The 1,098,632-nt window shown below is 45.6% G+C and overlaps 68 protein-coding genes, 4 long non-coding RNA genes and 1 pseudogene across 137 annotated transcripts; 33 read left to right on the top strand and 40 right to left on the bottom strand.

Annotated features, from left to right (window-relative positions):
- The first annotated feature begins 23,658 nt into the window (after window positions 1-23,658).
- Window positions 23,659-29,457, top strand: LOC121589784. 2 transcript variants are annotated; one of them, XM_041908924.1, is made up of 2 exons: window positions 23,659-25,349; window positions 28,762-29,457. In XM_041908924.1, the coding sequence occupies exons 1-2, from the start codon at window positions 23,697-23,699 to the stop codon at window positions 28,822-28,824; spliced, it is 1,716 nt and encodes a 571-aa protein (XP_041764858.1). In that variant the 5' UTR covers window positions 23,659-23,696; the 3' UTR covers window positions 28,825-29,457. The 2 variants fall into 2 exon arrangements, with proteins under 2 accessions (XP_041764858.1, XP_041764859.1); XM_041908925.1 differs by lacking the exon at window positions 28,762-29,457 and adding an exon at window positions 27,824-27,875.
- LOC121589785 lies at window positions 27,714-28,203 on the bottom strand. Its single transcript, XR_006004344.1, has 3 exons — window positions 28,113-28,203; window positions 27,871-27,979; window positions 27,714-27,801 (listed from the first exon to the last, which is right to left on the bottom strand). It is a non-coding gene; the product is annotated as an uncharacterized LOC121589785 (long non-coding RNA).
- Window positions 29,458-50,067: 20,610 nt separating the features above from the next.
- Window positions 50,068-50,686, bottom strand: LOC121590655. The gene is made up of 3 exons (XM_041910502.1): window positions 50,479-50,686; window positions 50,227-50,373; window positions 50,068-50,160 (listed from the first exon to the last, which is right to left on the bottom strand). Exons 1-3 carry the CDS (start codon window positions 50,506-50,508, stop codon window positions 50,068-50,070), a joined length of 270 nt encoding a protein of 89 aa, XP_041766436.1. The 5' UTR covers window positions 50,509-50,686.
- A 12,567-nt stretch (window positions 50,687-63,253) lies between these two features.
- On the bottom strand, window positions 63,254-67,906 carry LOC121589922. 11 transcript variants are annotated; one of them, XM_041909183.1, is made up of 5 exons: window positions 67,584-67,906; window positions 65,994-66,265; window positions 64,615-65,046; window positions 64,139-64,504; window positions 63,254-64,028 (listed from the first exon to the last, which is right to left on the bottom strand). In XM_041909183.1, exons 2-5 carry the CDS (start codon window positions 66,079-66,081, stop codon window positions 63,925-63,927), a joined length of 990 nt encoding a protein of 329 aa, XP_041765117.1. In that variant the 5' UTR covers window positions 66,082-66,265; window positions 67,584-67,906; the 3' UTR covers window positions 63,254-63,924. The 11 variants fall into 11 exon arrangements, with proteins under 11 accessions (XP_041765117.1, XP_041765114.1, XP_041765118.1 ...); XM_041909180.1 differs by having other exon boundaries at window positions 65,994-66,255; XM_041909184.1 differs by having other exon boundaries at window positions 65,994-66,241.
- A 13,650-nt stretch (window positions 67,907-81,556) lies between these two features.
- Window positions 81,557-82,911, top strand: LOC121588380 (GILT-like protein 2). 2 transcript variants are annotated; one of them, XM_041906240.1, is made up of 5 exons: window positions 81,557-81,651; window positions 81,862-82,165; window positions 82,234-82,398; window positions 82,505-82,651; window positions 82,718-82,911. In XM_041906240.1, the coding sequence occupies exons 2-5, from the start codon at window positions 81,887-81,889 to the stop codon at window positions 82,808-82,810; spliced, it is 684 nt and encodes a 227-aa protein (XP_041762174.1). In that variant the 5' UTR covers window positions 81,557-81,651; window positions 81,862-81,886; the 3' UTR covers window positions 82,811-82,911. The 2 variants fall into 2 exon arrangements, with proteins under 2 accessions (XP_041762174.1, XP_041762173.1); XM_041906239.1 differs by having other exon boundaries at window positions 81,650-81,741.
- Window positions 82,912-172,671: 89,760 nt separating this feature from the next.
- LOC121590660 (mitochondrial-processing peptidase subunit beta-like) lies at window positions 172,672-174,345 on the bottom strand. Its single transcript, XM_041910517.1, has one exon. It carries the CDS (start codon window positions 174,172-174,174, stop codon window positions 172,750-172,752), a length of 1,425 nt encoding a protein of 474 aa, XP_041766451.1. The 5' UTR covers window positions 174,175-174,345; the 3' UTR covers window positions 172,672-172,749.
- A 4,405-nt stretch (window positions 174,346-178,750) lies between these two features.
- Window positions 178,751-182,535, top strand: LOC121590196. 9 transcript variants are annotated; one of them, XM_041909653.1, is made up of 5 exons: window positions 178,751-178,843; window positions 179,979-180,147; window positions 180,685-181,116; window positions 181,249-181,614; window positions 181,747-182,535. In XM_041909653.1, the coding sequence occupies exons 2-5, from the start codon at window positions 180,063-180,065 to the stop codon at window positions 181,842-181,844; spliced, it is 981 nt and encodes a 326-aa protein (XP_041765587.1). In that variant the 5' UTR covers window positions 178,751-178,843; window positions 179,979-180,062; the 3' UTR covers window positions 181,845-182,535. The 9 variants fall into 9 exon arrangements, with proteins under 9 accessions (XP_041765587.1, XP_041765586.1, XP_041765582.1 ...); XM_041909652.1 differs by having other exon boundaries at window positions 178,754-178,843; window positions 179,976-180,147; XM_041909648.1 differs by having other exon boundaries at window positions 178,760-178,897.
- Window positions 182,536-252,197: 69,662 nt separating this feature from the next.
- LOC121588412 (golgin subfamily A member 1) lies at window positions 252,198-258,011 on the top strand. Its single transcript, XM_041906292.1, has 7 exons — window positions 252,198-254,223; window positions 254,315-254,413; window positions 255,201-255,364; window positions 255,577-255,726; window positions 255,833-255,923; window positions 255,998-256,336; window positions 256,419-258,011. Exons 1-7 carry the CDS (start codon window positions 253,288-253,290, stop codon window positions 256,563-256,565), a joined length of 1,926 nt encoding a protein of 641 aa, XP_041762226.1. The 5' UTR covers window positions 252,198-253,287; the 3' UTR covers window positions 256,566-258,011.
- LOC121588413 (pancreatic triacylglycerol lipase-like) lies at window positions 257,826-259,086 on the bottom strand. The gene is made up of 2 exons (XM_041906293.1): window positions 258,966-259,086; window positions 257,826-258,895 (listed from the first exon to the last, which is right to left on the bottom strand). Exons 1-2 carry the CDS (start codon window positions 259,015-259,017, stop codon window positions 257,925-257,927), a joined length of 1,023 nt encoding a protein of 340 aa, XP_041762227.1. The 5' UTR covers window positions 259,018-259,086; the 3' UTR covers window positions 257,826-257,924.
- Window positions 259,087-259,688: 602 nt separating this feature from the next.
- LOC121588916 (long-chain fatty acid transport protein 4) lies at window positions 259,689-274,017 on the bottom strand. Of its 3 annotated transcripts, none has more exons than XM_041907366.1 (8): window positions 273,650-274,017; window positions 273,107-273,553; window positions 265,013-265,389; window positions 263,169-263,319; window positions 262,413-262,885; window positions 262,140-262,341; window positions 260,891-261,083; window positions 259,689-260,824 (listed from the first exon to the last, which is right to left on the bottom strand). In XM_041907366.1, the coding sequence occupies exons 2-8, from the start codon at window positions 273,128-273,130 to the stop codon at window positions 260,070-260,072; spliced, it is 2,175 nt and encodes a 724-aa protein (XP_041763300.1). In that variant the 5' UTR covers window positions 273,131-273,553; window positions 273,650-274,017; the 3' UTR covers window positions 259,689-260,069. The 3 variants fall into 3 exon arrangements, with proteins under 3 accessions (XP_041763300.1, XP_041763299.1, XP_041763301.1); XM_041907365.1 differs by having other exon boundaries at window positions 273,656-274,017; XM_041907367.1 differs by having other exon boundaries at window positions 265,013-265,386; window positions 273,656-274,017.
- Window positions 274,018-278,168: 4,151 nt separating this feature from the next.
- On the top strand, window positions 278,169-293,758 carry LOC121591071 (ceramide synthase 6). The gene is made up of 5 exons (XM_041911437.1): window positions 278,169-278,959; window positions 284,001-284,121; window positions 290,329-290,772; window positions 290,859-291,119; window positions 291,200-293,758. Exons 1-5 carry the CDS (start codon window positions 278,775-278,777, stop codon window positions 291,368-291,370), a joined length of 1,182 nt encoding a protein of 393 aa, XP_041767371.1. The 5' UTR covers window positions 278,169-278,774; the 3' UTR covers window positions 291,371-293,758.
- A 1,023-nt stretch (window positions 293,759-294,781) lies between these two features.
- LOC121591070 (autophagy-related protein 9A) lies at window positions 294,782-300,256 on the bottom strand. The gene is made up of 12 exons (XM_041911436.1): window positions 300,112-300,256; window positions 299,862-300,039; window positions 299,571-299,781; window positions 299,383-299,507; window positions 299,183-299,310; window positions 298,911-299,095; window positions 298,655-298,833; window positions 298,455-298,586; window positions 297,392-297,545; window positions 296,209-297,314; window positions 296,026-296,128; window positions 294,782-295,949 (listed from the first exon to the last, which is right to left on the bottom strand). The coding sequence occupies exons 1-12, from the start codon at window positions 300,254-300,256 to the stop codon at window positions 295,635-295,637; spliced, it is 2,961 nt and encodes a 986-aa protein (XP_041767370.1). The 3' UTR covers window positions 294,782-295,634.
- A 1,966-nt stretch (window positions 300,257-302,222) lies between these two features.
- On the top strand, window positions 302,223-303,629 carry LOC121591072 (eukaryotic translation initiation factor 3 subunit F). Its single transcript, XM_041911438.1, has 3 exons — window positions 302,223-302,419; window positions 302,519-302,665; window positions 302,744-303,629. Exons 1-3 carry the CDS (start codon window positions 302,296-302,298, stop codon window positions 303,334-303,336), a joined length of 864 nt encoding a protein of 287 aa, XP_041767372.1. The 5' UTR covers window positions 302,223-302,295; the 3' UTR covers window positions 303,337-303,629.
- Window positions 303,630-313,808: 10,179 nt separating this feature from the next.
- On the top strand, window positions 313,809-314,830 carry LOC121588969 (keratin-associated protein 19-2-like). The gene is made up of 2 exons (XM_041907456.1): window positions 313,809-313,913; window positions 314,010-314,830. Exons 1-2 carry the CDS (start codon window positions 313,902-313,904, stop codon window positions 314,313-314,315), a joined length of 318 nt encoding a protein of 105 aa, XP_041763390.1. The 5' UTR covers window positions 313,809-313,901; the 3' UTR covers window positions 314,316-314,830.
- A 2,224-nt stretch (window positions 314,831-317,054) lies between these two features.
- Window positions 317,055-318,780, bottom strand: LOC121588694 (adhesive plaque matrix protein-like). The gene is made up of 2 exons (XM_041906937.1): window positions 317,444-318,780; window positions 317,055-317,374 (listed from the first exon to the last, which is right to left on the bottom strand). The coding sequence occupies exons 1-2, from the start codon at window positions 318,483-318,485 to the stop codon at window positions 317,235-317,237; spliced, it is 1,182 nt and encodes a 393-aa protein (XP_041762871.1). The 5' UTR covers window positions 318,486-318,780; the 3' UTR covers window positions 317,055-317,234.
- A 9,003-nt stretch (window positions 318,781-327,783) lies between these two features.
- On the bottom strand, window positions 327,784-330,406 carry LOC121589967 (mitochondrial 2-oxodicarboxylate carrier). Of its 3 annotated transcripts, XM_041909263.1 has the most exons (8): window positions 330,191-330,405; window positions 330,042-330,099; window positions 329,720-329,953; window positions 329,450-329,632; window positions 329,282-329,379; window positions 329,034-329,208; window positions 328,437-328,541; window positions 327,784-328,358 (listed from the first exon to the last, which is right to left on the bottom strand). In XM_041909263.1, the coding sequence occupies exons 3-8, from the start codon at window positions 329,879-329,881 to the stop codon at window positions 328,161-328,163; spliced, it is 921 nt and encodes a 306-aa protein (XP_041765197.1). In that variant the 5' UTR covers window positions 329,882-329,953; window positions 330,042-330,099; window positions 330,191-330,405; the 3' UTR covers window positions 327,784-328,160. The 3 variants fall into 3 exon arrangements, with proteins under 3 accessions (XP_041765197.1, XP_041765198.1, XP_041765196.1); XM_041909264.1 differs by lacking the exon at window positions 330,042-330,099 and having other exon boundaries at window positions 329,720-329,881; window positions 330,191-330,406; XM_041909262.1 differs by lacking the exon at window positions 330,042-330,099 and having other exon boundaries at window positions 327,785-328,358.
- Window positions 330,407-331,891: 1,485 nt separating this feature from the next.
- Window positions 331,892-332,394, top strand: LOC121588305 (ribonuclease P protein subunit p14-like). Its single transcript, XM_041906065.1, has 2 exons — window positions 331,892-332,000; window positions 332,088-332,394. Exons 1-2 carry the CDS (start codon window positions 331,969-331,971, stop codon window positions 332,392-332,394), a joined length of 339 nt encoding a protein of 112 aa, XP_041761999.1. The 5' UTR covers window positions 331,892-331,968.
- Window positions 332,395-332,397: 3 nt separating this feature from the next.
- LOC121588304 (mitochondrial intermembrane space import and assembly protein 40-B) lies at window positions 332,398-332,988 on the top strand. Its single transcript, XM_041906064.1, has 2 exons — window positions 332,398-332,615; window positions 332,699-332,988. Exons 1-2 carry the CDS (start codon window positions 332,398-332,400, stop codon window positions 332,931-332,933), a joined length of 453 nt encoding a protein of 150 aa, XP_041761998.1. The 3' UTR covers window positions 332,934-332,988.
- A 250-nt stretch (window positions 332,989-333,238) lies between these two features.
- LOC121588302 (protein similar-like) lies at window positions 333,239-455,128 on the top strand. 2 transcript variants are annotated; one of them, XM_041906061.1, is made up of 12 exons: window positions 333,239-334,850; window positions 345,292-345,479; window positions 345,856-346,088; window positions 346,184-346,575; window positions 346,662-346,768; window positions 374,636-374,777; window positions 424,353-425,161; window positions 434,087-434,775; window positions 438,512-439,373; window positions 442,308-442,783; window positions 452,715-452,817; window positions 452,899-455,128. In XM_041906061.1, exons 1-12 carry the CDS (start codon window positions 334,780-334,782, stop codon window positions 453,510-453,512), a joined length of 4,686 nt encoding a protein of 1,561 aa, XP_041761995.1. In that variant the 5' UTR covers window positions 333,239-334,779; the 3' UTR covers window positions 453,513-455,128. The 2 variants fall into 2 exon arrangements, with proteins under 2 accessions (XP_041761995.1, XP_041761994.1); XM_041906060.1 differs by lacking the exon at window positions 333,239-334,850 and adding an exon at window positions 340,484-341,537.
- Window positions 414,985-424,346, top strand: LOC121588306. Its single transcript, XR_006004173.1, has 3 exons — window positions 414,985-415,070; window positions 415,269-415,551; window positions 424,142-424,346. It is a non-coding gene; the product is annotated as an uncharacterized LOC121588306 (long non-coding RNA).
- Window positions 455,129-455,227: 99 nt separating the features above from the next.
- LOC121588303 (DNA repair protein RAD51 homolog A) lies at window positions 455,228-456,889 on the bottom strand. Its single transcript, XM_041906062.1, has 2 exons — window positions 456,391-456,889; window positions 455,228-456,313 (listed from the first exon to the last, which is right to left on the bottom strand). Exons 1-2 carry the CDS (start codon window positions 456,475-456,477, stop codon window positions 455,381-455,383), a joined length of 1,020 nt encoding a protein of 339 aa, XP_041761996.1. The 5' UTR covers window positions 456,478-456,889; the 3' UTR covers window positions 455,228-455,380.
- Window positions 456,890-457,104: 215 nt separating this feature from the next.
- Window positions 457,105-461,135, top strand: LOC121588822 (NAD-dependent protein deacetylase Sirt2-like). The gene is made up of 4 exons (XM_041907217.1): window positions 457,105-457,931; window positions 458,012-458,368; window positions 458,459-458,838; window positions 458,912-461,135. Exons 1-4 carry the CDS (start codon window positions 457,373-457,375, stop codon window positions 459,461-459,463), a joined length of 1,848 nt encoding a protein of 615 aa, XP_041763151.1. The 5' UTR covers window positions 457,105-457,372; the 3' UTR covers window positions 459,464-461,135.
- A 938-nt stretch (window positions 461,136-462,073) lies between these two features.
- LOC121590589 (bifunctional glutamate/proline--tRNA ligase) lies at window positions 462,074-468,780 on the bottom strand. Its single transcript, XM_041910394.1, has 5 exons — window positions 468,602-468,780; window positions 466,539-468,481; window positions 466,228-466,446; window positions 463,627-465,543; window positions 462,074-463,535 (listed from the first exon to the last, which is right to left on the bottom strand). Exons 1-5 carry the CDS (start codon window positions 468,642-468,644, stop codon window positions 462,441-462,443), a joined length of 5,217 nt encoding a protein of 1,738 aa, XP_041766328.1. The 5' UTR covers window positions 468,645-468,780; the 3' UTR covers window positions 462,074-462,440.
- A 118-nt stretch (window positions 468,781-468,898) lies between these two features.
- Window positions 468,899-479,399, bottom strand: LOC121590590 (structural maintenance of chromosomes protein 1A). Its single transcript, XM_041910395.1, has 3 exons — window positions 479,076-479,399; window positions 477,344-479,000; window positions 468,899-471,091 (listed from the first exon to the last, which is right to left on the bottom strand). The coding sequence occupies exons 1-3, from the start codon at window positions 479,200-479,202 to the stop codon at window positions 469,138-469,140; spliced, it is 3,738 nt and encodes a 1,245-aa protein (XP_041766329.1). The 5' UTR covers window positions 479,203-479,399; the 3' UTR covers window positions 468,899-469,137.
- On the top strand, window positions 471,281-477,286 carry LOC121590591 (mitogen-activated protein kinase kinase kinase 7). Its single transcript, XM_041910396.1, has 8 exons — window positions 471,281-471,763; window positions 471,867-472,163; window positions 472,247-472,747; window positions 472,850-473,050; window positions 473,125-473,167; window positions 476,296-476,720; window positions 476,831-476,941; window positions 477,027-477,286. Exons 1-8 carry the CDS (start codon window positions 471,680-471,682, stop codon window positions 477,201-477,203), a joined length of 1,839 nt encoding a protein of 612 aa, XP_041766330.1. The 5' UTR covers window positions 471,281-471,679; the 3' UTR covers window positions 477,204-477,286.
- Window positions 479,400-479,519: 120 nt separating the features above from the next.
- Window positions 479,520-481,113, top strand: LOC121590756 (eukaryotic translation initiation factor 4E type 2). Its single transcript, XM_041910694.1, has 4 exons — window positions 479,520-479,699; window positions 479,945-480,101; window positions 480,190-480,312; window positions 480,400-481,113. Exons 1-4 carry the CDS (start codon window positions 479,683-479,685, stop codon window positions 480,727-480,729), a joined length of 627 nt encoding a protein of 208 aa, XP_041766628.1. The 5' UTR covers window positions 479,520-479,682; the 3' UTR covers window positions 480,730-481,113.
- Window positions 481,114-482,788: 1,675 nt separating this feature from the next.
- LOC121590755 lies at window positions 482,789-512,256 on the bottom strand. Of its 2 annotated transcripts, none has more exons than XM_041910692.1 (10): window positions 512,134-512,256; window positions 506,729-508,118; window positions 492,281-493,009; window positions 492,018-492,192; window positions 490,847-491,916; window positions 490,015-490,739; window positions 489,722-489,918; window positions 489,435-489,562; window positions 488,292-489,343; window positions 482,789-488,209 (listed from the first exon to the last, which is right to left on the bottom strand). In XM_041910692.1, the coding sequence occupies exons 2-10, from the start codon at window positions 506,808-506,810 to the stop codon at window positions 487,277-487,279; spliced, it is 5,091 nt and encodes a 1,696-aa protein (XP_041766626.1). In that variant the 5' UTR covers window positions 506,811-508,118; window positions 512,134-512,256; the 3' UTR covers window positions 482,789-487,276. The 2 variants fall into 2 exon arrangements, with proteins under 2 accessions (XP_041766626.1, XP_041766627.1); XM_041910693.1 differs by lacking the exon at window positions 512,134-512,256 and adding an exon at window positions 509,960-510,184.
- Window positions 512,257-512,781: 525 nt separating this feature from the next.
- On the bottom strand, window positions 512,782-517,500 carry LOC121600180 (peptidyl-prolyl cis-trans isomerase G). Of its 2 annotated transcripts, none has more exons than XM_041928546.1 (9): window positions 517,398-517,500; window positions 516,967-517,246; window positions 516,772-516,877; window positions 516,594-516,681; window positions 515,668-515,697; window positions 515,427-515,566; window positions 515,200-515,335; window positions 514,848-515,121; window positions 512,782-514,720 (listed from the first exon to the last, which is right to left on the bottom strand). In XM_041928546.1, exons 2-9 carry the CDS (start codon window positions 517,189-517,191, stop codon window positions 513,014-513,016), a joined length of 2,706 nt encoding a protein of 901 aa, XP_041784480.1. In that variant the 5' UTR covers window positions 517,192-517,246; window positions 517,398-517,500; the 3' UTR covers window positions 512,782-513,013. The 2 variants fall into 2 exon arrangements, with proteins under 2 accessions (XP_041784480.1, XP_041784491.1); XM_041928557.1 differs by having other exon boundaries at window positions 516,967-517,275; window positions 517,398-517,489.
- An 817-nt stretch (window positions 517,501-518,317) lies between these two features.
- LOC121600179 (BTB/POZ domain-containing protein 7) lies at window positions 518,318-527,891 on the bottom strand. The gene is made up of 3 exons (XM_041928530.1): window positions 525,884-527,891; window positions 522,114-525,375; window positions 518,318-522,038 (listed from the first exon to the last, which is right to left on the bottom strand). Exons 2-3 carry the CDS (start codon window positions 525,336-525,338, stop codon window positions 521,571-521,573), a joined length of 3,693 nt encoding a protein of 1,230 aa, XP_041784464.1. The 5' UTR covers window positions 525,339-525,375; window positions 525,884-527,891; the 3' UTR covers window positions 518,318-521,570.
- Window positions 527,892-528,156: 265 nt separating this feature from the next.
- Window positions 528,157-530,127, bottom strand: LOC121588997 (TGF-beta-activated kinase 1 and MAP3K7-binding protein 1-like). Its single transcript, XM_041907501.1, has 4 exons — window positions 529,864-530,127; window positions 529,722-529,793; window positions 528,581-529,654; window positions 528,157-528,496 (listed from the first exon to the last, which is right to left on the bottom strand). Exons 1-4 carry the CDS (start codon window positions 529,962-529,964, stop codon window positions 528,367-528,369), a joined length of 1,377 nt encoding a protein of 458 aa, XP_041763435.1. The 5' UTR covers window positions 529,965-530,127; the 3' UTR covers window positions 528,157-528,366.
- Window positions 530,128-530,324: 197 nt separating this feature from the next.
- On the bottom strand, window positions 530,325-533,429 carry LOC121588996 (cell division cycle 5-like protein). Its single transcript, XM_041907500.1, has 2 exons — window positions 533,238-533,429; window positions 530,325-533,133 (listed from the first exon to the last, which is right to left on the bottom strand). Exons 1-2 carry the CDS (start codon window positions 533,280-533,282, stop codon window positions 530,380-530,382), a joined length of 2,799 nt encoding a protein of 932 aa, XP_041763434.1. The 5' UTR covers window positions 533,283-533,429; the 3' UTR covers window positions 530,325-530,379.
- Window positions 533,430-534,082: 653 nt separating this feature from the next.
- Window positions 534,083-567,739, bottom strand: LOC121589161 (leishmanolysin-like peptidase). Its single transcript, XM_041907839.1, has 7 exons — window positions 566,459-567,739; window positions 537,563-537,694; window positions 537,294-537,488; window positions 536,834-537,219; window positions 536,318-536,731; window positions 535,945-536,237; window positions 534,083-535,868 (listed from the first exon to the last, which is right to left on the bottom strand). The coding sequence occupies exons 1-7, from the start codon at window positions 566,711-566,713 to the stop codon at window positions 535,393-535,395; spliced, it is 2,151 nt and encodes a 716-aa protein (XP_041763773.1). The 5' UTR covers window positions 566,714-567,739; the 3' UTR covers window positions 534,083-535,392.
- LOC121589162 lies at window positions 554,651-560,548 on the bottom strand. Its single transcript, XR_006004268.1, has 3 exons — window positions 560,217-560,548; window positions 555,718-558,484; window positions 554,651-555,652 (listed from the first exon to the last, which is right to left on the bottom strand). It is a non-coding gene; the product is annotated as an uncharacterized LOC121589162 (long non-coding RNA).
- A 295-nt stretch (window positions 567,740-568,034) lies between the features above and the next one.
- Window positions 568,035-569,319, top strand: LOC121589072 (splicing factor U2af 38 kDa subunit). Its single transcript, XM_041907678.1, has 2 exons — window positions 568,035-568,217; window positions 568,407-569,319. The coding sequence occupies exons 1-2, from the start codon at window positions 568,174-568,176 to the stop codon at window positions 569,107-569,109; spliced, it is 747 nt and encodes a 248-aa protein (XP_041763612.1). The 5' UTR covers window positions 568,035-568,173; the 3' UTR covers window positions 569,110-569,319.
- On the bottom strand, window positions 569,294-572,784 carry LOC121589071 (presenilin homolog). 2 transcript variants are annotated; one of them, XM_041907675.1, is made up of 8 exons: window positions 572,346-572,784; window positions 571,938-572,203; window positions 571,436-571,866; window positions 571,257-571,355; window positions 570,964-571,191; window positions 570,572-570,763; window positions 570,388-570,500; window positions 569,294-570,310 (listed from the first exon to the last, which is right to left on the bottom strand). In XM_041907675.1, exons 1-8 carry the CDS (start codon window positions 572,484-572,486, stop codon window positions 570,155-570,157), a joined length of 1,626 nt encoding a protein of 541 aa, XP_041763609.1. In that variant the 5' UTR covers window positions 572,487-572,784; the 3' UTR covers window positions 569,294-570,154. The 2 variants fall into 2 exon arrangements, with proteins under 2 accessions (XP_041763609.1, XP_041763610.1); XM_041907676.1 differs by having other exon boundaries at window positions 571,015-571,191.
- Window positions 572,785-573,113: 329 nt separating this feature from the next.
- LOC121588964 (transcription initiation factor IIA subunit 1) lies at window positions 573,114-579,145 on the bottom strand. 4 transcript variants are annotated; one of them, XM_041907448.1, is made up of 8 exons: window positions 579,044-579,145; window positions 577,431-578,128; window positions 576,115-576,300; window positions 575,958-575,975; window positions 575,287-575,851; window positions 574,771-575,139; window positions 574,428-574,681; window positions 573,114-574,341 (listed from the first exon to the last, which is right to left on the bottom strand). In XM_041907448.1, exons 2-8 carry the CDS (start codon window positions 577,452-577,454, stop codon window positions 574,234-574,236), a joined length of 1,524 nt encoding a protein of 507 aa, XP_041763382.1. In that variant the 5' UTR covers window positions 577,455-578,128; window positions 579,044-579,145; the 3' UTR covers window positions 573,114-574,233. The 4 variants fall into 4 exon arrangements, with proteins under 4 accessions (XP_041763382.1, XP_041763383.1, XP_041763384.1 ...); XM_041907449.1 differs by having other exon boundaries at window positions 577,431-578,125; window positions 579,044-579,139; XM_041907450.1 differs by lacking the exon at window positions 579,044-579,145 and adding an exon at window positions 578,236-578,968.
- A 1,056-nt stretch (window positions 579,146-580,201) lies between these two features.
- On the top strand, window positions 580,202-583,884 carry LOC121603487 (squamous cell carcinoma antigen recognized by T-cells 3). The gene is made up of 6 exons (XM_041932275.1): window positions 580,202-580,370; window positions 580,442-580,638; window positions 580,722-581,063; window positions 581,136-581,971; window positions 582,076-583,273; window positions 583,356-583,884. Exons 1-6 carry the CDS (start codon window positions 580,323-580,325, stop codon window positions 583,474-583,476), a joined length of 2,742 nt encoding a protein of 913 aa, XP_041788209.1. The 5' UTR covers window positions 580,202-580,322; the 3' UTR covers window positions 583,477-583,884.
- Window positions 583,734-585,496, bottom strand: LOC121603490 (something about silencing protein 10). Its single transcript, XM_041932280.1, has one exon. The coding sequence runs from the start codon at window positions 585,378-585,380 to the stop codon at window positions 583,911-583,913; it is 1,470 nt and encodes a 489-aa protein (XP_041788214.1). The 5' UTR covers window positions 585,381-585,496; the 3' UTR covers window positions 583,734-583,910.
- Window positions 585,497-585,717: 221 nt separating this feature from the next.
- Window positions 585,718-590,736, top strand: LOC121603486 (RRP12-like protein). The gene is made up of 8 exons (XM_041932274.1): window positions 585,718-586,255; window positions 586,339-588,594; window positions 588,667-588,826; window positions 588,886-589,158; window positions 589,265-589,545; window positions 589,616-589,770; window positions 589,854-590,397; window positions 590,483-590,736. Exons 1-8 carry the CDS (start codon window positions 585,849-585,851, stop codon window positions 590,592-590,594), a joined length of 4,188 nt encoding a protein of 1,395 aa, XP_041788208.1. The 5' UTR covers window positions 585,718-585,848; the 3' UTR covers window positions 590,595-590,736.
- On the bottom strand, window positions 590,679-593,033 carry LOC121603491 (transport and Golgi organization protein 2). Of its 2 annotated transcripts, none has more exons than XM_041932281.1 (3): window positions 592,600-593,033; window positions 591,113-592,309; window positions 590,679-591,044 (listed from the first exon to the last, which is right to left on the bottom strand). In XM_041932281.1, the coding sequence occupies exons 2-3, from the start codon at window positions 591,757-591,759 to the stop codon at window positions 590,822-590,824; spliced, it is 870 nt and encodes a 289-aa protein (XP_041788215.1). In that variant the 5' UTR covers window positions 591,760-592,309; window positions 592,600-593,033; the 3' UTR covers window positions 590,679-590,821. The 2 variants fall into 2 exon arrangements, with proteins under 2 accessions (XP_041788215.1, XP_041788216.1); XM_041932282.1 differs by lacking the exon at window positions 592,600-593,033 and adding an exon at window positions 592,484-592,542.
- Window positions 593,034-615,896: 22,863 nt separating this feature from the next.
- Window positions 615,897-631,336, top strand: LOC121603489. The gene is made up of 4 exons (XM_041932279.1): window positions 615,897-617,097; window positions 629,028-629,679; window positions 629,821-630,184; window positions 630,273-631,336. The coding sequence occupies exons 1-4, from the start codon at window positions 616,769-616,771 to the stop codon at window positions 630,458-630,460; spliced, it is 1,533 nt and encodes a 510-aa protein (XP_041788213.1). The 5' UTR covers window positions 615,897-616,768; the 3' UTR covers window positions 630,461-631,336.
- A 2,605-nt stretch (window positions 631,337-633,941) lies between these two features.
- On the top strand, window positions 633,942-697,780 carry LOC121603485 (putative GPI-anchored protein pfl2). 8 transcript variants are annotated; one of them, XM_041932272.1, is made up of 10 exons: window positions 633,942-634,265; window positions 644,581-644,641; window positions 670,356-671,596; window positions 693,704-694,544; window positions 694,733-694,889; window positions 694,987-695,200; window positions 696,164-696,264; window positions 696,355-696,718; window positions 696,788-697,434; window positions 697,530-697,780. In XM_041932272.1, the coding sequence occupies exons 3-10, from the start codon at window positions 670,843-670,845 to the stop codon at window positions 697,665-697,667; spliced, it is 3,216 nt and encodes a 1,071-aa protein (XP_041788206.1). In that variant the 5' UTR covers window positions 633,942-634,265; window positions 644,581-644,641; window positions 670,356-670,842; the 3' UTR covers window positions 697,668-697,780. The 8 variants fall into 8 exon arrangements, with proteins under 8 accessions (XP_041788206.1, XP_041788204.1, XP_041788202.1 ...); XM_041932270.1 differs by lacking the exons at window positions 633,942-634,265; window positions 644,581-644,641 and adding an exon at window positions 650,076-650,744 and having other exon boundaries at window positions 670,359-671,596; XM_041932268.1 differs by lacking the exons at window positions 633,942-634,265; window positions 644,581-644,641 and adding an exon at window positions 650,076-650,744.
- Window positions 697,781-698,907: 1,127 nt separating this feature from the next.
- LOC121603488 (serine/threonine-protein kinase pelle) lies at window positions 698,908-704,273 on the bottom strand. 2 transcript variants are annotated; one of them, XM_041932277.1, is made up of 5 exons: window positions 703,876-704,273; window positions 703,112-703,805; window positions 702,919-703,042; window positions 702,331-702,842; window positions 698,908-699,107 (listed from the first exon to the last, which is right to left on the bottom strand). In XM_041932277.1, exons 1-4 carry the CDS (start codon window positions 704,098-704,100, stop codon window positions 702,341-702,343), a joined length of 1,545 nt encoding a protein of 514 aa, XP_041788211.1. In that variant the 5' UTR covers window positions 704,101-704,273; the 3' UTR covers window positions 698,908-699,107; window positions 702,331-702,340. The 2 variants fall into 2 exon arrangements, with proteins under 2 accessions (XP_041788211.1, XP_041788210.1); XM_041932276.1 differs by lacking the exon at window positions 698,908-699,107 and having other exon boundaries at window positions 702,120-702,842.
- Window positions 704,274-704,510: 237 nt separating this feature from the next.
- LOC121591011 (Bloom syndrome protein homolog) lies at window positions 704,511-709,441 on the top strand. The gene is made up of 4 exons (XM_041911301.1): window positions 704,511-704,791; window positions 704,869-704,971; window positions 705,041-707,975; window positions 708,052-709,441. The coding sequence occupies exons 1-4, from the start codon at window positions 704,682-704,684 to the stop codon at window positions 709,356-709,358; spliced, it is 4,455 nt and encodes a 1,484-aa protein (XP_041767235.1). The 5' UTR covers window positions 704,511-704,681; the 3' UTR covers window positions 709,359-709,441.
- Window positions 709,442-709,489: 48 nt separating this feature from the next.
- Window positions 709,490-711,373, bottom strand: LOC121591015 (thiamin pyrophosphokinase 1). Of its 3 annotated transcripts, XM_041911307.1 has the most exons (4): window positions 711,074-711,373; window positions 710,736-710,883; window positions 710,489-710,652; window positions 709,490-710,344 (listed from the first exon to the last, which is right to left on the bottom strand). In XM_041911307.1, exons 1-4 carry the CDS (start codon window positions 711,101-711,103, stop codon window positions 709,841-709,843), a joined length of 846 nt encoding a protein of 281 aa, XP_041767241.1. In that variant the 5' UTR covers window positions 711,104-711,373; the 3' UTR covers window positions 709,490-709,840. The 3 variants fall into 3 exon arrangements, with proteins under 3 accessions (XP_041767241.1, XP_041767240.1, XP_041767242.1); XM_041911306.1 differs by lacking the exon at window positions 711,074-711,373 and having other exon boundaries at window positions 710,736-711,064; XM_041911308.1 differs by lacking the exon at window positions 711,074-711,373 and having other exon boundaries at window positions 709,490-710,314; window positions 710,736-711,062.
- A 157-nt stretch (window positions 711,374-711,530) lies between these two features.
- Window positions 711,531-713,772, bottom strand: LOC121591013 (asparagine--tRNA ligase, cytoplasmic). Its single transcript, XM_041911303.1, has 3 exons — window positions 713,646-713,772; window positions 712,561-713,428; window positions 711,531-712,478 (listed from the first exon to the last, which is right to left on the bottom strand). The coding sequence occupies exons 1-3, from the start codon at window positions 713,662-713,664 to the stop codon at window positions 711,704-711,706; spliced, it is 1,662 nt and encodes a 553-aa protein (XP_041767237.1). The 5' UTR covers window positions 713,665-713,772; the 3' UTR covers window positions 711,531-711,703.
- Window positions 713,773-714,070: 298 nt separating this feature from the next.
- On the top strand, window positions 714,071-719,887 carry LOC121591012 (importin-11). The gene is made up of 12 exons (XM_041911302.1): window positions 714,071-714,341; window positions 714,476-714,790; window positions 714,875-715,776; window positions 715,842-716,017; window positions 716,092-716,280; window positions 717,348-717,559; window positions 717,641-717,911; window positions 717,988-718,201; window positions 718,273-718,510; window positions 718,605-718,934; window positions 719,027-719,201; window positions 719,279-719,887. The coding sequence occupies exons 2-12, from the start codon at window positions 714,561-714,563 to the stop codon at window positions 719,420-719,422; spliced, it is 3,081 nt and encodes a 1,026-aa protein (XP_041767236.1). The 5' UTR covers window positions 714,071-714,341; window positions 714,476-714,560; the 3' UTR covers window positions 719,423-719,887.
- Window positions 719,888-720,550: 663 nt separating this feature from the next.
- On the top strand, window positions 720,551-749,122 carry LOC121591014 (acetylcholine receptor subunit beta-like 2). Its single transcript, XM_041911305.1, has 9 exons — window positions 720,551-720,882; window positions 721,010-721,521; window positions 721,597-721,729; window positions 721,813-721,940; window positions 722,160-722,335; window positions 725,469-725,621; window positions 729,640-729,719; window positions 730,205-730,314; window positions 748,470-749,122. Exons 1-9 carry the CDS (start codon window positions 720,798-720,800, stop codon window positions 748,683-748,685), a joined length of 1,593 nt encoding a protein of 530 aa, XP_041767239.1. The 5' UTR covers window positions 720,551-720,797; the 3' UTR covers window positions 748,686-749,122.
- Window positions 749,123-775,343: 26,221 nt separating this feature from the next.
- Window positions 775,344-817,616, bottom strand: LOC121587661 (acetylcholine receptor subunit alpha-like 2). The gene is made up of 9 exons (XM_041904647.1): window positions 816,376-817,616; window positions 814,153-814,197; window positions 812,506-812,615; window positions 802,875-803,055; window positions 783,234-783,393; window positions 782,339-782,742; window positions 780,262-780,443; window positions 779,212-779,413; window positions 775,344-777,504 (listed from the first exon to the last, which is right to left on the bottom strand). The coding sequence occupies exons 1-9, from the start codon at window positions 816,598-816,600 to the stop codon at window positions 777,304-777,306; spliced, it is 1,710 nt and encodes a 569-aa protein (XP_041760581.1). The 5' UTR covers window positions 816,601-817,616; the 3' UTR covers window positions 775,344-777,303.
- LOC121587660 (cocaine esterase) lies at window positions 791,912-794,262 on the top strand. The gene is made up of 3 exons (XM_041904645.1): window positions 791,912-793,091; window positions 793,158-793,785; window positions 793,874-794,262. Exons 1-3 carry the CDS (start codon window positions 791,966-791,968, stop codon window positions 794,022-794,024), a joined length of 1,905 nt encoding a protein of 634 aa, XP_041760579.1. The 5' UTR covers window positions 791,912-791,965; the 3' UTR covers window positions 794,025-794,262.
- A 5,119-nt stretch (window positions 817,617-822,735) lies between the features above and the next one.
- Window positions 822,736-826,210, bottom strand: LOC121587662. Its single transcript, XM_041904648.1, has 2 exons — window positions 825,792-826,210; window positions 822,736-822,847 (listed from the first exon to the last, which is right to left on the bottom strand). The coding sequence occupies exons 1-2, from the start codon at window positions 826,101-826,103 to the stop codon at window positions 822,824-822,826; spliced, it is 336 nt and encodes a 111-aa protein (XP_041760582.1). The 5' UTR covers window positions 826,104-826,210; the 3' UTR covers window positions 822,736-822,823.
- Window positions 826,211-853,162: 26,952 nt separating this feature from the next.
- Window positions 853,163-854,649, bottom strand: LOC121590646. Its single transcript, XM_041910484.1, has 2 exons — window positions 854,162-854,649; window positions 853,163-853,772 (listed from the first exon to the last, which is right to left on the bottom strand). Exons 1-2 carry the CDS (start codon window positions 854,647-854,649, stop codon window positions 853,604-853,606), a joined length of 657 nt encoding a protein of 218 aa, XP_041766418.1. The 3' UTR covers window positions 853,163-853,603.
- Window positions 854,650-872,008: 17,359 nt separating this feature from the next.
- Window positions 872,009-934,305, top strand: LOC121590746 (acetylcholine receptor subunit alpha-like 1). 3 transcript variants are annotated; one of them, XM_041910678.1, is made up of 10 exons: window positions 872,009-872,848; window positions 884,638-886,253; window positions 916,647-916,853; window positions 921,306-921,350; window positions 927,749-927,858; window positions 928,394-928,574; window positions 928,675-929,135; window positions 929,219-929,442; window positions 929,548-929,807; window positions 930,331-934,305. In XM_041910678.1, the coding sequence occupies exons 3-10, from the start codon at window positions 916,665-916,667 to the stop codon at window positions 930,532-930,534; spliced, it is 1,674 nt and encodes a 557-aa protein (XP_041766612.1). In that variant the 5' UTR covers window positions 872,009-872,848; window positions 884,638-886,253; window positions 916,647-916,664; the 3' UTR covers window positions 930,535-934,305. The 3 variants fall into 3 exon arrangements, with proteins under 3 accessions (XP_041766612.1, XP_041766613.1, XP_041766614.1); XM_041910679.1 differs by lacking the exon at window positions 872,009-872,848 and adding an exon at window positions 873,274-873,482; XM_041910680.1 differs by lacking the exon at window positions 872,009-872,848 and adding an exon at window positions 873,786-874,348.
- On the bottom strand, window positions 921,302-922,706 carry LOC121590747. The gene is made up of 3 exons (XM_041910681.1): window positions 922,028-922,706; window positions 921,813-921,923; window positions 921,302-921,722 (listed from the first exon to the last, which is right to left on the bottom strand). The coding sequence occupies exons 1-3, from the start codon at window positions 922,615-922,617 to the stop codon at window positions 921,584-921,586; spliced, it is 840 nt and encodes a 279-aa protein (XP_041766615.1). The 5' UTR covers window positions 922,618-922,706; the 3' UTR covers window positions 921,302-921,583.
- Window positions 934,306-948,750: 14,445 nt separating the features above from the next.
- Window positions 948,751-959,664, top strand: LOC121590636. Its single transcript, XM_041910472.1, has 8 exons — window positions 948,751-949,395; window positions 949,481-949,944; window positions 954,776-954,791; window positions 956,240-956,507; window positions 957,124-957,544; window positions 958,454-958,636; window positions 958,728-958,841; window positions 958,929-959,664. The coding sequence occupies exons 1-8, from the start codon at window positions 949,174-949,176 to the stop codon at window positions 959,062-959,064; spliced, it is 1,824 nt and encodes a 607-aa protein (XP_041766406.1). The 5' UTR covers window positions 948,751-949,173; the 3' UTR covers window positions 959,065-959,664.
- Window positions 959,665-961,575: 1,911 nt separating this feature from the next.
- LOC121590635 lies at window positions 961,576-962,478 on the bottom strand. Its single transcript, XM_041910471.1, has 4 exons — window positions 962,389-962,478; window positions 962,132-962,283; window positions 961,935-962,042; window positions 961,576-961,786 (listed from the first exon to the last, which is right to left on the bottom strand). The coding sequence occupies exons 1-4, from the start codon at window positions 962,476-962,478 to the stop codon at window positions 961,576-961,578; spliced, it is 561 nt and encodes a 186-aa protein (XP_041766405.1).
- Window positions 962,479-963,518: 1,040 nt separating this feature from the next.
- LOC121589382 lies at window positions 963,519-964,665 on the bottom strand. Its single transcript, XM_041908270.1, has 2 exons — window positions 963,797-964,665; window positions 963,519-963,709 (listed from the first exon to the last, which is right to left on the bottom strand). The coding sequence occupies exons 1-2, from the start codon at window positions 964,393-964,395 to the stop codon at window positions 963,568-963,570; spliced, it is 741 nt and encodes a 246-aa protein (XP_041764204.1). The 5' UTR covers window positions 964,396-964,665; the 3' UTR covers window positions 963,519-963,567.
- Window positions 964,666-964,674: 9 nt separating this feature from the next.
- Window positions 964,675-965,621, bottom strand: LOC121590631. Its single transcript, XM_041910459.1, has 3 exons — window positions 965,469-965,621; window positions 964,939-965,303; window positions 964,675-964,851 (listed from the first exon to the last, which is right to left on the bottom strand). The coding sequence occupies exons 1-3, from the start codon at window positions 965,619-965,621 to the stop codon at window positions 964,683-964,685; spliced, it is 687 nt and encodes a 228-aa protein (XP_041766393.1). The 3' UTR covers window positions 964,675-964,682.
- On the top strand, window positions 965,138-967,414 carry LOC121589385 (cytochrome c oxidase assembly protein COX16 homolog, mitochondrial). 2 transcript variants are annotated; one of them, XM_041908275.1, is made up of 3 exons: window positions 965,138-965,715; window positions 966,946-967,052; window positions 967,128-967,414. In XM_041908275.1, the coding sequence occupies exons 1-3, from the start codon at window positions 965,698-965,700 to the stop codon at window positions 967,330-967,332; spliced, it is 330 nt and encodes a 109-aa protein (XP_041764209.1). In that variant the 5' UTR covers window positions 965,138-965,697; the 3' UTR covers window positions 967,333-967,414. The 2 variants fall into 2 exon arrangements, with proteins under 2 accessions (XP_041764209.1, XP_041764208.1); XM_041908274.1 differs by lacking the exon at window positions 965,138-965,715 and adding an exon at window positions 966,658-966,882.
- Window positions 967,415-967,425: 11 nt separating this feature from the next.
- LOC121589376 (Hermansky-Pudlak syndrome 5 protein homolog) lies at window positions 967,426-971,269 on the bottom strand. The gene is made up of 4 exons (XM_041908248.1): window positions 970,670-971,269; window positions 970,181-970,570; window positions 969,966-970,112; window positions 967,426-969,879 (listed from the first exon to the last, which is right to left on the bottom strand). Exons 1-4 carry the CDS (start codon window positions 970,760-970,762, stop codon window positions 967,825-967,827), a joined length of 2,685 nt encoding a protein of 894 aa, XP_041764182.1. The 5' UTR covers window positions 970,763-971,269; the 3' UTR covers window positions 967,426-967,824.
- A 291-nt stretch (window positions 971,270-971,560) lies between these two features.
- LOC121589373 (E3 SUMO-protein ligase RanBP2) lies at window positions 971,561-982,156 on the top strand. The gene is made up of 7 exons (XM_041908243.1): window positions 971,561-972,000; window positions 972,479-973,672; window positions 973,751-978,856; window positions 978,937-979,079; window positions 979,153-980,054; window positions 980,133-981,161; window positions 981,268-982,156. The coding sequence occupies exons 1-7, from the start codon at window positions 971,932-971,934 to the stop codon at window positions 981,573-981,575; spliced, it is 8,751 nt and encodes a 2,916-aa protein (XP_041764177.1). The 5' UTR covers window positions 971,561-971,931; the 3' UTR covers window positions 981,576-982,156.
- A 406-nt stretch (window positions 982,157-982,562) lies between these two features.
- Window positions 982,563-992,182, top strand: LOC121589374. The gene is made up of 8 exons (XM_041908244.1): window positions 982,563-982,847; window positions 983,237-983,377; window positions 983,915-985,744; window positions 985,825-986,049; window positions 986,497-986,671; window positions 986,770-989,429; window positions 989,513-990,556; window positions 990,858-992,182. The coding sequence occupies exons 3-8, from the start codon at window positions 984,014-984,016 to the stop codon at window positions 991,203-991,205; spliced, it is 6,183 nt and encodes a 2,060-aa protein (XP_041764178.1). The 5' UTR covers window positions 982,563-982,847; window positions 983,237-983,377; window positions 983,915-984,013; the 3' UTR covers window positions 991,206-992,182.
- A 207-nt stretch (window positions 992,183-992,389) lies between these two features.
- Window positions 992,390-994,449, bottom strand: LOC121589380 (thiamine transporter 1-like). Its single transcript, XM_041908259.1, has 2 exons — window positions 994,038-994,449; window positions 992,390-993,949 (listed from the first exon to the last, which is right to left on the bottom strand). Exons 1-2 carry the CDS (start codon window positions 994,293-994,295, stop codon window positions 992,660-992,662), a joined length of 1,548 nt encoding a protein of 515 aa, XP_041764193.1. The 5' UTR covers window positions 994,296-994,449; the 3' UTR covers window positions 992,390-992,659.
- LOC121589381 (methionine-R-sulfoxide reductase B1) lies at window positions 994,132-1,008,678 on the top strand. 9 transcript variants are annotated; one of them, XM_041908261.1, is made up of 4 exons: window positions 1,000,710-1,000,859; window positions 1,001,106-1,001,417; window positions 1,005,075-1,005,374; window positions 1,007,938-1,008,678. In XM_041908261.1, exons 2-4 carry the CDS (start codon window positions 1,001,168-1,001,170, stop codon window positions 1,008,126-1,008,128), a joined length of 741 nt encoding a protein of 246 aa, XP_041764195.1. In that variant the 5' UTR covers window positions 1,000,710-1,000,859; window positions 1,001,106-1,001,167; the 3' UTR covers window positions 1,008,129-1,008,678. The 9 variants fall into 9 exon arrangements, with proteins under 9 accessions (XP_041764203.1, XP_041764195.1, XP_041764201.1 ...); XM_041908264.1 differs by lacking the exons at window positions 1,000,710-1,000,859; window positions 1,001,106-1,001,417 and adding exons at window positions 1,003,761-1,003,861; window positions 1,003,966-1,004,167; XM_041908269.1 differs by lacking the exons at window positions 1,000,710-1,000,859; window positions 1,001,106-1,001,417 and adding an exon at window positions 994,132-994,221.
- LOC121589377 lies at window positions 996,430-1,000,618 on the bottom strand. Of its 3 annotated transcripts, none has more exons than XM_041908250.1 (4): window positions 999,828-1,000,618; window positions 999,410-999,757; window positions 998,002-999,127; window positions 996,430-997,924 (listed from the first exon to the last, which is right to left on the bottom strand). In XM_041908250.1, the coding sequence occupies exons 1-4, from the start codon at window positions 1,000,323-1,000,325 to the stop codon at window positions 997,869-997,871; spliced, it is 2,028 nt and encodes a 675-aa protein (XP_041764184.1). In that variant the 5' UTR covers window positions 1,000,326-1,000,618; the 3' UTR covers window positions 996,430-997,868. The 3 variants fall into 3 exon arrangements, with proteins under 3 accessions (XP_041764184.1, XP_041764185.1, XP_041764183.1); XM_041908251.1 differs by having other exon boundaries at window positions 999,488-999,757; XM_041908249.1 differs by having other exon boundaries at window positions 998,002-999,757.
- Window positions 1,008,679-1,009,074: 396 nt separating the features above from the next.
- On the top strand, window positions 1,009,075-1,032,065 carry LOC121589375 (structural maintenance of chromosomes protein 6). Of its 2 annotated transcripts, none has more exons than XM_041908247.1 (8): window positions 1,009,075-1,009,306; window positions 1,009,380-1,010,473; window positions 1,010,547-1,012,022; window positions 1,012,093-1,012,294; window positions 1,012,377-1,012,738; window positions 1,012,850-1,013,490; window positions 1,030,223-1,030,270; window positions 1,030,576-1,032,065. In XM_041908247.1, exons 1-6 carry the CDS (start codon window positions 1,009,208-1,009,210, stop codon window positions 1,012,872-1,012,874), a joined length of 3,258 nt encoding a protein of 1,085 aa, XP_041764181.1. In that variant the 5' UTR covers window positions 1,009,075-1,009,207; the 3' UTR covers window positions 1,012,875-1,013,490; window positions 1,030,223-1,030,270; window positions 1,030,576-1,032,065. The 2 variants fall into 2 exon arrangements, with proteins under 2 accessions (XP_041764181.1, XP_041764180.1); XM_041908246.1 differs by having other exon boundaries at window positions 1,030,570-1,032,065.
- Window positions 1,014,240-1,072,461, bottom strand: LOC121589379 (serine/threonine-protein kinase PAK 3). Of its 6 annotated transcripts, XM_041908256.1 has the most exons (10): window positions 1,064,255-1,064,295; window positions 1,064,136-1,064,157; window positions 1,062,929-1,063,958; window positions 1,062,530-1,062,684; window positions 1,031,445-1,031,616; window positions 1,022,407-1,022,675; window positions 1,020,178-1,020,445; window positions 1,018,742-1,019,544; window positions 1,018,444-1,018,662; window positions 1,014,240-1,018,337 (listed from the first exon to the last, which is right to left on the bottom strand). In XM_041908256.1, the coding sequence occupies exons 3-10, from the start codon at window positions 1,063,092-1,063,094 to the stop codon at window positions 1,018,254-1,018,256; spliced, it is 2,136 nt and encodes a 711-aa protein (XP_041764190.1). In that variant the 5' UTR covers window positions 1,063,095-1,063,958; window positions 1,064,136-1,064,157; window positions 1,064,255-1,064,295; the 3' UTR covers window positions 1,014,240-1,018,253. The 6 variants fall into 6 exon arrangements, with proteins under 6 accessions (XP_041764190.1, XP_041764186.1, XP_041764191.1 ...); XM_041908252.1 differs by lacking the exons at window positions 1,064,136-1,064,157; window positions 1,064,255-1,064,295 and adding an exon at window positions 1,072,078-1,072,461; XM_041908257.1 differs by lacking the exons at window positions 1,064,136-1,064,157; window positions 1,064,255-1,064,295 and adding an exon at window positions 1,072,078-1,072,461 and having other exon boundaries at window positions 1,022,407-1,022,663.
- Window positions 1,072,462-1,073,026: 565 nt separating this feature from the next.
- Window positions 1,073,027-1,075,859, top strand: LOC121589378 (annotated as a pseudogene).
- Window positions 1,075,860-1,077,988: 2,129 nt separating this feature from the next.
- On the bottom strand, window positions 1,077,989-1,080,007 carry LOC121589383 (GILT-like protein 1). The gene is made up of 5 exons (XM_041908271.1): window positions 1,079,651-1,080,007; window positions 1,079,431-1,079,562; window positions 1,078,507-1,078,668; window positions 1,078,302-1,078,442; window positions 1,077,989-1,078,220 (listed from the first exon to the last, which is right to left on the bottom strand). Exons 1-5 carry the CDS (start codon window positions 1,079,708-1,079,710, stop codon window positions 1,078,131-1,078,133), a joined length of 585 nt encoding a protein of 194 aa, XP_041764205.1. The 5' UTR covers window positions 1,079,711-1,080,007; the 3' UTR covers window positions 1,077,989-1,078,130.
- A 312-nt stretch (window positions 1,080,008-1,080,319) lies between these two features.
- LOC121589384 lies at window positions 1,080,320-1,081,521 on the bottom strand. Its single transcript, XM_041908273.1, has 3 exons — window positions 1,081,416-1,081,521; window positions 1,081,037-1,081,347; window positions 1,080,320-1,080,976 (listed from the first exon to the last, which is right to left on the bottom strand). Exons 1-3 carry the CDS (start codon window positions 1,081,474-1,081,476, stop codon window positions 1,080,785-1,080,787), a joined length of 564 nt encoding a protein of 187 aa, XP_041764207.1. The 5' UTR covers window positions 1,081,477-1,081,521; the 3' UTR covers window positions 1,080,320-1,080,784.
- Window positions 1,081,522-1,082,240: 719 nt separating this feature from the next.
- On the top strand, window positions 1,082,241-1,084,955 carry LOC121588775 (ras-related GTP-binding protein A). The gene is made up of 3 exons (XM_041907099.1): window positions 1,082,241-1,082,450; window positions 1,082,562-1,082,661; window positions 1,082,736-1,084,955. The coding sequence occupies exons 1-3, from the start codon at window positions 1,082,439-1,082,441 to the stop codon at window positions 1,083,803-1,083,805; spliced, it is 1,182 nt and encodes a 393-aa protein (XP_041763033.1). The 5' UTR covers window positions 1,082,241-1,082,438; the 3' UTR covers window positions 1,083,806-1,084,955.
- Window positions 1,084,382-1,085,650, bottom strand: LOC121588777. The gene is made up of 2 exons (XR_006004213.1): window positions 1,085,497-1,085,650; window positions 1,084,382-1,085,413 (listed from the first exon to the last, which is right to left on the bottom strand). It is a non-coding gene; the product is annotated as an uncharacterized LOC121588777 (long non-coding RNA).
- Window positions 1,085,282-1,087,881, top strand: LOC121588776 (beta carbonic anhydrase 1). 5 transcript variants are annotated; one of them, XM_041907101.1, is made up of 4 exons: window positions 1,085,282-1,085,348; window positions 1,086,293-1,086,625; window positions 1,086,712-1,086,984; window positions 1,087,054-1,087,730. In XM_041907101.1, the coding sequence occupies exons 2-4, from the start codon at window positions 1,086,533-1,086,535 to the stop codon at window positions 1,087,453-1,087,455; spliced, it is 768 nt and encodes a 255-aa protein (XP_041763035.1). In that variant the 5' UTR covers window positions 1,085,282-1,085,348; window positions 1,086,293-1,086,532; the 3' UTR covers window positions 1,087,456-1,087,730. The 5 variants fall into 5 exon arrangements, with proteins under 5 accessions (XP_041763035.1, XP_041763036.1, XP_041763038.1 ...); XM_041907102.1 differs by having other exon boundaries at window positions 1,085,291-1,085,374; XM_041907104.1 differs by having other exon boundaries at window positions 1,085,323-1,085,410.
- Window positions 1,087,882-1,098,632: the final 10,751 nt, after the last annotated feature.

Genomic DNA, 1,098,632 nt, shown 5'->3' with positions numbered 1-1,098,632 from the left:
TTTGGATGTGGCTAAAGTTTACCTAAACCATTGGGATTGTATTCATTTTGGTAAGCCCGTTAAAATTGGTTACGTCTAAAATGAAGAAAGTTCTAAAATCTAGTCCACCCACTTACCAACTGGTACGGGTGGTCAGGAGAAGCAGAGGGTTTCAGTCCAGGTCAGGTATCTATTGTACGGTACTCGTAGCAATCTTACCCATGTCCAAGACTTTAAGTTACCTGATTTTGCTCTTTCATTCCACCTTCCGCGGGACAAAGCACTTTCAAGTACGCACTGATCCACATTACAAATCTTGCTTAGTGTTACAAATTTTGTTTAGGATTTCAAGCCGTGCTCTGGGGCCAATCCCATGGGTGATGGAACTCGGGGTTGAGTTGATACGGATTACAATTGTTTGCACTGCTTTGCTCGACCCGGGTTGCGTGAGACAGCAAGCAAGTAAACGGCAAATTAAATAAACTCCCTATGGTCAAGCGCTGGACGTACGGTAGGTCCATTCCTTTGGACACTGGTGAATACTTGAGGATGTGTAAGATTATGTACAGGCTAATTAAATACAATCACAAAGTTAATTATTAATGAGTTTATGGATTAAGGCTTGTTTAATGTTGTTTTTTTGTGCTCTATTGCTGAGAGTGAGCTACTAAAGACTGATAAGTTTGACATTGAATGTATTTTAGATTTTTCAATTTATTCTCAGCTATGAAATGATTTCTTAAATTATGCAAAATGAAGCAAACGATAAAGCCCTTTTGATAAGCAATACAAATATGGTACGATTTATCAAGTCAAGCTGGTAAGCTACCCGCGGGCATTACGCTTGAATGCAACAGCTTAATGTACAATGCATTTAGTGGCACTATCGACAAATGACACAGCACTGTCACAATGCTTTGTGAAACTTAATTGAACTGGTGCACAGGTTGGACCGTCCTTTAATTAAAAGCATTTTCTCATTTCCGGTCATAAGCTGGTTCACCGGAGCTGGCGGGTGGTGGGAACATTTAGTTCCTGGAACCAAATGAACGTTGAACGAGAGCTGACAAAGCTAGTTACAACAAATAGAAAGCGGACTATGGAGAAAAAGAAAAAAGTTGAAAGTCTCTTTTTCTTGGTTGCTCATCTCCGGCTCATCCCCGTTGGCAGTAGATGGCCGGATGGCCAATGCGGTGGTTTAATGCACTTGTGGCAAGAAAAAATATAATGTTTGCAAGGAAATTGCCAAGGCTTTTCATCAGATATTCGTTTGAGAAAGAGCTTTGTTAAGAAAGGGTCATTCTGCTAGCATCTATCCAAACATTCAACATACGGGTAAGGGACAAAATGCATGTGAAGGAAAATTTAGTCAACTCAAATGTTTATAGGAAAAAAGTTGTTTAGTTTTTTGCAAAAATTTTCTTGACCATTCAAAAAGAATAAACATTTGGCAATGGTCTTATAAAACTTATTCTTATGATTTATGTGATATAACTGTGATTTGTAAACCATGGTTTCGAAAGTGCAAGTCATACAATCATAGATCACCTCCAAACTTGGTGCTTATTTATATTTTTGATTAATATTTCATGAAAACGTGCTTTGTGTGTATAAAATACGTATACGGGCAAATTTTACAGTGCATTCCATCGACACAAAACAACCATAATTCTTTTGACTGCGATTGCTTCATAGGTTGAATGTGATTGTGTGTTTGTGAAATGAAACTGCACAGTTTGCTCCAAGAGAAACATCTTCATGAAAATATTGCCTGCATTGTATCTATATTATTGACGCTGCTATAAAAGCTGCTTTATCAATCCACATAAATCTCCATGTGGTGTTCGTTGTTTTGTGAGTCAAATATAGATTGAATTGTCAGGGAGCAGTACGTTTTGTGTTGAACATACTGTTGGGTGCAGTTTAATGGTATTTTTGAGATTTTTTCAATGAGATGTGTCGAGTGTACTACGGCAAATGAAACTTCAAATTCAGTTGATGTGTAAGTGTCTTTAGGTTTAGTGCATGATATTTTTAATTTTAAAGTGACATTTATAGAAGGCATCAGAAGCGAGAGTCAGTGCAAACAATTCAAACACGTAAACTTGGAAAGTTATTTTAAATAAAAGTGGTTTTAAGGTAAATTAAGGTATAAGTAATTAAGGTAAATTAAGGTATAATAATAGCCGGTCTCATGGTACAGTCGTCAACTCGTACGACTTAGCAACATGCCCGTCATGGGTTCAAGCCCCAAATAGACCGTGCCGCCATACGTAGGACTGACTATCCTGCTATGGGGGGAAATCAATAAGTCACTGAAAGCCAACCCCACAAATGTGTTGGCAGGCCTTGACCGGCATCGGTTGTTGAGCCAAAGAAGAAGAAGGTATAACACGAGACAAATTAATCAACAATAGCTCTATCCTGCTCTGTGATTCACCGCTCTCAAGAAATCAACCTCTTGAAATTAAATTGTATTTTTGGCCTAGTACAGTGTACTCGATGGCAGGATAAAGTTTTACTTACACAAACGCACGACTGGTTTCATTTCAGGCTAGCATTTTATCTATTACGGCAAGAGAAATTTCACGCTTTCACAAGCAGAAGCGTAGTCTTGAGAAATGCTGCGACTTTTCAACTATCACTCAACCATAGTTAAAAGAGTTTTTCCGGTGATTTGCAAAGCTAAGTAGATGAAAATCATCCCACTTCCTACTCCGCTTTTATCAAAAACGTAAAAAAACTTCAAAGAAAATGCGTAAAAATGGATTCTCCCTTAAAAAAAAGCACATCGTGCAGACAGTTTTCCTCGACAGTTCCCTCATTTTTAAACATTTCTCGCATTTTCCATGCTGTACTTTTTTTTATTATTATTTTCCAATGATGTGTGGTACCTGATGCTTATTTTCGACTGTTTTTTGTTATGAGTTTTACCGCCTGCCATCGCTTACGTGAGTATCAGAGCGTCGACCCTCATAAACATGAAAAACTAAAACGAAAAATTTGTGACCAAGCGGAAGTGGATAAAAGTTTATTGCAAAATAAAAATAGACAAACCGACGCAAGGAGCAGTCACGACCTTGGTACATTTCAGTTACGGAACTTTGAGCAGCGATATACCGTTGCTCAGGTTGCCGTTGGCTGTACCAGAACGCACGCTACCAGGATGTAGTCTGCGGGATGAAGGGAGCGTCGTCGGGATGCCTTGAGTGACGGACGTACGAAACGGTAAAGTGAAGAAAGCGTATGGGTAACAAAAAGAACACTGGATGCCTTTTTCCCTTGCAATAATGATTGACACTGTTCTTTTTTTTTTGTTTGGTTTCGGGGCACAGAACTCTGCTGGCGTTCTGCTGGTCGGCTGGTGAGTTCCATTTCCGGTTTAGATTAATATGGATGGATAACCGTTTCGAGATGAGATCAAGATTACTGGCTACATGGCACGCAAGTGAAATTGTGTGTTCCTTTATTATGATAAACAGGCATTGCCGGCCAGATACGAACCATAGTCCAATTTCGGTCCATGATCTGGTTACGCATTTGCTACTGCGGTCTATGGGGCTAAGTAAATATGCATTCATGCTCGATAGATACGAAGTTCCATGTCCCACAAAGATACGCTACGTAAGGTTTTTATTTTGCGGGCAGATGAATCACACGCACCATGCAGGAAAAACCACGACGTCGATCAAATGGTAGAAGAAAAGAGAAATATTTTTATATATTTTTGTTTTCAACCAACTATATGGTGTATTTTCAGTTTTGACAGCGTTTTGGCTATCATCGCTATTTTCTTGGTATAACTCTTAGTTTATGAATATTAGGTCAGAAAGTTTAACCTTGGATCCACTGCATCCGTCCATTGCTGGAATGTGTGTGGATAACTATCTCCCATGGTGCACACTAAACTTCCATCATTTAGCAAACACTCTCATACTGACAAAGAGTGGAAAAGCTTAAAAAGTTATTACTTTAATTAAACTTGCCTGCAAACTCATGCCCTTGCATCCACTTGTATTAAATGTACTCAACCGGCAATACAAAGGGTAATGGTCATTTTTTCTCAGATACCTGGCAATAACAAACCAGCTGTATAGTTATCTGCTTTGTTCTCTGTTAGCATATCACTGGTCACTGGTATTTGCTTAGAGTGTTTCTATGCCAACAAGATTCATCCTCCCTAGGAGAAAACGAACAAAAGAACGGAAAACAATTTAAAAATCAGTAAAGTTTCTGTAAAATTGAAACAATCACAACCATACATTGAAAACAACTGATAATTGTTTTGAGTGAATTGAAAACGTTGATTGCTGTATTGGTAGAATGCAATTTGAAATAAGTACGAGTTGATTTAAGTAACAAAAGATCAAGGTTTTCTACTTTTTTTTTCAAACGTAAAGCTTAAGATAGTTTAACTTTCATTTGCATTTTATTAAAAATTACAATAATATATAATCGTTATAGCGATGTAAGAGAAATACATTTAAATAAATTTAGCTGAATCATCTCCATTCCATTGTTTATGTTGCAAGTAAAGAATATACCATTAAAGTTCAGTAATTTGATGCTGCTCGTCCATCCCAAATCAACAAAGGAGCATTCCCTTGGGCGTTATAAGTAGCAAAAAAGTTTGTCGTTAGCTTTCATCACAATTGTATGTCAGCAGCACATTGTTATTGAGGTTGGCTGTACCGACGTAATTTGCATGGAGAATGAGTTTTTATGTTTAGGGATATGAACCGTTTGGCGGAGCTTGAGGTTAATGTTAAAGTAAACAAAAGCGATGATTGGTTGGTGAAAATTTAAATTTGACACAAATATAACTGAACAATCGCGTATGTTTCGGATGATTTTGCGTGGGCTGAATATTTACCGCTGTGTGTTGAATTTCCAAAGTGCAAGAGAAAGTGTATTCATTATGTTGCCCTATTTATAATTTTTCTATGATTGCCACTCACGCGAGTGGCAACTCACCCGCTACTCATCATTTCCTACCGTGCTCATTCTCACTTGACGAAACTCACTTTCGTCAAGTTATCATTTGACATCCAAGCGAAGCGTCAACAATAACATTCCACCGAAATTGAAATTAGATATTTGTGAGTGTTTACTCAGACTAACAGAGAAAAGTACATTGAACATGTGCATTTGTACAATAAATATCGACATAAAATTAACCTTGCTCTTGTTTTTTTCTATCTTAATTACAGGTTCCCAACGATGACTTACCAGTGATGCAAACCGATCCAACCAATCGTTACCATGATCACTCTCATCATCATCTTCATTACGAGCAGTAGTAATTAACAGATCGTTTGGTACTGTATGATGCGTGTGTCATAATGGACACAATTTACAGGTCCAGCCCAATCCCCTACTTCAGCTGTGTCAAACTCATTTCATCAGAGGGCCGCAAGTACAGATTTTCAGAGATTTGTGGGCCGCAAAGTTGAGCATGAAAATGCTCCTCAATATTTTTGTAAAATACTGATTAAAATCAGTATTGTAAAACAACTTGACTTTTCGTACGTCTCGCTTCAAATCTGGAATCGTTTTTTATTTGAAAAAAAGATCAATATACTTTTAAAGTCACATGCAATTTCATTTATCCTTTTTATTAAAATATGGTATTTTTCATAGTCGCGTTCTCACACGGCAGTTCTGTTATAACATATCGCTCAATCCCACTTTTTTACTGAGGTAGGGGAAGTCTAGCAGCCTTTTGCAAATATTTTTCAAGCAATCTGAGCTATCCATCGCTGGATGAATAACAAACATATTTGCCTGCAATTTTTGACAGATCAAGAGCATTGTAATAAAACGTGTTTAAATATTATTTTTCGCTAATTTCCAAGTTCCTAATGTTCTGGTGGTATATTCATTTTTTATAACAAGAACCAGTATTTCACTATTTTTTTATTTTGAATACGATAATTTTATCTGACGAAGATCCGTGGTGTGTAATCCCATAAAGAACGGGTAATTTTTTTTTGACAACTTGAAAGGAGATGATTTCGCGAATCCTTTAGGCTTAAGCGTAATCATATCATTTTGGTTTTGATTTTTGGGGAAGTTGGAAAGAAATTCCAACTTGGCTACAATAATTTTTATTAACATTTATGGTGGCATGATTATGAAAAAAACAGAAAAGGCTACAATCGAACATTCAAAGATCAAAGATGAAACATGCTAAGGTTGGAGCCGTGCAAATCCGTTCGGAGAAATTCGGCAGTCGGAGGCATTGAGATAGTCAAATTCGGTGGGACCTACCGGATCCATTTCTCACTGCAGACTAGCTGCTCCGTGGGACAACCGACAACGGTTCCGAATGGCTCTAAACGGCTCTATAGGCTTCGGACGGCACCGAACGGAACTGTGGTTTGATTTGGCCGGATTCGGAGTCGGAATAGCTAAGATCGGAAATGGTTTTGAGTCGTGGATGCGATTCCGACAATCCATCAATAGCTGGTTTGAAGTTTACTAGTGTGTGTATCAAGTTATTTTCTTTACTTTTTCGTTTGTAGACAGTTGATGCAAATCTATTTTTCCATACAGAATGTGCAATCGAGTGTGCACAAAATTATGCCAATATTCAGAAATCAATCGAAACATAATACCACTGAGTTTGCATTCGATTCAATGTTTCTTAAGGGTCTTGATTGTTCTGTACGATTGTGTGGAATATGTTTATGAGATGTCATGGGTACATTCATGTTAGTTTCGAAAAATATACCAACAAAAGGACTATTCTTCTGTGGAAATTTTAAAACACTTCGACAAATAGTAATAACAGATTTATGGTTTGCAGTGCTTTTAGCAATTCTCAAAATATTCTCGCAGGCCGCATCAAAACCAAAGCGGGTCGCATGCGGCCCGCGGGCCGCCAGTTCGACATACCTGCCCTACTTTATTAAATTTCATCTATTTTGTATGAGGTTGCACTTGATCGTTGCTATATTCTACTTTATAAGTTTGCAACTAATTTTTTAAGCGAAACTTTATCTTCTGCCAGCAATGATCGTATCAACAGCGTGTAAATGACAGGGTTCCGTTCGACTGTGGCAGACTAGCACAACGATTTACATTAGCTCGAACGCAGTGTATGATTAGAGATAAAACAAATCAGCCACTTTATTCGAGATGTTTCCTATTGTTTTTAACCGTTAAGCAACGAACTGAACATATTCAGTCCTGATACAGGATCCATTGGGGTGGGCGAACGATGGAGCTAAATCGAGCTAGGGCTGTTGTGAATGGTGTTATCCATTTATAAGCGCCACTAATGAGTAGTAATTACGATTCATTCGACTAACAAGCAGAAACCAAGTTCTATGTGTAAATAATTGCAACTCATGCTTGACAAACAATACTGAATGGTAGTGGTTGGTACGTGTACAAGGGAACAAAACCAAAACATAATATGAAAAAAAAAACACGGACTTGTTTCTCGCCGTACACTACATGATGTGACGTGGTGTTAGGAAAACAATTCGCGTCTGGCACGCTGGGTGACACACCTGTGCTGCTTACACCATGTTTTGCTCGTGATGACTGCCAAAAAATCGATTCGGATTTGTTTCGGGTCACCATTTGAGTTAGGTACGTGACATCGCGTTGTTCCTTGATAAACTGCCTCGCACAGCCTCGCTGCATGGATGGAAAATTGTGTCGAAACCAACACCAGCTAAAAAGGGTATCAGATTGTATGCTTATGCTCTCTGCATTCCGCATTTGTGCAAAGTTCAAGCTGGAATTTGTCAGGTTCGACTTTTGGGACTCTGCTCCACTGATACACGCATTTTTCTGCTCGCTAAGCAAAGGCTGTCACAAAGCTATTTTCATTAACATCGCCATCGTCATCATGATCATCATCATCATCCGCACACTGTTCGCCATTTGGTTTTGCTGTGCGAGGAATTTTGGGAACTTCGGCGACAGTTTGCTATAAAAGTTCCTTCTCACCATCCGCGCGCTCATAATGGTAACAGACGCATGAAAAGAAAGCCACGGTGGGTTGTGCAGCTTGCTTGCTTCGGTGGAACCCGAACGTCATAAATCACTTCTCACTGTACTCAAAAATGCCCATATCAACACAACAGCATGTGCGTCCCGAAAATGGAAAATTATACCGAAAGCAGCTAGCAAAACGAGGACCCGGACTTATTTCTATACTTGTAAAAGCGTGAACTTTCCCATCCATCAGCAAAACAAACAGCAGCTGTAAATATGTATCCTTCGATGAACAAAAACTGATTAACACAGATGTGGAGTGTGGAATGCCTCATTTACGTAGCAGGACGCAAAAAAATCCAAACAACCTGACGTTTTGTCGTTTGTTTTGCCATCCTCTGGCTAGCTGCTGCATGGTACTTCCTTTTATAGCAAAGTCTAATCAGCAAACCATTTCAATGAACTCCTTTTCACAGAACACCACTCTTTAAGCCTCCGATTGAAAGCAAAAGCCACACTGATATCAACGGGGTAGATTCATCAGTGCTGTAGTTGGTAAGCGTCCGGTAAAATTACTAATAAGTGTTTTGTTATGCTTTTCAAATGGAAACAAAGCAGAAAATAACCTGATGCGGCAAACGAGTGTGTACAAAAATGTCTACAGTTTACAGTACGTAAATTACACTGCTGTACACGAAGCTACTGCTTACAGCGTTCGAGGTAAAAAGCAGCGCGTGCGTGTGGACGGAGTGATAAAACTTCAATCAATTTGTCCTTATTGGAAGAGTACAAAATTGAGAACTCTTTCGAAAATATGTACGAACGAAAATTGTAATTTAGTCATGTGTCGTATAATATAGTGTCTCAAAATATAAAAAGGGTAAGGTTGCTGCAAATGAACGTACAAGAAAGGGCTTGATAAAATTGACCATGATTATTGAAGCTATTTTTACGCACTGGTAGTACGAGAAACAGAAGAAAAAAAAAACTATTTCCCAAAAGCTGTTCCCACTTCGAACGGCACAATAATTGTAATGATGATGCAGGACGAGCAGAGTCGAGGATTACGGGCGAATGTGTGTACACAGGCACTCTCCGGTAGCTGGTAGCAGTAGCATGCACGCTGGTTTGATATGAGTCAGTAAAGCAAAACTTTATCAATTTAACGACAGGTTAGCATGTAACATAGCTGGCAGCTGTTGGGTTTTGCGGTTGAAGCGCTTCAAGGACTATCATACAGGTGGTGAACAGCAAGCGAGGAAACTAAACATCACTTACACTCCACTTTTATCCAACGAAATACAGCGCCAGTGAACGTGTGAGTATGTGATGTAGAAATTGAACGAGAAATACAAAAAAATAAAATCGTTCAGAGGAAACCAAAACAAACGAAACGATGGAAACGAACGTCAAAATGCAATCAAAACTTATCACAGAGCGTAAAAAGTAAAATTATTTGTGTTTTGTTTCAGGTTTTTTGAAATTTTATTTTTAGTTTACATAAGTCCTCGAAAATATGCACGCATCATCACAACAACAAAACGAACGTGTTCCTTGTGGTTTGTGTTTCAAAAGTGAACAATAAAAACTTTTTAAATCAGAATACTTCAGATGGCAACGCAAAATCAAGTAAAAATTTAATTTTTATACCGCTATGTCAGTGTTGCTTGCCCTGTCGCAGGGACTCTATTTAAGTTTGAATCCAATTAATTATCGAAACGAAATTTTCCGAACCAAAACGTTGACCCAACAACAGCGTGCAATCATTGAATGAAACGATTTGCGCGTACAGTAAGGAAAAAATGTACTTTTTTAGATCTAACGAAATAACAGTTTAACCAAACTATTAACAAATGCAACCGTACAGGGTCTTAACAACTGTACAACCGATTCGATAAAGAAACAAATTCTTTTCTTAGCCAAGTCAAATTAACTAACGCGATCAAAGGGATCGCTCGTCGAATAAAGTACGATAAACAATTTTTAAAGTCTATCAAACAGTTGATACAATAAAACTTTGCATCACGGTTGGTTGTTTTGTTGCAGTTTTATTTCTCTATGCAATTTCTGGGAACAAGGTAAAGTATTGAAGGAAAAAAGAAGATAAATGTTATCAAAAAATATTAACTAAAATGCAAATTATACTTGCAAGTGTTAACAGATTGATTTGATACTTTTATTATTTTTTTAATTAGTATTTTGTCATCATTAATATAACCTGAACCCTCAGCCATATCAATACATTATTTTTCGCGGTAGGTTTCATTGTAATTATTGCCAGCGAATGGCCTGTTCGCTAACGCTCTCAATCAGTGCGAATGTTACGTGTAATATTCAGTTCGTGTATGGTTCGCCACTGCAACTATCATCTTACACAACCTAGTGTTACGTGGATGCCCATAGCATTTGATTGATTTCGAGCTACTTTAACACTAGACAAGCTTTTGATCTGGTACAGTAAACTTTTCCTCACTAGATACAGTTTATTTCGCGCTTGCATATCACAAGTTTTATCCATAATTCAACACCAACCACCAGGCGTCTCCATCCCGCACATCTCAAGGTAAACGTTTTGCGCCAGCGTTGCTATCGTGGTACATCTCATAGCAATCCAACGGGAATGTGTTGGTGAAGTTGAAAGAGTGTAATTCTCACGATCACATACTTCGCCACTAGCAGCGGGCCGCCTACCCTTCACCTGTCCCAGATAAACTGCCAGCCGTATAAGATTATTTCTGAGCATAACCGCACTCCTCCCACCATGCACAGAGTGGTGAATGTTTCAGTGCGCCTCGTTACATCAACTGACTACGGGGGCAAACTTTTACCAAGATCAATTTCCTTCTTTATTTCAGCATCCGGACGCAAAAGTCAAACCAAAGTTGCATACGAAAACGGATCAAATATATGAAACGAGAACTGTGGGCGCGTCGTTTTGCACATCGGTCTAGCACCTTCCGGAGGAGTGTTTTGGTTTGCTGCGTTTAGTCGAGATTCCTTCGCCAACAGTTTGAGTAGTGCCAGAAGATTGTTGTCCTAGGCTGGGTCAAAGTGTTGGGATAAATCGTCAGCCTCAGCAGAGAAAAAGTTGTTCATGCCTTTGGTCTATTTTGGGTGTTAATCTGAGCGTGTACACGCACGATATCAGAGTATGACTGTGTTGTGCCGTGTGTGGATGCTTTATCGGTGAGAAAATTACTGTGATAAATTCAATATCAAGATACTATACTGGGTACTCCCTATTGTTCTGTTCAAATGTTGTGCTTCCCGTTAATCAAATGTTGGGATGGCGAGATAAATTTGTTTGTCATTTTATGCGTCATGAAGTCACTTAAGAGATGTTTTACTGTCCATCAAAAGAAAACAATGGTGATCACATGAATAGCTACAATGATTTCGTTCCAAGCATTCAATCAGGAACTCATCATTAGTAATCATAAATAAACAGCAATCAATCAGTGATTTCAATGCTGCAAACAAACACAATAAACTTCAAAACACTCATCTCACGCCAAACTAACTGAAAAACTCAAAGCTTTGTGGAGTGATCTGTACCGGTGTACCAATGTACAAAAATCGCAGGATGCTCCACTGCCTTGCCGAATGGAGACGATGTAGATCGTAATAAGATGTAATCATTCGAGCTCATATCTTGCAGTGTTGTGTAGAAATAATTGTGTGCGTACTGGTTCGTATGTGTGTGCGGGTGGATCTCCATCAACATGGTTCCGTCGTTTGGAGGTGATTTATGAACTTTACCACCTCGTGCTATGGGGTGCATGATTTATCACCTCAAACCAGTCACCAGGAGCTTTTTCTTCTTCCTCTCGTAGCTAAAGCTAAGCTACAAGCAGTCTAAGACAAACTACCAACCATGGGAAAGAAAGATTGAGAGTTTGCTCATGTTTATGTATATTTGGTATCCTTCCTTACCGTTTTGCAAGCCAAGTCAGGTCAGACCAGTGATCTAGGGAAGCATTCTTTCCGTGCAAAATTTTTGTCAGCCGTCATGAGTGAGAAAAGGTTCATGAATTCCACCCAATATCGCGTTCTGTGGTAACTTGCCCAAACACATTACAAAGTGACACAGGGACAATAAAGTTATAGCCGTCGACGGATGAAATAACTTTTGAAGTGGTTGACGATGACAACAGTTTGATGAAATGTAACATTCGTTTGGTTCGCCATGGAAATAAAATGCATTAAAAATATGCTAAAAAATGGTGGTGTGTCTACGGAAGCAGCTAATAACAGGTTGAAATTTGCAGATAACCAATTGTTAGATCTCAAACGACTATTTTTCAGCATAAAGTTTCATTTCCTAGAAGAATGGAAAATTAAAACCCTTTTTTTCATTTCATAGTTCACCTTGTTTGCTTTTGATTGATATAGACGGTATTGAACGTTGTGAAAAATTACATTTCAATTCATAAAATGCATATTACCAGTGCTGGCAAAATGGGCCATAAATTCCAATTTAGAACTTTTTTCGTAGAATGATGCATGAAACCATAAAATGCTGTAGGTACAAAATTCCGATGCAGTGCTCAATATTTATAACGCAAGTAAATTTTGAAGGTAGACCAAAGGTAGGTAGAACGATTATAGGGCTGAAAACTCTGACTCTTGTGTTTACTACTACTACAAGCCTGTAACCATCTGTTACATCGAGCGGATTTGAAATTTACTGTACAACACTTGCCATTGTAGTGGAAGGAATGAAACTGAAATATGCTGCTGTTGATGTGGCCAGACGTGTTCTAACGCTGAAAGCAACAATCGGAGCTGCTGCAGTTAGCAAATGGATTTGACTTAACAGTTAAAGCACCTTCTGCACAACGGGCTACAACTGTGGGCTGAACTGTGAATCGTTAAGAAATTCTGGCTTTAAACAAGTTGTCTTCCTTAAGCAAAACAGAAGCAATTGCTCGTTGCTCACATTTGATTAAATGTAGATAAGCGCTCGCTGTTACTTTTACTGTTCAGCAAATTGTTCAACGTTGTACATTTATTCGCTAAAATTTCATGCGGCACCGGCTTTTTCCCTTCAAATTGTATCGTTTTTCCTGAATTGTTTGCTGCTGAATTAAGGGATCTCTTTTTCCACGAAAGCAAGCAATGCGAAAAAGTTTCTTCGTTTGCACGTGGGTCAAAATCGCATACATTCAGAACTAGGCTGACTATTGTTCCATCTGCAAACACAATCGCCCTACACGATGAGGAACAGCAATGTTGTGCAAGGTTCACAATTGTTCAAACTTTTGCGTACAAACTTACGGAGCATATTTGATGAACGAGGGAAGAATAAGTTTAACGTTCTTTCTTTCTCCATAGAATGACATAAATGACAGACGTGCAGGCGCAAACACACTCAACCAAGGAGGTGATGGCTTTCGGAACTGAATGGATGATAACGCCCGGACCCGGACTGCCCATGATGTGCGAGAAGAAAAGAAAGGGAGTGGTGCTGAGGATGCGTACAAGTGGATAATTCCATTAGGTTTCGCTTTGAATGCCTTCACCACTCTGGTTGCTTACTTCCGCGGTTTGCGACTACCACAGTTGCTCCCCGTGTACCTTGGAGAGTTCCGCCGAGCACAGTTCTGGCGGGAAAACTGATTAAGACTCAATGGGCAGAAGCAATCTGTTGACACAATCACGCCAACGAGGACGATCGTTGACAGAACAATACAACAACAATTAATTTGTTTAATTAGCAGCAAACTCTCGGCTTCTGCGCTGATACCCATGCTGCCTGCCAGACCTATAGCCACTACAGCCACCATCACCGTCGAAGGGGGAGAACTTATTTACCTATCAAACATTGGGACATCGTCTGACATTAGGACACATTCGCTGGAGCTGGCACACGGAACTATAATTGGTGTTAAAGTGTGTTTGGTGCGATGTTTGCTGAGGGAAAAGGATACTGGGTTGAAAATGAAAAAAAAATATTATAAAATTATATCTTAAAATATATATACAGCTTTCATAAACAATTAGAATAAGAGGTAGAACATACACAAGATGAAAAAAATCGTGACGTGTAAACACGTGACGAGCTCACGCTTTTCACCATTGCACAATATTGTGCGTCTGAAAAAAAGTCTTACCTAATTAATCGCACATACATCGTGAAAATTGATAAGCACATGTCCAAAGAAATAGTCAGCAGCTCGGGTGTGCCACAAGGAAGCAATATTGGCCCGCTTCTCTTCATATTGTTTATCAACGATGTTACCCTGGCTTTACCTCCCGACTGTATCAGTCTGTTTGCCGACGACGCAAAATTTTTTGCGCCTATTCACAACACAGGTGATTGTACATTCCTGCAAGACTGCATCGAAATTTTCTGTTCGTGGTGCAAGCGTAATGGACTGACTATCTGCATCGAGAAATGCTACTGTGTGTCTTTTAGTCGATGCAGGAGCCCAGTGACTGGGACCTACTTCATGGACGGCACTGCAGTTAATCGACAGAATCATGCCAAAGACCTGGGCGTTCTGCTTGACTCTAGTTTGAACTTTAAACAGCATATCGATGACGTTGTAGCCAGAGGAAATCAATTACTTGGCGTGGTTATCCGGACAACTAATGAATTCAGCAACCCCATGTGCATCAAAGCTGTCTACAACTGTATCGTTCGTTCGGTTCTGGAATATTCGTGCGTAGTCTGGAGCCCAACTACCGCTTCTTCAATTGCTCGACTTGAGGCGATTCAACGTAAGCTCACGAGATACGCCTACTTCCCTGGCAGGATCGCAATAATCTTCCTCCGTATGCTGCGCGGTGCCGTCTTCTAGGCCTTGAACCTCTTTCGGTTAGAAGACGCAATGCACAGTGCTCTTTCATCGCTGGATTGCTAAATGGCTCTATCGACTCATCGCCTTTGTTGCATCGAGTCGATATCTATGCACCATCCCGAACACTTAGGTCTAGAGAAACTCTACGGCTCGCTCAACCCCGTTCCAGTGCTGGTCGGTTTTACCCTACGTTCCGCATGTCGGCTGTCTTCAACACTGTCTCGGATTGCTTCGACTTCGACATCTCAACTCAGTGCTTCAAGGAACGTCTCCGGCTTTTGCCGTGGCCGCAGTGAATTGCGATGCAAATCTTGTTTTTGCTATGTATTTTTTCTTTTTTCAATTGAACTGTTACATCTTAATTAGGCCATACGGCCCGTTGAAGATTAAATAAATAATAATAATAATAATAATAATAATAAAAAACGGGAATCAAACTTTTTCACTTCGAAGGGGTTCATGTGGTAGAGAACAAAAAACAACCATACTTCGTCTTAAACTTTTCGTCTGAGTTTTTCCAGTTTATGTTCTGTTCTGACGCCACTGCCCATGTTGCGTTTGCCGAATCTTCACCCATTGACATCACACACCACCATAACTTTCGCACTTTTGCTATCACAAAAATCCAGCACGTAATCCGACCGTATCGTTCTTGGCCGTACTTGAAGCCTCCTTTTCGAGTGATGTGGGAGAAGCTTACGGTACCAAACTGCTTCCCAACAGGCAATGCTCCGAGAGGGAATGATACATCGCGTTGTAGGGTTTGTCTTCAGCGTCGACCTCACCTTCCTTTGTTTGTAACACTGCTTTGTGATTATTCCCTTCCTGAAACGAGTTTTGCCCGTACAGCTTTCCCCGGAGCGATTTCAAATATTAGATCGCTTACTTACTGAAGCGTCCAAGTCCACACTGGATATTCCACGTAGTATCCAAAAGTCAGCAAACGAATGACTCCAAGAGTTTTGCAGCTGGAACAGAAAAGCAGATGTACTTTAAGCTCTTCTGGACAATAAAGCAGATGACACCCCCTGACTTTGTCATAGTTTTGTACGGCCTTTAGTTGCTTCGGCAGATCAGTAAAGTTCTTATCATCCGGAGACCATCTCCGCTTCTTGGCGCGATCAATCACTGGCTTTACGGTTACGGACTGTTTGCTGCCAACAGTGCCGGCACATTGGAAACAGATTGGAAAAATCAAATAATCATAACGCCACAGACAACCAGCTGGTTGAGGACGCTTCCTGTCGTTTAATCTCAATTTAGTTGGCTTTGGGTTGATGTTGATGTCACTTTTCGATGGAGTTTGAAAGACCAAAATCGAGAGATTTCTGAGCAGTTATTATGCGTGAAAGGTAAATATCATGTAATATTTGCGCTACAGATAGTCTTTTATATTTTATTTTATCAGCATATCATACGGAATTCTAGTTCCCTGTGAAGGATGAAAGCCAGTCCATAAAACTGTTACATGATTGTAGTGCTTCATTTTTACGACTACCGTCCGTGTGCCAGCTGCAGGAAGAAAAAAGGGTCACCTAATGATATCGATTTCACCGTGCCCCTTGATCGCAGACGGCCGGAAAGCGTCCCTTGACCCTGGGATTTTTGCCTAGCTGCCCAAATGCGATCCCAATCGTGCGAAGCCACCACCGAGTGGTCCGGACAGTCTGGGGCTATGGATCAGGGACTTTGCACTGTCCTGCCCGTGTACCCTTATCACTCAAATTAACACATCGAATCAGCGTTCTACTGTGCGTTGCTGCTGTTGCTGCTAGCAGTCGCACTAAAGCAGAAGCTTTGATTTGATGGCAACACTCGCCGGCGAAGATTCAAAGAACGTGGAAGCCGAGAGCACCGTGCATATCAATTTCCAATCAAATAGTTAAACCCATCGATTGGATCGTAGATGAAACCTCCGCAATCGTCGGCCCATACCATTTCTCTCCGACTTCGGCTCTATAGTGGACGTGCCTGACGCGCTTGACGCGATGGATGGACGCACACAAGCACACATAGACAACACTTTCGATCGAAAGATACAAAAATGAAGCGAGCGTATTTCCCTTTTCAAACGACCGTACACATTTCCTTTCCGTCAGTTGGTAGGAAAACCCCGAAAGCAGTGTCCATGTGTGTGTGTATGTGTGTGTATGGTTCAGGACGGGGGATGTTCCGTTGGATGTACCGATTGCTGCTCGATTCTCATTGCTGGTGGTGTGTGAAAACTGAATTTAGTAAAAGTTGAGTGTGGTGGTTGGAAAACGTTTTCCACGAAATTGAGGATCCACATCAGATATAATGGTTGGCTGGAAGGTGTGTGAGTGTATGAGAGAGTGTGTCGAGGTGGGCTCACCGCAAAAAGGGGAAGGAGTTGTCTATATCATGTGTATGTTGATGTGCTGGCGGAACGAGCTTTGACACAGTTCATTGTATGAAATGATACAGAGGCCTTTATTTTTGACTGTTATTTTTTACAGTAGCTAAAACACTTTTAGACCAGGGTGTTGTGATTCGTCTGTTACTTGGGCAATGATAGCGTTTTGAAGTCTTGATATGGTATATACAATAAAAAAGGAGACGATAGGGGGATATTTCTCCTTGATGGCTTTGTTAAGAACCTCACAATAAAAAATATAAAATTCATCATTCAATCGTATACTTTGTTTAGTCTGCTACTAGTTTCTTCAATAATTCATGATATCTTCAATAAATATGTCAAAACCTCTACAAAATACCAATAGATATTCTCAAAATAGCATTGAATGGAAACTCCATTTGCAACCGAAATAAAATATACTTTAAATCACGGTGAACCTTACTTAGCAGGTTAACGCGCCGTAAAGAACAAGAAAACGTAGAAACTTTCTCCAATTTACGGCAAAACGCCTTCATGCTCGCACGTGAGGCGTTAGAGCTAACACCTGCAAGATTCCCCAAACAAGATTCTGCATCAGCGATTCAGCGCCACACCACAAAACACGCCGCCGTCTTATTTCGATTACTATCGTTATGATAAGCAAAACGAACCCCTTCTCGGGCCGAATAGAGTTCGAGAAAAGTGTTGTGAGGGAAGGCGATACCCGGTAACCGTAAGACACCGTAACAACACAGCACACACTCATACAAACACACTGATATAGACACACAATTCAGTTATAATCTGGTAGAATTTGAACTTAAAATAGCCAAGTCTTGCTTGTGGACACATGGAGCCAACGAACGAAACGGAAAGCAGGGGAACTTGTACGACGCCAAAAAGCAAAACATTTCTTACGATTCACAAGCACAACACACAACAGTACGTGGGTTTAAGTACGTACAAACAGCATAATAATCGTTTCATTTTACTGTTACTCTGTTTGGTTTGCGTTCAAAAAGCGTAGATTTTGATTGCGATGGTGGTAGAACACTAGTCGTCGTAAAAACTCGGCGGATGGAACCACATCGCTAGTTGGAAAAGATTCAAGATTTTCTAATCGCCTTGATAACTAATACATTTACTTATAAGTGAAGATTTCCTTATAATCGACTAGACAACTTAGTAGCATGCCCGGAACCGGTACTCAGAGAGTAGCGAAGGGTATATTCAATGGTTCGTGTATCGTTTATTGGATCAGTTTGTGCAATGTAAAATGCAAAAAGCCATAAACATCAGCTCTTGGAACATGAACGTTTCTAATATAGCTTATCTTAGTACTATATGTTGTGAGTGAAAATCTTATCAAACAAAGAAAAAACTTGAAGACATTAGTTTGAAATTGTATTTCAACTAGATATTTGTTTTAAACACCCGTTTTCTGAAGCTAACAATAATTTAATACCAAAATGCTCTCTCTCTCTGTCCGCCTGTTCTATGAGCGCAAATTCAATCAATGATACAAAGTAATGCAATAAAGAAAGTGTCCACTGTCGCCATGAAAACACGCCAGGTAGAGTGATACCAAAGCTGTCCGTCCGGCTAAAACCCGTCCACCCGTCTAAAACGCTAAAACGAAACACGCGAGCCGATGAAATGCGGGTACCACAGCCGGAAGTTTGCTGTGCATTGGCACCTCGAAAAAGGAACTAAAAGTGATGTTGGTTGGCACCACCATAGTTTTCATAAAATGTTACACATTTAATATTGCTCGAGCATGAGGCAAGCCAAGCATTGGATGGTTAAATTTACGACCGACGACCGGTCCTGCATGGCCATTGACACAGTTGATGGGGAGAGCAAGGATCAAATTGGCGATAGTGGACAATAAAATTTACTGTCCCGAACTGTACCGAACAAAATGCACTTTCAACGCTATTTGGATGACGCCATACACCGTATACAACCATCATCTGTCGGTTGTGGAACGAAGTACAGCGGTACTCAGCGGTTGACTGTTTGGCCGCAATGTAGACCATACCAGCGGTTGCTTATCAAATTTGTGGTTCGTAAGTAATTTTCGAAATGAGTACGCGTTGCATTGGTTAAACTAAGCAGATGTTCACATCTATAAAGGAAAACTTATTTTTGAGAAAATAGCTTTATTATCTTTTGTATTTTTTACTTAAAAGTTTGAAAATAAGCCTCGAATCACTTTCATATTGTTTGCTTCAGTGGTCGAAAACGTATGGATACTTTCCCAATGTCACTAATTACCATAGCTTTATGACAAACATTCACTGCACTGCTCAAACGCAATAACGCAACGTAACAACGATACAATCCGAACAGGCCATAAAGAGGGGTCAAAAAATGCAATTAATCCAAGCACACTGATTCGTTCGTAAAGACACACACACATTTAGCAAATGAGTGTAATAAAGTCTCTCGGTTCAATCGTAAGCAATGATTGAATAAAAGTTTCATTTTCCGAACACCAATTTACTTCCAGTGCGGATGATTGGTAAACAAATGGTCTTGCATGGAAAGGATTTAAACGAACTGGGATTTGTGGTGGCTGATAAATTATGTAAAGCGATGCGAAGAATCAGCTGCAAAGAATTCGGTTTTTATTTAACCTTTGCCTTTGTACAACCGGCTTTTTGGCTTACTTTTTTTGTATTGAGTCCCCTTTAATCACGGCATATAGGGTGTTTGCTGTACACTGCGTTACCATATGCGTATTCCCGTGGATCTCTTAGCGATACGTTTCAAAATGAAGTATTTTAAAATATGTTTTATGATATTAAAAAGTAAAATTCTTGAGAATTTCATTCAATTCATAAGAGAACTTATAACCCCATGGAATTTTCTGTAGCAGTATTTATTGTTTGTAAAAACAAATAAAATTAAGCTAACAATGACCAAGGTGCTGAAATTAATTATTTTCAATTCGGTTTCATGACCTTTACGGTGTAGCGACCTCGGTCGCTGATTATGTGTAGAAGCGCCCTAAGGTGGCGCTCTGGCACCAATCGAACACGACATCGAACAAGTAAAATGTATGAGATTTAACATGTTCGATTTGATAACCGGTTGGTTAAGGATTAGATTAATGGTTAAAAAACGTAATAAAGGGTTTTGCAGTGGATATGCCGGCCTATACAGGCTTTGAAGACTTAATGCAGTACCTCACAACCGGAAAGTTAGTCCTTGCTACGAGGGAAAGTGCCATACGAAACTTTATTGCATGAGGAATATAATACTACAGATCTTCCCCTATTTAATATAAAATATGGTATATAATTTAAAACAGTAACATAAATATAAAATCTTTTATATCACTATATCTTTTGAAAAGCGTCAATATTACCCCCATTGCCATACAATGGAAAAACTTTCTGAACTGAGCTAATAAAAGCTTCTAGCATGTCCTCTACTTGCATCCAACAAAGCTACGATTTACTTTAAGTTTTTTGTCCCTTGTCTTTTGCGCATGCCTGAACGTAACGCATTTTCCAGCAATATGGATAACGGTTTTCCAAAGTAATACGTATCTGTTCTACGAATTGCATACAATAACTTGTTCGTGAAAAAGTTTAAATATGAGTGAAAATTCCAACTGTAGAAAGCATAATAACTTGCAATCGAAAACATGTTCGTGCTTTCAGGGGACAGAAATCAAAGAATTTTGTTTTCGAATTTTTAAAAGAAATTTTTAAAATTTGTATTCATTTGAAGGGCACTAATACGAGCAGAACTTTGCGTTGTCTTTTTTTAGTTTGATAATAATTATCAATTTATTTATTTATTTATTTATTGTTCAGTTCATTTACATCAACCTCTACTAAATTTAAGGTGCAGAGAAAATTTTAATTTTTTTTGACGATTATTTTGAATGGAAAAACGTGCCAGCTAAAAAGCACAAATTCAATAGTTGGCAGGGAATCCAATTTCATTAAATGAATTTAGAATATACTCAATACGAGAAGATGAACGTACATAGCTTTACCTAACAAATTTGTATTTTCGGTTTGATTTTAAATGATTTTTGCATAGTATAAACGAATTACGGTTTAAAAAACATAATAGTAGTAGTAGAGATATTTATTGTGGGTAGAAAGAAAAAAATGCATACATAATCGATGGTTCTTTAACATTGGGTACGCAATGTGCTCTTCTCAATAATCGGGAATTTTTAAAGCATAGCTGAGTTGAATACATGTTGTTTGCTGATTTTCAATCTGAGTATCTGAGAAAAGTGCAAAAAAACCTAAGCAATTTTAGACTTAACCTAAAAACAAATATATCTAACCTATTTCTTAACCTACATTTGCTAAACCTAATCCTTAACTAGATAGAGAAGAGGAGAGCTTAATAAATGTTATAAAATTATTAACTCATATTTTATGCTTAGATACGTTGTTCAACTAGTTGATTGATTAAAAAAAATAGTAATTTGTCTACTTTTTCTAATTGTTTTTCTATGTGGGTTTTAAATGTCATGCGTTTTTCTAAGTATACTCCAATGTATTTAACTTGATCTTTCCATGTAATGTTTTCTTCCATAAAGCTAACTTCATTACTAAGTAATTTGCGTAAACTAGTGTTTCTTGTGAAGAAGATTACCTCAGATTTATTTGCGTTTGTTTTAAGCTTCCATCTATTACAGTACTTGGCGTATGCTTTCAATGTGCCATTTAAGGCTTTGATTATCGAGCTCGGACTTCTGGCCGTAGCCGCGATTGCTAGGTCGTCTGCATATAGATAATTTGTACAGTTGTTTGTAGTATATGAACTGAGCTTTTTCGATTGCTGAGAAAGGACTGAATTATTTTTATAATATACGTAGGAAAATTATGTTGAATTAATTTATATAACAGGCCATGACGCCAAATAGAATCGAAAGCTTTTCAGTGTGTAACAAAACTAGACCTTTAAAAAACACAATGAATAGTCAATTAATGTGTGACAAACTATGAGGAACACATCAACTCATATCGATCATATTTATCAATCTATTATTAACCTAAAATGATGAATATATAATGGGTAACTCTCAAAAAAAAACATATTATTTAAAAAATTAGCACAGGCAGCATTAAAAAAAACCTAATAAGATAAATCGAGACAGTACCTTTTTTCCAACCCATTTGATTCCATTCCCGGCCACTGCTGGCAAACGGGCTATCACAATGACAATTACGTTATTTTCTTTTCGTTAAGTATGAAATCTGGAAGGAAATGTAAGGATTCTTTTACAGTGAAAGAAGTGCAAAAAAAAAAAGAATTCGAACAAAGGAACACCTTCAACACCGAACGAGGTGCTAGCGGGAAATTGGTTCACCTCAAAAGAGTAAGAGATTCGTTCAAAATAATCACTACCCCCCGTCAGGCGGCCAGGTGGAACCTGTACGAACGGTTTAGCGATAGTACACGGAAAATGGTAGCATAAAGCACTCGAACAATGTAAAATAGAGGAAGAGTAACGCCAGCGGAAACGAATTCGAGAAAAAGAGTTCGTCCGTTCTCTGGTTGCGGTGGTGTGCAATTGCACCACCACCAGTTTTAAACCGCACTGCGCGTCATGTGCCACTCTGCGGAGAGACAGTATTACAAGTGTCTTTAGTGTCTGCGTGCTGCTGCCGGAATCATACTCGAGCGAATCCTTTCGCCAGCAGTGCCACTGCACTACAATGTGGGCATTCTTCGCCAGCTGTAGAAAGAATGCACTCATAAAGAATGTTCGTGGAAAAAGTGGAAAGGCAACACAATGGAGCTCGGATAGAGTTTATGTACGAGTGTGTGTGTGTGTTAATGTGAGAGAAAGAGAGAGAGAGAGAGAGAGAAAGAAAGAGAAATGCAATGGTATGAAACGCGCTGGGGATAAGCTGGTCGAGAAAAGTTGCTCGTTCGTCATTTGAAACGATTGAAATTTTGCGATGAGATTTTTCCCGTTCCCGTTTTCAATTGGCGAGAATTGTGGTGTCGCTTTTGCTTGGAAAAGAAACCAAAAACAAGCAAAAACTTTCCGTTTAAACTTTCTTCTACACGGCTTGAAAGGGGATGCGAAAAAAGTGCATCCTCCCAGGGCATAGCCGTAGAAGCAGCAGTGGAAACTGTGACAATACCTGTTGTTTACCAACAGCGGTTCTAGTTTGACAGATGCGTTGTGGTGAAGTGAGAGAGAGGGACAGGTAGCACAGGCGAAACAAACACGGGCGAAATAGAGAGAGTAGGAATGGTTCATCCCGAAGGAGCTTCGCGTGCAACGGATGAACCTGCGCAAATTAAGTGGAATGACCGCAATCGGTTTTGCGTGAAGTTTTAAAACGGGCACGAAGACGAAAATCGACCTCTTTCTACCATCGCGCCAAGAGAAGAAAGTTCAGTGAATTTTTAATACAGTTTAATGAAATTAAGTGAATTAAGAAAACTGATGTTTCAACTTTAAATTCGCGAAAGAAAGAGCTTTGTTGCTGGACGCAACAATTTAAAAATTCACTACTTACGTTTCACGAGTCCTGGTAAGACGCGAACCCGCAGCGCCTTAGCGAAACCGCAATATCAGTGACGTGAAGCAAGAAGGAAACCTCACGGCTTGGAAAATGGAGGATAAGCAGTGTGGTGTGTGCAATGGTGCAAGTACGGAAAATGCAGTGGAGTGCGATCGATGCGAAGGAATGTTTCATCTTGCGTGCGTGAACGAAGATGAAACCGTGTACAGTAGGGATTGGACATGCCATCTGTGCACTCCTGAAACACCGCCCCCCGCTTCATCTACCCTTCATCGTGCGACGCCCGTAGTAGCGACCCAACCAGCCCCGGTAGCAGTGGATACGAACATAGTGAATCTGGAACCATCCACCAGAGCAAGATCGACGGAAGTGATCACGCCCGTATCGAATCCTCCGAATGATCCATCAAAAGCAAGACCCACTCAAACTGCTGATTGTCCATTGGACAATCTTAGCAGAACCTTCCAACGTTTCTTGGAAGAAGCACGCGAGCCACGCAGGCAAGAGCCTGACGTGATACAACGGCTCGAATCCGTGCTAAACACCTTTGTTCAACGGATGAATCAAGAACAAAATCCGCAAGGATCACGCCGGGACAATCTAGGATCTACGGCGTTTTGTTCGAGTGATACAACCTTGAACATTAATCAGAGTCAGATACTAGCTAGACATTCCGTCAACGCCCAGCTACCGACGTTCGCCGGTAACCCAGAGGAGTGGTCCGTGTTCGAAAACGCGTTTTATGAGACGACGGAACTATGTGGTTTCTCTGACGGAGAAAATATTATAAGGCTGCAACAAGCATTAAAAGGAGAAGCGTTTAAAACAGTCCAGGGGAGACTCAGGAAAGCAGCTAACCTCAAAGAAGTCATGCAAGAGCTCAAATCATCGTTCGGACGTCCAGAAGTAGTTGTGAAAACGTTGTTGAGCCAGATTCGACGACAGGTACCCCCGAGAGCAGAAAAGTTGGAGACGCTTGTGCAGTTCGCCGTATCCGTGGACGAAATGTGTGCTGCTGTGAGAAACAACGGGGTCGAGGAGCGTTATGATGGACCCGTGTTGGATGAGCTCGTTGGTCGTCTCCCTCCGATGATTAAGCTGATGTGGGGCATACACAGTCTTACGTTGTCAAAGGTCAACCTGGCTGCATTCGGAAAGTGGATGCAAACCATTAAGCATGCAGCCCAAGCGGTAACGAGCCCTGCAAATCTTATCGAACCACGATGCAGTAAGTATTTGCACATGCATACTACTAATCCCTCCTCGCAGAACTCCACAGAAGCCGTTTGTGCATGCGATAACGGCTGCGCTCGCTTATACGAATGTGACGGATACTGGCAGAAAAGCGTAGCAGATCGCTGGGACATCATTAAGCGGAACTACTTGTGTAAATGTTGTTTGAAAAAACATCGTGCGCCCTGTAAAGAGACGAGAGTATGCGGCAAAGACGGATGTACTGTAAAACACCACCCGTCACTACACAATTCGGCAGGTAAGGGAAGACACGAAGCAAATTTCTCTCACTCTACAGCCACCGACGAGAACATACTATTGCGATACGTGCCAGTTGAGCTGCAGGCTGTAGGAAAGACGATCAGAACAGTTGCTTTTCTCGACGAAGGAGCGTCAGTATCGCTAATCGAACATTCGCTAGTTGACGAGCTGGAACTTGAAGGGACAAACCGACCTCTTTGTTTGAAATGGACTGGAGGACAACATCGCACTGAACGAGATTCAAAACAGGTGAGCGTAAATATAGTAGGAATATCCAGTGGTGCTCAGACCTTTGAAGCCTCTAATGTACGAACGGTGAAAAGTCTTGGGTTGCCCTCGCAACGCGTTAAAATGGATCGTTTACGAACAAAATATCAGCATTTAGCATCCATTCCATTAGCACCATATGCTTCTGTACCTCCACGCATTCTCATAGGAATGAATAATTATCATCTCACTGTTCCATTAAAGACGATAGAAGGAAAAACAAATGAACCCGTCGCAACAAAGACGAGGCTAGGATGGGTAGTTTCGGGTTGCGATTCGTCGTCAACTTCTAACAACAGCAACATTTTGGCATTTCATCGAGCACATATTTGTGATTGTGCAGAAATAGAAACCAAAATTGATCAAGCTCTAAAAGGTAGTTTTGCGCTCGAAGAACCCACATGTAAAGGCGGCATAAACACTCTTTCAAATGATGAGGAACGGGCGAGTGTATTGCTGCGTAAACACACCTCACTACAAGGTGAGAGGTATGTCACTGGATTGTTGTGGCGCTATGATGACGTAAAACTGCCAAACAATCGAGCAATGGCTCTCAAACGCTTGGAATGTTTAGAACGCCGCATGGCAAAAGATGAGCACCTTCGAGAAATGATGGACCGAGTGCTGAAAGACCATGTTGAAAAGGGATATATTAGAAAATTATCAAATGAAGAGCATAAGTTTAAGCATCCTAGAAAGTGGTATCTACCAATCTTTCCTGTATTTAACCCCAATAAACCAAATAAGGTTAGAGTAGTATGGGATGCAGCTGCAACAGTGAATGGAATTTCGCTTAATTCCATGTTATTGACTGGGCCAGACCTTCTTTCACCACTGCCGACTGTACTAAGTCGGTTTAGAGAATATCGTGTTGCTATTGCCGCTGACATTCAAGAAATGTACCATCAGGTTATGATTAAAGAAGAGGATCTGATTAGCCAAAGATTCCTATGGCGAACGGACCGGTCGCAAGTTGAGCCCGATGAATATGTGATGCTGAGGATGACCTTTGGGTCAGCCTGTTCACCAACTTCCGCCCAATTTGTAAAGAATGTAAACGCGGACCGTTTCGCGGCCCGCTATCCTCTAGCCGTCGAATGTATTAAGCGTCATCACTACGTCGACGATATGCTTGCCAGTATAGAGAGTGTGACCGAGGCCACGAAGCTAGCACAAGATGTGAAATTTATTCACTCACAAGGAGGATTCAAGCTTCACAATTGGATGTCGAATTATGGCCAAGTATTAGATGGCGTTGGTAGTAGCAACAGCCGGGAGAAGGATATGAACCTCGATCCAACAGCTTGTACCCAGAAGGTCTTGGGAATGTGGTGGAACGCAAACGAAGATACGTTCCAATTCAAAGTGCCGTTAAAGGATGTAGATGTTCTACAAGGGATCGTGATACCAACCAAACGGCAAGTACTGAGCACGCTTATGACAATCTACGATCCGTTAGGCTTGATAGCAGGCTTTTTACTGTTCCTCAAAGTCTTATTGCAAGAAGTTTGGCGTTCTGGAATTGGGTGGGACGATCAAATACCCAGTTCTCTGCAAGACAAATGGAAGGAGTGGTTAACTTGCATACCCCATCTGCAATCTATCAAGATTCCGCGATGTTACCGCACGTCCATCAGCTTAGAGAACTGCACGACACAGCTTCATATTTTTGTAGACGCCGGGAGAGACGGTTTCGCAGCCGTGGCGTACTTCCGATTCGAATCCGAAGATCAACGGGAAGTTGTGTTGATCGGCGCAAAAACTCGAGTAGCTCCGTTAAAATATACATCGATTCCCCGATTAGAGCTGCAAGCTGCAGTATTGGGAGTTAGACTGATGACAGGTATTCATCAATCACACCGGATAAAGATCCATAGACGCTTCTTGTGGACCGATTCAAAAGACGTTTTGTGTTGGCTCAACTCGGATCATCGAAATTATAGCGTCTACGTAGCTCATCGAGTAGGCGAAATATTAGAAAACTCGTCAGTAAAGGAATGGCAGTGGGTGCCGACTAAAAACAACGTAGCCGACGAAGGTACAAAATGGTCCAACCTTAACCGACACTGCACGACCGGAATGTGGTTTAAAGGACCAGCGTTCCTACAGCAACCGGAAAACGAGTGGCAAGTGCAAAGCTTCAGACCTTCAACTACTGAGGAAGAGTTACGCCAGACGGTTTCATATCATCGTGAATTATCCCCAGTAATTATCTTTGACAGATTTTCTGATTGGAAACGCCTGCATCGAGCCATCGCCTACATGTGGAGGTACATCAATAATTCTCGTCTGCCAAAAATGTCTCGATATTTTGGACCCCTTTCGCATCTCGAGCTACAACAAGCTGAGCAATCGATCATCAAGGAAGCGCAACGATTAGAGTTTCCAGAAGAATATCAGCTACTTCTGCATGACAAATCAGGTACAAAGGGATCTAAAATGATTAACAAGAAAAGTTCTCTTTATAGACGTAGTGCATACATGGACGACGACGGTATCTTACGAGTACGAGGAAGAATCGATGCTTGTCGTTACGCAAGCCATGACATGAAGAGGCCAATTATTCTTCCCAAAAAATCCTGGCTCACCGATCTGATTGTAACGGAGTACCACTGGAAATATAAACATCAAAATCATCAAACCGTAATGAATGAAGTGCAGCAAAAGTTCGATATTCCTGGCCTACGAAGCGCGTGCCACAGAGTGCGAAACAATTGCTTTAGATGTAGCCTTCGTAAAGCTTACCCTAAACCTCCAGTGATGAATGAGTTGCCGTTAGCTCGAGTGTCGCCGTACGCCAGACCGTTCTCCTACACAGGGATAGATTACTTCGGACCTTTTTTGGTCGCTGTTGGACGGAGACAGGAAAAGCGCTGGGGTGTGCTGTTCACGTGTCTAACAATACGGGCCATACACATAGAGGTGGCTCACAGCTTGAACACCAGCGCTTGCATCATCGCTATTCGCAATTTTATCGCACGTAGAGGGACTCCGATTGAAATCAGAACTGATCGTGGGACTAATTTCGTTGGCGCTGATCGTGAGTTGAAAGATGCGGCGAAGCAGATAAACACCGAGGAGCTGATAGATGAAATGTACCTCCCCGATACGACGTGGATATTCAACCCCCCCGGAGCACCACATTTCGGTGGTGCATGGGAGAGATTAATCCAATCAGTTAAACGCACCCTCTCCGGCATGCAATTTACCAAAACACCGACAGATACCGTTTTCGCCAATTGGTTAATTGAAGTAGAAAACATTATCAACTCTCGCCCACTAACACATGTATCGGTTGATAGTGAGGAAGAAGCCGTGTTAACGCCAAACCATTTTCTCTTGGGTTCATCTTCTGGAATAAAACCATTAACATCTCTTGATGATTCTTCCGCAGCCCTCAGGAACAACTGGAAGATGTCACAACTGTACGCAGATCAATTTTGGAAAAAATGGTTAGCTTCTTATCTGCCTACGCTCACCCGTCGCAGCAAATGGTTTGAGACCCAGCCGCCATTGCAATTAGGAGACCTCGTGCTGATTGTCGATGACGCCCTACCAAGAGGATGCTGGCCTAAGGGAAGAATCGTACAGCTCGTACCTTCGAAGGACGGAACAACTCGGCGTGTGCACGTACAGCTTGCGAACAAAAAGATTATAGAGAGACCGGTAGTAAAAATCGCTGTAATAAACGTAGAACCGCACGAAAGAGTTTAACGCAGTCAAACACCGGGGCCAGTGTTGTTTACCAACAGCGGTTCTAGTTTGACAGATGCGTTGTGGTGAAGTGAGAGAGAGGGACAGGTAGCACAGGCGAAACAAACACGGGCGAAATAGAGAGAGTAGGAATGGTTCATCCCGAAGGAGCTTCGCGTGCAACGGATGAACCTGCGCAAATTAAGTGGAATGACCGCAATCGGTTTTGCGTGAAGTTTTAAAACGGGCACGAAGACGAAAATCGACCTCTTTCTACCATCGCGCCAAGAGAAGAAAGTTCAGTGAATTTTTAATACAGTTTAATGAAATTAAGTGAATTAAGAAAACTGATGTTTCAACTTTAAATTCGCGAAAGAAAGAGCTTTGTTGCTGGACGCAACAATACCATTTGGGAGAAAGTTTTTGTTGGCAGATCGTTTGCTGGCTGTAATGCGTGTATTTTACCGTAAGGGTAGAACGAAAAAAAGAGATAGAGATAGAGAGAAAGAAAGAGAAGGAGAGAGCGATGGGGATACTTGAGAGACACAACGAGACAAGATAAGGAATAGTTGAATCTCGAAATAACGCAAAGCAAATGAAGATGTGCGGTACGAGACGCGACGAAAACGGCATTTTTGTGGAAATAATTTCAATCTTGAATCATCCTAGACACCTGCTCGCTTGTTGGGCTGCTTAGCTGGCACGTTACGCTTCACGAGGCCCATTAAAGTGTTCGCCTTTCTTGTGTGCCACAATTGTAATTTGGTTTTGAGAAGCACCACTCGGCCGTTGCATCGTTTGAAAAGGGATTTTTTCGCAAACCACATCAGCACGGCAGTCGAGCCCTCTCATTGGCCGTTAAATCTCTGAAGATCCTGTTTTGAATGGGCACAGAAATTGTTTGTAAGAGCCACATTTTCTCTGCTTCTTGTTCAAGAAAGCTACCTTCAACTTGGATCAAGAATGCACCGACTGTTTCGGTCGAGAGCTAAGGGTTAGGGCGGCAAAATTCTGCCTTCAATCGTGAAGGATGAAGTGAGCTATTGCAAGGGAGATATTGCACGGACGAGTAATGCGATGGTATTTATGCTCACTTTCCGCCCACTCGTGCACTTGCTGAGCTGGCCTCTGGGAATGAGCTGGCAGAACACACAATAAGCCCACTTGAAATCGGGCATGAAAACGTCAAGTGTTGCTTTGCAAACGTCAGCGGCGCCGAGTCAGCAACGCTGCGCGAGTGGGTCCTTGGCAAGTGTCGAGTTTAAGAGTGCTAATTAAAAGATGACGTTCATAAAAATACACCAAAAGAACATAAAAAGCTCACTCCCACTGCAACAAATAGGGTAAGGGAGGGAAGCACTGTAATGTGCCTTCGGGGCCTCAGCTCGGCAGCGGCCTTTGATGGGATTTGAGGAGATACTTTTCGGTCCTGCAGATGGAGCAATGATTACGTTTGCGCGGGTTTTACGTGTTTATCCTTCGGGCGATTGGTGTTTATGGTAATGTGTGCACTGCATTGAAAATTCATGCCGCTCGCTTCATTATCGAATAAACTGGCAGCGACCGCGAAATGGTACGCGAAACGCGGACTGGGACGTTTGTTTGGTCACTGTACACACAACACAAAAAAACTGTTCAAACTTTTTGAAGTTTAGCTTACCATGGTGTGATACAGAATGTGTGTGTGTGTGTGTGTGTGTGTGTGTGTGTGTGTGTATGTGTGTGCTCTAATGGCATGAATATGGTATTCGTGGCAAACGTGTCGCACGGTGGTGGGAAAAAACTACTTTAAAGTTGTGCAAAGCGAGCCAGGAAGCACGAAATAAAATATAAAAACAAATAAGCAAACAAACCACCCCACCACCCTCATCTCTCATCTCCGCCCCACGAAGCATAACATCGTGTCATCGGTAATCGTAAAAAGATGTTTTATGTGCGAACATTAACGTCACTGAGCGGCCAACAGAGCGTACAGGAACGCCGGGAGCGGTCATCCGCGCAAGGGTGGTTCGCTGATGATAACGCAAACAGAACAAATGCGATCTTTCCCCCTCCTCGCCGCCCTGCGTAGCTCACCTTTCATGGAGCGGTAAAAATATACAGCTCTCTCCTTCTCTCTTTCTCCGTTTCCACTGGGAGAACAAAACGACCGAAATACTGCGAAACCTATTGACCTTAAACGAAATGGCTAATGTTGTTGGGGAAGGAAACAAAGCATCAACACGGCCACCACTGTCACTGCGAAAGGAAGGAAGCGCAAGAAAAACAAACACACACACACACACACACACACACACACACACACACACACACACACACACACACACACACACACACACACACACACACACACACACACACACACACAAACAGAACATTGAGTAACCACGGCACGACCGCGGTGACGTTTTTTATTTGCATTTTGTTTATCGTTTTAACTCCATCCGGTCGGAATTGTGCTGCGTATGCTTTATGGCTGAAGAGATTTGTATTTATTTTGGGCGCTTTTACGACGCGCAGCAGCAGCCCAGCCTCTCCCATCTAAAGCTAACAGCACTTGGGCACACTTTCCACCAAACAATTGGCCAAACACACCAAAAAACACACACACACACACACACTCACACAAACACATAACAGCGAGCCCCGCTGAGCTGCAACATATCTCGGGCTCAGCCAACCGGCTTTAGTAAAGCGAAAATGAACAGAAAAACAGCTTAAAATAATTGGCCAAAAGAATTCACCTTTTTATGCAAAGCTTCTGTGTCGGAGCAGTCTACAGAAGACGGAGGGGCTGCACTGATTGAAGGAAGGCCAAACGGATCCTTCTTCACTCGCAGTCTCTCTGAGGTATCATAAAAAAATCAGTTCCATCCTCATTTTCACGTTTCGGCTGCTGGAGAAGCATTTCATTCTGCCACTTTGCTGCCACATTTTCGCAATACCCAACCGCTCATGCCTTCCTTATGGTTGAGCGTACAGACGACGTACCGCAAGAGAAGTGTAAAAAACCCAACACCCACTGCTGTTCGTTTTTGGTTGGACGGAGATGCAGCAGCATTCGGTGAAAATGATGAAGAATAAAAGAAACCAACAAAAAAAACGCACCCCAATGCCACCCAAGTGGTGAACGCTGTGGACGTTAATTTAAATTCACGTCAGATTCAATTTTTTCGAGCCGTTTCCTTCTTTTATGGTTAAAAATGGTTGCTCGTGCCGGATCGATAGGAAAGAGTATGGGTAGATGTTTCTCACAGGCTGCTTTTTTTTATTCTACTGTGTTTCACTAGAACATTTCTAAGTTTGCCGCCACCAAGCGGAGATTGGTTTAAAGGAGGAGGCGAAGGCGCCAACTTATAATTTATTTCATTTTCGTGAGCCCACTCTTCACGAATGCATTGGTTGTCGAAGGTCTGTACGTTCCAGATGGAGATTGAAAGGCTGGATTTGAAGACACACCAATTTTATAAGTCACACGCGCTTTTTTTTAAAATTAAACACTCCGTACGAACGATCGATGCAGCTAACTCGGCTGATGTAGATCGTGTGTGTCAACCATATGAGCAATATTAATGTCACCATCCCCACGACACCACCACTTAAATGGCAACACGCACCTTCTCACACCGCATTGCGTTTCAAAAGCCATTAAGCGTTTGAATTTTCAACAAATTTCACACCATCTCAGTAATCATCTCAGAAAACATTTTCAATTCAAGACTCAGCATTTCGTATTTTCGTCATCGAACATGAAATTTCACTCAACCGGGACCCGTCTATAGAACATTATCGGTAGCATGAAAATGAAGCCATTTTGGGGCAGGATAAAGAGCACAATAAAGTGAGAGTAAAAAAAAACGATTGCGATAAACGCAGACCGAATGGCAGCAGATGAGACGAACCGTGGTGTTTCTCCGTCATGATGCAATCAAACTGTGGCAAGAAGAGATTCAATGAGATTTGAGACTGGAAAAATTTGCAGAATTAATTTTGAATCGCTTTCGTTTAAACTTTTCACTTAGTGCGGTGAGAAACCCCGTTTATGGATTGCCAAAGCCGGTTGATGAAATGGGAATCATTCCTCAATTTGCATTTGCCCAATGTTATCAAGATTGACGGCTTTAAAGTGAAGGTGACATTGATTGTGTTTACCATTTTATGCTATTGGTATTTTTGTTTGCAGTTTAGCTCCTTAGTTTGTCACATTTTTTAAGACGAATTTATAATGTTTTTTTTTATAAAACTCTAAATGGAATGGATTTAACTACGTTCTCTATATTATGTTTTGTGTTTTACCTTTTGTTACGAATAACTGTACTAGATAAGAGAGAGAAAAGAGGGTTTCGTTGGCTTGCGATCGTACATTCTATTTCTGATCCTCAGAGACGATGCCGCTTCTGCAATACGCGCTCTCTTTCTCTTTCTTCCCGATGCAATACGTTCTGCTGAGTGTTGCTGACAGAACAATAACAGAGAAAGAGAGTGAGAAAGCCGTGGATCGAAAGCTATCCAGCAGCTAGCAGCTTATCCACGCTGCACCCAAAGTGTTGAATTTGTTAAATGATTGATAAATGCTATGTAAAGGAATAGGCGTCTCCATTGATCTTTTTTAAATAATTTAAATAATAAAATATGTTGGCAAAATTGAAAGAGTTAGCCAGTGGTATATTGATTTGATAAAAAAGCTTCTAAAATATCAGACTGGTTTCGAATCTGATTTAACAAATCTTCCTATAGCAATGATCTTTGTAATCGATATACCAAAAACATATTTCTTTAGCTGGTAGCGTAATTGGAAGGATACCGTGTTTTTTTTTTATGTTCAGCCTCTAGTAAAAATCAAGAGCTTTCTACGGAAACTTATAACAACTCGTTGGTTCAGTGAACGCGGCCATCGATGCTACGCTAACAAGCTTGAAGGACAACGTCCGGTTCAGTGATTGTACTGTTGAATAGGGAATATGAATAGAATATAAATCAACTGTGCACATCTAACGTGACCAGAACACTTATTATCGAGTCGTTGTAAAGCCGCCTGGAGGGTTTTCCTGTCAACTTCGTGTATGTATTTGTACTTTTACATAGAAGTTGAAGCGTTACGTACAGTAAAACGTTTCAATTCCAATGCTGCAGACTGTTTAGAGAAAACAGTAACAAGCAAGCGGAAGAATTTATCTTTCAAGTTTTTACGGAATCGAATGCATGTCACACCGTTTTGTCTCTCAACGGACATCCGGAACTAGTTTTGCCAAAGTTTTTTCTCAGTTCTGATGGTATGTTCACACACCAGATAGTTGGTAAAAAAATGTACTATCTTTCCGTGCCCCACTGGGATGGTTTTAGTTTTCACTTTGCGTGTGACAAGATGACCACCCGGTACGGTCGGTCAGATGTTTGTCGGGTCTTTCCGTTTGCTGCATATCGCATCTGATCAAACCCGGCAAAGAGCAACGGTACAAGATGGGGCAAAGCAACGGCACACGTAGTGGCAGCGCGCACTGCAACGCTGCAACCGATGGGAAACTGTTTGCACAGAAACGTGCTAGAGTCAGGTGTAAACAAATATTGATTCTTGCGCTCGAGTTGTCGGTGGGCAAAAACAGCACACCGTTACGAATCCAATACCTTTTGGAGAGCAAGATTGCAAAACCTTTCACTGGAAAAGGAGAATAAATTTGAGAAGCACAGTAAATTGTTCACGAAAAATGGGTTTATTACATTTGATATGATATTTTAAAAGTGTGTACTATCTAAAAAAAACTATGAATTAATCACAATTTATTGAGCCTTGTGTGCTCGCAACATACATTACACTGCATGCACGCTCTTTACCCTTCCCCAACAATAGCAACGCCCATGAAACAAACATTGCACGCACTCGGTTAAAATTGGCAAAGTTTCTTATCTTTGATTAGAGCATGCTCAAAGCGATACGTACGGGATGAGTAGGGAAAGCGCCAAGGAATGTGGAGGTACTAATTTTGCGATGACTGTTATGGGCCAAACTCACAACTTCCGTGGATGAAACTTTCACGCTTGGCAAAACTTTGCCCTTGTCTTTGTGAGTGCACCCATTGTGACCGACGCCTTGCCACTTACCGTGGCTCACACCAACCGCCGCCATTGCCGCCGCCGTAGGGCTGCGTTTAATTTCACTGCGTTGCAAAACGCGCGGTAATTGTGGCGCGAGTGAGGCGCAAACTTTGCTCTATTTATCATGGGATTTGCTCGTTTGCATACGTTTCGGAATGGTGGAGCAGGGCATAGTTTTAAACAGTCTGTCCGCTACCAGCCCATTCCGTGCTGCGTGTCGTTTGCGGAGTGTGGCAGATATCAGCACCCCTCCCTCCCTCACCACCAATAATCTCCTTGAACACACATACACACACTCACTTGCACAGGACAGGCAGCGTTTGCTCGTGCAGGCAGCTTTGTTGTCTGTTTTCGTGCACATGTTTACCATCGTTTTCAGCAAGCGGGAGAAAATCAATCCTTTGCACACCGTACACGAGGTGGGTAAAGATTCGCTCAGGTTGCTCCTACACTACTTCGTCGAGTGCAGTGCAGCTGGCCAGTTCTGGGAACTTGATTTCCGAGAAACGTACTGCTAGGTATGTGTGTGTGTGCTTAGATGGATATTCACTGCATAATAAGAGTCAAATAACGAGTAATGTTATCACGGAGGAAGGTGCAGCTTCCGGCTGCTGAATCTCGTTTCGTACTGCAGTTGTCGACCGCTGTCGAGAAGCACGTTTGCAAACGGTTTCGGGAAAAGCGTGCAGAGTTCGACTGAAATGTAAATCGGTTAATTATAGTGCTCCCGGCTCAGCTAGCTGACTGCTCACATGCGATTCCGTGCCACCAACTGTTTACCGGTGGTGAACTATGAGCAGAATGGGGATAGATGGTCGTACGGGATGGTTTTGGTTACCATTTTGTTTACAGCCATGCACAATGGATTCCACTGTGAGGTGTAGTTGAAAGGAAATGGCGCCATCAAAAGTGATTGATCGACCATCATAAGGGACGTAAAAACGGTGTGGTAGAGCTGTACTTCAAGCAATACAACCACGTCTTATCTACCAGCCTCTCTAATGTGCTGCATCGCTTTCGAAAAAACATGCTGCATGCTGCATAAAATACTTGGAACAGAACTGTGTTATAAATGATTGGTCTGTAACAAAGGATAATCTTTGGTTAGCTTGGAGTCAATGAAAATGGTTAAGTTTGCATAGTTTAAATTTATCAGTTCATCAGTTCATGCAAAAGTGTCGAGTGGGAGAAAATGCTAAAGAAAACGTTTTAAAATTGTTTTAAGGCGCTTGTAAGTTTGCTTACTATTTTGATGATACTAATTTTAAGCTGTGAGTCTGCATCAGTACCAGCTTATCAAGCATAAAAGCATCCTTGATTTGGCGAAAATAGCGGTTGATGCTTGAAGACTTCAACTCATACTTGGTAGAAAACTCTTAACGGATAGCTCTACATCCAGTGGACATCATGGTAAGATAGATGGAAAGCATTGCACCAAACAACTGGAAACATTGCCTTTTCCACGTCCTAATGTCGTTTTCTAGAATTTAGCCATGGTGGCTGCAACTGTTGAAGGTCTAGAAGGATTTCCCAAAGTAAGCGTTTTCGTCGACAGTTGATAGAGAGCCTGCCAGTGTCGGCCGATTTGAAGCGGTTTCATGTTAAATATATGAACAGATTTTTGGCTGGAGCTGGCAGACGCCAATATGCCGAATATGTTCTTTGGTCTGGCATTTCAAAGCTTATGACGAGCGATGCACAACTATGTGGTGCACTTTATATAGACATCAGCCTACTAAGCTTTTGATGAAAATTATTTAGAATTGATAACAAAAAAAGCTTAAATAAGCTTTATAATTTTTATCACTTCATGGCAGCTAAATGGCAAATGTCAATACTGAAATCTGAGCGATTTCATTACTTCGATATTGCATGTGGGCACATTTTCAAGTAAATAGGAAAAAGCATAAAGTATTTCACCATATCAAAGCTTTTCGACGACCACAAACTGGTACAAACAGGTGCTCCAATCAACCGTTGAAATTTGGGTTTTCTGAGTGCCGGTCGGCGCAGAAGTGATTTCAATTCTCATAAAACTAAAGCACCACTTTACATTCGTAATTGCTTTTGGCCTGTGTACCGCAATGTGTTTGTAACTCGAACATCAGCAATTGAAAACGGAGAAAACGCATTGAAATAATCACAGCGACAAGTAGAACCAGTGCCATGCCTTCTTCAAACGTGTTTGCTTTTTCGTCGCTTTGCGTTTGAGTCATTGGCGTTGGCTTTTACGGCTCACCACTTAGGCGACATTGCAAGTGAATGGCGTTAGAATTGTCGATAAGCAGAGTGTATTGCTGTTTTCATTTTTAATATTCAGTATAAGTACTTTTCTTTGTTTAATTTGAAGGGCAATATTGTAAAAAGGGTATTATTATTAGAACGCTGTCAAGATCGTTTCCATCATCAGTTCTTTCATTGCACTTTGGTTGAATTGGGAATAGGTTTACCCGAAGAATTATATTTATTCATCCTTATCCTTAGAAGATATGATTGCTTGATGATGCTTAAAGCACTGTTTAAAATCGAGACCATCCAAACAAGTGTTTAGTCACGCATAATGTTAAAGCTTCCTCGTAGATGAGTTATAATTATTATAATAAGAATGTTCTGTGCGCAAACAGAAGCGTAGACATACTTTTCTTTCATCACGAAGCGATTCGCTCGCAGACTCTTGATTCAACGGCCGTGGAATAGGGTGCGTGCAACCCTAAGAAGAGACAACGTTGTGCGGTAAAATAATGATACCGATGTTTGCACTGCTCATCCAGGCAGGTTAAACTCTCTGTTGGGAAGAATGTAACGAAAAATCTGCTCTAATTCCAAGGGCGCACACAACAATCAGAAAACAATGATAAATGTGAGGCACGCAAGGTATGCGTAATAACATTATATACTTCATTATTTTTAATGATTTTTCCGTGAAGCGGTGGATTATTTTCATTACTATCGTGCACGCGCTACAGAGTATTGTACACAGGGCTGCTGTAAGGTAGATGAAAACGAAACGTGAAAGATAAGAAAAAACGACACACGAAAGCAGACAAGCATAAATTAGCTCTGCTTTTCATCAATCACCGAGCATGTTTCATTTTGTTATCAAATAAATACCTTTCAACAAGCAATGAGCAAGGAAAAGGTTTGTTTTTCTTTATGAGAAAATCGATCGAAAGTGTGTTGAAACAGTAAGAAAATAGGGTGCGCGAATCGAATAGAAGTTTCTTTACACCTCCAAATTTTAATATTTACTCAGGTATAATATGTTTACATTTTTTTATAACATGAAATACAAAAGATAATTATATAAAGCTGCCCAGTGTCATTTGTTCCATTCGCAATCTACGAAACGCCAAAGCCAGTGACAAGGCGCCACAGTCCTCTTAACTGCAATTTGAAAAAAATAACAACGTTCAAACTGTCACAAGCCATCGAACAGCCGTTCCATTAGCAATTGGGGGATTTAAACAAATTGTCGAGCCAAACACTTTCCACCAATTCCACGCTACCACTCTACTGGCTTCTTCTTGCCTGCATTGTCACAAGAATTTCGTCGTGGTGAATGGCAGCTTTGCATTAAAAACGACTACACTTCCCTTTAGTTTCACTTTCGCTCTTCCGCGTTTGAATTTTCGGCGTTTCTCCATCTCCGCTTCATCCCAAGATACCCCGGTATCCAAAATGGTGCACTGAGGGCAGATCCTGTTAATAATGCAACGGCCAACCAACTGATATCCGGTGCGGTGAAAAGTGTCCATTGCCGGGCGGTACTGTAACCGTTCTTTGAAAGTTCACTCCTTTTATGGGGAGTTTGGTGTATGTGTGTTTTTTTTTTTTTTTTTTGTTGATTCGTGCTTGTGTTTTAGTGCCATAGCGAACCCCGAAGAGTATGTGTGAAATGGTGACGGTAACGGGAGAGGAAACCGTACGGAAAATGGCACGTTTCGTTGCTCTAAAAAGCATAAAAGTGGAGCGACATTCCTTCTGAAATATTCAAACCAGGGGTAAAGCAGCAGAATGTGAGGAAAAATTTATATCACTTTATGTGAAAAATAGCTTCTCAACCATCGGAGGGGTGTTGAATCGGTGGACAATGCTATGGGCTCCAATATAAATAAGCCATCGTGGCTGCACACACACGACGCAGATGTGTATTTTTTTTCTTTTTTTAGTTTGAAAACCTAGAAACATGAGATGGAATGAAAGTGCAATATTTATACATCCCTTCCGGAAGATAATTTAAGCCAAGGTTGTTGAGTAAGAGAACACGATGGTACAGGTTATGTCGGAATGTTTTAAAAACTGTCACAAATTGTCGAACGTCGAATATTGACTACGAAATGCAAGATACACTGTCAGGAAGTGCAGAGAAAACTGACTGATTCACTCACGACGAAATACTGAGAGCTGCTAGAGCACGAAGCGACTACCGCACGACTGGAAGCCGGCTTTAAGAGCGACGGTGAAAAACATAGTGAAAAGGTGAGTTCATTGCATCTCACTAGCGCGAGAGTACCATTGTTGGTGCTCACTGTTTGCCTTTCTTGCGGACTCTTTGGTATATTTGCTATTCTACTGTAGTGTTATTGCGTGACACACTGAAGCAGAAAACAAATGAAAGAAACGGATTGTGGATAGCCGGGCTTGTGTTTAAGAGTTCATTGTTCCTTCCCCCTTGAATTGACTCAACGGCACACGCACACACACTCAGGCTCTACCACTAACGCTGTAAAAAGTAATCGTCGCTTCCAAAGTCAAAATGTCAAATTTGTGATTTAAGCTCCACTTCGCGCGAAGAGCAAATAAATTAATGAATTCATAATCCCTGACAAAATTCACTCAGCGACAAACTGCTACGAAGCTGGTTAGCAGTCGCAAGCTTCAGACGAGGATTTGAAGCACGATAAGCGCCGGATTAAATTTAAGATGATGTAAATCGCTACGACGAGCACATAAAGCAAAGCTCCTTCACCCGACTTGCCCCCGCCCGATCCCGGTATCGATTGTTCCGTCCGCATCGTTCCCATATAAATTGAAAATGGCAAATCACCAGCGCCGGCACCGGTGTGCTGTGCTTAATTTTATCAGCTTAATATCAGCCAAATTAGCTCCCAAGCGTGGTTCGTGAAATCGGTAAAACCGATAGCGCGATGATGAGACGATGAAGTGTTTCCGTCTTTAGGGAAGGATTCGGGAAGGTGTTTTTGACATTATGACTCGAATGCTTTAAGCTTGAGATTCTGCGAGCCGGCTTCATTGGACGTTCGTTCGGCTCCGTGTTGGCCAACGCTAACGAAAGGGTTCCACCGGGGTGAAAAGAATCGAGGGTCATAATTCTTTCGCCCCGGATTGTGCTCCCGGACTGTTAACGAATAGCTTGTTCTTCCATTTTTATGTTCGCACCGTTGGTCCACCTGCCGCACACAGGCAACCGTCGTTTGGCGCTGGCGTGAATAAATTATAATTTTGTTTGCACTAGGGCATTCGCGCATTCGCAACAAATCGGTGCTCGGTGGGGAGCTGCCGACGAAAGCAGCCTGTCACTTTGCTGATAGTGGTGTATCTGTATTTGTCTTTTTTTTTACTACGTTCTTTTGCGCTTTTCTGTCTACGTAGTTGTGCCACGGCTGAGGACGACATCGATGGAATGGGTTAGCCGTTTTTGAACAAACAAACCAAATCCAGAAAGTGCGATTGTTATCCATGTTTTCATTATTTTTGCATTGTTTTGTTTTTTCTTTGATTGATTGTTATCATCATTGATTGTGATTTAAAGTGGTTTCTTGAATCGTTTCTGCCCATGGTTGCCACGAAGAGAGAACTATGCAAAGTGATTAAATTTCAGAGTTGGTTTATTCTTTGGCATTTCTCCATCATTTTTTATTCTTTTAATTACTAAAACTAAAAGCTTTTACGATTCTACAATAGTTTATTTTAACTGTGATGTAGTAACTGTGATATCTCAGTGGATATTCCTAACGCAATGAACTGAACACGGTAAATTCCTGTACGCACAACTTTTATTGGTTGCGACTTAACACTTTCGAGTTTTTCATCAGACTGCTGTCAGTCGTTGAGTTGAAATTTAACAGTAATAGAAATATTTGTAAAATGTCAATTTTACAGTTAAAAATCAATATCTACCCAAAGATTCTAATTTAAAAATCGACTGCATGTTTATAATTAGTAGTTGCGGTAGGAATGTGTTGATTGATATAACTCCATACTGCTTTTCCAAAAATATAAATAAATATTTAATATAAATTGTTATTTTACCTACTTTTTAACCAACTTGATCGTTTAACCAAGCGATCGTTAATAGAACTTTGTTCATACTGCTTCAAATAGTGTTGAAAATGGCGCACGATTGCAGATAATTTCAAATTTTCACATTTAAATAAACCTTAAATGAGTATGAAGCTTTTACTATGTAGGAGCAAGTAGAATGTTATTGACTTGCTAGAACTTTTCGACAGCAACAATTTATTTTTTCAAATGTCTTTACTTCCTTAAGCAAACATTAAAGATGACCACGCCTTCGGCTCTGCACGTTTCGCATTCGCACGAAAGCAAAAGCACCGAGGTTTTATTACTCCAGATAATAATTTTATCTATGGTTTTGTTGCTTTCCTATCTAACTGGTCTAGCCACGTATTCGTGCTATCCGCATCAGCAATCACACAAATGGCTGCGAGACAATCGCCATAATCTGAAATGATCTGTACAAAAGCAAAAGAAGCAAACAAAAAACAAGCACTGTCCGAACCGGACACGAGTTCTAAAAGTGGTGTACGCTTTCAGGCTGCCCGAGCGAAATGACCAATTTTCACGACACACACACACACATACACATACCAATATCCGTGGGGAAATCTTAGACGGGCACGGAATGGAAATTGGACAGTTAGTGGTCGATCGATAATCGAACACCGAGTGCCGGTCACGGGACACGGGTCCTTCAGCATAGTTCATTGAAAACGATGATGCCGGTTGATTTTTATTGAACTTTATCGGTCGAATAACAATAAATTTGATTTATCCATCCCGAGGCATGGGAGGCCGTAAGCGGAAGCGAGCGCGCGCGCGGATTCGAGCAGAGCGAATGCCTTTCCGACACTGGCGAATGGCACTGTCTTAAGGCCATTGTCCGTTGGACTGGTTGGAACAATGGCGGATAGCGAACGATAAAATATGTCGAGTGGTGTCATATTTCATCGTAAATAATTTGCTTCAAAATGTTGCGTATCGAAGCGTATTTCTGTTTGAGTGCAGGAGTTACAAAAATAGGATTAATGATGTTTAACAAAAGAAAATCAATGTTACAGCGTAACATCGAGCGGTCATCGTCCAATGCCGGACACTGATGCAGGCAGGGGAAAGGTGATTGAGGTTATATTGAGGGATCCTATTTCGCTTCAAATCGAGCCTTGAATATTTAATTTAGCAGCTGGATAAGTTGTCCCTTATCGCAAAATGGAAAGCAAATGGCGATCCTTTTGAGAGGGTAGTTCACAATAAGAAACAAATTCCATGATAATTAAAAACTAAAATGTTTCTTTTTATGAGGACATGCGAACGAAATCAACACTTGCCTCGATATCTTATATCAGAAAACAATTAAAATTAACTTTCATTCAGCAAGCATCCATACCCAGGCAGTGAAAGCAGGATAAAGATAAAAAACAAAACCAAACATAAAACATAAAACATGGCCCAAAAATGAACACCAAATCGAATGTAGCATTTCGGTTGCAAAATTGCCATTTTGTTCGCTGTTCATTTTTTTAAACTTACATCAAAGCGCTAGGTAGGCGAGTTACATGGTAGATTGCATTAGAAGCACGATCGCTGCAGCTCTATTCGCAATGTTCTCGATAGAAGAGGTAGACACACAAAAAATATCAACCGTTTGCCACCGTCTATTGCCAAACTGGACCAGTTTATCGCATCCGTTTGATCATCGATAATTTTTATGCCAGTTTTTACGGCTTAGCGAACCCGCGTTGCAACTGCAAATGTGTGTATGTGTACGGGTGTGCCACGTTGCAGCACCAGCTCGTCCGCATTCGCTTGTGTGGTTCGTGTGCTGCTAGCATTTCATATGAGTATAGCTGTTTTTTTTTTTTTTTTAGTTATTTTGATGAGAACTCAAAACCTTGAAATATGGCCCCCCTGTATGGGCCTATGTGTATGTGTTTTTTGTGTGCTTTTGTTTCATGCATTGCGCACCAGTCCTCACGCGATCGCTCGCACAAGTGAATCGACGCAAGCTGAATTATTTTTTCCTTTCATCCGATTGTGCACAATAGAAAACACCGAATCCCTTTTATTTTAGTAACGAAGGTTTTAGAATCCAATTCACAGTCCGGTACATTCGTTAACTGATTCATTGGAAGGCCGCTACAGCCGACCAGCGCCCCATAGTCCGGATAGTCATGGCAGCTTCCGCAAGAAGATACATAGCTGAGCATCATTGGTTCCCATCAGCATACAGCAAGGAAAGAGGGGAAGGGAGAGAGAGAAAAAAAAATCTTACCCAAAACTACACTGGAGTTTTGTTTCACACTAGCCCTTTTGCGAAGCGCTCCTGTACATGGATGCTTTTGGAAAATCGATCTTTTGACGAATACCTGAAATAGGATGCCAGAGCACTGGCCACCACTGAATGGGCAACATAACGAGCTTAGAACCGGTTTGGCAGGAAAGCACACGGAGCAAACCCGCCAGCCGATGCGAACAAACCAATGCTGATCAACTGAAACAAAACGAGAACCCAAAAAGGGGAACGTTAACGAATCAATTTTCCGAATGAATCCTGTGCATGGGATGGACGGGCTTGGCGCTATTTAGGATACGTCGGAGGGGTGTGCTTTCCCGTTTTATTCAGCGAGTATTTGAAAGGGTTTAGCAGGAAGCTGGTTCATAACACAAGTGAGAACAAGAAAGAGTAGAAAACATCCAAAGCCGACTATTAATCGTAACAAACAAAGCCTTCAGTGCCAGAGCCGCTGAAACAAATTGAAAGATGTGCAGACATATATTACTAATCGTGTGTTTGTAACTATCAAACATTGCAACAACAACAAAACACAGTTTGAAGGTAGTGAGAATACTCAAGTTCTGTTTTTGTCATATTTTTTACCTTTAAATCTGAGTACATATTTAAAAAAAAAGCCAACACATTATTTGCGCATAATCATTCCGTACGTAACCGTTGTTTTATGGTTCGTCATAATAATTTTTACACCAAGATAAGGTACACCTGTGGGTTGCTTCAGCAACCTCTGTTTTCTCTGCATGCCATAAACTTAAGCTCCTAATTGTTCCATCGCACTGTAACCCACCGGCTTCGATCGGCTCGAGGTCAGTCGACACAAAATTGCGCTAAAATAGTTAAGAATAAAAAAACAAGGCCTTGTTTTATACACTCTGTGGCGAAGGAAAGTGATGGTTGCCTCCTCATCCCCCTCCATAAAAGCATAAAACAGATTAGCTGCACCAGCAGCACGCGAGTGTCGTAAAGCGGGCTGCAGGCAGAAAAGGGCGGGCGAAGTAAACGGGGAAGGACCCTTTAATGTATCACACGGTGGGGGCAGTAACCCAGTGTGCGGTGCCCAACATTAGTAAAGTCACGCAGGATCCGGCCGTGCCCAACATCAACGAGCGAACGAACGAAGAGGTCATAAAACTATTGCATGACGATGGTGTTGGCGATCGAGCACTCGCACTCGCAACTCGTGCTTGGCGCAACCAAGCATGAGTTTTACTTCGTTTATTTTTATTCCGTATGCCTTTGGCTGTATGAGACCTACCGGGGTCGCCGGGAAAGCCCTAAGTCAATCGGCTGGCAAGTAATCTGCGAAACGAGGGTAATGGCGAGGGCAAAATGCTTAGCGGGACCTAGCCGCCAAGAAGTCACCTAGTTTGGGGGGGGGGGGGCTGAACAGGCGTTCCGAGGGAGGCTTTGTTGTGGTGTGGTACGAATCCGCTTCGCTATCTTCGCCGCTGCAGGTTGCCTTGCGTGCGAAACACACCTTGGCCAATCGTCTGAGTAGCCAGGGTGGGTACTCTGTGGTACCAGAGCGTTCTTTAAGCGTCGGTAAACGCCCTTCTCCTCTCGCTAAAGGTTGCTGGCAGTGCGAACAAGCGAGTGAACTTTGGTGTTGGGCCCTGAGTGTTGATTCTGTTTTTTTTTGTTGTTGTAAAACTAGTTTGCTCGTACGGTTACACCGCAGACCAGGCCTTTGCTGTGCTGTTTGGTTTTATACGGATGGCTATTTACGAGTGCATGGGACCCATAATGTTTGCGTGTGGGTTTGTGCATGCGTTCGTGAATGTGTGATTCTTCCAACCTGGCAGTTGTGGTTAGGCGCACGGAGCGGTACCATACACCTTTGGCAGTGCGGGCTGTAAAATTTATGGTTTTATTATTGCGATTTGTATAATATGAAGATATAAGGTGTTTTATAACAAATTTACGCTTAGCTTTATTTGCACCCAAGCACTTGCCTGCTGGAAGCGGGAGTGCCAGAAAAGAAAAAAAAACAACGGAAGAAACGAGCATACGAGCATAAGAAAGAAGACCGAGAAACAAATTAACCTAAAACCAGGGTAGAAGGCATACACAATCTAGATGGTGTTGGTGGTTAGTGGTTTTAGCAAAGGAAGGCAACAAAAAACCAACGTATAGGAAAGAAACCATAAATGGGTGTAGCATTAGCTTCATTTTGGTTGCAAATATGCAGGCAATTATTGTTATGCCACCGACTACGCCAGGGCCATAGAGCAACATGGTATGGAAGCAATGCAGTTCTAGGAATTAATTTTATAAACATTTGGGGGGTCTCTTCCATAGCTATGATTCTTCTATGCTGCTAGTGTTATTAATATAAATACAATTATATTTTACATATTAATAAGTTTACAAAATATATTTGAAAGCTCCAACCGTTGAATGAACGAATTTCTAATAAAGATTATTTTTACTCCTACTATTCAGCATCGAAATGCCAAAAGCCAAAAGTTTACACTTACCTTAGTTAGCGAGCGTTGGAAGTAAAATTAATTTCCCATCCCTTCAAACACAGCAACAACAATCAAAAAAAGCAGCAACAAAAAAAAACAAGAACGAAGCCCAGATTACGAGAGCAATTTTTGCAAGGTGTATTTTACGTTCATTAAAAATGTACCACGTCCTTTACCAACATTATTTCTGGTGCTCTCAGCGAAGATTACCGCTTTTCTTTTAGTTTGATAGGATTTTTCTTGTTTGAGAAGGTACACTAGCCGCTCGTTTCGCCCGACCCGTTTCGCCGGTGTAAGAAGGGTCAGATCAATATTTGAACAATTTAGCCACGGGTTGAGTAAAGACAAAAATTCGCAAATGCTAACCTGTGCAAACCTTTACCCCTGTACTCTGCCAGAGCGTACTGTTTGCACAGCAAGGAAAAGCGTTCGCAACCATCTTACCGTAGTTTCTAATCACATTTTAGGGAAATGGATTCTGCAGTGGCCATAGTCACCTTCGTAGCACTCGTAGCGGATGATGGTTGTATTATTTAGCTTTTTGATTTGTTCGTGGGAATGTGAATTTGGGTGTAAAAGTGTTTAAAGGAGAAGTATATTTAAAACGTTTAGCGTACGTATTGGTGTAGGTGAATATTACAGATCAGTTTACTCTTCACATATTATTGTATAAATGAATGAAAACATGCAAGTAAAACCAAGAACCGGTACGCGTCAAACGATCATCCGCAGCTTGAATGTTTTTTACCTGTTTGCTTCATTTTCTTCGCAATTTGTTCACCTTCTGTGTGGTACCACGGGCCCGTAACTCAACCAACAAGCGATACTAATTGGAAAGTGTCATGTTTTTTGCCGGATGTTGCCACGGCAATGCTTTTTTCCATCGGTATTCAATCCATCGAGTTCGAGCTCTGTTGGTGATGCAGGGAATTTAAGCTCTATTCACGGCTGTTTGTGCATTCTTTACTGTCTGTTAATTTATTTATTTATTTTTTGTTGCTTTGTTGCCGTTTTGAAGCACCCCATGGGAATTATCCTCGCTACCCTTAACAAGCAATCCGTTGCCAGTGAAGAGCATTATGGTTGGCTTTTGTAAAGCCGGGCCTTAATGTCTCTCCCACCTGGACGCAACCTGGGATCGGGTTGCGCTGTAAGATACTCACTTTAAAATTAATTAATGTCGCGTCCATTTAACAAGCTATTCTTGACAGCAACGGCAAAACGAGTTTGAAAAAGACACTGCCAGTAAGCTTCGATGATGTTAATGCGAGTGAGTGGAGGGTCGGGCGAGCTTCCTTTCATTATTTAATTTAATTTCGATAAATGAGCATCTCCATTGCTGTTATTGGAAACGATTTTTGCTCCATAATACATTCACGCCGAGCTGTGGAACTGACAGTTTCGTTGAGATGAGGTAATTGGGAATGGTAAAAATGGATTGCACTTTTTTTTAGTTTTGGTAAAACTGGCAGTGAAATAAAATATTTAAAAATATTTCCCTATTGTAAAAATATGTTATGGGAAATGTATTCGATACATTATCAAATTCTACAGTTTATTTAAACGTTTCCAAACCCCCAACAATGAATTATTTACTCTTTGAAAGATTAAATACAATCTACTCTTTGAGTAACGAAGTCAGACCGTACCATGGAAACCCATACCTACATTTCATATGAACATGCGAGAAACACACTCCGGTTCAGGAAAAGTTTGGCTCCAACATTTATTATCACAGCGTTTCGCGGTATCCTAGCACCTGTAATCCGTTTGCGTTACACAGCTTCACTCATCACATGCAACTAGCATGCAGTAATTCCATCATAATGAGCTTGTGGCTACCTGGCAGCCGATGAGAAAGATCTTTTGAGTATGAATATTCATCGCTAATTGCAAGCTTGCTGATTGAATTATGTTTTGTGCGATGAAACTAAAGCAAGTGCCTATGCATGAAAACATAATTATTTTCAAAAGAGGAATTTCATAATTAAACAATAGATATTTTCCCATTTTTTTTAATTTTTTACACGTTGGTTGGTTGTTTGGCTTATAGAGGCTTTATGCAGACGATAGAACCAATTTTGCTGGTGTATTACTGGTAAATTTAATTACAATAATTAAGTGATTGGTAAATAAAATGAGGCACGTGGAACACATTAAACATATTAAACATATTAAACCTCTCCTATTCTTATAACTGTCTTAATCGTTGAGCTTAAACATAAAATTGAGCACTCTTCTTATTAGATTGCTTCTCATAATATAATTATTTTTTAGCACACTCATTGCAAGAAGTTACAATCCGAAAGGTATAATTATCATTTATTACAGTGAAAAATTGAATTTCCATTTGATTGGATGTTGGGATGCTGGGTTGGTTTGACACTTTTCCGATTGACTCACATAACTGACTCGTCAGTCTCCCGTGTTTCACCGAAAGTTATACTAAAGCAATGATAGTACCTATTTAAGTAAATAAATTGAGTGTCCTATGTTTCAGAAACTTTGCCCATTGAACTATGACTAGAAAGCAGAGCAGTTCAAATCGTTGCCGTCTCGTATCAAGTCTATTTTGAAATCAATCAACATTTTTGTATTTTCAGTACACCTTATATCGTTAATGATTAAGAAATTATTTTGTAACTGAGCAACTTTTCAAGGTAGTCAACGCTAAGAGCTAAGTTTGTAAGTGGTTCATGTGAATCCATAATCATTTCGAGGTTTGATTCCAAACAGACGAAAGAGCTCCTTCAGAACAAACGTCATGAGTACTTGATTTTTGTATCAATCAGAACCATTTCGATGCAGTATCGAGTCACAGTATTTAGTCAAATCGTAGGCCGAAAACAATGTTTATATTAAAAAGCATTCTTTGTATAGCTTTCATAGCCAAAACCGTGACTTTTAACTGCAACGTGTCTGAAACGCTGAAAGATCCTAAGGAAGATATTGAAATTTTAGGTACACTTAGCAGCATTGAGGGTAGTAAACTCCAGCCCGAGTTCAAGCTGTTTGACAACATCCCGTCACGTTGTGTGCAAGCAGCAATCAGGTATAAAAACCCCGTTATGCTAATAAAATTCTTCTGCAACCACACCGTATCGGACGCGGGTCTGGAGAAGAAAATAGTCGCCTGGAACGCGTCGTATGTGAGACTCAAGATATACAATAACGCTGTAGAAGGTGTCTTCCAGTTAGACGCGTGCAGTACGATTGACAATACGAGTGCCTCGATTATTATACGTTACAATACTCTGACGTTAGTAGAACCCGACCCATTAGTGAAGTCATACGGAGTTAAATGTGTTTGTAATTTTAATTTGTATCTGGATGTTTATTTTTCATCTAAAACGTCATTATCATCGATAAATGACAGATTCGCAAACACATCAAGATATTTGGTTATAATAGGAGTTTTGGTTATTGTTATGGCGGTACTGATGCTGTATGTAGGATTCTTAAAACTTAAATCATTGTAATCAAAATCCAAATAAATTTTACCAAGGAAAAGCTAATATTTAAAATTAAAAACAACATTTTCATCATATCCATTACAGTAAGTGTATGTTAAGAAGAGCATGAATAAATAAAGCTTCTAATTGTTAAATAAATAATTATTAAAAACTAACGCTCACATGAAACAACAAATAAATTATTTAGGCTGGCATTGAAGGTGCGAAAAACTAAGTTTTTTCTGTATTTTCTTACTCTTTTCACACAATTACATTGTTATCGCAATAAATCCCTTTTCCACAAACAGCACCTAAGCTGACAGCCAATTGCAAACCTTACAACAAATTCCAACACAATTATTAACCAGAGACAATTTTGAAGAAACCTTACATTTTGCCTTACTTCATTTTTTCCAAGAAGAAATTCCACATAAGGTCAACTACAGTTTAATTACAAACTTTTTTTCATAACGTTCCCTAAACTTCCTGTCAAGATGTTGAAACCACTCGTCTTGCTCGTAATAGTTATAGGGCTGCAAAAGTGAAACGAACCATCATCACACACTTCATTTGGACATGCTTAGTTTTCCAAGTCTTACCTCATCAGCAACAATCGTTGGTACGAAGGGAAGTGGCCGATGAACGTTATCTGTTTCGTTGCCAAACTCTTTGAACAACTTAGCTCCCTGTTGCCCTTGGCTGCAATTAACGACGGAGGTTTGGAACGACTCATGTCCTTCCATGTACTTTTTGTAGAAACATTATGGGGAAAAAGCAAAAACACATGTTCAGTACCAACTTTTTGCCATTTTGAATGCACCACCGAAAGAATTTCATGCAACGACTGTTACCTGTTCGAAGCTAGTGCGGAAGTTTTTCATGAGACACGCCACCACCGAGAATGCCTTTTTGGGTGGCAGTTTTTTGAGAATGCAGCCGTGCAAAATGTTCAGCTGACATTCCCGAGGTCCATGCTGGCAATGATATTTGGGTTCTTCGTTGGGATGCTCCTCGATCTGCAACGGTGGGTGGAATGACACAGGTTATATTTTGTACGCACGCTCCGGTATGTGTCGATAAATAGTCATAATCTTTGACGTTTCTAGTAGCAGTTATTTTAACAACAGCGAGTAGTTTGCTATCGATAACATTGTGAATAGCGCTTCGATTAAGATTTGAACTCATTTTGACGTACATTGAAACAGGTTTCTAAAAGGTAATCCTAATTTGCGTTAAAATCTATGTCTTAATAAAAAAACAGCTTCGAAATAAAGCTTTTGTTTTTTTATAATTGTTTTATTGTTTTTTTTTTTTTGTTCAGGAACCACGAATGACAACGGCATGCCAGTGCAAACAAGCTATCGTATCTTTTTAAGTAACACGCCGGATAGGCAATCCTTGCTTAAGGTGACGGTCCATGAGAGGCTTGATCCCAGGACGAGCATGTTTTTAAGTCCTCCGAGTTGATGATGATTGTACCGATGAAAAAAAGAACCAGGTTCAAAGTAACTTCTGGTATGGGTTCGAAATCAATTCCAGGGCCTTTTTGGAGCAGTTCCACTGCCGGTATAGGTCAAGATAAATCCCATGCCCGGTATGAGATCTGGGTCAATTCCGCGACCGGTGTAGTGTTAGAATCTGTTACAGGACCGGTAAAGGGTTAATATCAGTTCCAGGGCCAGTGTTGATTAATGACTACTTCTAATACATGTATGAATTGGAATCCGTGCTAATACCAAAATGAGCTCTTTAAAATTCCAGGATTATCATGGGTTCTGCATCAGTTATCAAAGCAGTTAAATATCCCGAATTTATCTTGTGTAACCCATAAAACCGGGGCCAACTAGTTAACATAGGAACAAACAAAGCCAAAACTCAATCATTCTTCTAAGGAAACAGCCAGTCCAAGGCAAATCAATCATAAGAGTACTTGGAATATTATGCATACTTGGTTTCAATTGTTTTGAATTCTAAGCATTTCGCTTTCAATTTTGGCCGAACATGTAGCAGAATAATTAAATTGACAAATCCATATAAAATGGTCAAATCCTTCAAATCCACAATAATGGATATTCAGCAATGTTTTGTTTCATGCATCAACTAGAGCATTTGCCAAATAAATTTTTCTAAACTTTCAAAACTTTGGGCCGGTCTGGTGGTACAGTCATCAACTCGTACTACTTAATAACAAACTTGTCATGAGTTCAAGGCCCGAATGGACCGCGCTTACAAACGTAGAACAGACTATCCTGCAATGTGTAATCAGTAAGTCGCTGAAAACAAAGCCCTCTAGTGGTACAGGCTGGCCTTGACGAACAACAGTTGTTGTGACAAAGCAAGTGAAGAAGAAGAAGAGTTAAACAATGATTCACAACACGTCAACTAAAAACTCTCACAGGCAACGCTTTTACCGCTTATCAACAGTACCTCGGGTGACAGTCTCCGTTATTATCTACAGTGTTCGGCGAAATCCAAATTTACCATCCTCCATTTATTAAATCACTAACTCATCCTTTCAACACATGCAACCCTCTCGCTGTATCCGCTAATGTTCGCAACATGTCTACCCGTAACAGAACAGCATTCTCAAAATAATATCCGCGGGAATGCAATCTACTGGGACCATGCTTTGGTGGACATTATTACCATGGTGGGTCATCGCCACAATGACCAACAGGGTACTATCCTTTGTATCATTCCCGAAACTCTGGCCATCCATGGTTCGATAGATGCACTAATGTGGGATGGCTGTACGTTGCTGTTGCATGTTCGAGGACTATTTTCGTACATTTTCATCCCCATCGATCATATCGATTCAGTCGCGTTGCAATAGCATCCGTATTTACTGTATTTAACGGTCCATTGAGTTGTTCATTTGGGGTCATTACAATATTCTATCAAATCGCGCCCAGGCGTTTATCGAAAGGAAGCAATGCATCCGTACGGGCTTGTGCTAATGGACTCTCGTGTTAACTGAAATGCGGAGGTCGCTAGGGACTGGACGATGCGAGTTTCAAACATTCGGAAGTCCGGATCGAATATCGCTCTCGCATAATTGATATGTGCATTTTGGGCTGACATTAAGCCTGTTGTTTGCAAAATACCACAGATGCAGCGATGCAACGTGCGTTTGGGAGGGTCGACACATACGGAGATGGACTTATTTTTACAAAGACTCAAAATGACAATTGATGAAAACTGTGGAAAGGAAACATACAAACACAGTATAATTTGCTTTCGTTTTGTTCAGAACACAAATACTAAATTTCATCCCGCCATTCTTCTCAAGTCTTTTCAATAGTTGAATCTACGCAATAATGCATTCTTTTACATCCACTGTATTGAGCGACCGACATCAAACAGCAAAGCTCTCACGCCAGCAAGGTCTTCTCTTTGTTACTATGCAGGGTCACTCTTGACTGACATTTCCATTCCCAGTAAGGGGAAATATGGTTCTCCATCCCAATACCGATGCGCTTGCCGAACAAGAGCCGAATGGCCCCGGAGATTGCGCGAGTTCCTCGTGTATGTACGCTATCCGGGTAACTGAGTCATTCATATTTCATTCGTCAGTTTTGTGTAACTCTCGGTCGAGAAAGGACCTATGTCTACTTGTGCTTAACTCTCGTGACTCCTCCGGTGTATCGTCCTACATCGGCATGTTGATCATGATTGCCGACCTCCCCATGTGTGTTTCGTGACTTCAACAGGAATGCTCATTGTCGGACGTAAAGTATTGTCGGACGTAAAGTAAAGTAAAGTAGGCCCTGTTTATGACAAATGACCGCATAGTGATGTAAGTGTGTTGACGATGCTAACGCTCCAGAAGTAACGCAGTCTCCTCAGTAAATCATTATGTTACACACGCTGGGTTAAAGTGAAAAGGATTGTGCTGCTGAAAATGAATAAGCTTTCGTAAAGTACAAAAGTGAGTGAGTCTCAGAATAACAAACAGCGTCCATTGGACATACTTTCTCAACACATATCAGCCAAATTGTGATCAATTCGTGTGTTAGGTGTGTTTTGCTCGTTTAAACGGATGCGGAAATGATGAAACAGCTTAGCTCATGCCCCAAAGCACGCAAAGTAAAAAGTTCTTCCCGGAACACCATACCAGGACGCTCAACGGAACAATTCCACCGGCTTTGTGTGCATTGGTGCTGTTGTGATTCTAATTAGCCAACACTCACATTCCTGGTCTGGTGTGGCAAAAGGTCATCAGTGCACTTTCAATTGATTATGCAGAAGGAAGTCTAGCAGCCTGCTTGTTGCCATTGGTTCAAGGACTTTCCGTCGCACGAGTGCTTCAGCAATTCAGCAAGAAAGGAAACAGTTTTCCGTCGCTCGAGCTTGCTCGTTTCCGTGTTCCAAGGATTATTGAGGATTGAGGAACAATAATTAAAATCAAACGAAACGTATGTGCTGGGCGCTACGTGAGCATGGAACCTGGTTACCACGATGACAGCCAAGGACGTCAATGACACGAGCTGCTCGGCTCCATGCGTTCACAGCCGGCATCGTCTAACGTAGGTCGAACGATGAGTACCACTCCTCCGTTGTCAGGCAACTGGCAAAAGGCCGGAACGCATCAGAGCTCATAAAAGAGGCGCTGTGTGATAGTCATTCTTCCTCGAAATGATAATCTATTTGACACAGTTCCTCGGTGGCTGTGGTAAACGGGCTCGTATACATGCGTATGCAAAACACAGGCAGACTTAGCGGGTCGACAAGACAGCGATGAGATTGGTTCTACTGTCATTCATGTGTGAATTGAGCTCGTGAATATTACTGACGTAGATGGTTTGGTAACGATGGTTTTGTGCTAAAGTTGAAGATAATTTGCGAGCCAGATGTGTTACAGTTTAAAATCTATTGTTAATTCAATACCAAGCAACTATCATTTAATGTTATACAATTACGATTAACATTTACCCATAGGAAATTAAAATTCCATTATGTGAAATATTAATCAGGAACATTTAATATTGTATATTAAATGAAGATTGCTTGATGATTTCCAGTTTGGCTTTTTGTTTGTTTGGCTTTTGAACTCCATAATTTAAAAAAAACCTTTTTTGCTTGAAATCTTAATTTTAACTTTTCACTAATTTACAAAAAACCGTTTTATAAAATAAAATGCAATCATGAACATGCTTGAAACACTCAAACAGTTGTAAGATACAAATTTAGATCTTTAAATTTGTGTGTGTTTTTTTTTTTAAATTTTGTAGACGTTTTCTATCACTAAAATACACGTCTTATCAAACATAAATGATGGCGAACCGAACTGATAGAAGATGGGAAAACGGAAACAATCATATTGGTATCGAACAGTCGGATCGGTATGCTTGTTGGAATCCTCTCGATTTCAGGTAATGTCATTTTTGGCCCCATTTCTTTCTTTTTTCCCATTTTTCCCACTTTTTTTCTAATCCTTATCCGAGTTTATTGGCTCGTCTGTTCGTTCTGCTCCATAGCAAATACGCATCGTTTTACTTCGGTCCATTGGGATCGGTCGACACTGAAGGGTGCTTAGAACGAACGATTTTGCGAAGCAGCATTTCCGTTCACTTTAGCCATTTGAACTTTTTTTATATCTTCTGCTCAAAACTGTCACTATTCAAGAGTGTTCCCCAAAGACGAACGACTGAACAATTTCCCCTTAGAAAAGTTGATCTGATCCCTTTTCAACGTCATCCCTTTCAGGCTCAGTTTGTCGTGTACGATACTTTTCACCTTAATTGGGCGTTTGGTGTCCGATGCTCGATAGCAGGTCAAGCAGATGGTTGCCTTATTTTTTCATCTTGTTCGTTTTTTTTGTTGCAAATGATGAGTTTCATGTGACACCATTGATCCAAAAATAACAAATAAAAAAAAACTCATGCAACTTGACCTTTTGTCGCTCACTGCTGTTTTTTGGTAATGCTCTTATTTTTCCGTAGGCCGTTTTCGAAGAGCTAGTGGTGACCCTGTGTGGACCCGTATGACGTAGCTAGCTAATTTCCGGCTGTCAAAACCAACGGTCCTCGGATGCTGCTTTTCAGCTCAGGGCATGTAGCAATTAGTTAGCGTAAAACAAAGCATCAATGGTCTGGTTTGTACTGCCACAGCCGCCAAATGCACGCTACCTTTGAAGGAAAGTTTATCCCAACTTTGGTGCAAATCGTGCTGTGATTATGAATCGTTGTTGACACATTTTAAATTGAAATTTAAAACAGTACTAACAGCATAACTGATGGCCGCTTATGGCTAAATTCAAAGAAAATCTTATTTCGATCACACAAAATATCAAACATAACTTTTTATTTTCATGCATAAAAATCTCACATTTTCCAAAAACCAATCGTTTATAGGACATCGCGATGTATAATTGTTATGTTCGTTTGCTATTGTATATTGTGAACACAACTTTACGCGGGAGGGCTTTGTGATCCATCGATTAATAAACACTCAGCTTAACTAAACAAGAAGATGAAAATGAGTACAAAACTATCGAAAAACAATTCAATCAAAACTTAGCAGCATGTGGAAAAGGAAGCTATATTTCCCAAAAATACTGTGATATATATTTACTTTAACAGCTTATATTTAACATGAAGGATGAATAAACTGATGCAACGTACGTTTCCTAAATAAATGCATTCTAAGCAAATCTTAACACGAATCATCGGTTCAAAACAGATATCACAACCTTTGCTTTTTTCTCCTTTCTGTTTGTTTACTGTACCACGCTAATAGACTGTATTAAATTTATACCCTGGGAGTAGTGGCGCCGTTCTCATAATCGATCGTCCAGCAAACAAGCGAAACCCCCAAAACATCATCCTTCTTATTTTTTTTCTATTACGTTCCATTCATGGTCGAACGGTAGCATACTTTGTTCTTTGATCTCGACCACATCTATTCTTTTGCTGCTATCCTCTTGTTGGATGAAGTGCTTTCGGCCGTCTCCTACCTTCTGCTGCTCGATGCACAAAGTTTACAAACGATCTCTTCCACACACAAACACACCTACAAACGTGTTTGATTTGAGCGAACCGTGAAAGTCGATACTCGAGAGCAAACAGTAGCTTTCACCTTTTCAGCCGCCACACTTCAGCCGTCGATTAACTTCCAATCAAAGTTTAAGCACTTGCCTGCAAGTGCCGGAAATTTTCCCGTGCCCACGCCTTGCCTTGCAAGATCAAGAATAAAGATGCAGCGTGGGAAAATTGAAACCACAACTCTGCCTCGCAAAAGTTTGCATGTGGAACGGGAAAGTTTTGCTGCGGTGGAAAGTTGAGTTTGTTTTTTTTTTTTTTGGCAAAGTTTGTTTGCGTTTGGGAGTTTATAGGAATTGAAAAGCTTAAAAACCAAACAACCCGGTGACTGCTAACGAATCTTACACCAATTGATTAAATGATTTGTGCGAAAGGAATGCTAAAAAAACGACACATTTCACCAATCGGAATGGTATTGGTAACTCAATAAAGTGTGTACATTCCGTTGCATTTGCCACACAGTCAATTCCCATTGCACCGTGCGTTCAATTGAGCGTACCTTACCCCCCCCCCCCCCCCAGCGTCACTAAGGCACAGCAGCAAATGACGCTCAATTGCTTCTATTTAATTAAACATTTTTATCGCTCACTGTACGCCACTGAACTCGACGCACTACAAATCCTGCCAGCATTAATCAATTGAATGTTGAAAAGACAAGCTTTACTGTGTGGGGTTGTATTGAAATGGATTAGTACAGCGAGTCCACTGTTCCGCCAGTGCATATTGGGTGAAAGCACTCGACAAAAGCGGAACACAGAGCGCGATACGCCGATAGGCCAAGTAGCCATGAAACAGAGCCACGGGCACAGGGGCAACGAATGTTACGCTTGCCATTGACCATGTTTGCACATCCCTCCCAATGGGATCAGCTCTCTGCCTGTGTATGTATGAATACATGTGTGTGTGGGTGTGTGTGGGTGTGTGTGTGTGTGTGTGTGTGGTGTGTGTGTGTGTGTGTGTGTGTGTGTGGGTGGGGTGTGTGTGTGTGTGTGTGTGTGTGTGTGTGTGTGTGGGTGTGTGTGTGTGTGTGGTGTGTGTGTGTGTGTGTGTGTGTGTGTGTGTGTGTGTGTGTGTGGTGTGTGTGGTGGTGTGTGTGTGTGTGTGTGTGTGTGTGTGTGTGTGTGTGTGTGTGTGTGTGTGTGTGTGTGTGTGTGTGTGTGTGTGTGTGTGTGTGTGTGTGTGTGTGTGTGTGTGTGTGTGTGTGTGTGTGTGTGTGTGTGTGTGTGTGTGTGTTCGTATGAAACGAGTGTGTTGCAGCGAAAGCACCAATTTGGAGTGCAGTGTGCACGAATATGCAACCATAAGTGGATTTGAATGAGTTTCTGCACTGGTGTAAAGCCCCATTATATGCTTCGAAACAAAGTGTTCTTAATGGTATGGGTGTTAAAATGTGCATTGGTGCGTGCACATCCTGTAGCCTTTTTTTGGTTTGGTACTTTTCTTTTTTGTCGTTCGTTAAAATGCACCGTGCAATGGAAGTAGGAGCTGTGTTTGCATATGTGTGAGTGTGTGTATGGGGGGTGTTTGTGTGCGGGCGTTAAAGCATTACGATGAACAGTTTCATGTGCTTTGCGGCAGGGGTGAAGTGCAGGAACAGATCTGATAATGTCGTTTTAATTTTATCAGGTGATAATTATCTTTGTCACGTCTCAAACGGCGCTTTCAATGTTTTATTTCAATAAATCGCTCGAAATGATGTTATGCATGCTAGGTGGATCCATTTGCTTTGCATGTTGTATGCTGTATTCAATGGGGTTGTTTTTAATTCAAACCATTCATTGTTCAGACACCTTTATTTGTTGGGGAAAGCCATTATCCCGGATTGGTTAACAGCTGGGAGCTAAAGTACTAGGGTGGTAATGAAGAAATGAGATGTTCTAAACTTCTCAACTATTATTCGCGTACTACCGTCACCCAGCTGAACATCACCTAAAATATAAAAGCGTTTACCTTTAACTATGAAATAATATTAAATTCAAAATTTAAAGCATTATTTTCCACCCGTTAGTAAAATGGTATACATCCGTGTAGCGAGCAAGTTAAACTCTCTCATCCACTGCCTCGCGCTCATTATTTGTTTTGTATTGCACTCAACCATTCCAAGCAATTTTCTTGGCTTTCTTGCGTAAAATTCGTAGTTGGAAGCGCTTCCTTGAGCAACCATTCTCTCGGTAGATTTACAATTCAAATCTAGCAGATTCCGCATGGTGGCTCCAGGGCACATGAGTACAGCTATTTTTCCACCGTAAACATCGAAAGCACAAGAAAACGAGCCTTTGTTCGACATTTGCTTTTTAAATCATCCTATTGAATCTTTCCTGCAGCATTTCCATTACTTTCATGCTAGCAGCAACGCACAGCCACGTGAATGCTAGCAAATACTGCGATGGGTATTTCGTTTGGTTTGCGCCCTTTTGATGTTTTGCTTTGTCTCAGTTTCAGTGGGATCTAGATGATTTATTGTAGAACTGTTTGTAAAATAGAACAATTGATCAATTTACGCAAAATTTTTAAAGGTACAAGTCACATCATTTTAACTCCCGGAATAATTGTGAAAAAACGACCCTCTCAGCCTTTAAAACTAAACAAACCAAAGAAACCATCATTTCTAAAACCAACTATAGGAGCAATCATTTTCTCATATAAAGTTACGTCCATGGTGCTGCCACGGCCAGTGCAGTTTTGGGCAGTGCCAAAGAACCCCAGTGGAAGAAACTGAAATGGAACAAAGCAAACTCAAGAGCGATAAAGATTCACCCCAAGTACCGCAGCGGCCAAAAAGTTCGGAAAGGGTTTCCAAAATCCACTCGCCAAGAGCGCAAGACGCCAAGGGCACAAAGTGGTCACGGAGTAGAGTGTCTGGAGTGAAGAAACCATCGTAATATGTGCCCGGCTTGGAGCTTTCGCCTGTCAGACAGGAAGCAGGGAAAAGGATGGCTGAACTATGCCGAGAACATCTTCATATCGTGGGGGTTGCACTTCTTGCCACCACACCCTGAGGCTTTATCGGGATCAAGGTTTGGTGTTTGAGTGTTTGGGTGTGCGAGTGGGTAGGTAGGTTGTAAGTTGTGAGATTTCGAAACGTGAGCGTCTGTGTACGATGGAGCGGGACGGGTCGAATGGCTAAGCTGGGCGAGAGTGTAGAGAGCAGTTGAGAGCAACAAAAAAAAAGAAGGCGAAAGTTTCATCTAGAGGGATAAGTAGTTTGCACATGGCAAGCATTCGCAGTAAAGGTTTATCTTTATGGGTTGTAAGTTGAAATGCGGAGATAACTCGCTGAATGGCATTGTTGAGGGTTTTGAAAGCGTAGGTTAATCGGGTGGTGTTTTGAAGAAATCGTTTGTGCAATTGTACAGTCGTGATTGCATTATGCCATACTTCTTATCGAGCAAAGTGCTGTACTTGGACAACCATGCAAGTGCTTACAGAGCTAGTTTATGATTAATCATTGGAGATCAATCTCGTTATGTTTAAGTTTCAGATGCATTAGGCATTCTAGATATACAATTCAACCATGCACTGCATTGCTTTTTCACTTCGGAAAAGTTTAAACCGATTCATATATTGCTGGTACATTCACTGCCTAACATTATATTAGTTAAATATGTCACCACATCTGGTGCCATAAAGGATAAGGGCAGGAACAGAGGTTGTAAATTCTTCTGTTTTGAACGGATTGAAAAAGTTCCATCGAACAGACATTCCCTTTAGGCAGTGAGTCAGCGACACACGACATGCATACATCAGCGAAATAGAATCAATGTTTGAAAAGAAGAAATTCCTTTCCGCTGCATTTCTGCTGATTCAGTTCAAGTCAATTCTAGCGCTGTAGCCACCCTGTACCGCCGTAGCCCGCAGTATGTGCTGGTGGGTTACCTTTTTTTTAGCGTGCAACACGTACAACATACGCGAACGAATGCGCTCAACGGTACTTGCACGCTGCAGGTTGCACTTTTGTGAACAAGGTGTGCACAAAGCATCAATTTATGGGACAATTTTTCCCCGTTTTTGAAGCGAAACCTCTCAAGAGACAAAACAGAGACTTTACTACCCGTACACACACTCACACAAACAAAACAAAACAAAAAAACAGGTAAAGCGTAGCGACATCACGTACCTCACCACAGCACCTTAATCTGTGTTGTCACATAATTCTTATTCTTCGGGAGCATAGTTTAGCCCAGCGGCTCGAGGGATGTCATGAAACGGGAGCAAAAGGACCGTTTGTTTGGTAAAGCCAAGCAAGAAAGATGAAAAAACTTCAATCGTTTGCTCCAGCTAGGTGCAGATGGCAGTGAACTGTTGGCTGGGAGAAAACTATTTAAAAAGTATAATGGTGAATTGAAGGAAAAGCGATTGGAAATGTTTTCGCTTTCCTCCGTTGGAGTGGTTGAAATGCTAAGGTACACTTATTTTTCTTTTGAATTCGTCCGATGTTTGTTTGGTGGATACGGATACGGGAAAATATGATTGTCAAAGGCAAAAAACCTCATCCAATTGGGGATGTGCTTTCGCTTCTGTTCTATAATCTTATTGAAAGAAAAATAGTATTATTGGACGAATACAAATATACACAAATGATTTCTATGAATGGTTTTTTACAAGCTATAGTTAAATCTTTTTATTACGGATTTAATGAAAGCTCCAATAACGATCAATAAATCAAAAAGATTGTATTGTGTTTGACCATGTTTCGAGCCAGTTTTAACAACGAATCTCGAACATAATAAGATCATTGAAGTAACTTAAAAAAATAGAGAGTTTTAGTTTAATAATAATTGTTATTAACTTCAATCACTCACATTTCCTTCTGAATTGCAAATTCTAAAATTCCTTTCCAAAAAAATGTAAAAAAGGCATAGGGAGACACACAGGCCCGCCAGGCGAAACTAAACGACACAAAACGCATGATGACGACCGATAACCGACTGAGAGGCAGTGGAAGTGGACTCAATGGAGGAGAACTTTTCTCTTCTGTTCATTACGTGTTGCTGTATTGCGATCCGAGGGACGACTTACGCTCAAGACGAATTACCTAGTTATAAAAATCTACTTCACTCCAATTTTTACATAAATCATGCAATAAAAGTAAAAATTAAACAGTACTTAGCATGGCAATCAGCATTAAATCCATAAAATAATTAAGCCCTTTGCTTATTGGAGACTAAAATCCGACGTATCCGAAAACGCTGAATGGAACAAGTTTTTCAAATATGTTTGTAAAACATGACATACAAATGGCATACACGGGTGCAAATGCTTTAGGTAAGTAATTAAATGCATATATACCACTGACAGATCAACAAATCCAAAACTACAATGAGCTAAATGATTCAAACGTGAATGATTGTCACGTATTCTATCACATATTATTAAATTGTAGGTATGCCGTTTGAAGTTTTAAGCTACTATCACATATTATTAAATTAAAGTATCACTATCACATATTATTAAATTTTAGGTGTGCCGTTTGAAGTTCCAAGCTATAATTTACTTCATAAAACAAATCTTATTGCACTTATTTTCCTCGCAATTCGGCTAAATATTGTTAAACTATATCACTTTGTGTCCCGTGTGGAACAAATTTACTGGTTGCACAGCGAATTGTAAGCCATATGATATATTTCTTTCACCGAGTACCACGTAATTGTAGAAATTCGTAGAAAGCAGCTGGTAGTAGTAAATGGGTTGAATGAACTTATAAAAAAAAATCAGGTCTTTTTAAACATGCCTGTACATTCTAAACCTTTACTTGCAAGACATTCCGCTGAATCACTTTATCCATAATTTATGTTTGATAGTGGTGAAATAAACCACCGTTCACTGTCTAGCTCAATATTTGATGATCCACTAGCGGGTGTTGCCGCAAGTGAGCGATTCTGGTGTATCAAATATCCACCGCAATGTCAAAGGTCGCACTATATCAGTGCGGAGATTCATCATGCTGTTATTCGAGCCGCTACGTACTTACCGGGAATATCCACCCCTCCCCCCACCCCCCGCTCACCCCTGAAGCATAAATCTTTCACCGCAGAAGCGTACACGGATTGAAGTGGATGCCATAAGATTATCGTGAGGTCGGCGGGCGAGGTATGATTCGGTTGGAACAAAACATAATGCGATAACGAGGTTTTTGCTTCATGCCAACGTGAACCAGAGAATGCCAACGAGAAACGCTTAACAATGGTCGCACAGCAGCTCAGCGTACAAGTAAATCGGTGAAGAATGTGAACGCTAAACAAAGGAAATTGCGTTGATCTGCAGGCGTTGTGTTCAGGGGAATAACATAACGTAAGAATACATTTACTATGGGGGCATGTGTGCGGGTATGGGGAAGCACCGCCGAACTGGAACATTTAGCAAGGAACATTTAGTACGAAAAATTATGGACGGTTTAAAGCAGTGATGCTCATCACAAACTGAATGTTGCGAATATTGTTCATGATGCATCTGATCTAGAGGCATTTTAATTGAAATAAACAGCAATTATAATAGTTTACGTAAAACACATGTTACTTCTAACGATAGAAATGATGATAATTGTGATATTCCAAAAATATTAAACTTTGACATACGAACTCAGCTCCAATGTACACAACTTTATCGTTCATAAACATGATTTTTTTTTTTTTACTTTCACCCGGCACCTTACTTCATGGAACACAAAGTCGTCTGATAATTTTTGTTTCTCGGTATGATTTGGGCTGTGTGCTGCACAGCCAATTCCTATAATAACTCTATTCATTCTACGTACCTTCCTATTTGAACATTACGTAGATAATTGTTCCGCTTACGGCTGCCACATACTAGGGGTATCCACATTGTCTGCGATCAATATCCTAGTACGTTTTTGGGAAATTGATATTTCGATCTTGCTTCGTTTTCGAGCCAAGCCTAGATTGCTTTTTCTTTGTTCGTTTAAATCTGTTTCACATCTATGTTTAACTGCTTAAGAAAGTCTATATACACAATCGTTTCGATGTAGATTGCAACACGCACAGCATAATCTTTAGCTACGTTACTCTTTAGAACGATCTGTCAATAAACCGTGCGCGCTAAGTTTTGTTCAAATTTCATTTCGATAAGCTCTTTAAGAAAGATTCCTTCAATTTTGCAGAATGCTGCCAACCGTACGGTAACAGGATGTATCGTGGGGTTTTTGTTTTGTTTCTGCTGTTACGCGAAATAATGCTTATTATTATGATTTATATAATATACACGATGATTTTGATTAATTGTTTTTGCAGCCTAGTTCACTCACGCTACCTCTGCTCTTGTATAAAACATGTGTCGTAAATAAAGTATCAAACTTACAAGCAGAACCCAAGGATGTAGGAGTTGCAGGCTGCCAACACTTTTTACTACGAAAGAGAGAATAGAAACAGTGTTTTGCGATGGAGTGTTTGGTATAAAAAATATTATTAAGCTTTAAAAATCCAAGTAATTTATGCGAAAGCGAATTGTGACATACCTAAAAGCATTGCAACACGATTGTCGATGGGCGGCTGCTCCCACTGGACGATACTTTCCTGGCCACCTCGCCACAAGATGGGTGAAAGGCTGGCCACGCACTTTATCCGTATCGTGCCATCGATGTAGTGCCGATGGTTGACGACCATACTCAGCCCCAGGAAGGTTGTGATCAGCCCATGCTGATTTTGTACCGAGGGATAGTGAATGATGTTGTTCGGGTCCGTTACGAGCAGATCGTTCAGGTACCATTGAAGCGTGGAGGCCGGATATGAGCGGCCCGAGGTGCAGTTCAGCTCCATCGTTTCACCAATATGGTAGCTTTTACGCTCACTATCACTGATATGGGGACCATCCCTTGGAACAACTGAGGTAAACAAAAGCAAACGACACGGTGAAACAAATTCAGTATTATTTTTATGTAGAGAAAGTGGGTGTGTGAAGATGATGCAAGGTGTTCACCCCACAATCACTTACATATCACATCCATCCGACCTTCACCCTGCACCGAGTCGAAGCTGGGCGCCTCGGCCGAGATCTCGCATCGATAGACGCCGGACGATTTGAGTGTTAACCCTCGCAGCAACACCTTCGTACCGTCCGAGTGGTTCGGATCGACCCGGATGCCCTCGATTTTGTAGCTCTTGATCGGCTGGGAAGCCGACGGGACGTACCGGTAAAACTCCTCGTTGTCCTTGTACCATTTGATCGAGTAGAGCTTTTCCTCCTCCTCGTACCGTTCGCCGAGGTAGTCGTTCTGATATCCATGGTGCCGACGGTTGCCGCTCTCCAGAGCACTGTGTCCCTTTCGCTGACCGTTCAGCTCATAGTGACATTCGAGCAGGGCCGATTCGCCTCGGAATTTATATGGAGGTATTCGTACGGTTTTCAGCTTAAGACCAAGTGACACTGCAAGAACAGAAGGAAACAGGTGTTTTTTATCAAGTTGATGGGGAAAAATTTAATAAAATAATGATATCTATGTTTATTGTAATAACAAATAAGTATCAATCAATCAACCATTAAGTTATCAACGTATTAAATTGAAAAATTGAAAAGTTTTGAATTAAATGGTTTGAAAATTTACAAAATAAACTAATGGTTTGTACGATTCTCGTACCGTTGCAACTCAATCCTGTCTTAAAAAATGAATTATTTGAGGGATGTAGAGAAAATGTCAATTCGAAAAACTGTTTGCTTCATAGTTACTACGACCAGAGTCCAACGTCCGGACCAACCTATTCAAAATAAAGGTCAAGAAGGTGTAATTTTAGGTGAAGTATAAGATGCCACTAGATCTTGCCGTTTCGCTAAAGATTTGTTTCACAAATTAATTATATCAATCCAAATCAAAGTTCTACGAATAAATATCAAAACTTCATAAAGTAAACTAATACCTTACAGCGAATTTTTGATATCCGAAAGGCAAAATAACGACATAAGAGATGAAAGAAACTTTATAAAATATTGGAATTTCATCTGCAAGGAAAGCAAAGACACCAAACGCCCAATTAAGGTGAAAAGCATCGTACACGACAAGCTGAGCCAGAATGGGATGACGTTGAAAAGGGATCAGATTAACTTTTTAAGGGAAAAGCGTTCAGTCGTTCGTCTTTGGGGAACACTTTTGAATAGTGACAGTTTTGAGCAGAAGATATAAAAAAGTTCAAATGGCTAAAGTGAACGGAAATGCTGCTTCGCAAAATCGTTCGTTCTAAGCACCCTTCAGTGTCGACCGATCCCAATGGACCGGAGTAAAACGATGCGTATTTGCTATGGAGCAGAACGAACAGACGAGCCAATAAACTGGGCGAAAAAAATAGAGAAGTGAGAAAAAAAACTACAAATCACATTACCTGAAATCGAGAGGATTCCAAGGAGCACACTGATCCAACTGTTCGATACCAGCAGCATTATATCCGTTTCCTGTTTCAAATCGAACATCAATTTGGTTCGATTGCCTTTTGCTATCCAGCTAGTTGCATTGCTTAAACCACTATAGCATTTGAATGTTTCACGCCTTTGAACACCGTTTCACAATTAACCGATCTGGTTGGTTTACACTCTGGATTTATTTTATGTTCCAACATATGATGAACGCACCCTGTTAAATGTACACTATAAAAAACTTAACATTCAATATATCTTAAACACTGCACATGTCTAACATATTTGACGAAGCAATTTTCTACTATGATGATTTATTATCAAATAATTAATGTTAATCACTTTTCCACTTTAAGTAAAAACTTAATTATTTAATTAAATAAAGTACGTAAGAAATAGTTGTGTTAAAATACCAAATAAAGCTTCAAAATATTAGACAAACTGAAACACAAAACTTGACGGACATGCTCTGGTATCTAAGTTTTCTACAGGAAACCTAAATTTTATTCCACAAAGCTCATTGCTTACTTCCTGTTTCAGAGCGTATAGTGACAAGTAATTTGCACTGGAGAGAACATTAAAACCAATTGTTTCAGTTTCACAAGCCACTGGATTTTGGGAGATACATCACTTGTCACTATTTTCATGACAATTAACCGTCACACATGCAGAACAAATGCTTTGAACTCACGTACATATTCCATTACCAGTGTTATAAATATAAACGAGAACAACTATGGACTCTAACCGGCACGCTCAGACTGGCCTTGTTTTGTATACGCATGCATACGAGCCCGTTTACCACAGCCACCGAGGAACTGTGTCAAATAGATTATCATTTCGAGGAAGAATGACTATCACACAGCGCCTCTTTTATGAGCTCTGATGCGTTCCGGCCTTTTGCCAGTTGCCTGACAACGGAGGAGTGGTACTCATCGTTCGACCTACGTTAGACGATGCCGGCTGTGAACGCATGGAGCTGAGCAGCTCGTGTCATTGACGTCCTTGGCTGTCATCGTGGTAACCAGGTTCCAAGCTCACGTAGCGCCCAGCACATACGTTTCGTTTGATTTTAATTATTGTTCCTCAATCCTCAATAATCCTTGGAACACGGAAACGAGCAAGCTCGAGCGACGGAAAACTGTTTCCTTTCTTGCTGAATTGCTGAAGCACTCGTGAGACGGAAAGTCCTTGAACCAATGGCAACAAGCAGGCTGCTAGACTTCCTTCTGCATAATCAATTGAAAGTGCACTGATGACCTTTTGCCACACCAGACCATGAATGTGAGTGTTGGCTAATTAGAATCACAACAGCACCAATGCACACAAAGCCGGTGGAATTGTTCCGTTGAGCGTCCTGGTATGGTGTTCCGGGAAGAACTTTTCACTTTGCGTGCTTTGGGGCATGAGCTAAGCTGTTTCATCATTTCCGCATCCGTTTGAACGAGCAAAACACACCTAACACACGAATTGATCACAATTTGGCTGATATGTGTTATGTGAGATATGTGAGAAAGTATGTCCAATGGACGCTGTTTGTTATTCTAAGACTCACTCACTTTTGTACTTTACGAAAGCTTATTCATTTTCAGCAGCACAATCCTTTTCACTTTAACCCAGCGTGTGTAACATAATGATTTACTGAGGAGACTGCGTTACTTCTGGAGCGTTAGCATCGTCAACACACTTACATCACTATGCGGTCATTTGTCATAAACAGGGCCTACTTTACGTCCGACAATGAGCATTCCTGTTGAAGTCACGAAACACGCATGGGGAGGTCGGCAATCATGATCAACATGCCGATGTAGGACGATATACCGGAGGAGTCACGAGAGTTAAGCACAAGCAGACACAAGTCCTTTCTCGACCGAGAGTTACACAAAACTGACGAATGAAATATGAATGACTCAGTTACCCGGATAGCGTACATACACGAGGAACTCACGCAATCTCCGGGTCCAATCGGCTCTTGTTCGGCAAGCGCATCGGTATTGGAATGGAGAACCATATTTCCCCTTACTGGGAATGGAAATATCAGTCGAGAGTGACCATTCATAGTAACAAAGAGAAGACCTTGCTGGCGTGAGAGCTTTGCTGTTTGATGTCGGTCGCTCAATGCAGTGGATGTAAAAGAATGCATTATTGCGTAGATTCAACTTTCGAAAAGACTTGAGAAGAATGGTGAGAAGAAATTTAGTATTTGTGTACTGAACAAAACGAAAGCAAACTATACTGTGTTTGTATGTTTCCTTTCCACAGTTTTCATCAATTGTCATTTTGAGTCTTTGTTAAAGTAAGTCCATCTCTGTATGTGTCGACCCTCCCAAACGCACGTTGCATCGTTGCATCTGTGGTATTTTGCAAACAACAGGCTTGATGTCAGCCCACAATGCACATATCAATTATGCGAGAGCGATATTCGATCCGGACTTCCGAATGTTTGAAACTCGCATCGTCCAGTCCCTAGCGGCCTCCACATTTCAGTTAACACGAGAGTCCATTAACACAAGCCCGTACGGATGCATTGCTTCCTTTCGATAAACGCCTGGGCGCGATTTGATAGAATATTGTAATGACCCCAAATGAACAACTCAATGGACCGTTAAATACAGTAAATACGGATGCTATTGCAACGCGACTGAATCGATATGATCGATGGGAATGAAAATGTACGAAAATAGTCCTCGAACAGGCAACAGCAACGTACAGCCATCCCACATTAGTGCATCTATCGAACCATGGATGGCCAGAGTTTTGGGAATGATACAAAGGATAGTACCCTTTTGGTCATTGTGGCGTTGACCCACCATGGTAATAATGTCCACCAAAGCATGGTCCCAGTAGATTGCATTCCCGCGGATATTATTTTGAGAATGCTGTTCTGTTACGGGTAGACATGTTGCGAACATTAGTGGATACAGCGAGAGGGTTGCATGTGTTGAAAGGATGAGTTAGTGATTTAATAAATGGAGGATTGTAAATGTGGATTTCGCCGAACGCTGTAGATAATAACGGAGACTGTCATCCCATACTTGATAAGCGGGAAAATAATACTTGGGGAGACATTGAATATTTTGCCAAACTCTTGTTTCAAACTTTTGTTGGAATTTAAAGATGCGGAAGAAAATATGCTGCAGTGTAGGTATTCCATTAAACAAAGAACAAAGAAACCACGTTTTAATGAGTATTATCAATCGCTTACTTACCTGCTTACACGTGATGCAGACTTAAATGCTCCCAGTAGCTTTGATTTTTATCAAAACAACACAACAGCTGAAAATACGTGTTGTGAAGTTTTTGAAATGCTTATACATATTTTAGAATGGTTGATTTTTATTGAATTATAGCATCGAAATTCAACTATTTGAAATAAATTTATAGTATGTTAATGACCGAAGAGAATGACATCAACACTGAAAGTTTTTTTTTCAAGCATAATGACCTGCGAATACGATCTTCACCGTTCGGGGAGTTTTGGGGTTTCTTTCTTTACAGTTCTGCGAGCAAACTGATGATACTTCGAACAGAACAAACAGTGTAAACAAAAATAGAAACTTGCAAAAGACGGTGCCAATAGTAGCTACAAGTATAATTTACTCTTCATCAAGTTACTCCAATACTATTCCTTCATTTTAGAAAACACGTTTACACTTGATGGAATACACCTTGCTTAGCTACCATGGCCTATAAAGTGAAATTATGCTCTTTTGGTAAGACGGAGAGACCAACTTCCTTCTGCTAACGTCATGTTGACTGTGAAGTAGGAGCAGGATGATAAATGGTTCTTTTGCACGAATTCTTGGATTGATGTGTGACATACACCAGGCAATGTTCTTGCCAAGCAAATTTAAAAAAAAAGCATGATAGTGAATTTGAGCATGTTGGCAACTCAATGATAGAATCTGTGTGAAATATGATTGGATATAACGTTCTCCGATCTCGTTCCATCAAGATTACGTTGTAAAAATTAAGCTGCGTTTCTATCAAATAATCTTCCAGCGGCATACGTTTAATGAGAACGTGTAAAAATTATAATCAATCAATGCAATCTATATTTAATTGTAATTTTGAAGGAAATTAGAACGAATTAAATTCTGCTACCCGAATAATGAATGGTTATTGGCATTATTTAAAGGCTAAATATAGTTTAGGTATTAAAAATGTATCTTGGACTACTTTTTACAATTTCCCCCTAATTTATCGTTTAGACATTACAACACGTGCAGCGAGTGTTATGGTATGCATCGTATGAGTGAATTCAATTCACCTATACTTGCACTTGTACCGCATACTCTATTGATTGGCGTGTTTATTTTCATTAACTCAATCAATCAAAATTTCAATACGTGTCATTAGCTTTCCTGTGTGCATCAAAAACAAAAATCTTACCTACAGTAGTAACACAAACCGTAGCTACCAATTTACAGACACTTTATGCCTATCTATCAATTGCTACATGTTCATTTAAAAAAAAAACTTGAATCGATAAATCACAAATCTTGAAATACCTACAAATGTGAAACTCGTAATTGGGTGAAATGATGAAATCCAGCATCGAAAAAACGGGCATCGAAAAAACACTCTTTAACAGCGGAGAATCTCTTTCTGCAAGCACTGATTGCTGTCCGCCCGGTTGCATTAAATATTCCTGCCCGATTCAATTCTTAAGGGTCATTTATAAAGGACAAAAGTGGTTCAGCGATCCTACCGCAATTAACGGAAACCATTGCCTTCTTCTTTTGTTGTTAGCGAAGGGTTCGGGGCAGGTGACAGCAGGCAAACTTCCCCCGGATTATCGACGATAACGGCAGAGTCCTACTACGCCGCACCCGCACGCTGTTGAAATCCTAATTTGACTATCCGACTGGTTTAGTTTCGTAACCGAAGCTTTCCGTTCGAAAAGCAGCAATATCCGTATAACGACCCTCGTCAAATTAACACGCAAATTAAATTTCCTACAGTTACTTTACCAGTCCTTCGTCGAAGCTTCCCAAAACAGTTTTGGCAAAATATCAACCTAGCAAATTTATCGCCGGCGCACTGGTTACACTCAACTGGGCGATCGTTTGCTTGTCGGTGTGTTAGTTCTCTGTCCGGTCGTGGTAAGGTGTTACCGACTGGATTTCAAACAAATGCTCTACCCGGTCATCACCCTGGCATCGTCTCGATCCGTCAATTAGCGGGGCACACTAACGAAAGCAACCCCAAATCCCCACTCATTGATCCTTTGAGTAAAAGTTCCTCGTTTCTTTAATGGTTTAGGAAGGTGCCACCTCCATACTGATATTTGGATACGAAATCTAATAAAATCAGGAGTGTTGTCCAGTCCAGTTTATTTGAACATGATTTCATTGAAATCTTTTGTGTGCAAATACTGCACACATTTCCTACAATTCGATAGACTATTTAGTTTGAAAAAGATGTTTAAGAAATATTGCTGAATATTCTATATAAAAGACAAAAAGACCTATATGAAAATTTTAAATGAGAGTATCAAACGAAAGCAGTTTAGAAACGAGAAAAAGTCTAGGAGAAAAGTAAATCTACATTACCAACAGTTTTTTATACATTTTACAACCTTAAATTTTGAGGAACACATCGAAACAACAAAAATACAAGCTCGTCTCCCACAATCGAGTGTTCGAGTGATACCAAGACGTTGCATGTTGCTAAGTCTAGCGTTTGGTGCCTATTCCACTGATATCGGCCTAGCTTTAGTTTGGTTCGGCAAATAAAAATGCCTACTTAATTGCCATTACGGAAGTGTTAGCAAGCAAGGCGTAAGCTATCTGCAATGGCTTACCTGTTTTAGCTCAACCGTGAAAGGTTATCCTTTATTGTAGTGAACCGAGGGCAAGACACAATACCTATCATCTAACCTTTATTGGTAGAGCGAACGAAAATGCCAGTAAGTGTCACCAAATCAGAAGTGCAATGGCATGGAAAAAAGGTTGAAATTGCGCCTAGCATTGTAGGCTCGTAAGTATAACACACCGTTCTTTCAAACCATTCCCTATTTCTTATTTTATTTTTTAATTTTCCAAGGTAGTGCTTATCGAATCAAGTTAAAAAAAAATAGTTATCTAATCACAAAATAAAATGACAAATGAAACAAAAGGATAATTTACGAAAAATTATCAAGAGTTATAAAGAAAGCAAATGAACTCTCTATTAGGCCTACGTAACGTTTATTATAGCGATTTTGTGTGTCTATTATTGCTGCTTTCACCCAAAACTCTTATATCAACCCTTAAAAACTCGGAATGAAAGACTCTGTGTCAAAAGTAAGAAAACTATGCGACAGAAAAAACAGACGCCAAAACGACTCAACACAAGCAAAACAAAGAAAGCCAACAGAAAATAACAATGGTAAGTGTTTATCTTCTGTGTCATAACATTAGCAAAGGCTTAGTCTTCTCATCATTTGCACATTTTCACGCCCCCAAGTGGTACTTCTTACAAAGCTACAATGGGAGAACTTTTTCTTACCTTTAGTCGTAACTTTCGCCTTACATCATTCAAGATGCATGATGTGGCGTAAGGTTGATAAAACTTCGGTACTTTGCCACTACGGGCCTAATTTGTGGTTTGAAGGAAGCGTACAGTTGTACAAATTGTGTAAAGCTTACAGCTTTATACAGCAAAACTTCTCCACTACAAAGGCGTCTAGAATAAAACATATTTGACTTCCGCTAGTTTCAGTGAGAAAGTCTAATTTGATATATTTATATAATCAGCCGTATAGATGACATGAACAGGTACAGTTGGGAAAGATACGCTGCATGCGATGCAGATATGGATATTCAGTGTGGCATAAAAATTGGTCAAAGGTTTCCAGTAACACAAAAGGTGCGATTCACAATGAAGAATATTGTACAAATTCTTTAAAAAAAAGTGTAAGAAATATGACTTTTTTAAATGTACCACACAGGCTTTTGGGATTTCAATAGCAAAGCTTGTGATCAAAGTTTTCTTTCTTACTAAGAAACTTGATAGTCTAAAAAGGAATGAAATGAATGTAAATGAGCATAAAAACCACGGCACACGAGACAGAGAAGAGTATCAAATTAATGATATTGTTCCTAGTGTGGGGAGCTACGGCACCTCGGCCAGGTTAAGCATTTCATGTAAGACCAGCATAAAGCGGCCACAAGCTAGCACCGTCTTTCCAAGGGACTAATAGCTACCAGGTCCGACCATCGTACGATATCCATTACTCGAGAAAAAGTACATTCACCGTGATGAAGTATGAGCGGTAAAGCTTCGTTACGCGTACAGAAACAAAAGAGGGAAAAGTTGTGAGAACAGAGAATTAACTACCGCATTGTTTTTGCTAAGAAGTACTTTGAGTAGCTAGACTATATTTCTCTACGAAACTTATATCCAAGTTTGCTTGTTATACATTGTTTGTATGAATGTTTGTGGTGTGCAATGGAAAAAAGCTATAACACAATACGATAATATAAAGAGGATGATATGCAACGAGCTGTTGCTGCCATCAGTATAAAATGGAACAATTCAAGGGGATAGAAATCATACCATAGGGCTAAGCAAATGAGTTTTGTATAAGCAAGCATTACCATCCATTTCCTAAGAATTTCTCAGACCTGATAATTAGTTAATTGTTTATATTGCTCGAGCCTGTTTTGTTACTAACTAAAAGAGTTCAAATTCAATTAAAGTGTAGTGATATTACAGCAAAATTATATTTTTTTTTGGATACGTAACTATTGCTTGGAACATTTTACAAAATATAAATAATCAACAACTAAATAACTAACATTGTGTTTGATTTATAACGTATTGCACATTTTCAGAACTCATCAATAGGAATAATTGAATATGGTACAAAACGTGAAAATTAAACGTTATGTGTACAGCGAAACATGGCATCCTCAACAAGCGATTCAGTGAAAGGGGCCGAGTACATGACACTTTTCAATTAGTTGTGCTTGTATTTCATGTTTGCACAAAACACTTCACCGGGTGTTGGCTGGCTGTGTACTGCATTCTGTAATGTTCTCGGTCGTTTGCCTTGCTCACAGTAGTGCACGGAGTATTCAGAAAAACTAATAACAATTAAACAAACAGTGCGCGAAACAACCGAACAACGGTCTAACTTGATTCGATTTTGTAGCGATGAAGGCCATAGCATCACGTACGGTTTAAAGGTGTTGCACACCCAGGTCAGTAGTGTGGATTCACATTAAAGTTGTAAATAGGAAAATTGTGGTTTGTGCTGCATGATACAGCCACGATTGGTCTTTGAAATCATTTCACTTTCAATGCTTTGTCAATGCAGTTTAAATAATGTTCACCGAAAATCAACCTTTGAGCATTGCAATAAACCAAATAATTGTTGTGGTCGTTCATCAAACGAATATTTAGTATATGTTTTGTATTCAACAAAAGCAAAAGAATAGCCTATGTCTTCGAAAAAGTAACATAGGGCTGAGCAAAAACTAAGTAGCGTTGAGCCCATTAAGAAGTCATTTATGGCGAAAACTCTGCTGGCTGAAGAGTGTAAATTTGTTATTCATACAGGGTGTGGAAAGTGTGTATGCTAATCGTCAAATGGCGTGTTGAGGGAATATTTTCAGCTCCACGCTCCTCGGGAATCATTTCGTCAAAATTGCGTTTCTTTAGGGGAATGCTACAAAGCGGTTTGTACAGCCGGTACACAGCTCTGATTATAGGTAACCTTTCGTGTTCGTCCGATTGTTGACTTTCGCTTCCAGTAGATTATATTTTTATAACGCTTTGCTGAGATATAAATATCGCTATGGAGAGTTCCAGTGCAGCCGCAATATTAGTTTAATGAATTCCTATTAAGTTTTGCATACACACCGATAGATGCTTGCTTGAACGATTGATGGACACTTTATGAAAGAAGTAGCCGCGTTAGAGAGGAAGATGCTCACAAGGACTTTGGCCCCGCATGAGTGGAAGAACCATGGAGGGACCGATATAACGACGAGACACGCTGTATGAGCGTGAAGCAGGCGGTCTAACACAATTCTTCTATCCTGGCAAGAAAGTTAATATGTTTTATGTTGTCTGTACTATTGCTATGTAGCCGTAGCTCAACTTCATATCATCATTGAATACTGTTACGTTAGTGATGTTTCATAAACATATGTTAAATCTGTGTTTATATGTTTTTTACACCAATACGGCTGGTCTGGTGGTCAGTGTTGCGAACGGTGATAGTCGTCGACATAAAATTTTACAAAATGATACTGTTTAAAGCATCGCATTCTAGATCCAAGCATTCATTCGACAATCACGGAAAAAAATATCATTTGACACGATGATATTTTTCTGCTACAATCATTTGACTTTTTGATTTTGCCGTACCTCAAGTGAACTAGATCTTCATCGAAAATGGGTCCTTTTTCGTGTTTTCGCGTGAATTTCTATACTCCTGTAAGAGAACACCATTTTCCGGGTTGACTGAGTGAAAATATCAAGTGGTCTAATGGCTAAGTATCGATAAAGGCACGACTAAGCAGTTCTGGCGTCTCATGAAAAATGTCAAATGACATTCATTCTACAGTTTTTGCAATCATGTCATCGAAAAACCATTGATTGTTATTGCACAAATGATTGTCGCTTTTGGAAAGTCGTGTCATGGTAACCATGAATATCATGATCAAAAATGATTTTGACACCCGCTTACTGCGAATATCATAAAAAAATGTCGACAATTAACAACACTGCTGGTGGTACAGTCTTTAACCCTTACGACCTAACAACATGCCCGTCATGGGTTCAAGCCCCGCATGGAAAGTAATTAAGTTCAAGTAAGCCATTGAAAACCAAACCCACTAGTGCTACAGGCAGGCCATGACCGACATCGGTTATTGTGACAAAACAAGAAGAAGAAGAATAATATGGCGATAAGAAACGAAAACGGGTGGTGAAAGATGAGCTTGCACATGCTTTATCTAAACGTTTCATCCTACGCTACAAATCGCTTCAAATCTCCCACTGTCAGTCGTTAAGCGCGCAACCTCAACCGCACCAGTTCCAATGAACGACGTTTCGTTAAGTCTTTCGATTGCAATGACGATTTTGGTGCACGTGCTGTTATAATGTAACTTCCATTCCAGTAGGGTAGCATTTTCTGTAGAGTTCAAACTGAACGATGTTCATCACCACGAAACAAAATCAAACGATCATGATAATTCATCAAGAATGTTATCGTCGAATCAACAATGGAGATGCATGCTTTCTCCCTGCAACGAAATGCGATTGCTGCTCGTGTTTTGTCTATCTCTTTTGATATAAATGATTAATTTGCATTGAGTCTCTATAAATAGAGGTTTTAGGTCAAAAGGTATGGATAATAACAAATGATTTTGCGATGTGTTTCCACGTTGAATACTTAAATTGAATAATATTAATACTGCCAGTTTGTAAACTATTCCACGAGTTTTGGGTCAAACAAAACGTTCCCTTGCTCTACATTCTTACTAGTTTGCAGCACGGCAATATTCAAACTATTCTATTTCCAAGAAACCAGCTTTTGCAACTCATGCGACCAGCAGCACACACAGTTCATAAACACACTACTATCTTCATCTCGTTAAGACCTCAAAACGCCTCGGGTATGTAGAAAAGTTTTACCCAACGATAGGAAGATGTTCTCGAAATAGTTCAGTTTCCTTTTCGTTTTCCTTTGCGGAAGGCTAAGAAGCAGCTGGGCGCATACTTATCAGACTTTCCACAATCTGCACTGGTGATTGTGACCGCTTTGTCCGTTTTGGTCCCCTTCTAAACTTTTGGCTGCTATGGTATGTGAACAATCTTTATTGCGTTTAAAATTTGATAAAATTGCTTTCGAGGTTTTTGTTTTATAACTCGCAGAATAAAAAAACTATAGCCGAACTTTATGACAGCAATAAGCAATGAGAAAGAGAATAAGGATATAAATCAATAATAGATTTAACTATTCCGATTCAATTCAGATTCAGATAGTTTGTTTGTCATGCTGCATCCTGATTTATAAAAGAATTGAATAGAATTGAAGCGTAATAAAAATCAAAGAAAATCAAACCTGCTTGGTAAAAGCAGTTTTCTGTAATATTATTCCTTTGTGCCTCTATCATTGGTGCTAGAGGTAAAGATACATACAGGAAAAAACATTCAACAGAATGATTTCAAAACACTTATTTCGGTCGTGACTGTAAGGATCGTTTGCATTACGACATCGTCTGTACTCATTTTGCGTGAGTCAGAGACAGGAAATGTGCATATTTGAATTGTTAAATTTGCGAGTTATTGATTTCTTTATAAACCCGATAAAAGTTAGGAATGAGTTCGTACAGGGAAAACAAGAATAACGATAGAGTCGCTCTCAATACAATGCAGAAAGAATGTCAATCAGAAAACCAAGCTATGTTCTTCATTCTCATTGTTTGTGAAGGCCAGAGTATATTGTCCGCACTGGCTTGTGTAATTTCGATTTTCACTAGCGCATCTGGCGAAGATTGGTGGATGCTGTTTTGGACAACGAGGGAATGGTCGCGTCAGATCTATAATTTAAGTAATTGTTGTACCATTTTTCATGCGAAAATGGCTGAAATACTTGCACAACCTATTTAAAATTGTTCGGCCAGCCGCCCCCAGATGCGCTAGTGAAAATCGAAATTACACCAGCGAGTACGGACAATGTGCCCCGGCCTTTATGTTTTAAAATTATATCACATCACCAATAACAACTGTTACAATAGATAACAACTAAACCAAGAAAACAATACCTCCAATTTTTATGATATTTATACTTCCGGTTAACTTAATTCAAATGACATTTTAATAGTGAACTCCAATAACCTTCTCCACATAATTTCGAACCAACATGGCGGTAGAAGAAAAAAGCTTACCCTTGTCACACATCGATCGTTCATATGAAATGAACGTTTTAATTTCCTTGCAAACAAATTCACTTTGTTGCTCTGTTACGCTTCCGAGCCGAATTCCATTCAGTTCCACTTATGCACGCTGCATTCCAGTTTGATGTTTTCGTTGCACCACACTCATTCGCCCACAAAGGTCGATCTCAGGTGGGATGGGCAAACATGGTCAATGGAAAGCTTAAAAAAAAAACACACACACACACACACACACACACACACACACACACACACACACACCACTGTCTGTTTCCGTGTACACTTTGACTACTGTCGCAACGAAGGCATAGTTTTCTGTTTTCATTGAATGTTTTTGCCTCACATCCACTTGCGGAAGTGTAACTGTACTAATCCATTTCAGTGCAAACTACACGGTAAGGCTTGTCTTTTCAGCATCAAATTGATTAATGCTGGCTTTTCAGCCGACTGCAATGACGTGCAGCGAGCAATAAAAAAGTTTAAATAAAACAGAAAATTGAGTTCGATGGAATCTATTTGCATCGAACTCGATTTTCTATGATCTTTCGACGTACGTGGTTGAAGGACGTTTGATTTACCTCAAGCTTAAATGCACGTTTGGTTTTATGCGTGTTAAATGGGATGGAATTGACGTACCGATGACTGAATGAATTTGGATGCAAAGCAATTGTTTTTTTCAAAATATATAATAAGAAATAGAATATATAAGCATAACCATTTTCCATTTCTTTCTTTCTTAGTTGTGTTTAATGTAAAAGCATGTTAAATGTCTATACCGTATTTTTATTGAGCACATGTAACACTCTTCTGACAAAGCAAAACGAAAAGCAACTGAAGAGTGTTCTTTTCTCTAGGAAACAATAAGGAAAATATCGAAAGGAAAACAAAAGGTAGAACTAGAAATTATTAATGCATAATTTTCTCACTGTTTAACTTCAATTGGTGTAGAACAAATTACGCGGACAAAGAAAAAGAATATGCGGGAAAGAGAATTGCCGCCAGCATCACACCGAGATCAAACAACATTTCATATTTCACCTTGCAGCAGACTACCGACAGCTGAATCATGATACAATTTAGGCATCGCCCATGTTTGATCATCCACCATAATTGAAAGCATCCTTCTAGCTGCAACATTTAGTGCTAGGGCCAACCATCCGACAAATGCGACTATATAAACTCGTTAGCTCTCCGCGCCGACAGCATCATCGTCGTCCAGAATAGCTCATCCTCGGCAATGATTTAGTCTCTGGGCTAGGCGGCATTGAAATAATTACGCTTCGCAAATTAGTTTGATGCGAATGCTAATTAGAACAATAAACAATTACAATCCAATTATAATCAAAATCAAACCAACTTAATTCAACGATGAACGTTGATAATGTTGCGACGCATACCCAGCACCGGCCTGGTGCGGGATTTGGAAGCAAATCTTGAAGAAACAAAATTGGTGGCTTTAAGATTAACACATCCAAACACGAATAGACATAAACAAATTATAAAGTGATTGTTTACAGGCCGCAAGCGGTCTCAGAAATGTAGACCTTGCTCAAGTGAAAGCATTCTCAGTAGAAGGATTGGGTAGCTTTTTTTTAGAGCGGGGTTAGATTCCTTTTCAACGCGGCCGCTTAGTTAACGTAGTGTTTAATCCGCTTCTATGGACTTTTAGTTTTTGCTCCCAAACAATACTGTTTTATACATTACTCTTCCGGACAGAGTAGCAGCTACCCTGAATATGAACCCCAACAGCCAGCTAGTAATGAAACAAAATGGGATGCAAAAACATTGGACGCGCCCAATTTATTATCCTGCAGTAGCCAACTAGGTCGCAAGATAGCAATAAATTTAAATTTCACACTTTTATCACCTACCCAACAGTGACCGCAGCTCTTTGCAGACATCACTTTCGGTGGATGCTGCCATTGGCTTGGTCCAATAGATATAATGTTGTGGAGATATTTGTTGCGCGTACTTTGTCGATACCAACGTGCTTCAACTCTCGCTCATCTCTCAACAAAGAAACCGTTCGGTAGTGGCTTACGATAAACGCACATCAGAATGGCTTATCTTTGGTAGGCTTGCATTACCTAGCTTCACGTATCGTTTTCGTCTGCATATTGCAAAAACTCACATGCTTTCATCCTCACTTTGTGCCACGGAAAAACAAAGCGCTGCCATGTAAATATGTTATGCCAAAGAGACAATGTGCGGGCAAATGATGAATAGATAACGAGGAGAAAAGATACGATGGTATACGTTCATCAATAGACAGGAATTGGTTCTGTTCTTTCAATGCAAGCAGCACTTGCTGGGTGTTGGCCCCAGCACGACCGAACCGTCCAGCAGCACGGGCAGTGCGGAAAGTTTTCATATAACGAGTTTCAACTTACCCTACGAGCAGAGCGCGCGCCTGGGTCTTGACTGTGACGCATATGTGTGAAAAATAGCTTCCAGGCATTGTTATCTAGATTTTACGACACAGCTTCCTTGCCCGTGCTGGGCATGCACATGGGTGAATCACACGGTCGGTTTATTTATTACAAATATTAGTTTTCATCTCGTTTGTAACGAAAATAACTTCCTAACTATCCAACTTTGTCATGCCACATCCTCGGATCCTTGGTCGCTGGTGTTAAGGGGCCCTTTGGCGAAATGATACTGACCGGATGGTGGACCCGGACAGTCAGGATGCACATGTTAGAAATTTTGTCCAAAAGAGGTAATTGACTGTGCTTTATACAACTTTGCGGAAGCGTTGATCATGTGCACTTCGGAAGCATGGAAAGTTGTTACCCTAGCCAGCAGATGAAAAATGAGAATGAAAGTTGCAGGTGTATATGGCTGGTTGAGGTTGGCAGGAGGATGAGGGAAACATTGTAGTAACAGAGGTGCAATAAGTATGCTCATTAATCATGTTATTACATGTTTTGCTTTTATTCTATGGAAACATAACCTTTATGATCCAATAGGTAAAATGTATACGGTTCCATGCAGCCCTGAACTGTCTCACAAATAAAGCAAAAAAAAATTGAAAAAAAACGCAGTTCAAAATCGAAAGTCAAATTACTGGTACAACTTACCGTCTTAATTCTATCAAAATAACCAAAATTACATTTCGTAAAACTCGAGTGAAAATTTCTATTGTTAGTACTTTTCCTCAATAAAGAAGATTGACTTGTCGAGTCACGAGCCCATGCTTTACTTATTCTACATCTATTGTAACAATTCTTTACGAGACCTTATCAAACCTCTCCGAGAGTCGTTAGACAACATGAATACATGATAACGGTAACAGTTCAAAAGGTCAGCTCTGATGTTTCCTGCAACAATCATCTGTTTCAGTTATTACCACAGACACTCAAGAGCTGACGACACCTCAACCATTACAGAGATAATGAAATCGTAGCTTATTGACCACCACTGTAGGCGTTGGTTGCAGTAAAAGGGGCTAAAATCTTTACAATAAATATTAAACGTAAACTATGACGTGTTATGAAAATACTTCAAACGATACACAAATGATGCAATTTGCGTTTTATGATTACGTACCTTACACTTTGTTTACTTTTTTGACCCTGATGGAAATCGAAATGCTCAAGGTGCAAGACAATCGCATCCAATTACGCATTCCATACCAAGTGCTTCGGTGATTCATTAGCTTGGGACTGGTTGGTTCATCAGCAGAGTGATTGGGTTGTGGTTTCATTTGTTGTTATTCTTGCTTCTAGAGGTAACGTCAAATGTATTCGTGGCTTTCAGAATAGTTATTCTCTGATGTTGAAAAACAGATTTAAAATAATAAGAGTGTTTAAATGAAAATGTAAAGTTTTCTTTAGCTGTTGTGTTCATAGTTTGAAATGAAATCATAAGCAATTGTTTCGATATGTGTTTGCCACAACGAGAATAAGATTTAAAAATTACTTGCTTTATCTAATTTCAGAACATCTTTTTCCACGATAAGCAAAATGAGGCCATATACAGCCAATTCCCTCATGGAGCTTCTATTCATGACGGTATTGATTGGCTATCTTTTGCTGCTGTGCTCTGTTAGAGCAGCCGCTACGAATAATGTCAATGTTCAGAGCTCAAACCCTCTTAACAAGACTGATCAACTGCCAGTCACCATCTACTACGAGACTCTGTGCAGTGATAGCATGGTTTTTATAACTCATCAGCTCTATCCTTCCTGGTTGCGTCATCAAAAAGAAATGAAGCTTCGGCTGGTGCCCTTTGGAAAGGCATGGGTATTTATCGACACATACCGGAGCGTGCGTACAAAATATAACCTGTGTCATTCCACCCACCGTTGCAGATCGAGGAGCATCCCAACGAAGAACCCAAATATCATTGCCAGCATGGACCTCGGGAATGTCAGCTGAACATTTTGCACGGCTGCATTCTCAAAAAACTGCCACCCAAAAAGGCATTCTCGGTGGTGGCGTGTCTCATGAAAAACTTCCGCACTAGCTTCGAACAGGTAACAGTCGTTGCATGAAATTCTTTCGGTGGTGCATTCAAAATTGGCAAAAAGTTGGTACTGAACATGTGTTTTTGCTTTTTCCCCATAATGTTTCTACAAAAAGTGCATGGAAGGACATGAGTCGTTCCAAACCTCCGTCGTTAATTGCAGCCAAGGGCAACAGGGAGCTAAGTTGTTCAAAGAGTTTGCCAACGAAACAGATAACGTTCATCGGCCACTTCCCTTCGTACCAACGATTGTTGCTGATGAGGTAAGACTTGGAAAACTAAGCACGTCCAAATGAAGTGTGTGATGATGGTTCGTTTCACTTTTGCAGCCCTATAACTATTACGAGCAAGACGACTGGTTGCAACATTTTGACAGGAAGTTTATCGAACGTTATGAGGCAAAGTTTGGTGTTAAGCTATGATGTGCGTCATTATGTGAAACATGAATAAGGTTTCAATTTTTGTAGGATTGACGAGCAGGGGTCAAACAAATATGCGTAATAAAATTTTATCAAGAATCATTCATATTTATTGAGCTTTTCTTTACATTTCAAAATACCTCTTTTTTGTTGATGTAACCTGCGTGGGATTAATTTTTATTTCACAACTGTAAACGAATCGATCTATGCTAAGTTTAATTTGATTTTTATATAACCTGCATAAATTACCAGAATCATTACAATAACTGCAACAATTGCTAACATCCAATAGTATCTAGTATTGCTTACTTTCCCATATTGCTTCCTTGCAAACAATTTTCTATCTGCATAGTAAATCTTCAGGAACATTTCAACATTACACGCACATTTCAAACCATAGTATGATATCAATGGGTTAGAATTATGCCCAACATTTTTTTCTGAATTGTAACGGATAGCTAACGACCCATTTGCATCGTTTTCCGTATTGCAAGCATCGAAAAGAAATAGGCCATGTTGGGTTCGATCATTTAGCTTAAACGTGGGTCTTATTATCGTCGCATTCCATATGAACCATACACTTTGCGGTCTCTCATTACTTTGTTTGCAGATGAATTCCATTGACATTACAGGTTTGCAATACTTCACTGCAGCTTTATAACAATGTGCTCCAATGGTTTCGATTTTCTGAAACTCTATCTGTAGTCTACTCAATGTAAGGTAGCTAAGAGTTCCTGTTATTTCAAAATCCTCTTGTGGTATTTTCAAAACATCAGACACGTTGCAATCACTAGTCACTGTTACGATCAGGACCATCATGTATAGAATTCTAACCGAAAGAAACATTACACTCGCAATTTCTGAACAAAGGTATTTGCCTAACCTCTCAAATGTTTCTGATGTCAAGAAAAGCCCCGACCCTCAAAGTATTGAGGTAAATCGTGAGTTGATGACATTGGGCGTAAATTAAAGCATACATACTTTTGATGAGGTAGCCCCACGTGCCAATTAACGGTATGGTTTTTAATGTTTATATGGGACGAATCAATACGAATCAATTAATGTATAATCATGGATAAAAGTTTATCTTTCATGGTCAACGATTTTATAAAAAAAAACTTAAAGAACGAAACAACACACTGAAGAAACGAACGCTGTTACTATCACCACTATCAAACATACGATTGGGAGTGTAGAGCTACGCAGATTGCTAGTTGTTTCTGCTGGTTCATTTTCTCTCTTTGAAACACTCACGGCATAATTCAAAAATGCTATAATTTCAATATGGCTGGTACAATTGCACACACTGTCGTAGGTCGCTTGGGTCAGGTTGCTATATTGGGCTATCAACAGTTGCTCATACGCATTAACAGCAATTCCTCCCATCCTGTGCCGGGAAGGATCACAGATTAAAACCTCCAGCACTTCGTCGAACAGGACGTATTTTACAGATTTATTAGCTACATCCAACTGAATGGCAGTAGAGCTTTTCTTCTGATGTTCGTTGAGTGTATTGCAAACGATTGTAACGTTAAGTCGACCGTTTTCATACGAAACGAACGTTTGCATACACAGTCCGTAGTTGTGTTCGATGTCATTCGTAGCACTTAAACCGAAATCTTTTAACTCTATGTATGTTAGCAAACCTTGAAAGCTTACGTCGTTGCCGGGTATGATATTGTTACCCCAATACGTTGGACATTGGGAATTATTTAACATGAATCCTACCGATATAGCTACCGTAGATAGAAACACGTATTGTGGCCCTTGTCCAACACTCCAAAGCATTATTGCGTATATCAGTTACTATGATTTCTCAAACGATTCACTACGTTAATAAACTCGAAGCGCTTCCGGGAAGACACAGTGCCCGGAATCGGATGAGCATTGCGATATGATTAATGTTTCTTTTCGTTACTTTCGATTGCCTAATAGTATAGTAATAATTACTTCCTAACAAGCTGAGTACAACGGAAGTGTTTTTCCTTTATTACAATGTGGAGGTAGTTAGTATCTTTAGCGCATTTCTTGTTATTGTGGAATTTTTCGAGTGCGTTTTTCCAATGGATGTAAGAATCAGTTTAACACCAAAAGAAGAAGATGGATGGCTTTCGTTCAGTTCACTTTATTTTTCTCCAATTCGCACGTCCTTCACCTTCGACATTTCGCGTTCAACTGACCTCCCGACCCAGCAGCGCGCGCCGCTTAAATTCCCTCCTTCGCTCACTCAGCGCTCGCCACGATATCGCTATCTCTTTTCCCTACTTCACACGGCCTTTCCTCGACCGATCCTTTCGCCCCGAAGGATCCCCACCGCATTAAAACCGATAGGGTTTCATATGTGACGAAGCCGTCGACGTCACTTTTGGCCCTTCGCCATTGATCTTTTCCACGTCATAGCGATCATGAGGGCGAACACTGGTTACTTTATATGGCCCAAGGTACTCAGCCGCGTACTTCCTTCCAGGCCCGAACTGCGTCCGCTTAATCACCACCAGGTCGCCTTCGCGATAAGTTGTAGCCGACCGCGCTCGTAAGTCGTACGATCTCCGTTGTTCTTCTTGGGCTTTCTCGATAGAAACCCTGGCACCAGCTCGCGTCTGCTCTCGTTGATCGTGATGTTGAGCCACTCGAATTTCTTCCATCAGCTCACCTAGTCGTAAATCTCCTTCGTGTCTCATCGGTACCCCAAACATCGCTTCAAAAGGGGTAACACCGATGCTTTGATGTGGGCTAGAATTAATCCACCGCTGAATATTGGCAACGTGCTTATACCACTTCGCGGGATCGTTTACACTCATCTTTCGCAACATAGCAATAATCACTTGATTTACCCTCTCTACCTGCCCGTTCCCGCGCGGAACACCTGTTGTAACTTCCACACGCTCGATATCCTGATCCTCACAATACCGCTTAAAATCGTTTGACGTAAACGCAGCCCCTTTATCGCTTATAATACGCCTTGGATTACCAAATGCCTCGCTCTGTGTCGTTAATCGCTGAATTACTTCAAATGAATTCGTCGTTTTAGTAGGATATATCCAAGTGTACTTACTAAACGCATCAACTACCACAAACAAATATTTATACCTTTTCTCTGTAATGTCCATTGGACCCAAATGGTCTACGTGATACGTGTCTAACGGAACGTCACCTTTCGCGATTGGGTATAATAAACCGTCAACTTTTCCCCTTTTACGCTCTGCGAGGATACATTTCACACAACACTCAATCGTTTGTTTTATTTTCTCACTCGCGTTTGGAATGTAAAACTCCTGTTCGATAATACCCTCTATCTTACGAACTCCTAAATGACCCTTTTCGTGTATCCTACGTATCAAATCGCTTTGCATTTCCGATGGTACCACAATCACTTCCCTACCTTTCACTACTTTCATCAGCAGCCCATCACACACGACAAAATCTTCAAAAGGTTGTGTTTTCAACAATTCAATAATTGCCTTCGCACGCTCGTCACTTTGTTGCATTTTTCTGATCGCTTCTATCATAGGATCGCTTTTCACAATCATCACCGGTGCCCTGCTCAACGCATCCACATGCTTCATCGATGAACCTGGCTTATGCACCACTTCATATTCATACTCCTCGAGCATCAAAGCCCATCTTGCGATTCTAGCCGACAGTTCTTTCGATTTTAAAGTATGCCCAAACGCTGCACAATCTGTAACGATCTTAAACTTGATGCCTAAGAGATACACACGAAACTTCTCAACAGCGCGAACCACCGCTAGCACTTCCAAATGATACGCACTATAATTCTTCTCCGCGTTTGATGTTTGTTGACTCATGAAGGCAACAGGATGAAACTTGTCGTCGTCGCTCTTCTGCATAAGCGCAGCACCATAGCCGTACTTCGACGCGTCCGTATGAAGCTCGGTTTCGGCACTTTCGTCGTAGATTTGTAACACCGGATCGGTCACCAAACACCGTTTCAACTCATCAAAACTCGAACGCTGCTCTTCACCAAACACAAACTCAACACCTTTCTGAAGCAAACTTGTCAAAGGCTTCGAAATTGTCGCGTAACCAGCAATAAATTTTCGGAAGTAACTCGTAAGTCCCAAAAATCTTTGCAGCTGCTTCACATTTTTCGGTTCCGGAAAAAGCTGAACCGATCGCAACTTACTCGGCGCTATGCGATAACACCCGCCGCGAATCACATACCCGAGATACTCCACTTCGTCCTTTAAAAATTGCGATTTTTTCCAATTGAACTGCACACCGTTCTCACTCGCGACATTTAACAATTCCTTCAACGTTTGAAAATTACTTTCCTCATCTAATGAAGGAATTATTAAATCATCCACATACACCAACACACGCTCACTCTTGATGAATTCCCGAAACACATCCGCTACAAACCGGCTGAAACTCGCTGGACTATTGACCAACCCGAAAGGCGTTCTAAGAAACTCGTACTGGCCTGTGTGGGTAACAAAGCCTGTGTACCGCTGGCTCGACTTTTCCACAGGAACATGAAAAAACGAATTTTTCAAGTCAAGTGTGGTAAAAACTCTGGCTGACTTCAAGCGATCGATTTGATCTTCTATGTTCCTCATGGGAAAACAATCCTTAACCATTTTTCGATTAAGTTCGCGATAATCAACACAAACGCGTAAGGAACCGTCCTTTTTTCTCGCTAACGTTACCGGACTCGCAAAATCACTCTCACTTTCTCGAATTATTCCCGCGGCTAACCACTCGTCGATTGTTTTCTCCAGCACCGCCTTTTCACCCGGAGCAAAACGCCTTGGCGACGAACGCACAGGCGTCTCGTCATGCAAAATAATTTTCGTCTCAACACGACTATTCACGTTTCCCGCAGGTTTGTACCCCGAAATAACCGCCTTTACTCTTTCCGAAAATCGAGGAGAAACATCCAAATTGTCTTCATTGTCACACACAATAGAAAACATTTCGTCCGTTGAACCATATGGCCTGACTTTGACGCCCGCCGTTGTCATCGTAACTTCAAAATAGTTCAAGGAATCTCTGCCCAATACTGCATCGTAAGGCATGCTTTCATTTGGCACCACAAAAAATCGCACATCACTACAAACGTTATCATCCACCGTAACGTCCACCGTGAACATGCCGATCGCCTTTGTTCTCATGCCACCAAAGCCCTGGAACCACATCGAAGTATCGATCAGCGGTGATCCCTCGATTCTTTTGTAACAACCTATTGTCACCAAGTTTTGGTTGCTTCCACTGTCAAACAATGCCTTGACCGATGTTTTGTTCAACACGACATCAACCATTCCCACCGATTCTTCCGTCACGTTGATTTTCGCAGGAACGACGCTTTTGTTCCGCGCACACTCGCTCGCCTTATGACCGTATTCACGACACGAGAAACATTTCGGACCACCCTGTGTCTGCGCGCACGCGCGAGCTTGATGTCCTTTGTTTCCGCAATTGTAGCATCGCTGCTCCGCCCGTTTGTCGACGCGGCTACTGGATGACAAAACTCGTTTGTTTTCTTCTTTATCGGTCGTTTTCTTCTTTCGAGCCATGCGGATTTTTTCAAAGTTGAGCAACTTTTCTTTTAACACTCGAATTGTTTGCGCCTCGTACAGCAATGATTTGAAAAAATCATCGTCGGTCACACCGTTTACGATGTACTCACATAAGCTTGGTTCGTCCAAATCGATTTGGGCAGCAATTCGTTGCATTTCGTAAACGTACTCTCGCATCGTCTCGGCCGTTTCCTTCTTCCGATTCGTGAGAATCCGATGCACATCACTCGACCTCACAAATGGAGCAAATTCCGCGATCAGCTCTTTTTTCAATCTCGCATAAGTTTGCACATTACGCAAAGACGACACGAACTTTCTTGCGATTCCCGTCATCTTTTTACGTAACATGATTAGCTTTTGTTCGTCATTCCATCCTGCTGACTTTGAAACGGAATCGAGGTGTGCCAGCCAAATACGCACATCGTGCCCATCCTCTGCTCCAAACGTCTCAATGCTATCTTCCACATCTCGAAATGCGTAAACGCGTTGCGGTCGTTTAGGCGTCGAGATTCGCACAGCAGTTTGAAAAGGGTCTTCTTCCGTTTCATCGTCATCCTCGGCAACAAAGCTATCACCTTGTTCTTCTTCCGGAAGATCCAGATCCACTTCTTCCTCGGAATCATCATCGCAGCTCGCGTATGGTTGGTTACCCGCGTAGTTTTCGACGTTGTCTAATGCGTTAGCTGGTTCTGCTCTGTGTCCGCTCCCGGACGGACCGGCGTTGTCCCTTGACGCAACCGTCGTTCGGAACTTAACAATTCGATTCGCGATTTCCACTTTTCCTCCAGTAGTTTCTAGGCCAAGCCTCTCACACTCGCGCATCAACCCAATCTTCGTGAAATCTTCACAAAGCTCCTTGACCGTTGCCATTCTATCTCTCTCTCTCTCTCGGTACTTTCTCTCACAAAGTCGACACACACTACCACACAATTCGCGACTTCCCGCACTCACGCACAAAATGTCACACTAGTTGACTCGTAAAATTCACACAGAATTTTCACACGCAGAATGCTGTAAAGCCTCGCTTTTTTTCTTCACTCGGTGTGCTTCGCAAAGCCTCGCTATCACTCACGGATTCTCACTGGTTGCTAAAAATAAAGCCTCACTAATTGCTTCACCAGCCTCACTGATTCGCACGGATTGCTACGAAAGCCTCACTGATCCGCACACGTTGCTATATAAGCCTCACGGTTCTTCTCTTTCACAAAACGTCTCACTATTTGCCTTGATAAAAAAGCCGCACAGTTTTTTGCTATTTAATCACAAAATAGCCTCACGAAACTTCACACTATATCGCACAGATTGCTTTCATCGCAAAAGCCTCACTCGTTTGGGAAAAAAGATTCCCGGACGAGCCCCCATGTAAGAATCAGTTTAACACCAAAAGAAGAAGATGGATGGCTTTCGTTCAGTTCACTTTATTTTTCTCCAATTCGCACGTCCTTCACCTTCGACATTTCGCGTTCAACTGACCTCCCGACCCAGCAGCGCGCGCCGCTTAAATTCCCTCCTTCGCTCACTCAGCGCTCGCCACGATATCGCTATCTCTTTTCCCTACTTCACATGGATGTAATAAAAAAATCACGGAATGTTCGATCAGTCTTCAGCAATTTTACTCGGAACAACTCTGAGCAAGAATTATTAATATTTTTTGCTACTTCATTCAGCCATCCATTTATACTGTCTATTTTGTTTCGAAAACAATTAAAAAATGCATAACAATCTGTTCCATTCTGTCCCTGTGACATATTTTGGTTTTGTTTATTTGTTCTGCAACTCTTTTCAACAACGTGGAGCACAAAATCGGGACTAGATAGCATAGCGAACAGAGAAAAGTATCGAATTTATCTGTAATCGATGTTTGCGAGTCACATATGAATATTTAACTGATATAACTACTCTCGTGTGTGTTTGCTGCACATGGAGATAATCAATATTTATTGCTTCTTCCGGCTTCATTGCAATAAACTGAAGTTTATAGGTATAATAGAAATAAACTTTGCCTACTCCCACCACTAGTTAAAGGACAAGTTTGACGCAGGTAAACCGGCAAATGTCAACGTGTAGGCAATGCATGTGGTCTAACAGTGGTCTGTGTTGGTTCTATAACCAGTCCTTCGCGAAATGCAAAATACGTCAAGCAAAAGTATAATTCATGTTACTGATGGAAAATAATGTTAACGCCCACCACAGTCCCTGCTGGATCGCATGTGCCTTTTAAGATTATTTTGTTTAGCCGCAATCAATCACAATTAATTTTCAACGGGGTCAAGAATTTATTTCGGTCGAGATTGTCGTTTTTTTTATGCTTGAAAAGTATTGCGTGAAATATATCACTCACCATCAACCTATAGTTCTGGGGATTTTTATCATAGAATTTAAAAATGTTTTACTAAATATGCTACTATGTATATGTATTTTACTACTTAGATTATTATTATTGATCAACTGCACTTTTGAGTATCATCTTGCCTTAACTTGGCTAAAGATTTCCCTGGGGATGCAAAATACATTGGATTTTGGGTTATGCAATAATATTTAAGACGTTTTGTTATGTTATGTGCCTTTTGGTCTGGTTCGGCTAGTTTTAAACCCCAACAAACATGCTTTTTTGGTTTTCATTGATTGTTTACCAACCGCAATAAAAGGACAAAACCTAAGCAATGTAATTATTTCGCGTAGTAAAAACAACACCCTTGTGACGCATAAATGGATACAATGATTGAAATGTATATAGCACGTCGACACGTATATGTATATAGCACGTCGAGGATGCCAAAAGTGCTGTTACCACGGAGTGTTACAAATAAAACCGATACCATTTCAACGTGCTCTCGAGTGTGTATTGAAAGAAATCATAGTGAAATACATATGCCATACTCAAATACAATAATTATCTTCTTCTTCTTTTTTGGCCCAACAACCGTTCTTGGTTAAGGCCTGTCTGTACCACTACTGGGCCTGGCTTTCAGTAAACTTATTGATTACTCATAGCATTATATTCAGTCTTACATATGGGAGGCACGATCCATTTGGGTCTTGAACCTACAACGGGCATGTTTTTAAGTCGTGCGAGTTGACGACAGTACCATGAGTTCTACCCTTATGGACCTACAATAGTTAACAGTCTCTCTAATATGGTAAAAATGAAATATAAATGATGAATATAAATGAAGCATAAATAAATGTAAATCAAAAATATTTCATAAACATCTAACTATGCATAGGATCACTGAAGCAATTTGTATGATAATAGTACAGCAAGGAAAATATAGTTATTCAACAGCTCTACTTATCCTATCATTCATAGCTTTTCTTCCTGATCAATAACGATCCAACATTATCCTACCGCATAAATGCTATAAGGTGTACCCCGAGTGTGGGTAAGAACATTTTTACTTATTCATACAATAGCTCGGTACTGCTTCTGGTACAGCGGGATGGGCAGCTATTGTTTTAGATAAAGTGACATGAATTTTCGTTACATTCCGTAGCTCTTGGCTTCAATGGGTTAAATATTTCAGAAGGAATTTCGCTCCATTTTCGTGCGTTCTAGAGCCAAGGACACAGTTCTGTTTCCTTCTTCTTTTTTTTACTCCCTCTGACCTAAAACATCGCGTTAAACAAACGTTCAACAAACGTTAAAGCGACAAAAAAAAACAAAGATACTTGCACTCGTTCCCATGGACTCGTTCCCATGGTAGAAAAGGATATTTTTCACAGCACTACTCGTAGTCGTTGCATTATTAAGCATCTTTTTTTTTTGCTTCAATGCAGCATTTCGATTCTGGAGTTGGCAGTAGCAGCACGGATTAGATAGGAACCGCTGAAACCTCAAACGAGATAAAAGGTGAACCTGTGTGATTAAGCACTGCCTTCATACGATTTCGCTGCTAATCATCCAGAAACAAAAGCGTTAGTAGAGAGCGCATCGGTTTTTGGTTTTGCTAATAAAATGATTATTCTCGTTCGTATACCAAAAGCTATGGCGATTATGTTACAAACGTTATACGAATCTCACTTTTATTCTTGTTTTTTTTAATGAGATCAAACGTACATATCCTACAAGCTAATAAAACAATATCAAATGTCAGTACATGGAACATATCAAATTGTTTCCCGAATAAAATTAGGGATAAATGAGTGACATCAAAGGATAGCCATTGTTTGCGACATTCTTGAGCGTAAAGAGATAACAATGCCAAACACAGACAAATGTAGATTGAATTATTCGTAAACACAACAATCAAATACAATTAAAAAAACAAAACAAAAACATTCTTAATGCAGCTCTGCAAAAATAAGTGATACACTAAAGTACTTAAAATCACGATAATAAGAATTTATTTTCTCTAGCAAAAATATAGTATACCTCTAAATCTCATCCTGTTCCTGTATATTTGTAATCATACTTTAAAACCAAACCCGTAAACCGCAGCGTAATACTTGATAACAAATAAACATGTCGGGATCGTACGACTAAAACTACAACGACGTCACAAATCTCATCGCAGGCTGATGAAAATTGAAGCTCAACAAAGCAACAACAATTCTGCATTTTCTGCTCTAAAAGCGCTGAGTATGAGCTATTCTCTTCACAGTCGCCATCGGTTGCTATCGGAGCTTTGGAGACGATGCGCTAGCAAAAAAAATGCATCCTGATTTTTATATACTGTTTCGCGTCTACTGCAAACCGCCAGATGTACGTTCTATACTAGATATAAACCAATAAGCTATTACCAGAATGCCAATAGCTGGTTCGTTCGATGGTACGGTAGTGTGCCAAAGGAACGATTGTACATAACTTTTCACTACACCAAATGAAGATATATACGAGGACATTGAATCTTCCACTTTCCTGCAGTTCATTCAGCCGCTTTTGTGGAGCGGTGTAAGATTTTATTGTTGAATTATTACACTGCTTGCCATCATAGCACTATCAGTATATGGTATTATTTGATTTTCTCTGCACTTTTTTACTAACAAAAACAGCAATGAGTTCAGGACTATGCTTTTTCAATACTTATAACTATTGTAATAGGTTAAACAGATTATCATTTTCAAATTATAAATAAATTTTTTTTAAAAGTTTATTATAAGCACCAATTATAACCAAACCACATTCCTACAGTTTGAAAACGGTAGCTCCTCTGACTTATTGAAAACCGTTACAAGAGAATCATTAGAAGAGAAACATTGATTAAATAAAAATTAAAAACCCCGACGCCACTGCAATGACGAAAGATACCCCGTAAAGAAAACGAAATGACAAATGAAAAATAACGAAAAGTAGCGAAAGCAGTAAACTGAAGTTTGTTTGCCCTGATTTTGCTAGTCTACTATAAAACTTAAAAAATATAATAATCTAAGAGTTTTTTGTTCAATAGAATTCTTTATATCTATTTTGGTATACGTTGTTGAAGCTATTCTTATTTAATTTTTTTTTTGTCATTGTACATCATTGGGTCATTAGATATTTTAAGAGTAAACTGTATCTTTTGCATTTCCGAGTATCTTTTCCAACACTCAACTATTGATGATCATTTTAAATCAAACATTAGCTTAGCTGATGCTTAGATGCTTTAGCATATTCAACCAATCTAATCCCATGAATAAATCACTGCTTTTGTCACTGCTACTATCCTTTATAACCTTTTTTTTTTGTCTGTAAAAAGGTTCCTTTCGTGGCTTTCATCTTAGCGATTTTATGTGGAGCGATTGAAGCCAGTGGTGTGAATGTGTTGGGATGAAATTCTTCTGCTTTGAGCATTTGATTTAATAAAACCCGTTACATCCATCAATCATCGAATTTAAATAAACAGTTGTTCGATTGTATGAACACAAATCACCATTTATGAATGGGACATATACTTCAAAATGTCTAAATTTCATTTTTAATATCTATTGTTATTCTTTGAATAAATGTTTGGCTCGAAAATTAGTTTCTGGAACTATTCCAACAACATCCAACATTTAAATAGTTTACAATTAGCTACGAATCTACCGCAACAGTCGAAGTCAAAAGTAAATAGCACTATTTGCGATAGCAATGAGGGCGATCCCGTAGTACAGTCGTCAACTTGCACGGCTTAACAACAAGCTAATTATGACATAAAGACCCGTATGGGGACCGATCCTCACATACACAGAACTGTTATAATAAATGGTTGAGCCAATAAGGTAAAGATAGTCAAGCTCATTAGTGGCTAAGCTATGCCTAGACTGACAACGGTTGTCGTATAATAATTGGAGCGGTGGTCATTAAATTCAAACCGTAGAATCATTGACTTGAAGGCTTATAGCAGTCTTAGACGCTTTAAATTATATTATGACATTCCAATGATTGCCAAATGCTAATTATCAAAAACCTGCGTAGCGATACGAGACAAACGGTAAAATTACAAGCAATAACCTCACTCTCGTCCTTCCCCTGTAAAATCGAGACCAGATAAAGGCTTATTTGTAACTCTTACATGAACTATGTGAACCACAAAAAATATTCTTCTCTTTTGTTACATTTTCACAAGAACGAATTATGTATCACCAAACCCTAAACATATGTTTAACTTTAAAAGAACCATTTATTTGATAGAGATTATAATTTACTAATTTTAAAATTATAAAATTCTATAAAACGATCTGCTATACATCTTTACTTATCTTTGTCATCTTTGCTTAGTTTAAGTTAAAGTACTAAAAAGATATCACCGCATCCTCGACGTCTAATTGTTCAAATTTCACTGTACGTATGTTGCACTGTATGTTTGTTAAATATAATGAACAATATTAGGATGTTTGCGTTGGGAATATGCTTACTTACCTTGTACATATAACCAAAAGACCTTCATTAGTGTATATTTTATTTGAGCAAAAAGAACCTGTAATATAATGTAATAACATTAAACGAAAAACGTTACAGCACTGGGGATTCATCATGTCTGGTACATGTTTATTACGATAAAACAAGATCGTATGTATTGTCGTCTTGAATATAATGAACGTGGGCGTTAGCAGAATGCGTACACCGCAGATTAATTAATGTTAATCATCAAGCAAAAATCTATGCTATGCGTGACAAAAGAGCAGTTGGTAAATCATGATTATGTGTCGTGTCTGCCGTCTAGCTATTTATAACGCAAAGGCGCCTTTTTCTACACGCATCACTTGAAATCCGGCACCATCGACAAACCGTAGAATTTATAGAAGTAAAATAAAAGTTATTTCCGCAACATAAACAAAGTCTGATGGTATTTGCGATGCAGATAAGAAGCAAACAGGAAAAAGCCATGAAACACACCTACATAGTTGTAGTCTAGACAAACAAAGAAACTGCACGCATTGGGAAGAATTTTCGTGCAGCTTTGGAACTCTCCTTCTGAGAGGGCTATATCAAGTTTTTCAAAGAGTGACTTTTTATACATATATTTTTAGGAAAAATCGAGTTTTGAACATTCATTTTTATGGAAGTATCATATAATTTTTCAACCAATGAATAAATCACCCATTAAAGTAATATTGTCACAAAGACACTTCCATCCTTCTCAAAGCTGTATAAAAGTAAAAGCTAAAAAAACAATCATACTCTTTATGAACTTTTTTTAAGCATTTGGCCTCAGCACCATATTTCGATCGGGAAAAATCGATAGGCGCTCTTGTAAAACTGACAGTATACATATTTCTCTCATACCCCTACATGAAGTCGATTCCCATCGAGTTAAGAATTTAGTTCAGAAAAACAATTTTTTTGTTGGTTTATACATGATTTTTTATCACCAAAAATACTGAAAAAACCGAAATATTTACCAACTTGATTTTGCATAACGTTTTTCAAAAACATCAACCTTGAATTTAAGGTATTTTTTTAATATTAAATAATTTCCGCAGCTCAATGCAACGCGAATGTTTCCCCATACAAAGCGGAACGATCGAATTTTTGTAGCATAGTTCATTTTGCTTGTGAGTGTCATACTAGTATACTAGTTTTCAAAAATACCAGTAAAACGAACACCTTGGCGGGGAAATGAGCGTTAACTGTCACCAACATTACAGCCGGATCGATGGATTTTTTTCGATCGAAACGTGGTGCTTAGGCAGATTGTTTTGCAATCGAAATATCAGTACCACCAAGACAAAATTAAAAACATAAAAACTACTTTAAGCATACTTTCTACGGCTTAAAAAATTCTTCAGCCAAATGGAAGCTATAACACGTCATGTTTTACGTTCCAATTTCAAGGATGCCACAAATCCCACCAATGACTGATGATGAAAACTGCTTCCACGGATACTCTACCCACACTATCCTGGCTTTTCGAACAAGACTAAGCACGAGATACTCTCTCGTAGTTTCAACAGCTGTAGCCACAGTGACCTTTCTTCAAAGCCCAGCAAATGGTGCTATTACACGGAAAGAAGCATGCATCGTAGAACCCAAAATGCCTCAAATCCGTTCTACAGCCTGAACGAAAAGTACGAGTTGCAAGTTGGGCGGGCTTTCAGCGCACGTTGCCCGGTTAAAGGCATGAGCAGGTTGCCACGAGCACCAACAGCTCCCACAATGACACGGCTACTGCATCAGAGCTAAAAACCGTATAAACCTTCACGGAGGCAGACGAGCGTGGTGACTTTGTTACAGCAACTCTCTTTCTGGTTTAATATTGAACTCCTGCTCTACCGCCTCCGTGAACATCCCACTGGTTCACAGTATAGCTTTATCATCACTGCAATTTTTCACATTTTTTGCTTTTCATGTTTCTCTTCAAACAAGCCAGACGCAGGATATTATTCCGTGCAGTAGGATGTGGAATAGCCTAAAGCGTTCGTTACAAGAAGAGCCCTTGATGGCCGGGTGTCCGGACGGAATGAGCGCATTCAATCAAATATTCTCACTGTGCTGCTCGTAAATTGTCACCGGTAGTGTCAGCTTCCTTTTCAGGTGGAGAGAGGTTTCATTATGATGTTTTGGTAAATTATGTTTAGGTGGAAGAAGCAGGCAAAAAAGAGGGTACAAAATATACGATATGAATGATATTTTCTACTGAAGTAAAGGAATTTGATCTCTAGTTTGATCTTTCCAGTTAAACAACAAAATAAAATCCTGTTACAAGAACGAATGTGAACATACATGACATTCAAGACTGTCATAAATCCTGAGAACATAATCGAGAGTAGCCTCGTTCACAAAGCCGAAATGTTCTCTCGCACAGCCAATCAATCATTCCAGTCAACACTCATCGATTTGAAGTACCCATCATATTACCAATCACTGAGTCTTACTGCCAGTAAACAAAACACGCACTCGTACTCGTCCAATGAACGAACAATGCACCATTGCAGTCGTTCCGGGCAGTTAACTCTTGAAAATCGGAATGCACTGAACGTAGACAGCCTGTAGCCAGGAACAGCAATATGATTAAACAAAACAAGTCAAGCACCCATCGATATCATGCTGTGTGAATGAGTTTATTAAGTTAGAATGCCGGAGGTCAAGAAACGGCAATACCGTTAGCATGATTCCTTGCTGAAGCATCGTACTTCAGTACTGCAGTGTTGAAAATTAGATTATGGAATTGTAAATAGCAGGTGAAGAAACATTTGAATCGGGTTCGTTTTCCTTCTTCTGTTCCATTTAGCCAAATATATCGAGGTGAACATGTATGACTATGAAGTTAAACGACAGGCAATACTAATAAAATAGCATACTAATAAAAGTTTCAGAATAGTATAAATTATCTCGAAACTTTGGAAAGAATGCGAACAAGTTTGCGCCGATCATGAATGGAACGAAGTTTGTCTTCAAACAAACACTTCGCAAATACAGCCCTTGTAAGCCATGGTGTTATTTTACTTTATGCATAGTGAGGAAACGGATTATGAAATACTTAAAAAGATGACAATTGTAATTTGAATCGAATTTTGACAACTTCATTTTTAAGAACTGTCAGCTTTATCTACAAATCAATAAAGTTCATCTAAACACACTTCTCACTTCACAATTGATGCAGTTCCAAAAAACACAAAGAAAAAAATCAATATTTGTTAGCTGGTTATGTTTTCCCTCTTCAACCTCTTCTTCAAGTCAAACTTTCTCAGCGGAAGCCACCTGTGTAGAAACTTCTTTGACATCTTACAGCGTTGTACCGTCTCCCGGTTACCGTCAACGGTTAACTAGTATCAGGTGTGTGGTGTGCGGATAACGGAAAGCCGACAAACCATTTGACCATCCGGTGGTCATCCTGTCATCCACACGAGTCGGAAGGTGAAATTATCCCTAGCCAGCGGAAGGATGCTTCTTTTCTTCCGATGAGCTTCCAGCCCATGAGCCCAGGAGCTGCTCTCTGCATGGCATTGCGGCTACGGACGATGTTGAGGAGAAAACTTTCAAAAACATTTCCGGTTGATTTGGGGGGATGACTTGATACGGTTTGCTTGCTGGCTTGGTCGGGTAGCATTTGTAAATATACTTTTACATCCGACACGTAGATTGTATTATTACAGGGTTTCCCACGATTTATTGGTCGGTTCCCATCAATTTTTGGTGGGTTCCCATATTTTTTTGGTGCGTTCCCACGATTTTTGGCCGTTTCCCAGAATTTTTTGGTCCGATTGTATTGATATCAAATCGGAAAATACCAATAAATTATAGGAACGAACCAAAAATCTATGAGATACGACCAAAAAATCGTGGGAACGCACCAAAAAATCATGGAAACTGACCAATAAATCGTGGGAAACCCTGTAAAGAATTGAAAAAAGAAATCTTCTTGTTGAAAAGCGCAGAGAATGGCTCCAACAGTCCGATGCACCGTTCATGTCGTTTTGTCAATTTATTTATTTTTTGTATTCCTAACCGTTGAGCATAACGCACTGGATTTTGAACATCTTCACAATCGCTGTCCTTCCTTTTTATTCAGCCATTGCGCCAAACGATGCAACGATTACTTATGAATTTTTATTGAAATCTTTGTACCGGTACCGGAACCGTACAGCAGGCAACATATTTTCAAGTTACATAATACCACGAACGTGTTGAAAAAAAGAATGGGATCTTTACGTATCCTTTCCGATGCCAAAGGTTGACAATGGTCAGTGTTGTCCAGATAGTCCTAGTAGTAGTAGATAGTAGATAGTAGAAAGCCCTGAGGAGTCGTTACCAGAAAAGAATGAACATCATGTCATTGTACCAAGGAGTTGAAGCAAAGATCATCGCAACGTAACATTTTTCATGATATCCTCGTTGCGCTAGGAATAAAGAATTTAAGCAGGACACCATTGAGATAGGTTGCCCAGCTCTTTTGAGAGTTTCGAGTGTTTCGGTTGATTATCAAGCAAATTGAGAAATATTTGTCAATTGCAGTTATAAAATATCTCTTTTCCGAATCTTATCGGTACGGTTGCTCCTGGCTGCATTGAATGTTATCAAAAGAGCTGTAATGATGGAACCCATAGAGAGTGCTATTAATGGTTATGATTTCGGGAATTTTGTTTAAAAAAGTAGATGCACAAATCTGTCTGAGTATGTTGTTTCACTGTTATTAAAAAAAATGTTATTAAATGTTTTGTTTCAAAAAGATATCAATGGAAGTTTGAATTGGCTAAAAAAATGTTGTTTTTTTAAAGCTTTTTGTGATTTTAACTTATGTAATTCCGCTTATAAAAATACAAATTTCAACATAGTTTTTACATCGCACGTATATTCAACGATAATGTATTTGTGGGATTTATTAAAAAAAAACTTACAAAAGATATACCATTTAGAGCCACTAATGGCAAAGTTCATTGCTGGCCTAAATTATACACAGTTTTAGATTTGCGTTCCATACAAGTTATCAAACAAGCAAAGTAATGTAAACCATAATATTACAAAAGATTCCTTTTACCAAAGACAACCAACGAATATTTAGTTCCTTTCATTCTCTCGGTGTAGTTTATGCACTTCTGACGCTTGTTCTCGCTTGTTTCTTTTGACACATAAAAGGAATTTTCATTCTCTTCTTAAGGTGTGATCCATCTTAAAAAACGTCCAAAAGTCAGCCGCCATCAGACTTTTTAATGTTGCCGTTTATCAGAGGATGACACAAGATGCTTAGCGGGCGATAAATAAGCAATTAATACGGGCTGAATGTTATCGCGCCATCAGCAATTAAGTGTTTGTGGTGGTTCGGGGCAGTACCGTACGAGCGTTTTCTCTGAGAATAATGTGTGCTCCATTGGATACCTACCGGCTTAAGAAAGCTACCGAAAGCAAGAATAGCTCACTTTAGGGCATCTTGCCAGTTTAAACTCGCTTGCGATACTTCATACAGGGAATGGAAGAAGCAAAGGATTAACTGGGTGAGGTAGAAGCTGGATGGATGATGTGTGTTGCGCAGTGTTCGGGATGTGAAGTGAAATGAAAGGATAAAAAGCGGACACAAAAGCGACTACAAAAATGTGGCTATATTGGAATATGACTATATTATATTAGAAAATGGCATGCGAAGAGTAGCGATGGAGGAGGTAATCAGGGTATTAAAATCAATATGCTGACATAATCATACAATTTCTTGGAACACCATGGCAGAGCTTGAGGCCAGCAACCGACGGTTTGCGACTCTTGTAAAACTTGTTACTTTATATTCCTTCCAGAACTTTAATGCAAATCAAGCTTTACACAAATAAGAAACCAGCTCGCCGATCATCCCATGAACCAGTTACTACTTCATGGTCAAATCAAGCAATGTTTAAGTTTCTACCAAGCGCACAAATAATCTCAGCTACAGTGGTACTGCTATGATACGGGCATGCATGAATAACTTTGAATACCCGCAATGGTTGATACAATAATCCAAAGTTTGCCCCAAGCATAATAGCTCCACTGGACAGTCCTCAAAGTCTTTTGCAAACGACATAAGTCGTACGTTCAGAAGAGCAATTTATGCAAAGTAATATCAAATCGCATGGAATAAAGTATTAAATAAAAGAGATTGTGCAGTTCGTAAATCTGTTGCAGCCCTCTGTATGCCCCAGCATATATCCATTTCCTTGATGACGTTGATGTATGGTAGAATAAATGCATACCAATCCACTCACTGGCTATTCGCTGCCCCATTACATCCTCCCGTCTTTCTCAGTTCATCTTTGCGTGCATCTTTTACAATTGAGCCTTGAATGGAGAGACTTGCAAAGACGATGTTACCCTCATCCATTCACGTGTAACAACTATTTCTATGCAACGGATCTATTCAGCAGCTTAAGTTCACTGCATTGCTGTTGCTACCGTGGTCACTTATGTGGGCAGTTTGTGAAGCAATAATCTTGGCAACGGTCTGACCGACGAGCGATGAAACTGAATAGAAATCTACGATATGTCTGCGAGAAGCTACATGTTCAAGAATGACAGGTTAGAGAAATCCTTTCCGTTGCAGTTTTTTTGTATCAACCTTTTCTTGCTGTGGACAATCTTTATGTATGGAACAAATGGACCAGTATGGTTGACAATACGGGTTTTATCTTTGCACATATAAAAATTGGACAGATATTTTTTGCACTTTCAATCGTGTGGAGGGATGTTCATAGACGGAAAAACAATTGAAAAGCTGGTCCTATGAATATATCCATCAACTGACCAATTTATGTCAATCATACGATGGCAGATCGAAGACACGTCAAGACATGATTGCAATCCTCCCAGGACTTTATTTATCTGCATCATCAACGGTATATCAAAAATAGTCTGCACGATGTCAAACTAAATTTACTTGGAAATGTCAAAGTATTTCTTTAGCTGCGTTCTAAACCCTTTGCAAATCCTAGGTATCATTCCGGAACAGTCTTCTCTCGCCGAGCTAATGTGAACCTGTCACCGAGCACATGTTTTAAGTGGTAGTGCTCGGTGAATGTGTTAAATTGCTGTTAGTTTTGCCGACAAAAGGTGACCAAAAATTATGTCGCTTGCTTGCTTACTTGGTTGGTTGTGGCTGTCTAACGTCTCCTACACAGATACTCCATACAAACACACACAAAAACCCCGAACGAATGAACAAACTGCACTCATAAATTATCACCACAATGTCACGGGGAATGGTTGAATTTCGCCATACTCCTTACACTACCAACTGGGCGAACTAATTTTTCCTCTTTTACGGGTGAAGTGAAACCAAAAACTAAAGCGTGTGACGCTTGCTTGGTGGCAAGAAAGAAGTGACAGGGCGCGGGCATTGGGTGAGGCAAGTTTTCCCTTAGTTTAAATTAGTTTATTAACTTTCACTATCCACTCTGCCGCTGAGCCTGGTGCCGGTGTCTGCCATACGCGGAACGGAACACTGGCGAAGATGCTCCAATGTGCGATCCAAAGTGTGTTGCTGCGGCTGGCTGTGTTGGGTAAAGTTTTGCGATTTTTCACCACGCTGCTTTTTTTGTGTCCCAAACCATCCTCTCTGCAGAGTGGCGGCCAACAGGAAACTTATTCCCTGGTTTGGTTGCAGTATAACAACAACAATAACACAGGCAAGCATAAAAAACCACCGAGAGAACCACCACCTTAACAACGAAACAGGCCACCCGGAACTGTGAGAAATAAAAACATAAATGCACTCGCCGAACACTGCGGGCGATGTCATGCCGTAGTGCAGCCGACCCAACATCCCCCAAGCACAGTTTGGATCACACGCATTGCTTCAGAATCCGATCCGTAGTCGATCGCGGTACAAGTTTTGATTTCCATTAGCTTGTTATGATTCCCGGACACCCCGGCACGTACCACGGGAGGCTGTCGTGCGTAATAAGCATTAACAGAATTTCTAATTGAAAAACTTTCCCCAAGCACCGTGAGCGCTCGATGTTGTTCGTTGCCGTATATTTCGAGCGTCGGTTGAGATAATGAGGTTCCGTTTTGGTTGTTGGTGTAGTGTGTTTGGAATGCTTCAATGATGAACCGAGATTCGACCAGTGCAATTAGTAAATTTGCTAGCGTAATCGGGCTGAGGCTGAAATGATCTGAACGAATTGGTAATTATTGACGGATTATAATTTGAATAAAGGTTACAAAACGTGGATTAAGCTAGCAAACAAAATACTTTAAACATAATTCAATAAACAACGTAAGAACGATATCAATTTTAACATTGAAGTAAAGCTTAAATCACGCTCCTGTTAATTTAGCGGGTTGTTTTTAAATAAAAATCATAACCTGAGGATAGATTGTTCAATTACACAATGTGAAGCAAGACTTGCATCTGTGCAGATAATACTCATCACAGCGAAAAGCCTACGATGAATACTAAATGCGAACAAATCTGGGCATGCAAATGTGGTGTAGTTGCACAAACAACTAAAAAAAATCCTAAGGAATTTCAAAAGCGTGGAATATTGTTCAATCACGTGCACCAACCGTTTGGTGAGATTTCATTTCAGACAAACCACAGCACTGCTGGGCCGAGTGTGGTTAATGCTAGAAATGAGTGTGCTCTAACCGCGACCCGGATAGAACGAATGGCAACGGCAACGGCTCAATTAAGATAAGCTATTTGTCTTTGAGATAGACACATGCAAATGCTATCCCTGCCTGCATGGGTACCGGCCCCTTTCTCGCTATCTCGTATGGGAAAGGTGTCAAGACACTCGTACATGTTCCGTTCTCCCTTCCCCACGCTTAACATGCAAATGACCTTAGCAAATATGCCCAACATAAAGAGAAAGGTGGCACCATGGGTGTACAGGTTGAAGAATCTACCAGTCCCAAAAAAATCACACCACTGAGATATGTTTCGCGTCGTGTAGGTTTTCACCGAGTGGTCGAAAAATTCAAACCCAAGAAAATGACTAGCACCAATAATGGACGACCAATTTACATAAGCTTAAGGTGACCTCGTTTATGCCACGGTAGGAGGACTTTACCCGCGCTGCGCTAACGATTCGTACAGCACGATGAATTCGTATGCCCGCATGATACTGGGCTGTTCTGGTGGTTCACCATCACGATTAAAAATAAGTCGAAATGTAATGCGCGCCTTGCGGGAAGGAAAAAGAAAAAAAGTATGCATTGACTAGAACCTGGCCTGGGCTGAAATATCGGATCGTTAATAGAGCTACGTTAGGGAACCAGGTCTCCTTTTCCGGCATGTTGAAAACAATGAAAGGGCAAAACCGGCAGGACAGACTAGGACTTAGACTTCTGTGAAACCGGAAAAGCATACCGCATACTCACGATTCATTCGCTTCCGCCAGAACTTACAAACTTTTTCCACCGAATTTCCGTTGGATTCCATCCTACATTTGTTGGCGGTGCGATGTTAACACCTGGAGTGACTGTAGGTGTTCGCTCGCGTAATGATACCTTTCGCCTTAAAGTTTAAGCTTCAGGATGTGGTGAGGACAAATCGTTACAAGGCGTCGAGACGCGGTTCCCCAAGTCGGGTTGGAATTATTTCTTTGCAGTAAAGCACACCTAAAGTCCTTAATTTGCTGCACGACCACCACACTTAGTGTACGTATTAAAGAGCGTTTCCAGGGCGGTTGGGACGCCCTAGCTAGCATTCGTTTGCTGTATGGCATGGCAACATCGTTTGAAAAAAATGCAAGCATCTAAAGATACAAATCAAACCACCGAGGATAAAAGCGAATATTAAACGAACCTTGGGCCATCTCGCCGCAGGAGCCACCGGGCTGTGTTTGTTGCGAGGGAAAAAGGTTCCAGGTAATTTGAATAATGAAACGTTTCATTACCACTGGTTTCTAATTCATGGTTCGGCTTTGATACGGTAGATAAGAAGGGTCACGTCGACTTTTAGGCCTCCCTTCTATGGGAAGCTTATTATTTTCATCGACCATTGTTTTATGCTGCACCAATACGATAAGAACATTGATAGGAGATCTGTAACCTGGCTTTCAGTGACGAGCCAACCTTCAACTAACGTTTACACTATAAACAGAACAATTGTCTTTGTCACAAAAGGTAAAATCTTTCACCCTAAAACTAAACCTACGCACGAAGCAATGCCTGACGGAATAATAAGTTTCTCTTTCGTTCTTTTGAGATAATCTCAACTTGTTACACTTAATTAGACTGATCGGTGTTAATTAGTGCTAAACAAATCACTGTTCTCCACTTTTTTTCCTCGCTGGACATGGTCCTTCCAGACATGCTGAGGATGATATCGACTAGATCGGATAAATCGAGCCACTCATCCGGTTGGTTACTCACCCAGCACCCATCCCAGCTGGTCTTCCATGTGACCGACAGTTCACTTCCTTTGCATGGAAGCACGTGCCAACTTTGGCGTATCTTTGTTTATCTACTTTCGTGCACAATTCGGATCGAGCCATGTGCCTCTGTGGTACTACACTCGTGTTGGAGTGAAATTGCGGAATGACAATCATAGGCAAAGTTTCTTCCGTCCTGCAATCGTGACTGTTGCTAATTTCATTTCATTTGGAAACAGGGAAGGAGAAGACTTTGGACGTGATTTTTGCTTTCACAGCTTGTTTCACACACGTTTTAACAAAGTTCTATTGAGGTAGCTGCTCAGTAGTTGGTATCTTTTGCTATATTGCTAGCTTAAAGAGAGACTGTTAAGTATATTAAGTATTACTCAAACATATGTCATATGGAGGAACTTTCCAACTGAATACAAAAAAACTTGCTTAATTGTAAAGTAATATAATTTACTCATTACAACCAAGTAAAGATATTCTCCCAAAAACAGTGGCGTAAGTTTTGGATCTACACCATTCCATATCTCCTGACAACACCTAAACCAAGGTGTGAGAGATTGTTTGTAGTGTTGGACGATCGGTCAGGTCCTTGTTCTATGCTGAGAACCACTTATGTGACAACATCTAGAAGGGTGACGATTTACTGGAGAGGGCTCTGAGCCACTATTTTACTCGGTCCAATCGAAAGCGATCAGACAATAAGGCGTCGACAATAATTAGATAGGCAGAATAGACCACGACCAGGGAGGGCGATTTGCCCGATTGAGCCTCTTTTCGGTAAGTGGTTATCGTTCCACCTTGCCAATTAGTGGGGCAGTCATTGAATATGTATCTTCAAGCTTGTTGCGATAACAAGCAAGGAGCTCAAATGTGTGGTCAGTGCCATGATTCCTGTTATAGTTATGTTGACTAAATGTTTTTATTATTTATGGTTTTGTTTATTAACTAACAACACCAAGAAAGAAATATTTCTTTGAAATTCATTTTGAACGCAATAGCATTCCTCATTGCCATCACATTCAGTAAATGCACGACATTTCAATGAAACGAAATCCTCAAATACACAAAAAATAAGTATTCGTCCGCTAAGCCCTTGCATTTGCGGACAACGTAATGATGAAGGCATAATCTAAATAATAAAAGAGATGAAGATAATTCCAATATTCACTTCACTGAGTGGCTCATTACAAGCATCCTTAGAAGAGCAAAAGAGAGGAGCTGGTAATTGAAAACAGTATAAACGATTGCACACACAAAAAAATTACACAAAGTCACAAACCACACAAATTTTCAATTCGCAATCATCGTTTAAATGAAGATTGATAAGCTCAAAATGCGATCGATTGTTGGCTTTGTTGATAATGCGAGTCAATTTATATTCCTATTCGTTTTCATTTGCTCCTACGCTTCGCTTGCAGCGAGTGAACCGAGCTGAGCAACAAAAGAACGTGTTAGCAATGTCGAAAATGTGAAGAAAAAATTGGCTTCATCATTACAATGCCAGTCATACCATTCGCACAAGTGCAAGAAACGATGGTTGGTTGTAAATTTGAGCTCTTGATTAAAGGAAGTTCACGTCTTTCGATATTCAAATCATTTTCTTATCCTATGACGAATGGTAACAATCAATTGAACTAGAAAGGAAATGTGCGGTAATCGTTGATTCCCTTGCAAATCGTTTGATCCATTAGAAGGTTGTAATTTACAGCGAGAAGAATTCCGTGTTACAATCCGAATATTTGTATGAATGTTATTGAATGCTATTAACAGCAAACTGATCAATCTTATCGCATACCGGCTTATCAAATATTGTAAACTATATTAAAAAATAAAGTTTATTTAACTGTACTATACCAGCCATTAACAATTTAATGAACAATATAAAATAATCCAATGCAGACTATCCGATTAGTTTGACTCACATCATTAGTTGGAGTGTTATGATTTTATCTTTTGCAGTGATTATTCTCTGGTGGCATACTTTTGATAATTTTTTTTTCGGACTATGCGAAAGAACCACCTAAAATGCTCATTTATCCTGCTTCCAAATATAAAACATTCAGCCAAGCTTATTGTTCAAAGTGCTCGAATAATGTCGTTTGTTTCGACGTTTTCTAATTTAGTTTTGTATCGTTACTAACATATTAACATATAACTGGAATATTTCTACGAAAAACCACATAAGTCTACAACGATGCATTGAATACCAGCGAAATGTTCGCATGTTTTCGGCCTGTGTCATCGGTTGAACACTTTCACGAGGATGGTTCATCATCATAGTTCGTTCGTTTCATGTTGTTGGTCGGTTACGGTCGCTTCATCATTAGTGTGCCCCAAAGAAGACATTTTCCAGCACCGGATGCATGTCGTTTTCATGAAATTGCATCGTCGGGTGGAGTTCACTCGCAGTACAGACGTTCCACAGTATAGCGTAGCGGCGGCTGGCGATGTAAGGTTGACATCCACAAAGTGTTTGAAAAATGTAAAACGAGAATGTCAGGAAGTGACCAAATCGGCTTTTGGAGTTGAACGTGTGCACCAGAATTCACTTTTTGGAAGTTTCTGAATGGAAGCTGCCTGAAATGATAGGGTGCACTACGGGTAATAAATGCCTCGTCGGCAAACGAAGGCCTAATAAGTGGCATTATCATATGAACTAAGCTTCTGAAAGGATCAGGGTCGTTTGGATTTAGCACCGACAAGTGACACCGACGTAATATGCGTACGATGCCCTTGAATTGTGATAGCACACAGGAATAGTGTCAAATAGATTAGATGGAATGAAAAGCATTGCATTGAAGAAGTTTGTTTCGGATAAATGAATAATTTACTCACTGATTAGCACACTTTCAAAAGTTATGGACATACAGGGAACAAAACTGTTTCATTAGATTTAGCTAAACTCAGTACCGATTTTTACATTTTTCAGAAATGTTCAAAGTAGTAATTCATTTTTCTACTAAAACTGCTCAACTTCCGTGGCCATCAATATTTAGTGCAATAACGAATGACATATTTATACCCAAACCAAGACTTCCTCCAAAACACAAATAGATGGAGGCAACAAAGCGAAAGTGAATAAATGATTTGATTGCAACACACCAGGGATTTGTACAATCATCAAACGCTTTTGCTACAGATTACGCTCAGCTCTCTCACGGATTTTGTACGATTTCGGAAGAGATCAGAAGGTCAGACAAAATATTACCTGCATGGGGTCAGACGCAGCCCAGCTGCGTATCGCTCTCCTTCACCTGCCGCCACCAACAAAACCAAGAAGGATTTCCCCACGGAGGGCGGCGCGCCGATTCCGGTGTTGCTTACTTCCTCTTGAGCCTCTTAGCGTAGCCAATAGGGCTTCTTACCTCAGCAGAACGCGTGCGAGCGAGCCACCAGCGTGAAGGGAGCCTACTAAACGATCTGGCCACGACCGTGAGGTTAAAGATTGAGGTGCTCAAGCTTACGCTGGCTCGCTTCGAGTCATTGCCGATTGTTCTCGTCTTCCCTTTTGGTGTGCTTCTCCGGGAAAATTGTATTCGAAGCTGTCTAAATTTGCTCAACGTCTTGGTTGAGTAATTGGATTGTGTGGCGTGAGGCAAACACTGGTCTCTCTGCACTTGAAATCACGTTCCACCGTGCCAATGCTGAGGTGTTTCCTTTTGCATTGCACAGCACGGTAGGGATTGTATTTACAGTACAATATCCCGTTGGCGATTATTCTTCATTTTCCGCCGCACATTGTGCTCGATTGCGTGTTGGCCGCTTCAGGAAGCACTTATTGTGAGTGATGTGTATTCTGCTCCATCAACTACCACTACAGCAGCTTCAAGAGGATTGAAACGTTCGACTTATCTTTAACTAAGACAAATACACGGTGAGGTTGTTAAAAGTTTGAAGATGAAGGCTTACGCTAGCTGCCTGCCTTTAAGGTTCGAAGAAACAAACAGCAGTTGCAAGCGAAAGTTTGTTTGCAAAATACTTTCACTGTATCGTACTCTTTGATGAATGGCTGTTGGTGGCGGATATGGGAACGTATGATCAATCATTACTAGAGCAAATTGATACCAGTAAATAAAAAATTTGTTGCACGAACGTATCGTTATTCCCAACAATGCAAAGCTTGCAGATTTAATGGTTGTTTCAAGCACCTTTTCAAAACAAGTCGGTGGTGCAATGGTAATATTTTCAACTACATTAGTTTCCTTTTTTGCATAGCAGAGAAAACAAATAGAAAAATGGGATACTAATACCAAACCATAGCTATGACAGCTCTAACAGGAGAAACGACATCGGAATTAAAGCATTAACTCAAAAAACTTCTCTAAATTCCTAAATAAGATAACACTTTACCAGTTAATAAAAAACTATAGTTTATCCTCTTATTTGGCGCCAACTGCAAGAAACTAAATGCTTTCGACCATTTAAACAATTCTCTGTCATTGTTCATTGATTTCCCAACTCCACGGCTTCACTTATTTATGCTTGTGTGCACTCAAAACCGTCACAAAGATGGCGGGTAATGCCATTAGCACATTTTAACCTCGTTCAAGTTCAGTACGGTTACGTTCAGTTTGCAAATTTGAGCCAGCCAAGTAACGAGAGATATTTAAATACATTCGCCACGTTAGCTTTGTTCGGTTTTAAGCGTCTTTATGTTCGAAGATATTGCCCTTGATTGCTTCGTATAGATTGCGCTTTACCATTTGCATTGAGCCTGCTTACGATACACTGCACAGTTACGAATGTGTATCATCTTTACAAAAATAGTCCCTACCTACGCCCCAAAACCATACAACCCACTCGCAAGACAATGGTTTATAGCTGTTCATGTAATTTATTCAATTCACTCCTCCGGCAATGCAGGTATCGTAATAAACCGGACGACATCTAAAGGAAATATTATTGGACAGGGAATTGAAGCCGGGACGACTGAACTGAAATTGGCACACAAGTGTCTCAGCCGGTGCGATGACGCTCCTGCACACAATAAAATGCACCTTCCCTGCCGAATCGGAACGCCGAACCGGAAAATGCGTTCGTTACGCGACGGAAATCGCACACACATCGCTGCTAGCTTTCGTCTGAATAAATTGCATCGTAACGCATTCATGCCAATGGGCTGCTCGGAAACGCAGACACTCTCTGGCATTCTGGCACATGTTTTGTCTTACCGCACTCGACGTGTGATTGTGAAGTGGGGCTCGCTGCAAATGGACAGCGAGCAGCGAGGCTGAAAGCGAACGAATATTGCCTCTGGCAACAGTAAGCAGGTGGTACAGTCGGTGCAACGCTAATGCATCGGTCCACCTGCGAGTCGAATCGGTGGAACTGTGGGATTTTCCTTTCACTACCGAGGGGTCGCTCAAGATGCGTTCTTCCGCTGCCGGGCGCTACAGGATTACAAATTCAAAATGGCACTTATATTGGCCTCAGCTCACCGCATGGTTGTGTGCGCCGCAGGTAACGAAACTGCATCGGTCTGTGCTGGTGTGCCTGGCGTTTCTGAATGTATACTGTTAATAGTCTAGCTGTTGCGATTTGCCATTAGGTGTCGTGGTAACTGGGCTATAGAAGGCCAGTCGTACGAGAATGGATCGCAATTGGACCTGATAGAACTAAAGTATTAAGTAATAGGTGTAAATATTCATGGAAGTCAACATAACTTGCTTTGAATCAGGTTTAAGAGACAAACTGGCTCTTATCCATGATCAATCTTTAGAATAACTTTGGTGCATTACATACAGATAATCATTTTTGTTTTTTTTTTTTGTTAGTTTGTGTGTGTATTGTCTGCAAATCGACAAATGGCCGAATTCATAAATATTGTTAATCAACACACAAATTTGAGGTGCATTTAGCACATCATCGAACAGATTGGTCGATCTCAACAAAATAAACATTATCGCCATAATGGGACCGGTCCACAATTCTCCTTCCATTTCCGTAAACAAATAAGAAGAAAGAGTAAATAAAAAGGAATCAAGTCAAGCGCAAAAGCCACAATCAAGCCCCTCCCAGCGCATCCCGCCACTCTTTAAAATAAATGTGATTTAAAAACTTTTCGCGTTAGGAATGACACTTTTTTCCATCTCATCCACCTCGTTAAATTCGTCCAAGTTTCTTTACGTTCCGTTTGCCTGCCCTGCTCGGGGAAACATCAAAACTGTCATCCGCTGTTCGTTTACTTCGTTTCCTATTCGCTGCTCTGCATCTGCGTCTCAGTGACAGGATTTTCAATGGCTTTGGGCTGTTTTATTGAATTGTATCGTGAAACTTTGGCCCAAAGTATCCAAAGTGCTACAGGGCTGTAAAAGATTTGAAACTCACTGACAGTAGGAAGCGGACTTTTATCTAAAGCAAAAATAAAACATATTTCGTTGTCGTTCTTTCGTTCGAAATGTCGTCAATGAAGGTGCGAAAATTTGTCATTATTGTATATATGAGTTTTCGGATTAATGCATTTGGATTTTGAACGTTTCTTCTAGCCAGTTTTTGTCATATTGTGGAAATACAAATCATTTCTGATTCGAAACGTGTTTTTAAACATTTGACTTTTTTTCAAATAATTTCTCACAATTTCCACAGAATCCACCACAGCAATAGATAGTTTGGTTATGAGCATACATATATTACAATCAGCATGATTGAATGCAATGCTCCAACACTCACTTTTACCGGACCATCATGGTTTATTTGACCGTTTGCCGAATTGTTGCCCAATGGGCACTAAATTGTGCCAAAGTGCTATCGGGGTTCACCTGTGGAGTAAATTTATTTGCCTGCGATTTGCCCGCAACATGCGCGATTGGGCATCGAATTCCATTAGCTTCATATTTTTTCTGCCATCGGTAAATTATGCCATAACTGTCACAGAAAGACAAATGGCAAGACGGAAAAAAGTGTCAGAAAAAGTTACTTTAATGATGAATGGGGGTACCAAACAGCACGTGGAGAAGAAATGATAATTTCGCTATAAATCGCTCTTAATAATACTCGCAACAGTATCGAACGGGAGACATTGCTCATACCAAGATTTTTTACCGAAGTATGCTACGCCTGATGAACTGGGACGGTAATTACATAATGAATCACAATTTTCATAAATCTCTGCCAATGGTCGGTATAAGAAAGAGTATTTTAAAAATAAAAATTGATTGTAGTGTTTTTGTAGTTACATCTTATCCATATTACCAACATAGAGTTTTGTGAAAAATCCTTTACAAACGTCCTTATACAAACGCATTACACACTTCAAAGTATTGTTGATTATAGTCGAGAAGATAGTTCCTGCTTTATATTGGATGAAGCAATTCCAAAATGCTAGACTCTTTGTCAGAAACAACATAGTAAAACAACACTTTTCTTTGCTAAAACTACACAATTGTTATGCTCTGGCAAAGGAAGCAGCCTCCGTTTAGCTTACAATCCGGTTATGTTTATGATTTTATTGGAAAATAACAGTTTCATGCTTTTATTTTATTTCATTTTATTTTCTTTTATGCTATGTTATTTTGTTCAGGTAAGGTGTGCAATTACAACGCACTAAACTACTTCAAAAGTACGAACAGGCCAAACATAGCAGTATTATGATGGTCAAGATGGTGGCACCGATCACCACTCTGTAAAATTTTGTAAATGATGTACCGTTGATTGATGTATTGTTGCGTATGGGTAGGAAATCTAAAAACTGAATAACCACATTCAGTTCCTGGCTGCAAGTGCAATCCTCCTCGAAGGTCATCTTTGGGGTAGCCGAAAGAAGCTTAATAGATTCGGCCGCCACATTCACAACCAACTTACCCTCGATTTGCTTCTCAGCGTTGCATAAAAACAGCTCATACCCGTAAATAACGCCCTCTAATTTGTGCAGGATAAGTTCAACTTGAAATGTGGATGTATTAAAAACAACACGATCCTTGCGGGATGACAGCGTGGTACAATGAATAACTATATCCAATACACCCTCTTTGTAATGTGTATCGGTGCGAATGCAGCGACCGTATCGGTGGTTGATCCATTGAAATGCTGTCGGATGCAATAAATCCATTTGCACCAAGCTAAGATTTAGTCCGTAAAAGTCCAACGCTGGTGGCTCCGAATTGCTTGTCGGAATACAGTAGCCGTAAATAATCGATGGACACAAACAAAGCACGCATAACGCTACTATTTGCTTCATATTTTTTACGATATAGTTTTTTTTAAGGTTTATAAATCACAGCCCAAACCGTGTATCCCTAATGTTGATGTTCACCTGATTCATTGACTTCACCTGATTTACAAATGAATGAAATGCATATCATGGTAGGCATATTAATTTATAAGGTTTCCCCTTTATGTTAATAGTTAATCCCTTCGACAGAAAAAAAGTTTTAATGGACCGATTATATGTTTCCTCACCATGCATCATAAGTATTGCATCAACAGAATCAATTTATTGCATTTACTTCGGAGAAAAATCAATTAGCAGGAATAACAAAAAGTTTAGAAAACATTTTCGATGACAAATTTCTACCAAACAGCTGATATCTAGAAAACAAAACGTTCATTCAACAGTATATATGACTCTATAAAATGTGCTCTGATGAAGCCAGTTATTATTCATTCTTCCTATAGGTTTTAGTTTAATTACTATCATTTAGTAAGACGTAGTTAGTTTGGTTATACAGCTATAGATTAAATGTATTAAATGCGGCTTGGTTTTATCCTGCTGCTCGTCTCAAGCATAAGTCTGTTTTGTAAAGCTATTGGTTTTTTTATAGGTTTCTTACTATTGTCTTTGTGTGCCGAATGTGATATGATTATGTTTTCACTGCACACATTTTCAGCGAACAATTCATCTCCAGGTTATATAAACGACTGACTTTAACGTAGCAATTATCAAGAAAGTAAGCGCACAAAACGAAGTGAAACCAGCATGTTGTAAAGTAGAACCAGCGCTCTTAAAGGCCTACATAAGATGACATTTTGAAAATCTTAGATGATAAGTATGCCACCATCACTTTTGGCTTTATTCCGTTTTATCTGCAAGCCTTAAACTAACCATAATAAAGGAAAGAAAAGATAATAATACAAACGGAGCAATGCAAAAAGCAAAAACAAAACGAAGCAAAACAAAGAAAACCCTTTTTAATGATATAGATTTTATTTGAATTACCTATGTAAAATTTCGAAAAATTTTACACATTTACATAGTTTATTTCATTACGCATTTTTTTATAGCACAGAATGCAACCAACAGGCCAAGTATAAGTAAACTGATGCCAGTAAGGACGTGAACTACAGTGAAATCATTATTGTCAGTAGTGACACTCACTTGTGTAGCATTTGGGGCAGGCAAATAATCAAGTAATTTAATGATCAAACTCATCTGTTTATTGCAAACACAGTCCTCTTCAAATTCCATTTGTATTTCAGAGGAATAATAATTTAATGCTTTTTTCGACATGTTTACTGCTATTGCACCACTCTTTTGAGTTGCCGGACTACAAATGAATAGAGTATAACCAACCACCACTTTGTTAAACTCATGCAAATCAATTGCGACATTAAATGAAGATGTATTCCATACAACACTGTCAAGCACTTGTCGTCGCCCAGGTCCACTGCAAAAAATTGTTACATTTAGTATACCTGCGCTGTACTTCGTGTCCGTTCGTATGCATTGCCCATATTTGCGGTTGATCCAGCGGAACGCTGTGCGATTCAAATCGTTCATTGCAAACAAATCCAGTTTTGCTTCTGTTATATCAATTGATGGTTCCTCCTGTCTAGGTCCTCTTACGCAATAGCTGTACGCCAGTATTGGAAAAACGTAAAACCAAACCACAATCTTTACAGGAACCATCGTGCAAGCGAGTCTACGGTATTGCTTCAAATGAATAAATAATTTATGCCAATCAGGGACAGTAACGCTGAAATGTTCATTGTATTGTGACAGCACTTTCATTGCGCTTGAGCAGAAAACTTTTGTTATGATCTAAGTTTTCTCAACCACTTTCAACAACAATGTGAACTTATGCATGAAACTCAGAAGGATTTGAATCCTTTGACATTGTGGTTAATGTCACAAGCTAAAAGTTACTTTATTACTGATTAAGAAAAAAACAAGGTTTCTTCTCTTGCTAGACAAGAGCTTCTTTTATTACGTGCCTTTTTCTGTATGCCTGGAGTAAACTATAAATACAAGATTCATGTACAAGATTCATACCAAATAAATGTATTACATCTGGTTATAATTGATACGCAGTTCAAGCCATTGTGCCAAATACACAACCACATACATTCGACTAATGATGGTGTTAACCCAATACTAATATAGGTCCAATACTATACAATACCAGACCCCCTATAGAAATAAATCCAAATTCTAAGATGAGAAAAAAACAACATCAAAACGCAATCCTTTCGAAACTATAAAATCTATGATGAACCGCATTTGTAAACATTATATACACAGCCATTTTGCAAACATTTACATTTGCATGTGATGTGCATGTGAGATGTCATTCTTCTTCTTAGTTCCGTGGTGTATTTGCTTTCCCCGAAAATCGTAACTTCCCTTACGGCCACTAAGGTCAGTTATGTGCGTTGTAAAAATCGCAAAAAGTATAGCATCATAAAAACGAACATCATCCAGAGCATTGCGTAGCTTTTTTGTAGTATTTATAGGTCATAAAATATATGAAACGCTTGTTTTTTAATGAACTGCTCCGATTGTAGCCGACAGCATGGACCACATGGTTGGATATTTAAAAAAGCTTCATAAACATGAATAAATCTCTGAAACGTTGCGTGTTGGTAAATATAAAAATTGGATTTTGCTTTTTTTGTTCTCATGTTAAAGTTATACAAATTTCCTTTTTTTTCATAACATAAGCCAGCTTTTATTTTTTTGACAATTTTTAAGTGCTATTCAGAGAATAATACTTCTTCAGAATTACTTACTTTTAATACTTACTCGGCATTACTTTACTGTTTAATTTACTTATGTTACAATACAACCGAATTATTATTACTCCATTTCAAGACCGGATGGACCAGGTGGGAATCGAACCAATGCCAGATTTATTTGATTCGGGACGGATGCACTATCTAACATTAATAAACATGAACAGACAGTACCTCATTGCAATTTTATATTAAAAATACTTCACCCATAAATATACTGGTTCAAGAAAAAAACATATTTGTACTCTTTTGATTTATTGTGCTATAATTCTCACGTTGCCAGTATCAGAAATCAACTACCTAGTGCTTGTGGCTTCTTCTAATAATACGTTCAAGAGTTTTTGATTGATTGCCCGAAACACGTCATCAACTCAAAACAAAGAAAAAAAACAAACATGTTCATACTTCTCCTTGGCCGTTCAAAAGCTCATGTGGTAAATTATGAGCCATTTGGTGCCGAGTTATACAATAAAGGTAACGCAAATCATCAACGATATCTTCTTCTTCTTTGGCTCAACAACTGATGCCGGTCAAGGCCTGCCAACCCACTTGTGGGGGGTTGGCTTTCAGTGACTTATTGATTTCCCCCCATAGTAGGATAGTCGGTCCTACGTATGGCGGCACGGTCTATTTGGGGCTTGAACCCATGACGGGCATGTTGTTAAGTCGTACGAGTTGACGACTGTACCATGAGACCGGCTTCATCAACGATATAGCCTTGTTAAATTCAACGGTTTGTCACATTCAACGAGCACGAAATGAAAACGATTCTTCGCGTGCCTCTTGCCAGCTCAGGAGCTGAGATGAATGTAAAGAAGTAAGGGTTTAAATGAGGCGTTGTTTCAATTATTCCAAAATCTAAAATCTAAGATGCTTAGTGATTGTTAGTTTAAACCATGCAATATCGTTTATTTAGCTCAGTTGGTTAATATTGGCAAACGTTCCGTTTGTTTTTTTAAGTATCTCCCCGAGAAATTTACTTTAATTATCACAAACAGTCGATCCTTTGTTTGCGCCTCATTTATTTTTCCCGAAGAACAGTAATCTATCGACAATATTTTTATTTTTTTAAAACATTTATTGCTAATACGACAGCCACACACCACAGCTACACGTAGCCAAAAAGCATGCATCCATCTTAGTGAAAGTTAATGAACGCTTGTTGTTACACAATTTGAGAAATATTGGTTCAGTTTGTATTAACTTTAGCTGATCGAGATTTAAAATATTCCAGTACCAAATATTTGCAAAAATGAAGAGCGGTTTGCATTCTGTGTTTGTAGTTTGGATTTTGGCGCGAATGTTGACTAGACCAGTAAACGACTAGGAATTACAAATAGTACAAACTCTTATATTCTGATTATTGTACCGGATGTTTTCTTTCTCACTAATACAACATTACACACCAATCCTTGTTCTCCACATACAATTCCAACAAATATGAGCGTTTTGCATAATTCAACCGTCAATATGTTTGTTCAGACACCGAGCAAACGATGAAGTTATCACCGAGTGACCTTATCCGATACCGACTAATGATGTTTACCACTATGTGGAATTACCGTTCGTTAATGATGTGAGCTGAATTCAACATCTGTTCTACCTACTCCGTTATTACGGCTTACTTTTACGCACCTTTACGTTACGTTACGATACGCAACGAGCTATTAGACAGATAGCACCTGGATGGGGTAGTTTTCACGCACCTATTCTCGTTTTCGATGTGCTTAATAAATCACTGGTCAGTTTGTTTGCGTTCGGCTTGTTGATCCAGCGGTCATAAGGAGACTATTATTAAGGCTTCACTTTTCAGACACAAAACTATCAATCTCACTGACGTCTATTTCAGCAGGTGACCATCAACGCAACAGTCTAGCACAGACATGTCAAACATACGTCCCGCGAGGCGCTTGCAGCCTGCGAAAACATTGAGTGCAGCAAACAACTTTCGCAGTTACTTAAATGCACCAGACATTGATTATAGGTTATATTACATGAGAATTATTTCGCTTTTAGTTTTTTTTTTTTGCAAATTTGGTTATTTCAGAACTAACTAACAAGAAGAGATTTTCATTAAATCATAGTGGTTGTTCAAACGAATAGTGCAATAACTACCTGGGGCCTCGTTGGTTAGTTTTCCGCAAAGATGGTCTACACATACATTTGTTTTAATAATTGTTGTTATGAGGGGATATCACGAACCGGTTTGAAGAAGCTTGTTTTTTATAGTTTTTTTCTCTTCATAACTAAAGACTTGTCACAAAGACATTTTTTGTTAAGATTATGAAAATCAGTGTTCGACGTCACTGGTAACGGGGAAGTTTCTCCGTCGTTATTACAAGAATAAATGGAAAGCGCTGATAATACTAGTAATTCGTTATCATCAGCTGTTATTGTTCACATACTGCTGCTGAATCCAATGTACTGTCTCACAAGCGTTTATTTCATATGATGAATACCTTTAAAATGTGGGTGTACACCACATGAATTAGCTGCTTTTAAAGCAATGTATAATGTCTCAATATAAAATTCGTCCAGTGCATAACGTGTCATACCCGCGATTCATCTCTCTCTCTATCTCTATGTCAAGTGGAAAAGGTAGTATCACAGTAGTATTGCTTATATTAATTCATCAACCGTCTCTTCAAACAAACCCATGTTCTATATTCCAGGGTGCGGTATAAGTCACAAAATTTCATTAAAACACTCCTCTCTGCCCGTGCGCTAAGTGCTAAATGCTAGCTTTTCGATGAAGTGTATGAGCGAGTGTACAAATTGAACAAAACGCCACTTCTTCATGATTCCGATTACCCATTTCGACGTCACTCTCATTTGGCAGCATGTGAAAATCGTCGTGATTGATTGTGATTTTGACACGCACTCTCATTATATTTCTCCGTACCATCAAAACCGCGCTTGGCAGTCTCAACAAGAAAGTAGCTCGATGATTAACATAATAATGATTGAATGAGGACAGAGAACATTCAATCCGACCATATTTCACGCCGTGCCGCCTTGTGAATAAATCCTACCAGTCGTTTATTCGATCGAAGGGTTACGAATGGATAAAAGGGGTTTCCATGACAGCTGACGAGCGAAAGAGCGTTCCTGTTGCTTTGCATATGTGACGCGTCAAATTATGAAATCGTGCGAACGGGTCATAAATCATGCAAATACCAAAAGCAGACATATCTCATATCGGTGATATCGCCCTTCGCACGCATTTTTTGTGTTTTTTTTTTCAATCGAGCTATGGCTATTGCATCTATATACAAGCATTGTAAATTAACTGTAAAGTAAAATAAACAATGAAGAAAATTTATTTGCAAATGATTGCAAATGAACCAGCAATGTTTTTAATCTACAAACCCCGAAATGACGCCAAACAAAACGAATTTCTCTCAATTCTCAATCTATGTTTGTTGCTTGTGTCTTTATTTTTGTTCTACCCATGTTTTCCATCTCAGACAAGGGGAATCTCTTTGAGTTCCATGGTCTCTCAGAGATTAGTACGAACTGGAGAACGGTGAACTGCAAGTTTCAATTCTAAGGCAACTGTACACGATTTGTATCCGAAAGATACCCGAAAGAAAGCGAACCCTTAAGCAATATTCGTGCCGCTTAGTATAAGATTGAGACGTAACTCATTCATACTTTATTCACGTCAGTTTACTTCGACTCGCTGAACTGCAAAGACTTTACATTTTTGGTCCATACTTTCTCACACAACCGAAACATCGTAACCTGAAACGTTACACTGCTTACCATAAACAAACCATGTATCGTGACATTGTATTGGTTGGGGAAGGCCTTGAAACTAGCGCCCTACGTGACATAAATTACGTTCTGTTTATGACAAATGACGGTATGGTGATGTAATTCTGCTACCTGCTCTTTCCACCACTGCGGCAGTGAAAGAGTTTTCATTGTAAATTAATGTTATGGCATAAACAAATACGGACCAATAAATTAGTGGTGCCCACTGCAGTTATGAAACATCGTTCACTGTTTTTCAGCAGACGAATAGTTGAGGATATAGAAGGATATTTTTGCCAGCATTCACCATGTTCTGAGAATGCTTTAGTATGCTAAATGTAGTGACCGCTTTGTGACAAGTGTGCAGACTAAACGACAAACGAAATTCCTAAGCGAATTGATTCCCCACAGTCTGTTGCAAGTTCGTGTGAGTAATGGTGATCATGTCGAAGTTTTTGCAAGCATGAAATATGAATCATTCTTGCCACGACGGTTCCCTGCACCCTTCTCAAGAACTGTTTTTTTTTGCAAGCAATACTTCTGTCATGACTCCAATTAGCTAACGCTTAAAACCCTCAAACCATGTTTATTTCTAAAAATCAACACTACATTCAAAAACAATGCCGTTGAGCGAATAGAGTAGGGAAAGGTACATTTGCAGGAGCTTTCTGAACTTGTGTGTGTCAACATGTTGAGTGCCAACAAACAAATATTTCATAAATATGAGAATTGAAAGGTGCCTGGAGTTTTGAAGATATAATTATTCAAACGTATTGTACACTGGAAAAATAGCTCCAATAGAATTTCTAGGTTAAATTCACGCAAATGTTCATATTCAAACTTCAAGAATTACATATCATATTAAAGTAGCATCAAAAAGTAAATTTCTAACAAGTATTGTAATAATATGGCAAACAACTCATGTTCAAACATCATCACACAAAAGCCACTTGTTTCACGCGAGTTATATTTGAAAGACTCAATTTCTTGCATATTAAATTTGAAATCCTTTACCGTCTTTTTTTAAAGATTGTTCAAATCGCAACCATGCTTAAAGTATCCATTCCTTCATTCAAATCTCGCTTTAACGTTACATCCGGAAACGGAACGAGAAAAATTATTTCATCATTTTAATCATCAGCCACATGAGCACGGCCATTACGCTTTTCGAAGTGCCATTTTCAGACGCACGCTTCACCGCGGTCCTTCCATGGGTCTCCCTCCGGAAGAATTTAGCGTCGAGTGGTGTGGTAAAGTTTCCCGTGCGACACCGTCTGACATTAAACTTTTCCGCACAGGAAAAACTCCGTATGCTGAGGTTCCCCGAGCCTACCGCTGTTCCCTGGCCGCTTGCATCCCACGGCTCGCTGCTAAAACTATACCTACCTCTGCACGTTTCATGCAAAATACGGCATTGTCGTACTCCCAATAGATTTCACGGTTCTCGCGAGAGCACACGTACACTTATGCTTTATGTAATGGAAAACTGTTAGAGACGCTTACGATATTAGCCTACCTTTGCCACCGCGCCCAAGGGTATCGGATGATTGAAAGAGAAGGATTCAGATGTCGTAAAAGTTTATCCGTTTCCTGCACTTGAAATGATATCACCTCACTGCAGTCTGCCACACTCATGAAGTTTGGCGCGAGTGTATAAAAAGTCACAACTTTCACATCTGCGCTCGAGAACGCAGCAATCGTGATTCCCATGGTAGCTCTCTTTTTTTTTTTTTGCTGCTGTCACAAATAGTAAGCAGGTTTAAAGGTGGAGCATATGCAGATAACTTCATTACAACATTCTCACGTTTACGCAGTACGCAAATGATGCTGAGGCTGTGAGTGTGTGAATGAAGCAAAAATTGATTGATCAAAACTGTTTTTTTTTCTTTCGGTAATTATTAATAATTATTCTTCTATCTTCCAAACACTTTTATTCTAATCGTTTATAATTACAATCTTGTGTACATACTGTTGCGAATAGAAAACGCTTTAACGAGTAAGATATTTCAAGAGCGCATCATAAATATTTTATTTTATTCTTTCTCGCCAAGCAAACAAATGATTCGTGCACAATAATCAAGAAAGCACAGGCATTCGAATTTTTACCATCCCGGCAAAATGTATACACATGGGACTTTGACATCGTTTGTTTGACTTTCTTTCACGGTGCACGCTTATCTTTACAATGAAACTTCTAAGACACCACGATTCATGAGCACGTGAGACTCCCACCTTATTCTACCATCACCCAAAACTCTTTTCTTATAAATTCCCGCGTATGTCTTGCTTTCGGGCTACGTTATTTCATATAAAACTTCAACTCCACCCTTTTTCTTTTGCCACACTTGCCCTCCCTTCTGTGTGTTTCTTTTCAACGTGAGCTAAAGCCAGTACCTGGAAAGAATAAGAATTATGTGACAACAGATTAAGGTACGGCACTTCAAATGCACCGACACAGATTCCGCTGTGTTTAAAACGGAAAGGCTGCAGATCTATACTCTCCGTTATTTTGAATGGCGGAGGAGAAGAGAAAAGAAGAAAAAACCAGGATGCTGTTCACCCATAGACGTTTTAGTCACCTTTTCCCTAGAAATATGCATCTGGCACGTGCATCTGACGTGCAGCCTGATGCCGCCGCAAACTCCAGCCAAAAGTGTCGCACTAAGCATCGGGGAGATTTATTTTGCAAAAGTTCCAGCTCACTGCTGTGCTGTCAGATTGTCGCGTCCACTCAGACAGGTTTGGCCTGGATACTGAGTAAGCAGAACGAATTTCTTGTTCGCAAATATCAATTTCATTCTGCTGATGCAGTTCCTTGAGGTCGTGCATGCCTTAAGTGTGCTGCCATGTGCCATTTTTGCCCATACTTATGCATGCTGTCCGTGAAGGGATGATTCAATTGCTTACCTATTTGTGTGATTGCTTGCGTTTTTATCGGTTTGATGTTTGAATTGAATTTTGAGATGATACTTATGTCACTGATTAATTCACATTTTAATACGAAGAATGACAACATCATCAATTCCATTATTGATCTATACAAATTATGTAGCATGATACAAATTATGTATTTGAATGTTTTATGCCTGAGTCAACATGCGATGCTCGTAAGGGAGTAACGAGAATTCCAACCACAGATCAATCGAGTGTGAAGTGTCTAGATTCAAAGCGTTGTTATAAGAGTGCGGGACCACATGCCTCAATTACATGTAATAAGATCTCTTTTCACTTCACCTGGCAGCATACTACAAAGAATAAACGAACATACGTATAGCCGTATGTATATGTAAAGGAAACAAATAGACGATAAATGGTAAATTGAGAACAAGTTGGTTGACCATCGACGAGATGTATGATATTACAAAGTACAATAGAAAGCAGATTTAAAGCTGAAGGTAGCCGAGAGATTTAAAGTGTTACCGACGTGTTTTGTGTATGAGAAATTTCGCTGAAATAAAATCTACTTTTGCATTATACAACAGGAATTATTTGGATTCCAGAACAAATATTTTAAGCAAAGTTGTTTAATCGTTACAGTGTGAAGGTCGTATATAATGCACATAATATCGTAGCAATATCCAAAAGCTGTCGTTCCCTTTTGATTGTTCGTATGCTAATACCCCATTCCTTATTGGCCTAATTGACTATGGATTTGTTAACAGCTCATTAACCTCTTTTTATTCATTGTTGTTTATACATTGTTTGCAATGGATCGATCTATTACCGTGCGATTAAATATATAGATTCAATTTGGCGCTGTGTAATTTAATCAAAATAACCATATTCATCGTAAAACTGTTTTTTATGCGAGGAGCTCTCATTAAATATCATCACTTTTTGTTGATTTTGGCTTTACTTTCGGATGCACAACGGAAAAATTGTGCAAAAGAACTGAATATGTTTTTTACGCTTGACCAATTCTATTCAACTTCAATAAAGTTTTAGACCATTTACGCAACTCAATCAACGGTAGTCTTCGCAGAACAAAGCTATTAAATAACATATATTTAAGAACATATTTCTGTACGCCAATAGCGTAAAAATCAAGTTGATAACTCAATTTAACGTGACACACACCTGAACGCTTTAGATTCTTTCAGTACTGACAAACTTATTCATCTATGTTTCTAGTGCAATATGTATCATTGAATCGCACCGAGACCTAAGCCCTGATTTCTGTTACATATCAAAAACTCATTACAATCCTTTCTCCATTACGATATATCCGAGCGAACTCTCCACATTCAGGACTCATCAACGCACAAAGGGAAGCAATTAGTCTAAAATAAACAGTAATCATTGCGAATGCATACGTACTCCTGGTGTACAACTCATACGAGCAACAAGATTTGAAAATACGAACCGGAAAGTGTACGCATGCATCGCAGTTGAGGAGCGTTCCTTGGGCATGGAAAAGGCCACAGCACTACACTATTCACCTTGTTGAGTAGCGTTGGCACCCCTACCTACGGCTAACGATTCAGGGAATCGCTATGAGCAGCGAGCAATGTGCAAACATTGCAAAATGACACGTGAATGCGTAAGTGCATATTCTACAAAAGTGGAAAATCTTACAAAAGACCATCATCCGCGCTACCATCGTCACGCATTGCCGTTGTTTCATTCGCAGTGCGATCAAGCAAATTGATACCATCACACACCCTATTGACACGCACAAACTCAAACCCATCATCATCATTTTGCAGTTCCTGAGAAAACTGATGTTTGTCTATTCTATATTCTCTTTTAACAAGAGCAGTTTTGGAGAATAATTGACACTCAAGCAGTCTTTGTTAGCTATCCTTTCTCGACACATTATGGCGTAAAGTATCAGGATGACATGACACCTACAGTTTACAACCTTTTGGAATAAATGTAAAACCACTAGAAAGTAATATGGCATGTTTTGTTACAGCCCATCGATTCCTGTAAACGATGTTATGTTCTCCTAAGTGGACACATACCAATTAAGTGGTATACATTTCACTGATTATAACATTAACTGAGCTGCATTTATTTAAGCTGTCTCTTTGACCGCCGTCTCACTATCTGTAGTGTCTGACCACTATCAGCGGTCGCAGCACTCGTATTCACGGTTTCACAAATGGCTTCCGAAATTTCTATTTTGTGCCCGGGTATACCCGACACGTTCTACCGTACAGTGACTTTCCCAATCATCGTACCATTTATTATACCTATCCCTCGATGTAGACTAGTTTTATGCACTAAATCTGATAAAAGCTTAAATTCATTTGGCAGAACCGTTGTATGGGCTTTGATAGCGAACGCGTGCAGCTATTCAGGAGATCACGACATCACGATATTAGCATTATGCCAGATTAAGCGATACTTAGGTTTATGCTAATGATAATTATTTCGCTAACACTCGTGAACATCAAGTAGAGTATCTCATTTTGTGATGAGAGCGTATGTCCGACATGGAACAAACTACTTGCATGTGTCCTGTTATTATACACCTTACATCATGTTTGAATGTTTGTAACACAAAATGTGAATAAGTTTTGATTTTCAAAGACTTAATAAATGACGAAAATATTGTAGGTATTATTTTCATTAATAAACCTATTGAAGCTAGTCAATCATTTCTTCCATACTGCATGATGCTGTTTCCAAAGGCCTGTGCAGTCTTTGTGGCTTACTTCATCAACAATCGACGTAAATTCTTCCTTCCGTTTTGTGCCGACCAGCATGGATCAATGCAGTCCCGGCATGCTCGAACGATTTCTTTCATGAAGATTGTTTCGCTAGAAAACTATTCTCCAGGCTTAACAAAGTAGAAAGATTTTGCATTCGGACCATTGACCAGCCTCTCGAAACTGAAACGTAGGACCCAATGCATTTCAGTTCGTTGCATTCCTCTTCAGAACTATTGCAGCCCGGGTGGTAGTGCTGACGTTTGATGAAGGCAAATGAAAGAAAATAAATTATTTGCATTTTGGTTTCCGCACTGTCCTACAAATGATTGCGGTTGCATAATTGATGCAGCACATCGGTACCAGATGCAGATGCAGCTTCTGTGGCGAGTACTACTCTGGACAACTTTATCTCGATCATTTGTTATGCTAATAGGTTGCTAAGTACTGGCATAGTTAGAAAACGATAAAACCAACCACGGCGAGCTTATGCAAGAATATAGACTTTTGCCGTAAAAGCAAAAAAAAAAATCCTGGATCCTTTTATCTGCAATCCTTCATTGTACAATGCTGCATAACAGCATTTTGATACAAGAATGCTTTGATGTTACTACTGCAGTCCAATTCAGGGGTGTACTTGGCAGAAACATTGAATATCTTTTGTTTCTGTGTACTCATCATAGAAGATTTTTGGGAAAATGACTGCTTCAGAAGTAGCCAAAAAGAACATTGATTAAAATTCGGAGCATATAAATACTCCAATAAAGTGCACTTTATCTAAACGAAACATGAAAACATTCAAAACTAACCTTGAAACAAAGCAATTTGATTTTTTTTCAATGTTTTTGAATACTGCGTTTGTTTTCAACTCCACGCAATCGCTCCCGAGCAAAACTCGACTGCAAAAGAAACAATATTCACTATTTTTAACATAACAACTACACCTCTCGAATGGTACATGCAGAGTTGTTACCAAGCTGGCACATTAAGCCTTAGGCATTAAAATGTAATGCACTCATAATAAAATACAAACCCATATCAAAGAGCAATTTACGGTTAGCAACCGTCACCAGTAACTATAAAAAGGTACTGTCTGTAACGTTATGAACGAGCGTCCCGACATAATAGGCAACTTTCGTCAACATTTGCTACTGGCTTTGTACGATGATTGAGCACCAGGCACCAGGATTTCTATCTCTTACACTCAACTAGAAGATCATAACGTAGCGAACGCCGGGCGAAGCTTACTGATTAAAATTTTCCTGTCAGTTTGTCTACCACTTTGTCGCGTACCGCACTGACATCCAGCTGCACCGGGCGAAATGGAGGAAGCACTGTGTCCATTATGGACACGAAAGCTACTGTTGTCACCGTACTGCACATGCACTTTTTGAGGGCAGACAAAGTTCATAACTCATTCGGATTACAGAACAAACAAACAACAATTAGATTCGTCTACAGGAAAACTAAAACCCGGCATACACGGGGGGCAAGTGGTGACATCTCAGTTCCGAGCAACATCTGTTTTGCGGGTAGATAACAATTAATTTTCAACCACGTGGCAATTATTTCCCTTTCGCTTTACACTTCACACAAGGGAAAGGGGATTATCAACTTCCAGACTTACTTCGGTAGTGAATGAAAGCAAGACATTGGTTTGACTCAGGGCTAGCTAGACGAGGGACAGTATTACTAAAGTTCATACCAGCACCAGGAATTATTACTTGCAATTACTAACCATGTTTAGCATGTTGATTCATGACTGTAGAAGTATTGTTTACAGTAAATCTTGCAGATACGTTTGCTGTAAGCATGCACCACTTACACGACAATACATATGGGATAATTTGTGGTTCAATCAACTAATAGACGCTACGTACCCTACCTCTAGGACAATCTAACACGTGGATATTAAACCATCAGGAGTTCATTTGACATAAAGAATGTAATGGGATTCTGTTCATTGTAACGAAATTTAACCACATTTGTGTTACAACGACTACACCTTCATTTTCGATCGATTCGATAACACATAAAGATAACCGCTACAAGTTGGTCTTAACAGCGATGATTTGGTTAGTTGCTAGTTAGTTGTTTCACTCAAAGAATGTTGCTTGTCTAATTAACTATTAAATTAAAAACGAAACTTTACGCTAATAATGATATAAAAAAAAACAAAATCAAAGCTAAGTCATAAAATACCCACTAGCATAGCTGCTAAAAAAAAACAGCACCGCAACTGAAAACAAACAAAAAACCAGGGCACAAACAGTAACTTTAGTGATACATTTGACTAAAGTACGGGCCATATTTCGAGCACTGTCAGAAATGCAGGTGCACTTGAAACTATCCTCGACAGACGCTCGTGGAGCTTGTGGAAAATATGAAGCCGTTAAATTTATGGCCCATCAGATAAGAAACTTTTATCGCCAGGGAACAATATATTTAAATTTTACGCTTTTATTATCCTGTGATGATGTCTTGCTATCTGCTCGCTTCTACCGCACCGCTATAACACATTGTTTGCATCGGTGATGTTTGTGGTATAATGTAGATGGTTGTCATTTCCTGTAGCATCCACCATTGGCCCTAGCGGGTTTGTACTATTTGAACGCGATTTCAATTTCACAGGCTTGTGTCCTACGAAGCAGTAATACTTCGATACATTGTATTAAAGTGCAAGTTCTATAATAAATAACGTGAATGCGTATTTATTTCATCTATCCCTAGTATTGATTTTGCCACTTTAATATAGTTGGAAAAAATGATAAAGCATTCATTTGTTAAAGTCAAACTCGCCGAACGGAATTGAAATCTCTGCTTCCTTTTTGTAAATTCACAGCCCACAAAGTTTAGCAATGGGTAGTGTAATTCGCCATCCCCAAAGTGATAGTAGAGAGCCGGCTTCCATATGTGTGAAAAATAACCCAAGGGCATTTGCAGTCCTGCTCGACGGCGTCCGTCGCAGTTATCCAACCGAACGATGTTGGCCACTGGGCATCCACACGGTTCGCTTATTTATTACAAATATTAGTTTTCATCTCGTTTGCGTTTAAACTAACTTCCCTAACTATCCAACTTTGTCATACGGCATCCCGGACGGTTCGGCCTTAATGCACCCGAAAGGGGTTGCTTTCCTGTAGCAACTGATGCTGGCTGGGAAGCTGGGTAGAGGTTGTTAATGTTGAAATGTGGAAATTCTGTCGGAACGAGGTAATTGACTATACTTTATCAAAGCTTCCCCCAGGATGGCTGCATGCACTGGCCGGGCCCGACAAAGCGATTTCCTTGAATACAAGATGAAAAATGACACACGGGTCAGATGGGATATGAGTAGCACGGTGCCAACAACGCCGGGGAAACAAATTTTCATAACCAAGCTGAGGCACCATCACCCCATTGCATGAAGCGAATAGGTACAGGTAAACCAACTATACCGGATCATATGGTAGATCATGTGTTAGAGCTGAGCGAAAATCAGCTGTTCTTTAACGCGATTAACACTTCCACTTGCTTCCGACACGTTTTGTGGAAGGCAAACCGAATACAAACCGTAATATAAAACCTTTTGCCACTTATTTCACTGCATTCTTAAAACCATCCATACATAATTCATCATCTCTCGATAGCCCGCAGAGTCAGGATATGTAAATTTGTGCTTACACTTTAAGCGAAACTACCTAGCAGAAGTTGCGCCCAGGTCGTGTCAGTAATTGCTACCAATTATTTCCCCAACACGTCGCCCAACAGTTGGAAAGGTGATCAAATGAGTGAATTTCCGGCAAACCCTATTCGTGACTAGAAGAAGAAGTACAAACACACACACACACACAAGCTCCTACACGGTAGCAGACGGGTGCGATAAAATTAATCTTAATATCTTGCTTTTTAATGGTGCCAGGTTTCAAAAGTAAAGAAATTTATCAAAAAACTATCCTAACCGTTTGCGGGCCCATCAAAGGCACGGCTCGCACGAAACGGAACGGGGATAGTCACGATGAATCGCAGTGCGCGGGTAAGGACGCAGGAAATTTATGCACAAAACAAAGTGTAATTAACTTGTCAGGTTGCATGAAGTTTAAATGCTACACCGCCTATCAGAGGCATCGATTCTGCCCTCTTTGGTGGTGCTGTAAATTTGCCAGTCCAGTCCCAGTGGCCGGACAGCCGCTCGTCGCAGTTGTAGCTTTAGTAATTCAAGCACCAGGGGAATAAGTAACTGAATCCGGCATATTCCGTGCAGTGCTCCTATGTGCCATACACACATTAACCTAAAAGCTTGCTCCGTAATGATTGCATAAGGGCATGCAATTATTGTTTACATGAATGGGAAATTTGCTTACCCTAACGGTGTTTTCTCACTACTGTAACACAACACGATCATAGTTGTTTTGAAAATAATTCTTGCTAATGCTGGCTGATAATTTCAATGGCCATGCTGCATTTTGCAGGGCAGCATTATGGAAATGTAGAATAAAAGATTGAGCGACTGCTTATGAAGTTTTGGTGCATATTTTCAGAATACAAAAGCTATGTTTAATGAAAAAATCTGCGAATATTAGTGTAATAATTAATTATTTTGAATTATTACCATGAAACCCAATTCTATCACAGACTGAGCATATCCATACAGCGAGTGTATTGGAGAATTTTAAGAGTTATACGAGCGGGACGTTTTTTTTTTTTTTTTATTCAAGAGAGACGGCTTTTCCGTATTGCTTAATGGAGTTGTTGTTTAGGTAGGTAAATAAAATATAAGATTAAATAAGTAACCAGAGAGCGATCAATCTTAAACGCCTCATTAAAAATCCTTTGATCCTAGCTGTCTGTTTATTATGTGGAATTAAACTAAATTAGGTGATTATCTCTAGGATTTTAAAATAAGATTAATAAGAAATTATTTAACAAACAATAGCATTTAAAATAAATATGATACTTTGATATCATATTACATTCCACCAACTGCTGAACATGAATTCAGAAGCATATTTATTGCACAAACATTTCACATATTCTTCACATGCTTTTTCTACAGCTGTTTTCCACTTTGCTTCCGAACGTTCAGTCCAGTACGCTGCAATGTGTCAGCCGGCGTTATACTTTACCTTCACACAACACTGTCCACACGCATTGCATCAACAGCAATCTCCTGTTTGCTTCGTCTACAGAACGCAATTTGGCCGGTGTTTCGAACGAAATTTGCTCGATCGATGATTGACGTGTTGATGCAGCAGCTGGTCAGATCCATCCATCAACTCACCAATTCATGTCAAACACCATCCACCACTAAAAGGACACTCTATCAGCGGAAAAGTGCAGACACTTTAACACTCCAAACTGCGTGCACACGCGCGTACGTCTATTAACCACTGTAAACAGCAAGTGACATGCAGGGTGACAAATGAGGGGTGATAGTGTGTACAATTTTCGGAAAATCTGTTCATCGTGTGGTATGGTCGTTTGGAAAATCATGGTTGAACTAAACGTTTATAATGTAATGTATCATTTTTTTAATAGGATGTACGCTACATACTAAGTTTTTCAAAAAAAAAAATTAAAAAAAAACAAAGACACTTACTAATGAAATAAATACAAAATACGATAGGTAGATATTCACATTAACAAGCTTTCATGTACTTAATATTCGCGTTACTTTTTGCGTACCTTTGCACCACCTACCAAGGCATTCGGCTACCAGAGTATGCGTCAAGCTTTCGATTAATTACTGTAATTAGCAATCACATCGATCATTTGCTCCCTGACTCGTGTGGGTGAAGAATTTGCCCCATAAATCTTACCGCCTCTCTTATCACACGCATAAGAATCTTATTACGGGGCGTATCCCACACGGCGGTAGCGCCGAGTAATTGTCAAAAAAAAGGTTCAGGTACGATGGGACAGGGATCAGATTCCTGCATTTACGTGCGATTGTACAACTTACGCGAGCCCAACATTTCATATCTAGTGAAATTAAGGTTTGGTTCGGAGGGTTATATCTTTATTTAGATTGCGTGCCTAACAAATGACTGCTTTACACGGGAGTTGATTTATTCGACCATCCAGGGTCATGTTTATCGCGATACTCATACAATCATAAATCGTTACTACAATGTTTCACCTTTTTCTCGTGTGCTACAATGCTAATGTGCTTCGTTCTAAGAGTAAACAAAATGCTAAACCATTCATTTCAACTCTTTGCACACTAAGTAGAGAAAGAGAAACGAGTGAAAAACATCCGTTATGATGAAAGGATGGCATTAATACGTAAAGTAACTTAAGATGGTTCTAACGCTTACATCTAAGGTTTTCCCAACTTTAAACGGTGCGTGCGTAATTGCGAGTCGCTTCGTTGGGAGTAGCTACCTTCGGAGAAATGCTAAATAAGAGGGGATACGATTTTTCCCCTGAATAGCAGTACCGGCTACCAGTCTAGAACCAAAAGCACGTGTACAAATATAAATGCTTCAAGATAGTACACCAGCTGTAACATCATACGGTTCACAATACGGCCAACAAATGTGTCCTTCTTTCCCAACTGACGAGACAGCTGTAGACGGGAAAGTTTACTTTTTCTTTCCATTGCAGTAAGCCGTAAAGGTAAACAGTCAACGGAAGCGTATCGATGTCGAACAAGTTTCTCAACCGAATAGTTCCGGATCACTGGCTAAGCATACATCGATGTCTAATGCTGGGGAGAAAGTTGTATGAAGGCTGTTTAATCAAACACAGTTGAGAGAAAGTAAAGAAATGGGATAGCGATAGAGAGCGAGAAGGAAAAGGCAAGAATGAAATAGAAAGGCAGAGAGCAAGAAAGCGTTAGAGGGTAGTATATCACAAAAGTTTGTTTAAAGCCGAGCTTCTTCTAGCAAAAATTTCTGCACTAAGGTTAATCGGTGTTCATGAACGATCACAGCTAAAACGAGACAGCTTTAAAAGTATTTTATCAGCTTCAGTTATTGTACGGCTGCGAAGCTAAATGTTTTACATTTTCTTGCCATCAACGAATCAAACTCCACACAGCATCTCTCCTAAACAATTATTCCACTCTCTGCTATGTAAGCTAACAGATGTAGCAACGGTCCTGTTCATAAATATTTCGCCCCAAAACCTAATTAAGCATTTGTGCGGTAAGCACACATCCATTACCCTAACCATGATACATTTTACACCCGACATACGAATTTGTGTTCCTTTCGAAACCCATCACGTAAACAGTTTAACAAACCCACCTGCACAAAAGATGTGCAGGCCACCGATTACAGACAAAACCAGCAACATCATTCGTCGCCATTCGGGTGTATACCATCGTAGCCACCGGGATGCGGCCCACCGGCACCGGTGGAGGAAACAAACACACGTGTAGAGGGCTAGTGCTGTTTTGTGTTAATGTTGATTGGAAAATGCAACTGCACTCGCTACATTTCCTTCGGTACAACGTTTTGCGGGAACATGTCGGTGGAAGCGGCCCCGGCATGCGTACAGGAAAAGGGAACCACAGAGTCAAAACCCGTTTATCTAAATTGGACATATTTCACAGTCCCCCGGGGTCTGGGAGCATCCGGTCGAAAAAAGGAAAGATATAAGCTTGTCCCAAAAACAATATACTTATTTATATCGGGGCTGTTGTTTTTGCAGGGGTGGTTTGCAAGCTATCAAATGTGCATTGAAACGGAAATCTCTCCGAACAAAACCACATGTTTGTGGCGCTTGACAAACATACTGCTACACAATGCCAATTAAACATTGGGTCGGCTTCCCTTTTTGAGGCCTTCAAAATGGCAGTACAAACACAACTGGACGAAAACTGTACCTCTAGCGGTATTATGAATACATGACAAATTCTGCTAAAAGAAACATCTGTTTTTTTTTCAGGATAAGCGTTTTAACGCAGACATCACTTCATTATTGTTAAGCAGATATTCGATGTCGAGTAAACATCTTAAAAGATTAGCACGAAACTTCCTGTACGTTGTTTGCAGCACAGAGCCCGTTTGAACTTCGCTTGCTGTTTGACACACTTGCCCGAATCCCGGACGCGGTTTCTATTTGTACATACGAATCTCATCACAGCTTTGCCTTTCCATTTCTTTGCCGTTTCGCGATGTTAGTTAGACACACAACCCAGGTAGCAGTCCGGACGGTCTCGCTTTGCCACTGATATGTCTCGAATTGAAATCCTTCTTTGATCAAAGGTAACGAAAAATGCTGATTTTGGTTTTGCACCAAACCAAACGCCGACCGAGCATCAGCAGCGACGGTAGCATCATCACCACATGGAGCGGGGCGGGGGAGGGGGGGGTGGAGGTGGCGTCGGTGGGACGGGCTTCCAGTGTTACCTATGTTCACCAGCGACGAGGGCATCGGCAGAATCACTTTGCAGTTTCATACCCTTGATTCCCCAGGAGGTGCACGGGCAGCATTAGGCGGTGAAAGCTGTAATGGAAACCTGGTAGGCAAACAGTTTCTTTCATTTTGCCATCCACGCCCTTGGTGGCACCGTGCCTATCCAAAAGGATCGTTTCACTCGTTCGCGCTGTCAAGCGAGCGCAGATTTGTAATGCAAGCGGAACATTGGCAAAACTGCTCCACTTGTGCTTCCGTAAGACCATTTTCCCCGTACCCAATCCGCTTTGAATTTGTTCAACCGTGAAGCGAGCATGTTATTCGTTTGAAATCACCTTAAAAGGAAGCTCAAGATGCTTTCATGGCATTTTATTTTTCCCTTCCATTTACGTAACACATGCACGCAGTTGAGATCGTGTAGGGGCGGGCAGTTGAAAGGTGGGAGGAAAAAGAGTTAAACGATCAGTTGACAATCAGGTTTACCATGGAATTGGTTTTAACCACAATTAAGTTAAAGCAATCTTCACTTTTGTAAAGCAAAAATACAAGTCAGGTACTTTGTGTATGTTGTGCAATGTTACAAATTAGCCAGCAAAAACAAAACAATACCAGTCACACGCGATATCAATTAATTGCTGGAATAAGTGGAAAGATGAATGGAACGATTGATCTTAAAATAACTTAAACTACTCATCAATTAACCCCATTATTGATCAACATCTGATCAATTGAATCAATGATAATGGATTATGCTCACCTGCCTGATTCTGTTTCTTCTGTTTCATTTTACCGATTCTTGCGCTTGCAGTTATTTCGCAAAATACACCTTTTTGATCATTGCAACAACGATAATTAAAAAGAACACTTGTGCATGTAGTGGGAAAGTGGCACCATCGATTAAGCGATTAAATTTAATAAATTAAAAAGGAAAGAAAAAAATCATTCCACTCGCTTTTGCAACAGGCATATCTTAAAAAAAAAACTGTCGATTAATAACACTGAACAAATATCGACAATACAGCAGAACAGACACCAAAAACAAAACAAAAAAGCTCGAGCCAGATGAAATAATTTGCTAATTGGTGTGTTTGGTGTGCACGATGAAGCCTACCGACAATGCTGACACCATAAACATCGATGGTGGCAATAAGTGAACGGTGTTAATGATTATTGATATTTTGATTTCTCGCACACCGTGCATGCCATGATCGCGTTTTAATTGGCAAATGATTGCGGGTGGCAATTTAGGCACGCGAACCATTTTAGAGCTTGTACCATGCGCGATAAACTGCAAACATTCCCTGTACTATACACCTTGCCTCCCTTTCGCTACGGAATAACCTCTCTGGCGTGGAAGTGGAAACACTTTTATTTGTGCACCAATATCCATTATCATACGCTTATCGGGTTAGATTGTCCACATCATTAAACTAATTAATTTTATACACACAACGCTGCCTGCAAGAGTAGTACCAGCCCCTTGCGCGCACAGTACCCATATAAAGAATGAGGCGATAGAACTGGTTAGTTTTATTTTATTTGGTAAGTATTATTTATATGTCCCAAATGAGCCAATAAAATAGAACATGAATTGATACCTCAACACAACATGGTTCACAAGATTTTTGATATTTAAGTCATATTGGAAATACTTTATTATGTAATTAATTCACTTAAAATACTAGAACGCTGTGGTGAAATTAGACATTATCATTAAATATTTTACCATTAACATAATTCATTGATAGAATTGGTATTCAAAAAACATTTCAGTGAACTAAAAACCTTAATGAAAGATAACAGAAAGTACGAAAGCATATAGCAATGCGAATGCTGAAGATTGGTTGATTCTATTGTACACGTTTCTTCGTATTTTTTAAAATATAATTTCAAAGGCATAGTTTCAACACATAACAAGGCCCCATCAGCAGGAGCAGCAGCATCTACAATCACTCATGCAGCTAAAACTGATATAGATTATGTCGATATTGGAAATGGGTAAAGCCATCCAATAGGATAATCCTTTTAATTGCATTCGGTCGGCAGAAAAAGAAAATTGCCGATTCAGTTTCTCGCCATGAAAGCTATGTTCAATCACGTGATGCTGAGAGTTTGATTTATTATTACCAGTGCAAATTCATGGTATTCTGCAGTACTCAGTAATGATAGTGTTAAACGGCTTGTGATAAAGTTTGTTTTCTCCTGCAAATCAGATTGAAGCCTTGGATATATATTTTTCTATCACCTTTCTTTATCTATTATCATACTGTCTATCTGTCTGACTATCCAAAAATTCTATAAACCATACATTTATTCTTTGGCAACAGCACCGTTCTGTCTGTTTGATTGTTTTTACTTTAGGGAACAAAGAAAATATATTGAAGTATGCCATCGATACAATCGCAAACAGAGTTGAAACAATGTTGTAAACTAATACCCACGACACATAATGCCAATATCGTTGCCATACATAAAAATTATCTGAGAAAAGTTCTGTTATCGAACAATCATTTTCAGCTTTAAAAGTTTACAGAATAGAGCCTACTGCTTCCCTTTTGTAGCGAACATTCGAGAAGTAAAGTAAAGACCGAGCGATAGTGCACGTAAAATGATAGCACAAAACACGTCAAGAACCAAAAGGAAGCATACGAGAGTAAATCAGACTACAATAAACGCAAGGCTAGTACTACAATGCATCACATCATTTGCCTCTCGCTCTTTATCTTTCTCTCTGAATTTTGTAGCAGAAACCCCATTACAAGTGTTTTCACACGATACCCTTGAAATCCACCCATATGAATGAACACTTCAGCCAGTACTCAGCAAGCAAAATGGGAATGTACTTTCGAACGTAACCACGCCAAAAGAATGATAAAATACCCTGGAGGAGTTTTTCTGCAACGAGAGATGACAGAATTGGAAAAAACACAAACCATTACAAAACGAGGCAAAAGTAGGCAAATCAAATTCTAAGGAGAAGGTGTAGGTGTGGTTCACATTTACCGAGAATCAATTCGAAATGTCTGCATCATGTTTTCATGGGGCTATTTTTAAGACTGAAGTAAACTAAAATAATGAGAATAAAACTTACAGAATAGACATTTTGAAAAGTAATAATTTAACAAATATTAATTGGTACTTTAACAAAAAATTATATTATTCTTAAAGACAAAAAAACTATTCAACAATGTTACTACCACATAATAATAGAGGACAGTACAAACACAAATATAGGGCGTTCGGGATAATTTTGACAGTTACATTTTTGTTTATAACTCGTGATCGAGTTGGCATATGAAAACAAGCAATACGTCATTCGACAGCTAAAAGTGTACGGAACAAGCAGCGAAAACTTCCTCTTTCTCTTCTTTGGCTCAACAACCGTTGTCGGTCAAGGCCTGCCTGCACCACTTGTGGGTTTGGCTTTCAGTGACTAATTGATTTCCCCTCATAGCAGGATAGTCAGTCCTACGTATGGCGGCACGGTCCATTTGGGGATTGAACCCATGACGGGCATGTTGTTAAGTCGCACGAGTTGACAACTGTACTACGAGACCGGCAAGCAGCGAAAACACCCCGTGATAAAAAAATGCCAAAAAGAGTACATTGTGGAAGCGGATCACATGCATCATGATGATCCGCGCCGGACGCGACAACCGCGACATCATGCAGTGCTTGCAGTGTTCGCTGAACACGGTGAAGGCGATCCGGAGTGAGCTTCGAGAAAACAGCGACGACAACGAAGCGGTGGCAGCACGAAAATAAAATTCCCCGATGATTAATTTTGCCAATTTTTTTTTTCTCCGTAGGTCTGTAGGGACTGTCAAAATTATCCCGAACGCCCTGTATATCGGTTGCATGCCAAGAAATAGACACATAATGAATACCTTCAGTTCTTTATTTTGTAGTCCTATTTTCGTATGTTTGCTTACCCCTTCCAATAGCGATTCTTTGCAATGAGCTTCGCTGCAACTTGATAGTTGGAAAGCACAACCTTGGATTGTACTTATTTCATTTGCGAATAAGCAACGCAGCTCGAACGTGCTTAAGTTCTCGATCTTTCATCCTGCAATAACTTCGATGTGCCTTTTGCTAGTCTGCAGCGGAATTTGTAAGGTGCATCTTGTCGCTTTTCTCGTGATATACCACGAACCTGATTTGAGTGCACCGAGCACTTCAAAACAGCCGGTAAAGGAGTTATAAAACCTCTACTTCAATCCTTCAACGATGAAGGGCTACAGTAATACAGGGAAACACTGTACGGTTGTCGAGTGGTGTGCCTGATATTTATGCTTCAATTTGCTAGTTTGGTGGTCGAGAGACTTCTGAAGTAAGAGGAGCAGCGTAAAATGAGCAGAAAGGTGCTACACCCCAACTCTTGGTAAAAATAAAATCATGACGGGAGACGTTGGAAATGAGAAAAAAAAGAAGTGACGAAAAAGGAACCATAGTATGAAATGCTTCTTGGTGAGGGTTTAGCTCCACTTCAAGAATGCTAATTTTAGAATGGTACGTTGGTGACGGAACAGTGCCACAGAAGAGTGATAATTGCGGTCACTTAAAGCAGTGCAAGAAATGTAGCTATCGTGGACTCAATTTCGCATACTTTTTTATGTATGAAGTGAGTAGTGTTTACCATTTTATTCTTCTCGTCAAAGTTTTGAATAACAAATTGTAGTAAAAAAGCCAAACTGGTTCATTTCTTCAAACGTGATGAACTTTTTTATGTTTTTCACTTTATAATTGAAAAATTTAACTGCACTCTATCTTCTTCTACAATTATAAACTATAACTTTAAAAAATTCCGCAAACATAAAAAGACTGAAAATCCAAACTGATCACAGACAGCGAACGAGCGTTGTGCTGGCGATAAAGCTAACCCTTTTAACAACCCATTCCTTTGCTCCACCCTTGTAAGGCGATCAACACGATTATGTAAAATCAATATGTAAACCAAAATGTACCACTCACTCTCTTCAAAGTAAGATTTCATTTGAAAAGCACAGACAACAACTACAAAACAAAAAAGGGGTATCTTGTCCCTGGTGTGACAGTCGTAATGTTTTAACGTGTGTCTTACTTGCTGATTTATGTTATCATACCTTTTTTGTTACCTCTTGTCGATGTTTGTACGATTAAGCAAACTATACTACGGACCTACAGTATCAGATACAGGTTGTAGAATCAGTTTTCTAAACGTAACGTCCCTAATCATCACTATTAATAGCACTCCCTACGGGTTTCACCGTAACTGTTCCCACGATAGCGATCGATGCAGCCAGTCGCATTCATAGCATTCGGATTCGGAAAAGGAACCTTTTCTAGCTACGATGACAAATGCTTGGTAATCAACCGAAACGCTCGAAATGCTCAAATGCTCTGAACGCCATTTTCTCGGAGCATCGAGGAGAGCATGAAAAATGTTATGTTGCGATGATCTTTACACCCACTCTTATCTACATTGATCTTCTATCATTCTTGTTCGTTGACGACTCCACAGGGATTTGTAACCTTCCGCACAACACTGACCATTGACAACCTTTGGTATCGGAAAGGATACGTAAAGATTAAACTCGTTTTCCGCCACGACTCATCGATTGTATTGCACAACACATATTTCGCCAGCTGTACGGTTCCGTCCGTTAGCTGCCCATTGAATTCTGACTGGTATCGGAACAAAGTTATCAATGAAAATTCATAAGTAATCGTTGCATCGTTTTTGGCATGACAGTGTCCGACTCAGTGATTGTGAAGCTGCTCAAAGTCCAGCGCATTTTGCTCGACGGTTAGGAATACAAAAAATAAATAAATTGACAAAACGACATGAACGGTGCATCGGACTGTTGGAGCCATTCTCTGCGCTTTTCAACAAGAAGATTTCTTTTTTCAATTCTTTAATAATACAATCTACGTGTCGGATGTAAAAGTATAATTATAAATGCTACCCGACCATGCCAGCAAGCAAATCGTATCAAGTCATCCCCCCAAATCAACCGGAAATGTTTTTGAAAGTTTTCTCCTCAACATCGTCCGTAGCCGCAATGCCATGCAGAGAGCAGATCCTGGGCTCATGGGCTGGAAGCTCATCGGAAGAAAAGAAGCATCCTTCCGCTGGCTAGGGATAATTTCACCTTCCGACTCGTGTGGATGACAGGATGACCACCGGATGGTCAAATGGTTTGTCGGCTTTCCGTTATCCGCACACCACACACCTGATACTAGTTAACCGTTGCGGGAGACGGTACAACGCTGTAAGATGTCAAAGAAGTTTCTACACAGGTGGCTTCCGCTGAGAAAGTTTGACTTGAAGAAGAGGTTGAAGAGGGAAAACATAACCAGCTAGCAAATATTGATTTTTTTTTGGAACTGCATCTATTGTGAAGTGAGAAGTGTGTTTAGATGAATTTTATTGATTTGCAGATAAAGCTGACAGTTCTTAAAAATGAAGTTGTCAAAATTCGATTCAAATTACAATTGTCATCTTTTTAAGTATTTCATAATCCGTTTCCTCACCATGCATAAAGTAAAATAACACCATGGCTTACAAGGGCTGTATTTGCGAAGTGTTTGTTTGAAGACAAACTTTGTTCCATTCATGATCGGCGCAAACTTGTTCGCATTCTTTCCAAAGTTTCGAGATAATTTATACTATTCTGAAACTTTTATTAGTATGCTATTTTATTAGTATTGCCTGTCGTTTAACTTCATAGTCATACATGTTCACCTCGATATATTTCTCTAAATGGAACAGAAGAAGGAAAACGAACCCGATTCAAATGTTTCTTCACCTGCTATTTACAATTCCATAATCTAATTTTCAACACTGCAGTACTGAAGTACGATGCTTCAGCAAGGAATCATGCTAACGGTATTGCCGTTTCTTGACCTCCGGCATTCTAACTGAATAAACTCATTCACACAGCATGATATCGATGGGTGCTTGACTGTTTTGTACCAATATCGGTTAATCATATTGCTGTTCAGTGTTCAGTGCATTCCGATGTTCAAGAGTTAACTGCCCGGAACGACTGCAATGGTGCATTGTTCGTTCATTGGACGAGTACGAGTGCGTGTTTTGTTTACTGGTAGTAAGGCTCAGTGATGGGTAATATGATGGGTACTTCAAATCGATGAGTGTTGACTGGAATGATTGATTGGCTGTGCGAGAGAACATTTCGGCTTTGTGAACGAGGTTACTCTCGATTATGTTCTCAGGATTTATGACAGTCTTGAATGCCATGTATGTTCACGTTCGTTCTTGTAACAGGATTTAATTTGTTGTTCAACTGGAATGATCAAACTAGAAAGCAAATTCCTTTACTTCAGTAGAAAATATCATTCGTATCGCATATTTTGCACCCTTTTTTGCTTCTTCCACCTAAACATAATTTACCAAAACATCATAATGAAACCTCTCTCCACCTGAAAAGGAAGCTGACACTACCGGTGACAATTTACGAGCAGCACAGTGAGAATATTTGATTGAATGCGCTCATTCCGTCCGGACACCCGGCCATCAAGGGCTCTTCTTGTAACGAACGCTTTGGGCTATTCCACATCCTACTGCACGGAATAATATCCTGCGTCTGGCTTGTTTGAAGAGAAACATGAAAAGCAAAAAATGTGAAAAATTGCAGTGATGATAAAGCTATACTGTGAACCAGTGGGATATTCACGGAGGCGGTAGAGCAGGAGTTCAATATTAAACCAGAAAGAGAGTTGCTGTAACAAAGTCACCACGCTCGTCTGCCTCCGTGAAGGTTTATACGGTTTTTAGCTCTGATGCAGTAGCCGTGTCATTGTGGGAGCTGTTGGTGCTCGTGGCAACCTGCTCATGCCTTTAACCGGGTAACGTGCGCTGAAAGTCCGCCCAACTCGTACTTTTCGTTCAGCCTGTAGAACGGATATGAGGCATTTTGGGTTCTACGATGCATGCTACTTTTCCTGTAATGGCACCATTTACTCAGCATTGGAAAAAGGTCACTGTGGCTACAGCTGTTGAAACTACGAGAGAGTTTCTCGTGCTTAGTCTTCTTTGAAAGCCACGATAGACCGGGTAGAGTATCCGTGGATGCAGTTTTCATCATCAGTCATTGGTGGGATTTGTGGTATCAAAAACGAGTGTAGATAATACTTAAGTATACGCTGTTTGCTTCCGTTGACTCCAACTGCTTGTTTTTTTTATACCAAAGTAAGTAAATCATTTACTGCCACATGTCACACTGGCAGTAATACAAATTATAATTTAGCGGAATACTAAGACTTTCAAAAAGGTCTCTTGTTTTATCTTGTCAGCTCTTTCATCACAAGCTTCTACGATCCTGGCTATATTTGATAAATGACATGGAAATACAGATCTATTAACCAAAACACGATTCACTGCCCTTGAAGCTCTATCGTCCAAGTGACATCGCAAGCAGTTATCGCTTTAATTAATTTTAACAGCTTAGCATTGAACAAAATAGCTATGTGCCGATTAATGGGAAAGATTTACCTGCTTAAACTGGAGGTGTATTTTGACATTATAACTGAAAGATATCCAAACGCAAAGCCTTGAATCCTTCCCGTTAACTAGTCACGGGCTTATAGCAAAAGTAGGACGAACGAAACGAAACGTGCAAACTGAAGTGAAAAGAATCGAGGGTTATAATTCTTCCTCCTACCCTGGGATTGTGCAAAACCGTTAACGAATACCTTGCACTCAAATGTTCGTGTTTATCGTTGTTTCTTGTGCCGTGATGTTTTATCATGGCGATGTTTCAACGTACACCTGCACAACAATCGTTCGGTGTCGGTGAATAAATTATAAATTTGTTTGCACTTGGGATTCGCGCTTTCACAAATCGGTGTTAGGACGCCGTCGAGAAGTCGTGCTGTCGCTTGGTTGATAGCGACGTTTTTCTTAACACTCTTTTTTGTATATCTCCACTGCCAGCAACTGCAGTAGAATAGAGATCAGATGAGGTTAACAGTAAAAAAAGGGTAGATCCTATTCACTCTACCTAATTGTTAATTACTAACCATGCATTTCGGTCCCAGGAACGAATGACTCTTAAAAGCAGTATTTGACAGTCGAACCCATTTATGTGACATTCGGGCAAGTTACGAGAACGAAGCACTTTAACCATACAGATTCATTGCTACTTTTTCGCAAACAAATAGTGGTACACTTACTTGCTCTACATGACATGTCTCGCAAAACTATTTTATGGTTTTATTCTAAGATACACTCATAAAAAAGTACTCAACAATATCTGCTAATTGCTCTTGACCAATCCCCAAGCAAATAAGACAAAGCACTTGCTCAGGGTAACAGAAACAATTTGCCCAACACTTCGCTCCGTGGCGTACATGTCCAAGATTTTACCGACACCCTATCGTATAGCCGAAACGAAAGGGAAAAATAATCGATCGATAATCGAATCTGAACTCCGCTGGCCTCCGTATGCATGGTTCATTGAAAGCGATGATCGTGGTTCTGTTTTTATTGAACTTTATCGGGTGAATAACAATAAAATTTGATTTACTTTCCTCGGTGTCATTTAGTAGCGAGAGACCAGTTGGCATTGGAATTGTAATACACTTTCCAATAGCTGAACCTGTGTCTTAAAGGCTGTACTGTTTGCATACACCCACACACAGATCAAGTCGCACTTGGAACCATGTGGAATGCTTCACTACATAAAGGCAAGCAATGTGTCATCGTAAGTAATTTGCTTCCCATTTATTGCTCTGCACGCTGAGTCGGCATTTTGGACAGAAAGTGCAAGCATAAAATTGATAAACGATCTTAATCGGAAAGAGCAACAACGTTTACACTATCGCTGCGTACCAGCCGTTTGATTACCGTAAGGTAAATCAACCGTTGGGTTTATACTGTATTTTGTACGGTTGTTGCATAGAATTGTGTATTTTTGCCCTTTTTAAGCAGTGTAAAACGGAAAGAGCCATTTCAATAGTTGCATATTTTTATTTTTACTAAAGACATGCATGCATAAAAATAAGATAAACTAAACTGTTGCTAAAACCATGTAGCCAACGTAAACACCCAAACAGTAACACAAAAAAAAATATCATTCTCTGTGTGTACATCTAATTGTGATTGATTGTGGAAGCGAAGCATTCTGGCCAGCGTGTAACGAAACCAATCACACAGGTTAGAATCAAATTACCGCCCAGCACACATGCATCAATCAACCTGTTTGCTTACGACATGCTACGAACAATGGCATTAGCCAAGCGTGCATGCAACAAATCGCTACCATGGCGAACGAAAGCGAAACCTCCAGCAGGTTGACATTTGCGGAGCGATTGTGGGCTCCAGAAATTTGTTCCCAAATCGAGTCGGCGTCTAACGTTGCTCACTAACTCACCGATTGTGTCTATCCCGCATAAACTTCTGTGCAGAGTAATAAAGATGGTAGAAGCAATAAATATTGATTATAGGGCGACCGTATACCAATTTGCCTGGAACCGGTACACGGAAATGCTTGCACACATCATGGCACCCCATAGAGCTGCTTTTGCTAAAAAGCGGAAGGTTTATATTTTTTGTGCAAAGTGTTTTTTGTTTTTCTGCACAATGTCCACAAATGCACCAAATAGATAGGAAGTGCAGTGCAATTTGAAGAAACCACGATGCGTGATACTTTGGCTAGGTCGAAAATGGTACCTGTGTTTGTCCTTTTATAAGGGTACTTTTGCAAGGTTCAAGGCGCATGCTATTGTTATTCCTGACTACCATAAAGCTTCACGTACTTCGTGAATGTTTGAATGCAAACTAATATGGCAATAAAGTGACTAGGGCTGCAGAACAAAGAATATGATAAAACAATTCAACTCATGAACAGTGTGAATCACGCTAGATGCAAAGGTAAAGTAGCCTTATTTGAAGTCACGCGCGCTTGTAAACGCATAACAAAAAAACGTCTTCTGCTACCAAACACAAGTGTTATATTAGACCTCAAGACCCTCACAGTAGCACCAAGCTCACGCCGAATATCTGGCGTACTCAACTGCAAAGTCATAAAACGATTCCCTGGCGATGGTGTAGGCAATCTAACGTTCAACCTTTTTTTCTAATATTGCTTGCCGTAGCTCCAAAGCCAACCACAACCTCGAATCCTGGGAAGCAATCATCACCTTGAAGCCAAGTAGATAGAAAACGTCAGGTAACAGCGCTACTCAATACAGCTATCAAGAGGACACATATTTTTGGAAAATTTGCGAACATTTGCCGCGCAAGTTGTTCTGTTCCCCCCTTCCTCCCATGGAAATTGGTCTAATCCATACGTTCTTGCGTGCGAAGTACACCTTGGCTGAATGGTGAGTGCTATTCGAAAGGCCTAGATGCCCTTGAACACCTTCCCACTCCTTTTTGCCTCAACCACGGCCTGAACATTTTCGTGAGTGGTGAACTGTTCACAGTAAACCAGTTTCTGGGCGGCAACAGTAAGGCATCTGCTGTTTTTGGTTTCCTATGTGTTATGGTTGTATGGTCGAGATTGCGGACAGGCTTATGTGGTTGGGAATACGTGGTAAAAAAAAAACTTAAAAAAAACTGTACGTAATATTCTCTTGTAGTGCAGTGCGGGCCGTACAGATTGTGGTTTTATTATTGCGATCGGTATAGAGATACAAGGTGCTTTAAAACAAATTGACACTTTTGGTTTGTTTGTACCACCACTGCGATTATAACACGGCTCGGGACGAAGCATCAGAAAAGGGTGTGGACAAATTGTGAAACCGTGAATAATACGGCAACCAACCATCTCTCTGAGCATCTGTATATCGATCAGTATACTTTTGATATGGCTAGCTTTTACCATTATTATGTTCGAAAAACACACATATTGCAATTTTCCCTTTCTTTACTTTTTTAAAGAGATTCACAGAAGTTAATGTAGAACACAATCATTACGAAATGATCAAACCTACTGTTTTTCATTTTGATAAATTCCAATTTTCGTAATTTAAAACAAAAAATGCTCCTTTTCCATGCACCGAAATAATCCGCTGTGTTACATTCGAAGAATCAACAAACATGGTCGAAGTTAAACCTTCACACACCGTTAATTGAATAATGTCCCGGTACTGTTCAGGATGCTTTCATTCTGTATCGCGTAAAAAACATAATCTATCGCGCGTATTTTGTGTGTGGTCCTTTGGAAAATGTAAGCCCAACGCTGTGCATTTTGACCATTCTTATTTCCACATTTGCAATTCGTCATCCGTACATCGCCTTCATTATCATCAGCATACACCATACACTCTGGGGCAGTGTAATGAACGTGTTCGAATGATTTTCTCTTCACCAAACAGTGATACACTTTAAAATTAATTAACATCACATTCGTTTAACCAACCTTTGGTGCAGGTTGCACAATTGAGACCGATCAAAATGACAGCAAAACTTAAGCCATTCAAGGTGAAAAATAGACATTACAGCACAGTGTGTAGGTTGATAGCAGCCAATTCGATCAGAAAATACAGGCTTCGACGAATTAAATGAGCCAATGAACGCAAAAATAGCGTTGCCAGGAGTTACAACCAATTATTAAACATGAATACATCTTATTGGGTACAAACTATTCAACATATTTCCATAAAATAGACTAAAATCAGTAAAAGCATGACCTCATCATCTCTTCTTCTTCTTTGGCTCAACAACCGATGTCGGTTAAGGCCTGCCTGTACCCACTTGTGGGCTTGACTTTCAGTGACTAATTGATTCCCCCCATAGTAGGATAGTCAGTCCTACGTATGGCGGCGCGGTCTATTTGGGGATTGAACCCATGACGGGCATGTTGTTAAGTCGTACGAGTTGACGACTGTACTACGAGACCGGCTCCTCATCATCAGCACACATTAATTCAACACAACTTTGACATTGATGATAGTTCAACTAAAGTTAAACTAACACAACTAGTCAAGCGTCTGATAGAGGAGGCCTTTCCGTTTTACAGGGTTTTCCAGGAGTTCTCATAGCTGTGGGACACTTTATTGACTGCTTCTTACGTGAAATGAACTTAATGTAAGGTGAATTGGACTCTATAGCACCCTTGTTGGACAAATCCAATAGGAATTTCCAATAAGAGCTGTCCAAAAAAGGTGCCATAGAGTCCAATTTCCATCATATGAAGTTCATTTCGCATAAGAAAGAGTCAAGGAAGTGTCCCACAACTATGAGAACCCCTGGAAAACCCTGTAAGCTCGTAGGCTGAAATTTCAGCCTGTCAGCTTTTTGCATTGTATATCAGTTTTCGAGCAGCTATCTTAGTGTGTATAATATACAGGTGGGCTTATCCCAAGGTGTATGAATTTAAAAGACTGATTTTTATCGCTTCTGTTTCTGAATGAAGATTTTAAGAGTGTTTTGTGTATTCGTCATGCCTTCTGAAAGCTTGTTTGAACAAAAGTTTTCACCCATCCTGTCAAACAGTGATATTCAAATTTGGTTATAAAACATGCTATGAGACCACCTGGACTACATGCACTTTGATTCTGGATTCCATCACCAGATCTCTTTAATGCACCTTGGGATAAATGTAAACAAACCCGTGTTTTCGAGCAGGTACTCGAATCTAATTCTAGCTTTCTGGCTAGAATAATCTAGACTGAAAATTGCAGGCTAGTTTTTTGTGTGGTTTTGTATGGAGTGTTTACATGATTTCAGCCTCCAACTGTCAAACTCCATACAAAAAACTAACTAGAATCGTGAAGGCCCCCAGAGATAGGAAAACGAATGACTAGATAAATTGATAGACGGCATCTCCAAACAGTAACGTGAACATGTGACAGACATGGGTCGCTGTTATGTCTGTAGCATATGTGGTGAATTGAACTGAAACAATAGCTCAAATGTCACACTTCCATCAAGCGCTCTCAGAATTAGATAGTAAAAATTTCAAATTGAACAGCTGTTGATGAGAGATAGAAGCATAATTATGCATGAAATAAGATCATAGACCAAATATTAGACTTTCACACTATTTTCGCACCATTTTCTCACGTACTGGTAAAGTGTATTGATTTGAAGCGTCTCAACTTTATTTTAATTTACCTTAATAACGTATTACGGAAACAACCACCGAATATCGACAGGCAAAATCACTCTCAATCGTGCGAATCATCCATCGGCGTTTGATTGAGAATAATTGATGGCAAACAAAATAATTAACGGGTGATGAATTATTCACAACCATAGTCAACAACATTCTGGTTCCGGGCATCGATTGTTGACGTGAACGCGAATGGAAGTACAATTACAACCAAACGTGCACAGCCACAAGCCTTACCCTCAGCTACTTGCTTTAAGGTAAGCAACTTTAAATGCTCACAATGTTTTACGCTTAGAGTTACGCATTTCTGCATTACATTTACACTGAATCCATAAGAGAGGAACAAGGAAACAGGATTTTTAAAAGTTTAAACTCATCATATCTTATGCAGAACAGGCGAGAAAGAGAAAATATTCATTGACTGGAAATGCAGCCTATCAAGAGCATATCTGTATCTTGGTTTCCTTACAACGCAACGGTTGAGGCACGTATAGGCATTGAACCATAAATAAATCTTAATAGCCTATTAAATCTTCGAATTTGGCAATGAAAACGAATATTTATTGCTAACTTTTGGAATTATACAACGCACGTGATTGAGTATGCTACGCTTTACCTGCCAGCCTTGGAAATGACCCTGTATTTGTTTATTCATATTGAAACTACCGAATTTCATAACGAATGTAATTACCTGAATAATACAACGAACCAGTTACAAACTAAGCATCGTCCGTTGTGCTATATCAATAGTACATAAAAACAAAATGCGTGTATGACTTTTGAATATAAATACTTAAGCATGGTATTATACCAGTTGTTCCAATAGTACTTTCATACAATAGCAAACTGTTTGTATATTGTAAAGAAGAATGGTATTATCATTTAATGGTGTTGGAATCAAAATAAGTAACAGCTGTCAAAAACATTTCAAAAGTATTAATACTGTGCCCATTGGAAAGCGACTCAGAAAACCCTGTAACAACGCTTATATTAAGAAATGTATAGTTCACAATTTTCTCTATACGTTCTAGAAGTGTGTTTGTGTCACGCATGTAAGCGCACTTTGAAACACGCATTTATTTTTTTTCTCCTTTGAGCACGCCTCTACACACGCCGGTCTGTTATGCAACAATCCACATTCCGACTTTCTTTCCAGCATTAGATATAGATGTATGCTTAGCCAGTGATCCGGAACTATTCGGTTGAGAAACATGTTCGACATCGATACGCTTCCCTTGACTGTTTACCTTTACGGCTTGTTGCGAAGGAAAAAATGAAAACTTTCCCCTTCTACAGCTGGTTCGCGGATCGCGCTAGGATGTGTGGCAAAGAAGTACACTTTTGACGACCGTATTGTGAAGTACATGGGTGATACAGATGCTGTGCCATCTTGAAGCATTTATATTTGTACACGTGCTTTTGATTCCAAACGGTAGCTGCCTACCCTTTTCGGTTGGTTCGTTCTCTTGTTTTCGAAAAAAAAATACTGTGCCAACCGAAGCGAATCACTCACGCACGAATCTTCGCAGGCACACGAATAAGATTTTTTCATCGTAGTGAAGTTGAATGCTATGAGTCTCAAATGCTGATTTTCAAGAACTTGCTTCTAAAAAGTTGAGGATATGTAGAACATCCAACTGCTACATTGTCGCAGTAATACCGCAATGCATGAATACAGCATATATTGCAAACTGATCGCTTAATGACTGTGAAAGTTTTGTTATCAACACAACATCAGCTTCATTGTCCTGGGCTGAAGTGCCATGGCGAAGAAAATTAAAAGACACTCAATTTATTACACTCTAGATAGGGAACTTTTATCAACCAGGTGCAGTAGCAGGGCATGTCTCGTGTATCTAGTCACCGACGGTGTCCTCGTGAATGTGCTGCTCACGGTGCGGCCACCGTCGCCATTACATTCATGGGTTTGAATATTTTCGAACTTTGTTATCGTGTTCCCACTGCGGATTGCGTTGCTGCATTGAAAGCTATTTTACTGCAATGCAGCGTCGTCAGGATTTGAGCTCCATTCAGAAACTATACAGCATCAAATGCACGATTTCAGCTTAAAATCAACGTGCTAGTAAGTAAGACTTAGCCGGTCTCGTAGTACAGTCGTCAACTCGTACGACTTAACAACATGCCCGTCATGGGTTCAATCCCCAAATAGACCGCGCCGCCATACGTAGGACTTACTATCCTGCTATGGGGGGGAATCAATTAGTCACTGAAAGCCAAGCCCACAAGTGGGGTACAGGCAGGCCTTGACCGACATCGGTTGTTGAGCCAAAGAAGAAGAAGAAGTAAATAAGACTTTCCCTAGACGGTGAAACATATTGTGATCCAAACGTGCAACTAGGTTGTAAATTTGGTTTAGCTCTAATGTCTTGTGGCTCCAATGTGGTAATTTGGTTTTCTCTAGTTTGTGGCTCACTTTCAGTCCACACATTTCAAGATGCAAAAAAATCCTATCAATCAATGCAAATGCTATTCAACCAACCCAAGTTAACCTTTACACGTTAACCGACACCGCTCAACCCACAGTATGTTGCGGTTATGTTGTGGTTTCAAATCGCTCCCAAGCAAACTTAGCCCAAAAAAGCGTTAAAAGCAACCCACGGCGCAGCAGAGCGTTTGTTCTATGTGGTTCCAGTAAGGCGTCAGCCACCGATTTCCCGGCGGGTTCCACATCATTTGGCCGATACTGACCAACACACACACACACACACACACACACACACACACACACACCACACACACACACACACACACACACACACACACACACACACACACACACACAGAGCTTTTGTTCGTTGTGCAATGGACCCAAACTTGTGAAAACCGTGAACTCAGCACTTGAATAGGTTCCCTCGAGCGAGATTCCATTAAATTAATCCTTTTACATCCCAAACAATCCATTCGTGATTCGTCTTAGCTTCAAAAGTCGCAAACAACCCAGTAACCTAAGAACAAGGCATCACAGCGGCGCCTTTGAGCATGAAATGCGTGAAAGGGATCAGCGCCTAAACACAATATCGCCTTGTACACGGGGTATGCTCTTGTATAGGAACGCACAAAACCTTTCAAGCTCACTTTGAACCCTTCCATTAATTGAAATCGATCTTTACCTTCGGTGCATTAAGCTAACCAACCCACCCCAACCGGACGTTCAATAGATTCGTAATGTTTTGTATTGTTCTCGATATTTTTTTTTCTTAAATCTTGGCTCGATATCATGAAACAAGCAGCACATTAAATCATTTAAACCACTTAGCAAGATTAATGGAATCTTGCACGATGGTTTCGGTACCCTACTGAATATTTCATTCATTGTTGGTCCGGAATCGAACAAAATGTCTGCCTTCAATTATCTTTCGGATGATGTTGCCGGGTTTAACAGGGGTATTAATTAAAAGAGCCCTTCCTGTGTACAATACTTCGAAGCAACAACATATGCATTCCGGTTTGTGTTCAATTACTGCACATGAGAAAGGACCTATTTCTTTACGTAGAGGTCAGAACACTTAATCACAACACGAATGTGCTAATTGGCTGAATCTTTTGGTTATTTTTAAACATTTTAAAAAGTAGATACATCTTTTCATAGTGTTCATGAATGTTTGTGCCCCTCCATTCCAACACCTCGTTGTAAAACCAACAGGATACAATCACTCGCTGTGTAATAATATTATTCAGTTTTCAATGTTTGAGATATGATTTCACATTTCTACATAACATCAACTTGAACAATCTAAATTAAAAGCTTATAATCAAAAGATAATTTTAAAAGATCTCAAAAAATAAATCCTTCTAGTATAAAGACGAACGACAACCACACTCACGAAAGAATAAACCGTATAAAATGAAGAGTAGCTTCAACAATTTAATATCTACTGTCTAGCGCATCATCATTTCCCAGTGCTACTACAGTGCCAGCATCTCATTCAACTTTTGGTCAACAATACTTTGCAGGTTGCCGGCGTGTTTTCGCTTGTTTGAGAGTTTAATTACTTTTCACTGCTGCTGCTGCTGAGACGCTTCCTTTAACGGCAACGGAACGCAACTAAAAGTTAGAAAACAAAACAACATCCGCTTGCCATGGCGAGTTGCTTGCTATATACAAACCCCGTTCCGGTTGTTGATAGCTCTAGTCGTTGAAATATTATAATTACACAAAATAACATCTATAAACATTCACTGATTTCAAGAGGAACGAATCGATAACATTCCCTTCATCAATAAGCAGTTAATACTAGCAATGCGCCAGTATGGAGCCAATCATAGTTGCTTGGATTTGATAGGTCATTGAAGTATCAAATAGGTGTCATGGATTAACGCATATAACTTTTTTTTTTTCTAGATTAAGATAAGGTTTCACGATTTTTTTATTTTTTTCTTAAAAGCCTTCTTCTAGAACCTGAAAGTATTGAAAAAATACACATTCAAACTCCCACAAACCACTCAACCCAGAATCCTACCCCAAAACAAAGACGCTTTGATCTTTAGCCCACCTTGACGGCTCTGCTTTTTTGCTGGCTAAAATGGGCCACCGTGTGCGTTTCAATCTGTCCAGCACTGCAGGCTGATTGCAAACCTCAAAGGGCGTATAAGAAACGTATTAGTGTTGGTCAACAAATTCGCCCGGTCGATCCCAGGAAAGCCAAACACTGTTCGCTCGCACCTCACCCGCCAGTCGACGACGTTGATCCACTTAAGCCGTCGATTAACTTCCAATCAAAGTTTAAGCACTTTGCAAGCACCGGAAACTTTTGTTGGCCACGTTCCGTTTTGGCAAGTTTGTGGAAAAGCAGCAACGTGGGAAAATTGAAACCACAACTACTAGCTGGCGGGGATTATGTGAGAAGAACTAAGCGGTTCAATCGACCGTCCGCCGTAGTGAGGGCGAGAGAAGAAAAAGTTATTGAGCAACATTGAGGGAAGGGGGTTCAGGAGAAAGAGGAGAGAGGGCGCGGGGGAAAAAATACGCAAAGGAAACTTTACCAACCGACCACCGGTTGATGCAAGTAGAAAGAGAAAAAAATGCGACTGTATGTTCTAAAAATTCAGATGTTGCGTTAATGCTAGATTAGCTTTAAGATCATGAACTATTTTTAAGTAGTTCAATGATTATGGGGCTAAAAAGGCAAAAGAAGCCATCTATCCAAAGTATTTTTTTAAAACAAATTATCACAGAAACGTAAACCATGTTCCTACACGTTTCAGAAACTGTACTTTATTCCATATATTGAAGAACCCATATGAAATGTGCCAAAATCTACAGACATTAATGATTACCTACCCATCACTCAACGCGCATCACGACATTGTTTAAGAAACTTTACTTTATGTCATCAAGTACTTGCCATTTCAATCAACCACGCAAGATTCACCACAAATCTAAAAAAGTAATAGCACAAATTGATTGGAAAATAAAAACCGCAGTTAAAATCCGGACAAAAAAGCAAACCAGTAGAAAAATTGCAGTCCGATTTATTTATTTTCCTTCATTTCTGCATCGGAGAGTTACCCTCCAGCTAGTTGTTAGTTCACCTCAAGCTATTGGTTTTGTTTCCACGCTTCGCACTCTCCTTGATGATGCACGTTAACGATGCGATGTTCCACCAATCATTCGTTGAATTTGGAATTTTGATAAGCACATTCCTCATTTCCATGCTAGTGCACGGTGGTGGTTCGGATGTGTAGAGCGGAATTTAAAATCTTGTTTCGTGCTTTCTTTTTGTGCAATTATTTTCATTGCATTCTTGTCGTGGTGTCGCTTTGGTGGAGCTACACAGCTAGCGCAGAGTTACAGATCACTGCTGTGTGAGGGCATAGAAAGGAAATCTGCGAAACCACAGCAAGAACGGAAATTGAACACATTCCAGGGCGTTGTAAAGGTAATACCGACAGAGGGAATCATCATCATGTTGCTTTGTTCAGCGTGTGATCAATGGAATTTGTATGCAACAACTAATTTCACGGCGCAGCTCGATTAATGAGTTTAGTGTTTCTGCTTATGCAATTCTATTCATATTATCATGCTTTAAGTGTATCATCTATCATGAAAAATATTCTCTCTGGCACTTGGTCACAAATGTCTTTGCTAAAGTAGAAAACATTAGTTATTCATAAGTCGGTTCAAAGCGTTTTTAAGGTATTTTGGGAACGATTTAACGTTTGTAGACTACACCGGTCATAATTTTATAATGTCTATGCCGTATGTTTTATTCTCAATCAAACTCGATTAGATCTTAGAGCTAAATAACTTCATTACTGAACTTCCGATGGTTCATTAGAATTTCGATCATCCTAAATTCATTGTCCGTGTAGAACGGATTGTCAGCGTGTCCTTCCTGGGCTATATATTTTGCATCATCAGATTAACTTAATTCCCCTGCTGCGATTATTCGTTTAATACGATAGCAAACGGAGCCAACCACAATGGGCACACATACACACACACACGCACACGAATGACGTTGGTTAGTTTTATGAGCAAAGTTTTTAATTGAATGTCACGATACCGACTCGAGGAATAGAGTTAATTTGATCCTATTTGGGAGAAAGCTGGCCTGGGATAATTGAGTAGCGAGATGCGTTTACCATTCACCTGAGAGACGCAGCGAAATGAGCAATCTACTTCGAGGAAAAGGTTCTCATATTGCGTTGGCATTTACACCATCCCATCATGACGCACAGGCCCAAAAACTACTGTTTTCAAAACGCTTTTCAGTAAACGCTACGGTTTTAAAAGTGTAGCCCCATCAACAATTTTAATTAAGCCGAGCCAGCTCATACCGTTTTCTGACCGTGAATACCTTTTTCAAACGAATTCCGTTAATCAACAAAATGCCAAATTTTGCTAGCTAAAGAACAAAAAAATTCCCAAAAAACAGATCATCATTTTGTCTTTGTTTGCAGCCTCACCGAGGCATTTCAAGTGATATGTATTAACTATCGGACAGCTTCTACGAGACTTTAAGAATAAACTTGTTTTTACAAAAACCCATCCTGATGGGTGAGTGTCCCACCACTTGCACGTACTTGCACCAAGTGAAAACGGTCGTCAGATGCACGTGCCACACAAATGCATATTCCTGCGAAAAGTGCCCAAAAGCATATCCATCGATTTGAGCAACTTTTTTTCAATTGGATTCCCGTTGCTGTCCATTTCCTTCAACAACAGAAATGTTGAAGCGAACACCTAATCTGTTGCCACATAATTCTTATCCTTCGTGCGACCTGCCCGTAGCTGTGTGGTCATTGCAGAAAAAGAAGAAAAGGACAAGTTTCAATTCGGCAGTCAACCAAAAAAACCTTTCGAACAAATACCACCATTCTTGCTGCGGACCTGGTTGTGGGAAAAATGTGAACAGAAGAAAATGAGGAAAACGAACACAAACGATGGGGCGAGATGGGCCTTTGCGCTCCATTCTCCATTCTCTGGCCTCACGAAATGCACAGAACGAACGGAAAGGTCTGAACGAGAAAAGAATACCAAACGAACCGTTTCCGCTTAAAGCCCAAAGCCAGCCCCAGCATGAGTATCTGTGTTTTGCTTGTCTGGCATTTTCTGATTTCTTGATTGCTTCGCTTTCTTCCCTTTTCGCCAAGATGTTCGTCCCCTTTTGTTTGTACGGCTAGCGCGAGTGCGGAAAATATGATTGTTTGGGAAGATTTCTTATGCAGTTAAGAATATCCGTCCCGCTTTCTTCCTTTCTCAGTCGCAATGGGGTGTGCTTTTGGGCTAGAAAGGAAACTTACTCGATACCGTCATTGGTATACTATTGAAACAAACCAGTTTTGCTATGCGATTAACTTTCCCATCATAAAGGTAAAATATATAGAACCGTATGAGTGCGGCTTCAAGCAGCAGAAGGGAATTAATTTCAGAAGATCGATTTTACTGACAGTATTTATGGATATGACGATGTTTGTTTTAAGATCGAAAAATCGGGAATTATGTTGACTTTACAAAATTTGAAACATTACATTTGTAGAAGCAACGCTGCAACCAAGAATCTAGCAAGAGCTTGAAATAAATAAATTTCATAACTTATATTGTACTTTTGAACAACTGGATTGTTTTATTTCTTGTTGCAATAACAATCCTCTGTCATAATGCTTCCTCTTTTCTGAACCGGGTTGTGCGCAATACTGTTCAATACTGGATTATTGAGCATAGCTCAAAAGAGCTCTGAATTTACTTATTATCAATCTACTGAAAATAATAACAAATCCGTTTGATGTATCTCTACTTTGACCATTGCGTTGCTAACAAATTGGAGCAACAATCATCACTCTTTTATGGAAAATTAAACAGCATTACAAGTCGTTAAAGCAATCATCTCGCATCCATTTGGCCACAACCCGACCCATCATCCACCATGCCTGCACGCTTGCTAATGAACGCCTAAAATTGGCAGAAATTGAAGCCTACTTTATGGGTTGCTCGATTCACGAACCATCGAGGCGCACTAAACAATTGGGAAAACATCGCAGAAAATAATCGAAAGTGTTTTTGGCTCCCGTACACATTACCGTCCCTCCTTCTCCCGCTTCTGTGCCCATCATGTACCGATGTTTCAATATACCATACCGAAACTGGGGCTCCTAAAAAGTGGGCCAGGGTAAATGAAAAGCAATTAAACACCTAACGATCCATAAACAATTCAGCGCGCTGCCGGTGGTGGGTCTGTTTGTTTTTTGGGGAATCACGGGAGGTGCCGAAGGAGACCTGCTGCAAAGTTGTTGCTGAAACATTCCAAAACGCACCATCATCATTGACGGAACGAGAGAGAGAGAGAGAGAGAGAAAGAGAGAGAAAGAGAGCTTGGTGTAAGAAAACTTTAGCACAAGTGGTGTCGTTTAACGATGCTCTATTCAATTAAGAATCTGCCAACGATGCTGCTTATGGGGCACGGGAAGAGATAGCAAGGGGACCAGAAAGAGACAAAATCGATCTGAACCAAAGCGACGAGCGGGTTGTTTAGTATCGTTTCCTACGGTACAGTTTGTGGTATGTTGAAAATCCCATTTTACATTTCAAAACACTCCTCCTACTTTCAACTCGGTAAGGATTGAACTTCGGCTTTCTCGTTTCGTTCTCTTGCTCTGCACCGTATCCGAAACGTTTTACATGTTTAATTAGTTTTCAATTACATTGATGTGTCCTCGCTCTATCTGTAACCAGTTACATACAATATCGTATTAATGTTTAACAATTTACAGGCAACAACACAACCGGATATGTTGGTAGGACAATTAATTCACCGGCAACGGTGATAACTTTTCGTGACTTTATCAGGCACATTTCATCATGTTGCAACAATATAATCATTTTTGGATTCAAGTTATAACCTCAATATTTCGCAAAAAGATATATACAGACAAGGAATCATTTCCACAGCAAACTATCAAATATAATTTTGTTGAAATTCCTGGCATAATTTGCCATCATTAAAGTAATGGCGCAATCCCACCGGTACAGAACACGGTGAAGATGCTATCGTCGGCTCATGCTATCGTCGGAAACAAGGAGAGCAGTCCTTGTGGATGTTATTAATTAACTCTTTTGGGTATTTGATTGCAAGGGTACCATGAAGTGCAATGACATCAGTTCAAGTGCAGGGAGACAAACAAACTGATGCGCCGTCTGACTTCTCTCGTGTTCATTCTCTCATCGCCTTTGCTGATACTATAGTGTACTAACCAGTAGAACAGTGGAGATTTCTGGTAAGGGTAAGATAACACGATAATCATCGCTAACAGTTTCCTGTTGCATGGCACGTTGGTGGTACGCGAGAGCTTGCCAGAGAGATATTAGTGGGTGAAACACCATTGCACTATGGCTCTCTGCAACGGAATAACTCAACGTACTCAGTGCCATAGACAATCAGAAATTATTAATATAGCAACACACAAACGATGGGGTTGTTTTTCTCAACAAAAACATTCATGAACTTATTTTCAACGTACGAACAAAATAATCGCTTTGCCACAATAAAACGGGGCAACTGCTAACCCACTGTTGCTAAGAAACTAAACCTTCAACGACACCAGGCATCACATATCTCCGCCTAAATCTTACAAAAACCTCCCACGCAACAGAAGAACAAGCATTCGGGCTCAAGCTCATACAGGCCCGAAAACTCACAAAGGCTCACAATTATAGCACACCAAGGTACGACGAATCCTTCCTCAACTACCAGCAAAAGCGTACTGACGTAGAAGATGCGACTCATTCACACCGTACCACTGTGTAGGTAACACCAAGACATGAACGCGTTCAGCTCGGCTTTACATCGGGTTTGTTTAGCTGGATATCCTTGCAGCATTTTTCCTTTGCACGGGAAATGGAACACTCTGCAGTTGAGATACTGCGTGAGTTACTGCAGGAGAAGTTCCCATCGCAAAGTGAGAACGTTTTTACGCGTTTTCTCTCAATGATGCTCCGACGAAGTTGGAGAAGAGGTCTATTGCAATAGTACAATTAAGTGATAATGCATTTATGAATGTTGGTTCCTTGTAACCTCTACACAAAGCGTTAAAGGTGTTTTACAACGGAATCGCATACACATGTGAGTAGCATCACATCAGAAAGCTATTCTTTCACAATTTAATCGATTTATTCGTTCCTTTCATTCCATCTTTTAAGTATATTAAACCTTTGTGTTTTAATGGAATACAAGACCGGACGCAAGTTATTGCTATACAGTTCATTACAAGGAAGCATAGAAACCCCACAACCCAATTTAAAGTGAAAATGATGAATGTGCATTAAACAACCACTCTTAGAGCTTGATGTCGGTGTCTAGTGTTCTGAGAAGACATTGCATTTTCTACTGGGAATAACGATACAAACCTGTCACCGCCTCTTATTGATGAAGTTTCGGTCAAACAATGACCTCCGGTGGGGAAATGAGACTTATAAAATCCCCTGCGGACCGAACTAACCATGGTATTTAATAGAACAAATGCATTCCCTCGACGTGCTGAATCGTTTACAGCGTTTCCAAAAGCGACCGGTATGAACATTTCAACCACACGTGGTTGTGTCAGCTTGGGCATCATCGATAGTTATCACATCCTGCAGCTAAATACATTTCTACGGCTCCGGTACACCTGGGATAGTGATGTCTCGTGATCAAGTAGCATTTTAAAGGAGTAATTAAATTTATGTTCAGCTAATTTCAGTTCATTACAGTATAGATTAGTTTCAATCATAAAGTTTGTTAAAGCTTTTATTTTTAATAAATAAGAAACAAACATTTCGAGAAGTAAACTCCATCATTTAATCAAACTCAATATTCTACACGTGTAGCTCACGTGTAGCATACATGAAACTACGTTGAACTGCTAATCGCTAACAATTCTCAGCATTATAATCTACTTTTCTTTCGAAACTCCGTGTGTGCGCTTTGATAATTCGATTGTAAATCCCCAACCCTATTCAATTAGTTTGTCTATTGTGAAATGCGAAAATTGTACCGCTTGGGATATTCGCCAACCATCGATTTCAGCATCACCCCGTGCGCATCGTTCGTTACTACATCGTGTCGGCGGTGAGTGATTTATTTTTCTCCCGAGAAAAGCCTATTAGTTCAGTGAAGCACATATCTTTCGCAGCACTTCGAATGGAAGTGACATTTGCTAACGCAGCTCACGCAACAATCTCCGATATCATTGATTCTGTGCTGAAAGGCATGATAACTGTCACGGATTGTCAATGTACGAAATTGCTTGTGCGAAAGAACACAGCGCCGATGTTAGATGTTTGCAGTAGCAGTTAGGTATACATTTTTGAAAACTGTCTCCTGACTAACTGCCGATAAACTGGCTAAATTCGTTACCAATTGTGGATTGTGTGTTGAATTAGCGATACATTCGTGCTGAGGCTCACCAATTTGAAGTAAGCGAAATAGTTTTGTAAGAATAATAATTCTAATAGGTGTTTCAAAAAGATTTTTTCCCTCAAAAGTCCAAATTGTTCCACTTACAAAAAGTGCCCCAGTTCAAACTACTACTGGCTGCATTCACTAATTCTGTGCAATATGTGGATGTTTTTTAATAACGTTCTCGTAGTTCAGCGCCCGGTTGGCCAACAGCCAACAACACATGCAATAATAAATTCATTTTCTTGGCGACAGATGCTGTTGTAGTGACAGCAAACCACCTGCGGTTTGTTAAGAAGCTGCATACATTGGCCCGGGCGCGCATCTACAACGGTAGGTTAGTTCTAACAGGTTACCCAAACCACCAAGGCTTTCCAAACCGTCCCGTACCACAGTGTACAGCGCTTTTTGCTGGCTCGTCCCGTTGGCATTATCCCAGGAGTGTTCCCGGTGACATCTTGGGTATTTAATAACCCCACAATAAGGATCATAAAATCCGTAGTCGTAGCAAAGAGGTATGCATATAATTCATGCAACCTCCCGCTTCTTACATATTGTATTATTGCAGTTGTACGCGTAACCCTTGATCATTACTCATGTTGCCGAAGCGCTCGCCTTTGGCATGCAATGAAACTTAAACGATCGCTTGGAAGAAAGTTTAGGTTTTAATTAATTTTCCTCATGAGATATTGTACCGTTACCATGGAAGATTGCTGTACAGGTGCTTACCGTTGAAGATTTTGTACAATTTATATCTATACAGTAACGGAATAATACGTATTTTTTAACTAGTATACGGAATTATTTGCGTTTGGTGCAAAACATTGCAAAACTTTTGTTAGCAAATATTAACAAGAACAAATCTATTGTTAAATGAATCTTAATGTGCTCTTGGCCAAAATCAACAGTTTCTAAACCTTTCGATAACCCCTCTAACACATCTTTTCGTGTCAAATCTCTATTGCAAATCATAGGTACACGAGGCACAGATGCAAAGTCATCGAATATCTATTTAGCAGTTCTACACACACACCCACATAAATACACACTTTTGACATTTTCTTACAATCACGATTGTCCATCAGCACCACCACCTGAAGGATTTCATTATTCCGAAATGACGATCCTCTTTCAATACCACCGCACGACCGCCAGCACACCTTTTGTCTGCCGGTTGACCGTGATGAATGGAATGATTAATGGTACGTTCACACGCCTGCAGGGAGAATTTATGTGTCACACAAACTAAACAACATCAATGTTCTTTCGTACCTCATCAAACATGGAAAAATCTCCACTGTCCCACTCCCCCTCCACCAAACCGGGTCGAAGGGCATTTATAGCGCGGGACAACGAAAGCGCTGCGTGAAATATGGTTCGGATTTAATGTGCTCTGCCCTCATTCAATCATTATCATGTTAATCATCGAGCTACTTTTCCATTCGATTGCCGGCCAGCTTTGCGCCAAGGCGAAAAAGGAAGAATAATGAGAGCGTGTCAAAATCACAATCAATCACACCGATTTTCACATGCAACCCCCCCCCCCCCCCCCCCCCCCCCCCCCCGCACATATGCTGTGCGAAGTGGCCGGGAATGGGTCGGTGTACATAGACGTCAAAATAGGCAATCGGAAACATGAAGAGGCGCCTTTTGGATCAATTTGTACATGGCACTCCGTGTCGGGGAAAAAGTGGCTAAAGCTTAGCGCACACTCACAGTGTATGAGAAGAAGTCTTTTAATGAAATTATGCTTTACGTACCACACCCTCGTGCTGGAGGCGCTACCAGAGCGTTGATTAAGATATATCAGCAATATCCTTTTGCTGTATCTTACACCACCACGCTCTGCAATCACTGCGGCAGCAATGGGAACTAATGGCTTATTGTATCTTTGCTCCCCATCTGCACAAACCCTTCCGGTCGCCATCAATTCTCCATTATAAAGCATGTTTTTTTTTTTCTAACTTCAAGCTGATAATTATTGGCTATTCTTAATTCTATTCGTACCAGCAACTGGTAAAAGGGCTTTAACAGTACCATACTGCTGGTTGTTCACACGAATTAATAAGTAATATTGTTTTGACCACTTTCAAACCAGGGTTTAGCAACACAGTTCATTACATATGAAATTTTTCATAAACGAGTACAATTCACTATTGGACAAGAAATACAAAATAAGTAAGACTCTTTGTAATAGAATCAGTAGCGATTTAATTTGTTCTACCTTGATCGCTTCAAATCCATCATCCTAAAAAGTTTGACTGCCCCTGGACTGCATTACACTGGCACTTGAACCGGTACATGATAGAACGACGCAAAGGACACAAAATGAAATAATGAGAAAGCAAAATCAAAGCAATACCAGAGGTAGAGAAAAACGACCTTACCTCAGAGCAATATCCTTGACCACGATGACTAGGAGGATGGTTCTGCTCTTCCCCACACAAAGGATTTGTTTTCGGTTGGGGACAAATTGCTCGGGTTAAGAGCGTTCATTACGTACGTTCGCTCGACCCGGACACTGTGGACGGTAATTATATAATTGGATAACATATTACTGTTCCATTTCGAGCGAGCGCGTTGTGCATTTGATTTAATTAACCTAACACAAAGTGTACCACGTGTGTGTGCTCTTAGAAAATGGCACAAATTGAATTAATTCAATGCATTACTCACCATTACTGATTGACACGCATTTCTGCTGCGAGGAGGGGCAACTGGTCCAGCTTTAAAGAACCTGATTGTACGCACAGTTGCTCGTATAGTTTCAGTAAAAAGGAATAAAAACAATAAAGCCATTGTAAAGATTACTCCTAGCATGCAAATGGTGCTAAGTCAAACATTATACAAGCTATTTATCCTTTTCTTTAAGAAAACACTAACCAAGTTCATATCTTTTCAGTCATCTGAACTATCTTTTTTCCCGCCGTTTTACTTTTTCAATCCGGATCGGACCTATGCACAGAAAACGTATGTACACAGATTTCTCACAACGCCCAAAAGATACCAGGTGCCAAGACTTTTCTCACCCAAATCTTACCAACGACCGCCGTCCAAAACCCCGCGGGGCAGGGCCAAAAGTTTGCTTTGACGAGTCAAAACAGATGTAGCAAGGGCGGCCAGGCACCGGGCGGAATGTAAATAGCATAAGCTGTGTGTAATCATTTTTGATGGCATCATTTATACTGTTTATCGATCCTGACGGGTGTTGATCATTGCGGTCGAGCAGCGGGGAAAGCGAGAAAACGAAAGCAAAATATGGATAATCGAGTAAAGTGATTCATCCCCGCAGGGTGGGATGATGCGAGCTTCTTCGGGTGTTTGGAAGAAATAGATTTAGTGAATGTGATAGGCATCATCCAGCGTGCGCGCCCTTTCTGACAGTGGCTGGGCGCGGCATCAAAATTTGGGCATCGGTATCAGCTGGTGATGGTGGTGGTGTTGGGGGTGGAATATTGAAATAAAATTGGATTCGTTACGATATCGATTCAACACAAAAGCGCTCGATTCGGTAGAATTGATGCAGCATGACGGTAGCAGGACGTAGGGGAAGACTTTGTTAAAGGACTGAAGTTTGGGGCTCACTGTAAGTATATTATAGCGTTCGGAGCATGCATATGAAGCAGTTTAAATGTGATAATCAAATCTGTTGTGAGTACGTAGTCATCTGCTCGTCACCATTTTATTACAAGTGTTTCGAAAAAGAGCCATTTTTAAATAGTAAATGTAGCACACTGGAAAACGTTTCTTTCAACCATCCACGTGTATGTTCATTTATTTAGCTGCTACATTTTACTGTGTGTGTTTATTGGAGAAAGAGTTGCAAATGTATATTTACTCTCCCCATACCAACAATATGCTGAAGAAACTTAAACCGCAACACTGATCTTAGGTGCAGTGTTTGGCATGGTTTTATCCCACACCGACAACTGCTTTTTCTGCATAGATTAGCGTTATTTTGCAATTTTGTCTTGCACAAAAACTCCGAAACACTCCACCCTGGTGTTTATTTACACACGTTCAGTCGCTATTACGTTTCAACAAGTAGCATTTCCGCTCCACTGCTGACGGAGAAAATGCATGCAAACCAAATTCAGGTACTGGCGCCACCTCCTAGAAAGTTCACGCTCTCGCCGGCCACATTGTCAGTAACTACCTTCTTGCTTGGATCTTACCCTTTTTTTGCCGAGTGAATAACGCGCCCCTTGCACCTTGAGAAATCTGCCAATGTCGAACCATGTGAACAAACAGTGTCTTTCGGAATCGGTTTCAACGTCGCTAGAGTGAATGAACCGTTCGTTAGACCAAGAATCGCCCGTGGGATGGGTAGTGCCGTTAAACCAACAAGCGGGGTTGACGGGTAACATTTCAATACAGCACCATCCCACGCACCTTCGTTTAACAGCGCGCAGAAGAAGATGATCCTTCCCCGAAAATTTGCTTTTCATTCCCATCGCGCACAACGAAAAAGGGTATGAAGGCAAACAGTCTAAGGACCCGGGTACGGATGTAGAACATACCGTTCAAAACAGACAGAGTTCCGGAACGCTGATAGGACAATGTAAGAAGGGATCTCTGCATGAAGTCGGACCCAATGTGGCGTGAAATTGTTACAGATAACATAAAGAGTTTTTTTTTTCTCTCTTGTCTACCCTTTCGGAGGTTATGTTATGGCCATTGGCTGTATGTGAATGTACTACTATCGCTATTTGCTTCGATTGAAACGATTAATGCCAAAAACGTATGTGAGAGGTTCTGGAAGCAGAAATCGATCGTACACCAATACCGGTGACAAATGATACAAAGTTTTTGCCGTTTGCCAGTGAACAGTGAAATAATATCGAAATTTTACATATTAAAAACATATTTCGCTAACCATGACAGGTTACATTGTCAAGACAAGGATGAGAAAGAAGGTAGAATAAAGGAAAACATACTGAGAATTTAAATAACGCTACGATCATTCGACCGAAAAAGTCTTTTTCAATTGTCCTACAATTTTCCATTTATTGTACTGATACGTTTTAGATGAATATCTAAAATACTTAGTATGGTTACAGTGCATTTCAAACATGTGAATTGTATTAGTGAACCTTACGATTTAACGTTGCCCTTACTTAGTCACACCCATATGTCTTATGAACATTTTAGTCTACCCACATACTCACGCTGTTAGCTTAGCTTTGTTGACTACCACCAGAAGACTTTCACAATTGCATTGTGGGCAATATTCGTATTATGTAAGCGTCACAACTACACGCCTTTTACCTGGACATCTTCCTTTTCTATTTGGCGTAACGTCGTCCTTCGTGGACATGCCCGGCTATACAGGCTTTCGAGACTTAATGCATTACTACGTAGCCGGATAGTCAATCATTGCTACGGGGGGGGGACGGTCCATTCTGGGCTTGAACCCATGACGGGCCTGTTATTGAGTCGTTCGAGTTGACGACTGTACCACGGGACCGCCCCTGAACCTGGACATGCAAAATGTATTCTGACGTCATTTCTTTCGCTTGTTCTGGTTGCAAAACGTATTCAAAAAACTCTTTTAGAAACAGCTTTTGTCTTACATCTTTTTTAATATTTGTCAACGTTGTTGAGAAATATGCACTACAACCGCTTTACCAAACGCTGAAAGATGTTTTTTGATGAGTCTGCTTCGATCATGCTCAAATTGTGCTCCAAAATGTAGTTGTTTTTCCTCAAAGAAGATCATAGATCTATTACCTAGCTAGTAAAAATACTGTCGTGATTAGTTGACCGAAAGTGCTTCTGAAGACAAACACATACCAAACAAAAACAATCAAACGTCTTATACAGTGTATCAGACGCATAAACTATATGTATATACTACCCCTGCAGCATTATCAGTCATAAAAAAATAAATAGCCCAAACCTGGCAGTAAAGCACCCGGCCCGTGGGATATGAAAGCCACATAATTTTGTTATGATCTACCTCCGTTTTCTAGGGTTCATGAAACGCAATTTTCACGACAAGCCTCCCGCAGCGCATGGTGCTGAAAATAATCCTTAATCACGCCATTCAACGATTAGCATACACACATTCGCCACACACACTTTCAATGAATAATAAAATCGTTCCATTCCATACGCTGGCAGCCGCCCAGATTAATTCATACGCGCGCGAAGGGAATGGTGGTCGGTCACCTGGGAGTCTACCGGGCTACCGTTTGGTACACATTTCAAATACTTTGTAGTTTTTTCTTCCTTTCTTTACTGTTGCTACCTTTTCAAACCTCAGATTTCTCTTGCAAGAGGTCATCCGCATAACTCAAGGGCATTCCGGGGACCTCCCAGGACGTTTGCTGATTTCATTACAGAAACATGTTTTTCAATGGAAACGTGAAAGAGTAGAACTGCCCTTTGGCGAATGGTGCGATCTGCACCCCAGGAGACCGGTTGCCTGCTACAAAAGCAGGTCCGGGCAGTAGCGAGAACTGTTATTTATGAATTTCCCGAGAGGAGCCTTGGGGCGTAACGAGCTGTTGTTGTTGTTGTTGTGTGTGTGTGTGTGTGTGTGTGTGTGTGTTTTTTTGTTCCTCTACGAGTGAATCATTGAAGAAATAATTTTCCCCCTTTTCGTTGCAGAGCGCTACTTATTTACATCCGCTCGGTCCAACCTGCCGAGCGAGTGAGTAACAATAGCTCCGGCGGTAAGTAATAGAAAATTATTCTTCCCTCACACCCACCTCACGAACGGAGTGGCCTTCGACAGACTTCCATCCGTGGGCCCAAATGCGTCAACGACAAAATCGACACGTACGCGCCCCAACGGTTTGAAAGTAGTGAAGCCTACCTTCCTGGGACGCTTGGTTTCAACGATGGAATCTCAGGAAAATGAGTCTTCACCCCGGAAAATACTAGAGGACTCTTGCTACTTGCGACCGAAGTCGAACGGTACACGGGCGCAAGTTCACTTCCATAAAAGATGCGTACGTGCGAGTTTTGCGAAAAGGCTAAAAATGCCTCATTTGTACGCTGATGGAGGTACGGACTTGATTATCCCACTTTATCGTGATTGCATAAATCAGCGCAAAACGGTTAATAACTCATGGGCTGTACGTAAGTGCCCGTGTATGCTAGTAACGATCCCTCTGCCACCAGATAGGTAATAGGATGCTACAATATTCGTCTCTTTCGACCTTCGAGAACATCCAGTTAATTGAAGAGTTTCCCACAATTGAACTGAACGAAGCCGATCGTTCATACAAAACCGCTGCAGTAAGGAGAAGTAATAAATTAGCACTACATAATGGAGTAGAAATTCAAGCCTCCCTCGTTGTGACGGTTTATGAGCGATCACATGAAGCAACGATTCGATAGGTAAATTCCGCATTGTCAGGAAAGTTAAAAATATAGGAACGTTTATCACAGGTGAAGCCACATTTAAAGTAAATCAGTCTGTTCTTTAAGGCAGTCACAAGATTTTTTACGTCAATAACTAGGAGAATATCCATGTGGTCTATTTTGAGCCTAACCCACTACAACCTTCTCTGCATTGGAACTTGTATTCCCTACTGAAACTTTCATACGTTTTTTTCTGGAAGAATCTTTTCGGTCGAAAACTATTTGTATGCTCCAACAATGTATACACGCCTAAGTTGGCCGCACTAGATAACGACAAATGACCAGTAAAACAAAGTTTAATGGCTTTTATAAACCAGAGAAAATACCAAACTTTGTCCTTTCGGCGATGGAAAGAGGTACGTCTCAATAAGAAACAAGCCACAGTAGGAATTCTAACATTCTGAACTTTCTTCCAACCACACACAGTCCACCAGAATGAATGTGGTACTGCTTAGTCCGTGTACTCGTTATAGTCACGTAGATAGTGACAACTTGGTTAGATTTAACGGCTGCTGTCCAGTGAATTTCTTCTACTTTGTATGTACCGTACCAATGCACTGATTTACGAATAAACGTTGTGTTATCTGTTTAATCGCTTAATTTTGCACAAAGTCAACGTTTTTGAGGAGTTTTTTTGTTGGTGCGTGTATCTTTCCAACGAAACAAACCTAGTGCAATCATCTTCATTTAAAAGAGTAAGAAAAAAAGAATGGCATGAAAATATCCGACAAAAATATGTGCTTTTCCGTAGCAATCCTATTCTATCTCCACTAAACACTCAACTGCAATCGGACCTTTTATGCTTGACCGCACACGCCTTCCCAACCATTAAGCCACACGGACAGGAATGCCCCTGCAGGACGGCGGTAAGCAGGATAAGTGCTACATTTATAACGAAAATGATGATCCGAAGTTTTGGATGCCTCTTATATCACTGTGCTGCAATGCTTTGATCCAAATCTTGAGCTTACTGTCCTTCACACACAGGAAAGGTAAAACAGATTTGCGCAAGGGTCACTTGTGAGTTTTATTATCAATCAATGTGAGATATCTCTACTCTCAAAATCTCTTTGACTACCAACCAAGATGGGTCTTGGGATAGAAGATTATGTATTGATAAAGGACCTTTTTCGGACGAGTGTAAGAGCTACTATAATTCTTCCATTAAGGATGGTTGTGATTTAAAACAGCTTTAAATTTGGTGATTTGTTTAAAGTGTGGTAACAACCGGAAAAGTACACTTAGTATCATTAAAGCCAGCCTGAATATAGTTTGTGACCAAATTGAATAAAAAATACAATTCTTTGTGAATGACACATCGAGGATTCTCAATTTTGTTCTATCTTATCGCAAAACGCCACATTGTCTCGCGACACTATACAATTAAGCGGTTGCACTTCCTCTTACACTCGTTCACAAGCCCGTTCGTCCCGAAAACAATGCCTTAGCTCTATCGCGCCAGCATTAAAGCTACAGGTATTGTGCGTCGAATCAGATCATTTGTTACCTTAATCTTCGCTAAGTGATTGAATGAATCGTTCCGTCCTTCAGGCAGGATTTGATTCACTTAAAGCGTGAGCGTAGCAAAAGATTTATTGCCATCGGAGTGTCGAACCTAATTGGACTTATCGCCCTCTCGCATTTCTCGTATCTCTTAGGTCAGCTTTCTGTCCCTTCACTGCCCCGGTGGTACGCGTGTACAAGAGTAAGCGGATCAGTGTGCTACATTGAACATCGGCCCAACCTGAAACACGTTCGATGACTAATGATGGCTAGGATTAGGCAAGTGTACTGTGATATAAGTCGACATTACCGTTTGGCCCATGGGCAATGGACCAACTGGCGGTGGAGCTTAATAGAGCGAATCGCTTACTTCCAAGAAGGAACAGTCCCAATAGCAAAGTTCAAGTATACAAGGAATATTTTTTTATTTTTTTGCAAAAATGCAACGATGTTTATAGTGTGAGAGTGATGAAGAAATTGTTTCTATCTCTTGGGAGACTATAAAAAGTTCTTAAAACAATTTTGTTCACATTTAGACTAGCATGTTTATAGTGATTTTATAGCACTCTTACTAACTCTTACATTTACCTGATTTATAATGCTATTATATGTGATTATTCTCCCTTATATCATTTATCCCGTACATCGCTTAGGTCCATCTCGTGAAATCTGACTGAAAAAGTTGGATTCTTCCCATATAGTATAGTGCATATCAATCACTATCACTTTGAGTCAAGCGACATCAAATAAAAGTATAACATTTAACACATACACACTCAATCAATCGGTTCAATCGGTGAACAACCTACATTCTTATTATTTTGCAAAGTATACTTTAAAACATACTAGACAAGAATCGATGTCATGAATATTAGATGCAAATGATAAATAGATACTGAAAACTTTCCTGTAATGGTACGAAAGGCAACATAGCGGAAGTGAATAAATGATTTGATTGCATCACACCAGGGATTTGTACAATCATCAAACGCTTTTGCTACAGATTACGCTCAACGTTCTCACAGACTTTGAACGATTTCGGGAGTGATCAGAAAGCCAGACAAAATATTACCTGGACGAGGTCAGGCTAGTTCCAGCTGTGTATCGCTTTGCACCACCCACCACCATACACGGAGGAAGGATTTCCCCAGGGACAACGGTGTTTTGATTCCGGTGTTGCTTACTTCCTCTTGAGCCTCTTAGCGTAGCCAATAGGGCTTCTTACCGCAGGTGAACGCGTGGGAATGAGCCAACTCCTCAGCGGGAGCCTACTAAACGATCTGGCCACGACCGTGAGGTTAAAGATTGACGTGCTCAAGTCGGTCCACCTCGAGACGTTTGCTGTCGTCTTCCTTTTGTTGTTGAGTTTCTTTGAGAGAAAACTGTACCCGCTGCTGTCCAAGTATGTTGAACATCCTGAGATTAGTTATTGGATTGTATCGTTGGAAGTAAATAATGTTGTTTCTGTTGCAGTGAATAATTCAATGATGTATTCGTTACTACATTTACTTTAATTTCCCTTAGAAGATTATCTTTTATTTTCAAGGGACTATTCAACGCAGCAATATGGTTTGAAACGTCTTTTTAGGCACTTTAGTGTAAGTTTTGTTCACACTGTAACTACTTCAATGCAATCTAAATTAATAAAACTGTTCATACAGATCTATCAAATATCGTACGCTGTACAAAACTCAACAAGAACTACAAAAACATGTAATTATTATGAACAGCCTAGTGCAAAAGCAACACAAAAAACGTATAAACAAACTGCATGGAAAAAAAATTACACCAATTTAAAGCCTTGCACATTAACAAAACGGAAAGGGAAAGCAAATACTAAGCGGATCAATATTAATACTGGAAAATTACGAGAAAGCGCACCATTTGAGCAAAATAATACGTTTCACTTTCAATGCTGACAAATGGAAGAACACCGATACTTCCCATTTGGTTTCGGGACGGTACGTGTACACGCACGCTTCAATGATTTCCCGACAGTAAGGCTTCGGAACCCGTTAAAGTCACCAGCGTGACAGAAACGGTGGGTAATTCTATTAGCACATGTTAACCTCGTTGCCATTCGTACACGCTCGCTACTCGAACCAGCAAAGTGCGAGATACTTAAAACCAATACGCTTCGCTAGCATATTACCTTTAAATCTTCTTAATGTACTTAGACAACATCTTTCGCATAAGCGGTAGGCGTTTGGTTTGAGCTAGATAATTCCCAAAATTACCGAACCCTTCAAAAGGGATAATTTGTCGAAATCTTTAGCACAGCCTTTCAATTCGCCAATCAATGCCAAAACGGTTGACATTTCGCATACAGTTTTGTTTTTTTTTTTATAAGGCCACAGGCTGATACAAGAAAACATCATCAAACTCCATTGATTCTCATTTCTTACATTCTTACTTACGCTGTTTTGATGTGTTGTTCTATGGCCGCCAGCCGATTATTCGAAAAATGGGCCTGCAAACACCAAAGTCTCCTGCAGCTAAATGTGCCCTCGCTTCCCTAAATCGTGACCACCGTTGACTTCGCAAGATTTGTTATATTGATCCAAAACGGTGAGCGGAAAGTTTGTGCAAAGCAAACAAAACTAACCGTCTAGCATTTCTGTATCGCTACAGCGGACAGCTTTACACAGCCCCTTTTCCCAATGGGTATTTGCACTGTTGTTTGATGTTGGGATGAAAGTTGCCCCGAAAAGGTAACATTTCGTACGTGTTATCCTGTGGGTACAAAATAAATATTTGCCGGAAGAAACCGTTTTCATGGCCAGTTTAAATAGGGAATATTTTCACAACATCTAAAACTCAATTTCTTACCGAGCAAAAAGGGGTCGAGTTGGTCAGACTGTTAGGTGATTTGTTTATGCTTATTTGTTAGAAATAAATACGTAAGGTATGAAGTATCTTGTTGGCCTCTGCAAATTCAGCTAACTTAATCCGTTTCTTCTTTAGTAAGTCGAAAGATGTTATTTTAAAACACTTGTTAATATATCTTTTTGTGTTTTTTGTTCATATATCTTCTATTAATGTACTTAAAGGTCAAATCGGATTATATTGTTGTTAATCCACTTCTTGCAGAGCAAGCGTTTTGCTAGACGCATTAACAACCGCTACGGACAAAATTCACAACCGTCCAAATAGTAATCAATTAAACGTGAGGTGATCATATTTTTTTAATAACCTTAGCGTCCAATTAACTTTCTTTTACACCAAAGAAATGTGTTTGGATGTAATATGTACAATAGCTATATGATATGCTATATGTCAAGCCGCTCCCATGGTACAGTCGTCAACTCGAACGACTCAATAACACGCCCGTAATGGGTTCAAGCCCGGAATGGACCACCCCCCGCAGTAGGGACTGACTATTTGGCTCAATACCACGTAGTCAAATAGTCCTCCATAAAGTCTTGAAAGCCCTGTATAGGTCGGCATGTCCGCGTAGGACGTTTACGCCAAATAGAAGAAGAAGCTATATGATACAATCAAAGAAACAATACTCACTCACCGCTCATTATTCTCCGGGAATACTTTTTTCATGAAACGTTTCGTTCTTATAAACCTCAAAATCAATCCTCATTCATCACGACGAATGGTAGTTATTCTTTTATTACAGTTTTCAATTTGGAAGTCTAGCATGCTTCAGCCTAATTTCTCGCCACCGTTTTACAGCCGCGTCCAGTGGATGGACGAGCGGATGCGCATGTAATCGGGCAAATTCTCCACCGGACCAACGGCGGCGACGGCTGGGCAACGGTCAAAAATATACTTCATTGCCACCTCGCGCACTTTGGCGGCAGTAACGCTATCGATCCGCTGTTCCACCTCGTGCACCGGGATACGGCGGTTGTAGCAAAGCATCTGACGCCCAATATCTTCGCAGATCGGTGTAGTTCCATCCAAGTGCAGCAGCATGTTCGTCTTCAGCAAGTTCTTTGCCCGCTCGATCTCTCCCTCCGTAACAATTGTGCACAGACGCATCCATTCGTTCTGCACATTGAACAGCATGTCTTCGCAGGTGAGTGGATCGCACACGAAATATATTCCCCACAGGCCAGTGTCTCGGTAGCAAACGTTCAACGACTGGAAGCTGTGACACAACCCATCCACAGCCGAAGCAACAGCCAGCTTGGATGCTTGGTTCACGCTACCACTCTGCGCACGATCCCAAGCCCCGATGAAGGAGGTGGCCACCATCAGCGGCACATGGTCCACGTCGGTCCAGCCGCAACCCTCGACGGCGATTGCGACATGGGCTAGCGGTAACGAATCATCCCGCACACGCACTTCTGATCCGGTAAAACGACACGCATCCAGCGCATCCGTCTTTGCATCCACGATGGAGTTCATCTGGCCGAAGTTTTGCTTCGCCAGCTGTACCAACTCTTTATGGTTTACACCTCCTGCTGCAGCCAACACAATACGCGGTGCTTTGTACTGCGTGTCGATGTAGTGCTTCAACTCCGTCTTACCGATCGACTGGATGTTCTTGGACGGTCCAAGGATGGACTTACCGAGCGCAGTGCCCTGGAACGCGGTTGCATGCAGATGGTCAAACACAACCTCCTTCAGGTTGCTCTCGATCTCTTGCATCTCCCGCAGGATGGCGTCCCGTTCGCGCACAATCTCTTTCTCGCCAAGCGTCGGATTCTGCACTATGTCCGACAAAATCTCAACCGCTTTTGCGACATCCTTCGACAGGCATTTGGCATAGAACACGGTTTGCTCGCGGGATGTGTACGCATTTAGGTGGGCGCCCAAATGTTCCACCTCCAGCTCAAGATTGGTCTGGGAGCGCTTTGCCGTGCCCTTGAACGCCATGTGTTCTAGAAAGTGGGCCACACCATTGTTGCTGCTGTTCTCGCAACGTGAACCGGCATTGATCCACACACCAACTGTCGCTGTCTCCGCTCCGGAATCTTCACTTGCAACACGCAATCCATTGTCCAGTTGCGTCACTTGCGTCGAAGGCAGATTTGCCAGAACGGTTCGAAACTTGGCCGCATCCGTTACCTTGGTGCGTCCGAGCATACGCTGCTGGGTAGGGCTGCACACGCGTACTCTATTCGCCAGCTTTAGCAAGGAGAACATTTTTATATTATCACTGCACAGGTACACTTAACTGAGTGAAATTAACAGCAAGTAATGCAACGAAATGTACACCGATTCACCGAACGAATGTGCTTCGTGTTGCAACAAACGCAACCTTTTCGCTGTGCAAAGTTGACAGCAGGATGACAGGTGGCTCACAGAGTGCTACAATCGTTCTACATTTGTAAGGTTCCCACATGAATTCAAAAACGCCTTGCCTCTGAGTACAGGTGTACCCCTGACTGTTTTTGGGACTGAAAAAATCTCCCAAAACATGGTGTAAGTCTAAATAGTCGTAAGTCGAATATCTGTGAATATTAAGTTTAAAAACGAAATTGAAGAATCGGAATATATAATCGTGTATTTTATTTAAAATATTGTAAGATAATAAATCATAATTTTCCTCCAAAAGCCGTTTACACGATATAGATACAGTCAACTCTCTCTTATTTGAGAGGCGATGGGACTGTCGAACAAGAGGGGTTTTCAAATTACAGAGTTTGAAAGAGAATGAAAGGTCCATGCAAACAAGAAAGAGACAGAACATTTAGTATGCAGCCATAACTGTTGCTATAGGAAACTGCGATAGGAATCAATTTGAGCATATGTCTTTCAATAACCATGGCAACAACATACACAAATAAGAGGGAAACAGATTTCAGAGGTTTTCCAAATTAGAGGCACAAAATGTACTGAAAATGAAGGGACTGTGGAAAATGTACAAATAAGAGAGGTTTTTCAAATTGGAGAGGTGTCAAATAAGAGAGGGTTCACTGTACTCAAGAACCGGGTGTTGTGGAATCTGTGGAAATGGTTGTAATTGTAATGGTTATTAGCACAGAGATTCAAAATAATATATCATTTTCGTCTCAATGATAACTTTAAACTGTCAAAATCAAAATCGTCATATCAGCGAATCGTCGTAACTCTAGGGGGTCGTAACTCAGGAAAAGCCTGTAAGATTTATTAAGCTGTTGTGTCATATTCAAAAAAATATATTAAATGTGTTGGCAAATGTGTTAAATGTATTCGGAAATTTGAATGATACGCTGCGATATTTAGCGATATGAAAAACCTGGCAACTACGATCATAATTTTGTCAGCAGATTTGCTTCGCCACGGCTGTTCACAAGGGGTGTAAATGTGACTATTGAAAAACATGTTTCTGTAATGAATAATCAGCAAGCGTCTTGGGAGGTACGGAAATGCCCTTGAGCCAGGCGGGTAACCTCTTGGAAGAAAAATCTGAAGTCTATAAAGGAAGCATGAGAAGAAAAAAAAAACAAAACAATGTTTTCGGAACGTGTACCGTGCGGTAGACCGTTGGCCTCCCAGGTGAACACCATTCCCTTCGGAGTTTGTGAATCAATCTGAACGCTCAAAGCGTACAAGGGAGTAATGCGAGTTTATTATATATGAAGGGTATGGAAAGTGTGTATGCTAATCGTGGAGTGGCGTGATAAGGGATTATTTTCAGCACCACGAGCGAAAGGAAGGTTTTGACCGAAGCTATTGGTCTAAATTTTTTTTTATAATATAAAATTGTACGTAACGCCACCGGTTTAAGCCAGTGTATAAAGTATACTATTCCAAGTCTCAATGTTTGGCTGGTGTTCCTTAGAATATTACCTTACTAGCGTACTAGCTTTAAAACAGCCACGACTTAGTGCTCTGTCACAAACATCGTGACAAAAGATGAAAGAATGCGAATAGCGCCGGATTACAGCTGAGCAACGAACCACAACCGACACTTTAATGTTCAAGAGGGTTTCGTGTCCCAACACAAAATCAACCGCCACACACATAACAATGAATAGACGGATCTTGTTACAGTAGATGCGCACGGAGTTTTTTCCCATCTGAACCACATCGCCATTGATTGAAATCGACCTTGTGCTACGAAATACTAAACCAACCATAAACCTTTTCACTCGAAGTTTTTATCGACCAAGCATGTCAGTTTTTGTTACAGTTCATCGGAATGCTTACCCTTGCTGGTTGGTCGGTAAAGCCCCGAACCATCGGAAACATGCTCGATCATTTACACCACTTAACGAGATTAATGAATCTTTGGGTCAAAATGGACCCATTGTGAACAGTTTTCTAATTTCTTGGAGCTCTCAACCGCCTGCCTGCCATTGGTGCAAAATGCTACGAATGGAATGCACTAACTTTTCTACTTTTTACCACACCAGTCTCCAAAACTGAAGCTCTTTCCGTTGTTCATTTTCGAAATTAAGAATCCGGACCGCTTTCCGGCCGGAAGCAAAACGTTCCGTGACTGGTGGTCTTCAAAAGCGTCACATTTGCCATGAACCGCTGACCTTAGGGAAACGCATTCGCACGCACATCTTTATTCGGTCAATAAATTCAACGTGTTTGGGTTACTGCGCTACCTTTGCCGAGCGTCGAATTCGGTTCCGCTACACCGTTACGGTTAAGGTGTGGTAAAACATTCGTTGACTCGAATAATTATTGGTCACTGTGAAGAGTGGACAACCAACGGATCTGGTTTAAGTACCGAAATATCGTGATGTGCAAGCATAAAGCTTCGAGTCTGGACATGCGTAGCATGACGTTGAACGAACAATTTTCTGCTATAGAAGTTGCACAGCGCCCAGAGAGGATAGGAAATGAAGAGCATCATGCCTCAACGGCGAGCTTTGAACCTCAAATCATGCTACACAATTAAACATAGAAAAAATACCATACTAATTTGTAAATGTTAGCTATATTCATCCATAAGAGCTGTAGTAGCTGTAGGCAAAAAGATCTGCGTGATCATACCAGCCTATTCAGGCTTCTTGAACTAATTAGAACTACCAAAATCGGATATTCCTCTTTCGTTATAGGAAAAAGATTTGGATGGTAATGTAGCCAAATCGGTCTTGTAGAACCGGCTCAGTTAGCGTACCAATTCTTTTAGCACTTACAGCACTGTAAGTAGTGCATGCTAGATGATTTTATTTAGTTCAGTATCATACGAATTCTCTGTGTTCCTCAGACTGAAATGGCGTTTGAATTAATTATCCAAGTATCATTTAACCCTTTCACGTCTAAGGGAAATATTTTTCTCATCTACAAGCAATCATTACAGATCATTAAGTTATTACTGCAACGAGCTTTTTGGAACGAAACGTTTAAATTAAACGTATGTCAAATGCAGAAAATGTTTATCTGAACGTATAAACAAAAAATAACTGTCAAACTTTAATGCGCTAAAACTAAATCATTCGTACGCTGACTGGAAGTATTTTAAGAAAGCCTATAAGACTTGGGGCAGGTCTGGTGAAACAGTCGTCAACTCGTACGACGTAACAACATGCCCGTCATGGGTTCAAGTCCCGAATAGACCGTGCCCCCATACGTAGGACTGACTATCCTGCTATGGTAACAATAAGTCACTGAAAACCAAGCTCACTTCACTAGTGGGTACAGGCAGGCCTTTAACCGACAGCGGTTGTTGCGCCAAAAAATAAATAAATAAATAAATTAATTAAAAAAATAAGACTTGAGGAAATACAATAACTGCGTTTTTTGACGTATTTTATGTTATATAGTAAATATAATTTTAAATAACTATAAAGTAAAGTTGAGAATATTAGTGCAATCACTAGAAAATCGTAATTTACCTTAAGGGATACCTGTCATTTATGTTATTTCGTGGCCCATAGGGAAAAATATTTTCTATCAAATCATAAAAAACTTACACCGCCTGCAATATTTTTTAGGTGATATATTCTCATTTTGTACTCCCATTAGCTAAAATATTGTGCCATTTTTTATTTGGGATAGCTTATGGTCCTGAAAGGGTTAAGCGTAAAAAAGGAGCGTTGTATTAGAGTTATGTATCATAATAATATAAAAAAGGATGAATTCAATAGATTTGTGTGTCAGTAAATGTATGTTGATTTATAGTTTGAGGAATTCAACTAGTTTCTAGTGTATCTAGAAGTAAAACATTATCAAGAGTATTTACTTCCATTATTAGCTCACAATTAAATCGTGTATGACCCTTCGAAGTTATTCTAGATAGTCTACACATGTCAATTAAAATAAATCAATGAAATTATACCTAGAAAAGCTTAAAAAGTTCCTAAAGCTTAATAAATATTTCACTAATGCAATAACCGTATCACATTTATTATAAATTTCCTAATTAATTTACTTTTCTATTGATGATTCCTAGTATTAACGTGTTGTATGATAATTGTTTATAGATTACAGATTATTTTACATATGTGCTTGTTCATGTTATTTACATTCCCTTACACAACTAAAATTATCTACCTCTTTCGTTATTTGTGATATTTTTTTTTTTCGAATGCATTCCATGCAGTTCCATTCAATGAGTACCACATTTCTCCATAGTACTCACTTGGCCGACTCTCATCTAGTGCATTTCACTCACATTTCCAATCACGCTCGCCGTGCCGAAGAAAAGCACGAACCCCAGTGTCTCATCGGAAGCGAGAAAATGCCGAGCAGCTGTCGACTGCAATCGATAGGGAACCGAACCGTCAGCGATATTCACACGAGTAACCCATGGCTAACAGCAGACGTGAACCGTACGCAACATTCATATTTCATTCGACAGTTTCGTGTGAGTCGCGTCCGGGTAAAGACTACATTATTTTATTCAGCTCCAGATGTGCCGTTGACCTAGCTCGTAAAGTGTTTTGTTGACTGTTTTGTTACGTTTGTTGTGTTGTGTGTTGGAAAGGTATAGCAAATAAGCATCCAACAGTGACGATGAAAGTATTGTACGATGGGGCAAACAAACAATTGAAGCAATTGTGTATTTTCTGTGGAAACGTGATTTTAATTTTAAAAACAAACATTTTTGTACCCTTATTCCGAAACATTTACCATTTACCTACTATTGTTAAAGTGACAATGCATGGGGAAATAGCAAATGCTTTATGGTAATTGTATATACGTCATAGCTATTATCGCGACATCGAGGTGCGCGCAACTTCAACCCGTCTAGGGCATCTGGCGCATCAAAAGCTATACTGATGCTCAAGGATGGTTGTAGTGGTGCTTTAAGCTATACTCAAGTGTCAAACTGACTCTAGTGCATCGTCGATATAAGTGTACAGTTGGTCAACAAAACAGCACTTCAACGTATATTGCCATCATGGCAAAGTAATGATTTGGTCGTTGAACGACCAGGCGGCTCCACCGAACTCTGTCCCAATAGTTCTCATCTAAAGTGTGACCATAAGAGAATCTCTCTGATATATTTGAAAAGTGTTTGCAGACGATAAATAAAATACAAAATTTTCTTGGTTTGCTGATTGATTTTCCCCATTTTTGTTTATTTATCTATTTTTTGCTGCCGACAAAGTGAACGTTTATAACAAAAGCACTGGTTGAGTGTTTTGAACCAGTTTTGTAAAATATTTGAAAATATATCAGTGATTTGTTAATTTAAAAAATGAGAGCTTATTAAATGTCACGCTGCTGGATAGTCAATCCATAGTACGATCCATACGGGGCTTGAACCCACGAGTGATTTGAAACTATTCAACCTATTTTAAGCAATTTTTATGTTTCTAATTTTTTGTTATGATTCTGTTTGTAATGCTTTTGTTCTAATTCTTAACTAAGTGAAAGTATAATTTAACATATGTTGGTCATTACGGCTTACTTGTTCTTAATTATACATACTTGCATATTGTTCAAATTATGAGTCAAATCTGTCTTTAGATGCATGATTAATAGAGTAGTCACCATTACATAAAGGGTTCTTTTACTTGTGTAATCGTAATAAGATTTGTTTTTCTGCCGGTATTCAGTAGTTATATAAAGTGAATATAAAAGTAAATGAAAAGTGAGTGACGTCCAGCAAGCCGGATAGTATGAACCAACACACCTGCTAGCGAATGTTTGAAACGACACAACAAACGGATACGATGGTGCTACTGAACAGTTGGATTGCAGTGCTTGTGACATGTCTTCTAATTACAGGTAAAAAGGTGCAACCAAACGACTCCCTACCATTTGTATGGGTTTCTTTTACCTCAAGTCTCAACCGGTAACACTAAACACAGTGCTCGACCGTACGTTTGTATGCACTGACTGTACTGGTGTTTCTGTCTTCATCAGTTTAATAATTTATGAATCTGTAACTGTGTAAATGTGTCGCCTATCCAACTGGACTGGACTTGGCATTTCTTTGGCTTCCAGCTCAGCTATTCAGCTGTGTTGCTATTCAGTAGATGGTACAAACAAGAGAAAGTAGAACACGAAGCAACTAAACAACCGATTCAGTAGATTCTCATAAAACAAGCTCATAAAGTAAGAATAATGGTAGAATATGCATGCGCTATAACGAAACCATCACTTTCTTGAACTCCTTATTCCCAAGTGTAAGTTTTATTATTTAGCCATTTACGTCCGATTTAGGAAATAACATATGTATTCCAATCAAAAATATATTTGTTTTACTTATTCTACATAAACATATTGCTTACCCCCTATGGTTTCCATTTGCTTGCTTTACAGAAATCATTGGCCTAAAGCTCAAAACCGTACGAATACCTCCATATAAATTCCGAGGCGAATTGGCCCTCCTCGAATGTCACTATGAGCTGAACGGCCAGCGAAAGGGACACAGTTCTCTCGAAAGCGGCAACCGCCGACACCATGGATATCAGAACGACTACCTCGGCGAACGGTACGAGGAGGAGGAAAAGCTCTACTCGATCAAATGGTACAAGGACAACGAGGAGTTTTACCGGTACGTCCCGTCGGCTTCCCAGCCGATCAAGAGCTACAAAATCGAGGGCATCCGGGTCGATCCGAACCACTCGGACGGTACGAAGGTGTTGCTGCGAGGGTTAACACTCAAATCGTCCGGCGTCTATCGATGCGAGATCTCGGCCGAGGCGCCCAGCTTCGACTCGGTACAGGGTGAAGGTCGGATGGATGTGATATGTGAGTAACGCCCATACAATTGCCTGTGCATCTTCCATACACGCATGTTTTACTCAAAATGGATTTCTATTCATGTTTTTTTTTTTTTTTGCTTTCGTTTTGTCGTTTTCAACCTCCTACGCTGCGTTACAGTTGTGCCCAAGGATGGTCCCCACATAAGCGACGGTGGACGACAAAGCTTTCAAAACGGTGAAACGATGGAGCTGAACTGTACGTCCGGCCGATCCTATCCCGCCACCACCCTGCAATGGTATCTGAACGATCTGCTCGTAACGGACCCGAACAACATCATCCAGTATCCGGAGGTACAAAATCAGCATGGGCTGATCACAACCTTCCTGGGGCTGAGTATGGTCGTCAACCATCGGCACTACATCGATGGCACGATACGGATAAAGTGCGTAGCCAACCTGTCGCCCGTCTTGTGGCGGGGTGGCCAGGAAAGTATCGTCCAGTGGGAGCAGCCGCCCATCGACAATCGTGTTGCCATGCTTTTAGGTGAGTACTTACTTATCATGTTATTAAAATCGCGTATTCCGTTGGCAGCTTCATGCCACGCAACGTTCTTTGATTTAACCAAACATTTTTATAACAAAAATCCAATTTACATCTTTTTCTCTCCCTTTTCAGTCAAAAGCAGTGGCAATACCAGAAACCGAATCTTTATAGTGCCCTTTCTAAGTCTTGTAATTTATGCCATTTTCCCAATGCATGCGTGCGTGTGTTGATGGTAGTCTATTATCGAAGTAAAATTAAAACACACACTCCCCCATCGAATTAGTAATATAATTTTAGTTTCAATAAAAAAACATGTGCAATAAGCTTCTTTCATTAGGAAGTTGTTACTTTTACGACATCTTAGTGTTGTTCCATTTTTATGTTCCTTAACGCATTTCATTGGTATCGATTGGCATTTGAATGGTTTTTTTAGTAGTTTTAAATTGACTTTAAGAAACAAATCCCCTTTTTATGTAAAATGAAAATACTATAAGATCTAGTTCAAGTATTATGCAAGCAATTAAAACAATCGTACAGTAGCAAACTCCCTTTGTAAATATCAATAACAAAAACCATTCATACACATTTGTTTTGAGAAGCACCGTGAAACGGTACATATTATAAAGAAACAGAATTTAAAACAAATCAAAGCTGTACAGTACACCGTTTACGTTAGTAATCGATCAGTAAGACACATTTTCAACCGTACCAGTTAAATAGACTAAAGCGAGATGGCGATGTTGTACATGAAAGTAGTAATCAAAATTCGTAGTAAAACTATAATGATGCAGCCCGTAATGATGGCGAGAAACAATTACTTACATTCTCAACAGAGGTTGGAAGAGAAATTGTGAAGCAAACATTCTGCTTAGATTTGATTTTGTAAATAAAGTTGTCCAACACGATGATACATCTTTACCAGAGCATTTTGGCTGAAACTGCTTTCTTTGTTTTAATTGTATGCCTTAGCGCTTTAATGAAAGAAAAGATGATAAAAATGGCGCTTTACAGGATTATTGAACATATTTTTCCGTCATATGTGCGCCGTTTATCGTGGTGTAGAAATATTCAAATTCAAATGTTTTTGTTACAAGGCTACAACAAGCCGAGTTGAATCGAAAATCTTAATCATTGACAAAACTTAAATTTGTAAATTATTTCATCGTCTAAAAACAGTAACTATCGGGATGTTTCGCTTTGCAGCCGTGAAATATTGAGAAAATTCTCCAACGTACGCATCGTTGATAGATGGCCTCCTAATGTTCCTAGAGCTTTCGCAAGTACTTGGGCGCTTGTTCAACTTTTACTTATAACTAAATACTAATATAGCGCAACATTTTTGTGGGATTAATTGCACTTTGTTTGTTTACTTAACCAACATTGCCTCAAAACAACAGCTCCGGCGTTGGCTCGCATAATCGTTCGGTAGCCCAAATGTCATCATTTCGGTTGCCAATAAATGTCATCTGTCCCATAAATCTTGCCAGTTGATCGATGCATGCGTCGGCTGCAGTGATGCGGATGTCAATGAATCTCACCATCGATTAAACAAGTTATATGGTGTCGACAAGCGTTTGGTTCCGGCGTGTCCTTGACTTTTCATGCGGTTGACGAACCCACGCAGTGTAACACCATGTATGCTGCCGTACAAACCAGGGCAAGGGCTCTTGTAACGAGTTTTGCTAACATGTGACTCTCTAGTGTTGGGGAATTTTTCACGCCACTTCTTGTGAAGCCAACAACAACAACAAAACAGCACACCAGAATGGGATAAATGACAAGTATAAATTAGTTCATTATAATCGCCCAACTCCATTCTCCGTCCTCGAGCAATGTCTCTTTCTCCTTCTTTCTATATATCTCTCTCTCTCTCGTACATTGAATCATCAGCATATCTCATTGCACATAGCTCTTTTGGTGCTGAAGCCAGCTACTCGCCAAGGCAAACGTAGTGCGGGTGGTGGTTGGTACAAAACTCGCATTTGTAACTAATTTACCGAAACCATCAACGTGAGCCGTCCTTTTGGCACCTGCACTGCTAGCCGACGTACGGTTTCGGCGTACGAACCTCTCCGTCGCTGCCACTGCTGATTGAACTGTATGCCGGGCCAAGGCAAATCCCTGGGCTGTGCTTTCGGCCAGATTGGACCGTAGATAAAAGAGTCTAGGCAGGCATCGGTGGAACTAGCTCAGCGCCCGAAGCACACAACCACACGCGATGTCGTGATTTATTGGCGCTGTTGAAGGTTGAAAAAAATCGAACCCACTTTCATGTTGGTAAAAAATTCATGCACCAAACCATGCCAGTGTTACTAGCTTAGCGCCAAACGAACTAACTAGCGAAACAAATTATATGTACACCTTACGGCAAGCTAACCCCGGAAGGGCTTCGAATTGCGTCTAGGGTAAGTTATCATTTATCAACTCACCTTACTCGCCTTTGCAACTTACACGCGAGCACGGTGGTAAGATTTAAAGAAACAAAAGCCAATGAATTGAAGGGGATGAAGCACAAAGGGAATATATAAATGAGTAACTTCTAAGTACTGAGAAATGAATCTTTCTTACATCAAAAACATGCGCAAATAAATACATCAACATTAAAGCAATATTATTTCCGACTCTTTTCTCCAGTTATCCTGCATTTTCTTCGTTCGTCTAAATTTGTAACGTGAAAGCAAATGAGTAATCGTAAAACCAAACCTACCGTGGTATTGATATTTTTCCGAACGTTTTAATTTGCAGTCATGCCTATTGGTTTTAACGAAACCAATCACTCGCTACATTAACAATTCAAATAGCCACATTCCTACCGGTGCCGCAGCCTTTGCGGTATCATTATGCGTACAAACGTCTCATCATACACCCAACAAAGCAAGCACGTGCTGAGCCGTCGGAAAAGCACGCTGTATGTTTTATAGACATTTAAATTGGTTGATTTAATGCGCTTTTGAGCATTGCTGTTGGTATCAACAACTTTCCACCGTGGAAAATAATTACCTTTTCAAATGTTTCTTTTTACACATGCATCTTTCTCAACATTACCTCAACTCTCATTTCTTGTAGCTAAAACCCTTGTCAATAAAACCCAGTAACAATCTCATCTTTAGAACTTACTGTTTTTACAATCTTGCTCGCTCTGCAATTCTCAAACGTCTCAATGAGCACGTATACGATTTGCTGCAAAACTGAACTGAACCAAAACGAACATCGTCACTGCCCAACAGCTATCAGTCGGTAAAGTTCACCACCATCTGAGCGAACTTACAAAAACCGTTGGCAGCAGCTAGCCAGCTGAGATGATCCCACCATAGATGCTGCCGAGTCATGTATTTTGATATTTCAACAAGTTTTTGGGATAGATTCCCAGGACTTTCCCCGAGCTCTTATCGAGGTCGTCTAACCTCTTCCGAAGTTCATGAATATTACGCATTTATGAGAGGTTTTTGTAGGTCAAGCGGAATCGGCGAAACTTCTTGCATCAGCGCCAGTTCGGAACCGGCGTAACGGCGTTGTAAAAAGGGAAAGTTGGGGTTTTCTTACCGGCCGATAAGTTGTTAGCACACATCGAACGTTCGAACGCCGTAACGGGTTATCTTTATGGATTGTGTGCCCTACCCTTAGTGTAGTGAGGGAAGGAGATGGATAACATTTTCCTCAAAACTTTGGTCCCATAAGAAAAGTACACGCATTTTGTGCCCATTCTCACAAGTTTGTAAGATAAACAGCCCAAACTACTGTCTACGTGGTAGAGTGATGCGTGGTCAACTAAGAGTTGTACGTTTCAATGAGTTTACAATTGGGTTTTCGGAATGGGGTTCTTCTGATATACGAACCGTAGATATTAAAGCTACAGCTCCCACATTCGCCCATAAAGATTTACTACTATAACTTCGAACGAGTAGATGGGTTTCAAAGGCAAAATAGAGGCTAGTTTGCAACATTTTTCCAACCATGATTTCGATCGATTTTAATACACTGGCTGCCGGTTCAGAGGCGAAAGAAACAGAGATGTGTTGTTATTTGGGCATGGATTTGTCAGATTTTCTCACCTTTCACGGTTTGAAATATTCACCACACTTTATTCAACCCTATCATTTTCGGGAGTGCGTTTGTTTGTTTTTAGGTGGCTGGATTTTTGATGCCCACCCGAAACTCCACATTCCGTGGCGCACACTGGCAACACACTGAAGCGTGATCCTACGCCACACAGGCCCCGATGCAACCCGTTCAAGCCAAAACTAATATTGCCATAAAGGATTAATAAAACCGTTGCGCGCAATCATTTGCTTACCGTTCAGGCTCAGGCGTCATACGCCACGCAGCACAGTGACTGTGCAAATGGAGGGTGTATGCGTGTGTGTGTGTGCGTTATAAATTTGCGTCCGCTTTTTCCGAGAAGCGTTATTAGTCTTTTCCGGATCACCGACCAGAGCGTCGAATGTTATGAAATTTTCATTGTATAGGCAAGAAGCACTGACGCACCACCGACCGGCTGGGTACATATTACCTAGCGAATCGTCCAAAGAGATGATTGTTGAAAACTTATGAGCATTGAGATGATGCTCTTCATCCGCGTTGGTGCCGCGTAAGCGAGAAATCATAACACCAACAGTATTGTGCGTTCGGAAGCTTAGTTCAATATTTTCACGCCGGACTGTCGTTTCCCACTGTCAGCAGCGGACGGGTTGAGAGTGGTTTAGCGTGAGAAATAAAAAAAATGGTTTAAAAATAAATATTGATGCAACGGTTTTTGGGCGAGCTCTTTCAGTTTTCGATGCTTTGCTAATATTTGCGCAACACACCTCTGTCACGGCGAAGTACGATGGATTGAAGCATTTCTTTTATTTTTGTGTGCTATATTTTATACAAATTTTGACCGATGATGAAGCACTGTTGTTCGTAATTTAACAGAAAAGGATTAAAATATTGGTCGACAAATGTCTACTTATGGTTTGCGAACTTTTCAAAATTAGCCTTATTACTACTCCAATAAAGTCACGAAAATGGTAATGTATCTACAACACTCCCAGCATGCACAATCGAAAACATCAGTGTTCACTTAGAATTATCTGGCCATGCTTAAACGCTCCACGGAATGGACATGATATCATTCTTTTAAAACATGTTTAAAAAAAATAAACACACGATTTGAAAGAAACTCTTAGCAACACGATTAGCAAACAATTTCATTGCCTTCAACTTGAAAATTGAATTAAAACATCTTCAACAACAAGTAGACAAGTAAAGCGATGCGACAAGCAAATTGATCCCATCTTGCCCGTAATGCGTACCGCGGGGTCAAGTATTTACAGCCACTCGATACACCCGAAAAGCTATTAAATTCAACAAAAACTCATTACCGAACTTCAGCTACAAACCGATTACAGCTACAAACGTTGCAGCTTGTTTGCGTTTGTATCTTTCTTCGTCGTCCTTCAAGCGAAAATGATAAGAAACAGTTAAAGAGTACACGTGTTCCTTAAAGTTAACGCATTAAAAACCTCATCTTACCATTGAAAACTATTTTTAACAGTCTGATTAAAAGATAGCTCTATGTCTTTTGCTTAAAAAATACGGCCAGTGCTACCGGTCAAGTCCTGCCTCTACCACTATTGGGCTTGGGCTTATAGTGACTTATTGATTTAACCATAGCAGGTTAGTCAGCCCTACGTATGAGAGGCTCGGTCCGTTCGAGGCTTGAACCCATGACGGGTATGTAGTTAAATCGTACGAGTTGATGACAATGTCACCATACCGGCTTAAACATACTTTATAATAAATCTACACAAATCGTTTAAAAGATATTAATTTATAAAAAAATATCGCAACAATAAGTTATACTGTTAACTATGATATACTAATGAATACGTCTACGAGAATTAACAACTGTGCTGGTGAAGCTCTATTGGTAATAATTTATATCATCAAATTAATAATAAAAAAATAATCAGTAAAATAACATATTTGTAATGAGTCTTTTTTCTGGTTCATAGAGTGTATTTTGATCCATATATTTACCCATTTATCGCGAAAATGAACAAACTCTAAACTCATCCAGTATGTTCTTCCTTGCCGGTTCACTTTGTGAGCAACGTGACGGTCATTCGTTGCCGTTTGTAATATGTATTCAACTTGATGGTACTGTACAGCATTTGCTTGTTCATAAAGCATTCCTGCTAACTGTTCCAGACACAGGCTAAATTTCGTTTAGCATCATTTTTCTATCTTTTTCGTTCGCTTTCCCGTTCATAAACTTTTCTAGCACACGAGCGAACCGTGTTTGAAATTTTGGTTTTCGTGCTGCCGTGTTCTATGAGCTTCCATCTTTCACATAAAACCGCTTGGGACAACGAAAAGCGTAAAACAGAAGGGTATAGGAAAAAAAAACCACGATACTGTGAGAGGAAACACTGTGCTTCCAACGCTGCTACTGCTGAGACCACTAGCCATGGTGACGGGTTTCCCCTTCTCTAATCTGCTCAGTGCAACCAGGCCACCAACTGCTAATATCTCTTGCGGTTGATACATGTCACACTTTCTATTGAACACACCATTTTCGTGCTTTCGGGGTAAAGTCGTGGCGCGTAACTTTTTTGCCATTTGCCCTCATCGCTGATTCAAGGCACCTTTGTTTCGTTCAGCTCACCTGCATGCACGGTAAATGGTCGTACATGTACCAGCTTCTTTTCTGTCCCATTTCAAGCGCGTAAGCGTTGATAGGGTGGTGGATGTGGGCTAGTAAATGCTAAAAGATCAATGTTTCTGATCGCCAAACATACCGTGTAGATGTCAAAGTGACATCACACTTGAAAGGTTATAAGTTAACGTGAACTTATTACATGGATCACATCAAGAGAAATTTTAGTTTAGTGATTAGCTTCAGGATAAATACATTAAGCATTTAATAAAGCTTTTTGATGTAATCAACAAACACTTAAAAAAGGGCAAAATAAACCTCTCTACACCACAACGTGCGGGTTATTCGTTCTAATGGAACCCCATAATTAAGCTTGAAAAATATTTCAGTATTTACTTTATAAAGTTCACCAGTAGGGTAAGACTAAGTACCCGGCTATCGATTTCCGCAGTTAATTTTCACTTCACTTTACCGATGATATCCTAATTTCACTTTTTGATCTGTTTTGTGCCGCAACCCAAACTTTTCACTTCAAAGCAGAGGCAAAAAATGGACCAGAGTGAACGCATTCTCTTATAAGAACCCTCGTCAAATTAGCACGCAAATTTAATTTTGCTCACGTTGCTGCACTCTCTGTTCTGTAGTATTGCTGGTGGTATCATTTGAAAAGCTTGCAGAGCCGGGCAAAATGTGTTAGTTCATATTTTCCCTGAAATGGTTGCATATTGTTAAATATTGTAAAAGGTTATCACACTGTTTACCACATCAATTTTGATGAAGAACCGTCGTTTATTAGATCAGGCTAATTATACCACTTTGAAAAAAAAAAATATTAGCAAACGCAAAGTGGCTCAACACTTATCTCGTACTATAATACGATTATGCAATTTTCGAGATGACTACTGAAAGTAAACTTTTACTCCGCCGTGCAGCACTACTTTACACAGCATAATTTTCGATGGCAGCATCAACAACCCTCCCGGGTAGGTGCATTACAGAGAAAATCAATAACTCAGCCATAAAATGTGCGATGCTACCGTCTATCTAGCAGGCGAGTTGCTAGTGACGCTCGCGCATTGCGCCATTGTTTTGTTCTTTGCCATTTGGTTTAAGCTTGGTCGGCGTATCGATTGGTACCGATGGGAAAAGTTAATGGTGCACATAAGCACCGTACCCGCTTTCGGTGAATTTTCTATCACAGTCCGATCCACATCCCAATCCGGCCCGCTGAATGGGCCGGGTGTAGCCGTACGGCTATTTCAGCGCTGTGTAATAAACCCCACCACTTCCGGCTGCATCCGCCGATTGCCTATTGTGGTCAGCATTGAAAAAGTCCGAAGTGCACTTTTGGAAAGCCTACACAGTTACACAATGACAGGCCTTGGCTCCAATGGGAAAACGATAACAACATGCTACTGTTAGCTTCTTCGAGCTTTTATTACAGTGGTCGTTAGATTCGGTTAAGTTTTGCTACATTTGCTGGTTCGTCGTTGCAAATTTGGTATGTATTGTAATTTATGAGATCATTTGGCTTTTTTATTTCCATGGTTATTTTAGGCATTTAGGCACATCTAAAGAAACCCTTATTCAGATCCACAATAAATCTGATTTGTATTTTTAATAAAAAACTAACAAAGATACATAGTTTGTCAACCACTGATTTAGGAGTGCAGCACTCCCGAGTCGTACTGCATGATATTTCCCGATCTATGCCGAGAATGCCCTTGTTCGATTAGCTTCATTCCAGTAGTCAATTGAAATACGTAACTAATTAGCGCTAGGATGGCTTTTGTGCGCTTTTTAGGTTCACGAACACTACGCTTGGAAGGGTAAATATATCTTATTTAGCAACATATGGTATTCGCTGTTTGGAACATAGGAACATAGATAGAACAGGAATACATGGTTTACTCACTAAAAATAAAATTTTATTTGTTTTTAGTCTTTAGCAGTTTTTAAGCTGCCCTTTATTACAGAGACTGAATTACATTTTGATCGTATTTTTAAATTAAACTCAATTTTATGCAATTTTGAGTATGACGAAGGTTTGTCTTTTCTTACCTCAATAAGAACAGCTTTATTAAGTGAAATAAAACCAAAAGAAAAGAAACAAAGTTACTCAAATGCTCTCGAGACTACCACTAAAGTTATTTCATAATAGAAATATTACAAATGTTTATTTTTCTTAACCATTTGCTTATCTTTACGTTCCACGTATTTTATGCCCGTAGTTAAATAAATGTCGAGCCCTCTTTTCTATAATATCTCACATCTTGTACGTTGGTCTTATTCATCCAATCGAACGAACGCCACGCTTGAAGAATGATGCCATTTTTATACCATCAATGATTTGATTCTCATCCTGCCCGGTTGGTGCCATTTTCCTATGCTGCAGACATGTGCAGGGTTTTTTGTAATGAATTCTATAAAATTGTGCGGAATATGTTTTGTGCTTCAAACAATAATAAAATACACACGTAATATGATTCAATGTATTGAAATGAATTAAAATTGAATCATCAGCAAAGAAATACAAGGAAAATGTACTTCTTGTACAAAGAAATAGATACACAAGCACAAACGCACCCATAACTACTAGGCCATGTACATTCTCATCAACTTGCGCATTACATCCTTTTTTGTGATGTGTAAATTTAAAAAAAAACTTAAATATATCCTTCTACAAAAAAGCTGCATCCCGTTCACTAAAAACGCCGAACATGTTCATAAAAATGTAATAAATATATCACTCCACAATTATATAATACACCTTCAGTAAAAACGGGCACCAAATGAGGTCACGCAACGACTGCTAACCCTAACGGCTAGAGGGTCATAAAGTTACTGCATGACGATAATGACGATGACGCACCGGTACCGCATACGTTTGCCAAAAGGAACCAACCCACCTCTATGCTCTATTCAATTGAGCCACCAGACCACGGCGGGACCAGACATTTTTAGCTAATTGCTTAAAGCCAAATGGGAAAAGCACGGTAGGTGAAGCACGATACAATTACCGGCCAGGTGCTACAGATTTGAAATAATCCTGAGTGCCGTGTTCTTACAGCTGTAGACGGGGAGCGAAACAAGGGCTGCGAAAAACTATTCAATTCATGAACCAAAGCGCTTTTCAGTCAGAAAGAGTTTTGGCGTGTATGCCACACCTTGGCCAGCTGTTAACCCCGTAACTCCACCGCACGTTCTGGTTTGCTTTGTTTCACTTTCTGTTCTGGCAGCAGCTGTGAAGTGGAAATAAATTACTAGAACGATACGTAATTGGTTCTTGAACGACGGTTGCAAGCTTATAAATGTCCCGATAAACAACTCATCGCTATCAGTGAAAGGCACAATGCAGTGCCTGCGCTCAAAATAAAGCCTACAGCCGTTTTCTCTTTGCTATTGTTGGCACAAGATATTTGCCGATATGCAAACAAATCCAATACAAATCATTGCACACGTAAACACAGCTCACTGGTTCAGGTTTTGATTCTCACATTCGCACGATAAATAGCAATTATGGTGGCGCATTTCACCTCCCAACCGTCCTGCCGCCCAATGACGGGGGTGGGGGGGGGGATGGATGGTACAGTACAACTGCCGCACATGGAACTCGGCAAACTCCGGAACACTTGCAGTCTGGCAGAACTTTTGCCTATGCTAACATGAGCGTGTTAAAACGAAGCGTCCCTTGTGGTAAGATGAGCTTTCAGCAAACTACTACTGCCTGCTACACCACTCGACAAACTTCCCAAAAATTAACCCATGAAATATTGCCCAATGCTGTTCTTCCCTAGCCCCCTAACTCTACTGCCCTCCACTGCCACTCGCCATTCCATGCGTTTGAAAGTATTCTAGTCGAAAGGTACAGCCCCAGTCGTTGTGCCCTTGAGGGATTGCATGTACGCCACGAGCGTACTTCTAGCACGCTGACCGGTCGCGTTCTTGTTCCGGGCTGTTTCAGTTTACGAGCCACGGGAAGAGTTTCGAGTTGAAGCCACTACTACCATTTCGCCGACACACACACACACACACACACACACACACACACACACACACACACACACACACACACACACACACACACACACACACACACACACACACACACACACACACACACACACACACACACACACACACACACACACACACACACACACCACACACACACACACACACACACCACACACACACACACACACACACACACACACACACACACACACCACACACACACACACACACACACACACACCACACACACACACACACACACACACACACACACACACACACACACACACACACACACACACACACACACACACACACACACACACACACACACACACACATACACACATGTACACATGTGCACCTACATCCACATACGATTTCCGGTCCGTGAAAATTGAAAACTTTTCCACTTCGTTACACTTCCACCACCGCCAGCACCTGCCCCACCCTCCTCTCCGTCGCCTGGTGGAAAGGGTTCAGTTTTGATTCACCGTTGTTTTTTTTTTTTTCTATACAGGACTTGAATCGACTGACTTTCCGGGCAAACAATGCGAAGGGACGAATGCAATCCGCTCAAAAAGGGTCTCTTGTGTGTGGTTTTGGGGCAAAACTCTGGGAATGGTGTGCTTCATCGTACATTCTCCATTCTGCGAATTTATTTGTCCGTGTTGCTTTTTGGCTCTTTGTTCACGGGCGAGGGTTTGAGATGTTTGCATTGTGGCATCAGTCAAAGATCACGGTAGAAGTATGGGAGGTCGCTGGATTTTGAATGTCCTACATGGTGTAAACGCGGCACGGGCAGGACCTCTTGCCACACGATGCCATCCGGTGTGCCAGCTGTTAAAATTACAAAATTTCCTAACGTTTCCTACTAGCGTTGGTAGTACGTTTGGTTGCAGTTAAAGTTTAAATCATCGAGACAGGAAATTAAGCCTGGCAGCCGGTGGCGTCGGTTGACGATTGTTTGAAAAACTGGGCAGAAATAAAACGTGCAATAAATAGGAGCAATGGAACCAAACTGTTGCATTGCTACGCCACAGTAGCAGTGGGGGGGGGGGGAAGGTTTTCTATGCGACTGTTTTATATCCATACCACTTTTTTGTAACTCAATTCCTCCGATCCAGCACGCCCAGTATCGCTTTCGCAATAGGATTTCACCCTGCAACGGCTACATAATTTAGCCCCGAACAGAGATATTGCTCCCTACATCTTCGTGCCCGGCAAATGCAATTCCGTGGATTGGTCTTATCATTCCAAAACCCCGTTTCGCTGCCGCAACCCGTACCTTTCGCCGCAAGTGCGAACAAACACTTTCAAGACAAATGACTTCACTGTGTGTACTGTACGCTTGCGCTACCCCCTGACCCTGCAGACTCAGCTGCTAAGTGAAGAAAACCATCCCTATCCCTGGCGTGCGGCCCTGTTTGCTGTGCCATCCAAACCTGTGCGCACTAATGTATGGGCTAGGGCAAATCTGTTTTGCTCCTGGAGCCACTTGAAGCCGCCACGCAACGACGACCGCTGCCGTTATTTTATGTGCAGCGACGATGGTGGTTACGATGTGACAAAAAGGACAACCGCGAATAACACACCTTCACACCGCGGCAGACAGTGGCAACAGCTTGCTGCATTTCTATTTTTCTTCTTTTCTTTCCTTGTTTTTTTTTTTGCTTCTTTGTTTATCTGTGTGGCCGACGGTGCAAATGAGTTTAGCAGGATTATGGTAGTAATTTATGTTGCCCGCATTTGCTTTCAACCAAATTGGGCAATACGTTATGCAATACGCTTCTGCATCGATATCTATCGCAGCGCGCTGTGTGCTCACTACGCCAACGTGTATGGTTGCCAACACTTTGTCGAATGAACCGATTCGTGCATTTTTCGACATCCGTTGTTCCGAACGGGCCTTTTGTTCGCTTACCAACACTTGTGTTACAACACTAATAACAGCAACGTGTAAAAGTTTTCAAACTGGTTTGTCCTGCTTTGTAATAATAACTCCCCAACAACTACCAAAAATCCTCAATCATGCACCATTCGTGAGTCGATTCACTGTCACTACGCATCCCAAACTGTTATATGCTCCTCATTGTCGGTATTGTGTGGTTGATGGCTGTTGGGCCGTCCGCTGTGCACCCTAACTGTGCACCGTACACCAAGAAAGCACCTCCCGTATTCGAGTTAAACAGTACCAAAGTAAGTGCCGTGGAGTTGAACGATTTGTATCCGAGGTTGTTTTATCGGATCGATCCCCGGCACGGTTGCTGCATTCGGTCGGACACCCGATACATCAACAGTACGCTCAACGTTACGATCTTCTGCCAAGCTGCGGCTCACAGAACCGTCGAGAGCGTTCACTGGGATGCAGCTGATTACAATATCGCATTTCAGCTGCAAACAAAAGATAAAGTGATTGTCGGTTATGATTTGTCTATCTGCAGCCGGGAAGGGAATCGAACCGGGATGCTGGTGGTGAACGCAGCGGAAGAGTTTGTGCAGCATTTCGTTGGCGATTCAATCGTGACATTCCGTAGCGATTGCAACTGTTCGTATGCGATAAGCATGCTGATACATTTTTTCAATGATTGTGCCGTAGAAGATTGTGCTCGACAAGTTCGCTCTCTGAAGAAGGGAACGTATAAAAGGGTGATAGAAATTGTGATTGTGTGCGTAATTGTATTTCTTTGTTTATTGTTTGCGTTTCTCAAAACGCGTTACTTATGAAGTTGAAATAAAACAATTAATTGTCATTGAAGGATTCGTATTTTTCCCTGTATCATATTTTCTGAAAAACAATGCGTTTATCATAGAATCTCAAAAAATAGAAGAAGCCTTAGCTACATTGACTCAATTTTAAGATTTTAAGCGTTTTGTTAAGCTCGATCAACAACAACAACAAAAAGTTCCTTAATTACTTAACGTTTCGGAATAATCCAAACGTCTAAAATAATCCACTTCAAACCGTTCCATTATAATTGCAATTACACCGAATGTTTCAACCACGCCCGTTGGTGCTTCTATAAAACGTAATTGTTTATTCAAGGTGTAAAAGGTTATCCTTTCAATGGCTAAAGCTCACTATACCCTCATGTTCTTTTTACAGGCTTTTTTTTTGTTTCTTTCTTGTCTCAACCGTCCCAAAACTCTCCCGAGCGCCCATTGTTCCTAAGAGGGAACGCTTTCAAATATCACCGAAAGCAGGAACGCAATGGTGTGGAAAAAAGGTACCCATCGGGTACGAAAATTTAGTGTCGTAAATATTTTAAACATTTTCCACGACCACTGGCAAAGGAACAAAAAGGCAAGAGAGCAAGAAGGAGAGAAGAAAAACACAGCAAGAAAAAGCAAACCACCCCACGGTCGCAAGCATTTCAAAAAGATTGCTTCGAATAACGCTCGGTAGAGTTTCGGGCGACACCGCTTAGTTAGTGCATAGGATCGCCGCATGGCCACATTGAACAGGGGCGGATCAGTACGAAGAGCGTCGGCAGTGAGTGAGTGAGTGAGTGAGTGAGTGAGTGCACAAAGCAAAGGAACGAAAATGAGGTAGATTTTTCACGTTCAATTTGCCTTCGGGCGATAATTTCTGTTTCATGATTCAAAATGCAAATCAGAAAGGCGATAAAAATGGTAGCGATAAGTAAAATGGGTGATTGCATAATCATAGAAAACGAAGCAAAGAAAGCAAAGACTCGCGCGGCAGCATTTGCATTCGGGGCTTAAAGCGAACCGCACTGGCACCGGTATTTTACTTTCGAATTTCACACTTTCTTTTTAGGTGGCGCATTAGCAACAAATCTGTTGGTGAAAATTTGGGCAGTTTCAGCGGCTTATTGGCTTTTAATAACACACTATTGAAGCAATTTCGAGCGTAATATCGGTAGAAAAGGTTAGAACGATTTTTATTTTTTCTTCACATTTCTTTCGCGAGTAGTTCAAGCTTATCCTTCACCAGCAATGAGTTAACGCTCACCACAAGAAGCAATGGATCATTTATAGCAACAAAAACACAACATTGCGAGTAGCTGAAACGAAGTGTCCACCAACATACATTTTCTTTGACCTTTGTGGAGTTTGCATTTCCCACACTTTCCCCCCGATTTACCGCCCACATTAATGTTTACGATTTGCTACTAGAAACGTTCAAATCTATGAATAATATGTTCCATTATGATCCATACTGTAAGAATGACAATGGGGTGTGTTTTTTTATTCTTTCTTTCTTCCTTGTATCGTTGAGTGAGTGTCTCAACGAGCCATTGAAAGCGTTTGAAAGTAATATTTTTTTTTACTCTCCCAATTAGTTTTTATACAATCATAACTAGATCCGTTTTGGACTATTTCTACATTAGGGGAAGGTAGGTAAAGATGGATACGATAAGGAAAATGGTAAAAATCTAGGAATGTATAAGTGCAACGACCATGAAAATGTGCATAAATTATCTTACACTCATTTTTTGTCAGAAAATGTGTTGAAACTTTTAACTTTCCATTGATTTTAATTTTTTTTTTTCATAAATGAAAAACATTTTTTTTTTTCGTGCAGTTTTGAAATTTTCGAGTAAGACGGACACATAGTATGGGCAGGTTGGACACCATTAAGGGTAAGATAGACACCTATAATAAAACGTTGGAAATTGGAAGGGTTTATAGTATTTTTGCATATCCTATTGCTTTACACATCCTGGTACGTACATAAACCAATTCTAGGCCAATTGCAACGACGGCACATTCAGTCATGAATTTAGGAATTGTAAGCGGCGCTTGTAATAAATCGTAGAAGGCAGCATCTAAAGCATTATTTAAATATCGCACACTAACAGCTGACGTTGCTCCAGCTTCCAGAACAACAGACTTGAACTTCCTTTTAGGAAATTACTCCGCGAAAAGTCCGCGACACCAGTATTTTTTTAGGGACTTGTTAATGGTTAAAGCCATTTTCGATTCAACAATTAATATTTGTAATCCTATAGAATTTCTCATCTATTTCTAAACGATTTCGTATCAATGCCTCATCTTTTTATTGCTTAAAGTTTTCCAAGTCGTGACAAAACATTGGATTTCGTTAAGCGCCTCATCAGCGTCGAGCGATTAATAGCATAACGAATGGCTTCTATTTTGACCGGTGTTTCATTTCAATACTTTCTCTAGTTACTGATTGGTTTTTAGCTTCGGAATATCCTTATTTAAGGTATTTGAAGAAATCTATCCATCGCCAATTGATATAAGAACTAAAATAAATCAATAAATTCAGTTTTAATCTTTCCCTAGAACAAAGTGTCCGTATTTCCCGCTTTGGTGTCAGGATCTTTACACCACCAGAAAACAAGATTTTGTGTTGCTTTCATCCTCGTTCTTTCGCCAGTTTTTTCATTAATGATCACGATAACTCATTCATGAAATAAAAATTCGAGGAATATAAATAATACAAGTTGTAGACCTCAACATCCGCAGTATTCAAATTACACGAATGAGTGCACACGAATGAGAATTTATTTTGTTTGTGGATTTAACCAATTATGCATATATGTTAGGTTTAATTTTTGCTAGGACATGCCGCTGTACAAACGTACCGTAGTAAAATGTACCACAGGCAAAGTAGAAAGAAACCGAGGGAAACAAGAGTGAGAAATTGGTGCATGAAATTGGTTCCCTCGCATTAGTACTTACTTATCCGGCACTACAACCGCTTTGCGGTCTTGGCCTGCCTCAGGAGTGTCCGAAACCGCTCACGGTCTCGCGCCTTCGTCTGCCAGTCCGTTATCCCGGCCTTAATGGCGGACGCCTCCACGCCATCTTGCCACCTCAATTTGGGCCTACCACGCCTCCTCTGTCCTTGTGGACGGCCTAAAAAGACTTTACGGGCTGGGTCGTCCGTTTCCATGCGTATAACATGGCCAGCCCACCGGAGCCTGGCGAGCTTTATACGCTGTACGACAGTGAGGTCGCCGTACATCTCGTATAGCTCGTCATTATAGCGGCTCCTCCATTGTCCTTCCACACATACGGGGCCAAGTATCCTTCTGAGCATCTTCCTCTCGAACGCGGCTAAGAGGGTTTCGTCAGATTTGGACAGTGTCCATGTCTCAGAGGCGTATGTGAGTACTGGTACTATATAGGTACTATATAGTCCCAGCTTCGTCCGTCGCGACAGGTTCTTTGAGGTAAACTGCTTTTTCAGGCTGTAGAATGACCGGTTGGCAGCCAGCATCCTTGCGCGCAACTCAGCTTCCATGCTGTTGTCGTTGCTGACCTTTGACCCAAGATAGGTGAATTGTGGGACGACTTCAAAAGTGCGTTCACCTATCTGTACGTCACACCTACGTAGATTCGGATTATTTATTGGTAGGTCCGCTGATGTTGCCACCATCAGTTTGGTCTTTGCCTCGTTTATCTGCAATCCGAGGCTCTCTGCCGCCTGCTCAATCCCTTGGTAGGCTTCTGCTACATAGGAGAGCCGCAGACCAATGATGTCTATATCATCAGCGTATGCCAGGATCTGGGTTGACTTATAGAAGATGGTTCCCGTAGTCTCCACCCTCGAGTCGCGGATGGCCCTCTCTAGCGCCAAGTTGAATAGGAGACAGGCAAGCCCGTCCCCCTGGCGCAGACCTTTGGTGGTAGCAAAAGGTCCTGAGAGTTTTCCATCCACCCTCACCTGGCATGTGACGTTGGTCATAGTCATTCTAACTAGCCTTATCAGTTTGGCCGGGATTCCAAATGAGCTCATAGCGTCGTACAGTTTTACCCTGGCTATGCTATCGTATGCGGCTTTGAAGTCTATGAAGAGATGGTATGTGTCGTTTTTGTATTCAGCCATCTTCTCCAAGATCTGCCGCATGGTGAAGATCTGATCAGTGGTTGATTTTCCGTTTCGGAATCCTCTTTGATAGTTTCCTACTATCTCTTCGACGTGCGGGACAAGGCGATCCTGAAGGATCAGGGAGAATATTTTATAGGCGGTATTCAACACCGTAATACCCCTGTAGTTGTTGCAGTCCAACCTGTCTCCCTTCTTGTATACGGGGTAGATGATGCCGAGATTCCAATCACAAGGCATCGATTCGCTATCCCACACCTCAGTAACAATTTGATGAATCTCGTTTTCTAGTCGTGCACCTCCATTCTTGACCAGTTCAGCTGCAATTCCGTCGGTTCCGGGTGCCTTGTTATTTTTCAGCCGACGGATAGCCTTTCGTGTTTAGTAATAGCCCCTCGCATTAGTAAAAGAATGAAAAAAAAAACTTAAAAAGACTTCATTAAATCATTATTTTCTACTCTATCATGCTAACTTTCAAGCCCTCGCTCCTTGCAAAGCCTCCAGTTAAGTAAAATCTATAACTAATATACTCCGCAACTAATCTACACTGCCAACACTTGTTTTAAAATTCTGCCCAAAGTACATGTGCTAGTCCAGTGGCTTGATAAATTGTCCCGAAACCACAGAACCGCTGGTGTAGGGCTAATTGGAGCCTTCGAGGAAGTACACCGAACATCGGAAGCAAGACATGCAAGAGAGCAATTGAATTCGAATACTGTACGTACGTACAGCTGCCTGCTACCCTCAACATCCGGGTCTGGGGTACCAAATCTTTGGCCCATTTTCACACCCACCAGAGGCGCTTTACATAAATCTGTAATGGAGAAACTTTCCCTCTGTTTTTGAGCGCAAACTTTTCACCACAATTCATTCTATATTCATGATGTGGCAACAACTGTCTCCTGCTTCACAGTGTCGTTCTATGGATAATGGGGTGTACTTTAGCTACGAGAGACGCATTACAATTAAACATCTACAGGGTTGAAGAGAAGTGAAACGTTGGTTCTTAAATTTCACAATCGACGAAGAAAAAACAAACCACAATAACTATGCTCACTTTTCCTCACCAAAGAGTCGTTGGGGAAACTTTCTGTTAAATCTTTTCCCAATCAGTTACACCCGTAGTGCTGCTGTAACACAACCTTACAGGTAGTCGAAACATATATTTCTCCATCGTTGGTAGTTTGCAATGCACCGTTACCAGTACGCACTGAGAAACGGCAAAGCAACCGTACCGGTTCGGAACACCCGCCTACCACCGGCACAGTAAGGGATTGTCTGGCAGAACAGTAATCAAAAGTACGGAAAAGAATGTCCGTACAAGCACGAAACACAACACAAACACTCTACCACCACCACCACCAGGCACAAGAATACCAAATTAATGATGTTATTCGTGATGTTGCTGCTGCTGCTACTGCTGTTTGGTGCTTTTTTTTTGCTTTTTGAACCAAGCCCAGCCCAGTCCGGCTCACCTGCAGCAGTGAAGGGCGAACAGCAATGTTTAACTTTTCCCATAGGTAAGACGTGAAAGCGCCGGCCACGCTCACGTTTCTTACAAACGTACGCCGGTAAGTTTTGCTCGGGTTTCGAAAGTACTAATAGCACACTCGTCTCTGCCCATTGCACGATATCCATTACTCGGGGAAAGTACATCCATCGCCGATGAAGTATGGTTTGCGCGAGCGAGCTTTATTAAGCGGGGCTAGCTGGTCGGCCGACCGGCGGGGCGGGGAGCGAAGTAGCGAAATGGAAAATTAACTACCGCATTGTTTTCTCCGAGCGACGCTACGCTGAGGCTTCAGTGACCAAGACAATGTTTCTTGGGGAGAAAGTTTTTTTTCCGCTCCCGGTTTCATTTTACCGCTGATTTAGAAACGCTGCAACGACGGTCGCCTTTTTTTTCGACGTTTTTGCTGCTGCCGTTTTACCGGTTGGTAAACGTTGGTAGCGATCTCACAGTTACAGATGAAAGCCGCAAAGTTCTACCAGGTTCCTTCTTTACTACTCGTTTGGATGCGAAGGTACAGAGCATGATTACTTTGGCTCAGCGTGAAATGTTATCTTTCTCTGTGCAAATTATGTTCAGAAAATTTACTCCCTTTTAAGATAATAATTTCTGATTTGCTAATAGGTTGCTCTCTTCATTTTATGGAGCTATTGCTATTATAGTACCCACGTACCCTTTCCCGGTCAAGTAAAAAAACCCTACAGATCACTATTCAATTCCACTGTGCATGTACGTACCGGCAGTCTTTTGTCTTGTTCATTCAAAAAAGCTGACGCGGTACCAGCACACCGGCCGGTCGATCGAGCTTGCTCACAGTGCAATTAACATGGACGAGCAACCGTCAGTTGCATGTTTCACAAAATGCATTCGGCGAAGAAGCGCCAATGGCACCCACACTCCACTATCCCAGCATGTCAACAAGACCCGGGGTGTATCGGGGTATTGTTATGGTGATAACTCTCACAACTGTCCGGGCCGGAAATGGAATCGACCCGTTTGCTCAGTTGAGCCGCCAACCCGAACCGGCACTACTTCAAAATAGATGCACCGATTCTGGCCTTCCGGTGCGAATCCATTTTTATCGTTCTGGCATACGTCACAGCCGATGCTGCTGCTGCTGCTGCTGCTGGTGGTGGTGATGGTGGTAGTGGTGGTAGTGGTGGTCAAATTTATGGAACTAAAGATAAATAGCTGTCCTGGTCTGGGCATATCAGACGCATACGCAAACATTCGGTAACCCTGGTCCGGAGACAGGCGCCCATTTCGAGGCAGCTTTGCAACACACGGTGACTTTTGTATCAATATCTCCCGCAGGAATGGTCGTTTGTTAGTCACATCCATTCCCGACGACACTTTCACTAACCGACATATTATCGTGCTTCGAAGCACGATATCTTTACCACTGCCGCGTTTGCAAAAGAATAGTATTGCATCTGCATCACTAAATACTATTTCTAGACACATACCTTCTATATTCCAGTTTTCGCTCTCTTTCTCGTCCTCTCTCTCTCTCTCTCTCTCTCTCTCTCTCTCTCTTTTCTCTCTCTCTCTCTCTCTCTCTCTTTCTTTCTTTCCTATAAAACTCCCTTTAGTCATCCTTTACACGTATAGTATTCATTACATACATGATCATGTGCTGTTCGCAGGATCATTTAAATTTTCTAATAAACGCACTGTCAGGAATATGTGGACGTACGTCGCGCACACCAAAGCGAACGAAAACGTCGCTGACAGTAAACAACCCCTAAAGCTAACCCCGCCGTTCCCGCGCGACGTTGACGGTGGCGCTTGGTTCTGTCACAGCCAGAAAACGTGCGGCTTTTTCGCTCGATGATAACAACATTTTGACTGCTTGTCCACATTTGCATTACAGCCAGCCGCCGGTAGGAGGAGTGTATCGTTCGGCCCGTCGTCCGTTCGGTGTGCCATGGTCCAATCGGACGAAAACCCCGTAACCAGAAATGGTCGGAGCACGGAGCAAAACGTACCAAACAAAACCCTGAATGGTTTGTACATGTCATGAGTTCTGCTCATTATTATGTGCGGAATGCCCCCACCCCTCCGCTTCGCCTTTCACCAGCACCATATCACCTCGGTTCGGTAATTAACGGTGGTGCTAGGTGGCGCTGTACTGGTTTGCTTGTACTGTCCATGTCCTTACCGTTGTAGTGGAGTGTTTTTCGTCAGTTATAAATACAAAAACAACAAGCAGATAAATGGTGTTAAACTTAACTACATCTCACCAAGACTGGTGCATACAGTGGACGGTTCATTATTGTAATTGTCTGTAAGCAGTTTAAACCGGGTTAGGCGTCTACTCTAAGCGATTCTACATTTGTCTGAATTCTTCCTCTGCAAGAACTTGCGTTATAATTGGTCCAGGCCAATTTGAACGAATAAAACTAAGCAACCCATTCACTGTGTTTGTTCAAACATCCCTTTGCATGCGGAGGCACAGAACAACAAAATCATAACAACAGACATGACAGCAAAGCTTTTGCAAAGCCCCCGCCACCGCCTCTATGACATGCAAACAAGTAACAATGGAAATGAGAAACAAACAATTGCTCCTATTGTAAGAAAGCATAACGACGCATTCCTAGCACTCTTAGTGAGAACAAAAGCTGAGCTCGCTGTACGGCGCGGGCCGTCCGTCACACGAGTATCACTTCTTTTTCACTCAAGCTGTGTATTGTTGATTAGTTATTTCATTTCAATTTCAACACTCCTTTGTAAGATAGAGCAATGCAGGCAAATATTTGACTTTGATCTATTGCGCTTTCAACGTTAAATTTGAGTCCCATAGCTTCCACGTGCAATCAATCCAAATATTGAGTGTACCTTAGTCAAGCAGGCAAGTTTCTATAAAACATCGTATAAAGCACAACTAACATGCCCCCCCCCCCCTGCTATGCCCATTCCTGCTGTGCCCTTAATTATTCCAAGTGCTTTCGCTCGCTAGTTTCTTTTTGATGTTTTTTTTTTTTTGTTGCTTTTTTTGTTTTTACTTTCGCTTCTTTCAGAAAGCAACGCTTTCCTTTTGTGATGATTGTTGTTTAATAACCACGTGATTTCCAGGAACACAAGACGCCGATGCAAAATAATTAAACGACGCCCATTCCGCGTAGAACCCACCTGAAATAATAAAACAACCACCACTTGAACCAAACGAACAAGATGTAAATCGCACGGACACCTTCGGTAAGCACGCAAACCTGCAACAGCGGTTGCAAAGCCGTCCGGATCGCTCTCACCCGCGTGCCCACTGCCGCAAGAGCTTGGAAAAACAATTTCGTTTAGCTAGCGGTCACACTGTGGACGTGCAGAAGGAGGAAAGGAGAGTGGCACTGGCGCAGGGATAAGCGGTGGAGAAATTTTAATATTCATTTCAATCATTTCTGCCTTCTACTTGATTTGATGACAACTTTTTGCCATGCTAACAATAACCATTCATTGGTCGGTGGGAATCGTTGCGAGTGAAATTATGGGTAGGCAGTGTACGCCTCCTCGACACCCAAAAAGGGAAGGTAGCCTTGGGCGGAGGCACGGCGGAGGTGAAGTGGTTCAGCATTATGAATTACGAACAAATCGTTCCAGAACCGGGGGCATGAATAATTCAACGAGAAAAGTTAGAGTAAGGGTCAGCCGATGATGTACAACTGCTGAAGGAAATGGTATCGCCGCTGTGTTGCCAACATTCCAATGCGGTGTCTGTCGCGTACACTGATTTATTTATCGTCTTTTTATTTTAATCAGACCAAGATGCATTCGTTTATTTATTTGACTTTTTTTTTGCTTGATAAAGTATTTGAAAACTATTCAGGGAAGTCGGGGAAAATGAAGCGAAATGATCAATACTGTTTTATGATCATTTTTGTTCCACTATCGTGCTGCATTCGAGAAACAGACAAATTAAAGCAATTTGATATTGCATTTTCAAGTAACACTGTGCAATGCTATCAGGTAAATTGATTATCATTTGCATTCCCGTCTCTCCCGAGCTCGATAATTCATGCTCCTTATCGCGGAGAAGCACGTGGATAGCGGACGAGGAAAATATGGCATTTTACTCATTAAAATCGCAGCAAAAAGGTCATCAGTCGAGATCGGGCCATCTCTTAAATTGATTGGCTCATTAGTCATTAATATCTAATTACCAATCGGTCCCAGCAGATGGGCAAGCATTCGCCCGCAGCTGGACGGGGTGGCAATTTATCTCGTTGTGCAAACCTTATACCTTATTCCGTCTAATAACCATTGACGAATATAATTCCGTTTCTTTTATTACGGAAAAGCATTCACCCAGTGGTTTGACACACTGCTCTGGGCATAGCAAAATTTTGATCACATTTCTATATATTTATTTTTATTTATTTCGACAATTTAAAGGTCTGGTGCTGCATGGACTATGACCCTTGCCACTTAACTGCTATAAGTTTAAACTAATCTTGCCCATTTACCGAGTGCATAGCATTCTAATATCCTAGTTTTAAAGCTCCGCGTAGTCAAATGTAAGTCAAATGATTCGCAATGAGAATTGAACTGTCTACACATTGTCAATAGAGGGTTGTTATATAAGGCTAAAGTTCTTCTATACTCATTTTGCAGAAATGTACGTTGTCGATGAGTTCTGGCAGGTGCGTAAATGGGGATAGTTTTTAGCAACTCATTGTTGTACATGTTTCCATGTTGCCTCATCTGGCGCTAGATGGTTTAGGTTATTGCTCATCAATTGCTTTGCCTAAATGCATAGCCCCCCTTTGTCCCTAAAGGCTTACGTTACTCGTACCGAACACACTCTCCTGTCCTGTCAATAAACTCTGCAGAGAATATATCACTTCGCAACTAATCTGACACTACGGCGGATATTTGAGCAACCTTTCAGGGTTCAGATTTCTATTGCCTCCTGTTCCATCACCATCAGCCTCCCCGCTCCATCACCATAATAATTGATCAGGTTCCGGCCGATACGATTTCCCTCCGGTGCTGACCCCGGTCGATTGATAGTCGAAAAGATGACATTTGATGGAAGCATCCAGCCTGATTTCATTCGTCGTCAACTACGCTGCTAACGTTTATTGATTACGAACAGACAGCAACGCTTGACCTTCCCATCATATTTCACCACTAATGGAAGTATCGTCGCTGAGGCCGTACCGTACACCGCAGCGCTCGACGAGAAGTGTATTAGATGACAAAAGATTCATAAAGGTTAAATAGAATCGCTCACTTAGGCGCACCGATTTCTGCAGACCGTGCCGGACCTTTGATTGACAGGCGGTAGAGGTCAGCTGGGAATAGTGTATTGATAAAATTTTGAAAGGAATGTAATATCATTGTCACTGTGATTGGACGGTTTCCAATATCCACTGCAGTGTGAGGCAAGCTAGTCGACATGTTTTCATTAGCTGCTTTCGTGCTGTAGTAAACACAGTGCAATATAATTTTGCAATATTAGCCACAAATCATTTTATATTTTTTACTTGAACAGAACAGAATACTTAACATGAACAGAAAACTACATGCCTCTACGTATCTATCGACGTGAACCTTTCGATCCAACAATCATTAACCCGCTTCATAAATATTCCCAAGAGAGCTGTTAACGTACCCATTTTACCTCAGAATGAACGATGTCGCTTCTTTGCAACGCTCACAATCGAACGTTTCAGAAGCAACAGTAGTCACCGGGACACACACTTTCAATTCAGCGTCTAGCTTCAGTTTCAAACCAACGATGAACGCCACTACCTTTCTCTGCATTGCGCTCTTACCAACAATTGCGCACTGTTTTTTAAACTGCTATCTTCCTGGCGATAACATATCTCGCGGCGTCGAGTTCGAGGTGCGGAATCGAAACATTCAGTACTTCTACATGCACCAGCTCGATCCGGAACGGTTTGCCTGGTTTAATCACAGCCATGGCCGGTGCTTGCAAGCGACAGCGGCACTGCACCGCTCCCGCTTCATTTTAAACATTGGATGCCTGGCGCCGCCCTTCACTGTGGCCGAAAATGTTAGTGAAATCGAATGGCTCGTGAGCACCTACAACTTCGTGTGCCGGCTGGGAAAGGGTAGTGCGATGCTGCACGAAGGATTGGAGCTTTACATCGGGGAAAAGAAATCGAACAAAATTGGACTGCTGGCTATAAACGAGGAGCCCACCTTCACCGACGTGCGTTCGGACGATCCTGCTCGGGTGCGGTATGATCACGATTGTTCCTGTCACTATCGGATCGTGCTAGCGATAGGTTACAATCATACACGTCCGAAGGCTGGCAAAGCAGATCAACGCAGTGACTTTTCGTACGGAATCGTCACTGCTGTTGTAGTCTTGATGTTGTTTTTACTAGCCTGTGTAATCGGTTTGATTCTGTACTGTATGTTATAGTGATAGCTTTCTATATTTATCCTTTCTGGGTTTAAACAATAAAAGCCATTCCTTTCATACATAAACCAACTCGTCTCTCTATTACACCAATCGAGAGTACAGATAATAGAATACCCTTCTGCATAAATTGAAGATTACTTTAAGGATCTAGCATGTGATTTATCAACCAATCAATGTTTTTGACCGGCCACATTTGTGAATGTATAAGGTATGAAACCCATAGCTATGTTCAGCTTTAAACCTTTCATAACACAACCAACCGAAAGATTTCAAAACGTTTACTAAAGCACGAAAACTCAAGAAAGCATAAACTATATTCACACCACTACCAAGAACGAAACCCACCGATTTGTCCACCGTTCTGGACTACAAAAAGCATACCGGATCGCTCTTTCTTTTCTCCTATTTCAAATAACACGACATTTTGTTCTATTCTCCCCCTGCTGCACACCAACTCTCTCCCATCTCTCTCTCGCTCTTCCTCTCTCTCTCTCTCTCTCTCTCTCTCTCGCAAACCAAACCATCATCAGTCATCCGCAATGTTGCCAGGTGTGCCAGTGCTTGCCGTACCGTAATGATCCGCTTACTCGGGTGCTGAGGATAAACTTAAGAAAAGCGAACAAGCGATAGCTTCAATTAGATCCCCGACACACAGGCGCCAATAAATCTCTTCTCTGCTCCAGTGCAGCCACCAAACGTGGATCACAAATTCTGTCCGTATGAATGAACGATTCATTCAATCACTTATCGAAGATTAAGGCGACAAATTATTTGATCGATTGCGCAATCCCGCAAGGTGCTTCTAGCAGTAGCAGTGACTTTCTTAAATTGATTTTTATTGGTGTTATGGTACGTATATAACCAAAGCTTCAAGTTGATACGCTTCATTGAAGCGTCTTGCGCTCGGTACAGAGGATGTTTTGTTAGTGAACAATTATTTTGTAAACTACAGCACAAACAGAACAGTGAAATGCGACGAAACCACTATTACTACCCACTACGAAGTTTCAGCACTAGAAGACATACATGCTTTTACCAGCATTCAGAGGCGCCTTTCAGCAAATCCAAACGTATCTAATGCACTAGAACTTTCGTGTGTCGCAGCAACGAACAATGCAACCCTATTTCTAATCCTCGAAACTCGATCTACCATCGTTGTTTGATCTTGCCTTCTATACACGAATCGCATCGTACTCTACTAAAACGACGATTTAACTCAAATTTAGCAAACGAAATTCACTTTACTACGAGTGCAATTACATTTACCGTGACGTTTTCGATGGTTTGCTGAATGATTCAGTTCCGTTTCGGAAGAACTTCTACAGAAGCGCAATGATGTACGGATACAGGACTTTGAGTGTGCGGTGAAAAGCTTCTGGACAAGTTTCGGGAGAAGTAAAGGTCGTAAACGTTTTCCGAACCACCGGTGCGTTTAACAAACAAGCAGTGATTTATTATTTGTACGTGCTCAATCTGGCTGCGCTAGAGTTGAGACAGCGCTGCTTTCGGGGAGGTGTGTAAGTTTTTCCATCTTTTAGTGGTTCCCAGCAAACCGGCAAGGCTGTTGCCGCATCAATCGGTGCTTTGTAATGTGCTGACGATAGCAGATAGTTTGCTGGTTTCAAAACGACAGCGAAGGAAGCATTAGTTATGTTTTCCACAAAGCGTATATATCATTTGATTGATGCATTGTGAGTTAATAAAAGCTACATTGGGTCGGTAAAAATATAGGAAATGGCATTCTTTAAGCTTTTGTTTGCAAAATACTTCTTTTCATAGTAATAATTTGAAATACTGTAAACTGTAGACGGAAGATTCGTTATACGATGGAAAAGCCAATTACATCATTCCCCGTTGAATCACGCAAAGGAGCATTATTATCCTCGGCCATGAGATAATCGGACGTAGCTAACAAGCTAAATCAAAATTCTGCCCCAAGATATCGATCGACCATAAACACGCACGTTACCAAAACATCCGGTGTCCGGCCTGTAGCGATGGTTGAAGTTTGTCAAAATGTATTTATTGTTGGAAAGAAAAGTGTGCACCCAACACTTACCAACAACAATGCAGCCCTGCACTGGTTGCAGCACAAATCGGCTTTCCTTAATCCGACCGATCCGGACGCATCGTTTTGCATGTACCTTGCATCGACGTGCTTTACCTTCAGTCTCGACGCTTACGAAACACTATGGAAGCAGGGGTAAGAAACGCTTCCAGTTTGTACTATCAATTGCGTGCATCCATCTACCCTGTAGAATGTACGTGCGCGAGGATGGAGAGCCCAAGGAAACTAGTCCAAGTCACGTGGCTCCGGTTGTTGTAGTGGTAGCGTATACCCCCGCCCAGGTATGGATGGGTGTGCCCGTTCCCGTGGCATGCAAATTTTCCAAGTGAGCAAAGCAACCTGATTAGATGGCACGGATAACGTCATAACATTAAAACTTCACGCAAGCTGACAAGTTAATTACCCTTTGCTTCGTTCATAAATTTTATGTCTTCGTACACAGGTAGCTTCGGCTGATGGCCGGAACCGGAGATGGTTTTTTTTTCATCATTTTCGAAACCCTTATTCCTACAGCCCCTTCAAACCCTGAGGTAGAGCTTAGTTAATCTTGTACAAACTATCATAGGCAATGTGCTGTACGCCTTACTTTCATGATTCATACATGTGTACTTTTCCGGAAATTTGTTCTCACTCCGGCTTGGCTGATGCTCTGCAAGAACTTTCAATCGTTTTCGTTTAATTCCATTACAGAGGCAACTACAAATGAAGTTCGTTGAAACTTTGCCCATTCATTGAAACAAAATATTTCAACCTACCAAGGTTTTCTAGGGCTGCAGTGTTTGATGCCCATTTGCCCTGTAAGTTTGTAGATAGCAATAGCTCCAAAGCGATGTTCATAATTAGTATTTTTTTAAGTGTAAAATATAACAAGAAACATTACCAAAAACTATATTCCGCTTAGGGAGTCGGTAGCGTCTGAGTATCCTTCCGGCTCCTCGCTCACTAAAGACCATGTAATGTTGCTGCAATGCAGTGTATTGGGCCAACCGGATGTTGCGGTAACTAACGGAAGCAATCAATTTCTGTATCGAGCCCGGTATCGCGTTACAATGTGCCGACCAACCGGCCAGGAAGACAATGAATTTTTGCATGTTAATATATTGCTCAGTTTACAGATAAAAGTCTACACCAAAGAGCACGCTATATTCATACAAGGTTGACCTTATGTTGACCACGCATTCAAACCAGAATTTTTTGTTGGTGCATTTTCAAGAAAGGTGTATTATTTTTATTAAAAAATATGAAACAATATGTTCGGACTGCAGGCCAATCAGAAAAAAACCCTTCCATCAATACGATTACGATTCGATAATGCATACATATCCCCGGCGACCCATTTCCAGCACAATCCAGCAAGCTACTACATACTCATTCTGTGGAAACTGATATTTGAATCGTTCTCCCGACTCGATATTGTGCTGATCATTACTTTGCCGTTTTATCTCAAATTACCAAGTGATATTTCCCCCTTGAAACTATACCAACGTACACAGCGCATACGGAAGGATCTGCAGTGCGTTTCTTCGCTGTAAAGGTGCAATACTTAACGAGCCATACGATACGTACCATCGATAATGGTGAAATATTATTTACATTTATTATTACAACCAAATGGGAAAACTAGGCCTTCCTACTGGTGGCTGGGGAATCGTAAGCATCATAGAAAATTGCTCATCATTTCTTACGGCGATCAGGTTTTGTTTCCAACGAATGCTCGACATGAACAACATCTCTGACCGGTCCCAATGGTAATGGGTATCATATTCTTGCCACAACTAACACGTTCAGACTGTTTTGATTCTTGTGTTGCTCTTTGTATAGCAGGAATTGTGGTCAACCAAGATACAATAGCTGAAATATTGCTGTCCAAGTTTCTAAGAATACTTCGTGATCGGTATCTCAGACCATCTGATATATTTTCAATGCACCCAACATGAAATTCTGACAAATGGACAACGTTTATAACAAACTCATTAAAAATCAATTCCAATTCAATAGCAGTGAACGTCGTTCTATTATTTAATGGCAATATTAAGTTAACCTTTCTGCAGTGATTTTTCAATTTCATTCTCAATAGTAACTGATGCCATAGTTTGCAGGAAGAAATAGGATGTTAATGTCCTGTGTTTTTATAAATATGTCAACATAATCCTAATTTATACAAATTTGGTTTCTTATAACATTCCTTGCCATAATCTATGGAATAACATAACGTTCTGCTGAGCTATCTGAGATATGATCAACTAATTATCCTGCATAATTCTTTAAATTATTAGAAAGCCTACTACCAGTTAACGAGATTAAGTATTAATAAAGTTTCCGCTGTCAATGATAGCAAAAAATATTTCAGATAACCAATGAATGACATAATTGTATATTTATGACTGGAAAACTGATCTCACTGTTTAAATTTTATAATCGGTTATATAACAAAGTAAAATAATTTAATTTCAGTTCACCGCTTTATACTAAAGATTTAGTACAATGCATTATGATTCCTTCAAGAATTCTAAAAAATGGGGTTAGCTTATTTAACATCCCTTCGCAGCTGAAACAATATTCACCCCGAAATTGGACACCTGAAACACGATATTGAATTCGATATCAATTACTTGTCGTTTGTCTGAAGCCTTATATGTGCGCTTCCTTGTAGCTGAGCCGTAAATCCTACGTAATGTGTGAATAAACAAACGGTGTAATCGACGATCAGTGGGGATTTGTGGAATTTATGTTGAATGAAGTTCCCCTATTTGTCAGAGCGCTACTGTAAAGCCTTAAGGGTGAGGGCTTAGGAAAGCTTAAACGATCAAGGCAAAATGGTACTCGCTTGATTCGTAGCATAAGTTTAGAAAAATAGCTTAACATTTCAAAATCATTCAATGCTTAAACGCAGAGGACGTATCGTTCAACTAAGCAGGTTGCTTTTTAACAACCCTTTCTGTATTATTTAGAACATTGTTTATCATAAAGAAAAGTATAAGATCAGTACCATTGGAGTAATTTATCTGAAGTTTTGATACCTACACCACGTTTGAGAAACATTTTAGAAATAAAACAAAATCCTTTCACCCAATGGTTCATTACACTTTCCGATACGATTGACTGCGTTTCATATCACAACCCTCGCAACAATTTGTTTCATCCCAGTATCGACACAATCACGAACAAAGGTTCGCATCGGTTCAACACCGAGGATACGCATCTATTGTCGAATGATTCAAACACGTGATGAACAAAGAAGAGATCTGTTACTTTGAAGTATCTTGATGACAAGGCACGCAATCTTTCACCGTTGCGATATAGAGTACGTGCCTATCGCGAAACTACAAGGCACGTAAACGATAGCAGCAGAGAAAGTCAATAAAACGCAATCATGTGCTAAATCGATGATATACTACAACACCTACCTTTAGCGCACTTTCCATTTGGGTTATGCTGGAGTGTGTGAAAGCCACCGAATCGCAACCCCCTACGACCATCTACATATACGAAGCAATCGAAGATTTGCAATCGAGTAAGTAGATTGTTGATGTGTTTAGCGCTACTTTATACAATGTCTCTTAAATCAATGTCTATCAATGTATTATTATACATATAGCAACACGTATTAACAAACAAACTCCGTACATGTTTTCCGTGCATTTTTCACATTTGCACTCATCCCTGCAAACCAAGTTTAACAATGCAACGATCACCTATTACCAAAAACACACGCAAATGGCATCTATTCATAGCTATATCCACAACCCCGTAGGCAAAACACATTCACCACTACCATTTCAATGCCCACCTCACATTGGGCGTAAACAAACTTTACACGATCTGTTGTGGTCACCCTTGATCGGAATCTAGCTTTGGCACTGCTCGCAAACCGATGCCCACTAATGCCCCTCGGTATTGCGCTAGTTGCAACTGCACGGACGCGTAAACATCATTAGGTGTTCAGCTCTCGGGAGCCGCTTTGCTGATGGCATAATCTCTGCGGTTGACCACCGCATTGACTTGCTGTCATTTGACGTGATGTGCCCGTGTGGGATGTGCTCGGAATATTACCTGCCGGTTTAACGGCCAACCAAATACCGGACGGCAATTTTCCAATGCGATAAATAAAACGGGATTTCCAACCCACTTCGGTCGCCCATTTGTGGGTGTGGGTGCGATAAACAGGTTATTTTGAAACGTATTGTAATGCTAGGTTACGTTTAATCTACGTAAATTGAAGCAAATTTAAGAAAGGTGCCAGTTTTATGTGGATTTTGGAAAAAAAATTACAACAAAACGGATTATGTTTACAACAGTTACATTGCATCATTTTACTTTTCTTTCTCGACTACGTAAGCGCACGAGTAGATATCCGAACGAAAAAGATCAATGGTATTTTACGACTCTACCGTACGTATGTTTCCAGATGCTAATGGACTATTCATTATATACTTGCCTCTAGTAAGCCTCCTGGCAAGCATATCTAATGGTACCACCATATCGCAGAAGCTTTGTTATTTCTCCGGCAATTGGCTGTTGCTACCAGCTAAAAAAAAGTCAACAAAAAAGGCACGTTTAAAAATTGTATCATTAAAAAGTATTACATTGAAATGTAAAATGTATGAAGTCTGAAAAACATACGATACACTTGTATCAATTTAGAGCAGGTATGTCAAACTGGCGGCCCGCGGGCCGCATGCGGCCCACGTAGATAATAAATGCGGCCCGCGAGAATATTTTGAAAAGTGCTGTAAGCAGTGCAAACCCAAAATCTGTTCTTACTATTTGCGTCGTATAAAATTTCCGTATTTTAAAAAAATTATTCATAAACAACGGGTTCTTGTTATAAGAAATGAATATACCACCAGAACATTTGGGACTTGGAAATTAGCAAAAACTAATGTTTAAACACGATTTATTACAATTTTTCTCTTAAACTGTCAAAAAATTGCAGGCACATATTATTTGTTATGCATCCAGCGATGGATAGCTCAGAACAGGCAGCTAGATTTCCCCTACCTCAGTGAAAAAGTAGGGTTGAGCGATATTTTCTAACAGAACTGCCGTGTGAGAACGCGACAAATGAAAAATATCCTATTTCAATAATAAGGATAAAAGAAATAGCATGTGACTTTAAAAGTATATTAAACATTTTTTTTAAGAGCACAATGAAAACTAACATCACACATTTTTAAATAAGGAACGATTCCAGATTTGAAGCAAGGAGTACAAAAAGTCAATTTGTTTCTTCTTCATCTTCTTCATTAGCACAATAACCGTTGTCGGTCAAGGCCTGCCTGTACCCACTAGTGAAGTGAGCTTGGCTTTCAGTGACTTATTGTTACTATAGCAGGATAGCCAGTCCTACGTATGGGAGCACGGTCTATTCGGGGCTTGAACCCATGACGGGCATGTTGTTAAGTCGTGCAAGTTGACGACTGTACCACCAGATCGGCCCAAAATTCAATTTGTTTAACAATGAAATATGTGTAGATGTCTCATGTCATTATTAAATGTGTAACTGCAGTTGTCATCACGATCTTTATGATGCTTATAAGATTTTTCTTTATATACTATAATTAAAATTAGAAAAAATATAAGAAAGATTCAACATAGGTTTGAGACACGCGCGCGTACAAGTGGATATTCGGGATCTATTTGGGGTAATTAACAGTTTGCACACGGTCTGGGAGGTCACAACAGGATTCACTCATTGATGATTGTAAGTGGCAAATTCCACATACAATAAATTAGGTTCAACTGCTTCGGAAGGTAGTGCCCTAGAGCCAATCATTGGCACTAGTGGAACTGGCAATATGCATGTCGCAGTTGTGTCCTGATAAGTGGTGCGCCAGATCCATTTAATGGTTGTTGGCGGGCTACGTAAAGGATGCTAGGCAATACCATTGTATTCGATGAAGTATGACCCGTTTTTTCTTGATGAAACTATGTTGGTCATCTTGGGTGTGTGTATGACTCGGACAGTTCCTCTGAGAGTTTTCCGATGCCACCACTTGCTCGTACAAAATATTTTAATATACCTATCAGAGTAATATTATCGTAAAGATACTTCCGTCCTTCTCAAACCTATGTTGGGGAAAGAGGCGTCATAATGAACAATAATAATTTTACAGTATTTTATTTAAATATTGAGGTATATTTTTTATTCTCAACTTTGCGGCCCGCGAATCACTGAAAATCTGTACTTGCGGCCCTCTGATGAAATGTGTTTGACACAGCTGATTTAGAGCATTATTTGACAATGCGTAGTGTACATAGATTCATCTCTAGCTGTACGACACATTAATCATAGTTTCGTTAAACTTACAATTGTCTAAACAAGTTACAAAAATTTACATCGCTCACCTCTCAAAATATAAAATTCAAAATCCCTATCCCATGATAAATCCTCAGAACTTTATCCTGCACTCAACTAGAACCAGTATCTTACATAAGCCAAGTGTAACATCGGATTATCCTCGGATTCCTCGTAGCACAGCTCAAGCGCCCAGCCATACTCATTCATCCTCATACCCTTAAATATTCGCTTCGTTTAGCAAAGCAATGCGTAACTAAGCAACTGGTCGACACAGAAAGTGGGAAAGCAAATGGGAGGACTGGGAAAGAAAAAAAAAGCTTTACAAATCGACCAAGGGATCAAATGCTACGCGCCATGAAGCGGAACTTCTTGTCTTAACAGTCTATGAAATAAAGCTCCAAAAGGTTAAGCAGGGAAGTCTAGCTGCACAAACACTGTACTATGTAGTCGCGTAAAGTAATCTCTCCTTGAAGGATCCCGCTTCGTTAGCAGAACAACGTAATCTGCCTGCTGCATTGTAATGGGATCAAACGACAATAACAATCTTAATCAAATCAATGTTTGCTTGAAGGAAAAATTTGGCCTTTACTATGCAATGCTCGTATTCGAGCAAAACATTAATCCAAAATAATCACCCATAAAAGAAAAAATAAACAAATAAAACTAGCACATGCTTACTATTTGAAATCTATAGTCTGTTGAATTAATTTTATGAACAAACTACTTTACTATTTCGCTCGTACGTGTACTGCACCTTCAAAGGCAGCTTCTGTTAAATATTACCCTTAAAATGGTGAACAACGAAATGGCAAGAATACCCTATCTACCACAGCACAACACAAACACATTCTTTGTGTGCACTAGCGCAGCGTCCAAAGGTAAGGAAGTTCAACCTGTACGCCAAAATTGTTACTTATCTTTTTTTTGCCTTTGCAACGGCGAACCCGATTTTGCTTATTCTAGTGGCTTCCTATTTAATTTCTCTAATTAGTGCCTGCCGGCACTGTTACTGCACCGACCGTGTGTATGCAGTTATCGGCTCCGTACACATTTGCTTCTCATTGTGCTCGTTGTAGGGTTTGCTCGCCACCCCTGCCATGTGTTGGCCAATTGTTTCGAGCTACAGACATGGTTCTTTCGCGTGGCCTGATAAAATGTTCTAGTTGCTTTAAAATGAAACGAAAATGCCGTAAATGCAGAACGGTCCTACCAACGGGCCATATTAATTTTATGCCGGATTTTGCTCTTTCTGTAAGCACTTCATAAGAGCGAATTTTCGTATGCAGGCGCGAAGTAAACCTAGGAACACAGTTTTTAATTAAATTTCCCAACAACAAACGTCGCCTGCTGCACCGTGTGCTTCGCGAATGTGGCGTGAAGATGTTATTTTCAGCACAAAAAATCTTTTTTTTTTCACTCCTTTTATCAAATTCATTCAATGAAGCTCAAATGTAAACTTTAAGAATGGTTATAGAAAGGAGTATTATTAATTTTATCCAACACTTACTAGCAAAGCACAGTATGTGTTTATTGAAGCATGTTGTAAGCAATAAATGAGCCAATAAATATTACTAGCATTTTGAACGAGAGCAAAAATGTGTCAGCCGAAAAAAACCCCTTTGTTGTTTAATAGATTTTACCTACCTAAAATAACATGCCCAGGTATAGGTACATCTTCTCTTTACTCCGAAATGTGAAGGCCCTTCTGGCAAAACAAAAAACGTTACAGGAAATGATATGAAAAAACCTGCATAAAAAACGAACGTTTTAAAGGCAACAAATAACACCTTTTAATTAACGGAGCACCTGCATGGTGTTAGCTTAAAATTGGCATGTTAAAGTAGCTTGCTGTTGGTCGATTGCTCTTTCGTTAAATGCCGAACTAGTTGGGCCAAGTATATGATAACAATGTAGTATATTTCAACAATATGCCAGGAAACCATGCATGAACAACACTAGATCCAACAAAAAAAGCATTGGAAAAATTGTACCTAACGTTGTTGCATCCAAGTTATCGAGTCGAGTCGCTTCTCTTCGGAGGTTGCTTACAGACTGAGTTTATTCTACCAAAAATATCCATTACATATGTGTTTCACGCATACTTCTAATTAGATCTAACACTATCAACGCAATACTACTTAACGCTATATCTAATAACCTATACAAATACTAATAAGATATTTACAACGTGGTAACTGCCCCATCCTTCTAGTGTTGATTCTCCTGAATCAACTTTAGAGCCAAAAAAAAATCGGTATATAGTTATTTGGAGATGATTAAGTTTTTGACATTTGTTTTGTGTATTTTAAAGTTATTTTCATTTTGAACAGTGACACGTTTGTCATCTTGCACGAAATTCCTCTTAAATATGGGCTTTTCTTTCCCCTTGAAGACTTTATCTTTTACAAAGATTTCTTGCCCTACTTCTAACTGCGGAGGTACTTGCCTTAGTTTATTATGAGTTTTTTGTTGCTTGCTTTGAGCTTGTTTCAATTGTACAATTACCTCATCATAAATCCTATTTCTAACTTCGTCAATTTCTTCAACGGATGCTGGATTTTGAGAAATACCTAAAAGGATTTCTTTTGGAGTTTTCTTAGTTACACTATGTATAGTGTCGTTGTATTTTCCTACTACTATCGCCATACGCCTTTTAGTTGAGTAGTTAGGTTGCAGACGTTTTTGTATGCGATACATTTCGGTAATCGTAGAATGGAAGCGTTCTACTTGACCATTAACCTCAGATTTATTGCTTGGTGTGATGTAAGCTGTTATATTAAGGTCTAGCATTATCCCTCGAATTTCTGCTGATAGAAAAGATTTCTCGTTATCCGTTACTACAATAGATGGAATTATATATGATGTAATTGTTTGTTCGAAAGCTTTTCTAATATGAATCGTTTGTTTTGATTTAATGGGGATCATTCTTCCAAATTTCGAAAATTTATCAACACTTGAAAGAAAGCTTTCCCCGTCTATCTGGTATATGTCCAAGTGCAAAATCTCAAAAGGATGGTTTGGTATAGGTGTTTCCTGCAATTGTACTTTCAATGGTCGCCTATCATATTTGCATGTATTGCACGCATCGCAAACTTTAATGAAATTTCTAATTTTTTGTGTCATTTTGGGAAAATAAAATTTCCTCAAAATTTTACGTTTGTTTTCCTCTATGCCTCGATGGGCCCTTTCGTGTTCAACTTGTATAATGTTTTCTTGTTCTTCTGTGTTCGTAATATCCTTCAAAATATTTTGCGTGAAACGTATCTTATACATTCTTGTGCTTGAATATTCTTTGAAGATATTTTGAAATTTTCCTAGGATTTCTTCTGAACAATTCAAACCGGTTAATTTATTAGGAATGAAGTATTTCTTAATAATATCCGTAAGAGACTGTTCTGTAAAATTGTGCATTCTAATTATTACTTTTTTGAACCCGGGAAAAGGATAGGAAACTAGAATATCCTCATTAGCATCCTTCTCTAACACTATTTGAAGCTTGAAAGCGTTAAGAGGAGCTTCTGTACATTCAATCATGTCTGAGCTGTCTTCTTCAGCAGAATGCTGAGTTGACGTTAGGCTAAATATCTGAACGCGACTGAGCGCGTCGGCAACCACGTTATTTTTACCAGGTGTATACACCATTTCGTAGTCGTGTTCCTCTAAGTAAGATTTCCAGCGCTTTAGTTTGGTATTGACGTTTTTTGACGATAGTGAAAATGTTAGAGGCTGATGGTCTGTTATGATTTTAAACTTTTGACCGTAGATGTAGTTTCGAAAAACTTTCAGCGACCAATAAATTGCTAACATCTCTTTTTCAGTCGCTGAAAAATTTTCTTCTCTTTTGTTAAGCGTTCGCGAGGCAAAATGTATTGGTTTATCCTTCCCCACTTCACCTTGACTGAGCACGGCGCCTATGGCGTAGTTAGAGGCATCAGTTGTTATCAGAAAGGGTTTGTCGAAGTCTGGGTACGTAAGAATATCGTTTCCCGATATTACCTGTTTCATACTTTCGAAACATTTTAACTCTTCTGATGTAAGTTCGATTGGTGAAGAATCAGAATTATTTTTTCCTCGTAAATGGTTAGACAAGGGTTTAGTTAGATCAGCATACCCTTTGATAAACCGTCGATAGTAGCCGACCATGCCTAAAAAACTTCTTAATTCCTTTGTGTTAGTTGGTTTTGGCCAGTTTTTTATGGTCAATATCTTAGCTTGGTTAGGTCTTATTCCATCCAACGTAATTATATAACCGAGATATTCCACACTTTGACAAAGAAATTTCGATTTTTGTAGCTGAACTTTAAGATTCGCTTCTTCCAAAGTGGACAAAATTACTTTTAAGTTGTGGATATGTTCGGTTAAATTGCGTCCAAAAAACCACAAGATCGTCTATGTAGACATAGCAAATTTTTCCTATGTGTTCACGAAACACATCGTCTATTGCACGTTGGAAAATGGCTGGCGCATTTTTCAAGCCAAATGGCATTCGTAAAAACTCATACTTTCCGCTATTAACAGAGAATGCTGTTTTTTCTATGTCGAGATCATTGACCTTAATTTGATGGAAACTAGAAGCAAGGTCGAGTGTAGTGAAATATTTATTCCCACCTAACTGGTCAAGAATATTTTGTATGTCTGGGATAGGGTATTTTTCAGAGATGGTTTTCTGATTAAGACGCCTATAATCGATCACTAATCGTAACTTTTTCTCTCCGTCAGAACATTCACTGTTTCCCTTTTTTTGAACGACCCAAAGTGGCGAGTTCCAGGCGGATCGTGAAGGACGAATAATACCGTCCGCTAACATCTTTGAAATTTGCTGTTCCACTTCGTTTTTATAAGCGACGGGGTAGGGATAGCTTTTTTGGTACACCGGTGCATCATCTGTGGTTCTTATTCGACATTCGACATTAGTGGTACACGTCAGCTTTGAGTCTGTATCGTGAAAAGCATGACTGTGTTGGTTAAGAACTGTAACGAGAGATTCTCGCTCTTCTCTTGTTAGGTGTGCGATGTGTGTGTTAGATTCTACGTCAAGTATCTGATCGATTGTCACACTACTATACTCACGGCACATTTTTTTCGGATAATAGAAATGCAGTGGTATTTTATACTTGCTATTGTCCGGCTTTGTGAGTTCGATCTCTCGGGCACGTGTAATTAAATTGATATTGTGTGCAAATACTATTTCAGTCCCAATTATGCCATCAAAAAAGTCGTGAAAGTTGTACACCACAAATTTATATTTTGTTTCTAGCACTGGAGAGAAAATATCAAGAAAAACTACTTGCGAAGCACTTCCTATCCCGGCAACACTTTTAAACTGTTTTGTTTCACTTCTAACTGTTTCACTCCCTATCACATTTGCCCACTTCTCCGAAATAATGTTTATATTTGCACCACTATCGACTAGGAGTTTAATAAAACCATGTTCTGTAGGCACTTTAATAAACGGCAACACTAACCCAGTGTTTTTTACCTTGACAGGCTGTTGGTATTGGAGCCTGTCCCAAAAAAAGTTGGGCTACACTGAGCTGCCGTGCTATCATTCTCTTGGTGAGCGTAAGCTTGAGCCGGCCGGTTTTGATAATGCAAATGTGTACGCATGGTACGATCTACTTCCATCGGCTCTTGACGCGTGTGCGTTTCGCTCGGTATTGGTGCGTGCGGTTTTTGTTTCGGAGGGAACTTTTGTGTTGGTAGGAAACCTTGTGCCGATGTACCTTTTCGTAATTTTTCGAGCTCTACACAAAGTTCATATGCCTTATTCAAGCTGTCTGGCGCAGCTGTTTTAACTAATATTCCTAAGTCACTATTTAATCCCCTTATAAAACTATCTACGGCTTTATCTTTAAAATAATCTAAAAACGCATGGTTAGGAGAATTATACTTAACATTATTTTGAATGTGGTTTGTAATAAATGTAAGAAGTTCGTTCACTCTACCGAAGTATAATTCGATATTTTCATAGTTCTTACGCTTAATTGTAGTAAGTTCGTAATCTAAACTCATCAAATCACGACGATCACTGAACTTCTTCACCAACACTTCTTTGATTGCTGACCAATCAAATCCTACATTACTGGCATGTAAAGCGTCCGATGCCGCACCAATTATTTTTCTACGCACTGTACGTTCTATTATTCCAAATTGCGTCGGGCAATTTGCAAATGCGGAATAGTAGTTGTATATTCCGTCGACATCCTCAACCCAGGTGTTGAGATGTTTCGGGTTACCGTCAAATTCCGGCAACATTTTAAGGATGTCAGGGACCTGTCCCATTTGTATGAAGAATTTCATTTCTTCTTGGCGTTGTTCCATTTTTTTTTCTAACTAGATTCTAACTAGGTAGACGTAGATTACAAAAAAAATGATCGAACGGTCTTTCACGATGAATAAATTAGTGCACCTATTCGCGCTACAACACCGCAAATCACCAGTTGGAAGGCAATAGCTCTAAGGCTGGGTGTCGTATTCTCTGGTTGAACAAAGACAGCTATAGGTAGCTTCACTCCAGTACTAGGAGCTTATACGTTTACTAATTTTTTTCTTTTAATTCGGGCGCCAGTTATCGAGTCGAGTCGCTTCTCTTCGGAGGTTGCTTACAGACTGAGTTTATTCTACCAAAAATATCCATTACATATGTGTTTCACGCATACTTCTAATTAGATCTAACACTATCAACGCAATACTACTTAACGCTATATCTAATAACCTATACAAATACTAATAAGATATTTACAACGTGGTAACTTCCATATTTACTCGTATTTTTTTATCATCGAGAAGTTCTACAGAACAAGCATGATATTACGTTTATTATCCGCTTAAGTGAACCTAACAGCTATCCGTAGTTTAATATATCAGATAAACTTTTCATTTTAATGCATTTTTTTACCCCAGGGCAAAAATGAAATAAAACTACAAGTGTATTTATTCACAAATTATCGTGACTTCACAGCTTGATTCTAGTTATGAACATGAGAACCATTTTTTTAATTGGCTCTTTCGATACTATCATCCGGGCTGCATCCATGCGACAATTATTTTACGCCAAATTTAATATCACCATTCAAATCTCCATTCAAAACAGAAAAACATCTATTGTAACATGTAACATGTAAAATCGTTTTAATTTCTTTCCTTTTTTTGTTTGAAATGGGTTTTACTACTTTTAATGCATTTAAAAAACCGAATCAAACAGTTTTTATAAATTTATGTAATAGAGGAAAAATTAGTATAGAAAATATTGAGGCTAGATTCTCTTTCGTTATTATTTTTTCTTATACTGTAAGTCCTTAATGTGACCAGGGTTTTTATTTCAAAAACTTTTCCCTGCAGAAGAACTCCACTCTAATGCGATGGCTGAAACATGATCCTATCATGACGTGTCAACTGTTAAATTTATCCAGTATATTTTGTAAAAGGCACAAAAGGTCTAATATAAATCAAAGCTCCATTATATTGTAATTAAAAATAGTAAACAATGAAAATAAATATAATACAAATATGTAAAAAAATTTCGCTTAAACATAATTGAATATGCCCACCACTAAAAACATAATCTAAATGGCTTTAGATCTACTTGAACCTGAAACAATTACTGAAAAAAATATTGCAGAATATTCAAATCTTAAACAACAGTACAGTGCGGTAATCTTTCATTCATTTAATCGACACTTAATGGGCATTAAATTAGATACCAATCATTTTAATTTTGCTAATGGACAACTGCAGCACGGCCTATGCTAGTCCGCACTATTTGTGCTGCATCGGAAGTAATGAATTTTTGCTCCACCTCCTGGCCTGGTTTGGACGCTTATAGATGGCTTAATTTGATAAACTTTGCTTTTAAAAAGGAAGAAAAAACCTATCTAAAATAGATATTTTCCCATCGAAAAACGACCTTCCCCTCACGAAGCGAAGCGGTTCCATCCTGAGGCTTAAGTTTTGTGTCTAGTACCTTTTTTTTTGTTTTCCTGCTAGCAACTCTCGGTAAGATCCATCCATCTCCCTGGGCCCAGAATATTGAATCGAGTGACAACGCATTGCAACTAACTTTCGAAACCCCCAGTCAGTGCAACCCCCAAAAATGCACCCCATCTCATTCCAGTCGGACCAGTTTGCCGACAATTTTGTCTGCTCCAATCCATCTGCCAGGTACTGGGGTACTGGAAAACTTTTCCAACCGGCTGCACCATCACCCCCGAATCATTCCAACTTAGTGGCTGTGCTGTGATAGCAGTGCTTCAAAATCTCAAACCATCCACGCAGCAGTGGACCGAGACAGTGTGCAGAAAAGGCAAGCAAGAAGAAATTTTAGTTTCACATTAACATTTTGTCATTAAAAATTCCGTTTAGTGTAATAACTTTTCTTTTCCGTGAGCGCTCGCCTTTTCCATCAAAACTTTGCAATTTTCCGCCAGCTGAACCGCTGCGCACCGTCGCCTGTCGCGAGAGCCTGTTATTTCAGCCATCGAGTCGGCCCATTCAACCTCGCCCAGTTTCTTCCGGCCTGGCAACGCACGCGCGCACGCATACCCCACCCGGTGGATGCAATAACGATCGTCATTTGTTCGGGTACTATGCAAAACCGCAACCGTGGTCTTATGATAGAATGAAAACTTTAATCGTCATGTCACGCTTCATCAGACCGCTGCGGCTCGTTTAATGAATTGGTTTGAAGAATGACTGATAATTTGTTAAAAAGGGGCTCACTCAATGGGGGAGAACACATCCACTAACACACACACACACGCCAACTCGCATCTTTCCGCTGTTTAATCAACATAATTTCTCTCGCGAGAAGACCCCAAACGACCCGTTGCAGAAAAGTTTTCTGCCACGCAAACTAGCTAACTGTATGCCGATGGAGAAGGCGGGTCGAAGAAAAAGTGCATCAACATCCGCGTGCGTCATCTTTTCAAAGACCGCAAGTCTTTTGTGTGGAAAAGTTACCCTAACAGCTGCCGAGGGACCGTGATGTCACGAAAAGCGAGAACTTTCTTGGCACGTATACATAATAAAACGAGTGTAGCAGGTAGTTTGAGCCAGCTTGTAGAATAAATACTGTGATTTTTTTCCCTTACCTTATGACTTTTAATTTTGTTTAAAAAATTGTTTCATTAACTTATTTACTTCCAAAGTTTTAAGCTCAAGCAAGTGCTTCAACCAATCGAATGATCAGTCGTTCAGTTACCACAAGTATTTAAAGACGAAGAGTGTTGCTGACATTCATGCACAGTTCGTTACTGATTTGCTGCCTTCTCGCTTACTACTCATTAGGAATATATCGATTTAATTGGCGAACCTAGTCATGCTCATCGTATACTGCATCCACATCTGTTCCATTGCGCCACGAACTAATGCCGGATGATACAAACAACGTGCGGTAGCATAGGATATGGAAACGCGTGAGCGTGAGTTGTTTTTCCAATCGCTGACAACATGCTTGACCGTATCGCTTGCTTTGTAACTGTTCAACCATCATGGACGGACTCCAGAGCGCTCGTTACGAGGTTGAAAAGGGTTTAGAGATTACATTACGTAACCTAACAAAGCGACCGCACTAATTGTCCCCAGTCTGGAACGTCCGCATTACGCATTGTTTTAATATTATTATTATTATTATTTTGATTACATTTTTCCTACTATGTCATCGATTTCAATCACTTTCCCTTGTTAAGCATTTACCTTTATTATGATGCAGTTTTTAAAGCAATATGTTGCATCTTCTCCAGGTACAAGTATATCTACATAGTGTAAGCTTCCAATAGTCTCATCGTTTTAAAAACATGGGTTAAAAGTAAGAAGTTGCCACACACAGCAACAAGACGAACATCCCACCGAACGCTACTCCCATCGCGATCCATGATTGTTTTTCCTTCCACGCTTTCAGCTCCATCTGCTTCTGCCCTGGCGGGGCAGCCGTGTACTGAAAACTAAGCTGGATACGGAAATGGCAGGCACAGTGTTTCGCGAACCCTAGCTGAGTAGTACGGATGAGATCGGCTTGCACCACCGAACCGGGCTCCCTGTTCACGGAGATCCATCCCTGGGCGAACGAATTTTTCTCACACACGTACAGTTCAAACGCTTTGGTTCCGTCCGGTGCATGGGTTAAGTTATGCGTTATGTACGCGTTGGAGGAGTAAATTTTGCTAGTGAATGACTTTACGATGCGCCCGTTCAGACACTCGATGGTTACGTTCAGTTCCCGTTCGTTGTAGGCGACGTTCGTTTGCAGGCAGCGTCCAAGTGAATAGTCAAACTCGGGAACATTCAGCTTAGCAAGGGTGTTTACCCGAAAGAAGGTGAGCGTTCCGTTGCTTAGTTCAAACTTTTCGTGCGGTGTACTTTGCACCGACCGATTTGGGCAGCGCAAGCATTCGAAAGCCCGAAACAGGGCGCACAGTGCGAGCAAAGCAAACGTTGCTCGAAGAGCCATCGCTCAATCGTTACTGAAAGGGGGGCAGTTAGTGCAGCACCCCAGCTTCGATCACCGTATGACAAGGGTTACACGTTTGCAACACAATCGAAAACACTTCTCAGTGCTACTTCATTTACTAACTTTTTCTTTTCCCCTCAATGTACCTTCCGTAAGTATTATCGTGCTGGTGAAGGAGGAATAAAGAGCAGGAGAAGGGCGGAGCTATCAGAGAGCAAGAATACATTTGCTTCTGAACTTGCAATTATTATTTTCCCATTTCAAGTTTGGTCCTCTGTTTTCCAACAGCTCGAAAAGGCTGGTACACTTTACGAATCAAACGTAGTTATTACGAGTTCGGCGTAACAAAGGCAATAGCTAACAGTGTGACACAATTTCATTTACTTACATCACCCACCACGTCCATGACAGACAGCACCATCACCATCATCATCATCGCCACGACCATTATGTTGTTTCGACTGAAGAAAAGATCCTAATTTTGGCAGCTCTTTGAAACCCGTTGCAGACACATGCCTTTCGCTGCTGCAGTGCACAATAGAGCGTTGCAAACAAAAAAAAAATACCGTAGAAATACACCCTGTAGCATATGATACGATGCGAAGCAGGGCTGAATCTAGGAAGACAGTAAACTTTTCCGGTACATTCTAGAGCGTCACAAAGTGTGAGCTGCCGGTGTCTCGCGAGAAAGCAAGCACGGAGACACATGAACTCATCAACGCCCGATTCTTTAGCGGCGTTGGCGTGTTTCTTTTTGTTCGCTCCTCTTATCGCGATATTACACAATATCGAGGGGAAAAAGGTAAACAGCAAACATCATACACGTAATGATAAAGAAGCTCAGGGGAACGTTACACTTCATCATTCTTCACTCAACACTTTATTTATCTATCTTATTGTTTCGCACTCCTCCCATGCGTTACTTTTTATTAAGTTTTACACATCAAACCCATGGTTCCTTTCCAAATTTTCGAGAACTGCTTGAGCTTGTTGGGATTTTGTTTTTTGCTAAACTTTTCGCTGACACTTTCTTTCAACAGTTTTCTCCTTATGAAGGTAGTTTTTTCACACCGTCTGCTTTGAATTCTTACTTCCCACAGCTAAATGGCCTGCATGTGGTTAAGAACACTGCTTTTGTGACAGCTTCCGCTTTTTAGCCGCTTTTGCACAGTGACAAGTACCGCTAAGGTATGGTACATCAGAAAAGAAAGAGAAAACTCGCGAACCAAACGAGTATGGAGTAATTAAAGTACCCACTCATGGCTGGCATGATAAGATAAACATCACGAGTCATTTTCTTTTTTTTCTGTCTTTTTTTTTGCTGTCTTTGTGTTTGTGTGTCCACTTCACACTCATACATGAACGCTAAAAGATTGCCCATTTTCCGCCCATTTATGTTTGGCTCGTCCAAACAAAGCTTTTCCGTTGGCGTTTGCTCTTTCCTTGTTGCGCCACACTTGCATGACGTTGCAGCCGCGTTGATGCACTCTGCGCTTCAGAACAAAGGCAAAAAAACCGGTGCGCTCACTGCCCCGTTACCGAACCGGGCAGAAAAATGAAGCAAATTTTTAAGAGTTTCTCCAGCAGCGCCGCCCTTCAAACCAATCCTGCCGCCACACATCTTACGAGTTGAGCACAGGAGCGTGAAGTGGAGCGGAAATTTTTCAATTTCCACCAGCGGAAATCATACGTATAGTCGTCGCATGAGAACGCAAAACTTTAGCGGAACGGGCAAAAAACATTAGTTTTTGCTGGCAAGTTCACTACGTTTCCGCCAGCATCCCAGTGCGCGGTGGATGCCCACTATCTTCACTACTACTTACCGGGTACCTTTTGAGGCATTAAATTTTCCGAGCATGATCTCCCAGCCGAGGGTTGCGCCGTTCTGCTTCCGCCTCGGTGGGGAACCCTGCCAGTGAGGTACGCTTTTCTCCTATTTCTCATTGGCCTGAGAAGGAAAGAACCGATTCGTCTGAAATGAATGGTGCGAGTGGTTTCGCTAACGCACCATAGTGTTCCGGTTGCTCATCTACACTGTCATGCGAGACAAATCTTTCCGGACGGTTGGTGTAAGAGCATTTGGTGGTACGAGCGAGCGCTACACCGTGTAATGGTTGCCACTGCCGCCGCCGTGCCGCCGGTGTTTATGGAGACGAATGAAAAAGGCACAAGTGCGTGACTGTTTTAATTTGTAATGATGTGTGACTTGTAGCAACTTGTCTATCGAGCCGCGGCAACCGCGTACGCGAACCGGCTGCACAGTTGGCGTGGGAAACTGTTTACGCTTGAGTGGAAGCGTTTTCGCACAAACTGAAGGACACGTGTGCAAGACTCGAATGCTGGAGAAATATTCAGGGAAGTACGTTTGAAAATTACTAATTCAGTTTCGCTGCCAGTCGTATTTGAAGAAGTTTCAGATGGTTGCAAGAGAGAACAAGCTTTGCTACAATGTTACATATGCTCTGTTGAATCATTATAACAAATTACAATGTCTCGTTTGGCTCAAAAACCAATTCAAACAATAAACGAAAGAAGCGAAAGCTTGATGGTTGTTCTTTCTAGCATTTTATCGTAATGTAAATACATAAACAATGAAAATAACGGTAATATGCTGCATTGTACATATCAATTTATACATCTGATAGTAGACGTAGTAGAATCCAAAAGGCAAACATCTAGTTAACATATCAAACAATAACACCCATTTATCTGAAATGAATAATTCAAGATCAACCATGAATAACAGAAGGATTACATATTCTTAATGTTCTTTTTTTCTAAATGAGATGCTAACTAATCTGTCCTTCATTCTAGACTTAGTTGATGTATATCCCTTTCGGGGTTTAAGATGTGATGCAACGTATTCACCATGCTGCTCGATGGCGAAACATCAAAGCACAAAATGAAATTAGAAAATTCTTGATAAAGAAAGCCCATTTTATCGGTTGCTCTTTTTTGAACGACAGGCTTCATTACCACAATGGATTCATTGATTTTCGTGTTCTTTTGATCTTCTGTATTTGTATTTGTATATTTATTGATTTGTTCAGAAGGAAGCTTAAGAATGCAGTCATCAAACCCGCTATCAGTTGTAATACGTATCTTGACTATTATTTAAAAAAATATATCTTCTTCTTCTTCTTCTTTGGCTCAACAACCGATGCCGGTCAAGGCCTGCCAACACACTTGTGGGGTTGGCTTTCAGTGACTTATTGATTTCCCCCCATAGCAGGATAGTCAGTCCTACATATGGCGGCACGGTCTATTTGGGGCTTGAACCCATGACGGGCATGTTGTTAAGTCGTACGAGTTGACGACTGTACCATGAGACCGGCTAAAAAAAATATATAATAGTATAATAATAGTTTAAGAAACACAGTATATCTCTCAATAATGCAAATACATCAGCACTACTACTATTTTAAAGCTGTTTTTCAATCACTTGATACTGTTAAACCTCGTTTAATATTAACACATTTGGAGTGTTTTTTTTACCAAACAATACCATTTCAACGATACACCGGTTCTCAATCAAGCTCAACTGCAACTGAATAATGTATAACAAGAAACAAAGATATAAATACTGCTTCCACACGAGATGAAAATCAAGATTGACAGACTGATAATTCAATCCCACTTCCGTCGATTTGTTCCCAACTCAACCCACTCCAATCCAATGACTTTTCCCCCGGCACATTCACAGACCGAACGGATTCACGAAAACTCGTTCGAATCGCTTGCGTTCCCCGCGTTCTGATGTTCGGTGAATGTGGCTGTGATAAAAGATAAAAATCTATACGACCAAAACAAAAGAAGGCCATGCAGCACACAGCAGCACATTCACTCGATTCACCAGGGTTGGGCCGTCACGCATTAGCAATCTTCAAAATCATCACGCTTCGAAACTAATGATGTCTGTAATTGTTTCGTGAGCTGGTTGAATAATCCACCGAACTCGGGTCCCCGTTGTTTGTTGTCTGCTCAGGGATAAAATAATGGGATTTTCCTCTTGGGGAAAATAAATCACTCATCCTAGATTATGGTACCGCACGTCAGATCGGGGATGGGCCCTTTCGGGGGAATTAAACCTATGTGTGTGGGATTGATATATTCGAAGCTGACGCATGCTTGGGGAATTACTTTTCATTTCGCTAACTGGCTAATGAAATAAAGCCTGGTTTGCTGATGGGAAAATCCTGCAAATAGCGAAGTATACCAACTGATCGGGCACAACGCACCTACTCTCATCTCACGAACGATTCTGTTCGCTTTACTGTTGATGCCCTATTACGTTCATTAATAGGTGACAGTTTAAGTGTTGATGCCTGCACAAACAAAAAAGTCACTTTTTCTGATCTGATTTCCACAACACTCTTCATAATGCTTTCCACTGGTAACATATGAGTTGGACACATATCAGCATATCACCAAACGCACACCATTCAACAATCACATCGTTAGTTGTGTTTGATTTACTATGCTTGACATAAAAATACGTCGACTTTGCTAACGATACCGGGGCAACACACATCCAAGATGCCGCTTTTACTGCTATCCATATAGCATCCCTAGTCCGCCAGACCGTTTCATGTGCATCGTATTTCTGTTGGACCTTGACAGAGATTTATGAAAATTATGATCTATCGTATAATTACCGACCCCCCCTTTCGGCGTACCTCGTACAACCAAGGGGGGTAAAATCCAAGACATATGCTGCGCTTTTTTCCGCAACAAATACAAACAGCGCCCCTAACGTTCGATACTGCTGCGAGTATTATTAAGAGCGATTTATAGCGAAATTATCATTTCTTCTCCACGTGCTGTTTGGTACCCCCATTCATCATTAAAGTCAGCCATAAGGTTTTTTTTGTTGTTGCTGGAATGGTGTGACCCTTACCGTGCTTACACTGTTTTCCGTCTTGCCATTTGTCTTTCTGCGACAGTTATGGCATAATTTACCGATGGCAGAAAAAATATGAAGCTAATGGAATTCGATGCCCAATCGCGCATGTTGTGGGCAAATCGTAGGCAAATAAACTTACTCCACAGGTGAACCCCGATAGCACTTTGGCAAAATTTAGTGCCCATTGAGCAACAATTCGGAAAACGGTCAAATAAAGCATGATGGTCCGGTAAAAGTGAGTGCTGGAGCATTGCATTCAATCATGTTAATTATAATATATGTAGGCTCATAACCAAACTATCTACTGTTGTGGTAGATTCTGTGGAATTTGTGAGAAATTATTTGAAAAAAGTAAAAGGTTTAAAAATACGTATCCAATCAGAAACAATTGCTATTTCCACAATATGACTGAAAATGGCTAGAAGAAACATGCATTAATCCGAAAACTCATACATACAACAATGATAAACTTTCGCACCTTCATTGACGACATTTCGAACGAAAGAACGACAACGAAATATGTTTTATTTTTGCTTTAGATAAAAGTCCGCTTCCTACTGTCAGTGAGTTTCAAATCTTTTACAGCCCTGTAGCACTTTGGATACTTTGGGCCAAAGTTTCACGATACAATTCAATAAAACAGCCCAAAGCCATTGAAAATCCTGTCACTGAGACGCAGATGCAGAGCAGCGAATAGGAAACGAAGTAAACGAACAGCGGATGACAGTTTTGATGTTTCCCCGAGCAGGGCAGGCAAACGGAACGTAAAGAAACTTTGACGAATTTAACGAGGTGGATGAGATGGAAAAAAGTGTCATTCCTAACGCGAAAAGTTTTTAAATCACATTTATTTTAAAGAGTGGCGGGATGCGCTGGGAGGGGCTTGATTGTGGCTTTTGCGCTTGACTTGATTCCTTTTTATTTACTCTTTCTTCTTATTTGTTTACGGAAATGGAAGGAGAATTGTGGACCGGTCCCATTATGGCGATAATGTTTATTTTGTTGAGATCGACCAATCTGTTCGATGATGTGCTAAATGCACCTCAAATTTGTGTGTTGATTAACAATATTTATGAATTCGGCCATTTGTCGATTTGCAGACAATACACACACAAACTAACAAAAAAAAAACAAAAATGATTATCTGTATGTAATGCACCAAAGTTATTCTAAAGATTGATCATGGATAAGAGCCAGTTTGTCTCTTAAACCTGATTCAAAGCAAGTTATGTTGACTTCCATGAATATTTACACCTATTACTTAATACTTTAGTTCTATCAGGTCCAATTGCGATCCATTCTCGTACGACTGGCCTTCTATAGCCCAGTTACCACGACACCTAATGGCAAATCGCAACAGCTAGACTATTAACAGTATACATTCAGAAACGCCAGGCACACCAGCACAGACCGATGCAGTTTCGTTACCTGCGGCGCACACAACCATGCGGTGAGCTGAGGCCAATATAAGTGCCATTTTGAATTTGTAATCCTGTAGCGCCCGGCAGCGGAAGAACGCATCTTGAGCGACCCCTCGGTAGTGAAAGGAAAATCCCACAGTTCCACCGATCCGACTCGCAGGTGGACCGATGCATTAGCGTTGCACCGACTGTACCACCTGCTTACTGTTGCCAGAGGCAATATTCGTTCGCTTTCAGCCTCGCTGCTCGCTGTCCATTTGCAGCGAGCCCCACTTCACAATCACACGTCGAGTGCGGTAAGACAAAACATGTGCCAGAATGCCAGAGAGTGTCTGCGTTTCCGAGCAGCCCATTGGCATGAATGCGTTACGATGCAATTTATTCAGACGAAAGCTAGCAGCGATGTGTGTGCGATTTCCGTCGCGTAACGAACGCATTTTCCGGTTCGGCGTTCCGATCCGGCAGGGAAGGTGCATTTTATTGTGTGCAGGAGCGTCATCGCACCGGCTGAGACACTTGTGTGCCAATTTCAGTTCAGTCGTCCCGGCTTCAATTCCCTGTCCAATAATATTTCCTTTAGATGTCGTCCGGTTTATTACGATACCTGCATTGCCGGAGGAGTGAATTGAATAAATTACATGAACAGCTATAAACCATTGTCTTGTGAGTGGGTTGTATGGTTTTGGGGCGTAGGTAGGGACTATTTTTGTAAAGATGATACACATTCGTAACTGTGCAGTGTATCGTAAGCAGGCTCAATGCAAATGGTAAAGCGCAATCTATACGAAGCAATCAAGGGCAATATCTTCGAACATAAAGACGCTTAAAACCGAACAAAGCTAACGTGGCGAATGTATTTAAATATCTCTCGTTACTTGGCTGGCTCAAATTTGCAAACTGAACGTAACCGTACTGAACTTGAACGAGGTTAAAATGTGTTAATGGCATTACCCGCCATCTTTGTGACGGTTTTGAGTGCACACAAGCATAAATAAGTGAAGCCGTAGAGTTGGGAAATCAATGAACAATGACAGAGAATTGTTTAAATGGTCGAAAGCATTTAGTTTCTTGCAGTTGGCGCCAAATAAGAGGATAAACTATACTTTTTTATTAACTGGTAAAGTGTTATCTTATTTAGAAATTTAGAAGAGTTTCGAAGTTTATTGAGTTAATGCTTTAATTCCGATGTCGTTTCTCCTGTTAGAGCTGTCTTAGCTATGGTTTGGAATTAGTATCCCATTTTTCTATTTGTTTTCTCTGCTATGCAAAAAAGGAAACTAATGTAGTTGAAAATATTACCATTGCACCACCGACTTGTTTTGAAAAGGTGCTTGAAACAACTATTAAATCCGCAAGCTTTGCATTGTTGGGAATAATGATACGTTCGTGCAACAAATTTTCATTTACTGGTATCAATTTGCTCTAGTAATGATTGATCATACGTTCCCATATCCGCAATCATCAGCCATTCATCAAAGAGTACGATGCAGCGGAAGTATTTTGCAAACAAACTTTCGCCTGCAACTGCTGTTTGTTTCTTCGAACCTTAAAGGCAGGCAGCTAGCGTAAGCCTTCATCTTCAAACTTTTAACAACCTCTCTCACATTCGCACCTAAGCATGGTATGGATCGTGTATTTGTCTTAGTTAAAGATAAGTCGAACGTTTCAATCCTCTTGAAGCTGCTGTAGTGGTAGTTGATGGAGCAGAATACACATCACTCACAATAAGTGCTTCCTGAAGCGGCCAACACGCAATCGAGCACAATGTGCGGCGGAAAATGAAGAATAATCGCCAACGGGATATTGTACTGTAAATACAATCCCTACCGTGCTGTGCAATGCAAAAGGAAACACCTCAGCATTGGCACGGTGGAACGTGATTTCAAGTGCAGAGAGACCAGTGTTTGCCTCACGCCACACAATCCAATTACTCAACCAAGACGTTGAGCAAATTTAGACAGCTTCGAATACAATTTTCCCGGAGAAGCACACCAAAAGGGAAGACGAGAACAAACGGCAATGACTCGAAGCGAGCCAGCGTAAGCTTGAGCACCTCAATCTTTAACCTCACGGTCGTGGCCAGATCGTTTAGTAGGCTCCCTTCACGCTGGTGGCTCGCTCGCACGCGTTCTGCTGAGGTAAGAAGCCCTATTGGCTACGCTAAGAGGCTCAAGAGGAAGTAAGCAACACCGGAATCGGCGCGCCGCCCTCCGTGGGGAAATCCTTCTTGGTTTTGTTGGTGGCGGCAGGTGAAGGAGAGCGATACGCAGCTGGGCTGCGTCTGACCCCATGCAGGTAATATTTTGTCTGACCTTCTGATCCCTTCCGAAATCGTACAAAATCCGTTAGGGAGCTGAGCGTAATCTGTAGCAAAAGCGTTTGATGATTGTACAAATCCCTGGTGTGTTGCAATCAAATCATTTATTCACTTTCGCTTTGTTGCCTCCATGCATCTATTTGTGTTTTGGAGGAAGTCTTGGTTTGGATATAAATATGTCATTCGTTATTGCTCTGAATATTGATGGCCTCGGAAGTTAACCTTTTTTCAGTTGAAAAATGAAATACTACTTTGAAAATGTCTGAAAAATGTAAAAATCGGTACTGAGTTTAGCTAAATCTAATGAAACAGTTTTGTTCCCTGTATGTCCATAACTATTGAAAGTGTGCTAATCAGTGAATAAATTATTCATTTATCCGAAACAAACTTCTTCAATGCAATGCTTTTCATTCCATCTAATCTATTTGACACTATTCCTGTGTGCTATCACAATTCAAGGACATCGTACGCATATGACATCGGTGTCACTTGTCGGTGCTAAACCCAAACGACCCTGATCCTGTCAGAAGCTTATTTTATATGATAACGCCACTTATTAGGCCTTCGTTTGCCGACGAGGTATTTATTACCCGTAGTGCACCCTATCATTTCAGGCAGCTTCCATTCAGAAACTTCCAAAAAGTGAATTCTGGTGCACACGTTCAACTCCAAAAGCCGATTTGGTCACTTCCTGACATTCTCGTTTTACATTTTTCAAACACTTTGTGGATGTCAACCTTACATCGCCAGCCGCCGCTTCGCTTTACTGTGGAACGTCTGTACTGCGAGTGAACTCCACCCGACGATGCAATTTCATGAAAACGACATGCATCCGGTGCTGGAAAATGTCTTCTTTGGGGCACACTAATGATGAAGCGACCGTAACCGACCAACAACATGAAACGAACGAACTATGATGATGAACCATCCTTGTGAAAGTGTTCGACCGATGACACAGGCCGAAAACATGCGAACATTTCGCTGGTATAACTTTGTTAATGCATCGTTGTGCAGATTTATGTGGTTTTTCGTAGAAATATTGCAGTTATATGTTAATATAACTATAACTATATAACTTACTTGTCACTAAGTAACGATACAAAACTAAATTAGAAAACGTCGAAACAAACGACATTATTCGAGCTGAATATTTTGTATTTAGAAGCAGCATTAATGAGCATTTTAGGTGGTTCTTCAGAATTATGCATGTCAAAAGTATGCCACCAGAGAATAATAACTGCAAAAGATTCAATCATAACACCCCAGCTAATGATGTGCGTCAAACTAATCGGATTATTCTGCGTTGGATTATTTTACATTGTTCATTAAATTGTTAATGGCTGGTATAGTACACAAACTTTATTTTAACATATTTTACAGTTTTTGATAAGTCGGAATGCGATAAAATTGATCAGTTTGCTGTTAACAGTACTCAATAACATTCATAAAAAATATTCGGATCTTGCACGCATTTCTTCTCGCTGTAAATTACAACTTTCTAATGGATCAAACGATTTGCAAGGGAATCAACGATTACCGCACATTCCCTTTCTAGTTCAATTGATTGTTACCATTCGTCATAGGATAAGAAAATGATTTGAATATCGAAAGACATGAACTTCCTTTAATCAAGAGCTCAAATTTACAACCAACCATCGTTTCTTGCACTTGTGCGAATGGTATGACTGGCATTGTAATGATGAAGCCAATTTTTTCTTCACATTTTCGACATTGCTTCTTCTGTTGCTCAGCTTGGTTCACTCGCTGCAAGCGAAGCGTAGGAGCCAATGAAAACGAATAGGAATATAAATTGACTCGCATTATCAACAAAGCCAACAATCGATCGCATTTTGAGCTTATCAATCTTCATTTAAACGATGATTGCGAATTGAAAATTTGTGTGGTTTGTGACTTTGTGTAATTTTTTTGTGTGTGCAATCGTTTATACTGTTTTCAATTACCAGCTCCTCTCTTTTGCTCTTCTAAGGATGCTTGTAATGAGCCACTCAGTGAAGTGAATATTGGAATTATCTTCATCTCTTTTATTATTTAGATTATGTCTTCATCATTACGTTGTCCGCAAATGCAAGGGCTTAGCGGACGAATACTTATTTTTTGTGTATTTGAGGATTTCGTTTCATTGAAATGTCGTGCATTTACTGAATGTGATGGCAATGAGGAATGCTATTGCGTTCAAAATGAATTTCAAAGAAATATTTCTTTCTTGGTGTTGTTAGTTAATAAACAAAACCATAAATAATAATAACATTTAGTCAACATAACTATAACAGGAATCATGGCACTGACCACACATTTGAGCTCCTTGCTTGTTATCGCAACAAGCTTGAAGATACATATTCAATGACTGCCCCACTAATTGGCAAGGTAGAACGATAACCACTTACCGAAAAGAGGCTCAATCGGGCAAATCGCCCGCCCTGGTCGTGGTCTATTCTGCCTATCTAATTCACACGACGCCTTATTGTCTGATCGCTTTCGATTGGACCGAGTAAAATAGTGGCTCAGAGCCCTCTCCAGTAAATCGTCACCCTTCTAGATGTTGTCACATAAGTGGTTCTCAGCATAGAACAAGGACCTGACCGATCGTCCAACACTACAAACAATCTCTCACACCTTGGTTTAGGTGTTGTCAGGAGATATGGAATGGTGTAGATCCAAATCTTACGCCACTGTTTTTGGGAGAATATCTTTACTTGGTTGTAATGAGTAAATTATATTACTTTACAATTAAGCAAGTTTTTTTGTATTCAGTTGGAAAGTTCCTCCATATGACATATGTTTGAGTAATACTTAATATACTTAACAGTCTCTCTTTAAGCTAGCAATATAGCAAAAGATACCAACTACTGAGCAGCTACCTCAAGTAGAACTTCGTTAAAACGTGTGTGAAACAAGCTGTGAAAGCAAAAATCACGTCCAAAGTCTTCTCCTTCCCTGTTTCCAAATGAAATGAAATTAGCAACAGTCACGATTGCAGGACGGAAGAAACTTTGCCTATGATTGTCATTCCGCAATTTCACTCCAACACGAGTGTAGTACCACAGAGGCACATGGCTCGATCCGAATTGTGCACGAAAGTAGATAAACAAAGATACGCCAAAGTTGGCACGTGCTTCCATGCAAAGGAAGTGAACTGTCGGTCACATGGAAGACCAGCTGGGATGGGTGCTGGGTGAGTAACCAACCGGATGAGTGGCTCGATTTATCCGATCTAGTCGATATCATCCTCAGCATGTCTGGAAGGACCATGTCCAGCGAGGAAAAAAAGTGGAGAACAGTGATTTGTTTAGCACTAATTAACACCGATCAGTCTAATTAAGTGTAACAAGTTGAGATTATCTCAAAAGAACGAAAGAGAAACTTATTATTCCGTCAGGCATTGCTTCGTGCGTAGGTTTAGTTTTAGGGTGAAAGATTTTACCTTTTGTGACAAAGACAATTGTTCTGTTTATAGTGTAAACGTTAGTTGAAGGTTGGCTCGTCACTGAAAGCCAGGTTACAGATCTCCTATCAATGTTCTTATCGTATTGGTGCAGCATAAAACAATGGTCGATGAAAATAATAAGCTTCCCATAGAAGGGAGGCCTAAAAGTCGACGTGGCCCTTCTTATCTACCGTATCAAAGCCGAACCATGAATTAGAAACCAGTGGTAATGAAACGTTTCATTATTCAAATTACCTGGAACCTTTTTCCCTCGCAACAAACACAGCCTGGTGGCTCCTGCGGCGAGATGGCCCAAGGTTCGTTTAATATTCGCTTTTATCCTCGGCGGTTTGATTTGTATCTTTAGATGCTTGCATTTTTTTCAAACGATGTTGCCATGCCATACAGCAAACGAATGCTAGCTAGGGCGACCCAACGCTCTGGAAACGTACACTAAGTATGGTGGTCGTGCTGCAAATTAAGGACTTTAGGTGTGCTTTACTGCAAAGAAATAATTCCTACCCGACTTGGGGAACCGCGACACGACGCTTGGTAACGATTTGTCCTCAACACATCCTGAAGCTTAAACTTTAAGACGATAGGTATCATTATGCGAGCGAACACCTAAAGTCACTCCAGGTGTTAACATCGCACCGCCAACAAATGTAGGATGGAATCCAACGGAAATTCGGTGGAAAAAGTTTGTAAGTTCTGGCGGAAGCGAAAGAATTGTGAGTATGCGGTATGCTTTTCCGGTTTCACAGAAGTCTAAGTCCTAGTCTGTCCTGCCGGTTTTGCCCTTTCATTGTTCTCAACATGCCGGAAAAGGAGAACTGGTTCCCTAACGTACCTCTATTAACGATCCGATATTTCAGCCCAGGCCAGGTTCTAGTCAATGCAGACTTTTTATCTTTTTCCTTCCCGCAAGGCGCGCATTACATTTCGACTTATTTTTAATCGTGATAGTGAACCACCAGAACAGCCCAGTATCATGCGGGCATACGAATTCATCGTGCTGTACGAATCGTTAGCGCAGCGCGGGTAAGGTCCTCCTACCGTGGCATAAACGAGGTCACCTTAAGCTTATGTAAATTGGTCGTCCATTATTGGTGCTAGTCATTTTCATGGGTTTGAATTTTTCGACCATACGGTGAAAACCTACACGACGCGAAACATATCTCAGTGGTGTAATTTTTTTGGGACTGGTAGATTCTTCAACCTGTACACCCATGGTGCCACCTTTCTCTTTATGTTGGGCATATTTGATAAGGTCATTTGCATGTTAAGCGTGGGGTAGGGAGAACGGAACATGTACGAGTGTCTTGACACCTTTCCCATACGAGATAGCGAGAAAGGGGCCGGTACCCATGCAGGCAGGGATAGCATTTGCATGTGTCTATCTCAAAGACAAATAGCTTATCTTAATTGAGCCGTTGCCGTTGCCATTCGTTCTATCCGGGTCGCGGTTAGAGCACACTCATTTCTAGCATTAACCACACTCGGACCAGCAGTGCTGTGGTTTGTCTGAAATGAAATCTCACCAAACGGTTGGTGCACGTGATTGAACAAAATTCCACACTTTTGACATTCCTTGGGATTTTTCTTTGTTGTTTGTGCAACTACACCACATTTGCATGCCCAGATTTGTTAGCATTTAGTATTCATCGTAGGCTTTTCACTGTGATGAGTATTATCTGCACAGATGCAAGTCTTGCTTCACATCGTGTAGTTGAACAATCTATCCTCAGGCTAGGATTCTTATTTAAAAATAACCCGCTAAAGTGACAAGAGCGTGATTTGAGCTTTACTTCAATGTTAAAATTGACATCATTCTAACATTATTTATTGAATTATGTTTAAAGCATTTTGTTTGCTAGCTTAATCCACGTTTTGTAACCTTTATTCAAATTATAATCCGTCAATAATTACCAATCGTTCAGTTCAATTCAGTCTCGGCCCGATTAAGCTAGCAAATTTACTAATTGCACTGGTCGAATCTCGGTTCATCATTGAAGCATTCCAAACACACTACACCAACAACCAAAACGGAACCTCATTATCTCAACCGACGCTCGAAATACACGGCAACGAACAACATCGAGCGCTCACGGTGCTTGGGGAAAGTTTTTCAATTAGAAATTCTGTTAATGCTTATTAAGCACGACAGCCTCCCGTGGTACGTGCCGGGGTGTCCGGGAATCATAACAAGCTAATGGAAATCAAAACTTGTACCGCGATCGACTACGGATCGGATTCTGAAACAAAGCGTGTGATCCATACTGTGCTTGGGGGATGTTGGGTCGGCTGCACTACGGCATGACATCGCCCGCAGTGTTCGGCGAGTGCATTTATGTTTTTATTTCTCACAGTTCCGGGTGGCCTGTTTCGTTGTTAAGGTGGCGGTTCTCTCGGTGGTTTTTTATGCTTGCCTGTGTTATTGTTGTTGTTGTTATACTGCAACCAAACCAGGGAATAAGTTTCCTGTTGGCTGCCACTCTGCAGAGAGGATGGTTTGGGACCCAAAAAAAGCAGCGTGGTGAAAAATCGCGAAACTTTACCCAACACAGCCAGCCGCAGCAACACACTTTGGATCGCACATTGGAGCATCTTCGCCAGTGTTCCGTTCCGCGTATGGCAGACACCGGCACCAGGCTCAGCGGCAGAGTGGATAGTGAAAGTTAATAAACTAATTTAAACTAAGGGAAAACTTGCCTCACCCAATGCCTGCGCCCTGTCACTTCTTTCTTACCACCAAGCAAGCGTCACACGCTTTAGTTTTTGGTTTCACTTCACCCGTAAAAGAGGAAGAATTAGTTCGCCCAGTTGGTAGTGTAAGGAGTATGACGAAATTCAACCATTCCCCGTGACATTGTGGTGATAATTTATGAGTGCAGTTTGTTCATTCGTTCGGGGTTTTGTGTGTGTTTGTATGGAGTATCTGTGTAGGAGACGTTAGACAGCCACAACCAACCAAGTAAGCAAGCAAGCGACATAATTTTTGGTCACCTTTTGTCGGCAAAACTAACAGCAATTTAACACATTCACCGAGCACTACCACTTAAAACATGTGCTCGGTGACAGGTTCACATTAGCTCGGCGAGAGAAGACTGTTCCGGAATGATACCTAGGATTTGCAAAGGGTTTAGAACGCAGCTAAAGAAATACTTTGACATTTCCAAGTAAATTTAGTTTGACATCGTGCAGACTATTTTTGATATACCGTTGATGATGCAGATAAATAAAGTCCTGGGAGGATTGCAATCATGTCTTGACGTGTCTTCGATCTGCCATCGTATGATTGACATAAATTGGTCAGTTGATGGATATATTCATAGGACCAGCTTTTCAATTGTTTTTCCGTCTATGAACATCCCTCCACACGATTGAAAGTGCAAAAAAATATCTGTCTATTCTTTATCTGTGCACAGATAAAACCCGTATTGTCAACCATACTGGTCGATTTGTTCCATACACAACGAAATGTCCACAGCAAGAAAATGTTGATACAAAAAAACTGCAACGGAAAGGATTTCTCTAACCTGTCATTCTTGAACATGTAACTTCTGGCAGACATATCGTAGATTTCTATTCAGTTTCATCGCTCGTCGGTCAGACCGTTGCCAAGATTATTGCTTCACAAACTGCCCACATAAGTGACCACGGTAGCAACAGCAATGCAGTGAACTTAAGCTGCTGAATAGATCCGTTGCATAGAAATAGTTGTTACACGTGAATGGATGAGGGTAACATCGTCTTTGCAAGTCTTTCCATTCAAGGCTCAATTGTAAAAGATGCACGCAAAGATGAACTGAGAAAGGCGGGAGGATGTAGCGAATGAGAAGCGAATGAGCGGTGAGTGGATTGGTATGCATTTATTCTACCATACATCAACGTCATCAAGGAAATGGATATATGCTGGGGCATACAGAGGGCTGCAACAGATTTACGAACTGCACAATCTCTTTTATTTAATACTTTATTCCATGCGATTTGATATTACTTTGCATAAATTGCTCTTCTGAATGTACGACTTATGTCGTTTGTAAAAGACTTTGAGGACTGTCCAGTGGAGCTCTTATGCTTGGGGTAAACTTTGGATTATTGTATCAACCATTGCGGGTATTCAAAGTTATTCATGCATGCCTGTATCATAGCAGTACCACTGTAGCTGAGATTATTTGTGCGCTTGGTAGAAACTTAAACATTGCTTGATTTGACCATGAAGCAGTAACTGGTTCATGGGATGATCGGCGAGCTAGTTTCTTATTCTATAAAGCTTAATTTGCATTAAAGTTCTGGAAGAAATACAAAGAAACAAGTTTTACAAGAGTCACAAACCGTCGGTTGCTGGCCTCAAGCTCTGCCATGGTGTTCCAAGAAATTGTATGATTATGTCAGCATATTGCTTTCAATACCCTGATTACCTCCTCCATTACTACCCTTTGCATGACATTTTCTAATATAATATAGTCACATTCTAATATAGCCACATTTTTGTAGTCGCTTTTGTGTCCGCTTTTCATCCTTTCATTTCACTTCACATCCCGAACACTGCGCAACACACATCATCCATCCAGCTTCTACCTCACCCAGTTAATCCTTTGCTTCTACCATTCCTTGTATGAAGTATCGCAAGCGAGTTTAAACTGGCAAGATGCCCTAAAGTGAGCTATTCTTGCTTTCGGTAGCTTTCTTAAGCCGGTAGGTATCCAATGGAGCACACATTATTCTCAGAGAAAACGCTCGTACGGTACTGCCCCGAACCACCACAAACACTTAATTGCTGATGGCGCGATAACATTCAGCCCGTATTAATTGCTTATTTATCGCCCGCTAAGCATCTCGTGTCATCCTCTGATAAACGGCAACATTAAAAACTCTGATGGCGGCTGACTTGCGGGCACAACCGAGCGCGTCGGATCACACCTCGCGAAGCAAAAGAAAACAATTTCCAGCTTAGACTTTTCCACACAAGTTGGGCCCAAACGCAAACAAGAGCTTTTCAGAAAACGGCTCGCTTTACACGCAGCACATTCATGGAGAGGCTTTCCATTTTCTTTTTCTGCGAAGACAGTTTAAATCAAACAGAGGCTTTTCTTTACTTTTGGTTTTGAGCGCAATGGTTTTTTAGTGTAGCTCATACGTCGTCACATAGATTTTGTCAATTGCTAGTATTAGGATTTAAAAAAAGGCATTACTCTTTTTTACCTGCAAGCTAATGAATATGAAATATACTAACACGCTGGTTTCTGGGGATTTTGAAATATAAAACATCGTTCTTGCGCTCTTTGTCTAACGCTGCATCAATTGTGTTCGAATTAAATGTATTCAATGTATTTTACAGCCCACGGTATACAAACAACCCCCAATAGCGGCCAATGGCATTAACAAACCTAAACTTGATGCAATGCAATGAAACAATCCACAGCTCCACGCATAAAAGCGCCCCCAGAAAATGTAATGTTCCTTTAATGATGGTTCAATTCTTCCCATATTTAGCTATAAAACATGTTCCAACGTTCTTCTCCCAGCACCCGCGCACGCCGGGCCCGGTGGAATTTGGGTATGATGCGTAAGCCTAGAGCCTCAAGCACAAAATATAAAACATCCGGCCCCGTAAGGCATTCAGTTTCACTTTTGTTTGCCTTTCGGTTGCGGGCAGCGTCAGCGCCAGGCACAGCATCATCAACCGACCACAGACAGGCAAATGTGACGTTTGCCCAACCGTACCCCGATGGTGTTCGTACGTACGGCTCGTGTGCACGTAAAAACCACCGACCTTCCGCCTTTCTGCGCCACCCGGCAGGCACCATGATTGCTCTCGGGTAAACCCCCCCCCCCCCCCTACGCCTTCTACTCACCAACGACCACGGGTATGTCACATTTGCAAATACCATGTCCCAGACACTTTTCGGTAGCGTATTTTTGTGTGTTTTTTTCCCAGCTCCCTTTACATTTTACCTCTCCTCCCGCCGCCCGCGAAGGGGAGGCTCAACATAATTCAATCAAAAACCAAGCCCATAAAACACCAAAAACTCGCAATTAATTGACACCGCAACATCTGTGCCGGTTGGAAATCAAATTACGGTATAAATCAAATAAACGGTTGAATTAAACCCTGGCACCATGCGGATACGGATACACCTGTGTGTGTTTGTGTGTGCGTGTGTGTCCTCGCTGCCATGCCAGACAGAGGTGGACAGATTTCCCCGGCTCTCGCCGAAAGTATTTGCGGAGAAGCAGCAGCAGCGGCAGGGATGGAGTGTTGTCCGGGTTGATCTGAATTGTCTGCATTAAAATCATGCCGCAAGTATCATATTCCACCATTTCGCGATTGTTCGTGGAAAGCTCAAGGGCCACGCGTGCCAGCAAGCAGCAGTTACTACAGCAAGCTGCCCCAGCAGCGAAGGCAATCAAGCAAACAGGCGTTAATTTACATGGCCACTGTGTGCTGAAATGTTTGTGCGATTGTAACGGGAGCGAACCGCAAACAATATGCGCTAATAGCATCGAACGCTGCTTGACGAGTGGCGATGGATTTTTTCTACGATGCCCCCTACCGACACGGCCCCGGTATCTCTGCTACAAACGAGTGTCAATTATCTTCGAAAGAGTTGTACGGTAAGATACTTAATTAAATAAATCATAACGAGCCCGGAGGAGCCCGCGCCTCCCCTAAAATCGTCCCAACCCGCAACTCCGCGTTCGCAGAGTGAAACGTGAGTGATCCTGGTGACCGCAAATCGGCACAAGGTGGCGCTAGCATGCTAATGAACGCCAACTGCCATTTGCACGTTCCACTGTTCCTTCCAACGTTCACGGCGGGCGGCGGGAAAGGCGGGCAAAACTTTCACCACAACAATGTCACGAAATCCGCTTGCGGTACAAGCCATTCCCATTTCTCGACGACTCGAGCATACACTCACTTACTGCAGCAGCGTGCTTTATTGACATACATCGTTCACATTTCCGCTTGTCTGGAAGCCGCCGGGACGCTGCACCATTACCCCTATCCCATCCCTAGACGCTGCCGTTTACTTACAGCGACCGCAAAGAACACATGCAACCGTTCCGTCCCCCGGACCAGAACGGGACCAGAGGTGCCGGAGCAGGGCAGTGAAAACAGTGCTCCATTATCCGGATGATGCATTCAAAATGTAGCTTAAACGCCATTTTGTCAATTTATTATTCATACCGATACCGTTCGTGCTGAAATATACGTATTCATATGCATGTAACGGATGGTGAACGGTGTGCCGCCCGTCGGTCGGATGCCGGAAGCTGCGTTCTCTTCCTCCCGTGTCAGAGGCACGTTTTCTCGTTCGTGTCTGTACCGAGATCGGCAGAGGGGGGGGGGGGGAGCTAGTAGGGAGAGAGTGATGGTGGCTGCTTGGGTATTATGTTCACCGTGTTGCAGAACGACACTGCTACTGCCAATATTATTCTGACATGGTTGTGGATAACATATCCAACCGGCGGGGCGTGTGGTGACGAGGGCACCGATGGTGGAAGGATTTGCGATCGAGACTTCTCGTCGGGTTTGCGTGTGTGTGTGTGCAGATTCGGAAATAGATAGATCGATTTTCTTCACCCTCACCCGATGATACAGAAGCGCCATTTGGGGGCGAGGGAGTAAATCGGAGAAGTAAAATTAAATGATGCTATGCCGTGTTACAGCGGAGATGTGAGATGTTATTTTGTTTTAATTGAGTCACTCGCTCGCTGGTAACTGCTGCACGAGGTATCTGCTTCGAGCGGTAAGGTCCATCAATCATTTTAACACATTGATTAGTACATTTCTTTGGACAGATGATTAAATTTGCCCATTGCATGCAGGGAGATCGGTGTGACCGGCGTCAGGGTGTTTGCAACTAAACGCTCAGCAGCAGTACACATTGTTCCTGCATTGAAGCTACATCGAGCTTGCGTCATAAAACATGAGCCTGGAAAAGGTTTTTGATTGACAGCTGTTTTCATTATCAACACAAAACGTAGAATGTTTGTTATTTTGCTGTGTATTTAGGGTTTAATTAAATGGGCAATGTATTCAAACACTTTTAAATTATTCATTTCGTCTGATTCTTTTTTTTTAACAATTTATTTTGACTATTGAATTTATTAAATTAAGTCATCTGGCATCAACGAGCCAGCATAATACAGGGTTTCCTACGATTGATTGGTCGGTTCCCATCAATTTTTGGTGGGTTCCCATATTTTTTTATGCGTTCCTACGATTTTTTGGTCATTTCCCAGAATGTGTTGGTACTCTGGTTGGCGGTTGGTGTTGGTAGAATGGTTGGAAATACCAATAAATTATGGGAACGAACCAAAAATCTATGGGATACGACCAAAAAATCGTGGTAACGCACCAACAAATCATGGGAACTGACCAACAAATCGTGCGAAACCCTGTAATACATAAAACTAGTTCCTAATCTATCAGACACTAGTTTATGCTGGTAAAAAGGTGCTGCGCAAAATAATATTCATTTCTTCTATGTTTGTATTAAAATCTATCCTACTGCCGAAAGTGTTATACGATTTAAATATGCTGGAAAGTGGGTTGCTAGAGCCTATCACTGCGGAAGAGAGGACAGCAACTAATCACGGACTGGGTCTAAATGATCTAGAAGAAGCAATGAAAATTATAGAGGGGAGCAGAGAGGGTACATCAATGCAACAACATAATAACATATAAAGACAATGGCGAGCTTTACGTTTTTGTTTTAAAGATTCTAAACCAAACAATAAATGGCTAGATTTAGTAACGAAATTATAAACACTTCATCATATGCGGAAAAAGTTGTACACCAGTGTTTGCATTTTTTTTTATTTTATGTGTTTTAATTTTTTTTAAATATATTTTTGTTTTAATATAGACACTTTATAGAACATTCCCGTCTGTTTTTATTGAAATATTGTTGCAGCACGGTTAAATCAGATCAAAGCGTTCTAAATACAAACTAAATGCATTGAAGGATCTTCTTCTTTTGGCTCAACAACCGTTGTCGGTCAAGGTCTGTCTGTAGCACTTGTCCGGTTGGCTATCAATTACTTTTTGGATTAAACCCCATAGCAGGATAGTCAGTCCTAAGTATGGCGGCACGGTCTATTTGGGGCATGAACCCATGACAGGCATGTTGTTAAGTCGTACGAGTTGACGACTGTTCCACGAGACCGGCTTGAAGGATACGTAGCAATATTTTATAGAAACTCTGTATATAGCGAAACCAAATGATTTGAAAGACAGTAATAGTTTTTCGCGTAACGAGCAATATCGTTTCTGTTCCTGATATATTTTTCGGTGCCGGTGTGAAATAAATATCGGTTAACATTGAGCATTGTCAGGAGGAAAAGTGCCAAATGCAAAAGTGTATGGACGAGTGTTTCTTGCGCGCTTTTCTGGAACTACTTGTTCATGAAAACGAGAGTGTCCCCTGGAAATTGCTGGAGAATTTTCGTATAACTACAGATGTGGTGTGCAAGTGGTGTAGATTTGATGGCAATAATTTTTTTGAAATCTTTAATAACCTTATTTTTGAATTGTGCTGAACATATTTTTCGTAAAAAGAATTGAGCAAATTATGCGAGGTTTTACTGTACTAATATTTTTGCAAAAGTACATTTTAAAATATTTTTTATAAAAAGCTACTCATTTAATTTTTATTAAAAATGAAAAAAAAGATTAAAATGAAGCTGTACAAATTTCCAAATAAATCGTAGCATTGTCCCGGTAAAATAAATTGAGCAGAAAAACAATTAGAAAGAAAAAAACTGAAAGTACATACCAAATATTTTAACAAAATAGCATAAGCTCTGACCTTCCTTAACAAAACCAAATCATACGTGCGTAGTAAAAAAACACAAATTCACACAAAACATCAACCTCAAAGGGCCGGAAAAACGCATCCTTTTTTTTTTTTTTTTGCTAATGGCGACTTTCAAAAAGGCACACAGCCCACTCAAACGCGACGGCTAAATGATGAAGCAATCATAATGTGTTTTATCAAAATCTCCTCATTTGCCAGGGCGATGAATTCATCAGAAAGCTGGCAACGGCCAACAACAACAACATCGATAACAAAAAACCACCCAGATGATCCTTTCAGTGAGAACCACTTCATCTGCCCATTAAGGTCTTCCCATCAACATCCGCATCAACAGCACGGCAAGCCACACGGGCTAAGCACGAAAAACTTGCACGAAAAACAAAAACCTTAACCCGACCCGGGTCCGCACTGGACTGCTGCTGCTGCTGCTGCTGCTGCTCCTGCCAAAGTCCAAAGAAAAGGAAAGCGATGCGAAGGACGAACAAACACGGCCACACACACACACACACACACACACACACACAAGCCACACGCGCAAACAAACAGAAAACCCCGTAGCAGCAGCAGCAGCACCTTAAATCTTCGCCAAACTTCACCAAGTCTACTCGCACCGCCGACCGCAAATGTGAAGCGATTCGAAACGGAAACTGCAACTAACCGAAGGCAAAACTTCAAACCCAAAAAACTTCCCACCGGGGTAACAACAACAACAACAACAAGCGAAATGGTACGCCCGCCAGCTTCCGGGACGTGTTCTTTTGAGCAGCCCCTCCCCCGAGATACGTAGTGCCTCGTCTCCTCGACGGCACACTGCACATGGGAGTAAATTTAAGAATTGTTTGAAATCCCCCCCCCCTCCCCCCGCCAAAATGAGTAATCGTTTTTGTGCTCTTCGTTGGCTGGGATGGTTGCAACAAGAACAGCAAAATGGTAAGGAAAAAACAAGCCCAAAACAAGGGCGCACCCTCGCTTCCCACCAGCCAGAGGGCCAGAGGGGGTTCAAATAATGAAGCAATCAGCGAACGCAAAACCGTCCTCTCCCCCCTTCCGTTGGGCGATGGTCATGGCAAATGCATCGATAGAAAGGTTTGCGAAACCAAAAGGGAGGGAGCAGTGGGAATAAAAGCAACAAAAAACATGGCTTACCAAATGGGAAAAGATCTCCAAATGAACTTTTTTTTCTTTTTCGAGACAGCACCACTACAGCACACACACACACACACAAAAGAAAGTGAAAAGAACCTTCCAGTCTCTCTAAACAAAGCGAGGCGTGAAAAAGCTGACTAAAAGCCGAGTAATTAGCGGTTTTTCGGGCCGGAATAATAGACACAATATTTACACGCCTCAAGTGCCGTCTTCGGTCCGGTTCCGGTCGTAGCAGTGCCAATGTTGGTTCGCCTTTATTGTTTCCCATCCTTGCTCCTTTGCACTCACCTAGACTGTGGTGGTTGGAGCAGTTGGGACTGATCCTTGACAACTTGATGACAACGGTTTCGGATTTGACCATGCCATCGTGCGCATCGTTTCCTTAGCGACGCCTCTGTGCGCTTAAGTAGCGCGGTCCTCTCCATGGGCTACTTAGAGTGGTGCTTCAGTAGTTGCGGCGCTTTTGTCCCGTGCCGCGCCTTCTCTCTCTCTCTCTCTCTCTCTCTCTCTCTCTCTCTCTCTCTCTCTCTCTCTCTCTCTCTCTCTCTCTCTCTTCGCGTTGTCGGTTGTGTTTATGTTAAATTTAATTACGTATTTATTAACTTGTTCGGCGTTGGCGTTCGTTGTTGCGTGGTGAGAGTGTATCCTTACTGGGTGGTACGGGCCAGCATGACAACCGACGGGCTACCAGTCAGTAAACAAACTCGTGTACGAAAGCGTCTTCCCACGGTCCACTTTTCCCACAGCGATTAGAATTGCAAAGTGATTGTTTTTATTCGATTCCCCATCGGCAGTCATTGCACGCACCTGCGCTTACTCTTCCAGCTTCCCTGCAGGATGAACACGCTTGCCTTGCGTCGGTCTTGCGCGCAAGCTTGCGGTGTTATACGTACCAGTACCGTCTGGCTACAAACTCGTAACATTGGTGTTTTTTTTTTTTTGTTTTGTTTTTTTGTTCCCCTCCCACCGTTGGTGTCCTGACTTTAGCGCTGCAAGTGATCAACAGCCGCAAGCGAAAACTTCCACCCCGCCACTGGTGCCGCCGCACGGAACCGTTTATCGCGCATCGGACGATTGGAAAACGGTTTGGGAATTGAAATTGGGCAACAGTGACGCGCTTCTCTTTTTTCTGCCTTACCTCACCCCCCCCCAATGCAAGCACGAAACCAGCGCCAAGCAGCATAATAATCCTTCGCAGCAGTTGGGACGCGGAGCTTTATAAAAAATGTAAATAAATACACACAGCCGGCGTTTATGTCTCGTTTTGGATAACAGACCATGGCCACGGCGGGGCGGGTATCGGGCGGCTGCTGGAGGTGGTTTATTGAAAGCGCATAATTGACTCAATGGGATTCTGTACATTTTTTTTCTCTATAGGGCCTCCACATGGATTCCGTGAACGCAGAAGGGGTAATCGGTTATTATGGAAGCTTTTTGGGTTTAATGCGTACAGGACGTCTGGGAAGCGAATGCTTTTAAAATGTACATCCGGTTGCCTGCTTCTTCTGATGGTTTGTGGGTTGTAAGTTCGCCTACCGAAAATAAATGCTAGCAATCGATTCAATATGCACTTCATGGTATGGTTCAATAATTTATTCATAACAAAATATCTCAGTGTAAAAATATCAAATAAAAAAGGTAAAAATATTCCTTTGCTTGGTTCCTTTCTACTTGCAGTGTGATATTAACATCGCACTCAAAATCTTGATGCTACATCTTGATGGGAAGCTACGACCTATACACCATGGGATAGTAAGATGATTAATCTGATCTTCTTGCTGGCGCATCCATCGATTCCTGCTTTGTATTTTCTGATGTAGTTGCAGTACAGCAGAACATCTGGGGCGGATTAACCACGGCCTAACATGTGCGCATGAATTTGACGGTAGTCAAGTTGATAGACATTTTTTGTGTAGCTATCTAGTGTCTAGTAATGCTTTCAAACTTCAGGTTTGGTCAAGAACCTCTGTTAAACTTATAGTTTTTCAAACTTTTAGTTTTTATCAATACAAATTCTACTATTTATTAATCGATTGGTTTCAAGTGAACTGTTAATATAGCTATTAAATTTGATAATTTTTATACATATGACTTATTTATCATTTCCCTTGGAAATCGATTAAACGGCAACCGTTCGGTCCCGAGCTGCCCGGATAATCGACGTTCTATGTAAGATGTAAGAAACATTACAGGTTTTCCCACGATTTATTGGTTGGCTCCCATAAATTTTTGGTTGATTCCCATTTTTTTTGTGCGTTCCGACGATTTTTTGGCCGTTTCTTCAAATTTTTTGGTTCAATTGTATTGATATCCAATCGGACGATACCAATAAATTATGGGAACGAACTAAAAATCTATGGGATACGATGAATAAATCGTGAAACGAGCCCAACAAATTATGAGAACTGACTAAAAAATCGTGAGAAACCCTGTATTTCTCATATCGTGTCTTTGGTGTTATACAGAGAGTTACAACTCTGGAAGGAAGAGATAGAGGAACAGAAAAATCGTGGTGCAAGGAGATGTGGTCTTCGAAAGCCTATCATGTTGTTTTTATGTATGTATTTTGTAAAGCTATAGGTTTTTTTTACAATTTTCAATTTATATTAATCCCTTCACAGTTTTACACAAACGCAGAATTAAGAAGACTTGCTGGAATATATGATTTAACTTGCACGTTATTAATCTTCTTCCTCTTCTTTTGGCACTACAACCGCTGCCGGTCAAGGCCTGCCTGTACCCACTAGCAGTGGCGGATCTAACGGTAGGCGGACTAGGCGGTCGCCTGGGGCCCCGCCGATTTTGGGGCCTCGTAGATAGCCGTTCTAAAGTATGCCGTATGGACAGAGTACTAGCGATAAGGGTCCCCGGAAGGATGGACGTTGGGGCCCCGATGCAGGCAATCTTTTCAATCCCCCCCCCCCCCCCCCCACCGTTAGCAAGTTTACTGTTCAATCTCCCAACAGCCAGCCAACGTTCGGGCCTCGCGACAGACGTACGCTGAGCAATTTGCACATCCTTGCAGATTTGCAAACCATTTTAAGCCTTCTTTAACTGAAATTTCCGTTTGGAATTTCAAATCGAGCTAGTCCGTGAAACCTTTCATGAAGTATTTCACGTTTGAATATTTTCTCCGACAACCCCGTAATATTCCGACAATGAAGAAGTTTTCAACACTTGACGTTTTGGAGATTGGGCTAGCACGGCAGCTACCAAACAAAAACTATAACCATTGTTTCATTCTTTAAAGGCCAAATTCCTCATGTATTCAGCCGTTTGTAGAGTGGCCGCATTAAAGATCTAGCTCACAATAAAGTCGTGTATTTTGCAGTCCTAATTTTGTCATCGTTACTGTCACCGCTGCTGTGTCAAGAAAGCAAGCAATGATCTAACCTCTCCTTACTGTACCGCCGATTTCCAAATATTATGGAAAATGTAGTGTTTTTGTCCTTTTTGCGACGGTCACAAGTTCGGCACTCGGGCACGGGCTGGTGGGGGTTGCATTTTCGGTGGGTGGCGTGTTGGCCAGAAGTTCAATTGTGAAGTGTGAACCCCGTTTCGTGACCATTGCACAACCACAGCAAGAACGAGGGGCCATCGCCTCCAGAACGTACGCGTTTTGTGATAACACAGTCTAGTCCAGAAGAGAGGAAAAAATAGAAGTCTGCATCCCGTGTACCACCACCCCTCACCACTGAACCACTACTGAAAATTGCTGTTTCACCAAGCCGCGAAAGAAATAAAGCGAAACGGCGACAAATGGATTCCAGTTTCCCACCACCGTTGTGCCATTAGTTTGCGAAAACCCGTGGAAAACGTTGCGACTGATAAGAAAGAACCCGTACAGGCTGGCAGCAGTAGTGTTGTTGTACGTGGTGGAGCGAATATCGGACCAGCGAAGCGCGGCAACCCTTCCCACCCTTCCCAGGCGCGCAAGGCACACCACAGGTGCATAGTGCCGAACGGGTAGAAGAAACAACCTTCAGCTCAAAGCGAAGGTGCCGATTAAAATAGTAACAACATTCATACAGGGCCTGTTTGTGCCTCACACCCCCGACGGGTGGAGAAAAAGGGTCGGTGCGGGCTTATCACCAGCCCTCCCCCGGCACACCCCATTTACAATCGGGTCGATTGTATACGGTGAAGCGTAAAGCAAAACTTTAAATTATTCCCATTCGCTGGCCTGTGTCGCCGACTGTACACCACAAGAGCCAGCCAGCAGTCACCCAGCGCGACAATGCAGTGCCAGTGAAACGACGAACACGATCGCGTATAGTGTCGTAACATCCCACCTTACCCCGCGTAGCTGTGTGTAAACCGCCATCGCTGGAAGCCGCCTGATAGGCAGACCAAGGCAAGGCAAGACAAGGCAAGTGTAAAGAGGCAAGCGCGCAACGTCCGTCGCGGTCACACCATGTTTGCCTCGCTCAAGAACAAAATCCGCGAAGAAACTGGCAACGATGTGGCGCCGCTGTCCGTGTCGCGCACGAGACGCAGCCGGCCCGAATCGCTCACCAGCGCCAGCTCGATCGACGAGCTGAGCGTGCTCGAGCAGAAGGAGGCCGAGCTGAACGCAACCCGGCTGGAGCTGCAGGAGCTTACCGGTCACCTGAGTAGCTTCCGGGAGCAGGCCCGCCTGCTCGAGGAGGAAGCTGGCCGCCTGAAGCAGTCCAACAGTGCGCTGGAGGAGAAGCTGCAGGCGACCCAGCTGCAGCGGGAGCTGCAGCGCGAAGAGCAGGACAAGATACAGAACTGCCAGCAGCAGGAAATATCGAAGCTCAAGAGCATGCTGCTGTTCCGCGAGCAGGAAGCGATCGATCGGATAGCGCACCAGAAGAACGCCGAACAGCAGGCGGAAAGCCTGCGGCAGGAGGTGAACCGGCTGCGGGAGCTGGAACCGATGCTGGAAAACGCCCAGGACGAGCTGGAAAGCTTGCGCCACTCGTCGCAGTGCGAGCGGAACAGCCTGACGTCGAAGCTGGCCGCGATGGAGGAGGCCAACCGGCATCTGAAAAGCCGCGTCCAGGTGCTGGAGGATACGCGCGTCTCGCTCGGCCCGAGCAGCGGCGGCAGCGCGGACGAGAAGGTGCAGTGCTTGCTGCAGGAGCGCGACCTGCTCGAGCAGCGGCTCGAGGCGGCCCATCTGCACCTGTCCGACATCAAGACGAGCTGGAGCATCCAGAACATGACGCTCGAGACGCAGGTAAGCCGGCTGTCGCGCCAGGTCGCGGAAGAAACCACCGAGAAGCGGAACGCGCTCAAGGCGAAGGACGAGCTGACCGAGAAGCTGAAGCAGCTGGAGTTCGAGTTCGAGAAGCTGCGCTCGGAAATAACGCAACGCGACAATAAGGTACGCGCGTTGGCAGGGCACACGGCCTTTGGTTGCTTGATGTGTCTGATGTATCATCTCATCGTCTTACATTTGCCTCCTGTCCTTCCAGATCAAACTGATGAACGAAGAGATCGATGAGCTGCATTCCGCCCTCCGGGAGGCACGTGAGCAGCACGAAGAAGAGGTCACGTTCATGAGCAGCAAAGTAGTAAGTAGCTCGAGCGTGGGCGCAAAGTCGCAACCAGCCACTTCCGCCAAACGCGCATCCTTCAGATGAGTGGGAGGTCACTCTCCGGGAAAGTGTACCCTTGAGTTAGGCCCTCGGGTACCACGCGCCCCCTGAGATATCCCATTCCATTGCTTCGGTTGCGCGTTTCGGTTTTAGTAGCTTATCAGTCAAGTGGGGCAATGTTAGAATGCGCGATAAGCACCGAGCTAAACCGTGACCAAACGAAAAGCACCAAAAACAACTGAACCGAATTTGTATCGGAGGTTGCAGCGCACCTCCGTCGGCACACACGTCGGGTGCTCTACTTCATTCCCATAACTTATAGCGATTAAAGTTCCTTAGGATTCGATCCTCCTCCCCCACACCCTGCGCTACACGGGATAGCGTTCGCCTTATTTTAAACACTCCTTAACAATAAAGTACAATGTGACGCCAGCGTATGTTTTTGTTATGATTTATTTATTGGTTCACGCTTCTTCAAACCCGCACACGTTTTGCAGCATTAGAAGTGTGCTCTTGACAGCGAACGCTTTTCTCTTATCGCTGTGTGCTTATCGTGTGTGTGCGTGTGTGTGTGTGTGCGTGTGCTTGAATATCGAACCCATTTCTCAACCTCAGCTCGGGGATAACAGCATGACGTACCTTAAAATGCACCGTAAAGCTTTGGTATCAAATTTATGCCATGAAAGGTGCTTCAACTTATCGATCTAAAACATTTTCGTACTTAATTCATTCGTTTCCCTATTTTCTCCCCTCCTCCTAATAGGAACAACTACAAAGCGAATGCTCCGACCTGCGTACGAACCTGGCCGACTCGGAGCAGCGACTGTTGGAGTGCTTGGAGAGTGCGGACCGCTCCACCGGTGCTTATCAGGGCCAGGTGGCCGAGCTCGAGAACACCGTGCGCGAGTTAAACCGTCAACTGGCCGGGTGAGCAAACCATTTTGGGCAGTTTTTGACACAATTATTATCATTTTGTCATACCTTCTTATCATTACGAAGTTTATGAGCATAGTCGGTCCCTTTTTGTTTGCCTATTCAAAATGAGCGTTGGCTTCCCGGCGTGTATTCGTTGATGACTTTCCCTCAGTTTGCGTGTTATTGAAGGTGTGCCTAAAATGATAAATCATTTCTCTTCGCAGCGAAACGCAGGAAAAACTGGCAGTGCTGATGAAGAATGCGGAAATGTCGCAGCAGGAAGAAATTTTACGCCAAGAGCTGCGCCACGAAAAAGATGAATCGATCGAGCTGCATGACCGCGCGATGATGCTACAGCACGAACTGGACAAGCGGTAAATATCGCTTCCGGGCACTGACCCGCGAGCAAATGTTGTTCCTCCATCATCATCATCATCAATAACATTATTTTTATGCCCACTGCCGGCACCTCTCCCGCAGCCTAAACACCGTCAATGAGCTTAGAAAGCAGGTCGATGAACTCATGACTACGAATCTCAATCTGAATGCCGATCTTGTGGACAAGAACAAGGTTCGTACACGTGCACATCGATTAAATTCGCATGCGCGGCTTGCTCACAACCATGTCTTGCTTACTGCTTTCAGATCATCAAAACACTGAACCAGCGGCTGGTAGACATGAAAAAAACGCTGCAGGAAGAGCTGAAGGGTCAGCAGAACGGTAACAACAACAACAATAATAATAATAATAATAATAATGCAATAGTGAGCTACATTGCTGGCAGCCAGTCGGCAACGGCACCACCGGCCCACGATCGATCGCTGGAACGATCGAAAAGCTTCGAGGGCAAGGCGCTGGCGAAGGAGAACGGAACGCTGAAGCAAAACGGTACCAACGGTGGTGGCAGCGGCCCGGTAGTGATGGATGAAGTGAACTTCCGCTATCTTAAGCATGTGATAATCAAATTTCTTACTAGTCGAGAGGTTAGTAAAGCGCAGTATCCGTCGCGAGAGGATGCAAACTTGGTCGCCCAGTCTTCGTTAACGTGCTTTCCGTCCTCCGTAGGTTGAAGCGAGACACTTGATAAAAGCCGTTTCGACGCTGCTGCAGCTCAGCTACGAGGAGGAGAAGCTGCTGCAGGACACACTGAACTGGAAGATGAGCTGGTTCGGCGGCAGCCGGCCGGGACAGGTTACGCTACCCACCAGCTAAAGCTCTGCCGCCCGCTACCCCGTGCGCAGGTGCACGTGCGGCAATACGTTCACGCAGATGCTTCACGCAATGCAGCCTCCATGCAGCATATCTCCTATATACAATTTGCACTTACTTATCGGAATCTTCCAAGCGACAATTCAGCAGCAGCATCGGAAACTCAACCAACCAACCAAAGCGTAATCTCTAGAAAGCGTGTGTGTGTGTGTGTCTGTGAGGAGTGTATTAGGACGGGATAGTGCAAAGCGACGATACATAATCAAAGGGCTAAGGCAATTTATGCGCCAGACATTAAGTGAACGATTTCCTATGAGTTTAAAGTGAATGCACAACAAACGATGCTTAATCCTCGTACAGAAAACGATCTCCACACATTTGATTCGATGGATGGGGCAGCTGTGCGGCTGTATTTCCATCATTAATATTACGTACATTTGTTGAATGCATTTTTATTGCATTAATTATGCCAGCAAACATTCCTGTGGTTGAAACAACACCGCGTACGAGCGAGTGAACGCTTGTTGAAAGATTATACATAGATTCCTTATATGTTTACAGGGTTTACCAGGGGTTCTCATAGTTGTCGGACACTTCCTTGACTCTTTCCAATTGGAAGTGAACTTAATGTGCTAGAAATTGGACTCTGGCACGCTTTTTGGCCAGGCTGCTTGGAAATTAAAAGATTTGTCCAACAATGGTGCTGTAGAGTCCAATTCGCATAACAATAAGGAAATTTCCTATTGGAAAGAGTCAATAAAGTGTCCCACAACTATGAGAACTCCTGGAAAACCTTTATATATGCCCCTAGTATGTGATTTGCTTCCTTTTTTACCCCAATAAGTATTTACAATGCCATAGTATTATAAAGCGGCAGCAGCTTTCTCGTGTGATTTTATGAGTGATTTTTATTATTTTTGTTGGCCAGTTTTTTGTTTGCCTATATACATATATATTAGCTTTTATATATATTTTTATACATTATTATATACAGCTTGTTTTATTACCCGGAAGCGAGGTGCAGACAAGTTGCACACGAAGGTATTCGCTAGTCCTGGCACCATGCAGCGATTGTTGAACGATAGAAAATGTGCAAAAAATTTGCGCTAAAGGAGAAAGGGGATACGTTTGTCCGTGGTCTATCGAAAGGAGCGTTTTGATTGAGGAAGGCTTCATACAGGTTCATTGTTCATGTGTGTCTCCCACACAGCCATTATTCATGTTTATACGAATTCCAGTAAACCAATAAAAGCGCTAGGTAAATTAAAGCAAATCTCCCGCCCAATATGGGCAGCTTGTAACGTGTATTTATCAGCAAAGCCGTGTAGTTAGCGTCCTTTCGCATTCACCATCCCCACCACTTTATCCCCGTGCAAACGGTGACGCAGCGTTCGTCTGCAGATAGTAAACGCCCTGCACACCGCGCCCAAAGTTGGACGGCTGGCCGCCCATGTTAGCGTCCGGTCCGGACGAGGTACAGCTGCCCGACAGTATCTGTCCATGGTCGGCGCAGCGCATCGCACGGAACGGCGTGCCGGCGCGAACCGATTCGGCGTAGAACGTTGGCGCACGATCGTGAGCACAGCTGCCCCCGATGTCCGTACCGCAGCCCGGCTGCGTGCGGCCACCGTTCGGGTAGAAGTTGGCCTGGCCGAGCGGCGTATTGATACCGTTCAGGCCGGCATTCGTCATGATGGTTTCCACGTACCGGCCATCCGCCGGCGACACGGCATCGGCCTGTCCGAACGCAAACAGCGGCCCGGCCGGATCCAGCGCAATGATCGTGTTGATGCGCCCGTTCTGTGCCTTGCCGGCGTTAGCGGCCGCGTGCGCACCCAGACTGTAGCCGATGATGTAGATGTTGTCCGGGTTGGCGCCGGCAGTCGCGATCAGCTGATCGATCAGCAGCGAGACGGTGTTGCCCACCGGTCCGACCAAGCTGCGGGACGCGATGTAGTTCGGATTGATCGCACCCACGCCCCAGTCGACGGTGATCACGTTAAAGTCGCCCCGCTGGAAGAACGCATCCCGGATCAGCGGGTTCATGAAGTGCGATCCGTCGTTGTTCCAGCCGTGAATGGTGAAGCGCGTCGGGTGGGCCGGATTGAAGTTCGAGCCGGTAATGGAGGCGGCATTGTTGAGCTGCAGAATCTGCGGTTGCGTCGGATTGGCCCGCGTGAACAGACGGAAAATCATGTCCTGCTGGGGCACGAACCGTGGTGCGGCGGTGCCGGCGTCCGTTTCCGGCAGATCGTATGGGTTGGTGTTGACGAGATGCAGCCTACCGTTGCCATCTGGAACCAGGTGCCAGTTGCGATCGTCAATGGCAGTGGCTGGACGTGGGTGAGTTAAAGTTTACGTCATTCAATGTCAATGGAACATTGTTAAGCCTATCAAGCTTACCACTGGCAATCAGTCCCACCACAAGTAGGGAAACTACGGCGCACAGCTGCATGGTACGGTCGGCTGAAACTCGGGACTCGGTCAAGATGCGAACTGAAAATCACACCACGGCCCAAATGACCTTCCTCTTTTATAGACCAAAAAACGACCGCACAACACACCCCCAAAAGTTCTGGGTTTATCCAGATGATTAAATTATCGCACCCTGCTTATCACGAGCCACCCCACCAACTTTATCCCGGCTAGATGGCAAGTGTATCTGAATGATCAGTTAATCACATCACGTTGATGGTTAAGGTAAAAGTCCAATAGTAGCGTCACGCCGTCGCTAGATTAACCAGTTCACTGGCAAATTCAAACCTATCATGCCGCACGTCAATGCCGCTTGCCGGGGGGGGGGGGGGGAATGGTACGGACAGCGTACAGCGTGCTCTGAGCACGTGGACCAGTATCTGTGGCACGATAGGGGTGCTGGAACGCAATGGGTTGAACCATGAACGGATCAGATGTTGCACGTTAATCTTGCAAGCTCAACAGCCCGCGGCGTTCCATTTGAACGGAAACGCTAACAGTTGTTTTATTATTATCCGCCTGAATGTATGCAATTTACGCATCGCAAACTGTGCTAAATCTGTACTAAAACGGTTGCAAACTTGGTTTTTTAAGGGTAAGTAAATTAGCAGTGTTAATTAAAACTCATGCTAGTAAATTATCAAAGAATTCTTTTCCCATTAGGTACTGTATTTATTATCATCGTCATTGTGTTTCGTACAACGTTTACAACTATGTTTTGTCTTGGAACCTCACGCTCACGCGACGCACAGTCAGCCTACGGAAACGGTTTACAGCTAAATCCTTTTAAAATATGTTCTGCATGTATTCTCAGTCACCACGTTAAGAAATAGATCTATCAGAAATAGTATCTGCTGCCCTGTTCAATTGACTCCTTCTCCTTCTTTCCACCCTCCACTTCTGTAGCCATTGTTTGTTAACTTGTAGAAGAGCACAAAGCCCCGAAGTGAGTGCCACAGTGCATAAATTCTTAGCATCAGCAGTAAAAGTAAACAGCCTTCAACGTACAAAATAGTAACAGCAACAACCACTCTACAGCCGCACCTCGCCCCGCACGATCTGCTCGTAGATGGCGGGCGTCAGCAGCTCGTACTGGCCCTTGGGCGTCAGGTAGTAGACCGAGTCCTCGATACCGCTCGGATCGAACCCTTCCAGCTGCAGGTCGAGCTTTTTCAGCTTGAACGTACCGGTCATGTCGACCTTCGACAGCAGCCGCACGAACTGGGGTCGAGCGTACGACGGTAGCGTGTCCTTGAGCGTGCGGGCCAGCTGCTCCAGGTCGACCTGCCGCTCCGGATCGAGGATGGCGGCCATGCCGGCACGGCCCTCCAGGTTCGGTACCTCCACGCCGTACACTACCGTGTCCCGGTAGCCGCACGCATTGCTCACCTCCGCCTCCACCTCGCTCGTCGACACGTTCTCGCCCTTCCAGCGGTACGTGTCGCCGGTCCGATCCTTGAAGAACAGGCTGCCCCGCTCGTCGGCGACGAGCAGATCGCCCGAAAGGAAGGCCGCATCGCCCTTGCGGAAGATGTCGCGCACGATCTTCTTCTCCGTCGCGCCCTTGTCGACGTACCCGAGGAACGCCCGGGACGGATTGTTCGGAATGATCTTGCCGATGAACAGGCCGGGCTCGTTCGGTTTGCACAGCTGGCAGAGACCGTCCTTGCCGCGCAGCGGCTCACTGTACCCGGTGGCCGGGTCGGCCCGGATGATCGAGATCGGATAGACGACGGGTATGATGCGCGACACGAACCCGATCGCACCAACCGTGTTGTCGATGTTCACTGAAGAGAGGGAAGGGCAAACAATACGGTTAAGTTGAGGCAGAAAGAGCAGATGCAGCCACTTACCGATGTTGGCGTTGCCCTCCGTGGCACCATAAAACTCTGCCACCCGCGGAATGTTGAACCGCTCGACGAACTGGGGCCAAATCTGGGGACGCAGCCCGTTGCCGAAAATCAACCGTACCTTGTGCGCTTTGTCGACGGGCGAGACCGGCGTGGCCAGGATGTAGCGACACATTTCACCGATGTATTGGGCAATCTGAAAAAATCGAACGGTGGCAATTAGTACAAACAGTAGTGATGGACAAAGGGGGCATAAATCTGGAGTCGACTCCGATGCGACTCTGACAATTTTGGAACCGGCTCTGGAAAGTATGTTCGCCTAGCATTATCCGGAATCGTTCGGAATCACCCGGAGTCGTCCGTAATCGCCCGGAGTTGGACGAAAGACAAAGACAAGAAATCCCCGATCACAATCACATTGACTCCGGTCGATTCCGGATGACTCTGAACGACTCCCGACAACATCGAACGACTCCGGGAAACTCCGGACGACTCCAGACGACTCCGGACGTCTCCGTACGACTCCAGCCGACTCCGGATGCCTGCGGACAACTCCGACTCCGGCTGATTCCGGATGTCTCCGGCCTACTCCGGCCGACTCTGACTCCGGGAGACTCGGGACGACTTCGGACGACTCCGGATGACTCCAAACGACTCCGGATGACTCCAGACGACTTTCCACTCCAGGAGACTCATAGCGACTTCAGACGACTCCAGATGTCTCCAGACGACTCCGGCCGACTCCGACTCTGAGCGAAACTTCTTCTTCTTCTTTGGCAAAAGAACCGTTGGCCCCCTATACCCAGGCTGCCTAAAAGGCCTGCCTATACCCACTAGTGAGCTTGGCTTTCAGTGACTTATTGATTACCCATTGCAGGATAGACAGTCCTACGCAGGGGGAATTCTTCTTCTTCTTCTTTGGCTCAACAACCGATGCCGGTCAAGGCCTGCCAACACACTTGTGGGGTTGGCTTTCAGTGACTTATTGATTTCCCCCCAATAGCAGGATAGTCAGTCCTACGTATGGCGGCACGGTCTATTTGGGGCTTGAACCCATGACGGGCATGTTGTTATGTCGTACGAGTTGACGACTTTACCATGAGGCCGGCTTACGCAGGGGGAATTAGTGGTTCCTATTTTACCAGAGTCGGAATCGGACTAACATTAGTTGGAGTCGAATCGGAGTGCGCTCGAGAGAGCACATTACTAGTACAGACGCATGAAAATGTAATGGCGTTCAACTTGAACTTACCGTGCAGTTGTACTTCTGGCAGTCGGCAAAGAACTGCGACGCGGAAAACTTCTTCCTCGTGACCACCGTTGCGCCGAACAGCAGGGCCTGCCCGATGCTCATCATACCACCGGCGGTGTGGTACAGCGGCAACGGGGTGTAGAACGTATCGTCCGCACGGAATCCAGCCACAAGGGAGATTGCAGCCGCAATAAAAATGTACCTGCAAATGGAATCGATGTGTGTGAGCAGTGGTACATTCGCCTGTATGTGCCACCCGCCCGCCAAACCAACCTGGAGTGCGTGATGACGGCCGCCTTCGGTAGCCCGGTCGTGCCGGACGTGTAGATGTAGATCAGCTTATCGTGATGGTTCGGCTTCTTCACCCCGTTCACCGGCAGCTCCTTCGACGCGGACTGCATCAGTGTGGTGAGGTCTTTCGCGTTCGCGAGCACCGGCTGCTGGGCGGCCTCATTCACCTGATATAGTGCTACCGCCGACGGCAGCGTGTCGGCAATTTCGGCCACCGCATCGGCCAACGCTTCGCCATAGATCAGTGCGTTACAGTTCGCCACCGTGACGCTGTGCATGAGCGCGTTCTTGCGCAGATTGTGGTTAATCAGTGGCACGATCACGCCCAGCTTCGACAGGCCCAGCCAGGTGGCGACAAACTCGGGCCGGTTCTCCTGCAGCAGTCCGACCACGTCGCCATGCTTGTAGCCGTGCGAGTGGAACACGTTCGCCAGACGGTTGGAATAGTCGTTCACCTACGGTGCGAGGGTCGCAGAGAGGGCACAATTAATACAATAAATATATACACACACACACACATACACAGCAAAAAAAAAAACCCGGGGAGGGAAGGGTCAACAATTGCTTCAGTAGCCGCTAAGTCGCTTATTTGGCAGTTTTTTTAAGTGTGAGTTGATGGGAGGCAACTACACAACAAAAAAACACTCAATATGCGCAGTTTGACGTCAGCGATCGCGACTGCTTAAGAAGCAATTATCCACCCCACACGCCCTGGCGGGCTCGGCTCGGCTCACGTACCTCACGGAACGTCCAGGTGCGTCCTTCGAAGATGAGGCATGCCTTTTCCGGCTGCTTCGACACAAACTCCGCAAAGATGTCGCCGATCGTGGCATTGTTCTTCGCGTGCTTCCGCACCAACCCGAGCAGCTTGATGTACCGCGTCAGAGCTCTGGCAGAGATTGGAAGAGGGGAGGAAGATGACAGGGTGTTAGCTAAGCAAAGAAACAAACCGTTTTTTACCACAATCCGTGTTGATAAGATAATCATACAAACAAACCCGTGCTTTTGCGGGTTGTGTACAGAGCACCACTTCAAACGTTTGTCTGGACCTTGACCAACAAGGCGAAGAGGAATGTGAGTGATCGAGTGCAAAACAAGAAAAAGACCTCCTCATTTAGAAGGTGTACTGTTCGGTGGCAAAAATCATAAAAAAAACCCCGATTTATGACTAATCCCCCACATGGAGCTCTTATCGGTATGATGCGATAAAGACGACGCCCTGTGCGATAAAGATGCGTTTAATTTCTAACCCATGACGTTGCACGTTCCGAAGGGGAGGGACTAAATGCTAGTAGCACTAACACCTTGTTTGGTATGTGAACAGTTGCAACTAATGTGGCGTGCGGCACACTTCAACTCCATCCAGCATCTCCAGCACATTCTACGTCACATTTAATTTCCCCCTGTGTTGTAATGATCATGCCGGCGTTCGCCCTAACCATTGCCTACCATCATAAACGATCATCTCCCGAGCGTCTTACACAGCTGAAAGCCGCAAATATTTGCTGAAACTTTGCGTTGCGTGTACGTATTTTCTCTTCCGTTGATTCCGACCGACAGCGTGCCCGGAGTGGCGCGACACGCTCCGATAACACCGTGTGATGCACTCAATGTTCCTCTACATCCCTTACATAACATTTCCACCGTTTGCAAGGCTGTGTTTCTTACAGACGTACAGGTTTCTAGATCGTAAGAAAACATCCCATCAAACCGGTTTTGGACCGGCCAGCGGCTGCACCGATTCACCCATTCAGCCCTCGTGTGTACCTCGTGGTGCCTCCCGCCGGAGATCTTGATCGCGCAGATACACACTGGCTCTGTACCAGGGGTACATAACGGCGTAGCGCAGTTCATAGACGGCCCCCTCCCAAAGCTTCATTCCACACACACACACACACACCGCACACGCTTTCTCAAAAGCAAGGGACGACCTTCGAAGCGGGGCGGACGCATTTCAACACCACGCGGCGGCGGTGGTGGGGCGTTTGGTTTGGCGCACGATCGTTGACGTTGCGTTAATGGAGCGCAGAGGGAAAAGCTCGCTTTGGCGGTCGTAAACGGTGGATGAAGCGTTTGTCCTTCTCTACGCTTTGCTGGCGCAACAAAGCACACTGTCCAAGATGCTTTGTTGTTGTGGAGAGGTAGTACGATTTAGTTCCACCCTACTATTCGATACCAGCTTTCGCAGCTTCGAGATCGTTCGATACACAGTTCGGTGGAATTCATTAGTGAAGATGCAATGCCCTACACTCACGCAGATCACTGGATCATAGTTGGTTCCATTTTTGGTCGCATGCACGCTCAAGTGATTTCGAACACGTCACGTCACCAGGCGCGTTCGTGGCATGCTTCTGCACAGTTCACCTAGCGTACCAGATTGGAAGGAACTTTTTCGGGACCACCAACAAACTGTCTGCAAATTACGTCTGCACCTTCCGCAAAGGGCCATAACCTTTGGCGTGTGTGTGTGTGTTCGTTGGTGATCGGCTTCTCGCTCGTCACCTACCCTCGACTGCTGCACATTATTACCATTGCAAATCGCTTTGCGTTTGTTTGGTCGCCTGCCTTTCGCACACACTCACTTGATATCGCGGGGCGCCGTCACGAACGCGATGTACCACCATCGCCACCAGCCGCTGGCGATGAACACCGCGGCCAAGGTGATCAGCAGCGCCGGCAATCCAAACTCCCAACCCATGTAGACCCAGATGAGTACAACGGCCGCGATCGAGGCACCGACGCTGGTAAACTGAAGCACGTACAGTAGCACTAGTCTGAACCGGTCGCCGCTTGCGCTCCTACTGCCGGGCTGGTCGTCGCCGCTCGGTTCCGACGCGAACGGCTCGAGTGCCGACGGTGGCCGTAACCGCGAGCCCGCGACCTGCTGCTGCTGCTGCTGTTGCTGTCTTGCGTGCTCATGCTCCGGCTGCCCCTTCTCCACGTCCACTATCGAGGGCTGCTTCGGGTGTTACGACGGGGTTGTGTTACGTTCCGGAGAGCGATCGCGAGAACCGGCGAGCGAAGGTGAGATAAGAAAGAGAGAGAGAGAGAGCAAAAATAAAGAAATCGATTGAGACGATGATGATAAGCGGCGATGGTGGTGAGAGGGATCAACATGCTTAACTTAAGTTGAGCGTTGTTGGAGAGTAAAGTGTGTTCGCGTGTGTACGTTAGAGCACGAAGCAGCTTAAGCCTCGTAACTGTTCAGTGTAGTGATGGGAGCACGGAATCGGATCTACCCGGTTCCGGTTCCGTGTTCGGAGTCAATTCTGGATCCGATTCCGATTCTGAAATCGATTCCTATTCTCGGGCCGATCCTGATTGCGGAGCTGTTTCCGATTACAATCCCGGAGCCGATTCCGGAGTAAATACCGGAGCCGTCTCCGATTCATGAATCAGCTCCGGAATCAGAATTGGCTCTGGAATCAGAGTCAGTTCTACAATTGAAATAGGAAATTTTAGAAACGACAACAGCCCCGGAGTCTCCATGAGAATGGATCGTTTAGAAGTAAATTTTGATTATTTGCGACCATCAATACAATCGTAGCTGCATAGAACCTAGACGCCTATTCTCGTGGAGATACCGAAATCGAATTTGATTCCAGAGACGATTCTGATTGCCGAACTGTGTCTGATTGCGGAACCGATTCTGGAAAATGATTCCGGAGCTACTATCCAGAATCGATTCCACAACAAGTCGGAATCGATTCAAACCAAAACTGCATTGTTCCCATCACTAGCTCAGTGCTTCTCAACCTCCGTTTTTCTCCTGATCAAAGCTTTTGCACACCCCGACATCCCCTAAACCTTTCCGCGAGAGCTTTTCTCTCTTCCTTTTTTGTTTTGGTTAGCTGAGCTTACGAGCGAGCTTTTGATCTCTCTCTCTTTCTGCTCTTGCTCTCCTAAGCTGGTTGAGTTGGAATCACTGATTGAGATCGCCCACAGGGCCCTCCTACCTTGACCATGAAAAAGGAGGAAAATTCCCACTGCTTTGATTTACATACTGAATGCGATCGACCAGTTTGGGATGATACGTTGGAGAGCATGGTTTTGGGTCGTTTTTTTTTTCTTTTTAAAGTTGAATTATAGCAACGCCTTACGTAAAATGGTAAAGCTGGCGAGCTAACATAATGAGGGTAACGCATTTGAAATTCTATTATGTAAAGCGTTGGAACAAATTTGATGCAGCGCTGAAACCAAAACTGGCACGAATTTGTATAAGGCTAGCAAAGAAAAATAAAATCTAATAAAACAATCATTAATACGGAGCATTGCCGCAAAGACAACATTGTCAGCCACACATCCTAACGACTGCCGACTAAATTATTCACCATACCATATTGCGTCAGTGCTGCGACAGATTATGTGCGTGATTGTGAGCCATGCAGAAAGGGGGATGTAAACTCTGGCTTTTCCCTCTATCGTTTACCTTCCTGTACGATCCGAGGCGCCGCCCGGTACGTGCACGGGCAAAGTTTTTCACCGACCGTATCGTGCGTCAGGAAACGTACTTGCTTTTCACGTTCAGCTGATGCGTGAAGAAAAGAAAGTTGCGGAAAATCATTCTACCGGCTGTGGTGCACCCAGATCACCCGGACGCTGCCTGAGAGCTAATGCGCCTCTATACGCGAACCACAGCAATGCGCTCGACGATCTCGACGGGGTACGGGAGGGGATCACTGTTTGATTACTTCCTTTTCTTCGCGGTGTATTTTTGTGCAGCTCCCTCTAATCGCGGCGTATCTGCGCATCCGACAATGCAATTTGTTCACTTTCCGTTTCAATTGCCAGCTAATGCACCGCAACGATCATCAGTGGGCACCCTTGCGGACCCCACTTGGGTCGGGCGCAAAGCTTGACGATTTAAATGAAACTTTCCAACCACAAGTTCCTCAAACAAATCACACACAATCACAAAACCGAACAGCTTGGTTGGTGGATCCTGCGTTTTCACTTTTGCTGTATGGGTTGGTTGGAGTGTTATTTGTTGCCCGAAAGGTATCGCACTTAAGCTGTAAGGATAACATTTGCGCCCAGTTCACTTTTTAAGCTCTCCAGCTTCCCTGACTGACCTCGAGTGAACTCGAAGCCACTGTGTGGATACAATAAAAAGTAACAAAATCGCCCGTCCCTTGCAGACAGCCGTCAACCGAGCTGGGCATTTGTTTTGATGCGCAGAACCGCTCCAACGGTGTCCTCCTTTTGCGCATCCAGGGTTGCGTTCGCAGGCCGCCAAACGGCCCATTAGCGTGCAGAGCGACAGCCACAGTGATTTAAATGGAACGTTTTAGCGTGCCTCACATAACACGGCACGCCACACTGTTCCTCACCTTAAACGTATTTCGAGAGCGCGTGTGTGTGGGTGAGGTTAGAACACTTTTTGGTTTGGTGCTCTCTTTGAAGGGCGAGTGAATTCTTCTGCTTGGCTGCAAGGGTGCGTTCTTGCGAACGTTTTGCGCAACGGTGTTAACGCAAAGGTAACGCACGTGCCGCGTAGCGGTGCAATGGAAATTGCGAACGTTCTGTTAGAGAAGAAAAAAAACGGAAGGAAGCTTTTGGGCCGTGCCCTTAGCCGTCAATCAGCCGTTTTGCTTTTCACGCAATGGTGTTCACGCCGGCCAGAGCTAGGTGCGGTGCATTTGAGACCCTGCACAACTGCACGCCGGGAAAACGCTGCGAGTCTTCATTGGGTTCATGGACAAAAATGGATTCGTTATTTTTAATTTGGCTAATTGTTGCTGTTTTTTTAAAATAATTTTCAAGTTTGAAGATCCTGAAAATGTCTTTTTAGGATTAGCCACCGATTAAAATTGATAGTTATGCAAGGTTCTAAATGGGATTGTTTACGTCACCCAACAAACACTGGCCGACCAACGGTTTTATGTTTTCGTTTACGAAATAATTGATTGCGAAACCATTTGATTATCTTTTTGTATTTATTTTTGAGCGTTCCTTTACATATAAATCTGTTTTAGAAGCACTTTAATAAATCCATGTTCACTAAAACTTTATTTGATAAAAACACCAATGATTTTTTAATTTTTAATTAAAAATTTAAACAAGTTTATGAGATGAATCAATACTTTACCCCCCTTTCCACATTACATTGGGTCTCTTTTAAGTTTTTTTAAATCGGCAAAAAAAAAAACAAACTCAATCGTTCATGAGATCACCTGATGGAGTTTGTGACGAATTAACGTTTGTTTACATTTTTCCAGACTGAAATGATCACGGCATTCGAACGGCAGGTCGAACGGAAAGTGATATGGAAAATTGAATGGATGTAGTTATTTTGAATACTTATTAAATATTTTGAATAGTTATTTTCTTCTTTCTTTCCGCGTTCGAGAGTAAGGCTGCGCTCTGGCACCAAAAGAACACGACATCCGACTCGAACAAACCCATATAATCATATGGACTGTGGACTGTCAGACACAAACAAACAAACAAGACAAACATGTCAAATCCCATACATTTTTCATGTTCGATGTCGTGTTCGATTGGTGCTAGAGCGCCGGGTAAGATGTTCATAAGGACACTTGGCCCCGTATGTGTGGAAGGACAATGGAGGAGCCGCTATAATGACGAGCTATACGAGATGTACGGCGAGCTCAGTGTCGTACAGCGTATCAAGCTCGTCAGGCTCCGGTGGGCTGTAGTGATGGGTAAATACAATTTTTTTCCGGAGTCGGATTGATCCGAATAATGTATCCGAATCAGGCGAATAATGTAACTAGAAAATCAGAGACTTTTCGTTTCGTGTGTGGTTTTTTAAGGAGTATTGACGTGATTTCAGCCACCAACTGTCAAACTCCATATAATAAAAATCCATCTGGCTAGTATCGTAAAATTCCCCATAATGCCATGTGCTTTTTCCCTCCCTGCATACAATGTCTTCCAGTCTTTAAAAATCAAAATCAGTCCTATTGTTGCTTTCTCCAGCTTTCCCAAAATAATAAATTAATGAAAATTGCAATTTTAACGAATTATAACAATCTAAACACACACACACACACACACACACAAAAGCATACACCTGTGCCACCATAGAAAACACTTTCAGTGCCATTGTTTCTAACACTTTCCCCTTTCCAGGCACGCCCTTGCCGTTAACGCCGTAGATTTGAAACGAAAGGTGTACGCCTTTTGCTGCAGGCCACCCCAGCCCAGCATAGCCACTTTCATGACCTTAACGTGGCGGGCAACCCCCCTCCCCCATTTTCGGAGATGCTTTCTGCATAGTTCTGCGGCGATGGCTCAACATCATTTCAACGTCATTTTCTTAGCAGCGTTTTCGAGCTGCCGCGACCCAAAAGCCCAACCGGCGGTGCGGTGCAGTCCAGGTGCAGGTGTGCTCTCGGCAAGAGGCGAGAAAGATCACATCGCGATTGAAAGGCCTGAAAGTAACGTGCTTTGCAAACAATGCTTGAGCTTTGTAGCCTTCGGGGTGAGATTTCCTCACCCCGGCGGCCGGTTGCCACCTTTGCAACCTTCAACGTTGCCCACGTTAATTTGCCTGCAGTGGAGTGGTGGAGCTGCTTGTCACAATATGAGAAGAAGAAAAAAAACACCTTCTCCAACACGCCAGCGAACAGTTCAACGATCTTTCCATCCCCCCTCTCCATCGGGTGTACCAGATTTTCTCCATCGGTCGGTAATTTTCTTTCACGGACACGTTGCTACATTGATGCTGAATCGTGTTCGTTTTTGCGAGCCTCATCTTAATGATGCTAGCGTCTCTACACAAGGGGTTGACGTGCCTGCCGCCATTGTATCCCACGGCCACCCATTTGCATTCTCCACAAAGACCTCCCCTTTCCCTTTACACAATGCACAGTGCATTGAGGGGGGGGGGGATACTTCACTGCCACTTTGCCTTAAGCTGCAATGAGCGGATATTGGCAGTGAGAGAAAAAAAGACGGAGCATTTTATGATTTCTGTTTAAATACTAATGATATTCAACGAAACTATTGGGGAAGGGACCTGGAAGCTGGATGGGTGGCAGCACTGGGATGAAGCAAATATTGGTTTGCCGTTGCTATTAGCGTTCAATTGTCACCGCAGCGGAAAACACTCGCCGTTCCTTAAAACACTGCGCGCATCAAAAGCTCCGCAGCGCATGGATGCCCACAGCAACGCCCTTTCAATATTTGAGCGGAATAAATTCCTGATGGGCCGATCGCACGGGCGGCGGCTGTACCGGACGATAGCGAACCCCGTCCCAGTGCCCAGGGGCTGGACATGCCAATGTCTATTTGGTTTGGCAAAACAGTAGCACGGTAGGTGTTAATGGGATTTGTTTGATAATTTGTCGGTTTGCTTTTGGTTTTCTTTTCTTTTCCAATCAAAAATGGTATGCACTGAGCGTCGAAATATGGACGGCCTAGACGATCGAGTGTCCAAGCTCAATTGCCACATTCGTACCCTTGCTGAGGGGAGTGGGAGGATTTTGGGCCACAATTCCTTTCCGAAAGGACACATTAGCATTTTGATCGGTTTCTTCACAGTTCACTGCACTAAAGTCTCAACCCGAAGACGCAAACTACGATCACCCGGGCTACGAATACGGCTCACCAAATCGGTTCGTTCGAAGACAAAGAGCATGTAAGATGCCAGTAAACTGGTTCAACATCGACGACTGATACAGCTGCAACCGCCACTGCATGCTCTTTGGCCTTTTGGTTTATGGTTGCTCGCTTTATCGTCCCGATCTGCAGACCAAACCGTCCCTACGCACAATAACATGGCAGGTCTTCTTCGTAGCATCGTTGTTTGAAGAAGCGATTGAACTTTAGGGAGATGTAAAGTATGCACGTAAACAGTACGGAATTCTGAAGCCACTGCCGCACCACTGTAAGGCCACAATGGCACGTCCTTCAAGATCGCTTCTAAAAAGTCCCACCATCGATTGGAGGCAGCCAGTTTGACAGCTCGTAATGCCTCCAATTCGCATTAACCACACGCATCACCTAGAGGTACTGAAGGTCACCCCTCCCGGTCACAGCACCTGGACCTTAAACAACAACAACAGGTTTGGGTTTTTTTTTTTTTTTGGTTCGTTTGCTGAGTAAAAGTAAATGGTCCAATGATGGGCTTCGGGCTGTGTATGTGTCTGAGTCTTTTTAGTGGTCTTTTATGCTCGGTTGTCTCTGCCAGCAGGGAGGGTAGTATTTTTCTTGATTTTAGACCCACACACCGCAGGCTCATATGTTGGATGTTGAAGCGTACATGAGATGAAGGTTTTTATGTACCATGGTTTTTTTTTACCATCTACCTCAACCACAATACCATCAGAATTAACCAACCACACAGCCGTTAATGGAATGCCTTTTGTCGTGTTTTTGAGGTTGCCTGACAGTAGACTTCAAGCCGGCAGCAGCCTATGCCTATGCCATCCATAGCGGCGACCTTTAGTGACGCACAGTAACTCCTTTTTGAGGTGTCACAGTCGGTTGAACAGTTTTGTGTATATTGTTATATCCTCTATTTGCCTTTTTCATTCCATTTCTTCCGGCTATAGTAACTGTTCTGTTTGGTCAGCCGTATCGTTGGAAATTAAATAAGCAACCGGCCCCAACATTAACACTCACCAACATCAGGTAGTGGGAATATTAAATCCTGTGAACCAGCTAGCCGGAATGGATTTATGAGTGGAACATCCATTTTTACGATGAGTCAAAAACACATCGCCTACATGCGCCCGGTTTCGTGCAAACATTTCTTGCCCCAAGGGCAAGGTTGCGAAAAACCCATGTCGATGGAATTTGGCACGCGTTTTGCAGCCGTTTTGCACCCCTGTCTGCGACTCCGCGACTGTGTGCCGGCACAACAGATCTACCAAAATCATGATCTCGTTTGTTGTGCAATCGGTGGTCCTCTGTCGCAAACGATCGATCGATTGAACATTGTAACATGAAGCTCTCGGCCCACAGTGTTGAGCGTATGAGAGCAGAAACGTTTGTAATTTGTTGTCTGTTTGTTGTAACGGACGGTTTGGAGCTGCCAGTCATTATAATGCGATTAAAATGGTTACCCAAAATCGACAGTCATCGTTTGTGTGTTTGTGATTCGTATCATTTGGTAAAGTTCAAACTTGACTAAGCAGCTTGTTTTTTCGTTTGTGGCGTGACTAAACGATCTTTTCATCCCCTCCAGCAGAGTTGCTTTGCAACTGCAGCAAAACCAGCGCAAACAATGCAATTAAACCCTAACCCCCCCGTGTGCAATCCTCGAATCATTCGATCACTTGTTTTACGCAACAATACGCAACTGTAACCGTTTAATTACGTACATTTTGGTTAAAGGAAGTGATTTCTAGTACAAGTATTTAAGTGATCTTTTGCTTCTATATACTCGTCACTAGCAGTGCACACAGCCGATCGTCCGATCGGTTTGAAAGCTGCCGTCTAGGTAACGCACCTCAACACGACTGTCCCCAAATGGTCCCCTCCAAAAAGGTGTGACCTCATTCACAAAACAGACTTGTCCTGACCGAGTTCGGCACCCGGGCACACCCGTCGCTTTCTTCAAGCGCCCCAACACCGCAACTTCCCACTGATACTGTCTAGCGAAAGTAGTGAGTGTTTGCATACCAAGTACTACTTGCATAAGTGCGGTGCCTACACCTTTCGGTGCCGGCATTTCCCAACCCCGCGGTTAGCTGTATCGAACTTACCTTCCTCTCGTCATTGTTATTCATCGTGAATATTGATAATTAATCCATACAAAAGGCAATCGACCGGCGTTCGCTAACGCTTCACTTCCCACCGATGGACGGGCTTATAGGGATCGTAATGCCGTTGGAATACGGCGCGAATCGATACACGTAGAGTTCCTGGCGGGAACTACAGTTTGCTGCGAGCGTTTCGTGCACGGGGTGTCACAATCCGGGAGCTTTTTGTATGCGTTTTTTTTGCTTCTCTCTCGCTCTCTTTGCACAACTTTTAAGCTTTTATCATTCAATCAAATCCGGCACACCTTTGGAGGGGAACGTTTAGGAATCACTTTCATGAAGCACTTGCTTTAATAGCACACGACCCCGGTGAGGCTGGGTGTAACTGAATCACACGACACGCTTACAATAAATCCGGTGTGGCAAACGATTGTTGCCCGATCGAGCATCCTGTTGATGAAATATGCATTAGAAGCTAGCGTTTGATCCGAAGGGGATCTACTACTAGCGCACATAGACACACTTGTGAAACACTTTTTAACTCACACTCACATTTAGCTTGTATGCTTTAGATTTGAGCACTAAAAATACACCGGCTCACTTGCAGTAAGCTTGCAAAACCCTGTTTGATGAACCCGCGAAGCTTTCTTCCTAAAGACCAGCACCACTTTGCACTGGAACGTTAACTTCTAGAATGATCGCGGGAACGCTGGGGACACAAACCCTAAAATAAAACACGCTCACAGACACACACGCTCACACATAACAAAACACGAAAACTGGAAATTCTTCCCGCTTTGCTGCAATCCCGCGTACGCGTCGCCAAACGAATTAGCGCAGCACGGTTTGTAGCGCGCACAACACAGCAGCCCAGTGCGCGCCCGGTTCAACGGTTCAGCACGAAATGCGCCAGCGTGCTGTGGCGGAACGCGCAAGAAGCACGCGCGCGTGCTAGGGCAACCGCTGCGGTCGACCACCATCCACGGAAACGCCACACGTCTCCCACACACTCTCACCTGCTGATCCGTCGCCTGGTTGGACGGGTGGTTTTTCGGGGGTGCTTCTTCGGTTCGGGGGTGACTTTTCTCGCACGTTACCGCGGTAAGCAAATCGACAAAGTTAATGGATGAAATTATTGTTTTAAAAAAAATATTACGCGTACACAAGGCGGGATTGACATTGAGCTTCGAAGCAGAAGATGGAATTACTTTAAATTTAAACCGATTAATACAAACGAACTCCAGACTAAGGACAACGGGTTAAAGCTGGTGCTGCTTGTGGTGATGGCTCTAGTTTTTGCTTTTATCTGAATTTTAAGTTGCAGGCCCCAACAATATCAAACCGGCGAATAATGATAAAGAAGGAACACAGCACAACACAAACCCCTTTGCTAAGGCTACCGGTTGTGGACACGGTTGCTTTATCGGCTAGTGCGTATCTGCGATGTATAAATCCGGTTTTAAAAATATGGTGAAATAATTTTTGCACTATCCTTGAGCCTTTTGTTTCGATGCTTTGAGCCACATGCTGATAGTGGTAGTGTTCCGCCTGGTTTAGGCTGATTATTTTAAACATAAATAAGAAATATTAACATGTTCCATGTAGCAGCGATTTTGCGTTTGCGTTTCCGAGTGAAGTTATATTGATTTGTTTTTGGGGTTTTTTACTATACTATGTTTGAAACGCATTTGCTTCAGAAAGTGTTTTATATTGCATTTTATAATAAATTATTTTCGTGTAAATCGTAAAATGTTACGATCGACGCCGCATGTGAAACGGATTTGCACTAACCAAAAACACGCCATCGATCGACAATTCGTTCAAGGCTGACTGCGATCGGTGAAAGTGATTGAATTGGTTTGTCTAATGTTTTGGCATTCGAGCTACTCCATTCAATGATCGAAAAGGGACACGTGCCACGCTTCAAATATCTTCAAACCAAACTCCAAACTTTTTTGGTTTTGTTTTTGCTACACCAATTATAAACACATTTCAAGTGCCCTCCATTATCGACAGGTTAAGCACGTCGACGTCAACCGATTGTTACTCCCCCGACTTAAGCCGCCCCCTGTGGGGGGCTGGGGATTCTAGTTATCGGGCGACCGAATCATGAAAAGATTATGTCATATCTTTGGCGTACAATATAAATCGATCCGGGAGCGATACGAAACAGGCTAAAAAGCCGTTTTGTATTTGCTCGTATGAACTTTTAACTTTACACCCATTTAAATGGTCCGTTTTTTTTTGTTTTTTTTTTTTGTTTTTTGTTCAGACATGCAGTTTGACACAACATTGATTGTTAATCCAGCAGGTTTGGCAGTACGGTACACGGACACGATAAGCATTGATTTACAATGGAACAATAAACCGATGGTAAGGGTAAATAACCTCTTTTTTATACGGCGAGATGTGCGTGATTGTACGATTTGCTGCGGAAAACAAGCTAAACCTCACGGAGAGGCAGGAGTAATGAAGATTTGCAATTGCATTTGGAAGATCGACCAAATCGACGCAGCGTTTATGCGCCTACTAAGGTGCAGAAAACATTTGTTTCATAGCAATCCTGGGTGGACCATTACGCAAACGACGCAATGTCGACCACGTGCACATGCGCTCCGGCGAGCAGTTGTACGAAAGCGAACGTGTAAATTACACTCACAGGTCAACCTCTGACACCTGCTGTGACACTCGTTAGATCATCTGTATTTTTATTGGCTGATATGGCTGGAAACGCGTTTCAACGACGAGCTGCTATTGACGCTGCACTGCGAGGAATGTGAGCCATTGCGAAGCTCAAACAAAGCGCAGTTAGGTTTAAAACACTCATTTCAATACAAGGCTCCCATCCGAATGGCTGGCTGGTACAATATCGTACACGAATCTCACATCTCACTCTTGTGGCCATGGGCCAAACAACACCATCCAACAGCGCTGTGTGGCTTTCGGCCGGTCACACATGGCCCACGGTCTAGTATCATCCAATCGGCACGACACGTGTGAAGCGGTGCTGTAAAAGCACACACAACATCATGGGCACGTGCCCGGAAAAACAACGCCCGTGCAATGTATTGCAAACGAATAGTGCCAAAAAAAAAAGACAACAGCTTTTACCAGCTTGAGGGAAAATAAAAATATCGTTTTTACGCATGAATGGAGCTGTAGAGCGTATGATGCGGCGAGGAAATAGCTTGCGTCTTTGTAGTGGTGTTGGTGCGTTATCTCTCGTGTTTGGTGTGGATGTTTCACGCACGCTTGTGACAGTTGGATGTGTGGTGTGAATTTAGGCAGGAGGCGAATTTCAATGATCACCGTCAATATTGGACGAGCTATACAAACACAATTGTATGTAAATGATGCCATATGGAGCAGATCAGTGCTTCTTTGCTGCATAAGCTTAAGTGTAATGTAAAAAAAATAGTAGAATAGCAATTTGTGCCGTAACAGGTAACGGACCATTGAGTGTGATTTTATGAACCTAATTTGTGAAGCTATTTTTAGATCGTGAGTGTAAAAACACCACATCAAGTTTCCTACAAAGACATGACAACAGCTACCTTTTTCATGTTAAAATAATACAATTTTACTTCCACCTTAAATGTTTATTTTCTACTCTGAACACGTATTTCGTTGCGTACGAAACTTTATGCAGTTAAGAGTGAATGTTTGAAATTTGGAACTTTTTTAAAATAAACATTGAATGATTATTTAACTACTCTTAAGTAGTTAATGGCGTTGCTTTCATCATTTCAATCTTAAGACGCAACTTATCTTTCGTCCACATACTATGCTTCGCCGAAAAACTTCTGCCAACTGGAACAGTAATGCCATATTCTACGATGTTAATGAAATCACAGCGAGTCGTTTTTCTTTTGATCCCAGTGGATTTTTGTCAGTGGATTTTGGGACCATGAGTTTTACATTTGCGTCTGTGACCCAGAATTTTGCAACCAAGGCTTTGGCTACCAATTCGACAATTCGATTTGGCCACCAAGGATTTAGTGACCAAGAATTTGACGACCAAGATTTTTTGAACAGGATTTTTGCGGCTCTAGACATGCATCACTTCATTGGGAAAGCGTACTTAAGTACAAAGGAAAGGAGAAAGCTCACAAAGCGAAGAGAGCTACACTTTGTAGCTATTCCACCACCAGATGATTCAACCATTTTTTTTTTTTGTTGCTATTTTTAAAAATCATTAGTCGATTATCATCTGCTAAACGAAGTTTTTTTAGATTCCTTTAAGGCCGCTTGTGCCCCGTTTAGACGTTAAGCGGTCGTTTAGTGGATTTGTGACACTTAGGATGGGAATAGTGCAAAAGCCGTCCGTATGGATAAAAAAAACTTGAATAAACGGCGTCCCACTGTAGTTTAGTAACAGATATTTTAAATGTTCATTAAAATGAATAAAATATTTCAAGATTCGTTTACTGGAACAAATTCAAAGTTACTAAGATTTATTTGCTTAAATGTATTTAGTTAATACTGTTTATTTCATCATAACTAGATGTGCAGTCTTTCCCCGGTACACGTGACACTCGAGTTACGTTAATTCAAGCTACGTGAATTCGTATTTATGACAGTTCAAATGTCAAACTAGTACAATTTTCTCAATAAATTTTGAAATGGAAATTAATTTTTAATTTTTTAAACCAGCAAAAAGAAATAAATAACCGAATTTTTCAAACGAATCGCATAAAATAAGTTATAAATTACATAAATAAATTAAATGCAATAAAAAATCATTGTAATTAAAGTCAATTTTGGCTGAAAAACGTGATATTCGACTTACGCGAAAATCAGAATTACGCAAATGCCTCCCGAACGCATTATTCGCGTAACTCGGGGAAAGACTGTATGTGCTGTTCTAAAACGTGTTGGCAATTTTTTTTTTCAATAACCGTTGATAATATTTCAAACTGCACTGAAAACTTTCAACCGATCCCAAATGTTATATGGGAATCCGAGCCAGCATGTGGAACCGCCCCACTGTGCTAGCGATTTGACAGCTAACAGCTCGGACCTGCTACCTGGGAACTGTCTAACTTCAAACGTGTAGCAGCTGCTTAATAAACATTGTTTTTTCGTCAGCCGACGAAGGTGGTACGATTGACACTTGTGCCTATTGATTTTGCTTTCTGCAGAATTAATTTTTAGAGAGTTTCCTCTACACCCGTGTGTGTCCTCCAATTGCTAGTGCTAGAGTGTTTCCTTTACTTCCAAATTCCATCGACCCTGTGCAACCAGCCGTGTTGCAGTGTGTTACCACCGCGCTAGTGGCGTACGTTCCGAGCAGAAGGCGTGTAACACGGCATGAATCAGTAGTGTGAATGATGAAACGATGAGCCTGTAAATAGTGGTGTGACTCCCGGTAGTGTTAATCTTCCTGCTGCCGTACCTATTACTAGCTCCGTTTCTAGTCTCGAATGGTGGTATAGCATAGTGCGTGTGTGTCTATGTGTGTGTGTAGCGCATAGTAGCCGTACCGTAGCCGTGCATAGCAGTAGCGCACCCGCTGCCGGGTGTGTATTGAAAAGAAAGGCGTATACCACAGTGTGCACAGAGTGACGAAAAAGTTGGTGTCCCGCAGCACACATCGACCGTTTTTGTCTCTTTCCGCGGGTGCGCTTTCAACCCCGGACGCCGCAGTTACCATACCAGCAGCAGCACCAGCATGGAGATTGTGCGTGCCGTATCGGACACGTTCTGGTCGACGCGAGTGTGGCTGCCGCCGAACATCACCTGGGAAGACATACGGCCGGGTGTGCGAGAGGACGTGAACCATGCCGACTACCGGCACCTGATCTACCCGATACCGCTGGCCGCGGTCATTATCGTGCTGCGCTGGATTATTGAACGGTAGGTGGCGGTGCGGTGTACAGGGAGTGGATGAAAGAGCAAAAAATTAAAACCGCTCACGAAGGACGGTGGAAGCAGGCCCGTGCGAGAGGGGAGCGGTTTTGGTGGCGATCGCGCGCACCCCGTACACATAACCTCAATCGCGCATGAAAACCGTTTCTCTGTCTGTCCCGTTATGCATGTGTGTATGTGAGTGCGTGCATGGGCGAGTGTGCGAGTGTGCGAGTGTGTGTGGAAATATGGTGCGTTCAGTCAGCCTGCTGCGATGCCTCCTCGCTGTAGAAGCGCGAATTTCGGATCGATGTTTACACGCGGCGGTAGTGTTGCGGTCGATGGAGGGAGGAAGCTATATCGTATCATTCCTGCTACGCGGTTACGCCCTTATAATTTCCGAAAATGGGAGAAATCAAAGAAAGAGGGGGGTTGCGAGGCAAACCCCACGCGCGTTGCTCTTTCTCTCTCGTCGCGTCATTCCCCCGTTCCCGTTGGGAGCAGCGCACTGCGAAGAATGGTCCATAATGCACCAAAGACGTGCGGCGGGACTGCAGTGTGTCAGAATGCATATGCTTGAGAAGAGGGAGAGTGTATGCGAACGCTGCACCCGGAATTGCAACACACTCTATCGATTACCCCCGAGAAGAGAATCTACACATGAAGCAGGATGACGTTGAAATGCAAACACAAACATAAACCTTTCACACACTTCTAAATTTACGCATGAAATGAAGTAACAGAAGAAAAAAAACGCGTCCACTCACCAGAAGAAGGGGGTTTGAGAAGGGGTTGGTTCCGTTTAATTTTGTTTTTTTTCCCCACTTCATTCGTTTCGAAACCGTTGTGCTTTCTCCGGGCCTCATTTCTACATTTCGCTCGCTCACAGTGTGCCTGTGTGTGTGTGTTCCCTCTCTCTCTCTCTCTCGGCTGCTTTGAAGTGCATGGTTTATGTTTATGCCGGTTCGCCCTGCCTGACAATGCACCAAGCAGCAGCAGCAGCATGCTTGGATCGATCGTACCGGCGTGACGATAGGGCGGGCGGCATAAGGGATGCATGAATCGGTCGACTGTTAAAATCTTTCTGAGCTGGAAAGATCAATTGGTTGACCTCATTGATAATGGTATTCTCAGATAATACGATTATTTAATGGTGAACTTTGAACCATTAGGGACAAACTCATTCGGACCTATATGAGGACCAGTAAGAAGGGCACAATGTCTTTTTCTTAACAATGCTCTTAATTTTATTTATTTTTATTATTTATTGTAGATTGTACTCGAAATGACGCGTCGACAATGTGGGCTGGCACACTCACCCACACACACAAACTAACTAATGAACAATTCGGAGCAAACATATGCCGAGCATGGAAACACGAAATTCGAACAGGAAAACAAAAAAAAACGCGCTTAAACCATGATCCATCACCACATGCGATGCGATAAGAATCGTTGACTTCGACCTCCAACGGTTCATTATCACCACCACCACCACCACCAGCACCACTACCACCTCCTTTGCAAATCCGATCTTCAGTGGGTTTCCAACCCAACACCCCTTGTTCGTTCCACCCACTAGACATCCGACGAGACAACATCGAGCGGTTTTCGCGTGTCTTTACCACCACCAATACCATTTACTAGCGTCATCTCATGCATAATACACTTGGTTTCGCGCGCGTCCGCTTCTATCGCCGGCCGAGGTCTTAGTATGTACCTGATAATGGGTAATCTAATCATTCAAAAGTCGTGCCAAACGCTTGCAAAACGCTTCCCAACAAGTGTATGATCGTACAGCAGCAGCAGCAGGCGACCGGGCGACCGCATGTCGTCAGACGGCGGCCGTACAGAACGTGTATGAAGTTTATTGTTGATGGTAGAAACGTTACGCAATATGTGGATGATGGTGGGAGGAGTAGGAGGAGGTTGGCTGGTGCACGGTTACGCGTGTCATCGTCATTCAGTCATAAACTGAACCTTGATTGGCCGGAGGGATGGGGAGAGGAAAAATACGTGCAGAAGGAAAAAGGGGAAGCAAAACGGTATCAGTGTTGATCGCACGATTAAACACCGTCTGCTGATCGATGGTCGTTGTACGAATTGTTGGAAATGTATGTATTTGTTACTTTAATTCAGCATGTTTATAAACAGGCCACTCCTGAATAGTCATAATCGGTGTCTCAGTGAGTCACTCGATTCACACGAGGTTATCATTCGTCATCAATAACGCTAGGTTTACTCCCCCCCCCCCCCCACCTCCCATTGGGTCACGATGAGTAAGGTTCGTTGTTGAAGCGCGCCCCACAAATGTGCTTCGTCACAAATGCAACCCAGTTCCAAGTATGTGGGGTTTTGTCTAGTGACGTCATAGATGGTTAGGGTTAATGGCCAAAATCTACTACTAGTCGGAATGATTTTGTAGTACATTTGTATTTGGGGAAATGCTTAATATCAATCACGTTTTCAATTCAATTCAATTCAGTCATTCAATCTATAACAATGCTTATCACCATGAGTAGTCAGCCTCTCCAAAATTGCCCCTTTTATCGGCTTTGGTTATCGTTCGATCGATCTTATCTTGCAGCTTTAAGGAGAGACGTAGAACACAATAGTGTTACAGCGACAATCCATTTTTGCTACGGTACTTCAATCCATTAGTCACCCGCCACCGAAGGCCCAAAGGTTTTTGGTAGCGTTTGAAAATTTACACAAACTGTTTGCTGCTTGTTGTTTGTGTGTACACGTTGTATACTCATTTAAAAAGTACACATTGCCCGGACGTACACAAACTTGCTCTGTTTCTGCGTTTTGCGGTGAATATATTTATTCGCTTGCTTTCAAATAGCAGCTTCTTTGCTGTTTCGTATTATCAATTATGCAAAGCAGTTTTTTGTATAAAACGATACAAAAACGAAAACAATCTTTACATTTTTTTTAGATGTTATACTATGTTTAAGTAAAATCGTTCGTCCGTCATCTTAAAATATCTCAATTAATACGATTCACAGCTATTGCGCCTCTTTTGGTGCTCAAATATTACTTATTTCACAGACTACGACGGGGACAATACCAGCTTATAGCTATAGTGTCCTTCGCGGGCCCGCCACATTATCTTTTAGCGCATATTTCAACGAGACTCGCATCTTATCAGCCAGGCGATAAAAGCGCTTATGAACACCGAAGAACAATTTGTACAGAAGCATCTGTATGTGGGTGTGTGTACCCGGCTCTGTTATACAGGAGGTATTGTTAATTCCATTCCAACCATACTTGCGCACATCGTTTTCGGTTGCATCATGTGTAATGCACGCTCAGCATTATCGTGCATTATTCTACGCTTTAGTGGCCTATAGCCGGTCTGGTGGTACAGTCGTCAACTCGTACGACCTAACAACATGCCCGTCATGGGTTCAAGTCCCGAATAGACCGTGCCCCCATACGTAGGACTGACTATCCTGCTATGGTAACAATAAGTCACTGAAAGCCAAGCTCACTTCACTAGTGGGTACAGGCAGGCCTTGACCGACAGCGGTTGTTGTGCCAAAGAAGAAGAAGTGGCCTATAGCGAAGGAAGAAGAGTGTTCCAAGACACAAACACCAACCCCCCGTACGAATGGCGCTTTCTTATCGCTTTTCCACCATCACTCAAGCTTACTGATCATAAAATGGTACACTTTTCGGGTAAAAAGTAACAATATTGTGTTCCCATTAGGTTTTACGTTTCTTTACGATCCAAATCGCCCACCCGAAAGATAAGCGCGAGGGCAGGGAAGGTGTGTAGGTGGTATGTCGAGGAAAGGTTTAGCAAGGAAAAAAAGGGGGCCAACGTCAACACATCGTTTGGTGAGTCGCGCGTCTGTTCGGCACAGTCTGGAAGGGTGTTTTTGACGCATTCGCAAAGCAAAGGCTCGACCTCCAGCGGCACAGATGTGATCCGCTTTTGCCTCTCTTTCTTTTGTAGGCTGTGCACGCGTTTGCAAACATTGCACTCAGAATTATCATGCGATAGGAATGTTGTGGATGGATACGTAAACCGACTGGCGCGTACGCTTTTTAGGCTCGGGGTTGTCGTTACCAGGCCACGGCGCACCACCTGTAGGATGGCGTTGTCTTTTTTAATCACCAAAAAACCTCAGCTATGACGATCTGTTTAGCTCTCCCTTTCTCTCTCTCTCTCTCTCTCTCTCTCTCTCTCTCTCTCTCGTTTCGGGGAAGTTTATTGGTGGTAAGGAGGTTGTTCTTGTTTCGCACTCAATGCGTTTCATACAAACTGAGTGTGATACGTTATCGGGCGTAATAAAACCGTTTGGATGGGGAGGGTTTTTTTTGAGAAACTTCTTCCCGTACGTGATTGTTGTGACTGAATCATACCGTATCAGCACGAGGAGCCGAATGCGTTGGCCCTACCATTATTCCCCACATGGAGACACCCGAGCAAGTTGTATCAATATCAATCAAATGGTCTTAACCTTTATGCCAAAGTACGTACTCCCCATGCTTTATGCCGGTTTGACCATAAGGGTAGCATATTATTGTCCCTCTTACATGTACAACGGCGTTCATAGTTTTGGCAGAGTACTGCCTATTTAGACATAATACAGGGTTTTCAGGAGTTCTCATAGCTGTGGGACACTTTATTAACTCTTTCATACGTGAAATGGACTTAATGTAATGTGAATTGGACTCTATAGCACCCTCGTTGGACAAATCTAATAGGAGATGCCAGGAAACCTGTCCCAAAAGGCGTGCCATAGAGTCCAATTTCCAACACATTCCAACTTCCAATAGGAAAGAGTCGAGGAAGTGTTGGACAAAAATGAGAACCCCTGATAAACCCTGTAATCAAAAATTAGGTAATGTTTCTAACCCCGAAACCCCGATAAGGGCCTAAAACTATGATGCATCTTGTATGAAGCAAATGATTTGGATTCAATCGTTACAACCAACTAATTCACGATTTTATACCAACATGTATGAGAAATGTTTAAATAAAATATATTCACACATCCCTAAGCTAAATCGTTTCCTATGTGTTGTATCTTTGTAGATATTGGATTGCACCGGTCGGTAAGGCGCTCGGTATCAAGAGCACAGGACCAAAGCCACCGAAACCAAACAAAGTACTGGAGGCGGCATACAATGTCAACGCCCGGCTAAGCCACAAAACGGTAAGGATCATTGAGGGTCTCTCGATTGCAGCTGTGTGTGTGTGTGTAAAGATGGCCATGTAGCAGCAGCGGATGGCCCACAATGTTGCGACGGCAATGTATAGGTTACACCCTTGATGTTTGCACACATTTCGTAAAGCGGAAAGCATTTCTCAAGCGTAATGAATATTCATTGTTCCATACCCATGCCCATACCCAATGCCATGTGTGCTTTTGCCAAGCACAGGAGTGTGTGGTGACCACAACACTCTGCCCTAACATCGAACAACAACGCTTTTTTTGGCAAAATGACGGCGACCTACGGCGTTTATACGCGCGGGGCACATGAATTAAGCATAACTACACCGCGCAATGTGCCAAACCCCAAAACGAAACAGAACGGTTAAGGTTAAGAAAAGCCAAACGGACATGTTCTGAACTGAAAACAACCATGATGGTGGTGGTGGTGGTGTGTGTATGTGTTCGATTACATTTCACTTCAAGGTTTGTGTGTGTGTGTGTGTGTCGGGTTTGACTCATGCTCGCGCCTCGTGTGCCTTCCGAGTGCCGAATCGAATGAATCAATTTCTGTAGCACATTGTTCGACCGGAAGTGATAAGCTGCTTCATTGCACCGTTCCATCGCTTCTGCTATCTGCTCATTTCCGGCGCTGTTGTAGAATCGCGCTTGAACCGGCTTGTAAACAGTATTTACAGGCAGGCAGTGAGCGGGAGATAGAGAGAGAGGGAGATTAAAGATTTTGAGCAAGAAATTGCTCCGGATGTCCGGATGTGTCCCATAAACACAAAAGAGTTTAGGAGAGGTGAAGAGGGAGGGAAAAGAACACCACGAAGTGTCGACGATTCGGTATTCAGCTCCCATCCACACCTCCCCCTATACTGATGGTGCCACCCACGTGGCTAGTGTTGGATTGTTGATTGATAAAGAGTCTGGTGGTGGTGGGTGGTACCTTGATGGCGGTGCGATAAACGGAACTGAAGCGACTGGACGTTGTTGGGGGTTTTAGTTTCCTAACGATCGATTAAAACCCTTTGAACATACAAAAAGAGAAGTAAATGCAACAGTAATTACACTTCGTCACGAAAGGGGGGATGCAAAACACAAACACAAACCCATTTTCAGTGTTGAGCGCGAGGTCATAATGCAACTTGCTAGCACAATCTGTACCGTTTGCTACAAAAAATGCAGTCGCACAACAGAAACACGGGCTTGGAAAAGGTGCTTTATTTCGTTGTGATTTTAATGTTACCCCGTTGTAGTAGTTAGTTTCCCCTGTACAATAGCGTTAATGTGTCGTCGCATGGATAACAGTACGCTGCAGAGTCCCCCCCCCCCCCCAGCTACGGACCAGCCAGCACTGTAGATCGATAAGAGGTAGTCCAGTTAATCACGCAAAAAGCCTGTTCAGAACTTGGCTCGGTGTTTTCGGTCACACCGTCTGTGGTGCCAGTCAGTCCCCCGCTTATCGTTGGATCGAAACGACAGCGCGTATCCTAATGACGCCAGCGGTGTCCTTTTCTTTGTTGGCACGAAACATGGTGCGAATGGACACGGCAACAGTAGATTTAATGCTAGCTTCTTTTCGGCAAAACGCGATTTTAGGAAAACGTACACCGAAATATGTTTTACTTTTTTTTATTACAATTACAAACGGTTTGCCACACGAAAGCGGACCACAACTCTCTCGATGTGGTTTTTGGGTGTTGGGAAGCCTTAGAACATCGCTACTGGCGTCGTTTCGGCTTGTCCCGAAACCTTAACACTGCTCCGTGTATAGGGTCTTATTGATCAACTAGCTGCAACCACATGATACACCAAATTTCCTCGCTTGTGTTGCGCTCACCAATCCGAAGGTATTCGCCCTTTTTTGTTTCTAAAGTGTTGCGTGCAATTTGAAATAGTTAGCCCATTTCGGCATGCTCTGTAGACACAAGAAAAAGAATACGAATTACGGCTAGAGTAGTATTATACTTGGCGTATCCTCTGCAATTGATGTAAATGTATGCACACCAATCGTGGCTAGTGTGGAGGATGAATAATTGATTGCAATTGCAAGTGTTCTAAATTGGAAGTTCTTAACAACCAAGCTAAACATAATCTTGGTGTTGGTGTGCGCATATGAATATGAATAAAGCAGCTTGTAGATTGGATTCCTTTGGTCCTATTTCGCGGAAGGGGAGTGTAAAGTAAATCAAAAAAAGCAAGAGGCAAAACTCATTGTGAACGCACATTTTTTTGTTTTCAAAATAGCTGCCCCATCAGCTGCTTGTTGGCATAAACATTTGGAATAAAAATCCTACATGGTGCGAGACACGGGGGAAACTGCACTTGCGACGAAACAATTCTTCTGTTCTGCATACAGCAGCGTATAAGGTTGTGTGGAAGTATAGACTAAAGGAAACAACACAAAGGGGGGAACCTGTCGTCTCCAAATCAAACAGAACCCCTTTCCACTGTTGTCCGCTGCGCCATGTCCAGCCACCAACCTCCACTGCACAGCACTGCCATTCCGGGAGCAACTTATTGGCCACCGTCGTCATAACGATATCACTGACGCTTACGACGCTAAACGACGGCGGCGGAAGACGTGGAATTTACGTCGATAGAATATTTAATCTGTGGTCTCTGTATGTCTGGCTCCGCTCCCTTATGCCTCTCGGTCTCATGATGGAACGAAACACACAATCTCGCGACCGAGTGAATGTGCCAATAGATGGAAAAGAGAAGGTGTTTGGAGGTGTGTGTCTGTGTGTTGTTTCTCTGTGGTTTATAGCGCGGATAGTGGTCTCGTATCACCCTTCCCGCACACTTTAAACTTCGTGTAGAATAGGTGACACGGATTGTTTGTGGAAGCGCACAGTACCGCCCCGATATATCCTCCGCGCACATTAAAGCTGCCGTACGAACGGGCAAGTTCCAGTATCACTATCTTGCCCGGATATATCTTTCTCTCGTTTGTTTTTATTTTTATTGCGACAATGAAATTAACGAGTGCTCTCGAACACTTCTCCTCGTCACAACTCACACTCTCTACCACACCACCACTGTGGCAGTGGAGAACAACATCTCGTGTAAATTGCGCGAAAACTGCACCGGAGGTTGTCGTCGTGATCGCGCGATCTACTACGCTCATGATGGCATGATGGGGTTTTTTTTGTTTATTGTATGCTAGAACACACGAAGTGATTACGGCCCCTAGAGGATTATGTAAGCAGACGGACGGGGTCTTACTGGCACGCGCTCCCTGCTTGTTTGGGTGAAACGATACTCGTTTGAGGGTAGGGATGGGTAAAGTGGGCAAAAATACGGAGACGACTCCGATCCGATTCCGAAAGTTTCGGGACCGACTCTGGAAGGTAGATCCGTCTACCATTATCCGGAGTCGTTCGGAATCGCCCATTGTCGTCCGGAGTCGGAATCATCCGGAGTCTTCCGAAGTCATCTGGCATCGTCCGGAGTCGTCAGCAGTCGTGCAGAGGCATTCGTAGTCGTCCAGAATCATCTGGAGCCATCTAGAATTGTTCGTGGTCTTCCGGAGTCGTCCTGAGTCATCTGGAATCATCCGGAATAATCTGGTATCGCATGTAGTCTTCCGGAGTGTCTTTCCGGAAAAACCATGAAATTAAATGCTTCCGGTCGACTCCGACTCTGACATTTGCACGTCTTCGATTCCAGCCGACTCCGGACGACTCCGGACAATTATGAATGACCCTAACTCAGGGTGGAACTAGTGGACTTTGATTTTCCGGAGTCAGAATCGGACTAACAATTGCCAAAGTCGAATCTGAGTCGTGGGTGCGCTCCAGAAAGCACACCACTAGTTTGATGGTGTTGCTGTATCATGTCGCATTCAATGAGGCTCGATCAGAAATGATGCACTGACGGAATTCTATGTTGATTCGTATGGGTTATAAGCTAAAGAGTTACAAATATTTCTCTTTCGTAGATATCCCAGAGCGACAAAGAACTAACATTGAAAACAAAATATCTACCACAACTCTCATGGACGCGAATTGTGAATGAACCGAGATAAATCCAGAATAATACATATTTGATGATATTTTTTTTATCTCCTACATACAAGAGACCTTGCTACGCGCTCCAAGAACAACAGTCGTGAAATGGTCCAATAGCGCTTGCTAATGAAATTATCATGCCTGCCCATGGAAAGGGCCAGTTCCCGACAGTATTACTACTTTCACTTGATTTCTCCTCAGCCAACAATCGCCAACCGTCAGAGGGCACCAGAAGGGTTAGTAGGACCGTCGCACACGTCAGTATCTCATCAATAAATACTGCTAATGACGGTTAAATTTAGGGCTCGACCATCCAAATGACCTCAGTTGGTGGACAGGTTATTTTTTGGTTTCCTCTCCCAAACGCTTGCTAGGGTCTTTTGTGGGAATTTTGTTTTCTATTTGACGTAGCAAAAATTGTATTGATTTTTTTTTTGTTTTTGGTCCGTTGGATGGTATGGTGAATGTGTGCTTTCACCTGCCTGGAAGTTTTATCACAAAAAAACATTCCAAACTGAACCACACTCCAACGTGCGCAAAATACAGCGGCAAACGGTTGAAATTAATGAAAATCTTTATTACCCATTCTCCCCCAGCCACCACCGCCGCTTTCACGTTGAAACTGTCCTCAACAAATTGCTTTGGCACTGCTGCTACCTGCTGCTGCCCCAAGGCATAGGCAATACCCTAAAGTAGTCTCTTGCTCGAAATACGAAGCACGCGCTGCTACCAGCAAAGAAAATTTGGAATACTTTCTTTCGCAACCGTTTTGCTGCAGCGTGCGAGTGAAGCCGGTATAATTCGAAGCGCCAAAAATACTCCCATCAATAAAGCATTTCATAACGCTCTCAACCAAAACTACAAACAAAGCGAAACAAATGCTGGGCAGCAAAAGAGCAACACCTCCCCTCCCTGCCCGATATTTATGCACGAGTGGCGATAATGTTCACATTCTACATATCATCAGCTCTTGTTGACCTCTGCACACGCTCCTGTAAGCGCGCATCGGATTCTAGTTGATGAGAGGGAGGGAGGGAGGGATGTGCTTGTGTTGTCTGCGTGCGTATCTGTTTTTGTAGACGTGATCGTAAACACGGAATTCAGTCCAGCAAAACCTAGCAGAGCGGGAAGGTGCGATGGCGGAATGTGCTACATTTCTGGAGCATGACGCGATTCTTGTCCACCGTCCACCGGTAGTGGAACAGACCCCTCTGGTGCTGGTGGCACCGAGTAGAACGAAACAATTAACAGAGTGTTAGAAAGTCGCGCATGAGGGAATGATAAACAGATCAGGGAGAGAAAAAGAGAAAAAGATATGTATGTTGATTAATGTCTTGATTTGCAAAACAATTCTCAAGCGTTCGTGTGAAAGGATCGCATTTGTATTTAGTGGGTCTAGTGGTTTTGCCCAGTCTATCCATTGCACCATTCCAAATTTGAAAATTATATAAAAGGATGGTTGTTGTTGTGTTCACTTTATACACCAAATTAAAGGTGAAAAAGAGAAAAAGATATGTATGTTGATTAATGTCTTGATTTGCAAAACAATTCTCAAGCTTTCGTGTGAAAGGATCGCATTTGTATTTATTGGGTCTAGTGATTTTGCCCAGTTTATCCATTGCACCATTCCAAATTTGAAATTTATATAAAAGGATGGTTGTTATTGTGTTCACTTTATACACCAAATTGTCGTTTGTATACGTGGATTTGCTTCCCCTTGTTAATCATGCTGCTGATGATCGAATGATCACAACCCGGTTAGGCAGTGGGCAGCACACCTGGCGGGCGGGCCATACACTACCAACGTTTCCCTTTAGCTTTCACTGTTTATGGTTTCCTTACGCAGCACCAAACGGCTGCTGCTTCCTCCTACTGTTTATTATTCCAGCAACGGAATCCCTTGCCAGTAAATCGAAATGCCAACACAAAATTCCAACTACCACGCCGGGCGGCGGTACTGTTTTGGGGTTTTTGTTGTTGTTGACTTCCGATTGGTTTTGTCCTCTCCGACCCTTTTTTGTCGTTGTTGCAGCAGCAGCGATGGATAAAACGTCTCCAATAGGAGGACAAACTCTCGCTTTTGCATACGCTGTGTACGGCTTCGTTGTGATTTCAAAAGCTCGAAGGTTCAATAGCTTCTCACGTTTGATTTGGGTTTTCTTTTCTTCTTTTTCTTTTTCGCCCCACCCAGACCATGCGATTGATGAAGCAGGTGGATTTGAGCGAGCGACAGATCGAGTACTGGTGGAGACGCCGCCGGGCACAGGACAAACCGACGACGCTGGTCAAGTTTTGCGAAACGTCGTGGCGATGCATCTACTACACGTACAGCTTCATCTTCGGCAGCATCGTGATGTGGGACAAGCCGTGGCTGTGGGACATCAAGCAGTGCTGGTACGGCTACCCGCACCAATCGGTCACGAACGACATCTGGTGGTACTACATGATCTCGATGGCGTTCTACTGGTCGCTGACCGCGTCCCAGTTCTACGACGTCAAGCGGAAAGATTTCTGGCAGATGTTCGCCCACCACATGATCACGATCCTGCTCATGGCGCTCAGCTGGGTGTGCAATCTGCACAGGGTCGGCTCGCTCGTGCTGCTGGTGCACGATTGTGCCGACATCTTCCTGGAGGTACTGGGGTTTCCCCCGTGAAGGCCCGCTGTATATTGTGGTTCATTTTTAATAACCTTTTTTTTCTCGCCCGTTTGTTTTCACAGTCCGCTAAGCTGACGAAGTACGCACAGTATCAGAAGGTGTGCGACACCATCTTTGCCATCTTCACCGTCGTGTGGATCGTGACGCGGTTGATGCTGTACCCGCGCATCATCTACAGCTCGTCGGTGGAGGCGCCCCAGATACTGCCCATGTTCCCGGCGTACTACATCTTCAACACGCTGCTAATACTGCTGCTCGTGCTGCACATATGCTGGACGTATTTGATCGTGCAGATTGCAGTCAAGGCGATCAAATCGGGACAGGTTGGTTGGCCATCTCTTCAGTCCACGTCTTCCATCGGTTAACAGTAACATTAATATCTATCTCCTAACCTTTTTCTCAGATGGAGGGCGATGTGCGGTCCAGCTCGAGCGAGGAAATCTCCGACAGCTCGGAAAACTCGCGCCCGGTGCTAACGAACGGTGGTACGCCGAAGAAGCAGCCGAGCAAGAACGGAACGACGGCGACGGTGGCGGCAAACAGCGTCAGTGCTTCCCCGAAGAAGAAACAATAAAACAACAAACCCGTGTGTAGATGACGCAACGACGACCGACCTTTGGTCTGGTCTGACCTATAGAAGCGCATGCATCACGGCAGGTACCAGCAGGCGATAAGGGGGGCACGCGTATATCATCACGTAGCTGCGAATGCGTCCCACGCGTAACGCATTACCTAAACACACACAAACACACGAAAAAAGAACAAAACGCATTACACACTGTTACTATTGGGTGTTGTATCTGCTGAGAGTAAAAGAAAAACAAAGCGCATCATGTTACACTACCGCTGCATTATATAATAAGAGCCAATCGTGGCCGTGTCTGTTGCACGTGCTGCGAAGAACTAGAACCCAGGAGAACTAGCTGCATACGATGCAGCAAAGGTGCAACGCTATATCTAAATCCCCAGTTTCTCTTACCCGTTTAGTTAAATAGTGCAGGAAACGGACGATTTATGATAGATTTAACCAGAAAAGTGTAGGGAAGGCTTCGTGAAGGATCCGATCGATGAACGGATGTATCAGCTCTGCACCAGGGGTATACATTGTTTTCTTTATTTCCTTTTTCTTCCTTCCTCTAGGGTACATTTAAACGAGATAGGATTATGGAGAAGCAGCTCCTTCCCCTATTTTGCTGTAAGAAGGAATCGTGCTGCAGGATTATTTGTGAACAAAGAAAAGCATTAGAAAAAGAAAGCAAAACGGTGGAAGTGTAGCGGCAGAAGCTAGAGATAAGTATTTATTAGCTAAGTAAATCGTTAGTAGAAGCGGCGAGAGGCAGCTCGCACTGCAAAATGGGTGGAAAACCAGTGGTTGAATTTGCAACAAAAGCAACAAATATCGTGTGTGTTGATCGTGTTTGATCGTGTTTAGCTGTGGGGAAGCGAATGATAGGGAGTAAAAAGTACACAAAGTAGTACATACATAAAAACACAGCAAATCATCCAACACAACCAAATGTTGTTAAGGCTGGCGCGCAAGCGTTTGTGTTGCAACAAACGAGCCCTAACAAAAAGAAGAAAAAAAAACGGGACAAAAACAGTAATAAATATAGTTTGAAAGTGACAATGAAAAGCAAAAAAACGAAGGGTTGTGGAGTAAAAAAATGGTTCCAAAACGGTCATTGCAGATTGCAGATCGCGTTGCTTACGGCATTTTTGCTCTGTCCTAAATTGTGGCCACCATTGGGGCGGGTTGCGTGGAAACACTTGGCCTGGCCTGGACATGGCGAACACACACACACATTCCGCATTAGCAGCTGCCCTATTTAGCCTTCTCTCTCGTGTGTTGCATTTTGGTTTGCTGGGTAAGGGTTTTTTTTGTTATAAAAGATAAAACGTGGCATTAATGACGAAGCGCAGTCGACATGTTGAAAGATTTAGCTAGACATTGCGTGGATCGTGTAAGCGAGCGTGTACCAAATACTCGACGATTTAAATGGTGCTCTGGTATGATGATGATGTGCTTGCTTTTGTGGCATCTTTGTTTTGTACTAAAAGATATAGTCCGTCAGCTGTGCGTCCCGTTTCTATCCTCAATAACCAGCAAATATGCTGGGGCTTCTGCTCTTGAACGCGTTGATGATCAGTCATCAGTTAATGGTATGTTGTCTCGTTGAGGGTGCTGGGCGCCCTATAGTGCGCCGATCCTGCGCTGTTTTCATTCACTCTACCAAAGTTTATGTTTACTGTACTCTGGAATATGATGATCGTTAGAATGGAAATGCTAACTTAAGCGCGGGCGGATAGAAATCGAGAAAAGGGCATCGTTGTATCGTGTTTGATCGATCGTTCGCATAGTGTGTGAGTGTGTGTGTGTGTATGTGAAAAGATAGTGCCCCCTCAAAAAAAAAACAATATAAATATCCTTGATAAGACTGCATAGCAGAATAGAGGAAGAACTCCTGTGCAAAGAGGAAAAGGCACCGCGACGCGATGTTGGTTGCAGTGGTAGGTGATAGGTGTGCATGAGGCAAATGGGAATGAAACAGACGAACAACGCGGAAAAAGAGCTAGCTATATGTAGGTAAAAATAGTAAAAAGTGTTTTACAAATTACAAGATTCACGATGAAGTCGATGAAAGTCTTCGTCATTTTTGAAATCTTCGCTTGAGTGTCCTTACTGAAAAACAAACCCCTATAACGAACAACGTTTTATCCTGTTATTTTTTCTTCCTCTTTATCATATACCAGCAAACTGCATTCGTACTCCAAATGGGGGAAATGTTCAGTCCCCCACACTCCATTACCATCACCTTTTCGATCGGGGTTTTCTTCGCTAACTACTGCTGCTGCTCGAGAGCATGTAATCGAAGCAACCCGCGCTCTCCATACCAGCTAGTTTTAGATAAATGTTCATCATTAACGCATTATTAACAACAAAAACAAACGTGTATATGCTTAAGAAAACAGTCCTCTTCTGTAAACGTGTCGCTAGAAAAGGGATAGGACACGACGTGTGGTAGACGAGAAGGGGTAGAAAGAGAAGCCGTTTACCGTTTTGTGTGTGAGAGGAAGGTGGAAAAGAATGCAAATGGTGTTAGAAGAATTCACATCACGTCGCCAGAAAATCAGTAAATCAGTTAAAAAAAAAATAAAAAAAAAAACAGTTTCCCGGGAACAAGTAATTGAGCTGTAGGTGTGTGTGCGTGTGCTTCTCTATTTTACAAGAAATCACTGTAAGTAAAAACACTCCCTGCATGCATGCTGTTGTAGAACACAGGGTAGTTCATCTCTATTAGTGATAGGTAATCCGAGGCGGAGTCATGGATCAACTCGGACTCCGGATCATAACCGGATTCGGCTTCGCATCAATTCCGAACTGATGGATCGTATCCGGATTCGATTCCGGATCAGTCCGGATCAATCCTGATCCTGAACGAGTCCGGTAGTGTCCAAGCGACAAATACACTCACTTTGGTCCAAGCGAGTATTTTAGGTTGACGTTTCAATTACTAATTCCCAAAATGATTGTAAATTATCGTTCAAAAAATGGGTTCGTTCATTTTCAAGTAAGGCATCGAATATGTGCGATACAGTATTACAGATTAAAAACAATCTTTTTCTTTGTACTTCCCATTATATTCAATCAAAATTAAAATAGTCTTACTGTTTTTGCACCGCCAACTTAATCTACTCGCCCGTACTCGACCAGACTCGTTCAAACGCTTCCAGGCCCATCCGGATTGATCCAGACAGTTCCAGACAGGATGACTCCGGAGTCTTTCCAGTGTACGCACGCCATCCTTGATCGCAAAGTTCTTGGCCGCAAAATTCTTGGTAGCAAAATTCTTGGTCGCAAAGTTCTTGGTCGCAAAATCGTACCGATTCCGGAAAAATGGTATCTACCCATCACTAATCTCTATTCTATGGTTAATTTTCTTTCCATGCATGGGGACACACACAGACTCACAGAACACGATACATATTGAAAACGTATTAAGTTTATTTGATGCTTTTAACAAACTTATCGCGGTATCGTCGCCATTCACAGAGTTTCACTTTGCGTCGCGTGAGTTATAGAGTTATGCTTAAAGATCAAAAGATGAAATCACACAACATCGCATTAAAAACAGCTTTTCACACGAAGCTTTTCGAATGTCGCTTTACTCGATGGAGCTTTCCCCTTTCTTATATGCTGCCTTTCTTATTATATCACGCGCAACTCGATCCATTTGGCTATCATTTTACACACACACACAGCGGGGCAGTGGGGATGATGATGATGGTACGTTAAAAGTGGCCTTCATCTTTCAGAGAAGCCTTTACCAACGGCAGCGTGGTAGTAGTACAAGCAATACTCAATCATGCGTTTTTTGTTTAATTTTGCTTTCTCCCGGTTTACCTACCGTTGATCCCAGATTTAGCATTCTTTAGTAGTAGTAGTTGCCTTGAAAAAAAAATGGTTTACGAACCGTCTTGGAGTAACACCTTATTTACAATAGCACGCCCAACGTTGGCATCAAACTATTCACTTTGAATAGTACTCTCTTCGTTGTGTTTCGATCGTTACGTTTTGACGCACACGACGATTGGTAGTAGTATTTGCTAGCTCAGTATGCCTTTATCACTTTTCCAGTTCCACAGTAAACTCTGGCCTAACACACGATTGGAGACGACAACAGTACAGGCAAATCACATTCATTCCTTTCCATTCCACCGGTACTAACACACACACTCGCACTCGCACCTTAAGTTCAACCTTTAACCCCTACTGCTACTACCCTTGCTCCTGGCTAAGCATCATTTGCCGCGCTCCGTTAGACCCACTCCGCCCGGTGCTATGACTTTTTGCTACCGAGCAGCGGCGTTCGTTCGGCGGCAGCCGAACCTCCCATCGAACGGCTGCTGCTGCCGGCTTCCAGCGAACCGGAAGGGCCCGCGGTGGCTTCACCGCCACCACCACCGATAATACCCGGCGCAATCGTACGCAACGGATGGCTGACTAGCGAGGGTTGAGCAACTGTACCGAACGGGCGAATCCCTCCCGGTCCCATAAACCGGGACGCGAACGTGGTGGTGGGACGCTGGGCCGAACCGCTCGGTGGTGGTGGTGAGCCCATATCTAGCCTCAAGCTACCACCGTGACGTCGCAACTAAAACAAAGCGAAAGGAAGCAACAGTGTGAGTGGTTTTGTGGATCCGTTATTGCATTCAATCCAAGCTGCTTACATGATTGTGATGCAACTCGTGCAGGTACAGCGTACTAAGACACATGTCGGCCGTCGTAAATTCGTACGGTGCCGGTACATTCGTGGGCAGCTCGCCATAGAGACTGTACGGGGAGAGAGGGAAGCATTGGAGAGCGTTAATTCTAACAGAAGCGTCTTCTAAGCAGGGCAAATGAATGCTCACCTCGAAAGTAATCCCGTGCGCGATCCTCCGGCCGGTCCCTCCCGTCGGGACATTCCGCCACGCGTACTATACACCATCCCGTCGGTGGCGTACGTAGCAGCGTAGCGGCTGCCCTCCTCCAGCTCTGGATCCACTCCCATCGCCGCAGGAGCCGTCTGATCGATGCCGGGCTGCAGCACTTCCGGCATCAGCGCGGGCGGTGCACCCGCAGTTTCATCGTCATTCTCATGAATGTCCGCCAGGAAGGTGCTGCGTGCCGGCATGTTCGGCGCTACCGTGCTCGCGTCGGTTAGGTTTTGCTGCAGCATACGCTCAAAATCGTACGATTGTGGCCCGAAATGGTACTGGTGGGAGGATTGCACACCTGCACCACCGTGTTGAGGCGCGGGCTGCTGCTGCACGGTCGATGGCATCATGCCCGCCGGCCCGTAGCCGGGCGTCATCGGTGGTACGGGCGAACCGAACCCACCGGCACCGAGATGCATCGACAGGCCCAGATGCTGCGAGTTGGAAAGGTTGTGTGTTTGCAGGATCGGCTGTATGATGGACGAGTACTCCGCGCCCATGCTTTCCACCGACAGCAGGCTCTGGCCCATCGCGGTCGGGTTGTGCAGGCCGAGCATCATGCCCCGCTGCCGGTTCAGATCGTGCAGCGCGTGCCGCTTGATGCCCTGCACGAACTGTTTCGCTTCCGGCGGCATCTGCCAGGTGGGATTGGTAAGGGTGAAGTGGACGAGCGACAGTTCGGTTTTGCCGTGCTCGCCCTGATTGTACTGTGCCGCCGCAGCACCGGCACCAGCACCGGCAGGGCGCACTGTTGGTCCCGCTGGTGGTGGTGGTACCCGGGCACCACCACCGTCGTCGGGCGATATGAGCGGCGTTTCGCTCTCACTGTCCTTATCGTCCGCCACGACCGGTATCTGCCAGTCCGGGTTGCCGTGCTTGCGGACGTCCATCTGGGCGAAGGAACACACGTCCCCGACACCGACCACGTCCACGGTGAAGTTGCGGAAGAAGTCGACCAACTGTTGCGATTTCGGGCGCAGATCGTACAGCAGCACAAACGGTGCAACGAGCGGGCTGAACAGTTCATTCAAAATGTACATCTGTGGAAGCAGAAAGGAGGTGTTACATTTGATCATACAGCGTAGAAAAGGATACTAGGCAAGTTTATAAAACGCACAATTTTCAGCTGAAAGAACAGTTCAAACTGATCACGCACGACCGAACTGTGGGCATGGCCACGCCAGACTGAGGGTAGATAGTGCACATGGGCTAACACGTTTCGCAGCAGCTGCTCCGGACACCACACCATATTCTCGTCCGGTATAAGTGATCTGCAATGGTCAAGGGAAACGGCACATTAAAACTAGTGATGGGAAAAATGAGGATTTCGTCGGAATCGATTCTGGGTAGCTCCGAAGTTTTCTGGAATTGATTCCGGAATCGACTTCGGAATTGGTTCTGGAATCGGTTCCGGAGTAGAAATCGGCTTGGGTGCGGAATCGGCTATGGAATTTGTTCCGAAATCGGCTCCGGAATCGGTTTCGGAATTGGTTCCGGAATCGGCTTCGGAATTGGTTCCGGAATCGGCTTCGGAATTGGTTCCGGAATCGGCTTCGGAATTGGTTCCGGAATCGGCTTCGGAATTGGTTCCTGAATCAGTTCCAGAATCGACATCGGCTCCGTCATCGGAATTGGCTCTGAAATAAGAATCGGCTTCGACACGGAGTAGGTTTCGGCATCTCCATAAGAGTAGGCGTTTGGGTTCAATGACCCTAAGTATTGATAGCGGTAAAGAATCAAAAGTTACTTATAAACGATTCATTCTCATGGAGATTCCTGGACTGATTTTGCTTCTGAAACTTCTTATTTCAATGATGATCCTCGTGATGAACTGATCCTCGTTCCGTTGCTAATTCCATTTCTGAAGTCTATGCTATGCGTTACCGGAGCAAATTGCAGTTCCCTGGTCGATTCTGATTCCGGAGCCGATCCCGGAATCGGTTCCGAAATCGGCTCAGTAACCAACTCCGGAATCGGAATCGATTCCAGCGATAGAATTCATTACAGCATAGGAATCGTCTCCAGCATCAGAATCGGCTCCGAAATTGATTCCGAACACGAAATCGGCTCCGGAATTGATTCCGAACACGTAATCGGAATCGACTAGGTCCGATTCCGAGCTCCCACCACTAATTTAAAACAACCTTCTAATCTCCCTTTTGCTGACAAACCATCCGTACCTCGCAATAACGCTGATCATGCCCAGAATCGTGAAGAGCGTGAGCACATGCTGCACCTGAAACACGTCCTCGTCGTAGATAGCCAGCAGCAGGATAAGGGACGCGACACCTCCAGCATCGAAGGCGATGTTTCTGTAGCGAAGAAAGGCAAACCATTATCATCCGCAAATCGTGACAGTGCACGACATCGTGACCCTTACCTTGCTATTACGGTAAGCAGTGGTGAAGAGAACGAGTTCATGTATTTTACCGCCGGTCGGTAAGCGCGGGTCAGTCGCGCGTCCAGCTCGTGGTCGAGTTCGTTAAAATGGCGCAGGTACAGTTTGCCATACTGTGACCAGCAGCGTACACCCAGCGTGCCGGGCTCTTTTTTGATCAACTAAGGGTAGAGCGTACAAGAGGCATTAGTTAGTAGCGTTCATTGCAAAGCCGATAAACACACACACACACACTCACATCGGCATAGTTGAAGAAGAAGTACATTAGCTGACAGATGAAGATGAACGGCGAGAGTATAAAGTTGGCTATGGCGACCCACAAAATTTGCTTCGACAGTTTTGCCGCCAGCTCGTTCCGCATGCTGGGCCGCTTGTACTCCTCCCGCAGGTGCCAGCTGTTCTCGAACGGTGACCATGGTCCCCCTGCGTCAGAAAAGGGGAGGGGGGCAGAAGTTAGCGCGTGGAAACCAACAACCAAGCCAAAGTGAACCGGGTAAGAGATACACTTACAGAACAGTATTAGTCCTATGTTGTAGCGGAGCGCTTGACTCATTAGCACTACGTTTCCTAGCAATGGCAGCTTGGTGGTGGCAGGTAGCAGCGATTTGTTCATCATTGCTACCATATAGTTTTTAAATCTGCAATGCAAAGCAAAGGAAAATGGAATGATCGTACACGGAACTGACTCGATAAGCACAACAAAACAGCACCTTAATATTCTATGATAAATATCTAGCTCAGTCAGTTGCTCCTTGTTGATGCTCATCTGAATCTCGGACTGCACTTCTCGGATGCACTTTTGTACCTCGTGCCACGTTAGATTGTCTAGATCGGCCTGTCAGAAGGAATGGAAAGCACTGATAAACACTGCACCTAACCTACCGGTCCCTCTACTTACATCCTCGATCTTGAGCGCCGTGTTGTAGAACATTTTAATGTCCCAAAATTGGAAAAATTGATAGAAGAATTTAAACAACCGAAACGTCCAAAACAAACCGGCCAGCACTAGCGCCATCCACTGGAAGGCGCCGAGGTTGGCGGCACACTCCGACACACCGATCATGGCATCGCCGAGCGAAACCTTCGACTCTTGGTCGATGATTTTGTCACTGCAAAGGTAGAAAAGAAAGCCGTGTTGTAGAGTTTGCCCCAAATGACTCAGTGTAGGTAGCGGTGCAAGCGATCTTACCGAAACAGGATCGCATAGTCGATGCAGTTGAACATGTACGTGATCAGCACCACGACAAACACGAACTGGAACAGCTCGAACAGCTTCTGCAGCATCATCACGTAAAACCCATGCTTCTGGTGGTAGATGTAGACGCGGGTGAAAAACGAATCCAAATCCTCTATATGGTTCCATCGTGCTGAAAGACGGAAGAAAAGCAGGACATGAGTTTGCGGTTGGTGGTCGATGGCCATGATCTTTCCGCTTCTACCTTTACTGGTCTCCGGCACGACGTGTATCACCTGCGGTGTGTCCTCTTCCTCGATCGTTGGCGAGCGTTTGTCGGCGAACGGGTTGGTGTCCTGGTTGGTCAGTGTGTCGTACGTTTTTGCGTCAAACTGCCGGCTCGTCGTCATCGTTGTGCCACCACTGCCGCTGCTGTCGTTTCGGATGTGGGAACAGTTCGGATTCTAATTCGAGTGTCGTTCCTTTCTGCCTTTCCCTGCTGCGATTTGCGGTTTTGCTGCGCGTGGTAGTATATTGCTCTTCGGTGTCAGATTGCGTTTGGCCCGACATTCACGGCACGGTGGGGTAGCGCTATGATGCACACGGGGTTGTTTTACATTGAAAACAAACTAACAAAGTACAGCACACTACGCTCCCTGCCCTTCATCTAGTAGCGCGGGCAGAATGGCGTCGCATCGGGCAGCATCTGCGCCAAGTGGATGGAAGCGCGTGAGAGCGTGTAAGGAGGGAGAGAAAAAAGAGAAGATAAGATTTTGTTAATGCAAGCACAAATTTTGTTTACATTTGTTCACGCTTGAATAAATGTGGAACATCGTGTCTGGGATGGAGGTAACAAGTTTTTTTTTGTTTTCAAACGGAAACTCGCACGTGTTTGCACGGTGCGATTAGAAGGCTTGGCTAGGTGATGGGTGTTGAGACGCAGATTTGCATTGTCCAAAGATGACTAGACTCGCCCCTTTTATGCGTCACTGCTCTGTATGTGCTTCTGCAGTTTTGTTAAAGTAGGCGCAGAATAGAACCACTGCTTCAACATGCTCGCCCACAGAATAATTACACTAAATTCCGTAACGTGCAACATTCGATTCCATAATTCGATTGTTTTTGTTTTGCATTCAAACAAAACACCACAGGTGTGACACACTATTTTTGTGCTGCTGGTCATAAACGCACAAGGACACAGCAAGGGGACAACCACACGCGCGCACGTTCAATGTTGTTATGCTGATGATGATGATGATGATGATGGTGATGGGGATGATCGCACCACCACCTGTCTCTCTGCCAGCTGATTTTCATTCGCCTGCTTTGTGTCTGGCCTTTTGCAACGCGTTTTAACACACTTTCGCACAAACAACCCGACGGGGCTTCCGCCATCCGCGGAACCAAGTGCGTTGGAAAGCATGCCGTTCGCTAGCGCAAATAGTTTACATTGTCTGCATTACATTTATTTCTATACAGTTGAACGACCTTCGAAGGAAATTCACCTGCGAGCGAAGGAAAAGCATCGTGCATCGCAATACCTAGCGCTGGGCAAAATCGGGGTTTTCTTGTGCGTATGGCGTAGTTACACTATTTCTACATCGCACACACTCGCACCCCTCTACCTTGCAAACATTCTTCTTTTCGATCGAACTTCCACTATCTTCACATTCTCGTAACAAAGAAACACAACAACGGAGGGGGCGCGATGTCTGGATTTTTTTTTTGCTGGTGCTCACAACTCGTAACAGTCGATCAAAGGTTTGATTTTGTATAGGTTTTTGCACGGGCACAACTTCTTGCTGTTTACGTACCAATGGAACAGCATTGGGACGACAATTTCGTCCAATCCACCAAGGGCGGTTTTGCGGGAATCGGGCTATTTACAATGTCTTTGCGGACCGTCCTTGTGCCCGACGGTATGCTGCGAGCACTTATCGAAATCAAACAACATCGCTTTTGCGACTCGCAGTAATTCTCACCGTTTTTTTCTTCTTCTTTTCTTTTCTTGACCGATTTCACCCTTCCACCTGTTTTTGCATGCGTCTTTTGTCTACCTTTTCACCGAATCATGACAGCTGTGTTTGTTGTTGTTTCATTCGCTGACAGCTGATGGCCTCCCCGGTGTGGGTATTTTTATTTCGAAATCAATACTTTGCTCATTTATTAGTACAGTGTATTGGCTTTTATTTATGCTAAAAATATACAGTTTCAATTTAAATTAATAATTCGATTTAACAATGCGTACCAATTGCACCACAAATGGAGATTTCGATTTGTTTACCTTTCCTCGTGTTCGAAAATGGATTTGAGGTTCGAACGTGCTGTCAATGTTCGGCTATTCGGTATTTCTGGTCACTCTGCGAACGGGTTCGGCCCGATCCGTTTACATTGACGCGAGTTCACTTCTACGGATGCCACCGTGCGATTTTTGCTGTCCAATCTAAACATGTCGACGATTAATTTGCCACTAAATTTAACCGTGCGCGTGCATCCGGTGGTGCTGTTCCAGATTGTGGACGCCTACGAACGACGTAATGCCGACTCGGAACGTGTTATCGGGACGCTGCTGGGTAAGGAAAGGGCCCAAAAGCCCGTACAGCGGTGACACCGTCTGTGGTGCACCGCAAGCAACATAACCACAATCTTTGACACCCTCCTTCCCACCATAGGTTCCGTCGACAAGGGTGTTGTGGAGGTGACCAACTGCTTCTGCTTGCCCCACAAGGAACACACCGACCAGGTGGAGGCGGAACTGGGCTACGCGTCCGATCTGTACGAGCTGAACCAGCGCGTCAATGCGTCGGAAAACATTGTCGGTAGGTATCCACTGGTGGTAAGCTGTTCTTCCCTGGAGCTGCCGTGCGTGACGTGTTTTCCTTCTCCTTTTCTCGCAGGCTGGTGGGCAACGGGCCAGGAGGTTACGAACCACAGCTCCGTCATTCACGAATACTATGCCCGTGAGTGCACGAACCCGGTCCATCTGACGCTGGACACCTCGCTGACCGGTGCCCGCATGGGTATCAAGGCGTACGTGTGCGTGTCGCTGGGCGTCCCCGGTGGCAAGAGCGGCTGCATGTTCACGCCGATCAACGTGGAGGTGACGAGCTACGAGCCGGAAATCGTCGGTCTGCAGCTGTGCATGAAGACGATCGGCGTGCAGTCGAACCCGAGCCGCCCGCGCACCGTTTCGCCGATGCTCGACCTGGCACAGGTGACCGATGCCTCGGACAAGCTGCTGGCCCTGCTGTCCGACGTGCTCGCCTACGTGGAGGATGTGCTGAGCGAGAAGCAGCAACCGGAGAACACCGTCGGACGGGCGCTGCTCGATCTGATCCACTCGGTGCCGAACATGACGGGAGACCAATTTGCGCAAATGTTCAACTCGAACGTCAAGGACTTGTTAATGGTGGTCACGTTGTCGCAGCTAATTAAAACTCAACTGCAATTGAATGAAAAGCTAACGTCACTCACATCGTTCCTCAACTGAGAAGGGGTGCAGCGCAATTGTTAAACCGCAGCTTAGCTGGCCAACGGCCGGCTAAGAAAGGAGCAGAGGAGGCATAGAGGAGATTGCTTGTGCAGGAGAGGAAGAAGAAGGGTTTGGGTCTGTGTCAGGTGTCCGAAAAACAGTGAACGATAACGATAAATTATTCCAGACTTGAAAATCGTCGTACGGTATTAATAAACGACAGCATTATCGTGCTGGGGAATGAACACAGAAAAAAAACAACTTGGAACGAAGATCAACTTTGCCAAAAGAAGACAATTATGATTCAATTGTACTTACCTAGAGAATAATGAAAAAAATCGTGAATAATTTTTTGTCCATATTCTGTGGTAAGTCCATTCCAAACAAACTACTGTATATTATTTTTCGTCAATTTCTTCGCCATCAACGAAAAGAAAAACGAAATTTTCTTATTTTCCGCAAGAGATGATAAAAAAATATTCCCGCCCTAAATGGATATGGATATGAATTTATGAATGACAACCACATGTCAGCCATGCGTACGATCAACCTCAATGCAAATATTAAGTAATGCATTACACCTGCCCTACCTGCAACGGTCTATCACTGCCCAGCGATCTTGAAACGGACAATTTTGGTAATTCGCAGTATGTATTCGCTCTCCCGCCGCTAGCCCAAAAATAAACACCGTTTCCGAAGCGAAACACGTGTTGCGAAGTTGATGGAAGAAGGGTTTGGCCGCCATCCATCAATCAATAGTTCCGCTGCATTGCATTGCGTTGTGTGGTACGCATGCATAAAACAAAAACTGCATTGAGTGTTGCACACGTTTCACACTCCAGGCGGATGACCTATTTCTGTTGTCCATCAGCTGCTTGTGACGAATTATTAAAGCGCCCTTTTACGGTTTGGTTCGCACATTTTGCAATTTCTTGATCGGTACGATTGGTACACGTTAGATGTATTCTAATAAATCAAATACTAACGTTTAATTTGCCACCCCCCCTCCCCCATCCCCCTCCTAATAGAGCCCTTTAAGATCGCATCAAACTGTGAGCATGATCGCGCTCATCGGATAACAAAAAGGTACAGTTATTAATCCGTGAGCTAATGAAAAACGGCAACTTCAACGCGCGCTTGATTGATCTGTGATCGGGTTGGGTGTATTGCAAATCGCACACCCACCGCAACAGCCATACTGGCCGCTGAGGCGTGTGAGTTCGTTCTTCCACAGGTTCCAAGCTCCCTCGGCGGGAGACGTTCCGGAACCGAGAGCCCTGCGAAGGTCGAAGGTCGAAACATTGGGAAAGGAAAATGATACACCTAAGCCGGGGGAGAGGACATATTTATCATTTGCTAACACAGCTGGACAGGCTGGACGCATCAGTGCTGCTTACGAATTAATAGCCGGTTTCGGATCGCGACCCGAACTCCGTTATTATCCACTCTCGATTTCATCGATTGTGCAAATACGATGAAACGAAGCGACCGGCCGCGTGCCGATGACATCAGCCGATGCAACCGATGCAACCAATGGTGACGGTTGCCACGGCGGCTGCATTCCGACCGTTTCCGCAGTTCGCTCAGGTACGGCATCCGGCTGCCGTCAACCGACTCTCACCGCACCACTAATCAGCGACGGCTGTTCGGTTCTGATGGCCAAATGGTTCGCATTTCATTGCGTAGAACGATGCGCAAGACGCTGAATTGCGTCGGGAGATTATGTCATTTGGTGCAATTGGATCTTTTCGGACCGTTCTTGGCCATTGAAATGCCAACTGCCCCTGCCATGAGCGAAAAGTGAGCTGGTGCGTAAAGAGATACCCTCCTCACCTTTTTGCTGCCGTGATCGTAACAAAAAAAGGGTTAGTTTTTACCTTCTAGATCAGATGTTCAGAGCTGAGGAGCCCTTTAAGGGGAATGGAAAGATTAAGAGGTACGATTATGTGATCACCTTTTTATCAGTGGCCACAATAAATCAACATGAAAATAACGTTAAATGACATCTTAACAAATCAAACGACTGGAATGCCCTACCCGCTCTCCCAGCTCGCCACATTATCGGGTGTGTTTAAACTAGTCTCGCCGGCTGAGACTTTCAGGTTATTTGCCAAACGGACGGGGTTCACCCGTCGAGCCCGCTTGGTTCGAGTTTGGTCAATGGTGGAGTTCGTTGACTTGATTTACTCGTTGCCGTGCCGAAAGGGGGTTGTTGTTTTATCAACAACAAGCCATAATTGAAAGTGTGCATTGCATTGAATGCATCAACCGGCACGAGTCGTCGTCTGCAGTGCATCGCGATGTGTGGTGCAGTTCAATAGGCCGCATTTAACCGTGTCAACAAGCTGGAGCTTATTATTTGAATTGTTCTTTAATTGTTATTTAATAATTATTATTATTATAATCAAACAAGTTTTACCAATAGCTAGCAAATGTTCAATATTTTAGAATATGTATGATCGTTGCAGTGAAATACCCTCTAGCGAAATTGCGGCACTAATTTAAACCCTCAACGTTTTACAATTAACTTTGCAACCGGATTGGACTTATGATAAATAGCAGGAAGGGCTTCCAGTAAGGTAAAAGCCAACGAAATGGTAAAGCTAGATGAGTTAATTAATGCCACCCGGTTGTCCTTACGCCGGTGTCACATTTGTTGTGAGCGATCACGCTGTCGTAGTGCGGCTGTAAATGACAGTTAGCATTTAAAAACTGTACCCTGCAGACTTGGGATCACTTAATTATGGATTTACTGCAGCCTCCTCTGCTTGATTTGATGGATGGTTGGTATTTTAGATGTATTTACACCACCGCAAAGAAGCTCCTTACTTATTCGCCCACAGATTATCCCAAGCTGTACCTTTATTAACCGCTCTGGATTCAATTAGCAAAGCTCGCACATCGCTGAACCGGCCGATCTTTGCTAACAAGGGTCATCAAAGGGTTGATTCCATGCCGAAACATTGCGCAGACAGCCAGCCAGCCAGCCAGCCATCGCTTTGAACCTTCCGGGCAACGTTGGCTTGCATGGCAAACCGATGGCGGTCGGTCGGTCGGTCGGCTGCACCGCTGGCAATTACACCTCCAGTACGATCGGTTGCGCTATAAATAATTGTCGTGATTAAAATGTGATTCCGTGGCGGGTTCGGGTACAACACATTTTGGGCAAAAACGTGCACCACGTTAACGCCCGCCCGCTGCCCGTGTAAATGCCGGTCCGGTGTGCTTCCCTTCGAGCGGTAGTCGATCAACCGGGGAGCGCGAACGCGCGCGCGCTCAGACACAGTTTACAATTCGGGGAGGGGTAGGGTTGCTGTTCATCCCAGAGCGTTCCAGAGAGGGAGAGAAGTAGAAATCGATAAAAAATAGGTAGTGTAAACAATCCGAAAACTAAAAATTCGCGCCACGGCCGGCATGTTTGGGGCCATCGCGCAGTGGCAGAGCGATCGTGACCGCACGGCAACACACTCGTCCGCGCAGGCGACGAACCCATTGAACCGTTGGAGGGTGCCTATTATGAGCCATACTGCCATCAGCTGGCATTAGAACAGAGCCGGAACGCCGCCGGGCCTTCAATTACCGGGTGCGATGGAGGGTTTGCAAAGGGTTGTTGCTTTTTTGTTTTCTTTTTTAGTCCAACTGCACTTTGAATTGGAAATAAAGATACAAAAGGTGTTACGAATACGTATTGCCTTATCCACGATGCTCTAGTATTGATTGTGTTTTGTACAAAAAAACCGATGCACACAACACTTGCCGCTAGACAAGATCGCGCAAGACAAGACGAAACGAACGAAGCTTTCAAATGGAACGAGACAAAGCAATAGCAGTTGGTCCGTTTGTTCTAACACAGATCGTTTCCTTCACCTTTTGTACTAAACAGCCCTCCAAAGTGCTGCATTTTGCTGCACCACCGGGAAGGGCCCAACCGTGGTGTGATTCATGGAAGTGGTCAACACTTCCACGGGGTTTGATTAAAAATTATCACCCCATTGCTGTTGCTAAACTATAATCGCTTGTTTGTTTGATTAATCACCTTCTTGGACCGCAAGGGATCTGCGGCACGGATCAATTCAGGGCCATTCCAATGGGCCTTGCTGCAAACACCGGGCGCGTGTTGTGGGCTACTTGTGGGTCTTAACCGCAATGTCCGCGGTATGATTTGTTGTGATCGACGTCCGGTTCGGGGCAAATCAATCGATGGAATGAGTGTTTTTTCCCCCGCTCATCAGCATTAACTTGCTGTACACTTGGGAAGGCCCCATTGGCACGATAAGCTTCTCATAACTAAAACAAAATAACTATTATTATGCTTTCAACGGTCCCCTATCGGTATTGCGATCTGTTTTTCTTCTTCACTTTTTTGTTCCTTCGCTCGCTTACTCGTGATCTTAAACACCCACACCCCCCCCCCCCCCGCCATGTGCAAACGATTCAGGTCGGAGATCTTAAATGTCCATAAAATGGCACGAGGTGTTGGAAAATTAACCTCAAACGGTTATTACATTTTTCCTGCACTAGTGCGGACCTCACCCTGCTCGATAATCGTTGCAATTCAATCTAAAGAAACTGTATGAAAGGGCGGCGAGCCACACCAGCATTTGAGCGGAGGGACACTTTGCTGCCAGAAGATGATTAATCATTGGTCCACACTCCCTGGCGAGCGATGGCAATTGATCGCTCTCTAAATATCAATCGCAATCGCTTGGGTAATTAAGTTGGCAATTTTTGACACGCTGATAAATTGCATTCCATGCCCGGTGGAACAGCTGTTTGGGCTGATTAGTGATGGGAGAAGTTGGCAATGTTTCGAAGTCGTCTGGGATCTGATTCCGAACGATTTGGCACCGACCCCGGATGGTTTCAAGTTTCGACCAGCATTATACGGAGCCGTTTGGAGTGGTCCAAATTCGTATGAAGTAGCAATCGGAGTCGACCGGAATCGGAATCATCTAGAGTCGTCAGGAGCATTAAGGAATCATCCAGAGCATTGCTGTCGTCGCTGGCCTATTCTTACAAACAAAGGCCTGTTTACGAAGTGCACGCGTAAAGCAAAAGATGAAATAATAATAAAAATACCGACTGCGGGCTACTCCGACACCAGTTTGATTCCGATTCTGGCTGACTTCAGTCCACTGCGACTCCTGGCGACTTCTACTTTGAATGAATCGTACTTCAGACTCTTTCGACTCGGGACGACACCGACTCCGGACGACTCCAACTCCGGGTGAATCTAGCGATTTCTGTTTTAGCAGAAGTTGGAATCGGACTGCCAATAACCCGAGTCACTCCAGCGAGCACAACACTACTTCGGCTGCAACGACGTCTAGTGTTAACCGTAGGCAAATGTCTTCCGTATCGAATGCAATCGTAGTGCGATGATTGCGGATCTACCTTGACCCGGCAGTGGTTCTCATTCCCCGCGGGAGCAATCTTGGTTTTGCTTCAATTTTATTTAGAACAGCAGTCTCCTCGCAAAAGTGTTGCTGCAGTAACTGGTGAACCACTCAAAGCAGCAGCAGCACTCAAAGATCCGCGTTTCGCTCTTGGGCGACATGTCTGGAACGACTACCAAATGGCTACCAGCCCCTCGGTTCATTAGTGTGTTTATCTCGATCACCAAGATCCGGGCCCGTAAGGCGACAGCGATAGGCCACCGGCAGAACGGTGGACCGTTTGTCTCTTGAAATGTCCCCCCTTCCCCCATTATTGTGCCCTCGGGTACACGGTTGAAACAATCGTGCACGTTGTGTGTACGGGGCACTAATGGAGTAAGCTCAACGCACACCGATTGGTTTCACACCTCAGGGGTCGCGGTGCACGGTTCTGTTCTTGTGTCGAGTGTGCAACATTGAACATTTCCCACCACATATATTTGACCATGAAAGGAAGGGTTTTTGTGTTTGCACAGTCGATTGTTCCTATTGCGTTTTGCGTTCCTATTGCCTCTTATCACAGCAATGCCCGTTTTGGCGATTCGCGGGACAGTGACTACGGAAGGTAAGCAGCAAGTTAGCAGATTCTGGAGATGATTGCGCCCCGGTACATTACATGCATAAACAGCGGCCACCCCCAGCGGGGACGGCAAGCCGAATAATTACAGCACCCGTTTTGCCAGCAGCAGTAAACTGGACATCGTTAGACACACACACACACACGCATACATATGATAGTTAGTATCCATTGTTGAACAGGATGGCTAGAGGGTGATTAGTTCCCCCAAGGCGGTGGAATATGGCGACAGCGGAAAGGGTACCCGAACGCTTGTCAGCTGACCCCTCTGGGCGACCGATAGCCGTAAGCGTTGGTAAGGTTGGTAAAGTGTCACCCCACGGTGGTCTTTGGCCGCCGTTACAAGGACAAATGTGCATTGTTTGAAGTGGCGGCGTTTCGCCTGCGCAAAGATTACACACCGCCAAAGTTGCTTGCGTTTGATGAGGCTCGTCACATTTGCATGCTTTTGATACGGGGTGAGGGTTAACGGTGTGCGCGACTGTCGCTAGCAGCACACTGAAGTGGACGATTAGTAATCCAGACGTTTCATTAGACGATCATCATTCATAATCCAGGGGGAAAATGTCTGTGAAATTGTCATTTAACGGTAGAGATTGAGGACGTTAGTTAGATGACAGGATCATAGTGTTTTAAGCATCTGTATGATATGATGATCATCTCCATTAGAAATGGAGCTGCCTTACATTGTTAGCATTGGGGCAGTGATGTGAATCTAATGCTCTATTGAATTATTTGATTCATTTCTGAATTTTAAAACCAATATCTATCCTGGTGTGTCGTTCGGAATATTGATTTAAAGACACCAAACAACCAATAGGACCCCTCGATCGATTGCGTTCATTCAACGCCACAACTCTACACACCGTGCACTGTTTAGTTCCGCATTTTTACCAACTTCGGTCCGCAGCCCAACTACCCGCCAATCCATCCGCGAGCACCGTTGGCGTGTAGAAAGCAAACTAATAAAGCATAACCGCTACCGAACCGTACGCACGCGGCTACACCGTTTCCCTACCAAACTAGGATACACGTGATCGGCATGCCGGCCGGCAGACGCACGCATCGGCAGAGGTCCCACATTGAAATCGAAATCGAAAAGCACTCAAAAACAACCCACTAAGCTCAGTTTACCACTTACTGTGTACGTGTCGCCGGGTTGTCGCTGGGATGTCTGCCGCTGGTCATAACTCATGCCCGCGATCGATGGTGTACTTTTCGTTGTTTTGTATTCTATATAGCACACCTCACACATGTGCGCCCTTCTCCAAGATCTTGTTTCTTTTGAGGAGTCCCCCTTTCGTTGACCGGTGTTGGTGCCAAGTGTACGCCACACGCACACGCATGTTCAACCTGTCGCGCTCCGGATTGCATCACATTGTCCGTCTCTTTGGCCTGGCCGGTGTGGCCGTTCCCTGCCCATTATTTTGTAATGCTCCACCCAACATTCTCCTTGCTTTCGGGACCGTTGCTGCTTCGACCCGATGGAGACATCGGCGCGTGTGTCGGTGACAAGTGCGCTGCACGGTACGGTCAATGGTGCGTTTTGCTTTCATTTCACCCAAACCACGCCAATCATCGCCTGGCAGTAGAATGTGTTGCTTTCGCCCCGTCGCTAACAGTGGCCGACGAATGGTTTGCGGCCTCCGTTTCGAACACCATCGTTGGTCACCTGGGCGAGACATTTTAGTGCGTTAGATCATCCACCAGCCATAGCCAGCCAGCCGGTTCGCTATGATGTGTGAAAGATAGTAGTAGTGGCCGTGTCTACGAAGGGTGCTGCAGACAGGTAGCGCCACTAGACTGGTGCACTGGTAGGTTTTGCCAGGAAATGTGCCACTTCTTGGGCCCCCCGGTAGTTGCTGCAGTTGCGGTTCGTTTTCTCACGGCCTCATGCTTCCCGCGCAGCACATTGGCGGTTATTTATTAGTTTGTTGATATTTTTTATTCACGCGTGCGTGTGTATGTGGGCACGGTCGTATGGAAGTTGCATCAACCGTGAGGCATGAGAGTTACGTTCTGTCGTGATCTGTTCTTTCGACTGTCCAATAAATAGATATTTTACACAGCGTTTCTTATTGATCTGTAGCACCTACGATACGACAGGTTCTAGTGGATGTTGCAGCTAGAATGTTTATATTTAAATGCGAATTTAACAGCGAAGGACTCAAATCATACTAATAACGCGTGCATGAAGTCTTGGTTAACATTAAAAATAATGGAATTGTTTATGCGACCACAAGAAGAATCGCTAGTAAGATGGCAAGACGAACAAATGATCTTAAAATGCATTATTTTTAATTAAATTTGTAACGATTACTTGCATTCCAAACATCGACCGAGTAAGTCGACGTACGCAAAGCGTATCTGAAGCCTCGTACACAAATCGTTAAAGAATCGTACAAACTTACTCAAAGAAGAATACACACTACTATCAGGGCTTGAAATAAATTCATGCGGAGTTATGTGTCGTCAATAATTTATTTCACTTTATTGGTTACTTTATCTTTAGGCATTTTTTCCACCACTGTATGTAATATAAAAATGTGTTTTTGCATGGAGTCTGCTCTGCTTCACTATTGAAAAAATGAAGAAACGTTCCGGAGGGTTCTATTTGACACACTTCAAATATATTAGCAAGTAATTTTCCATCGCTTAAAAGCAAGAAAAATTGCCCGAATAGTGAAAAATTGGGACTCACATGAGAGTTGATCAACAAGCGACGAACCCCGTATGTTCAATTTTGAGGGTTCGTCGCTTGTTCCTACTCCTACTGCATCCTTTTAAAAAAGCTATCAAACACTGAAAATTATCCACTTTGCTAGGTAGCATAAACATTGATCCTTCGGGTGATTGTCTGTGTCTGATCAATGGAACATGATATGGCTGAACAGCACGTCTCCAATAACGATTATTATGTATTACCAAATTGTCACAATCAAGCTTTCATTTACGCTAAAAAAAACCGCACGACATAAAATGAGAACAATGTTTGTTTTGCTGGGAGAATCTTCATGCTTATAAACAGTTTAGTCCATGCTGAATAAAAGCCACCAGTTGCAATCCAACTGCAAACGTAATTATAATGATCATACCGTAATGATCACGTGTATCAAAAACGTTAGCAAAAACACACACACTTTGCATAAATCTTTAGCACAGAGGTGCATTGAAAAAAACACTAATTTATCTATTCAATACACCAGCCCACGGTTCTCTTCTGAAGCTCGCTGCAACTACATACCGGCCCGTTTAAGCTTCATCATGTACGAATGGCCATACCCGAACCTACCATGATCATCACGTAATCAGCAAACAATTAATTAAATTCAAATGACTCTTATTTACCATTTCGTCTGTTAATGTGTTTTCTTGTACGCGATGGTCTGCTTTTTCCCTTCCCCACGTTTTCTATTTCCCATCCGCTCAAAGAAGCCGCTCAATGGCCGCAAACGAGCAAATGATGGGTGGAATTTATTTTAAATGAATTTTCACACCAAAGCTGGGATGGGAAACGGCGGTAGGGCTTGTCCGTACAAGGCAATAAATTTACCATTGACCACCCACGGATTCGCACAAATCGTTGATACTAGCGTGCGATTTAGTGGCTTTTTGTCTCTTGTTTTATTGCGTGTGATTAAACCGGCAATAATTCTGCCCCCCCAGTGCCGCCGCTGTTGTGATCGATGGCCCAAAAGGTGCGATTCAGTGCGTCTGAAAAGCGTGCCATATTTTCACACCCCTGTACCATTTTTCGAACCCATTTTAGGGGGAGGTGTGTAACGCATGTAACGAGCAGTGAATGACAGAATAGAAGAGAGGAGGAAAAACAAAAACTACGCTTCTGCAGTTTCGACGCTGCCCTGCTAGCAGGCGGATTAGGAAACAATTGTACTTTTGGAGTACGGCTTTCCGCCAAAAGTACACCCGTGCTACCCGTGACCCGGCCACAAACGCTATTCTTCATCACCGGCTGCAGCAGCCAGAATGGCCAGAATGAGCTGAACACTAACCCTCCGCGTCGTGCTGTGACTCAACGAGTGAATGACGTACGAATGCTGCTTAGACGCGCCCGGAAGGGTGCCTGATGAACGGCGGGGTTAGAGCGTCAGAGCAAAAGCGCACCTGTGGAAGGGGCACACACCGAACGAGACGGACGAGCTGCAGTTGCACACCCCGCGATGCACTACGGGCCGGGTGGTTCGTGTGCGTTTCAACTACAAACCCTCCCCCCGTTCGACCCCGTTCGGGGAAAATTCGCACGATTTGCACGACTGAGCCAGAAAGGGAGAGCGCCACACACAAAGGGTTGCACTGCCGCCCCGTGTCTGATACGAAGTCTGACTGATGCTGCTTTGCTTGCGTCCACCGGGAATAGGAGGGGGGGGGGAGGACGCTCGTGCGAAATGCTCTTTCACACAGGCGGGACGGGAAATTCTGGGGACCAGCCAGTTTCGTATAAAAGTACTGGCAATTTCCAACAACGGCATCAATTCACCACTTGCAATCTCAGAGTGCAAACGTGTTCTAACCAACCCAAAACCAACCAACCCAACCCAACCAAATCAACCATGAAGTCCTTCGTAAGTAGAGCTTAGGGTTTAGGACAATAATTCGGCCAAGAGTAGCTCCTGTTCTAAAGCATCTCACTCTTTTCCCACCGCTTCCCATTCGCCCAGATTGCTCTGTTCGTCGTCCTGGCCATCGCCGCCGTCTACGGTGCCGAGTCGGAGTCGAAGGTGACGGAGAAGCGTGGCATCTACAGCGGTCTCGGCTACGGCTACAACGGTTACCCCGGTCTGGCCGGCCACGGCTACTACGGCGGTGTCGGCGCTCTCGGATACGGCCACGGACTGGGCTACGGATCGCAGCTGGGCTACTACGGATCGTACCCGGGATACGGATACGGTTCGCACGCCGGTTACCTGGGCGGCTACTCCGGCTACTCGGGCTACCCGTACGGTCTGGGCTACGGACTCCACTAAGCGTCCTTTACGTACTCCCCTCATCGATCCACCCGTTCGTGCGCCGTGGTGCAGTGAAGTTTCCTCAAAACGTGTGTAGTGAGTGACTGTGTGCGTGTGTGTGTGTGGGTGTGTCGTGAGAATAATTCGATCGGTCAGTGCGATCGCGACTTGCGCCATGTTCCTCAAGCTGCTCTGCAATGCCGCCGAAGATGCACGTCACTGTGTCCTGTACCGGAGGGGGTGCACCGAACGGTAGGCGCTCGATCGAGGATTCGATGTTCCACCAGGAGAGTACACTTCCACCCGTTCCAGGGAGCCAACCCTCGGATGGGTGAAGTTTTCGGTTCCAACACTAAATTCTTCTCTCGACCAACTTCCATGGACGAATGCTGTGAATACTTTCGAAAGTATACGACTACTTTACTATACTTGAATTTTTGCCTACTACTGTGTTATTACGACTACTCTTTCTTTTTTTTTTACTTTAGTCTGTAGCATTTGTACAGTACAATAAAGAAGAAAAAAACTTTTACGTAAAACATTTGCGTTATTTACTAAAATAGTGCCATCAGGAAAGAACTCGACCGGGGCAGTGTGAAACGAAGAGTTCAAGAAGTTCTATTCAAAAGCTTTTCATCTAATTATGCGAACACGTCTTTCGCGGTTAACAAATGAAAGCGATAAAATAATATCACATGCACATTAGAAATGACTTACACAAAGCTCAAGTTTCATTACATACGCTGGTAAGGAATGTGAAGAACACTTATTCTTTTCAGCGATTTGAATTAGAGTAGAGTAACTGCTAAATGGAATTGAATCTTCAACTTACTCTTTAAAGATTCATATAAAAATAATGCACTATAAACATTATTCGCGATCCAACTCACTCACTCTCAGTCACTACAAGTGAATTATTCTTTTCGGATTCAACTCATCCGCTCCTTGTGCCAACTTATCATAGAATGAAAAACGATCCGATTTATTAAAAAAAAACTGTTGCTTGTATGAATAAACAACATTCTTGTTTGCTCAATCATTCAATAGCGGCTTGAAGTTCTTTTAATTAGAAATATTACAAGTTGAAATTAATCCTAAAACAATCCCCGATGCCTACAACTTTCCAAAGCTGGTCACCACTTATACTTTTATTTGAATTACGTTCCAGGATCACATTATGATGCAGCTACCCGTACCAACATGAGAAACATCCTTAGCTAAAAATAGTCTGTGATGTTTCGGATTTCAATATATCATCGCCAAATTGTTAAAAGAACATTTTCTATTTGGTTTCAACTTGAATCGTTGAATCGTATTTTCTATTAAAATACATGGCCAATTTATGCATCTTGGGGTAAGTTTGTACCAGTTTTAACCCTACAGCGTCTACAAAGCATCGATTCGATAAGTCTTCTGGGATACCTTTGTTTGAATTAGACTATTTTAACGTGTAAAGTACACCATCCAATCAATGTTGTGATGCTTTTTCTCATCTGTATTTCATGATAAGAAAGTTCAAGGCTTTTAGTCGTTGTTGTTCAGCTGTAGGTTGTTATTGTTCAGCTAGTACTCCAGTTACTAGCACCACTAGCTGATCCATTCATGCTTTACAATTGACTGGCTATCCGAAAACAAGGAAATAAAGCATTCGTCTAATTAATGCCACAATAGCGAGACTTGCCGCTTTCATTACGCGCCTTATCGTTTCCCGAATTGAATTCATTGAATCGCTAATCGGTAGAACCGAAGGCATGAATGAGCATACAAATGCTAGGGAATTTAGTAACTGAAAAAAAAAACATCACTATAGCCGATTTTACAAACAGATACAGAAAATTAATTAATGGGTAAATAATGTTGCCCCATTGATTTGCTCTTACAAAGTGCTCGTTAACTTCAAATACTATAGCCAGGTGGTAAACACGCTGTTCTCGTGGTAAACAGGGCATACCTTTTTGGAGAAGCAAGTAATCGAGGCTGATACTAATACTAATACTAATACACAACCCTCAAACGGTCGCACGTGTAACACTGTAACGGCCTGTAACGCTCTCTTACAGCAAACCGCCTGAAACGTATGCAATCATCATTACACACCACCAAAGCGGTGGACTGTTGCATACGTTGGATGAATGGAACGGAATTTGAAAGAAAACAGAAACTCCGTGTTTTTGTAAAACCACAAATACTAACAATATGTTTGCAAATGTAAATGAGCATTGCTTGCGCGACCGCCTGCACCTTGCATCCCAATGTAGGAACGAACGTGCCGCGGACAAACCAAAAAGCCACCGAGGGAAGCGTTATTAAATTAATATGCAATCGATGATACATCCAAATAAAGGGGAAGAAATTATGCATTGTACCACTCGCATATGGAACCGGGAATTAACTTTCCCATTTCCGTCCACACTAAAACGCTTGCTGTTAGAAAATTATTTAATTTGTTCCGTTCGAAAAATTCGACAAAGTTAAGCACGATTCCCCCTCGGGCGGAGGTGAAATGGAGGGTTTGCTTGTGGGACCTTGGGTTGGGACCATCGTGTGCTCGGTTAGTTCCGTGTATATCCGCTCGCACGTGCTCCACCTTGAACGTGGGCTGCTACTACTGCTCGTGATTGATTTTTGAACAGGGAATCGTGTTCGAAAGTGCTATCCGCTGGAATGTGATGCAGGTTCGTCGCCTAAAGCGGCCCGGTTGAAGTCTTTCGTATGTGATATGCCGTACGCAGCATTGTTGGGCAATGGGTATGGGGAGAAAATAATTTATTCGCTTTAAATTAGTTCAAATAGCTCACGAACAAAAAAAAAACAAAATAACAAACAAAAGTACACACAAACACACAGCTACACTAAGCTACACATACAAGAAACTGCTGGCATATTGACTAATGGAGCGCAGCGACTGCCATTGAGGCACTGCCTTTGACCCCGGGCTTACTTTTTCTTCTTCTGGTAACCGTTGTGGGTGATGTCGACATCGTAGCTCGATGGTCCGGTGTACCGGCCATTGTTGGAGGCAACATCGTACGGCTGCCCGTTGAACGGACCATTACCCTCCTGATGGTGCAGCGATCCTGCGACGGTAGAAAGCGATCAATTAGACACTGTTTACGGCGGGAGCATTTTATGCGAACTAAACCTACCTTGCTCGTACTCCAGCAACGCCTGGTGGTGTGCTTGCTGCTGCTGCTGCTGCTGCTGCTGATGGTGATCACCGTGCAGCGTCGGTGCCGGTGTGCTGCTGATGTAGATTTGGCCCTGCGATGTGGCGTACGACGGAAGGTACGCGTTGGACGGTGGGGCCGGCGTTGGCTGATTCACCACCACCGGGCGCCAGGGTTGCTGCGGCGCCTGCGTGACCTGCGTCGTGCCCGTGGTCAGTGTCGTAGCGATGGAAGGTGTCACGCCGGTCGCACTACCGGTGGCCACCGGGATGCCGACGAACTGTGGCTGCGGTACACTCGAGACGGGGCTGTACACTCCGGCCGGCAGTAGACCGGCACCGTTCGGACCGACGGTCGAGAACGCGGTGTAGAATGGTTTCTGCACGACGACGGGGACCTTGGCCGGTTCGGCCGGTTGCACCGGGACCGCAACCGGGATCAGCGGTTTCTGCGGGTAGGTGGCGAAGTACGTCTGCTGGGTGCTGCCGGTGGCCGCCGGAGCACCCACCGGAACGAACGCTTGCGGATAGGCGGCCGGCACGGCGGGCAGTGCGGACGGGTAGGCTGGCAGGGCGGGAGCGTACGGTGTGAAGCCGGCGGCGGCAGCGAATGGAGGCGCAAACCCACCGGCGGCAGCAAAGGTCGGCTTGACCGGCGCCACCCCAAAGCTGGCCGGATACAGACCCGCAGCCCCGTAGAGGGTCGGATAGCGCGGGAAGTTGCGCTGGTAGGACGCGACGCTGGCACCGCCCGGGAAGAGCGCATAGCCGGGCGGTAGCACCGACCCACCGAGCGATGCCGCACCCTTGTGCAGACCCGGGAACCGGGCGTACGGGCTGGGATGGTAGCCCTTGTGGAACGACGGTGCAGCACCGTGCAGCGGGATGGCCGCGTGCCCGGCCAGGGCGAACCCGTGCAGCCCGTGGTAGATGCCACGCTTTTTCTTCTTCTGCAGGGCGGACGTTGGGTCCAGCGCGACCAGGGCCACCAGCAGTAGCGCCAACAGCAGTCTTCGGCTCATTGTGGACACAGCTCGTTTGTACACGCTTCAGACACAGACACAAACCGGGAAGGTCAAACCACCAGGCAGAGGGTCCAACGGTTACAACACCCCCGGTACTAGCCGGTTCAATCACAAGCACACACACACACACCCACACACGCACAGAGACGAGCACACACCACGCCCAAACTGAAGTCACCGGATGACCTACACGAAGGTCCGCTTGACAATGAGTCGTCCCTGGTCCCGGTGGGTCATATTTATAATGCGGAACTCCATTTCGCTCGCCCCCGGACAGGTGCGCCAAACAACCTCCCCGCCGTACTGCTGCTGTGCTGTGCGCATCGAGTTTTCGGCGCTTATGGGTAAAATGAAAAGAAAAGTGACCGTTCCACCGTCGCCCCCGGATAGCATGGTGCCGGGCGTTGGCCATCGCACCACACCCGTCCCTTTGCGCGCGCGCGCAGTGGCGCTTGTCGTGCATGCCAAGTGTTTTCGACCGAACCCAAAGGAGGGTGGGTTCGGTCAGCGGGAAATGTTTCATTTTCACTGTACGGTGGCCGATCGTTTAGCCGGCGGTACGTGCGCGGGATGCAAAAAATCATGTACAAAAAGATGGGGTGGGGAGGAGGAGGGAATGGGAAGGCACACACATTCCAACGCGGTGGGGACGAGCGGTGTCTGATCGATTCGGCTACATTCCCGTGCCCGATAGCATAATCGGTGATCGCACAAAGATTAGCCGAGGCTTTGCACTGACCGCCCGCCAGCACCCGTGAATGGATGTGCCGACCGATGTATGTATGTGTGTGTGTGTGTGTGTGGGGGGGGGGGAGGATGACCGTTTGCACCGTTGCACCGTTGCACGGGTGCATTCGCGCACTGGCACCTTGTACGGGATGCGGTAACCCAAAGGTGGCGTTACCACCATGTTCTGCTGCCATTTGTGTTTGCTTCCCAAAACATTGTGCCGTAGTGTGTCTCGTTCCGGCATCCGGCGGGCCAGCGGACAAGTGCGATTTCTTTTTTCGGCGCATCAGCTGTGCAAGCTGTGACACACGATCAGCAGCGGCGGCCTGTGCACGTGTTTGCTCGCCATTTGCTGGGAAGGAGTTCAGTTTGGCTGCTTTCTTATTGTGTGCCGTACTGGTGCTGGCCGAAACCCGCTGCTGAAGGTGGTGACCGAATGGTAGGAAGTGATTTATATTTAAATTGATTCACCATGCGCTTCGCGGATTACCGTTGGGATGTGATTGCTGTTTGCTGTTTGTAGTCTATACGGCCAATGTTGCCCAGTTTATGTTTATATCACATTTATTATCGCAATTGCACACTGTGGCACTGGCGGCAGTTGCGCAAGCAAGTCGATCTGGCATTCGATTCGCAAACGAGCAGGCGGCAGGACTCGGGGGTTGGCATCCTGGCACTAAATAAATGCAGGTCATAAAAGTTGGCTTTATTTATTGCTTTATGGTAAAACTATTTTGGCGAGGTTTTTATTTGGTCGGTGCTTCTTCGAACATGATGCAAACTGTGATGGTTGGTCATAAATGGTGCAGAGGACAACAACTTTAATCAATTTGTATTTTAACATTACAAACTATTTTTATTTTCCTCGCAAACGGAGAAGCCTTAAATGGTTTTATTCACCTTCAAATACGATAAACTTTAAAATTTTAAATTGTTCGATGAAATTGGAGAAAAGAGGGCTACTTGTTAGAGCCTGTTTCGATCAGCGATCAACAAAAATTAGATCGCTCGTTTATATGATGTATTGATCGTCACCAACCGGGGAATGCACAGTGGTCTGCCGAATAAACACGCCGGTTTCTACACGAGCCAGAAGAAATCGATTCTCATCCGGAAGTAGTAACCTCTAAGAAAAGAGAACTACCCGTGGTTGGTGAGTGCTCTAGAAGCGGTCCATCTCGATCGCCAAACCATCCGGAAGCAACTCAGAAGTATGTAGCGGAATGTGGGGCAAGAAGCATTGTCATGTTACACCTCACTTCTTTTACTTCTTCTTCTTCTATTTGGCATAAACGTCCTACGCGGACATGCTGGCCTGTACAGACTTTCGAGAGTTTATGCTTACGAGAGGACGGTCCTTTCTAGGCTTGAACCCACTATGGGCAACTATGGGTTATTAATCCGTTCGAGTTGAGTTGACGAGACTCATAACAAAAACCTTTTTATCAAAAGCCAATATCAATATCATATCCATGTTGCACCTACAACTTTCAGTGGAAATAAGTGCAAACATAACCGTTTTTCAAGCGTCTTGAAAAAGGTTGTGAAAAACGTGAGTTTTTTTAGGACATAGGACAAGACGGCCACATGTATAAGAAAAAAATCTTGTATAATTAGAAATTTTGAAGTGCATGGCACTAGTGTATGTGTTCCTCCATGCTTTGAGTAAACTTTGTACCCGTTTTGGCCACGAGCTGTACCGCAATATGCACTCCAACCAGTGCGGTTAGCGTTTGTGGGACGGAATCCGCTCATAATAGGGCACCATAAACGCTGCACTCAACAGCAATGAAATATAGCGGCATACTTGCCACAAATAATGGTGAGCCACCTCTTGCCCCAAAAGTTTTTTTTTGTAAATTGGATTTTTCAGTGACTAAATTTAACTCTTTCTCATCTTTACGGTGATCCATTTTGCTACACAACATATCAATGAGAATAGTCGACTTTTCCTATATGAACTTCGGCACAGTACATCTAATCAGTGGGACGGAACGCTCTGTATACTCATTTGATCATTCCCAATAAAGTTTTACTGACGAAAACTGCTTGGTGGCACTCGTATACAGTATGTATAAGACTCTTACCCAAAATTCCGCTATTTGCACATGTAATGAAAATTGTGAAGTTTTTTAATAAAAGATTTGTGTGATACTGGTGTAGCTTGACAGCTGCTTATGTAAATAAACAATGTTAGATAACAGATTTTAGAGCACTCCTTTTTGTGGTACTTACACGTTTAAGCAGCCTTTATAGGTGCACAAGAAGAAAGAAGATCGTGACAAAGGTACATCAAGTTTAATTATGTATAATAATGAAAAAGAAACAGTTTCAATTAATTTAACGTTTATTTTACTGCCTTTTGATGTTCAATTGTAGCTTGCAACAATGAAATATATTCTATTGTTGCAATTGAGTCATCCCGACGACAAGTTTACTGGCCTTTGTAAAGAAAAGATCACATTGGAATTCGAGCTATCTTCTTCCATTTGGCGTAACGTCCTTCGTGGACATGCCCCGGTCTATACAGGCTTTGGAGACTTAATTCATTTCAACTCAGCCGGATAATAGTCAATCCTTTGCTACGGGGGGACGGTTCATTCTCGTTTTCGAGTCGTTCGAGTTGACGACTGTACCACGGGACCGCCCCGTTAGTTCGAGCTATGTTAACATCAAAACAGAACAAGCCTGTATTTATCATTTTTTCTCAATCAATTCGTATGCAACTTCAAAATTTGTTTTACAAATTTCTTAATTTCCATCATTTCTTTATTTTTACTGATTTGATCGAGCTGCAACGCTACTGTTTGGAGCAAAATTGTTCTTTAAAATTAAAGCAACGTACGATTGCAGTCATCATTTTCACAATTATTTTCCTACCAGAAGCTTAAAAATGCAATAGACGATAAAGAGCCATGCTTCGCAACAGCACGTCAATCAGTGTTTAACTATTTTAAAAAGACCTTGTAGGCGGACAGCGCACAAGAACGACAACAAAAACCACCCAGTAAAACAAACCCCTTTCTCGTACGTGGGCCCATTCCCAACTGCAACAGTTTCCCGGTTTCCGAGGCCTAGGAATCCTTGAAACCCGCTCAGAACAAACCCCTACCGACCCCCGCCGACCCCCCTTCACACAAATTTAAATCATGCAAAGCAGTTAAGAATGTAGCCCAATCGAAAAAAATGAAATGAAAAACCCACCCCTGCGCTTGCCATAAATCCCTATCACCTTCCTATCACCTTCCATTGCCAAATAGTCGAATTCAGTTCCCCACGGAATCGAAGAGGAAAAAGAAAACCGATCGCTCCAAAAGTGCGCAAAATCGTTGTGCTTTCACTTTCGCTGCCCCTCCGCCAAACCAAACGGACGGATCTACCTCACGTTGTCACCGTGACACTGTGACTCATGTGCACCCCGACGGGGTTGGAACCGATTGGCTACCTCTCTGCTCTGCTTGAGGGACACATGGGGCCGGTGCATTCAGGGTCACCGTACTGGCGTAGTCCTTGCTTTGGTGATCGGAAAAAGAGAACTGTTCGCCGCGACAGAACGGTTCTGTTAATTTTGGAGGGATTTTTTTTTTTGCTTCCACTACGCTTCGCGAAAGTAAGTTACCTGTGTCCAGTCTTTACGCTGGTACGGAACAACACCGCTTTAATAATTAAACGAAATTGATCGTTTTCGGTCCCTGCTGCTGCTGCTGCTGGAGGGATGAAAAAGGTGGGAAAAAACACTCAACCAGGGACGATCGTGCGCGGTGTTTTGATTTGATCTCGAACGTTTAACGCGCCGAAATTAGTTCTACAATACGGTGCCGGTCGATGTCGAGTGGGGTGGGGTTGGGGATTTGCCTAGACCGGGGAAAAGTAGCCATGGCAGCAGCCTCCCCACCGTACACACTGTAGTACCGGGCGGCTGGTGGTTGACCATGAATTTGCGTGAAAGAAGAGAAAAAAAACCGGATCAGTTGTGGCGCGTGTGTGAGTTGGCGTGGTGACGGGGCGGGATCGTGCTGTGGGTGATCCGGCGTGCAATGCACTTGCACCGATCCATCACACACATCACACCGCCCCACCCCATGCGGCGTGTCCAGTTTTTATGCTGTCGCTTTGACCCACAGTTTGGGGTGTTACTGTTCGATGCGGGGCAGGTGGGAAAGTTACTTAGGTTTGTTTATGACGCGTTGCTCAATGAATTGATGGTATTTGTGTACTTTTTTTTCAAATTATTTTTGTAAACATCATGGTCAATTCTCAAGCTAAATTTAAAATGCTGTAAATGATTTCATTCCATAGATAATCTTTCCGAGCATCCGAGAAAACAAAAAAGTAAATCACTAAATATTAGCCCCAAAACCTTGAGTAACGTATCTTGAGTAATTGATCCCATTACATTACTAGTAGTGGAATCGAACAACTGAGATAGCCCGAAAGCTACTTCAAAAAGTATACTACATTGTACATTGTGCGTACATTGCATCCGAAGGAATCTTTCGATTCGCCCTCTATGGGGGCCTGATCTCATAATCGCAATATGCTCAATAGTTAAGCCAAATCTGCACCACATGTGCAAATGCGGTACAAAGTGTGTATCTACACACTCACACACACACCAACACACACACACACATACAACAACCTCCATTTGGCTGCACTGCGTTGAAGGTGACGGTAGGACTAAGGATCTATTCAATACTGGCACAACGCCCCACATTCACTTTTTTGTTCATTCACTGCTCTCTTAAGTCACGATTGTTTGGTCGGCTAAATATTAGCAATTAAACACAAACAAACAAAAAAAACATGCCCACATAATCGTTCTAACGGTGGTAGAAGCTTCTAAACGAGTTTACAAAGCTCATTTAAACGAGTTGTCTAGCCAACTCATTAAATTCTGCACGTTTAAAGCCATTCTGTTCGGGCAAAGGGGTTTCTGTTTCCCAAGTGAATGGTCCATTTTAGATGCAATGACTTGGAATTTTCGCGTTCAACTAGAACCACTTTATAGGAAAAGAATATTTAAAAAAAACACACAAACACACTTCAAAAGTCAGTTTAAAGAAATGGTGTAATTAATATTCTCCAAACATCACACCCAGATGGCTGTTTGACATCTTATCTTAATGCTTTAACCTGTGACGCTGTGTCTTAGTGACTTAAGCTTTGCTTATACCTACTTCTGGTGAACTTGTGTGTTTGGAATTACTCCATACTCGGAGCTTTATGTAATAGGGTGTTAAAAAGCACCAACAAAAAAGCCATCCCTCAAAGCTAGGTTTATGTGTTTGGTGACCTATAATTGCTTGCTCGGGTGATAATATTATTCGCTAGTGCGTCAAACAAATGAAAGCACGCGTCCCAGTTTTATTTTTTATGAACAACATATAAATGCATTTTTTCCGTATGCAGCAGGAAAGGATTATTATTATTATTATTATTATTATTATTATTATTATTTTTATTATTTTTATTATTTTTATTATTTTTATTATTTTTATTATTACTATTATTATTATTATTATTACTATTATTATTATAATTATTATAATGATTATAATTATTATAAGTATTATTGTTATTATTATTATTATTATTATTATTATTATTATTATTATTATTATTATTATTATTATTATTATTATTATTATTATTATTATTATTAAAATGCGATCAATTTTGGTATTTTCGTTAGAAAACTGGTATGAAAATTGAAATACAAATGTGAAAGCAATAATGAAATAGCATAAAACAACATGTTATTATTGTTATTCCATGTATTACTTCGGAAATCATAAAAAAGCACTGCAAATATGTTAAAATACAACAACCGGAACGATATACTACTTCCTACAAAAGTCCATTTGACCTAGATTGCTTGTAAATGTTGCTAAAAAAAAGACATACATCATTGCCAAATACAAATATCTCTGATCACACCTGCACCAAAAAAGTTTGGTTCTATGCAAACTCATCCAACTAGTAAATCGTTACAAAATCGATACATTGCTACATGAGCGTTACAACATTCTACGGATTACGGTTCGAACGAGCGCGGGCAGCTCGTATTGGAATAAAACACGTTTTAAAACCAGAGCGAAAACCCTCCTCCAATCCTGCAGAGGAAGCATTTCTGCATGTGCTCGCAGTACACACACACACACACACGCATCCAACGCGCATGTCACCGGTCGCCCTCTGCCATGTAGAACTTGTCGTCTCCCCCCTGAACGGGAGCAACTTTCGACTTTGCGGTCCTACGCCCAAACGCCCCAAACTGCGCCCGTTCTTGAGCAGCAGCACCACCACCAGCAGTAGCAGCAGCAGCAACATGAAAGAATAATGTCTCACTGCTCTGCACGGCGGTGGCCAGTTAAAGGGAGATGGAAAATTATCTTTTTTTTTTACCTTCTAGACAAGTAATCGTGTGTAAATTTGTATGAAATTGGGGTTCAGTACGGGCGTACGGGTAGACCACCACCGGACCAGCCAAACCCTTTCCGCCCTTACCGCGGGTCAGCAGCCACTGTCTGGCGTACCTTATGCTGCGCGAGACGTCCTCTAAGCGTACGGAGCGACAGAGACACACTTCACCGGGCACAGGCTTAATGATACATTACGGGTGCTGGACCGGTGGTTTTACTTTCCGTCGAAAGCGGTGCACACAACAGCAACGACAACTACAAACAAAAAAAAACCCAGCCAGTAATAAAAATAATCCAAAACTCGCACACGCGACTCGACCGACCGAAGCGAGAAGGGGCCGCCTTTTGACGATCGTGCCGCTAGTGGCAGCATCAAATTTCCGACGACTCCGGGGTGGGGAGCGCAGAACGATGCAGCAGGGTGGGCAAAAGGTGGGCCAGTGAAATGATTTCGGATGAACAACGGCTCTCGACCGCGAGAAACCATTCTAATAAGCTAGGGGCGCTGGAAGTAGTTTAATCAGTCGACTTGTGACCGTGCTCCGGATCGGACGGACGTGATCCGCGTGAAATTGGTGTGTGTGTGTGTTTGTGTGTGTGCTGTTTTGCTAGAATTGATGGGCTACGGAAACAATCCATAAAAGTGTTCCACCATGAAGTGTGCCGTGTATCTGTGCCTTTTGGCAACGTTTGCCCTCGCGATCCCCAGTGCGGTGTGTGATCGTGCCGAAGAGCAGGACCTGACATTGCGCCGAAACCGCAGAACGGTGCAGTTCCTGGTTAATCATTTTGTACACTTTTTCGGCCTCAGTAGCGGTGGTGGTGGTTCGAAAAAGGTTGAACCGAAGCAGGATAATGTGTTTGCACTGCCACTGACCAGCATACTGAAGGCGTCGGCCGGGAAGCTTTCCGGCGTGAGTGCACCCAAGCACAAGCAACCGTCGTCGGCGGAACGTGAGCCAACGCTCCAGCACGATCTGCCCCAGTGGATCGATCGTCCGCACAAGCAGGCCAATCCTTACAGTGAAGCGTTCGAGGCCGATTCCCTGGAACCGACGCGCGTATCGTTGCTTAGTACGACGCGCGAGCCAGAGGAAACCACTACGACCAGCACGACTACGGAAGCGCCAGTAACGACCACCCAGGAGCCGGCACCGCTTGAACCGACCGATCCGGTCGAGCCGGAAGCAGCGCCGGAAAACCCAACCACGGTCGAGCCGGAAGAGCCAGCTACCAGCGCACCGGTGACTGTGGAGGATGCACCGGCCCAGGAGGGCAGTACCGAAGCATCCGGCGCTATCGTTCCGGAAGACGTGAACAGCCTGTCCGATGCGAGCCTCAGCGCACGGAACGATGTGCGGGAGGAGAGCTTCCAACCGACGCCGATCCCGCTGGTAAGCTACCAGCATTACGTGCAACCGGCAATCTGGCCCGCAGCAGCCGGCTTCCAGCAGTCAGCCTTCCCGATGCAGCAATACTTTGGCAACAATGTGTTCATCCCACCGCAAACCGCGTACCCGCTGGCAGCGCAAGCGTTCCAGGTACAAACGCTCCCAGTCCACCACGGTCAGGGTTACCCACTGGCCACTCAGCCCGCGTACGATAACAGGCTGTACTATCCGACGGCCGGTGCCGACTCGCAGCCGAAATCACAGAGCCGGGTGAAGCTGCACGACAACCACTACGATCTTGTTACGTACCACGACGATACGGAAACGGCCGCCTCCAACTATCAGCACCAGTCGTTTGGCAACTATCGGACGCAGCGGTACTGAATTTCGGGAGCGGAGCGAAAGCTGTCTTCGCTTCTCTTTTAGCGCTAGGTGATCGTTAGGGAATGATCGGGAGGTATTTAACATTCGAAGATATCACATCATCACATCACATTTGTAAATAGAACTCATCAATTGCGGAGCAGCGCTTATGTGTGTAGAAAGAAATTAGAACCACACTAGGTGTCCCTCCCCCTCCCGACAGTGGATCAGAAAGTTGTAGACGAATGGTTAAGTGTGATGGTTAAGTGCAGAACTGTACAAATTGTTTAATAAATGTATAAACCCAATCGTTAGTACATTACTTTACCTCGCTTCTCAATATTTTTCATGAATTTTTCGCGTTTTTTTTGTGTAAAATGTTTACCAATACAATGGTTTATTGTAAACAACTACGAAATTTGAGCCCCAGCTACATGCATTTTCAAAAATAATACTCTTCAAATGCCCGTTTTAGGGATGAAAAAATGACTTCAAAACTATTTTAAATATATTTTTCCCATCAAACCACCCGTTACCGAGCAAAACCGGTAATTTACAAATGCATCTGTATTTTTTGTATAAATGCGACTTACCATCTTGATCGCACCACCATGCCGAGTGTGCTTCAAAAACGGAAAGAAAAAAACACATATAAAAAATGGGAAGCACCGCTTCAATTATCTAATGGAATGTTGTTGTTGTTTTTTTACGAATGTTCCGTCCCATTTGATCTGGCTCTCTCCTACTGTCTGTGCGTTGCGCAACTACTGCTTAAAGTAGTCGTCCAGAAAGGCGTACACATAGTCGTAAACTACCAGCATGATTGCACCGCCCGGCCCGAGCCGCATCACCTTCGGGGTGAGGCCTTTGTACAGTGCCCCAAACCCTTCCTCGCGCGCCACGATCACCATCGACCCGAACGTGGTACGGTACTTCACCTGTCCAGGAGTTGGTTGAGGTCCCTGGCGGAAAGAAAAGTGCACATAAAACTAATTTTTAGTGCACTGGCATGCGTACACACACACGGCTGTCCTACTGACCTGGATGCGGGATTTGGCTACGTCGAAGGGAATATTCACGATCGAACCCAGAGTTCCACTCACGAAACCGATGCCAACTTTACGCAGGAATTCTTGCACAGGATCCTGCAGGACACATTTTGCACAACGTGTAATAATGGTGTGACGTTATAGCGGGTTGTTTGTGAATTAAAGTCTAATAATAACTAGCTATGAAATGAAACGATTTGAATGTTGCAGGAATGGACTGAGGCAGCTAGAAACACACATGCACCACAATTTGATCATTACATAAAGCTAATGGAACGCAGCAAAAGCAACGGGGAGACATCGCGAATCATTCAAGCGAACCGCACATAACATCTTGTTAGGGCTAAGCATAACAACAATCACACCACATTGACATTAAAATACCATGGTTACCCACTTACCAGTTCTCCCTAACCATACCCTAAGGGCAGCTGGAGGGTGTATGTATGTATGTTTGTTAGAGAGCGGACGAAACATGAAACAGATGATGAGAATGTAGCAAATGTGTACGCATTCGATAGACAATGATGATGCAAACGGTGTGCAACAAAGGGATGCACCGCGCACTACCGCGACGATCATCTGTACCTTATACTCCGGAACGATCCCTTTCACGCTGTGGTAAAAGCCAAAGTAGATCATGTTGAACACGCCGTTGCGACCGATGGTGGCGGTTAAACCGCGGTTCAATCCGTTCAGCCCGAAGCCGGACTCGTTGATGATTTGCTTCGTAACGGCCCACGTGCTGGGGACCTGTCCCATCCTAAAGGAGCACGAAAAATAGAGTGAATAGTATTGCTCAATAATTGAGAATGATAGGTTATATCAATACCTACTTATTCTTGTTTGCCTGCAGGGTAACCTTCACCATCTCGAATGGATTGACCAGAATAGCTTCCGTTACGCCCGCTCCCAGGCCAGCCAACGAAAATGTCTTTCAAAGCAGAGAGAATAGCGTAAAGCGGCAAGGCTAGCAGGAAAGGTAACACATCCGCTATGCTTACCAGTGGCGTTGGTTTGTCCGATCCGAACAGAAAGAAACGTTTGTACTGCTCGAAGGTTAAAAATTTGACCGCACGCTTGGGGGTTTCCACCAACACCGGCGGCAGGATGCCTTTGTACAGTGAAAACACTCCCTCCGATCGGGCCATTTTGCGGATGCAATCAAACACCCCGTTGTAGTAGGTCTGGAATGAGAGTGGGTCGTGGGATCGGTTCAATGAAATATCCGTAGCTTCCAGTGGATTCAGCTGCTTGGGGGTAATATATATTACCGTGGATTTGGCGGCACCGGCAGAAGGGCTAGCTTGCAGCTGCAGCCTTGTTTTGACCAAATCCAGCGGGTGCATTATGCACACCTCTACGAAACCGGCCGATCCACCAGCGCCGACCTGCATCGCCGCTTGCCGTAGGAATTCTTTCAGATCCGAAGGCATCTTGATGATTGTTACTAAATTAGCTCAGTTCTTCTTCACTTGACAAAGTAGGATAATGTAGTAGAGTAATACCTGAAAATAGCAGAAAGATTGTTCATGTAAGTGAAGTGAAATGCATGTTTAATAACAACTTCAAATGGAACCATTGGACCGATATTACCCGCTGGATGTCTACAGAACAACAGGTATCGGTGGGACGCTTATCAGACACAGATGGTCTGAAAATAGGACACACATGCACCGTTCGTGATAACGCTTTGCAATAAATCTTTCAAGCAGGCACGCCCGTGAGTATGGAACATGATTTACCTTAAACCGCTCCTTCGTTCGTTTCACATTGGATGCACCGGGGCCAAAATATAATTGACCTACGCTTAAGGTCACGCCGTATTGGAACCAACAGCAACGTATTCTGGCTCCAAATTAACGAATGGTTCTGGCAATTGCTTGAAGGTCCGAGGGGAAGATGCGTGCTATTGCTATGAGGAAGACGGGACAGAATGAAGAAGTTGTTTACATTTGATTCGGTCTTTGTGTACAGCGGCACGCCTTGAATCAGCTGTTTGTGGTGCAGGTAGCTTGCAACAAATTAACGATTTATTTTTTCTTTAAGCTGTGTGTCAGAGTTGAAAACCTTTCTACATAAAGAAATCAAAATTTAAAAACATGCTTGTAAGTATAGGGCTTACGTTGTAACTCAATCTAGTAAAACAGCATAATGAACATTTCAAATGTGTTCCTTTGCCTCTGTAAAAATGTAAACGTCATTCCAGTGACAGCACGTCAATGCTTTCGAAATGAGCGAACCCGGTTGCTATTTCACAACCAGCTGTCACAACCAGTGTGGCCAGATTATTTTGGCGATTTTCGGTAGGCGCACTGTTGAGAACGCAACCATTTAAATTTTATCAATTATTTAAATGATTATCCCGCTAGCAAAGAGAATGAAAAAGTGTACGACTTTCAGGCGAGGGGCATGAAGAAGCAGGGGGAGACGGTTGGAAATACGCGGAATTACGCAGAGGCGCGAGCGTGTTTTGGTTTCTACACAGTTTTTGCACTCACACAGTTACACATGTGTGAATGTGTGCGTTCACTTTCAGCCTGAGCGCTCAGTTTGGTTTTCTCGCAGCGGCATACTGGTATCGGTGTCTCGCTCGCACTAGTGCAGCGTGTTTTGGGAGAAACGGGAAGGAAGGGGAATGAGGAAAATACAATGAAACAGCGCGAGCGAGCGTTCTTTTCAGTGAGAGTGTCTCGTGTATTTTAAAGGCATGCAAGAGAGCGCCGGTCTGGTGGTACAGTGTCAATTCGAACGACTTAATAACATGCCCATCATGGGCTCAAGCCCCGAATAGACCGACCCCCCATAGGTAGGACTGACTATCCTGCTATGGTAGCAATAAGTCACTGAAAGCCAAGCCCTCTTCACTAGTGGGTACAGGCAGGCCTTGACCGGCAGCGGCTGTTGTGCCAAAAAGAAGAAGAAGGAACAAGAGAGCGCATTCTCTCTGTTGTAACGCTCCATCCGCCATTTTTAATAATCAGCCCAAAACAACGGACTTCGGATCCGATCTTGGGCCGGACCCCCACCGTGTGTTTCTACCTACCCCTCGCCTGGAAATCTCATTCTCTTTGTCTGTCGGGTAAGCTTTAACCGCCGACAGCGAAATGCAAATTCAAATTTAAATGATTTTCTTTGACGAGCAATTCTCGGAATCCATGCAACTGATATTTTCTACTTATTATGAACATTAAATTTTAACTGATAAAACTAAAAAGTGCCAGGCAAACAAACGTGCATCAGCGCGATAAGAAAACAAATGAGGTTAGCAATCCTTGAAACAGCATCCCAAGCACCACAGATTAAGCTTAAACGACTGAAAAATCAAATATCTGTGATTTTCGGTAGGATAAATGGAAAATCGGTAGTTTTAGGGCGGTCATCTGTGAATCGGTAGGCATATAAAAAATCGGTAGGAATACAGATAAATCGGTATTTCTGGTCACTCTGGTCACAACATACAAAACATGCTTTCATAACAAAAAAACGCATTATTTTCTCGCCGCTCAAGCATGGTTCTACTATGAGTGACTACTTTTATCTAGATGTGGAAATGTAAGTACCGAATATTTTCCCTATTTCCCCCCCGCATTCTTGGCACTTGGTACAAATGTCCACCCCTTTCACTTGTGTCACTTGTAGAAAACTCGCTGAAGAGCCGAACCAATTGTCCGCACTATACCTGAAGGGCAGCATAGAGCGATCGCTGACGAAAGTGTTCGGCGAAATTGGTGGCCAAACTGAGGTGGATCTGCTGAAATTTGACGCACAGCGAAAGCGTATTATCCTGCGCGTGCCAAAAGAATTCTACGTGAAGCTCCGCGCTGCCATAACGCTGATCGGAGAGTTCCAAGGAGTGCCCTGCAACTTTCAGGTTAAGAAGGCATCGCCCCTGCTGCTCTCGTTGGTGGAAACGCACGTAGACTTTGCCGGCCAAACCGTTGTTTGAATCATGTCGCTGTGCAAAAGCTACGGCAAAGATAAGGTAATCTTTGCCACCGCCGAGGACCATGCCACGCCGAGCAAGGTGGAGCTACCGGAATCGGAACCGCGACCGGGACTGATACTGGAAAATGGAGACATCAACTGGAACTGTCCATGCCTCGGTGGCATGGCGATCGGTCCGTGCGGTAACGAGTTCCGGGAAGCATTCTCTTGCTTCCACTACAGGTATGTCACTCATGGGCTTTATCGAACCATCCGAGCCTGGAGAGCTGTGTTACATAAACCAATCATGCTCTTCATTCTTCCAGCCAAGCACAACCGAAGGGTTCGGATTGCTACGAAGCGTTCAGCACAATGAACGAATGCATGCGGAACTATCCTGGCGTGTACAAACAAAACCTCAACGAGGACGAGGATGAGGAGAGTGGTGCCGGTGTGGCGAGCATGATAGCCGACGAAGGCGAGGAGGAGGATGATGTCGATGCGCCTCCTCCGGCAAAGGCGGAAAGCGAATCAAAAACCGTAGCCACAAAAGCGAACTAAGTTGTATAAGCGAGCAAACAATAATATACGCCAGAGAGTAGTGTTACAGCTGTGAGCAATTTTGGTTCCATTTATTGTAAAAGAAAAAAAAAGATAATCGATGAACATACAAAGATTTCATCATACTTTGTAAACTTAACGTGCACCGTCAAAAGATTACCTAAGTCCACATAGAATCAGCCTCATAAAAAAAAAGATAAAATTAAAGAAGTTTTATTTAAAAAAAAAACACACGAAACTGAAATTGCCAAAAACATTTTCATTCGTCGTCCGATGGTGGAAAATTTGGACCGCTTTCGTTAAATTGCGAATGGTTTTGACGTTTTCGTCAAACGTCGCCCCAGTTTGACGTTTGTTTCGTCAAAGATGGATGTTTTTGTGATTCTGTGCGTGAAAGCGATTGTGATTGGATGGAAGTGATATTGGATGCGCTACGCGAAAGCAAAACGTAGAAAAAAAGTCAGTTAATGTGTGCATTATTGAACGCGTGCTGAGTGCAAATCCTACCAGTGCAGTGATCCCGAAACGTGCAGCAAACGGCAGCGCATGTGTGCTGCTTTGGCGCTATTCGTTTGGCCGCGATATTCAAGGTTTTTTTTTGTCCCTCCGTGCTTGCCTACTGCCCTCTCCACATCAATAACAAGCGTAACCTTCTGGTAGCAGCAGCAGCAGCAGCAGCGATAGCGAAGAGTGTGTGTGCGCGCGCCAGATTCTGGGTTAACAGCGATATTTCCGTCGGTCAAGCAAGCGGGAGCTCGGGTTAGCACCTTCTGGAAGGTGTGTGTGTAATTTCCCCTTTCCCTTCCGCGGATCGGTCCGATGAGGTGTGCGTGCGGAGACAAAGTGCATATGCAAGAAGCTATCACTAGTATTACGCACCATACATCTCGCTCGTAGCATCATCATCATCGCGCGTAGTAGTCAATGGCAGCAGCAGCAGCAGCATAACTAGCAGTAGAAAAAAAAAGCACACACTCACATCCGGAACCCCCCCATCAACCGATGTTGTTGCTGGGCGCCCGTCCGTTCGTTGAAGTAGGTGCAAGCGGAGCAGTAGTGCGTTCGAGGTGCGGACAAGCATTGGCACAAGCCAGACAGAACGATTTATTTTGGATTTCTGGCCATCGAACGAGAGGCAGCTGATTGTGGCTGTGTGACGTCGTGACTCGTGCAAAGAATAAATATCGAAAGAAGAAGAAAAAAACAACAAACGGTATACCGAAAACGCGTATTGCATGTTTCGAAGTGTTGGTGAGTGTATTATATGTGTGTGTGTGTGTGTGTCTGTATGTGAATGACCATCGTGTGCGTGCGTGTGTTTATTTTGGTGTTTGGACGGTGGCAAGCAAAACGGTGCGTGATTTCGTAACACGGCAAGCACGGCCCGACCGCCCCAATACAACCCACAACTGTGAGATAGTGAGTGAGTTCAGTGCATTTTGTATGTGTGCGTGCGGCGTGCATTGTGAAACTAAACTAATACCGTGAGTGCGAGTGAAAGCGCATCGTACACACAAGCAAAGCGAAACATCACTATCAAAAGTGCGTGTGTTCCGTTGCGAGTGGGAAACCCTGTATGTGTCGATGCTTATTGTGTGCATGCCCTTGTGTGTGTGTATGTGTGAGCGTGAAAGTATTGTGTCTCAATTAGCATAATTGTAAAACATTAGTGGAAAAATCCGTGTCGTGTCTGTGTTTGCGCGGTTCAACTTGCTGTTTTGAAACCAAAATCCCTTTACCCGAGGGGCCCTTTTTGACAAGCGACGACGAAGCAAATTAATAACTCTTCTGCCGGGTGCAAGGAACAGTAACAACAATTCCCGCGAAGGAACTGCCGTGCCCAAGGATGACGAAAACCGTAACGAAACCGGCGGACACGACGGGCAAGGCCGGGAAGCCCGTCAAAGAGAAGCGAAGGTAAGACAAACCCCCGTTGTATCGCAAACTGGAAAAACTGGCCAAAAGGGTCGGCGAAGGTGTCAAGGGACCCCCGAACGAGGTATGTTGTTCGGTGTGTGGAACGCGGTGGAATCATATCGTGAAAGCTACGCCGCAGATTTACGCTGTAACCTTTGTAGCGATTGATTTTTCTTTTCTTGTTGTGCTGCCCGTTTTGTGGTCGTGAATTCGAGTGTATTGTTTTTTAAAGACTCTTTAAGCGTTCGAAATGTTGACTTCCATTTTCTAAATCTCAAAGCCATCCGATGTTCGTGTGGTCTCAGGTGAAGATGCATCTTCCTGCCATTGGAATGCTCATTCGGAGCATAGGAACCCTTGAGGGAGGAATCTGCACCACAGAACGGCGAAGCATCGTAACCATGGTATCTTGTATGTTGAAGATATTTGTAGTCCAACGCAAAGAGAAGAATCTGAAGACTCCTAGTCGCGTAGGGCCTTCAGATGAACGCGTGGTTGCGTGGGATGCGTATGTTGCAATCGTGTTAAAACGAATGTTCCGCTCGTCGTATCTTGACGCTAATGAGTTCAACTCAAGGGTAGTAAATTTTGTTGTTATGTTTGTGGATTTCATTCGTAAACAAATATTGTGTAAATGGCTTTGAAATATTAAAAAAAAGTATGTCTATTTGATTCATTTTGCTGCACCGCGGTGAAGGTGGCGCGCAAAAATAAGGAAACGGACTGGTACTTAGCCATAATTACTACACAACAAACTCGACGTGATCTATGTATGTGTGCGTGTGTGTGTGTGTGTGTGTAGCGCACAAATGACGTACTGAACGTTCCCTGTTCTGGATAGGGTCGTACGAAGGAGAACTAATTGCATATGCCCTGATTATTTTAAGCGCACAACCGCCAATCGTTAGACGGAAGCGTGTTGTGGGTGTTTGCTTGAACGGATGTGTTGGTGCATTCTGAGGTGCTTTGTTTTAAGTTCTCGTAGTGGAAGAACAACAAATCAACACGTAAAAACACATTTCAAGGTCATGTAAAGTTGGTGCTGTAAATAGACATTTTAATTTATTTCATTTAGTGAACGAAAATAGTCCATTCTCCTTTAAGGGTTTCTGCATTTTTGATTACGCCATGTGGAGTCTTTAAAACAATCAATATGTTACATAACAAAGACCGGCAAACAAAAAAATGTTCCGCAATCCTGCCTATAAATGTTCTTTTACGCAGTCGAATGTTCCTGATGTTGCTGCCGAAGATTGCCCCAGTTTTCCCACGCTTTAAGGACAGGCCGGACGACATACTGCTGGGGTGTGGAATGTACCGCAACGCAGGGCGTTCACTTTTTGTTTTGACGTTCACTTTCGATATGAAGACGCCTTCCGCCGAAAAGGGCTCGTCCATGTGTGTACATCGAGCTGTGCGTGCGCAGGCGTTCCACCTTCGCCGGGAGTGCTTGATGCTATCGCTCTTCGGGCTAGAGCCATCATTCAGAACGTGTCTAGCGCCGAAGACCCAACAGTTCGTGTCCAACGTCTTCGGGCGATAACGTCAGGATACGCGGCAGTCGGTTTGTTTTGTGGAGCATGTTCGTACACCTTCCAAATTCTGTTGGTTCGACGAGCCTGAATTGTGCATGTGTGCGTGGGGGTGAATGCCGTTCAACTAGCAACGACCGACAAACGACATTTCAAAGCTGTTGAACCTGTTGAACCGGTGTGATTAGCCGTGGGCATTCCTTTCCGTGCGCCATCATCATCATCATCGTTCGCTTGGACACATTAGCAGACGCTTGTCTCGTTGTGTGTAGTGTGTCGATTATTTTTCGTTTTCAATCTCCACAGTACGACACACTCAAAAGTGTGAGAAGGGATCATATCACTCGAGTAAGGTTCAAATCGAGCATGGGTCAGATTTTGGGAGCTGTTACTATCAGCTAGGAGCTGTTAGTTTAGCAAAATCTTTACCATTGCTAACGTTTGCAATGAAAAACTCGACAAAAATTGTCTATTTTTCATGCGACTAACGAAATGTTTATTGCACATTCAATAATAATAACCCATGAGTAAGCAGCCAAAATTTGAATGCTCTAGCAGTCAAACTCTAACCATGATGGTCAAAAAAGTGAAGCAACTTCGTTCAGAAGCGTGCGCAACATGACATCAAGAGGGAGGCGGATGAGTTCATCCCGGCAGCTACAACATCTTGACATTATTAGATAACAATTGGATCATCGAAAGAAAGCCCAGTTCTGAGTGGCCAACGACGCTGAGCGACAAGAAGCTCCGCAGGAAGCTGAATGGGAAGACCAACGGAAAAGCCGCTTCAGCACTGCGTACGCTTGGCCGGGAGGACGATGCATCTGAACAAACAGTGAAAAAGTACCTGGAAAACATGAAAATACATGCAAAACATGCTAATACGCATGTTGTCGTTCGCTATGGCAAAAATTCCGGATAACTGACGGAAGGCGGCAGCTCGCAAGGGCGTAGATTTATTACCTTTTAATTACCTTTTTTCAAAGATGTTTATGGAAAGCGGAATTTTTGAATTTTGACAAGTTTTTGAATTGACAAGTTTTTTTTTCCTCTAACCCTTCTGAAAAAGTATTTTTTTCAATTCAAACGTTATTGTGCGCCTTTAAAAAACGCTTCAAGTGATATGTTAAAAATCTCACGATGAAAAACAAATCCAACCACTGAATAATTCTAAATAATACACATTTCTTAGATGGATTTCCTCGGCAGCTCTAAATAATCATCATTGCAAAGAAGAACATAGAAGATTTTACATAGATCTCGTTTGAAAGAAAAGAACCATTGTTGCTGATAAGAGTTCTTTTAACATTCAATCAAACATTGCATGCTTTTTGCACTCGCTGACGACCAATAACCTTTATTGATTAAAAAATATTGTTCGTTGCTGCGTCACTAGTGGTAATGAGGTCTAACATACCTCCCCCCAAATTTGCTCACCGAAAGGTCTTTGATTGTTTGTATATGGGGGTCAATCAATGCAGTTTAAGTGATAGGACAGAAGTTCTTCTTACTTGTGCAATCGAAGCTTTTATGAGCGTAATGATAAGAATTCTACACATATTTATATTGAGAGTATAATCATTCCTTTGTTTTAATTTAACTTCATTCGTTTGTTTCTTGCTTGAAGCGCCAGATCAATGTTTAAACTAATGTTTGATTAGGAAACCTGAAATACAAATCGTTTTTACTGTAATAAATCACATTGGTTAAGAGCTGTGCGTCATCACCGGAAGCTCGATTGAAAGCTTTCATTCCCCGTTTGGACAAAGCAGTTGTTAAGGATTCTGTGTTCGTAATACACGTACGTGCGTCGATTACTATTACAACCTTCGCCATGACGCCTTTTGCATGAGAATAATTTCATAAACAGATATCATTCTTTCTGCATTTTAGTACACGACTTTACGCACGTCTCCGAATGCACGTAAATACCCACCTTCACGAAGGGCGGGAAAATCCAACACCGATCATGTGAAGAATCAATATCTGTATCATTGTATTATTTAATTATTTGATTTTTTATGTTTCAAATGTTTGCTGACGCCGTATCGCTTTATTTTTTATGTGTGTTTACAATTTTTAACAAAAACACGAAGCAAACAGATCGCACTGCGGAAAGGAATTTCAGTGAAAGGAGCGCACGGTTCCGTTCTGCTTTACTGACCTTCGACACCGTGGCCATTTGAATTGATTTGTTGGGTCGGCTTTTGTACATCATGCACATCCTATACGTGTATGCAAATTATGCGAATCGTACGCAAGACAGAGACAGCAGCGAGTAGTATTACTGTTCCCGTGTGCGTTGCTCGCAGCTGAATGATTGTTTTTCGTCAAGCACACAAGCGTGCCGAGAGCAATTTAATGTTTTGCAGCTGGAGCTGGAGAGGAGAGATAAAGCGGCTCCGGTTGTCCAAGATGCGTTCGTCCGCCGGTTCGAGATTGATGTGTCGGTGGTGGGCGAATCAACGTTTCTGCAAACCTGCCACAGCACCCTCTCCGTGCTATTAATTTTAATTGAGACAATTTACTACTCACAGTGGTAAAAAATAGAAGGTTAAACCAATACAGCGCTACAGAACAGGCGGGCAAATATTGGTTGCTCTTTGAGAAGCGTGACAGTATGTAGGGATGTCGTGTGCTTGGTCTGCAAATGTGTTTACGCTGTGTATTTCAATTTTATTGTGATGTGATTTTTAATTTGTTTATTGAATGCAGAATAGTCAATCGATATCTGTTTTTTAAATATAATGTAAAACACACATTTGTCTGTTGTAAATTTGTTGTAAAACACACATAATGTAAAACAGACATTGGGGACAGATTGGCAATAGAGCGAAAAGATGCCACTGATCTTAATAATGAGACAATAAATACAATTTGCGTGGCGCCATCAGGTACACACAATATTTCTCAACAAAATACTTCCGAATGCAGTTCGCACTCAGACAATATAATCGACAACATCTTACACATCTTGAGATCATAGTACATAGATTCATGGGGAAGTTTAATTTGACGTTAGCTCGCTAATTCTTAATATGATTTCAACTGCTAAATCAACTGCTGCAAAAGATCGGAAACGGTATTTTAGATGATCACTGATGATCATTAGACTAGCATTACTTATTACACTGAAAACATTAATTAGAAATCTGTTACAATAAACAAGTTGAATATTGCATATCAAATAGACGGAACATCTTTTAATCACTATGTAAAAACAATAGTAAGGATGTCGCTTTGCCATGAAAATGATCAATGTGTTTAGCTAACATTTTTTTTATCAAATCAAATTTATTCTACTTTCATGCCAAAAAAGCTAAAAAAGTATAGTCCTACAAAAGCTTATTATTTGTAGTGATATTCATTTCTCAGGCAATGTATGTCCAGTTGTCTTATTTTGACCACTGTGTTACCAAGTGTGCACTAGCCCAAGGCAATAGGATACAAAATTTATCTTTACCACACATGCTTATCAGCTCATACTATCTCGTTTGCCTGTAAGCGGTTGTAAACCATCCATAGACAGCAGCGCACCAGTAGAAGCTACACCTTCTTCAGTAGTCACCGAGCATCAGGGTTTGCAAGAGCGTTCTAAAACTTTGACTTCCCAACTTACGGCCGACTCATACTTTGCTAATCGTTACTCAGGGCTCCCCTCGCCCTCCCCTGTATCCGTCACCTACTGGTCAGCTTCTATCATCTTTCCCACCCTTTAGGCGTGTTATCAGACGTGCGGCTCCAAACTTTCGCAACGACCTACGAATACCTCCTCCTACATGACTGTTCCTTCACGCGCACCTCTGTGGAGAGTAATGTTTAGCGACGAACCTGGTGGTAGTAGTAGTAGTAGTAGTATTAGCAAGTACTTTGCAGTCGATCCACTGGCGAGTTCGTTGACTGTTGATTGCTGGATCCCGCGCTCGGGGATCTCGTCGGTAGGTCGCCGTTTCGATAACGAATATCCCGAAGACGACAGCGGCTAGGGCTTGGGCTTGGGCCATCCAGTATAATCGTCTACGGTTCCGCTCTTTTTTATCGGGAATCTTTCGTTAACGTGCGCAAGATAATATAACATTATAAATTAGTAGCATTGCCAATCGGATTACGATTAGACAGTCGTCGGAGCTCGGTCTCGTCGGTCGGAAGTGGTAACATTTTGGCAGTCGGTTTTCAAACTGCCGAGGTGGAGTTAAGTTTATGTGTCCAGTTACTTGCCGCTGCACGTGTTCTAGTGAAGTTGACACCGGAATGTTTCTAGACATCTTTTAGAGTGTTTCTGTGTGTGAGAGGGTCCTTTGGAATAAATACGTTTACGGGTGAATTGTGAATAGGATAGATTTCGACTCGTGCCAAGAGTATTAGTTGGAAATTCCTGAAGTGGTTAGACGATGCATACGAACTGGTATCAGCACGAGGGAGCAGTTGGTGGAATGGGCAATGTTTATGACGGTGGTGGGAGTGGTGGTGGTCTAAGTGGCGGATACTATGGATGTGAAAATGTATCATTCTACGGTCCCCCAGCAATGGGGACTGTCGAATATCCGGATAAATCTAAACCCAGATTTGACGGTACATTCAACTACGCTGGTGGAACGGCAGTTGCTAAAAAAGATTTCAACGCATACACTGGAAATGTAGTGACAGGTAGCAATGCATGTCCTTACATGTCCTACCCAAACGCTAACCAAGGTGTAGGACCTCATCAACAACACCAGCCGCCACCGATGGGCCCGTTATATAACCAATCCCAAATGATGGCGCCAACGGCAATGGGTAGCAACAACGATTACCAACACCAGCAGCAGCAGCAACAGCAGCAGCAGCAGCAGCAACCGCAGGTTCCTTCCAACAACCACCATCTTGTCGGTGGTGCTTATCAGCCCTTTTGTCAGGCGCTTCCACCGCCACCCGCCCGTCAGCCATCCTCGTACGGTGTCGAATTGGGCGAATCGCCCGAGCTAGTGTCACCACCTCAAAATATGATGTCTGCTGGCGGCAGCAGCAGCACTCCGTCATTTCTTGAGCAACCGTACGTGGCGGCTAATTACCCACCGTGCCAGGGTCCGCCGCCATGGAACTATGCCTACTGCTATGGTTACTATGGGCAGGAACCGTGTCCTTACGTCAACATGGTCGATATGGAAGATTTCATGTAAGTAGCTTCCTCGTTCCACACCAACCAATCGGAAGCGCGTGTTGAGTGATGTCGGAGTAATTATCAAGATCGTCGATAGGGTCCTCTCCAAATGCTTGGAATGGTTGGTTCGAAATCGATTCACTGCCATCTGTTATACACTGTCATTGGTATGTGTTATACACACTGGCCGGCCGATAAGTAAACCATTCGGGTATGGTTGGAGCTTGTCCGTAGTATATGGTTATGCCAATCTCTGTCTGCCAAGGCCCCTTCCAATTGGTTGATTTCTCGGGCCGTTGGTATATAAGCGATTAATCTGGTTTTACGCGCTAAGCAATTTGCGGTGGTTTTACTCAAGCACCAATCGAGTGTATGATTGCATTGAAAGGTTTGCTGTTTGCTCAAGTCTCGTATAAGTGCACAGAATCTTTTTCAGGTTAAACACACGGCTGAATTGTCGTGTTCATCCTTGTTCAATCTAGCTAGAGCTAGTTGGACAGTTGTCTCTCGACGATTTTCTGCGACAAGTCTGCAGTAAAAGAGAACTCAAACTGTTCCCTCAGCATTCCGGTACATTCTACGTAAACATGAAATATGGCATAAGTGAGGAAATCATTTAAATCATTTTACTGTACACTTGGTAGTCCTTCCGTAGGCTTTCTTAGCCCGCTCCCTTAGCCTGCGGTCGTTGTTGTATAGTTACAGGCAGTAAAGCACAACATCACCACGCTGTCGAACGATGATAGCGGTGTTTGACCGGTGGCTGGTCGCGAGAGGGACTTTGGTAGCGACTAGTGAAGTGTAAAGCAATATTACTCATCCACCGCTACTCTCGCATCACTTTATGGCCACGACCAGACGTATGGAGACGACGTTGTTTTGAGCTTTCGGTGCGAACCATTAAGCGTTCGCCGTCCCACCGAGACAAGGGTGCGCAAAGTTAACGCCACTATCTCTCACCCCAGCGCAACTGTTTGCACTTGCGCGTGCTGATGTGAATAGACCGCTGTAATGATTTTGTGACACGACAGTGAGATGGAATCATTGCTGTGCTTGCTTGAGCGCAAAAGATCCATCTGATCCTGTACTGGAGGCATTATGCGAAGTAGCGTGGCTTGAGCAAATAGAACCTCATTTCCAGTTTGTTCTGTTGGGCGAATGCTGTAACAACACACTCGGCAACATGTTTGCACTAGATGAGTGCAATAGTATACTACCCAACAGAGCATATTCAGCAAACAAGCTCTCTTTATGTTACGACCGACGCGATTAGAGCTGGGTGCAAGTGCACTCGTGTTGAGGGAAACAGTCGATGCACTATTCAAATGAAGAACCGCTGATGTCGACGATGTGTACCAACATGCATGTTTGGGAATGCCCCAGGGAGCAAAGAGTCATCTATCCACTGTCACATGGTCAGTTACGTCAGTAGGAGGGATTCAGTGTTCGTTTCCAATTTTCCACTCTTTGCAGTTGCGTTCCACTCGAGAACGGCTACCCGTTTCCATTTGTACGAGAAAAATAAAAGAAATGCTCAAAGACTAAAATAAAACCATGACTACGACTCTACACCACCGCAGTGGCACTGTCGGAAAAACACGACCGTTTCATTAATTATTTTATGAACCTCTAGCACAGAAGTTGTATGGCATGATTAACTTAAAATGAAACGATTTTGTGTAAAGAAGTTTGTTGGGTTGGAAGTTAGTGTAAACTATTCAATCTGTTGATGAGCTCGTATCACACTGTTGGGACATGCCAGTGGCCGTATTGAACGCTCCGTTTTAATGGCAAACCAAGCTTGATTCGTTTGGCAAGCTAGATTTACAGCTTCTGACTTTCATTGGTGAAGTGACGTCGTCTATAGATACTATATAACAATATAGCAGTTCACTTTTATTGAACAAAAGAAGGAGCATACTTAATCTCGTGGACAATTATGAGTTATATAACGGTCGTTGCTCTTGATATTTTTTACATGGTCTAACAGTACATATTGTACATTTGGTCAGTGGGTGAATTTGGTCCAATAAACAATACCATAGAGAAGAATAGGCTCTATTCCTCTCTAATTCACTTTTAAACAAAGGAAGCGCAAAAGAAGGGGTTCTTATATATACTATTGCTCGGCCAGAATCAGCCAGTCCTTTGTGCGAATTTCACAATAATCCATTCGTTTATTGCACATCACATGATGCAACAAACAGCCCTGACAAAATATATTTGGGGGGATCTCTTAGATGTATCTTCGTTTGTTTTAAGATAGCCTCCAAGGTTGTACTTTGTGGCGTGAATGTAGGGTGTTCAATTATTGCTTTTCCCTTAAACCCCAACCTAACAACTAGACTGCACATGAGGGGAATGAGTGCAAAAGTAGCTTCTACACTATGTGTGTGTGTTTTTTTTTTAGAAATTGTTTTAGCCTTTCCGTGGGTTGTCAATAAAAAGTTTGATTTTTATTTATTTACGACAGATTATTGACCATCATCATCATCAGCCTCATCCACAATAAACTGTATCTATATGATTCAGCTTAATCTCTACGTGCTATTACGCGTGTCTGATAATTACCGATTAAGCTTAGGCACGCATTTCAGCGGTCAGCGGAAGGAATTTGTAGGGTAATGACATTTGATGGAATTGTTACTGTGATGCAGTTCTTGGAACATATTTTTGATATCTTTCTTTTTCCACTAAAATCTTGGTCGGTTTTACTGTTGCTGAACATTAAATGCCTATCTGTTGTTTGCCTGCAGTACACGTCAGTGTTGTGCCTTTATGACCCTACATATTCACTTCTTGATTTTTAAATAATTACTTTATTTCATTATCTGTTAAAAAAAACATGCAAACATGTTGTACTATGTTGGGAAATATTTGAACCAGGATTATCATGATTATTTATATTTTATTGTACTTATTGTATTGTATTCTACGATCATCAATATTTGCAACAAAAATATGCCAAACTTGTATTAAGTGTCGCATGTTTCCAGCAAAGTCTCTCACACGTTTCGATTGATCTGTCTATCTGGCATTTGTCGTAAAGCCAACCGCTTTGATAAGGGAACGTGATTCGTTCCGTATAGGGCAATAGCGTGTCCAGCCCAAAGCGGTAAGCGAATTATCAAACCGTGGAGGGTGTAGCGTATGGTGTGTTGTCCGTCCATATCACGAAACATATCGTCGCATCGACTTGGTCAAAAAATCTTCTATTGCAATGCCGCATTTCAGGTAGAGCCTTTCGGCCGAAAGGTGATTAGGATTATCTAAAACAGATTGTTTTTTCACTGTTTTATTGACTTCTTTACTCTATTCGTTGCACATGCTGTGCACGCCGACACTGTCGCTGTGTATCAGGTGCAATACATTAAACCGGCTTAACGGAACCAGATTTCGCTACTGAATTCGTAAATTCATCATACCATACCTTACATGCCTACCAGAGGGACAATATCAATGGTATGGCAGTTAGATGTCAATTTTTAGATTGTTTTTGGCAGCTGTTAGTGTTTGATTATGATTGATCTAGAGAGGGTAAGATTAAGAGTCTTTCAAGATAACGACGCATGTTGAATGGAAGCTTATTTAATTTATATGAATTAATGGCTATTTTATTATTATGGATAAATATTTTTTTTACTATTTATGGATACTAATTTGTCCTATTAAATATTTTACCTAAATATGTTGTTTTTGTAACGAGTTATAGTTCCATTATCCTATCCATCATAATCTAACTAATGCGTTATCTTTTTCATCGTTTCAGGAACAATGAAAAGCGCAAGGAAAAGTCGCGTGATGCGGCACGTTGCCGGCGTTCGCGCGAGACCGAAATCTTCCAAGATCTGGCCAGTCTGCTCCCGATGCGTCCGGAAGAGGTGGAACATTTGGACAAGGCATCCGTTATGCGTCTATCGATCGCATTCTTGAAGGCTCGCAATATGCTGGAACTCTGTAAGTATGATAGCTTATGTAATTTTATCCACTTAACATTCGTATTCAAAGCTACCTACAACATATAAAAATATTTTTTCCGAGATCACGAAGAATTGAGCTCATGTTCAAATTTTAACAATCAAACTTTGGTAGAATTATTCACCACAACACGATGTGGTGAAATAACCGAACACGGGAAAGTTCAGCAAGCTTTGCGATAGCTTCATGTATATTGCCACTAGGTGGCGCTCATGGAACGTGTTATGGTGTGTGTCTCCGCTAATCTTTCGCGGTCTACAGCAGCAACTGCTATCCGATATTTTCAGTTCGACATTATTGGTTTGTTGTCTTAAAAGAAATGCAATCACATGGTCGGTATCCTTTTTCGTTACAGTTCCAGACTTCCAGTCGAAGGAGCAAATTACCATCAAGGAAGATAACGATGTTTCAATGGATTCTATGGAGGAGTTTCAGTACAACGAAGCTAAGCTGAGCTTGAAATCGCTCGGTCTGGATCCGGAAACCATTGCCCTGCAAACCCTCGACGGATTTTTGATCATTCTTTCCGCGGACGGTGACGTGACGTACGTTTCGGAAAATGTCAACGAATATCTTGGCATTTCGCAGGTAAGCAAGCCAGCGTCGGAGCACTTTAATCGAAAGCGAACAGCAACGTAAATGAATAATTGTGGGGCTTCATACTTCATTAACCTATGCTGTAGATCGATATCATGGGTCAACCAATCTGGGACTACAGCCATCAGTGTGACCATGATGAGCTGCGGGAGGCCCTGAACGGTCGCCACCATTCACCGTCGGAGCTGCTGAACGGTGTGGCGAACAGCGACTGCCGGCCGATGGAAAATCGTGATTTCTTCCTGCGGCTGAAGTGCACGCTGACAAGCCGCGGTCGCAGTGTCAATATCAAAAGCGCCTCGTACAAGGTGCTTCACGTAACCGGGCACATTGCGTGCAAAGATAAGGAGGGCCAGCGCCAGCTGGTCGCTATCGCTCGTCCGCTTCCGCATCCGGCCAATATCGAGGTGCCGCTCGGTTCGAGCACCTTCCTCACGCAACATACGCTGAGCATGAAGTTCAGCTACGTCGATGATATGTGAGTGTCCAATAGACAGCGACGCGTGCGATAATTATGTTTATTGACGATGCGACACCTATTCTCTCTCTCTCCCTCGCTTGCAGCATGCTCTCACTGTTGGGTTATCAACCGTCGGATTTGCTGGGGAAATCGTTGTACGACTGTCACCATGGAACTGACGCGGAGCATTTGATGTCTACGTTCAAGCATGGTAAGTATACTATAGTGTTTTGAATGTTTTTTCTTCACTTTTACATGAACATACTGTGTAAGCATATCTTTATTATTACTACTTTGTGTTTCGAAGTTAAGTTAACACGATTTGGTAGCATGAGTTCTTGTTTATAACATTGGAAGTTCGCCCACTTTCGTAATCATTCTGTTTGGTTTTGAAGTTACAATAAACTATTTCAGCCATGTGGACAGGTTGATTGTTGTTGCGTGTTGGCCATTTACGTCCAGACAATCAACATTCTGTAGCGTTCTTAGCTTCCGTGTATAAAACTTCCACCAGTGCGTGGCGTCATTAATGTGACAGTATGGGTTATTGCATATTCTTTCTGGATCCTGTGTTACATTACTGATTGAAGAATTTTTCTTTCGTTTGCCCTACCATGGCGGCTTTATGGTAAGAAAAGTTCAGATGAATGTTTGCTCGTCACGAAGCAATTCAGCGAGTCCCACAAAGAGTAACTCTCGTTCACATGGCGGAAGCGTCCTTAATGACTTAATAGATTTCGTGGGATATTAGCGAAGCTAGGGCTATGACGGAAAAACCCGGAAGAGAGCTATAAAACTTAAATGCCACTAGTGGTCCTGTTCAGTAGCATAGCATGGCAAGGACACTTTATCGTCAATGGTTCCTGCCCTGCCTGTTGTAATGTGCCTCTCGATGGTGGAAGCAAAGGGAAATAATGTGCTTCAAATGAACCACAACAGCCACCGCACAAGTGTTGCAAAGTAAGTACAAATAATGCCCAACCCAGGCCAGCTGGGTTTCGTATTGAACTACTTTCCCCGACCTAGAACAAACTGATTGCTGATTGTTTGACGATGCACGATGGAAAAGCTTCCCGTCTTTATTCGATCCAGGGACCCAATCAGTGGCATCAGACATTTCTTCTGATGCGTGACGTCCTTTCTTTCTGCCTCGGTTAGGGTTCGTGCGGTGAATCAGCATCCAGCCAGCCAGAGGCAAAGAATGGCAGTAATTCCGTTTCTAGCTACATTTTCCGCGGCGTACTTTCCGGGTGTATAATTTAATCGTTACGTTAGGCTGGGTTCATAAAATGGCACGAACTAAACGGAACGAATGTTTGCGACAGTTGAATCAACGTTTGATGTAGATCGATGGTTGTACTTGTGTTTTATCCCAAATCGAACACATCCACCGGAGCTGACAGTTGCCGGAAATGGGCTACGCAAGAGTATTTCATAATTTGCGGGCATCGCAAATTGCATATAATTTTTAACGAAATTAATTCAGCTCATAAAATGTAACGCCACACACAGAAGCACATCGTCGATTCGGCGGTGTTATAGCGCTTATGCACGCACACGTCGTACCATGTGTAGCTTGAGGCTTTTCGGCAAGATGGGATTTTTATTTCCCACCTCGAGCTACAATCGCAGTAAAATGTGCAGGGTAGTCTAGGAAGTGGATGCGTAAAATATTGTACGCTTTGTGAATCTTGAAACAGCGCACTTTCGCACCGCATGTGCACTGTAGGGCGTACGCTCTACAGTAATTGAGGTGCTAAGAAAATCGGCATTTAAATTTTGGTATCTGATGGTGGTTTATGCCTGTTATTCAGTTTTAATGGGTTTTTCTCTCTAATATTAAGAGAAACCTACTGACGTTTATAAAGCGTCGTTATACAGTAACGCAAGTTTATGAAGTGTGAACTGTTATGTATAAATAATGTGGTTGTTCAATGTACTCGTTGTTGGTGCGTTAAACCTATTGAAGACTGATGAAGAATCTACCATGTTTTGTGTAGCGAAATTGCTTACCGTCGTCCATTAGTTTCTTTCGCAATCAAACACATTTTTATAGTATAATGTCGAAACCTTCATGCCATCCGTATCAGTTGGATACAGGGGAGTGGTGGTGCATTAGATGCGTGAAATGTGACGCTTGCTTTACCGGCGGTGTATTCTAGGGAAACCCCGTTCTGTCCATCACATGTTTCATCTGGGCTTTACTCTTTTTAAACCCACTGAACCAAGCAGTCGGACAGATGTTCGACATTTGATTTTTAAAGCAGCTACTTATACATCCTCCCCTGTTTATCTAAAACCGGTTTGCGATGCATTGGTTTTCAACTATTTCGGTATAGTTGCGGGCGAGGACGACGACGCGTGGATGCATTAGTGGATTGTTTTCACTTCAATCTTGAGTCTTCTTTAACCACCCGTCTTTCCATCCGCTCGGCAAATGTTCGGCTTCAAAAAATCGCCCTTCAGTTATTGACAGCAAGCACGCATTTTGTTTTGCGTCGTTTCGTCGTAGCTCGCGAACGAATATCGCCAAAAGGTATTGGAGTGGAGATGGAAAGAGAATGCAACGATCATGGTTTGAATACAGGGTTATGTTTTTTTAAATATTCATTCCATTTGTTTCATTCACCATGCTGCCGATGGAATGTGTGTAACCTAGTTTCAACGAAATTACTCACCTAAGAGAGAAGAATTGCCGATCGACGGGTAGAGAGTCAGTCAAAGATTTACCTTTTAAACGCACACTTAACCCCACAACATGAGGGTGAGTCCCTGGGTACGAGGGACGTGAGTATGCGGCATCAAGGCAGAGTCGATGGTGGCTGTGTCGTGACAGACGCGAAATGTCGTGGCGGCGGCGTTTGCTGCAACGGCGTAGGTACGAATAGCCGCAAGCCATCGCGTTCCTTCAAAATCACCATCTAGCTGGTGTTATCGTTCGATTTGTTCGATCGAGGTGTATGTGTGTATGTGCGCTAGTGCTATTTGTGGCGCAGCTGCAAATGGGCACAGGTGAAACGTTTCAAAGCCACGGGTAGTCTTGCCTTTCACGTCCCCTTTCTGCCCCTACGCTGACTGAAAGCTAGCTCAACAGTAAAGCATAAATATGGGAATTCCCAAACGCCAGCCCGTCGAAAGGGTAACACAAGAGCACGTGCCAATAGGTTGAGTGATGATGGCATCAACAATGTGGAGCGACAAGACAAGGACTCCCTTTATGGTTATTTTTGTGTTGTGACATTTGCATTTGAGCTTATAAAACTAGAAAAAAACAGCATCATGCTTATAAAAGATTCTGCTTTGTAGAAGACTGTTATTAGTAGTTTGATTCATGCATAGTTTGACGCCAAGCTCCAGAAAATTGTATCAATCTGCATCATGCTTCAACATAACAAACCTTGGCACAATATGCGCGCAACCTGCGCGCTTGTACTGTAGTGCAGCGCGCGCTCCCTGTGCCAACCCCGTCCGTGTGTGCAGTGTTTCGATATCACGTAATTGCAGTTTAAACAACGTTTAATTAATGAGTATCCGCTGTACTAGGTCTTTTGCCACTTGTACCCTCCGCCTCCCTTCGCATGCGACCCTTCCTTTCCCTCTCTTCCCATTCTCCCAGGGCCGGTCGTTCAAGGGATAATTTTTATGTTTTTAAATTAAAAATGTTTAGCCATTAACGCGCGCTCGCTCGGCCGTGTGCGGCGGCGGTGGCGGGGGCGGCTAATGTTAAGCGCTAGAGCGGGTGGCAGTGCGTTGGCCGGGCGGAAAGCAGCAACCGTAATCGTAATCGACGTTGTTGTCTAAATTTATTAAACATACCGTCGCGAAAATCAGATTAACCGCTCTATCTCGTGCGTATGATCCATTAACGCCCCGGCGGTACTTGACACGAAACAACACTACACATCGGTGTCGAAAGGGGGTGGGAGGGGGGGGGGGATGAAGTTTACTGAGGCCCGGTGGATGTTGATGCAGCTCGATCGATCGGATCGGATCCTCGGCCGATCAATTCGATCGAGATATAATAATGGGTAAGGTCGATGGCGTATTCGTTGCGTCGTACCGAGCCGGTCGCTGCCGAACCCCGGCGGACCGTGAGAAATGCATTGCGCCCGGCGTACACACTGTTCCTACGCGCCCGCATTCTATCTGCCTTCAGATCTGGCGGCCGATAGTGGCGGCCACAGTGAATGTGAGGCAGCCGGGAGGGGCGGGAGGGAGGGTGGTACGCATAATGGGTGCATTCGCTTAACCTCAGTTAAGCTGGATAACCTCCTCCGCCGTCTGCACTGCGCTAATGCGTACGACATCACTCCGCAGACGAGCTTGTTTTAATTACTCGCCTCAACTTTCTACCACACCACTTCCCGCACCCTACCACCCATCCCAGTCATTACGCGTCGCGTCGTGTGTGTCGCTCCTATGCAAGGCGCAAGTGTCGCGGTGCGTTGGTGCGTGCCTCTCGCACCAGGCTAAATTGTCATCGGCCGAGGCGAGTTAGCTTAATTTATGCACCATTTACTCTGATTTACAAATTAAAAACGCTACCCGAACGGGTGGAAATGTGTTTCTCTTTTTCGAAAGGCTCCACCTCCAGCCCGCACAACACCACTCGCCTTCCTCCGGGAGCCGCACATCTGGGCCGCGTCCGGGCGCTTTCCACAGTCGCCTCAGGGTCTGCGATGGCAAAGCGCACGGTATCGCGCAAGTTTGATTAAAGTAAATTTATCAACACATTCAAAAAGTGTGCTACTCATGTGTCTGTGTGTAGTGGAGCTGGTAGTGGGCCCGGTCAGCCGGTCCGGGGCTCCGCGGCAACACATATTATCGGCCATAAATCATCGTGCCGAATGAATTAATTTACCTTCGCCCGCGTGTATCTTGTTCTGTTTTCGTGTCCTTTTTTGTCTTTTTTGTTGCCATCTACTCGCACTACCCTACCCCCTGCCTCGATGCGCAGGGGTCAGACTCAACGCGGGCGTAATATATTCGCAAGATCGCTTTCGCTCTCGTATGCGACCGCGTGCACTTACGCATCCACTGGCGCGGCTACGCGCAGCATATGCGAATGGACGAAATTGCACCGCGCGGTATTGCCTTTAAACCGGATCGCACGGGACTCTCGGGGCTCGCAAACACGCTTTACGACCGTGAAGCCTTGCCGGTCATGCATGCGGTCGTGAACAAACGATTGCTATAACCGGCGCGATTGGGATCGCTGCGGCAGGTCGACTACTAGACTGTGCCACCAAATATAACCCTTCTCCAGCACGGCCTCCCTGGTGGCCGGCGGCGGCGGGAGACTGTTGTTTTCAATAAACAATTTCAGATAAAAATCTCGAGTGTATCTCACCCATTTGCGTGGCGCTGCGTGGTGTGCGGATTCGTTCCATTCAAGCTTTGCGCTGCGTTTTCGTGCGATTTGATATTTGACCGCCATTTTACAGGACAGACAGCAAGTGGGGGAGAAGTTAATCAAATTCGCTCGGGGGACAAGTGTGTCTCGCGATCGCTGGTGGTAGCCGGTGCAAGTAGAGCAACATGCAAAATGGGCGCGTTATACGCATATACGAAAGGGAAGGTGTGGGGGGTTTTGCGAAACAAAAAATTGGTGTCAATCGAATCGTGTGCCTGCTGCGTTCGGAGGTTTACCGCGGGTGCAACACGCACTGTAAAAAGTGTATTAAAATAAAATAAAGAAAAACGTACGAAACACATGAGATAAATGGAGCAAATCCCCCTACGCTCCCGGTGCTGCTGCACGTCGTAAATATTGTTGTTAAATGATTTTTGCGATTTTTGCAAGACGTTTTGTTTTTTCCTTGCTTGCTTGGTATGTTGAAAACACTTGAGCCGACTGTTCTATTTTCAAGCACACACTGCGTACGATAATTGACTCTGCTGGCCCCGTTTGGTCCTGTGATAAATTAATCCCTACTGTCCAGCACACTTCATGTTCACTCTCTGCGGCAGGACAAAATTGATTAGAGGGCATTGAGGAAACACAGTGGATGTTACGGTAAACATAACGATTTAGAAATACCTAAAACACTGATATACTGATGTTCAAGATTCCATTGTTGCTTTTACTGACGCAGGACTGATCAAACAACTAAGGCAAAAGAAAAACCATTGCTGAAAAAGTGTGTCAATCAAGTGAATTATACAAAAGAGAGAAATGCTTAACCTCTGTCATTTTGCAACAGATAAACATAAAGCGCATACAATATTACGCAAACAATCGCGGCGCAAAACGAAAAAGTTCACACACAATGCATTTGGTGCATGCCTGCTCAAAATATATTTGCTCCCTGGGGTCGTTCGTTCGTAGGTTGTTGTTTTTCTCTTTGTCGGCAAAGCAAACGGCACACAAACGACAACTGCAATCTCTGCCGATGCTTTGGTCGCAGCCAAAATTTCACAAATTAAAGATAATTTCTCTGTCAACTTTGTTTTTTTTTTTTTTGTGTGTGCACCATCTCACAACCCAAAGCGAGACACGCTGGCTGATATAATTTATGGGCCAGTCTGTTTTTGTTTTTTTTTTGTTTTCGCACCGTCCAGGATTTGTGTCAGCGAATCCCTGAATCTTTAACGCTCGTATGCATTGCTTTTTTCAAAACAAATTCGCACGATAGCATTTTGCCTGGTTGTGCGTATTATTTTGTTTATTTTATTCAAATGTGTTTCGTTTATCGAACGGCAAAGTAGCACCACATTTTAAGTACGCTTTTGGATCGTTTATCATTAGAGAGGCAAAAAATATGCTGTTCCCTTTCAAGCGAGAGGTCAATAATGTAGTAATGATCAAATGGAAAATCAAACGTGATTTTCCACTCAATTTAAACGCTTGATAACGTTTGCGAAGGACCATTATCGAGCGATATTTTTGATCTTTCATTGAAATTGTTTAGGGTATCCCTTTTTTTCTTCTTCAACTTCGTCTTTTGCTTGGTTTGCTACATATCATTTGGAGCAGCGCTGGTTCGTTTGAATGTTTCCGTTTCATTGGTAAAAAGGTTTAGGTGAAATTGTTTGTTTGTTCGTTTCCTTTTTATGGCGGTTGTAGATGCATTCGTTTTTTTTTTTTTGTTGAAAAATGGATTGCGATACAAGCATAAAACACACATAAAGACAAAGGGTATGCTACCGTATGGTACAATGATACATTTGCTTGTTTATAAATGATTTAGTGTGTGTCTCTTGTGTGTAGTTCTGTTAAACAATATTATACGTTAATTTACTTTATAGCTCCCACGACCACCGGGGGGTAAAGCATTGATGCAATTAAATTAATGAAACAGCAAATCTGTATCGTTATGAACACAATGCAAATAAATTGTGATACGCCCCACAACACCGATAATGACAATAACGAGCTGAATGTCAACCTTAACGTTTGCACGACTGCTCCCATTCTGTCTCTGTTTGGAAGTCGTAAAAACGTAACGTGCTTTTGCTGCGTACGCTAGCGACCATTGGCCGTTGGCGCGCCGCAACATTAGCACGCACACTTTCAAGTGCCTTTTTTGTGTGGTGTTGATGCATATCCGCGCAATTTGCTGCACCACTGCATCCTCCATTGAACGAGCCGTACTACAACAGCGTCGCTGCACTCGTGGTAGGGGTGGCGTATGTGGTTGCATTACGATTCGTGAGCGTTCGAGCTGACGGAGTGTCCCCTCCGTCCGGGCTGAGCGAAAGAAGTCGCGTGACTGAAGTCCACTGAGGGGAACTGGGGCCGCCATGGACCACATGTGCAGGTCAATGACATTTGCAGCCTTAACTCAATTTTGAGCGTGCAGTACCGACGCATATTAACACCGTTGCACGTTTAGCACTTTTGTAGGTGTGCGCGAATGGAAAGGAAACAGCATATTACTAACACCATTTCTTGGACATTCCTCGCGTTGTTCTGGTTCTAAACATCTGGTACTTTCGGAGTTGGATGCAGCATATAATTGTTCGTTTCTTTAGGCATCATTTTTTTCTTTTTAAAGCCATACGACAATTTACATTTCAACTGAGATATCGAAGGTCAGTGCTGTTTGGTTACAAAGATACGTAATCAGCTGCCTTCTCCCTCTTTCTCACTCACTTTTCCTTTCTCCGCCAAAAACTTTGCACCATTCACCGAAGGAGTCGAATCGATACTACTAGAATCGCTCCAAGTCGAGTGAAGTTCGTGTTGTTTTCGACGAGAAAAAGTTACCCATCATTTAGCAAAATGATGGCTTACCTCAGGGGGAAAGTATTGTACGGAGTTCGGTCCACCTCCGGACCACGTAGTAGCATCAGCTGCGAATATAAAACAAACCAATGTTGGACACTTTTATGTTGACCCTTGGCATCGTGCTAAGGGCGAGATTTTCGCCGTCCACCATCGAACCATTGGCTTTATGTTGGATGTAAAAGCAAGTTATATTAGCATTGAACGGCATGTATAAAACGAGTTGGGTGTCCTGTAATAGCGTTCGAAAAAATCAGCTCCAAAATAGTAAACGTTATAGTTAGCCATAAGCTGCTAGCGAAGCTCATCAATTGTTTGTGTTCTGCTACACTACCTGAAATTGTTTAGCAGTTGGAAGGAATTTTAAGTCCCTAAAGTTTGCATGCTAGCTGGATACGTGACAAATAACTATTTCGATTGGTCTTTGATATTTCTGGGAATCTCTACCTTGCAGGTTTCATTATTCTTTCCGTTCGAGCTGCACAGACCAATAAGTCATTGTAACCCAGCAAATGCCATTACACCAAAGTCGAAGTTAAACCGTACGCTAACGTGCGATACAGTTCGACTGCAATACATCCCGTGCTCGGTGTATGTAAAATAAACATAATTTCATTGCGCTGCAACCGAAGGCAACACTATTTCCCTGACCATAATCATCTCTTTCATCATCCAAGGTGACACACGGAATGGGAAAAAGGAACAACGTTCCTTCCTCAAAACACACTCTTACTAGAGGGGCGATAAAATGGATGTGTCGTGTTCGTGTTAAGGAACTTCGATTCCTCAAAGGTAATGCACCGCAGCAGCGGTATGCGATGATTCTATCGTTTTCAAGGACGAACAAGTGATCCCTTGGTTTCCAGGCGTTGCTTCAATGGTTTTTTTTTCTTGTTTGCTCGGTTGCATTTTCTCTACCCAAAGAGGAGGTAGCTTGCAGCTACGTACAAGCTTTCATTCGCCCCTTGCAGTACTGTTAATAACGAATAACGGGTGCGGAGACGGAGGTACACAAAGTTTGTCCATAGTTGGCGGTTTGTCGTGTCAAACGGTACCATCTCGCATATATTTACCATTCCATCTTGGGGCGGGCATCAATAAGAAGTATGCTGTCGGTGCCGGTGGAGGTTTTCGGACGCTTTATTTGTTTACATTTGTGAGTGGTGTTTTCTTTTTTTTTTTTTTGCAACGTTTACATTTGTTCGGAGTTGGTTGTGCTTATTTTTTCCATTGTGCTTTTCAACCTCTGGTTTTCTGCAGCATGGGTGTCCGTCGACGCTGCTCTTCGACTGCAGCGTTGACGCCGGAATCTACGTGCATGGACATGTTTCCTTTGGGCTATTTTCCCTACCATTTCATTACACTTTACTTTTCTCTTTTTTACACATCCCTTCAATGTACTTTCTGTTAGCTTAGATTGATAGTGGCGTCATGGAGTGCAGGATGGAGCGCAAGTTTTTGACTGTTGAATTTTCACATCTGCGCTAGAAAGGATTTTTTTTTTTTTGGGCCAGCGACTTGCCTATTGTACTGTGCTGTTGAAAAGGCAAACATAGTTGTGGTTGATTTGTATAACCATGATCGTGATAAAACCATTGGGTAATGCAAATAACGTGTCGAACTGAATGTGTAAGTGAAAACGTTGGGTAACTGCAATATTCGGTTTAAATTTAAATAACAAAATATCAGCAAAGTGATGTAAACTTGTACAATCATTTCTTTTATTTTTTTTTTTTTTTTTTTATTCAGGAGTAACGGTCCAAAAAGGCCGTATTGCTTAAGAGTAGAAAATACAAATGTAATTCATGGCGCTACAATCCATATTGGCAGGGAGACATTTCCTTCTCTGAGCCATGGAAGGGCACCTTATCCCGGGTGTACTCGGACGGTTTGGTTTTAATCAATCCAGTCCATGATTTTGCGGTCCTATAAGCGTGGCGAAGGTCTACATCATTCGGGTTTCGAGGTTGTCTATTCGAGTTCAGTGTTCCAAATGGCATTGCGGGGGTCTGTATCGTGTGGATTCCAGGCATTTCGTCGGATCCATCCATCAGAAGCGGTCCGAGTATATTCCCATTTAGTGGCTCAAATGACATCGCGAGGGTCTGTATCGTTGTAGTCCTTTCCTTCAGTGGTCCGAGTGACATGGCGGGGGTCTGTATCGTTCCAGTTATCTAGTAAATCCTTGCAAGAACATCGTTCGAGCAAGGATCTTCTGTCTGCCGTCAATGCCGATTACTCAGCCATACACATTGCACTCATTCATTCTTACATTCATGCATACATTCATCCATCACAAACATACAAGCGATGTACAACATGTAACACATAGACAAACAAGAGGAAATAACATAGGATGCAAGATTGCTGTTGCCAACAATGTTGGTTGGTTCACAGACATTTTGCTTAAGGAAAGTCACACAGTTAAGCCGTTCTCTCTACAGAAATCAAATATGGCCTTCAGGAATTCCCAGTCCGATGCCGCTAATATATCCCGAATCGGAATATCAGTACATTTTCCCAGTCTTTCGACCGCGTCCAGCAAGGCAGGTCGAGCAGACTCGTATTCCACGCAGGACCACAAAAGATGATCCATGTCGTGGAATCCAAGCCCGCAGCCACATACCTTGGAGTCGACCAGTCCTATACGCTGGAGATGTGCACCCAATGCGAAATGATTAGACCTAAGTCTAGACATCATTCGAATGAACGCACGATCTCCAGGGGTGTTATGGAACCAAGGCTTCAAGCTTACACGAGGAGTGATTGTATACAGAAACCTTCCGAGTTCATCCGAGTCCCACAGATTTTGCCAACGTGCCATGCAAAACGCCTGTGGGGCCTGCAAGAACTCATGAGGAAGGATAGGCCTATCAAAGAAAGACCCTTCTGCAGCTCCCCTTTTGGCCAAATGGTCTGCCTGTTCATTTCCTGGTATACCACAATGAGCAGGTAACCATACTAACGATATGCGAAACGACTTTTCAAACAGTGAGCTTAAAACCTTTACAATTTCTTTCACAAAATGGTCTGGGCTCTTAACAGCCTTTACGGATTTTAATGCTTCAATAGCGCTTAAGCTGTCTGAAAAAATTACATATTGATCCGCTGGGCATGCACTTATCAATAATAAGGCATAAAAGATTGCGGCGAGCTCCGCTACATATACTGAGCATGGTTGGCGTAATTTAAAGAATGCTTCGGAGCACGTGTTGTATACACCAAATCCAATGCCCTGCTCTGATGAGGATCCGTCAGTATAAAAATGGTTACTGTTAGCATGGCCATGTTTCTCCACAAATTTGCTGGGAATTGTCATCCGGCGAAGGTTATCGGGGATACCTTTAATTTCCTCCTTCAATGAGGTATCTACACTTAAAATGGAACTGCAGGACTCTGGTAAGCTGGCACTAGTTATACTTTGAGAAGTACTAGGGTGCACCTGTAAGGAAACAAAATCATGATAGACCTTCATGATTTTGCATTTAGAACCTATCTCTTGCAGTGTTTCAAAGTTCTCGATTATCAAGGGATTTGATACTGTAGAGCGGACGAAAAGGCGAAGCGATAGTAGCTCAAAACGTAGCTTTAGCGGCATCACTCCGGACATCACTTCGAGTGACATGTTATGAGTCGACTTCATGCTACCTAGCGCGATTCTAAGACAGCGATACTGAATCCTCTCAAGTCGGATTAAATGCGACTTGGCTGCCCAGTGGAAGCATATGCAACCATACTCCAAGACGGACAGTATCGTAGTCTTATATAGGTTAAGGACGTCTTTGGGGTGTGCACCCCACCAGAGTCCGGTAATCGTTCTGAGAAAATTGATTCTTCTTGTACACTTCTGTACCAGATAGTCAATATGTGTCCTCCATACATTTTTGCTATCAAACCAAACCCCTAGGTATCGAAAAGATTTGGCAATGGATATCTTTTTACCATATAAAAAGATATCGACCTTTGGGTCAACCAAATTCAAGCGTCTATTACTCTCAGTGTTGTAAAAGAAAGAGAATATCAGCATTTCCGTTTTCTCTGGAGAAAACTCGATACCTAGGTTTGTAGCCCACACTTCTAAATTGTTGAGTGTGGTTTGCAAAGGACTTTGAAGGTCGGCGATGTTGTTGCTGGCGACTGATACAACACCGTCGTCCGCCAATTGCCTAAGGCTACAGCCAGGTGCAAGGCAAGTATCTATATCGTTGACATAAAAATTGTACAACAAGGGGCTCAAACAGGACCCTTGTGGTAGTCCATAAAAGCTGACTCTCCGAATTTTCATGAAGCCATTGTCGAAATTCATTGCCTTTTCCGAAAGGAGGTTGAATAAGACGTTATTCAGTCCTGGGGTTAAGCCCGCAGATTCTAACTTTTGACACAGAACATTGACTGATACTGAGTCAAAAGCCCCCTTGATGTCAAGAAATGCAGATGCCATCATTTCTTTACGAGAATGAGCCATCTCGATTTCGGACACAAGCAGCGCCAAGCAATCGTTGGTACCCTTGCCTTTGCGAAAGCCAAATTGGGTACTTGACAAGAGGCCTTTGGATTCAAGCCAATTGTCCAGTCTAAAAAGAATCATTTTCTCAAATAATTTTCGCAGACAAGATAACATTGCTATCGGTCGATAAGAATTATAGTCTGATGCCGGTTTGCCAGGTTTCAAAAGGGTGACTACTTTCACTTCCCTCCACTCCAACGGGACGGTGTTAAGCTCCAACATAATGTTGAATAATCTCAACAGCCGTTTCTTCGCCAGATCTGGCAGATTATGGAGCAATTTGTTCCGAATCTGATCCAGTCCTGGAGACGAATTGTTGCTGGAGTACAGAGCAAGCGATAGCTCAACCATTGAGAACGGTGAATCCATTTGCGGATCACTCCCATGAGCACTCTGTTGATATGGTGGTGCTTGAGCGAAATCAGGGCAGACTTTTTGTGCAAATGGCTCTAGCCATGCCCCAGAAACCCTTTCGCTCTCGTTTGTTGCTTTGCTGTTGCGCATCCTTTTCGCCATGCTCTGAAGCTCCGTTAGCGAAGTGGAAGGCTTGAGGTTTTTGACATACCTCGGCCAGTATGACCTTTTTTTTGCTTTAAGCAAGTTTTTGCACCTACGCTCCAGGCCTCTATAATGAATGTATAGATCCATGGAACCGGTGTCTCTATACCTGGCAAAAGCCTTCCGCTTCGCTGAGAATGCCGCTTTACAATCCGCGTCCCACCAAGGAGTGGGTGGTCTTTTAAAAATCCTTGCCTGGGGGGGCGGCCTCGTTTGGGCACCGAGGGCGCACTCGTTTATCGCCATAACGAGATTTGCATACTCCTCATTTACGGAGAAACTGGGTTCTACGCGGATTAGCAAAGCGGTCATTTGGTCGCCGTATTTCGTCCAGTCGATGTTCCTCGTTAAGTCACAATTAGCGGGGACTTGATCGACTGTGCGACTCCTCTTGATAATCGAGATCTTTATTGGCAGATGGTCGCTACCAAGCGGGTCTTGGATTACCTTCCACATAGAATCCAGCCCTAAAGATGACGAACAAAGAGAAAGGTCTATTGCGCTGGGTCGTGCCATAGGTGAGGGCACCCTAGTTGCTTCACCAGAGTTTAGAATTGTCAAACTGTGTGTGTCGCAAATATCCCTAATGATTGGTGCACGATTATCGTCATGCGTGCAACCCCAATCTGATCCATGGGCGTTAAAGTCGCCCAGGATGAAAAATGGTTTTGGTAGTACCGTTACTACTGTCTCAAGATCCTTGTTGATCTTCTTTGGATCCAGATTGGCTCCCGGTGGGATATAAATTGAGGCAATAGAAACGTCAAGATCTCCTAGCTTTGCCTGGATTGCGACGTATTCGATTACCTCGGGTGTGGGGAGGGGTATTCTGCTGAAGCTGTGACTGCTACGAATACCAATTAACACTCCCCCACCACGCCTATCGCTAGTTGGATCATGTCGATCTTGACGAATAATATTATATCCCGGGAAGGTAATATTTTTATCGGGTGAGAGCCAAGTTTCACTTAGGGCAAATGCGTTACAATTGTGTTGCCCTATAAGTACTTTAAAAGAGTCAATTTTACCTAAAAAACTTCTGCAGTTCCACTGTAGTATAGTGGTCATTGGAGGCATTAATCATCCAAACGGACCATCATACTAAGACAAGGCCATTTTGATAACCACTGCTTGACCATTCCTCTTAGGAAAGGAAATGCCAGGGGAATCAATCCGGTAAGTGGTTCCGGGAGGTGGAGGGAGTCAAGGAGAGAGTGTAAAATCTCTGTCAGGCTTGGGAGGGATGGCCTGGAGAAAGATCTGGGTTCGCTAGGGAACGCCAGATTGCTGGGATTGGAAGGGTTACGGGAACGTGGATGGGTGCGAGCGTCACGGGGGGGTTTGGAGCCCTGGGTTTGGCGTGGGGTCGCGTTGTCGTGACGTCGAGGTGCCTTTTTGGGTGAAGCTTTAACAATTTTTTTTATCGTCTTTTTGTTTGGTACCCGTGTTGTATACAATCTTTTAACTCCATTTAATGGTGCCAGATTGGGCAACGGTTCATTACCCTCCAATAGGGAAAGGTTATCGAACGGATTCACATTTGAGGTGGACTTCAAAACATCGGCGTACGATCCTCTTGTATTCTGCAAGACGGCCCGTTTGTGTTCCGATTGTTTTTTTCGGTAAACAGAACACAACGACATTTCGTGCCATTCCTGCTTGCAGTGAATGCATTTCTGGGTTTCGGCCTTGCATTCGGATGTTGAATGCGATCCCTTGCATTTGCCACACTTCACGGAGTTTGTGCAGTAAGGCTCTGAATGTCCAATCTGGCTACATTTTGTGCAGCATGCTATTTTTTGCACAAATGGTCGACGGATGGGCACTCTGAGCCCTTCAATGTACAGCGTGTTTGGCAGGACTGTACCCTCGAAGGTGATCCGGAGTGAGGAAGTCTCACGGAACACCTTCTTTCCATCGACCGCACTTGAAGCGTAAAGTTTTTTAACTTCAAGGACCTTTACCCGAGGGGAGGATTGGTGTAGAAAAGCCCCTTGTCCGTACTTTAGGATGTCCTCTAAGGGGTAATCTAAGTCATCAATGACACCGACGACTTCCACCAATCCACCGGGAATATATACCCGGTAATCCTCCGTATAGGACGGATCGGCCGCAATAGCATTGGCTTGCATCCGGTCTTTTGCGGTGACCCGCAGCTTGTTTGGACGCGGGCGAATAATGTCTAAGACACCTGGGTATTTTTTATAAACTGATGCCGTAATTGCTCTTACATCGAGCTGTTTATTTTTCGGCATGAAAAATACATCATGTATCCCGTTATAAGATGCGGGATACGCTCGGAATCTGGGATTCCCTTTCAACGATTGACCCATGAATTGATCACGGGACGTTGAAGGTAAGGGCTCGTTACTAGCCTTTTTTTTCGCATTCTGTCCTGGATCAGAACTTTTTCGCTTCACTGTAGTAAAGCCCTCCTCCGATTCATCCATCGGCTCCGCCTCCATGAGAGAGTCGGAGCGAGAGAAAAAAAAACCCAACTGTGTGACGAGAAAGGATAGGTAAACAAGAGAGGATCACTTACCACAAGTAGACACACGAGAGCGAGAGTACACGACGAACGAGCGCTACGCACCTGTCCGACGAATGCGCTCTACACTCACAAACCTACACTACAGTACACACGCTGCGCGTATACACGCGCTGCACACAACTCTACGCACTACACACTGTACGCACTATACACTAAGCACAGATCGCTTTCCGATCGTTCTCGCACGTATTCCTTTGCAGTGCGTATGGTCGAGGTCAGTGGCTTGTTGTCCGGCAAATAATCCATCCACTTGGAGCGCGTATCGATCACGTCTGATTCGCTTCGTGGTTGGGGACAGAATGATTTCTTTTATTTATTATTTATTAAAATTAACGCTTTTGCCCAATTTTTTTTAATTTGCTTTTAAATCGTTGAACGTAGGCGTCAATATGCTTGTAGGATTTATATTAGTTACTGCAACAAACATGTCGTGAGTAGCATGCAAAACAATCATTAGATGAAATTTATTTAGGGAAACGATCTCCGACACGTACTCTACACGTGACTGAAGGCATTCTCCGTCGAATGCTACATGTTCATACGTGGGCGGAAATTATGCTTCTGCATCTGTAGCTTCTTGGGGTTACAGTGATAAAATCTTCGCCCAGCTGAAGCTTATTTTGAACGTTCCCATCAGCTGCTGCAGCAAAAAAAAAATGAAAATTCGTTTTTCATGTATATTTTCACCGACATCTCCACAATGCACCTTGAATGAACTATGCACCCGCAACATAATAGTGGCAGTCACCTGCACTAAACATGGGGGATAGCAAATGATACCGAGAACAGGTTTCTCCACACCTGCTTTGTAAAAAGCCATCTTCATGTGTATTGTGTCACAGGCACACCATCCACTGTGTCAACTGTTTTTGTGGCGACGAAAACCATCCAATTTTTGCCACCCCCTAGGACCTATGGAAAGGAAAATAGTTGGGGTAATTCATTCTACACTACCTCCAACCACCTCCACTGGTTCGGTGGGGACCGAAAAAATATCATTTTCTGCATTTCATTTCGGTATGTTGGTCGTGGCAAATAGTTTGTTTATAAAAGCGCAATCGAACCATCATGCCGTGCACCGTTGTCCTGCACTGCGCTCAGTCCCCCGAGCTGTCGACTGCTTGGGCGGTACGGTGTTCTGAGCAGTGAAACTGTGGCAACCAGGACTACCCCAATGCGGTTCGGCTGAGGCACCGCAGCGATGGCCGTGAGCTGGATTGCGGCAAGCTCTACACCCCGGCGTAGGACGTTGCTCTGTTGGAGGTAATTTTTCGAGCATCTGCCCCAGCGTATCATCTAGATCGGTGAAAGCAGCAGCAGGACAGCTCAAAGTTAAATGCATTAGAAGAAAATCAACCCAAAAACAAAACCATGGCCTTACGTAAACGGAGCAAAGGATCGGGCAGGAATGGATGTTGAACCTGCACTACAGCGTCAGGCCCCTCCCAGCAACAAAACAACGTGAGAGATTTGAAGCCCCGTGTGAGCACGTGATGACGGAATGTATTTGAGAGGTGGTGCTGCGTGGAGCGCGGAGCGTAGCTTTAACTTCGGCAAATGGCCTTGGCTTTCGGTAAGATTGTATCATTTGTACAGTTCAGAGCTTTGCAGGCATGCAGGCATGATTTGTTTATACTCACAAAACCACACCACACCACACCACTACTACTACTACTGCCAGGGAAACGAAGTAGCGCACGGCGCAAGATGGTCATGATTGGGGTACATATTTTTAGACGGCCAAAGAAATGTATGCAAAACAGGCAAATGCACAGCAAGCGTGCGACGACGGTGGCAAATTTTTCATATTGTATGACGGTTTGCCTGTTATGTGACACTTTCTGGTTTGTTAAAATATAAATAACGCCCATTACCACCAGCTGATACGGTGACGAGATGAAGATGAAGCGAGAGAATACGCTAATGAAGTGTTGAAAAAAAAAGCATCAAACCTACGCAAGGTGAACAAACCTTTCTTTTATTTTACTGTTTTATTGATATTCATGACTGAGGAGACTTTTAGATGGCAAAATAGTTTGTAAAACAAATCTTAGTTTTGTTTGCAAAATTCTTCACCATCTCTGCAGTTATATATGGAAGTTTGAAATGATATCTACAAATTCCGGTGGTGTTGGTTGGAGATATGCGTTACAAAGTTTGGCAGCAAAGAATCTGAGCAAGAATCGAAACCGTTCTTGGTTCAGTGCACAATGCAATGTAAGTTACGACAACACGGGGTGCCTGCACAAAAGTCAAGACGAATTAAAAGCAAAAGCAGATAGCAAAACCAAAAAAAAAGGTAAAACAACCGAAAAGCCAAAGAGCCAACAGTCGCTCAACGGCAGCCCCGTTGAGCAGCACAAGTTGAGCGCAAGATCGTGCGCGCGTGTCGAGAGCAAAATTAAATCAATTGAATCGAAATGTTAATTTACTCCAATGAAGCTTCGCGCTTCGGTCCATTACTCGTCCCCCCGTCGTGGTGTGGGGGGTTGGTGCTCCCAGGAGAGGGTGAGACTACCCGTTCGTTTCAATCGTTCCGATTTTTAAACATTTTATTTTCTTCGACTTGTGTTCGAGGACGATTCTCTGCACAAAAAAAAACGCGAGAAAAGAACCACTCTATCTTCCTTTTCTGAGCAGCAATACTATACGCGACGTGGATGCCGCGGTTTCTGTTCCTTTGCATCGTTTCGAGTGCATTCTTGGAGTTCTGTAATGCATCGACTGAAGTGGTGTACCGTTTTCGTCTCGGGCAATGTTTTTCGTTGGCTCCGTTTTGGTTCGATCTGAAGCTGCTGCTGCTGATGCTGGCATTAGTTTTCGGTCGTTTAAGATGAAACGGGAGCTAAACGATCTGGCACGAAATGGTAACTAAATTGGCAGTCATAAACGGAGTACGCGTGGTGGTGGAGCAAGTGACAGTGCGCTTGCAGAATCGCAACTACCTTCTTGGAGCTTGAATTTCGTTTGTGTCCGTGTGTCAATGTATTTCCAACACTGGCTGTTACGGCTGAGGAAGAAACAGCGTTACGTAGGGAATAAAATTATTTTAATGCAATGTAAAATTGGGTAGTGTTCTTGTATGGTAATAATACGAACTTCCAACTACTGCAGAAGAGACTCATACAAAGCATTCGATAAATGAAGATCATATAGATCAACTTTTTTTTATATTAACAGACAAACATTATGATCTTGCTATTATTTCTTTACATCCAAAAAATACAATCATGCTAGAGAGAAACAAAATCGTTTGTATTATCCTTCAGCTAGTCATCCATAAAAAGCGTTTATTGCATATTCGTTTGACGACACTCCAAGGTAACACAAAGATCCATATCCCCTAGACAGCAGTCTTTGTTTCTCTTCTGTCAATTATCCTCAATCAATCAATTCATGGCTGTTACAAGTCGGTCATCCTTCTCCGATCGGTGGCAATGTGACGGTAACTGCGCAGGCTACATCCGTGTCTTCATGCATCTTTTAATGGTGTTACTTAATACCATCCAGCTGACACGGTTCATTATTATCAAATGTAATGGTACAGAACAATGTCCAGAGTATGCGTTCGCTAAACCTGCCACAAATGGTGAGCGAAAGCGATGACCCAGAATTGCAGGCCCATTAGTTTTGCCTCCAGCCTAACCTCTCGGTTGTCTTCGGTGGGATGTCTTCTCATTTCTGCAATCGGTGCGCCCCATCCTGATCCCCACAGGGAAGGGCAGAGTGCAGCTTCGATTAGCTGGCACGATTCATCTTCATTTGTATTGTCAAATTTTTCTTCATCGCTTCCTTTCCCCCACTAGCGCGCATTCCATTTTTTGCAATCAGTTTTCTCGGCCTCGGGCTCTCCACGCCATGCCAGTGACGTGAGCGCGCGTTTCGTAAACGGCAAGGTGAAAAATGACTACTCCCCAGAGTGGGCAACAGCTTCGTGACAGCTTTGCTTATTGAAGAATGAACGCGAAGAATAAGTGTGCGATGGGGAAGGAGAGCCGAAACATCCGGCGACCCGGACCAACATAAGTCCCGGCTAATCCGGTATTGGCACTTTGGGCTACAGTGTGCAACCACTCTCGGGCTTACCGTTCCGCACTGCCGCGTTTCGCTTCGATGCAACGGGAAGAGCTAATTTTTGTAACGAATAAACTACGGGACGTCCACCGATGATCCAGATTCCCATCCCTCCCGACAGCGACACCCGCCTCGACTTTTGTTTGCTCGCCTGTTTGCAGTGAAAGCAAGCGAGCGCGTCACCAAACGAGGCTAATATAATTTAGCGATAATATTGAATTATGGCAAAATTACATCAACCAAGTGAGAACCAAGTGGCTGAGGTACTCAAGCCCAACGACCAGCAGTCACAGTACCGTTTTCATGCCCGTCGTATCGTTCGCAATGCAGCGGCGCTTGAATTTGCCATAGCAGTGGACGTGAAAATGGAAAACGCTATTCAGTGGCCTTTGGTCTTTCGGAAACGGCATCATAAAAACAGCTCAAAATAAAACAGATGGCAAACATCTTCGGGCCAGGTGTTGTCGGCGCGGTGCGACAGACACCAACGCCGTGGTTTTTGCTCAAACGTGATAAGAAGCTGAACGCAAACTGCATCCGTTGCAGCTCGTATTGCTCCGCTCCCTCGACCGGACTGCAGGGCCCTTCAGCCACAGCAAGCGTTAACTGTTGTCCGCACGTCGTCGTCCGCACTGCCAGGGACACTATGAGGTTGTAAACGTGAGAGTGCGCTGACACCACTGCTTCTTTATGCAGTTTGCATGATTTTCCGCCCGAAAAGGCGATAAAAATTTAATCACATTTATTTGTGCTGTTGCCGCTGCTGCTGCTGCTGCTTTGTCACGCTGCTTGTACTCATATCATGGGTGTTGGAGGGTCCTTCCCGGGCTATCTGTGCTCGTGCTAGCCCGTTCCGTGTGAGTGTGTGTAGGAGGGTGTGGGTGTGTTTATAGATCATGTAATAAGCGGTGCGGGCTAATGATGGAATAGGAAGTGGCGGAAAAGCAGCGGTCCTGTGATTGTAGATTGTAATATTTATGTGTTTTATTGAAAGCGCTACTCCCGGTGGTGCCTCTTTTATGCGTTCGTTGACCGTCGCTTTTATTGTCCTGCTGCTAAGCGTCACACGCTCCTCGGCACTCTTCATTTATCGTAAGCAGTGCTGTTGGTATGGGTATCCATGACATTAGCGAGCAGTAGTTAGAATTTCACTTCATCATCGATTAATATTTTCTTCAAACTTTCGTTCATTTTTGTTTGTGCCGACGAGCTTTTTTTTTTTAATTTTTAAACTCATTTTTAGAGACGTGTAGCTGGCGGTACGCCCAGTGTCATCATTCTTTGTCCTTTCTTGGGGCTTTGTTTTTATCTGCACAGGACTCAACGGTACGTCCATCATTTGCATCAGTGACGTTTTAAAAGTCGTAAAAAAGTATCATTTCCCTGGACCGATGCTTACCTCCACGGGGCTACACTGGCTTCCTTCGCTCTCGCCGTTGGTTGGTCGCCTTCGTGGATCCAAATTTCCCTGTTTCTTTGTTCATGCAAAGTGACGCTTTGAAAACCTGTTTTTTTTTTGTTTTTCACCATCAGTGGAAACTCTTTTTGGGAAGTACACTATTCCAAGAACGTGTTCTTTGGCTTCCATCCGAGTGGCCGCCGGGCTCTTCTGGTACCGCTTGACATTCTCATCTTGCCGCGGTGTACCGTTGACTGCGGTCGTAAAGAATGCAATCATAAATGCACCCGAGCAGTGCAACCGACCGTCAAGTGAGCATTTAATTTCTTCGGGATTAAGTGAATGAAACGGAAACAGATACTGGACGAAAAATGGGACGGAGGAGGAGGAGGAGTGGGACAGCACCAACTCCCGATGCAACAGTGCGCTGCTGGTGGATGCGAATGTGTCGTCAAAACACGTCTGTTCGTCGCTACCGTATTTTCCCCGTGCACGACCAAAACCATCGCGCCGTGTATGACATTTGAGTTAATCAACTTGGGAGTTCTCATTTCCACCCACTATCCTTACCCAGGAACCTGTACAAAAGGGGTGGAAGGGTATGAAAACAGGGCGTTAGTTTAAAATTTTTCACTCAACTTGTTACGGCAAAAAACCCCGCTCGCTTGGAAAAGCAGCTAACTGTTCGTGTTGTGCCCTGCTCGGTACGATTCAAGGGAATACTTCTCCCCGTACCCCACGGGCTGTGCCAAATTATAGTACGGTGGAAGACTTTGTGACTATGCTGTGGGGGAAAAATATCGCAAAAACATGAGAAGCGCATCCCCAGCGTTTGCGGAGTGGGAATGAAGTAAAATCCACAGAAATATCAACAGCTGCACCGACAGTAACAAATTCATTGCACCGAAAAAAATAACAGAGAGAAAGATAACACGATTCACACATACACAAACACACACACACAAACACACACACAACCGTGCACATGATCTACGTTGGTAGAGAAACCGTGTTGTGTGTGTGTGTGTGCTGTCAGGTATTCGCTTTATGCGGTTTTCTTTATCCTTCGGTGTTGACTCGGTGTCAAGATTTCAGTTTTAAAATTTAACGTCCTTCGTTTGCCATTCGGTTCGTAAAATCCCTCGAACGTGCTGCCGTCCACCGGCACCGTCCCGAAGGCCAAAAGGACTGTGAGTGAAGCGTAAACGTGGGGAACGGTAGGCAAAAGGAAGAGGTACGGCGATAGGTTTGGCGGTTGGCTTTTATGTTTTTAGCGTTATTACATCAACATACAGTTTGACTCGGGTTTTTTTTTGCTGTTGTTTGGTTCTCGTCGGATGCATTTCGGAAGAGCTGCTTAGCATAATATCGTTCGCCAAAGTCAGGCGGGTTCGTTTCTGATTCGGCAATGATATTGGATGGGGAGGCAGTGTGGAAAGGGAGGGAGGATGGGTTCTAGCAGATAACATAAAATGCTCCATCAACGGAAGCGGAAAAACGAACGATGTAAATGGTAGAACCCGACGATGAACCGTGTGCGGAACGCTGGGTCGTGGGTTTTGGGCAGAAGTTAGCATGGATAAATAAATTGATAATAATAATTTAGTTACACACGAAGCGAAAACAGTGGCACCATCGACCCCTTTCCTTACACCCTGCCACCGACCGGCTCCCGGAGAAGACAAGAGGGAGAACGAGCTCATGTTTCAATATTTTATTATTTTAATCACGGAGCATTTATTACGAATGCAACCCCTCACGTCAGGATGGGCGAGAGGTCGCTCGCTAACGGCAGTGCATCATTCCGGTTCCTTTTCATCAGTTTGATGTATGCACACCGGGATGCTGCTTCACCTTGGCGCTTTTCCTCCCCTCGGCCTTCCTCCAGCATATGATCGCACTGAAGATAAGATGAGTGTGTGCTCTACGGTGAGGAAGCTTGCCTTTGTCTCTGAGTGGTACCAGTTTACTCCAAAATAGAAGCACCGTTTGGAAGCAAAGCTTTTTGTTTTTTAGTTTCCTCTTCTTTCGAATGCTCCCATCTGATGTGGTGCATACTGATGTTGCTGACTTGTACCTAACTGGAAACCCAGGGTTCAACTGAGCCGGGGAATTATTGGGACTTTCGTTACAGTATCATCACACAGCAACAGCACGAGTTGATGAATCGCTCGGTGAAGCGAAATAATTTATCATCGTCTCATAAATTTAATTGAATTTTCGATGCGTCCTCCGCATGTGCTGTCTGCACCCGAGGGATGGGCAATATTGTTTGTTGACTGGTACCAACTGCACCTTGGTAGGTTTGGTGACATCGAGGACTACAGGAATATGTATGTAGCCACTTGGATACTGTTTGTGTGTGTGTGTGTGTTTTAGAAAAGATGTTGCTCCATTCTTCCTGCGGAGAAGCATTCATAATATCTGAACGATAAGTAGTTCGACGGTCCCCCTGCCAGTGAAAGGATGATTACACTACCCTAATACTAAGCTACCTTCAACCCAATCGTTATTATTGGTTTGTGGCGAGGCTTTTGAACCGAAGCTTAATGCTCTTCAAGCGCAGCAAGAATTGCATGACGAAACGATTATTCCATACCGCAATTTGACGTCACTTTTAACAAATTACACCGAAAAGACGACAGCTCACGGGCTTTTGGAATTGCAAGGGGATGCGACAACAAACACTTCAATCATCGTGCTGCTGCTACTTTTGAAGCATGCATTATTGCTGGATGGTGAGGTTTGGTGAAAGCTGCTCGAGCGGATTTGCTAAACCCGGGTGCTAGATTTGGTGGTTTTTCACTCCCTCCCCCGTTGCTATTGCAGCACTGCTAAGACTTGCTTCTCCGAAAAGTCCGAACCAGAATGTGATGGATGAAGAACGCGTCCACTGCACAGCATATCATCGCAAAAGCACAATCAAGTGCATCATTAGCGAGGGATTAAGGGTTCAAGTGCGGCTTAAGCGTTATGGTACCTTGCAAAAGGATTAGTTTGTACTGTGTGATAAATTATGGGCAGGGATGGGAGTTTTTTGCTGGTGTTCTGCTGCCAGTGATAGCTGTTTGTCGTATGCACTTGTTTGCATTTAATATTAACATTGTTGTTGTCTTATTTTGAGTTTTTGATACTTCTCGTTTGTTTATGCGACGATTCAATATAAGAAAGTTTAAAATTTATTACCCGCAGTTTAACTAAAAAGTTTGCAAATAGTAGCTTTAGCTATGCAATTCTTGCACATTGCAATACAGAAAGTGCAGATCGGAAGAAAAAGCTCACCGCTCAAAAGCAGCACACAACCTCAAACTAACATTCTCCGGGGAAATTATCATTCGCTTTCGGATAACAAATTGCCGTGTTGTAAAAAGGTAAAAAACAACATTTTTTTTCTTCACGGTAGTAATAAAGTGAAATAAAATGAGCAATGTGGCATAGCTGTATGAGTTTGTCGGTTGTGTGCATATATGTAGGTGTGTGTGTGTGTGTGTTTTAAAGAAAATTTACACGCAACTTGAAAACTTATCAGATTGAAAGGTTTACTGCACTCAAGTGGTAGCAGCGCACTGGTTTTGGGCAACGGTTTTTGCGGTTGGGGAGTTGGCAGTTGGCAAACTAATACACACACAAAATTTGGCAATTGGTCAGGACAAACTTTGTTTTACCAGCGCTTCGCAAATGGCAGTGATGGCCGAGCGTGATCTCTTCCTCTGCACATCTCCCTGTTGTGCCTTTCAATTTAGCGTGCACGCCATTCCCCCCCAACCGTGTCCTGAATTTCGAATCATGAAAAACAACGCCCAAAGAGTTTGGTTATGTTCTTCGGCAACGGCTGGAAGAAGTACACAAAGATGCGACGAACGCGCGTTTTTTGTTTGTTTCTCATTGTAACGCTCCTCGGCAGGGCGAGGTCAGGGATGGAATGTATATAGTTTCGTTTGTCTCCCGATGCCATAAAAGTAATCTTCACAATTTACGACATTCCATAAATCCACCCTGCTAGGGAGGAAGGGCATCGTAGTTGGTCTTTCCTCCTTCTCCAGGCCCCGCCGTTCCGTGGCAAAGCAGCAATCGGATCAGCGGAATGGAGAGCGGTGATGGAATGGCCAATGTGCTTTGCTGTGTGGATAGCAGCAATGAAACAATGTTTACATGATTATAATGCGCTTGGCGTTGTGTGTCCCTGGTCCCTGCTGCTGCTAGCGCAGTTTGTTTGCCGGTGGGGCATGGATCGAGTGGATTTAAGGTGGATAATTTCGTGAAGATGGTTGATGGCATATTCTTTATGTTGCGGTAGGATAAAATTATTTGTAAAATGCAAACAAAAACCCCCTTCCAGCCGTACCAAACAAAATCGTGCGGTGACATACAAAGTAGCGACGCTGGGGCGTTCGTACAGGGGTTTTTCCTAATGCTTTTGGAGTAATGCGTCCACTGTGGCTAATGTTCAAACCACACTATCGTGGGTACCTTTTCGCTGTGAAAGAAGCGAAACAAACCAAAAAACAAAAGACCATCAAGCAGGTTCATCTACGGTGCATTAAGAATGCAAGACTGTAACTGGATGCGGGGGAACGAGCTTTTTTGAAAATTCAATTATGCTCAAACCCCTAATAAATCTTTCATGGACTTAATAAGCTGATTTAGTGAGCAGCAAAGGATTGGGTTTGGACTTGCGTTTATTTTGTTGCACAATCTCTTTGTTCTGTGGATGTTGTTTACGAGCTTCGTTGGGACATGGGTACATGCCTGAAGCAAAAATCATCATCTGTCTACTCAACCCACAGCCGTTTACTTCGCAGCGAATCAAAAGTTAATGCAAATAAAACGGATGTAATTAAAAACAAACCATAGTAAGTGCTTAAGGTAAAGCACTTCATTGAACGCACTGTCCTTACAGGAAATGGCAAAAACACTGAGAGAGGGAACAGGGGAAACTGATGGAGGTGCCTGGTGGTTCACGACCGTAACAAAGCACTAATGCACTCCTACATAAACCGACCTACCTTACGATTGTGTGCATCGATTTTTATAGAGCACCGATAAAATTCACAATTAATGGCAACCATTACTTCGCCTCGCTCAGTACACCTGGCGCCTCTCCCTCCGGTGTAAATTTGTATGCTCCCTTACGTATCTGTCCCCGGCGAGATTGTACTACGTGCAGCAGCGGGATGGGACGTTCCCTGGTGCAGTGTTGCTGTGGCATAGGTAAATGTCCTGCTACGTTCACCGGCCCCGTTTACCCATGGCGTAATAATATTCTCCCTAGCGTTGTTTATGCGAACCGCCCAGTTACTTTAAGAAAACAGCTTTGTTTTGTTTCAATCCTTCGGTCCGAAAGTTCCTCCCTTTCGGCCACTGCTCCGGAAGCTTTGATTTTATTATCCTCCACCACAATAACTGCTCTGGCCAGCCCCCGCCTAGCTGTCCTGAGCTGCCAAGGGGCGGGTGATGAGAATTTATGCAATGCTCTTAAAAGCTCAATCGATTCGGAAAATTACTCGTTTGCTGCTGCTGTCCATTAGCATTCGCAACGAAAAAGCTTAACGTTCTGTAGGGGGTTTGGAATAGTTAAGCTATGCTTTTTTAAGGCACTCATTGTGTAACATAAAGGTTATGTAGATGTACTTGCTTGCTCAGTAAGTAGCTACCATAATTATTGATTTTTATGATCAAATACCAATATCGTTGGGATCTACGGCAAAAAAAAACAAATACAAGCGCATTTCGAGATGCCAATGGATGATTCCTTACGGTTTTGACAAACAAAATGTCAATGGCCTCAAAATAATTCGATTCAATTGTAATGTGGCTTGAGGGTTTTAATACTCAAGTTGGTTTTGCTTTTTTTTTTTTTACCCCAAAGTTTTTGATTCCGTGTTAATTACATTGCTACTGCTGCGGTTACCGGCAGCCACACAAAGAGCTCCGAACCGGGGAGAGAATTCATTTTATATCGCTTCTGGCGTTAAATTAAAATCACCCAAACCTTCCAATCCGTCGAACATTGCACGCGAACCGAGGCAAGGAATACTTTGTGCTGCTGCTGATGCATCCTGAAGTGTTCTAATCCAAAGCATAAACTGAGCGGAAACCGTCCGCTTGCGTTTTGGTTGTGTTGGCCAAACCGGGTGAAAAACATGTAGGTAACAACGAAAAGCAGCGGCAAATTAACTAAATGAAAAAGTTTTTCTTTGATTTTCATTTTTATTTCGGGTTTTTTTTTGTGTAGAACTCCACTTGTGCCACCCATTGCAGAAGTAGTTGAGATGTGTATACATTTGGAAATGAGAAAAATCCCTCCCGACCCGTTGGTATCGTTTCGTTTTGGTCCGCGATTCAAGTTCTATCTCGAATATAGAGGGAACAAACGGAAATTGGTAAACGAATGAAAAGTTTTCATCTTTGTATTTAGCACCTCCCCAGAAGCCATTGTTTGCGCTTACTTTTTCTGGATTTGGCTTGTGCTTGCGATGCACCACAAAGGAAATGGTGCTTGTGATTGCATCGGTCTTTTGTGTTTGATTGGATCGAACATCGGTTAATCAAAGGGATTCTTGTGATGGGGTGGTAGCGCTTACTGCGCTATCACAATAGGGCTGTGCAAACGGGTGGGAAGACTTCATAGCAATTTTGAGGAACAAGAACGATTTTTACTTAATTTGTACATCTAAAATAATATTTTACAATAACTGCATAAATACAGCAATCACAAAGCATAAATCATCTAATTCATCCGTCTTTTATCCTAATTTTCAGTCATCAGCAAGGGACAGAGCGAAACATCCCGCTACCGTTTCCTGGCAAAAACTGGTGGCTATGCGTGGGTCGTGACCCAAGCCACCGTCATATATGACAAGCAGAAACCGCACAGTGTTGTGTGCGTGAACTACGCCCTAAGGTAGGTATTGTTTTACTTTCTTTTTAAGACAGCTGCATCGAATGAATATTGAAGAACGTGCCAAATTCGCTATCGCTCTTCAACAAAAATAGATTATATTTTCATGCGTTTTTTTTCGTCAACATACGAGCAACGCAAATCATTTTTCAAACACAATAACTTTTGTTGTGAATTTCTATAAGGACAAACAAGACATACATGAATTTGAAACTAGAATTGGAAGATTCATCATAGTGTTCTGTCAATAAATCTGTCAATACTATTATTGTTTAAATTTATTAGTACAAAGTGTGCAATAAGTGTGCTTCGACAATTGGTGCATTAGAGCTCTTTTACCGCGTATTGTCAATTGGAAGTTTCAATGACCGCCGTAAGCCGCTAGCTACAGATATAAGCAATACGTATCCATGTGTTACCATTCTAAAGCAGTATTTGAAATCATTGAAGCGTTGTAACAGCTTCTTTACTGTTCCCCTTACTGGTTGATGAAAAAAATCCCCATTGTCACATAATCCCCCTGCCTTTCTTAAACATCTTGTTCGTTGTGACATCCCGCTGCTAACAATATTAGCCTCTCCTCCCTCGAATAGGCGAACGAACGAAATTTCAATTATGTTTGTGCATTCACCGACAATCATCGGTAAGCCAGGCGTCCGATGCCACACAGTGTCACTGCGGAGTGCAGCGAATGTTGCATTTCAATCCACCTTCACTATAGCCACATCAGCCATTGTCCATGCGTTACGCCAACCATTTTGCTTTACCTTTTTTCCCCTACCCCGAGCTATATGCTCTTTGTAAGGAAGCACAAACGCGGCATTTGGCACCATTGTGCTTTCAAAATGTCGGTTGTACAATCTCGTGCGGTGGCAACGTTGGTGGCAGAAGACAAAGAATCACACTCTTCTTAACCGAGCGAGCATAATTTCTGCCAGTAAGCTTGCGGTACTTCGCCGAACTGATTTGACTTGTCCCCGCTCCGTGCGCTGCTCGGGAAAAGTGATTGTGGGATGGTTTTTTGTACATTTTTTTTTCTTCTCCGTTTCGTTATCTGACCCGAAATTTACACGGAACGAAGAGATCGGTTGCCTTCGGATTTAAAAGGTACCGCTTGTGTTCGGGCAACCGTCAACAATAACAACAACAACAACAACAACAACAAGAGCGGAGTTTGCGGATATTCTCAGCCAGGATGTGCTCGAATGGCTCAAAACGAGACGGAACAAAGCTGATGATGCCCTTTCGTAAAATAGCTCTTTGTTCGCAATCTGACCCTAACACCCGGCACGGGCGGCCCGTATGCAGCAAAGGTTAGCATGGACTGCTGCAGCATTTTATGTTTCATTTCTCTCGTCTCGTACAATTCGAATGCCGGGGTCTGATCAACTCGTTACCTTCTTATCAGTGGCACGTTACTAGCTGCTAAGTCTTACATTAAAGCTCAACAGTTCAAGCGTTCAAGCAGAGCGCGCGCGAACTGCACTGCAAATGGTTCGCCATGCGCTGCACTGTTTATATTTATTGCAAATCCCTACCGGTACTACACCTCGACAGGGCGGTTCTAAGCTGGCTAGCTCAGCAAGAATGATCGCCGTGGCTGATAATTCTTGTCCGTGATTTATCAGTCCCAGCGCTCCCATTGAAAATGCATCCCTTACAATATACGTCGTTTATCTTCGGTGTGCTTTGTTATATTTTCAAGACTCGTAAAGAGTTAATATAGTGTGGTCTTTATTATGTGGTCTACGATCTTGCGTTGAAAATGTACAACTCATTTCATCTCATAGAACGATACGTGGTATATCTTCAGAGCTTATGGTTGAACAATATTGAAATAGTTCTTGCTATGCACCTTGTCGAAGGACACTCAGCTGTCACATAATTATCGTAATTTATAGCTCATTTTCCTTTGCAGCCCAGATAAAGGTAGGTAGTCGCTTCATTTGGTTTACTATGCATATTTTTCTTGTTTTCGTCATGATTGTTATTTCGTACAACACACGCGGCAATTAAACTGTCGTAAACTCAGTCTTGACTAAGTCCGATTTGTCCGAAAACGAATGCGTGCGTGAACACGTGGTGTGGTGTAACATGCGACCGTTTTCTCTTACCTGTAGATGGGATCATTTTTTTTAGATCGCAGTCTGCGAAACGCTTTCGATGCAGTTGTCGTTATAAATCATTCCCTGTGGTAGAAATTTGTTTAAAAAAAATACTTTATTCACGAAAATACGGCTGTAGGAAAAATCATGCTCAAAACATTCCCATCTTTTAACGTATACGAGTATACGAGAGGGAATCATATGATGTGAATCTTTTTTTCTTCTTTCTCCTGTTCCTGGGTCTCATTTTTACGTTAAGCTATAGCGTTAACGTTGCCTTATGGAAAGGCAGAAATATTGTTTTTTGTTTGTGTCTTTTTACCATTCGTTGGTAGATTATCGTTTATTATGCCATGTCAAATCAACATTCGTTTTGCCTGTGTGTATGTGTGTTTTTTTGTTAAACGAAAAACATGTTTAACTCGGCACTTGCTGTGTCGTTGGATTTTGTGTGTAGGAAAATGTTCAATCACATAACACTTTCAAATAAAACTAAGCTTGTTAAATAAATTATTATTTAAATAATTTAATGGAATATAATTGGAATTAATGTAGCACATTAAACTAGAAGAATAATTACAATTGGCACTCTGTTGATACAATCAGACATATTGTTAGACCAATACACTGCCAGTAAATGTATTGTGAATGTAAATCGATTGCAATTTAATTAGTCTTGCTGTGTGTGATCATATTATCAGTTCGTCGGCTATATGTCCTTTTATTACGATTGGCTACTTAGGAAATGTTAAAGGAAGAATGAAAGAAAACGTCATTTAAATTTAGTAGTAAATTGTTGTTTGTTTTAGTTAAAGAAATCACGAGACACGATGATGTGGGATGAATTTTTGGCGACAGCAAAAAAAAACACCACCCCTAAAAAACACTCCACCAGATGGTTGCGCGTGTACAAAAAAAAGATCATAAACACCACGCGCACTCAATTGGAATTCGTCTCAAAGTTTAGACAGCAATTTGTGCGCGTCAGGTTCAAATAAAATTGTTTTTCGTTCGTTGAGAGTGTGCAGATTTTGGTCTGGCGCTGAAATTTCCTTTTTTTATATAGCTCTGATTTTGTTCTTTTTCCCCAAGCTTCGTCGCCACACGCTTTGGTAGAGTTTCTATTTTGATGGTGATATCATATCGGATGATGTTGCTTTGTTGTTGTTTTTTTTTTTCGAGTTTTCAACAGGCACGTGTAAGTAATTCTTTTTATTGTTGTTGAACCCGCGTCCTTTAATCATTGATGGTTTTCTTAACCGCTCGTGGGCCTGTGTGAACACACATAACACACAAACCAATGTGCTTCTTTTGTCACCACTGTTCACTACAAACGGTTGGCCACATGGCACCATTGCAATCAATTAACCCGAATCAAGCAAATGCTACAGAGTAAACATACTCAACTGACCGAACATAAAACAGTGTACGCGAGCGAGGCCGGTGGGGTGCGACCTGGGGTAGAGCGGTGATACCAGAATGGTTGATTGTGTAGCTCTTGTGTCCCTAAGATACCATGCTTCGGTTGTGATCATACTCAACACTAATACACTGCAGTAGCAGCGGATCGTGATGATGGTTGCCATGGCGCTGACGTGCCAAATTTAACACGATCATGATTTAACGGTGCTCTCGGAAAATATGGCGTAGCAGTCCTGCACGCAAACTCCCCAACTGGCGAGCCCCTTTACAGATGGTAATGATTGGTGTTTAAATTTGGCATAACTGTGGTGCGATTGTCACCGACAAAAAGATACTGTTTTAAGATGGAAACATTCAGTGTTGTTTCAGTGAAAGTGAAAACAGCTAGAAATCAGGTAAAATTATACTGTCTTCAACCCCCATCAGCCCCTTGGAGAGGTATGCCTATTTGACTGATGTTATGTTCTACCGAATTTGCTTAAGCTGTCAGGAATAGCCAGATAATTTATTGCTCAGCTGCAGAGGATCGTTGTACCCATGGCGACCGGCTGCTAGAGATGAACGTGTACTTATTATATCGCTTGCCGTCGCTTTGTCCTATTCCTTCAGTTTGTCGTAACACGATCGGACGACTCGCCTTGTTATATATTTAAAGCGTTTCCCATATTATGAAAGCAAAACCAGTGCCTACATTTATGGATGGGCGCCATTGAAACTACTGTTCCCGCCAATGAAACACCCTGCGGTACCCCAAAGTCACGTGTAAATGAACTAAGCACGAACAAACCGGATTGCGTTGGATTGCTCTTGATTTGAACGAGAGAGAGAGGAAAAATAAAACAAAAAACAAAAATAGGGTTCTTGAATGAAAATAGGTTTGCCAACGGTGGAACGGGACCGTTACTATTTTTGATATCGGCGTGTGAATGGAGATTGTGTTGTAGGACAAATACATCTAACTAACACGTGGCTATCGATCTCGATGGATGGTATCAAAGAGCAGTGTTAAATATTTCTTTATTTTACATTTGATTCTTTGTACGTATTAAAACGCATTTTATCTTAAAAAGTCATATTCATCAAAAGCCGGATATTTATTTTTTTAAATACCCATATTTGAAGATTTTATTACAAAATTATATACTGTCATGTTTGTAAATATGTTTGTAAAGCACTTTGTAAATATCCTTTCAAATAATTATTCAAAACGATACCCAAGGCAATGTTAATCCGTTTTGTATCGGATTATCTTAATAAACACTCGTAGCTGGCGTCTTGAAATAATAATGTATGCCACAATTTGTTCGATTATTGTAATGCGACATCGAACGGAGTCTCGATATGTGTGAATCGAAAATCATAGACACGTGATACCCGCTCCTACATATTGGATACCGTCCCGTATTGATCTGCAAATGATAAAACGAAAAGGCCACTATTCATAATATATTCCTGATACGTGTTTAGATGTCCATTAGGGACAGCCGGCTTCTATATTTAATAGCAAAAGGAGAGCCTCATCCCCATGTCAGTTACGTCTGCGGCAGATTCCCGGAAATGAAACCGGAAGGAAGCGCTGTAGGTTCGAATGTCGCCCATCCTAACCGTGTTACATAATCAATAGCGGACAAAAAGCTATGCCAAATATTCTCCCTGCGAAGCAAGAGTGACAGAACTGTCAAAAACATATGAAATGTTGACAAAAAAAACTACTACATCGGGAAATGAATGTGTGAATCTATCGTGATGATGTGTGATCCTACTTTTTTGTATAAGATATTTGATGTTTCGCTTGTTCTATACATTGAAAAGTGCATGTATATATGCAAAAAAAAATGTTACCAAAAAATATTACATCGCAGTCCATGCGTTTGGAGGTAGTCATTAAAAGCACTAATTTAGCTTAATTTGAGTTAATTGAAATGGCATTTTAGATTACTGTTCAGAAGACGTAAATTTGGGCGCAACATGCTCTGCTCCTTTTCAGCTACAGAATTTCAATTAGTCCGACCAGCTAACCATACACTCATTAACATTCCGGCACTCAGCAATGGTACGATGGCGTGGGTGATGAGTAAATAGCTTTCCCAACCACCCAAGAATAGTGGTGTACATTAGGGCAGAAGGTATGCAAATATGTAGTGTTGGCATTCCTACTAGCGATAGCGATGTTCTCTATCATTTTCGAGCCCTAAATTTTGGTTACTGTCCATCATGTAATGAAGGGGTTGAGGTGGCATACGCTGTTTCACTGTATAGCTTCTCCGCTAAATATGTCCAACACAGTTTCGGTAAAAGAATGTTAACGGCAGTGGCCGAAAGGAGAAGGTGAAGATGTCCCTTTTTTTTGGAGGAGGAACAAAAAATACATTACGTTTGCCATCGTCGGTAAGGCTCGATATCATCGTTAATAAATAATGACTGTAGTAGAGGAGGCTACTGAACCATCACCACGGCTCATCACAAACACGCAAACGTGCGTGCAGAATTGATCACAAACGAATGTCTTATTGTGGCACCCTTTGCGTGTTGCACTTTTTGGTTTATAGCTAAAGTAAGAAAAAGTCATTGGCCACCTTTTGTCTTTTTCTTTTTTGATTGTATTGTTTTTTTCTTCTTTAGTAAAATTGAAACACGTTTTGTAGCCATCTACAGGCTCGTCATGATAATACGATGTGTGCATAACCCTATCCAATCAAGAAAAGCTTCGTGTATCCTGTTGTCAGCTGGTGGCATTTAAATGCTTTTTTACTGTTCGTTATGAAAAAAACACAGTGGAATACTACAATACAATGGAAAACGTAAAATACTCTCCCAAACAAAACACGTGTGGAATTTTATTTGCGACACAACAAAAATGCAATGCTGGAATTGATCCAAAATGCCACTGGTATAATTTTTTGCTCTGTTGTCAACGACTCGAACAAACAAAATCCCAATGGAGCCGTGTTTCACTTTCGTCGTTCTTGACCTTCCTGAATGTTGAGCACAATTCGGTTGCCCAGTCCCCGGATGGACAGTGATGGAAGTAACGAATCCAAAAATTTAATCAACACCAGCTGAGCCACTTGAACCTGACCCGGTCTCAATTGTGGCCTATAAAATACTTACCACAATCAATCGAGCGCTTCCAAGTTGTGGCCAGCAAAAAGAACGGTTTAAGCGACAGAAAGGGGTGGTTGATGCGTCTGTTGCAAGGTTGAAATTAAAATAGTGGCTGTTGTAAGAGCTGCCGTAACAAAAATAGATTGAGTAATAGATTGCACTGACAGTGAATCGAATCGTGTATCATACATGGGTTAAGCACATGCCTAGGGCACTACATGTGTCGGTAATCAAATAATCACAAAATTAAACAATATAAAATTCACATATGTGCATGAGAGTAATGTTATTGAAACTAAAAAAAAAACATACATAAGTATTGATGTTGAAGACATAAAGACATAACATATTTTTAGCGATGTCGCATCCTATTTGTACCCTTCAAATTGAAATGAACTGGCTAGAGGTAATTAATTTTGCTGAAGAGTCGTTTCATAATTTATAACACATGATTCGTTAATGCTGAAACTGATACTGAGATGCTGTGATCTACGCTGTAACACGTTTTCTTACAAAACCGTATTAGAAAGGGCTACAAAGTCTAGTAGTGTCTTCCTCAATTTTGAACGAACAAATTGTCATCATTTTAATCATTTTTTTACTGAGTGAAATAACGATAAGTGTCGTGTTGTGTCGCTTTATATTTGTTATGCGTTTTTCTTACTCATAGTGTTTCAAATGTTTAGTTATTGAAAAGCAATGTAGTATTATCAGCTCCATGCTGTGTGGTGGATGTTTGTTTGTTTTTGTTACTTCAATGCATCCCGCTCGGACGTCAATAGAAAGAGGAGGCATAGGGTACATTATGATTTGAACTGGTTTTAAGCAACGTGAGCAATGCTGTGAGCGATTCAACCGGTTGTGGTTGTTGCTTAACCTATATGATGGTCTATCACAATACTATCTCATACCATCTGGTCGATCCTCTTAGCTGTTTAACTGATTGTTTAGCTTGATTGATCGCCAGTGAAGATAGATGTTGATATTGTTTTGCATTGTATTGACAGTCATGTGAAAATCTGTCCGTAAAACTATACATAAAAGTTTAACATTTGCACCCGTCGTATGATCTCGTTCAACACGTGACAGAAACAAGTTGTTTAACAATATTCGCGCGGTAGAAGTTATCAATTTTAATAGTTTATTTATGAACTCTGGAAAAAAAATTATATTTCATTTATAGTGAGGTCTTATATTCGTATTATTGACGTATGCAAACAACATGACTAAACTGTTCTTTGTTCTGTGTCTTAAGATTACATTTAACTTTAACATGAACATTTACATTACTCTCCAGAATGCAAAAAAAAATAGAGAAAAAACAAAGAACAGTGTATCTCAGTTGACTTTGCATTATTATATCATTGCAATGATTTTTCATCATTCGCAAATATGTAAATAAAGTTGTATGCCATCAGTAATATTGAGTAGCCTCAAAAGAAACGTCTCCCATTTTTCAGTTGAGACATAGGGATCGGATTTTAAAGAGCTTTTAACGCACAACGCAATGTGATGTTTTGCCAGTTCAGCACATTTTCTAAAGTGAACATCTCAAGATCCATTCTTCTTGGAAATTGAGACATTTTGAATCCTGCCGGTTGTGCTCGAGACGCTTGTAGCTTCTCATCTGCCAGCATCATGAGACAGCATGAACGGCGGTGTGGTATTTGATGCAATTCATCCGTATCAAATTAACTGCTAGGGGTGGTTCGAAGAAGAGCAGAGAGAGGTGGATTTGATTAGAGCAAGATTGAAGAGTGTGGTGCGGTACACGGATTAAGGTAGGGCGGACATTTTCATCATTCACCCATAAAATCGCTAAGCACGGAAACGGAAACCGGAATACCATACCACTGTATGAAAGGAAATGAAGCAGTAACTAAGCAACTGAGTACTAATACTGCTGATCGTTTGCTGGAGATGAAGCTATTGGGGATTAAAAAAATCACATCCAATAAGCATATGGAAATAAATATATAACATCTTTAACATTTATTATAAAATGTTCATGCAGTTTTTTTTTGTCATTCTAACTTGTGGGAATAAAGATCTGTTGCTTGCTTGTAATATATATCTTTCACTTCGTGTCACCTCGGTCTTACATACTCTCCGATCGCTAGAGACAGCAATCCAATTTGTTTCATTTTATACGGCAGCGTAATCTGCAATTAGCTTCTGTGCCATCCCTATTTTTCGTTGGAAAAGTACCAACCATTCGCTTTTCCTTCTCGGGGGATAGGAACATAAAGAATAGCCTACACTAAAATCAGCAATGTGACACTGTGGGGGTTTTTTTTTTTTGCTGCACGTTAAACATTAAACAAAGCCACCAATTTAACGCAAAATCATTTGCAACGAAGGTACGGCAGTGAAGGCAAGAACCCATCCCTGCTATGGCTTAATTAAATTCACTTGCAGGTCCCGAGGGCGCGGAACATGAACTGAGCGAAGGGAAGAGATGAAGAATTGCGTAATCTCTTCGATCCTATAAGTTAGGCTCCTTTCCCTTTCCTGGATCGAGCATTTGCTAATCCAAGAGCTAATCTGAGAGGAAGGGATCTTTTTTTATATTTTGCTGTTGAATGTCAGTCATAAAGCATGCTAAAGTCTAACCGCTGGCTAGCGACAAAATGGGCAAAAATGCTGGTCTGTTGTGCCAGGCTAGATTGATGGTGTAGCACGTGGCGAAAAAAGCAATTTTATTATTACCCAAAATCAACGCCATCCGCTGCCAGCAAATTGTATGATTCGAAATTTTCAATCAATATGGGATGGACCTACCAACGATATCGTTACAATCCTAAATAGATTCAGTTTGCATTATTATTAAACTTGTTAATGGTTACCTAGAGTAGAGCACTGTCAATATTAAAAGGCCTTGACCTTGTTTGGTGTAGTATCTTAGTTTACGTGAAAAACCATATCAAAATCAACATGAAACATTTCACTATTTCTAAAATTGAAAGCAAATGAAAACGTATCCCAAGTTCCAGTAGCCCAGTATCGGTGGAAGCGGTAAAAGAAAAACCCATCGTGAAGCAGGTCGCTCTTACTTTCTTATCCAATTTCGTAACGATTTTCAAACCTGCCTTACCTTACTCCGCCAGAAGCTACCTCTCTTCCTTCTTGGATCATTATCTAGTTGCGATTTCGAAGCTTTCTACACTGCAAATCGTGCCCCTTACCTTACACCCTCAAGTTTGCTGATAAAGCTTGAAAGAGATTGACAGAATTGAAGGAGGGACGACAGTCGGTTTGAGGGGCAGATCCTAATGGAGGGATACTGGGAGCGTTTCTGAATGGTGGCAAATTACAAATCAAATTAACATAACTTTTACAACAGCTGCAGCGGCAAGCAGGAACTACCTACCTTCCGGGCGACTTGCCCCTGGTTCATGCATGCGAGCGTGTATCGGGCCGAAACTTTGCCTTCGCTGGAAGCACTCAACGACGCTTTTCATGCCCGGTGCTTTGTAATTTTGGCGGAAATCCGGATGTGGTGCGTGGCAACCACCATAACACCATAGCCGGTAGGAATGTGTTCGTAACAACGGAATGTTAATCGTGTTCCTTCCTTTCCCTCTGCTGTGTTGATTTTTTTAAGCTGTGTACAACGCAGCTCAACACTGAACCGGGAACACATGATTCTAGGTGAATTTAACACAGCAGCTGCTTTGGTATGAGTGTGTGTGGTTGTGTGTGTGGTAAAGTTTTTCGTTTTCATTTCCTCTGAGAAGCAGTAAAAAAGTAGGGAAGTACAATTACTGTTCGAGGGATATGTACTTATCGGCAACTTTTGGTCGTTGTTTCGGTCTTTTATCGGCGAAAGCAGCCACCAGTATACGTATTATACCGTGTGTAGTACGCTGGCCCAAGCTCTAATAAACATAGTTTCCGGACGCTGGGTGTATTTGGTGGTGTTCGAAGTTACAACATATTTACGTCCCTCACACGGAAGCGCCTCGAAAACGCTTCCGTTTTAAGTAAGCTGATTTTTATGAAACTCTCTGGTGATTGATCCAAGATAAAAAAAAGGGATTTTATGTGTTATTTTCTGTTGCAAGTAAAGCAACGCTTTAATGAACCATCTATCTACTATCCTAAGTCATCAGTTTTTAACTGCTCTCTATCAGTAGTCAGTTTCTTTCTGCGCGCATGCGGTCGTAGCATTGATATACAAAACAATTACTAAAATTGCTTCACACACAAACCACTTTAAAATATATACTGTACACTTCAGATGAATCCCGGAATCCCGTACTAGAAAATCTACAATATGGTCATCTTCCGGAAAAAAAATGATCACAATCGTTGGTCACAATTGGATTGGATTTTCGGTTTACTTTTTATCGACCATACCATTAGCCGTACCGACCCAAAACGATGGTTGTAATTTTATTTGGCTGAAAGGGTTCTTATGACCGACGCAATCTTTTTTACAAGTTTTTTTTTTTGAACCTTTACGTAGCTCCACATGATCCTACCTTTTTTGTGGCGAACCGGTTACAACGTAGACTGTTGCCCATGCTTTGATCCCTGCTCAGAGCTTGGTATAACCAAACTTCATTGATTGTGATTCATTGCATGTACCTTCACCATCGTCGTCATTTGCAATGACACATTGAATTGCATTGTAGTGCTGCCGCCATCCGTTCGGAAGTCCTTCTGAGAAGGTGCAATCATGTTTTTAATGAGCAATCATGTTTTTACAATTGTCGAAGGATCAAAATAAAATCAACACAAATTGATTGCATGGCCGTGTGCTAAAGCAATCAGCAAAATCGAGGAGCAGCGACACGCGGAATTTATAGGAACTTGAAAGTAACGGATAACTGATCTTGAACATGCTCATTTGTTAATGTTAGTGAAACCTTACCTGCAAACAATGGCTATCACCGTAGATTTAAAGATAAGACCATTGGGCGCACGGTATATTTGTTTCTTGTGCTAGAATCGTCCCGTAAACACTTCCGGTGCGATCCGGCATCTGTCAACGAGTCCCATAAATTGTGCGCCCTAAGTAGCTTTGCTCACGCAACGAAAGAGCAGCGCTGCTGAAATGAGCTTTTTGCCTTTTCTGTTCCCTCCCTCCAGAAGTCACACTTTATTAGAGCGAATATTTTACTCAACGAGCCTCTTTTGCACGGCAGGATTACGTTTTTAGTGCCTCCTTTCATCAAGGAATGCATTGTTGAAAGCGGAAGCCACACACTGTGCCGCCGCGGGGGGATCCTTGGGACTCTCTTGTAAAGCAAGGGAAACCCAGAAACAGTTCGGGACTGTTCGAACTTATCAACCGTCCCTGATCGGCCCACGTTTTCTCCGTTTTTCTTCAGTGTTAGCGAAGCTAAAAAAAACCTTACCCCGCCATTATTTACCCACAAAATTGAGCAAGAATTTCTAATTTGTGTAGAACCCTCCAGGTTCGTTGTGGTACGCCTAAGTAAAAAATGGGGAAATCGAGCAAGTAAGCAGCAGTACGGTGTAGCAAAGTGGAAAAAGATGCGCGAAGGCAGGCTCTGCCGTACTTCACTGGTGGACCAGTGGTGATGGGAATGAAAATATGCGAGCATCCCTTACTGCCTGCGCCTCGATACCCCTCCTCCACTCTCCTAGAAAAGGGATCATTATCAGCTTCTAGGTTAAATTGTCGACCTTTAATCACATTAGAATTGCTTGCCTTTTCTAGGTCGACTGAGCTGCTTCTAATTTTGCTCCAAAATGAAATCCCCTTTTTTGGTGTAGTAGCGATTGCAAACCAAAGCCGAAGCGGGAAATCTCACAGATCGTCGGTTTAATCGTCTCACATAGTGCCAGCGTAAGGTTTCTTCGTTGCGTTCGTTGCTTCGTTGTGTGTGAGCGCGTCTGGAAGCACGTTTTTTATTTGAATCTGCACAGGGCTTTTTTGCCAAACGTTGAAGTGTAAGCCATGGCCTTACTGGAACGTTATTGGAAGGATTGAGAGGTAAGTTTTAGATACGGAAGTACGCTCGTTTGCCGGTCCCGGTTTGGAAAATCCGCACGAAAAGCTACGATACATATCAAGCGCAGCATTTCATTCGAGGGAGTTTATTGCTTCAATAAAAAATTAGATTACGGTACCAATTCCCCCGGAGTCTGATCGCGACATCGGCTACGGCGCGTCGAGGGACGCACACAAGGCAAGCGTGAAGTTAAGCGATGAAAGCGTGTTTTTTTTGTCTTTCTTTTTCGCGCTTCTCCGCGATACAGCAAAAGCACAAATATAAAATAAGTGTGCAATCTTGGCAGCGAATGAGCTCCTAACACTGTGAAAATGTAAAGAAAAATAGAAACCAGCTGGCATAAAATGCCGAATGAACTGTTATGGTCCCATCAAACGAGCTGCCACACTGTTGGCCGCACCAGCAAACTAAAAAGAGAATAATTGACCAGCACGAAACCGTATTCGGGTCTTTTGTTAAAAATCAAACGGAAGTATTTCCGGCGCTCGTAGAAGCTTCCGACTAGAACGGAAAGCGAGAGGAAGACTTGTCTTGTGCACGGGAAATCGTTGTCGTCGTCACGATCCTAGAATTCCAGTTTTGTTTTCCTTCGTTCGTTTTGTTGGACCACGGGTGAAAAGCTGTGTGTGCACGCGATATCGTCTGCTCGGCATCTTTTGTTGTGTTGAAGAGCCTCATAAAAGCCCTGCTTTGTAGAAATATTACCATCTTCCTGTCACAAATACCACCATCCACCAATAAACGTCTGGTTGGCTCTGTAAAACTGAACGCTCCCTGTACGCGGTGCCTTGTGATGAATTCTCTTTGTGTAGCAATCAACCTGTGTGTTTGTGAGCGTTTCTGTTAAGCTTTTCTATCTACCCATCCCTCAACTCTGGCTATGTGTGTGAGTGTGGCCTATGGGCACAGGAAAAAAAGCGAAAGTTTGTCATTGCACCAATACAGCTTTAGCTGTTCCACACTACACAGATGAAACTCGGCCACAAGGCTGTTTAAAAGCGAAAACAACAACGCAAATGAAAGTAAAAACCGACGCACGCGCTGCGATACCAAAAACTGCTATGTGTTTGTGTGCGTCACTGTTGACTGGGCGAATCGTGAGTGGCATTGGTAAAGCTTCTAGCCAAATACGTGCTTTGGTATTAGTAGAACCGTGCCGCGAAAGTAGTTGAATTTAAATTAACATTGCATCTAAGGGTTTTTTTCTGTCAAATAATGTATTAGTCCATCGGGGACTAACATTATCAACCTTCGTTGTACTTTACCAACTATTGAGTTTTATTTGTGCTTATGTTCATAGAAAAAATCACATAAATATTTTTATTTTTACATCCTACATATTTACTACGACTGCAAAACTAAATGGAAATTATGGAGGCGCATGGTGCTTTATAAAAATGTACGATTAAAACACGCGTTCCTCGATGGGAGAGAGAGCAACCGACGACAACAAAAGACTGTTGTAAATTATTGATTACCACTCAGCTGATTTTTGGCGATCTGTGGTAGTATATGTGAGTTCATACATTTCACAAACACATACGCACACCGAGTTGAACATTTGTTATGATGAGTCCTTCGGTCGGTTTTTGGAGTGGGCAACGGGAAATTATGCTCAAATCCGGCAAAGCAAAATAAACACAAGCTTTAACCAACAAACATACTCATGTCGGAGACGGAATGAGCACGGCATACGGGAATGAGGGCAATGGGTGGAGCCGCTGTCTGGTTTAGGTAACGTCGAAGAAATTGTACACTCCCTTTACTGATCCGGCTTCCTGTCGGTTCGTTGCAGTCTGTGAGCATTCCGTGTTTGGAAGTGAGTGTTGGTGGTGGGCGGCTGGGCAAGTGACAAAACGTAAGGAAGAAGAGTGGCGTTTTTGGGTTGGGTTTAGGTTTTCACAGTATAGCTGGCTGGTCGGAACGCACAGTATCGGCAGTCGTCTCGCAGCGATAGATAAGCTACAGGAGTTTGTAGCATTGTGTGTTTCATTGCTCTTGTCGTTTAATCGTGTTCCAAGTAGAATAAACAATAGCCCCTTAAAGTATTAGAGTTGGAGCATACTTTCAGGAACAAAATAATGTACCACAGTTGTAAAGAACTCTTTTTGATATGGAATGGCTAAGGCTGGTATGTTTTCTTAAATTTATCGATTTACAGGCGTTCCCGAAACGTCCCAAAGTGTGTGCACATGGACAAAAACGGTGTTTATGGTAGTGTTTAGTGAATCGGTGTTACATAACAAAACATGGAATCAGACATTCGTATATAGTAGTCTGAATCAAAAGCTACAAACCAGTGCTTCCACTTTACAATAAGAAAAGGGTTTGTAATGAACGTACCGTAGCCGGCATGTCGATTCGTTAGTGATGCAAAATAGACAATGGATGTTTTGTGTGCAATGCTCACTCAGTAGAGCCAAATATCGGAGGATAATTAATACCGGTCGATTGGTAATACATTTTGTATTTGTGAGGTAACGAATAATGTGTAAATAAAATTAGGATCGAACATTGTATAACTTAGAAACAATTACTTGTTTTGTGGAAGTTTGAAAAGAAAAAAGGTTAAAATGCGAAATGCTTTCAGATGATTTAATATAATTTTACACGATTTACGATTATTTTCTACCTTTATTGATTTTATGCAAGAGAACCCATCAGTTCAATTTATCCTACGTAAGCACAGACTGATACCATCCCAAAAGCTCGCATAAACATACTTCGCATAGTTGGGCCTTCACAACGCACGTCTCGCTTGAAATTGGAAAACATTGTAATCCTCTTAAATGTATTCCACTGGCGCAACTTTCTATTGTATCCAGCCTACGGTAGGAAAAATACGGCTACCCTCGGTGAATTAAAACACTTCATTAGCTAGCTTGTGCACGTACACCGACCTCCTCATACGTCAGGCACGGAACGAAGATAAATGTTTTATGTTTGCGAAGTTTACCAGTGGAATGTTGGGAACTTTTGTGTTGCGCAGGCTCTTATGTATACAGTTTTTGGGCAGTTTGAAGTGCATGAAACTGCTGCAAACACTAATACAAACGTTTTGTATTGGTCTGAGTACCTGTTAGAATTGAGACGTAGCTGAAAATAATTCTTTTACAATTTTACAATTACCACAATACCGTTTACAACTAGTACTAAATAAAGTGTTATGCGTTGAGTTATTTAGTACGTTTCATCTTTTGACAAGATAATACTCATCGTTGTTTATCATGCACATTGCTTTTATTATATGTTTAATTTACGCTACAGCATTTCAACAATCGTGTTCTATAATTAGCAGCTACTAAGCACGGCCCAGTTTTCTCAATGAGCCGCGAAAACAATTGTCTTAATTGGTAAATGTTATTGGGCCACTTAAGAAGTGCCTTTTCACCGGATACGTTTTGCCTGAAGTGCTGATACTAAACCAAGCACTGTCAGGGAAGCTGTATGAAATGTCTTTCCTTTTACTGCCTATTTCACTTTCTTGGGCATTTTTTTGCGCAATTAACTCAGGTAAACTTAGAAAAACGAAAAGGACATTCATTGCTTTTTTAGTAAAACCTACCCTCATTCCTTTCGCAGAGCTCACTTCTTTCCTACCATCACGTCATTTTAGTCTTATGGACTTTCATCCTAAATCTGGTTTCGGCAATTATGGCGTTTTTTTTTCTCTGCCAGTTATTTCCGTTAAGGCGTGAGGGCTAAAATAAATTAATTACAAAACTTTGACTTTCCTTCAAATCTGCCAATAAAGGTCAATAATGAGTTTAATGAGGGAAGACGGCTGACGTTCCCAAGGGCAGGAAGTAGGCAAAGAGATGTCGCCACAGAGAGAAAACTTCCTCATCGCGCAACGATCAGGTGGTTAGATAAGCCCGATATTGATTAACCCTGCTGGTGGGGTAGCAGGTACGGACCCCTTGCTTAATGCCATACCTCTCATAATAAAACATTCTCGTTATATACCATCCGCTGATTATCGTTGCTTTCTGTTTTGTCCCAAGTGATGCCAGCCAGAATCGCTTGACTTTCTTTCGCACATAGACGAAGCATTTCACCGAAGCACATTTTTACAGAAAATTTAACTTTTAATTGGACATTATTTATAGGCCGACGGGATTTTCAGCAGGCGTGCAGCGTTTTCCTTTCGCTCGATGAAACTTTTCGTTCTCTTGGCCTCGGCTATGCGGTGTGGAACGTTGAGACCGAGTGAGAATCGGTATGGAATTTCACCCATTTCGGTTAACGATTCGCTTGTCTCATTGGAGCAATTCGGCTGAATTTCATTCAACCAGCGCGAGTACTTGCTGCGTTCGTGAAGTAGTTATTTTCAAAGCAGACGATAGAAACTGGTAGTCGTGGTGTGGGATGAAACCGCGACACAAAAGCTTAAAGTGGCTTTAATTAAATTTTCAATTACGAAAATTATCTCCTCTGTTCGAAGCACGCTGTCCCCTTGAGGTACCAGGCGGCCTCCATTTGTGCTTCATTTTGAACAAGAATTTTTAATGGAATTAAGCATAACTGTGTGGAAATTTATATCAAATTTAACATTTTTGTTTAAAAAATGGAAAACAAACTGGGGGGAAATATTTCAAAATGCTTTGGTGAGAAATATGTATTGCATTGCAAGTGCCATGTTTCATAAAAACCTTTAATGATTCCTTGCGCACTATTTGCAACACACACACACACATTGGAACATAACCTGTCGAATAATGTACCAGAAATGAAAAAAGTGAGGCAAATTGAAACTACTTGAAAATTCTTCCCCGCTAGCGAATGGCAATTGAAAGCGAAAGTTGCACGCTTCCGTCACTACCACTAACGACATCGCGGAAACAAAAACTACAAATCTAGGTAGAAGCAGCAGACAAACAGAACTGTAGGGTGCGCAAAACATCATAAACTAAACCGTTGAAGTGCGGTGCCGTATGCATTCCTCGCTTCTAGTGCCAACAGCAAATGCTTTGCGGCCACAGGACACACACAGGGATTTTAAATGTACGCTCAAGCACCACCATCACCAACGGGCTGAACAAATGCGGGAGTCTCTTAGTGTGTGAAAAGGAGCGCTGATCAAAATGTCTACACGCGCGAGAAGCGTCTGAGCATGCGGCCTTGCGGAGACCTTGAACTACGGTTCCAAGGCAACATGCGTTCATTCCCAACCGCTCACCAATACCACTGCAAAAGCTTCGGTGTTGCTGTAGAAGTCACGTCAATGAGAGCGAGCCCATATAGAAGCTAAGCAGGAGCACCAAACCACGCTATGGCTGGGAGGAAGTACGAATGATAGGCTCTTCCGGGCGAGCTGCTAGTACCGGCTCCCCATTCGCTGAAGGTGTCGTGTGGACAAAAGTAGGAAAATGTGCAACTCACGCTAGCACGACGCTTACGCTTAAGCTTGCTCTGGGAAACTTTCCGTTTCATTCTGAACAGCAAACCCCTGGCGGTGAGAAATTGTGTGAGCATGGGAGAGAATTTTCTCCTTGCGCGAAAGACACACTGGCACACTACCACACTGAAGCTGCCCGATTTGTTTCCGACCGTCTCAACAATGTAGCTTCCTACCGCTGCTGCTTCCACATAACACAACATCTTTTACGCTCCTACACACACACAGACACAGTCGCGCAATATAAAAAGCATTTGGTTGTGTTATTTTGAGACAAAGAACTTTCTAGCGCCGGATGTTGGCTGGGACCGTAATGGGCCAGTTAGAGCTTTATGTACCAGAGTTGAAGCCGTTAGTTGAAAGCTACCGCCGAGAAACTGGAAAAAAGAAGATAAACACACAAAACACAGTATGGCAAACAGTTTTCGAGCTGACTTCCTCCGAGGCTCTAAGGAGTGCTCTTAAGGCTTTTCTTTATGGCATTCTTGGGTTAGCCCCCCAGGAGGGTGACAATTGTGTCGTCGGCAAAGACAGTTTTGGGCTCTTCCCTTCAAGATAGAAACAACTGAGCGTGTGTTTTGCACGATCAAAAGTTTGTTCGTAGCGGCTGGTCTTTGCTAGGGCATTCAAGATACTTTGCAAAACAAAAAAAAAGATGGTGCTCACCGACCCACTTGTACTGATCATTATTTCTTTGCGAACGGAACTAGCTTGCTTGATTTCTATACACGCTTTCGTTCGTTGTTTCATTGTACACAACCAGTCTATAAGTTTTTTTAGTTGTTTCTTGCCCTTTCGACTGAAGAGAGAGAGACAGCGCAAAATTGTGCGTTTGCTGACACTGGCGATGCCTCCCGCTGAGTTAACTCAAGTAGTAATATCTTGATACTCAATCCGAAGCCGTATTTACCACGCAGAGGGAAAAGTTTTGTGCTTGGATAATCGTAATTTATTGCTCACCGCGGAAGTTCGCTGCGCTCCTCGGCAAGGGTATACGTGATGCGCCTTAAATGACGCCTGTTTATTGTACATCAATCGGTCACCTAGGCCCGTTGGAACATTATTTTCCAATTTGCCGTGAACAGAACGAAGAAATAAAACATAGACCGTTGCTATTAGCATCACTAAGATACCCAGAACTTTCGTCCATGAATGTGTGCCAAAATGATGTTTGTATCTTTTCCGAACTGGATTTTTGGCTATCTTCTACGTATGGCTGAGCTTCCTTTCGGAATCATGTATGATGAGAAAAAAAAGTTGTCCATCCCAAACTTTGCGGCCTCTGCCGTTGCTCTGCTGCTACATAAAACTCTTTTCAGGCTATCCGGTTGAGCTTATCTTTCCCTTTCTACCGCCTTCAAGACGGGCTTTGCTCGATGTTATTATGGTGCACGCTTTCGGGGTGTTCGGCGCGGGCGTATATGGGAGTTGCACAAGTTTTATCTCGATGAGATTCTATCAGCTAACAAGCTTCGTTTTTGTTTTGCCAATAATAGTTAAATATCGGCGTGTACTATTACGGCTCGGTTTGGTTGGATAACTCGTCCACAAATCTAATTACGGGCTTGCTCTATCTGGACGGTTCCTCGGTGGTTTGTGTATGTGCAAGCCAGCTCTTTTGTTTCGTCACCGTCTCTAATCGGTACAAAAGAAAAAGAACCACACAACAACTCTGAGAGTTAAAGCAGGACGCAGCTAGCTTACTGTGTACCCCAAAACCCCGCTATGGAAAGGTAGCGTTTATTTTTGCGTAAAATCCGCTGTCCTCATCCTCTAGCCAACAAAAAAAAAAAAAAAAAAAAAAAAAAAAAAAAAAAAAAAAAAAAAAAAAAAAAAAAAAACGGTCACAAACCCAAAGCCAGACGCTATCGATTAGGTTGGGACTGAACCCAAACAATGAAACCTACGTAATTGGTGACCCTTTGGTCGAATGTGTATGTGTGCTGTTGAAGCACGAGGCACCGGGCAGGCTTCTCGCCAGCATGCGTTTACATTGCTTCCGGACTGCTGCCGGTCCTTCAAAATTCCCTTCATGCAAAACCACGGCACCAATACCCTTAACAGTCGGGACACAAAGACTCTTTGTTGGCTGTTGATGAGGTGGGCTGGATTTGACGTTGGCTTTTCTCGACCGTCGGTTCGTAGCAGGTTCGGAAAGGAAATCAAAACATCCGACCTGTCACGCAAACGGTGAGATGCTTCGATGCTAAGCGGCTAACTTCCCGTACGCTGGTACGGTGGAATGGTAAGGTATATGGAGACGAAATTAAACTCACATCAACATGGAGCCCGATTAGTGCACTTAATTGTTATGTGGAGCTTTGTTTAGCCTACCCCGTGCACCTCCGTTTGCAGGTCACTTGCGTATCGTACGCCAGTCGGTACCGTCTCATTAATTGCTTCTTCGATCTCTTGAAGCTCCGGGGCAATTTCATCCAGCATTAAGCTAGGGACGATTGTTAATTCGATGTTATTTAGTTATTTGGACGAGCCAGCTGATTGTTTACCAACTTCCTTTGTGAGCGCGTTCGACGGTCCCTAAGGTCGAGCGTACCTGTCGTACGGGAAAATTGCTTTCTTGAGACTTCAATAAACATAACACTAAGTGTGGATACTGATTTCGTGTGTCAGGAGAATAAAATGTAATTCACAGAGATGTAAATGAATCGTGCGTATACCGTGAGACTAGTGTTCAGAAATATGTTACAGTAAAAGTAATCTTATGCGATTGGGAAGTTTCCAAAATAAATTCTGCAAACAATCATCACACAATCGAGCAAAGTTTTGAACCAAGCAAAGCCATCGTTCAAAGTGTGTGGTGGATGTGCCGTTTTCTTGGAAAAACACTTACATCGATTCCCATCTCTGGGGTACTAGAATGGAGAGAGCATCCTTTTTGATTCAGTTCCCATTGGTTGTTTGTTTATTTATCTGCTGTCTATCTGACGTTTCTCCGAAGCTGTCACCTGTCAGATTGATAAATGTAGTGAAGTGTGAAATGAATTCACGTGCCTTTTTTTCACGGCATTTTTTTCTCATCGTGCTGAGGAGGAAGAATTCTACGCCTGGTGATGTGTGATTTTGAATATTAACCAGCAGATCGGCACGCTATTCTGGAACTCAGTCACGTTTTATTGTGAACACAAACGTTGTTCTACCAATCGAAGAATCAACACCATTGGGGTGCAATCTATCTTATTTGTTCGATAGTTTGATTAACTTTTTCATATAATATTTAAATATTTTTATGTTGCAAATTATTATCAAAATCGGTGTTCATACAAAATATATATTGCAAATACTTTTTCATCTACCTTCCTCAAATATGCTACTAAAAAAACAACTTACTCTCCTCATCTCTTTGTCCTCGTGTGATGGGGAAACAAGGAAAAGATGTGCGCTCGAAAAATTGGAACGACGTTTGATGATTTGCGCATGATAGGGCACAATCTACCTGTTTTGTGCTTCCGTTTGTGTGCGTCCCCACAGGAAAGTGAAAGCTAACGGATACAATAAAAGCAATCTAGCTTCTGCAAAATAGAAGACCTAAACCATTCCCTGTGTGCTTCACTCTGTACCTAAGCGAGAAAAAATAACGACTTTCCATATGACATCCTTGGCGTATAAAAGCAGGGGAGAAAGTGAAAGTAAACGAAAAGAATTTATTTTCATTTCTTACAGGCTGCCAATTTGTTCGATCGGGTGCTCTGCTTTCATACTGCCATAATAGCGACCGAGCCGTAGGGTATAGAACCGAAAATGGGTGAAATACTCACCTCAAACTCTACAAAGCTCAGAGCAATGCTGCGCTCCTGTTATGCATTTGTGCTTCTTTCCTGCTTCTTAAAGTATCTCTAGATTAAATTGGAATCTTGCGGCATAACAAACCTGCCCACACTGTTTGCACACCAACCTGGAATGCCATGCTAGTGTGGTTAAAGTTATCTCGAATGGAGGTAACATGCAATCAATAAATAAAAAGTAAGATGTACAACTGGAGGACATCTTCCCTCGCACCAAACCTTAACGATAGTGCGCGCTAAAGGAAAATTTTTGAAATTCCTGAATTACATTTTATCGGTTTATTCTTTCGCCTTCGGGAGGAAGGGTGGTTCCACCAGAATGACTTTTTCGGGCAAACTTTATCCTTCGTCAATCGGCTCAGCAGCGAGAAAAGAAGATCCAGAAAAGACCATCAGGTAGCAGCTGATTCTATAGCGAAAGCAAACGGAGCTCACCGTAATAAGTTATGCAGGAAATGTTCCACCCCATTGCTGATCCGGTGGAATGTGTTACTGGTATGGGCTTTTCTTTCTTGAATGATTTGCGACGCTAGCGAAACCATTCAGCTTGGTCGATGTACCGTTCAAATAGGACACAATTTAAGTTGGAATTTCATCGATGGTTTCCATTATTTAACCACTTTTTCAAACATTTTTTTTAGAAACTTGCCTCATGGGTATGCTTCAACATAAATCGCACCAATGATTGATCGAACATTGAAATACTCCTGCTATTGGAGTACCTCCTTAATATCCTATCTTCTAAATCAAACCATCATATCGAATGAAACACGCATGTCACACACAGAACCGAGATTCCTATATCTTTGCGTGATTGTTTTCGTTTATTTTTCTCGCTTCCGTTCAGCAATCTTACAAAAAAAGCTTCTCACACGACAGCTGTCAATTACCAGCAGTCCCATCTCAGTTAGCGTGCTTTTTCAATTTTTTGTCCCGGACACCTTCGAGTTTCAAAGCTTGCAGAAATTGTAAGTGACATCTTTTGTTGCCGTGAGATTTTATACGGTTTCAAATTGTGAGCTCTGAACAACACGAAAAAGTACGATACTACTGGAAAAAAGGTTAGCTTTAAAGGCTGTCTTCCTGGAGAGAACAACGTTGGGGCATCTTTTAACATGTTGTAAAACTTTTGCTTAACATGGTCTGCATTACATATAGAAGTTATGACACGAGGTTGTTTAAATTTCAAAGACAATCGGAACGATTTTGTATCCTCATGGGAATAACTCTTGCTCCCCGATATTAATCTATTTTTGCCAACTCCTACAACCTCCTCGGACAATACCAAAGTTTATCATGCTTTACGTTTGACGCAACGAATCATTCCCTAGCCGTTCGGTTTCCTTTTTTGTGTCACCTAGTCGAGAATCCTCCAATGTATTGTTATGTTCACCCTGCGTTGTTACGGCATGTCTCTGATACCTATGCGGATAGTGTATGCGTTTGTCAGTTTTGCCATTTCTATCTACCCCAATCAGATATCCATTTCAATTGGATACAATTCAATTCACATCCTTGAGTATCGAGGGTCGTGCAGGATAGTAAAAAGGAGCATATGGAAAAACGCTGAATACGTCATGGCAGAGTTTGGTGTAACTTTTCCTTGAATAGCATTCCCGCTGTGGTGGGTCTCAGTTTTGACATGAGCATTATCTCAAATGTTGATTGACGGTTATAGTTATATACATTAGTTAAAAGTTGGATTTTGGAAACGATCGAAAATTATCAACATTCTGCAACTATTTAGGTCTGGTGTCTTAGCTTTGAATATTATTTCATTGGTTATTGGCGTCTCACTAAAAACGTATTAAAAATCATCATAAGAAGTAATAGCTGTTCGCTGGTAGCATTATTTCTACTGCTCAAACCATTACATTTCGAGTGCAATTTGATGATGGACCTCCCTGGAAAGCAGCAGACCGTTTGTCGTCGTTCCATTTTCACTCCATGCTTCTGGATATCCTCCGGAACCTCTGCCACCCCACACCGGTTTAAGATTCGTTCCACTGATCGGTTTCTTATCCATCAGGCTTTTATGCGGTCGTGAAAATATCAATAAAAACGACATTACTTTAATTGTTTCTGGTACAGATTTGTGAATATTCTTCCCATCCCGTAGCCCGTATCTCGATCTGATTATGCGCCACCCATAGATTGGAAAATTTTGGCAGCCATAAATAATCCGATTCCGCCCGGTACGCCTCTCGTACGAAGTGGAAATCTTAACGAACGTGTACTTCCGGAGCTAAGGGAAGCAAATTTGTCGCTCCACACATTATTCTTAAGTATCAGTCGGCAGCGTCAGGTTGGCTTGCTTCCATGAAACAACAAGCTTCACGTGTGCGCGTATGTGGCCTGGCCGTCGGCATTTATAAAGATGTTAACGAACGTACCCGCGTGCGCGTTATGAATTCCGAACCCATAACAGCCTCGCAGGTCGATTCGAACCCGTGTGCATATAAAATTGGCAAAGAAAATAGCAATAAACGATATCTTTCCATCGTCTATTGCTATGGTAAGCACACACACGCACACCACCCGACTGATAAGTGGTGCGTTCGAAAGGATGAAGATGTATGGCGGTTAGATGTCGCGTTGCGCATGACTAACGGCAGATGGCGCTCCTCCGGCTGTACGGTGAATAGGTCCTGAGCATTTGAGTTACTTCTCTGTATATTTACGCATGAATATTTCCTACCAACGACTGGGCACACAAAAAAGAGGCAAACACCGTCATGGTATGGGCACGAAGAACACTGTGTGCCAGACGAGCAATCACACGTGGCATTTCAACGGTACCGGCAGGTAGCAAACGATCTTTATCAAAAAACCATGAATGTAATTTTCCAAAAGGGTATTTCACAAATCTCTTCCACACCCGTCCTGCATGCCGTGGCTTTACCCGAAACCTTTGCGATAAGCAGATACGGATCGGTAGTTTTCGATTTGTTGTTGCTTTTTGAATTATGGTTTTATGGGCCTGATGTTAGTAGCCTTCATCTTGCATAGCATAGGTAAATTCCCATGTGTTTAAAACTAAGCATTAGAAATGGGTTTAAATTATGATCGGTATGATTTTTGCTGCATAAATTAATAAATATATTCTGCAGTGAATCTGATGCTTGCGAAAGCTCACTAAAGATATTTAAATACAACAATTTCTAAGTAATATGCATATACCATAGCATAGCTTAACTTGCCCTAAGTTATGCAAAAAATGTACCATTTGACTCATACAGCTCATGCCTCATCATGACAAGACACGTACCCGTAGGCTTGCCTTTGACGTACTTTCCATGGTATCACGACTATGCTTGACCTGCAAAGATTAGTTTGCACAGCGGTACAACCGTTTGTTTGTTTGTTTTTCAACTGTAAACACTGAAACCAAACAGGTTCTTCTCTTTCGCGATTTCTCAAGATTCAAAGCTTAGAGCTCGTTATAACTTCTTTAATATACTCTACTCAAAATAATTCTGGGAGCAATATACTTTTTTATATTATCTTGGCAACGGTTGTACGTAAGCGTGACATAAACTAATCAGAGGCAACAGTTTTGATTTTGAAGTGAAATTATGATAACATTAACATTTGAGAAACCGACAGCTAATCAACTATTTCGGTTTTCTTCAAACCCTTTCACCGAACAATTTTAATTCCCTCAACCACTTGTTCATCAACAATTTGCAGCGGGAGTGTTATTATCAGTGGCACCAGATGAAAAGCTGGCGCCCACAGCAGGCGCAACATGCCTCTGCATTGGTTTCGTCTATAGAAGCCTCTGCCGCCTGCCCATCGGTGTTTTTCTGTCTGTTTTTGTTGTTGCGCCGTTGATTTGTTTCCTTTTCCCCTCACTGGTGGTGATAATAGGGGCCCACTATCAACATCCGTCATGGGATGATAATGTTTACGTTTAGCTAACTAATCCACTTCACTCCACTATGGGCTACTTGGCAAGGTTGAACTGGCACGAGGCCTACCGATAGAGAGTGTATGCTAGCTGCCATGCTGGCGATGTGCCATCTTATCTTTCACACCGTCGCTTCGATCCTCAATTCTTCCGACGCTCTCGCGTACGATAAGTGGGGTTTGTTTGCTAACGCGCGGGAATTATGGTATTGGTTTTTGTATCCTAATTATATTATCTTTGTGAGGGAGAGGTCGATTATCAATCGCACTCAAGCATGGTTTGAATCTGTTGCTAAGAAACGTAATCGGTTGCCAATTGACGGATTAGTGGGTTTGATTTTGTGTCGTTTTCGTTGCTTAATACAATACTCAATCATTGTAAGCTATCTTCAATTAAAGCATTTGTTTGAGCTGTGCTTTTGTTTGGGGGTTTTTAAGTATAACTATAAAAATATGTTAAAACAGCACAAAACCAACTGCAGCATTCCGTTTTATTCAAACCCGTAGAAAGTGGGACACCTCCTTGTCTACTCTGTGCGTACCCAATTCCAGATGCCATTAATTTACAACTTTCGCTTGCATGCGTCGTTCCGAGGTGTAAATGGACCACGGAAAAAGGAGGAAAGAAAAGACGTTACATCCAACCGTAGCACATTAAAAGCTAAAACATATCTTCCTTTCGGTGCCCATGCTTCCCATAACCGTAATGGTTCTGCGAGCTCCAGATTCGCTTTTCTTTACATACATAATGCGAGCATTTTTATCGCCTTGTTTTTCACTGATACGCTATGTGCTAGCTTGACTGTTTCCGTGTGCAGGAGTTGCCGTTGGAAAATGGTTCGTGTATGTACTGGAACCGTATTCGTTAAAAGCTTATTGCGACGCGTGCTGCTGCTCAAGGTGCTGGAAATTCGCATGGAACATTGTCAGGGAGGCACACCAGTTTATTTTGCGCTGCCGCCTGTTTGTTGGTGTATGATTTGTCGCTTGTTTTTCGTGGGTTAAAATAGCTAACGAAGAAAAATCGTGCCCATCAATCCAGATAGGATAATAACGAACGATCTTTCTGGCGCGTTGAAGATATAGCTAAAGGTTATATCAATTCCGCTGTCAAACTGAAAAGGTGTGTGTCGGAGATTAGTATAGGTGTTTACTTGAGTTATTGGATGTTACATTATCACTATATGTTTGATCGAGCGTAGCAAGTTTAAGCAAACATCGAAATGTAACTTTTCTACGAATCTCAATTTGAAACAAACCTTTTTTTGAAACTGCTCTGTTCATTGCTCTGTGAATGTCGTATGCGTAAATAATATAAAAGTGGGCGATATATCTATACAGCTGTTCATCTGTATACGTAATATTACATTTCAACTGCGATGTTGTTATTCTTCTCTGAACGTACTTGTGAATGCGTTCGTCGGATGCACTCAAACAATTACGCTGTTGCATTCGGTTTAGCTTCGGCAGTTGCAGTACCACCGCTGTCGGCTTCTGCCGACACAGTAGTGTGGCATGGTAGTGGTGCATTCACAAATGTAGATTCAATTTCAGGCCCACACTGCAAATGCATAGAATGAATGCAGCGTGTGTGTGTGTGTGTGTGTGTGTGCGTACTAAAGCATTAACTGCAAGTGCAACACGTGACTCGTGTTTGCGCGTAAAGGAAGGGAGGTAGATAGGCGAGTAGTGAAAACAAACCCACAACCTCGTGACCGGTACATACTGGATAGTGGCGGTACGGGAACGACTAGCGTTCGGGCAGAGGTAGTAGCAGGAATTGACAGGGCAGTGGGGGGAGGGCGGGAAGCACAACGTTTCGCCGGTGCGGTTGTATCAAGAATGAGGAACGGTTCCGGCGAACGACTGAACACCTCCCTGGGAGGCCGCAAGACTCACGAGTACGGTGAATGGAATATTTTTGTAATAGATTATTTTTCATTACGTAACGCCAAGCGTGTACGTGCTGCTGGTCGGTCGGTTGTGCTCCAATCGGTGTTGGAGTATGAACTGTATTAGAAGGGTTGCTTTAATTTGGGATCGAGAAGACGTCATTCAAGGATAGCTCTGACCACGACTAATAGCAACACGTGTTGTTTTTGTTTTCTAGCTTCTTCAGATTTCTTCGGCTTTAAATTTAACTAAAAAAAGGTAGTAACATTTTAGCAGAAAGTCGTTTGATGTGAAAGTCATTCCATAGCGTACAGTTTTCTATGCTCGTGGTGTGAAGCAGCCAGTAAGTAGGGACAATAGGACTGTATGGTGTGTCATGAAAAAGATCAAATAACTATTACACACTCCGCTCACACCCCCTTAGCCCTCAATGTATAGACATGCTTTACAATGCGTGTATAAAGTACGTCAATATGTGTGTCGTTTTTTTTGTGTACGTGTGATAGATATAACGTATTACATTTTCTTTGTTTCTCTCCCAAAACTGTTCCACTTGACCTTTCCTGCCGTATTGGACGGCCTGTTGTTTTTTGAGCTTGGCCACATTGACAAACCCCAGTCCAAGAGCGAAAGTGATACATCAAATTCCTCCACTGTCCAACACCTGGGAACACGCTGGGTGGGATTATTTCCTCCTACCGCGCGGACCATTCTATCGTGTCTTTATTCCACCGCTGATTAAAAGACCGAGACCGTAGCGGGGGATCTCATTTCAGTGCGAGTGTCAGATATCACTTTCATCGTAGCCTGCAGGAATTGAAATTGTACGCTGTTTTGATGTGTTTGAGGCTTTTAAATCTACAAAAGCGAAAAGCGAACACAATACAAGTCTGTTGATGTGTTGAATGACCTTTTCGGTCTTTAAAACTTTGGTAACGAAACAATTACGACATCTGTAATGTAGCTTTAATGGTCATGTAATTAATGAATCCTATTAAACCTTCACCGGCCGTCACGTGTTGGTTTGACCTAACACGTGTTATAATGAAGCTAGTATGAAATGATAAGGATCTTTTTTTATTTTTTGTTTGTTATTGTTTACAAAAAGCAGCTCGGCGTCTATTGCTATTCAACAAATATGTTCCCCTTAGTTGGATATTTATGTTCAACTCATTTTCTTTCTATGCAAACTTTTCGCGCTAATACTTCATAATAATGGCTATGACTGCGAATTTTCATAGCAAATCACTATCTTGCTTTAGATTGTACCATGTAATTAGATAAGCCAGTGTACAGGCTGCATCTATTTTACTTCCTTCATAATATTTATTCTTTGAAAGGGCACCGTTTTAATGAAGTCATCAAGATGAAAGGCGCTTTTTGTATCCTGTGGCTGTAACCTCTGAAAATAAACTATGCTTCAGTAACACGCGATTGCTAACGTCCCCTGTGCTAATAGTACAGTATGAATTATAAATTAAAAGGGTGCTCCCACAATTCTACACTTGAATACACAGAAGCTGCAGCTTTCACCAAATGGTACCAAATGTATGCGCTTTCTATGCTCAAATAGCTTTATTGGCACAATCTGCTTCATCATGCCGTGAAGTTATGTGCATGTGGTCTCACAGTGCAATGTGTGCCTGCTGTTTGCGAGAAGGATACCTTTGTGCATAGTTAATATCGGAGAACAGCAAGGTGACGGCAAGGTCACCCTTCCATCAAATGCATCGCGCACACCATCACTTGACGCTGTTGACCCGGGAAAGCTGGTTTTTGATGCATCGAATTTTATACTCCCTCTGCTACCGTATGCAGCAAATAAAAACGAATTTTCCTTGTCATAGATGTCGTGCTGCCCTTGGGGAAAATGGTGTTGCAGTTTGGAGCAAGCTTTTTTTCCGTGGGTAACGATGACTTGTCAAACCTCTAAACTGAATGCTACTGAATGTAGTAATGTAGTAACCTTTCCGTCAATGTCGCAAAACATATGATCAAGGAAAGTAGACAAAATGACCTCGCAAAAGTGTTTTTGTTATGGGAAAATTGTCACCTACACCGACAATGCGTCATGTAAGGACTTTCAAGTGGAAAATTTTAATTACTGACCGCTTGTCACAGGTGTGCTTGCTGCAACAGAAAGCTCGAATCGGACTGAAGATGAATCCTTCTTTACCGCCAAGCTGTTGCACTGGTCCTGACCGAACACAATGGCATTGCCTGAAGCATGCTAGCCAACGTAGTATAGATAATTGTACATGTTCTATTCACTTAATCACATCCAGACCTTGCTGTAGCTAATAATCCTCCGTGTTTTAGCTTAACCGTTTTGTACCGTGCGATACCGTATAAGAACGTTGAAAAGAAAAATAAAACAAGTCGTGCCTTACAAGCACTCTAAAGGACAACTGTCGTCAGCGTGGGGAGAGTTCAGTTTCCTCTCGACAAAACAGCTCGCAGGCAGTGCATGGGTGCAACGGGCGACAGAACCACAGAGCAAAACGATCGCTGCCATCATCGTTGTGCTTATTATCATCCGTCGAATCCTACACATTATCCAAAAGACAGCTCCACCGGAGCATACACAGCGAAACGGAAAGGATAAACAATACAAAAATAATACTGGAGATAGGGTGTAGAAAAAAAACGAAAAAACAAAAAAAAACAATAACACCACCGAGATCGGATGAACGAGGGATAATTCCTTTGTGTCACCTTTGTGACAGGGCAGGGATGAAGATTTAGTGATGTGTAGTTCAATTACCCAATCCGTTCTAAAACGGTAAAGGATGCAACGGATCGGTTGCTGCACATCCTTTTTCCTTTCGTAAAGTATAGCTCGAAACCAACAACTCCAAACAAGCGGACCGCTGACGCCCAAGGACATGCCAGATAAGGTGAATTTTGGGGTACCCCGTCTGCCGTTTCCATCGTGTTACAGACCGATCGGGGAGGGTTTGCAACTGTTTTCGAGTGAATGCTTCCTTCTGCTGTCCGCCCGAGCCATTGCACCGGGGCTTTGTTTTATTTTTGCTTTCACATCAACTTTCCAACCCTGGAGCCGTGGAACACAAGGGGGCAAAAGGAAGAACGGGCAGGGAACATTCGCCAACAACCCATCCGTCAAGGATAACAAGCCAAACTCGTTCGATTCAATTGAATAATAAAATCTTGCGCTTCGATCAAAATCATGCTGTGCTGCTGCCACTCGAGGCGTTCTGCGTTCTTGCGCTTACAGTTTGATTGTTTTTTAGTCCATTTTCGTCGAAAACGGGAATCAGATAGCATGCGATCGAACAACATTATGCTGACGTTAATAAATGTAAATGTTATTATGGCCCGAACAGTTGCACGAAACGCTCGCGGGCAGAACGGGCAAAGGGAACTGCAGCACTACTAGGATCGAAGGGAAGCGCAACGAATGGGTTAACGGTTTTTACCCAGCCGCATACACTACCATTGTATTGCATTTCCAATACCCAGCCCTGCCCTTACAAAGCACCCACTATGGAAAGTACAACTATAACCATTGGGTGCAGTCGAGCGGGCTCGGGTGAAAGAATTTTAGCCACGGCTGCAGCGAGAGAATGATGCCAAAAGTCTTGATTAGCATTGAGATTGATTTTAAATTGGTTAGTTGCTTACATGGCCCCTTGCGAGCGTTCCCACTGATTTTATGGTTGATGTTTTTTTTTCTATCCCCTCCAATCAGACCGGGCGAATCCTATCAGTCTCTTTCTCCCTGGGGGTTGTGCTTGTTGTGCAGGTGGTAGTGGTCGCTGGAAAATGAAACATTTTATTTGTTCGTGGTTTTATGCTCGCTCTTAAAATAACATGTTTTATTCAATGCGGGGCGCTTTCATCTTGCAGTAATTATCCGCCACCATCTGGCATCTAGCTGGAACCGTGCTCTGTCAGCCATTGCAAACAAAAAATGTAAAACTAAAATACCCTCAAAAGAGATGGTACAGAAACTCGGGTTTAGATGTTCCATTACGGATTACCAGAGCAGAAGCAATGCTTTTAAACTGCGTCCTGGTTCTTTGTTTGCGAACATGTTCGGAATACCAACATAACGCTACAGTAAACAGTAATATGTTGCTTGTTGTTACGTGTAGTGATTATTATATTAGTTTATAAAAATGGTTTACTTTTTAATACTAAACCGACGGTATTCACTCTATTGAAAGATGCATAATTAAACATCAATGGCATCGCTTTTATCCTAGCAAACGCTAATCCCTGGATGAACGAACCGTTTGAAATACGTCCTTGCCGTGTTCGCTTTGTTCCGAGTACTTCAGCTTCCTTTACAGTGCACTTGAGAGAATGCGCCTGGTCTTTGTGTGTGTGTGTTCGGTAAAATGGTACCTGGTGACGCGGTTAAATGGCATCATTAATTTGATAATTAATTTCACATAGAAGACTAATTACTAGTCATGAGCTTTCATTGCCTCTTCCCAGGAAAAACTGGACACAAAACTACATGCAGTTACAAATAATTAACTTTCTGAAAAACGCTTGTCATTTTCACCTGCCTTTCATTCTTCCCCGCTGCTTGGTGTTGTCCCTGCTTGTAGTACGCAAATTTGCATCGTTATGTTCGTGTTGAGAATTGTTAATGAAGCAAGCAAAGAGTTCCATTGTCATCATTCTTCGCCGAGCATTGTTGCCAATTAAAAGATAAGGGAATTGCTGTGTTACTATTTGATACATGTTTTTTTATGGAAGGGTTTTTTTTCCTGTTGACTGATTTTCTAAATTCTTGCGGACATTCACTTCTCGTTTGAATTTGGCAAACCTCAGTTAGATCACTTATCTCTCCCGTGGAAGCTTTTACGCTCAACGTTTGAAATGGTGAGTTGCTGCGAAAGGTTTGGATTAATAATGAATTATTTATTCGCATAATTGAAATGTAGCGAAAAAGCTTTGCGGGTTGCGAAATGTAAATAAAAAGAAAAGAGATGTACTATCCGATGGGTTTTCCGGAACCGCACTTCTCCCTTCCCCACACATCTACGCCCTCGCCCAAGTCTACACGAACGAGTGAGAGACGTCTGAGGTAGGAACCAATCCTAACATTAAACCCTAGCTGAATTGTGCCCGATTTGTATTAAATCCGGCAGAGCATACACGATTCACACAACTTCACCGTTCGTGCCGTGCAGAATTTTTTCCCTTTCTCGATACATGAATGCTTTTGATATTCTGGCGTTGTGTTTTTTTCCTATCTTTTCTCCTCTTCTCTTATTTGCTCTTTCTTTTGCTCTTGTATCCATTTGACGCGAGGACGTCGTTCCCTTATGGTTCGTAAACAGCGGCGACCGCCGTTTGCAGCACCCGCCCTTCTGATAAATCCGCACTAATGGCAATCTAATTAATGGGTTTTATTTATATTAACCCTTTCCAACGGGGTTGGTGCTTTCATAAATAATATTTTAGCAAATTAGTTTTTCCACCCGCGCGGGACTATCAAGATCCGATGAGTGGGGGAGCGAGGGCGATTGTGGCCGGGCAGCAGCTTCTGCTCTTACCCGAAGGAAAAGGTGGCAAATCAAGTTTGTGCTGCTTTTGGCTAAAGTCACCCTTGCCCGGCTAAAGCTCCCCTGCCAGTCTCGAGAACGCAACACACAAGTCACAACCGCAAGGAATCATCGAGTTATGCACAACCGAGCCACCGTCAACCGCATTCCACCTGACACGTCGGTTTTCCGATGGACCCCGTTCCCTGCCGCTTGCCGTGAAGCTTGTGGGAACCAATCGGTTCTGTTGGCTAGCTTGTTCGCCGGTCGTCTTCCTACCCACTGCCAGCACAGGCAGGGCGAAAACTTTTCCGAATGCATTCTTGACAGCACGGTTGATTAAATCGTTGTCGAAGAACACAAAGTGAAGCGCAGGAAGCGCACACTGCTGGAGGATTTTAAGTTATTACGTACGGATAGCGTGACGGCAGCTCATCCCGGGAGATGGCAACCTTCATCATCATCGTAATCGGCGAGTGTATCGAAACATGAAGGCTGCCCAAACTGTTTCGATAGTTGGGCAGTTGAAGTTTTCGATTCGTCAGAATGACTGGTTGGTCGTAGAAAAGTTAAACGAACGTTACACATCCTGTGTTAAACAGCGATAGCTAACTTTTCCCGCACGAACCTCGTGGCATTCATCAAATATTGGCACCTTCTGGTGGTATTGGTGGTGGTGGAACAAAGTTGCCAATACACCTGGTCCGTCCCGAACGCTTCGCTGTGCCATTGTACTTGCAGTAACGACTTGCGGCACACCTGCTGAGAATAACTATGCTGATCTTCTACTGGAATAACTCTGCACTCCGCTGTAGTCCTTTCCCACCCTCCAGTATTCGTTTGCAAAAGTCACCCGAAACCGAAAGCAGTAGTCGTTAAAATCGGAGTAGTTTCACACGTTCCTTCATTGAAATGGTGCCAAAACTCGCTCGCCCGTTCACAGTGCCCGTTGAGTGTCAGTAAGCTTTAGGAGTCCCTTTCGCTTGCCGGCACTTGCACGACAGTACCTGCTGCACGTGATGTAGATCTTGTCAATGCTGCTGAGGTGAACAGAAGGCAGAATAGAATACCGTTTGGCATAGGTCAAGATGTAGGACGAGCGTGTGACCCGTCGATTGGCCCCGAACAGAGTGCACCATCTGTGAACGAAATCATCGAAAGTAGTCTCCAAGTTTCAGCCATCCACCGGGCCAAAAGAGACACATATCCACACACACACACACACCCCCCACCCTACCTAGAGCATTCGTAACGATCGCCAATCGCTGGCTTATGGTTTGGAGCGGCTTGAGCGTGTATGTTTTTTTTAATGTTCGATACCAGTTTGGAATGGGCCACTTGGAATCGGGCGAGTAACAGTTCCAACTTTCAAATCTACCATTGAACAAGAGAGGTGCGTTTGCACTGCCACTTCACAACCCTGCCTCACATATTATGCGGTATGGCTAATTGATTTCGGCATGGGCATTATTTAGTTTTGCTGATTATTTTGTTGTGTAGCAGCAGCCCCAACGTAAGGCGAGTAGAAACCCCGAAAAAAAACTCCTTTGAAGGTGGGGAATGTAGGAATTTCCATGTATGCTCGAAACTACGTCACACACAAGTAGCGGATAAAAGATTGCCGATCATTTCATGTGCTACGTCTCTTTTCATGTTTGTTCGCATATTTCGTTAACGGTTTTGGCATTATGTCTGCGTGGCCCGGCCGGTGCCGCACTCTTTCCTCTTTGGTTTTTGGATTTTATTTTTAAGTAACCGGTTTTTATTGGGATGGGTTGGGGTGTTACGGGACAACGGCACTGTAATTTGAAATCATACGATGGTGGGTTGTTGACAGAAGCGGCAAAGTTACTGTAAACAGTTTATTTTTTATTTCTTTGTATTTTATTAACAATCGCGCAGCTGAACATACCAGTATGTTGTGAGATTGTGTATATAAAGTGTTTCCTTTATTTATGTTTTTTTATGTATTTAATTACTAATCAAATGTGTGTTGCATAGAAATGGATATTTCTCGATTGCACAGATATTCTTAAAAGGGCTGCATTTGTTATTTAGTGTTTTTAGTGCCAATAGCGAAGGAATTCGTTTGCTTTATGTATCCAATTGTGATTCATTTCACCGTACCGTGCTATACAGTAACGTAACTAAGGGAAATACTTCCCAAGGAGTGAGTGAGAAATATTCATCTCCTGCGATTACAATCAGTTCACTGATCGTTTCCTGCAGCGATAAAGTAAAGCACATGCCCAAACATGCACAAATGCCCACCATTAATATGTCAGATGTATACAATTTATAGCATCGTTCACTGGTGTTTAGGGGGAGGCATCCAGGTAGGGCTTAAAGGAAGCAAATAATGATGCACTACAAAGAGTTACCGTACAAATTCTTTCATTACTGTGTTTTGCCATCGCAATTCGAAACAGTTCCCTGTAGTGGAATAAAAAATAATGACACTTGGTCGATGTGCTATTAGCACCCTAGTAATATGTAGTAATATGTAGTGGCTATATCTTTTTTTTCATTTCCATGCTCTCGACTGTGCCTGTTGTTTTACCATACAAAAACAGGGGCAGAACCAGTTAAATATTCCTGCGTCCAGAAATGGAATGAAAAGAAATAATACTGCGAGAAAGGCATAGAATTGATTTCCAATTCAATATTCCTTCAGGTTTCGACCACTCCGCTACGTTGTCGAGAGGATACAATTTCCTTTATTATTATTTTTTCCTCCTCTTTCGTTCTACCCACTTTCACTGGTAGCATGGAACGTGCTGGTGCTTTTGCCATGAATTTGGGTCTTCAAACCATCGCTCGAACCACACCACTGTACATTCTTCCTTTTGTGCATTATGTTGCTACTGTTTACACCTTTAGGCCACCACAACACATTCCATTCGCTGTTGGCTTCAGTAGAAGAAATTGCTTTGTTTTTTAGAACATTCCTGCTTTACGTTGGTTGGCGTTTATGGGCGAAGTATCGATGTTTTCGGTATCGGTAATTTGACATTGGAATTATGCAAGAACGAAAGTGGCGCCTTCCATCGATGGGTGGACTAGTTGTGTGCGCCCGAAGAACCATCAAAGTAATGGTAGTAGCTTTCTCCACTGAAATGAATGCCCCACCCTGTGCGCGACATTTCACGTGCACGTGGAAGGTGTGAAATAATAAAAGATTATTTCGTTGTTATTCACGATTACAGAGTGCTGTAAGGCGGACTATAAATTGTGATCAACATACATGTCAAACATGTGTTATGTACATAACATATTATTTTCTCTCGTTTCTACTTTGAAGCATTTTTGTAGCATTGTTACGCATCTTGCAATTCTTGAATATTGTATTTACTGAACAATTTTACATAAATTCGGTAGAAAGTGCTGTTCTAAATTTAGTGCTAGCTGCCCAAAAGCATATACTATTGGTGAAGGTCATCTTCTGCGGTGCCGCTTTATGGGACGAATGGGGGTTTGAAAACGTAGTAATGGATAACTACTTATCGTACAATTTATGATCTCCCGTAAATCAAAGCAAGCAGAAGCCCCGATGTTTATTTTTTCACGGGCAATATCTTGAGTACTGCCTCCTAGAGTTTGCCGTTGGCTATTTTGTTATGGCCTTTTATCTTACTCTCGTAGTAGGTAGTACAAGTCGTGCTCGAAGATGGGTCAATTTTATGTTGCTTTGTTCCCCATCCCTAGTGGTCGCATACCACAGTTCAGCATTAGCACGTGTGGTCCCAACGATCGTGAGCGTCAAGACCCGTTGTTTATAGTATTTTTTCATGTTGTATAAATAGATAGCATCTTTAAAAGATACAAGTGATACTAAAGTAGTTTGCTTCGGGTGATTTCAACAAATGTCAGTTCTTACTAAACTGGTACAGTTAGTACCCTTAAATAAAAGCCCCTTCCGTTTAGAACATAATCTAAAACCAGCAAACGACAGTTACTAATAATAGATTAGATGTGCCACGAACAAACGATTGCTTCACTCATCAACACTTCTGCCACGCAATATCGTTTATCCATCGGTGCTCCCCACACGCCTGGTGTCGCTTACTATAGGGGTTCGCTTGAGGTCCCCGAAAAGACAACTCCAACCAACTGTTGGTGAGAGGGGATGCAAACAGTACCCCCAGTCATCAATCTCAATTTTTGCGCTTTCATGCGAGTCGTCACGTATGGCGGTTTCACTCCATCCAACCGTGTGCCGGGTAGTGGTTGAGTGTGTTTCATGGTTGGTAAGGGCTGTACAATGCCTTCACCATTACCTACACATGCATATTGTATGTGTGGCGTGCAAAAAAAAAGGTACGTAAAAAACGCACGTATCTCGTTTCCATGTTTTTTTGGCAAAAGTATCGTTTTTTTTTTTGACAACTGTTGCAACTGATTTGGTTCCGCTTTTGTACAAACTCTCGAATCACGTTCGATATTGTGAATCCCAGTGCGCCGGTATCGTCAGCTTTTTGTCTGCTCTTTGCGTCAGTGTGGTGAAATACACGAACAGTTTATCCGGCAACTACTATTCTGTGATGCCACTGCTGCAACAGTACGAACAGTTTGCCTGAGCTACGCGGTCGGTAGATGATTATTTCATCATTTTTCATCGGGCTTACGTGTGTATCCCCTCCGAACCAACCTTCCTTTTATCTAGCATTAATCACCCTCTGCTAGTGTTGCGATGGTTTGACGACGTGTCGACGGTTCAAATCTGGCATTGACAACCTTTCCATTAGAAAGCCTCCCGTGGGCGATTTCATTGACCTAGGTCTTTTCTTCTGTGAAAGTCTCGGTTCGGGAAGGTATATCCAGTAGTCCAAACAATCTTTGGTACCATATTCACAAGTTTAGGGATACATAAATGGGGCCAGAAACTTTCATCATACATCAAATTCAAAGGTAAACTATTCATAATATTGTTAAATATAAACTGTGTAAAAATACGCTATCGAAATTGCGTCATAAAAACACATTGCTTCTTTCCGTTGCATCATGTTCCCTGTTCTACTGTAATGGCCCACTTATCCCGATGGTTCTGCTTTTTTTGTTACGTCATAAAACGAAGAATAACGTATAGCTGCAGCGAGGTAAAGTCTCAATCAATCCCAAACGCTGTGCAAACTGTCACATGATGCAAGTACACAAAGGCAAAGGATTCAGGACAGAGGCAGCATTTGCTCACGCTCTCACGCTTTTGCGCCTTCAACGGTTCGGGACGGTTGGCTAAAGTTGCGAGCAAGAAGCTCCAGAACATCCCATCAAGGGTCCCAAGGGAAGCTAGAAAAAAGGAGTATCCCGCATACGCAGCCCAAGTCCCGCAACCCGAAAACCAAGTTTCACTAGCTCCAAAGTGAGAGTGAATCTGGCTGGATCCACACCCGGGAAGAAACTTTGCGGCGAACGTTTCTCCACTGAGTTTCTTGCAGGTTTGCGCCTGCCTCTCTGAGCGGCGGCTGCAAACACTGTGTGTGCTAGAAAGTGAAACCGGGTCGATTTTTCTATGCAGTGTAAACTTTTCCTCGTTGTTCCCGGTTTGGTTGCAGTGAAACAAAAAAGCGATCATTATATCGCTGGGAAGTCTGTCAATTTGTAGCTCTCGGGGTTGGGATCTTTTCACGCTATGTTTGCCTATTTCTGAGAGCAGTATCAGTCGGGATGTGCTAGATTAAACCACCGAGCCGAAAAAGAGACTTTGTGTAGCGGGATAGGGACCAGCGTTCCCCAGTCAACATTGTTGCAGACGTAAGAAACCGACGGGCAGGAGAGATATTTAAAAGAGCGAAACACTGAATCGAGTATTCCAAGGGTTGTACGAAACGCAAGGCATGCGAGAGACTGTCCTATAAGTACATAAAGAACCAACTGATTACAACAACAAAAAACCGTTTCAGGCAACTTATCAAACAAAAAGATTTTTTTGTTTATGACCTGATCATCCGAAGAGTTTTGCGTTACATTTATGTAGTTGGCATCAGAGAGTGTTTTTGCTGCTATCTTCCATTTCGAACACAATTGGAAAGACGATAGCCATAGATAGAAAGGGAACGAAACCTGATCTAGAGAATAATGACGAAATGGAGGGCCCGATTGACGAATGTGTGTAAGCCCGTGCAAACTCTCCTCCCATAAACACGCACCACGAAGGTACGGTGGTGCGTCCGAAGAGAAATAATGACGACATAACTGCCATCCGGTGTGCAATAGCATAACCAATACCAGCAACCAGCTCCGAACCGGCCAGCTTGATGACGACACCGAGAGTCGTCGTGTAGCTTGAGCCGGTTGTGTTGTTGCTGATGGTGGGGATGGGGTTCCGCTTACCAGCCTACTCCCCGTGCGCAGGAAGAGCACCCAAACTGCACGCGGCAGACGGGTCCTAGACGGGAGGATATCAATAAAACACACACGCAAAAAGCCAGCAGTCAGGGACGGCGCAGAGGCTGCGGCAACCAAAGAAGGAGAGCCCCGAGATATTTGGAGCAATCTTCGGGTGTCGCACGACACAGAGCGGGCACAGCTTCACGAGCAAGCGCAAACGTTGCACACACCACCGTGTGTACCGCGGTTTGCTACAAAACATGCTTCCTCGGATTGCATTTGTTTTGGAGCTCGCTCTCGTAAACGCACGGGCTCGCAGCGAAGAGTGATGCTGCACCCTTGTCCACGCCACGTCTAACGTCCCTTCGTTCCCAGCGTGGCCGCTATCATCGCGCCGCTCAGGCGACAACGCAAACATATCGCAGCAGGGCTTTGCTAGGCTGGTGTGCGTGCTGCTGCTGCTGTGTGTATCGCTCTCGGCACACGATTGTCCACTGCCGCGCGCGCCCTTCCTGCGCTCGCGCCCACTCGTTGGAGGCAACGCAACGTTACAACAACATACAGCTCTCGCTCGCTCGCGCTGCTGAGCTGGTGTGTGCGCGCTGGTCGGGACAGCATACACACGAACCTTGCCGTCGCGGCTATGTTGGTGGAGCGAATCTATCGGATCCGGTCGACACTCGGGCTCAGTCAAAATCGCGCCGCAGTCAGAGCAAGTCGTGGGGCTCTACCGTTCTTTACACTGTTTTCCGGGCCAATCCGGACTTTCTTCGATTTCGGTTTTACGTGCGTGCGTGCGTGCGTTACGTACGTAATTCCACATCGCGCGTGAGTGTCTGTGTATGTCTGTGCCTATTCGTGCGTTGCTCTTTCATTTTAACGCGTTCTTTTCCGTCTTGCAACCTTACAAAATCTCACTCACTTTCCCGGCAAATTAACGGCGGGTTCCCTACCCACCCACCCCACGCCGCCCGGTGATGTGCAATCTGTCGCGGCTGCTACGCTCCGAATTTCGCGATTGAGCAGCGGCGCAACGAGCTTTTGACAGTGGTGCAGTTGCCTACGTTCCGGCTTTTCGTTGTCGCGAATAATTTCGTATGGCATACGTGAATTGCAAAAACGACAACCTTCGTTACCGCCGCCGCAGCTCGACAGCAGCATATCTAGCGAAACGCGAGAAGAAGCATCAGTAAACGTGAAACATGATGGCTTCGGAACAGTCCTTCCGTCCGTCGTCGTCGTCGTCGTCTTCATCGCCCCTTTAGAGGAAAGTCCACGGTGGTTACCGGAGGTTCTTCTTTGCTCGATGGTGCGTTTCGTTTATGAATCTTGCTTCGCCAATACTTTTCCCGTCCCGGGTTATTCATGCTGGTGTGTGATTTTTTTTTCGGACCCTAAAAATGGCGCTATCTCACCGTTTTCACATTCTTTCTCTCCCTCTTCGGTCTGTGTAAATCAATTTTTATGTAGCTGTGTGTGTGTGTCCCCTACACCGTCCATGCCCTGTGGAGGTTTATGCACCGCGAAAGCCGCTCCCATTATTATCTTCATTACGGCCTGTGTTTGCCCCGTCTGTTAGCTCTTCCGTTCGTTTAATGGGAATGGGGTACGGTGCAAAACGAACAGCAACAAAAAAAACAACTCCGATGCAATGTGGCGATGACAGATCTACCGATTGTTTTCATCCTCGTCATCATTGCTTTCGGCAAATCTGTCAGTGTTTCGGTACCGGTTTTTGGCGTGCATATGTGTGTGCAGACGAATTGAACATGCAAACGATCGCTGGTTTACGGGGTGGAAAGATAAACATGGGTGAAAATGTTTAGTTCACTTTGTACATTGTGCGAGTGTGCGATGGTTGGAACCATTTTCAACCAGTGTTTTATTGCAACTAAGAACGATAGAAGGAGAAGAAGAAAAAGCGTAATTCGCTTCAGTGTTGAATATCCCGCTACTACTATCCACCCCAAAACGTGCAGCCTTATGTGACAGGTTTGAACGGATCGGTTTGACGTATGCTGCAGCCAAAGCCAAAGATGCAGCCGGGCAAAACACATTAATTAATCTGCTACGACATGCATCTCACGCGCGCGCCCGTTTCGTGCATTATGTAATGGCGTGGAAGATGAAAAACTAAGAACAAAAGCAGCAACTTGCGGTGGCCGAACCGCGCTTATGCAAGTGCGCAGCGTGCAGTGTACTATCGCTTCTTTGTGTTATCTCCGTTGAAAAATGAAGCAAACATTTTGTTTTTAACAGGGTCGCAAATGTGTTCAGAATCGTTAACACACACACGCGCGATCAAAAAAACTCTTATTTGATCGATAATAAGCGATCTCAAGTCGATAAAAACGTGTCAAAGGCGTGTGATAGACTTTTGTTATAACAGTGAATGGTGAGAACGATCAATTGCAAATATAAACGATATATGCAAGCAAAAAAACACTGTTTGCACATTTGCTTCACCCCTACTTGACAGGGGGAAGGAAAATGGGGGTAAACATAACCGAGCACACTTCTGGGTGAGTGTGTGATGAGGTGCTGTTGTGGGTGGGACCGTTATGATGGTGAGGTGATAATGAACAGGGCAGGTGATAATCGCTAACCAACACTTGATTGGTACTTGAGTCAACGAAAATGTGTATAATATGATATTGATGAGAGAGAAGAACAAAAAATAAGCAATAACCGACCAGTGGTTCAAGTAGTCAGCTCAATGTTTTGGTGTAGCTGGTCGCAATTCAATACGGAAACAGGAAAACAATTTTACAAAACACCAGCGTAGCGATTGTGATCGATCACGTGTAGAAGAGTGAACGTGCACTGAACACCAGCGTGTGTAGTAGAAGAAGAATGTTAGAAACCATTTACGTAATCCATTAGCCGCCCACCCATCATCATCTGTTACGTGTGGGTTGCTGCACCTTTGTGTTTGGTTCAATTTTATACAAGCTAAAGATTGGAAGAACTAAGAATCTGGAACCACGATGGACAAGGGTGTACCTTTCGTAGCGAGTGAACTAGAACTAGTAGAAAGAGGAACAAAAAATGGAACTGGTCACAGTCGAAAAGAAACTCACCACCACCAACGAGCGAGAGATGCACGCCGCTGCTGCTGCCGTTGAAGAAGGTGGATGCAGTTTGCATCTAGCGTTTGCAACACCCGAAATAGATTACGTCCATCGACAAAAAAAGCACACACACACATGCTAACGGCGCGTTTCTGATCGGTTCTGTCGGTTGTGCCTGTCTCATGTTACGTCTAGGACGGTTGTGTGATACGGTGTGTATGTAAGGGGTTTTTTTTTCTCTGTGCAATGTAATCACAAGCCATGAGGAACCGGATTCCTTCGAGCCTCCCCGTATTGAACGACATGAGCCAGCCCGATCAAACACCATTGCCGGATTTGATTCGTGTGTACCAGTGATTATGCGGTTTGTTTGGCGGCCTGCTTGCAAATCCCTGTTCCAAATGCGCTCTACACACCGTCTAATTAGTGACGACGTTGTTGGGGTTTCCAATTTAGTTCCAATTTTTCTCTTCGCTGCTTCGCCGCTTCTGTTGCCCTTCTCGCGCGCGCAATTCACGATGAAGCGAATGCCTATTTTTGGTCTGTTGCTGCTGGCAAATGCTGCTGCATTGCTGCACCAGGGTTGCACACCTAAAAGTCCTTTGGTGCGCATTAGATCTTTAAACGCGTTAGAGTTAATAAAGTAAAAGTGACCGTTGACCATAAAGCTTGCTTGATTTGTGCTGTGTATCTGTGTGTGTGTATGTGTATTAACGAACGGGTGTAACGAAGCGAGAGTATGCTGTATGCTTTCTTTGCGGAGTGTTAGTGCTGCTTTTTTGCTAGCGCCGCTCTATTGATTAGATGGCGTTTCATAGACCTGGTGGTGCTGTGGTGCGATGGTTTGATTGTAGGCCCACAAATAGCACCAACAACACGCTCGCTATCAATATCTCTATTGCGAACGCGATTCGAAAAGCGGGACGACCCAAACCGGGGCAGAAAAAAAAAAACAATTTCCAGAACAACGTTTCCAACTTCTTCCCAAGATCAAGACGCGTGCAAAGTTGTTTGTGGCAAGAGAATAGAGAGAGAAAGGAGGAATGAGGGAAAGTGAGCTTCTGGCGACGACGATTGGCCCGTCATCCCGTAGCGTGATTTTAATTCAATCATTGCGAGTTACGTCGTTCTCGGGTCGTTTGTTAATTTCGTCTTGCCAGCGAGAGCCAGCCCGTTGCTGGCATTTGGGGTCTTGGTAACCCGTGTGCGTGTCGGTGTGGGTTTCCGTTTCAGTAACGATGTAATGTGGACTATAGACGCACGATACATGCCGGGTTGCTGCGGGTAGAAAACACACACACACACACACAAACAATTGGGACATCGTTGGCTTTTCGGGGATGATAACAGATTGAAGTTTTTCGTAAAAGCTGATAAGTTTTGGAAGCAAATGTAGTTCTGTTTTCTCCCACGACCATTGGCAATGGGTATGCGAGCAGCATTTTCTCGTTCCCGCTTGCGTTCGGTTTTAATCAACGCACCAAACGCGCGCGCGCTGTAATCAACCGTAAGAAAATTTACTGCCTTACAGATTAAGTTTATCGCTGCCCAAAACCTTTGCCTAATCAACCAGAGGAGCCCCGGCACCTGCGTTCGTCGCTACCCCGTGGCCGTATGCACCCTAGGACGATTTCGGGAGCGCTTTCGGCTATTTCCATGCCCTCCAGTACTCGCGAACGGATGTACCTGCCAGCGGATACGAATATTGAAAAGCGAGAAACGTCACCTACAGATGGCGGACGCTTTGCTTTGAACAGCACTTCAAATTCTCATCAGACACGTGCCAACAACTGTCACGGGTCGCTATTATGGTTTTCCATAAATCAAACGCCCAAACCGCCGCCGCTCTATCGAATCGTGGAACAATATTATTCTGCAAACGCTTTCCCAGAACCGTAGCCAATGTTGTGCTGACGCCCATAGTCATCGTGCGGCAACCGATCGGAAGCCACAGACAATTTTCCGGCTGAACTTTCCGCAGCCCCGCAAGAGATTGATGGGCTTAAAACGGGCGGACGCAAAATCTGCGCGTGTGGTGCACGAGTCCTGCTGGCCAAAATGGTTCGATCGTGGAATTGTTTTCACCATCGTAAATTATTCACTTTCGTTTTGCAGAACAGAGTGAAATAAAAAAAAAAACGAAATTACTTTCAATGTGCTGCTCTACTTCTCGGTGGCCTGAAAAAATATTGACATATCCGGTTTGGAACGCATTAAGATTGTTTGATGTGTGCGTGCGTTCTTTTTCCTTTCTTTTTTGCTTGCTTTTAACATTCCGCTGCACATTTCTTGAACCTGCGCTGCTGCGTTCAATTGTTTCTGTACTGCTCCCGAGGTTCGGCATGCCGGCATGTTGTCGTTCGAATCGCTTCCATTGCCTTCCTCGTGCACGGCAACAATTCGTCCACTTGTACACCAACCCGCATTATTGGTGCCCGCTTGTTGTTGTCGCCTGTCCGGGGTGCGACCTGCGTTTCGCCAGCCAATACGGCAAGCCTACACACAAATCTGGCGAATGATGAACCGTAGCGAACGGGCCGAGGAGAAGTAAATTGAGCAGAATCAATGGGTGGTGTGTCGGTGTGGGAAGAATAAACCGAGAACCGAGGGAAGAATAAAGATTGCTACAACGTTGATAACTTTGCTGACCCTTCGTCTGTGGGGCCACGCACCGGGGATGGTGCAGAAGGTGATCTGACCCCGTCCGCATGCAAGGCCTGTACAAAACTTTCCTTAGCACCGGGGATGGAGTGAAAGATTACGGCAAGCGTCCACTTCTTGTACCTACATGCTGCTCTCCTCCGAACGTTTTGTTGTGAGTTGACTGATCATCGACATCTTTGCTTAGATTGGTCGTTGAAAACACGGTGCGTTTAAGGTCCTGGGTGGTAGGCAGCAAACGTTGAAAGACGATAATGCCACTTAACGAAGGATAGACTTAAAAATCAACGTTTCTATTTTCACGGTAATAAAGTAATAAACAAATCTTTTAAGTAACAGCATGTCGTTAATTGATAACTTTTAGATAAAGTTCAACAGCATTTGAAATCTGCTTGCTCCGTATGTGTGCACTATCGATGGGTCGTTAACGCAGAACATACTAAATTTAGCGACAAATGGGACTCGTGCAATGGGGTGATGCCTTATCACATGAAGGAACCTACCGCCGCGATGTTGTCATTTGTTTGTTTCCGTTGCACACTGTCGTGTGCATTTCTGAGCTTTTTTACACACAAACACACAGATGACCGTTCAGTTTTGCTATCTTATAAGACTGTGAAGTATGGGGTGGAGATATCTCCTGCCCCCCGATGCTACCCTCCATCCCTCACCACAATATTCGCTCTCAACCGCCGTAGTCTCATTGACGGCATTGCGTTTGAAATTTCTTTTGTTGTTGATGTTGGTTTTCTTCTTCCATCGCTCATGTGCGGTGCACCCCTTACCTGATACCTCCGGCAAGACCAAGCACAGTGGCGAATTCACGTTAAGAGAATGATCGCGCAAACAGAGCGTCGTCTATTTATTCTAACGATTGCTCTCCACTTTATTGTATGTGTGTGTTTGTGTGTGCGCCGAGCCATCGCTTCGTTCCGCATCTTCCCCTTTTTTACGCAATCAATGGACACATGGGGCACGAGTGAGAAGTGGGTACTTTATTTTAGCTTCCAGCGAGGCAATTTTCAGCTCTCATCTCCTCGTGTCGACGAGGTCCGTGGGCGCGTCCAGTGCGCGACAACGTCATCCGTATGTTCGGAAGCACGGTTTGAAGCAGGTTCTTCCATGGTGGAGGTACACGAAGCTGGGTTGAATGGCGACGGAATTGCAAGAGCTTGCTGGTGTGTGATTCAATGCGCCCTCGCTGCAATTCGCTACGTGTGGCACGTGCTCGGAAGAGATTCCAGTATCGGATGATAGCTAGAACAATTACTACTTGTTTGATGACCGTACACTGCGCAGATCAGCGGACAAAATATGTTGCGATGTTAGCTTTTGGCGCAAATAAACAGGCAAATCCTTTTTGAACAGGAGTTTCATCAAATATGTTGTTCATAAAATGTTTGAATTTATGGTACATGTACCAACTACCGGCCACGCTATAAGTGAAAAAAAGGAAAGCTTTTACCCTTTGCGCTTACATCACCTAAACCATGTGTTTGTCGATGTTTTGTTTCTCCTTCTGCAGCGGGGTGTTTTTTTCCTGCAAAATGCACCCATCGGGGCTGCTGCACGCAACCGATCGCTTGTGCATTGTACCGATCGTTTTAAAATTAGAAAAGCTTATCCACCTTCTGCATTCACGCGCGCGCGTGCTCCTTCCCCAGGGCTACCGAGTCGTGGGTCAAGCGAAGAAAGAAACGCCGCTTGACCAATGCAAAGGTTTGCGCTTGCAAGGGCCAGCAAGCGCGACACAACACCCGCCCAACCAAAAAATCGTCTGCGACATTGAACTGCATGCGGACTGCAATGGCTGTAATTTCGCTGCTAAAGGTAAAGTGCGATCGCCATCGACACGCGAGGGTCCGTTCTGCATCCATGAGAGAGGGAGAGAGAGAGTTAAAAGGGTGCCAATGACGCGATACACACCATACACTACGTCTTACAAAGTGATTGGTGGGAGCCAAGAAAATCCTTAAACCAAGGCCAAATAGTGCACCTACCATGACTTCCGTCTTTAGACAGTAGAGTTTTTTTACTACTACTACTCCTACTACTACTACTACCAATACTAACACTATTGCTTAGCTAAAACGCGTCAAGCCACACTTGTTTTTGAGTGAGACTAGTGAACAAACGTCAGAATGACGTACGTGTTGCAAATGTACGAACTTCGTGTTGTAAATATTATCTGATCAGATTTTGTTTACAAATAATCAATTCGTCAGACTTATCAGTATCATCAAGCTGCGCCGCACGAAAGAGACCACCTTATGCACTATCGAGGGACTGACCGGTTGTTACAGGAGCTACAAATTTCTCTGACACTGCAAAATCTATTCACGAATCTTGCACGATCGGTGGTAAGAATGGAGAGCCTTTGCTTTATCGTTTCATCTACCCTGGTGAATGATTTGCAATTTGTGAAACATATTCCGTAGCCTTATGACCTCTAAATAATCGGTAATCATGCACTGGAGGTAAGCATACGGTTAACACCAACAGACCGTATGCCTTTTAACGTCACTTGAGCGGCACATTTGTTTTTTACTACATTTTACAGAACACATGGGACAAAAACTACATTTATTGTTCGTCATGTCATTCGGTTATGGTTAGATTAATTTGCTATTGGGCTTTTTTTGCTGTTGGTATTATGAAGTAAAGTGAATAGCAACAAAAAAGGCACTTGAGAGCTGGGCGATGGGTACACACTCTAGTCCTTCTCTCTGCATCGATCAGTAAAATGTTGAAGAGCTACAAAAAACGTCCAACACGAAAAACACGCACAAACATTTTTATAAATAGCTCTGCCCAATGAAAGAACGATCACGAGGAGGAAATGCATACGTGAAATTACGAGAGAGAGAGAGAAGGCAAAAAAAGAAGGTGCCCTGGTGAAGACGTATATTTTAAAATGCCAGTGAAACAAACTGGTTGCAGACGATGGGGGAAAAACCACCCTGATACAGATGGCATCGATGTGATGCTAATAAGCGTAGCAAAATACAGCATCCACCAAGAGAAGAAATGTAGCAAACTATATATTATCGATATGATCATCAGTCAATAATTTCAATCGATAGTAGCAGCACATTTAGTTTGGGGTCAATGTTTGGTCAAAAGTGTTGTTTACTACAATTTATCCGTATTATGGTACGATTGTTGGCGATCACACAAACCGGTTCGGCTGGCATAAAACAAAATGAAATCAAGTAACAACAACCATACGCGTACATACACACAAAGCACCAACCCGCGCACTATTCTCCCAGGGACCCACTGACCTGTTCCGAAAGCCAGTAGCCAGTTGTTGCCGTTGTTATGCCTGTTGCTGTTCCCGTGGTAGCGTGGCCGAAAGGCGAATTTTCCACTTCACATCGACAGTGTTTCCTTTCCTTCGCCAATGCCCAGTTCGTTCCCTTATTCCGCCCAGAAACACCCCATTCATCCTATAGGTCCACGACGGACACACGCTGTTGGAGCGTGCGTTGCCGATCTTTTTGCCGTTTTCCTTTTCTTGCTTTGCTATTTTGATGTTTTCAAAATTTTGCATTCTCACCACCGGCCGCGATCATCTTTGCGCGTACCCATCATCCCGCTCCTACCCCGGGCGCGTGGCGTTACGAGAAAATATTCACGGTGAAGGACACCGATGGCAATGGCCGCTACTACTGCTGCTATCATTGTGCCGTTTGGTGGTTGTTTGGAACCGAAAGGCGCGTCCCGTAACCGTTTGCGTTGCTTTGGGCGAGAAAGGCCCGTGCGCTCCGGGGCAAGGGGAGAAAGGTGACGTTTTCATTTTTCGACACGTTTTTCTGTGTGTAGTTCGGCTGCGTCTCCGCGCTGTACACAAACGGTCGTATCATCTAGAGATTTCTGCGGGTGCTATATTCGTCTCATTTTGCAAAATCCGCGCGTATGCGGTTTGCTGGTTTCAGCGCTCAGCTGACCAAGGTTTACGGCCAACAGAGAAACGATAGTCCGGTGTTGTGTACGTGATTTGCAATACAGATTTGTTGTTTGTTTGTCTTGCGAGGTAAAGGGAGGGAGAACGTGTATAGGAATTATCCTGTCCATGGACGTTTTATTTAAAATATTTCTTTCACACATTTTGAGCTGCGCTTTCTAGTGTTATATATTTCCTGCCGTTACTTTTCGTGAATATAGTATCAAACTGTTTAACTCCACTCGCGAGATTTGATGTTGTAAATCTCGTGTTATAGAATTCCAAACAAATACAAAAAGTGAAAGAACGAAAATGTGAGATAGCGAAAAACGGGGCGAAAGGACATTTTCCGGTGGAAAAAAGACTCTTCCACCGATCTGTCAACGATCATCGCTAAATAATTATCGTATCGTCAACCTGTCAATTTTACAGTGGTGTGGAAAACAAAGATGAAATTTTGTCGTGCGCACAACTGGAAGCACGCCAGCAACTATTGTCCCAAGAACCAGACAAGTGTGCCGAAAGCAATAGTAATCATAGTGTCGTGTGTAGCAGCAGCAGCAACAGCAACGATCAGTTACTGTCAGTAGAACCAGCAGTGAAGACCGGTGTGCCAATCGCTGCTGCCGTCGCCCAGCGCGCTGGACTAGTGGAGGAAGTGAAGGCAGAAGAAACAATCGCAATCCCGCCGCGTTCAAATCTCGCGGAGCCAACCGTTGTTCCGTGCGTTAAGCTCGTCGCCAACATCGGTGCTGATCAGAACAGCGGCAACGACGAGCTCCTCGCAAGTGTTGGTGACAAGGTGTTGTTGTGCGTGAAGAACGATACTCCGACGGTAGTGTCCGGCGAGCAATCGGTGCCGCTGCACAGTCGCGCCCTGCGCGAGCTGAACACCGTACCAGCTACGGTGCCGCCGAAACCGGCAGCATCAACGGCCAGCCGTCCCGTGTCGGTTACCGCTTCCATCTTTACCAGCCTCCCGCCGGGAACCGGTGCTTCCGGGACCGCCGACAAGGCACGTGCGGTTAACAAACCAACCGGCTGGGGTGCACCACAGTCCGTTACAGCGAAGCTGTTCGTAACGCTTCCTCCACCACCGGTTGGTGCTGGTATTGGCGGGACTACTGCTGGACCCAGTGGCAGCAAGCCACAGCACGCCACGGAAAAAATCTTCGCCCCCAGGACGGAAGATATGAATAAGGGATTCTTGATGTTCTCCGAGGAAGAGCCTGGATTGACCAGTAAGTATTACAGCGCCGTGTGTTATTTCATCCGCTTTCAGCTGGAAACATTTCCGCCCATCGATGCTCTCTCTGTCTCTCTGTTACGATGGCGGATCATTTTTCCGGCAATAAATTTTCAGCACGAATTGGTTACCACGCACCACCCTTCTAAAGCTTCCTTCCTATCCCTTAAGTCTCTCACACCAGTTTTTCCCCAAAACGACGGCTCAGCTTTAGCGAAATGCCCCCCGACTTACTTTGCAAGGCACTACAAATTCACCATCACCAGCGCTTTCCAGGAACGAACGTCTTCCGTATTCCCGCTGTGACAGTGAAGCGGTTTTTCGGAAGGATTTCCCTTCAAGTTTTCCCATCGCTCTTCGCTCGGCTCTTTTTCCGCCTTACTTTAAGCGCCAAGTCCGTCTACGATTATGGGTTCCCCTTTTTCCCTTTGCTCCGTTGCCTACGCCCTACTGCCAAAACACTAAGCGAACAGCCAAAGTCTTGAAGTTACGGCTCCCGGGAGGAGGCCGCTCCTGTTTCCATTTAATGAGCTAAAACGATGATGGGCAGGCGTCGTTCGTTCGCAGGGGCTACTGCGCGTAGCAAAAGCCTCCGGTGCCGCTACTGCTCGGTGCGATTTTTCTTATCACTTTCTCTACCACCGCCGCTTGATGGGGCGGCGTGTAGCTGTGGAGTGTTAAAGTGCACCCCGACACAGGAGGGCCACACCAGCTCGACGAAAACTGGGTACCACGTGATGAAAGCATAACTGCGTTTTACCCAGGACGTCGTCCTTCCTATAGCGCGATGGTACATTTTAGCTAGGCTGGCACAAAACAACACCATCCATCCTGCCGTTAGGTTGCGGGAGAGCGAAAAAGTGAACGTGAACGTTGTCAGCGACTTGACTACGAATTGGCTACTGTGTAGGACTGAAGTTAATCCTTCGCTGCGGTAGTAGTGTTATATGCGTGGCTAGTAGTTCGTCCTCGTCCGGGAGTGTGTGTGTGTGTGTGGTTTCGTTTTCGCTCTGGTGTGGTATATGTTCACACTGCAGGGCATGTGACCACGGCAATTGTGCATGGATGAAGCGAAGAGTAAAAGCGAAACGAAGAGTTAAAGAGAGCATGAGAGGGAGCAAATATCAGCTATCAGCTAGAGTATTGCTTACCACGCTCAGCTCATCGAAAGTTCGCACACACCCAACGTTCCTTCGGTTGGTTTGGTTAGATCCGCTGTACACACCACTCCCCCACTGACCTAGATTGCCCGGTGTCGGAAAATTTATCCCAATCCCAGCCGGGGGTTAGCAGCAGCAGCAGCAGCAGCAATGCGATGTTACAGTAGACGCTATCCAATTTCCTAACCCATTTATTACGGGCAGCGTTGCTTGATATTGGAACGGCTGATGTGTTCAACACACTCTGCAGCTGGACACACTACACTAGCCTAAGGGGCCTAGTAAAACGACGTACTCAGGCGGGCTGCAGAGCAATACAATTGGGACCTTTTCTTTGATTGCTCCTATTGTTCACATCCTATCCCCAAACTCCAGTGTCCCTGAAAGTACACTTTGGTGTGGACAGTTGGATTCGGTTCTCTTACTCTCACTGCAAGAAATGTAATAGGCTTTCAATCAATTCTTGCAGATATCTAACACACATACACACTCCTTACCACGTGTATTTGAATCTCATAAAATTGAACGGGTATCCTTTTACCCGTTTTTCTCTTCCTTCAGTCTTTATTGTACATCATGTTGGTCTCTTCCCATACTGCCACCTAATCTTTATAATCCTACTATCATTACTTTTGAAGAACGCATCAGTAAACGATGCGACACTGTTATCAAACAACCCCTTTTCGCTGGGGGTTTAAAGAAGCCATTTCCGTGCTTTTTAGCCCTACAAAACATGGCACCGAAAGTGGAAAAAGAAAACCCTACTTTGAAATGGTTTTGCCCCCTGTTCAAGCTGACCCGCTCGCCCGTGCCCCGTTATCGAGCGATCTTAAAACTTCATCTCATTTCTCGAGCTTATCGTGCTCGAGTGAATATTCGGCCCCGTTTATTGAGCCTGCGAACGACCCTTATCTTCCGGCACCTACCTCTAACACCCGTTGATGCAGCTCGTCTGTAATATTTTACATCATTAGAATAAGGCAGACACTCGGTCGATGGGCACATACCGAGACAGTGGAACTACGAGGGGAGCCATATAGTGATGTCTCGAGTGAGTTGAGCATTTTTCCCTGTGATAAATTTGTCGACCCGCGCTTCCTGATCCACCGGGTGCTCCGCACGACCAGCCGCCTTCCGAGGACTTTATCCGAACCTTCCGAGACAGAGAGCCCAGAGATGGCAAATAAAAAGGATTGAAAGTAGTAGTGTTTGTGCAGCTCTTCAGCCCCCTAAACGCTTACGATTTTTCTGGCGCTTCCCCGCCGCCGAAGGGTACGGGCAAAACTTAGAGAATGACTAATGAATGAACCCTCGAGTGGTGGGACATGCATCATCCTTCATCCGTCCGTAATTTATCCTCGCGCAACCCGTCAAGGGTTCTTCAAAAACCGTTGATCACATGGTTAACTTTTCCTTACTTCCTTTCTTTTTTTTTGTCCAGAATCTTTACTCACATTGTCCCATGTCCCGTAGGCTGCGAAATTAACGGCAAAGAAAGGGAAAGAGCGAGAGTGCGAGAGCTGTGTCACAACATTCCGGGCGCCCTAAATTTAGAATTTATTTGTCGTTTACATTTACATGAAAATGAACCTCAATCGGTATTTGGTGCTTCTTCTTCTTCTTCTTCTTCTTCTTTTTTCATTACTCTTGGAAAGTATTCTGACCCAAAAGCATATCCAGCATTCCTGCATCCCGCAACCCCAACTAGCCGGCAGTGTGTCCGCGGTAGCATTCAATTTCACGTGTTTTCCTTCCCGTCGCACCGCTGTCGAAAAAAAGGACAAATAAATATTCCACTCTCTACTCGATCCTCCGGCTGGAGAGGTCCTTCATTGCGGTGCGGAATAGAGAGAGTGGTCGCAACAACAGAAAAAAAAGAAGCACTCTGCACAAACCTCCAAAACATAGTCCCACATAAATATTCTACCCCCGAAACGATTTACGGCGCGTGGTTCAGATTCAATATCAAAAGCAGCACACGGCTCTGGTTCTGCCCCGTGCAAAGATCTCGCCCAAACCCTGGCTCGATGGGTAAAGTGTGTGTGTGTGCTTTATGCAGGATTCTACCCCAGCATCGCCAGCCACGGTTTTATTTTTCCTACGTACCCCTCATTTTCATATCACACCATTATTTTTTATATCTTCCTCCATTATACGCTTTTCCCCAGCGCACCAATTTGCTACGGTAGTGCCGCTGCGTGTGGCTTTTTTCCCGCGTACCTTCACGTACTCTTGGTGCGTTGTGCCTATGTACTGAGAAGTTGAGCTTTTCCGATGGGCTCCGAACGCTTCGGTGTTGATCCTACCACGACCGCAGCAGAGTATTGTATTGACATTGATGGGGACAAGAGGGTGCAAAAGTGCTTCATAGCTTATTCTCAGCTTCCACGTTAGCCCCCTTGTGCGAGGGGTGCGAGCAACGTGCGCAAGTAAAGCCTTTTTTACCTTTTTGTGAAGCAAATTAAGGTAAAGTGTGCTGAAAAACTTCATGGCACGTCCCCTACTGTCGTCTGCACTTCCCCCAAAAAGTAAGCCCTGCTGGCGCGCAAGCTTGGGTGAATGGTCGTGTAGATGATGATGAGTCTTATTAGCACACACTGCACGGCGATAAACAATGGCTAAGGAAGGTCCAATTTTACGCACCATGCTTCCCGCACTCACTCGGATTGTCCAATCAGTGGTGGTGCAAGCCGTGTGGGGCCCGAAACTGTTACAGTTCGCACGCAACCGTACTGCTGGCCGGGGTCCCCCTTTGACATAGGCGCACACATCACCTCACCTCAGGGTGTCAAACAAATCGCTCGGCCCAAAACACGCCCGCTTGTTGTGACATAACAAATTCGATTTGCGATGTTTGCCTTCTTCTGACAACTTTCCACGGGCCGTTGTCAAAAGGCCGCCCTATTCCACCCACCATACCACGGCGGACAGCTATCCATCAGAGAGAGAGAAGAGGAGGGGATGGAGCTGCCCGCAAGTGTTTCGGCTACTTCGTTAGGCCGCGCAAACCCCCGGAGGAGATTGCGGACTACACACACACACACACATACACATAGACATATTCATTGGCTGTGTGTAGCGGTGCTTCCGTTACGGTTACGTTTCCGAGCCGAGGCGGAAATAGTAGCGCGGCGGCGTGCCAAGGGAAACAAGGACGCACAATCCCGGAACATCTCGTGGCACGTGACACGTGAGGGTAGCGACCCCCCCTTGGGTCCCCGGACACCCTTAAACACCGAAATAATCATGTAATTTGAATATTCAAATCAAAATTCAACCCCCAGTGCCGGTGCAAAAGTGCGTCCGGCACGAAACCCGCTTAAATTGCTCCCGCACACCCCCAACCGAGCGTCCTGGGCCATTGACGACGGGTGAAGCAATTCTTGAAAGCTTCATTTTTATTCACAACCTCTCCCGTGTGATATGACCCAGCCTACTCTGGTTGGCTGGGTGGGTAGTGCGTGTGTGATTTGGAAGAGGATAGTGGACGACTTCACGTTACTGTGTACTGCTACCGGTCGGGCTGCTACTAGCGCACGTGTTTACCGTGCTTCTCCTCCTGTGGTTTGACGATTTTTGGGGGCGCTTTTTGTTCTTCATGTCTCGCTCACTTAGCGGTCGGTCGTGTTATCTCGAACGATCATCAGCTGTGTGGCGGTGATGGTGGCGCTTTTCGTGTTCATGATCACGCAGCAACATTCTGACATTTCGTGCCAGCTATGGCGCATGGCGTTTTTGGGCGAAGCACGTAGGTAAAGCATCTAACCAAATCACCAACCAAAACACATTGCCCAGTGCATGAGAGCAATCAATCCAGAGCAGAGCGTTGCTTGTGCTTTGCCGTTTGTTTTGCTCTACGCGATGGTTCCGAAATAGCGAAATAACTAGTCCATAAAAAAAACCAACCAACACCCATTTCAGTCATTTTTGTTTTGTTTCTGAAATCCTGAAAACGTGAGTGATGGAGGAAAAAGTTCAGTAAGCGTTCGAAATTGTTCGCCCTAGCCGATGTGTCGACTGTGCGAAGGTTCATGCTGGCAAATTCACAATGCTCACTCTGCATCGTAAACGTCTCATGCAAAGCAGACCGGTTCCCCGAAAGATCGTTCCTCAGTTGCCCTAAAGCTGCTTAAAGCTCCACGATGTTCAGATGTTTAGTGGTTTTGTAATGCAAATCTACCCCAACAGCTTCCTTTATACGCATAATTTCGCCTCCCAGAACCGCCCAGCGATAATGCTATTAAGGGAAAGCTTCCTCTTCCGTCGAATCTGCAGGGGTAAAGTACTCTTGAACGTTAACTGCTGCAACATTTGGTAGCATGGCAAGGGCTTTACTTTAATGAAATTTTATATTATTTAATATTATATACACCACTAATCCACGGTTCATAATCTTGTAAGTGCTATGGTGTCCTGGTAAGGTCGGACGCGAGGTACAAACTTTGACCCACAAAAATGTTATTCCTTTCGTGGATTCTACCAAACTTTAATACTATTCCGCCCCGAACTTCTAAATATCCACATTAATAAATGTCTTTTACTCAAACATGATCTGAAAGCCCCTTGTTTTTCCATTGCATTTCCGCAATGAGTTTTTTTTTTCTATTATCATTGTTGTTACGCCTGGTAACAATGTATTTATTTGAATTGCGTTTTAGACCTTCTTAGAACTGGCGCTCGCGTATTATAAATTTTCGCCGCACAGTTTAAAAATTAGTCTGTTTTCTCTCGTAGATAATTCGCAACTAACTGTCTCAATGGCACCTATTCTTCAACAGCTGATCAGTCTTGACCCCGTTTGACCCTGTTTTGTGACCGCTGCCGAACTTGTTTCTAATTGGCCCTATTTTTGGATCAGCTAGTTGTCTCGCCTAAAGGGTTATCTTTTCATCCTTTTCTGGTTTCCTAGCGCCATCTGGTGTTATTTGCTACATCTATTCGAGCTGTCTTTGACAGCTCGTTGTTTTGACTTTGTTTGGTGCATCTAATAAGCACGAGGATGATATCGTGCCAACACTCCACCCCGTAAATCCTTATAAAGGAAGGATTTGCTTAAAATCAGTACGATACATCCTACATCCTACTGTGAATATTAGCCTTAATAACTCGCGATAGTCTTCATTTATATCCGGCCAGCTCGCTATCATGATCATGTCATAGGAACTGTCTTGCGTGTATAGCCTACGTCCGCGCTGCAAGTGTTTTTTGTGCTTTATGAATTGCACACGGATACGACTTCGCCTACGTTTCCACACGATCAATCCTTCAATCAACTTTCTCTTATCTCCATACGGTGTTAGTTTTTTCCGTTTTCCTCTCCCGATTGTCTGTTGGATGCGAAACCACAGATACGCCCGGCCTGTACACCTGTCTCGCAACGCGCATGGTGTAGACATAACCCTACTTCTGTTTATGTCGGTGAGTGTATGTGTGTGTTCACTAACTTGCGCATTTTTTTCTTTTAGCTTCGTTGTGCACAGGAATTGTACGCTATTGGTGAAGCTCCATATAAGCTTCCTACGGAATGTGGCCACAGCAGAGTTGCCGGAACTGTAGACCGACCATTTCGACCGGCTTCTATCGGTTGCCGGAATACTGGATCTGCCTATCTCGGGTGGTGCTGCCAGATCGGTGCGTAGTGTTCCGGTCATCAACTTCGACTCCCCTTTCAGGAACGGCGGAATCGACAGTCCCTGAAAGTGAGCAAAAGTTTTTGTTAATGAGGCGAAGAAAAGTCCTTCAGGTGGCAAACTTAGCTTTATGTTGCTACGAGTGTTGGCAAACTCGCATTGCCTGTTGTCGCTTCCCGCCGCCCTCGCCGATCTAGTTTCCCTCATGCTCGAACCATCTCTCGTCACGCCAACCATCCAGCTCATCTCTGGTGGTACTGGCTTACCGGCTACACCAGCACGTTGTGCCAGTTCAGATGGCACCAGCGTTGTCGCTGGCCTTTCGTCCAGGGTGCGTTGTGTGTCGATGCCTTGGTGTCCTCGATGATTTGTGATAGACACCATGCGGAATGGTACCCTCAGTACCGTGGATCTCAACGCATACATCGTCAACGGTTCTGCTCCTCCAGATTGGACCGTCTCACCAGGGAGCGCGTTGTCCCGCGATTCGCAGTCTAGCTGCGCGTGTGCTTTGGCTACAGAACAGTTTTGTAGTTGGAAGGCCGGCTGCGCCGACGCATGTTGTCTGGTACAAACTATCGGTTCCACGGTTGCTAATGCCTCAGGATTTGCTGGTACCGTTCCGATGCACACTTTCTCATCAGCTTCACTAACGTTCACTGCTATCTTACAATGGTGTTGATGTTGCTGATGCTGATGATGCTGCTGCTGCTGCTGCTGCTGCGGCTGTTGCGGCTGCTGCGGCTGTTGCTGCGGCTGCTGCGGCTGTTGCTGCGGCTGCTGCTGCTGCTGCTGCTGCTGCTGCTGCTGCTTCGGCTGTTGCTGCGGCTGCTGCTGCAGCTGTTGTTGCGGCTGCTGCTGCAGCTGTTGTTGCGGCTGCTGCTGCAGCTGCTGCCGCTGTGTGATCCGTGAATGGTTCACAGATCGATTCGCTCGTCTCTCTTTTTCGAGCTGAAGCTGGATCTTTGTCTGTTTAAGATTCAGACTGGCCATTTTGATATCGAACTCTTTTAGAGCTAACTCCTTTTCTAATCGCTGCACTTCGATCAGTCGTGCCAGTGCCGCTTGCATTGTCGCCTTTTTTGATACGTTTGTGGTATGGGGCATTTTTGCAGCTGGGATCGATGTGGGTACCTGTTCCCCCGTGGATAGCTTCTTATACGCCGAGGCGTCGCCCTCGCTATATGCTGCTCTTTTGGCTATTTTTTCGCCGTCGCAGCTTTCAGCCGGCTTCCTCGTCTTCGCGATGGCTTCCATTGGGGTTACTAGACACCTCTTCTCCTTCGCTTCGCACTTTACCCTCTTCTTCACACACAAATCGCACCTCCTTGTATGGGATTCATCTCTCGCGGTGATGCCGACACACACGTATTTGTACCACTCATAGCATTTATTGCACGGCACCATATTTACGGTATTATGTCGCTCGCAGCCATCACGATTAATCCCGGTACTCATCGCGACGCACACTGGTACGGATTTTAATTTCGAAGAAAATATCTAAACGAATGTTGAATGTCGCACTAATTTTTAAATGTTGTTACGCCTGGTAACAATGTATTTATTTGAATTGCGTTTTAGACCTTCTTAGAACTGGCGCTCGCGTATTATAAATTTTCGCCGCACAGTTTAAAAATTAGTCTGTTTTCTCTCGTAGATAATTCGCAACTAACTGTCTCAATGGCACCTATTCTTCAACAGCTGATCAGTCTTGACCCCGTTTGACCCTGTTTTGTGACCGCTGCCGAACTTGTTTCTAATTGGCCCTATTTTTGGATCAGCTAGTTGTCTCGCCTAAAGGGTTATCTTTTCATCCTTTTCTGGTTTCCTAGCGCCATCTGGTGTTATTTGCTACATCTATTCGAGCTGTCTTTGACAGCTCGTTGTTTTGACTTTGTTTGGTGCATCTAATAAGCACGAGGATGATATCGTGCCAACAATCATGCTATTCTCTTCCTTCACCACCCTACTACCAAGCTTCCTCCTTCAAATTGGGTAATCAATTCGTGCTGATAAATGGAACATCCATTTTCGCCAGCAGTCAAACAAGTCGCTGCTTCAGCATGTATAACCCACATCTAATGTATTTCATCTTCCTTTTTCTTTCCCTCTCTCTCTTCCCCCGCTTAGTGCTTAAAGATGAACCGGATGATCTAACGCATCTGGCACCGACGGCGGGTGACGCATGCATTCCGTTGGAAGAATCTGGCACCTTCTTCAATGAGATGTTCGAGGACTTCATCATACCGGACAGCTACACGCTGCTACAGGACGAGCTGTGTTCGCTCGACTCGCAAGACACGCGACTAGACGCGTCCTCGATCGTGGTCCATCCGGTGTCCACCAGCGACAGCCTCACCAGCAGCCTCAGCGTGGTCTCTGTCGCCACCTTACCGCTCGGTACCGCCGTCTCCGGAACCGTGGACGGAGCGGCATCCCTGGTCAGCAACGCCGGCACGATTGCGGGCATTAACGGTAGCCAAACCCAGCAGCACAACTACGCGCCAAGCTCGAGTGCGTCCGCCGCGTCCCCGTCGTCGTCGTCGTCGTCCATATCCGTGTCCTCGTCGCCCGTGCCATCGTCACCGAGCAGATCCCACATTTCGTCCAATCCAAACTCGCCCTCCGGTACGTCGGGACTCGGTTCGTCCGCTTCCAGCACCGTTTCGACCGTGGACGGCCGTCGGCATTCGATGACGACCATCGGCAGCAGCAATCATCAGCACAACGCCACCAGCAACGATCCCTTCATCAATTATCGGGACGAGGTGAACGAAGTTAGTCCCTCGCCGCATTTACTGTCGCCCGGCATATCGAAGGTAAGTGTCGTGAGGGAATTTGGCGCATGGCAGCTAACCTTCCACCCCACGTAGCACGTTGACGACCGGACCCAGTTGAAGAATCGATACCAGGTTGCCCTAATCAGGAGTGATTAGTGTGAGGGGGTGGGAAAGAGGGGCGGCATAGTCGTAATCTAGCCTTTTACCCCTCCCCGAATAGGTCAAAATCTGAAGTTCACGCCTTAGGCTTGAACGCTCTGCTCAGATAGGTTAGATCGGGACAAGTACGCACAACTGTCCACTATCAGACCCAGTGCCTTTTCGACCGTGCGCCGTACAGTTGTAGTACGAGCATTACTACCAAGATCACACCATAGCGTGGCCGAAGCGTGTTGTGCGGTATGGCTATGGTTTGTTCTACGTAGTGTTTTTTGTTTGTCGGTTTTTTTTTGCTCGCATGATGCTTTCCCGTTTCCGCTATCGCTCGAACGTCCCAGTCACCTACGGTTGAAACCCCCGCTCGGGAGGGGAGAAAAGGAATCAACATTCGCTAACACAAACAAATACAAACAAATAAAGACTCTCTCACACACACAAACATACACACTCCTGCATTCATGGCATGAGGTGCAATTGCGAGATAAGGCATTTTACCCACTCACACGATGTCAATTAGCTTATCTGCCGACAGTTTTTGTTGATTTCTTCCACTGCCCTTACCCCATGCTATGTGTATGTCGTTAATGGTTACTCTAGCCCAGCTGTAAATGATCGATGGCATGCGCCCATTACGGAACCGCCGGACTTAGCCGGGGGGCTGACCTGATCGTACTTCGTGCATGCATCGTAGCATTCGTAGTGATGAATCTACTTTGAAGCATTCGCTTGCATGTAAAATTGGTCAGGGACGGCATCCCAAGCGAATGCAGCTTCCTGCTTCCATGTTACCAGCAGCAGGAACTGACGAGCTTCCCCCTGTTGCCAACTAGTTGTACCCCCGAATTGAAGCATGATTATCTGCAGCTGATTATTTTTCACTGTCAAGAACAAACACGATCCACCATCCATCCGGGGTCTCGTGTGGTCACTGTACGATAGCAGCACAGGCCGCGGGGGGACGCTGCGCTTATCGGCGATGTATAAGGTATAATTCCCGGCCGTTTTTTTAGGCCCGGGAGAGATGCCGCCGGTTTCACGCGTTGCACTGCTGATGATGATGGCTTGCCGCCTTATCGTCGAAACATACTGCCCGATGACACACTTCATCGCATGATTACTGTTCCCCGAGCGCACCCTGCCTATTCGCGCGAACCAGATACAGTTGACCACGCTCGTACAAGGTGTCAGCAGTGGGGCATTAAAAATAGCATGGCTCTATAGATAGTGTACGAAAGATGGGTACACTTTATCGCCTCCACTGCTTACTTCGATCGTAATCCAATTGCTGGTGGAAGGACTCTATCATGCTACAAGAGAGTTTGAGAGTTCTAGCTTTCAAATCTGTTGAGGACGTGGATAACTCGGAACAGCTTGTGGACTGCACGGGAGTTTTATAATTCCATCTGAAGTGGAAAACAATTCTGCTAGTCGGGCACAAGCTTCCTACTTGCAGTACTGCAATAAGAGGACAGTTGCGTGAGCAGCTGATTCCCTTATCCCCGCTATCGTGTGGCTGTGGTCCTAACAACGGCTCCATAATGCTGGCACTTGGAAGCTCCTTATTTACTTGTATGAAGTGGAGTAAAATATGCGACATTGACCAAAATGGAGCGTACAGTATCGATCCAAATGCTTTCTCAAGGCGCGTTTTAAGTACAATGCTTGGCCTCTGCGATGTTCAAACGTTAAGCTTCACTACTTGCCATCGCTCGGATCATTCTAGATTATCTGACCAAACAAAACAAAAAAACACACACACACTCTAGTCGGTGACAAGTCGCAAACACCGGAGGCATTAGTGCTGGCGGTGGTACATTCAATTAGATATAATTAATACATCTCGTGGTCACATCGGTGACGCTGTACGTCGTGGCAGCAGTACGTTTCGAGGGTAAAAACAATTAGCGCTGTTGCGTTTGGTTGTACTATTTGCTTTAGTTTTTTTTTTCTTCCCTGCTCCCCTCGCCCTTAACTTATTGACGTTTCAAGTTCGCTCTTATTGGCTGTACCTGCGGTAGCACCCGCAGGGATACCCGTGCACTAACTGCCACCATGTCGAGTGGATGCTTTTCCCCACCAGTCAGTGCGTGCCACATGCTGCAGATTGTTGGGGCCTTATGTCTCTAATTGTTTTTATCGTAGCGCACCACCTACCAGACCGAGTTCTCGCATGATAGATGGTTCGCTCATTTAGCACGAAATTGTGAAACGGGCTTACCTAAGGGCGGTTGCTATATTTGTTAGGGAGTGGCCAAACTTATCGACCTGGTAAAAATAGCCAGAACGTTTTTTGTCCCTATATTTACGAACCCCATCTTTCGCTGACGCTGAAATTCGCTTACTTCCTTTCGATCCCATAATGACAGTCTCGTTAGAATCTCTGTCCCAATTTCCACACCGTAACTCATTTAAATTGCTAATAGCTAGCATAAAAGCTGTGGGAGGGGGCCAAAACAAAGATGCGCTACCATGAAGGCGGGGGGAGGTGGTCTTCCAACCGACCCGCTTTTCCACCACTGCATTTATAATATGTTGGCTAGCCATTTTCCCCGACCGGCGTACCTATGTCACTCGGTCAAATTACCTGCGAATATCACAAAGAACATCGTTCCACACGTTATTGGGTATACCTTGAGGGACTTTCAAACCACCGTTACGAGCAAAAGGAACACACACACAACAGAACACGAAATCCACCACCTGGCGTGTCGAAAGCACACGTGACGAATATTCGCAATTTGTCAGATTGTCGTGCTCCTGTTCACACCATCCCGCCCAACGCAGTCTATAACCTTTGCTCTAGTGATCCGGTGCTCTCGTCAAGCTGCCAGGCGAAAGCTCTGCCCAAAATACGACTGTCGATACGACGATAGGAAGAAAATCAGTACGAAATGAGGGTGAGGCGGGGACAAACTTTGCCCGGGTTTGCTACGGGTGAAACAAAAAAGGGGGAAAGGCAAAAAAAGGAATGCTGCTAGCGAACTTGCCGAGGGTTCGAGGGCCAAATGGGGCAAAGGATGCTATGTTACGAGTGCCAAAATCCTCTTAAAAAAGGGTTACTCACGAGACAGTGCTGCAGTGGGTAGTGGATGAGAGCGAAAGTTGGCTGCCATATCGTTAAAATTCAGCACACATCGGAGGACGTGGGAGTATTCGGTGGGCATACCCGTTGTCGCCTGCGTCTTTTTCTTTTCTTTGTGTACCAGTGTAAGAAACCAACCGAAGAACAAAACCAACTGTGTGGACGAAAATGAAAGCACGAATGGCACGTGAGTTGCTTCGTCTATGACTTTTATTTTTCCTCAGAATTTTTTCTCCAATTCGTGGCCTTGCAAGTCGGTGGTTCCGTCGTATCCTTTACGTTGTCCCCACTACACACATACACAGTCACACACACAGAAACTGAATTTTGGAAAGCGTTTGATTTTAGGGTTGTTCTTGCCTTTTGCTTTGTTTTATTAAGTTTACGATCTTTGATTTCCTGCTATTGGCATCAGTCAAACACTAGTTCGCCTTAGGGTTGCGGTCTGTTGTCAGCCGGAGTGAACCGAATGGAATTTACTAGCCAATACATATTTATATTTATTTTACTTTCTTTTTTTTTCCTCACACGCAGAGTCCCGAAAGCAGCAGCCTGCCGTCGCTGTGCAGTCCGAACGGTTCGCTGCCGGAAGATGAACTTGCATTTATGAGCCTTAACATGGACGAGCTCGACCTTTCGATGCGGGCACCGTACATCTCCATGAGCGAAGTGGACGATCTGCCACTGCTCACCTCGGACGACCTGCTGTGGGGTGTGCCGGCGGCCGCGATCGAGGGTAACGCGACCGGCACATCGATCAGTGCGTTCGGTCTTTCCGGGAAGTTCTTCATCAAGGACGAGTTCACCGCAATCGGATCGGCCGCGAACGGGACCGAAACCGGCAGCTCATCTTTGGCGGACCCTTCAGCCGCTTCATTGCCGCACACAGTACAACACTCCCTGCCGGTGGACAAAGAGCACAGTCTGCTGCTCAGCGCGGTAGTCGACACGATGGCTGCGAATGGTGCCGCCAGCGTGGCCAGCAGCAGCTCCGGTTCGAACGACCTGTCCGCCACAAACAATAGCAATAATGACAGCAAATCAACTGCACCATCGGCCGCATCGTCCGCTGCGTCGATCGACTCTAGCCTGGCGGCACTGCTGTGCGGGGGTAATGTCATCAGCATACAGTCGGACACGTCCAACCTATCGCAACCGCAATCGATCGGCAATCAGCTACTGATATCGCACACCAATGCCGGAAGCCAGCAGGAACAGCGCCACAACAACCAGCCGCAGCCACAGCAATCGCCCCTCCAGCAGCAGCAACAGCAGCAATCATCGCTGAACGGTTCACAGCAACGGCAGCAGGAGGCAGGTCCGAAGCGCATCAAGCTTTCGGAACACAACCTCCTGCCCCACTCCATGGTTGTGCTGCCGGCGAACGTAAAGCTATGTAAGTCGTGCTAGTCCGTTCGCGGCGGATAATCCGACGAGAAGGATTGGCACAGCAATGTTTAAGCGTGCACACATTCTGTACTTGTTAGTCAGCTTTCAATGCATTAAGACCGTTGTCGCAAATGTTTTCGTCGAATTCGTTCCAAACAACATTACACACTCGAACCGGATAAACCCCAAACCGCTGCATGGTGTGGTTCCGCACGATTGCTAGAAACGTGCACAGGCGCTTGCCTTCTAATTAGCAATCGCTGCATCTTGCTGATCGTTTCCAGAACAGTTTGCCACCACACCACCGTGTTAATTGAGAGACAACGCAGCAATGTGTGTCAAGTGAGCTAAATGAAGCAGCACGTTGGAAGAAAAGGGTACAATTAGGCGGGGCACGTTATAGCAACCCCGAAGCAAACAGTCGTGTGATCATTTGTTGTGCTCATTTGTGCTCGAGATTATAATGTACAATCCGTATTGAACAATGATTGGCACGCTTGTCTCCCTCTCTAGTCACAAGCATCCTCTCATCTTACACTTAATGCTAGCGCAAAATATGACTTTAACTCGGGCCACCGCTGCTGTCTCACGGTCGTGGCCGACGGTCGTCGTGTTTGTATTGGTACCAGTTAATGAAGAAATTGTATCTCTTCATTAGTATAATTAACCACAGGCCGTCGTCGTCGTCTTCGTCGTTGTGTCCCGCCCGATACATCACGCGATATGCCATCAACTTTTAGCGACCACGTGTTCACAAGCTATTAAAAAAGCATATCGCGGTCTATTGTGCGAGCAGTCCTGTAGCGGTACAAAAGTGGCTTGTGTGCCTCTGGAACGCCAGTGCGAACCATGCGCGCAACGTAATATTGAACGCAATTGCTGAGTGCTGGTGTTCCTTCCCTCACTTCCCATTGGTTTGGGTTTGTGGTCTCGGAAGGGGCATCCCATCAATTCATGCCGCTGATTTACAGATGCCGCAGCCGCATCGTACAACTGATGCGAACTACACGAGCGCGCGCGCGATTAAAGTAAACGTGGGAGGCTAAAAATAGTGCCCAAATAATGATGGAGCATCAACATCACGAGCACAAGAGATCAGTCAAGCGCGGTTGCCTTCCGTGCCGTGGTTCGTTTTCGTCTAGCGTAACTCAAGACACACGTATAGCGCATCCACCGGTACCGGGGGGGGGGTATCCGCACACCCACGACACCGGCTAGCTTCCCGCGTGATCGAACCCCCGGCTTCCCGTTCCCCCGGTGGTTCGGAAATACTTTTCAAGAGCTGCTGCTTAGTGCATGAGAGCCGGTATCATCGGTATCTGCCGTACCGATGTTTGTTTTGGTGGACGCGGTTTAACCGGTTCAGCTTAATTTCTTTCTTTTGTGAGCGGGTAATGTGTGGTTCGGTGGATTGGAAGGAATTTGTTAGAGAATGAAGCGAACACTCTTTCTCTTACATGATCTTTTATGTGTGCGGTGGATTCATTCTTTAGACGTCGTGAAGTGTAGATGTCTGTGACCGGACAAGTATGGAATACACTTATGTAAATCTGTATTCCCTCACAGTCAACAACAAAAAAAAACTTGGATAGCACGTTGATAGAGCCAGCTATGATAGGAAATGGACAGGTATAGTGTATTACACAACAAAACAAAACCCTAGACGTGTGCAACAACACACCAGACGATGACAATGACGACGACGACGACAGGACGTAACACAGGTACATCTCATCTGCCTGCGCTATCCCTGAGAGATATTTCCGAAATGCACGAGTTGCAACGTGAGATTCTGTTCTTTCCCGTCCTTTCCCGGAGGTACGGCACCGCAGCTGCAGCTACCTCCCAGAACCTGCTGTGCTGAAGAGCTGCTTGAAAAGCGAAAGTGAAAACACCGAACACACCGAAGACAAAAGGTTTTGGTAGTGGTGACGATGGTGGTGCTATGGTAGAATGTAGCGTGTGTGTCGGTGGCGTGACACTCTCTCAAGCCTCCTCCGTTCGGGCCGGAAGATCGTAATCGGGGTGAGCCGGGGTAGCCATCAAAGCCGCTTGAAAGGCGGTACGAAAATAAAACGTGAAATTCTTTTTATATCACCATAATGCTCCCTTCTCTTCTAACACACCAACTCGCACGAGCGGCACCACCAGCGGCACCAGAACGGATCGGCTGTGTGTGTGTGTGTCGGTACGGTTGTGCGAACAGATAAGGCTTTGCGAGCGGATGGCGACAGGTCTCTACCAAGACTGCTTGCTCGAAGCTGAAATCGATCGCAAAAAAATGCCAACAAAAACAGGGAAAGAGACGCTGATACTACGTGCCTGTCTTGTATCCACCCTCCCGGTGGGGGGACGTTTCTGCAGTGATTCCGCTTACCACGATCCATACGTCAGGCAGCAAGGAAAAGCTGATTGGAATCCCTCGGCGCGTTCATGCTTGCCTTCTTTTTGGGGGTGTTTTCGCTTATTCCTAACGCCAACGTGTAGCATTCATACCGGTCGAAGTGAAGCCGAAAGAATGAAGTAAGGGGGGAAAAAACAATCGGGAATGGCAATAAAAAGTTCATCAACACTGTTATTTTTAAAAGGCGTTTCCCACCGCGAACGCGTGGCGATGCATTCGTTACGGTTGGTCACATGCAGTGCAATGCGCGGCAAGGATAGAAATTTATATGTGCTTAAGTGACATGGTTTTTTTTTGTTTGGGTTCCTTCACTAATGTAAAATGGTTGACGTCAGAAAACATGAACAGAATTAAATGCATTGAAAATTATTACCCCACGACGAGCGGGTGGATCGAGGAAGCAATTACAAACAGTACAGAATGTCGCGCGCAAAAGTGCTATGCGGAGGCTAGCAATTACTTTAAATGAATTGTATTTATTATTATTTTTTAAAATTTGAATCTCTTTAACTAAATTATCACTCACCTCTTTTTTAGGCGATACTTGGAAGTTCGACGATCTGCTACAGCTTAACGGCGGCAGTATCAGTATCAATACAAAACCCGGCACACAGCAGCAGCAGCAGCAGCAAGCGATCGTGCCGCAGACAAACATTATTGCATCGTTCGTCACGACCGCCGTCAAAAAGCCCTCCCCGGCCGGTGTCAACGGTAACAATAAGCGCACCCTTGCCGGTGTTAGCGAATCTGCCGACGACACGGCCGCCGGCAACAATTGCAAGCGTCTCAAATCGTCCAGCGGCGCCGGTCCAGCTCCGTCGGCACCGCAGCTACTGCAGCAGCTAATGGCACCGTCGCCGGTACCGCAGAAGCTCAAGTCCAAGTCGCGGTCCGCACAGGACGGTGGGGCCGGTGGCCGCTGGCCGAATGGGCACGCGGGCGGCAACGCGGGGCTGCTGCAGGAACAGTCGGGCAACTCGGTCCTGATGAATCTGCTTGTCAGTGGGTGCGATGTAAGTGCGGGCTACAGTTGCTTTCCCCGTCCCAGCAAAGCGGCCAAAGCATAGAAAAGAGCAGAGCGTGCGGCAGGGCACTTGCGGGCATGACAGTAGACAGGAGGCAGGCGAAAATGTCTAGCAAGCGTCGGATAAGGTTCCAGCGGGGGACTGTGGCGTTCGGCGCCATTTCGTTTCGTGCAAAAGTCGAACCCCGCGGAAGTGTATAGGGTAGTAGTCGGCATAGCTTGTAGACACAGGACAATGGAAGCGGTGTAAATGCGTAAACGAGAGGAATTAGGAGGACGCCTAAAACTCTAGATTACATGCTTAGGGTGTCGAGTAGCGAAGTGGAAAGAAAAAGAACCCAATTACTGTGATAGTTGATATAATTTATAGTTTAAAGATAACTGAACTGAATCTAGCGACCGGATTAAGGGCGGACGTATTGTTGGGCAGGAATGACAAGGCGGTTTTGTCGTGAAAAAACTCGTCATTATTTTTTTCGGTTAAGTGAAACGCAAATGCATCCAGGGAATTGTGTGCATGCGCATGCGAGAAAAATGAAGAGAGAGAGATAGAGCGGAAATAAAACAAAAAAGGGTAGAAGAGGAAAATCCGCTCGAGGCAAAGGCAGCAGCGTGCACTTAGGCGCGGCTTTCCCCTTTTCAGCGATGCATAGTGAGATGCGTTTCGGGCATCATCGGACAAGCGTTACCACCATGCTGCTTCACTTTCCGTTTGTGTACGAATTGTCTTTTGCTTGTGTTTTGGGTTTCGCTTGTATCTTTCCAGCGCACAGTCCCAGCTGCGCACGTGGGGAGAGATATGCGTTGCACCAAATGGTAGGAAAGCAACAGCAAACCTTGCAATATGCAGCATATGCAAACGCGCAAAGTGTTTTGTTTTTGTTAGTTGTTAAATAAACACTTGTTTTACTTTGTATTGTTTTCTGGTTGTTCTTTCAAAATGTATGTTTTTTTTGTCACTAGTGTAAGTAAGTTTACTAGTTTCGTTTCCGTTTCCGTTGTTTTGTTTGTATTTGTTTGAATTATTATTTATACGAACCGTACCGAACGATGTGTTTTAAGCCGGTTAGTTACTGAATTACATAGATTTGCAACAGTCTGATCTTTATTAGAAACGCGACCGACAGAGAGGAGGGTACGAGCGAAGGGGCAAAAGAACGAATTTGTACACGTACGCGGTTTTGTTTGTTTTCAATGTCTTGCTTGAAACTTTGATAAATGTACAAACAAATCCTCAAACAAGAGGTTGGCAAAGAAAACAGCACCCTACATCAGCTATCAGATGGAAAATAAGGGGACACAGTTCAGCCGTTTGTTACAAAAATTACTCGTGAGCTCCAAAGGTACAAAACAAATTACAAAAGTTGTAACAACTAAAAAGTGTAACGCAGAAGAAGAAGAAGAAAAACCCCCCAGAACAGCGGTTAGCATACGGGAGAACGATGCGTTGCAATACGCGAAATCGTTTCTGCTCGTCGTTTTGCTTGCGTTTGTTATGTACAAAGGAACATGGTGGAAGCTTTAATTGAAGGGTGTGATTTTTTGGGGGTGGTGCGCGTATACAGTATATTTAATGTAAGCGAAAACAAAACAAAACCAAACTTGATACTCTTTATTTTAGTACCTTTGGCGAAAGCTGATAGGTTAGAAATTGCTTGCATTCTTCTTGCAAAAGACAACCTTCTTCTCCCCCCTCCCCCCCCCCCCCCTTTTTCTGCCTTATGAAGGCCGATTGTACACAGAACTTTGTGAAAGTAAAAAAGCTCCAGTTTAACTTCTTTGTTTATCAAATGTTCTTCTCATTTTCTTTGCTGTGATGCAATTTTGCTCTTGCATGATGCTCTATGTAAAATTGAAACGCGAATCGTGTTTTTTCCAAAAGCGATACAAACTGTTCTTCAACACCAACACTTTCATGCATTGGTTAGTGAGGACAACTCTACCCGATAATAGAGCCGTTAAACGCTTCATGTGTTCGTCATACATGCCCAATTCTGGCGTCGTTCTAGATCGCTGCAATAACATACAGCCACCAGACCAGTAACGAACAGCTGCTGCTGCTGCTGCTGCTACTAACCTATATTTCGTTCAACTTATCGACCTTTCGTGGTTGGTTAAGCTTTACCAACACTTTACTAGGAGTGTGTAAAATGAACCACTAATAGTAGACGTAAATGTGCAAAAGCAGCATCAAAAATCTTGCAACACCCATATAGAAGAACCGTTAGATATACACTAATAATAAAACAATGGGTTAAAATGTAAAAAATAATTACAGTGAATCAAACTAACTAGCAGTAATCCTCGTTACGGAAATCGCATTAAACTACTTAGTATGGGTATGATTAAATATCTTTGTACAATAAAAACCAATAAAAGAAACTTCATCTTCTTCCCACCCGTCCTCTGCGGGGCGGCGGGAGTCGATGATAGTCCAGCAAAGTTATAGTTATTGAGCTCTACAATCCGTTAGAGGCAGTTTATACAATATTAAGAAAACACAAAACAAAAAGTAACAATACAAAACACAAACATTTGAAACCTATTACCTCGAAAAACGAAAACGACACACACAGCAATGAACAAAAGTAAGGAACAAACCGATATACCTCTGATGCATACACATACTGGAAAAAAACCCTTCACATACATACACGTTTTGGCAATCGAATCCTGTAACTCGCATACAACGCATAGTAGTGAAGTATTTAACCGTATGTTATAAATGCACGTGGACGGAATACATTCTTCGGTTGCAGAACCGCGGGAAGACTGTTGGCATGGATAACAAACCAGTTGAAGGGCGGGGAAAAGTGAAGATCATCTACCAGGCGTCTCCACCGGCTGACCGGCTAGGAGCAAGTTAAAAACACTTACTTCAATTGTTTGCTGTTTTTGTTTACACAATGGCACGCAATTTATCAAGCGCATAGTGTTGGTCCGCTGGTACTGCGCACAGCACACAGCATGCCATGACGGATCACACAATTGCCGTATGCTAACGCGGTGGTGAGGCTGTGCTCACTAAAATTAGTGAATATTCCATTCATATCGCAAGACTCGCATTTCAATATCACCACAACCCATGCACTGCATTCGCTGCTACGTTTTCATTCGCTTATTATGTTCTTGCTTCTACTTCCCAACTGAGGGGTGTGTCTGTTGTGTCAGCCCTGCAAGAGGCGAACTGCGCGAACTGCAACTGCCACTGCACAGTGAATGGTGGCTTCGTAGTGAACCCCCGAGTGTTGGGAATGGCGTATTTTTAGCGTGCAAACCCCGTTACGCCTCTTCCCCGTGTTATATAATTAGCAGAGCGTACTTCGCGTCCTGCTGCAGTGGTGCAAAGTGCAGCATGCATCATGCATCCGTAACTGATGCGACCTTTACGGGGAGGTTGTTGTTTGTGTGTGCTTGCGGCAGCAGTTGCAGCAGCATCTCGCCACGGTGCATACCATTTCGGCACGCTTCGTAATGGTTCGCTAAACTGCGTCGCTAAATCTTGTTTTGTCAGCTTGCCCGCACTATACCAACTGGTGGGCGCGGAATGGCGTAGTTGGTGTAATGGTTCTTCATCGTTTTCGTCTTTTTGTTTTTGCCTTTCTGGTAGCTCGTTTACAAGATGTGATGGGTGTGAAGAATGGCTTGCTGAGAATGTCTTAGGAAGAGAGAAAGCCAATAGGAGAATATTTAATGCACTGCCAAAACCGTTAGCGAAAACAATAACAAACCAGAGCAATCTCCCGAACAACTGGAACAACACAAACAAACAAACAAACAAACAAACGTTACAATAAGCTTTAAAAACTAATTCTGAAAAGGAAATGACTTAATTATACTATAGAAGATGTAACGCGGAACACTTACACCGTAATCGAAATTAATCAAAACTATCTATAAGTGGTAAAAAGAGCGAGAGAGAGAGAGAAAAAGAGTAAGAGATACCACAAAATCAACATCCTTGAATACATAAAGAAACATAAGAATACACAACTGATTTGAAAAATAAAGAATGAAAAATATACATGTACTGATCGAAACCGGCCTCTCCGAAACAATAAGCAAAAATAAATATGAATAAATAAATACATAAAAAACAAGCAGTTTAAACACATACACGCATTAAACATTATAATGGAGCTTGTTTCGTAGAATCATGTAGACTAAACAACAACAACAAACCAACAACATGTCCATCTTTGTGTAGGACGTACACTTGCACTTTCTTCAAACCATTATTAGTAACCCCATTGGCTAGGATCACTCAACTAGAGGCGTACGTTGTAATAATGGTAATGAATGCATGATGTCACTTCTTAAGCGTTTAGAACGAGTGACGTGACGTCGTGACGTTTAGGGCAACAGTACACTATTATCAGTGATATATTTAAGCGGAATATTAACCTACGATCGTGTAACTGGCGATCATAACTATTAAGGTATCACACTCCGTAGAATTCGTGGACCGACCTCCTCTGACAAAACAAGGCGCAAAAGGAAAAAAATGAACCTCACGCAACAAGGCGATGCAAATGGAAAAGTTCAAACTTTGTGCAAACAAAACCATTACATATATACACATTAAATGCATGCATGCACCAGTAGTGTGTGAGAGCGAGATGATAATATGAATAAGATGTAAAAAAACTCTCTTCACCCAGGGGTGGACACGCCGGGACACGGACCTTTTTTTTTGCAGTGCTCGTTCTATTCTGACTGATGTGTGTGGATGCAATTGCGGTAGTTTGCGATAACTCAGATCCCCCTTTGGAACACGAAACCAATCGCAGCGGTACAAATCGGTTGGGAGAGAGAGGCGCTAGGGAAATGAGAAACGGTAAAACGTTGAGAGCAAGCTAAAGTGAATAGTTGTGGTGTTGATTGTTGGCAATTATGGTTAGGATAGCATATGATATGAGCAGGAAGAGAGCAGATATATAAATATAGATATAGCAAAATGGTGGTATTGTTAAGTGCAAACAGTGGCAAAATGGAAACGAAACATGGTTATGCGAGAACGGGACACCGATATATACACATACATATACAAGGGAGACAGAAAAGAAAGCACACCAAAATGCTGCAGTGTTGTTTGTTTAAGTGTTGTTTACATATAAAGTGGCTAACGAAGGGGAAGATGAGGATGGGAAACGGAAGGGTAAAGTGAGTAGGAGGTCTGGGGGGGGGGGGTTCGGAAACATAAAATCCGACTATATATAACACCACGAAAAAAAGAGGGGCGAAAACGAAGCGGAATGGAAGACGGTGGCAAAAACTACCAAGAACGGTGGGTGCAGAAGCATGCACGGCATATGGCAATGCATGCCAACATTAGTCAAATTATAGCATTAAAAAAGCGGCAAGGAAAAGGAAAATAATAACGGACGCACAATTTTCCTAGTTATTGTTTTTCCAACTACTCTCCTACCTTCACAAACACACCGGTAGCCCATATACCCGCATCTCTTATCTAAATTGATAATTAAATGCTGTCAGCAATAATACCTCACTCCTCAGTACAAATCAATTCAGTTGTTGGGTAAGAATGCCATTTTAAACAATACAAAAACAACAGTAGTACAATTAGTTGATGAAGTTAGTTTGGCTATTTAAGAAAGCAACGTGTTGTTTACTGTCCGTTGGAACATTTGTCATTTGTTTTTTACAGAAACACGCAGACAGTTATTATCAAGAGTAATATTTAAAAAAAAACTGAATTTAACACAAAATAAATATATACCTCTAAATCAACTTCACGTTAAGTGATTGTTTTATCCTTCACATCACAAAACACAGTATATTTAAAACAGAAAACAAAAATGCAAGGAAAAAGACGTAAATTTTACACTTTGGTGCAAACAGCAAAAGAAACCCAAAATCAAAACAGAACTGATTAGGCAAGTCAAGGCAAAATGAAGGCGTTTGTATAGAATCGCAAAACGGTTGTTTTATTGTTGTATATATTGTATGTATGTATGTATATGTGGTACAGGAACGAAATGTATTGTTAAAGTCTGGATTTTTTCGGAACATTTGAACGCGTTTGTTGGTGCAGAGTGCGAGCGGCCGCGAGAGGTTCTAAGAATTCTCTTTTATTTTCTTTGGAACGTCCCGGTACAGTGCGGTTTTGAGGCAAGAGAATGGGTAGCGAAAGATGTTGGTGAAAGGTGCAACAATAGGCACACACACACATTGCCTATTGCAGTGCGTAGTCATTTTTGGCTGCCCGAGGGGTTAGTGAATCGTTTTGATCACGTTTTGAAAACTACCAAAATACACACTCATTTTACCACTCTCGTTCCACGAGCTGGCACATCTTTCGGCCGTTGATATAATGGCTTCTAAGGGGACGGGTAAATATCGTTAAAACCAATCGCTTAGCGAAACAATAAAACCGTATAGAAACAACCACCGAAAACAGTGTGCGAAAGGGAAGAACAGAACAGAGAGCAGGAGAGAAGTGACCGTTTGTAAGGCCCCGGAATGCAATTAATGGTGCAACGAATGGTTCGCTAGGCGTGAATAAATCAAGCTTTCCGTCCCTCTGGTTAGGATTTTCACCGTTTTACTTCGCACATTCAACAACAGAACAGAATGTGCATCATTTGTAAGTCATTCATGTTCGTTCTGATCCTTACACTATGCTGTTTACGTCCCACTATTCTCTTGGTATTAGTTTTGGGGTTTTGTTACTTTTTTGTTTGCCTAAAAGCAATACAGTTAAGGTTCGAACAATCGTATGTAACTCTCTAAGGTATTATAAACTACATAGTTGAACAGTTTATTCTTCACCGTAGCCTAAACCCGTATTGAACGTAACTCCCAGCATGAATGTATATGGTATGTAACTTTTCGGATGCCAGTGTTGTGTAAGATACCTAAAATACTCTAGCATTGTAGAGGACACAGTTGTTGTAAGAGCCTGCAACGGTCCACGTGTTGTGCGCGCGATATCGATCCATCTCAGCAATTTAAATGTCACCACAATTGGTACGCTAAAATCAAATTACAAGAGTTGTAGCATGACAAAAGTTACTACATTTACGAAGTAAAATAAAAGTAAACACATTCACTTACACCATACACACACCTACGCACACAGCCACACACACACACGTACTCATCATCATCGATCGGAACTGAGCGACGTAAGCCACTTTCTTACTCGCAAAGCAAAGCCAACAGGTTGGCGCGAAATGATAATATATAATATATATATACATCCGTGGCGGCATGTGACACACCCGTATCGAGCAGCAGCTCATGCAAATTATTCTCCCCTCCCCAAAAGACTTAAGAGAAGAAAAAACTAATCATATATTAGTCGTGTAAGAATTGCAAAATTAAAAAAAATGCATTTGGTGAACATTTTACCCCAAGCGAACGAAGCAAAAAAAAAAGTGAAGAGAAACAAAATAAACGAACACTAAAACATTGCAATGTAAACGTAAGCAACCAACCGACGAGCAGAAAAAAAAAAACACAAAACAACAAATAAACTATGCAATAAACGGATCTAACATTAAGAAAATCTGAAAGGAAGAAAAAAAGTAATACAATGTGGACAGAAAACAAACGAAGATAATGCAACACAGGAGCAACACAATGGAAAACCGACACAAAAAAAGCAATCGAATAGCATACAAAAAAGGGTACCACTACCACAGAGGAGGGATTCATCACAAACGAAACGGGGGTTCGGTGTGAGTGCAGTGTAGTATAACGTACGAATTCATAATATCCGCTATTTTGAAGCATAATACATAAATCCACTTACGCTACTCAATCGAGAACTTATCCTGTTAGAGGTTTTGCGAGAACAAAAAAAAATCCGGACAGAAAACGCTAGATAAGCTCAGCTGATATGTGCATGTGTCAGTACGAAGGGGGGGGTGGGTGTGTCAGGGAAAGGGGTATTTAGGGATAGAGCGAGCATAAAGGATACATGTAAACAAGTGTGTAGGACTAAACTCTGTACTGGCGGCGCTCTGTGGGGGCTGTGGAAGCGACGGGACTGAATGAAAGAAAATCCGTTAAATAAACGAACCGAAGCAAAGTGATCCAAAATGGTGTCCAATATCTGGTGTTGTTCTTTCTCTTCCGATCAAATTTGAGCATGTTTTTTTGTATTTTTTTTTAATACTTTGTTGTTGTATAAATTTTCAACCTCCTGTAGCAGCAGCAGCAGCAGCACACATCCAGTAATACTGTGTCCTAATCCGTCAATTGAGATGCATTAGGCAAATCGTTGACCCTAAAGCGATGTGTCCTTTGATAGGCATTTCACTGAGTGAGAAAGAAAGAGAACGAGAGCACGGGGGGAAGCGTGGAGAAAAATGTAGGTCATGTAACCAGACACGCTAAAACGAGCCTCCGACGTGAATGGGGTCAACGGCAACACAATCCATCATGCCTACCACATTAATCCATCTCCGTTTGGTGATGCCTTTGTGCTCCATCAGCCACTGCAGGACAAAGTGTCCTGCAGTGTTACGCCACATCTAAGCTAAGCAAACATACGCAATGGAGCGTTTCAACTGTTGACGTTTCAATGTTTTGTGTTTTTTTTCCTCCTCGTGATCAATATTTGCCAGTGGCAAGCGGGACATGCGAGAAGGATGGAGAAAAGACAACTGATGACGTCGTACGCTGACGTCACGCTGACGGATCGCGCATCCTTTTTTTTTTCTTTTTGTTCTTTCCTCTCCGGAATGATGGAACAACAAACAAACACAGTGGCAAAAGTAAGCCATGAAGTGCTTCAGCGGAATGGAGCGAAATTTGCGAGAGAAAATGAGCGTTCGGTTTTCCATCTCTCAAACAGTTGTTCTCTCAGTTTTCCCGTTCACTTGCTTCGGCGCCTTTTCCCTTTCACATAGAGAAGAACACGTGTAAACAGTTGAGCGTAGTGAAAGTTAGCATGTCCGTGCTCTCTTTTTGTTCCACTGACCTATGTACATATGCGTTATGTAAGATACGGCGGCGATGTTATCGGTAATGCTTCTTCGGCCGTCGGGTGGACTACAGTACAAAAAAACTACCGTTTCATGCCATCTCGAAAGGATGTTGAACTTTGCCACGTGCAGGCCGTTAGGCTGCTTTATTGCGCCTGCCTCTTTTTACCTTTGTTGTGCCCTGCGTTGGGCAATGTGTGGGGTATGAGTTCCGGATGTGAACCGCTTTTTATTGTCTGCCAATGTGGAGCCTTGGGAAAAAAACTCAGATAGATTGCCTTGTTGGCGACTATTATTTTAAAAAAGAGATATTTTAAAAAAGATATTTTTTGTAACCCCAGTGTCACGTCGGTTTGTCGGTGGTAGTCCTGCCCTACTTTAGCCACAGATATGGTTGGCCGTCTGGTGATTGGGGCCTGGGTGACTGATCGGTATTCGCAAAATAGGATTACCAGTGCTAGTGTATGGGAAGGTCTCCGTTTCAATCCCGTAATTCAAACTATTTTGCGGCATGGCGTATTACCATACCAGTTGGCGAATGGCCTCGACCCAGATCGGAATAGTTTCCATACAGTTTCAAAATCGCGCAAGCAAAAATTTCTTATATTGCATCATATAATCATACCAACTTTACAATAATTTAAAAGTTGTCATTAGCTGCAATTTTTCAAAGCAAATCTCCAAAGGCTCAGGCAAAATAATACGGGAAAATCTCACACAAACGTTTCGAATGTAATATTTCCTAAAAGTCAGAAGATATTTAAAACTTCACAATTGACAAACAGAACTACCCTTGCTAGGACTAACATTGGATATGCTGTGCTGCGTACTTTAATGATTTTACAAAAAATGCTCAAATTCGAAAAGGAAGTAGAAAGAAACCCCCTACAATTGGATCATCTTGACTCACGCGTTCCCCTCTTCGTGCACAAACTTACCTTTTGCTTGTTTGTTTTCATTTCCCAGAAAACCATTCCCCTGACACCACCGGAAATACTGATTGAGAACACGGGCATCGTAGAGCTATCGTCCGATGGCAACACCACCCGTCCTGACATGCTGTTCAATCGTAAGTATCTTCATTAAAAAAAGCATAATGCGTAAATCGCAGTTACTCACACTACAACCACTCCCTTCATTCCCCCTCCAGTTGGCGATGAGGACGATAATGGGGTGCTGTTCAGCTCGACCAACCCACTGATCGGTGGGCAAGCGCCACTAAACGATGCACTCGCACGTCCACTCACAATTCAGACGGAGCAGCAGCACGGCACGGCTTCCGGTGCTGAGCGTGGCTGTACCCCGGCCCAAGGAACGATCGGTGGTACACCCGGAAAGCTGTTTGGTGGTAGTGGCGCTTCAGCAACACCCAACAGCCAATTTTCGATGCTCGTTTCGCCCAGCCTACTGACACCGACCGATCTGGAGATTTGGCGCGCCATCCAGCAGGGTCAGCTCGATCCGAAGAAGATTCCCTCCGGGTACGGGAGTGCCTGTACGGCCGTCGGGGCAGCAGGACACATCCCGAAGTCACTGTCCAGCACACCGACCGCACAGCTGCTGTCGGCCGCCGACCTGCTCGGGGGCGATTGTGCCGGCGCTAATCTGCTCGCCGAACTGGAAAACGAGCTAGTAGGCGGTGGCGCTGCTGGAGGACTGTCAGATGTCGGCGCGGGATCGAACAACGGTCGCAACGCAGCCTTTCGCACGATTGCTGCCACCGAGGAGGAGGGAGCGTTGCTGCAGCAGGGCATGCTGATTTGATTGATGGAGACACTTTAAACCCCTTTGTTTTACGTATTTCGTTGTTCACTCTTCACAGTTTGGCATTTCTTTCGTGGGGTTTTCTTGTTTTGCATTCTGAGTTTTTATTCCGTTTACCATTAGCCTGATAAGCCATTTCAATCTTTTCGAACGGGTAATTTTTTTTTCTCTTTTTTTACTATTATTTCCATGCAACCGGTAATCGTAGAGAAAAGCACCGAGCAGAGCAGAGCAGTGCAAGAGAGTGGTACAATCTCGAAAATGCATTCTTTCTCCGCAGAGAAGCGATCGTAGGTTTCAGAAATTAAGAAGTTTGCACAGTTTTCAGTAATATAGTAACCTTTTAGTATGGAATGTGTTGAAAAACTCTTGAAAACAAAAGATAAAAAATAGAACAAAACAAACAAACAAAACAAATCTACCTTTAAAAAAAGGTAAAAAAAACAGCAAACTTAATCAAGTTCAGCAAGGTTTCATAGAAGAAGAAGAAAAAACAGAGTTGAAAAAAGAGCTTATCAAATGAAATGAGAACAATAGATACCAATACAAGGTGCAACAACTGCTGACAGATCGGTTAGATATTCTTCAACAAAAACTATAACAATTGTGTGTGTGTCTTTTTTTGTTTGTATGTAAAAGTGTTACATTGAACAAATTAGTTCACTTTAAGATACTTTCACATATTTTATATCAACATTTCGTTCCCTTTCCGATTGTCATGCAACTTTCTCTTTGTTAAATAAAGTCATTAAAAACACACACACAGAAACAAGTAAATGCCAGAAACAGTACAATACAAATCGAGCACTTGTAAACTTGAAACAAAGCCACAACTAGCAAGTAAGAAGACTACGTAACAGATAAACTGTGCAGTTTTATAATATCGCCTAAACTATTCCACAAAACAAACAATGGCAAATACAAATGACATGCAGTTAAAACTTTCAGCCGACAGACAACACACTGTTGTAGCGAAAACAGAAATGTGGAAAAAGGACAGTGAACAAAGAGTACAACTTTATATCGGTGTAGTAATCAGTAACTAATCAGCACCACAAGTATGTGTGTATGTAGTGTGTGTAGTGTTCCGAAGTAAAGAGCATAAGTCTCCAATCAATCCAATACAGTATCAAATTTAACCCCAAAAAAGGGGAATTCAAAATTTTACCAATTTAACTATTTCTAGACAGTAATTTTGCACCTTTTTTTGGTTTGGTATACTTACGTTTCGACTTTCCACTAATATTTTATGCACAAAACTGTATGCAACAATTATTATGCACTACACACACCACTGCAACCTGCAGCTCGTGTGGTTAAGCTAATTATGTGTAGATGTGTATGTAGATTCATAAGATGGTGGTAGAAAATTATATTTTTCGCTTTATAGATGTTTTACGTTATATATTTTTCTCTTCTTCTAATTTCTACGCGGCAATTTCTGCACGAAATGTTTGATTTGATGGAATATTTCTTTGAACATGCCGCTTTGTGGCGGATTAAAGAACGATTGAAATTACCTCTTCACACCGCAACGACCGCGTTTAAATGAAACTTTTTTTTGTAGCCCTCGTATGTGTAAACATTACTATTTAGGAATAAAGATGAACATGTTACACATGGGTATTTTTCTTTACCAAGAACCAAGTCAAGATATCACATTAGGGAGTTTCTTTCCTACTAGCTAACCGAATCGAATATGAAAACAAGAGCCATTGGTAAAAAATAGTGTCATTATGTATTACAATTATCGAAGTGTAACAAGTAATTGGATGTGCTTTCCTATCTAAAAATATCCCACTCCTTTTGCTGCGCTCTCCCGAATCGCCCTTTTGCTCCACACCGGCAAAGACGATCAGTGCGGTCGCTCACTCCTTCACATCCCCTATTCCGTCTGGATTGATCGCGAACGTGGCTTCGCCCTCCGCCAGACACGGTGAGTCGTAGATTTTACAGATTCTCGATTCGCCCCGACCCTTCCGCATGTACAGCCGGGTGGTAGACGCGTGCGCTATGATGTTTCCACCGATCGGTTTCTTCGGATCCGGATTAAACATGGCCGCACCGTCCACCTGCGCCACGACCTGGTTCGTGATCAGTACCGCCACCCCGAACTCGTCCGCCAGTCGCAGCAGCATGCGCAGAAACTTGGCCAAATGCGTTTGCCGAGCCGCCAGCTCGCCCCGGCCACTGTAATCGGTCCGGTACAGGCTGGTGGCACTGTCCACAATGATGAGCGCGTAGCGCGATTCCGCCATCATAGCCGACGCTACCATCAGCAGATGCATCTGGTGGTCGGTGTTGTACGCTCTCGCGTACGCCACATTGTCCAGCACGTCCGCACCGACCAGCTTGTAGCGCTCGGCCGTAGCAAGCAGCCGCTCCGGTCGAAACGTGCCCTCCGTATCGATGTACAAACATTTGCCCTCGCCACCGTTCTGACTGACCGGCAGCTGGCAGGTTACGGCGAGCGTGTGGCACAGCTGCGTCTTGCCGGTACGAAACTCGCCGAATATTTCCGTAATGCTGCCAGTTTCGATACCACCGCCGAGCAGTTTGTCCAGCTCTTTCGACCCGGTAGTGAGCTGAATGATTTCCGACCGCTTCTGATGATACTCGGTGGCCGTTGTAAAGCCCATCGGGACGTGTTTCGTCGCTTCCTGGAGAATTTTATCCGCCTTCGCCTCCGAGATGCCTTTGATTGCGAGCAGCTGCTTTTTCGGTGCATACGCTACCGCTTCGACCGTGTGAAAGCCGGCTTCGGCAAGCTTTTTAATGTCCCCGTTTGTGATGCCATTGCCCTACGGAGCAAGAAAAAGATGGTTCATATATACGCACGGTACCGCCAGTCAATAGGGGGCCGCTCGTTTACACATACCTCCAGCTTGCCGATCAGCAGTGGACCATAGTCTTCCTCCTCCTCCACCGTCGAAGCCGACTGTAGGGACTTTTCCATCTGAGCCATGGTTTTAGTTAAATATTCGAAGACGCTGGTGCTGTGATGTTGTGGTTACTTTTTAAATGATGTTCAGCACTTTTGTTTTGGTCCCGCAACAACAATGTTCCGGTGATTTGGCGCACTTTATTACGTCGGCGCGTTGACACTTGCTAATCTTGTGCGAACAGGCACACAGTCCACAGGTACACGAAATTTCCGAAATTGTAACACTTCTTAGAAATCTTGCGATTGATTGCGCTTTATTCGTACTGCGCTTTGTTAGATGGAAACATTTTCAAACACCAGCCAAATTGCTCAAATCGAAAGTGTACATGTTTTTACGAGAATCAAGCTCCTTTGACAGCCAGCAGCGACAAGCGAAGCCGACTGGAAATGTAAACAAAAGCGGGTTTTTTATAATTTCCCTATTTCTTAAATATTTCCGTCGAAAGCGATGAAATCGTTTTAAGAAATATTCCCTAGCCAATTTCTAAGAAACCACACAAAAAAAACCAACTGAAAAGTATGGAAATTGGTTCGCATTATTTTCATTTTGTCATCCACGATACCATTCGAAGCGCGCTTGTCGCGCAATAAGCGCCACGCTACGCCGATGGCAACACTGCCGCAACCTGTCACCACAGAAAAGAACGACGAAGAAAGACGAAAATATTCGCTTGTGGTTGGTTGACGTTTGCGTTTGGGTTCGCTTGCCTGGTGCCCATCGAAAAAGTGTTTGCATTCCCTCCGTCGTACACTTTCTTTGTCGCTGGCTGCGAAAACAGTGCTAGGTGCATTGGCATCCGCCACCGGGAAGCTCCCCGCCGCCGTGTCCGCGTTCGAGCAGTTGCATACCACCGTCCGAACGCTCTCCGAGGGTGTGCGCCGATTCGCTGTCGGGGGCCGACGACGCACAGTTGGTATGTCCCAGGAGGAGCACCCAGCAATCGCTGCGGCTCCATCCCTTCCGCACCTTGCACCGATGCTGCAGTGCATTGGCGCGGGGGGCGGTGAGACGGATGGCGATCCAACGGCAACACTGGCCGCGGCAGCAGCGGCAGCATCGACCGCGTCCGCTATCGCAGGTGTATCCGTTGCGCTGACGGAGCCTGCGTCGGATCCCACCATCACGCCGCTCGGTCCATCGCCGCCAGCCTCGATCGTGAACGGTGCCGTAGGGCCCGAAGTAGCCGCCGCTGCCGCCGTCGGCGCGTTGCCAGACTTCCAGCACTACGACGAAAGCGAGGACGATGCGGAGGATCCGTACCATTCAGAATCGATCAGCATCGAGCGAATACGACAGTATCTGTCCGACAAGCTCGGTTTCCATACAGGGGACGGGTTCGAGAATGAGAACGGTTCGGGTGGCGCTGCACGACGGCGAGTGCTAGAAACGGTTGACATTGACGGTGTGCTAAAGCACTGGAAAAGTGGAGGCTTCAAGAAGATCGTCACCATGGTCGGTGCCGGTATATCCACCTGTGAGTCCGTCCTGTAGCTTCCAAACATCGTCGCAACAAGCAATCCCATTTGACTGTGTTTTCTTTGCTTCGTTTTACAGCCGCTGGCATTCCAGACTTTCGCTCGCCCAATACCGGACTGTACAACAATTTGATGAAGTACAACCTGCCGTACCCGCAGGCCATCTTTGAGCTGGAGTATCTGCACCAGAACCCGAAACCGTTCTTCACGCTCGCCAAGGAGCTCTACCCGGGCACGTTCAAACCGACACCGTCGCACTACTTCGTCCGGCTGCTCGAGCAGAAGGGTTTGCTGGTGCGCCATTACACGCAGAACATTGACACGCTGGAACGTATCGCTGGCATTCCGGAGGATAAGATAGTGGAGGCGCACGGCACATTCTACACCAACCACTGTCTGGAGTGCAAGATCGCGTACAGCTTGGAGTTTGTAAAAGGTAAGGACCGCCAGCTAATAATACATAATTAAACCGCGAACTCTTTTTTCATCTCATCGCATCGTTCCTTTGCTCCCTCACTGTATAAAGAGAAAATTTTCGCCGACGAAGTCCCGACCTGCCCGTGCGGTGGCGTGATCAAACCGGACATCGTGTTCTTTGGCGAGGGTCTGCCGGAGCGGTTTCACATGCTGCCCCACCAGGACTTTGCCGAGTGCGATCTGCTGATCATCATGGGCACGTCGCTAACGGTGCAACCGTTCGCCTCCCTGGTCGAGTACGTCAACGACGATTGTGTCCGGTTGCTGATCAACCGGGATAAGGTCGGGTGCAACAGTTTCGGCTTCCTGCGCTCGATGGTTTTCGGCGAGGGGCTGTGTTTCGATCTGCCCGGCAATCGGCGTGACGTCGCCTGGACGGGTAACTGTGACGATGGGTGCTTCTTCTTAGCCGACCAGCTCGGATGGGGTGTAAGTAGGCCAACCGTCGGTGAACGACGCGTAACGCCTTGTGCTAACATTCTTTGCTTCCTTGTTTTCCCAGGATGAGTTGCGAAAGTTGGTCGAAACGGAGCACGCAAAGATAAAACCGATTCGACCAATTCCCACGAACGCAATAGTAGTGTCGGACGGTACGGTCGTTGATATGGAACCGACCACGGACATTCACCATACCGACGATCACTGTCTGGTGGACGATGCGGAATGTTTGCTGCCGGAGGACGAACACTTTAACGATGTTGCCGATGGTCTTTCAGGGCAGGCCGGTGGTGTGGTGGTGTGTGCCGGCGCCGGTGTTGATGACAGCGAGGGAAGCGTCCAAGCAATGGCCACCGATCCACACCACGACCACGATGAACCAGCCGTACTAGAGCCACATCATCCAAACCATCCCCATCATCATCATCATCATACTACGGAACCGAATAGCCATCATCATCATCATCATGCACAGCTGCACCATCATCATGCCCATCATCAGCATCATCCCGAGCAGCAGCAGCAGCAGCACGAAAAGATGGAGGAGCATCATGACGATGAGGAGGTGGTGGTCGAGCAGCACCCGAAGACGACGACGATGGAAGATAAAACTTAACTCCAAAAGCTACTCCAACGGGGTAAGAAGAGGGGTCAGTCGCTGCAACAGTTGCATGCACGATACACAAACCACACCCCCACACCCACACGTTAACAAAGAAAAGCTGCGATGCGAAGAGAAAAACGCTTCCACAATTTACCACAAAACGAAACACGAGTCGGAGCAGAAAACAGATAAGTAAACATCAATCCCTTTCTTACAACTTTATTCCATTTTTCCGCGATACGCTTTTGAGAAGTCAAGTCCCCCCCCCCTCCAACACGTTTACCTGGACCTTGGCTACAAACACTAGAAATTTGCTCCCTTTTTAAAGAACAGCACCACATACCACATGCTAATTTCAGTTTTTAACAAAAGCCGAAATTAAGGATTAAGACACACATACACACAAAAACAGGAAAAACAAAACAACAATCCGACAACTGTCCATAAAACACGATCGCGATTGAAATGAATATACTTAGGATTAAATCAAAGAATTAGGGGAGTCAAACGGGATAAGAGAGAAAAACAGAGAGAGAGAGAGAGAGAAAGAGAGAGAGAGAGAGAGAGAGAGAGAGAGAGAGAGAGAGATATTTAAGGATTCTTTAGCAAAGATTAAGCGTGTTTCGTGTGTCTCTGCATACTTGGGGGCTTACCGAAAAGGTTATATTTTTACACACGCACTCCAATTCGATTCTATTTCGGTTCTATAATATTGTTTTTTTTTGCATTACGGATGTACAACGCCTTCGTAATGTTTGGGTTTTTCCGTTCTATGTGTACTGAAAAGTTCAAATTGCCTTGCATTGGTAGCGATCGTTCTATTGAAAAAATACGATTTTTGCGGGCCACCACCTTTCCACAGCCCTACGTATCAGGGGGCGGCTTGTCCCCCTTTCTAGATTTGATCCCATGACGGGCTTGCTGCAGAATCGCGTACGTACAGCTCGACGACTGTACCCAACTGAATCGATGACCAACTTTTAAACAGTTTAAGTTTATTACAAAAAAAAACAATATATTATCCTATAGCGTACCACTGGTCATAAAATCCTAACCCTCCCTCCCTCCCTCCCTTGTTGTCTGAACGGAAGACGCCGCAACAACGATCAGCAAGCTTGTCCTTCGCATTATCCTTCCGACAGTTCTTGTGACATTTTAAAAATCAACTCAATCGACGATAAGTACGGAATTCGATTTTGACGATGAAAGGGTAATATATTTTTCCAACTTTTTGCGTAAAGAACGAAAACACTCTTTATGATGGAAATAATAGGGTAGAGGTTGGGTGAGAGTCGGTGTGATTATCGCAGAAAAACAGGGCTGATCGGATGGGAAGCGATGGGATAGTTTTTACACGAATGTAATGATAATTCAAAATTTACATAACTTCTGCTAGAACGCGTGCGCCTTTAAGCTTTTGGGTTGCGGTGGACAACAAAACTCAACGGAGGGGGTAGGCACGTGGACGTGACGGTAAAAATGCGAGAAACCAATTACACCGAAACACACACATAGACAGACAAACAAGCAAACACGTGATCGGACGAAATGGATATAAATATTTAAATAGAAGAAAGAAAGCATAGCGGTATATTATTATTTCTTTATGCAGCAAACAAGCAGTCCAATTTACGACGCAACTATTTGTAATAAACCTGGGGCTAATACGAATTCTACGACAAAACTGTACTGTGCACTGAGTTGTTGATTTTGCCGCATTACATATGATGACGAACGCGAACGCGGAGCTGAGCTACCTGACCGGACGACGATATTCTTTCTCTAATACACGGTTTTTATGTGAAATGGTATCTTCTTCTTCTTTGGCTCAACAACCGATGCCGGTCAAGGCCTGCCAACACACTTGTGGGGTTGGCTTTCAGTGACTTATTGATTTCCCCCCATAGCAGGATAGTCAGTCCTACATATGGCGGCTCGGTCTATTTGGGGCTTGAACCCATGACGGGCATGTTGTTAAGTCGTACGAGTTGACGACTGTACCATGAGACCGGCTATGGTATACTGGTGGAATGGTATACTGATTCCAATTTTGATTCTGACCGGGAAATGGAATAGTGATTTGAATGATCATTTGCGATCATTGCAACATCGAATCAAAATCTTGCTTTTGAAGCTAAATCGTTAAATCCAAGAAACCCTGCCCGCGGCGATTTCCAATCGGACACCGGTTTTCCATGTTTGGCAACAGAAGAGCATCCTACGCAGGTGCAAGCTCCTATCAGCTGATCCACATCTCTGATCTCTTTCTCGATGATGCTGTATTGTGTTGTTATTAGAACGGAGAAAGCGGTAAGCTGGTAGCGTTTTGATTGGTCGCAGCATTCCTGAAAGACAGTGGAGGGAGTGAGAGAAAGGATACGCACTCTCTTCGTCATCTTTCCTCTCGTATGATAAGAGCATGTGATAAGCGCCTAGTAAGAGAGAGAGTAAGCTATAGATCCTCTCACACTAGTGGTGAGAGTGTGGATCGATAGAGCTACCTCCTGATTTGTATGATCTCCTGTTACGATGCTTGGTATTTTGGTCCGCGCTAGTAGCGTTTCGATTGGTCGCAGCATCCCTCAAAGACAGTGGAGGGAGTGAGAGAAAGGATACGCACTCTTTGAATTTTAGTCCGCGATGGGAGCGTGGTGGAAGCAACTTGTCCGAAAGCTTTATTCAATATTCACATAGATAAATTCATCATTTTCCGTTTGGGTTAGTGCGGGAGACGCAGTAAAATGCAACTTTCTCGTACCAAATTAAAACAAATCCGTAAGCAAATTAGTTTCATTCAATTGTAGGAAAATCGGTATTACATCTTTACTGCTCTTAAATGACGACAAACGACGAACGATTCCCTACCCAATGGTTAGTCCATTTCACATTAAATAGCTTCGAATTAATTCTGCTCGTGCTCGACGACGACGACCGACCAAGGAGTAGGCAGGCGGCGCGACACGCCAAAACAAACCAAACAAACAAAAAGTTAGTAACTTCTTCCAAACAACGTGTAAAACTTGGCCACCCGGCCACAAGCCGGATGTACGCACTTGTCGGCCGCCGGATCAATCTTGGCCGGCTGCTCGAACGGAATGCAGAGCGATTTGGCACCCATCGCCGGGGCGCCCGCTTCCGCCTCCGCGTCGTCGCGCGCACTCTCCGCCTTGATCCGGTCCTCGCACGCAATCTCACCGCAGAACGGCGCCATGATGATGTTTTTCGCCTCGAGGAACTGCAAAAACTCGCCCCACTGCTTGGTGACCTTCGTGTGCGCGTGCAGATCACGGTCCGCCCGCTCGTACATGCTGGCGTGAATCGTTTCGAGCAGCTGGCCCAGCTCGGCCGTCGCCTGGCCGCGCTTGATCGTCTGCTTCGCGCCATTGTCACGGCGCACCGCCACGAACTGATCATTCTGCAGATCCTTGAAGCCGAGCTCGACGCGCACCGGCACACCCTTCAGCTCCCAGTGGTTGTACTTCCAGCCGGGCGAGTAGTTGTCCCGGTAGTCCCCTTCGCACCGGATGCCGGTCGCGGCAATCGTACGTTCCAGCTCGCGGCAGCTGTCGTACAGCCGGCGCCGCTCCTCGTCGGTCGTGGTGGCCGTAATGCCGCACGGCACGATCACCACCTGGATGCAGGCGACGCGCGGCGGCAGCACCAGCCCCTGGTTGTCCGCGTGCACCATTATCATGACGCCGATCGTGCGCGTCGTGATGCCCCACGAGTTCTGGAACACGTACTCCTTCTCCTTCGTTTCCGGATGCTCGTACACGATGTCGAACATGCGGGAAAAGTTCTGCCCGAGATGGTGGCTGGTGGCGCCCTGGATCGCCCGCCCGGACGCGGAGATGTACGCCTCGACCGTGGTCGTGTAGTCGCCGCCGGCAAACTTTTCCTTCTCCGTTTTGCGCCCCTTCACCACCGGGATCGCCAGCAGATCGGTGTACACCTTCGCGTACAGGTCCAGTATGGTCAGCACCTCCTCGTCCGCTTCCTGCTTCGACGCGAACGCGGTGTGGCCCTCCTGCCAGAGGAACTCGCGGGTGCGCAGGAACGGCTGTGGATGCTTAAACTCCCAGCGCTGTTGCAAGGAAAAGAGAGACATATTAAAAACAATTCACATTAACAATGGCCAACACAATGGCAACGGGAGTACTGTATCGCCCACTCACCACAACATTGTTCCACTGGTTGAGACGGATCGGCAGGTCGCGGTACGACTGGATCCACTTGGCGTACGCCGGATACATGACCGTCTCGGACGTCGGCCGGACGGCAATCGGTTCCGCCAGCTCGGAGTCGCCACTCTTCGTCACCCAGGCCACCTCCGGCGCAAAGTCAGCGATGTGCGTCTTTTCGCGCTCGAGCGCGGCCCGCGACACAAAGATCGGGAAGTAGCACTCCTTCACGCCGAGCTTGGTAATTTCCGCATCGAACCAGTTCCGGATCGCCTTCCAGATGGCGAACGACCAGTGGCGCAGTATGTAGCACCCGGACACGTCGTAGTACTCGATCATTTCACCCTTAGTAATGACCTGCGAGTACCAGTCGGGCAGGTTGTCCTCCTTGGTGGCTTCCAGCCCGAGGCGCGTCTGCTTCTTCGGCCCTCCCGTCCCATCGTCCTTGGCCGGTTTCGGTTCCTGTTTGGTGGGCTTTGGGTCCGATTTCGGCTTTGCGTTTTCCTTCTTCGGTTTCGTTTGCTGCCGTCCACCGGCCGCCGCACCACCGGGCGGGGCGTAATCCGTACCGGTGAGCTTCTTGTAGTCTGCCTTCAAATCGAGCAGAATCTTAACGGCCGCATCAACGTCGGCCTTTGGCGCACCGCCACTCTTCAGCGTGCGCACCGTATCGCCCTGCTTGGCGATCTTCTCCGCCAGCTCGGTTCCGCTCGCCGGACACATGTTCTCCTTCTCTGCCGCAGCCGGTGCAGTGGTGGTAGTTGTGGTGGTGGTCGAAGCAACCGTTGCACCCGGCTTCCAGTCCTTGCCCGTCAGCGTCTTATAGCTTGCCTTAAGCTTCAGCAGCTCGGCGACGGCCGAATCGATGGACGCTTTGTCCGCCTTGCTGCCCTTCAGCGTTCGCACCTTGTCGCCCTGGGCGGTGATTTGGGCCAGCAGATCAGCCTCCCCACCGGCAGGGGGTGCCGCCGGTTCCTTTTCCTTCACCACCGCTGGTGGTACGCAGCCCGGTTTCCACTCCTGGCCACCGGTCGCTTGTTTGTACTGGGCTTTCAGGTCGAGCAGCACTTTGACCTGCGCATCCACTTCTGCCTTCGGTGCCTTCTTACCCTTCAGCTCGCGCACCAAATCGCCCTGCGCAATGATCTTGGTGTTGATCGCTTCTGCCGAAGTAGCAGCAGTGGTGGTGTTGGATGGCTTCAATGCTCCGGCGGTTTGTGCGGCCGCTACTGTAGGTGGTACTACTCCCGGCTTCCAGTCACTTCCCGTAGCTGCCTTGTACTGTGCCTTCAGCTCGAGCAGCGTCTTTACCGCTGCGTCCACTTCGGGCTTGGCAGCCTTTTTCGCCTTCAAATCGCGCACCAAATTGCCCTGCTCAACGATCTTTGCATTGATCGCGTCGGCACCACCACTGGCTGCCGTTGTTGGTTGGGGGGCGGCAGCGGCGGCGGTGGTTGCTGCTGGACTGGCGACGACTGCTCCCGGCTTCCAGTCACTTCCCGTAGCCGCCTTGTACTGTGCTTTCAGCTCGAGCAGTGTCTTTACCGCTGCGTCTACCTCAGGCTTGGCCGCCTTTTTCGCCTTCAAATCGCGCACCAAATTGCCCTGCTCAACGATCTTGCCGTTGAGCGAATCGGCATCGGACGAGCCCGCTGCATGCGCTGCTGAAGCAACCACTACCGCTGCACCTGGCTTCCAGTCACTGCCCGTTTGTGCTTTGTATTGTGCTTTTAGCTCGAGCAGTACTTTCACCGCCGCGTCAACATTCGCCTTCGGTGCTTTGTCCGCTTTAAGCTTCCGTACCTGTTCGCCCTGCTGGGTGATGGATTCGTTCAGGTGGGCTGCGTCCGAAGCAGTTCCACTGCTGCCGCTCGATGGTTTAACCGCTGCCTGTTGTTTCGACTTCTTGCTCTGCACAAAGAATAGCGAGTAAAATAGAAGGAAAAAACGATTACTCTCTCTTCCTCTCGCTCTCGTCGCTTCACAAACGCGCAAGCTCCACTTGGACAAATTTTGTTCCACCGTGGCAAATATGCCTCCCCCAAAATACAAAACACCCTTACAACAGCCTCAAGTTCTATTACACGAAAGTATGGTTTGCTGATAAGATATTGAATCACGATCCGCGCCACGCGAGCCAACTCTTCACTGCACACAACGTGTCACACACCGAAGCACCAGTTTCCCTGCTCACGTCAAGCGAAAGTAACGCAACGCAATCGAAGCAAGCGAGCATAAACTCCCCATTCCTCTCCCCATTTGCTCTTTCTGCCAACATCAACCCCCTCTCCTCCCTGCCACCCGACTCCTTCCACCTTTCACTCTACCCTCCACGTGGTTATTATCGGCGCGTTTGCTTTGATCGTACGTTCGCATCGCTGCTGCAGTACCGATGTACCCACCAGCACAACTACATGTTTAAAGCATCAACGTACACATTGGAAAGGAGCTGTGGCAATGTTGTAGCAAACAGCATCCAGTGGAGCCAAACTTTGAAGAATTTCTGCCCATTTTTTAAATAATTTCCTACGTCCAACGAAAGCAAATAAACAAGTGCATATTGAAGAAAGGAAACAAAAACACCATTCAACTCACCTCTCCCGCCGTTTCCTTCTTGGGGACGTTTGCCGTCGGTACGGCAGCAACATGACCGTCCGGAATGGCGAACAGTACGATCGGCGTCTCGGCACCGCTAAACTCACTGGCCGGCTGGTATGCTTGATCGACCTTGAAGAATCCACGCCGCTGCAGCTGAATAATGTCGCCCTTTTTCAACCGCTTCAGCTCCGGATCGCCCAACATCGGCACCTCGGTCTGTAACGATGATACGGTAGCAACGGTAACATAGGTTAGTAAGCGGTCCATTTATCCGATCCGTCGTTTGATCTCGTTTCCCCTACGCGTACCCTCGTTTGGTGGCCGATGTAGCTCTTGAAGTCTTCGTCCTTGCCGAGCACCGGTTTGCTGATGATGTGCTCAAAGTACACGCAGTACGTCGGCGTGTACTGGTCCGCCGGCAGCTCGCACAGCCACGTAAGCTTGAGCGTCTTCTTGTAGTCCTTGTTGTCCAGGTTCGGCGTGGCGTCGACCGAAACCGGCACCCCGTCGGCGCCCCGGTTCACCTTTCGGATCAGCAGATTGCCCCAGTTTATGAACGTGGCGTTCTCGCCCTCCTTCAGCTCCTTCGCGTCCGCCAGATCGATCAGCACGCGCGGCCCATAGTGGACCGTCTTGGTGCCGATGTCCGCATTCTTCGGATGGACGGCGGCCTGCATCGTGCCCGGCTGCACGCCGGCCACGTTGACCGGCACGCGCGCCTCGCTCTCGAGCGCCGTATAGCGGGGAGCGATCGGGTCGATCACCTTCTTGTTGAACGCCCAGATCTTGTCCCACTCCATGAAGACGACCGATTTGCTCGACCCCTGCGCAATGATGAACTCGCGCAAGCCCTCCACCGTCATGCCGCGGCGCAGGATGCCGCGCACGGTCGGGAAGCGGGGATCGTCCCACCCGTCCACCAGGCCCTCGGCCACGAACCACGTCAGCTTGCGCTTCGACAGCACCGTGTTGGTCATGTTCAGCCGGCTGTACTCCCAGATGTACGGGCGCCGCAAGCCGAGCGCCTCGATGAACCAGTAGAACTGCTCGTCCCGATCGTGGTACTCCATCGTGCGCAGGGTGTGCGTCACGTTCTCGATCGCGTCCACGATCGGGCAGGCGAAGTCGTACGTCGGGTAGACTTTGTACTGCGTACCGGTGCGCGGATGCGGCTCGTTCTTGCACCGGTAGATGGTCGGATCGCGCATGCACCCGTTCGGCGAGGCCATATCGATCTTGGCCCGCACGCAACACTTCTGGCCCGCCGCGGAACCCTTCACCATTTCGGCCCACATCGCCAGATTGCGTTCCGGCGTGTTGCTGCGATTTTTCGACTCCACCCGCTCCTCGCGCTCCTTCTTCATCTGCTCCGGTTCCGTGTCGTCGACGTACGCCTTGCCTTCCTTCAGCAGCCGCACGCAGTAGTCTAGCATCAGGTCGAAGTACTGGGAGGTGTGCGTGAACAGATCCGGCTTGATTTGCAGCATCTCCAGATCCTCCAGTATCACCTGCTCGAAGTGTACGTTCTCCTTTGCCGGGTTGGTATCGTCGAAGCGCATGATCAGCTTGCCCTGAAACGCCTGCTGGTAGTACTGGTTGAGCAGGGCCGCCTTCGCGTGCCCGATGTGCAGGTAGCCGGACGCTTCCGGGGGAAACCGTACCACCACCTTGCCCATCTCTGCCCCGGGCAGGTCGACGAATTTGCCCTGCTCGCGCTTGCCACTGCCACCGTCCGCTACGCTCTTGTCCGGGCTCGGTTCCTTCGCCTTTCCGGAGCGGGCTGACGCAACGGCCGACCGTAGCTCGTCCGCATGCTTGCCCAGCGCTTCCTTCGTGCAGGGCTGCGCGAGCATGAGATTGTACCAGCGCTGCACGTGCTGCGGAATGCCGATCTTCTTCAGCTGCTCGTACCGCAGGTACAGCTCGTTAAACACGGCAAGATCGGCGATGGTAAGATGGTTCGCCACGAGATACGTCAGCGGGCCGAGACATTTGTTCAGGTACTTCAGCTCGTCCGACGGGTCCTTCTCCATCGACAGCGTGTACGTCAGCCAGTGGTCGATCTGCGTGCGCTCGATTGGCGTCTCGCCGTACAGCCGGAGCCCCGGCGCAACCCTGGCCAGCGCCCGCAGCACATCGTTGTTGGTGATGCAGGCGAGCGTCCGGGTGGCGTACGATATGGACGTTTCGTTGCCCCAGCGCACTTCGATCGGGTACGCCGGGCGCAACAGCTCCGCCGCGATGAGTCCACCTGAATGGAAAATTTCATCAGCCTTTTTCGTTTGTACATAACTATTTTTACCACTTGCTGCAGAGCAGACGGGACACGGCCGAGTGTGGGGAAGCGGTCACTATACCGGGTACCACTTACCTACCGCCGCGTTCGATTTGGAACAAACGAACGTTGATACCATCTTCGGGTGAGGGCGTCAAATGAGAAGCTTCACCAAATAAGGTTTATCTTGTTTTTCCTTCCAAACTCTGCGAGCAGACCAATTTCACACCGATGCAAACAGCCGGCGCTTGAAACGTGTTTGATTCAGGGGAATTCTTTCTTTTTTTCTACCCACAATTGACGTTTCTCGCAGGGGCCTGCGTTTAAAGTTCGCGGTTGAGTTCTGTTACGTATTTTCCATGTTGCGCGTGCTCGCAGCCGTTACGAAATTCGTACGATATTTCAGCTTTTATTAGTTCCTTTGTTCTACAGTTCATTACTACAATCATTAACCGTTACAATACAATTCAATCATTAAACATAGTTTACAGTACGCGAGCGTCTAGTAGTAAAAGATTTCTGGTGAAAAAAGAAAAAATAACTACAGCTCCGGCCACAAGCCATAAGCATATGGTGATGATGATGATGATGATGGGAGGAGAGGATAAATATCTGGAATTACGCGCTCACTTCTACTCATCCTGCCGATAGTCGCCATACTTTTCCAAATCAAAGATCAGTGTTTGCGACACCAGACACTCGGCCGGATACGGACAGATGCCGATCAGCACGTCCGCGTGGCAGTAGAATTCTTCCTTCAACGAAATCACGATCGTTTGCAGGTTGGTCGTCTTCTCCCGAATGTACGATGCCACCTTGCCGATGTTCGTGTTGTCCAGGGCCGCATCGATCTCGTCCAGCACGAAGAACGGTGCCGGCTGGAAGCTGTGTATGGCAAACAGCAGGGCAAGGGCGGCGATCGTCTTCTCTCCACCGCTGAGATTGCTCATCGGCTGGAACCGCTTGCCGGGTGCCACGCAGTTGTAGTTAATACCGTCCAGGTACGGTTCCTCCGGATTGTCCGGGCCCAGGTACGCTTGGGCCGCTTCGTTCCGCGACAGCTGCTTGTAGATCGCGTCGATCGCGTCGGAGATGTGGTTGCAGCAGTTCGTGAACAGTGTGCAACGCTCGTTCTTCACCTTCTCGAAGGCTGCCTTCGCCTTCTTCGCCTTTTTGCGTGCCGCCTCAAACTCTTCGTTCGTCGACTGGATCTTCTCGGTGACGCGGTCCAGCTTCTGCATCGCCTTCATGTTCGGCGTCTGTATCTTCTCCAGCGTGTCCAGCTTGGACTGCAGCTCCTTCGCCAGCGAGTCGCCGCTCTTCTTGATCTGGTCCGGATCGGACAGGTTCTTCAGATGGTGCTCGAGCTTGCTGTAGTCGATCTCGATGCGGCTTTCCCGCTCGTACGCCGACCCACCATCGGCCGCATATTCCCCCCCACCCTGCCCACCGGCACCCTGCCCGCCGCCCTGTCCCTGCTGCTGCTGGCCGATGTCGTCCATCGAACCCTGCAGCAGCGGAATCTCGATCGATTCCATCTTCGCCTGCATCAGTATGGTTTGTCGCTTGCTTTTCATCGACTCGATTCTGCTCTCGATGTTCGCTATGCTCTGGTGGATGGCGGCCAGCTCCTTTGCCAGTGCCTGCACCTCCCGCCTAGCCTTCGCCATCTCCTCCTCCATCTGATCGACGAGCGTCTTGTGGGCGGCCTTCTCCTGCTTCATCAGCTCGATCTTTTCCTTGTCCTTCTCGATCTCCTGCCGCTGGCGGGCTTCGGCCTGCTTGAACGTTTCCAACGAATCTTCATCATCCTGCACGGCACGCTCCCAGCGCTGCACGTTTTTAGACGTGTCCTTCGACCGCTCAAACTCCAGATTATTGTTGATCCGGTCGATCTGCTGCTCAAACTCGGCCCGCTTTTTCGCCCGCTCCTGCTGCAGCACCAGCTCACGCTCCTCGAACTGGCGGATGTTAGCGACGCCGATGCGGGCACAAAACTCGGCATACACGTCGTCCTCCACGTTGTTCATGCTTTCCTTGATGTCCTGTATCTTCATGTCGCGCTGCTGCATTCGTCGCTCGATTTCGCTTATCTTCGGCCCAATCTGATCGAGCTCGCGGGTGAAATCCTCCAGCTGCCGATCGTACTCGTTGATGTTTTTCTTCGACGTCTCCAGATCGTTCATGCTGTACTTGAGCCGATTTTCCAGCCCCCGGATCTGGCTCTCCACCGTCGTCAGTTCGCCCTGGCGGCGGGTCTTCTTCATCACCTCCTTCAGCTCCTCGGTAATCTTTTCCTTCTGCAGCTTCAGCTGTGCCATGTGCTTCTCGTCCCAGCGCTTTGCCTTCCGGGCGAGATCGTGGCTACCGCCCGAGATGATGCCCGACTTTTGGTAGAACGTCCCGTCCAGTGCCAACGCATCGTACCGGCTGCGGTCGATTTCGTACGCCACCTTCATCGCATCGTCGGGCGTTTCGCAAACCAACGCATTGTTGGTGGCAAACAGCACGGCCGGTTCGATTTCCGGTGGGCTGAATTTCAACACATCGTAAATGAGCTTCACATTGCGCGGTTCCTCAATGTTCCTGTGGTGGGTGAGTGGAAGGTGTAGACAAAAAAATCCATTAATAGTAAGCAGAATACCATTTTTCTAAAAAAAAAATCATTCAAATTCAAACAACCATCAACGCAATGCAACACGCAAGCTGCGGCGCTTATGCACCAACGTACGCAAGACCATTTGAAATCATTCTCTTCTGTCTCTTTCTCGCTTGCTCGTGCTCGCTCGCTCTATCTCGATTGACGTTCCGCGCTGTCATATTGACAGTTTTCGCTCGGTGATGACAAAATGAAAAATATTTAGCATAGCCAAAGCGTAACTACACCAAAAAACCAGCGTACAACGTTAAATGAGCGCGATAAAACAATCGCACGGCCATTAAATCGTACCGTAACGTGTGATTCTATCTGCCCCCCGTCGTGTTTAATGTGCGCTTAGCCGTGGTACTGGTACGGTTTCGACGTTGTTTTTCTCAACGCTCAGCTGGCCGCTCGTCGGCCATCCTCGCCCACCGATACCATCCTAGTGGGCACGACGCACAGGATTTGCTGGATTTGTGCAAAGGGAATAACAAAATCCGCTTCAAGCGCACTAAAAAGCTCCCTGCTCCACCATGTCCAGAGAACATAGCAGAATGAACAGCGTTTTGCCGCCGTTCGTCACGACGATCGATATCAACGAAATCGAACAGATTGCCGTACGTGAGAGGCCAGCAGACCACAACAACAACATTGGCGCGGCTGCAGTGCTTGCCACCTAGGTTTAATGCATTTCCTCCTCCTCCTTTCCTTGTTTTGTAGACCGTCGGCAAAGGTTCCTACGGCACAGTGATAAAAGCAAAATGGAGAAACAAATACGTCGCCGTGAAGTACATGGAGGTGCTGACCGAGCAGGCATTTACGGCGGAGGTGAGCCATCTTTCCCGTGTGGCACATCCGAACATAATCGAGCTGTACGGTGCCTGTACGGAGAAACCCAACTTCTGTCTCGTGATGGAGTACGCGGACGGTGGTTCCCTGCACAAGGTCCTGCACAGCAGACCCCGGCCCGTCTATACGGCGGCACATGCGATGAGTTGGGCGAGACAGTGCGCCGAGGTAAGTACGCATCATCCACACAAACACGCACAAACACACAGAATGTCTATGCCCAAACACCGACTGACCGGAATTGATTGCAGGGCGTCGCATATCTGCACGACATGACTCCCCGGCCCATGATTCACCGTGATCTGAAACCACCGAACCTGCTGCTAGTGAACAACGGAACCGTGCTGAAGATATGCGACTTTGGCACGGTCACCGACAAGTCGACGCTGATGACGAACAACAAGGGCAGTGCGGCCTGGATGGCGCCGGAAGTGTTTGAGGGTTCGTCCTACACGGAAAAGTGTGACGTGTTCAGCTGGGGCATCATCCTGTGGGAGGTGATAGCGCGGGAGCAGCCGTTCAAGCACATCGACACCTCGTACGCGATCATGTGGCGCGTGCATCAGGGCAGCCGGCCGCCCCTGATCGACCACTGCCCGAAGCCGATCGAGCAGCTGATGGTCCGCTGCTGGGACAAGGATCCGATCAGCCGACCGTCGATGAAGGAGGTGGTGAACGTCATGAACGCGCTGTGCAAGCTGTTTCCCGGCGAAAATGAACCCATCGGTAACGAATTCCTGCCCGAGGATGAGGTACTAGTACTACGCATAAACGATATGCGTTGCAATTTTGTTTGTCCTTCTTTCGAGAGTACAGTTTCTAACATGCCTGCGCATTAATGTGGCTTTTTCCAGGACGACTCGTACGGGATGGCGTACCCGATCGAAAGCAATGTGTCCGAAGCCATGGACAATGGAATCGACACAAACAGCAGCCATGGCACGATCACGAATAAAAACACGGTGCAGCGGTTACTGGACATGCCTAGGGATAGTCCGCTACGAAATGTGCCATCGAATGTTCTACTGCAGCCGCTTCACGTTGATGTTAATCCGGTAAATAGAGTTGCATTTTTTTTTAATTTTTTTATGGCGGGTGAATTTTAATGTCCCCTTCTTCCTCGTTGCAGTTTGACCAACCAATGGAACTGGAAAGCGGTGCACTATACCCAGGTATGTGAAAGCTAACAAATTCAAAGCGCCCAGGTTGCTATGACGAGCAATAAGAAGTTTCAACTAACACACACAAAAAGAAAAGAAATGTTTGGTAAACAACACTACACATTTGCAAGGTACTTCCATCAACAATGGGAATCAGTTCGAAGCTGTGCTGAAGCTGCATAGCAAACCACAAAGCAGTGACGTAAACACATATCTTTTTCTCTCTTTAGTATGTGTTTACATACACACGCAACAGGAAAGAATAACTTTACCGTTTTGCGTCTAAAGCGCACCCTCGCTCACCGGTGCGTGAGCGGTGCTCTTATACTACTTTTTCTCCGCTGTTCACTCAGCGCAAGACGTGCACGTGCTGCCACCACTTGCTACCACAAAAGACCCCGCAAAAATAATGCTGCCTATGCGCAGCCAGCTTTGCGCATTGGTCGTTGCCCTTAGGAAAAGGTAGCGCGTGATATTTTATAAGGGGTATGCCAACAATATGCGTTCTGACCCCGTGTGTGTGTGTGTGTCTTGTTTGATGATTGTATATTAGCTAGGCACACATTTTCATTCGGCGTGACTCACGCACGGTGAATTCCACACCCCATCTCTGCGGAGCTTGCGGCGGCTGCCGCACAAATGTGCGCCAAGGAAGAAAAAAAGAAGGAAAACGACGATATGTGGCCACCGGGGCCTGCCGATGGGGCAAGGGCAAACCCAGGGGCAGTTGAAAAACAAAACGCGCCAGAAACTGACGAGCGGGAAAAAAGGTGAAGAGAGAGAGAGAGAGAGAGAGAGAGAGAGAGAGAGAGAGAGAGAGAGAGAGAGAGAGAGAGAGAGAGAGAGGATGGGGAGTGTGGTGTATGTGTGTAATACAAGCTGCGGAAAAATTACTCATACCTATTTTTAGCTGGATGTAATTTATTTTTTGTTTTCAACTATATGAAGAAAAGAGCGTCGTAACACCATCGCGCCGGCATGTGCATGCTCTCTTCGCTAGTCTGCCGTGTTCGGCCGACGTTGCGTTTGAAAAAGGGAGCGCGCGCGAAGGGTTTGGGATCGGGACGCGGACGCGGACCAGCTGCAAACCATCCCGAGATTGATGCGCAAAGATCGCGCTCTCCGTACAGAAGTGTTGAGTTGGCAGCGAATAATGAGGGATTTTCCGATTTGCTGATATTTATATTTTCCCTCCGGCTGGTTCGGCTGTGTTTTACGCGTGAAGGAAGGGCGGGTCGAGGGAAATAGTGTTCCATATTGGTACACTACTTTGCAAACGGTCCGCAGAGTTCGCACCCATACACATCTAATGAGGCGCGAGTGACCAACCGATAGAAAAGTCATTTAGCCCGGTCACTGCCATTTTCCCGAGTGGCCGCCACTACCAAAATATGAGTAAGTTTTGGTGCACGTCAGGCGGGTGGTTACACTACTACAGTTAACTGCCAGCTGCTTTCCTTCCTGGGGTTGGTCTGCACACCTACTCCCACCCAGCATAATCCCTTCGGCGGCATTAATGGTGGTGCCCCCACCCCTGCCGCATGGTGTTTCGAGACTTGGTGGTCGCTTTCCAACGATTCATTTCCTTGTTGAAGGAAGTTCCGTGTGAGATACTACTCATGCGCTCAAAATTTCCACGAAATGACGAGGCCCGTTCAAACAACCGCTCTCCTTCTCTCTCGCTCTCCCAGTGTTTTTTTCCCTTTCATTCTCTCTCTCTCTATCTCTCCCTTTTTCATTTAGCTCGGGAAAACGTGGGAGCAGACAAGCACGAGATTTTCCCACAGTGTGTCACTAGCTTTGCTTGATCATGTTCCACACCGTGCCCGTTACTTGCTTAAGCTGCGCGCGTATTATTCTTTCAGTTCGAAACAGTGCAAGAAACGACCAAAAATTGAACCGATCGAAAGGGCTCGAAAGAATATCGACCATTTGAGTGTGTGTGTTTGTGTTTGTGTGTGCGTGTGTTTGATTGTGTGTATCTGTAGGAACGCACACCTCTGTTCGTAATTGGAAGCAAATATTCCTTTTGGAACAGTGACATTATAAGCATAGCCCACTACGACTGTGTCATTTTAGAGGGAGAGGGATCCTATCACTCTTTTGCGAAACTGTGCTGAAGCACATTGGCTAAGTTGGTTCAACGATCTAGGAGTTTCGAATTAAAATCCGATCAGCGGTGAACGAAAGGAGGGAGTGTGGCGGGTAGGGGCCGAAGAACGGGGGCTTCAAAACGAACGCAACGACAAATGTTGCTCTGAACAACCACCCAAGGGCAGAGAAGCTGTATTCGTCACGATTAATCATCATCCATCTGACACCGAGACAGAGAAGCGCTGTTCCGAACCTCGCTCGCTCTGTTAACACATCACGCCGTTGTTTATTATTTCTCTGTAATGTACTGCGCAACGGAAAAAAGGATTTTGTGCTGAGATTTTGGTCCGGCGGCACACAGCTTTGGGGCTGTAAGTGAACGGGGGAAAAAACATAACGAGCAGAATGAGCGCGCACCCCCGTCAACACGCCACTACGCTCGTACGCTGATGGTACGCGGCAAGGATAGGCAGGCAGTGAGAGTGAACGAGCGAGCCAAGCGGCCACGGGGAGAGCAAGTGCCAGCAAACGATAATAATTTAAATATACATACATAAAAGCGTATCAAAACAGTAGCATCGGGAGTGCTGCTTAGGTGTAACATAGTTAGGTGCTTTGGTGCGTTCTGCTCATACAAACACCGTCGTGCTGTGGTGAAAGTGGAACGTATGTTTGGTTCATATAAGTTAGGAACAAAGTAACCAGGATCAAGGATGTGCGACAGCGTTACTTCCACGGTCATTTCGTCTTCTAGCGCTACTACCAACACGCTTCAAAGCTGTTGGATTGTATACAGTACGTATCTAAAGCACCACTAAGGATGAAGTGATGGTGATGGAGGGCAGGAGAGGTCGGGGAGTTTTATTTCCGAGCCATGTGTTCATGCTTCACAAGGACGCAACCATCGGGTTTGAAGGGGGGTTAATACGTAAATAATAGCGAAACATAACGTAACGTCAACGATGCGTCCATGTCAGACTCTGTTGTCACACACTTTCTCTCTCTCTCTCTCTCTCTCTCTCTCCCTTTTCCAACCTTTCCCACAGCCAACAGCCAAGGGACGGAAGGACTAACCGTCACAAAATGTACCAACGCCCCCATGGATAGCGTTAGCAGTATAAACAGTTCGATCACATTCAACAGTACAACCGGTCCAGGCATCGCGGCACATCACGATCCGGCCAGGCCCACGATGCCGCCAAATGTCCCACGGCCCCTTGCCGATGGAGGGGAGTGCATTAAGGCGGAGCAGCAGCAGCAGGAGGAGGAGGAGGAGGATGAGGAAGAGAACCGAGAAGGCATTGTTGTTGGCGGTGGACGGAGCAGCTCGAAACAGAACGAAGCCGCCCTGGGAGACACACTGTACAGTATTTTAGATCCAAACCTAAGACCCCTAACGCCCGTACCGAACAATCCGCTCTCGGAGCAGATACACAACGAGCATAAGCTGTTGGTGCAAAAGTATTTTGAGGTAATTCGATCGGTCGGTTGATTGCTCCCTCCCACGAGTGTCCGTCGTGTCGTGTATGTCAACGTGCGGCTACTAATGCAAGAACCCTTTGTCCACTTTTTCTTTTACAGTTTGAAACGCAAATAGTCACCAGCATGGCGCAAAGGGAAATGCTTCAAAACAATATGCTACCGGAGGAGTTGCAGCTCAAGAAGGCCTACATTAAGCGGCTAGAGGAGCGGGTAAGGAACGGGCTGGCTCCCTCACATTCAAGGATCAGTGTGGCACTGGTATTATTATGTTTGCTTTCTTCATCTTCACCCGCAGGAAGCATTGCTGAAGTTTAAAGCGAACCTGCAGAAACAGCTGAACGATAAGAATCGGCAGCAGCAGGCGAGACAGCAGCAGCAACATCCACCACCACTGCACCGGCAGGAATCGGACTCGGAATGGGTAATAATACAGCCAGCGGACTCCAGACCAAAGACAGACAATCACAACTGATTTCACAGACTACTAGACCTTAAGCATTTTAGGCTAGAGACAATAAACTTTGTGTGAAAAAAAGAAGCAAAGAAACGTGTGTTCCAGGGGGTACGCGTGTGTGTGGTGTGTTGCCGCATCGTAAAAGTAAACGAACTTACCTGAGCCGTTCCTTGAGCGGTTTCTTCTGTAGATAGTCAAGCGGCAGGAACGTTTCCACGTCCAGCATTTTCTCCTTCAGTATCTGAATGCAGCGGCGGGCCGTCTTTTCCGTGTCCACGATGATGGCCTCCATGTACTTGCCGAGCACCTTCGTTACCGCGACGTTGTAGCGCTTGTGCGTCGGCTGACACATGTTGATCATGCGGTCGTACACGCCCGGCACCTCCAGTTTGAACAGCTCGACCACCTCCTGCTTCTTCTTCCGGCGTGCGTCCTCGTGCTTGTCGATCTTGGCGTCGCCGAGCTGCTCGCGCACATTGTCCAGCTCGGACTGCAGCTCGTGGATGCGCTCCTTGGACGTGCCCACGTCCTGGCTCAGCTCCGCCTTGATGCGCTTCTGCTCCTCCAGCCCCAGCCGGCTGGTTTTGATATGGTCGATCAACTTTTCCTGCCGCTTCAGCGCTTCGTTCTTCTCCGACTCGATCTTCTTATAGTTCTCCTCGATCTGGGCCTTTTTGTTAATCTCGCTGTCCAGCCGATCCTGGTCGGACTTTTGCTCGCGGTTCACCGAATCAAGATGGATCAGATACTTGCTGGACGTCGCGTCGGCCTTCTGCTTCAGCCGGTCGTACTCCTGCACCAGATCGCGCTCCAGGTGCACGTTGCTGCCGCGCTTCTTCGATTCACCCGCGACCTCGTTTTCGAACGCCGCCCGCTTCACCTCCACCTCCTGCAGCTCGTCCACCAGCTTCTTGATGTCGGCCTGGTGCGCTTCGTCCGCCCGGCGGGCCTGCTCGAGCGTTTTCAGCGCACCGTCCAGCTTCTTCTGCGTGTGCGCCACCTTTTCCTTCGCCTTAATGAACATCGGGTGCCGTTTGCTCATCTCCGCCTCGACTTCGCGAATTTCCTGCTCCTTCTTCGCCATTTCGCGCGTCATCTTGCCCACCTCCTTCTTCTTCTCCTTCAGCACCTCGTCCGCCTCCTCCTTGCGCTTCTCGATGATGTTCAGCTCCTGCTGCTTGCTGATTTGGTCCTCCTTCAGGCGCTTCGCTTCCTTCTCGTTGTGGTACAGCTTGAACAGCTGGAAGTGTACCTGCTTCTCGCTGCACTCCTGCTTCAGGCTCGCGTACCGGTCGGCTTCCTGCTTTTCCAGCCGGGCCTCCTTCCGCTCCGCCGCAATGCCACGCTTTTTCTGGTACGTGAATTGCGTTTCCTCTTCGGCCATCTGCATCTCGTGCTTGAGCCGGTTGTAGTCTTCCTTCAGCAGACCCGACCCGCTGATCTCCTCGAACAGGGCCGTCCGTTCTTTCGCATTTTTTATCGCAATCGTTTCCACCGCCCCTTGGAAGACGAGGAAATTTTTCGCCTTCACATTGATGCCGATTTTCTCCAGCTCGGCCAGATAGTGCTGGGGCGACACGACGGACCCGTTGATGCGATACTCGGACGACGCGTTGATGACGGAGCGCTGGAACGTTTTCTCCACCTCACCCTCCGCCTCGGTCTTGATGATGAATCGTGCCATCACGGACGCCCGGTTCGAGATGGGTCGCCCGATCGAGGCGCCGTTGATGAGCTCGGTCAGCTTCCGCACGCGGAGGCTGCTGGTTTTCTCACCCATCACAAAGCTGATGGCATCCATGAAGTTGGACTTTCCTGCAAACGAAGTGCGGTACGGTGTGTTTATTGTGTGGAGTTCGTCTTTTTTTTTTCGCTCTCCTTTGCACTCACCAGATCCATTGGGGCCGATTACGGCGGAAAATCGCTTCAGCGGTCCAATCGTAGTGCGACCCCGGTAGGACTTGAAGTTTTCCACCTCGATACACTGCAGAAATGCAGACATTTTACCGCCACTCATCGTGCTCCTTCGTTCGAGTGTTTTACCACACGTCGCTGGGCATGCACGGATAATTCTTTTCACACATAAATCGGCTGGCGAGTGGAACAAAATCCGCCCCAAACTTTGCGCTCCTCCCGCACAGAGCCAAACGTAGCCAAAGTTGTTTGCGTCAATATGGCGCCCCAAATTCTGTACCAAACTGCGCGACTGCTACGACTGACAGTTACTGCTCGAATAATGCCAAAACAACGGCTGCTCGAATTCCGCGCGGTTCGCCGTTTTTTTTGACATTTGTGCCACCCGATTGCCGGATTTGCCACCCCCGAACGTCAGCGCGGAACGTCACAAAAACACCTCGCATACTGTAGAGGCAGCAAAGCAAAAGCAAGCAAGGCAAAAGCGCAAAGCGAAACATTGCAGCAAACATTCTGTGATAACGTGAATAATTATACAAAAACCAGTTGCACCACTCTGTTACATACACCGGCGTCTTTAAATATGTCCAACAAATACGAGTAAGTGTGGTGCAGTGCGCTCGGAGCCGGCCAGCTCACTCCGCACACGAGCCGCGAGGAGAACCGTGCTATCGTGGTGTAACAACAACACACGGTCCCCGCTTTCCCCGCAATGCGCTGTCTGGGGCTAGATCTTTCCGCCGGAAATCCCTAAACCGGAAGAAGTCCGACCGCTAACAGCCACCTTCCTCTCTCTCTCTCTCTCTCTCTCTCTCTCTCTCGCTCTGTTTCCACTTTCTCCACAGAATCAAACCATACGCCAGCGACAGCGACGATAGCGGGGACGAGGATGCGGATATCGATGTGGATAAGTTAGAACCGCTAGAAGCGGGACCCGGAGAGCATAAGCTACAGTACACCTACTGTTTATGGTTCGGCAAAAAGGGTTCACACAGAGCAGCGGTTTGTTAAACAGCTCCCAGGCGCAACGGAATGCAAATATAGCTCGTACTAACGTTTGGGCCTTGGTTGGCCGTGTTTGCTTTTACAGGAGTACGACAAATCCCTACACTTCGTCGGTCGGTGTGCCAGCGTAGAGCAGTGGTGGTCCCTGTACTGCCATCTAATAAAACCTACCAGCCTGAAACCTTACCGAAGGTTACATTTGTTTAAGGTAGGTAGTGCAAAGCCATCAACGGTTCCGGTATGGTTGGTGATAAATTAATACTTCCGTTTGTTTGTTTTTTCTTCCATACTTTAGAGTGGCATTAAACCCATGTGGGAAGATCCGAGCAATTCGAAAGGCGGCAAGTGGGTCATTCGCCTGAAGAAATCAAAGATCGACCGGGCCTGGGAGAACGTGTGCATGGCGATGCTGGGGGAACAGTTTCTGGTAGGGTCGGAAATTTGTGGCGTCGTCCTGTGCACCCAGTACCCCGAGGACGTCCTGTCCGTGTGGAACCGAACCGCCACCGATACGGTCAGCACCAATCGCATCCGGGACACGCTGCGGCGCATACTGAACCTACCTCAATCGCAGCACATCGAGTACAAACCGCACGGCGACAGTCTGAAGTTTGTGCCTGCCTGAATCTGCCCTTTTGGAGAAGAGGCAATCCCCCTCGATCCAGCCCCCCCCCCTCCCACACTTCCACAAGTCTGATCGCGTACTGGACTTTTTGTTGCTGCAGCATCCGGGGTGGGCTCCGCGCGATTGTTTGGGCGGGGTTTTATTGCGTTTTGTTTGTGTTTTCGTCAGTGGTCGAAAAGAAAAACGAAACGAAACGATCCAACTAACAACACGCACCACCATACACCACCACCACACTAAGCAGCATTCATTTTTCCTACAATAATAAACGTTCGTATATTGAAGATTCTATACAAACCACAACAAACACCACACAATAAGAGGAAGATGGTGCATTCGCTTTTTTTTCTCTCTCTCTCTCTCTCTAGCAATAATGCCAAATGATGACGAAATTGGATGAAATGCGTAATATTACTGATTACTTTATCCTCTAGGACACTTTGCAACCGCCACTTGGACCCACCGACACCGTGTTATGGACGGCCCAAACGGACTTTACGGGGGGGGGGGGGGGGGGGGGGGAGTCGTCCAGTTCCAGGTGTATAGCATGGCAACGGCGCCTAAACCCCCCGAGTCCTGGGGGGAGTCCTGATGCGCTGCACGGCAGTGAGATCACCACACACACAGCCGGTAAAGCTCGTCTATATTCATTCTATTTAATTGTTTGTTTCATTTTAATATTTAAAAAATAGATAAAAATAATCACTTCATTTTGGTTGCAAGACTCTTGCGACATGTAGTAAAATACTGACGAGGAATAAAAGTATGAAAGAATGAATTTCTATCTTTTCTTCAAATACTCAACCCAATTTCATTCAATTTCTATTTAACAGAAAAAGTACAATATTCTCAACCTTTCCACCTTTTCCAAATTATAACTACACACACATACACTCCCCGATTTACTTGGTACTAATGTCTAATTTTTATTCCTTCGAGATTTGTTTGAATTCTCAATTCACATGTTTTTTGCCTTTGTGTTTTTATAATAATAATAATAATAATAAATCGTTAATAAATTTAAAACTTAAAAGTAAGCTTACGAACAAAATGCTTGATTTTGTCATTGATGTGAGGTAGATAACAAGTATTATTATTAGTATTACATTATTACCGCTTCGCTTTGCCGCCTGGTGCCTGGTGCGCACAGAGAGTACACCGAGAGGAGTAGTACAACATCATCATTAGACACACACGCACGCACGCACGCACGCTTGTGGGCTCTTTTGGGTCCCCTTTCGAAGCTGCCTTTCCCAGATAGCGTATACGTACCACACACAAAGCACAAACCGGTGCCGGTCGGGTCGGGTCGGGTACAGCAGCGCAAAACGCATGTGCATGTATATATTATATATCATGATATAGCAATACATAACGTAGTATAAATTTGCAAACGAGATTTTCCAAAAAAAAAATGTTAAAAATCATCTAAATTTTCCTCTGAGCGAACATTCTTGCGGTTTAGCGCAATGCCCCCCACCCCCATCCGCCCACCGTCTCTCCTCGTGTACTACTTCCCTTCTCTTTGTGATTGTGATTCTCCATTTTACCTTGATGTATACATTTTCATGTGTGTTACTTGATAGGGGGAAACAACGGAACAACCGTTTTCTTTTTCATATTAAATTATAATAAAATAAAAATACCATTTCAAAAACAAAAAGAAAGAAACAATAAAATATGGAATGTTGTGTTTGGTTGGCTTGACGGCAGGACGTGGTGGTGGGGAAGGAAGGTTTCTGGTTTGTATATAGGAATAAACTCGGGATCTCTGATACTATTCACAATATTCGCATATTTTTAAGATCAAGAACCGTTCATACCTTTTCCTTGTCTTGTTTGTTTTGTTTGTTTGTTTGTTTTGTTTGTTTTGTTAAAGAATTCCTGTAAATGTAGCGCCTCCGTCGCTTTGCCTCTCTCTTTCTCTCTGTCTGTTTCTGTTCTCTTGTATGTACTTTTCTCTCTATTTCTCTGCCGCTTCTCCTTTCTTTAATACGTTTGTTTCACAATCCTTTGTATACTCTCTGGTTCAGGTATTAATAGTATTTCATTTTTGTTTTCTCTCTCTCTCTCTCTCTCTCTCTCTCTCTCTTTCTCTCCTTTCTATTTAACGTCTCTTTTATCCCATCTTGCATGTTGTGTGTGCGCGTCAATCGTTCTTTACCCTTCTTTAACAGCGTGTTTCGTTTTCTTGTTTTCTTGTTTGTTTGTTAACACATAATTTTGAATGTTAGATATGTTCTCTGTTTAACTTCATTTGTGGGGAGGATGGGGTTGTATTAGCGGGGTAAAACGAGGGCTAGTGCTTTTGTCGATTATCGGCTTTTCTTGGCGGAAAACCCGTTGGAAAGAACGTGGGACAAAAGCAGACCCCACACCACGCGGTTGAGAATAAATAACTGTGTATTATTGTGTGTTTGTGTGTCTGTGTATATATGTATGTGACTTTGTTTGTTTGTTCGGTTTTTGGTACATGTTGTTGGTATGCTCCCATGACATGCATCTGCTAGAAGCAGACACAATCCTTCTATTGCTTTTAGGTTTGTTTGTTTTTTTTTTGTTTTGTTTTTGTTTGCTGTTTCCTCCAACGACACGAGGGGTACCACCCATTTAGGACGCGTTAATAAATAAATAATAATAGATTAACACAATACTATTTCACGCACGGTAGAGCTTGTAGCTTGTGTGTGTACACACGCGCACAATAATCCACGGATAGAGGAGGTGCTAAACGGATATAAACGGATAATACAGAAAAATACAACGTAAAAAATGGTAACTTTGCAGCGGATTGTGGAAAGTGTGCAGCCAATTTGCCGATGGAATTATGTACGTATGTGGTAAGGGTTTTTGTTTGCTCCTTCCTCTTCTTCTTCTTCTTCTTTTTCTTACGTCTGTGGCGTACACCTATTGAGGATGCATTTCTTAATGGAAATAAAATGTTGCCTTCTTACATTTCTTACATCTGCCCTACTTACTTCTATCTCTGTCTCTCTCTCTTTCGTTTGCGCTACTTTCATCAACACACGGGAATAGGATTGACGCAGTTCGAATTTTAGCAGCGTACAATGTATACAGTAAGCAGTTAAGCCATGCCTTTGCAAAACGCAATCTTCTTATCCAATAGGGAAGAGCGAAATAAATTAGATTGGAATTTGAATTTTAAAAGATGTTTTCTTGTTGGAAATTGAACAAACCGAAAGCACTGGTGTAAGTCCTCGGCCGTGTTAGAATTGATGACGAATTTGCATCACTATCCACAAAAGCACACCTTCTTAGTTTGTCTCGCTCTCACTCTCTGTCTCTCCCTTGAAAAGGTTCTCATTCACTCATTGTTTGTGTTTTGAACACACTTCAATCAAAAAAATGCAACAAAACACACTTCTCTCGTACTGGAACATTAAACACTCCAGTACAAGATGCATCCTGATTCATTCCATTTTCTCCAGCAACTGCTCTTTGCGTTGTTTGCCTTTATCTGATCGTTTAGGGGTTGTTTTTCTGTTCTATTGTGCAATTGTTGTGTAAATTAGTAAGCTCCGGGTAAGCCCTAAATGTGGAAGTTTGGATAAAAGCGTTGATAAAACTCACAATTTAATTAGCAATATAGAATGCAAGACCAAACCAATATTAATAATGTACTTTAAAGAGAGAGCTAACTGAAACATACAGTGAATGTTTGGAAAGTCCCTGGTGCAGTGTGTTCTACTGTACGATTACCGCATATTGTATTATCTCTTATTATGCACTCAAGGCACACCACCGTCCAAAAGTTGTCGTTAATGCCAAACACGCCCGGGAGATTTGTTTTCCTTTTCTTCTTCTGCAGAAAGCGATTTTGTGTTCTTTTTTCCAGCATGATTCAAACAAATCAATAAGAACGAAGGAAGTATGCCGAACTTTACGAATTTGAATTTGGTCGTCATACGTTGATCCTAGGCTTTTCTGATGGGTTTTTTTCTGTTTGTTTGTTACACAACAAGATGCACCACAATACCTTATTACATGCAGCACATGGGGTAGCACAGATCATTGCAGATCTGTAATTTGTTTTGGGTGTGTGTGTGTGTGTTTGTGCTTCTTCTGTGCTTTACACACTAGCACTAGCACTGTTCTTACAACTGTATTAATCATCTCATTACTCCTCTTCGCTCTTCTTCTGCTTGTAGGGCTATAGTTTAATATAGAATTTTTTACGTTCACATTATTATGCATCGCTAAGGTTATGATGTACTTACTTACTACTATTTATAAGTCAGGTACCCAGATTATTCTTATTTCATTATATCGTCGGTCAATTTTACTGTTTTTTGTTGTTGTTTTGTTTTCTTCTTTTCTACTCCGTTTTGTGTTCTGCATTGGCATACGTTTTGTTTTCGTTTTCTATCCACACCCCAAATGATGGAGAAGTATGTGGTTCACTATTTGTGTATTTGCTATTTGTTTTGTGTGTGTGTGTGTGTTTGTGATTTTTTAAAAACTATTACAAGACTGATTCTACTCTGTTCTATACCATATTATTTTCATTTCCTTTCTTCATCATACACTTGCAATTAAAATTTGGAAGAACATTTAAACCAAATCATTGGGAGCCAAAAAGGAAATGGAGCAGTGTAACCGCACACGTATCAGAACCATTAGGTTTTGTTGGACACTGTAACTTGTACGCTATATATATATAGCATAAATAAATATGATAAAGAGGGGGGACAGGCGCGTCATATAAACATTTCGCGTAAAATATATGCTTTGCTCACCCAAGGCCCGTTTTCGTTTTTTTGTTCAATACCGCCCAGCGTAAAAAATAGGTGTTTTTGCGAAGATGAAGAAGTACATTAGTGAATAGCAGCAGAAACATGGGGAAGAGCGCGTTCGGGGGCGAACAAGATGTGAATCTATATATGAAGCTAAATATCTGCCTGTAGATTAGCGCACATGTATATATATATATACATATATTTCCATACCGCTAGGGTGTGTAGTATTTTGCTCTTTGGTGGGACGATGAGATTATTACACAAGATTATAAAATTAGACCATTAAAATTAGTCCGGCGCTTCCCGATTACATCGTTTCGGCTGCCGCTCCCGTTCGAGGAGTTCGAATGCAGTTGCAACTAGTTACCGTTCTTCATTGAAGAATACAACTAGCCCAACCGGCGCGGCTGCTTTCCTGTCAATCTACGCGCATCGAATGGCTGCTGTAGTAGTGCTATTTGGCAACAAAGTAAAACTTTCAGTTTGCTGTGAGTATATATATTCTACACTTCCCGCATTTCCCATTCCTTTATGTACTTCTTCACTTCGTGCTTCGTATGGAAATTTTAGATCAATGGAATTGGCGCTGGTGGTGGTGGTGTGTGTGTAGAAGAATATGTATTACCGGCATTGCTGTACACAGTACATTAACGCAAGAGAGCATGCGTCAAATGGCTTAAGATGAGCCAAACGTATGATAGTCATGGAGAAATATAGATTAAAAAAAGCACAAAAATGCGAGTTTTCATAAATAAACAATACTGTAGATCACACTGGTGGTGGAAGCGGATTACTTCGAGTTCACTTTCCACTAGATATTTACCCTTCTGGCTTGTAGTAAAAGTGTAATAGCAAACAGTTTAAATATGCTGTGTCTAGGAGTGTCTGTCAGTGTTTAACGTAAATAGGGAGGGAAAGAGTACGTCTACGAGTGGGGAACACTGTAACTTGTAAAACGTAATGTAACAACAAAATGTACACCCGCGTACCCAGAGCATAGTGGTCCGTGTTCTTCTACTGCACCTTTCTGTTTGTATGTGGTGTGCTTAAATGCAAATCGTTTCGTTCATAGGAAACATATAGATAATCATATACACGCGCGGCGTGGCGGGAACTGTTAACCTTTGCAAAAAAAAAAGAAACAAACTAAAAACACAATCGACCACAACGACGCGCAGCGGGGCATTTTTGAGTTGGGTGAGCTTAAGGAAACTATGTATAAAAGATAGCGGTAGCGCTTAAGGCAGAACAAACAAAAAAAAACACATTCAAGATATATAGAAGACTCGTTATAACATCAAATTAAAAATATCACTTAAAGTAGTAATCGAAAATTACGATCAAGCCTCTGCTTCGTTCTACCTGTTACCTACTTCCTACTAAACTACCTTTCCAGCGGCATGCTGATACTAATAAGATGACGAACGATACCACCCCGCGGTACCGTACACAATCCTTTCCCCATCTTTCAACTGACAATGCAACGCGCTCGCTGGTGGGGTTATCGCGTTATCATGCCAACAATCAATTGTTGTCGTTGCTGTGCTGAAGCGCAGCAGCATATCGTATCGTGCACCGTGTGATGGTGCACCGTCGTTTTAGGAGGGGATGTGTCTGTACGGGGGAAAAGCAGTGTCATCACTGCTCTCTCAAAAACTATAACATAAAACGAATGTACCTGAGAGGCGGCGGAAGAAACTGCTTCCACCACAAGAAGCGGCCATTTTGTCGGCCCCTTCATTACGGATACTATGCACCCGGTTTGCTGGCGTTGCTGCGTACTGTTCAACCTAGCCGTTTGGACCGATGATGGGTCGTCGAAAATTCCAGCTGGAGGTGTGATTTTGCTGGTGGAGGGGTTTTGTACTGAGGCTGCTTGAATTCAGTAGCGATGATGAATTATCCAGCTCATCATCATCGTCATCATCGTCATCGCCGGCGTGGTCGTCGGCGTTGTTGTCGTCGTCGTCGTGGCCCCGTTCCTCACCTTGATTACGCTTCAGGTTGTAGGTTTGTGGTTTGTTTTTCGCCAAAGCCAATTCCACTCCGTTGCTCGACACGAACGCATTAGCATGGCGATAGTTCTGATTGACTTCATCGTGAGTTTTCGACTGCTGTCGTCGAGTGATACACTCGTGAAGCTTGTTCTCCTGCTCGCTTAAGGTAGGGAGCACCGCAGTGGGCTGATCTGTTGGCATCGGTCCCATCAACGGACTCGTTGTATGTTCAGGCACCTCCCGGCATTCCTGCGCGAGCAGTAGCTGCCGGCTATGGTCTCTTTCGTCTTCCCTTTCATCATCACAGTTCGTTGCATAGTCGTAATCATAAATTTCTACTGGGTGTTGGGGTGTTGTGGTTGTTGTTGGTGGTGGTGGTGGTGCGAGTGCTGCTGGTATATCTAACTGCTGTTGCTTCGCTTCTTCTACAATAATGGTGCTTGTGTTACTATCTAAGGTTGTCTCTAATAATCTACGTTGGCTACTATCGAATTCTACTGGAGAGCGCTGTTTCAGCACGCCTTGTGAGGAGGCCGGCGATAATGACGACGGTGTGGATGTACACGAGGACGACGGCGACGACGACAACGGTAGGACAGCACAGGGCAGTTTGGACGAGAATGAAAGTGTTGGCGACGATTTGCGTTCACTTGTACGGCGGGTGAGCGTTGCTGAGCTGCTCCCGTTGTTTGAGGTTGTTGCAACAGGCCCATTCGTTGCTAAACACTGCAAAAGAGGAGAGGAAGAGATAGAGTGAAATAAAACTAACAGCTGCGGCATTATGCTAGTGACAAACAGCAAACACTACCTCCTGATTAACCGGCAAGCAACTGTCTCTACTCGTAGCAGCCGCGTCGTTTGCACCGGAAGAACCTTTATCAGTTCCGTCGTAATGACCACCCACTTTTGTCGATGATCGCTGAGGTATATTGGAAACAGGAGGAGCAAATCTTTCATTGCCACAGCTGCTACTGCTGCTGCTGCTGCTCCCTACACAGTCTAGCCGTTCCTTACCCAACAGCTCTTTGTAGGAAGTAATAACTGTACACGGGCCCGCTTTACTGGCAGCCCTAGAAACTGTTCCGCTCAGAGGTACGTTTGCCGACGGTGCGTGATACGATTTCCGTGGCTGAGGCCGATTCCGCGTTATCAGTGCCGCTACGGGGACCGGATTCGTTTCCGGAATGGTTTGACCGTACGTGTTAATCGCGAGCCCGTTGGCCATTACTGTTCCGTTTGCACGCGCTGGATAGTTGTTGCTGGAGCGGATGAGTGTTTGCATCTCATGCATGTCGTTATTACACCCCGTTATCATACCCATCATCTGCATCGCGGACGCATCGATCGCAAGATGATGCCGAACATCGCTGCCAGCGGTTGTTACCGGCGCTCGGTTATTAAGTGGAGCGCCAGCGCTGCTATTCGCTTTTTTGCACGCTTTCCGTCGCAACAGCAGGTAGCAAAATATGGCCATTACCACGAACAATATCAACACGATCGCTATTAAGTAGAGCTGGAAGAGCCAACGGTCGTTGTATCCGGTCGGGTTACCAGCACCGTTCCCATCGCCGCCACTTACAATGCCCTCGTAATTTTTCAAATTTAGATAAATCGGTATACCAAGCCCAAAAGTGCTTAGTGCGCGGAGCGATATATTGATACGCTCGTCGGACGTTACGTTGGGAAAGGTGAAGCTGATCGCATCGGCCGAAAGATTCGCCGAATGCTGCACACTATCCTCCGTTATCCATTCCACTAGATAGCCCTGCAGTACACCGTTACGGTTTTCGGGCGGACCCCAAGTTATGCTTATTGTGCCGCCCTTGCGATGAAGCTCATGATTCGTAACGGGCCCGGGAACTGCATGAAACGAAAAAAATACAACAAAAAAAGCATACATTAGTGGTTCAATGACTCATTAGCCAGAAAAATCGCTTAGCCACAGCTTTACCATCGTGCTTTGTTTGAAAGTCCAGAATATCGCTAAGTGCTTCGGTCGATTCGCAGGGCTTCAAAAAAGCTTTATACATAGTAACTGGAACTAAATCCTTCACATTGTGATACGACGCATCCTTTGGACTGCAAGTGAAAAAAAAATAAATTAAAATCGTGTATTAGTTGTTCCGTTTCCTACATAGCTTGTGTTCGCTCGTGTGTCTTGCGTATACACATATGCACTACTTTTGATTAAGTGCAGACGGTATCGCGTCGGTACGACCGACATTCATACGGACTCACATCTTCTGACAGTCGAACCGGTTGGATCCTCCGCGCATCGTCACATCGTAGTTGACGTTTTTGTAACACAGCTGCAGGCACCGATTTATCGCTTTGGTGGCAACGAAACGGCTCCAGGTAAACTGCACACTTCGGGAATCGATGTGACTCGCCTGAAATCTATTGACGGCATCGGTCCGTGGAGCATCGGTATCAATCTAAGATGGGTGAGTTTGTTCAGGACACGTGAGATTGAAATCTACGGGGTCCGTTTTGGGTTTGCACCACTAGACATAGGCTTAGTAACTACTTACCACTTTCCACTCGACGTACCGCAAGTCTTGTACCGCTGGTTCACCATCTGCAGACAACGAACCCAACACACGCACCATCACGCTACGGATGTTTGGCAGCAGAATGCCCGTCACATTGCCTGCCACCTTTACCTGCGTCACCGTAATCTGTTGGTGCGTTTTCCGAGCTTGAGCGTCGTCACCGAGGCTTACTTGGCCGGCGGTCGAAAGTTTCGCTGCTGCCACGGCCGCCTGTATGCTGGACACGTTCGAGGATCGAATGTGGTCCGCATTCACTGGAATCGGTACGTCCACATCCATTGCGCCACTAGTGGCCAGTGAGTCGAAAATTTGCTTCCGATCCTTCGACAGATCGAACGCGTGCCGATTGCGTCTACCCTCTCGGTGACTCTGGCGCCGGCGGCGGCGTCGTCTTTGATGGGAAAGATTATCCGCACCCTTGTTACCGTCACTTACCCCCTCTGTTGCGTCATTCTCATTCCATAGCCAATCTTGCAATTCCTTGGTTTCTGCCTCAATCTTCCCAAGCAGTGGTTCTACCTCGTCGTGCGACATGTAATCATCTAGCGGGTCGACCGTACCGATGATTTGATTCGTAAAGGTGGTCAAATTACTGTTCCCACCATGCCGAAGCTGTATGGTGAAAGCGGTCGGCTGTATTCCATCGTGCTTGGGCCACCAGATGAAAATCCCGTTGTTAGGAAAGAAGGTCGACAGAATTGGGTCTGGAATGGAATGTAATAAAAGCAAAAGAAATATGCGTGTTTTTTTTAATCATCATCACTCATCTTAGCTCATACACTAGCAATGCATTACAACAGAATACACTTACATCCTTGCGATGCGCACCGAATTCCACGAGACAATCTGGACGGGATCACTTTCTGCATGCCGGGTGCACCGTTGCCGCGCATATTCTCCGTCCCGGAGATGTCACTCACCGAGCAGGCGCGCAAAAACACGGTATAGTTCCGGAACGGTTCCACCATCTTGCCGCTGATCCGCAGGCTTCCATTGGCCGCCAGGTGCGTCGGAGGCGAGCTGTACCACCGGAACGGATCATCGCTGGCCAGATAGTACATTACATACTCGATATTTGCGCTCACGTGCGGTGGCACGGTAAACGTTAAGTACAGGCTGGTCGTATCCACCGGGTAGCACCTGATGCCATCGAGCCGCTTTGCCTTGTGCCGATACTTCTGACGGTCGCGGATCGTCAGGTAGGACGAGACGGAAACTTCGCCCGCCTCGTTCCGCGCCATACACTGGTACAGCCCTTCGTCCTCCGGATCGAGAGTGTTGATTTGCAGCATCGGATAGTTGTGGTGCACGATATAGTTGCTGGTAAGTTCGCGCCCATTCTTGTACCAGATGGCGGCCGGCATCGGATTCCCCGTGACGGTACAGTTGAACGCCATCGACGCCACTACCGACGAGGTGTACGAGGCAATTTTGCTGACAATAGCCGGTGCAACCAGCACGGTCACGTTGAACGCTTGCCGATCGGTGCCGTCCGGCGTTCGGCAGGTGAACGTACCCTCGTGACGCTCGACCGAAACGTTCACGAACGCAACTTGGTGGGTGAAGTTTTCCAGCCGTATGGGGATTTGGCTTTGCCGGGGCGTGAACAGCCACTGCGGTTTGCACGAGTAGCAGGCGCAATGTAGCCGAAGCGTATCGCCAGCACGCACCGACAGGCGCACCGGCTGAAGGGGTGGCAGAAGACGTTTCCTTCTCTCCACCGTAAGGCTACTTGGGGGTGCACTAATCACGGCAAGATTGAAGCTGGTGCTGCGCACGTTTTTGGCGACGTAATTATTGGTGGCGTTGCAGCGATACCGTCCACTGTCCATCAGTTGCACGTCCGTGATGAGCAGACTGCCATTTTGCAGTAAAAAAAATCTACAAAAGCAAGAATGAAGACGGGTAGCACAAAATTAGTAAGAAAATGGTTGCCAACTGCACACTGTGGATCGAATCAAACAAACATTTGCAAAGCTTACCTGCTGTCTCTTGCGTTGCCAAAATTTGAATGCAGCAGCAGCACAGTTTTGTTCATCGACCAGGTTATATTAGCTGCTGGATAGCTTTGAAACGGGCAGGGAAGGACGGTTGGTTCGTTCGCACGCACGACGATCGTGTTGTTGGGGAAATTTATCTGATTGTCCCGTTCAAGATCTGTGAAGAAGAAGCACGAAGAAGAAGAAGCCCCAATCGTAAATGATGCATCTTTAGGCCGTCGTATGTGTGTTTGCGCCAAACTTACACGCAATCGAAACGGTACTTTCGGTGGACAGGATCGAACCCTGGTACCGCTGCTGATGGCTCACAAGCGTGGCCATGCACCGGTAAACGCCCGCCACAATGTTTCCGTTCTGCCGGTTGTACAGGATGCGCAGCGTACCGTTCTCGAACAGCCGGAATCCTTTATGCGTCTGGCGCTGGTTCTGGTTCTGAAATGAGGTGGTAAGAAACTCCAGCCCATTGCGATACCACACGTACTCAAAGATGCTGCCCGGCGACCCGTAATATTCGCCCCCTCGCCGCTGCGTGTGCACATATCGCTTTCGCCGCCGCCGTCGACGCTCCTCCTCCTCCTCCGTGTCGTCGTAGTCTTTGTATTGGCGCGAAAAATGCTGACCGTTCTGCTGCGCCTGCTGCTGCTGCTGCAACTGCTGGCGGTGGTCGCCATTGGTCAGATCGTTGTTCGTCACCAGCGAGGAGGTGTGGGGCAGAAAGTCATCCTCCATCTCGTCAGTGTCCTCGTCGTAACCCTCCTCATCTTCCTCCTCCTCCTCGTCCTCCTCATTGTGCTCGTCCAGATACTCGTCGCCGTAGCTGCTGTTCGGTATGTCGTCGGACGTGTCCGGCCCGAGCTCCGCCTGGCATGGCAGATAGACGGGCGCACTGCGGCTGCCCGTCACGATGACGTGCGACGGCGGTGCGGCTATTAGCCGCAGCCGCTCCGGACCTTCTTCGTTGACAAATGCGAGCACTGGGGAAAAACGAACGCAAAAAAAACGCAAATGTAACAAGGCTGGTGCAAACAATTGAAAAAACCCTTTATTACATAAAAAAGCGAAATATATTTTGCCAACTTTAAAAGAACAGCTAATATGCAGTATTGAGTAGTGTTTACACTTTTTAACCTGTTTGCTACTGCACCCGCCTACTACGATCGCGATGTAAAAATTTAATTGTCAAAAATTTAAAAAAAAAACAAGACCTTTGAATTTGCAGTTGGGTGTCGCGGATAGACGTCAAGATCGCTTCGAAACCTGACTAACAATCAACATTACACATCCACAACTCCAAAAGTGCAGCATTATGCATTTATACTTTTGTTTTCCCAATTCCAGAAGTGCACTCAAAACGACGGCTGCCGAACGGCTGCCATCTGGCTTGCGTGGCATGCGTGTTTGGCTGTTGCACTTGTTGTTGTTATTAGTGCACACATGCACACGCGCTGCCTGCACTGGCGAGCATGTGCAAGTGTATGTAAGATTCATCCTGACCCACCGCAATCTTTGATCGGTTGTGTGTGTAGCTGCACACAAAGTGATGCTGCATAAATACCGCAAGTGAGCGAGCGCGCGCGAGAGAGTCACCGTGCACGTGGTGACGCTGTTTCCTCCCCCCCCCCTCCCCTTGTTCTTCTTGCCGCACCACAAGGCGTGTCGTCGCACGCTGCCAGTCGCGCATATACAGGGCCTGTTTTGTGCGCGATCATCGGCCGTTTGCGAAGTGGGGCGCGCACTGAAACGCAGATGCATTCGCTGTGCACCACACAATTTAGCCACATGTGGAGCGCGCGAGCGAGCCGTGCACGCGCGCGCTCGTGCTCCTATGCACATCAACAGGCTCTGTTTAGCTCTATCTCTCTTTCTCTCACATACACACACTCCGTCTCTCGTGCTCTCTAATAAAATTGCACCAGAAACTGGTCGACGATTGATGCGCTACCGCTTTGGTTAAAATCAATCACTTGCCGAAGAAAATCAGAAAGTTGCAATTGAAAAGGGTGAATGTGCATTTAATCAATAGTATATATATTTTCTGTATTTCAGCAACGCGTGCGCAAACCGTTTAGATTGAGTAATGTTATACATACAGATGCACGTAGGATTTAGTTTCTGCGTTTCTCCCTGGGGCTGTGTCGTTTACATATAACGTGTTTTAACTAAGCTCATCAAAACAATCGCTTTTTGTTACCCCCTGTAGAATGGTTTACAAACGGCGCACAAGCGCATGTAATCATGTATGGAAACCAGCGCGGTAACATCAACCGCGCGCTCACACACCGGACGGGCGGCGGATGATCGATGTTCGATCGTATGCTGGAAGTAAATCAACTGCAGCAGCGCACCGTACCCACCGAACCGGACAGCATAACAAACAAGCGACCGTGTTTATGCTCTGGTACAACATTGTGCGCCCTCAACCTAACATTGCTACACTGCGGGAAATGTGCGGGAAATTGTCTTAATTAAAGGCGAACAGTGACTCGCAGGAATTTCCATCCGCCGCCTATCCGTGCCAAAGCTCGGCTTGCAACTTGTTTTCCAACGCAGCACCACTATCATATTTCAGCAATGTTTGAAATAAGTATGCGTTTTTTTTTTACTTCTGCTTTTTAAATTTCCATCATCCGTGTCTAATGAAAGTATCCTTTATACCGGCGTGCTCACAAAACACTGCGTTCCTTGTTCGGCGGGGGGTTCAACAAAATTGAACGCAAATAAATGGACCCGAGAAAGCTATTTATGACACGTAAACATTATGATTTATTTATTTACTTTATACGCACAACTGTACCGCCCTTTTACGCTGCGGCGTTTGGCTGATCTATTTGGCTGATTGATTGATTTGCGCAAATTGAGCGGTACCGCGCAGGCCGACCGTTGATGGCAGCTGTCACAACACAACAAGGAAAGCCACAACAGTAATAAACATACAACACAATTAGTACATACTGGGGGGGCATGATCGGTTGGAGAGCATCTCTCACAAAAGAATGGTTTAAAAGAATGCCGCGCACAAATCTATCCGCGATCTAATAATTTCAAAACCCCTAATTTTAATTTTCACTGTAAAACAAAAGGAAAACTATCGTTCAGGCAACAATCAAACAGGAAGGGCAACATATCAAATAAATTACCGTTCTGTGGCAAGAATGTTTTTTTTTTTTTCGTGGGGGATGATCGTGATAAGAATTCAGATGAAAACGAAAACACTTCCCCCTGTGGTGGCTTGACTTGGCAAACGGGCGGTGCGGTGGGACCATCCATAAGTAATGAGATGTACATGAGGGCAAGTGAGATCCAGACAATCTGCCTTTACAACTAGCCCCGTGTCAAGGACAACCGATTTTGGGCAATTTGAATGCATCAGGTACAGGCCTAAACGAGAAACGAGAGACACTTCTCCCTCCGAGGTTTCGGGGACCATTAAAACATGGCGCGAAACACTTACGTTTTAGGCAAGCCTTGCTAGACCTAACAAACGAAAATCTTTTTGCTTGCGTGTGTGTGTGAGTGTGTGTGTGTGTGTTTGCTAGGCCAGGTTCTGTTCCACTGTCACTGCAAATCATCGCAGTGTTATGAATTATGGAACAGCTGTACTATGTGTCGCCGCCAGCAGAATAGTGTTTCTGTGTCTTAGTTTTTGTCTTGAGCAGACAATCCAATGAAGAAAAGAAAAATCCACAGTAATGTACCCCAGCTCGTTCGCTAACGATCGTCCAAATATATGCAAAACCACCGCACCGGGACCGTTTCGTGCCATGCTGCCATGCCGATCGCAGATGGCGATCTACGCATCGTTGATGTTTTAATGGGCAGGATGGGTGCGATGTTGCAGCATTAATTAATTAACCCGCGGACACACACACACACACACTCACATTTTGAAAAATGCTTTTTCTGATAAAGAATTACATATGTTTGTATCATTAGCGGGTTATCAATCGGAGCATTTGTTTTTTGTGTATGCGCTTCGCGCTAGCCTAAGTTCGTTGCAACAACGTTTCGCCAACAGTGCTTTGCTTCTTGCTAATCAACGGATAGAGCGAGAGACGCGAGACACAATGCTCGCACACTTAATGACCTTTCTTAGATTCTCTACGGCAACGGCCAAAGACGAAAAGCAAACACAAAAATCCACTTCATCACCACCACCACCATCATCATCATTATCTCGCCGGGACCACAAAACTAGAATGCTCCATTATCGGTGAATGTGTTTGCAGCTGCAGGGGGAATTCATTTAAAAACGCGAATTGGAAAACTAGTTTATTTCTCATGATTTGCAGTGGCCTGCTGCTGTTACGATGTTAAGCTTTGTTGTCTGCCCGCGACTTCGACTACGTTCAAAGCTAATATTTAAGTAGAGGAACGAAAGATGAGAAGAAGATAAAGCTATCCAGTCCCTCCCACAGCAGAGCAATTCCTTCTCGCATCTATCCGGTTGAAAATCGGGCTCCTTACGATACGATCGCTGGTACAGTCTAATGTCTCTGCTAATAGATAGACGCTCGGGCTCTCCGTTTGTCCTCCCCCCTTCAGGGAAGCCTCCTAGTGCTAGTGCTAGCTCCATATCACCACCCCCCCTACCCGCGCCTTATGTACTATTGCGTTAGCTGCGAACAATTCTGATCATTTCTCCTTCATTTCACCTCCAGAAGCAAAGCTTCGACACCGCCGCTTATTCATTCGCATTTTTGACGATTCGCCAGCATATGGGACTGTTTTATCCGTTTGTTGGTGGCTTTCAAGCTTAGAGGCACAAGCGATGGCAGCAGCAGCAGCAGCAGCTAGAAAACAAAACACAACAACAAGACTACGCACATTCCAATGGATGATGGGTTAGGTATTGCTAGGTTTCGCATGATCCTGCAGCTCCAAACGGACGCTTACAACGAAGCACCGTGAGCGAGAGAAAGAAATACGCAAGAGAATGTTTGTGTGTGTGTCGCGACTGGCATCATCACCGTGGAGGGTGAGGGAGTTGAAGGGAGGCGTGCTGGCCACACGAAGAGAATGGTGGAACAAGAAACCCCGTGCAAGAAAAACAGGATTGCGCCATTGCTACGCTGTGGCCGGGAAAAAAAGAGGAAAGCAACAAAGCAGAAGCGAGAGAAAACGAGCAAAACGGGATCGATCGCACGAAAGAAGTCGCACGCACACGGTAAGAAAAAACCGCAAAGCTCTTGCGCGCGCGCGAGGCTTTACGCATAATTTATTTGTTCCCCTTGCTATTTGCTTCCTTTTTTCTTCTTTCCCGTGCGTTCAGGGCTGGGAGCACTGAAGCTTTATCATTAGCACCAACAACAACAACAACAACCACAGCACTGCGCTTACATACTTTGTGTGCCGCACTCTCTACAGCCCCATTGGACTGGGCAAGTGTCTCCTTTGGCTCTTGGTTCGTTCGTTCGTCAAGCACACACATACACACATTGCGTATCCCCCCCCCCCATTCCCCCCCCGCTGTACCCTCTGTTCCATCCAGGAAGAAATCGAGACTTCATTCATTCGCACAACACACGGGGCAGACGCGGATACGCGCACCAACAGGGCAGGGGCCAGAGTTTCAGGGGAGAAGGGAGGACGACGCACTTAAGCACTCGCAGCAACATCCATTCCACGCATTCCACCAGCAGCCTTCGATCGAGGATCGAGCGGGAATGGTGGAGTGAGAAGTGTGCCGTGCGTTCCCGTCCACCCGGCGGGTGGGAAGGATTAGAAAAGGAATGATAGACTTCAACGCTCCTATACGCAACGAACGCGCTCCCAGAAGCGTTCAAATGCAAACGCTTTTACGCTTACGCACAGCTCTTTCCAGCTTCGCTTTTTTGGAATGGAGCAGGACAGCATGGAATCTACCAAATAGGGGGGGGGGACAAAAGTTTGGCGGCACAAATTGGGCGGCATTTCATAATTAATGTAATGGGTTTTCGAAACGGTAAAACTGGACTGCTGCCCAAAGGTTTGTGAAACTAAGGTGGATAAGGCGGGGGATTTATGCGTAAATCATATAAACGCCGGGTGTGTGTGTGCAGAGGGGAGGGTGTGCGAAAATAGTGGAGTGTCTCTACAGACACACACACACACACACACACACAAATAAGAGAAGCTAGCAACCCGAAATGGGCTCTATACGAATGGTTAGCCAAACGCAACAGCAGCAGCAGCAACGCCAGAAGGTACGGGAGGCAGGGCGGTCCGACGCGTCCGGTGTGGGAAAAGTGCGTGCGAATGGAAGGTGGCTTCCAAAATAATAATAAAAAAAAGCTGCCCGACTTCAAACTACCCCATTCCGAACGCACCTTCATCCGTGAGATTTCGGGCGGAAAGGGTTTATTGAACCCGACTGACCACGATCGCGGGTGCGTTTTGGGGTCGGGCACAATCAGTTGCGGATTTTTGTTTTTTTTTTTTGCTTCCACTCCGAAATTCGATTCTCTTGTGTCCAGTCGGCAGGAATTGGCTGGCTGGCTGGCTGGGATTTAAGAAGAAGTAGACGAAAGCCCGCCGAATACCGCCCAATAGCAACTCAATCCAAACGGACATAGCAGCTATACGCACATCCGCCGCTGGGGGTTTTGCTATCCCCGCGTAGTACGATCGAACACGATCGAACCGATATACGCGCGCACATTCTTTCCCTCCCTACCATTCAAGCAATTAACTTTGCTTTGCTTTGTTGGATCTTTGTTTTCTTTTCTTCGCCCCGTTTTCGCTCATCATGCGTAAGGGACACACACAACGCACAACACAGACCCGCGAAAACGACCGATGGGAGGGAAAGGGTGTAATGCCAAAAATGTTAAGAGGGCGAAGCGGCTAACCGAACCGCGGAGGAACTGCGTGTGACTGTCCTGTTACGCTGTCTGTGTATGTGTGTGTGTGTGACGTAAAGCAAATTGGTTGCCATTTTTCGTTGTGGGGTGGAAAATCCACACCGGGACTGTTCCGTTAAGCCAAAAAAAAAGAAAGAAAGAAAGGAAAAAGACTCCACCAAACCACAGCGCGGATGGAGAAAACACCACGATATAAAAAGCTTAATTTTCTCGTCCAATTTTGTACGCACAATCGTGGTGGCGCGGAAGGAGAGCAGCACGGTGGCGGAGAGGCCGGCGCACGGCGGTGAGTGGTTTACGCACAATTCTGCAGCAAATGTATTTGAATTTTCAATTCGCTGCTTAATATGGGAACGGTAGCGTCACCAGTTTTCGGGGTGGCAGAGTGTCCGCTTGAGCGCAAAGCGATTGCCAAGCGCACCACCACCACCACCACGTGTCGAACAAATGGGACAGTAGTGCCGGGAGTGGATGTTAATACGCTTCGTAAGCAGGAAATCGGCCACTACGAGCGAGCAAACGTTACCTTCTCGAGCGCGCAAACGTATAGAAGTGATGTAACGAACAACGAGAACAACTGCAAAAAAAAACACACAAAAAACGCAAGATTCTTTTTTACGCACTTTCCTACGCACTTCCTTCGCATGATGAAACGCATATTCTATCGAGTGGAAGCAGATGTGCAGCGTGTGTCTGGGGTGAAAGAAAGAACAAAAAAAAAACTAGCAGCTCGGTCACACCAAAATTCGCTTGCGTAAATTACTTCCGCAGACCATACACGACCGAAGGCAGCGCCACTTTTACCGAAACACACATGGTAGAAATTGTAGGAAAAGAGTGGTAAAGTGCTAACGAAATAGCAATAATATTTACCACTTCCTGTATTTTGCCCTGGACTGTTCGGTGGTTGCTAGCACTGGACAACTTTAACAGGAGAGATTTATGTGTATTCTGGTGAGAACAACCAGTAGATCAATGTGTTTGTAGAAAAAAATTACATAAAACGGACATTAAGGCGGCTTTTGTGATAGCGTTAGATTGGACCTCCGCCCGTCTATAGATTTATCGATGCTTCTTCCGGCGCATCCCAGGGCAGCAACCAAGGGCCTCTGTTGTTCCTGCTCCACTGCTCCTGCTAAAATCTATCGTAAAATCCGTGAGGACCTTCTTCATCGACTACAAGCCACCCTCTGACTGAGTTTGTCACGCACTAAGCGTCTGCATCGATAAATGCGCGATAATCTCGTTCAGCCGCTCAAGAACTCCATCGATGTTTAATCATACCACTTGGCGGTCAGAATCTCGAAAGAGTGTACTGTGTCTTGGATCCGGAGTAAGATCCTCCTAGATGCTTAACTCTTCTTCGAGGAACCCGATTCCGATTCCGTGTTCCGAATCAATTCCGAAGCCTATTCCGATGCAGGAATCGATACCGATTCCTGAGTTGATCCAGTAGCCGATTCCGGAGCCTATTCCAGAGCCGATTGCGGAGCCGATTGCGAAGCCGATTCCGACGAGGAATGCGCTAGTATTGTTTGGTGGCCCGCATCTACTATGGGCACTTGCGCGGCTAGAGTCCATATTACTGATGTGCTCTGTGGAGCGCACCCACGACTCTGATCCGACTCCGGCTATAGTTAGTCCTATTCCGACTCCGGTAAAAGTCGGACTCGTCCGGAGTCGAAGTCGTCCTGAGTTGGAGTCGTCCGGAGTCGTCCGGAGTCGTCCGGAGTCGACCGGAGTCTGAGTTATTCGCAGCAGTCCAGAGGCGATCGGAGGCAACAGGAGCCGTCCGATGTAATATGCTTGTGATCGAGCATTTCATTTCGTTGTGTTTTTTGTCTTTCACTTCACGCATGCGCTATGTTTCGACGGTCAACTCTGGTCGACTCCGAACGACTCCGGGTGATTCCGGACGATTCCGAACGACTCCGAACGACTCCGGGTGATTCCGGACGATTCCGAACGACTCCGAACGACTCCGGATAATGCTGGGCGGACCTACCTTCTAGAGTCAATTCCGAAATTATCATAGTCGGATCGGAATCAACTCCGGATTTTTGCCAACTTTACCTATCACTAGTCCATATCCAACGGAAGGCAACGCGCTTCGCCCTTCGTGATTGGCCACACCGTCTCGACCACAGGACTAGGTGTTTGCTGCTTGGGATCCCGCCTGCTCGCCGAACGTGTCTTGAGCCAGGTTGGCCTTTATCACCGGAATCTTAAACAGAACCATCGACTGTCCAGACCTGCTTTCGTGGATTCGCCTCTGCGTTCCTGTCAGAATACTCCGTCACCGGCCAATACTGTCGCAGTCCTCTGAAACCCGGACTATCTTTGACTTTCGCAAGCCCCTTCTTTGTATGTGCCGTTTACTAAATTCAGTTGACGATCTCTACGAGCCTGGAATAACGATAGCAGAGCTGACTTCACACGTTTAAGTGTTCGAAATGCGTCCAAAATCATAACAACATAGAGCCAGATCAAGGAGCTCGAATCTGGAATCTGCTCTAGCATTGCTGGAGCAAGATTGGTATACTTGATTGCTCCTTAGGTTGTACTAATTCACACAAAACAATCAGTAGAAAATACAGCAAGAGAATGAACACAAACATTTACAATTTACTTCCCACCATTAGGAGGGTGATAAATAGATAGTGCAAAATATTATTTAATAAAACAATTCAAGCGTGGATCATCACACAAAAGCGGCGTGCACAGATCGATTCCCCCTTAATCCGAAAACATCCCATGGTGGCAAAGAACTCGTCACACACACGCACACACACACTCGTATCGACAAACATTCCAAAAGTGGGAATAGCTCTACGGACAACTTTCCATCCATCCCGGGGTAACAACAACAACAACAACAGCCAATAATAATCCTGCCCTGGTCGAACAAACTGGTCCAGATGGGTGGTAGGTATGTGTACATGCGCGGCAAAATCCCGTCCCGTGCCCGATTATGTCCCCACATTTTCGCCCTACAGGAACACCATCTATTCCACACGTTTTTGTCGCTTGCTTCGCTAGTTGCTCCGTAGCAGCCGCGTGCCAAAACGAGCTGGAGTTTTTCCCTCCGAACCCATACACCTATACACGGGGCAAAATAAACCCACGAACCTCACACAGAGAATCCTGTACCTCTAAAACTTTCCCAGTAACACGCATCGTGGAAGACGACGACGACGACGACAACGAGAACCATCAGACGGGGAACAGTTGCTAGAAAATCTGCGTCAAAATCTACTGCCACCGTCACAAGGTTGGTGGTATTTGTGTTCTATATCATCCTTGAACAACGGACCACACTGCCTACTGCTGTAGGGTCTATACAAGTGGGGCTAGCCGAACATGTTAGTGGAAAGCATTAGAATCCTACGTTTGGTACCATGGCCACGATCCACATCCAAGCATTCTACTATTCGACGCTCAACAAGTAATAGTGATTCGAAGTGATTTGGGCGAACTTCTACTTCTAGAGTTACAGCAGGCATTACAGCATACAATTCTTCGTCAATTACTTTTGGGCCAGCGAAGTATGGAAGCGAAGCTGAGAAGCTCATAAATAGAAAGCATCCACGCGCGGTCGCACTGTGTACAACACACCCCGTGTGTCGCCATAGACAGCAGGCGCGCTCTCGAAGCGACAAAAAGGAAAGAAATTGAAGAGAGAGAAGAAAAAAAAAACAAGACTGCCCGTTCCATGCCAGCCATACCCTTGAAACTGGTTCAATGGCAGGCCAAAACATCAACCAAAAAAGGTCCGCGCGCACATGTGTGCTTTCGGATTGCGCAAAACTTCCTAAACAGCCCGAAACTCCACGGCGTTCGCGCACACAGCTTGATCTCGAGGCTGCAGAAATGGGGGCTTTTCTACCTGCGATCTCGGTTCGGTTGTCTTTTTTGTTTGTTTGTGTGTGTGTGTGTGTGTGTGTGTGTGTGTGTGGTGTGTGTGTGTGTGTGTGTGTGTGTGTGTGTGTGTGTGTGTGTGTGTGTGTGTGTGTGTGTGTGTATGTGTGTGTTTTCCCCCTTCTCTCTAGGCAATCCTCCACCAGGAAGAAGCCTTACCAGAAGCCGCACGAAGACAAATTTGGCGCGCACAAATATCATCATGCTGGGCTGCAGAGGGCCATCCAGAGGGGCTGCTCTCTGCCCCAGAAAAGGGGCCTCCGCGTGAGACGGTCGCGCAGAAGCCGCTGAATCTCGCGTCTACCGGCTCCCGCACCGCCACTACAATCAAAGCAACCAGGAAGAGGAGGAGGAGGAGGAGGAGGAGGAGGAGAAGGAGGGGAGATGGGCTGGGGGGTTAAGGATAGGTTGGCGAATAAAACTACCAAACAAAACTAGCAATAATACACACACATACACAGCAGACAGCAAAAAATCCATGGCCTAGGATGTTGCAATCAACCAAAAGAAGGAATAAGAGCGAGTAAAAAGGCAACAACCAAAGTAAGAGCGAGAGCGAGAAAGATAGATAGAAAAAGAGAGTAAATGTGTGAGTGTGTCTGTGTTTGTGTGATAAAGTACGAATAGAAGCAACATATTTGAGAAGAATGCCACCAGGAACAAATGCCCGTTTAACCCCTTTTTTGTCTAATTTTCGACAACCAGTTCCTTCATTTCACCACCACACCACCACCACCACCACCGGTCTCTATCACCCTCTTTTCTTCCTGCTGTTTGTCTTGGTTGTTTGTTCTTTTGTTGTTATTCTCCCATAATCTGGCCCGAAGCATGGCACGAAATGTTGATGCTGTCCTGTTTCTTCCTTCCTGCCCAGAGTTGCGACTATTCGGGGCGTTCTTGCAGCAGGACCCGGTAACGGTGCCCAGATCTTAGGAATCGTTAGCGTCTCTCTTCATTGCGCGCGGAACCAGCGGAAACCACCATTCGAACCGATCCTTGATTAAACCCAAATTTCGGCAGTATTGTAATTTCGTTATGTGCGCTTTTTTTTTTCTTTTCTTCGCAATTGTTCATTGAAACACCCCTCGCGTGCAAACAAAAAGAAAAAAAAAAGGTTTAGGATATGTGTCTGACAGCTTAGTTTAATGTTGAAGGTTCATGCGTACTTCGTTCGTACAAAATAGGCTCCAGATTTCCGTATCCAAACATGAAGGAATAAGGAGGTTTTTGCCCGTTTATACTTCCGTTCAGTATTCTAGCCATATTAGCGAAACAGGCATTACACAGTAAGTGAAAGGCAACTAATCTTACACGATCTTGCCGCCCTGTACAGGACGACGGTCACTACGAGACTTGAACTCACGACGAGCATCGTGTTGGCGTCGGGTGAGTTGATGGGACTGTACCATGGGACTGAAGTGCTGAAGAATGAAACATCCTATCATCTAGATGCTTCCCCCGATGAAGGCGACAAATTCAGAGGAAAAAGCTTTAAAAAGCACTCTTAAATAACGTTTAAACATCCTGTATCAACCTCCTCCGATGTTCGTTCAGCGCTAATCGTTAATATACATTCCACCATATAATGTTTTCTAGCCGTCCTGGCTACGACAACACCAACTCAACGTGATGCTCGAATACCCGAGAAAGTACACCCCATACCCCAGTGTGTGTGTGTTGGTGCAGTGCATTCGATGAGATGCGTTAGATGGAACTAGTTTGTTGTTTTTTTTTTTTGTTTAAGTCTTCTTGGGAATGTTGCTCCATACCCGGTGCGTAGGCTAATATGCGTGGTCCAACAGCACGGTACAAGCCGGTGTGTGGGCGCACCCGTCATGTTACCGCACGCGGCACGACGGGCGGCAGGGGATAAGCGTGTACATGCTTGCCTGGCGCTCTCCAGTGCGTGAGTGACGCGCAAGTGGGCGGCAGCAACAGCCGGTTTTCCTCCAAAATAACGGATAACTTACGATGATGTGACGGGGTAATAACCACCCCCCCCCCTTCACCTGTCTCCCTTTCGCCCGGGAAGCTGTGCACGAGACGTCGACTTAAAATCACCATTTAGATTAATGCACTTTTTACCACCCGCACCCCGGCATCGAACGACGAGGCCCGCTGCCCGGAGTGAGTGGGTGAAATCGATGGATAGTGGGAAGCAGCCCCATGGGTGGCCATTTCGATTTCAACAGTTCCACTGCTCCTGCAGCAACCAATATATAGCAGTAGTGACTGAGTGTGAGGTGAAAAATTGTATAGATCAGTAGAAACAAAATAGACACAAAGTGTAAGGTCCTACATGTTTGATGTTTGGTTTGCTTTAACTACTTGGCACGCGAGCAAATTTTAACATGCCGCATAAAACATGTCCATGAGAATGTGGAAGGATACAAGGCAAATTACATCTGCCAACCACCATGGATATATAATATCAGATCGATATACTGTGTCTTAAGGGCACATAAACATATACAAGCAAAATTGTAAAACAATCAAAACAGCAAGATTATAGCAATTAATCAGATAAAATGACGACATGAAGAACAGGGGAGAAAGTCCTCACAAATCCTCACATTTTCCGAGACCAACTGAGAGCTTAAAACGAACGTTTGAAGGAACTGAAAAAGTTTCTTTAACAAACAAATATGGCAACAATTGTGCTTAAATTACGACAAAACACTAATCCCACTCTAAATGTCATAAACACGAGCACACTTGTTTCTAGTAAATCTTTCCCCAGCATGCCTGGGCTGCTGGGATTCTAGTACCATTCTTTTGGTAAACAAACATTAGTTTCTTTTCGTTTACAAATACCACCGCCACCCCATTCCCTTCTAGTAATGCCGGCTCTCCCGCTCTCTCGCTCTCTCTAGGAATAGAATGATGTCTCAATGAACGCACGCGCATACAAACAAATGCAGGGGTTGCTCTCGCGCTTTCTCGCGCGTCTTTCTCTCTTACTCTCTGTTTCTTCTCTCGGGCGAATTGATTATGCGTAAGTGCACCAACACATTTACAAACTTGCCTCTTGGCCAGCCATCGAGAACGGTGAGTGCATTCCCTCATGCAAATTGCCCAAAGCTGAGAAAACATATCCACATCGAAAGAGAGAGAGAGAGAGAGAGAGAGAGAGAGAGAGAGAAAACACCCACATCTGAACGTATCGTTTAGTATGAGTGACACATACAAGGCATTTCATTTCAACACCCAAACGGGTATCCGTATCGCATGCCGGATTGTGATTTTTTTTTTCATAAATATGAGCAACAATTCAATTCGATGTTGTCGGAAAGAATTAAAATAATCCAATCGATGATGCACGCCTAACCATCGCGCAAAAACGATACATTTCTCTACTCTCTACTCTTTCTCTCTCTCTCATGGCTGACCATGTTGATGATGATGGCACGCCATTTTGATTGTTTTGACATAATTGTGCGTCGGAACAGAAGAGAAGAGTCGGAAGAGACGACACAGTCAGCAGCAGCAGCTCACACCCACATAAAGTCTTCCCGACCCGAGACTTCGGTGCGTGTGCGAGAGAATGGGGTTCGGGTTTACAACACACAGAAGGAGCAGCTCTACTGGCCAAACAAACTTCCGCGCTTGCTTTTCGGTGCCCTAGTACTGTGTGGATATGAGTGGATAGGTCCAGTAAGCATCGATACACACAGCTACAGTGAGATGGCAGTGAGTGGGGGTTTCCGCTGCCCCGGACCCATGGCAACGTAGCTAGAATTGCGTGAGCTGCTTTGTTGGGCCCGATGGTGCAAGAGAAGCACAATGAACAACGCCTCAGCTGTGGTGAATAGTTAATAAAATTCCCTTAAAATGATACTGCAAAACAAATTTCAATAATTGAAAGATATGTTAGTTGTGAATTACAACATGAAACAACAAACAGAAAAACCCACACAAACATACACCCACACTTACCTGACGAATCGGAAACGAATCCATTCAGCAACAGCAATCCTATTGTAAACAGAATACTAAGTCGAAATGAGAGCAGCGCCATAAAAAATCCTTCACCATTTGTGTGGTATTTAATTTTTGCAAAGGCAGCTCGGATGCCGACTGCTGCTGTAACTGTTGCGGTTTCGCTTGCAACTGCTGATACTGCTGCTGCTGCTGTTGCTGCTGATGCTGCTGTTCTTGCTGTCGATGCACCACCACAACACAATACAGGGGTTGCTACCCATTGGGGGCAGGAACGCTTCCTTTGTTTTTATTACTTTTGCTTCACAAGAATAACACTATAAACCGAGAGAACTTTTCTATCCACGGCACCACACACAACAAAAAACACTGTGTAAGTGTGTGTGTGTGTGTGTGAGTCGTTTATTGATTGATGCGCCAGCTGTTGTTGTTGTTGCTGCTGTCGAGCTGTTTGTTGTTGTTTTGTTCTTTTCTGTTTGCACCCTCCTGCCTTTCTTGCCGCTCTTCTTCTTGTTATTTGCGTTTCACTGCAGTTGTTTGCAAGCCAAAAAGGCAGCGGATCCGGACCTACGACGATCGTATCTGACGGTTCGCATGTTTTCCGGTCAATCGCCCTCACTATCGCTTCCACCACCGCCGCCCCCACTACCGCCACTGCTACTACCACTACCACTGCCACCACCACTACTACTACCACTACTACTGCAACAGCCAGCACCACCGGGCAGCGACGAAGCCGTCCAACAATGGGCCGAATGCATCACACACTGCCGGCGCCGGGACGAGGGCGTTGATGCACACACGACGTTGGTGATGGTGGTGGCGGTCGCCGTGTGCATCACCACATCACACTACGCCAGCCACTACACGGTGGGCAAAGCACACTTCGCCGCGCTATCTGTATGTGTTGGTGATTATTCGCGAGGCCTTCTCCTCGTGCACACTGCCGCGGCGCGGAACCACCTACGCATGCATAACTGGTTTTGCGTGCAAACAATGGGGCGGCCGCCCGTGTCAATACGCAACCGAAACCTTCCGCCACCCGAACGCGCGCGCACACACACACACACACACACCAGACGGGCGTGGGAGGACTGCGGACGGAGCGGCAAAGGGGGGTGGTGGTTTTATGATTCACGCCTAATAAATATTTCAAATCGATGCTTTTTAATCTTTCACAGCGGCACGATACAACACTGCACAGTACGAACACGCCGGTCACACAACTACCACCGGTAGCCAATTTGCTGACAATACGTGGACCGATATCACTAAAAACATTGCTTTTCTATTGCAGTTTTTTCACTGTCGGTTCTTTTAACTGAACCGGAATGCTGCTAAACATCATTATACATCATTAACATTCTTGTTTATATTACTATGTACGCTGTGTAAAATGAAAAAAAAAAAAACACACACACACATGTTGATTAATATTGTTTCTAAACGAAAACTTAAATATTTTTATCGTTAACAATACGTATTTAAAACGTGAAACAAAACAACACTGCAAATTACGCACACAAATCAGCGCTGTGGCACTTAAATATTGCAGAGTGTGAGCCTAGAACGACACACATGCCAAACGTATGAAATGATTACGTTAGGAGACAAAATACGCACACTGGTGTGCGCTGCTGTACGCGTATCGACAATTGAGAACGGCTGGTGGAAGCGCACCAACAACGACCCCGCGTATATATACACACACACACACACACACGCACAGACGCACACGCACCATATTCTAGCAATTTACTTTTCGCCACCATTTACGCATCCCGTTCCTTTTCACAGCTCTCCCCTCCTCATGCGCTCCACTTGCGCCGGATTTGCGTTTCGCGCGGACTGTTTTGTGTTGTGCCCTCACCGGCGAGGTGTCCTTCTCCTTTCTTCAGCGATTGGTACGAAACGGTTCTCCAGCGCCTGCTGCGCTTCACACACTGCCACCAGAAGGGGGCAACAAACAAAGTGGCCTTGTTTTGGGTGACAGTTTTTGACTGTCAATTGATGTTGGGTTTCCTTTTGCAACGCACCATCGTACCACACGCAGTTTGAGTTTCTTGCTGCCATGTGTGTGTGTGTGTGTGTTTGCGTGTGTTAGGTGCGAGTGTGTGTGTGTGTGTGTGTGTGAGAGAGAGTTTGTGTGGGCATTTAGAATCCTAAATTAATAGAAAAATGTGCATGCCAATCGTCGAACATATTGGACTAGAACCAATCGCACAAATGCTCGCCTCTGCCGCGATGAGACAGAACGGAAGGAAGTGCTTTGCTTGCACTGTTCACTTTTCATTAAACTGGCTCTTCTTTTCGTTGGTTTACTTCCAATTGCAATTACGAAACTGAGCCCGTATGGACTCGGTGTGTTTTCATCACCGGTTCATCCGTTCTCGTTCTCCTTATTTGCTCCTCCACAGGACCCACCTCACCTCTTTCCATACACGCACACCTGTATTTGTGTGATTGAGTGTGTATGTGTGTGTGTGTGCTTGGATCTACGTGCGTGTGATTCCGCAGAGCTACCCAAAAGTGGAAATGGAGAATGGCGCATTTGAATGTATGTATCTGGCGTTTGTTAAGAGAGCGATTGTTGTGTTATGGTCTATGCCCGCGTTTCTAGTACTTGTGCCGATGCTAACCACTCTCTCCTCACGTCACGCAATCACTTGAGTGCACACACACACACACACTAGAGCATTTTCTTTCCCTTCGGTGACCACCCCGCACTCGTGCACGGACAGTTCTAGCAGCACGGTTCCGCCAATTTAAATCGCACTACCGTACACGCGCGCGCGAAGCATACAGAGTGAAGAAACTGGCCACAGATAGTTACGCGAGTGTGGGGCAGCGCACAGACAAGAGGCGTAGTTGTTTTTTCGTTCAGATACATTTAACTAGCCCTAGCTTTATGGCTTCATTTCTTTTCTTTTTTTTCAAGCACAACTTATACACCTTTTCTAGCCATGAATGAAATGCCACTCCACAAAACCACACACACACACACACACAAACACACAAACACACATACACTTTACAAACGCTCGTCCTGCACACTGGAGGTTCATACACACAGATGAATTGCTTTACTCCAGGCACAGCCTTCATCGCATGTCGTCGGTGTTGCATGGGTGCCCTCTCTTCTGGTTGCTTTGACTAGCGAGATTCTTGAACACACGGCCGCTGCTGCCATTCTTTTTTTTCCACCCCGGTCAGCAGCGCATACTGCACCTTCTACTCCTGGTCGCGCCGCTGGGTAGTAGCACAACAGCGCACAAACACGAAGCGCGAGAGCACAAAACAACACGGGGCGGCCCCGGTACGGATGTGAGGCACACAACGCACACACGGAATGCGAGACCAGAATACACTAAAGCACACCTCGGCACAAGGGATGATGCGTAACGTGTGTGTAGAGCCGCGCGTACCGAAAAACAAGAGCGCGCGCGGAGCTGAACGAGAACGAAGAAACAGAGAGCGAGAGATATAGACACAGAGAGAGAGAGAGAGAGAGAGAGAGAGAGAGAGAGGGAGAGAGAGCGAGTAAAAGAGAGGGAGACAACAGCAACGAAAGTGAGCGAGCGAACGGACGCGAGAGCATCGATCGAGAGAAAGAGTAAACAAGCGTTTGATGCGAGCGGGGACAACATCGGAGGCGCGGTTGTTGGCAATAGACAAAAAAAAAGAAACAAGTGAAAACCACAAATTGAAGAAGAACTAAAACTTATAGGTACTGGATGATAAAACAAAACAACAAGGACATGGGGCACAGGTACTTCCTAAACGATATCACCTTTCAGCGCATGATACGCATAATTCGATTCGATCCGAAATCCCTTTTGCGCTGTTTGGTTTATCCAATCTAAAACACACAACGCACATACACACACACACACACACACACACACACACACACACACACACACACACACACACACACACACACACACACACACACACACACACACACACACACACTTGCATCGCTATACAAATACGCACGTAGTCACGCCAAAGGGCGTCCGGTGTGTACGATACGATTAAATAACACACTCGTGCAAAGCCGGATAGACGGTTTGCACCGGGACCGACAGGGTTGACGGACGGTATTCGGACTCGGAATGGCATTCTCACAATAATGCAGGTGAAATGTGGCGAAGCATGCAACGGCAAAGGGTCAAACACACAAACGCGCCCGATCGCGTGGGGGTTTGGGCAGTATGTAATGCCAAAATCGGGTTTCGCACAACCGCGCTCTCGCTCCTGACCGGGAAACCGGGGTAACCGGGGTAACGCTTGGTAACGCTACCTCACGCACAGAGACACGATCGCCCGCGACGAAAGCAGGCGACGGGTGTGTTATTAGCAACTCTGCTCTGGATTCGAGCACCGCGGTAGTGGTGCCCCTTTCTTCTCCACCTTTTGCGCTTCTCCTCCTGCGCCTGGTGCAATTGCGGTTCGCAGTTGGTTCGTTCGGTGTGGGAAAACCACCTTGCACGCATTATTTTTGTCACCGTACGCTCTCATTCCGGGCTTGTGTGTAACGCGAGTCTTCACCGAGCGGGGGAAAGATGTGCAAGGTACGCGCAACGAAAAGGGAAAACAAGGAAAGAAGGAATAGAACAACAACAACACCAACAAAACAGCAAACCAAACAAAAATGACACTTGGATTGTGTTTTTTTTTCTTTTTGTGTCTTCTTGCCTTCTTTCCTTTTCACCTCACAGCCGCCGTACGTTACCTTTCGGTCGATAACAAATTCGCGCACTGTTTTGCAAAGTGAGCAGAGCGAAGTGAGCGATGGAATAGGACAAATAAAAACCGGGGAGAGGCCGTGGCCTACGCGCGGGTATGGAAATGAGCACGATACACTGACCTTTTGGGGTGGTTTGCAAAATTCGCTTTGCCCCCTCTCCTCCCTCCTCCCCTTCTTACTCCTTCAAGGCGCCGCACGCCGGCCTTTTCCACCCGGAATCGCACCCATCCCAAATGGACGACATTTTCATACCTTCTCGGTGCACACACACACACACACGCGCGCGCGCACGCACACAACGCACTGGTGCGGGGTAATTATTTGGATGTTACACAAAACCCTTTTCGTTCAGCACACGCTATTATCCCACCAGCAAAACACACGTGAAACGGTGGCAGAAAGGGAACAGGATGCCTCCCCCTACCCTCCCCCCCTCATCACGGTACGGGGGATACTAGGTGTCGGTACGTTCGGAAAAAGGGCCGTTTTCCGGGAACGGAACAACACCTTTGCAAAAACACAGCACACGCAATGCAGCTTTGTACAGGAGGGCGCTTGCTTCGGCCCTTCTCCTGCCGTAAGGACGAACGGACGAACGGCAGCACAATGGCACACACGATATGGGCACGATATGTTTTGCCACACTTACACTGGAAACTCGGCGAGACCCACATTCGCCAACGCTGGCAGAGCGTCCCTTTTCGCAACGAGCAAAGTGCCGAAATTGTATCGCGCAGAAAAACAGAGCCGACCGGAATGATGATGATGGAACGCGTACCGTTTTTTTGCTTATTGCGTCTCACCCAAGCGTAGCACAGCTGGTCGGCGCTATGGTCATCGCCGACGAAATTCCGATGACATTTCGTGAGACGAATAGCAGCCATTTTTACGCAAGATGGTAGCAAAATTAATCCCTACCCTTGCATTACAATATTAACACTATCTGTGCATCGATGTTAAAGCAGTAGGTGGAAAAAGGCGTTGCGACAAGGGTTTGTTTGCATTGTTGTTTTTCTTTCTTTTTCTTTTTTCTTCCGCGAGTGCTTCCTTTTTTGTATCGATTTTTTGACAGGATGCTTACAGTGATGCACACACCAATCCGTACGCGTGCGGGATTGCTTGTTTTGATGCTGATAATACATTTTCCAACTTCCTTGCGAATTTTCGCACGCTCGTCCGTTGCGGCGCATTGCAGAAAGTAATTTTAGTAATTTAATTCTATTAGCAGAGGCGCACACTACACCCCGTGCGGTATAGCTTGTTTGTGAAAATGAAAAGGCAACTCCAAGTGCTTCTATTTCTATTTTGCGCAATTCGATTTATTTGTCAATGATTAGATAGTTCAAGAAGATGCAAATAATGCTAGAGAAATGCCTACATTTCATTACTTTGAACGAAATAGCGATGATATATCATTTGGGGAAAATTCATTTGTTGCACACGAAGAAAATTGGTCGGCGCCTCTGAGCGAAGCCCACTTTGCTGCGGAAGAAACGGTTTCCGCCACACCCATGTATGCCCGTCCATGCCTAAGAAGAGCTGCTGCTAGACGAATGGCGACGAGCTTTGCGCTTCTTGTCCTTGCGCTTCTTGCGCGATTTCTCCTTCCGGGAGGTGCTGTCCGACGAGGACGACGACGACGAGCTGCTGGACGAGCTGCGCCGCTTGCTGCTGGGTTTGGACTTTTTCTTCTGGCCCGCGCTGCCCCCCGACCCGGAGGCGACGTTCGTCACCACCGTTTGCAGGATGCGTTGGGCCGCTTCCTGTGCGTTCAGCTTCTGAATCGTTTCCTTCTTCAGCTGCTTCAGCTGCGCCAGATCCATCACGGCGTCGAGCGTACGGGCGTCCTGTTCTTCCTTCTGCTTTCGCGCCTCCTGCTGCTGCTGCTGCTTCTGCTGCTGCTGTTGTTGTTTTTCGCGCGCCTTCCGCTGCTGCTCCTCGATCTCCTTCTCCATGTGGCTCTTCAGCAGCAGCAGCGTTTCGGCACGCTTCAGCATCTTTTCCTTTTGCAGCCGTGCCTTCTCCTCTTCCGACAGTGGCTCCTTCTTGATCGTTACGGTGGGCATCTTGGCCGCTTCCACGGCGGCCACCACGATGGCGGTTGCGACCGAGCCCGGACTCTTGTCGCGGAACTTGTCCAGCTCCTTTCCGTTGGCCGGTTTGGCCGCACGCACGTGCGGCTTTACGTCGACCGCCGGCCGGGAAGCCGAGCGGCGTTTGGCAGGCGAGCCGGACCGATCGCGCCGGGAGCGCTCCACGGAACTGCCCGAACCGGTGCTATCTCTGCGCCGACGTCTGCTCTGCTCCGGCGACCGGGAGCGCGACCGGCTTTCCGACCGATCACGGCGCGAGCGCCGCGGAGGCCCATCGTCGTGGCTGCGGGATCGGCGAGATCGATAATCACCACGCTCATAGCGATCACCACCGGGCACACCGAACCGGCCGCGTGGTCGCGAGTAGTACGATCCTCCAAAGTTATTACCACCACCGCCGTACCGCCGGTTCGGTGGCTGCTGATAGTTGTACCGATTGAAAGGAGGGCCACCACCGCCCCCGAAACCACCGTACGGTGGTCTGCCACGATTTCCTCCTGCACCTCCTACTCCTCCGCCGCGATAGTAGGCGGGTGGCGAACGACCGCGATAATCGTCACCCCGGCCCCGGTAGCGATCGCGCGACCGGCTCCGCGACCGATCGCGCCTACGATCGTCGTTTGGCTTGCGGCGATCGTCCGGCTTGCTCGGCTGGTCTGCCGACTTCTTTTTCGGCTCCACGCCGAGCGCCTTGGCCAGCGTGTCACTCTTCTTGTGCGTCGGTTCCTCCGGCTCGCTGTCCGACCCTTCCGCCGGGTTGTGCTCGTAGTCCAGCGCGTTCATGTCGATCGAACCGTTGGATTTGGCACGGCCCGGACGCTCCTGCTCTTTGGCCGAAGCAGCGTCCGCGGTCGGACGATTCGCGCCTGCCGGTTCGGGCGACTCACTCGCCGACTTTTCACGCGTCGCCGACTGCTCCTGATTGAGCTCGAAGAACGACTTCTTCGACACTCCTTTGGCGAGGTCTTCGTGGCGCTTCTTACGCTCCGCTTCCCGGCGCTTGATCTCGGTTTCGCGCTGCCGTTTCTCCTCTTCCAGCTTCTCCAAATCCGTCATCTTGATAGTACGTTTCTGAGCCGCGCGCCAATGAATCGGTGTCTGGCTGCGGGATCGGCTGCGCGAGCGTGACGGTGTACGGTAGCGCTGGAACGATAATGTGCACATGGAGCAAACAAAAGAAAGCGAATATTAACCTCCTTAACCTCCCTCAACCTTCCCACACCCCTCCTTCCCATTCTCCAATAACACGCGACAAAGCAAAAAAACCTACAAAGTGTCCGCGACCCTTGATGGTACGCCCGCTGCGGGACAATGGCACGCGCTTCTTCGACCAACCGAAGCCTTTCTGTTCCCTTGGCCGATTGTCGCGCCTGCGACCGTCGTCCTCCTCGCCATCGCCGGCCGGCTTGGCAGTGTTGCTATCGCTCCGCATCAGATACTTGTTGGACACTTCCGGTATCTCATCCGGATCGATTTTGGTCACCGTTGCCATCGGGTGCATCTCATCTTCCACCTCGCCTTCTTCGATCGATGCATTGACATCGCTGCCGGGAGGGAGAAGCAGGATAGAAAGAAGTGAAACAAGCTGCAAGAATGATTTGCCAGAAACAAGCAAAACTTACGCCGAACGCTTTCCGCGTGGGGACGTGTCCTTTCCCCGTTTCTTCTTTTTGTCCTTTTTGCGCTTCCTGCTGGTATCGCTGGAATCATCGTCACTAGATGCGACCACTTGCTTCTTGCTTTTCTTTTCCTTTTTCGCTGCACAATTTAGATCAAAAATGAAAACAAAACAAAGGAACCAAGGGGTCGTTGAAATCGGGCACAAAACCCCCACATCGCTGCGTCTTACCTTTCACTTGCCGCACAAGCTCACCACAGTTGGAAACCATTGCATCTTGCAGTGGGCGAGAGTTGCGATCGACCGGTAGCTGTTCGAGCTGTCGCACTAAATCCTGACCGGACACAACATGACCGAATACAACGTGCACACTGCGAAACATAAACAAAAAAACGGAAAGAGGGCAAAGAGGGCAAAGTGTTAGGACAGCTGCTACATTCAGTACCCGGCAAATAGTTCGATTCACACTTACTTATCAAGATGAGGGGCAGGTTGCGTTGTACTACAATAGAGAAAGAGAAAACACAGAAAGAACAATTGATTGGCAAATGGATTGCTTGATTGCTTGGGCATGGATCGGAGCAGATCATTCGCAAACACCGTCAGATGGCGTAGATTGGACGCGAGGGGGTTGCGGAGTATCGATTGGCCTCCGACCCGCACGCACACCTCTTCCGGACGTCTCATCCTGAGTGCTGTCCTTCTTCGAGCGCACAACACACACACACACGCACGACATGACACGACGAAGTTGCATGCCTACCGGGATGGTGTTCTGGATGCAGTGGTTACACATCTTCGCACGATGGACCACGCACCACCAACCGGCGAGCCGAATCTGCCGCTGATGAATGTCGCGTAAACTTTGCTGCTTTGCGGAACTCTCTGTAAACTCAGGAAGAGAAAGGGGGAAGAGACGCACGATGGTCGCGTGCTGCAACGGGATATTGTGCTGCCGGTACCGGTTTTGTGCTTGGAGGGGATGATGGCACAGCCTACAAACTCAACTTTGTACTAGTCCGCATTTCTCGTACAGTGTGTGTCGGTGCGCGTGTTTAGGCGGCACCTAGGCGTTACTAATCAGGGCAGTTGCGGCTGTTCTGCCGTGAACCGTTGGCACGGTAACAGCGTGTGCCCACTAAAAGGGTGGCGAATATATGGGAGGTGGAACAAAAGCAACAAGAAGTTGGAGATGAGTGTGCTATCCACTATCTAATTACACATGCGCTGAAAGAGAAACTCATCAATGACAGTTTGTTTTAAATCAAGAGAAAGAGAGATTAGCGTTTTCTGAGCGTTCCTTGTTTGTCCCCCCCTCAGGTGTATGGACGCTTCCCTGTGTGTTTGAGGTAATTACAAAAGGTGATTTCTATAGCACCGCTGCCGCACACTACTTACATGAAGAATTGGGAACCGTTCGTGTTTTTTCCACGATTGGCCATAGAGAGCAAAAACGCTCGGTCGTGTTTCAGGGTGAATTCTTCGTCTGCAAAACAACAGATAGAGTGAGGGGATTTAGTTCACGAAAGAAATTCAAACTGTCTCAGCCAGCTTCTCTCCCCTTCCTTACACCTACCATCAAAAGTTCCACCGTAAATCGACTCGCCGCCCGTTCCGTTGCCGTTGGAAAAGTCCCCGGACTGGATCATAAAATCTTTTACCACGCGATGGAAAATGATGCCCTACATAACACAGAACAAAACATTAAGGCACGCCAGTTCAGGGAAAAGCCAGTCTAGCCCTTTGCGGCTAGGCTTTCGGAACCACCTACCTTGTAGTGGAGCGGTTTGCCCGTCTTCTGCCCAATGCCCTTCTCACCCGTACACAGTGCGCGGAAGTTTTCGCACGTTTTCGGAGCGACCGCAGGGAACAGCTCGAACACGATACGGCCCGCCGGTAGGCCACCGAGACTAACGTCGAAGAAACATCGGATTTTCTCCTGCTGCGGTGGCGGTGGTTCCGCCGCAGCACCGCCGGCATCGGAATCGATCGTCATTTTTATCCCCTCTCTCTCTCTTTACTCCTTCCTCTACCACACTACTGTTCAATGCCTGGAATGGAGCAAAGCACAACAATGGCGCTTATCAAATGGCGAACGGTAGTGATTAACGCGCACTTTTCCCAACAAAACCACAATGCCTGGGTGGTTGTTAAACTCATACAACGTTTGCATACACAGTGGTAGATAGGAAAATGGCTTACCTCCACAAAATACCTATTTGTCGTAGCACTTTTGCCGACGCACACGAACCCGTGAACAACAATAACAATAATGAACGATTTGACAGCAGCAGCAGCAACGCTTCAACGGGGGAAACGCTTCGCGTTGGAACGCTAGCGCAAATGTCAGTTTAAATTTTGTCTCGGCACATGGACGGAAAGGCATAATTTCCGTTAGATGGAAACTAATCAGCAGATATGTTATTAGAGCGATCGATTTATTTTTATCACTTTTCAAGTGCATTCCTTTCTGAGCATCCGCTTATGGGGGAACACATTGTGATGAAATGGTTAAATCACCCATCAATGTTCCAGTATTCCCGGACTATGGCGCCGTATCCCTGCCATCTTCGTCAACTTCCGATCTCGGACAAGTGTTGCTTCCTCTGATCCAGCCAACAAAAACTCGTTATGCTTCTCTGATTTTTGTGCCGAATTTCTTTCGTTCGTTTCAAAACAAACTCGTAGATTTAACCATTTTTGGCACAGTAACTCACTACAGTGTGATACGAAAAACTCCCCCAAATCATTGAAAAAAAAAACGAACAAAAAACAAAACAACGACACCATTATATTAATCACCATTCAACGGGTCCAAGTAATTTTTAAAATAGTATTTTATTTTACGTTTCATCGTTTACTTTTACTTTTTGTGTTTTGTTGTGTCGTGCTTTCCACGGGTTCGCCTGCGCGCCTTACTGTAACCTTTTACATACCACTTCTACGGCCTTCTTTTTATCAGATTGTTTCGATAACTTAGCATTACTCCCGACAGGAGCGACAGACGTACGGGGTTGCGAACGTATGTCGCGCATTGCAATTCTCCAACGACGACGACACACACCAAACCATATATCTTTCGTTTTTGTTCCATTCATACACAGACACACACACACGTTTACTTCGTAATTCATTTGAATAGTAATAATTATTGTTTATATAAGCTACATACTTTCCGGTCCATTATCGGCTCGCGTTCTAGGATTACCGAAAATCCTTCTTCTGCCGCCCCTGTTTTTCGCAATCTTCCAGATACGTACGAAAGGGATAGAAAGGGTGTGTGTGTGTGTGTGTGTGTGTTTATCTGTGTGTATTGGAGGATAGGAGACGGGGAAGTGGTTCTGCGGATTAGACACATGCGGATCATCTCGATTGGATTTATCTAAATTTTGTTGTAATTTGTGAGACACATCATGACATAGCTGTCTGCAACCAGAAGTTGACCATTTGTACGAATTCACAGTTGGTCCTTTCAATCGTTCGCTACTCCTCCGCGGGACATCAACATCCCCGCGCCAGATTAATGTATTACTGCTTTGTACCAACTCTTTCACTCGCTCTCTCTCTCTCTCTCTCTCTCTCTCTCTCTCTCTCTCTCTCTCTCTCTCTCTCTCTCTCTCTCTCTTGAGGATCGCACACTATTGCTTACAGCGATCTAATCGAATAACACTGTTTTTAGTAGCGGATGGTTTGTTTGCTTCGTGGTGGTATCCGGAAAATGTGTAGCTTTTTCCACTCTTTCTCCTTAGCATCATGGTACAACACTATTATATCGTTTTGTTTTTGTTCTCTTCGTGTTTGTTACCGCTCACAACTCGTCCCAACATCTATGGTTATTGTTGCATTTCGGCTGTGTGTTGCACCTTTCAACCTTTCATTATACTTTTTCTCCATCTTATTATACAAGATGACGTGTGAGTTGGCAGCATTCATTGAACGTTTTATATGTTTCATTTTGTTTTTTCGCTTACGCTTTGTTTACTGTTGTTACCTACAACCCTTCGTGCTTAATTTCATTTTCTTCCTCCATTCTGTAGCTCTCTGATTTATGCTAGTTTGCTCTCTCGCTCTCTTGAGACTGACTATTGTTATAGAGGGGGAGATATTTGTTGTAGTAAACGGTAAATTTCACTTGCTTCGCGAGACTGCTGTGTTCAAAAGTTTGAATGTGTATAGTGTATTATATTTACATTATGGGGAAGATTGCAGAGTAAATCTTGACACCGCACACTGCACACACTGTTGCAGAATTATACAAATTCACCTTTCGCTTCGAATGGCGGAAAATGGAAACCGAAACATTCATTCATTCATTTTACTCGCTCCCCGAAAGGTACATCTAATATATTTTGCTTGGTTGGGTTTTGATGTTTTAGACGTCCCTTATATTATGCCGTGTGTGTGTATGTGTGTGTGTTTTTTTACAGAATTTGTTCTCATTGTATTTTCGTTTGTTTGTTTGTAAGGAACATAAACAATTGCTTCTTGAAATGATCTTCCACACCATCAAATCAATCATAATAAAGCGAATACAAAATAATATCAATAATACATAAAATAGCCAAACAAACCACAAAGTGCCTGGAAAATGGTGCTGCTCTTGGGTTAATTTCGACAAAAACCTTTTACTGAAATGACAACTTTACCGTACTGAGAGGATAATGAGCGATGTATGTAAAATAAACCAACGTTTTCTCCGCTCGCTGTATTGCTTATTTCGATGAAACGATCTAAATTAAAATTAATAAAAAATATCTCTTAATTTAACTAACATTTGAAAAATAAATAATCGTTTATAAACTATACGTACGTTGCAAAGGACAATAGTCGAAACGTTTGAAAAGATTCATTAGATGCATACTAATAAAATTTCAAAAAAAAAAAGGAAAAAAACAGAGGCACTGCCACACTCTTCAATGCGCGCTGAAGCAATTATGTATAACTAAGCGGGCGAATATTAATAGTAAACGTAGTCATCATCTTTAACATAACTACATCGATCACATCTTTGCCGGGTGGTGCCGGATCATATTATCGCTCTGTCCCATTCTGCCCCAACAAGAGGCCGACAAGTGCGCACTTACTATACCCAACTACTACGGTTTTAATATTCGCCGAACTTGAACTAAACTTTTCGTAACACAGAACCACTGAAACAACTGCTGAAATGTGCTGAAAACCACACTGAGTTACACAGTACCGATCCGTAAGATCGATGCAAATACGAATGTATGCTATTGCCATGCTATTGGAAGCTTGTTTATCGATCATCAAAAAAAAAAAAAAAAACAAAAAAAAAACGCACGACATTAGGTAACTGATTGGCTGCTGACCGGTCGGCTTTGTTCTCCGCTCGAGAAGGACTGAATCACGAGCTCCACCACCACCACCATAACTACAATTACTTTACTCGCTCTGTACAAAACATAACCGATGCAGCGAACGATTGCATTTGTTGTTTGTTGTGTTGGAAAGAGTATTTTGTACCAGGCCGGAGCAATAATCTCGGAGCAGCTCTACAACGGAATCCACGCATCGCGGCATCGTCGTTATCGTTTGATTCTGCATCATTATGCAATCTGTTCCGGATTGAAGGATGCACCGAATGTTATACCACCGTTAGAGGTAAGTGTGGATAAGAACTATGGGGGAGCGGTTAATATTATTATGTTCAATGTAATCATTAGTATAAAGTCGTATTCTTATTCTCACGCCGCTCGCAATTCCAACCAAATGGCGTGTGGTTGAATTTAAAACGCGACTGCATCCGGGGCTTTCTCCTTGCACCTCGGCAATCTGGCAACACCCTACACTGCTTGTACAACTTTTGTCACCCACCGCTACACACCATCGTTCTTATTTGTTGGCGGGTCTTGCCGGTCACTGCACAAAGGGAGAAATCTTCTTCAGCGCTTTATGTTCCTGTAGCTAAGGTAAGGGAGGGCGCGTAGTTCAATTTCAAAGATATCTTCCATAGTATTATTCGCTTTAACTAATGCAATTTGTTCCAATAATATCGTACTGTGCCGCAATCTATTATTACACTATTCTAATTCGCTCGTTTGTCATTCAGACCTGTTTGGCTTTACCAGCTGGTATGCCACCACATCACCCTTTTTCAAACCATTCTGCTTCATCTGCTGTTCACTCACCGTTGCACCAGTTGCTTTGCTGCCGCTCCATTCCGCAGACTACAACTACATTATTGTACGTGTGTAGTATTTTTCCTTTCGTTTAGTACGTTTTCTTTTTGTTCTTCTGTTATGTGCTTTTCTATGGTTGAGTGTATGCGTGAGTGGTTTCGTGTTTTGCTTTTTTTTTTTAGAAAGGCATCACGAAGAGGCAACTTCGATCGGGGAAAACTTGTAGCCTTTTCTATAAGAATCGCGGTGGTCCGGAGTGATATGAACTATGCGGCAGGCTCGGGCTGGCACGGTGCAACGTATACGGCGAGGAAGACCGCTGAGCCAGCGATGGCTGCTGCGATGGCTGTGGCTGCTGCTGTTGCTGCTGATGCACTGCGGCACCACCAACCGCATTCAAGAGCTGCTGCGAACCGTGGTGCTGTTGATGTGATTGCTGGTGCTGCTGCTGGTGCTGCTGACCGCTGTGTGAAAGGGATGCTTGCGAGCCGTGCAGCTGGGAGGAAGCCGCTGAATGGCCGCCCAGAAGCATCGATGACGACGAGGACGACGAGGAGGCGGAGGGTTGCAGGGTCGCATGGTGTACCTGCTGTTGGGACTGTGACGTCGCCTGCTGAGACGTAGATGGATGCATCGGATTCAACAGGTTTCGGGTCATGTAGTGATGGAATGTCGTTGTTGCTGGTGTCATGCGATGATGCTGTTGTGGAAGTAAGCAAGAATAGAAACGAGCATTTAAGTATTTACCCATCCTAACCAATCATCTTTAACTTACCGATATATTGTGATGTAGCCCACCGATAGCTGCGGCACCAATCATGTGACTCGGCCCGTCGCCTAAATCTAGATGCAAACTTTCCGGCACATCCGAACCGTTGCCCACACCGCCACCGCCCGCTGCAGATGAACCAGCACCACCAGCACCGCCGCCGCCGCCGCCGCCACCACCACCCAGGTGTAGCTGTCCGAGTGAGGCCGTGGCCATCGCAACATCGGGCATCACGTCCGAAAGATGGCCATCGGAGCATGCGCCCATTTCGCTCAGATCCAAACCACCGCCGCCGATACCACCGGGGGGACCAACGGCACCGCCACCGGCCGGAGCGGACAGACGATATGCCACAATGTCTCCGCCGGGGATTACCGAAGGTAGCTCCTGTCGACGGTGCGTTCCACCGATCAACGCGAGCGGATTGGTCAGCGACGCGTGGAGTCCGGCCGGTCCGGAACCGTTGCCACTGCTACCACCCGACCCATGCAGACCATGTGCCAGCAGCGAGTGCGTCGCCATCGATGGGCGCTGCGAATGGTGAGCTGAGGGTTGCTGCTGGGAGGGATATTGCTGCTGCTGCTGCTGCTGCTGCTGTGGAGGCTGCTGAGGCTGCTGACGGGGGAATGTCATGTTGCGGCCGAAGCAGTGCACGGCGGCCTGTGCCTCCACGTCACTGCCCGGCATTGCCGGGGAAGGGGGCGGCGTCGACTCGTCGTCCAGCGACTGCTGGCTGGCGTGCAGATCGTGCCGATGGTGCGAATGGTGATGAGCGTGATGCGCATGGTGGTGACTATCGTGATCATAATCGGACGGTCCCTTGCTGTTCGCTCCGCTCGCGTCCCCATCGTGGCAGTAGCAGTTGGCGCTCTCGAGCAGTTCCGCCACCTCGTCCGGGAAGTTAAACTCCCGCACCACCCGCAACCGTATCTGGCGGGTGATCTCCGAGCGGCTCGAGAGGGGCAGCGCCAGTGCCCGCTGGCAGCCCGGTGACTGGCGCAGCTTCTGGTCGCGCTTCTGCATCGATTCCATCGTTTGTGCGTCCGGTGCGGGGATCGGTGCGGTCGTCGCTGCCACCACGTCCACGCCGGCGGCCGAGCCGCCGCCGAGCGTCGTGCCAGCGTTGCTGTTGAGCCGCGAAACCATGTACAGCGTGTCCGGAATGTCGGGCATGTGGTGGCGCGACCGTCTCATCCGCAGCAGCTCTATCTGCTGCGACGCGATGTGGTCTTCCAGCAACACCTTCACCTCCTCGTAGTACGGCATGAAGAGCCGCGGGCGCACAAACAGCCCGTGATTCTTGCCGCCCCGTATCCACGCATTGATGCGCAAGCTTTCCCGCTCGTCGCCGATCATGTGCGAGGGCGGTGTGCTCACCAGCCCGCGCCGGATCGCCTGATTGAGGATTTCGTTGTTCGGCGGCAGCACGTGATCCATGCGCACGTGCGGCAGCAGCTCGGACAGTATCTCGCGCAGCTCCACGTCGCTAAGGTCGCGCTTCTTAATGCCCTTGCGCGTGACCGAGTGGGCCGTGTGGCTGAGCAGATTCGGCTCCCGGTCCTCCATCCGGCGGATCAGCTCCTGCTCGCCCCACTTCAGCACCGCCTGCAGCACCTCCAGCTCGGACGCCTGCAGGAAGTTGTTCTGCAGCGCCTCGATCAGCTGCGACTTGTCCAGCTGGAACAGCACCGGCGAACCGACGATGGCCGAAAACTCCTCGCGCAAATAGTGGCACGCCTGCCGGTACACCCAGGCCGACCCGTGCGGCTGGCTGCCCCAGCGCAGCACCGTCGCGAGCGTGTCGAGCGACAACCATTCCAGGATCAAATCCTCACAGCCCTGCGCCAAGATGTCCAGCTCCAGGAACCGGCCAATCTGGTACAGCTCCATCGCTTCCTCGAGCGGCGACGGCCGGGCACGGCCGGTGTGCGTGAGCGCCTGCACCTCGCCGAGGCTGCCGGCGCCGCTGCCGCACCCGTTGCCCCGCAGTATCAGCGACAGGTCGACCGTGTCGAGATAGATCGCGTGCAGCAGGACGCGCGCGTACCGCTTCGGAATGACGCCCTCGTCCAGCACGATGCGGGTGGTGGCGTGCAGCGATCGGTCCGTCCCGTGCAGCTGGTGCTCCTCGGAGATGTTGCGCGTCCGGCGCTGGATCATGCTCTTGAAGAACGGCGAACGGGCGCTCAGGATCGCCTTGTGGCACGGCAGCTCCAGCTTCGGCCGGAAGCCGTACTCCGAGCTGCCCGAGTCGGGCCGATGGTAGTCGCCCCCCTCGGACGTGAACACGATGGCCGCGTCCGCGTAGTCGCCCGTCTCCAGCAGATACCGCAGGTCGTTCTCGAGCGGATTGGGCGTGCCAAAGTCTTCCCCTAACCTACGCAACAGGCTTACATCTATGGTCGGATCGTGTGTACACAGGTCGCCGGTGTAGAGGTAGCGCAGCAGCGACGAAAACATGGCCACATCCACCGGCGAGGAGCGCAGCTCGAGGCAGATGCGCGCCCCGTACCCGGGGCAGCCGGCGAGCAGATCGCGAAAGTAGGAGCAGCGCGCCGACAGGATCGCCCGGTGCACCGGGAAGACCGTGCCGCGGAACACCAGGTCGCAGTCGGTGCAGTGCTTGAAATCGTACAGGCTGGCCAGATCCTGCTTGAACGTGGTGGCCGGCGGGCGGGCCAGCTCCGCCTGCACCGAGAGGTCCTTCAGGGCCGCGAGCGACTCGTACTCCTCGAGCAGCGCGGACAGCTCCATCGGGCTCCAGCTCGAGACGAACTCGCGCAGCACCCGCCCATGATCACAGGCTTTCGACGAGCGGCGCCGCCGAATCAGCTTCTTCTTGAGCGTCGCGAACCCGGTCACCTTCTTGCGCCGCTCGCGCACCGCCCCGGGACCACCGGCCGCACCGATGCCACCGGACGGGCCCGACCCACCGACACCGCACATCGGTCCGTAACCGCCGCTGCCGCCGCCACTAGCGGACGTTAGGGGCGTCGTGGTGAGCCCCGCCGTCGAGGTAATGCCCGACACACCCAGCATGCCACCGCCAACACTGCCACCGGCCGCTCCTCCACCTCCTCCCCCTCCTCCGCCGCCGCCACTAGAGCCGGGACAGTCCGTTGACGCTGTTGCTCCCATCTCCGTCGTAATGCATGGATCGCTGCCACTCTTACTCTCGCACCAGTATGACAGTCCACAGGGTATCAGGCATCCCCATAGGCCAGGATTCATTGTCCAGCAACGACGTCGTCGGCGCGCGGGGGCAGTTCTGCAAAAGGGAAGGAAAATACAAATAGGAAGAGGAAAAAAAACAGACACACACCGTTAGTTCAATGTGTCGCCATATGTGTACATGCATGCGACCGCGAGGGCGATCCCTTAGTTTTGGGTTTCGCTTCGGAATGCTAATCTAATTAAGGCACCCAACAACGCATACGCTGGCGTGAAGCTGATCCTTACAGCGTATCATAACAATGAAGCAAACGCATATTACCCATCAAACGAGGGCTCTACCCTCGGTGGAAGGTTAACGCAAGGCAATCGATATTCATCAACAACAACATATCATTCACCCACCACACAAACACACATACACTCCGCCATTTGATCGATCAAAGAGCCAAACCTAGTATACATTGACGTTTGCTTTATGCGACCAAAATGCGGCGGTGGAGCAGAGTGAGTGCTTTGTTGCAATCGACCACCATTGCCATTACAACAAGGGAAGGCTCTGCTGGAAATTCTCTGTGCGTACTTTATGCTAACCGTTTGCTCACCTGAATGCAATTGTGCGGACATTTTTACACCAATGCAAAGAGATGCTTCCGTTCGTTCGCTGTACGTCTCCGCGCGGCTAGGCTAACAAAAACACCTTCTCGGTCGGCAATTATCGCTTATCTTCGGTAGCTTAATTTATTCGTGCCAATCTCGAATCCACTCGAGCGATGCGCTTACACTGCCTCTTACTACTTCGGTGCGTCCGGGAGGGAGATGGCCATCTGGGGATTATGATTTACTGTTTTTCACACACAAAAATTCTCCATCCCAGAACGAACCTATTACTCAACACATCGTTACGTGCCCGAGGTCGAACGGGTAGTATCATCATCTCCTGAGACGCGCCCGTGTGTGTGTGTGTTTGTGTGTTTGTTAGCAAGGGAATGATGGGTTCAATCGGTGCCGCAAACCAAACACCACGGCTCATATAATTCTTTCCACATTGGAAGTGGGGGCGCACGGGGGGAAACACACTTTGGCACAGCCGCGCACTATCCTTTTTGCCGCGATTCACACGCGAAACAACACCACACGGCACGACGCACCAGAGCACAACCACACACGCGCAAATTTTGCTCGCCCACTTTGATGATAATTTTGTGCAAGCAGCTATTCACGAACAGAGGCTCACACAGATACAAACGGCACCCACATATACACCGACACACACAAGCACACAACGTACGGTTGTTGGCAGCTTTCTTGAAGGGGGTAGTATGGCCCTTCTTTTCTTTACGACTATCGTTATTTATTATTTGTTACGGACGATATAACCAAACTGCTGCTGCTGCTTCTTCTTCGCCTTTGCCCGGGGTTGGTTGTGGCTAAACAAAAGGAATCCTAACGCACTTCTTTCTCCTTTCTCCTCCTCTCGGCACGGACGAACACCACCGAACTAATGCAGGGCCAACTTGTGTTTAGTATCAGCGGTAAGCCATGTTTACATTCTCACTCTGTTTGACTAGCAACCCGATTTGTCGTGTCGATGGATGATTTTCGATCGGAAGGGAAACACCTTCCCCCTTTCCACATACACACTCACACACCTTCTTTCGAGCGTTTCTGCTTCGAAAGAAAGTTTTTTCTCCGTCACTTTCACACCTACGCTGATTCGCGCTTCACGGCAACCCTTCTTATTTCTTTATCCGCCGCACTCTTCGCCCAGTTTCCCCAGGCGAGCACCGTTCACGGGGCCTGCCGTTGCCGCACGCTAATGCAGCCAAGGGGACACCATTCGGACGTATTTCATCCTTTTCCCTTTTTCCTTCAAAACACAAACACGCGCGCGCACGCACGCACGCACGCACGCACGCACGCACAGCGCTTCTTCCTTCAGCTCCTACGCACGCACTCTCACTCTGTCACTCGCTCGCTCTCGCTCCTTCTAGCATCCACCACCTGAACGCTCCAGGCACACTTGTGTATGCACCAAGCCCAGAAAATGGACGAAGCGCACCCTTGCTTTCCCTTGGCCCCTTCCGGCCCTTCGCACCGATCGAAGGGGGTTTGTTTTATGCACCACCGACTGCGCTGGGGGAGCTGGGAGCCCTTTGCCCGCACACATCCACACGCCAACGCCCCTATTTTTCGCTGCACGGTTCGGTCAACCCAGCGGAAAAACACTTTTCACCGCACACGCTCGTCCGTCTCTCGGTGACCCCAACACAAAAAAGGAGAAGGAAAAAAAACACACACACACACACACACACGAACGGGTTGCGTTTTGGGGCTATGGCGAATCCACTCGCTCCCTTTTTTCCCCCTTCACCAATTGTTGCGACGGTTTCCTCTACGCGTAATGCAAACGTGTTGGGCCACACACACTCTAACAACGGCACCAAGCTTTGCCCTAACACCGTTCACCGTACCATCGTCTGTATTTTCCAATATTTTCCACCTCGCTGCGAGTGGGCTGAAAAGATGGAAAACAGGAAAAACTCCAGTCGACGACGACGACGACGACGACGACGTTCTGTAATTTTCGAGTTTTTTGACACCATCCCAAGATGGCTGTGGATGGCAGGTAAGTGCTTTGACAGCGCAGCCGTGACAGATGGAGACGGTGGTACATTTGAGTTTAGATTACAAAAGTATATGAGATGCATTTGATTTTTGAATTTATAATTATTGATTGCAATTTTGATGACTTTTGACCAAATCGATCGTGCAAAAGGCTAAACATGTTCTTTTATTAGGGATACGCATGGAATGCAGAATCATCGGTTCTTTGCTTTATGAAATATCACATAAACTCTAGGCCCCAAATAACGTACATTTTATTTAAAATCGTTTTCGTACACATCTGAAGATGTGCAATAAAAATGTAATTTATTAAAATGAAGGCATCTTTTCCCCGGTTTATTATGTTGCATGCGCATAAACATTCAATCAATAACATAAGCGTCAATCGTGCAATCGAATTAACTGCAACTATGGTACATAAAAATAAAATAATCAACATACAGCCACACTGCCTGCCACGCTAGTCGAACTCAATGTTCGATGGTAACGCACCGCGTTTGCGAGCCTCCTCTACGCGTTGGTAAAAATCGCTAAAATCCACGTGCGACCGAATTCTCCGGTTGGGATCATAATGATTGCCAGGTTGCGTGCTGCAGGCGAGAAGAAAGAAAGACAATCGAATTTATATTACTCATCACACTAATCAGTCCTCGGTTGATGCATCTTGCACTTACATATTTGAACTGGTCACCGATACGTTGGTATGGATGGTCGAATAGTTTCCCTCCGTCGGCGTCGCATCCGAGCTGGTCGAGCTGAACGATGTGGTGGAGTTAAGGCTTCGATTACCGCCGCTTTTCCGGTTCACAAACGCTTTCGGTAGTGCATAGTTAAAGTTGCGTATCAGTAGCGTCACATCGTCCCGGCTGTTGAACGTAACGGAGCGATGCTCTTCGACCAGCTGCATGTAGGTGTCGTGATGTGCCTGCACTATACGATGCACAACCGATTGGGCAACTCCGCCGAGCGTCGATTGGTTTTGAAACTCCTCCGAAATCATGCGCACCAGCTCCCGGTTGCCGGTGGATGCATCGCCCGGGAAAATCTCATGCAATGCTCGACAAAGCCCGCTCGACATTAGCACGAGAAACCGGCAGGCCGGTGTAATCTGTATTCCACCGACTATCTCCGGTTCGAAAATCACTGGCTCTGCGGTTGCACTCGACAGGAAGTTGCAATCTTTGTAGCCCGCCTTGCCGAGATAGTTGCCAATGCAGCGCGTACTATACAGCGGAACCCCCTCGAAGTTTTGTGCCATCAGACCGAGCCGGAAAAGACGGGCGGCTTCCTCCGCGTTCAGCAGATTGTGGTCAACGCTGAGCTGTGTTACCGTGAGCGTATCGTGCTCGTCGGTTTTGCACAGCAGCGCCCGACAGTTGCCTATGTTGCCCAGGTACAGATGGGACCGATGGATTAGCCCCAGCACCGCGCTACTCCCCACCGAGAGGGCGTTGTTAAGGGAGTCGAGCTTTTGCAGCACATTTTCGAATTGCTGCGATATTTCGTACTGATTCATGCCGTCCGCCGAGAGGTGCAGCTGAATGGCGGTCTTCGTGGCTACGTGCGGATTGATCGAATCGAAGTAACCCTTCTCCACCGACATGAACGATTGGCGTATCAGCTCTTTGACTGCCTCGTCCGTGTTGCAAACGTTTAGCTGGCCGAGCAGCAACTCTGCCGCCATTTCTTGCAGCGCATTTTCGGCTACCGTCACACCATTGTGTCCAGATAGGATGGCGTACAGCGAGCTAAAACAATTGGAAAGAGAGCGTAAAACGGGTGCGCCTCGTGAAATGATGATAGAAAATAGCTTACGTGTTGTTGTCTGATATGCACAGGCATTTCTTATCACGCGATTCGTATCCTTCACAGCGGCGCCCATCGTCTCTGTAAAACAATACCGAAATATGATGTTTAGTGACCAGCGGTAGGAGTATTCCATTCGACACACGCGTACTTGTAAATTTGGTTTATCGCTTCACCGACACCCGTTTGGTTGCACACTTTCAGATCATCCGTCCAGGACTTTGTTCGGTTGTTGTTTTGCATCGACTCCATAATTATGACTTTGCTGGTGAGTGGCGAGTCAGAAACGGTTGTTGGTCACGGTTTAGCATCAAATAAAATGCAAAACATATACTTTTTAGAACACAAAGTGCACCAAACGAAGAAAAGACAACTGAGAGTAGCCCACAGGAGGCTGTTTGTTTACTTTTGCTTGCGGAGAAACAACACTTCTGAAACTGTCAAAACAGCTGTTCCTCCAGTGTTGCCAAACCGGTAGCAATTGATTTGAAATTGTAAAACATGCGTGAAATTGTAAACAAAATAAATTTTTTTTTCCATTCTTCTGTTTTGTTGGTTGTGGTAGAACATTTACGCTATCATTTATTACATCGATTGAAGAGATAGTAAAGATACAAGATGAGTGTCTTTATTAGACTGTCCGTAAACAGTAGTAGTCGATACATCCTTATTCATTAGAAGCATCCTCCTCGTCGTCGTCTTGTTCCATCGGTTCATCCTGCTGCTGCTCCTGATTCTCTTGACCTTCGGAAGTATTTTCTTCACTTTCACCACTATCCTGCCCTGGTACAGATTCCTCCGGGCTCTCGCTCTGCCGTTCCTGCGCCTCAGGATTTCCTTCGTCTTCATTCTCTGGCGGTTCATCTTCAGCTGCATTTGACTCGGACGATTCCTCCTGCACGTTGCTTTCCTCCGGTCCGTTTGTGGGATTATCTACCACCGGTTCCTCTTTCTCCTCCACCACCCGATGCTCCAGCCGACCGTTTACAACCGGTTCCCGTTCCTTACCACCCTCCTCATGCTCCTGCACACCATTAACACGTGCTTCTTCCAGCAGATGGTTCAGTTCCTCCAGCTCCTCGGTCAGCTGTGCGTAACGGTTTTGCAGAGTTTTCTCGCGCTCCGTCTGCCGCATCACATCTTCCGTCAGCGACTCCAAACGCTTCGGTATGGCCAGATCTTCCTGTGCCGCCAAAAACTTGAACGTCGACAGCGCCAGCGAGTTTTGCTCGATCTGCTCGTTCGTGTCCTGGAACTGTTTGACCAACGCTTGCGCCCGTGCCTGATACCCGGCGGTGAGAATCTTCAGCTTCTTCTCTATCTTGCCGCACCGTTTTGCTTCCTTGGCCATGTGCTTTCGGTTGATTTCGAGCCGCTTCTCGGCCGATTCGATGCGGTCCTTCTTGCTGGCTAAGTTGGCACGAGTGTAGCGATTTTGGCTGGGCAGATACAGCACCTGCGAGAGGCATTCCTGCCACACCTGGGTGTAGCTCTCCAGCGACAAGTCTCCGTGGGCCATACCGTGCTTCACGACACCCATTTCCGCGGCCAGCATTTTGCGTGCCTCGTCCAATTCCACCTCGTCGATCGTTTCGTACGGATGCTGCTCCAGATACGACTGGTACTGGCTCAGCATGGGGCGCTTCATTGACGCGGGTTGCGATTGTTGGATCGGATTGCGCAACGCGTCGTAGTTGAGCATCTTTACCATTTCCTGCTTAACCAGCTCTTCCGCCTTCTGCAGATCGGTTAGCCCGTGCATTTCGTTCGACGGGCGCAGCACGGTCGTATTGATTTCAAGCGGGCGGGGCAAGTCGCGCTGTATGACCTGGGAGCGCAGAGAAAGCTCCTTTGCCTCTTGGGCAAGCTTGTTGCGCTTGCGCTTCTCGTCCACGTCCGCCTGATCCGGCACCATCTGCTCCACATCCATCGAACCGTCGTCGGCCGCTTCGTCCGCTTCGTTATCGGGCACCACGATCTCGTAATCGTTTCTCGGCGCTGGAAGAGAAGCAAGTCCCTCCTTGAGCGACGATTTCAGCTGCTTCTGGTACGATTTATAAGCGGCCGGCGTCTCGGCCACACTCATCCCGTCCTCCGTGTTGATGTTTAGCTTATCGCGCAGGAAGTTTGGCGTTGCCCCGGGTGCGTGGGGCTGTGTGCCTGAGCCGACGGGAACCATCGCCCCGGAAGCCGGTGTCAAAAAGCCTCCCGGCGTAGCACTTCCGTCCGGTCCGCGGACGGAGCGGAACGGAGTCGCCAGCACGGTATTGGGAGTGGCCACTGTCTGGCTTTGGGGCAACACGCCCGAAAAATCCGACTGGTGGAGCGGTGTATTGACTCCGCCCTTGAGAGGCGTCTCCACGTGTGTGAGTGCCATCATGTTTTGAGCCTCCTGCAGAATTCGATCCGTCACCGGGGCGGGGGTCCGAGGGGTGGCAGCCACCTGTGGTGTGATGCTATAGTCCGCCAGCAGCGCATCCGTCGTTTCGACGCCACTTTCCGAAGCGACCTCCTTGGCAATCTCGCTGGCCCGGCCAAGCTTCACGACCTGCTGCAATTCTTGGTCCGAAATTTGCGGCTCCGGAAGGACCAGCTTCGAACGTTTCTTGGCCGGTTCCTGGTTCTTCAGCAACGCCGTCGGAATATCGTTCTCCTTTCTATGCTTCAACTTTTCCTTATCCTTCTTCCGCTCGCGCGCCTCCTTCTCGGTGCGCAGCTCCCCGTCGAGCGTTTGCTGCCGCAAGCTGGAAAAGTCGGCCGCTATCGGCACCACAAACTCGTCGGTAGTATCGTAAAACCCGGGTGCCGGTGTCTTTTCGAACGGTACCTCCGAGTTGTAATCGATGCCCTTCAGTTTGCGCTTCCGGTTGCCCAGCCCAATGCCGGCAGCGCGCAGCTCGCGACGTTTTTGCAGTGCCGCAAGACGGCGAGCTTCTTCCAGCTGCTTCTCGCGCGCCTTACGCTTCGCCTTCTTGCCCTGCGTGTTGGCTAGACGGGCGCGTGCCTCCGACAGCATCTCCAGCTCATCCTCGTCCATGTCTTTGGGATCCGGCCGTGCGGGTTTCGTCTCGGGATTTGGATCAATCTCGCCCGGCTTCAGCTTGCGCGGATCATCCATCCCATCCTCGCCTTCCTCTTTGCGCTGCGCCTGATCCAGTAGGTATTCGTACCGCTCCAAACATTGCGCAGCCGTACGACCGATGATCGGTGCAATTGTGCGCCACTGTGTCGGCATCAGCTTGGCCAGATGGAGCAGTTTTTCGTCCTCCTCGCGGGACCATTCCGTCTTCTTAATGCTAGGATCCAGCCACTCGTACCAACGTGCCTTGCACTGTTTCGCCGACTTGCGATGCAGCAGCGACGCAATACGGGACCATTGGTTTTTGCCATACTTCATGACGGCGGCTTTGAGGATTTCATCCTGCGAAAAGAGAGGTCGTTTTGATATTTATATAAAAAGAAAAATTAATCATGCCGGTCGCGCAGACCAACCCGCTACCGGTCATCTCTCCCAGCATTGCTTACCTCGGTGTTCCGCCAAACACCACCCTTGATCATAATACGCGGCATTTTGAAGGTAGTGCTGTTGAGCCGATTCGATCGTTAATGGGTTGCAAATGGAATCGATCCGATAAAACAAGCACTGGCCGCACAACGCTGTGCGTATTTAAGCGAAACTTTGGCCCGCGATATCACAAACTCTAGCCTTTTTCGCGTCGAACAATCAAGCTAATGAAATGTCACAACAGTTGCACACGAGCAAAAAAAAATGTTTATAGCTTGGGATCCGCGGGTTGAGGCATAGTGACGTATATCTTCTCATTAGGCTAGCAGCGATTACGCACAAATAGGTTTGAATTATCAGTTATGAATAGTGAATCACCGAAACCACCGATTAATAGTATTAATTTTCAATCCGAAGAGATGGTTTAGTTTAGTTCCAAATTAAAATTGTTTTGATCTCTAAAGGACTTTTGCTTTCAAGCACAACATCTGTTGCCGGACAAGAAGGTCTTGAAGGGCTGTACCACACACTAGTGTGCTTGGCTTTCAGTGACTTATTGATTACTCTAGCAGGGTAGTTAAGTCTTACGTATGAGGGCACTGTCCATTCGAGGTTTGAACCCATGACGGGTATATTGTTAAGTCGTACGTGTTTACGACTGTACCACGAGACCGGCATCTAAACAACACATTAGGTGAAATGTGACGAACGCATATGTATGTTTGAAAAAAATGTCGTTTAACTTTTTGGAGCTGTGCTTTAACCGTTTTACAGTTAATACAAACCTCCTTTATTTGCTCTTCGCAAAAAATAATTCAAGAGTCATCAAATATTTGTCATCGTGATTTATACTAAATAACTTATGTTTTTTAGAGCCATGCTTAGTCATACACTTTATTGCCTATTTAGTGTAATTCTTAAATAAAAACGAAATTCCTAATGTTTGTGTAAAACAAATATGGACAGCGGGGTAGTTAGCAATCGCTAGGCTATTACAAAACGTGATAACATGGAGTGGCAGGAGACATTTGATAGAAAAGGGAAAAAGAGAGGTCGGAAAGATGAGAACAATAATAGCTCACCATGAAAACAGCAGATGAAGATGCAAGTTTTTGAGAGAATTTGCAAGTACGAGAGAAAAACAAATTTCGCCAAAATAATAAAGTTTATAACCGAACCATAATTCGTATCGCGCGTTAAAGCGCACCACGACTAGCGCTGGAAAACGTAATCATACAACTAAAATATCAACAAAACATAATGAAACAGGAAGGTAGGAAATCTTCAAATCATGTTCGCGTACGCGCACATCTCCAGGATGCGCACATCTGCAGCGCAAAGGGATATGATGCGTAGTGAACCGACAATCACTATATAAAAAATATGATTTTAAAACAAACGATTTTGATTTACGTACGAGAACGTATGACTTTGGCAGTATTGCGATTCTTTTTTTAATCTTTGTGCCTTTTTGCTGTAGGATTGTGTTGCAGTTGGAATGGCCGTCGTTGCAGAAACTGTTACAGAGCAGGAGCACATCCTCCGCTATCGACTATCTTACCGTATGGCAGAAAGGGGATGTTACGTTCTGCAAAATATTCCGCACAACACGTTCTCTCTCGACGAATTTTGAAAAAAAAGCGAAAGACTAATACTGCCCCCGTATTGTTGCCCCCTAGTGGCAAAAACAAATAAAACGCGGTAATAAAATCCAATTAAATAAAGTATCACTTTACACGATGGAATGTTGCAGCCATGCGGGTTGAGATAAGAAACGGTGCTTCTTCAAGAAAGGACATACTGTGTCCAGCGTACTGTTAACTTCAGGCAGTTATATACAAACCATACCTTTAATACTAGCTATCAATTGCAGGGTGATTCACGTTGGTGATGTAATGTCTGTTTATCTAATTTTGCACTTGAACACACACACACACAGTCACTCTCAATTGGTGCTGCGAATTCAACATCTTACCATCACCATGCATTAGCGCGGGGATCGTACCGTATCCGATGTTATGACTGTTTGCACCGGAAAGATGCTGTGAGATGCCGCGGACTGATATTATATCACATATACATGAAATGGTTGATAAAACGGTACGTGGCTACGTAACACACTCGTCCTCGCAATGCACGGCATTGCAGAACAAATCGAGCAAGGGCAGCCGTGGATTAGCTGTATATCCGGGGCACGCTCGTGCTGGCGGCCGCAGCCAGCGATAAAAGTATCAAACTCGACAGTAACGCCCGCGAGTGGTGCGTTTGTGCGCCGCTACACTTTAGCTCGTCCCGGGGGTAGAAGCTGTCCGGTGGAGCATCTTCGCTCACCTTGCAACGCTCCCCGCGCCGTTCGAACTCGGCGTTGCAGATCTCTTTGCACGAGGGACAAACGACGGCACCGCGATGCAGCCACCCTTCGGCCATCAGCTGCACCTTCAGCTTCTGGCCGGCAAAGTAACACTCGAACGATTTGTTCGCAATCAGAATGTGCAGCCGGCCTTGCTGGCAACGGTACTGATAGCATCCCGAGCCCCAGTGCTGCCATTCGCGCGTTTGCCTGCACGACCGTTCCTCCCACATGTTTTCGCTGTGGTCGAAACACTTCGACGTGGCGCCGTACGATTCGAGGGCAAAGTTTTTCTCCGGCTCTGCAAGAAACACGCAAAGGGTGAGAGGGTTAAGCAACGTCACTGCGCAGGTCGATCAGCGCGCGGTGCAACTTACTAGGGTTATTATCTTCAAACTGGCACTGTGATCCACGGACGACCACGTTTTTGCTGCGCCAGGTAAACTCTTGTATGTACGGGCAGTGATCGGCAAGGGAAACGGATCCACCGTAGTACCCTTCCTCGCCAACAGGAACGTGCGCTAGCGAGTCAAAATTTTGGTATTGCGCTGGCAGTGGCGTAGTGTGGCGCACCAGATTGCACAACGCCACGGAACTTCGATCATCGGTGCATTCCGTCTGCAGCGGATCACGTTTCACCTTTGCGCAGAACGGATGTATCGAGCGTCCTCTGTAGAATACAAATTTGGGAATCAATTGTTTGCCACATCAACCAATACGATGAGCCTTTTTGGGCCACTTGCACTGTACCTTAGGGTGTTGGAGGTGATCCAATCCTTGCAGCTGCGCATCGCAAAATTGCAGCCCAATCCCCGTCCCCACGTCAGCGGTGATGCCATGCTGTAGTTGGCCTTGTACCATCCCGAATCCTCCATCAGCGCCAGCGTGATGCGCGAAAAGGCCGAACTCTGGGTGTGCGAACCGGTCATTGCTTCGTTTTCCAGCACCCGTTTTTCCCAGTGCGTCAGCGCGGTACCTTCGCCACCCTGGTCCTCTAGCTCGGCACCCTCCAGCTTCTGGCAGGCGAAATGATCGCGAACCTCCCGCACCACACGCGGCGTCACGAACATATCGATCGTACGATTGATCGTACCGTCACGCACGGCCCAGTCAGTGCGGACCACCTTTCGGATGGTGTCATCACTCCACTGGTGAATTTGAAACCTAAGTGAAACCAGAGAGCAACAATTAGTACCTCATCCGATCGTGACAAATGCAGCATTTTTTCCGTCGCAAACACAGCCACTCCGTGCGCAGACAACGTACTTCTCATTCAGATACGGCTTTCCGGTGTCCGGTTTGCGGGGCGTTCGCGGTGTTCCATCATCGTTGCGAAAGAACGCGTACAGGCTAACGGAAAAGCCAAGCGCGTGCAGTATCTCGTGCTTCACCGTAGACAGTAGCGTCTGCAGCTCTTGCGGTTTGGTGCTAATACTATCCGGACAGAGGTTGGCATGGCCCGCTATCGGGCGATCGAGCGCTGCCTCCTGCTGGCAGTGGGCCGCATACGCCACCGTAAGCCCTTTATGGCACCGTTCCGATTGAAGCGCTGAGACGTAAAACACAAAGTCCGCGTTCGATATGCCCGGACCGGCCGTTGTGTTTGCATCTTCGTGACAATCCTGCCCGGTAGAGTTGCACACGCGACATACCTGAAAAAGGGGCGAAGAAGAGAAATATCGAGATGAGACACTACTTCGGTTTACAGGTTACAATACCAACTTACATCGAGATGATCCGGTGGAACCTGCACTTCGCCACAGAGCGTCACTTGCTTGCAGGAATCGATGCAATAGGTCATAGAGTTCTTCACAAACACCTGACTGCTTTCACACTTCCGGTTCAATCTTATGGTTTCCTTTGTCTGGCGCACCATTAGGGCTTGCTCCCAAAAGCGAACCGCTTCCGGTAGGATTGTGTTCTAGAATTTCGTAGACAAAAAAGTGTTAGATTTCACAATTATAAACGAGACAATGTTGGCATTGAGATAATTACGTTTATAAGTGAGAATTTGTCGGTATCTAAGCGGTAGACGGATTCATCGTACACGATCAGTATTCGAAGTGGCTGATCGATGCTCCGCTTGCGGATCACATGCAGCGGTTCGAGCTGGACTCCATGCACAACCTAAAAGAAAAAGGGAAAAATGGAATTTTTACCATTAGTTGTTTTCGTCATTCTGTAGCAAAAGTGCAGATAAGTTCCTTGAAAATATTTTATTATTTGCCCCTTTTATTCGACCATCGATCCTCATCCTTAGATATAAAACACGATCTATCAAAAGTTTCTCGACAACAATCGCCAATGCCAGAGCAAGAAAAATAAGATGAAAACTTTTGCTATACTTTAGATTGTCTTCAACACTCCAAGGTGTCCAACGCACGGGGCTATCTAAAATTAAAATCGATCCGGTTATTAAAGCGAGTTTTTGTTTCATTGCTCTCACCGCTTGACAAATGACAAAAACTAAAACCGTCCTATTTTTTTGAAAGTCGCCCACAGTGGCGTGCAGAACTAGGTGAAAATGAAACCGGTACCTTTTTTTTTTATCTCGCTGTACGGTAAACTGATCTCAAACACGATCGTTTCAAATACTAACACAAAGCGAAGGGAAACGATCGGTCATTTTACAGAGCTCATTCTATTTCTTTTGATGTGTAGTAGATTTGATACGGATATCTGTTAAAGCTAAGCTATTAAAAAGAAGCAGCATATGGGCAGAAACATAATGGAGCAAATATAGGTACAAACGAATGCCCTTTGACGCTGCGAAATGAGCTAAGCCAGATGCACCAGCTGACTGCCAAGCGAGCATACGACGCTCTCCTCCGCTTGGTACTCGCGATCATGTAGGCCTTACTCGCCGCCCCTTCGATCGTACAAATTCAATCAGCTGCTACAAATTGCTAATGCCTTTCTAGCAAGGCAAGCCCACCGGAACCCCTCAGTGCATACCTATGGAGGGGTGAGAAAGAATCATGCTCGTTACGAGTTATTCTTGGGAAATTACTAATTTACGCCAAACCGGTTTATTTTAATGTGGCATTTTTTTTTCGCGAACCAACTGTTAACATACAACCAAGGAACATTTCGGTAAGCATGCCCCGGCTGTGGCAGTAATTTTCACCAGATTAAAGAACCATTAAGGTCCAGCGCGCCGTTCTTTACTTCTTAGCAGCGTTGAAGCAATCGCGCGTCACAAACGATCGCTCCCAGGCCGTGCTCCGCGTACGACGATCGCTACAGCTTTCTCGCCGGCTCTTTCTCTCCCAAAAGCGAAAGGATTGGGGGTGAAATATTAGCAAAAACCACTCCCTTTGCGGCGAGGCAATTTCGGCCATGCGGTGGCCGAATACGAATTACGTCATGTACGGCTGAAGGACAATCTTGTGCCTTGCAAGCTCGCAAGCTCCCCCCGGCCGGTGCTGTGGTGGTACCGGTTTTTCGAACGATCGAAACACGCAACGGTAATGAAGCTAATGAACGTTTCGCAAATCATATGTTTTCCAGTGGGAATAAAAGGTGTAAAGAACGGAACGGGAGAAAAAAAAAATAGTTGCAAATGCACTGCCTTTAGTACGCAGCCAGCAGCATACATTAAAACCGATTATCGATCGTTTGAGGTTCATGTTTTTTGCTGGTTTTTGCTCCTTACTTTTCTAGGCTTTCTTCAGTTAAAATCGGCTCATGGGAAAAGGAAGAAGGATTGTGGACCATTTTTAACTGTCCTGTTTTAAAATGTAACCTCCGCCCAAGCCCACAAAATCGATCGTTCGTCCCATCCATCAACTTCAGGCTATTATTCATTAACTCATTTCTTGTGCTGGGTGTACTCTGATTGGTTCAACTGTAGATATGTAATCATTTAAACGATTTCCCCGTCACCAGCTAAGACTAGCTACAGTTCGAACGGTACAGAGGTGGGGGGATAGTGGAAAGAAACGGTCTTTTCTACTTTGTTTCAAATGATATGTAAGCTTGCTGGAAAATAAATTGGAAACAACGGAAAGAAAATGCACGCGAAACGCGATTATTCAGCGCGTTACGAAACTCGCCCGATAGCGAAAGTGCAACGGCCCCTTCGGTGTCGGTCAGCATCATCCCTCTCGCCTGTACCGCCGAGTGGTATTCCGGCTGGGGTTGATCGAGATGTGACGGCATTGATTATGAAGCCATCGGGCCAAGTCTTGTAAGAAAAGGCCTTCGTACGCCAAAAATTGAGATGGATCTTTCATTGCGGACCATACACGACCGTGTTGTTGGATATCGAGCAATAGAGAGGTGATAATTGCTATTATCGCACCGTCCGAGCAAGTGAAGAAGAAAGTGATAAGAGATCTGCTCTGCTCTTCGTGCACTTCAGCCAGTCCACTGGGAGGCAGTGAAATTGTTTACGCAACACACGATCAAATGCCAAAAAAGGAAAGAAAGAAGACGAAAAAAACTCGCTTCACTCAATTTGTTCAACATCCATCTTTGGCATAATTTGTGTTTCACTTCCTGATAAAGATGAACTTTTGCCAACCGGGGAGCATCGCGCTATTAGTGGGCAGAGCATTTGAATGCACATATCATTATCGCGTGCTAAAGCCGTCCGAACTTGACCGTTCGGTTGTCTGCCATGGTGACATCCGCGTCGCTCAAGCAGGAAGGTGGCTTGCTTTTTCATCGTGATGATCGTTGATCGTTACGGTTAACTACTCGCGTTTGTGCGGTGGGCCGGACCGGTGGGCTGTTTCAGGGCCACGATCATGGTACCTTTTTTTTGCAATCGAGCGAGCAAGTTTGATGATAGGGTTTCCCAAAATCAACATCGTGCCCGTTCAAGGTTTGGCCGCCTTTAAGTGTGGCATTGCTACGCACATCCCTTCCGAAACGATCGTGCGGGGCGCGTTAATTATGATCGGTTTCTGACCATACCATGGTGTTGCGATTTGTTTGTTAGGGAAGGGCACTTTTAGTAACAATTGCGTGGTTGTGAGTATAATGAAGTAGTTACCATTGTTGTACGAAATAATATATAGTATTTTGTTAACTCTGCAGATATCGAAATAGGTTTGCAAACCGCTTATAAAACATGATCTTGCTTTCTCCACCAAACATCACAATACTAGTATTGAAGTAATCAAGTTTCAACACGAAATCAATCATCGTTTCCGCACCGGGCTTGCACCACGCTGGCGCCTGAAATCGATACCAAAAATTAGTCACCCGGTGACGCGGATTGCACCGTGGCAAAACGAGCTTTGCGACACGTTTTGCTGCAGGGCGGAATTAAAGCGATGTCTTGCGCTGAGCCAGCCACGACCTATAGCCAGCGGGGTGGCGAAGGTTGCTAGTCTAGCACAGATCATCCTGTTGCCCGTTGCCCGATTTCGTATTTTCACCAACGGCAAACGATGCCGGAGCGGGCGCGATTTGCATCTGTCCTGCAGCACACTATCTGGCGATCCTGCCCCGACTGCCTTGCAACGATGGCCTCCTACTGCCTCCCGGTTCAGGGCCGTTGGCAGTGGCCAGTGAATCGAACCGGTCCTGGTGAACACATCGCCAAACCGCCAACGTGGTGAGATCGAACGGTTGGTTTTGCTGATGCAGAGATGGAGAGTTGAGGATATGCGAAATGGCACTCACAACAACAACAAAAACAAAAAAGGCCCCCGGCACCGCTCACACAGAGAGCTGGCCGATTTTTCCAACAATGCTCGACAGTGTTGGACTATCCCATCGCGTATATAATGTTTCCTTTTTTCTAGTCCAGCTTTTGCACTACTACTCCGTGAAGGACCCGGACCGGTCGCGATCGTTGGGAGGTTTTGGGGTCGAGATTGATCTAGTTGGATCAATCGCTAGCTTTCAATCGTTTCTTTTCATATAAGAGGCCTCACGATGAAGGGAAAGAAGATAGTTAAATTGATTTAGAAACGATTAATTTCACAGTCTCAATCGCTTGTAGTGATCAATGTGCATAGAAACAACGATCTTCATTGTAGCTAGTAGTGCGTTGCGCATTTCTATCATGTCTTATGTTTATTAGTTGAAATCTTATAAATCTTTCTATTAAGCTCGATTCATAAAGCCATAAATACGATTTAGATAAGCATTCGCATGGCCAACAAGTCAAATAAATAAAACATTGTAATCCAAATTTTTTGTTAAAAATTTGTTACTTTTACATTGTCCACTTTTTTTCCTAAAATTGTAGGTACATCTCCTATGCTGTATTGACAAAAACACGGCTGTTAGGTCACTATCTAACGATAAATTATTAACCTAATCGTAATAGGAGTAGTGCTAGTCAGCCAGATCATGGATGATCGCTCAGAACAGACTGTTAAGTCAAAAAGCAATGTCTACGATATACTACAGGTAGTGTACAACCTCCCATTTAAGTGTTTTTAGTACATTTTTACAGGTGCCGGAGCAGCAGCTACTCCCAAGTGAATAAACGGCGTTCGTCGTGTCTCTCGACTTAATATGGGACCAAATTACTCTACCATTCGGATCACTTCCATTGCTTATAATCGATAGGAAATCACTCGGTGGGGATACTCAAAGTGATCTTCATCGAGCATCGCTGCTTAGTTGTCCTTTCTCCAACTTTTTGTGACGCTCTGGATCGATACTCGCCAACGGAAGCAAAATTACCACACCCAAACTCTACAAACCACTTCCGACCAGTAGCTTTAGTAAAGAATATTGCATCATATGGCTCATAAAAAAAAAACAGTAACAGAATGGCAAACCATTTACAAGACACCGCTGAGTCGTACACTGGAAATAAAAACGAAAACTCGCTTTACCTAACCCTGACACAAACTGGCAGCTCATTGCTTATGGAATAATCGTTTACGACTATTAAACAAACTAGAAAGTGTGCAAAGCACGGCGCACCAGCCAGATCGTGAATGGCACCCAATCGAACAGCAAACATACATCACTTCCTGGCAAACACACGGAGAGAGAAAGATGGCAGGTTTCGCATCGCGACACAATTACGCGTTCGTACGCCAATAAATGGCTTGCTACAGCCACACATCACCACTATTTACAGCAAGTTGTGCAGCAACTCTTTCCCTCAACCGTGCCATAAAACGTTTAGCGAGTGCTCTAACGTGAAGTCTGTCAACTCTGCACCTGCAAAAAGATCCATCTTAATGGCGCTACTGGCCGCAAACACATACACACACATCAAATGATGCTCGTTGGAATCAGAACAATGAGGAAGTAGGCACAACGCCTCTTTAAAGCAAGCGCCAACAAGCCATGCTGTGAAAGGTGCGCATATCCCGCAACAACCAAACGACAACAAAAAGCCCAACACCAGCGCAAACAACATGGTTCTTCTTCGACACGGCCAAAAGGCCACGTGACAACCGAAGATGTTTAATGATGTAAGCAAACAGCGCCGAGGGAGGTTGTTATTTTGTCTTCCCCCGTATTACAGACCGCGACAGATTGGTCGCGCAAGCTACCATCCAACACCAGCCAGCGCCGGAGCTGCTACACACTCGAACAGCGATAAGCGACGGTCCATGCTGCTGCTGCGGATGGCTGGGAAGCTCGCCACGGCACAGGTGGAACAGCAGGCCAAAAGGTTACTGGAGAGGTTCCCTGGGCCTGGGAACTGGGAAACCGGAGCGGAATGGGAAACACACAACGCCGCGCAATGCAAATGGCGCATGGGATGCATGGGCAAAAGCGAAAAAAGTGCCATTGGCCAAATGGGCAGGCGGCAGCCAGCGCGCAAGTCCCCCTTGGGTGATTGCGAGCAATGCAAACACAATTTTGCTGCCGCCAGGCTTTGGCTTTTTTTGTGTTCCTGCTACTTCGCGCTACTACCTCGCCCCCACGCGCTGCCGAGACAACAATTATGCCCTTTGGAAATCAAGATACTTCCTCGATCTGGGCCTGTTTCAGGTTTCGGGTAGGACTGGGCTATGCAAGCGCAGCTCTCGAAGTTGTGGCACCGCACCACACCATGTGAAACTGTCACGGCTGTCATTGTTGCTTGCACCGGACTGGCCTGGCTGGCTGGTTGTGGCTTTACCACGAAGGGGAGGTCGTTCCATCGACGGCCCTCGGGGGCACCATTGTGACCGACATTCGATTATGTCACGGTGCCGCTGTCTGTCTGTTCACAGCCATCAGCAGAGCTAGTCGTCATCGTCTTCGGCAACGGTACACTTTAGCGGAACTGCAGGAACTGCTGGAAACTGGAGGGGGGCACGACCGGAGCACATTTTTGTCATTTATTTTCGTCCCAAAAATTAGCCGGTAACTCTTGTTTTGTGCAGCCGCTTCCGCGTCATACCAGGTGAAGTGGCGGGACCGGTAGACACACCGATCATCGGGGAGGGAGGGATGAGCCTGGCCGCAGCGAGGTACCGCCGTTCGCAATGATGAACGGCCAAAGATAAGTCAATATTTTGTTTGTCCGCGTGAAAGTGAAACAGAAGGAACATGGCGAAGCCGTGGGGGGTGGTGCTGGTGCGCTGTTGACGAATTGACTTTTGCTGTAATAATATGTACACGTAAAATTAACGACATTTCCACCGCTGAACGTAACGGAAATGGAGCACGTGGTACAAAACAAGCCACACACCTGCTTTTAGCTGGAGGAAACAAATTGGAAACCGTAGAAGAAAGGGTCATTTCATGTTGTCTGAAAGTGTGTTGAATACTTGATGATAAGTATTATTTATGGTTAAGTATGCACAAAGGTTCCAAAACACTCAATGGACGTGTTTGAATTATATTTAATAAACAAATTTGGAAATTCAGGCAAATTGCTTCTTAGATTTTTAGAGGAATAAATTGGACAAAAATACAATGATTAACATAACTTAAAACTATAAATCATTAAACAACCCAGACAATTTTGTTTAAGTTCCACCTTAGCACAGCACCGTTGCTATTGACTAAATGGTCTTATAAGTAGATGTACCGACTTCTACAAAGCCGAACGATTTCGATTCCAATACAGAACACCGGTGTCCCCTCTCCTTCAACAAAGAATCATATGTCTCGTTTAAATAAGACAGTCTTTGGTAAAGTATTTTGGACCTCTATTGAGAAATACATGACCGACGAGCAATAAAAAGTTATTTAAAATGTCACTTGATTGACGCTTGCGACTACTTAGAGGTACTAATTGCGTTCAACTGCAAATCTATCACGCTGTGAAGCTTTTTTTAAAACACTGATAAGCTTTTACGACACCCTCTGTATGGCAACATCAAACAGCACGATTTGATATGAATCATTTACCTATGCAGCAGTTGGATTAAAAGCAAACTGTTTACTTCTCCGTGTATATCCTGATAAAAACAAATAAATTATCGCAAAGCCAAACTTTACGCCTCTTGGAGTGATATCCTTTCCACTAATAACATACCGCGCCGGATAAACATAAACGTGGTGTGTGTGTTTTTTTCCCTCCTCCTTGCTTGACAAAAGTCCGTGCCCGGACCACGCCGATAACGATTGCTTTCCCAAGTGCAAAACCTAATAGAACCCGTTTTATTTTTCATCGCTGCTGGGCTCGGTAAACTACTCCGCGAATAGTGGTAGCGCTTTCTTGCTAGCGCGACACCACCGCTATCGCTTTTTACCGGTAACTGCTTTTATCTTCCCTTGTCACAGGGCCGAGAACTGTGCGTACCCGTGAAAGCTGATAAAAGTGAAAATAATGTAGGTGATGATGACGATAGCTCAGCAGCGGCAGGAGCTGAGAAGTGACAGCGAAAGTGAATTATCGTGTCATGATGTTGTTATGCAGCGTCTAATGGGTGTGGGTAGTAGTAGCAGTAGGCCGTGCATTTTCCAGAACAGCAACTGTCAGAATGCGATTGTTTATTTCGAGCGAATGATATGTTTTTAAGCACACTCCATTTTAGATTGATTTCCTTGAAGAGTCTATCATTCACTCATAGAAATGGGGGTTTTAAAATAAATTTAGCTGCATTCGCAAATACTGCTCGGAGTGTCCATATCATTTGGTTTGAAGTGTTTGCTATGTTCCATTTCAGCCTAATAACCTTGATTTTGACCATTCCATTAGTTTGGCGTTTGAGCAGCCATAATCACCATAATCCTCCCGATAGGCGCAAACCATGTGCGCTTTGACCATGATTTTAAAACAGGATCGGCTGGACATGCTGCAGCCGTTAGTGGCGGGCTTTGGGGCTTTCGCTTTTGACGCAAGCCATTGAATCCGCGGGCTTTTGGATAAGGGCAAACACCCCTGTCATCCGTTTTTGGTTGGGTGTTGGGTTTCGAACGAACCACCGCATAACGGCTTTGCGCTTTGATTGCTGTGCATATGTTTGCTTTCTACTTATGCTTTTTTATGCTATCCTGCATCGAACGTTCGGGAAGTGCAAGATAAAAATAAATAATTACCGCAAAACGCCAACCAAGTACATGCATGAAGCAGCAGGAAACATTTATAGACCGCACCATCAGTAATCAAGCGGATTGTGTTTTGCTGTTGGTGGTGCAATCCACAAGACCGATCACGGGCCGCGCCGTGCGAGCGCGGACACATGCGGGACAGGGTTTGCCTTCTGCTGCGCAGGGTAAACAACGATTACTACTAATCCTCGTGTGGGTTGTTGGCTGTCCGGGTGATACAAGCGGTCGTGTAATAAGACCAAGCCAACAGAGTGGAATTACCCTTTGCCAGCGTGGCACTCCGACGCAGCAGTTGTGCGAATGGTGGCGGGCCAGATTTATTAACTCTCCTCCGCACGGCACAACACAAAGGGGAAATCGCCCGCTTGCGCACACGTTGCAATGCGCGCCTTAAGACCGAGCTGCAGTTTTTCCTGCATTTGTGGCCGTGTATGCGCAAACCAAGAAGCACAACGCTAAGGGGTAAGATGATAACGCCAAACCGCCACCGACACCGCAGGCGCATTGGGACAGCAGCCGTGGTTGAAAAATGAGGAAGAAAAACAAAACACACACACACACACATACACACTCGCGAACACATTCAAGCGCAGATTCAATGGAATCGGATCAGCTGCCAATGCTGCCAAAATGCTGCAACAACCCAGGAAACCAGCGATAGATAGCGATGGAATGTTGAAATCGTTGCTCGTGTTGGTTTTTGGTCTTAATTTTGGAATTATTAATTCAACCGGAATGAGATTAGCGGGCTTGCGGTTTTCGCCTCCCCCTCCTCCCCTCTTCCCCTTCTCACCCACCCATCTACCGTTTCCGACTGAGGTGTGGGCGCGCGGATCGTCGTGCACAGGAAAGTTGCTCCGCTCCGGATGGGTGGCTTTTGGGTGCTCGCCGAACCTGAGCGTCAAACGCTGGCAAGAGGCAAGAAGAGAGGTTCGTGTTTCTTTTTGTCGTTTTTCTCTGGATGGCATCCTCAGAAACTATCCTTCGGTGTGGTGGTAGGAAGTAGTGGTGGATATTTGCATGCATCTCGTTGGATGAAAGTGTCATTTTTTGCGATCTTCTGCAGTGGATACGATTGAGGTTGGAAATTATTTTAATGTATTTTTTTTTGTAAAAGAACCAAATAGCTTAACGTATATTAGGAGTAATACTTCCAGTTTCAAAGGGAAAGTAGAAAAGCCCTCGGAAAAAAATATGCTCAAATAAGTGAAACGCTTTTGGGTGAATGATTTTAAATTTTATTGGAAATGATCTCCCCGTTTAAATGCAACTAAAACTATCAGTGACCTACACTACAGTTCTTCAAGTGTGATTCAATGATCACGCAACTAAATGTGGTATTTGACTTGTACTCTCAGATCTGTAATCTGACACAGATATGATATCTCTTATATGAAACATTTGAATGAAAAAACCAATTCTATTCAACGAGCATAACAAATAGCAATTTGCTACTATTTTCCCATGTCTAAGTGACCTCGCACACTTTTGATTAAATTTCTTATGCTGAACCTAAACGTCTGCCATACTGCATTAATTTCCCTTGCATTCGAAAACTGAAGCCGAAACAAACCGGTAGATCCGCTAACATATCTCCCTGCTCTCCACAACATACAGATCTTTGTTTAGCTTTTGGTTTGTTATGACTGCCCACCATTTAGCCAACCCTCCGCCACCCTCCGCGGAGAGAAAGCTCGCACCGATTTTGATTGATTTTCTTTAACCCACCCAACTGATGTGGTTATTATTAGTGTGAGATATACATTGAAAAGCGGCACATGAGCGAGTGCTCTCACATTGCGCAAGCTACGCATCAATCGGCTGGTGGGTACGTACAGCGGCGGCCTACGTCACCCCAAAAACGTTTATCGACGCCCGAAAATGTGTTCATCATCATCAACGACTCACAACCACTTCTCGCATTGTGTTATGTTACAGCAACAACAATCACCACAGCACTTGCCCCCCCCCCCCCATCTAACGTATTGCACCGTCACACACAGCAACATTGTAAATAGAAACCCGCCTCCATAAACGATTCCGCCGTCCGCGGTGTGATTTACATCTTTCGTGTGTGTGCTTTGGATAATTGCATCTTTATCATCAAGCAGGCACGTTTGTTGTTGGCAGCGCTGTTTTCCGGTGTGCACTACTTCGTTTTGCTTTTTGGCTTCGTTTTGTTAGCATTTGTTTGCCTTGTTCACCGGCAACTTCCGGCCCTTGGCTCAGGGCTTGCCCCTTTTTGTACATGCCCAGCCGTGAACGACCGGTACCTTCCTTCTCACCACAGCTTGGACCAGAAGGAATGGGTGGAACTGGCAAACGGGCACGGCATTGCATCGTCAGGTTGCACGATAAATTTAAGCCCTACAATTAAGTCCGGCGGCACATGTTACACGGTAAAAAACGAAGTTCAGCAGCGAAGCCCTGCAACAGATGCACCAGTGCAAAAGCGCACGGAGGAGAGAGTACGTTGGGGGGAATTTTGTGTTACTATGAAGTCCTACTAAGACAAATTATGAGGGAAACAACATCACTTCGAGCATCATTTTTCTTTGCCTACAATTAATAGTGTTGTTAATTCTCATACATTCTTCATTACTTGTGACTCAAACTTCAACTTCCACTTCACAAAATCACAAATAACGTATTTCTCCTGCCGTGCCGTGTGTCACGTGTTTGCCTCAAAACAATATTTACCACCCGCTACACAGCGCACAGTTCGCCGTGGAAACGTATCCAAGTAGGCAAGATTGTGTAGCATTTGTGTATTTGTGTTTGTGTGTGTGTGTCTGTTGACCGTTTTGGCAGCTTCACAACAACTGTGTAAATAACCCTTCTCCAACCATCACCATCTTTCCCATGCACAACGGAGCGAAAGTAATTTTGCGGACAGTTTTGGGACAGGTTTTCTGGGTTGCGTGGGTCATCAGACATCCACACCGTAGCGTTGTGGATCGTTGCTAATTTCTCACACAAATCCATCCGCGTCCATGCAGATAGCGGCATCATGGAAATGATGGTGATGATGAACACACTGGCACGATTTCAGACTCATCATCGCATGAATAATATTTGCCTACATGACTTGTTTAAACCAATGGGTTAGTTTTAAACCATCGTAGCACAATTTGACGCTATGATTTTTGACACAAGCTTTAAAATCAACCAACACAACCAGCACAAATCACGTGCACGGGGAGCTTTTGGGCCACAATTTTCTTGATGTTTGGTTGCACAATTTTCGGTTGACCGCTTACGCAACCGTTGGCCAAGTACCATCTCACCGTAGGAAGTGTTCCCACCCTCACCGCCACCCACCGTACCGTACATGAAAAGCGTTCCCACAGTAACGCCATAACCGACCTCAGCCGGGGCCCGGCCGCCCGCTGACGAGATGATGATGCACTGCCATTTTGGTGCCAAAATTGAATCCCAACCGATCGCAAGCTCCACAAGGTCCATGCACTAGCACCATCTACCTCTCCCCCGTACACGGCCTCGTAAGGCATATCCGGAGGCTGGATTGACACCGGCGCACCAAAGAGAGAGAGAGAGAGAGACCGATCGATCGACCATCTCATTCACAATTGCTCCTTACTTCACCCGAAGATGGGGGATAATGTTCGATTCTAAACATTCATAATCTGACCGAACCGATCCAATCAGTAGGCCATGCGGGGTCCATCATTATGCCGTCGTCGTCATCGTTACCACCGTAGTCGTTGGCGGTTGTGAAAAGGCTTCATTCACGATGCTGAATCGCATGCCACGCGCTTTGGTTGTGCAATTGCTGCGCACTGCGCGGTGTGTGGAAAACGGAGTCGGGACGAAATGGATCGAATCAAATCAAACAATCTAATTTTGGCAAGCCAAAACCTTCGTCTAGATGCAGTGCTTTTTGGTGAAGTGCAGCCGCATGAGAGAAAGGGAAGGCTCAAGATTGAGAAGCTTTAGGTGAAGTCATGCTGGTGAGGTGCTGATCCGGTGGTGGATGCAGTGAAAATTGCTCGCCAGCATTGAATAGCGAGCTGTTTGTAATATGATGCGAGATGCTAATAGATATAATGAACAAAAGGTTTTTGAGAAAATTAAACATTAAAAATAAGCTCATTAGTTTAATAAACACGGATATAAGGAATAATTATGATGATTGCTTTCAGTTAATTATAGCGATCATGGTCATGTATATGGCAAAGTCTTATGGACAGTTTTAGAATGGTTTTTGAAAGTTAATTCCTTCTCCAATAGATTCTATGTATGGAACACTATTAGTGTACAAAAAATACAACTGAAGGGTCCAAGGTCCAGGAACTGATTAGCATACACAGTTTCTTTCAATTCATTTATCCAAACCATACAGTATTTCTCTCAATACCGTTCTTACTAATCATCATGCAAGATAGGTCCTGTCAGTTATTTGCATCTTTGAAACTCTCCTTCCCCTTCTTCGATGCTCCGTCCGTGGAAGCAAACAAAGATCGTGACATTGTCAGACAGTCAGTCAGTCAGTCGGAAGACATAAACCTCCTCGTCGACCATATTATTATTTATGTTTTCACCCCGTCATGCACGTTTGACACACTTTGAGGACATGGACATGCGGACATGGACGCGCGGGGTCGTTAGGATCGACTTCTAACCATTGCGGTGCGATCGTCTGAAGTGCTTTCCCATCACTTCGCTTCTTGAGTGCTGCACCTTGACGAAGTTGTGCATTTGCACCCTTCACGTGTGTGCTTTACTCCTTTTTCTGTCCCACATGCATTCACACGCTGCGTTAAAGCGTTGAGAAACTTCTGCGTTTCTTCGGCTCTCGATCGGTTCTTGAACCCTTGACGGGCACGCCATCGTCCTGCTCCACGAGTAATGAGCCTCCTCCATCGCACGCAGTTAATCACCGTCCGCCGCATCACTCATCGGGCCACTTACGATTACGATAATAGAGAGACTGCGCCACAGCGAGAAGTGTGATGCGCGTGGTTGTGCGCGACCGAGCTGCACCCGAGTGAAAGGTGGCGGATTTTAGCAACAAATGGTCGCATCAAACCTCCAACGGCCGCGGAGAAAACCGCACACTTTCCATCTTCGACAGTGTGCAACGGCTGTGGACCGTGCGGACAAAGCAAAAACACCAACTCTACTCATTTGAATGGCCACATTTTGCATCGAGTGCTGTGCGAACCCATCAGGCCTCCGTCATACCAATCCACCAAACGAGGAGCCGTCGCTGGCCGATGCATCCGACCCATCAGTAATGAGCAGCGTGCAATATCTCTCGCCACACCGCTAATGAAGACATTGGCGCACGTTCGTTCGCAGGCTTTTGTGCTGGTGTGTTACGCTGCCAATGGGGAGGGGGGGGGGGCTTGTTCGCGCGCTTTGCATACCGATCGATTAACAGTCTCGGGGAGTAATGGGTTTCCGCTGCAGGCGTCCACTCCACACAACCCCTTACTGCCACTATTCTGTTGAAGGATGGTGCTTTCCATAGGACCGTTCGCGATTTGTGTAATGTTTAACCAAGAAGGGAAAACAGTTTTTTCCGCCTTAATTTACCTAGGAAGCAAGTTTAAGTTCTGTTTACCATAAAGTCGAATAAAGCCATTATTCGATTTTTGATAAAACGTTCCATTGCAGCAACAAAATATGAATCCTATCGTAAAGATGTTACCGTTACCGATTGAAATGCAAATGTCTTGTTTGATTACATTTTGGTGATGGGAAAAATGAAGTTTTCTGGAATCGATCTCGGGTAGTATATTCTGAATCAGTTCCCGGAAAAGGAATTGGTTCTGGAATCAGAATCGGTTTCGGAATCGGAATCGGCTCCGGAATCGAAATCGGCTTCGGAATTGGTTCTGGAATCAACTCCGTAATTGGTCCCGGAATCAACTCTGGAATTGGTTCCGAAATCGGCTTCGGAATTGGTTCCGTAACTGGTTCCGGAATCGGCTCCGGATTCGACTTCGGAACTGGATCCGAATCAGAATCGAAATCGGAGTCAGTTTTGGCATCTCCAAAAGATTAGGCGTTTGGGTCCAATGATGCTAAGTATTGAGAGTCGCAATTAATCCAAATTTACTTGGAAACGATCGATTCTCATGGAGATTCCCGGATTAATTTCGCTTCTGAAACAACTTACTTCAATACAAGTGCTGATTCCCATTCCGGAGCTAATTCCAATTCTGATTCCATTTCCAGAGCAAATTACGATTATAATTCCATTTCCGGAGCAAATTGCGATTCCCAGGTCGATTCAGATTCTAATTCCGGAATCGATTTAGGATTCGGAATCATCCCCAGAGTTGGCTCCCCAACACGGAATCGGAATCAGGTAGGTCCAATTCCGAGCTTTTTTTTTATTATTAGCTTTTTATCTGTTCCACATTTCAGCAAACAAGGCTATAAAATGGAAACGGCTTAGGAAGCTCATTGTGCGAACAGTTAAATGCCCAAAGAATGGGACCAACAAAAAAACGAATACAAATTAAAATTATTCAATATTAATATCCCGTAAAATGTGCTTGATGAGATGTAAATTAAGCAACCTTGATGTGTAGACAAAAAATACCGATTAAACTACATCAATTCTGAGTTTATCAAAAAAAAAAACGTTCACAGCAGGGAAGAAAGGCCCATAGCTTTACACTGGGATTGAATCAATACGGGAAACATAATTGGAAAACATAGCAAAAGAAAGACACACATTTTCTTACTACAAAAGAGAACCAAACCCACATACCTCACGACATGATTTCGAACCTTCTCTTCGAACTCCCGAATCAATCTAATTTGTACACAAAAAAGGCGATGAAATTCCTCCCCAAAAAAGCACTTTTCTCCCTTTTTTCCCCAAACCGGAGGGCTGTGTTAAAGTTGGTCAAAGTTGCATAATATCGCAGGGTTCCCGCATGTGTCTCCCGCACCAAGCCTCCCTTTTCTGCATCACCGAAGTAAAACCGGAATTTTCTGACAGCTTTGGGCCAGCTCGTGAACGACCTGGAAAGTTTCCCAGGCGAGGTAACCCTTGTGGCCCTGCCCGTAACAAGCGACTCACTTCCCTTTTTCCCCTTTTTCGGGGGCCGTTGATCGTTCCCACAAATAAACACCTCCAACCATCGCATCGCAACGCACTTCGATTGAGGGGAAAGGTTCTCCTCACAGCTAAAACGGTATTACATCAAGGTTAGCCCCACGGTGTGGCTGTGTGTGGCTTTTCGCCCGGGAACTCTAATCAAACTCTGTCCCCAAAACGCTGAGACGCTGAACGCACGCTCGTTTGGGGCAGCGCTATTAAATAACCGAACATTTCACTTTCATCGAAGATGATGTATGTGTAGTGTGCAGGGGGGGAGGGCTACAACATCATCGGCCAGCCAGGGTGGGTTGCGTGAGTTTGTGGGACGTACGTGGTGATGAAGATTGTTTGTACTATACATTGTACTGCAGCGCAGCATCGCATTATTATCGAGTGGGGTTTTAAAAGAAGCATAATGTGTGCCCCGAGTGTCACAACTGCCACAGTCGGGTCGCCGGTCATGCATGACCGCGCGACTCATGGCGTGATGCTTGCTATCGGTCTTATCGAGCTCCCGGGCCGCGTGTGCGATGTTGCGACCAGTCTGGTTAGTATGCTAATCGAAACACCGTCCACACAATGCCACACCCGGCAGGAATGTTGAGTGCATGGCTAATGTTGAGACGCCGGCTGGCAGGGGTATCGCCTGCACGCACGATGACAACATATTGCGCTAACACAGCTAAATCAATCGATTACCACCGGCACCGGGTACCGCCGGGGTACTTTCGATCGGGTGGATGATGATTTATTTCAATTGCACAATTTCTAACCGCTCCATCAGTAATGTCCCAACCGCCTGACAGAAGAAAAAAGGACAAACTGGTTACACTTCTTCGGCTGCTACCTCGGATGACTGGCTCAGAAAAGCGACTCGGGAAGCGATTTGATCCGGTTTCAAGTGACATTTGGGAACTCCAGCGCTTTCCGCCTCTCTAAACGAAGGTAGGCGTTTTTTGTTCGATTACGAAGAATTAATCGATGCAACTAGTTTACGTTAAAGTTTACTGGCTAACATTTCATCGCCGTGTTAAGGGCAGGATGCAGATGGCCAATATACACAAAAAAAATGTCTCGCTAAAAGGTCATCCAGCAAGGGAGCATGCGTTCGTCGTCTGTTGCTAATCTCCTAGCGTTCGTGCCATTGACGAAGCTTTCGTTGTAGTTTGACCTTGCACCTGGAGTTTAATTGGTGCGGATTGTCATCTTCATGTAGGGTCCACAGACACACACACACATACAGGCATCAAGGTTTCACTTTCACCGGACGCACCCGGATGGACGGCATGAATGATTCACCTGGCGCACGCGCTAGTAGTTCGTAGACCTCCCCTATATGTGGACATGGCTGTGGCCGGTAATCGATTGTATCATCGGCAAAGGCTCATCGGGTCGTCGGGTTTTCTCCGATGCTTCCCGGCCATCCAACCGGACGGTTAAACGGGCTTCTTGTTGGTCGCAATAATGAATAGTGTGTTTAAGATAATTACAGTACTTGCGAGGACGGTTCAGTGATGGATATAAACTTTCTGCGCCAAACACCACAGCAACACATACTCGTATGAGATCACTGGATCGGTGCTCTTGCATGAAGCACATGCCGCACTTTATTATTAATTCATTTAAAAAAGGTCTTTGCAAACTCTTGCTTAACTTAAATAGCAGTACACCCGGTGCAGGTGAATGGTTGGTTGGAGTTAATCCGCTTCTGATCGAAAGCATCCCAGCGATTCTCTGAAGAAATCGACCATAAACACCCCCGTGAAGGTCCGCTAATGGGTCGCGCGGACAATTCATCTTTACGCAACGGTTAACTACCAGCGAAGCGAAGTGGGAGCCACTCTCCTACATGCATGTGAACCCACAGTCTCACATGTGAAGAAGCCGTTACGTTTCTCAGCCTCCATCAATGCAGCGGGTAGGTCGCGGTAGCTTCTCACGGCGTTCTTCGCTGCAAACTGTTGCAAACTGGCGCACTTTAGCACGCATCATCGTCACTTGCTGAAACTGAATCGAATGGGTAATCTAAGAGCACTGTTTAGTGCCTTTCCACCGGCAGCTCCATCGTTTGGTGCACGGTTCGTAACACAAGCGTACGCCATTTGCGAAACCGAAATTCCGAGCGAACGGTAAAGGAACGGACGATATGGAAGATGTGATATGACGGTCGCTGCAGAGGTCGTTACCGTGGCAGGGCAACGAGAAAATAATAGATATCTACGTCTCTACAAACGGGAGAAGGTGCAGTTATGAGCGATGAGGAGATGATAATGCCCACATGCATCCAACCGTAGCCGTAGGTATTTAGCTAAAATGTATGCACTATCTGAAGCAATCTTGACAGGCTACCGCTGGGCGTGTGAAGTGCGCCGGGGGTTTGGTAGACCCATCACCGCCGAACGCGAATGTACTGCATAATTGATCCGAGCTCCATTGATAGAAGAAACACTTTGAAGACGTGCTTATTTTTCCTAATGTCTCAGTTGAAGGAGTCGCACCAGTTCGGTTCGGGTGATGGTGTGATGCAAATTGAGTTTTTGCGCAGCGTCGCTGGAACCTTATCGGTACGGGCGCGTGGAATAATTGACCTGTTGTTGAGTAAGATCGAGATGTTTAGCAAATCTCATTATTCCGAGTCATTTTGTTCACATACTTTTGGTCTTCTGTGCTGAAGCTCTACAGACCTAAGATCCTAAATGGTATCCTCGTTTGTCAGTAATGATTGCTAGCAAAAAGGGCGCATTTTGAGTGAGTGTGTGGGCTTAATCGAAGGTTACCGCTGGAACGAACCAAAAAAAAAAAACGAGAACAGCAACCTCGAAACACAACCCTGAAATTTCTCTTCCAAACCGTCACACCGTAGGGTGCCCCCCATCGTGTTTTGTGCAGTAGAAGGCGAGTCTCGTTAAACCTTTTCACCGGTGGCACACATCGAAAGCCTAAGCGCATAATTAACCTTCCGTTCCACTGTGTTTGGGAAAAAAAACTTCACTGTCCGCTACCACCAACAATTTACGAAAAAAATCCCTCAAATCGAATCTAACCGCCAACTCTGGACAGGTATCCCCTCTCTCTATCTCTCTTTCTATCTTTGCACACATTCAGTTCGTCGTACGGAAAGTGAACGAAATTGAAAGTGTGATGTTGTTGTTGTTTTTTTCTTCTCCTGCCCCTAAGCTTTTGTCCATCTGACATTGAAACACATTTTGCCCGACGTGACGTGCCGTAATACGTGTTTAATGCTGCTAATGAGCTGTGAACACTAAGCACCGTTTTTTTAGATGGGAGGGGTAAAAAGAACAGGAGAAGGGAGAGGCATATGTATGAGTCAAGCGCTGCCAGAAGCAATTAGCATACATCTGCGAAACTGCGCGTATGCATCATTGTTGTCGCTTAATAGTACTCAAACGGTTGCAAAACACCAACGCAATTGCCAAAGGAATGTAGAACATTCTTGGTAACGCGAAACGCAACATAACGCAAAGTGGACACACTCGCACACATTCTATTGTTACTAAATTTGGTAAGCATTTTAATGTGACATGTGCTCACAGTAAAGTGAACCATTTTATGCAACAACAAAAGGAAACGAAACACTTTACAAAATACCACCACCACCTTGCCCCCAGGGTACACACGAGGTGTCAAACCGTGACGCGGATGAACATAATCGGTACGGTAAGCAGCGTACATTTATCAACTGATTCAATCGAGCCGTGCAAATTTGACCGACGCAATCATCGATCGGGTTTGCATACGCTGATCACGGTTCGGGCCTGGTGTTTACGTTCCATTGGTCACAAATCGGCTGCCGGCATACACCGTCAGTTCAGTTTTGGGGAGGGCGCGGCGGAACGGTTTTTGGCGCGCACGTTTTGCTTTGCGTAATGTTCAATTTAAACAAGCGCGTACCGTTTGCGTTTCCCCGGCGGTACCTCGCGCATATCATCCGCAAACGTATGTGTAGTAATTTCTGTGCAACTATCTGGCTCACTGTTGTTTTAAAGTAGCGCTTTTGTTGTTTTCATTGCATTTGGTTTCGCTTCGAAGGGAGGGTTCGCGTCGAGTGTGGCCACCACGCTTTATTACACCGGATGCAGGCAAGCAGGAATGAGGTGGGTAAATGCTTTGAAAGCACGTGTTCGCTCAAACGGCTTGATGGACGGCGCCGTGTTTCGGTTGCAGTGTGCGAAACAAATTTAATGCCGAGTTGGGAATCACGTGCGGCCGACCAGCATGGATCGTTAGGCACGGCGAGCAGTGGACGGTGTCGTCTGGGTCGGCAGGAGCAGTTTGACAGCGTTCGATCCTCTCGACCCATTCGCACCGTGGCACAGAGAATTGGGCACATGGAATATGGCCGCTCATTTGGGTTAAGTGGATACAAAAAAAAAAAATGGCGAAACAAACAAAACGGGTGGGTGTGGGTATCGATTGGTATAGTGAAAGGTACGTTCTGCATCGAAATTTGCCATTGTGATGAGCATTGCAAACACACGATGCTTCTTCGGTAGTGCTGAACGGTAAAAGGCAAACATTAAAAACCATTTATAACATTCCACTGCAATGTTAAAATCATCCATAATGAACACATCATCGTAACTCGTTTGCTTCGCGATTGCACAATACGTTAATTTGTGGGCATCCTCAGCAAGAAGTGGGTGCTTCTGGAAACAAACTTTCTCTACTGCGACGACCGCGACGCCACCACACAAACCATTCGACCCGTTCCGATGAAAGTGAAATCATTCATTACAGAGGACGCTAGACACATGGCCGCAGTGAGTCATGGCCTGATTTTGCTCTCAGCACGTGAATAAATATAGCAATATAAGATTATGCATGCGACGTTGGCGCTTTCATCCCGTCTAGCACGTCGTAGGCACCACATTCGACGCTATTCTAATGGGGGGGCTTCCAGGGTGCACAATCATGTGTGCAAGATAGATGATATAATTAATCACACTCTGGTCAGACGAGCACACTGACAGTGTACATAAAAGGATTGATTATGCTCCCGATGCCCGATGACGCAGGCGTGTCGTTGAGGCAAGTTGTCACGACACGTACACTTTGGCTGTGCCGGCAGTACAGCGGTTCGTGGTGGTTGGTTGCAAAAAAGGGCCATGCCAAGAGGGAACCTGCCAAGCGTTGGCGATGCACGAAACCGAGATTAAGGCTGGAGAGGATTACCAGCAGTACGCTTCGCACAGTGTGGTGGTGAACATAAACGACGTAAGCGACGCAAAACGGTTACTTCCTCGAGCGCTATAGTGCTAGTGGTTCCCATGCATCGGTGCTGAATCATGACTGTTTGATGGCTTTGTGGCGTTGTTGGCTGGCACTCCCTCGACAGAATTCTTTCGCGACGATGTTCAACAGGTTCTTTGTGCCCCCTCTTTAGGGCTAGTATCAATTACCTGCAAGTAAACGGGAGAAAAGAGACAAGTATTAGCAAACATATCACATACAGGACTCGTAATACGTAATAAAACTAGAGCCCCTATCTCTTACATCTACGCAAATCAGATTCCTTTCTCATCAAGTCCGGGTCTATGTTTTTTTCCTCTTCTTAAAACCCACGTACAATATTATGGAACGACTTTGTTCCCGTTGATTCTTTTTTTTTCACACTAGATTAGCATCAATTAAATAGCGACTCCATTCCAATGCCCACCGAACACTTCCTTGGCACGTTAGTGCTTGATCCTGTTTAGCACAGTGAAGCCGATCGTACCAAACGCGCGTTGTCGGCAGGCAGCAGGCGGCAAAACACATTCGCTTCATTCGATGCCACACCTGTCCCCGGACGGCTGGCCGGTTGCGCACTTTGCGCGAAACCATCGATCAGAGTCCATCCATCTATCCCTTCGTTCAAATGGAACGGTACGACGTCGGAGAGTTGTAGCCGTTAGGCGTCACAGTTTCTCGAAGTTCCTCGTTCGCGCTGATCTGATTCTTAGCACCCAACCAAACCAGACGGCAGTGGTGACCTTCGCGGCAGCGTTCGCCGTTACAATCCATTCGCCACACGCTGGAGAAGCTGGTTGCTGAAGCCGCTAGCCCTGCGCTCTAGCTGAAAGTTGAACAGCACCCGTTCAGACTGGCTAACGGTTGCGGCAAGGGAGGGGGCGACCCATGTAGTAACTTGGGCTACTTCGGAAGCGTTCGCATGGCATGGAGCTTAAATAATCTTACTCTTACAGCGAGATTCACACCGCACAGGTTGTGTGCTTACGCTTTAGCAGCAATCTGTTAGCTTCCGAAACGCATAAACAGCGGTTCTGACCTGTTGGGTCTGCACGCAACGTGCGTGGAGCTAGAATTAGTGGATCCACCTTCAATTCTGACCAACCAGCAGCGAGCCTTGGGTTCCGTCTATTGGTGCTTTGTGGGCTGCCAGCACTTAGTCGGCCAGTCTTAGCATCGACCCCCTATACTCATAGCGGGTTGATGCTAATGTCAAGTGCAACCCCTTTTTTCGCTCAAGGTTAAGCCGTTCGCAAACGATGAGGTATGGTTTTAACGGAGCTTAACAACACACTGTTGCTGTTCACACAGTGCCAGAGAGCGTAACCCTTTCGAACCGTTTTCGGACCCACTTGGCGTGCGCTCTCGATTGCGCGTTCTTCAATCGAGTTCTGTATGCAAATAATAATTGGCGTTGATTAGCCATTCGGTTGGAGGAGAAGGAGGGTTTCGTGAGGTTACGGTCAAGATGTTTAGATTGTACGAGTATCGGAAGAGAGACAGTTTGTCGCAGGTGCCGATGTTTCTTAGTTCTGTTAATGCGGTGCGCAATGGTATGGCTTACCATGATTAAAATTATACACGCGTTCGAATGTTCTTTTTTCGAGCCTTCAGTCTTTGGGAAGTTGCATTGGCACACGCATTTTAAACCAAATGTCATGCTGACCGTACGTCCGAAGATGTGCCTGAAACACTTCAGAAGCGAAGGGAACACACATCATCGGATACTTCCGAAAAAGTCATGGCAAACTGCGTGTTTGCATTTCGATACGATGATGCATGCCGATGGCCGACCGATTGGTATAATGTACTAGTGTCCGTTGCTTCCATTTCAGGTATCGCCTTACACAGCCCGTACATCTAAGCGTCGGTCGAAAAGCCTCGAAAAGGTTAATTACGTACCTCCGCCGCACTTTTTAACTGCGATCGTAAACACACGACTCCGTCGTATGCGCGGTACGCTCTATCCATTACACCGTCACAGGACTGTAACGGAAGAGAGTTACAGCCGTCCAGCAGCCGATGTGGTTTCTATTTAGCGGTGCCAACTTCTCCAACGAACCGGTAAAGACACACAAACACACACACACTAGATTCCAGCGGAACAATCCGCTGTGCAATAGCAGTAGATCGCCATATCGCTGCACCGAGACGAAGCGAGAAAGCGACCGCAGCAGCCAACTGCCACGGCGAATACGCGGCCTGCTTGAGATGCATCGCCTACTTTTCCTCGACAGCGGGCGCCGACTGCAGAAGACGATGGCAGCAAAGCCTTTCGGACCGTACCGCGATCTGCAACGATCGGATGGGCGATGGTGCGCGCACATTAATGAAGGTCTTTCACTTTTGCGCGCGCGCGCACACATCTTCTTGCGCGTTTGTGCGTTTGCCTGGGGAAGGGGGGGATTTATGAACATGCGGTTTCGGTTGGGAGTCGACCACACTCTGCACAAGTAGGCAGGCTACATTACGGTCACCTGAGGATGCGAGGATCTTCGGCCGAAATGGGCGATTTTTCTCCATTAGCGTTCGATTATTGAGCTTGAGTGGTTGACACCCTGACACCCGGGGAGCTTCAAAACCTTGAAACACACAGCCGGCAAACGAGTCGAGTGGCCTGGTACGGAGATGCTCTCCTGCTCATGCACAAGTTGTTACGGTAGGTCAGTGACATTGCCACACCACGCAAGCCAATAAACCGATTTAATCTAAAGGGGCCAGTTCTCGTAAGCCACAACTTTCCACCGTGGGTCGATGCGGGAATTATGCTACTTTTTTATTATTACACTCACCCGGACCCGGTGGCCCACCCAAACCCCGAGTGTGTGTCACCCAGTGGTTGGTTGTCGGTTTTTTCCCCATCTTGTGGTGGCACACCCAGCCAATGCACGGATGGCGTTCGTTAACCTTTTGCCAAACCAATTCCTCAAAAACCGCACACAAACCAATGTTGGCCTTTGCGACCGCGAAGTAGTAATCGGACGCGGTGTGCTGGAGCAGTTTGTGGAGCAGCCAGTCCGTATTTTCCATGTTTTCCGCTCGCGTTTTGGAGCAGCATAGACTCCGGGGCCCGCGTGTCTATGGTAAACTCTGCTAAGGTGTGCGGCTTCAGGTGAGAGAGAGACGGTATCGAATTCGATCGCCCGCCCCAACTGTCGTTCCGTGCGCGCGGGGGGCTTTAATCCGCCGCCTGGATTACATTTCATCTGGAGCGTAAACAAAACAAAATCGCTCTCAAGATTGTTGTTGCCAAAACGTTTCGATTTAACATTGGGTGCGCGCGAGCGGTTCACTCGATCGGAATGGCCGCGCTTCCAGGCAGATCGCGTAGCGAACCATTTAGGTGTGGTACCGCCATTCTTGGCACGAGCATTATAAAGTAATAGATCGTATTCAGAGCGAAAAGAAGAATGTTTGCAGCGAACAGGGCCTGGGACCAACTGGAAGAGATCTTAGGATGGTAAAGCTTGATAAAAAAAAGGTGTTGGAAGCATCATATCACATGAAATTCGGAACGTAGAGCCTAAATGTTGCTAAAAGGCTCTATGCCCCAAACGTAAATGTCGTAGAAAATGGTAACCAACAATTACCGTCAACTTTCATTCCCGATCTGTAGTCCAACGGCCTATTCTGGGCGGACCAGCACGTGCCACAGGCCACCAAGCATAATGGTAGGTAGCGCACTGTCATCGCAGCACAATATTTAGCAAATTTATTGCCAAACCCTGCACACCGCGCTGTACGGTTCCAGCAGCCCAGGCGCCCACCACAGGCTCCAAGACATTTGAGGCAATTGTACCGAAAGTACAGCGGAACGCGAACAATTGATACCACTAGCGATCGCGTTTCGGACCTACTTTATGCTCGTTACACCCTTTGCTTTTATACCGATAGCACTCGGAGCGATGAATCAGCGAGCCGACGACCTCGTCGATTTCTCGTACCCAATATTTTAAAGCTTCTTGCCGCGCGTTCGATCCTCGCGATCGTGATCGTACGTCACGAGCCGGCGCAGGAGATCACGGTGGCTGGCGGTCGCACTACTACACGCGGCAAAAAATAGAGAAGGTTCTAATGGTGCCCAGCACAATTGCCAGGCAAAATTGTCTACCGACCTTTGACACTTCAACTTCAAACAGTGTAGGAACGGTTACGATTTTGCTGCTAGCACAATGCACGTTACGTTCCTCTCCCCTCTAGTATGGAATGGAATTGTCATCATTGGGCCCGAACCTCTCGCACGTTGTCAAACGGGATGAAGTGATGAAGTGCATGTGATGCGATGATGCGTTCGTTGTTGGCATTGTGACTGGCAGAAAAAAATGTTATTACTTCCCTCCGCGAGTGATTGTTTATCGCGCTACGCGCTACGGATGTACTGCCGCCGCGTGTATGGGCAATTGCCACAAAATAAAAAGGAAGTACATAAGGTAATGACTGGAAAACAATGGGCTGGTTTTTGTGCCATGCCGATCTAACAAGCGATCTTTCGTCACAGTGAGAAAAAAGGAAGGCATCAAGAACGTTGCTGCTGTGCACCGTCAAAGCAGTGTGGGGCCCTTTAAACTGCAACAATTCACGGAGATGTGTTGTAAATGTTGAGCAATTTTTTTATGGAATTGTCTTTCGCCAAAACCCCGGTGCCAATAGCATAATGGACGCACGTTTGACTAATCTTACAGGTAAGAAAGGTTTGCTTAATTGTTTAAGGGTGTTTTGGTTTACAAGAACCAAAAAACGCACCACATTGGTGCTTTTACAGAGTGATTGTACCGTTGAAAACGTGACCGTGAACGTTAAATAGTGAGCCCCTCAATGACCTCTCCACATTGTCCCATTTCCGTGTCCCACGATTCGGGGCTGGGAAATTGAAACAAAAAAGGTTCTTTAGGGTTCCGTGCAAGCGTGAGAATCTTTCCCTCATCGCCAACGAGGAGGTGGAGCTGTGGGAACTTGTGGGCGGTGTACCATATAAGGTGAAAGGGGGAGAGGCGGTTTGCCTGCAACATTTGGAGGGTTTTCATTTGCGTTGGTCGACCTCCTCCCTTCCATCACCTATAACTAGGTGCTATTCTAGCGACAAATGGACATTTCTTGTAGTGCGGAGCGGCACTGCTCTCGGTGGTAGTAAATATTGATGTAGGGGAACGTGGAGTAAAATGGGAAGGAAGGGCAAAATGGTCATCTGCATTATTGGCAAATTAACAGGTGACATGTAATGATTAAAAAAAACACGAAATACAATGTTTAAAGCTCACCATGAACGTTTCATAACCCATTATTTATAACAAAATTAATAAATTATCAAATGCCCTTTTTGCTCAAAACGATCTAGTTTTGATCGTGTTAAGAATTTATTAAATAATCAGAGAAAAAAAGAATATCCAGGCACATAATATTTATCTATAATTTACGTGCAAAATGTAAACATTTTAAATTTATGTAATTTATAGAGTTAAATTTGTAAAATGTTTCACTATGGGGCAAAATGGTAGTTCCAGCTTAGGGCAAAAAGGTCGGTATGTTTTGACAGGAGCAAAATGGTGAAGCAGTGGTGTAAGCAAAAATCGCTAAAATATATACAAGGAAAATTACTGACAACACGTGAATTATCGAAGTATTCCAGCATTTTACTAAATTATTTAACAAAACACCGTAATACTAAACTCAAATCTCTATACTCACAATTCTACCTAATATGCAACAGCTTAAACCTTTGTTTTGATGTGTTTTGACAGTTGGTGTACTACCGCGCACAACATATTTTCACGACTTTTAATGTTAATTTTTAAATTTCATTTTATTCATTTACATTGGTTATTATTGCGTCATCAATTGTCATCAAAACATCGCTGAAAAGTGATTCATTCAATGGGATATAGAGCAAAATCGTTAACCGTGCCATTTTGCCCCGCGTTCCCCGGATATTTCAACTGCCAGCGGTTGCGAAACGCGTGTCGCGATGAACTACGCGCAGCTCGTCGTCGTTGCCTCAAACCCATCCCTAAACTAGGGAACGCAAAAGTTGAACCCTAAAAGAGTTCCTACGTGTTGAGGCATGCTAGGCACCTTCGTTCAGAATTTTAAGTACTCCTAGAACCGGTACACAGACACTGCACAGCAAGTACAATTCTACCGCTCATAACGACTGAAACAAACAATCTGAAGGAAAGGGGAAGGATGGGGAAGGATTCATCCATCATTTACCATGCCATGATGGTGTCGTCGAGATGTCGACCGGTAAAGGTAGATATGCGAAAATTAGTAACAATTTATCTCTTTGCCGACTTTCGGCGTGGGTGGACAGTGTCGAGGGGTGTTGAAGCGTACCACGCCTGTTAGACACTTCTTGCCGACGCAGCATTCGAGAAGCATTTGCGCTCGAACAGAACGATCCGTTGACATGAGAGGGGTTCAACGATCGGATTATCATTAGCATCGAATTGAGACGATCAATCATTGCCACTCACTCCTTTTTAGTGGATTTGTGTACGGTTATTATTGCGATTATTTGAACACTTTTGGTTTAAAACAACTTGATGCTCCAAAAGCAATATCAAGTTTATGTAAAAAGTCATCAAAGGTTTTAATGCTTTAAATGCTTTAAAAAAGATTGATAAAAAATGTACCTTTTTTCTTAATTTTTTGTAGACTAAATAACAATAATACCTAATGCAGCCCGTACAGCAACGCATAATAGAAAAAGGAATAATCAACTGCTTTCAGCCCATTATCTAATGCTGATATCAACCTGTTTCGGCACCCATCATCGAACGAAATTTGATTGGAATTGATCAATTTTCAATCGTTTTTCTACAAAAGCTCAGCATTAAAAAAAAAACCCTAGCTCACAATATCCCCCTAATTGGTGTGAAAATTTGATTGACCAGTAGATGAGCGCACGGTACATTACACCGGCGATAAACAATTTCCACACCGGTCGATGGCGTTAACTTTGTAAACCCGACGCCAAAAGCATGTAGAAAAGCCCAACCGAGGGCTAGGCTAAATCAATGCAACGAAATAGCTGTGTGCAACGCTGCTGATCGTGTGTTTGTGTCTGTTGTTGTTGTTGATGATGATGGTGATGGTTGATCGTGAAAATTTACCTACACACCAATTCCGATCGACCGATGATCGACACCATCCTCTTGCTGCCGATTCCTCAGCTCCCAATGCCCAGGGCAAGTCAGGCATGGGCAGACAGCATTGCATTTCGGGGCGACATTTAGCGGGTATGTTGCGAAGCCCGAAAGGCTCAACGAACTCCCCTTCCCCTTTCGGCATTTGTCTAGTCCAAGCACGCAATGGGTGGTGGTGATGGTTGGTAAGAAAATGTTACCAGCCAACCAACCTTAGCAACCAGTAGCCGTCCCCCGCCTGCCCCGAATTGATTGAACCGTTCCGAACCGATTCGAGCAGGCCAAGGTGTTTACACTTTCGGAGAATGTGTGCATTATTACTGTGCTGGGTGTTGAAAGCATACAATCGTACAGTACAGAAAACGCATATTTAATCAACATTTTTTTCATTACAAATTTTCGTCAGCACTCGGCAACGTGTACTCGGGCGAACTGTAGACAGGCTCGATTTTTTATGCACTTTTATTGCCATGGCATGACACACACTGGTCCGCTGCTCTGTCTGCATAATGATGATGATGGTTTTGTTAAGTGATCAAAGTGTGCACGTACTTTTTGGTAGTTCGGTGACGCACTCAGGCACCGAGGTACATTATTACATTATTGATTTCTGTTGCAACAAAGCAACTGGCTCGGCTGATGAAACTGTTGGGAAGGAAACCTACTAAACTATGGTGATTTATTGGAATTTCTTCACTCTTTTATTCTTAGCACGGACTTGCATACTACTATTTTACTATTACTAGCATACTATTTTTATTATATGAACTAATATCTACCCGCTTTTTGATATTGGTGGATATACGTATCCTTCCTTAAATAATTATATTGACATCATGAGTAAAACAATACGAAACATCCGACAATCAAATGTTCGATAGCAAAGCTTAACAAAAGCGTAAATGCAAAACGATCGCAGTGGAAAAGATCGTTTGCCTATCAATTCGGTTCAATAAAGTCGTTTCTTACAATACCAAACTGGAGACCAATTGGCAAACGTACCTCATGCGCCTTCGGATGCTGATGCTTGCAGTGACCGTCGTGCACGGAGCTGGCCACCGCGAGCGTGCTGCCAACCGCCAACCACAGCAGGCCGACCGTCGCAACCGTCGCTGCGCACCGTTCGAGCCACGAGCAGGCGGGTCGTCCGTGCACCCAGCTGCCGCCGGTTTTCCGCCGCCAATGCTCACGTTTATTGATTTCACTACATTGCCGCATTTCCATTTCCTCGTGCACCGCTGCCGAAGCCGGTGACATTTGTGATGTTGTGGAAAAGGCTTTGCGCGAAACAGGATTACGCTCCCAGTAGGTTGCCTCCGTTTTACATCGAACAGCACAACACGCAAGCAAAATATATCAAAGGAGGCGAAACACTCTTCAGCTCAGCAACACACACTTGGGACACTTGTACAAAATTGGCCCACTTTTGTTGTTGTTTGCACCTTCCGTGAGGGTGAGATTAACCAGCACCGAACACCTAATGAAAGGGAAATTTATGTTGCGCCCCTTTCCCGTGCGCCTTCTTTTTTCACGATTCCGTTCGACCCAATTTTAGCAAAACTCTCACTTTCGAAGCACCACTAGCACAACAAGAACGACGCACCAGGATACTTATACACTAACACTACGGCAAGCACCCGCGCGGTTCACCACATTCGCGTACACTGGTCGGCAGGACCTGATGAACCCCTTGTTGGAAACGGCAGGAGTGAGGAAACACAGGGCACGGACACAACCCGCCCCGCCCACTGCACCCGGATCGAAGGAAGAGGTAAAGGTTCGACTATTTTCGATTCGCACTCCCGGGTACGTGCGCTCCTACCACCGTACGGCTCTATTGCATAAAACGAACTGAAAGTGGTTCGCAGCGAATGGACAACTTGTATTCCACGCTAGGCCACGGAGAAGGGACCGTCGCTACCACCAACCAGACCGGTACTGCTGCTGCTGCTGCTGCTGCTGTGAGCTGTTTGCCTGTACAAGCTGCATCCGATTGTGCTGTTGATGCAGCGGCACCGAACCAGCGCTGTGTGGTGGTGGATGCTGTCGGTTCGGTCTTCCCCCCCTCCATTGGCAACGTTTATGTTGAGCCCAGGTGCCGGTTCCACCACTCAGGACGACGATGCAGGGCCATTGCCGCGGCCGATCATACGCGATCGATCGATATGAGAATTCGCGAACCGTACACTAACGTACACGCACGGCTCGCCCCACTCAGCGAAACTGTGGGTTTCTCTTTGTTTTTCTCTCTTGTTGCGAACCAGTGGAAATGGGCAAACAGCAAGAAAAACATTACCCTGACAGCTGGCTTGAAGTTGGTACGCGAATCCGATAAACCATGGTTCATTTGATGGGAAATAAAATTCGCTTTTTTAATAACCATAATTTGATTTAGAAAATAAATTGCGCTACGAAATTGCATTTTTATAAACAAATTATCATTTATCAAAAACTTTAAATCGAACTGAAATTGGCTGCACTCGCAGAACTGCTCGACTGAGAGTTCGAGTTTCTGGAAAACTGGTCGAATGTTCTCTGGACCAATTTGACAGCGCTCACTGGCTCACTGTCACTTTCGCCATCTTTCAATGTTCCCCCGAGAGAGAGGAAAAAAACAGCTTGTGTGCGTCTTCCTCGCTGCGTTTGTTTGAGGCGCTTTCGGACAACTTTTTTAGCATATTAAGCATTTAACACAACCCAAAAGGTGACGGAAAACGATGGCAGAATACCTGGCCTCGATTTTCGGTACCGAGAAAGACAAGTAAGTGCGGTAGTTTTCACGGTTTCCACTCCCAAACATACCCGGCCACAACGCTTGCCGTCGTCGTCGCCGTGTTTGTTGTTCCTTGTGGCAGGAATGCCGCCATCGGAGCTGAAGGCCGGCGGACGAGCGTGTGTTTCGCGCGTTCAGTTACAGACACGCTTATTCAATTCGTTGTTTTTTTTGCAGGGTCAACTGTTCATTTTACTTTAAAATTGGTGCCTGCCGCCATGGAGATCGCTGCTCCCGCATCCACAACAAGCCGACCTTCTCGCAAACCTGCCTGCTGCAGAACCTTTACGTGAACCCCCAGAATTCGGCCAAATCGGCCGACGGTAGTCACCTGGTGGCGAACGTGTCGGACGAGGAGATGCAGGAGCACTACGACAACTTTTTCGAGGACGTGTTCGTCGAGTGCGAAGACAAGTACGGTGAAATCGAGGAGATGAACGTGTGCGACAACCTGGGCGACCATCTGGTGGGCAACGTGTACATCAAGTTTCGCCGCGAAGAAGACGCGGAGCGGGCGGCCAAGGATCTGAACAACCGTTGGTTCGGCGGCAGACCGGTGTACTCGGAGCTTTCACCGGTGACAGACTTCCGCGAGGCGTGCTGTCGGCAGTACGAGATGGGCGAATGTACGCGGTCCGGGTTCTGCAACTTCATGCACCTGAAGCCGATCTCGCGCGAGCTGCGCCGCTATCTGTACTCGAGACGCCGGGGACGTTCCCGATCTCGGTCGCGATCACCACGTCGCGGTGGTGGTGGTGGCGGTGGGGGCGGCGGAGGCGGCATCGGAGGTGGTCGTGATCGTTCCCGCGACCGCCGTCGATCGCGCAGTAGGGATAGGAAAAACGATCGCAACGATAACGGGCGTAAGGGGCGATACTGAACACCGACTGCATGATTCGGTCGTAGACTTTTTCCCCTTTCATAAACTTGACACAATTATTGCGCCATTTAGTTTAATCGCGAATGATTGCAACCCTCTTTCCGACAACTTGTCCAGATACAAATAATGCTACACGAAATGTAATTAATGATCATGAAGAGAAATACATATACATGCGACAAAATGAATCGCTAATATGCCTGCATTTTATTCTTCTTCTTTTATTCCCAGTCAGTAGTTATTGATGTCGGGTTTGTATATTATGTAAAGAAAAGAAATAGCATAACGATTATACTCCGCTCTAAAATGGTACAAATTTTATGTATGCAGTCATGTGTCTCCCTAGTTCCCGGGTGATTACACTCTTCAAAATATGTCTCCTCCTTTACGCATCAAAACAGGGGCCCACGGGAAGTTCAAATGCCTCCGAGAGGACGGGAGAGAGAAACATCAATACACCAATTATGGAGCATTCAAGAAATGCAACGCATTCCCCTAATCGCCAGGATGAAGTGTAAAATGTCTTAGGACAGGGGGGGATACATCCACACACACATTCATACATACACACATCCAAGAAAGGATACATTCATCTATGGATCGAACACGTACGGATGTGACGCACCAAATACAAAATGCACGTGTAATGTGTGTAAAATGGTAAGCAACGCTTAAGTCTGATCAGCACGACCATTTCCAAATTCAAGCATAATGTGGACCGAGTGTGTGTGTGTGTGTTTAGCGTACATGTTACTTTTGCATCCCGGTTTTAACTAAGCCAATACGCGTTACGTGTTTGTTAGTGGCGGTACGTTCACCTACACTTTCTCACTATCCAACTGCCGCTCGCTGTCTCTCGGGTTGTTTTTTTTTGATTACACGATATTAAAATATTACGATATAAATAAACGAGCTAGATATGCTAGAAAACACCGCTCGGCGTGGATTTGAGCACGTTTGTTTTGTTGCGCCTAATCCCTAATCCAATCATTGAACCCGGCAAAAACCGGACCTACAACTTCCTATCCCCGTGTTGCTGCTTTAACTAAATAAACACCTGCTCCAGCGTAAGCGCTTCCGTGAACGGTTTTACAATAACGCTCGTGACAAAGCAAAAGATCAGCCCGAAAAAGATGGAAATCGGCAGTGCCGGCAATGCTTTGCGAAAGATGGCCAACAGCAGCAGCGTCAGGCAGAGACCCTTTTTGGCGGGAAAGACAAGAAGCATGATTTGAGTTATTAGCAGCTCGTCTGCGGTGGACGGACGCCAATACATACCACCAGTATTGCCACAAAGCACGCTATCGTGGTGTTCCAGTCGCCGTAGCTCGATGCCTTGCCAACCAGCACGGAGTAGAAAATGAAGTCACCTAGCCCAAGCTTAATGCCTCCTGCAATGTGTCAGTCAGTTTGAAAAGGGATCAATAATACATTGATTCATTGTTTTTTGTTTCATTCTTACTTTCTTCCGCCTGGTCATACAGAGCACCACCGAGCTGCGGATCCTGTCCTGCGCGGGTTGCCTCTGCCGTGACCGTACGGTACTCGGGCCGGGACGGATTGTTGGCAATGTTGGCCTGCACCTCAATTTGCCGCCTCGTTACTCTTTGGTTAGCCGTTGCCGCCCAATCCTGCGTAAAGCCGGCCGTCTGATCTGCAATACCAATGGAATCGCGTTACGTTAGTAGGAGCATTTCAAAGCTACTTGGATGAGAATATTGAGGGGGAAAGGAGACCGTTGATACCCAAGAGAAGTACTGTGTTTGTTAGTGTTTTAGTCAGCACGGAGGAAATTTAGCGATTATGTAGATGCACAGATATAATAGGCAGGCAAAAATCGTAAAAAACATATACCCCTGGGCAAATCATGCGTTCTATCATTGGGAATGGCAACCAGCCGCATACCTTCTACGGTTGCTCCGGGTTGCGTTGGGCCGTGGTTATTAACTGCACCGTACCCACCAGCCTGTCGGCTGCCTCCGCCAGCGCTACCCGGCCCAGTGCCGATGGTCCGCTCGCCAGACAACGGTGCCGCACGATCCGGATCCGTGTGTGTGCCGAGGTAGGAATACATGATGGTTGCTGCAAAGGGGTAAAAAGCACATTAATACACACGCTGCTTAAACGTTCCTTGTGGTGCATTTTACATGAATAGATTAGAGCTGGAAATATTTGCTCGTTACGCTCCTGCGCCGTTTCGACCAAAATTCGCAAAGGCCCCTTAGGGGTAAGTACGGCAATTAGATCTATAAAAAAATAAATAAACGAAAATAAATATCAAAGAAATATCAGCAAATCCAACATTAGTGAGTACTACACAGCTTACCCCAAATTGATATCACAGCTAGTACAGCCCACGTTGTCCATTCTGGAAGATACTTGATAAACACCAGTGCCATCAGTGCGGCCACAAAGATCAGATAGCCTTGCTGTAGCCGGAGCGGACCCTGCCAGTGGATTGAGATCATGCCCACCACACCAAAGTTCCAAACAAGCAGCCCGGCCGTAAACCAATCCATCGGGACGTTGTACGCTCGCAAAATTTCAAACAAATAAAGGCCACTGAACAGAAACAGCAGCAGCAGGGAGGACAGGATCAGCCAACCGTGGATGACCTTGTAGCAGCGGTGCTTGTACAGGACGATGAGCAGTATGGTCATGATGACGATCACCGTCATCAGGATCAGCGAGTTTGCGAGAGCATTCCATATCTTTGTGCCCGTGTCGTCCGTTAGTTCGTGGAACGGTGTGTAGACGCTGAAACGGGAAATGAAAAGCACCATAAATTACCCCAAACTGTTGGCAGCAAGACAACCTCGCCTACTTACAGGTACACATCCTTGATGGTATAAAAGTTAATCGAGCTAATTGTGGCCACCACGACCATCATGCAAAGGGTCACTGGAACGAACAGCTTTATCACATGTTGCGCACCATATTTGAGTCCTTCCTCCTCGTTCAATGCCTGCTCCTGTTCCTGCTGCTGCTGTTGCCGCTGCCGGGAGCTGTTGCCAGAAGGGGAGCCTCTCGATGGACCCGCTCGTCCACGGCTGCTTGTATCACGTATTGTCACTTGCGGGATGGAATCGGTTGTCTAGATACACGCGATACGGAATAGATAATCGATCAAAAAAATATGCAAATTAGTACAATCCCCCTTTTTCTCCGGACGATGACTCACGCCACTGGCCGTACAGTGTAAACAATGCTCTGTGGGCCCTCTCGGCGACACTCACCCCATAGGACGGATGTGGAGAGCTGCTAGCGTCGGCGGGCATCTTTTGCCAGCGTTTCCGCGAGCCGCGCCCATCGGACGCATCCTGTGCCGTTGCTGCCGTTGGTTGATGATGATGATCGATGTTGATATGGCCGTCCATTACAGTGGCGGTGGAAGAAAGTGTCCGGATGTTTGTTATGGAGTACCCGCCAGCTTGCTCACATCAGAGAGAGAGTGTGTGTGTGTGTATAATAAAACAGCCTGGTATGGGCGCTGTATTGTGCTGCTACTTCACCCGCCGGCTGAATGCTTTGCTTCTTAAGAAATGGACAGTTGGGGTCATCTAAGATTTTAAAGGAGTATCCACGGCAAAGACACTATTTTTGCGACACACTCAAATCTGAAACAGTCCGTGATTTTTACAATCTGTCCATTATGTGCCTGCAAAGAGCAGGTTGTACCTTTTCTGGCACCGTTTGACAGCTGACAGTTCCGGGAGCGGTGGGAAAAGTTAAATATGACACATGTGGGCAGAGACAGCCGTTTCAAAACACATTTCGCATTTTAATTTTTAATTTGTACAAAGCCTCAGAAACTGCACTAACGGACTGATATGTTAAAGGGTGAACTTTTGTCTAATTTCGGATGAACAAGATTAAATCGTCATGCTATAGATCTCTCCGCGAGAAGATTGTATTTGAAGGTATTTTTGTAATTTTTATTATGCACTACGTACACAAGAGAAAAAAAACTTGTCCTCTTACTTTATTACAATAAAAACAAGCAATTCCACCACAATCTACACTTATATTTTTACACATTAGTGCTAGCGAAAAATTCTAACGTTATGTTATGACGAAATTGCACCAAGTGCTGCACAGAAGAAAAGAACGCAAGTCGGATAGGATGCAACTCTACGAAGGATGTGCAAATTGGTAGAGATGAAAATAAAGCACAATCTCACGCTAACACCGAGGATTGTGTCCTGTTGCGCGAGTTGTTAAAACAATAAGTCGAATGTATGAACATGACAACTGCCCTGAATCATTCTTTGATGGTGTAAAAATAGCTCACATTCTTAGTATATTATGATGCACTTACTAATCGACATTTACTGAAACATACGGGAATCGTTTACAAACTTGTGTACCTTTTTGAGTTATCTTGTTAATTGATTCGTTTCCATTTTGCCGATCTATCAAGCTTTCACTTCTCCCTTGCATGGGGGATAGATTAAGTTTACTGAACATAAACCCGCGGCCAAAGCGCACCCCGAGATGGTTCCTATTTCCGATAAGTCAAACTCTATTTCCTCGTTGTTTAGTAAAAACAAAAATCGATCGACTTCGTGGTGATCTTTACCACACATACAAATGGCATTCCTGCTGTTTGATCCATTCGTTGGTTGGTACAAGGGCGAAGGGGAGTTGCGTGAGTGAGACTTGCGATGGCCATTTAAGCCGAAATTCCCACACTCACCCCATTTGGTTTATTAGCGTAGACGTGATGGATATCCGTATCACGACGTATGGGTTCGTATCGGTTTGCCGAAAACGTATTACAATCATGCCAACATCTCACACAAAGCTGCTTCATTTAGTGGTTCTGCTACCAGCTTCCTTGCATTGATGCATTTCTACTCGACCACCGCAGCACACAGCTCTCTCGCAGTAATTTATCTAAAATCGTTGATCTACCCTACAGTTCAGTGCAGCTTGCAGATGTTCTACCGTTTGCAATGGCAATAATGTACCTTCCACTAGGCTTTTTATCTCTCTCGCTCTACTATAAACTCTGAAACGCCCCGTACGTCGCACTAAGAATGACACCGTAACACACATCCCCGCTGCTAGGCACTCAAATTCGCCGTTTTCCGCCGATTGGTTGATTTGTGGTTGCTGGTGCGCTTACCATTCAGCGTCGCCGTTCGATTTTTGAAACACATAATCCTTGCCACCTATATGCATGATACCGTCCTTAAGATAGAACTTCCACTTGTTACGAGATCGCGTGATCTGGAAACGAAATCATCGAAGGGAGACAAACACGTTTAATGGCTAACATAAAAACAATATCAAATAAATGTCCTTTTCTCACATACCTTATCATACTGGCACACGACAACATTGTCCGTATCGAACAAATCAGATGCGTCTTCATCTGTAACGTCGTCTTCGCTATTGAGCGGTTCCTCTTCTGCGCCACCTTCGGCCTCCAGGTCGTCCTCCTCCTCCTTGTCCAAATCTTCGTCGTCATCGTCGACAATGTTGTCGTCGCTGATATCGCTTCCCTCTTCGTCGGACGTATCTACGGCACCGTCAAGCTGAAGACTACTGCAGATGTGGAAGGTAAGAGCTGCACGAACAGAAACAAACGCAAAAAAAAAAACAATTTTCAACGGTAAGCACATATTCTCCTATTCATGCACCTTGTTGCTCAGTTACCTTGCTCTTGATCGCTGAGAACAGGGACAGCTTTAGCTTGAGCAGCTCTAAATGGGTGACGACGTCGAGCATTTCTTGCAGCCGCAGATGCTTTGGACCGAACTCCGCGTCTGCTGCTGCTGCTGCTACTACTGCAAGCAATTGGTTCGTTACTTTCCTTTGCAGAGGCGGACCAGCAATTGGATCGTTGACCAGCTAAAAGCCCGCTTAGCAGTTGCCGATCGAGCCGACACCGTTCCAGGGGTTCGTTTGGCGACAGTTCCACAAGTTTGTAGCTGATGGGTGAAACCTCTACTTCTGGTGCTTCGCCTACCATGAAACCGTCATCGTCACAAGCTCCATCGAGCTGTTTCTGGATTGGTACGGCATCTACAAATACAGGAAAAGAACAATATAGGTGTGTGGAACATCTTTTGGCAATCGTTTGTTTAGGGCAATGTTACAGGATCCATTAAAATAGCATCACTAATTACGATTCTATCACAAAGAAAAACACTCAGGCTGATGAGAACTTACTTATATTCAGATTCTGCAAGTACGCATTCACATGCTGTTGCAGTACGGTCGACGCGATGTGTGGCGGTAGTGGCATTATGGAGGAAATGATCGGACTGGTAAGCACCTGCTGTAGCTGATTTTCCTGCAAAGCGGACGCCGGGACTTGGATCGTCAGGACGCGCGGCTGGCTGTTGGCGACGTTCGGTTGCGCCGGTAGCGTTATCTGGATGGCAACCAGCTTGTTCGGATCGAGAGCCGCCACGACAGCAGCCGGGGCCGAATTCTGTTGTTGCTGTTGGGTTGCTGCTGCTGCTGCTGCTGCTGCTGGTGCTGGTGCAGCTGCCGTTGATGTAGTATTCGCTGCCGTGGTCGTAGTAGTGGTACCACCAGCTGTAGTGGCGTTCTGATTCGGTACCGCTGGCTGTGCACTTCCGGCCGGGACCAACGCAGGTACGTTTGCATTTTTCTGTCCTGGTTCGGTTTTTGTGATAATGTTTGCTTTTCCATTTTCCTGCTGATTGTTTGACGTCGCTGCGGCAGAAGCCGCGGCTGAGGCAGCCTTTGATTTCTTCGTTCCATTGCTCTGTAAAGTGTTTTGGGACAAAGAGGAAAGCATGAGTCCATATTGCTAACTATTAACACAATATTCTAATCCTGCAGAGTGAATGATTAGGTTTGGGTTTTCCTACCTTTGCGTGTGAGGCTGACTGTGTTATCCGTGTGTCATTGTTATGGGCGATGGTAAGTTAAAAAGGATCGATTAAACGTAAGAAAAAAACACATGTTATTTACATATTCGAGCACAATAAACTACTCTCGTTGGGAAAACTTAACCACAAACCTTACCTTAGCATTTCCCCCAGCCTGCTGATCTTGGGATTCTGGGGTGGATTCGATAGCTTTGCAAGCCAAAAGCTTCGACGTCCACACTTGCTTCATTTCTTGCAGTACCTGTTCGTCCACACCTTCATCGAGAAACGCATCCCGGACACCGGCGATGACATCGTCGATGACCGTGGTGTAGACCTTTAGCTGTGGGAAAATACAGAAATACAAAGTAAAACGTTTAGAAAACTGATTTTCAAACACACTTTAATTTAACGGAATTTATGAAAAATCTGTGAACTATTCGGCTGTGGATAATTACTACGCGTTAATGCACAAACAAGATTGTTCCAAAGCGATTGAACACAAGAGCTTGTAGATTAAATCATATTGCTCTCCTAAAAGTATTTAATTACTTGCACAAGCACATCGGGGAAGTCCACCATTCCATCTAATTTCGTTATTAATGATCTTGTCCAATAGTTGCTCGCCGTAAATGAATAGCGTTGAAACAAAGTATTAACTGATAAATGAGATAAACAGTTTCCCCCTCCTACTTCCTCAACCCTCGCACCGTAGAAATCACACAGTAGTACCACATGCAGTAGCACCATACCACATTGTGCTGTTATTTTCGTATTTACTGCATTGCAACAGACGCATCAAGGCTTAAATGTCATATTTTATATATTTTGAAATACCTTGCCGATCAAGGTTCTCAATATAAGGGACAGAATAAACGATACACCAGTTTGTTGTTGGAATTTGTTCTAATTTTGCTTACCGTCATATATCAAACCTTCGCATTTTAGTTTTTTGCCGTTATCTTAAAATTTAAATTGCATTCCAAACCATGATAACACTGTTATTGATGATGTTACCATATGGGTTAAAATTAGTACATCACACGCAGCGGCACGTCGAAAAGCTCTCTCAACGCTCGTGTTGCTATTGACAACCTGTTGTGAAAACTCCTCCCTGCGCTCTCATCATCATCATCATCATCATCTTTTTTTTCTCGGGCCGTTCTTTTGCGGCAGAGCATATGGAACGACCCCCCCCCCCCCACCCCTTTGTTACGGCCATCATTTGTTATCAGCTTATCAATAATATTGTATCTAATTGCAAACTATTGAGCGAATCCAAACTTTTTATCGAATTACACGCTCTTATCGGTGAACCATTACACTTTAGCATTCAAAGACTAGCCTTACAATGATTGAAGGACGGTGATTCAAGAAAATTATCACAGCGAGATGTTCATCAGAATTAGAATCGGGAATCGGCAATCAGGAACAACTTGTTGCATTTATTGTTAAACATTTGTTTTCACTTACCACCGAGGTTTGGCTGAGCGACATGGTGAAGCTTGTCCTTTGATCAACTTCCTCTCAACAGGAATCCTTGCTTCCACCAACAATCACACTTAAAACACACTTTCAGGTTTAAAAGAATCGTATGAAGATATGCGTCATGAGATTCACCCTTCCGATAGGGCGGAAGCCTCGATGCCGAGTGTACTTTGAGCAGAACGGGATATTGTTGCGGACAAACACACACACACACTTAGACACTCACAGTTAGCAAACACGCGAAACGGAACAAACCGCACACCGCAGAGAGAGAGAGAGATGGGTGGGTGATGTAGGAAAATGCTGCCTGATGTTTTTGCTGTAGCTGCCGCCGAACCGTGATAACGCTTCAAGGGTGGCGCGTGAAAAACACGGCCCTTGTGCTCATATATAGGGATTTGGGTGATGTGCTGTACACTTTCTGGCAGCGCTTCGCAATACTTTAGAGCCCAGTACGATCTCTCTCTCTCTCTCTCTCTCTCTCTCTCTCTCTCGTTTTGCACAAGAATGGCACGGGAGCGAAACACCGGATGGCCGAAGACGTACGAAAAGGTAGTCGGCTTTGGCGTGTGCTTTGACTGCCGCCCGAAACACTCACTGGCGGCCGTACTTGGCACTGGTCATTTCACACACTGTTTTGTCTGTTTTCTGCTGCTTCGTCTTCTTCGGCTGAATCGGCCCTGCTAGAAACAAAACAAGCACAAACAAGCACGAGATGGGTTAAAAGGATTATGTTTACATCAGCGTATGCGGGTGAGCAGCGATAAGTGCACAAATGCAATAAAACTACCGATGGATCTTAGTTCAGGCGACACGAGCCCCCCATCTACCCAGCCGCCCCACCAAGTAAGGATCGAGTAAGTGTCGATGCCGGAATTCGCGAACAAACGACACTGCGCTTTTGCAATGCAGCAGGAGAGCAATACTGTATACTTGTACAACTGTCACTCGAACGTCGGAATGTCAGCGGCAGCAGTTTCGTTCTTGGGACCGGGGAGGGGGGGGGGGAATTAGGAGAAACCCGCGAAGGGAAATGGGAACACTGATGCAGCACGGTGATGACACGGCACCAATACGCCGCGCACTATGTCCGTGAAATGGAAGCAGCGTAGGGTGAACGATCACGCGACCGGACGGTACATTTGCACTGCGTTGTTCTTGGGGTGGTATATTTTTTTCCTTCTACGTAGACATAGCTCCCGGCAGTAGGCTACAAGTGCTTCTTCTTCTCTATCACCGTTCTGCTTCGTTGGCTTGAAGCGAGTTTCTGCCGTTCCAGGAAAGAGCAGGCTTGAGATAGTGCTGAATAGAGCGAATCGCAAGCATGCGGAAGACAATGCCGGGATCTGACCGGATATCCGCTGTTCATAGGAGCACAATGTGCGGTCAGATGCGATCAGAGTTTCAGATTTCCTTCCGTAGGGTTCCGTGATGCCGTCCCTACGGGCGACTGTATTGTGAGGTTTGAGCGTTTCTAGCAACTCCTACAGCCACTGGCCCAAGAGAATGGCTACATTTCACGGAAGAGCTTCATTTACACAATTCTATGCGAAAATACATAATCTTTCCCACACAATGCACAATATTTTTTGCCGGACCTTGTAAAATTTCTGCTTCAGACAAAACACACGACCGCACGCACTTTTTCGGTGAACAAGAAATGGTGCGAAAGTTCGTTTATCCGTGATGTCTACTTCAGGCAGTGTGGCCAGATTTGGTATGGCGGTTTTCGGTAGGAGCGTCAAAATTTTATCTATAGTTTTCGGTAGGAGTTTCAATTGCTATCGGCTTGTCAACCTTTGAGCGCCGCGCCGTATGTTTTCGAAGTGTTAAACGGAGGGGGGCAGGTGTGCTAATCTGCACGAATAAATACATCCTTTTTTACTTAAAATGCATCAGATTTGATTCATAGCGTTCACACGAATGAGGTCTGTCTGAAGTATCGATCTGAAAATTGTCAGATTTTTTATTTATTCAGCCATATAACAAAATCGCCCGTCTCGCATTATCTTTCAAATCCTATATAAAATTTTACTAGCACGTCCAATTTTATCACATGAAGTATAGACACGGGCCTTAGGGCGGTGGCAACGCTTTTTCGCATGCGATTTTATCGGACGGCCTGTCAAATTTTTATATGGGATTTGACAGATAACGTCGGACAACGAAATCGCACGTCCGACGTTATCTGTCAAATCCGATATAAATCTTGTCTGATAAAATCGCATCCGATCAGCGTTGCCACCGCCCTTTGTTGTCAGTGTTAAACTTCTGATTCTGATCGCTAATGGTTTCATTATTTCATATGAAGTTTATGGTTTGATGTCTTTTCGGTCAGTATCATGAGAAAATCCTATAACCGTAATTTCGGTAGGATAAAAATAATCGATAGTTTTTGGGTGGTAATCTGTGAATTGGTAAGCATATCAAATATCGGTAGGAATACAGAAATATTGATATTTCTGGTCACTCTGTTGGCTCACGGATGTTCCGATATGCTTCTTTTTCAGCATTGCTCAAGCACTAACTACACGGAGCAAGGCCGATGTTTCACGATTTCTTAATTGAGTCGCCTTTTTATAAAGTTGATGTTGTTGAAAATGGATGAATAATTTTTTTTCGTGACATTTCATGCAGACAATGAATAAATCGTTCACATAGATCTTTCATTGGCGAAGTTGCGTTACCTCTAACTATACGTTTACACGCTGCTTTTGAACGTTCTCAGCGGGCGCTTTGCGTAAAAAAAAAACAAACGTCAAAATGTTGTTGTGGCCCAGTTTGTAAGGTTATTAAACGAAACAAAACGGAGGAGCGGAGTTAGTAGAGTATTGTGCGTTTATTTTGTGTAAAAATAGCAACCACCCATTCCCAACCATGTCGGACGCTGAGATGAAGGATCCCAAAGACGAGATAATTGAAATCGTACGTATATGCTCGCGTTTTTCGCGTCTCATTGCACTGACCCGGTGTATTGTGTTTGCCTGTTCCTTCAGGACGCGCTGGATGAAAGTGCCGACACGGAAGATGAATCGTCCGACGGTACCAACACGGAGGACGAAGATACGGAGGATGACGATAACGATGAGTCGATTGAATCGAAACACATAAAGGAGTACATCGAGATTCTTACCAAAATAGCTGGTGACAAGTACAACTACGATAACTACGCTGAGCTGCTGGAAGTTGCGCAGTACGTATTAAATTGTGATTATATCGGTGGCAGTAGCGGCTACTGCAAGGGGTGGAATGTATTTTTTCTTCTTCAAATTTTAGCCAAATGAATGACCTGGATAAGATTCGCCAAAGTGCTGAAATATTTGCCGCAATGTACCCACTGTCGCCCGAGATTTGGCTGCGGTGGCTGAAAATTGAATCTTCCCTCGCGACGACCGACGAAGAGGTGGAGAAGGTGGAAAAACTTTTCCAACGCGCGCTGAGCGATTACTACTCGGCCGAGGTAGCGCTAGAGTTTGCCGCGCTGGCAATGAAAACGAACAGCAAAACAATTGCGGAGCGAATTTGGAAAACACTCATCCCGACCTACGGTTTGCACACGATGAAGGGACGTTCCATCTTTGAAGCGTACCGAGAGGATACATTGACAAAAGATGGAGAGTGAGTTACGCGAAGGAGGGGGATTTTTTTTTTGTTGGAAAATCAACGTTTTTAAACAATTTATATTTTTAGCTCTCCCGCCAGCTTCAATCGATTGGCACGAATCTATGAGCAGGAGTTGAAGATACCGCTCCGCAACATGGAGGACTCGTACATCGAGTATAAGCTACTGTGCGAGAAGTACAAAGATGTGCTGACCGATCTGGACGTGGAAAAATTTGAACGACGGTACAAACAGGCCAAGGAAGCGCTGCAACGCATGCTTCCCCACGAAACAGCGCTCGCCGCGCTGGAAGCGCACTGCCACCAGGAGAGGGCGGATCTGTACCGAAAGTATATCGCCGATTGCCAAACGCTGCTCGACGACGACGAGGTGCAAATACTGTACGAGCGTATGGTCACCGAATGTTGTCTGGATGGGGCAGTCTGGCACGAGTATGTGCGCTATCTGCACCGTTGCCCGCCGGACGCGGAGGATAATTCGGCCTCGCCGGTGTTTCGCCAAACCGAACTCGACCTGGTCAACAGAGCGCTGCGCAACTGTACGTGGAGCGCCGAGCTGTACGTGGAAAAGATGCGCATCGTTGAGCGGCAGGCGACGCCAACCTCCAAGATGACCATCCTGAAGATCATGGAGGATGTAGCGTCCGCTGGGCTGCAGACACCGGAAGCGTCGGTGAAGGTGTGGCTCGAGTACTTGACGTACTTACGGCGCGTGACTGACTTTGCCAGCGAAAAGGAGCGCGACATATTGCGGGCCAACTTTGATCTTGCCTGGAACCAGCTGGGCCGAACGTGGGGCGTGTTGGCCGATCCACAGTGCAAGATTTTGCAATACTGGGGCCGGCTTGAGTACGAAGCGCTGGGCGAACCGAACAAAGGACGCGACCTGTGGTACAGTGTGATGGGTAAGTAATAGCGATTCGAAAGCTTTTCCGGTTCAATTGCATGCTGGCTGGTGTAATTCGGCTTATGAAACAGCATGACAATTACTGCTACCTTTCTCTTACAGCCAGCTCCGATAATTCGTCCCGTGTCGGGCTGTGGATTGAGTTTATCGAAATGGAAGCAAAACGAGGCCCCGAAGCAGCGCGTAAACTGTACCGCAAGTCCATTACCACCGCGGGGCTGGATGATCCCGAAACGCTGGCTGCCGCTTGGCTGCGATTCGAGCGTTGCAACGGTACGCTGGAGCAGCTGATAAGTTGTCAGGAGCTGTGCAATGCTACGATCGAGAAGTACTACAAGACCATTTCCAAAAATGGTCCGTCAAATCGTGCAACGAAGGGCAAGCGTTCAGAAGCGATCGGAACAACCGCACACAAGGATTCGGACGCATCAGCCGCGAAAAGACAGGCCTCTTCCATGGACGGAACCGGCGGTTCACCACCGGGGAAGAAAAAAATGAAACGAACCAACGATAATCTGTCCGATACGGTGGGAGAACGGCACGAAGAGTTTAAAACACCGGCCATTCCACCCCTCCATAACAGCTCCAAAACTCATGACCTCAGCAAACAGGAGCCATCGAAACCGCAAATCGTAATCGACATTGATAGCGAAAGCGACGCGAAACCTGGCGGCGACCAAAGCCGACAGGTGTTCGTCAGCAATCTTAGCTTTGAGGTAACGGAAACAGATATCCGCGAGATTTTCCCCGACCTAGCGATCGAATCGATAGAACTGGTCGCCTCGAGTTCGGGCAAAAGTCGTGGCTTCGGCTATATGCAGCTGGCCAGCGCAGAAGAAGTCCCGAAAGCGCTCAGCTTCGACCGACGTCCACTGAACGGTCGGCCGGTATTCATTTCGAATGTAGCACGCGACAAGACAACTCGTCCACATCAGTTCAAGTACTCGTCGTCGTTCGAACCGAACAAACTGTTCATCAAAGGGCTACCGTTCAATTTGGGACAAGAGGAACTGCGGCGGTTGTTTGAGCCGTTCGGATCGATCAAGGACATACGCATCGTGTGCTTCCGGAGTGGCAAATCGAAGGGCCTAGCGTACCTGGAGTACGAAAAGGAATCGTCCGCCAAAAATGCTGTCCTGAAGATGGATCAGCACGTGATTGATGGTTTCACGATCACTGTCGCCATCTCGTCACCGCCGCCCAAGAAGAATCCAACCGCAACGGAACCAACCCTATCTGTGGGGGATAGTGGCGGCTCGAGCTCTAGCTTGGGCTCCGGGAAGAAGCTGCTGGGCAAATGGTAAGATTGAATAGTTCAATTGTGTAAAGGGTGGTGACGTTTGCACGATTTAAACGAGTTCTTTGCTTCATTCTCTTTCCAGGGACGTAAAGCAGAAACTATCGCCAATGATTCCAACCGCCGTCTTGAAGAGAAGCGCAGCAGCAGCCTCGGAAGAGAAGCCAAAATCGAATGACGATTTTCGTAAATTATTGCTTAAGTAACTAGCTCATGTGTAGGATAGTGCTGGCTAACACAATTCGTGTTTCCAAAATTATTCACTATAATTTGGCTGTATTGCCATCTTCGATGGAAAGCAACGCCTGTTTGCTTTCATATTCACTAGTAAGAAAATTCGTACACGTTTTCCTTATCTGTTTCAAGTACTTATACTCTCTTCCCAAGTACATTTTCTCATATTTAACGTTCCATTCTTTCAAACAACAACTCTCATAGATACAAATCCACATGGACCAGTTACTTTTCCCGCTTTTTTTGTAATGAAACATTTTAATTACTTTTCCTTAAATGTAACACGTGCGCCGTCACGCACACCAGACGTACCAAGTGTTTGGAAATAAATCTGCTTGTGAACAACAGCCCCTTGCCCATCCACGGGTCATGGATCAGAAGACTGCTGTGCTGTGTCACGGGGAACTCACTTAAGCTTAATTCCTCTCTTAACGTACGGTTTGATGCTACTCTCGCCCGAGTACCGTTTGCTTTCGGTGCGAACGGTTCGCACGGCGCCCTTTCGTCGAATGATTGCCTTGCGGTACTTCAGCTTATTCTTCACGCGAATGTTACGCTGATCCTTACGCTTGCGTACCGATAGACCCTTGTTCTTTGCCATCTGGTAGGTGATTTTGCGCTTCCCATCAACGTCAAACTCTTCCTCGTCCTCCATCTGTTCCTCCGCCTCCTCGACGTCCTGCTCCTCCTCAACGTGGTCCAATTTCCTACGCTTCGCCGAATATTCTTCAGCATCGCTTCCTTCCTCCTCTCCGGCATCTTCCAGGTCGTCTTCCGTTCCTGAATCCATTCGCTCCAACTCGTCAAGCACTCGCAAGCGGTGTGCCTTCTTGGATTTCAACGCTCCACCGTCCAACTCATCATCGAATGTAATTTCTAGTCCTTCCGCGTGTGCTTCCAACAGTGCTTCAACCTGTGCCTTTGCCGTTTGTTCGTACTTCTGCTCCATCTCCTGTACTAACCGCTTCAGCTGTAGCAATCGCTTCACAAGCGGATGTTTGCGAATATCCACCCTTTGCGATTTCAGCAGTACGTAGAAGCTAATATTGCTACAGTAAAGCATGTGCAGCTCGTACCGCTTTACCAACAGCTGGCCGAGTGGGTGCGACAGCTTGTTGTGCTTTTTCAGCAGCTCCAAAACGGGTTCCAGCACGTCGGCACACTCGCTCAGCTTGGCCACACCTTCCTTGACCAGTCCATCGAACTCTGGCGATTCTTTGCGAAACAGCTCCAACCGCTGGCTTTCGCTCAGATCCGACAAATCTCCCTTGATAACTATTACTTCTTCGCTGCTAAATGGAGCGCGTTTCTTTACCGACTTCTCCGTCAGTACGTCCACATCCTTTGCTGCTGCTGCTGCTGCCGCCTCCTTCGCATCATCATCGGACAGTAAATCGTCCAGCGCAAAATCCTCATCGGTCATGCCCTTGATGAGCCGCTTCTGCATTTCCATCGCTTCCTCCTCCTCCATCCGTGCCATCTCTTCCTCCTGGGCGGTAAGCGTATCGTAGTCCCGGTCTTTGTAACCGGTGCCATAGTACGCGCCGGCCTTCTTACCCCACGCATACCGATCGGGAAGATCGTCCTCCTCGCCTTTGTCGTCGATATCGCTGTCGTGTTCAAATTTACGAATTTCATCAAAATCCGGCTCCTCGTCTTCTTCGTCCTCGTACTCAGCGTTGTCGTAGTCATCCTCGTCGTCGTCGAACCCCAGAACGGCTTGATGCTGCACGTCGTCGTCCTCATCGTACTCGCTGCGGCGGTTACGCTGTCGTACGTTGTTTAGCAACTCCTTCTCCCCTTCACTGTACTCATCTTCGGAAGCAGTTGGCTCGTAATCACTGCCCACATCGCCAAACTTTATTTTGTCGGGCATTTTTGCGTTTTAAGCACTAGTACACGTTTTGCTATGGGAACCACAACGGGAGGCACAGCTACGCGGGTCATGCACGTGTGCTTTGTTGTGGAATTTTGACAGCAATTGTTTGTTTTGATTTGCTGGGAAGCCAATGCCTCACCAAAAGAAGGGGCAAATGTTTATTTTTTTTAATTGTTACTCATTTAGAGGACAATTACACAAAAATCAAAATCTAAAGAGTAAATACTCGCATTGAACAAAAAAATTATCTGCGAATAAAAAAAACCGATAAAATGAATACCGTACAAAACTGCTTCAAAACACCCTAACCTCAAAAACGTCTACTGTCAGCGAAGCTCTCTTGACAGCAGGTTTGTTTTCATTCGGTCCGTCGAAAACTCGTGCACGTGCGTTGCTCCGTTCAGTGCGCTTTTTACTGCAATAAACACAGTTTCTCCTATCGTTCGTACGCTGTAATTAACGAAAATGAGTAAATTTCGTTCGAAACTAAAGCGAAAGACCGGGTCGAAGCGATGGCAGAAGGGAGGCGCTTCATCCTCCAATCCGCAGGAAAGCAAACATCGCGCCAAGGCAAAGGGCCGGTTCTTTCAGTCCAACCTGAGCCTTGCTCCGGCGGCCGGCGAACAGTCGGACCGGAAAAGCAAGCTAACGCTCGAGGCGGTACTGAAGCATGAGGCCATCCAGTCGTACGGTAGTGGTGGCGCGGGCAAAACCAAGACTCCGACGGTGAACGATATTGCGGCCAGTATGAAATCGTTCAGCATGAAAGATGGCGACGATGAGATGATGTCCGATTCGCAGCCGGGAACGTTCAAGACCTTCCAAACGTTTGCCTCCAACTGGAGTGCCTGCTCGAACATGAGCTTCAAGAAGTAAGCAGTAAAGACGAAGATAATGTTTTTTTTTTTTTTTTTTTACAAAATATATGCTATAATGAGAACCTTTTCTTTTTCAGGCTGTTAACCAATTTCCGTGCTGATTCGCAGCTACAGAAAGATATGCTCGCGATACTGGCCGCTCTCACCGAGGTCATCAAGGAGCAGTCGGGCAGCCAAAGCAGCACCGAGTACTTTCTCGCACTGATGGAAACGATCGAGGCGGCAAAGGAGGAAAACGACATCAATGCGGCCGTCTCGCTGCTGGCGATGGGCATCAAGTCCGTGCCGGAGGGTGTGCTGCGGCGCAAGTTTTCCGACACAGCCCAAACGCTGCTGGCGCTGCTGGAACGCTACACCGAAACGGAAAACCACACGATGACGCGCAACCTGATCGGCTGTATTTCGGTGCTGCTGCGGGCGCAAGCGTACGATCAGTGGAAGATGTCATCGACGCTCAAGTTTTTCGACGCAATACTTGCGTTCACCACGCACACCAAGCCGAAGCTGCGCAAAGCAGCCCAGCACGCCGTGGTGGCCGTGATTCATGGCAGCTGCTTTATGCTACCACCGAAGCAGCAGGACACCGCCACCGCCGACCAGGAGGAGCAGCCGAAAAAGGTAGCACCGGTGGTAAAACACCATCCTGCTGGGGGGCGTGTGGCTCGGTTCTGCATCGCCCAGTTTAAGCCGGAAAACCTTGGCAACAACCAAACGGTCATACTGCACATGCTGGGGCTGCTGCACAATGCGCTGCCCGTGTTCAACAAGGACGACATTAAGCTGGTGTCGGAAAATTTGCTCTCCATCATGACCGCCACCAACGTGCTGATACGAACGAACTGCTTCCAAACCTTCCATTCGCTGTTCACGTCCAAGACGGAAAACCTTACACCCGTGCTGGCCGGCAAACTGCTGTCCGCTCTGTACGACTACCGTCCGGAGCGGTCCGATTCGCGACAGATCATCGCCTGGCTGACGGTGCTGAAGGAGGGCCACCTGTTCCTGGCCAAGTACGATCTGGTGCTGTGCAGCACGGCGCTGCCAAAGTTCGTGCAAGTGTGCACGCAAGACTTCTGGTCCTCGGAAAAGCTGGACGTGGTGTCGGCCGCGTCCAATGCGCTCAAGGACATACTGTACGAGTGTGTGCAACCGTGCTGTGCCGACGAGGTCGAGGTCGAAAAACATCGTGCCTCGCTGGAGAAGTCACTGAAGTACATCATCGACGTCCTCTGCACGGCACCGTTCGGACATGCCTCGAAGCAAGTGCTCATCATTTTGGCCATAGCGTTCGATACTACCGGGCGCTACTTCGGCGAGACGCTTGCACCCGCGCTGACGACACTCGGCGCGAGGTATGATCCACAGTCCTCCAACCGCATCCAGATCGAGCATGCCGTCCTGCAAGCCGTCGGTTCGATGGACACTCAGCTGGTGCTGAAGTGCATACCGCTTGCCGGTTCGGACGGCAAGATCGATCTGGACCGCACGTGGATGCTGCCGCTGCTGCGCGAAGGTCTGCAGCACTCCAGCTTCGAGCTGTTCAACAGCGTCATACTGAAGCTGGCCTACCAGTGCTACATGCTGTGGCAAAAGTTCAAGGAAACGGACAACAAACATCAATCCCACATCTTCGAGCTGCTGTGCTGCCAGCTGTGGGGCCTGTTTCCCGGCTTCTGCCGCAAACCGAAGGACGTGTCCAACTTCCGTCTCATTGCGAAAACGCTCGGCATGGTGCTGAACGAAAACCCCGACCTGCGGGCACCAATACTGGACGGTTTGAAGGAGCTGATAACGCACCTGGAAACACCGTCCGAGCGGGAGGAGATTGGCCGGTTTGCGAAAAACTTCCTGCCACGGTTGTTCAACATCTACACCACGAAACCGAACGGCAGCTACGAGAACGAGGTCCGGCAGGCCGCGTTCGAAACGATACAGGCGTACATCTCGATCACGCCCAATCCCGTACTGGACGAGATGTTTAACGTGGCACTGCAGCAGCTGCAGGAGAAAGCGCCGGGCACGTTCATCTACGACACGCTGTTCGATATCGTAGAGCAGCTCGCCCTGTACCAGACGAAGGAGAAGCTGGAGGAGATTTACAAAAAGTACATCTCGGTGATCCTGAAGCAGGACCGGAAGCAGGACACGGTCGCGAAGAGGGATGCAAACCTGCGCCGGCAGATGAAGAAAGCGTTTAAACTGTTGCGCGAAATTTTGTCCTCGGAGAACGAGGGCTGCGTGGCGTTTGTGGCCGACAAGATGGGCAATATCGAGAAGCTGCTGCTCGGCACGATGCACCAGACGTACGACGGCATTCAGGCACCGCGTTTGGCGTAAGTAGTAACGGTTAAGGAATTTCCGCTTTCCATTGAAACATTACTCAAACTCATAATTTGCTTTACCAGATGTTTGAAAATAATGCTAGACAAGCAGCCGACGGTACTGCTGAATGGAAAATTGGTGACACGAACACTATCGGAAGTGGTTGCCACGTATCATTTGGAGGCAGTCAAGAAGGAACAGATTGCGGTACAATTGCTGGAACAGATTGGCGAAATGTTTGATGTAAGTAGGGACAGTAATGTGTGGTACATATTTGCTTATCTTCATATCGACCGTTGCAGAACCAGGAGCAGATTAATGAGTTCATCGATCTCCTCATTGCCGGGTTCGTGGGTGACAGCCAACTGATCACCAACACGATCTGTGTGCTGCGTGCGGTGCTGGAAAAGTTTACCGGTTCGCTGTCGATCGATTCGCTCAAGTTCATGCTGGACCAGGTGCTCACCTTCCTCATCGGCAAAACACGCATGGAGGTTGACGCTGCGTTGCACTTTTTGCACTCGTACACCAAAATTCTTCCCGTTCCGCTCGTGACCAACTATCTGTCTCTGATCGTAAGTATTGCTCTGTCGTCGTCGTGAGCCCTCAGGCAATGTGTAAATTCTAAACTCCTTTTCTCAATTCCCAATTCTTTCGTCTACCTTTTTTTTGCTGCGAAAGGTCAAATCGCTCTCGATGATGGTGCCCGATACCAAGCGCCACAGTCGGTTGATATTGGGTTACATCTGGAAGAAGCTGTGCAAGCGGTTTGGTGCGCAGGAAGTCATACAGCTCGTACCGGGCAATGATGAGGAGACGCACAAGCGGTTGAAGAAAATAAGGAAAGATTTGTCGCGTGCAAAGCGCAACAAACAGGACCGCGACGGCAAGGATGGCGAAGAGAAGGACGAGGAGGATGATGAGGATGACTTTACGAGCGAACTGCAGAAGAAGAGCTTAACGTAAGTAGCGGATGGGGTAAGAAGGGACCGGGACAAGCTATTGCAATAATTGCCCTTATTCCCTCAACAGCATCGATGATATCCTCGCGGATTCTGACTCAGATTCGGGCGTAGAAGATGAAAGAAAGAATCGCTCCAAGAAGAAGGGGTTGGATACGTACATCAAGGAATCGGAAGATAACATCGTGGATTTAGCAGATCTGGATGCGATTGGAAAAATTACAAGTATGTATACGTGTGTGTGTGTGTGCATAACCGAAAGAGTGTTGTGTGTCAGATCGTAACCTTTTTTTTTTAAATGGTTGCAGCCAACGAACCAATGGAAGAGAAAGATCAGTCCCGTCCGGGTACCAGCAAGCAGCACAAAGATGCCAACCGTGGCTTTAAGACGGCTTCCGACGGTCGGCTCATCATCGAAGACATTGAAGATTATTCGGATTCGGACGAAGATCCGGACGAAGCGCTTGGGTACGCGGACAAGACCAAAAAGCGTATCTACGACGAGGACGACAGTGACGACAGCCAGGCCGAACAGGAGGAATACCGACCGAACGAGGACGAAGATGAGGAAGGTCCTTCGTCCCGGAAGCGCAAAGCAATCGATGCACTTAGCGCTCGTTCCGGTATGTCCGGAACGTCTAGCCGGTACGTGGCCGGCGGTAAGGGTATTCATCGTCCAACGGCTGCATCGGTAAAGTCGGGCTACAGTAGCAAGTCGAACCGCACTGCTAAATCGAACGTATCGACCGGTGCCGAATATCGGACGAAGAAAGCGTCCGGAGATATGCTGCGCAAGGGCAAACACGAACCGTACGCGTATGTTCCACTCAGCCGCAATTCTCTCAATCGAAGGTAAGTAGTTTTTTTGTTGTTGTTGTTTAATTCACAAATTCAACATTTTCATTAACTATCGCAAACTGCTCCTTTTTACAAACAGGAAACGGTCGAAAAATGCAGGACAGTTTAAGAGCATTGTGAAAGGCGCTCGAAAGGGTGCAGCTGCCGGGTCGAAGAAACGCCTGCTCAAGGCTGGCACGAAGCGAAAATAACTCAAAGCAGCGATGGCGCGGCGAGGCGCACGCAGTGTTCGGAGGAGATTTGTGATGCGACAAAAGCAAATGGAAACATTCATAACATTGTGACTTCCCTCTTTCGTCAGAAGTTGTTTATAAATTGAATATAGAAGGCTAACCTATTTGTCTATATCAAAGTCAGATGATATTATCCTACCTAGTTGGGTATTAGCATGCATGGTATGGTATGGTTCGATCCTACGTTACACTAATTCCCGCTCAATGCGCGTCGTTATCCATTCGCCCGTGTGTGGATCGGTGCCGCTCAAAGTTTGCTCGATAAACTCCATGTGATTGTTATGATCGATCAGGATCACGGTGTGCGTTCGGCTGCCATAGCTACCGTTGGGCATGCGCACATTAACACTCGAAAGAAATTCCGCATGCTGTCCAGCGCGCCGTGTCAATTCTGGGTCCGGAAAGTGTCTAGAAGAAGCAATTGTAGGATTAATCGAAAATTATAACAACAATTGTACGCCCGTCAGCCCACTTACCGGACATCGCTCTTTAACAGTTCCATCAGCTCATGCACCAACGCATCCTTGTCCGCAAACGGCACGTTGCATCTCGCCACGATCTCGTCGAACCGTTCCCTTCCGCGGCAAACCTTCTGCAGCGGTTTCTCCAGCGTGCTGTTGCCAAATCCAAGCGCCTGCCCGGTCTTGCACGTGTCAATACTGTGCGGTGCATTGCTCGTGTGCAACACGGTACCGCCGGGCTGGTTCCGACCCTCCGAACGATCCGAGCCCTTCGCGTCCAGCTGGATCGACACGAAATTGAACGCTCCAAAGTTGTCCTGCGCCAGCAACTGCTCGCTGTACGCGCGGCTGGCCAGCTCGCCCTTCAGAAAGTTAGCCACGATCGGTCCCCGGCCATTGGTAACGTTGGCCTTATTTTCGCCAGTAACGTTTAGCAGCGCACCGAGCTTAATCTGCCCCGCGGGATGGTTACCGATCGCGAGCCAAGTACCACCCTCGCGACCTGGCTCCATATCACGGCCTCCTATGATGCGGGCGTTTTCTTCCCACGGTGCGGCCAGCTTGGCCGGTCGGGCATAGAACTCGTCCCGATTCGATGCCAGCACCAACCGGTACCGCCCTGCGACGGAACCGTCGTCCACGTACACAAACAGTATACACATGACGCACGATTAAAACGTATTATACCACTCTTTCTTCGAATCACTCCCCTTCATACAACTGCACAATCGAAACACCGACTGTAACCGTGCCGTACTGCTTGTTCACTTTCGATTCGGCACTCTTGCAGGCACCCTGGCGATCCTCTACCCTGCCTACTTTGTTTGCAATTAAAAGCGAAACCTGCTCTCCCCGCTCGAATGTTTTTGTGTGTTCGCGTTTGGTTGTTTTTCTTTTTTTTTGTTCTGCCTTGCTGTCGAACCTTCGTGTGTTCGTATGGCCACTGCTTTGTGACTGCTGCTGGATGCACACTGATGCACACGCACCAACAAACGCGTCGCTCTGGCCGTTTCGGTGCAATGATAATCCAATCAATACTGATAGCGTTCCACGACTGATGACCTTCCTTGCGTGGCCTTCTTCCACCGACGATATTGTCTCGATACCGTGATCGTGTTTTCTCTTTACGCGGTGGTGGTGTGTCAAAGGTCACCTCCGGTGGTCCGGATCCATCCACCGCTTGCCGACTTCGGTTACACCTTATCAAGGTTGCTGTGGAAGAAAAAGAAGGAGAGGGGGAGAAACAAAAAAACGACGAGATAAGTAACCGGAATGACGTGTTGTATCAGACTGCTTTGTTGAGTGATTTTGTTTGATTGGTAAGGGAGTGTGTGAACGATATAGTTGGTGTGTGCGTGTTTGGCAGTGAATGCATCGATGACGTACTTTTGGGATGGGCCAATTGGCCTGCCTCCTGCGGAGTGGCCGCTACTACGCTCGATAGCGACACAAGCGGAACATCGATTGGATGAGGTGAGAAAAAAATTACTGATAAGCGTTACCTTGCTAAAGGGGACCAGCCAGCCAGCGTGATCAAGAACAGCGACCAAAAACCCCCTCCGTTCGAATAGGATGATGGGCAGATGATTTTCGGCCTGCGCTCCTCTGCGCTTGTCCGACTTGGCTGCTGCTAGCTGCTGTTTCGACTGTCGCTGTGCACACTGACTGGTAAGTGCGCTCGTAGTTTGTGGAGCAAAATTTCGCTGCTACCCTCCGAGGGGCTGCTGGGTGTGTGAGTGTGTGTGGTAAAGCGCGATAGTAAGGTAAATTTACAACCGCCGGATCCGCTCACGCGCGCTGTTCACCTGCGAAGACCGATGCCGACGCTAAGCGGTAGTAGCCTACTTCGGTGAGCTTGGTAAACACATTCGAAAGCTAGAGTCGCGGCCGCCGCCGGGTACAGTGTTGAACGAAAGTTATGCGACGGTTGGTGCGCGAGCAGATAAACAATAATATTTTTGCTGCTGGCTTTCGTTTCATGTGCAAGCGTGGCGCACGTTCGGAAGTATTTCAACGTTTTCAACTATGATAATACTATTTTTTTTAAATATATTTACTATTTCTAATTAAACACTGCTTTCCGGCTCAGTTTTCAATGTGAACAGCATTATTCAAAACTTTCATGATGATTTTCAACAGCTGTCGTCAGCTGGGCTGTTGGAAACAGTTCGTGCGATTGTTGAATAATGCCGTTCACATTAGAAACTGACCCGGAACACAGTGTAAGCTCCATTTTAATTGTACGATAGTATTATTTTAGTATAAACACGATTTTAGTATAAACTAGATTATTTTTCAATTGACTCTTAAATGGTTCTGTTTAATAAAAAGGAGAAGGTATGGATCAGCTGGTAAATTTGTCAAGAACATTTGTGATACTTTAAACCATTGAAATTAATGTATGCTTGCATGGCTGCCAAAATGCTCCTTGCATAGACACGTGCCAGATTCCGCAAAGGTTGAAATTAGTTCGAATCCCATTCCAAGGCGGCCTTTTGGAACGCTAAAACTATCCGATATCTGAGCAACTATTTTTCTCTTTTTTTTGACACAATTTGTTGTCGGGGCAAGGCCTGTCTGACTATCTATGACATCGATTAGTCAATTAGCAGAATAATAAGTACTACGAATGACGGACATTGGTTCACACGGAGCTTGAACCCATGACGGGCATGTAGTTAAGTCCTGCGAGTTGACGAGTGTACCACGGTTCCGCACCGGAAGCGGTTACGTGGCGGCAGAATATAAATCACCATCAGAAATTCCTGAATTATTTATAAGTATTTATAAGAAGTTTTTGAAAGACTAATATTGGTTGTGGCAATACGGAAGACATTTTTCAGATTTCCTGAATGATCGGTGCCGTTAAATGGCATTTTTGGGATGCTCTAATTTGGCATTATATAGTAAAAATTGAAGTTTCTTGAACTCCAACGATCCTGGCATCGAAATGTGCAGCCGAATCTCATAAAACCCCCATTGCGACGATGAGGATAACATCCAACCACGAAAAAAATATATATATATCTCAATACCACTACCGCTCCAATCCTAGCGGTGACCATGAATCACACTGGGCCCAATCGGGCTAGATTGCCTATGATTGCAATTCGTGCCTCTGCCACCCGAAACCCTCCCCCAAGGGGCGGGTTTTGGTTGGCGCACGGGTTGAACGAACGATAAATGGCCGCATTGCCGGAACTACCGAGACCGCCAGATCGTTCGTTCACCCCGCGTTCGTTTAGCCTGCCGCCTGTACGGCGATGCGCTTGCGGGTGGATACAGCGGGAGCTGTATCGGGTTTCTCCTCCTCCCATCGGACACCCGCCTACGGCACAGATCCACCTTGGCCAGGTTTCATGACCCTTTGAGCTCTAGCTCCGGCGCGATTAAGCGGTGACACGAAACGATAGATAGGCTGATGTCGTACCGTGTCCCATCCCAACCCCGTTAACGATGCAGCCCAGTTGCCTTTGCTTCGCGGACGTGGGACACATCTTATCACGGCCTGTTTAGCGTTGTGCCGAAATTAATAGCCAAAGGTTATTGACAGATAGGCGGCGATGGCGGTTATCTACCACGCGAACTGGGGCCGACCATGCGAGGCACGAGGAACCTGCGCCAAAATTCAATGAATGCAGCGTAGGCAACGTGATTAGGCAAACAAAAAAAAACATGATCCACTTGAAGATCAATGGCCGATATGTGGCTGCCCGAGTTTACTACAACTCGGCGTCAATGTCGTCGTGTGACTGAGAACGATTGTGAAACCAACGCCTGCGCCTGTGGTCAGTGGATTAAGCCGTTTAAGCCAGCTGTACAGTAGACAGCAATCGACAGAATACCAGACCTTTAGATCTTACCTTACTCTACGCAGCCTTGGATTAGGATAGAGTTGTCCACCAATCGATCATGCTTGGTGGTGTCTTGCAGGCCACCGCACTAATCCTAACAGCATCCGGTCCGACGAAACCAGCGTTGGAATGCATGGCTTTATTTAATGAAACGTGCGTCCCTGTCGTGCACAACCGCGCAACCGCTGTAAACAAACAGGCCGCCTCGCGCCATAGCCCACTTGATACGCCACCACCACGTGCTTCGTCGTGGCCCCTCGAGTCTCGCGCACTTCTCCAGCTGCATTGGCGATCATCATCACCACCACCTGCTGTGGAGCGGTGAGGATCGAAGATGACAGATCGGTTTCTCCTTCTCCCCACCCACCCAGCCACCGATCTGGCACCGACCTTGAACAAGTTTAATGGCACAGAAAGCGCTGACCGCGCGTCTCGCTACCACTGGCCGCTCCCGCTTAGTCCGACGCTGCCTCAAAATGCCGGTACAGAAATCGTTCCAACCGATTGGGCGCACCGGGCACACCATTCTGCCACAAGTGTTTGTGTGTGTGTGTGTGTGTGTATGTTGACTGCAGCTCCAACAGCAGAAGCAGCACATCTTGAACCGTGTCGTTGGTATGGCGTGTAAATGTCACCAACCAAACGCTCGCCGCTGGACCGCTGCCGGTTGGGGGAAACATTAGAAATGCAAATCGGTATCGGATAAAGGTGGCACCTTCGCACCCCGAAAGCGATGAGATTACGCGACTGGCGGCACGCGGACACCGTCGCCGCCGCCGCCATGGCTTTGATTGTTGGCTGGCGTGAGAAACCGCACCAGCGTGATCCGCGTACCCGCGTGTATGTTGGATGCACCAGGAAGACGACGCTGGGAGAGCATCGAGTGTGTGTTCGCTGAAGAGTAGGCGTTGGATGTTTTTTTTTTGGTTGTTGTTGTTTTGCTTGTTGTTGTCGTTGTTATTGCTGAATCGATTTTGCATAATTGAATGATGCCAACGGGGGGAGGCTGCCGATATGTACAGGTGTGGTGTTTGTGTGTGTGTGAATGTTTGTGTGTGATTGGGCATTCAAATGGGGTGTTTGAGTGTTGCCAAGCATACGCATCGCTTGCCTTGTTTTCGATTTAGTGGGTCAGTTCTCCAATATTCTTTTTACGATCGTTTTATTCTTTCAAATGCTGGTGTGTGAATCGTCCATTTCTTGTATAATTCTTGTAAATGAAGTAGATTTTTTTTCATTTGATACCAAGCGCTTGACTTTAAGTGTGTTGCAGTAGTCAACAGAGTTGAAAACGATCGCAAATGGGGGTTTAAATTGTTAACGATAACTTCAGTCCATTCATCCGTATGAGTTGCCTAACCGAATGGTACAAGAGTTCAGTGATTCAAAAGAATTCCTTCGATTCTCGTTTAAGGAATGTTCCACCCAGAACAAAAAAAAAAAAACAATGCTTGGGATATGGAAATACGTCAAGAATGCGATAAGAATTGAGACACGAGACTATAAAAGGGAATGAAATTTACTTTCCACAATCACTATGGAATACCGCTGTAAACAAATTGCAAAAAGCTCCGATCGCGTTTGTATCGCTACCGACCTTCAGCTCAAAGGAGAATTCAAAGGAGTCTTCAGCTAAAACAGTATGTTCGAGCGAGACACAGCTTATTTAAGTTAAACATTGTAACAATCTTACAACTTTTTACTCGATTCAGGACTGGCTGCAGCTCAACTGCATCTATTGCTTGGGCAGGTTTGTAAAATTACGATTGTAGATAAAAGCTCAACAATCGGTTTAACATCATTAACAACATGTTGCAAAACAACAACAACAATTGCGTGTTGCTTTAACCATTTCCGTACAACTTCATTCTCTTTGCGAACTGAATCTACCCACCAATCGGAAAAGTCGATGGAGCCGCATGGTAGGTCACATGTTCCGCGGGAGCAATGAACCACTAACAATAAAATCATACCGCCCTCAGCGACATGAACTGCTCTCAGCCAACCAAATCTAAACCAGATTATTCAGATCTTCTTCTTTTTGTGTGTGTGTGTGTGTGTGTTACAAATGGTTGCGATCGTTTCGCTCCTTCTAAACAAAGGCCCCCAGCACCACACACCCTCGGACAGCATCTCAAACGACGGCGTGGCGATCGCATTGTCGCGCTCTGTTCGCCGGGCCCAGGCCCAGTTTGGTGCACTCGATTGCGCCATCATCTAAACACAGTGCCGACGGTGGCGGTCACTCTTAATCAGTCACCGGCTCAGTGGGCCTGGGCAATTTTGGGGCCCTGGGTTGAAACAACGGTGCTTGCCGATCGGAGTCGATGTCGGATTTGTGGTTGATTATTTATTATGTTTCTCAAACATCTTCCCATCCTGCGCTGGGTGGGACGGGGGGCGGTAGTTTAGTGGGTCACTGCACTTCAGCCTTCCAGCGGTTGCTGGTCGAGGTGAATGACCGACCGCGAATGGCAACGGGCAGCAGCATATCGCTTCCATCTAGTGACCTTCTAGTGAGGGGGGGGGGGGGGGGGGGAGGGGGGGGAGGGATGGTAAGATCGTGCTCTTTTGCATAAGGCAATTTTCTAGCGCTCTCTTCTGGTCAATCTATAGAGCTTCGGCACGGCTTTTGTCCAATCAACCCTTTTGCGCTGCTCGGGGGTCATACACGTTTTTCGGTTGATTTCGGTTCCCGGTCTGCCGAAACGGGTTTCCTTGCTTCCCATCTTGTTTGGACGCACTTTCTGTTAACTGGCGTCCCTTTTTCCACCAGCAACAACAAGAGGAGAATAAAAAAAAACACACACACACACTTTACAAAGGTTTGTCAATTTTCCCCTTTTTGATCTGTTTTTTTTGGGTTGGTTTTGCAGCATGACATCTGCCCAAAATTTGGCAACCACCTGGGCAGTGCTTGGTATGGGGTCAACGATCGTTGCAATGCACACTCGAACTGAAAGGGTTTTGTGAAGCATTTTCAACCCATAGAGTGTGTGTGTGTGTGTGTGTGAATTGCGGAAAAAAAATGGCGCAAAAAATCAAACAGCCGTTTTCTCTCTCTTTTGCTCTCTGCCACATTCACCGCATCTCTCTCGTGCTGCACGGTACTGTAAACGGTGTGTTGAATTAAACATGGAATCCTTGCCAAGAAGCTGGCCCTTCGCTCGTAGAGTTCAACATCCAGGTCCAAGGTCAGCCGGATTTTTGGCAAGGGTTCAGCGTGTATCACCGCCATCATCATCATCATCGTTACGATTCACGTGCATGTACGGGTGTAGTGTAAAAAAAAAGAGAAGAAGAAGAACAGCAAGCACATTGCAAGGGAAGGAACGCTACCGAAGGTAATACAAGCAGGCGCTGCCAAACAGCAGTCCCCGTTAGCAACGCAACATTCAAATTCTCAACAATCATCCTCGCAACGATCCTCGACCGCGTGCGTGGATCCCTTTTCGCGATTATTTCGGGGCCGGCGGCAAACAATACTATCGGCGCTAGGGGTTTGCTTATTAAGTTTAATTTTATTTCTTTTTTTATTGTTATTTATTCCAACGCGCATGCCCCTGCGCGAAGAGGATCCGGCCTTCGATTACACAACATCGCTAACACACACACGGGCACACACGAAAGCTGGTCAAACCAGATCTCCTATGCAAAAGCTGGGCGCTCTAGCCGGGACGGGTAATAAATTCTGGATGCATAAATGGTAAAATTACCCGGTTCGCTCCCCTGCCTGCCTGCCTCGGCCTCGGGATTGCTGCCATTGCATAATATCGTGCGGGCCCTGGCTGCCGGTGTAACGATTTCTATCGTCCGGCTCCTCTCCTTCTCTCTCTCTCTCTCTCTCTCTCTCTCTCTCTATCTCTCTGTCTCTCTCGTCGCACACCTCTTCCATAGTCACCGCTTCCTTTGACAGGCTATTGTGTTTTGCGTCACAGCCGCGGTGATTTGCTGCTGGGAACGGTTTTAGTGACTTGTCACGGGTGTTAATTGCGCGGCACACGAACGAACGAGCGAGCGAGCGAACACGGTCCCGACTCGCGGTATATGTATTATGAACGTTCGCGGCCGTGTTGGTATTAGTCACCGGCCTTAGCGTGCAACTAGGCCAGGAATAACTGTTTCGTTGTATTGCGATTAACTTTTTTTATATGGTGTTGCCCTTTACAGAAATACCTTTACTGAATGAGTGCTACTACAATCGGGTTGGAATTTTTATTATAAATGATAAAAATATATCTAAAAATATAACTCTTTTTTTAAGTAACAGTCGACGACACTTACTTCCAGCATACACAGCATACCCGGCACAGCCCCAACTGGACGCTCCCGTGTACTGCATTACACAGCTGCGCCAAGGCGCATTTTGCCGCGCGCGTATATGCACTTAGTGACAAAACGTGTTGCGCCGGAAAATGACGCCAGCTGCATCCGTTGCGGGGCGGTCGCTCGTGTCCCATTTACTCGACTCGGCACCATTGCCCTGTACTTCCTCCTCTCATCCCCCCCCCCGCTCTCCATCCCACTCGCGGGGAGGCATTCTAATGCCAATGTAATGGCAATGACCTAGCGACTTGCGCGCACTATAGCTGACTTGCTGCAACGAGCGGGTTCCGGCTAGTCCGATTACTCTGCCCTCGATGAAACCGGTGACACCCTTCCGCAACCGCACACACAAACGGGCACAAAAGGGCAATGGACTGGGATGAGTCAAAGAAAAAAGGAAAAAAAAAACAGATAAAAAACGCTCTCAACCACACTCAGCAGTTGTGCCTCCTCGCCTAGAGAACCCCCCCCCCCTCCTCCCTCCTCACCGCACGCTAGTATGTGTGTCAAGTGCAGTAACCGGTAAAGTACACCCAATCACCCACCCACCCCCCACCCGCCCAACTATTGACGAATACGGGGTATGGGCAATCAGGGCTACGCAATCATTGCACTTGAAACTGCGTTTCTTTGGTGTTTTTTTCTTCTTTTTCAATTCTTCCTCGCTCGCTCTTTCTTTGTGCAAGTGCAGTGTTGTTTTTTTATTCTTCTTATTCTTCTTTTCTTTGCTTCTCTATGCTGATAAAGCGAATAAGCGTGTCGGTGTGCCGGGTGACGAGGCGGGATGCACACATGTTTGTACACGTGCGTGTCCCGTTGCTTAATTGGTCACACTAAATCCACACTGATGGAGAGAAGGGAGAAGGGATGGTGGGGCAGAGAAGGAAGAAGAAGGAACATATCGGTAAGATTGAAGAATTTCAAGGTTAGTAGGTGTGCTTTTTTTCAATGTTGTTTTATTAATATGACAGTTATTCTTTTCTGTTACTTTGTTTGTGGCATTCCTGTTTTACTGTACACACAACAATCTTTCTTATGATTGGTATAAGTCGATGGATTTTATTTTGCTTTTTTTTAAATGAATATATACTGTAACTGGAGATATCCTGTGTGTATTTGTTTTTCAAACCATCCAAAGGGATTCTTTTTCTTCTATTTGTCGTAAACATCCTACGCAGACATGCCGCCCGCCGGCTTATACACAGGCTTTCGAGACTTTTATTCAATACATACCTCTCAGTCGGATAGTTGTAAGTCCTTGCTCGGTCCATTATCGGACTTGAACCCACGACGAACGATATTGTTAAGTCGTGCGAGTTGATGACTGCACCACGGAACCGCCCGTAACCAAGGTATTAAAAGTAATATATAAACCAGCGGTCGGCAAAGTCCGGGCCCGCCGCCACGTTCAATCCTTCCCGCGAAAGGATTCGACTGATTTTGAACGATGGGAAGAAACTATTCGTATAAAAAATTACTCAACATTTATGAATTTTTTACCGTTGTATCTTTCAACTTTAGTTATCGTAATGTGCGATGACGGACCAATCAGTATGGTTCAACTAGAGTTCAATATTCCAATATTCCAATGAAAACATTGTTTCAACACGACTTTAACTCTTTAAGAATGGAGGAAGTGGCATACGAAATTTTGTATAGAGAAGATAAACTAAAGAGAGATATTCGACTTTTGCCAATGCAATACATGCAAGACAATGTTTTTTTTATTAATAGTGAAAAAGTTCCATGCATTTTTCTCGTGATAATAATTTCTTCTTTCATTAGTTCTTCTAAGTTTCACACAAATCTGTTGGTTTCATTTTTATCTATTTCCGGACTATTTCCGGTCGTATTTGAAAACAAAAACCAATATAAAACCCCCACTCTTGTATTTACGAGTTCGGCGATTTACGATACTGTTGCTTTTTACGAGTACAACGATTGTCAAAGTGCATTTTTATAAGGAATCAGTTATCAATTTGCCTTAAATGGCATTACTTGTTCGAAAAGCATTTTGATAATTAATAAATGTACGTTTGTCTGGATCATTTTTCAGCAGATCCTTAACATATGAATCTTTTTCATTACGATTTAATAATAGGAGCTACCAATTTTGATCTTTAATTGGCTGATATAATTATAACAAATAACTCCATCAACAATCGCAGTGTCCGATAGCTTCAATGAATTATTTTGTTTGTACAATTTTATAATGTTATAATTTAAGCACAAATCCTACTCCTGGCCCGCCGTTCTCGATCATTTAGTAAATTTGGCCTTTTACCTTAAAAGTTTGCCGACCGCCGATATAAACTATAAACTAATTTTGCAACATTCGTCGTAACAAACGCATAAACAGAATTGATGAATGAATTGAATTCATGCTGTTACTTTTTTTTTTGAAAAAGAATGACAATAAAATAACCTAAAAATGCTATCAAAGAAATATAGCCTGTCAATTCAAATACCTGTGTGAGCCACTTGTGCTTGTTGGTTAAAAAGGTAGCATCAATATGAATTTCCCGATTTATTTCTACGCAGAAGCGTTCCAATTTTTGAATGAATATTCGTACCGTACCTACTGTCTAAGCAACAATAAAGGCAACCGGCCGTCCCGGCGCATCTAATTGCGCATCGGCAGCAGGTGGAATAAAGTGTGCATTTTTACGATCGCTTCCGATCGAGCGCGCAATTCGTCGCTGCATATTGATGCCAGCATTACCAGCGACCAGTTGGCATACGGTTGTGACAAATAAAAGCGCCACACCACTCGGTACCGTGGCCTGGTAACGCATCATCGCCGTGCGCGGCATTGATAATGCTCGGTTGCGTAAGTGTCGATTTGGTGATTCCCAATCGGGGAAGCACCACCACCACCACCAAGTAGCACCAAGCAAACAGGACAGGCTTGCTCTTCTTGCAGAAAGCTCCTTTCTCACTGCGCTTCCGGTGCCGAGAGCGAGAGAGAGAGAGAGAGGAGAGTGAGAGCATACAAGCAAGAAAGCTAAACCAAACGATCCTAGCACACCGGCAACACTTTGTAGTGGATAAATGAATTGCATTCCGGCAACGTGGGGTCAACGTACTGCTCGCTAGTGCTGTGACGAAAGTGCAATTCAGGAAGTGTTGTTGGCACGGCGTGGGAAGCGCCGCTACTGTCGTTTGGAGACGCAGGCAGCGCCGTTTGGGCCAGTAACGGTTGGTGGTTGGACACTGCGGGTCAGCGTGTGCATCAAAGAGTCGGGCGGAGGAGTGGCATCATCATTTCATCATTCTAGTTCTAAACACCAACCGCCAATTGCCCATTCCCCTTCCAGCGGCTACATTCTACTTTGCCCTGTTTGTGAATGTAGAATGTAGCCTCCTTCACTCCTTTCCCCGCCCAAGGGGTGATAGTAAACACAAACACAAACACATACACACATACACCGGGGCGCTGGGAAAGGCACACCTGGGACGCGCGGGCTTGTGAGTGTGCCGCTTGCCGTGCCGGGTGGTTCGGCCCCATCACGGAACTTGTGACCGCACTGCACTGCACCGCGTGAATGCACTCCCGCCCGACACGTGACACGCTAACCTTGAGAGCCGAGCAAACGAGCGGCAAAAACCGTTCCGCTGTCGTGGATGTCATACGTAATGGTCTAATGTGCTCGGCGGCCTAAGTACGTCGGCGTACGTCGGCGTACGTACACCATTCCCGGACGCGTACGCGCGAGGCTTAGATGGCGTGGCTTAGATTCTCCTTCACTCGCTTCCCCTTCAGCGCGCTACAAAGAAATGCAGCAAGATGGGAGAGAGCGAGAGAGAGAGAGAGAGGGGGAGAATGCAACGAGATAGTGAAGAAAAGTCCAGTTTAGACAGCCGCCAGCGTTTGCATTTCCTTGTTAGATAGGGTTGAGGGGGCGCGCATTCTGCATTCGCCACTAATTGGCGCAACATCGGCGATCGCGGCCGGGCAACTGCAGCTGCTGCAGCACACGAAGAAGGAAGGGTGGCAGGGAAGTAAGGGGAGGAGGAGGAGGAGGAGGAGGAGGAGGAGGAGGAGGAGGAGGAGGAGGAGGAAGGGGAATTGGAGGTGATAGTTCCTTTTTGTTTCTGTTTTGCCAAGCTCCCGGCGGCGGCGATTGTGATTGTGGTTTTTGTCAGTGTTCTTGAAAAGTGCATCGGCCTTTTGCTTAGACCGGCTGATCGGCGAGGAAGCTGTGTGTACGTACAGAGTGTCGAATGGCGACAAACACAAACACATACACTCACACAAGATTGTGTGTTGCATCGTGCCGTGGGGCTGCTTGGATGTTTTGGAGCTTTGGCGTGACCGACCTGTACGGCATTGAACCCCGTGCGTGCCAGAGTAGGGAAGGGAATGCGGGCTCATTTGTTTACTACCCTGTTTTGCGATGATTGATTGGGCAGAAGGAACTGAGCAGCATTTAAGCAACTTGTTGCGTGTGGGTTGAGGATTGTGGGTAAGCGCGGTGAAGCTCAGATTATTTATCTTTTGGTACACAAGCACTCGTTTACGGTAGATTTGCAAAAGCTTCTCATTGTGGTTTGAAATGGATTAGGCCAGCGGTCGGCAAACCTTTTTAGGTAAAGGGCCAAATTTACCAAATGGCCGAGAGCCGCGGGCAAGGAGAATGCATTTTATTTTTATTTTATTTTTGCCCATACATTTTTACATTCGACAAGTTTAGAAACAAAAAAATTGATTAATTAAAAGAATTGAGTAATATATTAATAAAAAGCGATGCAATGTTCAAATTCTTATTATTAAATACCTATTATTAAAACTGATTTCTCAGTTAAGGATCGACAATATAGCTACCGATCCCATGCTGCAATTTTTTTTGGGATATTCTGAGAATAAGAAAAAAAAGCTGAAAATTAAAGCGACAAAAGAACATTCAGAATCTAATCGAACGCTTTACCAACAAGTTATGTCATGTCAGACAAATTGATTACTTTTATCTATAAAAAGCTTCTTCACAATAATTTACTCTTGAAATGCAACAGTGTTTTACGAGTATCATTTTATTATTTATCTTCGATATTTCTTATATTCGTTTCAATTTTCCAATGGAGTTATCTCCATTGCCAAGTAGAAGCAATTTTAGTGTTGCATGCGTGAAATCTTAACATCGAGTTTGACTATATCACTATATTAGTCCTTCAATTCCTGTTTACGATAACCAAATTCAAAAGAGTTCGACGGTATGATATGTTATGCTGATAGATGTTTAATAATTTGTATTCGAATAGATGAACGAATAGTGTATACAGGCGTGCCCCGAGTTAAGACCCCCTCGAGTTACGACGAATCGCAGATACGACGATTTTGATTTTGACAACTGAAAGTGGTCATTGACAAGAAATTCAGGTTTTTTTTGAATTTCTGGGCTGATAACCGTTATGCACACATTTCCAAAGATTCAAAAACCACCCGATCTTGAATATCTATATTGTGTACGGCTTTTTGAATATAATTATCGAACATTAAATTAAATAAAACACACGATATCATAGATTCCAACTCTTCAACTTCGGTTACAAACTTTATATTCATAGATATTCGACATACGACTTTTTCGACTTACGCCTTGCTTTGGGACATTTTTTCGGTTCGAAATACAGTCGTATCTCGGGGAACACCTGTACAAAGACCGAAATTTGAAAATCAGACAAATCTTTTCGCGAACCGAAGTTAATGTTGCCGGATTCGGTCCGCGGGCTGGACTTTGCCGACCGCTGGAAAAAAAAAACATTTGGAGTGATCCAGAATCCAGACCAGACGTCACCAAAACTGTTGCTCGTTTGAAAGGACTTACGACAAACTGCCAATTGGAAGATATACACTCAAAGTTTTCTTCCGAATGTATCTTGAAATTACCATTCCAAGACAAACAATGGGTTTTTGTTGCATGCTGCATTAGCAATTAGACATTATAAGCTGCAACTTTTCATGATCCACGCTACGATTAGAATTGAAAATTGGATAAAAAATCATCCACGATTAAAATATAAAACAATAAAATATTCCTGATTCGTCGTTGATTGGCACCCAATTAATACTCTCGTCGTGACTTACTTTACATTGATTAGCTGTTTCTTGGAATACTTTCATCAAACAGTGGATGGAAATTGAATAAAAATGAAACATAAAAAAATAAAAATGCCAAAACGTACGTCAACAAAGATGAGATCGTATCCCCTTTTCGGTAAACGAACCCTTTCTGCGAATGATAAATAACAACAACAGCAACAACAAACCAATCGCATAGAATATGTTTCGTATCTTCCCGGTCATCCAATCGTTCGTCGATCAAACATTCTTGCCCGGTTGCCTTTCACCTTCATCATCTAGGGGTGTAGCTCCTCCCTCCTACCCCTTAAAACAAAAGCGAGAGTGTTGCACCATCCAAAACAAACCGTTTACCGAGCGGGCTGGAGCCGAGCCATGGCCAATTTCGTACCCCGTTTCGCAGCGAATCCCTGCCGCAGCAAAACAACCCCGAACGGTTTCGATCCGGCAGTTCCGGGAAAGAAGAGTCGCTCTAAAACCATAATAACATGCGACCAGCAGCAGCAGCAGCTTCTCCTGCATCTACCGCACATCTTCACAGCGCTAACGGATGTTGATGGCATTCGCGCTGTTTCGCCAGTTTCGCAGAATTCTTTCGGAGGCCTCGAGAAATTAATGATCGCGATTTTCGGAGGCCTCGAAACGGCTGCCCTTTCTTCGGACGTTCTCGCCTGCGAAAACTTTCGCTTTCGCCATTCTTCGCTCCACACGGGGGAGTGGGGTGGTGACGGAGGAGCCAAATTGGAATTGTTTTGCGAAAAACAAAAAAAGGGAACTGACGGGCCCAAAAAAACATGATGCTAACGGACACGAAAGCAAAAGTTTATACTGCCCCGAAACCCATCAAGCGAGCGAGCGTGATCGTTCCCAATGGTGGGGAAGGGGGCGGGGGGAAACAAGGGGCCGATGGCCAATGGCAGCCAATGGTAATAAAATTCTAAACCTTGAAACTGACACTCCGGGCCACCCTAGGGCGAAGTATATAGAGATGCTCTACACACAAAACCATGCCTTCCCCAAATCCTTGGGAAGGAATCTCGTTGAGCAGCGGAGCAGGAGCAGGCCGCAGGAATGTACGATCGCAGCGGAGAAGCACAGGAAAGAAGGAGGAGGAGAAGGAGGATTGGACAAGTTTCAAATGCAACACACAGCATCCCAGCAAACCAGATCCACCAGGAACGGACGGTGATTAGGTGTGAAGAGCGTGAGGTAACGGATATGCAATCTCTCCGCCGAAAAAAAAGGCTAAAAAAGCCATCCCTCCACCGTTTTGGTTGGCCGCGAAACGCGAGCCGCACGAACACACACACACACACACACACATACAGAAAAAAAACCAGCCCTCCCCGCATAACCAGCGCGATGCGATCGCTGCGAGCCGGGAGTTCAACGAACTTCGGACACTTTCGTTGGCGAATGACCTTCTAGGCGACGCAGGCATTGCTCGGGCTGGCAAGGCACGGATGCCAGCAGTCACTGTTTGCTGCAGCATAAACATTCAACAATGAAATTTTCAACAACCGAGCAGAAGGGAAAGAAACCAAACCAAAAAAAAAAATACATTTACGACCAAAACTACAGCCTCCACTAACAAACTGTGCGCAGGGCCAACGTGTGTCAAGCGTGTCAGCAGTGTTGGTGCTGATGCGCAGCGTGCGAAGCAGGAGCAGGAGAGAAAGAGAGATCGAACAAGCAGCAACCAGACCCTTGATTATGCGAAGCGAAATCTACGAAATTGGAGCGAGAATTTTTTGGGAACCGTGTGAAGGACAGGCGGTTAAAAGGGAGATAAAGAGAGAGAGCGAGCGAGCAAAAGTGGGTTGCAAGAACGCGGTCAGCCGCTGGTTATGCTGGAACCGGGGGCAACGGGTTTAGCAAAAAAAAACCTACGTCTAATAGCCTAATCGAATCGCTAGGAAGCAAAGTCCTCCTCTGTGTGTGTCCGGTACAACGTCTGCATCTGTGCGCAATTCTGTGGCGTGGCGCGCAAATCTTACGCGCTTATGCATTGAATGCGCAGCCCAACAGCGGCTCCTGGCAGCGAAAGACAGATGATTGTGGCGGCACACGGACACCGAGCGGAAATTCCAACTTTGTGGGCAGCTCGGCGATGGGAAATTTCGAATTCGCTACACCAACCGTCTCCGGCAAAAATGCCGGCCAAGAACGGTGTGAGAACGGTGTGTGAGACTCTCCCCGTTTGCTACTCAAGGCCACCGTAAAATTGGCTTTTTTTGTGCTCTCCCTCCGCCTGCTGTGCTTCTTAGAGCAACACAATGAACGCACTCCTTACGGCTGCCATGTAATGTAGAACAGCGAACGGAACCACCAGAAATGTGTGCTTTTGTCTTTCGTTTCGCCTTGCGGATGCAATCTGCTTTCTCTGGCGAAGCTTTTATTGGCGTGTGTGTGTGTGTGTGTGTGTGGTTGTCGTATGGCTTAACGTGGGGTAGCATGAGTGGGCGCATGGGGATAGTGAAGCGAGCGAAAGACCTCAAGCCAAGCGCTCGCGCTAGCGACGAACCTGCGTGCCTGTGTGCTAAACAGAAGGGAAGCGGGGTAAGGGCGCGAGGAACACGCGTAGTGTGTGAAAGGGGACGGGTGGGTTTTTGGTACACATTTTTAGCCGAGCGGTTGTTGATCCCTTGGGCTACGGGCTTTGCGGCTACGGGACATCCCCCAGCCCATGAACCGGCTCGGGCTGTCGGCGGGCACGACAAAATGGGTTGACCTTTTAAGGCAAACTAAAAAAGAAGAAAAAAAACGCACACGCACGCACACACAGGCAGACACAGAATCGGCCCCGGGCATGCTCCAAAGGCCCCCCCTGTCCTTTCCCGCCCCGTCCCCGGTCGAGGGCGCTTACGTGAAGAGGCTGGTTGGACCGGCTGATGACCGGCTGACTGGTTGGCTGGCTGGTTGGTTGGCTGACTGGACTGGCGGACTGGCTGGCTCGACCGGCAACATGCCCGGCAACAAACCCCCAAACACGCATCAATATTCATAGCATCTTATTATCCGCTGCCAGTGGAGAGCCACTGTGGGGGATTTTTTTTCTTTTTTCGTTTGTTGCCTCTCTCTAGAGGTGTTCGAGAAAGCCTCTCTCTCCTCCCGTTCATCCAAAAGGGAGGGTGGATGGGGGCAATAGAGGTAGACGGTTTTTGTCGACCCAGCTAACGAAACGCCGAAGAAAATTCAGATCAAAAGAAGAAGAGCCGGACGCACACGAACGCAATGGGCGCGAGGTGCGTGAGTGTTACGAAAGCGCGTGCGCAAGAGAGACAAGAACCGCCGGCCGTAAGGGCCGCCCCGTACGTGTGCCCAACCGGTGGTTTGTGGTGGGACCAGGCGGGGGGAAAACCGGCCATCTCTACACTCACACACATAAACACATGCGGGCCGGTCTCGGGAGGCTGTGTGTGCCACCCGACAGGCAAATGTGTGCCACCGCGGTTGATGGCCGGCTGGGACGGTCCCTCGCGTCCGGCACTCGGTCAGTCGGGGAATGGTGTTGGGCTTCTTTTCCGTTTCTCTTTGCTGGTCGTTGTATGCTTCTTTTCGTACTTTTTTTTGTAATACCTTCTTCGCTGAAGAAAGGTAGCGGTGTTGCTGGGAGACCACTGTGCGATGGGCAAGAAGGGTGGTCAGAACGAGAGAGAAAGATGAAGCGAAAGAGGAATTTATGGAGCCTCAGTGTGACGGGTCAAACGCACCCATCCAGCATCGTCACAACAAGGGGAGGAGGAAGGCAGGACGGAAGGATGAAGGGGGGGGGGGGAGGAGGCAAGGAAAAGAAACGCTAGGCGTCGTGAGTCTGTCCGCGCGGATTATTACGTAGCTGACGAGACGAGCGCGTTTGAGTCGATTTTCGGGTGGATGCGGCTTCCCGTGCCCTCCTCCCCGCACCACAAATGGCCACAAAAAAGGGGATTGCAAAAAAAAAACACACTCACACAGGTAGAAGAAGAAAAAGAACGACTGCTGCTGGTACGAGTCATCGACATCCGAATATCAATCACTGAGCTGCGCCGCGCTCTTTGCCGTTCCACGCCCCAAGCGACTTCTTCTTCATCTTCTTGGGCCTGTTCCACTTCTTGCTTGTCCGTTTTGCCACCCCGATCCGATCAGGAGGCTCCCAACGTTACGGTCACTTTGTGCGTCTGGCCCGTTTCCGCCGTTTCGTGCCGAGCGCAAAAGCGCAGCGCAGCAGCAGCAGCACCACGAAGCGCAGCGCAAGGGTGTGCAATTCGGTTGCGCGAATGGATCTCGGGGGAGGGCGAGCGCGCGTGCTGGTGTGCGTTAGAGCGAGGCATCGCAGCAGCAGCAGCAGCAGCAGCACCACAAATTCCTGCATTTGCTCAAGGTCACAAGCCCACAAGCTCCAGCGAGGCGAGCGGTAAGGTGGCGGAAGAGCGCGAGCAAAGCGTTTTTTTCCCCATTCCTTTCTGTTTGCTCCTTTTTTGCCTTGATTCCAATGCTGTGATGGCGCACTTCCTAGGAATGGGCGCGAAGCTCTTGGCGGTTCAGTTCTTGGCCGCGATGCACTGTTTTTCGGTAAAAGTATACGCGAAAGGGGGGTGGTGTGGAGGGGAAGGATGGGATGGTGGTTCGCTGCGGGATGCACATGCTTCGTCATTTTAGCCTAGCGCTTGGCTGTTCTTCTGTTTTCCCCTTGTTTGAGCTTTATCTTCCTTATATGCGTTGCTGCGTGGTTGCGTTGCTGTGCCGGCGCGGTGCTGTTGCATTTGGGCGAGAATTATTAGAGGGCGAGCGGTTGGTTTTGCAACAACAACGCAAAAAGTCAATATTGAAATGCATGTTTATTGGCCCGGCTCGGTGGTGCCTATCGCCTATTGCATAGTTTTAAAAGCATCAATAAAACTGCGAATTGCTGCGATTCGTGTGTTTTGTGCTTTGGTGTGCTTTGGTGCTGGCGTTGGCTTTAAAGTGCAATTTCGCCTTACCGTTTCGTGCGACAATGTAGCGGAATGGGAATGGGAAATGCTTCGTCCCCCGATAGGATAGGGCCAAATCCGGATAGAGTGGCAGTTTGGAGCCTGCTTTCCAAGGTCACTTTGTAGCTCGTTTGACAGTTTATTGTAGATTTCGTTTTGGTTTTGTTGAAGGTGATTAACACAGGAGCTTTTTTCACACCGAATGCCCTCATAAACGTTGAATTTAGTCACGCTTTAGGTTTGTGTGTGTACTTATTAAAGCATTTTTGTTTATTGTGTCTTTGCAGGTTGTTGCTTATTAAGATGCTATCATTACAAAGTGTTAAAGTGCGTTAAAAAAAGCTTCGCTGCTGGATTTATTCATAATTTTCTATTGGTTTTCTAAGTCACGAAGAAAATCTTTTGGATTGGTAATTGCTGTCAATTTGGATAGAATATGAGTCATCGCAATACATTTAATATAATTTTATTATTAATCTATTCTTTCCATAGATAGGCTCAAAACAGAAATTAACCTTTTTTATAGTTTTTCTTTGACCGAAAGCTCAACCTTTTGGACAGCTTTTATATAGTTGTGTAGTTGAAGGCGGTGTACAAATTCTTTTTTTTTTCAAATTGTAAATTGCCCTCTCAGAACATTGGGGTTAAACAACAACTACAACTAAAATAAAAAAAAACTACAGTTAAAGACCTGTTCCTTTAAAATCTGGTCACTTAGTACAGGCTGTAAAACAAGCAATTTTCAACATAGAATAATGATTATGGCATCAAACGAAAGCTATTTCATTGATATTGCATTGAAAAATATACAATAAATCATAAAATGTTGATGTACAGATGAATGGAATGACTTATCTAGCTTTTCTCTCCACTAGTATCGAATTTGTAAAGTCCTTTTAGTACTTTTCTCAATCGTTTTTTGTTTTGTTTTGTCAATTTTTATTTAATTTTTATAAAATCTTTTACTTTAGGCCAAAATTCAGGACAGTTTTTAATGCTGTATTTAATTGTACCATTTCAACACTTCCCAACTTTAAAAATAGCTGGTCAGCTCTTCACTGAGCCGTTATGATGCTTGATAGTAGGCGAAACTTATTTATTATGGCATATTATTTATTTATGTAAAGGTACGTTCTCACAAGCCATATATTTTTTCGCGAATCTTTCCACTTCCACCAGAAACAAGGGTAAAAAAAAACAATTGCCAATATTTTTGCCAATAGTCTATATAATACAAAAGTGTATGCATAGCTCGATTTTGGTCCACCATTTTCAAAGCTAACAGTTAGATGAAAAAGGTCACAAACATTTTTTAGGGCCAACTGTGCATTTTCTGCATAAAACCATGTTTAACTATACATTGCCTTCTCATGAACGTGGCATGAAGTAGTTTTTTCAGTAATTTAATCACTTAAAAACGACCACAATCGGAAAACTAGCCTCTTAGCTTGGGTCCTATTGAGATGCACATGATGTCGTCCTAATTTTGGGCGCTAATCTTGTTATAATCGATAATTACACTATAATTCTATCTTTTCTTCCTATTCGTAAACTTTTTAAGTAAAATAAATGGAAATCGTTATAAAAATTAGCAAAATGTGTCTGGATACACTGCATGCACAACAACTGAATCTTCACTGAATGCTGTGATGAAACTATTGAAGCTTTTCCGTCTAACTGTCAAAACTTTCCCATGCTTTTTGATCAAATGTTCTGGATGACTCAACTTCTGTATCATGTAGACTTTGCCACGAATCTTCGCTGGATACAATTATACTGCACTTTGATCTTAGCCTTTAGGCCGAGAAGCGATAGCTGGATACAATTATCGTAATTTAACAAAACAATTCGTAAAATACGGGTTCTTGTTGTAAAAAATGCACAATATGCAACTGTTAGAACACTTAGAGCTTGGGGGCGATCGAAAAAATATGACAAAACACGAATAAACACTATATTTATCTCGGCCTGTTAAAAGATTGCAAGCAAATATGTTATCCATCAAGCGATCCAGCTTGGATTAATCGAAAAAGATTCACCACAGGCTGCTAGCCTTCGCCTATCTAAGTGAAATTGTGTGTTTGACAGATATTTCCAAGCAGAATATGCCGTGTGTGGTGATCGTGACTTATTTATTTGTTTCTCAACAGGAAATTCCGATGTAGCTGTACTTAGATTTATCCAGGAATTATTGTTTAAAAATGATTGAGCTTATTATTTTATTGCTTTGGTTTTGTGCCTTCACCAGGCAATGATTTATCATTACTTCTATTTGCTGCCAATTTGCTCAGCAAAATAGTGTTTGTATTGGTTGGAGAAATTGGATCATGCTTTGTTAATATTTTTACCAGACACCTCAATTTTTCATCAATGTAATTCTAACTTCAATAGCTAGTGAAGACTAGCTCGTACATATTAAAAAATGTGTTGCAAAATTCTATAGTGTGGTCCAATACCTTCAAACAACGATGTAAAAGTAGTCATTTAGCACCACTATGAAAAATAAAACTAGTTGACCGAGTTCTATCGGAACAGGTTTTTAGCTACGCTTTTTGTATTTACCATAACGAATGAATCGAAAAAGCAGCATATTTGCTAAGATGTTAATATTAAGAATACTAAAGCTAGTGACTATAAACATCTTGTCCTTATTTCTGGTCATTTTATAGTTGTATGTAGTAGGCTCTCATTAATTTTAACCCATTAATGCTTAAACAATGCTTGTACTATGGCTTTACATTAATTTTGGAACACGGATAATGGGGAGAAATGTTTTTTTTTTTTTTAAATATTTATCCCTCTTTAACTCTTCGCCTCGAGGGAGCTTTTACAATTCTTGGCCGACGCCTACGCCTCAGGGAAGTCGTCTGTGCATAAATAATGATTATTCTTAATGAACAAACGGCCAGCTTGGACGGACATGCGTACATTTTTAAACCGATAATGAGATTGGAAACTTTCTACCAAAAGTCAGACATGCGTTGCTATTACTTAACAGTCGTAACAGTTTTATGTTTCGACCTGCCTCTTCATTAACGAAAATGTCCACCGAGTCTCTCGCTCCCCTCCCCCGCGCGAAGGCAAAATGTTATCCGCCACGGGTTGACACACATTTGCGGCCCAAGTGCCCAGTGCATGTAAAACTATCAACCACCAGTCCAGAGAACCGTGAGCAATTGTTTGTCGCTGGTGGATCGAATGGTCGCATCCGTACGCTGACCCGAGAGCCCGAAAAGCACTGCCGCCACCCCGCGGGTCTCACATAACATCCATTCGCTGGAGGCCGGTGCCGAGCGGCTCTGCTGGGTGGCTCAGAACGCACTGTCTGAAGAGAGAGAGAGGAAAGTAGAGAAAAAAAACGAGACCACGACGCAAGCGTTTAACGTGCGACGGTGCCACAGTTACCCAAAGACCTCGTGATCTTGTTCGCCTGCCGGTCCAAGCAGCCCGGCCGGTATAATAAACAGCTACGTGTTCTCGGGTCCTGCGTCGACGTACTGTGCGCTTTCTCGTTTTCCGCTCGCCCCGAAGAAAGGAGCACGGTTTTGGTACGTGCAGGCGTCATTTGGTTGCCGCGTCGGTGCGCATTGCTGCTGCACCTTCTGCTGCCGTGCTGTAGGGCACGAGGAAATGAACCGTTGTTGAAATGTGTATGTAGGTATGTGTGTTTTTTTTTCTTCTCTCCGTTCGCTCTTCCCTTTCCTCACTGGGGCACATTAAACCGTTTTGGCACCCTGTTGTCGTCGTCGTCGTCGTCGTCGTTGTTGTTGGTTGCTGATCTACTCGTTGCGCATGGGAATGCTCTGAATGACGGTTGCTGTTGCTGCAAAGCCGTTCGAATTTTGTGCATTGGATTTGAACGACCGAGAACGGACGGAACGCTGGAGCTGGGTATGGTGGTGGGCTCGAGGTGGGTGCTGGTTTTCGCACTGAGCCCGAAATTGTCGGCGCCTTTCGGCTGTAAACTGATGCAGCTCCGGCTGCGGCGGGTGTGCAATAAACAAAACTGCAACCAAGAATTGGGCCCCAGAATCGTTCGACCGTCGCCGGTCGCTTTTGCGGGCGCGCGAACCATAAAAACATAAACTCCGCCGGATGGCCCGGTCGTTCCGGCGGCTGCGCGACCCGACCGATCAAAACCAAACAAAAGGCCCACCTTTTACTCCCTTTAAAGTGTGATATCGAAAAGAAAGAAAAAAAAAAAAGTCACACCAACGCCAACGCGTGATCGATGCGCATTTATGGCCACGTTGTTGGTGGCTTCTTTTTGCATCCCAAGCTCGATACGAAGGCACACATCGCTTCGCCCCCATCGCCTCCATCACAACACCGGAAAAGGGTAGATTTATGTCTTATCTCACCGCCCCTTACAAACCACCACCGCACGCCGCCCCACCGAAAGCTTTGCGTCACTTTTCGTGCCAGCGCCAGTTTTGCAGGCTCGAGACATCGAACATTCTCAACTCGAAAGAAAAAAAAAATCTTCAAATTTGTAGCTCACCACCCTGTCAAACTCCTTCGAACGAAACGAAAAAAAAAAAACCCAAGATGAACGATCCACAAATAGCAACAGAACCCTCTCGCCCTCCCACGTCTAAACCCGCACAACCCCTCTAAAACATGCGCTGAGAACTCCGCAAAGCTCGCAAAGCCATCGCCGCACGATGGAGGTGCGCAATGGATCGCGATGCGTACGCGCAACCCCCTCGGGCGACAACACCGCAGCATCACCGCTCCAAAGGATGTCCGGTAATTGGATGCGGAAAGAGGGTGTAGGAGGGTGTGTTTGTGTGTGTGAGAGAGAGAGAGAGAGAGAGGGTGGAAACACACACAAACACAGATCACCCGCCCGCGAACACTGTCTCTGTGCCATACTGTAGCTACAACACTGTGAGAGGCGACGGCCCCGAGAGCGGGGTGATGGAGTAGTCGCTGAGCGCGAGCTTTTTGCTACGCGTGTGCCGTCTCGCTCGCTCCCTCGCAATAGGGGAATGGTGGGGAGGAGAGCACCACCGAAACTCTCCGTTATGTGTGGAGCGACAGCGTGTGTGCGCGAGGGTGCGCGCGAGCGCGCGCACCCCGTTAGTTCTCCTTGAGAGCGAGAGAAAGAGAGCGAGCCTATGTGTGTGTGTGCGCGCGCGCGATCTACGCGCAAAAGCTTATCGCTTACCCTTTTCCGCGCACCGCTTGCGCCGTTCACGCGCAAGGAGAACTAACCCCGCTAAAGGGGTTCGGTTCGTTGTCGGAGAAGACGCAACCCCATCCCCCTCATACACCCGCCACCCCTTCCTCTCTCTTTCAGAGCAACTGCTTCGAGCGTCCCAAAAAAAAAAAGTGTACGGACACGTTCGCGATGTCAACTCGATGCCAGTACGAACGGCTGAACCCCGAATCCTACCTTTTGCCTAAAATCCGACACCCCAACAAGCAGCAGCAGCAGCAGCAGCCGAGCAGTAACAGCAGCCGAGCCAGCAGCAGCAGTGCCAATACCACATACACACACACACACACACACACATGCACGGAACGGGCTCGGACGCACAGAGAGAGCCAGAAGCGCAAAGAGCGCAGAGCGGCGGCGGGGCCGGTCTCGTACCTTTTTGGACGGAAGGGTTGCCAACTCTCGCGTATTAATATCGTGGCGATGCGCACGAACGGCGTCAGTCGAGTTTTGCGGCGGGTTGAATCGGATCGGTGTCGCGGTGTCGCGCAAAGCGCTTACACACAGGTATCACAGACGCTCACACCAGCACAGGCCAGCGCAGTGGTAGTAGAGCAGCAGCGTGCAGCAAGCCAGAGTCTCGCCCAGCCACGGCAGCCCTCCTGTCGGACGGCCAGCAGAGGAGGACGTGTTTTTTTTTTTTGACTAGACGGAGGCGCGGGGTTCGATCGGTGATCTGTGTCCGGCCAATTTTCCCTCCTAGCCGAGCATTCGTCGAGCGACGGCCGTGCGCGCGGTGTGTGTTTCATCGCAAAGTTGGAACTCTGAAGCCGTTGGTTTGGCGCATCGGTCAAAGCGGTCCGAGCGGTAGAGTGACAAAGAAAAGCCCCATTTTGGCCCCCCCCCCCCCCCCCCTAGTGAAGTGTTGGGGTCGTCCTTGTGTATGTGTGCATGTGTCTCTTGAGAAAGCGAGTGTGTTTTTTGCTATTTGTGGTGCATCATCGTGCACGTGCTTTTCATACACGCCCGGTGTGTTGGTGGTTTTGGGTGTTCCGGCTGCGTGTCTAGCCGTGCGAATTTTATTGCCGCGTTTGTCAGACTAGAATTGTATCAGGGGAAACCCCTGCAAACAGCAACAGTAGAAGGCTGTGCCGTGTGTCTGCAGCGCGCACTGGTGACTTGTGTGCGACAGTTTTCGCTAGGGACAGTTTTGGAGGAACAGTATCGGAATTTGCCTCGGGAAGTGCCCCGTGGGCCAAAAACGTAAGAGGACGTCCGAGTCCACGCCTAGCCAAGATGAGTGCCACACCGCCGGTCCATGTGCTGCAGGCGATACACGCGTTCGTCGCCAAGATGGGCATCCGGGAGCCGCGGCTAACCGTGTCGAGCGGTTCGCGCAACGGCGACAGCTACTCGGGCGACGTGTACCGGATCGTGATCGCGCCGGGCAGCCGGGACATTGAGGACTTCGAGAACAACAACAACACGAACAGCAGCAACCGGATGCACGGCGAACGGCCGGCCACCGCCGGCCACGGGCTGCCCATCAAAGCAACCACCACCACGGTCGATGCGAACGGCAACGAGGAGAAGGACGACGGCGACAACGGCCTGCTGAACGCAGAGTAAGTAGACAAACCATCCCGTGGCCCGGTGCTGGTCAGTGCAGTGCATCGTTGGGTACCGCTCGTTGGGCTAGATGGGGTGGATGGGGTGTTCCCCCATTCCCCCAATTTGTTTTTTTTTGTTGGGGGAAACAACGAACACAACACCACCTGCAGATAAAGTGGCATCGAATTCGGTAGAGGGAAGGTGGCGATGCTTTCTTATCAATATTCACACACCCCGGGCCCGATGCAACAAATGTGTTTGGCTTTGCCCGGTGACATATTGATTGGTAACAAACTGTGCGTGTGTGTGTATGTGGGAGTGTTGCAACAGTGTTACAAGATTGGGTTAGACACCGTCTTTATCGAGCCCGTTGCTCAATGCCGACGCGCTTAATCAACCACAGTAAACATTAAGCAAAACAAAGGAAGCACACAATGGCTGCTTGGCTTATTTGGCTGCAAATCACAATTGCAGGGTCGAAAAAGGGCAATGATTAGAGCCGCAACATTAGATCTGGCCCGCGAAACGATTTGCCTGATTTTTAAAGATAGGAAGAAACTATTCGTATTAAAAGTTACTGAACAACTTTTAGCATGAAGTGTGCCTGCCGTCGCACTTGTCCTTGACTTGTCTGATAATTTTGGGACACTTTCTTGACTCTTTTTTACGGGAATTGAATTTTTAAGGTTCGAGAAGTGGACTCTATGGCACACTTTTTCATGAAGCCGTTAAATGTTGGTATATCAACGACATGCGCCATAAATACGATCATTTGGATTGTTCAAAATTACCACTATAGCATTTTTTTATCATTTTTTTATCCAAAAATAATAATGCTGTGACTAGCATGTGATTTGAGCAGCAACCGAGATCTGACTACTGTACTACGTTTACAATTAATTTTAATAATAGGAATTATTACATACAAACAACAATATCACCAATCGCATTGCTTGATAGTATTATCCAATTATTTAATTTGAAATTTTCTATGATGCAACAATTTGAGTGCAAAATGAACTGTCCCGCGACTCTTAATCATTTACACAATTTGGCCCTTTACCTTCAAAAGCTTGCCGCAACCGCGACCGGGTTAGAGCGTTTGGCGTCGATTAAAGTTCTAAACAAAAAACGACAACACGTTTTGTGGTAAACGACGAACCCGCCACAGTACTGGAGATGGTAATGCTATTTTCTTTTGTACGTGTTTTTGCTCTTTTTCCTGTTTTTGTTGTTGTTATTGTTGAACCGTGCCCACCAACTGTGTGTGTGTGTGTGTGTGTGTGTGTGTGTGTGTGTGTGTGTGTGTGCATGTGTGTATATGTGTTAAACTGCACGTTACCTCTGCTTGTTTTGATGGAGGCGCACAGTGGATTGTAGCCGGCCACAGTGCGTAAATGCATTGTCGAAGCCGCCCGCACACTACCAAAACGTGGGTGCAAGCCCCAACCGGATGCAGATGATCAAACAGCACAGCGAAGCGGGCGGGTTTGCTTGCTCGAAGGTAATGTGCGCGCATAGTTTATGCGGACAATGGTCATTGTCTACGCGACACTTCTAAGCGTAAGACGACGACCCTGCCGTTGGTTGATGATCATCATTCTCTAGTGTGTGTATGGTTGCTCAACCCAACGGGGAGGGCGATCGATTGACCCACATTTGTGACGGCGTGACTTTGAACTACATTTAAACGAAGCGCAGCACACACATACCCACCTCTTTGGTCCGGCTGCCGTCCCTCGGAGAACTTGAGAATTCTAACTCAATTGAAGCTAATGTTTCCAGACCTGGGGTGGCCATAATGTGAGACAGTGGCAATGCAGTGCTGTCTTTTTTTATACACGGACATCTTCATTAAACACAATGATCACAAACAAATGGTCGTGCCAAAGACGCGGATGGTTTGGTTTTGGTGTGTTATTTTAATGCAACAGAAATGCATTTTTTGAGGGGCTTTTTTTTGTCTAAATGAAAGCTTTGCCTGAATTTCCAAACCTCGCCACAGCAACTGGTGCATGCAACTTCATTCATGAGAAGGATGCTGCGCGCGCGCGCGTGAAACGCGATCCTCACTCGTTCGCGAATCCCGACCTGAAGCTGGTCCGGAAAGCTTCTAGACTCCTGTTTTGTGGCTCTGTCCGCTTTGCGGTTTCGTTCTACCTGCGCTGTGTTGCTTGGTGGAATGGAATGTGGCAGAATTCACACCGAAAACCGTACGACGTAATTTGCACACACACAAACACACACAGAGAGCGAGGCTCGCAGGAACCCATCGCGGCTGCTCCATACCCAAAGCCCGTTTGACCCAAAGCCTGCAGCCACCGCCACTGGTAAGAGAGCGGGGAGGGGAGAATGATCGGGAAGGGCCAAGCGTTGGATGGGAGTAAAGTTGTTTGCAAGCTCTGCTTCCTCCAGCATCAACCCCCCCCCCCCCCCCCCCCCCGACAGCACCGCGCGGACAGACCGGCGCCCGCTCAAGAACGCACACAGAACGACGGGAACGCGACTTATTAAAAAATACGCAAAACATAACATCCCCCCCCTGAGGTGAGGAGGGCGAGGGGTAGAGACGGAAGAGGAGACAGTGGACAGTGGGGACCGGAAAGGCGTTCGGGGTTGGCGAGAAACCTGTTTTTCGGTTTTCCCTTTCGTTCCATTCAACTGGTCTTCTTGTTGTTCTACGTGCGTTCTCGCGAGAACGTTGTTGTGTTGGCTTGCCCGGGGGCTGTGTGTGTGTGTGTGTGTGTGTGTGTGTGTGTGTGTGTGTGTGCGAGCGTTCGCGTTCTTGCGGCGCCCCGGTCGCCCACCTTGCACCGGCACCGCCATAGCACCGCAAAAGCAAACCCACGGGGCTGGATGTTCTGGATTTCGAGCACGTTTCTAACTGAGAACCAACGCCAACGCTGCTGGTGCTGCTTGTTGTTGACTTTTAATGGCCACCTCAGTTCTCTCCCCTCCCTCTCCCTCCCTCCCTTCCTAATGCTGTTCTTACGGCGTGCTCGCGGCGTGATCGTTATCGGTTTCGGGGTGGCCCCGCGGGTTTGCGAATACTGACCTTCATTCCGTTGACTGGCCGCACTCGGGAAGGGGGCCACGGAGTAGCGGGTGTGTGAGTCACGGGCGGTGGAAGTCCGAGCAGGAATTTCAAGAATGTGTGTACCTCATCCCGCACACCGCAAACGAAGGAAGACGATCCTCACAAACACGCTCAAGAACGTGCGCGCGCGCGCGCGCCTACATTGCGCAAAGCGTGGAGCCACCACGCGGTGGAGATACAAATCGGAAGCGAAGCGAGTTTTTGGCTGCTGCAAAACAAAACGGCAGCGTTCGCTTTTACGGGGTAAGGGCCCCTCGTGGAATTTGGTGAAAAAAGATCTCACTGAGAACAAACAGCCCACGGAAGAAGAGGAAAAAAAAAACAATGTTCCGACGTGTTTGATGATTGATGGATGGACGCTGTGGGCGCGCTGACACGTGGCGGGCGACTGGCGCCATCTCCTGTCCGGATGGCATCGGGCAACAGATAGCTGGTGCTTCAAAATAACAACAGGAACCAGCGCCCGATATTTGCCACCCCGCCATCCATCCCTCCAAATAAGGAGAGGTCAGTAGACGATGCTGCCGAAACGCAGCAACACCGCCCGCTGCAGCACGGCCCTGCGCTGCGCGGGATGACAAATGGCACATGGTGTGCCGGGTGCCCTTGTCACCGACCCCGCGCAGCACTTCGCAGCGATCAATCTTTTCGGGTGGTTTCGCTTTCAATGCCGCCCGTCGCCGAGAGGCCGTTGAACGCGGCAGCCGAAATGGGCAGGCGACGCTAAAAACACACAACAGCATTAGCATAACAATGGGCTTTTAGCATCGGCATTGGATTGGAATATGGTGGGAGCGCGGGGGGGGGGGGGGAGGGTGGTGTGTAGAGTGGAATGTTAGAATCTTGGAAGCACCGGTCACTGGCGCATGTTTTGAAGTTCGGTGGCGCGTAAGCAAGGTTAGGCAACGCCTTAGAATGAGCCGATAGGTGATTCGTTTAGTGGTCTTTACCGGCGCTAATGGTTTGAATGATCCGGAGGGGCAGGGGTAGCAGCAGGTGTTGGTTTATTCCTACGGAGGTTTCCTGTAGCACTATTCCGCATCTAGGTTAGGTTTGGAAACATTTTCAAACGATTTGTTGAAGTGTGACTCTGTGCAAACAAATAGTGTGGACGCCTTGGAACAGAACAAAAACACACAAACACACCAAAAAGCATACATACTAATGCGGTCAGTTGGTCAATCGGGCAGAGGAATTGGCAGGGTCCAAACATAAGACCCCCTTCCCCCTCACACCCCTTCCGGATGCGTCGAGAAACGTTTAAATATGTGCGCTGCGTTTGCTGAAAAGTGTTTTTCCTCACTGTTTTGGTTGGTTTGCTGTTGTATGCCCTCGTTTTCGCTTGCCACCCAAATGCTGTCCCATTTCGGCGACCTGTTCTATCGGGCAAAGCGTCGTCCACTTTCCGGTGGAATAGGTGATTGTTCCCCCCCCCCCCCACTTCTTGCTCTCTGTCGTTGCGATCTCTAGTGCGATGAACTCAAATTTTAATTCCCCACTCGACGCTGATCGCGATCGCGTTTGCCGTCATTTTTCGCGTACAGGGTTGGGTGTGCCCTTCGTGTGAACCCTGTAAACTGCAATCTCACACCAAGCACACACACACACACACACAAAGACAAGCCGACGGTGCTGTACCCTTGCCCTGCCTTGCATATGCAACACGCGGCCAGAGCGCACCTCGCGGCCCTTTTCTGGGGCTCGATCTGCTGAGGCTGGCAAAACACACACACACACACAGGCGGCCAAGGGTGGCGGGTTTGTTGCGGGCCCAGCAACCTCAGCTAACCGAAAGAAAGAAGCAGAACAGACAAAAAACCACACACAAGACACACAAATGACCACCGTCAGAGGGGAACGCAGACGCGATCATCTTCTTTCCGCTTTTTTAGCTGCCGAGAGAAAGGAAGGGAGCCGGAGGGTGTGTGTGTGCGGGGGCGTGTGTTTAAAGTTCGCCGAAGACGCGAGTGCGCCGTGGGGCGCATTTTGCAGATGGTTGCTTTTTCCCACAATTATCATCGTCGGACCGCGTCTGGGGTGCTCGGGTTCGACAAACGGCCGCGGCCGGGTGCGCACGCTCCCTCGCGCGCGTGTGTGTGTGTGTGTGTGTGTGTGCGGGAGGAGCAGCGGAAGGAAATGTAGACCAATAGACCAGATGGTGCGCGAGATCCTTTCCGGATCCCTCGCCAAAGTAGCAGCAGCAGCAGCGGCGGGAGTAGCAGGAGGAGGAGGAGGAAGGCCGCACACTTTCACCCGCGCCGATCGTGCCGACGACCCGGGGCGAGCTGCTGCCTGGATGGGGTGCGGTAAAAAGCCTGTTCGGAAAGGGAAGGGAAGGAGGGGGTGGGGGCTAATTGGAAGCCACCAGAGAAGGGCTGCACATGTGTGTGCCCAGAGCGAAGCGAAAAGGGAAAGAAAGGCGGAGGAATAAAAAAATAAAATAAAACTCGCCGATCAGATGCGGCCTCCCATTACCGCATACAGGCGCGGCTGCTGCTGCTGCTGCTGCTGCTGCCGCCGCTGCTGGGCTGAGGGAATCCGCTGTGAACACCTCGAAAACTGCAGACGTTGACAAAAATCCTTCGTAAACACATCGGGTGAGGGGAGGGGGGAATGGGCTGAGAGGGTGAAAGGGGGAAGTGGTCTGAGAGATGATCAGGTTTCTCCCCTCTCCTTCCCCCTCCCCACCCGGTCGTCTTGTCGATTACGTTTGCGAACGCGCGACAACGCGCGCTCAGGCCATTGACCGCGGGAGTTCATCGGTGAGGTTTCAGCTTTCGAACCGGAGTTTCTGTCTGTCTGTGTGTATGTGTGTGTGTGTGTGTGTGTGTGTGTGTGTGTGTGTGTGTGACCGGAGCTGCCCTTGTTTCCTTCTATCTCCACGCAAGCACACGCGCTCGCGCTGCCAAGACCGTTAAGAGCAAATCCGGCGTGGTTGCTGGTGCTGTGGGGTGCTGCTGCCCTTCGGTGGTGGCGGCGGCGATGGGGTCCCAGTGTTGGGCGGCAGTGGGGTTCTTTTTTCGTTCTTCTGTTCCGTTTGGTTTTGTTTCGCCCGTGTGACCCAGTCAGCTTTTTCTTGCCTTTTTTTTTTGTTCTTCTTTCTTTTCGTTCGGTGTTTGGTATTCGGCGAGACTGTTTGGTCTTGTCGTTGGTTTGCGAGAAAGCACACTGAAGCATTCGTCTCGCCGGTCCAGCCGCTCTCGCGCCCTGTGTGTGTGTGTGTGTGTGCGGGGCCGCTGATTAACTACATCTGTGCTTGTAGTGTGACGTTGCCATTTTCATCCGCAGGGCGTCGACGGGCGCCGTTGTGTCCCCGTACGGTAGGTCAGTGTTTGATGCTTCTTTGTTGCTGTTGTTGTTGCTGTTGTTGTTGTTGTTGTTGTTGTTGCGATCCCCTGTTCTCCGGTACGGATGTTGGACGCCCCCAGAGCGTCCGAAAAGCAAAACAATTGCACAGAAAAAACGGTTGGAATGTTGGGAGGAACGCGTGGGATGTGGGGGGGGGGGGGGTAAATGAAGAGTTATGCGACGTAACAGTAACAACAACAAAAGAAAAACAAAAGCAACAAAAAGTGCCAATGTACTACAAAAAGAAGAAGTAAAAAGAAAAATAAACAAACCAATCGCATCGTTCTCACTCACACGGCCCTCCGCTGCTTTATTCAACAACGTTACGAGCAACTCCTCGTGGCCCTTTGGTTTGGTATGTGTGGATTTGTAATTGTTTATTTTAGCCCTTCTTGCCTCCCGCAAAAGCTTCTTCCTACACCCATTCTTTCAAACCTTCTCGTTAAATGCCAAACGAGCAGGCGACGAACCCCGTAATGGTGTCAAATTTCGGGCCGGTCATCGAATTTTGGCATTTTTTTTTCGTCAAACAGGCGGTGAAAAGAATGTACCCCTTCTTGCCTTGCACTCGCTCATCCCCGTTCCCCAATCGATGCTTTGATTTCATCCCCCCATTCCTTTTGCTGTTCGCAGCACGTGCTTAGTTGCGTGATTTTGGCTTCCACCCCGCAACGCCGTACCGAAACAATTTCGGACCCGTCGTGCCGCTCGGAAACCGTCGAAAAGTGGCCGAATTATACGCCCGACAGACCCCCTCTCCCCTCTTCTTGCCATTCCCTGTTGCTTGGTTTCCTGTTACAAAACACAACCACCCGGCACGCACTTTGTTCCTGTCTTGGTTTCGTTCTCTCTACCAAGGGGAAAGCTTTGCCTCGATCACACACACACACACACACACACACACGCGCACGTGATCGTGAGGTGGTGAAGGTTTTGGTACAGCAAAAACATCTGTACGGTGTGATTGTTCAAGTGATAAATTTCAAAACCACATACACACTCACACAGATCCACAGGCCCACAGCAATCGATTTGCTCGCCAACGCTTTTTCAAGGCGCGTTGTGTCCACATTTCCGCATCCCAGCGCTGCGTTCTGCTTTCCCAGCGCACTGTTCCCTGTGCCTGGGGATGTTTGCAAAAGAAGAAAGTTTCGTTGCAACTGTAAACTGTTTTTGTTTGTGACACAAATACAAAGCGAGATGAATAATAATAATAATGGTAAAAAGAAAAACCCTCCACAAACTGTAATCGAACAAAGCCTGGGCGCACTCTTGAGCGGCACTGGTCGGTGAAAGGGTTCATCGTCTTTACCAGCTGCTGCTGTTGCTGCTGCTGCTGGTGGTGATGTTGGCCGACCGTGATTGTACTGGGTGGCGTACGTGCATCAACCCACCGCCGCCGCCGCCCCCTAACCGGCCATACGATTGCGAGGTCGCAAAATAATCGTTTCCAAAATAAAACAAAAAATCAACCAAAAAATGAACCGAAAAGGGGCAACAAAAGCGTTGATGCAAAAAATGCAAAAATAAAAAATAAAATATGTACCCATAAAATACAGGGGAGTCTAAAAAAACAATACCCCCTCCCACCTCTCGCACACAACGAGCACGAGGGGGTAACGTCAACCGGCACTTTTTGAATGCAATATCAAGCGCGCGCTGGTGCAGCATAATACCAGCCCGTAAGACTGGAAACTGACCACGAACAATCTGATCAACACGCACACACACACACACACACATACACAAACAGCGGATCGAGACACACGATCGGCGGTGTCTCAGCTGTCCCTTTCCCAAAATTTTCAACCGCGGCCGGGCGCACGCTGTGTGTCTTAACCGAGCGCTCGAACGCCGCCTGATCGTGTTGTCGTCATCGGGCCGCGCGTTCCCCCCTCCCCCCCCTCCCCTCACGGTCCGCAGTGCAATTTACGAGTCGGCGGCCGAAATTGCGTACGTGAGATCACTGACCTCAGGCTGGCTGCTTTACCTGCCAGACCTCGTCGCCGTCTTCCGAAGAGAGAGGGGGGTACTGTGGGGGAACCCACCGATGCCGTTCCAGTTTTGGGGTCCGATTCCTTTCCAATTCATATGGCGCGCGCGTAAGGTGGCGCACTTCTAAACGGGATGTAGAGGAACCCTACCCCCCTCTCACTCTCTCTCTCTGTCTTGGTATACTAGACACCAGTAAAAGATGGGGTGGCGGGGGGGTGGTGTTGAGTTGTGAAAAGTTCACGAGAAATCTCGCGCTGGTGGCATCGACACAAGGGAACAGGGGTTTTAATAGTTAATGTTTTTTTTTACCAAAAATTATGATTGTCGATTGTTTTGTGCGAAGGGCACGCAGAGAGCGCTTGGTGGTGTTTTTTTATGCTAGAATTTCACCACATGCAAAAAATAAAAAGAGAATGTCGAGGGTTTGTGTATAGAACGCTTTTTATTTCGGTTGGTTGGTATTTTTTTTATTTCAATTTATTTATATTAATTTATATTTTAAAGTTTTAATTTATAACGCACAATGGTAGAGGAACCGTTTGTCTCCTATACGCAAAGCGTAACAGAAATTTCACTGTGCCAAAAAGGCTTTTTTGTTGTTGTAAAAAAAAACACCTCTTCAATGCGGAAGATAGGCCCCTTTCTGTGTCTCTCGAATTGAAATCAATTTGCATTCAATATATATGCAAAAAAGACACACGCACCATTCACGCACGTTCGCAGCTCAGCTTGGTTGGTAAGCTCAGCTCAAACTTTCGCCTTAAAGAAACGCACCAAAAATAAAACCATCACATATACACACACACACACACACACACACACACACACACACACACACACACACACACCCACACACACACACTCACGCACTCATGATGCGAAAGCTGCCGCTCAGCTGAGAAGGAATGCATAACGGGGTGCGTGAGTAAATTTAACCGCCGGCTAAGACACAAGAAGAACCGGTACGTGTGTGTGTGTGTTGAATACGATCGCGTCGCGGTGATGCCATTTCCCAAGCGGACGGCGGAAGTCAGGAAAGTGTGTGTGTGAGTTTAATAATGGGGAAAAAAGAAGAAAGAGATCAAAATTAAACAGACGACGAACCCCTAAACAGAAATGTACACAGCCACAGAAACGCGCACCGTGTGGTCCCTTTAAATGATTTGCGTGACGGGACACGGGACGGGAGGCGAGGCGGCAGGACGGATGCGCACATTTGGTCGCGCTAATCGGACGGTTCAGCGGTTCAAACAAAGGCAAAAAAAAAAGAAAAGAAAACGCAGTTAGCAAATATTGCAGGCAAAAGGCAGAGGCGGGGCTTGCATAATCGGCAACAAGCGAAAACCCCTTATTTGCGGTACAACAAATCGATGATCCATACCGCCAAAGCAAATCCAAGCAACCGCCGGTCATCGATTTGTTTGTTTTTTTTTTCTTCCTTCCTTCCTGCCTTCCTTCCTGCCTTCCTTCCGTCTTGGCGGAAAACATGAGCCGCGAGGCGCCCCCAAACGAGCCACGATTTTCATGGCTTGCTTCGCGTGCGTGCACACGTGCGCACACACACGTTGGTTCCATATGTTTTGTTTTGTTTATTGTTGTTGCTGTTGTGCATTGCTAAAAAGCATGTGCAAAACACAAAGTTCAGCAAAACGGCTTCCCATACCACCTTTCACCCTGTTTTTTGCTGTCCCCCTCCCTACCCCTCCTCCCTTCCACATCACCCAAGGTATGAGCAAACGTAACTGTTAGTAATCGGTATGTAAACAGTGTGAATGTGTCACCGTCGGCAGGTTTTCCGTATTTTCACACCTGTGTCAAGTGGTGGATTGATTTAGCGAGCGTCTATCCACAATAGAGAGAGAGAAAATGAAAGATAGAGAGAGAAAGAGAATGAAAGAGGAGAGAGAGAGAGAGAAGTAGTGGAGGGACAGAGGGTGAGAAAAGATGCAAGGGAAGGAGAGCGTTTGTGGGGCTGAAGTATGTTACGGACCTAGATCGTTGTATGTAGTAGATGAGTGAGTGTCTCTGGCTCTCTAGAGTCTTTGAAGAACGGACCCACACACACACACACTTGTACATACGGACACACTTGCGCACACAAACACACTGGGCGGGTGGTGGGCAGATGTTGACTTTGCCACCCCATTTCGCTAAAGGGACACACAACGCTGAGCGTGACAAGTTTCACCAATTATGTCAGCCCTTTTCAGCGCGCGGCCGGTCCTCGATCGAGCGCGCGCGCGCGGCCCTATGTTATGCAGTGGGCCTGACTTTTTCTTAGGCCTGAGTCCCTCCCTCCCTTCGCCTCCCTTCTCCCTTTCAACCCAACTGCCGAAGGTGCTAATGGTTATGATCAACACGGGGCACGGGGAAGGGGCACCACTTGCGAGTGTATATACTATTATCGTACGTTCCGCCACGGCCTGTACCCCGGCAGGCTGCAGGGTGATGAAGGGTGATCATTTGCTAGTCCAATGCAGGAGGTGCTGTGTGTGCATTATGCGAAAACAAAAAAAAAACACACACACACACATATGCCGAAACAGTGTTGCTATTTGTTTTGTGCGATCGCCGGGCCCAGCCGGAATCCGATCAATGGGCTTTTTGTGTTCGCGGGACCTCCAGTACGTCGAAAGTGACGCGAAGAATAAATAAACACGACAGTTTTAACAAAAGCAGCAATTTAGCAAAACAATATAATTCGCGCAGTTTTTGAAACTGGTTTATGCTTATGTTGACTAGGTCATGATTGCGAGACAGAAAAAGCAAGGAGTGATAAAAGGGAGCGCGTTTTATTTTAACCTTTTTTTCTTCTTCTTTACACTTATGGATGACAGTTCATTGGAAGCTCATTTCAGGCTCAATTATGGGGTCTTGGTTCAGTTGCACCAGCGTGTGTTGGTAAAACCCGCGTGCTAATGAATATATTACGAGATCATCCCAGTTACGGGGGCATTTGCAGGATGATGATAACTAAGCTGATGCTAATGAGATACTTCTCTCTCTCTCTCGCTCTCTCTCTCTCTCTTTTCCCTCTTTTCGCTGTCTTTGTTTGCCACGCTTCATTAGTACACTGCCCAGTTGTGTTGCACACATCGCCGTGCAATGTGTGTTGGTGACAGTTGTGTTTGTAGAAAACGGTTCGGCCGTTGTACAGCCGCGTAGGAGTTGTGATTTGAGTTATCTCGTACGTTCAATGTTATGCTTATTCGCTGTGGCACTGTTGCTATTCCTCTCCACTCCAAGGCGGCTTGGCACGCTGATAACTGGGAATGCACCCAGTTCCGATGGCGCAATTGCAAACTAGAAACACACACCCGTTCTAGAGGTAGTATGCGCTGGAATGATTTAATTCCCCCCTTCTACCCCGGGCAAAACACGTTCCCAATCCGTAATAAACAACTCATGCACCCCGCCTCCTCCCCGCCCCAACCGCCCGCCCGTCCGCCCTTACTAACCAACCCTTCTTCTTCTTCTTGGCAAACCGTTCCGTCCACTTTGCAGGCTGATGTTTGCCGAGCTGCCGAAGCCGTTCAGCGTGATCGCGAAGGTGGCCCCGACCACGAGCCTGCGCCGCTCGCTCTACAACAGCTCCGCGCACTTCCAGCGCGAAAAGTACGTGTTCGACGTGGTGCTGCCGATGTTCGAGCGCTTCCAGCAGGCGCGCGGGCTGCGCACCGCCAAAAGCTTCGCGCACTACCCGAGCGTGATCGTGTCGGAGTGCTGCGAGGGCTTCGAGTACATTCTGCAGCGCGACCTGATGGCGCACGGGTACCGCAACTTTCCGCGCACGGAGCCGCTCGCGTACGAGGACGTGCTGCTGGTGCTGACCCACCTCGCCCAGTTCCACGCGATCTCGTTCGCGATGCAGCAGCAGGCACCGGACGCGTACGCCCAGATCGTGAGCGAGCTGCAGGAGACGATCTTTGTGCCGCCGCTGCACAGCTCGTTCGTCGACTTTCTGCAGCGCAAGGTGGACTACGCGATCGAGACGCTGCAGCGCAATCCGGCGGCGGGCGATGGGGCGGTCGCGGAGCGGCTGTGCCGGTTCCGGGACGAGTACGGGCAGGCGATGGTGGACTGCGTGCAGAACCGGGACGATACCGTCATCTGCCACGGGGACTGCTGGATCAGCAACATCCTGTACCGGCCGATGGTAAGTGTGGGAAGAAGAGGGGGGGGGGCGGAGAGAGTGGGGGAAGGTGGGAGCAGGCAGGCAGCACCCGAGGGGATACGAGACCGGTGGCACCGATTGTAACTTGTTTTTTTGCTTCTTTTCTTTCCTCTTCTGTTGTAGCCGGCCCAGCGTAACGGTACCGACGATGGGCACAACAACAACAACAACAACAACAACAACAATGGCTTCAACAACCATCAGCACAGCCACAACCACCACCACCACCACCACAGCCAGAATGCCAAAGAGCTCAAGTTTCTCGACTGGCAGGTGGCCCGGTGTGCCACGCCCGCCATCGACCTGTCCTACTTTATCTTCTGCTGCACGGACAGCGAGCTGCGCGAGCGGCTGCCCGAGCTGCTGCGCAAGTACCACAGCGCGCTGGTGCGCCGCATGGACGAGCTCGGCACGGTGAACGGGCGGGAGCTGTTCCCCTTCGAGCGGCTCCAAATGCACATGAAGAAGTACGCCCGGTTCGGTTTCGGTAGGTACAGCGTTCACGCGTTCTTTGGGCCTTCGATCAATCGACTAATCCCCCTACCCCGTTTACTTGTCCTTCCCATACACAACAGGCATGGCACTGATGACGCTCCATTCGACGTGCTGCGTGGAGAAGGATCTGCCGAACGTGTCGGCCGCGCTCGAGACGACGGAGCTGGTCGACATCGACGAGCTCGCCAAGGACATGCTGTACAACCCGGCTTACATTAAGCGGATGTCGGGCGTTTGCCGCGACATGGTACGGTTCGGTTACCTGTAAGCACGGCGGTGTGTGTGTGTGTGTGTGCGCGTGTGTGTGTGTGCCATCTGGACAGCCAGCAATCTCGCATTCTCTTCCCATTCCCACTGTCGTTCTTTCTCTTGCGCGTCCGCGCGCTCTCTCTCTCTCCCTCTCTCTTCCTGCGCGAAAGTGGTTCGCGGGACAAACGGCCCGCCATGGCCGCTGCGAATTGGAGCAGCCAAGTTTTATTAATTTTTTGCGGCCCCTGTCAAAGGGATAGTTAAGGTAGTACTTAAGGCTAAGCTAGACCCATTTCGCGCGTTGTGTTTTATCCTATGCAGTATTTTACCCATTAACCTGCGGCTAGCGTTGCGCACAATTACCACAATACCAATCAGCGCCAGGTCGCCACAAAATGAACCTGCAGCTCGAACAAAACAAATTCTTCACCACTACAGTATTGGCTCGCGCGGTGGGTCTTTTATAATAGAGCAGCCGGGGGAGGCAGCAGGGAGCTCGCAATTGCCAGTGCGGCGTATGTGTAACGGTGCGAATGGGGTAGCAAAGCACCGGGGCACCACGACACGACGAGCGAGTACCGGAACGGGCGCGCGACGCCCGAGAAGGCTAAGAGCTAAGTTACCAATTAGGCAAAAGGAGCGCGCAACTACTACTGCACACTGAAACATTACGAATCGTAATTTGAAATTATTTCACAATCATCACATTTTAGTGATTGGCACAAAGATATTAGGCAGCGTTTAGCAGGTAAGCAGCACGGCCCACCAGTCCACCGCCCAGTGGTGGTGGTGGTCCCGGTGGTACAATTTTAATACAGGTCTGTGTGTGTGTGTGTGTGTGTGTGTGTGTGTGTGTGTGTGTGTGTGTGTGTGTGTGTGTGTGTGTGTGAGAGAGAGAGAGAGAGAGAGAGAGAGAGAGAGAGAGAGAGAGAAAGAAAGAGAGAGAGAGAGAGAGAAAGAGAGTAAGTTAGGTGTTTAGGCGATTAGTGGAGTTACCCATACCTGCAAGTACAGTTTGCATGAGTTAGGCTGGCAGCATATGGATTCTGTAGTTTGATGTTGTCGAAAGCGCGTCGCGTGTCAACATCGCTTGTGCACGGTCGGCGTGTGGTGGGAGGCACGGGCACGGCAGTTACGATGCTTTGCAGTTGCGTGAGAAGAACAAACGTGTGCAGCAAAACCCGGATACCACTAGAACACTACGCCCCAGAAGAAGAAGAAAAAACCCTAACACATCCATCGCAACCGACCAACCTACCAACCAACCGGTAACGCCCATGTATTCAAAATTCCAAAAAGGAAACAAAAAACAAACAAACAAACTGCATTTTGCAAACAAAAAACTGTCTGACGTTCCTTTAATCATAGCTTTACCATTCGGGTGGTTTTTTGTTGTTGTTGTTAAACGTATATTTATTCGCAAAGCATAAGCAAAAATAGGCACAACTCAGGTAGTTTGTAGAGATAAATCGTTAAGGTTTTGCTTACTTAGGCATACGTAAGCTCGTTACACATCGTCTCCCACGATGGAGTGGCCGCCAATCTGTAATGATGCTATCAATAAAAATCGATACACTATGTACAAAATGAACATTGTTTTTTACTTTTTCGCCAATGCAAATCAAGAGTTTTCCCTGCCAATGCAGTTCTTGGAGATGATGGCAGAAGACAGACACGACACACCACCATCATTGACTTCAATGCCGCATATGATAGCATAGCAAGGGTAAAACTGTACGACGCTATGAGCTCTTTTGGAGTCTCGGCCATACTGATAAGGCTAGTTAGAATGACTATGACCAACGTCACTTGCCAGGTGAAGGTGGATGGAAAACTCTCAGGACCTTATGCTACCACCAAGGGTCTGCGCCAGAGGGACGAGCTTGCTTGTCTCCTATTCAATTGGCGCTGGAGAGGTCGTCCATTCGTGACTGGAGGCTGGAGACTACGGGAACCATCTGCTATAAATCGAAACCCAGATCCTTACATACGCTGATAATATATACATCATTGGTCTGCGGCTCTCCTATGTAGCAGAAACCTAACAAGGGATCGAGCAGGCGGCAGAGAGCCTCGGATTGCAGATAAACTAGGCAAAGATCTAACTGTTGGTGGTAACATCAGAGGGCCTACCAATGAATAATTAAAACCTGCGTAGGCGTGATGTACAGATAGGTGGACGCACTTTTTGAAGTTCTCCCAGAATTCACCCAGAATCTTGGGTCAAAGGTCAGCAAGGGCAGTAGAATATTAGCTGAGTTGCGCGCAAGGATACTGGCTGCCAACCGGTCATTCTACAGCCTGAAAAATCAGAAGTAGTACCGGTACTCACATATGCCTCTGAGACATGGACACTGTCCAAATCTGACGAAACCCTATTAGCCGCGTTCGAGAGGAAGATGCTCAGAAGGATACTTGGCCCCGTATGTGTGGAAGGATAATGGAGGAGTCGTTATAGTGAGTGCAGAGTATCAAGCTCGCCAGGCTCCGGTGGGCTGGCCATGTGATACGCACGGAAAAGGACTACCCAGCCCGTAAAGTCATTTTAGGTCATCCACAAGGACAGAGGAGTCGTGGTAGGCCCAAAATAAGTTTCTTGCAAGATGGCGTGGAGGCGTCCGCCATTAAGGCTGGGATAACGGATTTGCAGACAGAATTCGTGAGCAGATTTTGAATAATGCTGTTAACACTGAAAACAGTGTGAAACCAGCTATGAAATCTGCAGAAAATGGATTTCGTTAGCCCGCCGATCAAAATCGAGCAGTTGAAGCGTGCTCGACATGGGCTTGAACCGTTGCCTTAGCTTGCCATAAAAGGGAAACACTTTTGCCTTAGCGCGCTATAAAGCACATCGATGGATTTATAGTATGTTTGAGTCACCCTTTTATTTTTAACGGTTATTTGGTTTTCGAAGCAAAGTTTGATTGTGGTTACTAATTTTTTATTCAAATAAATAGAAACGCAGTAAAAAGCCATAACGGCGCAATGAATGTCCCAATGGTCCCCAGGTTTAAGTACAAAAGCTACTTCAGCCTCTGACTGCTATCGCGAAGTGGTTATGTTAAAATGTTTTGTATATATTTTTTTAATTGAAACCTTAGTATTGCGACGTAGATTAAAACACGATAGTTAACACGTTTACCGCATGTTTCAACTTTGATTTGAATAATGCCCAAACCACCTGGCCGTTTATTTCCCATTTTTGTTGTCCTCGCGTCCCATCAAGTGACATTCACATCGACCAGCCTGTGCAACCGTGAAATGTCAGGATCTTGCCAGGATTTCGATCACTCACACACACACAGACGGCACACTACAGCACAGCTTGAAGCGCACGCTCGAGATGTATATTATATTCGGCTCGCAATCAACATAGAGAGAGAGAGCAAGAGAATCATCAGACCACCGTCATCATCACCATCACCATCATCATCGCCAGCTAGTTGGTGGTTCTCTCGCTTGCTCGCCACGGAACCGCCGCCAAACACCTTTCGCTTCCGCTCGGCTTCAGTCGCGGCAAGCCGGATAAGTGCAAGCCGCCCGCAGAACGAAAGCTAAAAATAGTAAAGTGAAGTAGTCAAACGCGTTTTTCCCTTCCATTTACGCCCGCGGGGACGGCCGCAGCTTGCCGTCTCGCTTGAAGTTTTCGGGCCGGTTTCGGTGCCGGAGCTGCGGGTGCTGCAAGTGCGCTCGGAGACGCGCGTGCGGTAGAAGAACAGGTTTGCCCGTGCGCCGCGAAGTGCATCGCGCGCAACATCTCTTTGTGTGTTGGCGCGCTCTTGGCGCGTTCGCTGTAGTAGCCGTTGTTCGCTTCAACCATTCCAGTAAGTATCCTTTTCCTACCCCATTACCTCGCCGGGGGCCCAATTGGGAGACAAGACGGGACAACAAGCTCGGTGCAACTCAAACCGTGTTTTGTGGGTTGCGTGAAATTACAGCATCCTTCTTACTAGCCCCATTCCGCAATCGCGTGTGCGTCTCTGTGTGTGACAAGTGTTGTGTGTTTGGCATCCCGGGACGGTGTACCGCAGCATCCCGTGTACGAGTCGAAAAAAAAAAAAGGTTGTTCCCCTTTGCCCGAAATCTCGCATCATCTTGCCACCATCAACACCATCAACGGAAATTTACGTTAGCGAAGTAGAGTGTGCAAGAGGTGTACGGTGGAGGGGGGGGGGGGGAGCTGTAGTAAGTGTACATGTGTGAAACAAGTGCGTCGCGACGGAGATAGAAAAACACACTCTCTCTCTCCCGGCTGCTTTGTTTTGTTTTGCATCAGCCGCTCTCGTGTGCGTGCGCACTCTCTTTCTCTTTCTCTCGTTCGCTGTATCTATCGGAGAAGTTTCATCACGCGGTAGCACATGGAGCCGCATTGCCTTTGTGTAGGTTGCGCAGAGTTTGCGCGCCTGTGTGTGTGTGTTTGAATTGTGCAATGACGATGTTCTTGTTCGGCCTGCCATATCCCGGGGAATGTAGGTTGCATCAAAAGTGATGGTTGTGTTTTGATTCAATCTTTTTGTTTTGTAAATAAGCTGAGTAAAACACAATTCGAGTAGCGTTTAGGATGTTGAGTTAAGTAGTTGAACTGATTTTTTTTACTATTTCCTAAACAAATCGATACAGCGTGATCCTTTTTTACGCGTTTCCAAGGACCTAAATCTCGCTTCAATGTCCGGTTCGAAGGACTAAATGTTCAACAGGAACCAATCTTAATTGTAAAGTACGCCAAATATGTCAATCGACTTTGAGTTTGTTTTGAGAGACGTGCTAGACCAGCTTCGTCTTACTGTGTGTATAAAGCATTTTTTTTAAATTTTGTAGCATAATATCGTTCGACACAAATACACCATATCACCTGCCCGATGTCTACAGCTCAAAAATATTCTCAAATTGTGATTGACATTCTTAAAACAAAACCATGAAAATTTTCACATCTCAAAATAACATTTGTTAAAGCGACCAAACAAAACAAAACAAAAATGGCCGCATTTCACACAGTGTGCATCGGCCGAGCACATCCGCTCCGCGCTGAAGGAGGAACAGGGGGGTTGGTTATAAAATAGCTAAAAACGGCTCACACAGAAGTTTTCGTGCCAATGTACACATCGACCCGTGTCGATGTGCTCGTTCCGACAAACTGCACCATGTGCAGTTTCGCCCGTAAACACAAACAATTCGAGCGCTCACCCTCACCTCACCTGATACCGTCCGCCAGCTGCGCGCCGCACACTGCACCGCTTTCCCCATACACTTACACACACACACACACACACATACACTGCACTAGAGCACAAGCAGCAAGACGCTACGAAGGCGTGCATGCACGTTCGTTCGATCGAACCGATCAACAAGACTATGGGGCGAGTTTGCGCCCTTCAGCTAGACTAGCGCACCCGACGAGCGCCTGCCGTCTCGGGTGGCGAATATCTATCGCTGTGTGAGAGGAGCACGAAAAGGAGGATGAGTCGAGAGGGTAGGGGGGGAGGGGGAGTGCAGCAGAGCCGTTGTTAAAAAGCTAGAAACCGAATGCATTTGTTTTTTGTTGCGCCAGCAACGCTTTGCACTGCGCAGTTGATGCTGCGCTGCACATGTGTGTCGAAGCGAAGGTGGGGACGGGGATGGATGTTTCGTGTTGTGTGTTGTGGTACTTCACCCTCTGTCCCTCCCACGACCCCACGTCCGTACGGGGCATGGCATGGCCGCCGGGTTCACCGGTTGCAGCGGATGCAGCGGATTCTAACCCCGACCGCGTGTTTACCGATGAGGATCGAAGTAGGCGAGAAGGGGTGAGTTTTGTGTTGAGTGCATTGGCTTTCGCGCTAGCGGAAGAGGGCGAAACCCCCCCCCCCCCCCTTATGCCGGGGGAGGGAGGGTAGAATTCGAGACGGGAATCCACGCTAAACTTCGGCACACATGGACACAAGGTCCCATCAGGGTGGTTCGGGCCACCAAAGCGACATGACAGTGTGTGTTGCCTCGGTGGCAAAATAACAAGCCGTGGCATCGATGCTGTCCCTGCAGCGGCCGGTGCCGTGGTCGGTAGTGGTTTGAGAAAAATGGTTTTCCCACTTTCCCGATGACGTCCGAACTGCTGCGGCAGTGTGTCCGCGTGGATCTTGATCGAATATAAATATCAACATATAATATCTACACACACACACACACACACACACACACACACACACACACACACACACACACACACACACACACACACACACACAAAGAGGAAGATTTTTCTTTGGCCAGGCAGCCAGCTGGCGAAGATTTTGCGGCGATTCCGGACAAAAAAAAAGAAGCAACCCTAACACACTGCGTGTCATTTCCGTACGACGGACAGTTGGCTTAAGTTTTGATGGTAGAATATTTGTGTATTCCTGTGAAGCAGGTGTCGGAGAAGGTGAAAATGATCGAAAGAAAAAGACTATGCCAATTGGCTTTCCCCAAGAATCTGTCCATTTTCCCGCGCTTGTGAACATTGTGTTCACAGCACAGAATGTTGCGTGCATCCCGTGGTACTCTGTTTGTCAAACAGAGCCCCGAGGTCAAGATGCAGCTTTGTGTGTTTGTGTTTGATGCTGGGTGATCGTGCTTTATTTCTTCCTTACCCTTCTCACCCGTCAGCGTCCCTTCGCACATTACGTACGGTACGTGGCTCTGAGCTGCGGAAGGACTATATTTATAAATGTGCAGCAAATTAAAATTGTTGCACCCGCTCGGCGCAAAAACAGCCGTACTCGGTCTTATACAGGAAGTAGCGACTGTGGGGTAAGGTGCATCATTCGCACCTTTCACGTTTCTGTGTAATGAATTGGTTTTTGTGTTGGTGGAAATGTTTAATGTGTGTTAGAGCAAGAAGCGTATGGGCGCAGGTTCACAGGTTGATGCGAACATTTATCGTTATGGGATTGGATGGTGTACGTTTTGTTTCTTGGTTGGAAATAAATTATTGTGGTGGAAGGGTTTTTAAATTATTTTGCTGATATTTCTGAACGATCTACTCATAATTTGTTTTAAGCTATGTAAGTGTTCTAATTGCGGTAAACGTCCAACGCGAACATTAAGGCCTATATAGGCCCTTCGAGACTTAATTCAGCACTACGCAGCTGAATAGTCAAGTCCTTGCTTACACATGTGCCTCATGTTTGATAAACTGTTTCTCAAATATGTTTGAATGTGGAAATGGGGAACCAGTACACACATTGTGGGATGTATTCTTCTTCTACTTGGCTTTACTTCCTACGCGGACATTGCTGGTCGCATAAACAGGCTTCCGAGACTTTATTCAGCACCACGTAGCCGGATAGTCAAGTCCTTGCTACAGGAGGGGACGTTCCATGCTAGCCTTGAACCCACGACGAGTCGTGCGAGTTGACGACAGTAGCACGGGACCACCCCAAAATCGTGGAATATATTCACTAACATTTAATAAAAAAACTGTAAATAAAACCGTGTGATAGATTTAAAAAATAAGGGAAATACAGTCTTTCCCCGAGTTATGCGCATAATGCGTCCCGGAGACATTCGCGTGACGCGGATTTTCGCGTAAGTCGAATATCATGTTTTACAGCCTCTTAAAATACTCTTGTTTTAAAATGATTTTTATTTAAAATTAGTGCTTTTTTCTTTTAATTACTTATTTAATTGAATCCGTGTACAAATTTTACTTTTTTATGTCTTTTTAGTTATTTAAATTTTTGGACAAATAGCAATTTATTTTTCATTTGACAATTGTTGGAGAGAATTGTACTGATTTGACATATGAACTGTCAAAAATAAAAATTCGCGTAACTCGAGTGTCGCGTAACTCGGGGAACGATTGTAGTCAATTTCCTCGAGGAAGTGTAAACAACATGGAAAATCCTGTAGGTCATAAAAAGTTTCTGCGATGATTTTTTTTCCAGAAATCAGATCAAACTAGATTCAGTTGTCGAGGTACAGTCGTCAACTCGTTCGACTTAACAACAGGCGCGTCATGGGTTCAAGCCCCAAATGGACCCCATACGTAGGACTGACTATCCTGTTATGGTAACCAATAGGTCACTAAAAGCCAAGCCCACCAAGTGGATACAGGCACGCCTTGACCGTCGGCGGTTGTTGTGCCAATAGAAGAAGATTCGATCAAACGACTTTTAGTCAGATTTAACGCTTCCCCAATCAACACATGTAACATCTCCTCAAGAACTGAAGGTTTACAATTTTAAATCAATCAATAACGCTTTAGATGACGTCATTAAATGCTGAGGTTGGGAGAGAAAAAAACCCTTTCAATGCATGCAAAGGCGCCCCCCCCCCTTTGTTGAACCTGTTATGCTATTTGGTGCCAAAATACTACCATCAATCTGTAGGTTACACTAGCAGAAGGAAATGTTGTGCATCTCTAGCACGGCCAGTTAAGCTCGATCGGGAAGGACAGCACTGAACCGAAGCGACATCACTGCGTGGCGCATAGAGCACTACTAGCACGGTGAGCTGCAGTTGCATCTTGCAACTCCACCCTTTTTTGCATGTAATGGTGAGGTGTACTTATTGTTGCATTTATTCCTGTTACGAAAACGGGAGTGTGGGAGTGCATCGTGAGTCCCCTCACCCAGTTACGAAGACCAAATAGTAAGTGAGACAGTGTGTGTGTGTGTGTGTGTGTGTGTGTGTGTGTGTGTGTGTGTGTGTGCGTCCAGCAGCAAGACACAGCGCAAGTTGTTTCATCTTAGAGGTAATGCCAATGTCAATATTGCGAGTAAATCATTGGTTGATTTTTGGCGCACGTTAAAGTGCAGCAAAGGCACAGGGTGTGTTTCAATCAGCCAACTACTCCAAGATAGCATGCAAATTCGCATCGTGGCAAAGTGCGTTAAGCTGTGCAGCTGTGTGTCCAAAAATGTCTGAAAACGAGGGGGGAAAGAGTCAGACAAAATAGTAAGCCGAAGCGCCGAAGGGTAACTGCAAAATGTGAGACTGCGCTGCTACGTTCCACCTCGCAACAACTACTCAACAGTGTAGCCACACCATCGGAAAGCCTAGCCACGATTAAGGGGTACATGTGTGTGTGTGTGTGAGCGGACAAAAAAAAACACTAGCCGCTTGCGTCGCACCGGTGATAATAATTCTTTATCGTGTCGCGCTCCCTCATCGACAGCATCGCAACAGTTGCACTCCTTGCACTGCTACGGCGGCGGCAAAATGTAATCGACAATGCAACCCACCAACAACCGATGCCAGCACAATGCTACACTTGCAACCAGCGTTGGATGGGTGGCTGGTTGTGCACTTTGTGCGAGCAGTTGTGCAGTTCCGTGAACACACACTAGGGAAGAAATCCATCGTGGCCGTATTGCATCGATCGTACGATGGAGTGAAGTGCGAGAGTGCCCTGCAAGCTCGTATGGGGGGGGGGAGAGCAAGCCAAACAGATAGAGAGAAAGAGAGTGAGAGATAAAAAGAGAGAGCGAGAGAGAGGCAGTGGAAGAGAGAGAGGGGGGGGGGAGGAGAAATATACTTCCGTTTATGGGTAATGGGTAACGTGCTCTTCTCAGTGTGCGTCCGCTTACGTTCGCGGAGATGCACTTTTTTTGCATTTATCCCCTCTCTTCCTCCTCCTTTACGCTCGTTGTCTTTCTCGCCATGCATCTGTGTGTGTGTGTGTGCGGGGGGTTGTAGCAATTGCAATGTGCCACAGCATATCGTTACACTTAACTGCAGTTGCAGCCGGGGTGAAGCTGACTGATGTAAGCGATGGTCGGCTGGCGTGATTCGCAACGCTGCGCCCTGGCTGAGAATTGACGGGGGCTGGAACGCGTCCCAGAGATTGAGCTATATTTTGGCCTTGAAGCCTCATTCGACAGTTTCACATGGTTGGGTGAGTGTGTGTGAGTGTGAATGTTGTATTTTTTTTAATTCACTTGAAGTTGTACTCGTTTGACAATAAAACGGTCTAGTGTATTATCAAGCAAACTCAGCTTGACCGCGATACTCTTCTCGTGATAATACTGCTGCAAATCCTGATTGTTTAATGGTAACATTATGGTAAATACAATTTTCTTTATCTCCTATTACGTGCTGGTTGATGTATGGCAGTTGATCAAGGCACCAATTCAAATACAAAAATTGACACTTTAAAGACAAAACTTGGTCAGTTAGAAGGACAATTTAGATGCAAACAAAGAAAAGAAAACAACATAAGCCCAATGTTGTTGTTAGGAGCCGAGCATTGGCCCTCAGCGCATTGGGAGTCGCAGGGTCGTAGCGGAGGAGAAACTATCAGCGGACTTTTGGACAGAGTCTTTGCATACTAACCAATCCTTCCCGCTAGTTGCTTCTAATCCAAAGGTTGGGAAGCCTATGCAGACGAAAGGGGGTATTTAGCTTGGAAATCCAGGGGCTCTGGCCTATTTCGGATGTTGGAATTAAAGCTCTTAACTCCAAGAACTTCTGCGTTTGACACTCTGTTTATTGAAAATATGGCCTACTTGTGTACTAAATTTGTCCTTACCGATGATACGCTCGGACTGGATAGTTCGGGTTTCCAGAAACTTCTTATTCTGACGTGGAAGGATTTGGAAGGATAAAACAATGGTTACTGGGATAAGGAAAATCAAATTGATTGAGGAAGAAATTTATGATCGTGTGTGTAATAGTTGTGATGATGTGCGCGCTGTGATGTGATGTACATGCAAGCCCAGACCATGGGTTCGATTCCCATCCATATAGGGCATTGTGCTGTCTAGAAAGACATTAATAATTAATACAAACATTGCTTTAGGCGCAATATCCAGGACACAGACACACAGAGATGCACACCATCGATAGTGTTTGCATGAAATTGACAAACAAAACCATCCAAAAACGGATCGGAATAATAATATGGTATTTTGAGGACATAAGCCATCAATGATGAAGAGCAAACATGCCAACATGCTGTCGTCGATTGGTTTGGGGCTTTATTTTCCGTTGTTTTGCGCTATCATTTTCCACCCAACAGGGGTGAACAGGGAAACGAACCTAATCGTACCGGCTCATCTCAACGCTAAGTGATTCCTTTTCCGGGTGGAAAAATACTCACGGCTGTAAAGAAACCGGCAGAGAGAGAGCGAGGGAGATAGCGAAGCAGATAGAGATAGACAAGTACACATAGAAGATCCTTGTGTTTGTGAGTTACCCCGAGGGTCCTGGACCACGGTACACATGCGAACATGCCCACTCGGTCCCATGCAGCATGCATTGTTCCGTTGTCAGCGACTGGTGCCGGTGAGTGACCGGTAAAATCCCCCATTCCGATCCCGGTTCCGGTTCGGGAACGTGGAAAGCGAAAGCATTCTTCATCTACCCGGCTTTTCCGGCTTTTCCGGCCCGGTGTGGCCTGTGTATGTGTGAGTGAGCGCGTGCGTGCATATTGATGCCGCATTACAATATAGGCTTGCGGTGATTTGGATGTGGAGCCTTCGTTGCCGGTTGCCGGGGCGCCACGAGACACATGCAACAGTGTTTGTGTTTTTGTTGGTCGGGCGAGCGGAACGGGCGGATGTATCTATCAGGATGGAAAAGGATGACACACATCGGCAAGCATTGAACAGGTTTGGACCAGTAATGAGTGACACCGCTTTTATGTATAGCAGCGTGATAGTCCATCATATAGATCCCATCGTCAGGGTGACGTTTGTGTGAGTGTGTGTGTGTGTGTCACATTGGTCAGGTGTCGTTTTCGTTCATACCGGCGCGTTGACAGCATTATTTGTCTCGTTTACCTATGCACGCCAGAGGGGGAGAGGATGGATGGCTGGGGCACCCTGTAATTGAATGCTATTTAATAACGTTCTCTAATAAATAGTAATCCGGGATTTCTCCCAATCCCAAACGCGCCGGTCTGGGCATGACCCTGGCTGGGAAGTGGTGACGCTAATGCAGAGATGTCAAACTGGTGGCCCGCGATCGCTTTAGCTAAAATTTATTTTTCATTTCTGATTCTACAGATATCTGAAATATAAAGAGTTTTTCAATTTATTGTTAGACGGTCCATCGTCATAAAACTTTAAAAATGTTTCTGCCTACCATCTCTTTATTCATGTACGCACAAACAAAGATTAGAAAAAACATTTTTCTGAAAAAGAATATTTAATTCAGGACACTTTGTTTTTGTTTAGCAAAATGGCAACAAAATTAACCCCTTGATTGTCTCACGATTTTTAGAAAAATGCACAAACCCGTAATGAAATAAAAGCAAACAGTTAATAAAGAAAAATTATTTTGGTCCATTCTGCAAAACCGTTGCTTTACACAAAAGATGATCGGAAAAATGGGTCATTATGATTGTTTTTATCTCCCTCTGTCTATCTCTGCCAATAACTCGATGGGTTAATCAAAATTCTTTTTAAGTCATGATAAACGCTTTCCAGTGAATCAATTAGTTAAAAAATGCGCAAAAAAAAACAAAATCCAAAGAAAAACATCAGTCCTACGTACGGCGGGCTCGGTCCATTTGGGGCTTAAACCCATGACGGGCATGTTGTTAAGTCGTACGAGTTGACGACTGTACCACGAGACCGGCTTTGACTTTTAATTCCTTCTTCATTGGCACAACAACCGTTGTCGGTCAAGGCCTGCCTTTGTACGCACTAGTGAAGTGAGCTTTGGCTTTCAGTGACTTATTGTTACCATAGCAGGATAGTCAGTCCTAGGTATGAGGGCACGGTCTTTTCGGGGATTGAACCCATGACGGGCATGTTGTTAAGTCGTACGAGTTGACGACTGTACCACGAGACCGGCTTGAACTTTTAATAAGATGTTATAAATAATGTCAAGCCTTCCATGAGGCATCACGAAGGTGACTAGATAGAATACAGGTGGGCTTATGGCTCTGAGTTTGATCGCCATAATGAATGGGGATTTCTATGGAGATTGGCAGGAAGGGAGCAACGGTTAATTAGTACTTGTATGGCACATTGCACTCCCCGACTGTCAAATGAAGATTTGTCTAACTACACTGGATGAGCCGACCTGTACTAATGTGTGGACTTTGGACACCATCAAAAATAAGGCTGGAAATAAACGAATCGCTATCGTCTCGGTACCACGAAAATCGCGTATGACTTGAGCTGTCAATTTTGTTATAAAATCTGACAGATAGGCGAGATAATCGCGGTTCGTGTACCATCCGAGGTCTGGTGACGATTGAATGTGCCTAGAAGAAATATTTTTATATCAATTTGTGAATCAAATTATTTATTTTACATAGTTTATGCAAAATAAAATACAAAACTCGTCTTTGGAAACGAATTTTCACACAAATCTACCAGAAAAAGTACAAATAATCGGTTCGCGATACCGCGAAAATCTCAGGAACACCGATGTTGGGTATCTCTGCGAAACAGCAGGGGCGATTGGAGGCGCGGAAGATTTGACAGCTCAACTGTTCTACAACTGTTATAAACAAGGCGCGAATTTCCCGGTACCGCGACGATCTCGGTTCGTGTATTTCCAGCCTAAGAATTCACTGTTTATAAAGTACGTAAATACCGTTCACAATCAATACTAGCTCAAAAACACTGATAACCAAAATGACTACAAAATTAACATAAAATTTTCTATTCTGCCATGGATAATCCAACCTGGCTAGTCATTGCTATTTATTGCCATTATTTTTGCGAACTAAATCTTATTAGTTGGCACAAAACTATTCAAATTTTGAAAACAATCAGAAGCCTATGGTCAATTGAAACTTATCTGCTAATAACGTCCTTTAGTAATAAATTTCTTAGATTCAATAAGATGTATTTTGCATTAAAGTTATTACTATTGTAACGTAACTGTTATCCCAATATGAAATGAAAGGAACTGCTAACGATTCTTGTATCATATAATACGATATAAAAACTAGGCTGCGGCACGTGATACCATTTTAAGTAGCATTTTGGCTCGCATGGTAAAATGAGTTTGACACCGCTGATCTAATGGAATAATCTGCAATCGAGCAGCGACGGGTAAATGGTGTAGCATGTGTAGTGTGTATGGCACAGCCCGTAAACCACCTGGCGCCTCCTTTCCGGTCGGTGACTTTCCTCTCCCCTAGAAGCTGTTATACCTTAGTGTTACCTTTACCTTTACACGCCCGTGGAGTATGTCCCTCTAATTGCTTGTTCTTTCTTTCAGCTCCATTTAATTATGCCATTTATAGGCGTATCGATGGAACTGTAGCGATGGAATTATTTCGGTAAGTGTTTAAACCATTCCTGTGCAATTAACAGCCAAGTTGTGTGTTTTTGTCCCAATTGAATCAATTTTACCAACTAAACAGAACCATTGATATACGTCTTATAATACCTACCTTAGTTTTTTGTTTTGTTTTTTGAAAATATTGTTGTGCGTCTGTTTGGTCCACTTTTTGAACGTTTCCGATGTCCAGCCGACGTGTTCGGTGATCGTGACTCTTTTTCTCCTGCCTACAACACGCTTGTTCTTTCGCGTCCGCGCACGAGCAAGTTTCTTTGAGCATAGGGCGAATGATTTTTGTTGTTTTATTTGCGCACGTACGTGTGTGTGTGTGTGTTGCAGCAGATGTGTGGTAGACGAACCATCGATCGCAGCGAACCGCTTTTATTCGCCACCGTTTTATACGAACCGACCTGTCCGACCCAGTCCGACGGCCGAAAGCTCATCATCCAACTCCTCGGTCGGAGCGTCGCTGTGCGAAACGGTGTGGGCATAGAAACGCGCCAAGGGAACGGCAGAACCGGTTTGCCCGGCGTGTACGTGACCACCGACACACGCACACACAAGCACACCCCTTGTTCCTTTCCCATCCCAAAACGTATGCTGACCCAGACGCGGGCACGCTGAGTCACTTGGCCCGGTTGGTGTACGAACAGTGTACGAAGCCACAAAACGCTGCCGAGAGAAAAGTCAGCAGCTCGCGTGGAAGCACGACTGCGTCCTTGTTGTTTTGGTGCACGATGGCAGCCCCCACCCCCCTCCTCTCAAAGGTTCCGTGTGTCCATCCAGCGGTCGCGGCGGGGCAAAAGGGGGAATAGGAGGAGGTGCCCAACTTTCGCTCGTGCGTTGTACCACGACCACTCGCCGTACATCTTCACCACCTCACCAGCCGGTGGGACAACGAAAACAAATTCAGGTCTGCGGGCCGATGCCTACGAGCTTCCCCACCAACACACTCACACACACACGCATGGAGCACGCTGCTCTTTAGGGGTTGTTATGCGATCTTTTTTTTTCACATACAAATGCTCACACACTCACACTCTCTCGCTCTCTCTCTCTCTCTCTCTCTCTCTTTCTCTCTCTCTCTTGTAGCCGATTGTTTCTCGCATGTTTTCGTCTCGCGTACGCAACGTTTTCGGCATCACGTGGTATTGGTTGGGGAAACAATTAGCCGGCCAACGGGCTTTGGGTAGGGGGTGCAGGGTGAGCACAGACATCACGTTGGCTTTTTCTCATCTCTTTGATAGTAGTGGTGGTGGTGGTGGTGGTGGTGTTGGTGCTACCCGCGATCAGTACCAGCTGATACGGCACGAGGTACGAAAGCGGTGTGTATGTGTATGAATGGTGGAGTCGTTGGGGGAGTAGGAGACGGGGGTGGACTATCATTTCGCATGCTCTGGTGTGCGAGCATACACACACAAACACACACACATACTAAGCGCTTTGTTTGGCGGGTATGCTTCTGTGTGGGAGACACGACAAACCGAAGAATCTTTTTCTCCGGGACCGGGGAAGCATCGTTTTTTTCCTTTTTTTTTTATTTGAGCAAAAGTGTTGATGATCTACCATCCCTCACCTCTCCGCATGCCCCCATATTGCTTGCTCCATGGCCTGCTCAGCTTTCTATATATTGTTCATCTGGTTGTGGTGAATTTGGTTTGCCCGTTTTGTGCAACGATGAAGCACCGTTAATGTTAATGGAACCTGTGTCTCTCCCCCTCCCCCCACACTCCCCTGTATGTCCCACTGTCACTGTCGTCGGTGGTCGTTTGTCGACATTTTGCAACCATTTCCCCAGTTTGCGAGAGCTTTGGGGAAGTGTCGCTATTTTCGTACGATAGTTTTCTTTCCCACTTTCCCGGTTTGTTGTTTGCTGGTTTTGATTAGTCGTTCTCATTCTAGCACAGGAAACGGTGACCAAATACGACACCGCTTTTTATTTTTTATTTGGGGAGTGTTGATCTAGAAAACCGGTACCGGAGCATAGCGGCAGCATGAGAGACGACGATGCGGTGGCGGATGTTTATGTGTGTGTGTGTGTGTGTGTGTGTGTGTGTGTGTGTGTGTGTGTGTGTGTGTGTGTGTGTGTGTGTGTGTGTGTGTGTGTGTGTGTGTGTGTGTGTGTGTGTGTGTTTGTGCGCGCGTTTTTTGTTTGCGGAATTCAGCTGAGGGTTGATTCTGTGTAAAACGGCGTGATGTGTGGTTTTCGTGCTCTGCCGAATGGAAAATGGTTCACATCTGCTCTGTGGGAAAGATGAACCGATGCGGAAAACCTGTCTCCATATCGGTGTCAAGTTAAGCATAAAGGTTGGGCTGTTTTTTAAAATGATCATTCGCCTGGACTGAAATTGCAAATCAATACAAAAAGCTCTGGAGAGGCTACGTACCATACTGCCTTCGAGGTGTGTAGTATCAGTAAAATTACCTCTGTGTATGGCAGCGGGTCAAATCGAAATCTTTTATCATGCACTCCCACAACCACCATAACAACGCCAAACGATTGATAGGGGAAACAGGGCACATCAAAAGCGAAGCGAAGAAAAAAATAAACAACCATCAAATCTTATTTCACCCTGCGCCACTTTTCGTCGGATGGCGTTTTTATCACGTTCATTCCGACGTTTGGTATCTGTGTTGGTTGAAACGGTTTGTTGCAACCCCAAACCACACACAGCCGTGCCGTGTCGCCGCCTGTTTGCTAGCAGCGTCGCTTGCGTCGATTACCCAAGCCGCCCGCCCAATCGAAGTGACTCATCTTTGTGGCGTGGAGGTGAAAATGTGACACCACTGTGGCTGGGCTCGGGCGACTCACAACTCCCTCTAACTGCGAGCACGGTTTTTGGTCCAAACTAGCAAACGCGTTTGGGAGAAGCGCCTATGAGTCAATCTGGGTGCCCTGAAGGTGTGGATCCGAACCGTGCGCAGCACTCCGTACCGAGCAGCACCTTTGGGTTTGTTATCGAACGGTGAAGCATTGGGTGTGAAGTGGAATACACTTTCATCCACTGTATTTTGTCCACCCTGCCCTTTGTGTGTGTGTGTGTGTGTGTGTGTGGGAGGGAGAGGCGATTGTATGTTGGTGGCCGTGAAATTGGCGCGGTTCCCTTCCACTGTTTAGAGCTGTCGTCAGACGGAAGAGGCGAACTAACGTTTATTTTGAAATGAAATTTCCGAAATAGTATATTTGGTCGAAAATTACATTTCACCCTTTGACGTGATAGGGATGCTATCGTAGTGATAGTAGTTTGTCGTAAAAGTTTCCCACTTAAGTCGATAATCCGTTGCAATCGGATCTATGACATTCTATGATAAGGCTGCGCTTCGTGCGTTCATAATGTGTGGTTTATAAAGCAACTATCATATGCTCATGCTCATGCTAATATATCAGAAAAGCAAAAAAAGAGAAAAAACTCACTTCAATTTGTACTTCTGTTAAATACACACAATCATGCAAAATTACACAGAAAGCATTTACTATCTAGGGTTTGTTTTGTTTTCTCTGCTTTCAAACGCAAAGCCTCAAATACAAGGAAGCTATAGTAGTGTTAGAGAGCAGCATATGTGCTTTTGCAGGGTTGCTCGACTCGATCGTAAGAATTCGAGCGTCGGTTGCACGGTCGAGTTGTTGTGGTATCCGTAAATATAATAGAAATTTATTATATATTCAAAAAGCTATAAAAAACCAAACAGCAAAGGCTGAACAAGAGTCGAGCAAAGGGTAAAAAACAAAAATTGGCAGTAAAGCTTTCCACTCGTATCATTGTTCAAAAGTTGCGCCTGATATTATGCAATTGGAACCTGTTTGGCATTAGCCGCGTTTTCACAAGGCATATTCTGCTAGAAAGTATATTTTAAACATCCTTTTTTCACTGAGGAAGGGGCCAAGTCTGCACAGGCTGCTGTGGCGAATGTTTTTGGAGCAATTCAAGCTATCCATCGCTGGATTAATAACAAAACTCAGGACAGGCCGTTGATATATTGTGCCTTACAATAAGAGCTCACATTTTACGAATTATTTTATTAAATTACGGTAATTGTCTCTGACGAAGATTCGTTGTGTGTGAACGTAGAATTTTGGCGAATACGAACCAATTTTGGCGAAAACGAACCAATTATTTGAATTACATATTTTAAACTGTACGTTAAATTCTTTATAATTTTCCCTCGATTTATAAACATGAACATTATAAAACCCTAAATTAAGTTACCAGCCAAATGCTCAGACAAACAATTATTTTCATTATTGCATTCTTAAATAACAAATTCTTTCCTCAAATAATTTCTACCGCGCAACCCCTTCAACCACGCACTTTGGCGGCGAGAGGGCGTCAAAGCGAACGATGCACGAATCATGAATAATCGCGTAGCTGTGGTAGCTGGCCCAGTTAAGCCGTCTGCGCGATGATGACCCCATGTTGTTTGTCGCGCAGTGTAACGAATGGAAGGAGATGGGCGCTTTTTGGTTTGGTTGTTGCGCGTTTTGATTTTGTTTTTGGCTTAGTAGACATTAGCCTAGTTACTACCACGAGCATGCAAAGCCTGTCGCTGGATGGGGTACTTGCGTTCACCACGGCACCGATCTGCTGCGCCACCCTTTCGGGAAGGTACTATCCAGCATCACGTGTCGGTGGCCCCGGCTTAGTAGATGCATCGCACCATTGACACAGCGTGGCCACTGTGGACGCTGAAGTTACGTGTCGCGTTTCGGTCGTGCTTACGATCGAGTAACGGCGATTTCTTGCCTGTATGTTTCTGTTTCTGTGTTTTTAAGAGCCCCGTGTCTGGCTGGGTGGCTGTTTATCGCCCGACTGGTGGGGGTAGGTGGAAGGCCTTCGCATGCGCCCGCTCATTAGCACAAAGCGCACAATCGCTCGCAGCCAGGCCGCACCGCCGGGCTGCTTGTGGCTGTGTGTGTGTGTGTGTGTGTATGACACACAAAGAGGGCATTGGTACTGGTTACCAGCGCTCACCGTATCACGCACCACCCCCAGCCCTGGTGTGGCCGTCCGTGGGTGGTGGTCTCGCGGTTTGTGTTTGCGGTGCATGCAAGTGCAAATCAAAGTCAACGGGCGGGCGGGACGGCCTGCAGCAAGGCCTGCCCAATGTTGCTGCGTCTGCTAAATAAGGAAGGTGTTTATGTGTGCCGGGCGGCCATACCCAGAGAGAGAGAGAGAGGACAAAACAGTAAATTAAGCGAGCGAGATCGAGAGAGAGAGAGAGAGCGCGCGCGCGCTCGCACACGTTTTGGAGCCAGTAACAGTGCACGTAAACAGGGAAAGAGAGAAAGTGGCGAAGAAGGGTGCATGTGCTACTACGGGGGGTGGTGAGTAGGGTGTAGGGTAGGGGTGCCGAACCGAACCCGTGTTCGGCGCTGTGCTTCGGGTGCGAAGCACCAAGAACACCCTTTGCGAGGCAGGCTGTGATTTTCGAGTCTCCAGATGAAATTGAACCGCGCTCGCTCGGGCTTGTGTGCTGCCGTACCGTACCCCTGTGGCTGTGTGTGAGTTTCCATATCAATTCTGTCCACCCAAAAAACCAGCAGCCTTTCCGCTCCGCTGTGTGCAGTGCGACGACGAACGACAAAGTGTGTAGTAGGCGTGGTGCATCACTAGTGTCCCCAAAACCGTTACGGGAAGCATTTGCATAGTGCTTGCGTGAAACGTTAGAAATTCCATTTTGCTATCGAAATCACATCAACGAAACAAACAAACCAACGCTAAAATTGCTGTGCACGGCTCACCACTACACATACAGAAAGCATTGATTTGTGTGCACGGGGAACGGGGCGTCGCATTCGAGTGCCACGGCGAAAGGTGACGTTCTTTGTACCCAAACCCTGCACAAAGAAGCCTTGCCAGACGGGTGGTGAAGCAATAGGCAAAGGCGAAGATAACAGTACCCCGTGAAAGGTAGGCTGTGTGTGTGTGTGTGTGTGGGCATGACACAAAAGTGTGCAAACAATTGTGGTTTCCCTGGGTCGGTCGTGTAGTGTGTGTGAGTGTGTGTGAGTGTGTGCGCTTTTTTCCATCCCAGGTGGAACCACTGTGGTGCACGCATCACGCCGACGCTTCGCACAGACACAAACGCATCGCGCTGTGAGGGTGAGTAGATTTTGTGTTTTGCTATTTTCGTACACGCAGCGATTGTGGGTAGTGGTTGGAGCGGCAGGCTCGCACATACATAACGCTACCCCCTGCCATCTCACCTTACACCCTTCACCGTTCACCCTTCGCCGCCACTCACATGGGTGGCGTTTGTTACTATTTTCAAAAATACTGCTGTCGTCACACATTTTCCCCTCCAATCCAAGTGGGCATGAATTCTGGTTTTTTTTGGTTTTTGCTGAGAGAAGAAGAGTGTCGCTCTGTGTGAGTGTGTGTGCAGCATAAATTGTTTTACAGTGTGAGTGTGCTTGTGTGTGCGTGTGTTGGTGTCACGTTTGGAGGGGAAAATTGCGCAAAGCATCATGCTCGGGCTGCAACGGCAGAGGGAGAGGGGGAAGTATGACGGTGGGATGACGTGTAGGGTAGTGGGGTGGAAGAATCGTTGAGAACCGCGCCTGCCGATGTGTCACGTTGCCGCCGTGATGGCCACGTGTGCACTCATGTGGTCGCTACGTGAGTAAGCTGCTCGTATGTGTGTGAGTGTGTTACCGGCATCACGTTATTGTTGTTTTTTCCCCTTCCATTGGTTTGATTTTGCTCGAATCGCGATACGCATCGGCTTCCCCCCCCCCCCCTGGCTCATGTGATGTAGCTATCCATGAATCTATCTCGCTTGCGCGCACGGCGGGCACGGGCGTTCTTTGTGTGCTGTTGGGACACAGCGTCATAATAATTTCGCAGTACTGAAATGGGCCCTTTGATGCACTTGCACGCTTCGTGGTAGGCTTTTATTACTGGCGAGGTTTGTGTGAGCCCAACTGCCCTAAAGTTCGACGCGTTGTTGTTATTGTACGGGCTTGATAGTGTGTGGTTATGCGTGTGAAAAAAATAAAACTGTAGTGCAGGCCTATGTTTATGCTACGAACGCCGCAATCTGCGAAGGTATGCGTGCCGCCGAGTGAAACATTGTTCCGATTCCCTATCTCATCGGTGGCTCATCCTGCTCCTGGCACCTGGGAGAGTGAGATGCTGTGCGGGACGGCGATGGGATGAGGGCTAGAAAGTAAAAGTCTCTGCACCCAAGCACACCGATGTCCAATTGCCGATCCATAGAATATCCAGCCATGCTGGGCACAATGGTTGCGTTTTTGCTGAGAGTTGTCGACATTCTCGAATTCGATTCGCTCTTCTGCATAGTAGCCTAACAAAGACATCACCGTGGCTGATGGAAACAACCGGTACAGCATAAAGAGTATGCGCGCGCGCGCCTGTGTGTGTGTGTGTGTGTGTGTGAAGCACTGTTGTATGCTACAGCAATGTTGCTGATGTTGGAACTTGCTGCTTGAATCAGAAACACGGTCGTGCGCTTGTGAGCGAATGCTCAGCTCGTTCCGGGAAAGATTGGTGGAACTGAAGCGGAACCAGTAATGGGTTGCCACACACCTATGTGTGTACCCAACGATCGGCGCTAACGTTGGGGTCGAAATGACCCCTCTCCCCGAACTGAAAATTTTTGTAATTTCATCAATTTCTTCCACCTTGAAGCGAATATTTGTGTAATGTTTGGCGTTGGCAAATGAGTTGTACCAGTAGCAGTAACAAGTCCCACGTCAAGAAAGTGTCGCTGGCTGTTTGCATTCCTCACGCTCGTACTTTCCGTTGCCTGGGGTTCTACATGTTTTTCTTTTTTGTTTTGGTTTCGTTCATGTATGAAACAGATGCATTGGAGGAGAAAGTGAGATGGCCAATGTATGTTTCCCTAGTTTTCAGCTCGCGGCGAGCGGAAATCGCACACAGCAATTTTCGGGACCAGCCAACGAGTCGATTGCAACATTCTCACCTCGCTCACCGAACGCACGGCGTTCACTCGTTCACCAGGACGCAGACGAAGACGAAGCTACTACTCTTCTCCCACTCCTTCGATTACATCGATACAGTCCAGTCCATGGCGACGACGTAGTTGACCAGAGGAGTCACGTTCTCCGGCGGTGTTGTGACGGCAGCGAGCGGACGTGGTAGTTTCACAGGGCCAAAAAGGGATAGCCCACTTACCACCACGAACGGCGGGGGGTAATTTTGGGCTGGAAGCATCACACAGGATCCTTTTCCTTTTCCACCTCTTGCGTCCTAAATATCTCGGGGACGCTATCCAATTGGATTCGCCCGGGCCGGCGATTGCCATTTCCTGCGTCATAAAAGGGCAGATTCGAGACGAGCGAGTTATTACCATCTCCACCCTCAATAGACCGTTGGAAGGGGGCGGGCTGGTGGCTGGCCGTTTTTGGGCAAAACATGATTCCTCCTCCTCCTCCTCCAATCGGGGGATAATGCATGTGGTTGTGTAAGTGTATTTATGTTGCCATCAGCATATTCATGAGTGAACAAACAGCAAGGTTTTGCCATTTTTGGTTGGCTTTAATCTCGAGAGGATCTGCAGCTCGCGTAATGCTGCTGGTTCGAATTGTTTTTTTCTTCTTCTTTTTGCTTGTGTGTGTGTGTGTAAAAAACATGCGGGTTTCCACGGGCAAACATTCCCGCTTTCCCGTTCAGTTTTGGGTGGGCAGTGGCCCGTCCCCGAATTGAAACGCCCAATCGCGCGGGTCGATGGTTTTGCTCTGCAAAAAGGGGCATAAGGGGCGTCGAATTTCAATGCTGGTTCTGATGCGCAAGTGGCGGCATTTGTCACGGATAATCATCGTCATGCACAAAGCGTAGAACACCAGCAAAGCGTCGTACATGGGGAAAAGTGTTTCAGGGTCGGTTATTACACTGTGCGGCCACGCTTTTTGCGTGGTCGCTTGGCAGTGGAGATTGTAAGCCTCTTGTGGCTGCGTGCACTGTATGTGTTGCGTTCGCGTAGCATATATTTCTGTGCGCGCACACGATTGGTACTAGTGATGTGCTTCCTGGAGCGCACCTACGACTCCGATCCGACTCCGAGTGTTGTTAGTCCGGTTCTGACTACGGCAAAATGGAACTACTACGTTCGGAACCGCCTGGAGTCATTCGGAGTTGTTCGGAGTTGGAGTCGTCCGGAGTCGTCAGGAGCCGCCCGGAATCGTCCGAAGTCGTTCAGAGTCATTAAGAGTCCGAGTCTGAATCATTTGGAGTCGTCTAGAGTTGATCGGAGTCGACCGGAATCAGAATCGGTCGGAGTCAACAGGAGCCTTGGTTCAGTGTGCTTGACTATGGACGACTTCGGACGACTCCGGACGACTCTGGATGACTCTGGATGACTCCGGACGACCCTGGACGACACCGACTCCGAACAACTCCGAATGATTCTGGACTACTCCGGACGACTCCTCACGACTCCTGGTAATTCCGGAAGATTTCGAACGATTTCTAAAAAGGCAGGGCGGACCTACCTTCCGGAGTTAATTCCGAATTTATCGGAGTCGGATCGAAGTCGACTCCGGATCTTTGCCAACTTTACCCATCACTAATTGGTACGTGCCTGCATTTCGTGCACTGCCATTCTTATCAACGTGGGCTGCTGCAAGCATGATGCAAGAGAAGGAAAGCTGTCGAGAATGGAGAGCTATGGTGATAAAACGGAGGCTAGCCGGGGGGAAAGATGGCTGGCCAATTGTTTTGTGTACAAATACGCGTCACATCATACATATTTATGATGCTTCTACATCCCTCCGCATGTACGCTGCTTGTGGTTTTGTTTGTTTTTCTTTGTGTCTACACATACCACCAACTATCTCCCTCTCTCTCTTTCTCTGTCTCACACTCACACACAAACACATATACACACAGTTTCTCTCTCTCTCTCTGTCTCTCTCTCTCTCTCTCTCTCTCTCTCTCTCTCTCTCTCTCTCTCTCTCTGTCTCTCTCTCTGTCTCTCTCTCTCTCTCACTCTCGTTCGCTCTGTCTTTTCCTCGAGCTGTAGATTCCGCAGATAATGGATGCAGTTCCTTCCGTTCTACCCTTCTCTTCCGTTTCTCCCCGGAAAGCCCTTACGAAAGAGGTTCCGTGTGCAACACACCACGATGACTGCTTGTGTTTATGTGTGTGTGTATGGTTTGTGCTTTGTACGGTTCTTATTGTGGAATGTTTGGGGTTTTGGTCACGGGGTCTATGTGTGTGTACTTGTTGTGTGCATTTTAGGTTCTTGTTTTCGAGAAAATAAAAAAAAAACTTTTCTACGAGAAAATGAACAATGAACTAAGCTTCCTACAGTGCACAACAAAGACTGAACAGTTAAAGAGAGAAAGAGAGAAAGAGAAAGAAGAAGATCGAACTGAAATGGTGTGCAAACTGCACCCAAACCCAATTTTCTGCGGGCAGATGCAATGGAATGGGAACATTCCGTAGCCTTCAAGTTTCCGGTTTGCCGTGTGCACAATCGGTGTTGTGCGCGTTGTGTGCGCGTTGTGTTTTTTTTTCTGGGGGAAAGGATAAATAAAGGACACCGGAGCCTGTGTGCGTGCGGTGAATGTTTTTAAAACGAATGCGAGCGAAAGGGCGCGCAATACACACTGCCCCGGCACGTGAATCGCATGCATACACAAAACATCGCATTCATTGGTGTTGGTTTTATGCTACACACGCGTCCACACAGCCGCACATATGCAACACATGATGCTGTGTTTTCGCTAAAGCCGAAGGTGTAGGTGTTGGTTTCGATCGTTCGCGCCGCTGTTTACTGATTTACACTCTCTCTCACACACCGTGTTGCTTGCTCTCCGTTCTCTTCTTGCACGCGATTTATCTCCTGTTTTCTTTCGTTTCGTCAATGTACAGGGTTAACCCCGTTGGCAAAGGGACGCGTATCAACATTTTTAAAACATTCTGCAATTCTGGAGGGTTTTGCAACAACGGCTGGATTGTTTGTATATTTTTAAAAGTAAAATAAAGCTTAGCAAAGAGATTAAGGCGATCTAATCCAATTAAACAGTCTACTGAAGCTGATGGATAATATAAAGAATTGGGGACAAGATCCTGTCAAACCCTGTAGGAGCGGGGTTTCCTTTCGCACATCGGCTGCTCCGCTGATGGCATCCGCATGCTGCTGATGCGGGGTAAATACAATACTATCACGCAGCATAAACCATCCATGGAACCGCTTTCTTCATCTTCGTTTATTGGTGTGTATGTGTGTGTGTGTGTGTGTGTGTGTGTCACAAGCCGGGGTCGTCCACGATTACGGTTTACAGCAGTGTGTGCTCCTTTTCCGCACCAACATAACGAACAATCGCTGCTGCAAGCGCAAGCTGCTGTAGGAAGTGAAGCACAAAATTGTTCCTATCTGCACGCGAGTAGAGAAGCGTTGCTACTGATGAAAGTGTTGAATAGACACCGCTGGGTCAGCAAAAAAACACACACACACACACACATACACGAACAGTGAGGATCCAGTAAATATGCAAAGCAGATCCGCCTCAGCTTGCTGACGCTGTGCTGCGGTAAGCTTCTAGAAGGTGAGACGCCGCATAAATCCACCCAGCCGCTCTGCGCTGGGTCGTGTCGGACGCAGGCGGTGGTTCCCGTTCGCTCGTGTCCCGTTGGCGCTTCACCACAGCGCTCCCTATCTGCTGGCTGGCGAGCGAACCGATTTTTGCTCCCTGTGCCGATCGAACCTTCTCCACGGCTATCAGCATCGACTGCTGTTCGGGTGCTGTGTGTGTGCGTGGATGTGGGGCAGTTCAGGGGAAGGGCGGCGATGGATTCCGGGGGCCGAGTATTATCATCCCGGCGCGTATGTGGGATGATGTTGAACCCCCGGGGGGCATCGATGACCATCGCTATGTGGGCCCGGGCCGTTTTGGGCCGTCACCGTACCGTTTGCGTTCAAGTTTGTGTGTTGTGTGCGGCGTGACATAATAATCAGCGGCATCTCATGGCGATGTCGGGCCAACGGCTAACCTCTTCCCCAGATACCCGGACGGGGTTCCTCAACCCTTGATTCTTTGCAGCACGGGGTGAGCGTGTGTGTTTGTGCGTGTGGTGTCGTGGGATGGGAACGGACCAAAAGAAAGGCGGCCAACAACAACAATGCACGGAAAGCAAGAGCACACGGCCGTAATTTATGCTACTTTAACATACACCACCACACACATACACACACTCATGCAGAGCCCGGCCGGTTGAGCGAGAAAGGCGACCGGAGTCGGTTGAATGAATCGCATGTAAGCGCGTAACACCACTCCCGGGGACAGGGCGGAGGTGCGGCCGACAGCAAGGGCGGCGATGGGCAGCATAGCGGTGGAGAAGGAGCAGCAGCAGCAGCAGATGGTATCGAATGGGGTAAGAAAAACAAAGGGCACCCTCACAAAGCACCATCGGGCCGGGCACTCTCTCGCGTACGGCGGCTTGTTTGCCGCGTCTGCCGCATGCGTATCGTGCGCAACAGCCGTGCGCGCGCACCCGCACTTACTCTCTCTCTCTCTCACACACTCACTCTCTTACTCTCGGCTCGACACGGTCTCCGCGGTGATGCTTGGGTTGTTGTGTTGCCGTGATGCGAGAAAGTCTCGAGCATTTGCCGATCGCAAACAAATCCGACGGCCAAGAAGCTACAACCCCTGCCCAAGCTCTTCCCGCGCAGTTGTACACCCCCCCCCACCCTCATGTCATGTTTCCTTTTTTCTCTCTCTCTTCAATGTGTGTGTGTGTGTGTGTGTGTGTGGGTGTATATGTGTGGTAGTTAAGTGTGGAGAAACAGTCTCCACTGGTAGTGGTAGAGCGTACAGTGTACGACAAACGAGTGGCCGCCGATGAAACGGTCGATGTTTGTGATTTTCATGATGACCCCGGCTCTACTGTAATCTGGCTTGCCGGATGGTGTGTTTTTTTCTCTCCTTCTAAGTATGCAACAATGGGTCGTATTGTACGTTGGTATGGAAAACGGAGCAGTAGTATGCGAGCCAATTAACGAATGGCGTGTGGCGATTGATTCGATGCAATGGCGATCTGTTTTTTTTTTTCAAAGTGAAGAAACTACAGGACAAGATTTTGTGTGTGAACAAATTGTTGGTTATCACTTAGGTTTGGTACACGAGATAGAGAATATATTCCAGAACTCGTTTGACGTCCAGAACACCCCTACAAAACTTCACATACTCGTAAACTCGAGCAATAATATGTCCAGCTTGCCGCCACCGTTGAGCAACATCACTCTGACTACCCTTAAAAAAAACTCGAACTCAAAGAAATAAAAAAAAAACCACCCCAGCAACAACAGCACAGCCAGTGCGAGAAGGGTAGTGCTCAGCCTATATGATGATGTACCACTATCACCTACACACAGGCGAAATGGAAACTTTCGCGTGCCCCGGTCCGTATTGGCCGTGTGGGGTGGTTGGGACGGGTTAATCGCGGGCGGGCCACCACAACCGTCACCGGCTGGCGGGGTCGGTGCGTTGTTGCCTTTTCGGTTTGGGGTATCCGCGCCTGATCGTCCGCCCATCCGGCTGACGTCGCCGTACAGAAAGAAAACGAAAAAAAACAGTGTTGCTCATCGTGCGCGCGCACCACAAACACCACCGAATGTGTACCGTGGTCAATCACGTACATTGCTGCACAAAGCCACTGTTGTTGTTGCTGTTGTGTTGTAGAATGACACACGGTAAACACAGAACACTGCTACCCTTGCAACCCCTGTACACACATACATAGGTAAACGCATATACAAACACACACACAGACACACACATGCGGGGTGAGAGCTGCCAAATGCGCCCTTCTTTGCCGCGAGCATGTGTTTGTGTGTGTGTGTGCGAGCGGCTAGCTGTTTGGCGCATTTCTCGCACTTTCTGGTGCTTTTGTTGTTGTTGCTGTGGTTGATCACACTATCTCCCACTCGTTCGCTCTATCTCTCTCTCTCTCTCTCTCCTGGCGCATGCAAAACATTAGTAAGGGGTGTGTTCGGCGCGCGCTCACCCATACACAATAGATCGCGCTCAATAGGGGGTTGTTGCTGGACGCGTATGGGTGTTATTGCTGGGCTGGGTAGAAGGTTCGCTGCTTGCTCGCACCTCTACCAGCGCAGTCACGCTCTGCTTTCGCTGCTGCCGCCGCCAGGTGAGCAGTGCAGTGCCGCCTTGTTGGTGGCGCTCGCTTTTAGGGGATGATGATGATGCTGATGATGGCCGCCCTCATTCGGCGGCCACACACTACTACACCAACAGTGCGCTTCTAGTAGGCGGGCGAGTATGCGCACGCTCGAAAAAACAATAATCTCTTCTTCGCGCGCTCTCTCTCTCGTTCACACTCTCTCACTCTTTCGCTCTATGTTTCTCGGGTGTGCACACATACACGCGCGCGCACGACGGTGGTGGTGAACGGCGAGCAACCCCGCCGTTGCCTATATAGCTGTCACTGTGCTGTAGGGTGAGTTTTTTCTCCCGTTGCCTCACTCTCGCTCCGCATCATCCCTTTGACAACAGCACACACGGCAGGAACACGCGCGCGTCGCAGCCGGTTTCGATTGGTTCGTCGCTCTCGGCGACCGTCAGTCAGTTGGTACGCGTCCGTGAGCAAGGTTGGCATTGGCGAGACACTGTTCGTTGTTCGGTTTCGCGTCCCGCGTGTGAGTGCGTGCATCGGTTTCGCACCTACCCTACCGTAGGTTCCCCGAGCTCCCTCCCCACACGCCCTTCCCGCGTTTTCACGCTTGTATTTGTCGCTGCCGGGGTTTCGCAAGTGAGCCAGAGCGCGCGACGGTTTGCTGCAAGCGCACGCGTTTGTGTTTGTGTGTGCGTTGGGTTGTGTGTTTCCGCTGCACGCCAAAGTACAAACAGAGAGAAATAGAGAGAGAGAGAGAGAGAGAGAGAGGGAAAGAAAAAAAACAAATGCAGATTCAAAAGTTAAACGTTATGAAGTGCACCACCAGAACGTTGTAGAACAAACGACCGTACACGACCGAGCGTACGGCGGTAGAAACACACCCTTGGCCGTTGGACGGAATCGGTGTGTGTGTGTGTTTGAATTGCAAGTGTGTAAGTGTAGAGAGTGTGAAAAAGGCAAAAGGTGAACCAGAAGGCAAAGGTGCTCGGGGGAGGAAAAAAATCCCCTCTTGAAAGCATCTTCCTCACCACCCACAGCTGTCGCACAACACGCAGCCATATCTTGATCGTCATCGGCTGGGCTGCCTCCGAAGCCATTCCTTAAACGGAAGCAAATGTAAGTTGTGCTGCCTTACTGTCCTCCTGTTCTCCTCTCTTTCTTTCTCTCTCTCTCTCTCTCTCTCTCTCTCTCTCTCTCTCTATGTCTCTCTTTATTTTCTCTTCCCCACGGGAGTAGTTTCCGACTTTCCTCCTGACGATTGCTTACTCCCAAAAACGAAGGGTGTTGTGAAGAAAGCAAGCGAACAAAAAAAAAAAAAAACAACAAATCACGCGTCATTTGCAAACGCAATCGGACGAACACACACCAAGAGAAACAAACATTTATAAAAAATGGTTTGTCGTTAGTGTCGTGCTCTTGTCCCATGGTTTGAACACCTTCCGTAGTGTGAATTTAAGCTTCTGGGGGGGGGGGGGGTGGGGGGCGGGGCTTTACACGATCGTGTCACCTTTTTGCTAGGCTAGCTTACGCGCGCACCGACTTGCGACGGTTTGCGGTTCGCACATTACACTTTTTTCCCCCATTGGCCAGTGTTTCGCATCGTCTAACGGCCCTCTTGCGCCTTCCTTCACCCATCACTGCGTCTGGCCCAAGGGCAAAGGGGTGCGCGCGTGCTTGCGTGGTGTAACGCCTAGCTTCGCCCCATCTAGCGTAGCCACAGTCGTCGCACAGTCGGCTGACACACAATGAGAGAGACGTGAGTGACGTCATCCGGGGCAGAAGTGTAATCGCAGTTGCGCCCAGCAAATGCTGAAACACATACGTGCACACACACACACATACAAGGCGCGCGCGATCCCGTACACACACACACTCACACTCACTCACACACACCCCTTTCTCGTTGTGCGCTAGTTTTTTCCCTGCCGAAGCCACCGGGCGCAAGGCATTCTATTTATTCGCAGGCGTGTTGTTGTTGGTGGTATTTGTGGTACGTGTAGGTACGCGTGTGTGCGGCTGTGGTCAACGTGTGTGAATTGTACGCAAGGAAACGCTGTACTTCTGTGATAGATTCCATTTTCGCATATTCCTATTAGATTTAGTGTGACAAAATTGCTGTTTTTTTTTATTCTTTTCGAATAATCGGCAACTACGCCTCAAGAGCGCTCGCCTGGGACTGGAGCTGTAACGAAAGTATGTGTGTGTGTGTGTGTGTGTGTGTGTGTGTGTGTGTGTGTGTGTGTGTGTGTGTGTGTGTGTGTGTAAATCGTTAAGTGCACAGTGGGCTAAATGCACATGCACCCCGTAACCGACCAACTGCATGCGTGTATGCAATGTTTGTATGAGTGTGTGGGTATGTGTACAGCTGGGATGTGTTTCCTTTTTATTGTTGTTATTTTTAGTTCACGATGTGTGTGTGTGCGTGTGTTGGTGTCACTAGTGGACAGGGTCAGGGGAAGGGAGTGGGGGGGGGGGGCAGGGATTTGTTCGTGAAAATTTGCGCTTATCGAAGCGCTTTGGTGATTTGTTGTTTTTTTCCAGCCTTTGTGCGCTGTGCAGAGTGTGCTTGCGAGTGAGTGCGTGTATGTGTGTGTGCGTGCATTGTGTGACACGACACTGTGGTGCAATTTCTCTCCGCCATTGAATGCCAAGAGGGGTGAAAGGAATGAGGGTAAGCCGCGATGAAATAAAAAAAACCAGCTGTGTATTGAGGGGTTGCCTATGCTGTTGCGGTTTGGTCTTACAGAGAGAGAGAGATAGAGAGAGATGCGAGAAAGAGAGAGAGAGAGAGAGAAAAATACCAGCCGGACGTCATGCGATACGTGTGCGATGCGTAGCTTTGTGTGCCGCGTTTTCCTCTGCGCGAGAGAGCGTTTTGTCCGCTTTTGCTTGCTTCTTTTTCATCTCCGCTCGTATCGTGTTGGGGTGTGTGCACGTTGGATCGTTTTGTTTATTAGCACGCGGTAGGGGGAGGAGAGGGGGTGGAAGGTGGGGTTCGGTGTTGATGCTCTTTATGCTCCCGAGTGTTGCCGTGTGCGTGTAGGGGAAGTCGTTTCAATAGAAGGGGTGGTAACGACTAACACCAGCACAGATGCTTCATCCCCTTCTCTACGTTGGGAGCTTCAAACTACTGCGGCCCGCGCGGCCAACATTTCGATGACGCGCGCGTTCCTTGATCTGGGGGGTTTTATTTTTGTCTGATTCCAGCACGATATCTCAAAAGAAAGAGAGAGAGAGAGAGAGAGAGAGAGAGAGAGAGAGAGAGAGAGAGAAACGAAAAAAACTAAAGATAAGAGAAAACACAGACACGGGACACAACACAGACACGGACGACGTTTGTGTTTCGCTTTTCGGTATCGCGTGTTGCTTTATTCGCGGCCAGAGCGTCAACGAAGCAGCAGCAGCAGCAGCAGCAACGGCAGCGGGCGTAGGTCGATAAACACAGCAGCAGGGTGAATATTAACACGGCCTGCAAGGGTGAGAACGTGTAACAAGCCATCTTGGTACGAATTTTCTCGATCTCGACAACCGTCCCTTTCCTGGTTTCTTTTGTGTGTGTGTGTGTCTGTGTGTTTTGATGAGAAAAGTTGCTTTGCAGGAGCGGTTGCGTGTGTGCTATTTTATCACCGAACGCGCTCTGTAGTGGTGATGTTACAGTTGACGAGTGGTAGCTTTTGTGCAATGCATTGAAGGGAATGGATATTACTGTTATTCTTTTCCCATTCACCCCCAAACCAGTGTCTAATCACTCTTAATATAGGTTGCGTTTAATTGTTTAATTGTCGCGCAAAGGAAAGCTACTCTGCAAATGGTATGAAACCTGTGAATGCAACCATTTTCTCTGTATTTGTGAATCACACTGTTCCACCCCACCCTCGCTGTAGGTGCTAAAACGTGCGTGACATTTGAGGAAAAAAATATACAACGAACGAATAAAAAAAACATTGTGTACGAGAGGGGCTGTACAGCAAATACGGTGTCTTGGTGTGAGTGTACGAAGGGAGGATCTATGTGTGAACTGTTGCCAGGGCCAGGGTTGAGAAAATGTTTTGTTTCACACCGTTTACGTGTGCGTGTGTGTGAGTGCGCAATTTGTACGTGAAATAGCGTGCAAGAATGTGTGAATTTTTCAACGTGTGAGAGAAGGTTTGCACACCTGCAACAGTAGTTGTGCGTTTTTTTATGAGTGTGTGTTTTTGTCTTTTAATCCGTGCATTGTCTAGGGAATGGTATAAGAAAAAAAAGAAACAAAGATATATAAACTTTTTCTGTTTACGATCGTTCATCGAAATACAGTGCGCTTTCACTGTATGTACACAAAAAAAAAAAACAGAAACAAAACGACAAGATCATCATTCAGCATTTTGTTATCCAGTGCCAATGAATGAAATTGGAAGGGAAAAAGAGATTACTGAATGAGAATATAATGCATCTTCCTCTTTCATCGGCTACGAGGCTGAGATGCAGCCAAACGGTTACTTTTAAAAATGGCACCAATGCGAAGCTTCCCGCAGAGCAGCAACCGCATCAGATCGTTTAGTTCTGCGCGAGCGGATATTGAAAGCTTCTCGCTGGGGAGCTGTTCACTGCCCGTCGGATCGTGCTGTTGTTTGCGTCCAGTTGAGCCTAGTTTGGGTCTGCGACTTTTCGTGTTTGTCAACCGTGCCCTTTGGTGTGTTTGGAACGTTCTTGCTGCTCGCGATACATGCGCAGGTAACCGGGCGGTGGGGATGATCCTCATTTTGTTTCCACACGTTTGTGGTAGTGCTATTGGAGTTTGTTCTTTTTTTTTTCAACTTTCTTAAACTGTGTCATACATGGTGGAGGAACAGAGCCGGGCATCTGCTCCACGTCACTCGTACCTTGAACTCCGCGCAGCAGATTCAGTATGAGTAATTATTTCGCTCGCCCGGCAGCAACACACATTTGCACACATGCAACGCGTGGTCACCACCCTATCGCCAGTGGTTATTATGCGCGTTTCGTGGTGTGCGTGTGTTTTCAACGAGCAACAAGCATGCTTGCACGCTCGCCCCCGGGGGAGAAACCGGAACCCTCTGCTCTGGGCGGAGGGGAAGGGGGGGGGGGTGAGGGTGATTTTCCCCACCCTTGTGTGGCACTCATGTTGGGGTTTGTCGTTCGCCCTTTTTTTTGCAACGTCAAAATCACACACTAGTAAACAAGAGCGTATGTATGCTGTTCATCCATAGCTTTCTGTTCTTCTCTCTCTTGTGACACACTCTCTCTCTCTCTACCACTCGCTCTCTCGCAGTCTCACTCCATCGTCATCTCTTTCTCTCATTCTATCTATTTCTTGTAATCGCATTGCAACGCAATCTTTCAGGATCAACGACCCAGTGTCGTTTGAAAGTTTACCAACATTGTCGTAGCAGACGGGCGTGCGTTTGTGTGTGTTCGTGTATGCATTTGGTATTGTATGGTTCTGGATTTCCTCACCAGTTCAATCGAATACTATTTTCCGGTTCCCAGTCGTCTACCTTCTCTGGCCCATTGCCTGATGATGGGCTAGTTTGTTTTGCTTCAGGCATGAATGTTTCTTCTTCACACACCAATTGTAAGCACTGTAGCTCGTTCTGCAACTCTATAGAGTGGCATTATAGGGATATATATCCATTAGGTTAATTACAAATCGAACGAAACGAACATCGGCTCGGCAAGTGTAAAAAAGGTACAGTGGGCGTTAGTCGATGTTCTGATTGCAAACACATTCCATTGATTCATAGACAACAAAAAAATAATAATAGAAGAAAATCGAAATTCCACTCTGATAAACATCTGTAAAGGTGTTTCTTATATTCAAAATTCGACGCTAATAGATACTCTATACATAAAATCACCATCATAATGTACGATAGCAGGAAGAAACAAAACAAAAATCACTACCATCCTTTGGTTCAATGCATAAATGTCTGTCTACTTGATAAGGGTTTGGGGTGGTAAAAACAAAACAAGTAGATTTTTTTTCCGACAAATTGTGAAGCAGAAAATGCTGCATGTCAGGAACGATAGGTTTGATACCCGTTTGCATGAACGGTTCACTTTTTTCGATCAGCTATTACCATCGCCGGTGGAGGGCGTTTTCGGTTGTTTGCTGTTGTTCTGCCTGTCAATTCGACACTCGCCCATTATTGCCATCAACTAAAGTGTCACTGTGTCGGGAAGAGGAGCACTGTTTCCGGGAGGAGGGGTCACACGTTCGGGTGCGTGGCCTGCGTCAACACTGCCAATCATAAATTGTTTCTCTTTTTTTTTTAATCGGGCGTATTGATAGGGACGGAACTAATGCTAGTCAGTGGCAATAAAAGTACGATCGCATTGGAATTGGATGGGCAATGTTACTGTCTGCATTGGAGAAAAATCGTTTAACGGCAGGACTGCCAAGCAGCCAATGCTGACGTTTTTTTTTCGGCTGATGTGGGTGGTTGGAGTGGACACGTTTGTGCTGAAAAATAAACAAAGAGAGCAAGGAAGCCGTAACAACGATATTATGGCGATACATTGCGCTGGTGCGCTGGCCGAGGTGGTGGTAGAAAAGGTCAAGAAAAGGGCGACACTAGTCCCTTTTGTCGGTGGTGTTGCCAGCGAGGAACAAAGCCATAGCAAGAGCAAAAATTTTTGGGAAGAAACACAGACGTTCGTCCCTGGGAGTGGGAGTTGATAGCGTTTCCATTGTGAATCAGGGTTTCGGCCATGGGTGTAGTAGTGCACCAGGATACGAAAAGTCGCCTTCTAATGCTCTGTTCTCTTTTCTGGGTGATAGAGACGAGTAAAGGCCCGAAGGACTCAACGTCCCTTTGTAACCAATCACTCCATGAACTAAACCTCCAATTAGTACGTGCAGGAAGAAAGCTGCCGAATCAGAATATAATTTTGCTAACATCCTTTTTAATCCGTCTTCACAAGGAAATTACATATTTTATTCGTTAAAATAATGAGTTTTTTCCTACTCTTTCTACTAGCTTTGCATGAGCAATAGCAAAAAAAGACCCTTCTTTTCGGGGCTTCTGCACTTGTTGTCTCGGTAGCGCTGTGGTAGCTAGATCTTGTCCTTCTACACTCTCGAGTAGAAGGACATATCATTTCGAGCATGCTTACCTTTTATTCCGATCCATTTCCCCTCTACAACACATATATTTGGGGGGGGGGGGAGCGCAAATCAATCGCGCCTGTTTTTTTTGCAAAAGACGACATTATTCTGCCCTACTGTGCGTGTGTGTTTGAGGCTTGGTCGTGAAGATTGTCCCTGAGCATGAGCACAACCGAGCTGCACGATTGTGTTGGCATCTGCGCAATTGCTGGCTCGGGAATGATGGTAGTAAAAGCTGATGGCGGTGGCTTCGGACACATCATCATCAACGACAACAACAACCTTTACTTTGCAGGACGAAACTCGGAAAAGAGAGAGTATGTGTGTGTGTGTGTGGGCGCGAGAGAGATAGCGAGAGAAGGTGAGCCAGAGACAGAGAGTGAAAGGAGCCACACGTGCGTGTGTGTGTATATGCCGGCGAGGTGTTTGTTGTTTTTCCATTACCGTTTGCGGTGCCCGGGAAATCCGAATCAAGTTTTTGCGGCGTTTGCGGAAGTGCCGCATGCCACATGTTGTCGGCGTCACCCAAACCCCGCGCAGGTTTCGGGCGGAAAATCGAACCCTTGGCAATTTGCATCACTCTTCTAGCCCGGGCATGATCGGTGGAGGATGTGTGAGTGTGTGTGTGTGTGTGTGTGTGTGTGTGTGTGTGTGTGTGTGTGCGTGTGTGTTGTAACCGTTTGATAGAACGCAAACGCATTCTACGCTCACGTGGTGACGCCGAGTGGCGCGTGACCACAGCAAACAGCTAACGGCTGCGGAGAAGGAACAAAATGACTACGATGGAAAAAGGCCAAATATTAGGGGACATTTGGTAAAAAATTACTTAGTCAATTTATGGCGTCAATCTGGGATTTGTCATTAGATTGAATATACCTATACTTTAAAAAAAAGTATATTAACAAATTATTGATCATATGCAATCAATTCTCTGTTATTTCAATTCTAAAAAATATTTGGCTACCACTATTTACAAATATTGTTTAAGCGCATTTTGAACAGGCACATTAAACACATCAAATCCCGGTAGTCGTTGTATTAGCTAGTAATGAAAACGTTCGATCGATTCGAACCAACCAGGCAAACCAACGAAATAACGGGGGGGGGAGAACGTTACACAGTGTAAAAAGGACATTTGTGTCCACGTGTGAGATTTGGTGGCCATCAAACCGGTTTGGCTATTCGGCAAAAAAGCGTGTCACAGTGTTTGTGAGCCCGCGGCCAAGGCTGCGATGGATGCGATGGCTACAGCAACACAAAAGCAAGCACACACGCAACCGGGGATGCATGCGAAAAGAGAATGCTTTGCAGCAAAAGAGCCCCGGACCAACTCAGGGGCATGATGGTGCCCATGCGCGCCATGCGTTACTGGGCAAATGATGTTGCTCCGATGCTGATGATGGTGTGTGCTGTGTTTTGAATGTGAAAGGCAAGCGAGAGAGTCCTGCCTGCCCTTTTCCCGAGCATTCAACAGCACTCAGCGGAGGTTGTGTCCTTTCCGAGACGTTATTTGAGCGAATCGCGTGGAGAAGGGCGGGGGGGGGAAGGGGGGGAGAAGGTGCGGCTTACCGGCAAGCGACGACGATAGACGGAGCTCGTTACGGTGCCCCAGCGGAGCCATTGCCGACACTGTTGCTTTGTTGTGTGTCGCGTCGTTTTCCGCCCTCGGCGAGCACATGCGCACTGGCCATGCCGGATGTTTGCGAGCACAAGGGTTGCACCTCCCGTCCCAGCCACCCATCCCTCTCCCCTCCCTCCCTTTTCACCCATTTTTGGCCGGGCGCTTTTCCGGCAAAATAGCTCGTACAATGGCTGTGTGTTTCGATGGCGACTTCGGCAATCAATTCCGGTCACCACTGCAATGAAGCAGAAGTTGACTTCAAAGCCAGTTTTGAGCGAAAGGACAGTGATGGTTTGAATGACGCTCATTTAATTTTTATAAATCAGTTTATTAGCCTACAATTTTCAAATTCACTATAGGATAGGACGATAGGAAACCTTAGAAGATCCAACCTTTTTCGTATGGCATAAACTGCAAGTTCGAAAAGTAAAAGCAGATCTCGGAATCTTTTCATTTTACAGTTTAACGCTCAGTAAAATTGAAATCAATTCCAAAGAAAATGTACCACCCCTTGGTGTGCAGGATGTCCTTCCGTGCTCGTTCATTCCTTCCCGGGACGACCCGTTTAGTACTATTTTCTCTATTTTCCTTACGTCCTCCAAATAACGCCCGAGACTCGACCCATACCCACGGAAGCATCCCCTAAATCGCGCTTTGTTTTCGTCGCAAACGGCATGTTTTGGATCCTTTTCATTTCACGCACGCACACACACACACACACACTTGTACACACTTTCCGAGTATGCTTCCCTTTCACGTTGCCATGACCTTGCCATTCAAAATGCGTTATCGCTCGCTCCCATTGCTTGCAGCGTGGTTGAAAGGCTCTCTCTCTCTCCCTCTCGTTCTCACGACACGTTGCGAAGATAGAGACAGAGAGAGAGAGAGAGAGAGAGAGAGAGAGAGAGAGAGAGAGAGAGAGAATGAGACAATTGCACGCTGTCTGCTGAAGCTATACAACAGAAAGCCACGCACACACCGACACAGCAAGGTTGAATGAATGTGTGTGCGCGTACTCACACACTCCTGCGCAAACCGTTTGCTATTACGCACGGGGATTTCCCTTTCTCCGTGACACCGTGAGAGTTGTGAGTGTGTGTGTAGTTAGAGGGAGAGAGAGAGAATGGAAGAGAGTTTACACTACTACACGGAAACGTGTAGATGGGTTAGTGATGGGATGATAATATGGCTTGTATCTGTGTGTGTGTTTGGGGGGTGAAAGGGAGTTGGGAGGGTATGCTGTTATGTTGTTTTCATTACTAACCACCACTTGCTGCCACTTGTCTGCTGCAGCCGTTTTCATCTTGCTCACTAGCCTCTTCGGTTCGCACAGTCTCTCTCTCTCTCACTGTCTCATTCTATTGCTCACCTTCTCTCACTTGCGTTCTCTTCGCTCGGGGTGTTTTGTTATTGTGTCGTGTTGGAAAACTGTGTGCTTTCCACGTTCTTCCCCACGTGCTGTGTTAGCGTTGTGTTAGTTATGCATTGTTAAGTGTATGTGGCAGTCGGGGAAGGATGGGTTTGGGAAGCGCAGGCATTATTATCAACGTTAATAGCTGCCAGTTGGCAGAGCACACAACCCTTACCTTTTGAAGGGTGTTGTACAGGGCTTACACAGGCACAGGAACATACCGCACAGTACCAAAGGGAAGAAGCTGAACCGGCCGGGTCGAGGTGGAATTATGAGAAAATCCCCAAATTCCAACCCCGTGTTCCCACTCCCGTCTCTCCTATGCGTGGGTACGCATTACTATGTTCGATACCCTATGAGCATAGGGGGAGCATGTTGCGTTTTTTCTCTCTTTCTCTCTCGAACGCTGCCTCCCAAGCTGCCTCTTCAGTTTACTTTACACATGCGTACACCTGTGTGGGTACTAATGCGTAACCGGATGAAGTGTTGGGGTTTTTTCTACACTTCTTTCCTGCTTCCACTCCCCCTCCCCTTACTTCCTTACAGTCGAGTGGCGTGATGCGTACACGACCGCCTCACCGCGGCGCCTTCCTTTTTAAGCTGGCAAAGTGCGTGAGTTTGCATTTTGTTGTTGGTGTTGTTTTTGTTATTTCTGCCGTTGTCTCCTCTTCTAGTCTCCACTTTCTGAGGTTGATCTTTTTTTTTCTTTCTTCTATTTCACACACTTCTAGCCTTCGTATGTGTGTGTGTGTGTGTGTGCTAGCAGCGAAACGAACACTTTATGGCCTTCGTAAAGAGCCTTCCTTTTTAATGTATTTCGCGAACCAAGTTTTGGAAATCGGAATGCGATGCTTGTGGCTGGCAATGTGTGATTGGGGCTCACCTACGTCCATCTAGCGGGTTTTAGGTGTACAATGGACGTAAATTGGGTTCCGTTTTGATTGCAATTATGCGAAAATCTCTATCAAATCCGTACTAAAAGTTGGCTTTCAATTCCGCGACTAATCATAATAGTAAAAAGAAGAATTTTCACTCAATTGCGTGATGCGTGGGGCCAAGTTAGCTTATTATTTCGTTTTTCTTCTTCGGTGGTGAGATCGTATACGCATGAAGAGAATGTGATACACGATTGTTTCATAAATTACACATGTGTTTGTAATTGGCAAAATATTGGTTTTTTGTACATTTTTCCCCTTATTATCGTCTCGTACTATAAACCGCTTCCCACAATCTTTTTACACTTCCCACCGCATAGTACGCGTCCAAGCTAGTGTAGCACACAAAAAGAGTGAAAAAAAAAGCTTCGGACTACGAAGCTGACCGCCCCATGCCCATTAACTATTAATGAATCTGTTTTCTTCTGCTCTTTTCCATGTTCTCGTTTTGCTTCCGCGGTCCGGTTTGGCACGATTTACGCACTTCCGTTCGTCGTCTCCCGATTCGCCACGGCAGCAGCAGCAGCAGCAGCAACCGCAGTGTGTGAAACTACGCCCGCGAGCAGCAAAGAAGCGAACAGCGAACGCGAACGGGCTCAAAGGGAAGGAACCCCGGTTTCGCTGCCCCCCCCCCTCCTGCGTCTGGCCGTATCTCCTTCCCCCGTTCGTAACGATTTCAAAGTGCGTCGCGCACGTAGCAGTGCGTGTTGTGTGTGCGTGTCGGTTTGAACACTGTTTGGAGATCGAAGACGAAGCAGAAAGATAGAGAGACAACGAGAAACGAGCGAGATTGAGTGATTGTGCGTGTGCGTGTGTGTGTGGGTTAGCCGTTTTGGCGAGCCCCCCACCCGCCGTGTGCGTGTGCCTAGCGGGTTAGAGTGCGAGAGGGGCAGGTGCGTGCGTTACACGGGGCGCCCATTTGTCGACACCCTCTTCCTCCGCGCTTGCCGCCGCTTCACTGGTGTGCGTGTGTGCGTAAGCAATTGTGCGCACCGCGGACGATCATGCTGTCCGCCGTGGATACGCTACTGGAGGCGGCCAAGTTTCTGGAGCAGCAAGAGCAGCAGCCCCCACATCTGAAGCTGCAGCCGGCGTCCCGGCATCACCGCACACCGCCTCCCCTGCATCGCCAGACCGGCAGCAATGTGGCGTACGCGACCACGATCGTTGGAGCGGCCAGCCTCGGAGGGCTGTTCGGTGGCTCCAGCACAGGCGGCGGCGGCGGCATTGCCTTCGCCAACGGCGCCAGCAATGGGGTGGTGGTGACCGGCGGTAACCACCACATCACCAACAATGGTACCACCACCATCACCAGCATCAGCAGCAGCCGAAATGGGAACGGGTTCTCGTCACCGCCACCAGCCGGCACCACCGTCAGCCTAAAGTCGAAGGTGCTGCTGAACGGGCACCACCAGCCGCCCACGCTGGTCCAGAACGGTGGATCGACGGCGGCGGCCAGTCGGCTGCTTTCGCCGACCCTCGTCAGCCTGCCGGCCAGCACCACCGCTACGCTGTCCGCCGTCTCCAGCACGGCCCATCCCCATCTCGGCGCCGCGTCGGTGGTCAATGCGACGGCGACACGTCAGCCGCTGCTTCCGGCCGGGGCGCGGAAGCGCACGTACAGCAACGCCAGCAACGGCGCAACAACGATCGGGCTCGGCAGCGTCAGCGTTAATGGTCACTCGACAGCAGCGGCTACCACCACCACCACCACCACCGTGCTGGTCGGCACCGGCAGTATGGCCGGTTACGTGAAAGGTAAGCCAGAATGCAGACATGCTAAATTGACTTTTTTTTTGTTTTGTTTTGTTGAGGAACTTAATTGCAACCGACATCAGAGTGGAGGAGGAAAGTTGTTAAAATGTTTGTGCACATATGACCAAAATAACGCGTTGCTCTATTTGCAATAGCAAAATGAGGGCGTTTCCAAAAAGTACATTCCCGTGGAATTTATGTGAAAAGTTAAAACCCCTATTTTACGATAATATTTTGATTTTTAATAATTTTTGAAATCATTGTATAAACAATTTAAATTATTATATGCAATGCTGTTAACCTTTTTCGCCATGAAAAGCGGCTGTATCGCGTTACATTGTCGCAGCAGATCGAAACAAACGCAACCCATACGCCTATGGGCCAGTGCAGCGGACGACTGACGGCTTCGGGGCTTTGTTTACAGCACATCGCTGGGAGGGGAGGGAGGGGGGCTTATTTACAACCTCAAACCCCCTCCGAAGTAGTAAGAGAATGAGTTACCACCGTACGGGCACTCATTTTCCTTTCCCACTCTCACCGTTCAACGTTCCTCTCGCGCGCTTAGTGGCGCGCTTTTGCTCTCAATATATATAGAGAGAGAGAACTTTTTCTCTTGCGCTTGCTTTTCCCCTCCCTAGCTATCTTTCTCGCTCTCTCTCTCTCTCTCGGCAATGTTTGCTCATGCCGTGCTCACCGTGCCGGGTAAAAGCTCATGCAATTTTTCCGTGCGGCGGGAAAAGACATTCGTCAGCGTGCACGGCCAACGGACAGCTTTGTTGCTGTGGCCATGCCACGCCGTCCGAGCACATGTGCTGGGTGCGCTAGTGATTCGATGTCATTTGTCGGTAATGGTTTTGCTCTGAGCTTTGCGCTCCATTTACTGCAAGGAGAGATTTGCTGGAATGTTTACTAACGGCAGAACAGATAAAAATACTTCCCACTCAAATAGTCAGATTGTAAGGTTAAATTTTACATTACTTGTCTTTGTGCAGTATACGTTTGGCGCTAGATTTAATCACCATTTCGATAAAATTGTGTAATTTTTTCTCCTGCTTTCTTCATGAATTACTAATTACTGGGCGTCTCCATTATTCCTGCGCTCCGTTTGTTTTGCCGCCCCCCCCCCTCCCAAAACTATGACAATGGATTTCACTAAAACTCAGAACCAAACATGTGCGCCGTAAACGATTCTCATCCATCCAGAGGCCAGTGCTAGATAAAGCTCACCGGACGGCGCATTATTTCGCAGATCGATATCAAACACACACCCGGCGGCAAGCGAGACACGTAACAGGCCCATTGTATTACAACGTCTGTATTATTTGTTACCATTTTGCTGTAATATGTCTGTGTGTGTGTGCGTGGTTTACATGCGTGTTTTGTAATTGGTTAACCTTTTTTAACGGTGGGATTTTAATCTTACGTAATGGCCACATGGTTCGTTCCAGACGGTTCGATCCAATCACACCGCTAATTGAGCACGGGGTGCAAAACGTCGCTGCCTAATGACGGGGTAGAGATTTGAGAATTGCGTTAACATTGTGGAATGGCCGGGGCACGGCTTAGCTAGTAGATCGAATATCGGTTTCTATTGAGCTGGAGGGTTTACTGTACGGCAGTTGAATTCCATGCTTTACATGCGAAAAAGATCAATGTGAGCATGTTGTCGAATGCGTACAATTTGTGTGGGCCTTATTATGAATTTATAACAGTAGTAACTACCACTTGAGAAGCCTCTTTATTCATTGCAAAACTTTACTCGATTTGCTCTCATCTCGCTTCCATAAATGACGCACGATAGCAATGACATCTCAGTGGCCAATCGGAGAAACAAAGTAAGAGGTACAAGTACAATCAATAGCCCTTCTCTCTACCTCACAACAAACACACACTCACACACACACAAGCACGCGGAAGGGGTCAGACAGGTCAAATGCAGCTCGGGAGGCTCATTAGAATAGCAAAAGGACGGAATTTACCCGCGCCGAGGGATGAACTGCCCTTGTCACTGCGGCCGGTTGCTGCAGGAGAATGTCCTATGCGGCTCCACCTCCTCCGGCTCCAAGCGCTTGACCGGCATTCGTTAGGCAAATGTAACACTGCCCAGCGCAAAGGAAGCAGAACCAAATGAATGGAAAAAAGAAGAAAAAAAAAGATCAACAATGCAATTTGGTGCATTCACCCTACCGGAGATGGAGCGCAGCACAACAACGTTGGCTGCACAGGCGGTGGAGCAGTGCGGCGCTGTGAAGCAGTGAAACGCCGAACGAGGCAGGATTAGAACACTGTGCATTGCTGTGTTGGTTTTTTTCTTCTTCCTTTCTTTCTTCGTTTCGCTATGACCGGTCAGCTGCAACCAAAAGCTGCGGTGTCCCGTGTGACGATGCAGTGTGCAACCGTGCAGTGCAGCGAATGACAATATCATCCACAATCCCTGCCTGCCTGCCTGCCCTGTGTCTTGTATAATGCGGTTTTCCAGCAAACATAGCAACGCTCACCCCCTTCACATTGGTTTGGTTCCGCTCACAGCAGCTTTTGGCCAGCTTCTAGAACCTTTTTCGCGGTGTTTGTTGGTTAGCTGCGATATGAGATGCACTACACCCGTCATCTTCGTTCGCCAGCGCTCATCATTTGATCGAACCGGCCGATCAGTCCCGGGGTCGCATTCATTCGTTTGTGGAGGACTAACCAATATCTCCCCCATTCCCTCACCCCACCCCCTCCCCGTGCGATGTGGAAGTGTTGTGCAAGCAGCTGGCAAATGAAGCTGTTTATCCACACACCACCGAACAGATTTTCACGGTCGCCTTGATAGGAAATTCAAATGATCGAAATCGAACCGTCGTCGCTCTCGCCCCAACGCTCCCAGCTCTCCGCGTTTGGCTGCCGAATACACAACCCCCATCAGCCACCCTGTCCTGCTTGAACGTTTCTCCAAAAAAAAAAAAGCTGCCGACAGCAACGACAACGCGCACCATCGCGGTTTGAGAGATAGCAGCGCCAAGCGCGGCTTCGCCCCCCTTATCGACGTCACGGAAGGGGGCGGTGTTCGGCCAGGCGTTTGACCTCTAAGATTCGCTGTTCTGTGCGCTTCGTCCTGAATTCACATTCGCAAGCACAATTCGAGGGTGGCGCTGCTGCTGGTGGCGGTAGTGGTGTTTCGCTTCTGCTTTCGCTCATTCGCCTACCCTACCAGTGGGTGTGTGTGTGCGGCGTTGTGTTGCATCGGTCCTATTTTTTTGTCTTCTTTTTTGCGATGTTTGCAGCCTCACGGAAATGCACCTCATGGTAGGATCGCGTATCGCGTTTGCCGTTTCTAGCTCGAAGTTTGACGAAAGCTAAACGGCCTGGCGCTGGGCGCATGTATGCGCGCCCACCGACCGTTGGGATTCAAAAAAAAAAAAGGAGGTTGTCACGGCGAGCGGTACCCACTTACCGGTGTCCTGAATTGCTCACAGCAGGGTGTGAAACCAAGAGCCCACCACTCTTACCTTACCCTAACAGCTCGCGGCAAGCAGGGGCAGCTGCTTTGGTCGTCGCTGCTCGCCGTTTGCCGTTTCTCGATTTATGTTAAATTAAAATTGCTCTCTGACAGACAGTTTGGGGCGTGGTTTTGGATGAATGATTGCCGATTCGGAATTGTAAATGTGGTGCGCGATGATGTGCGTGCGGTACTCCCTCCTCCCTTCTTTCCTCGCTCTCCCACACTCTGATCGATGGGCTTGGTGAAGAGCTTTTTTTTTTTTGAGGGTGATTTTAATCGCCTAACATTTAACCCGGATGCTACAATACGACTGACGTGTCGGTTGGTGCTGTCGGGAGTGTTTTGAGCAGCACAGCACAGAAAAGGTGGGCCAATCGGTGTACTCACTTTGCAACAGGAGGGTACGCTCGTTACAACACACTCGCCGACACTTTCCGCCGGACGATCGGTCCCGGCGGAAAGTAAAATCAATTGAGCAATATGATGCGGTGTTGTGTGTGCAGCAGATTTTCCTATTTATTCAATTCCGATGCGATACCAAACCCCGGTAGCGATACGTAACTTGCGGCGTGTGTGTGTGTGTGTGTGTGTGTGTGTGTGTGTGTGTGTGTGTGTGTGTGTGTGTGTGTGTGTGTGTGTGTGATTCTGTGTATATAACTTTGCATAGAAGAAAGGGAAACAAACTCGCAAACCGCTCAGCCAAGAAAAAATAAAAAAAACAGGACCAGTAGAAGGAGAACAGCGGGCAAAAGCGCGCACCGACAAACAAAAAAAAAACCCTCTTTGCCACTTTGCTTTTGCGCACGTTTTTGAAGGCGTTTTGGTTGCGCTCGGTTGAAAATTAAAACCAGCCCAAGCTACTGAGGGAGCCGTGCCAGCATGACTGGAAACGTTCGTAGCAGGCGGCAGGCAGCAGCAACAACAGTCGCATCTTCTACTAGCATTGCTTGTGAGGGAGGGAGGAGGTGAGGGGAGGTCCATGGAACCGTCCTTCGTCGTTGGACCGACGGGCTGCGCGGTGTCAATTGCACAGCGAGGATGATGAATAATCCAACAGTCCTCCTTTCAGCGGGCCGCAGCAGCAGAAGCAGCAGCAGCCGACGCAGGCCTTTTGTAAAAATGGTCAAATGAAATGGATCTGTTGAAATCAAAAGGTGTGTGTAAAGCCAACCGCCACTGCCGCCACCGGGGAAAGGGAAAATGAAAACAACACACCACACCGCGTCGTCGCGGTAGTTTCTAGAACTGCCTGGGAACTCCTTTCCCCGTTTGCTTCCCGTCCTGGGAGCGCCCTTCTTCCGCCCATCTCTCAAGCTGAGCTGGCCAACGTATTGGAAATTGGTTGCCCTACTCTAGATGAGTTTCGTTTAATGCACCACCACCACAGCCAGCACTCCCCCCCCCCCAGCAATTCCCGCCCCATTCCAATGCTGTAAGCAATCGGTGTGCCGGCGCCGGTGTGTGTGTGCTTATTACTGTGCCCTCGAACCGTTCGTAGGTGCGCCTTGCCGTTCGCAGCGACTTTACATGATACTGTGACGAGAAATGGACCAGGCTCGGCCACCCATCCCGATGTAAACCGACATCGACAAATGGGATGCGTTATGATGTTGGTGGGAGAGGGGTGGGGGGGCGGTTTGTGGGCTCAAGCAAAGAACACACACCCACCGATCGGGCCAGTCACGTTTGCTGACCGGTGGTCTGCTTTATTATGCAGGTTCATCGGTCTCCGTACGCGGTGGGCACAGTGGGGGAAGGGCGGGGAGGGGGGGGGGATCTCCTATAGTGGCTCCGATTGGGACAGTGTTGGTTGCGCCAAGATGTGGCAACGCTTTTCATTTCTTCGATGTGCTTTCGAGGAAAATGCTCCAAAATAATGTCATTTTTCACCAAGTGACTAACTTGTCAACTTATCAAAAAGAGCATTGCATCGGGGCTTCATATACAACTTATGGATAAATGACTACACGGGCAACTTGACGGAACAACAACAGCAAAAGTTTATAACAATAGATGAAGAAGCTTTTTTTGGCTTAATGCTGCTGCCTGCTTTTTGACAGAATAAGTTGATTTACTCTCTGCCTCTGCGGTTCACGTACAAGTGACCCAAGAGCTCTCTTGTTTTGAACATACTTCTTTGGTCAGAGCTTTCGTCACGGCAATGTGCTAGCTCAGTTATTTAAATAGTATCCTTAGCCGAACGCCGATTAAAAAAAAAACCGGTGCGGTCCTAAAATCGACATCTTCAGCCCGATTGCCTCGCTTCTGCTTCGCTTCCAATTCTCGCTTCTTCGCCTTCGCCGGACGGTGCGTCCTAACGTGTAGACAGCGATTAAAATGCACATTCCAACCAGCTCACTTATACGCACATCCTGCTGCGGGCGGTATCGAATCCGCGCGCAGCCCGCGTAGTGCAAACTGTCCTCTAAACAACCTGTCGGTCATTAACACGGTCGGTTAGTGCGCGCGATCGCACCGGAGATCGCAGCAGCGTTTGCTGTTTCCAACGCCCGCTCCTGAACACACAGAACAAAAAAAAAGGAAAAAGAATGAAAAATCGCACATTACTCGCACCCGTCCCAGCATGCTAATGGAGCACGCATCGCGAATGTACGCACTTTACGGTGTGGCATTTGTGGGTGGGTATTGCTGCGAAAAAATTACCATCCTCCAGCTTCCCCCTCGCTGCCTTATCTATTCACTTCTCATCCGGATCCGAGCAGTGGATTAGCATTAGCGGTGTACCATGCATTATGCAACGGCTGGCGTGCTCTCGGGCCGTGGCTTATCAACGCTTCGCTATCAGAAGCTCGCCAAACACACAAACACACACACACGCACACTCCTTATGTGGTGTCGCGTTTTATGCGTGGAGGCGCATGGTGCCTGTGTGTGGGTTGATTTAGTGCGAAACGAGGATGAGATTTATTCTGCGGAGCGCGGAGAAGCGGTCTCTCCGTTTCTTATTTTTGCTCACCATTTGCCATTTGATGCTTCCCTTTCCCTTCCACCATGAATTTAGTCATACAAAACAGCGTCTATTGCCGATCGTAACCCGATAATAGCATTCGCGATCGCAGCGGCAGTGTGGAGCAGTTCCGTTTTTTTTTTGTTCGCAGCTACAGCCACTTTTTGGGCCCAACCGCCAGTAAGAGACTGCCTGTGGCCGGTGAGCGCCCGCGTGAATCGCCCGGTTGTAGTGCGAACGAATGAATGAAATGCCGATCCATTCCAGTTCCGGGGACGCGGTTGCGGTTCTAGGTCTCGCATACCTTTATCTACCGTATCACCATCACCGACGATCGTGTCGATCTAATCGTCACAATGGATTGGAACGGTGCGGCACGGTTTTCACAACAGCCCGCCGGATTGTGTCTTGCCCTTTTCATTGGGCATCGCATTAAGGCGGACTGGCCTGTAGCGACATTATAGTACGCGAGTGCAAGCGAGAGAGAGAGAGAGAGAGAGAGAGAGAGAGAGCGTGCGCGGGGGGTGTCGATTAATTTAAATTGATAATATCGTGCACGATTAAATGCAGTACACACAGACCGTTCGTGCGATGGGCTGCGAGAAAAGCGATCCAACACGATTCGGCCCCGGCCCTGATCGCCCAGCGATCCTTAGCCGCCGACGATCCGTCGTCCGCCGCCGCGGCCCTCCGTCGCGTAAAGCCGGCTATCCCGGGGCGGCATAATTGCGTGTATGACAGTCGCGCATGACGGCGTAAGGAGACGAGCGGGCGGTCGAATGCACGGATGGATCTGGTAGTCAAATGGGCAATCATATTTATCGATCGCCTTCTTGCTGCGCTGCATCGATTATGCATGGGCGGTGTTTCTTTCTTTATTTTTGCTGCTGCTGCTGCTGCTGTTTCGCGAGAACGGGGATTGGGTTTAGCTGGGCTTACGTGTTACGTGCCGGGGTTGGGATTGGGTAGTTTATTAATTCCCACTGGGATTGGTGGAAGGAGGCGCTCACTTAACGATTCGCTCTTACTGCGACGTATGATGCTTATGGCAGTGGTTATTGAAATTGAAATTTTTATCCGTTAGTTTGTGCGGCCCGTCGGATGTTTTTAAGGGCGTCCTGCAACATTTCGACTGCTGTGATGTATAATTTTGGAGCTTTGGATGTTTTGTTTGACGCTGCTGCTTTATTTCTATCCATTTCTATGAAGGAAAGAGAGTAGAAATCGGAATAATTCTATTCAATTGCAATTTGGAGGTGGAAAAAGGCCGGCAAGCTTCAGCCAGTAGCAGTGCTTGAAGCTGCAGGAGGAAAAAGCTTACCAACCATTGGGACGGATCTGTCACAATCTCCTGCTCCTCATCCGCCAGCGGCTCTCCACCCAAGCACATGCACAAAACATGCCACTTGGTGCGAGGGTGGCTTACCGAATGGACTTGTTTTGCACCACACGGGCATTCCCGTTCCCTTTCCTGTTCGGTGGATGCACCGTTCCATATGCATGATGTCGCACAGTTGCGCCCGTGATCACACACTGCGAGCGCGGCCGACACACTCTCGCTCACTAATTGAAGCTAAACGCTTCTGCTCTCCGTCGCTGACATTTGCTGCACCAAAAGCGGGACGGAATGAGATCGATGGTTTTAAAAGAGAAATAGAGAGAGAGAGAGAGAGAGAGAGAGAGAGAGAGAGAGAGCGAGAGAACGAACCGAACAGTTCCTTTCGGCAACGTGCGCTCCCATCCTAGTATCCCTTCCGGTAGGGGGAAGGGTGCTCCCTACAAATGACGCTGCTGACGGTGCTCATTAAACGGTGGGGAAACAATTGAGCGGAAGGCACCCACCTCACCCTGTGTCATCGCACCCTGTGCTCACTGAGCCGCTGGGAGCGAAGAGAGCAAGAGCGAATAACTCCAACCGGGGAAGCGAAGCGAAGGGGGATGGAAGGAGGGGAGGGGGCGCTGTTTACGACATGCGTGAAAGGCGGGAGCCGGCTTCGTCGGTGGACACCGGGCGCAACAGTGTTCAGTCGCGGTCCGTTCCCTGGTACGACCGGACGTGTGCGCGAGTTTGGCTTTACCCTCGTCGTAGTCGCCGTCGCCGTCGTCGCCGTTTTCGTTAGTTGCTATCGCCGCGAATGGTTTGCGCGCTTCTAGACTGGCTCTGTTCTGCAGAACAACCACACCAACGGTAGAGTGCTCCAGTGGTTGCCGCTGTGAAACGAGTACGTCAAGTGTCACCAGGAACGGATTGTGATGTGTTCGTGTTGCACCGTATCCCCGCGGCTCACTGATACGCATTAATCGCTGCCCGTAACATTTTTTTTAGCTCACTGGCTGTGTGTGTTTATGTGTGCGTGTGCTAATAATACCCCTTCAGCAGATAGTGCCTTTCTTCAAGTGGGGTGACATGCTGGGACAGTGGGCCAGCGCCAGCAAGTCAAGTGCTTACACGGTTGATGCAGATGGGTCGCAAACAGCAACGGAAAAAGTCACTCCGTGCCAGTATACAGCAAAAGAAGTAATTGTTAGAAAAGCGTAAAAATGCTTCCCATATTTATACATACTCTTTCGGGGAAGTTGTGCGTGTGTGATCTGCCCGTCGTCTAAGGAAAGGATGTTTTGCGGTGAATTGTAGGCTTTTGAGAACTAATCATGTACACGCCGAGTGCGGGAAATCGGAAAGCCAGTTAGCGCTCGTCTACGGTTAGCAAGCATCCGCGCGCAGGTGCTGTGATTGGTCATATCGTTCGTTTGCAATTGGTTTCCGCGGCGTCCCGTGCGCCCTGCTTTGTCAAACACACAAGCCAGTAACTCGCGATAGTTTTGCGCGCCTCGATCGCAACGGTCGACATCAGTGACCAAGTGGGACCGCAATGTACAGCGACGACAAGCGCTTCCCGAGTCGCACGCAGCCGGGCGTTCCTTTTGGCGATCCGGGCGTTCCGCCGGGGGTCGGCGCACTGTCGGAGATGGACAAATGTTTCCCCTACTCCATCCTGACCAAGAAGCACCCGCTGGGAGGAGGGTCGGCGGGTGGGACCGGCGGCTCGCCCGGTAAACCGTCGGCTCCTCCGACCGTACCGAGCTATCTCGGTTTGCAGCGGGAACGGTCCGGGACAAACGCGACTAAACCGGAGGCCGCCTTCGACCACAGCGGCACGCCCGATGTGAACAACTTCTACGGCAGCGCGATGGTAACGGACGTCGGCATCTGCTTCAGCATGAGCAACGTCAATCTGAACGGCCACCCACCGACCATACCGCTTGCCACGGGCGCGCTGGTGCCGCCGGCGGCGGTCGCCGCCCAGCCGCGCCCCAGCGCCCTGGCCGCTCCGGACGCGAGGCGCAAATCGTACGAAGATCCGGGCCCGGAAACGGCCCTGCTCAATGCGAGGCGCCGGGCGGCCGCCTTCCTGCCCGTCACGGCCAACGGTGGTCGGCTGGCCGGTCCGATGGCCGGAAGCGGTGCAGCAGCGCTCGCCTCGATGCACCACCACCACCAGCAGCGCCGGCCGCAAGCATTCCCCTTTCCGGCGGCCACCGTCTATCCGCTGGCGCACCATCCACCCGGCACGGTGGCGGCCCCGTTCCCGCAGCCGCTGGCCAACGTGCATCCTCCGGTGCATCAGCCACTGCCGCGGCAGCGATCGGTCGGCCCGGTCGGCAAAGGGGCGTACGGTAGCGTACGATCGACCAGCTCCGATCGGGGCAGGGGCGGAGGGTCGGGAGGGTCCCCTTCGATGATTCCCGCGATCGGAACGCTCGGCGGCATCGGGACGTTGCGATCCTCGCCGCCCTACCCGAAGCAACCGCCCGGCGCTGCTACGAAACCGTCCGCGGTGAGCTACTACCAGCCATTGCCGGCGACTGGCGGCCCGGGTACGGTTCAAGTCCAGCCGTCCTATGCCCATCCACTTGCCGGCGCCCCTACCAGTCAATCGACACCGACAGCACCGCCACCACCAGCACCGCCCGTTGGCTACCATCATCAGCGTGGCAACGTGCTGCAGTATCATCATCTGCCGCTAGCGAACGGTGTGCCCCTTGCCGGTCCAGCGGCGGCCTCTCCGGCGACAGCAGCAGCAGCGGCAGCGGCGGTAGCGGCTGCCGCCGCCAGCTACGAATACTATCGGTACGCGATCGAGGCGGCCGAAAGTGTCGGCAAGCTACCGCCGTCGGGTTCCGCCCAATCCGTGCTGCTTCCCACTGGCACGATGGCCGCGACCCCTGCCCGCACTGCCGGCGAGGATGGTAGCAAGGGAGCTTCGGGCACAGCTTCGGGGCCGGTGGTGGATTACAACGGGTTGCGGCAGCTGTTTCTCAAATGTTGCTACAACGAGATGAAGCTGCTGCCGGCGTCCGGCGGTCCAGCGCATCCAGCCGCGCCCGTCCTATCCTCGCCGACGGTCGGGTGCGTTTCTGCGCCGACCTCGACCGCCACCAGCCTGTCGGCCGACTCGCCAGTCCACTCGTACGACTTTGAGCCGCAGGATCCGCGCGCTGCCGGTAGGGAAGCACCCGCCGTCTATCCGTCCGGGCAGCAGCAGCAGCAACACCACCACCACCATTACCACCAGCCACTCACTAGCCGATCGTGTCCGAGCTCACCGAACGGACCGCACTGCCATACGTCGCCCGCACTGCCAACGCTTGCACCGTCCGCCTGCTCCACCCCGATCGGTAGCAGAAGGTTGTCCGCCCAGCAGCAGCACCAGCAGCACGATCGCTACGAAGCGAGCGAAGACGAGGTCCGTCCGATGGAGGTGTGCAGCGAGGATGGGCAGGAGGAACCGATTGAGCCGGAAGAATGCTGCAGTTACGAACCGAAGGACTTTAGCATGAAATCGAAAGCACTGTCAGTGGGGCAGGGTGGTGTGTGGCCGGCGGCAGCGCAGCGCGACGGGTGTGCCATCGGACAACAGCGGATCGAGGATCGCAGCAGGAAGGAAATTAAGGCCGCGCCGAAAAAGAAATGGATTCACCGGCACTACATGAAGGGTAAATTTTTGGGGTCTGGGGGAATACATGATGATGTTGGATTGAACGTTGAATGTGATCGCTAGTTGTAGACCGGTCTTTGCGTTGTTCAAATTCTTTAACTTGTTATCACATGCTGGAATCATGCACCAGGCGTCTCCATTAAAGCTCACCAGTGGAAAAGTTCATCCTTTTGGAATTGCTTGAACAATGTTAAAAATAGGGAACCACTATTTTTTTGTTTTTTTTTTATCTCAAAATGATTTAAATAGAAAACAAAAGGCGCTTTTGTTATTAAGATATCGATGAATCATTTTGTTCTATATTATGATATGGTCAATTATTGATATGCTGTTTTGTATTTTTTTTAATATCATCATTTAATATCAATATTTAATTTTGATATAGATCAATTGTGAATTAGCTTGATTCATACTTTTAATAGAGTTCCGATGTAAACGCCTTGATTCCACGGAACGATTGCCGCTTGAAACTCCTGTCGAAATCATCATTTCCCATGGCAACGGAAAATCGAACCTTTTTCGTGCAATTTTTGTCATCCGCTGCAGCCTGAGTGGCACGAATGTCTGCTTGCTATCTTTTGACAGCTGTGTAGTTTGGTATTTCATTTTATTTTTGGAACCCCTGTGCGAACAGGTTCGGAAACAATGCGTTAATGCGTTCATAAAAAAAAACGTCATTTTCAAATGCACAGAAGAATCGTGTCTTGGAGAAGAAACATGATTAGGTACGTTTTCACAGGCCATATCTTTGTTCGCGAATCTTTCCTCTTTCACCGGAAACAAGTGTAAGAAAAGAATTTGCCATTATTTTTACGTTCACACACAACGAATCTTTGCTGGATACAATTATCGTAATATAACAAAATAATTCGTAAATTAGGGGTTCTTGTTCTAAAAAATGCATAATTTTTCGAATGCTCCAAAAAGATTCACTACAGACTCCTAGACTTCTCCTACCTCAGTGAAAATGTGTGTTTGACATATATTTTTTAGCAGATAATGGAGTGTGTCGATGCGGTTATTTGCGTATCTTTTTTTTATGTTGGAAGGGGACAGATTCGACGTCAAACAATTTTTCCGTGGAAAGTAACCTATTGAAATTCTTGCTTGTTTTTATTGCAATACTCACTAGTTTCCTTGCTTTTTTTATCAGAATAGAATATTAAACTAAATCTAAAACAACGTTTAGCAACGAATTTAATCGCCTGCTCCAAAATGCACTCAATTTTAGCACTAAAAACGAATGCTTTTGCTTTGAACAACGTAACACGAGTCATGTCTTGAAAGGTGTGAAACTTTGTGTCAAATCACAAAATTGCATCAAACGCAAGCTTCTAAACTGTAGAATTGTAAGTTTCCACTAAACGCTCCTATACTGCTACCTCCAGGCAGTACGAACACGTAATCGCACACACAAACACACACATCGAGAGAGCTTTCATCTTTAGTAGCGAGTGTTCTCGTACAATCTCGCACCGTTGCATAACGCGGCAGGGTGGAGGGGGTGGCGGGGCACACTTGGCAAAGGACGCGATTGACGTCGGGCGGTTCTAACATTCCTATTCCAGCACCTCTCGGTGTGCGGCCCACGGCACCGGCCTATTGCGCCCCGATCGTGTACCACGCGTTCCGTTCCTGTGTTTACCTACAGTCGCGTTAAGAGGCACTCAACGCCATCGCTCGCCCGCCGTTCGCCGCCGTCCCCCGGGCCGTGCTGCATGTAACAAAATGCACCGTGCGGTCACGGTATCACACCACCGAGCACACGGTGTTGATGTTGATGGCGGCCGGACCGCAAAACATGTGCCAGTGCACGCCGTAATAATTCCCTCTCATTGCTCAGGTTAGATGTGGGGGGGGGGGGGAGGAAGAGGAGAGCAGCTAGAATCGGGGCTGCATACACGATCCGTCGCAATAGTTCCACGCGATTGCTAACCATTAGCTCTAGGGGGGAGGGAGTAGATCCGGGAGGATCGGGTTGGCGGCGATGGAGTTAGATAATAACGGTCTGAAGTGCCGCGTTCCCGGCAGGCAGGCAGGCAGGCAGGCAAATGCACTGTGTTTACAAGATCCGGTGGTGGAAGGCAGCCGGTGGGGAGGACTGTAGTACAGATAGACAGGTTTTTGTTGTTTGTGCGCTGCTGCCTTTCTCTTGCACTGCCGCGTGTGCATATTGTGTGTGTGAGTGTGTGCGACCGTCTTATCGGTGCTAATCAAATGCATCATCATCTGCTGCACACCACGCCAGGCGGTGGAAAATTCGCGAATAATGGGACGCGGAATAATCTTCCCCCAGCAGCTCATCTGCTGCGTTTGAGTGGATCGTTGCGCGTCCACTCGATTGGCAGAGCGGCGGTTTTGTTTGCCTTTGCCAGGGCTGTTGATTTATGCCGGACTAGCGCACACACACACGCACACACAGGTAGCACACGCCTGCTCAAACTCAAAGTCTCGAAGCACATTCCCCCTTCCGAGAAGCAAAGGCTTATCTTTGCCATACGGTGTAAAGTTGTGCAACCAATCGGTGTGGTGGTGCGCTTGCACGTGTACCGAACAGCGATGAAAAGCTTACAGCTCGTTAAGAGCTTTCCTTTCCGATTGCTTTATTATCCAACGCGCATTAATTGATACGCTGTCTTCATCCTTTCCTTTACATGGCAGGGGATGAAAGGGTTGATGTGCTGTGGGTGCGCAGCTAGTGTGATCGAGTTTCAATACTTTTCTGCGCAGCGAAACACGCGTTGGAACTCCTGCGGCGTGCTTCGCTAATACGCAACAATCGGCTTGATGCAAGTGACATCCACACACACACACACACACACACCACCCACCTCTTTAAGGCGTCCCGGTGGGTGCTTGTAATAATAGGACGCGATGTTTCGATGCACGCATACACACGCAGCCTGGCGGGGAACCGATGGAGAAAGGAACAAAGCCAACCCAGCAGGTCCGATTCGAGCGTTAGATGATTCAGTGAAGGTTGCCTGTAGGTTGCCTGACGCACACTCACACACACACACGCATCGCACCGCACCGTAGTTATGCAATCATGTGCAATAACCATACCACAGCAGCGGACAAACCGGTGTATGGGCCCCGATGACGGCAATGGACGGTCGCCGTACGCCGATACGGATCGACGGAGCGGGGGAGATGGGGGCACTGCGCCGCGTCTCAGCCGCTCAGGTTCAAGTGCTCGAGCTACGACGAACTTGAACCCTTGCTTGCGTATAACAGCCGCTGTGTCTGTGGCTGTGTGTGTTTGCATGTGAAAGAGAGAGAGAGAGAGAGAGAGAGAGAGAGGAGGAGATCAAGAGCGGGTGCAATGGGCGAACGGGTTCGTGCCACCGCGGGACACAGTCATAATAATATTGAAATAATGATAATGCCGCCAATCTTGCCTTCCCTCTCCTCCGCTTCCTCCCGGTGGACGAGGCGGACGTGTTGCATTTCTATTGCATCGGCGTATTTCGATGCCTCCCGTGGGGTTGCGCGCCTGCTCGTTCGCTCGCTTGCCGAAGAAACAAACATGCCGCTGCTCGTCGTGCGAGCATGTCCCCCCCTCCTCTTCCCCACACCGGCCTTCCCTAGGGCCCTTCGGTAGGCCGTTGCTGCTGGTGAACTGGTAGTGCGGATGGTGAATGTCAATGCCAGGCCGAGGCTGCCGATAGTGGGAAGGATAAATAATGAGATACATATTTTTGTATTTTTGCCACGTTTCTGCTTCCCTGGCCCAGGCGGGCGGATGGGACTTAAATGGTAGAGTTGCAATATGATTTGTTTTAAGTAATTTCCAGCCTATATTACATTTTTAATAGTTCTTCCTATGAGATTAATGATAACTATTTGCATTAGTCCTTAATATGCTTAATAAATAATAACCTGAACGAAGCTTTACAATGGAGACGCCTGGTTATCCTGATTCTGCGTAACAATGCTTGCTGCGATTGTTTACACTTTGCTCTAGTAACTAAATTTGCCCCAGTGTTCCAAGTTTTTTTTTCCCCAAAAATACGACGAGTACACTAAACCAATGCTATACGCAGCACAAAGATAATAGAAAAGCTGCAATAAGAATGTATGCCACTCTAACAAGTACCGCTGCGAAAAGGAAAAAAAACAAGCTACAAACGTTGCATCATAGCGTGGCCCGGCTAGCCCGGCACCAGTCGTGTAACAGGTTTAGCGCAGCGTTAGCTTACCCCGCGCACACTGCTCCTTACTTCGCATTGCAGCAAGCACCCGCGCGCTCGGTAGCACGATAATCTAATTAAGCCTGTATCGCCGGACCGTGAAGCACGTGGTGGATGATATTTCCTAACAGCCAGGTATCATCGCACTGTTGGCAGTGATGCCGAGCAAGCAAAGTAAAGCAATCTAATAATAATAATAATAATAATAATAATAACATACACAAAGGTATCCAAAAACACACTCGCACGCACATGGATGGGAGAGGTGGGACAAGCGACAAGAGGAGGGCGTACAAAAAGATTGAGGCTAGAAAAACGGCACGTCCGTGTCTCGCGTCCGCGTAAGCGATCTTGCTGTGGTTTGACTTTGACTTTGACACACTATTGCACAGTCGTTGGGATCGTTTAGGGGAAGCTAGCACTGCACGGGAAAAAGCTGGAGCTGCAGTTCGGTCATCTCAACCGAGAAGAGGAGCGAGGATTAGACAGCTTGATGAGTCAAGCATTCCACCCGAGCGTGGAACTGGGGGATAGTGTCGATCGGAGAACTGAGGGGAAGGTCTTTCCAGTATCAGCGTACCAACGTACTACATTGCACGTGCCGTACCACTTGTGGTTGGACCACTTGGGCAAAACAATGCACGGCAACGGCCCTGACGAGCCACCCGAGCACTATCACCATCGGCTATGGGCGAATGTTGGAGGTTAAGAATGCAGCCTGTAGCTACTGCCAACCCGTATGGAGGTTCGCGCTTAAAATGGCGCAAAATGACTTTGTCAACGTGCTCCCTGGTGTGTGTTTGTGTGCGATGGCGTGGTCACTAATGCAGGGGCCATTGGGCTATAATCGCATTACATGTTGCCGCTGGCCGCAGGCTTTCCTTGCCGCGACGTTCCGCTCACCGTGCACGATCACTCCCGGGAGGGAGTCGGAGCTTTTACGACGCTGTAGCGGATCGATCCAGTCGAACATTCTACCGCGCGCGGTTAAGTAAGCAGGAAGCTATATTTGGAAGCCTCCTCGTGGGGGAGTAGGAATGGCAATATGAGCCTCGGCTAGGCCCTGGATTAGCAATGCCACGAAGGTCATGGTGAACCAATGATGTAAGACAAAGGCAAATGTTATGTGCACAACCAGCGCCCCCGGTGGCTGATGGTGGAAAATGAGCAAATTAGCAAAGTTTTGTTTGCAGACAGAACTTGTCCGAATGATCGGTTTGCTTCCATTAAACGGTCCATTTTTAACAGCTCAATAATGTGCTGACTATTGATTTAAGTAGAGTTGGAACAAAAAACAAAAAACATACACACACATACATAAAACAATCGCACATCAGCGTAATTCGAGGGCCAAAAAATTTGCCAAACCCGCGCCCCGTCACAGACTGCAGGGCCACCATGCATGCATGTATGCGCATATCGAACCTGCTTGCGTACGCAAACGGCCCCACCGTTCCGGGCGATCGCAATTTGAATGGCGCGTCGAATATCATTCCATATATATTGTTCTTTTTTTATCCCTTACCAACCCAGCTAGCTTCCGTTCTCAACTCACCACCACCACCGCCACCACCAACCACTTGCCTTTCACTGTTGGATAATTCGATAACGGTATCGGGTAAGCGGGTTACGGGCGGGCGCACTGTGCTGCAAGGAACCGGCCCCAAAACATGTGACTGGCACAAATCGTTGAAGGTGGCAGGATAAGTGGCCGGATCAGCACAATCAGAACTGGGGGGAGGAAGATGGGGGGGGGGGGATGGGGTGGGAGCCCGTTGCGGTGCTGGAATGAGGACGAGTAAGGAAAAATAAAACGCAAACAGGAAAACGACGACAGCGTGAAACGTGAAGTAAAACCATACATGATGGAATCAGCACGGCGGCACACGCACATGGAGATAGTGGGTTGGAGAGATGGGTGGGGAGAGGGGGAAAAGGAGGAGTCGGGGGCAATGGCGTCTCGTATGCTCGTGTTGCTTCTCCACATGGCATACGGTGGCCGCAATATACACACACACACACACGGGAAGTGCCAGCAACAGGAGCCTCTCTCTCTCTCTCTGCGATCCGTGCGGCATCATGGACAGGAGCATGGAAAAGGAACGTTGCATAATCCTAAATATGTGTGTGTGTGTGTTCGAGTGAGAGAGTGTCTGTTCCGATTGTTGGGCCATGTGCAAGCGGGACACCGGTTGACGGACGTCATTCGCGCGCACACGACTCAACTCAATTGGTTTTGCAACGCGGGAGTGAAGGGCAGGAGGTCCGGCGGGTGCACGAAACCACGCGGTTACAGCAATGCACCTCCCAAGACTCCCGTGGGAGGGAGGGAAGACGACGAACCTTGCTGGGTCCCTCCTGTTGTGCGATGATGATTGAATGTGCGCAAATCGTCGTCGTCGTCCACCGTTTCAAGGCAATTCCGTTGCACCCGGCGCTTCCCATTGTGGTCTTCTCGCTTGCTCGCAACTATTTGAATCGTTGGGCATGGCCTACTCGATCCTATCCCAACCTGGGCCTGGGTCAGGATGGGATAGGAGGATACCTTGCATCCCTTTCTAGCGCCTGCGGGCAATCTAGTGGGCCCCCGTTAATGTGTTCGACAGCATTTTATTCCCGTTCCATTGCGTTACCACACAACCACCACCACCGGGGGGGAGGTGGAGCCACCACAGCACAGGGGGAAGGTTAAAGTTTGAGGCAGCCACAGCCGGGCCCGAGACTGGCGACTCACGTGGCCCGGGGACGAAATGTAGTCCATGCGAGCAGCTCGATTTTTCCGCCTCGAAAAGCCCACAGTCTATCTCATTCTTTCCTTCTCTCCCTTGTGCTTGTTTTTTACTGAACTGTATGCCCTTTCTCTCTCTCTCTCTCTCCTTCTTCTTCTGTTACGGCACTACCTCTTCATTGTTATTTGTTTGAGCAACTGTTAGTGATGGAGGGTTCGGTGGAGGAAACGAATCGTTGTTGTATGGTTTTTTTTGTTTCTTTACCAATGTAGTTTGGGACCCTCGCTTTGTAAGCCACGCTACCAATTTTGCGTGCATCTAAATGATAAAATGATAGATCCTTGTGTATAATGTACACACACACACGCACACACAATCTTCGATCACTCCATTAAAAACACTGACCCTGGACAATGTTCCGCCGCCGTCAGATGTGGCGCCTACTGTTGTGCCTGTGCGAGAGCCGTGTTAGATAATCAATTATCCGATTGCGATGCGTTGCTCAGACGGGTGACATTCGACCCCTTTCCTCCTCTCGCCCTCCACAGGCCTGCCTTTTTGAATATTCACGCCAACCGTGGTATCGGTTCCCTGTCCCTTGCCCGGGTTCGGTCTCACCCCAGATGCTTTGTTAATGCAGCATCTCTGGTGGCATGTATCGTAGGAAAAAGGTGGCGCTTCTAGTTGTTCCCGCTTATTTTTTTTCTAAAACCCCACAAACCCATGGCTTACCATGGGTTTGTCTGTATGCATATAAACGCAGCATTAGCCCTGCTTGCTAGGATGTCCTTGCTCTGGGTAGTAGGACGACGTGGTGTTGCTACTACTGCTACTACTGCTAGAGTCGCTTCTGCATTTCTTTCGGGGACGTTGCATCGTTGATGAAGAAGCCAAATGCATGTAATGTAACGCAGACAGTGTAAAGATCAAAGTGACAAACTAAAACATGGAATACAAGACGTTGATTCGTTCCCACCGCTCGTTCCGACTGCTTGCTGCCTTAAAATGATTGACAGGTTTCCAGTACGTACGACTGTGAAGATGAGATAATCGGAATTGGAAATCATCTAACCTATTGCCCACTTACATGAACAACAACACACAGACACACATACACACACAAACAATGGCACCTATTTCTAGCCCCTGTGTGTGGTGTAACACCTTGTAACTCGATGCACATAAGAAATGGGGTGAAGGTTTTGCCTGCCGTGCCCCCGATTCCGATACAATCTAGCAGGCCCCGACCGTTTCCGTTTCGGGTGACGAAAGGATCGGGATGATGCAACCAGGCTGCTGTGAACGCTTTGTGCGAGCTTGCGGACGCAAGGCGAAACGCGTTTCCGCGAACGATTTCAGTTTGGTTTGAGGGAATTTTGGGAGAATTTTGAGAGAATTTTGGGGGAATTTTTGAACCATTTTTTGTTTTGTTTAAAGCGCTTACCACCCTCCCTGTGTGTGCCAGCTGGACTGGTAAATGAGCTTTGTAAATGTTGTGATTTATTAAAAAAAAAAGGGAACAACAAAACAACAGTTGTATGACGAGGACACAACTTATCCACCGCACCGTTGGAGGCTGCCTGTGGCGGAGAGAGTGCCTGTGTCAGCGTCTCTTTACCGTTTGTCACGTAATCACGGCTCCTTGGTGCGCGCCTCCTTCTACGTGCTACCACCATCCAGGTCCTCCCCCACGGGGTGTATTGTTGTGCTTCACTCACCAACGCAAACGATAGGACACGTGCCCGCGGGCTCCAACCCACGCACATACACACACACACACACACACGTTATCCGTTACGTAAAGCCGGCGGACCGTTTGCAGCGGCACACCGGGAAGAGCGGCTGCCCCACTGCCTACTTCCGCTGCTGGGATCGCACGTAGATCAGCGGGCATTGGTAAAACCCAGACTCACTATTTTTACAATGCCCCTGCCCTGCCTGGTGTGTGTGTGTGTGTGGGAAGTCCTGCAAGTGTCGTGCGCTCCGAACGACTCACTTGTCCGGTAACTTGTGCGTGCGTACCGGGCACGATGACGACTGGCACAACTACGGCAAAGCATTATCCTTTCCCTGCCGAGAGTCCGGTACGCGACCGGATGCGTGTTGTAAGGGGCTATTACGTCCACAATCCAATGGTGTGTGCAATGGCGCAACGAAAGTTTGTCCTTTTGTTCCGCCCCGACACCAGTTGAATGCTGTAGGGGGGGGGGGTGGGGGGGGGGGGAAGGTTACTATTGAAAAGTTTCACCATTAAACAAACGCGCAGGACACCGACCTGACCTTCTGACCGCGCCGGAAGCGAAAGCAGCTGTGTTGTCGTTGTCGCGCGTGTCAAAATGTCAAAGCAGTTTCCGCAGCTTCGCACCGTCCGGAAGATGGAATGCAGGAAAATGGTTGAGGAAATGGCAATTGGCAAATTAGCCAAGCTGCTTCAACGGTGATTGGAATTTAATGTTGCCATTTCGCTCCTAATTTGCGACTAAACAGCAAGTAAACAATCGGTACAATAAATACGACCAACTGAACTCCCTGGAACGCCCTTCGATTCAAATGACCAATTGCTACGAGGGGGGGGACCGCAAGCGGACCTGTTGGAACTGTAGGCTCTGCGGATGTACAACGTAGGCGAAAATCAAAACCACCAACACGGATGTGTGGATGAGGGGGATGCGGGGTTGGAGAAGGTATATCACCCCTCTACACGCGGTGGAAAGAGACGGAGAAGCAAACACGCCGCCATCGCGCCAGATTGTGTACTGATTCCATGTGGTGTTATTAAGCGCTAGTGGTGGTCTGTGGCGTGTGTGCGTCCATCGAAGCCCCTGCTTTGCGGGATGCCCCTTCTACCCCTAACGCTTCTCCTGCCCCCCTCCAAGGATTAACTTGAACGGCATGCGACAACTTTTTCTTCGAACCTTCCCTCCCATTCCAGCATTTTGTGGGGCAGGCTCGTGTCACAGGCTCAGGAAGCGAGCTTGTTGTAAATGGGCTGGCGAGGAGGGCAAGTAGTGTGTTGTTGAGGTAATAATACCTACCTTCCTTCCCTTCTCTATCACCCGACCGCACACCGCGTGGTCACCGTACAAAGCTGTCGCTGGCAAACGAAATGCCGTGCCGGGATGGCAATGACGATGGGGACGTTATGAAGTGGAAGAGAGGAAGAACGGGGAAGGGTGGTGCATCGCAGCACAGGCTGCCGCGTGCTCGGCAAAAACGTGCACTACCTCGATGGCGACGTAATGCCGTTGGCTCTACCCGGGTCGGTTAGTAGTAGTAGTAGTAGTAGTAGTGGTAGTAGTAGTAGCTTACCGGACGTTGTCTTAGACCCGTGGAGCGGTTGGCGTCGCAAGGGGTTTACATGTTTACCTTCCCGGGGTAGACTGGTGCGCCATTTATTGCTTCTGTTACTACTTCTACCACTACTACTACTGCAGCAATGAATACGCGATGACGTCCGCATGGGCCCTTGTGCGGCAGATGGTGCGGATGTTCGCGTTTAACGTCGGCGATGCTGCAACGCTGCAACAACCCTGTGCGGTCCACAACTGCTGAGCTCCTGCATGATGGCAGCACTGATCTCGGATGATCAATCGTAGGATGTTTAAATTATTGTCCAATTTTTTTTTGTAATTCTCTTTTGTCGGTTCCCATTCCTAAAACTCGTTTAATACATTCAGTTGCTTAAAACACCACACTAACACGCTACTTCTTTTGTTTCTCTTTCCCAATTCTCCAGATGAGCCACTTACGAATGGCCATTCGACGGCTCCGCCGCTAGTCGTGATTGCGACGAACGGAACGCAACAGCATTCGGCGGCGAAGCATCATCTGACCCTCAACCACGTAGCGGTACCGATCGCGCCCAGCTCCATCCCGGCCGGCGCCCCCACCACCATCACCACCACCTCCCCCTCCCCGATGACGATCGATCTCTCCACCAAGGGGTTGAGCCAGCATCAGCAAACAGGCACGCACTATGCTGCCGCTGCCGTGCATCCGTCGCCTCTCTCAACGACACCACCCGCCACGACCACCACCGTATCGTCACTGTCTTCATCCTCCTCCTCATCATCCTCCTCGTCCTCCTCCTCCTCCTCCTCCTCCTCCCCTTCCTCATCGGCATCGTCGACGACGCTAACCGTATCGCCGGTCGACGACTCGCAGTCATCGCTCAACCTAAGCAACGGTTCCAGCATTAATGGCTACATTACCAGCAGCAGCAGCAGCAGCAGCAGCAGCAACAGTAGCGGGGTCGCCGGGGCCCCCATCGGTGGTACGTCCCCGCTGCCGCCCGGGCTAGCCGGCATGCTGCCGATCAACATCACCAACGTGCTGCAGGCGACGGCCATTGCTGCTGCCCACAACGGCGGCACCGGCAGTAGCACACCGAACGGGACGATCGTGACGGCGGCGACGCACCCGGCGGCAACTGGCGTGCACCATCTGCCGCTCGAGCTGCAGCAGCAGGTCGCGGCCGGCCTGTCGGTGGCGGCCATCAGCTCGCAGGGTGCGCAGGGCCTCTTTGCCAACATCCCGACCGGGACGCGGCGGCGGACGACCAGCTCAAACAGCAACGGGTAAGTGGTGTCGATCGGCGGCTTCCCAGCACTGTGGGTGTGGGTGTGTGTGTCTGTGTGTGTGTGTGTGTGTGTGTGTGTGTGTGTGTGTGTGTGTGTGTGTGTGTGTGTGTGTGTGTGTGTGTGTGTTTGTGTGTTTGTGTGTTAATTAATTGGGATTGTGTTTGTCTGCATCTTTGCACCAGCAGTGTCGGCACGCGGGAGGTACACAACAAGCTGGAGAAGAATCGGCGGGCCCATCTGAAGGAATGCTTCGAGCAGCTGAAGAAACAGCTCAGCCTGCAGCCGGACGAGAAGAAGATCTCCAACCTATCGATTCTGCACGCCGCCATACGCCACATACAGGTAGGTTGTTGCTGGCTACAGCAAAAAAAAGGCAAACAGTTATTATAAAGCGTCTCTCTCTCTCTCTCTTTCCCCACCATCATTCCATCGCCCACAGCTGCTGAAGCGCAAGGAGCGCGAGTACGAGCACGAGATGGAGCGGCTGGCGAAGGAGAAAATTGCGTCCCAAAACCGTATCCTCGTGCTGAAGCGCGAACTGACGCAGATGGGCGACATCGACGTGTCCCGGCTGGCACCGGACACCGATATTACGCCGAACCCAACCAATGGTGGTACCATCGTCCCGCCGAACGGCCTGCAGATGGAGCGAGGTAAGAGGCAGTGAGCGGGCGCACACAAAAAAAAAAAAAACGTTTCGCTACTCGTGAATCCGAAGAACCGCAACAGACAAGACCCTGTTTTCGTCAAAAATAAAAGGGCCAAAGGGGCAGCCCGAAAAACAGAAAAAAAGAGAAGGACATGCAAAAACCCAAACCGAGAGCCGGGTGACCAAAAGATAATGGTGATGATAGTGGGCGGATTGTGGCACGGCACGCAAATTTGACTTGATAAGACGCGGGCGCGCAACGACGCGCCACGCAGCTGCAGCAAATCGAGCTGCGACTGCACCACCTTCTTTTTTTATGCGGCCCTACTGGGCTGGGATTGTTGCGAACGGGTGCGGAGAGATGTTGCTTAAAATATTCCCCCCCTCCCCCCCCCCTCTCTCTCTCTCTCTCTCAACTATCTTTCTCACCGTTTGCTGCAGTAAAGGGGATTGCGCAGATTGGAAGAGCAAGCACTGCGCAACTGGGCTGCCCTGTTTATATGCAGATGGTGTTGCGCCGACCGAGCAGTAGGCTCGTTGCTGGCTGAAAATGGATGCGTGTGACGATTGCGCTTGCATTGGCGGTCGATCGTTTGCAATGACGTAGCGCGCCAATGCAGCCACCATCGCGGTGCAAGGGAGAAGGTTGCAAGAAGGTTGATGAGAATTACAAATCGCCTTCGGGCCGGTCCGTTTTCAGTGCGCCCCGAACGTGGAGGGGGGGTGGAGGGGAGGCAGGAAATGCCGAATCCGAAGGCTAACTGTGGGGAGGTGAGGGAGGACATTTTATGCGCATATAACCTGCGAGATTGAGAGTGTAGAGGGAATGGCCAGGCCCGGTGAAAGATTGCTTTAGTTGGAGCGGATATTCCCTTCAGATTACTTGCGATCCTTTTAATCTTTTTTTTTTTCTTCAAACGTTACAATTACTCACATTTTGTTTCGTCTTGTGCTTTCCCATCCTCAGATCAACCGTCGGACACTATACCGGGCCGTAATGGGATTCGGTACAGCTCCAGTAGCTCGCTGTCCAGCATAGCTACGAACGCGTCCATCAGCAACCTGCCGGTAAGTAGTGACAACCGCGCCTTCGGTCATTACAAACTGCTAACCCGAAGCTACCCCGGTACATCCGGTGCCCTTGCTTTGCGTTTGCAGCTTCAGACGACCATCTCGCCGGTGCTCTCCGTGTCATCGCCATCGCGGGCCAGCCCGGCCCTGAATCGCAGCTCGACCTCACCCGCCTCGTCGCTGTCATCCGCGTCGCCATCGTCGTCGGCCGCCTCCAGCTTATCGGTATCGTCCGCAGCAGCCGCCAGCCTGATGGCTCCCCTCTCGCTCACCACCAAGGGCACCGCTGGTGCGGAGCCGGCGGCGCCCAACGGGCTCAAGATTACGGCGGCGGGCCAGCTGAACGGGCTGAACCTGACCAGTGCCTCGCTGGCGATGGTAAACGGTGCGAACGTGACGCTCAACGGCACGGCGACAGCGACCACCGCCCCACTACCCGTCATCGTTGGTGGTAAGTCGCACAAGCACAAGCCGCTCCGTGAACTCCTCCCCCTAAGATTGCTTCCTTTCCGCTTCGCAGCAAACGGCACGGCCAACATCGTGGGCATCGCCCATTCGCAGCTGCTGGCAGCATCCACCGCAGGCGGTTCCTCCCCGGCCGCCATCCAGACTATCCCACTGAACCTGAACGTTACATCGAGCGCGGTGAGCAACGGGTTGGTCACCGGCAGCGGTCCCGCCTCGCTCGCCATCGCAACCGCGGGCGCCGGCGGGCCGCTTCAGCTGACCAGCCACAATGGTCCCATCGGTGGTGGCAGCATTAGCAGCAGCAGCAGCAGCAGCAGTAGTAGTCATAGTAACAGTAACACTAGCAGTAGTAGTACCGGTGCCGCCAACACTACCACCATCGTCGGCACGATCGCCAGATCGATGTACAGTGCGGCGACGATCGCACCATCGATGCCGACGTCTACGGCGGCGACGACTACGGTGCACGTGCCAACCGGCGGCAGCAAAGAACTGATCAACGGTACGATCGGCAAGAACGGTACCGTACGGACTGATAATAGTAAGCTTGAGATTATCGCATCGCAATCGCAACCCACCAACCACAGTACACAGGCCGTTGTTGGCGCTACGGCCCTCGACCCACCGGGAACGAAGGTTATCACGATCATGAATGGTAACACGTTCGCACTGGCCCCGCTGGACAAGGACAGCAAGATGGTAGGTAGCCGGCAGGTTTTCGGGAGCAACGGGTGCTGTTTCGGAACGGTGGCATTAACTTTACTCTTCCGTGCACTTTTCCTTCTTTCCGCTAGGGCGTTGTCTACAGCCCGATACTGGTGCCGACTTCGCAAGGACTGCGCATGATACAGCAGGGTTCGAACGGATTGGCAACGATCGAGCTCGCACCGCCGAATGGTGGCAATCGTTTGCAGCTGCATTTAACTCACTAAGGGGTCTGCGTGTAGAGTGATAAGGTGTGAGTGTTTGTTTGGAGCGCGTTTGTGTGTGTGTGTGTGTGTGTATGTGTGTGCACACGTGCACGTTGTAGAGATTTGCCGAAGCAGCAAACAGCAGTGGATGGAAAGTGATTCGAGATCGCCGTTGGCGCCGTTTTCCGTGGACACTTACTTTGGACAAGAACCACAACAACACACCTGCCGTACGGTCCCGCAGATCAGCCATCCACGCCTGTGGGACCAAAGCTCTGGAGCACAGGGATGGCTGAAATAGAGGTGGAATAGTGATGGAACAAAAAACAGTGTCCTTGTCGCAGGGGTAGAAAGGGCAGCCGTTTTTTTATACACCTCGAAAGGGTACCAGTGCACCAGTGAGAGGCAAGTGTTTGGCGCGATGCGCTAAAACTGTACCAAAATTGGATGATCCAACTGAGCTGTTATCCTTTTCTTTTTATTATTTACAGTTTGCTGTACTGGAGCCTGAATGTGAGGAATGCGGAAAAGAACCAAGCTACTTAACGGAATCCTATATGCGTCTTGAATGTGATAGGTGCCAACACTGGGCAATCAATCCGTTTCCGCGTCACCGTGCAAGAGCGTGCAGAATCATCATCCCGCCGATAACCGGAACCGGATGGTACAGGCGACGAACCCCTACAATAGCATAGGGAAAGGGAAAACCGTGTTTTGCAACGGCAACGGAGGAAATTATAGTACGATACAAAACACAATAACAGCTACTAGTTCCTTGTTTAAGTGGTGGTAGTTTTAACGGTGTGCGTGTGAGTGCACAGCCCCCCCCCCCCCCCCCCCCCACACACACAAACACACAGCCAGGAACCCATTCAGCAAAGCACAGAAAGGAAAACGGATGTTACAGCCACAAAACTCACAAACCCGAGACAATATAGCGTAGTCTAGCGGTAGCGTTAGCTCTTTTCCTCTTCTCGTATACTTTTTTGTATCGCCGTAATCCACGAAGGGCACCAACAAAATCGAACATCGACCGTTCATCAACACAGCAGGCTAACACAAGAGTCCTGCATCATGACCAATTAGTCACACGATGCACACATGTGTGTGTGCGTGTGTGTTTTTTTTTAATAGGTACATATGCGAGGTGTGTAGTATGGCTGTGAAAGCATAGAGAGGAAACAAAACAAGCAAAGGAACAAAGCATGCAGAAGACGAAGAAAAAACAGAAGAGACGTGTGCAAATTATATACGAATCGGTTTCGCAATTTCTTCCTCTTTCTCACCACATTCGGTCAGAAACTCGATACTCACGCATTCGGGAGGGTGATATGGTGGGGGGTTGTCGGGTGTGCTCTGTCCACCCGCGCGCATTTCTCGTCCCGTTTCGATCCCGTTGTGAGACTTTTTGCAGAATTGGGCCGAAACAGGGGGGTAGGAAGCAGCCAGTAGCAAAAGTAACTTGAAAAACAAACAAAAACGAAACATTTTGTAAGTAGAAATTCACACACACAACACATACGGAGAACACGAGATAAGTGTGCAGGGGCAAGGCTAAACTCTAACTCGTACACATAGCGCATAGCGGCTGTCGCGGCAACGAAGCTTTAGAGCAATGTGACCAGTAACAATCGATGTAGTAGAATACAAAAAATCCACTTTGTAAAAATGGGAAGAAATACTCTCCCTGCCGTAAACCCCCCCCCCCCCATTCAACTGGATCAATTTAGTGGGGATGGGATAGAGGAGCTTTAGGAGATTGGTGTGTGTTTGTGCTACTATCTCGCAGTTTCTACTGCTATTTCAAACTACTACTACTACTACCACTATTATACTAGGGAGCGGAACCTAACAACAACTATCGCTCTTACTGCAGCAACCACAACTACTTCGGTTGCTACGATCACTGTGTGTTGTGTTAGAATAGTTCACGTGTTTCGATGTGCATGGATGTGTCTTTTACTGTGTGAACGCGTGTGTGTGTGTGAGTGTATCCTTTTGTGTCCTTTTGTGTGGTCGCGTGTGTGTGTGTGTGTATGTTCACAGCAGAAGTAGTAGAACACGCCGCAACACGGAGGCTAAAGGAATACCCACAGTACCAATTAATGTCAACCACAAAGTAATGTAGCAGAAGCGTTTTGTGTTTAATATAGTGCAATAGAAGGGAGGGTGGTTTCAATGCGGGAAAGATTTAAGGGCCGAATGGTAAAAAGAAACCAAAACTGGCATTCAACCATGGGAAACAATTTTACACGAACGTATAGTCACGAATAGTCAGCAATAGTCAGCAAAAAAAAAACAAATGGCAAATTACACTTCACAGGAGCTTAGAAGATAGAAAAAAGCAAAAGGGGGTACTTGCTGTTAAAAGAGTGTACTTGCATTCGGGCGTGGGTAATGCAAACATGAAACAGACAGAGCAAAGGGCACACAAACAAAAACAATCATTTGAAAGTACCACAAAGAGGATTATTCAGACCTCTTCAGTCACAAACTGACATCTGTAGTGCATAGTAAAATGCAGAAAAGAAGAGGAAAAAAAACACACACACACATACATACACATAAACAAACGAAACAGGATAGTTTATGAAACTATACCTAAATGTATGCTATCAATGGTGTAAAAACCCAACGGATTAGAGGGTTTACAGCAGAGCGAAGCTGAAGAAAAAAGCTGAAAAGGAAAATGGAAAACGAAGCTAGTAAAAAAAAAAAGAAAAAAAGATAGTGTCTTGTCGTACAGGAAGGTAAATATGCACAGAGTAAGCAACCAACACGAGAAAATGGCACTTTTACGTACACAATTTGTAAAACCAAACAGAAAACAAAACGTTTATATATATTTTTGTACTGTACATATATTGTAGAGGAGATGTATGTGTAAGGTGCGGACAGTGTTGCAAACAGGAGGGAGAGTGGAAATGGAACAGCGCAATCAGTCAGAGAAAGGAGCAATGGAATGGAATGAGTGTGTGTGTATTTATCATTTTTAATAGATTAGGAAGAGGAAGGTAATTTTTACTATCTGTCCTCTTCCCACAGAAAGAAGGCGCAGAGTGAAGGCCAGAGACATGAAACGAAACAGTTACAAAGAAAACTAGAAACGTTTACACAACGAATGTGTCTTGCGTGTGTGCGTGTGTGTGCGTGTGTGTGTGTGTGTGTTGGACAGAACTTCACACTACCATCCCTACCCTATTTGTATGGTAAATGGAGAACAGTAGGCCAAGGCCGAGCAGAAGAGGTAAACAACTATTTTTAACCTACAACAAACACACACACACACACATAGACACACAAGAAAACAAACAATAAGAACTATGAAAACAAAAAGAAAATCGAAAATGAAAGGCATTACAAGTAACAAAGCAAAAAAAAAGTGACTGATAAGTAGAAAAGGATAGCGAGAGTGTATTTAAACAAAAAAAAAATGGGAAAGCGATTGTGAACGGTTTGTATAGAGAGAAAAGGGAAAGAGGGAAAGAGAGGCGGGTTTGTTTTAATTTGTTTTATTTTCTATTGTATAAGCCACTAAGTTTATTATGTATTGTACAGTATTTAAAACAACAACAACACAAAAAAAAACAACAAACACACAAAATTACAATAAAAAGTATAAATCAAACATAACTAAACGGGAACAGCATTGATGAATGACAAGCAGAAAAAACGAAAACCTAGTGGTCGGTAGTATACCATGTTGTAGATAACAAAAAAAATCGGGCACTATCTACAAGGGAAATCACCCTCACACACATACACACTATTTTCACAACCGAACCGAATCAATCAATCAGCCAATGGTGGCCGCCACAAAGGCTGCATTTGCGATGGAACAAATTAGAAAGCAGGAAAGAAAAGTAAATGTTTACTAAACTGTCTAGCGTTTCACTTAGTAGCCAGTGTGTGCGTGTTGGTGTGTGATAGACGGGTATGTAAATCAAAAAAAAAAGAAACATTTACTAAAAGGAGAAACAAACAGACAAACAAACAAAATGGAGCAGGGGAAAACGTACACACAAACACACATTCAAGCGAACAAAATGGTACAAATAAGCAAAGCGCAACGTCTCGCAAGAATTGTGTTTGTGGTCTTACGAGGCGAGCAAACACTAAGCCACACAACAAAAATGAAAGCAAGAGCAGATAACTAGCATAAGCAAAACAGGAATGGCCGAAGGCGTGTAACAGTACAACGCATGTAAAAGGGTGTGAGCGTGATCTTTGTAAAACGAAAAAACGACTGTGTCGTGAAGTACAGGAAGAGAAAACGGTGGACAAAATTGAGAAAGCAAGAAAAAGAAGAAGAAAAAAACAAGAAACAGTACGAAAATAGGGACATAACAGAACACTGTAGTGTAACAACAACTATCGAGTATGGTAACTATGATTATCACTGATGATAAAACTATTGGAAACAATAACAGAAAATAAATGAAAACAAAACAAAAAAAAACTATTTAAAAACAATTAAAATTTGCATTGTACAAAAACCATCCCGCATACAATCTATCCGAAAATTTATTTTACAAAAAAAAAATTAAAACTACACGTAGTACGTTGAAACTTGGAGTTAAAATACAGTTAAGGCACATACTACTAACACTACCGTGTGAAGCTACCGGAATGATGTCATTCTTTAGACGGATCGCCCAGTTTAGAACGAGTCACTTTTACTTACCATCCCTCCCTTACGTAGCACTGAGCTGCCACATGACGCCGACCATATCGGGCCGCTGTTTCGGATCGTCGGCGGTACACACACGCCCGACCTGCAGCAGCTTGAAGCAGCACATCAGTGCTTCCGCATCCATCGGCAGCGATTGGTCGGCCAGCTGCGTCACATGCATCTGCTCCTGCACGGCCCGGGCAATGTAGTCCTTCAGATGTTTCTCCGTCCGGCGCTCGTCCCACGCCCGCAGCCCGGTGCCGATCTCATACAGCACCACGCCGAAGCTGTACGTGTCCACCTTGGTGCTGAGCTCGCGCCGATCGTAAAACTCCTTCGGAATGTACGGCCGGGTGCCGTAGACGCGGGACACAACGGTGGCCGAATCCTGTACCGCACCCTGGCGCGTCAGCCCAAAGTCACCGATGCGCGGCTGCTTGTACTCGTTCAGCAGTATGTTGCCCGGTTTGATGTCACCGTGTATGAACGGTTTGTCGCCGAACGTGTGCAGATACTGGAGCCCTCTGGAGCAAAGCAAAACAAAAGAAAAAGTCTGCTATAGTGATGGTAGTTAGGGGCAACGATCACGATGCCTATTACCTTGCCGTTCCAATTGCAATGTTCATGCGCTCCCGCCAAGTGAGCGGAGAGGCAGGCCGGCGTGCAAACAAGCTTTTGTCCAGCGATCCTCCCGGCATGAACTGGTACACCAAGCAGGGTTCCTCTAGCAGTGTACAGGACAGTGTAGGCAATTATGTGCTCAGATCAAACCGACCATACCCCAAATACCTACTCTCTATGCAGTATCCAAACAGCGGCACGATGTTGTCATGGCGACACGAGTTCAGGAACCGCAGCTCGTTGAAGCTTTGCTGCAGCTGTATTCGCTCCGCCTCGCTCGACTTTACCTTGTTGTAGTCAATCTTTTTGATGGCCATGAAGGTGTGCTTAAAGTTGCCCCGATACACCGTCCCGAAGCCGCCCTTGCCGAGAATATTCCGCTCGCTCCAGTTGTCCGTAGCGGCCGTCAGCTCCTCGTAGCTGATCTTCGGTATCAAGCTGGTCAGATCGGCTAGCTCGTTTGCGAAGGGTGAGTTTTCCTTCGAATTGGTCGGATTGCTTTTATCGTTCGTAGCAGCCGCAGCCGCAACCGCAGCAGCACCATCACCACCATTAACTTTCTGGTCCGCTGCACCATCATTTAATCGATGCGCGGCACGGTGCCCGTTCGGTACCTTCGCATTATTGTTCGCACCGGAGAAGGTGGCCATATTGGCGACAGCGTTCCGGCCGTCGCTCGCCGACTCTTTGATCAGCACATGGTACCGTGGATCGACGTACCGTTTGATCAGCTCCATACAGTTGTACAGCTTTTCGCGCGACAGCACGACAAACAGCTCGGTGATGGTGTGGTTGTAATTGCCCCACTTGTCCAGCAGTTGTTCTGCAGGCGATCGATTGTTCCGTTGACAGCATCGTTGCGTACTCTGGTTGGGTGCGGGAAAGTGTGAACGGTTGAGAAAGGCCAGGGCTCTCGTTGGGGGCGGCCATACTTACATCCAGCTCGACCGTACTGTAGCCCATTTGTTTTTCGCCCAGCTCGTACCACTTGTTGTTTACCTCAAGCAGGGCGGCCAGCCGTTTCTTCTCCATCCGCGGAATGTCGTAGATGTAGACAAAGTTGGAAAGGGGCGGAACGGTGGTGGCCGCGCTCAGCCTGCTCGGTTTTCCATCCATCTCGGTGTGCTGACCGTCGGGTTTGGACATGATGGGGCAGAACATGCACCAACAACTGTGCTTCGACGAAAGTGTTTTAATGCGCGATCGCAATTAGTGGAAATTCCCGCGGGGGAAATCCCATGCTGCAGAGGAATGTGGAATTTGATAAACTTGCGTGCGAAACAACAACTTCCTGGTTTGTTTACGTGTGCAAGATGTCACAACAAATGAACCTATCGAGAGGACTCCGAGTGACCAGAAATACCTATTTATCTGTATTCCTACCGATTTTTGATATGTCTACCGACTCACAGATGAGCCCCCTAAAACGACCGATTTTTCTTTCATCCTACCGAAAATCATAGATTTTCGTTAGCTTCGTTAACACTTTTAAACCTACTGAAAAAATCTTAAACTCCTACCGACAACTACCGATAAAATATTGATGCGCCTATCGAAAACCGTAAAAACTATCTGGCCACTCTGCCAGCACTCGAAGCAACCGCAGCTGAAACTGACAGCTGTCAAGAACCATCCAAACAAACAGCCAGAGCGGGCGCGCGCCTCCCGGTAAACAATGCGTTAACCGTACTTGCGAGAATTGAACAAGCGAATGCGTGTAAAGTGTTTGTAAATCATGCAAAATGTCTAAAAAAGGCTCGGCAATTAACCGCGCTGAACCGATGAAGCAGATGAGCTTAAAAAGCTATGTATCCAAGAAAGAGAAACCATCATCTACCAAGGAAGAATCAAGGTAATAAGACGTCCGTGTAGTGGGCTTGTTGCATATAAACTAAGTTATAAAGGTAATATCCATTTGTTTTATGCTAGCACTCCAACTGAAACCGAGCATCAAATTAGTTCCACCACTTTCTGCGAACAGATGAAGCTAACAAACTCGCCAAGTATTTTCAAACCAAAAACTCCCCTCTCGGTAAGTTGCGACGTTGTGTTGTTTCGCCCACCGGCTTTATAACCAGAGCTCTCTTTCCCCGCATTGTAGCGGCAACCCAGCACATTTGTAAATCTGGTAAACAGTGACTCGGATGATTCGAACCGCTCGCCTGCCAAACCCGTCCGCGACGAGACGGTGAAGCGTCTTCCGCCGCGAAACATTTTCAAGGAGCAAATCGAGGAACAGAAGTCGACCGCGACCTTCCGACCGAGCTTGGACGAGTTCGATTTGATGGTGGAGAATTGCAGCGTGCCTTCGCTGAAGCCGATAAATTACGACCCAATCGAGCTGAATCTGTCGACCGATGAACGTTATGTGGAAGCGACGAAGAAGCTGCAAGCGAATCTGCACAAGCTCGCCACCAAACCGGTCAGCCCCGTCAAGGTGCCAAGGTTTGAGTTCAAGCAGCAGAAAGCCAACCGCATTTCGTTGGAATTAAACAAGGACAGTGTGTTTGGTGGCTCATTTGACGAGGTGGACGAGGACGATGATTTTGTGCAGAAGAAAATAACCCACACAACTTCCACTCCGCTTGGTGGTGGTCCAGCCGTATTACCGGCGGCCAAAGCAAGTGAAACATTGATAAAGCCTAGCAGTAATACTCCTGCCACCACCACAACCACCACTGCACTACAGCGTTTACTTAGTCCGGACAAGGGGACGGCAAGCATACGGTTTGATCCAGCGTTAAGCGCGTACCTGGACGAGATTTCGAGTAGTGCCGGTTACAACCAAAAAACATCACAAGAACGCGAGATACGGAAGAATGTACAGTTTCTGGAGAAAGCGGAGCTAGGATTGCTAAACCACTTCTTCGATCTGCTCGGCCAGGTGCCGGGCGAGAGCTTCCGGCGCATCGACAAACACTTTAACGTTGGTTGCTTCGAACGATTAAAATCAACCATCGACACCATACGGGGAAAGATCAAAGTGTACGATCGTGTGTTGTCCGGCAAGCAACGATTGTCGCAAACGAGTACGCTGAGCAGCGCGACGAAGAGCACGACAAGCTCCTCCTCTCAACCGACATCCCAGAAGGCGGCCAACAAACCTTCCACAAGCACACCGAGCACCGGAGCGTGTCCACCGATCCTGTACGATCTACCGTTTGACGATCACCACTCGCTCGACGAGGTACATGACGTTATCGAAAGTACACTGCCGCTTGACGAACCTGCCCGACGGAGGCAGGACAGTTTTACGCCCGCGAAATCCCGCTTCGAAGAGATCGAGCAAGAGTTCGGGCTGAAAAGGGTGGATGAATTAAGCGGCCGTACGGCGCGGAAAGCGAGTGATCCAGACACACCACTGGGCGATATTGGACGACCGAAGCCTACGGGGAGCGGTGGTATGTTTGTGTTTAAAAAGCCCATCGCTAGTACGATTATGAACGGGTTGGAGCTTCCGGCGAGTGGTGATCGGGACCGGAAATCGGTCTCGTCACCGTTCGCAGCAAACGGAACCCCGGAGGAGGACGACCTGCTCGATGATGAGGACATACTGCAGAGCATCCGGGAGGAGGAATTGATCAACCAGGGCCGATCGTTCCAGAAGAATCTTAGCACCGTCGATCTGGTCACGCCCGACACATCGTACCGGCGGCCCGACCCGCCGCGCATAACGTTCCCGGTGGAGCCGGACCCTCCGGTGACGGCCACCGCACGCAATACACAGTTCATCGAGAACATCAACACCCAGCTGGACGATGAAGGATGGCAGGTGTACGATCCGTCCATGTACGACGATTCGTTCGGTGAGCTGACCGTGCCGGCCACGAACCAGCCACAGCCTAGCAGCCGCAACGCACCATCCTCCTCGGCGGCAATGGAACCGTCCGGGACGCACGTTGGCCGGTTTCACGAAGGCATCCGCAACGACGGCATTACGGGCGAGTTTGACGGCATGTCGTATGCGCATTCGGCCCGGCTGCAGGTCGCATTTAAGGAAACGTTTGGCTTGCGCACGTTCCGACCGATCCAGCTGCAGGTGATCAATGCCACACTGCTGGGCAATGACTGTTTCGTGCTAATGCCGACCGGTGGTGGCAAATCGCTCTGCTACCAGCTGCCAGCCGTTCTTACCGTCGGGCTGACGATCGTGGTCAGCCCGCTGAAGTCGCTCATTCTCGACCAGGTGCAGAAACTGAACTCGCTCGACATCCCGGCCGGCCACCTGTCCGGCGAAGCGAACATGGCCGACGTGCAGCGCATCTACGACGATTTGTACAGCAGCTGCCCCGAGCTGAAGCTGCTGTACGTGACGCCGGAGAAGATAAGCTCGTCGGCAAAGTTTCAGAACCTGCTCAGCGCGCTCTACCGCCGCTCGCTGCTTGGGCGCATCGTGATCGACGAGGCGCACTGTGTGTCTGCCTGGGGCCACGACTTCCGCCCCGACTACAAGAAGCTTTCCGTGCTGCGGGAACAGTTCCCCACCGTGCCGATCATTGCGCTCACTGCCACGGCAAACCCGCGCGTACGGATGGACATACTGGCGCAGCTGAAGCTGGCCCGCGATACGCGCTGGTTTTTGTGCAGTTTCAATCGACCCAACCTGAAGTACCTGGTGCTGCCGAAGAAGGGCGTCTCGACCAAGGCGGAAATGATTGAGCTAATACGGAAGCGGTTCCCGCGCGACACCGGCATCGTGTACTGTCTGTCGAAGAAGGAGTGTGACCAGCTGGCGGACGAGTTCCGGCGGGCGGGCATCAAGGCGAAAAGCTACCACGCCGGGCTGAGCGACAGTGTCCGGGAGGCGACGCAGAAGGAGTGGATCGGCGACCGGATCAAGGTGGTGTGCGCGACGATCGCGTTCGGCATGGGCATCGACAAGCCGGACGTGCGGTACGTGCTGCACTACTGTATGCCGAAGTCGATCGAAGGCTACTACCAGGAGTCGGGCCGGGCGGGCCGCGATGGGGAGATCGCCACGTGCGTGCTGTACTACAACTACTCGGACATGCTGCGGTACCGGAAAATGATGGACAGTAAGTGGTGTGTTGTTCGTGTGCCTTTTTTGCTCACTAGCCTAACGACCATTCTTTAACCGACGCTCTTCCACAGACGATACGTCCATTTCGCTGGAAGCGAAACAGATTCACATGAACAATCTCTTCCGGATGGTGAACTACTGCGAGAACGTGACCGACTGCCGGCGGACGCAGCAGCTGGAGTACTTTGCGGAATACTTTACCAGCGAGCAGTGCCTCGCGAACCGCGAAACCGCGTGCGACAACTGCCTGCAGCAGGGCAACTACAAGACGCTGAACGTGACCGACGACTGCATCATGATAGCGAAGGCGGTGCGCGATCTGTGCGGTGGCCGGAACCGCTTCACCCTGCTCCACATGGTGGAGGTGCTGAAGGGGAGCGAAAACAAGAAGGTGCTCGAGAACGGCCACAACCGCACGGCGTACCACGGCAAGCTGAAGGCGTGGGAGCGCTGCGATATCCAGCGATTGCTGCGCAAGCTCGTCATCGACGAGTACCTGAAGGAGGACCTGATCTTCAGCAACGACATCCCGCAGGCGTACCTGCGCATCGGCACCAAAATCGAATCGCTCGTCAGCCGGCGCGTGCGGGTCGAGTTCTCGATCAAGGAGAAGCACGCCGGCCGGGGCAAGCTGACGGGCAGGGCGGCCGGTGACGTGGCGGCGGCGGCGGCAGCACAGCAGGAATCGACCCAGATCGGCGCCCAGCTGAAGGATCTGCAGACGCGGTGCTACAACGATCTGCTCGAAATTTGCCGCGCTATTGCGATGCAGAAGAACGCGACGCTCGCCTCGATCATGAACATACAGGCGCTGAAGGCCATGTCGGAGAAGCTGCCGGAATCGCCGGCCGAAATGCTGACGCTGCCGCACGTGACCAAGGCCAACTTTGAGAAGTACGGCAAGCAGCTGCTAGAAATTACGCAAAACTATGCCGCCGAAAAGCTGATGCTTATGATGGACACCCAGGACCAGGAGGAGGTGGAGGCGGCGGGCGGCACGCTGGTGGACGGTGAGTCGGACGACAGCGATGGCGGTAGCAGTGTGGCGGGCGACATGGATGGAACCGATTGGGGTTCGCTGGCAAGGGCGGCCTCGCAGGGTGGTGGCGGTGGTTCCGGCCGGGGTGGCTACAAACGGCGCGGCAGCTGGGGCGCGGGTGGGGGAACGAGGGCGAAAAAGTTCCGCAAAACGACGACACGAAGGAAGGCGGCTACCGCCGGCACCAGCAAAGGTCGGGCGGGAGCGGCCGGCACGGGTGCCAAGCGGGGTGGGGCGGCGAGTCGGCGCGGTGGATCGTCCCGGGCCCCTCGGGGTGGCGGCGGAACGGGCGGATCAGGTGGTAGTTTCGGGCTGCTTCCGATGCCCGGTGGATATTAAGCGTTTGGGTTACACAATGAGATTTTTGTTTAATAAAAAAAAATCCAATCAACGAAACGGTCTGTGATACATGTAGGTTGAGGTCGAGGGCACAGTTCGCGGAAGTAAATTTGGAAAACATTTGCAACATGTGGCAGTTTTGTCACGCTTTTTATCAAATTTACAACATTGTACAGGGCTTTAATACATGTTCCGCGGATAAAATCAGCTTTTTTTTGTTGTTGTTGTTTTGGGACACAAACAAAGGGTCACTAAAATGCAAGCTTTTAAAACCATCCTTTCAGTTTAACAGGGAACGTTTAACGATACCAACAGGACGCAACTGCAATCATTTACTCCCGTGCACGTGCCGGGCAGACGTTTAGATTCAAATCCAAGGAAGCGATGCAACATAGTTCTGGCTTTGCCACAATTACTCTGAAGCTTTCCACAGCAGGTCACACGGTAAAATCATCCTCCTCTCCCCCTTTTTCCCCCTACTATCACATATCTTTCGGCGTTGTTCCCATGGACCACAGCAGCGGCCCGTCGGTCGTGATGCGTACCCGGTTGGTCGCGTACGTGTTGGAGGTACTTACAATACTGCCGAACTGAAGCGGTCTGCTGCCGTCCAGATTCCACCGCAGCCCGTCTGTCGTACACTGGCAGCCCTGGCCGATCGGGACGAGCGAACACCAGATCCGCTCGCTCACGAGTCGCTGCGGAATGTCGATGGTGTGCTCGCCCGGCCGCACCAACCAGGACAGTGAATTGCTCGATCGCAGAAACACGTCCACGCCGGGCAGAATGCCGTCCGCCAGGTAGAGCGTGTTGATGTTGGCCATTATCTGGTCGAGCCGGCCGGACGATTCGCAGAGGGCCAGCACGCGCGACAGCTGCTTGTCGTGGCCGTGTGATTTCAGCACCTTCAGCGATTTGGTGAAGTCGGTCGCATTTTGATCGGGCGTGTGAACGATCTGTCGGGTCGGGAGATACAACAAACCCTTCTAGAGAGGACAACCACCAGGTGTTTGGGGAGTGGGGGGGGGGGGGGGAGAAAAGGCACCAGGAAAGGGGAAGGGCAAATGGGCTGTTAGCAATTCTGCGGCGTATACTTTTCTTTTCTGCGCGCTGCGTGCACGCTAGCGTACCGTGCATTTCAGCTGCTCGACGTACTCCATGGCCTCCTGGTTGCACGAGTCGAAATCACCGGTCACGAGATCGGGCGGTTTGAGCAGGTGTTCGCTGTTGATGTTGCCCTTCACCCAGTCGACCCAGCGGTTCGTTCCACCGTCGACGGCTACGCGCACCTTTGCTGCAATTAAATCGTAAGTAGAGCATGGAAGAAATTACTACAAGTTCCAGAGACAAGAAGTCTCCACTACAGCAACCACTTACCACCATTCCATAGCGTTGTGAAGTAGTGTTTCTCCAGCAGGATCGGTCGATTCAGCAGCACAATCCCGAGCCCATCGTCCAGCCCGTGGCCATCGATCAGGCTCGCTGGCAGCCACTGTTTCGCTGCTGCACCAGCGCCGTTTGGCATCTGCAAGAACAAGGTTTTAAACCACTTCCGCGCCATTGTCACCAGGACCGGGAACAGCAGCCGGGCGATCCCGTCGTTGGATGTTTCGAAATTTTCACCCGTTCTCTGGGCAACCGTTTTGTTTTCCAGCTGCTACTACCATATCCGACCGAATGAAAAAAAAAACACCAACACCGCACCGCCTACTTACGTCATCAGGTGTTGTATCGTCGTTGGGCATTGCTTGCGGGCGAGCCTATGTGAAAGCGTGTTGAATCACTTCACGTGGTGATGGAGATAAACCGAGGCTCGCGTTCTTTTGACCTCTGCGTGCGGAGCAGTTGCGGACAACTTAGCGCAAGCAGGTTTGCGTGCAGTTGCAAGCTGCACCGCGTATCGTGTAATGCGCGGTACCGAGTGAACGGGCTTGTGTTTATATTTACACACCACCAAGTTCAAACGTCTCGTGCTGCCCACCTGCCTGCCCGTTTCGAAATGAAACCGGAACTGTCAAAAATGCCAAACCGGCAACGGATGCAATGTGTTGCGTTTTATTAGTCTTTTTACTTTTCGCAGAACAGTTCATAAACTGCGCACATCTGTTTTGAATATTGGACTTTTTTTCTTTTTCGAATGTGTTAAACGCTGAACCATAAGGCGCACTCTGCTTTTGGGCTGCTATTGAGGGTATGAATATTTATTATCTTTATGTTTGAGAACTTGGTAAGCAATCAATGCACAGGCAAAAATGCAGAAATTGGGCAGGTGATAAAAGCACACCGGCCATAATGCGCAAAGTGGGTTGTCTTTTGTACGGGATGAATGGAACCAACCCCGCATTTTAAGGCCGGCATCGTTCGAGGAACCGAGGATACAGGCACACCTCACGGATGTGGTAGCGGTTCAGCAGCCAGCACAGGAACCGTTCCAATCCCAACCCATAGCCACCGTGCGGTTCCGTACCGTACACGCGCTGGTCCACGTACCAGTAGTACGGTTTCGGGTCGATGCCTTCGCGCTTGTATCCGTCCAGCAGCTCGTCGTACTTCCACGACCTCATCGATCCGCCAACAATTTCGCCCACGTTCGGCAACAGCACATCAACGCTCTCCGTAAGGCGCGGATCGTCCTCGCACTTGGCCATGTAGAACGATTTAATCTCTGCCGGGAAGCGGCACAGCATGATCGGTTCGTTGATCGTGTCCGTCATCTTGCGCTCGGGCGCCTCCGGAATATCCTCCCCGAACTCGTAGAAACTGCCGTCCTCCTTTGTCACGTTGTTTTCCTTCAGCCAGACGATCGCATCCGCGTAGTTCATGCGCCGGAAGGGCCGCTTCGGTGCCACAAAGCCCGGGTTCAGCTCCTGCACCATGTAGCCCCACGGGGACTTCAGCACCCGGTCGACAACGTCGCAGATCAGATCCTCGAGCCGGTCGAGCAGATCGTCGAAGGTAATGAACGGACACTCGCCCTCGATGTGGCTATACTCGGCCAGATGGCGCCGGGTGCGGCTCTGCTCTGCGCGGTAGCTTTGCGCCACGCAAAACACGTCACCCAACGCCGGTATGCACGTTTCCAGATACAGCTGGGAGCTCTGCGTAAGGAAAGCTTCCTCGCTGGCAAAAGGGTACACAACAAAAAGCAGACAATGATAAGCAAACGTAAACATCGAAGCTTCCCCTCAGCGTCTGTACTTACCCGAAGTAGTCCAGCTTGAACAGGGTGGCACCACCCTCTACCTGCGTTTGCACGAGTGTCGGCGGTGTCACTTCCGTGTAGCCACGGTCGAAGTAATGCGAGCGGAACGCTTGCATCACTACGTCGCGCATTTTCAAAATCTTGGACGTGTTCTCCCCACGGATCATAATGTGCCGGTTGTCCAGCTGAACGTCCGGGTGTGCCTCCTCGTTCAGGATTGCGTCAGCACCACCAGCCGGCGCCAGTCCGATCAGCTCCCAGTAGTCCGCGTGCAGCTCGTGCCCACCGGGTGCCGTTTTGCCGGCGGGTACCTCCTTCAGCGTACCGAACAGCTGCACCGACGATTCCGTCGACAGCACGAGTGCATTGTACGTTTGACACAGGGTGTCGGTCAGCACGCACTGCAGAAACCCGGTACCGTCGCGCAGTGTGATAAACATCAAGCCCTTGCCCTGTCGGCGCAGCCGATGCACCCATCCGTAGATGCGCACGCGAACGCCCCGATTGTCGGCACCGTGCGTAATCTTGATCGATTTGGCTGCCGGCCAGGACGGATCCTCCTGGATGGTGATCTTCTTCGCCTCCTCCAGGTTCTGTTCCCGATTTTTGGCCTTCTCTTCCTCCTCGCGCTTCTGCTTGTCGCCCTTCATGTTGTCGCGGGCCCAGATCTTTTGGATCTTCTTCAGCTGCGACTTGGCGGCCACCTCGTACGGGGATTCCGCTTTCTCGTCCTTGCTGTCGGCGTAGATCGTGGGGAACGGTTCCTTGCCGGCATGCTTCATCGCCCGGAGAATGGTTTTGAAGGGTTCCTCCGCCGTGCCTTTGCCCGTTTCATCGTTGCCACGTTTTTCCGATGTGTACAACTCGTCTGCAATATTGGAAGGCGGGATTAATATCTTACGTTGCACGAGCTGATCAATAGACACACTGCATTGCATCAGAAACGCATTTGATGGAGTACTGCATTGCCTGGCTGGTACATACACAGAGGCACGAGAGGTGCATCGTTTTCTATTCGCTCGCTCGCCATTTTCGATTGCATTCGTTTGCAATGATGCAAAGCACAGTGTTTGGTATTTACTTACTTAGAGTTAAGTTTTCCATTGCTGGGCCTTATTAATGATACGAAGAACGATTGGCCTTTCGTTTCACAAGTCGTGCACCGTATTCCAAAAATTGACTGCGTGAAAATGCCGTCGTGTTGTGGTAGCGACGACTGTCAAAACGAAACTGTTGGTTTAAAATCACTAATTGAAAAGCTGGTGGGAAAATTCACTGTCGAAGCAATGTGGGTTTATTTGTTCTTGAGTCTTCGCGTGTATCGCACGACGCAAAAACGTGTGATAATGTATTAAATAGATTTTTAAATGGCTTTCCAATGTCTTTCCAGGTTATAGGAAAATTATCCGAAAATCAAGTCCATTCTGGAAAATGTTTTGCACCGTGTAAACGCTGCTCCATCGCCTAAATGACGGCATACACGCGTTTGACAGTTTGCTCCGCCAGACAACTCATTAATGTTATTATTATTATTACTCATGCCTTATCGTAGTCGTCGTTTTATTTGCGCGAGCTGCAAAATCTATCGGAAAAAGCGAGAGCAGACCGATTACCGTGCGTGCAAGGGTGCCCCGGTAATTAGATTGTCCGGTGTGGAGAAGTGGTAACCGCATCAGTGGGTGGAATACGACGCGTTGTGCAATAGGGCGACAGCATTGGTGTGTGTGTGTCCGTGGTGCCGGAGCACGGAGCAAGTTTGGCAATCGGGTATCATCACCTAGGTAAGGATAGGAATGCAACTCAGCTGTGTGAATTGGCTGCGACCGTAGCTCGGTTAATGCACGCTAATCAACGCAGTGACGAGTTTGTACTATGTGGATTCCGTGGCTAATGATATGCAAATCATTTTCCGCAGGGTGAGGTAGCACCGGATTGCAACACAGTGTGTGAGCTGCCACACGCCCAACATCAGCCCTCGACCTGATCAAAACAGAAGCAATATGTCTGCAGAATCGGCCGTTTACGAGGCGCTCCAGTATGCCTGCAGCCAGGACACGCAGATGCTGAAACCGGCCGAGCAAAAGCTGGCCGAGTGGGAGGTACAGCCCGGCTTTCACCTTACTCTGGTGAAGATTTTCTCCAACCAGTCGCTTGATGCCGGTGTGCGGTGGATGGCTTCGCTGTACTTTAAAAACGGCGTGCTAAAGTACTGGCGTGCGTCGGCCCAGAAGTAAGGAAGCGATTCGCAAACCAGTTCTTTCAACCTTCGCTGTACATCATCTCGGCTCACGGCTCCCTGTTCATTCATTTTCAGTGCAATACTGCGCGAAGAGAAGCTGGAAATCAAGAAACTGCTGCTGATGAAATTCGACGAACCCGTACAACAGATTGCCGTACAGATAGCGGTCCTGATCGGCAACATTAATCGCCACGAATGTCTGAACGATTGGAAGGAGCTGATACCGACGATAGTGAAGGCGGTGCAGAGCGACGATATGCTCGTGCAGCACCGTGGTCTGATGGTGATGCTGCACGTCGTCAAGGTGCTCTGCTCGAAGCGCATCCCGCGCGACCGGCAACAGTTCCAGTCGTTCGCCCTCACCTGGTACGACTTTGTGCTGAACCTGTGGGAAGGCTTTACACAGCTGTTCTTTACGAACATCTGCGAGCAGAACTGTGCGATCGAGGTGTGCGCCTCGAACCTGGAAAAGGCCATCTTCTCGCTGCGCATACTGAAGAAGCTGACCATCTACGGCATTACCGATCCGCTCAAGTCGGAGGGCTGCATGATGCTGATACGGGTAATGTTTCAGCGGCTGAAGGATCTGCTGGAGTGTCGCATGCGCGTGAAGCGCATGCTGCGTGAAGCGGAAAGCAACGCGGCGCCGTCCAGCACGGTGAACAATGAAGCAATAGAGATCATGCGCAAGCTGTCGGTGAACTTGGAAAAGTTTATCGTAAAGCACATGAAGTTCCTCAATCTGTTCTACGAGACGCACCCGGACGTGTTTTCCTCGTTCGTGGCGGTTTCGTTCGAGTTCTGCTTTAACTACGTGTTCCACGAGGGCACGAATCTGATCTTCGAGGACAATGTAATCACCTTTCCCAACTTTGCCATCCAGTGCCTCTGCCTGCTGAAAGGAATTCTGTCGCCAAACACGTTGAAGCTGGATGTGCTGCCGCGCGTCTCGAACTATCTCGCCGGAGAGGCAAAAGGTACGGTCGCTGCCGGCTCGCTGCATGATCACACGGCTAACGGTGTGTATTGGTTTACTTTTCAGAACGCGTAAACAACGCAAAGGTGGACTTTTTCACGCCCGAACGTTTGAGCTACATATTCGAGAAGCTCATCATGCACTACTTCCTACTGACGCCGGACGAGTTCGAACAGTGGGACACAGACCCGGAAGGCTACACCTCGGACGAGGGTGGCGATTCGTGGAAGTACAACTTACGGGTAAGTGCGTGGTGGGAGAAGGTTTGAAAACTCCATCCTGAAAATCACCTAAATCGAACCGATATTTTTTTCAGTCGTCTGCGGAAGCGTTCTACATGATCCTCTTCCAAAAGTTCAGCCCCACGATGATCGAGGAGCTGCGAAAGTACATCACAAAGTCGCAATCGATAACGCTCACCGAGAACTCCGATATGAACGATCTGCTTATAAAGGATTCCATCTACAATGCGACGGGCCTGGCCGCATTCACACTGTTCGATGAGGTATGTATACTGCCGAAAAGCCCCACCTGTTGTTGTTAGTCGGAGCCAAGACGGATTTTCAAGACGGCCCGGGTTGTTGGAAACCGGGCGCGTGTCATTTGTTTGGTACGTGAACGGCGATAACGTTTCTTGCAACCAATGTTTGTGTATGTGTGTGTACAGATTATGAGTTGATCCGTTCCATTGGATTGGTTTTGAATCTGGCTGTAGTTGATTATCGTAAAAAGATTGCTAAAAATGCTCACCATGCCGAAATAATCAGCAATTTTAAGCATGGAAAGGGAATAAAAACAATCCAATTGAATGCTCGACCACTTTTGGGGTAAACATGGTGCATGTTGTTGCCCACATTTTCGTTTACAGTATAGATCACTACTGATCAAACGAACCATCCCGTTCAACACACACACACTCACACACACAGGGAAAAGCGGGATAGAATGCTTTTAAAAGGGCAGATGAAGAAACAAACAAACTGACCATTAGTGAGAGGCGTGCGTACTTATTTACCTTTGATAAATAGGGTCCACCATTTGTACCTGTTGGTCGTGTGTTAGATCGATCGTTTGCACAGCTTGCCAGTGTGTTGGTAGCTTAACCACACACACTCACACTCACCACAATCTTGTTAGGAACCATTTCACCCGAAATAAGGTTACCCTATGTGATTAGAATCTTTTGTTTGTACCCCCAAAATCGGAGGCACACAGTTCGCCTTTCGGTCGACAGTAGCGTGCCCGCATTTAGTGTACTGCTGTTGTCCGGCTTGGTTCGGACGGTAGATTGTAGATTAGCTAGCATGTAGTTCCCGTCCGGCTGTGTTGCGAGGTGTGCATTTGGTTGTTTTTGACGTGTGATTTTATCCCTTTTCGGTGGACGATCCCATCGTGAAGATAACATTTACGTGACTATGTATAAAATTGAACGGCGCGTTTGGTTGATGGCGTACATTGGCAAGGGTTAAGGGTAAGCTGATGATTGGGCGCAATTTCTTAACCTAGCAAATAAGAACGCACCGGCAGTGGATGGATGACATTAATCGTTTTTTCTTCATTATTTTTTTCAAGATAAACTTTGATGAATGGTTCTCCCGGCAGCTGCTGGAGGAGCTAAAGTTTAAATCTCACAACTTCCGCATCATCCGCAAGCGCATCATCTGGCTTGTCGGGCAATGGACCGGCGTTAGGTTCTCGAAAGCGTTACGCCCTCAAGTGTATCAGGCGTGTTTGGAGCTGCTGCAGCCATCTGAGGATTTGGCCGTCCGGTTGACCGCTTCCAAGTAAGTGCGTGTGATCGTTCGGCAGTAATAGTACTAAACCCACTGCCTGCTTGCGTTTGTGGTTTTGTTTTCCCTTTGCAGAAGCTTACGCAGCATCATGGATGACTTTGAGTTTGTGGCCGAGCAGTTTGTGGAGTACCTCGAACCGGCAGTGGCGCTGCTGTTCGGCCTGCTGAAGGAAGCGGTTGAGTGCGAAACGAAGATGACCGTGCTGTACGTGATGTCTTTCATCATCGAAAAGATGTCCATGTCCATGCGGATCGATGTGCAGAGTCTAGTCCAGTATCTACCGCTGCTGTGGGAGGAGAGCCGGGAACACAACATGCTTCGCTGTGCAATTATTTCCACATTGGTAAGGGTGTTCGGAATGTGTGTTAGGCTGTTGTGCAATAGTTCTTATCACTTCTTTGCTTCTTTCGCGCCCACAGTTGCAGATAATAAAAGCCTTGTATGAAATACCCTCGTCGGAACCGATCGTGGCATTTATCTATCAGATAATAGAGATGAGCACGAATGTGAACGATCCCTCGCACGTGTATCTGCTGGAGGAAGGGTTGGAGCTGTGGGTTGTGGTGGTGCACTACAGCCGCACCATGAATCAGGAGTTGCTTAATCTGTGTGAAAATCTAGTACCTCTAATACGTAAGTTAATGTGGCACATTCTGGAAATTTAACTGATTTTTTAACCCCCTTTTTCTCCCACTCCATTGCAGAGCAATCGTCTAGCAATATGAACATATGTTTGGCAATAGTGCAGGCGTACGTGTTTCTCGGCGCCGAAGTGTTTCTTCCACGGTACGGGCAGGAGATTGTGAAAACGTGCCAGTATCTGCTGACCGATTTACGCGCGGACGGTGTGGTGCTGATAAACCGATTCTTCCTCACGCTGCTGCAAGCTGTACCAAAGTTCGCCATCGAACTGTTGCGACCGTATCTGGTGGAAGTGTTTCGGTACGCATTCGCACCCCCCCATCACACCCATGGGTCGACCATTGCTAATGTGTTTTTTTGCACCCTTTCTCTCCCCCCCCCCCTCTCCAAACAGATCCTACTACCAGCAGACCAACTTCCCGCAAGTGTTACAGATTTACCTGCAAATAATTTCCCGGGTGCTGGTCAACGATCAGGTAACGTTCAGCGTGGTGCTCTCCGAGACGGGTGCACAGGACGCGCTGGAAAAAATACTAACCGCCTGGCTGGAGAACATGCGCCGGGTAACGGCGATCGAGGAAAGGAAGCTGCTCGCTTTGGCCTTGAGCAGCTTGCTGACCGTTTCGAACGATGTCATTTACAAGAACTTTGCAGGCATTATATCGAACGTTACCGAAGCGCTGAACGACATAATGGATGTGTTCTCGCAGGATACGAAGGTGGAGTAAGTATTGCAAGGATAGAATCCGTGTGGTTTTAATGTGTGCGTGTGTGTCTGTTATTAACTTGACCATTCTTTGTATTTTATTTTTCCAGTTCATTAGTCATCGACGATGAAAATGTGGACAATGTCGGCGTGACGCTGTTCTCGTACGGATTCATCGATTCCGATATGGTGCAGGAGGAAACGCCCCACTTTAGCCGCTGTCGAGCATTTTGCTTACGCGATCCAACGCACGTGATTGTGCTGAAAGACTATCTACAGAATCAGGTAAGCAGGTGCTGGTACGGCGGTAGATTCTACAGCTTTCTGTTAACCATTGCGATGTTTTACTTTATTTTTGCTAGCTCGTAGTACTGAAAACCACAATCGGTGCCGAACAGTACCAATCGCTGATGACGTCCGTCGATCTCCAGACGCTGAAGGAGCTGAGCAGCTTCGTTGCACTCGGCATCGATCTACCGACCGGGATTGACGACGGTGCACCATAGCCTGAACCCGACAACCTTCCTTCCGACCGACAACCTTCCTTCCGACCGACAACCTTCAACTGCAGCTTACCTACCATCCCGGGACATTGCTGTGCGTACGATCATCCTACTCGTGTGCGGGCAGCTAAAGTGAAATTCTCTAGTGTACGCTGAAATTTTGTCTACGTTTTGACGAATGACGCCCTTCTGTACTGCTGTACTGCTGCTACCATTCACCTATCATTTCCGTGCTCGACCTACAGTCGTGCTATCGGATTCGACCTAACCTACGGCAGGGAGGGCATGTGGATTTTTATAGGATTTTTTCAACTGTATGTTTTTGAACTGCTTATGACCCACAAACACACACACACTAATGGATATTAGATTTTCACTCAATTCCCTCTCCTTTCTTCTTCCTCTGTTCCCCCGGACTGTTTGTGTTAAATAATGAACTATTTAATAAATTGCACGTCCTTACGCCGACCTTCGCTCGTAGCGGTGGTATTGTTTTTCCTGTAATGTGGCATTTAAAACTGTTTAAGTGTTTCTACAATCGCGGTGAAAACAATCGTCCGTTTGTTTTGCCATGTTACCCGTTTGCGGCTACGAAGTAAGGTAGCATATAGATATCACACTGAACTGCTTGTAAGACACAGAACACAGAACAGTAATAATGTAAAGCAACACGACACCTATATAGTATTATATTTTGAATGAATATATACATATTATTTGAACTATCGCAAAAGGCTACACAAAAGGCGCGTATTTACGTTAGATAGCCGAAAGTAGAGGTTTTTTTTGTAACTAGAACTTATATTAACACATGCTTTTCATAATGAAAGTGTCAGTAGACGGAAAAAAGAAGCAAATGTAACACGTGGTTTTTCACCGCCTCCTCCCCCCCCCCTCATGGATACGTTCCCGGTCCACTGACCTAGTGTTCAATCCCACCCCTCCCACCTTTCCCCGTGCCGGGAGTGTTGATAAACGAAAGCACGTGCGTTTGGTGCGAAGGGGCATTGTTTTGTAAACAAACGCATGCGCACCAAACTTCCGGGAGCATGCAGGAGAGCTTCCGTGCTTTTTCTACGGAGACGGTTTTACGCTCTCACCAATGATGGTGCTTATCGATTTTTCCCTACTCTCACGCGCCAGTGGCCGCGGGAGTGGTGTACACTCTGATGCTGGATTTTTCCGTCGCAGCATCCGTTCCGTTTTGCTGGTGCTCCGTACCCAGCCGAGTCGAGGCGAGCGTGCTGGGCGTGGGTTAGAAATTTGCACAATTAAACGACCCACCCCGGGTGTGTACGGTGTGTGATGCAAAAGTGTTGTTAAAAAGGGGTTTTTGTTGTTGTTGTAGTGCTGTGGTATAAAACGTTTCACGCGCAGAATGAAGATTTCCACCGAGTTTTGCATCAAGATGCTGAATGCAAAAGTGATACTCCTTTGTCTGGTCGCTTCCAGCTCGGCCCAGGGTAGGTCAAGCCACGGGCATGTTGGGCGTGTGTGTCTGTGACGCTCTGATGGTGATCCAAAATGATTTAGATTTAAGGACTCATCTACGTTTAATAATAAACGATTCATTTTCCTGCCTTCTTCCAGCATCGGTAGCGCATATCGAGGCGAACCCGGACGCCAAGCGGCTGTACGACGATCTGCTCAGCAATTACAACCGCCTGATCCGGCCAGTGGTGAACAACACCGAAACGCTGACCGTGTGGTTGGGCCTGAAGCTGTCCCAGCTGATTGAGGTGAGCCTGCGGAACCAGGTGATGACGACGAACCTGTGGGTGAAGCAGAAGTGGTTCGACTACAAGCTCCGGTGGGACCCGGAAGAGTACGGCGGCGTGGAGATGCTGTACGTACCATCGGAGCAGATCTGGCTGCCGGACATTGTGCTGTACAACAACTGGGACGGCAACTACGAGGTGACGCTCATGACGAAAGCGACGCTGAAGTACACCGGGGAGGTGTTCTGGGAGCCGCCCGCCATCTACAAATCGTCCTGCGAGATGAACGTGGAGTACTTTCCGTACGATGAGCAGACGTGCCTGATGAAGTTTGGCTCGTGGACGTATAACGGGGCACAGGTGGAGCTGCGCCATCTCGATCAGGTAGGTGGTAGGGCAGTGGGCAGTTGGTGCAGCGAACTTCGAGCTAATCGATACTACTTTACCACTTGCTTGCAGATTCCTGGCAGCAATCTCGTGCAGATTGGGATTGATTTGAGTGAATTTTACCTATCGGTTGAATGGGACATCCTAGAAGTGCCGGCCAGTCGCAACGAGGAGTATTATCCTTGCTGCCCTGAACCGTTCTCCGGTGCGTAGAGTAATCGTCGCTTTGCACATTCTTTACAACGCATTCTTATACGATACGTTTCTCTTATTTCTTTTCCGCACCAGACATTACGTTCAAGCTTACGATGAGAAGAAAAACACTGTTCTACACGGTCAATCTAATCATTCCGTGCGTTGGCATCACATTCCTCACCGTGCTGGTGTTCTATCTGCCGAGCGATTCGGGCGAAAAGGTACGCCGCTTATACGCCACTATGGTTTCGCTGGTGCTTTTTGCGTGCCTAATCGATGGTCCAAACACTTCGCACTCACTCGAAGCATGCTTGAGTGAAGTGGCCTAAGGGTGGCAAAAAACCTCCAAGCATCATCCCGCTGGAAAAGGATAACCGAATAATCAAGATCTGCATCTCGTCTTTCACTTTTCCTATTCCTACCGCCCGGGCTCACGATAGGTCACGCTTTGCATCTCGATACTGGTGTCATTGACTGTGTTCTTTTTGCTGCTGGCCGAAATCATCCCGCCGACATCGCTGGCCGTACCGCTGCTCGGCAAGTATCTGCTCTTCACGATGATCCTTGTATCGCTCTCCGTCTGGACGACCGTTTGCGTGCTGAACGTTTGGTACAGGTAAGTAGCGATTGTCTCGTGGAGAAGGAGTAAAGGAAGGGATGAGAATGATAAGCTGTAAAGCGGTTGAGTCCTTCATTCGATGGTTTGGGAAATTGTAACTGAACAATGAAAGTGCATTCCAAGATCATTCCTTAGAAGATATTTGAAACCCTCACTTCTAGTTTTGATGTAATGTTGAACATACTTTTAACTTACGGTTTGGGTCATTCAGTATCGTTCTAGACACTTGAAAGGATGCTTTATATTCTATACACTCTCCTACGACTCTTGTCATTTCATAATAATAAGTTAAGGTATAATAAGTTCACTTTCCCTAAGAAGAGGCCAAGAAAGTGTCCCAAAATTATGAGAAGCCCTGTAAAGGTCGTCTGAGATTTACTTTACTTTGGCCAGGCTTGGGCGAAATTAATGTGTGGTGTAAGCTGATAAGGCTGTATCGCTGCATATGGTATTGTTCACGCATAAGAAAATATATCACGACCAATTGTACGAACCTGCGATCTAACGGATAGCCTCATACATTTGTCAAATGACGTACTGGACTCAATTCTGTTAAGACATCAGATTCGATGGAGCTTAACGCTGACTGTTTCTGGTTATTTGCCCCCAACATAAGTTCCATTTCCAATTCCTATTGTATCATTTTGGTGCAATCGTTTTTCTATTTAGATCCAACTAAATATTATCGATATTGTTTAAATCAGGGGTCTTCAAACTACGGCGCGCGATGAGTTTTTAAATGTTTAAATTAATAGCTTTTTTCACTAATTAATCAAAATATTTTTTTTTTACTTTTGAAAGATAAAAATAAAGATTCAATATAAGATAACTGAATAAATTTGGCCGTAAATGGGCCTCAAAAACTTTACTTGTGAAGCAATGCGGCCCGCGATCTGAAAAGTTTGGAGACCCCTGGTCTACATGTTTGGAATGAAAATTCCAAAAAACTGTTCATGTTACGCAAGAGAAGACAAAAACTTGTTGTTTAGCAATCATTAAATGCCTGTAATTTCAATTTCATTTAAACAAGAGGTCACAAAACTAGATTGTGTTATGAACTTAACACCTTTGCCTATGTTACTTTATTTACACATATTAAAACATACATAATAAATACTGATAAAACTTAAAACACTTGCTCGTTGCTTAAACTTGCTTAAACATGCTCGTTGTGGGTTCAAGCCTAGAATGGACGACTGTTCCCCTGTAGCAAAGGACCGGCTTTGTATAGGCCGGCATGGCATGTCCACATAGGCTGTTACACCAAATAAAACTATAATTAATCTATAATTATTCGTTTTTATGAATAATTGATTGCCATTTTAGCTTGAGCCATTGAGCTTGATAAATAATTATTAAAAATAATAAATAAACACTTGCTGTGTTGTCCATTTGATTCTCTGTAACACGTGTAACTGCAAAGATTGGGTGGGAATCGAACCCATTCGGCTTTTGCAAGGAGCAAACGCGTCCACCATATTGGACTGCCCGAGTAGAGGTCCATTTTACGATCAATACGATCAAACATGCAGAACCATACAAAAGTTCCATCCTCCAGCCAGTCCCCAGTGTGTATGTGTATTTAATTTAAACCCGCAAACCGGTCGCACGCATGTAAAAGCGATGTGCAGAAGCTATTGAAAATTTAATCGGCACGCATTCGTTTCGGCCTTTCCTTTATCACTATATCAATAAAACCCTCCGCCCCTTCCAACACGTGGTACGGTCCGTTTGTCCACCCCCAGGCGGGTGACCAGCGATAAATAATTTAATACATATGCCCCCCCCCACCCCCCGGCTCTCACTCCTTTCCCTCACCCCACCCTGAACTGCACGAGATGAGCTGTAATTATATGCGCGTCCCGGGTAGCAGCTACTGTGTGCATGTGTGAGAGGCATGTAATTTTCACAGCATCACACCACACCTCACAGCCGTCCTCGACAGCCACACCACACCGTCCCTCGTGGGACGGCGAACGTGCGGTCGGTGCGAGATGGGTCCGAAATTTATGACCCTTTGCGGGTTACACATTAGTGGGTGCCGCCGGTCGCCAGTGTCGTAAAGTCGGTGGTAGGTGGTTGTGTTGTCCGTTTTTCCCATAAAAAAACAGCGGAGCTTTATTTTTCTTCCGATTGTCACTTTTTCGTGTGTGTGTGTGGGTTTGGGAGGGGTTTTTGATGTCCTGCTGCGGTCAACCAGTGACCGTTAGGAAGTGCATATTAAAATTATGCTTCCCTTTCCTTCTCTCTCTCTCTTTCTCAATTTTTCCAACTAAACAAAAAATGATATGCGTCGTTTTGTGGAATTCGAACCATCACAGAAAATAAAGCAATCCTTTTTGCAAGAGCTTTAAGGTGCTTTCGGGCTCCTTGAAAGGGACACAACAGAAAGGAGAAAGTCTGGTGAATGATATAATTAACACTTGTTACGCAGACAGGCACAAGAGTAGTCGCGGAGGAAGCTAAGAATCGGTTAAGAACGAATGTGAACCAAAACCAGTCTTTAGCAGGCCTTGGTTGCTGTGACAGAAGAAAAGCCATCAACACCATCATATATCATGCGTGGCGTGTCGTGTCTTGCCGTTTCCGGGGCGTTCTCTCTTTCCAACGATCCAGTAGATCACGGTGGCAAAGGCTCGGCTGTCCCAAATACACGTCCTTTGGGTCGTACGTCCAAGCGTCGTAATCCTTGTAGCACGTTGGGGAAGTTAAGCTTTTTTTTTGTTAATGCTTAAATGAAGGCGCGATTAAACACCCGTGTCCGGGGTGACGGGTTTTATGACCGTACTGTGTGTTTTATTCATTGCTCCGCAAGCTTTCTGTTTTCGGACACCCGCTTTGTTTTATTCCTGTATTCACAATCCTTTGAGTATCGTGAATCGTGTAGAAATTAGTAGATATTCGGCAACTCTCGCAGGGAAGCATTGAGACATGCTTGGTGGAGTGAAGCGTTTCGTAATTTTTTCGTTACTCACTGTCTTACTGTCACACCAAGCGAACAACAGTAAGTAACGCAATTGAGCAGCGAATACCCGCGTTGCTTTGATGAGGAAAAGGAGGCAAGTGTGAGATGCAAAGATGAGCTAAATAATGATAACGCTGTGCCCGTTTCTATCTTGTTCATTCGCAGGAGCACATCGACCCATAAAATGTCACCCTTCGTCCGGCGGCTGTTCCTGGAGATAATGCCCAAAATCCTGATGATGCGTCGGGCAAAGTACACGCTGCCGGATTACGACGATTCGACACCGAGCAATGGCTACACGAACGAAATCGAAATGAGGTAAGTGTCACTGGCATTGGGGGGGGACGGAACATCCCGGTAATGTCCCCTTTTTGGCGTAGTACGACGGTGAGAGAAAGAGAGGAGAGATTGACAAATGATGGGCCAGGTTCGGTCGTAAAATTTGATCCATTTCTCCGGTCTTATCGGTATCGATGAGGAAGGGAGTGTCCTGTCCCGTCGGGTTGCTCTACTTTCTTCCCGATCAACTCCCCCCCCCCCCCCCCTGTCTGCTGTGAAGCAAAGGGGAGAAAAAGTTGTTACAATTTATTATCGCTTTTGCCGGATTTTCCCCACTTCCTGTTCTGTTAAGCCTCTGATGTATCGATAGAAGGTAATCAAGAATGACTCGCTGTGTGGAGAAGAAGCTGAATAAGAAGCAGAAATAACGGGGCACAGTAATGCGAGGACACTTTCTTTAACCACACTCCACTTTCATGCGAGAACGGATCGACAGTGAATGCGCATCGTCATGTCTTTCCTTCGTTCGAAAACGAAATTATTATACCTCCTTTGAAGCTTTGATCATCTCGTTTGGGGATGCAATTCGGTTTCGGTGCGATCTGTTTAATGCGTCTGTGTTGTGTCTCGCTTCTTCCGTTTTTTTATGTTGTTACTATTTTTCCATCTCCCCATCTCAATCTACTCCGCCTCAAGAACCACCCCCTGGAGAGGCATTTTAGCGCATTGGCAGGCGGGCGGACGGGCGGGCGGGTTTTGGGACCGCTCTCGCTGCTAATGATCATTATCGTTGTCGTAACCGTTAATTGAGTTTAATGTTCGATGATCCATAAAATGTGTCATCGTTATCGGCGTTGGGTCATCTTGCCTAGGAGTGGCGGTGGGTGGCTCGCTTGAGTGGATGGAGTTATTTTCTGTTAATAAAGAAATTAACGTTCAAGTGCGTACGAAGGTGTGCGAAGAGGTGTCTCCTCTAGAGGGGGTTCAGCGGAAGTGTTTAGTAGCATTAAATTCAATCGACCAATCGTATTTGCGGTACGCGTGTGGTGTAGCTGAAGATGTACAATGTGGTCAACATCTTAGCTACTTACTTGAGACATTAATACACTTTTTAAAGACGATGTTTAGTAGCATTGGCATGCTTTTTTGATATTACAGTTTGTTTGACAACTTTGAAATCATTGTTTGTCTGCATCGGATGAGCTTTTGGTGGCAAAATTGAAGGAAGCAATCATATTCTTGGTTCAAATCAATCGTTCAAATCTAATTCTAATGCGAGGATTAACAAATAATAATAATAACGACACATTCATTGGATTGTTAGCGTTTCTTAACTAACTTTTCTAAACAAATAAGTTTATTCATTACTTATGGTACGAAATCACAAAGCATCATACAAAATTACCACAAAATAGATGAATAAATTAATAAATTAATAGCAAATAACAATGTTCAAAACAAATAAGGTAAACATTCGTGGTATTATTTCGTGTCATACATAATGAATGCTGCATATGTTTTACCTTTTGGAGCAATTTGTCAGTTACTAGTGAATTTGGCCAGATTATGGGGCTACGCAAATAAATGTCAAAAATTCCCTTCACTGTAAAATGTACGCCGAAAACAATGGTCTCGAAGCCCAATTAAAATGAGTAATTTATGATCACCCGCTTAAACGATCTAAAATCAAAGCCTAACCCATATACCAATATGGTCCTGACACCAATACATCACCTTTTTCGGTTTAAGAATTGCACAAGATCTAATGGTACCTTCAGGACCGATACTGAACCTATGCAAGTTCAGTACTGAGCCCAAACCGATGCAGGAACCAATATTGATCATACCAGTCCTAGAACTGGTCGTGTACCCATACCTGCCCTGGAATCAATCATAAACCCATAACGATACTGGAACTGCTACTGAGCCCATAACGGTCTTGGAACCGATCATGAACCCATACTGATCCAGAAATAGCTCCCGATTTCATTTCATTTTCAAGAACTGTATCTGAAACTGTTACGAATTCGAATTCGAAACGATACTTGGACCTTTTTCGGGTATGGGACCGAGACGATTCCAGTTCCAGTCGGTAGTAACTGTGCAGCGTAGGGATAAGCGTAGGAAATATTATAGGAATTCAGCGTAGGAATTAGCGTAGGAAATTTAGTAGAATTTGTATTGTGATGAATTATGTGGAATTTGTTAAACGTTAATGTTTGAGGGTCTCAGACAGTTCCGTGGCACATAAATCATGTCGCACGATCTGGTTTGGGTTCGATTCCCCAGAACAATCAAGTCCATTAACGAGTAATGAATAAAAGACTTTTAGAACCTACTACGCTAGTTGTGTCAATGAGAAAACAAAAAAAACAATATTGTGAGAACTTCAATGCTGTGAACTATCTCTCACGCCACACACTGTGTCCTCATTTCAAAGCCAGTTGATTAGGTTTGCTGCTGGCAATTAAAAATTTTCGGTAACCAAATCTCAATCAAACCGAATGGTTGGTACCACAGCACAGATTTATTTTTCTACCCACCACATTCTCACCGCAATATGTTTCAAATTGGCAACGTCTGTCCACAGTGCTCGGATTACATTTCGTTCAGCATTGCGCACACCCTTGCCGCCATTCCTTCGCAGCCACAATCGGACAGCAACGACAACTGCAATGCACACCGAAAGCTGCGCTTCAGAAATTATAACTTCGAATTGATAATCAAATTTACAATGCCATTTTACTACGTACCGTACCATACCATGCGGGAAAGCCGAACCCGATGGACATGTTTTCACACTCACCCACTGCATGGTTGTGTTGAGCAAAGCAAACTCTCCTTCGCATGGTGTACGGGTGTGTGCTGCCTATTAGTGCTGCCATCGGGCGACAAGCGGACAGGGGACAGGGTCGTAGCGCTTGGAGAAAGCTTTGTTGTTTTCTTAACCTCCACAACACCTCTCCGCTTCCCTACCTTCCCGTACCTACCTCGCTTCCGTACTTTCCCACAATCAACGCCTGGGCCCGACGCTGTAGGAAGTCGGATGAAGTTAGTTTCATTTCATCATGTACAGTTTGTTAAACCTGGCACTTTCTCGTTAGCTTGGTAGAAGAACATGGAAGTCCACACACACACACACACACACACACACACACACACACACACACACACACACACACACACCCATGGCCCTCCTTGGCCATGCTTGACTGAGCGATCTCAGTGAGCAAACTCCGATCCCGGTTGGATGGAGAGCTCAGTGGCGGTGAGAGTGTGTGCCAGGGCAGGGCACACGACGATCCCTGCAGTAGACCGTTGGTAGTAGAACTTTGCTCGACATGTTGCAGGAGAAATACATTATTTTATTATTATTAAATTCATTAGCCTCAGGGGGCATGGGACGGGACCGGTGCGAAGGGGACAACACAGCAGGAGAAAGTGAAGCACACCGTGTGTGTGTGTGTGTGTGTGTTGCCGCTGTCAATGGAGAAAACGCTGCACGTTGAAAAGGGCAGATAAATTGCCCGATAAGACGATACGCGGTCGGGTTTCGGTCGTGCCCGGGTTTGCCCGGTAGCAGCCAGCAGCAGCAGCAGCAGCAGCATGCAAGATGTATGATGATGATAGTATCAAACTGTCGCTGTGTCATCCCATCTCCGATGTACGGCAATGAAGTGGTGAATGAAGAGTGGTGGGGCGTGCTATGTTTGTTAGGGGGTCATGAAGGGCGCAGGTTGCAAGTTTTTGTGTGAAACAGTGCCCGGTGCCTTCGTGGCTCGGGGGGCGCACGAGCTATCCGAATCCCAGGAACTCTCCCGAGCCGCGCACTGTTCGCTCGCTTGCCATTTTCATTTGGATCATAGGTCCTTCCTTCGCAAAAGTCTTACTCGGTTTGGTTGCTTTGGGTAACGCGCGTAACGGCGTATATACGCATAATGGTTAGGCTTTACTGATCCGGCTTTACTGAGCCTACTTGGCCTACCGAGCCCGGGTTCATTATTCGCATTCACTCACTACTTTCTCTTCCTCTCTTTTCACGTTTTCTCACCATCAGCGTTAGCGACTTTCCCGGCGAGTTTAAGGAGGGCGGCGACAGTTTCGATAATATAGGAGTTAATCTTTCTCACGGTTCAGGTAAGTCGCAGTGCTTAGGGATGCGCCCTTCCCACCGTTAATGGAATACCAATTGATACGGCTTCATGTTGCGGGGGAGCGATACGACCCGTTAAGCATCGGTGACATCGCTCGCCCGTCTTGGACGATGGGAGAAGCGTGTGTCCCAAATCGTACCGTACCCATACCCATAGCCGGGTTCTGGGGTGATAATTTATAATTAAATTTTGATTTATTTTACGAGCCCCAAGCTTTGTGGCAATGTTTTTCTCTGCCCCATGCATATGCAGACTCGTGTGGCGAAGTGTTGTGGCGAACGGCACGAAGAAGAACGTTGGTCACAATGCCCTGGTCGGGCTCTGGTTTGGCTCGTGTTGTGGCAAGGATGATTTCTAAAATTGTTTTCTCCCACTCTCCCTCTCCCCCCCCTCCCTTCGTACCATATTCTCTTCCATTGTGTGACGGGCAACGGGCCCACGGATGGTGCACGGCTACCGTAACTATAGTCGAGGCGGAAAATGTCATCCCGAAGCAATTATCGCCGGAGGTGCTGTCCGCAATACAGGCGGTAAGATTTATTGCCCAGCACATTAAGGACGCTGATAAGGATAATGAGGTGAGTAACCACGCTTCCCCTTCATTGTATGTGTGTGTGTATGTGTCTCTCTCTCTCTCTCTCTCTGTGCAGAGCTGGAGTTTGTGGTCAGAAAAATAATCGATTCGATAAGTGTTCGTGTTTGTTTGAAGGTTTGAAGGTTCAACTGCGGTGTGCACTGCTGCCCTGTTTCACTCGAACCGTGGGCGGGTAAACATCGAAAGTAAACACAATTACCCCACAGGGCAGAGATTACCTGTGATTTAGTCTTCCAGTGCCTTTTTTGGGGATGTAGAAAAAAAAAAGACAACCGAAAAGCTCACTGTCCATAATTTATGACACACTGTGGCGCAAGGGCCGATAAATTTATGGCGGCAGATAGAAATTACCCGGGCAGATCTAGTTGTAAAGCATTCAGCAGAAACTCTCAACCTACCCGCCCTTCCCACGCCACCCACAATTAACTTATGCTAATCCGTCTACATTACAAGCGATTAAGTGTTGTTGGGCGCCCGGCGATCGGCGGTCATTCGAGAAGATGTGTATCACATTGCAATAGTAGCAGCAACAAAAAAAAGCCAGCCAACCAACAAAACTGTATCGACTGTGCCGTGATTTACTGCTGCAACGTAGCGATACAGTATTTATTGTGATCTGATAATTGGGATGGGGGGTGGCGATCGAATCACACGACGAACGGCTGCATGCATCTATTACAGTGCAACACGGGTTCCATCGTGCAGTGGAGACTTATTTTGCTACAAATTGCTCAACATAATAATAACACCATCAAACGCGCGTCCATCCATGGTGGGCAGAGTATGGTGTGCATTGGTTTAATTACATCATAATGCAACGATCAGTGTCAGTGCTAAACGGTAGCTCGGGAGGGTAGCCCCTTCTTAAACGTAACGACGACTCCGTCCGGAGGGGGGGCGGGGTATACTAATTAATACCCAATTCGAAGCCGATCGAACGTAATCTATTATGCTGATTACAGTCCAATAGATTAATTGGCTTAACTAACTAGTACACCGCTTGTTCTTGTTTGTGTGTGCTGCAGCACTTTGACGAACGACAACATGCACTTCTACACACTTGCTATCTCTCTTCCTTCACTGATTCTGGCTCGGTGTTTGTTTTGCTTACCTTTCCGTGTATCAGATGCCCCAGCAGCTGATCAAAGAAGCTGCCGAAGACATCAAGGCTTCACGGTGTTCGCACGGGCTACTGGATGCACAGGGCAGGCGATGTGAACAGGGTGGTGGGCAACAGGAAACGACAGATGCAAATGACGGCAACCCACTTAAAGGGGTTAGTGTCATAAACAAACTATGCTTTTAGCTCTTTCACGCCTTCGAGATCGCACCCATTGCTTTCTCGCTTGCGCTGTTCGTTCGCTGCATTTCCAAGAACATGCTGCTATTGGAAGCATGCTGAAGCAGGGGTTTGCTGAAACACTCATCCGATGCACGTGCCGACGTTCGAGGGCTGTGCTCTTTACAAGTTTTGTAGAGTTGTTTGGGTAGTTTAGTGAGCATCGAGTTAAAATCGCTTTCGATAATGTGTGTAAAGCTGAGGATAAATATGTTCTTAGTTCGATGATTTCTGTTTATTTGACTTTTTTTATCGAGAGCTCTTAATCGGGGATCACTTTAGTATAGAATATGACTTTGAGCTGAACAATGCGAATAATTTCATGATTTTCAGTACAGTGGAACCTCTCATAACGAGTACCCCTTATAATGTGTTTTTCGCATAACGAGCAAATTTGAATCCTCTACAAACACCCCTCTGAACGAGTAAAATCTCGCATAACGAGCAATTTCATTTTTGTTCCCCATAAGAACTCGTCATCATTCCGAGAGTTTCAATACTAAGCATCGTTAAATATCAAGCTATTTCCAAAAGCTATTTATACACTGCCATAAGTGTGGATGAAAAGTTGAAGGGAGGTGGCATATTAACGCCAGCTGCCAATTCAATGTTCCCAAAAAATCGTCTAAAAATCGAAAAAAGCTGCTGCGCTCATCAACAGATGGAGTAAGTGAGGTAGTATCTTGACTTCAATTGCTCTATTTCCTTCCTTTTTATTTGACAATATTGGAGGTTCTCTTCGGCTTCGGCATGCGGAAGTTGGTAGGACGTGAATTTTAGTGTGCTCTTGCATGCATTCTTGATCTACTTGCTCATGAAGGCGAACATTTCGATGCTGAGAATTGATCGATGCATTACTGTTGCCAATTGAAGGTATTCCGTATGGTTGTGATGCATATAATCCTACTGTACTGTTCTACTGTATTTTGTTGTAATCTAAACGTTGTTAACTTAAACAATAAAATCCTTATCCAGGCTTACGAGGATTATTTACAGCATTTAATTAATTACCTGCTTTCAATTTAATTCCATGATTTCGATGAGAATCGATCCACCTTCGACGTTGTAGAAATAACCACCATTAGGAACTAATGTTAAGCTGATGTAAAGGAGTTGCTAATGCAAGTTTAACATGGCCAACATATTTGAATTGTTGAAACCCTTTGTTGAAGTCTTGTTAGAATGTTTCGTACATACGGGTTGACCCTTATACACGCCTGCGCCACATTAACCTTCCGCTGGCTGCACTGGAAAAGGAAAGTTTTTCTCCCCTCAATTTTGTAAATGATGTACACGACATTCGACAACACACACACACACACGCACACACTGACCAGGAAATGTGCCAGCACTACAAAACATCTCTTTGTCATCTACTGCAAAAGTTCATACGGGTAGCACACATTCCACACACACACACACACTGACACCCCTGTGTGCAACCCTGCTGCATTGCTTCGGGTGCATTGCACAGTAAGTGGATCCAGAAATGGTACACTAATTCACCGAATCACCGAATGTGCCACCGGATTTGTTTCCGGTGTAGCAGCTAGCCAGCCAGCCAGCTGCTAACGAACTTTTGCAACTACAAAATACGTCTGTATGTGTGTGTGTGTGCGTGTGACCGATACATGCTAGCATATGGGGGTCGAGTAGTTCTACGCTTAGTCGCAGATCAAATCCCCATGGTCGGTGTTCGGTGGGAACAAAGTTCTTTGTTGACGTTGTCCGACAGCATCCGAAAAGGTGGCCATAACATCGCCGGGCGATGATGTTTTTCAATATCTATGGGTCGTTGGGTGCGACGTTGCTGCTGTTGTTGTTGTTGTTGTTGCTGCAGAGAGCTTTGCTAATGTGATGCAGTGGCTGTGTGCAGGCTGGCACGATCGGTGCACTGCACTCAAATTAGCTCGCCAGATGGTGGCTGGTTTTCGTGTGCACTACGAAGCGCTACAAAGGACTGGGCGTATCCATCAGGGTTGGAACAGCAGACACAGGGTTTAGCATCTGATTTCGGTACTGCTTTCTCATGGGCTTTATGGGGTAAAATAGTTATGGAATTGGTCTGATAAAGAACAGAAATACTTTGAATTAAATTATATTAGTTCTTCAAACCTACCCACGCCCATCGCAAACTTTTGTTTGAGAAAAACCGTTTTGCTGCCATTGCTTGCAGTAAACAGCTCCGCGCCAACTCCCATTTGGGGTTCGGGAGAAATTGTCTTTGGTTTGCTGTTGCCCCTCTCGCCTTCCTCTAACCGTCTGCTGCCGGGATCAAAGCCGGCTTTTCCCATTAGCCTTTACCACGGCAAGGCACGGGTAATGGTGCCACACGGGTGCCCGAATGGGAGCTACACATGTGGGAGAGCTTCAGGGCACGGCTGGCTGCATTCACCTACCTACCTACCTACCTACTACCACCACGGTGGCAAAGGGGCTCACTGAGGCGAGACGAAAAGTGGGGCAAAAGGTGGTTTGGTGCGAGTGGGTGGAATTTAAAATAACATTATAAGAAAATGATGTAATCGAGCATTTGGAGACGAGCGGCAGTGAAATCGCCGGTGGGAACAGCGTGTGCTGTCTTTCCCCGGGTGAACTGTGAAAGCTGCATGTTTGTGTATGTATGTGTGTGTATGTTTGTGTGTGTATGTGTAGTCAAGCTGACAAACATAAACACAACGGCGCATCGAAGGGCGGACGTGTGCACGGGCCGATTACGTACACTCTGCTCGTTTCGGAGCGTTTCCTTTCCGGCTGGTTTTGTAGTTTTTTAGTATCGGGCTTGTTAGGGTTAGTGCTGTAGTCGGCATCGTCGTGACAGTGCTGTAGTAATACAGCAAAACGGAAACCAAAACTAAAATCTGTGTGTATGTATGTTTCATGTTCGTGCCCGAAGGAGTTGTTTCGGTTTGCCGCGCTTGTCGTCTGCTTGCTTGTGTGTGGGTGTGTATGTCACCCTGCTCCTCCGCCGTGTGTTCATGGCCGTGGGTGTGTCCTTGCTTTGCCACTCTCGTACAACAAACAGCGCCAGCGCGCGAGGGGGATGAGCTTAAAGATGTGATGCAGCAAAAATGCCGAGAAGGAATTCCTTTGATGTTTTTCGCTTCGAGCTGCCAAACAGCTTTTGCCGTGGCGTGAGTGTGTGTGGTTGTGTGTGTGTGTGTGTGTGTGTGGTTTCTCGAGTGGAAGGGAAGTGAAATACGCTCGGGGGTAAATAGTTGTAGCCGGGAGGGGCCGGGAGCTGTTTATTTGTTTGCTCAGTTATTTTGTTTCTGCCGCTTGATTGCCAACAGTGTGTAGTGGCCGGCGAATCTCGTATACGACCAGGTCTCTCCCCACCTGTGTGTTTGTGTGTGTGTGTGTGTGTGTGTTTTTTGCAGCAATATACAACGCAATACACACACAACCTTTTCCAGATGATCATTTGGCGGTGGAAAATGCGTATGTTTGAGGTGTAGTCTTTTGGTGCGACACGCACACACACAGATGGGAGAGGTATTTTGATTTGATTTGCTCTCTTGCGCCTGGAACGTGCATTGAGCGGTGAAGGTGAATTGAATGAAGGGCAAACTGTTTCTATTGAGCTAACTAATGATGGAAGTTATTTGATGTTAGATGTGCTGGAGAAATTCACGGAACCAAATGAGCCATGTCCACCTTTCTAGGTTGTTTGGAATGTTTTCTTTATCTGCTCTGTTTTTTGTTTTTGTTTTTATGATGTTTTTATACAGTTGATCCATTTTTTCAATTGTAATCTACAAAGTAGTAATGTAGAAAAATTAAAAGCTACATTTCTGTGTACAGTTACTATCGTTGATATTTTTGTCCGACGCTACAACCGCTTTGCGGTCTTGCCCTGCCTCAGGAGTGTCCGAAATCGCTCACGGTCTTCGTCTGCCAGTCCCCATTATCCCGGCCTTAATGGTGGATGCCAATTTTGTAAATAAAGTCAATCGCTTTATTTGCAAAATTTAACGTAATGTCAGAAACAGTGTGTTCCAAAATTTTTTAATTTAAGTGAAGTAGTTAATAATTTCATGTATCGAATTTAAAAAATAACAATTGTTATGCCAATTTCGGACGTCTTAGTGAAGTGAAAAAAGTGCATGTATTTTAAGGCGTAAACAATGGCTTTACATTTCATTGAATTTATTTATTTTTTTCACACAAAAAAACAATCAAATTATAAGGGTTTCGTATTGTGTTTGATGATGTCAAATTATAGTTGTTATAAATCTGCTCAAATACCTTGTAAATTTATCATGATTCCTACCAGAGTAAAAAAAATGTAGACTTATAAACACAAATAGGTGCGTTAGAGTCAAAAAATGATGAGCACTGTTAAAAATTGCTGAGCCTCCGTGCCAACATTTGGCGACAACGACTGTAAAATACTGCAAATGCATATTTTAAACCACAATAGTTGCATATTATAAACCACAACGGCTCCATGTGGGTTTCGTAAACCCAAATATTGTACATCCAAAGTGAATCCAGACTGTAAATTATGAGAAAGAACTAAAATACCCTAAAAAAAAAATCGCACGGATTTTCGACCACGGCATTATACTGTAGTATGTTCGATTTTAAATACGGTCGCCATGTAGTATGATGATCGTACATACGTCACAACTGGACGTCGATTAACGTCGCGGTAGATCAGTTTTTACTGACATGAGCCGAGGTGGAACGAACTGTTCTAAGCGGACTGATTGCATCCCTCATTTGATTGGCCAGGCGATCATGGAATTCTTGAACGGGAATTCTCTTACTGGAAACGTTGGAGTTTAGAAGCCTTACGTCTTAAGCCTTGGGCAGAGGGACATAACTAAACTCTTGAAATAAGTTGGTAGGCGAAGTTTTCCTATCTCACAATTGTTTTTTTATATCACAATTGTTTTTTTTATATGAACGGTGTGGCCTGAATTCTTCCGGTTGTGGTGTTATGGTATGATCAGATTTGCTGAGTGTGTTATAATGAATGTGTTGCAATAGTGTGGTATGGCTTTCCGAGTGTGTGTTTCAATGTATCTATAGCTGATAGTGTGGTTTATAATAAGTTCTGTGTAGCTAATATGCTACAATACCAAAAAGCTATACTTTTTCTCTTTTTGGAGAAGCATAACATGCATCATTAGGCAGTTAGACTTTCGCCAATAAGTGTTAGAATGCAAGTTAGAGGCCACGATAGAAATTGGGACAAGAGCAACAATACGGTGCGGCCTTACGATCAGAATCAGAGCTGCGGCTGATCAGATTAGCTAGTAGAAGTGGGACAAAAATATCACTGGTGGAGACTGACTTTGGCCATCAGGGTAGAAAAAAAGGTCATGATGAATACTGGGGAAATAGATAAGTTTGTTAATAAGTTAATAAGTTGTAGATAAGTCTATAAAACCACAGGTCCACGAGTCGAAGGTTTCAGGTTCAGGACCAGCACCAACATTTAAACCGATCTGTGAACATGAAAGCATCCAGCTAGTAAGAGACAAGGAAGCGAATTTAGTGTGTGTGTAGGAGAGAGAGAAAGAGAGAGAGAGAGAGAGAGAGAGAGAGAGAGAAAAGTGGGAATTGATTCCTAAAACCCCCATTGCACCATGCTGCTGGCGCCGCTGGAGATATGCTTACGGAGCAGAGAATAATAAGAATTCAGTGTGACAGCGTTTATGAAATCGATACGTTATGCAGCACAAGCGTTTTGTTAAACGGGGGAGCAAAAGAAGCCCAGCCACCCGCTTTAAAGGTGAAAAATCGACATCACCCTATACGTCCCTCTTCTCCGTTGGCTGTGGTGTGAAATGCTTCCCCCCTCTTTACCGACCCCCGTGAGCTACCGGGTGCTGCGTAACGGACACTAAGGGCCGTTCCGTTTGGTTAGCGAGGCAAATGGAAAAATCGCACCAGGCGCACCTACCTTCCTACACACGGTCTTCCCTCTTCCTATCACGCCGCGTCGAAAACATTACCATAATCGTAAAGAACATCCATTTTCGACAGCAGTCCGATCAGTGACGGTGATGGTGGAAGGCAAAGATTGCCGCGGGAAAGAAAAGATGAGCTTTTAAAAGATGTAAACGCACACAGCTGGGAAGTGTGGGGAAAGGGTTTTTGAAGATGGTAGCATAAGCAAAAATACGCTAGCAAAGGCACAGCAGGGCAAAGGAGTCGCCCTTTCTAGCGGATTGGTCGAACGGATGGAACGGTGTTACGATGGGGGCTATCCGTTTTTTTAAACCTTGTCTCTCTCTCTCCCTCTCTCACCTCTATTCCAATCCCGCTTCAAATTGCCTGGATGTTTTAGGCGAATAGGTTCGCGGAATCGAGGGCAAATGAAAACTGTAAAGCTTCATAGTGGCGTCTCATCTCGGCATCGGGGGTTTGCTTTCGAATCGATTAAAGACATCGGCGATCGCTTAAGCGCGCGGCTGGGCATGGAGCGTAATTAAGGCACTCGCTGCAAACCAGAGACCATTTCTGGGACGAAGTGGAATGGAAAATTAGCCGTGGGTTTACCGCAGACCGTGTGCCTGCAATGGCGAGCAATTTGTCGAAACGGAAATCGTTACTGCGCGCAAGGTGTTTAAGCTAATGCGAATGGCATCGTAAAGCGATCGAAGCTCTCCTGTGCTGTGAGAGGTCGAAAAGTCGAGCAAAGGTGGTGTTTATGGCGTGGCGTTTTGAATGTGTTTTGATGTGGAACCGGTTAAGCGCGGCTGGCCGGGAATGGGGCTCCGTCGGCTTGTGGATGGGCGATGAATCGTTCTGGGAATGATTTATTGGTCGACGGCTGTGCTGTGTTGTAGGTATCTTTATGGGAAAGGGGTTGCGAACGGTGCTAGTTGTGATGAATATGCTCACAAAATCGGTTGTATGTTTTTGCGAGGAAATGTAAGCGTTATAAAATACGAAGAAATAGTTTCCCAGAACGGCAGGCAAGACTTGGGCCTATTGAAAAGGAAAGTTTAAACAACTTCCATTCAGAATCCTTCAATGTATTATGCAATTTATATATGTTTTGCAATACTTTTTAATGAAATTGATAAACAGACCACCAAAAGTGTTCAACTCTCTCACTCGCTGTCTCTTAAGCAGGCAAATCGATCGTGTGAAACATTTTTCAACACAATTTCCTTTGACAGGCCGGTGCGGCAGAACAAAAAACTGCAATCAAAATATTTATGCTGACAAAAATTGATGCTGTTAATTTTATCTTGCCCGTTATCACAACACCCCGACTTTGCGGTTCGTGTTCTGGCCGTTGGTGGTGGTGGCAACCATCAAAAACGCCGCTTGCCCGTGTGCCTTCGCACGCGGGTGGTTCGTGCTGTTCGTCGGCTGTGCCTTGCGCTATTTGTTCAACATTACTTTCAAACGATAAAAGTGGCCATTTCACCGTTTTGGTGGTTTTGGACCGATAGGTGTTCCTTCTCCTCCATCACCTTGCGCTTGGTTTCGCTTCCTGCGGCGCGCTGGCAAACACGTACTCGCGCGAAAAACGTATGGAAAGAACCAAGAGCACATCGAAGTATGCGGTGTGTGTGTGTGTGTGCGTTTGTTGTACACGGGAGTGATGCTGGCCTACCGTGATGTTGAAGAATAAATGGCACTCTCGCCTCGCGTACAATGCGGGGCAACACATGTGCGTCCGGGCCATGCTCTCTCTCTCTGTATCCCTGATCGACGTCGATATTTCACGCGCGGCCACCGTTTTGCCAGAAACGGGACGTTGAAAAATGTTTTTTTCTCTTCTTCTTCTGGTGTACGGCTACAGCCACGTACGGGCCACAGGTTTTTGTCCGCGCTAACCGCATGCTAGCGCAAATGGCATGCGTGAGGAAGCGCGAAACCCTCGGAAGAACGGACCGAAACGGGCCACCGTGAAGAAGAGCAGTTAAAATGATAAATAACAAATACTGTGTGGAACGGGGTTGGAGCGAAAGGTTATCGTCCCCGACGCCCCGAATCCCTTTTGTGGCCGTTGCCAAAAAAGCGCGATTGAGTGAGATTGTGTGCATGTGTATGTTTGTGGAAGCACTCAACTCTGCCAGGGCCGGAAGGGCCGATCAGTGAATGCTTAAGTAAGGCTAGAGAGAGGGAATGGATGCGGAGATAGGGGTACATACGTGTGTATGGGTGTGCAAAGCACAGCAGGGTGTGAATTGTAGAGGATCTGGATTGAGAAAAAAAGGGTGTACCGGGTAGGAAAATTGCTTTCCTCTCGGAACATCAAAGCCCATCGACCCGGCCAAAGGGTCAGTCGCTAGCGTCCCTGTCGGTGCTGGTTGAACGGATGTGGCATCAGCAGCAGCAGTCCATTACAGCTCATTGAAAATTCCCTCCAGCTTTTCTTTCGCTCGATTTGAGCCCAAAGTACTATCTCATCGTATATGAACCGTGCACGGGGCCGAGGCAGAGGGTAGCCAAACCCCTTTCTGCACCCATCGCGTGTCCACTGTCTGCCGCACTAACACCAAGCTGCTGGCTGAGATTTTGTGGGTACGGATGGGTGTTTTTTTTTTTGTTCGTTGGCGTTAGTGGTAGCAGTAGTAGTCTCTTCAATCTCAGAACCATCACACTTTCAGTGGCAGGTTAGGGTTGTGTGGCGTTTTTTTTGTCTGGGTTTGGGGGCGCGAGTGACGAACCGGAGTATTGTTATGAGTACCAAGTCTGTGTGTGTGTGTGTTTTTTTTGTGTGTAGTGTTTGCCATGTCGCGAACACGGGACACAATCCAAAAGTCTGACCCAACAATCCTCTCTCACATGCAGCTGGCTGGCTGGCTGGCTGGCTGGTTGTTATTTGGTGTTGATCTGGTACGTCCTTCCCAGTATTAAGGGAGACCGGGCTTTGATTTGAATGAATTTTGTGGATCATTGAGCTGTGAGCGGATGGTCAGACTGGCTATAACATTCTGCTGCAGTTTGAACACGGAGCTGTCGCTAATTGTTTGATTGGTTGAACGATCAAACGGACCGTAAGGTGTATGTGCATATCAGATTGAAAGCGCTTTTTTTTTGTTTAAAGAATGCTGGCCTTTTTAGGTTGAAAAAGCGTTTTATATCAAATGCTATATGTTTGTTAAATTTAATTCGCTTTCATTTCAATTTAATTTGCAATTTGATAAAAGATTCCGCATTTATGGACAGTTTTAGCGGTGAAATCGAAGGAAAGGTCTAACTAAAATTTCAAATAATTTGAAAAATAATGTTTTATCTATTTAATCTGACACAAAAAACTTGTTTTAACATAAATGCTTGAAAAAAGGATTTGTTTGTTTTTTTTTTTCAGTTACATTTGTTCTATAATTAATGCTTAAATCTTCTTTCAATATAGAATGTGTATAACATATAAATATAATCTATAAATTAATGTTTACCGTCTTTTATTTTCTCTTAGAATGTCCTTGTGATGAATTTGGTGTGTTGGTCTATATTTTATTAATTTCCATAAGCAGTGATATTAAAATTTGATATTCTTTTCTTCATTTATGTTTTAAATTCTACAAAAATACATTGCAGCAGTTCATTTTTTTCTCATAATTACTAATTAAGATGTTGAACTGTTTCGTAGCATCTTCCATCAAACGTTCCCTAAATTACATGCAAGCGCAGATAAGTTTTATGTTTCCCCTTTTTGCTAGGGCAATGAAAACTTTATCGACAAATCATAAACTGTTGTTTCAAAAAACTTCTGCTCCGCTTAAAGCTGCCTGCAGTGTCTGCCTCGAAAGCCCCATTTGTTCTTCCCGGCTGCCCTTTATTCTAAACAACAAATTTCATGTCAGCGTAAAAGAATGATAACGGGGACCACCGCCACCGATACCAGTAATTTACCAACCTTAAATCCCCTGTCGGGATTTGAAAGCATTAAATCCGCTCAAAAACCAGTTCCAATGCTAAAAATGGCTTCCGTGGACACGTACGGGTGCAGGGCCACTGAGGGTGGCACACCAGGAGGATTTCTTACGCAGCAGCAGGCGCACCAGGATGAATAATAAGGCCACTTTAAACGGCAATGAGATGATGTTAAATTGACTTAATGAAAATGATAACGAGCGCGCACCAAGGGGTTGGGTTTTCTAGCGGGTTTCACGCACGTACACACGCACGCACACAGCTAACGAAAACAGAAACGACAAAACAGAACAGAGAAAACCTGGGGGAAAGGGAGTTGGAACGAAAACAGCAAAACCGGATGGCGCCATTTGACAAATATTCAGCTCTGTTTGGTTTTGTTCTGCCCGTTCTGCCCGTTCGCCCGTTTGTTCTCGGTAGGCCGTGACTTCGGCCCTACGAACACTACGAGCGCACCACCATTAAGCGTGACGTGAAACGTAGATGAATGTCTTTGATAAGCGGATAAGATGGGACCCTCTTTTAACGGGTGGCCACCCCGTTTGGAGCCATGCTTTACGTCGTCTGGCTGTGTGTTCTGTGCCAAAGTTTTACTTCCTCGCTGTTCGATTAAGGGGCTTTTTTTCTGGTGTGCTCATGATAAATATCACCCTGGCAACGCTGGCGTCGAGTCGAACCTTCCCACTAAAAAGGTAATGTTTGGCTCGATTTTTCGTTAAAGAGCGCACAATAATCGGCCCAATGCCGGACCCGTCCAACGGTCCAACGGTCCCCGGTTGAGGAGGGCATTCGTCTGCTGTGCTAAAGAAATAGATTTAGCAAGTGGAAGACAAAAAATGGCGATTTTTCTAATCCTTCTACACCTTTCGGAAGTTGAAAGTTGACTCTTCTTGGGGTCACATTTCGAGCTCCATCCCCCCGCTCCTTCCATCCCCATCCACTCAAAGCATCGTTTTGTTTTTGTTACGCCCATAAGCGAACTGACCGGCACAGATTTTCGGTACAAAATGAGTGTAATGATCATTAAAATTTAATCCCTCTAGTTTTTTGTCAAGACACAGGGGTGGCGGTGGAGATGAACCTTTCGTCCGTTTTGGGAACTACCTCCTCCTCGAGCCTTTGCTTTGAGTTTTTGCCCACGGGCGGGCTCCTTCCGTGTCTATTTTGAGCCGTTTACTTTGTTAGAAGGAAAACACGGTACAGTGTCCACTCTCACTACCTATCCGACTGCCTGCCTGCCTGCCTCAAATAAGGACAATTGTTTTTTTTTCGCTCTCTTCTGAACCGAATGTTAAAGCAATGGGTAATTGTGAGACCGTTTGCGACCTTTTTTTGTCGTTCTTTTGTTTTTTCTTTTTTTTGTTCTGTTCATCTTTAGGCTTTAGATTCCTTCTTTCCCGCTCTCTCTCTCTCTCTCTCTCTCTCTCTCTCTCTCTCTCTCTCTCTCTCTCTCTCTCGCTCGCCACCTCGCCGCTTTGGGCGATGATGTTTTCACGGAACGAAGGAACCTTTTCTGGAAAAGCGCTGACAAAACGGACGGAAAGCCCTAATTAAAGTTGATGGGGTATTTGAGTTCGTAAGTCACGGGCCTAACCTGCGTACTGCCGAGGCTAAGCTGGTGGAGGTGTGATGGCCAATGGGTAAAGAGCAAGAGAGAGAGAGAGAGAGAGAGAGAGAGAGAGCAAGTGAGGAAGGGTGCTTAACGTGTGGGTGCAGTCTGCCCTTGAAGGAAACGTGTTCAACTTTTCTCCTTAAAATGTGAAACATGTATGTGTGTGTGTGTGTGTTTGTGCGTGTCCCCTCATTTGGCATGCATGTGCCCTTTGATTACGGCAGGGCCAAAAGAGAAGAGAGCGAGAAACACGTTTAGGTCGTTTGCGGAGGTAAGCGCTTTTCGGTGAAGCATGTTTTAGCGTTGGTTTAGCCGTTGGGCAGTGCATTAAATGTAATCATGACGGTACTTTGGGTACATTGCTGCTGACGACGCAGTTTTTGTGCCCTGCATCGTTCGGTATGGAAATGTATGGAAATTGTTGCGGGGCAGCATTGTTGCTTCGAGTGATGCTATGGAAGTTGTGTTTTTTTAATATACGCAGACACAAATTGAAGTGGACCAACGAAAGATGTTTCAAATAGATCAATTGGCATGAAGTTGTTAAAATATTTGTCATAGAATACCATGCGCCTCCATCTGTTTTTGTATTTAGGTATTTTTCACATGTTTTTTATCACTTTTTTTAAATCAAGGATTTAAAAATTATGTTATTTGAATTAGAATTTATCAGGAGTAAAAACAGTTTTATAAAACATTAAGTGTAGAAAATATTGGAATAGTATGTTTTCTGCACGGCATACCATGCGCCTCCATTTCAGGTTATTTTTTATTTATTTACGTTGAAAAAACGTAAAGAAGGTTTCCAGTCCAAACTAAGTATTTTCATAGAATTATTGTAATATGCTGTTATCCCTATTTCATCGGTTAATTCGCGTAGAATTATTTGATGCACTTTCAAATGAGAATTTTATATTTCATTTGATGAATTTTTACAAATATGTACATATAAAAAAAAACCTTAAAAATAACTTAAGCAGATCCTAGTCTCGTGTGTAATGTCTTCGATTTTTTTGTATATAATCAATTTGATGCCTTTTGTATCTATTGCTATGTGTAAAGCAAGTTGTAATTTTGTATGCAAATGTGCTGATGAAGAAGACCTCATCCCACCATCCGTGTACTAAACCGTATATCAATCCACTCAGAACTACAGTGAGCTCTGCCAAGACCACCAAGAAGCACTCGCACTGCATTTTATGTAAATCGCGCTTATTTATTAGTGCCTCCTCGTGAAGAAACAGGGATTAAATCGGTACATATTCTGCTCCATCTTACCCTTACGATCGAGCGCTTTTGCGGTCCTGGGCCGTTTTCCGAGCGTCTCATAAAACCCCACTTTAGCGCACTTGCCGATGATGTATTTTTTATGTGATTTACGTGCCATCATTAGAGCGTCATCGGAGCGGATTGTTGGCGGATTCTTCAATCTCGCTCCCTTCTACTGTCTATTGTGTACATTTGTGTGTGTGTGTGTGTGTGTGTGTGTGTGTGTGTGTGTGTGTGTGTGTGTGTGTGTGTGTGTGTGTGTGTGTGTGTGTGTGTGTGTGTGTGTGTGTGTGTGTGTGTGTGTGTGTGTGTGTGTGTGTGTGTGTGTGTGTGTGTGTGTGTGTGTGTGTGGTGTGTGGTGTGTGTGTGTGTGTGTGTGTGTGTGTGTGTGTGTGGTGTGTGTGTGTGTGTGTGTGTGTGTGTGTGTGTGTGTGTGTGTGTGTGTGTGTGTGTGTGTGTGTGTGTGTGTGTGTGTGCTTGCCGGCACACACTCTACCTTAAGAAGGAATCCATTTTCTGGTCGATTTTCCCTGAATCGAGCCTTCCCTTTTCCAGTCCATCGGCACGGTAAAGATTATTGCCGTTTATCGCCGTTGTGATCGTTCACGGGGATCGTTCTCAGCTTAAAATGAGCGCGACCCGTGCCTTCCCGTGGCCGGATGAATCTCGTTAACGTTAAAGGTGCAGTGTGACGGCGCAGAGCAGAAGCAGAGGAGATGGTGGGCTGCAATTACAAAGCAATACCGACCGACGTGCTCTTCACAAAGGCGGACGCCCGTGACGCCAACGATCGTGGGAGATGAAGAATCGGCAAAGACTGGACCAACCCAGTGACCGAAGTGGAGCTTTTTTTTGTTGTTGTTGCAGTAGGATAATTAAATTTACTGAAAATAAATCCCAAGTGATTAGCATAAAACGCTCTGTGTGTGTGCCAGTGGCCTTGATGGAGCAGCATCACGGCAGGTAAGATGTAGGGATTGTGAGATACAAGTACAGTAGTGGAGTAGGGTGGTACGGACTGTTGAAAGGCCAAATTTGCTGATAATAATGGAGAAGGAATATAGATCGAGCGAGCAAAAGAGAAACGAGGACCGTAAGTGGGGAAGAACGTGAGGTCACTGGGGAGAAATGTCCAATTCCATTTTTCCCTCAATACATTTAGTACGATGTACTGTACGTATTGCTGTACCCAGCATCGGGGGAACTATTATGCAAGTTCTGGGAAGCGAGCAAAGAAAGCGCGCTCGATTGCTTGCAGGGTTTCTGGAGCTAGCTCTAAAGTCCTTGAAATGCTTTTCGTCTAATTCAATGTTAACTTGAATGATCGGGCAGGGAATGGATGACATTTAACGAAATGAAATTAATTTCTCCGTTGTCGTTGTCAAATTATACAAGACAAACCCATCTTGTTGTGATATCTAGACACCATGCTATACACTTTAGCACAGTTAACTGCATTGAAATAGGATTCCGTGGTTTTTCCTGCTGAGCTGACTACCTGTAAGCCCTGTATTTGCTTCTTACTTATCACCGTACAGTGGCAGTGGCAAGATGAAAGCAGCAACTTAACCTTGGCACACAGTGAACCTAAAATATGTACATTAATTATGCGGAAGAAATGCTTGTCCATGCTTCGTTAATGGTTGCTTGGACGATGACGAAAGTCTAACGCTCGCCGGCATTGGTTGCTTTTAGGTTGCTGCTAGATTGCACGATCAAAGGCACGGCAGGGTATCGCCGCCGTGTGTGGTTGAGTATTCTTCTAATTCTCCATAAAGTGTAGTTTTGCCAGCTTGTGTCCACGGGTGCGTGTTTGCTCCCTACGTTTGCGATTGAAACAACACTAGCGATCGAGAATAACGGCAGATATCGAAAAGAAAAACAAAAAAACCGTTCAGCACAAAAGGCCAATGCATCTCCGCATGGGCTTATCGCTATTCATTGAGCCGTGCTCGTTATGTTTCGGGCTTTATGGGATGTGTGTGTGTGTGTATATTGAAAAAAGCTTTTATGTTGTGGCGCTTTTGTGTTTTGCGGTGTTCTACATCAGTAATGAGAGGAATCAGTTTCAGACGCACGAGGAGTGCGTCTTTGCGGGTTGGACAACGAATGTCCAGTCGGAAGTCCACCGCGTCGGGGATAAATCTATACGTATGTGTCAGCTGGTTTTTGTGTGATTTTGGGCGTTTTCATGTGTGTATGTGTGTGTGTGTGTGTGTGGGGGGGGGGAGGGGGGGGGAGTTGCGTTGCTTTCCTCCTGCGTCTCCCCCGAATGAAGGAGTGGTTTTTACGCGATGACGGAAGCAGGGAAAGTAAGCAGAAGGTGCTGCACCGTTGTGCTGTGGATCAAGCTGATATTTTTAGCATCAAACGCCGGCAGATAATTAGGGTCATCAATCAAAGTGAGGCAAATTAAATTCAGCACCATAGACGCACAAGCCTGTGCGTGTGTGTGTGTGTGTAGGTTTGGGTTTATGCGTGTGTGTGTGTGTGTGCATATTGCTGTATTTCTTTACGCGTCAGCTTATCACTGGTTTATCCGAAGGAGATATCACTTTAATTCTGTTGATCTACGTTTGATTGAATGATTTCATTGCTATTGAATTTGGTTTGATGTGTGCGTGAACGTGTTTGTGATGGTTAAGCTGAATTGTTTTGATAGCATTGTTATCAGTTCTAAATCAACTATTAATGTTTATTGTATTATTGTGTTCTGTAGGTGAAAAAATAGTGTCCATTACAGCTGTTAACACCACTTTTGGGGTTGTTAACAAGCTAGATGAACATTGTTTCAAAGTTACTCCCTTTGTTCCAGCAAAGCAGCGCCACTTTGCAAGTCATAACAATGAGCTCAAATCAAACAGACTATAGATTGTATCGACACGCAAACCAAAAATCCAATCAAGCGTCAAATGGTACTGCAAAAAAAAAAAAAACAGAAAGAAAGAAGCGCACCATTAACGTTGGCTGATTATACGCGAGGGTGTCAAACCATCGACGACTAATTAATCACTCCAAACGACGAATGAACTGTCCAATGGCTTAAAAATGATATTCCCATTTCCACGGCTGAATGTTTCGAAACTTCACCAAAAGCCAAAAACCCTTGGTTGGGGTGATGGGTGATGGTGATATTGAATATCAGGTTCCGCTGTGTCCGTACCGTCCGTAGTCATATCGGGGTTCGCATCCGGGAAAGATGGTACGCCAGCGGGGTAACGGAAATTTGATACTCCCGCGGCGCTACGATGATGGTGGCGGTCGTGGTACGATGGTACGAACAAAACAGAGAGAAAATGAGCGCGAACGAGAGAGTCCATCCACGGCTTCATCCACGGTGAGCGCTGTGAAATTAAAACAATATCGTAGTGCGCATTCAATTTTCGGATGAATTATATGCATATTAATCAATCATGCTTCCCTGCCAGCCGAGTGGCACATGCTCGCAGCGAGAGTTTACACGCGGGTGAAGGATGGTTTTAGACAGACAGAGGTGGGTGGGATGGTTGTGTTGGTGGTGGTGGTCGTTTGTGTGTGTGTGCGTTTTTTCCGGTAGCTGAGATGTCGCGCTACGTCCGTCCGCTCGAAGCCCGTCGAGCTGTGGGTCGAGTTTGCCGTGGACTGGCATTTCTCCCACAAGGGAAAACATGGCAAACAAAGTGCAATAAGACACTTGGCTGCTGGGCAAATTGTGTTAGAGCACCACCAAAACCCGAACAGAGGTGCCGGATGGGAGTGAAGGAAAAGCGTGAGATGAGTGATGTTGATTTATATACGTGTACCAGCTCGAGTGGACGAGAACGATGTGATAAGCATTTGCGTTATTGTTGTTGTCGTAGTAGTAAAAAGTGGCTGAAAAGCAGTAGCATGTCGCTTTATTTAAGGGTTGTAATAAATATAAAAGGATTGCTCTTGTGACTCATGTAATGAATATATCTTTTATATAAACTTTATTAATTTAAGTAAGCATCGGTATTAAAGCAAGTGCGCAGTTCAACGCACCTAAAGTGTACGCAGCACAAACGCAGCAACGACTAACAAACTCTTCTTCTCTCTCCCACCACAGATCGTGGAGGACTGGAAGTTCGTCTCGATGGTGCTGGATCGGTTCTTCCTGTGGGTGTTTACCATTTCCTGCATCTTCGGCACGTTCGGCATCATCTTCCAGAGCCCGTCGCTGTACGATACGCGGGCCCCCGTCGACCAGCAGCTGAGCGAAATACCGCTGCGCAAGAACAACTTTATGCTTCCGCCGGACATCGTGCGCATCACGCTGGATTAAATACGCCCCATGCCCCCGGGTATTGTTGTTTTATTTTGTTTCTTTCTGTACGTCACTTTCCAGTATGTTGAGACGGCTACGGGACGCGTTTCAACTACAATGTGAGTGCGTTTGCTCTGGTGGAGAGAAACCGTTTGATGAAAAATGCACTTTAGTACGCGTTTATATAGTAACAAATTTTCCAATGGTTGGTTGGTTGGTAGGCATACCAACAATAACACAGCAACAGAAGAGAAAAGGCACGGAAGTGCACAGTGCATTGGTTAAGATATAAAGTGTAATTCCATTTATAACGAAAAACTACTACGAATACCGTACAGCGAATCGACAGCATTTCTTAATCGAAACTTAACATTACGGTAACACAACAAAAAAAACATGAGAAGAAGCAGAAGAAGCAATTAGTGAATAAAGCGTAACGAGCACATGTTTGTACTGGGTTTAAATGTGGTGAGTTTGTACTTTCTTTTATTATTTTGTTGTTTTTCTTTTCAAACACACATTTTTGTCTTTTAACAACATTATTAAAATAATCTTAATAATAACTGTCTTCATACAATTTCCTCCATTGAAATTAAATAGCTTTAATCATTTGGCGGTTTGTTTGTTGCAGCATAAATGAAATGAAATACATTTTCTCCATATAATACCCAACTTCCTTCGTTACACTTTCCCTGCACAAAAACAAGCAAGAAGCAACCAACCTCTTTCTAACAGTTTAGCAGTGTTTTGTTCGAAGACCACTACCGAAACAACCTTCAATTCCCATTTGGTGTAGAGTGTGCTTCTTTCGAGCGCCTTGTCCACAAGAGCACTTTGGCGAAGCAATGTTAGGGGTATTTTAAGCACTCGGTGCACTCACTATTGTGACACCGTCTCGAGACAGTTCGGAGCCAACGTCTGTGTGTATGGGTGTGTGTAAGTTGGAGTGAAAATTGAACCAGCTCAACACCAAACGAGCGGAAATGGAGTGCAAGACAGGAAGCAAAGTTTGCATACACTTGTAGCTTTTGTAGCCCGATGGTCGGTTCAAAGCGCGGACGGCTTTCCGGGTGTCATGGCCATCACCCGGGACCATCGGTACGGGACGTACTGATTGAATTGTCTGTATGTGCATGTGTAGGATTGAGCATGTGTTATGCGTGACACCGTGTGCTGAGGTTTTGCTATTCACAGACGATTTACCAAAGCTTAGCGTATAGAGAAATTCAGCCCAATTTGTGTAGCTTTTGTATACACAACAAAACAAGCGCTTCAACACTAAAGCCTTTCAGTAACATTTACCAACATTTAGAATAACAAGTAATGGTTTATTTTTTATTGAGGAGGAACGGTCCGAAAGGGCATCAAGTAATGGTTTATGTTTCTGTGTTAAAAGTAACATTATTTGAAACAGGGATTTAATTGGAATTGTCGCACACTTTATACATCATTTTCTTTTCTTCACATTAGTATTTTGAAATTTATTTAACAGTATCCTGTTTTACGCATGAGTTGATGAGAAGTACAAAGTATGCACAATGAGATTCAATTATGTGCTGAATGAAGTTTAAATTATAATCAGTAACATTATCGCACCGAGTAGCGAGCCACGCGAAAAGAAAAGCCTCATTACCAAGACTCCGATTCCCCGAGACGGAAGCATTGCGCTGATGACACGGATGACATTCGCTAATTGTAGGGGCTTGACTTTTTTCTTTTTGCTGCTGTTGTTTGCTGAATGTTGTGATATAATTATGAACGAAATAACATGGCAAAGAATGGGTGCGATCCTTTTCACCTTTCCAGCATTCCGGGAAGCATTCCGACAGACCCGGGGCCCCGAGTCGTAGCCCGAGTCGTTCCGTTGCGATGGTAATTAGGTTCGTCGCTCGGTTCGCTCCCAGCCCACTTTTACCTATGGTAACTTTCGTTGCCACCGGGTTGCGCGCCCCAAAATGGTACAGCGTTTCCCCACGGGCAAAACACGCGAAAGCTCATCTTAAAGACAGCCGAGTGAAAAATAGGCAAACGAAGCAGCGCGGGTGCGAGCAAGCGGTTCGCTACATTATGCTGCAGTCACTTCCGTCCGTCACAGTTTACCGTTCTGGCGGCCGGTCCAACGAAGGGAGCGCGCGGAAAGGGCAGGTTGTGTTCGCGTGACAATTGCAGAACTGAGTGGATCTAATTATTCACAGTAGGAGCGAAAATTCATAACACTATTAGCGAGCGAGCTATTTCGCATTACGGTGCACGGCCTGTGTACAGTGAGTGGCAGAGAAGTATACCTTCGGGGAAGTTTCACGTTAGCTTTTACTTTCTTACTTAACTGCTCACTATTCAGAGTAATACCATTTTTCGGTTTGATTTGATGTTTCAATCAACCGTTTGACAATTAATAAATTGAACAAAAAATATGGTAAAAAATGGGAGCATACATACCAATGGCGTGCTATTTTATCCGTTCCGCACTGTAGTTTGAATGAATGTAATTTCCTTCAAGTGGAAATCCTTATCGGAGCAAGGCAAAAGCACGGAGACGTCTACCAACAATCAGCTGGCGGAATTTATACCGTCCCTAAAAAAAGTGATTTCCTCTGTCCTCTTCCCCTCCTTGCACAGTCTCCACCAACTCACCAACTACCTGTGCATCCTGTTGCTCAATTCCGTTTCGTATAGCTTTGGTACCGCTTGGTAGCCATGGCGTAGCAGGGCGGCGACTGTAAATTTAACAACCAACGGTTAGGTCGGGTTGATGTCGCTGTCGTTGACAATGGTTACCGACGGAGCCACCGCGCGCATGCTGCGCTAAGGTGCAAACATCCGTACGGCTGTCACTGCCATCTGGGAGGGGCTGTGGTGAGAGGGAGGGAGGGGGGAGGAGGGGTAGTTGTGAAGGTTAACTCACGCCTTCTAGATCCGGGGTTTTGCACTCAAAGAATGCAGCTGCAGCCGTGGTTTGAACCTTTCTCTGCTGTGGCACCGGTGTGGCAAATCACGGCCTACCACGGCCGTACCACGCCAACGCACGGTGTCATTCGCGATGAAGCAAAAGAATCCTGCAAACGTATCCACTTTGCAGGTGATTTATCTGCCAACGGTGTGACCCGTGGTAGGTGGAAGGGGTTCCCGTTCTCGAACATGCGAGCGGACAACAAGCAAGGCAGCACTACTGAGCGTGAGCATGGGAATGGGAAAGTGTCGAAAAAAGCAGCAACACGAATGTGCTTGCCTCCACAGGCTAGGGAGCAGGGACTGATTATTTCTTTGGAAAAGTTTTCCAATTTTCTCCAACCAGCTGGGGCGATGTGTGCGTGGCAGCGTGGGGAATGCGTACGTTACGCTGCGAAGCAACCGTCAATCGTATTACACAGTCAGTGGGAGGCTTGTTGCCAGCAACGGGATGCCATGTGCTGATGTGACTGGTGGTTGTGTGCTGCGAAACTCCGCAGGGATTTGCTAACCAAGGGCGGAGATTTATTTACACGCAAGCCACCACTGGTGATACCTTCACGGCGCAGCAAAGCGTCGGCTTTGTCAGGTGTCGTTTTGCTGTAACATGCAATGGCAGGTCGGTGTGCGTTGGTCGATTGGTAGGCAGTGTAAATTCTGTCTAAATGTCTAGAGTTTAGAAGAGGAATTTTGGGAACGTTGTTATATGATTCTTATTGCGTTAGGATATACCCGAAATTACAGTTATTTGGTATTCCTCAACGTTAATGGGTAGAATTAGTTATTTGATGTTTATTTTGTAGGAATACGAGGATGTTAGAGATAAGCTATTAAAACAAAAATAATGATAAATAATACAATGTTCATTATATCTCAAAATCGCTAAATGGAATAGTCAACCTCACGACTGGGAAGTGCGGTCTACATCGCTCTTAAAACCAACCAAATTGAAGCCAACACAAATGTTGAACTATCACTACTACTGCTACCACTACTACTACTACTACTACTACTACTATTACTACTGCTGCTACCACTACCACTACTACTACTACTACTACTACTACTACTACTACTACTACTACTACTACTACTATTACTTCTACAAAGTCGTCGAGTGATCAATGCGAATAAAATTTAGCAGCTTGTTCGCCCAGCACACAAAGCCATCCCGCAAAATGGGCCATTTCTCAGCATTATCTTTAATGTTGGAAATCGCCCAAATTCCTACTTAAACACCGAAATGCCCATGGTTTAGGCTTTGCGGGGGGAGTTTTCTGCCTTTCCTCTTCTTCACATCGTTCCACCTCCCTGCCCATAGCATTTAGCTAATTTAATTAAAAGTAATACTACTTAAAACATCGGAAGCCGGGAACGAAGGGAAAACAAACACTAGCAAGAGAGATAGGGAGGCAGAGAACGAAAAAGGCAGGCAGATATTAAAGGTTTCTCATGAGAAATTTACTCCGGCCACTTGAGCATGCCGGAATGTGGTCGCACTAATTGATATTAACGATTACACTGTCTCAGTGTGGTGAACTGCAATAGAAGCCCCCCTAAAAAGCTCTTCCACCTTACAAACATACACAAAAACCTACAGCACACAACGCTTTTTTTGTGCGAACGAGTTTGTGTGTGTGTGTTTGAGCGTGGCAGTTAATTTGGTCAAATATAAAACTTTATCATCTGAACCTCCACTGGGGAGAGCTTCCGGTGCGGAGATTATGTGCTGGAATGTGTTGCGTTTGTGTGCTAATTTTTCGTTCTCTCCGTTTAACTCCGCTTACGGTTGTGTGCTTTGTTTTCTAGTTTCATTCGTAGTGAAAATAGCGCTCTTGGTGCGAAAAGCAACAAAAGAGGAAACCAGTGCTACGGGTGAGCTGGGTGGCTCGATCGTCGGGTGCACATTCCCTTTGGACCTTTAAAATATGCTGCACCATAAATTACTGCTCGAATCGAATGAAGCGGATCTGGCCTGCTTGGATGGGTCTGGTGCGATCCTTGAGCGAGCGTGTCTTTTCCCTTCCTCTCTCTCTCGCTCTCTCTCTCGCTCTCTCTCTCTCTCTGTATGCAGCATATTTATATTACATATATTACGATATTGGTGGAAGGTCGAAGTAGGCGGCATACTCTCTCTATGGATGATTCACGCCAAATCCAACCAACTGCTCCGGATGCGCCCCCGGGAACACGTTGGCCACGGATGATTAACCGTACCTTTAAGGCGTGAGTATATTGTACGAAACCAGCCAACCAACCCCCAACACCTTTTGGTCACCCATTGCGATGCGAATGTGCTGAAAATTGAGGCAAAAAATGGGGTCGACATTTAGCTATTCTTCTGAGGTTTCGCGTGCCAAAGCTTGCGCAAAAGCGCCTCCCATTCGCCGCTTGTGTGCTTTTGCATTCCGTGGGTCGTTATATTCTTGTTAGGTGGGGTGGTCTTGTGTGTGTGTGTGTTTTTTTTTCTCATTCAAACAAAACCCACCATCTGATATCTTGTTTAGTCTGGTTTATATTATCAACCTCCCTGCTAGGCAGGTTTCTTCTCGGCGGTAGGTTTAGAAAGAAAAAAAGCCACTTTCACGTTTAGCGCATAGTGATATTTCAGCACGAGCGCGCCCCAACGGCCACACGAAATTGGATATTATGGGCACGCTGTGGGAAAGATTTGGGTTTTAAATTTAATCATGAACCCAGCTTTAGACGCTTTAGCTGGCCTGCGTTCAGGCATTTGCTTCTCTCTCTCTCTCTCTTTCTCTTTCTCTCTCTCTCTCTCTCTTTCTCTCTCGCGACCGGCCCCGCCGTACATTACAAGCAAGATTACAAGTTACTGCTCCCGTTTAGGCTGCTCGTGCCCCATTCCCCGGGAGGAGCGGATAGATTAACAAAAAACCAGAAAAAGAACCGTCTGCACCGGACAGAAAGGCACCGGCACCGGAGAAGCAAACAAAAATTGCCCCAACCTCCCGCTCTTCCACCCCTCCCTATAGCGCCAGATTCCGGAAACACGGAATGTTGACGAAGATGCGAGCCGCCGAAACGGGGCGCGCACAACCCTCTTGCACGCTAAACGGTTTTTCGGGGGTGCAAATATTAACCCCCCACCCTTTTCTTGCCCTCTCACTCTCACCCTTTTTGTAATGAAATGAAGCGGGAAAAAAATATATATTCGAACAAAAATATTGATGTGCGAAAATCCCAAGTGCAATAAACATCCCCTTAGCATCCAGAAACGCCTCCGGGGGAGGGGAGACGGCGGCGTGCTGCAGCATCGGTCACAAGCGTCAGCGGAACTAGAGGGAGGGACTGGCCCCGAGAGGACGGAAAGGAACGGAAAGGGAACGGGAAATAAAATAGCCAAAGCCACCCCACCCGCCTGTCGGCTTTCGCGCGGTGGGCCGAACGGGAGACAACGCATAAAAATATGCAAAAAAATAAAAGAACAAACGAACGAACGGACGGACGGCAGCATAGCCCAGCCCGGCGAAGAAAATGATGAGAAATGTGCTGTTGTGTAAAACAGAAAAAAAAGAAAGGAAGGGATGAAAAAACAACAAAACAACACCCCTTACGCTGAGGCGATGTTTTGCTTCACATTTTCATGATGGATTTTGTTGTTTTATTGTAGTTGGTCGTCGATGGCACCGGTTCACATCCTTTCCTGCTACTTTCGTGACTGTGTCTGTGTGTGTGTGTGTGTGTGTGTGTGTGTGTGTGTGTGTGTGTGTGTGTGTGTGTGTGTGTGTGTGTGTGTGTGTGTGTGTGTGTGTTACTCAGCTCTGTTGTTAACTCAGGGACGGTAAAGAAAAGCGCTGCTCAGCAAAACAAAACAAAAAAACACAAAATGGAAGCAAGAAAGAATGTTGAGTTTATTTATTTTTATTTGTTTCTTACAGCGTTACTGGAGCTGTGCTGGGGAGTTTTGTTATTGTTGTCTTTTTTTTTCGTTACAGTATTTGTTCTGTTCTCGTTTCGTGGTTGGTGCCTGCGTTGCGAACTGGTTTTCGGTTTAAGCGAGAAGACGCGAGTTGGAGTTTGCAAAACTGTTTGTTTGTTTCGGCACACACTGTCTTGATTGTTCTTTTCCGCAACACCCACCTGCACCCGGGAAATCAAGGGGGTGGGAGGGGGGGGGGAGAATGTGTTTGTATTTTCTCGCGAGAGAGAAAAGATGTTTATGATCAAAATATGATTTGCGTGTTTCGTCTCCGTCTCCGTGGGCTGTGTGCCTTGAGGGAGACGGTTTTATTATTTTTTTATGGGGAACGTTTACTGCTTAACCATCTGATTCCTTATTTTCGTTCAAACAGTTTTGTGTGTGCTCTTTTTTGTTGGTTATTTTGAAATGGTACTTTTTCAAACAAATAGTTTAGTGATTTGTGCGAAACTTTGAGCAAAACTGCGCTGCACGCTTTCGCCTAATATTTAAATTTTGTTTTCAAAAACTATGCTATGCTTTCGTGAAAGCATTTTTTCCTTTTTTTCTCTTTTTTGTATTAAAACTTTCTTTCCCATTGATATTTCGCCTTCAACTTTCTCCCCCAGCGTTTCCTAACAAAAGGTTCATCCTTCCATAGGATTAGTCGAGAGACCACAGGGTGGGTATGTATTGTTCGCTAGGTCCAAGCAGGCTATGCGGCATTTCAAATCCGCGCGCAAGAGTTTGACGACGGTCGTAAGCAAAAAGAAAACAAAAAAAGAACATAAGAAACGCTGTACAGTTGTACGAGTTCGATCAGTCGAGCGCCGCTATTGTGCTGATGATGTTAACGAGTTCGGCGAAATCTTCTCATCCAATAGGACGGATTGAAAGGTAAGTTGGTTTTGCTAATTATGCTTCCTAACAATATGTCTTATTGTTAGGATTGTTTCCCAAGTGTGTTGGTTGAACTGGTTGAATTTAGTGGTATTTAGTAGTGTACGTTTGCAAAAGTATCCGACAGAAGAATAATTTTAAACGTGCTCTCTAAGCCTTGTATCAACTACTAAGAAAAAGTTAAATTTTTGTAAATTAAAATAAATAAAATACAAGACGCGCTGCATGCTACAATCTGCACCGAGCGTGGTGACCCTATTGTTCCGGCTCGGGTGATACTTTGCATGAAAGGGCAAAAATTGCATCCAGCTAATTAATAATCAATTTGCAACCGATTGATGTTTATTTATGCACGAAGCAATCAATCATTGTTTACCGACGTTTGGTACCAACCGCCGAATGAATATCGAATTAACAGTGTGTACTGTATGCATAGATGTGTATCAAATATTCAATTACGCGTCGAATTAGCAGTTCGTATTTGCGCTGTGTATGGCCATACGCAAGCGTATTGGTTTGCGAAACGAGATAAGGTTTTGTAGCAAAATTATGTAAAAAGAAAGGTTAGGGTTGCTTCATTATCGAATGTTAAATTTTTCCCCTCCTAGTGTACATTGAAACTGCAAACCAGTACACCTTTAAACCGCTTTGTGGTTGCACGCACTTCCAATTACCACAAGCAGCGGGTCAGCAAAGTACCAAAACGAAAGCAACTAATATCATTGGACAGGTTAACTTGTCAGCAAAATGGGGAGCCTGTGCAAACCTTCGAAGGCTCAACTGGGTTCGTTGCGCTAGCAAAAAGCTACCTTCAATCCTTCGATCCTTCGGAACAGTTTAGTCTCGTTCGGAAGCGCCTTCCTTCCCTCTCGAAAATGGCATTTGCTGCATTTGTGAATCCATCTCGGCAGTGTGTACGTTCCAATCCAGCGCAACGGTGACCAATATTTAGAGCCAGTTTGGGCAGTGTGCGTGCGTGTGTGTGCGTGAGGCCGAATGACGACAGCGCATCGGTCGACAGCAATCGAGAACCAGCACACCAGCAGGCTTTGGTGGCGGGTGTTTTCCCACTGCCGAAACTAATTTCGTGGTTTACCAAATATGATCACTCGCCAACGGGTTGTTGGTGTGCAGTGTCGAAACCTTGCGGCAGCAAAAACCTTGCCCCGTACATGCTACATGCTCGCTGGCTTTGTATCACGATGCCGTTTGCGGGTTGCCATGCCAACACGAGCCCCTAAGCTTAACGAGCCCCATACGACAAGGGGGGGGGGTTCGTTTTCCTCTATTTTTTGTTGTTGTTGTTGCTTTTGCTCGCCCGCTCGTCCAAAAACGCATAGTAAGTGCGATGCGTGTCCGTCATCGGTTTGGTATTAGGTTTCGGTTCAGCCGCTTCTCGTTCTCGTTCCTGCCGTGCTTCCCAGTGAACCTGGGACTGGGGGAGGGGCATGTAAATTGAAATTGAAATGGATTCAAAGTATTATGGCTTAACGGACGCAGGTTTGGTGTTCGGTGTTTGGCGTGAAATTGGTTTTCTATGTGCGATGAAATATAATTTAGTTGTGTAGTGAGGTTTTTTTTCTCTCTCTCTCTCTTGGTTGTTGTTGCGGACAGAAACCGACAGTGAACGAATTGTCCACTTATCATCGAGGCAGGTAGAGTGAGTACGAGCCAGGAGAGGATTAAATATTGGGCTCATAAACGGGGTACGGTAGTACGGTGGGGTAGGAGGATCGCTACCCCACCGTTTTTACGCCTAGTTGTGAATAATTTACTTGCGTGGGAAGTGGGAATCGATGATGAAGTGGTCCATTTGATTTGTGGCTGGAGAGTAGTTAACGCAATGTGGGGCTAAATAATAGATGATTTAGGAAGGGCAGGAACACGTAGAATTTAGGAAAAAAAAGTTTTGTGGTAGTAATGTGTTTTAATATTTTAAAGCTTGCCAACTACAACAAAGAATTTCTGCACAACAGCTTGCTTACATTTTCCATCATGCGCTAGAGTGTGTCAGCTTTTTTCCTATACTTTTTGGTGGAGGCTTATGGTAATAAAACAAGAATAACACTCGATGGCCTGATTTGTAGCAATTTACGGACGTTGATAAACATTTTAAGCGACATACAGATAGTCTGGTCAAAAATGGATGAGACACCAAGTATGTATAATTTTGACACCAGATGGGCTAGTGAAAATAAAAAAAAAACTACACTAGCGAGTACGGACCATTTTCCCCGCCCATTACGACAAGAACCTAGAAGAGCCCTGCAACGATATCTAGCATACCGGGCGAATAGCACCACGGGCGAAATTTCGCCTTAAGGTGCAGCGAACGAAGAAACGATCGGGCGAACCCGTTCGTGGCCGGAACACGATGAACACCACACGGTAGGGGAGCGATAGGCGAACCGTTTTTTGTGGATTTTTTATCTTTTACGTTCTTTTGTGATGAACGTTATCTTATTGTTATCACTCCGTTTCTTTGAAGTGAGAATAAAGTGAATTCAAAGTGAACTAACAAACGCCTTATACGCGCTTCTTTGTGCTTACGTATAGGGATCTTTATCTTTAGGGAACTTTATCCTAATTTCCCAAGAATCAAACTGGTCAGGAAGATGCTTGTTTGTGAAGTAGTGGCAATTTATTAGTGTAATATGAAAATTGTTTATCGTTTGACTTCTCGCTCTAGACTTGAGATCGTCCAGGCGATTTTGGAAATTTGTAAGAAATTTCCCTTACTGGAATGGTTGGAGCTAAGAGGCCTTATCTTGGGAAGGGGGACACTCCCAGTTCATGAATGTGGAGTTTTATATTTGGTTTAAGACAAATAACGCTTTATTGATTACTTTCGTTCACAACATGTTATTCGCTTCGCGGTCCGAATTCAACTCCCCGCGCTTAACCCGCGCTCCCGATTTTAACGCTGCGCGTTCTCTCTCTCGCTACTCGTTCCTAGTTCGCTCTCGTTCTCCTGATCTCGCTACCGTTATTTCTCTCTCTCACTACCACTAGCGCTTTTCCTTTCTTACATTCGGCCGTCCTACCCCATCTTCAGCCCCTGAAGATTTTTCTTCTAATTCATTTTATTCATTCCGATTCTGCTTCATCTTCCGAGAATACTTTGTCGTTACTGATGGCAAACGACCATAACTTCATGTTGTCGCAACTTGTTGTTGTTATGTTCGGTCCCTCGCAATTGGCTGCCCTTTTTACCTTGTATCGTCCGTTACGATTAATTTTAATAACCTCATACGGTCCCAAAAATTCGCTAGCAAGCTTTCTTCCGGCTACAAATTGTGTTCTTTTGATGGCTACCAAATCTCCTACCACGTACGCATATTCCGGCTTTCGTGATAAATCATATTGTTTTTTATATACATTTTGCGCATTACGAATGTCATTCTTCGCTTCTTTTCGCATTTCCTGCCGTTCACAATCAAAACGATCATACGCTTCCTCCTCCAGTAACCGCGACAAGTCTTCCACCTCCGACGTCCTCATCTTTGTCCCGAACATCAACTCGAATGGCGACTTTCCAGCTGCTACGTGAATATGAGAGTTAATCGCTCGCTGCACAGAAGGTACCACCTTGAACCACTTTCCAGGATCTTCCGATGACAACTTCGTCAAAACCGATAACATGGTGCGGTTCACTCTCTCCGCTTGACCGTTGCCCCTCGGCACTCCTGTTGTACAAACGACGTGCTGTATACCATGGCGATTAGCGTACTCACCAAATGCGTTGGCTGTGAAAGCTGAGCCCCTATCGGTTACGATACGAGCCGGATAGCCAAAAATTGTCGACCAGCATTCCAGCTTCCTCAACGTTTCCTCCGCTCCAGTCGTTTTTGTCGGGTACAACCAGACGAACTTGGAAAAACCATCCACTACAGTCAAAACGTATTTGTACTGCTTTCCCGTAGCGTCCATCGGCCCTACATGATCGAGGTGAAGGGTTTGCAGTGGCTGATCTCCCTTGTCAATGGGGTGCAGGAACCCTTCCTTTCGTCCTAACTTCTTATTGTGGATGATACACTTCACACAGCTGTTGAGAATCAGTTTCACTTTTCGCTCTAAATGCGGTATAAAATACCGTTGTTTTATGGCGTGCATGGTTTTGCATAGTCCAAAATGACCCTCACTATGAATGTCCGAAATTATTTGTTTTTCCATATCACGCGGAATCACTAAAAGGTCTTGTCCTTCGACACACTTGTATAAAAGTTCTCCTTTCATCTTGTAATCTTCGTACGGTCTGGTGTTAAGAATTTCAACTATCGCCTTTATCGAATCGTCCCTTTGTTGATTTCTTTTAACACGAGCCGTCACTTCACATGTCACCATCATTGTTAACTGTGGATATCGACTGAGACAATCGACATGTTTCAATCGGTCTCCGGCACGATGTTCCACCTCAAAACTAAACTCCTCCAAGCAAATAACCCACTGCACCACCTCTCGCGGAACGTCTGCTTTCTTCAATGTTTGTTTGAATGCATTACAGTCGGTCACAAGCTTAAACTTTATCCCCAGGAGATAATGCCTGAATTTTTTCAACGCAAGATAAATAGCCTTTGCTTCCAACACATAGCTGTGATGTTTGGCCTCTGCATCGGTTGCCTTCTTGCTCCAAAAATATACGGGATGCAGCTCTCCATCAAACCATTGCAACATTGTTGCCCCAAACCCTTTGATGGAAGCATCCGTGTGCACTTCTGTTTTAGCATTTCGATCGTATATTTTGAGCACCGGTTCTTTCACTAACGCACTTTTCAAATCATTAAAGGCTTCGATTTCTACACTACCCATTTTAAAATCTACCTCCTTCCGCAGCAAGTCAGTAAGAGGCTTGGCCATAATAGAATATCCTTTTATAAATTTCCTAAAAAATCCTGTCAAACCCAAAAACGCTTGCACCGCTCTTATGTTTTTCGGTATAGGGAAATTTTTCACCGCACTAATTTTTTCTTGTCCTGGCCAAATCGATCCGTTTTCAATATGATGTCCCAAAAACTCAATCGATGTTTGAAGGAAACGACACTTTTTCCACTTTATTTTTAATCCATTTTGGGCTGCTACTTCAAACACTTTCCCCATTTTTTCTAAACACTCCTCAGCCGTACTACCACAAACCACGATATCGTCCATGTAAATATGCAACACATTCTCTCTTAACAAATTTTGAAAAACATAATTCACAAACCTTATGAACACCGCTGGCGAGTTGCATAGTCCAAATGGCACACGATTAAATTCAAATAATCCCGATTTTGTAACGAATGCGGTATACTTGCGGCTAGATTCTTCTATCGGCACATGAAAAAAACCGTTTTCCAAATCCATAACGGTAAACACCTTTGCACTCTGAAGTTTCTCTAAAACTTCTTCTAACAATGGAACTGGAAACCCATCCTTTAGAACCATTGTATTCAGTTTCCGAAAGTCGATACAAATCCGACTAGTGCCGTCTTTCTTCTTCACTACCACAACGCGACTTGCAAAGTCTGACGTCGATGGACGAACAATTCCCTTCCTCAACCATTCCCCTACATGGTTTTCGACTGCTTCTTCCTCCGTTAAAGGCAAGCGACGGGGCGTATGCCGAAAAGGTGACGCGTTTTCTTCCAACACTATCTTCATTTGTATGGGACAATTGTCTTCGTAATTATCCACCACTGAAGCTTCGTATTGACTTTTCAGCGCTTGTACCTTGTCTCGAAACTTCTCCGGCACTTCCAGTTCTTGGATTTGTTCACAATCAATCTTATACACAGCACTTTCGTGATCGCTACCCGATTCCTCATTGTCACTTTTTTTCTTAGAAATCTGCACTCCAGCGTTGGTTATAGCGTAACAAACACTTCGAAGAAAATTCATGCCTACCAGCATAGGAACCTTCATCGAATTTGGAGAGACCACCAACAAACTGATTTCGTATTCAACTTCATCGATGCCAATGTTTGTTACCAATTCGCCTATCGGCTTTTGTATGATTCCACCAAAACCACGCAATTGTTGTATGGATTGTTCGATCCTTTGCTGTACACACCCTAAATCTTGCAAAGTGTCTTGACGGACAATCGACACTTCGCTGCCTGTGTCAATAACCGCTTTTATATTTTTTCCCCCCAACTGGACCATTTTTGTCGGTAGCTCAGCTTGGACATGGTTTATCAGGTTTGCACTTGTACCCGGTTGTTGTTTATTCCTTTGCCCACACTGATTCGCACGATGCCCAAACTCGTTGCACTGAAAACACCGTGGTCCACTTCTTTGTTCTGGACAATTCCGTACCATATGTCCCATCACACCACAATTAAGACACCGCGCTTTTGTTGCATTTTTCACAGGAATTGTGTCTTGAACCGGCAAACTTTTGTTCTCTTTCTGCCCCGCGCGCTCGTGCCATGCAGATCTCACCGCACGTGTTTGTTTCTGCGCTGCACGCTCTTGCCAGGCAATTTTTTCTTTCAACTCTCTCACCGTGCGCGCTTCGTACAATGCCGCGCGTTGCGCTTCGCTCTCCGCGATACCATCAACAATGTACTCACACACACTTTCTTCGTCAAGGTCAATCTGTTTGGCAATTCGCTGCATAGAGTAAATGAAATCCAAAGCAGATTCCCCTTTTTTTCGTCGTCGTGATGCAAGTTGACGATGAATGTCCATCGGACGCACTTTTTCACCGAATTCTGCTACTAGCGCCTTGCGAAGAGCCCCGAACGATGAGACCCCACGCATCGTTAGCAAAAAACTTCTCGCTGTGCCCACCAACTTTTTTCGACACATCACATATTTTTGTTCATCTGACCATCCCGCCATGGTCGCAACTTCCTCAAAATCTGTCAGCCACGCAGCAAAATCTACTGAGCCATCTGCACAAAACGCCTCAATTCCCTCTTCCACGTCCCTAAAGGAGTAGGGCTGCTGCACTATGCTCGGTTCCACTTTCGCTGCTGCACTGCTAGCTGCCGCTTCAGATTTTTCATCCGCGTCATGAAATTGATCCATTGTAGAATCATTCGCGCTGGATATTTCTTTACTTTCCACTAGTGCTCTTGCCATTTCTTCTTTGGTTCCCGTTGAGGGCAACCCTTTTTGCTGGCACCTTTTCGCTAGGCCAGTCTTAGTGAATTCTTCACACAGATCAAGAATGCGCTGCTCCAGCTCATCCATTTTTGATCAGTCAACTTGTTTGGCGAAAATCAATCGGTCACAGGAACAAACACTTTCCTTCACTTTGACTGACTTTCACTCCACAGAAATTTGAGTCTAACTCTGATCACCTCAAATCAATTAGTCACGGGATCACTTTTCCCTCACTTCAATTGATTTTCTTAGATCAATCTACTCAACGTTCTAATCACTCTTGTTAATTCCACAAGCTACACGTAAAACCACTGTTGTCTGGATGTTTATCCCACAGCTACACGCAAAACCACTGTTGTCTGGATGTTCATCCCACAGCTACACGCACTGTTGTCTGGATTTTCATCCCACAGCTACACGCACTGTTGTCTGGATTTTCATCCCACTTCTGACACCAAATGTGGAGTTTTATATTTGGTTTAAGACAAATAACGCTTTATTGATTACTTTCGTTCACAACATGTTATTCGCTTCGCGGTCCGAATTCAACTCCCCGCGCTTAACCCGCGCTCCCGATTTTAACGCTGCGCGTTCTCTCTCTCGCTACTCGTTCCTAGTTCGCTCTCGTTCTCCTGATCTCGCTACCGTTATTTCTCTCTCTCACTACCACTAGCGCTTTTCCTTTCTTACATGAATAAGGACGTACTGTCTAATGCAATCTGTGTTTATTTAACGAAAACCCTGGTTTTTATTTTGGAATTATTTGTGTTTGTTGGATGTGTATGTATATCTTGTGTAGATGTGTAGGTGCATCTGATTATGCTATGCCTATTTTGTATTTGTTGCATTATGCAGTCTGTTTCCTATTTTCTTCTCATGCTGTACGGACCTACGCTGAGACATTTTATTACCCTACGCTTACCGATGAAGTCAAGTACCGGGCCGTTCCAAAATACATGCTTTTTTTAGGCCAACGATAATGATTCCATACGATAAGTTACAGTTTGGTTCTATCTTTGCATTTGCTGCATTTATCAGTTATGTTGCAAATGGATTTTTATTACTATGCTGTTCTAACCGGATGTTGCAAAGATTTAACTAATTTGATCTATGAAATGTGATAGTTTCCAGATGGTTCTGTGATTATATGATTTTGTATAGCAGACATGCTACATTATGCAACTTCTTTCGAATCCATTATCTCTATCTTTTATGAAACTTTTCAATTCCAGCAGATGACAAAGCGCATAACGAATTGCCCGAAAGTTTTGCTTCAATCCAGTACCGTACTCATAAAGCTGACAGAATTCAATATAACTTGCTTCACCACCGAGGCAGGAAACTCAAACTAACACTCCCATTTCCAAACCTAATCTACACAATCTTGCGCAGGGAAATCTGTCAGACATATTCCCGACCCTTAGCATATCAATCTTACCGCTATCTTGCATCACAAACTTCAGTTTTGTTATACATTAACGTTGCAATTGATTGAAACAACGTCCCTAGAGGTGGAGAGAGAGAGAGATAGAGGAAGATAGAAGACAGAAAGCTCCGATTGCAAACATGTGTTGTGAGCGATAGCACGCTTATCCCACCATTCTCCCACGTTCTCCGACAGAACCTAAAAGCTCACCCGTACTCTGTTATTACTTCTGCCTGCTTGCTTTGGTACGCAACATATGGTACGGGACGACCGATACACTGGCCCTCCCCCAGTGCTTCGATACACCGGCCGAGGGCACACAACAACTCGCCAACTAATTCCCATTCATTAGCAACGATTGATTGATTGGACCGGAATTGTTTCGGGTTAGTTTTGCCCACTCCGTCCTACGCCGGGACCGGACGTCATCCAATCGGTGGCCACCAGCATTCACTGGGTAAGCGGCGAAGCGAAACAAACATCTTCCCACCGGCCACTGAAGCTTCTTGTCACGTTTCTAGGGGCACGTGGGTCTGTCGCGTTCCTACTACAGTGGCCCCCGGGCTCGCAGGTATTCCGTGCGGTAGAAGTTTGTACACAAACCCGGACGCCCAAAGCTCTGGCCCGGCCTAACGGTGTGGATGAAAAATTGTTGGCCTATTTTGTTGCTCGAATCGTTGCTGGCAGCCCCTGCTTACCTCTCGTCCTTTCTTTGCGTTCAAAAAACCGGTTAAGCTTTTATGGAGCAGGAGGAGGAAAGTGGTTTGGCTACTCGCGCCACCGCGCCCAAGTATGCAAGGCGCGTGGAAGCGAAAGCAAAACTTTTCCAATGAATGCAAAACTTGGTCCAACTATTCTGGACCCTCCGATGCCCCTCTCCCCCTTGTTTTTTTGGCTCAACTGTCGGTTTCATGGGTTGAGCCTTGGCCACACAGACACTCACTCACACACACACACACACACACACACACACACACACACACACACACACACACACACACACACACACACACACACACACACACACACACACACACACACACTCAAGTGGTAAGTTCGGACAGCAAGTTATAAATCCTGCCGAGAGAAACGGTGAATTGTTCAAAGCTGAATGCAAAATCCTGACAGCATCTGGCTTGCTGGCCACACACTATACATACCTCGTTCCCCGAAACGGGCAGGAATTTTCTTACCCAACAGTTTACAGCAGCAATGCAACAGAGTGGCTTTGTTGTGGCCGATGCAATCAACCACTGCGAGTATCTTAGCACCCGAATGTGCCCGATTCTCCCGCACAAACATAAAGCTTAAGCCTGTACTCCAGGACCAGGAATGAACGTTTCATTTGCCGGTTTGAATGTTTAACGAAGGGTGAAATGATGGGTTGCAATACTGCACCTTCCACGAGTAAGTAAGGAAGATGAGTTATTTTCGTAGAATATTTTCACCTTGGAGCAGATGTTTGCAACGGTAACGCTAAGTCACATCTAACGGGCCGATCCATTGGCCGATCCGCTGTTTCCGCTGAGGCCTTTGTGGCAGTGTGGTCTTCGGCAGAAGCTCTGACCGCCAGTCCGGCCGAGTTTAATAAAGCAACCGTAAACCACCTAGCCTAGCGCAAGATTGACCCAAACTTTTGGACGCAAGCCACCCTCCCCCCCCCTCTCGGCACTTCCCCCTCCAAAAAAACATGGTCGCCCTCTTTTCATTCGTGCCGTGGTTTTGGTAGGGCTTTCTTCGCCTTTCGAATGAATGTTTAATGGTGGAAGCGAGCAGAGCGATGAATGGTGCGCTGTTAAAAGTTGTTTTCCACTCCTGGGTGAGCCTTCTGTTGCTTTTTGCACGGGAAAACATGGTTGCTCGGTGGCTTGTTTTCGTTAACAAGCTTTCATTTCGCTAGGTCAAAAGCAAACAGCAGAAAGGGTGGATGGGGTTGGGAGGGGGGGGGGTGTGGTAGCTACACAAGCTCAGTAATTAGTTAAATCGAATACGGTTAGCTTTTTTGCTCATAGCTGCATGTAAAAACTGCATTTTGTTTTTGCTTTTAAAGTGGATTACATTTTAAGCTTTAACGGACGGTATGAATTTATTCATTTTTTTTTTTACAATGAGCTTATATTTTACAGGATTTTCCAGGAGTTGTGGGACAATTTCTTGGCTCTTTCTTATGGGAAGTAAAATTAATATGGTGGATATTTAGAGTCCAATATGACACCCTTTAGGGCCGGTCTCATGGTACAGTCGTCAACTCGTACGACTTAACAACATGCCCGTCATGGGTTCAAGCCCCAAATAGACCGTGCCGCCATACGTAGGACTGACTATCCTGCTATGGGGGGAAATCAATAAGTCACTGAAAGCCAACCCCACAAGTGGGTTGGCAGGCCTTGACCGGCATCGGTTGTTGAGCCAAAAGAAAAAAAAAAAAAAAAAAAAAAAAAAAAAAAAAAAAATGACACCCTTTATGAGCAGCCTTCTGGAACATTCCTATTGGATTTGTCTAACAAGGGTGCTATAGAGTCCAATTCCCATTCCATTAAGTTCATGGCACGTAAGTAAGGCGTTATCAATTAATTATGTATGGTGGAGAGGGGCATTTTTTACAATTTTTGTGTTACGTAATTGATGGATGATGCCTAAGTGTACAAAAAAGTGTCCCACAGCTATGTTAACTTCTGGAAACCCCCGTAACGTATAAAATCTCGTTTAAGTATATAGCAGCGCTTTGGCATTTACATGTCACACACCAAGCTGTAGTGCAACTGTTCTTAATTGCTATCATAAGCAATTTAAAGTGAAGCTAATAATCGTTACTTTAGCCCGCTCAATTATCAATCGCCGGGCAACGTTCTCGCAAGAATACTCGTGAGCCGTATAGAATGCATCAACATTCCTTTGAACTTTTATACAGTAAAGCGTTATCGAAAGCTGCCACCCACACGATAGCGCAAAAGCATCCTAACGTACCAAGTGCATCCTGACCAAAGAGCTAGGAACAGGAGCCCGGAAGCAGGGCCGAGAAAGAAAGCGGAAACCATTCGTTCTGTCACGTACACGACGACGTCGACAACTAGAACGACGACGACGACGACGACGGCGAGAAACTAGATAAAGCAATATAACATCGAAGGTTAAGTAAAGTTCCTCGGTGCTCGATGCACACGCCAGAGGACCAAACGGTGCCTTACTAAGGGGGGGGGGGGATTGAAGCTGCATCTAATGAAGATTTTAACTTTTGCTCCAGAAACTTTTCACATCCGACACGATGAAGATAACGGATAACACCCCTCTCTCTCACACACCCAGACACATACACGTGCTCGGGATGGATGAAATTTAACGAGGTGTTATTTTATGGCATCCGGCATGTGACTATTCCTTCGCGCTCATTCCGGCGTCGCCCTTGGCAACCTCGAACCCCTAAGCGCTGCCACCTGACACCGGCTTAATTGTTACTTTAATCTTAATCGCACCGCTGCTGCTGCTGCTGTTACTGCTGCTCGTAAGGGTAAGCTACGCTCACTCACCTGCCTGACCAGGGAAGGAGCAGGTCGCAGGTGAGCGAAGGAGCACGGTGACGCTGGGAAGAAGAATGAAATAAATATAAATTAGCCGTTAGTGCCGTACCGTAGTTCCGTAGCGCAATGCAATTAAATTGTTAATTTTTGCCTCCCCAACAGACGCACACACGCATAGACACACACTCACAGCTCCCATTGCTTATTTCAAACGTGTTGTTCTTGGAGTGTCGCGAATGTGCGGGGAAGAAATAGACGAGACACAAAGAGAGATAAACAGCGGGATTGAGAGTTTGTTTTACCGTTCTTTTCATCATAATGTTTACCGAGTGTGCACATTTTGCATTTTGCACAAACACAAACACACACACACACACACACACACACACACACACACACACACACACACACACACACACACACACACACACACACACACACACACACACACACACACACACACACACACACACGAAGCGCTCGAATGACTTGAGTGCAGTGGCACAAAAACGTTTCAAAGATGTACGTAATGCTCGTGCGCTCGCCTTGCGCGCTACGGAGCATCCGAGTGATAATCAAGCGTAAAAAGTTTTTCCCTCCATATACACCCTCTCCCGCTGTCATGGGGCCACCGTTGGGATGGCACGGGGCTGGGCTGGGTCTCGGGACCACAGGGGGGGGTGTCGGGAATCGTTAAGATAATTTATGAAGATAATGGTTTGTTGCGGATCTGTGCCGAAGGGAAAGCTGAACATGGCGGTGCTGTAACCGGACCGGACAGGTATGGTCCAGCGGTATGGTGTTTGTTGGAAAGTGTGTGTGTGTGTTGCGAAAGTATAATGATGCATACAGTAGTGAGCGATTTTCTCCTGGGAGGCTGGTAAGACATTTTGCGTCATAAATGCATAACCAAACAGTCACAGGTTGAAGCTTTAAATGATGTTAAAGCCGTTTCGGTAGGTACGTCATGCTCTGTTGGTGCTATTTTGTGTTTGATACAATTTTTAGCTTCGAAGGTGGTAAGGAGGTAGATCAAGCATAAACAAACATTAAATGAAGAAAGTTTTAAATATGCAGGTGCCTCTGGAGCTTGGGGAAGAAAGATGTAGATTCCATTCTAAGCTACGTATTAAGCTCAGTAACGGACTGCAGTACCGCTTCCTGTTGGATGATAATGTTTTCGAATTCATTTCTTGCGGCGTGTGAACCATATTATGCTGCAAGTGTGAATGGGTTGGAATATTTAAAATATTTTTCCCGCAGTTCCCGTTTTGCTTCCCCGCTGCTGTTGCAGCAATTTCTGGCGTTGATTCACATACACAGACACATGCACATGCTACATCGTGAATCGTGATGCAGCATTCACTTTGAGCCACATATCCAAGCAACCCATTCACACAAAGTGGCCCTGCCGCTCGGCGCAGATGTGTTGCGCTGGGCAAAACGGGAGGCGCAATGCATTATTAATGTTGAAATATTACCATAGAGGGCGCCAGGCGCATACCTTTCCACGTAACGCTCGCGTAACGCTATGAACGAGACCTGAGGGGGGGTGTACTATTTACGAATCCCATGTCCAACGGCCTGAGGGGACGGTTTTTGGGAAGTTAAGTGTTTTTTTATCTCTCTCTCTCTCTCTCTCTCTCTCTATCACTGTTGATGTCCCTTTTCGTGTGAACTTTTCTGTAGAACCGACGAGTTACGGTGTTAAGTGTGTGACTGCGTAACGATGGATGCAGCGAAGCGTAACTAAACACTCTCACCGGCTTTCGCGGGCGCTCCCGGTTTGGCTGCAGTTTCTGCAACGGTTCTTCTGCATCGGGTGGATCGGAATGAAGTCTGCACATGGTGTTGCACATTTACCCACCGATCACGCGGTGCAATCCAATGTGGTGTGCATTTTGAATGAACGGCGGTACAGCTTTTGGGAGGGCTGTTGTGCTTCGCGTTTCGGTGGCTCCAGGAAGACCTGGAGCTTTCTTTCCTCGGTGTGATTGATTTATGTGCCCACGGGTGGTGATCGTCTTGGGGTGGTGTGGTGCGGGGGGGGGGAAAAATCCCCACCCTTCAAGATGACTCAACCGGAAACGGCAGATGTTGCTTTTGATCCTTGTTAGGTGTGTGTGTGTTTGAGTTCCGGAATGGATTGATGTACGAACTCGATGGCATCAATCAACCGGAATTGAAGATGGGGCTGTGGGACGCTGAGGCGAGCGCTGAGATGAAAGGTCTATTTGTTTGGTAGCTTGTTGGATAAAGTAAAACAACTCCTCCAGGTAGACGGCTATCAATTCTAACACAAAACTATAAATAGCCAATCGATGGCATGACTTCAAAAAATGGAGCTTTGTATGGGCAGTATGGCAAACGTTTCCGGAATAAGGCCCGTGCTGCTGCAACAAACAACACTTCGCAGCACTAGTTTTACACTAAAAACTGGCGTAGGTTGCTTAACATATTACACCAAAAGCTCGTAAAGTTCCAGTGCTTTCGCCGTAAGTCTTTTTTGCTCCTATTTTATGAGCACGGCTTTGGGTGAAGGAATTTAATATCTCTCTGCCGAATAACAAGAACTTTGTGGGTAGGTAGTAGCACCGATAAACAGTTGTGCAACAACAACAACAACGACGAAAAAGCACACATCAATGTGTTTTGTTGAAAACGGCAAAGCTATTGCCGCACTGGGGCATGCAGCGCCTGGCACGGAGAAAACAGGTTCATGCAAAATTTAAAGACCATTTCAGAAATCTATTATAAATATATGAGCATGAGTTTGGTGTTGTTGTTCGTTGTTCGAGGTAGCAGCAAGCAAGTAGTTCCCTTCTGCTGCCCTCGCAGAAGAAGCGTGAACGATGAATAGAAAATTAGGAAGCTGCCGTAGTCCTTTTGCCCTCCCGCACAGTGCACAGTAACAACAGGCGACGGTTGAGCGAATGAAGACTGCGGCAAAACGATGCTGCTGCTGCTGCTGCTTGTTAATATTTGAAACTGCATCTGGCCGGTTTACATCGTTGGTTTCCAGCTCTTTATCGTCTCACCTGCTGATTAGAAAAGTTATACCACTTATCTCACCCGCCCCTGGTGAGCCAACTTGAATCGGCTCGAATGTTTGTCCACGTTTTGCCTGGCATCTTGCGAAGATCCCGTCGCCCTTAAGGGGTACTCATTCATTCGCAGTTGCATTTTCTTCAATCTGATCTGGGAGTTGCGGAGTGGCGGGGTGCGTCAGAATGGCCGACAGAATGGCAAGTACGCACACAAAACTTCCCTCGCCCTGCTATTAACCAGCGATCGATTGGGGATTATGAGGGGTTGTAGATATTGCCCCGAGACAACAAAGTCGCACTGTTACGGCGATGATCGTTTCACTGGTGTCAGTGTGTCGCGGCGACGTGGCTGGCAACCACCCGCCCTCAACGAACTATGGTCGCACGGAGCACTGTTAGTGTTCTTCTTGGGCAACAACTTTTGTAATTACTTTGGCTGAACGAACGGCACACTTGGTGTGTTGCCCCATATCGGAGGCAACATTTGCAGATGCAGACCGAGGGCGATGATGATGTAGCGATTGGCCTGGAAGCGATGGTAGCAATGGAAGCGATGTTTTATGGATGCCTCTTGTAATTGCTCGTGACTTTTGGATTGTTTTATGAGGTGCATGAGGTCGTAATGAGGTTGAAGCTTACTAAACTTGGCAGAGCGCTGGCAATGTGTGTGTGCTTCACTTGTGTGCTGGGGTGTCAGAATTTGTTATGACGGTGAGGAAGAGAAGCGGTCCGTCAGTAGCTTAGTGAAGCCCATGGTATGGACACATTGTAAAGGGCTGCGTATCGGATGTGCTTGTGGTTATTGCAGCAAGAATGTAGCACATTTTGCACACAACAATCAAAATGCTTGGACAGTGTATTAAAAAAGATGAAATATTTTATATATTTTTTATGGTGTGTGCTATTACATATTATAAAAAGTAAACCGTCACAGCATTTTTGAAATGAATGGCGAATCCATAATAACTTGATATTTTAATTTACCAAGGAAAACGCTTTATTATTTTACGTTTTATGAAAGGCTTTCTTTGTGTTTAAATAGTATACATATGATATCACATATGCATTCGGGATACATCCTGAGACGGGAATAGTGAAAATTACTTCTATAATATCGTATGTTTGGGTAATTTGATCGTATGAAATTTATTATTACATTTCTTATTTTATTTTTTTATTTTTATTTATTTAGATTCACATTATTAAGGCTTCGGCCGTATTTTATCTTACTTTTTTTTTGAAAAAGATGATAATATTGATTAAAACTCTAAGCAATACGGCAAAGCCTTCCCTCCTGAATAAAAAAATTTTTTTTATTAAAGTACTGTAGAGCGACCGTTGTTATCTCAGATCGGAAAGTACCGTAGTTGACTAGTATTCTACAATATATGCAAACATTTATCTTTTTTAGTAAATTAAATCCTGGGTCGTAAAATTCACAAATATCTCGGGCGCAAGAGTCTTGTTTGCAAAATTATAGGTCACATTTTTCTTGGTCGTAAAAGTCTAGTCGCAAAAGTCTTGGTCGCAAAAGTTTTGGTCGCAAAATTCTTGGTCGCAAAAGTCTTGGTCCCAAAAGCCTAGGTCGCAAAAGTAATGAGCGCAAAATTCCTGGTCGCAAAAGTCTTGTTTGCAAAATTATAGGTCACATTTTTCTTGGTCGTAAAAGTCTAGATCGCAAAGGTCTTGGTCGCAAAAGTCTAGGTCGCAAAAGTATAAGTCGCAAACGTCTAGGTCGCAAAAGTCTTGGTCGCAAAAGTCTTGTTTACAAAATTCTTGGTCCTGCACTTTTGCGTTAGGTCAGTGTTTAGCTGACATCAGCCGAGGTTCAATAAACCTTGCTCAAAGTGGAATTTTCGACACTTGATCGCCCAGGCGATAATAGAAACCTTACTGGAGACTTGGAGCTTGGGTATGAGGAAATATAAAAAAAATTAAAATTCGATTGAAGGGTCCTACTTGACTTGCCATGCTCTGAGGTGGTTTCGTTTATACTCAACAGAAGTAATGAGTTTGGTAAATTTGGTTTTGCAATGTGTTTTTGTCCCAACTAAAGGATATTGATGTAGAGTGAAAATCGATAGACTGTATTGTGAGGTGTTTTTCGATACTTGCATGTACTGCTGCGCATTTAGTGTTTTTGAAAAATAAGGTTTCAACTGTTCTTGGCAAAGTATGGATGCACTCGTCGATCTGTGGCTACGCTGCGCTTTTAGGGTAAATGCGTTGCTATGCGTTGCTATGTTTGTCTTCTTTGCTGGAGTAACGCTTGTTTTGCTAATTTGTTCCAGGTAGCAGATATGCCAAATGGTAGACGAAGGCATGATGATGTGAGTGGATTTGGTCAATCTTTCAGGAAGTAGTGTACGTGTAGTGTAGTAAGTGTAAGGAAGTAAGTGTTTTTTGCAGCTTTTCAACCTAATCTATTGTCAATCTTACAGTCAAACAGGTATATAAAAACGAGAAGAAGAGGTGACACAGTTAAAAATACTGTGTTACATAAAAAGTAGATTAGTTTTTTAACAAGCCCTTATGCGATATACTTACCGGTTGTATGTTTTGAACGAAACTAATTTCGGAAATGGAATCGGTTGAATGAGCACTGGTTTGATGTAACATAATTTACATAAATGTATCCTCTCCACCATCTTGCCATCTTCTTTATGACACAATCAGTAACATCTGCACTGCTGAAAGCAATCGGTACAGATTGCTCCCTTGTGTGCGCACACAGAGTGGTATGGGATTGGGTAACACTGTTTTCGTAAGCTACCAGATGGGACATTAACCGATGGTTGGAAAAATTGAACGCGCCTCTAATTGCTCCCACGACAAACAACGACACCAATAAGAGTGGAGAGTATCTAATCACCCGCCAGCAGGAAACGGGTGGCATCCGCCACTGCACGGCAGGGGTGCCCGGGGATGTGCCCCCTTTAATCGGTCTCCCGCGGCAGGACGTTATCGTTTTTTGCCAAATGTCAATTTAGGTTCCACATTTCCCGACCGAGCACCGGTTTGGAAGAGGGGGGGCGAGTACCCGACCTCGAGCTAACGAGCCTGTGATGTGCCATAATCGACAAGTTCATTTCATGCTGATGGCTTTCTCAGTTTCCGTCTTCCTGTTTTGTAGATGGAGGGGGCGTGGGGGATGTTTCTATTCTTCAATACACCAGCATTCCCCGTTTGTCCTACCATGCTGCCGGTAGTTGAGTGCGAATCGCATGCGGCACTGTCGTTATATTTCACCTGATTTTCCACCAACACAATTGTCGAGACTAGTAGGCTAGTAGAAAAATGATACCCCACTTGTACAGCCAATCGTGACACACAGGCGCGCGCGCGCGCGCGTGAACGAGGCACCAAAGAAGGTGCAAAGCGGGTGTGCAGAGTTCGAGTCGAGTGGCAATTTGCTCACGCAGCAGTCAACGCATGCTATGTTTATGTGTATGGTGGTCGCGACATACAACGGGGTGATGGTGATGGCAAATAAGGGCAGGCGTTAAATTTCACCTTCACGCTATCCCATCACACCGAACTAGATCATTTGACACTTAACCTTGTTTTTGGCCGGGTAGCGTGTTCACGTTACACACGTGTCTTCGTCTTTCCGGGGTGGGGAGAGTGAAAAGAGCGGACGATTCACCACCACACAAAGGACATGTTGCTTTTTCAGCATCCAAGCAAACAATGCAACGGTGGAACGAAACGTAAGGAGAAATCGAAACACACAAAAGAATTTGGTTTTGTTTTGGTGCAAGATGGCCTGTATTTGTTGTTTATTTTTATTCTCTTTTCCTTTCTCCTGAAGTGTGCGTTCTTTATTTGTATTTACCTTAACACTTTTTATCTCTTTCCCTTCTCTTGGTTTCCCTTATGTTTATGTGTTACTAGTGTGGCTGAGGAAACAAATAAAAAATGAACGAATACAATACAGGAAACAGAACCAAAAAAAAACTCACTCGTTCTACACTAGTTTTGGAATTGTATGTGCGTGCTCGCACCTCGCGCGCGTGTGTGTGTGTGTCTGTAGACGCTTGACGCAATTTCCTTGCCTGTGTGTGTGTGTGTGTGTGTGTGTGTGTGTGTGTGTGTGTGTGTGTGTGGGTTGCGGCGTTAAAACTTATCCATGACAGTGAGGGTAGAGATACAATTTACCACCTGGTTACTTTGTTCTTCTCATTTCCCATACTCTGCCGTGCTGCTCTCGGCCGTGGCGAGATACCTCCCGTGGCAACACTTTTATTGACACTTTACACTCTTCACTTTATGCGCTGAAATCAATTTCCATGCATCATTAACCCCGATACTTGTCGCCTGTTTTGGAAGTTCGGCACGGTTCGGAAATGCTACCCAATCACCTGACGACACAGGTGCAGTACATTCCGGCCACAGCGTTCATTTACCCCCGGTGAGTTTCGTAACACTATTTTTTGCTTACATTTTATGTATGAATGTTTTTTTGTTGTTTTTTGGGGTTTAGTAAAATGTTAATTTTTGTTTTTGCTACATTGTTTAGCTCCTGCTATTTGACACACTTTATCTCCCGTTTTCTTAACATAAAGTCTTCGCTTTGGTTGTTTGGAAAAGGGATTAATTTCGATGGTACTTTTTAGCTCAACTGTACTTTCCTTTTTGTAAGGGCTTTTTGTTGTTTTGTTTTTTCTCTCTGTATTCTACTTTTCTTTAAAGGAGTTCTGGTATTTGGTTTGTTGGGAAGGTTTTTTTTTGTCTGGAAGCATTAGTGTAATATATCCCTTCAACCAGATAAGACTCTAAACGCGTAATAGAAAAATACAGTTTGATCTAGGTTTGCTAATGCAGTTTTCTCTCTACAAGGTGCCCCATTGAGCAGTGTCTTTAAACTTTGGTTAAAGTATCTTTAGCAGTGGTTGATAAAGTGAAAGAAGGAGGATCTGCTTTACGTGTTTGTTTTGATTCCGAAAATTGTTTTGAAAGTGTTTCAAATTTGTAACGAATTCATTCCTATAAAAACAATTTTCTGCCCCGTGTTCGTTCACTAACCTTTTTTGGTCACGAAAATAAGTCTCTTTGGTGAGAATTTTGACAATAAATTAAACTTTCTTCTAATCAATCCTTTGATCGCTAGTGCTGCTACTGCTTCTAATTTGGCATGTGTTTGGCCAACTGCTGCGTTCCATTTCCCACCTACCTTCCAAAAGTTGCCCCCAGTGCCATTGCTAGCCCCTGGGAAATGCACAACTTTGTTACTTGCACGCGTGCCTTTACGCCTAGCCTACGGTAAAAACTCCTTAAATGTGTTAATCGCGCGTACGGTGGCTCTGCGCCTGGAAACTACGAGCTGAGGAAGAGAAAGAGGGGACTGATTGACGCCTGGGGTTGGTCAAAAGAAAGCGGGAAACCAAAAAACTGCTCACTAAAATGCAACTATACCGTTAAATTACAACGAAATGAAGGCAAAAAAAGAGTACAAAAAGGGAATCGTGCAGAAACCACAAGCTGGAAGAGTTTCGCGACGACCTTTAGACCCGATTAGCGTCGGTGGTGATGATTTTATGATGAGAAACAAAAAAAAGGAGCAAGGTGACAAAGAACGGGGCACGCAATTGGCTTCCCCATACAATACAGTTACGCTACGGTTTCTCAATTTCTCTAACACAAAGTGAGGAAAAAAAAAGAAGTTTTAAAAATTAAAATCAATCGCCCGTTAACCTTCGCCCGCCAGCGCGGCTTCCGGTCTGTGTGTGTCCGCCTGGCGCTTCCGCTTTACGTTCCGGTGTCCCGGGGGAGGGGAGGCGTTACGGCTTTAGGAGCGCGTATCCTTGACGGTAAGATTGAACAGCTTCTGGGCGATAATGGAGTACTCGATGTCAATCGGTTTGGTGTCATCGTAGAGCGATGGAGCCTCGCACAGGATCGCAAATGTGCCGAATAACGACGCTATCGTGAATAACCATAAAAACAAACGATCCAAAACCATCGCCACAAAGCCCCAGTCTTGGTCTTCCTGTTGTCGTTTGCCGGCGGTCGGGGTGACGTGTTTTTTTTTTTGTGTCGGTTTAGTTGGGTTTGGTTTAGTTTCGTGTGGGTGAACCGAAACGGGCGTATTATTACCACACGTTGAATAGCGGGCGCGTGCGGTGACGGTGCAAAAGACGATCAGACACCAAAAGAAAAAAAAAGAAGAAAAAAACAACAACAACAACCATCATTTATCCCAGCCAAAAGACCAAAAGTAGTTAAGAAAGTTGTTTTGTAGCGTCGCAACAAAATTATTGTTGTTTTTTGTTGTAACGATTTGAGACCGAGGAGTTTGGTGTGTTTGTGTGTGTGTTTTTGTGTGTGTTTGAGTCAGTTGTTGCCGGTGGTTAAGTAGTGGTGTTGCGGCATTCCCGGTCCGCCAGACGCCGGTCAGCGTTTGGTGGGTTTTGCGGTCAAAAGTTGTGTTCGGTACCGCCCGGTAAGCCAAGATCCGGTCCAGTCCGGTCAGTTTGGTGAGTTTTATTTTCGTTTACCGATATAGTGGTGATTTTCGAAATTCCATTATTCGAATTCCACGGCCGAAATGTTGCAGGGAGCCGAAACAATGGCAGCAGTTAGAAGAAGAATGGTATTAAAGAAAGAAAAAGAGAGAGAAGGAAAAACAAAACAATCATCATTAGCATTGGTATACACCGGACGGAGTAAGGCAACAAAGTAAAATGTAACGCTTTTTCCCGAAGGTTTTGATCCCATCCCTCTCCCATCCCCATGCCTTCCCAGCAGAAGGGCTTTGCCAACGTCAGTGGTCAGTGGAAAAAGCTAACGGGCAGCTTCTACCCGCAGGCGGGCCGTGTGCCCTTGTGCAAAATTCAATGACACTAACGATGGTGGCGGTAAATGAATGGGTGGATATAAATTTTCTCCCGATAATGGACTCGCAATAGAAAGACCGGAAAGAATGTGTAATGCTTTTTTTTGTGGTACGTTTGGCAGTACGAAAAGAACAGCGACGAAATACAAAGAAGTGCAAGAGCAGACTGTAGGACAGGAAAACACAACGAACATTTGCGCAGCATCGATAGGGCATGGGAGCTCGAAAGCCCCAAGGATTAGTGAAGTTGATTCTCCAAAACTGAACGCTTTTTTGGTTTTTGTTGATGAAGGGGGGGGGGGGGGGGGGTGCTGTTACACTTTCAAGATGGCAAGATGGTCAATATTGGACGCTCGGTGCCGCTGCTTTGCTAGCGAGTGATTATACGCCTATTTGTGGTTTTACGCAAAAAGAGCATAATCGTGTGAGGGAAGCAAAGCAAGACAATTAGTGGTTCGATTTCAGCCTGATTGAAATCTGTCATTTGTGGTCAGTGTGGTTTGCGTGTGCGGGCTCTGATGCGTGTTTGAGGCGTGTGAGTAATCTACCTTGCCTTTAAAAGAATTCAATAATTGAAAGAAACTAACGTCGATGGTAAACCATATGATTTTGAGACCGGAGAGACAGCATAAACACCACAAATGATACATTTCAGTTTAATTGAGAAAGCCTCCCGTTAACACAAAATTTCTAAGTTTCTGGCTTATCTGTTAAAAACTAATTTTGTATTGTTTTGTAAAATTTCCATTGGCATGAAACCAACCAAACGTAAATTAAATAAACTCCATCTCCCTCCATTTTGCACGTCGCTAAAACCCCGGTTTAATGGCACTTGACACGGAACGGAATAAGGGTACCCACCGCATTGAACTCGTCCTGCCGCTGCATATGGTGCTGGATGAACATCACGTTGTGGATCGCCTTCTCCAGCTCGAACGGGTACTTCTTTCTCGGCGCCACATCGCTGAGCGACTCGTCCAGGCCCGACATCACCGAGGGCAGCCCATTGTAGCCGCCCAGCCCGCTCAGCCCACCGCCCAACGCACCAACTAGCCCACTGAACCTGAAGCGAGTGAATGAGAGAGAGAGTGAAAGAGAGTCGATATTGCGATTGACTAATTAAAGGAAAGGAACTCCACAGCTATGGAAAACGAGGAAACTCCCCATTTCGCCTGCGCCTCGGCATTGATCATAATCTTCGCACTGGGACGCTGGGGGTTCTAAGTATTCTTGCACGCTGAACGGTTCCCCTACCCGGCCCGTAGGGGGAATAAAAGAGTAATTGCCATTGATATGGCGTGTTCTTTTATTGAAGCTCCCTTCCATTCCCATTTCTTTTGCTGTAACGGGATTGCCCTACAATTTCGCCACACAATGGCAGCGTAAGAGGATATCTCAATTCATTCTTAAGGCGCTCTTGGGTGGGATGGTCCATGGGTGGTGGGTATGGATGAAAATATGGCCAAGGATTAATTATCGCGTTAGTGGCAATTGTGTCGATATCTCGAAAGATCGGAACTAGTGAAGCATTCCCATCGATGGTACAAAGCGGAACGGAATGGCTATGGTCGATGAAGAAAGAAGAGGGAGGGAGAGCTTTGTCGGATTTTGTTCCGCACCCTGGTGTGTGTACACCCCGGTGGCAGATATGTATTGTTCACCGAGCTCACCACTGTAGCGTGTAAAATGTTCTGTTCCGGGCAGTATGATAAGTCCTGGACACGAACAGGTATATGCCAGGTCCCGTTTCAACACCGGTACTAAAAGCAGTCTTTAATCTCACTAGTATAACAATATATCCTTCGCTTCCGCTATCGCTCCCATCGAATAATCCGCCCGGGATTACAGCAGTGAGGAGTGGAAGTCATCATCACGCTTGTCTTACGTGGCTGGCCGTGCAAAAATACGTACCGATTAGTGGCGGTGGTTGAGTGCAGCCCGTTGCAACCGCCCGGCCGGCCCTGCATGTGCCGGATCGAGTCCGGGCTGGAGCCGCCGGAATTCGGCTGCATCTGCGAGTGGGCGGCTAGGGCAGCGCCGAACTTGCTCTTGCTAATTTTGATGCCGTAGTTGATTTTGTTCGCTGCCAGCTCCTGTCGAGGGGAAGGATGTGGTAGTGGCAGTAATGGCAAAGATGGTAGATAGTTATTTAAGTAAATAATCGAATCGAAGGTAACATATTTGAGCCTTACTTTTGAAAAGTATAACACAAGAAATATTGATGTTTAAACATAACAAAGCGACTAAAGCATATCATTTGTACGTCGACTAGGATGAGCTAACAAATACATAAATCAAATTATAAAGTCTAGACCATACTGAAATGAATTATTATGATTAATTTTCAATTTGAACTCTCCCAACATTGTTTTTGAGGGACGATGAATATGTTTGACATTGCTTACTGGGTAGTGGCTAGTGGCTATGCTATTCTCTCACAATGCTATTCTTCAGCAAACAACGTTGTCGTAAAATGGGAAAATAAATGTATATTACTTAGGGTAAATGTACCAATAGTGGTACCGATGTGTTTTACTGGATTTAAAGTGTCAGGAAGGACAATAGCTGAATATTTTAACACATATCAATTGGAATGTGTTTTATCTTCGCAATCACAACCATTTTTACCATGAAACACATCAAATTTACGAAAAAATACATATTTTTGTGACTGCTTCGTTGTACCTATAATGGTGGTATGGTTCCTATAGTCGTCGTATTGTGTTCCTATTGTGGTGGTAAACAAAGATGCATCAAAAACAGTGTATAATATCAATGAAACTTAGTTTCGAAGCTGTTTTCGTATGAATAGCAAGGATTACTCCCATAATATAGGTTTCTTGCGTGATTTGATCGTTAAAAAATGTATAAATTTGATCGATGAAACTATTGACTAAAGTACTGCATCACACCTGTCGTCAACCTACACCCGGAAGAGTGTGCTTGATTTGAAGTCAATTTTTCATTCAGCCATATAAGCGAATTTTGGCCTGTTTTTGGTAAATTTCTCTCATAAAAACTCATTTTTGTTGCTTATCTTAGTGAAAACAACGTGTCAAAAATATCCTCGAAAAAAATCTAAAATGTCCTATTTTTACTAATTTTATGACTATAACCACTATAGGAACATGCCTGTTTTGTGTACCTATAATGGCACTATGGTGAAAAACACTTAAAAATGCATAAATATGGTCAAAAGGCAAATAATTTTAGTAAAACAATTACATTTCATAACAGTTAAGTTGAAAAACTAGTAATTGCGTGGTTATGTGGTCATTTAGAATGTTAACAGAAATATGAGTTTCGTTATGAAATTCTGAAGATTTTGGGAAAATGTTGACACATTTAACAAAATAATGGATTTTTCGGACACTTAGTAACGGAATGGCCCCATTTATCTTTAAAACCCTTTGTAAAAGGCTAAAGAACATTTCACACTAACGTAAATAACTTATTTACTTTTAATTTGCCATATGAACCGCATTTTAGTGCAATACCACCACTATTGGTACTACCACCACTAAAGGTACATTTACTCTAACTTAATTAATAAAATAATTATCCAAAAACTTATCGAACCATCATAAGTTTAAAATCCAAACTTAATAATGATAAAATGTATTTAAAACCCATCTATCCTTTTTGACACACAAATTTCTGATTCTTTACAAAAACAAAATCTGTCCTATACAAAAAAACAAAATCAACAAGTTCACTAAAAAAACCTTAATGCGATAACACAACGATTAACTCTCAATCGATTGCATTAAATCTTTCCATCCCGGCTCATAGTGCGAAGAAGACGAAAGACGATCTCGAACAAAACGGGATAATAACTAAGAATGAAAGAGTTTTAAGGCAATCGATTGAAAAAGGGCTAGAAAAAAACGGTATGTAATTAGGAATGTATAACCGCATGCCCCCCGGTACACCACAGATCGCCTAGTAGATCGCACCGCACCCCCCACCCCGGCGCGTTTGCACTCACCTTGAGCAAATCGTTCGGCACTCGCATCAGCAGCAGCTTGGGCAGGCGCAATATAAAGAACTTCCGGACCCAGGGTGCCATCTTGTGTGTGCTCGGCTTCCGGTAGTGTATGTTAAGGATAATGATGGTGATCACGACGCTCAGCCCGACCAGTATCATCGTGAACAGCAGGTACTTGCCGAGCAGGGGCAGGGCGAGCGAGGTCGACGGGATGATTTCCGATATCAGCAGAAAGAACATGGTCTGCGATAGCAGGATGCTGATGCATAATGCAATTTTTTCACCCGAATCGGCCGGCAGATAGAACACCAGCACGGACAGGTACGAGATGCCGACACACGGGATGATCAGGTTCACCGTGTAGAACAGCGTCTTGCGTCGTAATGTGATGTTGAAGAATATATCTGGCGAGAGCGGAAAAGAAGTGTGAACCAAAATGCTCAATGTGTTTGTATGTGTGCGAAAGGTCGTGCCCAATCTATGGCCAGTCAATGGGCAGCGTTTATGGGGACATTGGGGACATTCTGCTGCACCACACCGGTGTGTGCAATGTGTGGCAAGGTAAAAAACGGTGTGGCGCGACACGGATTCGATCGATGGTTATTGCTTGCACCGAACCTGACATCGGTGTGCCATTTTACAGGTGCAGTATGGGCAGTAGAAACGAAGGCAAAGAAGACGATAAAAAACACCACCCACACACGGTGACAGAATGTGCAGCTAAATGCGTCCGGTCGAGCGAGACGACAGTTTGATGAAGAAAATAGTTAGCGGGTGATGGTCGCATGGGATGGGTCCGGGTGCTGAACCTTAACTAACGGTATGGCTTTGTCCCCGCCATTGTTCTGGTCACGAAGGGGAGGTTTTTTGTGTGTGTGTGTGTGGCTTCACTTACCCGGGTACGGTTCGGCACAGCAGGGATAGTACTTCTCGTGGCGCTCGGCTGGCACGCCAAGAATGTCCCATTCCACGCTTGGATAGTACTCGCGTAAATCGATTCCAATCTTCACCATGTTGTCGCTGTTGTTCAGTTGATTTTTATGCTTCAGGTCAATCTGTGCCCCCAGTAACGGTACCAATGGGAGGTAAAAAAGAGAAATAGAGAGAGAGAAAGAGAGAAAAAAGAGGAAACACTTGGACATGAGTAACATTGCAGATTTATGGGTGCTGCCTGAATCGGAAGCTGCACGCTTGCCGCATTGGCTTTGCGGTCCATGCGGTGGGCGAGCGGTGGGCGCAGCCGAACAATGCAATGACAATTTCAATGCGCTACCAATCACTTGATTGTACCGACGGGACGAAACGATAAAATAATGGCTACGGGTGTGTATGTAAGGTGTACACGTAGCTGCCGTTCGCTGCCGACCGCCCTGCGGTGCGGTGTGGCTTTGTGTTAACGATTTAGAACCTTGCTGCTGTGCTTCTGGAGCTGCTAGAGATGGTTGGCTTTTTTGTTTTGTTTTGTTTGTAAAGAAGTGTTTAAAGTGTTCAGTACAATTACAACACTTTGCACATTTCAGGCAGGGGATAACTTTAAACTGTTAAAGCAGTTTATTCAGAGTGACATAGCGAGTTGGACAGTTGGGGAAAATAGGTTGAATAACAATTGAAGACTAGTTTTCATAGAAAATGTATGTAAGTTTTCATAGAAAAGTAGCTATGTTTTTTTTGGGAACTGTGTGATTGTAAAATTGAAAAAAAAATACAGCATGTGAAGTATGCTGTTATTGATTTGGTAAATTTATTGACGCATTAAAAGCAGTAATCTGTATGAGACTTTTATAATATGATCAAATCAAGCAGTTGCCAATTTGTTGCAATTTACAAAAATATAAACGAAACATCTACTATTTTTCGTTCGAGCCTCTTTGGTTCACTATGATTTTATGATTAAATATTTTACATTCAATTACGAAGATGACGCTCGTATTCGCATAAAAAGAGGAATAACGGAAATGTGCATTAACAAAATAAGTGAAACCAATTCGTGTACCAAACCAATAGTGCAGTGTATCAATATCATGTTTTTTAAGGGTAATAAAGTTAAAATTACCTTATCGATTGAGTTTTTGAGTTTATAATGTTGAAATAACCTGTTTTACAACTTTCAAACACATTACTTTAAAATATTTATAAGATAATTTTCAATTATGCTGGAATATTCCTCAAACGAGGCGTGAATTTAAGCTTAATAATCATTTTTACGGTCATATTCTCGATGAGATAGATTTACTATCATGTTAATTTAAACATAAAATCTTTTTTTTTTGTTCATCAGTAAATGCGACCAATCCAATGGTGGTAGTGTAACGAAAAAAAAAACTAATATTGTACTTTCACAATTATGGGAAAAATGCACGCAGTGAAGTGATCTAAACGTTTAATTACTTATGTCAATCATGAAAAAGCAAGAGCAGTTTGTTGGTTTCAATACATCACATGAGCAAATGTAATAAAACTTGAATGTTTCTGAAATGCACTTCCAAGCAGCATCAAAAGCGGACAGCTGCATGTTTAACCACAAATTTGCGTATCATCCTTCGCTATTGCGCTAAACTTCTCCAACAATCTCCATTAGCTCAGCAACCAAGAAAAGCTTAAGAAAAGCTACCCATTCCAGAAATTAGTTTATTAAAAGCAATACATCAGCGTCAAGTTGTAGTACCGAACATTGCGCACTGTATCCATCACTTATCCGTGCATCTCGCTGCACTTCAACGTTGGCAGCTGCAGCTGGTATAAAGCTGGTACGAAGCTCTCCAACATGTAGCACTGTTTGCTCAATGTGTGTACACTGCCGCCAGGTTCGGCGTCGAGTGCTACGTAAAACAAATACACGCTGCCACTGGCAAGGTGCAAACACATGTGCATGTGGCAGTGCCGTGCCGTGCCACCGAGCGCATCTTATCGTAATTGACTGCAGCTCCTGCTGATTGGCCATCCCGGTGAACGGCACTCACGGTGCTCTGCCGTGCCGTATGACATACGCAAGACAAACATTCGATCGCAAACGATTGCACTCAATCAACTGTCAACTGTGTGGCCGCACGCTAGCGAAAGGTTAGTGAGTAGCATTAACCTTCGTCTCTGCTCGAGATTCCCATCGAATCAATAAACGTCCCGGGAATCGGTTCGGCTTCACCTTTACACCACCCCCCTCCCCCCAAACGAGCTGTCCCGACGCGATAGTGGAAGCCAGGAGATGAAGTGAAGTGAAAGCAATCACTACCACACACCGACCGAGGTGATTGATCGATGAAAAAGCGAACCTTTGGTGGGCCAACGAGGAGTTGTGTGGCCGTTCGGTGCTGCTGCTGCTGCTCAAGATGGCTTACCAGTGGAGGGTTTTTTTTTTCACCAACTCCACTCGTCAAGTGTGCTGATGACTGCTGCTGCTGCTACTGCTGCTCGGGACACTCGAGGTGGCGTGTTCATCGTGCCCAAAGCCGTCTCCCAAAACGGATCATCCAAAAGGGATATCTTGAGCTGCAATTTATTTTATCTACACTCTATCCCTCTCTCTCTCTTTCTCTGAGCCCGAAAAAAAAAACCCGGGAAAGTGGCATTGTATGCCAAGCCGGTCCACAGACAGTGTGCCATTTGCCACCTTACGGGTGCCTCACAGGGGCAGCGGCAGCATCAGCACAGTTAGCTTCGAATTTATATTCAATTTACCGAGTGTCGTAAATTTTTATGTTCCATTTCATCTTCACTTTTATTTGTTTTACATGGTCCAATCTTGTGAGGTTGTGAGGCGAGGGCATGGGCTTTTTCGGGCGGGCAGCATCGCTGCCTTCCGCTCCAGCCGGTTTCGGTTCGGTTGAGGAGGAGCGCGCGTTTCAATCTCTCCGCAATCAGAGAGAAAGAGAGAGAGAGAGAGAGAGAGAGAGAGAGAGAGAGACGGGCAACGGAAGTGAACGAGAAAGTGGGCGCTTCTTGTGTCTGCTTCTTGGTTTCGTTACGAAGGAGAGAAAGGCTTTTACACACAAAAAAAGAAGCAAAATACCCCAAATACAGCCATGCTAAGGGGGAATGCTGGTCAGGATACGAATAAACGCAACATAAAGAAATCGAACCGGTCGTATGAGTGTGTGTGTGCGTGCTTGCCCTATCTTAGGCCATAAGTCCAACGTTCTAGGAATGGGAGTTTCCATTCTTTAACTGACTTCCCAGGGACATGGCAGTAGGTTCGGTTTTAAGCATCATCCCCTTCCCTTGCGTAAGTAAGCTTTCCCAAGCGCCGCCGTCGTTTCACCGAACGGCTAAGAAGCTTCCCGTAGGAAAGAAAGGATATGCCGCTTAAAAAAAGGAAACAACCCAAAAGAACCTTAGCAAAGCAAGCAAAAACACAGAGAAAAAAAATCTGAAAATCAAGAGAATCGCTATCCAATCTTTCCCTAAAAAAAAGGAAATAAAAAGATGCACAACAGAGCAAGCTTTCGCCCAGGGCTGGGAATGGAGCTTGGGTGGCAGAAAAGCGTTCGAAAAGAATGTGGGATTTTGGTGCTTCCCAACCCATCTCTCGCACCATTTTGTTCACCGGGGTTCGGTTCAGTTCCTTCTCAATAACTCTTAAAAAGGGCACTCACTGTCTGCCCCGCACACACAAACACACACACACGCGCGCGCGCTTAACTCTATTTCACACTAAACAGTTTTACACTGTTGCAGTGTTTTAGACCTTTCGAAAAGCGATACGCTGTCCGCTGCGCTGTGTATATAGTGTGCTGTGTGTATGTGCGATCATCATTCTCTGCTCCTGCTCTTCCCATCCATTTTCGAGGGCTTTTGAGGCACATTAGTGCGGTGCGAGGTTTTTCACAGGGGCGGCAGGATTCGGCTGAAAGGACATTGTGTTTTTCTTGCGCGCACACTTTACGACCAACCACCACGCTCAAGCGTGTATCCCTTTTTTTCGAGCTTTCCACCACTTGAGGTTGGGTGGGGGAAATGGGGGAGGAAACTGCGGAAAAGGAAGTATGTGGGGATTGGAGCGAAGAAAAAAATCCATCAGGAACAGGAGAAGAGTACAGAAAAATCTCCGGAATTAAGTAACAAAAAAAGGGTAAGGACCGTTCCCTTTGATTCTCATACACACACACACACGTGGTTTGTACCTTCCGGGGCAAAGGATTGTGAAATTATGCGTGCGAGGGTTTTGCGCTTGTCCGATTTCGATGTCAATGTGCTGTCGGTTCGGTGTGGGGTTGTTGAAGGGGCGTTGGAGAAATTTCGGGCCCCAACGGAGGTCATTCTTATCGTTGTCAAGTTGTCAATGATACGTTCGCCGGCCATTGAGAACCGGCCCGAGTTTGGGGGTCGTATCACCGCCCATGTTTATGTTGATGAGAAAGTGTGTGTGTGTGTGTGATTTTTATTTTCACATTCACCCCGCCCTCGTGGTGCTGTGCTGCATTATCGGACAACAACTTCTTGCGTGCTTTATTTTTGTGTATCATTTTTCAATCCGTTATCTTGTCTGGACCATGCTTTTGGATGTGAGCTTTCCGGTGCCCGTGTGTGTGTGTATGTGTGCGTGTGTGTCAGAGTGTGATGGATTGCGGGAATATTTTATCGCTTTTAAGCCAGCTAGCAGATTATTGGGGCTCTGGCGTGTCGATTGTGCGGCTGCATTTGTTGTTCCGTGGCCCGGAACCTGGTGCGCCGAGGGACCAAAAGCAATCCAAGCAACAACAACGACAAAAAAGGATATTCAATTTTCTAACAACCACGTAGTATGACACTTTTCATTATTTGTGCACCCGTGGCTGTCATTAATATTGCTTTGTGGTGGGATTTATCGCAATGGCCATGTGTTCTGCTTCTGCGTGCGATTGATACAAATTGATGATGACATGTTTTTCGATTGATTGACTTTTGTTGTTGTTGTTGCTGCTGTTGTTTGGCCACACTGCTGTGAAAGAGCATGAGAGCGATTCCCTTGGTGCTGGAAACTGCCAAAGGAAAAGGGGTTTATTTTGGGGAGTGGATTTTCTTCCAGCATTATGCCACCTTCCTCACAAAACAGAATCAAGGGGAAAGAAGGGAACGAGAAGCAGGGAAGTGATTTGTTTGCACGAATAGATACACAAAAGGGTGCCGCCGCGTGTGCCAAATATCGGGCACGACGCTTTGGCTGCGCGATAAACTGTGCGATTTTGAATGTGTTTTGATTCGATCGCGCTCGGGCGGATTGTGCTCAGGAGGAGAAACCGTCCCCTCTGTACCTGGCGCGGGCAACCATCACGCCAAACAAATCGGCAAACCTCCTTTCCATTCCATTGGCAACGGGCGGTTAAGATGCTGCCAACACCAGTCCGAGCACCTTTCGGGGCGGGTTTTTGGAGGGACGGCCATAAATGTATATTGTGCTCGGGTACCGTATGCTTTCCATCCATTGAGCGAAGGGAAGCGATGGCATAACTTTCCCTCCTAGCAATGCCATTGCCAAACGGGCCGGGGAGGAAACATAGCTTTCGGCACCGTTGCGTGCCACCCGGCCTCACCCGTATCCCTCCTCGTATCCCCGGGAATGACCTTTGGCATTCCTCAGCAGCGACGCGCCTCCTGCTCGAATCTCTGGACTCTTTCACACACCGAATGGGAACCAATTTCCATGCATACAAATATGAAATTATGAAAATCGCCGTCACCACCACCAAACAATATCCGCCCTATACTGTGGGAGGATGGCCAAAACGGGAAAGCAAAGCAGAGAGACAGACAGAGAGAGAGAGAGAGTGAGCGCGCGCACTGTTGGGAAAGGCACGCATACGAACGCTTGCACGAAGAAATTCGAGCATTCGGCAATGAGATCACATTCCGCTGGTGTGTCGGCTAAATGGGGAGGAGGGGGGGGGGTGTGTGTGTGGGATGTGAGCAAGAGAACGTTACACAATTTTGGGCACTGGCCCTTTGCCGGGGAAGAGAGCGTAGCGAGCGGGGCTCTCTGGTGACGTGAGGGTGGAGATCCGGAAATCATAAAGTTTCATGAATATGAAACGGCGCCTTTATCTTAGTAGCTTGCCACTACACCCCTCCCCCTCCCCCACACTGCCATATCGGCCATCAACGGCATCGCAGCACGCTGGAATGGCACGCCCGGGCCCCGGCAAGTTATGTTTCGGCGCGTCTCGTGCGCGGTTTGTGCGAGCGATAAGGGTGCATGGGTGTGTCAACACACATGGTGAATGTGATGCTGCTTGGGATGGGTGAAGCCACCAGGCATGTGGTCCCGTCTCGCCCAGTGGGCTCTGATAACAACGATCACCGACGGGCCGGCCGGCCGGCCGGTCAGGCCGTTGGACCGTGGGGGTTCGATTCGCATTTCGCATTCTAACAAATCAAGACAAATCGCGTGAGGTTCGAGGTTTTGAGTGGGGGGGGGGGGGGGGGGGGGGGGTGGCGGCCCACGAGCCTGGGGAAGCCAGAAGTACTCAGCTGGCAAATTGGATTTGGAATGATTTCCAATAATCCATGCCGGATCGGTGTCCGGGTTTTGTGACACATTCCAAACGGTCGTCGCTTTCGTTGGGGCGTTGTTTTGGGATGCGCGCGCGCTTGCGGCGGTCCTTTAGCTAAGGTTTAACGGATGGGATGAATTATTAACAGACCGAACAACACGGCTGTGAGCCGAAAACGGGTCGTGACACACACACACACACTCACACAGACAAGAGCGACAAGATCGATGAGGGTATGGTCTGCGTTTGGGAAGAGAGTATCGTTAAATTTGATCAAATAAGACACACACGCACTCACCAGGCATTTTGACGTTACTTATGCAAGACGGCTTGAGAATGAATCCCGTTTCAACGAGTTGCTAGAAAGCTTTCAGTGGGAAATGGGGATTTTTCTTCACCCTACCTATGCTATGCTTTAGAATGCAATTCCCACTTTAATGAAACTGGAAATCCTCTTTTCAGATCACTTTAACGCTTCCCGATTCAATCGTAGCGTTAATTAAAGTGACACTTGAGACACACGGCGAAAGAAAAGTTTCCATAGGCGCAGAGCGTTTTAATTTCGCACCCAATGGTTGGCAGTTTTATTTATGTGCCTTCTAATTCTGTATTTATTGCACTATCTGATTACACCATAAATTGTGATCCCAACCCATCCCAAGAGCCACGCAGCACACGAGCGAGCTGCTTATCGAAGCAGTCTGCAAAAATAAGACCGCTTATCTTCGTCTGGTTCTTTGGTGTGTGTGTTTGTTATTGTTGTTGTTTTTGTTATCACTATTCCTTGTCGTTGTAGTTTATGCTACTGAAACCCTTTTCCAGCACCACCACCACCAGGTCGTCGAGAATGGGAAGTAAAATATTCCATAATAAAACTGCCCAAACAGTGTCGGAAGCATGCTGCTGTGCGCCTTTGGGGCGTTCGGCGCAGACGAAGACAGAGCCGAGGATTCAATAATAACAATAAAATAAAACTATGTCCCCTAACGTATGGTGTGCACAGAACATACAATCTTGTCCTGTCTCTCGCGATAAACCGGAATCTGGAATCTGGCCCGACGGTGGCTTGCCCTGCGATGCCATGCGAATCTCCGGGATGGTAGTGATCGTGTTGTTGCGATGGCGGCATGCCCCTTACTTCCAGTCTGGTCTGGCTCGGGCCGAGAATTGGGCAATAAAAGTTTGACCAAAGAAGGCCGGCAGTAGCAGCCGCCAACTCGTAAAAAAGACCCTCCCATCCACACGCTACTTACGACGAAGTTGTCGGGAGCAGCTCGGTGGATAGAAAAAGGGCAGGCAAAGGCAGTACCGGGAACCGAGACCGGCTCCGAACCGGTTAGTGCAATAGTTTGGTCAGAGAGATTTTTGCGCAAAAGTGCTGCTGCTTTGGGTGGAGGGAAAACCCCCGCCTCCCGGTGCGAACCGACACTAACTACCAAGGTAAATAAAACACAAGATTGCTAGCTGAGACGGGGTAATGGGGCAGTTTTATACGAACGCTCTGCTTGATATTTATTGCGTTCAATTTACGTTTTGCATTCTCGCGATACAAACGGTGCAATACGGGCAGATTGACGGGCATTTAGTAGTTGTAGTTCAATTTTCTGAAGGTACGATGGGGCGCGCCAGTGGAGTCGGCGCTGTTGAGATTGGAACGAAATGGTATGTGGGTAAAGGGTGCTGATTAAAGCTGAAAGCTACGACAGCGAAATGCAACCCGCAAATGTGAAATTCGGAAGCTTAACGTTCGGTCTTGGCACACTTCTACAAGCTGAGTATGTGCCGTTTATCGCAAACGGCCACTGAGAATGTCACTACTCAAAAACGGAGCAACAGTTCAAGACGACGATAGTGGCGATCGTGTCAGCGGAATGCAAATGTTACCTCAGCTAAGATTGGATAAAGCATTATTTTGAATATAAATTGCAACTTTTGAACTATAAAGTTGTGTTTTGACTCAGTAAAATGCTTTCAAAATGAATCAACATTTCTACACTTTATCGCAATAGTAGAGGCTCTTGAGGGATCTTTTCACTTCACCCGCTCTCCGCCATATCAATGGTCGAAGGCGTACTGATAGTGGGAATGCACCACTCGCTCGCGTCCACTTTTGCTCCATTCAGTTGGCTTTGAGAGCTGCGCACGAGCTCAAGGATAAAGCAAAATGTTGCGGAAGAAACCATTTCTCCGGCATGCGGTGGCATTCTGTGTGCCACCGCTGCTGGCCCTGCTAGCCGCACCGGGTGAAGCGATCGTTGGTGGCATCCGATCCGCCACGCCACCGCTCGACGATCCGGTCGTATTTGTGCGCGTCGGAGGCCGTGCGGCACGCGTCGAGGGACTGCGCAATCGCAACACCGGCCTGTACTCATTCCGTGGCATTCACTACGCGGAACCCCCGACCGGACAGAACCGGTTCGCACGGCCCCAGTACCGCCATCTGAGCGGAGACGTGAATGCGACGCGCAACGGGCCACCCTGCCCGCAGCCGGAACCGTCCAATCCGTACCGCGTGATCGGGCACGAGGATTGCCTGCTGCTGAACATCTTCACGCCCCAGATGCCGGACGAAACGACCGGGCTGCCGGTGGTGGTGTGGATCCACGGCGGTGGCTACCGGTACGGCTCCGCCTCCCAGTACGGTGCGGAACCGCTGACCTCGAACGGCGTGATCTTTGTACCGATCCAGTACCGGCTCGGCTCGTTCGGCATGATCGGCGACGGCAGTCGCGATCTGTCGGGCAATTTGGCGCTGCTCGATATGGCGACGGCTGTGCGCTGGGTGCGGGACTACATCGCCTGGTTCGGGGGCGACCCGGCCCAGATCAAGCTGGTCGGGCATGGGTCGGGTGCGACGGCCGCGATGGTGCTGGCGTCGGCTACGATGGCCCGCAGCTCGGTGACCGGTGTGGTGGCCATGTCCGGCTCGTCGCTGCAGCCGAACGCGTACGAAACGGAGCCGGTCGGGGCGTACCGCGAGGCCACGATGCGTCACCGGTGCGCGGCTGGGAACGAAACGGAGGTGGTGAAGTGTTTGCGCGACAAGACGACGGAGGAGATTGTGCAGATGGATACGGAGCTGCAGACGGAGCGGTTCCGTGGCGAGAAGCTCGTGAACGGGGTGACACCACAGGCCGGGCTTAACCCGGTCGTGGAGGAGAAGGACGATGGGCGGGGCCTGTTGGGCCTGCTGACAGACAAGCCGGAGGTGTCGCTGCAGGCGGGCGACTTTCCCAAGATTCCGCTGCTGATCGGTGTGACCAAGGACGAGACGGCTAATGCGATTGATGGTAAGTAGGGTGCGAAACGGTGCGACCAGTGTTTCGTGCTCGCTCACAAACGTGCTTCCGTTTCAGTGAAAGAGATTCAGTCCACGTTTAAGGGAGCTACAAACTTCCTGAAGAAAACGAGCTCACTCATCGGGCTGGAGGGCTTCCTGAACGTGGAGAAGCAGGTGCAGGCACTGGACACGGTGGGCGGCGTACTGCAGCTGGACAAGTACCTGGAAATCCCGGCCGGCTGGGATGTGACGCAAATCTTCAGCAAGCTCGTGGAGGCCACGACGGACGCCGTCTTCAACCTGCCCGCCGTCGTGTCCGCCCAGGCCTGGAGCAAAAGCTCCAAAGCCTTCATCTACAGCTTCGAGCACCGGTCGGACAGCACCAAGGGTCGCGACTTTCTGGCCGGCCTGCCGATCGTGGCGAAAACCGGCACTAACGGAGCGGACGGCCGACTCGTTGGCCACGGTGATGAGCTGGGCCTGCTGTTCGACACGCACGACCTGTACGGCAATCCGATCGCGTCGGCCGCGCTCAAGTCCGCGAAGGACCTGAACGCACGGAAATCGTTCGCCTCGTTCATCGCCAAGTTTGCGTACCTCAACATGAGCAGCATGCACCAGGACAATGTGTTCAAGAGCTTCTCCAGCAAGGGCACCCCGTTCGTGCGAGTCGGCGAAAAGATAGCGGTGGACAACGACTTCAGGTGAGGGGCGGTCGCGGTCTGCGGACCGAAATGATTGACACGAATGAGCCGGCACACGGTAATGGACGCTCGCTTAATACGATTACAGATTCTGTCAACTGTCCATCTGGGGGGCGCAGCTCGAGGCACTGAAGTCACTTTCCTGCTCGTTCCTGGGCGAGGGGCTCGGCTCGGTGAGCAAAGTGGTGGGTAATGTCGTGCCCATTAACAAAGTGTCCGGATTACTGTTCGGTGGATAGTCGTTTCGAACGACCGAGAGAGACAGAGAGAGAGAGAGAGAGAGAGAGTACGACACGGAGACACTACAGCCATTTACCGAAAGTGTGAGCCAAGCGGAACTCCGGTAAACACAACGATAGTGGACCGGCTTTTTATGATGTACATCCTTCAAGGCGCCGAATGGAATAAGTTTCACGCCCGTCTCCCTTTCTCCGCCCGCACGTCGCGTAATAAAGTGTACTTGTGTGGTACATAAAACTGCAGTTTAGCGCCGAATGTTGTAATAAAATTTCACAATAATTTATTAACGCTGATAAATGAAGCGATTGTGGCTAACCCTGGACGGAGGAGGGTAGAGCTACGGAGTTGTTTCGGCGCGTCGACGGATGCTCGGTGAAGTTTAGTGTTGTTTTATGCTCAAGACCTACCCGGCAGTCCTTTTCCATTTTACCTCCGTGTTCCGTATCTTGCATCGGGCGCGCGCTCGTGTGTGGCAAAATGAAAGTTTCTGCCTCAGTTTTATGCTGCAACCGCCGTACGGTAAAGTACGTTTCATTTGATTAACAGTGTAGTGGGACTCGGAGCGTGATAGTGGTTCGGTTTGCCGGGATTTTGCCCGGGGCGAGCATTTGAATTCGTTTACATTCTCTGCGGGGGGAGCGCGATGGCGGTGGGTTAGTTTATTTTCTGTGCTGGGTAAACACACACAGACACACCAGCAGCAGGACCATTATTTTGAAGCGAAAAAAAACAACAGAAACATAATGCGCCACCACTCCAGCGAGGCCACGCGCGGGTGCATGAGCCTCCATTTTATTGCATTAATATTAGAACAGTTCCGGCAGCAGCAGCACGGGAGGGTGAAATTCAATTTAAGACTGTATCTGCCGATATCTTTCGAGCAGCTGCCCGTGCCCCTGTGTCGTGTTGTGTTGTTCAATAAAAGTTCAATATACCTAATGTGGCACCATTTGCATATTACATGTTGCCCGAGGTGTAGCCCGGTCAACGTCGATAGAGTGCTGCTACCGCTTGTGAACGCTCTGTTCTTCGCCGCAACGTGTCGCCTGGGAGTTGGCAAACTTTGAGCACTTACTTGCCTGCACAAAACTGCACACACCGAACTACCCGGGCAGCTGCTTGAGTGCTTGGACGGGCTTCGTCGCGCGGACAAACCGAGACAAAGCATTTTCCCTTTTGCTTTCCTCGGACAGTGCGCTCGGGTGGTTCCGCTGCTCGTGGCCCACAGACGACGCAGTAACAATGTGTAAGGTCGCCCCCGTTTCGTTTCGGCAGCTCCTTTTATGGACGATTCTTTTTGCGCGGTAAACTCTCCCCCGAATGTCTGGTGGTGGGAAGCTGTTCCGGGTGGCTCCAGCAGTGAATTGAATTACACGGAAAGATGCAATTTAATGATAACACGAACGCATAAATAATGCTGCCGTCACTGGTACCACCACAGAGCGGGGGGGTTCGAGCAGCATAAAGCACGCCCAAAAGCGCGTTTCACTTTGCAGACACGGAAGGCAGCTGTACGGACGGATGTGTTTCTTGCTTGTGCTCTCCCTGCGTTGGCTCGTTCCTTGCCACTGCCAAACGTACTGCGGAACTGGTGGGAAAGATGCAAAAGCGAGCCGAACGCAGTTCGCTGTCTGATTGTCTGGGCACTTTGTTCTGTTCTTTCCGGATGTTGTTCTAACCATCCAGGGCTAGGGCGATGCTGCATCGACCTGCAGGACAACGGCTTTCTCCGCTCATGCGTTCCGGAATTCCGGAGGCTTTGATCGTGGCGCGCAGAAGGGAGGCTTCGTGCGATGCGATACTATCGAGCCCGACGGAACGTCGCATTGGGGATCACGGTTTCGGTGCGTTCTTGCTCCGAATGGGTGGCCAAAACATTTTTTTTCCTCGCCATCGACCATTCCGGCACAGCATTCAATCTCAGACAATCTCTGCGCAGCGTTCTAGGAATAACATTCTCTCCGGAGGTGGGTTACTGCAGCGGTAGAAGAAGGCAAACAAAAAAATCCCAAGCTCCAAGATGAACGATACGCTAGGATGGATGTTTGGTGAAGGCCTCCAAAAAGACTCCAGCACACGCGAGCAAATAAGGAGAATGCAAGGAGAGAAACAAGGAAAAAATCATCCGAACACGAGCAACTAAAACCATACGCCAAAATAGGCTATACGGCAAGATGTGACACGATAAGAGCCGCTGAATCGGTGGCGCGCCCCTGTACCATGAAGTGCCCAGCCATGTCCGTTGTGGCCACGCGAATGGCTGAAGTTGCCAGTCCAAAACAGGCGGATCATCAGATACGCGCGATAAATGGTCAAAGTACTTAACTCCAGTGAACTGGAGCGAATCGCACGGCGAGGACAGTTTTTTTCCCCCCTGAAGAACTAACACTGTCCACTGGCGTGAGCGGGCCACTGCTAAAAACGTGAGTATGTGCGCGAGAAATTACAACCTCGGCAGTATACCATTGCTTTTACCGCTCCAACGGGGCAGTGTCAGTGGAAGCGAGCAACGTGGAGAGGTCACCATTTTGGGTACAAATTACACACCATCATAAACTTTTTACTTATCACACTGTGTCGGTGTGTGTATTTGTGGTGGGATATTTTTGTATGCCGCAGAACAAGCTAAGCCCGTAAAACCACAACTAAATTCGCTGTTTTAAGCACCACAACAGAAGACGTCTCCCCGGTGGGATGGAAACTAATGTGCCGCAAAGAAACTTATTAAATTATGACGGTGGAGTTTCCCCCCTGATAAGCGCAAACGCGGCTCGTCCCGGTCGGCAGAAGGCGTGCTTTTCTGAAGGGAAGTGGCAGATGAAACCGGATTTGAGATAGCGAAAAACAGCAAACAGAGAACACAACACCGACCCGAAACAACCGTCTTTGCTTCGTAGTTGTGCGGCCGGTTCCGGTCAGTGCTAATTTGAAGCATTGATCCTTGGGTGGAGGGAGACGTTAGAGGGGTTGAACTTTTGTACGATAGGCATTGTTTGTATTTAAGGAAGCATAGGCACAGTGTTACTGGACCGTGTAGCATTTTGGTGTTTTTTTTTTCTTTTCGTTGTGATGAAGCCGGCTGTTCGTAATGGTCCGATCATGAAGCGATTGGTCACGATAAGCAACATAATTAACTCATGAAAACGGAAAACTGCTGGCAGATGAATTTGGTGCTGTTGTTTATAGATGAAAGTCTTGTGAAATGGGGGAAAAATACTAAAATTGTTTATCAGCAATAATGTTGTAACAATTGTGTAAAATTTCAAAAACATATTCTTCTATTTGGCGTAACGTCCCCTCCCCTATGCGGACATGCCGGCCTAAACAGGCTTTCGAGACTTAATTCATTACGACGTATCCGGATAGTCAATCCTTGCTACGGGGTGGCAGTCCATTCTGGGCTTGAACCCATGACGGGCATGTTATTGAGTCGTTAGAGTTGACGATTGTACCACGGGACCGCGTTCAAGAATATATTGTTTGAGTTAAATATACTCCTGGTGTGAGCACTGTGCCTAATTACATGATACATACAGGTTCATACACAATGAACACAAAATGGCGAATGATCACGATAGTGTCATAAAACTGACTGATCGTTAAACGTTGGCAAATTAATTTATTAATGATTGCAACTTTTGCATTAAAACATGGACAAAAAATGTCGGTTTTTCATCACCCACACTAATGAAACGTTAATTACATCTTCAATAATAGTTTCACATGAGTCAGCAGGCAAAATTTGACACCTCTATCAGTGGAGCTCTTACCGTGACGATAAAAAGGTGAAGTAACTTCGTTACAAAGTGTTCGCGATTAAAAAACAGCAGCCAATAGCATCGAAAACGGACACCGTGCGGCAGTTTGCGGACGTCACATACGCTTGTTCTGAGATCTACAACATCTTAGCACCACTAGAAAGCGAATGGCGACCACGGATTCGAATGGCCAACGACCCCGAGCGACTTGAGGAGCCAAAGAAAGCTGAATGACACTCACACTGATTTTTTTCGGCCATGGAACAGCTCAAGTTCGACAGCCTAGTCAGCGAACAGGTCCATCATTCCTTAGTTGCGCTCTATAGAGAATTTCTGGTCCAACATAATGCAAAAGCTTTACTCCAAAAATTTTGTCGCAAAAACTTAGGAGCCATTGGTACAAATCTAAGGACGGACTTGAAAACATGCCCTCACGCATGACTTATCTCAATCCTGTTTGTATACTGTTTTGGTTAAATGTTAAGGTTTTTGAATGTTTTGTTCATTTTATCTTTTTTCCAAATTATAACAGTGTTAAAGAAGTTCCATTATGATCGAAGAGCTGGACCATTTACCTCACTTGGTGATTTGTTTGTGGGGTGTATTTTTCAGTGTATTTTTCATTTATTTACAACAGCATCGTACAACCCTGTTACACTGTATAAAAATTAAACGATTCACCTATCAAACCCCTTTTCTCAGGTACATTAACATTTAAGTTTCAATGCTATGTGAAATGCACGGTTTCACCTAACTGGCGGGTATGGAAATTCACGGTATGTGAATTGATTTACATTTCACCGGGAATTATGTTTTATGTCCCCTACCTTGCAGCGAAATTGATTTGAATCTGCACTGCAAAGTACCGACAGCGACACACACACACACACACACCAACGAACAAATCCACTTTTCTCATCCATTATGATCAACCGACGATGCGGGCGGTTATGCTAATGGCGGTATGGTGTGCGCATTTATTGCGCAAAAAACAAACCCTCGCGTAACCGACCCTGGCGCTGGAAGCGATCGGGTGAAAATAAAAGCACTTCCTACGCGACGCCGTTAGCTTGCGATCGTGCATTTTTTAAGCATTTTTTGCGTTTGCTTTTGCTTGCAGAAGAAGACATTCCCCCCCCCCCCCCTGTCTGTCCCAAAGTCAGTTGGCATTGTCGATGATACATTTTCACTACGGTTCCGGTACACCACTTTTATTGCCAACTTCCCTCCCCTCAAGGGTGGGACAAGTGACGAAAGCGAACAAAATTAAAATACATAAAACAAGCACGCGACGGAGAAAGGACAAAATTGTTGTTGAAAAAGTAGCTAGCAAAGCAAGTGATGGTAAAAGTAAATAAAGAAAAAAAAATGCTTCAAACAGAAACAAGTCGACGAACCAGTCAGCTCGCCAGTCCTTGGGGCTCCCGCCAAGAAAAGGTTGCAAAGTTTTTTTTGTTGGTGCCATCAATAGAACTCAACCGGGAAACACTTTTTCTGCCACTCGGGCATTTCTGACTTGACGCGGTGACTGGTAGGTGGTTTTCTTTATCGTCTAGCATCATTTTACGATACCCCGTCTTTCGGTTCCATTTTTATAAGGTGTCCTCCCCCCCCCCCCCTGTTTCCACTATCGTGCAACATTCAGGGAAGGCGAAGGTAAACGGAAGCAGCATAAAAATCATATTTTCGTCAATTTGTCTCATTCGCCACCGAACGCCAACCGCGTAGCGTGATGGTTGAATGTCCTTGCCTTTGTTGCTGAGTGTTGCCGTCCCAAAAGATGGCCAAATGGAAGATGAATTTAAAAAAAAAGTACGTGGAAAATACTCATCTTTTCCCTTTTTTTACCGTCGTTGGGTGGCCGGCTAGCGATGCTACTTGAAATGGCTTTCTGTTCAGGTGACTGGTCAATTTTGTCTTTCACACTTGAAAGGTATTTATTTCATATTTGAACGAAATTGCCCACCTGAAAACGGGACGCAGAGGATCGGAGCAAATTTGTTGTATATTTCTTTGGGTTTCTTTTATCGGTTACATGTAGCCGAGGGGAAGGTAAAACCAGCTGTAAATGTAATAAAATCGAATGCTTTACCCAACAACACTTTTGAGTATAAATGACAGTGCTGTTTGATATTTTTTTATATATTTCAGTCGCATTTAAATGTTATTACATGTTTGATATTAGTGAATTTGTATTAAATTTGATTATTAGCAGTGCGAGCAAAATGTCTGCTACCAAATGTCAAACATCTTATGACAAAAAAAACTAATTGGCATCGTTAATTTCCTCATTCTTGAGAAAATCGATAAAACCAGTATTTTGTTTTACACTTAAGATTTCAAAACATTAAAAATATAAAAAAAAGTAAAATGCTATTCCTCGCAGCACAATTCCAACGTAATTGCTTCTAACGCGTTTTCGGCCAAAATTGCTCAATGCTCAATCGATAACACGCCGACAAGCGCTCGAAGGGAAGCTGCGCCCCACACTGGAGTGGAGCAACTTTGACAGCAGCACAAATCCATATGAATATGGTGCCTCGAAACCTGGTGGAAAAACAAACTTGACATTTGAAGCAATTCACATTCAACCAGCGAAACATTGCGCGCCGCACCACACACGCCCAAGTGTATACACACGGTCCCGAATTATGTCTGTTTGTTGTTGTGTTGCGTGGCTGGTCGTGGCCGTCGAACAGACGTTGAATCAAATCAACGCGCAGCACCGCCAAGTTCCCGCACAATGTCCTCATTTGTCACCCTGTTTTGTGTGTACGTCAAAAGCCTTTTAACCTTACGATTTGGCCATACGATGTGTTGGAGGCAACCCCCCGGACCGGGTTGTTCTGGTGCCAGCAGCGCAAAATACGCAGCCTCTGCAGCTTCGTCTGCCAGTGTGTTAAGCGCAAAAGGATAAAAGGCACCAGAAGCCAGCGGAAGCGGTGGCGGTTGCTGCGCTCACGGAAGGGAAAATCGAACAGAACGGAATGGGAAATGGCAAATATTTTCATTCCATAGCCACAAAAGCCAAAGACGCACATTACCAGCGGGCCGTGTGGCGGGTTTGCAGCGACGCAAGGGTACGGGCGGAAAACACTTTCACGGGGATGCCTGTGCTTTTGACTGGAAGGCAAACGGCTACCCGAGAGGGGCACCGCTACCGCCGATCGCCCAAGAACTCACAGCTGCTTGATGGTTAATGGTGAGCGCTCCGTTTGCACTCTGCCCGGTGTACAAATCGATTGCTCGCTCATCGCAATCATTTCACCAATCAATTCAACCATTCATAGAGCTTCGGCAACTCGCCGACTGCCTGGAGCAGTGGGAGGGAGGAGGGGGGGGGTAGAGACTTGCTTCGCACCCTAATGGAACGTGCGGTGTGGAGGTGGTTCGCTTGGTTGGCGAAGAAAATTAACTGCCAACAAGCAGCAGCAGCAGCAGCAGCAAAAGCAGCTTGTCAATATTCCCGCCACCAGGGAGATCAACTTTTCCGTTCCACTTCCCTACAGAGTGCGATGATTGTTTGACAAAATAAGAAGTTTATTTTTGCTTTTAGCACCGTTATTAATTTTCCATCCCGTACTTTGGCCCGCAGGCACATCCGGGCGCACGTGGCGGTGCGGGCGCGCGCGAGGGAACTTTACAACAAAAAAAAAAACACGGCTAAGAAAAGTGAGCGCAACAACAAAGCAACCAGCAACAACAAAAAATCAATCTTCTGCCTCTCGAAAAAGGGAAGAAGCGTACAGCCATAATGGACACGGCTGGGCAGGGAAGAGCGTAGGCAAATGCTGAAATAACCTTTTTGCCAGGTCGACGCGGGCAGCTCGACGGACAAATTATGTGCCGCGGCGAAGGGCTTAAACAGGCCTGGTCCTGGAACGACCACGCTCCAGTTTCACACTCTCTCCTTTGACCGGAGAGACTGGGCGTTTCCCCGGTCGCTAACTTTCATACCATCCATCAAGCCAACACTGCAGAGGAACGGAAATGTCCCCTGACAAAACTCATTGGCTCGTTGACAGCGACCTAGTTCATCATCGTCATCGTCAGCTTTTTTTGTGTGCTTTTTGTTGTTTCTTTTTCTTCTTTGTGCTGATGCTGCTTATGTTTTCTTGCTATCACTTTTATCGCATCGCTTTCATCTGCCAGCACTGTTTTGCTGGTAGGCTGAGGCCGGCCAGCCAGCGCGAAACGAACGAGGTATAAATGGGGGAAATGTTTCTATCAGGAGGCAAAGTTTATGGATTAGGACAGCTGCTGGTTACTGTTAAGAAGGGTGAAGGCATACTGTATTTTTTTCTGTATGGATTACTGCGAGAAAGTTTGTTTCGCACGCTTACTGCGTTGGGTGTTTTTATTTCGCTACTCAACGCTACCGAAATGGAGAAATAATCATTCGGCTTGGTACTGACGCGAGCCAATTGATAGGCAAATTTCGGTAATGGATACAATCGTTTGGCTTGTAGGAAGAGTTTGCATGCTTATCTGTTGTATCATTTTTTGAGACAACCTCCCCAAGAAAGCCCATGGTACAATCGATTCAATTCCTTAAGTAAAAGAGATAATTTCTGCCGTTATTGTATTGTCATCTGAAACACAATCTTAACAACACAATTTAAACATCCTAACAGATCTTGCGTCTTGCATGAGCTGTCCAGAAAAAAAGGCATAACAGACGACCGAACTACAACAAATGAAAACTGCATAATGAATGTGCTGCTAAAGCTTCGTTCGTAAAGCAAAATCCGACCAACGAAAGCTTAAACTGGCTCCGTGCCTCCGATGGTTGTTATCCATCATTGTCACTCTCTTTTCATTTCACATTAGTTTTTGTTTGGTCACAGTGGATTAGGGCATTAAATATGGAAACCATAATTAAACTGACAGTTCCGATTAGGATCTTCACTTGTTACACGTGCTCGTTAGCAGTTTGGGAGACTTATCGTTGTGGGTTGTGGGGCGAAGATACCATTTCCCCACAAAGCCCGTGAAAGTATATGGAAAGAAGCAAGAACGATCTCGCACGATTGCGAACGAAACTTTTAAGCCCTAGCCGCCCAGCATTTTGGGCAGATTAGTCACTCTTACCTGGTTGCCGTCGTACGTCCACGAGCCAAACTTCATGAAGCACGTCTGCTGATCGAACGGAAAGTATCGAACGTCGATCTCGCACGATGATTTGAAAATGGCGGGCGGTGTCCAGATGACCTTTCCGGTGTAATGCAGGATAGCTTTCGTGAGCGTTGTTACCACGTACTCTCCATCAGCGCTGGGTAGAAAATAGAAGAAGGAAAAAAATAACGAGATAACAGGAATTATAAAACAACAACAACAGCACATTCACGTCATTCGTTTCGCTTCCATCAGCAGCCAGTCGTGACGGCAGTTGCCCGCTACAGCGTAGCATGAAAAAGGCGGATAATGGAACAAGGGCTGGTACTGGCAAACATAAACAATCGACGGCGCAAAGTGCACCAAAAGGAGGAATCGACTAAAAACTGACCAACCAGTGGCAGTGGTAGCGATAAGTACACAAAAACCTAACACCATATGGAAGCATGAAAAAACGGGGGAAAGAAAAAAAAACTGTCAAAAACTCGTATCTACCGTACCTCTTACTCTCAATCAATAATCTACATGCGGCAATAAATGTCCATTGTGCGACACATTCGCATACTGCTATACAACCGGTCACTGTAGAAGAAGAATTTCCCCCATGAATCTCACGTGCACTCTTCGGTCGTTTCGTTGGAGCTGGATGCATGGCACTGTACTCGGTATGGTTTTGCTGATGACCCGAAAAGCCTGCATTTTTTTTTAGACAGCTCGGTGCGTGAATTTTACTATGCAGAGATACAGGGTTATCAAGGTTTTTTTGGTTGTTTTCCGAAAACTATTCGTTGCATCCCGTAATTTTTGGTACGTTCAATCGATTTTTGGGCGTTTCACAGAACTTTTGGCCAGAATTGACGTCCAATCGAACTATACCAATAAATCGTGGGAACGAACCAAAAATCTATGCGAACCAACCAATAAATCGTGGGAAACCCTGTAATCGACAGCACTAACTTTCACCAACTTAGTCGGTGTAAGATTATACTAGAGCGGCTTTAAAAGAAGCAAGCGAGGGAAATAGGAATTGTGTTCGTTTGTACACTAACACTGCTTTGATTGCTCAATCGTTTATCGTCAGACAAGTGGGAATAGGCGTCAGAGTTTGATTGTTTTGGTGTGATTGAAACGAAAATTAAATTATCAAAGCCAACATTTCCGAAGATAGATACATTCATTTAAATGGGTCTTAACACGACTAAATGACTGATGATCATCGACAGCGCTTGCCATCGCACTGCCATCGCAGCAGCAGTGTCATAAAACTCTCAAGGGTTTATCATATTAAATTATTCGCGCACCGTTTTGCCAAACGCTGCCCTGTTTTTAATGACATTTTAATCGAAAGCATCCGTTTCTTGTGTGCATCGATTATGCAACGGGAAGCACAGCAGTCAAGGCCAACGATGAGAACGAAAACGAAAAAAAGAGCCCCGATTAATATAATTACGGCATATCAAATGGCTGCGAATGAAATGAAAGTATTAAACTCTTGTTTTGCTTAACCCGCTTGTTAAACCGGGCAGGGCCTTAACTGTTGTCGGTCCCGAATGGAATTGCCATTTGTTGATTGGAAACACTCCTCCCCGCAGCCATGGTGCTATTGTGTCGCACATTAAGCGATGAAATTATGTGTGATTCTGACTTTTATGCACCATGATTCGGCAAGCGGTGGGAGGAGAAATAAAGGCACACATGGTGTGCATATACAGCGCGGAAAAGATCGTCGTGTCGGCACTCCGACAGGCTGTTAATTCTCCTACAAATGGACGCTCATTCATTCGTGATGGGAAACGTGCGCCCTTGAGTATAAGGACGGCTTACGAGCCATTGCAAACATGACCTCTTTGTGCAATGGAATTAGGTAGAGCCCGGGAAAATTTGGAACGGGAGATTGGATGCTGGAATAGTGTGATAAGCTTTCAGGCGGAATAAGGAGGAATAACCTCATACAGGCCGATTGAAGGTAAATCCATGTAAATGTGTACATTTGTGTGCTCTATTTTTTCGCTATTTTCATCTTACTTTAAAGCCAATTATCTCTTTTTAGATCATTTCTATAGCATCGCCCACGGACGGAACACAAAGCATGCTACTGAACTTTCGTGTTGAACGCATCTTCAAATGCATTAATTAACTCTTTAATGACACTTCCAAGCTGCCACTGGGACGGAAATAAATTTCCTTTTTAACCACGTGCCTTTGCTGCTGTGTTTCTCATCCGTTCTCACCACCGCACTAGAAGGCGATTGAACTGAATTAATGAGTTGCCTTCCTACCACCACTGTTCACACGCTTACGCTCAGCGCTGAATCGAGCCAAGCTGTGTTTGCTTACTTTTGCCATGTGATTAATGAAACGGATTGCCACAGGATGAGGCGAAAATCAGTGCGTGGGTCTGAAGTTCGGAAGTGCTGCCCGCAGGGGGGCAGGACAGGTTTTGCTTGCATATTTATTACAGTTGATTAGCATTCCATACATAAATTAATTTGGTGACAAAATATATCAATTCCCGTTCAACGGTGACGAATGAAATGGTGTCGTGTTTTTGTCGAAATGCCCCCCCCCCCCCCCTTATGATCCCTTTTAGCAATGATGTGTGACGGCAGATGAATGCAAATCTGTTTGCTTTCAAATCGGCAATAAATCGATTTGCACATCAAACCAATGTACCATTCGCTACGTACCGAAGCTAAGCAGAAAGCAACGGGGGATGTTGGTGATTGGGAGCAAAATAAATCACGATCTTTGCGCACACACACTTTATCGCATTGAAGGATTGAAATCATGTAACGTTCGGGATAAAATGCAATGAAAAAAAAACCTGCGCAGAAACGAAGTGAGGGAAGTGGGGAGAGCTGAACATACGTTTGTGAGTCATAGTTCACTGCGTTACAGGCACTACATGTATGTGTGTGTGTGTGTGTGTGTGCTTGTTTCTGTAAACGATATTTGCTCTGGCGCTCTGGATGCGTTTGATCCTGCTGAGCCCGTCCCATGTGGTGTTGGTCGGTTTCATTCCATTTGTAAATGAAGATCATGATAAAGGTTTTCGGTAGGCGCACAGGACGCACGCTGGAGGCATGCTCGGAAAGGTATGATTGGTTCCTGCAGCGTGTATTGGGTATAATCGATAGTGATAAATTATATGCCGCTTCCGGGCGGTCTGGTTTTTTAGGCTTAGTGCTCCTCTCCGATCGATCCGATGAATACGGGGCAGCTCCAGCAGAGGAAACGTGGCGCAAACATAAGCATTGGCGTGGAATTTCATAGTGTATGTGTGTGTGCATGTGTTTTATTATTATTATTTTTTATTTTCGACAACATTGAACATTTTCTTCTATTCATACTCCATTCATGTACGTACTTGAGTGGAGCAGAAATTTGTTTGCAAAGGAAAAGGCCAGGAAGGCTGTGTCAATGAGTTGAGTCAAAGGCTTTTCCACGATTAATGTTTTGGTGTTAATATGCATCACTACTTTGAGGCAAAGCATTGCATGCACAAAAGCTCTTCCGGGTGCTTGTCGGTAAATGAGTATGAATGGGTATGAATGCTGGAAATGGTGTTCTGTGTTGCATTGAAAAGCGAATTATATGGAAATTGCAGATGTATTGAACATAAAACATGTGCGTTTTCTGAATGAATTCAAACGTACAGCTATTCCCCGATATACATTGGAGCGTATCTGGAATATTAGCGTAAGTCGAATTTAGAGGTTTTCAGTCAAATTATAACTAATTTTCGTATAATTTTGCTTGAAATGGTAGGTTTTTGGCCACTAAATTAGTTATTAAATCTAATTTCATCTGAAAATTACAATTTTGTGCCTTTTAAAATGGTTCTGCAAAGTCGATAAATAGGAAGTTTATTTTGCATTTGACATTTGATGAGTGAAATCAGTACAATGTGCTCGAAGAACTGTTAAATTTAGAAAGTAGCGTATAGCGAAATCGCGTATATCGAGTATGGCGTATATCGGGGAATACCTCTTAAAGGTTTTTTTTTCTAAATTGATTTTAATTGCTTCAGCAAATAAGTCAAAACATATTTTTGCAACCCACCAAGCGTGAGCTAATGGAAAAAGTTTCGCAAAAAGAATCTTCAAAAAAGATATTCAGCTCTGTGCTTTGCATTGCAGTTGGAAATCCATTCAATAGAAGGCAAACCGATATAAACTTTCTTATCGGTCTGCAAAAGATTGACATAAGCAGATGGGAGAAAAAAAAAACTATTGCTCTGCCTACGGGAGCCAACTAGGCACAAGAAATGTGCAACAAACTCCTGTCGAAAGGTATTTTCTGATTGAATTACGTGGTGAAAGCTGCTGTCATTGGGTTTTGAAATTCGAATAAAACTTTTTGGTAGATTGGAGAGTGATTTTAAGTGTGGTAAAATTTGTCACGCTGAAAGATAGGAACGAGACTCGCGTATGTTTTGTGACTTTTGCGCATTTTTTATCGGTATACAACAAAGAGCAAATAACAGACTAAATGAGAAAACTCTCGCTCTTGTGAACATTATGTTTCCTAATACATCGTAAAAGCTTTCAAAGCTCTTAATTATCTGAGAGAAAAAAACGCAATGGAATTATTCAGTTAGTAAAATAAATGCAGTGTCATAATTATCGTACTATCAAATACCTTAATTAACAGTTCATGCCTTTGCCCGTGGCCTCAACCCTCTACGTACGCTCGTTCGGGTCTGATATGGGTCAAATGAAATGCAAAACAAAACAACACCACCATTCAGCGCTGGCCGACCGAAAACAACAACGTCGTCGTTCCGCGTAACTCTGTTTCGACAGCATTAATACACCCATTAGCATACATTAGCAAATAAATTAAATTTTCTTTCGCACCAAAGCACTGCCCAGAAGCAACATATTGGTGCCGGAGTGGACGGGGTAGGTGGATGAAAAGGGGAGCCAAAAGTTCGTCAAATGAATGACATCCCCTCCTTCGCTCGATTTAAATGAGCAAATGTAACGGCCACGTTAGGTGGTGCCTGACATAATGTTTCTGACAGGCCGTCGTTGTGGTTTGGTCCTGTTTTTTTTTTTTTTTGTTAGGCATAACTTTTCCGGTCTGCCCTTTGAATCTACCCTGGGCCTGCCCAGAAATCTTGATTCCGATTTGTTTGAACCTTCCGTTTTCGAACCCTATAAAATTACCGGGGAACCCGTTTGAAGTGAATTAAGTTACTATCGTTTAATTGACACTTTTCGTCTCCCGGCACTAGTTTGTAACAGACACACGCACACTTACAAACATACACTTAGCAAGATTGGTAATGATGGCGCTCGGTTTACGGGCGGCACACACGAAAACTAATGCTCGCCTACGACCGGGAGTGTAGTGCCGAAAAATATCCAAAAACCGTATGCGGTGCGCCAGTCGATGTTGTGAAGCGGCTGCCGGCGGTACGGCAACCATGGCTCGCAAGAAAACGGCTGTGCGCCTTGAGCGAAGGCACCGATGCGCACGAAGCTGGATGAACAGTTTTCGAAACTAATTTAAACTTTTTCCCGCAATTAACTTAATGCTAGCCGAACGATTCACCGGAACCGAAGCATATACGGGAAGATGTTGCCATGTGTGTGTGTGTATGGCGTACGAGATTTATAAGGCTGGAGGAGGGAGGTCCCGTTGACCTGACCACATGCTCCACACGGTTCGATGATCGGCAAAGGGACACAACGGAGGTCACAACGGGGAAGACTGAAAAGCCCGATTGGAGGCAGCAACGGTTGCATGGCACAGCAACAGAATCTGCTCGTCCGATATGCAATCTAACAAGCCAACGACAAACCATCCAACCGGGGACGCCAGGCTCCACCTTCCCTTTTCATTCGTCGTTCGTCTCGGTTAGTTAAACTTGTTAAAGTTGTCGTGCTTCGCAACACACTTGCCGGTAGTTGGGTGATAGATTCCGACGGCTATAAGGACTTGTTGGCGCTAATCAGTTGCGAACTTTTGAACCGTGCATGTTGTGCTTGCTTTTAGTGGAATTTATTATTGGAAAATTATATGTTTCTACATGTATACGGCTCAAATGGCGGCATTTACAACTGATAAAAAATATAATCAATAAATGTGTTGAACGATGATAGAAATGATCTCACTTTCACCCCTACAGAGGATCGAGAAGGACGAATACTATCTTTAAGTTATTTAATTTGTTTGAATACAAATATTGAATGATGCTCAAACAAACAAAATGACTTAAAAGATAACATTTAATATGTAATGTTTCAACTGTTAAGCTTTGCTGCTGGTCCATTGTGCATGCTCTACCACATATAATACTACAAGCCCAATGCTGGTTTGCTGGTATGCGAAACGAATTGTTACAGAAGACACACTGGCGACCAAAACTTCTCTTGATTTCTGCGACACAGGTCAAACGTGAAAGTGTTAATTATAATTTACCGAGGGTAAAGGTATGATCTAGATAAGGCAGACGCCGCTCGCCGGGCCGGGAAGCGAAAATAAATAAAACCGGCCCAAACCGAAAAGGACCCACGCAGACCCGCTGTCGCTTGCGACGAAGTTGTGTATTTTAATTAACCTTTCTCCCGCCTTCCGTACGTTTGCTCCCTCGGTGTGGCGTCATATTAGCACATCATAAACTTTCGGTATGAAGACTGTAGCATTAGAATATTTTACGATTCTGTCGTTTTCCCTGTGACACAAAGCGGAAATATTATTCGTGGCTTATCATAACTGGGGTAAGGATAATAAGAATAATGTGTAATGGTGGGGCTCACGAAAAAGCTTTCGCTGTGTTTTATTATGATTTCATTTGAAAGTAAAGTAAACGCACTCTAAATTTGTACAAGGTAACGGTTTTTTTTAAATATATATTTCTGAAATATGGTTTAGTACGCACATGTATGCAAATTTAGGCCGGATGATGTCGAGCAGTAAATGATATAATGTGGAACACTAAATGATACAGCGTGGATGACGCAGGCCTTCGGAATCATTCATTATCAAGCATCCTATTTGAATAACAAAAACTCATGCCAAATTGTGAGTAATGTTTCATGAAAAAAAAAATTGAAAAGGCTAATTTTTTGCTGTAAAAAAGAACTGAACCAGTATTTTCGTTAGGGAAAGGCGAGTTTTAATTCAATTTCAGTCTACCATACGTTAACGAGGAACAAACTCCAGATGAGCAGAGCTGAAAATACAAAATGCAAACTACAAAAAGTTCTTTGCACTCGCATAAAGCTCTGCTGGGGGTGGTGAAAAGGAAAAGAACGCGAACAAACACACATACGCACATAAATATCAATCCAACAAGTTCATCTGCCAGCAGCACAGCGGGGATGGAGGGATGTGCTTTGTTGACTTTGTTGCGCACAGTTGATTTATTACGCAAAAAGTTGACTGTTTTATTTAGTTTTGACTTTGACTGTCAAATTTACTTCACTACGTGTTTCGCTGGTGCAAGCTGCCATGCTGTGGATTGTGTCTGTGGGAACAGTTTTCTGTGTGTATGCGTGCGTGTGTGTGTGTATGAGTCTGTTCCGGTGTGTTTGAGTGTGTACGCTTTCCATCGAGCAAACGAAGGGACAACGTTTGCAGTAAACATTTTCTCCACATTAAACACTTTGCCCTTGTTTCGATGCTGTGTGCGAGCGTTTATAATTGAATTTAGGACCGCTCATTTGCATAAGGTCCCACCCGTTTTGGGGTAGCCAGCAGCCGCTCAATCAGGATTAACGAAAACAATAACAATAACAGGAAACACCGTAATCTTCATAAGTCAAGCAATCGTTTAAATGAAGCAAACCCACCGAACAGAACACAGATACGCACCGAACAGAACAGAAGATACAGAACAAATAACAGTAAATTGATTAGTCACAACCATTTTCAATCGGAATAATAAAATTCTGATGAATTGAGATTGAAAATTGATAATATATTTTGTTGCAGCATTCAATAAAGTGTGCATTGACCAGTTTGAATGACATAAAATTCGACAAAATCTAGCCACTAAGTAAAGGTAAGAAACATTTGTCATCAACCATACAAATTAACCAATCAGTCCATGTCTGCAAAGTCCAGCAAAAAGTCCATATCCCTTAATCCTAATTAAACAATCCATCACGTCGTACGGGGTATGGGAAAGATACCCGGGGTACAAAGCAGCCTAACAGGCTCATTAAGTAACACGTTGGCAGATGGCTTCCGTTCAGTCTGTTCCATTTCATGAACTCGTAGCGACTTTGTCATGATTTCAACAAAATAATGCAAAGCCATTTGGGCAAACTGCTTCGATAGATGAGCATCATTAACGTTAGGACTACATGGGCGATTTAGGTGTACCGGTTCGCCTCCACACTCAGGATGGATGTGGAGGCTGGCTACCATCCCGCTGGTTTGATGAACGTTTGCTACAGATGATACTTATGCGTCATGGTAGTACGCGGCCAGGGAAGTTCCACGAGCAACCGCTACTACAATGTTGGGGCGCAACATGTTGAGTTCAGCATGACAATGCGTTATTAGCATACGCCCACGTCATTTTGTTCATTCAAACCACACAATGGGAGCCATTGGTGAGGAAGAACAGGGAGAAAAAAATTGTCAGTGCACAAATCAAGCACACGCACTGGGGATGTTGAAATATACACCGTAAAATCTTTACATTTTATTGCACAAAAAATCAAAGAGCTTAAATTTGGCCTTTGAAACAAGTGAATGTATTAATTTTTATTTTATGAAATGCAATAATCACAACTGTAAAACAAATGTGCGAAGTAAAATGTGAATTAAATTGCTTTGCCGTCAAGTACTAGGCGCCTCCATTTCTATGTTACCGGAATATTAACACGTTATCATATATCGTATTTTAGCGTGTATAACGACCCCAGTTTAGGTAAAAAATGACCAAATTTAGATGAAGGGGATCTTTATCTCCTTAATCTAAATTTGGTCATTGTTGGCCTGAGCTGGTGTACACTAAGAGTAGCATCATTTCGATTACCCCTGAGACATTGGTGATGCCCTGGTGCACGGGTATCCTAAAAGCAAAGAGTGTGACCAAGGAAATGCATAAGAAAATGCAGATGCAGATAAAAGAATAAGGTTTGGAAACTGAGGAACAAGCAATTAATCTCAATGGTTCTTTAAATTTATGTTTCAAATAAATAAGAAGGAACCATTTGGAGCCAGGAGGTTAAACACTAAAGCTCAAAATTACCAAAAGAATACGAAGGTAAACTAATGGCCTTCTATTCGCTACCATTTCAGAATGAAAACGAAACAAAACAATTGTTTGAATTTTATAAAACTAAACGTAAAAATCCCTCGAAACCCTTTCGATTTTTTAGAATGGTTAATCAGGGTTGTTGTTATACACGGTGAAATGCGGCACTTATGACACTTTTGCAAATATATTTTTTTTATTTGTTAAACAATAGTCAAAAAAGCATAGGACACCTTTAAAACCATTAAACATTCCAAGCATTAAACGAAAGTCTACAAAAACAATCAATCAGAAAATATTTTTTTTGGTGGAATTTTTTAATGTCTTGTCTATATATTATCCTACTATTATTATTAACCCTTAGTTGTGGACGTTTCCGTTACTTACTTGTTGTAAAGTACAATGTCCGGCAGCCAAATGTGTTCGGAAGGCACGTACAGCTCGGTGACACCACCGTACTCAGCGGGATCCCATTTGAATTTATGATCTTGCCATTCCTAATGATAATGGAAGAGAAAGCGAAATGAGGTGTCAAAAATCGTAAACAAATGATAATATGGGTAGTTTATCAATGAATGAATAAAAAGTCAAACAACAATGCATACATGTTCAACGTAAATACAAAAAAAAACTAACGCATCTTTCAGTCGCAATGTTAATTCACTTCACTGTCACGCTGTGTTGTCGTAGTTGTTCTTCTTTTCCACACGGGAACTGAAACAAGTCGGAAGGTGTTACAAATGAATACTGTACGGACATGACGTTCGCTGGATGTGCTTTTGAGCGAGTGGTTGGCCAGCAGCTTCACACTGTTTGTAACACACCTGCACTAGATGAACCATTAGCGTCAGGCGCCGATGGAAACGGCCCTCGAAACCGAAATCACAACCGGTAGGAGATCTGGCCTGCTTGTCAAGTGCATATCAGGAAGATTTGTAGTATCCCTTGTTGTTTTTTTCATTCTTGCTGTTTCTATCGTGTGCGTATGCAAGCTACAGATCAACTTGAAGTGGTGCGAACATTTTGACCAAATGTAGGATTCGTTTTAAGTTTTGGGCTGTGGCCGTGTTTTTTGTTTGCTCTCCACAGCACTTCCACCCGCTGTTAATGGTTCTCGGCATGTTTCTGACACCCGGAAAGGATGCTGGACGAAGGATTGAATGAGTACAAAACAAAAAAAAACCCACTACTCTCTATGGTAGGGAATTACGTGTCTATGTCGTTTCTGTCACCGTACCGAGTGTTACAGAAATGTATGTTCCATGCGTACCGAGGCGCTTGTTTGCAAGCGCTTTATGCGTTGCCGCTACAACGGCTTTCGGACGTAATCTGCGAGCAATGTTTCTGACCCACCGGACCACCGGTGCTTGGGTCTGAGGCTATTTTTAACGGTTCTTGTCGTTTTGCTTGCAACCAGCCGTACTTTTACTTGGTCACCGTGCGGTGCTGGCAGCTTCGCACAAATCGTGTAGAACGCAACGATAACGTGGGTACGGCAATGGCTGTGAAGGAGCAAAAAGGCTTTCCCGAGTGCCTGTGAGTGTGATGATATCAGCAAAAGAAACACTTCGTTCATTTTACCTTCGAAAATGTACGGAAAGTGGATAGATCCGAGCGTTTGTTTGGACAGGCCTTTTTAATTTGTATAATGAACGTGATTACGAACCCAAAATCCGGCCGGAGCGCACCGAACTAGTGAGGGCAACCCATCAGTCGGTTACGACTGTTCCGGATGAACCGTTGGAGCTTGTTTCAGAAAGCAAAAGGTGACAGACGGGTGGACGGTTGCACCCAAGCTAATGTAGCTAAAGTGGATTTAGCGGTAAACCACTGTATGATACTTGTTCTTCAGCTATGCTCGCTTACTCATATGCCTTTACGGTGGATTAAAAATTAAAAAAATTGTTATAAACTTTAAACTTTAAATAAAAAAATACTGTCTTTAAAAGGAATTTGACTAAAAATAAGGAAAAGCTGGTGAATTAGCATGGTGTGAGAAGAAAGATAAACGAAACAACACTGCTTGCTACTTACATGTTCCAGCCAAATGTTCGTCGTCAAGATTTGATCTTTCAAATTCTGCAAAGAAAGAACAGGAATGAGAAACTCGTTAAAGAAATGCCAGCGTAGCTGTCAAGATTGTACCGCAAAAGAATAGCACCAAATGTCGTTTGATGTACCATGCACGGCAGATCAAGCGCTAAAGATAAAGCCCGTAATCGAGCCTCACAGTGCACGCGGTGTAGATCGGTTATGCTTCCCGGGAGCAATGAAATAAACGTCAACGCTGCTACTTGAATTGATCCATTTTGTGCCGGGCTGCAGCACCCACAACCATTGTCTGTGGTTTTATCTCGCAGCATTGCTCAAAAATGCAGTAAATTTGATCCGAACTCGCTGCCGAGGAGGGAGGTAAAAGAAACTGCAACTGTGCCGTGGCCACCGTGGTACCGTACGCTTGCCGAGCACGATGGCCATCTAGCGAACCCGGTGACGGTTTGAAATTATATTTCCTCAATTTGATTGTAAAAGATAGCGGCCAGCCCGAACCGACACCGGTGCACAGTGACGTGATGCACCTCTTGGATTACAAGATCCATCAAAACGGTGGGGTTTGCCTTTGCTCTCTCACACTCTGTCTCTTACTCTATCGCTTCGTAGCTACGATAGAATTTCATTTCCCGTTGCCTCTACGGTACAGTGGCAGGCAGTGTACAAGTGGAGTGGAACAACCCCGGAGCCCATATCTGTTTATCCCATCATGGTTTGCCCGATCGAAAGCACTCGGGCATTAGAAAAGTCTTCGGCTGCATGGATGCAGTTATTTTCACTGCTCGTTATTTCAAACCCCGTGCGGTGATCCGTGTCCCGCGCACCCACCCCGTGTTGTTCGTGTGCATGCTTCGAGTGTGCATGCATGCATAATGGCGGTGGCGGTGATTTCCCGTCGTTGACGTGTAGCGTACACGGGGCGGGACGCGGTGTGGTAATCGGGCAACAAGAATTTACTTATGCATCAGCGGTTCTGGAGCAATTTCCCTCTCGTCTAACCGCCCGACCCTCGCTATCCTCCAAACGCATGAAAGAGTTTGATGCGGTGGAAGGATAGCGTACCCGAGCTTGGCTACTATACGTGTTTGTGTGTGTGTGGGGAAGTGTATGGATGCTGGTAGGTTCTGTACAGCCACAGAGATCGTTCCCATCAGGCTGGAGCCAGGGAGTGGAGAGTTCTCGATGCCGTGTGCTTGTGAAAGCAACCGGTAGGTACGGTCGGGATCAGAACGAGGGAACGCAGACGCAGCGGGGACGATATTATCTTTAGTTAAAAACCGTGCTCGAGACACTCGTCGCAGGGATAAGCGATGCCGGAGGATGGTTGATTTAAATTAAATTTGAGATTTTCTCCCTCAATGGAGATTCAGGGATGCAAGCGAGGCTCTCGCCGGTCTTGTACGTATAAGTGTGAGTGTTTGAACGATGCACATGGAAGGAAGAGTACAGGAAAAGTGTCAGAAAAAAAAGGCGAAAGAAAACATTCCCGCGTTTGCAAACACCGCCCGGATGATGCAAATCAGGGAATCTGTTTCATTTCCGAATGGCGTTGGTGGCGCATAATGCATGGAACCGCAGCGGATGATGAATGTCTTTATCCTTGCTTAACCAGCGCCACATGCACATACCTTCGCTTGCCCGGCTTAGCATGCATGATGTGTGCTTGCAATAAGCGCAAACAATCAAGTAGAGTGTGAGTTGGAAATGTGGCTCCGAGGTTCATTTGAAATTTGCAACAGCTAGCAAACTATTTGCGAAAACAAATAACAATCTGCTATAGTGTACGAGGGGTTATTTGGACGATCGTCTGAATAAGCTAACATCAACGATTCTTGCAATGTTTAGCGCATGCGCATCAAGTAAATGTGCAAAAAGATCAACGGTCAGGATCTATGATTATTAAATTAGATCAAGGTTTTTTTAGTTTGAAAAGAGATTGAAAGTTCAAAAATTTATTGGAATAGTTTTACATTATCAATTTTAAAAGGTAAATTGAATCGATGGCAATTGATACTTGATTTGCAGTGAAATGTGTTGGTTTAAATATACTGAAAGGATTAGCTTATTAAGTTGCTATCTCACTAATACACAACTGTTGTGAGATGCGAACAAATAACAGTTTCCCCGCGTTAACGACACCGACTACGCCCAGACACCACCGACGGTTGTGTTAATGCACCCGTGCCCCTGCCGAAAGCTACTTACCAGATCGATCAGCTGTGACAGCCGTAAGCCTAGCTTTACCAGCACCGTATCGGTGTTGTTGCTGACGGGCCGTATCAGTCGATTGTAATTACTCAGCAGATCGTCGTACAGCCGTTTGGCGTCCGGGTTGGCCCACACACTGCCGATCACCATGCACAGCAGCACGATGCCGAGCGTCATCCACCGGTCGGCGAAGGGGCGCCGGAAGCTGGGCAATCGTCCCATCGTTCCTTTGTTGTGTTTTTCTTTTCTCTCTAGCGCGCACACACACACACACACACCACTCACACACGTTCCTACTGCAAACGTTACTTTTTACGAGCGTGGAAAACACTGATTGTAAGCACTCACGTGTCCCTCAGTGCTTGTGGATTAGTGATGCCCCCTCCTTCTACCAGGGTATCGGCGGGACAGCAAACGGTCGGTACCCGGCAATACAGTGGCACTGGTCGGCACTAGACACAACGTACCGTGTTACGCACCCGCTGCTCGCGAGCACCGATGAACAACCGGCTGGGCAGTACTGGTAGCATGGCTTTACGGAGGAATCACTTGCTGCCTGTCGGAACGTCCTTGCCGTCGGTTCATCTGTCAGACTGGTTAAAAAGCGTGCACACACTCACTCACACACACACACACACACGATGCGACCGTTTGACAGCTCGTGGCAGCGAAGAAACAAACACAGTATGGCCAGCTACGATTGCTGGATGCTGTGCGATAACCACACAACACACACACAGAGTCGCACGCACAGTTGCAAATCAGCTGAATGTTTCGAATAGTGCGTGCCAGGACACACGCTCGGCCAGCTCGATTGGCCCCGTCAAGCACCAGATATGGCCAGTTCGGTGGTAAAATAGGGCCCCCGAAAAATTCGGACCGCACGGCCACGTCCGCAGACGTTTTCTTCGTTCGGCAATTGACGTTTTGCTCTCCGAGTCGCCCGCTAGAGGCGCACCAGTCGGCCCGTCGTTTGCGCGTCGTTGTGGCTTCGGTGTTGTGTGAGCGCAAAAACAGCCACCATGCCGTGGAAAATGCTGCTCCCACCGCCCTTTGCGAAAACGCACACACACATACATACGTTGGGGTTTGCGCGCGCTCTCACCATTTTCTCGCCTCTTTCAGCGCGGTACGGCTGGCTGTTGCTGCTACTCGCTGCTGCTGCCTAGGGATGCTGTGCTCAGTGTACGAAGCAAGAGAGAAAGAGTGAAAGCGAGAGAGAGAGAGTGAGAGAGGAAATTTGTGTTTTGTTTTCCATCCCTGAGGAGTGACTCTCTCCCTCTCTCTCTCTGCTCGTCTACGGGAGTGCGCATGAGCTAATCGAGCTTTTCCAACGAAGCATCACCGAAACACGTTTGACAGGAACGAAGGCGACAGTGACTTTTCTCACACTCACGCCAAGCACATTGGGGCTGTGGCTGCGAGTGGAGATTTTCCCACCCGGTGAGTTTTTTCCCTGCTCACTGCAGCTTCATCTTTTCTCACCGTTCACGTACGTCGTCGTTGTTTTTTCTTTCTTTCTCTTCGTTGCAAAAACAAAATAGCGGTCCTTTGGCCTGGTGTGTGTAATCGTTACTGGCGGTACTGGGACGGGATATGGCTGGATTAGCCTACGGGGACCGAAACGGTTTGCTGCGATGACGTTGGTATGTGCGAGCGATTCTTGGAAGGGAGCTTTTTTTTTTGTTGACTCCCTTCTTCAGCATCCTGTCCCCGTTCTTTCTGCGTCAAATATGCCACAGCAGCACGGGCAAACTGGTGGTAAACCACCCATCCCATCCCATGTCGTTCCCCTGCAGCATTGCTTTCCACCCACGGGCGGACTATTTCGAGCTGCTGCTTTGCCACGTGTTTCGTGCCCTTTTCGGCCAGCTACGCTCGGGCGTTGTACGGGCGTATTCTGTAATTCGAGTGCGAGGCAGATCGCTGCAGAAAGAGCGAAGAAGAGCAGCTCGACGAGCCCCGCTCGGGCATGAGTTTTGCCTTTTTCATATCGAGCTTCGAGCGCGCGCGTCACCGTCAGTTAATTTATTGTCGGTGGAATAGAAATGCTAGAAAATGTCGCACAGTAGAAACACACCAACAAAAAAAAAGCCACACATACAAACCCGGGGACGGTTTTGCTCAATCCGATTCGGCTGGAAGGGAGCGCCGAGCCGTGGAAACGAATGGCAATGGAAGCAGGGTTCTTTGGTCAAGCTTGCCGGCGTCGAAATGAAGTCAGTGAACGGCAAGCCCCACACACTGTGCATAGTATGGGACTGCTCGGTACCGGTGGCCGGTCGGAAATGAGTGCAGCCACCATGCGAGTGTTACATAATACTGGCAAAATGACTTCCGGCAGGTGACGTGTTTACCGATACGGAAGAACGGGGAACGGGGTGTGTGTGTGTGTGTGTGGGAAGGTTGAAGAAACAGCACAACCCGGAAACGGTTCGGTTTTGGCTGTTTTTCTCAACGGTGACGGTTGCTGGTCTTCTTTTGCCCAAGCACAATCAAATGCACAATTACCTTCGCATGTCGGGCTGCAGTGATGCTTGACTTATAAATTGCGACCCGGATGTTACACTTGCCTTACTGCTAGCCGGGACGGTTTCCGGTGGGGCGGTGGCGATTTCGGTGTATACTTTCTTACGGGATTGTGATTCCGCCTTCCCAATAATGTGTCCCACAAACAGGGTACGCTTTTAAGCGGAGGGACTAAGCGAGAATGTGGCGTTGTGTTAAAAATCACTCACACTTCCTTCACCATTTTTCCGTGGTGGCCAGCGTGCCCTCGCACAAGGCAAGGCGAACGGTTTCACGAGCAGATTAAAATGTGACAAACAGCTGACGCCCAACGGGGGCACACCGGTGGCTGTACCGCTGTGTGCCGGATGACGGATGAAAGTGTGAACTGTGTGTTCGGGCGGGGGCAGTTCAGCCCGGAAGGAAACGGTGGTACGGCGCTGAAGAAACTTTTGTAAATAAAGTGTAGCGAAAATTAATGGCTTGCATCTGGCCCGCGTGTAATGAGTATTTAATTGAGTCAGCCAATGGGGAGGGACGGTTTAGCGGTGGGGAAGGAGAAATGGTAGGCAAGTGTGTGTGAGTGTTTTTTTTTCAGTCTACTTCCACCCAAATGCTCCTAGAAGCAGCCAATGCAACCGATTAGTGAAGGATCTTGTGACTATGAGGAGGAGACTGGGCAAGCAGCATTTTTTGCCTGGATGCTAGCGAAAATTATCAATTTTTTTCATTGTTTTATTTGAATATCGCTATTATTTTGTCAAAATTTTGCTAAAATTTGCTCATAATGCGTACCCGATCATTATGAGTATTATGAGATTGCGGATATCGTTCCTAGAATCGAACTCAAACCAGAAGTTGATTTCAAACCTATCCCAGAACTACATCTGGTTCCTTTCCAGCGTATGCAACTGTTACAAAACGAAATGGAAAACAACCAACAAATAAATCTTGCACACAGTGTTATCCAAATAATAAAGTGAGGAATCTGAGTAAAATATTTGAAATACTCACTGCACTTGTTGTTGGATGTTGAAATACTCAATGCACTAAAACACAAAGTAACAAAATTTATTACACTTTAATGTTATTTAGTATTTACGCACATTTACAGTTCACCAAATCGGGTGCTGTGGTACATAAAAGAGGTTTTATCTTTAAGCTGTCGTTAAACAGTGTGTTAAATGACAAAACTGGAATGTATCGGGAAATCATATTTCAGTGCTAATGATGTATTTTACGCTCAAATACAATCATAGCGCACCACACACACACACATTCTACGCGAATTGGATTTGGAGTCGCTACTAATTGAGGTTTCGCTTAATATTCGGTCACGGGAACGTGGAGAACGTCGAACGTTTTGCATTGCTGGAAATATACGTGTAATGTGATCCTTACCATATCATATTCAAACGCCCCCCCCCTCCCCTCGAAATGACCGGCCGCAATCAAATTGCAAGCTAGGGACGCTGGGTGGATACCACGTCGCATAATAAAATCACTTGTAAATCCCGCCCATAAACAGCATATTAGGTTGCATCATTACAAATCTGTGACCGCGGCCGGTTATCGTGGCGATTGGGAATCAAATTATGGAGTTCGTGTGAGGAAGAGCTAAAAAAAATAATACCAACCACACACATACACACGCAAACACATACACCGAGTGTGTAACAATCAAACCGCACGTCAACGCTGCGAGAGCTTAAAATTGTAACGCCCATTTTGATTGGGCTCGTTATACGATCGGTAAACTTTATACCCGGCTCGGGCGACACTAAACGTGCAGTAGAGCGACTTGTCTGACTGCGGGGAGGAGGTATGAATGTGTGTATTGGGATGAAGGTAAGTATAATAATTCCCCCTACCCCCCTCCGGCCGCTTCACTCATCCGCTCCGCTGATAAATGAAAATTGATTTTGCCCCGTAAACTTAAACATTTGCATAGCATTTCGCTTGCTAGCGGCGCAGAGGCAGGCAAAACAAAAACCAGCACCGGATGTAGCATCATTGGATATTCAGTCACGCTCTACAAATATTGGCAGCCGGAGCTGTACAATAATAAAAAGAGTGTGTAATCAGGCGAATGATACGCGTCACTACTCCACGATCGGGCAGAACCGCAGGCGGGAGCACGCAGAAAGATGGTGTTTTGGCGAATATTGATTCGAGGTTTGAGCGTTCTTTGCACTTTGCCTGTCTAGTGTAATAGTGTGCTGGCTGCTGCTGCTGCCGCGGTTGATGGATCGATTGTGATTGGTAATTGCTGTGGCTTTTCCTTTTGTTACAACAGCCCATATCAATCCCATCGAAGACAAACACGGGAAATGAAACACCATTGACTGAGTGCTGATGCTAAATGAATTAATTTTTGATGTTGGTTTCCGAGTGAAAAATATGTACGGAGTTGTGTTGATGCATCAAAAAATCATTTTTGATTCGCATCAATCCGCATGCTTTCTTGCGCATGATCGACTCGACTTTGCTAATGCAAATGCACGGTAACACCGGATGGAGATGTAGAGAAGGGAGGAGGCGCGTGGCCAGGGCGCATTCCTTGTGCAGCGCAATGAATCGCGAATGGCCGTGGGCCGAGTGAGGAGGGCGTGGATTTAATTAAAAATAATTTCCTCCACCCCAATCGGAATGAACGTCTTCTTCACTTGTGCACCGCGTCGAAGGATGTGAAGTGAGCTTTCTTTCTTGTTTTCTTTTTGTCTATTTCACGGTGCGAGGAAATGGTTTTTTTTTCTTTGTTGGTGGTCGTGTGCGTGTTTTTGACAGGATAAGGAACATAAGGAACCGGAAGTGGGCATACGCTATCAATTATAATCTGGCCTGTGTTAGTATTTCCGTTCGTGCGTTTCATCTAATTTCGTCCGAGAAGGTATGAAGCTATTGGAAGCTAAACCAGCGGGGCAACAAATTACGAAATATTAAATTTAGTTATTAATGGAATTATTCGCAAACGTAGTGAATTAAATGCGTATTTATCGTGCTCTAATTACCACGCTCACACATGCCACGCTGTACACGAAAGCAGACCGATTGGGCAGTTACAATGGGCTGTTAAGTGTTTAATGAAATTGTTGCGAAAAGGTACTCAAAGAAAATTAAGTAGATATTTCTAACGGCGAAAAATCACAAAATTAGTTTATTCTCCGAGTAACTGGCGCGAAAAGAGGCCGGGAGTCCGTCCTCCGGCCCTTTTATCCTCTCACCCTCCCGCCATCGCGATTCAATCGCGATGGAGTTTTCTCCTGTCGAGCAGTGGAACTCTACAACAGTTTCCTCTCTACATTTGTGGTGTTCCCCAAAACCATAACAAACGCTGTTGTCACAACATTCTCCCCATCAGTTTAGCGCCCCTGGGTGCTACACTCCTATGACGTTTGTTTCTGCTCGCTCTGTTCTCCACTGCTGTCATTAATCCCATGCGGTCTCCCTTGTTGTTCTTTGCTAGCCTCATCACTTGACTTAACCTTTTCGCCTACATCTAGAACCGCAATTTTGGTCGCCGGACGCTCTAAAATCCCGTTTACCGTCTGCACTGTCGCTCTTCTTACTTGCCCATCCCTTGCACAAATTACGCTTAAAACTCTCCCCATCGGCCAACTGTTCCTCGGCAAATTTCCGTCCACGATCACTACAACATCGTCTACCTTGATGCGCGGTGCCGGATGAAACCATTTCGATCTGCGGGTAAGTGTAGGAAGATAATCCGCGATCCACCTCTTCCAGAACAAGTCCGCATTCCCTTGTGTGGCGCTCCAAGACGATTTAATCGATGCCGGGGAGTCATCGAAGAACGCCGTAGTTTTTCTTCCGTCTGAGCTGCCTAGCTGTAGGTGGTTTGGGGTTATGGGAAAGTCCAGGTCCTCATCGAGCGGTATGTAGGTCAGCGGCCGGGAGTTTACCATCATCTCAATCTCCGTCATCGTGGTGAGCAGTATTTCATCTGTCGGTAAACGTGGTAAATTAAAATTACATAAAATCTTCTTTACTGATTGTACCAGGCGCTCCCAACATCCACCAAAGTGCGGTGCGGCCGGCGGATTGAAGCTCCACTTCAGCTCGGATGAGCTGAATCTCGACTGCAGTGTAGCTTCATCTACTTCCTTCAGGGCAGCGTTGAGCTCTCGTGCGGCCCCAATGAAGTTAGTGCCCCTGTCACTAACAATTTCTCGCGGTGAGCCTCTTCTAGCGATGAATCGACGGATTGCTAGGATACAAGAAGCAGTAGTTAGCGAATGGGCCAGTTCGATGTGTATCGCACGAGTCGTGAGACAGGTGAACAGCGCTCCCCAGCGCTTTTCCGAGCGTCGTCCCACTACCACAAGTATCGGTCCGAAATAGTCCAGTCCTGTATGTGTGAAAGCCCTTTGAGATACGGCTAATCTCTGGCGAGGAATGTTGCCCATCAGCGGCGGGTTTGGTAAAGCATTCTTCACCTTGCAGTGCTGACAGCCACGTCGAACCCGGTTAAATTCCATCAGCAGCTTTGGTACGTAGTAACGAATACGCAGTTGGTTTATCACCGTTCTGTGGCTTCGATGGCAGTACCGTTCATGGAAGTCCCTGATGATTAGGTCGGTTACGTGATGTCGTCTCGGTAAGATCGCCGGTTTTGCCAATGATGCTTCTACAAAAGAACTTTCAGTTAACCGCCCACACACCCTCAATATCCCCTTTTCGTCTATCATAGGTGATAATTTGTACAACACGCTGTCGCGAGCAATTGGCTTCTTCCACGGATGATTTTGCTGTGCATCACTCTTGAGCCGCTTAATGTCCGATGAAAATCCATCGGCCTGAGTCCAGATGAGCAGCGACTGCTCGGAATCCAACAATTCCTGTTGTGTCAATGGACCATCGATCTTCGCTAACTGTTGAACATGCCTTCGCATGTTCCCGATGAAACGATGAACGTAACCCACCGTCCTTAACAATCTCTTCCATCGCGAGAATCGCGCGAAATCAACTACGGTGGCATCTGCAACTTGATGCATTAAACTGTGGCGAAATTCTTCCAAGGTTTCACCTGGGTCGACAGGGTTAATCGGCCACTTATCTTCTGACTCCCACAGGAACTCAGGACCGCGGAACCACCTGCTGGATGAACACAAGTCAGGATTCCCTTGCCATTTGGTTCCGTCGTCGGCAACGTTGACCTTGGTGGAGAGCCAGCGCCATTCATCTACGTTCGTTGTTTCCACTAATTCGCTCACTCGAAATGCGACGAAGGCACTATATCGTCTATGATCCGAGCGAATCCAGCTCACAACGTTGCGTGAATCCGTCCAAAAAATCCTTTTTGTTATTTTTAGGCGATGCGCTTTCATTATGTGATCTGCGAACCGGGCTCCTATCACTGCCGCTTGGAGTTCTAAACGTGGTATAGATAGTAACTTCAGTGGAGCAACCCTTGTCTTGGAACCTACAATCGCACATTCTACGACGCTGTTTTCCTCGTACCGTAAGTACACCACCACAGCCATTCCATATTGACTCGCGTCACTGAAGACATGCAACTGCACGTTTGTTGTATTGACTGATGTAATACCTCTGTAACATCGTCTGATGACAATTTTTTCTAGTTCGGGCAATAGTCCAACCCACTTCTTCCATTTCTTCCCTGATTCGCCATCGACAGGGCTATCCCAAGTCGTACCGGATCTCCATAAGTCCTGTAGTAGAATCTTGAGGAACATCAGAAAGTGGCCAATGAGCCCCAAAGGATCGTAGATCATCATCAGCGTGCTCAAAACTTCACGCTTTGATGGTAGTCTTTCTAATGTTAACAGCTTCTTATCTATGCGTGGAGTTATTCGGAATGTAAACGTATCATCCGAGGTATTCCACCACATACCCAATACTTTTTCGGTCCCTTTGTCGCGACTCATATCGATGGACAGTTCGTCATTAGCTCCCCAACGCATCTTTTGTACAACTTCCTTAGAGTTGGATAACCAATTTCGGATTTCGAATCCGCCCTGCGCATGTATAAAGCGTACGTTTTCTGCCAATGTGACAGCCTCTTCGACTGTTTCTACGCTCGCCAACATATCATCCACATAGTGCTCGTGTTTGATGCACTCTACTGCGCGTGGGAATCGCTGGGCAAACCTCTCCGCGTTGAGGTTTTTAACAAATTGAGCGCTAGATGGTGAGCAAGCGGCCCCAAAAGTCATAACTGACACGGCGTAAACGCTAGGACCTCCGTCCGATTTATTACCATCATCCCAAAAGATCAGCTGGCTTCGTTGATCGACAGGCTTCATGCGCACCTGGAAAAACATCTCACGGATGTCGCCAGTCACGGCAGTGCGAAACTCGCGAAATCTGTACAGCACTTGTACCAAACTAGTTAACTGATCTGGTCCAGTTAGCAAAAATGTGTTCAAGCTTGCTCCGTGTACCTGCGCCGCAGCGTCGAACACCATCCTCAGTTTACCGGGCTTGTTCGGATTGTAGACGGGGAAAATTGGCAAATACCAGTCCCTTTCCCTTCTCTCTGCTAGTTCTCGTTCCTGCATCAGCCGAATGTATCCCTTCTCGATGTACTCTCGCATTTTGGCATTTATCGCAGTCTCTAACACTGGATCCTTACTCATCCTTCTTTTCAGGCACGCATGACGACGGAGAGCCATTTCTCGATTACAGGGGAGGCGTACGTTGTCGTACTTCCACAACAATCCTGTTTCGTACCGACCGTGTAATAACCGTGTATCAGAACTGAGCATAGTAATTGCTCTCTCCTCTTCCTTGGAAAGCAGTTTACGGGGAGTATTGATTCCCATAGAATCCAACGAAAAATATTCCTTCAACGCTGTGTTAATGCTTTCCCCCCCATTCTCATTACAGATACATAAGTGGAAGTTATTGTACGTGGTTCTACTTACGGTTGTCGGTGTAGCACATGGACCAAACACAGTCCATCCAAGTCTCGTCTTTGCGGCGATTGGTTCGTCAAAGCTCCCTTCAGCGCACCGTGACGGTTTTCCCAGGTGGATATTGTCCATACCAATCAGGATTCGTGGCTTCACTCCAACATAAGAAGCTATCGGCAGGCCCCTTAGGTGTGAGTATTTCTGGGCCAGTTCCTCGAGCGGTAGCGTTTGTGCTGGAAGTGATAACTCATTCACTGTGTGCACCTTTTGAAGATCGTATGTTGGAGCTCCCCTGTAGACACCTGATACCCGCAGCGACACCATTAACGAATTGGCCTCCTCGCGTGTAGTGTCACCAGTCCATTTCAGGCACAATGGATGTGGAATGCCCTCAATGCCAAGTTCGTCGATCAACCTTCGATCAATAAACGTCGCCGAGGAGCCTTCGTCTAAGAAGGCGTAAGTGTTGACATCCTTCTTCCCGCCGTATATTGTGATAGGGATGTAACGAAAGAGTGAATTCGGTTTAGTGCTAACGTGAGTGTTCAGTGCGTGTTGTGTGCTGCCGCTGCGTTGTGTAGTGTCACATTCAACGTGAAGCAGTTGGTGGTGTTTCGCCTGGCATCCGTCCATGCCGCAAGGAGATCGGACGAAACACGGACCTCGGTGTGTTCCGAGACATATATGGCACCGACGATGTTCGTTAATATAAACTCGACGTTCCTGGATCGTTAGCTCGTGAAACCTTGCGCAATCTACGAGTGTGCGACATGTATCGTGGCAAAGCGCACATGTAGTGGTACGGTGAACGTTTAGGTGGTGGTGGTTAGTAAGTGGTCGGCGCGCCGGTTGTGATCGCGTCGTTTCGGTGTGTTGCGTGTATTTTTCGAACGGGTTAACCTCGGTACTCGCGGCCACCGCAATTTCAGTAAACCACTTGCCGAATTCTTCTATGGTCTTCCTCGGTAACTTCACCTTATAGCGTGCCCATTCCAGGCGTCTCTCGGCCGGTAATTTTGCAACTAACTCCTTAAGCAACGCAACATTGCAATTATAATCTTCTAGACCGGACGCTTTTATTGTGGCGCACAACTTGCGTACTGCCTTGCCAAAGTTCGCCAAGGTATCAAGCCTTTCGGCTCTGACTGGTGGTAACCTTCTCACCTTATCGACGAGGTTGTCCACTATCAGGTCGGGACGACCATACTCTGTCCGCAGAATGTCTAAAACTTCCTTTAGACCGTCCGGGAGTAGAAGCACGTGATCCACGGACTCTAATGCAGGTCCACGTAGCGCCTGCTGGAGTCGGATGAGATTTTCGTCATCAGTGAAACCACAAGCCTTGGTGGATCGTTCATAAACGGCTATGAACAGCGGCCACTGCTCCACAGACCCTGAGAACACAGGGAGCTCCTTGGGTGTGCTATCCCGCGCGGCCTTTTGACTTGGCGTCAAAAGGTTCCCCATTACGGCATTTTGATTCGCGGGTGTCGGCTTCAACGTCGAGTTGACGCCGTATGGTGCCGCCATCGCCATCGCGCCAACCTGGTTTGGCTGGCCAAAGTGCTTGGTACGGTGCGTTTTGATGGAGTCTTCCACCGCGCGTCTCCACTGTGCATATTCCCGTTCCATGGCAGCGGCTTGGTCTTCTGCCAAGGTCCGGTCGTAATCCGGGGGGAAGCTGGACATTGCTGGGGACGATGGTTGATGACACCGGCTTGCGTCCGCCATCGTGCATTCCTCTCGTGATGACGTTGGTGTTGCTTCAGCGGCTAACTGCGTAGCGCCCGTTGTTGCCGAGTTATGTTTCACTGTGGTCGAAGGTGAATGACCGATGCATTCGCCATCGTGATGAACCATCAAGTTTGTTCCAATATCATTCGTCTTTTGCATCCAGACTTCTGTTTTCCGCACAAAATCGCTTACATGGCTGCCTCGATCTGAAATCTCTTCCTCGAGTTCCAGTTCACATAGTTCCAGTTCGAGCTCCTTCTGAACCTTCTCGAGCTCAAACTGTTTCCTGCGGATCTCAAGCCGCTTCCTCCTCACCTCCAGGTCGCGGGGTAGTCCCGCGGGCTGCGAGGCTGACTCGTCTTTGTTTGCAGCATCTTCCACGACGCTCACGCGCCTCTCCGGGGAGATGCTGGACGTTTCACCTAGCTGCTGCTGCGTCTCCACCACCACACAGCTTGCGTCCTGTACTGCTCTTTCGTTCATCATCGCAACGAAACAACGTTCCTTCACGGTTTGTGTCACTCGCGGATTCGCACTACTCCCGGTGGCGAGATTTATATACGATCGTATCGCGCGCGTAACTTCGGAATACTATAAACGATTACTCGTCACTGCACGTTCGCGGCGTCTTCACTATACTTTCAACTGAAAGATTTACGAGTTATTCCGCGCGTTTGTTCGTATTACTTCGGTTGAAGATTTATATACGTTTCAGTGTGGTGAACGAATCCAAAGTTTGTATATTTATCACTGTGAAGAACTAATTTTGTGAAATGTTGCGAAAAGGTACTCAAAGAAAATTAAGTAGATATTTCTAACGGCGAAAAATCACAAAATTAGTTTATTCTCCGAGTAACTGGCGCGAAAAGAGGCCGGGAGTCCGTCCTCCGGCCCTTTTATCCTCTCACCCTCCCGCCATCGCGATTCAATCGCGATGGAGTTTTCTCCTGTCGAGCAGTGGAACTCTACAACAGTTTCCTCTCTACATTTGTGGTGTTCCCCAAAACCATAACAAACGCTGTTGTCACAACAGAAATGTTTGAAAAAAATAAAGCAAAAAAACAATTTGTACTATTTTTCAGCTCCATTGGACGCGTTTCTAGATAAGCCGAGTGCCCGTTTCACGCATTCGCCCTGTTGAATTTTAAAGTGGAGCTCTGTTTTTCTCCTTTCATTTTTTTCAAACCAATCCAACCCCGTGTGCAGCGTGCGAAACGAATTAAAGCTTCAAGTATCGTTTTCCATTTTCCAACTCGGACAACAACAAAAAAAAAAAAACACATTCATTCACGGCACGTATCAAATGCGAAACCGAACGGTTCTTACCGTAAATGGGATGTTTCGCTTAAAATCTGTATATAATGTGTTTGGCGTTTCCTGCGGCACTATCGCCACCATAGTGCGAAGCGAACCTCGAACCTTTCAATCGACACCAAAGGTGGTATGGGGGGAGCGTTTTTTGTTCTTGTTTTTCTACCTCTTCTTTTTACTTACTATAGCGTGCCCTTTTTGCACGGGGCTTTAGGTGAAACCCTCTCTCTCTCTCTCTCTATTTCTCTCGCTCCCAAAATGCACATTGACGATGAGATGATGTTTAAATGTGACGGGCGCCAAATGTGCCCCCAAAATGAAAGGCAACAAAATCGTTTGCCATTCAGGGATATTGTCGCTGGAAGCGATAACCTTTGCGAAAATAAAACGAACATCCTGCGGTGCGCACTGTACCGCGATCGGGCACCCAACAGGGGTCCGAAAGATCCCGGGCGGGAAACACACTTTATGCACTTACAATACAGGACCAGTTTACAGTGTACAGTGAGCTGCACATGCTGCAGTTGCACGTTCTATGTCTCTTTTCGAGTAGGCTTTGTCGGACCCGCTGGAGCGATAAAAATGGCATCGCATTAGCGATCCGGTTAGACGCGTGGAAACACATGCGGAAAAAATGCGATGTACGCACCGCGGTTAAAAACAGACAGCATGCTACGTACGTGCAACAAGCAGGGAACAACTCTGTGAAAAGGCTCCCAAGAGCTTTCAGCATTTATTGAGAGCGACCGCGTGTGTGTGCTTCCAGTGCAAACACATTCTGAGGGGCAGGCGGGCAAAGCATACTTAGACGCGAGGCATGTTAGATACACTGTAGAGCTTGCTGTATTGTGCCCACATACAGCAAACGGGCCCAACAACTCGAGCCGTTGAAAGACATAAGCATTTTGGGGAAACATTTCTGTATTGGTAGAACAAAAAAATAGATAGAGAAAAAAAATCCAAAAAATAACCAGTTTCACCGTTGCTGTCGTTGGTTTTTATTTAAAAGATGAAACGAATTGTTTTGCAAAACAAGAAGAACAAAAAAGCGATCCGAAAACCTGTACATTTGTGTATTTCCATGCTTGCTGTGGGGGAAGAGAAAGCAAAACAAAATAGCTAAACCAAACACAAACGTCAATACGTTCGCCCCAGCAAGGTCCCATGCAGCAACGGGTAGCAGCGTAAGGTTTACAATCAGCAGGAGAATTTTGCTATTTGATTATGTGACAGTTATGTGCGGCATGTATATGGTTTGGATTTTTGTTAAGGGCCGTTGTAGGGCTGCTCGTAGCTGTGGATTCTGCGTGGACAAAGGGTAGAGATGGGGTGAGTAGGGGAAGCGAGGTAGAGAAAATGTATGGTCCCTTGTTGGGTTGTTTGTTTAAACAGGCACAGGCACATGTCGATCGATGTCGAGAAATGCCGTTTGCAGGCAAAATTACCTTAGTTGATCTTTGCTATGTAACACTCGATGGCTTCAATTCATAACCAACGCTTGCATTTTACGTGTCTGTGTTAGTAATTAAAATATGGATTTAAACCAATTTATCCATCTTTTTTGGCAATTCTATTTATATTTTGTTTAAAGTTGGAAACATAATTTAAAGCATTTAAACAATTGGTTGTTTCCCGTAACATTGTGTATCAATTGATAGGTTATTCTTATTGCACATCCTTCTTGCAGAAAACGATCAACCTCTGAGCACACTCATACGTCTCACTGTAAATGGTAGGGCAAGTATTTGAGCACTCACAGCACCGTAGGATGATAGGCTCGAATCGTAAAGCCTTTGCAAAGCACACATCGATCGAAAGACTTTCACGTCCGATGAGTTTCCCCCCATCCCTATATCGGATGTCACCGTGCTGTGGCTGCTTCACTTTCCCGCGGGGAAATGGGGAGGAAACATAGCTGCTTGTTGATTTGCGGCACGCAAGCTCTTTGTTAAATTTACCTCCCAAATTAACTTTCATCAGTTGCGTCCCTCGTGGCAGCCTGGATGGTGTACAGTACACCCCAAACCAAAACCAAGAGCCAAGCGCATAACCATGCAACACCACACTCACGGTCGTTGATGGCCATTTTGCGGCAAGAAGTGTTCCATTTCTGGCGCGCGTTTCTCGCTTCTCCCTCCCCCGGAGCGAGGAGTAAAATGAGTTTCCCCGTTTTCGTGTGGCCCGTTTCCTGCCCCGGTACACCACACACACACACACACACGCGGCAACGGGAAACGCCAAAGAGGCCGATCCGGTGTGCCGGTGTGCCGAAAAAAGGATTCCGTACAGCACGGACCGGCCGGCGAACGGTCGGCTTTTTGACACCTTGCGCGGCAGCACTGTCGCACCCTGGCTGGGCTGGCTGACTGGTTATTGCTTCGATTCGTACATGCTGATCACGCACCAGTCGACAGTACATTTTGCATACCGAATATTGCCCAACTGCCAGCCCGATGTTCGTACCGGCTACAACTAAGCTCCAGCATTAGCGTCTCGGGGTTGTTTTTTTCTCTCTCTCTCTCTCTCTCTCTCTCCCCTAGCAGGTTTTCCGCCAGGGCAGGAAAGTGTAAGCAACACCAGTTTTCCGGGGGAGGGTGTTTTGTTGTTGTTGTTGTTGTTGTTTTGGCCAACCCGTCAGCGCCACTCACTTACGTCACTGTCTCGTTCTTGACTTGGCTGTCAGTCGGAACGGGGCCAACTTTGGCAAAGGGAATTTCATCCCACCACCAACACTCGACCCGTCCCAAAACACCGTGCCGTGAAGGAGCACGCGTGCCCGACCGAGCACACATCCTGTCTTTTGTCTGACCGTGGATGTCTGATGTGATTTAATGGGATTTGGGAAAATTAATCGCACTGGCTTCGTTCGCTCCCGGTGGCGCTCACACGTCAATGCTGCTGCTGTGGCAGTGGATCATTTTTATTAATTAGCAGGAGGTGAAGCAATGGAGGAGATGGTGGAAACCAAACATGGGGACATGGGGTTTCTTGGTAAGACCCAACCGTAAGCTAGGAGCTAGGAGCGATTGGCACATGTTGAAGAACCGTCCGCAATCATTCAATTGGGTGAACCAATTATCAAACCCCGGCTCCAGCAGGAAAGCAAAATGGGAAACATGTGCTAAAACAAGGAAAATCAGAAAAGCATACAAAAAGGTACAACATTCCCACCGAATGTGGCTGCGGGTGGCTTCCACCCTCTTACACAGCTTTCTCTCTCCCTCTCAGCTTTAGCACGGAAGTAATGGGTCGACCGTCTTGCAAAGCGAAGGCACAACATACTCCATCGAATGCCCGAACCACTGATTTACGATTCCGCAGATTAAAAGCTAATCCAATTGTAAAAGTTTGGTTCCGTGTCGCCTACCGGCAGCGGCACTGTCGTACGGCAGGCTTACGTGGGTCCCTCCCACCATGCAATCCAAAACTTGTCCCACGGTGGCGGTACGGTGAAACAAACTCTCTGGCTCTCAGCTAGTGCCGGTTTGTGGTAACGGATTCTTCCCGCAAGCCTTACTACACCTTTGGCAACTGTGGAGTACCCCTCTCGGTCGGACCACATTCCTTTCCCTTTAGCCCCGGTAGGCGTAAATAATGCAGAGATAAAACTTGAAACTTTGCTTCTTTTTGGTGCCTGAGACAGGTTGAGGGACGGTGTGCGGTAGACACGGAAGAAACACGCTCCGAAGGACATGACCGTGAAAGGCAGCAAATCCGAAAAGCAAACGGGCGTGGGTTAAGAAAGCACCGGTAAAAAGCATTGCTGCATTGAATGGAATGCAGTGGGATGCAAACGCTTTTTCCCCGTTCGGTTGTCGCCCGTACCGTGTGCACTTTGCGTATGGGGATGGTCCGATGTGTGCGGTTCGGTTCAACAACTGCGGGATTGTTAGTGCGGAAGTGCATTGCATTGCGCAACTTTGCGCCGTGTAAAACCATCCCGAACATATCTAGTTGCTTGATAGTTGATAATATTTTTCATAAGTTGAGGCGCTTTTCAAAGTTCAAAGTAAGACAACTGCTTTATAAACTTTCCCTCCCTAGCCTTAGTAGCCTCAGGCTAGAGCTTGGGATGGTGATGGGCAACGGGTGGGATTACTCTGCCCTCTGCTCTGCATGTAAATTCGAACTCATCGAACTGCCACTTTTCTCCGACGAAAAGTTTTCTCCCAGCGCTCGGATTGAAGCAAAAACTTGCCGGAATTTGATGACATGCCAAAAACTACTGCGCGTGTATACAATTTGTTAATGGAAAAGGACATCAGTTTTGGAGGGTGAGCTGAAAGTTTGAGGGTGAGGAGAAAAAAGTAAAACAAATGCACTCGCCTTACAGTAAAGCCCGGATAAGCGTGTGTAGTATGTTTGCGCACACATTGCTCACACTGAGGAGGCCAACCCGGGGGAATGTATGAGAGGGGGGATCGTGTCCCCGGTACAGCGCGTAATGAAATGGGGCTTCTCGAAACGTAACCCGCCGTTTTATATGTCCCCCGGTGAACGTCTCCGTAACCGCGGTTGTATTTAGGGGTTTAGGTTTATCTTCCATCTTCTTGTTGCACTTTTTGCTGTGTTTTGCTGTGTCTGTTCTTCTTCTTTTTTGCTGAACGTTCCCCAGACCCGCGGTGTCTAAATGTGTTCATTTTGAGACAGGCTCATGAAAGGAAGGTTTTAAGCAGATAGCTTTGCAAAGACTGTCTCGAGCAGGAAGCCGTTTTTGAGCATCGTTTTATGCTGCTGTTCGTTGTACGTTGCTTCAAGCCAAGGTGTAGATCAAAACCCAGCAAAACGGAAGGTAAATTTGGCGACTTACTTGAAATTGGCCGTTTCCCTTTCATCCCCGTACCGGCACCTTACACATTCTGCGTGCGTGTTGTTGCTGTTTTCTCGAGCCCGCGTCGTCTCACGGGAGCTTCAGGACAGCCGTGACGCAGCCATCTGGTTGTGGACTTTCACTAACGCCTGCAACCCACCCATCGCCCTTTTCGGGCGGACCATCTGCAGTGCGAAACTCGTGGAGCCTTATCGGACCTTCAGGCCTCGGGGATCAGATGAGGTTTAAGTGTGTTGCTGTATTCGTTTTTTTTTTGCTGTTGGTTTTTTTTTCACCTTCGTTTGGGTTTACATTCGTCCATACGAGTCTCCCAATGAATGGGGGAATATAAAAGAAAGGGGACAGAACAGGTGAACTTTTGACGCACCCCTGACGCCCGTGTCCCCGCGTGATGCTCTCTCTCTCTCCCTCTACCGGTTCATTGTTTCGTGGCGGAAAGTTTGTTTTATTGTCCACAATTTCTTGGCCCGGGTGACGCGCTTATTTCGCGCTCGACCGAAACTCCAGCCGCTGGATGGATGGAAATGGGTGGGAAAAAATGGTTTGCCACTGCAGCACACGCTGCACGCCGGGCTGTCGCTAGTGCTGTCGCTCTTAACTCTTTTCATAGTTTTTAAAACATTTTTTGTTGCTCCTCTTCTTCTCTCTCTCTATCCGTTCGGTTGCATCGCTTGAAAATAATTTTCCCATCAGGGGCCTGAAAAGGTTGGTCGGAGACAAAAGACCTGCGGCACGAGAAAAGCTGGTGTTTAATTTGGAAATTAAAAGAACACGTTCTAACGAGCCGTTTGTTCGCGATTGGAAGCGAAAGTGTGTGTGTGTGTGTGTGTGTGTGTGTGTGTGTGTGTGTGTGTGTGTGTGTGTGTGTGTGTGTGTGTGTGTGTGTGTGTGTGTGTGTGTGTGTGTGTGTGTGGTGTGTGTGTGTGTGTGTGTGTGTGTGTGTGTGTGTGTGTGTGTGTTGTGTGTGTGTGTGTGTGTGTGTGTGTGTGTCTGTGTTTTTAGTTTTATTCCTTTTCATTCCTTTTTATTTCTCATTAAACCACAAAAGTCAGTTGTTTTAATGAATGGAAAAGTGGCAAAAGGCACAAAAAAGTCCATTATACTGCTTATTTTCGGTTAGAAAGGCACTATATTTGAAAGCCGTACGGTTTGGTACTGTTTGTTCTGCTTGGTTGAGAATCTTTTATGTGTTTTTTTAGTACCTTGTACCATTTTCTTTGAGAGTTTCATATTTCAATCATTGAAATTAAACAAAACGAAGCAAAGGACAATACTTTCAATATCAACCACAATGTTCGAAACAGACTTTCAGAATGCTCCCAACAGCTCAACTTGCCAGGTAGTTTCAAATTCACCACACAAAAAGCCTCTCTGCCCAGTTACACACAAATAATCTCGGAGCCGGTCGACGTTATGACATACCAAAGCAAACACTAGCTCGACATTGATAACCACATTTTCCACAGCCCCACCGTTCAGCTGGCCGATCCGATTTTGCTACCCGGTCCGTGCAGTCGGTTAGCCTCAGGGCTAACAGACACTTGAACCTGGTCCAGGTTTTTGGGGCAAGGAGTGGATCCGGCGAGGAAGGTGAATCGATTGTATGACATTCCCGAACCGGTTCGGGCATGTTTGCCAGTGGTTTTAATATCCCCTCTATCGAATCCCCACATGGGAATTGTGAAGGCTCAAGTGTCTGGTGGGTTGGCCGGCCGGTTGGCCGATTAGTTGAGCAGGGTGAACCGATGAGTGAGCGTTTGCCTGGGGCACAGTTTATACCGTGTGCGCATCTATCATGGCTGATCGATGGCAAGGAAACGTGTAGTCTTGATGGTCGGCACCGGGCATGACATATGAATCGAGCAGTATGATTTCTTCGATTTCCATTCGCTCCTGCCTAGCGTAGCAGCGTGTGGTTGGTTGATGGACGCACAAACCGTACCGCTGCTTGGGAAGTGAAAGCAAATATTGACAAAAGCTTCAATAGCATGGCTACACCTCAGATGGGGTGGGCTTGTAATGCAGCTGAACGTTAATTGTACCAGGGAATGGTTAAATGAAGGTGCACCGATGTGTTTGGCAATGTAAGCATATTCGTTTTTAGTGAGATTCAATATGAGCTATTGTGTGTATGGGAATGTAAATTTCGAAAAGTATGTTCGATTTGATTATTATGGTTATATATGGCTTTCTTATTTGTCGTTAAGTTATGAGAATGAAAGAGCAATTTTATTACAAACACTGAAGAACTGCACACAATTTCTTTTTCATTTTTAAGTTGAATATTTTTTCCTAACTCAAAGGCAACATTATACATTAAAGGCTATAACGTGCAATTTTAAAACCGAATTTCAACGAAATGTCAACGGAAGGAGGCTTCGATTAGACAACAAAAGACTGCCAAGGGATGTTACTTGCTGTCAAAGGGTCAAAGGGTATGGAGAACCTGATGAAACCGTCCCACACAATTTGACAACTTATTTAAGAATGTTGAAGGGAAGAATGACCCCACAAATCGATCGTTTTCTGTAGGAACACATACATCATCAATGAAGTCAGTTTGTCTTAGTAAGTGCAGGTCATGATCACACTAGATCTTCAAGCTCGATAGAAATCCACATCCTATAACAGAGTCATAATCCAATCTGTAGTCTGTTTTATCTTTCCAACATGGTTTAAACAACCTTCATACGTTCATTTTTTTTTTCGTTTTTTTTTTTGCTAATTTCCAACCTACACGTTATACAACATGTTAGTAGCCAACGGTTACCGAGCCCTCTTCTCCATCGTTGGTACCAACGTTGTATTGCCAACATTCTTTGTGGTTCTAGCAAATACTGTAACTATATACCCTCTCCGAACGAGCTCAGGCTCTGCCTGTCTGCGCGGCACTGACACTGTTGTCCGGTGAATGTGGATCAAAATATTCCGATGACCACAACAGCCGCCATGCAGCGGCAGCGACTGTTTCTCTGAGCCAAAAATGCAAAACTCCTCACCTCACATCTTTCCCAACCGTGCCGAAGCTGAACGAATGCACTGCGCTGACCATACCAGCCCGCCGTTAAATTCTTGTTTCGTGATGGTGATACTAACGAAAAAAAAAATAAGTTGTACGAAAAATACGAAAAGTTTAATAAAATACCCGTAACCACAAAAGAAAAACCCGCTGCGAAACGGCCCTATACGATCATAATTCATACACAAGAAGCATGAACGGGGGAGGGGATTCTCCCCCCCCTCCCCCCCCCCCTCTCTCTCTCTCTCTCTCTCTCTCTCTCTCTCTCTCTCTCACACACACACACACACACACACACACACACTTTCACTCCCTTCTCCTTCCTCACACCCTTTTCCGTTCGGTTCCGGCTGGCGGAAGTTTCGGTTCGGAGATGTCGTTTCGGAGCGATGAAATTTTAGTTCACCCGTTTAGTTGGTCGCCGGAAAATATATTTGCATCCCGAATTGCGTCAAACTGAACGACTGGGAAAGTTCACGAGCCAAAAAATGATGTCGGGAAAAATAGGGGGAAAAATGAACCAAAAAAAAAAAACAGAATGCATGAAAATGAAATAAAGCTCTCCGCTTCCCAGCACCAGCTTCTTTGTAGCTCTTCTTCCTTTTCTTTCTCTCTCTCCCTCTCTCCTTCTCTCTCTTCAATTTTTTTTACTGTATTTTTGTCCTCTACCTTCCATCTTCCCTTCTTGCAGTCGCTCAGCAGCTCAGTTTACTACCAGACAGGCAAGTGGGCTAAAGCTGCGACTATGGCTGTGTGTGTGTGTGCAAAAAAGGGGAACACTTTTTGGGCAGCATAAAATAGTACCAGCTGAAGGTTCTAACGCTTGTGGCTTCTTGTTTTTTCCTATTTTGCAACCATCCACCACTACTCGAGGACCCAGTAGGGTTTTGCCGATGATCTATAGCCGGGCTGAGCGAGATATAAGCGACGACCGTCGAGGGATGAGCGACCTTGTTCGCGACTTATGCTGGTTTTCTTGAACGTTACCACCCGAAAGCGTGCCTGGAGCCGGGCTGTCCTATGGGGAAGCGCAAAAGACAAAACCAGAAACCGGCAGCCGAGGAACAGATCCTTAGCGTTCCATCGCACGCTTTCACCGTTTCGCCATGTGCATTCCTTGCTTTCTTCACGAGCCGGGGCGAGTGCGTTTCGTCCGCTTGTGTGCTAGTGTATCTTGGCTTTTGCGTTACGGAAGTTGTTGTGCTCCCGGTGCCGGAGCGATTTTCGAGCGGGAGTTGTGTGTGTGTGTGTGCTTTTGCCTTCTTTACCATTTCTTGCTTTCTTTCCTGCATGTTGCTGCCTCTCAAAAAGGGAAACATTCCGTGAATATTTCATAACTGCTAACACAGGGCCAACGGGTTACTCGCTCCAAGGGGGTTCAGAAGGGGGGGGGGGGGAAGAGGTTTTGATCCATCGTGGTGCTGCATGGGAAATAGCAAACCAGCGTTAGGGACAGCTTTCCCCGTTGGGTGCAACGGACCGGGAGAGACCGGGACCTGCGGCGTCCATTGCACCGTCGTACGTAAGTATGGGGTAGGGAAAAAAGGGCATGAATTACAGCAATTGCTTCACGAGCGACCAGAGTGTCCTGCGTACGGGCTTCCGGGGTGGATCTTTCGGTGATGTGAGACACTTTCGGTGGGCGGATGGAGATTTACACCCTTCAAAAAACGAAACTAGAGAGGTGGAAACTGTTATGTATCGGGATAGCAGCTGCATAATGTTACCAAGGTACAGCGGGATTCCTTTACCGCTCCGGCGGGTCCGCTTGCAGGTGTTTGTGTTTTGCAAAACTCATTTGTTTCTGTCGCCCACCGTACACTTCCGGGGGACACTACGGGGTGGCAAAAGCCTACAAAGCTAGTGGTTCTTTAGGGGATTACAGGTGAAGCTACCGCGCTTGGAACAAATAGTTTGTGTTTCATATTTATGTGGAAAGGGGCATGTGTGTGCAGTTGAGAATTGTATGTTGCTCAGGGGAAATTTGTATTTCATCTTCACACGTGGAAGATTGAAAGTACACATTACTGTACAGCAGTTCCATTTTTAGCTTGAACAGATTAAGAGTGTCCCTTTTTCAAAGTATGAGTTTTTTTTCTCAGAGTCTCTCTCACAAGCGTTAATGTTAATATTGATTACGTGTTTGCCAATGTATTTACGTGTTATGCCGCTTACAATTTACTCTTTTTCCATCTCTTCCCTGCAACCCCACGAGCTGTTAGGTCACCGTGCTCGTGAGTAATGTGATTAACAAACATTGCACTTTTATTCATCGCTTGCGGCGCGTCGGAAAAGAATGAACTGACGGCAATAATCTCACGGTGACAGTAAGTAATAGCGTTCCTAGTAAACCGGCGGGCATACGCTTGCGTTAATGCTAATTTGACGTGTGACACGCGATAAACACGCGACCAAGTGGGTTGCTGGGAATTGCAGTTGACGCAGATTTAATTTCGTCCCGCTGGGAGGAAATACCGGGCGGGTCAATTAGCTGCACTGCTGCAACGGAAAGTTATCCGAGATGAGTATTTTTCGCTTAACATTATGCCCATCAACATAAAAGTAACGATTATCAACAATGTTTGACTATGGGTTATTTTGCGGTTACAGTTACAATAGAACCTCACTCACTGGTCGGGTCACTGTTTTAGTGGCTTCGTTCATTTGTTGGCACCTCAATACCAGCCCAGAAAAAATAGCTAAATTTAATAGAAAGAAGCACCAGAATTTTACTGCTTGGTTTCCATGGGTATAAATGCGAATCGTTCATGTTTTGATCACAATTAATAATTACCTTAAATGTATTATTGTCGGAATATGTCAGGGCAACATTTATACAGTATCATGATATATTTTCGGCACTGTGTGGGTTCAAGATCCATACTGGAGCCAATATGAGTCATTTCCTGGATCAAAGACATTTTAGGTTTGCGATTAGTTCTATGGTTGGTATGGCGTCTGGATCTGTATAAAATCAAGATGTGTTTCAAGAAGGGTATGGTAATCAATTCTAAGAACAGGATGGTTTAAGTATTACTTCCAAGATTTACTTTAATCTTCACCGACTAAGCAATAGCCATGGTTATTGCTACTGACGAAGGTTCACGCAGAGATAAACCCTACGTGATCTTCACTGACAGTGCAAGTGTCCCTTCTGGCATTTGAATCTGGAACCACCCGTCACTCGAACATCCAACAGCTTAGCAATATACCGAATTCAATCCAAATCACCTTCTGCTGGATTCCTGGTAGTCCTAGGTATTCATGGAAACGAAATAGCAGATCGACTAGCCAACGCAGTTCGTAAGAATCCGGCTTGCTGCCTTAACACTCTTCCATGCCGTAACTTCATTCCCTGTAGCAAAATCATCATCATCAATAGCAGTTATTGAGTAAGCAGCGGTCGCTTTTTCCTGGGAACCATCAAGACCACAACACCACCATGGAAAGACCATCCATCACACCAAGATCAGAGAGCGCTCACTTCGGACACTTAGGATCAGACACACCCGGATCACCCACAACTTTTTATTGTAAAAATCAGCCCCTCCACTATGCAGTTTCTGTGAAGTTGATGTCTCCAACTGCCAAATCTTTGCCGAATGCCATGGATATACTACTGTAGCATATCTGCTAAACAGAACTTATTGTAAACCACACTATCAGCTATAGACACATTGTAACACGCTTCGGAAAGCCAAATCACACCATTGCAACACATTCATTATAACACATCAGCAAATCAATCCACACCATAGCAACATACCTAGACCATACCGTCCATAGAAAAAACCAATGAGACATATTTATCGAAAACAACCGAAACGCGCAACATAAGCAATTCAAGCGTTACTGCGGCAAAGTGGACAAACAGAGAACGCATAGCAACTTATTGCTAAAAGCGCAGTGTAGGCAAAGATCGACGAACGCACTCGTTCTTTGGCTAGAACAGTTGAAACTTTCCAGAACCTTTGTAAAAACACTAAGAGCGCCGCATGGGTACAAATTGGCAGACACCTCACTCCAATACAATGTATGAATTGTACCTCATATCAATAACCTTTAATTAGGACAAAACGCATTCCAAAACCAAATGTACGAAACCCATTGAGTATAAATAAAACCAATTCCGACCATGGCAAGTCAGATTCGTTCGGACTGCCAAGATAGGACGTTACACTTTCTAATACTTCGCCTTCCAACTTATTTCTAGAGTTTAGTTATGTCCCTCTACCCAAGGTAAGGCTGCTAAACTCCAACATTTCCAGTAAGGGAAACCTCCTAAAGGTTTCTATGATCGCCTGGACGATTAAGTGTCAAAAAGTCCGCTTCGAACAAAGTATTATTCTACCTCGATACATGTCAGCGCAACACTGACCTACCGCGATGGTACGCGTTGATCAGTTGTACCGTATGTACACTCATCACATTACATGGCGACCGTAACTATCTCCGAACTTACTACACTACGGAACGCAACAGCTGCAAATTGTTCCATAGCATCACTATCACTATCCTCTCACCAGTCACCGATTGCCAGTCAAATCTTTCAAAATGTCTACGTTTTTGAAATCCAATTTTTATAAAGAACTATTATAAGATAATAGGCCGGTCTCATGGTACAGTCGTCAACTCGTACGCCTTAACAACATGCCCGTCATGGGTTCAAGCCCCAAATAGACCGTGCCGCCATACGTAGGACTGACTATCCTGCTATGGGGGGACATCAATAAGTCACTGAAAGCCAACCCCACAAGTGGGTTGGCAGGCCTTGACCGGCATCGGTTGTTGAGCCAAACAAGAAGAAGAAGATTATAAGATAATCACCCGTACCGGTGAACTCTTTCGTACCCGGGAACGTTCTCCGCGACGCTCATTTTCACTCATTTCACAGCCCTCTAGATAAAAAATTAGAAACCCGTCTAGGTTTTGCACTGCCCAATCTGCCAGTACAACCCTGTCCACTCATGAGCGACGAATGTTTCTCGTCGAACGAGCTCGCCGGCACGGCTGAATGTAAGCCACATCTGGCATGCAAAGAAGAATGTGGGATTTTAAGATTAATTTTAATTATTGGTGGGTTGCATTAAAGAAGCCAATGAGACTGATAAGCTCTATAAAAATAAGTCTCTATAAAAATAAAATAAAGCTAAAAAGTCCAGTCCTGGAACTATGAGTCAGTAAAACGGCCGTATCGGGGAGCTCGTTCGTCGAAGAGCGTTCGTCGCTCGTGACGATCATAGATGGCTATGAAATGAGTGAAAAAGAGCGTCGCAGCGAACGTTTCCGGGAACGAACGAGCTCCTCGATACGGCCGAAAGTCGCAAGATTGATACGGAGTCAGAATCAGACCCAGGATTCAAGATCAAATCCAAACCCGGTATGAGTTCAGTATCACTTGTACACAATTGTCAAAGTCTAAATAGTGCGCAATAGTGAGTAATTTGTGCTTTCAATCTTAAACCATCAAATGGGCCAATTACAGCAAAGAGCAAACGTTTCAACCTCTTTCCAAATAAAGTATGCTGGTGACACAATTCCGTTCCCGTGTTCTTCCTGCCAATGTGATCCTTCCTGCCACTGACAAAACTAAGACAAAAAAAAAACCAACCAACAAAACAAAACAAAAAATAGTAGTGACTTCAACGGTTCAAGATTTCTCGCCTCGACCGCGAAGAAACTCGCCAACATTCATCTTATCACATTCGGGCACCGAATTCCCGGACAGCCGGCCGGACAGCTCAGCCGGCCGTTAGCCGATGATTTATGGTTGCGTTCACCTGCGGCGTTGAAAGCACTACCCTTCCACGCCCGAACAAAACAACTACACGTTCGGGCCACTATCGGGATTGCACTATCCGCACCCCCTCCCAACTATGGGCAACGCTTTGCGGGCCTGTTCGTTTTGGGGCTCCCATCTATTAATCATGCTTTCACTGTTGCTTCGGTTGCTGCACGCGATGGCGAAGCTGGCTATTTGGAGCCTTTCTTTATCTACCTGCCACCGCCATCGCCGCCCGGTTGCTCGGCGTTTCGGTTTCGGGGAGCTCGGTGTTGCTCGTTGCGTGGTGTATATTTAACTCCTTCTTCCGGCAGTTCACAAAAGGTGGGGGGACCATTGCTACAGCATCGCTACACAAAGCTGTTTTCCGTTCGCAAGCGTTCCGAAATAGCAAACGATGCCCGAACGGCCAACAGTGTAAGGATGCTGAGTCACACTTATTGTCGTCGTCATCTGCTGTCCATTCGCGCCCGTGTACAGCCGGACGGCAGGCTAGGTGAGTAGTGATGATGAAGATGTATCGCTCGGTGCCGCATCCCGTCAACCGGTGTCCACCTCTGGTCCTCCTTTGTCGCTCTCTATCTCTCTCTCTCTCTCTCTCTCTCTCTCTCTCTCGCTCGGCTACAATTAGTTTCGCCATCCAGTTCATCATTGAGACCCCTCCGACCGGCGGGAGTGACTTTAGCTTTTGACACTTATTGGAATCGGTCCCGCCAGTGTCGCTTTCCATGCCGACCGTTGGAGTGTATTTGCCATCGATGATTGGATTGGTTTGGCTCGGTTTGGCGAAAGCTCAACACTTGGGCTTCGGGCACGATCGTCACAAAGCAAGGCACGGGGGACGATGACTTGGCCGTTTTCCGTTTTGCCCGCACTCCTCACACCTCGCCGCACTCTCTGCTGCTGCTGCTGCTGCTGCTGCTGCTGGTTTGTGCTGACGGAGTTTTTTTTTGTTTTTGTTGCGTACAAAGTTCGACCGTACTGACAAGCATCGTTCGCGATCGCCAAGCTGTTCGAGCGCTTGTCCAAGCGTTTCCTTATCGCGCTCGCTGCGATGGCGATGCTTCAGAAGGTGGCGATATTGATTTAACGACTACTTTTAATTATCTGCATCGGTTCATTTTCACCCTCCGGCCCAGGAGCGGGAGAAAGTTTTCGTCTTCCCTCCATTCTCAGCCCCCTTCACCCCACCACCGGAAGTGATCTCGGTGAGCATCCGATGGCGCTGGCGCTTCGATCTACCACCGGTGGCTACATGAGCTGCTCTGCATCGGCTTTCCAAGGCTAGCTTGGATGAATGGGTGACGGAGCTGAGGTAAGTCCTGTTTGCCTGTTTATCTCGTTCCGGCGCTCCGTTCGAAAATTGGAACTTTTAAGCACTAACTAAGGGAAAAGGAAGGAGAGCAAACTCATCCCCCCTACCCCGCCCACTGCTTGTACCAGCTTCAAAGAAAACTTTATCGCGCACTGTTTTCGGGATGGAGGTTTTGTGCCAAGCCAAGTAACTTTCCATTCTTCTTGTACGGTCACCGGGGCACCGTTTGCATGTTGTTTTGCATTACTTTCTTGCTTTCTTGTGCGCTTGTAATCGTTGGTGCGCTTGTGTGGTTGGTGATGATGATGATGATGATGATGATGATGATGATGGCAGTGCGCACGAGATTGAGCTTCGATAATTTTCACGCTCCCCTACGCCGGTGGGGCGACCGCGCACCGCGCATTCTCCATTTCCGTAACCGGAAGCACTGACGGGCGGATATGCTGGTCAACGAATTCTCGCTAACAGGGCCCCGGGGGCAGCTGCCAGGATTTTGTATGCTTCGGGTCCGATGAAAGATGAAGTTTTAATTCACTTTTCGCCTGACTGGTTCTGCGTGTTTGCTGGCCGGCAGCGAAGCCACCCTCACCTGGCGCCTGGTAGTGTGCGTTTGACAGAACTCGGATGGCGCATTGTAGTTTTTTGGCTTTTGAGTGGAAGGGGACGGGGGGGGGGGGCGGAAGTAGCTCAGTTGGAATAAATTACTTTCCCCGCCGAAGCATTCAATGTTTGGTGTTTCATGGTTAGTTTTTAGTCATCCCAGGGGCCCAAAAAGAAAGGAGGGAGAATGTATGAAAATATGGGCAAAAAATAGGTCAATTACATGAAGCATTGTACATTCTTTGCTAGTCGGAGCTTTTTTCCGTTTGCTTCGGTTGGTGAAAAATTTCCGAATCTAAACTTCAGATGTTGTATATTGAAATGCATTGTTCTACTAGCACAGTTATCACCACGTTTACTAATCAAACAAACAATGAATGTAAATCATCGTGAAGACAAATGAGGGAATATTTAAATGCGAGTATGATTCCAAACTGGAGCTTAGCGTGATTGCTAATTCCTTTTCGCCCTCCCCCCCCCCCTCCCCTTTTTGTCCCACGCGGGGACAAACAAACGCTGAACCATCCTTCGTCCTTCCATCGTCCTTGACACCGAACGTGCGAACGTGCACCGAACGCTGAGCAAAAACTTTATCGTAAAAGCGTTCGACGATTGACTGCGGCCTCAAATCGAATCGGGATCGAAGTTCCATCCGATAGCTCAGAGCTCGGAGTCTCTGCAGCATGATCGAACGAACGCGTCGGTGAATGGTTCAGCTTTTTGGTTTATCAATTTCGTCGATTGCATTTTTCATGCTGCCGCTGGTCACCGTGGCCACCGGTAAGCCACGCTTGGTTACAAAGGGTTGATGGAGCACACACACACACACACATTCATACGTGTGGCTGAAAAGGCAAGCAGCAGAGGAAAAGTGTTGCGAAAGAAATCGTTATTACACCGCAACCCCGTTTGTCGCCCGTCGTCCATCCTTTCGTTCGTTGTCCATCGGATGGGTTTGGAAGCGATTTTATGCGGCACGATGAAAGGGTAGCAGAGGAAACGGAGGTAAGATCGGGAAAGGTAGTGAGGTGAGCAGAACCGGGAGTGTAAAGAAAAAGTAACAGCACAAAAAACGTCAACGTCTATCGCTGGATTTCGTGCCAGAACGGACGAACCCATACATCGGTTCAAAATGGGAAAAATTTCATCCTCAGGTGAGCGTTTTTTTTCTAATGCCCGATAGCAGATGGTGAAGATCTCACCCTACGCTCAGCCCCTAAGCCTGGGAGCTATACCTGGGTTCGTGTGAGTGCATTTTTCCCCTCTTTTGCTCGCCCAGAAGAACGACAGCTTACACATTTCATGCTTTTCGATTAGATGAAGTGTTATGGATTTGTACGAGTTCAAAAAAGAGGGAGTGAGGGGGGGGGGAAACGCTCACGAACCACGGGCTGGAAAATGTGCTGCCAAGGTGTACCTGCCCCATCGGCTCGGAAGATCGCAAGACACACATTCTGCGTTCGTTTATACGCCGCCTGGGTACAGGGAGCAAACGCGTGCAACTCTACAACAATGTTCGCTGTCAGTAAAAGCTGTCGTTCGCAGTTCGCATTATCGTGTGTTTTTGCTTCATCTTTGCAGCGTATTTCTTTCTTTTTTTTTTTTTTGCTCGCCCCGTGACCTACTCGGTGAAGGTGATTTTCCCCCATTTGCCCCGCTGATAGGAAGATAAGCGTAAAGATAGTGTAAAAGCGCATTGTGTATGTATGTGTGTGTGTGTGTGCGTGTGAAGCGGAGGACCTTCCCTTTCCCCTTTTCCCTGGCTAATGCAGCCCGCACACGCTGCCCCGGCGGTGGACACTTCTTCCCCCGTGTGCTGAATGATGGCGGGATGATGTGTGCTCACGGTTGGATTCGATTTGAGCCGGATTATGCTGCATGAAGGGAGAGCGAAAGCTTACCCAGCTAGCGCATGGGGCAGAAGCATTGGGGAGCAGATTTTAGTCACGGTGAAGAAATACGAACGTTCCATTTTTGTGTCCCGCGCCCCGTCCTACAAACTAGCTACAGTAGTAATGCTAATACTCACCCATCGCATCCCACTGCTCGTGTCCCACATCTTAGCACCGCGGGCTACATCTAATACAGTTGGCAGGGGATTAGCGTGTGTGTTAGTTGTCGTATTTTCTCCGCTACCGACCGGAACCATCCAGCCACGGGCGTGCTGTAACGGCAACCATATAAAGGAAACCCATTGAGGCGGAAGAAATGATGGTGTTTGCCATCGGTCAGGGAAAAATGGCACGTAAACGAGCCACCCAAAACAAAGCTCGCTGTGTGTATGTGTGTTTGTGTGTGAATGTGCACTGGTGCAGGGCAAGGTCTAGGGCTTTCCTGCTGCTGCTGCTGCTGCTGCTGCTGCTTGAGCCGCTCATGAGTATGCACACGATCTCACCGGTACTTTGGTGCTGCTGGATTCTTTGCATGGTAACAACAAAACAAAACAAAAAAAAAACGGCTACCGGATACGGCTCAGCTGCTGCTACACAGCAACAAATTTTATCTTACCCCTCCGCAGGGATTGGGGACGTCTCAGGGCACGGGGAAGTGCGCGTCGGCCCGGACGTGTGGCCCGGAGGGTTTGTGGATGAAAGAATGTGGCAGCATAAAAGCACTTCATAAGAAAGCGAGCAATGAAAAGCGCCTGAAATTGTTGGAATGACGGTTTGCTTCGTGATCGTGGGCGAGTGACGCGTGGAGCATGGTCGCAGGGCGCAGGGGTTCAGCAGTGGGACACGAAGGTTGGTGGTAGGTGGACACAAAAAAGTAGCTACGAGCGTTGAATTTAAGATGTTGGCTTATCGTGCTGCTTCGGGAAGAAGCCGGTGGGTATGTAACACTAGGTGCCTCCCGTATGAAGCACAAGGCGTAGAAGCCATCCTAACGGAACGGAAAGTTTTATGGAAAGTATTGTAATGTTTGTAAAAAGTGTAATACAAGAGCGAAAGTTCACAATAGTTTTGCTTCATTATGAAACGTACAAGCAAGATGGAACAAAAAAATGGATAAAATAATACCAACCCCTCAAACAACACACAGGAAGAAAGGAATGCAAAAAATACCTCTTTTACACTTAAGATAAGGGTGTAATGCAACCTGCACAACCTTTATGAAAAGGGTATGAAATGCTGCCACAAATGCATATTTCAAGTGCTGGGCTATGTTGAAAGACCCGCGCTTACAATGCACCGGTCAGTGCCGTGCTGCAAAGCGCACCACAAAAGGTGTGCACCATGTTGCAACGAGAAGCCCTCGCCGGTGAAGTCGTGCAGGAGCAGGTGGATGGCAATAGGAAGCTAAGCCATAAAAAGAACCCAGAAATGATAACATTATGAGGCATTATTGCAGTTATAAACACGTACACTACATCATGCGCGCCACTTTTCACATCCCGCGAGCACCGGGCAGGCCTGTTGCGAGGCGGTGTGGGTGAAAGCGGCCAGCCCCAGAAGTGCCAAGCTACTGCTGCTGCGTATGGCTGCCCTCGAAAGTATGCTTCACAATGAGGGGCGGAAGGTTAGCGTGGGTCTGTGTGTGTGTGTGTGTGTGTGTGTGTGTGTGTGTGTGTGTATGTGTGTTTATGACGCATCTGGATGGTTGGTATGCGGGTATTTTTTGCATTATTTTTCACCCAGCTTGTTTTTGCTCACACGGGGTTAGGTTGTGTAATGGGCTACTCCGGGCTATGTATTCGTGTGTGTGTGTGTGTGTGTGTGTGTGTGTGTGTGTGTGTGTGTGTGTGTGTGCGCATGAGAGATTGCAAAGATGACCATCGCGGGCAAAGGTTTTTCCTTATCATAAGAAGCATAAGGAGCATTTTTCTTAGCGCGTGTAACTAATGGCATCTGCAGAAGGGTTGTGAAAAATTACCTGCCCCCAAAATGGCACGCATGGATCTGTAATCTGTGAAAAGTTTGTTTCTTTTTTTTATAAAACCCCAAGTGTCATTACTATAAAAATAATATTAGGGTAGTGTGTTTTTCCACATTACCTCGGAATCTGTAAGATTTACATTTAAAAACCTTTAATTAACCTTTAATTTACATTTAAAAACCTTTACCTTTAACGAAAACTTAACTGTATGAAGTACTTCGTTCTAGATTCGTGATTTTTTCCTCCTCTTCTCTATCTATTTATTACATTGGTTTATGTAATAGACTTTCCTATTTTTGCAAATCTGTGGGAAACTTTTTACCATTCCTCGATAATTCCATGTATTTTACTGTGAATTATTGGATAAACAATGGTGATGAAAATTAAAAACAAATTCTTAAGCTTTTCAATGTCCTGTTGTTCTACAATTGTACTACAAATACAATGGGTTAAGCCCATTGTTTTATATCTTATAAAATAATCATAAATATATAGTGCATTGGATTGCAAACTATATGATAGTACTCAGCTATTACACAAGTATTTCAGAATAAGTTTTTGAAAATAGTCCAAAACCTTCCCCCATGGCATAGCAGATTTGATTTACAGTAGGTGACCGCAAACTGAGAGGTTAAATTTGTGAGAATAATTCACATTTGCTATGAATTTCTCTTCGTAAGATTCCGGATGTTTTAGGTTTTGACATTTATGTGTTTTTCATCTGAGAATCACTCCAGTTAGCAAAGTTCTAGTTTAAACAACTCCAGTAAACCACATCCAGTTAGCGGTCACCTACTGTACATAGAATTAATGGTTTTGAACAAGTAAATTTTTTTGTTATTAACACATATGTTTCGAAATACCAGTGAAGGCACATTTGTAAACAGCTAGACTATAATTTAGATGTAAAATAGGAGTAAGGACTAGTACGTAGGATTATCTTAAGGTCTTTATCTTAAGAGGGTTTTTTCTATTTTTTTCCCGATCTGCTTCAATTCAGGTAAATATGTAAAATCCGTATACGCAAAGCGTTCTAGCAATCAGGTTATTGAGTAGAGGTCAATCGATCGCAACTAATGTATAATTCGAGAAAAATTGTTACAAAATAAATCAATAAATTACTTACTTACTTACTACTACTCAGTTATTACAGGTGTTTTCATTTGATAGAACAAAATTATCAACTATTATGCCAAGCGTGGCAGAACATACCAAAACCGCTTCGAATGAAAAGACAAAATTTTCATGTACAGGACAACCGTCGCAGATGATAGCACAACTGTAGCACTTAATACTACAAACCTAGTGCGACGCTACCAGCAAAACACATGCTTCTGCGAATATAACCGCGAAGGGTTAAATTTTGCCAGAAAGGCTTGTATTTTTTAATTTAAAACTCACAATAATCAAATGATTAAATGAATCATTAAATGACATAATAAGAACAATTACGAAAAATACATGTTCACAAGGAATGAAAACAATGGCATGGTATGGCTGTCAACTTGTATGCATGAACGCGTTTATACACCCGAGTATACACGAAGTGCCCGAGTAGCTGAAAGATTTTTAGGTTAATAAGTGGCCCGCCCAACAAATGCGTTTGACACAACTGCTTTTGTGTACGATAAGCCAATTGCCGTAAACTATAAATAATATGTAATAATTATGTTAAGTTCCATGAAATAAGCCTTCATCGCGGCTCGTATAAAACAAAAGCCTAAAAGTGTGTCCCATCGCTTACACATGAGGCATGTTGTTGTACCTTCTTGCTACCTACAGGAACCTACAGAAACCTAACAGATATTGAAAAATAATTGCTTAAGTTTGCTGTATTTCACATTATAGAAAACCTCTCGTAGCTACTTCATTATTGAAATCAACGCGTCTTATAGACATAATTAGTAAAGCTTGGAAATGAAACAGGCAAAATACCCACACTCACACAACCAGCGGGAAACTTTCTCAATCACCAGCGAAACGCAATTGGCATACACGGGCAGCTGCAAATTGAATTCGAATGGTTTGCATCTGTCTGCATGTGATTATACTAACTGTTTCTTCCTCCAAAGGGCTCCACCCGGCCGTGGTGCACGCGATCCACACGGGCGCACATTTCGATTCGCACTGCCCAAAACCAAACACCCAACAGAACGGGGGCACAAAAGTTTTAATACAAATATTAAAATTCCAACTTGGTGCTCGCGCTACCAACATTCAGGGGCCTTTGGCTCACGGGGCTCTTTTGCAGTACTACGCGCCAAGTGCAAAACCGAGCGCTACTAAAAACAATGTAAATTTTTACGATTACTTTTATTTGCAGTGCATTACCGGGCGTTATACTTGGAGTGAGTACAGTTTGTAGTTGTTGCCGTGCAGCGTGTAATGAACGGTTTTTTTGTGGAGGGGTGAAGTAAAATTTCTTAAGCTCCCCGAGTGTTGGCGTTCCTTCGATGCGTCCGAAAAAGCGCTCCCACACCGCAAAACGGGACGTACCATTAGTTTGAGGGCGTCTGCGATGAAGGCGGCTGCTGCTAGCAGCATTCCTTCAGCGAGAGAAAAGGGCATTTATTTCTATTTCATCCTCAACACACACACACACATACACACCCTTGCAGACACTTCATGAGTCGTTACTACTACCAGTGCTCTGGCACACGATTCCCACTCTAATGTGTTTGCGATTCGGGAAGCCCGACCAAAACCCGACATTTGGCAGTGCGTGGAGGTGAGGGGGGGGGGGGATGAAGCAGGTTTCCCAAAATACCGGACCACCGGTGGCGTTATTCTTGTAATTAGAGCAACGAACCGGGGAGACCTACTAACACGAGTGCTACGCCAGCGAACCCCTTGTTCCTGGGTACGCGCGGCCCAGTATCACACAAAACGGTGACGATAAAAGGACACAGTTTTTGTGTCCGTCCGACTACTGCGTGTCACTGTCTCTGTGTGTGTGTGTGTATGTGTGCGGGGCAGGATGGTCCGTTGGCACGGAAAGCGGTGTTTTGCACGATGTACGAGATCTGGTGCCAAAAGCGCAGCGCGCAATTCTGTAATGAAACCGAGGCACGAACTTTGCCCATAATGGTCCGATGGCCATTACAATGCACAAACATTGCCCTTTGCCGTTCAACCGTTGGTTCGGTTCGGCTCGGTTCGGTTCCGTGCGACACTGGCTGGAACCGTTGGGCTGGTTGGTTGGGTTGGTGTTCTAAGCTCCTTGCTCGCGCCATTTCTCCACCGCTTGCGCTGATGTAGCTCGCGTAGCTCATGTTCCTCGTTTGTGGTGAAGCCGATTCGCGTTTAAACTCGAGCTTTGCTTTCTAAAACCCACCGCTAACTTAAACCCACTGCTCTCCCGTCACTCGGTCATTCGTCCGGCGCACTGCACAGCCGCTCGTGGAGCACGGAGGGGGAAGAAGAATGGCGTGGGCACGGCACAAAAGGGAAATGGAATTTGGAACGTATCCAAGCGGGTCCGAACGCGATTTCTGGAAATAAATTCCCCCTCTCGCCCGGAGGGGGATTTTCCCGGGTCCAACCGGACCAGACGTGTGCTGGACGCAAACCCACCGTTTCGTCTTCCGGCTACGGCCGGGCTAGTGCGGGTCCGCCAGTACACGTTTCCCTCCAGAAAAAAGCAGTGAACGTGGCTGGGGTTTTTAAAATAAACTTCCCCAGACACCAAAGAGTGTGTTCAGTTGCTGCTGCTGCTGCTGCTGCTGTTGGAAGAGAAGCTACGTGATGGGACGGAGAGCGGAGGCGAGAAGAAATCCTGGATGTCGTGCAAGTGGTCGTATTTCATCCCGGAGGCAAACTTTAATCGGTCGTCAGCGGGAGAAATTCCATCCCAAATCTCATCTCTATGTCGGTTCGTGAAGCGGTTCGCTACTGGAAATTGGAACACACGAAGTACGAGAGCGAGCCGTGTTGGTGGAGGGGGACTGGTTGGTTCGGAATAAGTTCCAGCAGCGACCAAGCTCCACCTGTGAGCTTCTCCGTGTGGCCAAAATTGGTTGTAATAAAAATTGTCACCAGCAAGATTACCAACCGCTTCCGTGGGCCTGATGAATGGTGTAAGCGTGAGCGTTTAATCGTGTGAATATTACACTGACGTCATAGGCACCGAATGAGATAGAAGAGGGAAAGGCAAGGCCGTAGTGCCGTAGCGTAGCTCTGCAAGCTCCAATTGTTAGCGGCTTTGTGGTGGCTTGATTCCTGAACTTCACCTGCCAGTAAATGGGGGTTAGAAATTTATGGGTGGGACACACAAAGACACACAACAAGTCCACCTTTCCAATTCCCACGATGCATGAAGCCTTGTAATAATGCTGCTTAGCCAATGCACGGTGCAAACAAGCAATAGATAAACGACCAAACAACACCAAAGCCCAGCGCAACATACATCTATTCCGGTAGCACCGCCCCTGGGGTAATCTCTCCGACGGTGTCCGTGTGTGATCCTCACACGATCAGGATTATGTTATGCAGCGGAGGAGCATAGAGAGGAGGTTGTTGACAGCCCACCAACTGGCTAGAATGAGCGTCACAAGCAAACGCTAGAACAATTTCCCACCTTTAGGGTCCACCTCGGGTGCATTGTCCTGGTAGCTGGACACCGCTCAGCGACACACACACTGTCAACAGCCCTCGGCACAAGGGTGGAATTGTTTCGCCATACGAAAAAAATGGTGTGTGTTTGTGTGGGCGTTGAAAGTGCAGTGGGGTGGGGGAGGAGATTTTTGGAAGTTGAATTCCAGCACAAAATTGTGAGAACTCGCGCACAACACCGCCACCACCCTACGTCAGTGCAGTGGAAAAGCCACAGGAACAGTGCGGGTTGCGAGTGAATCATAGAAGAGTTTTATAATTCTAACATAATTTATTACACTTTCCATTAATAAAATCTTCTTCCGGGATTGTATGCTTGTCCCGCTTTGTCCCGCCGTCCTCCACTACCGTGTATTTCGTTGTGCCTTTTAACGGTCCACTTTTAACGGTAGGCTTTAGCAGATTGTTTAGTTTTGGTTGAAGTTTTGTTGAAAGTTTTGGACCAGTTGCGCCCCTTAATTTTTCACCTCCAGTAAGGGGGTTCACAACAACAACGCATACAGTGGGGCGTAAGTTCGCTGGTTCACCCCAAACAACACCAGCGTACGGGACACGGGCTCGTTAGCTTTTTGTTCGCGTCGGTCGCAGCAACACATTAGCGAGCTCCACACAAAACCACCTAAGCAGGCGGCGACAAATGCTAGCTATAATTTATTGTGCTGTGTGCTCAGCGACCAAAACATACGGCACAGTGCGGGGGGAGAGGGGGTTGGAGTAAAGGTGTTCGGATGGTGTTGTGTTACTACTATTCCCCAGCGAATTGGGCCGGTTGTTGTGTCGCTAGAAAGGAAATGCCGTCGAACAGACCGTGGCCAGCCGGACAGTCGGTGTATTGTGCGGTGCAGTCACGTCCTTGCTGGCCGTACGAGCGGGCCAGCAGATAGTCCGGTTCGAGCCGGTCCGAAGCTGAAGGTCTGTGGAGTGAAGGAAAGGAAAGAAGGGGGAAAAAATGGGTGAAAATGTGTGCTACAATCTCGGTTTCGAAAATTGGGGATGTTTTGGGGATTTTTTAAGAACTTTTTTTTTAATAATGATGCATTCAATCGAACATCCTCTTGTGTCAAGCAGCGCGCTGTGACGAGGTGTGTGTGTGTGTGTGTGTGTATGACGATTGATGACAAGCGTGTGAACAATTGCACCAAAATAGCCTCAATTTGGGCGAAGGCCCGCGCTCTGCCAACATTGATTTCTTATTTTGTCAATCAACCGGCAATTATTGCTTGCAGGGGGAAAACACTTTTCAGGCCACACGCCACAGCCACAAGCTTGCCGTCGACACGAGCACCGGAACGTTGCTACTTACGTGAAAATCACATCGATTATTTCGCCAATCAATCCGTTGTGTTTGAGCGGCATTTCGGCGACCTCACAGACGGCCCGCAGCAGGCACGCCCGCCCATTCCGCCCCGCCCGGGACAGGCCCTGCTCGAGCAGGGCGTACAGCTGCCGCCGGCTCTGATCCTCGCCGGCCGGCCGTTCGAGTGCCCGGTTTTGAAACACCGACTCCGGATGCGGATAGATGATGGTGGCCGGTATGCGGTAGTTGGCCTGCAAATTGTACGTATTGACGATGACGCGTGGCAGCGGATGATGGAACCGGATGGGTATGACCAACCCGAGCACCACTTTGGCGAGCCCACCGTTGATGGGATAGTTGAGCCACCGTTTGGCACGTTCCAGCCGGGCCGTGATTTCATCGTCGTTGGAGTCGGTAGCAGCAGCAAGCAGCACGTTGCAACCAATGCAACATAGTAGCACGGTGCCGGAAAGGACCTTGGCGGACAGCTGCATCCTATGGAAACGGTGCTAGCAGGCCGCAGTTCGTTTGAGGACGGAAGTATGACAACTGGGCCGCACGGACTGGCGTTTGGTACAGTCGCTGCAAGTCCAGCACGGTGTAAGATACGCTCTGCGCTCGAAGCACATTTTCTTTTGGAGATGGCTGCCAATTAGTTGTGTCAATAGACGGTACCATTCGAAGATCGGCTCGAGGTGGTTTGAAGCGACGTTAAAACTTGCTGTATTGCTTGGATTTTTTTTCTCATCCCACCGACCAACGCTTCTTCTTCGCTCTTCTAATCAAGCCCAAATCAGAGTCAAATGGTGTCGCTCTCGTTCGTGCGGTAGAATGGAAACGGGCACGATACGCGGAGCATAGAGGAAGGGGAAGCCTTCGCTAAACATCGGCAACAACGGCGACAGCCATTAGTCGAACGATGTAATGTAAATACGGTTTTTGTGCGCACGTAAGTGGAGCAAAATTGGGTAAATAAATAACTCGTCAAGCGAGCGAGCGAGCGAGCGAGCGAGTGATAGCCGTGCCGGTTGTGACGGTGCGACGAACCCAAAAACCCGCGCCAAGTCAAGTCAAATGTTGGCCGGGCAGCAGAATGATGGCGGTGGAGCGTGGTGGTGCGTGTTGGTGGTTGCCACGAAGGCACTTCCAAGAATCGATGCTTCGATGTTTTCAAAAGCGAGTTAACGATGAAAAGGCGGTCGATTTAATTGAGTTCGCTCATTAAAGTGTTGAGCTCGAATACGTTTTCCAAGTGGCGGTAACTCGGTAAAGGGCTGTATGTCAAAAAACAGGAAATTTTATCTTTTGGAAATTACACATAGTTTCTCACTCAAAAATGGATTATAAACGTAATTTTGGATTCTTATTAGCATTATAGAAGCATTATTAAATCCTTCATCATACTTTTCCCAAGTGTAAACCTACAAATTGTGAAAACAAAAAATCCCAAATCTTAATATAATTGTATTGGTTTCGACGAAAATACCCTTCCGCCCTACATAATCTATTTTCACTTCTGCATCCAGTTTTACCACATACACACAGGATTTAACCCTTGATTAGCCGTGCCCTTGTGTGAGCCAAAGATACCAAATATCACTTTCAATCTCGAGGCCACTGCCCCCAGGGCACTCACAACGCTGTCCCTCTAAAGATAGCTCTTTCGAGGTTTCGATGACACTTTGGTGGATTTTTTGTTTGTTTGATGCTTGTGCTATGCGAGGGCGTTTTTGTTGAGCAAACCCCTTGCCTTGCCGATCGATGATTGATAGTATCTATTTCTCTTGTTTTCACCAGCACTTGACAGGGGGCATCCTGTTCGCCGCCGCCCCCAGGGCATGGTCGGGGGCCGCCCGATCTCAACAAAATGGACGCGAACGACGAACGACTTTCGTCCCTTCCGTAGTGCCGCCGTTAAGCTGCTTTTCTAAGTGAACAGCTCCGCCCGGGCGGAAGCATAAATCAGGCATAAAGTATCTATTAAACGTGTGGCCTTGGTGTACGGCCAAACCGCCATACATCACGGTACCAACTGATGATGCCTGGTCTGGGGCCGCGGTGCGATGGTGTAAACAAGTGAAAGTGCCGCTTCTAGCCGGAGCTCGAGAGTATAGTTGCCAAGCGCTTCGGGCAGGACGGCTAGCTGTGTTACGCCCGTGTTTCAAGCGACAAACTGTGGCTGGCGACAGGGCGTGTACATTGCTTACGCACGGTAGGAAGACGCCACAACAGCAGCAGCAGCAGCACCATCTCCAACAGTAAGGAGCAGAAATATGCACACGTTCACTAAACTGCAAACATTCCCAAACCGTATTACAGCATATTTGAGGACAAATAACAAACAACAATAAGCAGCGCTAGAAGTGGTACGAAATGGCTACATAAAATCCGTGTTTTTCCCTCCCACTTTCGCTCGCCGTCGGCTCGCATGGGACAGAAGAAGGAAACGCGAGTTTCCTTTACTTGGCGGTTGGGGGAGGTGTGTTTTTCCTCACGACCCACGATGACGACGGCGAAGATGATAGTGCTATCAAGAGGAGGGAGCAGGGATTCGAGCAACTATTTGGTGAATGGAGGAGGCGAGGAGCATGTTGCAGGAAAGGGATGCAAGGAATCGGCTGGAATATGAGTCAAATATATCCGGGCAACATCGTTCTTTCAGTAAGGACGCACGAGTAGCGCGTTTCGGCTGAAGAGCACACTGAGGGGAAGGAAATGTTTGCCGCAAACGCGACACAGGAAAGAATAATACAAGGCAAGGTGAATGTGTGTGTGTGTGGCAAGTTACCCGGAAACGGCGACATGATCGCGTCAGTAATCCAGTTATCGTAGATGTGCAAAGAACATTACCGTCCTCTCCCCTGGAAGTAGTTTGATATTATTAAAATGAATCAGAGCATGCAGAACGGTTAATCGTAAGACAGGAAGGGGGATGTATACATTGTACATCAGTTCGATGGGTGTCTTCGGCGGGGGCTTCATTTTTGTGCGGTATTGACTTACTTTAGCTATGCATTTAATACTCATTGTCAAATGTTCAATCAAATTACAATTAAATTAAATTAAATTAAATTAAAACTTTTATTACTATAACACTGAAGCAAAATAGTTATTTCTAGGAGAATAAAAACTGACTAAAATAATTGATCCGGTTAAAGGGATCTTTAATACATTTTTTTAAATAAATTCCTTATCTTTTTTAAAGACAACTTAATCGTCAGACATCTCCTAAGTCCATCGGACACATCAAGCGAAACTAATTGTAGCCATTTTCCAGAACCCATCCAGGCTGGAATAGGCCTCACAACTTCCGCTGTTCTTGGCATTGATCCCACACAAATATCGGACTAAAATCAAAATACTGTGCCCATAAATACTGCCATTGATCTTCAACCCGTACTAGTCATTAGTGATGGGATACATGAAGATTTCGTCAGAAGCGATTCCTGCCAGCTCCAAAGTTTTCTGGAATCGATTCCGGATAGCAGGTCCGGAACCAGTTTCCGGAATCAATCCCGGAATCGACTCCGGAATTGGTTCATGAATAGGCTCCGGAATTGGTTCCGGAATCGACCCCGTAATCGGCTCCGAAATCGGAATCGATTCCAGAATAGGCTCTAAAATCATAATTGACTTCGAAGCGGAGTAGGTTTTGTTTTCTCCATAGGAAAAGACGTTTGGGTCGAATGATGCTAAGTATTGATAGCCGCAAAAAAAATACTTATAAACGGTCCATTCTCATGGAGATTTCCAGACTGATTTTGCTTCGGAAACTTCTTATTTCAATTCACGAACTATTTCTCATTCCGGAGTTAATTCCATTTCTGGAGTCAATCCTGATTCCGCTTTCGGAGCAAATTGCGATTCCCAGGTCGATTTCGATTCCGGAACCGGTTCAGACTGACAGACAGACGGTTCAGATTCAGAATGATATTGAAACTAAGCCTATTCTGGAACTGATACTGGACTTTAAACGGTCCTCTAACCGGTCCTGAACGAATGCTGCGGATCTTTCTGATACATAAGATACAACATAGAGAGAGGATTGTTCAACCACTCAAGTATCTCCACTATCCTTCCTATCAATCTTGCAAAGGATATAATATCATCTGCATTCATCCAATCAACCGTAAAACCATACAATGTTTTTTTAGCAAAATCCTGCAAAAAAAGGCTTTTCTCTGTGCGCCACTTTCTACGTGGGGCAAAGTTTATCTAGAATATAGCTCCCGGTAACGGTACCGGCATTTGACAATTGTACCGACATATTAGATTCTTGTGCTACATTTTCTTTACGATTGAGCGCCGGAATGTGGCAATATACGAAACCGTGGTGTGGGCCACGTAGGGAGAGAGCTGCCAGAGTGAGCGAGGAAACAAAAGGGATCACATCTTTTATCGCTCCGTTTAATGTTCTCATCTTCGATACGATCCTCAGCCACCCGCTCGTGGCTCGCCGTGAACATGGCTGCCGGGCGTCATCACACCCGCACCCCCAGCGAAGCAGCAAAGCGACCGAACATTGCCAATGCTAATGCTGTACCGATTCTCCGCGCACTCTGTCGTTCGCCCTTGTGGAAGACAATTTCAATAAAACGTCTGCGAGCGGGCTCACGGTACGGCACGCAGCACGCTAGGGTGACGATCAAGTGAAACGCGCCCGGCTGGGCGAAGTGTTCGAGTGCTTGCAGCAATCGGGCGAGAAATGGAGAACGACTGCGTTGGCCACGCAGGCGGTGGAATGAGTTTTAAATCGTTTGCTCAAACCACAAACAATCCCGAGGCGCCCGGTATATCCGTTGCTGCTGTATGCGTTGCTAAGATTTCGGGAAAGCCCTTTCCTAGCGGCACGGCCTACTGCTGTACCTTTGCAACCGATTGTACCGTACCCAGGGACGGGGGCACACTTCCAGACCGCAGCCTCAGGCAGCTAGGGAAGAGTCGAGGAAATGTTCACTTTGAAGTGATAATTTCATTTTCGTTACTCTTCCATTTCCTTCTAACGAAAAGTGGGGGCCTTTTTTCTTGCGAACTCTGCCGAAGCGCACGCAATGATGACAGTTTTGCAAAAGCGCCAGAAGCACCTGGAAAATATATTGTGCGAAACCTGCGGACAGGATGGAGAAGAAAAAAAAACGTACCCTCTGCTTGCCGGTCCGCGTCAGCCACCGGCGGGAGTGCTAGCAAATTCGCAGAAAATGACAAACGAAAGGGCAATTCCCTAACGTTTCGTCCTAATTAAATGACCCAACCGATCGCTCCTTGCCCGGCCAGTTCCGGGAATTCGTTCCGGGCGGATTCAGCAGAACGCTTCAGCAAAAAAAAAAAAAAAACAGCGACCAACCGACCGACCGACCGTTGTCAACAGAAAGTGACTGACCGCGGAATGCTGTAATCAGGCACTAGATGGGCAATCGAGTGCAAATGAAAATCGATATGCCTTCCCACGATTCCACCAAACCCCATAGCAACAAAAAAAAAAGATACCATTTGCACAGCATTTGTTCCATTTAGGGCGGCTTTTTAGAATGGTGTCGCGGCTCACCCACCCAATTCGAATGTGCAAAGCGGAAGCGGAACAGTTACCAGCCGGAAAAGCGAATCGGTCGAATTAATCGACGGGAATCAATTGCAACCCAATGGGACGCAGAGGGCAACGGGCGGTGCGACGGGAGACGTCTTCCCCCAACCAATCGTTGTTGACTTTTATTTCCATTTTATTCCCGTGATTTTTTTCTTTCTTTTGCTTTTTATTTCAAAATAGCCGAAGAAAGATACACAGCCAAAAAGCTCACCAATGAATAATGTAACGATGCTGCTGCTGTTGCTGCTGTCCAGCGAAGGAGGAGGGTGGACACGGTGGACAAAGAGCAAAAAAAAGAAGAAAAAAAAAGACGCGAGCTCGTAGCATGTTTATTGGTTTGGCCCGTCAGTGCGGCATTATTTACAACGAAAAACGGCCCCGTTAATTGGATTTCGAATGCATTTGAGCCTCCGGGGTTACTTACACGCCGCATCGGTTGGTACTGCTGCTGCTGTCCGCGTGAACCAATCCCGGGGACGCGCGTAAGCGAGAGCGTTTTGGTACTTCTCCGCGTGGACAATTTCACCACGGTCAGGAGCGGTATGAATAATTCATCGCGCTTGCTGTGCTTACGGGGACGGGAGGAGAACTCCGCACGGTCCAGCTCGTAAGAACAAACGAGATAACGCGGGTGGGTGGTCTGGGCAGGGCAGGGATCCCGGAAGCATATGGTAGCAAAGCTGCTTACCGGTGGGCTTTTGCGCTAATTTGCTTTGTGCATGACGGTCGGTTGGAGTTTTTTTTGTTGTTGCGGAGGATAAGTAGGTGTTGGTAAAAATAGAGCAGATTTTAAACGATTTTCGTGGTTTCAATGAGACATTGCGAGTAGCAAAGGTATCATGTTTTATTTGAGATGTATCATTACAATGCGCCGATAGGGATTATCTGTGAGCTTTAGTTCGGAGTATGGTAAAACGCTTAAGTTCTCTTGATTGACCAAAGTAGTTTTAAATGACGACGTTTTATTTCGTGACCAATACAATTTGTAGTGCGTCAATGTGACACCATGATTGAAAGATAGTGTTGCGCCTTAGCACAGCGCCCGGACTGCAAATAAATAATTCACCAAAAAACGGCAAATAAAAGGCATTTATAAGTATTTCAACATTATTTTATTATGTCTTTTTTTTTTTATTCAGTAGGGACGGCTTTGCCGTATTGCTTATTTATTATGTCTTTAACGGTACAAAATTTTAGTAACCAAAAGAAAGTAAACTAAAAGTTCGTCCGCTTCCACGCAGATCCGGGATCAAAAAGAAAGCCCTATTCCCCAGTCCATGCGATCACCGGCTATCCGTCAAACGCTCAGTCGATCCATTTCGTTCTGTCCGAACGTTTATCGTCCAGCCCGAGACCTCTAGCGGCCGCTAGCTGAAGTACGGATGCTCCTTGTCGATCCTCGAACGATCGCGTCGTCACCATAAGTGACAGATAGATTATTTACATTATTTATATATAGTGCATGTGCATGTTGTTTTTAAAGTACTGACTGGTCACCTGGATGCACCTAGATGCAAGTGTTGTCTCTAGTCAATGTGTACGTCTCAAGTAGAAATTGAAGAAACAGATAATTTGTATGTATTGACCATCGTTCTTGCTTGAACTGTGCTCAAAAGCTCCTTTGCTTTTGATGTTCAAAACTTTTAATGACTACTCGATTGTAATTGACTTGTCCTTTAATGTTACCAAATGTTTGCAACGCTTAAAAGAACATGTAGCACTAGATCATAGGAACGTTTAGTTATAGATCCCTTAGTATTTAAGTGATGTATGTAGACCACGGTCGCATGGTACAGTCGTTTACTCGTGCGACTTAACAACATGCCCGTCATGGGTTCAAGCCCCAAATAGACCGTTCCGTCATACGTAGGACTGACTATCCTGTTGTGGGAAGTAACCCAAAAATCATTGAAAGCCAACCCCACAGGTGGTACAGCCAGGCGTTAACCGACAACGGTTGTTGTTCAGCCAAAAGAAGAAGAAGAATATGTAGACAACGGAGGCCAGATACTTTATCAAGAAATAAATAAATAAATAAATAGCCTGAATTTATCAGTGGTTCTTGTTGCTCATGAACAACAGCCAATTGTGAACCTCAAGTATGGCGCCACCACATAAATAAAGATTTATCCAAGAATTGTTTTACTTTATATTTTTATCTTGAGGCTAAAATACAACAAGCAAAGTATGATAATCTTCAATGTTGAAAACCTCTTTTGATGCTCAGAAATATACACTATCAAAGGACATCAAAGCTACTAGTCATGCTTTAAAATTGGTTGTAATATTGGCATAAAACATCTAATAGGTTAAGTTTGCCATTAATTCAATAAACTAATGTGCATTTATGTTTTATGTTTATGGCTTGAAACATTCATTTACAACAGGCATTTGTAATATAAAACGGAAATACACACTGTCACAGCTCGCTCGCGTCTCATGTAAAGCCCGCCAACGTTATCCCGACTGTCAATTATCCCTACGCACTTGCCCTCGGTTCGGCTCTGCACAAAATTTCTCGCTGACAAGTGAAATGTTTTCCAATACAGGCTAGACCATCTCTTGTCGAACATGAGTGTATGATTTATTTAACGTATATTCTTCGCTTTCCGCTGCTTGGCACTCGTTTCCTTCTTCCGCGCGTGCTCACCCTCCCCAATAGCAAACCGCCGCCCCGGGAAAGCGGTGGTTGGGCTTTTATCTCAAGCACGCTTTTGATTCAGTGCGATCGTTATTATCTTCAATCCATTTTGTGCCCGACTACCCGACTACCCCCCCCCCCCCCCCCCCCCCGACAGTAAGCATTCGTCCACATCCCCCGCTCCATTGAACGGACGTGCGTCAGCTTGTTGGTCTCCGTGGCGGTACGCTGCGAAGTCCCTGCGACTGCCACCCATTCATCCATTTGCCGTTCAAGTCAATTCACCACCGGCTCTCGGGTGGCACATTTTCCGGCTCGAGTGTCACCCGCACTGAGTACCTGCATGCTTCACGCGCCACCCCTACGCCCGCAGTGGGGATGAGATGTGGAGATGTGTGGCAGATTGGATTTAAAGAAGAAGGGGAACGAGAGAGAAAAACGAGTGAAAAATAAACGCTGTTGGAAAAATGTTTTCGAACACACACACATTGGAGAGTTGTTTAAGATGGGAAGAACAAAAAGGGATAACTGCTGCTGCTGCTGCTGCCGGTGATGTGAAGAACGCACCTTTCCACTAACCTTAGGCTTGGTCGGAAGGTGGGTCGGATTACGGCGCAGCATAACGATCGACGGTGGACCCGGACCCGGAGCGGTTAGATTTGAGCGATTTATCTGGCTTCGTTAAATTTATTAGCCATCTGTATCATTTATAACAACTTCGTGTGCCCTTGCCGTAGCTTAACTTCCTCTTAGTCCCTTTGTTTGTCAAGATTTACGCCGTGTTGTGACAGGCGGACGCTTGCTAGTAATGGTGTGCTCCAGCAAGCGCCTCACAATTCGTGTTCGATACATTCGGTCAAGTTTTTCGGTACCGTTCGAAGGGATCGTCTCCCCACGAGAATTGTGTCACCAATCAGGTGCCCTGTAAAAAGGGGACACTCTCCTCCTCTTCCCCTCTCCTGGAAGCTTGCTTCAAAACTATTCACAACGCCCACAGTTACCGCACGGTTAGGGTGATGTAGATCGAGTTTAAATCACTTTTGATTGAACAGATTGAGATGGAAAAGTTGTGCCGAGTCGGTTCATTTCAGATTATTTTTTAGCGTTTTCCGTGAACGAGCTTTGGAAGCGAGGGTAAAGGCCGATGAAACTCCCTTCTTTCGAGGTTCATTTATCAAACTTATGAAAGCTAAAAGCTGAACAGTTTTGAAAAATTATCAAGATGGTTAGGAAAGTATAAATTTCGAGGAAAAATCTGAACAAAAAATAACTATAACCACCTAGCACAGCATAGTTCGGAAAAGGTAACATAGCACGAAAACTTACCACAATAGATGACTTCTCGGATTTCTTAAACTTTCCACACAAACGCCCAAAGGGAGTTCCCCCGTACCATACCAGCTTACCCGGAATCGCTTCGTTACGGTTTCGGAAGCTGACACATACACACACACACACACACACACACGAAAAAAAAAGCAATACATTACGGCAAGCGACAGTCTAGTGGGTTCGTCTGGCCGCACACACCCGTCCACGGCTACGGTGTGAAGTGGAAACCGCCAACCACGCTGAGCGGTTGGAAGCGAAAGGAAAGAGATGCGCACAAAAAAAAACATACGAAAAAGAAAAGTGGAGCCAAAGCTTTCCATGGCAGAAATCAATTATGATAAAAAATTCAGCTACGATGAAATATTGTGTCCCGTTTGATGAGGGTTCCACATACATAGTTCAGCGGAATTTCTTAACAATTCCATCGGCGAAATGCGCTGAAAGGCAAGAGCATCCAATGCTGGAGGGCTATAGTGCCCCCCCCCCTCCCCCCTCACACCACCAAAACCGGTGGCCATCGGAGGGAACCGATTCGTCACACGAAAGCGTGAGTGAATGCTATTGGTGAGCCCAGCACGCGCCGTGCAGATTGTATGCACGGCGAGCGTACTGTCTGCGTCCGTGGGGAGCATAATTCGTACAATGGGGAACTGAAACTTTTTGCTTAATGCTGCTCAGGTTCGCATCTCACCGAGGGGGTTGAAAACTAATGTGTGTGTGTGTGCTTTTTTCTTCTTCTACGCTCTTTCTATGCCACTTGCTAATTTACTAATGGAAAGGGCATCATTGTAGGCAGTTTGTGGTAGGATATTGTCCAAAGTAAATGGCACTGCTTTGAGTAAGAAAGAAGAGCTGAATGGATTGATTTATTGGAGTGTATTGCTGAACGTTGCTGAAGCTTGGGTTATCTAATGATGCTTATGACTGTCCTTTAACTTTAACGAACGGCTCGGTGTGACCATAACGCATTGAAATTATGCGCAGATCAAACACGTCAAATATCACGTTGCACGATAATCAGCTCATGTCTAATCTTAACAAATGCCTTTAAATAATGCGTTCATACATGAATGAACAAACATTTACGACAAATCAGACATTGGGTATTTTGGGATATTTGCCTTGTTCAATTGTCTTTTTACAAACAACCACTTTAAAGGCGACGGAAGAAGGAAACAAACGATCAATCTATTCTCACCCCGCTCGATTGATTTATTGGACATTGGCATGGTTTCGTTGGCATCAAATTAGCATCTCCACCGACAGCCGAGGCAAATATAACAGAACAACTACTGCACTCAGAACTCGAGCCCCTGTGAAGCTTATTTATCATTGACGGGTGCGAAATAATGGGGAAATAAAAACGCAAACGCCAGCTAGCCCTTTGCCGAATGCTCGCGGCTATACTGTGGAATCCCGCTGCTCCAACTGCACGGAAAGTTAAAAGTCATCCCAATCCAATTCCAACTCGAAACTCGAAAGTTTCCACCCTGGCCGAGCGAGTCCCTCGGGACTCATCCATAAGCCGAGCGAGGGAGCAGTCAAGCAGATGGACGGTGCTGAAGCTGCGATGAAGCTTATCGGCCAGCACTGCTCCGTCTTGTAGGTTCCGTTTCAAGCAGGATCGGGCGAAGGAAAACATAATTGTTCATGATTCGTTGCATCGATGGGAGTGGGCTATAGTACCGGAATGGTTTCGCTTTGATTCTTTTTTTTTTGCTTTTGTTTTTGCAGGATGTCTCGCCATAAATCACGGTACACAGTTCATGAATTCCGTTCGCTTTGGAGGGTGAGATAGAGAGAGAGTAGTGAGTAGGATGTATTTGCTCAAAGGAGGGGGCCCTTCGTTCGGCCGTGTTTCCAGCTACTCAACTAGCAATAATATTCTTTACGGTAAATTTTACGAACCCATTCAACACATTCCGCCAGCAAGTAGTCTGTGGAACTCATTCGCACAGATCTTTTATCGCACGGGCCAGCTTACTGAGGGAGTTTCTGGATAGGGTACTTACCCTACCCGGTCGCTCCGTTCCGGTAAGGTGCCATTCAGCATCAGCAAACGCGTGATGTGTTCTCAGTAAACGGTTATGGCCAGTGTCGTTTTTCTTGCGAGCCGCTTCATCCTGCACGTACGTACGGTGCAATCGCAAATGGTGGCCAACATTACTGTGCCAGAGCTAGACGAGACTAGACGAAATGGAACGAATCGACGAATGGAACGTCCCACTGACCGAACCAGAGAAAACTATTCGCACAGCGGGTACCGTCCCGAAAGCGATGGAAGATTTCAACCCGCAAGTCAATATTAGCCATAAATTAGTGCTAAGAAGATAATTTATCGCATTTCGAGCGCTGCCCGTTCGGTCCAGCTGGCATCATCGAAAAACCTTCAACGGTCGGTCGTTTGCTCTGCTCTGGTCGGTTGGTTGGTTGTCGTCATCGTTCGTTTGTCGAACGGCCGTTAGCGTTCTTCGGTGAGATGTACGCACCCGGAACGCGTGCGTGTCGAACGGGTGTGAAATATGGAGCAGTAGGCTCACAAATGGGTCTCTAGCAATAGTATGTGCATGTGTAAGGGGAGGGAAACATGTTGGCACCATGTAAATCTCGCCATTATGGGGATGTGTGCAGCGATTTGTTTTTATCGCAGTGATCGTTGCAGGTGTATACATTTACTGAAGAAATGTGTAGTATTTTTTAGAAATATGATAGCACGGTCTCGTGGAACAGTCGTCAGCTTGAGCGACTCAATAACATGTCCGTCATGGGTTCAAGCCTTGAATGGACCGTCCTCCCGTAGCAAGGGTTGACTATCCGGCTGCGTGATAATGAATTAAGTCTCGAAAGTCTGTGTATAGGCCAGCTCGTCCGTGTTGAACGTTACGCCAAATAGAAAAACAATTTGATACCAACTCACAACACCGAGATTTATAAAAAAACGCTTATGTCTAGGGACAATGTGCCTCTATACATTACAGCTTTCCATCAATCTTTTCTCTATTTCATATTATACAGCAAAACTTAAATATGCATCAATTGATTTTTTATTCGCTCTCCCTCCCTCCCCCCCTCTCTCTCTATCTCTCTCTCTCTTTCTCTGTCAGTCTCTCTCTCTTTCTTTCTTTTCTCTCTCTCTCTCTCTCTACCCTTGTGCCCATGCTGATTTGTTACAAAGGAGAAAAATAATTTGTCCCTAGCCTTGCAAAAACTAATTAAAAACTCTTATTAAGCCCTTTGATGTAATTGGTAAACGATAAAAAAATGATTATATTTTGCAAAACCTACGGGAAGGTAGTAATGTGCCAGTTTATTCGTTTATCTTTTTTTTTTCCTATCAGCAACAGGTGTTTCCTAGAACAAAAATGTCGAAAAAAACTTGATTACCATAAATTTTGTATATGGTTACAAGTTCATAGAAGCTGAATCTGAGAAGAAAGTATCATTATATACCCTTACATTGAATATTATGCCTCGCCGTATATTATCCAACAATTAAAAACAGATTTTAAATCGTTTGCCTCGTTTGGTTTCCCTACGAAACCCAAGTACGAGCAATAGAACGTGCAGCTTCTACTACATAGCCAACCATCATTCAAAATCATTCAGCATCACCTAATACGCCGCACCCATTTGCCAGCCGTCGTGCTGGTGAGCCGGCCTGCTACGTCAATTACGCCCGGGTACGATGGAGACGCCCGGTACTTGTTGATGTAGGCACCGGAGGTGGCTCCGATTTTATTCACTCCCATTAGCCCACGCACCAGCTCGGTTTGGGTAATCAGGCAGAAAGATTAACCAAACATGGCTAATTTTGTGTTTTATAATTTTCCAACACAAACACACATACACATCGCTCAACGGGCTCAATCGCACCGTTCTGTTGTGGCGTTGCGTTAGTGCCCTTTTCTACGCCCGAAGGCAATGGTAAGCGTTCGCCTTACTGGAAAGAGGTATAGTCATATTGCTTCAACACAAGCGACCGAAGGAGCACTGCACAATGGCGACCTAATCAAGGGATCGAAGAGTTTTAATTAGCAATAAATACACATCCGCTGTCGATGGTGTTGCTGTAGCTGCTGCTGCTGCTGGTGCTGCTGCTGGGACTCTCCCCGTCTGTTGGGTTGGGTGTGACTGTGTATAGTTGGAGTCGGTGAAAGGGGCAGTTGCCACTTGAAGCAAGTGGATTGCGATTAAATCAAGCACATCACCTAAGCTTTGCCAGTGTCCCGAGAGTGGGGCAGTAAATCCGGATGAGCGTGGACCCGGGCAAACGAGTGACGAAAGCGCACCAGAAGGCGGCACACGCACACGTTTTTCTCGTTAAGCTGGCACAGTGTTGTTTTAATGTGCAAAGCCAGATTTCTTCGGAAACCGATCGTGATTGTAATTGGATTGTGAGCAACCAATTTCGCAAACCTGGGGCTTCCCTTTTGCACAGTGTTTAAAATCGTCGTGTGTTTGCGGGTGTGCTGTACTTGCCTTATGAAGTGGAACCTTAACACAATACTTGAGCCGGAACTAGCTCGATCCGGTGCCGATCGGTGCTTTCTCCCGTGCCCGTTATCGAGATCGCTCGACACCCGGCCACCATACCCGGACGGACTGTGCAGCGGAAGCAGGCTAGTTAGCTAACGGTATGATTTATTGCAAGCATGTTAGCGCTATGTGTGCTTGTGTGTGTGTGTGTGTGTCTGTGGGTAAACAAAAGTGCTGATTTGCGCACAACAACGAGCAGTGGGACAAAAGGAGCTAGCGGAAATCGGACACTGCCCGCCGACATGAAACCCCTGGCAATGGATGGCAAGCGTCACAAAGACGGAACTGGATGCTTGAATGCCGGATGTGTTCTCTTGACCGAGCTGTGTTGTGCTATCGATAACAGATCAGGGTGAAGATTAATTTAGAGGAAAGGAAAGCAAATCAATATATCGACACATTCAGCGCTGATGAATGTCCACCCCGTGAATGGAGGGATTGAACTGGTTGATGGAGGGCAGTAAAAGAAGCAGTAGATATCAATAATCGACAAAAAACAATGTACGAGGATGGACCAGAGTGAACTTCAAGGCTTTTTACGCTCTTTCTTTCAGTGTGTGGCAAATTTTTCATGAATTTGCGTGAAAATGTGAAACTCCACCCAAACAGGGTGCACGAATACTTACGATTGATTTCGGTTCGCACGCACACACATACCCACATTACCGATTATGACTGTTTGCCCCGTCACAGTAAAATGGCTTTACCTCCACCCCACGCCACTAACCCAAGCACTGAGTACGCTGAGATCAAGTTTCACCTCTTCCTCCACACGCGAAGATAGCTTCAATCTGTGAGGTCATTTATGCGATTCCTCCTCCTGCCCATTCTGCCCTTCTACCTACCATCATTACCACCATCAGCGCACAGGGCGTAAACAGCTTCGACAGCGAATTCCGGACAGCTTCCACACTTTCCACGACCGCTTTGCATGCAAAACGCTATTACCCTTCCGATTCGAAAATCGTGTCAAAAAACTGGGACGACCTTTTTGCCTCCCTCTGTACCGCCCTTGCCTCATCCCGATCGCTCTCATGTCTGCCATCGACTGGTGCAGTTTGTCGCCCATTTACTTATGCGACCGCTGGGAACACCCTGAACTCACTGTCAGCCAAAAACAAACGGCTGCGAAAAGTCTGCCCACACTGACGTTCATTGCGTTTGGCTCATGCTGCTCACTGTCACACGGTGTGCTATTATACTGTGTGTGTGTGTGTCCCGATCCTACCAATAGGCAAGCAAGGCCCAAATCAACGAACGATCTCTTCCTTTTTTCACACCCACCCAGCCTCGCAGCATGCCTACCATCGTTTGTTTGCCGATTGTCGCTTGCCCTGCGATGACTGTTCTGCCAAACTTTCGTTTTTGTGTACAACACCCAACAACGAGAAGCTGGATGTGGTTGAGTGTTTGTGCCTTTTTAGAGTTTTTTTTTCTTTCTTTCTTGTGTGTGTATTGCTCGGGATGAAGTGTCCTGCCTGGCTTGCCCCAACATTGCAGTAACCGTTTGTCTAGTGCCATGTGATAACGTACCCTTTCTGTTTTCCATCTTCTCACGCCCGCTTGCTCTGCTTTTGTTCCCACATATCTTATCGTACATTATCGTTCGCTCACTCTCTCTCTCTCCCTTTATTTCGGTTTTCTTCTCTCTCGCTGTTTGTACTACACAAGAGTGCGGCAGACAGCGGCCCTTTCTCGGCCCCAAAAGAGAAGTTTTAGCCCATGTGCGCCCATCTGTGGCGTCTTTTAATATGACCGTCCTCGCCCTTTGGCTTGCGAGCGAAGAAATCCGTCCACGGAGAGCTCCGTGCGCTCGGCGCTGTTTGCTGTGCTCACCGGAATCAGTGCCATCATCTTCGCGTGTCTTTCGTGCCTCACGATGCTGGTGCGGGCGCTCAGCCACAGTTTTCGCGTGTGTTGTCACGATCATCGTCACCTCACGCCCAAAATATTCGGGTTTTTTTTTGTAATTCTTCTGTTGCTGCAATAGTTAGCTAGAACGCTATACGGTCTTGTTCAGAGGCTTTTTTTTCTCGTACACAACGTGCCATGTGATGTGGTATCGAATGATTTCGGTTTCCTTCTTTTAGCATCTTCTCGATTGTGAGTAATTCTTTTGAACAACAACATTGTTTGAACTAAAAGAAGCGGAGAAACAGATTGTTAATGAGAGGGTTGAAGATATTGAAGCAAATCATAGGTATTTAAAACATTAGATAATTTTGTAAAATTGATTTATAACTTATCTTCTTTGGCTCTAGCTCCATATTCTTTGGCTCCATCCACTCTGAATGCTGAGAACTCTCATTTATCTTTTATGGAGTATTTATTAAACAAACATCTTAACAAACTTCCAAACATGAAAAATCTATAAACATAAGGAATATATTGACCTCTACCCCACCACCTCAAATAAGCAATTTTGAATCATTTTTATAACAACCGAAAAACTATCTTTTGTATCGCAAATCCTGCAAGAAATTGCCAACAAAACCCCCAACAGGAACGTCTCGCCCAGCGCCAATTCGACCCGTCTGGCATATTGTCTGACGCCCCAGCTGCCGAATCTTTCCCGGCGTGCCCGCCCTTTGTGGTTATTATTGCAGTGTGCATTCGAAAGCACAAACGTCAGCCGGACCGTTTGCCGTTGCTTATACCCCTTAACGCGCGACCTCGGCAAAACGGGTAGCTGTTTTCGCTGGCTGCCTTTTCGTAAAACAACTGTTCCCACGGTAGTAAAAATCCCTCCATCCACCCTTCCATCAACAGTCACCCACCACCACCATCCATTGCAGTGAGCCATAGTGAGCCAACAACGGTGAGCCGTATGAAAATGAGCACTAGTGAGCACAACCGTCACGACTGTGTTGACGTCCGTGCGAGCCCTTTACGGTCGTGGCCTGCCCAAATACTATAAAAATTATAAAGAATGAAAGAAAGGAATTTATACTCCCGCAACCCGAAGTACGACCGGATCAACCGGGACCATGATGATGATGATGATAATGATGATGATGTGGCGTGAATCGTGCGGACGGTTCGGAGCTTCCTGAATGTCCGATCTCGAACTCCCTGTAAGCTGACACTTGGGGCACTCCCTTTTTGTGTGTGTATGTGAGCGGAGAGAGAGAGAGAGAGAACAAAAACAGAGGAAAATAGGAGACGATGTCTTGCGTCGAGCGCATCATGCCCGTCGGGCCACGTGAGAAGGTGTGTCATTTGTGAGCTGAACAGTGAAGAACAGGGCGAACCCGTCAGCAAAAACAGCAGTTAAGGACTTGGGTTGGTGTGTGTGTGTGTGTGCATGTGTGAAAACTCATGAGATAAAGTTTTCCCAAGCGAAAGCTTCACCATTCACCACCGTGGAACGGGACAGCACGGTCGCTCACTTGCTCTCTTTCGCTCGTTCTCCCGCTCTCGGCTCATCTTAGCCGCATCTCCGTGTTTTTGTGCAAGCGCACGAGAGCACGCGAGAGGCTGCCGCGAGCACGGCGATAGAGATGGAGAGATGGTGCCAGCATCCCGAACGGTTGGCGAAAGCCGTATCAACCCGTCCCAGGCCCAGGCACTAGACCGCGCGAAGGTGCGAGAGCGAGCGAGGACGCATACGGGGCCCGAACGCATCCAACATCGGGGCTGGCCGCGCGTGGTTTCGGGGCCCGTACGGGTGCCGTCGCTCGCTGCGCGTCGAACCGCTGCAGACCTGCGCAGTTGCGCAGCCACTGATCTTTTCTCAGCCATCTCCAGTTGCCTTTGAGCCCGCGGATTGATGAAATCGCCTCGACCGTTTGTTACCGATTGCGATTTGTTGTCAATATTAGATAATTTTTGTTAACCCCAAAACGCACACCATTCTGCAACGCTGCACCGCACGACAGGACAGGAGCGCCCGGGGCGCGACCGACACCACAGCAAACCGAAGCCAGGAACCAAGGCAAGAACAGAGAGTGAGAAGAGATTAACACACACAAAAAAAGCGCACGAAAACAGGCTTCACACACAAAACGCGAAACGCTGGCTGGCTAGTTGCGGAACGGTAGTGTGACGTTTTGGTCCAGTTGCGGTCCTGGTGCAGGTTTTGGGCTGCATTCGAGTGAGAAGCAAAACAGAGGGCCCTCCTGGTGAACCTGACCTGGGTGGCGGTAGTGCTCGTTGCTCGGTCGTTTCGGGTTGCTCCGTGTGGCCACGCGACTCGGCAGTGGTGAAAGAATAGACGGGCTGCCCGTAACGGAAAACGCCCTCGAAAACCGAAAACCCCGTGCAAGCGCGTAGCAAGCGCTACAACGGCCCCTTCCTCGCAGGTTCCAGCAGCACGGTTCTCGCAGGAGGTATCTGTCGTGGTCAAGCGACTGAGCTGTTTTTTCCCCCTGGCCCGTGTAAGGAACACGCCAGACGTTCCCGGTTTGATGCATGTGGGATGTTGAGCGATTGATAGCGTAAAGTAAGCAGTGTCAGCAGCAGCAGCAGTAGCAGCAGCAGCAGCAGCAGTAGCAGTTAGTAGTAACCACAAACAACCAATGCACAAGTAGAGCGTTTGCTTGCACCGTAGCATCTGGTAGCAGACACCGTAAGCAGCAGCAGCACCGTGGAACATTCCTTGGTAAGATAATCCCAACAGCAACTGTCCGCAGTTTGTGTCCTACAGCTTAGCGGACCATGTAATCCGCCGCTCGCCGAAGCCCAGAGGTCACGCACGGCCGACAGGACCCCTGCTTAGCTTTTTAGCAGCTTCCTCCTTCTCCTTCCTCTTGCACGTGAGTGGCTAGGCGAAATCGCCATTGTCATTGTATCAGCAGCATCATCAAAGTATCATCAACGTCCTCCGTTGTCACCGTGCCCAGAACAGCAACAACAGAGAGCCCGTTGCTCGAAAGCGATGCGCCTACCGAGAGCAGCAGAGTGAGCGGGAAAGAGAAAGCAAGAGAGTCATGTTTGTGTGTATGTGTGTGAGTATGTGTGAGTATGTGTGTGTGTGTGCTAAAGTGAGTAGGTTATAGGCCATGGGGGCAGTTGCGGAGAGTGAGTGAGTATGGTGCGGATTTTGGGAAGTTTGTGAGACCGAAAAACGCCTAACATTTTCCGCTGGGAAAATTCCACTGCTGTACCAAGGAGCAAGTACAGCAACGAACCGACAAAAAAAGGGCGATATTACACAGCAAGCTCCACCCGTGTGCGGGATGTGGCAAGCTCGACCGTGTGGGCTGAAGCACTGCTCCCAGGGATCAGTATTTACGGTATAAAATAGCTTTTTTTGTTGTAAAAGTAGAAGACCTAACCGTACCTTCAAAAGACAGTGTAATAAGCCAAAGAAGTGCACCACCGATAGGACCGATAGGTAGATGTTAGAGGAAATTCTGAAATTCGCTTATTGTTTCCGACCGTTCTTAGCTGTTATGGACTTTTTCGAACAAAATTATGATGCTACAAGAAGCAATCACCCGAAGCATCACTTTATCGCACGTTTTCACCAAAGGACTCTCTGTATGTTCGTGTTTGTGTTTGTGTGTGCGTATTTAAATGGAAAGGTTAAAACACATCAGTTCTCCATTTTCCGAACCAAAAGCAGTAGGCTTTGTCAGGCGTGTGTACATCTCGTGTGTGTTTTTTTGGACACTTTCAGTGAGCTGATTTGAACCACTGTATAAAGTTGCACGTGTACGGTAAATGTGACAGTGCGCGTGTGTGTGTCTGTATGCCCTTTGCCTTTGGGTGTGTAGGACTCTGCTGCTGTGTGTTTGTGTTTGTGGTCGTGCAAAGAAAAGGATACAACGACAGGGCGTGCTGCTAGTTGCTGCCTCGGTGTGGACGCGCCTCAGTGTCAAATTCGGTGACGTGCCAGCTGCAATCCACGTCATCATTGGGACGCAGCATGATGCTCGATCGGGGGCGACAAGCTCAGTTAGCCCATGGGGCGGTTAAGACGTACGACACAGCTCCTTATTAGGACGGTTTCGCCCCAACAGTGTGGGATGAGGTCACAGTCTAGGTCACGGTGTGTGTGTGTGTGTCTTTGTGTGTTTACGGGACTTGTAGTTTAGTCATTCGGTTGGTGATGGTGGTGAAACATAAAATCGGACCAAAAAGCAATGGTGCGGTATGCGTAAGTGTTGCTGCACTGCCCTTTTTTCTGGTCTGCTCATTCTTCCATTTTTTTTTTTGTCTGACACTTTCATGGACGAGACAAAAGTGGGCCACGACAACAACAGTTGGAAAGTTGTTTTGTGATGCGTGTGCGGTGGTTAGGTGGGTGGTGGAGAGGATGCAAGTGAACGGCTCATCAGAAGAAGGTTACATGCTCGGTGCCCCAAACAAAGCGCATTGTTCGGTGAAGGTGCGACCTGTCAAGGGATAGTTTACGATCCAGCTTGAAACGCTCGAGAGGGCAGCTTCGTCATCGCGTAGACTTTGATCTTTGGAAGATACTATCTAAATGAAAACATCAGCAAGCTAGCACAAATGATTTTTGTTTTACGAATATCAAGTGAAACGGAGCCTTTTTTTTAATGGATTTTTGAACGTGAAGTCAATTTGTGTTAATGTCTTTTTAAAGAATGTATTTTGTGTGAATATTGTTCTAAAATACGTGCTGTGATTTTTTAAAAGTAGTCTGAAGAATGATTAATTGCTAAATAACACATCCCAAAAGGTACACTAATCGAAAGCCTATGCTGTGGCCTAGGGTTGACGTGAAGCGAAAACGAATGATGTTCCTGATTTATTTTCTACTCTGCTCTCGGAGTGTTTTTTTATTATTATGTCGCCTTAAAAAAAAGGGTTCGAATGGATCAGCTTCGGCTGTCTGCAAAGCTGCCGAGAAAGGATTTTCTGACGCTGAACCCCAAAACACAACACATTCGGGAATATGTGTCCCACCTGTCAACGGTTTTGTTCACGCATTCGACCCCACCACGGTGGTAATGGAATTAATCAATTTCATGTCCACTGCCCGTCCCGTCATCGCTACGGTGGCCCAGTGTGGCAAGGTGTGTAGGTGTGTGCGCCATGTGAGGCCCATTTTCCAACCTGTTAGCAGCAGTCAGTAGCTGCCATTGCAGCAGTGAAGCTAGGCTTGAGTCTGAGCTTAGCTTAGATGTCGGCCACGTCAGGTTTGTTTATTGTTAGAGGTGCAACGTTGACTTTGCCCTTTGATCTTGTGAGTTGAGTTGTAATTTATGCGTCTGTTTCAAATGGAGAGATTTTCCTAGTTGTGCGGATCGTAGCTGGCTGGCAGTTGTGTATGGCGTTTGTGTGGATCTAAGTGACAGTCCTGACAGCTGTTGTTTGGTTTGGTTGATGATTTGCACGGCCAGGTTAAGAGATTAGACTCGGCTTGAGGATGCACAATAAGGGCGGAAATGTATCCAACGAAACATCAATTGGTACAGGTTTGCCCGAAAGATTCTTTTCCATATCTTTTATTTTAATCATTTATTTTAACGCGAACCTCAATGTTTAAAGCATAAATTTCACCTTAAAATTGCAATAATTGAGGTCTACAAATGAAACATTGCATTTTAATACTATCTTTTTTGAACATTACGTACAATTGACAGAAGAAAACTTACTAAACCTAAACCTAAAACTTACTAGCTCACCGCGCAGTTACACGAGGTTAAGTATACAACGAAATGAACTATTTGACAGGCGAAATATCTGTCACATAACGTATCACAGCAACTAGCTGATGTAAACAAATAACACGTACAAAATCGCAGTTAAATCCATTAAAAAACTTCCATATCAAGCCTTTCGTTAATTTTCAGTCAACAACTCATCATCTCTTCCAATTTGGGAATGTTCTGGTTGATAATATATTCCTTTTAAGTGAATATCGAAAGCGGATGTTGTATCTCCCCCAACCCTTTAGCTGTATCTGAGAGATATTTCACCTGTCAAATAGTTCATTTCGCTGTATATTTCACCTCTTGTAAACGGACGGTCAAGTTACACTTTGAATCACACTGGTTCGCATTGCTTATACAATTGTCCAGCAAAGTCAGGACATTTAAATTTAGATTTTTGCAGTAATTATTTTGTTTACTATACTCACTACCATCCCATCCGGCTTGCCAATGATCCACTATTTTGCCTACTATTCAAACTTGACCACAACATATCATTTGAGCCTTTTCTACCAATTTACATGGGTCAATAGAGCCGGTCTGGTGGTACAGTCGTCAACTTGTACGACTTTAACAACATGCCCGCCATGGGTTCAAGTCCCGAATAGACCGTGCTCCCATACGCAGAACTGACTATCCTGCTATGGTAACAATAAGTCACTGAAAGCCAAGCTCACTTTACTAGTGGGTACTGGCAGGCCTTGACCGACAGCGGTTGTTGCGCCAAAGAAGAAGAAGAAGACATGGGTCAATTATAGTTGAAAATTATTTTTAAAAAAATAAACAGCTTAATTAAACCATCTCGTCACGTCAATCCAATTCCTCATTTACGGGCGAAAGCTCCGTGCTTCGAATCGCTAACGCTTATCGATTGACCGAAGGCTTATGGGCAACGACACAATCCACTTCCCTTTTCTACATTTGTAAGCGACACATTTCGTCAACAGCCTTGATGAGTTTCAACCTTCCCGCCGTTGTTGCTGCTGCTAACTTCACTAATCAGCTCGCAGCATCCACGGACGGGAAGTTATGGAGGCTGTCCCGGGTAGCACGGACTCGCCCCAAGTGCATAAAATTCAAACAACTCCAGCGAGCTCGTGCACCCACGCCGGTGCATAATGATGATGATGATGATGATGGTGGTGGTGGCGACATCGCGTGCTGACGGCTCGCGGCTCGCAATTGCTCTAATCACGTCCGTTGCACTCGGAAACAAATCATCACAACGGCACAGCCGAACCGACGCGGCAGGGGGCGTGGATCTGAAACGTGTTACGATTCCGTATGACGCTCAGTCGGTGTTCGCTTTTTCTAGTGAAAATGAGGGGAGCGAAGCGATGATAAATCGCTGTACTTTTGATGATAACGACGTTGTACATCAGCGCGTCATAATGAGCCGAACGAGACGACGGCAAACGCGGCGGCGGATAATGATGGCCTTTTTCGCCATTTGGCCCCACACCCTGCCAGACAAGCCCGGGACGCACTCGAGAAGAAAAGCGCACCGGAAAGCGGGTACAACCTTAAAGCGGCCCTGGATGGATTACTTCGGCTTGCTTAATGTTTGCAGAAAATTAATAATTAAAAACATTTCGTTTCAAGCACGGAGCAAGACACGCAGGCCCCGACCACGGGTGCGCAAGAGCCAAGGGTAAATAAACTTGTTTACGTTGCTGGTGTGTGCTTGTTCGTTCGTTTAGGTTCTGTTTTGTTGTGCTTTGCTTTCGCTTGCGCTTTGTAGCAGTGCAGTGGAAGTGGAACGGTAAAAATGCAGAAACGAATAAACTAGACCGACAAACGCTCCCACACACACACACACACACCCGGAGCGCACAAAAGGGAACAGAAGTTGGGTGGAGCAGAGCAAAAGAAACTGCAGAGGGTTCGGAAACTTTTTCTTGTTCCAACACTGTCAACACTGTTTTCTTCGGCGGTATCGTTTTAATGGCTCGGTTCGCAAGCGTGGCCCACGAGGTTGGATATAAAAAGTGTCTCCGGCACACTAGCAGCACGCCCTGCAAGTGGGAAGGTTCAATAAAACGATCATTTTTATCGCGGTTCGAGCGCTCGGTCCCCAGTTGTCGTCCAGTTCGTCACGGGGTTGAGAAATCCGAGGCGTGCCAGGCTGCGAGGAATGAAATTTCCGGTTGGTTAAGATCGCTTGCTACTGTTTCCCACTCGCAATGGGTTCGCAATGCGATGCGGTGGGAAACGTACCCCTGCGCTGCCCATGTTTCTGTTAATTGTACTTTTGCCATAAAGTTGCGCAGATTATGATACTTTGGTCGCGGGTAGTAGAACGCAGCGTGAAGCGAGCAAACTTTGCTCTCGGCTTTCCGCGCAAGCATGTCATTTTACTGTAAAACATTACGTGCGGATTCCTTGGTGCGTGTAAAGTTTGGCCAACGTGTAAAGTGTCATTCCGGGCAGCAATTTCACTACGGCTTCCAATTTAAGTTTCAAATTCAATTCCCTCCCACTAGCTGGGGTCGTGGGAAAGGGAAAGGGAGAACGCAAAACCCTCTAGTCATCTATTTCAAATCATGCCGGTTACAGAGCATCATGTTTTGAGTGTCCCTTTTTCTGCTCGTTCGCTTTCGCTCCAGCTGCCACCCTTCACCGGTCAAAGCGGTTTGATGAGTATCGCTTTCGAACGCTCTCCAGCAGCGTCTCGATACCGTATAATATCCCCTTTCGATGATTGATCGACTTTCGTCAGCGTGCAGCGTGCCCAAAGCCAAAGCGAGGCGTGGAACAACAGCAACGCAACAAGAGAAGAAGAAAAAATCATCCCTTTCTGTGTGGCTTACGGCATAGGGAAAACGAACGTCCAAAGGGGGGGACTTTGCCATCCACACCCCCGCCCAAGCGTCGCTGCACTGACGAGTGTATAATTTAATTTCACTCATTTTAAGCAGACAAGAGACCGGCAGCTGCAAATCAAGTGGGTGCTCAAGCTCGGGTGCAAAGTTTTACGCCGAAGCAGCGTGATTCGTCTCCAGCCGTCTGTGTGTGCTGTGCTGGGTGGGTTTTATTTTCTTGCTACGTTCCCGAATGCATCGTTTTACCCAGTGCAGTGTTGTGGGGTTTTGTTGGAGCAGGGTTCCCCCCCCCCCCCCATATGCCACTCCCAGGGCTCCCTGGGCGCATGGTCTGGAAAATGGAAGAGAGCGATGGGTGTGCAGGGAGGCATGATAAAAAAAATAGAATGAACAATCGCTTATCTGGCGCCGCGCGATGGCAGTAGCAGCCGCACCCTCGTTTTTTGCATGTGTTTTACTGCCGAGGGCAAGATCTCGATAGCGTGGATATTGATGTGTGGTGAGTGTGGGTTTTGGTTCAGCTGCAGCACTGCAGCACGGTAAAGTAGGGCGCTCGGTTGCAGTCAGTTTTGCAATCAGGGCTGAGTGTGTACGGGCACTAACTAATCGCCCTCATTTAATGCTGAGCCATGTTGAGAGGGGAAAATGGAACAGAAGGGAGGAGCGCAAAAAAAAAGACATCAAACAAAATCCGTTGCACTGCTCAGATGCTCGGAATAAAAGATTTCATTAAACTCGTGCAAGGATGTATGAAGCGATTGGTTGGTTTTTTTTATTCAGTGCTGGTATTTTATTTGTTTTAACTAATTAACTTTGCTTTATGCTTTTGCATTCACGCTTATCTTTACTTAATATAAATCAGAGCCATAAGATTATCTCTACTATAAATTAAGATAAGATCAATTCATGCCTTAAAAGACGTGTTACAGTCGTTGTACAGATTTTATTTCTAAGTAATAAATGTGTAACACTATGCATCAATTTATGCCATTTTCGTACCGACAACAGTTCTAAGCTTTAAATGTAAACATTTTTCATTAGTAGAAATGAATATTAATGCACTAGATAATTAACCTGATCTGTGACGACTAGCTACAAGTTAGCGACTAATATTTTACATTTAAAGAGTACGAAATAAAGTGTTGATATATGTATATGTGTTACAAAAGAATTACATGAATCTAGATATTCTTTAGAATATAAAAGGTTTTATTTATTTATTTATTAGGGTAAACCTACCTAAAGTGGTGGTAGTGCCAATAGTAGTGGTATTGTACTAAAATGCTGTCCATACGGCAAATTAAAATTAAATAAGCTATTTATGTTAGTGTGAAATGTGCTTTAGAATTTTACAAAGGGTTTTAAAGATAAATGAGGCCATTCCGTTACTAAGTGACCTAAAAATCCATTGTTTTGTTAAATGTGTCAACATATTCCAAAATCCTTAGGATTTCATAACGAAACTCATATTTCTGTTAACGTTCTAAATGACCACATAACCAAGCAATTACTAGTTTTTCAACATAAATGTTATGAAATGTAATTGTTTTACTAAAATTATTTGCCTTTTGACCATAGTTATGCATTTTTAAGTGTTTTTCACCATAGTACCATTATAGGTACACAAAACAGGCATGTTCCTATAGTGATTACAGTCATAAAATTAGTAAAAATAGGACATTTTAGATTTATTTCGAGGATATTTTTGACACGTTGTTTTCACTTAAATAAGCAACAAAAATGAATTTTTATGTGAGAAATTTATCAAAAAAAGGTCAAAATTCGTTTTTTTGCTAAATGAAAAATTGACTTCAAATCAAACACACTCTTCCGGGTGTAGGTTGACGACAGGTGTGATGCAGTACTTTAGTCAATAGTTTCATCGATCAAATTTATACATTTTTTAACGATCAAATCACGCAAGAAACCTATATTATGGGAGTAATCCTTGCTATTCATACGAAAACAGCTTCGAAACTAAGTTTCATTGATATTATACACTGTTTTTGATGCATCTTTGTTTACCACCACTATAGGAACACAATACGACGACTATAGGAACCATACCACCATTATAGGTACAACGAAGCAGTCACAAAAAAATATGTATTTTTTCGTAAATTTGATGTGTTTCATGGTAAAAATGGTTGTGATTGCGAAGATAAAATACATTCCAATTGCTATGTGTTGACAAATATTTAGAAATTGTCCTTCCTGACACTTTAAATCCAGTAAAACACATCGGTACCACTACAAATTGCACAACTATGGGTACATTTACCTTCTATTTATTGATTATGCGTCTTGATTTGAAGAATTCTGGCACATACAGCTGCTAAAACTAATAAAAACTCAACTAAGTCTCAAAAAGTGGACAAGTGAGTGGTCAAGAACTAATCGGTAGATCAAAATAATGTTTTTAGCGACAAAAATCTTCGAGGCAGAATTTAGCGCATAGCGTCTGGAAATTCAAAATACACAGCAAATGCTACCTACTACATACTACACCAAGCCATGCTAAAATATGAAGAGAAAAACATTATTATAAAATATACATCCATAAAAAACTCCACTATGCCTAAAGGAAGCTACAATGTAATATCTAAAAGCTCATTGAAAAGCTCTTCAACTGTGTTGAAAGTGATTCCAGCACTCACCAAGCAAAAAACAAAGCAAAAAAGAACCAACAACCAAATTGTGTTTGGCAGTTGGAAAAGCCAGCAAAATAAGTACATTTCAAAAGTTGGCAGTAATTTACAATTGCTTGAAACTTTTTTCTTTTTTCCTCGAGCTCACCAAAGTACGGCTGAAAAACAAGGCAGGAAGTCTTCCCGCTTTTCCAATGGAAAGAGCTAGCGCTGGTCGTCGTTCTGCTGTTCCATCGAACACTTGGACACCCCTACTCGTCCTATGCCTGCCTGATGGTAGTGCAACGTAACAACGTTCGTGTCTCTTGGTGTAGTCGGTGCGCCTTAAAATTTCATACCACGGTAGCGATAATCAAGTTTTCCTTATCGTTTTGCCGTAACGCTTGCCTCCTAGTCTCTTCTGGTTTTGCGTTGTTTGTTCGCTTTCTAGCCAGCGCGATTTTGCTTTCATCGGCGCATCAGCATCAGTTGTTGTGTTTGGACGATGGAAGTAAGCAGTAAGGAAGTGGTGATGAAGAGGCTTGCCTGTGTGCGTGTGTGTGTGTTAATTTAGGTTCGAATTTCCGTTTGTGCATTGCGAGCGTCCTCCCTTTATCCCCTGGTACACAGCACACCCAGTACCGATCACACCGAGCAGGAATGGTTATTTTGTTTCACTTTGTTATGTTAATAGCACGGATGGGCTGGGAGATGGCAAAAACGTCTCCACGGGGCCTATCACTGTACGTGTATGCATTCATATTTTCCTTGACAGTGTGTGTGTGTGTGTGTGTGTGTGTGTGTGTGTGTGTGTGTGTGTGTGTGTGTGTGCGTGTGTGTGCGTGCTGTATGCGATATGTTACCTTCACTTTTTTCCCATCTCTACAACTCTCACGCCCGCAACGCAACTTAAGCAAAGTTGTTTGGTTTTGGTGAAAGTTTTAACCCCCAAATATGGCCGACTGGTGTATTAACGGTAAGCTTTCGTCGCCTGTGTTTTCGCCATACGACTATTCAAATCGCGAAAGACAAAGAATAGGGCGAAAGAGAGTGAACAACAAAAAATAAAGTACCAGCACATCAGTTTCCTTTCCTCGAGGGTGAACAGGGGAGATACAAAAAAAAAAAAAAAATGCGCGCAGAAAAAGTACAAAAGAACCATTCGAATACAAAAAAGCAGTAAAAAAACAACAACAGGCTTGTTCCATAAGCCAACCAGCACCGCTTGCGATACTTTGTTAAGCTCGCAGCCAGAGCGCTTACTTGAGCGCGGCAAGCCGCGGGATAGACGTGCGTTTCCGCGTGAAAATCCAAACACAAACCGCTCACCGATGGAGGGTGGGGCAGCTATTGTTTCGTTCTTAATAAGTGAAAACATAGTGAAAAGCGGGGCGAGCTTGAAGTGGAAAGAGAGGAAAGAATGCCGACAAAAAGCTAAAATCAACATCGGCTCGCCGGATGTTGGGAGGGCTACCCTTCCTTTTGCTTTCAATGATAGAGCTCGTTAAAATAAACATGTATGCTTGTCCCGTCAGCGATATAGGGAGCAGTTCCTTGTTGCTGTTTTTTTTTTTTTTTCAAGGGTATGTTTTGTGGTTTCGCATTCACGCACGCAACGAGCAGTCGCTACATAACGTGCTGGGGTGGGTGACAAATATGAAGTACATGGCATAACATGTATGTGTGTTTGTGTGGCTGTATGTTTGTGTTTTGGGGAAGCAGCACTGTGCGGCATCGGTTGCTCCGAAAAGCGCAAACGCAACATCCGTGCTACCTCAATAGCGTTTTGATTTTGGAGCACCAGGGAAGGATATTTCTAATGAAACATTTGGAAGAGTGGCGAATGGTGCTTTCCTTTTTTTTTGTTGTAAACACTTTGGATTACTGCTGCTGCTGGCGTACGTAATCCAATCGAACTATTGCAAATGTAACGGAACAGTGTGACAGCTGCTACCGCTCCCTTTAACAGCCTGTGCAAAGTGTTCACGCAATCATCATCACCATCACCATCATAATCAAGACTTGGTTTGCGGGAAATCAACCAATTGGGACAGGGAACAAAAAACAGATGCTTGTGTCAAATTAGAAAACACTTTACAGAGAGTGTGTGTCAAAAAGATTTTTATATTGTTTTTTTTTTTCACCAATTTAGTACAATATTGTTTCGAATATCAAAGATAATAATTGTAAGAAATTGTAACAATATAAGGGAAAAAAGCAACATTCGACACCGCTTCCCAGTACTCAAACACGGCCTTTGTTTCCCTACATTTGCTAAACACATAGCCGCTGCCTGTCAGCATCCAAATTTATGCGGGCCAACGTTCGTTGACACAGTGGTTGATAATAGTAAGCACAAAAGCAAAACAAAAACGGGTTGCCAGCGGTGTGTAAGGTAATGTAAACAAGCTTTAAACATAATCGTCAAAGTCTGACCGGTCGCTGTGGCAAAGGATGACGACACCCGTATCCGTCCGTAGTCAGTCTGTTCGAACCGTCGGATTTCGGTGAGGCGAAAGGCAGCGGCTGGCATTGAGGATAGCATATAGGCTAACTCCCCTTCCCCTTCATCGCCCCTATTCGGGGATGACGATATGGAATTGTAGTTTTTACGGATTATGGCGCAAAGCAAAATATTGCTACACGGGCCACGGTACCAAGCGAGCACCAGGGAGAGCACCGATCGGCAAGCGAAACGGACGAACCGGTGGTTTGGTGAATCGATTTGGTTCCGTTGCTGCCACCGGTTGCTGGATTAGGGTCGGATTATTTTGTACGATAATGACACCGTGTTAGTGAGTGTGTCAGCAGATTGTTGGCCAGATGGGTGCCGGGATAGGGAGGGCTGCCCTCTGCCACTCTGCGTTCTATTATCGGTGTTTGTGTGTTTTGTGAGCCATAGCACTAATTGTTTCGCTGTGATAGCACGAGCGAATAAGCTAGATCGTGGCAGAATGCTGAACTGTCTAAACTCGCTCAGTAAGGCGGTACTATGAGGGTATTAAAGTATCTTTGAAAGTTTGAATGAAGTCTTCATAATTAATACTGAAAATGTGGTCATTGTCCCAACTCATCGCCTGAAGATATACAAAACGTTATTTAAAAGGAGACAGAACAGCTTTAACATTGGTTAACAGTAATGAATTATTATAAGCAAACATATCTTACTTTCGGAGTTTGAACCCATCGATGATGGGACAGGAGAGCTGTGTAAGAATATTTTCCCTCGAGCCTTGAATGGACCCATTCTTCCTTTTTATGACATTGTATCCCACTGCTACCTTCCTAAATCGTTCCTTTTCGCTCTCTTGCTTACAGATGGTAGTCAATTCGATCGTGAATCAAGGCGTCCCCGAGCGACCGTCATAAAGTAGAAGATAACCGGTGCCAACGCTAATGTTTTAATCGTCCGCTCAGCGTGCAGCTGTACAATACAGAACAGAACAGTAGATAAGCAAAGCATAATCAAACACACCGTTTGGCATGGCTAAAGCGCGGCTACATAGCATAATCGGGCTCGCTTCGCGGTGAGACATAACGGTGCCCCGCGCTCATGTGCAGCAGCGACAATGCAGTGTATGGAACAGGTGACAGCTCTGGTCAGTGTTTTAGTGCAACCACTGGTAGTGTCCGCACGGGATAGCATCGACACAAAGCGAAACTAGCCACACAGAAAGCCTGTGCCTGCGGTATGCTACAGCTGTTGGCAAGTAGCGTCAAAGGTTCAAAACATAAGACAAAATAAGAAGAACGCCTCTCCTGCGTAATCGAAACGGAAATAAAACGCACGTAATATCACAGTTTCCTACTCACATACATAAAGGAATTGAAGGCAGTATCTCTGTGTGTGTGTTCATAGAAAGGGCGACAATGTAATTGCAACCCTCGCATGGTTAGAATTGCTCACACGAAAATGGAACTAGCGTAACACTCGAACGTCTGTAAAAATGTTATCCTAGTAGAATTTAAAAACATAAGCTTACAACAAAATAGCTAAACCAAACGAATAATGATATACTCTCGCCATGCGAATTGAATATTTAAGTGTCAACGTGTTCTTAACAGTGCAAAACAATTCAAAGCAAAAGTAGAGCAATCTCTCATTCTCCCTTCTTGCTCACTCTCGCTCACTCTATCGCTCTATCGAATAGAGTAGTTGTTCGGCGATCTGTAAGTGCGTGTGTGTCCCCATGTGCCATCATCATCCTCATCATCATCGGTGTACTATTAACGCAAGTGTGTGTCGTACGTGTGCGTGTGTGTTTGTTGTGTGAATTCATTCTAATTGAAATTTTTAAAAGAAAAGTTAAATAAAGCCAATCCTTCCCTCGCAAGTGTGGTGGCCTGGATGGATCACGCAAGGATTAAGGGCAAACGTCAACTACCCACAACGGCGGTGGCGGTGAAAGGTGCTTGAAGCAAACTAACTAAGCAAGCCAGTGCCATTGCCATTTTACGATTGCTGCTGTCAATACATGTTATTGTCACCATAGTTACCAACGAGAGCTGGGTGGTTCATACCGTCGGTTCTGCCGTGGCCAAGAGTGTATCGCAGTCGGAGTGACGGGGTCGGATACACCGACACGTTGTTGTGAGTTGCAGTGTACGTGTATGTGTATGTGTGGGTGTACGTGCGTGTGTGTTTGACCAAATCGGCAAAGGGATATAGGCTTGGCCAGAGATTACACAACAGAGTATCCCAGCACGCTCGCGCCGCATCCCAGGTACGACCGAGTGTGTGGTTTGACGTGTGCTTTGGGTTGCCGCTTTAGCGACTCACCGACGCAGTTGGCGCTGGGGCAGCGTTTGCGCGACGGCTCTGAGAACGGCGCCATTCAACGAAGGTGCCAAAGGTGCCGCCTTCCTTCAGAAGGAGGCTCCGCATAGGCGCTAGGCTGCCAGCTGCAGGCGATGCACCGGTTTGCGGATCGACCGTAAGTACCACTGAAATTTTGTTCTTTTCTTCTTCATCATCATCTTCTTCTTATTCTTATTTTTCTATTGTTACGGAGAAGAAGGAAGTGGGGGTTGGTGGTGCAACGTTCTTAAAATGAATTGGAAATGTTTTGAGGGCCAAGGATTTTTGTTGTTTGTTGTTGTTGGACAGGAGGTGGCTTGAGTTTCCGTTTTGGGCAAACGCCAGTGTGGACCACGTGTACCGTAGAGCGTCCGCAACAAGACTTAGTTTCGAACAGCCCCAGGGCAACTAATATGTATCCGTCCGCAGCACGACCTGGACTATCTCACACACCGTGCTGTTCCTTTTTTTCATTTTCACCTTACCACCTTACCTTCCAGCAACATCTACGCAGCACGTAAGTGTCGGTATGAGCTGCTGGGGGAAAATGTGCTGCCCTCCACGACTCGGAATAAGACTCCAGTGCAAATACGCATCCCAGCGCTAGGCTTTGCCGCTGGCAACGGTTGAGTTTCGCAATCTAAATTCCTAGGTCAAGTTCTGGCACTTGAAATCCAGTCTGAACAGGCATTTGGAGTGCTTGGGCGTGTAAGTGTGTTTGTGTTTGCACGGCATTCTGGTTGCTTCTTGAAAGCGCACTTTGGAAATTGTTTTCGTTCCTGCTTGCCGTCCTGGTTGTTGGCTGCAATTTTGGTACGTAGCGAAATAACTTCAAAATTTGTTTGCGTTTATGTATTTTTGTCCGTACTTGAACGGTGCAAGGCTAAAGGTAACATTTGATGAATTATTATACTTTCTTTGTTTAAGAATAAAAATACCTTCACACACAGTCGCACCGAACCTAATGGTAACACGAGAAAATACATCTCGTTAAATTGTGATTCGTCTTCCGATTCAATTTCCGAGATCAAATCTATGGCGTCATTAATAAAGAAACCCAGATCCACAACATCTCGCTAAGCTCTAAAACAAAAGAAACGACACAAATCCTCACAAAAAATGTTGTCCACTTCCTGTACGGTCAACTGGATGGCTGGTTGGCGTGGGCTGTTGTAGGTCAGCAGCAAGGCAATAAAACAAAATATAATCCCCCAAGCATTTTGCGTGACACATGGTTCAGCGCTGGCTAACACGGCCAAACGACTTTAGATCATTAACCGTCTCGGAGATGTTCGAGCGTCTCGCTCAACGGACGCAGCATTCAGCGGTCGAATCTAGTAAAGGTTTACGGCGAATGATTGTTCGAAATAATGACAGAATGGGTGCGAAAATCTGACCATTTTACGTATGAAAACATTTTCCATAATCGTTACTATTTGTTTCTAATTCGCAATCAAATAATCATGCTTTTATAAATCTGACCAAACACTACTAAAGAACGATACCTAGCATATCGAGTTCTGCAAAGTAGAAAGTAAGAAAATCTGTCGCAAAGCCTATCTTGTGACATAAAATATCGAACATTCTAGTATAAATCACATCCATCAGCACTCCCCGCTCTGCCGAACACACGCAAGCGCGCACACAAATCGCTATTGTTCTTTCTCGCTGACTAGCCAGCCAGTGCGCCCATTCCATTACCATCTCGAACGATTGCTAGACGAAAGTCGTGCTATCTGCTGCTATTTTGTCTATTGTATATGTTCCTCTCGAACGCTGAGATACACATTGCGTGTCGATTTTTTGTTCCTCCCTTGTATGTGGGCGCGTGTCCTCCCGATGCGCTACGATTGCGGGTTGCGCTTTGCTCGCACACGCTCGCATCATATTGAATTAATGGTGAATGTTTCGAGGAAAAGCCTCTTATCGAATTGATTTTATTACGTTCTTCGTGCTGTGTTTTTTTTTTCAGAGGTTCTTTTGCGAAGTCGCACACATTGAGGCAAAATGCAAAACACAACCGGCAGCTTAATATCACTTGCGCGCGTCTTATGGTTTCGTTTCGGCTGCAAAGGACCGTTTGTTTCGCTGGTTTTTGTGCGAAACATTGAGACTTTTCCCTCTCGCTCTCTCTCTCTCTCTCTCTCTCTCCCTCTCTCTCTCCCACTCTCTCTCTCATTCTCTCTCTCTCTCGCAGCCTTTTGTTTGCGACTTGGTTTGTGCTCATTTCCGATCCATCCGGGATTGTGCTCCATTTGGCAAGTATTTATTTTAATTTGCCAACCCGTGCGGCTTCTCCGAGCGTGCTTTGGCAGTTTTTCTGTAGTTTGATTTTTACATCATTCCGTAATGGGTGTGCCTTTTACGTTGCCGTTGCCGTTCGTTCGGATGGGCCACGCACAATAGCATTACCAAGGGTTATTTAGACACTTAATCGGTGAACGTTCTGAGATAATTTGGCACAACAATCAGGACCCCCCGGATTGATACGTTGCAATGCATAATTGAGTAGAATGGGTGATAGTATTGTTTCCATCGTGCTTCATTTTATGCTAGCTTCTTTCTGTATTTTTAAAATACGCTTACAAGATATTTTAAAAAACAATATTAACTTGTATTTCATATTTTAAGATATTAAAAGTATTTCAAGACGGGAAACACTTTTATTAAATAATTATTAGAATATATTTTTAGCTCTTTAATTCAAGCACACATGTTACGGCAAGCAACTGTTCAATTGTTAGCTTAAAGCGATACTTAAACTAATTAACTAACCCGGTACTTAATCATCACTAATTAGCTGTGCAGCTTCTTCGCTGCATTATTGCTGCCAATTTGAAGTCAATTACGATACATGTTCAAGTGTCTGATCCCAATTCACATCACGCACACATACGCGCTCACGCAAATAAGCTTAACTGTCTCCTGCGTCCTGCGACCTGCATACGTGTTATGAAAGCGAGTTGTGCTCTCGCAATATGGGTGTGGTTGTTCGCTCGCAATCAAAGTGCGAAGCGAAATCATCGACTTCATACTCGTCTGAACAAATACTTCGACGTGGCGTTTCCGGCGCAACGAACGCAGGCTGTACGCAGGCCGCAGTAGGGAAGTGTCGAAACACGGGGACGATGAGACTTTACGAGGGTATTCTGCTAAGGCTCACGCTATGCCCGAGCACGTTCTTCACGAGCTGGGCTGCGATGCTCAGTGCTATTTATACTGATTGTTTCTTTTTTGTGCCTGTTAGTATTCTGTTACCTAGCGTCACCGTTGAGTTTGCAAAACGGTCCATGTAGGAGAGTGAAATTTTGCTCTTCCCCTTTCTCCCGGGGACGGAAAGATATCATAATGATCTAGGCCGAGTTTCGGCTGAGCTACCCAGATTTACCGACACAGAATCAAAACTTTTATTCCTACTGTATCGCTTATTTGGTTTGTGTGTATGTTTTTTGTGTGCATGTGTATGTATCCCTCTGCCTCGAGCTTCATTAGAGCACTTTTTCAACAACTCTTCTACCATTAAGCAGGCCTTCGTTCACTTTCTCTATTTATCTAACGGTATCTCACACTCTCTCTATCATACTCACGTTTTCTGGTTATTTCCGTTGGACTTTATTCTCCGCCTATGCCGGAAAACTTGGCAGCATTGTGTAGGCAACTGGGCGCCAACTTAAGCGGCGAAGAAAAAAAAGAACCAAACTCGAAATTCGAGCCTCTAGCTAGAGATTCACGGATAAGTAAGCCTGATGGCTCTTCACAATCCATCCTGTACCAAAAGGAAGCAGCAAAGCGTGGTGGCCATGACATCTGGAGAGCGTTGAAAATTTATCTCTTCTCGATGATTGTCGCCAGTGGATCATGCTGTAGTGTATCAGCGGAATGATTAGCTTCAGTTATCTGATTCGGTACGCTGTGGAATGTGCTAATTTTTGAATAAATTGAAATGATATTGCTTGCAAAGTGATTGATTGCTTTAAAACAGTCGCTGGAGGTTGGTTTCGGTTTACATAGCAGTATTTTAAAATAATTTATTAAACTACCTTCCAGCGATCGGATGTTTCACCACACACTGTTTTCGATTGACTGCTTAAATCGTGTTTGCAATCCATGTTTTTTTTTACATTTTTATTGTTCTATTCCAAATATCATTTTCATTTAAAAATCACCAGCTGGTGCTACGTACAATGTTCCAACCGTCCGTTCTGCCACGCAGTGTATACAGTCCAGGAATGATTATGAAAATAATTTATTCTCATTAACATAATCAAATGCAATAAATTTCGAACGTAAGGATATGCTTCCGTTGAAATGCTTGTGGCTCACCATTGTTGGACTGAAATGGATTTTTTTTTTTGTTCAGCTGCTACATACCGAGAAACGCGCTTGGGGCTTTTGGTGTGGGCTTACGCTTAGCTCAGATTCGGTCGAATTAGTTCACCGAGTAAAATGTTTTATGAGCGTTCCCGGATGACAACTTTCCCAGCAAAGCTGACAGCTGAGTTGCGCTGCAGTAATGATTGGGCTAGTGGTCTCGTTGCCAAATGATGAATTTTGCTTTCCCATTAAAAAGCAGATGAATTCTAGCTTACACACGGCCCGACATTGTTCGACCTTAGGGCTTGAGGCAACATTTCTGCGTAACTGGTACGCCAGGTTGGCGTTACGAACGATGATTTATTCATGAAATGCGTACCGCTGTAGTATCTGCTGAATTGAAAGGAAATAATACAGCTATTTTTGTTGTCGTTTCTTTTTAATTGAAAGCATCTGGAACACAGAAGGAATCAAACAACTTTTAGACAATGTTAAGAAAATGTTGTGTACAATGGAGGCGCATGGTGCTTTTCTAGTTTAGGATTTGAATAGCCATTTTGTACATGCCTTTGACGACGTAGCAATTTGGAGGACGTTCAAAAGCCATGCATTCTTATAATTCCTTCAAGTCATTGTATATGGAGTTATGGCAAGATGCATTTCATAGCTATAATTTATCGTCACAGGAAAGATATAATTTAAGGGTAATGGAGACGCCTGGTTGTTCAAAGTTTGGATTTGCATTCCTATTCTTCTTTACAGGAATTGGCAGCGGAAACACCGAAACGAGACAAAAACTAACACAGAAATGGTTATTTTTTGCATGTATTGATAATTTTTAAATACCACAGCAACTAGTTTATTAAAAATGAAGAAACACAATGGAGCTGCATGGCCGTTTCAAATTAATGCCGAAACTTATTTTTGATTTCCTTTATCGTACAGCTTACCACAACATTGTATACAAAACAGACATTTCAAACAGACATTCTTCAAATTCTCCTACGTTATAACTGCTGAGCATAAGCAACGTCATGCAAACCTTTTTATGTTTCAATCATCTAGCGCCTTTCATCAATATAGCTCAGTTTATGAATCGTCCCTTTCCAATGAAGCAAATTAAGCTCGCCAAATACACACATGCGATGGTCAGCAAATACTGCGTAGACAGCATAATCACTAGCCAACAATAATCTCACGAGCAACACGGTGTTCACTCCCCGAGCACAAAGCTGACAGCTTTCCTCGCTCCCGGATAAACGGCAGCTATTTTGATTGTGTGGATTTGTGCGTAAAACGCTCTCTAATAATTCGAATTGCGCTCTATGCCTGCCAGCGATGCATGAAGCAACCGAATTCACAAACGGGAAGAACAAAAAAGCACTCATGCGTGGCCGGCCTGCCATACGACTAGCACCTAGTCGCCCCAATCGGTGGGTGCTCGTTGCAGGGTGGCGCAATTGGACCGCAAGCGCACCGAGCTGGATGCTGAGCGCAATAACGGTTCGCTGCCGCAGGCACATTTAATGCGGCATGGCTCGTACACGCCATCGATAAATTTATCGCCGCATCATACATATTTAATTTACGCACAATCTCACCGTCTCCTGGCTCGAAAATCGCTCTAAATCCGACGCTCTGCTTCCGGTGTCGGTCGAAAATCTCGAATGCGAATTTCCCAGCGGTCCTTGCCCTGTGCGGTACGCATTGGGAAACTCGCGAACACACACACACACACACACACACTCGGGCGGTGATTTGTGCGGTGGTGCGATAAAAGGGGATGGAGGCAAATTGAGATGTACGAGTGTGAATTTTATCACACAATCTTATCTCCGGCAGTCGGCTGGAAGGGCGATAGATTGTTTCATAAATCAAAGACTTGATCATTACTTCCGTCTTTTGTTGGCGCTGCCGAGCGCGAGCGATGCCACGCGGACGGACAAGTTGCTGGATAACTTTAAGCTTTTGCAGCAGATTACAAGTGATTTATCTCGGAAAGCACTTAGAGTTATCAAGTTCAGCGCTTAGACAAGCGATTGAAAACCGGGAGATTTGTTTAACCATGGCGTAAGAGTTCGGAAGAACAATGTTTGTTTAAGCTTTGGTTGTTTAAAAACACAAGCACTCTGATTAAACTAAAAATGTTTCTGATCCAATTAAAATCCCGCAGTTATTACAGTATTAAATTAGTACAGACTAATAAACCGCAAAAATATGGCAATAGAAAGACTTTTTTCATTCATTAAATAACCGGCAATTTAAGAACTTACGTGATCTGATCTTTCTTTTTCCCAACATCTTTAGCTTAACGATTGAAGCCACTAATTCATTGCCAACCCTTTTCTTTCCCGTACATTCTCAAATAAAGTAAACAAAAACCATTTCCCTTGCCGCGCAGCCATCCCGAGCGAAAGGTTGCGGGCGTTTAATTTGCGCACACAGCGAACCGGGCCGACTTTGCGACCGGTCACATAAATCTCCCCAATGAACCGCAATGAATGACAACCGACGGAGCAAAATTAATGAATTTGCTTGCGCGAAACGCACGCGCGCCATGCACGATTATGCCTCAAACTGGCACACACCCACCCCGCTCCACCCGGTTTTTTGGCCGTTGTACCTTGCATCTCGTTCTAGCGGCAGCCTGGCTGGCCTGTTGCCCCATAAATATCCCACGAACGCATTCGCCTGTCCAAAGGATTATCAACGGGCAGGTTTTGGGAGACGTTTTGGTGAAGAATGCGGCACGGACACATCCCGACCCGACCCAGTGCGGTTTGCGAGGACTCATCATTAATCATTAAGTTAGTTCAACTGTGCTGGCCAGCAGATGGGGCCTTGGAGGGTCGAAGTACGTGGATGGTACGGCCAAGGGATGATATTACTTACGTACACGACTAGCCCCTGGAGAACAGCGATCGTTTTAAGGGCAAGTCTCGGCAAGCGTAACAGCTGAGACAGTTTCACCACTGCAAACGGAAGCTTTCTGTCTAGCATCGGTTTTTGGACAAAGTTGGGCGGCAGTGGATCACCGCGGGCTGTAATTTGTAGTACCAGCTTCGGTCATCCAGAAATGAGTAACAGTTTCTTGGAAGCAGCCTGCCGTACGCCACCGTACAACCATTGTTTGCAAAGTGCGATTTATTTGAGCTCGCTTTCACCGGGAGCCAGTTTCAATTAGTGTGCAACTTTCTATGTGTACAGCAGGGAGGGGGGGAGGGGGGGAGAGGTCGGTACGAGACGAGCGCCGACGATACGCACCAAAGAGGGAGAACGAACGCTTAACGCTTGCAGGTGCATACCCTTAAGGCAACGTCAAGCGTATCGAATGTCCACTGCCGCCAGGGGTTCGTTGTTTGTGCCAACAGCAATGCGAGCCTCGTGTCCTTCTCTGTGAGTGTGTGTGTGTATGGCACGGACTGAACGAACGTTTGGCTTTCAGTATTGAAGTCTGGGCTATCGGTGCTGGTTCGTTCGTTATGCAAATGCTGCACGATCCCTCCTGCCCGGGCCCGGCGCCGGTAACGGTCGGTTCAAGAAAGTTTGCGCTCGGAGTCGGAAATGAAGGCGCGCATCCTTTTGATTATAAACCTCACGTTTATGTTTTGTGAAGCACCAAAAACAGCGCATGTGTGTATGCGTGTGTATGTGTGTGTGTGCGTGTGTGTTATGGGTGCAAACCGGACGGCACATTGGCCCGTGGTCAACGTTCTGCGGCAAAAACTTCTTCCTTTTCCTCCCGGGGATGCGGCACATTTTGGCCAGTAAAATATGTCTTTCGAATTCGGACGCGTGCTCGGAAGCGGAGGACCAGGGTAAAGAAAATTGCAGCAATCAAGGGGCACGCAAGCAAGTCGGGGATGCCTGGAGATGCTTAGGAAGGGAGGGCGAGTGAAGAAAGTACAGCACCCGAAGAAGGGTTTAGAATTGTCCGACCATATGCCAAAAGACAAGCTGTGGCGGTTGCTGTGTGGAACATAATAATATATTTGAAGAAGCTCCTTCCCTTTCGACTGGGGCCACCGGGGCAACGTGGACAGCCAGCGGGCGGCTGCTGTACAAAGTGCAATGGATAGTTTGGCACGGGTTGTTCACGTTTCAATGTTAGGCACGTTCTCCTCCGAGCGAACGAGCGCTCCTTCGAGCGGTGGGATAATTTAGAAATGTACTCAAGCTTCTGCAGTCGAATAATTGGATCTTGTGCGCTCGGTATTTCATTTCGGTATTTCATGGCACGCTGCCATGGTGAGATACAATGTGGGGCTTTTAAAATGGGAAACAGCATGAGTATTTTTTCTATAAATCTTTGAAACATAGTTTGGTAAAAAGGTATTTTTCTTGCTCATAGAAAGCTAACGCTTATTGCAACAATAAACTCATGCTGTACAATCCAGTTGAATGCAAATACTTCTGTCTAGCACTCTTTTTACTGCTGTGTAGTACAACACTACTGTCTATAAATAAAATATCATCATAAAATCAATCCAGGAGCATTGGCCTGAGACCGTCCCAGGTGGGTGCAGTTTTTTTTTCTTTCAACCCACTCAAGTGTTGTGAACTTTTAATACTGTGCAAAGAATGACATTCGCCAGCTCAGTGCAACTACTACACATGCACACAAAGGAGGCAGGGCTGCGCGTATTGGCACTCTGGGGGAAAGAAAATATGTAAAACCACAACCATAGCAGATGCGTACATAACGTGCGAAAGACGCAGCCTCGTACGAGAGTTACGCTAAGGCAAAATATATCTGCATGAACACCCGACGCAAACAAAACTTACCCACTCCTGCAGAAAGAAGTGGCATAATTTATTATGCAAATCATGCCAACAGTTGCAGCTGAGTATCGCGAAACAGGAGGCGGAGGGGACGGGCTTCAAGAGGGGGGGAAGGGGCATCGTTTTCCGCCTACTTCTCTGTTTTTTTGTTGCAGCGCTACTCGAGCTCAGCCAGGTGAGACACTCACCTGTAGTGTGTTTATTTGGCCCTTCCCATCGCACAGCATCCCGCAGCAACCTTGGCCGATAAACATCCCGATACGATGGTTTTATTTCCCTTTCGTGCAGGCTCTTTTTTGGTGTATTTTTCCACGCTGTGAATCTCGGGCCGGCGGGCGGCACTTTTGCTGGCAGTGAATTTCCCTACGGGGGCGACCGAGCTGATCACGGCACAGCAAGCAAAAGAGCATCGCGCGAGTGCTTCTCGTGGGTTTATTATTATTCTTTTTTTTGTCGTTATTCTCTCTACACCGATAACTCGCACTCCATTTCTCTCCTTCACTCTCTCTCTCCCTCTCTCTCTCTCTCTCGATTAAAGCACGACACTCTGCATGTGTGTGCGTGTGTATGTGGGTTGGTGAAAAATGTGGCAAAGCATTCAAATGGGACGCCCTCATGTGCGGGTGGTACGGTAAAGGAAGCCTGTTCTGCGGCTGTTGCTCGTTTCGTTGGTCGGGCTCAGTCCTACCGGGGAGTGGTCGGATTCTTGCATGTTCCTCTTTCGTTCGTGCTGCCCGTTCATCAGCGGGGAAGGAAAAACTGCGCCAAAATGAACGGGTACGGGGACGCAGCTGTGGGCGTGGGTAGGCAGGGAAAATGGTGCGTTCATGCAAAATAATAAAGCGTTCATTTAATATTTATATTTATTGATTTTTTTCTCCACTTTGGAGAGCACTGCTGCTTCCTTCAAACCAGCTAGCAAACACACACACACACATACACATGAAGAGTGCTTTTTTTGTTTGCTTCACCTCTCTCGAAACGATGTGTTGGGTATGTGTATTCGTTGGTTATGTGTCTACCCAGCAGCCCCAGTTTGGTAAAGCCAGAGCAGAGCACACAGCATGTTTCAAGTTTACCGTAAACAGAGTGGCAATGTTGCATCGGGCCCGAACCGATGGGTCGTATAAACTGTTTTCCGTGTATTGGGAGCCACTTTTCCTGGAAAGTGGAAAGTATTTTCAAGGCGCTACCTGCGAGCGCACTAGAGCGAATGTGAAGTTATTCACTGATACGAAATTAAGCGGGAAGGGAACAGTTCACATGAAAAGAGTTTTGTTTGTGTTCGCTTAATATTGTTATTCGTGAATTGCTTAATTAATTTGCTTCCTGCTATAGTATAGTTATGCGCCGGTAATGTATGCCAAACCGAACATTTACATGTTTTCAGCATCATCGTACTGATTTTTCATTCCATTAGCGACGCTGGCAAAACTGGCTTTAAGCGCTGGGCATTTATTGGTTACGAGCACGCTTGCAAGCTACCTGCTCATCTTTCTCCTACATCAATTCTAACGGTACAGCCAGTCGAGGGCCGTCGATTTGTATCAGAAAGCCAACCATAACGATTATGTAGTTCAATAACACAATTAATTTCGAGATGAACGATAACGATCCGGCTACCCTTTTGTTGACGCGTTTGACTTTGTCTTATCCTCGCCCAAAAACGGTCCAAGAAGCGGGCCAAGAAAACAACCATCCATCCCCTGTCCCGCTTCCGAGTGTTTCCTCCCGAGACAGCTGTTACCCGCCGTTCGATACAAGCCGGCAAGCGACGTCCGCTAGCGAAAGCACGGTCACCGTCCTCGGGTGCTGCTGTGGAAGGTTTAGGTCCTGCCCGAAAAACGTCTGCCCCACCCCGTACGCTTTATATGGCTGTGTGTGTGTGTGTGAGACGATGCTAACCGGGCGATTCGAACGTCATAACTTGTAAACAAAGCATTTTTATGGGTAGGATTATTATTATAACTTCTTTATTATTATCGATGTGTTATGCTCACCCGCAGTCTCCTGAGACTTGCTGTTGGCGGTGGTGATGGCGGTGAAACGATTGGCTGCACGGAAAACGGTGGGCAGGAACTTTACCTTCGGGGTGAAAGCGGCTCATAATAATAATGATTGTAACGATAATGACGCAGGAGCTTGCCGACAGGATTGACTATGGCTTCCGTGTAGCTTCACTTCCCTTTTGTGGACTTTCTTGTAGGAAAAAAGACACTCGCACCACTTGGGCTACATTGTAATGCTGTAAAACAAAGATCTGTAGGCAAAGACTAATGTTTCACGTTTCGTTTTTGGCATTGCTTTGTGTTCTAAATAACCATCACTTTTACTTCAGTATGTGCTATTATCCTTCTAAAATATTATCAAAACTCACTGACGTGATGAAATTAATGCTGGAAGTTTAAGATTCAGTGAGCGTAATAGATTAACTTTCTGTCTCTCTTTCTCTAGAACACATTACGCTATTAAAAACAAAACTCCTTCAAACCGACAAACCACAACACCCTGCAAGGCTCGTGTTTGCTATCGTTCCCATTTATTATCTCCATGTTCTTTTACTGTAACCATAACAAGTGCACTGGGGAAACTTTTCAATAGTGCGCTAACACACCTTCTACCTCCACTTGCGCAAGAACACTTAAAATCGCCCCTGATAGCCCCACCGTGGATTCCAGCAAAACGGAGTAAAATTCCTGGAATTTATTCGAAAAGTATGGCTTCATCGTAATTATGCTCGAACCGTGGTTTAGCTTGGAATGAAACCGTTTGCGAGCAGTAGCTGCAAAAGGGAGAAACAATTTTCCGTATGATTTCCCTGCCAAGCGAGAGAGAGAGAGAGCCGGTCCCAAGCGCGCACTCGCTATTGCGCCCGGGCATTCGCCCGTTATCGCCCGGTGCCAGCATTTTACCCGAGCAGAGAAACAATTAAATTGCAAACAGAAGAAGAAGGAAAAAATAACGAACTGCGTAAGGAATGTTACAGAGTAATTTTGCTCCACTCCCTCCACCTCCGCTCTCGCCCTACGTTCGGGGAGCGTTTGTGGCGCATGCCACTTCGCTTCCGCATCACCGTCTAATCCGCTCACTCGCACTGCACTTAACAGCTTTAGTGCTTCCTCATCGTATCAGCAGCCGCTTTATTCAATTTCTGTTACTAATGAACAACAATCGCGTGAATAATGATGGACGCGGCCGAGGCTGTTTGCCAGTGCGCTACTGGCGGCCGGTAATTCTGTGCACAACGCTTTCGGCCCCAGGCCGCCGCCACAATGGCTGTGTAAGTGCCGGCGGCGAACGTAACCCATCCGCGCCGGGATGAAATATTGAAATGTTTGGAGAACAATCAGGCGCGGCCGAAGCAGTTTATCCTTGCCAGGAAAGCCAAAAGAACCCCGGCTTTGCGAGCAAGCATCTTTATTTTGATTAATTTTTCCATCGCCTGATACGCATCGCGCCCGGAGCGCACAGGCCCGGGAGCGCAAAGTGGGTGGAAAATACCCTTGCGGTGGCACTGTTTGTCCTTGAGATTTCGTGCGTGTTCGATACGGTATTTGTGCGCTTGTGTGTGTGTGTGTGTCTGTGTGTGTGTATGTGTGTGTGTGATTTGTGTCATGTTTCGCTGGCACTATCTCGGTAGGCCGAAGCATTGACCCACCACCATCGAGACCGTGCCCGGGGCGGTGCGGTGAAGAAAATCTGTCGCCAAAATCGTGTTGGACTCGTTCGTCTCCACGTCTGGAGCCTCGTTCACGGCGACAAAGCAAAGCAGCAGTGGGAAAGCAGAGTGCAAAACAAACAACGAAATAAAACGAAAAAAGGAAGAAAAAAAACAGCAACAAGAAACGCTGGCGACTCTGAAGTCTCTGCATCCGTACCACATTACAGCAAACGAAGCGAAGTCTTTCGCGCCCGGAGAAAACCCACAAACCCGTAACGGGGTCCAATAAACTAACCTCACTTCCCGGAGCGAGACAGCGCGACAGCGTGCGGCGGTATCGTTGCCGAAGCCCAAATTGCTCCCCGGGCGGATTGTGCCTTGGCGACACTGAACCGCCAATATGTCTGCCCTCGAGGAAGGCGCACAACGGGCGTCCTGCGGAAGCAAATGGGGGGGAAGTGTGTGTGTGTGCGGAGTGCGAGCTCGCCCCAAGAGCCGTCTTTAGCTGGCCGAGCCTTTTTCGCAGCCCGCACGTCATCGAACTAGTGGAGCTTGGGCGCGATGGAACGCGATGGAATATAAAATGTATTTTATGATTTTCATCATCAGCCATTTGCTCGTCCCTGCTGGTCGAGAGAGGCTTTGGGGGGAGGGGGTACGAGATAGCTGTGTGGCTGAACGGTAATCGGTCTTCGAGATTCGAGCATTCGAGCTAAAAGGCTGATGCGTTGCGTTGCTAGCACTATTGTCAAGGTTCTTTGACCGGTCCCGGGGTGATTTCGTTCCCAACATTGACCAGTAATGGGCGGCAGAGATGGTTGGGCAATAATAGATTTGCAAATTACAAAGAGAGAGAGAGAGAGAGAGAGAGAGAGAGAGAGAGAGAGAGAAGGATAGAGAACGTTATTAAAGATACGTCCTAGTTGGACATGCAATTCTCACTGATTTAATCTCACTATAATTTTGTGAGCATAAGAGCCTACCATCTTGCTATACTAAAAGAATTGTTTCAAATAACAGTTATCTCTCGGCCATAAGGGGTTTCATTTTTCGCAAATTTCATTTATAACATCCTCTCTATCATATTCAAATACTTCCTTTACGACCGAGCGCAAAACTCCCTTCTGACAAATGGGTACATATCAACACAGCAGCAGCTTTTCCACTGCCAGCCGAAACCATTCACTTTCCGTTACGGTGCGCCGGAGTGCACAATCAAACATAATATTATATCCCGGTTACAGTTGACCTCACGGTGCCTTGCAAACCCGTCCGTCTCGAAGGTAAAGCGAAAAGCGAACAGCAAGCAAACGTAGTCCAGCTGAGCTGAGGTTTCGGCTGAGATAACGTGGACACCGTGGACGCTAAGAAAAATGTCAAGATTTATGAATCATGAGTGCGGTTTAGCTCCGTGAAACTAGCAACAAAAAGAGGACCAAGCTTTCCTTCCAGGAAGAAGCGGGGCATAGGGAAGCCGATCGTAAATAGTGTTCCGCTTCCCGGCATTCGCAGTAGCTCAGTAGGAAACTCAAATATTTTCCATTCCAAGGTATACGGGGCTGCTGCTCAAGCACTGTAACGTCTTCCAAGCGATGGGCTGACGTATGGTGCTAACCGGTGGGCAAAAAGTCAACAACCCATCCGTCATCCGTCGGCCAACCAACCCGCGCCCGAGCTGCAGCTGCTGGTTTTGGTGGATGTGGTGTCAATTGATGCCGTACACTTAGCCGTTCTTGGCCACAAAGTAAGAGGGATGATGTTTTTTTTTTTTTTTTTGGTATTGCTTCTTTTCCTCTCCGTGTGTTTTACACGGGTAAGGGATTCGAGCAGTGTTTTCACTTGGCCAGGATACTCGGGCTTCCCGGGTTGTTTTTTTTTTATACATGACGGTGTTTGTTTTCTTGTCGGCTCGATTTATCCCTCGTCCTGGGACTAACTTGTCACATTTGCCATCCGTCAAACGATGTGTATCGCGCCAGCATGCACGTGTGTGTTTGTGTTCTGTTGATGTCCAATGTGAAACTGTTTGCCATCTTCGAGGGGCATATAAAAAAGGCTTAACTTCCGAGTACCAACGTCCTGCACTGGATGGTTATCCTCCACGTCCTGGGCATGGTTGTTTGATGAGCATAAGAACTATGTCGTAAACGAATTTGTGATTTATTGTCGTTTAAGCTGTTTAAGTCGTGGGCGCGTTATTTGCTTACGGAAGGCTTTGTTTGTTCGCTGAGTTTGAAATCGATTGCTTTTAACGAGAGAGGAATTAAATTGTAATATTTGTAAGCTACTAAAGCATTGCCGCAAAGGGAAGCTACGCTACGAGCCATGCTCAGTATTGCTAACACGAATAACTGAATTAAAAAGGCAAAGCTTTTCATTTCAACAATCGGCATGGTGGGAAGTGATGATGAAAGCCAGATTGATGCTTTAAATGTTCGCGGAAATGCTTCAAATAGATCGTTTTATTTTCAACGCGCAATTAACCTGGTGCTGGCGGTCATGGTGCAATAGAAAATGTGTGCTTTTTTTAATTTCTGCTACCCTTGTTTTGAGAGCGCTTCACAAAATTGTCTGATGGTAATAAGGGTCACCAAAGGCAGCATGTCATTCATCGGCATCCGCTTATTATTATTTACGCACATTCATTCTACTCCAACCTTTCTCTTTTTTTTTTTTTGTTATCGTTTCAAACATATTAAAGGGACGGTGATAGCACAAAAGGGATATTTATGCACTGCTGATGGTGTATGGTCCCGTTTTGGAGGGTTTTTTTTTGCCTTCCTCTCACTGCTTATTCCACACCCGCAAAGGTGACGAGGGATAGACATTAATCATACATTTAATTGAATTTTATGACCGAAATTAATGAAACCGCATTCGAACTTTTGCCCGACCCTCCCACGCGTGACACATTCCGACCGGCAAACGGCAAAGTTGACGAAGAAGATCCTCTGCTCACCCTCGAATTGCCGGTGTACCTGCGTCCAGGAGCTATCACACACAAAAAAAACCCCTACTCCCCTCCCTTATGGAGCTCTCCCCTCAACTCCCTCTCCGTCTCCAAAACCACGCACTAAAGGTTTTTGGCTTTGTAACGAACGTGCCATGACACGGGGATCAGCAGAGCCCAGCTCACATACACACACAAAAAATGCCAGTCGTGAAGGATACGCCGAACCTTTTTCTGCAGGGAACGTAATTTCCTTTCTCCGTTTCGGAGCAAAAATTCTCTCAGCCTCATTTCCGCGGTGCAGAGACGGATGGTGGTGCCGTTTTTGTGGCTTAATAAATCATCCCTCCGCATGCGGCGGCTTGAGTGATGCTTGACGCGCAAAGATAATCTGCAGACCCAGTTTCGAAAGAAAGAGACATTTCGCCTTCGTTCGCACCCACCCACCCGTCCCGTCTCGGCACACAAACGGATACTGCTGCTTTAAAAGGCACGCCCAGCCGTCCCTCCAGTGCTGCACCCGAACGTGAGCATGAAATGAGAAACGGTCGCCATCGTAAAAGAGTTGAAGTGGCTGGCGGAAGTGATCCCTTTCTGCTAAGCCAAGCGGCGTGCGGCGTTAACACATCACTTGTTCCCTTCCCGTGAAACCGGAACCAAAAGTAGCAATGATTATCAATGGCGGTTAGGGAGCGGGGGTGTAGGAGGGTAAAAGCAAAGAGAAAGAGAGAGAGAAATGTAGCAACGAAGTGGGACACCGTGCACACAAAAACAACAAGCCCCCCAACGGTGACAAAATGACAAATTGTCTTTGTAACTTGTAGCGGAATTAAATGAGTGACTGAAGACAACAGCAAAGGCGCACTGTTTGACATGATGTTATCAAGTATCGTACCGGTGTGTGTATGTGTGTGTGTGTGTGTGTATGTGTGTTTTTTATTCTTTTTTTGGCAAAAGCATTGCTTTTACGATGGCGCTATGTTTGATTTTGAAACTGTGGTAAGAAAACGAAGAGTTTTAATCCTTTTTAATGCAGCAATTAAAGCTTAAGAATGATTGAATTACATTTGACTGCATTTTAAGACAAACAAACCAATTCGTTACAACAATATTTACGCTACCTTCATTCATCACACTGATTAGTGTGTGCCGTCCGTCGTGCAGTGTATATAAGCCGTGGGATTTGAAATTGGAAGGTTTTAATTTAGTTGTGCCGTTAAAGCTACATCGCTTTAGTGTAAGTTGAGGGAAGTAAATGTGAATCATACAAAAAATATTATGTCTGATTTAATATTAATATTCTAGGAATGCAATATTTTTTGTTTTGTTACACACTATATTTTTTCACTGCAGTTCAGTAATTTTTGCTGATTTTTTTTGTTCAGCTGAAAGTTCAGTAATCGTTTCACTTGAAGTACTGAACCTTTCAGTATTTTTGTATGCTGACTAAAATGACAGCTCGTTAACTGAAATCACATTAAAGCCTTTTTTATATTACCGATTGTTCAGCAATTGATAACGATTAAAAAGTGGCGAAAAAAAACATTCAATTTTAGGTTTTTATTGATGCTATCCCTCAAATTAAAGACGGCTAGCAGCTCAGTGGTGTGAAGATTTTACATAGCAACACGGTTGCAAATTCATTCGCATTAATCCTTCAAGCCAACATCTCACCTGAAATTTCATCGCGGTGTCTGTAAGCGCCTACCAAACCATGTTTTTGTTCATCTCGACCAAGCGGGCATCGCTTTATGTTTTGTTTTGAGGATGACTGCCTGATAGGTCGATTTGACAGGATGAATTGCTGCGTTTTCAGTAATTTGTTTTACTGATGTCAAGTGAAAAGATAAATTTGACACTTTTTTGCCTGATTTTCAGTAAAATTTGCATAACTGAAATGCATTCAGTAAATTGTTTGTCTGAAAATCAGTAAAAACATGACATTAATGCTGAAATTGTGCAAAACTATATATTACTGAATAGCTTTAAGTAAAAAATATTACTGAAGCAAACTTAGAAAATTTGATGTGTATGGAGTATAAATCGTTAAAGGTTTGAAAAAATAGTGCCACTGAAGCATCCCATTGTAGTTTAAAATTATTGTGTTCAAAAACTCACTGTTAGAAATTTAATTATTAATAGGCTTGGCTCATTAAATATCTATTGAACCTATTGAACAATCGGATGCATATTTGTGGATTGAAAAGCACAGTCTTGACAAGCTGAATACAGTACATCTAGATAATTAACGAAAGCGACCGCATCGAATCAGTTACTCGGTGGAAAAACGTCCATGCAAAACATATTGGATAGTTAGCTCGGTGGAACTAACCGTTCAAGCGAAATTTCCCCAAAAAGTGCCAATTTGCTGATGCGTTCGGTGTAATGTGTGTGTGTGTCCACCTTTTGAAACAAAACTCGCATTGTCAAACGGAACATTGCTACACACCGATGGTAAAGTTTTACTCCGAACTGTGTCGTCGAAATCAGTACCCAGTAGCTAACTCAGCCTTCCAAGTGGCACTCTCGGATGTGTGTAAACGTGTGCGAGTAACCGGCTTGCCGCACACTTGACACACATACACACGCCCAATGGCATGGGAAAATCGGCTGCAGTGAGCACAACAAAAGAGGATCATGCTGGCGCCTCGCTGACCTCCCGGTCTCTGCACGCGCCCGCTCCGGCAATCACACCCAGTCTGCAATGATACCGACCGAGTCGCCCCGAGTCCCCGAAGCCAAGGCAGTGTGCGTAAATAATTCATGAGCAATATTTTTTCATAAGGATCAATATTGTTCTGATTGGATTTTCGAGCTCGCTGTGCGACTGAGCGGAAGAGCGGAAGGGAAGAGAAGTGTCCCGGCAGAGAGGCATGTAGGGGAAGAGTGCGAGTGACAACCGGGCCACTGTTGGAAGCACCGGGACAACCTTGCGCCGAGACCGTCATCATCGAGATTATTTGAGAGTAAATGGAAAGATTCCGGAAATTGACAAAATATTTCCAACCGTTGTTTATTGATTTCGGATCCACCGCGGGGCGAAAGGAATGGCACGATGGGCCACCGGGGCTTTTGGCTTTTGGGGGATTATGAAACGATGTACTTACCGGGATTGGATGCAGATGTGCCGGACGATGTGTGCACGATGGTTACGGCTAGATATCGCTGTCGATGCAAGAGGTGACACGCTAAACGGCACGATATGAATAATTACCGCGTGCGCTTGGCCGCAGCGAGCACGCGGGAATTGACTGATTGGTAAAGATTGCTTCATACACACACAGGGTGGGCTGAGCTTATTGGGAGGGTTGTTTGATTGAATGATTGTTTCGTAGAACGGGCTGGATATATTGCACACGATTGCTGTCTATCGCTGTCGTTCATTGCACGGCACACCGCATGATGCTATGTAAGTGAATTCAATCATCTGCACGCTTTGTTCAATGTTGTCAAATTAGAAGCCAACGTGCAAGAGAATCGAAGCTGGCATTTAATATGCAAAAGTACACGTCCTGTTTGGTTCGCTTTGAATCTGGGCCATCCGTAGATGGACGCAATGAGTAGCTTGGGACTTTTGTTTGCTATCCACTGTGTGTTGGTTGGAAATCGTTGCGTTACAACGTGCTTTTAGCTTTGCCGTATTGTAGCAGCATTAATGCCTACATTACACTGTTTTCCGGGTCAGTATCAAATGTAAACGGGATTGTTCAACCATCGCGAGTGGCATTATTTAACAGACCAGCTCTCACAAATAATGACAGCTGTTAAAACACATCTTGCAAGTTTTTAATAATACTGTTCACACTGAAAATTGAACCAAAATATCACACAAAAAAACCAAACACAAAATATTCACCTCGACAAGCTTCAATCTTGCCCAGCGTGCCTTCAACTCCGTTCCATAAACCGTCGACCGTTTCATCTGACTGACAACTCATCAAAACAGGGTCCCTCTGTTCTGTCCCCCGTGCGATGATGCACCGTTTTGTAAACATCTCCAGAGCACTGCGCCGATCGCTGCGTTCCACGGGCCAATCATATATTGGATGAACGTTTTTGGAGCGTGAAAGCCTGAGCCGTCTCAACTAGGGCATCTTTAGTGGACCTTTGTTTGCTTTGCCGTTCCTGCGATGATCTTCGTGTGCATGTGAGGGGAGGGGGGCGGGGGAAGCTGAATGCCCCATCGGCTGTGCGTGTAAGGGCACACTGATTGGATATGAGTGTGCTAGCCGTGCTTGGCTGATGGCTTCTCAAGCCAACCCCAAGCCAGGACGGTGATGGACGCTTCACTTGCGACGGAAAATTCAAAGCAAACAGAGCTTCAAAGGCGTCCATCTCGGTATGCTTTCCGCAGGCCGGTGATGATGATGATGATGAACCGTTCTGCAAAGGATGCAGAAGAGTCTTTGGAGGAAGTGAAATCATTCCCGCCCGTCGTCGGGAATTCAGTGAGAATGCGCCCCAATGCCGCGTTCCGTGCGTATAATTCTCGGCGGTTGGGGAGGTATACTTCTGGTAGCCTGTTGTTTTGCTACGAAAACAAACCTGCAAAATAATCAATGAAAACCCGTCTCACCTGGGGCGAGCTCGCTGGGATCAGGTTATTGTTTTCCCTTCCTTATTGCGTTTCTGGGAATCTTTTTTTTTTGTTTCACTCCCGATCGGAACGGGAAGAAAGAATTGGTTTGAGATAAATAGGACTAGCATTCTCTGCACAAACACGAACACACATACACACAGATACATACAGCAAAACGAAGTTAAGATACACAGTGCCTACAGCGGTGAATGAAGAATTGGAAAATAAAAGAGATAAGGTATGGATTTTCTTAAAGTCTGTCGGTTGAAATGTTGGCCTGGATGGAAGCCGGAAAAGCAATTTACGCGCTAAATTATAACAAACTTTTCTAAAGCCCTAATCCCTACGCCCTGAGCTGTAGTGATGCGGAAGTCCCTGCGGTGCCTGTCGGCCGGGAGGCTTAGTGCCAGTGAAGTAGAAAGTTGGTACAATCTTGCCAAAACCGACTTCGTGTGAGAACTCGATTTGTAAGATTAGTTTCTGTGTCAACACCTCCGGGAGTCCGGAAGCGTGCTGTACACCTTATAGGGTTTTGCAGTTATAATTGACACGATGGGAAGCGCTCGGGAGTCTTGAGAGTTTTAAACAAGCTTTACGAATTGGATGGTATTTATTTTGACATGTTTTTTTTTCTTTCTTCATTACAATGCTTGTACAGCATTGCAAGCCATTTCTACACTCCTATACTTGCTTTCCCTACACTCGAACAGCAAACATGGCCACCGCAGTGCCCCAAACCTGCCAACCGGTAATGAAACCAGTGTTCACTGCGACACGAACACATTTCATGCACCTGTGGGGTGAAAAAGGGTCTACTTCACCCACCCCGAAAAGGGGTTGATTGGGTCAGCTACACCTTACTACAGCGACTGCACATGGGGGGAAAGCGGGGGTTCCTTTTATTCCCGCCCCAGCACCGTCCCACCACAACACTGTTCCTTTGAAGGCAGCACGGTTGCAGCACGTGGTCGAATTACGCCGAGATCTCGGTGACTGTGTCAGTCATGGAATATTCAAATGCTGAGCGAACGACACAATTAGTTCAACATGGTCTGAATTTTAATGAGTCAAAACGGTGTCACCAGTGTTACCGAGCCCCAGGGACCTTGGGGCTTGCATTAGCAGCGGAAACGGGGGCAGTGGTAGTGGTACTGTAAGAATCTTTCTAGTTTATGCTAGCAAACGAACGGTCCCAATATTCGATGCGCTGGTGTTGGTGTGTAGCATGGTAGAACAAAAGTATCAATTCCACCGGGCTATGTTTACAAAGCATTGTTAATTAACTCCCTTTACCTTTGGGCACGGTTGTTTGGCGGCTCGTATTCACTCCTTTGAAAAGTGTTATTTATTTATCGTTTATTAGCGACGGGATGCATTTGACTCCGGAAAACGGATACATTTTTAAGATAATTGGATCTTTCGAATGGATACTATTTCCCATTTCCTATGTTGTTTTTTCAAAGCATTTGTTACTGTTAATTAAAACAACGAAAAAACTATGTTAAGCTGTGAAAACTCATTTGTAATGAGTTTACAGTTTTTACCAAATGACTTTCTTTATTTGTTACTGCTTCACATACGTTACCTATCTAATGTATTTCGTTATCCGCTTATGACATCAGCCATTGTTATTTAATTTAGCTCAAGTTCTACCTTTGTTACAAAATGATTACCACCACAGCAACGACACCATAAATCACACTGTCATAGACATTCTGACCATAATGGGGCACGATTCGACTGTGTCAAACTTTGGCGCCGGTTAGAATGCAGCTTCAATAGTGAGATTTTTACGCCCGCTGATTGTATTATGCCAGTGACAGTGGCTCATAATCGTCTTAAGTCTGTTTATTATGCGGTGGTTGTTCTGTTGGGCAGCTTGAATTTTTCGCTGACGCAGAGTGACACGAGTACCCTCGCTCCGTATCCCTACGCGAGGTAAGCGTTCTGGGAGCGGGTACTCTGAATGACCCTTCAAAAAATGGAAAATGCTTTCGGACGGCAGATCCGTAACGAAGTACGCGGCCTCCAACATGGGGGCCGGTTCTCTCTTGAGACGGCTTCAGATTGTTTTGTGTTTTGTGCCGGGCGGTAAACCACCGACGGTTGAATAAGAGTTGGCTTTAGGGTAAGCATGTTTTCCGCTTTTGCGAGCGGTTAACATAGCGTACATAAGGGCACGGTTGGAAAATTTGGTAATCAACAAGGTTTTTGTTTGGTTCTGTTTCCGTTGCTTGAAGGGTCGCAATGCAACGAGTTGTATGTATGCACAATATATCCAACGATATACACGGCCAAAGCCAAAAAGTAGGAAAATCAGCTACATTAAATTATATTTGTCATCCTTTGTGTGGAATTCTGCTTTGGAGAGTGTCGTTCAACGTCAAGGGTTTCTTTTTTATTTTCGAAGCGATAGACGAAATATCAACGAAATTTTACTCGTACTTCAACTTTAACAACATGCCTGTCATTGGTTCAAGCCTCGCATTGACCGTTCACCCCATATGTAGGTCTGACTATCCTGCTGTGTAATTCATGAGTTACTGAAAACCAAGCCCAGTAGTGTGGTATTGGCAGGCCTTGACCGACAACGGCTGTTGTGCCAAAGAAGAGGAAGATGAGATGTTTCAATTTCATGACTCACTTAAAGGTACCTCTTCCTGATTGTTTACCTTTACATGGCATTTTCCTGTTTATAATACAAACTACATCGTTTAACTGTATGAACCACGACTAACGTTTGCGCGGTATGTTACTCTTCCTGTAACTAAACTCACTAATGCAATTAAAGTTCACGGAAGTGGTTTGTGAATATTAAATGACGTGCGTTAATCCTCACAAATATAGGTTATCGTTTGTCTTAAAAACCCCCCACCCAAGTTCATCAATTGAAAATTAATCTCTACCAGTGCACGCAAACGTACATAACCTTCTCGATTTTAATCACTGAATCCAACCCAATGCTTCCACAGCTCCGTGCCTCACCAGCTAAGGGGGAAAGTTTTGACCGCTTTCGGCACACAAAAGCATTATCTCAACTCATCGAGCCGATCCCAGAGAAGCGAGATTTCCTCCATCACAGCCCCTTATACGACATGTGTGAAAACCAACAGCTCATCGTAGCTGAATAATTAATTCTTCATTTATTCTCGCCACGTTACTTGTTCGCTTTTCCTGCTTTTAGAAGGCGGCTTGATCAACCCCGCGGCTTATATTTCTCCACCCCCCCTCCCCAATGCGCAACGATTTCCAGCGTGCGGCATGCACTCCATTCCACTATCCATGCATGCAAATTAATCCCTCTCATACTCACACACATATATTGAGAATCTCATCAGAGAGGAAATGGTGGGGTTCACATACATTAAGCTCAATCTTAAGCAGGCATAGTCTTCCGATCGCTTGCGGCACTAAAAACTTGATTGATTAAATGGGACGGAAGCATGCATAGTTAATGGCTGCATGTATGAATAAGACATTAAATGACTAATTATCCAACAGGTATTATTTGTTGGATCGCTGTGTGCGTAACGTGCCTGAGTGCCTTGGTGGTGCACTTTTAGCAAAAGTTTTTGGGTTGCAGCCAACTACGAAAGAAACGGTATTGCTTCTATCCTGAGCAACGCGAAATGAGCATGTCTTCAAAAATACATTCGCAATAGTTCGTATTAAAAGTGAAGTATAATGTTGCGCGACTGGGTCAAACGGTACCGAAACCGTAATGCCATGAAAGGTAATGCAATAAACGACTGTTGCGCGTTGAATAAATAAACGGCTCTGTCCTCGGCCCTCGAGGTATCGGGTCGCACCATTTTGTGCTCATATTCCCCGGCTGGCAGGGGTCATGGAATGGAATAAAATATTTTTATTGCATGCATGATTAAAACCGTCGGTAATGCTACATTAATAATATCACCGTTACAGCGTCAGCAGCATCATTCGCAGCGCAGCGAACGTTAGCGCAGGTAAAAGCCGGTGGGAAAAAGTTTGCCCTTTTTGCCACAGTCCCGCAAGCATTGTCAGCAGAAAGCTCTCCCACCCCTCCTCATTCGGGCATGACTCGGTTTTAGATTGAAAAATCGTGTTCTAACGATGGAAAAATATTTTCCCTCACTTGCTTCCACGCTTTCCGAGCCGACCCCGTATCTTTGGAACGGGGTTTTGCCGCGTTGATTTTGGGGCACAACATTTTCTTTTATTTCTTCCCTCCCTCCCCCCCCCCCCGCCCCACCCATTTTAAACACTCACCGACCCCAACCATCCAGGGGTTTAAATACACGGCCAGGCCACATCATGCGAGGTGGCGAAACTTTCGTCCATCGTTCGCCAATGCCAAACCGAAAACGAACCGGGGACTGGCGGAAAAATAGAGCGAAAAAGTCAAGAAAACGCCCCATTTTCTGGAGACGCTGGTTCTACACGACAAACGGAAGGAGAGAAAGGGCAGCATTTTCATCTCACCCATAGTGCTGTCGGTTCGAAAACTTGTTCGAAACATGCTGCTGGCGTATTATTGTTGGTTCGCCCGGTTTGCTACTCCTGCGGCTGCTGCTTGTTTCGTTCTCGCGACTGTTACAGTCACTCACATTCGATGATTTATGACCGCTTAACGAGTATCACGCACGAGCGAGCACCTCCCTGGCAGCGTCTTTTGGGCCCCCAAACGGCCCCCGTCAAACTTGGCAAGGTTGTGCCTTCGGGTGGAAAGGGGGAAGGGGCCTGCCTAACCCACTAACACATTGACTTGTCCTGACTGGAGCCGCATTTTTCCGCAATTTCCTTCCCGCAGCCGGTTTCGAGCGGCGCGCTGTTTGTGTATTCTCGGTGGTGCAATATTTTTCACACCCATCCCACCGCCTCCCCACCGCAAAGGAAGGTGGAACGAAGCGCGAGAACGGCGGACGGCTCGGGTTCTCGGTGGCTCGGAATGGCATGTCGTACGGACATCCGTGCATGCTTCTCCCAGCATCTCGACCGTTTGACCATGACACTCGATTCTTAATAGTGTTGCTCAGCTTCACCAGCGGATGGCTCTTGCCACCATTGAATATAAAACACACACACACACACACACACACACACACACACACACACACACACACATGTGCAGAAGAGGATTCGCTGAAGGGCACAAAGTCGTTTTCCCGTAAATTGTCTTGGGCACGCGCACACACACACACAGCTGTGCTGTACATCAATTTCGGAAAGTTTTATTTGTTTCTGTGCCACTGGTGCAACGCTGTTGTCCTTTCGATTGGTGCCACTGGGCGGACGGGAAGCGTATCCCGTTCTCGTGCACCCTCCCCACCCTTAGACAGCTACATGTGTTTTGGGGCGAGTCAGTTTACACCATAAACCGGCACAACCACTGCCAGCAGCTTTTGGGGTTAGTAGTTCGGCGAAACTTGCAAACCAACTGCATCCAACTCCCTCCGTTATGGTTGGGGGCCTCTGACCAACTGTCCCACAAGCATTGCTTACATCCAATTTCGAGCGAAGCTGATGGGAACGCTCAAGCAAACAGACGAGCTTGCCATGCTGTTTGCGCAATATGCACGCTACACAGCGCTGCTGGTAGTTTTCGGTATTTAGCTGACGTTGTGGCATTTAAACCAAATATTTGAGAAACATGTAAACTTTCTCGCCTGTGTCTGAACCTGTCTGAAATTGTTTCGCAGTGGAAGCCGATTGTTGCCCCTTCCATTCATCCAATTTGGCATTTATGAAGCTGCCGATTATCTGTCAACATCGATATTCTGTGCTGAACCGTGTACTGGGCATGAGCGTATGAATTTGCCGCGAAGCGCAGCAAGAACATGCAGCAGGCAACGCCGTTCCCTAGACGCCGTTCCGGTTAGCCGCGAAAACTCGCCCGGCGTGCCCAAGTATTTGCGCAACGATTAATCGTGGGAAAAAATGATGAATCATCATATTTCATCTTTTTTGGCGCTTCCGCTGCCATCGTTTAACGATCAAAACTGCCAGTCTTTATCAAGCAACATAGCACCGCCATACACGATTGACTGTTCGGTAGGGCGTTATCCGCCGACGTTCGCTTCCGTCGTTCTATGGAAGCAACCAATTGACCGGTGAGAGGGGTGGAAGGGAATGGTTGGGGTGGTGCTAAACCCCTCAAGGATCCCATTTTCACACAAACGCACACGTAGCACACACACACACACACACCGGCAGAGGCATAGCAGCAGCCTCGTTGCGCATATCTATAGACACAACCCGGCAGCCTATTTACCCGCCAGAACAAACTGCCTGCCACAATTTACGCCTCCGGACGCTAACCAACCATGACGCGTACTTCATTGACGTCCCATTTTGCCGGTGTTTCTTTTCCCTTCCGCGGCCATTCCTTCAAGCTTCGCTTTGATCGCTTTGCCTTGTCATTATTAATTATGAATATACGATTACGTTTGCTTTTATGCTTCGCGAAATATCGCACGCGCGAGACCCTGTCCTTGTCCTTTATCGTCTAAAGACATCGTACGTTGCGGGACGCGCGGCAGGGACTGGGAAAGGAACCACGTCACTACCTGATGGTATTATGGTTTTGCTAGATGCTTTGTGCCGTTGTGTGGGCCACTGACCAAGGTACCATACATCTAGACGATGGTAAGGATGGTTCGTATTCATCATGTAGGGTAGGGCAGTGGTTTTGTGGTTTGTTCGCGTCAATCCAAGTGAATTAGACGGTGTTCTTTGTGTGGAGGAAAAAAAGCGTAGATAACGTTCATGTAAGATTAGGTGACATAGAAACTTTTCAGAAGAAATGCAGCACAATTTGTTAATGAGTTAACAAGCCGAACATTGACTATAGTTTTTTGGGGACGGTGTCGAAGTTCTCCATTCTGGGTAGCATTTTCAATAAAACGGAAACCAAAAAACAAAAACAAATACCACCACCACCAGCTACTGCAGACTCTATCCAAACACACCTTTCCATGTTCGTACGCCATTCGAACGATATGGTGCGAAACGTACCGGAACCAATGTTATCCATCATTCAATAAAATTTTCACACCATTAACGAGTTAAGCATTGGATGTGGCGACTCTTTCCAATCACACACATACACACACACGTATGCCCTACGAAGGCAACAAGTAGCCCATCGGAACGCTGCTAGGTGCCAAACGGCCAACAAACAATGCCGCCCCACATTCGACTTTGTCGAGCGCACGCGAGGAACTTTGACAGCCCGGTCGGCCAACCGATAGGTCCTCGGTAGGTTCAAACAAAATCGATGCTCTTGGGTATGAATTTTCACTCAATCACTCAGCCCGTCAACGTGGATGTGAATGTGTGGCGTTTGTTTTTTTTTTCTTCTCTCCCTCTCCGCATATCTCACTCGACTCGCACACTTGTTGAATAGCATTTTCACCTTACATGTGCCACCCAGCGGTGATGGGCAATTGGTCGACCCTGCTGCGGGCATTGTAAGCGTACAAGAATTGATGATGAAATAGTTTTGTTGTTGTTCGTTAAGGAAAGACAAGGGAGATGAATATGGAATCGTTTTTTATGGCTGATTCCGGTTCCAATTTCAATACGCAGCTCAAATAACTATCTCGGAAACATCAAAGTAAGCACATAGCTGGTGCAATGCATTACAAATATATTACATTAGGTGTTTGGCTTAGGGTGGGCGCCAATGTATCAATACAAATTGTTCAATTCGTGGGGGCTCAAGACTAACTCAAAATGCTTCTAAGCTTGATTTAAAAATCAAATAAAACGTTTCTAGCCTGATCTTCCTCTTCTTCTTCTTCTTTGGCACAACAACAACCGTTGTCGGTCAAGGCCTGCCTGTACCCACTAGTGAAGTGAGCTTGGCTTTCAGTGACTTATTGTTACCATAGCAGGATAGTCTGTCTTACGTACGGAGGCACGGTCTATTCGGGGCTTGAACCCATGACGGGTATGTTGTTAAGTCGTACGATTTTACGACTGTACCACCAGACCGGTTCTAGCCTGATCAGCACCCCATTAAACATTATCAAGTGTGTGTCTAACGCAGCTCAAGCCTCCAGTGATCGATCATTCAAGTAACCATTGATATTATTGAATAATGTTTTATGGGTTTGTAGTGTTTGTTTTTGTTGATGAACTGGTTTGAAATACCCTGTAAACCCATGTGATTGTAAATACCTGTATGAAACTTTCACTACTTTCTTTATGAAGGCAATGGATTAGTTATTTAGAAGTCCAAATGTTACGCGTGTTTTAATTTACTACGAAAAAGTATTCAATCAATCATCACTTTTATATAAAACTTTGAAAAAGCAACAAACAAATCGATTCTTAAAAATCTAACGTACGTATCTTCCATGTAAAAAGTCTGACAACTTCAAAGACGAACATTCTTACCAGCCTCAGCTATCTGCACAAATTACGAAGCAAAGTCATATCCAGTAAAAGCACGTCAATGTAAAAGCTGACTGGTCGTAATCCAACCATGCAAGAAGCACACAGCACACCATCCAGCTCCCGTACAAACTAATTGATAAGACATTAAACCATTCCCGAGAGTGTAATGTTCAAACGAAGCACCCAAACGCACACTCATTCCTGCTCCTCCTGTCCCAAAATTCCGACTCCTGCAGTATGTGCGTGTGAGTGTGTATGATTCGCACAATGCTACGAAACCGGATCCATTCCTAATGAGAATAAATTTGCCTAACAATAGGAGCTGGTTTTGGGGTGTGCTGGTGATATCGTACACCAGAAACCCGGCCCCTTTTCCACTACACAACTCGTGCTTCAACCCTTCTCCACTGTCAGAACACATCCTCCAAGAAATGGGAATGTGTGGCATTAGAAATGCGCGCAACTCGCGTCCCTTAAAACCAGTCGAGCACCAGTGGTTGGGGCGAGTTTTTGAGCTCTGCTTTTCGAATGCTCCCGCTCCATAATCGGTGACTGCTGCCACCGTGGAGGAAGGTGTCACATGTAGAAACATTACCGCAGTAAGCAATATGCAGCCTCCGCTAGAAAACGCTGGAACGTTTCCCTCCCCTAAGCGGATGGGTTTGGGACGTGTTTTTGCTTGCAGTGTGCCACACCCGAACCCGGGCAAATACGTGGGCCAACTTTAGCGGTGCTGGTCCACTCACAAACCGGTCGGTTCATCGAACATGCTCCGAATCGGAAACGGGACCGCTCGGGGAAGCGGAGCGAGTGGAACCGGGAAAGAAATTAACGACTAGTCCGATGGCAGCTGCATGGCACTGTATGCTGCATCCAGCATTTGGGTTTTCTGCCATCCGCGCGCGTTCCGAAGCGCTGATGCATAAATTGGTGGATTATGCATGGAATAAATAATTATCCGCAGCGGCATTGGCATATCCTGCGAGCCCGTTTTTCTGTTAATTCGGCACTGAAACTCCCTCCCCTTTAAAAGAGGGCCAGGGGTGTAATTGTGGGTGAATGCTGGGTGGAAGAATACATGCACACGAGCTTAGATGAAAGATGTGTGCTACTGTGGCCGCCGCGCCAAAAGCATTATTCACATCGTGTACGTGGGTGTGTATGTGTGTGTGAATGTGTGTGTGAATGTGTGTGTGAATTTGTGTGAATGTAATGAAACGAGCATGTTGTTTATGATCCTTTTTTTTTCGTTCCTGGAAACACCAGTATGGCGTGCCAAGCGCGTGCACTAGCAATTTGATTTAATTACCCCGTCTTTCGTCCCTCTCGCTTCGTGTGCCATTTGCGTGCCAGTTCGTTGACCGATGCCCGTTGCCGCCCCAACCCGCCCACCCGGAGTTGGCACGCCAGTTGTACGCCACCAAAAAGTACTCGCCATGATTAACATTGTTGCGGTTCGGAGCTTGGAGGTTGAGTAGGTGCAAATGCATTCGGCCCCCGGGGCATAGGCACTGCGCACTGCGAGCAGCTGGACCCAATTGGGTGCTAATGATCGGTTTGATGCTGGAGGGAGGTTGAAAATTAATTGCGCAAAGGTTGGATGCGTACGTTTGGTTTTACCTGTTGAACTACTTGCTAGCTCGCTTTTGGTTCGCTCTTTGGTTGGAGCCGATCTGTTTGAACGGCATTAATCTGCTCTCAGCGTGTCCGGTGAGGGAAGTCATTCATTTTTACCTCTGTTCAATAATAATTTCACCACACAGCCACGATACTATCGACTGTGTAGCTAACAAATTTCCGCTTTCGATCATCAAACAACTGATACCATTCGCTTTTCCTACATTCCCTTTTTTTCTCGTTCTAGGGGTGGACCTGGCCTAAGATGGGGAGCGTGCTACTCACGGCTGTGTTCATAGCGTTACAATTTGCTACCGGCCTGGCCAACCCTGACTCCAAGCGTTTATATGACGACCTGCTGAGCAACTACAACCGACTGATACGGCCCGTGGGCAACAACTCCGATCGTCTGACAGTCAAGATGGGTCTACGGCTCTCCCAGTTGATTGATGTGGTAAGCACAGCCGGCCGGCGTACACAGCGCCTGGGCCACACCATTTTTGGGGGGGGGGGGATGTTCGTTTTCCTTTCTTCCTTTCTTCCTGCCTGTTTTTTGTTTTGTTGTTTTTTTTCCTCTGTGGCTTTGTTACATTCTACGTGAGAGGAAGCACCAAAAAGGCACCAAGCAATTCTTTCCATCCTAGCGCCACACGTTGGGGTGAGAGAAATGGGCGACAGCACCAATGCTGTGCCACCCGGCCAGTAAATAGAAGCAGAACTCCCTGGAACATGCTGGTGTCCAGTGATTCATCATCATTAGCGAAATTCAGCTTTGCCATCAACTGGATCTCAGCCATCCTGCTCAAGCCAGTTTGCCTCAAACCCCGTGCAGCCCTATGACGAAGGTTTCTGACGGTTCCAGTTTCTCATTGTGTTCTTCTACACACCGTTAGCTGCAATGGTCAACAGATGGTGTTCATACGTGTGTGTGTGTGTGTGTGTGTGTGTGTGTGTGTGTGTGTTTGTGTTAGGTTAGAGACATCCAGTGGGCATGAGACGTGTGCTGCGGATAACCTCAAACTGGACACCATGTTTCACTGCGCCCGTTACTGTTACTGCAACCATGTCAGAGGAGTTCAAGCGAAGCGTGAAGGTTTCGGGATAGCTTTAAAGTTTCTCCACTGTCCATGGTACGCCACCCCACCTCACCATCCGCTATTCTTCGGTTCCGGGTTTCGGTCAGCCATGTGCCGACTAGTAGTGTCTCGCCGCCCGGGGCCATCCCAATCAACCGAGTGCGCTTCCGTACGTTTTCTTCATTAAGTGAAACGAGTAATTAATTAGAGGACGGAAAAGTTTAGTTTTTAAGTACGGACATTAAAAATAATTACACTCCCCTCGAGTGCCTTCGTAGGGATGCTGTCCCAGTGCCGTACCGACCACGTAGTCGGTCAGTTCGAGACAGATATCCGTCCAGCTGTGGCCGTAGCAGATGGATCCTGATATGAGGCTGGTCGCCCAGGAAGACTGTTTTACAGTGTGCTTTCGGGCATATCACGCTGGCGGTCAGCTCGTAAGAGGCAAGTCGCTGGATAGGAGGGGGGGGGCACTGTCTGTTTCCATTGGGAAATCGATCGGAATGTTAATGAGGAAGGAAATTATCTGCATGGTAAACCATCCTGTGTTAATGGCAACCTTTTTAAGTGAAGTTTCGTGTAAAGATTTATATTCAAACACATGCTTTAAGCCCGTTTTTCGTTATGCAAGCTATCCTTTTGTAAAGTGTTGGGAAGTAATTAGGGAATACATTTAAAATGTGTCGGCAAATGCAATGGTCCAATGGTTCAATGACAACGTGCCATAAATTCAACATTGTTAAAATATCAAAATGTCTATCGTGCTGCGTTTGCGGTCGTGACCGAGTGGTCGCAGACAGTCGCCGCCAACGCAAGCACGCTAAAACAAACACACAAAAACTGCTGATTGATAATAAAATTTTCCCTTCCTGTTTTTGGTTGTGCAAGCCGGACAAAAGCAAAACATTCCCTTCCGTTTATGGCCGAGGACGTTTAACGAGATCGCACCGCTTCTTTTTTCTCGCTCGACCATTCTCGCCGCCCTGCGCGTGGGATAGTAAGTAGCCCGGGCAGAGCGAATTGGCCAGCGGTGGCGGTACCCATCCCAGCCCGAAGATCGATGGCAAAGTGTCACCAGCTGCCGAAGGAATAAATTTAAAAACCCAGCAAACCATCGCATCCCCCACTCCCTCCACCGCTGCCGGTTCAATCGGTTCCGGTGCGCTGAAATGATAACTTGGCCACGGGCGCAGTTTATTATTACTGAACCCAGCTGCACAAGAGACAGAGCGCTGAGCCTTTTTTTCTCTCTCTCTCTGCCTTTCCACTTCTCCAGCTCACGTGTCCCATGGCGTGTTGATCGTCGTTATCACACTGGCTGGCAAATGGTTTCGACCGCACAGCCCGGAATCGATTCCGGGGGGTGGGGGGGGGTGAGTCAGAGCAACCTCAAGATGCTCAATAGCTTATAAATTTTTAAAACCATCGTTCGGTGATTTGATTTGCAAATCGATTTGCCAGCATTTTCTTGCGTTTCGTCGCAAACAACAAACGTCGTCGGGCTGGTGGCTGCCGCCCTATTTATCGTACCGTTCGCTTCCAGCGCTTCGTCGCTCCCGGGGGAGTTGTCCCGGGGTCCGGGGTTTAATTTTGCATCACATCGACCTCGAACCACCGGCGGCCTTGCATCTTCGGTGTAATACATCCCACACGGCCGGGGACGAAACATCGATCCCGGCAGAAGGTTATTTGGTCGTTTTCTTCTTCTTCTTCTACTACTACTTCTTCTTCTTCCGTTGACCACATTTGCTGTCCCTCCAGAGAGTAGGGCAGAGTTTCGAGGTTTTGGGTGTGAATCGATTTCGGGCTTCCGTTCCTTGCGGGTACGGTCAACAGATTGCCATTTCCGCGCTGGGATGGCGGCAAAGTGTTCAATAAAAACCGAAAATCTTCCACCGTTTGATAGCGCACTTTGCCGCAACTGGTCGCCGGTTGCTTGCTGGCTCTTTAGGGGCTACATTTCCTTAGGTAGGGCTGGGATCATCCACTGCCCCCCCCCCCCCCCGTTCTCCCTCGAAATAGGACGTTTTGATGTGAATGCATACATAAAAATAATTTACGAGTGGTGAGGATGGCCCTTTCACTGGCCTGCCCTGGTTCCTGGTTCCTGGCCGGTGGGCAGATATGGAATGGAAACGGCGGTGTGTGCTTTCTCGGGTGGATTTTACGATTTGCGTGTATTCCCTTTTTTGTAATGCTTTCTCTAGCTCACTTTCTTTATCTCCCTCTTTCTCTCTCTCTCTCTCTCTCTCTCTCTCTCTCTCTCTCTCTCTCTCTCTCTCTACCACACTCTTTCAGGGATGAAAAGTGCATCTTTGTGTTGTGTTGTTGTACCGTTTGGTAGAAATTATAGATGGCCTACGAAATGTGTGTCTGTAGTATAAAATTGAAACGCTTTTAAACACGCACGTGAAGTAGATTCAATGTTCGATTAAAGTTTAATGTATGTATCTTTCTCTCTCTCTCTCCATCTCCCATACGAGAGAGTGTTGGATAAACTCGCGAAACCCGAAGAGTGTATCCATTTCCTTCCTTCCCTTTTTGTTTTAAAGTGTGCCTTATTTTATGCAAAGATTATCTGCCATTTCCACCACAAAATGGCGGTTACACCTAAGAGCCTGCGGTAGGTGCGTCTGTCTGTTCGTGCCTCAGGCAAGTGGCTTTGAATTTTAAAAATCAATACCACGCCACTAGGCAAAACGCATTTTGCTGGGCAGAGCGGGCGGAAAATGGAACAAAGTATTACAACAATAATCCCATTTCCCTGGTTCAGATAGTACACTGTTACCAAAGTTTGCAAATAAAACTGTCAAACCAACCGAACGGTACAGCCCGGCACCGCACCAGCAGCTATTGTGAATGTTTGTACTTTGCCGATTGAAATTCGCTCCGAACTTTGTTGGAACATAGTTTCGTCGGAATAACAACAGTTCTATTGTTTTATTCATTGCCAGATCTGCATCTGGGGCTTTCACCAGTTCCAACCCCGCCAGGTACCGCGTGCTGTTTTGTTGTCTTCTGCTACCAGGCACAGCCGTCATCAGGGCACAGTTTCTTGGGAAATAAAACGAGAAAATTCCTCCGACACACACACACATACACACGTTCCTTTGTCCATCGACTCGTCGGTCGGTGTCATCACCCACTACGCGGAGGTGAGGAGGATTTCCCTCCCTTCCGAAGCATAACACAGCACAACATCATTCGGACTCGCTCACACTCTCTCTATCTCTCCCTCTATTACTCTTTCTCTCTCTCTATCACTCTTTCTCTCTCGATGTCGTTCAATCTAAAGCTACCCCCAAACGTTCGAATAAATTAAGCCTTTCCTGTCTCGTGCACACGGATCCGCTCACGACTGTGAATCGGTGATTGCTTTCACCCTATATCGATGGGCTCCCTACAGCCGAAGGCTCAAACCGAGAGCTTGCCAGCGGTGCTGCGCCAGCGGTGGGCAGAGCGGAGAGATTGATTTACTGCCTAGCGCTTTGACCACGATCCATCTTTTGCATTCAGAACATTCTTTAGTGTCGAATTTGACTTCGTCAATTTGTATGCTAATGATTGGAAAGTGAATTATAAAGAAAATTTCTACTCAAATCTACCATCGATTGTGATCAAGCAGAGGCGGCAGGTAGAGAACCGAGAGAAGCAAGCGCTCCGGAAGCGCTCCGCTGGGCGAGGTTGCTTTTTATGTAATAGTGCTTTTTCTTTCCGTTTCGGCATGACACACATCTCCAAAAGCCTGACAGGGAAGCGATGTCGAACAACAACAACAACAAAAAAGCGGTCCGTACTCATGCGCCTGTGTGTTTTATTTCTCGTTTCAGAATCTCAAGAATCAAATTATGACGACGAACGTGTGGGTAGAACAGGTAAGTTTTGCGTATGTGTGTGTGTGCGTGCGTGCGTTCCGTACCTTTTACTGGTGGTTCGTTTTGTTGTGTTTCTCCCGAGACTTCATCTTTTATGCCCCACAGGCAATAGGCGCACGTCCTTTGCAAATTGATTTTATTCAGAACGAAACATAATCACTCCTTTATCAACAACAACAACAAAAAAACCGTAAAAACGAAGGACCACTCTAACCCAGAGGCCTCCGTCCGAGCTAGAGCTCAAACTTTCCGAACAATAGCAGCTGCAGTATGCTGAGCGGACAGCGCTCACTGAACAACTCCCTACAGTTGGGCTGCTCGGTTCGCAGCATCTCGCTGTACTCGTCGGTAAGATCGGCCTTCAGTGGATAGCTGTCGAAGGAAGGTCACCAGGAGGCAGTGAATAAGCTGAACGAACGATATCAAACATTGAAGTAATATGCTTACTTCCTTTCTGCTTACGTGAAAATGACTCGCAATATATCAGCCGTCATGGATCGTCCCTTGGGCGGGAGTAGGGTTCGTGCCTCACAAATCGACCGCAGCAAACATTCCCGCATGTGGAAGCCAAAGCTAAGGAAGGAAAGTGTTACAAATGAGACGTCATTAAGTGTGTGTGTATGTGTGTGTGGGTATGCTACTTTGCAGCATGTAAATGGCGCTGCCTGTTAACCTACAAACTAGGCACAGTCGTCTCGAGATGATCGAACAGGCTTCTCCTATCGCGATAGTGATGAAAATGTTCCCATCCACGATGGTGACTTATGTTGAGATGATTAGCTTCCATCCACAGGGACGGTTCTGTGGCCGCCCCACGTGCGGCATCAGCCATCGATCGAGCCCGCTTGGGCGGTAGGTTGCTGTAGTACAGTCGATCGTTTCCGGTCGATTCCCAAAGCTTTCTTTTCCACGATTGATAGGTGATGGGCGGTGAAGAGTGCGGTCTACCTGCGGTTAGATATTTCATACCGCTTGTATTTTTCGAACCAGCCCCATCGGTTCGATCGTTTGCCCAGTTTGCCGGTATCCATGCTTCGGGGTGCTGCACTAGATACTCGTCCAGCTCCTGCTGGGACAGCACGTGCTCGCCGTGCGGGATCGTCGGTGCGGTGGCCGCCGGTTTTGCCGCGATGGTAGGCTGAACCTCGTTCGGGTACCTTGCAATCTCGCCCAGCCGCAGCGATGTCGCGTGGTACATGTAGTCCGGCAGCGGATGATACATATCCAGCTCCGCCACCAAGTTGTAGCCGCGCGGTGTTTCAAACATCGATCCTTTACCGCCCGATATGGTAACCTGAAGTAAATAACGCGATGAAATAAGCCTCACTCACTTGCCGTTGTTGTAACCGTCGTACGATAAAGTTAGCACCGGGTGGGAAGAGCAAAAATCTTCTCTTTCGTGACAGCACACGGTTCCGCTGGCTGCTGCCCGTCGTCGTACCGGATGTACCGTTCTGTGCCGCATCGAGCTGGCCGAACAGAAACAGCCCCGCTACCGCACCGTACACAATAATGTGCGCTGAAAGCATGACGTGCGCAAAACGGCAGAACTGGTGATGCTGCTGCTGCTGCTGCTGCTCAAGGCGAAAGGCTTATTGGAACTGATTGAACATTTCGACTTGTTTGTTCTCGCCCACGCCTGGGAAGGGCCGGGATAGGGTTGCCGCACTTCCAAAAGAAGAAAACACACACTCTCTTCACGACCGGAATGTATTGTTTGTGGAAAAAATTGACAAAAGTCGCTCCGACGGACGCCGCTGCAGACTCCAAAGGGAAGCGATTTCTTTGCGCAGCGCTTTCTCCGAGTTATTTGCATGACAAATAAACTAATTTGACAAGCCAATCTAGCTTTGGCTGGCGGTAGAGCGGCAGACAGCTGCTCGCTTGCGTTTAGACAAATGGGCATGGAGTTAAAAGCACTCAACGCTTCAACCGTACACTTACGGGAAGCGTAATTGTGTTAAAGCGTACATATTAGCAAAGGACTGACTGTGTGCGTGTGTGTGATTTGTCTTATTGAGTGAGGTAAAACGTAAATTTTGTGTGATGGTTTTTGACGATAATTCAACACGGTTTTGCTAATGGATGCTGCATCCATTCGACCAAACTTCGGGAGGAAAAGATGAAACAAATGCAGATACATCTTTGGTTCATTAGCATGAATCGTACGCGTATTTAAATAAGAACACTCGATTTGATGTTATTTATTTGCGCAATTTAAAAGCTCAAACACCATTTACTGTAAATGTCGTTAGATGCCGCTGACGCAAGGGATGCTCGTTCGCGTGGGCCACACGGTATGTGACGCACGGAAAAGAGCCACCACCATGTAAAGTGGTCCCCGGAGGACATTCGGAAACTACACGGTACGGGCGGCGAACGCGGTGAGCGACAGTAGTCGAAAAGAAAAAGGAAAAACAGCACACGCTTACAAATAAAATACATTGAGTGTGTATATTTGTGTGTGTGTGCTCGATCACTTGCAACAGCAGTCGGAGAAAGATCACGCCAACCCGATGCACGCCCGATGCAGCTGCATGCCATTAAAATGCAATAAACAGTACAGCGCTTGCAGCCGGAATGCGCTTGTCCCGGTGCTGGCCTTTGTCCAAAACAGCGATCGGCCCCCGGATGGCTAATGTGTGTGTGTGTGTGTGTGTGTGTGTGTGTGTGTGTGTGTGTGTGTGTGTGTGTGTGTGTGTGTGTGTGTGTGTGTGTGTGTGTGTGTGTGTGTGTGTGTGTGTGTGTGTGTGTGCCGCTGATGCACAGCTCTCTTTTCATTGTGTCGCAATTTCCATCATCGACGGGGAGCGTCCGCGGTGGCAGCGTAAGGCCAGAAACAGTAAACAGTGCTGCAGCAAGTTCACGAGCATCATCGGGCCAGCGTTGTTGGCATAATGGGATACAAAACAGCTGCCACCACAAAACCGTTCGGTAGAGCATTCGCTAGAGGGATGTTGGTGGGGTTTTTGTTTTTTGTTTTCGATGTGAGAGTGCAGCAGCGTTACACGGGTCGTTAGTTTAACGGGGCGGAATACGGGCACCTTCCGGTGTTCGGGGCCATTCGTCTGCGTTTGCGTTTGGCTGGCGAGACAGTTAACGTTCGCGTGCGGTACATGGAGGAAGGACTTGAAATTTGACTGACTTCCTGCAGTTTGTGGAACGTGACAGTGATTGGGCCTGGCCCTGTAATACCCACCACGCTTTTGTTATTCGTGCGGTATATTGACGAATGGTCAGCTGTGGTTTGACCGAAATCGATACCGGGACCTCACCAGCACCAATCCGATCCGCCACGACTTCAAGTAACCGCAACGACTTCAATCCAGCTGACCAGCTGTCTTGAAGCCGGTTACCGCAAGCTTCTTGCTCCGCACCGGTTTGACATTTACTTTCGTCCCCTCCCCTTCGCTTACCTTTACCCTGCGGGTCGCAGTAGCCCCACTTCTTGTTCTTGTCGCGCGGAAACGAGGGTTGCTTAAGTGTGCAGCTTCACCGGCGCACAAGGATAGCACCGGAACGGTGCTCACCAAGCAGCATAAACGATTCATAATTGAGCTGTCAGCAGCAGCAGCAGCAGCAGCAGTTCCGGCGGCCACATGAAAGCACCGACCCCGGCCCGACTGACAACGGTGCCGGTGCGTTACTGTGCCGCAAGGTGTCCTACAGGCACACAAACCGTAGGACGGCCGGACCGAAAACGCAACCGTACCGCGGTGGCGATCTTGTAGATTAGATTCGAGGCACTCTGTTTGTGGGCGGCACCATTGTGTGTAGATTCGCCCGAGCTGACATGTGGTGCGATGAGTTTGGGCTGATGTAAAATTTGGATAATGAGCGCGTCCAGCGTATTATGAAATTGATTCTGCAGCGCCAACAATTGGTGAAATAATTAGTTGCATAGCATAACGTGTGAAGTAAATTGAAATTACTGCTTAAGATGATGAGTTTGGCACGGTTGTATTTTATGTAATGTAGCTAATAAAGGGGGCTGAATATATAGTTTATCTATTTAAAGACTTTATCTTATCTTAGCGTAGAAATGCAAGACAGTAAAACAATATTAAGCGGTCAATCGGCGAGTTCAATCCATACGTGATGATTTTCAAGAAAATAAAGTCTGAACTCTGAACTATGGATATTTGAATCATCTCTTAAATACTCTGCAGAAGGTATTCATGACAAAATTTTAATTAGAAATTTAGTTCAATAGATAGACACATTCATATTTAGAACGATTTCATAACTACGAGGGTATCAGTGTGCGGTAGTTTTATCTCATTATATTATCGCCCGACTACACGAGGTAAAATAAACAGCGAAAAGAACTATTTGACAGGTGAAATATCTGTCATGCTGGAAATACACGAACCGAGATCGTCGCGGTACCGCAAAATTCGAGCCATGTTTATAACAGTTTTAGAACCGCGCCTCGAACCGCGCCTGCTGTTACGCAGAGATATCCAACTTCGGTATTGCTGAGATTTTCGTGGTAGCGCGAACCGATTATGGCGAACCGAAATCCGCTTTTCTGGTGAATTTGTTAGAAAACTCGTGTAGAGATAGGAGAATTGTATTTTATTTTGAATAAACTCTGTGAAATAAACAATTTAATTCGCAAATTGATTAAAAAAAATTATCTTGGCATATTCAATTGTAACCAGACCTCGAATGAGTCCATACACGAACCGCGATTATCTCGCCTGTTTGTCAGATTTCATAACAAAATTGACAGTAAAAGTCATACGCGATTTTCACAGTACCGCGAATATCCCGTTCCGTCTATTTCCAGTCTCAGATAACGCGTCACTGCAACAAACTGCAGTGCAATGTAAACAAAAACCTCGTACAAAATCGCTACTAAATCCATTACATAACTTCAATATCAAGTCTTTCGTTAATTTTCAGTGAACAACTCATCATCTCTTCCACATTGGGAATGTTCCGCTTAAGAAGATATTCTTTTTAAGTGAATCTGTAAGCTGTATGTTGTATCCCAACCCTTTATCTGTATTTGTCAGATATTTCACCTGTCAAATAGTTCAGTTCGCTGTACATTTCACCTCGTGTAGATGCACGGTAAGTGTTGTGGGCAGCCATGCCGACCCCTGGACTTGCCGTGGCAGTTGCGCTGCCACCGGTCAACGTCCAGGAGGACGACAATGTGTCACACACACTGTCGCACACACTAAGCAGCGCAAGGCTTAGTGTGTGCCGAGCGCCGAGCAGAGTATGCACAAAGGCCGATCGAGCAGGAGCTCTCGGCAGGGGCGCTCGGTGCGGCTGGTGCGCGGCTACCGCACTTGTGATTTTAAAGTGTTCATTGAGATTGTTAATTGTGTCGTATTATTTATTTTGTATGTGAATAAAATAATAAGTGGAAAGAGCAGTTCATAACAGTAAGGCACCTAATTTTGACTATGAGTCAATTGCTTTACTTACAAAATTTAACGTAATATGTTAAACTGTGTATTCCGAAACTATTGACAGTAAGTTAAGTAATTAATAATTTCATTGATGGAATTAAAATCTAACAATTGTTATGCCTATTTCGAAAGTTTTAATGGAGTGAAAACAATTGGCATGTATTTTTAGGTGTAAACAATGGTGTTATCATTTAAAAAAATTTCATTCAAAAAAAAATAATGAAACTACCGATTTTTGTATTGTTGGTGTGATTTAAAATTACATTTGTCAAAAATCTACTCAAATACCTTGTAATATTATCGTGATTCCTGCAAAAGTCAAAAATGGATGACTCACAGACATAGTCGCATCTATTAATGTCAAAATTGGATGCGAACTGTCAAAAAGTGATGTGCACTGTCAAAAATGTATGCATTAGAGCCAAAATTTGGTGGCAACGACTGTAATATTAATTTTTAAAAAGTTGTTTGTACAGGTTTGTTTAACACTTTAAGCGCCGTGTCATATAAATTCGCATGACGGTTTTGCTCACCGTTCAGCATTGGATGTGACGCTCAGTGATTCTCTTGAGAACGAATAAGGTAGGAAAGAGAAAACGAGAACGACATGTGCTACGCCGCTTATCGCAATGAAACAAAAGAGTGATAACAATGGCAAGAGAAACTGTCGTTCTCATCGCTCTCTTGCCATGCGCTACGAACTCACTCAAAAACTGCGCCGTCAGGCCGGCAGTCAAAGTGTTAACTATGCTCGTAATTCCCATGGTAAAGCTCTACAATGAATATGCTGCTGCTCGGGTGTATCCACTGCACCAATCGCGTTGTATCGTTTCTGCCAAAGATTAATTGTATCAACTTATTCACACTCCCCCTCCCGGTGAAAGTGCCGGTGCGATGTTCCATCATCTGTGTAATCCGTTCACGCTACTAACCTTCCCCAAAACATGCTCTCCATTTCTCCATCTTCCCCAGGAATGGAACGATTACAAGCTCAAATGGAACCCAGATGATTACGGCGGAGTGGACACCCTGCACGTCCCATCCGAACACATTTGGCTGCCAGATATAGTGTTGTATAATAAGTAAGTGTCGATTTGTTGCTTCGCCAGCAACAACAGTACCGCCAACAGCTTCGTTGCTTTCCGAGAAACGGGGATGGGTGATGATTTATGAGGTCCCGGTCGGTCACCGCAGGTCAGTGACAGGTGAGTTCCGGTTGTGCTCTGATGCAACCGGTGTAAAATCGACCGACCGGACCGACCGGACCGACCGACCACATCACCCCACCCGGCGGCTTCGTGGTCATTCGTTCTCGTTTTCGAGTAGCACTTCTCGCCAACCCAAGCTGTCTGCCCGTGACACTGACAAACTGACTGGAGCAGACTCCGGATCGGAACGCTCCTACTGGAAAAGGGGCGCGCTTCCGTCTTTCCCGGGCCAGATAACACACACGACAACAGCAACATCAACATCAACAACAACAAAATAATGCTGCCCACTTCACCTGAGTGTGTCACGATTCTCACGAGCTTTTCCTCTTTCTCACCTTCTCTTTCTTTGCCTTTCCCAACCCAACCTTTTTTGTCTGCACACACGTTTCTCGCGCCCGGGCTTCAGTGCGGACGGTAACTATGAGGTGACAATAATGACAAAAGCAATTTTACATCATACGGGTAAAGTAGTATGGAAACCACCTGCCATTTATAAATCATTTTGTGAAATCGATGTTGAGTATTTTCCATTTGATGAGCAAACATGTTTTATGAAATTCGGATCCTGGACGTACGACGGTTACATGGTAAGTGTGGGAATGGTTACGGAATGGGAGAGGGGGGGGGGAAGATGGGGTTGGAACCGTCCGTTGGCGCATCATGCTTACCTTTCCCCCCATTGTGTAGGTCGATCTTCGGCACCTCCAGCAGACACCGGACTCGGACAACATCGACATCGGCATCGATCTGCAAGATTACTATATATCAGTTGAATGGGACATTATGAAGGTGCCTGCCGTTAGGAATGAAAAATTTTATAGTTGTTGTGAAGAACCATATCCGGATATTATATTTAACATAACGTTAAGGCGAAAGACACTTTTCTACACCGTAAACTTAATCATACCTTGCGTTGGGATATCGTTCCTTTCCGTGCTAGTGTTTTATTTGCCGAGTGACTCCGGCGAGAAGATATCATTATGTATAAGTATACTGCTGTCGCTGACCGTGTTTTTTCTGCTGCTTGCCGAAATCATTCCGCCGACGTCGCTCACCGTACCGCTGCTCGGCAAGTATCTGCTGTTCACGATGATGCTCGTCACGCTCTCGGTCGTCGTCACGATTGCCGTGCTGAACGTCAACTTTCGGTAAGCTGCGCGGCCAATTGCAACCAATGTATACCAATGCAAAGTTGTTCTGCATTCTTGTGCTCTGTCGCCTCTGTTCCCAGGTCACCCGTCACGCACCGGATGGCACCGTGGGTGCATCGCGTTTTTATAGAGCTACTGCCAAAGGTGCTGTGCATAGAGCGGCCGAAGAAGGAGGACGAACCGTCGGACAACGACGACCAGACGCCGACCGACGTACTGACGGACGTGTTCCAGGTGCCGCCGGACGTCGAAAAGTATGTCGGCTTCTGCGGGAAGGAGTACGGCACGGACTTTGATATACCCGGTACGAATGGCGCGTGCGGGGTGCACGGGAACATTATCGAACACTCGGTCAACGTCCCTCTCTTTTACTCTGTTTTCCGTGTTTTCCTTCTCGAAATGGCAACAGCACTGCCCCCCTCACGGTTCGATGTGGCCGCCTCCGGTGGTGTCGGGCCGTGCTTTGGCGAGCCGCCGCTACCTGCACTGCCACTGCCGGGCGGGGACGACGATCTGTTCAGTCCGACCGGCAACGGGGACATGAGCCCGACGTGCTGTGGCGATCTCAGCCCCACCTTCGAGAAGCCGCTGCTGCGCGAGATGGAGAAAACGATCGAAGCGTCACGGTTTGTCGCCCAGCACGTGCGGAACAAGGACAAGTTCGAAAGTGTAAGTAAACCAGCAAGCGATGGCGATTCTTTTTTCTATATCTCTATTCTAACAGAATTTCTTTCTCTAAAGGAAATTTCGAAGTCAGAAAAAAAAACCAAATAACTATAGCTAAACTGACGCCTCGGTCCGCAATGAGTTACCTGTACGGGGCTGGCATTTATTGTTGTCGTAAAAAAAAAAAAGAAATGCTAGCCCACTACCAACCCACGCACACACAAACACAGTTTGCAAAGCACAGTCCCTACGGGTGAGGGGCCGGGGTTCCCCGGCAGCCAGTGGTACGATATCACGGCATCCGATTTTTTTGCTGGGAAGAACCTCTGCCCCCCAAAACGAGAGCCGGCGGTGGCGGCGGCGGCGGAACTGCGAAACGGGTAACTCATTGCAGACCGAACCAGCCAGCTGAACCTCGAGCTGCTATTATGAAATCATTTTAAAACCCAAATATGTGTCTTTTTTTCGATATTGTTTTGAATTGGATCTATGATTTGCACCTCACTCCCTTCCCCGAAACCGGCAGATAGAGGAAGACTGGAAGTATGTGGCGCTCGTGCTGGATCGTCTGTTTCTGTGGATATTTACGATAGCGTGCGTGCTGGGCACCTGCCTAATCATTCTGCAGGCGCCCAGCCTGTACGACAACACGCAACCGATCGACGCGATGTACTCGAAGATCGCCAAGAAGAAGATGGAGCTGCTCAAAATGGGCAGCGAGAATGTATAGCATCCGCCCGGGTTCGCATCCGCCGTTTGGAAGTATCTTCTGAACTGGATGCGAACCCTGGTCAACGAGGATGACCACTAAACGCCAATCAAGTCGGCGTGCAATCATGATCATCAACACAAACGCATCAGCCCATGCACATTGACACGCGCACCCACGCACACACACACACGATCGTACAATAGCAAATTGAACACATTGAACACAGGCAGCAAACAACGAACATGGGACATGTGGCTCACTCTATTGCAGCACTACTACTACTGCTACTACAACAACTACTACTACTACTATCACTACCACTACTACTACTACTACTACTACTACCACTACTACTGCTCTATGTCTCCCGTTCGTTCTTTCTTACGATGTGTTCGATTCATTCATCTCAGTCAGCCAGCCATCTCCGTGCGCCACCCATGGCAACCATTACACACTACAGCGAGTAGCGCGCACACTTCACCAGCAAGCCACGCTGCAAAGGCACGGCTCATGCAAAAGGCTCTTCAGCGCCTCGCAATGCTTACACCTCCCCAGATGTAAGCGGAAACGGAAAGCGAACTACACACACACACACACGTTCCTTTCATCATGATTATGCGCGTTATGTTTTCCTTCCTACCCTGGTATTGTTTCCTTCAGCTTCCATCCCTCCCATCAACAACCAACCGCGGCGTGTAGGTAAAACATGCAACGTGTCAATAACAATCAAATTAAGGTTAATGTAAACGATAGCTCAGGCGGTAGGGCCCCGGAACGTGAAGAAAGGCAGGGAAGCGGACAGACACTACTGTCCCTCCCACACACAGGCAAGGCTTAGGAGAAGAAATTGTAGCAAAACACGTCGTTGGCCGGTTCGATTTAGGGCACCATCCAAACATTGCCACCATAGTAGCTCCCTCGCGTTGCGGGAAAACACTTGTCATTCGGTAGCCAGGAAACCAGCAAAACACTTCACGGCACAGAACCGTAAACGAAAAACGAGATGGGTGCGAGGGCCTCCGGGCGAAGATTAATTAACGGTCGCGTTCAGCGGGCGCGCTCTCCATTACTACTACCGCGGCACCCTGCCTTGCGCATAGCGATCGCAGTGCGATCAAATCGAAGAAGACGGCAGCTTAGCAAACCGTTGCGTAGCGGTAATTGTTTGCATTTTGTTTGGCCACGGTATGCGCCAAAGGTAGTGCGGAGGTTACCGTTTTCGAGCAGTACTTTTTCAATTTTACCCACCGTTACTGAGTTGGTTTCGAAATGGATACAAACTCTTTGTGGTCGCAGTTTGTTGGATTTATGCTTTATTAGTAGGCGAGTAACTCACACACATACATACACACACACACACAGACAGTCAGACACATCAGCATGCATTCAAAGTAGGGTTTTGGTTGTTAAATGCCATGCACCAGGGCCACCGGCGCACGACAGTAGCATAACGTTATCAGCGCCCACGCAACGCAGCCGGCATACGCGCGGCAACGTGTTTTATACGGTTTTATTAGCGCAAATTAAATTTATTAGCACCAGTGTTGTGCACCTGTTGTCACGCGGAACGGTTTGTTTGTATGTAGGGTTTGATTGTTTGTTTGTTTTTCGCCCTTTCGATACATTAAAGTTAAATTCATTCGATGTAAGAACTTACGGCGTTACAAGCCGCAGGCGCTTTGCGTTGCACTTGCGCAAACTTATTACGCCAGCAGGAAGGGAGTACATTACTTAGGTTGAAAGATAGTGATTTTAACTCGACTGTTGTAAATGTTTCAAAGAAGCGGAGCGAAATGTTTCCCTCTCACCATCCCTTCCCCCCTCCCGCCCATCACTTCCACCTTCCCAATTCTTGTAAAAAGCTACACACTATAACCAGAAGCGCCCGTTACCGGCGTGCGCGATAACGCATGATGGCGCACCCGGGTGTCGTCGTACGTGCGGCGTTAGGGAATAATATGTTTAAAAAACAAATGAATACAATCAGCATGAATTGGTCTGATAATGAAGTGTCTTAACTACAGGAAATTCTACCAAAATTCCCGATTATATAAAACAGCGAAGCACTAGGGAGCCGATCCGACGCGTGTCGCGTGACAGTGCAGGATTAAGGTGGGGCCCCAAAAGGCATAATGTACAAACCCATGGCGAATACGATCCGCAGCAGGTTTTGGCCCCGCTCTAGAACATCAGCAGGAAAGAGAACGGTGCGAACGCGTTTAATGTAAAAATTAATAAGCAATTAATGTGTCACGCAAAAAAAAAACAAACAACCGAAACCACGAATAACAAAACAAAACCATGGTAGCGTTTTATACAGCAACCGGCAAACACAAACGCCGCAAAAGCCCGTCTCCATCTCAACTCGCAACTAGGATAATGCTGGGGAGTACTGGGGTAGAGCCATTTCTAACTAATTGAGTGAAATAATCAAAACTACTACACACCACCACACACGGTGGAAAGAGGCAGACGGCTAGAAGGTTTGCAAGAAGAAGAAGAAGAAGAAGAAGAAGAAGAAGAAGAAGAAGAAGAAGAAGAAGAAGAAGAGTAAATGCGTTTTAGACGAAAGCTAACTTAATAGTTCACAATCATAGCAAGTTCAAGGGCGTAAAGGCAAGTAAGTAAGCAAACATCATTCCACAAAGAGATGAAAGAGAAAAAAAGAAGTTATTAAATCCTACAAGTACTGTTAGATAACAAAAAAAACACTCAAACACATACACACACACATTTTTTACTAAGCCAAAAACCTAGCTAAGTCGATTAATGTACTTAAAAGTATTCGCTATAGGACGAGTGTGTATGTATTTTATATTCAACGTGACAGTAACAAAACCAAACAAAAAAAAACAAAGGGAATTGATGCGATAGTTGAGTAAGGTTGGGGAAAGGTGGTGGGTACTTTTGTTACTAGTGCTGCACACAAACACACTCACACACACACACACACACTCACACCTACAAATACAGAAAATAAATTAAAACGCGTTGTATATTACAGGAACTAACACATAGCACTGCAAAGCGTGTGTGAAGCGTGTACGTAAGTTATAAAGATTTTCGTACAAAAAAAAAAACAAAACAAACAAACATAAAACAACAAGTAATGCTATAAATGTATCTGTAGTTAGAATTTGTATCAGTCGCACACGAGTCGATTATGGTGCGTTGTGCGCGGGCGAAAAGGACTCATCAAAAAGGTTGGTGAAACACGTAAATTAAAAAAAACACACACACACACAGACACACTAGTCCGCAGATCGGAACACGGGTGCGCCGCCACCTGGCGTACCGGGTTGTGCAGCTGGTGCATCACGATCTCAAGGCGGTGGATCACATTAACAAACAAAACATACCAAACACAAAAACCAATAGTTTTAGTCAAATGATAGCCGTAAGCATGCTGACGGTATTGTAATAATCGCCAGTATAGATGATGATGGGAGGGGAGGCAGTAGAGCGCACGGTTCACGTTTCAGTCACGCTGGTCACACCTCCACGCCGCTTCCCTTCCCCCTCTACGACAAACACATCGAAGCTACAGCTGCTCGACCGAGAGAGAGAGAGCGACAGAAAAAGAGGGAGAGAAAGTGAGAGAATAGCCAATGGGACTACTCCATGCCGGATGGCCACGCTGAATTGAACGACCTGTGGACGGTTCGAAAATCAACTTTTTAATCAACCAAATACAAAACGAAACCAAAACAAAACAAACCCCCCCCCCATCGTACAGTGCTGAAGGTGGGCTCAACAAAAAATACATAGCAGCAACAACAACAACAACAACAACTAAAACAAGAACAACAAAACATAACAAAAAATGCAAACACTTTTCATAGTTAACAGAATGATAAGCAAGTTAGTCCATAGCTACTGCAAAATCTGCATCGAACCGTTGATAAAATGCAAGCAAGGTACAATATTTATGATGTACACGGCTCAAACGTTTCATACTGTACGAGCGCGTTAGCAAATCAAACAACTGCAAATTAGAGGAAAAGAAATAGGTATAATTTTTAAAGCAAATAGATTGAATTGGTAGAACATTTCAACTCGTTTCATTGCTTTTGGTTGAAACGAATGTCGTACGGCAACCCTTTTTTGGTTAGTTTTAATTATAGATTTTGCCTTTTTGGATATTTGTCAATGAAGAACGTTTATCGAATACGTTTTACTGTAGATTTTATTTTTTAAAACGATTGAGCTTCATTTTTAAAGTTTGAATTTGTTTCATGTGAAATTTGTCATCTTGTTAAACTACATTTATTTCAGCAAAGTTTTTTTTCAATTTTAATTTATTTAAAAACTCTAGCTACTAAACTGAACAAATACAATCTCTGCGTGCTTGCTAGCACGCAGCACAACAACAACCACTCATAACATTTTCTCCATATTGTAATGAAATTTAAAAAGACATAATCCCGCCCATAAACAACAAAGGGGCCGGTGCCTAAAATAATACCATGAGTAAACCAAACCACGTACTAGAGACAGGATGTAACAAAAAAGAAACGAAAACGAAACAAAAAACACACTTTACCTTTTTCAAAACAAAAAAAAACAATGCCGGACTGTTTGTAGTTGCCAATGCTATTAAATGAACAATTGCTCTAAACACGGAAAACAAGCCGACGAACAGGGAAAGACGAAAGAGACGAAACCACACACGCACACATTCAAAACTTACTATTCCTATTACCTAACAAAAACTGTCGAAAACAAGAATGACATAAGGCAGCAGAAAATTAAACAACATTAAACAACACACACACACACACCAGGTAAGACGAACAAAACTTTACACAATTGCACAACCACAACACCGAACAACACTCGTTCAGCACATGGGATGAACACTCTGGTGAACGACGGAGGAAATCCAATTGAAGGAGCGGTAGAGGAAAACATAACAAAAACGGATACATTAAAATGTGCTCAAAGTTAACATGTATAATAAAGTAAAAGTAAAACATTTAAACTAGCGATTACATTAAAAAAAACCACACTAGCACGCATGTGCATAAGAGAGTGAGGGAGAAGGGGAGGGGGCCGGTGGGGGGGGGCAGAATGAAGGAAAAGATGTGGCCATTCCTAGGCCAATAGATAGAATTTAGTAGCAGCAGCTGCAACAACAGCCACAACAACAACCAAAATACAAAACAACAGAAAACAACATTAAACAAAGCAAAGACGTTGTTGAGATAATATTAACTAATTTTCTATCAATTGAGCGAGCGGGTTGGTGATGATAGCAAATCTGGTGGATGGGTTGGCAAGGCAGGGTGATAGACTGTCCTTTTTCATCTTCGACATGTTGATGGGAGCTTAAGTGAATTACTTTACACTGGTGTGAAACCCGATCTTTTCAGTACCCATCATTGTTGCAAACATTCATATCGAGCGAGAAGGCGATAATGGGAGGGGAGATAAGCTACACTTTTGTTTGTTGACAATGTATGAAAATGGTTTAGTTTCTAATGGGGCGGGTTTGTAACTGTAGGGAAATGATACTCAGTAAATCGCGTTGTTTGTTGTTACACATACTTCGTTGGGTTTTTGTTTTATCTCTAAAAATGTTGAGAGAGAGAGAGAGAGAGAGAGAAGGAAGATATAAAGAGGGAGAGTGAAAGGGAAAGAGAGAGAAAGAGAGAGAGAGAGAGAGAGAGAGAGACAGATAAATAAAGAGATAGAGCTAGTATCAACCTTTATTATGGTAATTAAGGAATGTAATGTTGATAGCTTTGTTCAGTAGCTTATTCATGACAATCGGTTTGGTAGCATCATTTATTGATCGATTAGTTTGCAGTAAAAAATTCGTCCAGTTATTTAGCGTCTATCCAAATCAACAACAACAACAAACAAAAAACAAGACTTCACTCAATGTGACAAGAATGCCTCGAACAAAACCAAAAGCATATTATGTTTTATCACAGACACACAGACAAACATTTTGATTACAACCCTTCTACAATTGTGTGCTAAGGTAAAGCTGCACAGGAGATATGTGTGTAATTCACTTCCCTTCCACGTCACTACTGTATGCGCCCCTGCCCATTAAAAATGTCCCTCTTGGAAATGTCTCCAAGCAAAATAAGAAAACTATTCGAAATATTCATTAAAAAAAAACACACACACACTCACCCGCACACACTCTCATATAGACAAACTCTACAATGATAATCCCAGATCGTGATCTCCGACATTGTAATTGCATAAGCGGAACGTAACCTTTTGAACATTATGGCATGACCCTGATTTCAAATCGAGTGTCTTCCAGTCACATGTCAGTGCATTTTGGCTATTATCCGAGTAGATGGGAAGGAACGAGTGAAACACGAAAGAAATGTGTGTTTTAAAATGTTATGGCGTTGTGGTGTGGGAGGTGGATACATAAGAAAATGGCGGCAAAGCACCTTAAAGTGAAATCGAAGTGAAGCGTGTGTAAAACGAGCAAAGGCAAACAAAAAGCTCACAAGCTTAAAAGCAAAACTAGCCTACAGGTAAATGTAATGAAAGGATAAGAGAGAGAACGAAAGAGAGACAGAGAGAGAGAGTGATAGAGAGTGAGAGAGTGAGGCAGAAAAAGCATAGCCTTCTAAGAACTGCATCAAACGGTAAAGCAGCAGCAGCAGTCGGTGATCGGGCCACAAAAAGTAGGGACGGAAAACACTTTATCTACACATTACAGCATAAGGGCCCTCTTGCCACACAAGTGCATGCAAATGGTGGCGCTGCAATCATAGTAGGCGAAGCCGTTTGAAAATCAACTGCTAGTAGTGTTGTTTTGTCGTCCTGATACGAGCATTGGAAGCGTTGATAGGTTGTAAAAGCACTCTTTTGGAGGCGGAAAAACGGTACAATTACCGCACCATATAATGCTTTGCTTCAACATTTGAGTCGAGCGGAAAACGGAAATCCTTATTTCCGTTTCATTTCATTTTTTTTTTTTTTGCATTCCCAAAAATGGAAAATTTCATTTGCCACCAGAACAATTACAAACCGAACAAAAGGCCATCTGTTTTCTGGGCGAACGAGATTCGATTTTGTTCCAATTAATCCGGCCGGTGGGGAAAATCGATAACGGGCGCTGTGTTTTTTTATCGATAAAAGAAGCACGAACCAGCTTCGCGTGGCCGCGAAGGATCGAACTTCTTATTATGTGAAACTGAAACAATTGCAATATTTAAATGAATGAAATTCGATCAACCGAAAACGATTTTGTTTCGACACACACACAAACACACAAAACTGAACTTTTCTGATCCACCTCGATCGATGACGCTGTTTCCTAGGGATGGACGCGTTCCTCGCAGCAAACGGGAGGCTGTCCCGAACAGGGAAATTGGAAAATGAAGCGAATCGTCGTTGATTTTAATTTCCGACCCACCCGGAGCACCCGGATACTCCGTTGAGCCGGAGCCAGTGGCTTTCGCTTCCTTTCCCGGCGAAGGAAAAACCGCCTCCGGAAAGATGCTTCCGGGATAAAAAGTTGTTTTTCTTTACCCGCGTTCGTTTATCGCATTGTACGGCTGATAGTTGCTTTCCGTTCCCATTTGGCTAGGTGAATTCTACGCGTGTAAGCCGCGCCCCGACGCCTAGTGGGTCATCTGTGGCCGCGGTCGACATTTTCGCGTGAAGGATTAAGGTACGGCGTCCGGTACGGCTTACAGGATGCAAACCGATTATCCTGCCACGGATATGGATCGTTCGGACACGTTCATGTCCGGTGAGGGTGTTCTTTTTTTGCAAAAGAAATTTTGCATCATTTTTATATGGAATTTGTAACTACTACTTGTAAATGTATGCATGAAATTTTGTCAAATATGTCTTTCCAGCTGTAACTCAATCTCAACATTAGCTTTAATAATGGCAATAACTCTGATTTGTCAAAATCATGACAAATAGATAATCAGAAAAAAACGAAAAAACCCAACACATACACACAAAAGGGCCCTTTCACACAGCCGGTTGTCGGTTGACTGACTCGTTGCTCCCTAGGTTCAGCCATCCGCCGCCCCGTGTTACTCAATCTTAACCACACGCGGTAAACACAGCGGACACAGCAGCAGCAAGCAGGGCCGGAAGTATTTTCCACCGAATTTATTGCTTTTCCTGCTGCGAGCGTAAAACGTGACATGTCAAACAAGTGCAAGTGCAGCCCAATCCCGGACCGACCCGGAGTAAGCCATTACATTTTACGCCGCTTCTTTGTACTATTATGCTTGGCTGGCAGTTTGAATTCAACACATCACACACCGTTCCACGTCGACGAATTCGGTCGATCGCTCAAATCATCAACCACCACAACCTCATCGAGCTGTTGCCGGTTTGTTGAAAGGGAGCAGTCCCTTTAAAAGAGCCTGGCAAAAAAAAGGCAGTAAAGGCAAAAAAAGTACTCGAAACAAATCTCGCACACCGATCTCAGCACCCCTTGGGTTTTGGTTTGCTTGTTGGTTGCCGTTGGTTTTACAGCAACGGGTGCCACGGGTTTTCCTCGAGCTGTCACGGCCATTTGATACCGTTGAGGGCAGACCGGATTGTACACACCCACATCTACACAACATCGCAACATTTCCCCCCCATCGGGTGGCCCCGGCGGGTTCTGTGTTGGGCAATGATGTTTACTGACGTAACGAACTCCGGCACGAATTGCCCTTGCGGTTGGTGCAATGGGTGCAGCGGCAAGAAATGCTCGTGCTTCTTTCGTTCGACGGCGTGCGATGCAAGTAGCCCGGAGCAACAGCAGGCTCTTGCGACGGGCCGTTGCTAGGGCTGCTGCTTCCCGTGCCCGAACATGCACAGCACATGCATTCGTGTCGATGGATTCCGACGAAATGGAGCCAAATTCAATCACCAGAATAAATGATACCAGTGCCACTCGATGGCTCAATACGGCTGCCCCGTCCATTTCGTTCGCGAAATGGACTGGACGTGAGTGGTCGGTGCACTTAGAGCTGCTGCTGGTCGATTGTCCCCGCCATTTTTTGTTGTTGTTTTTATTTTCCACCGATCCTTGTCACGTTTTCGGACGGAAATGTTGACGGGTACCATTAAACGGACAACATCGACATCGAGGCTTCGGAGACTAACCCGAAAACGACTATCATCAAGCCGATATGCCACTGTGCGACACTGGCATACACTGCTTAATAAAACGCAGCACAAAAATTGCTTGACACACGCAACACAAGCGGGGATGCCCTAGAAAAACAGAACAGGGAAGCATGCACTGTGCACGAGGATTGTCCAAACTCTGCTCAAAGGAGATACGAGAAGTGCAAGCTGGACGATAAGTTGTGCGATTTTTATCCAGTGGCATTAACTGACGCTCTTCTCCGCCCATGTTTGGCCCTGTTTTCTTCCACCCTCCCATTTTACTGGCCACTGCGGTTCAGCGGTACCTACCGGATCCGGATTCTGTACTATTTATTTTCTTACTGGACACTTCAATCTTTGCCAATCCAATTTGTTGCTCTAGGGCGCACATTGGAGCGTGGCGCATACAAGAACAAAAAAAAAACCGAGGGCCAGCCGACCACTTCCGACTCTCGTTTCCGCACTTTTGCGCTCCATTTGAACAGGAACAGACCATTGACCGATTCGGCATTGACCTGCGACCGAGAATAGGAGGGTAGGAGGGTACGAAGAGCACAATTTTATGCTCAAACAATCCAACAAACCACCCGAAAACCAACCAATCCAAACCAGGGCGGTGGTCCCGTCCCTTTTTGCTAGCAAACTGGGAAAACATGTGAAGAAAAAGCAGCCACTTTTGTCAAATTCAATGGGAGACCATTCGTTCGACGGGACCGGTCGAACCGGTTAGGAGACGGGTCCGGCTCGGTGTACCGTGTCAAAATTGAGGTTAATTAAGCGGGAAGAAAGGTTTTCCGCGTTTTGGCCTAGGGGTGTATAGGTGGAGCGTTTCGTCTTTGCGCTTCTTTGCGGGTTGGAAGGGGTCTGCGGATGGGGCGATGGTGGTCGTCGTTTCGACACAAAAGATGCATGATTTGGTGGTCCGGAGAAATGCGCAATGAATGGAGCGTTACGTTTGCAGAACGGCGAAAAAGTTTCGCTCCTAGCAAGAGTTGTAATTGGATTATTGGACGATTTTGAAGCAGCACAATGCGCCCAACGAGAGCCCAAAAAGTAAGGTAACCAATTGCTGAAATGCACCGACTGTGTGTATGCAGTTGGTCATTCCGTTAGCTGACTGAACTTGCCGCTTCCCGTTTGCTTGCACTTGTGAGTTTGTGTGTGAAGAGGGCCTTCACTTACACAAGAATAAAACACTCTTCCATTCCGCTTCATTGTTCCGAATTCCAAATAGAAAAGAAAAAAGGCCAGGGCAACATCTTCGCTCCTCTCTGTCCCAACATTTGGACTTGATTCCGCCTTCCGCACACAGAGGAAACTGTAGTTGGCAAGGGTGTGTGTGTGTGTGTATGTGTACGACGAATTAATGAAACAAAAGCAAATAATAAATCTGAAATTCGAAGGTTGTTTCATCTAGTACGATAGAGAAGACAAGAAACGCCCATTCGTTAAGGCAGGGCGAAGGAAAATATAAGTAAAACAAGCATCAGAACGGCAGGAGAACGATCGTAAGACGAATGATCTACAACACTACAGTACAGCAACTGTATCGCCCTCTGTGTGTGTGTGTGTCTGTAAATAAGCAGCATAATAATATGATTGCCAAACAAAAATTGGTAGTTTTGTACATACTAAAACATCGTTTACCCCATACATGTACAGTGCTCGGTACGGTGCGCTCCTATGACGGGGACCGGGGAGCACAAAACCCTTCCTTTTTTCCACCGGCAAACTATCCACCAAAAATAAGAAAAAAGGGAAAGAAGGAAAGGAGCTAAAAGCAAACCCAACCATCTACTGCATCAACAATCAACTCACGACAAATAATCATCATTAGAGCGGAAATTACTTACTTTGACGCCTTGCTGCTGGCAAAAGAATGTTCATCCTTGGACGGGCAGCCGGTTTGCAACACGGTTGTGTTGCAACGTAAAATGCATCGAACCCACACACGCACACGCACGCATAGCACTCTACACTTTCGTGGCCCGCCTGTTGATTGAGACAATCGCTTAGCAAGTAAACGCCCGGAGCTACCGACCCCGGAAGCCCTGGAACCAGCGTGTGGCCAGAATGCAAACAAAAACCGCAGTAACCGGAAGTACAATTTCTATCAAAAATGCAGACACACACACACACACACACCACAAACACTCGTTTCGACACCTGTTTGCTATTTTAGGTTTTGCTTACAGCCCCATCGCGAACAGGCCTGTCCGCAACAGTAGCAACTCCACTCAAGCCAGCAGCATCAGCATCATGGCCAGCTTTGAATCTTTCAGTTGGAGCAACGCGCGCGCTAACACACACACACACATGCACACATACTCATTCCAACCATGCAAACATACGTAGCTAAAGCGCAAACGAAACATTGTACAAATTGTAGAAGAAGCGATGGATGAAAATGGTGGTGAAAGTTTATGCATTTTGAAAGAGAAGCGATGTATTGCCTGAGCAGCAGATAAGATGGCGCAAGGAAGCGCCTACGGTTACATTCACTATTGCAGCCAGAGTGCAATGCACTACTACTACTACTACTACTACTATAACTAATATTACTCCTATTACTACCACTGCTACTGTTTTTTGTACGGAATACAAACAGGCACACTGTTCTTCGAGCCACTCGGGAGGAGACGAATTAATGAGAAGTTTAATTTTGTGTCACCATTTTTGGTTACCATGCCAATAACACATGGACGCTCATCCAGAGGCGTTGCGCGAAACACGGGACACGGGTGTAGAAAGCACACGTTTGAGAATATGTGTATGCGTGTGTGTGTGTGTGTGTGCGTGTGTGATGAGATCGTCTAACTATTAAAAGACACATTTTTTATACGTACCGTGTAATGGTTTTTGTAAGAAAAAAGCATAAAAACTAAGTGAAACTACCAAAAAATATGCAACGCTAGTCAGAAAGAAGGAGGCGAAAAGCATCGTGAGCATGCACTCTCGCGGCTCTATATCGGATAAACATTAGCAGGAGCAACAACAACCCAAAAAAAAGGAGCTCAATCCACCAACACACATGTCACACTCACGCCAAATTAAACTTCCTAAGACGCAAACATAAGGACAGTAAGCGAGAAAGCTAACGTATAACGTTAACAACAACACACTAAGCAAAAATGTGCATAATGTTTGCCATAAAAACACACACACATTTTCTCGAGAACATTTAACACACACACATACTCAAACACATCCTTATTACGAAACCAGAATGCAAAACGTAAGGGAAGTAAAACCCAAAACAAACCCAAATACAAACCTAACCTTATCGATACTCGAACGGTAGTTATAATGATAAAATTTAAACCAAAATCAACTAACACACAACAAAACAAGCCAGCAACAACGCAACACTTAGCGCCCATCGCGCATTGCGATGGTTGTCCATTAACTCATTCCAATTGTAAATTACTCATGACAACAGCATCACCGCCAACTGCGATAGATGTAGCAGGGCGAGTACATGCGAAACATGCATCCCACAAAATAAAAACATGTGCACCAGCCATTCCAACTGTCACCTCCTTCCTGTCTCACAAGCCTTCCTTTCGTTCCCTTTTCCCAAACTTCTATCCCGTTCGCTTTCTCTGTCTCTCTGTCTCTCTCCTCTATCTCCTTCCCACTTCATTAACCCATTACCTACACTATGCTGCTTCAATTTTCTATTAGCCCTTCCAAACTCACCCCCCCCCCTCCACAACTCCCATCCCACACGCACTCACACAAGATACATCTGTATCTGGCAAAGCTAGTAAAGGTAACAATCTAAAGATAATGAAACCAAAACAAAAAAAAAACTTTTCGTTCTATTGTAATGATTTTATTTGTGTGAAAACATTTCGTACTTTTCAATTAAATTGATCAAATGATATTAATTGAAAATGGAAACAAAACATAAACCAGAGCTGTGAATCTTAATCGATGCTGTTCACGGGGGTTCGCACCAGAACCTTCGTCCCGAGCGTCCCCTGCCCCTGTGAAGGTGAGCCGGCCCTGGCGGCGTGCACCACCACCACCCTCTCCGCTCAAGCTCGCCGGAAGCTTCAGCCCTTCGGTTCATGAAGCATAATGCGCCTCCACCGTACGCACGTGTCTGTGTGTGTGTGGGCGGGTGTGTGCAGATGGAATGGTGGTGGTGCCGGTCGAGCCGGGTCGCTCGCCGGATCGGGCGCGGGTACGTGCGCACGGGTACACGAAACATCGCATTGGATTCTTGAACATAGAGAGTAATGTAAATATATTTTTTAACGAAACCATGATGGGAAGGCGACGAAGAAGAAGAAGAAGAAGAAGAAGAAGAAGAAGAAGAAAAAAAAACAAACACGTAAATAAATTTTTATAATTGTTTCCCAAAAAACAAAGCGCAAAACGAACGCGAAGGAGTAAAACAAAACACGTAAGCAAAAACTAAACATAATTCATAGTACGATGATCCATGTGATGATGATCGGTGGCTAACGATGATCGGTCCCGGGTTCGGCCGATCGGTTGCTAGGTTGCGCTCAAATTAAAGCTGCGCCGAACACCTTTTCAAACTACAATTTGCTACGCACACACATACGTGTAGCACTGTAGTAACTCATAAACTGTGCGTCTCTGTGGCACACATGTGTACAGGACAGGATGATGAAAGTTAATTATTTATAGTGAAAGAAAAAAAAAACTTAACTAACAACAACAACAACAACAACAGCGCTGATAGGTGCAGAAAAAACCCCCCCTAACATTATAAATATTAAGCTGTAAGTAAACAAGCACACAGACACATGCATACTTTTTACTAAAAATGAGCAGAAAATAAGACAGACGCAGTAGAAGAAGCGCGGCGTCAAAAGGACACGGCTGAGGTACGGAGAAAAACAGCAGCAAAACAAACAACATAACAACACACTTAATGCGAGATGTGGCTACTAATTTATAGTTACGCTGGCGGTTCCACACCTCCGATCGTAAGCCGGCATTCTACGCTATTCCCTTAAAATTTCTCCCCAAACATTGGTGAATTGATTTTAGTGTTTAAGGGCTAGCGCGAGGCGGGCATAATGGCGTACCCGTTCCTCCCAGGTTGCTGGCCGAAACACGAAACTGGAAGGAATTAAACTCGTGAAGGAAAACCCCAAAACAACACTACCAAACAATGATAGCGAATATGTTGGCAGTGCGGGCGAAATCAGAAATCAAACCAATTCCAACACGGGAAAGTGTCACGGCTCGACACGCGTGAACCCAACAAAACACAGCCAAACAAAATAATCTCACATATTGCAAATTGATAAGGTTTATAAGTGCACCACGGAACCCGTGCCCCCGGTGCCGGCGCACCAGAAACGATTCAACCCTCGCGCGGGAGCGTGCCCCTTTCTGCACGCACGGTGGGTGGAATACGTAGGTGGGGCGGTGAGAGAGGACAGGGCGAGGAATAAAATACGTTGTGATCAAAATACTCATTCTTAATGTTACTGTCACGTGTAAAAATCGAACCCAAGCGGATGATGATGCATCACGAAATCACTGAGTGACGAAAACACCATTGCCGTGGAATTAGGATACGAGCGGGTGTGGAGGTCTACCAGGGAAGGGGGGGGTGGGAGTCGTAGGTACAGCTGAAATGATAGGTGTAGTGAACAGCAAAGCAGAAGAGAAAAGGGACGAAGAAAAACAAAACAGACGCCCGGAATCGCACCAGCGGCACAATGATGCGCGTTAATCTTCCGCTCAGCTTGACGAAGCTGCAATGTCTGAGGGCAATGTCAATCGAAACGAATGTTGTTAATCACACTTACACACCTGCACACATACACAAAGACTCACACACACACACACACATTCAAACAGTACGTGAATACATAAATGATAGAGCAACAGCGCCTGGGCGAAATGGGCGGAAGTAATTACTCTGCCGCTCTGAAAGGGCGCGCAATAAGGCACGGTTGAGCAGTGTGGGCAAGAAGGGGTAGCAAACACGGGGAGGGAGGGAGGAGGGTGAAGGATGATAATAGGTACAGTACACACTTGCAACCCATCATCACCCACAGCAACCCGTGCGAAGGATATATGCTCCATCAGGTGAGCACGTGAGCGTGTGCGAGTGCTTGCGCCTCCGTCGCGTAGCAACGGGGTGCCAACAGTAAAGGGCGAACGTATGGCTCGCGCTCTTCCGCAGTGTAAAACCACGATCGCTCACAGTAGACGCAAGGGAATCTGATCAGTTTTTGTTTTTTTTTTTGGTAACGAGTTATACTTAGCATTGATAAAAACAACAGACACGCACAGCAAACAGTTTAAAGCAAACAAACGAAGAGGAGGAAGAAGGAGAAAAACAACAAGTCAAAACTATTGCTACAGAGGTTGACTGGCAGGTGGAAGGAAGAAAGGTGGGATAGCGTGGTGAGCGATGTAAAATACCGGTTCCGGGCCGGGGTACGAATACCGGTGGTGTGGGGTACGAAGGAATTACTGGAAAAAGGGCAGTCTTACGAAACGAAGCAAAACCACATGATAAGAAGGTATTAGATTGTATATTATAGAAATTTATTAATATATACATATATAAATAAATGTTACGCGTTATTAATAAATTATAAAAAAATATACCCACCTGTTTCTGTGCTGCGCTTAGCGTGTTGAGAGTGTTGAGAAAGAAGTACACATTGAAGCAAAAGAAAAAGAACACATTTTAGGCATGCAACCAAGCGGTAAGTAACTGTTCTCCGCAGTAGGGCAATAAAATGCATCGACTAACTTGAACGAAAACTGCCCCGAATGGACGCACTGTCTAGCTTATTTGGGTTTCTTATGTTTTTTTCTCCTTCTATTTTTTTAACCTTAAATTCTTCTAACTCAAACATTACTTGTGCTTCCTAGTTTTGCATACATATCTTCTAATAATTGTCTTCTGTTTCTTCCACATTTTCTTATACTTAACTTAGATTTACCTTTTTTTTCAACTTTTGTTCACGTTTTTATCGTGTTTTTTTTTCTAATCACTTTTTTCTATATTATCTCATCCGTGCTTTTTTTCTTTCATCTTTTTCTCCTTTTTCTTATCTTATATTGTTACTAGCTGATTTTTTAGCCCGTTTTTTATTAAAAATAGAAGAATTTGCAATCCAAGGAGTATAAAACAACGATTACAATGATTACTATGGTTTTATCCCAAAGCTTCGATTCTTCTTATCGGTCGTAATAACAGTAGGTAATTAAGATCTACAATCATCCGCTTGAGTACTACTGAGTTTTTGGTTTACCACGGAGTTTATTGGACCCATTTATACCATATATCATTTACAGGCACTCCGTGATGTATGCTATTAATGCGGACTGGAGGCAATCGCGTATCTCTGATATTAGCGTATGTCGAAATTCGATATTTTCGGTCAAATTACAGCTAACTCTCGTATCATTCTGCTTGAAGCGGTAGGTTTTAGCCATTAAATTAGTTATTTGATCTGATTTCAACTAAAAAATTGAAATTTTGTGCTATTTTAAATGGTATTAAAATTTGCCATAAAGAGAATTTATTTTGAGTTTGACATTTGATGTGTCAAATTAGTATTAGAACTGTCAAATTAGGAAAATCTAAAGAAAATCAAATTAAGATAAGCTAAAAAGCTATCGCGATTGCAAGGACTCGTACGAGCTCGCAAACTGCTCGAATTTGCTTGGGGGGTTTTAACACAAGTGTAAACTGCACTTAACACCGAGTGTCAAAGCGCTGTATACAACAACAACAATACTGCTCTTGGCATGGGATTAGAAAATTGCTAATAAAATAAGTTTAGTGCAACTTCTGAAAATGATGTGAGTCTTAAAACCTATTCTCATACCACCATAAGGTGTGTGCAAAGTTTCGTTGAAAATGATCCAGCCGTTTCGGAGCTTGCTCGCCACAAACACCGTGACACGAGATTTATATATATATATAGAAGATAGATAGATTTCTGATCATTTTTTTCTATCCTATCTTATCCATGATATTTTTTTTTGTATTTTTGTTCTTCTTCCTGTCTTCTTATCCCTTGTACTATTTTTTATTATTATTCTTCTAATTCTTGTTTCTTTTTTTTCTCTGTCTTTTTCATCATTCAATCTTTGTTCTACTTCCCTTTTCTCCTTAATATCCTCATTCGTTTTCTATCTCTATTTCATTCCCTTTATTTATCTTCAGTTTCAAATTTGTTCTGCATATTGGATGACGATCACCCAAGTTGTGTTTTTTGTTGTCCATTATCTCGCTTTGTTACCCCACCTTAAGCCCAAAAATTTGTTATTTCCCATTTTCTCCATACCTTCATAATTGGTCAGTAGTTTCACCATCACCATCAATACTATTACATTTCATCTTGTTTTTAATCCGAAATTGAATTAGACTTCATCAACGGAAATATGTCCATCATTCCAATTAGCGCTATTACCGACTGGCTCAACCTGTTCCCTCCACATCACTTGCTGTTTTTGTTTTTTCATTTATTTATACCGTCTACAACAAGCGCGGTGTTTTTGTGTTTTCTTTTGAATTTTTTATCCATCCTCCTTCCATGCGCAGGACGAAATGGCATGCTATTAAGCGTAATAGATTCAGGAAATTGCCAACACCACCAGATCTAAACAGCTGCAGAAAAAAAGGGAAGGGACAGAAAAAAAATAACCGTCAGCACAGAGCAATGGTGCGTGTGATTCGGGGTTTTGCTCTTTGATTTTCCACCCCAAGATCACGTCAGTGACCCAGTCTCTGGGCAGCGAGCGGACACGCGACATGTTAATTGCTCCAGAAAGCACAAGCATTGCCCGATACAGAACCCGTTACAAAATAGCACACGTCCGTCACTTTTCATAATGGGGCAGTCGACGGTTCCGTTCGTGCCACTGCCCCATAGCCACGATCGAAGTTGTACAAATAAACCACAATTAGCACCTACCAGCTCATCCCGGAACGCGTTACGTCTCGCGTTGGCCGTCACGAAGCCGTACGTCGCTGCGCGGAAGCAGGGCAAGTAAGAACGCGCGGAAGCAAAGTGGGAAAATTGTTTTAGATTAGCCTATCCGTTTACCGCAAAACGCACGACCGAGTTGAGGCGGCCGCTTCCAGTGGCATTCGGTCGAGACGGCTCCGAACGGGCATCGGGAACGGACCAAAGGGGCATCTTTGTTGCATATTTCATCAGCCCACTAAGTGGCCGGGTGCGTGGCCCGTGTGTGTGTGTTGTGCATTGGCGTCGTCTTGGTTCAGCAACGAGCGCCAAGGATCCAGGGTACCTTGGTCGTTGTTCGCTCGCGGTTCGTGGCCCGCTATTTACGGTCGTGAATTATATCATCGTACACAGTGCGCCCTGCCTCCCCGCAGTCACCGGGTGTGTGTGTGTGTGTGTGTGTGTGTGTGTGTGTGTGTGTGTGTGAAGTCGGGTAATAATATTTGCATGGTAAAACGGTGCCCATTTGTCGTCTCGGAACAGCACAGCCCACAACATCGTTTGGTGGACGGTTGTTGCTTGTGAATAACATTTTGCGCGGTGCCTTTGCAAGAGCGAACTTGCGACGTGAACGATGAAGGCTGTGCATTTGTTGGGCATTTTGGCGATGGTAAGCGTCGGTAGGGCGTCACTGCTTATACCCGACCGCTTTAACATGACCGGTGACGAGATGGATCGAACGAACGAACCAGTACACCAGTCAGCCGGTGGCCCTGTGTGGCAGGACACGGAACACGGGAAGGTCCTGTCGAGAAGGAAACGGTTCATCGTATTTCCGGAAGGTTCCAGCTTTTCGGTACGTACACGCTGTGTAAACCCAGTAAACCCTGTGTAAAGTCCAACGTTAACTCCACTCCGCGCTGGCTGACATTCCATTGCAGGTGGCCGTCTGCATGACGATCGGTTTGTACGGCAACCCGAACTATCAGTTTGTTAGCTGGGCCCTTAACTGGGGCATCGCGTACAATTTGCCGAACCAGACGCTCAGCTTCCAGAAGGAGATGACCGAACCGAAGCCGATGGTGCAGCGGCGCTTCCGGCGCGATCTCTACCAGAAGCTCGAGGTGATCATGGACAGCATGGGGTACGATGGGCGCGACTGCATACTGCGGGCGCTGTGCGAAAGCTCGCAGTACTTCGGTGGCAAGGGCCAGAACATGGTAGCGGAGATGTTGCGCACCCTGTTCAGCTACCCGAAGCAGAAGGTGCTATCGTTCGAGCACGCCGACCACCGGCTGTACGATGAGGCACACCGCAAGGGGCGCAACATGGCACCGTGCCAATCGCTGTACGGAAACTGCCAGTTTTCGTTGCTCGAGCTGGCGCTGGGGAAGTATTCTACCCCGTACGGGTTTATGTGATCTGCGTGACAGGTGCGGGTGTGCGTGTGCGTGTGTGATAAAGCCAGAAAGCCGGGAAAGCTCAGCTCAAATAAAAACTTGTATTTATTTCTATTAAAATTAAACCTATCGCACGCGCGTCCGTGTTACGTTTCAAACTTTCCGAACAGTACCAGATCGAGCAGACTGATCGGGCAGCCGCTGGCGTACCGTGCCCGACAGTCCACGTTATCATCGCGCAGCGCGTTGCTGTAGTCGTCGGCGAGGGCTTCGTTCAGCGGGAAGCTAAACAGCACCCGGAAGATGTCCATCGCCATCGAGCGGCCCGGCGGCGGTAGCATGTTCTTCGCCTCGCAGATGCTCCTCATAATGCACTCCTTCATGTGGAAACCGGTACTGAAACGAGAGGGAAACAAAAAGCGCCTAATTAATAGGAATGTTCAGCAGAGCTTTTGAAAAATAGAACAGGAGATTCCCATCCACTCACATCGAGCCCAAGGTTTCCTCCAGATGGCTAAACAGTGCCCTCCGATCGCGATAGTGATGGAAGTGTTCCCAATCACTGTGCTGGCTAATGTTGAACATCTCCCCACTCAGCCACTTGCGGCGGCCATGCTCTTCCTCCGCCTGCTCCTCCTCCTCGTTCAGTGCCTGTTCGAGCACTGATCGGCGGTAGCGATCGTACGGCCGCTCGGTCCATCCACCGCCGCCCAAGTAGCGATCAAGTGTGTTCGAAGGGTACTGGTACTGCTGTTGTTGCCCCCCGATACGGCTGCCCGGTGCCCAATACTCCGACCGATATTGAAGGTTTTCCGCGTTCCAATCGGCACGCTCCTTGCCCCAGCCCGGTGGAACCCAAGTGCCGGGGTGATCTTTCAGGTACTGCTCCACCTCGGCCGGTGACAGATCACCCCCGTCATGGTGATCGTGGTGATGATCGGGTTCTTTTGGTGCGGGTGGTGGCGGTGGTGGTGGGGCTGGTTTTTTCGGCTCCGGCGGATACATCGCTATCTTGCCGAGCTTCAGCGCACTCGCGTGATACTTGTAGTCGGGCAGCGGAAAGTACAGATCCAGCTCGCCGATGCAAACGTACCCGGCCGGTCCGCGAAATACCAATCCCTTACCGAACGAGGACGTGAGCTGGAATGGACAGAATGCATTTACACCTTTTTATTAGCTCCCGGAACGGAATACACGCTTGACACGCTTACCAGAATGTTCGCACCCGGTGGAAATAGTAGAAATCGCTTCCTTCTTGAAAGTAGTTTGGATTCACCGCCGGCGCTAGTGGACTGATTGAGCGCAGTGCAAAGTACCCCGCTGGCGAGCGATAGGGCAAGCAGAATTGTTTTCACTTCCATTGTTGCCAACCGTGGGCCAAATCTGCCGTCATTCGATGTATTCAATTGTAGCGCATCAATCTTACTGTACACGCGACCAGCTGATGAGTGACACTGACCTATTCCTGCGCCATCGAATCAGATGGTGCTTTTCAAACCGCGTGCCATTGATGCCAGTCACCCGGTGCTCCGTCTGCATTGGGGCGATTAATCGAGCGCCGAACGATTAATTCACAGGCAAGTGTTAACTGGTGCCGGACGGGTTGCGTTCCATAACCTGTGTTGCTAATGCGTTGTGACAGCCGCTCTACATTCGATCGCCTGGGTCAATGGGGCAGAAAAGTAGGCTAGAAGCGTGTCACCAGAAGGTAGAATTTCTATTCCTGCTCTATCATGTTTGTCGTATTTTGATCACTTAAACGCCACGTATGCAAGTGACCTTTTTTGTCTCTGAAGATGCAAATTGTTAACTGCTAGTCAGTCGCTTAGAATGTTTTACTTTGTTATAATTACTTAGTCAAGCGATGTGTTTTAAAATTAGTCAATTCTAGTCGAATGATCAATAGTTTGGGGTATGGTATGAGGAAGCCGCAAACATGCCCCACCAAGAAGGTGTTCGAAAGCGATCCCCAGTTCGGCACAAGACGCAGGGGAGCACAGAGATGTCAGAGATCGGTTGTCTACAGTTGTCCGAAGAAACGATCGTCCCAAGATAACAAAACTCCTACTATTACCTATTAACTATTACCTCGAGATTGTCACCGTCAACTAATAAACTGGGCCCCAGATGGTCTGAGACTCCGGCAAGCAGGTACTTCGTCTTCATCGCATTGATTCATCGCATTGATACGCCTCGCACACTTTATCCTGCCGATGATGTCGATGTCATCCGCGAAGCCAAGAAATTGGAGAAACCGGTAGAGGATCGTGCCACGGATGTCGTTGTCTAGCCCCTCGCTTCGAATGATACCTTCCAGGACGATGTTGAAGAACAGACAGGAGAGTCCGCCTCCTTGTATCAGACCCCTGTGAGATGCGAACGATTCCTACGTTAAGTCCGATACCCTCACCTTGCACTGCATCCCGTTCATGGTGGCCTCAAACAGCCCGATCAACTTCCCCGGTAAGTGATACCGCTGCATGATGTTCCATAGCTCATGCCGGTCTATGGTGTCGTAGGCCGCCTTGAAGTCGATGAACAGGCGGTGCGCATGAAAAAATCACATGAAGCTATAATATTCAATAAGAACTAAAACGTATCCTTACAAATTATAACGTACAAAAGGTGGAAGTTTAAGTCTACAATGGACCATCTGACTGACTGCCTATCCGCACACTGGCACACTGGTCAGGCTGCGTGGTACTGAATAAGCCCGGCATGTCTGCGTAAGACGTTACGCCAAATAGAAAAAAAAACATGAATAACGTGCGAATTGTGATCGATCAAGCAAAACACCTGGTAAGCTTACAATGAATTCTATTAGAGGCAAACATTGTAGGCTTATAGTCAAACAAATCTGATTAGATAGCAACAACTGATTCAATTTGTCAAAAATAGATGGTTGAGAAGCAAAGTTGATTGAATACTGTCAACATTTGGAACACATAGCCAGCACTTGGTGGCAATGGCTGGTTTAGTTCCAAACTCAATCGATCTGTTCAATCTTTAGCTATTAGTCAGTAAGTGAATTTACAGGGTTTCGAACCATATAAGGGAATAGTTCAATCACTTAGGGGGATATTACAAATCGGTAGGGGAATGTTGCAAGCAAGCTGTGCAAGTTTGCACTCATATAGGGGAGCGCGGCAATCGACTAGGGGAACTTTGCAAGCATACTGCTGGGGGTTGCTGTCATCAGACTGTGGGTGCCGATGTTTGCAATTGTTTCGCTTTATTCAAAACAAAAAGCTTTGCCGTTTACAAATTCAAGCTTCCACGTGCAATCGATTTATGCTATAAATACATACCATTCTCTAACATTTCCACCACCAATCAACGGAGGAGCTACACGTGCTGAGGAGGATAAAGTAGATACCAAAAACAAAACAAAAAAACTGCACACCAACAACTGACGCCATCAATTAAGGGCAAGCCCGTCGGTGCCACACGGGAAATGTGTCAATTTCATTAGCAAAACTAACACCGTTCCTGCAAGCCTCCACCAAAATCCCTCCCTTACGGCCGAACGCATCGAAACGCGCACGCCGCTTTGCCACTTTGCACGCTTCAATACGGGAACCTCAATTGAATGATTTCCATTTTCCATTAGTAAAAATGTCGATTTATTTTAACCGCTGGCTGTGTCGGTTCTGCTGCCCGTCTGGGTGGTGGTGCAGTGTGGAAGCAAATTAACGTTTCACTTCCTACATTCCCTACACACACACACACACACACACACACACACACACACACACACACACACACACACACACACACACACACACACACACACACACACACACACACACACACACACACACACACACACACACACACACACACACACACACACACACACACACACACACACACACACACACACACACACACACACACACACACACACACACATATATATATATATATATATATATATATACAAGTAGACAGCAAAAACAGCAGGAAGGAAAAAATCGCAATCGAACCAGCTGGCAATAGCAGCGCCCAATCTTTCGTCCTGTGTTTCAATCAATTATACATTCAAAAGGGACGCTTTTCTTGCGGAATGTTTTGCTGTATGTTTTCGTTTGCTATCTCTGTTTCTCCCCCCCCCCTCCCCCTCTCTCTCGCTCATACTCTCGACTAAAGAAAGCAACGATAAAGCCTTACCGCATCGTTTCACATTCGCATCGGTCAGTGCGGTTATTGCAGCGCGCGGTACGTTGCCCATATCCACCGAGCACTTCACACGCAAAGCGCGCCTGGAGGCCAATTTAGAGATCGAATTTTTCCCAAGCTTGCTTTGACCTTTTCTGTGCAATAACTTTGTCTACCTGGTTCGATCCACTTTCCTTCCCCGCCCGGAAGCAATCTTAGCATTTCGGATGTCTGTGCATGTGTGTGTGTGTGTGTGTGTGTGTGTGTGTGTGTGCGTGCATGTGGGAGAGCAAATCTTTGTTCTTCGTGTTTTGTCAAAATATCAACGTTTCGATTACCTCAGCCTACCACACACACACACACACACACACACCACACACACACACACACACACACACACACACACACACACACACACACACATACATGCATACACCGTACACGCAATGGAACCATTGCTCTGTGCGTAGGCAAACGCAAGACTCCTCTTTGAGCTTGAGCTCTACGCAAAAGCCCGCGTGCGTGCGTGTGACAGTAGCAGTTCCAACAAACAAATGAAGAAGTGGGAACACACACACACACACACACACACACACACACACACACACACACACACACTAAACGGCCTGCTTTTAGCAATCTCCCTTCTAACACCGCCCCGTCTCCATCGACCCTCAGGAGAAATTCCCAATGCGTATACCGAGAATCATTCAAAGCCACATCAAAGCCAACGAACGCACGCACGCAGAAAGGCAAAAACGTGGCATGCGACGAAGGGACGAAAAAGATGCCAAAGGGAGGCTGAGTTCGAGCAAAAAACAGCAAAGCGGAAAGCTGGAAAAGAAAACGAGAGGAAGAGAAGGAAACAACAAAAAAAAAACTTCATCCTTCATCCTGAGAATCGGAAAACGCCGAAAGTCCCCAAAGTTGTAGCGACGCCCTAATTGAGTTAAGTTTGCGAGAAAGAAGTCCACAATCCCCGGGTGTGTGTGTGTGTGTGTGTGTGTGTGTGTGAGCTCAGGGGTTGATTCCACCGAACGGCGCCAGATTGTGTTTTGTGCAACCGTGCCCACCGTGGGAATTGGCTGGAACCGTCGGCCGGCCGGACCTGGTGTGCCAACGAGCTCGACGGATGATTGGGAACGAAATTTATGAATTTCAGACCAACCAGTGTAGCTGACGTCGTAAATAATGCAACCGACGCGGAGGGATCTACCACCACGGAAGCGTATGGTATGGTGGGCCAAAATCGGGTCACCTCGGAAGTGCTGCTCTGCTGCTTGGTCCAGATTTTGGAACCTAGCGTGAGGAAGCTGCAGCTTCCCAGAACGGTCACCCGCCGCCCGCCACCCGTGGAAAGAATGTATTTTCTCCAAAAGTAACATACCGCTACTAATGAATGTGACCTCCTTTGCACCCCTTTCCAGTGGTGATGGCCGTTGTCCGGGGAAAATGTATGCATATAACATGCTGAAAGGAGAAAAAAAGCCACGCAATGCGTGGGGCTCTGTTAGCTGTTGGTGCGTTTGTTGGTGGTATTAGTGGAGGAACACCCATGGAAGGCGTAAGCCAGCACGGTTCGCTTCACGGCACTGCCGGATGGTCGCGTTAGATGGTGCGAAACGTTCTCTCCCACTGGAAGCTGATCGCAGTGTGCTGTGAGTGCGTTAAACTTTTGATCTTAACGCTGCAGTACGCTGAAGTAACCAAATAGAGCCGTACGTGTGTGTGTATGTTGCGTGGCCCGTAATTGTGCCGCTTAATGAGTGTAGTAGTTTTGTGCCAAGGGAAAAGTGTGGACATTACAGTGTTACAGTGGACGTCCCCATCGCTAAAGTGAGCCGAGTGTGGTAGGGGTTCATTTTTCCTGTTATTGTGCGCCCCCTTTTTCCAAGAGTCAGTAGAGTTCAAAGTGGACTGAAGTTTAATCCCCCCCTCCGGAGGAAACGGAGCGGGGAATGATGTGATTGCTATAACGGAACCATCAGCAGCCACAGCGGTCCGGTGTGATTAGAGCGACGAATTTTGAAATTAACCTATCACCTAGTGTGTGTGTGTGTGTGTGTGTGTGTGTGTGTGTGTGTGTGTGTGTGTGTGTGTGTGTGTGTGTGTGCAAACATTCCGTGTTCCGTGTGACCCAAGCAACGAAGCAACATGATGCGCAATGTTACATGCGGCGTTGCTAAGAAACGGCAACGAATAAAGCTGCCGAGCGCGGTATTGCTTTGGGGTTTGTTTGCGCTGCTGCCGTGCCTTAGCTCATCCACTGCCGGTGTGTACGGTGGTGCAGATGATGGTGGTGGTACTGCTGCAGCAGCAGCAATAGCGCAGGATGCATCCGCCCCGCAAAGGATACTTTCGCGCAAGAGACGCTTCCTGACGTTTCCCGAAGGAAGTTCCTTTCAAGTAGGTATGTGACGTGTGCTTTGAGAAGTGCTGGAGGGGGGGGGGGGAGGTGGTTTGTTTCTTATAGGAAGACATTCATATAGGGTGACAGAGTAAAGTGGGGTTATGATTGCTTCGGGGCTGTGTTGCATGGGAAGGAAAGAATACGACTTACGATGCGTTTTTGCACATAGGAAGCAGTAGTAAAAATGTTAGTTTAGTTAAATAAATCAAATATAAATTTTATTTAAATCATAAATTAGTTCAAGGGAATTTCAAAGTCATTTTGTAAATTATGAGAAAATATTTTTTAGAAAGTGTTATTAGCTTTAGACTTGAAAAGAAGTTTTATTAAATTGAGAATGGCTTTTGAATTAAAGCTAGGCAGTTTTATCACGGCCATTAATTAGCAGCTGTAGCAGAGATATTTTCCATTGAATTTATCAACAATCTATTTCAACATAATTTCAATAAACAATACATTTTCTGTCTAAAAAAAAGCCTGCGATCCCATTTTCCTGAAAGTCATCAACGAAGCTAATAAATAGCTCTAAATAGCTTCGAATGAGCATCCTTAAAGTGTTGAATAAACTTAGCAATGGTAATTCTTTATTTTTCCCCTCCCCCACCCACCCGCCCAGTGTACGATCAGACCATACCGATGATCGGCGTCGAGCGGCTGTTCACGATCGGCATTACGGTCGCGCTGGCGTACGAGCTGCCGAGCATCACCTTCAACCAGATCGAGGAGATGCTGCGCGAAAATGGGGCCTACGATAAGCTGGACCTCAACGCGAACAACACCATCCTGGACGATGGCAGCAAACCGTCCAGCACACCGGCGCGCAAGAACATCTTCGACTACTACTACCAAACACCGGGACGACCGGCAGGGAACGTGCCCGGCCGTATCAATTACTACACCGCACCGGACCGACGTTACGATACGCTCGATCGATACGGGCAGCGTCTTCCGTCGTGGGATCGGTTCGTGTCGAACCGCTTGCCCCATCCACCGTACGCCGATTCGGCCGGGAACGATTTTGGCAGCATTGTGAACAGGTAACGCAGACAAACGCAAAGGCCCTTCACACAATGGCAATCCACAATTAAGTGCCACAGGGCTGCCACAGTAGGTGCACACGGGAATCAAATTAATCGCGGAAACAGACCTGTGATAAAATTGTGGTTTTACCTTTTGGCGTGCATGCATTGGGTGGGTCGGTGGGTGGGTGCGCGTGGGCGTCAATGGATGCATACGATGCAACTGCAACGCCCGGTCGCCCTCAGTCCATCGAAGGGCTCGCTCTCGGTTACCAATTAGTACGCTGGGGTTGAGGATGATGGTTGGCCGGCGTGTGAGGGAAGTGGAGAACGGGGAAATGTAATATGAGTATGCGTGCTTTATATCCTGTTGCGTGTTGCTATTATTGACAGTGAGCAATCATGTTTTTACAGGGTTTCATAATCTGTGTCGTGATGTCATAGATCTGTCATAACAAAGACCAAAGTGTACTATTCAACGAGCCGACATCAAACCATTGTTTGGCACATATCAAGTACTTTAAAATAGCTAAAAATGGCCAGAAGCCCTTCACACGAATTTGGAACCAGCTGTGATCATTGCCGTCCTCCTGTAACCAAGGACTAACAATAAGTATTGGAAGGCTGTATAGGTCGAAATGTCTGTATGTGGTCGTTAAGCCAACAAGAAAGTGTGTCCAAAGTGTCTACATAGTTTCATGACACGCTGACAAAAAGAAAGCAAGATTTTGCATGAACAGCTCCTTTAATGCACCATCTACTTTGATGTGAGCGCCCTGTGCGCGCTCTGTTGAATAGGAAAAGGGGTGTTTATTTAGTTGTTGCAACCCATTGTATAGCAGACGGAGAGAGTTTATATACACAAACGTTATCGTTTTATGCACTCCCGATCATTGCACCGATCGCTCTTACCTCACCCATTCACAGATACCTTCAAGGTTGGATACGCCGTCATCCGCCCAACTATCCGATGGCCAAAAAGCGCTTCTATCCGGTGTTTGGTAAGCGAAGCATCCGCGAAGACACGGCCCCCCTCGATCGTCACTTTCTCAACCATCATCGGACAACGCGCCACACGCTGTACGAGCAGATTGAGCAGTTTCTTACGGCGTAAGTATTAAAGCTAAGCCCCAAAAAAAAAAGGTGGTCAAAGGTCGAAGGAAGTTTCAAACCACTGCTCCCCTTCTCATCCATCCATCAGCAAGGGTAAACACGGACACCATTGCGTGCTGCGGGCGCTCTGCGAAAGCGGCCAGCGTAAAGATGACACCGAGCCGGACACATTTTTAAAGGAAATTCTTCGCGCCATATTCAGGTAGGGGCAGCGGGCGAATGGCAAACTATCACGCTCTGTGTCCCCTTTAATTGAGCTCCTTTTTCCCCCTCCCGTGTTTTGTATTAGCCTGCCCGCCACCCATGAACCTCCGGCACAACACAAGCACCGGCTGTACGATGAAGCTCACGCCCATGCCGGAAACTGCTCCGAAACCTATTCCTACTGCGAGGACAGCTTTTGGTCGTCGAATTTTGTGTTCTAACCGTGTGCTGCACCTGCCAGTACTTTGCTAATGGGCGTGTAATTTACGTGTAATTTGTACACTGGTAACACACATCAACTACTCAAACGATTGGACGACGCTGAAGTGGGAAGCGGTGTTCACCGGCAAATGTAACGATAGACTTATTCCACAAACGATGCCAGCAACGCGAAGCAAATGGAACCAAACGTTCGACACGGCACAGGCTGGGAGCATTCGTATAGAAGCGATGATATTATTTGCAAAAACCGGATCGTTCGACCGGATCGTTCTATACCGTTGGGCTCTCTTAATGTTAAATTAAGTTAAAACAACACACATGTTAAAACAAACCCGCCACTACGAAATGTAAGCTGATCGCTATGGTTATTACGTGTAGCATGATAAATGTCGCAGCCAATGAATAGTTAGATAATAATTGCACTTATTGTGTACTACGTCAAACGATTCATATCACACTTAACCACTAAACATGGTCTTTATCAACAACAGAAGAGATAGGAAAAGTCTTTTAATGAACGGTTTGACAGTTTATTTCGTATTTGGACCAACATCCATCTCATTTAGCTGAATATCTCGCTGTAGGTATAATTTGGAAGCTTTTGCCTTACAAACCTGTTTAGAAACTAAGACTAGTCTTTTAAAGATTATACTTACCTACTTATCTGGCACTACAACCGCTTTGCGGTCTTGCCCTGCCTCAGGAGTGTCCGAAACCGCTCACGGTCTCGCGCCTTCGTCTGCCAGTCCTCCACGCCGTTTCCATGTGTACAACATGGCCAGCCCACCGGAGCCTGGCAGGCTTTATACGCTGCACGACGGTGAGGTCGCCGTACATCTCGCATAGCTCGTCATTATAGCGGCTCCTCCATTGTCCTTCCACACACACACGGGGCCAAGTATCCTTCTGAGCATCTTCAGCCTCTCGAACGCGGCTAAGAGGGTTTCGTCAGATTTGGACAGTGTCCATGTCTCAGATGCGTATGTGAGTACCGGTACTATACTAGGTACTATACAGTCCCAGCTTCGTCCGTCGCGATAGATTCTTTGAGGTGAACTGATTTTTCCGGCTGTGGAAAGGCCGGTTGGCAGCCAGCATCCTTGCGCGCAACTCAGCTAATATTCTACTGTCGTTGCTGACCTTTGACCCAAGATTCAAAAGTGCGTTCACCTATCTGTACGTCACGCCTACGTAGATTCTGATTATTTATTGGTAGGCCCGCTGATGTTGCCACCATCAGTTTGGTCTTTGCCTCGTTTATCTGCAATCCGAGGTTCCCTGCCGCCTGCTCGATCCCTTGGTAGGTTTCTGCTACATAGGAGAGCCGCAGACCAATGATGTATATATTATCAGCGTATGCCAGGATCTGGGCTTCGATTTATAGCAGATGGTTCCCGTAGTCTCCGCCCTCCAGTCACGAATGGAAGACCTCTCTAGCGCCAGTTTAAATAGGAGACAAGAAAGCCCGTCCCCCTGGCGCAGACCCTTGGTGGTAGCAAAGGGTCCTGAGAGTTTTCCATCCACCTTCACCTGGAAAGTGACGTTGGTCATAGTCATTCTAACTAGCCTTATCAGTTTGGCCGGGATACCAAAAAAGCTCATAGCGTCGTAAGAAAAAGGAGAAGAAGAAAAAGAAGAAGAAAAAGAAGAAGAAAAAGAAGAAGAAGAAGAAGAAGAAGAAGAAGAAGAAGAAGAAGAAGAAGAAGAAGAAGAAGAAGAAGAAGAAGAAGAAGAAGAAGAAGAAGAAGAAGAAAAAGAAGATGATGAAGAAGAAGAAGAAGAAGAAGAAGAGGAAGAAGAAGACTATAAAAGAATATTTCGAAATAAAAATATAGAATTTCGTTTCTGAGTCTTTGAGATCATTACATATGACCTACCACGCAAGGAGACAGAGAGATGGTACCAACAATAATTCTTGACAATTATGGGTATATTCGTAATTGAATTCAATTTCAAGGGAAAGGAAAGGACTTGAGACAGTCCAGGGAGCCTTTACCCAGGGCCGGGACGTGTATGCCTTTCCACTAATGAAGTAAACGGTAGCCTTAATAAATAATAAAATGATCTGAAAATTTATCATTTCTACCAAAAAAAAAAAAAAACAAACGAAACTGCAAAAGGAAAGAAATAAAACATGAAAGCAAGAAAGGAAATTAATAAAATGAAAAATAAACACCAACGTTAAACAAAACGCTTCACACTACATTGACAAAAAAGAGGTGAATTTTAGCCTAAAGGCCCAAAGTCTCTTTAAAACAAATTGAAAAAAATTTAAAAAAAACCCCTAGAGATAATAAAAAATGTAAGAAATTATGAAAAAATAGAATAGTCAACATCGATAAAAAATGCCAAATAAACCAACAATTGCATTTACGGTACAACCAGATTGATATTTTGGCTTTATTCTCACTATTTATTACAAGAAAAAACACGTAAACTTTAATATATTGTTTATTATTAATTGCATTAATTTAACGCACCGTATATCACCCACCCACCACCGACCGATTTCAGTAAAAGCCCGTGCGTACGGACTCACTGACCGCCTCGGTTGCCGCCGGTTCCGCCATACCCTCCATATCGAGCTGCGTGATGGGACAGTGCCGATCGAGCTCGCTACAATCGTCCGCCGTCAGGTAAGGGAAGTACTCGTCGTCACCCTCCGGCAAACTGTTTGAAGAACCGATGGAGGAACTGTCATCAGAGCCGGGCGCATTCGATCTGTGTGTGTGTGTGTTTTTGGCGGTTGCGGAAGACCGAAGGAAGAGACCGAGTTTCTCAACACAAATTATCATGTAAGACTGTCCGGGTGGCGAAGGGCAGCCTATCGTATCGTTTTCGTGCCTGTCGCACCACGCCCGATACTTACCGGAAGATGAGCTTGAACAGCTTGAACAGGATGCCGCTCTTCGGTGTCATGGCCTTGGAGACCTCGCAGAAGGTGCGCAGGATGCAGGCACGCCCATCGAACCCGTGGCTATTTAGACGGGGGAAGAGGAGGGAATGTTTTGGGTGATGAGGTTATAGAAATGCTAAGACGAAGGCGCACACAGCACACAAACTTACGACATGATCATGCTTTCGAGCGACTGATGCACATCCCGGCGAGTGATCTTCAGCCCGGGCGGGTTGTAAAACTCAATGTTCATACGAAACCCGATACCTTGCGCCCAGATCGTGGTGTTATCGGCGATTGCATCCTTAATGTTTACACGAAACTACACCGCAGGGAGGGAGCGTGTGGGGGGGAGGGAAAGAGAGCAATTAAGAATGATTCATTGCAGCACTGGAAACTCTAACTTAAAACTCCCCGTAACACTTACGAATCCTCGCGAGATGGGATGGAAAATAAGGGTCCTTTTTCGGCGCGCCAGTGTTGCGGTTGCATTCGAGTAAACACTACTATCACTCATGCACACGCCACAGAACGCCAACAGTGCCACGATCGAAAGCCAACGAAAAGTATCCATTTTTTTCCCCCCAGTTCTCACCAGTTATTCACTCGATCGGATTTTCTCCCTCGACCCGATCGCACCGTCTACTGAAGCATATTTGATCACGGGCATGCTAACGTTTCGGACCGCAAGTTAGAGAAGGCAAATGTGGGGGCAAATGTGTCAACCGGGCTTGATCGACGACCTCGATCAACTTTCTTCGCGCCCGCGCGCGCATGCTCGTGCTCGTGTTCTAGCTTTCGTTTGCGTGCGTGCGTACACGTTTGTTTGGTTGCGCGATTAGCGCGTCGGGCAAATGTGTGTCAGCAGATCGTAATGGAGATCGGATCCGAGTGTCTGAGGTGAAAATGAGCTCCAGCAACGGTTCTGGTTGTAAGTTTTGTTGTATTTTGTTGTTGTTTTGCTGCTTGCTTTCTAGAAATGATCTAGCATGAGACAGTCATAGAATCGTTCACATTGCTACATGAAGTAATCTTAATTGGAGTGTTTTTTATGTTAAAATTGCAAAATAAAGTATTAAACAATATGAATGTTACGTTGATCAAGAGAGAATATGCAATCACAAAAAGAAGAGAAAAAGCTTTCGCTGTTTTTTACGGGAATCCAACCACGACCGAGTAGGAACCACATTTCAATAATTTGAGGTAAGATTACAAAGCAAATTGTATTAAAATAATTTATATTAAACAGTATAATAATTTTAAAAACTAAAAGTGTGACTTTGCGGGTAGGTCTGCTTCATATATGGCGAAGACGTCCGCTCGACAACAGTCGTATTTTAGTGGAAGTTGTCGACCATGCTCTTCTTGCCGAAGTTGCTCATAGGGTAACGTCCCAGGGCGGTGAGGATGGACACATAGCGGACCCCCGATTCTTGATGAAAATTCGGCGTTCAGAGAAATTCTGTCCATGCTAAGGTTCTGGATCAGTTCGGATAGGAATAGAGGCACGTCCGTAACATCACACACTATCAGCAAACGATTAAACTGTTTAAATGTTTTCCATTTTATGTATTTATTGCTCTTTCATTTCTAAAACCTCTTCCCTTTACCAATGCATCGCCGTTACCGTGTCCAGTAGGCCATGCCCGAACGGACACTCGGCGTACAGCCGGGCACAGTCGACCCCGTTCGCGCCGTACCTGCGTGCCATCTTGTACTGCTCCGGCAGGTCATCGCTATCGCCCGGACTGGAACGAAAGAAGAAAAAACAAACACACACACACACACATTGTAGTGAAGTCGGCCCTTCCACCTACATCTCGATCCTTCCGTACCTAAACACCACGTCCAGTATCTCACCGACCATGCCATTGTGGGTCAGCGGCCTGTCCGCTATCTCGCAGATCGTACGCAGCAAACAAGCACGTGCACCGGGCGCCTTGGTCCCATCTCGCTCCTCCTCCTCCTCCTCCTCCTCCTCCTCCTCCTCCTTCTTCTCCTCGGTCCGGCCGAGAAACTTCTCCAACAGTGCGTACAGCTGGCGGCGCCCACTATCGACGTACCCGGCACCACCGTCGTACCGGTTCTTCCACACCGACTCCGGATGGGGGAAGATAATGTTCGGCAGGATGCGATAGTTGGCCTGCACGTTAATGCCCAGGTTGAGGCTGCGCTTCAGCATGTGGTGAAAGCGTACCGGGGCCACAAAACCGAAAATCACTTTCGCCACCCCACCGTTAATGGGGAAGCTGAGCACGTACCGCCGATCGCGGTTATGATGCACCGCCGGGGGTGCCGTCGCGTTACTGCCAGCCCCGCCGGTGGGTTCGATGCAGTGAGACGCCTGAACGGTGCGGTTTACTAGCAGCAGCAGCAGCACGAGCAGCAGCGAGCAAGCAGCGTGTACGGCGGACCGGCGGCCGGCCGGATGCATTATTCAGAAGGGAACGTTTCTTTCTAGAACGAACGTCGACAGCACAATGATGCGTTGTGCTGTGAGGAGGAGGCCGAATGGCCGTTGCTCCCCATTTTTTTCGGGAGGGGCATTATTTACACGGTTTTTTAGCATCGGCATCCCCGGTATGTCACGTTTTGTTTTTCGTTAGCAGAGGAAATAAACTTTTATTTACAGTTCAGCACTAGCTCAGTACCAGTTCACTTCACAACCAAAAAAGAAAAACCTTAACCAAAAGTAGCCCTAAGGAAACACACCAACCAAAATCAGCTACGATCATCGCCCACTAGATTGGAAAAGTCACTCAACACGGACCGCTGGCACCGGTCGTAGATCAGATCACAGTTGGCCCCGCTCGCACCGAGCCGTTCCGCCATCTCGTACGCACGCTTCTGCTCCAGCTCGTCCTCGCCGAACGATTCGTGCACGGACGGGCTAAAAACCCCGATAATTATGGTGAGTTGGATTAAAGTCGTTGCATAAGTGTAATCAAACCAACAAAACAAAAGGCTCACTGCTCACCTCAACAGCAAATGGACGACCTCGGTCATCACATCCTGCTCCGATGGGTCGGTGCGATCGAACGGGCTGTGCGCCAGCTCGCACACACTTTTCAGCAGACAGTCCCGCCCGTACCCGAACACGTGCAGCAAGTCTTCCACGTACCGGTACAGCTGGCCGGCGCTGAGCATCAGCGACTGATGGTCGGTGGAGCGCTTCCAGCTGCGCGCGGTCACGACCGAGGTGGACGGGAACTGGCCCCGTATGATGCCGGCGATCGCCCGCGCCCAGGTGGGCGGTTTGTAGAACTCAAGCAACCGGAACGGGAGGTTAAAGTTTTGCTGAAAGCCCAGATTGATGCCGAGCCTGCGGGCGGGATACTTTGCCTTCGGCGCATACAGCCGCCCATCGGTGGCAGTACAGATGCTGACCTGTGTGTGTGTGTGTGTGTGTGTGTGTGTGTGTGTGTGGGTGTGTGCAATCGATCGAAAGGAGATGAGAGATCGTAACGATCGAGTTAAACCTGCTTAAACAGTGGCACACTCACTTACCTGCAGTGTTGTTAGGATGGGAAAGAGCAGCACCTTTCGCTCTTGCCGGGAAAGCGATTGGGTGGAATAATTGGCCGGCAGCAGCTCGGTACGATCGGAGGAAACGGTGGCCACTAGGACGAGACCGACGCTCAGCAGTGATGGCAAGTGCATTTTGGCTACCCGAATGATACCAGCTGGCAGGACCGTAACTCGACTGGACTAGTTTCGAGGAAAGTGTGCCGAAGACATGGGCCCCATTTACGAGGTAAAGGCTTTTCGTGTGTGCTCCAACAACGGGAAGGGGGATCGTTCGGGGTAGGGCCGCTTCAGCCGCTCGTCCGGAAACGTGTGGAAATTAGCGGTTGGTCGATTTGAACGAAAGTATCGCTCCCATCGGCAGCGGTGTGGGACGAACGGGTGACGGAGGGAAAGCATTTAGAGTAGCAGATGGTAAGGGGCAAGGGTGCAAAATTGATGCTCGAATGTTAAATTATAAAGTAATCCATTTACTGACCGATAACAGCTCAATAAAGGCACAACATTCGCTAAGCTTTTAGGTCGGCTAGCGATATTTGTTGCTGTTTACGCCAACGTCTGTATGTGTGCCATTGCTGGCAAAAGCAGACTAATAATGGCTTAACATAAATGGAAAATGTTTTGGAGCTTGTTGCACTTTTGTTTTATATAGTTAATTTTCATGTTCTACATCAAACGATCGTATTCTTCTATCTTAATCGGAGATTCTTAATGCTCTGTACTGAAGTAATACATACAATTGTCCTACTCGCACACAACATGCTTTATAAAGTAAATATCGGATGGTCCATATCAACATAAATGGATTCAGTACATTGAAATGATCGACAAGAAATAGGCGAGGAATTTGAAAAGCACAATATAATTACATATCTAGCGCTGTGAATATTTCTGTAAAAGATTTTATCAAACTCAAAACTGATCAAAACTAATAGAATTTTTACACTACACCATCGCAGTGATTGAACAAGATAAATAATAAAACGTTTTACCGGACAAATCAGAAAATCAACGACAAAATTTAAAAAAAAATCGCCTTTGCGACACAGACGCCATCTAGGAGTCAATAGCAATACTAAATTCCTACAGCAAATCAGCCACACCAGTTCGCTTGTTTTACATTAATCCATTTTCCACATCTCTGGTATTTTAAGCAATTTGCCAATGATGCTAAATCTGCCCAACCCATCCGGCTTTCCCAAATTCATGCTTCCATTCGACAATGATTTTCCGGTTTTTGTTTTTCCGCACTTCAACACCAAGTCCAGTGTGGCCGCTAACCCTGTTATGCGCTCTGCCAAGGTGTGTTTTGACATTACAAACTGTCAAAGATAAAACGATTACAAAATATCGGCAGCGGCTAATTTTTGCACTCAAGAAAACTTTCTGCACTGCAGTACAGTAAACAATTGCCCAATCGTTGGAAAATAATATTTTAAGCGCTATGAATTCCTTGCAGCAAAAGTTCCTATACTACAGTAGACGGAAATCGTTTCGCTACGGTGTTCCGTTCCTGCTGCTGATTGTCGGTGGTTCCTTCGGATTGCAACAGTTCGCCCAGCTAAGGTAAGCCAGATTACAACTTATCTGCCATGTCCGGGCCATTTCTTTAATGGGGGTTTACTCCCTTTTCTTCACCAGGTACACATTTTCCAAGAAAGGATCGCTTACGAGACAGGAGGCGGAAAAGTATGGAATCAACATGAAGAAGAAGGAGGACGTTACGCTGGAGGGCGAGTTCGAGAAGATCAAGGAGCTGGACATTGAACACTGGGACAACGTACGGGGGCCCCGACCATGGGAGGAAACGAGCCCACCCTCCACCGGGACGGAAGCAAAGCATTGAGTGCCGGCTCCGCCTGTCTAGTGCCCTGTTGTTGTAAAAAGTTATGCCGTTTTCACTAGAAAATACACTTTTATTTTCTCGCATTTTCTTTGCTCCTTTTAGTCCAATACAATTATTTGGCATTGCTAGTTTTGCTGTTACTGTTTGCATTTCAAACTCAGTGGCTGGTTGGTGTGCGCGACATTGTGAAGCTTACAAATATATTTGCGTTGGTACGGGACAACGGCAGCAGCAGCAGCATTGGCCGTGCCCCTCGCTAAGCCGATGAGCGGACATTGAACAAACGTCTAGTAGAGGCAGCAAGCAACTATCCCGCGGTGGGTGGTAATGGCAAGCGGCAATACACAAGTACGAATAACGCCAGCGTTACGTGTACAGGGCGCATCCTTACGCCCTGGCCGAAGCGTGAGCTACAGTTACCTACGCCAGGCAACTGCCCAACAACTGACAGACACACACACACAGGCGGGGTGTGGTGGTGGGTGCACTATCCTACTTCGCTTCCAGCAGCAAACATCGAATGTAGAAGCTGGGGGCAATCGCTCCCCTTGGAATGTTGTCCGCGTAACGGCGCACCAGACACAGCAGCTCGGTCGGCGAGCGAATGTGCGCGAGCGCAACGCCGAGCAGATAGTTCCACTGGCGAAACTGAGATTCGGCTTCGGTGCTACCCGCCGCACGATGGTCACCGTCACCGTTAGCCTCGACGGCGGATCTATTGTCACGCTGATTGTCCTCCGGTCGGCCGCTGATCGATTTATCACAGCTCAGGCAGATCATTTCGTGGCGTTGGTGGTAGGCTATCGCCAGCTCGAACAGCTGCCGCCAGTGGTCCAGCTCGAACGGCAGCTCGCCGGCCGCCCGCTCCAGCAGCTCCGGATCGGCCAGATTCCAGACGCATTGCACCACCTTGTCTTCCCGCCGATCCTGAATGTAGTAGCGCGTGATCGTACGCCACAGGTACGGTACGCGCTTGACCATCGCAAAGCATTCGTCATACTCTTTGCGCGACCAGTAGTACTGCAGCAGGCTCGTACCGATCTCCCGGTAGTGGCAGGACGCCGTCGCCTCCAGATAGTACCCACAGGCGGCACAGTGCGCCAAACGCTCCAAGCACGCCCGATCCGCCCCGTCCGTCGTGTTGCACACGATGAACCCATCCTTGATGAACTGTCGCGAGTCGGCATCGATCTCCCACAGCAGCTCCGGCTTGAGATAGTGGAAGTATATGCGCATACACTTGAGGCGCGCGTTCGGTTCCTCGTTCTCCTCCATCAGCGTTTCCAGCTTGCGCAGCAACCGCACGATCGTTTCCGTGTCGTACTCGTCGAAAATCTTCGCGTACCGGTCGGCAAAGTTCAGATTGCTAATGATCGACGAGCGGAAGATCAGATACAGATTGCGGACGGTTACGTCGTCCTCCGACGTTTCGTACCCGTCGAGCAGGGAGGTGGAAAATTTCTTCTTCCCCGGCTGTTGCTTCCCCGTCCCGGCGCCGTTCGCCATCGCTTTGCCGAGCAGTGCCTGGCCGGTGCGGGTCTGTACCAGCTCCTCCATTATGTCGTCGCACTCCAAATCCTCCACCTCCGCCTCAATGCCAAACTCGGCGAGCAGTGCGTGCCCGTTTCCGTTGGCAAACGCGTTCGAACGGCTCGGTTCGTAGATCTTGGTAAGATTCAACGTTTTCGGTCGCTCCGGTGCACCGTTTGGTGTACGCTGCTGCTGCTGCTCGTATCCCATAAACATTTGCTTAATGTTGCGCCCGTACTTGCCGCGAACGACCGACACGAGCGCCTCCTTGATGGTGGCTTCCGTCGAGAGCAGCAGGGGGCTTTCCTTCCCGTTCAGCTGCTTTCCATTGTTGTTGTTGTTGTTGTTGTTGTTGTTGTTGTTGAGCATACTGTCTAGTATGTACACGCCCTGCTTTTGTTTCCGCGACTCGAGACACGGTTCGTCGACCATGCCGGGCGTTGGGAATGGGTCTTCGTCGCCCTGGATTTCCACGCGCACCTGAAACACTCGGTTCTCTCCGGTGAGCAAGTAGATCCACTCGTCCACCACGGCCACGTGCGTGATGTCGGTGAACTCGTCCGTGCGCAGCACGATCTTCGAGTGCAGCGGATCGATTATTAACAGCTGGCAGCGATCGTGCACCAGCAGCAGCTGCCGGCGAATGGAGTACAGCACCTGGAACGGTACCACCATCAGCGTGCCGTCGGGCGCTTCCGTCGGTGCCGTCGCCAGCTCGGACTCTTGCAAACACTGTAACTGCTGCTGGTGGCTGCGGCGGCGACGGCTGGCAGCTACCGCCGCCGCCGCCGCCGTCGCAACAGCCTGTTTGAACTGATGCGTCCGAATCACGTTTCCCTCGAGATCGGCTTCCCACAGGCGGCTACCGGGCCGCGAGCAAAATATGCGCACATCCTCCTCATCGACAATCATCAGCGGGGGAGAGGGCGTGGTGGTGGTGGCGGCGCTAGCGTTGGTATTCGGATGAGCGATAACGAACGATGCGCCATACTGTCCATCCCGGGGTCGGTTACCGATCTGCGTGTGGGGTAGAGGGATAGCGAAAGCATCGAAGTAAGCGCTGAAACTAAACCGAGCGGGACGTGTGCCAATTCCTCCATTACCTGTTTAAATTCTTCCCTCGCCGTGTTGCAAAGTACACACTTCGAAAGCGTCGACACCAACAGCAGATCCTTGTAGCGATCTATTTGTACTATACGATTTTCGAGCAGCAGCACTGGATGTAGGCTGATGTTCAGGATGTTTCGACCCTGGCAAACGAAGAGGCTCTGCATTATTTTTGGTACAAAAAACAATGCGTCATCTCTCCCGCACTTACCATGAACAGCGAGAACTGTATTAGCGACACGATGCCCCGCGAGTCGCCACAGTACAGCTCCCGGTCGTCCTCCGTCCAGCAGAAGCTCGTGACAAACGCGGGCCCGCCCAGATCGATCGGCTGACCCTCGCCATCGGTCGACGGGGCTAGCTCCGTGCTGAGGATCTCCTTAACGTGTGGCGGTTCCAGCTCCAGCAGGACCCCGATTGAGCCAGTCTGATTGCCGATGGCGATTTGCTTTTCGTTGTGGGAAATCGATACCTTGCCGATGGTGCCCAGCTGACTAGGGAAGATGGCCAGAAAGCTAGTCGTGATGCGATCGTACAGATAAAGGCTTCCGGAGTTGGCCCCAAACACGAAGTACTTCGGCGAACAGTCGAAGCAGGTGAACTACGCGGGATAAGCCAAAGAGAGGGAGAGAGAGAAAGAGATAAAGCATTTATAGCCAAACGATCGGAACACAGCGCGAGCAATTGCTTGGTGCCTTACCTTAATGCGACTATTGTTTCTAAACGGCTGATTAACGAACGCTGATAATTCGGCTCTATCTCGCAGTGCGTATTGCTTATTCGTTGCATCCATCGTATTGCGTACTAAGAGAGGTTTGTAATGCGTTTGCTGCCTTGAACCGCCTTGAACTGCCACCGTTCGTACGCAGTGAGATGTGGTGATGTTTTGATAAGAGCAGCAGACGGCAGTGACCACCACCGTTCAACCGTGCCTTTCGGAAGCGCAAACGTTGCTCATCGTAGCTGCTAATACTTTGCCTACCATACTTTGGGGGGCCTACCTTACGCGGTGTTGCTTTTTTGTTTGCCCATTTTCTGACTCATTTGCTGCAATGGTGGTGATGGGGTTTCTTTGCGTGCAGCAGGGCAGACTATTGCGAGGCAGGAACGAAAATGCTAAATACTGATATGGAGCTGCATCGATGGACGCGAACTGACCAACACTTAGGAGGAGGGCTATCGATTGGCTGAGCAAATCAATTTTGGTGAATGTTACGAGGAATGCAAATAATTAAACACGGACTGGAAAAAATCTGTCCTCAGCAATCTGTCAAACTGTTATCAACTGCCTGTCACTGCGAAACGTCAAGCGAATGCAGCTGCACCGAACAAGGTGTATGGGGCAGGCAAGTACGAGGTGGGAGAGTGAAGCTGAGGGTTGAAAGGAATTTATTTATTTATTTATCGTTTCTCGTCCCTTTTTTGGTCCCTTTTTATGATTAACTCATTATCAACTCTTCGACTGCTTTCAAACCTATACTTTATCTTAAATAAATCCCAAATTCCACACAAACTTCAATTGAATTCAAATTTAACTGTCACCCGACGTGCAACTGCTGTCAAATGCTGGCAGCGGTGAGCGAACCTGCCCATTCCACCAGCTTTGATCAATAACCTCAACCGGCGCCTATTTTCGCAAAGGAAGAAGCTGCAATTCCGTTCAGCTCAGAAGTGGTTTCCCAAACTAAGTGGAAAAAAGTGGAAGTAACGAATCTACCATCGTACTAGCACGACCAAAAGCAATCTTGGCGGTGGTTTTGTGGAGGTGAACGCGAAAAACGTTGAAAAAAAGAAGATCATCGATTACAGCTAGCAGCATTTCGCACACACAGCCACACCAGACAGACCCCGCCGTCTCAATTTGCGTCGTGTCGTCGCCGTGAAAATTCCTCCACGGACCTGATGCTCGCTGCTTATTGATAGAAAGGGAAAACAACAGGAGAGCCAAATCGTCTGAACAAAATGTTCTCAACGAAAAAGGACATTGATCGGCATGTGAAAACGTCGCTCAACAAGCTGCCGGAAAACGAGGTAAGAGTTCTTGGGAGGGGGAGCGCGAGCGACGGTCCTCTTGCGGTGACTTGCGTGCGTTTTTCTTCTTTTTTTTTTTGCTTCTCGAAAGATCATTGTTGCGCTGTGCTTGGTCGATAGACGATGGAACTGTGAAACAATTCCCGTCGGCTTTGTAGCTCTTTTTTATTTATTATTTTTAATTGTTGACTGAGGCAACCGGAACCTGCGGCTTTCCGCAGTGGCGGTCGACAGCAATGCTCAGCCAGAACGCGGATAGCATCGCTATTTGACGCATTACCGCGAAACGCAACAATTGAGGTTAGGTCGGTCAGTGGTTCAAGCGAAGGTTCGCTTCGGCTGGCTGTCATTCTTTACACTCCAAGACCAATTGATCGATTTATTAAAACACACCAACACACATAAGAACCGATTAATTTCACGGCCGGTATTGTGTTCCACATTTTTACCTGTTCTCTTTGCCTCGCACTTCCTCCAGCGCTACCTACGGGGACTGGCTATCGCGCGGCAGTACTTCAAGCTAAACGAATATGCGAGCGCGGAGCACTGGCTGTCCTGCTATCTGTCGGTGCAGGAAGACAGTGCACCGGCACACAAACTGCTCGGCCAGTGCTACGAGAAGCAGAAAAAGTTCGACCGGGCGATCACGTCCTACCAGCGGTCGCTGCAGCTCGACTCGAAGCAAACCGGCCTGATCACGGACGTGTGCAAGCTGCTGCTGATGGACGACAATCTCACCAAGCACCTGTCGAAGGCGAAGCACTGGTGCGATTTGGCCGAATCCGAGCGCATCAATCACGAGGCGGTGCTCAATCTGAAGCTGAAGGTCGCGAACAAGGACGCCGGCGCGGACAGCAAGCTGGTGAAGGACATCATACTGAAGGAGGTGCTGGCCCGGCCGCTCGATCCGCTGCTGCGCGTCCGGCTGGTGGACCACCTGCTCGAGGAGAAAAAGCTGGACGAAGCGTTCAAGTACTGCTTCGAGCTGGAGATGAAGTTTTGCGAACCGTTCATGCAGTCGAGCGAGTGGACGAACGGCGTAGCCAACATGCTCGCCAAGTTCGCCGAAGCGCCGGTCGAGGGGGGCAAACAGAAGCACTGGAACTACTACCTGTTGCAGGCGCTCGTGCTGGACCGACAGATCTACCTGAACCTGCTGGCGGACTCCACGATGGAAACGATCAAGCGCAGCAATCTGAAGGAAATCGCCCAGAAGCTGTTCAAGCTCGACCAGACGCTGCTGCAGGTGGCGGAGAAGGGTCGCAATGCGGCACCGCAGAAGCAGATGGCCGATGCGTACCTGCGCCACTACCGGGGCCAGCTGCTGCTGTACTCGGCCGCGCTGCTGTTCAAGGCGGCGCAGGATCAGACCGGGGGCGCGGGGGGAGGCGGAGGGCGGGCGCGAGATACGAGCAAAAAGTGTCTGGCACTGCTGCTGATGGCGTACCAGTGCGGCGTCCCCGATCCGGACGAATCGTGGCTGAAGCAGAGCAGCGAGATGGCCCGCCATCTGGTGGGCTTTTGGAGCAAGCAGGCGGCGTTCCGGTGCTGCCAGGCCGGCAGCACGCTGGTGTCGTGTGTGGAGGACGGTCCGGACGTGTCCGTGCTGGCCCAAATACAGAGCGTCACCGAGTCGAAGGTGTGGACAACGGCGGATGATCTAGTGAACCAGGTAGGATAGACGATTGCGTCCGCGCGGTTGCGAGTTGTTACATTCTAATTTGATTCATGTGCTTTAATCTTCCACCAGATTCGCCAACTCTGTTCCGATCCCGGCTGGCGTCAGAGTGTGGCGCGAGCGCTTTACACCTCCGGCGATCTGTCGTCCAAGGCAACGTCCAGCGGCTACTTCGTGAAGGACGGTGTCGCGTTCGGTGAGCCACAGTATGTGCTGCCGAAGCGCGAACAGCTGGAGCTGCACGTGGAGCTGGCCCAATCACTGTACCCCTCCTCGTTGCCATATCTGGTGTACCTGGGGCTCGTGGTTGGGGTGGAAAATCTGTCCGACTTCCACTGCAAAGCGTTCCCGCGGTTGAACTTTTCCACCAACAATCTGAACAACAGCAATCTGGAAACGCTGAATCAGCTCGACATGGATTCGTTCCTGTACTGCTGCATTCTCATCGCCCAGAGCAACCTGGACGGCAATCGCCAGCTTAGCCAGCAGCAGGGCCGGCCCGCGTTCCTGCCGGCGGCCAATCTTATGCCGCTGCTGTGCGAGGACAACAAGATCGATTGGTGGAGCGTAGCATACAACCTGATCAAGAGCAGCACGGCCAAGGAGGCGGCGGCCAGCGTGGCCGAACAGCGGCAGCTGCTGGAGCACGGCATACAGGCGATCCGTGGCACCGACGCCCCGCTCTGCGACGTGATGGTGCTGCTGAAGCTTGGCCAAGTGCTTGCGAAGCGAGCGGCGGCCTCGACGCTGATAAAGGCCGAGGAGCGGCGCTACGTGGAAACGCGCGCGGAAGCCGTTTACCGTGCCGGGGTGCTGCTGTGGAAGATGCGCGCCGAGTCGTCGTACGGTGGCGGCATGGACGGAGGCGCATCGACTGGGTACGGTTCCGGGCTGTTCTTCAAGTATGCTGCCAAATCGTACGACTGCCAGCAGGAGTTGGCGAAGCTGGCGGAGTCGGCCATCACCTTCCTGGCCGGCGTGTACTTCAAGCACGGCCGGTATGAAGAGTTCACGCAGGACTTCGGTGGCATTCCGCTACCGTTTGCGGCGTACTTCCGCGCCGAGGCCTTCAAGAAGCTGGACGAACAGAACAAGACACCGCTGAAGTCGAAGAAGTTTTACTCCGAGCGGGCGCGTGAATGTATCCGCCAGACCCAGCGGTACCTGGAGCTGCCGTACGTGGAGCGCAATCATCCGCTCAACTACGTGGTGCAAAGCGAGATCAAGCGACTCTCGTTCGCGAACGATTCGTTAGACGGAAGTTTGAACACCTCGGCCAACGGTGCGATCGGTGCCAGCGCTGATGATAGCGATCATTTCCAGTCCTTCACATCCTCCATGACCAACCCGGGGATGGCAAGCGGTGGTGGTGGTGGGGGTGTGGCTGCCGCTCTGTCGCGGAGCATTAGCGAACGGGACGCGGCTTCTGCCGCTGCTACAGCCGCCGCCTCGTTGTGTCTCTCCAAGACGAACGATCTGGAGGCACTGATGCGCCAGATGATGGAAACGCTCACGTTCGTGAAGGAGGACGTGCTCGGCATTCGCAACGATGTAGGCGACATGCAGGATCGGCTGGTAAAGATCGAGGAAAACATCTACCGCAAACCAACGGAGGCGAAGGGGGGAGCGCCCAATGCAACGGCAACGTCCACACCGATGGGCGTGAACGATTCGGCCTCGGTGAGCGCAGCGGCAGCGGCAGCGGCCGTGCAGGCCATGAACGATATGTACATGATGGATGAGCTGCAGAGTTCCGCATCTGCGCTGGCCTACCAGCATGCGGCCGCGGCTGCCGCAGCTGCGGCCCGCGCTCCGGTCATGGGTGGCGTTGGTATGGGGACACCGCAACAACCAGCGTCCGCTCTGCCTTACCACACGCTGTACGGCGCGAATGCGTACCAGAGCTACATGCCCGGCCAGATCCAGCAACATCAGCAGCAGCAGCAGCAGCAGCAGCAACACCACCAGCAGCAACAGATGCTAACACCCCGCGGTCATCCGATGACGGGTGCTATGGGTGCTTCGCCGATGCACTCGGCCGCCTACCAGCATCACCCGGACAATCTTTTGGTGGCTGCGGGCGGTTCCCCTGCTGCCGGCGGCGGTTATCATCTGCCCGGCTTCCAGCAAGCTGTTCCACCACCGCCCGTTGCTCCTCAGCCTGAGTCACAGGTCGCTCCGGTGATGCATTCCACCCCGACAGCAGTGTCCCAGATGGTGGCGCCAGCCCCGAAATCTGCTGCCAGTGCCAACCTTTCGATTGAGCAATCGCTTCAAACGCCGGCACTGCTGAGCAGCTGGAACAGCACCTACAACAACTCGTTCATGGCCCAAACTTCGACACCGTCCGTGTCCAACATTCTGCCAGCGCACATAACGTCCAGCGTCGAGTTGAAGGGCGGGGCGCCAGTGAACGTGGTCATCACCAGCTCAGACCCGCTGCCCCCTCCGCCCAGCGTCAACAGCTCCACGTTTGCCGCCGGTGCTGCTGTGCAGCCAACCTACAGCGTAACCATTCCGCCGCAGCACATCAAGCACAGCAACACTGGCGCCAGCATTGCGCAGGGCACGACGGGTAACAGCAACGCACCGAAGCTGGAAATGGTTTCCCCGGCTGCCAACACCAAATTCCCGATGCCCTCGATCGTTTCGACCGGTGGGCTGACAAACAGCAAACCGGCAGCGCCCGCGCCTGCTCCGGCGACTGCCCCCGCCGCGGCACTTACGCCCTCGTTCTTCGCCAACATGGTTTCCCCGGCCAAGATGGCGGCCGAAGCGAACCAGGCTGACGAGGAGGAGGACGATGACGACAAGAACGTGTCGGGCAGTGCGGAGTACGATCCGCGGCCCGACTTCCAGCCGATCATACCGCTGCCGGACGAGATCGTGGTGCGGACGGGCGAGGAGGACGAGGAGCAAATTTTCACCGGCCGCTCCAAGCTGCTCCGGCTGGTCGACCGCGAGTGGAAGGAGCGCGGGCTGGGCGAGCTGAAGATACTGCGCTCGAAGGCCGACCGCAGCAAGTATCGCATCGTGATGCGCCGCGAGCAGGTGCACAAGATCTGTGCCAATCACTACATCACGCCCGAGCTGATCATCAAGCCGATGGAGAAGCGCAAGGAGTGCTACATCTGGGCCGCAATGGACTTTGCCGACGAGGAGCCGCGGAAGGAATCGTTCTGCGCGCGTTTCGGTACCGCCGCGCTGGCGAACGAGTTTTACGCCGCCTTTGTAGCGGCCCGAGACGAGGTGGCCCGTCTGCGGGCGGCAAGCGGCGACCAGCAGTCCTCAGCCGCCCCGCCGCCTGCCACGATGGGCAGCTTCGCGTACAGCAGCACACCAAAGTCGTCGGCCGCGAGCAGCACACCGGCAGCAGCAGCGCCGGTTCAGTCGCAAGCAACCGCAAAACCGTTCGGAGAGTTTTCGTTCGCGAAGAACTACACACCGCCCGCGGTGGTCGGTGCGAAGGCGGGCGCCAAGGGCCCGGATAGCACTCCGACGTCGTCCACCGTACAGGGCGGCACCGATGCTAAGCCGAGTCCGTTCGCGTCCTTTACCTTCAAAGCGCAAACGCCCGGTGGCAGTGCGTCTTCACCGTTTGGAAACATTTTCGGTGGTGGCGGTGTTGTTGCCGGCGCCCCCTCCCTTGGCTTTGAGGAGCGCGATTTTAGCTGTGCCCACGAAACGAATGTAGTCGGGCTGAAGCGCAAGGAGCAGCAGGCTGGCATGTGGATCGATTGTGGCGTTAGCAACGGTCAGCTGCGGCTGCTTACATCGCAGTCGGCCGTGCGATTGCTGATGCGCAACGGGGCAAACACCACCGTCTATCTAAATCACGTCCTGAGCAAGGAGGTGCAGATCAAGGCTAGCGATAAAACCGCCTGCAGCTGGACCGTTCAACAAGACTCCACTTATCCAGCAGTAACGGGACCGATCAGCTTTATGGCACAGTTTAAGACTGCTGACGAGCGCGATCGGTTTGTAGCGGCGGTACAGAAAGCCCTCCCGGGTTCGATTGCCGGCGCTCCTGCTGCTGGGGGCAGCGCGAAGACAGCCAGCGGTTTCGGAGATCTCTTCAAGCCAAAGACGGGCAGCTGGGACTGCCCTGGTTGCTACGTAAACAACAAGGCTGACACGGCCCAGTGCGTCGCGTGCAATGGGCCGCGCGATCCATCGAAAAAGGAAGAACAGAAACCATCTCTGTCCGGCGGTCTGTTTGGCAACCTAGCACCGCCGACGGAGGCAGCGAGCAAATTTACCTTCGGCATGCCCTCATCCTCCGTAACAGTGACACCGATTACGTTCGGGTCGGCGGCTAACACGAAGAAACCACTGCAAGAGCAACCGGCCAAACCTGCGCCGGTTACATCAACCCCGGTTGCAAAAGGAGCGTCCAGCGGTGGCGGCGGATTCGGCGATCAGTTCAAACCCAAACCCGGATCGTGGACCTGCAACGGGTGCTACCTTTCCAACGGTGCCGACGCGCTGTACTGCATGAGCTGTGAAAGTCCGAAGGACGATACGGTACCGAAGAAGTCCGCTGGCGGCGCAGCGGGTGGATTACTGAAGGGGTCGACAGACACAGCGCCGAAGATCAGTTTTGCAGCGGGCGGAGGATTCACTTTTGGCTTACCTTCGTCCACGACCATAACACCCGCAACCGGTCCGGCAATGGCCACCGGCACTGTCACGACCACCACCAGCGCGACTAGTCTGCCACCCCAACAGCAGCAGCCCGTCTTTGGTGGAGGATTTTCCTTTGGCAACCCAATGAAACCACCGCAAAGTGCATCGAGTACGGTGGCCACGGCTGGCACTACGGCTGCCGCCGCCGCCGCCACCACTTCCACACTCGATAAACCCGCCTTCAAGTTCGAACTACCGACTCCGAGCGGAGGACTTTCTTTCGGCTCGAAGCTGACACCGAACGCTCCTGTGGCGGCGAAGGCTGCTGGTGATGGACCGGCCGTTGTAGGTACACCGTCGTCATCGGCAATTAGCAAGCTGGAACCGCCGGAGAAAGCAACGTTTGGGTTTGTTTTCAAGCCGAAATCGCCCGGCCGCACCCTGAGCGGTGATGGCGATGGCGCGGACGATGATGGAGCCGCCGGAGACAACAGTGTGACGGAGGAGGAAAACAATACCTACTTCGCACCCGTCATTCCACTGCCGGACAAGGTAAGCGTGCGGCTTGTTTATGGCCCTATCTGCTTTCTCCCCAATTCTTATGTTCGTTTATTTCGAATTATACTCCGTAGATCGACGTGAAGACCGGCGAAGAGGATGAGCACGTGCTGTACGCTCACCGTGCCAAGCTGTATCGATTTGTGAGCTCGGAGTGGAAGGAGCGCGGCATTGGCGATGTAAAGATTTTGAAGCACAAAGTGACGGGTAATCTAAGGTAAGCGTTTATGAGGTGTGTGTGCTTTTGCGTTTATTAGCTTCTAACCCACTGTTGCGCCTTTCTCTTGTAGAGTGGTGATGCGGCGCGAACAGGTGCTTAAGATTTGTCTCAATCACGCACTCACCGAGGACATCTGCTACACGAAAAAGGACGACAAATCGTGGCAGTTCGTGGCGAACGATTTCTCCGAGGGCAACTTTGAGATCATGAACTTCTGCCTGCGCTTCAAATCGTCCGACATTGCGCAGGAGTTCCGGGACGCCATTGCGGACGCGCTGAGCGGCAAGCTGAGCGCGCCGGTCGAAGCAAAGGAGGATGGTGCACCGCCGACCAAAGTGACGTCCCCGGCGCAGAACGACATCACGATCACGTCCACCAGCTCGCCGGTGGGCGATTTGAACTTCTCCAAGCTGAGCGACATTTCGCTGAACGAGCGCGAAACGGCACAGAAGCTGAAACTGCCCGACAATTTCTTCGACCCGGCCGCTACGCCTTGCGCCGGCTGCAGGGGCTGCGATTCGGATGCGTTCGTGTTTCCGGCCGTTGACGGGAAGCAGCTCGCCGTCGTCGAAGTGGACGATGCGCCCCTGCCGATCGATATCCGGAGCGTAAAGCCCCTACCGGCCGCCGTTCCGAGCAGCTCGCCGAAGAAGGTAACGTTCGGCACGATTTCCGCCGGTACAATGCAACCGCCAGCGCAGCTGTTCGGTGGTGGTGGTGTCGCTGGTAAGCCGTTGGCAGCCTCGGAACCCACATCCGGTGCCGGCATGTTTGCGGGCGTCGCGTTCAAGGCGCCAGCTTCGTCAACCACGGCCAGCAGCACGACCGGTTCGTTCCTGTCGGCGGAGCAAAAGGCATCCTCTTCGCCGTTTGCAGCATCGATTTTCGGTGGCGCCCAACAACCACCGTCCTCCACGACGGTGACTGACCCCGCGGCCGCTAGTGCTGGCAGCAACAAGTTTGCTTTTGGAAGTAAGTCTCAGTTTACACACGCTCGCTCTGTTCGCTCGTAATGAAGCATATTTGATTTCATTCTTATTCATTTTGTAGGTTCTACACCGCTCGGCTCGGCAGCTACCGGTGGGTCAATCTTTTCCGCGTCGCTCAATACTACGCCGAAGACGTCGTTTGTTTCGCCAGCACCAACCAGCACGGTGACGGCGGTCGGTACCGGTGCCCAAGTAACCTCCAGCACGGACAGCAAGAAAGATGGCGCAAGCACGGCGACCACCGGCAGTAGTCCGCTGTTGCAGCCCGCCTCTCTCACTACCCCTCCGTCGGCCAAATCGGCAGAGTCGGGCGGGAAACTGTTCAGCGGTTTCGGCGGTGGAGCAGGGTTTGGATCGGCTGGCAGTACTACGAACATTTTCGGTGGTGGTAACATTTTTGGCTCCAATGCAACCAACAGTATCGCTGCTGCTACGACGGCATCGAACAGTAGCAACAGCACCAGCACGCCAACGCTCACGGCAGGTGGTGTGGCCAACAATACGTCGACGCTGTTCGGCAGTGTTGCGTTCGGCGATCCCGGCAAACCTTCCGTGTTCGGTGGTAGTGGCTTTACGTTCGGCAGCTTAGCGAAGCAATCCCCGGCCGGCGGTGCTAATAGTAGCATCAGCACCGCGCTGAAGAACAACTCCGATGCGCCATCGATTTTCAAAATGGACGACAGTGTAAGCTTCGCGACGCTGGCCAGCAGCAACAGTCCGGCGTTCAGCAGCTCGACCAAGCAGGCGGACGATGGTACGGCCAAACCGGCCGGCGGCTTCGTGGGGCTCACGGTGAAGGAGGATTTCTTTTCCCGGTCGGCCACGGCCAAGCTGAACAGCAGCACGGACGGTACCAACAGCTCGCAGACCAACAACAACAACGGCAATGCTGATGACGGAGCAGGCGGTGAGGATGGTGGTGGTGCCGCCGGTGGTGGCGATGAAAATTATGATCCCTACTATGCGCCCGTCATTCAGCTGCCGGACGAGATAGAGGTGCGCACGGGCGAGGAGGAGGAAACGAAGCTGTTCGGCGAGCGTGCCAAGCTGTACCGGTTCGATGCGACCACGAAAGAATGGAAGGAACGAGGTAAGTGGGGTGGGGGCGGCAGCGGCAGCAAAGAGAAAGTCAGCGGTTGCTTGGAGCGAAATCCGAATCGAAATTTCATGCTTTTTTTGTTCGTTTGCTTTTACAGGCGTCGGCGAGCTGAAGATTTTACATCACCCAGTGCGCAACACCTACCGGCTGCTGTTGCGCCGCGAGCAGATCTTCAAGCTCGTGCTGAACCACGCCGTCACGGCCGATCTGTCCATCGCGCCGATGAACAACTCGGACAAGGCGTTCGCGTGGGGCGCGATGAATCATGCCGAATCGCCCGGCCAGCTGGAACAGCTGGCGGTGCGGTTCAAGAACGAGGCCATCGCTTCCGAGTTCCGCAGCACGTTGGAGAGGTGCCAGGAGCAGCTGCGCTCCCGACCCGACCTTGAGCCAGATCAAGATTAATAGAGAGTAGTTGCTTACATTTTAATATACGGGATGATGTGAGGCCGAGTTCACCTTATTTCCTGCGGGACGCGTTTAGTTAGTCACGTTTTCTCCTATTCCCCTTTTGCGACGGTGCCTCGCAACTATGTAGACATTTAAAGACAACACACACACACATGCATTCACAGATACACAGACGCGGACGTTCCTGATTGATGAAACATGTTATTTAGTGTAATTTCTTTTCCCCCGTTATTTGCGCTCTTAATTTCGTAGTTTCTTTTTAAAGTTCGTTCATGTGTGCGTTTAGAATTTGCATTCGGTTAGGGTAGAGTAGTAGGAATAGGAAGCTGAGAATTGTATAATGTGTTATTCTGTATTTGTCGGGTATTCATGCTCTTTAGGTGTTAGCGATACAGAGAGAAAGAGAGAGGAAACAGCAAAACGCGGTATCATTTAGATTTTATTCCTAAGCCACACTCCGATCGTGCGAATATTGTGTTACATGTACAACAACGAAATTAAAATTGAGTTTTGCATAAAAAAGAGGAAAACCAAACTTCAAATAAACAAGACATAATAACCCTTCGTAAAAAGTATGCACACCGCGCAGCGTTTTCTTTTTTTTCACGAGCAATTTTGTGAAAAGACGATAAATTTCCCCGAAAAAGCCGCTCTATGCGCTAAGATGGCGCTTTCCTTTCCCCCGGGCAAGGGTCGGCAAAACACCACGCAGGGAGAAAAGCGGAAGAAAAGAAAGCGGGGAGGAGAGGTGGAGTACATTTTGCTAATTCCTGCGCGCCACCACACACATGCAAACCTGTCCCGGGGGTGTCAAGGAAATGTCAAAACATTACCAACACACGCGTGCGAGCAGGTACGCGTACAGTTGTGTGCCACGGCAACGCACACACGCACACACTCATGTGCGCGTGGAAAGAAGCGCTCAAATTGGCTCCGCTTTTGTTTGCATGTGTTTTGTTCGCCAAACGGGTAGATGCGGCACTGTCTCACTAACACACACACACACACTTGCCAACAGTACACACACACACACGCATACACGCAGTCAGTAGAGTTGGAGATGCAGAAAGTTGAGCATCGCGTTAGTTTTACTTTCCTCGATGTGTACCACACACTAGAGCGGTGAACGGAAACGCTTCTGTGTGCGGCTGTTGCTTACGTTTTCTCGTATCACGGTGGAACGGTGGAATTTCATTACTTGGAAGCTGGTTGTGTTGGGTGAACGCCGAGCGAACGGGAACCGGGTCGGCAGGATCATCCGGAAAGGTATGCCCCCGTTTACTGTCGTCCGTTTTTCCCATTTTAGCTTCCGGTCGGTCGTATGTGTCTCCGATGTGTACCGAATTCGCTGTATTACAGCAAGCCTATGCGTAGCAGCACAGAGGTCTGCTGCTGTCTACGTCGTCCTGAGATCGCAGCAAGCCATCTCTCTACCATCGCAAGACGGCGCATCAGATTCGTACGGGAGAATGCGTCCCAAGTCCCCACGGGGACTGCACAGGCTACATAATCCGCCACAGGCGATACCCACGTCGTAAAAAAAAAACAATGGTGGACGAGAGACCGGTTCCGCGAAGAATGTCGTAGCTGTAATGAAACATTTCCGATGAATGTTGTTCGTAATTCCTTTGTGTTTTTTTGTTCTCTTTTTTTAGAATATCCGGTCCTTGTGACAGGGAAAAAGAATATCAAACGCTTAAGCAAAGCGAAATTAGAGCAGCAGCAGCACTCCATATTGAGGGTACGCCTCTCGGGGTGCCATCCTGCATTGGCAGCAAAGCGGCGGTACACCGCGGGTGAGTGTGTATGGGTGAGAATCGTGTACGGAAGAATGATCGCGCAGCTTGTGGCCCCGCTGTCGCTGAGTCTCTCATGTTCGAGACGTATTTTTCTGTTATTGAGAAGATCGCCAACTAACCTAAAAGATGTTGGTAGATTTAAGCGAATTTCCCTTGTGTTGGTGAAAATTGGTGAAAGGGGAGCAAAAATCATAGCTTGCTCTTTGTGGTACTGCGGAAGTATGTTTCCCGGAACCATGCATGCATTCATCCTGCGATGTTTTTAAGAAGAATTGCGTTATTCTACGACTGATCCACCGCGAATGTCCCGTACACTTTTCCTTTAAATTATATGCATACATGTCTGTGTAAATTTCACGGTAATTCGTAGCTGTACAGAACGAGGTTGTTCCGATCTCTTCAAATTATATTAAGCTCATCTTACTCAATGCTTACACCGACACTGCGATACACAGGGGGGGAGTGTGTGGCAGAGAAGTGTAGTAGTGGTGCCGAGTGTATTTTAACCATTTCCTTCGTTTGCTTTATTTTTAGTGTCACCCAAAGGGCGCCGGGTCAGCTCCGATTGCTGTGACGGTTTAAAGCAATCTTTGGTACGACTTCGCCTCATCCTGGACGTCCACTTTACCGGGCATGTCGTCCGGAGGTGGTAAAAAGAAAGTAGTAGCAGCAGTAGCAGCAGCAGCAGCCGAAAACTCCCCTTCCTCCGTGTCGATCGCAGCATCCGTCGCATCGCAAAGGCCTGCCGGCGGATTAAAATTGCTGATTGATAAGAACAGAATAGGCGTGCCGTCCACCAAAGCACAGTCTGCAGTGCAAAAACAGCAGCAACAACAACAGCAGCAACAACAGCAGCAGCAGCAGCAGCAGCAAGTGGTTACCACCAGGCATCTGTCGACCAGTCCGGCTGTGCCATGTTCGTTGAATGATTCTTATGTGAATTTGGCAGGCTCGCTAACTGCTATAAAGCTAGTACCAGCCGGAAATTTGGCACCAGCGAAGGTTTCGGGTGGTACAAGCGTGAAAACTGGTACGGAGAGGATCGAGATGCGTGTGAAAGTGACCGGTGAAGATGCGAATCGCAGCAGCCCATTCGCGGCCGGTGGTGGGCAGCAAGTGCCAACATCGAAGCCAACGGCAAAATTAAACAATTTGGTCGGCAGGCGGATCTCCGTACATCATCGATTGATCCCGACGCAGTTAATCGAGGGTAACAATGGGCAAGATGCGACAAACCCACAGTATGTGGAAATTAGTATCCCGCAGGGGAAAAGTTTAGGGCAGATGAAGCTGGTAAGCTGTAATCCTTCGGCTAACATGATGAAATCCCATCCGGGAAACCCTGTCCCGGCAGCTGTCAACGCGTCGTTTGCACTGGCAGCGACTACCCAATCGCTCGTCGCATCGCCAGTCCAGTCTGGCAGTGTTGAAATTACTCATGTTGCTTCAAATAATTGCAATCCTGCAGGAAGTGCTGCTGAAACAACGCTGGCTTCGGCTGCTGCTGTGCTGCAGAACACTGATGTGCAGCGAGATGCTTCTAGAACGATTGAATTGCCAGCGGACAGGGCTGCCACAACGAACAAACCAATCGTTATAAAGATTGCCCCAATCCAAGCTGCTGCGCGTAGCCAATCAGCGACTGAGCAGGGGAGCGATGACGAAATCGTTGACATGGCAACGGAAAACAGCGAGACGCCAAAGGAAGCAGAACGTGTCGCGGTTGCTGAGCTTCACAGTGAGGTTGGAACTGCGATCGACGCTGGTGGTGGAAGCACAGATGCAGCAAAGGAACCGTCCGCAGAAAGTGACCCTGCTGTAAAGCCGACTGGTGATGGTGCGGTAGAGTTGGAGGTGAACCCTCGGCCATCTAGGGAGATGAAATTACTCCAGCAAACGCATAAAAAGTCGAAAATACTGACGGATATTATGTCCGAGGCGTCTCGTAAGGGGAAGCTGCGGAAGCGTCGCTCGACTAGTGGCGGTAGGGGACCCGCACCATCCGCTGACACAGGTGCGCATACGGGACTGCGTAAACGCACGCGAAGCCGGTCGGCGACGAATCCAAATCCAAGCGCAGAGGGTGCGAAAGAGTTGGAAAACGATCCTGGCACCGATTTGAAGGTGCTAGACGATTCGGGTTCGCTGCGCACGAGCAGCAATAGAAAGATACGTTTCGCTAGATCGGAATATTCACTACACAAAGGTAAACACACAGCAGGCAGGAGCGACAGGTCCATTAGCAAGGATGACGATGGTACTGGTGGGTTGGGTAATGATCCGGGTGCATTTATGTCCCTGGCCAACCTTAACCAAGAGCCGGAAAAGGGTGGCGTTAACGATTTTCCCGGAGATCCACCAAAGGTGAGTAGAAATGACGTTTAGCTCGTATGTTCCTTAAATTAATCGGGGTTTTTTTCTTCCTCCGAATCTTTCTTCACCAGCCTGGATGGGATCGTTTCTGCTGGCGATGCAAGTCAAAAGATCCCGACTTGGGATGCAGCAAGTGCATCCGTAGCTACCACAAACTCTGCGTACGTTACACAGTGGACAATCCCAACTGGAGCTGCACCGAATGCAAAGCGACGACGGCCGGCTTACGCACAGACGTAGATACGTTCTCGCAATGTCTACGTTATGCGTTAGACTTAGTCGCGACGCGTGATGAGGTAAGCTACACGTACAAAATTATATCATATTATATTTTATTATAGTATGTTATATCGTATCAAATTATGTTACATTAAATTATATCATATTTTATTTTATTATATTATGTTATGTTATGTTATGTTATACAATAATATCAGTACGTAAGAAAGCATAGTTTCGGATTGGTCTATCACGGAGCGATTTGCAAAGAGACAAGCTTTAACAAGATTTAGCCAGTATATTTGTGTTTGAAAATGGTTTTGTTTGCTTAAGATTGAAATCTAAAGTTGCAGTTAAAATTTAAAACATTGAGAGTTCGATTTGAAATCTAAAACAATCAAATGTTAGCCGCACTAGAATCGTTTTTGCATTGTACCGCGATAGAGCCAGCGATAAAATAGAGCTTGAATATTTACATTTGGATTTATCTGCATTTTTTTACAAAATTAATTTTGTTGTTTCAGAATAATACTTTTAATCCCTTCAATGTGACCGATTTTGAAGACTATAATAAATACATAAGTCATCACATGGACCTTTCCGTGATATATGAACGGTTAGCTCAAAGAAAATACAGTGCCCCCGAAGAGTTTGTATCGGACTTGAGCTGGATTGTACACAATATGTTAATTTATCCGGGTAAGTGTAATATATCGTCAAGTTTTGATGTGTTTAGCGATAAGCACAACTCGTTACGAAAGAAGATCAAAACTAACTAACGTTATTGTTTTCTGTAGGGCAATTGCATCTTGTTAAAATAGCCCGCACCATGTTCAAGCGAGGAAAGCAGGAGATGGAGGAGATGGAGCCGTGCCAGGAGTGTTACATAAAGGCCAACACCAAGAGTGATACCAACTGGTTCATAGAGCCGTGTTCCAAGCCACACCTGTTGTTGTGGGCCAAGCTTAAGGGTTACCCGTACTGGCCCGCCAAACTATACGGCACGAACGCCAACAATCAGGCGCACGTTCGCTTCTTTGGTGATCACGACCGAGCGTGGTTGCCGGTGAAGGACTGCTATCTGTACGCCAAACGCAATCCCAACCCACAGAAGGTGGTACTGAAATCGAAGCAAATCACGTTCGCCAAGAGTATAGCTGATATAGAGCTTCATATAGAGCAGCTACGCGAAAAGTACAATACGTTCAATTATGCCGAAGAGTTCGAGCTGCTCGACCCTTCCAATTTGGACAACCAGCTGCGGGCCATGCTGCCGGGGGTTTTTGTGAAAAAAGTGAAAGTCACCATTAAACGTAATGAGGGCGAGATGGTCGCCGTTGCTTCGTCTACGTGCGACGATACGCCATCTCCGTCGGAGAGTAAAGAGAGTGGCGGAAGCGAGCTACAAGGCGAGAAAGCTTCGCCGTCTTCTGCACACAAGGACGCAAAGCCCAGCAAAGGTGCCAGCCCTCGGAAGCGGCTGACCCGTCGCATGTCTCGAATTATGAAAAGCCCTGCAGAACCGGTGGAACCGGTCGCAAACACATCGAAGGAATCGATGGACGATAGCGCTGCTTCCCCGGCATCGTACAATGATACAGAGGCGAACGGAACCGTGGCTAGTGGTAAAGCGGTCGATAACAAACGGCACAGGCTCAATGAAGATCGCGAAGAGCTGTCGCTATTGATACGGCGCGGTTCGCAATCGTGGGAAACGGAACCACTGTCCAAGCGCCGTAAGTCGATCGTTGACAAGAGTGCTTTGAAAACTGCCGGCTCTAAAACGGCCCAGCCAAACAAAAAAGTGGATGCAAAGCTGGCCAAGGTGTCTCAGCAGGACAGCACCGTCCTGCCCGAAGCTAAACCAGAAGCCCAGCCTGTCCCTCCCGTCGAGGGAAGTGCAAATCCAGAGGCCAACGCGGCTGCTACGGCAATTAAAAGCGTACCACCGCCGGCATTACTAAAACCTACCGAAAATGTGCTAACGTCGTTGGATCTGTGCCGAACCAGCGTTACCAAGCATGCACTCGTTAGCATACCGGCAGATTCGACTGCAGCATTCGTCACTCAGCAAGAAAAAGATACTTCAAAAACGCTGGCAACTGCGGGAGAGGTTTGTGGACCGGCAACACCATCAACAGCACCTTCAAGCATGTTAAATAGCACGTCTTCCACGGTTAGTGACATTAGCATCAAGCAGGAAATAATTTCCGACGATGAAACCCTGGTGAAAAGCGACAAGATTGAACGGTCAACTACGACGGAAGTAAAACGGAAGGAAAATGAAGTGGACGTGTCGACCAAATCAAGAGTATCCTCAGTAACTTTGTCTAAATCTTCGGAACAAGAAGTATTAGCTGTTTCTTTGGTTCCGGGTAAATGCGTTCCCAATGCTGGCAGTAATGCAGATGACACTGTGATGGCGACCGATTCAACCAGAGCGTCGTTAACTCAGACCAATGCGGAGATCAAAACTGGCCACTCAAATGGTGCTCAAAAGATAGTATCAAGCAATCCAGTCCCGGCTCCAGTGCCGGTTAATACAACGGCAAAAACAAATGATGTGACCACTGGTGCTGGTACTGCAACTACGCTTGGACCAAGCAGTCAGCGGGCGGGCTCATTACAAGCAAGCGATGCGAATAGCAGCGTATCTATTTCGGTCGGGGTGAAACGAAACCAAGCAGCAGTGCCAGCTACTAAGACCACGAAAGAAAATGGCTCTGCGAATGGAGATGTTGTTCCGGTCAAAGCAAGTGTTGGTCCGATAGAGCTGCCGGTTTCTGCGGTTCCCAAAGGCAATGATTCGGGCGCTGTTACGGTGGTGTCAAGCAATCAGCGGGCTAGAAAATCATTTCCGGGCGGAGCTGCCAATGCAAAGCACGCCGCTACTGCTAGGCAACCGACACCGAACACAAACGCTGTAGGAAGCAGCATACCGAATGTGTCGGCAATGCGTAACTCTTCGCTGGAAAGCTTGTCGATCGAGCACAAGTCCCGTGAGGAGGCGACGGTGACAAGACGGTCCCAGAATTCAAATTTGTCAAGCTCGTCGACAGTGCCCGTACAATCGGCAGCCCCATCTTTCCCTCCACGAGTCACAGAGGCGCCCAAACGAACTGGCAGCATGAACAACACGAGTCCCAACGCTAACAGTAACGGTGTCGCTTTGGTGCCGAAGCAGCTCGTTCCCGCTTCTACGACCATTTCTCTGATTCCCAGTGCAGCTGATCGCATTAGTGATAAACATATGGCACCCATTGACTTGGACAACGATGACATAATGATCATCGACGAAGATATCCCGTTGGCAGCAGATCAAAGTAATGCTTCAAGCAGTCAATTGGCGCTTCCTCCGCTTGTGCCGAGACCTCAGGTGCAGAGTCCACGAACTGAATCGACCGATCGGGAAGACCTGTTGCGTCCTACGGACGTGCTGAACGACTGCGCTGGACAGGTAATTATAGTCCGCACATGGATAGTGTCTTACCTACGTAATGTTTCCAATTAATTATTTTCTTTGACGCATATTGCTTGCAGCTCTTGGACAGCTTCCGCTTGACGATAGAGAACGTGCTGTCCGATCTGGCTGATAAAGGATCGCCAGCGGCAGAGGTTTCGCTTCTTAAAATAAAGCTGGACCGGTCTCAGAAGCAACACGAGCAGCGTACAACCGAACTGGAAACGCAGCGCAAAATGTACGAAGGCATGATGCAGGAACTGCGCCAATCCCTTGAGCAGGAGAAAAAACGCGCCCTCGTCGAGCAGCGGGAGCAGCTGCAGCGGGACAAGCAGCGCGCAGTGCAGTCTGCGAAACAGAAGCAATGGTGCAAACGTTGTCTGAAGGAAGCGAAATTCTACTGCTGTTGGAACACTTCGTACTGCGAAGTATCCTGCCAGGAGAAGCACTGGAACGAGCACAAAGATGTGTGCAACCAGGCAGTGGAGAAAAGGGCACGTTCCGGTTTACCCATGTCGATGGTACCGACCGTGCCAGACCATTGTTGGGCGGAGGATGGCAAGGACCGTACGCCGGAGCATGGCGGCAGCGTTCGTCCCGTGCTTCTGTTACCGGTAACGACGAGTGTCACCATTTCACCCGACAATAGTAAGGGCAGTATGCGAAAGCATGCGGCTGCTGCTGCTGCTGCTGGTTCCGGTCCACGGGGCATTGCTTCGCCTGATAATGGAGGAGGGCGCAAAAAAGTTACCTCTAGCCCTAGTACAGCTTCGCCGGGCGCAAGAGGAGACACCAACAACATTAACACCACAATTCCCAACAGTACCATGGTGCCTACTGCAACCAGCACGCCGTTCCTTGCAATGGCCCGTTCGTATCCCAGTGGAGGCACATCGGTAGCTAATGTATCTTACACTCCACCGATAATTAAAGCCGTCTACAGCATAGATACGGGTGCTAGTTTTCCGCAGCATACGGCGCACAATGGTGGCAACTTGGTATCAAGTGCTGGCGTTGTATCTAGTATGCCCCAGCCACAACAACAACACCAACAGAGAATGAATACATCACGTGACAAATCGACCAAACGCTCAGAACGTCGTGATAATGTTGCTTCCATTAAGGTGGGTTTTCCTTTTTCCTTATAGTTGTTTACATATCGTTACAGTACTTGCGCACATTACATTGAAAAATGCAGATAAAGAAATGACTTCTTTGACGGTGTATAGTAAGTCATCGTGATTGGAAACAAGTGGAACATGAATATCAAGTGCCATCTAACACTATGCTAATGTGTATCCCATCTCTCTCTCTCTCTCTCTCTCTCTCTCTCTCTCTCTCTCTCTCTCTTTCTCTCTCTCTCTTTATCTCTCTCTCTCTCTCTCTCTTTATCTCTCTCCTTCCTCTGCTAATACTACCTCTCAGGTGTCACAAGGATACGTTCCAACTAGCACATACGATCTGACAACGTCACCGTCCCGTATCACCACGGTACCGGTACCATCGGCGACTGGTTCGATGGCAATGCGTGGGTACAGTCGGATTATCCCTACCGGAGATATTGCCAGCATGAGTGTTTCCCAGAATGTGTGGAACCAGATCAGCATGCAATCAGCTACCATGCGACAGTCGCACCTGGGCAATGTTGGACCACTCGGCGGTGTGGATCGAACCGGGCTAAGCGTTCAATCCGCAGGTGACTTCAGAAGCCTGCAGCATCATACCGCAGCCACCGTACCATCGCAGAAGCAAAAACCGACCCGGGAGCAATAGCAGTGGCGACGTGGACGTGGCAAACACAGAGGAGTAACGGTGCAACAGCAATGATGATTTAAATGTCAGTGTCACGGAAAATGCTGATGTGAATATATTTTATGACACGCAACCGAGTTTTGCGCTGACTGTGTTTTAGCGATAATGGTAATACTAATTTATGTATCCTCCATACAGTAATGAACAATTTTTTTGCATATATAACAGAAGCACATAAAGCTTTGTATTACTTAACTTAAAATTTCGTACAATTTTATATTTACAATACTTTTATAGACGTAACTTATCGATAGTTTGATCATCGTTCACGATGGTATTATTGATTTCTCAGAAATGTCAATGGATATGAACTACTACTACTACTGCTACTACTGGTGCGAACATTTGAAAAGATGAATGTTAAAAACATTTATAATTGCTCCTAATGCTATAAATTAATGCAGAGTGCGTTGAACAATGTACAGATACATACAATTAAAACATGAGACACTTATAAGGCAGCCGTAGTTTGAAATATATCAGTTATCATCCACTTTGGATGCGATACGGTTGTCTGATGGTACAGGGTTGGGCACAGGGCATGATTTTGGGACACTTTCTTGACTTTTTCACAGAAAGTGGGATGGGAATTGGAATCGGATTGCACTCTTTTTGGATATGCTCAATCAGAATCTGATAGGAATTCCCAATGCGCCTGCCGTAAATGGGTGTAATAGAGTCTAATTCCCATACAGTAAAGTTCACTTCCCGTTAAGAAAGGGTTAAGAAAGTGTCCCAAAAGTAATAAGAACCCCTTTATTAAACCCTTTTAGAGATAAAAACTACGATCGAATGCAGTTTGAGTGTGTTGCATTGGTTCCAAGATGCGTATTCTAACGCGTACACTATAGGGAGTAATTTTGTTTTGAATTATTACGAATGATTTACGCAATAGCTATTTAAGAAGCTATGGTATTAAAAATTAAACGAAAATGCAATTTTTGATACTATATATTTACTTACGGCGAGCATAAATTACAAAAATATCACAAGATGCTGAGATTGTGTTGTTGGGATTTGGTTTTTATGTTTATTAATAATCAAAACAGTGCCTAAATGTTTCTCTAAAAGGGGCGCTAAAATAAAAAAAGTCTTTCTAACACTAATAGGACACATTACCTTACGGGGAGGTGCGCATTGCAATGCTTCCTACAGTCAATCACTATGTGTTCCTTGTAAACCAACAAGTGTGTATATGGTCAATCTACTGCGATACAAGAGCACTTCAATCGATCATGCCGATCGATAATATCTCTTCTACGTAAGTAATGTATTTGCTGGCTTGTCCCGTTCTCCGGCACCGATATAGCATCCCGAGAACTAATTTGTACTACCTGTTGCGTTCATTTCAGCCTCGTCAGTGTGTGTGTGTGTGCCGGGGTCTTCTCACGTGGAGCGTGGCGGCGCATCTACCATCACCTGTAGCGCCTGATTACGCTGGCAACGATCTCGGCAGCCAGAAACGCTGTATAAATGCCACCAAGCACCAGGAAGTAACAGCTGAACACCGTAAACTGACCGAACACGTCCAGCGCAAACCAGCCGTCCGAATCGGTGACCGAGAACGTGAGCAGCGTTTGCAGCGACAGTGCGACGAGCGTATTGAAGCCGAACACCAGTCCAAAGCAATCGTCCGAAATGTTTTTGGCAATTTCCGCACTCACCACGGTAATCGCGAACGCGTACAGCACGCAGAAAATCATGTACCCGAGATAGGACACGATCAAGTTGCCGGTGTTGGTTGCTAGCATCATTGCGCCGCCCGCTGCAAACGAAAGCAGCGCCAGCGATAGTAGGCTGGTGCGCGGTTTTAGAAAACCGCTGTGCAAGTAACCGGCCAGCAGGGAGACGATGGCTCCGAGCAGTGTAACGGCTGCCTCAACCGCCCCGTTCCAGACGGCGGGCTGGGTTTCGTCGATGGAGCTCCAGAGCGCCTGCACGTAGGCGAGAATTTGAATGTAGCCTGCCATCGCCAGACCGTACCACACGCTCCACTGCAGCACGCTCCGGTTGGTGAACGATGTGCGAAAGTGTGTCCAGAGCAGCACGAACGCTTCCTTCAGCCGGAAACGAAATGGGGCCTGCAAGTGGCGGCGTTCTGATGGAGCTATGACGCCCACCGGAGGTTTGCTATCATCGGAACGATCGTCGGCCATTACGTCCACCATCGGTTCCTGCTTGTCGGCGGGGGTGGCCGAGCCGTTTGGCAGTTGGGGCGTGGACGTTTCCGGCAGCTCGTCGGTTAAGGTTTGCCGGTGAAAGTACATGCTGGTAGGTACGGAGGGTAGAAACAGGGCCCACACCGTGGCACTGATCTGTGCCGCCAGCGACAGATAGTTGAGCTGACGGTAGTCCATCGCCTCGAAGTACACCAGCAGCTGGGCCAGGCTGGCGGCAAAGAAGCGCCCACTGTAGATGGCTGCACGCGTGTGCGACGTCACCTTCTGGTAGTGTTCCCGGTCCACCTTGGCGTAGATGTAGCTGAAGTAGGCGACCTCGGCCGCACAGTAGGTGCCGTAGAATATCTCCAGCACCTTAAGCGCGTTCAGCGACGTGGTCCAGGTAAGCATGCTCCAGACAATGATGCCGGCAGCACCGTTCACGATGATGATCGGTTTGTAGCGCAGCAGGTCCGTCACCAGAAAGATGATGGCCAGCTGCGCCAGATAGGAGTACGTACCGATCGGGAACGCTTCCTGGATGATCTGGGGCGAAAGTAGGATTCCAAAATGTTTGAACATTATCGTTTGTTGCTTCTCATTTTAGAACCCCCCCTCCCCCCCCCCTCTATACCTGTTCCATCGTTAAATTGCGCCATGGTCCTGCGAGGTAGTCCACGATGAATGGTTCACTGGGACGAATTTCCTTGAGAAACCCGAACGTGCACAGTAGCAGCGATATCTTTAGCCATGGTGGCATTCTCGACCTGTGGGAACAAAAGCCGAAAGGACAATGTAATCGGGGGAGCTGGAGCTGAGTGAGTAAAACTTTTTTTTTATGACTGGAACAAAAATCATCAATAATCATTACTAAATGACGTGCGCGGAACATTCACTTATCGTGCATATTGGCATTGATTATCATGCGAGATATCTAAGCGCGGTAAAACAAACAAGCACGCGGCGATAAATCCTCCCTACAATGTTACTGAAACTTATCGTATTATGAATTTAGCGCATTTTCTTATCGGATAGACAAGCAATAGAAAGCGTGTAAATAATTCTACGGTACTTTGATAGACAAAACAAGTGTTGTATAATCGTGGTTGCTTGATTATCAGCGTTTGATTGATATGATTATATCTCCAATTGAATGGCTTTATAATGGCTATTGGTTGTGAGGTCAGGACAGATCCCAAAACCATAGATAGCACACCAAGAAGGACAAGCATGGCGGGGTCTACACCGGCCCAAGAAGACATGTGCATTTTATGGTGCAGGGCAAGGTAATAAAAATAGAATAACACAACATTTTTCACGCACTCCAGAAAATTTGTCGTATTTTAGGTGAGATGCCACTGTCCCTTTGCTTACATTACATAACCACACAGCTAAATGTGTGATGCTATTGTTTCTAGCAGTGGTTAAATTGAATCAAGCAAACTGTGATTGATTTGAATCAAAGCGTGTTTGTTTGGTTGGTTGTTAGGCCTTTCGCTGCCGGCAGCTAGACCTGCAGCAGCAACAACGGCACAGAATAGGATGTTTTACGGTGATTAACACATTTCCGCACACGCAAGCGTTGTGCACGAGTGATTTTTTTATATGTTTAGTGGCCTTTTGCTTGTTTTTAGTTTGTTTCCACACGTCGGTTATATATTGTTTATCCGTTGATCAAATTTCGCATGGGTGCCACCGCCTGCCAGTCTGGTAATTGGAGCTAATATGCATCGGATGGACTGCTTTGATCTGCGGCGTGTGTGTGTTGCGGCCTGTTATGAAGGCCACTGTCACTATAATGAAGCCTAAAAGAGCACTAGGATGTGAACATCTTATCGCACCGTCTGCTACATTGTTGCAGGCGCAATCGGACGCGATTAGAGAACAATGCCGTCCTGCAGCTGAAGCCCCACAAACGTTGTAATGATTACATTGTGCTGTTGTTTTAGCATTGCTTACCTAAAAATCGAAGAATGCCGGTAATATTGTCGTCTAAACACCACTCTCTTGCGCTCTCTCTCTCTCTCTCCCCCTAGTCCAAAATCTGCAACGATGCACTTTCCAGGCGTTGCGGGGCAGGAGGATTCTTACCACTGTGTTGCACTAAACCCCTGCACGAACTTGCCGGTTGAGCGGTGCACGGCAAGCAAACCGAACGCGTCCGTCTGCTGTCAATGACCACAACAACGGTACTGGCGCTGGGGTGCCCTTGCTTAGACCTCCCTTAGCGTGATAGAAGAGATACTCAGCCCCGTATGGGTGCCTCCCTCGCATCAGCTGATGATGATCGTTGTCGTCCGTAAACCGTACGCCCGTGTTTGACAGCTACGCTTCCGATTTGTGTGTAGGGAGAATGCAGTCGGATGAGCTTTGGGGTGGGAAACAAGGCAAGAAAAAGAAACCCATACCCCTTGTCATCCTCATGCCTTGGAAGCACGCCGTCGGGTCCGATACACACGTGCACACACGCTGCATATCGTTTGTTTACGTTCTGGTCAATGTCAACGCGATTGATAGTCGTCAGAGAGAGAGAAAGAGAGAGAGAAGCGTCTGCAAGTTAGCCGCGAGACAAAAATACTGATAGCGCTTGTTGGTAGTATCGCTCGGATCTTTGGGATGGTGGTGGCAAGGCTCGAGACAAACGATTACAGGACCGTTGAAGGGTTCGGGATGATAAAATCGATAGAGCAGCCGTTACCCCAACATACAGGGTTTTTCAGGGGTTCTCATAGTTGTGGTATACTTCCTTGACTCTTTCTTATGGGAAGTGAACTTCGTATGAAGGAAATTGGATTCTATGGCATCCTTTTTACCACAGGCTCCTTGGAAAATATTATTGGATTTGTTCAACAAGGGTGCGATAGAGTCCAATTCCCATTACATTAAGTTCATTTCGCGTAAGAAGGAGCCAATAAAGTGTCCCACAGCTATGAGAACTCCTGGAAAACTCTGTAATAATAACCCCTCCGCCGTTAGAGGTTACGAAAAGGACAAGAAGAGTATCATTTACTCGAAACACGTTTCGTAAAGTAATACAATTTTATTACGATCCTTTTTTGTTGTGTTACAACTCACCAGTACGTTTGAATTAATATATATATCTTCTTGCAATTTGCCGTCTTACACACTATGCTGCCCAAAAGTGCATGAACCCAACCAAACGGTCCCGGCTTCCTTCGGTTTCCCGTGGCTTTGCAACTTGCACTAAAATCGTGGCGGATTTGTGCTCTGCTCTGTGTGTGTCTGTGTGCACCTGCAGCACGGGGAAAAGTCATCTCAATCACATACAATATACATCGCTCGATCGCTTCGGGGCCCTACCTTACACACTAACAGATGTCTTGCTTCTTACAGCATTATCACTAACGAAAAACGACAAAGAGAGAGAGAGAGAGAGGGACAGAGAGGGCTTTTCTGAGTTTTGAGTTTTCCTAACCGTACACAACGTACCACGTTAATAAGTACCGTTCGTTCGTTCGTTCGTTGGGCGTTTTTGTTTTGCGCATTGAGTAAGTAGCCTCGTCATAAAACATTGTCCAAATGTGTACGCTTAAGTAGTAGATCCCATGATCCGCCTTCAACGCTTTTAGTACTATCATATCCATCTCTTGAGTATTATCTACCATTGAGTAACCGAATCCCCTCGTCGCAGCATGTCGATAGCACAATTTATCGGGAAAGACATTCAGATTAGTTTAAACATAAATTAAAACAAGGAAGGAACAAATATGGCATTTGTTGGTGACGTTAGCATAGATAACAAGAAAAATCAACAGTTGCGTGTGATACCACTACACACACACACAAACACACGACGAAAGCTTTAAAAAATCAGAAACAAAAGTAAGAAAACTATAGAGATCTATCGTTGGATGAATTGGGATGACGAGGGACAAGTATTGGAAGCAGTGGTGATTGCTGGCTCTGATTGTATGGGGGAGTGTTTGACTCTTGTGTGGTGTCGTTAAATGCTTTTGGCTGATACAATAATAGAGTATCTATTCGAAACTCACTACTGCTTATTTGAGTTGGGATCTTGAAGCACTTTCCATAAAATCACGCAGGGTTTAGAGTCGAAGGAGAGAGATAGATAAAGGATAAAGCAATTATTTCTAACGAAGATGGTGTGCAAACATCTAACAAGTACAACGAAAATGGAAACTGGAAACGGTTATGCTCGCTCGTGGATCCACCTTTGCATGAACCAGAAACGGTGTGATGAATGTGCTTCCTATGCTGAGTAAGTTGGAGTCTTTGCTTGATTGTTAATGAATGGAATTCGTGCCTAGTCTTGAGGTACGATGAAATGGGAGGGTTATGATGATCACTGAACCATTCCAGCGCATTATTTGACCTAAATCTCTCCCACTGCTATGCACATTTTGCTAAGCAAAGCTTCATGTTCAGTTCAGTCAGTTCGCGAACGTTTGCTGATCGGGAGGCGACTAAGCAGCCCATCAGGCCTCTAGTTACGCTCAGCGTGTCCCTGTTTCAGTGCTGTTGGATCATCGTAATCGCTCACTAAAAGAGAAATAGAACAAAAAAGGATTATATTTTGCGTTTTCCACCACCAAACGCGCACCCACTCACTCTCTTACCATCCTCCTCCTCAGCTTCGTTTCCCACCAGATGTAGATCCTCCATTTCGTTCGGATAATTGTCGCCCTCCTTGCCATGGTCATGGGCAATTTCGTTGATCAGCTTGTCGCCCAACCGGTCGATAATGCCGCCCTTGCTATCGAGTCCACCGCCAGCGACCCCCCCTTCACGCCGCTTCGCTCCGATGCGCCGACCGATAGCGTGCCCCGGCACCATCACATCGTTGTAATCCAGCTGATGGTGGTGATCCGCACCGAACGGTGCCTTGGGAGCGACTCCGCCGACACCCGCATCGTTTGCATTATCATACAAATTCGTGTCCTCTTCGGCCGCGTTGAGATTGTTCTCGTTGCCCACGCCCAGCTGATCGTCATCGCCGGCCGGCAATCCACCGTCGGCACCCCGGTCACCGTCGGCCGTATCGTGCCCCGGCCGTTTTACCCTCGTCTCGGCATCCTGCACCTCGTGCGCCCCGTTGTCGTCGCCTGCGTTGGCTGCACCGCCACCGTTCAGAAAGTTCAAATCACCGCCCACTGCGCCGCGCTTGTCCGATGGGCTCTTTTTCGCCATGGCAACCGAACTGCCGGCACCGGCTGCTGCGCCAGCACGCCCGACGCCGCCACCCGTCGATCCACCGGCAGCAGCAGCATCGGCCGCCACGTTGGCGTACCGATTGTCCAGGATGTTTTCGCTAATGTTTTCCTCCAGCTCGGGCATGATGTCGGGGAACGGGACGATACCGACCGGGACCTGCTTGGTGTGCCGGTTGCTCAGTGGTTTCCGTGCGGCCGAACCGGCCGATCGGTTCGCCTTGCGTACCGGTGCGCTCGCTGTGGTAGTGGTGGAAGTGGTGGTACTGGTGCTACCGCTGCTCGCTGAAAGTGTTCCACCACCGCCATCCGACGCAGCCCGACCGTTGCCGCTCCGCTTGCTCGACTGCTCCAGGGACGGGCCGGGGAGAACAGTCGGCGCGGCCAGTATCGGCAGCTGCAGGTTACGGTCGGACGATCGCTTGCCGCTGGTCGACACCGAGGTGGACGTCTTCATTAGCTGGGGCTCCTGCAGCACGTTGCTTGCTTGGGCGCCGTCCGGAGCGCCGACCGCCGGCAGCGGCTTTGGAATGATCTGAAAATTTTCCACAGAATTAATGATACCACCATCGAGGGGCGGATGGGGCGGGGTGCGAGCGTCCAGGACGCTGGCGCCACCGGCAGTGTTAGTTGGAGCGCGTCCGGGCTCATCGCGTCGTCGTTCCGGATCCATCGCCGCACGCGGCACGACATCGAACGGATTGGCGATGACACGCGTCTCCTGCTCCTCGGAGGCCCGCGGCACCACCATGCCGTCGGACCGTTGGTTAGTGGCGGAAGGGGGAGATAGGGTTGAGGGCGACAGACCGATAGATACCGTGGGGGAGTTGGCAGCCGGGGCGGCCAGGTGGCGGACCTTTAACGCGATCGGTATGCGGTACAAGTCTTCACTCACGGATAGCTGCTCGTTGAAGCTGTGCGCCGGCAGGGCGTTCGCTTTCGCTGCGTCCCTGGACAGCGCCTCCAGCACGTCCCGGTAGCGGTGGTGCTGCTTCGGTTGCTGCTCCGCCGGCAGCTTGCAATGCTCGAGGTAGTGTGCGTTCTCCTTCTCCATCTTGGTCGCCAGATCGCGCATCTGCTCGATCACATGATCCTTCTCGGCGAGCTGGCGGCGCAGCGTCGCCTCCAGGTTGAGCTTATCGCTCTTCAGTTGCACTATTTGTGCCTGCGTAAGAGAGATGGTTGTTAGTGGGGGGATTTGGACAAATGCTACACAACGGGTGTGCCGGGTTTACCTTCAGATGCTCCACATCGTTGGCGGACTCCTGCTGGTACCGCTGCACCTTGCCCTGCAGCTCCGACACCTTCAGCCGGAGCGAGTTGATCTCCTCCGACTGTTGCTTCTTGCTGCGGCTGCACTCCTCCGTTACGTCGCCGAGCTGGCTCTTGACGAGGTTGCACTGCTGCTGCAGCGAAGCATACCGGATGTTGGCCTCCATCGAGGATTTGCTGTGCTCTTCCTGCTCCTCCTTCGCCTTCTGCTTCAGCTCCTTTCGGTTCGCCTCGTTGATCATGCGCTCCGACTCGAGCGAGTTTTCCAGCCGTAGCTTCTGGTCGACAATCACCTCCATCTGGGCCTGGACGGATTTCTGCTGCTGCTCGCACCGCAGCCCCAGCTGCCGCAGCTCGTCCAGCTGCTGCTGCGAGCTGTGGAACACCGTCACGAAGCCGACCATCAGTATCAGCAGCGCCAGGCAGGCGAAGAAACGGCTTCGTCCCGCGCGTGCCACCATTGTGCCGTCGTTGCGCTGCCCTGTTGCGGATGTTGCGGACTCCCGGATGCTATGCTGGAGTGTGCCTTGTTTTGTAAACACACACACACGCACGAACCCACTGTCGGGTGGAATGGACAATTTCTAGCACTCCGTTTCCTTTCTCATGAGGGGATGCTGGTTTTCATATCATTGGCCAACTCTTGAAGCACAATTATTTCACTGGAACGTGGGAACGGGTGCTCGCGTCCGGCCGTTCCTTCGTTTTTCTTTATGTGGTGTTGTTTGCGATGTTATTAAATTGTTGAACGCAAATCGCAAACGTCAGTTGGAACTGTCAGGCGGAGCGGACATTTCATCGATCGCTGTCAAAACGGAGCAGCAGCAGCAGCAGCCGCAGCAGCGCAGCCCCAACAGCAACAGCAACCTGCTGGTGCCGGAAAAACTCCCATTCATTGTGGTCATTTTCTCTGGTACAATTTTACATGTGTGTCTAGCGAAGAGGTCACAAAACTCCTCCTGTCCGTCGTTGTGTTGCGGAAAACAAACCCCGAAGTAAGTACAGTGTGTCCCCGTTTGCAGCGGTGACCTTTCCCGTTCCGTTGTCAGTCCCTGGTGCATACCGCGCATATCGATCGATTGCTGTGTGTGTGTGAGTCTGTGTTCGGACGAGTTTGTTTATCAACACGGAACGTATACACGCACACCGTCAACGCTCCTTCCCGGCGTTTGATCGAAGGGCTGTGTGCTGTGTTATATCACGCAAAGTAACGCTGCTGGTTGCTCTGTTTTCGGTGAAAGTTTCCCCCACACCGTGTCGGTAGTCACCTGCTGGTTGTGGCCGTGTTGTGCACCACACACAGATGGTTGGAATTATTAGTTCCGGTGTGTGCCGCGTGTCCGTCACCGCCACGACACTTCTGTTTCGGGAGTTTGTGCGAAAGGCGAAAGTACGCGGCACGGCGCTGAATTTTTCGCTAGCTTCAGCAGCTGCAGTAGGAGGTGGTGGCGGCATTCGCCGGAAGCTGGAACGAGTGGCCGGCAGTGCGGGGTTGATTATGGGCGCTAGCAGCAGTGTCCTTCCGAGGAGTTTGATTTGGAACTCGAAGCGAGGTAGGTGATTCTGGTGATTTTCGTGATGTGGTGAAATTAGGCAATGCGCACTTCTAGCACACTTCTAGAACGTTTTTCGAAACCTTGTCTTCGTTTGTCGAAATTCTATTCAAGGGCGAAGGGGAAACAAAAGTTGCTAGTTGAGCAATTGTATTCGTATTAGTGATGGGAAAAAATGAAGTTTTCGTCGGAATCGATTCCGAATAGTAGATCCAGAATCAGTTTCCTGAATCGATTCGGCAATCTGCTCCAGAATTGGTTCCGAAATCGGCTTCGGAATCTGCTTTGGGATTGGTTCCGGAATCGGCTTCGGAATTGGTTGCGGAATCAGTTCCGGAATCGGCTTCGGAATAGGTTCCAGAATCAAATTCAAATCAAATGGAATTGGTTCTGGAAACGAGTTCGAAATCGAAATCGACTCCAGAATCGGAATTGGCTCCGAAAATCAGGATCGGCTCCTCCGGCTAATTCCAATTCTGGACTAAATCCTGATTCCGTTACCGCAGCAAATTGCAATTCCCACCGGAATTGAATCCGGAGTCAACTCTGGAATCGACTCCGGAATTGATTCCGAACACGGAACCGGATAGGTCCGATTCCGAGCTCCCACCACTAATTCGTATCAGCTACATAAACAGTGGCTAGCAACACAAGCATAGCAGCACAGTTGAATCGCAGAGTTTAGTTTCAGGGTTGGCCAACTTTGCCCAAGACGGAAGAAATTTGTTGATAAAATTTAATTTAAAATTAATTTATATCTGCGCTACTGTAAAAATGAAGGAGATTGGTGTACGGAGATGAAATCTTAGAAGGTAACAAGCATGTTTCAATTCCTGTCTGTACCTACCAAACCTGGCTTTTCCTGTTCTGATCTGTCTATCCAGTTGGACCTACTCCTATATAACTAGGACCAGGAAGATCTGAAGTCTAGTGGTTAAGTGTGTGCCAAGTATTCTCGTATCGTATGCATTGACAGCTAAGCTATACCTTAGTCTTGTTTTAAATACCTCAGCTTCTTCGAATTTTACATGATAAAAAAGTAACAAAAATCATTGAATGAAAAAGGCAACCTCATTGGATGCGATAAGGCAACCAATTTGTAAGCTTGGAACTGTTTGGAACGCCACAAACGTTTGGAACTGTTTGGAAGATTTGCCAACCCTGCAACGAGCTGGGTGCGCCACGATAGAGGACCACGCTCGTTCACGACCGTTCTGTTAATCAATCGCACATTCGCTCGCAGAGAGTCGCAGCAGAAGCTGTGCGTAACTAAACGGACGTACGCGGGCGCGCGCGCGCACTCTTCGCCATCGTCTAGGCAGGCCGTGGAATCTACCGCGGTGACATCCAATCTAGTAGCTTCGGTTGGACGATTTAAGGCCAGCCCCTGCGGTCCAGTATCTGCGAAGTGACCTGTTGGTGAACCTCGTCAGCTCGGTACGTCCATATATAGCGATAGTGGTGCTAGCAGTGACCAAAGCGAAACGTGTCCATAATTGTCATTGCGCCGTGTTGTGCCGTGTTCATTACGTTCAACAGGTTTCCATTTCTAAACAGGCAAAGGTTTGTGTTTATGGAAAAAATGGCAAATAGCACACTACACGTACAATTGTGAGAAGGTTTTTTATTAGTGGTCGCCATTTGTCAGTATGTGCAATTGATGAAACGAACTAGCAGTAGAATATTACGGTATAATTGTAAAATGCTAAACGTTATCCTGTTCGATGATTGCTTCTTCAGTATTGTTTGTAGAGGATGTGACCATCAAAACTGAGGACAACAAAAAAACCTCACCCATAGAGCCGCGTACATTTCCTTCGATATTCTACGGCGTTGAAAACGCTGTGTGCCGAAAGTAATATCGTCGTCGTATGCTAAAAATAGGCCCTCCGTTGTATTTGACCACAGGGAGATGATTCAGGCAAAGAAAGTGTGCGCAAGAAGAGATCAACCTTCCCCCCGAACGGCGGGGAGCCGGCGCATGTAGTAGACTTTGCTGCAACACGTAGTCAACTATGCATGCTTGGATGGCGCTTCGAATACATGCCCCGCCAGAAAGGGGGCTGGTCATGATCATGCGTGTGTGTGTGCCCCATTCAGGGTTAGTGTGTGAAGACCAGCGTCCGATCGAAGGAGAGAATGTTGTTTGAATTGCATCCGACGCATTCAGCTCATCAGCTGGGAGAAATGCGTTGTGCACCCGTTTCGTAATTTTATAGGCTGGCTGGAGTTGCGCAAAAAGGTGCGAATCGATCGATGGAATGCAGACAAAAAGGTGCTTGTTTTATTCTTTTTTTTTGTTTGCCGAGCATGCAGCATTCCCGTCATGGTCAATTGGAATTGAACCGAAAAAGGTGTGTGCTGGACCGCCGGTGTGGCTAAATTGACATTGTAATGTTTTACGATTATTTACGATGGAATTGATGCAGGGCAAAGCAACAAAAGTGAGCTTCTTTTTTATGGCCCTTATGGCTTATCCAACTAAATGTAGAAAAAACAGTTTAGTTTACACGTTACAGATAATTAATTTCACCTATTTGTATTTTAGATACATTTCCGAAACATTCACAAGTTCTCGGTCAGCATATATCCAAGTTTTGGATCACCAGCCGACTTGGAAGCTATTCGATTGAAACGGTTAATTCCGACTGTATAACTACAGAGGACAGGCAGGAAAACAATGCAATACGATATGTATGTGCTTCGTAAAAATCGAGGCTATGACCGATTAACTGCTGGTCATTCGATGGGTGCGTATCATCGATCGATCGCAGCACACGATTGGGGTGTGGGCCTCGGTCATTTTCCATACACGAGGGCGGAAGTCGACAATATACACGCTCAAATGGGACAGGTTAGAGACGAACATGCTGTAATAGACAATGGTGTAGGAGATATCTAACTGGCCAATCGCACATGTTACGTACACTGTAGAAGAATGATTTAACAGAAGATGAATATTGGTTGTAAGTGTTGCAAAGTGGATTGATAAGAGCGGTAAGCAATGAGTTGTTTGCGTCCACTGTGGAGATAAGTGAAGAAGGTGTTATAATTATGTCACGATGATAAGCTTTTTGATTTGCCAGACGAGTAGTTATTTGTATGTTCTTAGCAAAAGGGTTACATTCGGCCAGTTGATGTGATAATTACACCTTGAAGTGCAAAATCTCACCAAAGCAAAAAGAAAACGCACATGCCGATTGATTGCATCGCTTTTTTTTTTAATGAAGATGAAGAGCAGCATTGTTGAGGGTTGTGGCGTGTTCGTTTCGTTCGTCCAACTGCAAGTGTGTATTTTTTCGCACATGTGAGCATTGGCACGGAACATCGAGCTCATTTATGAACCTATGGTGTATGACGGCTATGGCCAATTTTGGAGCAAAAAAGTGAAAAAAAAACGGAAAGCGTTGTTTAGTTCCGACCAAACCCCGATCTGATCAAGTTCAATCGGTGGAAGTGGTGTTGTACGCTACTGACCATGACCGTTTGGCTGTTTTACGCTGTTTTTGTTTCATCTTGAGTCCGTTGGTTTGCTGTTCGTATATTGAATTACGACGTCTCAAGTAAATCTGTTTATGACGATTCAAAATTACACTTAATTACATTTGTTTGCTAACAATGATCAATGATCATTCGAATCTTAATCCTGTCCTACAGACAAATCATCCACTGGAGAAACGGACCAGCATCAAACGCCACTGACCATGGAGAAGAAAGAGGAACTGGTGGCAAAGCTCACACCTTTGCAGTATCACGTCACGCAGGAAGCCGGCACGGAGCGACCCTTCACCGGAAAGTATAACAAATTCTACGAAAAGGGCACCTACATCTGTGTCGTGTGCAGCCAGGAACTGTTCAGCTCGGAAACGAAGTACGATTCCGGTTGCGGTTGGCCAGCATTCAACGACGTGCTCGATCAGGGCAAGGTGACACTGCACAAAGATCCCAGCATTCCCGGTAAGCGAGGGTGGTGGGGGGTTTTGTGCGCATACCGCGCCATCCCGAGCCGGGTTTGTGCGCAATCGCTGCTAATGCAAGTTCTCGATGCTATTAACAGTTGTTTTAGTTTTTTTTTATTTCTTAATTTTTTAAGTAGACTTGTTGTTGGGCAATCAAACTATTTGTGATAAGAAAAAAATATTGTGTACCTTTCATTGTAGCATTATCGAGAACTTAATTGTTTTTATATTAATAATTTCAAGTAGTTGTTTTTTCGATCATTCTTTTATTTGATTTATTAGTTTGGTTTTGTTTTGTTTTACTCTTTTTTAATTTAACTCGGCATTGAACAAAGCAAAAAAAGTGTTTGAATATAACAACTAATTTTATATTAATGTTACCTATTAAATGCCTTTGAAATGTCGGAAATCGATCAAAAATTTTATTCGTAAGCTCTGTGGAAACCCTTGTGATTAACAAAACTAAGACTGGTGGTGTTCAAGTTACAGTAACAAATACATTTGTAACATATTCTTGCCAATATTGTGATCGAAATTGCGCTTCCGATGTAATGGTGCGATGTAACTAATTTCAGTGCTAATCGTTTGATTTTAAACACTTCCTATCCAATTAAATTCTGAGTAAACTAGTTTTAATCTTAACCACTTCCTATCATTACAACAATCTGTTGCATATAACGTTGATTTGCACAATTAGTCTTTTTTAAATTTGTATGAATATTTTAAACAACAGGTGGATTGAATATTCAAAAAAAAAAAGTTGTGGGATAGAGTTTCGTTTCGTTACAAAAATTTAACCCCTTTTCCTAAATAAATCCCTTTCCCCTTTCACATATTTGTCCTATCACCTTCTCCTATCCTTTGTGCCTAATTGGTGTTTTAATCGTTAATATTTCATGTAAAGCACCACCCACTGCTCACACTGCTCGTCAACTACTTCACATCTTCAATTTTTAATTGGCCCATTTGTCACTCGCCCAGAAACATCATTTTATGTAAAACAAGCACAATACTGATCGGTCTTCCCGACGGATGCTGCTGCCCTTTACTGTTTAGTTCCATCATCGAAAATAATCGTGTACATCAACATTTTTAGAAGATAATGGAAAAGAGAAGTCATCCACTCGTAATCGAACCGTCCCATCGTCACTGCTTGATCACGCTTCGTTTTGTTTCCAACTCCATGAAAAGCCACATCATTTATATGTCCAGATAATTCCTATTGATTGATTATTATTTGGATTTGTCGCTTTTGTCGCTGTTTCAATTATATCTCCTTTTGTTTTGTTTCAGTTACGGTTTTGGGTTGCTTAAGGAAATGCCATATGTTTTGCTTCATTCACATTGATTGGAATTTGTGTAGGGAAGGCAAAATGTTTGATCGTATACATTTTACGTGTGTTAATGATTCAATCGCTTTAATTTGTTTCCATTTCTTGTAGCTTATTTATGTGTTTTAATGAATGGTATAGTTTCGCTATGAAATTGTTTGATTAGTTAGACACATTGCTTGGCGCCTTTGTTTGTATCATTTGATTGCTTTATTGAATTGTTTTTTTTTAAACGCAAAATGCTGTTTTTATTTGTCTAAGCTTTGCTTTCTTTTAAATATGATATGAGAATGCTTTTTTTTAAATGTGATGCAGTTTTCTTCTGCATTGATCTGTGCTTTTCGCCACGCGCCGTCTTTATGTTTCATCGCAGCCATCTTCTACCACTACGAAGGTTTCTGGTGATGGTTCTAATAGTAAATTTGTTCTCTCTTCTCTTCCCTTTTCTCTCTTTCTCTTTATATATTTCGTACTTCACTTCTGCCAATCGATCCACTATGCGGTTATCAACACGTATCACTTTCGTATCCACCGAACCAACTGAACATCTTCTGTTCGCTTCTGTGTGCATTCTACAATCACATCATTACTTCATATGTTCTTTATAAAAAACTGAACATACTTACACTCACATTCACACATACACACGATCCATAACATCATAACAATCGTTCATTTGCTCGGATTTTTGGTATATTCATTGGGGGGATTATTCTCCTAAAATTGATTTGAATTTTAATTTCAATGCGTTTCTTTTGTCGTTCGAATACTTCGTCTTGTTCGTTCAATCGGCTGTCGGGATCATCTTATTTGTTACATCCTTCATAAATTTTTGTTTTTTTTTCTTGAAACCTTGAAATATTCGTTTTAATGATATGTTTTGTTTTTGTTGCCGTTTATATCGTTTCTACTTACAATATTCTGTTTATTTTTGTGTTTTGATGAAACGATTTATGTCGGGTGCATATCTGTCCCCGTGTGTTGTTCATATTCCTTTCCTTGACTATCAACATCAATTACCAAAACCACTCCACTATCCTCTTGTTCCTCGTTCCCGTGGATTTTTTTGTAACTAAACGAACACACCATTACCACCGTCCACCATCCCACCCCACCCGATCCACACATCTCTGCCGTTGGATGTGAAAAATCCTCCCCAAATTACAACATTCCAACCCATCATGCAATATCACCCCACCCATCCACCCACAAACATCACCACTAAAAAAGGGGGTAATATCCTATTGTTGATCACACAACCAGGCCGCGTGCGGACGGAGGTACGATGCTCGAAGTGTGCTGCACACATGGGACACGTGTTTGAAGATGGGCCACCACCGACCCGGAAGCGTTACTGCATCAACTCGGCGTCGATCGAGTTTATGCCCGCCGGATCCGAGCGCAAGGACGGTACGAGCTAGGCTGAATCCCGGCGTTCCAACTCCACGGAGTTGCTAGGAGGAGGGCCCAGAAGAGGATGCTGGACAGTTTAGGGATGGTTTACAAGTGTAAACTATCTTAAATGAGCTTTTACGAGCGACCTGCTGTTTCATGCGGATGAAGTCAGGATGGGCAGGAGATAATGGATTGTGCCGTTCCGTGTCGTCATAGCCAGCAGGAGCGGATAATCGGAAGTCGAACGTGTATGTGTGTGTTGTGTGTGCCTATTTATTGAAGGATTACTCGATCAAGTGTAAACGACATCCTGCATGTTCTGGTTTTGCCTACAATTTACTCGTTTGTGAAGGAGGAACAGCGTTTTGCGTGGAAATGTTTTCTTACGTTGTTTATTTGATCGCTGAATCAATTTAGTCAAGAAGCATGCTTCCGATAGTGTAAGAATTCCAATCCCAGAAAAAAATGAATGAGCAGGCGATTAATATGCGCTCGCAAAATGGTAAAACAAAATATGAAGCAGCTACCAGCTTCTGGTACAAATAAAATATAACTGATGTTATGAAAACAGTCAAATGATTTGGTGTTCAAGTTATTTTTGTATTGGTTAGCAGTGGTCTTCAGCTAACCGAAATGATAGGGAAAGGTATAGAGCTGCAATGAAATGCTATGTTATGTACATTAATCAAATGGTATTTTTATTTTGGGCCGTAATTGTAAAAGCACATTTAAACAAAAACGATATTTTTCATTTGATCCTTTTCAGCATGTTTCGATGTGAAGAGTAATATCCCATATGTTAATTTTATCTTTTTAAAAAATAATTAAACATTTTTAAATAAGTAACCGTCAGTTTGAATCCATCTGCACCGGGTGTCGTGCTCGGTCCGATTGACGTTGCTCCCAAGTGTCAAAATGGCATGTCAATCTAGTTTGCAAAAATGGTTATTAACCTACCTTTTTTCTACGTACTTTCGATTCAAACAACGGATTTCGCTTCATAGCGTCGGCTGCCATTGTGATCGAATGTGTGCGTTTGTCTGTTTTTTGTTTGTGAATTCCGGCGTTCTGGCTTCATAGTACATAATCCTTGCGTCGCTCTACGATGAGTGAAACACGGAAAAGAAGTCACTTGTCGCAAGACTCTGCCCGTGCATCGCATGGAAAGCGTCATCGAGGTGAAGATGGCAACATACACAGCAGCGTAAGTGCCGGAATTTGCACATTCCTCCTAAAACGATGTGTACAAACTATTTCATGTTCTTGGTCCTTTGCAGCAAGCCGTTCCCTCAAGCCAAGATCCGGATGGGCTGAGTTTGTTCCGCAACGGCAAGGTGCTGAAGATTGTGCTGAAGAACTTCATGTGCCATCGGCATATGGTGGTGGAGTTTAACAAGCGCGCCAATTTGCTGGTGGGCAAGAATGGAAGCGGCAAGAGCGCTATCTTGGCGGCCATGACGATCGGGCTCGGTTGCAACGCGGGTCAAACGAATCGGTGCAGCAGCTTGAAGGATTTGATCAAGCACGGCGAAACGCAGGCCGTGATCGAGATACATCTGGAAAACACTGCCTTCAATGCGTACGACCAGGAGCGCTACGGCGGGCGCATCATATGCGAGCGCACACTGAACGCGTCCGGGGGCGGATCGTACAAGCTGAAGAACGAGCATGGCCAGACCGTGTCGACGAGCCGGGCGGAGCTGCAGAAGATACTGCTCGCGTTCAACATCCAGGTGGACAATCCGATCTGCGTGCTGAACCAAGATTTGGCCCGCTCGCTGCTGAAAGATTCGGACGAAAGCAAACAGTACACATTCTTCTCGAAGGCGACCCAGATCGACACCATCAAGCAGAAGCTGAACGAGTGTGCCGTGATCGCCAAGAAGGCGCGCGACGTGCTGGTGGTGAAGGAGAAAAGCCTCGAGTACCTGTCGAACGAGATCGTGGTGCTGGAGGAAAAGCAATCCAACCTCGAATCGGCGGGACGGATGGGCGAACTGCTGAGCGAGCTGCAGGCAAAGCTGGCCTGGCGCAACGTGATCGACCAGGAGCAACAGCTGGCGGCAGTGGACGACGAGCTGAAAAAGCTCCGGACGTCGATCGAAGAGCAGGAGCATCGGATACGCAACCGGGAGGCGTTGGTCGCGAAAACGGACAGTGCAATTGACACGTACCGGGCCGATATCGAAAGCAAAAAGCAGGAATACGTTGCGCTGAAGGAGGCGTACGGGACGGTCCGGCGAACGTTACAGGACGTACAGGCGAAACAGGCCGCCATCGAACGTGGTATGCGCAACGCGTCCGAACGTGTGTCCCGGATCCAGAAGGATGCTCGGCAGATCGAGCAGGATCTGCAGGAACGAAACAAGGAGTAAGTATCGTAATGGGTGGAAAGGTTCAGCGACTGTCGTTTTCACTGATTTTGTCTTGTTTCCCCTACCCAGCGGGCTGAGCCAGGTCGAGCAGAGGAAGCAAGCGGTGGAGACAGAAAAGGCGCAGCTGAAGGAACGCAACGACGAGCTGGCGTCGATGATTGCCAACGCGCAGCGTGAGGTGGACCTGATGTACAACACGATGGCACACGTGAAGGACGCCCGGGAGGAGAAGCACCACGAGCGGTGCGCCAAGCAGAGTGAGACGACGCGCATCGAGAAGCAGCTGGAGCAGTTCGAGTCGGCCCCCCGCAGCAAGCTGGCCGTGTACGGTACGAACATGCCGGCCCTGGTCGCCCGCATCCGCCAGCTGCACCAGCAGGGCAAGTTTTCCGAGATGCCGCGCGGTCCGCTCGGGCAGTACATCGAGGTGCGGAACAAAAAGTGGAGTGGCATCGTCGAGACCGCCCTCGGCGGCTGCCTGTCCGCGTTCTTCGTCTCGACGCAGGAAGACTGGCGCACGCTGGACGCGTTGCTCAAGCGCGAGTTTCCCGATCTGCAGAATCGCACCATCTTTACGGGCCGGTTCGTGAAGGAGCTGTACGATGTGGGCAGTGGCTGCGTGCAGGAGCAGGACGGCACCCATCTGCTGATGAATCTGATCAAGGTGAATGATCCGGTCGTGATGAATCGGCTGATCGATAGTGCCGCCATTGACACGATCCTCGTCACCGAGCACCAGAGCGTCGCGATACAGCTGACGAGCGAGATCGAGAACGTGCCGCAGAACCTGAGCAAGGTGATCGTGGCCGAACCGTGCGCGGAGTTCTTCCCGCAGCCCAAGTACCGCTCGTACGGGCTGCAGCAGAAGCCGCCCCGCTACCTGCAGGTCAGCATGGACGAGCTGAAGCGCCACACGCAGCAGCGCCGAGAGCAGCTGCAGCGCGAGCTGAGCGAGCTGAACAGTGCGTACGCCAAGGAGGACGAACGGCTGCAGGAGATGACGCGCAAACTGCATCAGCGCCAGCAGCACATGAAGAAGCTGCAGCAGGAGCTGCTGACGAACGAGCAGCAGCTGCAGCAGCTGGCCGGCCTCGTGTTCGAGGGCGAAACGGAAGAAACGACGCTGCGCGAGGAGCTGGAGCATTCGCGCACGATCATTGCCAAGCTGCAGAAAGGCATCGAGGAGGAGCAGGCCAAGCTGGACCAAGTGCGCCGAACGGTGCAGCAGGAGGAGCAGGCCGCACAGACCAAGAAGGATGCGATGGGTGCGGTGGAGGCGGAGATAGCCCGCATACAGGCCAGCATCGATAAGGAGCAGCAGACGCGCCACGATCTGCAAACGAACCACAAGGTGAAGCAGCAAGCACTGCAGCGATCGACGGAGAGTATGGAGGAGCGCAAGCGGACACGCGTTGCGCTGAGTGCGGCACTGGAGCAGGCTCGGCAGGAAGCTAGCGAGAAGGGTGAGCGACCCGACGAGAGCGAACAGATTCCATCCGTGGAGCAGCTGAAGGGGAAAATTCATACGACCGAAAAGCGCATCAGGTAAGTTGCGAATGATTGCTGCCTGCTCCTACCGTGAGATGCTTTATCATCGTTCTTGCGGACATTACAGACTGGTTAGTGCAACGCAGGACAAGCTGGAGGATGTGGTGGAGGAGCTGGAAGGTAAGAATCGCGAACGGGACGAGCTGGTCCGCTACTCGACGGCACTGCGCGACCTAACCCAGATGATGAGAGACATCCGCAAATCACGCTTCAGCCACCTGCACAAGCTGACCACACACATGGCGCTGCGAGTGAAGCATAAATTCACGGTACGTATATTGCAGTACAACTAGTTCCCCGCCCCTCATTGTATCTGTTTCGCTTTCCCTTTCCCGCTTTGTCCCCGCCCAGAACATCATGCAAATCCGGAACTATCTCGGCAAGCTGCGAGTGAACCAGGAGGAATGCAGGCTATCTCTTTCGGTGGTGCCGCGCGATGCTAACGTGCAGAATGCCGTTTCGACCACCAAATCCCTGTCCGGCGGTGAGCGTTCGTACGCCACCGTGGCCTTCCTGATTGCGCTCTGGTCCTGCGTGAGCACGCCGTTCTTCTTCTTGGACGAGTACGACGTGTTTACTGACCAGGTGAACCGCCACACCATCACGCGGCTACTGCTGAACGAAGCGATGAAGAAGCCGGACCGTCAGTTCTGCTTTCTAACACCGCAGGACATGAGCGAAGTGCAGGCCACGGCTGAGTTAACAATCCATCGGTACGTACCTGCCGGTGTAGGGCTGGTTGTCGCAATAGCGGGGGGGGGGGGGGGGGGGGGGGGGGTTGTGTATTGTTAAAAAAACTAACTGTTTGTTTTTTACTTTTACAGCATGGAAGATCCGGAACGATGTTAAATATGGTTCTAGCGGGACGAGAATCGATCGAACAGTTATCGAACATTCCTCCGCATGAAGGTCGAAGTTTGGAAAGGAATAATAACAATAGCTTTAAACCCGTTGTTAAAAGTTTTGCAGAAAGTGACCGATGAAGCAAATATGCGAACGAAAATCATCATCCATAAACGTGCACAAAACGCACAATATCGATCGCAAAGTGAGTTCAAATGTGCCTGCAGCAGTCATGCTTAGTTGCATCTTTGAAGAATTGAGTTACCTAGTGAACGGGTTAGTACAACGCAGTAGGCGGCTTGTTACTTGCGATTCGATGATCTGAATGTTAGCTGGCGTCAATCGCAGCAGGCCACGGCAAAGGACAGCTAGAACATGTCCTTGCTAGCTGAAGGAACGGGAGTAACGTTTTTAGCTTGGAATAAAATATTCAAAGTTTAAGTTATGTATGAAACCAGTGCCCATCCGGAAGAGATTCGAAGATGTCAGTTTATAAAACAATAAACCGTTAGTACGTACGAAGCTGTTTTCTAAACAATCAAACCAAGCAGGAGTTTTCTAGATAATGAAAGGCTTCGCATCCGAAGAGCAATCGAGTTGCTGGAGGCGTGCTGAGAAAGAGGTATGTTGTTTGTGACCGAATATCGCACATGAATCACACAAAGCAGCTGGAAAGAGCAGAAGGTGTGCTGCTGCAAGACTAAGACACACTCACACACACACAACGCATATGCATACACCATGTCGTATAAAAAGGTTTTCTTTATTTTTATCTTCGATCATTCACTTCTATTATATAGCTTTTTTGTTGTAATTCTTACTTCTTCCCGCCCGCGCTGCTTCCATTCCATTCCACACTCATGCTTTCATTCGCTTTATTCTATGATTTTTTTCCTGCGCTTTTCACCCTCCCCCCGCCGCCCCCTCCATTCTTTACTTCATTTTACATAATTTTACATGAGTGTTATCATCGTGCGCTATTGTGTATTTTAGACACATTTTGCATCTCGCCTTGAGTGTGTGTGTGTGTTTTTTTAATATTATTTTAAACAAGACAGCAACACACCCCTTTAAACGCATCCGTCACCACCTCTGCTCATTGCTGTGTGGCGTGCGTCTTTCCTATAAGCACTGTCGCGTTTTTGTTGTGTACTACACACACTACCTGATTTTTGCCTCTAGGTATAGGTGTTTGTTTGTTTTTTTTCTCGTCTGCCACTAACTACAGCAGCGGCCTAGCTACCTGACAAAGTTTCCATGTTTTATGTTGCTCACTATGTATATATTTATATATGCTTTAGTTATTTCATCTTTCATAACTGAACAGTTGTGTGTTGTGTTTTGTTTTGTTTTGTGGGTCAGTAATCTTTGTTTGTTTTCTCCCGCCATTCTTCTTTAGCAAATTCTGTTTCTACTCTCAATACGTTATCAACGAAACGATGCTCCCAGTTTCTTCTGTCATCTATTTCCCTTACTAACCTTCCTTTAATATGCTTCCTTTTCTATGTATGCATTTTGCATTGAACGAAGATTATACACTTTTCGATGAAAGAAAGCAGAACAAGGGGGAGAATAAATATTTCTCGATTACTACACCTGCGCTATGTTTTTTTGTTTATACTATTTTGTAGCAAAGCGCTCAGCACTTGCTTTTTCCCGCAGTCAGCTGATGATGGTGAGTGTTTGAATTGAAGTTGTTGCAATGCTACGCATGTCGCAGAATTGAGTTTTTTTTACTGTTGACCAGCTTGTGAAATGCAATGATGATGATGAAAAAAACACACACCAAACCACTGCGTGTGGTGGTACACACATCTTGTGGGAAAGTGTCGTACACACATCAAAAGACTAGGAAAAAAATACAACATGTGCAATGTAATAATATGCATGCCTCTCATTATGTGTGCGGCATTTGGGGAAGGGTTTTGTTTTACCCTTTTGACTTTTGCCCGCTTGAGTTTAGCGTGTGTACCACCCATCACCACCCTCTAAGCTGGCTCGTACTTGTGAATTTTATACTTATATCAACTCTTCCTAATGTGTGACTCCCTTCCTTCCTTGCCACACTGCTGTACGCTGTATAATACAAACTTTTCACTGCACGTGTAACCCTTTCTTGTTAGCTACATTCTCTGCCCTTATGGTGCTGTGCGCATTAACTTATTTGCATTAGAAAGTTTGGAGAAAGAGAGAGAGAGAGAGCGAGATTGAGAGGAGAAAAAAGTAAGCATATATCATACAGTGGGGGAAAAAGCTGATAAAAGTAGATAAAAATATAGTCCCATCCTCCGTTTTTTTTTAACTATTGCGCCACCGCCACCGTGTGCAGCAGCGTCGGGCGGGATCTACTTCCTCCTCATACTGCAGTAACGATAATCCTTCTTTACCAATCTTCCGTCCTCCCCCAATTGCTGGGGCTTCATTTATTGTCGAGCAATTAGAAACTCACAAAACGGAAAAGACTTACTTCTCGCACACTCACACTCACACACACACACACACACACACACACACACAAACACGCAACATAATTCAGTATAATAAAGATACATTATCGTTTATGAAAGTAAGTGACGACCGTCGGTATAGTGGGTGAAGAACAGGAATAACGCCACACCACAAACACGCCAAACCGAACATGCTCAGTCGATGCTTAGTCGTACGACACCTACTCAATGAGTAGTAGCGTATGTTGTTGTGGTACATTATCTACCCAGAATAGTGTTTTACTGTACATGATTGTAGGCAAAACGATCGCTTAGAGGAGCAACGAGCGTGCTGCTGAGCGAGTTTAGAAAAGCATAAATTAAACCTAACACGTGCGTCACAACGAGCCGGAATCGAATACATTTGTTCGAACAAAATGCATACACACGCACACATATACACACACACGCACACAGACACTAACTAACCCTACGGACAAATGCAAATTTATCATTTCCTCGTACTTCGTGTTAATCATAATGAAAGATTATTACACACAACGTGGTTGGTTCGGTGAACGCAAATGCTAAACATAACCGGCACACACACACACACACACACACCTAAACACATAGGCCCTTGATGTCCTTTGATTTGATTTGTTTTTGTTTTTCGTCTTCGTGTGCCTACACTTTCTGTTACATCTTTTTATATTACATGTAATTATAATACTTTGCCTTGAATTGTGTCGTCTCTCTCTCTCTCTCTCTCTCTCTCTCTCTCTCTCTCTCTCTCTCTCTCTCTCTCTCTCTCTATCTCTATCTCTATCTCTATCTCTCTCTCTCTCTATCTCTTGTCTGCCTACATAAGTGCTTCAAGTGAAATGGTGTTTTTAGACGTTTGTTTGTTTGTTCATCTCTCTCTCTCTTTCTCTCTTTCCAATGTTAATAACATAAACTGGGAGGGGGCGGGTTTGAAACTGAAAAGCTGTAAATTTGGTTGTATTTTCCGGATCCACTGTAGAAGATCATTTAACGATTGTTGGTTGGTGAATGGAAGAAAAACGCAAAACGCATATGCGCGCGCGTGTGTGTGAGTGTGTTTGTGTTGGAGTAGGAATCTGTAGAAACACATCATTTCTTAACGTCGTTCATACGTCGTTTGTGTGTGTGTGTGTGTTACTCTTCTCTCGGTATGTTTCTGTTTCAGGCACTTTCACTTTCTTCTTTCTTTTGTCACAATTGTGTATTGCGTGTGTGCTTGGTTTTTACTGTTACTTTCTCGCTCCTTTCCACATTTGAATGTCTCACTATATATGATTTGCTTTTTACCTAGTTTGTTACTTGTTACACTTGTTACACGCGCTTGTTTCCTCGCCTGTGTCCTTCCGATCTACGCTCAAGTGTGTTTGTGTGTTTTTTTTAAACGTCTTTATGTCTTTAGGGTTTTTTTAATCTTTAACGTGGTATAGTTTCTTGCGTTTGCTTGTTTTTGTAGTACTTTACTGTTATAGTTTCTCATTGCATTCGATCCATTCACTTTAATAATGCATTTAATTTCTCTTCTTCTTCTATATTAAGCCATTCACGTTGTTTTGTGTGTAGCAAATACATGTGTTCCACATTTTTTGCGCATTTTTAGATTTTGTTTCTTTATTTGTTTATTTGTTTTTATCTTGCTTGCCTGTTTTTGTACTATTTATATACACTATACAATGGAGAATCGATTGGTTTTTACTTTCTTTCTTCAAAATTAGTTTCTCTTAACCACCTCAGCTTAAGCTTATATGTTTTAGGTGTATACTTGTGTGCGTGTATGTGTGTGTGTGTGTGTGTGTGTGTGTGTGTTGGAGTAATCTGTTTTCGCCTGCTTTTGCGTGCTACCAACATTAATGCTGTAAAGGAGGGGTTTGTTTTCTTTGTTGCCTGTACTGTTTTCTTACACTTGCACCCTACACCGTCGCCGAATGTGCAGTACATACACACACATCGCACACGTTGTAGGTTAGGTTATCAATGCTATCACTATGCGCTTCCGCAATGGGAGCTGGCTCACGTTGTTTGCAATGGTGTAGTGTATTTGTTATTTCCTTATTTTTTGTCCTCATTTACGATGCGCATTGCTTGTTTCCTGTCCTTATTGTGTTTCGCAATCCGACCCATCTATCTCTCCGTGTCGTTTGGCTTCTTTCTGCCATTTCGATCCACCGACAATGTTGTTGCTGCTGCTTTGTTGCTCTTTAACGCTTAAATTGTCTATGTATATTAAATATTAGTCTTCTTTTTTTCTTGTTTGTTTGTTAATGCTTAATGCTCAAACGCTAAAAGTATTTGCTTTTCTTGTTTCTTTTTTGACTACGCCAGGTTTACTTTGTTCACCTTTTGCGTTTCCTCGTTTGCGCTTACGAAATAGTGTTGTTGTTGTTGTTGTTGTTGTATTGTTTGTCTCGCAGTTTCCCGTTGCGTCACGCATCCTTTGCTGCCATCTGAATTTATTTTTTTACTATGTACAAACCATCGTGTTGGTCTCTCTTTCGCTCTCTCTCGCTCTCTCTCTCACTCTTTCTCTCTCTCTTTGTCTGAATCTTCCACGGCCTGATCTGCGTATTCCCTTCCTTTAACCCTTCGCGCCCACTCCCGGAAAGATCTGATCTATACAACGCGCACAAACACTCTAGCAGCAGCTGTTGTTATCGATGGACGGCAACAGTACGTTGGCCATACTGGGTTTATCACGTGTTGTCTCGCTGCTGCTGCTGTTGCTGCTACCAGCGGCACAAGAGTTCTTTATCCCGCTGCGGGCAGCAGGAAGCGGCGAAGGAATACTGGCAGAAGCGATCGCACCAATACTACTGCTACTACTACTCATACCCCCGCCGTCAGCCGCGGTGCCGCCGGGCGGCCCATCAGTATCGTCGGTTCCAGCGGAGCCCGATGGTAGCACGACGTCCTCCCGCTTTCAGTGGCCCTTGGTCGCTTCCTTAGCGGCCATAATGAGTGGCGTTAGGCTGGCGAGTGGTCGGGCCAGCTTCAGGAAGGGATGCTACGGAGAAAACAGAGAGAGAGAGAAATAGCGCGTTAGTGCGGGTTCCATAGGGCGTGGAGTGTGTGGAGTGGCCACACAAATAGCACAAACGCCACAATATTACCCTTAGTAGCTCGTACGCGGTCGCGCGCTGATCCACGTCCACCTCGAGACACTGGTCAAGGAAGTCCTGAAAGACGGTGCTAAGCTTCTCCTTCTCCTTGATCTCCGGCTTGCCGTGCGTCGCGATCAGGTAGAGCGCACGGAGCGGATTCTCGTTAAGGTACGGCGGCTCACCCTCGATCATTTCGATCGCCATGATGCCGAGTGACCAGAGATCGACCTGCAGGGAGGAAACAAATCGTTACCGTAATCCTTTCACATACACACACACACGCGCGCGGTCGTCTTGGGTTGCTTACCTTCGGTCCATACTGCTTTCGCGTAACCACCTCCGGCGCCATCCAGTACGGTGTGCCGACCATCGTCGTGCGCTTCGACTGTTCCGGCGAGATCTGGGCGCAGAAGCCGAAATCGGTCAGCTTCACGCTACCGTCCAGCCCGAGCAGTATGTTGTCGCTCTTGATGTCCCGATGGATCACCTGGTTGCTGTGCAGGAACTCGAGCGCCTGCAGCACCTCCCGGCAGACGGCCGCTATCTGGCCCTCGTCCATGCACGTCTCCGTCACCACGTCCGTGAGCGACCCGCCCGGCAGGTACTCCATCACGACCCACAGCTCCTCCGACACGAGGTAGCTGTCCAGATAGTTGACCACGTTCGGGTGCTTGTTCTCCCGCATCACCAGTATCTCGTTGATGATCAGCTCCTTCTTCGGCTGCTGGCTGAGGTTCATCTGCTTGATCGCCACCTCCATGCCGGTGGAGCTTTCGATCGCGGTGTAGACCGTGCCGGACGCGCCCTGACCGATCTTCTCCATCTTGTTGTACTTTCGCTTCGGGTCGCCGACGCTCACGATCGTGCGCAGCTTCTCCAGTATCTCCTCGTCCGACATTTTCTTCTTCTTCAGGTTGGCGGCGCGCTGCTGCGTCGTCGTCGGGCCGGTCGTCGCAGTCGCCGCCGCTGCCGCCGTGTTGAGGTTGCCGGTACCGCCGTTGTTGACGTTGTTCGGGGTGGTGGCTGCCGCGGCGGCGGCGGCGGCGGCGGACGCTGGCAGCACCACCGAGGTGCCGGTGCTGTCACCACTGCTGAGGCCATTGTTGGCAGCTGTAAGGTTGGACGACGTATGATTGAGTGTGTGTTGTGGTACTGTTGCGCCGGAACTGGCCCCCGGAGGGACCGGCCCTGCCGGAGTAGCGGTAAGCGATGTCGCAGTAAGTATGGAACAACTAGTGCTAGTGGTGTTAGAACAAGTGGTAGTAGTAGTAGTAGTAGTAATGGGAGTGGTCGTCTTTGTTGCTGTCGTCGTGATGGTGGTAGAATCGGCGTCAGCCGTCGACGCCGGATCCGCCTCCTTCTCCTCGTCGTCCCCTCGGTTTGCCGCTGGCGATGGTTCCGTTGCCGGACAGGCGATGCCACCGGGCAGTAGCGATTGGTCGTCGTGCGTGTCGTCAACGGTCGGAGCGTCGTCGGCGGGCCCCGGTGGTGGGAGGTCGTCCAGGTCGTCGGGATCGTCGTCGGATCGTGCGAGCGGTGCAACGATCGCGGGACGTACCGCTGTTGTCGTTTTATTGTTTACTGTTGTTAGCGTTATGGTTGTTGTTGTTGTTGTTAGTTGGTTGTTAGTTGGTTGCGAAGGAGGTTGTTGTTGTTGGTTAGACGGTTGCGTTTGCGATAATCGTATTGGTACGGTTAGTGGCATGGAAGCGAAATGGTCGTAAGCGGAAGCGTTCATGTTACCTTGGTGTTGATGGTGATGGTGCAAATGCTGGGGCAGCGGTTGGCCTGGCGCGATCACGGCACCGCCCGCTGCCGCCGCCAGGCTGCTGATCGTTTGTGCGGACGCGGCGTTCACCGAGTTCTTGTTCTTGTCGAATTGCGTCGGGCTGCGCACGGACCCGTGACTGCCCACCGACTGATGGTGGTGGTGGTGTTGGTGGTGTGTCGCACCGGCACTCAAGTGTGGAGGTATTGGCGGTGAGATCGGATCATCGATCGGGCGTGTATACTACGGGGGGATTGCAGATGTTGAGAAGGAAAAAAATACGATTTAGTTTCATGTACTACAGGGTACTACTTCCGTCTCAGCTCATCAGTCGGGCAATGGCAGCACACTACAACAAAAACGGTAATCGAAATTTATTTTTGGGGAAAAAACGGGAATGTCAAATTACCAACAGCAGCAGCGACAGGCGATCAAAGATACCCGACACCGTACGGTGAAACGTTTCGTGATAAATGTTGTAAATCTCTTGAAACATCTTTTGACTTTGCCAAGCAAAATGTTTATCCCGCAAAAGTACACAATCGTTGCACGTTGTCTAAAAACTAAGCACACTTTTACCCCCTTAAACAGTACAGTAAAAACTACCCCAAACTGATATCACATCGCGCTCTCGCACGCGCTCTTCCAAACACCTATGGTGCGTGCGTCCAAGACGATCGAAGACGAGCAACTGAGGGACGAGATCAAGGATTCGGGGGTTCGGGATGCGTTGGGACTGACTGTCAACCTTTTTGGTCAAAAATCAACCCAAAACTTGTTGTCCATTGTGCATGCGCTTCGGTGGGTGTTGTTGCGTTTCGCTATTGCAATTTACCTTCTCACCAGTGACCCTTTGTTGCTCTATCCGGTCTTTCCGCAGTCCTGATCATACCCACACACACACACACAGAACACTACACACGGGTAGGAAGGTCTGGGGCTTGGGTGCGGCACGGCTTCAAGGGTCGCACTGATTGCTGGGAGGATCACCATAAACGATTCCTTCTAGGCTAGGTAAGAGTTTCACATCCCGGGTAAGAGTTTCGACATGCCAAGGTTACACGGAGGGTAAAAGGGGACAGCAATGTGAAATAGGAAATGAATGAAAACCAACGTGGGGAATCCCGGCGCTGTTGGCTGGAAGTTTGAACATTCCAGAATGATTGAAAATCCGGTTTTTTTTGTTTTGTTTATCAATCAGCTGCTTCCGGTTAATGTTGCTTTACTATCTATACCAGAATTGACTACTTGGGAAGTTTAAAACAATGTTCCATTTGAACTATAACTAGAAAAATGCATTCGACTTCATATAACCACACAGCTCACACACACACATGATGTGTGTGTAGATCTTGGCAGGTAAAATTAACATCCAAGTATGCAAAGGGAAAGGACACAAGGATCATGATGCACGTTGTCATAATCCGATTGGGCCAGTAAACAAATTACCTGCCGCACCTCTCTCGGACTCAGAACTGTTTCCTCTACCTAGCGTGACCTGAGCATATGCTAGACGAGGTCTTCTACAACTAGCACCCACTGCCGAGATTCTGAGGATTTTCTGGTAGAGACGTGATATGATACGTGACACGTCCGATCATTCGCTTCGATGAGGATGATCTTCAACCGGAGCCTTGGGAAGAGACCTTGGTGAATACACATTTTGATGAGGAATTTCAAACTCATCCATCCAAAAAGCTATCTAACCAATGGAGAATCTATCGTTCGGAAATGTTTTACGAATTTATGGAACGTTTATGGTCTACGATCTTCCTTCTGCTTGCTCTTCTACTATTCGTAAGGATGACTTCCCGAGGCATCCTAGGAGCCTATGTTTTGCTCTCTTTTGGCTTTGAGCGGGTTGCTTTGTCACAGGTCACTGGGATGGTAGCAGTAAGCTTTACAGAGCATTGGCGCTTAACAGGGAAGGATTTCTAATTTCCATACTTTTTTCACGGATTTTGTAAAAGCACATGGACCAGGGTCCAGGTCCAGGGAAATTCCACACGGAAAAGAAATGAAAGGGAATAGCGACCCTGGCGCTCCGAAGCTAAAACAGTATGGTAATTTGTTCGGGAAACACGCTCCAAATTCCTACAATACCTTTTATTCTGGACATTTGCATGCCATTACCGAAGAAGTCGATGTGTTGACCGAAGAGAACACATGGAAAAGGAAAATAGAAAATTGCAACCGGTACTTACGATTGATTTGGTCCGTTCCGGGCGGCTGGCGATGGGCGGTGGGATGCCGTTGCCGCTGATGCTACCGCTGGCGCTGCCGCTGAGTATGCCCAGATCGTCGCTGTCATGATCGCCGGCCGAATTGTGCGACGACAGGCCCAGGCTGTACGCTTGCGAATGGCTGCTCGAGATGATCTGCGCCCCGGGGCCGCCGTGCGATTCCGAGTCGGTTGGCGTGCTGCTCGGGCTGCTGCTGCTGACCCGGCTCAGCGACGACCCTATGGACGATGCTGCAGTTGAGCATTAATAACGAAATCCTAATATCTGCACGGCATTTGCGCCGGCCGGGTTGGTTGGTTTTTGAGGGTATGGAAACACACCGGTAGACAGGAAGCGAGATAGACGCGGGGTGAAGAGGTTCGTCGTTACATGCTATTGCGAGTCGTTCTATTTCGTAGTCAAATTAGGACGGGATGATATTTATGGGTAGACTGATACGTGGCAACTGATTTCAATGGGAGAAACTGTATCGAATCGCTCCGCCAGAGGTTCAACATGGCTACGTAATTGCGCAGAGGTCAATGGGACAGGGTCGGTGTTTGGAGTGATCTAAGACTAGTTCGGCAACAATTAACCCCATGATTGGCATTACGGCTAGTTTGGATTGAGTTTGGCGGGAGAAAACTGAAATTACGTTTACGACATTCAATTACAGAACGATTTGGAGTTTGATACTGTTGTAAGTGTTTGCCAGCTAGGTGCAGCCCCTCACAACAACTTTACCCACCGTGTTCTTGTGGGCTTGTTATAACATCAAACCTCCAAATGACTCAATTCCGCAAAAAAACAATTGAACCATTTGCTTACGCAACAACGCCACAACGACTTGCGCAACGAGTTTCGACTAAAAATGAACCCCCTTGGCTTGTGCTTTATTGGTTGGTGTGATTGTCCCACCTTTCCTTTCGGGGGACACTGTTCTTCCGCTCCGGAATATCTCTAACGGTGCAACGTAACAGGGTGTAACACACCCTCTCCCTCCGTGTTCCCTGCCATGGGTTGGGTGGTGGTGAAGATGGGAAATTACACCGAAATTGCCCGTGGATCACTGTGGCCATACGGCGCGAGCTATGAAACCAATCGAAGAGGATCCCAGAGGCCACCTCGCACCGATGGTCCGACTGGGAACCTTAATTGAGTGAAGTTCCCAACTACCAACACCTCTTCCTCCCCCGATTGCCCCGGGGTGCAATCGTTCGGGAGAGAAAGATGAAGCAGAGCGCTTAGTAGTCAGTTCGGTCGACTGTCCCATTGAATAACTCAATTAATTTGAACTAAGCGCCATCATGGACTGCTGCCATTCCACCGCCGCAGGGTACGTGATTTCTGTCACAAACGGGGTGTGGAGAAAAGACAATCAACATGGGGGTGTGATAAAAAAGAAGAAACAAAAAAACACTACACATCAGCACAACAATGAATCCTCTCGTACTAATTGATGAACTTGATAGAGCCTACCGAATGGGGAAATGAAAGCGTGTGTATGTGTGTGTGTGTCCCCTTCCTGTCTCCTTCTCCCAGCCAGTCCAATCGGTAAGTCGGGTGGCAAATGACAAGTCAATGTGACATTGGTGCGTCAATTTCAGCACCTAAAAGCAATCACCAATCACACTGAGAGGCGCGAGATAAAGATACAAGGATAAACAGGGTCGTCCTGCATCACACCCAACGAATGGAGCGAAAATTGATGACGATTGTTTGCTTCCGGTCCTGTGTATCAGATGTCCACTCCAGCTCCTTTTTTCCCAGCTAGAACGAGACAGAGAGAGAGAGAGAGAGTGGCTGTCCCTTGATGGTGGTTGTTAGCACGAATGGTGTGTCTCATTGTTGCTTATGAACTAATATGGAATTGACGATCGACTGTCCCCCCCTCGTTGTTGTAAATGTGTTTCCCCCGTGAAGAAAGTGAAAACACATTCTTACTCTACTCCCGGATCGCGCGCGCGTTATGTTGTTGAAGCGTTAATTGGCTTTTACTCTCACCACCACCACGGACACCGGATGGTACCCGGTTACCTCCTGCACTCTGGCGGCGGAAATATGTGTGAAAAAAGGCCGCAGTTTTCGATTTCTCTCCCCTCTCTCATGCCCTCGGCCATCCTGGATTTGTTTGGTGGAACATAAACAATAAATGAGCAACAATTTTTCCCATAGTGTGATGTAAAACTAAGGCAATTAACCAACCGTTTTGGGAAGGACAGTGGGGGCAACCCCTTACTGTGTTTCTCTCTCTCTCTCTCTCTCTCTCTCTCTCTCACACCCATTCGCCAGCGCGAATGTTAGGGGAACGATAGTGAGAGGGATTTGGGCGGTAGATTGTAATGAATTGAGTGAGTGATTTATGAAATCGGCCAAGATCGGTTAAGAAAAGCAGATCAAAATTGTGTCTTGTTTGTGTTAGGGTTGGTAGCAGAAATTTAGGTTTTAGTAATAACTTGACTCTAGCATGATTGGCGAGGTTTCCGAACAAAAAAGAGCTATTAGCGCACAACAAAACGTTGTTTTTACTATTCTTAGAGATATTTCCCTATAAAAACCTTAAATTTTTACAATTGTTGCGCTTTGCCTATGCACTTCTTCTATCAAACTCTTTTGTGCTGTTCACTTTAAAGCCAAAGCTGTCCAAGTCAATCAATTGAAAGTGTTTCTCTTATGAAACGCGCGTTAAAACCGCACTTACAAACGAATTTGGAGCGCATTTTCACCCGGCTGGACAGTGGGCATTGGCCGGGGGATCAAACATCAAAGATAAAGGCCAAGGAAATTCATAACAAAAAGAAAAAAAGTTTGGAAACCGAGCAAATAATTGATCTCACAAACAAAGAACTTTCTTTAGCACGTTGAGCGTCATGGCTATGATATATGATAGCCAGGGACAACTGGATTAAAATCCTAATATCTTAGAACAGTTAGGGCGTAATTTTGTACAAAAATCAACAAATTGATAAATAACTTTGTAATGTACGCGGTTTAAGTAAATTTTTGTTTTTGTTTGTTTGTCTAATGTACAGCATATAACTAATATTATCTAAATGTTAACGTACGTTGTTTCCATGATCGCTTTTCAATGAAGCTTACTTACTTACTTATCCATCTTGCAAGCATCTTGTTTGAAAAAAAAAATCTATACATAACATTAAACTGTTGTTTTTTTTCGATTAAATCATCAAAACAAAGCAAAACAATAAAAATACAACAAGAAATCAACCAAAATTGCATTAAAAGTCATTATTTTTATCATTTTACTAGTTTGTTTATATTCAGTAACACACTTATCCCCCGGGGACCATGGCTTTGGCTATCAGATATGGTAGCCATAAGAAATGTAAACAAAAAGTGCTTGGCATCTAGGGAAACATAAACAAAAATGGTCTGCCACTCAAAGTGTTAAATTGGTGGTTCAAATTCATAAAAAAGGAAATCACCTCAAAAATTCAAAAACTAATCTTGCTCAGAAAATGCCAAAAGAATAAGAAGGATACCTACACGATTAAACGGAGATAAATTCAATGTTTTTCACATGTTCTTAAAAATAGTTAAAAAATATTTCAAAAAAATCATCAAAGCTTGCCAACGTTAAAACTATTCATATTTTATAGTCAATTCCGAAAAATCTTTTATATGCTCTGCTTAACAAACTAAAGCAATTTAATATTAACCACGATTTTACGCAAATTTATATTTCATGCAATAGGTACACGTGGCCCACAGTTTTATTTCGGCAATTGTTCCAACTTGCCCACTGTGAGCTGGAAAAGCGCGATCGTGTCAACGATCTTCCAAAACAACCATGAACAAAAAAACAAGCCAGTGTGTGTGAAAGCTCCCTTGGAGAGAGCTCTTTCATTTTCCATCACCTTCTACTATTCACCATTCATCCCCCCCCCCTGTTTGTTGCATTGTTTTGTTTGGTAGCTGATTTTTGTTTTGTGTTGCGATACTTTTAAAAAGCGTTTGTCGTGAGAATTTGCATTCTCCAAAAGATCGGTGAGAGTGTAGTGGATTTGGTGGTGCTGGTGGTGGTGGTGCTGGTGGTGGTGGTGGAGGGTGTGTGTGTGCCGGTCATCGTCGGCTAAAGTCAGAAGGTAGGAGGAAGAGACAGGGCAGGGGGAGAAGATGAATGATGAATGAGATGCAAAATCTTGCACGATAGAGGCAACGAAAGTGAAATCCCTTTCACTTGAATTTGCACAACCACACACCAACCGGAGTAGAGAGAGAGAGAGAAAGGGAGGGAGAGCAGGCTGGAAAGAAAAGCGTCCAAAAACCGACCTATCCCACCGACTGGCAGACCAACCCACCCACTCCCAAAGCAGGGGAGGAAAGCAAAAAGCCATTTAAAAATCTCCCGTCACCCCCGTGTGCCGCCCTTGTGTCACGCGCGCACGACCGCTCGGTGTGTGCATTTGGTTGTTTGGTGCCGAGTGTCTTGGGAGAGGCTTACCGCCCTTGCCGGGTCCCTGCCAACGGTTGTGTGCGTACAATGTCTTTATTTTAAAAAAAAAGAAACAGTTTGCCGGCTTGCGTATGTGTGTTGCTGCTTAAACACTTTGCGCACGCAGTGTCGTCTCGCGGATTTTCTTCACTGCGCGCCCGCGCAAGTCTACTTTCTACTTGTCATATTGTTTTGTTGGACTGTATAGAACGGGCGGGGGCGTGAATTTGTTTGAAGCTTGTATATCGCGCCGGCGGCAGCATTAAGCTTATTAGCGCACGATACAATTGTCATCCTTCGAGCGCGGTTTAATCATTCGCAAGGGCGGCAGTGGTTTCCAATTGAAAAATAGTACTACTTTCCAGCCTCTTTCATTTTTCATTCGTTTTAAAATCACACACACACACACACCGGAAGGGAAAGCGAGTGGGAGAGTTTGTTTTGAATGGGTTTGTGATTTAAACAACAAATTAAACACAAACTATCGGTGTAGCACACGGCAGATAACGTGGAAGTGATTGTACGGGCAGGAATTATCGTTTGCAAAACCATTCAACTTCATTCGATTCCCCTTCGTCGACGCACAAAATGCAAAGAATTGTCACGATTTATGTTGTTGTTCATCATATTTTAGCGCTGTTTACAGTGCAATTTGCTGTTACCACCACATCACCAACCGTTGGGTGGTAAAAATGTCAATAAACACGAAACAAATAAACTGTCGACTCATGTAGCCGCACTTTCCAAAAGAAGTGCCAACACACACACACACACACACACAACCACCAATGGCTCAATTCCAACCCCCGAAGCGAACCGTAAATATGGCTCCTGATTGCGTCGGGGAAAAAATGGCACCACCAAATAATAACAACGGTGTTATTTACACCGGCCATTACTGCGCCCTAGCAGCTCGTCGACCTTCTATGTTGCCGGTTCAACCCACACACCACCGCGATCGCTTATCGTCGAAATAATGCTTTGTCGTGAAGCGTTTGGCGTGATTTGCAAAAAAAGGCGGGCGCCTTCTTCCTTTCCACTCCCTTTCCCCTAAAAAGGGTTGGGGTAGAATCTGGGGGAGCGGAACACCTACCAAGTAATATGTCAAACGTGCATCGAGGGGATGGAAAGATCGCAACGGAATATGGTGGCTGTCACCTTTTATTATGTGCGATGGGGGAGGGGGGGGGGGGATTGTTGCTGTTGTTTGTTGCAAACAACAAATTATGCAACTGCGGCGCTTCGGGAGGGAGGGTGCGAGTAAGGACACAACACACATAAGCACATCAGGAGAAATTGCAGGCATCCATTTTTGATGTTGATATTTCAAAACGTAGCACCAAAGGTTGCTTCGATTGTGATCGAAAATTTCGCCCGACTTTCTGGGTTCGGGTTTCTCTACTATTACCGAACACAGGCGCTCCACTGGTAGACGAATGGAAGTGCCGTCTCATTTCGGTCCTATCTGTCTGATCAGCATCTCTTTAAAGCGGAGGAGGACTGCCCGATTTGACGCGTACATACTAGTGATGTGTTCTCTGCAGCGCATTCATGACTCGGGTCCAACTCCGGCTATTGTTAGTCTGGTTCCGACTGCGGCAAAATCAAAAACCTCTAGTTGCGCCCGGAGTCGGAGTCCCCCGGAGCCCTCTGTAGTTGTTCGGAGTCATCCCGAGACGTCCTGAGTCGCCCTGAGTCGTCCGGAGTCGTCCGAAGTCGTCCGGAGTCATCCGGAGTAGCCCTGAGTCGTCCGGAGATGCCCTGAGTCGCCCTGAGTCGTTTGAAGTGTGAGTCGGCCGGAGTCTATCTGAGTCGAAGTGAACAGGAGTCGATCAAAGTCTGTCGAAGTCGACCGGAATTGTAGTCGGTTTGAGTCGTCAAGAGTCGTCCGAAGTCATCCAGAGACGTCCTGAGTCGCCCTGAGTCGTTTGGAGTCATAGTCGTCCGGAGTCGCCCGGAGTCACCCGGAGTCACCCAGAGTCTATCGGAGTCGACGTGAACAGGAGTCAATCAAAGTCTATCGAAGTCGACCGGAATTCGAGTCGGTTTGAGTCAACAGGAGCCGTTCGGTGCAATGTGTTTGTATGAAGGCCGACTCCGACTCCAATCGATGCTGGACGACTCCGGACGATTCCGAACGACTCCGAACAACTCCAGATGACTCCGACACCGAAAGATTCCGGCAGACTCCGAACGACTCCGGACGACTCCGAGCGATTCCGCACGATTCCAAATGACCCTGGATAATGATGGACGGACCAACCGTCTTGAGTCGGTTCCAACATTGGGGCCCTTCACGATTCTAGTCAGTTTTTTGTATGGAGTTTGACAGTTGGATGCTGAGATCATGTAAACACTCCATACAAAACCACACACAAAACTAGCCTGCAATTTTCAGTCTAGATTATTCTATCCTCAAAGCTAGAATTAGATTCGAGTACCTGTTCAAAAAATGGCAAAACAAGGTGGTGTTTACATTTATCCCAAGGCGCATTAAAGAGATCAGGTGATGGAATCCAGAATCAAAGTGTATGTAGTGCAGGTGGTCTCATAGCATGTTTTTTTTATAACCAAATTTGAATATCACTTTTTGACAGCATGGGTGTAATTTTTGTTCAAATAAGCTTTCTGGAGGCTTGACGAATACACCAAATACTCTTAAAATCTTTATGCAGAAGCAGAATCCCATCTGTATATTATACATACTTAGATTGCTGCTCGAAAACTGCTATACAATGCAAACAGCTGACAGGCTGAAATTTCAGCCTACGAACTTAAAATGGAAAGGGTCCCATTATCGGAGTCATATCGGAGTTGACTTCTGATGTTTGCCAAACTTTACCCATCACTAGTACACACATCACATGAGCGTCACAACGAGTTAACTAAAGGGAACCGACCGAAAAAAAGGTAGCATGAACATGCAAAAATGGTTTCTACTCCCACTGCTTTTCCACAGTCATGTTTCACATGCCGATGAGTTTCTAAGATGCATTGACTCAGCATAAGACGCTCCTTGCGCGGGTTGTGAGGAGTAGTAGTATAACAAGCGAACCGAAAAAGTGGCATACAAACAATACAAATAATCACACACAAGACACATTTAATTGCGCAACCTTCCATAAGGGATTGAAGGTTGTATGTTATGATTATTGAAATGAACATTTTAAAATTCTTTAAGAGTAATTTGTTTAACAAAATACACTTCCATTTTATGGCACCACCGTTCTGTCTGGGACACCAAATGGTAGGCACCCGGCCGCCGCCGCCCGACCTACCAAATGTGGCAAATTAACTAATTGCAAATTACGCATACTTTTATCGTTTTACTTTCCACTTCAGGGCTGGAAGTAGCAGAGCAGACGCCCATCCACTAAGCGTTCGATAAAGGTATTACAAAAAAAGGGATGCATGGACAGCAACCAACACCACAAAACTGCTCCCTCGTCTCACCTCCAAAGGCTTGAAAACAACAACAGCCCCTCCGCCAACGCGCAAGGAGATTTATGTTTTCATTTTCAGTTCATTTGTGTGGACGGGCGGGCACAGCAGCGGACACCATCTGTGTGGGGAGTGGCATGAAGCGAAAAAAGGGTTTATCATTTTAATTGAAGAACGGCAAACCACCCCACACAACCGAACGAAGCAGCGCAAAAGCGAGCAGAAATAATTCAATTTTGCTTTACTAGTTTCAGTTTGCACACGATTTGGGACGAAAAGCGACGAGCGAGCGCGACGTGGTGAAAATTTTGATCGAGAAAAATACCCAAAGCTCTGATTGTATCGTTACGAAGCTACGAACAGATCCCAATGTTACAATTTGCTGGTCCACCGCCCTACCTACCCAGCACAAAAAAAAAGGAAACCCTCCACAGCACAACTCTTTTGCAAGTGCTCCGTTGGGGGACCCACACTGCTCTCGATAAAACAGTGTTGCCAAAGCCCCTTGTGTCCCTCCTGTGGTCGCTCCGTTGGAACCCCGCAGCTATTGAAAAGGAAATCGGCACTCTCCCCCCAAAAAAAAAAAGACAACCCAGCCGCAAACGCGATTACAGCGATTTCCCGAGCGCACAAACGCTTATGCAAATTAATGGGTTTGCACAAAGTTTTCGCGCATCGCAGTTCGCCGATGATGATAGAGTGGATGTTCACGCTCTCCCAATTGATGGTCGCCCTTATTGGTGGGCTGGTTCGTTTCCGTTTTGTTTGCAACAGGTGTGTTGTTAAAGTTCAGCGCGGTAATCGTTTTTCGAGGTGGTATATTGCATTACTTTGGAGGCGATTGCCCTATTCCCCGGTGTGGTTGGAAAACGAGCCTTGTGCGGTGTTGTGTTTTCTCTCTCTCTCACAAAGTCGCACAATGCCTGCACAATTATCTATGAAGGGTGAGCTTTCGATTGAAACAATCGACCCACAACACGACGATGTGCAACACGTTGGAACCTCTTCACCACTGCTTCGGGTAATCGGGAAAGGATAGGCCGCCTCCTCCCGATTCGTGTTTGGCGATTGCCCTCCTTATCATCACGTGCCATGGATAGGATTAGTTCGCAGCACAACTTACCCGAGTGCGTTGTCGTGTGCAGCCCATGGGTCATATATTTCGAGCTCGGCCGTTGCTTGTTGCTGTTGTCGAAGAAGTTCAGCACGTCCAGCACGGCTTGCGGGTTTTTCTTCTGCTCCTGCTTGCTAATGTTCGAGTTCTTCAGCATCAGCGCCCATTGCTCTGGCATACCCTGTGTGTTGGATGGAATGTGGAAGGAACAGAAAAAAAAACACATCAATTAGCGATTGGTACATAGAAACGCGGAGTGTGGTGCTGTAGAGGGTGAAGAGGGAGAGAGAAAGAGAGACATGTAGGCTTGTGATTTATGAAGTTCGATTGGCCTAAAAATAAAACGTCTAGCGATACGAAGAGCTCGAGCGATAGAGTAGCGCACAGTGGACGAAAGTGAAGAGCATCGCCAAACGAGTAGAGGAGGCGGCGGAATGATGTTCGAGCTAAAACAATAGATTTGCAGCGAGCAGCAGAGCTTGGCGGCGGGGCTGCGAGCAATGTGAAAAAAAAACAAACTATTGAGCCAACGTGAACACTAAAACAAGCAACGTGGAGAAAATGTCTCTATTTCTATTTTATACAACGAGCGGTTCTCGAAGCAAGTAAAGTCGTAACACATTCATGCAATAGAACAATCTTGAACATATGAAAAACCTTCACACCTTGGTATTCGAATTTTTCGAAGAGAATTTGTAATGTGTCGCCTTCCGCCGAACAGCACACACCTTTAAACAGTGGTCCAAGTGAACATTTAGCATATTTAAAATGGTTAACTAATGAATACCAACACCGGCAAACTGTCCAGGCTGCGCTCACAACCTTTAGTAGGCTGGGGCAAATGAATGGCTTTGCGTAATGGGTGAGATGTAATATTTTAACCAATACAGGAACCAATTCTGCCCTCCCCCGGGGGAAGGCAACCCCAGTTTGCTGGGGAGTGCTTGGGAGAAGAGCAAACAGAAAAAAAACCACTCCAAGAGCAAGAGAAGGTACTACACACGTGTACTCCGCCGGGGTGTGTTGTACGGGGTGGTAGTAGTGATTAATTTGTAATCGTCACGCGCTCACCACCACCACCACCACGGTGTAAATGGGTTCGATTTTTCCTATTCGGCGCCTCATCTTCTGTAATGCATAGTTAGAGATCCTGTTTGTTTGTTCTTCTTCTTGGAGCTATCGTTTCTAGAGCTTGTCTTTGCAGACACACTGTGTACACAGTAGTTTATGTTGCCTCATCATCGTAATACAGCAACAAGGATGTGGAGATTTTCAACTCGAGCTTTTCTTGGGAATCGTATCGAAATGGATGAAGCAGTATGAGATCCTTTGTGGAACAGGGGGATTGCGGTAGGTCTCTCGGACCGATGAAGGAAGAAGGAAGCAAAATTGCACAGATTGCATGGGTGGGGGACCAAGCGTCTTACAAAGGCCCCGTTCCTAGCTTTACAGGGTTTTCCAAGTCACCTTCGAATGTGCACATAATTACAAGGATTTCCAAGTCAGTTTCGAATGTAAACATTGTTATTTATTGCGTGCAACATTGTTAGTCCACATCAATCTGATGTTTCATTTCCATCATGATAATTTTTGATTCCGTCGGCATGATTTTCAACACGACTCAAACTGGATTGAGCTTGACAGTTCTATGTTATGTATTGAAACTGAAATTTCATCTTGATACAAATACACCATTTGACAACTGTTGAAAAACATCTTGAATGGGGTGAACAAATAATGTACACATTAGAATGTAGCCTGGAAAACCCTGTATTCACCGCATCCAAGATGTTTTTCAACAGCTGTCAAATGGTGTATTTGAATCGAAATGAAATTTCAGTTTCAACACATAACAGTGAACTGAAAAACTATCCAGCTTGAGTTGTGTCGAAGATCATGCTGAAGAAATTAAAAAATATTATGATCGAAATGAAATATCAGATTTATATGGTTTAGCATCTTGCACGCGGTGAATAACAATGTTTACTTTCGAATCTGGCTTGGAAAACCCTGTAATAAGTTATTTCCATACACAATTCCACTCTTTCACGCACAGCTAGTGGTTCAACAATATATTTATTTATTTAATTTCGAATGATTAGAGGCTTTCTTACCGATTAACCGTTCCATACGATCGATAAGTTTCATAATTACACCGTCAAAGTGAAAATGTACAGGCGATAGTTCCATTAACATTTTTGTAAACGTTTTAACAAGTTGCTGTAATTTAACAAATTGACAGCAGTGAGAATGCGTTTATAATTGCACTGCGCTTGAAGCCAAGGGAGGGAGTAGTATTGGCACGGCGTCATACGGCCATACGGCTACACCACACAAAACCATCGTCACGAATGCGGCGGTTGCGGGCTGACATTTTTGACATTTTCATAAATTGGTTTTTGGGAGCTTTTGGCACAAGCGCAAGCGCCGAAAAATAAATAAATAAAAAAATTCCTTCCATTTGACCACTGATTTTGTTGGTAAATTTTTGTTTTGTTTATTTGTGAATGTGCGAAGAAGGAAGCGGGTCCCACCACTTCTCTACCGGTTGCCCCTTTTATTTGTCGTTTGCTGAGGTGTTGCTGTCGGGTACCCAGTACCACAAACCGGGAATGAAAGTGCCTGAAGATTGCGGGCTGTTTCGGGCGGTAAAAGTAAAACACAAACACAAACTTCTCCTCCGCAAGGTACCAACCAACCAAACGACAGGAAGACGACGTCTTAATTTGTTCCCTTTGCGTTTCGTTCATACGGGCGGTGGCGGATCGTTGCATAGTAGTCGCCGTGGCCTCCATTCGATGACGTTTGCTATCGTTAAAGGGTCCAAACGTCCCAACGGGTGGTCTGCAACTCGCACCATTCGTCCACCCCTTCTTGCCTTTCTCCGTCCGCTCCGTGGCTCGCTGAACGGTGAGACTGGTTGGTTCCTTCACTATGACCCTGTGCACGCGAGTTGCTGTGCGGCGACACGGTAAGACGAAATCATTTTCACATTTCGTTTCGTTTTGACAGATATGCTTTTCGCAATCCTCCCGGGAGGGCGATTATCGGAAGGACGCTGTGTCGCTGCTTTCGATTCTGCCGAGCGCGTAAAACGATCCGTGCAGAAGAAAGTGGTTGCAAATTACGTCTGTAAATTGTATGGGAGGAGACCGACAACAGGGCAGGCGGCGTTGCGAACTGTGGCAGATTAGTTAACTTTCCCGTTTTGGGGGACGATGTGTATCAATTAACTTGTAGGAAGCTGAAAAATACATTAATTGCACACTTGTAAGTAGTGAATAAACTCTGGGAAGAAACGCGCATCTGGCGATCTATGTTAAAAAGTCTTCTGGTTTGTTGCAAACATAGTCCCTCATTTCTAGATAAACGTTTGTGTTTCAGTGTAAACGTAGGTATGCAGCAACCGTCTATAAACAATCGCCCGTCCTGCTTTTACGAGTCAAAACTGATGCCTAAGTGGTGGCAGCTAAGGCTAAAGAGGAGCCTTTCAGAAAGCTTTTCGCTGTTTGTCGCTAATTTCGAAAGCACGCACTTGCGAAGCAATCTACAGACACACAGAAACACACACTCAATCGAACGTGTTAAGAGCCTTCTCCTCACCACTGCAGAAGTACCGTGAAGCCCTTAAGATATGGATGGACAGCTGGCAGCAGTTGTGCACTATTGCTGGTCCTTCGAAACGGATTGTCACAGCACACGCACACGCACACATAGGAAGACAACATTAATTCCAAACCAATCGCGGGAGTCACAAACTGATCCGCCACAATTAATTTTCGATTTGATTCAAAATTAAAGGAAAGTCGTTGGAAAGGCAGCACAGATCGAAATAACGATTTGATAGTAGGTATGTGCACACGTGTAGCTCACATTATGCGATACACAACTGCTGCATGTGTGTCAATCAGCGCCGCTGCTAAGAGGCGGAATGTAGGCAGACGAGAGGCACACAACCATCATATAATTTGTACGATTAAGCTCATTGCATAAGCGACTGAAAGATGCTCCGGGCTGCGCTCCGTTCGCTGGTGACTGGCGGCGGTTCGAGAGAGTAAATCGAATTAATGCTCATGAAACGCACCGGCACCACAAGAAGGAAGGCCACCATAATCGCCCGTATGATGGGATGATCTGCTCCAAAACCAACACACACACACAGACACGTGGAGCATGATGTAAGCTCACAATAGCAGCAAGCGCAGCAAGCGAAATACATTGTCCACCGCGCGCTGATGATTTGAACAAAGCAGCCTGGTTTAAAGGCTGTAGTGCTGATTGCCCGATTTCTCCGCGACCAACAAACAAGCATCGCATCAAGGGTTGATTTTATCTAACTCTTAAAGCGTAGCCGTAGCCCCCCGGGGATTGAATTATCTAATTTTGTGGTGTCGTCTAAATTCAAAACAAACATTTTAACTCATTTTAGTCACATTTTAACCGAATAAATAAGCTCCTCCTTACGAAGCTATTACTTTTACAGCCAGCTAAAGCTCACCCATTTCTCAATCTGGGACCCGAGGCGCACAATCAGCGAATTGAAGGGTTCGTTACAGAGGAGGAGAGGAAATTAGCGCAAAAATTCTTCGCCAACGGCATCCACCACCACCACCCAACTACGTAATCATAAACGTAATGATATTTTACGACCACAGCAAACAGCATTGCCACAACTAGAGCGGTATATATCCTTCTTGTGATCGATTTCGGCACGAAGCAAAGTCATTGCGCCTTAGTCTGATAATAGCACTTTGCGTCCTCTGGGTGTTTTTTTATTGTTGTTGCTACAAATCGCTGCTACCTTTTCTCTCTGGCCAGTTAGGAAATTATGAAATCGAAACTTGTTTTTTCTTCTCCCCTGCCGGGGAATTTGTTGCTCAACTTGCAGCTCAACGATCAACCTAATGCTCATTGCACTCCCTATAATTTGCTCCGCTCCCCGTCGCATGTTACAACAAACAACCCTTACTGGAGAGAGAATTTGGTACACCCCAACACTGCACTTCAGGTTGATCTCTTATCCCTCTGTATCCATTTTTCTTTTTTTTCGTTTGGTACTCTAACGATGTAAATAGTGGTCCCCCAAAATGGTGCAGTGGTCGTTTGGACTGTCCGTGCATTATCGACATCAAAACGCAGCAAAAAGTTAGAGTTACTACACACTTCTCGAGCCACAGTATCAAGATGCTGTGGTACTACAGACAGCAAGGAGATCGGCGTCGTTTACTTTCCTCTCCCCTATTGGCACATATTAATCTTTCCGATCGTACCTTCGAAATTGCCCTTAAACAGTAGTCATTGGCCGGTTTTGAAAACAGGGGTGTGTGTGTGTGTGCCTGTGCCTTTGGAGTTCCATTTGTGATTGAAGCAAACGTTACAATCCAGTATCGTTGCACAGTTGCACACTCCAACAAATCGCTCACAGTTTCCTGGCCAATTCCACATAATTTACCTCCCTCCCGTGCACGTCTGGCCCATTTCAGCGCACTTAGCACCTTGATGGAGTGCTGGTGCCGACTGCCGCCACGAACAGGGAGTTTCCTGCTGCTTGTCGTTTGAGATGTGTTTTATCGCAGGCTCGCGGCGAGTTCGCATGTCACGCTCGTGAATGATATGCCGATAGGATCTGCATTGAAAATAGGATTGGAGGAAGTGTCCGTGTGTGTATCTGAATGTGTCTGAGTAAGGAAACATGGATACAAATTCTTTGGAGCGTTGTGAAATTTACAATCGCTGTTTTTGCGGGTACGGGGTTGAAATGATAAAAGTAACAGGGTGTGAGCCCTTTCGCTTGCTACGTACAATTTGTCATATAATGGTCAATTGAATAAGTGGTTACTCTGTACACCATTTGAGAGCACTGAACGATCGCACAGGCGAGAAAATGACATGATATAACTGTTCCTTCTTAAGACATTAACAACAAAACGTTCCAATATTTAACAAAAGACGTATTAAGCTTCAGATTAACATGGAAAACATCGCTTAAAATAATAGAACAAATAAACCATTCCATTTAGCCAACTGTTTAATTAATCAAACCAGTAAAAAAACAGCAAATAGTTGCTATACCACGAAGCATATGCACGCAAATAACCACGGAAACCAACTAGCGCGAGATTGAGCGCAACCAGAGAAGAAGCGGGCTCAGGACAGGAACGTGACTTTATCGTAACGAAGCCAAATGCCGGGCCCGGACCATCGTTAGGCACGCTTAGCCCAACGGATCTGGATAGACACACACACGCACACACTCAGGCACACGGGTCTAGGCGGGGGAGAAAAACAGCCAGGTCAGACGTATTCGTGGGCTGACAGCAAACGCTAAGCAGGTTAAGCCGTTTCCGCGTACGCTGGATTAAACGGGAACTGTTTCACCCCCAACGCCAACGCCACCGGGCAGAAACCTGTCGTGCATGCCGCCCCCCGTCACGTCACTTTGCCATCGTTGCATGTGGTGCAGAAAAGTGCAAGTGTCGCCACAGTCCCGGGCACAAAACACGGCGTGGAGCGATCTATTACGCAAGGGGAAACGTGGCGGAGAGAGAGAGAGAGAGAGAGAGAGAGAGAGAGAGAGAGAGAGAGAGAGAGAGAGAGAGAAACCCCTCTTTTCCTTCATTTGTTTAGAGACGTCGAGGATTAAGAGTGTGCGCGGATTTTGTTTTGCCGTGGAAATGGCTTTTACTTCCCACGTGCGTACGCGAGCGAAGCACATTTGCAAAAAGAAGGCTCGGTTTTTCCCGTTCCCGTGCTGCTTCGTACGAAATAGTGTGTGCTGCACTGTGAGCGACTTTCTGCTCGAGTGTGTGTTCTGTGTGTGTGTGTTATTGTTGTTGCTGGGTTGCTGATGGTTGGCTTTCCGATTAATATTAATATCGTACTTATTTTTATGATTGCGATTATTTATTCCCTGTGCACTCTCGGTATCAGTGTGGCTAGAGGCACCGGGAACGGTTTCCCGCGTTCGGTTGGGAAAGTTGCGTCCTCTGTGTCCTGCCTTTTGACACTGGACCTCCCACAGGGCGGGCGGGTGTGTACAGAGCGTCAGAGAGAGAGAGAGAGAGAGAGAGAGAGAGAGAGAGAGAGAGAGAGAGAAGAGAGAGAGAGAGAGAGAGAGAGAGAGAGAAAGATAGAGAGTGTAGGCCAGCGATTCATCGTCGCTTAAGGGGACTAAAATTTATGGGATTAGCTGGGAAGTTACGCTTTCCGCTCATTGACCCAACGACAAGCAAATGCCTCTTAGACAAGAGGAGTTTGATTCGAGTAAGTATAGTTGGTACTCCTCGTTGCATAAATTTACAATTCATTCTCAAATAAAACTCGTAAAATGAAACGATGGAAATACAAAATATGACAAAAGATAAACTTTCTGTTTGAAAAAACACATACACACACACACACACTCTGGTAACAAAGTGTTTGAGCTAACGTGCCTTCAGACGCACCCTTTAACTATCGCGCTTCGTTCTCGCTCGGCAAGGATCGATGATCGTCGGTTCGGCAGCGCAGAAAATATACGCTTGGAAATTCAATCGTTCGCTTTCCACCACACATGCAGCTACCTTCGAGCTTGGGGCAAAAATGGCCCGGGCTTAATAGATATGTTTCCGTTCGTCGCTTGCAAAGGCTTCCGCAAGTCTTTCGATTTGAAAGTGAAATTGAAAGCGATTTTGTATCGCTTGCGTGTGTGGGATGAACGGCAGTGCGTTGCATACATTGTGCATTGGTTAAAGAGCGAAGGCCGGAAATATAATGCAGAAGGTTTGTTTGTCATCTCAGCAAAAAAGGCTCAACAAAGAGTTTATTTCATTTGGCACATAATTTATGATTTCTATCAGTGGATGAAGAACATTAAATGGACAAAAAATAATCCTACATAAGCAGCCCACTAATGAAACTGTGTAAAGTTAAAATGAGGCTAGTAGGATTGTCATTTGAATGTGATTTAATCCCATCCCATACACAGCACTTGTGCACCACTAACGTTACACTCACCCCGGCACATCTTCCCTTCCTGGTACATGAGTTTTTCAAATGAACCGTAAGAGAAACAATTCACACGTGAAACCCCACCCCCCCTAAAGGGCACACAAACATGCTTTCCTTCTGCATTTTCCCCCTTAACGAGCCGCTCATTATAACTTACCGCTAGAAGATGCGCTATAGAATAGAATAGAAACACGCAACGGGAAAATGCGAACGCTGCGCGCTGCAGACACAAAGCTTTTCCGCTGATGAGCGAAACACAGCCAAGAGGGCGGAGTGCGGTTGCTCTAAAGCAAAAACAAGAGTGAACGAACCGTTCTTATGCATATTCTAGTTTCAATTACGAGGGAGCTTTAGTTTACACTCCCTTCCTCCGCACCGATTTCGGTCCGTGGTTTTGTCGGCGTGTCTGACGAAGAAAGGTTTCTTGACATCATCAGAACACTGTCCAAACGAAAGATCTGGCATCGTATTGGGGCTTTCGCTCTCTCTCTTTCTCTCTTGCACATTCAAGCAAAGATACAATATGACAGGCCCTGCGAGATACCCTTTGCTGGGCCCTAGGTTTCCACCCACACGAAGGCGCAAAAGGAACGGTAACTTTACCATCTATTATCATTCCCATCACGATTACGCGACTACGACTCGTCGCTCGTCTTCTAGAGTGTCCGGGGTGGCGGGGCTTTGTCTCGAGCTCCGTTAGTGCGTTAGTGTGTGTGTGTGTGTGTGTGTGTGTGTGTGTGTGTGTGTGTGTGTGTGTGTGTGTGTGTGTGGTGTGTGTGTGTGTGTGTGTGTGTGTGTGTGTGTGTGTGTATGTGTGTGTGTGTGTGTGTGCCGTTGTCTTGCAGCAGCCGTCGATGTACCGTGCAAAAGGGGTTAAAGGGAACATTGACTGCTTTAAATTTTTAACATTAACCTCTCAGAGCATAGCAGCACCGAGGAGTGCGAAGAGTGCAAGGGGAAGCTTGTAATGGAAGAAACATAAAACTTGAGCAAATGCCAGCATTACGAGTTGTTTTAAACATTTTAGAATGGAAAGTTAGAACCCAAATAGCCAGAATTGCTTAAGCAGCTCATTTTGGCACGCTAAAGATCGCTGCTCTAATTCGCCTTTTGCAGTAGATAAACAGCATCAAAGTTCTATGTGGGTCTTTCAAACAGCGCCTAAGCAGCTTCCTTATGCCACGATGCCAGGGATTATTTTTCTTTGTGTTTTATTTTCAAGCAAGCGTCATCAATGAAATAAACAACAAGATTTGTTTCGTTTAAACACATATGTATATTTTTAAATCCTTTGTATTGATGAATTACACAAAATTTTACACAATTTACTGATAATTCACAATCACTTCACTCAATATTCATTCTCCAATTAACGAATCTAACTTGTGCAGCAGCAATGAGATTATTGCCGGCGTCCGTCTTTGACACTTTGACAAGAGCCACCTTGAACCGATGTCATGCATTAAAAAGCTATAAAGTTCCACCAAGTTCGGTACACACTCTTAACAAGCCTTAAGGTTATATCATGAACCCTACACATAGTGCTAATCAGCCGCAAAGTTCCAAAGAGTACCATGTGCCTGTTAAAAAGCTCCATAGTTCCGCAAAGTACCGTCTATCTCTTAATCAGCCACAAAGTACGACATCGGACCGATTTTTCGTTAAACAACCCTAAATCAGCTATAAAGTACGAGCTGGCTATTTGGGAATCATGGTTATGACGCTAGATACGATTGGTGCGGGGAGCTGTTTTTCGAGAGAAAAGTTAATACGCACTCACTGCAACATTAATTGCCAGTAAAATCATTATTCAAACAGGTTGAGGTTTTAAAATTTCTTCCCGAGTCCATTTTGAGACTTTTTAAATTTAAAATTACTTTATTCCATTTCCCTCTCGATTGCTTTACGACTATTTTTCCCCCCAATCGTTACTGTCTGCTGGTTATATTTCTTATGCATGTGAAAAAGTCAATGATGCAAACAGCCACTCAGCACAGACGAACGAATCGAATAAAAAGGAACTTCTAGGGGGAACAGCAGCCCGAGCACGCGGGTGTCGATGGTCAAACATTGGATGGCAAATACTCGATCAATCGAAACGGATTGAAAACGATTCGGAATCAAACCAACCGCAACACAACAACAACACACCAGCAGCCAAACACACCGGGCCAGAACACACACAACAACAACAAAACCACCGATCACCGTTATTTGTGTACTCGCACCGGCGGCAGTTTTTCACGGGCGGATGATTAGTCTCACAGCACACGCCCGCCGTTGTTGCCGGGCCCGGTGGAAAAAAGGTCAAATTTCAGCTTGCTTTTGAAATCACGAAAACGTTGACGGCGAGCCCCGACAGTGTCAGTCTTGGCATCGGTGTCGCGCGCACTGCTGTCAACGCGGTGCCCACGCCACGGCGGCGGCGGCAGAGGCGGATGGATGGGAGAAGAGGTTTTTCTTCTCAATCATCTGCCCTTGACCAAGCAATCAAGCGTGAACCGGGCAAAGAATAAAGAATTGAAGTGTTGCGTTGAATCGGCTGCACTCTCCGAGTGCCCTTTTCCCTTCCAACCGTACTAGTCTTTAGAGGATAGCTTTTCTCTCAATTTCCACCCTGAAAAAAACTGAGGGGAATAATTAATATCCATGGTTTTAAATATTCATCCTCATACGGACGAACAGTGATTTATTCGACGAGCAGTTGGGTGTGAAAAGAAGGTCATTTGAATTGATGGCACCCAAATGGAGAGCGAGTGTTCATCGCAACAACCACCCTCCGCCCGCCCAAAAAAGGGGTGATCGAGTGAAAGCAAGACGGTTGATAACATTCTCATTTGTCTTGCAAGACGTTTTAGTTATCCGAAGTAAAACAAAACCAAAACAAAAACCATATCCCCAGCTAGCAAGTGGCCGTCAGGCGAATATTACCTCTTAAAAGCATTCCTCCCCAACTAGGACGATGATACCGACGATTAACTTCTTGTAACTGTTTCGCTAGCCACCCCACCGGGGTTGTGGCTTGAGGGCCGTGTCTTTTATGAATGATTATTTTTTTGCTTTGTTACTTAATCTCACACGCACGGGGACGGCCATGTTTCGGATGAACCTCGGATGTGGAACACCGTAGTAAACACTTGACACATGACATAATAATTCAACACGTTCGCGCTACCCTTTCGCGATGTGTTTCTGCACTTTTGCAGCAGAAGATAAAGGTTAAGATGAAGGAAAGGGGAAAGGTTGCAATTTATGATACACCTCATAAAGTTGCCACACTGCAAAACTCTGCCACCGACGCAATAGAGCAGCCGCGCTCTAGATAACTTGATGACCGGGCGAGCGAGAAAGAGTGAGAGAGCTCACGGGAAAATTGTTTAAAAATATAGCAAAATGATTGAGGAGCTTAGGAAACTGGGGAGAAACTGGGGAATTATAATTGGATGCTGTGCTGCTGTTTCCACAAATTCATTCCAAAACGCATGTATTTATTAAACAGAGCATCCCCCCCCCCCCTTAGTAACAGATAACTGTTGTAATGTTGCTTTAAGTGGCGTTTTTTTCCTCAACCACCATCTCCGAAATCAAAGATACAATTACAATCGATGAAATTTGATTCACTTCGCAGTTGACAGCAGTTTCTCAACGACAGCAGCCACAGCGCCTCTCTTGGCTGTCTATTGATTGGCGGGAACGAACGGACGAGTGAGTGGGTGGTGGTGGTCTCGTCGTCTCGGCAAATCGACAAACAACTATATATCAATTACATCTGAAAAGTCACCTTTTTTCTTGCCACATTCCTCTCTTTGGGGTGTGCTGTTGCATTCGACTGTCTGTCACATGCGTTGCGAGAAACGGTAGCAGCACCACATGAACGATGCACCTCACACACAATCACACTCACACCCAAGCAATGTGGTTTGTGTATGGAGATTGTGAAAAAAACTGAGCCATAGTTAGAGAGACACCCCCCTTCATCTTGGTGATGGAGGGAAATTGAGCCTTAAGCAGACTTAAAACTGAACTGTGGCGCAATGGCAGTGAGGAGCGCGTTATGATGCATACGACTCCATGGGGAAGGGTAAATATTCCTTGCAGCAACAGCAACCAGCGTCGCTTCCAGCTTCTCCCCCCTTCGAGGGTATAGATGCACAAACGCACTGTGGTTTAGACATATTTGAAGGCATCTGGAGTTAAGAAACACTGGGGTGAGGGATTCTGTCACACAAATGACCCAAAACAGTACCTTGCCTTGAAGGGTTCGTACCCCCTGCTACGGGGGTATGCTTTGCGGTTTAAACACTAACCGTGCACAAGATGACAAATTGGTCGTCAGCGCCGTTGTCGAAGTTACCGTAAAAGTGGAATGTGTCCGAAATGCCACATGGGGAGAAAAAAGAGCGCCAAATACCGACTGACTGAGCCACTGGTGTGCACGCGCAGCTGATTGCGCACTTGATCGGAACACTGGAACTGGAACGCACTGTCGGATGGATTCTAGCGCAACCTCCAAACATTTCGTTTCGACCAAGAAGATTTGAGGGTGTGATGAAACGCAATATATAAGCAATTTTGAAACGGTGATGCTTGTTCTTCCTACTGTCATGTTTTCTGCTAGTGGATTAGTAAATGTTTCGCGTGAGAAGTTTAACTTCTCATTCCCCGCCCAATGCGCAGTGCACAGTCGCGAGCGATAGAAGTGGGCCAGTGGATGGGGTTTCGATGCTGCAACGGACTGGTGGCGTGTTAACAAGAATCTTATGTTTTAATGGCGAATAAACATAGATCAAATCGATACAGTATTTCCAGCGCGAACGATGGACGCGCGCGTTTCGCCATGGCGGAAATATGAATTTGCTTTCGAAACGGCGATATTTTTAACGAAGTCACACGAAGAGTTGATACGGTGCAGTAGCAACAAGTGTCGAAATCAAGCTGCTGCGTATTCAGCCAGCAAGCGATCATCGCTTTACATATAGCTTTATGCGTAATAATAACACGCCCGACGTGGGTTCAAATCTTGCATCTCGACTAAACAAGAACCTATGCTAATGTTCACTAAAATACATTTAATCTAAAATATAGGATAATGTACAATTTTTTGTTAGACGATCATTGCCCTGTAAATAATAAAAATGATATTCCTCATATGAAGAGAGAGAGAGAGAGAGAGAGAGAGAGAGAGAGAGAGAGAGAGAGAGAGAGAGAGAGAGAGAGAGAGAGAGAGAGAGAGAGAGAGAGTTTTTCAATCGTTAATGAGTGAATAATTACGGAAATAGTCGTACACTATTATGCCTAATGAGGTGCCGAATTGATGGGAAATTTATTGTAATTAATTATGACATAAAGTGTCTTCAGTCGTAATTATCTTGCTTTCTCCCTTCGTCAACTCGACCTAGTATACTTCAAAAAATGATACGAAAAAAAAAATGGCATGAAATTTGTACAGCCACACACACACATACCTCAACATAATAAAAAATCAACATCGATTCTTCCGTGTAACTGTTACTGCTCGTTCCCGAAACAAGATGATAACCCAGCCACTAGAAGAAACAGGAATCTGGCCACTGACACACTACACACCAACAGTTACACACGCACACACACCACCGCTACACTCTTGCAATTACCGCCTTAAGATGTGGGACTTGTTTGCAGATGCTTTATCTTGCGCCCATTCCTGCTCTTTAAGCACTTTGCAAGTTTTGCAAGAAATTGCTACTTCAATTATGATTTCATTCGAAGTTAACCACTCTGAAACTACACCAACCTCACCATTACATCATCAACGGACAGGCACTTGTTGGTAGACGAATACCCAACGCAATTTATTTACGCCGTGTTCTAGGCCGACAGGTGTGCGTGCAGCTTCGCTCTATCTGTACTGCCCGGCGCTGTGTTGCTTTTGGCATGCGCAATCAGGTCAGCTGTTCCAGACAACCACACGATCGGCGAGGCACGTTTGAAAGAGCTTCGAATTATGTCAACGCGATAATGCACCCCCAGCTGGTATGTGTCTAGGGAAGTAAATAATGCTACTCGTTTAGAAAATCCGCTAACGGGCCCACCACTTTTCCGACAATAAACCGGAAACCGTACACTGGTAAACTGGTGAATCACTGGCTGAGAGAGAGAGAGAGAGAGGGTGGGAAATGATTCACAGTGGTATTACTTTTCAAACAGAACGCAGCACCGTAAGTACTTATAGGATTGAAATTAGTGTGGTGTGGTCTTAATGAAGCAACTCATTCCAAACGATTCCTCGACTCACTGCCTTTGAGGACAAATTCCAAATCAATCACACAATTTCTAACTCTGCAGATCACAACGGGTTCACTTCGTTCAACAAGAAACACCGCATCAACTGTCAACTGGAGATGATCAGCTGGCTTGATCGATTGATATCACACACACAGAGCGACGGGGGCTTGACAGATTCTTCTCCGTTTCCGTGCTCCTGCCCTCGGGGTGTGATCACTCAGTGACACTTTATCGACGGAAACGCATCGGAGCAACCATTGGAACACGATTTGACAGACAGAGGGGCCAAACGGGATCGTAGGCACACATCGACATTGATCGAATGATGGTCGCAAATTGATCACGATTTAAACTAAGCGACACATTTTTCCGCCCTGAAGTAGCACACAAACACTGCAAATGCAGAACACACACACACACTTGCGCAATTCAAAGGCAACAAACAAACAAAGAAAATGATTGAAAATTCACAGCAAGAAAACAGAAACAAAACATAAACAAACCACACCAACCGAAAGCACATTGAGACGCTATGAAACGATCACACGGAGCATCGAACAACAACGTGCGCTGATCGCGACACAACCGAATGCGATGAAAAACCGTTCCAAAATGCAACGAGATTCCAATTACTCCGACTGTGGGCATGGAGCAAAAAGACCGCCGTGCGCCATTCACGCTGGAGGGCTTCTCGCTTAGTCTGGCGGTCAGTGTTGCTTGCTCTCTGTTGGTGTGTGTGTTGGTGTGTATGTGAGATTTTTCCCGTCCCTTCGTCCCATTTTACAGGTGGGCCAGCGGTGGAGCAGCGTGCGAGAGAGAAAGAGCGAGATCGCGGTGGTGGGGAGAAAAACGGAAAGCATCGCTCGGAAACCGATTCAACAGTCTTGCTCAGGGCTCAACCCTGGAAAAGATTGTCGCGTTGTGAGAGAAACAAAAGTTTGGTTTCACTTGATGGAAACCCCTTCTTTGGTGAAGCTGCCAAAAAAAAAATATTTTTCTTTTTTTGTGATGTAACTTGTTTTGGCAAAACGTTTCAGTGGACAAAACTTTTCTCTTTTGTGAAGAATAAAATAGTAGTAGTGGAGTATTTTAAAAGTTACCATTCGGCACTGCAGACTCTCTTCATACCTAAAGCATCAAAGGGTTAAGGAGCTGCAACAAAAGCGTCCACACCAACACCACTAACCAGCCTTTTCACTACAGAAAGTTTATGGCACAGGTTGGACCAAAGACGTTGAGTAGTTAGAAAAGAGAAGAGAAAAAAACAAACGAAAAGAAAGAGAAAATAAAAAAGGGGAAGCTTGGGAGTTTCACGTGCGACACTGTGAGGAGACTGCAACCTAACAATCCCACACACACACACACACACACACACACACACACACACACACATACCAGGCGAATAACGGCCGATCATCCGTTGCCTTCGGACGCCTTCTTCTCACGAGTTTTCGTGACGTGCTCAAGAGGTGGAAATTAGACAGCGCAGCGTAAAACGCCAGGCGCGCAAGAGTGAGAGAAATTCGAGACACATATCCCAAAGTTCCCAACATACTTCTTGGAGCACAGTGCATGAACCTGGCTAGCTGGCTACCACGGGATGGTGGGAGAAACGGGATTTTTGTTTGTTTGTTTGTACGCTTCAATCTTATCTTTTCGTAGTTCTTTCTTTTTAAGCTGGAAAGAGGGGGGGAGTGGGGGGAGGGGTGTCCGGGGTCATAGACAGAATTAGGGTTGGCGATGCACACGCTAGTGATTAATTTGAAGTTGATTAAATCACCAGTGGTTTGGGCGAGTAAAGCTCATCAACTCTTTTTTATGACGAGTCACTATGCAATCTAAAACAAATCAAACTTTATCTGGATTCTGGTTCTGGAACTTGAAGAATCGTAGTGAAATATTCCGATACTGGTTACTCCTATTAAATGATAGAAAATGTGTGAAGCAGCCTCAACTACCATGCCTTAATCCAGTATACAATTACACCAGCTATTATAATTCCATGTAGCATACATACAACTAGTGCAGCGAGTGCAGGTACAGTGATAGGAAAAGCAAGGTGACAGGAAGAAAGCACAGCAAAAGCATACATCATTAGCTCTATATGAAAGGACATGCGCGTAGGTGTGCAATTTAAACAACATCATCGTACGTTAAAACTGATAAAAAAACGAACGCTTCTTAGGTTTGTTTTCCCTCCCTCTTCTTCTCCATTTAATAAAGCGTAAATGTGGTAATACTTACTTTCAAAGGCAGCTTGTTAAAAAAACGAAAGAAAAAAGAAACCAACGTAAGATATAAAACGTAAAAATCAATACCACAAGATCGCACGCTACACACAGTCGTTCAAAGCAGCAGAGTTGTTAGTGTTACAATACGAAAGCAACGTTTCTTTTCTTTCTGTTCCGTTCGCAGAACAGAGGCAAGAACGTCGTATAAACACATACAGCAGCAGAGGCGGAGGCATCAGGCGAGAAAGATAAATATAAAAGCTCTCAAAAGCTAGAACCAAGCTCTTTCCACCCAAACAGAAGCAAGCTTTAGTGTAATATCCTTCCCGTTATATTCTACCAGAGAGTATTTCAACATTTTCAAGAAGAAAGATAGTAGTAAAGAAATTTTTGTAAGATTATCGGACCACTTTCAATGCTCCTTGTGTACACTAAATGAAGCATCAAGATCTGCTTAACGGCACTACACGCTGGAAGGTGGTGTGTATGTATGTATGTGTTTGTGTAAGTGCAATCGTTACGTTCTATCATTGTATTTCGACTCATGCAGGTGTGTGCGCACTAGTGGTGGGAGCTCGGAATCGGACCTACCCGATTCCGATTCCGTGTTCGAAATCAATTCCGGAGCCGATTTCGATGCTGGAATCGATTCCGATTCCGGAGTCGATTTTCGAGCCGATTCCGGAGTTGGTTTCGGAGCCGAATCCGGAGTCAACTCCAAAATCGATTCCGAAGCGAATCGATTCTGGTGTCAATCGATTCCGGAGTCGACTCCAGAATCGATTCCGGAGTTGACTCCGGAATCCATTCCAGGATCGGCATCGGCTCCGGAATCAGAACTTGACTCCAGAAATGGAATGGTTTGAATTGGAATAAGAAGTGTGGGAAGCGAAATAAGTCCGCGAATCTCCATGTGAATAGATCATTTACAAGTAAATTTTGATTCTTTGTCGCTATCGGAGTCAATTCTGATGTCGAAACCGATTTTGATTCCGGAGCCAATCCCGGAACTGATTCCGATTCCGGAGCTGATTCTGATTCCGGAGCCATCTCCGATTCCGGAGCCGATTCCGGAACTAATTCCGGATCCGATTTCGGAACTAATTCCGGAGCCGATTCCGGAACCAATTTCGGAGCCGATTCCGGAACCAATTCCGGAGACGATTCCGGAGTTGGTTCCGGAGCCGATTCCGAAATTGGTTCCTGAATCGATTCTGGAAACTGATTCCGGACCAACTATCCGGAATCGATTCCAGAAAATTTCGGAGCTAGCCGGAATCGATTCCGACGAAATCTTCATTTTCCCCATCACTAGTGCGCACAGTGGAAGGAAAACTTTTGTTTTTCCATCACGCTTTCGGTAGGAGGAAATAAACATTGCCGTTACCGTTTTGCCGGTTGCATACCTTTCAATACTAAACTCTTTCGTACACCCTCTCTTTCCCGATTCAATCCATATAATGTGCCGGAGGGTTTTAAAAGACTTTCCCTAATAGAACCAACTACGCTGGGATGGGAGGTGGGGAAGTCGGTGTGTGGCTGTGTGAAGCTTATTTGGCACTTCGACATTGCCCCGAGAATACGAAGAAAACTCTAAATATTTCTGGCAGAACATTTTCTGCCAACGAATGCAGCATGCTTGAACGAGTCGATTTTTCCTGCTTTTGTTGCGTTGAGTTCTGTTTGTAGATGGCGCTCGCACAATAGTGTGTATGTGCGCATTGCAATTGTTTTATTCATGAAGTACGTAGGCCTGGGATAACATAAAACAAAACTTTAAAAAACATTATAAAAGTTTTCAAAAGACACAGGAGGCAAAAGAGAAAACAATGGCAGTGGGTTCGGGATGTTTCCCCTTCTGCTCATGTTCTTATGTTATGAGCCCCTTCCATGCCGATTTTGACCGTATAATAACGTATTTGAGTCACGAAAACGTATCATACATGTCTTTTTTTGGCTATGAGATGGAGAGAATAGTGCGCATATCGAGAATCGAACTTAGAAAGGCGTGTACAAGAGCCGTTGAACGTACCACTAGACCATCCGGCTGCTATCTACAGCATTGTCTTCAATGTGATCAGGTTCAGCCACGTGACAAAAAATAAGAAATTTGAAAACAAAAAAAGATCAACATACAATTTTCTAGCAAATTTGAAGCGTATTGCCACACGTGATTTAGATTTGAGATTCATCCCAAAAACATGTCAAATATAAGGATTAAAAAAGGAAGCTAAAACTCCTCCGTATCATCCTTTCCGGTCCACATACTACAGAAAAAGTCACACATAACGATAAGGCAGATAATTGAAATCGTTTGCATGCTCCGTGTGTACTCATTCTCCGCATCGACCGGAAAGATGTATAAAGGCGGCCAAGTATGCAGAAACGGCGACCGAATTCAGCGCCAAACGTTCGTCAAGGATAACCAACACAGGGGGGGAATGGATAATGTTTACATTACACGTGTGGCAGCAGTTTGTAAGTGATGTAAAGCGACCAGCAACATCAACGATGCAGAGGAAGCGGTGGCAAATTCCATTCGTCCAGCAGCAACCTTGAAAATGGTTAATCCAAATGCTTGTTCTTTCCCCCCCCCCCTCACTTTTGTGGTCCCGCATCCCCGCCCAGTCCTGCCATCTGCCATCCACACTTCCGTTTTAATATTCCCCGCTCGGTTTCACCCCGTTAGCATTGCACCGAAGGACCGAGCGGCAGAAAGGGATATATAGATGGAGCCGGCCCAAGGAGGAAGGTCTTTGAACTGAAGCTGACAGTGCTGGCAGTGCCAATTCCGGCATAAATGGTCTACCAGCTTCACATTCGGTAAATGAAGTGTGACGACGTGGTTCTCATGCTCGTGGGCTTAGTCTCCGAGCCTCCCTGCCATGTCTCGCTTGCACACTGGGTAAATCGATCGCTTTTGCCTTTTCGTTTCTTCCCAGTTTTTTGTTGTTGTTATCAAGCACACACACACACACACAGATCTTCCTCTTCGCAAACAAAAGTGTATGAATGGGGCATTCGCGGAAACCATCATACTGCAAACGACGCTCCTTCACATTCCCTGCTTCGGCACACAGCTTCCCGTGCTTCGTTTTCGTGGCCAAGTGCTGGACAAGGCCCAAAAAACCGATAGCACACGTACAGATCATACACACACACAACGGTGGATGGAGATGGTGTGGACTCCGGTTCTATTTTCATCTCATCTTTAATTCATGCTCGATAGTGTGTGTGTGTGCGATGGGGTAGTGAAAAGGAAGGGGGGCGGAAATGATGCTGTGGTGGGGAAGTGCACCTTAACGTTGCGTGGAGCCGGCAGCCAAACGGATTCTAGTGGTTTTTATTGTTAAGGATGTCGAAAACAAATGATGGGTAGATGTGGGGAGGCATCAGTTGGCGGCTGTGTGGATTTTGACTAACGAAAAACGAAACCATCCTCTTCCGGTGTGATGCTACGGAGAGCAGCAGCGAAGACAGTTGTCGGTAGTATGTGGCCGGGAAATGCTGATACAGAAACACGACGTGAACTACGCTACTGGCGACGGGTAGAGGCTGTTCGGTGCCGCTGTGCACCAACGTTCCAACCACCGCCGCTCAAACATGACATTAATTTATTCATCTGCGCTCCTAAATACACACACACACATGCTCCCCACTCTTCGTAAGGGGAAGCAAGGGTTTGACGCATTCCGGGGTGTACTTTCTTCGTCCGCCAGAGCGCACGCTTGTTCGCTTTCATGTTAAGCTTTGTTGAGGCGGCCACCGGGGTAGTGCTGTGCTCTCTGGAGCGCACCTACGACTCCGATCTGGCTTCGATTTTTGTTAGTTCGATTCCGACTCCGGCAAAATGGAACCACTAGATCTGCCCGGAGCCGTCCGGAGCCGTCTAGAGTCGTTTGGAGCCGTCCGGATTCGTCCGGAGCCGTCCAGAGTCGTTCGGAGTCGTTCAGAGTCGTCGAAGTCGTCCAAAGTCGTCCGAAGTCGGCCGGAATCGACCGGAGTCAAAGTCATTCGGAGTCGTCTAGAGTCGATCGGAGTCGACCGGAATCAGAGTTGGAGTCTACAGAAGCCGTGTGGTTTAATGTCCTTGTGATAAAACATTTCCTTTCGTTGTGTTTTTTTGTCTTTCACTTTGCGCGTGCACTTCATACACAGGCCTTTGTTTCGAAGGTCGACTCCGGACGACTCCGGACGACTCCGGACGACTCAGTGCGATTCCGGACGACACCGGATAATGCAAGACGGACCTACCTTCCGGAGTAGATTCCGAATTTATCGGAGTCGGATCGGAGTCGACTCCGGATTTTTGCCAAATTTTCCCATCACTACACCGGGGGGCCTCTATCCGCTGAGCATGGGTAATTGAATAGTAATGTGATTTTTGCTCTATCCCGAATGAGGAATCAAGCAATTCGAGATTAACGACAGCGAGGTGAATTATTTATTCTTTTGAAATAGTATTCATTGCATTGAATTGATTGATTGAGTAATGCTTCGAGCGCTGTCTACATCTGGTGTAATTACTCCATCCACATTTCATTACCAAATCGCTAAGACAACATCCACTAACAAGACATCATTTCATTTATTCTAAGGTATATGCCACGTATGCAACCAATTTTTCCAATGAATGAAACAAATAATCGCCCCAGCTTCTCATCGCTCAACACGCACACACACACAACGAATTATGTCGGCTTGCTAGACATTCTTCTTGAGGGCATAATTTATGAGGACAGTGTTGCGAGCAGCAGCAGCAGCAGCAGCATCGTGCGTGTGTGCGTGCGTGCCTGTCTGCGTGTCAGGGGTGGTTTCGGGAAAATTGATCGTAAATTCTGTAAAAGGACGTGGCACAGTGAAGAGCTCCCGCGTACGGAATATGCTTGCGGAACATGTGTATTTAATAAAATCATAAAACAATCCTTTCTTAACTACACTCCATTTCCATCGTAGCCGGCGGCAGCACCGAGGCTTACACTCTTGTACCGTTCTTCAATCTAATGAAAGCTCGGCGAAGGAGTCGCTTTCTCACGCACTTCAACATCCATTCGGAGTGACCCACCGCTTCCGTCGAGAATTATAACCCATCCTTTCGCTGGCGACAGGCGATACTAAATTTCAAACACACAGACACGCACTGAAACATGCTTCCAAAGTCTTGCCGCACCCAATGGGCGCACACTTTCTTCCGCATACAGTTTTCTTCACCGCAGCAGACAGTTTAACAGCTGCGAGCGCGAAACGTTTTTAATAAACCATTACACACATCCATAAAAGTTTTTCCTCTTACGACGGCCACTGCATGCCTGTGTGTGTGTGCGTTTTGGGGCAGCATTCTAAGCCCCATGACACATACCATGGTGGGGGCTTTCCTTTGCCCGATGGTGCTACACACCGTGAAAGAAACTGGCTGGAAAATGGGCTACAGTGAAGCGATCGTTTTTGGTTGGAGGTCTTTTTTTGTTGATCCCGCGACGAGCTGCGATGATTTAACACCGACGTTCTAATTTTATTACCGACGTTTGCGCAGTGTTTGGCCGCAGCACTTTGCGTGACGGTGCGAATATCGCTTTCAACGCACCGCTCCACTGTGCTTGTGTTTCTCCTTCTGTTTAGTTTTGGATTCACTTTTTTTTATTGGATTATTGTTTTTCTTTGTTTTTGTCCAGAAATATTCAGAGATTTCGATTGCTTATTCTTACACTACCCATCCCCGGTAAATGTAGCATTCAAATTTCCATTATAAAGGAAGAGAGAAGGACTAAATCTTATCTTAAATCTTAACAATTGTCACATCGTTCTTTTTTAATCCATTTCTAAATTATGTGAAAGCATATTCTCCCAGGCCTGATTCTCTTCTACCCTTTCTTACCGTTAATGGGCTCGGTTTGGTTTATTTACAACGCTCTTGCTCTAACAAACGATACGGCATCAAAAAGAACGGAAGCATTTTATGGACGCATTTGTGATGAGCAAAGCCAGACAAAAGCGTAAGACGATCACGGGTGCCCCATCATCATGCTGACGACGGTGGTGGTAATGACGGCACTCAATCATGCTTGGCGCGCACCAGCCCAAACACGCACAACAAGATCATCTTTATCGCTTTTCACTGACAGCGGGTGCGCTTCCGCCATCGCCATTGGAGAGTAACAGAAGGGAAGAAACTACTAAATTAAAACCCACTTCATGCTGAGAAGAAAACAAAACCAAAACCAAAAAATCTCTCACCATTTCATCTAAGCCCAACACAACGAGAGGTCACCGGGTGGTGGAAGATTTGGGATTAAAAGTATATATCTTTCAAATGAAACAGAACGAACGTTATTCTGGAGAATTTTCACTATCGCTAGATGAACACAATCTAAATCCAGCATCACGGACATTCGTTTGGAAATGATTCGCTAACAACTTCCGCTTGAGAGTATTACAAAGCAAATCAAAAATGCATTGGAAAGTGGCACAACAGTGCTGCCCCCTTCGATCTACGGTAACAAATTAAATTTCCCATCATTTTGACACACCCTTCATGCTAGTGGGAGGGAACCACCGAAGAGAAGCCGTTTTAAAACCACAGGGAAATAAACATAAAAGCGTTTTTATCGAAAATACATTCATTAAAAAAATGTACCCTAATCCTGCACCACACACACACACACACCACCCCCCTCCTCGCCTGCATAAACCGGTCTTGGGCGACACACACACACACACACACCGTAGCTTGCTGCCGTGGAACGGTAGATTCTCGGGTGTGCTGGGGATGAATTATTTACTTTCCTTGATGGGCAGATTAAGAAGGGCCGATTAAGCGGACCGATCCATCCACCGTGGGTGTCGGTTTTGCGTGCCCAGTGGCAAGAGGGTAGAGGTTCCGAGAGCTCTCGCGCTTTTACTTTGACCAAGTCGTTTGACCTAAGCCCTAAAAGGTGCTTCAGTTCATCAGACAGCGAAACCTGGAGCGATATGGCTCGCTGGTTGGACGGGAAAAGCGCATCTTATCGCTACTCCCCGTCTCAAACGCCGACGACGCCCTGTCCTGTCGTCGTTTCCAGTGGAGACATTCTATTGTGTCGGAGACTGTCCTAAAAACGGGCAGCTAGAAAGCTGTTTTGAAGCGAAAGCGTTTTGCCCGCACTGCTTCCGAAACCCGCGAAACCCATCCCAGAGTTTGCAGTGCCCATCGGGGCAGAGATCGTGTTATCGTATTTTTTTGCTTTCCAGTGTTTGATGTTTCGACCAAAAACCGGTGCTTCTGACCGGTGTTTGACAGCTTTCGGCTCCCACACGAGTGGTGCATGCTCATGGCATCCTGGGGGCCGTGTGGATGCGCGATAAGTATGATAAAAGGCCATAATATCGCACAGGAATGTTGTCTTTCTGGTGAGAGGAGCTTCCATACCGTGTCTGTGTTAATGGGCGCAGCCGAACAACACAGCAGGTCGTCCAACGGGGTCAAAAGGGATAAGGTTGGAATCGATTTTTGTTCATTTCAGTTGTGAAATCGTTTTGAAATTGATCGTTTATGATGTTTGATGCATGGAAAGATAGCATATTTTTAGATATAATTTTACAACATAATGGTAAAATACTAGAGCTGGTGAAGTTGATGAGGAGTTGTTTTATGCAGGATGGAATAAAAATCATTAAAAATTGCAAAAAATATTATAGTAGGTGCAAAGAAAGGAAGCACATTTTTCAGAAATTAATATTATTAATAAATAAGCCAAAATTAAAATTTTATGTTAACAACATCATTAATTACTAAAGAATGAGCAAATTACTCGCACAATAACACAATTTAAAATGAATGGAAATATTTGCTATTTCATTACTTTTAATCAACATAAAAAGATATGAAATTTGCTTGTGGATGAAATACGACATTTTTTTAGTAGTTCCAATCATCACACCGCCATCATAATCTTCCTACCGGCGTTAGCAATGCCGCAAACGTTCTACAAACTACAAACGAATGAATGAAACGTGGGTGCGTGGGTGGCTGCTACAAACGTGGCCACCACCCGTTTGCTGACTGACACAACAGCGTGTCGCATATTTCTGGTTTACCGTTTCTTTCCCCACCCTACTGTTTTCCAGCACCCTTAAACTAGAGACCATGCCTCTGGCACCGAATTTCCCGCCCCGTGATTTTCCCCGTCAATATGGCAAACGTCTTAGAAGCGCACTCTCGACCCGCACCGTCGAAGATTCGGATGAAAGAGTGTGAAGTTTATTTTTAGGTTTAGGACACCGACATCCGAGCTGGGCAAAACACACACAGAGCCGTGTGTGTGTTGTCGTGCGGTGGGGACAGGATGATCCGTCAACCTGCAAGTGCCAGTTTCTGCCGAAAAGAAAATGCCGAATCAAACGCAAGGACGAACCACACCGCCCAGCCAGCCAGCCAGCCAGTCAAGCGCCACAAGACGTTGATGGAGATGGATGAAGCAAATTAACCAAAGTGTCACATTAAGAACGCACAAACTTCATCACCAGTGCGCTCGAAGCCCCACCAGCAGCAAAAGAGACACAGACATATGTTTTGGTGAGAAATGGTATTGTACAAAAGTATTACTATTTTTGATAACTTAAAAAAGTAATCATGTTTTTGCATTCCCTGTCTCTCTCTCTCGCTCTCTTGTGGGCGTTCCAAATTAGCCTGAGGGTTGCGAATTGGTAGAGAGCTAATTTGGACGCTTTACGGTAGTAGCAAGAAGCGTTTTTCACCTTTACAAGAAATCTAATTTTCCTTTTCCACACGCCCACAGGGCATGTCTAGGGATGTTGTAAAATAATTCTCGCCGACACTTTTTGTCGATAAACGATGCTGCCATAACCTACCTGGCGTTCACAGCGCCACGTGGAATGGTGATGGTAGCTGCACAGGAAGTTCAATTCGTCTGTACGTGTTTTAGCTTAACCCAACCACACAAACACACACACACACACTTTCGCATTAAAGTCATACAATCGAGAGGTATCGCCTGACAGCAGTAGGATAATCCTTTTTGCCGTTGCTCCGTCACGCGTTTCCAATTGCGGACCCGGTGTAGACACGGAGGGGATGGAGCGGAGAATGAGTTGCGCATTCATTTCCTTTAGAATGGCACACAAAGCAGCAGAGTATGGGGCGCAACGGTGGAGAGTAAAGTGGGCACTTAAAAAGGAGCACACACAAAAACAAGGATCCTCACAACGGCGTTATGATTTGAATTTAAATTAATTAAGCAACGCTGAATTGCAATGCGAAGGTAGGCGTAAAAGGAAAGACACCACACCAGCTGGTTGTGGCGTTGTTTGTAACGTTGGAGAGCAAACGGTCTATTTATAGTAGGTTCATTTGGATAAGCTGAGCGGTCGTTCTTTTTCATTTGGAACGGAGCCTACACGGATTAGAATAATGTTGGAATTAACGTCTGGAAGCAGTAATTAACGATCATGTGAGATGAGTGTCCTTTTTAAAGCTCATATCATTAAGCATTTTTTTATTAAACAGTAAGAATTAAAGCTACAACATTCCCTGATAACTGACTTCAATGTCATGCCGTCTGTTCCTTTGGGATTTGTGTGTGTGCTCTTTAACTCGTGCTCTAGCACGACATCTAACGCTTTATTGGTGGCACAACGTCGAGCGGTATAAACTCCTCGCAAATTTCAGCTAGATCGTACACCTGATTTTGGACCGCATTCCACCGAGAGGGCCCACTCCGCTGCAAACAACTTAATTAGCGCCAATCCTCCCTCCCCCCGCGAACCAGCATCACGTTGTTGCAGCAACGGGGATCGAGCGAGCGGGAGTTAAATGAGCCCTTACGCTGCGACACCCGGCACGATCCCGACATCAACTGCAGCATAAAGCGAACTACCCCCAAAGGGGAGTTGTGTTGTGTTGGAGTTCGATGCAATCACTGCCGATGTGCATATACCGAGCCGGTCCATAAACACCCCCGGGGTTGGTGCGCGACACCACTGCTGGCAAACGTTTACCTCAACTCACATGTTGCACTTGGAAAAGGCGTCGTCAGATTCGGTGACACACGAAGGGTGATACTTTCAGTCCTCACACAGGAGCGCAGGAGGAAGATTGGAATCGTTTCGCAAATAGCAATTGAAAAGCATTCCGGCAAAGTTCAGGAAACTGCGCTGCAGTTGTGGTTCTGTGACTGGGTTTTGAAATTATTATGAGCCCAACGTTCTGCGCCTGCAAGTGTCAGTGGGGACCCCGCTTGCGTTAGACGCGTATTGAATTGTGAACACCTGTGGCTAGTGGTTGATAGTTGGGTATATTGGGCGAAAGTATTAAAATGTATTGATGGATAAAACTGTTAAACGACTCCAGCAATTGATTGTGCATTGGTCATTGGTTTATAAATTCAGGATCAAAGGACCTTCGAGCTTCGTTTCTTACGCCAAATATTCTATAAATTCTAGCTCATGTAACACATCCAGAGCACGGTACAGTACACATGATGAGAAATGCTAAAACAAATACATACAAAAGAAATATTTTATAATTTGTATAAGTTTTGATGGCAAAAATGTGAGTTAAATTCTTAAATACCAATCCTGAGGCAAAATTGTAAACCTCCTAGATCCTAGAATTCGCTGAGTTTTTAAAGATTGAAATTCAAAAAAAAATCTAATGTTTCAATTCCATTTCCTAGTATTAGTATACACAATTTGTATTTCCTTAACAAAATTTATTGAAAGATTACCTTAATTAGCTAAAACTGGCGGAGCTAAATGGCTCTCGGCAACGTAATTTGGGAAGCAATGTAGCCCATTAATCTAAAAGTTTGGAGACTAGCTTTAGCTAATGGATAAACGTTAAAATCGCATTTTCATAAGAAAATACTAGCTGGATATATAAACATGCGTCAGCGTCCTATTATTGAAGCTTTATTTTAATGTTAAGCTTTGAGACCACTGCTAAACATTATCACGATAGTAGATTAAACGAAAAAACAAGCTTGTAATTAATCATGTCATAATTATTGCCTAATTATTGTATCGGTTTCATTTTTGAAGATTTATTTTCTCCGTCAAACATCAATTAACGTAAATTCAGACCGAAACACTAATTGCAAAACAGCAGACGAAAATGCGGAAAAACAACTTCGTTTGCCTTCAATGCAATCAGATGCTCAAATGCACAAGTAGAGCGCGCGCCGGGGTATTGCCCCACCTGATGCCCTGTAATTCCTACGTAGAATAAAGGACCCTTGGTAAAACTTGTAGCATTGGCAAACAAGCGCAAAAGTATGGACAAAGTCAGGCAGCCTCTGCGAGATCGATCAGTAGTTATTGATATCCCCCCCCCCCCACCCTTCCCCCTGCTTTTGGGCTATACACTGTTTGGCGACCGTTCCGCCCCATAGCTAGCCAAAAGAATAAACACTTCGCAAACATCGAAACAGCAAAAGGGCAAAGGGGAGCGCAGTGACGTGGGCGATAGAAACACACAGTTTACAATCCCATTATGCCCATTGCGCAAAAGGTGAGTTCCACCTACATTCCAGGGTGTACAAAAAAAATCGAAAAAATGAAACCAAACAGCACAGCTACACAGCATTGCTTCCACCATCCATTCACCTTAAACATCTTGCATTCCGATTGGCAGCTGTAGCGCAAGAAGTTTAGCGTAGCAGCAGTTTGCAGTGTTTGCTTGGCTACGGTTGGACTTAAAAAATAGGAAAACACATCGCAGCACGGCCGCGAATGCTGGCGAATGCAAATCTTGCTCCAGTTCCAGTCGCCGGACTCATAACGAGCTCTGTGGTTGCGAGCCAGCGAACTGTTTGGCAGCAGCTGCCGCCATAATTAGTCACCGAGGAGGGGTATTGCAGTTGCCCGGGATGACGTTCGTGCGGCCACTCAAACGGGAAAGATTAGATACCGTGCCATGGTTTGCACAGACTCGCGGGAAGGTGGCATGGATGTTGAATAGTTTTCGGATACAAACAACTCGAAAGCGAATATAATAAAGTGGAGCGCGCGTTCGAGCGTCTGCCAAAAAAAAAAAAAGAAAAGCCGGACGAACCGAACACGCCACGTTGCGGAGTTCGAATTTATGTGGCAAATAATCGAAACAGACACATTGTAAAAATTGGTTTTAGAAAACCTTCGTCGAGCTATGATTTTAAGAGCTAAATGGATTAAGCTGGCAAATACCACCCCTTTACGAAACAATCTTAAGAAGGACGGACAAATGCCAAATTTGATCATTCAAAGTAAATTAAATAAAAGAACGCACTCATTCCACGGAACAACAACCAAAAATAAGCTGGATGATATTTTTGGACATTTAAAGACACACACTCACTTCACCGAATCTTCTTCGCAAACCGTACACGTTTCGCTGTCTGCAGGTCTATCAATTTGCGTCAGCCGAACCCGTCGCCGGAATGCTGTCACGCTCATGTCAATTTTATATCGACCATCAATCGAATCGCAGTTCATTACATGGCCGAAGCGGTGCCACACTCGGTGCAATCTTTGTCGACCAACTGCAACAACAATCGATCACGAAGCTTTTATAGACCGAGAGCATGTTTGCCCATGTTTATCTTTCCGTTTCTTGACGATCCCAATCCACCCATGTACTTGCTTTTTTTGCAACTATTGCACGAGAGTGAGTTTGAGAACGATAAAAAAAAACAGACACACAAATTGCAGTACATCAAATGCTACCATTTCGGTGGAAAATATACCATTTGTATCAACGGTTTGTTCGAGTGGAAATGAAAAAAAGGGAGCAAACCGGGGCAGAAAATGCAGCAAAAAAAAATCGTCGAAAAAATCGTGATAAATCAATCAATTGCCACTCCGCTAAGCGTCCAAATTACACAAACAAGAACCGAACATTCTCTCTTGTGTCAAGCAAGGGGTTCAAATCAAACGAATCAAACGAAACGATCAAAAAGTATGGTGAGATGTTTCACCAGCAGTTTGCAATGTTGTCACGATCGGAAATGGCATAATGAACCTTCGCCAAAATAAACAAAGTTCGCTTTGGACCCTACTGATAAAGTTAAAATTATCTAGCATTGGACTAACACAAGACATACGATCTTACAACATTACATGGAGCTACAAAAATGCTAACATTGCTGCACGGCCAATCGATGGATACTTTTATTGACTTGGAGTGCATGTGACACACGTTGATGAGGAATTTCATCTCGATTTAATCAAAATTTCACAGACATGTGCAGCCTCACCGCAAGGTATGGGACGCGCTCTCACAGCCTAACGAAGAGTAGATAAAGCCAAAAAATCGTAAAAAAAACAACACCAAAAAGGGTTTCCGTGTGTCGAAGTGAAAGTTTAGAGCCGATCCTGCACGAAAGCGAACGCAAAACCTATGGTAAAGGTTACACACACCCCAAAACGAGCTAAAACACAAAAATAGGATTCTGTTACATTATTTGCTATGCCGTAAAAGATCGCAAAGAGACGGAGGGTGTGGCTGCGATTCTGCATGGGGAAGCATAGAAACAAAACGGGAAGGGATATTTACCATTCGACCACCCAACACAAAACGGCCATAAATCGTTCCGGCGTGACGTGACGCACGTTCGGCAAACGAGATAAATGCGCCAAAATACTAGCGAATACTTTTGCAACCAAAAAGCAGAAAGAAAAAAACACTCCTCCACCGCCGCTACACGCACGCACAGCACATGCCCTCCTCCATATACTCACGCGCAAAACACGACCGTCATAAGGCAGCAACGGCTGCGGCGGTAAAAATTACAACCGGAACAAAATAGCGACGCCAAATCGCCATCATATTTGGGCCCTCCTCGCGATTAAAAAAGAAAAGAAGGAAAATGGCAACAACAAACAAAAAAACTTGATTAGAAGCACACTTCTACTTATTCCTTTACACCAGCTTTCCCATCGGTCGTTAACTAACTCTTGCATTAAGGTTCGATTTTGCGGGTGACCCACCCGGTTTTGCGGAACGCGTATAGAGAAAATAATTCCCTCCCCAACCGCCCCCTGCCAAAGCATGGCCATTGCGAGTGAAAGTGAAGTTTAGGGGTGGTAGAAGGTGCATCGTTTTAATATGCTTTTTTTGGCGAGGTCGTCTTGATTGCGTGAACAGGTTGATTGGCATGTGTACACGGGCAATGCTGTCCAGCGGACAGGTTGTTTAAGGCGCCGTACTCGATATAAACAATGCGCCATCTACTCCACAATTCTTAAAATACCCAACATATCCTCCCCCTCCCCCCCTCCCATTCCAAAAGCAGATGGGGGCAATTGAACCAAACGCCGACCAATTCAAATTAGATTGCATCACACCATTAGTGGAAAGTAGACGTTTCTTGTGCGTTGTTTATCGTACATCTTGGGGTGAGGGGGCAGAGGGGTTCATTTGCTGTCCAAGCAGGTGGGAGAGGGTTTAATTCACAACACACATTAACCTTGCTCTCGTTTGCTCGATCTTACCACGTGCGCTTGCTTTCGTGCAAGTCCAAGGATGCCCGGGGATTAATTTAAAGAGCCGAGCACCTCCATCCCGCTCGCTCTCTTTATCCATCTCTCACCTAAGACGGGGTTTTGTTGGTGTTTTGGTTTCCGATATCACACACTTACCGTAAATTCTCCGGTCACGGCATCGAAACCCACGTGCACCGTGTGCTCGAAGTTGGTCGGATAGGATATATTCGGCTTCGAGTCGTTGTGGGACGCCTTCGATACCTTGATCTTGTTTTTGAGCGTTTTCTTCTTCCGGTCGGCATCTTCTGGTTCTGTAAAATGGGAACAGATAGAGAATAATGATTAATATTACGCTTCGTTCGAGGGAAAAATCAATTCAATATATGATCTTTTATTATTGAAACCTTTACTTAAACTAATTACTAAATGTTCGTTGAATGAAAAAATTCAACAACATAATTATTGATTGGTTGATAGGAGAACAGTTTAGGTTGAAGTTCTCTAATTTTATTTTAAAGTTTTAACAGCTCTTCCAGTAACACTTCCAGTTCGTACCTTTTGGTAACGGCTTCATATCCACCGGAGCGACACCATCGATTCGATCGATCACTCCAGAGCTGCCTCCACCGCCACCAATGACACCACCGCCGCCGCCAGCGCCACCCCGATTGCTCGTCAACCGGACGGGCGGTGCCGGAGGTTTATCCTCTTCGCTGGACATGTTTCGCCGCAGATGCTCCCGTCGATGGACGATTTTCAAGCGGGATATGTATTATGCTACACTCCTTTCAATAAAAAAGGGACGAAATGTTGCAAGCAAACACCCTTTTGTTTTATTTCTTGCACTCCGGCACACTCCTCTTGCAACAATTATTTCCTTTCACTCGCGACACTATTATACGAAAAACAGCTTCACAACTTTATTACTCCACTGGTACACTCCTTATTAGCCAACTTGTTGTGCGCCTTTTCAATACACTTTAAATACTTTACTCTATAATTTAATTCGCAACACGCACTCCACAATAAACTCCACCGAGTGACGCTCGCTCACACCAACCGACAGTGCACATGTACACCACGCGGGGAACTGATTTCTCCCATCGAAATGCAAAACGGAAGCGAACACTTAAAATACACCCACCACGATGAGAGCAACGGTCGCGAACTCGCGTACACACGATTCACATGTAAATAGCGGACCAAACGGACACTTTAACGGTTAAATCACAATCAAGCAAAAGACCACATCTAGGCGAACTGAAGCAGGATCGCAGTAGTGGCCGCAATTGGTAACGGGAACGGGGATGGGTGGGTAAGAGAAATAAATAGTAAATAAAAGTAACACAACATAAATGCACCAGAGAACAACACACACACACGCAGAGGGAAAATGCACTTTAAAGCCAACGCTTAATTTCTATCGACGTTGCGCCATTTAAGGATTTTGCAGGATTTTATCCTTACGCATCGAGCACGTTCACATTGCACTGGTACTTGCGTTTTGCACCGGGTGTTGGATGAGTGCAGACAATCGTGCTGTCACACGTGCTTGGTTTAATGACACTTTTGAACTGAAAATCACCTACGAAAGAGAGAAAAGAGCGATTTAGGAATTGATTATAGAACATCGGATTGCTTGAAATAATATTTGATAGTAAAAATGAAATTTTGCAGTTGCAGAAGAAAGCAGATTTGGTGTTGTAACTGCTTATAATATTCATTTGCAAGGAAATACTGTCGGCTGGTTGCTCCGGAATACATTGTACATTGCTCGCCGTGGTCTGAAACGATAAAGAATATAGAAAAACACAACTATTAGTTAAATGCATACATTCAAGATCTTATAAACAGCGATGATATATAATCGATTTTCTTAACCTTGGGCCAGCGAACACACGTTAAGCCTCGACTATGAGACTAACAATGGCAGTGAACCATTGAATCAACCACGGCGGCCCAAAGTGCAATCCAATTTGCGCTCGTTCAACGGATTATTGTCGAAAAGAACCTTCCTCCTCCCCCAATGAAGCACGCTTGGCGGGGAGGAGGAATAAAAAAAACAGAGTGGGCAAACGGATTTCGGTTGATCCATATAGATTTTCCGTAAATCCGTAAATTCTATTCACCGCTGCTATTCTCGCCGTGGAGCAAGAAAAGAGGCGAACAGCCACCCGAAGCCACTACAGAAGCAGGGCTGCCCGGCGGTGTGATGGAGGAGCATTGCTTCCGGTGGAAGCGTTTCTTTTTACTTTCTTAATACTTCCAAAAACGAGACACGGCCGCCCGCGACAGACAACGGCAACCTCACCTTAATGTGTTGGGAGGCTCCGTCAAAAATGGAGGTAATATTGTTAGCGAGAACCATTTCAGGAACGAACAAAACAGGACGCGATGACACCACCACCACCCGCTTCCTGTTTCGCACCACACACACACACACACACACACGCGGTGGAGCAGCGGGAAAAGATCGTCTACCGCGTGCTCGCCCGCAAAGGCAGACCCTCCGCCAGTAGCAAAACGTGTGTGAAGAATGGTGAAGAACGGCAAAAATGGCTCGCACGCCAAAGATGGGAATCAGTAGCCACCGCCGATTGGCCAGAGGAAGAAAAGGTGAGTGTTTCAATCGATTCCACTGTCACACGGCAAAGTTCTTCTTTATTTAGACAAATCGCGACCGCGTACAGTATTGAGCCGCAGGCCTGGTACGGTGGGGTACGTGCGTTTCGGTTGGAGCTTCCGTTCGCCACACAAAAGGAGCTGGGAGAAGCATTGCCTCGAGGCAACATGATTTTTGGCAAACAATATTGTCGTCACTTGTGATTCTAAGCATGTGTTTTTTCGGTACCTTTTTCTTTGTTGGTTCTTACCAATTCTTACGAAGATGTATCGCAAAATTGTCATAGACAAAGAGGCCTACAACATATTCAAGCCGCATCGAATCGGCTAGTATAACGAAAACAGATAACCTCTAAACTCGAGCTTAATAATATTTACAGAACACATTTGATCTTCAATGACTTACAAGAGTCTCTTTTGCCAAGCATAAAAATTAGACATTCAACCCAACGTGTGCCACCGCATGTTTGCGAATCGATGGAAAGACTTTGTCCCATATGGACAAAGGCTGGACTTTCGCTGTAGGCAGTAGCGGAACTTGGGGCAAGTGTGCCACCTTAAGCATTTCAAGTTATAACTCGCTAAAACGTGTTTTTCAAAAGCCGATTTAAATCTCATAACCATTTTACATCTATTTCCTCACTTATAAATGAGTTTCGCTTGAAAAAAGTGCAAACAAAACAGTTTTTGAAGCGTTTTAAAAAGGGTCCAAAAAGACGTTGTTTTTTGGGCTATGGGGCAAGAGTGCCACTCGTATGGGGCAAGACGGCCACCTGGTTAAAATAACCGTGTTTCTTAGATAATTGGAAATTATTACGTTTATACCACTAGTATATGTATTCCTACATGTATTTAGTCCTCAATGAACCCTTTTTGACCACCAACTGTACCACAATATGGTTTGTTACTGTTCTGTTTTTCCGGGGTGGAATCCGCTCACAATAGCGCACCATTCTGCAGCACGCTACAACAATGTTTACATTTTTGACAGCTCGCGCCTATGAAAGATGGTGGCACACTTGCCCCAAACAGAGATGGCACACTTGCCCCAAAAGTTGTAACTTTTTTGAAATTGAATTTTTCAGTGACAAAAAGAAATTTTTTTTCAACTAACCCCACAAAAAATTTCACGTTTTCTCAGCTATACGGTGGTGTAAATATTTTCTCGGTTGATTGTTCGCACGATTTTTGAGAGCTTATTTGGTTGGATTAAAAAATTATAATATTCTGCTCACTTTTGAAACTCAATATAAATCAGTTTGAAACAATGGGAAATATCGATTGGTCTATATGAAATTAGGCTCAGAATACCTAGTCATTGGAAAGCAACCAACTGTATACACAATTGATCATTAAATTAAAGTTTTTAAGGAAAAATGCTTGGTGGCACTCTTGCCCCGTATGGCACACTTGCCCCAAATTCCGCTATAACGTGTTACCTTCACCAGTTTGCGACAGACCAATTTTTCATTCAACCATTACCGTTTGTTGTTGTTGTTGTTTTTCTTCTTCTTCTTCTTCTTCTTCTTCTGCCTTCGATACGGAAAAGATTCCTCGCTTTCCTCGCAGGCGGCGAAAAGGTTGCCAGGCACGGGAGAGATATAGCATAACTCATTACATACAATCGATCTTCTCGTTCATCGATATTATCTAACGAGCGAAACGAATCGCTTTCCGTTCAGGTTGCAGGCAGGTCGATCGCTCGTGCCTGTGCGAAACACAAACCCGCAAAAGCACAAGCTATTTGTCATCGCGTCCCGTGTTCCCGTTGGTAGTGAGTTTTCTAGGGAGGTTTTTGTTATCTTCTCTCTGTCGTTGAATTGTTAACCGCATATACAATCTCTTTTCTTTTGCCAATAATACCGGCAAAACTGAAGGTGCCACATTAAATAACGATCGCATGATCAATGTGATCAAAGACGGCGTGCAAACAAGCTGTGACGATCAACGTTACGATATTGAACAATTGTACAGCATACTGAGTTTTCCAGGAGCTTTGGGACACTTTATTGACTCTTTCGCATTAGAAATGAACTGAATGTAATGGGAATTTCACTCTATAGCACCCTTGTTGAACTAATCTAATAGGATTTACCAAGGAGCCTATCTAACAAGAGTGTCATAGAGTCCAATTACCATCATATGAAGTTCACTTCCCATAAGAAAGAGCCAAGGAAGTGTCGCACAACTATAAAATCCCTGTAAGGGAGGAGGTTTTAGTTTTTTTCTAGTTCCGTTGTACTCGTTCGTCACAATAGGGTAATATACAAGAGTTTCAAAATAAAATGTGATTCCAAAAGCAACACAACTCGGTTTTTTGTTGGTTTAATTATTCTGCCTGCGCGTACATCTTTTGTCATATGAATCTCATTTCATCCCCAAACTAATCACAACACTGTCATAAATCCATGCTCCACTTTGACAGCGTCCTGGGAGTTTCTTTCCCAAGGACAAGAACTTTTGAACCAGCCAGCTAAGGACGGTTCGTTTAATTAACCTTGTGTCTGGTAACCGGAGGCTACGCGAGTGCAAAATAGTCACCCAATCCAATCGCACTCAACGACGCTGCTGCAGAACAAGGGAAGAAAAAGATAGTAAATCCAGACGAAAATCGATTCTCGCCCCGCTCAAGTTCAGTGTCTAATGCGCTCCTAATGAAGAACGCTGACAAACGGAATGAACAGCCAACGAAACGGTGGTTGGTGAATTTTGCTGCTGTTATTTCCAGCTACGAATGTCCGCTCCTTCTGTGTTTGGTGATAGCTTTTTCTCATATCGCTTACCGAGCACGGCGAAGCAATCTTTGGTTGCAAGGGCGTCTTGAGTTCTAGTGGCAGCCCGCGTCATATACTACACACACGCGAAGCGACGAGTGGGGGGAAAGAAAATTTCAAACTAAAAATGGCACAACCAGAGAGCTCGTTGTCTCTCTCCGTGAGCTTCCGTTTGCTTTTTTTCGTTTTTGTTTTATTTCAACGACCCTAATTGACGCCCTGTCCTAGGGTGTTGCGGATGAAAGTCAATGGCCCTGCGCGCTGTACATAAAAGGACAAGAAGCAGGCCGGCACCACCCGGTCGGTTCCGAGCGCAAGATTTCGATCGTTGAAAGGAAAATTGGAAAATCCGCACCGGATGGTGCCAGCATGGTGGTGACCTTCTTGGGGCGGCGTACAACCAACCAACGCCTGCTGCTGCTTCGTAGATAGTTTTGGAGTTCATTTCCAACACAGCGTGAATTTTCAGTTGTGAGCTTGTTGTACATCGTACGCAATGCAATACCATGGCCAAAACACGTGACGCAGTGACGTTGTTGTCCAAAGCCTAATGCTCTCTTGTCTGACGGAAAGCATGAGCTTGAACGCACGTTTACGATACTAACCCCCGCACAAACACAGATGCAAATTTCCCAAAACATCGTGCAATAAATACTGTCCTAGTATATTACAAACTTCTTCTTCTTCTTCTTTGGCACAACAACCGCTGTCGGTCAAGGCCTGCCTGTATCCACTAGTGAAGTGAGCTTGGCTTTCAGTGACTTTTTATTACCATAGCAGGATAGTCAGTCTTACGTAAGGGGGCACGGTCTATTCGGGACTTGAACCCATGACGGGCATGTTGTTAACGTCGTACGAGTTGACGACTGTACCACCAGACCGGCCCGATTATATTACAAACTAAACGTCGGAAAGCAGCACTGTGAGCTTTCAACACAAATTGATTGACCGAACCAAACGGTCAAACGGCAAAAACCTTCCGTTGAGTCACACCTTTTAGTCATACACGATGACGATAAGCGAATGAAGCGTTTGTCGACCGGGACACTGCACCTTTTTCCTAGCGCACCGCTCCCATTGCAACGAACGGGGCAGCTTTTATCTACCGAAAGCTGAAGCCCCATTTCTCCTATCACAAGAAGCTCACTCAGCTTGATTTGATGGACGCGCTGAGATGTGGACTTTCTAGCTCGGCGGCCTTGGTTAGAGCTTGATAAAAGTAAACCTCTGTCACAGTGTAAGGTGAAGAAAATGAAATACGTCACACACCGTGACAAGTTTACGCGTTCCACGTACCACCATTTAAGCTTGTTTTTATCGGGGCCACGGCAAGCGCACTCCCGCCGGTAAGAGAGATGAATGTGTCACAAGCAATAGCATCACCATGGGGAATATAATGCATGCGGTCATGATTTTCCATCTCGCGGAATTGTCTCGCGGAATAATCTAGCTTTTTCTGCTGCTGCTGCCGTCGCGTGCCGGCTACTTGCCGTGCTTCCTTTCCACCTTCGCCCTCAGCTGGGGGGGGTTCAACATACTACCACACCGTCTAGTTTCGACCATTAATTTCATCACGCCAAAGTGCATGCTGTGGAAGCGGGAAGTGAACACACACACACACTCAGACACACCAACACTCTCCTAAGGCTCGGCAAATGTGCGACCCAAAGAGATCATCATCATCATCCTCATCATCGTCGTCTTCTGATTGAGAAGACGGTGTATAGAGGGAGTGGGTGACACGGCACTCTCAAGCCACACATACACCGAACACACGCTAAGCTGAAACCATTTTCCACCGTGGACAGCGCTGCATCAAAGAACATGGCGCAGACCGTACCGCAAGCGGGGCGAAATGCATCGCGACCGGATCGCCCAACCTTTGAGACCGGTAGACGCGACGGAAGAGGTGCGAACGAGCGAGAGAGTATGGTGCTGTCCATATATGAGTGTGCGGTGAAGCACTTAAGAGATATATTTATATTTGTAAGGAGACGCTTGTTTTCTTTACATCGTTCTCGCGCCTCCCCCTCGCGTTCGTTGCGTACTGGGGTCTGCACGCTTCGCCGTGGCGTTCTCGCCCGCGCCTTGGCAGTTTAATTTTATTAGTTCTTTTCCGTCTATTTTGGATCGCTTGTGGGGAGAAGCAACCCTCCGGGCAGGATTGGAGCATGATGAATGGGCACGGGCACGGGAGTGCATGTCTGCATGGCGTGGTTTTGGAGTGTGTTGTAGCGCCGGCACCACTACTAGCCCACCACCTTGGTAGCAGGAGGCCATTTATTCCTAGTTTAGAAGCAAATCCAAAACCCATCGGAAACTGAATTTAACATTCCTGAGCGAGCATGGAGCGTGTCGGGCGGGTGAGACTCGGTACGGGAGAAGCTCCCAGCTGCCAAGCATTTCCTGGCTCAAATGCTGCATAAAGAAGGCAGCTTAGTATTGAAATCTAAAAATCTCCCGCTGCTGTAATTGAATCGCACTGGTTTTCTTTTTAATTATTGTTGCTAATAATGGTTCCCACACTCTAAATACAGCATCGGACGGCGCCGATTAACACATGACTCTTTATCGATATTGTAAGGCTGAGTGTGTGTCATACTAAGCAACTAAGCCGTCGTCAGCAGTCGTCCAAAGTGTTTCCATCAATTCCCAGGCCTACAAAGAAGGTGATACTACCGATGACTCATGTTTGGAACGACATTGCACTTACCTATTTGCGGTCGTGTGGACAGAAGAAAAGTGCACAAGCCATCTCTTGCATCCGCATGGAATAAAACATCGCTCCCTGTGCGCTTCTGGTGACACATGTCCAGCTGCGGTTTAAGGCTTTTTGGGTACTCGATGACACTCGTTGATGCTGTTTTTTTTTTTTAATGCAGACGCGCATAAGGTTGAAACATTAATAGCTCCCTCGGGGGGAATCGGGGGAACCGACGATAATGACGGAAATGCCGCACCAGGGACATACGACGGCGACGTTTATCGGACGCAGCCTAGGTGTGTTGCCGCTGTTAACTCATCAATCTTTCCTTTGAGCTGTGGCACCAGGCACCAATCGGGCGATAAAAAGCAGCGAAGCAAGCCTCCATTATCAGCACCGTTTGGGGCGTCAGAAACAGAGGCTCATTCTCGCTGCATTTTGCGCAAATTTGCCAACACGCCGGGGAGAGGTGATAATCCTTCCGTTTTTAGCACGGGCACGATAAAAATCACACACCGGTTCCAACGCACCGCCACCCCACATCAGACCTTTGGGGGTGTGTGTGTGTGTGTGCTGGTGGTGGTGGTAAACGTTTCTTCGAATGCACTTTAGGGATGGTAACGCCGCCGACTTTGTTCACACAGGTACATAGAGCGCGATGCACACGCACGCACACCACCACCGACCACGGGGAGGCTGGCTGGCTGCTGTCCCGCATGTGTTTTTTCTCACTGTTTTCGTCTTGTAGCTTTTCTTTCTCGAAGTAACACACTTTACACCGTACCGCCTCACTCGTTTTCTCCGACTTCAGACCCTTCTTCCTCGGACTAACATCCTCACTAAACGTCGCGTTTTGGGTGTTCTTCCATTTCACTTCCTGTGTGCTATGGTCGCCCCGATCGGTAAAGGTGACTTACCGCACTCGGAGCGGTAGCAAGGAAGGAAGAGTGGCACACGAGGATGGGATGCCAGCGGTGTCCGTGAGCCTACCGACCGGATCCGGATTTCGCTCCAAATCGATACCGTTTTGCGTGATGGTCGCGACAGTTCTCGCGACAACCGCACACACACACGCACACACCTTCACGCACCTACATACAAAGCTGCACATGCACGCTTGCGCTTGTTGAAATACGCGACAGAGCAAGCAGGCGGGCGGAAGACCGGGGGCAAAGGGCGGATAATCATACGCGACCCGCTCTCTACGCCGAACGCGGTCCCCCCTCTGCCTGTCTCGCGTGAATCAGCAATTCATTTACGCAAGCCTCGAGGCTTGCGATGGAGGGTTTTCCGTTTGATTTCTATTCCTTCTTTTTTCGTGGAACGCTGGAGTGCGAAGCCACACACATTTTCGGAATGATTACACACTCACTCAACTCATTTCACTGCATCGATTAGTGATAATGCGAAACACCAAGCAAAAAGGCTTTGCGAATTGGGCGAAGCACCCCGACACATACACGCACACACACACACACGCGCATATGACGTTGGCGGAGGTAAGCGATTCTGCTGCCTGTGCATGGAAATTATGTTGAATCGTTCCAGTGAGATGCTCCAATGGCACGCATCCACAGTTGCTGGGCGACAAATCTCGTAGTTACCTTGCGCTCCACAAAGACGGCGGCGAACACTCCATCTAGAACTGAAGCGAGAGGCACGGCCACGGTCGTCGACCAACGATGCGGAGCAGGGTGACGGGTTGGGTTGTTCCTGCGACCATCCGTACGATTGGGAAGCTGGAACACTGACACCACACAGGCACACTCGCTCGCGGAAACTCGTGCCCGAAGCGTGTGTGAGCTGCGTTGCGGGAAAACGGGCAAACACCTGGAGAAAATTAGCAGCACGACACGGGGACTCGATTTTTCCTTCGTACGGTATGCGTTACATTTCACATTATCTTCATTTTCTTCCTCTTCTTGTTTTGCAATTGCTTATACAGCGAGAGTGTGTGCGTGTGTGCGTGTTGTCAGTTTTGTTTAACTGTCACTACCCAAGGTGGATGAAAGAAACGAGGTGGTGGAATTTAGAGCGTTTTGACAATTCGTCATTTGACATAAGGTCCCCAGGATTCAAAAAGTTGTCTACGGGTTTTCAACTTGTTCATTGAATTTTTGTACAAAATGTGTATAATTTAATATACTTTTTAAACATATTTTGGGCTTTTCGAGCTCTTGTTAAACGTTTAACCATGGTTTCAGCACAAGGCTTAATTGGAGTGTTATTTGGATAATTGGAGTTTCTAGTGTATGATTGAATTTGTTTTCGAAATATTTCAGGATCGTAAATAAGAAATATTTTATTTTATTTCACGTTCATTCCTAATTATCTACGAGGGACATGGGAGATTTAAGTGAAATTGGTACTCTAATTTACTTGATTTAAGATCTCGATAATAACAAAATCATCGACTGTATCGTTAATTTGACTCATTTTTTTAAGATAATCAAAACACATACAAAAATGCACTTAACAACCAAGCAATCTATTTTATTAGCTATATTTTGTGTGCGGAAACTAGTTGTTAACGGTTTTAAAACGACGTAAGTTCCCTCACATATGGCGACCCCTCAAAGGCCTTTTTCTTCCACCTGATCTCTTTAATCCACCTTGGTGAAAACAAAATCCTCCAAAACAACAACAACCCATTCTGCAGCCGGCGCGCATCACACGTATGAAATAATTGCTACAAAATGAGGTAAGAATACGAACAAATTGTGCCAATTGCACTCCCCTAACCCCGGTACTTTGCGTCCACAGGATCAGCGTTGACGGATTGCTGGTGTACTTTCCGTACAAGTACATCTACCCGGAGCAGTACGCTTACATGCTCGAGCTGAAGCGTACGTTCGATGCGAAGGGCCACTGTCTGCTGGAAATGTCCTCGGGGACGGGCAAAACCACCACGCTGCTCTCGCTGATCGTGGCGTACATACTGGAGAACCCACACGTCGTGCGCAAGCTGATCTACTGCTCGCGTACGGTGCCCGAGATTGAGAAGGTCATTGCCGAGCTGAAGCATCTGATGAACTACTACGAAAAGCAGACGGGCGCAATGCCGAACATCACCAGCCCGGTGCTTAGCTCGCGCAAAAACATGTGCAGACGCACGGGCGGCTCACGACGAGTCGGCACCGGTGTGCCAGTATAACGAGGGTTTCCAGGCGGAGGGCTGATGCTACCGCCGGGCGTGTACTCCATCGACGATCTGCAAGAGTTCGGCCAGGAGCGGAACTGGTGTCCGTACTTTCTGTCCCGCTTTGCCATCAACCAGGCGCACGTGGTCGTGTACAGCTACTACTACCTGCTCGATCCGAAGGTGGCGGAGGTGGTCTCGAAGGAGCTGGCCCGCGAATCGGTCGTCGTGTGCGACGAGGCGCACAACATCGACAACGTGTGCGTGGACTCGATAAGCGTAAAGATCAACCGGCGGCTGATCGAGCGCAGCACGACCGGTATACACAACCTGGAGAAGAAAGTGGCCGAGTAAGCGCGATTTGCGATTTTTTTTTTATATCGCTGTAGCATGAAGAGCACGTTCTGATGAAGCTTTTTCTGCTGCTTGCAGACTGAAGGAAGACGACAAGCGTCGCCTCAACGAAGAGTACGTCCGGCTGGTGCAGGGTTTGAAGGATGCGTGGTTCGTCCACGAAACCGACATGGTGCTGGCGAATCCGGTGTTGCCGAACGAGGTCATCAAAGAGGTCGTGCCGGGCAACATACGCAATGCGGATCACTTCCTGTCCTTTTTGAAACGCTTCATCGAGTACATCAAATCGCGGCTGCGCGTCCAGCACGTGGTGCAGGAAAGTCCGGCCGGGTTTTTGCGCGACGTACAGCAGAAGGTGTGCATCGAGCGGAAACCGCTGCGCTTCTGTGCCGATCGGTTGCAGTCGCTGCTTCGCACGCTGGAAATCACGGACCTGAGCGAGTACGGCCCACTGTCGGTCATTACCTCGTTCGCGACGCTCGTGTCGACGTACACGAAGGGCTTTACCATCATCATCGAGCCGTTCGACGACAAAACGCCCACCGTGTCGAATCCGATCATGCACTTCAGCTGTCTCGATTCGTCGATCGCGATGAAACCGATCTTCCAGCGGTTCCAGAGCGTGGTCATCACGTCCGGCACGCTGTCCCCGATGGACATGTACCCGAAGATACTGGACTTTGAGCCGGTGGTGATGAGCTCGTTCACGATGACGCTCGCCCGGCCCTGCTTGCTGCCGATGGTAAAGCAAATGCGCCGAAAAAAAATGGCCGCTGGATGGGGTTGGGATTATACAGTCATTGATCTTTCCATTCCGCAGATTGTAACGCGTGGTAATAATCAGGTCGCCATCTCGCCGCGCTTTGAAACGCGCGAAGATACGGCGGTGACGCGCAATTACGGCCAGCTGCTGGTGGAGACGGCCAAAACCGTACCGGACGGGGTGGTGTGCTTCTTCACCTCCTACCTGTACCTGGAATCGGTCGTCGCGTCCTGGTACGATCAGGGCATCATCGATACGCTGCTGCGCTACAAGCTACTGTTCATCGAAACGCAGGACAATGCGGAAACGTCCTACGCGCTGATGAACTACGTGAAGGCGTGCGAGTGTGGCCGCGGTGCCGTGCTGTTGGCCGTGGCAAAGTGTCGGAGGGTGTGGATTTCGATCATCATCTCGGTCGGGCGGTGCTGATGTTTGGCATTCCGTACGTGTACACCCAGTCGCGCATAGTGAAGGCACTTTTGGACTATTTGCGCGATCAGTTCCAGATACGGGAAAACGATTTTCTTACCTTCGATGCATTGCGGCATGCAGCACAGTGCGTTGGTCGCGCTATTCGGTAGGTTTTCACAGGCACCTGTTGTTCTGCTTTTTGTGTCACGTGTGTACCCATTAAATGTTTTTTTTTTGTTTGCTTGCCTCTCCAAACAGTGTTAAGACCGATTACGGTATTATGATCTTCGCGGACAAGCGCTTCTCCCGGCAGGACAAGCGGGGCAAGCTGCCGAAATGGATCCATGAGCATCTGACCGATAATTTGAGCAATCTCAGCACGGAAGAATCGATGCAGGTTAGAGAGCAAATTTCTTCATGCGGAGCGCAACTGTTTTTTTTGCTAAAAATCAAACACTTTCCCTTCACAGCTTGCCAAACGCTGGCTCCGACAGATGGCACAGCCGTTCATCCGCGAAGATCAGCTCGGCGTTTCGCTACTTACGCTCGAGCAACTGCAAAGCACGGAGCGGGATAAGCTGGAAAAACAGGCCCAAGGCAAACAGTAAGTGGTCGAGAGCAGCACAGTTCGAGTTGACGTGCGCAAGAATAAAGTAATGGCGTTCAATTATGTTCCGGTCAACTGCAACGTTTGTTTTTGTTTTGTACACATATATTTTACCCCTTTTAACTACAACTAGCTAGATATTTAAAACGGGGTTTTTGGGGTAGTAAAAGCTTCCTGTACCGGCCGAAAAATATGTACACTTTCCACAGCTTCGTTCCCAGTGTACAATATTTCCCCTTTTTCTCACATAGATAAACATGGGCGTACTTTTCTCTCCGCAACACACCACAATGGAAGCTGGGCCGTCGATGACACGGCAGATAGCAATCGGACGACCGCCGAGGAGGAAGAGCGGCCAGTTGCAAAGCATAACCACACCCGCACGAAGCGGCAGCACATGACGGAGATGGAACTGCCGCCGAATGTGAATATGTTAGCGTGTTTCGTTCGGCGCCGCACTGCCATCGGAGCAGCAAGTGGTACGTATCGCTCGAGGAATACCCGTGGGACATGTGGCCAACGTGCGTGACGGCCGATGCGTTCCTGCACTCCCACGAGGCACTATTCGAGATATGTACTACGTCAGCATGTACACGACACATTTTAAGCCCTGTGCAGTTGTGTATGTGTTTTTTTTAGCAAACGATACTAATGACGATCTACATTCGTGCATCAGTTTCGATGACATCTTTTTAGGAACTGTTGCATTTAAGGCCGGAATTGAGCAGCTCCACTCGGAAGAATTCTACTTTCACAAGGCGCCCTACCTGGACCCGCAAAGCTGCACTAGTACGTGCTGGCGACGCACGGCTACGACGTACCAACCGAACTGACCAAAGTGTGGAACGAAATACGAGTTTCCGGTTACGCGTAGCCGCGATTGGCGTCGATGCGGGCGCACACGCAATCATCCGGATGTGGGAATGTATCAAAACAGGCGCAGTAGCCTGCGCATAGGAAAGCGATCGCACCAACTCCGGATGTAGCGCGAGTGATTCGACTTAATACGTACGCAGTAGGGAATCGTTACACCAGAGTTACACCGTTCCTAGAGTAGGTTAGTGTGTGTGTGTGTGTTTTCCCACTTTTACTACCCTTCCGACCTTACGACGAAACCAAAAGAAAATAGAGTGATAGGAATTAGTGATGGGGAAAATGAAGATTTCGTCGGATAGTAGGTCCGGAATCAGTTTCCGGAATCGATTCCGGAATCGGCTTCGGAATTGGTTCCGGAATCGGCTCCAGGATTATTTGCGGAATCGGCTACGGAATCGGCTCCGGAATCAGAATCGACTCCGGAATCGGAATTGGCTCGGGAATCGGAATCGGCTCCGGAATCGGAATCGTTTCCGATTTCGTTACCGGAGCAAATTGCGATTCCCAGGTCGATTCCGATTCCGAAGATAATTCTGATTCCGGATTCGACTAGCGCGTTCGATTACCCCTTTTCTTTTTATCCGCCAGCAGGCAGGGGAACTTTTGCTCGTATTTATCTTTCTCCATACCCAACAACTGTGATAGCATCAAATGAGAAAATCCCTTATAAAAACACAAACCAAACTCTTTTAACTTAAACGGCGCTGTTTGCATTGTTTTTGGTGTATTTGTGGTCCTATCTCGAGTGTTTGCTGCTCTCATTGTAGACGCTCCGGGAAGTTGGGGTAGTGGTGGTCAAGGACCTTCTCCTTGGCGGACATTAGCAGCAGCTGCAGCGTGTCCACCAGCTCCCCGTAGCCATTCTCCGTTTCGAACAATCGTTCAGTGCCTTCGTATCCTCCACGATGGACGCCAGTGTTCTCCAGCTGCTCCTGTGGCGGTCATAAATCCGATGGGTAAATGTAAATGTGAAATCTTGTGTAAATGTATTTTTCTCTAAATATTTGCCTTCAATTCTCGAAAAAGTCATTTTCAATCTTTCGGAGCAGTGCTCAGCCATAGAACGGTAAAACTGTGACCTGCCAATAGGATTAATCAGTGTACATTGTTGTGCTTAATTTGTGCTTAATCACCACGATTATGTCTCGAAAATCAACAACCTCTTAAATCGTCCGATACTTTATCAGCAATAAGTTTGCCTCGGACTTTAAATCCGATAGCACTTGCTTACGGAAATTGGCTTTCAATGCTGTGAGCCGATGATAAGATTCGATCGATGTGCCCTGTTTTTGTACAAACTTACGTAAACACTCTAGAATCATGTCTCGAAATTGCAAAGATTGAAGTTTCTTTCGCGTGTCCTAGTTCATGTGAACATTTTGTACTTTATTTTGAAGTGATGTACAATGTCAAAAACGTTCCTTTTCGGCTATTTGGCAGTCAGATTGACTTTCTTATAGTTAATCACTACGCGTCAGCTCGATACAATCAACACACACGGGGACGCTTAACAGCCCACTCCGGTGAGTCCGGCCAGTTCGCAAATAATGCCCGCAAAGTCGGTCAGAGATCGATCCTGGAGACCCTGGTCGAATTGCTGAAACAATACACAAACAAACAAAACCGGAGGCGTTAATTGAATTTGCTGATACAAAATAATTGTTTGCGCCATGCTTACGCCGTTGAACACGATGGTTGGAATAAACGCCGGCGAGATTAGCTGCGTGCGACGCTCCGCCTCAAGCTGAAGGGTCGTTCCCTGCGTACCCTCAACGCATTGCTCGGCAGCGTTAAGATTAACGCCCGAACGGAAGGCGCACTGGCGAAAGGCAAACGGTTATATTAGGTCAATCACTATTTCTGCATCAATTCTCGCTACTTACCTCCCAGCCGCGTGGATCAGCGGTGAAGCTCATCTGGCATCCGACGTAGTTCACCTGGGCCTGCTGGGTCGGCAGCAGGTTGAGCACACACGATTGCACACGATTGCCCTCGCATTCGGCCGGACCGTGCTGGCAAATGAAGCTCTGGCCATTGTTGACGCTCTGGAAAGTAATGCAATGGATGGAATAAAAGCAACTGTTAGCTAACGCCCAGAATTCACAGCACACATTGCGCATTGTTTGAAGGGAGAAGAATGGGACGGAAACGATGCTTTCGAAATCGTTGCAGAATCTCGCCCAATTGCGCACATCGGCCCGGTGTGTAGGTGTTTTAATAGATCCATTTCAACGCTATCTCGCTATTGACCTTAGCTTTGCGTGGGAAGGTTTTCTTGTATTGCTACATCACGATCGGTTGGGGGGATAAGGTCGTGAAGTTGTAAAAGTTTCTTGAAATTTCATTCAAACATCAATATTATGGCACCGAAAAAACACCTAAGTACATACAGCTGCACAGGCGACCAACCCGTTCGGAGCTTACGAAATAAATCCGGTTTTCTCTCCGCAGGCACCACGATCGCGACCCTCGGACGGGGAGTTCCAATCGGGCCTAAGAACAATCCAACAGCTAAGCGCTGCCAGGCTTCTTTCGATTTAATTTATGTAGAAACAACCGATCGCTCTACTCTGCCCAAACTGATGCAAAGAAAATAGCAACAAAACAGGTTTCTAGCGGGCGACACTGACCACAGCATACATCACCACACACTCACTGCCCGCACGCACATAGCTTCACGCAGCCCAAATTAATAGAAATACTTTACTCTGGCTGTCTCTAGAAATAGCTAACTTTGATTAAATGTAACCAAATAATTACATACAAACTTTGGCTCCCTTTCCCTCTTTTTGTCGCTTTGCACTCACCTGCGCTTTGCCGAACGGAATGAAGTCAAGGGTGATGGCGTTCAGAAGCGTCGGATTCAATGTCAGCAGCTGATTCTGCACCCAGCGCACACTGTCCGGGCAAAGGTGGGCATAGTAGACGTCCACCGTCACCTACCCGTCCCAAAGACAAGAAACAACATCTGCAACGTAAGTACCTCCACCGAAGGTTTTTGTTTTACCACACAGCCGGAACGCTTACCGCCTGCACGTTGGCAGCGAACGCTGCAAAGATTAGGACCGCCGCCAAAGATCGCTTCATGGTCGCAGAGGTAGAGTGGAGTAAAATCACTTTCAAAGGCTTGGCAAAGCACGCGTAAGCTGCTGGTCGGATGCTTCGCTGATCCGTTGCGTCTGAAGGTGTCGAGCGGAATGCAACCGAAACGGGTCGTGCTAAATGCTTATTTTCGCTTCACCGTTCTCGCCTCCGCCTCCCCACCGCCGAAAATCGACCCTCGATCAGCGATTTCTGGTCGGTGTGTGACGCTTGGATCGGATAAAGCCATCACAACGACCACGATGGAGCCGCGAGAGTGCGTTCTGAGCGGGCTCGGGCTGTCGTTGCGTACTGCCACGTGCTATCGTAGTGTGCGTCGGTTAGGGCAGCTAGCGTTGGGCTGCGTAATGCGTGTGTAGCGTGAGCCTTTCGGTGGGCTTGGTTTGCAACGTTAGGAGTGTCTGTGTACACATCTGTACTATAGTTTCGGTTGGTAAGTTGGTCGCCCTAGCACTCGGAGGGGGACTGTATGGAGCGTGATCAACTATGGAGATAGATGGCGTGGGAATAGGTTGGCTGGGTCGAAAAGTTACTCAGGCAATGTGGATGAAGAAATTACAATCAAAAATGAAACAATATTACGGTTTCTTTAAAATTAATCATTTGGTGGGGAGTCAGTATCAGTCACACTTTATTGTGCTCAGTGACATTGCACACACTTCCTCAGTCTACTAAACCATCTTTTGATCTTTCTATGATTTGCTATTAATTTACCAGATTCCATTCAAATTTCCACTCGACCGTCAATCAATGCAAGCAAATCTGCCGTCACCTAAAACAATTGCACTCTTATCATCTCCGGCGTGGGTGTGTGTGTGTGTGTGTGTGTGTGTGTGTGTGTGTGTGTGTGTGTGAGTGTGTGTGTGTGTGAGTGTGTGTGTGTGCAGTCTTATCTGGTCAGGTGTCACGGTATTGTCGGGGTCGGGACTATCCCTTCCGGCAGTTCGAACGCCTTCGATCGATAGGAGCGCGGTTTATCTTATCTAAAATGGGCAGTTAAAACGCCATCCTTTATTATCTCGGTCTCACCATTGACGAGTGAACATTGACTTGAAGATATTACCACTGTTGAAAGGATTTGTTACCACGTATCCAAAAGCGCAACAGCTGGATAATCTCGTACGTAGGCTCTACGTACATCCAGTGCAGAAGACGAAACACCATACACACCATTGGAGAAGTGTCGCAATCGATGGTGGATTGTTGGCGTAAGTTGGCTACGTGGCTAGCCGTTTCGCGATTCAAGCGAGTCTGTAATGTTTGAAATGCTTGATTAATTGAGTACTGCAACCAAATGATTTCTTTACTTACATGCTTAAAGCAGGAAAGGGTGCCAACTGTTTGGTTAAAGCTCCTCATTAGCATGTCCAACTTTTCCAACAGGAAATGAATAGGCTGCTCGGTGTTGCCGTGATTGTTCTCAGCCGACTTCGAAGATGATGCAGAGCTGAAACTTTCCTGGCCTTGCATTTTTTCGAATTGATTCATTTCGCTTAACAAATCAAACGATTCCACCGAAAGAAGTTTAAATACGAGCTTCAGCAGCTCCTTAAGCTCGATTAAACATTGAACATTTTCCGTGATGGGAGGATCGGACGTTTGCTGCTGATTGGTTGGATGTGCTATTGGAAGGGATGGATTTCAAATTACACGATGTTTAACAATGTATGCTGCACGTAGTTTTGATTACCGAAACAGCACGATAGGAGCAAAACTTTCAGCAACATCACCAGCTTAACACAATGAGCCATATCTAGATATTTTTTTTCAACCGCTTGTGACACCTTACTTTTATAGTTTGGCACTGCAATGTGCTGTGTTTGAGTGTCAATTGTATTTTAAAAATCAATCCATACCTTACATTCTTGGCATTCTTTTTCATGGGCGCAGAAGCACATTTACTCACGAGAACGTTTCTACTATCACCAGTGTACAATGTCACTATACACTTCAATGAAGCAGATGATAAAACATTTGAGTGATGCTTAGAACTTTTACAAAATTTAGATAACCCTTTTTAGGGTCAGTCCCGTGGCCCAGTCGTCTTCTCATACGACTTAATAGCATGCCCGTCAGGGGTTCAAACTTTGTACGGATCGGCTAACTTACTATTCTTATAACTTTACTTGTATTTAATAAGTCTCGATAGCTTGTATTGGCCCGGCATGATCGCGTAAGCACTTAAACCAAAAAGATAAAGATAGTTTTATGAACAAATCTAATTTTCAATAACCGTTTTGCGAAAACAGGTCCAATACAAACAATTTTAAATAAACAGGTTAAATACCATCAAAATAAAACAAATGCTGTATTTTAAAGTGTGGAAACGATCATTTATGTTTTTTGTGCTCCTGTTATCATTGCTGTACTCTTGTAAATATTGTGCTATTCGTAGTTATTGAAAAAGTATTTTTTTGAATTCGCGCCAAACTTTCAAACGGTATAACACTTTGTGAAGCATTTCCGTATAACGCTTCGCCTCAGCTGTCAGCGGAACGTCAAACGTCAATAACATTTGTTGTTATTTTTTTTGTTGGTCGCTGCTATCTGTGCTGGAAGGGAAAAAAGAAAGAACGACCGTGATTCTAATCTACTTTCAATCAGAACTTTGTAATTTTGTCGTGTACATTCTACGCTTTTATTTAGACGCCTGACTTCGGTGGCCGTGCGCACATATTTCTTCCCCGCAGCCAAACTAGCGCGCCCAGACACAATGAAGAAAAAGGTTTGTAGTGTGTTTTGTTTTCTACGACTTGGCCGTCATAACAGTGTCTCTCAATCAATGGCTGGCAATGATTCATGCAAATGGGATATATTTCTACGTTCCCGGTTGTAGGTGCTCCTGATGGGCAAGAGCGGCTCTGGCAAGACCAGCATGCGTTCGATCATCTTCGCCAACTACATCGCCCGTGACACACGAAGGCTGGGAGCTACAAGTGAGTGTCCTTGCGAGGCAGCAGAACAACCGCTAGAACGCATTTGCTAATTTCGATTCTTTTCCCTCCGCCAGTCGATGTCGAACACTCACACGTCCGCTTTTTGGGCAATCTCGTGCTCAACCTGTGGGACTGCGGTGGGCAGGAATCGTTCATGGAGCAGTACTTCGCCTCACAGAAGGACAACATCTTCCGGAACGTGGAGGTGCTGATTTACGTGTTCGATGTGGAGAGCCGCGAGCTGGACAAGGACATGCACTACTACCAGTCGTGCCTGGAGGCGTTGCTGGTCAACTCGCCGAACGCGAAAATCTTCTGCCTCGTGCACAAGATGGACCTGGTGGCGGAGGAGCAGCGCGACATAATATTCAAGGAGCGCGAGGAGGACCTGAAGCGCTGTTCGCGCCCGCTCGAGTGTACGGCATTCCGGACGAGCATCTGGGACGAGACGCTGTACCGGGCGTGGAGCAGCATCGTCTACCAGCTGATCCCGAACGTGAAGGCGCTGGAGCACTCGCTCAACTACTTCGCGAACGTGGTGGACGCGGACGAGGTGCTGCTGTTCGAGCGGGCCACCTTTCTGGTGATTTCGCACTGCCAGCGCAAACAGCACCGGGACAGCCACCGGTTCGAGAAGGTGTCGAACATCATCAAACAGTTCAAGCTGTCCTGCTCGAAGCTCGGTGCCAAGTTCTCGTCGATGGAGGTGCGCAACAGCGTGTTTGCGGCGTTTATCGACACGTTCACGAGCAACACGTACGTGATGGTGGTGATGTCCGATCCGTCGATACCGTCCGAGGCAACGCTGATCAACATTCGGAACGCGCGCAAGTACTTCGAGGAGCTGGAGAACCCGAACAGCAGCACCGGCGCCAGCCATGCGAACAATCACCACCTGCACCATGCAGCCATCAGCCATCACGGTGCGCACGGTGGCATGGTGAATGGTGCGACGCATCCAAACCAGTACGCCGGAAGCGGCGGAGGCTATCACCAGTACGCTGGGCAGCAGCAGCAGCATCAGCAGCAGCAGCTTTACCAGCAACCGAATCAGCAGCAGCAACAGCACCAGCAGCTGCAACCACACCACCTAACGCAATATCAATCGTACCATCACAACACCACAACGAACGCTTATCACTGATACCTGTACCGGAAGAAGTACTACTACTTCCGGTAAGCAAAACGAATACTAGGACGTGATCTTCCAGACAAAAAAAAAGAAAGCCTGATGGTCGTGCGGTTGTGGTCGACTTTCCTTCCTGCGCAGTCATTTTGTTGTTTAGTTTACCACGCGTGGAAGGTGCGAAACTGGCACGCTTGAGAGCAGCCGCAGAAACCTTGGATGATGATGGGGCCCCCCTATGGAAGAGCAAACTCCACCACCTAAGTCAGACGCTGTGTGAATGTTAGAGAACGCGTGCAATCTCGGCAGGATATTGGCAAGTTTGTTTCCGTAGTTTTTGTTGTTGTTGTTGTTGTTTTGAAGCATCCCTCCTGTTTCCAAATAATCGAAAGGGCCGCACTGTTGCTGCCGGTTTGACGCTTAGGAGTAGAACGTTCCAACCATACTGTTCAATATAACGTGTTCCTGATGATAATCCCGTTGCAACGATCCTATGTCGCGTATGTTTGTGTGTGGCTGGCTGGTTTTTACTACTTTATAATGATTACAGAAGAAATTAGTGGGTTTGTTTTTTACTAGAAGTGTATTAGCTTCTTCTGCTCCCGCCATATGTATATTTAGCTGCCGTTGGTTTGTTGCGCGCGTTGAATCAATCCTATAAGCTCCCGTGTTCAATAGCCGATTATTTGGATAAGTGATTCAAGCTGTTTGTTTAAGTTCTTCCAGCTTCCAGCGCTCACTTTCCCTTTTCGTTGTGCAATTTATGCGAATCAAAACAGTTTCACGCCTTTGGAACTCTCGTTACACGTGGACCAAACTATCTTCCTCCTTCCTTTCTTCACACTATCGACACGCTAATGGCAAAGTGTTTCGCAGGGGAGGATAATGAATATTGTGACCAGATAAAAAAGCGAGTGTTTATGGTACCTAACTGAAACAGAATAGAATAATGAAAGAAGTAAGCAAAACGGTGTAAATTTTGTTGCTACAGGAGCAGAAGGAGCTTCGAATCCGCCAGCGAACCCTATTATTGATAGCGGTAGAATTCAGGACAACAGAGTAGGAGGAGGAGGAGGAGGAGGGTCTTTGGGCTGGAGCAAATGAAGATGTAAACTGTAAAATAAAGCCAAACTGCAGAAGAATATGAATAAAACAATATTGATATAAACACATGTCGTTAAGTTCTAGTTGCAGAAATGAAATCCTATTGGAATAGGTTGGAATTGAATTAGCTTGGCTCTACTCGATTCGAACTCGATTTCCATACTGCCCTTTGGCAATAGCAAAAATGCAATGCATGCACATCGTGATATTTTTTTTTCATCCCTTCTTTCTAATCATGGCTCATCTCGCCCCAACGTGTGGGATAGGTCCGTCGCTCAATTCCTATTTACTCTGCTGTACCAGCCCTTCCTTTCCAGCCGACAGCTGACCCACTGTACGAAGTCGGGTGCCGATGTTTAGCGATGGTATCACATCTTATCAGCGCTTTATTCCGACTATCGCCTCAGTTAGTGCCGCATCGTCCGTAGGAATAGGGGCGAGCTCGCGCCCAGCGTTGGTAAAATAGTTCACTTTTAGATTTACGTGCGTGTTGAACCGTTTATGGAAAGAATTATTCGTGTACTGCAATGAACAAAATCGGTTTACAGTGATCGCCGTGTGCGAAGGGCTCGTTTAGTTGTGAATTTCTTTCACTAAATACGTACCGCGTGAAATAAATTCATTTAGTTTCATGTTTTTTTTACATCCACAACTAATATCTAATCATCGCTTACATCGTGCGTGCTCCAGCTTTGCTCCAATCGAATCGAAATCAATGAACGTAGAAACTTTACGCTTCGAAATCGAGAGTGACCTTCGCCCGAGACTGGTTCACGCACACTATTTCTGTTTGCCTCGCGCAATCGTACGTTCGTGTCATGCCGAAGGGACGGTCCTACGGTTTCCATTGCCAGCCGGCATAACGCCCTGCACGGAAAAGAGATAGTAGTCAGCGACGTGTTGCTGATGCCACTGCCGTTACTCCCTGGCGGCTCCATCGGGGCCGCCACGTGCGATTGAGGGTGTGCGTTTGCTGCAACGCTTACGCACACCGTCACACATTTGTTTACTAGCTCCGTCATCATTCTCACCCTTCCACCCTCTAAGCGCGCCCTTGCTCCAACCCCCTTCTCTGTGGACGCGTTGGACACGTTTATGTCCCTCATACATGGCCAGCTTCGGGGGGACTGGAGCATCGAGTGCTTCTGTGTGCGTTACATCTTTGGAAGCATTTCGGATCGGCAATGTCGTTGTGCATTCGATCGCTGATCGCGACGAACCACACTGTTTACGATCGTCACTCTATTTTTGCGTTTAATCCAGCGAATGTGAAGTCATCGCTGGACTACGCGGCTCTGGGGACAGACGTGCTTCCCAAGCATGTCCCCTTCTGCAATTCTTTGCTGTTAAAGATGAGCAGCATTTTAAAAGTGTTAATTTGGATATTTCTTTTGGCTGCAGTACGCTTTTATCGGTCAAGGTTGTAATTGTTGCTAACAAGCTGAAGCAGAAACGATGCTCGTCCATTCGGTGAACCGTGAGTAGTGTGTCTGCGTGTCATCATAGTGTTCCCAAGTGCCGTGTTTGTACGCCCGGGTGCGCTGCCTCGGGGGTGTAGGAGATCGTCTTCGCGAGGAGCTGCTTCCGTAAGCCGATCCCACCCATCGACCCCAGTCACCCAGTCCAGTCGGTTTGTGAGTCATGGAGCGTATATTGCGAGGCGTTATGCGTTACCGGCATACGACCCGCGAGCAAATGGTGCAGGAATTTCGGAAAGTTCGTGACAATCCGCAGGTATGGTAGCAATTTTGGGGGGCGATTCTTTCATTCTGATATAATAAAGGATTTTTTCTTTTTTTGCCTTTTTTTCGCCTGATTAGCCTAAAGCCGTGTTTTTCACCTGCATGGACAGTCGCATGATCCCGACCCGGTTTACCGAGACGCACGTCGGCGACATGTTTGTCGTGCGTAATGCCGGCAATCTGGTACCGCACGCAGAGCACTTCCAGGACGAGTACTTTAGCTGCGAACCGGCCGCCCTAGAGTTGGGCTGTGTCGTGAACAACATCAAGCACATCATCGTCTGCGGGCACAGCGATTGTAAAGCGATGAACTTGCTGTACAAGCTGAAAGATCCCGAGTTTGCCTCGTTGGTAGGATGAGTATTGAGCCGAAGTGTGTCGCATCCCGCATCACTAATCCTTACCAATTCTTCGCTCCAGGACAACCGGCGCATATCGCCGCTGCGGGCGTGGCTGTGCGAGCACGCCAACACGAGCCTTGCCAAGTTTCAAAACCTCAAAGAAATCGGGCTCGATAAGCCGCTCATCTTCTCGTCCGAAACGCCGCTCCGCAAGTTCGTCGCGTACATCGATCCGGAGAACAACTTTGCGATCGAGGACAAGCTGTCCCAGGTGAACACGCTGCAGCAGATCGAGAACGTGGCGTCGTACGGGTTTCTCAAGCGCCGGCTCGAATCGCACGATCTGCACATCCATGCGCTCTGGTTCGATATCTACACGGGCGACATCTACTTCTTTAGCCGCAACTCGAAACGGTTCATTGCGATCGACGAAAGCTCGATCGACCGATTGCTGGACGAGGTACGGCGATACTATTCGTGATGCACCGTGTTTTTTTTAAGGGGGGGTATAGCTTTAGCTGAGCAATACGGGTTGAAAGTAGCGGGAGGGAAATGCTTTCTAGATTGCTATCGGGTGCAAATGAACGGGTTTGCAAAGCTGCGTAGTTAGTGTATTGTGATTGTAAATCAAAAGTGAACGTTATGTTAGTTTCTGTGTGTAGTAGAATCAGATGATTGTGCAATGTCGCTGTATAGAGTCGCTTCTTTTGTATAATGTTTCGCAATAAACATGGTACATGTTTCGCGGGGCTCGAATTATAACGATTAAATCTATATTTTTCCCTTCAAAGGTACGCACATAACGCTGCACCCTGGGAAGCTTCAGTCGCACAGCGAATATGATTGCATTTATTTTTTCACACACTTAGCACATCTAATAAAATAATTAAGCAAGGCTTAAACTAAATAAATGCAGGCTTTTCTTTTCATAAAATATAATGTAACGGACACACTTAACGAATCACGTTCCGCCCAGCGAATGCAATTCAAAATTCATATATGCTGCTACACAAATTGCATACTTTCAGGCGTTTAGCGAAATAACCCTTCTCATCATGCTTTCGCTACTCCTTCTAAGTACCTAGCTGCAACAGCCTAAATCTCACGTGTGCACGTGTGCACCGTCTCAACTGCATGGGTCTGGGTCACTCGCCCGATCCCGATGTGTTGATGTGGAGTCGGAATTGGAGTGGAAAAATGGGTCCATAACACCCCTTTGCACGGTGCAGCCGCAGCAGCAGAAGGGGATGAAAAATGTGCATTGCCAAGGTTGCTTTGATGAATCGGTTCGTACGAAAACGGCAGACTGGCAGATGTTGCAAAGTAGCGCAGCGGCGCTGTACTTTGTTCACAGTTTTGTTATTTTCGCAGACCACCCGCGCGCGGCTGGCTGCGTAAGAGCAAAGCACGTGAAATTTACTACCCCGCAGCAACGGGCAACATGGTGGCAGCTTGTTGTTATCTCTGGTACAGCCGCGATGGTGCGTTTTCGAACCGTGTCGTCTCGGCGCGCGTGGGGCGGAGGTGCATCTTCCGGTGCGAGGAAGCGTCGTCGTTTGTCTAGCTACACGGTAGGAGGCTGTACGCCGCCGCCACGGTAGCAACATTCCGCGCAATAGGGGGAGAAATTTATGCAGCGCTTCACACATTGCAGTGTGCAGTTGTTGCGGACGATGATGAAGCATCTTCGTTGCATCGGTTGGCCGGTTTGCCTGCACTGTCGCGGATGCTAGATGAAGCCATCGGCTGGCAGTGCACAGTGAAGCCAGAGGGAGCAAAGATGCATGCGTTGTGTTGTCAACACTTTTTTTTTCCTACCAGCTTTGCATGCCCGCCTACCATGTGTTCGTGGCTGGTGTGGCGACGTGCACACGTACACACCAACCACAACACACGCGCACACAGACGGGCACGTTGTAACGCTCGCTGTTGTGCACTTGTGGTGGCAGCGCTATGTTGGCCCGCATGTTTTCCCAACCCCGTCCGTCCAGCAGCCGTCCTACGCCCAAGCCAAGCCGCTGCTGAAGATCGCGCGCTCTCCGGACATGGAATCCCGGACATGGGGCGGACGCGGCTCGTATGCTCGTGGCAAAGTGGGTCACTTGCGATTTCGTGACCAACTTTTCCCAACATGAAGCGGCAGCCAGCAGCATAGCAGGAGAATGAACGAACGAAAGGGGGAGATAAAGAGAGACAGAGATAGAGATAAAAGAGTGAGATCGAGAGAGGTAGATAGATATAGTAAAGAAAGAAGGAAGAAATTGTCGACTGGGCTGGGTAATGGTGGAGGGAAGAAGCAGTGCGACACAGCCGCTGGCGAAAGAGGAAATGCTTGATGTGGAAGCTGTAAACCAGCTTCTCGTTGCAGGCTTACCGAAAATGTGTCCCCAACCGAGCAGGCGGAGAAACGATCTTGTTCTGGAACCGGAAATATTAACTGAAAATATTAAGCTACCTGTATTTGGGCAGGGAATCGGAGATCGAGTCTTGATATCTACGTGAGATAAATACAGTCTGGAAAGGATAATTTATGAAAAAAAAAACTCTAAAAATGAGGCGGAATTAGGCGGAATTCAGAAATTAAAGTTTTAAAAATAGAAAATGAGCTAAAAGATTTTATCAGAATATCTGAACTTTTAAATTGAAATCGAATTAAATTACAAAGGAAAAAAAAACAGTAACATTACATTACATTACTTCAAAATTATAGGAATATGCAGAATGCCTAAGCCTGGATGGCGATGCGTCACAAACTTTCCATCTCTATTGCGTCAGCATCCACGCCTCAGCAATGCAGTTCCCTAGAAGATAAAAAAAAACTTGCTCCCTCTAGCAAACCTATTCATCGTCCGAAATATTTGTCCAACGCGCTCTAAAGTGTGTACACTTGTGATTAGTGAAATTTTGGTGCGTTGTTTGGTTGCGAAATAAATTTTACTTTTTCTCTCCCATCCGATCTTCCGGGTGTGTCTTCCCTTCCTGCCGCAACAAGCCGCTTTTGCGAAGTCCCAGTCAGTCACTGTTAAGGTGTGTGTGTGTGTGTGTATGCTTTTGCCTTGCTTACTTGGGTCCCGTGCCGCAGAAGTAGGTCAACGAGAATCGCTTAGGAAGCTCGGATCGGATCGCAGTCCGCCGCTAGGTTCCACTAGTCGCGATCAAAATCTGCCCACCAGCCCAGCGAGTGGACTAGATTTGTAGCGAACCGTTTTCGCTGCTTCATTTTTTGGGACTTTGGGACGCGTTTGCCTTCCCATTCTGCTGCGGTGATGTATGGGTGATCGCGTAGAAAGAGAATTAGCACTTCTTTGTCGTTTTTTTTTCTTCTTCATGTTTAGTTTGCACTGCTTAGGAGCGACTTCTTTTGGTGCTATTCTGGCGAGGCGGTTGTGCGGATCGTTCCTCTTTCGAACAGGGGAGTTGAGTAATAAACGGGGTGTCCCTCTTGGTTTGAAAATCGAATGTTTTAGAAACTCTGGGCTCTAGAAGGTGTAAATGTGTGTGTGTGTGTGTGCTGATGATTTGTGGTTTTTTCCTCACCCCAAGAGGCTGTGACGTACGAGCTAAGCGGCCAGTTGTGTGAACGCTTTTCTGCGGCAACTAGGTTAACCGATGAAAACGAACGCTAATGAACGTGCGGTTTGGAATTGTTATGTTCGGAGATAGCTTTACACCTTTACGATATGGCAAAAGATGAGTTTTAAGTTGTAGGAAATGTTTTATACTCTTTGTGTTATTGATAACACAAACACACATATTTTAAATTGCCATAAAGATGTTCAGCGTACACCAGCACGAGAAGATGTAAGATGTTATTGGTCTACCGTTGGAATTAGTTTGAACTACATAATTAGGACCAGTTTACCACGCAGGTTTATAACCAATTTAACTTCAATTATTCGCTCTTTTAAGAACAGTAAGCAGTCTAAGCTTTTTAATATAGGCCAAGAAAATTTAAAGAAACTAATGAATACTTAATTTCTACTCAAATAAGTAACTCTTGTAGAAAATATGTATAGTTTCGTTTTGAGAGCTCTGCAAAAATCAGTGCAGCAAATGTAAAACTTAGAAAAATAAAAAGCTAACAATACTAATCATCAACCTAATTATCCTAATATCAACTCAATCAAGGTTAATATTGTCAGTTAACAAACGCAAAAATCCAAAAATATAACACATTAGTAGCCAGACGGTAGTACAGTTGAAATTAATAGAAGCACCTTGAATCGTTAAAAACAAATCCCCAAGCGGCACACTATCTGCTTTCGATCGCCACAAGCCACAACGAGATAAACGGGCACGAACCTGCCACTAATTCACCTGACTGTACGTATTTTGATGCCCGATACATACGCACGAAACAGGTTTATTGGCCGCGCAGATACGCACTAAAACAAAGCCTCTCGCCTCCCAGTTTTTTTTCCAAACCTGAACCACAAACACTAAAGCAACGAACAAAAAATCCCCGAAAAGAAAATGTAATAATAAATCGTGCATATCGTCGCCCGCCGAGGCACGCATGCCCCATGCCTGGCTGGAATTGATTTCCTACCTTTTTGGCAGCAGCAAATTGCTCGTAAATGCTGTGTAACGCCGTGTGTGTAGATCTCTCTCTTTCTCTGTGTTTCGGCAACTGTTGGCAGGATAACGGCAGACTACGAGTAGTTTGTACAGATTTTGCGGGTGCGAGAGAAGCAATCCAGCTTCAGATTCCCTAAGGCGGCAAAATGAAAGGGTACCGTCGAGGTGCACGATATCAAGGGAAGCGGGATGAGAGGGGGTAGGAGTATATTCAGATGGGAGACTCACCAAAAGGGTTCCTTGTGTGACCTAAATCTGGTCCGGTCCGGCGATGATTGTTCCCCCCGGGGGCGTCGAACGCGGTCGTGGATGGGGCGACATATCAGGATGAATTTAGCTTAAACCGATCGAGCCATGCGAGCCTTAAACTTGATGCCCGATGAATCCTTTCGAGACGGGTTTATGGGGATTGCAAAGGAAAAACACTGTTGCAGCAAGCATTATTACGAATGTAAGAAAAACCTAACCATAGTCTTAGCAATTAGTTTTGTAGGCAGTTCCAGTAACAAGTGTCGTTGAAAGATCACTCAAAAGGTTATTGTTGCTATGGTCGGTTAAAACATTTCTCTTTTGCCCGCTAGCACCCTTCCAATCATATGAAGTAGCACCACGAGGGGAATCAAAACAGAGCAATGAATTAGCAACCACAACAGCACCGAATCGTATCGGCCACCACTTCAAGTTCAGCTGTCAAACTGTCAATCGTATGATCGAGCACGAGCGAGTGATGATGATCTTTTTGACGTTGCGGGAAAAATTGCGGTCAAACAGCAGGAAGAGAGCGGCACCGAAGAAGCAGTAAAAGAATAATGTGTGTGTGTGTGTGTGTGTGTGTGTGTGTGTGTGTGTGTGTGTGTGTGAGAGAGTCTACGACAAGTTAAGTGTGTGTAGCTCCAGCGAAGGAAGGCCTAGCACGAGGCAACAACACGAGGGTTGTTGAAAATTGGGCCAAATTTGCGTGCAAACCGCCAGAACGTGCGGCGCATTGTGCCGACCTTAAGCAAGTATTACGCGTACGCACACGTCTGTGCCGGGTTTAGTACCGAGCGCGGGGTGATGGTGGTGGTGTGTCACCACCAAATCAGAAACGCTATAAGCGGATTAGATGATAGAACTTGCTGCCAAGGCGGTACCGTTAGACCGCACCTAGTTTTCGGGAGGTCAGACTGCGTACGCGTCAGTTTCGGGGCAGCGCCCAGGCACAAGTACGTGACAGTCCCGGGGCGGAATGAGAATCGGTTGAGCTGGATCTGGAGCAGGCACCCTGGGCCAGGAACAGGAACCTGTACGGCTACACCTGACCCACCGGTGGAATGAGTAGGTGGGTAGGGATGGGGTTAAGGATTTTTAGGAAAAGAAAGTGTTTGCGGATGACAGGTTGACATCAATTGTGGCAAGATCAAGTTTGAATGTGGCACAAACAGAACGACTGGTTGGTGCAGTGTGTAAAGTTTTCTTGTTCTATTTGGCTTACATTTTGTATTGTAATTGTCACACGATAGCAAGCAGCATTATACATGATCTTCATCTTCAAAAAACAACTGTTTCAAGCTCGCAACATGTTGCTACACTTTCAGCAGGGCATTTCACATAAACAAACCATTCCAATCGGGCGAGTTCAACATCCTTACAATGATTCCCCCAAAATGTATCGATGTTTGTAACCTTTTCTTATCTCAACCAGTCGGCACAACATCCGCAGCCCGGTGGTATGCTTCGGTAGCTGAGATTTGCTCACACAGCTACGCACACACCTTTCCCTTCGAAGGGATCGATTCCTTCGTTTGTTGTTTTTTTTATGTGTTGCTTCTTTTCATTTCATCCTCGCACTAAACACACCATTTCCAGCTCATGCAGAGGCGCCGGACATGTTTTGTTGCCCCGTTGGAAGCTTTTTTCAATCGATCGTCATTATTTTGGGCTTTCCTCGCCTTCCCAGCTCACTCGCAACTCTTTCTCTCAGACTCTACACCTCTGTAGCCCTTGCCTCTCTTGTCCCAACCTTCGACAATGGTTCCTCGTTGTCCTTTTCATAGGTTCGCGTCTGTCGTCGCCATCATAATCGGGCGTTCCTTGCTCTGTACGGAGCGGCGGATGGACGGATCATCAATTTACTTAATTCGCCCATCCCACGACGGTGCCCACCGCCAAAGCATCATCGCTGTATCATTCGGAATCGTTTCAAAGCATCCAGCGAAAGATTGGGAGAAGCATTGGGAGAGAGAAAGAGCATGCAAGATGTATCGAAAAAAAAAATAAACACCTCAACCGGACTGCAACCAATTTGTCTGTCCAGCTGGGGCTCGGGCAGCCGCAGCACCGGCAGCAGCACAAGAACGGCCAGCAAAAAAGGAGCGACGATGGGGGGAGGGGGGGGGGGGTTCACGTGTGAAGGTGAAGGAAAAAAGGGCCAAAAAGCTCACCCAGGGATGGCTGGATTCCTTCGGTACGATCGGGCAAGGGGAAGCTTCAGGATGCGTTCGCGGTGCGGTTCGCTTGCACGGAACGGCCGATCGACACGAAATGGCCGAAAAGTTCGTTCCACCGCGTCGAAGCCAAAGGCTGCCGCATCGATGTCGACCTACACGGGACCTGTAGGGCAATGTGTTAATAGGTGAATCGTGCGCGATGCGTTCCCAGGCTAACGTGAACACGCTGGACGAGGGTTTTATTGTTATTATTTTTTATTCGATTCTTTTCTCTCTCCCTCTCGCTTCGGGTCCCCACGCAGGGATGGGGAAGTGTAGAGCCAATATGATGAGATATTAAGATTATTGGAAGATGGAAGATGGGCTAAAAATGATTTTAATTATTTTAAATATAGTTAAATGAAAACTAGTAAAAGTGGTTAACTGAGCATTGCGACGATGAAATATTTTCAAACCATTCGCAAACTGATCGATTTGATTTTGTTTTAGGATTCTCATAAATCGCCGAAAAAACGATAATGCATATGATTGAACCGTTGTTGATTCTCAAAACATTTTTAGTACTTTTTTTAATTATAAACAGTTAAACGTTAACATCAGAAACTAAACGTTCACTTGGTTGTCGTTAGCTATGATCCGTTTCGGTCAGACATTCGAAGATGCTCGCTCTCAACAACAACAAATGGACCAAATCAACGAACCCAAAAGGTCACGGAACTTGGTCAGTAGGGACCGTGCCGGGTACGTTGACTCCTTGATAATCATCGTAATCAAGCACACACACACCCAGAACTCGTCTGACCAATAGTTTATGAGTCCTCTGTGGCTGTGGCCCGAGCCCGGAGAAGATACGATTATATCACAGCGGTTGGGTAGTTCTTCTATTGTATTCCGTTCTTCTAACTTTGTCCGAACCCTTACCACCTAGCTCTGTCGATCGGTTCTAGCTTGCTCGATCGCTCAGGTGCATTAATAGATACATACAGGGGGTATTTTGGTTTGTTGATTGTGTCGATCGCAGCGGTGATGACCCCTTCCGGAGCCGGCGATTCGGGATGTTCCGGTAAGGGTGAACCATCGGACTGGGAGAGGTTGGGCCGGCATGAAGGGAGGGAGCATTGGCTATTAAAAAGAATTTATGACGCGTCTTTCTTACATCACACAATACGTTGAAGCATTCCAGACAAAGCGGTCGATTATTTTGGAGTCAAGCATCAATGCTTGTGTGGTGGTGGGCTTAGACCGAGCTTGATCTTCAACCTATAATAAAAGGATGCATTCGTAGAACCAGTTTTTGTCGTACTTGAAATAGAAATAATAACGAATGGGTTGCTCTACTAGCAGAATTATTTAATGTAACAATAATTCTTAAAACAAATCCAACTTGATTCAAAACAACATTTTTAAACTACTCTCTTTGCTGTACTTGGCTCACACATACACACACACACACACACACACACACACACACACACACACACACACACACACACACACACACACACACAGAATGCGAACATAATTCCCGACTTCGAACCCCTGCAAAGGGACGCACGAAACAGGATTTGGGAATTAAAATGATTGGGCTGTTTTTTTTTCGGGGTTTGATGTGGCGTTCGAAGTTCTTGCATCCTTTTTTCCCCTCGCTCTATTCTCACCTTCGCGCTCATCACCAGGGAAAAATGGGCCGCAAGAAATAGACGAATGGAAAGGGGGTGGAAAACAAAGCTAAAACGCTCATCCTCCGAACACACATATCGACACATTCGGTCTATTGACCTTGGCCCGGTGAATAACCTTTTACACCATCATCCGCACCACGACCTCGCCAGGGCCACCGTCCACTATGTGTGTGTGTGTTTGCGTACGTGTGGAAAACGAAGGCAACTGGCGCTGTGGTAACATCCTCGAATGAAGGTCGACCCAACGACGGATGCTCGCGGACGGTGCAGGTTTTTGGTGCAGGCTTCACCAAACCGATGTGCATTTTATGCTTATGCTGTGCGGGTGTCGGGCTTTCCTAGCGCATATTTCGTAACCACCAGTCTAGGGGTGTGGCTATTTGGCTGAGCCATCATGTGTGGAAATATGCAAACATATGGGAGGTCGCATAGGTAGGTTTTTTCTTTGCGTTAGCAAAGTTTTTGCGATATTATTTACGTTATTTTTACCATAAAGGAGTATGTAGGCTCTCTCTACATTAGAACATAGTATGATTCTAAGCACAACGATTATACACACCATTTAACCTACAACTGTTGAGGCTACGCTTTTATTATTATTCCATCACCCTTTTCCACTTTACCTTCGATATTCTTCATTTATCTTTCCTTTAAGCAGCTTCGCGCGCTTTCATACGCTTGCCAACACACCAGCGAGCAGCACACACATCCCAAATGCCTAATCAGAGACTGATTGAAGAATGACTAATGATCGTAGCTGATCGGGAAAGGTTTCCCTACCGTTCATCTCCTATCTCTGTTCACACACACACACACACACACCCCTCAAACTAAAGAAGAATAAATTGTCGTGCATAATTAATTAGAAAAGTGCAAAAACTGCGCAGACAGCCACTACGTAGCAGCGGGTTTTGCTTTATTCAAATTCGTACTTCGGCTAGAAGCCGTTAGACGCTTGCGTTGAAAAGTTGCTATGCGTGTCTTTTGCGGAAGAAAACAGTCAATGGCCGAACCGCTACGCGAGCTGATTAGTTACAATTGTGTCCAGTTTTCGAGAGAAAAAGACACGTTTGTACAGCACCTGTTGAGCGGTTTTTTTTTGTCAACCGAAAACTCCGTGACTGATGATGCTGGAGCTATTCAAACATTCATTGATGAGAGCGAAAATAATGGCACAAGGAAGCATGAAGAAGGCAAGGCATATTGTTGAAACGAATCTCTTACATAGCGACCTACAAATTTTATTGTAACCAGAAAACACAAAGCACTGCTTTGAATTAAGGCATCAGCACATCTTAGTTGAAAATAAATCGCCCACCGTTTTCAGACCTTCTTCCCGATGCTGATACCGAAGCACACACGCTCCACCATTTGTGCTATTACACATTCTGACCGGTTTCATCGATGTCAGCACATTAGCCTCCGACATGTTCGGCTTTAATTTCCACTCCCGCTTCCCGCTTCCCGTTGCGCTGTCATTCAAAGCATCCCCACCCTGTGCTGAGCAACTTTTCTACTCATTACTAACGAATTCATCTAAGGTGAGGTGGCTAGTCGAAGCAAGGGGTACGCGCTGCACTCGCGCAAGCGATGCGATCAGTTCGCTTACAATGTTAATGTACGATCTTATTCTCTCGTCCGTGCGTCGGCTGAATGCGGGATTTGCGCTCGAAATCGATCGATGGCGCAGGCTCGCACCGGTCGAGGGCGACGGACGGCGGTGGAATGGTTACTGCAAAACTGATTCGTTACACGTGTTCCAGAAACCGACAGCTAACAATGGTTCCGCCCAGCGTCGGATGTCGCCGCGAGCAGCCAGACTTGCCAGAACGGACCCGGTGCGCTTTCGGAGCGCCAGCGTTCGGATGGGTAATAAATCTGTTGCTGCCGTTGGATAATTGTAGCATTCCGCGCCGAGCATTAGCTTGCTGATTGTTCGTCGCAAAGCCGTGGCCGCTTTGTGCGTGGTCTTTGCGCGGTTAACAGTATTCCAAAGGGACATTCCCCTCTGCTGGGTGGAAGAAAAAGTAATGTAAGCTGAGGACCACCGGCGAAATTTTATTACGAGGGCAGGCAAAAGCGGTATACAAGCATGTAGATAATATAAAACTACAGTAAATAGTAGAAAAGCTCAGTGAAATATGTCAGTTACGCAGATTGTAGATAAACAAAACTTTTTGAAAATTATAGGGTTCGTCGCTTTTGATGAAGTCTTTTGTTTTGGACTACGAATAATGAAGCAAGCCATGGTTTGTTCACATATTTGAGACGTTTCTGCAGTAGTTTTTGATGAATCTTCGTTTAACGAACGAATAGGAAAGAACATTAAGGATAATGGAAGACAAAAAAAACGATTGGTCTTGGAAATTTGTTTAAATAAAAACAATATATTTATACACAAAAAAAATTAAAGTTATGACTTAGGAAATAGTTTCTTTCGTAGTGTATTAACGGTGAACAAAAACCTTCCAATAAACTGTGAGCAGCTAAAACATCCAAACTAGGGGGGATAGTTTCACTTAATATATTTGCCTAACCAAAGATCAATGATCTCTAACCGCTTGCGATCCCTAAATGGGGATCATTTTAATCAATTTAGCCATAAATTGTTCCCACGCACACATGCTCCTTCTCGGGTTCACATCTATTCCGTATTTATTTTGTCCAATGTTTCCATCTATTGAAGCGACACAAGCGCAATAGCTCGAGGCGCCAGGCTGGTTGAATTTGTCGGCTACCCCCTTCCTCTGCCCCCTAGTGTCTTCAGTGCCATTGATTGAGTGGCATCCAATTTAGTAAAAAAAAGTAAACACGAACAAACTCAACCATACCGCCACTGTACGAGTGTGATGGATAGAGGCAGTCGGTGAGGGGATAGCTTTACTGTGATGGAATTATACAACACACATCCACATACAAAGCTACATAAAATTTGCACTCGATCGCTCGGACGATCAATCTGATCGGGG

This window comes from Anopheles merus, chromosome 2R (assembly GCF_017562075.2).
Source record: "Anopheles merus strain MAF chromosome 2R, AmerM5.1, whole genome shotgun sequence".
Classification (NCBI taxonomy): domain Eukaryota; kingdom Metazoa; phylum Arthropoda; class Insecta; order Diptera; family Culicidae; genus Anopheles; species Anopheles merus.
Note: the sequence above shows the minus strand (reverse complement) of the source record. Positions and strands in the feature narration are given on the sequence as shown.

Bases quoted from the DNA above. Each gene is read 5' to 3' on its own strand.
- LOC121588694 (XM_041906937.1), bottom strand. From the start codon at position 318,485: ATGAGCCGAAGACTGCTGTTGGCGCTACTGCTGGTGGCCCTGGTCGCG. The intron at 317,375-317,443 runs GTAGGTTTAGTT...CTACCGTCGCAG, and splicing joins GTTGCTGGAGTACGAGCAAG to GATCGCTGCACCATCAGGAG.
- LOC121590756 (XM_041910694.1), top strand. The intron at 480,102-480,189 runs GTTTGTTAAACA...TTGCTTTTACAG, and splicing joins AGGGTTCACACAGAGCAGCG to GAGTACGACAAATCCCTACA. The intron at 480,313-480,399 runs GTAGGTAGTGCA...TCCATACTTTAG, and splicing joins GAAGGTTACATTTGTTTAAG to AGTGGCATTAAACCCATGTG.
- LOC121587661 (XM_041904647.1), bottom strand. From the start codon at position 816,600: ATGGGACGATTGCCCAGCTTCCGGCGCCCCTTCGCCGACCGGTGGATG. The intron at 803,056-812,505 runs GTAAGTAACGGA...TTTTCTACCCAG, and splicing joins GACATTGTACTTTACAACAA to CGCTGATGGAGAGTACGTGG. The intron at 782,743-783,233 runs GTAAGTGAAGCC...CGCTCTCGCCAG, and splicing joins CTGTGCCGAACCGTACCCGG to ATATATTCTTCAACATCACA.
- LOC121589381 (XM_041908261.1), top strand. From the start codon at position 1,001,168: ATGGTTGGAATTATTAGTTCCGGTGTGTGCCGCGTGTCCGTCACCGCC. The intron at 1,001,418-1,005,074 runs GTAGGTGATTCT...CCTGTCCTACAG, and splicing joins GATTTGGAACTCGAAGCGAG to ACAAATCATCCACTGGAGAA. The intron at 1,005,375-1,007,937 runs GTAAGCGAGGGT...CCACTAAAAAAG, and splicing joins CAAAGATCCCAGCATTCCCG to GGGGTAATATCCTATTGTTG.
- LOC121588380 (XM_041906239.1), top strand. The intron at 82,166-82,233 runs GTATTTATCGAC...CCACCGTTGCAG, and splicing joins TGCCCTTTGGAAAGGCATGG to ATCGAGGAGCATCCCAACGA. The intron at 82,399-82,504 runs GTAACAGTCGTT...TTCTACAAAAAG, and splicing joins TCCGCACTAGCTTCGAACAG to TGCATGGAAGGACATGAGTC.
- LOC121587660 (XM_041904645.1), top strand. From the start codon at position 791,966: ATGTTGCGGAAGAAACCATTTCTCCGGCATGCGGTGGCATTCTGTGTG. The intron at 793,092-793,157 runs GTAAGTAGGGTG...CTTCCGTTTCAG, and splicing joins GACGGCTAATGCGATTGATG to TGAAAGAGATTCAGTCCACG. The intron at 793,786-793,873 runs GTGAGGGGCGGT...ATACGATTACAG, and splicing joins GCGGTGGACAACGACTTCAG to ATTCTGTCAACTGTCCATCT.
- LOC121588997 (XM_041907501.1), bottom strand. From the start codon at position 529,964: ATGGAGTCGATGCAAAACAACAACCGAACAAAGTCCTGGACGGATGAT. The intron at 529,655-529,721 runs GTAAGCTATTTT...CAATTGTTTTAG, and splicing joins TGCATATCAGACAACAACAC to CTCGCTGTACGCCATCCTAT. The intron at 528,497-528,580 runs GTAAGTGCAAGA...TCTCGCCTGCAG, and splicing joins TCGGTGACCAGTTCAAATAT to CACGCAACCTGGCAATCATT.
- LOC121590636 (XM_041910472.1), top strand. From the start codon at position 949,174: ATGAAGGCTGTGCATTTGTTGGGCATTTTGGCGATGGTAAGCGTCGGT. The intron at 949,396-949,480 runs GTACGTACACGC...ATTCCATTGCAG, and splicing joins CGGAAGGTTCCAGCTTTTCG to GTGGCCGTCTGCATGACGAT. The intron at 956,508-957,123 runs GTATGTGACGTG...CCACCCGCCCAG, and splicing joins AGGAAGTTCCTTTCAAGTAG to TGTACGATCAGACCATACCG.
- LOC121590631 (XM_041910459.1), bottom strand. From the start codon at position 965,621: ATGCACTTGCCATCACTGCTGAGCGTCGGTCTCGTCCTAGTGGCCACC. The intron at 965,304-965,468 runs GTAAGTGAGTGT...TATGCGCCGAAG, and splicing joins CCATCCTAACAACACTGCAG to GCAAAGTATCCCGCCCGCAG. The intron at 964,852-964,938 runs GTGAGCAGTGAG...CGGGGTTTTTAG, and splicing joins GTCGTCCATTTGCTGTTGAG to CCCGTCCGTGCACGAATCGT.
- LOC121588775 (XM_041907099.1), top strand. The intron at 1,082,662-1,082,735 runs GTGAGTGTCCTT...TCCCTCCGCCAG, and splicing joins ACGAAGGCTGGGAGCTACAA to TCGATGTCGAACACTCACAC.
- LOC121603489 (XM_041932279.1), top strand. From the start codon at position 616,769: ATGAGTGCCACACCGCCGGTCCATGTGCTGCAGGCGATACACGCGTTC. The intron at 617,098-629,027 runs GTAAGTAGACAA...TCCACTTTGCAG, and splicing joins AACGGCCTGCTGAACGCAGA to GCTGATGTTTGCCGAGCTGC. The intron at 630,185-630,272 runs GTAGGTACAGCG...CATACACAACAG, and splicing joins GTACGCCCGGTTCGGTTTCG to GCATGGCACTGATGACGCTC.
- LOC121600179 (XM_041928530.1), bottom strand. From the start codon at position 525,338: ATGAATCCTGGCCTATGGGGATGCCTGATACCCTGTGGACTGTCATAC. The intron at 522,039-522,113 runs GTAAGTTAAAGA...CTTCCACAACAG, and splicing joins GGCTACATCACAATATATCG to CATCATCGCATGACACCAGC.
- LOC121589383 (XM_041908271.1), bottom strand. From the start codon at position 1,079,710: ATGAAGCGATCTTTGGCGGCGGTCCTAATCTTTGCAGCGTTCGCTGCC. The intron at 1,078,669-1,079,430 runs GTGAGTGCAAAG...ATTACTTTCCAG, and splicing joins TTCCGTTCGGCAAAGCGCAG to AGCGTCAACAATGGCCAGAG. The intron at 1,078,221-1,078,301 runs GTAAGCATGGCG...GTATTGTTTCAG, and splicing joins CAACCATCGTGTTCAACGGC to CAATTCGACCAGGGTCTCCA.
- LOC121588305 (XM_041906065.1), top strand. From the start codon at position 331,969: ATGAGTGACTACTTTTATCTAGATGTGGAAAT. The intron at 332,001-332,087 runs GTAAGTACCGAA...TGTCACTTGTAG, and splicing joins TTTTATCTAGATGTGGAAAT to AAAACTCGCTGAAGAGCCGA.
- LOC121588916 (XM_041907366.1), bottom strand. From the start codon at position 273,130: ATGAATAACAATGACGAGAGGAAG. The intron at 261,084-262,139 runs GTAAGTTCAAGT...CGATTTTTTCAG, and splicing joins GCCAGAAGTACAACTGCACG to ATTGCCCAATACATCGGTGA. The intron at 260,825-260,890 runs GTAAGTGGCTGC...CCCTCTCTTCAG, and splicing joins GGAGGGCAACGCCAACATCG to TGAACATCGACAACACGGTT.
- LOC121591071 (XM_041911437.1), top strand. From the start codon at position 278,775: ATGGAGATTGTGCGTGCCGTATCGGACACGTTCTGGTCGACGCGAGTG. The intron at 284,122-290,328 runs GTAAGGATCATT...CGCCCCACCCAG, and splicing joins CCCGGCTAAGCCACAAAACG to ACCATGCGATTGATGAAGCA. The intron at 291,120-291,199 runs GTTGGTTGGCCA...CCTTTTTCTCAG, and splicing joins AGGCGATCAAATCGGGACAG to ATGGAGGGCGATGTGCGGTC.
- LOC121591070 (XM_041911436.1), bottom strand. From the start codon at position 300,256: ATGACGACGAGCCGGCAGTTTGACGCAAAAACGTACGACACACTGACC. The intron at 300,040-300,111 runs GTAGAAGCGGAA...TCCGTCTTTCAG, and splicing joins CGTGCCGGAGACCAGTAAAG to CACGATGGAACCATATAGAG. The intron at 299,508-299,570 runs GTAAGTAGAGGG...TCCTTCTGACAG, and splicing joins CGGCGCTCAAGATCGAGGAT to GCCGATCTAGACAATCTAAC.
- LOC121589385 (XM_041908274.1), top strand. From the start codon at position 966,709: ATGATTTTCCGGTTTTTGTTTTTCCGCACTTCAACACCAAGTCCAGTG. The intron at 966,883-966,945 runs GTACAGTAAACA...AATTCCTTGCAG, and splicing joins AGAAAACTTTCTGCACTGCA to CAAAAGTTCCTATACTACAG. The intron at 967,053-967,127 runs GTAAGCCAGATT...TTTCTTCACCAG, and splicing joins CAACAGTTCGCCCAGCTAAG to GTACACATTTTCCAAGAAAG.
- LOC121591072 (XM_041911438.1), top strand. From the start codon at position 302,296: ATGTCGACGATTAATTTGCCACTAAATTTAACCGTGCGCGTGCATCCG. The intron at 302,420-302,518 runs GTAAGGAAAGGG...TTCCCACCATAG, and splicing joins TGTTATCGGGACGCTGCTGG to GTTCCGTCGACAAGGGTGTT. The intron at 302,666-302,743 runs GTAGGTATCCAC...CTTTTCTCGCAG, and splicing joins TGCGTCGGAAAACATTGTCG to GCTGGTGGGCAACGGGCCAG.
- LOC121589784 (XM_041908924.1), top strand. From the start codon at position 23,697: ATGGAGGATAAGCAGTGTGGTGTGTGCAATGGTGCAAGTACGGAAAAT. The intron at 25,350-28,761 runs GTGAGCGTAAAT...ATTCTTCCGCAG, and splicing joins CTGAACGAGATTCAAAACAG to CCCTCAGGAACAACTGGAAG.
- LOC121589382 (XM_041908270.1), bottom strand. From the start codon at position 964,395: ATGCATCCGGCCGGCCGCCGGTCCGCCGTACACGCTGCTTGCTCGCTG. The intron at 963,710-963,796 runs GTACGGAAGGAT...CTTTCGTTCCAG, and splicing joins ATACTGGACGTGGTGTTTAG to TCCGGGCGATAGCGATGACC.
- LOC121590755 (XM_041910692.1), bottom strand. From the start codon at position 506,810: ATGGCGCTGCTCTCATTTCGACTTAGTATTCTGTTTACAATAGGATTG. The intron at 490,740-490,846 runs GTAAGTGTATTC...ATTCCATTCCAG, and splicing joins TCGGTGCGCATCGCAAGGAT to ACCCAATTCTGTCGACCTTC. The intron at 489,919-490,014 runs GTAAGTAGTTAC...CACCCATCTTAG, and splicing joins GGTACGTCGAGTGGAAAGTG to ATTGATACCGATGCTCCACG.
- LOC121603486 (XM_041932274.1), top strand. From the start codon at position 585,849: ATGAGTAAATTTCGTTCGAAACTAAAGCGAAAGACCGGGTCGAAGCGA. The intron at 589,159-589,264 runs GTAAGTATTGCT...TTGCTGCGAAAG, and splicing joins CCAACTATCTGTCTCTGATC to GTCAAATCGCTCTCGATGAT. The intron at 589,546-589,615 runs GTAAGTAGCGGA...TTCCCTCAACAG, and splicing joins CTGCAGAAGAAGAGCTTAAC to CATCGATGATATCCTCGCGG.
- LOC121590655 (XM_041910502.1), bottom strand. From the start codon at position 50,508: ATGAAAAACTTCCGCACTAGCTTCGAACAG. The intron at 50,374-50,478 runs GTAACAGTCGTT...TTCTACAAAAAG, and splicing joins TCCGCACTAGCTTCGAACAG to TACATGGAAGGACATGAGTC. The intron at 50,161-50,226 runs GTAAGACTTGGA...TCACTTTTGCAG, and splicing joins CAACGATTGTTGCTGATGAG to CCCTATAACTATTACGAGCA.
- LOC121588412 (XM_041906292.1), top strand. From the start codon at position 253,288: ATGTTTGCCTCGCTCAAGAACAAAATCCGCGAAGAAACTGGCAACGAT. The intron at 255,365-255,576 runs GTGAGCAAACCA...TTCTCTTCGCAG, and splicing joins TTAAACCGTCAACTGGCCGG to CGAAACGCAGGAAAAACTGG. The intron at 255,727-255,832 runs GTAAATATCGCT...CCTCTCCCGCAG, and splicing joins CAGCACGAACTGGACAAGCG to CCTAAACACCGTCAATGAGC.
- LOC121589375 (XM_041908247.1), top strand. From the start codon at position 1,009,208: ATGAGTGAAACACGGAAAAGAAGTCACTTGTCGCAAGACTCTGCCCGT. The intron at 1,010,474-1,010,546 runs GTAAGTATCGTA...TCCCCTACCCAG, and splicing joins CTGCAGGAACGAAACAAGGA to CGGGCTGAGCCAGGTCGAGC. The intron at 1,012,739-1,012,849 runs GTACGTACCTGC...TTACTTTTACAG, and splicing joins GCTGAGTTAACAATCCATCG to CATGGAAGATCCGGAACGAT.
- LOC121589384 (XM_041908273.1), bottom strand. From the start codon at position 1,081,476: ATGGCTCATTGTGTTAAGCTGGTGATGTTGCTGAAAGTTTTGCTCCTA. The intron at 1,081,348-1,081,415 runs GTAATCAAAACT...CCCTTCCAATAG, and splicing joins GCTCCTATCGTGCTGTTTCG to CACATCCAACCAATCAGCAG. The intron at 1,080,977-1,081,036 runs GTAAGTAAAGAA...CAAACATTACAG, and splicing joins CCCTTTCCTGCTTTAAGCAT to ACTCGCTTGAATCGCGAAAC.
- LOC121588964 (XM_041907448.1), bottom strand. From the start codon at position 577,454: ATGTCGCTCAGCCAAACCTCGGTG. The intron at 574,682-574,770 runs GTAACTGAGCAA...CTGTTCGTGCAG, and splicing joins TCTCAGCGATCAAGAGCAAG to CTCTTACCTTCCACATCTGC. The intron at 574,342-574,427 runs GTATGTGAGAAA...TTTCGTTTCCAG, and splicing joins TCGTGTGCCAGTATGATAAG to ATCACGCGATCTCGTAACAA.
- LOC121587662 (XM_041904648.1), bottom strand. From the start codon at position 826,103: ATGGTGTCGCTGCGGGTATCAGGTGTCTACAGGGGAGCTCCAACATAC. The intron at 822,848-825,791 runs GTAAGTAGAACC...GTTTACCGACAG, and splicing joins CATGTGCTACACCGACAACC to ATGAAATACTGCTCACCACG.
- LOC121588822 (XM_041907217.1), top strand. From the start codon at position 457,373: ATGTCCCAGGAGGAGCACCCAGCAATCGCTGCGGCTCCATCCCTTCCG. The intron at 457,932-458,011 runs GTGAGTCCGTCC...TTCGTTTTACAG, and splicing joins CGGTGCCGGTATATCCACCT to CCGCTGGCATTCCAGACTTT. The intron at 458,369-458,458 runs GTAAGGACCGCC...CACTGTATAAAG, and splicing joins CAGCTTGGAGTTTGTAAAAG to AGAAAATTTTCGCCGACGAA.
- LOC121588996 (XM_041907500.1), bottom strand. From the start codon at position 533,282: ATGCCGCGTATTATGATCAAGGGTGGTGTTTGGCGGAACACCGAG. The intron at 533,134-533,237 runs GTAAGCAATGCT...CTCTTTTCGCAG, and splicing joins GTGTTTGGCGGAACACCGAG to GATGAAATCCTCAAAGCCGC.
- LOC121589922 (XM_041909183.1), bottom strand. From the start codon at position 66,081: ATGTTCGATTTGAAACAGGAAACGGATATAATGCTGCTGGTATCGAAC. The intron at 65,047-65,993 runs GTAATGTGATTT...CTGTTCTTGCAG, and splicing joins TGGAATCCTCTCGATTTCAG to TGTCACTTGGTCTTAAGCTG. The intron at 64,505-64,614 runs GTAAGTGATTGT...TGTTTACCTCAG, and splicing joins AGGTCGGATGGATGTGATAT to TTGTTCCAAGGGATGGTCCC.
- LOC121588304 (XM_041906064.1), top strand. From the start codon at position 332,398: ATGTCGCTGTGCAAAAGCTACGGCAAAGATAAGGTAATCTTTGCCACC. The intron at 332,616-332,698 runs GTATGTCACTCA...TCATTCTTCCAG, and splicing joins TTCTCTTGCTTCCACTACAG to CCAAGCACAACCGAAGGGTT.
- LOC121589374 (XM_041908244.1), top strand. From the start codon at position 984,014: ATGTCGTCCGGAGGTGGTAAAAAGAAAGTAGTAGCAGCAGTAGCAGCA. The intron at 985,745-985,824 runs GTGAGTAGAAAT...TTTCTTCACCAG, and splicing joins TTCCCGGAGATCCACCAAAG to CCTGGATGGGATCGTTTCTG. The intron at 990,557-990,857 runs GTGGGTTTTCCT...ACTACCTCTCAG, and splicing joins ATAATGTTGCTTCCATTAAG to GTGTCACAAGGATACGTTCC.
- LOC121591011 (XM_041911301.1), top strand. From the start codon at position 704,682: ATGTCTAAAAAAGGCTCGGCAATTAACCGCGCTGAACCGATGAAGCAG. The intron at 704,792-704,868 runs GTAATAAGACGT...GTTTTATGCTAG, and splicing joins TCTACCAAGGAAGAATCAAG to CACTCCAACTGAAACCGAGC. The intron at 707,976-708,051 runs GTAAGTGGTGTG...GCTCTTCCACAG, and splicing joins GTACCGGAAAATGATGGACA to ACGATACGTCCATTTCGCTG.
- LOC121590747 (XM_041910681.1), bottom strand. From the start codon at position 922,617: ATGTTTGAAACACCGCGCGGCTACAACTTGGTGGCGGAGCTGGATATG. The intron at 921,924-922,027 runs GTAGGTTAACAG...TTCCTTCCTTAG, and splicing joins GAGACGACTGTGCCTAGTTT to CTTTGGCTTCCACATGCGGG. The intron at 921,723-921,812 runs GTAAGCAGAAAG...TTCCTTCGACAG, and splicing joins ATATTGCGAGTCATTTTCAC to CTATCCACTGAAGGCCGATC.
- LOC121588776 (XM_041907101.1), top strand. From the start codon at position 1,086,533: ATGGAGCGTATATTGCGAGGCGTTATGCGTTACCGGCATACGACCCGC. The intron at 1,086,626-1,086,711 runs GTATGGTAGCAA...TCGCCTGATTAG, and splicing joins AAGTTCGTGACAATCCGCAG to CCTAAAGCCGTGTTTTTCAC. The intron at 1,086,985-1,087,053 runs GTAGGATGAGTA...TCTTCGCTCCAG, and splicing joins ATCCCGAGTTTGCCTCGTTG to GACAACCGGCGCATATCGCC.
- LOC121589373 (XM_041908243.1), top strand. From the start codon at position 971,932: ATGTTCTCAACGAAAAAGGACATTGATCGGCATGTGAAAACGTCGCTC. The intron at 978,857-978,936 runs GTAAGCGTGCGG...TATACTCCGTAG, and splicing joins TCATTCCACTGCCGGACAAG to ATCGACGTGAAGACCGGCGA. The intron at 979,080-979,152 runs GTAAGCGTTTAT...TTTCTCTTGTAG, and splicing joins AAAGTGACGGGTAATCTAAG to AGTGGTGATGCGGCGCGAAC.
- LOC121589380 (XM_041908259.1), bottom strand. From the start codon at position 994,295: ATGTTCCGCGCACGTCATTTAGTAATGATTATTGATGATTTTTGTTCC. The intron at 993,950-994,037 runs GTATAGAGGGGG...CTTTCGCCCCAG, and splicing joins GCAATTTAACGATGGAACAG to ATCATCCAGGAAGCGTTCCC.
- LOC121603491 (XM_041932281.1), bottom strand. From the start codon at position 591,759: ATGTGTATACTGTTTGTGTACGTGGACGACGGTTCCGTCGCAGGGCGG. The intron at 591,045-591,112 runs GTAAGTGGGCTG...TGCTTCTTCTAG, and splicing joins CTGTTAAAGAGCGATGTCCG to ACACTTTCCGGACCCAGAAT.
- LOC121591015 (XM_041911306.1), bottom strand. From the start codon at position 710,919: ATGGCGCGGAAGTGGTTTAAAACCTTGTTCTTGCAGATGCCAAACGGC. The intron at 710,653-710,735 runs GTAAGTGGTTGC...ATTTAATTGCAG, and splicing joins CACAACGCTATGGAATGGTG to CAAAGGTGCGCGTAGCCGTC. The intron at 710,345-710,488 runs GTACGCTAGCGT...TGTCCTCTCTAG, and splicing joins TCGAGCAGCTGAAATGCACG to AAGGGTTTGTTGTATCTCCC.
- LOC121590591 (XM_041910396.1), top strand. From the start codon at position 471,680: ATGTCCAGAGAACATAGCAGAATGAACAGCGTTTTGCCGCCGTTCGTC. The intron at 473,051-473,124 runs GTAAATAGAGTT...TCCTCGTTGCAG, and splicing joins TTCACGTTGATGTTAATCCG to TTTGACCAACCAATGGAACT. The intron at 476,721-476,830 runs GTAATTCGATCG...TTTCTTTTACAG, and splicing joins TGGTGCAAAAGTATTTTGAG to TTTGAAACGCAAATAGTCAC.
- LOC121603485 (XM_041932265.1), top strand. From the start codon at position 680,919: ATGTACAGCGACGACAAGCGCTTCCCGAGTCGCACGCAGCCGGGCGTT. The intron at 683,044-693,703 runs GTAAATTTTTGG...CCAATTCTCCAG, and splicing joins TCACCGGCACTACATGAAGG to ATGAGCCACTTACGAATGGC. The intron at 695,201-696,163 runs GTAAGAGGCAGT...TCCCATCCTCAG, and splicing joins CGGCCTGCAGATGGAGCGAG to ATCAACCGTCGGACACTATA.
- LOC121589967 (XM_041909264.1), bottom strand. From the start codon at position 329,881: ATGCCTTCGGATCTGAAAGAATTCCTACGGCAAGCGGCGATGCAGGTC. The intron at 329,380-329,449 runs GTAAGCATAGCG...CTGCTTTGAAAG, and splicing joins CGGACAAACCAACGCCACTG to ACATTTTCGTTGGCTGGCCT. The intron at 328,359-328,436 runs GTCAGTAGGACA...TCTTTCCGCCAG, and splicing joins TAGCCAAATCCCGCATCCAG to GGACCTCAACCAACTCCTGG.
- LOC121589071 (XM_041907675.1), bottom strand. From the start codon at position 572,486: ATGGACGGCCATATCAACATCGATCATCATCATCAACCAACGGCAGCA. The intron at 571,356-571,435 runs GTAAGCTGTGTA...ATTTTTTTATAG, and splicing joins AGCTGTGATATCAATTTGGG to ATCTAATTGCCGTACTTACC. The intron at 570,501-570,571 runs GTAAGAATGAAA...GACACATTGCAG, and splicing joins GTATGACCAGGCGGAAGAAA to GAGGCATTAAGCTTGGGCTA.
- LOC121589379 (XM_041908252.1), bottom strand. From the start codon at position 1,063,094: ATGTCCAGCGAAGAGGATAAACCTCCGGCACCGCCCGTCCGGTTGACG. The intron at 1,022,676-1,031,444 runs GTAAGTTGTGCT...GCTCAACTGCAG, and splicing joins GCACACGACAACGCACTCGG to CATCGTCCATAGGGTCGTCG. The intron at 1,018,338-1,018,443 runs GTAATATTGTGG...TTTTCTCCGTAG, and splicing joins CCGCGTACGAGCTACTAAGG to CATCCCTTCCTGAAGCTGGC.
- LOC121589377 (XM_041908249.1), bottom strand. From the start codon at position 1,000,325: ATGGTGGCACGCGCGGGACGAAGCCGTTTCTTCGCCTGCCTGGCGCTG. The intron at 999,758-999,827 runs GTAAACCCGGCA...TCTCTTACGCAG, and splicing joins ACGATGTGGAGCATCTGAAG to GCACAAATAGTGCAACTGAA. The intron at 997,925-998,001 runs GTAAGAGAGTGA...TTTCTCTTTTAG, and splicing joins CGAAGCTGAGGAGGAGGATG to TGAGCGATTACGATGATCCA.
- LOC121589161 (XM_041907839.1), bottom strand. From the start codon at position 566,713: ATGTCACCGGCTTCGGCAGCGGTGCACGAGGAAATGGAAATGCGGCAA. The intron at 537,695-566,458 runs GTACGTTTGCCA...TTTTTCTTTTAG, and splicing joins AGCATCCGAAGGCGCATGAG to GTTGTGCATGGAGTCCAGCT. The intron at 537,489-537,562 runs GTAATTATCTCA...ACGAAATTCTAG, and splicing joins ACAAATTCTCACTTATAAAC to AACACAATCCTACCGGAAGC.
- LOC121591012 (XM_041911302.1), top strand. From the start codon at position 714,561: ATGTCTGCAGAATCGGCCGTTTACGAGGCGCTCCAGTATGCCTGCAGC. The intron at 718,511-718,604 runs GTACGCATTCGC...CTCTCCAAACAG, and splicing joins TATCTGGTGGAAGTGTTTCG to ATCCTACTACCAGCAGACCA. The intron at 719,202-719,278 runs GTAAGCAGGTGC...TATTTTTGCTAG, and splicing joins AAGACTATCTACAGAATCAG to CTCGTAGTACTGAAAACCAC.
- LOC121590635 (XM_041910471.1), bottom strand. From the start codon at position 962,478: ATGAGTGATAGTAGTGTTTACTCGAATGCAACCGCAACACTGGCGCGC. The intron at 962,284-962,388 runs GTAAGTGTTACG...CCTGCGGTGTAG, and splicing joins ATCCCATCTCGCGAGGATTC to TTTCGTGTAAACATTAAGGA. The intron at 961,787-961,934 runs GTAAGTATCGGG...ACACACACACAG, and splicing joins CTGTTCAAGCTCATCTTCCG to ATCGAATGCGCCCGGCTCTG.
- LOC121588302 (XM_041906060.1), top strand. From the start codon at position 340,774: ATGCATACGAACTGGTATCAGCACGAGGGAGCAGTTGGTGGAATGGGC. The intron at 346,769-374,635 runs GTAAGTATACTA...CCTAATTTTCAG, and splicing joins GATGTCTACGTTCAAGCATG to TCATCAGCAAGGGACAGAGC. The intron at 452,818-452,898 runs GTAAGTATCTTC...TTCCCCCTCCAG, and splicing joins TCCTGACATGCTGTTCAATC to TTGGCGATGAGGACGATAAT.
- LOC121590646 (XM_041910484.1), bottom strand. From the start codon at position 854,649: ATGCAGCTGTCCGCCAAGGTCCTTTCCGGCACCGTGCTACTATGTTGC. The intron at 853,773-854,161 runs GTAAGTAGCAAC...TTCACTCCACAG, and splicing joins ATAATCGATGTGATTTTCAC to ACCTTCAGCTTCGGACCGGC.
- LOC121603488 (XM_041932277.1), bottom strand. From the start codon at position 704,100: ATGTTCTGCCCCATCATGTCCAAACCCGACGGTCAGCACACCGAGATG. The intron at 703,043-703,111 runs GTAGGTATTTGG...GTACACTGCTAG, and splicing joins GTTTGGATACTGCATAGAGA to AGGAACCCTGCTTGGTGTAC. The intron at 702,843-702,918 runs GTAATAGGCATC...GCTTTGCTCCAG, and splicing joins ATTGCAATTGGAACGGCAAG to AGGGCTCCAGTATCTGCACA.
- LOC121590589 (XM_041910394.1), bottom strand. From the start codon at position 468,644: ATGGTATCAACGTTCGTTTGTTCCAAATCGAACGCGGCGGTAG. The intron at 466,447-466,538 runs GTACGCGTAGGG...TCATCGTTACAG, and splicing joins ACATCGGCCACCAAACGAGG to ACCGAGGTGCCGATGTTGGG. The intron at 465,544-466,227 runs GTGAGTTGAATG...TTCTTTGTGCAG, and splicing joins AGAAGGAAACGGCGGGAGAG to AGCAAGAAGTCGAAACAACA.
- LOC121588303 (XM_041906062.1), bottom strand. From the start codon at position 456,477: ATGGCTCAGATGGAAAAGTCCCTACAGTCGGCTTCGACGGTGGAGGAG. The intron at 456,314-456,390 runs GTATGTGTAAAC...CTTGCTCCGTAG, and splicing joins TGCTGATCGGCAAGCTGGAG to GGCAATGGCATCACAAACGG.
- LOC121590660 (XM_041910517.1), bottom strand. From the start codon at position 174,174: ATGTTCTCCTTGCTAAAGCTGGCGAATAGAGTACGCGTGTGCAGCCCT.
- LOC121588413 (XM_041906293.1), bottom strand. From the start codon at position 259,017: ATGCAGCTGTGCGCCGTAGTTTCCCTACTTGTGGTGGGACTGATTGCC. The intron at 258,896-258,965 runs GTAAGCTTGATA...ACCCACGTCCAG, and splicing joins GGTGGGACTGATTGCCAGTG to CCACTGCCATTGACGATCGC.
- LOC121591014 (XM_041911305.1), top strand. From the start codon at position 720,798: ATGAAGATTTCCACCGAGTTTTGCATCAAGATGCTGAATGCAAAAGTG. The intron at 721,730-721,812 runs GTGCGTAGAGTA...TTTCCGCACCAG, and splicing joins CTGCCCTGAACCGTTCTCCG to ACATTACGTTCAAGCTTACG. The intron at 729,720-730,204 runs GTAAGTCGCAGT...CCGTAACTATAG, and splicing joins TAATCTTTCTCACGGTTCAG to TCGAGGCGGAAAATGTCATC.
- LOC121591013 (XM_041911303.1), bottom strand. The intron at 712,479-712,560 runs GTAAGTACAGAC...CCCTTTTGCCAG, and splicing joins TTCAAGCTGGACTACTTCGG to CGAGGAAGCTTTCCTTACGC.
- LOC121589072 (XM_041907678.1), top strand. From the start codon at position 568,174: ATGGCAGAATACCTGGCCTCGATTTTCGGTACCGAGAAAGACAA. The intron at 568,218-568,406 runs GTAAGTGCGGTA...TTTTTTTTGCAG, and splicing joins TTCGGTACCGAGAAAGACAA to GGTCAACTGTTCATTTTACT.
- LOC121600180 (XM_041928546.1), bottom strand. From the start codon at position 517,191: ATGACGATCGATTCCGATGCCGGCGGTGCTGCGGCGGAACCACCGCCA. The intron at 516,878-516,966 runs GTAGGTGGTTCC...TGTGTTATGTAG, and splicing joins GCAAACCGCTCCACTACAAG to GGCATCATTTTCCATCGCGT. The intron at 515,122-515,199 runs GTAAGTTTTGCT...CCCTCCCGGCAG, and splicing joins CCACGCGGAAAGCGTTCGGC to CGATGTCAATGCATCGATCG.
- LOC121603490 (XM_041932280.1), bottom strand. From the start codon at position 585,380: ATGCCCGACAAAATAAAGTTTGGCGATGTGGGCAGTGATTACGAGCCA.
- LOC121590196 (XM_041909653.1), top strand. From the start codon at position 180,063: ATGTTTGAAACGACACAACAAACGGATACGATGGTGCTACTGAACAGT. The intron at 181,117-181,248 runs GTGAGTAACGCC...GCTGCGTTACAG, and splicing joins AGGTCGGATGGATGTGATAT to TTGTGCCCAAGGATGGTCCC. The intron at 181,615-181,746 runs GTGAGTACTTAC...CTCCCTTTTCAG, and splicing joins TCGTGTTGCCATGCTTTTAG to TCAAAAGCAGTGGCAATACC.
- LOC121589376 (XM_041908248.1), bottom strand. From the start codon at position 970,762: ATGGATGCAACGAATAAGCAATACGCACTGCGAGATAGAGCCGAATTA. The intron at 970,571-970,669 runs GTAAGGCACCAA...TATCCCGCGTAG, and splicing joins GAAACAATAGTCGCATTAAG to TTCACCTGCTTCGACTGTTC. The intron at 970,113-970,180 runs GTAAGTGCGGGA...TTCGTTTGCCAG, and splicing joins TACAGTTCTCGCTGTTCATG to GGTCGAAACATCCTGAACAT.
- LOC121590746 (XM_041910678.1), top strand. From the start codon at position 916,665: ATGGGGAGCGTGCTACTCACGGCTGTGTTCATAGCGTTACAATTTGCT. The intron at 927,859-928,393 runs GTAAGTGTCGAT...CCCGGGCTTCAG, and splicing joins GATATAGTGTTGTATAATAA to TGCGGACGGTAACTATGAGG. The intron at 929,808-930,330 runs GTAAGTAAACCA...CGAAACCGGCAG, and splicing joins ACAAGGACAAGTTCGAAAGT to ATAGAGGAAGACTGGAAGTA.
- LOC121603487 (XM_041932275.1), top strand. From the start codon at position 580,323: ATGTCGGACGCTGAGATGAAGGATCCCAAAGACGAGATAATTGAAATC. The intron at 580,371-580,441 runs GTACGTATATGC...CTGTTCCTTCAG, and splicing joins AAGACGAGATAATTGAAATC to GACGCGCTGGATGAAAGTGC. The intron at 581,972-582,075 runs GTAAGTAATAGC...TTTCTCTTACAG, and splicing joins CCTGTGGTACAGTGTGATGG to CCAGCTCCGATAATTCGTCC.
- LOC121590590 (XM_041910395.1), bottom strand. From the start codon at position 479,202: ATGAGTGGCGGTAAAATGTCTGCATTTCTGCAGTGTATCGAGGTGGAA. The intron at 479,001-479,075 runs GTGAGTGCAAAG...CTTCGTTTGCAG, and splicing joins AATCGGCCCCAATGGATCTG to GAAAGTCCAACTTCATGGAT. The intron at 471,092-477,343 runs GTAAGTTCGTTT...CACCCACCACAG, and splicing joins CCGCTCAAGGAACGGCTCAG to GAACATTGAGGAACCGCGCA.